Here is a 1153433-nt window from a genome sequence, read left to right on the forward strand (position 1 = left end):
TGGAGGCGGTCTGTTCCTCCCCTGAGAGGTCAAAGCATGGTTTTATTTTTGAGACAAAGGGTTATACATCAAAGTAACATACGGACAGTGTTACACTGTCCAGATCTGCACGTACAAGGTGAGTAGAGGGTCACTGTGACCCCCGACAGGAGTGGGAAAGGAATGTTATCTCCTAAGGAGTTACCTTGCTGGCACCAGGAGAGAGTTTCTCTTTTCAGCTGAGCAGGCATTCCTATGTCTTCCGAGGGGATCTGGCTAATGTATAATGTAGAGGCACAGGACACAGTAAAGAGAGCTGGTGACCTAAAGAGGCAGAAAATGTTATGCTTAAATTTTTTCTTGTCCTCCTTTAAAAGAAAGTTTATTTCATCAGAATAATGCTGCTGTGGACATTGGTGTGCAAGTTTTCTGTGAATGTACGTTTTCATCTCTCTTGGGTATAGACCGAAGAGTGGAATTGCCAGGTCACAGGATGGCTGTGTTTAACTTTTGGAGAAGCTGCCAGACTGTTCCCATTATTTAAAAAGAAAAAAAAAAGTGTGTGTGTGTGTGTGTGTGTGTTGTAAAGGTAAGGATACTGAGTAGGTCCAGTGAGGGGAGGGACCCTCCCCAGGTCACACACAAGGTAAAGAGATGGCTAGAACCTGACCTCACGTCTTGACTCCTGGCCAGTGCCCCTCCCATTACACCACACTGTCCCTTGGGTGGGTGGGCTCACCCACTCCTCACTGTCATCTTTGTCTTCATCATCATCTTCATCTTCATCTTCATCATCTCCATCATCATCTTCACCATCTCCATCTTTAACATCTTCATCTTTATCATCATCTTCATGTCTATCTTCATCATCTCCATCTTCATCATCATCATCATCATCTTCACCATCTCCATCTTTAACATCTTCATCTTTATCACCATCTCCATCTTCATCATCTCCATCATCATCATCATCTTCATCATCATCTTCATCTCCATCTTTAACATCTTCATCTTTATCATCATCTCTATCTTCATCATCTCCATCTTCATCGTCATCATCATCATCTTCACCATCTCCATCTTTAACATCTTCATCTTTATCATCTTCATCTTCATCATCTCCATCTTCAACGTCATCATCTTCATCATCTCCATCTTCATCGTCATCATCATCATCTTCACCATCTCCATCTTCAACATCTTCATCTTTATCGTCATCTTCATCTCTATCTTCACCATCTCCATCTTCAACATCATCATCTTCATCATCTCCATCTTCATCGTCATCATCATCATCTTCACCATCTCCATCTTTAACATCTTCATCTTCACCATCTCCATCATCTTCCTCAATCGTTAAGTACCTCCTGTGCTGCCAGCACTTGCCACATTCCTCCCTTCCTCTGCCCAATTCCCTCCACCTTCTGTGACTGGCTCCTCCGTCCCCTGTAGCACAACTTCCTTCCACACCAAGAAGGATGCTTAAACCTTTCTCAAGGGCTACTATCTGATGGCAGGAATCAAGCCTTGAGAGGGAAAAAAACGGTCACTTTAATGGCTGAAAGATGCAAAAACACCCCAGTCCCAGGCTCTGACCCTCATAAACAGATTTTTCAACTACCAAGATACCTGGTGGGAAGATATTGAGAGTCCTAATGAATGTGGGACATCCCTGCCCACCCTAATACCAGTAGCATTCCTTCTCATCACAAGAACCAAAAGCTGCCCCACGGCTTTCCTAAGTGTCCCATCAGGGCGACACCATCCTTTGAAACCCAGCTCCTAACACCCACTGCTCCCCCATTTCCCTCCTCACTCCGTGCCTACTCCCACCCCCACCAGCCCTGGGAGAAGCTTCCTTCCTAATCCATGCCGACACTATAGAATCTATTTTCTAGGTCCTGAGATGTTTCCTTGGCCCTACAAGCTGACTTCTGAAACTCCAGAGCCAGCAGAGGCCCCTTTTTCTCTGCTTTGTACCTGGCTCTCATCCCTCTTCTGGAGCCAGGGGTCCAGGAGAGCCCAGCAGAAGGGGGAAGGGCAAAAGCTAAAAGGCAGTGCTGGAAACAAAACCTCCAGCGGTTAGTATTGTCATACTTTTCTTTCACCACAGCACCTAAAAGGGACCGACACCAGCAGGAAAAAAAGCAGGCGGTATTGTGACAGGTGTTCTCAGGTATCTCCAAGCCCACTTCATGGAGAAGGAAACTCTGCAAGGAAGGCATGAGGCCCTAGTGCCTGGCACCGTACCCAAGGGGCTCCACAAGTGTGGGACAGAGGAAGGGAGAGGGGGAAGGTAGGAGAGGAAGGTCAAGGGGCCCAGAGGGGGAGTTCCCGTGTGGATCAGCGGGTTAAGGACCTGGTGTTGTCACTAGCTAGGGTCACTGCTGTGGCACAGGTTCACACGCCACTGGCCAAATAATTTTTTTTAAATAAATAATTTTTATCAAAGGGGGCCCAAATGGAAGAGGAAGGGCAGGCAGAAACAAATGTGGAGGCTGGCAGGCAGTGTCACTGCCTTCTCTGCCACTCTCCTGTCCTCCCCTCTGCAGCCCACTGTGGCCTCCAAACTTTGATGGTTCACCCATCAGTAAAAATGTAATTTTAAAAAGTTGACCACCAAGTCCCATTTGTGTGTTTATTTTTGTAAACAAATTGCCTACAGGTATTGATCTTATTCACCAACTGCTGAAGAGGGCTTCACTTGCCTCTCAGGGCTTAGGAATCCCCTTCTTCCTCAGCTGCTGTGTGTCCTCTGTTCTAGAGTTTGCTCTGCCTCTGTTTGGACCTTCTCTCATCTAGTGGAAGAAAGCCACCTCCTCACCCACCCAGATGGCACTAAGGTAATCCTTGGGCAGGGGGCTCACACGTATATGGTTGAAAAGATGAGTTTGAGAAAGTTCCTTTAATGATTGAAATCGAGGCCCCATCAATGTAGGGAGCTTCCTGTTTTATACGCAGAAGGTGAAGTTTATTTCGCGCTGGGAAGCAGTGGGTAGCTCATGATGGGCTGTTTGGAATTCACATCAGGGAAAGTGGCAACGTGAGGGTGATGACAAGTTTCATTTGAAGACCTGTCCTCTTTTTTTGTTTTTTGTTTTTTTTTTTTTTAGGGGGGCTGGACTCATGGCATATGGAGGTTCCCAGGCTAGGGGTCGAATTGGAGCTGTACCCGCCAGCCTACACCACAGCCACAGCCACACCAGATCCTTAACCCACTGAACAAAGCCAGGGATTGAACCCTAAACCTCATGGTTACAAGTCAGATTCGTTTCCACAGCTCCACAATAGGAACTCTGAAGACCTGTCCTCTTTCATAAAATGTGTCACTCTTGATGGAGCATCTCTGGAGAGCAAAGTAAAACAAGCCTTGGTAAGAGATATTGAAGCTGAAAATAGCTTCTTTTTTTTCCTCTCTTTTCTTTTTAGGGTCATACCCGCGTTATATGGAAGTTCCCAGGCTAGGGGGCAAATCAAAGCTACCGCTGCCGTCCTACCCCACAGCCACAAGGGATCCCAGCCACGTCTGCGACCTATACCCCAGCTCACGGCAATGCCAGATCCTTAACCCACTGAGCAGGGCCAGGGATCAAACCCACGTCCTCATGGATGCTAGTCAGACTCATTACTGCTGAGCCACAAAGGGAACTTCTTGAAAATAGCTCTTTAAAATGTGTCTAAACATAAGCAAATTTTAAAGCTTATTTTTAAACAATTGTTAAATCTCTGAGGATGAAACAAAAATTAGAATATCGTTTGTGGCACTCCTTTCAGTGTAATTAGAATATTTTCTTGGGCTACTCAGTATTTCAAGATGCTTTATATGAAACAAAAACTCACAGATCAAACTTTAACATAATTTATTTCAGATTCTGCATGTGTTATTCTAGGTTGTTGAAGCCTGATAATCTAGTCATATGAAATATTTATTTCAATTATAGTCAATTCTCATTTTAATCTCTGGAAATGCTTTATATTTTCTTTTCTTTCTTTCTTTCTTTCTTTCTTTCTTTCTTTTCTTTTTTTTTTTTTTTTTGTCTTTTTGTCCTTTTTAGGGCCACACCCATGGCATATGGAAGTTCCCAGGCTAGGGGTCTAATCTGAACTACAGCTGCCAGCCTACACCACAGCCATAGCAACTCAGGATCCGAGCTGTGTCTTCGACCTATACCACAGCTCACAGCAACACCAGATCCTTAACCCAATGAGCAAGGCCAGGAATCAAAACTGCAACGTCATGGTTCCTGGTCAGATTCGTTTCCGCTGTGCCGTGACGGGAACTCCCTATATTTTCTTTTATTTTTTTCTTTCTTTTTTTTTTTTTTTTGTCTTTTTAGAACTGCCCCCATGGCATATGGAGGTTCCCAGGCTAGGGGTCTAATCGGAGCTATAGCTGCTGGCCTACACCACAGCCACAGCAACACTGGATCCTTAACCCACTGAGCAAGGCCATGGATCAAACCCACAACCTTATGGTTCCTAGTTGGATTCGTTTCCACTATGCCATGACAGGAACTCCTGAAAATGTTTTATGTTTACTTCTTCCCATTTTTAAAATCATATGTGCCAGGAAAATTTAAAAATCCGCACATACACACATTTATCAAAGGAATGCCGTACACCTTATTATAATCTTTGCTTAACAAATAACTTATATTTTTTAGTCATGTAACATCACATTTTTGAAAATTAAAGAGAAACCAAGATGATTATTATTATTATTTTATTTTTTTATTTTTCAAAGGGCCGCACATGTAGCATATGGAATTTCCCAGGCTAGGGGTCGAATTGAAGCTGCAGCTGCCAGCCTACAGCACAGCCACAGCAACATGGGATCCAAGCCTCGTCTGTGACCTACACCACAGCTCACGGCAACACCGGATCCTTAACCCACTGAGCAAGCCAGGGATCAAACCCGCAACCTCATGGTTCCTAGTCGGATTCGTTAACCACTAAGCCACGACGGGAACTCCTGAACAATCTTTTGATGTGTTGTGGCAAAGCCTTTGGGGTTCATTTCCTAGCAACTGAGAAAGTAAGTGACTTTTGCCAACAGAAAGTTTTTTAACAAATCCTTTTGAACATTCTAATGTTTTCTAGTTCTTTGAAATCACATGGAAGAGAGACTTAATCCAAATTACCATTAATAACAAATTTTACTAGTGGATCACTATGTAATTTGGGGCATATGGCACAGTAGGATATAAAGAATTGAGGAGCATTTTAATTACTAAATTCTTTCCCATTTACATGAACAAGAGTTCTCAGCCCAAACATATATAAATAATAAGAATAGAATTAAAGGGAGTTCCCATTGTGGTGCAGCGGGAAACGAATCCAACTAGGAACCATAAGGTTGTGGGTTGTATCCGTGAGGATTCGGTCTTGATCCCTGGCCTTGCTCAGTGGGTTAAGGATTTGGAGTTTCCGTGAGTTGAGGTGTAGGTCACAGACGTGGCTCGAATCTGGCATTGCTGTGGCTGTGGTGTAGGCCAACAGCTGTATCTCCAATTCTATCCCTAGCCTGGGAACTTCCATATGCCTTCAAGTGCCTCCCTAAACACAAGCAAAAAAAAAAAAAAATAGAATTGAAAGTGAACCCTGCCTCATTCCAACCATGTCATCTTCATCCATGGACAAAGGAAATGTGGGGAAATATGTCTATCAGCTCATTACAAAATGCATTCACAATAAAAGTTTGCTTTGCTTTTTAATCCCTAAAAATTAATTTATCACACATTAATTTTTATTTATCATAATATAATATATCCTTTTGACCAAGTGTATACTCATAATACATTGGTAATAACTCAATCTAGAAAACATGTTTAACGCATAGCACCTTAAAGACAGAAAATAAAACACATTGTAAAACTGATTTATATAATTTTTATAAACTCTGATTTATAAAATTTTTGCAGAGATGTTTGGGAGGTTGATCAATAAAATATGTTCAAGAACAAAAATACATGACATTTAGGATAAAAGTGTGTGGGATGGGAATGCGAATTCAAGAAAAAAAGTTTTTAACCCTACAACATACTCACCACCAAAAATTTATTTTCCAACCATAGAGATGGTCCCCTTTATCCATTTTTCTCTCCCCAGCCCCCATCCCTTCCCCTCTCATAACCATTACTCTGTATTTACATGTTTGTTTTTGTTTGGTTTCATTTGCTTATTTATCTTGTTTTTGTTTGTTTATTAGCATTCTATATTCCACACATGAGTGAAATCATACAGTATTTGTCTTTCTCCCTCTGACTTGCTTCACTTAGCATAATACCCTCAGGGTTTACCCACGTTGTCACAAATGGCAAGATTTCATCTTTTTTTTATGGCCGAGTAGAATCCCCTTATATAAGTATATGTATACGAATCACACCTTCTTTCTCTATTCATCCGTGGATGAACCCTTAGGTTGCTTCCATATCTTGGCTATTGCAAATAATGCTGCAATGATCATGGGAGTGCAGATATTTTTGCAGATTAGTGTTTTTGTTTCCTGGATAAACACCCAGAAGTGTGACAGCTGGATCACATGGTAGTTTTAGCCTTAATTTGTTAAGGAATCTCCATACTATTCTCCACAGCGGCTGCACCCATTTACATTCCCACCAGCAATGCATGAGGGTTCCTTTTTCTCCACATCTTTGCCAACACCTGCTATCTCTTGTCTTTTTGATAATGACCATTCTGACAGGTGTGAGGTGATATCTCATTGAGGTTTAATTGGTTGTTTGGTTGTCGAGTTGTATGAGTTCTTTATATATTTTGGATATTAATCCCTTAAGGATGTATCACGGGGAGAAGAATTTTCAGTGATAAAGATGAACCTGTGTACCTAAGTTCCAAATGGATGATGTTAGATATCAAGCTATCAAGCTAGATTTCCCTAGTAGATAGTGAAATGTCAAGACTTTCAATGTGCAGACATATGGATCCTTTGCAGCTATTTAAACTTACAATGAAATTTAGATGCCAACTTAGAAACGTGTCACAGAATACATGGTTTTGCAAAATGTTTTTGAGGACACGGGGAGGAAAACATGTTTGAAGTTTCCTGCACCAATAGATTATAAATTTTCTGAGGGATACGTGACCATCTGATACATGCACAGAATGGGGAAGCCAGAAGCAATCTGTGTATTAAAAATAATGCTACTGATAATTGTATCCTATGCTTAGAATTCTAAGTACTTTAGTCCTCAAACAAGGACTCCGAGAGGGAGGAACTGTTAAGGTCTCTATTTCATAGATGGCAAATCTGAGGCACAAAGGGGGTTAAATAGCTTACTAAGACCACACAGCTCTGAGGCCAGAAAGGAGACCTGAAGCGGAGGCCAACACTCTTAACCAATGGGCTGATTCCCTATTTAATTGCTCTTCTTTTTTAAATCAAAAATTAGTATCTTGTGAAGAGGCATTCCAACAGGCTGATTTCTTCCATACACCGATGGCTGTCAGCTGGGTGGAGACTACTGAGAGGGTCAGTGCTGGGGAGAAAAGAGGGGGATGAGTTTGCTATGCCTTAAGAAGTCCTTGGCGAATATCTAGCCGAATAAGTTCTTAAGCCTTGACTGTTAGCCTATGTCCTTTGAATGTGATGCCATTTCAGGGACACTGCACCTCTTCACCTTTCACACAGATTGCCTAGACATTTTGTTCAACTCAGAAATCGCTTTCAACATCCAGAAAGGGAGAGTGGCCCCGCCCCCTAACCTAGTCTATCATTTCATGTATCATATAGATGCCAGATTTGTTAGTGGAGGCTGACAGTATCAAGACTTTCTATTACAATATCTTAATGAGGAGGAAACAGACTAATTTCCTGCTGTGCATTAGGGAAATATTTTTAGTGCTTCAAAATTAAAATGCCTGAATTAATCTGGGTGTGTGTGTGCGTGGTATCCATCTCTTCAGTTCAGCAAGATGCAGAATCTTGAGCACCTGTTATGGAAGTTTCCAAAGGTTGAAAGACTGCTTGCCATCTTTCTGATGTCTTGATGGCCGTAACAAACAATGAACTTTAGAAACTGGGCGCAAGATAAGGACTTTTGAGACAAGATTTGGCACCATCGCAAGTTAGAATTCATCAGAAAATAGACACACAGACTTAGATGATTCCTGAGACCAAGAAGTACTCTCAGACGAGCAGCTTAATTCCAGAGACCAAATTAGAACTTAAATGTTGGTGCAAAAGTGTATGTCAGCTTCGCGGTTTCAAATGCCATTCCAGTTCTTGAAGCAGTAAAGTTTTTCTCAGTTTGATTTTTGCCATATTTTAAAGATTTTCACAACTGTCTTAGTTTCTTGACAGTTGAGGTCATTGTCTTAGGTTGTTAACAACAACCTAATAACTGCGATTTTAAAGCTTTTTCAAGTTAAATATTTATAAGGCTCACATCTCACAAGTTAGTACATCACTGCCCCACCCGCCCGCACTAGCCCTTAGTGCGTGACTTCGTCCGTAAGGGATTTGGTTCCTATCGGGCTTCCGTAGCGTCCCTCTCAACTTCCGCTCCTGACGGCCCTCCCCGGCAGTGCACTTCCGGCAGCAGCGGCTCCAGTGGCCAAAGCAAGATGGTGAGTGACTAAGGGTTTCGACTGGTGGTGGCGGTGTGACAGGATCAGGGCGACTCGAGGCGAGAGAACTAGGCGGCTGGCGGAGGCACTCGGTTAGCCCGTTCCCCTGCCCGCCGGTCCGGCCTCCGCGGGGGCTGAGGCTCCTGGAGGCAGTGTTCAGGTGCACCACGGGCCGGGGCCAACGAGCGGGCCTTTCCCCGGGGTCCTGGGGCCGGGGTTCCGCCCGGAGTGTCCGCCAGACGGCCCACAGGGGCGGCGGAGAGGGTCGGGTCGGGTCCCGCGGCTTTGCCCCTCCGCGGGCTGGGGCTCTGCTGACTAGTACGGGTAGTGTCAGCGGGAGCCTCTTGAAGTGATTGGGGCCAGTGCTCTCGGAGCCGCCCAGGTGGAGGGATGTGCGACTAGAGCGAAGGAGGGATTCGCGTCAGCTGAAGAGTGGGAGCGCAGTCGTGGGAGAAACCCGGAGTGGGGGCGTTTGAGGGAGGCCTTAAGACGCTCTTCTAACAGGTGGAGCTCGGCCGGAAAGGCCCCTTAGTGCATTAGTAATAATAAAAACAGCTAGCATTTTTGTTAGTTCACGAATTGATGCTGGTGATACAGGGGATGAGCATAATTGACCCAGTCTCTGCCTCATGGAGCTTCCATTCTAGAGAAGGCAGACAAAAAATAGAGGACTAAATGTGTGATATGATGTGGGGGCGGGATAGAGCCGGATGGGCGGTCATTGCTTGTGGCTGTTATGTAGAAGGGATAGGATGGGGAGAGCTGGCTGTTTTCCATGGGGTATCAGCGAGTCCCAGTGAGGATGTGAGATTTGAGCGGAGATCTAAATAAAATGAGGGAGTAGCCTATGCAGATATCTGAGGGGGAACTGATCCAGGCAGAAGGAACAGCGAGTGCAAAGGGCCTGACTGAGATGGGAATATGTTTAGCCTGTATGGTCAACAGTAAGAAGTCCTGACCACATAGTCTTGTAGGTCTTAGAAGGATTTGGGGAGGTAGCAATATTCTAAGTATGATAATTACGTGGCAGGTACTTTTCCAGCATTTGCTCATTGTTCTTCTCAACAGTCCCTTAAGGTAATTGTTATTATTGTCCTCAGTTTACCAAGGAGGAAACTTTGAGTAGGAAGCCATCCTAGAACACAAACCCTGTAGGTCTTTGCTGTGATGTACTGAATATCCATGCAGTAGAAAAACACAGATATTGGAGTTCCCGTCGTGGCTCAGCAGTAGAGAACCCCACTGTATCCAGGAGGACTCGGGTTCTATCCCTGGCCTCACTTGGTGGGTTGAGGATGCGGTGTTGCTGTGAACTGTGGTATAGGTCACAGATGTGGCTTGGATCGAGTGTGGCTGTGGCCGGTAGCTACAGCTCCGATTCAACCCCTAGCCTGGGAACTTACGTAAGCTGCAAGTGTGGCCCTAAAAAGACTGGGGGGGGGGGGAAAAGAAGAAAGAAAAACACAGGTATTGGTGTCTGGTGGGCTTGGGTGTGATTCCTGGCTACCTCTCTGATCAGCTTTGTAACAGTAGGCAAGTCACTTAACCTCTCTGAGCCTTAGTTTCCTTATCTGTAAACAAGGGGTAATGATAGTATTGACTTCATAGCGTCTGTAAGGATAAAACAGTCTGTTTAGCGCACTGCATATAGTGTCTGCTTGTTATTATTTGAGGCTGAGAAACATGTACAATGCCCTAGACATAAAGAATTTTGGGACCCGCTCAGGAAAACATCCTCTGGTGGGGCCAGACTTGGGGGATCATAAGAAAGGTAGATGAACCTGGGAAAGGTTTGACCAGAGCCAGGCATACCAAGCTTAAGAGTTTGGACATTACACTGTAAATGCTAGGGAGCAATTGAAGGTTCTTGAGATTTATAGGATTGGCTCTTTGTTTTAGAAGGTGGTAGCTGGACTGGTGAGGGAATCTGTTGGGAGACCAGAGCCCAGATAAGATATAATGACCTAGACAAAACAGAGATGGGGAGAGACGAGAGTGAAGAACCGAAGCAGAACGGATTTGTTTCAGAGCCAGTCTTTCTAACCGAAGTCCTGACCCTAACATCTCTTATTCACCAACCATATTGTATCGGTTAGTAGGTACTGTGAATCACACAAATGTGAAGTGTTTTATGCGCGCTACCTAATTTGCAACAACAGATAGAAGGTAATATCATCCCCACTTCCCAGTTAAGGACACTAAGACCCAGGGAGGTGACCTGACTAACCTGAGGTCACAGAGCCTCTTAGTTAGTAATGGAGTCAGAATTGAAACCTGGATCTAACTCCATAGCGCGTGTTCTTCGGCTTGTTGAGGTTCCTCATCTAGAAAGTAGGAATAATGAACCCTACCTTGAAGAATTGTCTGGAATTAATGTGATAGTGAAGGAAAATGTCTAGTAGAGACTTAAGCACATAGTAAGTATACCACAAATACTAGTTGCTCCAGCCAACAGCACGTTTCCTAGGGGTATAAATAATTGTTAAAGACCTACTCTTAGGACAGCTTATTGCAGTAAAACTAATTTTATTTCCCAAAACTTCTCAGTGCTCTTAATTACCTTCTTCAAAATAAAGCACAACGTTTTAAGAATTCTGCATGCGGGGAAATATATTTGACTTTAATTCTTTAAGGTAGCCATGATAGGGTTGTTTTGTCTGCATAATGAGGCTGACGGTGTATTGATTTAGAGCTGCCTACAGGGAGTGATTTGAGGAGACTGAAAGGGCCTCTGTAATCAAGTAAGTTTACTATTACTCTTTAAGATGCCATCATTTCTGGACTTCCCACTGTGGTGCAGTGGGTTAAGAATCCAGTTGCAGTGGCTCAGGTCACTGTAGAGGTGCAGTTTCAATCCCAGCCCAGAACAGTGGGTTAAAGGATACAGAGTTGCCACAGCTGTGGCTTGGATTCAATCCCTGGCTCAGGAATTTCCATATGCCTCAAGTGTAGCTGTTAAAAAAAAAAAAATTTTTAAATGCCATCATTTCTGAGACATTGCTCTGTGTAAAACATTGTCTTGTAACTGAAGGGACTGTTTTAATATCAGAAATCACATCGAGCTTCTTAATACAGTAAACTCTTGATAGTTTAAGGTGATTCAGCTTTTCAGATTAGGAAGAAAAACCTGCCCAAGCACTCCAGGCTTCAGGGATGGGAGGTAGTTAAGCTGCCATTGAAAGGACTGGATCTTGAGGAGTAAATCAAATCTTTTAAGGAGTAAATAAAAAATGATTGTTGAACAGTAAAATGGTTTAGCTTTCTTGGCTGAATTTCATGAAATATATTCTTGGTGGCCTCAGGTAGCTTTATATTAGCGTCAAGTTCTGTATCTTCCCCTCAAGAAGATGTCATCTTAGAATCTTAGCCTCATTATGACACATTATTTATATCTCTTTCTTTTTTTTTTTTTGTCGTTTTAGGGCTCCACCTGCGGCACATGGAGTTTCCCAGGCTAGGAGTGGAATCAGAGCTATAGCTGCTAGCCTACGCCACAGCCACACAGGATCCTTAACCCACTGAGCAAGGCCAGGGATCGAACCTGTGTCCTCATGGATGATAGTCAGATTTGTTTCCACTGAGCCACGATGGAAACTCCAGTTATATCTATTTCTTAATAGAGTTGTCCTTGATTTAAGATGCACTCTATTGCAGGGTGCACCATTGATCTGCTAATAGCTTTTCAGGGAGAAGAAACTGCCACACTTAATATACACTTTGATTGCAAGGTATATATTGAGTTCAGAAATGTTTAGAAGAGGGAGAAATGTTGGTATCTTAGAATCACAGGAAAATAAGGGTGATCATATTCTGAATTTATACCTCCTTTAATTTTTTTTTTTTTTTTTTAGGGTCAAAGTCAAAGTGGTGGTCATGGCCCTGGAGGTGGCAAGAAGGATGACAAGGTAAATAAATAAGAAGCAGATATGTCTGTGGTGTAAGTTATGGAAAATGTCAGATCTCAGCTGAGAAGTTCTTTGGAGATTCATGAATTTCAAAATGCAAAATAAATGATCTGAATTTATTTAACAACCCTGGCCTACAGATACAATACCCTTTTCATGTTTTACAGAAGATTGTTGACCATCAAGTAGGCTTTTGTGAATTAATGATTTTTAAACATGTAAAATAACATTACAGAATATTAAAATAAATTACCTGTAATTTTATTTGTTTTGATTTTAGTGTTTAATATCCTTACGCAAAGAATTGTGTTAAATTATTTCAAGTCAGACTTTTGGCGTATAACTTTGAATTCTGACCTCTGTTCCCTATTGAATAATCTATCAATGTGTATTATAAAAAGATCAGTTACATTCACATATTAAAACTGCAGGAATGTAAAAACATATTTTTTGTTTTTTTAAGGACAGTTTTAAATAGCATCCTAAAAGATAAGGACTATCATCTGGAAATAGATTATGGTCCTACAAAAATAAGTTTGTATTTTAATATGATTTCTGTGTGATTTTTTTTCCCCCCCTGCTGTTCTATAAACTCAAGGATAAGAAAAAGAAATATGAACCCCCTGTACCAACTAGAGTGGGGAAGAAGAAGAAGAAAACAAAGGGACCAGATGCTGCCAGCAAACTGCCCCTGGGTAATGAATGCCATGGTTCCAATTCCTAGGTGACTTGTCCCTGTGTGTGTAGTTTAGGGGTCTGAATGTGGAGACAGGAAATGGATGGTTGAGGTGCTAGGTCTGTGACTTTGTGGCATTCCACTAGCTTGGATTAAAAGCTGTATTTTGGTTTTAACAGTATACACACAGTACACGACTGTGTCTCACTTTAAGACACTCTGTTAACTTCCTTTAAATAAACAGTTCCTCTAATACATTAGAGTACAGCTTTAGATTTAAAAACTTATGGTGAGTTTGATTAACTTAGAAACCCGCTTCTTTCATGAAGAAATGGAATGCCCCTGTATTGGAATGCACATCATACAATGCCTGCACATAATATTTTCCAGTGGCTTCGTACTACACATAGAATAAAACTCAAACTAGGTGATCTGACCCAGCCACCTGTCCATCCTCAGCCGCTGGCACTCCCCTTACTTATCATTCATACTGCTTTGCCTCGTGTTCTTTGAATCTTCTCTGCATCACAGCCTTTGCTTCCCTTTGCCTAAAAATGTTCTTCCCCTAGTCCTTCCCATGGCTGCCTGCTTCTCATCCCTTCAGGCTTCAGCTTAGATACCTCTACCACCTTCATCTACCATCTAAGCAAGTCTATTCTTGCTTAGATGGAGTTAACTATTTGTTTTAAATATTGTTTGATTAGTAATAACCAATAAAAATGTGCCATTAACCTACCATAGTGAATCAGGGTGGTACTGATAAAAGAATAGATCATCAGATCACCAGAAGAGCATACCGAGGTCAAAAACAGAGTCAAGGAGTTCCCGTCGTGGCGCAGTGGTTAACGAATCCGACTAGGAACCATGAGGTTGCGGGTTCGGTCCCTGCCCTTGCTCAGTGGGTTAAGGATCCGGCGTTGCCGTGAGCTGTGGTGTAGGTTGCAGACGCGGCTCGGATCCCGTGTTGCTGTGGCTCTGGCGTAGGCCGGTGGCTACAGCTCCGATTCGACCCCTAGCCTGGGAACCTCCATATGCCGCGGGAGCAGCCCAAGAAATAGCAACAACAACAACAACAACAACAAAAAAAAAACAGAGTCAAGTTACCGATAATTAACATAATGTAAAGGTGCCATTTCCATTTTTGTGGTAAGAGGATGAGTTATTTAATATAAATGGCTGGTATCTTTTATTATTGAGAGAAATGAAATTGTACCTCTTGCTTTTTGCTGGATAGATTTGATATATATACATATATATATGCAAATAAGTAAATAAAGGAAAATTCAGGAATATATTTAACCTTAAGGGAGGAGAGACCTCTTGAAGAAGCAAATAAACCCAGAAGCCACAAAAGTTTGACAAATTTGTCTATATAAATGTTGAAGTTCCTATGTAGCATGCAACTTCAAGACAAAAGAAATACAAGTGTGGGAAAAAAGCTTGCACATATGTGAATATCACTAACTTTTTACAATCTTCCTGTAAATGGATGCATGTGTTCCAGCAAGGTGCAACAACCTATACTCACTGAATAGCATGTGCAGCTATTTTATTAGCACTTGTGGGGAATCATAAACCCAAGCAAACTATCTTTTTGGTCAGTGAGTTTTTTTTCCCTTTATAGACAACATGTCATTTGTATTATCTGGTCACAGACCTCATCCCTATTTTTACATATCTGCCAAAATCCCTTTCCCCTTTGCATTTAGGTACCTGCTTACTTAGGGTCACCAAACTCTGAATTTTTCAGAGTCCAACTAAAATGAGCTTATTTGAAATCTTTTTTTTTTTTGTCTTAATGATGAACTGAATTAATTGCAAATGTCAAGCTCCAAGTATAATAAAACTTTATTTTTTAATTACAGTGACACCTCACACTCAGTGCCGATTAAAATTACTGAAGTTAGAGAGAATTAAAGACTATCTCCTCATGGAAGAAGAATTCATTAGAAATCAAGAACAAATGAAGCCTTTAGAAGAAAAGCAAGAGGTAAATTGAGAAATTACTATTACTTTGATTTTTACAAACTGAATTCTATTTAAAACTTAAAACTGTCAATGAATAAATGAAATTCAAGTAATTGAACCATGCTGGCTTTAATGAATCATTATTTAGCTGCCTTTTTTCTTTTGGCCAGTTGCAGCATATGAAGCTCCCAGGCCAAGCCACTGTCTAGACCTAAGCCATAGCTGAGGCAACACCAGATCCTTAACCCACTGTGCCGGACTGGGGATTGAACCCATGACCCAGCAGTCCGAAGACAACGCTGATCCCCTTGTGCCACAGCAGGAGCTCCTTAGCTGCCTTTTAAAAGCACCAACTATTTTTGTAAATCTAGTGAACTGTCGGCATCATGGGCTTTTCGGTCTGACCTTTTACTTCTCTGCATACTCTTACATAGGAGGAGAGATCAAAGGTGGATGATCTGAGGGGGACCCCAATGTCAGTGGGAACCTTGGAGGAGATCATTGATGACAATCATGCCATCGTGTCCACGTCTGTGGGCTCGGAACACTACGTCAGCATCCTTTCATTTGTAGACAAGGATCTGCTGGAACCGGGCTGCTCTGTCCTGCTCAACCATAAGGTAAGCTGACAATCTGAGAAAAAGAAAGCCCATCGGCATGCTTTCTCCCTTCCTCCTAGGTCTGTCCCCTGTCCTGTGGAAGGAGACGGGCGGAGCACCCCCAGGGGAGAAGCAAAATCCGTGATTGGCACTATGTGTTTGTAAAGGGGCTGCGTGGCCCGCACGTTCCTGTGTTAAAGCCGTCTTTCCTGCTAGGTGCATGCCGTGATAGGAGTGCTCATGGATGACACGGATCCCTTGGTCACAGTGATGAAGGTGGAGAAGGCCCCCCAGGAGACCTATGCTGATATTGGGGGGCTGGACAACCAGATCCAGGAGATTAAGGTGTGTCTGGGAACCTGCTCTGGGTTTTAGATCTTGGTTTCTCACTGCTGTCTCATTTAGGGTGCTTGGAGTTGTTTTGCATGTTTCTCTGTATTGATCACACTGGTAACTGGTTCCAAGCTTGTCAGTTGTAGTGTTTTGTGTTGTTTATACCAGTTTAAGCAGTAGAATAAGTAGATGCTAATTCTTGCAGCAGCTGTGGCTTAAAACATTTTGTATGCAGTGTTTAACAATCATCTGTGTGAGTATGTTGGCAACTGCGTTGACTTCAGCTGTGGCTATCCAGAAACCTCCAGCGATGTCTGGGGGTGGGGTGTGTGGCACTCAGTTCCACAGTGGTGGGGTCATGAACACAATCCCAGCCCTCTGCAAGTTCCTTCATCTGCAGGGACGTCATTCGGAGTGGTCACAGATCTGCACTGCTGACCTCTCAGCCAACTGGGAAATGGCCATCATGTCCCTCGGTCGTAACAACAGAAAATCTTGTCAGCTCTTGCCTGTAGTTTAATAGAACAGGGTGAATTTTGCTCAGGAAAGGCTTAAATGTTGCTCAAGGCTGACTTTTACTGGAAAATGGAAGGGAAATTGTGTTCTGCTAGGGAGAGGGGATGGGAGCTGGGAGCTCAGGTAGGCCAGGGTCTTCTTCAGTACGTTCTTGCTGGTGGTAAACGTCAGACATTGTCTCTAACAGGAATAACTGAAATCTTAGCTTATTTTCATCAAAAGTGAGAGATACTCATGATGCCAGATAATGAGTCAGAAAATTTCAATAAGAAAGCCTTTCATTTTTACCAAGTGTGTTTTCTGTAGGAGTCTGTGGAGCTTCCTCTCACTCATCCTGAGTATTATGAAGAGATGGGTATAAAGCCCCCGAAGGGGGTCATTCTCTACGGCCCACCCGGCACAGGTAGGTGTGCTCTGCGTTGGTCACTCTGCAGGCACTCGGCCCACCTCTTGAGCAGCAGCACTAGCTAGTTATCATTACTTACTGTCGAGGCAGGATGCCGAGGCTCTAAGCAACATATTAGACATTTTTGAATAAACAGCTCCTCTGGAAACATACCTATTACATAAAAGTGTATTTATATAGTAGATGCACTAAGAAATTGCTCTTGGAAGTTGTAAACTTCACAGTTACTGTGTTAAAAACGGTAGTAAGGATTACAACAGAAAATGAACACCAGTGGGCAGCCCCTCCTCCCCAAATGCCTGCTCAATATGAATGCATTTCCAGTTCCCCAGCACTTCTCTCATATTCACATGCTATTGATATGTTTTAAAACATACTTTCAAGTATTTTCAAGAGTAATGTGAGTCTATTGAAAATAGACTATAAGATAAAAATAAAGCAGAATGCTTAACTTGGCTCTACATTGGAATCACCTTGAGAACTTAAAAAAAAATATTGATGCTTACACCCATCCCTGAAGATTCTGACTATTTATTCACCTGGAATGTGGCCAAGCATTCAAGCTATGGTGGAGATTTAAAAGTTATCCCGTGCTGTTCAGGTTAGTTTCATTCTCCTGGTCCATTGCTAATGAATATAATATTGGATAAGTAAGTGGATAAAGATAAAATGCATATCCATATTTGGTTCATTACACAATAAGCTGACCTTAGTAAGTTGCATAGGCCAGGGCTTAGCGGTTCATTGCGCTGAAAACTGCAAAGGAAGAGGTCATTTGATTGAGTGCACTGAAGCCATGTTCCCAAGAGGACCTGTGCTGAGGGTTGCCTGTGCTGGAGGGACTGGGAGACCCTGTACGCTGAGGTACAGGGAACTATGTTTCAGAGAAGCTAGAGACCATCGCAAGGCTCCAGTAGCTCTGGCAGTTGAACTGGTACCAGGGCTGGAGAAGGAACACTGGCCTCCTGACCCGCAGCCATGCCTTCTTTGAGGCACATGTACTGCCAAGGCCTTGGGTGAAGGCCGGGCCCACAGTCTGGAGGGGGAAGAAGAGGCTGGTTCAGGGACCCTCTCACCTAAACTTGATTGTTTCTGGACTGTAAGATCCCGCCCACTCAGAACATCCCTTTTGCCTTCTGCCTGCCATCCTTAACTGGTGCGCTCAGGGAGTAAGTAGTCCAGCCTTCTGGTGAGCATTTCAACCCGTCACTCTGGCCGCCTGACTGAAAGGACATCATTGCCCCATCTTGTTGCAAAGCTTAGCTCCCGGTCCTCCTCCTCACTTCTGTGTCCCTCACCAGCCAGCCTCCTCCCCCTGCAGGCCTAAGCTTGGTCCTCTACCAGCTCTGCCTCCAGCTGCCTCTCTGGAGGTGACTTCCCAGCTCTTGGCCTCCATCATTGCCATCAGAGGGGCCAGACCTTCCAGCTCTAAGGTCCAGCTGGGTGCTGACTTGTTCTTGACTCTAAAGACTGTCAGGGAACAGAGCAGGGTTGGAAATGTCAGGTCTTCCCTGAGATCAGTGCAGGCCTTCCCGTTAGGGCACACCAGGTAGGAAGGGCTCTTGAGCCTCCTGCAGTAGCTGCTGTGGGCTTCATCAGGAGCTGGTCCTTGCTTGCTGGCTGAGCCCTGAGCAAACGCAGCAAATCTCCCAGTGGCCCCAGAGCACTGCAGGTCAAACCGAGGGTGCGCAGACCTTTTTTATCACTGAAGTTTGGTGGGAGTTGAGTTTGGTTCTCTAACCTTGGTTGCATGGGCAAGTTAATATGATATGCAACTTTGTATAACCCAGTAAAAAGTATTTTCTGAATTATGATAAATTTAGGAAGATAACTTACAAATAATCAGTGTGTTTTAGGTTTTTCTAAATATCCTTTTATCTGCTTGGAGAATATAATGCTTTTCCTACAGGGATCCACCCACTCGTGATGTCTTTTTAAGGTGGTAGTGAAGAGTTTTAGCATTTGAGTTTTTCTTTTTCAATCTAAAATAGGTAAAACCTTACTAGCCAAAGCAGTAGCAAACCAAACCTCGGCCACTTTCTTGAGAGTCGTCGGCTCTGAGCTTATTCAGAAGTACCTCGGTGACGGGCCCAAACTCGTTCGGGAACTGTTCCGAGTTGCTGAAGAACATGCACCGTCCATCGTGTTTATTGATGAAATCGATGCTATTGGGACGAAAAGGTAGACTTTCCCTTCCCGCCCTTCCATCGTTTAGAGGTCAAGACCAGGTAGTCCTTGTCTGAGGATGACGCTCGGTGGGACTTCCTGTGCAGCCTTCGTGTCGTCTGCCAGTCCCTACAGTACTGCTCGCGGACGCGAGGCACCCTCCATACTCTGGAGACACAGCCATGAGGATGAGTCCCTGCCCTTAAGGGGCTCAGATGTGGAGATTGAATAAATGATATTTCAGGCTTGAAACTGCTACAAAGACAGTGCAGCCTGGGCTTTGGGAGGCTGCGACGTACAGGGAGACAAAGCCGTGTGGCTTAATTCCTCTTTAACTGATCAGCTGCGTCTTCACTTCTGCTTCTGTTCTTTTCCAAAGGTACGACTCAAATTCCGGGGGTGAGAGAGAAATACAGCGAACAATGTTGGAACTGTTGAACCAGTTGGATGGATTTGATTCAAGGGGAGACGTGAAAGTCATCATGGCCACAAACCGAATAGAGACTTTGGACCCAGCACTTATCAGACCAGGTCACATTTGTTTTTGTTTCATTGGGGAGAATGAATGTGCTTCTATGTTATTTGTATTTTTTAAGAGCACTTTGAGGGAAGGGAATATAAATGGTGCATATAAAGGCAGATACCACCTTGAAACAGAATAACTTACCAAAACTATGTCCCCTGAGATAATAGTTAAGTAAGAATGTGATGTAGTCTGGGTAGCTTGATCCTGTTTAGCCTTGAGAATTTTTTTAAGAAACAGTTTATGATAGCTGAGGTCTGTTAGTTTAGTTGGTACCAGCAGAAGCAGTAGCTAATTTACTTACTCTTTCGTGATGTTTTTAATGTGGAAGACCTGTCCTTTTCCACTAACTATGCCATCTTAGGAATCGCTCCTTTCATGTCCTTCTGAAGGTACCAGAGCAGAGGGTTTTTTTTTGTTTTTTGTTTTTTTAATGGAATGAATTCAAATGTTGATGTTTACCATATTTACAAGACGAGTGTTGGCTTAAGATTTGGGCCTCCCACAGAACACTGTGTGACTGAAACCACACGTGTGTGGGGATGAGGCCTCCGCCTGCGCAGGGGCAGAGCCCAGGGCAACACTGAAACCCTTTTCTACCCACAGGCCGCATCGACAGGAAGATCGAGTTTCCCCTGCCCGACGAGAAGACGAAGAAGCGCATCTTTCAGATCCACACGAGCAGGATGACACTGGCCGACGATGTCACCCTGGACGACTTGATCATGGCCAAAGATGACCTCTCCGGTGCCGACATCAAGGTGAGCGCCTGGCCTGGACTGCACCTCTTAGGTTCCTCACATGTGGGTATGAGTTTGGACATCTTTTCCCAAATGACCAGAATTTCAAGGAAAGCCTGGCAGCACTGAATCTGGGCACGGCCTGCCTTCTAAGCCACAGTTGGTACCTGTGTGGGCATCATTGGCATCTACAGAACTAGACTAGTTGAATAAAATCTTTTTAACATTCTGCACTTTTTTTTTTTTTTGCTTTTTAGGGCTCCACCTGCAGCATATGGAAGTTCCCAGGCTGGGGGTCAAATTGGAGCTACAGCTGCTGGCCACAGCCACGCGGGATCCCCAACCCACTGAACAAAGCCAGGGATTGAACCCATGTCCTCATGGATACCAGTCGGGTTTGTTGCCATTGCACCACAATGGGCAACTTCTGCATCAACTTTTTATTTAGAAAAATTTCAAGCCTTCAGGAAAGTTACAGTGGTAAACACCCATACACTCAGCACCTTCGTTTACCAGATGTTACCATTTTACCTATTTGCTGTCTTTTCTGAACAATTTGAGATAAATATCCTAAATGTCACAACCAAATAGGAACCTCACCGCCAGGACTGTGGGTTTTGTTTTGGTTTTTAATGGCAGTTCACTGCACATGGAAGTTCTTGGGCCAGGGATTGAATCTGAGACACAGCTACAGCAGTGCTGGATCCTTTAATCGACTGTGCCGGGCCAGGGATGGAACCCCCATCTCCACAGCGACCTGAGCCACTGCAGTTAGATTTTCAGTCCACTTTGCCACGATGGGAACTCGCCAGACTTGTATTTTTAATCACTTCATGTTGCTTGGGTTCCTGTTTTACTTATGTCATCATTGAGAAAATAGTAAGAGTATATACTATACTGAAACTTGTAAATATTTAACCAGAGCACATGCTCTCTTAAGGACTGCAGGTAAGTGAAATGAATATACACTCTATGTGGCCTCTGTAAGTTTCTGGATATACTTTTGTCTTTCTTAGGAATATTATTACACCCTTTAGTGAAAGCAGAGCTGTGAGAACTTACGGACCTTGGAGGCCCTGCGGTGTACGTTTACATAGTGGCCAGTCCTCTCTTCCTTAGTGAATTACTCCCAGTTTAAGCCACCTCAGATCCTTTGAGAAAATAATCAGAATGCGTAAAACATTTAAAAAAAATCTAATCTTTCCCAAGCAGTTTGAGAAATTTTTGTCTATTCTGGGTATCTATACCTTATTTCAAGATAGCTCTCCAAGGAGTTCTGTTGTGTCCCAGTGGGTTAAGGATCCAGCGTTGCCGTGAGCCGTGGTATAGGTCGCAAACGTGACTCAGATCCTGCATTGCTGTGGCTGTGGTGTAGACTGGCAGCTACAGCTCCCTAGCTTGGGAATGCCGCAGTTGCGGCCCTTAAAAAAAAAAAAAAAAAAAAGATTTCCAAACTGTTAGAAAGATATTTCACTTTCTGAACATACTATTCTTTCTTGCAGGCAATCTGTACAGAAGCTGGTCTGATGGCCTTGAGAGAACGTAGGATGAAAGTAACAAATGAAGACTTCAAAAAATCTAAAGAAAATGTTCTTTATAAAAAACAAGAAGGCACCCCTGAGGGGCTCTATCTGTAGTGGACCACAGCTGCCTTCCAGGAAATGGTGGGAGCGTCCTGGGCCCCAGAGGGGGAGGGGGGGAAGCTGCTGGCCCGGAGCCCATTCCCAGTTGTCTTTACTAGCAAACGTCCTGTGTACCTTGTGCCTGGCAGGCTGCCTTCACGTTGGTCATGTGCTCTCTTCCCAATAAAATGTGCTCTTTCTCAGTCGCTGCATCCTGCTTCTGGTGACCGCCAAGGACTGCAGACTGCCGTGCCTGCTGCCCGCACATCCCACTCCCAGAGCTGGCGGTAGTTACTTGTTCAGCAGCAGCTAATGGGAAAGACAATCATAACCCGATCGCTGGCAGGTTTTGTTGTTTAAGGACTGACGGCTGAGTTCACATGGCCGTGGGCTTCAGAAGGAAATCCAGCCTTCCCTTTGGAAGGCCTGAGGGGCATGTGGGTTCTCACACGGGGGGTGGGGGGGGGGGGTGGAAGAGGTATGGGTGTTGCCAAGCAGCTGAGGGTTCCTCCAAGACACCAAAAGGGCAGCCCTCATGCCCCTTGTTCCTGGGCTCAGACGCTCATCCCTCCCAAGAGCGTCCAGCCAGGGCTTCCCTTCCTCTGCCTCCTCTTTCCTTCCTGAGTGGTTGTTTCAAAGCCCATACATGGGGCTGACCGAGGAAAACCTCCCCTGGGCTGGCCAACTTTCTTGGGTGCTGCTCTCCCCTTCTTTTTCCCAACCAGTGTCCATCTATTGCTAGTCAAAATGCCATTTCCCAACACCGGCTTGCCTGGGGAAGGTGCCAAAGCAATAAGCTTTCAGCAGTTGTAGAGAGCATGATTTAAGGGGGGGGGGAGCCAAAGAAAGTGTCCACTCACAGGGTCTAAGATAAAGGAATTCCTCTCAGTCAGGTGTTACTCAGCCCGCGGCGATCAGGAGCACGTGGCCGGTCCGGGCCTTCCTGTCTAGGCCGGGCTCTGCACATCTCACAGGCAGGGCGGAGTGCGGAGGGAGGGAGGAGCTGCCTCCAGTCTCCACTCTGCGACGCTGGTGGCCGGTGCTCACAGTGCTGTCCACGCTGCAGCACGCACACAGGGCCCCTAATGGGGTCCTGGCAGAGCACAGATGCTGACTCAGCAGGGCTGGGATGGGGCCTGAGAGCCTGCATTTCGAAAATGATGCAGGCTGCTGGGTCCACAGTCAGGGGTGTCACCGAGTAAGGCTTAGGGAAGAATGAGGCCTCTGGACACATCTGATACAGGTGAGAACACACAAGTTTTAAATGCTCCCCCCTGCTCTGATCTGAAGAAAAGGGCAGCCTGGAGGAGGAGGTCCCAGCACTGAGTGACCAGGACTCACTCACCTCCACTACCAGACCCAGAAGGCTTGGCAGGACCCCCAAGGATGCCAGCCGAGAGGTACACTCACCCCGGTGGGCTGATGCTAAAAGTGGACCAAAGGGAACTTGCACGCCAACCACAACACATTCAGTTGTCACTTGGCACGACTCTTGTCTGTGTACATAGGTACACATATTCACATATATAATATGTAAGACAGTAGCCTCTGTGTCATCTGCACATGCAAAAAATGTGCCAGAGATAAGAAGCTGACAGCCCAGACACAAAATACCAAGAAGCTTCACAGGTGGAGGTCTCAACACACTTCTGGTTCATCCGGAAGCCTCTGATTCCTTGGCATGCGGGCGCTGAGCCCTCGGCTCGCTCCCCACTCCCCAGGTTCTAGTCCTCAAGCAGAAGCTCCAGTTCCTCCAGGGGCAGGCGTACCCGGAGCTCCTTCTCCGTCATCAGGTCCAGGATCTCCTGCATCTCATCAGGGAAGTGCTCCACGGCGTCCATGTACAACACCTGGGATGGGAAGGAGAGGCCCGTCAGCTCACTGCCGCCCCTGCACTGCCCACACTCCCCTCCCCAGGGACGACTCTGCGCTCAAGAGCAGAGGGAAGCTGAGGAACTCAGAGGCCTTTACTGGTTCTCAGAATTTGGGGGCAGCCACTGCAGTCACCGTCAATCTGATTTCTGAACATCTCCTGACTTGGGCCCTGCAGGGCAAAGGGGGGACTCGGTCCAACACTTGGGGCATCTTGGCTGAGCTCTGGGCAAATGCTGGGAACCAGCTGGCCCCGGCAACATGCCATGCCAGCTCCAGTGCAGGGAAAGGAAACAAAGGACCCTTGGGCTCCAAGGGGCATACCTCAACTATGAAAAGGCCTGGGAGGTGCCCTGTCCCCATGACACTAGCTGGATGAGCTTGGCTGGAAGGTTCTTGGGAATCTGAACAGACCAGGGTCTCTGGAACTTACCTTTGCCCAAGGGCAATTCTGAAGGGCTTTGTAGAACACACCTTTGCTTCTTTCTTTATTTCCTAAGGAAACCTGAGGCAAAGGGGAAAAAAATACAAAAATGATGAATTTAAACAGAGTCCAAGGCCACCCCTTGCTGATCCACGAGAGGCTCCTCAGCTGTAGGCAGCCAGCCCGTGGTTGGCCAGGCACTGCCACAGTGCCTACCAGGTGACATGGGTCCATGCCCCACAGGTCACCCCCAGGGGCCACTCTGTTCCTGCAGGTCGAGTCGATCTTAACATTTCTGACTCGGCTTCATCTCCTCCTCTACAAGGCACCCTTGGTCATGCCTTATGTTACCAAGAGCGCCTAGAACAAGGCCTCGGGTGTGAGATGAGGGTGATGACTCTACACAGAAGATACCTGCTTTAACACCTGCCATCTTCCGAAAGCTATTTTAGAGAAATGAGATAACTAGGATTACTGCATCAGTAAACTTGTCAAAAGCACATCTCCAGTTGGGAATTTCAGTCTGAGAGCACACAGATATTCAGCATGTTTTTAATACTAAAGTATAAAAATCCTTAGTCTCAACTCACAGACAGGTGCTCTTTCCATGCCTGCTGTGGGAACGGGAGCAGCGTGTGCCCACCCCCACCCCCAGATCTTTCCCAGGTCCTAGGAAGGGACTGTCGCTTGGCAGCTCCTCTGTGGCGGCACAACCCCCTCAGGCAGCTCCCGGTGCAGGCTGAGCTTGTGGAGCTGAAGGCTGTTCCTGGGCTTTCCACCCACCTGCCTCCCCCAGACTCCTCATCCCCCAGGAGCGCTTTCCAGTGGACACTGGTTCTGCCCACCGGGCAGCCTGTGCCTGGCGTGGATGGACCGGTGAGGGCTTGTGGCCCAACCCCAAGAAATGGCATCTAGAGACGTCCATCCACAGCTCAGGACTGCCATCTACCAAGGACGGTCTCACTTCCTTTTCAGACCTTTCAGGTTAATCCCAGAGTCTCTGAGACTGTGACATGGGGCTGCACCCACATCTGGGAAAACCTCAGAGGCGGCGCAGGCCCTCCCCACCTCTCCGAGTGCCCGGGGGAACCCTGCCTCCCTGCCCAGCACGAGCCTCGGCCGTCCTGAGGTTCTGAGGCTGGACCTCAGTGTGAACTGTCCTTCCTTCACACGCCCAAACACTTCAGAGTCCTCGGCTATGACAGTAACGACACTTACGGCTGCTACGGAAAGAAGAGAACTCGCATGGCTGTACTTTCTCGACCACTCTGTTTATTTGTGAGACTCAGATGCCCTGGAAGCCGGCGAATCCAGGCGCACAAGCTGGCTGGCCTCAAGTGAGAATGCTGCGATTTCCTTCACCAACCGGCCACAGGAAACCGCCTCTGCTTAACGGGCTAAGAACAGTTAAGGGCCAGGCGAGAGCCTGGGGTGAAGGAGTCTGCATTCAGGAGTCCTCTCTAAGGCACGGGCTGCGAGCAGCTAGGGGCTGCATGTACCCCGTGTGCACCTGCAGGGATTTTCCCCGCAGCAGAGCGGAGGTGCAAAGGGGAAGAAAGGTCCAGGACGCGGCCCTCTGTGCCCTCTTTCCTCACCTCGACCAACCACGACTTCCCTAAGCTCCTGTCAGGCTGAATTGTAACGGGTGGAGACGCCAATGCTGCCCACCCACAGTAAGCCTGCCTCCCTGAGGCGTCGGCAGAGAACTGAGAGCAGCGTGGCCGCAGGCATGGGCCCCAGGAAGCCTCGCTCAGAGGCCGCCCTTCCTCAGGAACTAGGTCTCACAGGCCAAGGAGATCCTCACCGATGAGGCGCACCCTGCAAAGCCCTGCCGCCCGGACCCTCTGCCAGGGCCTCACTGGTCAGTCATCTCCCAGGGCCCGGATGGGGCAGGATGGGGGCAGAGGTGGAGTGGGGCATGGGGGAGGTAACAGCAGCAGGTGGGCACTGACTGCCCACCTTCTGTACCAGAACAAGGCTCCGAGCACTCCCTTCAGGGAGCTGTGTGGTGCTGAGTCATCGGCTGTCTCTGGCACTGCTGTCCCTTCATAAGGTGCCTCCATATGGGGGAAGTAACATCTCTAAGAAATGAGAAGGCTGAAGGTCCTTGGGCTTTTGCAAAATTTGATTCTTTTTTCTTCCCTGAGTACAAACAAATCTGAACAACTGTTAATTTATACAGGTTTTTTTAAGTAATATGGCAAAACTGCTACGCAACCCTATGACTGGAGGCTTATTTATTCACTACTAGAAAGGTAACTGAAGTGGGTTCTGCCCTCACCAGCTCTAGTAAATGGTGGCCTTTCAATATATTCTAGCTTCTGCCATCTCTCAACAAAGTGGAAGAAGAAATGGGAGTTCCCCTCGTGGCTCAGCGGTTAACAAACCTGACCAGGATCCATGAGGATGTGAGTCTGATCCCTGGCCTTGATCAGTGGGTTAAGGATCCAGTGTTACCGTGAGCTGTGGTGTAGGTCACAGACGTGGCTTGGATCCTAAGTCGCTGTGGCATAGATTGGCAGCTGTAGCTCTGATTTGACCCCTAGCCTGGGAACTTCCATATGCTGCAGGTGCAGCCATGAGCCAAAAAAAAAAAAAAAAAGAGAGAAATTAAAAAAAATAAGTAGAAGAAGAAATTATGCTAGAGGGTAAAATTAAATCTAAAGATGACCAATTCGGAAATGCCACTGTTCCCTTTCTCTTCGTGAAAACTTCTTTTATTAGGCCCACAAAATCAACTAACTAGTTTATATACTTACATTTATTTCCTTCTTTATTGTGTGGGTAGATGACTAAATTAAAGAACTCTAAGAATCTTGAAAATAACTGCAATTTTAGTCAAAACAACAACAAAAAAAGTATAGCTGAAAGTGTCCATGCATATGCAGAACAGTGTATTTGAAACTCAACTGCTGTTTGTCCAATTCCTTTTCTCTCCCATATTCTCCATGGCCAACAGTAAGTTTTAACTCCTTCCATCATTTTTTGCAGGGGGAAAGGCAAGCAAGCAAGCAAATGAGCTCGCATGTATGAACCATGCATGTGCCTGTGTACCTAGAAGGCACCCACATACAACCCAACAAACCAGTGCCCTCCTCCATGGAGCCCCACCCTTTGCCAGTGGCCCCACGGCCCCCGCTCTCTCCTGGCACTCTTGGCCTGCACCTCACACTCTGGCCCTAATTCGATTTTTTTCACTGTGTTTATCAAAGCGTTAGAAGCCCATCCAGATGCCTCTGAGAGAGCTGCTAGGGGAAGTCACTGCTCTAATTAATTCCTGGTCCAATGCTCATCTTTCCAAAAAGACAGAAAAAAAGCCTGGGGCCCTTAAGGAATTTCTGAGTGAATAAGAATCTTCTATCTACAGTCCAACCAAACTTGGCTCATGGCAGATCCTCGGTAAAAATACTGCAAGTCTGTACCTCACACCCTGTGTGTCTCTACCTACAAAAGACTGGAGAAGATCAACTGGCAAATCTGCAGGCTCTCCTTTGTAAATTAAAGCTCTTTCATTTCCTTAGATAGATGCACGGAGTGTCAGCACTGGAACTTTTAGGGAACATCTGATGCACCCCTCTGGCTGAGGGGCCTAAGGACAGGAGCAGAGCTCCACAGGAACCCAGCTCTCCTGCTGCCCCAGCTGCCTCCTCTGGTTAACAAGCAACAGGTGTCTGGTCCACGGACAGACACCACGCTGGCCTTTAAACTTCTCAAGGTTTCCATTTCATACAAGGGTGTCAAAACAAAATCTGAGCTTTTGAGTCTGAAGAATAAATGTTAAAAATACAGAAACTCTGGTGGTAATTCATCTTGATGCCAACTTCTGCCCATGAGATTGTGCCCTTTTGTCCTGAGTGTGCCTCTGAGCTGCTGTCCTTACAGAGGTCAGGAGAGGGAGGCCAGGTGAGTTCTGAAACCTCTCCCAACCCTAACTCACTCCCTCTGAATGTCTTTACACTTGATTCTGTCATACGACAACTGGAAATGTTCAAATGCTTTGATCAACTTCTAAGAATTTATCCTATGGAAATAATCAGAGATATATATACACTATTTAGGTAAAGAAAGGTCACTCCTGGCTTCTGAAAACTACAGTATTCAATGGCAGTCACTTGGATAGGATTTAATAGCCTGGAGTTAAACAACACTCAAGTGGCCTAAAAGAGATCATGTATCTAAAAAAGCAATTTGGCAGCAGATGTATTATAGCAAATGAGGCCGAGTCCAATATCAGGTCTTTAACCAAAGGCAAAGCCAATTCAGACTCTGTGAAGCCCACCTTTCAGCCTGCACAACACATTAACAAAACTAAATGGCACCTTACCACATTTAATCACTGTAGTACTTTTAAGTAAAATCAAAGCTGCTTTGGAAACATCTATTTTAAAAACCACATTCTAGATAGAGCTAGATCAATCCTATCTTTTAACAACAAAACCAAATCAAGACCTGCAAAAAAAAAAATTTTTTTTTGTCTTTTTGCCTTTTCTTGGGCCGCTCCCACGGCATATGGGAGGTTCCCAGGCTAGGGGTCTAATCGGAGCTGTAGCCACTGGCCTACACCAGAGCCACAGCAACTCGGGATCCGAGCCGCGTCTGTGACCTACACCACAGCTCACGGCAATGCTGGATCATCAACCCACTGAGCAAGGGCAGGGATCGAACCTGCAACCTCATGGCTCCTAGTCGGATTCGTCAACCACTGCGCCACGACGGGAACTCTCTTTTTTTTTGTCTAAGACCTTCAAGAAAGATTTAAAAATTTTTTTTTAAATTTTGCTTTTTAGGGCCACACCTATGGCATACAGAGCTTCCCAGGCTACGCATTGAAGTGGAGCTGTAGCTGCTGGCCTATGCCACAGACACAGCCACGCAGGATCTGAGCCACATTTGCGACCTACACCACAGCTCATGGCAACACTGGATTCTTAACCCACTGAGCAAGGCCAGGGATCAAACCTGCGTCCTCATGGATGCTAGTCAGATTTGCTAACTGCTGGGCCACAACAGGAATGCTGAAAAAAATTTTTTTTTAATTTTTTTCTTTTTAGGGCCACACCCACAACATACAGAAGTTCCCAGGCTAGGGGCTGAATCAGAGCTGCAGCTGTAGGCCTACACCACAGCCGCAGCAATTCGGGATCCAAGCCTCACCTGCGGCCGATACCACAGCTCATGGCAACACCAAATCCTAGCCTATTGAGCAGGGCCAGGGATCAAACCTGCATTCTCACAGACACTATGTCAGGTTCTTAACCTACTGAGCCACAACAATAACTCCAAGACCTGAAAATTCTTATGAGCAGAACAGCAACGAATTTAGGTCTTTTTCAGATGAAAGCTCTTAGACTATTTCCAAGCTGTTGACTCAACAAAGTTGACTCAGAGAAAGCCCCGTGACATCCTGCTGCACCACCTGGTCCCGGCACCCTCCTGTCACTCTACCAAAGCCTCCGGTGCAAGAGGCAACATGCGACCCCTTCCAAGTCCGGATGTCACTCCACCAGGACCCCCCAGGATGAGCCAAGGCCAAGGTGTAGTGGGAAGCCTCCCGGTCCCCAGTGCAGTGGCTATTGGCCACCTACACATCACACTTAGGAAGGAGGACGGAGAGACAAAAACTTACCAAAAACTTCAAATACATCCTCCACAGTAAGGGGCACTGGCTGCCGTGGTCACTCCGCAATGCTTGTTCAAACAGGGCACTGAGCCGGTGTGTCAGGCCGGTCTCGGGAATGGTGGCATGGACCTCTCTCCCGTCCACCCTACGAGACAAAGGCACCATCACTCCGAGACAGCTCTCATCCCTACACCGCAGTAGGAAGGGATCCGCAAGTACAGCAAACGCCAGTGACAACTGGATTGGTGCTGTCCCCCAATCTGAGGGTGCTGGGGGCAGGTACGGGTATGCTGTGGCTCTTCCAGGGCCGGAAGAAGCCTGCATCCATGGTTCTGTGGTGCCTCCACCACGCTGAGTCTGCCTAGAAGGCTCACAAACTCCTTGCTTCTCTGTTTTCTAAGGAAAACCGACCTTCTCATCAGCAGAATGCAAATTTTACTGTATGGGAAGGAAACACCTTTCAACTGAAAGCAGACTAAATAAAACCTCATGCAAGAAATTAAAAAAAAAAGGTAAACTGAAAGACTATCCAGAAGCAATTCTGAACAGTTGATTTATAACCACAAAGATTCTGGAAGGAATCACGATACCTTAGCTAATATGTTCCCAAGCCTATCATTTAGCCTTTAGATAGAAACTACTGTATCAAAGGATGACACTTAAAACATGCCACTGTTACCATCAGTCATGACAGCAGAGGCTAGTACTTTGTCTTTGCGCTCAGCACTCCCCCCCGCCAGCAACTCTCTGAGGTAGGTTCTCTAAATTATTCCCATTTTGCAGAAAAGGAACCTTCCACAGACATGAGAGACTTGGCCAGATCACACAGCTGGTATGTGGAGGAGCTGGATTTGACCCCAGATTCCAACTCCAGAGCCCATGTTCTTGGCCACTATGCTTTTCTACAGCTTCTCGGACACCTGAAGCCCTGGCAGTCCCCACTCAGGCACCATAAGCTACATTCAGGATCCCAAAAGGCACAGTCTAGGAAGAAAGCCACAAAAGCTTCTAACAAAAACTGCTGCTGCTGGCAAGTCTCTAATTACTTTTTCAGTGAGTTATTCTACGCCCTTGAGCCCACCCACAGCAGGTGTTCCAGGGCCTGGCCCACACTCGTTTCTGCATTCCTGAGGCCTGGCAGGCAGCGGGCAACCAGCAAGCATTGCTTAATGGTTTGTGGACACATGAACAAAACGCTCCGTCATTACCTCTGCACGGTTTCCACCAGGCTTTTCCTCATTCTCTCAGCTTCAATTGCAAACAACCATGGCTCCAAGGGTTTGGCAGACCTGGTCACTGTGTTGAAGAATCTTCTGGTCTTACCGGCACTGTGGGACTTATTCTGAATCTGTACATATGACCTCCAAAGAACCTGGTTGCCAGGATACAACTGTAGAGCCTCCGAGAGAGCCTCTCGCAGAGGAGCCAGAGGGTAGACGCTGACTTTCATGTGGAATCTGAGCAGGCTTGTGTGCATCAGGGCGGCAGCCTCAAGGACACCGCTCAGGCTCTGAGGGCTCGAGCTGCCCTCCAGGCCACAGCCCTCTGAGGACACAGAACCCTTGAGTTTCGCAAACACCTGCTCATATATCCGCACAGCAGCATCAATCCCAGTGGTCAAATACTGGAAAAGCATAAAGCATTTAACCAAGCTAACCAGGCGGTTGGAGGAATCAGGGGGAGCTGGATTGGAGAGAGAGCCCTCCCCCAAACAGTCCTGCAGCGCGTGCTCATAAGCCTTCCGAGCTTTCAAAATGTGAACAGCCAAGACCTGCCCCGTGTAAGGCCCGTAGGGCCCGTTCTCGGTCAGTCTGGTCAGTATGTGGACAGCTCGGGCTGTAGCGGCCCCTCTCATGTCAGGCAGCAGCTCCACCTCCAGCTCAGCATAGAGGAGACTCAGCTCACAGAGCTCGTGGTCCTTCAGTTCTCTGCTCCCTGCTATGCTGAGTGCTGTATCGAAAACTTTTCTGGCATCTTCTGTGTTGCCGAGCAGCCACTCCAGGTGCGCATATTGCTTCCAGAGGCAAAAATTGTTGCGGTTGTCTGGCTCCTTAAGGAGATTCTTGGCTAGTTTTTTGCAGTTCTTTCCTTGTGACTTTAATCTCTTCTTGTTTTTAGTGTGCAGACACCAAATGACCTAAGAAGACAAGAATGACTCCAAGTGCTCTGTGGGGTTAAAGCAATCCCTTTGTTCTACAGCGTCTAGGCTGCCTTCCTTCGTCATGTGTTTTGGTAAACACTTAGGCTCTCTGAACCGGGAAACAAATCAGGATTTTACCAAAGCCATAGGTGCCCCCAAATGAACATATCCAGCTTTCCAACCAAAACCTCTATAAACAAGGCTTACATACTTCAAATGCTCTTCTCCAAACGAAGGTGACCATAAGATTTTACCACTTTTTTCTTTTTTTTTGTCTTTTTTATCTTTTTAGGGCTGCACCCACAGCATATGGAGGTTCCCAGGCTAGGGGCTGAATCGGAGCAATAGCCGCAGGCCTACACCGCAGCCACAGCAATGCCAGATCTGAGCTGCATCTGCAACATACACCACAGCTCATGGCAATGCCAGATCCTTAACCCACTGAGCAAGGCCAGGAATCGAAGCTGCGTCCTCATGGATGCTAGTCGGGTTTGTTAACCACTGAGCCACGATGGGAACTCCTAGCAGACACTATTTAAGTAATACAGCCTGGTGTGTGCAACCTGCAGTTAAAGGATCAGAACTTTGGGTGTTAAAATTCAATACTACCTGGTGGCCAGGAGAGGGCAGAAGAGTCAACCCTAGAGGAATTTTGCAGATAATAGCTATAAAGAGCAGGGTAAGTAGCTTATTTTATCTATTTTAATAAGCCCCTAAATCCTCTAACCCTGCTTAAGCTTAAGCTCTGTTCTTGACACTAACTGCTCACATAATCACGGACATCTGGTGATAAAGAATCAATGCAACAAACAGCTCCCACCACTGACCACTGATGAGCTGGGCTTTGCTCTCCTCTTCCCAGGGCCCCTCAGAAGGGACAGCCACAACCCCAGGGCCTATTGGGACCCTGAAGAAGGATGGCTGTGGCCCAGTGCCCTGAAGAACACCAGCGCCTGGCCATCCCACCTACAAACAGCGGCAGGAAATGAGGCCCCCACATGGGGGGGAGGATGCCGGAGTTACCTTTGCGATCTCGTATCGTAACCAGGAGAAGCAGAGCTGAGACCTCTCCGTGCCTGAAAACAAAGGCATCACAAGGTGGAAGACGTTGCGGATGAACTCCTCGCCCTCTCGATGGTGACCCCTGGTCCAGCGCCGGCAACCTAACTGGTCCGTGCGGCCGACACAGCTGATGCCAGAAAATGAAAGGTTGAGGAAAGTCAAGGGCCTTTCATCATAAAGTCCATTATCAAAGATGCTGTTCTCATCCATGGCCAGATAGAGGCAAGAGGCTGGAGGGCTAAAGCCAGAAGGCACACCCAAGAACTGCAGAAAGGCCGAGATCAGCTGAAACTGAAGATCCGGGCTGGAAAGTCGGATCAGAGACTGTCCAATATCATCAAACAACACCTGCAATGAAGACAAAGTCAAGTGACATAATGCAACAAACAAACCTTCAGGTTTTCCCACAGTTCTTTTCATACGGATGTACTAACGAGTTAACATTATTCAAATTACATTTTAAACAGACAGAACGTAGGTTTCTTCCGCAAGATGCAAAAAAGCTAGAGGCCTCCAAAGGCGAGCTGAGGTGGGAGGGTAAGTGCTGGGAGCCCCGCAGTGCCGGCAGCACCCACACCCCTCCTGGGGGTCCTCTGGAGGAGGGAGGACCAAAGCAGAAACTTCCAGAGGAGCCTCACGGAGTCATAGAAAATCTAGAATCACACTCACTTCTGAGAACACACATAACCGCTTTTGTAGTTGCTGTGGTAGGTTATGGCTGTGAAGTTTTTTTTATTTTTAAGGTAGGAGATAAGAACCTTACTTTTTTGTGGTTTCTTTGTATAAAACTCCTTCAGGAAATGAAAAATATGCTTGAAAATACACAAACAGCAGCAAGGTAAGAGGGAAACTGCGGGAGCAATGGACCCTGTTGAGAGTAATTATAAGAGCCTGACACTAACTGTAACATTCGTAGCTGATTTCACGTAATAACTTTAAAGTCGAAGGCCACAGAAACTACACTATGTCCCAGGTCTTGCTTACCTGACTGGTCTCTGTGGCCCTCAGCAAAGAGGAAATCAAAACACAAGCATAATAAACTGGACCACCTGGGACTCAACTTATCAAAACCATCAATTAATCAGGACGCTCTTCTCCTCCAGGCTTTGACTAGAAAAAAAAAAATCTAAGAAATAGTTCACAGCAGTAGCTTGCTCTCAAAACAGGCTTCTAGAAAACCCCCCAAAATGCTGAGCCTTGAGGACTAACTTCTGAAGGGCAACCACGAACTCTGTAGAACCCTCGAACACCGAAGATAGATGCCACCCACTCTTCCCGAAACTTCAGTTCGGCTGGGCAGGAAGCTCAGGTGCTGACTGGCTTCCGTGAGCTCTCGAATCTCCCCCGAAGGCTGGTTCCTCCTTCCTGCCCCGAGGCCACCTTTTTCCTTCTTCCCAATCCTGTGTCCTACTTGTCGTCTAGCCACCGTATTCACCACCGTCGGACATGCCAGGCCCTCGGGAGCCTTCACTCATGCTGACCCCTCTGCCTCAAGCCAAAGCTCCGGCATCAAAGATTCACTCAACCTCCGGGGCTATTAATCGAGTGCTCAGCACAGGGCAGTGTCATCCAGGCACGGGTGACTCAGCAGTGAAGAGAAAGGGAACAATCCCCACCCTCCCGGCGCATGACTGGTGGGAAGCAAGCACATCAAAGCTCACGGCCTTGCTGCTGTACACCCTCAGTCTGCACCTGTGACCTGTCCCATGCCAAGCAGCACACAGTGGACCCTTAAACAGCACAGGTGTTAACTGGGCAGGCCCACTCACACCTGAGTGTTTTCAGTAAATAGGTACCACAGGACCATGAGACTCACGGGTGGCTGGATCCGCGGCTGCGGAACCGTGGATACGGAGGGCCGCCTGCAAAGTTAGAAAGGGGTTTTTGACGGCTTGGGGGTCATTGTTCCAGAGTCAAGTGTAGCTGGTATCTTGTCAGAGTGGTTCAATTACAAGTATCAATGTAGAATCCCTTTATTTTCATGTAAAGCCTCCAGAGCTGCTGACCACTAGGCACCAAGTAGCAGGTCCCCAGAAAACGCTAGTTCCTCCCCAGCATGACGAGCCATACACCACCTGTCCCAACCTGGCCTCCACCTCCTGTATCTCTTGATTTCCAGAGTCAAACCTACCCACACATCCTCAGGGATCCAAGAGTGGGTAGGAAAAGCGTCCAGGACAGTGATTTTGAATTTTCAAATCCTGAGCCCTCAGGCTTCGGTGGGAAAAATTAACTCAACAGCCTGGAAGACCATCTCCAGAGAAGCGACCACACAAGAGCCGACCCTCCTCCTTGGGGACAGAAAGGATCAGGTCCAGCACCTCTACGCTCCCCCCACCACCAGCAGCCAGGGAAACCTACTCTGGTTTTCGGTGAGAGGGCGATTTGTGTAGACAGAAGCAGGCCAGCATCTCCCAAGCCAGGCAGGTGCTCCGAGAGCCCAGCTGCCTCCTTTCAGGGACCCAAAGCCCAGCGGGAATGTGGGAAGAGCAAGCCCTGGCGGCTGGGGGGAGGGGCCGGTACTCACCTGTCTCTCTGGATCCTCACAGTCTTCCTCCGTCTGCTTCTTGGTCTTATCAGGGCGCCACGGCCGCCAGTGCCTCTGGTCCCGGGACCGCTCAGCAGCAAGCCAGATCTGCCACCTGGGCAGAGTCTTATCTTTAATTTCCTGGTCGTCATCTTCTGGTTCATCATCATCATCATCATCTAAAAGCAAGAATAAAACTTCTAGTGCAACTAACCAGCAAAGAGAACCATCATCAACCTTTAAATCTACCTGCTCTGCCAGCCACAGGGCTGGGTACCTGGAATGCCAAGATGAGCAAGAGCCAGGCCCGGCCTCACTGGCATTTAGGGACTTTCCTATAATCAAGTTCTCAGGGAAAAAACCAGCAGGTGAGCTGGTGAAATCAGATGGGTGAAACATTCTAAAGCTGTGCTAATGTGGTAGTTACTAGCTGCATGTGACTCACTGGGCACCTGGAGTGAGCTGGTAGAATAAATGAATGTCTAGTTTTACTTCAACTAATTTTATTTATTAGTCGTATTTTTAATCTTTTTAGGGCTGCACCCGCACCACATGGAGGTTCCCATGCTAGGGGTCAAATGGGAGCTATAGTTGCTGGCCTACACCACAGCCACAACAACGTGGGATCTGAGCTGCATCTGCGACCCACACCACAGCGCACGGCAGTGACGGATCCTTAACCTACTGAGCAAGGCCAGGGATCAAACCTCCGTCCTCATGAATGCTAGTCAGATTCATTTCAGCTGAGCCACAGTGGGAACTCCAATTTTAACTAATTTTAATTAAAATAGCCACATGTGGCTAGTGGTATTGCACAACACAGTTCTAGAATGCTAAATGACATTTAATGACATCACTGGTTTAAATTTTTTTTCCTTTTTTAGGGCTGCGCCCAGGGCATATGGAAGTTTCCAGGCTAGGGGTTAAACTGGAGCTGCAGCTGCTGACCTAAGGCAACAGCTCATGGCAACGCCAGATCCTTAACCTACTGAGCAAGGCCAGGGATCCAACCTGCGTCCTCATGCTTAGTGGTTGGGTTCATAATCCACTGAGTCACAACAGGAACTCCTGGTTTGGATTTTCTTAAGCTATCGGAATTTTTAGTCGTTTGTTTGTTCACTTGTGTGTCAGGATTTTAAACCCAAGAGTCTACCCAAATGCTCTTCTGAATTTCTCAAAGAAAACTAAAATTTATTAATCTATCACTTTCTTCTAAAGACCTACATTGGAAGTAATCCTTTAACCACACTGAGAATGTTACTATAAGAAAAATTATTCCTGTTGAGTCAAACATCAGACTTAAATACCTGAATTTATTAGATTAGGAATTTGAAAGATTATATGGTTTTGGACAGACATATATGCGTAACAATTACAGACTAACAGGAAGGGAAGGTAAGCAGGAAGAAATGGCCATGATGTATGATGAAGCACTTCAGAATCGATGACAAATACCAGCCACTCTCCAAATGCCAACCTTGTCGGGATGGACCAAAAAACTTAAAACCAAAAACAGTTATCCATTAGTTTTCTGAAAACTTTCAGTCTTTCTCCTGACAGTGGGTTTTTGAGGACTCCCATCACGTTCATCAGAAAGAAATTCATTAAATTCAGAAGATTCTTTACCACAGAAACTTTGCAGGGAACGCAAGTACCAACATACATCCCTCATCTGACATTAAAAATCAAGGTTTCAACACCTGGATCACCTTTCTGAGAAAATTAACTTTACTTCTGACTACGAGTGACTATTAGACATTTGGACATTTATCAGAGAAGTACGTTAACTCGGTATCTGTTCATTCCTATGAGAACTCTATCCCCAAAGGCAAGCAGAATAAACTTTAGAACATACCCTGCTCTGTAAGAGTCCTGCTCATTAACAAAACACAGAAACAAAAACAAGCTAAAAACAAGAAATATGCTGAGTCGGTCACTCAGAGAAGGAAGAGTTACTACCCGAAGCTTTCTATCTCAGTAATGCTTCGTGTGGTCTTACACGACGCATGGCTAGAAGGGCAACAGCTACTTCCATTTTGCCCTGTAGGTTATGTTTCTTCATACAGGAAACCAGTGGCGTCAGCATGAAGGGCAGTCCCAGCTCTTCTTGGAAAGGACACTCAGGGAAGTCAGCTGAGCCTCTGACAACCCAGATGTCAGAAGGCATGACCTTCACCAGGCAGTGCTACCCAGAGCTAAGCCACCCCAACACCTGAAGGCACCCCATCTCAAGTGGAGATGGGGATGCCAGCTGGTCTGGAGCTCTGCACTGCCGGGCCGACCTGAGCTATGCCCAAGTTCCCACTTCTCAGCTGAGGGAACCAAGGCCTAGAACAATCACATCTGGTAGAGGAGGCTGGCGGAGCCCAGCCTCTCCCCCGCTCACATTTTCAATAAAACCAGAAGAGAAGCAATTCCTGAATAGCTGAGAGCTGCCCTGTCCAATTCAACAGCCATCAGCATGAGGCCACCAAGCACTTGAAAGTGGCTGGTCTGAGTGAGATGTGCTCTAAGTGTAAAATACACACCAGAGGTCAAAGAGTTCATACAGGGGGAAAAAGACGGCAAAATAGCTCGTTACTTTTAAAATACTGACGACATGTTTAAATGTTAAACAAAATACATTATCAAAATTAACTTTACCTGTTTCTTTTTACTTTTTTAATGTGGCTACTAGAAAATGTGAAGTTACACATGTGGCTTGAGAATTATATTTCTGTTGGCCAGGGCTGCCTTGGAAGTGTAACCTGGAAAGTACTTTGCAGTCACTTAGAATGAGTTTTATAAACGCTAGTTAATAATTATATTATTCCTAAAAAGGCAAGAATTTTTCTAAGAATCTGTACAGTATCAAGAAAACAAAAAGACTGCCTTAAATACACATAAAAATGGAGTGGGGGGAGCAGCAGATTAGCAACGAAATTACTAATCAGAAGCAACCCACAAAAGGAAAAAGGAAAACTGCTTTCTTTGGAAAGAAATTCAAGCCCCCACAGTATATGCACTCTATGGAAACTCTAAGGGGAAGAAAGAGTCTATTCTCCTAGGTCATCTGCTTAATATATTTTTAAGATATTGATGTTTGTATAAGGTTCTTAAGCTAAACAGCTATTATATAAACAACCCATGAAGGCATGAAAACAAATCCTAGAAGATTCACATCTCAGCTGAGAGGCGCCTCACCTGGGCTGATGACCACCCAGCCGCCCCGCTCCTGCTGGTGCATCCAGGCTCTCCAGCCGCGGGCGCCCTTCTCCCCAGCTCGGGGCTCTCCACTGTCCCAAAAGGGCTCAAAGAATTCCACCTGTTCAGGTTTAAAATACAGAGGTTTAGCATAACTGCCAAGCCACTGGGCAAAATAAGGGAAGACTGGCATAAGAGGGGCTTATGATTCTTGAAATCTTGCTTGTCATCATTCTTGGGAGTACACATATGACACATGTGCCAAAACAAACAAATCAGGCAGCTGCCAAGACGGGCCCCTGTGACCCTATTCCCTACCCCGGCCTCATGCAGTACACAGTCACTCGCGGGAGTGGGGGCTGAACCTGGCAACTCCTCCCAACAAACAGAATGTGGCTCAAGGTGACAGGAAGACACTTCTGAGATCAGGTTACAAACAGACTGGCCCAGCCCATGGAGAGGGACCTGCAGCTGACAGGAGAGCGCTAGTTTCCCGGTTCTGACCCTGGTAGGCCGGTCTCACCAGGGACTGTAGCATGGCCGGCTCCTCGAAGGCACAGGCCCCCTCTAATACCTGAAGTCATGCTGCTTTCAAGATGGGAAGGAGTTTCAAAGTCCCCTCAACTTTTTTTTTTTTTTTTTAATTGACATCTAGTTGACTTACAATATTGTATTAGCAAAGTTTCAACGGGACAGTGTGCTCCTGAGGGCATGACCACATCTCACTTATAGCATGTCCCCAACAGCCGGCATAGTGCCCAACACACAGCAGGAACTCAGCAAACGTTTGCTGGCTGAACGCGGTGGGTACCCAGTGAATACAAAGGCCCGCGAGTTAAAGCCTGGGCCCTCGCTCATGTGTCTGGCCATTACGCAGGGTGTGGGAGCAGCTGGGGCGGTGGCAGTGGTGGGGGGGATGGTAACTCCCCATGGAACAGAATGTGTGCATGACAATGAACTGCAAAGTGACTGTGTTATCACCTGACAGACGCCGAAAGGGAGCCAATGGTGGAAGCTTCTGTGAGAAACCTCTTGAAGGGTTCCAAAGGGCAGGAGCCCGGGGGAGTGCACACAAGCCTGGAAGCCAGCACGTCCAGGACGGGAGAGCCACGGAGGGCAGGGCCCTGTGCCCCGAGAGCACGGCGGCCACTCAGCAAGGCGCCTGGCAGGGCTACGACCCCTCTTTACAAGTTCTGCTCTTATAAAGGGAGGGAAGAAGGCACACTCAGGAAGGGTTTTTTAACAGTGTGATAAATGGTTATAACCAATGTATTTATTCCACAGAAACACAGACCAGTAACACCAGACTGCCTGTTTTATGTCATTCTACTGTGTCTGGGGTAAGAATGTCTCCCAGTTATAAAGATACAGAAGGTCGTTAAATGAAAGTTTCAAGTTGTCATGTAAATGCTTTGAAACTACAGACCTCCTAGTCACTGGGTGCCTTGTGTTCAGCTCTGTGCCGACAAGCGCTGAGTCCCTCCTCTGGGTTGGGAACATGTATGAAGTTGAGATATGGGCACTTCTGTGAGAGCATTTAAAAACCTCGAGTGCACGGCTCAGTCCTGGATGATGTGTCAGTCCTGGCAGTGCCCTCCCCTCCGTCAGAAACTGCCCTCCTCACAGACGGAGAGCGTCAGCAGGGGGATGCGGGTGAGGGCGATTCTGAGCCTGCCCCCCCCCCACACCCCCGATGCTCCACAGAGGCTAAGAATCACTTCTGCAGCACAGCGTGTTCTTCAAACAGAAAAGCATGTCTTAAAATAACTATGTTATCTGGCTTGTCATACTAATAATCAGTTATACCAATACTATCCAATTTTCTTTTCTTTTTTTGGCTGCACCCATGACATGTGGAAGCTCCTGGGCCAGGGACTGAACCTGAGCCACAGCAATGACTCGAGCTGTTACAGTAACAATGCCAGATCTTTAACCCTCTTGGCCACAAGGGAATTCCTTATCCAATTTTCTTCAACCCAATTTTGTCTAGGAAAAAAAGAGGTTAAAAAACGATGATGATAAAAATAGTCTTTAAGGCAATTCATGAAAACTCCACAAGATGGAGACCTTAGCCTGCCACGACAGACCTTTGAAAGCTCTCCCTAGAGGCAGATATCCTGTCCATCTCCCTCCAGGCCCTCTCTGTCAAGGAGGAAACTGAGTTTTCTTGAGTGGAAAAAGGGAAAAGAGGAGCTCCTGTCGTGGCACAGGGGTGAACAAATCCGACTAGGAACCATGAGGTTGCGGGTTGGATCCCTGCCCTTGCTCAGTGGGTTAACGATCTGGTGTTGCCGTGCGTGAGCTGTGGTGTAGGTCGCAGACGCGGCTCGGATCCCATGTTGCTGTGGCTCTGGTGTAGGCTGGCAGCTACAGCTCCGATTAGACCCCTAGCCTTGGAACCTCCATATGCCACGGGAGCAGCCCAAAGAAATAGCAAAAAGACAAAAGAAAAAGGGAAAAGAAAGTTTTCTTATATGGATAGCTCTATGGTAAGGTTTTTTTGGTTGCTTCATGTCACAAATATTGGCAACGTTCACTCATCATCTAAATGATTAACCCCTTCCCAGTGAGGATCAGTGCTGACAAAGCAACAACATGGACTTTCATTTGCAACTCCAGCCAGGATTTGAGGTGGCGGGAAGGTTAACTGGGGGAGAGACCTGAGACCCAGGGTAGAAGGCAGAGGTAGGAGACAGGACCTGTGGTTTAAAGGCGTGATGACTGTTTCCCTAGTGGGCGGGCATAACGGGCATTCAAACAGGGGCCCTAAGTAAGAAAAAAAGGAACGTAAGTGGGTCTTGACATCTGAGGAGGTGGGGGACCTCCTTTCCTCTCTCCATGTTTCACTACTTTCCTTATGGAGTTTATGTGGAATTGCTGGAACATTTCTAAGGAACGAGCCTCAAGAGGACTGATGCAAAGGAGGAGGTAAACATTTTAAGACTACGATCACCACCTCCCATTATCCACACCCTCCCCAAAAGAGCAGGGAGGGAGACAGGGGACAGAGGAGGGGAGGGGAGAGAGGGAAAGGAGGCAGGAGAGGCCCCTGAGCAGAAGCGCACCTGTCCTTTGGTGGGAAGGTCCTTCACACTGTCGGGTTTGAAGAACGTGAAGTCAACCATGGCCTGGAACAGAGAGATGGCCTTCTCGGAATGCCCCGCCTGCCGCAGAAAGTGGCACTGCTGAAGAAAGAGGGCTGGGGGCAGGGAGAGCAAAGGGGAGGAACCGGGTTAACAGCCCTGGAGAGAGCACAACTTCTACAAATACGCAGTCCAACCCCCAGAACGCCTCTTCCCCGAAGTCAGTGACTGCTGTATTTTCAAAGCTGCGAGACATAAGTGCCCTGATTTAAAAGGACTCACAAGAATACTGTGATCAAAGCAGTTATTCTCATTTTTATAGGAAACTATCACAGAACACAAATCATAAAACAAGGCAAGAGGATGGTCTGAATATTGGTTATCAAATATTCAAGAAAAATATTACGACAAGGATGGCATAACATTTTTTTTTTCTCAGAAAGCAAAGATCGGTACTCAGTCGATCACTAGATGGCATTATTCACCCACAATGGTCACCGTGTATTCAGTTAGCTGTAAACAAATCAGGTTTCCATGTTTAAAAACGTCAGTTTATCTTAACTAAGATACAGTGCTATCTACTAAGTAACATTAAGCTAACTGAGCCTATCACAAATGATATCAAATATGAGATATGAGACTCTAAGTCAGCGAGGTAAAAGCTTATTATTTCTGGGACAGTACAGTCCTACTTTAGAAATGAGTAGCAGTATTCAACAGCGGGGATGTGATCAAATAAACACCTGCTATGTGCCAGACACTAGCTAGACTCACCATATATGACCTCGGCAGACATGCACGATACTCCTATAAAGCAGGTATTGTACTACTGTTGCTGAGAGAGAAACCAGAGCTCAAACAGGATGAGAGACCTATCCAAGGTCACAGCAGAAGCCAGTGAAGGACAAACCCAGGATTCAAGTCAAAAGTGATGCACTCCAGCTCCTGCACAACATGCGGTCTCCTGGGTCTCGTTACTGGACAAAATGTATATTCTGGTCTCCTTCGGGACACGCCGAAAATGTTAACAGTATAACAACACCAGTAGCCTGTATTTATACAGCGATCCCCAGCCAGTCAGGGCACCCCACAAACATTATTCCCTCATAACTGAGTGAGGTGAACAGTACAGGCATCTCAACAGATAAGGCCATCGAGAGCTAGAGTCGTTAAGAGACCTGACTACATCTACTTGGCTAATAAATAGGTAAGCTGAACTTCTGGTCTGGTGATATCTTCCCAACTCTACTGGCTCGAATGCCCCCCACCACTAAGAAGTCGGAGGGGAGAACCTGTTAATCAAAAGGAGTCATAACACTTTTTTAAACATCAGTTTTATCAACTTAAACTTTTCTAAAACGAGCCAAAAACAAATCCTCAATTTCAACTAAAGCCAAAAGAAAGCACAGTTCCTCCCACATAAACAGATCTGGTCACCATGTCCTTACCAAACATGGCCTCCTCGGTGCCAGGCAGCTCAGGGTGAGATAAGATGCTGCCGTCCTTCACAGCAGACAAAGTGCTCAAGCATTTTCCGTAAAGACTCTGAATTTTGGAGATGGAGAAGGTGCTGAACTGACTCTGGCAAAAGAGAAGGTATTTCTGCCAAAGGGCTGTGTTGTTGGGATGTAAAAATATCAGCTTCTGCCACTCTTTGACCAGAGTGGAGGGTTCCCAGAACTCAGTGCAGAGCCTCAGCTTGGCGAGTTTCAGCTCCACGCTGCTCTGGTTGCTCTCGATGGCCCGCTCCAGAATGGCCAGCTTCTTCTCCAGGACCAGCCGCAGGGACCGCTTCCGCTTCTCCTGCTCTCCTTCCTCGATGGCATAGAGGCCCGGACTTTTCATGACCTCATCCTCAACAACAAAAACACCAATTTGCAAATTTACAAACGTAGAACTGGGGGAGCCTGAGGATTTCAACCTGCTTGCAGAGTGACTGACAAGCCCCAGAGAGCTCCTCACTTCTGAAAAGGAATTGTTATTCAGACTAGTATGTCTGATCTTGGGTTTATTTCACCTAATTTTCCTGTTCATTCTCCATTTTTTTTTTTACTTTTTATTTTTTTGTCTTTTTAGGGCTGCACTTGTGGCATATGGAGGTTCCCAGGCTAGGGGTCCAATCGGAGCTGTAGCCACCGGCCTACACCACAGCCCCAGCAACACGGGATCCGAGCCGCGTCTGCAACCTACACCACAGCTCACAGCAACGCCGGATCGTTAACCCACTGAGCAAGGCCAGGGATTGAACCCGCAACCTCATGGTTCCTAGTCGGATTCGTTAACCACTGCGCCACGACGGGAACTCCGGAAGCCGTTTCTTACTCCTGAGTGGCAAGTCACGCCCTCATTCCACCCCCAAATTACACATGACAGCACTCTGGACCCAGACGGCACTTGCCCTTCACATGTCCATCTGCCTCGTGGGGCTGCGAGCAAACCAGGGTGAGGGCTGTATTCTGCTCATTTTTAGAGGTCCAGCGCCAGGGCTCCTCACAGGGACCCAAAGACAGCTGCAGAGGAAACTAGTCTGCCCAAAATTAGGAACGACTTTTTTTTTTTTTGTCTTTTTGCTATTTCTTGGGCCGCTCCCACGGCATATGGAGGTTCCAAGGCTAGGGGTCGAATCGGAGCTGTAGCCACCGGCCTACACCAGAGCCACAGCAACACAGGATCCGAGCTGCGTCTGCAACCTACACCACAGCTCACGGCAACGCCAGATCGTTAACCCACTGAGCAAGGGCGGGGACCGAACCTGCAACCTCATGGTTCCTAGTCGGATTCGTTAACCACTGTGCCAAGACGGGAACTCCAGGAGCGACTTTTTAAGGGAAGTGAACTGGGACAGCACAACTCACCTGAAAAGCAACAAATGCCATCCACAGCTGAATATCCCGAGGGTTCTCCCGAACCTTCCTGTTAAACTCCTCCACCTTGGCCTTCAGAAGCGCACTCTCTCTGTCGGGCTGTGCGTCTGGCTGCTGGGATTCTTGCTCGGAAGGACCCTGTCCTTGTAACCACTGCGTGGTGGCTTGATCATAAATCCCCAGAGGGTTCAACCAAGTTGTAACAGGAGAAACCACATCCTCTGAGCTCTCCACTGGGATAAACGAGATTGGCTCCGACGACAGAAGTTCAGTTTTACTGCTAATGGCAACTCCATCAATGTTCATTAATCCCACGTTCTTCTTTGTAAAATAGCGCTCCACGTGCTTGTGTGAACGCTTCTTTTCCATGGAAGTCCCCTCCCAAGAGATACACTGCTTCTTAGGGTTAATGCCAAGGCAGGAGTCTCCTTTCCTCTTGTATCTTATTATGTGAAAAAGGAAATAACTTGTTAGGCAAATTAACTACATATATTCAAATCCACCTTGCCTTCAAATTATTTCCATTTAGAGAAATACAAGGATTAGCAAGCAACTTTTTCTGCCCTTTTGACTTATTCCTCTAACACAACTCTTCGTTAATGTCTCATGAATTTAAGATCAGGCCTGTCTTCCAGATCTCAGTAACGTGTATCCTCCTGGAGCTTCATAAAGTCCTGTCTCATACATTATGTCATTTGATCATCACAATCACGTGTGCCAGGCAAGGCGGCAATCACCACCTCCTCTTTCACATTATCCCTAAATGAGGATGCTGAGACCTCAGGTGACACTAGGTCATCTGTCCCCTCAGCCAGTCCTTCTTCCTCAGTACTGTCTTATGTCTCTGCTTAAGAAGATAAGGGAGAGGTCCAAGATTCTTTTTTCAATCCTGAAACAAAGTATGTCAAATAAAATTACATTTGGCTATTTTCTACCCTACAGGAAAAGAGGCTGGGTTCTAAAATGCTTTTATGGCTCGTGTAGGCGTCCCCAGAGTTATAAACACATGACTACTGAACTGTGCATGTTTCTGTATGTGTGTTATACAAACAACCCAATTTAAAAATGGGCAAAAGATCTGAACAGAAATGTCACAGAAGACACGAATGGCCAATAAACACACGAAAAAGGGCTCAACATCATTAGTCATCAAGGAAATGTAAATTAAAGCCTCAATCAGATATAGCACATACCCACCAGGACCACTAGAATTAAAAAGCCTGACAAGGCCAAATGCTGGCAAGGGATGTGGGGAGTAGCGGGGACTCTACTCTGCTGCTGGTGGGAATGTAAACTGGAACAATCACTTTGGAAAAAGGTCTGGCAGTTTCCTAAAAAAAAAAACAAAAAACTAAACACAGACCTACCCTATGACCCAGCAATTCTATTCCTAGGTATTTACCCAAGAAAAAGGAAACCACATGTCTACACAAAGAACTGAGTACAAACGTCCTCAGCAGCTTTACCTGTAACAGCCAAATCCTGGGAAAAGTCCATGTGTCCATCCACAGAAGAATGGAGAAACAAACGGTGGCATGGCTGTGCAATGGACTACCACCAACAGGGACAAGGAACAAACCACTGATGAACGCCACAGCGTGGATGAAATGTGGCAAAACATTACACCACATGAAAGAAGCCAGACCCAAAAGAGTTCACACTATATGATTCCATTTATACGAAATTCTAGAATAGACAAAAATAATTGATGGTGGAAAAAATGAGAACGGTAATTTTCTCTGGGGAGGTGGGGTGTGGAGGAGTGGAAAGGAGCCTGAGGAAACTTCAGGGTCGTGGTGATGCTCTCTATTTCCACAGGTGTCTGGGTTATACAGATACATGCACTGGTCAAAGGTAGCAAATAAGGATGCATATTATTAGACTGTATATAAATTTTAAGTCAAAAGAAAAAAACAAATCAAACTCTGGTTAATGATTCATACACCAAAGTATTTAGAGGGCAGTGTGTTGATTTCTGCAATTTACTATGAAATGCATCAAAAGAATAAGATGGGCAGTTCCTGTGATGGCTCAGAGGAAATAAATCCGACCAGGATCCTTGAGGATGTGGGTTCAATCTCTGGCCTCAGTGGGTCGGGGATCCAGCGTTGCCATGAGCTGTGGTGCAGGTCGCAAATGTGGCTTGGATCCCACGTTACTGTGGCTGTGGTGTAGACCGGCAGCTGTAGCTCTGATTCGATCCCTAGCCTGGGAATGTCCATATGCCACAGGTGTGGCCCTTAAAAAAAAAAGAAAAAAAAGAATAGGATGGGTTGATAGATAGATGAATGGAGAGATATGTGATAAGGCAAGTACCGAAACACAATGCTAGAATGTAGGGTGTGGGTAAATGAGTGCTCACTGTAAAATGCTTTTGATGCCTGCTGCATTTTAAATTTTTGCCACAATAAAATGCTATGGAGAGAAAAAAGCAAGAGAGAAGCACTGCCATCCTTGTCAACTCCCAGAAGGCTCTGCCTCCACCTCCCCCTGGTCCGGCCCCATCATCTCCTTTCCTTCCTCGCTGGCAACAGGTCCCTGAGAAGCGCTCTGCCGGCCCCTGGCTCCTTCACCGCGCGGGTGTGGAGATTCCCACTTCGGAGCAATAGTTTCCCTCACACACACACACGTCTTCTCTCAAAACTTTTCTTTTATCCTCTCTCCCAGTTCCCCCTGGATTACTTCAAGATAATCTCTCTCCTTTCCACTTATGAATCAAACAATTGAAGCAAAGGGGTGATAAAATAGGTTAAAATAGGTTATATAAGCCTTTCATCCCCTAAGAAATTTTACATTAAAAACTAGACTTGTTCTCCTTAATTACTTTTTTATTTTCACTAAAAATGAACAGTATTTTGGATGCTCAAATAACCTCTTAAAAATGTTTACTGAGTTTTCTGACTTTAAAATTGTATTTTGTAGAACTGATTTTAATAACATCCTTTTTTAACAAATTAGATGAAAATGATAAAGGAGAAAAAAGAAAGTGACATTATTCAGTGTCAACTTTTAATGTGTGTATATACATACATATTTATTTACATATACACATCCTTTTTAAAAACAGCTGATATATAGCTTGAGGCTTTTAAGCCTCCCTACTTTTAAGCATTTCCTCACATTGTTAGTTTTAGAAAATACAATTTTTATTGGCTTCAAACTAGTTCACCGGAAGATACTCTATTTTCCTATTGCTGGATATTTAAGTTGTATCCAATTTATCATTATCATAGAATCTTAATAATTGGACAGGACCTAGGATGTAATTTAATTCAACAGTCCCCCCCCAAAGGCATTTTTCCTATAAAATCCTTATCAAATAATCAGCTAGTCTTCACTTGAATAATTCCAGAGGTAGGGCCTCCCACTTTGTTGGGAGGTTCAGTGAATGATATTGCATGTATCTAATTTAAATAAATTCTGGAGTTCCCATCATGGCTCAGTGGTTAACGAATCAGACTAGGAACCATGAGGTTGCGGGTTCGATCCTTGGCCTTGCTCAGTGGGTTAAGGATCCAACGTTGCTGTGAGCTGTGATGTAGGTTGCAGACAAGGCTCGGATCCCGAGTTGCTGTGGTTCTGGTATAGGCCGGCGGCTTCAGCTCCGACTGGACCCCTAGCCGGGGAACCTCCATATGCCCCGGGAGGGGCCCAAGAAATGGCAAAAGACAAATAAAATAAAATAAAATAAATTCAGAAAAGGAGGGAGGAAGGGAAGAGGAGAGAAGAGGGAAAGGAAAGATTGCAGAAGAGAGTATATTTAAGTCAAGTTCCCAATTCTGTCCTGAATCCACTTAGTAGCTCTGAGCCCCGGAGCGAGCTGGGCAACATAAATTTGCCTTTCCTTCCATGAACTCAAATTCACACCTGCCTTCTCAGTGTCTGGCCTACCTAGGTCCAAATTCCAATTTCACCATTTACTAACGGGGTGACTGTGATCAAGTTTTAAAAAACAAATACACTGTGCCTCGGCTTCCTCATCTGTAAAACAGGGACAACAACAGTCACTGTGTCACAGAACTGCTAGGATGATCCAAAAAGTTTATATATGTAAAGTCTTTAGCCATACAGTAAGGGCTAGATAAAGTTTAAATTGTTATTATTATTTCATACAACTTGGCTCCTAAACATAAGCCAACTATTTCATCTGGTGTGTAGCCAAAGAAACAAGAATCTCTTCCAAAAATGGAGGAAAAGACTAGCTGAACTTCACTGACAGATAGTATATTAGTCCTAAGGAATTTTCCAAAGGTACTGTTACACTCACTTTAGAACCCAACCCCTTTCGCCATGATGCTCCAACACACACCACGTCACTGCTGGGACGCTCACACTGTCCGAGCCGCTTTCATGTGGAGCCAAATCCTGGCTCTGCCTTCCCAAGTTACACAGAGCACTGCCAACCCACCTTCCAAAAGATAGTCCGACAGAGCTTGCGAGACAGCGACCACATCCCTGATAGAGGCCGAATGCCCACAAGCCCTCACCTAAGGCTCACATAACAGTGTTAGCCATGCGTCTGCTCACCTTGCTCTCAGTGCCCTGGGTTTGTCAGTATCTCTCCAAAAAGGCATGAAGATTCAGTGCCTGACACCGTCTTGCCACCGCCCTCTGACCAGCAGAGACTGCAGGGGACCAAGACCTTCCTAACCTTCCATACTACGAGCTGTTCAGCTGTTTCCCAGCAAGACCTACCTCACTTAAGCGTTAGTGAACTACCAGGAAATCGCCCACGCCCTAAGCCCTTCGGAGTCGTCTCTCTGCGGATGTATGAAGTTGTCTCTAACTAGTCTTCTGAGTAAGGTCTGAGCCACTCATTAGAGGAGGCTCAAGAGCTACTCTCCATTAATAGTTTTCCCTTTTTTATCTATTACTAAATAATAACCCTTTATATTGCATATCATATCTAATTCCGTAACAAATATTTCTGATATTTGAGTGCAGGGTGCAGGAGGAGTTCTAATCCCCAATTCAGAAATGATGAAATGGAGGCTCAGAAGGGTCGAAGGGTGTGCCTAGGATTACATTACGAGTCAATGGCAAAGGCAGGATGGCCAGACTTTTCTGTTTCCCGACCTAGAGAATGTCCTACCACACGACCTCTGCAGACAATGAAAGAACATTTGAAGTCACAGCAACGCAGGTTTAAATCTCGTCTCTCCTGCTTCCTGGGTGCACGACCCTGAGAAGGTACTTCATCTCTGAAGCCTGCTTTCCCTCGCTGGCTACATCAGAGTGCCCGCCTCCCACGCAAGCAGCTCTGAGGAGCAGACAGGCTAATGTCAGTGAGGGAATGAGCCCCAGATGGTGCTACATACTGTGTGCCCAGTCAGCCTTGGCTGGGTATCCCATATCTGGGCAAATACTGTGCTGGCATGGAAAGCCACATAAGACTTTAGGGGGCATTAAAATCATGCAAAAATGGGAGTTTCCGTCGTGGCTCAGTGGTTAACAAATCTGAGTAGGAACCATGAGGTTGTGCGTTCGATTCCTGGACTCGCTCAGTGGGTCAAGGATCCAGCGTTGCCATGAGCTGTGGTGTAGGTTGCAGACGCGGCTCGGATCTGGTGTTGCTATGGCTCTGGTGTAGGTCAGCAGCTACAGCTCCGACTGGACCCCTAGCCTGGGAGCCTCCATATGCTGTGGGTGCGGCCCTGGAAAAAGACAATTAAAAAAAAAAATGCAAAAATGTACAAATATGCTTAAATGTGACAATCATTTACTCACTGCCATGAGGATTTAGTGGATCGTATGGAGATATGAATATGCAACAAAAAATAACTGATATAAGCTCATTATAAAGGAAATTTTGGTTGGAATTGCTTATGTGATGAGTGATAAAGTCATGATGAGTGAAAACATGATTAATATGTTTCCCAAAGCAGTGGGAACTAAAATTTACTTTAAAAAGTAATTGGGAGTTCCCGTTGTGGCGCAGTGGTTAACGAATCCAACTAGGAACCATGAGGTTGCGGGTTTGGTCCCTGCCCTTGCTCAGTGGGTTAAGGATATGGCATTGCCATGAGCTGTGGTGTAGGTTGCAGACGTGACTCGGATCCCGCGTTGCTGTGGCTCTGGCATAGGCCGGTGGCTGCAGCTCCGATTCAACCCCTGGCCTAGGAACCTCCATATGCCAAGGGAGCGGCCCAAGAAATAGAAAAAAAAAAAAAAGTAATTGGCCCATAAAGAATGATAATGACCTTCAAAGGCCTTCTCTTGGCCATATAGTCCATGATTCTCTTCCTTCAGTTTTCGTCTATAAGCTATTTGGGAACAGAGACTATTGTATTACTGCTCATTATGTTCCCAACAATGTCTTACAATAAAATACTCAGTGTCTAAAGGGTTTACTGAGGATTCAAATTATTTTGATTGACAGAGGAGAAAACTTTAAACTCATTACTGAAGCAAATATCATCATCTATCTTTAATATTATCTGGTGATGTATTGCTAGAAACATTTTGAAAGAGTCATCACCATTTAATGTCATTTTCAAAAAATGGCATGTGGGGGATGGACAAATAAAAGGCTTTTGTAATTTTTAAGAATGGTGTATAGATTAGATCAAACGCTTTATAGAGTTTGTCACAATTATTTCAAGGTATTCTTATCTGTTTTTTTCTTTTTTTAGGGCCACACCTGCAGCATGTGGAAGTTCCCAGACTAGGGGTCTAATCGGAGCTGCAGCTGCCAGCCTACACCACAAACCACAGCAATACCGGATCCGAGTCACATCTGTGACCTATACCACAGCTCACAGCAACGCCGGATCCTTAACCCACTGAGTGGAGCCAGGGATTGAACCTGCATTCTCATGGATACTAATCAGGTTCGTTACTGCTGAGCCACAACGGGAACTCAAGGTATTTTTAGATTCATTCATTGAACAAATACCTACTGAACACCTACATCATGCCAAGCACTGGGGCTTAATAAGATTAATCTGACCTGGAACCTGATCTTCAGGTTTAAACTTTTATTTTAGAATGTGTGATTACTCACCTACTACTGTTTATGCCTCAACAACTTAAGAATGGATAAAACCCAAGAGCACCCATAGGGGGTGCAGCTGGCAAACAGACAGAGACAACACTGACAGCTCAGAGGAGAAGGAAGCCACCTCCCCCCAGTGAAAACCAGGAAAGTCACGAGGATGGGTACCTTGCTATATCTCCTCGGTAAAGAGACTTATACTCCCAGTTTGCAGGGTCTGGTTTCTTGTCTGTCCTGAAGGTTTCTCCTGTCAGAGGCTGAATGTCCTCAAGCCAAACAAAGCGACGTCCATTATCAGCAGCAGCATTATTTTCTTGACTGTGAGACAAAGGAAGGTGAGAAAGAAAAAGGGAGAAATATTTTAGATTTAAAAATCTCCCAGTCACATATTTCACATTTCAGAAACATGAAGGTTAAATATTTCAAACTCCATTCGGCATCAAGCACACCTAAGTACATAAGATGTGAACGTGACACAGAGATGGCAAGAGGACACCTACTCTGGAAGAATTAACATAGAGGATATAGGTGCCTTTTGTTTTGTTTTTTGTGGGTTTTTTGCCTTTTGTCTTTTTAGGGCCGCACCCATGGCATATGGAGATTCCCAGGCTAGGGGTCTAATCAGAGCTATAGCTGTCGGCCTTTGCCAGAGCCATAGCAATGCAGGATTCAAGCCTCATCTGTGACCTACACCACAGCTCACGGCAATGCTGGATCCTTAACCCACTGAGCGAGGCCAGGGATCGAAGCCGCAACCTCATGGTTCCCAGTTGGATTCGTTTCCACTGCGCCATGACAAGAACTCCTCTCTTTTTTAATAATTCATTTAAATGATTATAACTTGATCTTCAAATATATTGATAAACAAGTTCTCTTCTAAGAAAGAAAGGAAAGGGAGGGAAGGAGGAAGAAAGATAAGGCTGCCCTTACTTTATCTAACTCATTTGAAAGTGCTCAGATAATTTATTCCAATTCAACTTAACAAGGAAGCCACAGTTCTGTATGGTTCAGTCGTGGAGGCTACTTAGGCATGGGTCTAAGTCTCACGCTTACAGTCCAGGCTCTGTGTAGGGTGTTCTGTTGATATGGATGAACCTCTACATAAACGGCAGAGAGTCGCTGTAAGAGCAAGACCCTTATTTATCCCTTTGAACCAATTTATGAGTTGAAAGACTTTCAGCTCGGATACAAATGGAACCAGTTCCCTAGGAGTCAAATGAAAGGGAGGGATCTGGCATCTAATATCTTTCTTCCTCTAAATTAGTTTGTAATGCTGCTAACACAAGAAGCTGCTCAAGTAGTCAAAACAGTCATTAACTGTTGTTCCATCTTTGTTTTTGGCTCTACTACCCAGATAGAAATAGATTCAAAAGACTTCTAAATCACTCTTGGCTGGGGACACAAGGAATGGTATTTCAGGGACGCATAGTAGCTACTCAATAAATATCTGTTGAACGAAGAAGCATCTCGGGTTAAAATACATGGTGATTCTGGAGTTCCCGTCGTGGCGCAGTGGTTAACGAATCCGACTAGGAACCATGAGGTTGCAGGTTCGGTCCCTGCCCTTTGCTCAGTGGGTTAACGATCCGGCGTTGCCGTGAGCTGTGGTGTATGTAGGTTGCAGACGCGGCTCGGATCCCGAGTTGCTGTGGCTCTGGCGTAGGCCGGTGGCTACAGCTCCGATTCAACCCCTAGCCTGGGAACCTCCATATGCCGCGGGAGCGGCCCAAGAAATAGCAACAACAACAACAACAACAAAAAGACAAAAAAAAAAATACATGGTGATTTTAACATATTCCCTTCGAAACAACTGTGCAGGGTTTTCTGATGACAAAAATCAAAAGGGGCAGCAAAGGGAGAGAAAGGGATGGACACATTCCAGAAAGAAAAGGAAAGCCAGCTAGGGGAAGGGGGGAGGAAGGGCCTGCTGCAGACCACCGCTGGGGAGTAAGAGGCCCTCATCCCTCGCCTACTGGGTACTGCAGTCGGGAAGCGGGATGTGGTCCGGGCTGCACAGGGAAGGACCTGCACCCTGAAAGTGAAGAGCTCATCCTAGGAAATGAAGGTCACAAGAAGCTATGGTCTCTGGGGAAGCTGTCCCCCCGATGACCCTGAATAAGAGCCCCATATGGTACACAACCCCCTCCACCCTGCTGGCCACACACCCGACACCGCTTTCCTGATATCACAGAAGACACAACTCACTAATGTCTTAGTCCTTGTCTGTGCAGAAACAAACAACTCTTCCAGGTCACCTTCCCAGGAAAAGGCTACAGAAGAGAACAGTAAGAAAGTAAAAGACGAAGACAAGAACAACCCACCCTAATCTTAATGGGGATACTCTACAAAACATCAACAAACTTAAAAGTGCATTTGGATCAGAGTTCCCGTCATGGCTCAGTGGTAAGGAAATGGACTAGTATCCATGAGGACTTGGGTCTGATCTCTGGCCCCATTCAGTGGGTTAAGGATCCAGCGTTGCTGTGAGCTGTGGTGTAGGTTGAAGATGTGGCTCAGATCTGATGTTGCTGTGGCTGTGGTGTCGGCCGGCAGCTGTAGCTCCAATTTGACCCCTAGCCTGGGAACCTCCACATGCCTCGGGTGCAGCCCTTAAAAAAAAAAAAAAAAAAAAAAAAAGTGCTACCTAGATTATAAAACCATCGAGAGACTGTAAAGATCACTTCTGATGTGGTTAAGCACAGGCTGAAAATTACTATCTTTCAAGTTCTTATGGTAGTTCTAGTACAGTTTTAGGAAATCCTGTAAAACTCATTTTCCTCAGCAAAAAAAAAAAAAAAAAAGACAAATAGTTAAAGATGAGTCTTCACAACACACAACGATTATGTATTTGCTTTGAAGACATACTAATAAGAATCAATGATCTACTCATCCATTCATTCACAGAACAAAAATGTACTGAGAGTTTATTACACATCAGGTCCTACGCTAACCTCCGGTGGGGAAGAGCATACAAAGGTAAGAAGGGAGGAGTGGCTCTGCCACAGAAATTCAGTCAAATTCAGAATCTTTCTGCTAGACTCCTTTATTTTTCCTTCCTCTAGGGTTACAGGCACAGCACCTGAGACGTAGACAGAGCTAAATAAATCTGGATCCTCTGAGCCACAGAGGCCTGTGGTTCTCCAATGCTGATCTGATAACAAAGGGATCCCAGCAGACCACGTTGTCTGCCTCTGATGGAAACTCCAGCATCAGTGGGACTCATAAGCACCTAACTAAAGCAAATAAGCCCTGAAGGGTCATAAAAATCTTAACAGCACTAAATTTATTAAAGTATGCCTCGAACGGGTACTTAAATTTCCTCTCTTCTAGACCACACGAACGAAGAAAAGAAAAAAGTTAACTGAGGAATGATTCAAGCAGTTTCACCACATACCACGAGTCACACACATGGGACAGTGCCTCCTACGCAGGAGGAGGTCAGACTTAGCAGAGAGGAAAAGCTGTCACTCAGCACCTGCACTGACCAGATCTACAGAACGCTGTGAACGCTATGCCCAGGGCAGACAAGTGAAACACGGGGAGAAAGAAAACCCCCAAGGAAAGGAAGTCGGGGGTCATGAGCCATTCTGTACCTCCAACACAGTGATTCTAAACAGCTGTGAAATAAGGACAAAAGCAATGATTATTTTAAGTGCTACATCAACCTTAACCAGAGAGAGAGAGAGAGCACGCAGGCAAGCACATGCAGGAGCAAACACGGGGCGGGGGGGGGGGGTTGTCTTTTTAGGTCAGTGCCTGAGGTATACGGAAGTTCGCAGGCTAGGGGTCAAATAGGAGCTGTTGCTGCCGGCCTACACAACAGCCACATCTACTTGGGATACGAGCCACATCTGCAACCTACACTACAGCTCACAGCAACGCCAGATCCTCAACCACTTAGTGAGACCAGGAATCAAAGCTTCGTCCTCACAGACACTAGGCTGGGTTCATTACCGCTGAATCACAATAGGAACTCCCAATACAACAGGGGTTTTAATGTGAGTGACTGAAAGGAAGACATGTCAAGAAAGAGAAAGACATTTTTCTCATTCTTTATGAAGGCATGTAAGGAGCTGCCTTGTGGCACAGCGGGTTAAGGATCTAGCATTGTCTCTGCTGTTCGATACCTAGCCTGGGAACTTCCACATGCCACTGGCATGGCCAAAAGAAATAAATAAAAATTTTTTTTAATGTTTTAAAAATTTTAAAACATCGAAATAAATGTGTTAAAACCTTAAAAAATAAAATTTTTAAAATAAAAAATAAATAAATGCATGTAAAACTAAGTAGTGAACTAGCCCATATGCCCAGCAAATGGCACATTCTCTATCTTCCAAAAATCCTGTATACTTTTTGCCGGAACCAGATTTTGACACAATTGTTACTGTGCCTCAGCAATATTTCTCAAATAAAATCATGGCCTTACTCTTTTTTTAAAATGAAAGTTTTCTTTTCTTAGGTTGACCTAATGGTAGGGCTCTTTCTGCTTTTTCCCAGCTTTACTAAGGTATTTATTGACTCTATTTTGATTGAGCGGCTAAATATTCACTCAAATATCTAATTTATCACCAAAAATCAAGGGAGAAATAATTCAAGATATGAAAAATCACAGGTTTTTGAGAAGAGAAAACCTACTTTGGTTTCTCTGATTCCTTGTTTCCATCTCTGATGCTTCTGGAAGGTTTGTCCTTTTCAGAATCAGTATCTGACTCGGATCCACTGCTGCTTGACTGCCCACGTTTTCTCTTGGTTTTCTTGTGGTGCTGATGCTTCCTTTTCTTTTTTTTCTCTTTCTTCTTCTTTCTGCTTGTTTGTGTGGGCTTTCTGTTAGTGTCACTTTCATCTGAATGCTCTGATTTCAAAGGACTCCTGTTTAGGAAAATCAATGCTAGAATTATTTTCAAAAGAGAATTAGGGAATATGTGTAAATAAGTATGCAAATTAACAAATAAGTAAAAGGAAATCCTATAAATGTCCACACAGACATACTATTTGACCATATATTATACAGCACCTTTCTGGATTAGAGCTCACCTTCAAGACTTAGGAGTTGGACCTAAAATAACATCAGGTGAAGAAATTCTAATCGTAATAGCTTCTAAACCTACACTTTCATATCTACACACTTTTAAAGAAAAATAATCTACCAATTATTTTATCACAGTTTTTAAGACACAATAAAAGGTTTGTTTTCAGTCCTACATATTATGCCAGCATGACCTTATTGCAAAAAAAAAAAAAAAAGGTTTATCTCTGGTTTTTATTTATTATTTTTTTTAATTACTCAATGAATTTATCACACCTGTAGCTGTACAATGATCATCACAATCCAATTTCAGGGTCCTGGTTTTTAAAAGTTACAACCAGCTCTTCCTCATTAGCGAAATATCTACAAACACCACCCTCCAACACATCAACTATTCTCAATTTCTAAAGGCCTCTTATGCTTTTAGAGTACACGGCTTCCCTGGGCTCATCAAATTAGTAAGATCACTGGGTCTCCACTTGTGAGAGAGTTCATTTCTTAGTCCAGTGAGCTATAACAAAATCCCTTCAAAGCTGGGTACAGATGTGTGCCATTTTGCTTTCCCCAAAGTTTTCATGAGATTTTATTGTTATTCTGTTATTATACAAGCTCCTTCTATTTTTGTAGGCAATTTCTATCTTTATGCAACTAAAGACATATCTGAATTACAATATTCCAAAGGTCACTAATGAGGTTAATAAAGTTACTTAAGGATCACAGTGATGCCATTTCCCTTGTGGCCTAATTATAGGCAGTAACTGTGTCATGTACTTGCCACTGCAATGCAAAGGGGAAAAGGGGGATAATCCATAAGAGTGAAGTAAGGGAAAACAGTCAAAGATCACCTCATTAGATGAGGTAAAGGGAAGAGTTTTACTTAACTCTTATCACAGGGTTTTCTACAGAGCATCATTCAAGCTAAGCTATATATAGATGGTACACTGACAGAGACTAAAAACCCATCTATCAAAAAACTATCTTGTTAGAGTTCCCGTTGTGGCTCAGCGGTAATGAACCCAACTAGTATCCATGAGGATTTGGGTTCAATCCCTGGTCCTGCTCACTGGGTTAAGGATCCAGCATTGCCGTGTGCTTCTGTTAGGTAAAAGACACAGCTCAGCTCAGATCCTGTGTTGCTGTGGCTGTGGTGTAGCTGCAGCTCCAATTCGACCATTAGCCCATTAGCCTGGGGACCTCCATATGCCTCAGGTACAGCCCCTGGAAAAACAAAACAAAACAAAACAAAACAAAAAAAAAACAGCTACCTTGTTAGTGCTGTCCCTTGAGAAATAAGTGGTGTGGCCTCTTCAGTTTGTCGGCTCAGAGATGTTATGGTTCCAACACAAAAGCTTGGGTTGCTCAGCCAGTCTAGTTCTGTACATGCAAAAGGAAGAAAAGATCAATGAAATTAGCTCAATCTGATTTCTGAAGGAGGAAATCCATCTTACCAGCTGACATCCCAATGCACAACCAATGTCTGCCAGACCATCTTGAACAGTCCAGAGAAGCTGAAGGGAATCCATGAAATTGTTCATTTCACAGGGCATGGGGCTTTAACACAGTCTAAGATATTTAAGACTGAAATCCTCTTGTGATATGAGGCTGCAGCTTAAGCAAAAGCCATGTAACGAGTGTGGCCTAAAGTGCAACAAGGCCATATGAATGCCGTCCACATTCTAATGAGCATGGAAGCACCCAAAGCATTAGGTTTTAATGACCCCAATTCCAAAAAGTTAAAAAATCAAATCATGCATAAAAGCCCACTATACTTAATACTACTAAAGAAGATTAAGATATTTCTTCTTTAAAGAATATTCCAAAGTGCTGCCTTAGTGTAATAACTGAACCTAAGTCTTTCCTTATGATGGCCCTCCTCTGTGAAAACAAAAACACAAGGTGTCAACTTTTCTAAATAATACTGAAATTAAATAAAATTCTATAAGATATGAAAAATGATTATCTCTGGGCAGTGAGGCTAAATGTCCAAAATTTTTCTTATTTCTGCTTATCCATTAATATTTAATTCTTCTATTTCTGAATTACTCATATTCTAACTTTTAGGGGTTTTTAGCTATGAAGGAAAGAAAGAAAAAAAAAGCATGAATGGTGATAGCAAGGGGGCCCAGGGAGGGGCGTATTTTGTCCTGCTTTGTTTTAGGATGGGAGGCCAGAGTGTATTCACATACTCAGGAGAAAGAACCCAGGAAAAGGCTGAAATTAGAGAGAGAAGTTAACTACATTTTTTAAAGTTATACTGGGATATAAAATTATATACAAGGTTCACCCATTTATGGTGTACAATTCAATGGGTTTTAGCATATTTAGAATTGTGCAGCTATCACTATAATTTTAGAGCATTTTCATCATCTCAAAATGAAACCCACACTTATTAGCAGTCACTCTCCATCACCCACTCCCTGCCCACCCACCCCACGGCAATCACAATCACTAATCTACTTTCTATCTCTAGAGATTTGCATATTCTGGACATTTAACATAAACAAGATCTTACAATATACGGTGGTCTTTTGTAACTGTGTTCTTTCACTTTACATAATGTTTTCAAGGTTCATCCATGCTATAGCATGTATCAGTACTTTATTCCTCTTTAGTGCTGAATAATATTCCATTTTATAGGTATGCCACATTTTATCCATTATCCATTGCTTCCACTTTTTGACTGTTAAAAGTAATATCACTATGAACACATGCACAAGTTTTATTTGCACAATATATTTTTGGTTTTCTTGGGTAGGTATCTAGAAGAATTGCTGGGTCATATGGTAACTCACGTTAAGCATTTTGAGGAACTGCCCAACTATTTTCCAAACTGACTGCACTATTTCACACTCCCATTAACAAGGAATGCAGACTCTAATTTCTCCACATCCTTGACAGCTTCTTACTATCTCTTAGATTATAGTCATCCTACTGGGGTGTGATGTATTTCCTCATTGTGGTTGTTTTTTATTTCTGTTTTGGTCTGCCAGCAGCATGCAGAAGTTCCTGGACCAATGATCAAACACATGCCACAGCACCGACCCAAGCCACAGCAATGACAACACTGGCTCCTTAACCACTAGACCACCAAGGAACTCTTGCATTACGGTTTTGATTTCCACTTCCCTAGTGACTAATGATGCTGCGAATCTTTTCATGTGTTTATCATCCCTTCATATTTAAACACAAATAGTAATTCAAACTCTTTGCCCATTTTTTTAAATGGGTGGTCTTTTCATCATTGAACTGTAAGAGTTCTGTATATATTCTGTATTCTAGTCCCTGATGGTAACTGCATATCAGGAAGAGATACTGGAATGTATGTTCCATGATATGGTTCCTTCTTTTAGTCACTGCTGCATCACCAGCACTGAGAGCAATGCCTGGCATACACTCCAGTAGGAGTTTAATATGTGTGGAAAAAAAGGAGATGGGAGAAAGAAGGAAATTCCTAAAGAGAAAAGTACAATATAAAGCACGAAAAAGGGAAAGAAGAGAGGAGATCTAACTTATCGAGTGCCTACTGTAGGCCAAGCAAGAGGTTAAACATTTTACATCTTTTTCATTGTTGTCTTTTCAGGGCCACACCCAAGGCATATGGGGATTCCCAGGCTAGGGGTCTAATCAGAGCTGAAGCCGCCAGCCTATGCCACAGTCACAGCAACACAGGGATGCAAGCCACTGTCTGCAAACTACACCACAGCTCATGGCAACACTGGATCCTTAACCCAGTAGCAAGGCCAGGGATCGAACCCATGTCCTCATGGATGCTAGTTGGGTTCATTAACTGCTGAGTCACAACAGGAACTCCTATTTATTATATATAGTAGTGTGTATCTGTTAATCCCAAAATTATCCCTCCCCTTTCCTAGTTCTTTTTTTGCTGCGCCTGTGGCATGTGGCTGTTCCCAGGCCAAGGATCAAACCCATGCCACAGCAGTGACAACACTGGATCCTTAACTTGCTTCACCACCAGTGAACTCTGCCCCTTCCTTTTTCTTTCTTTTTGTCTTTTTAGGGCAGCACCTGCGGCACATGGAGAGTCCCAGGCTAAGGAAAAAGGTACTTTTGCCCGATGGGAAGTTGCTCCTGCCCCCTGCCCCCGCTTTGGCATATTACCAATGAACATGTGTGGAATATTAAAAGTAATAATCATTAGCTCTTAGGCCTAGAAAAATCTGGGAGATCATCTAGTCCAGAGATTTTCAAACTTTAACCAAGGAACTTACTGTTCAAATAAAATTTTTCAGGAAAGTCCAACATGAGAACAGAAAAGGCAGGGTGTTCTTGCTGGGGCTTCACAGGGAGGAAGTGGGTCTGAGAAGGCTCTCTGAGCACAACCTGGATATCTCCCTCAGTCACAGATCCAGTTAGAGGTCCAGAGAAGTTAGGTCACATGGCCTAGAAGTCATGGTACACCTCTGAACCCCCGGATCTGCGATCCCCCACCCTGTCCTCACTAACCAGGCCATGGTGCTGCTCTTCACCTCCACAGCTAAGGAGCTGCCGTTGCCATGAGCTGTGGTGTAGGTTGAAGACGCAACTCAGATCCCAAGTTGCTGTGGTGTAGACAGGCAGCTGTAGCTCTGATTGGATCTCTAGACTGGGAACCTCCATAGGCCATGGGTGTGGCCCTAAAAAGACCAAAAAAAAAAAAAACACCCCCCAAAAAAACCCTCAAAACAACTAAGGAGTTGCTCTTCCTAAGTCTCCTGGCAATTGATACAGGTTATAATGGCAATTTTTTTGTGTGTCTTTTTGTCTTTTCTAGGACCACACCCGCGGCATATGGAGGTTCCCAGGCTAGGGGTCCAATCAGAGCTACAGCTACTTGGCCTACACCACAGCCACAGCAATGCAGGATCCAAGCCCGTCTGCAACCTATACCACAGCTCATGGCAATGCCAGATCCTTAACCCACTGAGCAAGACCAGGGGTCAAACCCGCCACCTCATGGTCCCTAGTCGGATTCATTAACCACTGAGTCATGATGGAACTCCATATAATGGCAATTTTCATACTGTAACCTCATTATGTGCATGTCAAGTTTTCCCACTATATTTTAAGCCAAAAGTTAACAACTCAAGTTCTTACAGGGACCAGACAAGTAATGATTACTATGACACTACTGAGAGTGGCCACAGACAAGAAGGAAAAGACAAAACCCAAATATTCTGCCGCCAAATATACTAACTGGTTTACAACTCTTGCCTCCAAGTTTACAGCTTGCCTCCAGTCTTCCCCACTCCCTTCCTCTCAAACCAAAAGCAACATGCGGATAGGAGCCATGAGTAGTCACTCCTGTATTCCCAGCTCCCAACACCCAACACAGTGCCTTGATACAAAGTAACTGGAGTCAATAAATAGCTACTGAATAAATAAAATGAATGAGCATCCAAACCATATCTCTGCATCTAATTTACTGAACTGAAAGAATGTGAAATTGTTAAAAGCATCCCATTAGCTAGGGATAAAGTACAACCTTAGAATTCTTCCAGTCTTCATTGTGAATGCAGATTTAATCAGTAAAGAACAGAATACCTATGTGTTCAAGCTCAGTTCCAGGCTTTGGGGGCACAATGGTGAACAAGTCCCTGCTCACATGGTACTGATATTTAATCATAATATTAAGTGTTCACATAATGCATTTGTGTTAAGTTTTAATTACACAGAATCCTGGAACATTATCTGAGATCAAAAAAGATGCTTTATTAATCAGAATGTAAAGTCCTTTTCTGTCATTTACTAACACCCTCCGACAATCTCCAAATGCCAAATAGGTATTTAGATATAACTGTGTTAACGCCAAGCAGGATATAACATGCTACAGAGAAGACTAACAGGAGCCCGCCTGCCTGGGCTTTAAGACAGACGAGTTTGGTCCCTGCGGGTTAGTAAAGTCACAGAGTGAAACGCCCCTGGAAATTAGCATCTTGCTATACACATATCTAAGAAAGGAAGAAGGGTGGAAATAGCAGGCAGAAAAGCCACTTTAGAACCATTGCCTAATAAAACCAGGCAGATATCTGCAAGGACCATATCATCTGTGATTTTGCAGAAAGTAATACAATGAATCATCACTGAACACTTCAAGCTGAAATGCTTTTTATGATTATGTAAGGTTTTTATATATATTCTCTTTCTCCATAGCTAGTGAAAATGCTTTAATTCAATTCCACTACAGATAGAGGATAGAATATTTAAATTTTAAAAGCAATCTTTTAATCACAGTGAGAAAATATTCTTGCTCTACACCCATTCCCCATCGTATTACAGGTATACCCTCGTTTTCCAAAGTTCACTTTACACCAATTTGCTCTTATCAAAGACCTATATTAGTACCTATTTTCATTAACCAAAAGAAATCCAAAAAAGTGACAAGCAAGACTAGCCTTCGTCGTTTTGCAACGAGCCCTCAGAAAGGCCTTAAGCAGCGACAATGGCATCGCACAACTCCTCCCCGAGGAACTACACTAAGCATCTCAGTGTCGAGTCACCGTGGCTTTGAACTCTGAGTACCCATGCTTATTCCTGATAGACTCAGCGCATCCCTTAGCAAGCCATGTCCTAAATGTTTCTCTGCTTTATGCCATTTTAGCTTATGAAAGGTTTCACTGGAACACTACCTTCAGATAGTGGGGAAAACCTGTATAACAAAAGAGCACTGATCATTAGTTTACCTGAACTCAGGGATGAGCACCAGGGATAATTCAAAAGACATTTCTAAGGCTGACTATATAAACTTATATATGTGTACATACATTAGGGAAGAAGGTTATTCCTTTAAAAAGAATGAGCCACGCCCTTCATTTTGATGGAAACCCTTGATTCTGACAAAGACTCTGAGAGCACAAGCATTCCTACAAAAAAAGCACCAGCAAACACAACAAAGAAGTGTGTTCATGATGGTGATTACAGAGAACCTAAGCAAAGTCAGTCCTTCCACAGAGTTAACCTACAATTTGAGGACACCCAGGGGTCCCAAAGACAAACTTTAAACAACCAAATCCCAACATTCCAATATCACAGTGTGCTTTAAACACACCTTCTGGTGTCAGAAGGACCTGTGCTCAAACACAAGTCCAATTATTTACTGTTTATTAGCTGTGCAACTCTGAACGAAACACTTAATCTCTCCGAGTCTCCTCTTTCATTCACCACTTTTTCAGAGAGTCAGGCATTGTTCTAGGTGCTGGGAATACACAGCGAGCAGGAGAAATCCAACAGAGGCTTCAGGGAGCTGACACACAAGCAGTCACATATATGTGATGAGACGAATGCCCAGACAGAGAAAATATACAAGGTACAATGAGAGCACGTAAGGAGGTTCCCTAATTCAAACAATGTATGGCTCAGAGAAAGCTGCCTGGGAGAAGAGCTCAATAAGACCTAAAGGATGAGGAAAAGGCACGCAGATATGCTCCTAGGAAGCATCTGGGCAGGGGAAGTGTTTGTATGAAAGCCTGAAGTGAGAAAGCACGACTCTCAGTGAGTTCCCATTGAGGCTTAGCTGGTCATGAACCCAATTAGTATCCATGAGGAGGTGAGTTAAGGATCCTGTGTTGCCGTGATCTGTGGTGTAAGAGACAGATGTGGCTTGGATCCGGCATTGCTGTGGCTGTGGCCACAGGTTCGGCCCTAAAAAGCAAAAAAGAAAAAAAGCATGACTCTGGGAAACAGCAGGAAGCTGCTACAGCTGGACCACTGGGAAATAGGGGAGCAGGAGCCAAATGAAGCTGAAGAGGCTTAGGTTAAAAAAAAATATTGGTTTGTGTTTACCCTAAGAGCAATGGGAAAATACCTGCGACTTCTAAGCAGGGGTGACAAAATCAGGCCCAGTGTTTAAAGATCAGCAGCAAAGAATAGTGTTTAAGAGCATCCATTTTGGAGCTAGACTGCCTGAACCTAAATCCCAGCTCTGTGTCTGTTTCCTCCTCCTTAAAAATGCAAATCATAGTATAGACTTCACAGGGTTTTCATGAGGATTCAATGAGTTAATACATATTTTTAAAGCATTTAGAGGGAATTTCATGGTGGCTCAATGAGTTAAGGCTCCAGTGTTGGAGTTCCCGTTGTGGCACAGTGGAAAGGAATCCAACTAGAAACCATGAAGTTGCAGGTTCAATCCCTGGCCTCGCTCAAGGGGTTAGGGATCTGGTGTTGCAGTGAGCTGTGGTGTAGGTCACAGATGTAGCTCAGATCTGGCATTGCTGTGGCTGTGGCATAAGTCAGCAGCTATAACTCCGATTTGACCCCTAGCCTGGGAACCTCCATATGCTGTGGATGTGGCCTTAAAAAGCAAAAAAAAAAAAAAAAAAAAAAATCCAGTGTCATCACTTCTGTGCCTTGGGTTTGATCCCTAGCAAGAATTCTGAATGCCTCAGGCAGTACAACACAAGAGTATTTATATCAGTGAATGGCACATAGCACTTTTAAATAAGTAATTTTAAAATTCTGGCTACAGTGTGGAGAGTGGTTCAGGGAATGAAAGTAGGACTAACAATGGGGAGACTATTAGGAGGCCATTCTAATAATCCAGGGGATGACAGTGACAAAAATTTTGCAGTGGCAGTGAGAAGAGAGGAAAACTAATGAATTTAAGAGTAATTTGGAGGGGAGTTCCCGTTGTGGCTCAGCGGGTTAAGACCTGACGAGTATCCATGAGGACGTGGGTTCCGTCCCTGGCCTCGGCTCAGTGGGTTAAAGATCCGGTGTTGCCAAGAACTGTGGTGTAGGTCACAGACATTGCTCGGATCCGGTGTTGCTATGCTGTAGGCCAGCAGCTATAGCTGCGATTAGACCTTTACCCTGGGAACTTCCATATTCTGCAGGTACAGCCCTAAAAAGCAAAAAAAAAAAAAAAAGTTTGGAAGGACTGGTAAGAACTGAGGGAAACAGGAAGTTCAGGTATGCATACGTTTGGGCTTTGGAGAATGAAGGTGACATTTTCTGATATGTGGACAGAGGAAGAACAGGTTTGCGGGGGGGGGGGGGATGTGCTTAGTTTCTTCCTCAAACATGAACACTACACCTGCTTCTTATCTTCCATCCCAATTCTGCCAAATACTTGATTCCCAAGCAACAATGTTCTAGAGCAGACAATCCTAAATAAGTCTGATGGCATAGGGGATAAAAGCCCGAGAGTGGGAGGGATCATACACCAGAGACTCTGGGCTGCTCCTAACACAAGAGAAGCCTACCTTACCTGTTTGTTGAGAGAATCAATGTTGCTAAATTTAGCCTCCTCAAAACCCTTTGCTGAGTGTGAGGCCTACTTAAGTCCTAGCCTGTGAACAGTACCTACCAAGTGGAGAACAGAGCCACTTTCACTTGCCTTAGTATTGCTCACCTTTCCTACCCAGGAGTTTAAGAGCCACACCTGCGGCATATAGAAGTTTCCAGGCTAGGGGTTCAACCAGAGGTGCAGCCACTGGCCTACACCACAGCCACAGCAAATGTTCCACATAATAAAACAGGATCAAATCAAAATGAAGAAAAACACAATCCCTAAAATTTGAAAACAAATATGCCTAAGTATAGGTTAATCTATGCCTAAGTATAGGTTTCCAATTGGTAAGGAAACCACACAAAAAATTTATTTCAAGTGAAAAAATTTCACTTGAAAGCCTTGTCTACAACCTACACTGCAACTCTCAGCAATGCCGGATCCTTTAACCCACTGAGCCGAGGCCAGGTATGGAAGCCATATCCTCATGGATACTAGTCAGGTTCTCAACCCACTGAGCCACAATAGGAACTCCTTAACTTTTCATTTTAATTGAAACTCTGCACCCACCATTACTAACACCATCTTGTATTTTTACAATATTTTTAAAAAATATTTTTACAATATTTTTAAAAAATATTTTTTAAAATAAGATCAAAAGTATAGTGCTTCTATTTTTCACAATAAAAGACCAAAAACAGTCCAAATGTCCTTAATGGGAACTGGCAGAATAAGGTATGTGGCATCCACATGATGGAGCTCTGTGTACCAGTCACAACAAGTGAGGAAGACTTCTATGCTCCATTCTATATTGGCAGTGGGTTAAAGGATCCAGCATTGCCTCATAGGTTGCACCACTGCAGAGTGATCCCTGGGATTTGAATGCAAATACCACACATTTAAGAAACAGAAAGGAGCAGAGTTCCCATCCTGGCTCAGCAGAAATGAATCCATGAGGACGCAAGATGCCTGGCCTCAATCAGTGGGTTAAGGATCTGGTGTTGCTGTGAGCTGTGGTGAAGTCGCAGACATGGCTCGGACCTGAAGTTGATGTGGCTGTGGCGTAAGCCAGTAGCTACGGCTCCAATTTGACCCCTAGGCTGGGAACCTCCATGTGCAGTGGGTGCGGTACTAAAAAGACAAAAAAAAAAAAAAAAAAGCAGTTGTACTTGTTCATATTAAGGAGGAAAAAAATGGAAGGATATCACTGACTAATAAAAATTCTAACCCGTAGGGAAGGATTAGAGAACAGAGATGAAGTTTTTCCTCTGAATATACCTGGTTTACACATATTTTCAACTTCAACTTCAGAAGCATGTAAATGTTCCACATAATAAAACAGGATCAAATCAAAATGAAGAAAAACACAATCCCTAAAATTTGAAAACAAATATGCCTAATTATACATCCAACTGGTAAGGAAACCACACAAAAAATTTATTTCAAGTGAATTTATAACACAGTAATTTGATAGCACATGGGCTGCGGGATATATAGCCAGGGACAAAGTAGAAGTATAAAGAAATATTGAACTATTTAGTACTAGTCATATTACTATTGTCATTTTTAGCATATAAATAATTGGACAAGCGACACAAAGAATTAAGATTTTCAGCATATGAGGAAAGAAACACAAACAGTAAATCAAAGAAATCAATTTTAAAAATCTCACAGTCTTGGCGCTCCTGCTGTGGCACAGTAGGTCAAGAACCCAACTGCTATGGCTCGGGTTGCCAGGGGTGCAGGTTTGATCCCCAGCCCAGCACTGTGGGTTCAAGGGCCCAGCACCGCCTCACAGGTTGCAGCTGGGGCTAGGAGTCAACCCCTGGCCCAAGGAATTTCCATTTGCTGCAGGTGCTGCCAAATCAATCAATCAATCAACCTTAAATGTGGACTGGAAAGAGCAATACGAATTCATGATGTATTTTTCTCTTCCTGGTTCTGGTCACCGAAAATGTTTAGAGGTATTAACAATTCAGTGCAATGAGTACTCCTAACACCCAATCTGTGGTTTTAACATAACCTCACCAATTTGCCACTAAAAGAAACCAGGGTTCCTTTGAGAAATGGTCAATTCCAGGCCATAACAAAATACATAAGCACTATAAGCTCTGCGCAGCTTTTAAGGCAGAAAGCAAGGAATCAATTAAAGACAGCTGGGTTATGTCAAAAAGACAAAGGCCCAACTTGATCAGGCCCTCATTAGCCAAAGATGGGACAATTTGAGCACTAGAAAAATAATATTCGCAATGGATTGAAATATAAATATGCGGAGTTCCCGTCGTGGTGCAGTGGTTAACGAATCCGACTAGGAACCATGAGGTTGCAGGTTCGGTCCCTGCCCTTGCTCAGTGGGTTAACGATCCGGCGTTGCCGTGAGCTGTGGTGTAGGTTGCAGACGCGGCTCGGATCCCGCGTTGCTGTGGCTCTGGCGTAGGCCGGTGGCTACAGCTCCGATTCGACCCCTAGCCTGGGAACCTCCATATGCCGCAGGAGCGGCCCAAGAAATAGCAACAACAACAACAACAAAAGACAAAAAAAAAAAAAAGAAATATAAATATGCCAAAAATTCACAAGTTCATAATTTAAAGAGGGGGGAAAACACCTCATTGGTCACCTCTAAAAGTTGCCAGGACCCCAACTCATTCTGAAAACTGACAAAGGGAACAAATCAAGCATTCATCTGGCCTTTCCTGCCTCAACTGTATTTCAAGGTATCCCAACCTCCAAGATATAGCCACAAAATGCAGTGTTGAGAAGAAGTTCTTTATAGAATAATTGACACTAATGATCATCTACAGGAGGAATGCTAAAAATAGAAAATAACCATTTTATAACCTCAAAGAAATAGTGGATCTAAGCAATATTCATCAATGGCTGCAAAAATTATTAGGTGAAAGACTGATGTGCAGCTTCATAATGGACGAGTCAGGCCCTCCAGGAACCCACTGATCAATCTTACCACTAAAAGAGGAAAACAAAACAGCACATTCTCCTGATGTGGTTCAACAGTAAGTGCACGGTACCCGCAATGAGGTATTTTCAAGAAAAAATATATATGAATCTAATTAACTCTCTAGATCTAATTACCAATTTACAGGAAAATACTAGAATAGCGAAGCATGTGGAAAAACACCACAAGGATTTGGTGGGAAATGTCTACAAGACAAATGACCCAGTTTCCTCAACAAATAAATCACAAGGGAAAAAAGATGGGAGGAAGAAACTGTTTTATATTAAAAAGAGACCTCCGAGATATAGCCACAAAATGCAGTGTTGGATTCCTTTGGATACTGACTTAAACCAACTGTAAAAGGCCATTTTTGAAACAACTTGGGAAATTTGAATATTGACTAGCAATTAGGTGATATTAAAGAATTATAATTTTATCATGACCAATAATGTTTTTAATTTTTAAAAATAGTTGTTTTTGTTTTTTGTTTGGGGGTGGTTTTTTTTTTTTGTTTGTGTGTGTGTGTGTGTGTCTTTTTAGGGCCGTACCCACAGCATTATGGAAGTTCCCAGGCTAAGGGTCGAATTGGAGCTGTAGCTGCCAGATTGACATGCCACAGCCATGCCAGATCTAAGCCACACCTGCCACCTACACCAAAGCTCACAGCAACACCGGATTCTTAACCCACTGAGCGAGGCCTGGGATCGAACCCATGTCCTGATGCATATTAGTCAGGCTTTTACAACTGAGCCACAATAGGAACTCCAAAAAATACAGTACTTTACAAAAAGCTCTTTTACAAACATTACCCTGGCTGCTGAGTACCCAGAAAACATCCAATAAACACTAGTTAAGATAAATGACAAGAGCAACACTCCCCTGTACACCTGGCATTTCATGCTCCCAAAACAAAAGGATTAATCCTTGGCCTGTTATTCAAGTCAGTATCATTCCTTATCACCAGTTCCAACCATATTTCCCAAGGCTCCTCTTTACAAATCTCAATTTCCAAACTGAACAATCTGCCATTCTTTGCACAGGTCTCATGCTTTCTTTCCTGCCTGCCTTTGAAGGCCCTGGGATGCCCTTCCACTATCCCTATTTGTCCAAATCCTACTGTCCTGAAGACTCATCCCCAAAGTCAGCTCCTCTAAAGCCTTCTTTGAACTGCCCAACAAAAATCACTATCTCTGTAGTTCACCTGTGTCATCTACAACACTCCATCTTGTATGTACATCTTGCATATACTTTTTTTTAAAGTACCTACTATTGGTCTGTCTGTTCAGCAAATACTTAATGAACACCTACTCTATGTTGGGCCTGTGCTAGGGGCTAAGTATGCTGCACCGAACAGACAAACACTGAGTACATGAATGTTACAGTAAAGTGACCAAAATTACACTAATTACATAAGAAATTACTCACAATTATGAGAAATGTTTCCCCCAAAAAACAACTGTAGGAACCATGAGGATACAGTAGAGGTGCCAGGCACAGACTCTGCCCCAGAAGTGAATGATTTAGGATTAATTACTTTAAATTACTACTATGTGCCACAACCTCTAACAATGCAGACCTCCTGGGAACATTCAAGGCTTAAATGAAATAGATAATGTCATCACCTGGCAGTAAGTAAGTATTAGTTTATTCCTAGCAGCTATGCCCACCTGGAGAGAAAGGGATTAGGGTTGGAATGCAATTGTTCAGAACAGAAAGTTTTAGGAAGTTGGGATTCTGATTCCACTCAAGTTCATACACTTCCTGACTGGGTCAGGTTCCCCAACTCTCAGTCGGCCAAAAACTACGAACCCAACTAGCAATTCAGAACTAAGTAAAACAGAGAAGCAAGCAAGCTGTAATAAGGACATCCAGCGTTTGCATCAGGAGTCTCCTCGAGATGTGGAGTACCACTGTTTCCCTTTTACGTGAAATCACTGAGGCTCTGCGAGAGAAAGGGTTCAACAATATGACTACATGGAAGCCCCAGCTCCCGGAGCTCTCCTGGCCGGTCTTTCTCCCGAGCTCTACAACCTTGCCCAGAAGCCGGACCGGAGCAGCTGCTCTTCCCAGAAGGCCTTGCAAAGCCGCAGAGAACTGTGGGATACAAATGGATAAACAAATCCAAGGCAAGGGCCAAGACCCTGGCCCGAGAAACTCCGTCCTAAGCCCGCCGAGGGCCTTCTTTATCCCTTTTGTGTGCTTACCTTTCCTGGAGCTCCCGCTATCGGGAGCCTCACTAACGCCGGCGAAGGCGGGGAACAGCGCCATGATCGCAGGCCGCACGCAGGGCCTCTTCACGCCACAGAAATGGCGCCAGGCAAAGGATACCGGTAGTAAGGCCTTTGCCGTCGCAATGCACTCTGGGAAGTGTGGTTTTCTTGTGCTTCCTCCGGATTGAGCCAGACCGCGGGGGCGGGGCGGGGAGGGGCGGGGCGGAAAGGGAGGGGGAAAAGGGCGGGGCGTAGTGAGAGAGCGGCACCTCTTCCCTGTAATTAGTACCCGCAGGATTCTGTGAGAAAATGATGTGATTGGAGATGCAATTGTTCAGAGCAGAGAATGTTAGACTCTGAAGTTGAGACTCTGATTACCCCTGGAGTTCACAATGTCACTTCCTGACTGGGTCAAATTAATCAAATTCCCTAAGCTTTAGTTTTGATGGAATAAAAACTCATATTTTTAGGAAAAATAAGAAAAATGTAAACAAAATTTTTTGCGAATTTGCACCTCCTCCCTCCCTTCTAGTATGCCATTGTGCACCTGCATTACACATTCACCAGACCTCCCCAATGGCAGAAATACCTGCTCAAAAGATCCATTTTTCTTTTTCTGGCGCCAGCCTCCTAATTCCTTAGAAGATAACATTCCTTTCTCAATCCTGTAAGAGGTCACCAATGACCCACCACTCACCTGGTATGTGCAGCATCTTTGGTGAACTTTATGTACAATCCCAATCTATCATTTCCCTGAAAGACAGTGATGGGTGCAGAGCAGACTGGTCAAATGACCTGGGGAGAATACTGGGCCACACTTTATGGAAGTTCTTGGCTTAAATATCTGCTTATGACCTTATTAATATTACTAGCTATATTACATGCATTCCTTATTAATGTTAATAGCTATATTACATCTAGCTATATCACTTGCATTCCACCTGTTTTACAAGATTGTTTCTTGCATTACCAATGTGTGACGGAGCCTCAGATAAAATTAACAATGATTATGCAACTAAGCAGGACCCTATAGGGCCTTCCCAGAATAGAGCCCCACCTACATTCTCCACCTGCCTATTGTTTGTAGAAAGACTTTAATCAAAGAATAAAGTTAATCAGAGAAGTGAGAAAATGCAAAAAGAAAGGAAAAGAGTCAAGCAGGACAAAATAATTACACTTCAGCCATTAAAAAAAGTCGAGGACCTTTAGTTCTCCCTCAAGGACTATAGATGATATTCTGAGCCATGTTTTTTGAGCTGTTTTGCAGAAACTGAACCCCCATCCAGGTGGAAGAAGTTAACTATAAGCTGCCCACATGCACGTAGACCTCAGACCAGTTAGAACCAGAAGGTTGATGATGCTGACTCCCAAATACCTCATAAGCTGATCACATCCTTCTACTTGAACCATTACTATAAGACTCCTCATTACTCTCCTCCAGACTGGAGCATAGTTTTCAGGACACTAGCCTGCTGTGGCCTGGTTTGCCTGGCAAAGCAATAAAGCCATTCTTTTCTACTTCACCCCAAACTCTGTCTCCATGATTCAATTCAGTGCTGATATACAGAGGCTGGGTTTCAGCAACAATTAGATGACTTGAAGCAATTGATCAAACACACAGTTCTGTAAGATCGATGATGGTAATAGAATTACTCGGACATAGGAAGAAACAAGAGGGAAGCATTTCCTGGACTACAGCAGACTAGAAGACAGGTGGTCCAGAGGCTTTTTGTTAAAGTGGCCTAGTCTACTGATAGCACATCTAGTGGCCTATCAAAGAAATCCTTGCCTGACCTGGGAATGAGTATTCCTAGCACCTTGGGACAACTAGGTCATGAAATGCCTCCCAAGCTTCGGTCAAAATTAAGGCAAAAAGGGAAGGGGTTATAAAATAAAGAATATTGGAGTTCATGCCATGGTGCAACAGAAACGGATCCGACTGGGAACCCATGAGGTTGCGGGTTCAATCCCTGGCCTCACTCAGTGGGTTAAGGAACCGGCATTGCTGAGAGCTGTGGTTTGGGTCACAGATGCGGCTCAGATCTGGTGTTGCTGTGGCTGTGGTGGAGGCTGTCAGCTGTAACTCCAATTCGACCCCTAGCCTGGGAACTTCCATAGGCCACAGGTGCAGCCCTAAAAAGCACAAAAATAAGAAAAAAAGAAAAAGAAAGAAAGTAAAGAAAAAAGGAAAGCAAAAAAAAAAAAAAGAATATTGCCCACCATCCCCAGTTCTACAAGAATCGAGTCAGTCAGTAGCCACTACGGTCACTGAAAGGAATTCCTGAGAAGAACTCGGGGCAAATATCAGGATGAGGGAGGCATTCTGTGCTCTGGGAAAACTGACAGAACTCACCCACAGATAGTTGGATATTTTCAGGAAAAAAATTTGGGGGGGCGCTACACCTGCAGCATGTGGAATTTCCCGGGCCACAGATCAAACCCGTGCCACACTTGCGCTCCACAACTCCAGCAATGCCAGCTCCTTAACCCGCTTCACCACAAGGGAGCTTCCAGGAGAAATTTTTATGAACCCAGTTTCTTGTGTCTTCCTAGACTTAGAAAAGCACCAAAACCATTACCTAAGATATCTGTTTCTCGCAAATAGTAGGAACAGTCTACCAAGATGACCTGAATAAAGAGAATTTGTTTGTATGTAACCCTTCACCAAAATCACATAGACCCTGGTCTCCTCCTTTACCTCTTTGGAACAGTTCTCAGAGCTCTCTGAGATTACCTCCTGGATTATAATCCTCAAATTGGCTCAAATAAAAATTTTCCATTTCTTTCTTCAACTGACTATTGATTAATTTTTTTGTGGAGAGTTTCCTCTGCAAAATGTTTAGAAGATTAAATGAGCATAAAGGTAAAGTGCTTAGTCTACTTCCTTGGCTCTCGGAAAGCATGTCATGAATATTTGCTATTATGTGAGCTGTGACTGCAAGACTGACGCAAAGCCAGTGAGATGTACAAACTTCAATCAATTTATCATTTTAAATATTTTAGGAATATCAAAGAATTATAGTTCCTCTCAAGTTCAAAGGATCTTTTCTGGTTAGAAAATACATTTCACCACTTGTGAACTATCCTTGATTTAAAAAAAAAAAAATCGAATCTGAATCTCATGAAGCCTGCTAGCAGAAATACGAGGATAAAGGAACAATTTTTTTTTAGGTTATAATAGGCTATAACTTAGTTTATTATGAATAAAACTTGTAGCACATCATACATTTTTACATTACAGATACAGTGTTAGAAGAATTGCAACATGACAGAGCTTAGACTTGGCACGAACAATGCAATAGACAGAATGAGGCTACTTCAATGGAAATGGCTTGAGTAAGTAAAATTAGCACAAACATCTAGCTAGGCATATTTGTTCTATAACTGGGCAGAATTAAGACAAATGCCATTCACTGGCCCCGCCTCTTCCTCTCGGTCCCATATTGAACTCGAGTTGGAAGAGGCGAGTCCGGTCTCAGAATGGAGGTAAAACCGCCGCCCGGTCCCCGGCCCGACTACGGCCGTCGCCGCCGCCGCCGCCGCCGGGGGGAAGAGGGCCATGATCCAAAGGAACCAGAGCAATTGAGAAAACTGTTTATTGGTGGTCTGAGCTTTGAAACTACAGATGATAGTTTAAGAGAACATTTTGAGAAATGGGGCACACTTACAGATTGTGTGGTGATGAGAGACCCCCAAACAAAACGTTCCAGGGGATTTGGTTTTGTGACTTACTCTAGTGTTGAAGAGGTGGATGCAGCAATGTGTGCTCCACCACACAAGGCTGATGGACGTGTAGTGCAACCAAAGAGAGCTGTTTCTAGAGAGGATTCTGTAAAGCCTGGTGCCCATCTAACAGTGAAGAAAATTTTTTGTTGGTGGTATTCAAGAAGACACAGAGGAATACAATTTGAGAGACTAGTTTGAAAAGTATGGCAAAATTGAAACCATAGAAGTTATGGAAGACAGGCAGAGTGGGAAAAAGAGAGGATTTGCTTTTGTAACTTTCGATGATCATGATACAGTTGATAAAATTGTTGTTCAGAAATACCACACTATAAATGGGCATAATTGTGAAGTGAAAAGAGGCCCGTTCTAAACAAGAAATGCAATCTGCTGGATCACAGAGAGGTCGTGGAGGGGGATCTGGCAACTTTGTGGGTCGTGGAGGAAACTTTGGAGGTGATAAAGGCAACTTTGGCCGTGGTGGAAGCTTTGGTGGAAGAGGAGGTTATGGTGTTGGAGGTGGTGGCAGCAGGGGTAGTTATGGAGGAGGCGATGGTGGATATAATGGATTTGGAGGTGATGGTGGCAACTATGGTGGTGGTCCTGTTTATAGTAGTAGAGGAGGCGGTGGTGGTGGTGGACTAGGATATGGGAACCAAGGTGGTGGATATGGTGGCGGTGGTGGAGGATATGATGGTTACAATGAAGGAGGAAATTTTGGAGGTGACAACTATGGTGGCGGTGGGAACTATAATGATTTTGGAAATTATAGTGGACAACAGCAATCAAATTATGGACCCATGAAGGGGGGCAGTTTTGGTGGAAGAAGCTCGGGCAGTCCCTATGGTGGTGGTTATGGATCTGGTGGTGGAAGTGGTGGATATGGTAGCAGAAGGTTCTAAAAACTCAGCAGAAAAGGGCTACAGTTCTTAGCAGGAAAGAGAGCGAGGAGTTGTCAGGAAAGCTGCAGGTTACTTTGAGACAGTCGTCCCAAATGCATTAGAGGAACTGTAAAAATCTGCCACAGAAGGAACGATGATCCATAGTCAGAAAAGTTACTGCAGCTTAAACAGGAAACCCTTCTTGTTCAGGACTGTCATAGCCACAGTTTGCAAAAAGTGCAGCTATTGATTAATGCAATGTAGTGTCAATTAGATGTACATTCCTGAGGTCTTTTATCTGTTGTCGCTTTGTCTTTTTCTTTTTCTTTTCATTACATCAGGTATATTGCCCTGTAAATTGTGGTAGTGGTACCAGGAATAAAAAATTAAGGAATTTTTAACTTTAAAAACAAAAAAAAAAGACAAATGCCATTCAACTTAAGTTTCATGGTAGTTCAAATAAAGTCAAAGCACAAAATGTGTTAAAAAAAAAAAAGATAAAACCACCTTTACCTGACTTATATCCATATTTCAAGGAACAATTTAAAGTGTTCATACCACCTGGAAGCAATCAGCCAAATACAGAGAATGGGAAATTATAGAAAATAATCCAGCTTCTTCAATGAATCAATGAGTTTAAGGAGACAGGAAACTGCAATAAAGATTTCAGAAAGGTATCCACCAAATGCAATTACGATTCTGACTGAAAGAATTGTAAAAAGAACTTTTTGAGACAGATGGAGAAATTAGTAGTGGACAGAGTATTAGATAACATCAAGTCATTCTTAAACTCTTAGATGTACCGAGGTTACATCTAAGTTCTTATATATTAGAGATACATACTGAGCATTTCAGGTGAAAATAGATAAATGAAAATATATTAAGGGTCAGGAGAATGGGAGAGAGAATCCCAGGGAGTCCAAAGATGTTTAAAGTTAGATAGGAAATCCATTAGAAATACATGAATTTTTATTTGATGAATATATGAATACAGCTATGAATCTAATCAAAGGATGGATGGACCCTTGTGAAAGCTGCAGACCTGTGTGAGAATTAGATTGTGTGCATGCAGAATATCACCCTTCAAGTTTTGAAGCCCTCTACATACTACTTACAAAAAGGCGCTTAGTGTGACAGTAGAAGTGGCAAATGTCCGCAAATTTCAGGTCCTACCAAAATCTCTGGCTCTAAGTTAACTCAGTTAATTGGAGCAGCTTCTGCCTCCTTTAGCAGATCTCCTCGAGCAACAGTCTTCCCCACTGCTTCACATCCTTCCACTCCAGAAAAACAATGAAGGAAGGTATAGGAGAATCGGGACCACAAGAGTTATGTGACTGTCATAAAAACCTTCGGAGCATATTAGATAGTTTCTGTATCACAGACATGTAAGAGAATTTGGCTTAAGAAATCCCTTAAGAGAATAATTTAAAAGTGCGTAATCAAGTAACTGCTTTCGACTCCTGCTTCGAAGTTGAAATCTTAATGACACTTAAGCAGATTTTCAGAACATCTAATAATCTAAAGTTTACCATACTTTTAGATATAATTGACTAGTTTTGTAAAAATTAATACTTGAAGAACAGAAATAGACTCACACAGAAACAAACTTGAGGTTGCCAAAGGGGAGGGGTGGGGGAGGGGCAGAAGGGGAGGTTGGGGTTAGCAGGTGTAAGCTACTGTACACGGAGGAGATAAACAAAAACATCCTACTGTACAGCAAGCACAGAGAACTACATTCAATGCCCTATGATAATCCATGATGGAAAAGAATATTTTTTAAAAAGGATGTATATATGTGTAACTGAATTGCTTTGCTATATAGTAGAAATAAACACATTAGAAATCAACTACAATTAAAAAAAAAGAAAAAAGTACTTGAAGAAAATTGATGTATTGTCTGGTAACTGCAATACTCAAAGAGGAAATAAAATTAATAAATTTATATAAGATGTATAAATGCTGAGCAGAAGTCAGCAATTTTTTTTCCTTTTTAGGGCCAAACCTGTGGCACATGGAGGATCCCAGGCTAGGTGTCAAATCAGAGCTACAGCTGCTGGCCTACACTACAGACACAGCAACGTGGGACCCGAGCCAGGTCTGTGACCTACACCGCAGCTCAGGGCAACACTGGATCCTTAACCCACTGAGTGAGGCCAGAGATCAAACGCCCATCCTCATGGATACTAGTCAGGTTCCTAGCCCTCTGAGCCACAATGGGAACTCCCAACAAACTTTTTCTTAAAGGGCCAGAGAGTAAATATTTTAGGTTTTGTGGTCCAGAGGGTCTGTGCCACAAGAACTCAATTCTGCCACTGTACTGGGAAAGCAACCAGAGATGATAAATGTGTAAATGAATGGGAATGGCTGTGTTCTAATAAAACTTTATTTACAAAACAAGTGGTGAGCCCAGAGGCCATCATTTGCCAGTCCCAGTGTGTCCAATTACACTGGGAAGTGTTTCATTAGCTACCTTTACAAACTGAAACAGATATTATTCAAGATACCTAAAAATGACTGCTAAAATTGACCAGACTGAAGAATAAAATTTGTAATCTGAACTTGAACATTTAAGAACATCGTTCTTCAGTGAAGACATTTATTCCTTCATTACCACCAATCGGTATTCAGGAAATGAAAGGGACAAAGGAACATGTTAAACAGCATCAGGGGACAGTCAGCAAAACCCTGATTGTGGGAAACTGGTTTCTTCAAGGAAAAAAAAAAAATCAATAAAGCAAGAGACCAAAAGAAGATATGTATTAAAAGAGACTTGAGAGGCATGTTGACCAGTAGAAATGCAAGGTTCTTATTTGGATTCTGATTCAAACAAACTGTATGAGTGAAAGGATGACATTTATGAAACAGTTGAAAATTTGAACACTAGCTAGATATTTGTTAAAATTAAGGGGTTATTGTTTAAACTTTATAGGCTTGATAATGGTTATATATATTATGGATATATATGTATTTAAAAGTCTATGTCTTTTTTTTTTTTTGTCTTTTTGCCATTTCTTGGGCCGCTCCCGTGGCATATGGAGGTTCCCAGGCTAGGGGTCGAATCGGAGCTGTAGCTGCCAGCCTACCCCAGAGCCACAGCCACGCAGGATCCGAGCCACGTCTGTGACCTACACCACAGCTCACGGCAACGCTGGATCGTTAACCCACTGAGCAAGGGCAGGGACCGAACCTGCAACCTCATGGTTCCTAGTCGGATTCGTTAACCACTGCGCCACGACGGGAACTCCTAAGTCTATGTCTTTTAGAAGTACGTATTGAAATACTCACAGGTAAAATGGCAGGACACCTAGGATTTGCTTCAAATATGGGAAGGAGTTAATGGGCAAAGGTATGGTTGAAACAACACTGGCCCTGAGTTGATAACGGGCAAAGCTGGGCAGTGTGAACAAGGGGGTTCATACACTATTTTGGCTTTATTTCTTAAGTATATTGAAATGTTTCATAATGTAAAATTTTTAAATCAGTATTTTAAAAACTTCTTATTTTTATTTTCTTGGCCACACTTGCAGCATATGGAAGTTCAGGGATCAAATCCAAGATGAGGGAGTTCCTGTCGTGGCGCAGTGGTTAACGAATCCGACTAGGAACCATGAAGTTGCAGGTTTGATCCCTGGCCTTGCTCAGTGGGTTAAGGTCCGGCGTTGCCATGAGCTGTGGTGTAGGTTGCAGACGAGGCTCGGATCCTGAGTTGCTGTGGCTCTGGCATAGGCCAGTGGCTATAGCTGCGATTCGACCCCAAGCCTGGGAACCTCCATATGCCATGGAAGCGGCTCAAGAAAAGGCAAAAAGACCAAAAAAAAAAAAAAAAAAAATCCAAGACAAAGCTGCAACCTACACCACTGCTGCAGCAATGCCAGATCCTTAACCTACTGGGCCAGGTCAGGCCTTAAACCCGGGCCTCAGCAGCAACCAGAGCTGCTGCAGAGACCATGTTGGCTCCTTAACCCACTGTGCCACAGCAAGAACTCCTAAAAGCTTATTTCTTAAAAGATGTAGCAATAAAAAGGAACAAACTGCTGATATACACAGTAACATAAATGAATCTCAAAATCTATGCAGGGTTAAAAAAACCAGACACAGAAGAGTACTTACTGTATGGTTCTGTTTATATAAAATTCTAGAAAAAGTAAAGTAATATATAGCAACAGAAAGCAGATCAGTGGTTTCCTGGCTCTGGGAAAAGAGGGAAGGAAATTCTATGGGGGCCATGGAGAACCTCTTGGGATGATGAAAATATTCTGTATCTTGACTGTGGTGGTGGTGGTGGTTTCATGAATGTGTAACCACCTGTTTTGTTTTGTCTTGTCTTTTTAGGGCCGCACTTGAGGCACATGGAGGTTCCCAGGCTAGGGGTGGAATTGGAGCCACAGCTGGTGGCCTACACCACAGCCAAAGCAGTGCCAGATCCAAGCCGCCTCTGTGACCTACACCACAGCTCATGGCAACTCCAGGTCCTTAACCCACTGACCGAGGCCAGGGATCAAACCTGCATCCTCATGGCTACTAGTTAGATTCGTTTCCACCGAGCCATGATGGGAACTCCCCATCTGGTTTTTTTAAAGCTTAGGAATACACTAAGGTTTTGAAATTATTGTTTCAATAAATTGAACACTGATCATTTAAACTAGAGGTCAGCAACGTTTCTGAGAAGGGTCACATAGTAAATATTTTTGACATAGCAAAACATACAGTCTCTGTGGAAATTACACTGAAATTTGAATTTCAAACATTTTTTACATCACCAGATATTATTCTTCTATCTATATTTTCCAGCATTCATAAAGGTGAAAACCATCCTTGACTCATAGGCCATATAAATCAGAAGTGGGACAATTTGACCCATGGCCATAGTTCATTGAACTCTTGCAAACTTTTTACCGTTAGACAAAAATAAAAGTCAACGTTTGAATAGTCTTTTCTGCACAGGAAAAACCACCCCACAGGGCGTAAAAATAACTCACTTTAGCTATTATTATTATAACTATTATTTCACCCAATAGACTGGGTATTTCCAGTGACTTTGGCAAGGATTTCTTGGAATAAACCAAAAATGGTTTCAAATCATGGTTTGGTTTTGTATGGAGCTTGTCTAAAGGAAGAGAATGCACTGCTCCACCACCTGTGTTTCTCTTCTTTGTGGCAGAGGTTACTCGCTCTAAAGTGGAAAATTGCTGTTCCAGCATCTGTCACACTCTCTAGTATATTCTCATTCAGACTGCATCTGTCCCAGGAATCTTGATCACCCCTGGATACCAACAAGAGTGAACCTTTTCTCTGAGGCTGCAAGTGCAAGAAAAAGAAGGCGTGCTGGAGAGGGTTGCAGGGGGTTGGGCAGGATATGTGAAAAGGAGATTTGTGGAAATCTTGTTGTGGCACAGCAGAAATGAATCCGACTAGGAATCGTGAGGTTTCGGGTTCTATCCCTGGCCTTGCTCAGTGGGTTAAGGATCAACTGTCGCTATGAGGATGCAGACACGCTCAGATCCCAAGAACCTGTGTCTGTGGCAAAAGCTGACAGGTGTAGCTCCGATTTGACCCCTGGCCTGGGAACTTCCATGTGCTGTGGGTGTGGCCTTAAAAGAAATAAATTAAAACAAAAATAAAGAAAGTCTTAGTTTGTTTTTTTTTTTTAAGGAGCTTTGTTTTAGATGCAGAGGAGTTGGATGAGAGAGGTTATACAATCTTTTGTTTTGTTTGTTTGTTTTGCTTTTTAGGGCTGCACCTGCAGCATATAGAAGTTCCCAGGCTAGGGGTCGAACAGGAGCTACAGCTGCTGCCTACACCACAGCCACAGAAATGCCAGATTCGAGCTGTGTCTGCAACCTGCACCACAGCTCAGGGCAACACCGGGTCCTTAAGCCACTGATTGAGGCCAGGGATCGAACCCACATTCTCATAGATACTAGTGAGGTTTGTTATTGCTGAGCCACAATGGGAACTCCCACAATCTTGATCTCAGTAAAGTGGGCAGCCAGACTGGCCATGAAGAATGAAAAGGAGATGGCATGAGGTAGAGGCTGAAAACTATAGAAAATGCCCTTTAAACAATGTCATAGAAGACACAATATGAACTAAAAGATTGCCAACAGGCAGTTAGACACCAAAGAGATAGGTGCGTGAGTACTTGTTTGTTGGCAAAATAACACCTACATAATTGCCATTCTCTTTTGAAGAAGGATGCCAGGGGGAAAAAAAAAAGAAAAAGAAAGTAATGGACACCTCTGTTTTGCTTACTTAGCATGCTCTTTTCTGAATCCACATGTTGTTCACATTAGTACAATGTGGCCTTGCTCTCCTGGCCCCATGGGATTGGTCAGGTTAAGGATGTGACCCAACTCTGCCATGCCTTTAGTTGGTTGGTGCTCAAACCAGCTCTGCTCTAAGCCAGGCCAAACAAAGTTCTTTTCCAGGAATTTTGGAGTTAGAGCTGATAAAGAGAAGCTGGTCTCTCTTTGTGTGTCTGGATTGCAAGACCTAATATGCCAGAAGCTGGTGCAGAAGCAGAGGAAACTTGCTCATGGAGAGAGAAGGATGGAAGCAGATGTGAATTGGAGAGAAGGGGTACAGAGATTTTAGAACTCTAATCCTAGTTGTCCCTGGAGCCTTGGTTCTTTGCTTGGATTCTAGGAAAGAGCCCAGTAACCTTATCATATATCCCTCATTTCAGTTAAACAGATTCTTTCTGTCACTTACAACCTAGGGTCCTGAATGACACTGAAGGAATAAGTGAATGAAGGCATAAATGACAACTTTTCCATGCTCAAGGGCATAATCCCAGAGCCTGGAGGTGTTGCAATGAGTTTCAGTGATGATGAGACTTTTAAACTGGTATGAACATTAATAAATGGAAACCTCACTAAAACAAAGTTGGAAGGCCAGAACAGAGAGCGCTCTCATGCACCTACCACTCCATTACAGGAAGAACTGTCTATTACAGACCCCAACAGAAGAATCATCAACAAGAAAGAACCATCCATTACAAGCCCCAACAGGAAAAGATGTGCATTGAATCTCCTCTAAGAAATCCAATATCCCAGCAACTCAGCCAATGAGAAACCATCATCACCTCATAACTCTTACTTTTCTCTAATGGACTTTCATTTAAAACAATCCCTCTAGGAGTTCCCATTGTGGCTCAGCAGTAATGAACCTGACTTGTATCCAGGATACAGATTCAATCCTTGGCCTCATTCAGTGGGTTAAGGATCCAGCATTGCTGTGAGCTGTGGTGTAGGTCACAGATGCAGCTCAGATCCTGCCATGGCTGCGGCTGTGGCATAGGTCAGCGGCGGCAGCTCTGATTGGACCCCCTAGCCTGGGAACTTCCATATGCTGCATGTGTGGCCCTAAAAAGCCAAAATAAATAAATAAATAAATAAATAAATAAATAAATAAATAAAAATAAAAATAAAACAATCCCCCCCAATGTCCTCCTTTTCCTCTGTAATGTTCTTCTTTGTTTACTGGACTTGCCTATGGCTTTTACTATAGCTATCATGTACCAAACTGCAATTCCTCCACTATTACCTTTTTTTTTTAAATGAGTTGTAGCATTTACTTCAGTTTCTCTCTTGTTTTTGTTTTTGTTTTGTTTTGTTTAATTTTTTAAGTTTTTGCCACATAGGCAGCATGCGGAAGTCCCACACCAGGGATCAAACCTGTACCATACAGCATTAGCTAGAGCCATAGTGGTGAGAACACAGGAGCCTTAACCCCCTAGGCCATCAGAGAACTCCCTCCTCCACTATTCCTGAATAAACTCTTTTTTTTGCTGGTTAAATAACTGACTTTTATTTTTAAGGTCAACATTGGTCTATGCAGAACATGTAAAAGCAAACTCTTTTTATCCTAAGAAGGAAAGAATCCTCACCCACTAACACAGGCAAACTGGAGAAACAGGTCTATCAACTCATTCAATCTTAACGAATTTTCTGGTACTCCTTATGACATAAAAGAAAAAAAATGTGCCTTTAGAAGCCAGAAATATCAGCAAAAAACTGAAAGAACCTGAGCCACTTCATTAGTGTGATCTTTTTTTTTTCTTTCTTTCTTTCTTTTTTTTTTTTTTTTTTGAGAGAGTAAAGAGGTGGCATGTCCTGGGTTGGAAATACCTTAACATTAGAACATGATCCCAAGCAACAGTTCTTCTGTCATAGTAAACTAGCCTCTTTATGCCTGGTCATAGTTCACATACTCAAGAATCTGTATGAAATATGTAAAGTTTTGAGAAGTGGTGCAGAAATTTGAGAAGGATGTCAGCAACAAAGCTGGACAATGACATTAGTATTTAGAAGAGTCTTTAGGAGGAATCTTACTTAGGTTTACTCTCCTGTAAGGAGGGTTTTGTGGTCAGGCTGAGGATATTTCCCAGAGCCTTGGATCCAAGTGATTATAACCAGAGTTGTAAAAGGTTAAATGAATGTTCTTGGATAGCTTACTCTTAAACTAGCATTTCTTCCCCAAATGCGCTGGAAGAATTTTCAATCTGTTATAATTAGAGTTTTATTTCTTCTAGAAAGTGATATGTTTTACACTCTTAATAAAAAAGATCAGTGAAACAGCATAAGCCTTTTTTTTTTAAATAACAATTTTTAATAAGCAAATAGTCAAATCCCCACTGTTCAGGCCGCCTCTCTTTGACTAGGAAAGTGACATTTTTAAGAACTGGTTTGGTCCCAATCTCCATTTAAAAGCTCCTTTATCCTCTCAACTTTTTTCTCCCTGGTGATTCTCTTGGCTAGTGGTGACATATTTTTTTAAGTGTGGGGCAGGAGTAGCTGGCTCATTTCCTCTTCCTCTTTTTCCCATCTGCTCCACTCTTTTCATTGCCTCCTCTCATTGCCAAAAAGAGTAAAAATATGCATTTTTTTTCACCTGTAAATCTCCAATTGCAGGTGAAAGTATCTAAATTAAATTGGTTTCACCTTGTGAACTGAAGTTTGGCACTTGCCCTCAGCGTCTACATGGCTTAAATCACGAGCCACTGCAGCTGCCAATCCACAGCATCCCCCTGAACAGAGCTCAGGGTGAAAATCAGGAGTGAAGCACTCTGTCCTCTGGGAAAACGGGAAGAACAGGTCTTCAGATAGTCAGATATTTTTTAGGAGAATTTATGTGCCCAATTCTTGCATATCCTCATATCTAGAAAAACACTAAAATCCTTCATAGTGATGTCAGCTCTTTGTGGCTAGTAGTAACCTTCAGGAGACCAGCAACAAACTTTTCTAAAACATGTGTATGGCTGCATGTACTTCCCCCCCACACTTTATCATATCCTGATATCCCCACTTTCTTCTTTGGGAAGTATCAGAAATACAGCCACCTGGACTGCAGTTAAAGATAAAACAAAGAGTGTCAGGGTCGTCTGAGACTTTGGTCGCTTCCGAGGGTGAGAGCTCATGTGTCCGGCAGGCTGTAAAACTCAGGATACTGGTCCTGATAGCAGAGGTGCATATTAAAGGGATGATTTCAGTGAGCCCAGGTCCCTTTGGTTCCAGCTACCTGCTCTTTGTTGCAAAAACTCCAATATATCCTCGCTCCTCCCTTGCCTCCTCGGAGCGGTTTCTTTGGGGCTATCTGAGATGCTGTCTCCCAGGCTTAAGTCATAATTTTGCCCCAAATAAAACTTAACTTTCAGGTTGTGCATTTTCTAAGTCAACGACCTTGTGCCCACCCATTTAGGAATGCAGAGAGAGAACTATCCCTTCCCACTGTTTTAAGTACACAGTAGTTGCTTGATTCAAAAAAAGAAAAAAAAAAGTTTTACAGAAAATTATAAAGAAAATATGGGAAATGGCATCCCATACTTTTATTACCCAAACATAGTCTTCTTTATGTTTTTCTAATGTCCTAGTTTATGGGCATTTTTTTTTTAATCATAGTTGTGATTACATTTCCTCCTAATATTCTACATAAGCACTTCTCTGTTGTACTACAAACCTCACAAATATGCATTAGGTGCATAATATTTCATCCAATAAAATGTTCTATTAACTATCTCCTATTTCTAAATATTTAGCAAACCTCAATTCTTGTGTCATCTCATCAACGTTATCCATGTTCTTTCCAAAACACGAACGGCTGGGCAGGAATTGTCGGCCACGAGACCTTAAGGGCTAGCTCGTTCACTGGTAGCCAAGAAGGATGTTTGTAACGATGAACTACTGGAACATCCTGAATTTCCTGTGCTGGAGCATGAAGAGTGAGGAGGCAAAAATGGCAGGGCAAGAGGGCACCTTCTAAAAAGACAAATATAACTTCAAATGATATAGACAAATCATGAAACCTTCATTCAGCAGTCACTACGTTACATGCCAACAGTACATACAAACATCTCGACAAAGGGCAAAGATAATCTATAAATAGACAGGGAATACTAGCAGCACTGCGGAGGTGGGGATTAACCCTGCCTGGAAGGGCTCCACAGAGGTGGAGCAGCTTGCTTAGGTCTTGACCAATAAAGGAGGAGTTCACTGGCTAGACAAAGGAGAAAACGAATGTAGGTAGAGAAAATAGTATGTGCAGAATTCCAGGTCCTAAAACAGCAAGGTGTGTTCAAGGACCCCCAAGCAGGGCTCTGTGTCTGCAGTGCAGTAAGAGAGGCTGAGGTCAGCCTCGGAAGATGGGCTGGGGTCAGGTCCTGCCGAACCCTGATGCCATGTGTTGTACAATAATTTTCCCCATCCTTGTCCCTGGTTCTCAGATGAAACCCTAAATCCTCGGAGTTTCCTGAGTGATCCTTTGTTATTCATGGTGGTCCCTGACCTCACCTGAGTTTTTGCTGATGACTGATGTAGGCTGTAGACCAGCCATCCTGGAAAGATCAACCCTGAGATTTGGGGCTTTGAGCCAGATAATCTCGAGGGGGTAGAAGGAGGCTAGAAATTGAGTTCCATCCCATGACCAATAATTCAAGCATGTCCACCTAATGGAATGTCAATAAAACGCAAGACACGATTTTGCTGGTTGATGAATATATCGATGTGCAGGGAGGGTGGTGCATCCTGATTGCACCAGAAAAGGGCACAGAAGTTCTACATTCAGGATGGTCCCCAACCTGCCCAGGGTGTCTCTTCATTTGGCTGGCCCTGATTTGCATCCTTTATAACAAAACTATAGTTTTAAGTGTAGCACTTTCCAGAGAGTTTTGTGAGTTGTTTTAGGTAGTTGAGGGAATCCTTGAATTTGCAGCGAGTTGGTCAGAAGTGCAGGCAGCCTGGGTTCCCCCCCACCCCCGAACTTGTGGCTGGCATCTGAAGTGAAAACCGCTCATCAAGGACAGTGCCCTCAACCTGTACCTCTGTGCAAACTCCAAGTGATCTGCATAGAAATCACACTACGGGATTGTACCCTGCTAAGAAATTTGCACTTTATTTTGAATAATTTTAAGTAAAAAGATATCAAATATTTGTGTCTTAGAAAAATCACGCTGTGCAGTATGAAGAACGGATTAGACAGGGAAGAATATGAAGCAGGAAGCTTATGGATGGCTGGGAATCAGGCAGGAGCAATAAACTAGGCCAACATACCACAGCCAGGAGTGAGGATGAATTACCAAAAATCTCTGTGAAAGAGGTGTGGGAGGCAGCAAAGAGCACCATCCCCAGGGGTTGGCTCTGCAAGGATGTGCCCACCTGTTATGGGAAGACGACAGTGGTTTATTGGAAATATCACTTTTGATTATCGCAAGTTAAAGACTTGGATCTTTTTTAAAAAGAATAGAGAGTTCCTGTTGTGGTGCATTGGAAACAAATCCGACTAGTATCCTTGAGGATGCAGGTTCGATCCCTGGCCTCGCTCAGTGGGTCAGGGATCTGGCTTTGCCCTGAGCTGTGGTGTAGATCTCAGACTCTGGATCATATCCAGCATTGCTGTGGCTGTGGTATAGACTGGCAGCTGCAGGTCCGATTTGATACCTAGCCTGGAAACCTCCATATGCCTCAGGTGCGGCCCTAAAAAGCAAAAAAAAAAAGATACATTTTTCTTTTATGATACAGAATAATACAACAAATGATTATGTGCCCACTCTCGCCCCTAATTAGCATGTGTTAATATTTTTCTTCTTTTTTCTTAATTAGTTCTCTTAGGGTTTATTTATCTTTTATTATAAATCAATGGCTCTCTGTAGGGAGTTGGGGGGGGGCAACTTTCCTCCCCAGGAGACATTGGATAATGTCTGGAGGTATTTTTGGTTGTCACAACTGGGGGTGATATTGAAATCTAATGTGCAGAGCCAGGGCTGCTGCTAAGCATCCTAAAATGCACAGGACAACCCCCACTGCAAAGAATTTTCTGCCCCCAAATGTCAATGCCAAGGCTGAAAAGCCCTGATTTAAATAGAAGAAAGAAAATGCTACAGATAAAATTGAAGTTCCTGTGTACCCCTCCTCAAGCCCAAACCCACTTCCCAGTCATGCTCTCCCCAAAGGCAACCACCAACATGAATGAGGTATAAGGACAGAGGGTTTTTTGGTTATTTTGTTCCCAATTTTTTTAATATGTTTTTAGGGTACAACCCTTTGATATTTTTAGTTATTTCTCAGTGTCTCCTGTAGGAGTACTCAGGAACTTCTAAAGTATACAATATAGACAAAATTGTGCCATCAAAAATGTACAGTCGTGGGAGTTCCCTGGTGGCCTACTGGTTAAGGATCTGGCATTGTCACTGATGTGGCTCTAGTTTGATCCCTGGCCCCAGAACTTGTGTATGCCTTGGGGGCAGCCAAAAAAAAAAACAAAACAAAACCTCAAAGGTGCTGCTTTTACCCTCCCCCTACACACCCCCCCCATCCCCTTACCACCCTTAATCCGCACTGCTCTCTTTCTCAGGCAAGGCTGGGTTGCCTGTCTAAGGCCTGGAGAGGAGACTGTATTCTCCTTTATTTGCTGTAGTGAAAAACAAGATCATGGGGAGAGTTCTCATCATGGCTCAGAGGTAACGAAACCAATTAGTACCCATGAGGACACGGGTTTGATCCCTGGCCCGCTCATGGGTTAAGGATCTTTAAGGATCCGGCATCGCCTCCGAGCTGCAATGTAGGTCACAGACATGGCTCCCATCCCATGTTGCTGTGGCGTAGACTGGAAGCTGCAACTCCAACTCAACCCCTAGCCAGGGAACTTCCATATCTACCCGTGTGGCCCTAAAAAACAAACAAAAAGCAAGACCATGGAGTTCTTGTCCTGGCGCAGCAGAAACGAATCTGACTAGGAACCATGAGGTTGCAGGGTTGATCCTGGCCTCGCTCAGTGGGTTAAGGATCTGGCATTGCTATGAGGTAGTGTAGGTCGCAGATGCGGCTCAGATCCTGCATTGCTGTAGCTTTGGTATAGGCTGGCATCTATAGCTCGGATTGGAACCCTAGCCTGGGAACCTCCATATGCCAAGGGTTCGGCCCTAAAGAGGAAAAAAACAAAAAACAAAAAACCCTAAGACCAGGAAAAACCATTGCCAGAAATAAGATTAGGCACAGGGCTAGACACGCTTCAGCCCTGACCAGACAGTCCATCCTATAAAATCATATGGTTGACTCTTTAACAGACTATAGTATAAGTTTAATAACATCTGTTGGAATAGGGTCACCAAAGTAGGCTAATTAATCAAAAATGACTTAATTCAAACCATAGCTTTACAAAACACTTACAGATGCCTGTGTTACAGACAATAATGTAAAAATTGGGGGTTAGTTAACCCAAAAATTTTGGGTTATTGCTGAAATGATATTTCAATACAAAAAAATGTGGCTTTTTGTTTTTGTTTTTGTCTTTTTCTATGGCTGCACTTTCAGCATGTGGAGATTCCCAGGTTAGGGGTCTAATCTGAGCTGTAGCTGCCGGCCTTTGCCAGAGCCACAGCAACGTGGGATCCGAGCTGCGTCTGTGACCTACTCTACAGCTCACAGCAACGCCAGATCCTTAACCCACTGAGCAAGGCCAGGGATCGAACCCGCTATCTCATGGTTCCTAGTTGGATTCATTACCAACTGAGCCACGATGGGAACTCCCCCAAAAATGTTTTAATCAACTAAAAGAAATGAAAATTTTACCAAAAAGATGGAGAACAAAAAATAGCTCCTTGTTTTTTATTTTAAAAAATAAAAAGCAAGAATAACTTTCAACTGCACGCTAAGTACTATGCTTTATACTGGTGATAAACTATCATTCCAAGTTAGAGAACTGTCTCTTAAGATACCTTAAAAGATCTTATAATCCAGAAGAGGAAACAAAAACATTAGCATGTAATGCTCACAAGACGATGTTGTGGGACAATAAAAGAGATTTTTTTTTTAACTGTGGCATAAATGAAATTAAAGACTCACTTGGTAATAGCAACACCCTTCTTCATCCCAGCCATACTATTGTTTGTAACATAATAAGAGCTGAGAATGCCATTTAAATGAAAATAGTCAAGTAAACTTGCCCTACCAGATTTTAAATATATTGCTGTAACAGTCCATTGCAATTTGAATGGCATGGCACTGGGTTAAAACTAGGTCAACAGAATAGAATAGAGAGTACAGAAACAGAATTTGATCCATCACAATTATGGTATTTAATAAAGAGATTATGGATTATTCAGTAAATGATCTTGACATAGATTTTCGTTTGGAGGAAAATTGTATCATATCCCTAGTTCTCCTCAATACCCAATAAATTCTAGTTGGATCAAAGTTGAAATATTTTAGAGTTCTCCTGTGGCACAGGGGGTTAAGGATCCAGCATTGGTACTGCAGTGGCTTGGGTTGCTGCTATGGTAGAGTTTGGATCCCTGGGCCAGGAACTTCTACATGCCATGGACATGGCCAAAAACAAATAAATAATCAAAAACAAAGATTAAATATTTTAAAAACAATAAAAAGCAGAAATCAAATACTTTAAAAACACATGAAAAACTTAAAGAAAATATAGGTATTTTAACAATCTTGAGTCAAATACGATCTTTCTAAACATGACACCAAAGTTAGAAATGCTGATAGATTTTTGCTAGGTTAAATTTTTTTAAACTTCTGAACTACAGAAAACTGTAAAAAGCAAAGCAAGAATTAAAAAAAAAAGAAAAAACTAGGTCATCTGGACTAATATCCTTAAGACATATAAAGAGCTCTTATAAATGAATAAGAAAAATGTCTCTCCTTGATAAGATGGAAAAATGAAATGAAAATGCAATTCACAAAAGATTTGCAAATAATCATGTGAAAAGATATTCTTATTAGTAGCCAAAGAAATGCAAATTTCATCATAATGAATGATGATAGAGGATTTTAAAGACCGAAAATACCAGTTTGTGCAGAAAGCAGACATTATTATTCATTGATGGTGGCAAGATACCTTGGTAGAAATCTTCTAGATGGAAATTTGTTAACATGTGTACAAAAGCAAAAGGAGAAAATAAAATAGAGGCAGGTTGAGGGGAAGAGGAGACGCTGAAAGCATACTTTTGAACTAGCAGCCCTTTTCATGAAATTTATCTTCAAGGTCATCTTAGATATGCTTCTAGGTCAAGGTGTCAGCAGACTTGGTGTCTCCTGAGAACCCCTTGGCTTGCAGATGGCCACATTCTCCCTGTGTCCTCACGTGGCCTTGCTCTAGCACTTTTACCTCCCCATATAAGGATATCAGTCATCTTGGATTAAGGCTCCACCCTTATTTAACCTTAATTACGTTAAAAGCCCTATTTCCAAATATAGTCACACTGAGGGTTTGGGTTTCAACACATGGATTTGGAGGGAATGCAATTCAGTCTATAACAAATAGTGAAAAAGTGGAAACAAGCTAAAGATCCAGACAGTAAAATACTATGCAGCTTCACAAGCAATGAAGTTGATTTATATCTATTAACATGGAAAGCTGCCACGATACAACATGTTTCTTAAAGAGTTTAAAACAATAGGCTTAGTGAGGCCACGCTTTTGGAAGAATACACACGTATATTTGAAAAATAAAGTATATGCACGGCAAAGGTAAACAAAGTGACATCTAGATAGTGGAGCTGTGAGAAATATACAAATTCAGGTTTATATTTTTATGAATAATATAGAATTAATATTTTAAACTTTATAATGAAGGAGAAAAAAGTTATTTTCAAAAGGACAGATCAGTCCCAAATTTATTTCTTCCATGATTACTTAAATAAATTTCAAATTCTGATTGCTAATTTTTCTTCCACACCCACGGCATATGGAAGTTCTTCGGCCAGGGACTGAATCCAAGCCGCAGCTGCAACCTGCACTACAGTTGTAGCAACACCAGATCCTTGACCCACTGCACTGGGCCAGGGATCAAACCTGTGCCTCAGCAGCGACGCCAGCGGCCACAGAGACAATGCCGGATCCTTAACCTGCTACAAGACAGCAGAACTCCTGATTGCTAACTTTTTGCACAAATAATTGCAAACTATGAGCCAAAGTGACACTACAGGGTGCACCAGCAAAGAGGTCACTGATGTGAGGCAGATTACAATCTTGAAGGGAAGTGATTCATTTCCAGAAAAATTATGAACATAAAAAGTGTTGATTAGCCAAAAGAATTTTGGGTTTGTTTAGTGGACGCCAGCAATCATTTGCTTATTGATTACTGTGGACTGTCTAAATAATTTAAGACAAAAGGCCCTGTTAGAATAGACAAAAACATGAACAAATTTTCTTTTCTTTTTTGTCTTTTTAGGGCCGTACCCATGGCATATGGAGGTTCCCAGGCTAGGGGTCGAATTGGAGCTGTAGCTGCCAGCCTAGGCCACAGCCATAGCAACGTGGGATCTGAGCCTGAGTCATGTTTGCAACCTACACCACAGCTCATGGCAATGCCAGATCCTTAACCCACTGAGGGAGGCCAGGGATCGAACCTGCATCCTCATGTCAGGTTCGTTTCTGCTGAGCCAGTATACTTGAATTACCACCTGATTGGCTTATTCACTAATTCAGACCCTATAGAGTGACAAAGCTTTCCTTTTTGTGAAAAATCATCCTAATTTGCTACTTATTTTGTGTTAGTTTTTGTATTTAAAGAATCAGAATTCAAGGCAGGTCCCTCAAATTCGAAGACCTCAGCAGTGAAATGTCACCTGCTGATGGTCATTCAGACTAAGCAACATCGTTCCCAGTGTAGCTCTCCCACCTGCATCATTAGTGATGGTTATGTGGTAGACAGACCCTCCATAATGCTGCTTGATTTGCCCAAGTATAAGAAATGGATCTTTCTCTGTTAGACAGAAAGGTGGCATCGAGGATGGAAATTCATCCCCTGATTTTTTGCCATCCTTCGATGTTCAGCTAACTCATTCATCAGAACAAGTCAAAGCATAATGTCTCTCAGCCTCTCTTGGGATTATCAAGGAATGGATTGCAACCTTTCACAATCCTTCAGCATATGGGGTGTGTAATCTTTGGGGGATTCCACAGAATGTGCTGATAATGGTTTCCTTCTTGACATTCAAGTTATGAATCTTTAATACTTAAAAATACATATTGCTAAAGATTCACTACTGAATCTTTAATACTTAAAAAATACATATTGCTTAATTTGTTCATGAATCTGTGGTTTAATAAATGCCAGCATATATATTACATTATGTTAACGTTTAATATCTTGTTTGAGCAGTCAAACGTGCATTAAAAATTAAAGTAAAATGAATTCCCACTTTCCCATTCTTAGATTGTAGGTAATATTATTTTACACTGTGCTATAGTGTTCTACAAAATTGACGTTCAGTGTTTTGAGTTAATGTACTTTGTGATTTATTTACTGCCTGGGGTGTTACTCATTGCTTTTGCAATTACTGTAAAACTTTATACATCACAGCACGAGACCCTAAGCAATCAGATGAGTGGTACTGGGGGAGTTTTTCTTTTAAATGGGATCATGTAATAAAGGCAGAAGACTAAATTAGCATCTCTAATATGCCAGCCAGCGACACTGCGCTCCTTCTGAATGACCTTCCAGAAGTGAACCTTTCAGATTCAGAATGGAAAACCTGGTCTCCTGCCCTTGAGAGACTGAGGCTGGAAGGCTGGAAAGCTCACTGGGAGGTGAAGCCAAGGCGAGGAAAGTCTAGAGGGGGCCTCACCAAACAGCTCCCACAATCACAGAAGAGGGAAAAGAGCAGTGGGAAGCGAGCAGAAGCCGTTGGCAAGGTGGCAGAAGCAGCAAACGGGCTCAGAGGGAGTCCAGACTCAGCACCTGCAGCCACTGTCCATGGTAAACCCACAGCCACACGGGGCCCAGGCTCCTTCCAGCCAGCTGGACCCACTCTGCCCGGTGACCCTAAACCTACAGGTGTTTCAGATGTGCCCATAGAAAGGGAAGCCTTTCAGCTGGCACGAGGGATTTACCATTCAAAGGGAAGGACGAAGGCAGGAAGGAAAGACCTGTTATCACCACTGAAAAATGGGCCCGATGACAAAATGCTGCACCACGAATACCCGAGCCCATCCGCTGCTCAGGCAATTTGAGACCAGAGCCACACAAAACACCAGAAGGAAGCCTGAGCTTGAGACCAGGGGGAAGCAGTGTAACTAATAAGCTTTTAACAGTCTTTTGCATAGTTATGCAAAATACCCATCACACAAGAGTGCAAATTCTAATTTTAGGAATTTTATTCCTATCTTAAAAATATAACCTCAGTTCCCTGGTGGCTTAGCAGATTAATGATCTGGCATTGTCCCTGCTATGGCTTCAGTTGCTCCTATGGCACAGGTTCAGTCCTTGGCCTTGGATCTTCCACATGCTGTGACTGTGGCCAAAAAGAAAGAGAGAATGGATACTTGGTAGGTATGGCAGAGCTAAACAGATATGTTAAGAAAATTCAAATATATATATAAAACCTGTTTTCTAGAATTTTCCTTATTATTCTGTTCTGGCATCTCTTAGTTGGTCAACCTGCTTTTACTTCTTTGGTCACCACCTGTTAGAAAAGGTGCAACCCCCAAGGCCATTGCCTTCTCAGGCATAAGGCTAGTTCCAATTCACTGTCTGTCATACAAGCCTCTGTCTGGCCTGACTCCTTACTCCTTGTCCCCCCACCCCCAATTCCTGCTTACAGACCTTTCTAACCCTTGGACCTGATGCTCAGGATGGCTTCTCTGGCTCTTAACACTGCCTTCCTCCTTGATTTAAACCCAGCCCATTGATAAGGCCTGTGTAAGCCCCTCTAGGAGCCCTTCACTCAAGCCAGCCCTGGTTCCTCCAGCTGAGCAGATCAAGGCAGTTCTGAAACCTTTGCTTTTGGGAGCCAAGGGGAAAATCTTCAACTCTTATTATAAGTAACACTTGTAAAGACCTAGAGGATTTCACGGCTGATCCTTCCTCAGTGATGCAGGATGGAGTTTATCTTTGGGTCCCCATTCCAAACATCATGAAGGCTGTAGAGTTACAGTTCACCCAATAAGATGGTTCACCACTAATAGGACCAGTCACTGGAATCTTTGGCTTGAGTCACCTCTCTTGTCATTTGATGCTTTCTGATAAGCTACAAGTGCTGTGAAAATAAATAAACAACAGGATCCCAGCTGTTGCAAATTCCGGGAGCAGAGGGCTTTTGGCTTCTTACACCAGAATCATCCAAATGGGTCCCCAAAGCTATGTAGCCCCTGAAAAGTGTCAAAGACAATTATTTTTGTCTGTGAAAAATAATTCTGTCCAGAAGTGCCCAGAAATTCATTTTAATTAATTCATTCATTTATTCAAATTCTCTGCTTTAGGTTATCTGAAAAGCTTGGATGGAGAGACCTAAAGTAGGTTGTGGTGAACAGAGGGTGTAGGCTCTGAGAAAGTTATGACTCATGCTCAGTGGCTACAGTGAGTTCGGTGCCAGCCTGGACCCCCACAGGGCCCTGCATCGCCTGCTCAAGGACCCTCTGGGAAGGTGGCAACAACCTAGGAGGGTGACTGAGGAAAGATTCAGGGATATGTCCCACCCTTAGTCTCTGAAATACCTTTAGCCCCAGTTAGGAGAACTGGTAAATTCCCTTAATCCAAATGTCAGAGTGGTGATTTCTTGCAGAGTGTGGGAATCAATCCTATTATTTTCCCTTATCTCTTCTGAGAGAGCAGCCTGCTTCTATATACCTGCTCCCAGGAGACCAGTCTCCAAAGAGCCCCATCTTGAGAGCAGGTATAGAGTCAAAAGATACTGCTACTTCTGCTGCCAGCTGGGGGTGATATAAGCAGAGAAGCTGGGATGGCAGAGGCATAGGTTCTTCTGACCTATAAATGCTGCCCTTGCAGCATCTAGACACCATGAAAGCAATTTTTAAAAGTTGAAACAAATTGATGTGTCTGTTCATCTTGAGCTTACTTTAGTATCTCTAACTTTATATGGTCTGCTTCTATCCTGATCTTGATGTAAGATCTTACATCTTAAATTTAATTTTTAAGCTTCATAATGAATATTAACGAAATAATTTACTTAGAGATTCATCTAGTATATATTTCTTTTGTATGGCTTTTATCAGAGCAATCTCAAAATCTTCTAGGAAGGTTATCTGCATAAATATTGCCCCCAGCACTCATACTGGGAAATACTTGATTGCTTTCTGCTTATTGTTAATTCAGGGAGTCCATTCTTTCTCAAAATGTAACCTCTTGCAATTGAATCAAATGACTCAGATCTCCCCTTCCAGCTGCCCAGCCCTTCCTCACAGCTCCAGACAGGTATCCAGTTGCCCCAAGCACACCTTCACTCATCTGTCCTGCTGTATGAAATGAAATGTACTCCCTTCTTTCTCAAAGTCTCCCTATCAACTTCCACCAGTTACACTGTGCAAATGTTCCTGTATTCTTTGGGGATCCCAAATCACCCACTGAGACCCATGAACCCCCACCCCTCAAAATCACATACAGTAATTGGTGCATGTCTGCATAGTTTTCTGAGAAGACCCACAGTTTTCATTATTTCCTCAAAGGGTCCATGACTTTCTTATCTGAAAAGATGGAAATAATCTGTCATTTTTTGGGGGGAGGCTTTTTAGGGAAGTTCCAGGCTAGGGGTCCAATTGGAGCTGGAGCTGCAGCCTACACCACAGCCACAGCAACACAGGATCCAAGCTGCATCTGCAGCCTAAACCACAGCTCATGGCAATGCTGGATCCTGAACCCACTGAGCGAGGTCAGGGGTGGAACCTGCATCCTCATGGATACCAGGCGGGTTTGTTACTGCTGAGCCACAGTGGGAACTTCTGGCTTGTCATTTTAATCAATATTGTCCTTATGTAATTCTGGCAACATTAAAACAGCCTTCTGCATGATCACCCTGCTTCCAGTGTCCTTCCAGTCCATTCTGGGCACTGATGCTACCACACTGTTCATCAGTGGACACAAGGTTTACTTGCTTTGATTCCCTCCCACTCCCCCCATCCACAGAAGCCTGACATGGTGCCACCAGCCACTTTGATTCCTAATTAGTTGCTTTCCTGCCAAAACGCCTCCACTGCCTCTCTCCTCACACCCAGCCACACCCCACACTTTAAGGCCCAACCAAAGACACTTTCCAGACCAAGACCAGCCCAGAGGTAGAGTTCGGTTTCTGATGACAGGATACTTGAGTAGGGATGTGGGTCTGGAGGTCTACAGGCCTAGAAAGGTCTGCATGGAGTTGAAAATCTTGAAAAGGGACGAGCTCTCAAAGGTCTCAATCTTAAGAATGAAAGAGCTCTCCAAGGTAAATAAAAGCAAAAACAGTCAAGTGTTTATTCTCAATTTCTATAGTACTTAGGTGCCCAGCCCAGGGCTCAGCAAAGAGCCCACTTGAACACTTACAGAACAAATGTGGAATGTTATGGTCAAAACAAAACATATCTGATGGGGGGATGGGAGTTTCATAAGGTTAAACTTCGCCTGCAAAATATTTTGAACAAAGTACTTTGCCAAAAATAGATAAATTATTTCCCTAGTCCTTGCCTCAAAGACTGTAATTTATAAAAGCATTAGAGTTGAAAGTCATTTAAAGCAGTGCATGAAAAGTGAAATGACATTCTTAATTGGTGCATATTCAGTATACATCTTTCTATTAACATTTTTCATGGCTATGATAATAAAGTAAATCTACAATGGAGAGAAAGAAAATACACTTTGAATTAATAATTAGTAAATCATTATCCCAGGCACTTGCTTAATTACTGCTACCTATGCAACAAACCCTGGGCATAATTATTTAGGAAAGAATTCATGTCTTCTTAGCAACACATTCTAAACTAATATTATTGGTCTCTAAGGAGAAAACAGGTCCACAGTTAAGGAAGGTATTTAATATTATGAGCCAATATTAATATTAAACTAGAACTGAAAAGAGAACAAAAATTAGGGGCTGGTGCACAGCCACAGACCCACACTTTAGTCTGTTATGGATCCAGGCAACTGTGAGTGGCCAAATTAGGTGTTACTCAAATGCAAGACCAAGCAGGAAGCTGGGGGCTCAGCAGGTAGGGGCCTGGCCTTCATAACGTGCTTACCCTCATACTGTTGCCCCAGTGTTTCATCTTTATGTGCAGAGGCGAGTGGATAGGATCAGGGCTGGCGAGTTTGGTCACTTGCACAAAAGTCCCAGCCTCTAGGCACAGAGCTACCACAGAACCTGGCTTCTACCTGACCATCTATTCTTTCCCAATTCGGCAGCAGTTTATAGATTTCCCCCTGGGTTTAACCATGTCCTTTGGACCTACACGCACAGAAGCCCTTTAAAATATCATCGCTGGAGTTCCTGTCATAGCTCAGTGGAAACAAATCTGACTAGCATCCATGAGGACACAGGTTCGATCTCTGTCCTTGCTCAGTGGGTTAAGGATCTGGCGTTGCTGTGGCTGAGGTTTAGGCCAGTGACTCCAGCTCCAATTCGACCCCTAGCCTGGGAACTTTCATATGCCACGAGTGTGGCCCTAAAAACAAACAAAAAACAGCAACCTCTCATCCCCAAAGCTGGCTGCCCACAGCACCCAGCCAGCATTCAGACCACACAGCCCAACTGTGCCCCAAATTCTAGAGAATTTCAGGTAGGAGAGCCCTCAACAATACTGCCTGGAAGATCCAAGAGCTAGACCGGAATCTTGATCCTCCCTCTGGCCAGAGGAGGTTCCGCTGTACCCCAGCTCTTCTAGCTCTTAGTGACATGGGGGTGTCAACTGAAGCAGAGCTGACTTTTCAGAAAGTGATAGTCTTTCAGGAATACTGAACAAGCATTGTTCCAATTTACTGGAAGTTTTTCTTTTACAAAGTGACCTCCTCTGCCCTTGCCAAACCCTTCCATTCATTCCCTCTGGAAATGGTATATCTGGACACCCCTTCTCAGTGTTACCCAGCTGTGGGCACAGGGACTCCTGTCCACTAGGCTCCCTTGTAAATGCAGTGAGTCCTGGCAAAGAATGGGAGGAAAAGCCTGGAGCTTCAGAGGTGTTATGATGCAGCTGGTATAGAGCCAGGCCCACAGTGCAGAAAGCCAAACGCTGACAGAGGGTGTTTGCAGCAAAATAAGGGTTTATGCAGGGTGCCAAGCAAGGGAGTGGGAGGCCAAACTCAGATGCACTCCATCTTGGTCTCTGAGTTAGGGCTGTTTGAAAGGGAACAACAAAGAAACTTGGATTAATCATCTTCTTGGGACATTTAGGTGACATTTCTTTTTTTAATTTTTAAAATTAAAGTATATGGAGTTCCTATTGTGACTCAGGGGTTAACGAATCCAACTAGGAACCATGAAGTTGCAGGTTCAATCCCTGGCCTTGCTCAGTGGGTTGAGAATCCAGCGTTGCTGTGGGCTGTGGCATAGGTTGCAGATGTGGTTCCGATCCCGCATTGCTGTGTCTCTGACTTAGGCCCATAACTGCAGCTCCGATTAGATCCCTAGCCTGGGAACCGCCACGAGTGTGGCCCTAAAAAAGGACAAAAGACAAAAAAAATTAAAATTAAAAAAAAAAAAAAAATAAAAGTATAATTGATTTACAATGTTATGCCAATTTCTGCTGTACAGCAAACTGACTCAGTTTTATATATATGTGTGTGTGCGTACATATATCTTTTTTTTATATATCTTTTACATATTTTTTAAAATATTTTTTTCCATCATGGTCTAAGCCAGGAGATTGGATATAGTTCCCTGTGCTATACCGTAGAACCCTGTTGCTTATCCATTCTAAATGTAATAACGTGCATCTACGAACTCAAACCCCCAGTCCATCCCTCTCTGTGACATTCCTCAATTGTCGTTTTGGGAGTCAAGATATCTCTGGTTTATGACTCTCTGGCCAGGGATCAATGGCCTGGGGATATGTGAGCTCATCCTGCTCTGGAGAAACAACCTGAGTCTTTCTGTTAATGATCATCTCTATAATAGCAATTTTAGTAGGTTAACAATGTTATCAAAAAACAGCAATCTTAGTCATCTGATGCTGTTCGATTAGTGTTCAGTTAGCACAGGATTGAGGTCAGAGAGGACAAGAAAGGGATTGAGGCTTTGGATAGAGAAATTAATCATAAGCTCCGTAAGGGAAATGGGTTTTGGGGGGACTCGGTTTCATAGCCAGTGGCCAAGCCCTTGACCTGAAACCTGCCTAGGGTGACCATGTCTTCATAAAAGGCTTTGCCTGGCTCAGAAACGCCTTGCAGTTGATAAGCTTTGGGTATAGTCCCTGGCCTGCTGGTTTCCACCAATTAAAGTTCCCTCACCTCTTTCACCGTTTCCCATTGGTTCAGGCAGATGGCCCAGCATATCAGCTACCAAAGCAGAGAAAATGGGCTGAGCTGACTCATTGGGGAACAGTAATTCCTTCCAGAGAAGATTCACCATTCATTTAGACACTGGAGCAATTATTTGCTGGCTGACAGTTGTAATTACTTTTTACTGCAGGTAGGCAACTGTTCCAGAAGCCAAGCTAATAGGATTACTGGTTTCTGAAGGGCTTTTGGAACAAGTAATTGTCAAACAGTCAGTGCAGCATGTTCAATGAACTTTCCACCCAGGATAAATTCCTGCCTCTATAGCTCCTCATGGCAGGCAAGATGTGAGTTCTTAGATGGGGCACTCTGGAACTGTAGAGGCATTTTTCTTCCAGGATCCTTTGTTTGAAAATGAGACTTGAGCAAATCATGTTTGGTGATTTTTCATGAGCTTGCACCAATCATTCTTCTCTAATTTTTAATTACTCTGGGAGTTGGCATTAAATTGTATCAACCAACTAACCAATTTTTTTTTGCAATGGCTGGGTAAATCACTTTCCCAGTCATGGTATCCTGTGTGCACCTCTCCCTCCATGCTACCCATTTCTGAAAGGAGGTTAAGGGAAAATAAATCCAGGGGGCTTTCTGTCAAGGTTTCTAACCGGATTACCAACTCTGGTAGACTGCAGACAGTGATTTTGCAACTAGGTTCTCTATTTGACAAGAAAAAGCCCTTTTGAATGTTTGGCAACATTGGACCCTATCAGCTGTTTTGACATTTAAGAGAGTTTAAGCAGCACGTCCACCATCTGTTGGGACAACAGCTTCTCTTACTGAGAAGTCATGGAGGTATTTTTTGCTGTTGTTGTTGTTATGATACTTAAATATTCCCACCTCCTGCACTGCCATCCACTAATTAGCTCAACTATTTCTGAGTGGGCCATCACGGTTCTCTTTGTGTCCATGCATTGGCTTGTCCTGGTTCCTGCCTAGGGGAAGGAATAAAAGCAAAACTATGAGACTTGGGAGAAGACTGGGCCTACCTCAAGTGCAGTAGCACAAGAGACAGTTCTGCTTTTAAGTAGATGATACCACCGAGTTGTTGAGAATCAAGGATACTAGGTAGACTATTGATCTGGAGACTATTTATTTTCCAGCGTTATTGAAAGGTAACTGACATATATGTAAGTTTACATGTGCGATATGATCATCTGATACACATTTACATTGTGAAATACCAAAATAAGGTTAAGGAGTTCCCTTTGTGGCTCAGTGATAATGAACCCAACTAGTATCTGTGAGGACATGGGTTCGATCCCTGGCTTTGCTCAGTGGGTTAAGGATCCAGTGTTGCCCTGAGCTGTGGTATAGGTTGCAGATGCGACTTGGATGTCGAGTTGCCACGGCTGTGGTGTAGGCCGGCAGCTGTAGCTCCAAAGTGACCCCTAGCCTGGGAACTTCCATATGCCGAAGGTGCAGCCATAAAAATATATATATATATATATTAATCATCTCACATAATTATCATTTGTGTATGTGTGCTAAGAACATTTAAGACCTACACTTAGTAACGTCCAGATGCACAACACAATACCGTAAACTATAATCATTGTGCTGCATAATGACCCCTAGAACTAATTCACGTTATGACAGGAAGCTTGTACCCTTTGACCAACACCTCATCCCCACCCAACACCCCAGTTCCTGGCAACCACCAATCTACTCTCTGTTTCTATGGGTTTGGCTTTTTTCTTTTTTTCTTTTTTTTTTTCTTTTGTCTTTTTGGTATTTCTTTGGGCCGCTCCCGCGGCATATGGAGGTTCCCAGGCTAGGGGTTGAATCAGAGCTGTAGCCACTGGCCTACGCCAGAGCACAGCAACGCGGGATCCGAGCCGCGTCTGCAGCCTACACCACAGCTCACGGCAACGCCGGATCGTTAACCCACTAAGCAAGGGCAGGGACCGAACCCGCAACCTCATGGTTCCTAGTTGGATTCGTTAACCACTGCGCCACGATGGGAACTCCAAGGGTTTGGCTTTTTTAGATTCCATATATAAGTGAGATCACACAGTTCTTTTTCTTGTCTTTTAGGGCTGCACCCCTAAAAAGACAAGAAAAAGAAAAAGGCTGGGGTCCAATCAGAGCTATAGCTGCTGGCCTATACCACGACCACAGCAATGTAGGATCTGAGCTGCATCTGTGATCTACACCACAGCTCACAGCAACATCAGATCCTTAACCCACTGAGTGAAGCCAGGGATCGAACCCCCAGCCTCATGGATACTAGTTGTGTTTATTACCACTGAGTCACAACAATGGGAACTCCCAATGTTTGCCTTTGTAGAGACTTTTATTATTATTATTATTATTGTCACAGGAAGCAGTCGAAGGGGTTAGGACAGTGACCGAAATTTTTTGGGTTTTTTTGTTATTTTTTAGGGCTACACCCTTGGCATCTGGAGGTTCCCAGGTTAAAGGTCGACTCAGAGCTGTAGCCACCAGCTGAAGCCACAGCCACAGCAACACCAGATCCGAGCCACGTCTGCGAGTTACACCATAGCTCACAGCAACACCAGATCCTTAAACCACTGAGGGAGGCCAGAGATCGAAGCTGCATCCTAACGGATGCTAGTCAGATTTGGGATGGGAACTCCTGTAAAGTCTATTTTTTAGGCTTTTTGACATATGGTCAATACATAAAGACTTGTTAAGGAAATCTATTGCAAGCAACTAGTGTTACCAGTTGTTCCTAGCCTGAGAACTTCCATATGCATCAGGTGCAGCCCTAAAATAAATAAATAAATAAATTTCATTTATTGAAGTTCCCGTCATGACTCAGTGGAAACGACTAGTACCCATGACAATGCAGGTTCGAAGCCTGGCCTCGTTCAGTGGGTTAAGGATCCAGTATTGCTGTGAGCTGTGGTGTAGGTCGCAGATACAGCTCAGATCTTGCATTGCTGTGGCTCTGGTGCAGGCCAGCAGTTACAGCTCCAATTGGACCCCATATGCTGTGAATATGACCCTAAAAAAAAAAAAATTTCATTTATTGTCAGGAAAGTTGAAAATATGCTAGATAGCCATCCTCAAAGCCCCAAAAATGCTTAGCTGAAAATCATAAAGTAGGTTTAAGAAAATGTTTACTATTTTTTCTGGCCACACCAATAGCATGTGGTAGTACCAGGGCCAGGGATCGAATCTGTGCCACAGCAGCGACCTGAGCCACTGAGTGACAATGCCGGATCTTTACCCCGCTGTGGCACAAGGGAACTCCTTGAAAGGTTTATTTCTCACTCACGCCAAGTCCACTGTGGCTCTGAGTGTCCCCCAGGGCCTCTCATTTTCAGCAGGGTCACAGGCTGTTTCTCTCTGGTGGCTCCCCCATGGAGACAAAACCTCTTGCGGTTGATGTGGCAGGTGAAGTAGACTGTCAACGGGACTCCTGGCACATCTACTCACAGCCTGTTGGCCAGAACCTGCCACATGATCCCATCCATTGCCAGGATCTGAGGAAAAGGGTGAGGAGGATGGAGATCTGGTGAAGCTGAACCGTCTCTCTCTGCCTCACCCACCAGAACATTCTCGGGAGTAAGGATCTAGGGCTCCACATTTTCAAACTCCCCAGATGATACAGTTCCAAGCCAGACATTACAGGGGTGTGATTATCTACTGCTGGCAATGTTCCTTTATGGGATAAATAATTTGAAAGAATGGAAAGGAGAGAGTGGCTCTGCCGATATAATAATTAAAACGAGCGTCTAAGAGTCTAAAGCATCATGCTCTTTTCTAAATGTTATGCAAGTATGGCTCTTGGGTGCAGACGCCTCTCAAGTCTCTTTCTGGCCCAGACTCTCCCCTGCCTTCAGACAGACACATACTCAGCCAGGGTCTCACAGGTGCCTCAGATCGTTGGTTCCTCTCTGCCAAACCTGCCCCCCTGTCCTGGGACAGTACCAACACCCAGCGTTCTGAGCAACCTCCAAGGCTTTATGGCTTGGAGTCTTCCTTGGGTCTTTTCTATTTTTTACCCCCAAAGCCAGGCATTAAGACCATGTTTCTGTCTCTTTACCACATACTGTATCTGTTCTCATGTCTCTTCCTCCACTGCTGTTCCCTTAGTCCAGCATCCCATCATCAATCACCTAGTCTCCCTCCCCCGGTCCAGCTTCTCTCTCCTCACTCTCCCACACTGCTGCCAGAGTGATGAATTCCCCTTCCTGATAAGCATTTCCTCATTTTTTATGACTCAGCAAGACTCCTCTCCTCTATAAGACTTCTCTGAGCTTACTCTTTCTCCTCCACTGTCCCCAGTGTACGACTCTCATGCAGCTACAGTTTTCACTCACCTGTATAGATGCCTTTGTCTCTGCTGCACTGCAAGTCCCATAAGGGCAGAGGGTTTGCCTCGCTTAGGACTAGAGCCTCATAGTTGGATCCCACACTTAGCACATAGGAGGCATGAAGGAAGAGAGGAATGGGGGTGGGGAGCTGCATGGTGCCTGGCACCTGGTAGGCGCCACATAAAATTTGTTGAATAAAAGAGTAAGTGTGGAGTTCCTGTCGTGGAGCAGCGGAAATGAATCTGACTAGGAACCATGAGGTTGCAGGTTTGATCCCTGCCCTCACTCAGTGGGTTAAGGATCCGGCGTTGCTGTGCGCTGTGGTGTAGGTTGCAGACAGGGCTCAGATCTGGCATGGCTGTGGCTGTAACTGCAGCTGTAGCACCGATTAGACCCCTAACCTGGGAAACTGCATATGCTAAAAAGACAAAAAGACAGAAAAAAAAAAAAGAAGTGAATATCCAACCACCCTTCTTTCTCTGCTTAGTTATCTCAAATATCCATTGCAGAATTTCATCAAACCCAGAATAATAAACTAATTAAAACTGACTATTCATCTATATGGAAACGGCACTTTTTCTTTAGAAGACTCGATAAGCAAATCCATCTTTGCTGGAAACCATGTCCTGCAGCTGTGATCAAAGATGAGAATAAGAGGTGGAGCAAATCATCACGTTCAGGGTGTCTGAGTAATATCGTTTCACAAGAAGAGCTCCCTTTTAATTTGCAGAAAAACAATTTTGTGTTAAAGCAAGTGAATCAAAAATAAATTGCATGAGTGAACTAATTCCCAGGTCAAGAAGGGCTAACCACTGAAAGTCATCATTTTTCTTAATTCAAAATATAATCCATAAATATTTGGGGGAGGTAAAGTAGCAGTGTTAATATTTGCTATATTCCTGAATATCTACAACAGTATTTATCCACATGTAATAAAAATGAGCCAGAAATACACTCAGAATGCACTTCTAGGAGCATACATGTCAGCTTTTTACATATTATGCAATATATCTTGTGTCTTAATCATAATAAAATTTTATTACAAAAGTTTGGGGTATTTTAGCCTATTTTCTTACCTCTAAATCTGCCCTTTCATATTTTAAAGCAAGACTTAGCACTTCTACTCACTAGAGATTTTCCAAATAAATGCCCCCAAATAGGATACCCTACAAAAGAGAGTAATGCTTTATAATGCGGATATAAAGAGATGAAGAGAGATCAATAAATTAGAAGTAGTACATGGAAAACATGAAGTCCTTTAAAAAAAAATATATATATATATATATATATATATATATATATATTTGTCTTTTGTCTTTTTAGGGCCACACCCACAGCATATGGAGGTTCCCAGGCTAGGGGTCTAATTGGAGCTACAGTTGCCAGTCTAAGAGGGAATGAGGGTTATGAGAAGAACCCCATTGCTACTACCTTTTATAGATCTTTTCCTAGAAAATATCACCTTATTTCCCACTTCCCACCCATTCCTTGCCCAAGAACGAGAGGAGGTAAAAAATGATTTGCTTCAATAGTTGAAATGTATTAGGACAAGCAGACACTGAGACACTGCTCTGCTAGCAGCAGGGAGGGGCAGCAACAAACCTAAGGAGATCCTGACAGGTGAGAACACTCACAGGTGAAGGTTCTGTGCAGTTCCACACCCTCACTGTTACCCCCTAAAGGACAAAATCCCCATCCTGTTAAGTGAGACAGTATCTCTTTTGTCTAAGGCTCCTTTTCTTATTCTGTCTTCTCTTGCTGTATGACTTGAATTATCATTCTCTCAAATATTTAATCTTTACCTCTCAACTGCAAATTTTCAACATGAAGCCCCTCCCATTTAAAGAAAAATACACACCTTCTCTTGTTATGGACTAAATTTTGTTTCCCCGAAAGTCATACACTAAAGCCCTAACCCTCAATGGGATGGCTTTAGAGATGGAGCCTTTGTGAAGTGATTACTTTCTGTTTTTTTTTTTTCTCGTCGTTTTTAGGGCTGCACCTGCGACATATGGAGGTTCCCAGGTCTAATCAGAGCAGTAGCTGCCAGCCTACGCCACAGCCACAGCAATGCAGGATCCAAGCCGCATCTGCGACCTACACCGCAGCTCACAGCAACGCCAGATCCTTAACCTACTGAGCAAGGCCAGGGATCGAACCCTCAACCTCATGGTTCCTAGTCAGCTTCGTTTCTGCTGTGCCATGACCGACCGAACTCCAGGATGAAGTCACAGGAGTAGGGGGAGGCTCATGATGGGATTAGTGCCCTCATACTAAGAGAGATCAGAGAGCTGGCACTTTCCACCATGTGAGGACACAACAAGAGAGTAAGCACTACAAGCCAGGACGAAAGTTTGCACCAGGAACCAACCACATTGACACTCTGATCTTGGACTTTCAGCCTCCGTAACCATGAGAAAATAAATGTCTGTTGTTTAAGTCTCCATAACAAACAGAGACTTTGTTACAGCAGCCCAGGCTAAGACAGTCCTACCTTCTGCTTCCAATAAACACTTCTTCCGCCATTTCACGCAGTCACATTTCTGGAAAATGACAGTGTTTATGCAAACTGCCTTCATTACCTTCCTCCCATCCCTCCTCTTGCTCCAGTCTGTGTCCTCCCATGTCACTAGCCCAAAGCATCTCTCAGCAAGGCGACCAGTCACTTCACTACATCCAATGGCCATGTTCTGGCTCTCTCAGCTGTACCTGCCTACGCCCTCTTCCCCACACTCTCCTAGTTTTCCTCTTCTTTGCTCTGCCTCAGCTTCCTCTGAAGGCCTATTTTCCACTATTGCCCTAGGCTGTCTTCTCCCTGAAGACTCCCTCCAATCAGGGTGCACACCTTCAATTATCACCTCCATGCCAATGGTTCTAACTTTCATCTTCAGCTGGGACCTTTCCTCTAAGCTCCGGATCTACCAGTGCTTCTCTGACAATTCCATGAGGAGCTTATCCCAACTGAACGCACAATTTTACCCTTAACCTGGTTCATTCTCAGTCTACCTCTGCATGCATTTAGGCTAATGAGTCAGAACTCTAGGAATGAATCATTCCTGACCGATCCCTCCTCCATCCCCCAAATGGTCCATCATCAAAGCTCACCGGTTTTACTTTCTCTGACCAATTCCTCTTTATCTCTTCCTCTCACCTGCTCTAGTAGTCTCCTAACTGGTATACCTACATCCAACCGGTATACCATCACCAACCCATGCTGCACATTATAGCCAGGATGATTTTTTTCAAAGCGCAAATCTGATCCTGTCCTATTCGTGCTGACATTCTCCAGGAATGTTTCATTGCTTTTCCATTATAACCAAAATCCTTAATGTTGGCCTAACCACTCATCTTTACTTCCTTTCCAGCTTCCTCTCATACCACACAACCCCCCACTCTCTACTCCACATACGAAATGCTTCCTCCCATCAAAGGACCTTGGCATGTGCTGTCTCCATTGCCTAGAACACTCTTCTACTCCTTGTCCTATTATGGGTTGAATTGTGGCCCCAAAACAGATATGATGAAGTTGTAGCTTCCAGTACCTCAGAATGTGATTTTACTTAAAGATGGGGTCTTTACAGAGGTAAGCAAGTTAAAATGAAGATGTTAGGGTGGGACCTAATCCAATATGACTCATGTTCTTATTACAAAGGAAACATCTGGGCATAAAGACGACATGTGCAAGGTGATGTGAAGACACAAAGAGAGAATACAGCGAGGTGCCCGAGCGGCGCATCTACAAACCAAGAAATATCCAGGATTGCCGGCAAACACTCAAAGCTACAAGAGGCAAGGAAGGATTCTTCCCAGAGCCGTCAGAGAGACCATGGCCTTACTGACACCTTGGTTTTAGACTTCTAGCCTCCAGAACTGTGAAACAATACATTTCTGATGGTTCTCAGCAACCCAATTTTTGGTACTTTATGGCAACCCTAGGAAACCAATACATCCAATCAATGCTTTTGTCTCATTAACTTCCCCTCAGCTCCATCAAACTTTCTCAGGGAATATGTCCTGCACCTCCTGGCTGGGTCTCCTGTTATATACACACAGCACCCTGTCCTCCCCTTCATAGTGCTTGCCTCAGTTATAACGGCATTTATTTATATAATTATTTGACAGGCTCTCTCTTTTAGACCATAACATCCATTATAGTAGGGACTGTGCCTTTCTTTAGTTTACTGTTGTACACTCTGTGCCTAGCCTAGTACATCACACATGTTGGAGCTCTATAAATATTTGCTGAATAAGGGAATGAAAGCGATAAGAGGGGCATGCTGGAGATGGGACTAGAGATGAAGACCTTAGAAGATGACAAGCTGGGAGATGGTTTAATATAATTTCCAGAAGGGCCTCCAAATACCTCTGCTGCCAGCTGATGGATGCTATCATTCCTTAAGAGGAAAGGTTGGAAATTCACATGTCCCTTGAGAGAGAGAAGACATTAAGTTAAATTTGCATTAGCATATTAATAATAACCTTTTCAGAAAGTAAGCTTGTGGGGAGTGTCCTGGAGAACACTAAATCACGACCTGAATGTCTGAAGGTAGAAGCTGCAAATTGACGATGGGACTCAGGGTGAATGGTGTAAAAAATAACTTTTCTTTCTTTCTTTTTTTTTTTGTCTTTTTGCTATTTCTTGGGCCGCTCCCGCGGCATATGGAGGTTCCCGGGCTAGGGGTCTAATCGGAGCTGCAGCCACCGGCCTATGCCAGAGCCACAGCAACGCGGGACCCGAGCTGCGTCTGCAACCTACACCACAGCTCACGGCAATGCCGGATCGTTAACCCACTGAGCAAGGGCAGGGATAGAACCCGCGACCTCATGGTTCCTAGTCGGATTCGTTAACCACTGCGCCACAACGGGAACTCCAAAAATAACTTTTCTTATGTCAGTTTTGTTAAGGGTCTGCTTAGCATTGGTCCAAAACAAACTGCCAGATTACTACTTACCAAAGGTGAACAAGACCCCTTTCCAGGGAATTCTAATACGGTCCTTCACTGACACTTGGCAGGCACCGGCAGCCAGGGAACTATTTCCTCTTCAACCAGATGATGCTGGGAGAGGACGTGTGGCTGGCACCCACCCAAAAGGAAAGAATCATGCCCTTGAGTTCTGATCACAAGGTTCCTCTGCTGGAATTAAAATGGAAAAATCTTCGCCATTAATCAACATCCAAATCCCACAAGGTACAAGCCACCACACATGGCCAGTTAACAAAGGACAGTCATTTTTAGGGGAGCTCAAATATCAGAACCCAGTAAGGACAGGAAATGATCCTCACATTTCATTTTAAAGGACTTGCTGAAGATCAGCAGAAATAGAAGAGAAACTTGAAATGAATAATTGCCTTTATAAAGCACTATTAGAGCTACAAAAGTTTTTTTTCCTCTTTCTACTGTCAACATGCCTTTATTGGCAACAAAAAGGGAAACAGATTTTTCTTCACTGCCCCACCTTAGGATTTACTTCCAGAACAATGATTAAACACCCCTTCCCAAATCCCTCCCATTCATACTCTGTGAAACTGTTAAGGTTAATTACACAGTAGATTAAAGTTCACTAAAATCTTAGACTTTTAGAGTTAGAAGGGATCTCTGAGTATATCTGATTCAACCTCCCTCCAGTGAAAAAATGTATTCTAAAAAATTTTCAGCATTGATCTCAACTTATGCTTAAATTTTCATAGAGTCAATGATCTAGTTTCTCTCTTTTTTTTTAAGGGCCGCACCTGAGGCATATGGTAGTTCCCAGGCTAGGGGTCAATTCAGAGCTACTGCTGCCTGACTACACCACAGCCACAGCCACAGCAGGATCCGAGCCATGTCTGCAACCTACACCACAGGTCAGGGGAATGCCTGATCCTTAACCCACTGAGTAAGACCAGGGAACAAATTCGAATCCTCATGGATGCTAGTTGGGTTCATTTCCACTGAGCCACAATGGCAACTCCTACTTCACTTCTTTTCTAGCCAAATTATTCCATTATTAAGCAATTCTACTTAACAAGCTTTTATTGTTTGTTTCCTTTTTAGGGCCACACTTGCAGCATATGAAAGTGCCCAGCTCAGAGGTCCAATTGGAGCTTCAGCTGCCAGAGTCTACCCACATCTACAACCTATGTCGCAGCTTGTGGCAACGCTGAATCCTTAACCTACTGAGTGAGGCTAGGGATTGCACCCACATCCTCATGGATTGTATTTGGGTTCTTAACCTCCTAAGCCACAACGAGAACTCCCTACTTAACAAGCTTTTAAAAAATATGTCTTATTGCATGGGACTGTATGACACTAGCTGGCTCCATTTAAATCTTACAATGGTACCTTATTCTTTCAAAAGTAGTTGCCTAAAGAATAACTTAATTGCATACTTAAGTGAAAGGCACAAAATTGGCAATTATTTTATTTTTGGGCTTATGGCCACGGGAATATTCCTGTGGCAGGAGTGAAAGTAAAGTTTGAAATTTAATAGGTATCTATAATAGCTATTTAATAGTTTCAACATGGAAATTACACATTTGTATCCTTTGTCCAAAACCAGGTTTAAGCACTAGAATTATTTCAATTTTTACCTTTTTTAGTGAGAGCTGAACTTCACAAAACACTTATTTTGTGTTTTATTTTGCTTTCTTACAGGTGACTTATTTCTGTTAACAATTTCATTTCTATAAAATGTATTGTTGGCACATGGTACAGTCACTTCATTTTATAATGACAATATATTTTAAGAGTAAAAGCAGATGTAGATGATTTAGAAATTCTGAAACATGAAGTGAGTAACTGAAAGTAAAAACCAAAAGCTTTCTCAAATATGTTTTTAAGTGAACTATTAGAGTCATACTAAAAAGAAAATTTTTTTTATTTTAATTTTTGGCCACACCCACAGCATGCAGAAGTTTCCTGGGTCAGGGATCAAACCCACGCCAGAGCAGCAACCCAAGCTGCTACAGAGACAACACTGGATCCTTAACCTGCTGAGCCACGAGAGAACTCTAAGATAATTTTAATTTTGATCAGAATTTTAAAACACTTTAAATATTTGTTAAAAAAATGAAAATTTATAACTAAAATAAACAAAATTACAGAGGTCACAGTCTTTGATTGGACTCAATATGAAAATAACATTTTACACTATTTTCTGAAAGTCATTAATAGGACTTAGTCAAAGAAGATGTGGTACATATATACAATGGACTATTACTCAGCTATTAAAGGGAATGAAATACTGACATTTTTAGCAACATGGATGGACCTAGAGATTATCATGCTAAGTGAACTCAGTCAAACAATGAGACACCAACATCAATTGCTTTCACTGACATGCGGAATCTGAAAAAAGGACAGAATGAACTTCTTTGCAGAACAGATACTGACTCACAGACTTTGAAAAACTTATGGTTTCCAAAGGAGACAGTCTGGGGGGTGGGGGGATGCGCTGGGGTTGTGGGATGGAAATCCTATAAAATTGGGTTGTGATGATCATTGTACAACTATAAATTTAATAAATTCATTGGGTAATAAAAAATAGGAAAGAAAATTTTAAAGAAAGATCTGATAATTAAATCATGAGATGATTAGCAAAAGCATGTACCATTTAGGAGGCAGCAGAAAGAAGGTAATCTCAGCCAACATTTCTATTCAGCAAAAAAAGGGAGCCCCAAGAAGCTACAACTCTCTATGATTGATAGGGGCTGCTGCTGTTTGATTCAGTTGCAAGGATCCATACTGATGAAAATTAGATATGGAAAGTGCTTAACCGTCAGCCATGCCAAATGCTGCCTTCAACTATACTATAATAATCATGTTTCAACTCGAAAGAAATTAAAACCTCCACAAATACTGAAGCATATTGAAAATAAATTGAAAACCACTGGGAAACAGAGCTTCATGAAATCAGCAACCTAAAACAGAAGAATTACTATTTTTGCCCCAGATAAAACTTCAGAATGTCCACCAAAACAAATCCTTGGAATGTTTCAGCATCCCAAATTATATTAGTGGGAAGGGAGGCAAAGCAATTTTATTTAGATATATGTTTTGGACAAAACAAAGTTTAATTAGAGACAATTTCCATGATTCACTTGGAAAGCCGAGTCTTTTTCCTTTGGTCTTTTTATTTGCAATATTTTAAGTTATAGTTTTTAGGGGCGAATTGGAGCTTTAACCACCAGCCTACACCACAGCCACAGCAACGCCAGATCCGAGCCGTGCCTGAGACCTCTACCACAGCTTAAGGCAATGCTGGATCCTTGACCCACTGAGCGAGGCAAGGGATTGAACCTGCATCCTCATGGATCCACTGCACCATGACGAGAACTCCATAAGTTAAAGTTTCGAAAGAGTTGAAAAATGTTTCTAACTCTCCCATGTTCATTGTGGACAGAAGTTCTGTGTTTTGGATCCTTTATAGGACAGAAGATAAATGCTAAGGTCCATCAGCAGGGGATGGCAGGAGTGAATCCCACCAATACTCATCCTAGTTGCGATGGGAACCTATTCTCATCTATTCCCTTACTTTTCAGCCACATATAAAGAAAAAAGGAAGACTGTTATATTTCACAACCATGGACAAGTAGCTGATCATAACTTTCATAAAATATTCATGCCAGCACTTCCCCACAATCACTTCAAAGAACCATTCTCTTGTTTCAAACAGTTTCAAAAGCAAAGGAACTAGCTACAGCCATTTAGAAAATGAAATGCTGCCTAGAAAATAATTATTGCAATCAATAAGCAATCAAAATTAGAGGTAGGGGGCTCTTAGATTTACATGGATTCCTTCTCAGAGAGTTAAATTAAGAATTATCAAAGAAAATAAATTTCAAAATACTGTATAAGCTTCTTTGTAAGCTCCGTATACATAAGTATTCTCTTGATTTGTTCAAAAATCATCTTCTGACACTAACAGATATTCTACCCTGTATTTTGGTAGTACCATTTAGGATCCATAAGATGGCAGGCCTAGATTTCACAGTGATATTCTTGAAAGTGTAAGTATACTGGCCACTTTGATGTATATTGCATATTATCAGCAGTGTGTAGCTGGTAATAACATTAAGGGCATCTATCAGGTTAAATTTGTAAATTATGAAACATGGGAACTACTAACAAGCTAATGCATTCTATTTCATAATGAGTCACAAAATATTACAGCCAGAAGGAAACTTACAATCACCTATTTCAGTCTTGCCTTTCTCCATATAAGGAAACCAGAGTCCAGATTTCAGTGCTTTGCCCAACGTCACATGGCAAAGGGAACAGCAGAGAGACCCAGAATCTCGGTTTCCATCCTCTCAACCTGCATGAAGCCTACTGTTCACTGTATTTCTCCAGCTCCTCGTGGTGGCATCAAAGTCCACTGCTCTGAGCCTCCTCAGTGCTCTCAAGCCCTACTTCTGCACTTCTCCACAGACTGCCTTTAGTTTGTCCAAGTCTCTCATGTGTTACCACATTGTTCTGTCTGGACTCCAGGTGTGCAATCCCACAACTCTCTTCATTAATTTGTTCATGTGTTTCTCAAACTGGGAGAAACACAGAGTGATATTTGAAGCTACAGGAATAAATAAGTCCTACCTCTTAGTTTTTAGAGGGATGACATCTTTTTAATTAAAAGAAACAAAAAATGTGCATAAACTTTTAATACGAAATACAGAAGATTCAAAGAAGTGTGTAGCTTTGGGGAGACTCGCTCAGGCTACACCCTCAGGCCTGCAGCAATAAATCTCTTCCATCCCCTAGCCTGTCAGGGATACTATGAGCAGTACTGTCTGCCCCTGGGCTCCTTGGGTTCTGCATCAGAGGACACAGCCAACCTCGCATCAAAAATATTCACATACGCAAAAAATTTCCAGAAAATTCCCAAAAGCAAAACTTGAATTTTCTGTGCACTAGCAATTAGTTACACAGCATTTATGCTGCATTCGGTACTATGAGTAATCTAGAGTTAAAGTGTATGGGAGAATGTGCATAGGTTATACACAGGTACCACACCATTTTACACAAGGGACTTGAGCGTCTGCAGAATTCTAAATCACTTTTCTCATCCTTTGCTCTACTTTTTTTTTTTTTTGATAGGCAAGAAAGAGATTTATTAAGATAGTCACTTGTGAGAGATGCAAGCGGGCAGGCACGAAAGCTCTGCCCTGAGGATCCTGTGGGCTGCAGTTTTATCATCCAAGGGGAGTGGGGTTGGGAAAGCCTACCTCTTCCTTTCTGGGAGTGGTACTTCCTCCTTAGTATCTGGTCAAGTGTATATTCAAATCCGTAGAAGGCTGGTCCTCAAACTCTTGCCCTTGGTCTGAATAGAAATGCAGGCCTAATCCCATCCCCCACCCAACGACCTGAGGCAATTCTCAAGGCTCCACTGATGAAGTAAACCTGCCTTGCTCTGATGGCTTTTTTGAGCAATTTATTTACTTACAGCAATCTCCCAATGTCCCCTAAGTTTCCCTCATTACCTGTGGTTCTTTACTGGGACTTCTAAAAATACCTGTGTCTACTCCATCCCTATCATTCCCCCCTCCAAGTGTTTAACCCCTTTATGTTTAAAGGGGATGGTGGGCAAGGGCTGTTGAGTAACTACTTCCTGCTGAGATAGGGCAGAGGCCTGCCTAGGGAAGCAGCAAAGCACCGGCTAACTGTCCCTTTTCGGTTGGGACGGCTCTAAGCCAATGTCGCTCTGGTTAACATTATTTTCCCAACCACCTCAGAGATTAAACAGCATATATGGTGAAACCAGTAGCATCAGAAGGACGAGCACTTCTATCACCACCTTTGGGTCCAAGAGCACCATGGTACCAATGGGGCCAGGTTGGCCATTAGCACCAGGGGCTCCAGCAAAGCCAGCAGGGCCAGGGGGATCAGGCTCACCACGTTTGCTGGGGAAACCTCCCTCACCTCTTGCTCCAGAGGAGCCAGGAGCACTGAGGTCTCCAGGAACACCCTGTTCACTGGGTTTGCCTAGAGTGGGGCTAGTAAGCCCAGGGGGTCCCTGACCTCCAGCTTCTCTGTCTTTGCCAGCAGGACCAACAGTGCCAGGGGATCTGGGAACACTTCGCTCTCCAGCTTTGCCAGGCTCTCCAACAGCACCCAGTCCACAACAGTCACCAGGGGGTCCAGGCAGGCAGGTCTGGCCTTGGTCTCCTCACTTACCTTCTCCAGCAGGGCTGGGGGGCCTTGAATATCAGTGGGGCCAGGCTCTCCTTTGCTGCCAGGAGCACCGGGTTCACTCCTGTTGCCACTGGGACCAGGGGGGCCGCTGGTGCCCAAGGTCCAGAGGGGCTCCTCAGGGACCATCCTCCCCCTTAGCACCAACAGCACCAGGGAGGCCAGAGGACCCTCCGGGCCCATGGGACTAAGGGGTCTAGCAGACCAGTAGCATCATCATTTCCACAAGCACCAGCAGGGCCAGGGGTCCAGTGTGATCTCTCTCACCATGGGGGCTCATTTGACCAGGGGCTTCATTTTCACCAGGGCTACCAGGCTTTTGAACTTTACTATTCTTGCCAAGGGGGTCAGGGGAACCACGGGAACCCATGGGACCTGAGGCTCTCGGCTCATGGGCAGGAAGCGGGGGAGCAATGCTTGGAAACCTTGAGGACCAGGTGCACCACTATCTCCTTTGGGTCCCTTGACTCCCATGATTTCCTGGTCCAAGGGTGGCACCTTGCCTTTGGGGAACCCTCTCTCCATAAATGAGTTATGTTCTTAACAGTATTCTCCTCTGATTTTAAGGGGTACTGCTTTTTGCAGGGATATTCCTGCCTAGGTCTCAATTGGATATCTTTGGCCAAGCCTGAAACCTCCGTTTTCCATACTTCACTAAGGCTTCTAATTTTTTTTTTTTTTTTTTGTCCTTTTAGGGCCACACACATGACAAATGGAGGTTCCCAGGCTAGGGGTCTAATTGGAGCTGCAGCCACCGGCCTACACCACAGCCACAGCAATGCAGGATCCAAGCCGAATCTGGAACCTGCACCACAGCTCATGGCAACACCGGATCCTTAACCCATTGAGCAAGGCCAGGGATCGAACCCGCAACCTCATGGTTCCTAGTCAGATTTGTTTCTGCTGCACCACGATGGGAACTCCAGGGTCCACTAAGGCTTCTACCTCAGCTTCAGATTCAATTGGTTCCTCTCTGTTTTCTGTTAGAACCACTTGGTGATGAGGATGGGGCCCTTGCTCTGCCAGAAACAGTGACCCCAAGCTTAGTTAATAAATCTCTCCCTATTAAAGGGATGGGGCAATCAGGCACAAACAGAAAGGAATGTAAAATCTGCTGGCCATTGATGTTGCACAAGAGGGGCTCCAGGAACGCGTGCCCTTGCCTCTTCCCTGACAGCCCCATTACTACCCCTCACGATGACTAAGGTTTCAATCCTTTGGGTTAAGACCCAGAAGGCTGCACGAGTGCCTACAAGAAATGCTATTAAGGGGCCTGCCACATCAATGACCACCGAGGCTCGGCATTTGTTATGCAGATGCTATCTCTAAGCAGAGCTGCTTTTGACCTTGGGCCCCCTGGATCTTCTGATTGCAAAACCATCAATGGCTGAGGGTCTCTCTCTGGCATCTGGGGCATCTCCTCTTCCAATGCTCTGGCTGCTTGCAGAAGGCACACTGATTGCAGTCTTTTCTCCAGTGCCCCTTTTGTCCACACAGGGTACACTGGTCCTATCTGGGTACCTGTGGGCCTAGGGATCCAGCAGGGCCGGATTGGCCTGGAAAAGCCAGCCTCCCCATTGGTAGTCTCTGAGCAAACAAAGCCACTGCCATCATTTGAGCCTTTTGCATATTTCTCTGGGTCCATTCAGCCTTTTCAGCCACATCCTTATTATTGAAAACCGAATAAGCCAATTGAAGCAAATTGTTCTTTGGAGTCTGAGGACCAGCAATTGATTTCTGAAGTTTGCATCCGATGTCCGGGGCAGACTGGGCTATGAAATACATAGCCAAAAGGGCCTGTCCCTCAGGGGAGGAGGGATCCACATTTGTATACGTCCTAAAAGCCTCCACTAGTCTCCCCTGGAAGACTGCAGGATTTTCATCCTATCTCTGTTGGACCTCTCTGACCTTTTCATAACTTACAGGTTTTACTGTAAGCTTCTTCATAGCCTCTATTAAACAGTTAATCACATGATCCCGTCTATCTCTATCAGTAGAATTCACCTGGCAGTTCCACTGTGGATCTGCCTCAGAAACAGTATCATTCCCCACCTGGTGCACTGCATGGCCCTGTTATGCCTGGGCTGCCAGTTGGTCTGCATGGGCTCTGACTGCCAGTATTACACGCTGCTTTTCCTCAGGGGTGCAGCAGTGGAAAAGTAAGATCTGTAAATCCCCCCAGCTGAGATCAAAAGATCTCACTAGTCAGGTAGACCCCTTTGTAAAGCATTCAGGATCCTCAGAAAAACTCCCCAACTTGTCCTCTGTCGTACTTAGATCAGACATTGAGAAAGGCACATGGATTCTAATTATTCTCTGATATCCATCAGGAACTTCTCTCAGCGGCAAAACCGTAGGGGCAGTAGGTTGGTAATTTAAACCACTGTGAGTGCTAGCTGGACTAAGGATGGGCTCCTTTGGTAACTCAGGGTACAAAGAGGAGGTTCCTGAATATGAAGGGGGCCTCTTTTCATTCCTAGCTCTGTCCTCCCCTGGGGAAATAGCCTCAGATGGAGGTGGGGCTCCCACAGCTTCTGCTGACATGGTGGCTTCTGCCTGGGCAATAGCACCTCCTCGAGGAGGGGCTGACCTTTGGATGGCCTCATAAGCTGGGTCAGTTAAAATGTCTTCTTTGTTTATATCAGAATTATCCCTCTGAGCTACACACGCCTTAAAGGAGGCCTTTGGGGCCTCCACTGTCCAGAGGGGTTCTGGTTGAGATTATGCAGCCTGATCCATTTCAGACCCAACCCTGAAGTGATGCCTTTAACTCCTGTGTTATCCAAATTCAAAATATACCCACACAATTCGGTCAAGATTTGCACTTACTATTTTAGATGGTATCCCTTCCAAGGTAGTTTCCCAACCAGCTAGTAGCGCCCGAGAAATTGCGGACACAAGGTGTCCCCAGCAGTGTCCATGACGGGTAGGAGCTGGTCTGGCTGCAAGCTGGGAATAAAGCGTTAGCACCTGCAAGGGCTGGGGCAATAAAAAGTGGGTTAATAGGAGATAGAAAGGAATAGAGCAGGGAAAAACCTCAGGATCAAGGAGAAGAGTGTTGAGATTAGGAGCTCTGTCCTGGAGCTGCTGTTCTAGGACCAAGAACTAACTCTTAACATTTTCTTGCCTTATCACTGTCCCTTCATGGTCTGCCATCTGAAACAGACAGTATTAACGGCCTGAACCTAGCCAGAACACAGACTGAGACTCGAACCCAGCCTAAAACCAGATGGGGACTTGAACCCAGCCTAGACCCAGATTGGGACATAAACCCAAGGTTTTAAATTAGAATCACTCACCCTGTGTCTGGACTCACTGAGGTTCAGGTTCTTCATGTCTCTGCGCAGAAGGAATTCAGTGAGAGACAAAGTGATAGGCAAGAAGTAGATTTATTGATAGGACACTTGTGAGAGATGCAAGCGGGCAGGCACGGAAGCTCTGCTGCTCTACCATTTCTTTGGCATGATTTTTTAAATGAGTGTAACATAAAATAATTAGCATCTAAAGCTTTTTTTCCTATATTTCCTGACAGTGATTAATTCAGTTACTTGAAATATACATAAAAGTTCTCAGCATATTGATTGGTTTGAAATCAGTAAATTAGTCAATGCTGTGAAAAACACAGACTGAGGAAGAATTCCAGATTACACGAGCCTAGAGATATGACACCTGAATGCAATGCAGGATCCGGGATTTTACTTTGCTGTAAAGAATAGTATTGGGACAATCTGCAAATCTTGAATGAAGACTGTAGAAAAGACAATATTGGACAATGATAAGCTTGTACTATAGTTATGTAACAGAATGACCTTATTTCTGGAATTATACACCAAAATGTTCAGGGACAAAGGGGCATCGTGTCTGCCGCAGGAAACAGCACAGGAGAACATGTGTGAATGCACCAATGCAGTAAATGTTAACATTTGGGAAATGAAGGGTACATGGGATTCTTTGTACTATTCTTGGAAAATTTCTGTGAGTCTGAAATTCTGTCAAAATAAAAAGTTAAAAGAAAGAAATCAGAAAGACAACTTGGATGGCTGATACAGAATTGCAATGGAAACCAGATGGAGAAAGACTAAAGGGAAAGTCAGAATGTCCTGGAAAGAACCTTATTCATTTACAATATTACATTTCTCTGGAATTTGAGTTTACGACACCAGACATAATATACTATCCTATGTATCGTATAAAAGGATGCTCTTAGTAAACACTGATGTTAAGAGTTCTAATTTGATGGAGTTCCCATTATGGCGCAGCGGAAACGAAGCCCACTAGGAACCATGAGGTTGCAGGTTCGATCCCTGGCCTTGCTCAGTAGGTTAAGGATCTGGCACTGCCCATTGCCGTGAGCTGTGGTGTAGGGTGGAGACGCAGCTGGGATCCCAAGTTGCTGTGGCTGTGGACTAGGCCGGCGGCTACAGCTCTGATTAGACCCCTAGCCTGGGAACCTCCATATGCCACAGGTGAGGCCCCAGAAAAGACAAAAAACAAACAAACAAACAAACAAGGAGTTCTAATTTGACAATACAAATATTGTTATAATATCATTCTGTTCATTGTTTGCTTCTTTATGTTCTGCTTTAGCAAATCTTTACCTATAGCCAGGGTTATAATTTAAAATCTCTTCACAGACAACTCACAGGAAGAGTTTCACTAGGAATCTATGTAAAAACACCTCAAATGATTAAAGACAGTTTTAAGACTATGAAATAGAAAACACACATGACAAATAAAAAAACAATTTAAATTTCCCAAAAAAGACATTTCAAAAATCATTTTAGGAGTCCTCTTGTGGTACAGTGGGTTAAGGATCTAGCATTGTCACTTCAGTGGCTCAGGTCCCTGCTGTGGCATGGGTTCGATCCCTGGTCCAGCAACTTCCACATGATGTGGGTGTGGCCAAAAAAAATCATTTTACACCAAAAGAGGGAAAGCAAGGCAAAACAAAATAAAAGAGTGAACTCTAATAGATGACTTTCCTGAGTGCACAGGTACATTGTTCTGATGTCCCCAGGGTTTAGCACATAGAAGTAATCCTGCTTACAATTTTTCATTGGTATTCCAAGAGCCTGTAATAAATGATCTTCCAACTGACTATTAACAAATGTGTTTTTCAATAACTTACTAAATGTGCGATTCTTAACAAAGAATTACATCTACCTTAAATCCTTATTTCTTTTTTTTAAGGGCCTTTAAAAATTTTATTTTCTATATGAAGCTAAAATATAAGAAAAGAGAGGCCAAGAGTGGCAACATGACTTGCTAACTGCAAAAGAAGCCAAAGGCCTAGACCCTCATGTCTCCTAATTTCCAGAAACTTGCTCATTCCACCACACCATACAGCTTCTCACTGATGCTTTAAATCCTTATTTCTGATTTCTACATCTCCAAGTTAAAATACTCCTGAACTGAGAATGAAGTCTGTGGTGAGGGGGAGGCAGGAGGATGACACTGGGAAGCACACAAGTTATTGCCCACAGTTTTGGTAATTTTATTTCTTTTTTCTTTTTCTTTTCTTTTTTGCTATTTTAAGGCTGCACTCGCAACATATGGAGGTTCCCAGGCTAGGGGTCGAATCAGAGCTACAGTTGCTGGCCTACACCACAGCCACAGCCACAACATAGGACCTGAGCTGCATCTGTCACCTATGCCACAGCTCACAGCAACGTCGGATCCTTTAACCTACTCAGCAAGGCCAGGGATCAAACCAGAGTCCTCATGGATCCTGGTTGGGTTCATCAACCACTGAGCCATGAAGGGAACTCCAAGTACTGATAATTTTCTAATAGGTGGTGAGTTCATTAGGGCTTATTTTAATGTTATGCTTAATAATTTACATTTACTATGCATAGTATTTTATATGTATCAAAAATCACATAGTAAAGGTGTTTTAAAAGAACGTATTAATATTTTCCACTTTATTTATTTTTTTGCCATTTCTTGGGCCGCTCCCACGGCATATGGAGGTTCCCAGGCTGGGGGTCTAATTGGAGCTGTAGCTGCCAGCCTACACCACAGCCCCAGCAACGCAGGATCTGAGCCGCGTCTGCAACCTACACCACAGCTCACGGCAATGCCAGATAGTTAACCCACTGAGCAAGGGCAAGGACCGAACCTGCAACCTCATGGTTCCTAGTCGGATTCGTTAACCACTGCGCCACGACGGGAACTCCTATTTTCCACTTTAAAAGCTACATTAAAAAATAGCTTTCCTTCAACTTTTTTTCCTCTTCAACTATTTTAATAGTTGTTGATTCAGATATGTAACTTATATTTATTTAGCAACTATCACATGCCAGATTGGGTAGTTTAAGGGCATAAGCAAGCCTCAGTATAACAACAAAAAAAGCATACATGAAAACATGGTCCCTGCCTGCATGTGGGTTAAGGCTTAGCTATGAGAATGGAAAGGGGAGAGCTATGTATGAGCTATTGCAGAGTGCTCTGCCCTCAATGATGTTCACTGATACTGATGATACTTGCACCATCTACAGATCTTTTTTATAGGTAGAAGATTCTTTATGTTGTAATCAGATCACTTTACCATTGAAAATAGCTCATCCAGCAACAAAGAAATCTATCATACTGGATTCTGAAAGGCTATTTGAAATAGCATCCTTTTGGGAAATCTCAACTGCCTTATCTTACTGAAATGATAATCATTGCAACAGTTTCTAAGTAGAGGTAAGGAGTTGTAGACGACTCTAAATTTTGTTTGGTATAGTTATACCATCATTCATTATTCACATAGAGAAGAAATACTCAAATGACAGCTTTTGTTCCCTCTCTGTACCTTTTAAACATACAAATTTTACACACATGCATGGATCTCAGGTTCCAGATGACAGGGTTCCTCTTTATCAGTCTTTCTGCAATAAAATTTAGCAAATATTGATGTTAATTATTAGGAAGAGCAGCACAAAGAAAGTAATACCAAAAAAATCCACTGGTAAACTATTTTGGAAATAACTCATGCAACCCACTACTCATTCTCTCCAATGAAAATAAATATTTAAGCAAGATAATAAACAATGATCAAAAAAGCAATTGTATAAATCTCATCTTACTGTGGGAAAATGTCCTGCGAAAAGTCTGATTTGCAATTTTCAGGGTTTTTTTGTTTGCTTTTTGGCCATGCCCACAGCATGTGAAAGTGCCTGGGCAAGGGATCGAACCCAAGCCACAGCAGCGACCTGAGCCTCCGCAGTGACAACACTGGATCCTTAATTCACTGCACCACAAGAGAACTCCCATTCTCCAGTTCTTAGTTGACTTTAATTATATATATTTCAGGTGGCACAAAATCTAAAACAAAAGAGAGACCCCCAACTTAAAAATTTCAAAGACTAGGTTTACCAATATGGCATAATATAATCTGGAAAATGCTTGTAAGAGTGAAGCATTACAACACTTACCTTAATGAAAAAAAAAAGAAGATGCTGTATTTTGCCTTCCAAATTCCAGTAGCAAAAAGATAGACATTTTTTCCTTTAAAGTTATGATTAAAAACAACAAACAGGAGTTCCCATTGTGGCTCAGTGGTAACAAACCCAACTAGTTTCCATGAGGATGTGGGTTCAATCCCTGGCCTCGCTCACTGGGTTAAGGATTTGGTGTTGCCGTGAGCTGTGGTGCAGTTCTCAGATGTGGCTCAGATCCTCCACTGCTATGGCTGTGGTGCAGGCCGGCAGCAGCAGTTCCGATTTGAGCCCTAACCTGAGAACTTCCATGTGCCACAGATGCAGCCCTAAAAAGCAAAAACAACAGTTCAAGTATTAAAATAGTTCCCTTAGTGCTATACTACATTCAAATGCCTACATATACAGCTATCTATGTAGATAGATTACATGTGATCATACAGTAGTATAGCCTAAACACATCATACCAAATAGGATTTTAGTTTTTTACAATGCTCTTTGTATTGGTTTTGATTGAGTATGAAAGTCTAGACTCTATGAGAGAAGTTGCAGAATTATTTTATGTATGTTTTTCTGGAAGGTTTCTACGGCTTTTATTAGACTCTCAAAGGTGTTGATGACCCAAAAACCACTAATAACCATGACCCAGGAGAGAGTAATCAGCACGCACATTCAAAGGTATCTGACATATAGAATGACTTTAATGAACATTGTTGAATGAATCGTGAATGAATAACTTTTTTATACGGTATCACTGAACTTTTCAATGCTATCATCAGAGATTAACTGTTGACTTAGAAAAGACGTATCAGAAAAAAAAAGAGGGAAAAAATGGCAAATCAAGACTGAGTGACTACTATACGCAGGACAATGGTGCAGGTAGCAGGAGGTTTTCTTTTTTAAGATAATTTATTTTTTAAGATAATTAATCAGAATGATAAAACACACAAACTCATGTAAGAACATTAGCAAAAGGGAAAAGGTGGCCAGGGTGTTATAAAATGTATACTAGTACTGAAGATGAAACCTTTTCTAGGTTTGAAGGATTTCTGACATACACAGATACTTGCACCATCTACAGATCTTTAATTCTTCCATTTATAATCAGGAAAAGACCAGAGGTATAAAGGGTAGGGAGAGGTGGAATAGAAGGGATTGGAATAAATGAAACTTCCCCCTCCCTGCTCCCCAAGGGGAACACAAAGTAAACCAATGGTTCTTGAAGCTCTTCTTATTGCTACTTTTGGGGAGATGAGAAGAGGGAGCAGGTTGCTGACTTGACCAGAGTATAGGAAAATCACTCCTCCAATGCCCTGAAACCATTAAATATCTTTAAGCAGATACTTGCTCAATGTCTTTCACCTGAAGGCAAATGCCTCGAAAACTTTTAGTTCACTTTTGGGAAACATGCCCAATGGGAATACTCGGAAGCCTAACTTGTAAACCTCCCAGCCATTGCCGTTAGCACTTTTCCTCTGTAAGATTTCTAAGGAGTCTAACTAAAAAGGTCAAGCCCAACAAGTATATAGATAGATACCCTCTCCTCATTTTGGTATTACATGTTTCCATAAAGTTAGGCAAAACTGCAGCAACGTATTTTGCTTACTGCTATCTTATTTAATATGGAAAAATATTTAGGAGACACATGATGAGAACTAATATTGGAGAAGACAGTACAGGAATTCAGCCCAACCACAGTGATATGTGTTGCTTTTTTATTCTTCTCCTCAAATTTAGGTACATAAAATACTACAACTTAAGAAGAGTATCATTCCTGGATCTTCTCTATTCTACTAACACGTTCACATTAAGACTAATTCATGGAACAACTACTGCAGACAGCAAATGGGTTCAACGTCCAGCTCTGCCACCACAGGTGAAGCTGGACAAGTTATTTTTCCTAACCTTAAATTTTCTTTTTGAGAAGATGTGAATAGGGTTTTTGTGAGCTATAAGTGAGATTCAAGATATTGCACAGCGCTTTGTAAGCACTCAATACATATTTGCCGTTATTCGTGTTATTGCTTTAATCAGTCTCCCTGTCCACAGTCTAAAATTCACTTCCCACTTTGCTGCCACATAATTATTCTTAACTCACCTTTGCTTTTGTCAGTCTCTTGTCAAAACTCTTCAGTGGATTCCATGCATGCAGGATAGTCTTATCTTCTGGTCTCGAATATGTGGGTATTGCCTATCTAGCCTTAACCAATCTGCCAGCAGTCTGTCTCCCACGAGGCCTCTTAATAACAAACTAAACGTCTTCCCCTTCCCCAACATATCCTGCTCCTTTCAGCTTGGTTGCTTTGTTCCCGGTATTCCCTCTGTGTGGAATGCCTTCCCTATGCACATCCATATAAGTCACTGATCCTCTAAGCTAGCTCAATGCCACCTCCTCCACAAAGCTTTCTCTGATCACTCTAGCAGAATCAGTTTTCCCTCTGGGCTTTGGAAATACTTGTTTTCTTCTACCTTGAAAAAAATGTGCATATTATCTCCCAACCCAAAATATAACTCCTTTAAAAACCAAGGTCCAAATCAGTTTTATTTCATATCCCCATGGACCCTAAATACAGGGCCATAGCCACATACTTGACAAACACTTACGGAATGAATAATCAAATACTCATAATAAAAGTAGAATGTGGTAACAGAAGAGGGTGAAATAAAGCACTGAGGAGCCCAGTGGAGGAAGAGGTTATCATAGCTGACTTTGCACTTGAGGTAAGTTTTTAAGGATGTTAGAGCTTTATTTTGCAGAGATGATGGAAATCAGAAATCTAGGCCTAGAGAGCAATGTGAATAAAAGATGGAGGTGTTCCCTTTTGGCACACTGGGTTAGGGATCCAGCATTGTCACTGCAGTAGCCATAATCGCTGCTGTGTCCCTGGCTCAGGTACTTCCACATTAAACAGCTCATGCGGCTGAAATTTAGGAGATGCAAAGGATAGCAGGTTATTAGGACTGAAAGGCCATATTATGGAGGGCCCTGAAGGAATTCCTAAGGAATCTGGACTTAATCCTAGAGACCATAGGAAGCCATGGGAGGTCTGAAGAGGGAAATTATATAGTCACTTGTGTGCTTTAGAAAAACTACTCCATCAGCTGGGCATAAGACAGAACAACTTTTGCAATAGTTAGGATAACAGTCTCAGTGTCTTGAACTATCGTGGTGGCATATAATGGTGAAAGAACATAAAAAAGTTTAGAGTGGGGAATTCCAATCGTGGCGCAGTGGAAAGAAATCTGACTAGGAACCATGAGTTTGCAGGTTTGGTCCCTGGCCTCACTCAGTGGGTTGAAGATCTGGCGTTGCTATGATCTGTGGTGTAGGTTGCAGACTTGGCTCAGATCTGATGTTGCTGTGGCTGAGGCGTAGGCTGGTGGCTCCGATTGGACCCCTAGCCTTGGAACCCCTATGTGCCGAGAATGCGGCCCTAAAAGGCAAAAAAAAAAAAAAAAAGTTCAGGGTGGAAAGAGTACTACAACAGGGCAACGGAGGAGTGAGCTTCTGAATCTGGTCTATATGGAGGCAGTTTAGGTCCATGAACTTAGATGGAAAAGTAGAACAACTATTTTCACTAACTTCTACGTGAAATGTAGCATGCTTTCAATTATGAATATGGCAATGAACCACAGTAGAATCAGGCTTCATCAGACTGGCAAAGGGGTCTATGGTGTTAAAAAGAACTTCCACACTCAAAAGTGACTAATAGGTCAGGAGAGCCCTTACCAGAGATAAAGACTGGAATTGAATAAGAACCTTTAAAAACATAAAACATGAAAAGCAAAACCCTTCGAGGGGACTGAGAGAAGGAACAACAATAGCTAAAATTATGTTCGACTCTGGACATGCCAAGTTTCAGGTGTCAGCTCAGACTTATCTTACACAAGGACATCTGTTTTCTTGTGCTCAGTAACCCGTGTCCTCACAGATCCTAGAGAAACCTAACCACCTCTATATAGTTGGAATCTTCATTTCCCATTCTGTTCACTCTCCCATCTTGTGGCACTGAAAACAATCCAAGGGTGATCAAATGTCCTAGTTTGCCTGGGACAGAGGGGCTTTCTAGGACATGGGCCTTTGATGCTAAAACCAGGAAAGACCAAGGCAAACTGTGATGAGCTAGTCACCCTAAGGGCCCTCAAATCTGGCACTGCGTGCTAACAAGGCTATATTAATACTATGCCTTCACTAAGGGGAAAAAAAAAAACAAAAAAAACAAAAAAAACCCTAAGCCATTCAAAGTTTATTTTGGATCTGAGTTTGTCCATCTGTTCTCCTCACAAAGCAGAAAATCCTGAAGGAAAATCTTCCTCTCACAACGTCAGATAGTTATGGGCCCTCAATAAATGCTTTAGTAACTGATTATCACTATGTCAGTCATTCTACAATTTCCACAGACCTGGCACATTCTCATCTCCTGCAATCTTCACAAGGACTGTGAGACAGATTTAATTCTCTTCATGTTACAGAAGAAACCAAGGCTCCAGAAGATTTAGTCCTTTGCTCTACCTCACCGCAGCAAGCAAAGTGGCCAACTCCCAGCACTGCAGCTGCCAAAGAACACTGAATTACTGGGTGTTCCAGAGAGGCACGAGTGGTTGTTGCTATACGGAGATTATGCAAAGCTGCAATTGTCTTTCTTTTGCAACGTCCCTGAACTCAGTGCTCTGACATCATACTGAGACACAGTAAAAGGGAGCATTAGTTTTAGGCAGGAGGCACTCTAAGGTAAAGTGATGCTTTGCCTACGGGAAAACGCATGAGACAGTGATTAAATGTTCAAAATCAGTGCCATTAGCTAAGACTAGCAACAACTTACAAATAAAATTGTCTGGTAAATGGTACCAAACCACGCTCCTACATGCAGCACCTCATCAAAAAACCTATACAAAGCTGTGGCTGCACCTGCCTATATTCGTCAATAGAAGAGTCAGTACAGACCCACGTGTGCCTGTAAAGATCAATCCAGGAATCTTGGACGGGGAAGGGAAGCGAAAGCCAGGATACACGAACCCGGGTCGTCAATTACTACTAAGGCTTCACACAAGGGAGAGGCCTGGCTGCGCTGGGTTTATTGGCCCTATAATTCACTACCTCTCCCTGTGGCCATAGCAACACCCACACCAAGGCAGCTCCAGAATTCACCTTTGGATAGCCACGCTCCACCGAATTTGCACCTACGCAGCTCAAATAAAACCATCAGACATCATCTCCCGAAAACAAGACAACCATGGCTTATTTCCACTCCTCCAGCTCTAATTCACCCAGGAAACATATATATATATTTTTTTCTTTCACTCATATATACGGAAGGTAACCCTGAACAACCATCACTTTTGGAACAGTAAAACATAATATGAGGAACACCCCCCTTCTCAGAGGGGGGTGAACATCAGAGATGAAAGCTGGATCCACACCCAAACACAGGACGAGTCGCCTAAAATGGCAACTAAACGGACAGGATCAAAATAATTTCAGCCAACGTCTGCTATGTCTGTCTAGCAAGCTCCGCTTGGCCCCTGCAGGCCACTGTCTCCGGAGCCGAGAAAGTTCCCTAGGCGGTTGTGGGATTTACAGCTCTAAAAAACAAAAACCGCATTCCCTGCAGGCGGGACCGCGCACAGCGCGAGCAACAACCATGACGTATTCGGAGGAGCTTTCCAGAACTGCCTTCCAGCCCGAGCAAAAGCCCAGGAAGCCAACCTCCCCTTTGCTTCTAGAAATGGAGAGGAGTCAAATCACCCTCCCTGCGCCCGCCGACAGAACGCAGACCCAGCGGTTTTCGGGAAGCGCCGCCTAAACCTCCTGCCAGACCCCCTCCTTCCTGGGTGGCCACTCTGCCCTGAGCCGCGAGCCCTCGAATCCTACCCCCACCACCTTCCTGGGACCTGAGCAAAAACGAAACAACCCACCACCATAGAAAAAGGGAACAGAAACCCCCAGCAAAACTTCTGTCGCAGAGCCTATTTCCACTGTCCCCAAAAGCTCCACGAAAATCCCCCTGCGTCCCAGCCGTCCGCGGTGCCTCTAGTAAAGATGGCGGCCATAGGCGGAGCCGCTCCCTCCCGAAAGCAGCCTGCTGACCCTCCTCCAGCCACGGCCATTCACGCGGGGTCCTCCACGCCCACCGCGGCTTGACGCATTGCAGGTGCGGAGCGGCCAATCAGGCGTCTCGACTCTTTCCGGCCAACGACTGCAGGGTCGCGCTGGCCAATCAGAGCGCCCTTGTCAAACTGAAGGAGGAAAGCAGCCTCGGCAGCGCCAACTAAGCAACCGGCTTCCGAGCTGCGCGTTTGGGGCGTGTGAAAGAGGACTGCCTGTGTTCCTCCGCCGGGAGATGTAGTGCCCTCGCCCGCGCCCCGCCCCGCCCTGCCCGCCCGCGCGTACTTGAAAGGCTTAGGCGAGGGGCGCTCAGGTTCTCTCCCCGTTGGAGCGTTGCGAGGCACGGAGTTTTCCTCGAAACAAGCCTAATCCCTTTGCCAGGCTCGTGGCCCTCCGAGGGGCGATCGGAAACCACCCTCGCCCTGCCCCCTAGCTCACTGAGGCCGCGTTCGCGTTTACGCGGCACCTTGTGTGATAATAGCAGCCACCGGAGCGATAAGAAGAAAACCTCGCCTTATCTCGAAACCCCAACTCGATCTGCCTCCGAGGCGACCCTTCCTGTTTACTACGAGCCGAGGCCCGGCCGCCCGAAAGCACCGTCGTGGGCACTTTTGTTTCAGAAGGGCCCGTTTCCATTTCCCTCCTGTGATTTCCTTATCTCGTCCCCGCGGGCTCGGGTTTTCCGCTGTGTCTGCATAGAAGGGGCCGCGGGGATGGGCCAGGAGCCGGCCTGGGGGGCATGGGACGGACGAGGGTAGATTAACAGACTGTAGCCTGAGAACCGACGGTTAGCTCCTCAGTAAACCGTGGGCCATTCTTTGGTGCTGAGGAGAGGCTCTCCTAGATAGAGGAGAAGGCTTAATAAAATCACCTGTCAAACGAGCCAGATCTGGTACCACAGTCTGCATACCTCTGATCTCTCATTACACAGTGAACAGTCTGAGATCCAGGAAGATCAGTTGACACCCCTGCAGTCACATAGCAGTTGAGGAGCACAGCACAGAATAGAATCTAGGTTGTCTGTGTCTCAAGCCAGTGTTTGTATACTCTAGTAACACCCCATCTTCTGGAGCTGATGCTGTGAGATGGCTCAAGCATTTGGGGAACTTTGCTGTATAACTGAAGGAAGGTCTAGGAACTAAAGCAACTAAGTTTTCCCTGAACCTAATTTTCAGTGTCCTGCAGAAAAAGTAGCAGAGATGAAATGTTACTTGGTTAATTCTCACTGCTACAAGAATCTAGCTAAGAAAATGAAACCCTGTGGATTTCTAGAACTGCCATTTTATTTAAATGTGATTTTATCCTCTCTCTGTGATTTTGGCACCATGGGGCTTGGATGATCTAATGATTTTTGTGATTGAACTAGTGTATATTCACATCCTGATTCTCAGATTATGCTATTAATAGTTTTTCCTGAGGTTTTACAACCTGCGTAGTGGTGTCTGCACTGGACCTGTATAAAGGTTGTTCTTTGATATAAGGCTATGGTTGCCAGTTTATTACTGCTTCTTAAACTTTTACTCAAAGCATAGCTCAAAAAGGAGAAAAGCTGTGGTCGTCTTTCTGTAGGTGGCTGGTAATCATCCCCAAAGCTGTTTGCCAAGTGAGTGAATATCTGAACTTGCAAATGAGCAACTCACCATAAAAATACCTCCCCAAAGAAATAATACATCATATTTCTTTTGCAGTGTGTATGGTATAGGAAATATGTACCATGACTTCTTGGTATCAAGTCAGATTATAATGTGAGATAAGAGCTTTTACTGTGCCACTGACATTGGGAATTCTTGGCTAAGTTCCTCTGTTCTCCAGACCTCAATTTTCTATTCTGTGGAATGAGAGGATTGGATTAGAGGACTTCCAGATCTGTTCCAGCGCTAATACCTGATTCTTCTATGAAGAAGTTAGACCATAATTTCACTGTGACATTATATTTAGGCTGGTGTGCTTTAAGCCTTTTAAGACACTTTTATTTTCATGCTCAATCTTCAGAATATTTCTGGAGGGAGAGACCCCATTTACCAAGAAGTTAGGTTTACTGTAGATTTATCTATTTTTTATAATGATTTTTATTTTTTCCATCATAGCTGATTTACATTGTTCTTATAGATTTATCTAAATGTGAATCAGTGTGCCACAAAATATTCTTAGTACCTATCAAAGCTGCTACTTTTTGGTGGTCAGCAAATTAGCTCACTAAGGACAGGGCCTATTGAATTTATATTCTTAATTTTTTTATTTTTTATTTTTTTGTCTTTTCTAGGGCTACACCCACAGCATATGGAGGTTCCCAGGCTAGGGGTCTAATCGGAGCTATAGCCACCGGCCTGCGCCACAGCCACAGCAACATGGGATCTGAGCCGCGTCTGTGAACTACACCACAACTCATGGCAACGCTGGATCCCTAACCCACTGAGCGAGGCCAGGGATCAAACCTGAAACCTCATGGCTCCTAGTTGGATTCCTTAACCACTGAGCCACGAAGGGGAACTCCATGAATTTCATTTTATGTTCTGTGAGGTCAGTAAAACTGTTGAAGGAATGAATGAACAATGATATAGGACAGAAGTAGAAAAAAGAACCTGAATGTGAAAGGGTCTTGTGAGTTCCAAGAAAATCAACCAACCAATAGTTATTGAGGGTCTACAATGTAGAAGGTATGGTTTCTTTTTTCAACACCATGATTTTTTTCTCCATTCGAATCGTCTCCACTTTTTATTTTTAAGCTAAGGAAGTATCATCATTATGGGACATTAATAACATCTTTTGAAATAACAGGTCTTATATCTCCAAGCTTTCCTTTGTATGTATTCTATTACATTCTTTGGATAATACAAAGATTTAGAAGAAAATGATTTAAAAAAAAAAAACCTCAAAGCTGACTCACTCAAACAAAATTGCTCACTTTCTTTTGTTGCTTTTCTGATTTTTGTAAAGAGATAATGTCCTCTAACCAGCTTTCAATCATTTTTGGCAATTTTTGGAAATAAATGTCGGGAATGATCAGTTTGAGTAGGCATGGCTTCGTCTGTTCTAAGTATTTCAACTGAGTATCATTCAACAAAGTAGGAATTCTATAATTTATGTTAATTTTTACCATTTATAAAAAGATGTAAGTTTTGAATCAAGTTCCGTATGACCTTAGCTCTATTTATATCCGCATCTCCAGGGGTCTCCAAGGTACTAGAGAATTCTGCACAAGTTCCTCACAACATCCCAAGCAAATTATTTAGAATCATAAATCTGTAAATCTGGGGGGGGGACCAGGGGAAGTCCATCTGGGTCCCCCTTTCCATTTTTCAGGTAAGAAAACTAAGTTCCAAGAAGTACTTTAGGAGCTTACGAGACTTCGACCTTTGAAAACATTTTAATCAAAGATTAATCATTTTAAAGGGAGCAGAGGAATGTTATCATTCATAAGGCCTCCAAGTCACTGTGGAAAATCTTGAGATGCCTTTGCTTTGGACTTTGTGATTCCATTTAGGGATTGGCTGTCCTGAGTTGTTCTCTGCACTAGGCCATATCTATACAGCTTGTTTAAAATCTTTGACCTTCATTGAAATTGCTGACACTTTCTTGTCGTTAAGCCTTATCACGGTTTCTTTACTTAGGTCTTCTTCAGGCTAGCAGTGGTTCCCTTTCTTATTTCCAAAAGAGTTCAAAGCAGCTACGTTTTTGAGATGAGAAACAAATGAAAGGGAAGGGAGTTACATAATTACTATTCTTTTAGAACATTCCAAAGTATTTTTTAGGGTATTGCAAAATACTAATAAAGAGCAATCATGGTTATATCTTCATTTCTCATTACGCAACTTTTTTTTTTTTTTTTTTTTGGCTCTTTAGGGCCATACCCGTGGCATGTGGAGGTTCCCAGGCTAGGGGTCGAATCAGAGCTATAGCTGCTGCTCCACACCACAGCCACAGCAACGCAGGATCCAAGCCACGATTTCCACCTACACCACAGCTCATGGCAACACTGGATCCTTAACCCACTGAGCAAGGCCAAGGATTGAACCTGCAACCTCATGGTTCCTAGTCAGATTTGTTTCTGCTGTGCCATGACGGGAAGTCCTCCTCATCACGCAATTTTAAGCTGGTTCCTAAAAATTTGGTTCTTTTCTTCAGCTGATCAAAACATTATGACTGGACTTGTTCACATCATCATGCTCTTTCACAAAAAGAAACCTTGTTCCATGGTTTCAGCAACATCTGACTCCCTAACCTAGCTGGCTACCTAAATGTTTACCAGCAACAGACTTTAGAAAGTAAGAATGGCTCAGTGGTAGCCTGTGGTAGGTATCACCACACAAAAACACAGGTTGAAATGCATGCTCAAACCTCAGAGTATCCTGAAATACAAAGTTCCCACGGGTACAAAGTCCTGAATGGCTTGGATCAGTTCTCCACCTTTAGGATTGAAAAGTCAGAAACACCTCCGTTAGAATTACTATGTCAACAGGCCACTTAAAATATGGCTTCTATATTTTGTTTCTATTAAGTTCTGAGGTCTCCAACATTGTTGAAACAAGTGCAACTATGAAACTTTGTGTAGTGGAGAAGAGCTGGAGCAGGGAAATGTGAAACTCTAAATCAGTTCTCTGAGTCACAGGCCTAATCGCCTGCTCTAAAAGGTGGTGATGACTCAGGAGTATTCCATTGACCTGGTGGTGGGAATGAAGCTGCAGGGGCTTGCTGCCCTGGGCATCTGCCTGTTGGAAGCTTGGAAAGATGGGGGACCTTGTATCTTCCCAGTGCTACAGTGTTAGAATCTTTTGGGTTCCCTGACTGCTTCTGAATTGACTTCTGTCTGACCTTTGCCATAGTTAACTGATGTTTTAAATATTTAGACAACCACAACTTATATTTGTCTAGATCGTTATTGTTTACAAACTAATTTGACATTTTTTCCTCAGGTGTAACCCTCACAGGGCCCTTGAGGTGGTGGTGTTATACCCATTTTACAGATGAAATAGCTGAGTCTGTGTAGCCAAGTGGCCAAGGAAATAGTCATTTAACCTGGCAAATAATATCCTACGGTATTGTCTTCTTCTTGGGAAATAACTGGTTTCTTTGTCAGAACGACAATAACAAAGCCTTTCACTGCAGGAAGACAAAATTTCTGTCTATTGTTTTGGTTTATAGAGGAGAATGTGAGAAAGTAGGGGCACACTGGTACTCAGTACAGCTTGAAAACTCTCCCGAAGGCGAATCTTTTCATCGGCCAAATGATCCAGTCATCCTGTTGTGATGCCTAGAGTTGGTTTATTAGCCAGTGACTCAGAGTCTCTACTTAGAGTAAATAAAACTCAAGAAGCATCTTCACTGGACTTAGAAATAGGTGCCAGTTTTTCTGTTCAACTACAACTTGCCTTTGGCCATATTTTCTCCATTCAGGAAGCAGGGAATGGATCCAGTCATGTGAATGTGGGGTAGAGAACTGCCAAAGGAGAAAGGATCAGCCCAGGGATATACTTGCTTAGGGCCATAGAAAGGTACAGGTCAGGATCAAAGCAGAAATGGTCCAGGCTCTTCCTGAGGAAGCATGACCTGCCACCAAATCTAGGGAGACTGGCTTCCAGTGGTAGTTCAGTATTAAAGCAAAGGGCTTCCTTTTCCTTTTCTCTCTACTTTGGAAAATTCACTTCCAGTATCTTCTCTAGCCCAGTAGTGAACTGAGCTCACCACTAATCAAGTAAATAGTTGACTGCTATTTATTACCAGGTGCTGTGTTGAGATCAGAGTATAAGATGCAGAGTAGCTTCTGCTACTATCTGGTTGAGGAGATAAGAGACCTGAAGAAATACCATCAAGTAGAAAATGGGTAAAGATGTGTAGGAATTCAGGAGAGTAACATTTAGAGCTATGATAATCAGGAAAAATTGAAATATGCGTGATTGGGTTTGTTTGTTTTTTTCTTTTTAGCGCCTTACCCATGGCATATGGAGGTTGAATCAGAGCTGTAGCCACTGGCCTATACTACAGCCACAGAAATGCCAGAACCAAGCTGAGTCTGCCACCTACACCACAGCTCATGGCAACGCCGTATCCTTAACCAACTGAGTGAAGCCAGGGATCGAACCTACATCTTCGTGGATACTAGTCAGATTTGTTTCCACTGAGCCACAACGAGAACTCCCGAAAGATGCATGATTTTAAACAGGGCATGAGGCATTTCCTGGTGGCCTAGTGGTTAAGGATTCGGCCTTGTCACTGCTGTGGCTCAGGTTCAGTCCCTGGCCGGGGAAGTCTATGTGCTGCTGGCCGTATAAATAAATAAATAAGCAGAGCATGAAGGACTCAAGATTTAGAGATGTGGCAAGGATATGGACAGTCATCTGGACACTGGAAATGGTATAGAAAAGGCAGTGAGCTGGGAAGGCACAGTGTGTATTCAGGAGTCAGAGAGTAAACCAATTTGTCTGAAAAGCGGAGAATTTGTGTTTGTAGAATAACAAAAGCAATGCTGAAAAAGTAGATCAACAAACGTTTGAGGGACCTTGAATGCTAGGCAGAAGGACTTTGCATTTATCTCCTGCAGGGTTGGGGAGCCTCTGAAGGTTTTTGAGCAGAGAAGTGATGATGAAAATCATTTGGTGACTATGTGCTGAATGGATCAGAAGAGAACAAACTCATTGGGGTGAACAAGGAATAATGGATGTAGGACTAAAATTTGGGGGATCCTCAGGATTTTTGATCCAGACAAATATGGATATTCTTAACTTTTTAATTTTTTTATTTTTATTTTTATTTATTTTTTGTCTTTTGTTGTTGTTGTTATTGTTGTTGCTGTTGTTGCTATTTCTTGGGCCGCTCCCACAGCATATGGAGGTTCCCAGGCTAGGGGTCGAATCGGAGCTGTAGCCACCGGCCTACGCCAGAGCCATAGCAACACGGGATCCGAGCCGCGTCTGCAGCCTACACCACAGCTCATGGCAACGCCGGATCGTTAACCCACTGAGCAAGGGCAGGGACCGAACCCGCAACCTCATGGTTCCTAGTTGGATTCGTTAACCACTGCGCCACGACGGGAACTCCCTTTCCTTTTTTAAAAAACCTCTAGAATGGTGCTGTCCAATAAAACTTTTGTGATGTTGGAAATTCTCTGTGCTAACCAAGATGGCAACCACTAGTCATATGGCTCTACTGAGTACTTGAATGTGGCTAGTGAAACGAAAGAACTGAATTTTTAAATTTTAATTCATTTTGATTTTTTCATTGTTTAAAATTTTATGGAAGTATAGTTGATTGACAGTGCTGTGATAGTTTCTGCTGTATAAACAAAGTGACTCAGTTATATATGTACACATAGCCATTCTCTTTCAGATTCTTTTCCCACATAGAGTATCACAGAATATTGAGTAGACTTCTTTGTGGCATACAACATAATTCATTTTCATTTAAATAGCCACATGTGGCTAGTAGCTACTGTATTGGATGGCATGACCAGAAAACAGGACAAAGGCTATTCATTAGGATTCAAAACCAAACCACACAGTTACCCAAGTAAATCTGAATTCTGTTGGAACTGGTGAGGCCCATTCTTTGGTATAATCCACAATCAGCATCAGTTTCTCCGGTTTATCATTATGGTCCAGTTTTCTGTATAAAAAGACCTCAGTGGAAGTACCAATCTGTGCTGATCACTGGGCTCTGCCCTGCAGGCAAAGTGAGTCACCCCCAAACCTGCCATTCCAGCTTACCACTGTAGCCACATAGCATTCAACTGACTAGTTGTTAAATCATCTGTAAGCTGCTAAATGCTTACTGTTGCATGGATATCTTAGACCTGCTTTCTGGTGTGTCCCCAACTCTAGCACATATGGCAGAAATGAGAATTTGCTAGTTACTATTCGAATGCTGATTAAAGCTGCTTTTGCGCTTGACTTTTGGAGGAGTGGGGAAAATGGTAACTTAAGAATTTCCAAAATAATTTGGCTTAGAGACTACATTGCTCAGTAGGTTAGCAGCATTTAAAAAAACAAAAAACAGGAGTTCCCGTTGTGGCGCAGTGGTTAACGAATCCGACTAGGAACCATGAGGTTGCGGGTTCGATCCCTGCCCTTGCTCAGTGGGTCAAGGCTCTGGCGTTGCCGTGAGCTGTGGTGTAGGTCGCAGACGCGGCTCGGATCCTGCGTTGCTGTGGCTCCGGCGTAGGCTGGTGGCTACAGCTCCGATTAGACCTCTAGCCCGGGAACCTCCATATGCCGCAGGAGCGGTTCAAGAAATGGCAAAAAGACAAAAACAAAAACAAAAACAAAAACAAAATAAAAATAAAAAAACAAAAAACAAAAAAACCAGGCTTTGAATTTAGTGTAAACAACTAAAGCACAAAAACTATGATCTTATCCCACCAGGCATTTTAGAATCTGTCTTCACATGCTTGGTCCCTAAGTCTGTATAACTATTGGCCGATGGTGACTTAAGAGCTCAGTCCGTTAAGGCACCCATCTAATGAAGCCCAAGTCATGGGTCCAGTCTCATTAATGGTCAATTATTTTGCTCTGTTCTCTCTCCCTGACCCCAGCTTGCTATGTTGCATATTCATGACCTTGGTCACAAGGATGGACCAGCCAGAGAGGGAATAGTGCAAATCCATCACCACAGCTACTAGCAAAACAAGCACAAGCCCCGTGAATGGAGGGCAAGATGTGTCCTCTACTAACAAAGGAAAAATAAACAAACAAAGAAGAATAGGGCACACATGCAAGGTGAATGTGCTGTTTGGAAATACTGCACTTTAGACCACTAGCTAAATATACTGATGACCACTGCAAGCTGGAACACACAGTAGGACATGTAGTGGTATGGCTATGATTTACTTAAAATTATGGGACACTAAACAAATGTACACTGTAATTGATATTGTTTTCTCATGGTGATAAGTCATGGCCTAACCCTTGTTTATGACCTCATGATGATATCATATTTCTAATTTAAATGTAATGTTGGAATTTCCCCTACATTCTTTTCCTATTCAAGAGTCATTCATAAGAGATAGTAGAAAAATTTTATGTGGAAAAATAATGACATATTTTGCTGTTGATATAATAGTAAAGCTTGTGTAATGATCCTGTATATCATTTAACGAAATTTAAATCCACACACAAACAGTAGGAATTGGTTCCGGCTATTGGAGATGATTAATGCCGTAGAGAATCTCAAATGGAGGATCATCATCAAATTGTATCGGACTTTGGGGTGGAGAAGGAGGGAACTGGGGATGGCGGAGAGGTAGAAGACAAGAGTTCTTTCCTGAGATAGCTCAGGAGAGGGGACCAGTTTGGGATTACAAATTTCTTAAAGAAAATCCTCTAACTAGATAATCTTTCCAAGAAGACACAATAGACTACATATTCAGTGAATGAATTTAGACTGGTTGCTTTATAAAAGCCTCAAACCAACCAATTACCCACCTCTCCCTCTGCACACGCCACTCCCCCCACAGTCACTTTCTCAAAAGAATGTAAGCTCCAGGAAACCTAGGAGATCTATCCATCCATCCATCCATCCATCCATCCATCCATCCATCCATTTCTCTAATTTAAAATACCAACTTCAGGAGTTCTCGTCATGGCTCAGCAGAAATGAACATGACTAGCATCCATGAGGATGCAGGTTCAATCCCTGGCCTCACTCGATGGATTAAGGATCTGACATTTTGTAGGTCACAGACACGGCTCAGATCTGGCGTTACTGTGGCTGTGGCATAAGCCAGTGGCTACAGCTCTGGTTCCCTAGCTTGGGAATCTCCATATGCCGTGGGTGAGGCCCTAAATAAAAATAAAATAAAATACCAACTTCCAGAGAAACAGCATGGAGTAGGACTAGGATTAGGTAGTCCTTGGTCATACCTTTCAATGAAAGCATAAAGTCATCAACTAAATGTTTGACAATGAACAAATCTCCTCACCTCTTTAGGCCTCACCTGCTAAAATGAGCTATGTCTTCCAGCGAGGCAGGGTCACAAAGTCAACGCTTTGCTTTTTCTTATGCATTCTACTCCTTGTGTGGAAGAGACAGCTATCACTACATCTCCACGCTGTTATTTTAATTTTAAATGCTAGAGTAAGACGTTAAATTTTTTTTAATTAAAAAAATTTTAATCTTATTCTTTGTATTCCTTCCCCCCCAAAATGAATTATATTAAATTATAAGAGGTTTAGTGTAATGCTTATATGCTTGGTCCTCTGAAATAGATTTTTGGCTTCCACCACTTAAATTAGACAAATCACTGACTCTCTCAGTGCCTCAGATTCTCCATAAGGATAATAATGACATCAGCTTCACAGGATGGGCAAGAGGATAGAATAATACATTTAGCCAGGCCATAGCCAATGCTCAGAACTTTTTTTTTTTTTGTCTTTTGTCTTTTTAGGGCTGAACCTGCAGCATATGGAGGTTCCCAGGCTAGGGGTCGAACCAGAGTTACAGCTACCAGCTTATACCACAGCTACAGCAACACTAGATCCAAACCCTGTTTGCGACCTACGCTACAACTGAAGGCAACGCCGGATACTTTACCCACTGAGCGAGGCCAGGGATTGAACCCACAACCTCATGGTTCCTAGTCAGATTCGTTTCTGCTGAGCCACAACGGGAACTCTGAGGAAAATGTTAATTTTTAAACTATTACTCCATTTTCTCTTTGTCTTCAATATATTTGTGCATATACACTTATATGACATATGTATATTTTATAATCATATATATCTTAGGCACAAGTTTTTCAGCTGGAAAGACTTTTTTTTTTTTGTCTTTTTAGGGCCGCGCCTGCAGCTTACGGAAATTGCCAGGCTATAGGTCCAGTCAGAGCTGCAGCTGCCAGCTCACACCACAGCGACAGCAACCACAGATCTGAGCCGTGTCCACATCTCACAGAAATGCTGGATCCACAGCCCACCGAGCGAGGCCAGGGATTGAAACCAAGTCCTCATGGATACTAGTCGGGCTGGTTACTGCTAAACCACAATGCGAACTCCTGGAAAATCTTTTTAGATTAAAGCCAAACCCCCTCTGTGTAGGTATAATTGTTACGTCTGTATTCTTTCTGTTAGATGGGTGGAGTGATCAGGTCAGTGACAGAAATTCTATTCAAACTTGAGATTCTTGGCTTGGGGCTACATTCTTTCTACTTCTTCAATTTAACATTATTTAAATAACAATCACAATTTTCTCTCAATATCATGAAATATTCCATAGGCTTTTGGATCTCAGTAAATTTTGACTTCACAATAATGTGGCTTATTTTCCTGATTGCTGGTCTCTTCCTAAATTAGAAAGTTTATTTACTTAAAGAAATCTTTAAGAGAAGCCCAGTGATCATCTATGTAGAAGAATGTGCTTCGTGCAGTGGTCAAATCCTTCACATGGTACATTTAAAAATTTCAGATAGGAGTTCCCGTCGTGGCGCAGTGGTTAACGAATCCGACTAGGAACCATGAGGTTGCAGGTTCGATCCCTGGCCTTGCTCAGTGGGTCAAGGATCAGGCATTGCCATGAGCTGTGGTGTAGGTCGCAGACTCGACTCGGATCCCGCGTTGCTGTGGCTCTGGCATAGGCTGGCCGCTATAGCTCCAATTCGACCCCTAGCCTGGGAATCTCCATATGAAGCGGAAGCGGCCCAAGAAATGGCAAAAAGACAAAAAAAAAAAAAACCAAATAAATAAAATAAAATTTCAGATATTAATTTCACTAATAAATAATCTAATATTAGAGAGTCTCCTGAGCAAGGACTCACACTCTATGTTCCATCACTGACTCACAGCAAGATTTTGGGCAAGTCACTTAGCCTTATGTTTCAGTGTCAAAGTAGCCATAAAACTGAGTAAAGCATGACCTCATTACAAATCCAGTACACTTGAAAGCTGTGATGTGCTTTGATGCATTAAAGAATTACCAAAGGAGAACTCTAGCAGGTAAAATATGAAGAATCACAGTAATGGACTATACAATAAAAAGTAAAACAATTTTGAAATACAGTTTTTAGCAAGTCAAGTCATGAAAAAGTTTCAAAGTGTTTTATTTGGGTGAAATAGGTTAAAAGAAAGAGGAAGAAACTAGAGAATGCCTGGTTTTCAAAACCATAGATTGTAGCAACTTCATTATAAGGAATGGAAGATTATCAGAAGTTAACAAGTCCTTAATAATTAATCACTTTATTTTTAGGCCATTATTTCCACCTACTTACACAAAGTTTTAAAATATATTTAACTAACTATCTAAAAGCCTGGCAAAAGAATACAAACTCCCTTAGTGTTTGTCCATGTAGACTATAACTCACTGTATTATTGAATATTCTTTAAATTGATTGTATTAGTCCCTTTCCCCCTATTTTTCTATTTCCAATTCTCCCATTAATACACTTCATTCCCCCCTTAGCTTTCCCCCTTTGTACACAGGATGATAATGGTGGGAGTTCCCATCATGGCTCAGCAGTAACGAAACCAGCTACTATCCATGAGGTCTCCAGGTCAATCCCTGGCCTCGCTCAGTGGGTTAAGGATCCAGTGTTGCTGTAAGCTATGGTGTAGGTCACAGACTCGGCTTGGATCTGGCATTGCTGTGGCTGTGGTGTAGGCTTGTAACTGTAGCTCCTATTCAACCCCTAAATTAGGAAGTTTATTAAAGAAACCTTTAAGAGAAGCCCAGTAATCATCTATGTAAAAGAATGTGCTTCGTGCAATGGACAAATCCTTCACATGGTACATTTACCGTGTATATGGGAACTTCCATATACCGTGGGTGTTTTGTCTAAAAAGACAAGATAATAATAATAATAATAAAGATGATGGTGATGAGCAGATGTGTGAAGTGAAGGATGTCTTTCTAATCTGCAGAGGGACGGCCAGCACCATCCCCTGGCTTGCTGCTGCAGCTTCTCTTTAAATCATATAGCAAGATCACTCTTTCAGCATTCCAGAAGGAACATCGATCAGTAAGAACAGTTCCACAGATACTTGTCTGAGATTATCCCAAGAGTCCTGGGGCATCTGCAATGTGCCTGAACATTTTCCATTATTTTAAAACATCTTTCTGCAGGTTTTGTTAAAGCCAGGAACAAATATAACCAAGCCAAGCCCTTCCTAGTGGTGGAGCTTCTCAATCCCAAACTTTGCCACATCCTCTGAAAGATTAAGCAAATGATAACTTGCAACGGTTGCCCAGGCCCTGTAAACAAAAGATCAAATTCTGTGCTCTGCCTTGGCAAGAAAAGAAACTGCAGCATTTTGTCAAGATTTTTACAAAGTTCAGGGCCTCAGATTTATAACTGATATTGTCCTTTTTCTAGTTTACAGAAAATTTAAAGCATTAGTATACTTAAAGACTAAAATACTACTTGAAAAGGAATATAATTAAGATTGTACGTTAGAATATGGTCTAGCGCCATAGTGGAGTCAATTAGCTGTGTGTTCCAGCTGTGGTCTAGGGGATTCCAAATACCAATTTTTTTCCTTCTTTATTTCTATGGATTTAAGAACAAAGATCGGATCTCTCTCAGGACCAGGAAAATTAACCCCCCAAATTCAAAGCATGGGTTTTAAAGTCTATAGAAGATGCGCAAGAACATTCATTTCAGTAAGACGAGTCAGGATGAATAGTACTTTCCATAGGAAAAAGAACAGTAGGAGAGGAAGATTATTCAGGCACACGAAAACAAATAACACCCCCCCCCCCAAACTCAGTGGAAACGTAAAAACATTAAAATGACTGGCTAAGCATATGAGCACGACATAGATTTAGCAAATGACTATATATTAGTTTGACATTACTTCAAAGTATGAGGAAATCCGCCTTATCCCTTCCAGACCCCTCTCCTCAAGGTGTGCGGTCAATGCCTGTGTCCCTAGCTCCCCGCGGCCGCCCCCTACCCTAACTCTAGGACAGTCCGCAGCTCCCCAGCAGAGGCAGCCAGCGGAAGACCCCGGGGCAAGGGGCCAGGGAACCCCAATGCCCCAGCGGAGCCGTAGGAGATTAGAGGTTGGGGTCCCACAGGAGTGGTGGGGTTGGGGTGAGGGGCGGTTGGCTTCCGAAGTCCAGGGCCACCCCAAGTGGAGGCTATGCAGATGTTCTGGCCTCGCCCCGCCTTGGTAGGCATCTGCAGGGACTCTGCCCAGCACCGGTCCTGCGACCCCCACCCCTCTCTCGTAACCCTCCGCTTCCAGGTCGCGGGTCCCAGCCGCGAGCCCCAACCCCGCAGTAGCCGGCGCGCAGGGAGCGGCGGGAGGCCGCGGGAGGCTGGCGCGCCAGGGGGCGGGGCCAAGCGGGCAAGGTCCGGCCCTCACAGCGCAGCTCTGAGCCAGGCGTCCGAGGCCGCGGCGGAGGGATACCGAACGCCCTATATATACCGCGAGGCACAGACTCGCTCTTCGGCAGCGGTGGTGACAGCCTCGCGGACGCGGCGCCGTTACTCGTAGTTGGGCGGCGGCGCAGGCGGCGGCGGCGGCGCAGGCGGCATAGCGCTCAGCGCACACCTAGCAGCAGCAGTAGCGGCGGTAGCGGAGGCACCCCTGCGGTCACAGCCCCTGCGCTGGTGCAGCCACCTTCGCGCTCTGTGCTCTTCCTCCCTTCGTTCACACCATGGTAGGTCGGGAGTGGCAAACACCGGCGTAGCGGCTGCCAGCCCATCATTTCTTCCCCAATTTTTAGTTCAGTCTGTTTTTTCTTTTTTGGTGTTTTCTTTTTTTTTTCTTTTTCTTTTCCGGGTGTTACGCAGCAGCTGCGGTTTAGGATGCATTCAGATTTGCATCTTGGTTTCCTCGACCGGGGATCTTCATTTAAATTTTGATCTCTCTTTGGAGCTGGACTTGGCCGTGGGCTGTCCCTGGGCAGGGGCTCTAGCCCCGGCTGCTTCGGAGCCTTCTGCATCCACCCCCTCCCCCAGCTCCGCATCTCTGCATCCAGCGCGCCGCACCCGAGGCTGCCCGCAGCGTTCTGCCTGGGTCGGGGCCCCGGGGGGCGGGGGAGCCGGGCGGGGCCCTGCACTAGACCCAGGCACTGAGGCGGCCGGTCGGGCGGGCTGCGGAGAATGAATGGGTCGGAGCGAGCCGGTGGCGCACGCTGCTCCAGCCGGGGCGTGGGGAGCGCCGTCAGCCTTGCCCCCCCCACCCCCATCGCGGTCCCTTCCCGGCGCCCTCTCCCCGCGCGCTTTCCTCCTCCCTCCCGGGGGGCGCGGCGCGGGTGTGGGTTGGGAAGGAAGGAGTCGGGGAAGGGTGGGGTGGGGGCAGGAAGGCGCGGGGTGGGGGGCGGAGAGGGCGGAAGCGGCGGGCCTGCCGCCCTGCACCCGGGCGGGGCCCTGCCTTGTGGCCGGGTCTCGTGTCTCCCTGTTTCGCACTCCTGCAGCCCCCCACCCAGTGCGGCAGTAAAGATGTGCGTGGGCCTCGGTACACCAGGAGGTCCCTTCCCGCGGGAGGCGCTCGGCTCGCGCTAATTGGGGCGGGTGGGGGGGGGCGGCGGGGGAGGAAGAAGCTGGCGCGCGACTCGGTTTCCAGTAGAGACGCAAAGTTTCTGCTCCGGGAGGAGGTGGCGGCGCGGCGGCTTCGCCGCCTGGGGGAGCAGAAGTGGGTGGGAGGCGCGGGGCAGACTTGGCCCCCACCCGCCGCGCAGCCCGGGAGTTGGGGTGGAGGTAGGGGTCTCCCTGGCCTGGGAGGGGCGGCGCCCCTCCCACCCCCACCCCGCGGGCCGCCTGGACCCCTTGAACCCGCCGGTATCGGGGGCCGTGCTTCCCTGCCTGGCCCCTCGCCCGGCGTTCCCCCACCCCGCTGCGCTTCCCAGTCTGAGGGGAGATGCCGTCCACGTTTCCGCTTTTTCTGCGGCCTCTAGATTGCCAGATGCGCCTGTACGCCTTGCTGGGTGTGTTTTCCACAGCCCCCTTCCTCCCTGGGCGAGCAGGGCTGACATCACCCGCAGTGTTTTCTGGTTTGGCGGGGTGAGGAGAGGCTCCGGGCAGGTTCAGCGTACCTTTGCCCCCAAGTCAACGCCATTTGATGATGAGGGTGTATTTCTTTGTTGAGGAAGACGGATGTTCTCGGTAACCACGCTGATAGGAGAATTTTGCGGCGAGATGAGAATGTCTCCCCGGTGAAGTGACAGCTCCTCTTGCGAGGTGTGGCAGCGCTTCCTGTTGTACAAGACAGACATTGCCCTGGCATTACATAAATCATCATGTCTCCTTCATGAGTATAAAGAAAACCAACTTGCTGTGACTGGGGTAGAAAAGAAGGAAGATCCAGTTCTAATTTGAAAAAATGAATGCCCCCCCATCGATATATTGGAACATCATTCCTATTGTGAAAGTTTTTATTTAGGAATCAGGATAAAGTTAATGCTGTCAGCTTTCTCTTAGGACTTGTTTTGGGACTGGCTTCATTAGGCATCCTTCATTAAAATTAAAATACGTATTAGCTCTCTTTGAGATCTGGAATTCCCCTGGCTGGAGGCACGTGTTCAGTGTGTCAGAGACCAAATAATACAAGTGAGAATTACCTTCGTGGCCATTACCACCTCTAGTAAAGTGTGTTTACTGTAAGCAGCTTTTATGTCGTCGAAGTGGGTAGAGTAAATATCTTCTAGCAAAGTTAAAAGTTCTTTTCTAGAAAAGAGAGGATATGGACTCCTTAAATATAGTTTTCTTTGTACTTCATTTTTGCAGTTTTGTAACAGCTTGGTTGTAGGACCATTCTGTTTTTTCCTGGCTTCTGAATCTTGGGATAATTTGAGGCTTTTAAACAAATAACTGCCTAATTTAAACGATTGGAGAGCATTTGTTACATGGGAATGAAGCTGGTAGGGTAACCCATTGATACTGTATTTATTTTTTCCACCTAATTGTATCCCATAAGTAGGTATAAAAGCCTATTAATCCAAACCAGTGCCATTATGTAACGCCAATTTGGAGATTTGGAGCGCCCGCAGCAATGCGCAAGGTGCACTAAAAGCCTGCCCCTGGACCTGATCCTGGCTGCAGCGGCTGGGTCCCTTCTTGAATGGAAGAAGGGACTGCGGTGCCCCTGGCGCAGTAGGTGGCGCTCTTTCTCAGAGGTGCCCCTGCAGCTGATGCAATGGGCCTTTTGCCACTAGAGGTGCCATTTTTCAAATTATTTACTGACCCTTCCTAGTTAGACCTCAGAGCACACAGCCGTCCAGTCCATAGGTCCAGAAAAGAAAACCTGAAATGAGATGCTGTCACTTCCTGTCATCCTTTGTTTTTAAAATAGCATAAAGGGTTCTCTTGTTTTTATTGAATGACATTGCTAAAGTTTTCAGGGTTTTTTTGAACGATCACTATTAAAAGTGTAATTGGAAAAACTGTGTTGATCTCAAAGTCTCCTTTTCTTTTTCTGTGTAGGCTGATCAGCTGACCGAAGAACAGATTGCTGGTAAGTTGTTGACTTAAGGGGGTTTCAGTAGCCCAGAACTAGGTAGACTTAGTTTTGGTGACTCCTGTGTCCCCTCCCCCCTAGAGTCTGAGCAGTTTTCTAAGAATTTATTTAAATGAAAACAATAAGAGAATTTAGGTCAAGTGTTAGTCCTTGTCAGTATTTTGTAGATAACGTGAAAGGAGCTGGAACTAAGAATATTTCAGTATTTGACTGTGCTTCGTGGTGTGCCAGGCTTTGTGTATGTGATGAGATTGCATTGAGCATGCTACTCAAACATGTAGTTTAGAATCCTTATGCCCCAGTTTCTTTTCAGTAATTCACCGTGAGAGCTTCTACTTGCTATTCTAAGTGGGAATGGGTGAAAATGAGTGTTAGGACCACTATAATAATTGGGAAGGGAATGACGTTAGTTTAGATTTTGGCTTTTAATATTCCCACGAGGGCTTTTTGGAGATGGTTTCTCTTCAGGAAACCAGGAATGCCTTTGAAATGCTCTGAATGCCATGTAGGGAGAACACTCTGGTTATGTGGGGACGTACATTTCTGGTAACCACCTCTTCATGTTGCTGTGAAACGGAGTTCTTATGGCTGTAGAGAGAAATTTAACAGGAAGGGGCCTTAAGGGGACAGGTGGGCCAATCTTCACCTGTCAGATTGCACTTAGAATTAATGTAAGCATGTTGAAGCTTAGCCTTCTTTTAAAATGTGAGAGTATGGTGGGTTTATGGAACTAGTTACCAGGAATGACATTTGCTCTGTGGATTGCTGCGTGGAGGCCAGCCCAACAGGACTGCTGTGGTCTTTGTTTCAGTAGATAAAGACCAGGCAGTTTCTGTTAACTTGTACAACTTGGATGGCTTGCTTTGGCAAGTTCAAGGGAAGGGTATGCTGTGGCTGGGTTGGGTAAAGACATTCATTCTAAAAGGTGGTAAACTTTTGTTTTCAGAATTCAAGGAAGCTTTCTCCCTATTTGACAAAGACGGCGATGGCACCATCACAACAAAGGAACTTGGAACTGTCATGAGGTCATTGGGTCAGAACCCGACAGAAGCTGAGTTGCAGGATATGATCAATGAGGTGGACGCTGATGGTAAGGGCTGTAGAACTGCGTGTGAGTGCCTGTGTTGTGTAATTCAAGTTCAGACATGTTATAAGTTGTCTTTCAGGTCCCCAGAGCAAGGCACATGTGCAAAAGATCCTTTCTGTGGTTGCCTTACAGCCGTTGACAATTAAAATAGAAGATTATGGGCCTGCCTTTCGCCCTGCTCACTGTCTAGAACATTTCCTGGATTGGATCACTGTATTGTTCTTTCCAACTTGCCATGACCTATGGCTCAGTCTTTTATCACCTGGCCCATGAGTCTGCACTGAGTCCTGTGGGGGAAGGAAAAGTAAATAGCCACCGACTTTTAGAAGAGCTTATTGTCTCTTAAGAGGAGAAAAACCCCAAGTGAGGTGGGGGAAGAGCAGGCTTCGGTGTTACTTAGAAGTGCATACAGTAGGAGCTGTCAGTGTGTTTGACGGAAAGGATTTTGAGGATCACATGAGGCTTGGAAGTGAGGTGCGTGGTGACTGTAGGGAACAGATTTATAGAGGTTAACAGGAGGATGTGGAGCTAGAAGGAACAAGCAGTAACCCCTGTAGTTGTTGGTCCCCTTTGGTGGTTCATGCCTCTGGACTCCAGAGCAGCGGACAGTAGACCTTTTATTGCCCCCTTCCATCAGTAAACAGTTTTGATTACCCTTCCACCCCCCAAAAGGACCACTCAAGTTTTTTGAAAATCATACTAATTAAATCAGTAAATTTCATGTTTAAATAAATTAATCAAATCTACAAATGTAAAAATGTAGAACGTTAGTAAAGTTTTAAAAGATGAGGTAGGAATAAACAGTTTGGATCTAGGCTACTTTCTTTATGGTCGGCTTGCTAGTAGCCGTTGAAGGCATACGGTGTCATAAGGTGGTAAAGTAGAATTACATTTGTCTGGTCACATATTTAGAATCAGGGATTTGGAATCAGCTCTTTTACACTGGTTTTTGCCTGTTTAACTACTGCTAAAGACTGTTTTCATCCTTAACAGTTTGGAAAGAGGTTGTTCGTAGTTCTGTCTCGTGTGCCTGCTGAGGTGATCAGCCATCTGGGAACATGGGGTGGCTCTCTCCCGTTTTGTGTCAGCCCTGGGAAACTGGGAACTGGCACAGGGTATTAGGCTCTCAGGTTGTAGGGAATAAGAGGGGGAAAGTTGTCTCAAGCTATGGAATCCACTATTTGCAATGCATAAATATGATGCCTAAGGACACTGCTGTGTGGCTGTAAGAGAGCCTTTCAAACAATTGATTTTGTCTTTCATAAATATCAGTAATGCTTTAAAATTTTGGAGGCCAAATAGATTTGAAGGGATCTCCAAATTATTGTTTTGATTTAAAGGTACTGGTGAAAATGAGTCACTTTACATAATTTTTATTTCTGTTTAGTTCAAGTTACACTGTTGATCTGGTGGCTCGTCTTCATCCAACTGTTGGTTTTAAAGGAGGAGTTGTTTGGAATACTGGCCATAGAACAGATTCTTCTGACACGGTTTCCTAAATATTAATGGCCTGAGCTGAGAAAACACTTCGGAGCCTTTTCCTTAATGGGAAATAAAGATACTGGGTTGGGGAGAAAATGATTAGGTGACTTATCATAATGTGGCTGAGAAATGCCTCCCAGAGAAGACATTCTAACAGTTCATGGTCCCTGATGTAACAGAGTCAGCATTTCCCCTCTCATAAGCCTATTCTTTCCTAAAAACATTGCCTACTTCCTGTCGGCCCAATTATAGGCTTTATCAGCATCACTAGCCCAGGCAGAGTAGATCTCAGTGATCTCCCAAACTCAGGGGAAAGCACCCTCAAGTCCCTCTCTTGGGAGTGGAAAGATCCAGCCTGCACTGCTGTGTGCTTTTTTTTCTCAGAGCTGTACCAATCCTTAGGTGGCTAAGAATTCATATGTGTAGTTTTCTTTGCATCCTTAAATGCTGTCCTGGGCACTGATTCCTGGTTTGAATCATGCGAATCATGGGAAGTTGCCCTGTGAAGTATTTGAATAGTTTGGACCTGAGATGCTTAATCCTAATAAAATAATTTCCCAGTTTGTCCTAGCAAGTGCTTACTGTTCTATAAACTGGTTCTAAAATTATCACTGTGGGGTAGCATTACTGGCGTGTTTATTTCACATGAGCTTTTGTTTTTTTCCTTTGAGGTAATGGCACCATTGACTTCCCAGAATTTTTGACTATGATGGCTAGGAAAATGAAAGACACAGACAGCGAAGAAGAAATCCGCGAGGCATTCCGAGTCTTTGACAAGGTAAGCCTGCTGCCTCTGCATTGCAGACTCTCCTTAAATATGGCTTTTTGGCTATCGTTTCTAAAAGCTTTAACATTCTGTTCCAGTTAGAACACTTACCTAACTGCCTAAGCCTCTGTAATCTCACTTTCAAATGCAGTAACCTTATCAGATGAGAGTAAGCATAATAAATAGTAGAGAAGTTTTGAACCAAATTTCTTGATTGTTACTTTCAATTTCCGTTCCTTTTAAAAAGCCCCTGCATTTTCTGCGTTGGCTGCCTTGCATGTATGTAGCGGGTAGAGGTGGGAACTGGAGACTGGAGAATTGTCGACCTACACAGGGTGGTCAGTAACTTGAGGGCCGCAATGACGTCGTGGCTGACTTGCCCGCACCCAGCTGCTGCGAGTCCCTGTCGGTAACCTCTGCTGGGTGTTCACAGGATGGCAATGGCTACATCAGTGCTGCAGAACTACGTCACGTCATGACAAACTTAGGAGAAAAACTAACAGACGAAGAAGTAGACGAAATGATCAGAGAAGCAGATATTGATGGAGATGGACAAGTCAACTACGAAGGTAATAGACTACATTTCTTTAGCTTAGTGCTCACTGGTGTTCCCTTTAGGATCTGTACACAAGTTCACCGCTTCATAGACATTCACTGATCCCCCCCTTGGGCAGCGTAGAGCTCTGTTCATTAAAGCTGCTTTTAAAGATAACCGAAAGTTTATGATTATTTGTCTTTTCAGAATTCGTACAGATGATGACTGCAAAATGAAGACCTACTTTCAACTCCTTTTTCCCCCCTCTAGAAGAATCAAATTGAATCTTTTACTTACCTCTTGCAAAAAAAAAAAAAAAAAGAAAAGTTCATTTACTCATTCTGTTTCTATATAGCAAAACTGAATGTCAGAAGTACCTTCTGTCCACACACACAAAAAATCTGCATGTATTGGTTGGTGGTCCTGTCCCCTAAAGATCAAGCTACACATCAGTTTTCCGATATAAATACTTGTCCTACCTTAATGATAAGGAAACACTTAGTGGACTCCTTGCAGGTCCATTTGCTCATGATTAATACACTGTTTGGGCTGGCCAGTTTTTCATGCATGCAGCTTGACAATTGAGCACAGTCAGGCGTTTGTATTAAAAACGAAAAATGAAAAAACAAATTCAAAACCTACTCAAAGGGGTTCTAGTTCCGTTTGTTAGTATAAATTGTCCTAGCTGGTTTACTGAAAACAGACATGTAAAATTGGTGCACCTCAGGATGCTGTGCAGCGAAATGGGTGGAGGATAAACTCCAGGCGTGGCCCCATTGGCAGGATGGCCCTCTTGTAACTTCCCTGTGCCCCGACCCACGGTGGCCATGACACACCCTGGTGGCATGCCTGCGAGGGTTGGTTTAAGCATTGTCTGCGTTGTGCTAGAGCGGAATGGGTGTCAGGCTGTCACCATTCATATCAATTTTTAAAAAGAAACCTTTATCAAGGGAGCATCTTTGGACTCTCTGTTTTTAAAACCTTCTGAACCTTGACTTGGAGCCAGCAGAGTAGGCTGTGGCTGTGGACTTCAGCACAACCATCAACATTGCTGTTCAAGAAATTACAATTTACATCCATTCCAAGTTGTAAATGCTAGTCTTTTTTTTTTTTTTTTTCCAATAAAAAGACCATTAACTTACAGTGGTGTTAAATGCTTTGTAAAGCTGAGATCTAAACGGGGACAAGGCAGTTGGAGGGGAGGCCAGTGTACCTTTAAATGCCCACAGCCCAGCCTTGGGTTTCCTCCCAACATCCCAGCACCAACCGCTGAGCCTGAGACCTTGCCTAAAGCCAAGCAGATACTGATCGCTCCATCTTATTTATGGACATGTAGGTCTACTTGTATTTTCACGGGGGGGGGGGAGTGAATCTTGATAACTTAATGATTATTCAGGCAGTAGAGCTCTTAATGAAGGAAAAAAACCACTTTCTCTCAAGCATGTATTTAGGGGTTCTTATCAGTTGTGCTGCTGATGACCTGTTTTATGTAACTACTTGAGACCATCTGTGCAAGAGACATGATTTAGTGTGTCTGTAATTCAATCCTTGCTGTGTGTGGTAGAAGCAGTAGTCAATTTCTAAGCCAGTCTCTTCATGCCTAAGACACTACCAGTCACCTTTTGAATCACAATTTTTAATTTATGATTATACTTACCTTAGACTCCTTTTCATTTTTTTTTTTTTTTTAATTAAGTTGACTTGGCTCTTTTCCCCCAAGTAAAACTAGTGCTAGCCCCCAAGCTTGAAAGTAAAACTCCAGCCCACAGGGAATTTTGTGTTTCTTGATAAACCTGTAACCCAAACCAAGAGATGCTGGTACCTGGTCTTTGCAGTGGGATTGGTCTGCTTAAAAGTCCCTTTAAAGGTCTGTTGAGTTTAGTGCAGAGCTCTTTTTGAAATGAAGGCTGGATGTGCATTTTTCAGGGTATTAACTGGTTGTATCTTATTAGCCAGGAGATTTGGGTTTTGAATGTTTGTGTGGGAGGTTTTAATTTGCCAGGGAACAGTGGCAGGCTGCTAGTGAGGCAGTGAGAAGCTCTCGGCAGCCAAATGGGTGCATCCGGGGCCGATTTGCAGAGACCCTAGGCTTCTCCCTCTCCTACTCCTTGTCTCTCTGGCATTTTGCAGCTCATTAGTTTTCGCCAGAGGGGTGGGTCAGAGCAGTGGAGAGGAGCCCACCCACCTGCCTTTGCTGCTGGTCCTTAGACTGGTGGTTGGTGGAGGAGTTGACGTCATGAGCTAGGCTTGGCTTTTCATAACTCCCCGAATCTGGAAGGAACATCTCCGAGTACCTCGGGGGTTCTTCTGGTGAGATAGGACTGGCGTTTGTGGTTCTGGTTGGATGTTTCTTGCAGGGAGATGAAGTAGCCTGACTGTTGACCCAGTCCTAGGCCTGTGGCCCATGACCTTTTGGTAGTTTTAAATAGGGTTGAGGATGATTTTGCTTGTTTTTAAAAAACCCTTGCCTTTTGTCTTACCCTTTCATCATTTTTTTTTTTTTTCCTGGAAGCTTGGTGGACTCCATTTTAGTGGTCCTGCAGTCTTTCCTAAAAACCTACATTTGTTTTGGGGGATTTTTTTTTTCCCCACTTTTTAGGGCTGCACGGGCAGCATATGGAAGTTCCTAGGCTAGGGGTCGCATCAGAGCTGCAGCTGCCAGCCTATGCCACAGCAATGCTAGATCTTAGCCATGTCTGACTACGCTGCAGCTCATGGCAATGCCGGATCCTTAACCCGCTGAGCAAGGCCAGGGATCGAACCTGCAACCTCATGGATACTAGTTGGGTTCATTACTGCCAAGCTACAATGGGAACTCCCTAAGAGACTACCTTTGAAACCAGATTCTTGAATGGCCAGGATCCTGTATGGGAACCAGAAGCCTTTCCCCCAGGAGATGCTGCTAAGTTCCAGTTCTGCACAGAGGGGGACGTCCAGTCCATGGTAGCCTTTCTCTCTGGGCTTTGAGAGGACGACCAGCCCAGGGCTTGGGTGTTTGCAGCCCGTGGGGGTTTGTGAGAGGAGCTAGCTGGATGCTGTGACAGCATCTGAAAGTTGGTCAGCACCTTCCTGTAAACTCTCGCCCTACTTCTAACTGCTCTATCAATATATACATATATTTATATCTATAAAGTGACTAGTTTAACTGGCATCCCGCTTGAGCCTGAGACTTGCCATAAAAAACTGCTGAGTACTTGGCACACACTTTCATAGTTTTGTTCTCCATCTGTTTGGGGTAGGTGTTGAGCAAGGCAAATGTATCTTGATTTCAGATGGGCTTTCGATGCACTGTTGCCAAGGAAGGCTTTTTCTGATTTTTTGACAAACGAACTTTTGCACACTTTAATTGATGTCTTTCGGCAACTTAACGACACATTGAAAATTAGCTACTGTACATATTTTTATATTCTCTTTATAAATGCATGTCTGACTGTACTTGTAACCATATTGTAACGCGTGGCCGTCCAGCAGGCCTCGCGCTGCTGTGGCCCGTCGGAGTAGCAGCATATTAGCAGCCCCTCAGCATACTGGGAACTTCTTCCTAAACCAAGAATGTAAATTTGGTCAGGTCTGCTCTTCGTTCATTCAATTATTTTAAACATTTGAATTAATTACTGTATATCCTGAAATACATTTATCCTTTTGGCAGTGACTCGATTCCACGAATGTGTCTTAATATCCCTTCAGCTGGCGGTTACTCTTTTCCTTTTCGATCCCTTGAAGTTGCCCTATAGGAGACAGAAATACTTTGCTGTCCGTATCCCTCGGAGTCTGAAGGTAGTGGCATGGGTGGAGTGTGTGTTCTTTCTCCAACTCTATCATAATGATCATTAAACACGTCTGTAGCAAAGATGGTGGTAGTTGTTTTGTTCCCGAAGTCACCCTTCACCGTGGCGATTTGCAAAGGACATGTACCTGAACGTTGCTGTAAATCTTGAGATAAAACTGTTTGGAGATTTAACCACCTCTCTGATGGGGGACCAACTCTATGGAAATTGTAAATAAGTTTTATTTATAAACCTGGCACTGTATTCAATAAACATTTCTGCAGCCTTTCATCTCTAACTGCGAACTCTGTAGGTTTTTAGCTCACGATGCTTTCCATCTCTTTTGCTCAACGAACAAGCTCGACCTGCTCTCCGATGTCATGTCACCTGGGCTACCGTAGGTGAGGAGCCAGAAACACCAGCCATACGTCCCACGACAGCCTTACCCTGGCTGTAAAGTTCAGGCGTTAACAGCTGACATTTTCACACACTCTCTTGGCATAGGAACGTTTCCGTTTGCTTTATTTGGAAAATCCAAAACCGTGAAAAGATTCATCCCCCTTTAACCCCAAGGTTAATCCAGGTCTCCTTAGGAATTGTTTGAAGAAATACACTTTACAAAATTAAGTGGGAATTTAAAATTACAGGAGCAGAGCAGCTGGGGGGTGAGAACTGGGAGAGGGGGTGGGTTACAGCATCCATTCAGAACGTTGGAGTGGAAAGCTTCCCCTTAAGCAGGGCGGTCCCAGAGCCCTGTCCCCAAACAAGGTTTTCTAGCAGGAAGGGCCACCTCCTGCCCAGCTGCCACCTGTGTTTCCTTCCAGAAGGATCTTTCCCAGGCTGCCTTGAGCATTTCCTCTCTTGCTCTGTACAGAAGCATGGGAGGGCTGAGGAGAAGGGGAATGATGGTGGGGTAAGGCCCTGCTTTGGCCAGAAGGCTGGAGACACAGCTCCAGAGAGTATTGTGTATACAGCCAGCCAGTTGTCTACCCAACAAGGATGTGCACACCACTGTAGGGATAGAGCCCTCTGCTGAGACTTGAGCCCTGGCTCCCAGTTTTGCTTCTGTCCCTCTAGCCATGGGCAGGTTCTTTACCTCTCTGTGCCTCGGTTTATTGGTCTAGGTACCTTCTGCCTGTGGCTTTCTAGGATTCTGACCAACCCAGCTTGGCATCACTTGGTGTTTTAAATGGAAATTGCAGCCTAAAGGGTGGGAGGCAAAATAGTGTAGGCGTGGCATGTGCTTGGAGATGACAAATGGGATTTTTAAAGTCTAAGCAGCTCCACGCTGGGGGTGGAGTGGAGGGTAAGCTTGCTGCTAAGACTATGATGTAACATTGGAACATGGGTCAAAGAATCTGATCATCAAGTGACTTCCATCCTCCTGGCGGGACAGAAATAGGAAGCTACCACTCACTGCCTGCAGGAGATTCAGTCCAAGTGACAACGTCATCTGGTTTTTCAGCAGTTTCCGCTTTGAGCGGAACTTCCCCAGGCACTGGGGGCCCGAGGCATCCAGTGACTCAGCATGCCTTAGAAGGAAATAAAACTTAAAAGTTTTTTTTAAATAGCTTGCTGCTGCTTCTCTCCCACTGCCCTCAACCCTCTGCCAGGGAGTGGGAGGGGTTCACTCAGGCTGCAGAACTCACGGGAAGGCTGACTGGAGCCCGAGGAGCTGCCAGCCCTCACATCTTGCAGCCCCGTTGAAAATACATGAACCTGGGATTAAAATGCAGGATCCAAGCCTCATCTTCAACCTACATCGCAGCAATGCTGGATCCTTAACCCACTGAGTGAGGCCAGGGATCAAACCTGTACAGTTTCTTTTTTAGTTACTATGTTTTTTAGCACAAGATAATTTTTTTCCCCACACAGACAGATACCAGAGTCAATATTTGAGAGTGTTTTTTTTTTTTAAAGTGGAGAATAAGTGAAAAGGTAATTATAAAATGTTAATATCTTATTTAAAGGACTAGTTCATACATTCCTAGTCATTACAAAAAATAGAAAATGAAAAAAAGTGATTATAAAATGATAATAGCTTTGTTAAGAGGACTAACACATACATTGTAGGTCATTATAACAAATAGAAAATAAATGAAAAAGTAATTATAAAATAATGGTAATAGCTTAGTTAAAAGGACTAGTTCGGAACTTCCTGTTGTGGCTCAGCAGTAACGAGCATGACTAATACCCATGAGGATGAGGGTTGGATCCCTGGCCTTTCTCAGTGGGTTAAGGATCTGGCGTTGCTCTGAGCTGTGGTGTAGGTCACAGACATGGCTCAGATCTGGTGTTGCTGTGGCTGTGCCTTAGGCTGGCAGCTGCAGCTCCAATTCAACCCCTAGCCTGGGAACTTCATATGCTGCAAGTGCAACCCTGAAAAGCAATAATAATAATAATAATAATAATAATAATAATAATAATAATAATAATAATAATGACTAGCTCATACATGGTAGGTCATTGTAACAAATAGAAAATAAATGAAAAAGTAATTGTAAAATGATAATAGCTTAGTTAAAAGGACTAGCTTATGCATTGCACTCCCAGTACCAGTATCCACGTCTGGTGATTCTCAAACTTTTCCATGACGAGAAGCTTGGGAACCTCAACAGGCAGCCCTGTCCTGTTTTCACAAAGGTATCTTTCTAGATTCTAATAGAAATACTGTTTATAAACATTTGTGATACCAAATGACCCCTCCTGCCTTACAAAAGATAGTTAATACTCTGTTTTTCCCTCCAGATTTTTCCCCTTGTTTTTATGGATGCAGAGATATAGTTGACAAAATCGAGGTCTATCTGCATGGTTTTGAAAAATTAAGCACAATATTCGTTATTACATACGTTACCTATTGTTTATATCCATATAGTCTCTTGATTCCTTGTACTCTTTTTTTCCCCCTTGAGATACAATTCATGTACCATAAAATTCACCGCTTTAAAGCATACCATTTAGTGTTTTTTTTTTTATGTATTCACAAGTTGTGTAGCCATCAACACTATCTAATTTTAGAACATTTTCATCACCCCAAAAAGAAATCCTGCAAGTGAAGCAACTGACAAGGGATTAAGCTCCAAAATATAAAAACACCTCCTGCAGCTCAATACCAAAAAAACAACCCCATCAAAAAGTGGGCAGATGGAGTTCCCGTCTTGGTGCAGCAGAAACAAATCCGACTAGGAAGCATGAGGTTGAGGGTTCGATCCCTGGCCTTGCTCAGTGGGTTAAGGATCCGGCATTGCTGTGAGCTTTGGTGTAAGTCACAGATGTGGCTCAGATCTGGTGTTGCTGTAGCTGTGGTATAGGCCAGCAGCAACAGCTCCAATTAGACCCCTAGCCTGGGAACCTCCATATGCCATAGGTATGGCCCTAAAAAGACAAAAAAAAAAAAAAAAAAAGGCAGGAGATCTAAACAATCTAAACAGACAATTCTCCAAAGAAGACATACAGATGGCCAAAAAATACATGAAAAGATGTTCAACGTCACTAATTATTAGAGAAATGCAAATCAAAACTACTATGAGGTACCACCTTACACAAGCGAGAATGGCCATCATCAAAAAGTCTACAAACAATAAGTGCTGGAGATGGTGTACAGAAAAGGGAACACTTTTACACTGTTGGTGGGAATGTAAATTAGTAAAACTGCTGCAGAAATCTGTATGGCGATTCCTCAAAAAATTAAAAATAGAATTACCATTTGATCCAGCAACCCCACTCATGGGCATCTATACAGAGAAAACCATGACTCAAAAAGGCACATGTACCCCAGTGTTCATTGTAGCACTATATACAATAGCCATGACAGAGAAGCAAACCAAAATGTCCATCAACAGAGGCGTGGATAAAGAAGACATGGTACATATACACAATGGAATATTACTCAGCCATAAAAAGGAATGAAATAATGGCATTTGCAGCAACATGGATAGACCTAGAACTTTTCATGAAGTTAGACAGACACAAACGTCATATGTTATCCCTTATATGTGGAATCTAGAAAAAGGATACAATGAACTTTGCAGAACAGAAACTGACTGAGATTTTGAAAAACTTATGGTTACCAAAGGAGACAGGTTGGGTCGGGGGGAGGGATGGGCTGGGTGTTGGGGATGGAAATGTAAAATTGGGTTGTGATGATGGCTGTACAACTATAAATATAATAAAATTCATTGAGTTAAAGATATCTACCTGTGCTGGCTGACTGTCAAACTGTGCCCTGTTCCCAACAATGAGTGATGAGGTTTTTGTCTCATCCCTTTGACTCTAAGAGGGCACTGAGATTACTTTGATCAACGGAATGCAGTGGAAGGGATATGCTAGTTTCTGGGCCCATGCTTTTTCCAATTCTGTCCTTGGAACATTCTGGAAGCCCTGAGATATCCATGCTGGAGAGGCCACAAGTAGATGCTCCAGTGGGACAGTCAGTTGAGCCAAGCCTTCCTGCCTGTTGACCCCCTCAAGTCACCCAATAGGCAAGGCTGTCTTGCATCCTCCAGACCAGATCATTTGTCAGCTAAATACCACTGAGCAACCTCCGTTGACCTCAGATGCAGCAGAAGAATCGCCCGTCTGAACCTTGCCTGACTTCCTCACCCACAAAATTGGGAGATAAAATGGTAGCTGTTTCAAGCCACTGATATTTTGGTCCATTTGTTTTGAAGTAACAGATAACAAATCCCCACCCAAAACAGAACAAAATTCTTCCAGGGAATTTAAAAACAAACAAACAAAAAAATCCAAAAAGATTGCACTACAACTCTATCCATTTTGGGCAGATTCTTCCAGAAAATAAAAGAGAGATTATGTTAAAACTGATTTTATCCATACCAGATAAGAATTCAAGAAGGAGGGAAAATTAGAAGTTCCTGTCATGGTTCAGTGGTAACGAATCCCACTAGTATCCATAATGATACAGGTTCAATCCCTGGCCTTGCTCAGGGGCTTAAGGATCCAGCATTGCCATGAGCTGTGGTGTAGGTCCCAGTCACAGCTCAGATCCTGCATTGCTGTGGCTGTGGTGTAGGCCAGTGGCTACAGGTCCAATTCAACCCCTAGCTTGGCAACCTCCATCATGCTCCAGGTGCGGTCCTAAAAAAGGACGAAAATCACATGTTTGTCTATGTACATAGATGCAAAAATATATAAATATAAATACTAAAGTAGTGTATTAAGTAAAATGAATCTATGACCACGTTGGTTTAATCCCATAGTGCAATCATTGTTTCACCCGGGAGGAGAGGGAGTCATACAAGGGGAAGGAAAGGTCCAACAACCAAGCCAGTGGAAGGCAGATGCCCCAAGCCTCAGGCTCTTCGGGAACAGAGGGTTCCCTCTTCTCTGTCAAGCCTGTCCCTCTTGCCTTGTGTGTTGCCTTCCTTCCTTCTCTCTCCTTGTAGGCTGGCTTTCTCTACTGTAGGAAACATGGCTGCTGCCACACCTATAAAGTGCGCACCCTACACTTTTAGCCAGGTGGAGACAGTCTGTTACAGTTCCAGCTCCAATATTTTTGAGGAAGAGTTCTGCTAGAGTTTGCCTAAGTACCTACTCCTGGGCTATTCAGCTGTGCCAGGAAGGTCTGGGGACAGGACCGAGTATTAGCTTCTTATGGCTGCTGTAACAAGTATCACAGGCTTAGAGGCTTAAAAAAAACACACATTTATTATCTTACAGTCCTGGAGGTCAGAAGTTTGAAATGACTTGCACTGGTCTAAAATCAAGGTATCAGCAGGACTGGTTCCTCCTGGAATCCCTAGGAGAGAATCTGTTTCCATGCCTTGCCTAGCTTCTAGAGCTAGCCTGCATTCTTTGGCTCATGGCCCCCTCCTGCATTGACAAATCTCTCTCTCCCTCTGTGACCCTGCTCCTATGGTCACATCTCCTCTGCCGTGACCCTCCTGCCTGCCTCTTATAAAGACCTTTGTGATTATATTGGGCCCATCTGGACAATCCTGGATAGTCTTTCCACCTTAAGATTCTTAACTTATATTTGCATTTGCAAAGTCTCTTGTTCCAGGTAAGGGAGTGTTTTTTTTACAGGTTCAAAGAATTAGATGTGGACATCTTTGGAGGCTATTATGTTGTCTGCATAGACTGAGAGTAGCTTGGCTTGGATCAGGTGTTCACTTGTGGACCAATCAACCACCACTAGGAAGGTGGGCTACTCGAAAGTCAGGGCACCTTCCCCAGGGGCCACAGAGATGGGGGCATTCTCAGAAGGATGGGGACATGGCACAGAGAAAATAAGAGGTTTCCCCTTCAGTGGCATTGCCATCCACTCGCCCCCCAACCAGAAAAGTGAGAGTCACTCAGAATTCCTTCCTTGCCCTCACTCCATATCAATTATATTATTTTAATCAACACTTAAATAGCACGTAGTCTGTGCCAAGCATTGGTTTAAGCCCTGGACACACTGTTGTTCAGGTCACCTTCACAACAGCCCCATGAAATCGTCACTCTCACCAGCTCTATTTTCCAGGAGGAAACAGCACAGAAAAGCTCTTGCCCAGGGACCTGGGAAGCTGAGAGCCAAGATTTGAACCCAGAAAAACTGGCCCCTGAGGCCATGCTCTTAAACACTCTTCAAGGTGCCTTGATTCTTTTCCTGTTTTGCCGATTGAGCATTTACTAAATGCCAAGGTTCTTCCCTACACAAGTTTCTTTAATCCTTGAGACAACTGTGATTGAAGGTGGTCCAGGTAATTTCTACCTTTTAAAATCCTCCACCCTGCCCCTGGCCAGCTTCCCTGATCCTGTTGTCCCGCTCTTACCTCTTGGTTGATGGCTACTACCTTCTAACTGGAGCCTGTCTCTGGCTCTGTCTCCTCAAATTCATCCATCAACCCCCTGACATGCTAATCTGCATAAAATGCATATTTGGCTGCATAAATCCCTGAAGTTGAGGGTTCTTTTCCTACTGTGGACAGGAAAGTCCAGCCTCATGAACACACCCTCCGAGGCCTCCCATGAGGTGCCTTGGCCACCTCTCCAGCTGCCTTTCCTGCCACTTTATGCTCCAGCAAAACCAACATGCTCATGGGTCCCCTCACATACCACCTGTTCCATTAAATGGTGAGTTTCTTGAGGGCAAAGACTTTCTTCCTTATATCTGAATCCACTGGTCCAGGCATGCGGGAATGACCATAGTCCAAAAATGTGTTAGGGATCGACTCTCACGTGGCAGGAGATCTCCAGTGGATTGCCACTGGGCTCTGTCCGGGTCCTATTCTTGGCTCTGATGAAGCCATAACAACACCCTGTATGACAGAATCAGGAAAGTTTTGGTTGGCCCAGTGGTCCCGTAGGAATTTAATAGGCATTTGCATAACATTTTATGTTTAGGTTCCAGAATGTACTTGCCCATGTACGGCAAGAGGGAGACAGAATTTAGGGCAGCAAATGAGGTGGCACTGTGAGAATTTTAGAGATTCAATGTGTAGCTCAAAGTCAAGGAGGTGTCTGTGTTGAGTCCAGAAGCTGAAATTCCATTTCCAACACCCGCTCTGCACTCCGGCATGGTTTCCCCAGTGGCCCATCGTGCTTATTGTCTTCGATCACCATTGAAGATGAGGAGTGCGTTTCATATTTCGTGGCATCCCACTTGGCTCAGGCTGTTCCCTCTGGCCACCATGGTTATCACTCCACTCTGGGACGGCTGGCTCCTTCTCAGTCTTTGGGTCTCACCTTTGATGTTTTCTCTTCAAGGATCCTTCCCTGGAGTGGTGGCTCAGTGGGTTAAGGATCCAGTGTTGTCACTGCTGTGGCTCAGGTTGCTGCTGTGGTGTGAGTTCCATCCCTGGTCCCAGAACTTCCACATGCCATGGACGTGCCAAAAAAAAAAAAAAAAAGACTCCTTCCCTTATGATCCTCTACAAGATACCTGCCCATTAGTCTCCACCACAACACCCCTGCTTGTTTGCTTCCCATGGGAATAATTTGCATCCCTCTCTTGTTCATTGTCTGTCTCCAGTGCAAGACAAAGCCCATGGAACAGGGAACATGTTGGTCTTGTTCACCAATGTGTCCCCAGCCTCTAGCTCCAGGTCTGGATATTGGAGGTCCTCAATTAATAAATATTTGTTGAATGGGTGGAAAGATGTGCCACCGAAGCGGTAGAAGGTTACACAGGAAATAGCACAGTTGGGGATAGGAGAAGGTGGGGAGCTCAGCAAGCCCATGGCAGGGTCCAGCCCTGGGGGGACTGTGGTTCTGGCCAAGGAGCCAACGCAGGGACTCGGACCCCAGGATCCAGGTGGCTTTAATATAACACTGTTCTTGACTGTTTTCATATAGGGCCCAGCATGCAGTAGGGTTTAACACATTACAGCTGGGTTTTTAAAAAATATACATATCACACTATAACTATCTGACTTCTCTCTTGTTTTCTTCTTTTTTAATTGTGGTAAAATTTGCATAACATAAAATTAACCATTTTAAAGCATATAATCCAGTGGAATTTAGTACAGTCACTCTGTTGTGCAAAATGCCATCACTATCTAATTCCGAAATATTTTCGTCACCCAAAAGGAAGCGCTGTACTTATTACACAGCCCCTCCGCATTCCTCCTCCTCCCAGCCCTTGGCTACCACCAATCTGTGTTGTCTCTATAGGTTTATTGATTCTGAATATTTCCTATAAATGGAATCATACAACATGTGACCTATCATGTCTAGCTTCTTTCACTTAGCAGAATGTTTTCAAGACTGATCTACACCATAGCATGTATCAGTGTTTGGTTCCTTTTTATGGCTGAATAATATTCAATTGTATGGATAGACCCTGGTTTGCTCATTCACTCGTATGCTGATAGATATTTGGGTGGGTCCCACCTTTTGGCCTTCTCTTGTTCTGGTCAGTGATGCATGTATCTTAGCAGGTCTTTCAGTGACCTAAGAAAATGCTACCCCAGTGTATGTGATGCTGATTTCACAAGGGAGAAGAACACACAGGTATGCCCTGGGAACCCTGAGCCCATCTCACTGTCTTTGTGGGCAATGCTAAGAGCCCAGCCGTTGGCCTCAGGGATACCAAGATTTGAGTGCTGGCTCTGCCTGAACCTTACCTGCTGAACGGAGCCAGCCACACTTGTCCTGCCCCCTCACAGGTGTGTTGGGAAGCTCCTGTGATGTAGGAAGCCTTTGTGAGCAGAGAAGCTTAGCAGGTGGGGAGCTGATGCTGCTGGTTCCCAGACGCACATGGAGCAGTAAGTCTCTGGTCCTGGTGTGACCCAGACTGCTTGGGTCGGAATCCTGGCTCCCCTATTTTCTGGTCTAGTGGTAAAGGCAGGTGGTCAGCTTCCCTGAGCTACTTTCCCCACCTTGGGGGCCCTGAGTCTCGCTGGGCTGGGAACTTGGTTCTTGATCTTCCAGACTTCAGGGTCTTTCCTCTGAAAGAACGAGAGGGGGACACCTTTTATCCAACTGTTGTGGAAAGGCGAGGGACAGACTCTTTGTGAGACCAACCCCACGGGAGTGTGTAGACACATACCCTGACACAGATGCGTGCACATGTGCAGGGCGGCCATCAGGACACCGAACCGCAGAGTGGCCCCTGTTCCCTCCACCACCAAGAACACTCTTTCCTTCACTGGAGCAGGCTCGGGATTTAACCCTTCAGTGGGAGGCTCCTCTGTGCCATGGTTCCAGGGAACAGCTTCGGCAATAAGAGGGCCCTTGGGTGTTTGGGGCAGTGGCTTTTGATCAGCAGATAAGGATGTTTTAGAATAGTTTAAGACTATTAAGGCCATGATGGTGTTTATCAGGTTTCCATCAGCTGAATGGCAATATTGCCCACCTGTGAATACCTTCTCATCCATCAGTATAGACAAGGGCACACCACACACACACACACACACACACACACACACACACAGACTTCGTGACCTCTTGCAGTTAGTCTTCCTCGAATGAGGGCAGGGCCGGGCTGACTCAGGCGACACATGGCCAGCTTGCTATTTACTCGGCTCTGGCCTCAGAACTTCAGAGAAAGAACACCTCATATCCTGAAATATCACCTGCCCTGGTCCGGCCTGCAGGCATCTTGTCCCTGGTGTCAAGGCGGCTGGCCCTGGCTCCACCCTGCCCTCCCCTCCTGCCAGAAACGTTCACAGGGAGTAAAGCCCGCTCTACACCAGGGTTTCTCCAGAGTCTTCCTTGGAAAGAGGTCCCCCAGGTGGTTTGGGGCTGGGTGTCCTAGCTTTTGGAGCTGGGGAGGCACTCGGAGATAATTGGGCCAAGCTCTCCACTTAGCAGGTGAAGAATTCATCCAGGGTTGGAGGCGAACCAACCAAAGTCGCCCATGGAGAAGGTGGTGAAACCAGGGCAGTCCCCAGGCCTCTTGAGTCCCTGGCTGGCACATTCCATCCCAGCAAGGCATGATACCCCCACTCGGCTGGGACCCTGAGGGCTAAGTGTCCTCACTGGCCCAGTTTTCCCTTCCAGCTCCGCCCATGACTAGTCTGAAGGCCTGTCCTGGTCTCCCAGGTTCAGGTGATGAATGGGTCCACCGGATTGGTCAGCTGACAAACATACTGATGCACTTTAATGAGTTCCCTCTCCTGGGAGTGCGTGGCCTTAATTAAATTCACCCCTCCCCCTGCCTCGTGCACGCCCACCCCAGCTCACTAACCAAGAGTGCCTTGGAGACCAGGGCTGGCCCCGTGGTCTCTTCTTTGCATAGCCCAGAACAGGACCAGGCTCCGGCCAGTCACCTGGTGACTATTCGCTGAAGGATGCTGAGAGGGACACAGATCTGCTTAGAACGAAGAGGGGAGGGGAGGCAGGGAAAGGGATTCCCCTGGAAGGTTTGGAATCACGTGGGCTGTCTTCCTTATCCCTCCTAGGCAGCACCCACTCAGCACCCAGTCTTGCCTGTGACAGCTGGGGCTGAGGGGCTCCGGCGAGCACTTGCTCAAGATGGGCTGAATGGCTCGGTCATGGTCACAGTCATGGTCACAGATGCAGCAAGGCCTCAGGACCCCTTGGGAGGGTCTCGATGCGGAACAGAGGGCTCAGGGAAGGGTTCGAGGACTGACCGAGAGCCCAGGATGGGGGGCAGAGAGGAGGTTGCCTGACCCCCTGTTCACACCCTGGTGGGCAGTGGGGGCCAGGGACCCCACTGGGCTGGTTGTTCTCCGAATACCCCCAGACTCATCCTCACCTTTCTCTGACCTGCCCAGTGCCCGGCAGCAGGGCTGGCCTCTCTCCAGGGCATCAGCGGGCCCCTCCCTGCTGATTTCTGGGTGGGAGTGGCCAAAGGGAGCCACATGGGAAGGGCGGGGGAGCATGAATAGCTGCCAGGCCAGGAGTCAGCACTGGCTGTGACCCAGTGGCTGCATGTGTATGAGTGTGAGTGTGAGAGAGTCCCAGTCCCTGTGGGGCAGCCCTTCCCGGCAGCTCCATCTCTCTCTGAGGACCACTCCTGCCCCTTTTGCTCATGCCCTGGGGTGCTTCAATATCCCTCATTGGTTTCCTTCGCCCCGTGCACACCCTGTAAACAGCCCCAAGTCCCCTCTTTGAGATGCCTTCCATCTCCTGCCAGGACCCTAGGTGACTTTACAACCGTGTGGGTCAGGACCAAGAGTCAACAAGCCCAGTTCTAGAAGACGAGGGGGAAAGGCCTAAGGCAGACAGGAGAGTGACTGGGGCTCTGAGGCTCACCCCGGCATAGGTTCCATGGGGCAGCAAGAGTTCTGAGCACAGCGGCAGCCCAGACTCAGCTGGGGTCCTGGGGGCTGAGACTGGAGAACTGGCTGGGCCCACAGGCACAGTTAGGATGAGTCTGGCCTGGCTCCCAGGAAGAAGAGCCCCAAATGGTCCTCCTCAAGCCCAACCAGGCACCCTAGGAAGGCTCATCCCCCATTCCCACCCCACCCCTGCGCCTCCTGCAGCCCGCAGGGAATGGACCTGGGCTTCCAGCACTCAAGTGGACAACTTTGACCTTGATAGAACATCCCGAGCCTCGGGGAGATGTCAGAAGGGCAATGGATTCAACATGGGGGCTTGTTCTGTCCTGGTCTTCCTACAACTCAGGGATGGAGTCTCAGGGGCAGCTCCCTGGGGTGGGGGTGGCTGCAGCCTGCCCCACCCCCACACCAGGACTCTGGGATTTCAAGCCAAACCTGCTCCAGAAGCTGCTGAGAACTGCTTTCGCGTCTCTAAAAAATTGGAGAGAACAAAAAAGCGAACTTACCAGTTACCATGGAAACCACCCAAAATTTAAAAGACTAAAACAATAGTTTAATATCTCAAAACCCTCTTTATTTTCCCCCTGCTAAAAACACACACTCGCATACAAATTCCATTGTACCACATTAGTGTGATGAGACAGGGTGGGGTGAGGATGAGAAAAGGATTCAGGATCTCAGGGGGCCATGTGGCCATGGGGTTCCCAGAATTAGTTCTAGGGGTTTAAATTAAAACACAAATAAACATGGAAATGCAAAAGATCTAAATCCTCTGCCCCGCTGCAGATAAAAAAAAAAAAAAAAGGTCAAAGCTTTTTGCTGGATTAAAAGGGAAAGAAGAAAGGAGGGTGGGAGAGGGGTGGCTGATGAAACGAGCCGGGCCTAAGGTCTGGGGGGCAGGGGCCACCGCTCCCTCCAGAACCCCATCTCTTGGGCTTGGTCATCACTCCAGCCCCAGCCTGTCCCGTCCCTCGGCTCCCTGCAGGGCCTGAGAGGTGAGGATCCAGAACGAGGCATTCCCAGTATTGCGTGTGGCTGGTGGGGTGAGTGGGGACTCAGCTGGTTTTCTATCACGTGGAGGCCACTGAGCCACTGCTGAACTGCCAGGTGCCCCACTGTGAGGACAGGTCTTGCATCTCAGCTGCTGGCAGGATGAGGCTGTGGGGCATGCTCACTGCCCTCTCCTGGGAACTGTTCTCCGAGTGTCCATAGGACGCACCCACCCTGGAGTCTCAGGCCTGTGCTTTGTGTAGGACTAACCCCACCCCTTGTTCCAGGGGAGAGGCCTGCCTGGCCACAGGGATGTGTCAGCAGATAAGCAAGAGTCATTAGACACATGTCATTAGATGCTGGCTTGGAGTTCCGAGAGACAGATGATCATCTTCCCCTCTGGACTTGAACCTGGCAGTAGGAGTGTGCAGGGGGCCACCTGGAACCTGTGAAGGGGCACACCTGCCTGGAGAAAGATGCCAGCACTGAGAAAGCCATGCTGACACAAGATGATCCTGGATTAAGCTTTGCCTGAAGCCATTCTCCAGCTCCTAAACGTTTCAATTGTTTGAACTGATACATTCCCTATTGTGCTTAAGCTGGCTGAGTTGTTTCCCATCATCTGCTCCTGAAAAAATTTCAATTGTCTCCCTGGGCCTGGCGTTCAAGGCTTCTTGCCATTTTTTTTTTTCTTGCTTTTTTTCTGTACCACCACTAACTGCTCAGCATGATCCCTCTACTCAGTACACTGATCCAGTTGGCCTTTTCCAAATATGCTGTGGGCAGTCCACCCTCGAGGGTGTTGCTTATGACACTGTCCCTACCAGGAGTGCCTGTCCTATTTATCTAAGTACTAAGTATCCAGCACTAAGTACTATATAAGTAGTACTTAGTATGAAGTAGTACTTAGTTACATAGGGCATATTAGAATAGCACTAAGTGTTAAGTATTATTTTCCAAGGCCCTTTTCCCTCTTCCAGGAAGACTTCCTAGGAAGCCTCCACTTGTATGTGTTTCCCTGGCCCTGATGAAGCACGCCTGGTACCCCAGGTGGTCCCTGAACTCCAAGTATAACCCCTTGGCTTGGTTCAGTAGCTTCCTAGAACCTATTCCTGTTCTAGCAAGGGGCCTGTGTTTATGTACACCCTTCCACAGGCCCCAGCTCTGCCCTGTTTTGGCAGCAAATAAACGGGTCATATCGTACTCATTTCTGCATTTGGTCCCCACAATAGCCCTGGGAGGTAGGAGATTTTAATCCACTTTAGGAACAGAACCTTGAGGCTCAGAGCAGTTCAATGACTTGTCCAGGATCACATGATCGTGCATGAATAGACTTGGCACCTCAAACCTGGGTCTTCCGATGGCCTTGTTCATTCCTCAGATGAGAGACGGACCTGAATTTGACGGGCCTGGTGGGGTGTGCGTGCATCTCCCCTTGGCCCTGCAGAGCCCAGGGTCAAGTGAACCCTCAGGGCTGGGCCAGTGCTCTTCCATCGTGGACCCAGCAGAACAGTTACCAGGTGCTGTGGGTTCTGGGCAGCCAGAGGCTGGCCAGCCTCATCCTGACCACGTCAAATCCCAGAGGCCTCACCGAGGGGTTGTGTCCCTCCAGATGAACAAAATAAATTCATGGAAATGTTTTCACAAGGGCGTTTTTCCTCTGTTGGTCTCCATTTCCTTGAAAAACACAGACTTGGAGGTAAACAGTCTTTGCTGCTGCAAGGGAGCAAATAGAGACTTCCTTCCATATCACAGCCCTGGCCGTTCTGCTTCCTCTACCCTTCTGTCCAGTCCAGTGTCCCCCAGAGAGGCCCAAGGACCAGGCTCCAAGGATAGAGGGTGTCTCACAGAGACAAGCCGCGGGCCCTCCTGACACTTCAGATGCTCTTGTCTCCCTATCAGTCCATGAACTTGGGCTCCTCCTCTCTGGACTTGCCCCACTGCCATTAGGCTGGACCCAATGCCCTGGAGAAGCGGAATGGGGACACTTCTGAAAGGAGAGGGGGTGCTAGGTTAAAATGGAGGCTCAATCCTGATGGGAAAAAAATAATCCGTGGGTTTGAACCATGTTTTCTTCTTACTTCTAGACCCTGGAATTTGCTGGTAAACAACACATTGTCATCTTGATTTTCAGCTTCTCGAAATTCAACACCCTGTTAGGAAGGGTTTGTAAGAACATCCCTAACTGCAGAGGGCAAAATACGAGGAATTACTGTCTATTTATGCTTCACATTTTCTACTTGCAAAATGCTTCAAAATACATTTCATTTTCTGTCTGGGCTTTTTTTTTTTTTCTTCCCAAGATCCTGGTGGGGCCGCATCTTTTTAGTGATTCCTGGGAATAGGCTGGAGAATAACAGCAGTAGAGTGACCAGCCTTCAGTCACTTGCAAGTTCAAGATTCATGTAATGGGTCAGCACCATGGCAGATGGGGTTTTTGGTTACAATTCTCCCTGTGCTTGTATAATGCACCCACACCCTAGCCATAGCTTCCTAGATTTCCTGGTCCCGCTGACTTTGAGGTTGACTACATGACTTGCTTTGACTGATGGCAAGTGGACAGAAGTGACAGTGTGCCAGTTCTCAGCCTAGGCAATAAGAGGCTGCATATTTCTGCTTGTTCTTGTGCACGATCTTCATGAGGAAGTTTTCCCTGGTTGCAGCTGCCCTTTTTCACTGGGACCCAGTGCGAACATGTTGGGGTGGGGGGAAGCAGAGTTGTCCCTGCGGACTCACAGAACTTGAGAGAGAATAAATGATGGCCGTTGGAATTCTCCAAGTTTGGGGGTAATTTGTTACACAGCATTTCATGGCCGTTGGTGACTGATACAAACAAGGCCTTAGTAGAAATTTCATAGATAGTAGGTGATTAATGAATGACCCTCTTCCTGATATATTTTGGTCCTATAAGTTTACAGAACATCTATGTTTTTGCCAGGCACTGTGACATGTTAGGCGATGAGGATACAGATGATAACAAATTCAGTAAAATAATCATCATAATGAACATTTATTAAGTGTTTGCTAGGTTCCAGATATCATGCTCAGCTCTTTATATGTATTATCTTATTGATTTCTCCCACATTTCTATGAAAATAAATGAGGAAATGAAGCCTTTGAGAGTATAGCAACCTGCCCCAGATTGTATGGCTGGAAGGACTCGTTCCTGTGCTCTACAAGCTCACAGTCTGGCAAAGAAGGACGCTTGCCTGCAAACACTTGTGCACCCCGTCCATGTAACTGGGCTGGTAATTATTATTGTCCAAGTTTGGAGTCTGTGATGAGACAGCACAAGGCAGGCTGGCCATTTTGGCAGGAAAATCTGCCTTGCTCCTCTCTGCAGGCAGAGGTGAGCTGAAGGCTCTTAGGAAGCTGGGGGATGGTTGAGCTTACACCCTGGCACCAATGGCATGAAGGTGAACAGGAATCCTCTGGGTGTTTAGGAAAGCCCTACTTTGGAAGGTATAAAGGCTCAAAAGTTTCTGCGGTTCTGGGCCCAGCTCTTCCATGGGCATGGGGTAGGACTGTGGGGCCACCCTTTTCCCTCCTCAGGCCTCAGTCTCCTCACCTGTAAAATGGGCTAGAGGATGCAGTGGGGAGATCTCTATGATGGGTTCCACTGCAGAGATGTGGGGACTTGGATCCCCGCTTTGGAAGGAAAGGGTCTTCCTTTCTCTTTGGACCTGTCATCGCGAGGGGGCTGGGGAGTATCGAGGGGGAGGGGAGGCGTGGACAAGTCCTTTTATTTATTTATTTTTCACATCCTTTAAGAAATTTTGTTAAAAGCTGTACCAGCGTTTTCATACTTTGATGTTTGTTTTATTACAGCCTTTGTTTGTCGTTGTCTGTCTCCTGGAGACTGAGCTATAGAGTGGGATTTTAGTACCAGCATATGGGTGTGTGTGGGGTGTGTGTGTGTGTGTCCGCAGCAGGGGTGGGGGTGTTTTGTGGGTGGGGTTTAGCTTTTCAAATGGAAGAATCACAACCCCATAGCCACCATTTATTGAGCAAATATTATGAGCCAGGCACTTGCATTTTCTCCATCAACACCCCTGAGAGGTGAGTGCTAGGATTCCTCTGTTTCATAAAGGAGAAAACTGAGCCCTCTGGAGGCCTCCTATGCTGCTCTCTCTTGCTCAGGAGAATCTCCTCTTATCAGAGATGCTCCTCATGGCTCTGTCATCTTTCTTTCTTTTTTTTTTTTTGCCTTTTGTCTTTTGAGGGCCACACGCACAGCATATGGAGGTTCCCAGGCTAGGGGTCCCATTGGAGCTGCAACTGCCGGCCTATACCACAGCCACAGTAATGCAGGATCCGAGCCGTGTCTGTGACCTACACCACAGCTCACGGCAATGCCAGATCCTTAGCCCACTGAGTGAAGCCAGGGATTGAACCCACAACCTCATGGTTCCTAGTTGGATTCATTTCCGTTGTGCCACGAAGGGAACTCCCATGGCTCTGTCATCTTGGGCAAGTTCTGGTCTCTGAGTCTCAGTTTCCTTGTCTATAAAATGGGTATAAGAAGCCCCTCCTCACAAGTTTGATCACAATGAGTAATGGTTATGGTACCAGGATGTAGAAGGCACTTGATAAAAGTAATCATTTTACTTAATGCACAATAATCATCTGTTTACTTGAAACCAGTCAGGGCCTTCTCTCCATGTGCAATAATAATTCTAATTTTGTCTCTTCATGGAAATGTTTCTTTTGGCTTTCACTTTGCTCAATTCAATTCAAACCACAGAATCATAGAACATCAAAGCCTGAAATCACCAAATATCTGCCAGTCCAGTCAGTATTAATCTTTTCTTTCTTTCTTTGACTTTTTTTTTTTTTTGAGAGTCTAACCAGAGAACACTTTCCCCCAACTGAACCTTACAGAGAAGCCCACTGAATAAAACACAGAAGAGCTGGGTTGTTCTGATTGAGGCAGGAGGGCTGGGTGGTGCAAGGGACAAAGTCCTGGCTGATGGGGGTCCCTTTTCCCTGTCGGGGGCCTCTGTGGATCCTCGCCCAATGCTCTTCAAACTGCATGAAATCAATCTGCAAGGGCATCACACACAGTCAGGGTGAGTGTTGGTTTTTGCCAGTTTGTTTCAGTTACATAAGCATCCATGTGTTTGTTGGACTGCGATGTAAAAATCCTTTGCTCATGGTGACTTGCCATCAAAAAGTTGCAAAACCATTCACTTCAATCCTTTCCTTTCACATTTAGGGAAACAGCCCCAAAAAGGGAAGTGACCTGCTTGAGGATGAGGCAGAGCCAAGAGGAGATCACAGGTCCCGCATGCTTGGCCCCATGTCTTCTTAACGCCCCACCGTTAACTAAGCGCTCAGCAGGTGTGGGTATCGCACTCAGTGGGTAAGAAATGAGGTTGTACAGCCAGGAAGGAGGAGCCTGATTCAGTCCCAGGCATGTGGCCCCAAGTCTGCGAGTCACCCATGGTCCCAGCTGTCCCAGAAGTAAGGAAGGTGCATTTGGAGCCCAAGGCTGGATGGAGGGGTCAGACCAAGGAAGAAGGAGCACTGCAGGGGACCCAACTGATAAGGGCAGAGGACCGGGCAGTGCCCAGGCTGAGCTCAGAGGAAGGGGGATTCCAGAGCAGAAGCAGCCCCCAGCCAGCTGCTGCTGGACGCTGGCGACCCCAGGCTGGAGCTGGGGGTTACCCGCCCACTGCCCCCGAGCTCTAAGGGCTGCTCCAGAAACCTCAGGGATAGGACGTGGAAGGCATTAAGCTTGCAGTGAGACCAGTGTGCTTGTTTTTGTCGTGCCCACGGCACATGGAATTCCTGAGCCAGGGATGGAACGCGAGCCACAGCAGTGACCCGAGCTGCAGCAGCGAGTGAGGCAAGTTTTGCTTTTTTTCTTCTTATTAATATTCGGTTTTTTGGACACGGCCCCTACAACGCTCCTCTCCTCCCTTTGTCCCCACTGTCTTGGAGTTCCCGTGTCTCTGTGTCTCTGTGTGTCTGCCTGGATGCCTCAGTCTTTCCCTGTGGACCATTCTGTCTGTCTCTCTCTCTGGGTCCCTGTCTCCTCTTTCTCTCCATCTCTCTAATGGGCTTCCCTCTTTTTTTTTTTTTTTTTTTAATTAACAGGAACAGAGCTGGCTGCTCTGACTTCACGGTTGCTACCCCCTTACTAAATGCAAGGCCCAACAGAGCAGTGCCCAATGGGACGAGGCTTTCCTGTGCAGATTCCAGGGCCAGGACAGTACTGTGTGCCTTCTCCCCTCTCTCCCCGGGAACGGGAGGGAGATATTCATGGCTGGTTTCTCCATGGGCAGCCTTAACGAGGTGCTGGCAACCAATGGGTGCCTTTTGAGGCTCCACCACCTGCTCTGAGACAACATCCAATTCCAGAGAGAACTAAAATGCCCAACTGGGCCGGTATTGTTAGCCCTGAGACACCAAACAGTTTCCCCTCGGCATTTAAGGGGCCCTCCCCTGAAGCTCTGGGAGGGAAGCCATTGTTGTGCCCATTTACTGCCAGAGCAAGAGGCGAAGTGACTCTCCAGAGGTCACACAGGTGGTTCGTAGCAGAGCCAAGATTTGAATCCAGGTCTCTTGGCCCTAAACTTCAATGCTCTGAGCATAAGGCCTGATGAGATGGAAGCTTCCAGGAAATGCCGATGGGAGAAGAAGAGGGACCAGGACGAAGGCCGCTTAGAATTGTGGTGGCTCTTTTCCTCCTCTGGGCCTTGGGACTGAAGCGTGGCAATTCCCTCGTGAAGGAGAGTTGGGTGGCTTCCTGGAGGCGCCCCGCCTGTGTGGGGAAGGCTCCCAAGGCAGGAGAGGGGAGCAGGAGGTAGGTGGATTCCTGGCAATGGCTCAGAGTCCCTCGGGGCTGGGATGGGGCCTGAGGGCTCTGGAGAGAACGGAAGTCAGCAGGCCAGGCAGAGGCAACCGCTTATTTCCCCCGTGTCCTCCCAGAGCTTCTAATAAAGTCTTGATTCAGGGCCTCAGTCTGCTCTTGGATGGACATAAGTGTGTTACGGGGGAACTGAGGAGGGGTGGCAAAGTGGGGACAGCACCTGACCCCCAGAGCTGCCTGATGCTACTGAGAGCAACCTGAGGAGGGTTGGGAGGTGGTTTTTGTGCTCAGCTCAGCCTATCAATAAACAGTGTTGTGGCTGGACTGGCCCTGGTTGCAAGGCACTCTTCAGCAATATCCATCAGGAAACTTTGAGAAAAATAAAGGTTTCTTACTTATAGGACCTGGACATTACACAGCACACCTGGGGCCACACAGTAAAGTCTTGGGGAGACAGGGGGAGTTAGATGACAGACAGATAGATAGATAGATAGATAGATAGATAGATAGAATGAGCCTGGGTTTTTGTTTTTACTGGGTTTGGGGGGCAGGGCGTGGGAGTTCCAGGGCTATTGTTTTTTCTTTTTAGGGCCACACCCATGGCATATGGAAGTTTCCAGCTTAAATTGGAGCTGTAGCTGCTGGCCTATGCCACAGCCACAGCAATGCAGGATCCGAGCTGCCTCTGCAAACTACACCAAAGCTTGTGGCAATGCCGAATCCTTAAGCCACTGAGTGTGGCCAGGGATCGGACCCACATCCTCATGGATACTAGTTGGGTTCTCAACCCACTGAGTCACAGTGGGAACTCCTCCAGGGCTAATTTTTATTGGTTAATTTAAAACATAAGAGTGAGGGAGTTCCCGTCATGGTGCAGTGGTTAACGAATCCGACTAGGAACCATGAGGTTGCGGGTTCGATCCCTGCCCTTGCTCAGTGGGTTGACGATCCGGCATTGCCGTGAGCTGTGGTGTAGGGCACAGACTTGGCTCGGATCCCTCGTTGCTGTGGCTCTGGTGTAGGCCAGTGGCTATAGCTCCGATTAGACCCCTATCCTGGGAACCTCCCATATGCCATGAGAGCGGCCCAAGAAATGGCAAAAAGACCAAAAAAAAATAAATAAATAAAATTAAAAAATAAAATAAAATAAAATAAAATAAAACATAAGAGTGAGAATTTAAAGCCTGGGAAGAGAAAAAACAAGTGGCCCAAATGGTTGGTTATTGAAACCAACCAAGTTCTTCAAAACAAAGGAGCCTCAGTGGGAGGAGGTGGGCTGGCTCTTTATCTAATGTGTGGCTGGCAATGTGTGTGTCTGAGATGCCATCGTTGAAGCCAATGCCTCTTTGAAGTGGCTGCCTTGGCAATTAAAGCTTAAGTGAGCCACTTACATTACAAAAGAGAAAAACAACAACAAAAAAAGCGACAGGCAGGATTTACAGTACAGAGGCCCTCCACAATCAGAACTAGAGGGACTAGGCCCCCTCCCCACATGGAGACTCTTCTTTCACTGCCAGCTTTGAAGGGTCAAGGTGAGATTTTATTTAGAGAGCCGAAGCGGGTAGGCTGGGTGTGTTATGGGGTGAGGGCGGAGGCACTGGCTATCCATTCTGGGCATCTTCCAGTGGTTTAGGGAAGCAGGTTCACCTTACCAGGCCTCTAGGCAAGATATGCACTGCACAACTCTGGGGAGCACTGGTTCCATTGTGCAGTGTACAACCTACACTCCTATATGTGGCAGCCAGTTCTGAGAAGGAGAAGTGCCTGCTTTCAAGTCAAAAACAGCCAGACACCTAACAGATCCTGGCTCTGGGAACCAAAAGGCTGGTCTTGGTCCACTTTAGTGACCGACTCAATTTCAGATTGAACTAGCACAGACTGAGATCCTACTTACTGTGTGCCAAGCACATAGGAGGTGATTTTTCTCATTTAAACCTCTCCATCTCCCAATATATTCTCTACTACATTTAAAATTTTCTTTATTTTTTTTTTCGCTTTTTAGGGCAGCCACACCTGTGGCATATGGAAATTTCCAGGCTAGGGGTGACATCAGAGCTACAGATGCCAGCCTATGCCACAGCCACAGCTTGGGATCTGAGCCGCATCTGCGACCTACACCACAGCTCATGGCAATGTTGGATCCTTAACCCAATGAGTGAGGCCGGGAATTGAACCCACGTCCTTATGGATACTAGTCAAGTTTGTTACTGCTGAGCCATGGTGGTAACTCCTCTACTTCATTTTGAATTGGAGGAAATTTACTTGCTTTATTGATGGAATGACCACATTTATACTCTCAATGAAGCTGACTCATTTTCTTTGCTTTTTTTTTTTTTTTTGTCTTTTTGCCATTTATGGGCCGCTCCCACGGCATATGGAGGTTCCCAGGCTAGGGGTCTAGAGCTGTAGCTGCCAGCCTATGCCAGAGCCACAGCAACGCCAGATCCGAGCCACGTCTGCGACCTACACCACAGCTCACGGCAACGCCGGATTGTCAACCCACTGAGCAAGGGCAGGGATCGAACCCACAACCTCATTGTTCCTAGTCGGATTCGTTAACCACTGCGCCACGACGGGAACTCCTTTTTTTGTCTTTTTAAGGCCACATCCGAGGCATATGGAGGTTCCCAGGCTAGGGGTCAAATTGTAGCCACTGGCCTACACCACAGCCCCAGCAACACCAAATCCGAGCTGCATCTGCTCATGGCAATGCCAGATCCTTAACCCACTGAGCGAGGCCAGGGATCGAACCTGCATCCTCATGGATGCTAGTCAGATTCATTTCCACTGAGCCACAAAGGGAACTCCAGATGACTCATTTTCAAGATTCAAAAGCCAGTTTCGTAGTCAAAGTCTGGCTTCCAATGTAGCTTGCCTTCATGCCTTTGAGGATAATTGGGACATTCAAGTTGAGTTGAGTTGGTGCCCAAGCCCCTCTCTGGGGCCCTGTTGATGTCTCTTCTATATTGATGACTCACAGGCTTCCAAGCAGTCACTCAAAGGGTCCCTGGGCATTTGGCTCTTAGCTGGATTAGGAAGGTCCCATGATTCTGGGAGGTTCTCCTGCAGCAGGGGCTGGGCTGCCTGCTGGAGTGGCCCATGAAACTAGAAAGGACTTGGGCCTTGACACCAGACCTGGGTTCAACTCTCACCTCTCTTGCTTACCAGCTATGGACCTTGGATAGATTTCTTGCAGTCTCAGTTTTCTTATATGAGAAATGGAGATTATAGCACACACTCTATTATATCATGAGATTTATATGACGTAAAAGGCACTGTTTATTGAGTACCCACTGCGTACCAGCTCTGCTGAGCCCTTGACATTTGTCAGGCTGTATAATTTGTACCTGGCAAAAATCCCCACTATTTGCTGAATGAAGGAATAAACACCTCCTCATATGAGGCTGGCCACCTGGGCATTTATAGGATCCCATGCTTGGTTGAATGCTCTGCTGTTGCCATCTTGGAATATTTCATAATTTTTTGAACAAAGGACCTTGCGCAAATTATGTGCTTGGTACTGTCTCTTCATACAACCCTGTGGGACATACCTAGTCAGCAGTATTGTACCTATTCTGCAGATGCATAAACTGAGGCATAGGGAGGCAAAATGAATTGCACAAAGTTACCCAGTAAAGTGCAGAGCAGGGCCCCCGGTGTGGACCCCCATTTCACTGGGGTGGTGGCCCTGTTGCTGTGGCCGCAGGGCTGGACTGGGTTATAAATCCACAAATTTGAGTTACAAATCCACAGATTCGAGTGGCCTTTCCCTCCAGATCTTAAAGGGCAGGGATATGGAGGATCTCACCTGTCTTTGGAAAAACTTCCAGCTTTTTGACAAAGCAGCAAAAAAATGCCCTTCAGCTCACCCACTCTGCTTCTTTCTTGTTCTGGAAGATGAGTGAGAGGGGAAACAGGGGAGAAATAAAGTCCATGGCATCTCCCTCACCAGCCTGGGGCAGGGGAGGGGGACACAGAAGAGAAAAGCCCCCTTTCCCCGCCCCCTCTGCCTGCACCCCAGGCTTGGGGCCTCTCCATGGCTGTATCCACAGCTCTTCGACCAATGCTGAAAATGGAAACTGTGGGACAAGCTGGTCCCCACCGCCTAGAACAAAGGGAGGCTGGTGTGTCTTAGTCACTGCTAATTTCTGGCAAATTACTGGCCTCGGGAGCAGGACGGCTTGTAAAGTTCTCAGCTGCTCCAAGCTGAAGGCAATTTGTTCAAAGGGAAATAAGGACCACATCTGCTGAGGTGATGGGGAGACAGGGAGCCTCTTGCAAGCTCGTCATGCCTGAGCCGGAAACTTAGAGGCACCTGCAGCTGGCCTGGTGGTCTCCCCAGCCCTGTTTTTACTCTTTTGGATTGGTTTGCAGAAAGATGCTCAGAAAGGTTTATGTGAGCTCTGGATGGTGTGACTGGGTTCTTTAAAAAATAATAAAGTCCTTTACTACTCCTGAAGCTGAGTGCATGTGATGGGGACATCGTGGGCAGGAGGAAACTGCAAGCGGGTATTTTTTTTTTCAGCCTGAGAGGGGAGGGTGTTGGCACAAGTTCCGAAGAAGCGGAAATGCTCAGTTCTCTCTTAATTCTGCGGTGGCTGGATTCACACACAACGCTTTAGCAGCTCAAGGCAAAAAGGGAGTCTCAGGTCCTAGGCGAGCATAGGTCTCAGGGCTGGAAACCCTGCAAGGGTGAAAGGAGAGAAGGAAGGGGAGAGAATGCCTTTGTCTTCTTGGGCCTCAGTTTGCCCCTCTGTAAAATGGGACTTGGGAGGCTAGAGTAGAATGGAGCTTGAGTATGTCATGGGTAAAGCCATTAAAAACAAAAAGGAATTACGTGTATAGAGAACATTTAATAAACGTATGTTAAGATGATATTTTTGGCTGAGATACAAAATTGGGTAATGACTAATAGAGAAATAAATGATCAAATTTCAGGTTAAAAAAAAAAAAAAGAATGGAGCTTGAACAATCTAGATTGTGGACCTAGACAAAAGGGGCAGGAAGGGGAGGTTATTCATAAGCTTTAAGAGGTACACAGCTCTTTACAGTTTACAAGCCATTTCTTCTTCTTCTTCTCCTCCTCCTCCTCCTCCTCCTCCTCCTCCTCCTTCCTCCTCCTCCTCCTCCTCCTCTTCCTTCCTCCTCTTCCTCCTCTTCTTTCTCCTTCTCCTTCTCCTTCTTCTTCATCCTAGCAGACATAAAGGACACAAACAAGTGTAAAGAGTCATGAGTAATTATAATAATTCTAAACAAACATCAAGTGATGAACAACCCAGGTCAAGACAGAATGAATGACAGAATGATGCCAGCAACCTTGAGTGACTCTTCCCATTCACTCCCTCCCCCATTTCCTACAGGCGCTCATAGCTTTGCTTTTGTGAAGATTGTTCCTTTCTTTTGTTCGTTTTGATTTTGCCACCACGTATACAATCCAACAATAAAGTGTAGTCTTGCCTGCTTTGCATTACTTATAAAGAGATCCATACAGTACCTGTTATTTGGGTCAGCTTCTTGTACTCAAAATCATGATTGTAACATTTGCCCATTTTTTCCAGGTGAAAGAAATGGAGCCCCTAGTAACTAGTCCTGGCACAGCTGGGTATAAAGCCACACCTTTTGGTTCTTCTGTTACCCAAACCAATCAGCTGGGGTTGCTAACATCCATTTCCAGCAATATGGCAGAGTAGGTGACCTGAGAACAGAGGATATGGCCCTTATGGATGTGCCAAGGTCATGGCCCTAGAGAAGGCACGTCTGTCTCCTGTGCTCCTGTGGTAGGATCCCATGCCTGGAGTTATTGTCCCATTGAGACTATAAACAGTGAGGGAGAGAGAAATGGGGGTGCTATTAGGAGGGGGTGAGGCTGGAGAGCCAACAACATGAGTCTCCTCATTCTTTTATTCGGTTTTCCTTTTTTCCCCCCACATTTTTTCACATCGAAGTATAGTTGATTTACAGTGTTGGGTTAGTTTCAGGGGTACTGCATGTGTGCATACATATGCACGCGCACACACACATACACACACATATTCTCTTTCAGATTTTTTTCCATTATAAGTTATTACAGGATACTGACTACAGTTCCTCATGCTATACAGTGGGTCCTTGTTGTTTGTCTGTTTTATGTACAGTAGTGTGTATCTGCTAATCCCAACTCCTAATTTATCCTTCCCTGCCCCTTCCCCCTTGAGGAACCATAAATTTGTTTTCCATGTCTGTGATTCTGTTTCTGTTTTGTAAATAAGTTAACTTGTATCACTCTTTAAAGTTTCCACATATAAGTGATACCATATGATATTTGTCTTTCTCTGCTTTACTTCTTAATAAATGAGTTAGGGAAAGGTGTCAAAATAAACCCCTTAGTACCAGTGGGCAACAGCAAGCAAACTAATCTAATGGAAACATCGTGTTTTCTGAATTTCTTCTCCAAAGAAGAAATTTTCTCCTCCTAGGCTCTTGAAATCCAGGCATTTTATAGCAGCTGGATGCTCAGAGGACTACCTTTCCCAGGCCCTGCCTGGGCCATGGTTCTTTCATGTCACTCTTGCCTTTGCTTGGCCCCTCAACTTCATGCCAAAGACCTCTAAAGTCTTAAGGATTGCTCTCCTACAGCTTCCAGCAGTGGCATAAAATATTTCCTCCTATCATCTTAAGTGGGGCTCCTGGAGAGTCAGTTATGTCCTAGCATGTGGAAAGGCTCTGGGTTTTCAGAATATACCAGTAGCTGGGCTGAGAATCTGGGGAAGGGGCGATCCTTGGCAGGAGTGGGGAGATGGTGAGGCAGGAGATATGAATATCTGAAGAACGGGGGCTGTGAAGAGTGAGGCGTGGAAATAGGGTGCAGGACCCCACAGAGCAGCTGAGAAGTCACACTGCAGGGGTCACAGTGCTCGGGGAGGGGGCATCAGGCAAAGCCAGGGGCTTTACAACCCCTGGTCTGGGGGAGGTCCTCTGGGGTCCTTGTGACTGAGTCCCTTGACCCCTTCCGTGAAGGCACAGAGCTCTCTCCGGAAACCACCCAGCCTTGGGCAGAGAAGTGAACACTGGACTGGGGAACCCGCAAGCCGTGCCAGCTCTGTTCCAAGCACAGCCCTGTGTTAACTCATTTGAGACTTACAAGGACCCTACACATTTTATGGGCATCACGATTTTATCATAAAAGGGAACACATCCCCCTTTATCATGGGGAAACTGAGGCGCCATGTGGTTACATAATGTGCTTGAAGCCACCCAGTGGTGGAGCCAAGATTTGAACCTTGGTATGTGACTTGATTGTTCTTTTAAAGCTTAAAAAAAGGAGAGGGTGGGACGGGTGACATCCACGGTGCCTCTCCACCCACCATCAGATGGTCATCTTGTCTGCTAACTTTACTGGGAAGTCTGGGGTCACACAGGGTAACAGAACAAACCTTATGAGAAACAGGCAGCTTTGTAAAAGATGAGCCTGTCAAGCTAACCCGATTTCCTTCCTTGAGATCATGAGATTATGAGAGAACAGCCAAGCCGGGGGCACATCCTGCCCGTGGTTTGTGGAGAGCGGCTGCAAGCCAGCGGCCCCTTGAAGCGCCTCTGTGTGTTATGTCTCCTGAACCAACCCCGCTCGGCCTGGCTCATGCAGCTGATGCTGGATGGGGGTGGGGGGAGTCTCACCTCCTCCCACCACCCCACCGGCTCCCCCAGCACCATGCTGACTTGTACTCACAACCAGAAACACTAGAAGCCGGACCCCTCTCATCCTTTCCCTGTGGGGTGATACTGGGTTGCCATAAGTGGGGTCTCCCTAGGTAGAGGGGGGAATCCCAAGGCTTTCCTGGACCTGAGTTACTCCGTTGCCTGCTTAAGTGGAGAAGCAAAGAGAAGCCACAGTGGGTGGCATTTAAGAGTCGTCTGGTCAGGGTTCCTTTCTTGGCTCAGTAGAAACGAATCCCACTGGTATCCATGAAGATGCGGGTTCCATCCCTGGCCTCACTCAGTGAGTGGGTTGGGGATCCGGGATTTTGGGAGCTGTGGTGTGGGTTGCAGGCATGGTTCAGATCCTGGGTGGCTGTGGCTGTGGTGCAGGCCAGCAGCTGCAGCTCCAATTTGACCCCTGGCTTGGGAACCTCCACATGCTGCAGGTGCAGCCCCCAAAAGCAAAGAGAGTCACCAGGTCATCAGTGGAAACAAACTAGCTATGAGAATCAGATGGGGTGGAGTGGGGAGGCTGGGAGAGTCCCCAGAGGTCTGGGGAGAAGCTCTGAGTGGCAGCATCAGGGAGTCGCAATGGCTCCTGGAGCCCCTACTACCCGCTCCCTGGACAGATGAGGACACTGGAGTTGGAGCAACTCGCCCAGATTCACACGGAGAGTGATGGTGGATCTAAGATTCAAACAGTATCTCTCAAGGTCAAGTCTAGGGTCTGGGCCATGTACCCTTTTCTACCTTCCAATCAGGTACCAGCTCAGGAAGCCAGATGCTGTGGTCATTATGGGCTCGGGCACCCACTGCGGTGCCAAAAACACCAGACTCAGAAACATGAGCATGCGTTTGTCCCATCTTTAAGGGAACCTCTAGTGATGGTGACTTGGCACCTGCATTCTCTGAGTTCTTGGAGCTCCTTCGCCCAGAAACAGAGCTCGGGAGTAGGCTGCGGGCAGCTCTCTGAGTCTCTGCAGCCCAGCACGGGCCCCAGCTCTCAGGGCCACCTTGGCGGAGCTGTGCTGTCTCTCCAAAGAGTGGATTTATCCTGAGCTCCCCACTCTCTCTCTCGGTCCTCAGACACAGTGACACCCCTGGCCAGCATCATCACCCTTCAGAGCAACCCCATGATGCTGGCACTGCACAGCAGCATTTTGCAGTTGAGGAAGCTGAGGCAGGAGGAAGGTTAAGGACCCTGCCTGTATCAGTTAAGCACAACTAGGCAAGTGGGCTTACCTAGCCAGCCCGGCTCCCCAGGCCAGCACCCCACCTCTGCACCAGGTTACTTGTGCCATCTCCTTTCTGGGGCAATTTCCCCCAGCATTTTTGTTAAGATGCTTCCCTCCCCCAAGAAACAAGTGCCCTTGTTTCTTCAGCTTTTCTCTCTTTCACGACTGTGAGCTGTCCAATTTCCTTTCAGTTAATGGCTTTTTCCCTCGTTAGCCAGCATCAGCTTTCTACACTTCAGAAACCCTGTGAATATAACCATCTCAGAAATGATTTGCTTTTCATTTCGTGTCCATGAAGCAGGTGCCCAAACAGGTCTGGATTCAAACGTGAGCTCTGTCCTTATTGGCTGTGTGCTCCTGAGGGAGGGACTTCACTTCTCTGATCTGATCGTCATCTCTCTCAACTGAGAGATGAGGATGTTACCCTGCAGTGAGATTGTAAGGACAATGTTCCAGGGAGAGGAAAATCCAGGTGCAAAGGACTGGAAGAGAGCGAGCATTTGCCTTTGCCTGCTGTGGCAGGTGGCGTTAATGGCCCTGTTCTTCACTCCTCTCCATGCCCATGGTCTTTGTCATGTGGCTTTGTGGTGCCCTCCTTATTGTGGGTGGGAGGTACTTCCCTGTCTCTTTACTCTGAGCTCCATCTTGTGCTTTGGCCAATGGGATGAGAGCAGACACTTGAGAAGGGCTGGAGGAATTGATTTTGCTTGCTTTCTTTTTTGTCTTTTTGGGGCCACACCAGCAGCATTATGGAGGTTCCCAGACTAGAGGTCTAATCAGAGCTGTTGCCGCCAGCCTATGCCAGAGCCACAGCAACGCCAGATCCGAGCCGTGTCTGCGACCTACACCACAGCTCATGGCAACACTGGATCCTTAACCCACTGAGTGAGGTCAGGGATAGAACCCGAAACCTCATGGTTCCTAGTCGGATTCGTTTCCGCTGCGCCCCGACGGGAACTCCTGATTTTGCTTTCTTGTGCTACTACCGTGACTTTCAGAGGGACATACCCAGATGAGCCCAGTGGTCTCGGGAGGAGAACATGGAGCAGAGCCATACCCCAACTGATCAACCAGCCTGGATCAACCAGCTGCAGCCTCATAAGGTAGCCCAGCTGAGACCGGCAGAGCCAGTCAAGTTCAGCCTGGGTCAGCCAGCCCCCAGCTGACTCATAGACAGAACTCCCTTCTCTTTTATTTTTAAACCTTTTATTTTGAGAGAATTTTAGATTTAGAAAAGACTTGCAAAGAGAGTTCCGACCTACCCTTCCCAGCTGCCCCTGATGTTAGCATCTTACATTACTGAGGTACCTTCATCCCAAGGAAGAAAGTAACATTGTACATTACTATTAACTGAGTTTCAGACTTTATTCAACTCTCTCCAGTTTTTCCACCAACATCTTTTTTCGGACCCAGGCCCTAATCCAGGATGCCGTGTCACATTTCAACTTCTTCTCTCTTTGCTTCAGTTTCCTCATCTGTAAAGCAGGGGTGATGGCAATGATGGCACCTAGTCCCTTGTCCTCGTGGGAGGATCAAGTGATGGATCACTGAGGTACAGCACTTAGGTGGTGCCCAGCACAGGGAAGTGCCGTAGAAGCGGAGGTCTGATTAGAACACTTAAAACCAGTGACACATCTCATGCCTTCTGGGGGCAGATCTTGGAGTGCCAGCCAGAGCCCCAACACTCACTCAGAACTTGGGTTCGTTTGAACCCCTGGCAGTTAGGTGGGTGACAGCCAACCCTAGGCACCATTACTGAGACCCAAGGGGCACTCTTCCTACCCCTGTAAACTGTCCAGGGCTCCAGCGTGGTGGCTCGGGACCCACTTTGGAATCAGGCAGGCCCAGGTTCCCATCGTGACTTGTACAGGATGGGCAAGGGGCTTCTACCCCTCCTTCCATCATCCTACCAATAACCATGGAGAAGCATCTGGCCATGCCTGGCTCTGCGCTAGGTGCCTCCATGCATCATTTCATTGAATCCTCCCAACAAGTTACAGGATGGTTGTTTTTATCCCCATTTTTCAGATAAGGGAACTGAGGCTCAGAGCGTTGGACTGACTGACCGAAAGTCACTCAGCTAGGAAGGAAGGGAGAAGGGATATAGGCCCGGATCTCTGTGTGTACCAGACACCCAAACTATCAGTTCCTCTTCTCGTTGCCATCTCTGAGCATCAGTCCTGTTAATGACAGTTGCAACGCCAGGTCCCAGGCATGGTTCTAAGCACTTTATATTAACACAACCAATTAATAAAAGAGTTTTTTCCTTTTTACTGCAGCACCTGTGACATAGGGAAGTTTCTGGGCTAGGGTTTGAATCAGAGCTGCAGCTGAAGCCTACACTACAGCCACAGCAACCCCAGATCTGAGCTTCACCCGCAGCCTGCACTACAGCTTGCAGCAACGCCGGATCCTTAACCCGCAGAAGGAAGCCGGGGATCAGGGACACTATGTTGAGTTCTTAACCCACTGAGCCACAATGGGAACTCCAGCTTTTTTGTTTTAATTGTCAAGTTTCCCCAACTGGAAAGTGACAGAGGCAGGCTTTGAATCCAGACCAAATCCAGCATTTGCACTATTCAGCCTGAGCCCACTGCCCCACAACTATGAATTTTGTAGGGATTTCACTGGCTCAGGGATTGAGGCCCTCCCCCCACACACACATTCAGAAGAGAGGGATGAGGACACAGAGCTGCCCCAGAAATAGGAGGAATAGGAGCAAAAATAGGAACCCAGGGAGAGGGTGGGCAGCAGAGCATCATCTGGGCCAGCTGAGACCCTCCTTTCCAAGTCACGATGCCACATGGAGGCCTTGGCCCAGTGCCTGGAGCTGGCGAGGCTCTGGGGGAAGAACACTCTGGCGGGCGCATATGGAGGTTCACCCGAGACCACCCTCTGGGAGCCTCCCGGTACTTCTGGGTTCTGGAGGCATCCTCCAGGGAAGGCCCTGCTGGCCTGGTTGGGCATTTCTGCAGAAGCATCAGCTGGGAAGAAGTAAGGGAGCAGGAGGGGAGCAGAGAGGAGACAGAACATGTGGCCAAGGCAAGGGGCGGCCTGGCAGACTGGAGGGAGAAGTGGGCATATGTGATTCCCCAGGAGCTAGGCCGTGTGCTCAAATGAGGACAAATGCTTGCCAGCAGGCACCTAGCCTGTGGGGAGCCCAGCAGGAGAACAGCGTGGAGAGGGCTTGACCTGGCTGGGAAATCCTTGCGTGGGTCTGCTTCATGCTGGGACAAATAGGGAGTCCGGGTTTGTGACAACCAAGGGAGGAAGACCGGAAGCTGCCATGTATCATGCCTGCTGTGACCCTAAGGTTGACCTGCAGTGTCTGCCACCTGCTCTTCTAGCTCTGCTGGGGCAGGGATTATGGAGGCTCAGAGAAATTAGCCGATTTGCTCAAGGACACACAGGTACTGATTGGAAGGGGTGGGGTGTCTCATACAGTAGCCTGCTCTGAGGACATGGGCTGCTCAGGACTCATGGGAGGTGGGAGTGGGGGACTTCTTCCCAGCTCGCTGCCCCACCTGCTGTCATTCCTGGCTCTGAGGTGTAGAAGAGACTCTGATGCAGCTCAAGGGCACACCTAGCCATGGAAGCAGCTGGGAAAGTCAACCCACAGCCTAGGGGACAGATCTGGGGGCTTGAAGACAAGCACCAAAAAAATATTAGGAGGGCAAAGAGAAGCCAGCAGTTCATCGAGTCTTCAGTGGCTGTGCAGGGGATCAGCCAGGCAAAGTGTCAAAGACCTAGACTGAGAAGGGTCTCAAGGAACAGGAAACAGGCTAACAGATGGAGGGAAGAGGGGCAGGGATGGTGTTTGCCACCACCGATTGCACTGATGGATCCAGTGAATGGCCGATCCTGTGTCCTCGATCTTTGCCATAAGTCTTTATAGCTCCTGCCCCTCTCCGACCTGGAATGCCCTTGGTATTTGCTTTGGCTGATAGACTGTGGCAGAAATATGCCAGTCCTGAGCCATGGGAGGACTCTCATGCTGCCACCCACTCTCTTGGACTCCAGCCTCCTCTGTGTGAGTAGCCTGGGCTAGCCTCTTGGAGGATGAGATACCTTGTGGAGCAGAGGAGAGCACTCAGTTGTCCCAGGAGCACCCAGTTGTCCCAGCCAAGGCCAGAATGTGAAGGAGCCCAGTCCACAGCTCTTCTGCCAGATGACGCATGAGTGAGACAACAAAAGAACTGCTTCGAGGACCTCCAGATTCAGAGACTAAAGAAATGCCCGCTATTTAAAAAATTTTTTTGTTGTTGAAGTACAGTTGATTTACAATGTTAATTTCTGCTGTACAGCCAAGTGATTCGGCCATATATATTCTTTTTTAATAATTTTTCAAGGGCCACACCCTTGGCATATGGAAATTCCCAGGCCAGGGGTCGATTTGGTGCTGTGGCTGCCGGCCTACACCACAGCCACAGCAACTGGGGATCAGAGCTGCATTTGCAACCTACACCATTGTGTGTGGCAATACTGGATCCTTAACCCACTGAGCAAGGCCAGGGATCAAACCCATATCTTCACAGATACTAGTCGGATTCATTTCCGCTGTGCCACAATGGGAACTCCCTCTATATTCTTTTTCATATTCTTTTCCATTATTGTTTATTATAGGGTATTGAACATAGTTCCCTGGGCAATATAGGACCTTGTCGTTTATCCATCCTATATATAATTGTTTGCCTTTGCTAATCCCAAATTCCTAATTCTTCCCTCCCCAACCACCCTGGGTAACCACAAGTCTGTTCTCTATGTCTGCGAGTCTGTTTCTGTTTCATAAATAGGTACATTTATGTCATATTTTAGATGCCACATATAGGTGATATTATACGGTAGAAATGCATACTCTTAAGCAATGGGTTTTATGGTTTGTGATATAGCATTATTGTGCAATAGAGAACTTAACACTCTGCTCAATAAAGGGAATGGAAAGACAAGACTTGGAGGGGGGAACGTGTGGGGTGCGTGGGGATGGGGAGCAGCCCAGAATTTGTGGTTCAAAGGGAGGATTGAAGGCACCCCCACAGCACCCTCTCACTTGGGTCCCTGAAGCCTCCAGGGCCGCTGACCCGGCCAGCTACTGAATGATGGATCCAGAGGATATCTGGCTGGCCGCCCACCAGCCTGACCACTATCTGCTGAACTGACCGCTTGGGTGCCTGCTAGGTTCACCAACAAGCAGGCCAGTCTGATGGGATGCTTTCTCAGCCCATTTTTTTCCTAGTTTGCTAATGGCCAGGCCTTTGAAACATCTATCAAAAGGCTGCTTCCACATTCCTGGAAAGACACATGAGTGTCCTCCTCATGTTGAACATGAATGTGTGTGTGTGTGTGTGTGTGTGTGTGTGTGTGATCTCCAGGACCTTGAGGGAGGCCCAGAGAGGCTCCAAGACCTTGCCTGAATCCCACAGCTGATAAGAAGCCAAGGCCAAGACCCGATCTGGAACTGTGGCATCTCAGGCCCTGTGAGGCTGCTCTGTTCGACAGAGCCAGAGCCCCACTTCACTTGCAAACCCACCTCTGGCAGAAAATAGGTAGGAAGTAGGTGGGACGAAGGCTAGTTCAGACCTAGGCTGGAGAACCAGAGCCAGGGTTCTGGAAGGGAGGACCTACTGCCTCTGCCCCAGGAAGGGCAATCGGGTGGGGGGATGGTTAGTCCTAGGCCTCTGCCCTATTTCTGAGGAAGTGAGAGAATGTTCCCAGGGTCCTAACTGGACATGGGCTTTTGCAAGGCAGGCTTTCCCTTCCCCACCCTTCCCTATCTGGGCAGCCCCTCTATCCCAGGATCCCCATGCCCAAGTTGGTCACTCTCCCCCTGGCCACCTGTGCGAACCATTAGAGTACTAGCCTTGGCATCAGGTAGTCCTGAGTCAGGTCCTGGCTTCCTGCCTCTTTACCTCTCCTGCCTCAGTTTCTTCATCTGTAAAATGGGGATCACGACAGTGATTACCTCATAGGGTTGGGGCCGGGGGACAAGGTCCTTGCCTACTGATGTATGTGGTTGGGATTCCTGGCCTAGTGGATGGGAAGGAAGGGCCCTCAGGGGTGTCTCACTCCCTCCTGGGAGAAGTAAAAGCTGCCTCATCCCTCATCCCTAACTACCTGCCCCCCGTCCCCCCCTTCCTTCTCCCTCAGGCCATTTGAATGTTCTTTTTTAAAAGCACAGTGATTTCCAAGGCAAAGCGAGTCCTGTGCAGTCCCCCGTTTTGGACTCAGACCTGTAATTCGTCTAGACCAGGTCCTATGAATCCGAACCTCGTGCTTTATTTTTGCTGAACCCAGGCCCCGCGCTCTCAGCTCAGCCTCTTCCCTCCGGGGACTGGGCCGTCTCCAGGGCCTGCTGGGCTGGTGCCTAGTTCTCTCCTAACTCTCCTAGGATTTGCACGTCAGCAGACGAGAAGACGCTGGGCTGCCCCAGCGGGAGATGGAGCAGGGGAGTTTGGCACCCTCTCCCTGCGCTCCCCTAGGAGCTTTGAGCTTGGTAAGGGCAGCAGCCGGCAGCTGCCATTCCCCGAGGTCTGCTCAGGGAGGGATCCGGCTCCTGGCTCAGTCCTCAGCTCCCCCAGTTTTCGTCCGACACCCTCCGCAAACCAGTGATTCCTTCTGCGGAAAAACACCCTGCTGCGAAAAGCACAGCCCCTGGAGGGGGTCCCGGAGTAGCAGGAAGGACAGCCAATGACAGTGGAGGCTAAGCATTACATCATCGCTGTGGGTTCCTATTGGTTGGGGACTTGGCCTCGACTATGTGCCTCTCTGCGCCCCAGGCTCCCAAAGGTCTAGTGCGGGTTCGCAGAGGAAGCCCACGTGGGGCGGAGCGCTGGACCAGACGGAGCCGGAGGTCCACGATCTGCCACGATGATGGGTGAGGCGCGGTGTCGCCAGACGTCAGCTTCCTCACGTGCAAAAGGAGAGAGTTCCTGCTCAAACGTCCTCCCCTACTGCCGCTATTGTGCAGAACTCCCCAGGACCAGGTTCTGCCCCAGTTCCGCCACACCGCATCCACCCGCTTGGATGTCCTTCCCGTGGGGCCACAAGCCTTGGGGGGACCAGGGTCTTTCTTGTCTGGCCCTCTCTCCTTTTCATCCCAAGTCTGGCAGGAACGTGAACATGTATAATAATGGTTACCGTTAATTGAGTTTTCCTACAGAGCAGACATAAACCTTATATTTTATTCATATTATCAACGCTAACTCCCCACTGACATTGAGCCTGGGTGAGGACAACCGATTGCCCAAGGTCATGGGACAGGTGAGTGGGAAAGCCAGGCTTCGCACCCAACCTCAACGCTGTGTGGGATTTAAGTTCCCATGCCTGATGGGCAGTCTTTGGCAGAAGTCTTCCCTGGACCGGCTCGTCAGGGCAGGGCTATTCTGCTCAACTGTTGTCGGTGAGCCTGGGTGTTGACGAGGAAAAGCTGTTGCTAGGATTTGAGGAGTTCAGTCTGAGATGTCAGAAAGGATTTCAGCTCCTCTGCCACCCCAAGGATGGTAGCACATAAATCACAGCAAGCTGGCTCCTGGCAGGTCAGCTGTGGCATCTGAGGGTGGCACATCGCTGCCTCTTCTCTCTGCCTGCCTGCCTCCTCTCTCCCTCTCCCCATCTGTCTTGGCTGTTCCTTGAACTCTGCACAGATTCTCTGAGCCATCCTGAGAAAACGGTGCCTACTGCTTAGGCCTGGCATCTGTTAAACTGTACCGGGAAAGGGTGGGGTACTCTCACACCCAGGAAACCTGTGAGGCCTTACCTGTGCCCTCCACCTGAGCTCTCTGGCATCCAGGCCTGTGTTTATGGTTTGGAGCTGAGGTGCAGCTTGGGGGGTGCAGAACCAGGGAGAGGGTGCGGGTATCTCAGCATGAGAGCACCAAAACCTCAAACCTTAGGGAAGCTTCCATGGAGCCAAACTTGATGACTTAGACCATGACTGTCTGACCCATTTCCTCACTACTTCCTGGTAGGTGATGCAGAGGGTAATGGAGAGAGACTCAATTCTGAAAGGTGGTCTTGAGAAAGAGGCAGCTGGCTTGCTCAGGATGGCACTGGCAGGCCTACCAAGGGTCCCAGGTGGAAGTTGCTGCTAGACCGATTTCAGCTGTGCAAAAAGAAGAGCTTTGGGCGTTCCCATGGTGGCTCAGCAGGTTAAGGACCCAATGTGGTCTCCTTGAGGATGTAGGTTCAATCCTCTGGCCTCACTGAATGGGTTAAGGATCTGGTGTTGCTGTGGCTGTGGTGTGGGCTTTGAAGCTGCCCAGAATGAGCTGATTTAAGGTAGTGAGCTCCCTGTCACCAGAGGCATGCAACAGAGCACTTTTACTCATGCATCTAAACTGATCTGTGCAAGGCATTATGCTAAGTGCTGGGGGTACAGAGGACAATGCAACCTACTTGGGACACATGCACTCATGCACATTATGCACAACAGATAATTTTGATGCTGTGGGTAAATGTGAGCACAGGGAGGGGATGTGAGTGTCTGCCTGGGAGTCTGAAGGGAAGGGTACTCTGAGGATGAGGATGCAGCCCTTGGCCGAGCCTTAAAGTGGACTCGAAGTTTGCCAGGCAGACAGGAGCTGGCAAAGGGCAGGCTTGCTCATTCATGGAAGGGCATGTTGCAGAGGAAATGCAGGTATCAGGGGAAGGTAGGACTGGGGACTTAAAACTCAGAGTTGCTTTCACCATAGGTGGTCAGAGTTAATCCCAGATGCTGCTGAGGAGACATTTCCCAGCTTCATGGAGGGTCAGAAGGGGACACCAGCCTTCTCCTTCTGGGTGGACCTACCTGTTGGGGGCTTCCCCTCCTTTCCCCTCTCCACTGCACAGCCCAGTGTCTGTGAGCTGCTCCAGAAGGATGCGACTCCAAGGAGACTCTGGGTGCTGAGTATCCTAGCAACCTCCAAGGCTGGCATCCGCAGGGCTAGGTCCAGACTCAAAAGGCTTGTTCTAATTCCCCAGGCTTCCATCAAAGTGTGCCTCCCACAGGAATGCGGGGTGCGTTGGGGAAAGAGGAGAGAGGTTGGCAGGAAGTGTAGCATCCAGCCCCATCCTGGCCAGATCAGGTCTCAAACAACATAGCCGGGGGTGCGGGGAAGGAGAACAAGGGGAGCCCTTTAACTGATTATGCCACCTGCTTTTCACCAAGGCCAATTTACAACCATTTAGAATACAATAAATCCAGGTAGCGATCATCAGTGACAGCCAATGTCATAAAATGATGGACAGCTGGGAAAAACTGAGAGTCTGATGGAAGACCGCAACACCATCTATGAGGAATTCCTGCCAAAAAAATCAAACCTGAAGGAGGTCAGGCCTCTAGACGTACCTCCCAGATACAGGGGGGCAGCTGGATCTTGTTTACAGGTCTCATGAATAAGAGATCTCAAGGAAAAAGAACAAAAGGAAAAAACAACCCAAACAAAACAAAAGGCAAAGTTATAAATTAACAGAAGCGCAAGAGAAATATCAACTAATTGTAACATATGGACTTTATCTGGATCCTGATTCTTACCAATAAACTAAAAAAAAAAAAAACACAATAGAAACTAAGACATTTATGAGACAATTGGGAAAATCTGAACGATGACTGTATATCTACTGCTATCAGTGAATAATATTTAATTTTAGGCATATGAAATGATATTGGAGCATGCTTAAAAAGAGTCCTGATTGTTCAAGAGTACATACTGAAATATTCATGGATAAAATAATAAAAGGCCTGGAATGTGCTTTAAATTAATCCATGGTAGGAGGGAGGGTTGTAGAGGTTTAGATGAAACAACATTGGCCTTGATTGTTGTGGCTGAGTGGTGGTGGGTACACGGGATCAGTATCGTTATTGTTATTTTCCTTTTTTTTTTAGGGCCACACTCAAGGCATATGGAGCTTCCCAGGCTAGGAGTCTAATCAGAGCTGTTGCCACTGGCCTGTGCCAGAGCCATAGCAACGCCAGATCCGAGCTGCATCTGCAACCTACACCACAGCTCACGGCAATGCTGGATCCTTAACCCACTGAGCGAGGCCAGGGATTGAACCTGCAACCTCATGGTTCCTAGTCGGATTTGTTTCCACTGAGCCACGACGGGAACTCCGATGGGATCATTATACTACACCATTAATTTAAATCACATGACATTGCTGATATTTAGCCATTTTGCACCTTCCAAACAGCAATTTCATATGGTACAAACCAATCCTTTGGTATATGCTTGAAATTTTTCATAATAAATATTTTTTAAGAGCAATAAGAGAGATCCAATCTTGCTTTTCCAGGAGGCTCTGCCCTGGCTGGTACCACAGTCTGTAAGACTGTTATGAAAAACGCTGAATTCAACTCTCAGAATCATCTGTAACCTCCATGAATGATTTCTTTTGAACTAATAATAATAATAACAATAGCATAATTTAATGGCCACTGACAGCAAATGCTTAGTGCCTTGACTGGGCATGTTTGAGTTGCAGAAGATGCCCTCATTGCTGTTTTAATTGCTCAAGAAGAAAGAGTATAAAATTAAAGGCGTCCTGATACACAGTATACTGAGCATCAAATGGCAACTCTCATTGTTTGCGGATGAAGGCACACGGGTTGTTCTTGGAGCAGAAATTTTTCCTGTGGAACACTGGCCGGAAGACCCCAAAGAGGGGACAGAGTCAGCCCTGGACTTCAGCCCTGCTTCATTCTGTGGTCTCTGCAAATCTCCTAACTTTTGGAGCCGCAGCATTCAACTTTGGAGTATTTCTCGAACTTGCTTCCTATGCTTGGAGAAGATCCAGGTCATTCCATTAAGTCCCTTGTCTAGCTCCTGTTTTTATATTCATGCTGAGTTAATTACTCAAGCAGCCAACAAGGTTTTATTTGTTTGTTTTTAATAATATTCTCTCTTTGCTGACCACTGTGCTGGGTGCTTGAGGTGACACCATTTTTTATCATGACAAGCTAATGAATCAAATCCCAGCTCTATCTCCTAGGAGCTTTGTGGCCTTAGGCAAGTATTTAACCTTCATTTGGGCCTCAGTTTCTTTACCTGCAAATTGGAGGTAATGACAGTTAATACCTGCATTTAGGGGTTTTGTGAGGGTTAAAAAAGGCAGGTCAGTCATTTAATGTGTGGCATATTGCAAGGTTGAATGAATGGTTAACTATCACTACTATTATTAGATAATCATTAGATAAAACTCTTGAGTGTTTAACAGTGAATATAAACTGTGTGGTTCTAGTGATGTGTGATGTAAGATATCCTAGGGGACTGGTTTCACAGGGAAATCTTGCACTAAGAAACTACTAACTGCCCCTCACTATTCATTCTCCCCCTCTTCCTTAATAGCAAAGTTGAGACTACATCTCCCAGCCTTCCCTCCTGCAAGATATGGCCATGTGACTAAGTTCTGGCCAAAGAAGTGAAAGCACAAGTGTTAACTGGGACTTCTGGAAAGGCTGCTTAAAAGAATCTGATTCATCTGGGAAGGGACTCCCTTTGTCCCCATTTCTTGCTTCTGCTGGTATGAAATGCTGATGTGATGCCTGGAGCTTCAGCATCCACACATCCTGGAGTGTGACTTGATCTTACAGATAGAAAATGTGTATTGAGGGTGATGGAGCAGGATAGGAACCTGTGTTTCTGATGACTATGGAGCCACCATAATGTCCCTGGACTGCCTATCTCTTTGTTTTTTTTTTTGCATGTGTGTGAGAGAGGAGTAAACTTTTAAGTCCCCCCCCCCTTTTCTGTTATATGGTATATGTTATATCCAGAGATGATATTCAAATATATAACAACCAGAATGGCACGGGCACTGACCAGTCAGAAGAGACTCTGGCCATAGTGCTAGAGCAGCAGAGGAAGGGATGGGGATTGTGATGGGGAAGCAGATATTTACCAACCACTATGGAAATATTTTAGTATTTTAATCCCCAGTCCAGCTATATCAATGGATACCCAGCTGAAAATCAGATGAATACAAACCCCGCTTAATCAATGCATTACATGATGAATTATATGAAAATCAGATGAATACAAACCCTGCTAAGACATTGAATAATATGTGAGAAAAGCTAAAAAGACAAGGAGAAGGTCTTCAGCCCATGGGAACCTTGAGGTTTAGAGGGTGGGTAAAAAAAGTGAGTTATCAACATTGAAAACTGTAGATCAATGTAATTTGATGAGAATATTCTTTTTCTCTTTTTGTCTTTTCCATTTTTTTTTTGTCTTTTCTAGGTCTGCCCCTGTGGCAGATGGAGGTACCCAGGCTAGGGGTCTAATCAGAGCTGTAGCCGCCGGCCTGCACCAGAGCCACAGCAAAGCAGGATCCAAGCCTCATCTGCAGCCTGCACCACAGCTCACAGCAACACTGGATCCTTAACCCACTGAGCGAGGCCAGGGATCAAACCCACAACCTCATGGTTCCTTGTCGGATTCGTTCACCACTGAGCCAAGACAGGAACTCCTCCGTTTTTTTTAATTGAGGTAAAATACATGTGACATAATATTTACCGTCTTAACCACAATTAAATGTACAGTTCGGCTGTATTAAATACATTATAATGTTATGCAACAATTACCACCATCCTTCTCCATAACTTTTCGTCTTGTAAAACTGAAACTCCGTTCCCATTAAACAATAACTCCCTGTTCCCCTCCCCCAACCCCTGGCAACCCCCTTTCTTATTTTCTGTCTCGATGGTGTTAACTACTCTGAGTATCTCATAGTGGAATCATATAATATCTGCCTTTTCGAGACAAGCTTATTTCACTTAGCATAATGTCCTCAAGTTTCATCCACATTGTATCATAGTCGGAATTGCCTTCCTTTGTAAGGCTGAATACTATTCCTTTTGATGTATATGCAACATTTTATCTGTTCATCCTCCAATAGACACTTAGGGTTCTTCCACATTTTAGCTATTGTGAATAATGTTGCCACGAACATTGGTGTACAAATATCTCTTTGCACAGTGTCGCTAGATCCTTAACCCATTGAGTGAGGCCAGAGATGGAACCTGCATCCTTCTGGGCCCTATATTGGGTTCTTAACCCACTGAGCCACAGCAGGAACTCTGTGTCTATACATTTCAAAATGATCACTGTGGGAAGTCTAGTTACTGTCTGTCAACATACTACAGAATTAACTATATTCCCTACACTGTACATTTCCTACCTGTGACTCATTTATTTTGTAACTGGAAGTTTGTACCTCTCCATCTTCCTCACCTATTTCTCTTATCCCCCGCACACCGCCCTCCTTCTGGTGATCACCTGTTTGTTCTCTGTATCTATGACTGTGTTTCTATTTTTTGTTCATTTGTTTTGTTTTTTAGATCTCACATTTAAATGAAATCATACAGTATTTGTCTTTCTCTGTCTTACTTATTTCACTTAGTGTGACACCCTCTGGTCCATTCATGTTGTCACAAATGGCAAGATTTCATTCTTTTTTATGGCTGAGTAATATTCCATTGTGTATGAAGTGGTATCTCCTTGTAGTTTTGATTTGGATTTCCATAATGATTGGTGATGCCAAGCATCTTTTTATATGCTTATTGGCCATGTGTACATCTCCTTTGAAGAAAGAATGTTCTCTCTTGTGTGTGCGTGTAGATTATAAGAGGGGCTGGAAGATATCATTAGAAATAATATCAAAGAGGCCAAATGAATCCAATTACAGAAGCCTATGAGAGGCAGATTCAGAAGTACTCTTGAATTTGAGGCAGTAAGGAGCATTTGTGGGGTCTGGGGTGAGTGAGAGATGGACAATGACTGGAAGTAAGAAGTTTTAGCTCTGCAGTGCCCTTGCAATGTAACAAGCCAGCCCTATCAGTCAAAGAAACCACAAGTCCTTCCAGATCTGGGCAGGGGGGTGGGAGCAGACATCGGTGCCCCCTCTCTCACTGGGAGGAGTATCAAGGTCATATTGCAGAAACATACATGAGATGGGAGGTTCTACTGCAGCCGTCTTTGGAAACTACAAGCTGGCACAGGAGGTATCCTTCCTTTTCAGCACTTGTCTCTTCAAGAAGCCCCTCAGGGGGATGCTTCCTCTTTCTTAGCAGTTTCAGCCTGTTCCGAAGTATCTGGAGGCTCTCGCTGTCTTTTAAGTGGAATACACAGTGTGCACCTAAATTATTTATAGAAACCAATGATATACTTGGTGGAAAATATCCAAGGAAAACCTCAAGCATTGAACTAATTAGCTAATGTAATTGAAACGAAGGGAATAGTTCAGACTCTATGACTCAAAAATAAAGAGAAATGGTTTTTCAGTGGGAGGAAATATCGTTCCCATCACTCTCCAAAATTACTGCCCTGATGAGTCACTCATTTAGTAACATTTCTTGGGTAACAACTAGAGGCCAAGCACTGTGCTAAGTCCACACTGAGGATGCAGATGAGCTGGCTCCTACCTGCAATCAGTTGGAGAAGGCGAAGAAATGTGGACTACATGATGTGCTAAGCACGCCACTGGAGGGATTCAGAATGTGCTCTGGGAGCACGGGGGTGGTTGGGCTCACGGGTCATCCCTGAGCTGGGTTTAGGGAAACGAATGAAAGGGAGTTTCTGTTGTAGCTCAGTGGTAACAAACCCGACTAGTATCCATGAGGATGTGGGTTTGATCCCTGGCCTCGCTCAGTGGGGTAAGGATCTGGCGTTGCTGTGAGCTGTGGTGAAGATGGCAGACGGGGCTCGGATCCCAGGTGTGGGCCGGTGGCTACAGGTCCAATTTGACTCCTAGCCTGGGAACCTCCATACGCTGCAGGTGCAGCCCTAAAAAGGAAAAAAAAAAAAAGAAAGAAAGAAAGAAGGAAAGAAAGAAAAAGGAATGGAAGAACACAGGGAACCTAGGAGCAAAGCAGGGTAAGGACCTTTCAGGTGACCATAGAAGCTTCCTGTGGCTCAGTCTTCTCCCCCATGGCTGAATGTGGATCTGTCTCATAGAGTTTAAAAAGTCAAAAAAATTATATATATAATTATATAAATTATATATAAAATTATATAGAATAGCTACATTAATATATTAGTTATTAAAATATATAACATACTTGGTTTCTGTCTTTCTCTGTAGCCTTAAGATGAGCAATAGCAAGTCATACACAGCAATATGGGGCTATTCAATGAAGGGCAAGCAGCCCCCAACTCTCTACAAGCCTAGAAGACATCGCCCTCTCATATATCTAGGGCAATAATCGATGTCCAAAATTATGATTCTGGACCCTGTGATCTACGGCTCGCTCTTCCCCTGTTTAGACTTGACCCTGGTCAGCCTGTTTGTGAAGGGAGGTCATTTGTCTAGTCTGTGATTCTTAACCCTGGGAACCTTGTAAAAATTGCTGGTGGCCAAGTGCTGTCCTCAGCCATTCTGACTTCATGCTCCCCAGTGACTCTAACAGGAAGCAGGTTTGAGAACAGCTCCAGTGCTTCTCTGGCTTCATGTGGTCACAGATGCCCTGGGATCTTGTTGAAGTGCCAGTTCAAATGAGGTAGGTCTGGGGTGGGGTTGGAAGGTCTGCATGTCTCACACGCTCCCTGGTGAGGCCAGTGCTGCTGGTCCATGGACCAGAGTTTGAGTGGAAAGGACTTAGATGTTGTCTTCCATTGCTGGCCTGGCATTTGATGCCCCTGAGATGGGAGGAGGCCTGTGGTCAGAAAGGAGAGGGGGAAGGGGAAAGAGAAGATAGCGAGGTGGGGGAGGTCACACCTGAGAGCCGTAATGGAGGACACGTGGGTGGGACATGCTGACACCTGGCACGGGGTGGGTGGTGAAAGTGCTGGCCCTTGAACAATGGTGCCGTGTTCCCTGAATCATACAGCTACGTGCTAACCGGGTGCCCGGCAGGTCCAGGCTTCTGTTCTAGTAACTCATTTAACCCCCTCTTCCTTTTTATAGCTGAGGAAACAGAGGCATGGAGAGATTAAGTAACATACCCAGGGTCATGCGCTAGGAAATGACAGAGCCCAGGTCATTGAGCTCCAGGGTCTGTCTTTGACCCCTTCATCATATCACCCCTCTGGTTTCTGAGCCAATGCATATTCATTTCTCTGGATGTTTCACCAAATACCTGTGGGACCCTTCCTGTGAGCCAGAGTCGGGCGTGGGGACTGGGAATACGAGAGGGCACTGCCCCAACAGAGCCCCAAGGCAGACCCTGAAGATATACCTGGAAGGCTTTATTATTTACTCAGTGTTCCCAGGTGTGTGGCCACACTCCCTGCCCCCGCCCCCCCATGGAACCCCAGCCCCTCCTGCAAGATCCATGCTCAAGAGCAGCTCCTAATATCTGGCCCCAGCTGGAGCACATGCCTGGCTGAGGGGAGGGTCAACGTTTCACCACCCGTATGGCTCTGGACCGGAGGCTGGCAGAGCAACCTGGGACCTCCGTCCCTTTCGGCTTATAACCCTTCCCAGCCTCAGGATTTCAGCCCTCCTCAGGCCCTGTACCCACTCCAGCCTTTGAATCACATTGTCCCAGCCCACGAGCCACCTAACTGCTTGCCTTTTACAAAATCAATTCCATTCTATTATCTGCTAATTGCTTAGTTATTATTTTGATGGATGGAGCAAGGCACCCAGCCTCTGGGCTTCTGTAAAACAAATTGACTTCCAGCCCACACCTCTTGGATAAAGAATAGATTCTCACATTGGAAAGCCCAGGCGGGTGTGCTGAGATGGCATTGTTCTCTGTGTCCCTTGCTCCTGGGGACTGACAGCCTCCACCTGACTTCAGGTGGGCTCTCACAGGGTGGCCGCTCCATTTGGTGAGCTCATTGGCTGAGATCAGAACTCTCCGCAGGGAATCCGGTTGCTATGGGGGCTGAGTCCCTGAGCGCCACGTGGGGGAGGGGGACGGGGAGGGGGACAGAACCAGGAGGAGAGTTCTCTGAGTCAGGGGGAATCAGGCAAACCAAGGAAAAGCTTCTTGCTGCCAGGCCTTCCCCAGTCCCAGCCCCTGCCTCCCTGGGCTGTCATAGTTGGCGTCATTGTCTCTACCATCAGGCTGGGAGCTCCAGCAGCATGTGACTTTTTTTCATCTGTCACCCCCAGAGCCTGTGTAGATGATGTCACATGTATCCCAGGGGAGGGGAGAGCCCAAGTAGCTGCACCTCGCCTGGCATCTGCCATTCAGCTGCCACTCTTGTGTGACACTTGTTCCTCATAGCTCATGTTTGTGACGCATACTTCCTATGCTAGTATATAATCTGGTATATTGTTTATTCCACTTGATGAAATCCTATGGGGATTCTGTAATTTACACAGCAAACTCATAGGGAGCATTTACAGTGAGTCATGCATTGTTGTATTTGTTTACTTTTTATTTACTTATTTATTTTTGTCTTTTTAGGGCCACACCCGCGGCACATGGACGTTCCCAAGCTAGGGGTTGAATCAGAGCTGCAACTGCTGGCTTGCATCACAGCCACAGCAACTCGGCATCTGAGCCACGTCTGTGACCTACACCACAGCTCAGGGCAACGCCAGATCCTTCACCCAATGAGCGAGGCCAGGGATTGAACCTGCATCCTCATGGATACTAGCCAGGTTTGTTACCACTGAGTGATGATGGGAACTCCCATGAGTTGCTTTAGGTGTTATTAACACTGAATCTTCATACCAGCCCTATGAAGTAGGTGCAGTTATCATCCATTATTCACAGAAACCCAAAGCATGGACAGGCTAAGTAAACTCAGCTGGGATTTAGACGCAGACGGCCTCGCTACAGATCTTGTGCCCCAGCCCTCAACTCAGCTCCTCTCGCAGTCTTTTCATTTCCAGTCATTCTTCTCTTTCTCTAATGTTGTATGCCTGCCTTGCTCATGATAAAGAGCTTCCAAACTTTATTTTTTTTAATTAAATTTTCTTTTTTCCTTTTACAGCTCCACCTGTGGCATATGGAAGTTCCCCAGGCCAGGGGTCAAATTGGAGTTGCAGCTGCAGCCTACACCACAGCAGCACTGGGTCCAAGCTGCATCTGGGACCTATGCTGCAGCTTGCAGGTAGAAATGCAGGATCCTTAACCCACTGAGCCACAGCAGAAACTCGCCAAACTTTTTGATAATGTATACCACCAGCAAAAATTTCTGAGCATGCTTCCCTACAATATATGTATATTTAAGTGTCTATAAGTTGTGTTTAAACACTGCTATCAGGGATTAATATCTCAAGGCCCAATATAGACTTTGCTCAAGGACCATCACTTACAGTGACAGAAATAAACCCACTTCTCAAATAGTCTTCTTGAGAATTACAAAGTAAGAATGAGGCATATTTGCTTGTCAGATTTGTCATTGTCATTTTTTTTTTTTTGGCTGTGCCCACGGTGCATGGAAGCTCCTGGGACAGTGATGGAATCTGCACCATAGGCGCAACCCCAACCATAGCAGTGACAATGCCAGATCCTTAACCCTCTGCACCACCAGGGAACTCCTGTCACTGGTTTTATCTCAATGCAGCTGAAAGTAAGTGCTGTCCTTGGAAAAGAGAAAGGTCAGCTTCATCATTTCCTTGTTTTCCTCCTGTGCTTACGTGACTAGTACTATTGCCAACCCATAGATTCTCGGGAGTCTTTTAAATCCATCCGTCCACTTCGTGAGAACTGAATTAATGAAAAGTCGTTTGCAAGCTTAATTGTCTGGGCAAACTGAAACCCATGCATTGAAATACTAATGGGAGAGGGCCTGCCATTATCCCCTCCACAGTGTAGCCACCTGACCAGGATAACCTAGAGGTCAGTTTGTAAATTAAATGGTATAAAGTTTCCTTTCTTTTCTAATCTTTTTAATTTATGATTTTTTTCCATTACGGTTGATTTACAGTGTTCTGTCAATTTCTAGCATACAGCAAAGTGACCCAGTTATACAGATATATACATTTTTTTCTCACATTATCCTCCATCATGTTCCATCACAAGTGACTGGATATAGTTCCCTGTGCTATACAGCAGGATCTCATGGGTTATCCACTCCAAATGCAATAGTTTGCATCTACTAGCCCCAAACTCCCAGTCCCTCCCCCCTCCCTCCCCCTCCCCCCTAGTTTTTATATGAAATCTGAATAAAAATTCTAATATTGTCTTCCTGCACTCAGACGCATCTGCTGTAGCGTTCCCTGGTGCCCAGCCCCCCTCCATCACGGTCCTTGCTCCTTTCATGTTTATTCCCATTTCTTCTGTGGTTTCCCAGAGTTCTTGCATGTGATTCAGCCAATTTTACACAGATCAAACCTTGGGCTAACCAAATAAATATTTAAAAATAGCCACAAAAAATTATTTGATTAAATAAATACATGCTCAAAAGTACCAACAGTTCTCAAAAACACTTTTACATGTGGTATTGAGTTCAAAATAGGTGATTTGTGTTTAGTATAACCCATGGCAGAAATTCTAAGCTTGGTTTTAAGGGATCAAGTGAAAAAATGCTCTGACGGGCTTGCAATTCTTGTAAACAGTCCCTGCCTACCTGTCATTTATTCGGTCAACATTTACAAAGGAATAGGAAGGAGTTCCCATTATGGTGCAGCAGAAACAAACCTGACTACTATCCATGAGGATGTGGGTTTGATCCCTGGCCTTGCTCAGTAGTGGGTCAGGGATCTGGTGTTGCCCTGAGCTGTGGTGTAGGTCACAGATGTGGCTTGCATCCTGAGTTGCTGTGGCTGTGGTGTAGGCTGGCAGTTGCAGATCCAATTCGACTCCTAGCCTGGGAACTTCCATGTGCTGCAGGTGTGTCCCTAAAAGCAAACAAACAAACAAACAAAACAAAGGAATAGACATGGTGATTGATGGCTGGAGTGGCCATGGGTTTAGTGGGCCCAGCTGGACTTGTATTTCCCAAATAAGCATCTCAAGCAGAGCTTTAATCGAGAAGGCACCTGAATCTTGAAGAGGTTAAAAGTCACACAAAGAGTTAATGGTGGAATCTGGTTAAAAGCCAAGTCTTTTGCTAGTGCTACAGCAATCTTAAGGTTGGCCTGTGATTTTTAGAAAAAATTAGGCTTCTTTTTTCATTTTTATTTACTTGATTGCAAGCTGAAACTATGAAACAAGTTACATTCAGATGAATCTTCTTCTAGCTACATTCACCTCCCTGGTTTTTATCAGTTTTGGGGATTCCTCAATCATTCCTTTTTAAAAATATAAATAAAATATTACACGTGTGCATGCATGTGTGTGTGTGTATTTCTCCCTGTTCTACACACAAAAGGGCAACTATGCACTCTGTTGTGCACCCTCTCTTAACAATATGTCTTGGAGATTGTTCCATAACCTTATTTAGAGATTATTTTCATTCTTTTATACAGCTGCATAGTAATCCATTATGTGAACGTACATAGGCTATTCAACCAAATATTTATTGATCAATATTTGTTTCTTTTCCAGTTTTTTGCTATTATGAATAAAGCTTCCATGAATGACCTTTAAACCTACATCATTTTGCATTTCTTTCAGTGTACTTTTGGGATAGATTCCTAGAAATGATATTACTGGGTCAAAACGCAAATGCCTGTAATTTTGCTAGATGTTGCCAAATTTTTGATAGGCATTGCATATTTTTTGATTTCTTACCAGCATTGTCTGAGAGTGCCTGTTTCTCTAAGACTTCTCCAATACTGTATATTGTTAAATTTTTGGAATTTGCCAATATGATAGGTAAGAACTGGCACCTCGGTTTAGTTTTAATTTGCATGTAAGTTTAGAGACTATATGCTTTTTTCTCCTGGGAACTGTCTTTTCATTTCTTATCATATTTTTTAAAATTCTGTTAGGGGTACTAACTCTTTGCAATATAAGTTTAAAATAGTTTCTCAGTTTATAATTTTTTTCACTGTGCTTATTTTTTTATATTAAAAAATTTAACTGTTTAATAGAGTCATTTCACATTTTTTCCTCTTATTGCTTCTGGATTTTCAGTCATTGTTAAGAAAATGTTTTTCCAACCCCAAATTATTAAAGAATTTATAATTCCGCTATATACTTTATGTCTAATATTTTGTTTTATTTTTTATATACCACGACTATGTGAGGTTTATTCCATGGATGCAAAACTAGTGCAACATTTTAAAAATCGATCAAAGTAATCCACTATATTAACAAGCTAAAGAAAAAAAATTGTATGATTATATGAACTGTTACAGTAAAGGCATTCAACAAAATTAAACAATCATTCATGATAGAAACTCTCAGAAAAAATAGAAATAGGAGGGAGTTTTCTCAACCTAATATAGCTAACATTATCCTTAATGATGAAAGACTCAATGCTTTTCCACTAAGGTTAAGCTAAAGACAAGGATGCTTGCTCTAACCACTCTTATTTAACATAGTCCTGGAAGTTCTAGCCAGTGTAATAAGGTAACAAAAGGAAATAAACATATACAGATTGGAAAGGAAGAAATAAAACTTCTTTTTTTAGATGGTACTCTTGTCCACATAGAAAAGCCTAAAGTACCTAGCAAAAATACTCCTCCTGTACCTATTAAGTGGTTTTAGCAAAGTCTCAGGATACAAGATAAATGTACAAAAATAAGCTATATTTCTATGTACCAGCAATGAACCCAGGGACACCAAAATTAAAAATACTGTTTAGTTTTTACAGTTAGGTTTCTAGTTTATGTGGAATTTATCCTGGCATGCAAAGTAAAGCCTGGATCTGATTTTATTTTTTGCTGTGCGGCTATCCAGTTGTCTCAATATGACTTATTAAAATGTTCTTCTTTGCCCCCTTTGACTTGAAATGCTGTCTTTCTCGTGTATTAATTATCCATATGCATTTAGGTCTATTTCTGCATTTTCATCACTATATGCAGCAACACTATGCTGTTATAATTATAAGGGCTTTAAAATGCATTCAAGATTTTCAATCCCTTATTGGTCTTCTTTTTTGTTTGTTTGTTTGTTTTCTTTTTTTTTTGTCTTTTTGCCTTTTCTAGGGCTGCTCCCACAGCCTATGGAGATTCCCAGGCTACGGGTCGAATCAGAGCTGCAGCCACCGGCCTACGCCAGAGCCACAGCAACGTGGGATCCAAGCTGTGTCTGCAACCTACACCACAGCTCATGGCAACGCCGAATCCTTAACCCACTGAGCAAGGCCAGGGATCAAACCCACAATCTCATGGTTCCTAGTCGGATTCGCTAATTACTGCACCACAACAGGAACTCCAGGTTTGTTTTTTTTCTACTCTTACTAGCTTTTTTTCCTTATGAATTTTATAATCAACCTATGATGCTCCAGAGAAAAAAGATGGTATTTTGGGACTAGAAGATCTCATTAAATTTATAATGTTACATTTTTCTACCTGAGAACACATACGTCAATTTGCTCAAGTGTATTTGCATTTCAATAACTTAAATTTTTTCTTCCTAGAGAGTTTACACATTTATTGTTAAGTTTATGTCTAAATATTTTTTTAAGTTTTGCTATTTGATTTATTTATTTTTTGTCTTTTTTTGTCTTTTTAGGGCCACACCCATGGCATATGGAGGTTCCCAGGCTAGGGGTCGAATTGGAGCTACAGATGCCAGCCCACGCCACAGCCATAGCAATGCCAGATCCGAGCTGCGACCTACACCACAGCACACGGCAACGCCAGATCCTTAACCCACTGAGCAAGGCCAGGGATCGAACCCACAACCTCATTGTTCCTAGTCGGGTTCATTTTCACTGTGCCACGACAGGAGCTCCTAAGTTTTGTTATTTAAATGGAGTCTTCTCTGCTGTTTTTTTCTAACATCATGTTTTATATTTTTGAAGACTATTTTTCTGTATGTTAATTTTATCTTACTCTTTTACCAAATTCTCGATATTTTTTACCTGTATTTTTTTGTATTTTTAAAGTATAGTTGATTTACAATATTGTGCCAATTTCTGCTGTACAGCAAAGTGACCCTGTCATACATATACATTCTTTTTCTCATATCATTCTTTTTTTTTTTTTTTTTCCCTAGGGCCACTTCCTGCGGCATATGGAGGTTCCCAGGCTAGGGGTCTAATTGGAGCTATAGCCGCCAGCCTACGCCAGAGCCACAGCAACGCGGGATCCGAGCCGCGTCTGCGACCTAACACCACAGCTCACCGCAATGCTGGATCGTTAACCCACTGAGCAAGGGCAGGGATCGAACCCGCAACCTCATGGTTCCTAGTCGGGTTCATTAACCACTGCGCCATGATGGGAACTCCTGCCTATCCATTCTAAATGCAATAGTTTGCATCTATTAATCCCAAACATCCTGTCCACCACGCTCCCTCCCCACGACCCCTCAACAACTACAAGTCTGTTCTTCACGTCTGTAAATGTTTCTGTTTTGTGGATAGCTTCATTTGTGCCATACATGTACTTTTTGTCTATTTTTTGTCTCCATGTTCCTCACTGGCAGAACATGGAGATTCCCAGGCTAGCGGTCAATCCGAGCTGTAGCTGCCAGCCTACACCACAGCCACATCCACGAGGGATCCTTAATCCACTGAGCAAAGCCAGGGATCGGACCCATGTCCTCATGGATACTAGTCAGGTTCGTTAACCACTGAACCATGATGGGAACTCCTTATGCCATATTTTAGATTCCACATGTAAGTGTTATCAAATGGTATTTGTCTTTCTCATTCTGACTTTAAATTTTCAATATTGGTAGCATGTTTTTCATATCCTTTTGGCTTTTCAAAATATATCATCTGCAAATAGGGATAGTTTTTACCTCTTCCTTTGAGATTCTCATACCTCTACTTGCTTTCTCTTACCTAATTGCATTGGCGAATACCTCCAACAGATTAAATCTTCACAATGTGCTATATTTGTGTGCTGTTGTTTTTTGTTTGCTAGCATTTTTGTTTGCTTGTTTGCTAGTATTTTATTTAAGATGTTTCTATCTGTGTTCATAGGTGAGATTGGTGGGGCCTATTTTTAAACCCTTCCACGCTAACCATGGCCTAAGCATGGGTAACCACATGAACTGCAAAGATTCTCGTAAACTTCAATTTTCATCTTCTTCCCTTGCTTCTTCTTCCACACTGACTGGTGTTCTCACCTTTAAAGTATCCCTCCCTTTTACTTCCTTTGTCTCACCCTCCATTCGTTTTTCAGTCTTCTCTACTCATCCTCATCTTGACTTTCTATTCTTTCTCCTTTATAGGAATCTGTGAAGCTTGATGGTATTGAGTAAATGAACAGATCTCAGACTCACCCAGACCAACCAAGTATTGACTCACAGGTCAGCCATTTACCAGTTCTGTGACCTTGGGCCAAGTGCAGAATTTCTTTAAGGCTCTGCTTTCTCATCTGTGCAATAGAAATGATAATAGCGCCTTATTTCACAGGATCGCTAAGAGGAACACATTAAAGAGATGGCACTATTAACATTGTGTGTTTATAGCTGCTCACCAAACCCAGTTTTTATCCCTGAACATATTCTTGTAAAAATATTTCTATTCTCCTATGGGAGTTAGATGTGGCCATGAGCCTGTGTGCTGGGCAAGGAGATGTGATCAGAATGTGATACTTCCAGGTAAAACCCACCAAAAAACTCCCCACAGGTAATTGTCCATACCTTTTCCCTTTTGGTGGTTTGATGCAGACAAACATGGTAAAGATGGAGCTGCAAAGTGGAAAGAGGCTGGGCCCCTGAATCACCACATGGAGGAGAGTCACTTGCTAGTCAGGAACTTGGTTTTGGACTTTATTGAATATATAGTAAACTTCTATCCTGTTTGACCCATTGCTATTTTCAGGGTTTGCCTGTTACAGTAACTAGCATGACCCTAATGAAGTCCATACTCAATAAACATGATCTTCTTCCTCTCACTTTCCCCTCTTCCCATTGCTAATGATCCAGCTCTCAATGCCAGCTCGCTGGCGAGACTTTCTCCAACCTCCTCAGGCAAAGTTAATAAGCCATTCTGTCTCTGTGCTCCCAAATCACTTAGCCCAAGCCCTGCCTCAATCACAAACTGGATTTCCACATCTTCTTGAGTCACTTGGCCCACACGTGGCACTCAGCAAAGATTAGTGGATTGATTGTGGAATGAATGTGTAGCATGCAGATGCATCAAATCTGTGTTCTAATAAAACTTAAGGCTGGCTGACTTCTGCAAAAGAGTGTGGAAATAGCACATTAACTTTCTCGCCCAGCTTTAAGTCTCAAAGCAAACGGTCGGCCTAGTTAAACTCTGGGTCACTGCCAGGGACAGCTCTTGTCTTTGCACTGATACAAATGACATCAAGTGCATGGGCCCTTCCTTTCCTACCATCTTCAAGTCTTGGCTCTGTCTGGAACTGGCAGTGAAGCCTTGGACATGTTACCCCCCTGCCCCAACTCACCCCTCCAGCTCAGAGAACTGTATCCAGGAGCAGGGAGGTCCGCTTCTGATCTGGATGTGGGCCTGGGGAGGCAGAACAACAGGGACCTGAGGCTGGAGGCTATAGCCCGGTGGATGGCTTCCCTGGGTTCCTGAGTGGCATTCATGTCAGCAAATACCAGAACCATGGGCCCAGGCCTCAGCCCTCCCTGCCTTGGCCAGCTCAGCCCCAGCCAGTCTTACGGATCCAAGCTCCCCATAGGCACAGGCAGGGCCACTATACTCAGAAGTGATTCTGGGGTCGCTACCGCCCCAGAAGTCATACAAAATTTAAACAAGACTGGAAATACCATAGTCCAAGAGAGTTCTGATTTTTTCCTATGATTATTATTTTGACAGTGCTTTTACAACATTACATATCAACATCTTTCCAAAATGCTTCATTTTTCCTCATTTATTTTTGGTGCTCCATTTGCTGTCATCTTCGGCACATGCTGGGCCTCCTGCTTTAGGATCCAGGAGGCAAGTGATACCCATCTGAAAGCACCTTGAAAATTGCTCGTCCCTGGTACCCGTGGGAGCGGAGCCCAATTCCTGTCCGTGTGGGTAGGTGCTAATACTTCCCCTCACACGTGGCTGGAAAGGAGCCAGGTCTCAGAGCTGCAGTGCCTCTCCCCAGTTCCTGTGGCGCTTGGAGGAGGCAGGAAGTCTTGCAAGCTTCTGAGCATGGGGGTGAGGGTGTGCCAAAGGGCACTGGGGGACCTGGACTGGAGGGGAATGGAGAGGCTGAGCTGGGAGGAAAGTGAGCAGGGAGGGGCCTTTGGAAAATGCCACCTGCATCACTCCTTCGGCTCTGGGTGAAGCAGAAAATGTAGAACAAGCTCAAGTGCTTCCTTCCAGGCGCAGAGGCCTCAGAGCAATTGGCTGGGTCAATGCTTGATGGTTTAGGGGTTAGGGACCTGGGACTAGGGAACAAGGAGTCCCTGACTGGCCTTCCAGCCTCTTTTCTGATGTCCCAGTAGTGGCCATGAAGGAGGGCAGTTAAAAAGCACACACTCTTGGAGTTCTTTTGTGGCACAGCGGGTTAAGAATCCAGCTGTTGTCACTGCAGTAGGAATCTACACGTGCTGTGGGCATGGCCAGAAAAGAAAAAAAAAGAAAGAAAAGCATGCACATGAGAGCCAGATTGCTTAGATCCAAATTTGGGCCCCATCATGACCTTGGAAAAATCTCTTAAAGTTTCTGAGTCAGGAGTTGGTCCAGGCTGGAAGGGATCATAAAAGCCAATGAGTCCAGCGATCCTGTTTTACAGAGGATGCTGAGGTCTTGAGTGGGGAGGAAGCTCTCCAAGAGTCCCAGCTAGTAGGAGGCAAGCGGGTATCTGAACCACAGACTTCTGACTCTCATCCAAATACTTCACCCAGTGTTGGGTACAAACAACATCCACCCATGAATCCCCCCACTTAACCAGTCATCCCTCCAGCCATCCATCATCCATCCACAAATCCACTGATTGCTCCATTTACCCACCCACATACTTCATCCCATCCATGACCCATTTGTCATCCATCCATCCACCTATCCGTCCATCCAATGATTCCTTATCCACCCATTTATCATCCTATCCACCATCCAACTACCCACTCATCTATCTACCCATTTTTCCACCCAACAACCACCGCATCCATCAACCCTGGGGGAGAATGACTGTGGGGTACATAAACAACAGTGTTTGCCATAGGGCATGAGAAGCTGTATTATTACTGTTAAACTTTTTGTTCCTAATTTAATTCAAAGCTGCTACTGAATTGCTGTTAGGTTCACAGCATTGTGCTAAGCACTGCTGGGTAGGGGTCGGGATTCAGGGAAAAACCTCATAAAACGAACATATTTCCTCCTAAAGAAATATAACAACTAAAAGCAATTCTAGATCCTGGGTTGGATCTCAGGCTGGGAAAATAAAAGAACTGTAAAGGACATTATTGAGACAATTGGTGAAATTCTAATATGAACCGTGGAATAGATAGTCGTATATTGCTGGGGTATGTTTAATGACCTGATTTTTATAACTTTACTGTGATTATATAAGAGAATATCCTTTTTCTTAGGAAACTCATGCTTAAGCATTTAGGGATAAGGGACATGATATCTCTGACTTGCAAATGATTTCAGAAAAAATTTATTATTTTTATTATACATGCGTATATAAACTGTAATATATAAACATGAAATATATGCAATGTGTGCATAATATATAGGCATATATAATATATATATGTAGAGAGAGATGAGAGAGAGGACACAAATGGGGAAGGAAGCAAGCAGTTTGTGAAACTGGGTTAAGGATATAAGGGAGAGCCTTTACTATTCTTGCATAGTTGCTTGAAATGATATGAAATAAAAAGTCGATCTCCCCAATCAATAGTTCCTTTCTCTTGCAGCTTATAATCAGATGAGAGAGGTGAGATACCCGTTGGAAACAGAAGCACGGGTGGAGGACAAGACGTATGAATCTCGGAGTGGTCATGCTTCCCTTTCCCACGCTGCAATGTGCATAATGAAGAACCAGAGGGGAGAGAATGGAAGAAAAACTGCAGAGGGTGGGGCTGGTGTGGGTTTGTACGAGCTGCAGCTTCAGGGTGTTCGAGAACTTGAGAGCTGCAAAGGAACTTCTGAGAAGTCTGTATTGGATTACAAATTTGACTGTTTTGCAAGCATCAAGAATAAGGATTGAGGAGTTCCCGCTGTGGATCGGTGGCATCTCTGCCACACCAGGACGCAGGTTTGATCTCAGTTAACCAGTGTTGCCACAGTTGTCACATAGGTCACATAGGTCACGATGGTGGCTTGGATCTGATCTCTGACCTGGGAACTCCATATGCCATGGGGTGGCCAAAAAAGAAAAAGAAAAAAAAAATAAAAAGAATAAAGATTGAAAAGTCTTTTAATATTACTTGTGGTTGCTAGACTGTCTCGGAGTGCATCTGTAGGCAAAGACAGTCTCGCGTGGAGCCCTGCATTTTATTTCAGTTACAGATGCTCCATCAATCAGGACTACAGCAAAAGGAAACTGGGGAATGGGTTGGTCAGAGAAGGTCTACCTCCAATAGTCATTGGAAGGGTTGGCGGTAGAGCTTGAGGTATAAGTGGCAGGTGGCTAGGCAGAGAGAAGGAAGAAGCTGTGGGAATCCAGGTGAGAGAGGGGAAAGGCACAGAGAAGACGGATCCTTATGGAGCACTGCACTAGGCTCTTTCACACACCTTCGTTTCACTTAATTTCTACAATATTCCTGCTAGCCACTCATTCTTTGTTCTATTTTACAGAGATGGAAACTGAGTCACAGGGAGATTGCCTATACTGCTGGTAAGTGGCAGAAGCAGGAATTGCATGACTCTGAAGACCTCTGATGCGCTCCTGTGTCAGGAAAGAGCATGGCTCAAGGAGCCGGTGAGAGATGAGAAGGGGGCGGGCCTGAATGGAATCCTCTTGAATGCTAGGAGTAAGATCCCAGGCGTTATAAACTTGATTCCCAAAAAACTCCTAGAAGGGAAGGGCCTGGTGGACATGGCATGTTAAGAACTGGGGCTGGGGCTTCAGCATCTTATCCAGCCACAGCAGGAAGGCCGCTTCTTAGAGGGCCCGGCTGGCAGACCTCTTTGCCTGATTGAATCTCCTTGAAGTAGAAACTGCTTCTTTCACCATGGCACCAGGCACATTTAAATTCAGAGAGAAGGATTTGTGATTTTGTGTGGGCAGACTCCAATTGTGAACTTGCCAGCTGCCGCTTCCTGTTCTCTCCTGCCACAGGATTGGGGGGGGCGGGGACCCCTCTTCCTTGCATAGTGGGTGATTATTGAACATACACCAGCTGCTCAATTAATCCAGCCTCCCTCTGCTTGGCGACTTGGATGGCGGCCCTGCCCACGAGGCCAGCCCTGACTCTAGACCCAACCCTTCCTGGATGGGCAGAGGGACAGAGCATGTGACATCGGGGGTCAGGAGAAGGTTGCAGTTTGGAGGAGTGGCTTCAGGACAGGATGAGGGGAGCAGTGAAAGGCAGACAAAAGTCATTTGGGATTTCAGCCAAGTAGGATTCTCCTGACTGGGCCAGGGCTCTGTCTCCTTCTGTCACCTGGAGGCAGACTGTGACCAGGCCCTGCAGCAAGGCTGAGCCGCAAGATGGAAGGCGCCTGGGTCTCTGAAGGATACTGAGGAGGACAGCAGACTGGTCACTCTGAATACTTGCCCTGGACTAATGTGAGCAAAAGTAACTTCTGCTGTGGTGATCAGTTACATGTTTGGGCCTGCTTGTTACAGCAGTTAGCCTGCTCTAAAGAATACATGCTTTGAACCATCAGGGTGTCATGGAAAGAGCACCCTACTCCTGGTTCTACCACCAATTCACTCTATCATCGAGGACCGGTCACTTTCCTGGGCCTCAGTTTCACCATCTATGAGAAAAGAAGATCAGTTGAGTGATGTTCAAAGCCTCTTCCGTTCTGCAATCCTATTTTCTAAAAGGCAGGCAGTAGTACTTGAGAATAGAAACCCGGTCAAATATTTGACAAAATGTCCCAAACACCCTTACTGATAATGTGGTAGAATGGAACCTTGTGGATTGCAGGCGGAGATCGGTCACAGCAGGTTGAGTAACCATGTCTAAGGAGCATTGATAAGTAGAACACCACCAACTGGGTAAGGAGGCCTCTAGTGACACGCAACAGGGCTCTTCTATCAAGATGAATACAGAGAAAGGAAGCTGAAAAAAATATAGTTCTTCCTCAGCTTACAATGAGGTTATATCCTGATAAGCCCCTTGTAAGTTGAAAACATCATAAGCTGAAAATGCACTCAACGCACCTAATTTACCGAGCATCATGGCTTAGCCTGGTCCACCTTAAACGTGCTCAGAACACTTCGATTAGCCTCCTGCTGGGCAAAATCACCTAAAACAAAGATTTTATACTAAAAGGTTGAATATGGCATGTCATTTATTTTTTTTTATTTTTATTTTTTTTGTCTTTTGTCTTTTTTGTTGTTGTTGTTGTTGTTGTTGCTATTTCTCGGGCCGCTCCAGCGGCATATGGAGGTTCCCAGGCTAGGGGTTGAATCGGAGCTGTAGCCGCCAGCCTACACCACAGCCACAGCAATGTGGGATCCGAGCCGCGTCTGCAACCTACACCACAGCTCACAGCAAAGCCAGATCGTTAACCCACTGAGCAAGGGCAGGGACCGAACCCGCAACCTCATGGTTCCTAGTCGGATTCGTTAACCACTGCGCCACGACGGGAACTCCTGGCATGTCATTTATTGACTACTATCCTGAAAGTGAAAACCAGAATGGTTGTCTGAATACAGAATGGCTGTAAGCATATCAGTTTTTTACCCTTGTGATCACTGGCTGCCTGGGAGCTGCGCTCACGGCCGCTGTCCAGCATCGTGATTGAGGACCATACTGCAAATCACCCACCAGGGAAAGATCAAAATCTAAAATTTGAAGTATGGTTTCCCCTGAAGGTGTAGTGCTTTTGTACCATCGTAAAGTCGAACAATTGTAAGTCAAACCATTGTAAAAAGTCAGGGACGGTCTGTGTATGGAAAGCGCAGAGCTTGGAGGGCTAGTTCACAGATGGACGAGGGACTCAAGTTCAAGATAGGCTTTATCAGGTAAGAGGTTAGGACAACAAAGGCAACAAAGGGAAATAAACCAGGATGAATGCAGCTCCTGTGAATCTCCAAGCCTAGAGCATGTGTCATGGCAACAGGCTGTGCCCAAGTGCCCAAGGCATTTTTTGTTGACCACTGGTTCTCATGGGGCCAAAGTCAGGCCATGGCCACTGAAACCCGCAGCATCTGAGGCTGCACCAAGCAGTCACACACAGGGTCCAAGGAGGGGACACCCACAGAGGTGTCCACTCTGAAGATCAAGCCATACCTGGGATTTCCAGAGCTATTTAAGGGATCCCTGATACTTTGGAACAGAGGTCAGAAAACTCTTTCTATAAAGGGCCAGGTAGTAAATGTTTTCAGCTTCGTGGGTCATATAGTGTCTGTCTCAACTATCCAACTTGGCCTTTGTAGCACAAAAGCAGCCATAGACAATAGGAAATAAGTGTGGCTGGGTTCTGATAAAACTTTATTTACAAAAACCAGGTGGTGGGCCAGATTTGGCCCTGGGGCTATGGGTTGCAGCCCATACTTTAGAAAGAAGACAGACATATATGACTGGTATGGGGAGGGTCCTGGAGGTTGGGCCATAGGTGGGTCAGTCACAGAACAGGTGGAATGGCATGTGGAGACTTAGGTGTGTGCCCTCAGAGAGCCTGAAACAAAACCATACAGGAGGAAGTTACAAGGAGACTTATTTACAGTCATGTTAAACCTTATAAAACAGCAAAGGGCTGATTCTGTATCATCAAAGGTATGCAAGCAGAGGCTGGAGGGTCGGGGGATCGGCTGAGCATTCTTTAATGTTCAGTCTTGCTCTAGAGTGAAAAGATTTTTCTGCCTCCCATGATGGCCCTGTCTTCCCACTCTTCCCAGTATTCAGTGCTGAGCTGGTACATCCTGCCCACAGAGTGAGGCATGAATAATGTACTGGAGATGCAGCTACAGTCCCTTTGATCATGAAGCTCCAGGAGTCAGGGAGACATTTGTAGGGCTGGCTTGATGGGAGACTTGCAGTGAGCCCCAAGCAGGGGGTGCTGAGGATGCCTCTGGCTGCAGATAAGCTCCCCTTCCAGTATGGGTGATAGCAAGCTGGCTCCTTACATGGAAGGCCCGGCTCAGGACTGTACATTCAGAGCTTCCACCAGGACCAAAATGGTGGGAGGGGATTGGATGAGTTAATTCCTCTGGTCCTTCTCAGCACAGGCATCTTGAGGCAGCAGATGGAACCAGAAACCTTCCCCATCACTTTTTGCTGGCCAGTGGATGGACCTCCTGGTTTCTTGAGGCGTCATTCTGGATCCCCTCACCTCAGTTCTGAAAGTCGTGACTGAGGTTGACCAGTCTCATTCAATCTTGCCATAAATGTATGGAATGGGGTGAGAGACCCAAGGTTTTGGTTACCAGTAGCAGAAACCACAAGTCACCTGACCACAGAGAAGCAAGTGACTTATCACCAAGGTCATGAGACCCGAGTCCAAGTTAGTGAGGCGGCTGCTCAGGTAAAATAACCCCCAATTCCGAAGGGCTTAAACAATGAAGAAATCCACCCACAGTCTTAGCAACAATATTCAGTAACATGGGACCCCACCTCCTTGGCCACAGCTGATTGGACCAGGGAAAAGCACCAGACTCAGAGCAGCCAATCAGTGGCCTGGCCAGTAGCCAGTGGCACGGTCTGGAGGGGGAGTTCTGCCCAATGAGGATGCGAGCAATTAAGAGGTCTAGGCTGGATTGGGGTCTTGGAAATTTGATCTAGAGAGTCGGAGAGAATGAGACAATCCTTAGGAGGATCTTGTGACAAAAATCCCACCCAAATAAAGGAGTAGAGGAATGTGAGCCATAAGGATACAGAAGCCAGGACAAAGCCGGGAGCCAGCCTGGAGAGGAGCTGGCCATCTTGAAAGCCAGAGCTGAAGCAGATCCCTCCCAGTCCCATTTGTCCTTGTCTTTATATGGCTGGCTGAGTGGTTCCCCATGGAGGTCATGCTAAGTGACTGGTCTGGTTGAATAGCTATCTTTGCTTCAACCACAATATCTTTATTATTATTATTATTATTGCTTTTTAGGGACACACCAGCAGCATTTGGAAGACTAGGGGTCAAATTGGAGCTGTAGCCGCTCTAGCCTACACCACAGCCACAGCAATGCCAGATCCCAGCCGCGTCTGTAAGCTATAGCACAGGTCAAGGCAACACTGGATCCTTAACCCATTGAGTGAGGGCAGGGATCGAACCTGTATCCTCATGGATACTAGTTGGGTTCCTTTCTGCTGAGCCACAGTGGGAACTCCCCAGCCATATCTTTATACATGACCTCTCACTTACTATCCCCTGAGAGGTTTTGAGGAGAGCAGTGAACCCCCTAGAATTTTGAGTAAGTCTCTTATAAGATTATAATGGGCATAGGCAGATTTTCTGAGTCAAGTTCTTTCTCCCTAAGCGCCCTCCCCCACCCCAGGAGAAATGAATTGGGTGCTGGGAACAGCACCCAGGTGTCTGGCCTCCTGGACCTCCCAGTGTCACCCCTAGGCCAGGAGCTTTCCCTGAGCCTGAGAGAGTGAGCACCGCTCAGCCAAGGCCAGGGAGCTCAATCAACAGTGGTGCCTGGCAGGTGTGGGGACCTGGCATTGTCCCCCACCCTGGCCTCAACTGGAAGGTCAGTGTGGGGTGCAGATAGTGGGTTGGGGAAGTGCAGACAGGGTCTCCAGAGTGTGGACCAACGCTGCCTGCGTCCCCTGTGTCGCCCTGCCCTACCGTCATTTCATTTGCAGCCCCTGGGGTTTCTCAGACGATGTAAACCATCCAGATGCCGCAGGGGCTGAGAGTGCAGTCACTGGGATCCAGCCAAACTCCCGAGTCTGCCATTTATGGGGCAAGTCACCTAACCTCCCAGGCCTCCACTTGCCTGTCTGTAAAATAGGGGTGATGATAGTACCTACCACCCAGGAGTGGGGGGGGGGGAGTTTAAATGAACTCCATGTGCAAAACGCTTGGAACGGTGCCTGGTACAGAGGACATGCTCAATAAACATCAGCCACTGCTCCTAAGAGCAAGGGCTCAGGGAGAGGAGTGGGAAGGAGGACCTAGAAAAAAGAGAGAATGACAGGATGAAATAGCAGAAGAGGAGGAAGAGAATGAAGAGGGTGGACAAAACGTGGGTCTCACTTGGGGGCTGGGCTTGCCCTCCCCCCAGCCCAGGGCCTGCTCAAGGCTCGCTTTCTTGTCCTTCCCTCCCCCAAATGCTCTCCCTGGAATTCTGAGGGATTTTACTTCCACCCCCCCAGCAGTTGCCATGGTGATGGAAACCTGGACCCAGTGGAAAGTTCTCTGCTTGGCAACAAGGCTGCAGCACCCTGCCTCCTGCCTGCCTGTGCGTGGGAGGCCAGCTCTGACTGCTGCCTGATTCGGGGCCAGCAGGGCCTCTTCCTCTCTGTGTAGACTCAGCCCTCCCCCAGTAGAATCTAGGATGGGGGCCCTGGCACCAAGGGCCCTCAGGGAACATCCAGCCTGTCCCATTTTGCAGGTGGGATTTTGGGCCAGAGAGGTAATGTGGGTGACGCAGTCTTTCTGACTCGCCCGGAGTCTCTCTCCTGGGCTAGGCTGCGAGTCCTGCAGGCATGGTGTACCCGAGGACAGATGGGACTAGTCTCAGGGCAGGGCAGGCCAGCCCCAGAGAACTGGGCAGCTGCTGAGAGCTGGGGGGATGCAGGAAAACAATGGGGCCCTGGAGGGGCGTCACTGCCCCCATGTCCCCTATCACCATTGTTGGCAGTGTTTGCTGGGGTGCTGCGTGTGCTCTCCTCCCAACAGCCCCATCTTTCAGCGGAAGTGAGAAGGCCAAAAAGCCAGCCTTTAGCAGCCCTTCTCTCTGGCTTTCCCTGACAAGGTCCCACTGCCCCATCTCAGTTCTCCCTTGCCCCCAGACGGAGCCTCAGTTCTCTGTTGGTAGGTTCTGGCTTCTCCTATTCAGCCTCTTCTGTGTGATTTTTCTTCTATGGACTCCATGTTTTCAAAACCTTGGTCCTTTGGGCAGAAGGCCTTTATCAAGTGGCCGTGCTCACACAGCCCATTTTTTGACCATCAAAGCCTCATGCTTTATGGATTTGACTGCCCCCGAGACAGAGACACAGGACTTGTGGGGTTTTATGGAGGATACATGGGACAGTTCCAAGAAGTAAAAACTGACACTAGCTCCAGGTTCCTGGTCCCCACTCTGCAGAACTCTGCAGGTGAAAGTCCCCAGGTTGGCAACCACTGGATTTCTATCAGGTCCCACAACCAACCAGTGGGCAGGATAGGGGCTGTCTTTGGAGCTCTGGCTACTGACCAGACAGAGCTCAGGCTGGGCCATATCATGCTACCCCCAGGAGCACCCCCCATGGGCCTTGAGTGTCCAGGCTTTTGGGGTATATGAAAGGTTCTTGTGGTTGCTGCCGAGAATACAGCTCTTGGAAAGAAGGATTCTCCTACCCTGTTCTGATAATATGACTTGGACAACAAAACTACTTATTGGAAGCAAAGGGCTTTCTTTATGCAATCTCCATAGCTTGAGAAGAATAGAGACCAAGCCCATGGGTCCTAATTTTCCATGGAAACCGGGAATTGGAAATTTCCCTTAAAGACAGATTTACCCCAATGTCTTCATTACCCAGGGGTGTGAACTGCAATCTAGAGGGGGAGTGATGGTGTAGGCAGGGGATGGAGGCAAGGTCTAGAGCCAGAGGGTAGGGGCTCAATTTCTGTCACTCCTAAACTATGTGATTTGGGAAAAATTGCATCACTTCTCTGAGCTTCAGTCTTTCCATCTGTAAAATGGGGCCACTGTTAATTCCTTCACCAGACCATGTGTTCTATGGGGGAAGAACCACAACAACTTCTTGTTTCTCTTCCATGTTGCTTCCACAAAGAGCCTGGCATAGTAGTCCTGTCGTAATCAAAGGGTAGGAACAAACCAACCATGAGGGCATTCCTTCCAAGACCATTTACCACTCATTCATTTCATTAATTTATTCATCTGTTCAACTAAAATTTATTGTCAACACTATGTATCGGGAGCAGAGCAGTATGGTAGATGTGGAGCGTATCATTAACTGATGGGGTCAGATAGGTGGTCCACACACACTGGAATGTGGGAGGTACAGAATCCAGAGGTGGAGACTACTTCCAGTTTTGCAGAACCCAAGAAGCCTTCCCTGAGGAGGTGACAACTCAGCCAAGGCTTCAAAATAATAAGTTTATGATAAGCAAAAGAAGCAGGATTAGAGATCTAGGCAAGATAAGAGTAATCTGGAGGAGGAGGAATTCTCTGGGGCCACATCATTTCCCTCCCCCATCCACTATTTCCCAAAGAAACACCCTCACCCAGAGCCGAGACCAGTGAGGTAGTTCAGGACCACGGAGAGCACCACAGTGACCACACCACCATTTTGGTCTTGTGGATTTGAAGGGGTAGAGCTCAGACTAAGACCTGCGGAGACGGGCAGATGGGGGAGGGGGGAGAGAACCACCAGGTTAGAAACTGAGGAAGAAGAATCTGGGGGGTCTGCCTGAAGTTCAGGGTACCCACTGTCACTTCTCCAACTGGGTGAAGTCTACACACGCTAGACAGGTCCAAGAGGGACCTGGTGAGCAACTCCCAGACCTGGATGCCAAGGAGCCCTGCTAGCCACGAGGAGAGCAGCAGGATGATTGAGACAAATGGTTCTCAAGTTTAGACTCAGAAACATCTTTAGGGAGTTCCCGTCGTGGTGCAGTGGTTAACGAATCCGACTAGGAACCATGAGGTTGCGGGTTCGGTCCCTGCCCTTGCTCAGTGGGTTAACGATCCGGTGTTGCCGTGAGCTGTGGTGTAGGTTGCAGACGTGGCTCGGATCCCGCGTTGCTGTGGCTCTGGCGTAGGCTGGTGGCTACAGCTCCGATTCAACCCCTAGCCTGGGAATCTCCATATGCCGCGTGAGTGGCCCAAGAAATAGCAACAACAACAACAACAAAAAAAAAAAAAGAAAAGAAAGAAACATCTTTAGAATCTGCTAAATAATAAGGAATAAATTTAGAAACATAACAATAAATAAGTTCTATAATACGTCAGAACGTGATAAATGCTGTGGGAAAAATACCCCCTCCCAAAAAAAACAAACCCAAGTGAACTGAATGTTTTGATATAAATTAGGTTCCCCCCCGCCCCTTTCTGGAATCCTAAGATCACCTCTTTATTATTTATTTATTTATGTATTTATTATTATTATCATCATCTTTTTTTTTTCTTTTTTGGCTGCCTCTGAGGCATATGGAAGCTCCCAGGCCAGGATCAAATCTGAGCCAGAGCTACGACCTATGCCACAGCTGTAGCAACACCGGATTCTTAATCTACCGTGCTGGGCCAGGGATTGAACCAGCTGGATCATTAACCAACTGCTCCACAGTGGGAACTCCCTATGTATTATTTTTATTGAAGCGTAGAGTTGATTTTCCATATTGTATTAATTTTAAGTCCACAACATAATGATTCAATAGTTTTGTAGATTATACTCCATTTAAAGTTATAAAATATTGGCTATATTCCCTGTGCTGTGCAATTGGTGCTTGTATCTTATTTATTTTATACATAGTAGTTTGTAACTCTTAATCCCCTGCCACAGTCTTGTTCCTTCCCCCTTCCCTTGCCCCACTGGTAAGCACCAGCTTATTCTCTCTCTGTGAATTTTTTTTTTGTCTTTTTGCCTTTTCTAGGGTCGATTCCCAGGCTAGGGGTCTAATCGGAGCTGTAGCTGCTGGCCTACGCCAGAGGCACAGCAACGCGGGAAGGGAGCCACGTCTGCAACCTACACCACAGCTCATGGCAACATTGGATCCTTAACCCACTGAGCAAGGCCAGGGATCGAACCCACAACCTCACGGTTCCTAGTCGGATTTGTTAACCACTGAGCCACGATAGGAACTCCTCTCTGTGATTTTTAACATGCCTGAGCCCTCCATGGACACAGTTAAGAACCAGTGCCCCCCGGGAATTCATTCTGCATAAGAGTAAGGGTGGGGGAGTTCCCGTTCCTGGCACAGTGGAAACGATTCCATGAGGATGTGGGTTCGATCCCTGGCCTTGCTCAGTGGGTTAAGGATCTGGCATTGCTGTGAGCTGTGGTGTAGATCGTAGAGTCGGCTTGGATCCTGCATTGCTATGGCTGTGGTATAGGTCGGGCAGCTGTAGCTCCAATTCGACCCCTAGCTTGGGAACATCCATGTGCTGCAGGTGCACCCCTAAAAAGCAAAACAACAGCAACAACAAAAAGAGTAAGGGAGGGGGATGGAGAGTAAGTGGAAAGGGAAGCTGGCTGACAAGTTACTTAACCCCTCTGTGCTTTAGTTTCTTTCACAGACCCGGGGAGAGGAGCAGGACCTACTCTGTAGACTTTTGTGAAGATGGAGTGGGATGATGCCTGGAAAGAGTCTAGACATGGTGCACATTCAAGAAGCGTGGGCATCTCTTTTCACGGATGGAGCCTCAGCCTCTGCTCAGTCCAGCAAACCCTGGTCTGCCACAGTTCATAAGACCTGATGCAGTCCATGAGCCCAGGGGGCCCCATTTTACAGAGAAGGAAACGAAACGGTCAATGAATGGTCACTGTGAGTGGCCAAATGACATTCCTCAGACTCTACAGCTATTCAAGGGCAAACTCAGCTGAAGCCCAGGGTCTGGCTCAGGAGAGAGGCAGTTACTGGGGGACCCAAGTGAGGCCGTGGTGGGAACTTGGGAGCAGGAAGCAGAGGAGACAGGAAGGGTTGAGGGGAGGAGGACAGTTTCCAGCGGGGAGAGGGAGAGGAAACCTAGCCGTCTCCCGAGGGGAGGGTCTGGCCATGGATGCCTGGCAGTTCCCTTAGGTCTCCAGGGACCCCTCCTGCTTTGGCTCTGGGACCTGGGCTGCAGCAGAAAAGCCATCTGCTGAGTCACCCGACAGCTGGGATGGTCCTAGAGCTTCCTCAGGCTTCCTGTAGCACTGGGCTGCCTGAGTCAGCTGTGCCCACTCAGTCCCGTTCACCCGCCTAGCGTCTCCTTGGCTTCTGCTCCAGCCTGGCCAGCTGACTGTGTATCCTTGGACAGGTGGGTTTTTTTTTTTCTTTCTTTCTTTTAGGGCCGTACCTGGGGCATGGGGAAGTTCCCATGCTAGGGGTCAAATTGGAGCTGCAGCTGCCAGGCCTGTGCCGCAGCCACAGCAACACAGGATCCAAGCTGCGTCTTCGACCTGCACACCACAGCTCACGGCAATGCCAGATCCTTAACCCACTGATGGGGGCCAGGGATCGAACCTGCTTCTTCATGGATATTGGTTGGGTTCCTTACTTCTGAGCCACAATGGGGACTCCCACTTGGGCAGGTGGTTTTAATTCTTAGACCTACCACCTGTCCAATGGGAGTTCCCATCCCCAGAATGCAGCCCCCAGGAGCCATGGATTTTGATGGCTGGTTCCCTGTGCATCCTGGGGCTGACAATGCAGTCAGGTATACGATGCCCAGATAATATTTGTATGAATATTCATAAAATGAAGGTATGAATGAATATTCATAAAATGAATGTATGAATGAATGCCCGATTTGGTCTGCAGACAGTCGTGGAAACAGATTAAGTGAACAAACTGCAAACGTCAACTTGGTCCTGTCTCCAGATCTGAACATCCTGGCAGCTGGCCCCCTCCTTCAGGATGCTTCCAGGCCCCAGACTCCTTATAACTGAACCTATTCCTTGCTTGCCCTCCCGCCCCTGCTTCTGCTCAACCTCATCGCTCCTGACCACCAAGAGGAGTCCTTCAGCATCACCGCCCTCATCTCCTGTCCATCACCGGCTCCCTCTATGTTCTAAATGACTCTCAGCTCCACCCACTCTCCTCTGAACCTCATCACCTTAGGGGGAACGCATCCTCTCCCCTTCTTCCTTCCAGAGTGACCTCCCAGCGGGTCCCTCTCTGGCCACACCTCCCCACCACACACACCATTCCATCCTCCCCGCTGCAGCCAGTTGGGTCTTTCTCCTCCAGGGCTCATCATTGTCCTCAGAGCAGAGTCCAAATTCCTGCATGGCCCTTGGAAGCTAGACCTCTGCTTATCTCTCCAGCCTCCTCCCTCTTCTGACTCCTCTCCTTTTACTATACGACATTCCCTTATGTTTCAGGAATTGCCATAATTTTCTATTCTTTTGGCCTTGAAGGTGCAAAGGTCTTCCTTGTCTGCCTGGTAAACATTCATTCCCTTGCACCCCCCAATGGTGTCCAGGGAAACCCATCCTGACCCTGAGTTGCCCAATTCCCCCTCAGACCTGCACAACTTGTGAACTCATCTATTACATTACGTTTCTCATGTTATACCTTAAGTGTAGGATGTCTCTCTCGCCTATGAGTCGTTCTATAACAGGCTCATGGCTTATTTAGATTGAACATGAATATAAATGTGGATATTTAAATATAAGCTCTGTCTAGATCCAGGAGGTGTTTGTAAATACGTCAATAATGAATGTATTGATCGACACGGGAGGGCCGGACACCTGAAGGATTAAACAAGGAATGATTGGATAGACGAATGGATGGAAATATGGAAATAGGACATATGGGTAGGTTGATATGCTGAAGGAAAAAGGATGGGAGGAAGGAGGGACAGCGGAGTGGAAGGACAGAAGGGTAGGTATTGCACAGTAGGATGTAAGGATGAAGGATGGATGGATAAATGGATGGGTCGCTGGGTGGATGGATAGAGAGAAAGACCGAAGTTTGAATGGAAAGATGGCAAAGCTGGAAGAAAGGAAGAGAAAAGATGAATGAATAAAAGGATAGTTGGGTGGACTGCATGAGTGGATGGCTGGATGGCTGAATGGAAAGATGAAAAGATGGAAGGGAGAATGGAAGTGGAGAGAGGAGGGAGAATGGAAGGATGGTTGAATGATGGCCTGAAGGCTTGGATGTGACGCAGGTATAGATGTGGCCGTTTTTACATCACTGGAACCTGTCGGCTTCCTCGCAAGGCAGCCTGGGGCTCCCAGGTAGTCCCTGTGGTTGCGCGCAGCTGCCTGAGCTAGTCCATTTATACTGCACATTTTGACCGGCGACAACAAACTCATAATCTATGTGTGGTTATTAAGAAAAACTAAACTTTTAGAGATGAGTTAGTTCAGTGGGTTCAAGGGCGTCAGTGGGCACAGCAGCCTGCCTAGGTCCCAGCCAGGTCCTGCCACACCTCCCTTGAACTCAGCTCTTCTGCCTCCCTCACTCTGCACGCTCCTCTTTGACTCACTCAGATCTTCTCCCTGGAGACTTGTTCCGAGTGATGCCTGCCTATCCACTAAGCTGGGAGAGTATTTTTTTTTTTCATGGAACAGATGAGAAAAGGAAATGACCTCACCTACAGTTGAGGCTGGGGAGGCCTGCTCGGGGCAGCTGCCTTTCCACACCCAGCGTGACCCTGGGCACATTCCTGAGTGGGAGGAAGGGAATCCGGTCCAGTGCCAGCTTCCAGGCACCCTGCCAGGGCCATGACACGGAAAAGATTTGGACAGCATTGAGAGCGGACTGGGTGCCTGAGAACCCTTGGGGGAGGTGAGCTGGGAGGTCAGGGTGCCCCTCATGGATCCCAGACCACGGCCTGGCTGTGGAGGAACCTGGCCCTCTGCACTGTCCCACCTGCCCTCTGTGGTCAGGTCCAAAGGCTGACCCTCTACCTGTGTCCCCAGCCTTGTGCCCTCTGTAGCACCCACTCCTCCCTTTCTGAGCACCTCACCCATTATGAATGGATTTCTTACTGAAGCTTCCAGAAGATGCTTGGACATCTGTGGTACCCACAGACTGTCCTGCCTCCCCACATCCCAGGGAGGCTGGCAAGGACCCGGGAAAGCCACTCCTGGGCTGCCGTTGGCTCCTTTCTCTGGCCTCCCTCCTCACACAGCCCCACTCTGGGACACCTGGTGGGTACCCCCTTGGACCTTCCATCTTTGCCCACCATGGAGCCTTCTAGCAGCCCCCTTGAGGAGACGGGCTTGGGGTTTCTATTACACAGCTATAGACCCAGAACTGGGGACAAGGGGGTCAAGAGAGGTCACATGGTTTACTTACCGAGGTGCACGGATTCCGGAACGTACCCTTAAGAAAAAGAAAGGACAGATTCATTTATTTATCTATCTATTTATTTACTGACTGCCTGTAGAAGTTCCTGGGCCAGGGATCGAACCCACACCACAGCAGCTACCCAAGCCACTGCAGGGGAAATGCCAGATCCTTAACCTGCTGAACCACACAGGAACTCCAGGACTTCAGCTTTTTAGCCTCTGCATGGACCGCTGTCTGTCCTGCTGCCTGTTTGTTTTCTGTGAGGCAGCCTGAGAACAAAGCACATATTTTTGACATGGTAACATTTTATTTTCTTATTCCCCCTTTCTTCCTGGAAAACAATTCAGGACTTTCTTTTCATGCTTCATGGCCATAGTGACTGAAAAAAAGTCCGCTTTGGAAAGTCCAGGGAGAGTTCAGTTTCCTAGGGAGGCGGGCCTGGCCTCGGGGTCAGGGCTGACTCGCTTTCTTTGGTGAAGCAGGGGTTGGCCCATGCCTGCCGGCCAGGTTCACACATGACTCTATGTGGGCCTCGTGCCCGCTGTGGTTTTTAATGTTGTTATTTCTCAGCGTTAAGAATCTGTGGTTTTTAATTGCACCCCAGGATACCACCCTGCTCTTTTCCCAACCACGGGTCTCCTCAGACGAGGAGCAGGGCGACGCAAGGTAAGTTTTGAGGCTCTGTCACGCTGGTTGTTCATGAAAACCCACAGAAATCTGTACTTCCTCAACCAGAGACAAGTCCTAGAAACCTTTGCAGAGAACTAGATATATATAAAGAATTATGTATAATCTATGTATATGTAGTTTAATTTAAAAATATGTGTGCATCAATATTTGAATTGTAGAAATAAAGAGCAAAATTGTGATAGTATTTCAATTTGCATGTCTTTAAGAAGCCAGCCTCTGAATGGGCCTCTTTTCCTCTCTTCTTGCCCCTCATGGTCATTTTCAGCTTCACAGCCAGAGAAACTTAAGGCACATATACGTCTAGGATGGGGGGTAGTCAGAAAACTCTGTAAGGGGCCAGAGAGTAAATATTTTCCACTTTGTGGGTCACACAGTCTCCATGACAGCAATGAAACTTTACACATAGGTGATAGTAAACACATGGGCGTGACTGTGTTCCAATAAAACTTTATTTATAAAAAACAAGCTGAGGGCCTGATTTGGCCCTTGGGCTGTATTCTGCCAGGCCCTCTTTAGAAAAAGGATACGAGTTCCCATCGTGGCACGGCAGAAATGAATCCGACTAGGAACCATGAGGTCGTGGGTTCAATCCCTGGCCTCAATCAGTGGGTTAAGGATCCGCCATTGACATGAGCTGTGGTATAGGTTGCAGATGCGGCTCCAATCCTGCGTTGCTGTGGGTGTGGTGTAGGCCGGCAGCTGTAGCTCTGACTCGACCCCTGGCCTGGGAACTTCTACAAGCTGCAGGTGTGGCCCTAAAAAGTTAAAAAATAAATAAATTAAAAAAAACCCCGAAAAACTCAGAAAACCAAAAAACATTGAACCACCGCATGTTTGCCTGTTGTTTGTTACTCTCACAGCCCTCACCTCACTCTTCTGAGACCCCACTTGACACCCCTCAGAGTGGGGCCCTCCGTGTCTGTGCATTTCCCTGGCACCACCTCCTTGTGTGCTCTCTGGAAGCTTCTCCTGGGGCAGGGCTGGGGTTAGGTGGCTGCCTTCTTTGGAGTCTGCTGACTCTTCCTCTGGGGCATGGCTCCCTGCCTGGTGCTCTCCAGGCCTCGGGAAGCGTGGGGACTCGGCCCTCCCCTCCCCAGGGTGGCCAGGAGAGATGCCCCCATCAAGGCTGAGGGGCCGTGGGTCTTTGTCCTTAACGCTGATTGTCCCAGAAACCGTTCACCACTTCGGGCTCCTGCTGCTGCCTCTACCACCAGGGCTAAAACCCTGAGCCCAAGGAGAGGAGAAAAACTTACTTCCCCTGCCCCCCAGACATTCTTTCTGATGACTGGCAGTACCCATTCCGTTTGGATGTCACCCGAATCCCACCCGCGATGCCCATCCAGGACATAGGTGGGCATCCCCATCCCACACTGGGATCATCGTGGTCCCAGTATGACGATCCCCGGAAAGCCCAGTGCTGGCGTTTTCCTGAAAGTCCGGCTCTTTAGCACCAGCACGCCCCAGCACTTCCTCCTGCGGCGTCCTCTGGTCCAGGCTGGGCCGGGCTCCCTGCCCTTGGCTTTTTCTAGGAGAGAGCACAAAGGTATGAGAGCTGGGGCTAAAAACATGGGTTCCAGAGAAAACCAGACCCATCGCGGCTTGGCGACCTTGGCCAAGTCACTTAGCCTCTAATGTCTGGAAGGGGGGAGCTGTCGTGAGGATCAGTGGGCGAACAGGTGTGTAAGGTGTTTGCATTGTACTTGGCACCTAGTGGGCTCTTCATAAATAGTCAGTCACGACTGTTATGTGACCTGCTGAGGTCATGCAGCCAATCAAAGCACAGGCTCTGGTTGCCCCTGCCTCTTTCCCCTACCTCACATTCTGTGGCCCCAGGACCAGTCCTTCTCATGAAATGATGCTCTTCCCAGCTTATCGTTCACTGTCGCGTGGCACCCCTGCCCCCTTGCTGAGGCTTTGTCCTCTTCCTCATGGGCTAGGGAGCCACAAGCCAGCTCTCCCTGGGGCTTCCTTCTCAGGCTTGCTCAGAAGAAGCTCTTCATCTCTGGCTTAGAAGAAACCCTCCCTCCCCTTCTCTTCTTGTTTACCCCAAACAAACAGAAAGCAGGCCCAGGAAAGGAGGGGTGTTGAAAACTGGTCTTTGAGTCAGGGCCAAATGGCTCAAGCCTTGGCTGCTAGGAGCAATAGGAACCCGCCAGGGGGGTTGGGGGACACAGCCCTGCTCCTTGTTAGCTGTATGACCTTGGGCAAGTCCTTCTACTTTTTTGAGCCTCAGTTTTGTCATCTCTGAAATGGGCATCGTAGTACCAGTCCTGAGGCATCAGGCATGCCTGCCTGATTCTAGTGCTAAACCAAGGCACTTCTCTGATGTCACCTCAAATTTGGTCTCTGTGCCCCCCTTTCTCTGGGGCCATAGGCCACTTCACCCTCCTCCCCTTCAGAGCTCCATGGATGATGTGTGTACAGGTCTGCTTGCCCTTCACCTGCGAGCTCCTGGAGGGCTGGCACCCTCCACCAGGCCTCCCGTTAGGGGTCTTGTGCCCAGCACGGGGCCATAAGCCGAGAAGCCAGCCTGAGTCAGAGGAGCGAATTCGGGCTGCTTGGTGAGCTCACAGCTCCAGCTGGGACTGAGAACCTGGGAGAAAAAGGCCACAAGCAACACCTTGGGGTGAGTCACCAGGCAGAGGCGGGCAGGGGCAGGACTGTTCCCGACTCACCTGGCCTTCGGAGAATTCCTAGAGAGTAGCCCAGGGGACAGCCCAGGCCAGACCACGGAGGTCATGCTGACTCAGCATGACTGGCTCCTCCTTCCCCAGAACGCAGGGCCCTGGAGGCACCTCAGCCAAAGAAATCTCTAGAAGCCATAGGCCTGAGATGTTTTGCTTTCCCTGAATCATTTTCATCCTGTAATCTTTGTCCTTCTCATCATCATCGTCCCATTATAAGTATCTGCTTTATTTGATAAACGTAGTGTTCGATTAATATTGTATTGAAATAATGATTATGCTCTACCACGTGCTTTTCTCCATGCTTGGAAAGATATAAATGCGGAGTTCCCATGTGGCACAGTGGAAATGAATCCAACTAGTATCTAGGAGGAGGCGGTTCAATCCCTGGCCTCGCTCAGTGGTTTAAGAATCCGGCGTTGCCGTGAGCTGTGGTGTAGGTCGCAGACGCAGCTTGGATCTCACGTGGCTGTGGTTGTGGTGTAGGCCGGCAGCTGTAGCTCCGATACGACCCCTAGCCTGGGAACTTCCATATGCTGCAGGTGCGGCCCTAAAAAAGCAAAAAAATTAAAAAAAAAAGAAAAATCACTTGCTACGCCAGCTCTGGAAGATGGGTCCTGTTCATTAAGCGGAGGCCCGGAGAGGTTGCGTAAGTTGCTGGATGCCACATGACTAATGGGTGTCAGAGTCACTCGCTGCTTCCTTCTGAGACACAGCAGAAAGTTTCTAGGCCGGTTTCCAGACACAATATTATCTCGTAAGCCCCTCCCTGCGCCACGTGGGGCCTCTTGAGCTTCACTTTCTTCATCTGTAAATGGGGACAATAACGGCCAGCTCGGTAGGGGCACAGGGCTGGGTCCAGGGCTCCAGACCTTCTCCTTATCCGCCATCTGGCCGAGGCTGGCCGGGAAGTTCCTACTAACACGATTCTGCCAGAACAACCTGCTGGGGGCGGGAGGCGGGACGAGCAGGGCCAGGAAGGAACCCTCAGGCTCCAGGGCTGGCAGCAGCGGGTGGAGGCCCTGTGCCATCCCCAAGGGAGTCCTGCGACCCTGACCTTCCCCTGCCAGGGCGAGAGCCTGGGGCTGGCTCTGTACAGAACACTGGGCCAGGCTTGTGGCAAGCTCAGGGCCTGGCCCTGAGCAGTGGGGCTGTTTGCCAGGGTGGGGTGATCCTGAGGTCAAGAGGCCTCCACAGATGACCCGCCCCCAGCTTTGAGGAAATCTACTCTGTTCCCCAAAGGATTCCCTCCGTGAGCGTCCTGAAGGCCAAGGTACACAGGGCCTTTGTTTGTGAAGCCTGGGGTGTGGGCAGGAGGCGCCGGCTGGGCTCAGGCCAGGAGGCGCACTGGGCCTGTCGGAAGCCCATTAGGCACCTGCTCAGGAGTTGTACGTATGCCCCTAAATCAGCTTCTGGCCCCCAGAGTCCCCACCTCAGCCCTCCTGGGCTCCCTGGGTGAGGTGAGGCCGAACAGGGACCTCGGGGTGGGGGAGGCAGGGCCCAGAGCTCAGCCTGCCTTCCCCTGGAGGAAGGAGCTGGGCGGGCGGCCCCAGCTGAAGGTCACACAGAAGCTCTGGCTGCTGGCCACCTTGGGCTGGGCCCGTCACGGGAGGCCTCTCGTGCACCCAGGGCCTCAAAGGTAGCCCTTTGATATTCTCTCTGAAGGAGCTGATGGCCTTGGGCGTGACGGAGGAGTCTGCAGGGTGAAACCAAGTTCATTTCATAGCCACCAGGAGGTCCCATCACTGGATGCACCACCCCCCGTGGCCCCCAAGTGTGTGTATGTGGAAAATAAACCCTATAACCAGCTTGTAACCCTCACCATGGTATTGCCCTGGGGGTGAGGGGGCGTGGGGTGTTCAAAGAGGCATTTTATGAATTGTACACATTAAAAATAACACCATGCTTCTTATAACCCTATCTCGATGGATCTTGGTTTGGTAAGATATGGAGATCCTTAAAGATAACTGTGGTTTGGGTTGTAGTCCATCTCCGGGGGGCCTGGTCCTGGGGACCCTGGGGCGAGTGGGCAACCCTCCCCGCCCCACGCCCCAGGGATGACGGGAAGGTGGCGGGACTTGGGGACTGAGCCCACTGCGGATGACCCGCACGCAAGGGACAGGTGGACAAATCAAGCCCGTGCAGAGGACAGGACCTCAGGACCAGGCCCATCTGGCCAACCCCTCCCCTGTGACCTTGGGCCAGGCCCTCCCCACCCCCAGCCCTCGGGGCCTCAGCATCCCCATCAGAAGCTAAAGGTGCTGAGCTGAGTGACCTCTCAGAGGCCCTCCAGCCCAGCTCGTGTGTGACAAGGACACTGCAGCTCAGCCCCGGGGAAGCCCCTCCGCCGTGGGGAACCACCCCACAGCCGCTGGGGGTTGCGCGGCCTCAGGAAGGAAAGAACACGCTCTCTGAGTTGTCATAACAGAGCGGGCCTCCAGGCACCTCCTGTTTACCGAGGCTGAGTAAATACAGCCAGGCCCTAGCAACGGGCACAAAGGGGCCTTTGTGCAACCGCCCAGCCCTCTGCTCCCCTTCCAGCTCAGCCCCAGCTGGGAGCGCTCAGAGAGGCAGGGCCAGGCCAGCGGGCAGGTGACAGCGGTGGGTGCAGGACCTGCCATGTGCAGGCTGGGGCCGCCGGCAGCTGCGTCCTCACGTCCTTTACGGGCAGGAAACCCTACCCCCTTCATCCTGTCACGCCTGTCAGTCAGAGATGGAGCAGGGCGAGGCTTGGACCAAGGCAGCAGGGGGCGCGAGGTCAGTCTTGGACATGAACGCTTCGGTACTCCATGAAGCAGCCCTGGGCCTCAGTTTCCTCATCTGTAGCAAGGGGCTGCACCCTCCCTGCTTTGCTTGGCCATCTGGGAGTCCAAGAAGATGTTGGTCTGAGAACGTTCATTCTGTAAACCCACCCAACTCCCCAGACAGAGGGAGCTGTCATTTCAGGTTAAGAGTTAAGAATCAATGATAAGAGTTCCTGTCGTGGCGCAGCAGAAATGAATTCGACTAGGAACCAAGAGGCTGCGGGTTCGATCCCTGGCCTCGCTCAGTGGGTTAAGGATCTGGTGTTGCCGTGAGCTGTGGTGTGGTCGGCAGCTGAAGCTCCAATTAGACCCCTAGCCTGGGAACGTCCATAGGCTGTGAGTGTGGCCCTAAAAAGATGAAAAAAGAATCGATGATAAACAAGTTGTGCTGGGAGCCCCCAGCCTCCCTTTTGAACCATGAGGAGCTTGCTCTATACCAGGCTCTGCCTGGTTGGGCATCCAAGGAGGGCGGCAGCCCCTCTCCCCACAGCCTCACTGTTTACGCGGGGGCAGGCAGCTAATGACCAGTGGCTGATTCATGCAGTGTGTGAAGCCACTACAAATCAATACAAAGATGCATGCGGAAAAGACACGAGAAACTACTCCTAAAAGAATTTTTAGAAAGGCTTTGGGAGTTCCCTGGTGGCTCGGCAGGTTAAGGACCTGGTGTTGTCACTGCTGTGACACAGGTTTGATCTCTGGAACTTTTGTATGCGGCAGACATGGCCAAAAATAAAAAAACAGTCATAAAAAGGATGGCGGATAAATACTTGGAGGGTGGAAATCGACTTCATCCGTAACAAAAATGAAAATAAAGCAACGATGAGATTTTCTTGTTTTCTTCCTTTAGATTATGACAAGATTAGAAATGTTTCTCTTAATACTGGCAGGAGTATGGGGGTACACGGGAGCCTTCATGAACTAACGCTCTGCCCCTTGCTAACGCCTGGCCACCGACAGAAACCTCCTGTTCCTCACTTTCCTCCTCTGCAAAACGGATAATGAAAGTACCCACCTCGCAGGTTTGGGGAGTAGATTAAATGAGTTAGTAGATATAAAATTCTTAGAGCAGTGCCAGGCAAGGACAAAGTGCATAATACATCAGAGCTATTATTATTATTATTATTTTGTCTTTTTAGGGCCGCTCCCATGGCATATGGAGGTTCCCAGGCTAGGGGTCCAATGGGAGCTGTAGCCGCCGGCCTAGACCACAGCCACAGGGATGCCAAATCCAAGCCACATCTGTGACCTACTCCACAGCTCACGGCAATGCTGGCTCCTTAACCCACTGAGCAAGGCCAGGGATCAAACCCCCATCCTCATGGATACTAGACATGTTCCTTAACTGCTGAGCCACAATGGGAACTCCAAGAGCTAGAATAATAATAATTATTATTATTAATGGATACCATCTTTCTAAAGGCCAATTTGGAAACATGTTCCCCAGGTTTAAATTACCTACCCGTTCCAGAGCTAAGGAAATAGACAAGTGGGCAAAGAACTACGTAAAAGGACATGCATCGGAGCATTGTGTGTAAAAATAAAACATTGGAAAGAGTCTGAAGGTCCATTACTAGAGACCAGAATAATTAGACTACAATCGCTCTGTCCAGTGGAATATGGCCCAGCCATTAGATCAGATGGGGTGGAGATGTTTCTGTTGACACAGACGGTTCTACCTGGCACACTGAGGGGTGAAAAGGCAGGTCCCATGACAGCGAATACAAAGAGACCTATTTACGTGAAATCGTACACTGAGGTTTACAGCTTTTGTCTTGCGTGTGCAGATGGTTACCAGAATGCTAACAGTGGTTTCCCCTGAAGGTAGCTTTTATTTTCTTTACACTTTTCTAACATACAAACACGCGTAAAGTTTTTTTAAAAGGCGTACTAGGAGTTCCCGTTGTGGTTCAGTGTGTTAAGGATCGGACTAGTATCCATGAGGATGTGGGGGTCCATCCCTGGCCTCACTTAGTGAGGTAAGGATCTGGCATTGATGCCAGCCATGGCGTAGGGCCCAGATGCAGCTCGGACCCAGCGTTCCTGGGGCTGTGGCATAGGCCGGCAGCTGCAGCTCTGATTCAGCCCCTAGCCTGGGAACCTCCATGTGCTGCGGGTGCAGCCTTAAAAAAGGAAAAAAAAAAAAACTTAAAAAAGATAAAAAAAGCTTTTTAGGAGTTCCCGTCGTGGTGCAGTGGTTAATGAATCCGACTAGGAACCATGAGATTGCGGGTTGGATCCCTGCCCTTGCTCAGTGGGTTAAGGATCCGGCGTTGCCGTGAGCTGTGGTGTAGGTCGCAGACCCGGCTCGGATCCCATGTTGCTGTGGCTCTGGTGTAGGCCGGTGGCTACAGCTCCAATTAGACCCCTAGCCTGGGAACTTCCATATGCCGCGGGAGCAGCCCAAGAAATGGCAAAAAGACAAAAAAAAAAAGAAAGAAAAAGCTTATTAAAGCCATTTTCTGTTGTGAGAAGTTCAGACGCAGTAAGTGCTGAATGGAATCCTTGAGGCCTCCCTTTCAGGGTCTGGAAGTGGACCTGGGCATGGAGTGACATAGTCGGGGAAAGATATAGGCCATCCCCATGGTGGGCGTGCTGGGAAGGCTCCACAAGCACAAACCCCCGGGCAGGAAGGGGACAAGGCCGTGCAGGAGGGACCCCGAGGGGTCCAGGGGTGGGAAGCACGGGGCGGGGTGGGGGGTTCAGCTAGGAAAGCAGGTTGAGGTCAGGTCACCGGGGCTGGAGGGCCAGGTGCAGGGTGAGGATCGTGTTTGGAAGGTTGGGAGGAGGTTCTGGCCCTGAGCTGGTGCTTCTGCCCTTTTTGGTTGCTCACATCCAGGCCTCAGTGCTCCAGGCAGGAAAGACTCAGAAAGTGGGGGGACAGGACCAGGAAGGCTGGGCGCTTACACATATGCAAGCTGTCCCTGCTTGAGGCCTGCTGGGGCTGGCTGTCACCCAGGCTCTCCCAGTCCAGCCGGGCCCGGGCCACCCTGTGCCCCACAGTGAGAGCTGCACCCAGGCGCCTGCTGGGATGTGGTGAGCTGGGGACAGGACGGATCCCGGTGTGGTCAGCAGGCTGTCCTGCCCAGGGCCTAACGGAGGCCATGTGCTGCTCTCCGGAGCCACCTGACTAGTAACCACAGGGCTTTTGCCAGGCAGCATCGTACAATTACAGGAGAGTCCATGCTTCTGGCCACGCCCCCGCCTGTCCAGAGATGTGCTATTGACATGGCAGGTGGGGGACTCTGATAATCCCACATGGGGACCTATCCTGGGCACTGTAGCATGTTTAGTGGCATCCTCGTCCTCTACCCACTTGAGACAGTCGGGCTCCTGCTACTTATAACAGCCCCAAATATCTCCAGATGTTGCCAGGCAGGGCCCCACAGTGACCCACGTGGCCATCTGAATGTTCTCCGGGGCGGGGTTTCCAAGCCCCAGCTCTGGCCTTGCGCACAGGAGGGTCTTCAGCAGCAGGTAAAGGCTGAATAGGGAGCTCTGGGCCTGGCCTTGTCCCAACCCTCCCTTTCCTCCCTGCAGGGAGAGCCACAGCAGCCAGAGAAGCCGCCCCAGCCCCTGGCCTGCCGCCCACCTGCCCAGTAGGGACAGGGACACTGAAAGCCCCATTGTGTCCTCCGACCTCCCCCAGCTCTGGTCTCCAAGTCACCGCGATGAAAAGAACCAAAGCCTTTGAGTAAAACAAGCCTCAGTAACCTTTTCAGACGCTACCCCCCGCCACCCCTGCACACAGGGAAGCCAGCCCTGGGGACGCAACCACCCCCTCTTCTGCAGTCTCTGCGCATGCATCCCTCACATCCGGCCTTTGCTGGCGCCCGGAGGCAGGGACACATCCTTGACTCCCAAGAGCATTTACGGGGAGGTAAATTCTCAGAAGGTGGCCGGGAAGGGTGCTGTAGGTGATGCGCAGGGAGGGGAGGGCCAGGAGGGGTCTTGGGCAGGGCACCATGGGGCAGGGTGCCCCTGAGGCAAGCGCCCTGGGGCTCTGATCTGCATAGGTGGGAGCTTCCTTCCCAGACTCTGATCCAGAAGGGCTGAGGCTCTGCCAGGGCTGAGGACACAGACTGGTGCTGCTGGAAGGTGAGCCCAGGCCAAACAGAAGGCGAGAAGCCATTCTAGGAAGGCAGGTGGCTGGCAGGGCCCAGCATGCAGCAAAGCTCATGACAGCCACAGAGCTGGAGCCACCAGGGCTGGGGCTCAGAGCATTCCTAGGTTCAGGGACCCCAAAATCTTTTTTTGTTTGTTTTTATGTCTTTTTAGGGCTGAATCTGAGGCATGCGACGTTCCCAGGCTAGGGGTTGAATCAGAGTTGCAGCCACCAGCCTACACCACAGCCACAGCAATGCCAGATCTGAGCTGCATCTGTGACCTACACCGCAGCTACCAGCAATGATGAATCCTTAACCCACAGAGTGAGGCCAGGGATCAAACCCGCCTCCTCATGGATACTAGTTGAGTTCGTTTCGGCTGAGTCACAACAGGAACTCCAGAGATATGGAAATCTGGATTCTTAATGACCTCACAAGACTGCCAAAGCAACCTGAAGCCCCCTGTGCCCAGGGTCCTTATTAAACAAGCAAGGATTGCACTTGTGGTTTAGCTGGATTCTGATACGTGCAGCCAGACACATGTGGGAGGCAGTGAGGTGTGACTTGCTCAGTGTGAGCACATGTGAATCACCTAGCACAATGGCCATTGTCACCGCAGTGTGTATGTCCATGTGGTGTGTGTGTCCATATGGTGTGTGTGCACACCGTCACTTATTCACATGGGCACCTGCGAGTGGGCACCATCGTGACGTGTGACGTGTGTGTACACATGATCTCTAGAGTCAGAATGTCATTTAGGTCCAGGGCTTGTGACTCGGCCTGGCCCTGGGCGCTTCCCTAACCCCTAGAGACAGTTTCCGTAACTAGGAGAAAGATGTCAACAAACTGAACTGGCAATTAACACATCAGGTCTCAAGATGACCCAGAGGTCGAGCAAGGGTCATGGCTCCAGCTGGCAGATGGGGAAACCAAGGCTCAGAGAGGCTAAGGGACATGGCAAAGTCACGAGCCAGGAAGTGAGGAAGCTGGGATTTGAATCCAGACGTTCTACTCCACCATGTGGCCTCACACAGCACGCAGGGTGTTGCAGGGCTGCACGTGGGGTGTGTGTGCAGGGAGTGTGTGCTGGGGGTGGATACAGGGTGTGTGTGGGGGGTGTAGGTACAGGTGTGAGTGCAGATTGTATGTGCAGGGGTGTGTGTATAGGGATGTGTATGCAGGGTGTAGGTACAGGTGTGTGTATAGGGATATGCGTGCAAGGTGTGTGTGCAGGGGTGTGTATATAGGGGTGAGTGCGCAGAGGTGTGTATATAAGGGTGTGTGTTCAGGGGTGTGTACATACAGGGTGTGTGTATATAGGGCTGTATGTGCAGGGATGTGAATATACAGGGGTATGTGTGCTGGGTGAGTGTGCAGGGGTGTGTACATAGGGGTATGTGTGCCAGGTGAGTGTGCAGGGGTGTGTACATTAGGGACGTGTGTGCAGGGTGTGTGTGCAGGGGTGTGTCATACGGCCAGCCACATGGGCCCTCCCTGGGTCCAGGCTCCAGCGGGGCCTCCCCGTGTGCCAGCTCCCTCCCTCCCTCCGCTCTCCAGGGCCCTGGCCTCCGCTCTCTTCTCCAAAACAACATCAAGGGCCGCTTGGGAACAGCTCCCAGGGGATGCGCCTGCTCCCTCCTGTTTACCACCTGGCAACCTCACCCCGCTGGGCTGCTCCAGGCTGCCACCAGCAGGTGTGTTTCCAGGCCCCTGTCCTTTTTCCCTACTGGCACCTTTGGGGGCCAGCCTGGGGACAGCTTTTCTCTCCTTCGATGCCGAGACCCTCAAACAGAGGGTGCTTCCCGGGCGTCTCCTTCCTGCGGGGCGGGGTGGGGACCTTGTGTGGCAGAGGCAAGGCCAGGGGCTCAGAAGCTTATGGAGATGGCCCCAGGCGCCTCGCCCCACCCTCACCCTCTTACAGGTTGCCCTGAAGACGGGGTCCACTAGGACCTTATGCTCTGGCCCAGAGGTTGCCCAATCACGGCAAATGTGCCAGGAGACTCCTGTTCTCACCTCCCCTGGAAGGGCACTTTCCCCTCCCCTGGCCCTTGTCCTCACCTCCTTTGCTGCATCTCTGGTGGAAGGAGAGTCCGCCCTCTCCGCCCAGGACTCAGCCATCCCCCGGCCCACCCACCCCCTCCAGCCCCAGAGCCACAGGCCTCACTTCCACGATTTTCTCACAACAAACATGCTGTCCAGCCGTCCTCCCCCCAGGGAGTCTTTGATCCAGCCTCGGCCCCGAGCCAAACAGTCATTAAAAGAAAGTACAGCCAAGGAGAGGAAAAAATTGCTCTTCTGACAGGACAAAGCCAAACACCGTCACACGCCAGGGCCACTGGCCCTCTCCCAGGAACTCGGGGAGAACTTCTGGGGGTGGGGCCGGGGGCATGTGGGCAGCGTGGGGCAGAAGAGGCTGGTTACGGCCGGGGCCTTGCAGTCCAGCTGGGGAGCCGAGCCCAGCTTCACCCTGGAGGAGGCCTTGAGGGAAGGGGCTGGCCCCTGGGGGACGGCCACCCAGCACCTGGCACAGAGCAGGCCCCAGTGGGGAGGGCCGCCTGAGGGCTCTGCGGTGTCACACAGTCCCCAACGGTGTTCGAGAGGGGCCAGTACCAGCCTGAGCCTCTCACATGACAAGCAACCCACCGAGCTCTGCGAGCAGTGACCTGCCTGATGTCACAGAGCAGGTGGGACAGTCTTGACTGCTGCCACATTCCCTGTGGTCCCCATGTGCCACACGCCTGGCCTGTAGAGGACATCGCAGCAGGGAAAAAGGGGCCCTTGGGGGATTTCTCAGCCCTGAGTGGAGACACTGTAGCCCAGACAAGGTGCTCTGATAGCCAGGGGAGCGGGGGGGGGGGGGGGGGGGGGGGCCGGAACACACACCTCCTGCTTCTCGCTGCCTGCAGCCTAAACTGTGATCCTCATCAGCTGCTCACTGCGAGTGGGGACTCATGCGGAGTTTTCAATACATGACCGAAGTTAGTTTTTACAACAAACTGGCAAATGAAGTGCTTTTATTACTCGCCCGTTTACAGAGGAGTAAGTTGGGACAAGGGACAGACTCAAGGTCACACAGCTGCACATGGTGGGGTCAGATCTCAAACCCAAGGTCTCTGACTCCAGGGTCCAGGGCTGGGGCTGAGAAGCGGACACAGTCCTGCAGTCTCTGCTGCCTCCTGCGCCCCCAGGGCCAGCTGGGAAAGGTGTATAGGAGGAGCCTGGGGGATGCGGCCCTGCAATGAGATGCAGGCAGGCTGGGCCGTCCCAGCACCTGGACGCTCTGGTCGGGGACCTTGGATAGGAAGTGGAAAGGGCTCAGGTAATCCATGTAAAGCTCTTCAAAGAGTGGTAAGTGCAGTTTAAAGGCAAACGGTGAACTTGTGCTGTGGTCGTGATGGAAAGAGCACCTCCCACAATTTGGAGGCTCTCTGCTGGAGAGGAAGGACAGGCGGGGGTCCATGAGGATGCAGGGACCAGTGAGGACACTTTGAAAAGAAGAGAGGCGTTCTCATTGTGGCTCAGCAGGTGAAGAACCTGACATAGTGTCCATGACGACACGGGTTCGATTCCTAGCCTCGCTCCGTGGGTTAGGGATCTGGCGTTGTCCCAAGCTGCAGCCGCATAGGTCACAGATGCGGCACAGATCTGGAGTTGCCATGGCTGTGGTGTAGGCTGGCAGCTGCAGCTCCGATTCAACCCCGAGCCCTGGAACTTCCATATGCCGCAGGCGTGGCTGTAAAAAGAAAAAAGAGAAGGAAAAAAGGAAAAATGAAAAGAAGGGAAAAGCAGAGCTCAGGGGAAGCCCTCTTAGGGAAACCCACCTGGAGGAGTGGGAGGGCAGCCATTGGCTGGAGGACACAGGGACAGCAGTTGGGGCCACCTCTTGTAGGTGCTGGTCCCGGCTGGGCGTGGAGGTGGCCGGAGACATGGCCTGGGCTCTTGCTGTGGCTTCCTCTCTCTCCCAGCCACAGGCCTTTCCTGGTCTCTGAAGCTTCTGCTCCGAAGCCTGCCCCATCATCTGTGCCCCAGGGGAGCTGCACTTTCTTGGAGGGGGGGTTAGGGCAGGGCAGGGCTCCTCAATACCTTCTTGCAGCCACAGCCGGGTTCCACACCACCCTCTGCCCTCCCGAGCGCCCTGTGAAACTAATTGCACTTGGATAATGGGGGAGCTGGTCTTCTGGCTCCAGACCCTGAGCCTGCCTTGGTTGCCATGGCAACAGCAGCCCTTGGGGAGGCAGGCCTGAAGACTGAGAGGAGGTGGGAAGTGGGAGTCACAGCCCAGCCCCCTTCACCCCTCTGTGCTGTAAGGGTGCGTGTATGCCTGGTGCATGCCTGGGTGTGTGAGCAAGAGTGTGCAACACGGGTGTGCATGCCTTGGTGCGTGTCTCTGTGTGTACTGTGACCTACAAGCTTCTAGCCCTCGGTTCTGCAGGGGAAAGGGAGGGAAGGTGAAGGGGAGGGAAGGGGCGGGAGGGGAGGAGAGGAGAGGAGAGGAAAAGCGTGCTTTGGCCTGTCTTTCCAATGGCCTAGGGAGCATCTCCCCACTTTACAGATGAAGAAACCGGGGGACAGTATATGTTTTGAATGCGGCATAGTAAGGCGGTGGAGTTGCCCCTAGACCTGCTGGCTCCAAGCGCAGACTCTTCCTCTGCTCCCTCTGTCACTCCTTCTGGCTACAGGTGCAGGGCCCGAAATACCCACTTTTCTCCACCGTGATGGACCCTGTGCCTGGTACTCTTGAGCAGAGCTCCTGGCTCACCTGCCAGCCGTCCTCCTGGGGCGAGTTGGGAAGAGCTGTGCAGGAGGCCCCATCCTGACGAGGTCCCTGGGCAGGGGCAGGGGAAAGGGTGTTGGGTGCCAAGCTCCACTCGACCCTGCTCAGCTGAGCACCTGCTGGCAGGTTGAGGGTCCTGAGCCTCCTGTGTCCATCCCACTGTCCCTCCTGCTTCTCTTCACCTGGGGTGGGTGTGGCGACCTGGGCCACCTGTGGGAGAGGTAAATGGGCCCCCTCAATGGCAGGATCCCCTTCACCACCTGTGCTCATTCGGGGACAGGCAGAGAGCAACGCTCTTCCTTCCAGGGAAGGTGGAAAGAGCCTGGGGGACAGATGGTCCTGGCTTCACGTGCTGCCCAGGTGCTCACCAGCTATGTGACACTGGGTACCTTTCTTACCTCTCCAAACCCCGGCCTTTTCATCCATAATAGGGCGCCTACCAGGCTGCCCTGGCTGCCCAACGAAGTACACAGACTGGAGGCTTAAACAACAGACATTTATTTTCTCACAGTCTTGGAGGCTAGAAGTTCAAGGTCAAGGTGTCAGCAGGGTTGGTTTCCTCTGAGGTCTCTCTCTCTTTGATGAGACAACGCCTGCCTTGTCCGTGTCCTCCCACGGTCGTCCCTCTGCATGAGCCTGTGTCCTAGTCTCCTCTTCTTGCCTCCCAGTCTTCCCCTATCATATTGGTCCATGTCCACCCATGTGACCTCAGGTAACTCTTTCACGTTTTGTTTTGTTTTTTTAATTTTTTTTTTTTTTAAATCTCTGTGGCATACGGAGATTCCCAGGCTAGGGGTCTAATCAGAGCTATTGCTGCCAGCCTACGCCAGAGCCACAGCAATGCCAGATCCGAACTGCATCTGTGACCTACACCACAACTCACGACAACTCCGGATCCTTAACCCACTGAGTGAGGCCAGGGATCAAACCTGCAACCTCATCGTTCCTAGCCGGATTCGTTTCCGCTGCGCCATGATGGGAACTCCTCTTTCACATTTTTAAAGGCCTGTCTCTAAATAGAATCATATTCTGAGACAGTGGGGGTTAGCATGTCATCATATGAACTTGGGGGGCTACAGCTTCATCCCTAACAGGGCATCATATGAGCAGCAGCCTCAGGTTTGGTGGGAGGGTCATTCATCATGGAATGTGGTTAGCACACCTGGGCACTGTCACCCGTGCAAGGTCTTCACCCATCATATTCTTTCTGTCACAGCCCCAGGGGGAGTACAAGCCCACGGCCCCAGGAAAGAAAGTGTGCTAGGGTTCAGGGCCAGCTCAGGGGGGCCTTTGGCCAGGGCACAGCCTCCTCGAGCCTGCCCTGTGGGCTCCACCACAGGGAAGGGCAGGTGTGTACCATTTGCCAGGGCCATCCATACCCTTGGCCCAGTGGGCATGGTCCAGCCCTGGGGCAAGCAGGGCTAGGTAGCGGAGCACTCTGCTTCCAAGATGGGAAAACTGAGGCACAGCCATGCCACACAGGGCACTATAACAGGGGCTGAGAGGCACTGGGGCTGTGGGCCCAGCCCCGGGGGAGGTGGTGCCCAGCGAGCAGCGAGGAAGCAGGTGGCTGCTTGCTATGCCCTGTGATCTGGGCCACCCGGCTCTTGAGAGGTGGGAGACAGGAGGTGGGCCGGGCCTGAGCAAGGGAAGGGTCCCCATGGCTCTGGTCCCCGGCCCCTGCCCCAGGCCCTGCCCTGCTGAGCCTCTACTTCCTGAGCTGGCTGCCAGGACAGGCTGGGCTGCCGAAACCCTTCCTAAAAAGGAATCGAGCTGCGGTGGCCCAGGCTATTTTTAGACAATTGTGTTGAAAAATCCCCAAAGTATATGTAGGATCTTGTGGGTTTTTTTTCTTTAGAAGGAAAAAAGGGGGAGTAAGGGATCCCCCCTCCACTGGGAGGGGACCCACATTGCTAGGGCCCCCCAGCTGCCCAGCCCAGGGTTGCCAGGCCAGGCCTCACCTTGGCACCTCTTCACCCCTGGCTTTCGGGGGATATGGGACACACACCATCCCCTCAAATCACAGGTGGTGAGACTAAGGCCATATGGCCCTGTCCCCATCCTCAGGCTTCTCTTGGAAAAAAAAAATCTTTTGGGGTTATAATTGACACATAATAAACTGCACGCATTTAAATAGTACAATGTGATATGTTCTGACCTATGTTTAAACCCATGAAGCCATCACCACAATTCAGTGACTATATCTGTCGTCTCCCAGACTTGCCTCATCCTCTTTGTAACCCCACCTGCCTGCCCCTCTCTGCCCTTCTCAGTCCCCTCCTGTCCCCCACAATCACAAGTCTGCTTTCTGTCCTATTGAGTAGTCTTATTGCATTTTCTAGAGTTTTCTGTAAATGGAATCATGCAGTCGTTTTTCTTTTTTTGACTGGCTTCTCAAACTCATCATCATGACATTGAAATCCATCCATGTTCTCGTGTACCAACAGCCCATTCCTTTTTTCTTGCCAGGAGTATCCCATTTTGTGGCCGGACCACAATTTGTTTCTCCATTCATCTGTGGATGGGGATCTGAGCTGTTTCCAGTTTAGGGCTGTTAGGAGTAAAGCAGCTCTGAACGGACACGTACAGGTCTTTGCAGGGACAGATATTTCCTTTTCTTTTGGGTAAATACTCAAGAAAGGGATTTCTGGGTAACTCAATGCTAAACTTTTTAAGAAACTACTAAACTGTTTTCCAGAGCGGCTACATCATTTCACACTCCCACTAGCAACACCCAAGGGCGCCAGTTTCTCCACATTTGAGCCAACACTTGTTATTGTCTGTCTTTTTGATTATAGACACTCTAGTGGGGGTGAAGTGGTATCTCATTGTGGTTTGGATCGGCATTTCCCGCATGACGAATGATGCTGAGCCTCTTTTCATGTGCTTGGTCGCCCAGATCGCACTCCTCTCTTAAAGAAACTTTTAATTCCGAGATAGCTTTAGATTTACTGAAAAGTTGCAAAGATAACATAGATCCCCATATATGCCTCATGCAGTTTCCCCTAATATTAACCCCTTATGGTATCTGGTATATTTGTCACAACTGCGGAAGCAGCCCTGGTATATGGCTATTAAACTCTCAGCTTTATTCTGATGTCACCAATCCATTATATCCATGTCCCTTGGACGTCTTGGAACCTACACCACATTATATTGGGACTTACACCACATTATACTGTTAGGTATCCATAGGTTCCTCTAGCTTGGGTCTCTTTCTCGGACTTTCCTTGTTTTTCATGCTTTTGACAGTTTTGAGGAGTGTTGTCAGATATTTTGTAGAAAGCTCCTCACTTTGGGTTCTTCTAAGGTTTTCTCAGGACTAGTCTGGGGTTACGGGTTTAGGGGAAGAAAACCACAGGGGTGAAGCGCCATCTCATCCCGTCCTGTCTGGGGTACATGTCAGCCCTTGGGGAGGTTGACCTCGATCACTAGGCTAAGGTGGTGTCTGCCAGGTTCCTCGTGGTAGCATTATGATTTTTCTCTGTCCCAAACTCTACTTTTTGGAAAGGAGCTGCTAAGCTCCCCCTACTCCCGAGTGTTAAGCTCCCCAAGCCTCACTTTGACTTGAGCATCTTCTGTGTCAGGTGCTTCACACTAATCTGTTCCTTAACCCCCAGCTCTCCCACTGTTTCTCTGGGAGAGATGCCTATTATTCCTAAACTTGGCAACATCTGAGGTTACAAATGATCAGGCTTCAGTCATTCAAACCCTTTCTTACCCTTTAAGCAGGTAAGGAAACGGAGGCACAGAGAGGGAGATGGCTCATGATCCCACTACCATTGGGAGCGGTCTTGGGGCACTGGGCAGGGCAGGGGTCCAGAAAGCTGTGCTGGCCCAGAGTAGGCATCTTTTGGTAGATGGGTCATTTGGTGAATGAATAATAAGGACTTCCCTTTGTGATAAGGTTTCTCTGTGGACAATGGAGTCATCCCCGCAGGACACCTGTGTCTCCCAGGCACCTGCACAAACCAGAGCAGTCAGAATGGGTGATGCTGTGAGGCTGGAATGGCCTCAAGATGGCCAAACAACAGAAAGGCCAGATTTGGGGTTTCAGCTGGCTACAAACCACCCTCCAAGTGGTCAAGGCCCCAAGTACTGAGCAGACTCAGTCACAGCCTACAATGTGAGTATAAGCTGGTAGGACCATTTACTCATACGTATCGAGGGCATTAAAAATGATAGCAGTGGGAGTTCCCATCGTGGCTCAGTGTTAATGAACCTGACTGGTAATCATGAGGATGTGGGTTCGATCCCTGGCCCTGTTCAGTGGGTTAAGGATCTGCCTTTGACATGAGCTGTGGTATAGTTTATAGATGCAGCTCGGATCTGACGTTGCTGTGGCTGTGGTGTTGGCCGGCTGCTGTAGTTCCGATTCAACCCCTGCCTGGGAACTTCTATATGTCATGGGTGTGGCCCTAAAAAAGCAAAAAATAAAACGTAAAAAAATAATGCTGGTTCCTGCAGGGAGGCTATGCATGGAGCATGGTGTCAGATGGTTTAGGTGGAATACAGGTCATGTTCTTTCATGTGTCACTTTATCATCCTGGTCTCAGTTTTCTGATCTATGAGAGTGGATTCGAGAAATGCTTTTTTTCTTTTTTTTGGTCTTTCGTCTTTTGTCTTTTCTAGGGCCGCACCCGCGGCATTTGGAGGTTCCCAGGCTAGGGATCCAATCGGAGCTGTAGCCGCCGGTCTACGCCACAGCTACAGCAATTCAGAATCCGAGCCGCGTCTGCGACGTACACCACAGCTCACAGCAACGCCGGATCCTTAACCCACTGAGGGAGGCCAGGGGTCGAACCTGCAACCTCATGGTTCCTAGTCAGATAAGTTAACCACTGAGCTAGGACGGGAACTCTGAGAAATGCTTTTATTGTTGTTGAAATTAGTGGTATTAAGATGTGGATCAATCCACAATTAGGACGGATCGGCCAGCAATACTGTATCAGTACCTCTAATGTGCCCGGTAGCTTCCACCCGTCCAGGAGCACCCTGGGACCAAACCTACGTCTCATTCTGTATGCAGATGCCTTTGAGGATTTTGTTGCCTGATCGCACCAGAAGGACAGCTGAATCCTGAAGTCAGCATCCTGTCGCATCAGCCCTAGTGGACTTTTCATGGGAGAGCTTCTCAGTACCTGAGGTGCCAGAGAAAGGAGACCCCACCCAGCTCCGACTGGGTTCCTGCTTTGGCACCTCCTCGTGGATGGTACCCTCTGTCTGCACCTCAATGCACTGGGGGGCTAGCTGGCAAGGTAAGCTTTTGGGAGAGGAACCCCTGGCCCTCTCTGCTGTTCCTGATTGACCTCTGCACAGAACTGCCGGACAGAATCTAGCAACTCGAGCCAACCTAGCTGGGCTCCATTTCCTGTATAGATCACCTCATAGAATTGTGAGGATTAAATGAGATAATCTACAGAAAGTGTGTGGTTTGGTTCCTGCACAAACCAACATTCCTCCTAGAAGTCCATCCTAAGATAGTCAGAAATGCTGGAGAAAATGTGTGTGTAAGTGGCTCAGATTGTGGATTTTGGAGTCAAGTGACTTGAGTTCGAATCCTACCACAGCATCACCCAATCACAGGAAAGTTCCTTCGTCTTCTTTTTTTTTTTTTGGTCTTTTTGTTGTTGTTGTTGTTGTTATTGTTGTTGTTGTTGTTGTTGTTGCTATTTCTTGGGCCGCTCCTGCAGCACATGGAGGTTCCCAGGCTAGGGGTTGAATCGGAGCTGTAGCCACCGGCCTACGCCAGAGCCACAGCAACGCGGGATCCGAGCCGCGTCTGCAACCTACACCACAGCTCATGGCAAAGCCGGATCGTTAACCCACTGAGCAAGGGCAGGGATCGAACCCGCAACCTCATGGTTCCTAGTCGGATTCGTTAACCACTGCGCCACGACGGGAACTCCTTTTTTTTTCTTTTTTCCTTCGTCTTCTGAAGAAGCCTTCATCTCTCATCTGTACCAGTATCTGTGGGAGAAGCATCCCTTGCATAGGGCTGTCATGAAGGTTAGATGAGTTCTTACACGTCGATTGCTTAGAGCAGTACCTGGTGCATCGTAAATGCTCAATCGGTGTGAGCCAGCCTTAATTAGTCCACTGTTTGTGGTGTGACAGTGTGAGCAGCCTAACTGACTGACAATAAGGGCCAGGGTTAAATACTACTACTACTACTACTAAAAAAAGGTTAGGTTGTCTTTAATTGTCCACAGGATTGAATGACAAGGGGAAGCTTAAGTGAAAGTGTCTGTAAAGTGTTAAACTTAGTATGAGTTCACTTCATTAAAAATATACACTCACAGGAAACTCCTGGAAGGCCATAGGCCAAAATGCTGAGAAGGTGAACGCCAGATGGTGGAATTTAATGACTCTGATCTTCGTATTTCTTTTTTTTTTCTGTCTTTTTTTTTTTTTTGCCTTTTCTAGGGCTGCTTCCCGCGGCATATGGAGGTTCCCAGGCTAGGGGTCTAATCGGAGCTGTAGTCGCCAGCCTATGCCAGAGCCACAGCAACGCGGGATCCGAGCCACGTCTGCGACCTACACCATAGCTCACGGCAACACCGGATCCTTAACCCTCTGAGCGAGGCCAGGGATCGAACCCACCACCTCATGGTTCCTAGTCGGATTTGTTAACCACTGCACCACGACAGGAACTCCTGATCTTCCGTATTTCTGAATCCACGCGTGGTAGGAGGGGTCGGCAGAAAAACAGCCCCGAAAGATGTCCATGTCTTGATCTTTGGAACCTGTGAATTTGTCACCTTACATAGCAAAGGGACTTTGTGGGTGTGATTAAGCGAAGGATCTAGAGGTGAGGAGGTGATCCTGGATTACGCCCTTGGGCCCAAAGTAATCACAAGGTCCTTACATGGGCAAGAGGAAGGCAGGAGTCAGGGTTGGAGAAGCGGATGCGATGAGGAAGGTTAGAGGTCAGAGTGAGTCACGGGTGGCCTTGAGGATGGAGGATGGGCCATGAACCGAGGAATGTCGGCAGCCTCTAGAAGCTGGAAAAAGTAAGCCTCTGGAAGGAACACATCCCTGCCAACACTTCGATTGTTGTTGCCTGACACACGTTTCAGACGTGTATTGTGTCAAGCCACTAAGCTTGTGGCCATTGACTGGGGCAGCAATAGGAAATTAACACAATGACCTTGTTCAGTCCATTTGACAAGTGAGGAAATGGATCCTCGGACCTAGTGACCCCCCTAGGCTTCTCAGAGAGTGAGCATCCAGGCCCAGGTTCAAACCCCCCGAGCAGCGGACACACAGCCTGAGCCCTTGGGCACAGGCTTTGCCTCAGGCAGCTGTAGACGTAGAGCGTCACCGTGCATGTGGGCAAGGCTGGGTCTCGTCTCCCTCTGGGCCCCTGGGCCGAGAAGGCTGACGTGAGCCAGGCCACCAGCTGCATCCCTGCTGACCTGGTACTGTGGGCAGGAAGGACCCCCGCCCAGGCCCCACGTCCTCCTCCAGGCAGAGAGGGATGCAATTGAAATGCAGTGGGACTTGCTGTGTGGCTTCCAGCTCGGCTGCAAATAGTTCTGTGTGGGAGGAGGGAGGAGGGCGCCAGCATGGTACCCCACACGCTCCAGGGCCCCCACGCCTCCCCTCGCACTAGGCAGGGAAGAGATGGGGTCGCCCCTCCAGCACACCCTGGCCCCGGGCACTGCGCTTCATCAAGGTTATATTAACAGGCCTGCAGCCCTGTGAGGGGACGTGTCACCCCGATGTTGATACAGGAGCTGGAAACCCTTCTCCACTGGCGGTGACGTGACCTGGCAGAGCTGGGATTCCAGCCAGCTCTCTGTGACCCACAGCCCAGTGGTCACCAGGAAACCCTATTGTCCTCAGAGGGCCAGGGGTCAACCAGCAGAAGACAGAGAAGGCGGGGAGGGCCCTGGAAGCTGTGGGCGGCCCAGCTGGAGCGCCTGCTCTGGGCAGACGAGCAGAAGGCACCCCACAACCCACCTGCCACCTCCCCATCGCCAGTCCCACTCAGGGCGCCTGAGCCTCCAGGTGGAGTCCGGCTGCAGCCTGCCCCCCAGGCCCCACTTGGTGGCCCCGTGGGGTGGTAACCCCTTCCTGGCACCTCACAATCCCTACAGCTGACTCACGCTGGGCAGGGACGCCTGTCCCCGTTGGACCCTGAGGCTCAGAGAGGGTCAGTGACTCAGGGTCACCCCCAGGCAGGCACAGAGCTGGAATGGATATCTCCCAGGGTATGGCCTTGAGGAGGGGGGTGGGTCTCAGCCTGGCTCCCAAAGGCCTTCTGGAGGATTCCCTGGCTGCCTGAGGCGTTTGCAGGATGTCCTTTTCCTGGTCCCATCCGGCCATGGTGGGGGCGGGGGCAGCAGGAAATGAGCTGACCACGAGTGGGAGGAAGGCTGGTGGCTGGAGCAATGGCAGTTCTGAGAGTCTCCTGGGGACCAGGCATCTGTGTGTGTGTGTGTGTGTGTGTGTGTGTGTGTGTGTGTGTGTGTGTGTAGGGGGGAAACCTTGGGTCTTTACGGCTCAGCATGGCTTGCCCGCTGCCCGTCTCCCCTGGAACAGGACCTGAGCAGGGTCCCGGGTGCGGATGCTCTCAGAGCAGGCAGAAGGCGAGGAGCCAGAGAGAGGGCCAGGGAGGGCTCGGAGGAGGACTGAGTGGGCCTGTGACTTCTGCAAATGTGATTGGTGCCTCCAATTGGACAATGTCCACTCTGGGGGCCACGAGAGGTGGGGGTGGGGGGCATGGGAAGGGGTTGGGCAGAGATAAAGAAAAAGGGGCTGAGCAGTGAGAGGCTCCCTGTGGGCGAGGATGGGATGGAGTCGAGGAGGGGAGGGCAGGGCCCCATGTGGCTGGTCCTGCCTTGAAATTCCCTTGCTGTTCTCAAGCCTTCATCCTTCATCGGAGCCATGCTGCCCGTCTTACCCTGTGCTGGCTATGCCATGGGGGGGCACTGGGGCAGGGCTGCTGGGCGGGGAGGCGTGGCTGACGTGGGGAAGAGGCTGCCCCCTGTGCCCAAAATAAACAGGGTAGAGGGCGAAGATCTCCAGAGAACGTGGGGAGAGTGCCCAGCGAAGGGGGTACTTCTTGTGGGCACACGGGGTGGGGCATCCAAGGACTTGGTGTGGCCACAAAGGGGCTCTGAGTGACCATCCAGAGGAGTCTGGGGGCTACTCCATGTGGACATACACATCCCTCTCTTGGGCCTTGAGGACAGGCAAGTGGCAGAGGGGACAGGAGGCCTTGGTTCCCATCTGGGGAGACATTGAAAGCCCCCCGCCACCCTGGTCCTGAGAGTGATCCCAGGACCTGCCCCCAGATCCTTCCCCGCTGCTGGGGGTGGGGTGGGGGTGGGGCTGGCTGCCTTTAAAGAAGGGCCATCCCTCTCCCCTCACTGCTTCCTCCTCCCCTCCCTGGCCCAGCTTCCCTCCCTTTCCCTTCCGACTTGGGAGGAGAACCCTGAAGTTCACTGGCACTGAGGCCCAGGCACCCTGCATGTAAGAACCACCTGCATGGGCAAACCCGAGGCTCAATGCCGAGGCCTCCTGTCCTCCAGGGCACAGAACACAGCCCGCCACCCACCCCTTCCTCCTTGAAATGTGGGCTTCACCTGGCCTCTGAGGCTCCACTATCCTTGGGCACCAGGAGGTCCAGCCCTGATTTTAGCATGGAAATTCTCTTTCCCCAACTCTCCCCATGTTGTCTGGGATTGGAGCATGTGGCTCAGCCTGACACATCCTTGTTCTTTCAGCGGGGCCCTTCATCGGGATGCTTGGCAGCCTAGAGGACAGGAGGAAGCCAGAGCAGTGGGGGAGTAGGAGAAGTGTGGCGGGTGTGTGGGGGGGGGGCCGGCGCCAGGCTGCATGGCCCCTGGAGCATGGAGTGTGGTTCCAGGGGAGGGATGGGGACAGCCAAGGCGGGGGTCAAAGTAGAAGCAGGGGTAACACAGCTCTGGTCCAGCACGAGGTGGTGGGGCAGGGAGCATGGAGGTGAGAGAGGTGGAGAGATCTGAGATGTGTGTGGGTAGAAATGACAGGATCCACTGAAAAGAAGGCTGCAGGATGGGCGGGTGGGAGTAAGGAAGAGGACGGAGGTGTTTAGGAAGAGCTCCCAAATGGGAGTGAAGAGGATGAGGGGCCTTCCCTGAGTTGCTCAGGCCCCTTTCAGGCATAAGGGATAGAAACCCACTGCTTGCTCTAAGCAAAGCGGCGAACTGCATCAGCTCCTGGGATGGAAAAGCCAAGGGCTCCAGGGCCCTAGCAATGACCTGGGGACCTCATCCCTCTGCCCCCTCACTCTCTCTTCCTGAGTTGGCATCATTCTCAGACAGGCCACCCCACATAGTGCCAAATGGCCCCCAGTAGACCCAGGCTGGCACCCTATCAGGACGTCAAACCCAGTAGACAAAGGCTTTTAGCCAATATTTCTGTAACACAAGTCCTGGAGGGGGCCTCCCATTGGCCAAGCTTGGACCACACGTCCAAACCTGAACCAGGCACTGAAATTGGAGGCTGTAAAGTTCTGCAGGGAAAGGCTGGGCCCATGTGTTCATCCTTGAACCATATGGATGGAGATTGGGGTCTCCCGAGAGAGATGGGCCACTATGGATGGGATGGATGGTGGACAGGCAGGCAGGAGCCATCGCTGGTACCCCTGCATAGGCTGGTGTGCCCAGGATTTTCTGAGGCAAGGTCCTGGCACAGAGCCAGCATGGGAGATAGTGGCTGGTACCGTTCTGGACCATTATCCTTGGGTGGCCCTGGCCTCCTGCCTTCTCGGTCCTGATCTAGGTGGGTCTCTCCCCACACTCCTGCATGGGACAGCAGGCTGAGCCCTGACCCTCCAGCCAGGGCTATCCGCTGCCCCACTGAGTACCTGCCCTGTCCTGCCAGTGTCTCACATGGCAAATTCCATGACTTGTGGTCGCCCACATCTCCAGATGCTGCCTGGCAGGGCTGGTGCTAAGGTTGGGACGCTTACCTGCTCTGCCCACCGTGGGCTCTTGCTTGCAGTCTCTCCCCAGACATCAGGTGCCCCCTTGCCTGCCTGCCCAGTGAGTCAGGGAGGTTGTGCCCAGCTTGGTGGGTGGCACCTAGAGACTTTAGGGTGCCTAAGGTCAGAGTTCAGGCCCTCCACGTTTCCCTGGGTCCTGGCAAGATGTGGCCACCCCATAGCTGCTCAGCCAAGCAGCTCTAGGGAATTAGAGAGACCTGCTCAAGTTCTCTCTGGTTCTTGGTCTTTCCTGGGTTGAGTCCTCAGCTTCACAATTTGGCCCCAACACCTCTAGGTGCTCTCTCCTCGTGGTGGCAGAAGGGCTGCTGCAGTTCCAACATCACCTCTCAGGGTTAAGTCCAGTAGGACCTTAACTTGCCTTTGAGAAAAGTAAGAGCCTTTCCTTGCACTTTCATTGGACCATTTCAGGTCACATGCTCATCCCTGATCCTCTATGGCTTGTGAATGCTGGATGTTGATTGGCCAGGCTGAGTCACACGCTCCAATCCCAGACAACATGGGAAGAGTTGGAAAAGGCGAACTCCTAAAATCTAAAATCAGGGCTGGACGTCATAGTTCCAAGGGCTGACCCATCCACGGCAGCCCCCAGGTGCTGAAAGCTTCCCGCCCCGGGGAACAGAGTTTCAACCTCTCTTGGATCTGGAGGCTTTCACAAACAACACAGGCCATGCGTCCATTTAAAAATCATTTTATTATTAACATCATCTTTCCATTTAGCCAAGTGTCTGTCATGTATAAGGAATGTCGGTAAATATTCCATTTGAAGCTTCTTTGTACATATTTCCATCGATAAATAAACTCTGAATTCACATAAAAAAGTTAAACTTAAATAACTCATATTTCCTTCTCTCGTAACAGGCATATATTGGTAAAATATAAATATTCTTGGACTCGGGCTTTGTTCTAAGTGAGGACAGTAATTTATCACATGGTACAATTACTGACAACAGAACCAAGAAATTGTCAGCTGGTGTCCTGGCTTGGACTAGCACTGAGGTGGGAGACAGAAAATTCACATTTGGTTTCTGGGCCAAGGGTAGGGCAGGGGTGGTGATGGGGCGGAGAGAACAGTTTTCTTTACAGCTCTGATAAAAATAATCTGTTCTGCCACTGAATTTTAACTTTTGAATATATTCGTCTACATTTGCTGATTAATTCCATAATCATTTGTACTTAAAACTCAGATGTCAACTAACAAAATATGGCACATAATCCGTTTTGAACAATGTCAGTAGATTCAAAAACTATCATTGGGCAGGTGGAGACGACAACAGAAATGCACGTGGAGAGCAATGATTGGGGCTGGTTGGGTTAGTTCGCTCGCTGTGGTCAGACGCACATTCATCCAGGGCCTCCGTGGGCCAGGCTCGGCCTTTGGCGCCCAGGCGGGGGGCCCCCCTCAGAGCACGCGGGGGATGATGGTGAAGGGCACCGCGGGGCTGCTGGCCTCCAGCTCCAGGGCCGTCAGGAAGCACTCGGTGGCCGCCGCGTCGTTGCCCTGAGCTTGGAGGACCTCGCCCAGTCCATTCCAGACCTCGTGGGCCGTGGAGTTGACCTGCACCGCATCCCGGAGGATCTTCTCGGCCAGGCTGTAGCGGCCCAGCTGATGAAGGATCAGGGCCTGCAGAGACAGACAGACAGACGACAGACAGTCAGGCCCCTGCTCTGGACTCCCGTCTGTCCTTGAGTGTCAGCACGTCCTTGGAGGTAGCCATGGAGCTCCATCGGGCTGGGCACAGGTAAGTTCAAGGTCTCTCTGCACTCAGGGATAAGAGTCAACATAACCTCTTGAACCATGAACCATCTGGAGTTACCGATGTTCAGCCATTTTTGAGCCATAAAAATGGCAATTTCAAACAGTTCACCCAGGAGTGAACTATTGGAACTGCCACTGTCTGTACTGACCCACAGTGCCCTGCAGGTAACAGCTGACACCTGCCTGCACAGAAAGGCATCCGCCATCTTTTTTTTTGTCTTTTTAGGGCTGCATCCGTAGCATATGGAGGTTCCCAAGCTAGGGGTCAAATCAAAGCAATGCCAGATCTGAGCTGCGTCTGCAACCTACACCATGGCTCATGGCAACGCCAATCCTTAACCCATGGAGCGAGGCCAGGGATCGAACCTGCATCCTCATGGATACTAGTCAGATTTGTTTCCCCTGAGCCACGATGGGAACTCCCACATCTTTCATTTTTTTTAACCTAAAGAAATGCCATTTGTGACATTACTATGATAACAATTAGAACAGAAATTTCTAGATGCTCACAGCCCCCTATCCTAGCCACACCCCTCATTTCACCCCGGTTCATTCCAGGCTTGGCTCCAGCATAGCTGTCATTTTACAGTTTTGGGTTTTTGTTTTTTTTTTTTTAAATGGCTGTGCCTGTGGCATATGGAAGTTCCTGGGCCAGGGATTAAACCTGAGCCTCACCTGCACCTGGCAACATACTTGTGGCAACACTGGATCCTTTAACCCACTGCGAGGGGCTGGGGATCAAACCCTTGCCTCCTCAGTGACCTGAGCTGCTGTGGTTGGGTTCTTAACCCACTGCGCCACAGCGGGTTCTCCTCATTTTACAGTTTTAATCACAGCATACGTGTTGGTCCCCAAATATTTTATCATAATCACGGTTCAAGTTGTGCATCTCCACAGCTGATGTGCTTGTACTTTCTTTTTTTTTTTTTTGTCTTTTTGCCACTTTCTTGGGCTGCTCCTGCAGCATATGGAGGTTCCCAGGTTAGGGGTTGAATCAGAGCTATAGCCGCTGGATCCGAGCTGCGTCTGCAACCTACACCACAGCTCACGGCAATGCTGGATCCTTAACCCACTGAGCAAGGCCAGGGATCGAACCCACAACCTCATGGTTCCTAGTCGGATTCGTTAACCACTGCGCCACGACGGGAACTCCCGTGTTGTGTTGTACTTTCACCCAGCAGATGCACTCTCATTTATCAAGTCTCCCCTCACGGGGGAGACATTCAGGTTAGACCCAGTCTCTTTGCTGTTACAAAGCACGCCATGATGAACATTTTCCAGATAGCATCTCTTCATGCTTTTTTTTTTTTTTTTTCCCAGTTGCACCCACGGCATGCAGAAGTTCCCAGGCCAGGGATGGAATGGCACCCCAGCAGTGACAATGCTGGATCCTTAACCCACTGAGCCACCAGGGAACTCTCTTCATGCTTTTCGATGAATGGATCTCAAATCTTTTTTATTGCCCTGGAAACCTTTGGCTACATGGAATCTTAGTGAGAACACTCACATATTGTGGTCACAAATAGACAAAAAGGAACTACTGGGCTAGAACAATGGGGGAGGGGCCTGGGGTTCTTTCGGGATTCTCAGAGGCCCTGGACGGGCTCAGCAGAACCAGCCTGTCAGCCATCTGGAGTGATTCTTCCTTTAGGGCAAATTTCCCCCAAGTGGCATGCTTAGGTCAGAGGATAAGATGCTTTAAGTCTCTCCAAATAGCTTGCAAATTATATCCCCAAAAGGCCGTATCACGTTTTAGCCATTTACAAAGTTTCAGTGGTCAGTCCTCCCTTCCACAACCCCCCACCGTTACTCTTTATTTTTAGTAATTTTGTCATCACAAGTTGCCCCTCCTTGTTGAAACCTGCATTTCTTCAATAACAATTGAGGTTAAATATTTAGAATTAGAAGATATTCATCTGTTATAACTGTCTAGTCCATTTTTGGCTTTGAGATTTTTTTCCTCTTTTCTTCCTTCCTTTTCTCTCTTTCTCTCTTTCTTTTTAAGGGCTGAACCTGAGGCATATGGAAGTTCCCAGGCTAGGGGCTGAATCGGAGCTGCAGCTGTTGGCCTACACCACAGCCACGTCACCTTGGGATCTGTGTCACAGTTTGCAGCTATGCTGGATCCTTAACCCACTGAGTGAGGCCAGGGATCGAATCTGTATCCTCATGGATACTAGTCAGGTTCTTAACCTGCTGAACCACAGTGGGAACTCCCTGGAGATTTTTTTTTTTTTTCCTGTGAACAAACTTTTTAGCTTTTAAGTTGAATGTATTGAGTTTTGGTTATGTATGTATTTATTGGCCAGGCAGGAGGGTGGCTCCCTTCCTAAAGCTTCAGAACAAGAGAGGGAGCAGAAGCCAGTGCTCGCAATTAGGACTTTACCTTGGCTCCTGGAATTCGCTCTCCTCAGGCTGCAAGGCCTTTCCGTTCTCCAGTGAGAACTGCTGGGTCTCAGCTGCCTTCCCCGGCTGGTCAGGGGCAGGTGCGCAGGGACCCCCCCCCGAAAGCCCCTCCCTACCTGTTTGCACACAAAGCCGCCATCTGCACACGGTTTTCTGCTCACAGCTCTCTCCTGCTCCCTCCCCACCAGGAGGGGACAAGGGAGCTGTATGCTGAGCACAGGGGCTGACATTCAGCAGGGACCCGGGCTTCCTGGCACCGAGGAACATTAGTAACAGCAGTAAGTGCTAGCAGTGCTTGTGACTCTAAGTGACTCCAGAGCAATTGCACATGGGCATGGCCAGGACACGTAAGCATCCGTGTGCAAGGCCCGCTTTTATGGCTGCAGAGAAAAAGCCCTATTATGTGGTTGGAAATGGACTTGCTCTGGGTCTTCCTATCGCATTCTGCAGGCGAGGAAGCCAGGGCTCCTGCTGGCTTGGTTTCTGGCCCGGGCCTCAGCTGGCTACGGCAGAGCTGGGCCAGAACCCGCGTCTCCCAACACTTAGGGCCCTCTGGAAGTCGGTCTGTGCGTGGGGTGCAGGGTGGGGTGGTGCATAATCACGTCCATCTCCCCGTGGGGCGCTGCCCCCACTCCTGCCCTCCTTCACAGAAAACCCCACCGCTTGACACCCTGGCCTCCCAACCTCAGAGGTCAGGTGGGAAGAATGGAGGCCACTTTCCCAGGACCTGAGGGCTACTGAGCTCCCCTCTCCTCTCTTCCAGGGGAGGTTATCAGCTTGCGCTCATTCTAGAAATTCCAATTTAGCCAACAGAGATATGAAAGTAGGGAGGGGGGTCGGGGTAACAGCAGCAAATATTAGCATTTAAAGGTTACAGGAGCCCCGTCGTGTTCCTTCAAGACAAGCCTTTCTCAGTGCATGAAATTACTGAATACAGGAGCTCCTGCTGTGGCACAATGGGATCAGTGGCATCTAGAGAACCCTGGGACACAGGTTTGATCCCTGGCCTGGTACAGTGGGTTAGGGATCCGGTGTTGCAGCAGCTTCGGCTTAGGTCACAGCTACGGCTTGGAATTCCATATGCTGCAGGGCAGCCAAAAAAAGAGAAAAAAAGTCACTGAATACACACACCTTTTTTGAGTGGCTCTAGCAGGCAGGGAGACACAGACTGTGTGTTTGGCCAAGGGTGATGGGGACAAGCCACCAGGGAAGCCAGCAAGAGGCGTGGAGATGGGGGATATAACAGGTCTCACTGGCTCTGCCGCTCTGCTCCACACTGTTCCTTCCCCTAACACAGTCTGGTTTCCCCATCGGGCACCATGCGAGGCACTTGTCCTTGGCTCCTCTCACAACACCACTGCTTTAGATAGAAGGAGACAGGTTCTGAAAGGCCAAGTGCCCGGCCCAAGGTCACAGGGCGCATGAGTATGGAGCTGCAGGCCAGCCCAGCTCTGCCCGAGCCCAAAGCCCCTTCTCCCCACTGCGGCTTCTCACCTGCTCGCTGCTGCCTCTGTTGCTTTAAGACACAAGCCCGGTGCCCCTCAGGCACTAACCCAATTACATTTGAGCTAAAACAAACGGGCACCTGCCAGGCTGTCTCTCCCTTCCATTTCCCCCAACGCTGATGGCTGGCTCTGGTGCTCCTTCCCCCGGTTATGAATGGGGAGGTGGCTCCTCTACAGGGCACAGCTGGTTGGAAGCATCCTGTATCGTCCCTCAAGGACTGGGAGGCTCCTTACCTCCCTTGGGTGGCCCATGGACTGGCTGTGATCTTTTTTTTTTTTTAATGGCTGCACCTTTGGCACATGGAAGTTCCTGGGCCATGGATTGAATCCAAGCCACAGCTGTGGCGATGCTGGATTCTTTAATCCACTGCATAGAACCGGGGATTGAACCATGCGTCTGTAGCAACCTGAGCCACTGCAGCCGGATTCTTAGCCCAGTGAACTACAGTGGGAACTCCCTGGTTGTGATCTTGAGGCTTGGAATGATTATTGCAGACACCAAAGGACTGGGGAGGGAGTCTTATTAGCCAGAAAGTAGACCAACAAGATGTGGAGGCTGAGGAGGCCCAGGGCCTGGGCTCAGCAAGGCCTGGAGGTCACTGTTCTCAGAAGCAATGACCTGTTCCCACCCTGCTGGAGTGGGAACAAGGACACCAGTTCTTTTGCTGGGAGTTTTGTTTAGAAAACGGCAGGCTGCTGAGTCTACCCTATCGGGGGGTGGGGGTGGGGGCCCAAGCCAGGATACATGGCAGGGGCAAGCACACCCCATAAAACGCCTGCAGGAACCAGCCACTGGGCTAACCTGAGCCATCGCCCTCAGCACTGGGCAGCGGGGAGTCTCTGCGATTCTCTAGAGTTCTAGGGTTCTTGCAGGCTTGGAAATTTCCAGCCCATCCCTGGACTCAGATTCTGAACATAGGAACAGGCTACCATTTCCAGATGACCTTGAAGCTTCCTGAGCAATCTGTTTAGTGGAATTAATTCCTAAAGCTGGAGCAGCTCAGAGAGACATCTCAGACTTGCCAGGGGCTGCCAGCTCAGGCTTGGCAAGGGAATGAAAAATTGGCCTCTGCCCAGTGCCCCAGTGAGCCAAGAGCAGCTCAGAAATCAGCCGCACAGTGAGACCAACCAGAACCAGCTCCAGCTGGGGTCTGAGTCATTGCTTGGTGCCTGCATTGCTGGTGGGTTGGCCAGAGGTAGGCTGGGGCCTGGCCGGCAGCACCGACTACCTCCCAAGCCCCTCTACGTTGTGAGGCTGTCCCTGGCTTTGATGTGCTCTTATGAGCTAGAACTTTGATGCCCTTTTCATTCTTCAGGCCCTGCTTCCTCTCTTGTCCAGAGATCAAAGGTGTAACTCCTGTTCTCTCCACCAGCTGGATCCAGCATTCTCCTTGTACGGACCTCGTGGTTTGTCCAGGCTGACTGGTCACCCCAGGTATTTCTGCAGCATGCAGCCTCCCAGCCCCTTCCACCTCCCAACCTGAGTTAGGCATGGCCTGGTCCCACCTGCTGGAGCTCTAGCCCATCCCCCCAAAGCTCCGAGCATCCCCATTCCACCCCCAAAGCCCAGGCCATACCACCAACCCCTTGGCAACACTACCCAGAGGCACACAGCTCCCACCTCCAGCCCTCAAGCTGGCAGGAGATTTTGATGACTAACATATTTCATTACCACAATAACCTGTCCCCTCTCCTCTCCCCCGCCAGACCGCAGCCACGTGTGGGGACACAGATGTGGGCAAGAAGCAATCCTGTTCTCAAAGCTCGGGGTCCAGTGATGACCCTAGCAAGCTGGGTGCCAGGCACTGGGCTAGGCCTTGGCCGCCAAGATTCCACTTGACTCTCACTCGCCTCTGCGCGTCAGGGTGACAGCGGATAACGCTGGCACCTGCCTACAACACCCCCACAGGGTGTAAGTGGCAGAGCCGAGGCGTGATCGCTGCAGTCCATGCCCCTAGCCCCAGGCCCTCTCTCCTTCTCTTGGAGAGGCTGTGCAAACAGGCCTCGCCTCTGCCAGCCCTGCTGCTTCTGGAGCCGCCGGCAGAGAGGAACCAGCTGGGCTGGACTTCCGAGGAGATGGAACTGCTGAGGGGGTAACTCATTAGTCCCTTTCTTCAGACACAAATGAAGACAGCTTCCCAGGCTTGTAATTATTGTAATCAGGTGTTTTGTACAAATAAGATCTTGGTGATGCACCAAATTGGAAATAAGGGATTAAATTAAACCTGTTCTTTCAAACGAAACAAAATGGACTTGGCTAGTTTGAGGACAATTAGCAACTTCCTTATTCATGTTTGTGTGTGTGTGTGTGTGTGTAAATTGCTGCCCAAGGACTAAACACCTTGCCACATGCTGAGGGCGTCTGGGCAGAGGCCCGTACAGGCCCCAGGGCTCAGGGCAGACTTCCTGCTGCAGCTCTGGCTCTGGGGAGCACCTGTGTCTATGTTCCCAGGAGACCAATAGCAGGCCTGCTGGACCAAAGCCCCTTGGGGATTGTAGACACGCGTGGGGTGCTCGGCCCAGGTGCCAAGTCAGCCCTCTGCTGGGTTCAAGGGCATGTCATCAACCCCTGCTTGTCCCCCTAGAAGTTCAAGTATAGGCAGATAACATCTCAGCAAGAAAACATCCTTCCCAAAGCTGAGCTACCACTGAAAAAGAGGTCATGTGGCCCAGCCTGGTTGGGCTGCAAGCCAGCAGTCTTTCTCCATGAGGCTGTTGCTTTTTCCCAGGCTGAGTGCTTTGGAATCAAACAGCAGGATAGAGATGAACAATTCTCCCGCGCTTGCCCCAGCCCTGCTGCTGTGCAGACCCCGCCCCGCAGGCACTGCTCCCACAGGGCCATTGCTGTATCAGAGCTGGCCTGGGTTTTGCAGAGGTCTGCTGGGCCCCATCAGGGTTGCGGAGGAAGTCTGGTGTCAGGGGTGGGACTGGAGCACTTACAGAGCTTCCCATTCCATCCTGGCTTGGAAACTCCACCATCCCACCATGGCAGGGTGGGGGCGGGACGGGGGCCCTGGGGCAGCATTGTCAGGAGGCTTCTCCCCAAACACAGATGAACCTGGCAGGATGAATGCTTGGATCCATCAGGGCCTACGAATCTTTAGTGCCTAAAGGATTGTAACCAACGTTTGCAAAGTGCTTTCATAACTGTCCCATGTCCCAGGTACTAGTCAGGTGGCTGAGCTCCATTGCTGCTCCCCCACTAGGCTTTGCTGTGAGTGCCTGGCAGGTGGGGACTGGGTGAGCGGGGGTGCTATCTGCACCGCCAGGCCTGGTGCTGAGCAGGGGGGGGGGGAAGACAGTGATTAGGGCAGAACGAAGAAGCAAGCAGACCTCAGCTATCTAAGAAATGACTCCGTGTAGAGCCACCACTGACCAAATCCAGGTCTGCCCAGCCTGGGCCCGTGCTCGTGCCCCCACAGCATGCCTTGGAGAGGGTGAAAGATTTCCCCCACACCCGGGAGCCAGGGGCCCCATCCTGGAGGGGGGCTGATGACCAGATCTGCAGCCTTGCCCAAGGCTGGTCTGCCCCTGAGCTGCTGGGACCATTCAAGGAGGCTGGGGACAAAGACAGTTAAGCCACCTCCTCCTGGTGGAATTTCTGTTGTCAGGACCCTGGGATTGTGACGGCAGCTAAAGGAAAGCCCCTCTCCCCAGCTTGTCACTCTCTGGGACCACGATGGGGCTGCTGAGCTGGCTGTGGCCTGAGCTGTGGCGGTGCTGGCGGCGGGGGGTGCGTCAGGGGATAAGGACACAGGCTGTGTGAGCCGTGGTCCCTGCTAGAGGGACCCACTGGGGGCAGGGGGAGGGCAGAGGGGAGGTTAAGAGCATGGGCCCTAGGCGCCCCAGAACTGGGTTTGAATCCTAGCTCCACCAGGACTTAGAAAACTCCCTTGGGGCCTCAGGTGTTTTAGCTGTCTCATGGGGACAAGGGCCAGTTTACAGGGGAGCAGAGAGGCCAACATGAGTCTGTAAAGTGCTCAGTGTGCTAAACCTCCCGTATTATGATTATGAGATTATCATTACTACTAATGACTGAGGGGGGGAGGGCACCTGTGATGCCCGTGACTGCCGTCCCTGACGCCCTTGACAGCAACAGCGACCATCTGACTTGCCTTTGCATTGCAGCACCTGCCGTGGGTCTGGCTCATCTGAGGTTCTTGGTGAATGTTTGTTGAATGGACAGATGGATGGACGAGAGGATGGTGTAGACGCAGTGTGACGGATGGAAGGATGGAGGGAGGATGGTGTAGACGCGGTGTGACGGATGGAAGGATGGAGGGGGGATGGTGTAGACGCGGTGTGACGGATGGAAGGATGGAGGGGGGATGGTGTAGACGTGGTGTGACGGATGGAAGGATGGAGGGGGGATGGTGTAGACGTGGTGTGATGTGGGGAGGGGACAGTCAGGAGTGGTCTCTTCCAGAGTTTTTGACTCATGAGCCCTCAGGTCCCTCCCATGCCAGACCCGGCTCACTCAGCCTCCTCTGCCTTCCAGGGACTTCAGCACAGCGCTGAGTGGGAGACAAGGGCAGCCCTTGTGGGAGAAGGTGGCCCTGTTTCCACCAGAGCCCAGGAGCTGCCATGGCCTATCCTCAGGCTATTTGCTCACACACTGCAGATCTGATACTGCTCCCCAAGAAAACCCCAGAACCCGCTTGCAGACTTTCTGATCCTACACTCTTACAGATGAGGAAGCAGGGGGCCAGAGAGGAGGAGAGCCTTGCTCAAGGCCTCAGGCCCTGAAGGTGCTGGGATGAGAGGCCCTGGCATGTGCCTGGCATGTGGCGAACACCCTGAGTTTTAGCCTCGGGGCCCAGGGCTCTAACACTGCCCTCCAGCCAGCTGCTGGCTGCTTATCCTGCCAGCTATGTGTACAGGGGCTATGTGCACGGTAGAGTCAGAGCTTTCGGGAAGCCTATCAGGCCCCCAAGGGTGGCTTCCAACACCCGAAGGGAAACAGGACCCCACACGAGCTCCTGCCCTTTCCCAGAGGCTGCAGGTGGGCTGGTCTGGGAGTTGGCACCTGGCGGGTGCCATCCTGGGGGGTGGCCAGCTTTGTTACCTGGATTCCAGCAGCTCTGGGTGGGTCTGGTCTACACTGGGCTCTGTTTTGTGTTTCATTTATGTTTGTTTTGAGTGCTTAGATATCACATTGGCTTGCCCAGGAGTGTGTGTGTCCTGGCAACTATGGCAGCTGTGGGGGGCCCACTAACCTGGCCAGGAGCTGCCAAGGAGCCCCACTCTAGGCATCCAGGTTGAGGCTGAGGGTGTCTGCAGCCCTACCCCTGAGCCCCCTGCCTGCTGGAGCTCCAGAGTTGGGGGAAGGTGTCAGCCCCTTCACAAGGCCATCAAGAGTGGGTCCCAAATGCCCTGGAGAAGGGTCTTGGGGAGGTGGCACAACTCGGCTTTCCTATCGGCAGATCGCAAGCTTGGGGGAGGGGCTGGTCTTTTGTTCTGGCCACTTGACTCAATTTGACCCAGTTTCCTCAAAGGCCAAGGCTAGTCATTCCTGAGGACCCTGTACTCATGGAGCCAGGAGGGAGCAGGGCGCATGTGTGCCTGTTGCAGGAGTCACCTGCGGCTCTCAGAGGCCCACCTACCTGCCCCGGCCCGGCCCTCGGGTGGGGACAGAACATTCATGAGGCCACCTGACCTTCAGAGCAACAAAGGGCCGCTGACTGCAGCACATATGAAGACAAGGGACAGTGCCAGCTGAGCGGCTCCTGGGGAAGGGCCAGTACGGGACGGGGATCTCGAGGATGGCTCCTGACCCGGGTCGGTGGCATGGAGTAGAGCTGGGGACAGGGGAGGCGAGCCAGGTACCGGAGCGGGCCTTCCTCATCTATGATGGGGCCGGAGACGGACGTTACGGGAAAATCTCACATCCCCGTGGCCTCAGTCCTGCTCGTCCTCCCAGGTCCCCTGTTCTAACGTCAGCACCCAATCGCAGGGTGGCTCCTTCCCTCGCTCCTCTTCAAGCCTATGAGAGCCCGTGTCCCAGGCAGGAGGAGGGGTGCAGCGCCCCAGGAAGGGGCCTTGGCCCAAGGACCCAAGGGTCTGGGCACCGAACAAACACCCCTGGAGGCGTTCCCTCAGCAGTGTGTGCTGCGAACTGGTGCGGAGTATTCCAGAAGGGAGGAGAGAAAGACCGTCGCCCCTGCTCCCTTCTGCAGAGGACAACCAGGCTGAGAGGCTGCCACACCTTGTTCACCAGGACACCTGACGGCTGCAGGAGGCTGCGCTCTCAGGGGACCCCCTTTCCAGGTCAAATGTTTTATTTGAAGCAGTGCGCCTTCTGGGGACCAGGCCTTTCTAGCATTGAACTCAACTCAGAAGGAAACAAAAGTCAATTTTGCAAAAACCTCTTCTGTTTCAAAGCCAGCAGCCCATCTGCTATGGATGCAGAACTCCTCCGGGTTAGGAGAAGGGTTGGGGCTCCTGCTTGCACCCTCCAATGATGGGGAGCTCAGCACGTCTCCGGGCAGCCCAGCCCACCCCACTGGCGGGCAGTGTGAACTGTAGGTTAAAATGGTGGAGCCCCAATTAGGCTCTTATCCAATTCCTACTCTTTGATGTTTACTGAGTCCTCTGGAATCAGGCAGAAAAATTCCCTCCCCTCCCTTTCTACCCTGTGGCCCTCCAGGCTCTAAAGAAAGCTTCCAGAACTCTCTTTCTCTCATTCTCTTTCTCCTTCCCTCTTTCTCCCTCTCTCGTTCTCACACACACACACACACACTCCCTCCCTCCCTCCGGAGAAGGGTAAACTCGACCTCCCACCCTCCTGCCTCCACCTGAGATCGGCAGCTTTAACGCAGCACCTGAAGGAAACCTCACTGTGGTTGAGAAGAAGGAGCTGTTAAGCCCCAGGAAACCGTGAGTGTGGCTTTCCCTTTATTTTTAAGCATCTGACTGGCAGAATCTTTTAAAGCTTCTTTCTTCCAGGAGGGTTTGGGGTATTCTGAAGGAGCTCATTGTACAATTAGCAGAGCGATGGGCTGTCAGACGTGAATACCAGCAGGGAGGAGGGAGCAACCTGGCCCCCGCCAAAGGGTCCGTCCAGCCCCCGAGTAGAACCGGCAGACTCAGGCCCCTTAGCCCCAGATCTCCTCTGGCCTAATTTCTCTGAAACTGGGTACTTCAGCGATGGTGCTGAAATAGCCACAGACCGAGGTGGCTTTTAGAGAACAGTCGCTGGGGACTGGTGGCACCTTCAGGGGAGGGACCACAGCCGGCTGGCCAGCAGCTTCCAGGCAGACTCACAGCTGTCCTGTCTGCAGCAGGCATCCAGAGGGTGCACAGGTGTGGTGGAGAAGGGCACGGGAGCACCCCCCAAAGCATTGCCTTATGTGAGAAAGGGGGGCCCTGGCTGGGCCAGCCCTCTGCCAGGGTCACAGAGTGGGCTAAGGAACAGCACCCCAGTTTCCAGGGTCCCAGGGTGGAGCTCTCTGGGTTTGCTACAACCAAAGCGGCTTTGAGTCCTCTCCTCCCTTCTGGAAACTTCCACTGAGCGCCTGTGGATGTCCCGGTACCACTGTGCCAGGCACTCAGAGGCATGGGCTGCCTCTCTGGCCACATCCCCTGCCTGCTTTGCTGCGGGTTCTGCCCCAGCCTGAGAGCCCCCTGAGCTGGGCGGGGCTGTCACTCACCCGAGGAGACTTAGCATCTTGAACAGAGAGGGCCTGTGGCAAGGAGAACATGGGAGGATGTTCCGGAAGGGAGAACATGATGCCCCTCCCCCCAGTTAAAGAAAAAATGCGGTCATGGTTGGGATGACCGGCTCGAAGCCACATAGCTGTGGGGCACTGTCACTCCAAATTGGATCTGATGCCCCCACCTCTAAAAGCTTCCTGTAAACTGGTGTCTGGCCCTCCCTGGAGGAGACCAGCTCTTCCTAATTATACCTGAATGGAGACCAGCTCTTCCTAATTATATCTGAATGGTCCAGGCAGGCTCCTATCTCAGGGAACCACAGCAGAGAGGGGGCTTAGAGATGACAGAGAAATGGAGGAAGTGGCCCTGGGAGGGCAAGTACCTGGCTCAGCCACCAAGCCAGGTGGAGGCCAAGTTGGGACCAGCCCAGGGCTCTTTGCCCCACATCAGGTTCCCAGGATCTCCAGGGAGGGCGCTGGGCATTTAGAGGACTGAACTGCATCCTAGGGGGCCTTCTCTGGGTTAGGCTCATGGCTGGGCTTCCCAGGGACCAATCCTCCTGGGGGGAGAAGATCAGGGGATGTCACGCCCCCATCCAGCTCTGCCTGCCTGGGCACTGCAGGCCCTTTCTCCCTGCCAGACCTCGGGCACTCCAGACTCCACAGGGCGCAGCTTGAGAAGGGCTGACAGGGTTGCCCACATCTGAGCGAGGTGAAGAATGCCCATCCTGTGCGGCGCCCTGACCCACGCAGCAGCCCCTTCACTCTGGATTCTGCTCTGCAGAGCGGGACGGAACAAGATGGGACAGGACAGGACGAGATGGGACAATGGGGTGGGAACAGCCCAGCTCCCTTCCCTGTGACTTAACCCCAGCAGCATCTGCCTGCGGTGTGACTCTTACAACACCTCCCATCTGTAACCTTTGCTGGAAGATGAGATCAAACTCCAAATCAGAGATGGGACCCCGTGCCCTCGGCAGTTTCCCCCGGCCCCCACTACCCCTTGGCTGTTTAGAACTCAGAGCCCCTGTACTTGGCCTTCAGAATTCATGGAGTGGTGGTTTTGCCCCCCAGGGAAGAGGGAGCACTGATCTCAGCACAGAAGGATGATCGCACCTCAACATCAATAGGCCTGAGCATCTCTGACTTTAGCACCGGAAAGACTACGGAAGTATCAGCTTCCTCCCTGAAAAGCAGCTCGAAGGTAGGTTTATCCCACTTTATCCCAAGTGCCCTGCCCCCCAGCCCCAGGAGCTGAATTACTTTTACTGGGAGGTCCGTGCCTCAGCAGGCAGGACCCTTGGAGACCAGGCCGTCAGGGTGACAGCCCGGTGGGGTGAGCTGCCCACTGGGCACGGCCCAAGGCAAGTGTCATCTCATAAATTCAACGAGATGCACACAGAAACCCCAGCACGAGCATCTCCAAAGCTCTGCGTGACGCACTGACCTAATTGAAGAAATGTTAGATCAAGCCAGCCCCGTGCAATAGCAAAGGGCATCCGTGAGAAGGAATCTCAGGGCTGCCTCTGCAACCCAGGCTGGGGCGGGGGGGAGGCTGGCAGAGGGCAAAGGGGGATGGATGGGAGGAAGCTTCGGGGATCCCCGAAAGATGTGTGGAGGCTGGGCATCCTCCTTACACTGAAGCCTGAGACAGTTCTCGGTAATCTTCCAGATAAATCTCCAGCCTCGCCTCCCTCCATGTGCCATTTAAATCACATGCTTTGTTGCTGCCACCAAATATTAGCTCAGGGTCTCAGCGTGAACACGAATATTAGCTGCCAGCTCTTAGGAGACAGAAAGCCACAGCTTGGCCTCAGTGCCTTGGGACCTGCCGCACCCCAGGCAGCGTTTTCTGTGGGTGCTAACACGGTTCCCCTGCTCGAACTTTTCCATTGGTAATGGGCAAGAGACACCTGCTGACTTGTTTAAACATCTCCCAGGTTGACTTCTTTGTTTATTTTTATCCACCTTCCCCAACAACAAGTCAGGCAGGCACAACAGCATGGGGTGGCCAGGAAGTCAGCGCTTCCCCACGGCCTGAGTTACCCACGTAGTGGAAAGTTTGGTGCTTGTCACCCCTGAGAGGCCGAGGCCCATCCTCCCACCCTCGGGGAGGCTGCTGCTGCTCTGGGTGTGTTTGGGAAGATGGGGGACCGTCCCCGGGCCTGCGCAGCCCGGCCAGAGGGGGAACTGGGTCCTGATTCAGGCCCAGCCTCCCCCTGGGGCCCTGGGACCTCGGCTTCCACAGGTGAGCACAGTGGCCCAGGCAGGTGCTTGGCACCCCCAGAAGCCGGGGGGCTGGAGCTGGGGGGAGAGACATGACCTTTGAGCCCTGGTGGGGAAGTAGGGGTTCTCCACCGCCAGAGAAACAATTCACACGGGACCACCGCACTGCTGGGCTGGACTAAGGGGCTTCCTGGGAGAAGCCAGGAGTGGGAGGGCCCCAGAAACCCCTGCCCAGTCCTGAGGCCCAAGGCTGGGACCCCTCTCCAATGACCCTGATACACCCTTATCAGGCCTCTGTCTCGACAGGTCCTCAGATGGGGTGGGGGGTGCAGTCACACCTTTGGCTAGGGTGTCATTGTGCTTGAGTCTGACCATTTACCACCAACCAGTGAAAGCAAAAGCCTGTCCTGTTATTTCCAGCAAGAAGTCCTGGCGTTCCCTGGGCCAGCGGACAGGGCTAGGAGAGGTCACGCTGGTGGACGGCCTCTTCGGGCCTGCTCCGTGGTCTGCCACCAACTGTCCAATTAGGCAGGACCTTCTCTCCAGCTTCTTTCCCGACCCAGACAATAAAGGGGTCGAGTAAATGATCTCCAGGTGAAAATTCTAGGGTTTGGTAAAATTTTCCATCCAGTACCTACTACACATCATGTGTATGTGGGTCTGTTCAGGACTTAAACCTTAATTGGAGAAATAAGCAGAAAACACTACAGGGCAGCATCTTTCCTGCTGTCTGTGTGGTAGGATGCCCACAGCATGCCAGGAAGGGGTGAGGGGCAGTGACAGACATGGCTGGGAAGGCGCATGTGCTCCCTACTATGTGCAAGGCTCCCTACTGTGCACGGCAGCACAGGGGGGCCCATGTGGCAGAGTGACAAAAGATGGGCTGGGAGTTCTGAAAGACTCTTGGATTTACAAGAGTCTGAAGAGCTCACAAAAGTCAACAGAGCAGAGAAAGGCTACCAGCTGCTGGACCCAGGCTCCTGGGGGTGGGGGGGAGCGTGGGAACTCGTGTCTGAGTCCCCAGAGACCTGTGTGCCCAGGAATCCAGTAGGCACCCAGTAAACGCTGCTTGACTGAAAGGCAGTGCAGGTCCCTGGCCCATGCTTGTATACTATAGGCGCTCACTAGATGGTTGCGCGTGGGTGTCATCTCCCAGCTCTGTGCCCGTCACCCACCCCCATCCAGCCCAGTGCCCACCCTGAAGAAGGCAGAGGGATGCTGGCTGTGAGTCTCAGCCAGGACGGCCAGCGGGGCTCCCAGGCCCAGCCCTGCAGGCCCCAGGGGATGTCATGGAGACCGCCAGCTACACAACAGTGGCCAGGACAACACAAGGCGTCCGGGTTCCCAGGAGGTCCTGCTAGGGGCTGCCCTCCTGGCCGCTGCTGGGGAGGGACAGTGCTCCCTACCCACCCCCTCTCCCGCTGTGACACAAGTGCAGGTGAGTCGCTACCTGCCTCGGGGAATGTGGTCATTTTGGCCGTCCCCATCCCTGCTGGGGTTTGGCATGAACTACTGTTCCATTTTTACACAGGAACAAACAGAAATGATAAGACACTTTCTGATAAAGGGAGGACAGGAACTGATAAGCCTTGGAAATTTTTTTTTTCCACAAATAACGGGAGAATTCACAGCATGGTGTCCGGGCAGGAAGGTGCGCGGGGCTCCCTGGACAGCTGGGCTGGGGCCACACCGGCTCCCACTGCCAGGTCTGGGGACCAGAGCCCAGGAAGGCTCAGTCCAGGGAGGAAAAGAAAAGCAGGCAGTGTGCTGGGACGTGGGATCGCCCACGCCTAGGTTTCTGTTAAAAACTTTCTCCCCAGGGCCCCCAAATCCATCCCGGGGCCAGCGCGGTGACGATGTCAGCCCCGCAGGGGACACGTGGGGAGCAGCTGCCACCAGGAACCGTGCAGCTGCCAAGGAGATGGAACAGACATGCCGCACCCTCTTTTCCCTCACAGCTCGTAACATCGGCCACCAGGATTAGGCCCATTTCCTCAAAATCCCCCCTCAGCCCTGAAGGGAAGCGCGCAGCGAGGTGGCCGCTCCCCTGACGGAGGTCCTCGGCCGAGACAGGTGCGCAGCCGCCTGCGGTTCCAGGCGCCTCCGGCCCGGGGGGCATGAAGCCTTCTCCAGACTACCGGCCTGTGCAGGGGGCTCCCAAGTGGATCCCCAAGGGGTTGACCAGTCACCTGGAGGAGACGGGGACTCAGAAGAAGGGATCACGGCAACTGTACCTATTGCTCCATGATTAAGCTTGTGTGACTGTCGCACGTGTGGACTTAGGGAAGGTAGCGCTCACTGGGCCCCCAGAGGGGGCTGCTTGCAGCCAGAGGGGCCCTGCCCACTGGCTCCACCGCCCTGCACCAGGAGTTGCAGGGCCCAGTCTCGGCTTCCCTGTAACCCACCCGGGCACCCCCTTTAAGAATGGGGAAGGGCAGGTCCACGGCCGAGGCCTAACGTCCACCCTCCATGGCCCCTGGGGACCTTATCACTTCACACACGATTCTCCCAGCCACGCTGCCTCAGGAGAGGGGAAGGTGCAGACACCTAACAGCCGCCAGGCAGCTCTTAACATGCTGGGCAGGTGCCCTCATGATGCTCCGTAAGATGAAATTCTCATTTCCGGGTGATAGGGGCCCAACTACATGTCCAAGGTCACAGGAATTGCCAACAGATGGTGGAGCTAGGATTTAAACCTGGGTCTTTCTGGCTTCAAAATGTGAGGGGTCCACCATACCACCCTCCCTGCCACCTGCCCGGGCAGTTCTGAGGCTCCTTCTTTTTCCCCATGCCCTCCTCTCAGCTGTTGTCTCTATGGAGGGTGGCAAGGTGAGGTGCACTGCATCCGCCACCAGCACCCTCCGCCCAGAGGTCCTGGGGCAGGGACACCTGCACTCTTCCCCGCCAGTGTCCACAGCTCCCCTTCTCCTCTGCCTCCCTTTCCCCCATTAAACCATCTGGATCTGAGTCCAGTGGTGGGCTGGTAAAGCACTTTTCTGATGGAAAAAAAGCCCCGATGTGTAGCGTCTGCCAATTTCCACGGTATAAATGCTCCCTCCAAGGCTGTTCACATGACGTCATTGTAGGCGGAGCTGGGAAGAGGGAGCGGATTGGCTTGCTGGCCCTGCCCGCACCGCCTACACCCACCAATGGCAGGAGCCCCTAGAGGCCACCTGCAGAGAGCGGAGGGCCTGCAAGGAATGGTGGGCGATGCTGGTGCAGTGAAACAGCCTATCCTGTCAGCCAAAGCACACGTTATCTAGATGGCTGGGGCGGGGCGAGGGGGCACATAAAAATACTCTTTTCTTCAGGTTTGAGGACAGAAAGGGAGAAAAGAAGCCATTTTCTTCTATCATCAAGCAACTCAGAAGCTTAAGGCATCATTGCAATGCCCTCAAACGCCTCTGACACCTGGAAAAATGGCCTTTCTCTTCAGTCCCGTTCAGTCTCCAGAGGATCATGCGGCGACATGGCCCTCTGAGCATGATTTCCCTAAAGCCAATTTTCTTGTAAACCGGGCTGTGTCCTGTCGTACTCGCGGGTGGGGGCACGGTGGCAGGGGGTGGCTGGAGGGGGCTGCTGTCAGCAAGAAGGATGGGCTTGCAGCTTTAATCATTCCAGAGGCGGAAGCAGATTTGTCACCTTTGTGTAAGACACTCGGCAGCAGGTAAAGAATCTAACAGCTTGTCGGAGTTCTAATTAGAGAGCCAATTATAACTCCATTGACCTGCCTGGCTTTGAAAGGCCTGGAAAAAAAAATGCATGTTTGTCCTTAGGAAGAAGCAGATCTTGCTTCTAGTTTGTTCTGGGCGATGCCCGCAGGGACCGCTTGCTGGCACTTTGGTTCTAGCTTCACGCATCTGTCTGGATGCTTGCTGCCCGGATGTGGAGGATCAGAGAGAATCCGCGGGGACTCGGGTCCCTCCGGGGGAGGGGCCACTTTCGGCAACAGGCCTGCTCCTCTCCTTTGTTTATGAAGAAAGACACAGCATCGTATTCCAGAGGCTCCCCTGGGGGTGGCCCAGTAGTTTCTGCTTCATTTGGAAAGACATCAGCCAGCATTTCAATTATGGATCTAATCCACACTGACCTCCTGGCAAGGGCAGATCCCAGGCTGTGTGTGTGTGTCTCTAAGATTCCTTGCGGAAAGAGTTACTGTTGATATTGACTTGGGTCACCCACCCTCTCCTAGGAGGCTGACACCTGGCAAGAGAATCAGGTCCACAGCAGACACGGAGAGGGGACGGTTCAGGTTTCTTTAGACACCATCGAAGTCTAGGTAAACTTAGAACAAGCCCTGACACAGAGCAGGGGCTTGAATACTGAGTCCTTTCCTGCTCTACAAGCCTTCTCGGTAACTAGCTAGATGATGTTCTGAAAGACTTGAAAAGAAACAATACCTGCAAAGGTATTTTAAGAGACAGGTGTTATGTAACACCAAGCAGATGAGGAAGGGGAGGGGGGGAGAGACTGGAGGAGGAAAGAGAGGGACCACGCTTCAGGCAGTGGACCTGGTGGGCAGTGGGCGGGGCAAAGTAACCACGGGGAGAGGGAGCTGGGGCCAGGGCAGAGTGGTCGGCATCCCAGGAACCTTGGCAGAGGAGCGATCTGGTTAAGAGCTTGCAAAGGGCGTTCCTAAACTCCTGGAGCTTTCTGGACATCCAGCCCAGATCTGAGAGCTAGTAGGAGGCTCTCTGACCGTGGTTCTGTTCTCTCCCCAGGAGCTTGCTGAGCCTGGGGAGGCACTTTGGGACAAGGCTCCCTCCAGACCCTGGGCAGGCCTCTCATCAAATGCCCAAGCCTGGAGCCCCTGCACCTCTGCACTCCTCCTTGGTCTGCAGTACTCGCTGGCTTCTAAGAGAAGGGGGACCATGCTGACTTGTCCCAGAGCAGGTGTCTGAGCATCTGGCTCCAAGTCACGGCCTTCTCAGAGCCCAAGAGTTTGAAGCCTGGTGATTTTTGGTGTTTTGTGGTTGGTACAGTTGGCATTCCTTTCCTGATAAGCAATCTCTCACCCCACCCACCCCCTTGGCAACAGGACAGGTGCCAGAGGCTCATCTGGAAACTTCTGCACATGCCTTGGCCCCTAAATCAGTGCTGAGGCTGGCGATGCAGGCGTGCCCAGGGCTCAGCAGCTGTGAGCAGGGAGAGACCCCTTCCTGGCAAGGTAAAAGGTGAGAGGAGACATGGAGGCTTCACTCTAGCGGAAGCAAAAGAGAAAGCAGACAGGCTCAGAAGAGGCTGCCTGGCCAGCAAGACGGAGTTGAGTCCTCTAAATCCCACTCCTCTCACCAGAGCCAGGGCTGAGTTCTCTGGGGCCAGGGTATTATCCCACTTTACAGATAAGTAACGAGGGCATGAACCCTTCGCAAGTGATGGAGCCAAGATGCCTGGTAGGTCTGCATGCAGTGCCGTGACGGTGGCAAGTCCCTTTCTGTCTGCCTCAGCTTCCCCATCTGTAAAAGGGGGCTCAGATTAGGCAAGCCCATAGCTCTTCCAAATCCTGTAGTGCCTTCAACTCTCTGGGCAGTGTTCAGTCCAAAGGCTTTCATCTGCTATCTGACCTGTCCATCTTAGGCCCTCATCCTTGATGGTACCCAGGGGGGCATCCTCCCTGGAACTTTGGGCTGAAGAGTTTTAAGCTCAGACTGTCAGAAGGTCTGGACAGCATGTGGGAAGACAGGGCCCAGAGAGTCCACAAACACTAGTGGCGGGGGCGGGGGGTATCTCTGGGACCAGTATCAAATGATGGGGAAGCAATTTAGACCTGAGATGGGCCTAAGGCAGCCAGTCCAGGTGGCCACAAATGCTACCAGGAGAAAAGGGTGGCAGCCACATCCTCTGTCTGAGTTCAGAGGCAGTCAATGTGGGCGAGGGAGGTACCGAGGAATCGAAGATAGGAAGCAGCAGCACTAAAACCCTGGGAGGCCTGAAATAAGGAGAGGGGATTAGGAACACAGAACGACCCAGGTAGATGAAAAGCCTTGGATCAAACAGCCTGATCCAAGCTAGGGAGTGGGGAGTGGTGCCGGAGGCAGGGCAGGGAGGCTGTGGAAGAGAAATGTCAAATGATACTGGAATAACAGGGCAGCATTTCCAAGAATTGAAGGTTTGGATAGAGCACGTCAGATTTCAGATGATTTCAGATCATCCTTACTAATGAGGTGCTGAACCACGCTGCCTGTAATTAGTCATCTAAGATGCTGAGACAGAAAATAGAAACAAACGCAGGATTAATTCTTTCCTTCAGCCACAGCATAGGAACACCTAGTGACATGGCTTGCATTTCAGAGCCTGTCCTGGGTCTGCGTTGCTGCTGGGTCTGTGATTTCAGTCCTCAGTGAAAGCAGGGGTGGCCTGAGGCCGGGACTCCCTGGCCAGCACCCAGAGAATGCTGCAGTGGGAGGAGGGACCCGAAAATCAAGCAGAAGAATGTCTGCAGAGAATACCCCTGCACTGAATGTTGGGGTGTGAGGGTTTGGGGGACAGAAGACTGGGGGGGAGGGGGGGCATGACCAATAGGAGCTCCGCTGCAAGAGGACTCACCTGGCCTGAGGGAGGGGGATGGGGGTGTCTGTTGTTTTTGAACAGGAAATGAAATTTAAGGATAATTGCACTGGGCCACCCTGGGCCAGGGTGCAAGCCCAGCCCTGCCTTCCCTGGCACTGCTGAGGGCTGAGGCTGTCCCTTTCTTGGCTCGTCTGTAACCAGGGAGGCTCTGGTCTAAAGGGAAGGGGAGTTTTGGCCCTAGGAAGACATTCCCTTAGGCGCAGGAAGGGTGCCCCTCGGACCTGCACAGCCCCAATCCTTCGGCGTTGGCCGTGTCAACACATCTGCCTCAGTGCTCCAGGCTGCTCGGGGGTCGGCGGGAGGAGGGGGGGTGGCATTTCAGCTTCCTGGCAGCTGTCCCTGGTCAGGCCTTGGGGCCTGCCATCAAGCTCAGTGGATGAGCTCCTCTGGGGACGAGGGAAAGAGAGCACAGGGGCTCTGACCAAGGGAAGGTGGAGGCTTTCCAAATTACCATTTCGATTCCTGGTCTTGTGGGCATGATTAAGTGAGTCAGTTTTTCAGAGGTGACCCTCTCCGACTGAGCTGAGAAGGCCTGGCAGCCCCGACAGACAGCTTCTCTGGGCTCACTGCCCACCCTCAGCCGCTGGCCTCTCTTAACACGAGGCTGCCCCGAAGACAGAAGGCCGCTGTGGCTCCAGTTCCGTCCCATGGCTGTCTGTGGTCTAGGGACGGTGGCCACTGTGCTCCTCTGATGAGGTGCAGAGTCTGACACGGGAAAATGTGCTTGGGGACAATGGGACAGAATGTTTGAACTTGAAGGAGGCCGTCGCTGCCCCCTCCCAGGGAGCCCTCTGCCATGTTTGGGCCCTGGAGCAGGTGTCACAGGTAACTGCTACGCCCACACACCTGACGGAGCCCCGCCTGCAGCCCAACACATCCGTTCTGAGGTCCCGCTGCCCTGGAAGCTTCCACAAATTAGCCCTTCCCTGGCCTCCAAGGCCTCCAGTCCCACTTCAATGTCATTTCCTGTCCTTGTGGTCTCACAAAGAGCTCGTTAACCTGATTGATCGGAACCAGCATGTTCCCACGAGATCTGCTCTGACTCCTTCCAACCTTGACAACCAGGGCAACAGGCTCAGTAGAAAGAGTCAGAAAGTAATATTTCAAAGCCAGAGTACCATGCTTTTAGCCCACCATGTGCCACGATATATTCTTACTTCAGCTCCTCCAACCGCTGAAATTCGGTTCAGAGGGGAAGACATGCGCACGGTCAGCTCCTTCAGAAAAGAACAGACACAGAGGACCTTCCCCCAGGGGGAAGGTGGACCTAAATTACGGAGAGGGGCAGGAACGCATAGCCAGCGCTTAGAGATCACCAGGTGGCCTGTGAGAACTCACTTCACCCACAAAATCGCACCCCCAGAGGGGTCGCTATTATTACCCAGATTTTACAGCAAAGGAAATGGAAGCTCAGAAAGATACAGGGACTTCTCTCAGGCCATACAGGTGGTAAGTGACAAAGCTGAGTGAGACCCAGGCGGGCGGGCTTCAGGGCCACGCTCTCAAGCTCGGTGCTGGCCGATCCTTCAATCTGTAGACTCGCAAATGACTCTACCTTCCAGTCCTGGCTCTGCTCCTAACTTGAAATGTGACCTGGGGCAGGTCACCAGGGGCACTGTCTCCATCAGTAAAAATGAAATTCTCCAATGCACCTTGCACTGCAAGAATAAACATCGGACATGGCGAATGAGGTTTCAAGGTTCTTTTTCGAGCTTACAGTTATGTCCATGCCAAGAATTAATGATTCTTGAAAGGGCCTCAAGCTGTCCAAGAGCTTAGAGGCAGCATGGACCATTAAAGGACAGGAGGGGAGAATGGAGTGAAGAAAAGGGGCTAAGCCTGGCGGAAGGCACTGCTGTCCTTCTGCTCTGTTCCTTTTTTTTTTTTGGTGTGTGTGTGTGTGGGGGGGGTCTTTTTGTCTTTTAGGGCTGTAGCCCAGGCAGCTGCCAACCCACGCCTGAGCCACAGCAACTCGGGATCTGAGCCACATCTGCAACCTACACCACAGCTCACGGCAACACCAGATCCCCAGCCCACTGGGCGAGGCCAGGGATTGAACCCACATTCTCATGGATGCTAGTTGGGTTCGCTAACCGCTGAGCCATGATGGGAACTCCTGCTCTGTTACTTTGAGTCGCAGTTACAGCCAGTAGAGATGCTGGGGAAATTAAGGGTACATCAACAACACACGGATGCACAGGAAGGATGCATGTCTAAATATTGCACGAGACTTTCTTTGAAGAAAAACCTATTCTCCTTATGTTTAAAAGCATTTGTTTTAAACCCCGGAAGTAAACAAAATACAATGGATAGATGAGAGGGCCTTCTCACTAGACTATGGTAGTGTTTCGCTCCCTGCCAATCATTCTTTCTATGTACGAGAGAAACTGATACTTTGGATGAAAGGGATCTGATTCTAAAGATCAGCGTTAGAAAGAGGAAGGGTGTCTCCATTCTGCTTCATTACCTTAATTGGACCTGGGTCTTAGCCAGAAGAACAGAAGGGATTGGAGTTACTTTTTTTTAATTTTTTTTTTTGCTTTTTTTAGGGTGGCACCCTAAAAAATGGCATACGGAAGTTCCAAGGCTGTGGTCGAATCAGAGCTGTAGCCGCCGGGCTACGCCATAGCCACAGCAACACGGGATCCGAGCCGCGTCTGTGACCCACACCACAGCTCATGGCAACAGATCTTTAACCCACTGAGCGAGGCCAGGGATGGAACCTGCATCCTCATGGGCACCAATTGGGTTCGTTACGGCTGAGTCACAGTGGGAACACCCATGCTCTCTTCTTTAGGACTGGCTTCTCTAAGGGAAAGATGTGTAGCCCTGTGTCCTGGGCCCTGGGTTCCCCTTACTGGAGTGATGGATAAAGCAGACAGATGCACAGGCACAGCTGCCAGGCTCTGTGGTCACCCTGTTCACCCACCTCATGCTGCATCTCTCCTCCAACGGGGAGGGGTACCAACGGGAAAACACGCTTCTAGGTAATCAAATATGAGACGCAAGCAACTTCCCCCCAGTCTCATGAGACAGATGGACACTTGGAAAGAGAGAGAGAAAACCACCAAAGTTTCATGATGTAGCAGGGCAAGCTGCCTCAGGCAAGCCGGCGCTCACCTCTTTCTCTAGATTCAGACCCTCCCTGCCGTCCCTCCGGCTCGTCATGCATAATGGGATGAAGTATTTTCCCACAGTAAACAAGCGTGTCAGCTTGAAGACAGTTTAAAGAAAGCTCCGACTTCAGGCCCCGCTTTGAACTTCAGAAGAGCTGCCACCATCTCAGGGCGATGTCGTTAGCCTTGGTTTGATGACTGCTTCTGGCTCAACCTTTAGAGCTGTCACAACAACTTGAAAGGTAGTAACGATCCACCAGACAGAAGCGTCCCACTGCACCGCACATCTCAGGCCCTCCTTCCAGACCCACCTCCTACGTGGCTGCCTCGGGGTATTTCATAATAAAACGCGCTTTTTTGACAGCTCAGCCGTTCTGTCAGCCTTTGCTACTGATGTGCTCCCCTGGAACAGACCTCCAGCACCACTTCTAAAGTTCTCACACTTGATGTTACTCCAGATTTCTGATGGTTCAGAAAATGTAAGGTCACGATGGGGCAAGCCCTCCACGACAGCCTGTGTGGAAACCCGGGGCCATCTGGACTGAACTCAGGGCGGGCGCGGGGGCGGGGGCGGGGGCGGGGGAGGGCAGGTTTCCCAGGGTGGCTTGTTTTCACATCTCACAATCCTTCCAGAGAGGTCAACCAGCACGTTGGACCCTTCGTGCCCCAAAGGAAAAGCTTATTCTGTTACTCAACTGGACCCTTAATGGTAACCCCAAACTGTCCTTCCACTGGGCAGGACCCCATCCCAGACTCCCTGGTGGGTCCTCTGCCCTTCGGCCACCATCAGGCATCCAGGCCTCAGACCACCTGCCACACCTCAGGCAGGGTGGCCCTCAGGGGCCTGACCTTGGCCTCTGGCGGTCTCCTCCCCATGCTCCTCCCCTTTCTTGGGGAGCTCCACCACGGGTCCTTTCTCAGTCCTCCTGTGACGGAGCAGGTGGAATGGACCACCTCCCCCATCTCCCAGCTCGCCTCCTTTGAAGGACGAGGGGCCTCTGTCCCCGTCCCGGCGTCCAGCCTTGTCAGGACCTTCAGCATTCAAGGGCGTGGCCCCTGGAGCTCTCACTCAGTTTCCTCCCCTCAGGGCCTCAGCTCTGAGACAGCCTCCTCTGGCCTTAGCTCTTCCTCTGTGGCGGGGCCTCAGTCCTCTTCCTCTGTGGCAGGGCCACGTGGGGACAGTCTGACCCCGTCCCTCTCCAGCTCGAAGCCTCCTCAGAGCTGCCTGGGCACGTCTGCCTCCCTCTCTCCAAGGCGACCCCCTCACCCCGCACATCCTGGGCGCAACCCCCACTGGCTGCTTTTGTTTCACACCTTTTCTGACCTGTCAAGCGCATTGGTAATAACGCGCCCAGATAACCTGATTTCTCAGCCTTAGTTTTCGCTCTAGTCTTATCATCATCAGCTCCCCGCACACCATCTCCTGGGCTTCCTTCCACACTCATCTTTCTCGAAGGCTCTTGTTCCTTACTGACCCTCTGAGCTCACACGCTGCCCTTCAAAGCCCAGGCTGACGTTATCAGAGGGCGAGCAGATGTCCCTGTGTGCCGACCTGTCCCTGTCCTGGTCATCCTGTCCCTGGCTACCCTGAGTCCGTGTCCGTCCCCGGCCTGGGCGCTGTCACCCAGAGGCTGATCCTCTGCCCTCAGCCCCTCCCCGCCCCTGACTCCCGATCATGGGGTTGCTGGTATGGAAACAGTTGTTCTCTGTTTCATTAATTCCTTTGGGTCCTGGGAGTGAAAGGCTTTTTGACATAGCATGCAAATGTATGTAAATTTATACACTTATGCAAAAACGGTATGAAAATATGCCTTTAGATTTTCTGGAAAAAGTCTGATCGCTCTATGAATTCCTCCCCTTGTCAACACCATTACTTTGTAATTCCTTACCCGTCAGCTCACCGCTCCCTTAAAATCTGCCCACACTCTGCTCTCTGTCCCCCTCGTCTTGTGCTAGCTCATTATTAATATTAAACACATTATTTCTCTTCTTTCTTCTCCTTCTATGTGGATTTAAACACATCTATGGAGGCCAAAACTATTGGAAAACTGTCCTTTTTTACTGGGGTTTTAATTTACATTTCTGTTGTCAAGTCTGACCTTGTGTTGACTTTACTGCACATGATACTTGAATGAATATCACCTGCCTCCAAGTCATCACTGCTTTTTAGCAACATTAATGTGCTTGCACGTCTCAGAAATCGTGCTTCTCCTACGAGCTGGGCGGGGCAATCTGGCACACGCTGCCACTAACCTGCCCCAGAAGGTGACAAATACCCGTTCCTCAGGGAACAAGCTGCTGCCCCCGACTGCTGACAGTTCTCCGTGATCATCATCAACCCCTGGTCTGCACCTGTGACAGGCGACGTGGCTCCCTTCCTTCCAAACGGCTCCCTCCGTCTGTCCCTCTGCAACTCTCCTTCCTCCCCGAGTGTCACGGCCAATGCAGACACACTTTCCAGCCTCCAGGTTTCTTCCGTGACCTGCAATCTGCCTCAGTGGCTTCCTTTCCTGGGAACCTCCTTGGTTGGTTCTTTGGGGGTGGTGGGCTCTGTTGCTTTTGTGCTTCAAACTCCTTCTAGTCTTGACCTCTGACCCCTGCCCTGGTCGGGCCGGGCTGGGCTCCCTGGCCACCCCATCACTTGCACACCCTACTCCCTGAGAGCCAGGCAAGTGCCAACGCTGATGTCTGTTTCTGCCCCCTCTGCCCCATAAGTTGAGAGCCCCCGATTCTTCCCTGGGCCCTGACTTGGTACAGAGACAGCCTCTCCTCTCTCTGCTGACCTTTATCCTCAGGTAGGGGCTTGCAAACCAGTCTGATTTCCATGAGGGCAGAGGCAAGACCCTCTGTCACTCAGATTTCAGTTCCTGGTTTTAATTTGTGGCTGGGGTTAATATTATGCGGATGTATGCAGCTGAGGAAACTGAGGTACAGAGAGGATGAATGAGTAACTTGCCCAAGGCCCCAAGTGAATGACAGACTGGGGCTCTAGCCCAGGCCACTCTGCCCTGGACCCCCCTCTAATTCTCCCAGGGTACGGGGCCACCTTCCTCCCTTCCTGCACCAAAGCCGTAGAAATAGAGCTTTCTTGTGTAGCTGGGGCCTGGGGGAGGCAGAAAAGGGAGCCTTGAGATGTGTCAGGGCTGGAGGGCCTGGTTTCAGGAGCCACCCCTTCACAGGCACCGGGAGGTCCAGCAGCACCAGTGGGAGGGGAATCCGCCCTAGGCTGCCACGGGGCTCCCACCTGCTGTGGCTGGGCTGGGAGGACACAGGCCAGTGTGCATCATTTACAAGGTCACCAAGAAGGACCTGGCCAAGCCATCCTTTGGGAGCCTCGGCCATCACAGTCATGGGGCAGTTTTGAACCCCAAGAATCTAAACTCCTAAAATTTGCAGGCCTGTCGGTCTCTACCTGCCTCCAGTCTGGATAGTTTTTGAACCTATCAGGCTGCATCGAGAAGTCTTATGAAGTTATTATTATGACAACTTTCTACCGGTGAGAACTCCCGAGTCTCTGGGCCAGAGAAGGCTCAGCCTGTGGCCCTGGAGCCAGCAGGCAGGGCCCCTCCACCACCCGGCCCTGGCACACCAGCTCTCCTGGCCTGAGCCCGCTGCTGCTCCTTTCAGAAAGGAGGGCCTCTGGTGTTTGTCAGGGAGCTCAGGTGTCTTGACGAGCTCTAAAGGTGAAACAGAAAACGTCCCCCGTGCGATTTTCCTATTTGATCTTTTGTCTCATGTGTTCCCCTTGGGGATGAACAAGAAACACTTCTCTGAATAATTCATAGGCCCTGGGGTAGAAACATGCTACCTCTTTTTAATAAAAAGGCTGGGTGCATGGCGTTGATGATACCCTTCTGTGATACTTTAGCAAAAGCAGAGAGATCGCAAAAGCTCTTTACAAATTCCTCCTATAAGAGTGAGACAAAAATTAAAAGCCATGGAGTATTTTTCATCAAACGAACCCGTGTTTGGATAATATGTGAAATTATTTATAAGGCTGGCTGAGCTACAAAATGCTCATAAAAGGAAATTGAAAAAAAATAAGTAGCTGTAATTATTAGAAGGTCTGATTTATTTTTAAGCTGAAAATGATTGTCTTCAGTTCTCTGTTTAACGAGCACCTACTAGGCACCAGGCACTCTGCAGGGCTCGTTATGTAAATCATTTCATTTAGTTCTCACAAAGCGACTAGGGAAGTAGGAGCCCAATGCACAAAAAAGCCGAGGCTCCTAGAGGCTAAGCAATGAGCCCAAGGGGTCCCGGGAGCAGGGACCGGGCTGACTTTGAACTCAGATCTGACTCGGAGGCATAACACTTCCCATGGTGCCTAATGCTGGGCGCCTGCACCTTCTTCTGCTGAAAACCAGCAGTTGACTGCTCAGTTCCATTTACGTTTTGAGATGTCACCACGAGCAATGGCGAGAGAACCACGCCTGTGGGATCCTCTGGAGAACATCTTGCCTCTTAGTTATAAAACCATATCCTCTTACCACTGGATAGGAACTCACAGCCCACCTAGCTGAACGTTTGCATTTTCTAGAAAGGAAGCTGAGTGCGGAGAGATTACGGACTCTTCCCAAAGTTAGAACCATCGAGTGACACGGCAGGGCTAGAACTCTGTCCCCGGACTCCTTGTCTGGTGCCCGCTCCTACTGGTCACACCCCACTGATTAGGGACGCTGGGCTCCCAAGGGCTGCCCATATGAAGGGCACCTTGGAAACAACACAGGGCTTTCCCTTCCCGTGGTTCATGAAATCAGAGACGTCCTACTGCTAAGGATGAAACTCACATAAGCTGAGTCTGGAGGGCCCGCCCAGGAAATCAGCAGGGCTTTTCACCGCTCCCCGGACCCGGTTCACCTCCACACCTCCGTTCAGACTTTCGCAAGGCGAGGATGGCAGACAGGTGGCTGCGTGCGGCAGCTGTGCCCCGTGCGTATTCTGATCAGACAAGAACCCTCCAGAGTCTAACGGACCCCACCCAACAGAAACCAAGTCGTCGGGGGGCCGACTCCCAGGCAAGGGAGGCAGGGGAGACATGGGGCCACCCCGAGCTTCTGCCTGGTCACCCAGAGGACAGACAGGTGCACATCTGGAGCCACCACCCCCATACACAGTGTGAAGGCTGGGGTGACTTACCTGGGTCCTCTCAGTGCAGTAGGGCTGCCCCCGCCCAACAGAATGCCCCCATTGGCCAGTGGCCCTGGGGACAGGCCACAGTCTTGGTTCCCTCAAGGTAAGAGAGCCCCTCCCCCCGGGTGTAAAGTGCTCTGACTTTTGTCCTGAAGGCTCCCCAGGGTGTGGACACCCCCAAGACAGCTGCAGTGCAGAGACCAGAATGACAATGACAGTGCCCAGGGCCACAAGTCTGTCTTGATTAAACCCAGAGCCACAAGGCAGCTTGGAGTGCTGGCCGGGAGACCATTGACTCAAATTCTCCCCTCCCACCCATCAGGAGCCCCCAGGTCAGGTGTCTGAGGCTGCTGATTCCTAGGGCCTCGACGTGCATAAACTACAGCAGGAACGGCGCCTGCTGGCTTCACGCACCGTGACAGCCTGGCAGGCCAGCTGCACCTGGCCTTTGAATGGGGTTTGAGGGTCACAGGCTACCTGCTGCTTCCAAGGGCAGCCCCGTCTGGGCGCGGAGGCCCCGCCAGCCTCAGACTCACCAGTCGCTGCATGCTCTTCACGTGGGTGGGGCTGATGGATAAGGCTTCTTCGTACCACCGCCGGGCCTCATCGATGTTTCCGCGGAGCTCGGCCACCTGGCCGCGCATGTACAGCACGTTGTGGGACATGGGGAAGAGGTTGGCAGCTTCTTGGGTACAGGCTGTGGCTTCTGCAGGCTTCCCGATGCCGATGTAGACCTCGGCTGTGAGGAGGAGAGCACAGGCAGACACGTCCTGGGTCGCTGCCCTTCGGAGGCCCCGCCAGTGGCTCTGACTCTAGTTGAAACATCTACATGCTCCCATGACAGGCTGGCAGGGACCCATCTGGAATAGGCAGGGCCCAAAGCCAGCCAGTCCCCCGGCCTGAGAGGATACAGACACGGGCTGACCGTCCTTTCTGCCCCCTGGGACAAAGGGACTCGAGTCGAGGTGGCAGGACCTGGGAGGGGACACTGGTCACTGCTTAGGAGAGGGGAGGGAGGTCTGCCTGGGCCCAGCCCCTCTCCCCCCGCAGAGGACATTCACCTTCGGGGCCCACCTGAGACACCTGCCCTCAGCTCTGACAACCACCAAAAAGGGCTGGATGAGCCCAAGGACAAGCAAATCAGAGGTGCACAGCCCCTCACAGGGCAGCGGCTCTGCCCTCGGGCCAGGGAATGTGACCAGGGCAGCAGATGGTGGCTCCCACGTCTACGGGCAGGAAGGAAAACAGCAGCTGCACCAGACGCTGCCCTGGACCCACCAAGGAGAAGCAACCGCACCTGCACCCTGTGAACGTGAACCCCTTGCAACACCATTGCCACTGTCCCCAAAGCAGGAAGATGCACTCTCCTCCAGCCTCAGGTCCCTCATGTCCACAGGGAGGGTCCCTCACTGCTAAGCGGTCCTGGCCTCCCGGAAGTAGCCCGTCCCACACATCCAGTGTCCCCTCTATCTCCCAGGCCCCTCAAGCTCTCTTCTCTTGTGGGCCCTGTGCTCAGGCCACCGCCTTCTCTCCAATCGCGGGGCCTGCGTCTCCAAGGATGTCCCACTCCTCTCTCTCCTCCTCAGCCCCACTGGCCACAGCCCTGCTCTGGTGGCCACCGTGCCCTGGGCCCATGGACCCCTTCTCCCATCTCCAGGGCAGCGCCTCCTTTGCCCGTTCTTGCCGGGATCATCAGCCTCCGTCCTGGGCAGTCTGAGCTGTTTTGTTACATGCACCGATATTTCTAAGTTACACGTATGTTATCATGTTGTGTGTAACAGAATGCACGCACACAAAACAGAAATGGTAGAAGAACACAATAAAAAAGCAATAGAAAATGTTTACTTTCCTCTCGTGCACTCTCGAGTTGTCACCTTCTTCCAGCCCTCTCCTGTCTCCCCTCCATGTCTGTCTGTCCTGCTGCTGCTGGACTAACCTCCCCACACCAAGCGCTCCATGAAAAGTGTTCCTTCCCCAGGGCCTTCGGCTCCTGGGAGCCCCTCACCTGCTTTGGTCTTGGCTTGAACCATCTCCGGGAGGCCTTCCCTGACCCTCCTACTTTAGAACTGCTGCTCCCCAGAGTTCCCGTCGTGGCTCAGTGGTTAACGAGTCTGACTAGGAACCATGAGGTTGCAGGTTCGATCCCTGGCCTCACTCAGTGGGTTAAGGATCCGGCGTGGCTGTGAGCTGTGGTGTAGGTCGCAGACACGGCTTGGATCTGGCATTGCTGTGGCTGTGGCGTAGGCCGGTGGCTACATCTCTGATTAGACCCCTAGCCTGGGAACCTCCATGTGTCGTGGGTGCGGCCCTAGAAAAGGAAAAAACAAACAAACAAAAAAAACCTGCTGCTCCCCCCCCCCCGACCCCGTCCTGACCCCGCATGACCAGTCCTGCCCCAGCTTTCATTTCCTCCCAATATCAGTTTACCTTGTTTGTCTCACTCACTGGGTGCCCCCCCTCCCGAATGTTAGCTGTAAGCTTCACCAGGCAGGGGCTGTGCTTGCACCGTTCACAGTGGCCCTGGTGCCTGGAAGAGTTTACAGTGGCCCTGGTGCCTGGAAGAGCGCCTGGTGCAGAAGGAGCTCAGGAAATTGTTGCCGAGTGAATGAATGAATGGTTACAGTAACAATAATAGTAGCTGAGAACCATTGATCGTTGTGCTTTGTGCCAGGAAGTGCTCTCGCTGCTGCTTTTATCTGCACAGAGATCCAGAGATCCACTGTGGTATCTCCATTGTACAGATAGGGAAACTGAGGCACAGACAAGCTCAGTAATTCCTCCAAGGTCCCGGGTGAGTCAGAGGCAGGCCTGGCTTGGAGCCTGTGCTCTCAGCCTCCACAGGGAACAGGGTCTCTCCTGCCCCCAGATAACACCCGGATGCTGTTCCCTGGCACTTACAGCCCTTGGCTACCTTGTCCACTGTCCACCACCCGTGTTCCCACAGCTGTCTGCACGGCTGGGCTCTGCCATGGAAGCTGCTGCTGTTTCCTTGTTTACTCTCTTGCCTCTGCCCGTGCTGGTCTTGCTTCTGGCCCCCCTCAAAGCCCAGTTCAATCCCACCATCCCTGGAAGCCACCTCTGACCGCCCCCACCCCCCAGCTGAAAGGGGAGCCCAGCCTCAGGACCCCTCTGATGGCTGGGTCCCCCGATGTGTTTCGTGAGGGGTCCTGGCTCTGCCCCTGGACAGCGAGTTCTGCTGACACCCATCCTTCCATCTCCCCACCTCCAGCTTCATGCCTGGAGACTGGAAATTGTGGACACGTCATGGTCATTGTGGGCACGTCGTGGTCATTGTGGCTGCTGCTGGACGGCGGTCACCTCAGCATTCCCCTTCCCTGGTGACTGCCTGGCCTCTCAGACAGGGACACTCGGACATCCACACACAACTGAGCCCCAAGAGTGGCAGGGCCGGCCCCACCAGCCTCAGGTGCCCCGAGATCAGCTCATGAGGTACTTACTGAGCACCTGCTACATACGGGGGCTCCACGGGCACAAAGCCTGCACGCATCTGTCCTGCCCGTGCCCAGGCAAAACCTGCCCCCCGGGGGATCAGCACCGCCTGCCTGAGGCCTTCCAGTAACTCGACTCTCTCCACTCCCGCCAGGAAGCATCCATGTGCCCGGGGGTTTCAGGTTCCCTGAGCGGCGGCGGCAGTGGCGGTGACGGTGGGGGCAGCGGTACAGAACGTTCCTCCCACTGCACGCTGGCTCTTGACCTGCTTCCCTTCTGGGGGTGAGTTTGTGTTCATTTCCAAGGTCCCCAGGGCTGCCCGTGGGTCAGGGAGACACCCCAGGCCTCTCTCACCTAGATCGCTGCGACCAAAGGCCAGCTTGGGAGAGCGGGGACTGAATGCTTCAGAGTCGTTATAACAGTATTGGGCTACACGCCGGCGGGGGTGGGGGGGCCTTACACACCTGCACGGCCACGTCCATGATGCCGTGTCCTGTGCAGGGTCCTGTGGAAACAAACTGGAGGCCAAGTGTCCCCTTGGTCCCCACAGGTCTGGCGCCTCCGCTCCCTCCTCTAGATGAGGAGAAGGGAGGGGGGCTGAGCCGAGTCCTGCTGGTGAAGGTGGGAGAGAGGCTTCTTGGAGGTGCTGTCCAGGTTGGAGGAGGAAGCCTGTGTCTCTGAGCGGCCTGGGCTCTCAGGGTAGAGGGGCAGACAGAGGCTGCTCCCCAATCTCTCCATTTTAAGCTCAAATGAACGGATGTAGGTGCAGTGGACTGCGGCAGTTTTCAAACTCTTTTTCCCAGTGGGGCCACTTTCCTCCCAAGAGATCTTAAGAGTGGGCAGCTTGCCTCCCTCTTGGCTTGGCTCCTCTCCTGGCCTCTGCAGCACCGTGGGGACCCCTGGGCTCTAGGGTACCCCATTTGTAAGGGAACAGGGAAGGTTCGGTCCCTGCACCTGACCCTGGTATGTGGCCTCGGGCAAGGCCGTCAACTTCCCTGGGCCTGGTCGCCTGCCAGGTGGGGGCCTGAAGGGCCAGCCTCTCTCCCAGGGCAGTGAGAAGATCAACGAAGAGGGTGGAAGCCTGGACCCAGAGGGAGCTGAAAATGGTGAGGATCGTGTTTGGGCTCAGCCTCACCCACTGCGAGAGGGCGGCGTGAGGGAACCAGGGTGCAAAGAGATAGAAGGACTATGGGAGCCCAGCGGCTGAGTCGGTGTACCTAGGGGTGCAGGTCCAGCCTTCCCGTTTCACACGGCTCCTCTGAGACAACGGCTTCGGCTGGTCATTCCCCCTGTATAATGTCACATCTTAACAGGGCACCGTCTTGGGCTCCAGGAATGAAACTTTGGTGGTAGGATTTCTGACATTGATCAAGTGGTTTGGGATGGGGTTGGGGAAGAGGAGAAAAGGATGACAGAGGCTTCCAGCATTCCTGACATCCCAGAGGCGCTCTCGCCTGGGCACAGCCGGTCACCTTGCAAACAACGGGGCCATGTAGGGTCTCCTGCGAGCCTTCGCTGCTTGGGAAGCCTTCCTTCCCCACAGTCTACAGTTCAAATAAGGACCAACGTCTCCCCCGAAGAGGGTTCATAAATGTTACCCCTGATCCCACAGGGTCAACAGCTCCTTCCTCTGTGTCCCTGTAGCACCCTGTACAACCTCTGTCACCCCCTAGATGCATCAGCTTTGCTAGGGGACCCTCCAAGCTGCTTCTTGTTTCTATTGTCCATCTGCTATAGCCACACACAGGGCCCCTCTCCCAGGTCCTATCTGGCTGATGCGTCTGGGACAAGTTGAGGGCTTGCTTGCCGCGTCCCGAGGGCTCTCTCTGCCCAGTGCCTGTCCCATGGATGCCTGCATTCCGGGCTTGCTCCCGCGGGCATGGTTCTGGGCTCTGCCCCTGGGACTGGGAGGCCAGCTATTTGAAGTGGGTGAACTCAACTCAGCTGTGATGCAACAGGGAGCTCAACTGAGGCCAGAAGACAAGCTACGTTCTCTCTTTCAGCCTCCGTAGTCACAGAGCTGGGAGCAATCCCTGTCTTGCTCCCCTGTTCATTTCTGAATTGGTTCAGAACTCAGGAGGTAGAGAGAGTATTATTTATACTTCCCTAAAGCCTTCAAAATATGATCAGTATTGCCTTTGCCCATGAAAACTATGAGCCACTGCCAGCCAGGGTGTCCCCGAGCACAGGATCTCGCACTTAGTAGGTGCTCAAGGAAAGCATGTAGACTGATGCATGCTGCACACAGGTCAGAGGAGGGCAACCAACTCTGCGGCCCAGGTCGATGAAGAGTCAAAGGCCACAGAAGCCACAGCAAATGACACTTCCCTGCCCCTTCCATCAAGGGTTAAATTCAAGTGTTAAGAAATGAACAAAGGGTTTTTGAGCTTATTGAGAGAGCTCGTAAGGGAGAAACAGCAACGCAGAGGGAAACCGGCTCTGGGAACTTCGAGCCGACTAGCCCCCAAGGAGAACACAGTTCACGGCAACCTCAGAGCCCCCGCTGCAGGCAGGCTCCGAAAGGCCACTCTGAAGAGGCCTCAGGGACAGAGATTCTGTCCTGGTCGCTGGCAGCTGAGAGTTTCTAATCCAAGGTAAGGGGCTACGCAGGGTCACGGATGCTTCCTACCCCACTTGGAAGCTGGCTGTCCATCTGGCATCCCTAGGTTTGTCCTTGTTCCCAGGTTACTATAAAAATGTTGGAAATAAATCCCCCCTCCCCAGCCCCCATTTTTGAACCCTCAGTGGTTCCCAGTTGAAGGTGAATGGAGCCCAAGAGTTCTCCCTTAGGGTTTAAATCTAGGGCCCTGGTACCTCACCAGCTCCTTCCACACTCAGTTCATGGTCTCACCCCCACGCCCCTGCTGTGCTGTTCTTTCTGCCCAAAGTGCCTTCTCTGAGCCACCCCCTGGTGAAGACCCATCATTCCTCACTCTAGGCTCCACCAAGCCCCACTCCACACACCACCTCCCCGGACATGCCTGCGTGCGCCACCCCCCTGCCGCCCTGGGTGCTCTGGGAAGTCCCTCACCCCAGTTCGTCTCATGCTACTGTTAGCTCCATGCATGCGTGTGCGTGTGCACGTGCGTGTGCATGTGGCTTTCCTGCTGTTCTCCTGGAGGACCAGGGTCAAGTCCACTCCACTTCCGCACCGCACCTGGCACAGAAGGCTTTCTGACACCACTGGGCAAATCAAATTAAAGATGCGATCTGAAAGGGCTAGGCTAAGCTGCCAAGGCCTGGGACTCTTTCTTTTCTTTTTTCTTTTTTGTCTTTTTAGGGCCTACTCACGGCATAGGACGTTCCCAGGCTAGGGGTTGAATCGGAGCTGTAGCTGCTGGCCTACACCACAGCCACAGCAACATGGGATCCGAGCCACATCTGCAACCTACAACACAGCTCACGGCAACACCGGATCCTTAACCCATGGAGCGAGGCCAGGGATGGAACCTGCATCCTCATGGATCCTACTCAGATTCATTTCCACTGAGCCACAATGGGAACTCCAGACTCTTTGTTCCTCAGTGGTGAAGGGGGCTCCTGACTGGGGGACCTGACGCTGGACGCACCCCCACAGGTCCGGTTTCCTCATTCATTCGCCTCTGACACTTGTCAGCACCTGCTTCACGTAGGCAGCACGGCTGAGAACTGGTTCCCATCGTGCCTGCCCTGGGCCCTGGGCTGTGCAGGTCACGCCTGTGCAAAGGCGCTGGGGGTGCTGACAAGTCTGGACCCCAGGGACCAGCTGCATGCCAGGCGCAGGGCTGCGTCTGCCCCTGGAAAGCCGGGAGGCCCTTCGCACAGATGGCTTCAGCAGCCATGCCTTCCCCCTGGGGCTCAGCCTATTGGTGGTGGTGGGGGGGCACCTTCCGTGAAACAAACACACAAAGGCGCTGGGGAGAGGCAGCCGGAGGGCTGTTCCCAGTGGGGGTGCCTCGGGGGTGCCCGGGCGGAGAAGAGTGAAGGCAAAGACTTTCGTCATCAGTTCTCCTCGGTCTTGCAGGCAGGCGGGCAGGGAGCCAGGTCTGCAGACTCGCTGGCCCCCCAGAACCATCTCCTTTACCCCAAACCCTGTCTCCCTAGAGAAGAGACTTGAGTTCAGGATCTTAGTCAGCTGGGTCGGGGCTCGCCCTGGCCCTGGAGCTGGCCTTCAGCCTTCAAGAACTGGCTCTTTCATATGGAAATCAGCACGAGGACCAAAGAGGACAGGGGTCCTGAGAACCGATGAGTTTCCTGTCACCTGGCCAGGTCACCAAGACCTGGGGAGGCTTCAATCCTTACCAGCTCTCACTAGAACTGTCCTTTATTCTGCTGGGGGGACTCAGGAAGAGAAGGGAGGCAGTAATTTTGCTTACATGCAGGGTTCCCACCCTGAGCACCTCCAGGCCAAACCCCAGGCTGGAGCCCATGCCCCCAGATGACACAGCCTAGGTCCTGTCCTCACGGAGTGCCCAGCCAAATGCCTCCATCAGGGTCTGGGATGCATGATCAGCATTACTCTCTGAGTTTGCGATGGCTGTCAGCTGTCCAGAGTGATCCCTTCTCCAGGGGCTCAGTGGGATGGCGAGACTACCTCCTCAGACTTTATTCCTGGGCCAGCTGCTTTCCTGCCTCTTGGCCCTTCCCCCAAGACCCTGCCTCCCTGGCTGACCTTGACTCATCATTCAAAGAGGAAACAGAAGCCAGCAGAGCAGACCTGGAGCCCCTGGAGGCACCAACCTGCAAGCCCATCACTGTCTCCTGGCCGGTCTTCTCTACCCCTCCTGCTGCACCTGAGAGCTGACACCTCAGGTCTATGCCCTGGACCCCACCACTCTCTCACCCTCTGGAGGGATTCCTGCCTTCACGGACCCCCCTCTTCTTCTGGATGATGAGGGTCCCTGTGTGCTGTCAACATGCTTCTGTGCCAGCCATCTGAACCCCCTCTTGACCCCACATCCCTCTCTGGCTGCCCCACCCCCTGGGCACCCCCATTCTGCTCCCCAGGGGCCCTTATTGGGAGGACTGTGTACCCCCCTGCCTCCAAGGCCTCACCTGTACCTGCTCTGCAGCCCACACCAGTGTGGCTCTGTCCCCACCCAAACCTGTCTTCTCAGGTCACCAACAACTCCCAGACGCCAAGTGCAAGCAGTGCTTTTGTCTCCACCTTATTCAACCTCCCAGCAGCACTTGCTACCTGCCAGAGCCACCTTAAAGATCTCTATCTTACCTATCATCTATCCATCCATCTACGTATCACCTATCTACCCATCCATTCATCTATGTATGTATCACCTATCTATCTATCCATCTACGTATCATCTATCTACCCATACATCTATCCATCCATGTATCATCTATCTATCTATCCATCTATGTATCATTTATCTATGTATCTATCTATGTATCTATCTATCCATCCATCTATCTTTTTAGGGCCGCACTGCAGCATGTGGAGGTTCCCAGGCTAGGGGTCAGATTGGAGCTGCAGCTGCGGGCTTACGCCACAGCCACAGCCACGCCAGATCCAAGCCACATCTGTGACCTACACCACAGCTCACGGCAACACTGGATCCTTAACCCATGGAGTGAGGCCAAGGATCGAACCCGCATCCTCATGGATCCTAGTCGAGATCATCACCGCTGAGCCAGGACTGGAACTCCGAAGACCTTTCTTTTAATAGACAGTAGATGCTACCTGCTTAACCCTCTCTGAGCATTGTCCTGAGGGACTGTCACAGCTGTCACTGTTTTGCAGAGAAGAAGACTAGGGCTCGAGGGAGTAGGTACCACTGCTAGACCATGCAGGACCAGGACCTCCACGGGTCCGAGTCCTCGACCATCGCACCGGGCAGGCTCCTTTGTAAACCCCCTTGGTCCTGGTTTCCTCCTGCCTTGCTGCCCACTTCCTTTCTGATCCTTTGGCTTTTCCTCTCCTCCCTAAATTTTAAATGTTGGGGGCTCAGGTTTGGGTTCTGGCCCTTTCTCTCCTCCGTCAATAGTCTCTTCCTAGGCCTTCTCATCATAGCCCTGGGCTTTAACTCCTACTCCCAACTTATGTTTCGAGCTGAAGTCTCAAGTGTAGACTTGAATATCCAGCCACCGACCTGACACCTTCACTTGCATGTCCCCAGGTACCCGACACACTCAAATTAAAAAAAAAAGGGCTCAAATAGGGTTTGAACAGGACTCTGGTTTCTCTTGCTCCCTGAGCCCTGCCCATCCATTTCCCCCGCCCCATGGCAGAACGTGGAATCATCAGTCACCCGCCGACTCCAGCCCCAACACAGGGCTCCTTTGCCTTCACCCCCACGTCTCATCTATCAGCAGGTCCCATCAGTTCTACCTGGAAAATGCATCTCAGGTTTCCCTTCTCTCCAGCCTCTTGATGCCACTTCAGACCAGCTGTTCCCCTGGGTCACGCAGACCCGTGGTCCTGACCCACCCTTTCCACTGTGCTGCCTCCCGCTCCGCGCCCCACACTCAGCGGTGGGATCTTAGAAACCTCCCTCTGGGCCTTTCACCCCCTGCTGGACATCCTTCCACAGTTTTTCAGTGTGTTTAGGAAGAGATCTTGAGCTGGTCACCAGGGCTGGCTCTTCCCGCCTCACCTTGGCCATGCAAGTCTTCCTATTTTGGCTTCAGGCCCTGTGGCCTCTAACGCTCAGAGCTCACGCAGCCTGCAGGCCTCCCCGCAGGCGTCCTGCACCTGCCAGTGCTCAGGTCTCAGCTGGCCTCGGCTGGGGAAGATCTCTGTTCCCAGTGCTGGCAGAGCCCGCACTGCCCGCCCCCCCACGCCAGGGCACTCGGCTCTTGGCGCGGGGGGAATCAAGTGCTTCTGCAATTGTTCCGTTTCTCATCTCAAACTCCATGAAGGCTGAGCCCGTGCCTGTCTTCTGACCAGGGCACTCCAGAGCCTCGCCCCGAAGGCAGCACAAATGCTGACGCGCACAGATTCTGTGCGCACGGGGCTCAGGGCCTGCCCTGGGCAGGGGCTGGGGTTCTGGGGCCACACTGGCTGGGTTTGAATTCTCACTTCTCCACTGATTAACCATGTAACCCCAGGTGACTTGAGAGCTATTGTCTTAGTCTCTTTGATGGTAAAGTGGGGGTGATGAAGAGTATTTCGGCCTTGGGTGCCTATTACAAGGATGAACCAAGTTAAAACAAAGAAAGTCCTTGGAATAACGTCTGACACATGCACGGTGCCTGGTAAATGTTAGCTTCCTGCACACTGTAGATGGGAATCCAAACCCCTGGGGCCGTAGAAGGGGCAGATCTGGCGGGGCTGACCCATGGAGATTGGCACTGCGTCAGGGCGGGCCTGCCCCCTGGGTACTGCGTGTTCCCTCCCGCAGGCACTCCCTGTGCAGTGACCCTCACGCCACCTGTCTAGGAGCTGTCTTCATCTCGTCATGGCGGCCATGCTACAGGATTACGCTTCAACCCAGCTTCCCAGGGGCTGGGAGAAGCCTGGTGGCGGGGGGAGGTGAACTGGTCGGGTCGAGCCAGGGCCAAGGAATGCATGTGTGGATCACAGCTTTACATTCCCAGCAGAAATCAGAAAATCTGATCTTGCACATCTAAGAATAGCCGCTGGTTTCGACTGTGAGAGGTGCCAAAGTGAAAGCTATAATTATTAGTAAGTAACAAGCAGAAATTATCCACCTACTGCAAAGTCATTTTTAGCTGCCATCCCAAAGTGGAGATTGAAGGATGGGCACTAAGAAGCCACTTGGCCTGGAGAAGACTCTGGTTCCAGTCTGCCTGACTGGGAAGTGTGACTCTGCAGTGGCCAATGATAAGGTGCGCATGCTCAAGAAGGGGGTAGATGTTTCCTAGGGAGCTTGGTGTCAAGTGCAACAAACATAAGATGCTCGGCTTCAACTCTCCCGACCCCTGCCCCAATGAGATAGGAGAGGTGCTGGCTTCGGTCTAGTCCGATTTCCCTTCTGCCAAATGGAGTAAAACAACTCTTCCGACTTTTTTTATAAGACGGTGCTTATACAAATGGCACTGGGAGATACGTGGAACTTTTAGGAAAAGAGACCACAAAAGTGTGTAGTTGCTGTCTAAATATCGGGGGATGCCCAGCTGCTATGAAGAGAGGACTGATAAATGTAAAAATAAAAATTGCTTGGCAAAAAAAAAAAATAAAAAAAAAATAAATAACCACAACAACCCCCCACAACACAAACAAAATTAAAATGGAGGCAAATAGTTCTAGCACATATGACACAAGGCAAATTTCTTGACACGTGATAAATGCTTACAAATCAAAGAAAAGCCCAATATCTAAGCAGATACATGGGCAGAGGCCATGAGCAGAGACCTGAAATACCGTTTCTACCTATCAGATTGGTGAAGATCTAGAAGTTGATGATTCACTGTGTTATAAAGGATGTGAGAAATCGGGAATTCACATCTCGTTGACCGGAATGCAAAGTGGCGCGATTCAGTGGAAGGCAATGTGACATTTCTTAAAATGAAAGTATCTCCACTCTTTGGTCCATCACTTCCAGTTTTAGGAGTCTACTTACAGATACAGAACCATCTGTAGAGGTTACTTATTGACCCATTGTTTGTAACAGCAAAACACTAGAAATAACCTAATGTTACTCAATGGGCTACTGGTTGAATTATGGTAAATTCACACAATGGCTTTACCCTCAGATGTGCCGACACGTCCGGGGGGAAACAGTGGTCACTCGTGGAGGAGTGCGACTGATGCCCGGGGAGAGGAGGAAGCCTCTCCACATCTTTTGTGCCTTTTCAGTTGTGTGCCACCTGCACATATTATTTACTCAAAAATACTTTAAGTAGGAGTTCCCTTCGTGGCTCAGCAGAAAACGAACCCGACTAGGATCCATGAGGATGCAGGTTCGATCCCTGGCCTGGCTCAGTGGGTTAAGGATCCGGCGTTGCCATGAGCTGTGATGTAGGTCACAGATGTGGCTCAGGTCTGGCGTGACTGTGGCTGTGGGGTAGGCCAGCAGCTGTAGCTCTGATTCAACCCCTAGCCTGGGAGCCTCCATATGCTGAAGGTGCGCCCTAAAATAGCAAAAAAAAAAAAAAAAAATTAATAAAATTGTCACAGAGATCTAAACAAACCAAGCAACAAAACACACACAACCTGCTCGGCCACCAGGTGTCCTGAGAGGACCCTGAGGACTGGGGTCAGAAGTGTCCGGGAAGGAGAAGGAGGACAGAGGGTAGGGGCCTCAGGGGGCAGATCCCAGTGCACAGGCACTGAGTGGTTGGCATTGCTGGCCTTGCTGGGTCTGTCTCCTGCGGGGCCTGTGGCTGTTCCCTCATGGAGCACCTGGAGACTCATGTGTCCTAGTCACGATCTCTTTGCCATTCGGATGGACACACAAGTGGCCCAGGGACCTACTCCTATATCAGGCTGGAAATCTGAGGTCGTCTCAGAGTGACCTTACCTGCCAGCCTCAGATCTGGAGCCACCATCGGCCCCTGTCTCAAGCTCCCACTACACTCAGCTCACCAGCAAAAACAACCAAGAGGGAAGAGACCCATGCGTGCCAGAGAAGCACCTTGGCCTTGGATATTAGGCCTTGACCTCAATAGTTTCTTCTAAAGCTTGCAACATTTACAGACTCTGGCAGCACTGCTAGAGCTGATCATGGGCGCAGATGTTATCTGGTTTCCATAAAGTGTCAAAAATGGAGGTCACTTTTATTTTGCCTCCCAGAGCAACAGAGTTCAAACCACATATGGTAAAATCTTACAGTTCAGTGGAAGCTCGTTTTATGAATTCCTTCTGAAATTACCTCTTCAAAGACCATATTGAAAAATGATACAATTCCAATCTCGACTCAAAGTCGGCGCTTTGAAAGAGTCCCTATGGTACCCATGCTATAAAGATGCTAATTTACTCCACTCGCTCATGCTACGTAACCATGATGCATACGCTGCCCGGAATTTATAAGGCAGGTATGGCATTTGCCTTCCAGAATTCAATTCCTCCACCTTGTGGAATGTTAAAAGCCACACCCATGAACAGCAAAGAGCTTTGTTGTGTCCTACAGGCTATGGCAATGAGAAGTGGATGCGGACTGGTGAGTAAAACTTCAAGGGTAACTCCAAATGTGATCTCAGGTGCCAAGCTGTTCAGAGCTCCAAGGACACAGCTACAATATTTCATCCCGAGAGTCATGGCGGGCCACGCCACGAGGACCAAAGTCTGGAGACGTGAGGAAGGGGCAGCAAGCTGCTGGGCAGAGCTGCCGTGGGACTCAGCATCCCTCACGCACGACCCTGACTTTTCCAAGAAACAAGCACGAGAAGCAATGCTGGTGAGGTCAGGGGAGCTGGTTCCAGCCTGGAAGGATCACCGTCAGCCCTTCTGGCTTTTTATTTTTAATTTTAATTTTTGTTGGCCCCATCTGAGGCATGCAAATGTTCCTGGGCCAGGGCTGGAACCTGTGCACAGCAGTGACAATGCTGGAACCTTTACCCGCTAGGCCACCCTTCGGGTTCTTTAGACATTGGGCTTTCAAAAATTTGGCTCTGTGTCCAGTTGGAAGGACAGCTCTGGCCCCTGGACTAGCACTGCAGGTTCAGACAGTCTGACTTCCTCCGACACTAAAGTGTCACTGCTCATGCGGCAACGAAACAGGACAGCGGCCGGGTCATAGACAGGAGACCAGGCTTTTCTGCAGGGCAGCCGCAGAGGAAGGCACTCCCGCTGCTCCCGCGCCCTTAGAGCCAGCCTGTCTAGGAGCCAGTGAAGGCCCAGGGCTGCACAGAAGAGCAACCTGCACCTTCATGAATCACCCCTCTTTTGTCCTTCGGCTTAGAAGAATATAATTTGTTAATTTACGGTGGTTGTTATGGCTCAATTAAAGATGCCAACACAGAAGAGGCTGGCTGCGCTTGGCTCGGTGACAGGCCAAAGCCAGGTAAATCCAATCATGTCTTCTCACACAAAAGTCCCGCCCACCACTGACCGAAGGTTCCAAACGAGGTTCAGCATCATACAATTAGCCTAGGTAAAGAAGGAGTAAACAGATGGATGGTGGTGGATCATAAGCATGTTCCCCAGCCAAATTTAGGCTTTTATGGTGCACTCTGAGCATCAAACCTGGGATGGTCTTGCAGAGCAAGTGATAAAACAGAAGCAGAAGTTATCTTTCATAGGGAACGATAGATACATAAGCAAACCAGGCATCACTCGCTCTGTACAGTGGATCCCCATGGCTAAAAAAGCCCACGTGCTGCATTTATTTTGGAGATTTCCAGCTATGCAGAAGCGGCCAGGGGAAACTGGAGGAGGGCAGTCGTACCTTCTTCTGGGCTAGCTTCCAGTTCCACAGCTGCCGCTCCCTCTCCATCGAGGACCAGGAGTGCCCTCTGAGAGGGGAGCCGGGACATCAAAAGTGCTGCCCCTTCCCTGGCTTGGAGAAGGACATCTGTGTCATCAGTACACTGGTCCCTCTCCCAGGGTTCCTAAGACTTCACTGCCAGGATGTGCCAGGGACTGTGCTCCTTAACCCTAGGAGATGGGTGCTATGAGCCCCACCCCTGTCCAGATGAGGAGACCGAGGCTGAGCGTGAAGCTGTCACTTCTCGTCTACACAGCTGAGGCTCTGCGCCACAGCTGCAGGACTGTCGGAAAGGACAGGACCTCCAGACTTCCAGGTCTGGGACACCACGCGCTGCTGTCCCCCATAAAGAAGTCTGGGTGCAGACTCCGGGCCCCTGCTGCTAAACCCTGCACCCCGAACCACAAGCTCCCCTCTGGCACAGCAGTAAGTGTGGGTGGGGCAGGGGGGCAGAGCTGTACCTGCGTGGAGCCAGATCTGCGCCAGCGTCATCCAGGGGTGGAGCGGGCCCTGCTTGGGGGCGCTGCTCTGCAGGGACGAGGCCACTTCCGACAGCGCCTGCTCCACTCTGGAGGCTGCTACCGACGTGGCGTGGATGGAGCCTGTGAGAGGGGTCCAAGAAGATGGCATCAGAGGTGAAAGGACAGACCCAACCAGCCAACCACCCGCACACCCGGCTGCCCCCTTCCACACACAGACACGAGTTCAAGACGGACACACACCACTTCCCCACGCTGTTCCTGAGTTTTATTGTCCATGTCGTCCATACAATCGCAATGGCCTGGAACCTTAGTTTCTGTCCTTCGCTTTAGCTAATCTTTTCGTCACCACAGAGCACATGCTATGCCAAGTACCCCCTCCAGGAGCTGGGTCTAGTACAGGCTGAGTGTCAGAAGGGGGGACAGCTTAGACACGCAGCTGGGACAGTGCCGAAACACGGCCTAAGGGAAGAACTGCAAAGGGAAGCTACAAAGCACCCCTGTCTGGGCCTGCAGGACCTAGAAACGATGGAGGCGTTTGGAGGAGGAACCGTAGCCCCCCCCCACCCCGCCCTGGGGGCGTATCTGGAGTAGATGGAGGCCGTTTTCAAGACACACCCGGCAACTGCCCGTCTCAGTCCCTGGCCCCTGAAAGATGTGGATCCGTATCCTAGGACCTGACTTAAAAACGGCAGATAAAGAACACCTTGGTTCTCTGGAGAAGCAGATTCCATCTAATGAGACTAGACTAATGGAGAACAGGTGGCAGCGGAGGCCTGGGGGTCGGAGCTGCTTCTGCCTCCCTCTTTTGGAAAACCCGCGGCCCTGAGAGGCGAGAGAGGCCGTGGACTGAGCCTACTGACTAGTCAAAGGGGTCTGGCCCAGGAGCTCCTGTCCCTCTCCAGGCTGACCTTTGAGAGGTCCTGATGGCCCACCTCCTCCTGAGACACGGGCTCCTTCTAACATCCTCTTTGGGAGGAATGGTCTCGAAACAGCAGGAGCCTCGGTTTTTTTCAAATTTAAATCTGTTGATATTTATAATTGCTGGCAACTTCCTTAATTTATAACTCATACAGTGTGATACGTAGATAAACATTCTAACACTGTCAGTGGTAACTAGCAACTTATCGAGAGGTTAAAAACCGCCATAGTAAATAAAGAGAAATGCTGACCAGGCAAATACATTGAGTTGCTTCTACTCTGGGTGAGGCAGGATTGTGAGTGCAAAAATAACTTCTGTTGGGGCTTTGAAATACACCATAATATATTCATTTTTAAGAGTATTTGCAGCCATAGACTGGCCATCCATATTGTGTTTTGACTGTTCCAATGTGAAGGGAACATGTATTCCTCTAAATACACTTAAATCCCTCAGTGGGAGGGTGGGTAGAGGTGAAATGCTGGAGGTGGATGGGGACAGCCTGGGAATCCAGCTTCTGTGGATAATCCACACGCAGACAGCGCCCAGCAGCATGGGTAAGAGGGAGACCCGTCTGGGAAGGGCCGGGGGTCCTCCAGGGTGAGAGTTGCCGTGCAAAGAGAAACTCGAGGCCCAAATTCACAGGCACTAATGGATGCCATTATGATGCAGGAGAACGGAAAAAGTTCAGCTAAGACTCCACCTTGCTTAGACAAAGTGTGTTGACTACTTAAAAAAAATTGGGGAGTTCCCATTGTGGCCCAGCAGTTAATGAACCTAACTAGCATCCATGAGGACTTGGGTTCGATCCCTGGCCTCACTCAGTCAGTAGGTTAAGGATCCGGCGTTGCTGTGAGCTGTGGTGTAGGTCACAGATGCAGCTCAGATCTGGTGTTGCTGTGGCTGTGTAGGCTGGCGGCTACAGCTCTGACTGGACCCCTAGCCTGGGAACCTCCATATGCTGTGGGTGCAGCCCCAGAAGAGAAAAAAAAAAAAAAAATCTGAGTAGCAAATGATTAAACTGTTGTTGATTTTTTGGGTCTTGTTTTTAACCTTTCTAGAAATTAATGTTTTAACTTTGATAACAAGGATTTGATGTAGTTTCCCTGAAGTTTTTTTTGTTTGTTTGTTTGTTTTTCTAAGCTGTACCTACAGCATGTGGAAGTTCCCGGGCCAGGGATCGAACTCATGCCACAGCAGTGACTCGGGCCACTGCAGTGACAATGCAGGATCCTTAACCCGCTGAGCTACATGGGAAATCCTCCTGAGATTTTTAATAGCAACTTTTAGTTAAATGAAGGTGGTGTTGCTCCCTCCGGATGTTACCAAGCCAGCTGACACCTCCCTGACGACCCTGAACAGTGGTTCTCGACCTTGGCTTCACATCAGAATCACTAAGGGATTTAAACAAATCATTCTGCCACAGCTACACACCAGACTGACTGAATCACTGACCCTCGGGTGAAGCAGGCAACTATTTCATAATCACCCGGGTGATTCTGATGCGCGGCTAAGACCGAGGCCCCAGGCCTGGAAAGACAGTAAGCAGGTACTGGTAACTGACACTTGGTCCAGAAAGGTATCCTCTACACGGCCAGCCAGCCTGAGCTCCCCTGCTCCCCTGCAGCCCAACAGTCCGAGGAAAGAGTCCAGGAAGATCTTGCTCTTGAGAACAGAAGTGATCAGAACCCTCTTGGTCTCCGAATCCCTCAGACTCGGCAAAGGTATTGAGACGCCTCAAGGGATCTGGTTTACATGGGTTATATCTATGGGTATTTACATATTAAAAATCAAAAGTGAGACATGTTTAAAACAGCTATTAATTGATTTTAAAATGACAACAATAAATTACTCCTCTGGAAAAAGTCTACAAGTTTTCTACCAGGTTCTTAGGCTCCTTTGCTACCAGGACTTGTGACTTTTTTTTTTTTTTTTTGGTGGTTCAGTTTTACATACATATTCTTTTCCAGAGTTTTTTCCCTTACAGGATTTTACAGAATATTGAGTATAACTCCCTTTGTTATACTCTAGGTCCTTGCTGGTTATCTATAACTTTTGGAGGGGCTAATCTTGCTTTTTGGATTAACTATTTTGTTTGTTTGGGTCGTTCCCAAATGAACTAATCACAACTAACGTCAAAGTTCCTTCTCTTTGTGATATCTATATACAACTAAATTAAGCAATTCTTCACATAATAATCGGCTCCATGGTGAATACGGTCTGGCAAACGATGATGGTGCCGGCAGTGGTGAGTATCAGTTTTAGTGAACACGGCCTGTTTCAGGCACTTGGATGTGCATTTTATGCACATTATTTCATTTAATCTTAAATAACTCTTTGAAGGCAAGTAACATTGTTTAGATGACAAAACTGAGATTCAGTGAGGTTACCTGTCTTACCCAAAGTCACAGAGCCAGCAGGTGGCAAAATCAGGACTCAGACACACTAGTCTACTCCAAATCTAGCCTCTAAATCCAGCTCAGCCCCGACCCCACCCCCTGAAAGGCTGCTGTGAGCCCCCGTTTCTTCTCCCCACCACTCTCACGTAAAAAGTCAGGCCTGGGGGCCTCAGGGCCCCGTATCACCCTGTGGGTATGGTTATCACGGTACAGCCCACCCTGTTTTATATTAAAGTCGGTGTACCTGTCTCTCCTATGAGACAGGTGGTTCTGGAGGACAGGAACCAAACCTTCCATTTTGGTATTTTCAGGGGCTAACAATGCCAGGCCTCTGAAATGTACTTGGTAGATGCTTGTGGAATGAATGAATGGCGAGGGAATGAATGAGGACTGTCGAGGATACGTCACTCTGAAACCCAGAAGAGAGTGGCCCCTTTTAGGGAAGCAAGTCTGGGTGCCCTACTCTCCTTCCCCAGTGGCCCAGAGGCCAGAACCTTCCCTGTCTTAGGGCTTCTCAGCCTGGTGGTCCTCACTGCCACCAGCCTGGGCCAAGGAAGATGGTGGCACACGGCTGGATCAACATTGCACTCATCTTTTCCCGTCTCCAACCCAACTAACCCACTTAATTATGGATGGTCACTGAGGTTTATCAGAAATTACCATTCCCTTCCTCACCGATTCCTTCTCTGCACAGAGGCAGAGACCCCTCATGTTCTGAACTAGGGCTGGATATTAGAGCTTTCAAAATGTATTCGTAATAGTGGATGACTTACAACCATGGTAAAAATCATCTAATAGTTAATGCCTACTATTCTTGGCAATAGCATAACATAATCAAGCTCTTCTACTAGATTTGAATTTGGAGAAGAAAGGAATAAACATCATTTTGAATCAGGATGGATAGATCTGATGACAAAAAATAAGCAAAACCACCTATCGCCTACTGTTTCATAGGATTGAAATGGTAAGTGCCAAAAGGGATTTTGATTTACGTAGGTAAACAATTGGGAACACTAGTTCTAACTGACATCTTTTTAAAGCAACCCTTTTCTTCCTCACCAAAGCAAATATATTCCTGCAGCGTGCATGGGTAAGAGGATTATTCCCTTGAGGGGAAAAAACTGAGGAGGGCTGAGAAAGGAATTAGAGGAATATAAGACATATCTCTAAGTTGAAATCCAAGACTCTGGAGAAATAAGCTTCCAAGTATGGCTTCAACAGGTAAGCCGGGGAATGCGTCTGGCCGCTGTGCATCTCTTATTTATCACATTGATTTGAGAAGCGCTCATTCCTGTGGTAACCTTGAGCTGCTGTGCTCCAAGCCCCTCAGGCACAAGGCACAGTGGCTCTGAAAAGCCACTGCAAAACCAACAGGACCAAGGGCCAAGAGAGGCAGGTGAGAGCATGCCCTAACATCTGGCCTAGGTTCTGTGACCTGACTGCTGAATGGTCCATGAGATGCCCTGGAGCTGAGGAGATCTGAATTTCCTCCCACTCAGGTACCCGGGAGCCAATGTTACAGACTTCTAATGTGGCCCTCGTGCGCGGACCCTATTTCAATACTCAAAGTGCATCGTTCAAAGGTTTCTCAGAGCCGACTATTCTGTTAAAGAAAAGGCATAATACATTACATGGCCTACTTAGAGTCGGCAACCCTGTTTTCACCAGCAGGATCAGTGAATGCCTGGCGTGTATTTATATCCTAGCTCCTCTTTCGACTCTTCTGGTGGCATCAAGTAAGCTCCTGCAGTCTGAAGGATGTCCGCCTCTCTCCCCTCCGATCTTCACTGCACGCAAAGGTGAATAGGGCTCAGATGAAATGCTACCTGCCTGGTGACTTGGTGAGCATCAAAGTCCCGGAACAATGGGACAACTGTGTTATAGGACGTGTGAAAAAAAATCTTCCACCAAGGAGACATCAGTGGACATATTTCACACGCGTTTGGTCAGGATTTGGGCTGCTCTTTGCTTCTTCCCTGGAGAATTAACCCGGATGCCTCGTGTGCATGAATATGGGACAATGCAGAACACGTGGCCCCAAGTCCCGTCTCTCTGTTTGCCCCCAACTTTCTCTCTGCCTAATGCAGCGCAGATACCTGCCTTCCCCTTGTTTTTCTAAAAAACTGAGCGTGCAGAAATTACCCACTGCTAATAAATCTCCGTACTTATTTTCCCTCGGTCCTGAAATGATTCAATATTATCTGTCAAGAGCGTTTATTCAGCTTCTGGTTCTTAGAAGCCAGGCCCCCCCTAAACACCTAAAGTCAGAATGAAAAAAAAAAAAAAAAAAGGCAGCAGTTCCACTTGTTACAGACCCTGCAGACTAAACAGCGATCTGAATGACTAAGCATTCTGCCTGAGCGCTTTGCTTCAAGTGTTTCATTTTTAACAGGGAAAGGATGCCTGTTTCTCAAGCGAGGGCTTGAAAGTCAGTCAGTCCAATACTGCACACTGCCGGCGGCCCTGACCGCCTCCTCCATGCCTGCCGGCTGTGTTCTAAGAACCAGAAGGGCCTTGGGGCAGAGCACCTGGGGGTGACTTCTCTCCTGCGGCCAAGGGAGGGGGGGGAGATATGAGGTCCATTCTCATGTCCCTGCTCAAATTAGGAATATTTTCTCTGTACCTTTTTAAAAACCTTAATCATTCCCCCTTTGCTCTCCACGCCCCCATCTTTGCTGGCGGTGGTCCTGCTTCTCCCAGGAGGCTGATTTAGGGGTGCTGGGCCCCTCCCACTACGCTGTCAGGGGTCTCCCATCCACATTCGAACTTCCTGAGAGCTGCCCCCTTCTGTTGTTGTAGAATGTCCCTCCATGGGACGGGGCGGGGGGGGCGGGGGGAGCAGCTCTAAGGGCCACGCCTGCCTGGTTCAACCTAATTCCCACCGACCATGATGCCTCTTGCTTATGGGCTCCGCTGGCCAATAATTTGGGGCAAATAAAGTATCTAGTAGATACTTTCCTTTTTCACTGTGTGAAAAGGGTACTAAGACGGCCAAGGAAATCGGGACAGCCAGATCCCCGTCCCAGGACGAGATCACAATTCCCAGGCGACTTTAACAGAATAGCAAGCACACTTTAAACCTGATAGGACGTGTCTTCTCCTGAAAGGGGAAGGTCCTTTCCAGGGAAAGTTTTAAGGAAGGGCTGGCTCCACCAAGGCCGGGTACGTGGTCACCAGTGGGCATGCGCGGGCGGCCCGTGCGGCTGGCGGGGGGGTGGCAGGACCAAGGGTCGCAGCGAAAGCGTGGAGGGGAGGGGGGGCGAGCATGCGGGGAGGTGCCAGCTGTCAGCGGCGGAGACGGGGCTCCGGGCTGGAGACAGTACCTTCTGGAGGACTACAGCAGGCAGGTGCTTCCCCCTGCTCAGACCCTCCCCGCTGCATATTGGCAAGGCCGCGTCTTGGGAGTGAAGCGCCCTCCTGCCTGCGGAGGGCTGTTGGTCTCAGCCTGTGGGAGAAGCCCCCCCGCCCCCAGGCTTGGGCGATCGTCTAGTTGCGGGACACGTCCGCATCTCCTCTCCAAGTGCCTTTTATTATTGACTTGTCAAGCTCCTGAAATTCCATTCAGCCTTGCTTAAAGAAAGGCACCCCAGAACTAATTAAGGAGGCTTAAATTAATTTTAATTTAATTAAAACAGCAAGGAAAGGTTTATATCTGAATTCTTAGGGCTGATTTTTTTTTTTTTTTTTGTCTTTTGTCTTTTCTAGGGCCGCACTGGCGGCATATGGAGGTACCCAGGCTAGGGGTCTAATCAGAGCTGTAGCCACCGGCCTACATCACAGCCACAGCAAGGCGGGATCCGAGGAGCATCTGCAACCTACACCACAGCTCACAGCTACGCTGGACCCTTAACCCACTGAGGGAGGCCAGGGATGGAACCGGAAACCTCATGGTTCCTAGTTGGATTCATTAACCACTGTGCCACGACGGGACCTCCAGGGCTGAATTTTTTAAACTGCCACCCCTCAAAAGCAGTGGGGTCATCACTAGGGTGATTTTTTTTTTTTTTGATACATAGATAAAAAAATGCCTTTGTTGTATTAAGCAGGAGCAGAGGGTGAAATTCACCCACCAGACTGACTAGTCACTTCCTCATCAGGGCAGATGTTTTTGAATGTGAGAGAATGCAAAGGCAATGAGAAAATGCCAGCCACAATGGAAAGAGGAAACACGACGGCCTTGGCCTTAGTTTTCAGCCTTATTTCATTTGAGAGGTGTGTTCTTTTGTTAATGTTTATGTCTTCACCTAGTTCCTAGGGAGAGCAGCAGTTTCACCAGAATCAGCCACAGGAAAAATGAAGCTGAAAATCCAACTGGCTCGTTCTTGGGGAGGAAGATGACTGCTGGGGGCACTCATGAATGGGTCTCAGCAGTGAGGGCACACTGGGAGGCTCTGGCCCTGCGTCCCAGGCCAGCTCTCCCCACTGGACGGTCACTGCCCTCTGGGAGCCTCAGCTGCTGAGCTCCATCTCGGGGAGAAGGGCACCTGGCTGAGAGGCCTGAAAGCAGGATCAGTTAGGGCAGACCACAAGGTGTGTGTGGACAGAAAAACTAGTCCTCTCACGCCCTAACAGATGAGCAACCTGAGGCCGGGAAGGTTAAAATGAGTTGCCTGGGTTTCTCTGCAGAACTAGCCCCTGAACCCAGGTTTCCTGACCTTTAAGAGAGCTGGAGCTGTTTCTATGTATCAGGCCTCACTTTAACCAGTAAGGGCTGCTTGAAGATTTTAATGCAAGCTGACCTTCTGAAAATCGTTTCAATGTGTTTGAGGAGTCTGATATTGGAAGGACCCTTTTTTCTGAACAACTCTAACGGAATGATAATACCAACCGTACCCCTTTCTGATTATGGACTTCTTAAAGCCAGAAATAAAGTCACAGCTAGGCTGAGCTGGATTTCAGAAGGGAAAACAAGGCTCTGAGGGGAATGTCTGCCATGAGCAGTAAAGGCTCAGATCATTCAGATGCACCGGCTCACTGTATACCTCGACATTTCTCAAAATGCAGTCCCTGGAACATGGACACCGCGTCAGGGAGAAAACACGATGTAGCTTGGGAACACTGGGTCAAAGTTCGGAGAGTCTTGCACTTTTTAAATTGCAGGACTTCTCAGAGCCTTTAATGTACTAATGTGAACTGTGAGTCTCTAGTAGGGAGATGCACTATTTCCCAAACATATTTGACCAGAGAGGATCAGTGATCAAATAAACATCCTTTGGAAAATTTGATAATCCACTAACGCCTTCACAGAACACCACTGTAACGCACGAGTCCTCTACTCAGAGAACTGCTGGGTTTTCTTTACATTTTGGTAGAAGGAGTTGAAATTTTATGATGTCTATTTAGCTTATTTTAGGTAAATTAATTATTAGAACTTTTGTGCTGGGTACCTATAATGGTTGAACTGGAAAGGAATTTTAAGAGCACCCAACTGCTCTGGGGAGGCTGGCGGTCTCATGCTTTTGATGGGCCCCAGTGGGGCTGTGGACCACGCCAACATACGCCCTTACTTGGGCGTTTGTCCTGCAATGCCTTCCGTAGTTCTTTCCAGACAAGCACTGCCTCCTCAGTATTTAAACCCGAGCTGCAGCAGAAGCATTAGAATCTCAGGAGAGACGGGCCCCGGGGGGGAGGAGTGAGCAAGCAGGTGGCAGCTTCATATCCAGCCATCTTGCCATCTCAACGACATTTCCCATCATCCACAGCCACAACACACACACGGCAAGGTGGAAGGAAGCGTGATTCTGGAGACCCTCAGACAGGTTAATAGATTGGTAAGCTACTTACTAACTGAAAAAAGGGAGGGAAAACCATGAAAGTATACTTCTGGAGAGTTGCCTTGGAACAACAAATCAAACCAAAAATTAAAACCAAGAAACAAAACATTTGAGAAAAATCCAAAATTAAGGCTGAAAAAGCAAATGGAGTTCTGATAACCTTCCAACTGTAAGCCTGGCTGTCTGGAAGCAGACTTCAAGCGTGACACATATTTTCCCACTAACAATGATTTTTTTTTTTTTTTTTTTTAAGCCAGCAAGGCCAACTGGGCATTCCCCTTCGTATTTACATGTTCACTCAGCACATGAAAGCTGACCAATTCATGTAACCTGCTTTGTTTCCAGGGCAGGAAATTCCAAAGGGAGGGGAAAAATAATCAAACAAGCAGTTTTCAGATCTTTCCACACATTAACCCTAATCACGAGCCCAACAGTTTGTAGGGTTGGGCTAGTTTTCAATCCTGTGAAGTCAAAGGGTTGGAGGGAGAAATTCATAAAACTTTAGGTCTTGGCTTTCAGTCCTAAGGGAAAGAGTTGGAGTTTAAATTCATTAGAATTTTAATTTAAAAAATTGCTACATTGACTAGTCACATATATTATGTTTTCTCTTCCCTAACTAAATATTGCATTTACGCGGGATGGGGGCTGGAGATCCTTGGGTACTTCCGTCTCAGGGAAAAAACGTGGTTACTGGTTAGGGGCTCCCTGGGGACGGAAGATGATTCATAGCTTCACAAAGAGTAAACAATTGAGCGCTGCTGGTACACAATATATTCAGCAGAAAGCCCGGTGGGTGCTTATCACACACCCCCCCAAATTTGCTAATTAATCTGACGTAAGGAGCCCCACCAGATGAGTCAGGCCTCCAGTCTCCAAAGGTTTCAAGGGACACAGGACTCCTTGGGGTGACACAGGATAACTACTGGCAGGGAGTGGAGGTAGGTGGGTTGGCCGTGCAAACGAGTGGATGGCGCAGTGGGAACGTCTAACGATATTCTAGAACAACGCAATCCCATTTTAAAATTGAAAAAAACTGGGCAAAAGTCAATGTCAAAAACAATTTTTCTGGAAAAACCAAAGTTGGCAATTGCCCCTGGGCATTGTATTAAGGGAAAATGTCTATTTTAAGATGGGGATTAAAAACAGTATAAGCAGTTTATAACCATCAGCTTCATCTTCTGTTCCATAAAACTGGGATGGCCATGAAGGCTGAGTTCAGAACACCTAATATGCAGATATGTAAGGTCAGCGTGTTTCCTGGTTTGAATGATTTATTTTAATGGTAGACTCGTTTCTGTCCAGTTCTCTCTCTCTTTCTGTAGTGTGTGTGTGTGTGTAACACTGCAGGTGTCACCTGAAAGATGAGCACATTAGGGAAAGCAGTGCTTTCTGGTAGCAGCTCCCTTATGAGCGTTTGTTCAGCATGTAACTGAGACTTTGGATCAAAGACGAACCCTTGTAAATCACAGATACAGAGATTAAACTTTCTGGCTGTGCAGTGGGAAAAGTGAGCATTCAATAAACGAGTGGAAGAAGAAGGGTGGATCTATTTAGGTGCCATTTAAGGGCTTTATCAACCAATGTCTCATTTTAATTCAGGGATGTAATATTTTTTTTCATTGACAGGTCCCTGAAAACAGACTTTCCAATTTCCACACTATGTGAAAGCAAGATTACATTAAAATGCTATTCAAGGTCTCTGCACAGTTTCATCACACAAAACATAACAATTTCTTTCCTTGCAAATGGAAAACAATTTATAGCATCGTTTCTCAAAATGTAGCATACAACTTTTATATACTTACGTATTTATAAAATACTCCCTTAAGTGTAAAATTTAAATATAAAACTATTTAGAATACCTTAAGGGGGTCTTCTATAAATAAGGGGGTATTTTATAAACCCAGATTCCTCCGCCCCACCTCAGGCCTCCTGAACCAAAAACTGGGGGTGGGGCCCGGGGATCTGCAGTTTTCAAAGGTCTCTGGGGGATTTTAACGCACAGTAAGGTTTGAGACCTGCATATTTATAAGGCATATGGCCGATATCTTTAGAATACTAGCTTACTATATATTGTCGAATGAATTTCTAAATTTGAAAATGAGAAATATTTAGGAACACATTATTATTTGCACACTGTTCTAATTTGTCTTTTTTAAAAAAGGGATCTTTACACATTTGTGTTAACTCCAGAAGGCATGGCAGTATCCAAGAACTGGAAGCAATATTCTATAAAGCTTCTGTTTATTCTGCTCAAAACAGATTTCTTTTGGAGTTCCCTCGTGGCTCAGCGGGTTAAGGACCTGGTGTTGTTAATGTTGTGGCTCCAGTCACAGCTGTGGCATGGGTTCCATCACTGGCCCAGGAACTTCTGCATGCCTCAGACTAGGCCAAAACAATTTTTTTTTCCTTTTAATTTTCAAAGAGGAGGTGGGAAGTTGGGCACCAACGTGTTTTTCTGCCCCGAACAGCTTTTGGATTTTCAAACTAGCAAGATTTTTCTCTCAAAAAAATTTGATGGAGCTCTCTATCCAGCTTATCAGTTTGGAAGATTATCAGAAAATGAAACATAAGGCACATGAAGCAGGTCTTACAAGAAAGGAAAAACCATAAACCATGTTTACACAGAGAGGGTTCCTGGCGGGGGCCTGGGTCACTGACTGCATGAGGTGCAGGGGGCCACACAAAGGTATCGGGTTTGGGAGGAGAATGAAGATGAGAAGATACAAACAGGTGGAGAGGAGATTCGGTTCTTGAAAGAGAAGAGGAGGAGGAGGAATCTGACACTAAAAAAGTGAAAGAGAAAAAAAAGAAGGGTAAAAGCAAAAAAAACTTTAGAAACACAAAGAAAAAAAATAAAGTAGCTTTTAACATACTCACATAAGCTGCAAAGAAAATGAGGTCATGTAATACACAATCATTCCTCTACTTGATAACAGAATACAAGTGCTTTCCGAAGAAAACAAATTTGCTGTTTTCCCACCAGTTATCTAATTGTTCTGCAACAACACCACGGAATAAAAATAACTCAGATTTACCTGGGTACAGATTCAGCAGTATGATCCAGTGAAAATAATACGTCTTTAACCTATAACATCCAGGACATTCTAGAGGAAAAGAAACTCTTTGCTTTTCAATTGGAAAGGGTTAGACCTCGAATTTCCCTAGATTTGTTTATTTACTTATCATTATTTTTTTTTAATGAGAAGCACTTCTGTGAAATTTACTGAAATACTAAAGTTTTCCTGGTGCAGATACGGAGGGGCAAACCATAGGTCAGGTCCCAGCCTTGTGACAGTGGAGTCTTTAAGTTTTCTAGGCAGGTCTGCGGTTGGGGGCACCCGTCGGGCACTTGGAAAAGGAAGCTATTACTGTCACCCCCATGGCTTTAGCTGGAGGGATACACAGCAAGAGGGAAACCAGTACAGTGATCAGATTGTCCCCAGACTCAACGGACCAAACTTTCAAGGTAAAAAAATCATTTTGCTTTGGATAGGGTCTGGTCATGTCTATCAGTGATTAAAGATAAATCCCCTTCCTCCATATCCTGTTTTGAAGGCAAAAGGAAGAAAACAAATTTTGTTTCATCCTCTATTTAAGGAACTAGTTTATTCCAAAGAAAAGGTAATGATTCATAGCTTCAGAGTTAAAAGACCGTCACTCCATTTGACTCTTTGGATGGCTGGGCGCTGTAGGATGACAGAGGCGGGGAGAGGGGAGCCAGAGGTGATATTAGAAGGGAAATCATATTCCTAACGAGTTTTTTTTTTTTCCAGCTTTCTACGTCCATTTAATAAAACCAACATCTACTCTTTAGCCACAGGGGACGCAACCAGTGCAAAGCTTCTAGATATGGTTCCCCGTCTGTTACTGCTCGGATCTGCACATGGACAATTTCTGAGGTGGAAAACCACATTCCAGTTAATTAGCCACCTCCGAGATCAAGAACACGGAGCGTGCACTTTATAATGACCCAGATGTATAATAATGGTATTTTGGTTTTATTTTTAAAAAGCGCTCATCTGTTTGACATAGATACCGACATTTTTTTTTAACAGCAAAATATGATGTTCGGGATTTGCCTCAACGTGCGCTACAAAAACGAAGTGTGGGACGGCTGAGATGCAGGGAAAAACAGATGCTGATTGTTGAAGGCTGGGGGCAGGTGCATGGGGATTAGCATCTCTAGTCTGGTATATTTGAAATGTGTTCACCAAAGAAACTTAAAAAATAAAAAGGAAATAAATTCCAGTCCTAGAAAACAAAAACAACCATCCAAGAGGGGGCTGTGGCTTCACGAGGGAAGCTACTGCACCGTGGGTGACCCGGAATTGGCAGGATCCTAGGGGTGGCAGTCGCCTCGGCTCTGCCCTCGAGTCTCGCTGGCCATCCTCACATCGGATGCCTGTGCCCTTTAGGAGACGCGCCAGGTGGGGCCGAGACCCATGCTATGGACTAGCTGTCACCACAGGGCTGGGTTCTCTCAGACCACAGCTGACCTCAGGGTCACTTCTGTTTCGATTTGGGACCACGTTCACTTCCAACGAGTCCCTTTTCTCTTGGCTTCTACAGCCCCTAAGTGAGCAGGGCTGCGGTGGGGAGTCAAGACTCGCAGCCTCCTTTGGCACCACGTGAACTGAAAACTGAGGCAAAGGGAAGGAGAACGGCTGGGTGGATGCGCCCCGGCCGTGGGCTCTGAGCGCCTCGGGTACCACGTGGCTGTAAAGAAGCTGGAGGACGTACCTGTGGACAGGTGTGGAGGGATGCCCAGGGCATGTGGGAAGGGACACCTCACAGGGCTGAGCTATTTTCAAGCCGAGGGATGTAGGCAATTATATCCAAGCTGATGTGCATGGAAGGGTAGACAGAAAGCTAATAAAAATGGTTACCATCAGGGACAGGCAGGATGGAGGGGCAGGCATGGAAGCCAAAGCTGTCAATGGAAGCTTCGGAAGCAGGATTTAACCCAAATCTGTGGGTCAGTCCACACAGATGCATGACCAGGAACAGCTGGCCTCCTGCGAATGCCCACAGGCTGCACTATGTGGAATTGGGTTTTATTCCTCCATCCTTACCATTTAGAGGCCGACCTTGCTCACGTTTAAGACTCTTTGATTTAAATAAGCACTTCGGAATGTTTTACCATCCTTTATAACCCGTCTGGAACGGATAAGGTCTGCTAAGGTGGCCTTCAGTTTTGCAGATTTCCCGGCCTCCTGAGTAAGGAACTGGTGGTTTGTACACCAGAAGCTGGGTTCTGGGGGCCGGGCTAGGGAGAGGGGTCTTGGAGGGATTTGCGTTGGGCGAGCACACCACCACCACCAATAAAATGATCACAGCACCTGGAGGCTGTGGTTCTGTCCTACGGAAATCCAGACTCCAACCACCTGGCCTCCAGGGAGTGAGAGAATGGGTGTGTAGACTCCACGAATGAGAAGGGGCAGTGACCCCCGGCTGTGAACCAGAGACAGGTCGCCTGGGGTCCCTGGGCGGGGGGCAGAGCGGAGACTGAATCCCAACAGCCACACTCATCTCCTCCCACTGTCTCTTTTCAGGGTAATGTGGATTGAAGTCTTGGGACCTCGGGAATTTAAGATCTGAGCCAGCGGGAAGGAAAAGGGGTCTGACTTTAGGAGGGCTGTTCCCGCAAGGCCCTGGGGAGGGGGAGAAGGGGAGACAGCCTGGGGCAGCAGCAGCAGCTGATCTGAATCAGCCCAAAGGGCTGCTGGTGCTGGAGTGTCACTTCCCTCTCTTCTCTCCCCAGGGTCTGAGCCTCAAAGAAGCTAAATCCTGACAACCTACCTTCCCTGCCCTGCGACTGTGGGGCACATCCTCTAGCAGGACTATTTCAGCTCCGGAGTTGGCCCAGGTCGCAGCCTAAGGCCACAATGCCTGCTTCTCAATCCAGGGCTCAGGCCACATGGGTGGCAAGTGTCTCTGGGGCCAGTCCGTCAGTATTTTGAGCCGCGGCCACAAGCCCTGTTAAACTGCACTAATTTATTTTTATTTATTTTTTTGTCCTTGGTTCTTTTTTTCCTAATCTTTTATATATATATATATATATTTTTTTTTTTTCTACTGTACAGCATGGTGACCCAGTTAAACTGCACTAATTTATAATGTGTGCTGCTTCTAATGCCCGATGCTCCCGACCTAGGTGCCTAGGGCCCTGGGACCAGCCGACTTTTAACTTTGGGAAAAGGAAGCCAGGCACCGGATGGCAGGCAGCTGTGAGGACAAGCTCAGGGGAGTACCACACCTGGCTTCCAGCCCTCCCGGGGACTGATTTTCCAAGGATGGCGGTGTAGGCCTCAAGGCTACTCTCTGGCTCTTTGGAAGGGCTCGGTCAGGAGCCGGAACCTGGCCCAGTGCAGGAGAAGAGCTCGGAAGCTCCCTTCAAGAAGCCAGCCCGTAGAAGACCAGGCATCCCAGAAAGAGATGAAGCCTGACTCAGGGCCCTGCAGGGTGGCCAGAGAAGCCACAGAACCAGGTTCCAAATGATGCTCCAGAACTACCTCTGAGGCTCAGAGCGCAGTGAATTTCTTCATATTCTGTGCGTCTGTCCTCCAAACCGCCACCGAAGAGTCAGTATTTCTGTTACAATTACTCGTTTGGAGTTCTGGAAATATCAGGGATCTCTTTTCCCCTCTTACTCAGTTAGGCAACTGTGGAAACGCAAATGACAATTGCGGTGTAAATACTGGCTCCGGGGCAGTGAGGGCCACGGGCCTCCTGGTGGGGTCAGCAGCAGGAGAAGCTCAGAGCCCACCCGCCTCCCTACAGAGTCTTTTGATGGCTGTATGTGTGTCCGTTCGTGCGCCTGGTTAGAAACCACAACCTTGATTTCAGCCAGGTCTGAAATCTAAGGAGAGAGGGAGAAGCAGAAAAGCAGGGGAGAAGCTTGACGAGCAGGGGAACGATCTAATTTTACTTTTGATTTTCGGCTCCAAGAGCTGGGGAAAAAGTAGAAAGATTTCAGTGAGCTGTGTTGGGCAAGAAATATTACTTCCCCTGCCGTGAACACACACTTGAAAAAGCCAGTGGAGAAAATGCACCTCCTTCGAGAGGTTAGCCTATGTGCATGAGGTCTTCTTCCAACCCCAGGCTCTGGAGGCCCTCACCCCACACGCTCGGCTCGGGGACCAGGCCCCATGCTCTTGTTGACACCGTTTCGGCCCCTCTGGCTTTTCATTCTCACCTGTCTCGGGATCGCTGAAGTCTGGCAAAGTAATTGTATTAAGCTGTCGTCTGTCCGCAATGGTCCTATCTAAGAGGCTGCTCCCACGTCCAGAATCACTGCAAAACACAGCGACAAATGTCAGTCATTGGAAGGGCCGGGCGGCGGAAGGAAACAGCACCCACCAGTCCCCATTCCGGAAACGCAGTCAATCCTCCTGCGCTTTTTTTTAAGGGCTGCACCTGCGGCACATGGAGGTTCCCAGGCTAGGGGTCTGATCGGAGCTTCAGCTGCCGGCCTACGCCACAGCCACAGCAATGCGGGATCCGAGCTGCTTCTTTGGCCTACACCACAGCTCACAGCAGCGCTGGATCCTGAACCCACTGAGCGAGGCCAGGGATCGACCCGGCAACCTCATGGTTACCAGTCGGGTTCGTTAACCACCGAGTCCTCCTGTGCTTTTTTGATGGTCTTCAGCACCTTTCCACTTGTTACCAGGCATCCTGCTTGCTCCCTCGGCCGCCTGGCTGGGGATTCCTTTCAGTATCCACATCACAAATGAAGTTTAAGCCGCACCCACACACTCATTTTCCTCTCTTTCGGTTCCAGGTTCTCCATCCACGTGCCGGGGAAACCGACCCACACACTCTGTGTGGGGAAGTCTTAGGCTCATCAAGCCCATAAACACCTTGGCCTCCAGCTGTCTTTAGGGACCAACGCTCTACACCAGGGAGTCTAAGAAAAATCACCTGGGGCAGCTCTAAAAAATACTGATGCCGAGGTCCTGCTCCAGACTGAATGAATCAGAATTTCTGGTTTTCAGAGCTCCCCACATGGTTCTAAATGTGTAGTGGTCAAAGTCAAGGATCCCGGCCCCTACTTTGGGAAGGGTCATCACAGGCATGGCCTCGTTTCTGTCCTAAGAACAAGCCTTTAAGATAAATGGTGTGGCTGGTATCTCAATATAATAGGACGGAGAGGGGTGTGCGCACACACAGAGCTGGGTGTCAGTGGGGCGGGAGCAGCAGCCCCCAGCCAGTGTTCCTGAGCTGGGGAAGCGGGGAGGGGGCTTAGAGAGAACACAGCAGGATTTTGGCACAGGCCTCTGGGCCAGCGCTCCCACCAGCTCCCTGCACTCAGTCCCCACTTCCAGTCTGTTCTTGCAAAAGAGGATCAGCCCCACTCATTTGGCAAGTCCCCAGGCAGACCACTCGGGGCCCAAGTGGAATGAAGCACTGTTAAGGGACCTTAGCTCCTAGACACTTTAAAAGAAAAATTCTAAGGAGCTTATAAGCAAACACGATTGCATTCTTCTTTCCCTCCCTCTATTATGATATTCTATCAAAAAAGCATATCTATCTCTTGAGTTTTGAGCCTTTAATGCTTTTCTTTGAATCCTTCCCCTCACCCAGATTGGGAGGGGCCTACAAGAGACATTTTTTGGTTAAGAAGTTCAAATTCTACAATAAAGGGACACAATTTCCTTCCTCCATGCAGCTGTTGCTAAAAGTGGTACAAACAAGATTTGCTATGAAACTTAATATGGTTTGCAGGCTGCAATTTCCATGTCCAGGGATGTCGTTAGAAAAATCCACAGGAAACAGAAGGAAACTTGCTCCAGTTCAGACTGTTTGTCAGCCTATACTTATGACATCACTCGCTGCAAGTTTTTTGGAAACTGTTCTATTAATTATTTCCACAACTGAGAAACAATAAATGTCTCTGAGCAGAAGACAACATAAAAGTACATGCAGATTTTCATTAATTCCGTTACCGACTAAATATTTCTAGCACTGCTCTGTTCATAATTTTTTTTTTTGCTTTTTAGGGCTGCAGGTGTGGCATATGGCAGTTCCCAGGCTAGGGGTCGAATTGGAGCTATAGCTGCCAGCCTACACCACAGCCACAGCAACGCCAGATCCTTAACCCACTGAGCAAGGCCAGGGATCGAACCCATACTGGATACTAGTTGGGTTCGTTTTCCCCTGAGCCACAATGGGAACTCCATACATAGATGTATTTTTCATATTAAATATTATACAAAATATTGCAGAAATATTACAAAGAGTTAATTATCTGAATATTGCAATGGTTCCCCACTTTAGAGTTTTTCAGATGTTATCCCACAGTATAGCGATATTTTTCATCACCATCACCTGGGATTCCAAGACACAAAATGAGCTGTTGTAATTGCAAAGGAAGGAACTGCTTGGGTTTTCGGTGGACCAAATCTCAGCAAGATGGGAAATGTTTATTTCAGCCACAATCCTCCAGGCTTCCCATGTCGCCCGGCGCAGGGTTGGCTGCTGCTTTGTCATGCTGGGTTCTGGAACCCACCAAGGGTCTGGCTTCTTACCCTATATCTGTCCTTCATGGCCAGCCACTCTGAGCAAGGCCACTTTCTGTGTGCCTCGGTGACTTCCCATGAGATGAGGATAAGGGTGGTCTTCCTGACAGACATGAATCAGGCTGAACTGAGGTCATGGAGACAGAGCAGTCGGAAGAGTTATAACTTTTGGGCATATACTAGGCATCCTATAAATACCGCGCCTACAAACTTGGCTGGCTCACCTCCAAAGACAACTTATTCCTAGCTGTCTTGGTGCAATGGTAGGTGTGGGGAAGCTGAGTCAAGGACCTCCTGCTCCAAATGTTAGAGACCCCAACCAAAACCTAAATCTGAGTTTATTTTTATTTTTAATTTTTTCTTGCTTTTTAGGGATGCACCCGTGGCATATGGAAGTTCCCAGGCTAGTGGTCAAACCAGAGTTGTAGCCTCCAGTCTATGCCACAGCCACAGCAACATGGGATCCAAGCTGTGTCTGCGACCTACACCACAGCTCAAGGCAATGCTGGATCCTTAACCCACTGAGCAAGGCCAGGGATCGAACCTGCATTCTCATGGTTGGGTTCGTTAACCACTGAGTCACGAAGGGAACTTCCTAAATCTGAATTTATAAACCTTACCCACGGAGACCTAGTTCCCTTCCACCAGCTGAGACCTAGTTCCTTTCCACTAACTGAGAATTTTGCTGGATGCTTGCAGTAATTTTTAGTTCTTCATTTATCTGGTGCAGAATTTGCCTTTGCTATGATCCATAGAATGTGAAAGAAGGGGCAGAGGGAGGCCTGGCCAACCCTGGAGTCTCCTTAACGCTCTCATTCTGGCCAGTCCCTCTCCCGCAAGCCCTCTTCTCTCTCTATGGGACACGTCTGCTTGGGCACCTCTGGGGACCACCTCCCCCTCCAGCCCCGTCACCTCACCTTTTTCTCTGCCTGGCCCTTTGGTGCCAGGACCATCTGCCAAGGAGGATGGAGGGAAGGAAAAGAAAACCAGTCTTGGTCAGTGGTGTTAGAAGCGGGTTTAGGGAAAGGAAATTAGAAGGCACCTCAAGTCCACAGCACATTATAAGCTGCAGGATCCACACATGTAGATGTGCAATTCCAGGTATTTGCAATTCCCCTCAATTAGGACCGAAAACTCAGAGTCAATTGTACCGATGGTCAAAGTTTAGCGGAACTTGGAAGCTTCTCTGGGAAATCCTCTAAAATAGCTACAGAGATTGAACACAAGAGGCAAGCTGGTGGTGAACTGGGTCTGAACCCTGGAGTTCTTGCCACAGTTTTGTCCCTTCCCAGCTCTGCGATAGATAGTTCCTGGTACACAAGAAATACTGAATGTAATAGAGGGGCCTTGGATCAGAAACCAGAGCATCTTTCAGGCATCTTAAGGCTGGACTGCAAGAGTCAAGGCAAGTTCCCAACATTCGTAAACTCAGTTTTCTCATCAGTAAAATGGGTCTAATATAACATGACATTTGCCCATTTTATGGGGCTGCTTTGAAGATGAATGAGAGTATACCTTGTAAAGAGGAAAGCACCACCCAAATACTGGTGACTATTAGCATGAAATGGGGGTTCCAATTTCCAGCTGAGGTTAGAGCAAAAAAAGAGTCTTTTTAAAAAACTTTCCATGCTCTTCGTTAAGGTGATCAAAATGGACTGAGGAAGAAAACGTTTTCTCCCAATCATATGGCTACAGGATGCAGATGGTGCAAGTGGCAGTGACAAGAAGGGAGAGAACGGGTCAATAACAAAAAAATTAAAATAAAGAAGAAGACATGGGTTGTCAACTTAAGAGGCAGCCTGGGTGGTGGAGAGGGCTCGATGGTAGCCAGACCTGGGTCTGAACCACAGCTCTACTAGTCATTTAACTGAGAACACCCAGAGCAAGTTCTTTCACCTCGTGGAGCTTCGGTTTTATTTTCCAGGAAGGGGAAAGAACTGGCGCTATCTTGGAAGGCTGAGGCGGGGGCACTGTCCGTTGCTGAGATGCTTCCGTGCAGGGAGGCTGCTGGCCTTCCCGCGAGGCTCTGGCCGGAAGTCACACTGTCTTGAGCAGCCAAGTCAACGTATACAAGGATGGAGGGAAGCTGTATGCTTCACCAAGAGGGGAGACTGAGCAAGAGGCGGACTTCCACCCTCAATGCAGGCCAAACTGCAGACCTGGGGAAATCTCTCCAGGCTTCTGCCGTGACCAACACCTGCCAAATGCACTCTCAGGAGGGTGCCACCCACCCTTTGCTAAGAGCAGCAGGAGATGCTTTCTCGGCTCAGCCCGCAGGCAGACTGCTCTGGGCTGAGGCTCAGTTTGGCCACTGGCTCAGAGGGTGGTTCTCCTTCCAGCAAAAGTAAAGACGAGGGACAGGATCAGAGAACACGAAGCGAGGCCGAGTCTCAGTCTGGACCCATTCCTGCCCATGCCTTCTGTGTCCCCTCTCGAGGCCGGTGCCAGCCCCCGAGGGGGCCATTGGGGGTGGGGAGTAGTGGGAAGCCCTGGCAGGGTGAGCAGAGGCCCCCTCCCCCAACTGAGCCCACTTGGAAACCAGGGCGCCTGAGCCCGGAAGTTGGTGCAGACCTGCTCCAGCTGGAAACCAACCACCTCCTGCCGAGATGCTTTCTGCTCGGGTTTTATGTTTTTTCAGTGGGGATGCTTCTCACCCACTTGTTCCTGTGATCCTGTCCTTTTCTCAAACCCTGTGTGACCCAAGTCAAGTTGTGGGGACCCAGAGCCACTCTCTCCAGGGAACTGAGGAGTGCACTGTCCCTGTGGGGACACAGCCCGCCCCCTCTCCGCCGTCTTCCATTGCCAGGGTCACGTCCTCCCGGCCACACTGGAGAGGATGTCTAAATTTGCACAATGGTGAGGGCTACAGGAGAAACATTTATTTTTATCCCGGAGAAAATCAAGTTAAAAAAACAAACAGGAAGCTCTTTAATAAGGGGCTGCTGGATGGCCACCCCCTCACTCAAGGCTCCTGGAGGAGCTGCAGGGAGCAGCTCTGGGGGTGGCTGGGTCCCCCTCCCCCACTGCATCCAGACTCCACGCCTGGAGCCAGGGTTCCTCCCTGCTCTGGCCCTGAAGGATCCTTCAGGAAACGGAGGAAGTATGGACACAGCCCAGGCATTTGGTTAAGTATTTTTAAAAAGCTTTCCAATTCTGCTATTTTTTTTTCTCCTCACATTCAATATTCTTGGTTGCTAAGTGGGAGGAAATGTGGGGAGGTGGGAGAGGTGTGGAGAGCCGAGGGAAACTTGGCAACGTGCAAGCTGATGGATCTATTTTCTCGTTTCTAGAGGGGGTACAGGCAAAGGAACGTGCTCCTGGAAGAAGCCAGCAGCTCGGAGAGCAAAGACCTGGAGCTGGGCTTGTGGCAGTGACTCTTCTCCAAATCCTGCTGCTTCTGGTTGGCAGGAGTGGGGGATTTGGGGGACATAAATAGGGCTTTTTTTTAGGACCCTACCTGCTGCATATGAAAGTTCCCAGGCTAGGGGTCGAATGCCACAGCCACAGCAATGTGGGATTCGAACCGTGTCTGTGACCTTCATCACAGCTTACGGCAACACTGGATCCTTAACCCACTGAGAGAGGCCAGGGATCGAACCCGCATCCTCATGGATACTAGTCGGGTTCTTAACCTGCTGAGCCACCACGGGAACTCCAATATGGATGTCTTCTATTTCTGCCTACAGACTTAGAAAAGCAGAATTTTTTAGAAAAGTAAAATGGTCTTTATCTCTAGGACATGCCCACAAAAGGGAAGAGGCCCATCTCATGACTATCTTTTCACCAAGGGGAGGATGGGCATGGCGGGCCTGGTGTGTGCCACAGGCTCAGGTTAGGAAGGGGACTCTTGCCTGAGTCTTGTGACTCAGGCTCTGCAAGAGCAGACCCTGGCTGGGCTCCCCCTCTTCTAGCTGCACGGCCCCCCGGGGCCCGTGTCCCGGCTCTGGCGAACGGCAGCTCGCAAGGACCCGTGTCGTTAACAGATCTTGTAAAACAAGATCTCAGGTGGAACCCCACCTACCCCCTGCTGCTTTCTTAACCCCGGCCACTTTCCTCGCCCACCGGCAGACCCGCCCCCAGCCCGCCTGCCTGCCTCCTGCTGGGCTGGACTGGGCGGGCCACACCTTGTGCACATCTATGATTTGAGTTGTGCATTTTTATGCCTCTGACTCTGAGAGGCAGAATGGGGGCTGTCCGTCCATCCTGCGGTGAGCTTGAAAATTATTCTGTGTGTACGAGCAGTTGTTTGAATTCACCTGAATCATTAGGTCCCTTTTCATTAAATCACTGCCTTCCGGGGTCAGGGCACACTCAGTAATCTAGACATTTGCAGGGGTGAAACTGCCTGCGACTTGAAAGCAGTGTCTTTCAGGGGATGCTGGGAGCTGACTAGTGGACGGTCCCCAGATTATCTGCCTCTGCAGGGTGGGTGCCTGTGACTGACTCCCACTGGCCAAGCCATTTCACAGCTCAGGGGGTGCAGAGTGAGCTGGTAGAAAACCTATGAATTTTCTCTGGTCGAGATACAATTAATTTCCACCGAAACAATGTATTTCATTGTTCTGTAGGGTATATTTGTTAAGCAGTTATTTGCAAATTCATTTCAGCATTTCTGTCTTTCAAATTCTTCTTTGAATGGGTCTTAGCATTTTATTGCTTCCCTCATTAGTTAATGAGGCAGAGAAAACCTGTGATATGGGCTTCTATAATTTGTTTGAGTCATGACTTAGGCTTTTTGACAATTATACTTTATCATGCCAATAGCAATTTCTACTTTCCTTAGGAGGATGCGGCCTGTTTATGCTGGTCTTTAAAATATTCCCGTGAGGACCCCATCTGGACTATATAATTGACTAGTCTGTCCATAAATCATGAGAAAGATGATAAGACTTGTCAAAGGAATTACGTAAAAGGCCAGCTGAGAGAAACCAGATCAAGACCAAGTAGAATTGAGCCTAGTGGGCGACCGTGGCAGCAGAAGTATAAGAAACCCACGAGGTTTAAGTATAAGAAACCCTGAGGTTTCATCAGACACCAGGAGAAAATCCCCTTAGAAATGGAGTGTACGAGGCTCCGCTGTTCTTCTCTGTGGCTCCTGGGGGTGCGGAGGGATGGAGAGTTCAACCTGCTGAGAGCCAATCAGGGATGGACTGAGAGGCAGAGGTCCTGCAAAAACCCACGCACAACAGGCACCGCTGGCCTCTTACCTGGGATTGGTTAGGTTGTAGCAGGATTTCCAAATCTGTAACATGTGCTTACAAGTGAGGAGCGCCTCATCCGGGCCCCGGCAGAGCGACTCCAGCTTGACTTTGGAAAACAGTAGTCTGTGGTGGGAGACAAAGGGAGAGAAGAACTCAGGCCAGAGTCCCCACCAGAACAAAACCAAGTGCCCAGAAGCCACTGTACTCATTCTAGGAGGGGGTGACCAAAGGCTGGGCTCCGAAGGAAGCAGTAGCGAGAGGGCCAAGGATGCCAGAACTCCCGGCTCCACGTATGGCTTTGCAAGTCTCAGTGCCAAGGCAGGGGCCGGCGTGGCACTGCCATGTGAGGTCAGGTTAAAAGCGTCAGAGCGGCTGATTTCAATCAGAACCAGGGATTGTATTAACAGTGTGCTTTTAAGAACAAAACCAATTTATTGGCAAAAGGTCAAAAATTCATCAAAAGTGAACCTGATTTGTTTACAAAATCACACAGGAGATGCGACTCGCTTGATGCGAGCATCTACCCATGGCCTTCCACAAGGATCCTCACCCCTCGAAGGTGAATCTATTCCATCAGCCTCGCAGAGCCTGAACCGAAGGTGCATAGAAAGGGCACCTTTGGCCAAGGCCCTCTTGTCTTTGACCTTATCCACCCTGCTCTTTAGGGTTGAGGATTTCACCAACTCACCACTGTCCCCAACTACCTTTTCCCTGCTTTTGTCACCACCGAGGATCAGACCGTCTCTCCCTTTCTTGGCCCCAAAGAGCTGCCCAGCCCCCAACGTCTACTTATGTCTCTCTAGCTATCAGGGTCTCCCCTGGTCCCTGGGCTCATCACTACTGCCCTTGCGAAGGCCCCAGCATGAGCCCAGATACCGTCCTGATGGCCTGCTGTCCACTCAGCTCCAGCTCTAGGAAATCACATTATAAAGAGCTCCAATAACAATTTGTGTTCCCTGCTCAAGAAACGACCGTGATTCCTCATTGACTGTAATAAACCATCAAATTCCTTTATCAGGTCCTTTAAGACACCTTGCCCACTGGTCACTCCTACGTCACCATCTCTTTGGTGCCATGAATCCCACTGGACCCTTTACTCCTATCAGTGTATTTCATTGACCAAAGGCTATGTTTTTTTTTTTTTTTTCCGTAATTCTAAGACTAGTATGACGTGTCCTCCATCTTAACCTCCGCCAACCCACATCTGGCGTAATTCCTCCTGAATTAAGCTAAAACCGCACCTCATCAAATAAGGATACTGCTGTCATAGCTTTATCCTGTCTACTCTGTGAGCATCAAATTAGCTGGTGGTTAGTAAAAAGCAGACAAAGATAAGGAGGAGCTGCTGTTTTCAAAGGAGCTTTATGAGCCTGTGCTTCGTACTTTACAAAACAACATCAGCGTTACCTTTGTCAGGACCTTGCTCAATAGGTGAGGTCAACTCCCCTTCCATAGGAGAACCCCAGCCTCCCTCTGACCTCACTTCCACTGCAACTAGAATTGTGCTCTGAGGCCCATGGGCTTTAAATTGCATTAGCTCACTGACTATTTCCTCCATAAACCACAGAAGACAAAGAAATATGTTTCTAGGGTTTTTTTTGGGGGGGGGGTTGTTTATTTGTTTTTAGGGCTGCACCTGAGGCATATGGAGGTTTCCAGGCTAGGGGTCCAATCGGAACTGCAGCTGCCTGCCTAAACCACAGCCACAGCAACACCAGATCCGAGCTGCATCTGCAACCTACACCACAGCTCACAGCAACACCGATTCTCATCTCACCGAGCAAGGTCAGGGATTGAACCTGCATCCTTATGGATGCTAGTCAGATTTGTTTCTAGGGGTTTAAGTTAGACATCTAGGAGAATTCCTCACCATGCATTATGCACTTGGAGGCAAGAGGGAAGCCTTTCCTTCCCCTGTGGGAGGTGGGATGAAGGTGGTTCTAACAGTCACCGCCTAGGAGGATGGGTTCGCACCAACCACTCCCTCCAGATGGGACTCGAGATGCCCAAGGGGGCACTGGTGGCTCCCGGAGGCCCTGGGGCTGCAGAAGCCTGAGATGCTGGGATGCCAGGCCAGGTGATGACGGGGATGCAGGCCCTGATCTAGCAGCAGGTGGGCACAAAGAGTGAGACTGGATGTGAGAAGAGGGCACAGCTTCTGCTCAAAAACATCTCCAGAAGTGGAAATTCCCCGAGGCCTTTCCAGGACGATCTACAAGAAAAGACAGCCCTCGGGGTGTCTTGAGGGGTTTTTAAGGGGTCAGAAGCCGACTCCTGCTGATGTCTTCCTGAGTCTGGCAGGTGGCGGGAGTACTTCTCCACCAGAATCTCCCATCATACACGGGTCCACTGGGAGATGTGCTGCACAGGAAGGAGGAGCTGCTGAAGGGTCACCTGTCAGCATTTGGTGGAGACCTACTTGGAAGCCAGAAACCCTGGCAGATGATGGTTGGTTGCCGAACAATTTTGGCCAGGGGAGACCCTCACACACACACCTGGGACCAAGGCGATATTCTCTGGAGGCGTGCTGAGTCCTCTGGCTGAGCCAAGCTCAGAGCTTGCCTGCCCCGCAGAGGCCCACACAGTGGTGGAGAAAGTTTCCCCACGCTGCAGGCAGCGGTGCGGCTCTAAGAGCAATTATCCGGAGAGCCTGCACCAAAGTACAAAACGCCAGAGCTCGCCTCTAAGCTGGGCTTGGGGGAATGGTTCTGTGCAAGGCTTCTTGGCTGGAAAAAGAACTTCTAATTAACATGAAATAACAGCTTTCAAACACTTGACTCAGGATATGGAGTTGAAAAGGTGTGGGCTGGATTGCAGAGAACCAGACAGGAAGAACAATAGTAGAATCACTGAGCACAAATGCTGGAAAAGGCACCTGGAAGTGAAGAAAGAGGAGCAGCACGAAGGTGAGGCTGGCACAGAAGAGGAGCTGGAAACACAGGCAGAGGAGGAAAAGCAAAGCCTCTCGGCCACGGTCAGGTGCGTCCAGCACGGTGGGCAGAAAGTGTCCGAAGCCTTAGCTTGGACCTGCCCTTCGGTGCAAAGGAGAAGCAGGAGACGGAGGCACGGCCCCGAGTCTGCTTTCTCACCATGCCCCAGACCTTGGGGGGTTTGTAAGGGGGAGAACAACACCAAAAACAGAACAAGGGACTTGTCACTGTCTTTGCTGAGCCCTGCTCCCACATTTCAAGACTACTGGAAAACATCTGGCTGGGTGCATGTTAGTTACATTAGCAAGACGTGAAGAGGACACAAACAATGATTAGCAAATTGATGGGCTGTGGTTCATGTGCAAAGATATTATAGATTCCATCCCCTGCGGAAACCCAGAGGCAAAAAACCTGGGACAAACCAGCACTGACTGCATTTCAATATGTGGAACTGTCACCCTGGTGGAGAGGGCAAAGGGACCTCTAGGCTGAGACCGCTGGTCAGCCACACCACCCAGGTCCAGCCTCAAATTAAGTGATATGTTCCTCTAAGTACAGTAAGAAACCACATGCTGGGAAAATGGCCTATTCCTATCCCCTGTACCTGGATCAAAGTCCATTAACCTGAATTAAAAAATAGTTCAGGGACTCATAGAATGCTTACAGGAAATTAATGAAGAATAGAACCTCACTAAAATCCCAATTCGACGATGTTCCTGATAGGCCAAATGCCTTTCATGAATTGGCTCCTGTCCACATGCTTCGCCTTGGTCTGCCCACTGCCTACCAGGTACATCCCCCATTCAGCCATGATCGGCTTCCTCTGTACGTCACGCCTCTTCATGCCCCTGGGCCTTTGCACGTGCTCTTCCTTCTGTCTGGAACTCCTTTGCCATCCGTTTCTGTTTTTTAAGCCTCTATTCATCTTTCAAGATTCAGGTCAAAAAGCACCCTACCACCACCACAGAAGCCAGCCTTGAGTAATAGGAGCTAAAACTCCCAAATGGAAATGCAATTCCAGAAAAGACAGGAGCTCTCAACTGTAGAATAATAAGCCATCAACCAGGAAGCTTCTGCTTTCAAGGCAAGTGAAATAATAACAATAAAAGCAGCAGCTGCCAGCCACTTTAAATCTGTAATCAGTGCTTTCCAACAACCCTGCACATTAGGTTGAGAGCTAAGTAATCTGCCCAAGTTCACACTGCCAGTTACTGGTAGGAGAGAAATGTAAAACCAAACCCATCCGATCCCCAGGCACTGAACAAAAAACAGAGGAGAACGACTTAAAATATTCTAACCACATTACCGACACTAGTAAGATGTGCAGCCTTTTCTAATCCATTGTCAATTATTTAAAGCCCTAAAATATGCAAAGATCTGTGTTATATACTGTGTGGAATAAAAAGTGGCATAAAATAGTCCCCCCGCCCTCAAGAACTTACAGTCCAATCAGCAGAAAAGACTTGCCAGGAATGTTTAGCTTAGGGTCAGGTGAAGGCCCTGACATTTGGGGAGGGCTGTAGGAAAAGAGGAGTTTGGGCAGCTGGGGTATTTACTGTTCCTAGGGATACATTACACATGGTTCTTTAAAAACTGATCATATTTATTGTGCTTTTTGTGACTTGCTTTTTTCATTTAAAATTATTAAGCACATTTGCATGGAAATAACCTAAATGGTCCATTGACAGATGAATGGATTAAGAAGATGTGGTATATACATATAGTGGAATACTACTCAGCCTTAAAAAGAACAAAATGATGACGTTTGTAGCAACATGGATGCAACTAGAGATTCTCATACTAAGTGAAGTACGTCAGAAAGAGAAAGACAGATGCCATGTGATGTCACCTATATGTGGAATCTGAAATATGCCACAGGTGAACCTATCTACAGAACAGAAACAGACTCACAGACATGGAGAACAGACCTGGGGTTGCCGAAGGGGAGGGAGAGGGAGTGGGATGGACTGGGAGTTTGGGGTTAGTAGATGCAGACTATTACATTCAGAACGAATAAGCAATGAGGTCCTGCTGTACAGCACAGGGAACTATACATCCAGCCTCTAGGGACAGACCATGATGGAAGATAATATAAGAAAATGTATATGTGTGTATGACTGGGTCACTTTGCTGTACAGCAGAAATTGGCACAACATTGTAAATCAACTATACTTTTAAAAAAAGGTAAAAAAAAACTAGTCATTTGAAGGATGCAGTGAAGCAAGGTTTGACATTTCGTTAAAACTCACAGAATAATATTTTACCCTTTTTTGGAATTTTTTTTTCCCTGTCTTTTTGCCATTTCTTGGGCTGCTCCTGCAGCATATGGAGGTTCCCAGGCTAGGGGTCGAATCGGAGCTGTAGCTGCCAGCCTATGCAGCAACTTGGGATCTGAGCCGCGTCTGCAACCTACACCACAGCTCACGGCAACGCTGGATCCTTCACCCACTGAGCAAGGTCAGGGATCGAACCCGCAACCTCATGGTTCCTAGTCGGATTCGTTAACCACTGAGCCACGACGCGAACTCCTATTTTTGGAATTTTTTGAGGATACCAAGATAACTCTTGAAGTAATAACTGTTGGAGTAGTTTAGAAAGAAGAGGGCCCCAGTGAACGTCTCACCGGGTACCTCGGGCATGTATCAGGTGGGCATTTTATTGGAGCCAGGCTTAATGTCCAACCCTCATCCCCAGCAAGACCTTCCTCACTCCCTGGAAACTGCCCCCGACCACTGGACCCTCACCTCTCCAGGTCCTTTATCCTGGACCCCAACCCCATGAGTCCCAGACTCAACACCATTCCTCGAGCTCATCATAGACCCTCTCATCCCCCAGCCTGTGTTCGTGGGGTTCCCTCCACCTGCCTGGAAGGCCTCTCCCCAGGGACCCCCCCACTCCACCTGTGAGAGTCCCATGGTCTGACACCTCCTACGACCCCTCCCTCAGGCAGCATCTACCTCCTACCCATCTCATGTGTGTACTTTTTTTTTTTTTTTCCTTTTTAGCTCCACACCCACCACATATAGAGGTTCCCAGGCTAGGGGTCGAATCAGAGCCACAGCTGCCACAGCCACAGCAATGCCAGATGTGAGCTGTGTCTGCTACCTACGCCACAGCTCACGGCAACGCCAGATCCTTAACCCACTGAGTGAGGCCAGGGATCTTGAATACCAGTCAGATTCGTTACCACTGAGCCACGACAGGAACGTCTCGTTTGTGAATTTTTTGTAACCTGTTTACTCACCCCATATTGGTACCATTGTTTGATTACCTATATGTCAGTATGCCTGACAACCAACTTGAATTTGTTCATCCTTTTGTCAATTATCTTAAAAAAAAAATGCCTATTATGCCCCTGAGGCCACAAAGGGGAATAAGACATGGTATCTCTCCCCCTCCCCAAGGCTCACAGTCTAGGGTTATATACACATGGTATGTGATGAACCCAGACACGTGGACAAGGTTCTCCGGCCGCACAAAAGGAGAGAGACAGGGTATGCCTGGGGGTCACGGAAGACAGCGGAGAAGCAGGACTTTCACAGTTGGGGCAGGAGGAGCTATGGGAGGGGGTGGGCTTCCAGGCAGGCAGATGGAACGACTCAAACAAAGGAAGGAGAGCCCCCCGTGTGCTCAAGGAATGGTGTCTGGAGTCTGGGATCTAAGGCTGGGGTCTGAGGTAAGCTAAAAGGGTAGATATCGCTAAATTCTAAAATCTAAAATGCCTCACAAAGCTTTCTGATGAAGAACTCAATAAAAACAAGGACAGTTTAGAGAAATACTAAAGTAATGATGCCCTCCAATCTTATCTGGCACCATAAAAAAGGCACTCATTGAATGCATCAAGGAGGAAACATGCATATTAATAAACAAAACTCTTGCTAATTAGCAGATCCCTAAATGCTGTGTTCAAGGCAGCTGATTCAGAAAGAAAAATCACGGGAACCTTGAACATTTGGTATTTTGTGCTGATCTCTGTGTGTGTGTGTGTGTGTGTGTGCTCTTGGGCTCAGCATGCCAGGGACCTGTCTTTGTTTATCTGCTGAGTGTAGGCAGGGATGCGAAACAGCTGTGCAGAAAATGCACGTGGTATCTGCCCAAACGGGCAATGGCCTTGGCCAGCAGCCGGGGGTGGGTGGGGGGAGGGCCTGGATACCTCCCCCTACTCTAGATCCCGGGAGCCCGATCTGAGAGCTGGTGAGGGGCTGGCAGCCAAACACCTGAAGGAAAGGGAGCATCTGCCACCAGGTGAAAAAACAGTGCATCAGGCCGAGTTGGGGGAGGCAGGTATGCTGAAATGAAATTATAAATTGAGACGATGGCTCGGCAGCCACAGATCAGAACGGTAAGAGAAATCAAAAGAGACAACATGCCAAAAGCACGTGGCGACTGAGAGGAGAGGTGGAAAGCTGAAGCCAGATGAGTCAGCTGGGAACAAAGCCTGACAGGGCTGAGCGGCAGCCCATCACTGGTCACGGAGAGGAGTCATCAAACACCTCTAACCCCCACTCAGAGCGGGGGTGCTTTCTGGGTCCATGTGGCTTACGTGAAGGAAGTCCATCTCAATTCCTTGTTACTGGCATTTCTCTCTCCTTCCTTCCTTCCCTTTTTGTCTTTTTTAGGGACGAATCGGAGCTGCAGCTGAGGCCTACGCCACAGCCACAGCAATGCTGGATCTAAGCTGCACCTGCAACCTATGCCACAGCTTGGCAGCAATGCCGGATCCTTAACCCACTGAGCCAGGACGAGAACTCCATCACCATCGTTTCTGATGACCTACTGGTCTTGGATCCCTTGCTCTCCGGGCTGGGTTTCCAAAGCACTCCAATCCCAGGAGGTGAGGGTCTCTGCAAAAGGCAGCCTCTGATCTGGGGCTGAGTCACAGTCACAGGAGATCAAAGCAAGACTGGCCTGTGAGCTGCCCGGCCTGCCCCAGTTCCACAGGCCCAGTCACCACCAGATGAGCTGATGACAGTGGGCTTACAGCTGCGCAGGTCCCCTGAGGCCCCTCTGACAACAGCTGGAAGGGATCGGGGGAATACCAGTTCATGTGGCTGCTCCCAAGCAAATACTGCGTGGGGTCTCACTAATGGTGACTGTTCAATAAAGGAATGAATGTCTATCTACTCAACTATTACACAGGAAATATACAATTTCTTTGATCATCTGGCTCACCTAATTGCTGTATTGACATGCTAGTCATCAACTCATTAGGAAAAATACAGATTTTTCCCAATTAATCCAAAGCTGGAAAAGGCCTTGAAAGGCCCTATAATGCTTTGCTACTCAGACTATGGTTGGAGCAGACTGCCTGTGCATTACCTGAGAGCATGTGAGAAAGAAAGAAAATGCACCCACTCAAGCCCCCACGATCAGAATCTTCATGTAACAAGATTTCCAGGTGATTTGCGTGCAAATTTAAGTTCCAAAAGGCACTTCGTAACTCTCCAACCTAACCCTCAATGTTCTCATTTTTTTTAATTTTTTAATTTTAATTTTAATTTTTTGTCTTTTTAGGGCCACACCCACGGTATCTGGAAGTTCCCAGGCTAGGGGTTGAATTGCAGCTGTAGCTGCCAGCCTATACCACAGCCACAGCAATGCCAGATCTGAACTGGGTCTGCGACCTACACCACAGCTCATGGCAACGCCAGATCCTTAACCCACAGAGCGAGGCCAGGGACCGAACCTGTATCCTCATGGATACTAGTCAGATTTGTTTGCGCTGAGCCACGATGGGAACTCCCTGATTATTTTTTTAAAGACCTCCAAGGAAAAGAGTTCCCATAGCCCCTACACTTAGGAAATTCTACCTATGTTTATTTCATTCCAGTAAGAGTTGTGAAGGTATTCTGTTTTCTTTTTGTTTTTGCTTTTTAGGGCTATACCTGGGACATATGGAGGTTCCCAGGCTAGGGATCTAATAGGAGTTGCAGCTGCTGGCCTACGCCACACCCAGCAACACAGGATCTGAGCCGTGTCTGAAACCTACACCACAGCTCATGGCAATGCCAGATCCTTAACCCATTGAGCGAGGCCAGGGATCAAACCCACATCCTCATGGATACTAGTCAGGTTCATAACCCACTAAACCACAACAGGAACTCTGAGGGTATTCTAGTCCTAAATCCCATGGGAATTCTGATCAGCCGCTTACACTGAACTCTCAAATGAAGGGCACCCCCCCACCCCGCACCACCTGTAGCCCTGAACCTTCCTCTCCTTCTGGAGAGAGTCCCTGGATGGCATTCTGGGGGCTATGCTAGAACCCTCGCATCTCCAGTGAGGGCCAGTGTCCTAAGCTGGGGGCCCATTCACACCTAAAGCACCTCCCGTGTGGATGATCCTCTGCCCTCGGAGGGGGTAGGGTCCTTTTCCGGACTGGAACACTCAAACGTCTTCCAGAACCAGGCAAGGAAACGGGAGCTGGGCTCCAGATCTCAAGAACTGTTTGCAGTCATGCCCGCCTACCCTAAAGAGAATCAAATCCAGACGTTTTTGAAATGCGTGTTGACCCACTGGAACTCTGCTAGCAGATGTCTGCTCAGGCTGCCAGCCGGAAATCCCTTGCCTGCAAGCTTTTCAGGGATTGAATCTTTTTCGTCTTTTTTTTTTTTTGGTCTTTTGAAGCCCACACCCACAGCATACGGAAGTTCCCAGGCCAGGGGTTGAATCGGAGCTGCGGCTACCCGCCTACAGCACAGCCACAGCAATACAGGATCCAAGCCGCGTCTACAGTCTACACCACAGCTCACAGCAATGCCAGACAGGGATGAAATCTGAGCATCTGGTTTCCTTTACAAGACCCCAAAGCCCAGGCTGGCTCCTGCTCCGTTTGCTAATAGAACCACAAAGAAGGGCCCGAAGAGGATGGTTCTTGTCACGAGGGCATCTTCTCTAGGAGCGGAGCCGTGCCGAGGACCTGGCCACTCAGCCTGGCTCCCAAGGGGCTCCCTGTCACCGTGAGCCTGACCCCAGCCCAGGTTCCCAGACCTGCTGGCTCCCGGGAATGCGGACACCCCGTTGTTAAGCACGGAAAGGCCTGAGGGGCAGACACTGTGCTCAGCTTGAGCCTCGCCTGGAGGCTGCTCGGAGTCGGGCTGGGGACGGTCCCCTCCGTCGCCTCCCAGTAGCCTAATCCTGCCTGTTCTTCGTGACAGGCAGGGACTCCTGTTGGATCCCATATCAGTTACATTTTGCCTCACATTTCAGTCAAAGTGTCAACAATCTGGAATACTCCCCCATCCTCCGAGCGATATTTTTAGAACAAACAAACAACTGACATATTTAGCTGAAATAAATCACCTCAAGAAACCCCAGTTTGGCTCCTTTTTTTTTTTTTGCTCCCACTTCAGCTATTAATCTCAACGCCGATTAGCATCCTGCAATCAGCGCCCAAGCTGGAAATGACCTGGACAGGCTGAATTGAAAACACATGTGGAATTATACCGCCCAGGTTTGAGAGACTTTTTCTGATGCTTGGCTTGACCATGTTACAAGGGGAGCCATTTCATTCAGTGCGACTCACAAAGCAACAATCGGGATGATTTCCTAGGCGCTGTCTGACCAGGTGGTGCCAGGGGCTGGGGGGGAGGTGGGTGCCGAGGAGGCATCTGGTATGTACACGTGTGGACAGGAAGTACTTGAAAGCAAGTTTTCCCACTAAACTACTCTGGCTCTAGAAGAAATCACCTCTTCTCTCTGAACCACAAAGCCACTGGTCCTCTCTAACATGGGGAGTGGGTGGACTAGGAGCAGATCTCTCGACTGGCCGCTCCCCAGAGGCCGTCTCTGCAGGATTACCTGTCCTCATATCTGACTCGGCCCTGACCTCCCCATGTTCCAACGTGTGAGGACCGGAGCTCAAGAAGAAACGACACATCTGGGCCCCTTTCAGAGATAACGGCAGATGTCAAGAGATGGGAATCCTACCTAGAAGGTCTATCTAGACCTAGAAAGAAGAGGGCCCAGCAAGATGAGGCAAGGACTCAGAGGAACCCAGGAAGTTCCATAATGAAGAACTGGCAAGAGTTCCCATTGTGGCTCAGTGGGTTAAGAACCTGACTAGGATCCATGAAGATGCAGGTTGGATCCCTGGCCTCGCTCTGTGGGTTAAGGATCTGGCATGGCCATGAGCTGCTGTGTAGGTCGCAGACACAGCTCAGATCTGGCATTGCTGTGGCTGTGGTGTGGGGTGGCAGCTGCAGTGCCAATTCGACCCCTAACCTGGGAACTTCCATAGGCTGCAGGGGCAGCCCTAAAAAAAAAACTGGCAGCCTCCACCCAGAGTCAAGAAGGCACCAGAAAGGAAGAACGCGGCAGGATGCTGGGAAGCTGGCTGGCTCCATGGGACCAGAGGTGGACAAGGCATCTCGCCAGGATCAGAGGCCGAACGGTGCCATGGGTCCTAGAACGGAACCCGCTCCTGCGAACCCTGGCTGCTTGACCCACGTCCTCCCTTCACCTCCTGTGTGTCCTCACTTCGAACATCCTGAGGTTCTGGTTTGTTTCGCTCTGCTTGTTTCCGAGGTGCCAAGGGAGACCACGGGGACTGTGTGTCCATCCACGTTGTAACACGTGTTAGACGTTCCTTCCTTTTTAAGGCGACATAATAGTCTGTTGTCCGTATATACACCTTTTGCTTATCCGTTCATCCATCCGTGGACACTTAGGTCACGTCACCTTTTGGATACTATGAATATTGCTACTATAAACTCGCATGTACAACATCTGTTCGAGTTCCTTCTATCAATTCTTTTGAGTATTTATCCAGCGGTGGAATTGCTGGGTCACATGGTACTCTACTTTTATTTTTGTTAGGAACTGCCATATTATTTCCCACGGCAGCTGGACCATTTTACATTCCCACCAACAGAACACGGAGGCTCCAGCTTCTCCATATCCTCTCCAACATCTGTTACTATTTCTTTCTTTTTTCCTTTTTTAATAGCTAGTCATCCTAATGGTATCTCATTGTGCGTTTGATTTGCAGTTCCCTAACGATTAGTGATGCTAAGAATATTTTCATGTGCTCATTGGCCATTTGAACATCTGCTTTGGAGAAATGTCAATTCAAGTCCTTTGCCCATTTTTTTTTTAAATTCAAGTTGTTTTCTCGTCGTGAAGGTTGATTTTAAATAAGCTACTGCATCCCTGAATCCACTCCACTTTGATCTGCAGTGTCTCATAGGCTGTCACCCACTCTCCGTTGGCCAAAGATCTCCTCTCCCCAACTTGCATCTGAGGGATGGGCATCTCTCAGTGAATTGGTTACTTTGCACTCATCCCCACCAGACACCCTCCAGTATCCATGGATCATTTTTCTAGCTTAATAAGATGAACAGCCTCTTTCCTTGTGGTCCAACTTTCTATCAAATGCAAATGAGATGGGCATGTTCATTACTTCACCACTCAGCTCAGATAAAAATAGCCCATGACACCTGGCCTCTCAGTAATCACTATATCAAAACATTACTCAATATGATATTTCAACTTAAACTGAGTTTCTCTGCGAGAGTGTGTGTTAAGTGAGACCGAGTGAGAAAAAGGCACAGTCTTACTTGCCAAGTAATGATTTAAAAAAAAAAAAAAACAGATATATCCTCCACTCAAGAAAAGCATCATCTTCATCATGCTTTCTGGCTTATTGAAGAGATCAACAGAGGAGACGGAATAAAAATCCTGCTCATCTGGATCATTAGCTCGAAGAGAGCATCAACTGTCATTCTCTTGTACGTGGCAGCACCCCAACACCTCACATGGCAACTGCAATGGGGTCAGAACTCAATGCTTCAAAGGCACAGAGGACAGAGGCCGAGGCCAGGCTGCCTGGGTTCAAAGCATGACTTGGTGCATAATCGTGGACAAACCACTAAACTGCTCTGTGCCTTAGTTTCCTTATCTGTAAAATGGGGATGATAATTCTACCAACCTTTGATGTTTTCATGATGATTAATCGGTTTAAAATATGTAAAGTGATGATAAGAGTTGCCTGTCACAAAACCGTGCATACAGATGAACCTATTTACAGAACAGAAACAGACTCACAGACATGGAGAACAGACTTATGGCTGCCGGGGGTGGGGGTGGGGAGGGGTCGGATAGAGGGGGCTTTGGGGTTAGTAGGTGCAAAGTATTCCATTTAGAACAGATAAACAATGAGGTCCTGCTGTATAGCACAGGGAACTGTATCTAATCACTTGTGATAGAACATGATAGATGATAATATGAGAAAAAGAATGGATATATATGTGTGTATGACTGGGTTACTTTGCTGTACAGTAGAGATTGACAGAACACTGTAAATCAACTGCAATAAAAAAATAAAAAAAACTAAAGCGGTGCATAAATGCTAGTGGTTATTATTGCTAAATGAATGAACAAATGGGTGAATGAATGAATGTTATATATGTTAATTTCTTTCCGTATAGTTAGTGTCTGTTGGTGTAAAGAGAAGTGTGATGTCTGACAAAATCTGCTTCCACGTGCAGAAGACCACCTGCGGGGGGAGAGGGTTTGGATCAAAGCCATGGGTCAGAAAACACACTTAGAAGAATTGTCCAAGCACCACAATGATCCCGCTTGTATTTGTATCTTTGAGAGGTTTCAAATGCTACTTTTTTGTATTTTATGGTAACATATGATGATTTCTTAGGTGTGCTGTTGATTTGATGACCTCTCTGAGAGCGCCTGACTTCAGGCCTGCATGTGTTTGGTTTATCTAGGGAAGAGTAAAATTCAAATCCGCCGAAAATCTGTAATTAGGAAAGATAGACAACCACGATTTGTCTCAGGGCAAGAAAATACCCCCTGGCGTGGCTGTCCTTAGCAACCACTGGAAGGCTGGCTGACTTAGAATTAAACATCTCTGTTACGTTATACTAAACTTCTCAAACGCCACCATGGGTATAATACTATCTGATATATTTTCCAAAGACAAAAGTAACAAGCTGTCAGTTCTCACTGCGATATTTTATCTAAAAATGAATGAAACACAAAGTCTGACTAAGCCCCGGCCACACAGTCTTCAGGGGAGAAAGTCGTTCCCAGTATCACCTGGCACCAGCTTCTACATTCTTGGGCTAGTGAGGAAAATTACTAAGTAACGTGTATCAGGAGATTTTTGCAAAGCTGTATCTTAAAAGAAGAAAGATCGAGGCTCTTATTTCAAATACAAGAGCTAGTGAATCTATTGGAATTTATGAACACTGTTCAATATAAAAATGTGTACTTTGTTAAATTTTATTTTGGGAAAAATTTACAATGTGTTAAAGACATTTAATATATCATCAGCAAACACTAATTTTTCATTCTTTTGTTTATGTAATCATTAAAGGGTTTTAACAAGCAAATTTTCAATGGAAGAAAAAGGCAGCTTTGTAAGAGAAGCAAAAATGGACAAGGCACATACAGAAATGGCAGACATACAGTCAACCATCATGAATTATATTAAATGTGAATGGATCAAACACTTGAGACAAAAGGCAGAATTTATCAAGCCAAATAAAAAAGCAAGATCCAACTGTATGCCAACTCTGAGAGAAGAAATAATGGCTGGGAATTTTCTAGAAATGATAAACAATGTAAACAATACCAATCCACAGTTTTAAAAAGTCTGGTGAACCCTGAGCAGGATCCATTCTCAGCCATATCACAGTGAAAATGTCAAGTATCAATGGCAATTAAAGCAGCCAAAGAGAAAAGACAGATGACATTAAAACGAATTAAAATTAAACAAACAGTTGACTTCTTAACAACCACAAAAGGAGCAAGATCACTGTGCTGACAGTAACTGTGAGACTATAATCATAGATCCAGTTTGAAAATCTCTTTTGAGAGTAAAGCCAGATACAATTTTAGAAACAAAGTGAAAAAGTTTGTCAGCAATAGACCCTCACTAAAATTTCTAGGGTAATCACTAAACAACAACAACCAAAATAGAATGCTTCTTTTCCAAATTAGTAAAGGAAAAATGTGTTCCAGATAAGACTGTCAGCCGGGGTTAAAAAACAACAAACAGCTATATACATAATGAGTACAAGAGTACAACCAACACGTTAGAATATAAAAAGTTCAAAGTAAGAGAGTGGAATAAAATATTCCAAACACACACACACACACACACACATTGTGTGTGTATATATATGTATATGTACACATACATGTGGATATTTGTATGTGGATGTATGTTTACATTATGCAAGATAGACTTTCAGGTAAAATAAATTATGCAACTTCTTACATATTGATAAAAGGTTGCGTTTACCAGGAAGACATAGCAATTCTGAATTTAAATATACCGAATAGCACAATTTTAAAATACATAAAGCAAAAATTGCTATAACTATGTGGTAAAACAGAATGATCAACCATCCTGGCGGTAGATTTCAACATACCTCTGCTCAATAACAAAAATTATTAATGAGTAAAGAAGATCTGAAAAGCATAGTTGATAGCCTAACCTAATGAAATATATAAAAATTTACCCCCCAAATGCAGAAAAGATTCTTTTTAAGCACAGGAAATATTTATAAGAAGTGACCACATGCAGGGCCACAAAGCAAGCCACAACAAATGTCAAATTTCAGTGAAGTTAAAAAGCCCACTGACAAAAGATAAGTAAAAAAACTCCACATATTTGACAATTATAATTATAAAACACAATTCTAAAATAATGAATGCATAAAAAGAATAAGAAAAATTTCACATATTAAAACTTGTGGTTTATAGCTAAAGCAATATTTAGCAGAATAGTTTACCTTAAATGCTTAGGTCAGAAAATAAGAAAGGCAAAACACTAATGAATTAAACAGCCAATTTAAAATATTAAAAAGGAAAACCAACTAAAACAAAAGAGAATAAACTCCAAGAAAACAGAAGAAAAGAAATCATAGGAATAGGGACAGAAATTTATAAAAGAGAAAGAAACTATATATTTGAGATGATAAAAGAAGATACTGGTTCATTGAAAAGATCCATGTTTCAGACAGGATCACAGTCTGGCAAGACTGTTCAAGGAAGAAAAAAGAAGTCACTTAAACAGTATTAGGAATAAAAAAGACTTGACCACAGATGCTGTAAGACAATAAATAATTTAAAAACATTATAAACAAGGAAGAAAAAAGAAGTCACTTAAACAGTATTAGGAATAAAAAAGACTTGACCACAGATGCTGTAAGACAATAAATAATTTAAAAACATTATAAACAACTGTATACCAATAAAATTTAGAATTTAGATTAAATGGACAAATTCTTAAAATATATATATGGTATATTAAACTAGCTTAATAAAATAAGAAGTAGGAAACCTGAATATCCTATAATCATTTTCAAAAAGCATCAGAACTGGCACAACATTGTAAATCAACTATACTTTAATAAAAAATAAAAATAAAAAAATAAAAAGCATCAGAAGCCCTTCCGTGGAAAAAAGACCAGCCCCAAATGGCTCTACAGGCAAATTCTACCAAAATTTATTATGCTAGGAAAAAATAAGTCCAATCTTACACAAAGATTCCAAAACACAGAAAAAAGAACTACTCCAACTCATTTTATGAGGCTGGGCTAATCTCGATGCCAAAACCTGACAAGGATATAATGAGAAAGGAAAATTACAAGCTATTTCACACATGAACATAAACGTAAATGTTCTTTAAAAAATTAGTAAACTGAATCCATTAAAAAGTTAACAGATCATGATCAAGTTGGGGTTATTCCAAGAAGGCAAGTTTAATTTAACATTTAAAAATATCAAATAGCATTCACAGATTAAATGAGTAAAGTCATACAATTACCTCAATAAATATGGAAAAAGCATTTGATAAAATTCAATATCAATTCTTGATTTTTAAAAAAACCTTCTCAGCAAGCCTTCTTGGGAAGAAGGAAATTCTTTTAAGTAGAGGTTTAAATAGAAAAGCATAGGAAGTTCCCGTCCTGGCACAGCGGAAACAAATCCAACTAGGAACCATGAGGTTGTGGGTTCGATCCCTGGCCTTACTCAGTGGGTTAAGGATCTGGTGTTGCCGTGAGCTGTGGTGTAGGTCACAGACATGGCTCAGATCCTGTGTTGCTATGGCTGTGGCGTAGGCCGGCAGCTGTAGCTCCAATTCAACCCCTAGCCTGGGAACCTCCATATGCCATGGGTGTGGCCCTAAAAAAAAAGCAAAGCAAAAAAAACCAAAAACCGAAAAACAAAAACAAAACAAACCAACAAACAAAAACAAGAAAAGCATAGAAGTTTTTTCAGGTAACTAGTGATAAATATAGTAAATATCAGCAAAATCTTTAAGAAGGAAACTATGAAACTTCATTTAAAAAGTATTTTTTAAAATTGACACATTGTAAATCAACTATACTTTAATAAAAAATGTTTAAGTATTTTTTAAAAGGCCTCAATAATTAGAGATATGGCCGTAGATGAGATTAGAGATATAATGGCTTAAATAATTGAGATACAATGGCCATAGATATCATAAATATCTAATTGTCCCCAAAATAAGCTATTAGATTCAATGTAATTCCAATCAAACTCTCAACAGATTTTTTTTTTTTTTGCATGTGTGTGTGTGTGTAACTTGAAAAGCTAATTTGAAAATTTATTTGAAAGCCAAAGGTCTCAGAACAGCCAGGACATCCGTGAGGAGCAAGTTAATAAAGTTGTAAGAAAGATGACAGAGTGGCAATCACACAGAGACGGGCCCCCTGACCAAAGCAACCCAGGGGAAAGCTCAGAAACAGCCCCTCAAACAGATGGGTCTTCACTTTCAGATCGAAGGGGCCCTCAGGAGAAACAGGGAAAGGAACCTTTTCAATACATGATGCGGGAACAACTGGGTGTCCACATGAGAAAAACATCACACTGGGTCCCTTACACCACACATACATAAAACAATCAATTTCGGATGGACTTCAGAGATGAACGAGAACACGAGAGGACTTTAGAAGGAAGATAACCTAGGAAAAGTTTCTTAAACTAGACACAGAGGTACTAGCCATGGATACGATTGATGAATTCCTCTATACTTTAAAATTAAGAACATCTCTTCGTGAAAAGACATCATTAGGAGAAAGTGAAGATAAGACACAGATTGGAAGAAGATTTTTACAATATATAGAATCAACAAAAGCATTTTTCACCATAATATGTAAAGAAATCTTACAAATTAGTACGAGAAAGAAAAACCCAATTAGAAAAGAAAAGGATCTCCAGATGTGCTTCATAAAAGGGAACACCTAAGGGACCAAGAAACAACCTCATGAATCATGAAGGCCATGCAACTGAAACTCCAATGTGATACGTGAACCAGCAACCAACAAGAGCTGGTGTTGGGAGCCACGTGGGTCCCCGGCGCTGCTGCTGGGGATATAAACTGGCACAACCGCTTTGGAAAATGGCTTGGAATTATCTGGTAAAACTGAAGATACATGCATCCTACGAGCCAACAATTTCACTCCTAGGTGTCTACCTGACGAAACGCTTGCACGTGGGCACCGGCAGAATTGTGCAAGAACATTTACAGCAGCGTCGGTCACAAGAGCAGAAAACAACCCACATATCCGCTTACGGCAGCCCAGAAAGTTAAGTTTATATTTATATAAATACCATTCATCAGTATAAATGCAGAAATTGCTGCTGTATGCAAGAAGGATGACCCTCAGCGGAGTTCCCGTCGTGGCGCAGTGGTTAACGAATCCGACTAGGAACCATGAGGTTGCGGGTTCGGTCCCTGCCCTTGCTCAGTGGGTTAAGGGTCCGGCGTTGCCGTGAGCTGTGGTGTAGGTTGCAGACGCGGCTCGGATCCCGCGTTGCTGTGGCTCTGGCGTAGGCCGGTGGCTACAGCTCCGATTCAACCCCTAGCCTGGGAACCTCCATATGCTGCGGGAGCGGCCCAAGAAATAGCAACAACAACAACAACAACAAAAAAGACAAAAGACAAAAGACAAAAAAAAAAAAAGAAGAAGGATGACCCTCAGGAAAATACTGCTAAGGGTTGAAAGCGAGTAGTGCAAGGATATATCTGGTACGATTCCATGAAAAATTATTTGAAAATAATCAAAACTAGAAATGTTTACTATTTAGGAGTATCAACACATACGGTACAGAAACACAAGAGAAAGCAGGATGGTGGCTAGCCTGTGAAGCTAGAGGTAGGGGGACAGGATAGCGGAGTGCACAGGAAATTCACAGGCAACAGTAGTCATTTCCTAAAAGGAAGAAGTAGGCTTGCTTATGTTATGTTAGTTATGTTATTATCATTATTATTATTTCCCCTTTTTTTTCTATTTTATTTTATTTGCTTTTTAGGGCCGCACTTGCAGCCCTAAAAATGGAGGAGGTTCCCAGGCTAGGGGTCTAATCAGAGCTGTTGCTGCCGACCTACACCGCAGCCACAGCAATGCCAGAACCTTAACCCACTGAGTGGGGCCAGGGATCTAACCCATGACCTCATGGTTCCCAGTTGGATTCGTTTCTGCTGAGCCACAACGGGAACTCCTATTATTTCCCTTTTTTGACTGTACCCAAGGCATTTGGAAGTTCCTGGACCAGGGTACAGAATCCAGGCTACATCTGTTAGCTACGCCACAGCTGCAGCAACACCAGATCCTTAACCCTCTGTGCTGGGCCAGGGATCGAACAGGCAACACCACAGAGAGGAGCTGGATCATTAACCCACTGCACCACAGCAGGAACTCCTGTTAGTTGTACTATTATCTTTTTTTTTTTTTTTCTTTAGGACCCCATCTGCAACATGTGGAAGTTCCCAGGCTAAGGGTGGAGTCAGAGCTACAGCCACAGTAACACGGGATCCGAGCTGCATCTGCAACCTACACCACAGCTCAGGGCAATGGCTGGATCCTTAACTCACTGAGTGGGGCCAGGGATCATGGATACCAGTCAGGTTCATTACTGCTGAGCTACAACAGGAACTCCTATATTATTATCTTATATAGATTTAATAAATAGTATTTTGCTTCTACTCAACATTTAAAAATTTTAAAGCATTCTAAAATATCACATTTGAAGACACTGTATTAGCAGTAGTGATAAAATATGAATTTCTCTCTACCATGGAGAACCACGCACAAATGCCTTCAATGTGCTTGCGAGGACAGCTGAACGCCCTTGGAGGAGCAGCTGGTCTAGCCAGGGTTTACCCACCCTTACTGTTGCCATGAGATAAGTTGGTGGTTAAGTATCTTGAATAAACTTAACAGGGACCAAAAAATTCTGTACTTCTCTGCATCAGGCTCAGAGGCCGGTTAAGTGAGTTCTCCGTTCAACAGTTGGGCAGGCCTGACCCTCACAGTGGGACGGGCTCTCACCTCCATCCAGCAGAGGCTGACGAGCCACCTACCACAGACGCAGCCCGTGGGAGGTTAATGGCCACTGGGACTCGAGAAACACGAGGCCATCCCAGGCTTCCTCTGCTGGAGACAGGCTTGTCACAAACAAACAGATAATGCTACATGGCAGTTGGGACAAGTGCCCACGTCATCTTGTTTAGGTTGGTGTTGAAATGTTTGACCTAGGTTGGGGGGAAAGAAAAAAAAAAAAACAACACCATGGGATTCACTGAATACATCTGGCCCCAACTTTTAATAAAGGGTTCTTGGGAAGAAGTTTCCCATCACAAAGGAAAAAATACAAATATTTAAAAAGCAAACAAGTCATCCACTGCTCTCAGCCCTACTGCCATATGCTTGGCTTTTTTGAGCTTACAGCTTAACATTAAAATAACAGGCTTGCATTCCTCAAATATCTCTACTGCTGTTCCTTAGTTCTACTACTTGAAAAGGCTGTCAGCTGCTGTCACTTGGAGGCATTACCATATTAGCCACCACTGTTTACTGCTTACTGTGCGGTGTGGCTATTAGTTTAATAAGCCTCCTCTCGGATGACACCCCAGGCTGTCTATGCAGGAGCCACACACTGGAGTCTAATGTCTCACAGCTAAGGAAGGTGCTGGGGAGGGACGGCTAATTTATAAATGTTGGTGAGAGACACCGAATGCAATTGCATCAGGCTGTGCTTTACGACGGATGGGTAAAGGCCTGGGTATTTTTTTAAGTGCTTGCACCCTCTAAGGTTCCACGGACTAGACAGCTTTGGATAAAATCCAGAAATGTACTCGGTGTGCAAAAGAGCAGGTTTGAGATCAGCAAGAAGTGAAACACTGCAGCAAAGCTCTTTAATTCACTCTGCATAAATAGCTGAACCTACAAAAGAACTCTCTAGTCAGAGGTTTCCTGGATTATAATGAGAATTTTCTCGATGGGGACAGGAGAAGTGCCCTTTTCACTTGAAGACAAAGCAATGTTTGTAATGGAAATGTGTGAACCAATTTTCCAAGGGGAGCTGCTGAAACACACTGATTAAAACCACAGTGAGGTGATGAGGCAGAGAAATAAAGCCAAGGCCGATCCACTTCAAATTTGCGACTGCATTATTTCTGAAAGTGAAGAGAGCCAGCCTTCCCTTCTCCCCCGGCCCCCGCCCACTGCTGACCCTGCCACTTAGACAATTAGAACCTGCCAGCCTGCGCGACTGTTTACTGTTTCTGGCCACTGGTTACTAAGCTACTCCACTGAGGATAAAATGGGAACCGTGTCACCCAAAAGACAATGTCCTTCTCAACAGAGCCTAACCAGCGGGCCTGGATTCAGGGATTCAGAGGGAAGAGGTGGAGATAAGCAGACAATTCCATCACATGGCAGTTTGTAAGGACAACTCTTAGATTACTTGCAGACACTGTTGACGGACTGAAGGAATTCCACTTCTTAGAGAATAAAACGAAGATACAGAGAGGTCAGGTATCCTCATCAAAGTTGCCTAAAATATACTAATCACCTGGAACTAATGAGCGTCCTTGGCAACAGAGGGCAAAGAAGCTGTAAAGCAACGTTCCCCAAATTTCAGTCTTTGGAGTTTGCTCTATACAGCTTCTGCCACCTCCACGTATATTAACATGTTCCTTTAAATTGAATTTAAAACAACTCATTTAAAAATTCTTAAGAGTCTCCCTCTGGGCAACAATTCTATGAAATCACACTTTGCTGTGCAGCTGTATTTTTTTCTCATGAACCTTTTAAAATGCCTATCAATATAAAAATGTTCACCATAATCCATTTAAAATCATCGGGTGTGCCCCAAAGGTATACATGGGGGAAGAATGGAGAGAATTTCAATTTAGGAAGGTTGACCTGACAGATGACATTCGTGTCTAAACATCACGAGAAAGCAAGAGGGAGGGGAATTCTGGACTGTTTGCCACTGGGGTGTCCCGTGAAGGGCTTAGACAGGCTGAAGAGAAGGCACAGGAAAGAAGTAAATGTAACACCTTCCATCTACGGGGCAAGACTTACATAAAGTTTTCGGGGTATTCACTCAGGGCCATGTCAATGATGTTCAGAGCATCATGGTAATGCTTCTGTGCTGAGAGCAGGAGGGCAAGGAGGTGCAGGGAGTTGGCATCGTCGCCTTGAAGTTGAAGGGCTTGGCGGACGTATCCCAGAGCCTCGGGTATCTGGTTTAAAACAAAACCGAAAAGACTTGTTACACACACACACACACACACACACACACGAAGCCACCACTTGAGCACCTGACGCTCTGTCACTATTGGGAGCTGCTTCCCTTTCTGCCACATGTGAAGCTGTCTTTCTGACAGTCCCAAGATGTGAACCACAGATGTGGCAACAGAGGCCTCCTTCAAGTGACAGTGTGACGAATGAAGTGACACAAGAGACGCTTGTTTCCCAGGAGAACAGCCCATACCAAATCCCTTATTTCTCCCTAAACAAACGGTTTCTCTCTTTCCACAGAACTGATTTACTTTTCATTATGCCCGAGATAACTTCATTCTAAATGGAGACACATAACAAATTGCCGGAAGTTTTTAGCGGAGTTAGCCTTAGCTGAACTGTTTTCTCTCTCTCTCTCTTTTTTTTAAGTATTGCTGACGATACTTATTAATAAGTGTCAAAACCTTAGACAGAGCTTTCCAAGTGAGTCTTTTCAAGCGTCTTTGTCCTGGATCTCCATTAGACATCAAGGAAATATGCAAACAGGCAAACAAAAACCCCACACCTTTCCAAACTACAATCCAAAATAACTCCATCCAAGAAACAAATTGCAATGCCACATACAAAGCAGATGTATCCAAATTTGAGGAGGAAAAGGTACAACCTTAACGTCTAAAATCCAACAGCGGATTTCTTCAAAATCACCCAAGTGCAAGGGTTGATCAAACGCGTACATCATGGATATTTGAACACCTGAGATTCTGGGCAGGTTTAACAGTACCTAGGGAGAATTAGGACCCGAAGCTGGGTTTCGAAACCCTTTCAAGGCTGAGGCGTTCTTACAAAATCGCCCTCCTATCTCCCCTCCAACTCTGGGCCCTGTGCCGGATCCCCTCTCGACGCTGGGCTTCTTCCCAAACCCTCGGTAACCTCACTCCTTCGTAGGAAGCCATGACTTCTGTGTCCCAAATCCATTTGTATTCCTCTCAGAAATTCCATTTTTTGATGACTGTCTGTTAAAAATGCTGGTAGAGAGGCCTTCTGCTTTTGAGCTGTAGAATCTCAGCTCTCACAGAGGGCCCCACCAGTCATTTCATGCGGTGGGGGTGGGGACCCGAAGTCCAGAGAGGTGAAGTGACTTGAGCAAGGTCACCCCCTGAGTGACTGAGCCAGTGGCCCTCCCTCCAATTCCTCTCCCATCCTCTCCTCCTGGTGAAATGGCACTGGCTCTAAGGATAAGGCGGCCGCCCGGCCACCCGGCCACCCTGCCTCGTGTCATGCTGCATGCCCATGAAGGCTGCTGCTGTACCCACAAGGCTCCATCTACTTCTCCTCTCCCCAGGGGGACAGGCTGCTGTGTGACCAGCACGCAGCCTGGTATTCTGGGAGGGTCAAAAGGCAGGGACACTCATAATATCCACTTTTGGGAACGACCCGTGTAATCAGGGAAAAACTGATACGAGGTTCAAGATGATGCCCTTCGGGGCTGGGCCGCCTTGAAGCCCCGACGTGAATTCAACACGGGTTCCTTCATTCAACAAGTATCAGCGCCTATCACACATCAGGCAGTGGTCCAGCTGCCAGAGCAGAGCCATGAGGAGGACAGATGTGGCTTCCTGCCCTCATGCAACCTGAAGTCTAGTGAGAAAGACACGGAACAAGAGAGCTGGGCAGGAGGAAGGACAGGAACAGGCTGCTGCAGAAAGGGGGCTTCCTGGAGGTGATGATGAGAGACCGGATTTTGGGGGGGGGGTTGTCCCCTGCCTGCAGCTATTGCCGCAGCAGCTTGTGATTAGCCTAGCTGTGTGCCCCACGATTCCAGGTGAGAGGACTTCTCCAGAAGAGCTCTCTTGGTTTCTCCAGTCCCCAGGTCACCAATAGGAGCCACTTCTCAGCACCATTCCCAGGCCTCTGGGAAGTGAGAGGCACACGCCCAGCCCAGGCCTGCCAGGGGACTGACATGTCTGGGGAACTGGCCTTTGATTCACCCTGCAGTCAGCACTCAGGAATGTGCTGGGGTTACCACCCGTGTCGTGCACCTGGTGAGCAGGCAGGCATGCAGCCAGCATCTCCAGAACAGCTGGGAGGGGGCGGGAGGGCATGAGAATGGCGAAGGCAGCTTCTGGAAGCTGCCTTCGGGACCATGAAGGCCAGCAAAGCTTGCCCCTCCAGCGAGAACTCTGTGGCGTCTCCTATTTCGAGGAGCCACCGTGTGTAATGGTTCATAGCGTCTACATATTTGAAAGAAACTGGTATCTTTTGTCTATACCCGCTGCCATCTTCCTGTCAATCACTGATACCTTCATGACCACCAGGCCCCACCAGTGACTAAGTCCCCACCATGCAGCTGAGCCCTAGGCTCTGGGACTGAGGCTCTCTGATGACTCCCAGGTTCAAGGTGTACGCCGCGTGCTGCATCCCCAGGTTGGGCCCGCCAGATAGCGGATTTAACCACCCAAAGCAGAGCCTGGCATGCCTATGTCTTCACAGCTAATGCTCCAACTGACCAAAACACCAGGGTCTTTGCTGTGAGGAGTTGGCGTCCTCTGAGAAGAGTCTCTGGCTCAGGCCAGCCTCAGGGGAATGAAAGAAGACCAGCTACGCCCTGCATGTCCCTTATGATGGAGCATGAGAATGTGAGAAAAAAGAATCTATACAGGTATGTGTAACTGGGTCACCGTGCTGTACAGTAGAAAATTGACAGCACACTGTAAACCAGCTATAATGGAAAAAATAAAAAAAACAAACAGAACGGGCACCAAGTGTAGGGAATGCTGGAGAACTGACCTGTCGGGAGATGGCAAGCTGCAGAGCCAGGTAGAAAGCTGCTTGGTGATCTGTAGGTGACAGGCTGTGGGCCCTGAAAAAGTATTTACAACTATTAGTATGTGAGAGAGGCTTTTTTTTACCCTGTCAAACGACTCTTCACATTTACATTTTTATTTTTTAAAAAAAGTTTTGGCCACGCCCTGCGGCATGCAAGAGTTGCCAGGCCAGGGCTTGAACCCGTGCCACAGCAGTGACAATGCTGGATCCTTAACCTGTTGTGCTACCAGGGAACTCCCGCATTTGCATTTCTATACCAAAGCCACATATTTAATTTAACTATTTATTTTTCCATCGAAATGCTTCTCCTTTATCCACTAAGAAATGAAACGCAGGTCCCTTACCAGTGTACCTGGGACAACACGGGGGCATGTTTCTGTGTTTTATCTAGCATCTGAAATGCAGCCAGTGATCCTTGGCTTTGAGAAGGAGCCGGGGGCTGAAGAATCCACAGGCCCTGAGGTCTGACCTCCCCAACTGGTGCCTCCCTCGGGCTGAGAAGGAGAGGCCCACGTGTCATGCTGGGACACGGGGAGGCCCTAAGTGTAATTGGCAAGGTGATGGCTGCTTTGGTTAAGTTTTGGCTTGGCCTTAATGCTACTTCATCCAAATGTTTAGATTTCAGAGCAACCATATGAAAATCAAAGGCCCGGCTTTGCTTGTAAAATGAGGTTCGGGTTTTTGATGAACTAGAGGGAAAAATGAAGGCCCCTCATTCAGTCGTTTGAAGCTTCTCCTAAGTTCCATGCAGTTGGTGCATGTTGTTTAGACACTTGTGAGATGTAAGACTCTGTGGCCAGACGCTAGACTCAGTCTATTAACTGGCTTTTGACACTGATGGGAAGAGGCTCTACTGGCCTCCTACTCGACTGCAAACATGTCATTCTTGCTTTTATGTGGAAATCAATTGTATTTTACCACAAGCAACACAAAATGTGACTGTGTACGAGACAGAATTCTGTGTTTAACAGTCTGGTGGGAGGAGAAAAGCCAACTTTTACTTTCTTTCAAATGCACCATGGAGCAGACTAGTTATAAACAGAGGGGCCCAGATAGTGAACAAACCTTCAGGCTGTTTGGCCCACATTCTGTGATTAAGGGAGGATCAGAGAGCAAATTCCAGAGGAGAAAGAAAGCCAAGTTGTTCCGGAGTCCACTGTGGCAACCTTATTATTTCTGCAATAATAAGGCCTTTTTGGTGGGACTGCCTGTCTGCTGTAGGGAAAAGGGCTAAAAAGTCTTCTGGGTGTTTGCAATCCAGAAAGTAGGTCAAGTCCAATGAATCTGAGGACGCTGTTTGGGCAAATGTGGCAGCTCATGTGTGGGACTGGGGGAAAGGGGGGGCGTGGGGCGGCCCTCTGTCCTTTCATTAATCTTTTTTCTTTTTTCTTTTTTTTTTGGTCTTTTTAGGGCCCCACCCACAGCATATGGAGGTTCCCAGACTAGGGGTCCAATCAGAGCTATAGCTGCCGGCCTATACCACAGCCACAGCAACATCAGATCCAAGCCACATCTGCGACTGACACCATGGCTCACAGCAACGCCAGATCCTTAACCCACTGAGCTAGGCCAGGGATCGAACCTGTAACCTCATGGCTCCTAGTCGGATTCGTTTCAGCTGTGCCACGACGGGAACTCCTCCCTTTATTAATCTTCAGGGCAAAGCACCTCAACTCCCATCCCTGGGGAATCTTCACTAGTATCTTGCCTCAAGACAGCCTTGGGACTCTTCTTACTTTTGTCCAAGAGGCCCGGGCTGGGGATTTGCTGTGCTGCCCTTTGACATGCCTTGTTTCTACCGGAGGCCAACTCACACTCCAGTTTTTATTACTTGACAGGCATTGGTTTTTCCATGAATTCGTACATCAAAGAACTTTCTTCTTTGGTGTTCATAAAAAGTGAGATTGGGATGTCATGGTTTCTGTCTCTCCCAATTATTCAGGGGAAATGAATACAAAATGAATTATGAAGAAACTTTGAATTATTTAGCATTATTTACTTTATCTCATCTTCTTTAAGACCAGCTTTCTACAGCCCTCAAAAAGAATTTCACAGAGCTATAATTTTCTCGGCACAATTTAGATTTCTTTCTTTCTTTCTTTCTTTTTTTTAATAAATGACGTTCAATCAAATCGTAGCTATCTCTGCCGAACCCCAACCAAGTGAAAAGCTGGCATGGTCTGCTGAACTCAGGGTGTGGATAAGAATAGCTCTGACCAAAGGCCCTACCTTAACTTCTTCAAATGATTTTAACTGCGAGCCACAGCACTGAGAAACAAATAGAAGGGCTAGAAATCCTGGCATTACGGGCGTGCCTTAGGACAACATCTGGAGAAGTGTCAACTTGGCCAATAATGAATATTATTACCACGGAGGCACAAGTGAACACACACGTTTAAAAAAAATCTTATTTCAATAATTTGTCTAATAAGTTGAACGGGCCACTTTAGCCTCTGAAGGAAAAAAGGAAACACAGAGCTGCTCGAGAAAACCGGAAAAAGTGCACGGTGGTCACCTCCGGTAGGCAGAAGAACTTGCTGCAGCTGTGCAGGACAACTCCAGGCACGAGCCCTCCTGCGACCAAACCATGTCTGCACGCCCACAGCAAACTTGCTCGACAGAAATCACCAAGCAATGCAGGTGAGAGGAAGGACATTAGCGATCTGGGAACGTGCAAGCCTGCTGGACTCTGCACCTGGATTTAGAGCAGCCCCATAAATCCCATTCCCAGGCTGTGAGCACCTGGTGAGGCTGGAAAGAGAAACCCAGAGACCTAAACAGGTCACCACAGGGATGCTTGCAAAGGGCTCCCCTTGTCAAAGCACCTTCATATCCATTCATTCCACTTGTCTTCCATAGGGAAAGAAAGAACTGTTAGGCTACTGGACCACTGAGGCCATCCATCCATCCATCCATCCACCCATCCACCCATCCACTCATCTGTCCACCCACCTAACCACTCATCCATCCATTCATCCACATCATGCAGCACCTACTGTGATGCCAGGCCCTGTGCCAGCCTTTAGGGAGCCTGGAGATGAATCATACAGGTACCTTTCTTTGAGCAGCTTCCCCCAATGCTATGGAGAGGGGAGACTCAAAGTGATCATTACAGCGCAGTGGGAGCAGTACCCTGAGAGAGGCATGCCAGGCTGCTGTTGGAAAGCAGGGACAGGCCTCCCAGACCACTTGGCTAAAACTTAGAATGCCTTAAGGTCCACTTCATCCTTTTCCTAGACTCCAACATCCTCTAGAGATGAACAGAGTACGGAGAAAGCTGATCAGTTTTGAACCTGGCCCATGAGACACGAATACTGTAACACTAACAACCACAATTCATGAAGCAGCTTCTAGTAAGCATCTTGTTCGAGAACATCCAGCAAAAGAGGTGAAGCCAGAAGTGAAAATCTGAGGCCTGGTCTCTCCACCATATCCCTCTGCTGCCTTATTTAATTAATTTTCCTTGACGTCATCCTCAGTCCTGTTTACAGTGGACGTGGGATTCGAGCAAACCTACTGAAGGCTATTACTCAGGAACTTCCCACTAGTTACACATAGGATGACCCACTGTCCTGGTTTGCCCAGTGTTTTTCTGGGTTTTGCCTTGAAAGTCCCATATTCTGGGAAATTGCTCAGTTCCCAACACACTGGGATGGCCGGTCACTGCAGACCCAAAAAACGCAACCACATTCAAACTTGAACTTGAGCTGGGAGTGGGAGAGGAAAATAATTAAGAGTGTAAGATTGTGTCCCCTCTACCACACTGAGCAACAAACCCCAGTGACACCATGCCACCTCTCCTTCATGGAGCAGCCAGATTCCTGCATTTTGGGGGCAAGTCACCGAGACTTGCTCGCCTGTTTCCAGCCTTGCTTTTCTCTGTAGGGTGTCAGAGACCCCAGGAGCCACCACTCAGATCAAGTCAGAATCTTAGAAAGCTTTGCACACAATACTATGTTTTTCTTCTCTATACTTCTGTACAGGACAAACCAATGGGCTCAGCCTCTTGGGCTGAGCTTATGAGTGTAGAACAGCCAAGAGTCTCATTATTAAGATGCAATCATACAACTGGAATGTCTTCAAAAATCACCTTTCTGAATCCAGGAGAGAGAGCAAACCTTTCCGAATTCTGACTTAAGAGTTAAGTTTCACACGCTACATCTGCAGTTCCACCCCTATGTGAGTTACACTGTTTTCTTTTTAAACAAAAATTGCCAAACAAGAGTATTAACAGAATTGTGAGAAGATTTAAAATACGTAGGAAAAAAAAAAGTATGTCTGGTCCAAGTGAGTTTTACATATCCATTTACATTTAAGAAGCAATAGAAATCATTCCTGTTCACTTAAAATCTTTCCCTGACAGATTTTTTGTGAGGTCTACAGGGCACAGGGTAGTTCTAGTTAAAGTGTACTTGAAACAAATGTTTTTATTCCTTTGAAAAATATACTTCATTTTGTATAAATAATAATTTAGTGAGCCTTCCCCAATATAATCACATAGGTCAGTAGGATTTCATTACCCTTTATTCCACACGAACTAATATTTTTTAAAAATCCCTTTGAATGAAAAACAAAGCAAAAGAGAAACGAAAAGAAATTCAGGCCAATGGAACAGCTGTTATGTAAGGGGAAGTTATGCATTCTGCGGCTCAAGGCAGACCACCACTCTGGCTGTTTTTAGAGAGCCAGTAAGATGTGCTGATTTAAGAAAAGTGAAACAGATGTAATGACCACTTTCTTAGGCATCCGTGTGTGGGTTTTACAAACTAGGACTGGAAAATTTAAAACTCCAAATCATTTGAAATGGAAATGCTTTCCACACTCCGTGATGGAGAGCATCAACAAAAACTGAGCACAGAGAAAGGAGATCTGTTTGCAGATGTCAGTGGGTACTTTCTGTCACTAACCAGTCTGGGACTGGCAACGTGACGGAGCCATCGGCAAGCCTGCTGGGAAATGAAAGAAAAAGAGACGAAAGTGGCTCAGGCTAACCGAAACCAAACGATCGTGGTTTCGTGAGAAAAGGCCCACAGACGCTGCGACAAATCTGCAGGCAGCCCTCATTCTGAGATAGAAATCTAACAGTGGCTACTAGGTCCTGAGGGGTCCTCGTGACATTTTTGGATCAGTAACTAAGTTTCTAGTATGATTCCAAGAATTCAGTGTAACTCAGATGTATTTAGGGTGACAGGATCAATACCAATCCGAGACTGGACATTGCAGGGCTGTGCTTTCAGGCAATGATTCGTGTTGGTGATCGCTTATGCCTGCGATGAGCATAAAGGGAGGGCAGGGTGGGGGGGGGGGAGGTACCAGAAAGGCTGGGCAGAGTCAGGAGACCTTGACTCCATCCTGACCTCAATCGCCACATGACTGACTCTTTGTCCCTGCGTCTCAGCCCCACACCTGCAGCGAACACACGACTCGTTCCGTCCACCTTATGGTGTGGGGTGCGGAGAGCACTGTGACACTCAGGCATCCTCTAATTATAAGGCCATTTCCTAATTTCATGAAAGGTGCAGTGACAGAGAGGAGTCTAAGGTATTAATGAGGCAGGGTGGGGACAGAGAGCAGGCTTGGACTTGCTGGCCAGACTATCTGTCTTACATACTATTTCGGAGACTGTCCTAAAATCTGGCCTTTTCATTTCTTAATATAAACATCTGCAGTTTGACATGTTAAAAAAAAAAAGCTAGCAAAGAATGATCCTTTTTCCAGATGATGAAAAATGTTTGTGATAAAAGGGAACCGTCTCCCTAGACATAAAAGACTATGTCTTAGAGCTGCAATCGCTGTATTAGGGATGAATAAAATGTGCCTGAATGAATAAACAGGTTCAGAAAGCAGATTTACATGGCAACAAGTGATGCAGCAAGTTTTACATGGTATGCTCAGTGCTCAAGAGGAAAGGCTCCCAGGGGTAAAACACTGTTTACATAATCTTTATAAATATCTCTTCTTTTTATACTTCTCATACTTTGGTGTCATTATGTACAGCCGAGTGAAAAGATGAACTCCCACTCACCTCTGAAATGCAAGAAGCGCCTTTCTCTGTAGGACCTCCTGCATCCCTCGCAAAGAAGCTAAGAAAAGGGTTCAATTAGTCAGTGGCATGGGAGATCAGGGAGTTTTTGACAAATACACAACTCACCCCCAAAACTGTACATCCAACTGGATTACAAGCAACAAATTCTGGGTGCCTGTGTGCCCAGTCCTGTCCCAGGAGCTGTAAAGGATGGGAAACGAAGGCCAGGGTGGCCAGAGGCCCTTGCACCTGTTGGGCATAACTGTGGAACCAGGCCAAGGGAAGCGTGTGAGTTGGCTGGTACCCCCAGGAATAGGGGCCCATCTTCCAAAGACCAGCTGAGAACCTCAGAGGGGAAAACATTCTCAAGTGTAGGCATGTAATTCATGGGTAAAGAATGGCTCTGCCAGAATGGAATAGAACAGATTCCAGCACCAATGGTGTGGATTAGACGGCCTTCAGAGTTCCTTCTGGCACTGAGAACCAACGACACCAGCCTGATGCCATGAAAGGCCACTTTGATTGGCAGTGGAAATGGCCAAGACCTCTAAAACCTTGATGTGAACACAAGGGACAGACCAGGCAAACCCGGCACTGACACTGGAAAATCAGCTCAACACGCCCCCTGTCTGCAGCACATGAGAAATGGCAGCTGAGAGTCTTGGAGGGACTAAAAAGGTCCTTTTTACTGGGACCACAGAAAACGTCCTAGAGGGACCTGTTGATGGCTGCAATGGAGATGACCCTCACCGACCCAGTCCAATAGAGCAGAGCCCATCCTGACGTCACGCTGAGGATGTGGCAGGCTGCCCAGAGAGCTGATGGAGCTGTGAGCCACGGCTGACTTAGAGCCATGGTGCGTGAGCCAGAGGGACCCGGGGAGGTGACCCAAGTGAACCATGAATACAGGCGAGACCCAACAGGGTCATGCGACTCGCTCAAAGTGACAGGGCTCATTAGGGGAAGGTCCAAACGAAGAATTCATGTGGGTTAATATATAGCATTAAATTTACCCTTCACTGAAAGTCTACTGTAGAGTTAAAAACATGTTCTGGGTATGGCCAGGGTGTCATGTATACGTGAAAAAGTAGCAAAAAATCTACTATGGAAAATCAACTGATAGGCTCAACTACGCCAGGGTCTTTGATGTTTTAGGGCAGAGGAAAGAATGATTTAGGGTAAGGTGGAAAATAGGCTATAGCAAAATGATAAAGAAAGAAAAAGAAAAGGAGTGCTATAACAGTCAGGGTAGTGTTTTCTCCTAAGAAAGTTTCTCTTAATTTCCATGTGCCTGGATTGGGAGGGGCGCATGAAGAATCCCAGGTGGCCGGCAGGGTTCTGTCTCCGGAGCAGGGTGGTGATCACAAGAATAACTAATTCCCTTTATATTAATTCATTGAGTTAGACACTCATTTTTGAGATTTTTTGGGGGGGAGGTATTCGTGTTACATTTAACAACGAAATGTTCAAGGAATAATAGAAAGAGTTGAGAAAAACAATGTATCAATTTACCCTTTCTGCAAACATATAATTGAAAACTTCATTAAGTAGAGAAAACACAATTAAGATTTGTTTTGAGCCAGAAGCCCATCCACCAAAACAGTAAGCATATCCAAAATGTATCATGTCACTGCGTGTGCTGTGAGCTGTTATATGGCATGGGCACATATCTGTGAATTAAAATGTGCACACAGAGAAGGGACAGGCACTGATAAAGCAGGGGACACTTTCTGGAGGAGGCTGGCCCTGAATGCTTCAAGAATCCCTATGCCTGAGCCCCAACGTCCCTTCGCACAGGGCAGCTCCAGCCAAGCGCTGGGGCGGAGTCAGGTGCAGGCTGGGTGGGGTGAATTGTCTCTCGGGCCTGCTCACCTCTCACCTCCTGGCAGATTCTGCACCTGCCAGCTGGGCACCTGTGAGAGGGCCTGGGAGCCCGGACACAGGGCCTCCGACCCTTCCCTCCCCCACTCTGACCTGTCCCAGCAAAGAGGACAGTGGCTGTGGGGCACCCCAGGACGGCATAGAGAATGACCCAGCCGTGCGCCCTCCTGGGACAGAGGGGGTGGTGCCAGTCCTGCTGCTCCCCTGGGCAGGGACTTTGCTCACCATCAGTGGCCTGCAGACTGTACGTAAGCCCCAGGGCCAAGTAGCCTTTGGCCTTGAATTCTGACGTTTTCTCTCCCGCATCAACGACAGTTTTGGCAAACTTCTCAGCCTCCTCCAACTGAAAAAACCAGATACGTTAAAAACAACAACCTGCAGAATTTCTACCCAGCTCCCATAAGCTTCTGCTGCCAACAGCGATTTCTGATGAGTCACTGTGAAACCAACTCCCAAATCCTCCAGTTCCACTCCGGTGATTCTCTTTTCTTTATCTGAGCCTCTCAAGCAGTCCCCAGGATTCCCACCTGGCCTTTTGTCCTAAATGCTTCTTTTGCCCTTTTCCAAGGTCATTTTCATGCATGGTGGGACACTTTTTCATCTCTATTTTTCACTGATTGGCTCTGAAATTAGGTTGTGCTAGGTATTCAGAAGTTTTATTCACATACATATATACATATTTTGAAAATTTATAATGATTTTTATTTTTTCCATTATAGCTGGTTTAGAGCATTCTGTCAATTTTCTTTTCTTTTTTGTCTTTTGTCTTTTGAGGGCTGCACTGTGGCATATGGAGGTTCCCAGGCTAGGGGTCCCATTGGAGCTGTAGCCACCAGCCTACACCACAGCCACAGGTTCCGAGCCACATCTGCGACCTACACCACAGCTCATGGCAACACTGGATCCTTAACCCACTGAGGGATCGAACCCGCCACCTCATGGTTCCTAGTTGGATTCATTTCTGCTGCGCCACCACGGGAACTCCATGCTCTGTCAATTTTCTACTGTACAGCAAGGTGACCCAGCCACACATACATGTGTACACTTCTTTTTTCTCCCATTATCATGCTCCTTCATAAGTGATTAGCTATAGTTCCCAGTGCTACACAGCAGGATCTCATTGCTCTTATATATATATATTATATTAAGATATATATATATACACACACGTTTGTAAAGAATAAAGTTCTTGATATATTTCGTGCCTGGGCCTTTCCATTTTTGCATGACATAAAGAATCTATTTAGGTTTGGAGTCTCTGTCCCTTAAGCTGTTAAAAATTTCAAAACTCCATCTATTTGTCTTACAATACAGAGCACATGGACCGTGCATCAACAGACTCCAGTGGAAAATGTGCACCTGTGAACTACGCCCACAGTAAGACCTTTTGCAACAACTCATTAGAGGCAAAAATAATAAGATTTGTTCCTTTGGCGGATGGTAAGTGCTGATGTTACTGAAGCTGGGTGACGGTACCTGGGTGATAGTTGATGATACTCTTTACTTTTGTGATATTTAGAAATTTTAATAATAAAAATGTAAAAAAAAATACAGAAAATATTTGTTATTCTCATCCTGAAAAAGAGTCAGGTTTATTTCATTTTAGGTGTCAGCGATATATATCTTATTGTCGCTGGAAGGAGTATGGCAGTGTCACAGCTGGTATTTTCAAAACTGAAAGGACTGGTCCCCTGATCCGGTCATTCTCAGAGCCTGCCTTCATGTGCCCACACCTGCCACCCCAAACTGTCAAAACCTCCAGGGACCGCACAACGTCGTCACAGCTGTGCTTCAGGTGAGAGCCTGCTCTGTCAAAATGTCTCCTTTCTTCCACGTTTTCCCGAGAAAATTTTAGGAAAGTAGAACACTTTCTTTACAATGCTTACTTTTGTTCTGCTGGGTGAGAATAAATGGGGAAAAAAAAAAGAAACAAAAACAAACAAAAACAGGAGTTCCCCTTCTGGCTCAGCAGTAACGAAACCGACTCCTATCCATGAGATGTGGGTTTGATTCCCTGCCCTCGCTCACTGGGTTAAGGATCTGGCGTTGCTGTGAGTGTTGGTGTAGGCCGCAGATGCAGCTCAGATCCCAAATTGCTGTGGCTGTGGCTGTGGCGTAGGCAGAGCAGTGCAGCTCCAATTTGACCCCTAGCCTGGGAACCTCCATAGGCCGTGGGTGTGGCCCTAAAAAGACACACACACACACACACACACACACACACAATTAAAAACAACAACAACAACAACAAAACACAAAAAAAGCAAGCAGCAAAGGACCATAAAGGTAAAAAAACCTTAGCAGGTCCCTCAGTCTTTTGGGCAACTTCTTATCACTCACCGGACATGAAGGTAACGAAAGGCATTAACACTCCGCTGTGTGCACAGTGATTATCTGTATGGTCATCTGAGCAATGGTCTGAGTTTTCTGCCTTGTGCTCAAATGGTGTCGTTTTAAGGGACTACAACTGGTACAAATCAGACTCTTCCCAGCTTCAAATCTGAATAAGAATGTTTGAAGAGGGAAGCCTCTGCAGGAAGGGGAATGAGGGAAGCTGGGTGTACACGTGAGCTGAAGTACAGAGTGACCCTTGGTTTTACAGAAAAACTCAGGCTCTGCTAAGAGGGAGCCACGGAGGACAGGCACCGTTTCAGTCCCACGTGACATGCACACAGGATGTATCGGAGGATGAATTCCAAGTCTGTCTTACCGTTTCTGCTGCTGAAGCCCTTTCCCATGAAAAAGAAAAACCTGGGGTGTCCCAGGAACATACTGACTCCCCTAAGTCCTTGGGTTTGGGGGTGAGGCCCGAGGAGGCCAGTGGCCTAGGCCAGAGGGCTGGGCTCTGAACAGCCTTGCTTTTGTGTCTCGGGTGAATCACTATGATTTTCTCTCTGCCCAGACATGACAGAGGGTGGCAGTCCCGTGCATGCGCAGAGGGCCCAGCCCCACTCACCCAGTGCAGGGAGCCCATGCACAGCTTGGCGGCCAGGAGGGGGATGGTGGCGTCGTCCGGCTTCAGACGGATGCACTCTTTCAGCACCTTCACGGCACGAGCAGACTTGGCAAAAGGAGATCATTTCTGTGAAACTCAAGATTGTTGACAGAAGCAAACACTCAAGCCTTCCCAGGGGGGTTTCCGGTTAGGATACCCTCTTAATGAGGTTTTCCAACATCGAGCCCAACCCAGAAGGGGCCTGGGGATGGCGGCAACCAGAGCTTGGAACTCTTGGTGGGACCGTGGAGTAAACTGTGGTTAAAACAAGTAAAAATGCTGCCCTGGACTTGCCCTAGATCTCTTCCTTACTCGCGTAGCCATTGCAAAAAATAAGAAAAAATTAATAAATAAAGATAGTGAAAATTTACATTATTATTAGAAAACAAACTTAGGGAGTTCCTGTTGTGGCGTCTCGGAAATGAATCCAACTAGGAACCGTGAGGCTGCGGGTTCGATACCTGGCCTTGCTCAGTGGGTTAAGGATCAGGCGTAGCCGTGAGCTGTGGTGTAGGTCACAGACGCAGCTCGGATCCCGCATTGCTCTGGCTCTGGCGTAGGCCCGCAGCTACAGCTCCAATTAGACCCCTAGTCTGGGAACCTCCATATGCCATGACTGCGGCCCTGAAAAGACCAAAAAATAAAAATAAAAAATAAAAAAAAAATAGAATTAAAAAAATTTTTAAAGCATCCCACACAAAATTTCTGACTCTACTCAGCCAAGATCATCTTGTGTCTCAGACCAAACGATCCACGAAAGGGCCCAAGGTAACAACAATAACAATGGTTGCTCTCTGTGTTGAGTGTGTTCATGTTGGGGGGGGGGCTGTTTTAGGCACTTGTGGGAATTATCACACTACACAATGACAATTCTATGAAGTCGGTACTATATGGAAGAGGAAGCTGAGATCCCAAGCGACCTGTCGAGGGTCACGTGGCCACAAGGGCGGCACCAGGCCTTTCTCTCCACCGCCTAACAGCGTATATTGCTAAAGATAACTAAGAGATTTCCCCCTCCAGGTTTTTTTTTTTTTTTTTCAGTTTTCTATAGTGTATTTAGAAGGCTGTGATCATTTCTGCTGTACAACACAGTGACTCAGTCATACGTATACACATAGCATGATGTATGCTCTCCAATGAGTGGAAGGGGTCGGTGTGAAGAACTGGCCTTCGTTTAAGCGGCATCTTCAGATAATAAACTTAGAATGACTAGGAAATGGCAAGAATTTCAGAATTTGCCTTCTCAGTGACATGTCCATGGTGGCCCCCAAATAATCGGGTTGCTCCTTCATAAATGGCCACAGGACAGTTGCACAGAGTTGGTGCAGACTCTGCTGGGCATCACGTCATCCCGTGAAATTCAAGTGAACCATCGACACCGAGGATTGCAGATCACTGAGGGAGACTCACTTTTCCAGCAGCCATGAGGGACAGGGCAAACTGGTACCAGAGGTGGAACTCTTCAAAGGCGAACTTCATGGCTCTTTCTAAGCACTGGTTTGGAAAGAAGAATAGACGCGGACATCTGAGAATTGCCGGTGTCACAGCTGGACAGGCGTGAGTTTGTGTCTGAATGTTTACAGCACATTCCTCCTCCAAGCCCCCCCTGGGGACCCTCCACCCCCCCCACCTCCCCCACCCGCACCCTAGGGCACCAGGCACTGTGCCAGAAGCAGGACAATGCACAGTGGACTGAAATACAGCCTGCGATCTCAAGCAGCTTTTCATCTGGCACAGGGAAGGTGGCAGGTACACACACTATCAGATACCAGCCCCCAGCGCAGGACACAGACAGGACTGCGGGAAAGTGGCCTTGGGGATGAAGGAAGGCATCCTGGAAGAATGGCACTGGGCTGGGTGTTCACTGATGAGAAGGGGAAAAACACAGTGGTGATTCGGAAACGGTACTCCAGGAGGAGGGGGACAAGCAATGAGACGGAGCCACAGAGAGGAGGCTTTGACCATGGTGTGGACATGCAGTGGTACCCACAGCAAGTGGTCCGGTGTAAACCCGGCCAAGGGTGCGGGGGCAGGAAGGGGACTCGGGCTGGAAGGCAGGCGTGGCTGGGGCACGTCCCTGAGAGCCTGACATGGCAGCTCCTTTTCAAAGCTGTTCCATCCGTTCCTCAAGTTCATAACTGTGTCTCAATGTGATGTCGTCACTCTCTGTGCCCCCCACCCCTAGCCCAGCCTGGTCCCGCATGAGAAAGTACCCAGGCAGAAATCCTGGCTCCTCTGTCTCCTCAGTGCCCGCTGAGGTCGGAAATCTGCAAATGGAGGTCAAGTGACATGATTCTGTCAGAATTTAAGGAAGATCCCGGGGTCGGGGGTAGGGGTGGAAGACCAAGGCCAGGAAGAGGGTGGACAGAATGGTCCGGGGACTTCAGAACCAAGAAGAGTGTGTGAGTTAGAATCAGCTCGGGAAGGCCACCTAGGGCTGGTGAGATGTAGGGCTGGAAGGGGGCCCCAACATCTCTGGCCTGCAGGTTACCTTGGAGCAAACCTGTGGCATAGAAGGTCCCGTGTATGCAGGTGTGTGTGCACATGCACACGCGTTTATGAGAGAGAAAGAGAAAGAGACAGAGATTTTTTAGGATTAAGGGGAATGAGGAGGCAAGCTGAGAGGAATAAGCAAGCACGAAAGAAACCAAGGAGGTAAATTAGAGAGCCGGGCCTCTAGAACAATGGGGCCCGGATGTAAGGCCCCCTCCCAAGGAGGCGGGTTTTCTAAGTACAGCGGAGAGACCCTTAGGGGCCTGTCCCGCTCAGCCAATGTTTTCTCTCTAACATTGGAATAAAGTGGTTTCTAGGAGGAACAATAAAGAACTTGGCAAGGAGTTTTAAAGATGAACAGAGAAGCAGAGTTCCTGTCCTGGCTCAGTGGAAACAAATCTGACTAGCATCCATCAGGAGGCAGGTTTGATCCCTGGCCTTGCTCAGCGGGTTGAGGATCTGGCATTGGGCGAGCTCTGGTGTAGGTCACAGACATGGCTCAGATCCCGTGTTGCTGTGGCTGTGGTGTAGACCAGCAGCTACAGCTCCAATTTGACCCCTAGCCTGGGAACCTCCATATGCCAAGGGTGTGGACCTAAAAAAAAAACAAAAAAAAAAGAACAGAGAAGCTTTAAACAACATAAAACCTTCACTCTGAGGGGACAGAGAGCTCCCATCAGGGCGCCTGGAAGACTGTGGTGTGGACGCACAGTGGTACCCACGACACCACGTAGCCACGTTCCTCTAGTGATGCTCCATGCAGCTGGGGAGGATCGGAGAAGGATGGGCGGGATTCCAAGATTTGTGGCTGGATGAGGAGGGAGGGGAGAGAGCTGGGGCGGGGGGACAAAGGAGCCACAAAGAACATGACACACTGGAGGTCATGGTACAGGTAGAGAGAAGGGGTGAGAGGAGAGAAAAGGATTCCAGAATTCCAAGTGGTATTTACAGAGAAAGCCACAGTAAATATTATGCTGGCTGGTTTACTGTGAAAACCTGCCCTAAAAATATCTTAAAAAGCCAAGTATAAGCAGTTGATAAGCCCCTACTAGGGGTGGTACAGGATGTAGGCTGGACACTCATTTCCTCTTTCTGATCACATGGGCAACAACGCATTTAGCCTGGCATGGCTGCCTCTCCCCAGACTTCTCGTCGTGGGGAACAAATACACTCAGATTTGGGTAAGGCCCAAGACGCTGGTTTTGTTCATTGCTCCTGGATATACTTCTCACTAATACAGACACTGAATGGCAGAGCTGGTATCTGCACCTGCCCGCAGAACCTTCTTACCTGTTCTGCTACACAGATGAGCAACAAGAAGGCAGTACTGTGCCTTTAAGTAGGGGCGAAAGATGAAGCAGCTCACTAAGAAGATCAAGTGGGCAAGATGGGGCGTGGGGTGGGGGGGGAGACTTCATCCAGGTGTGGGGCGGTATGGCTGGGAACGGGTTGGGGAGGACAGGAGAGGAATGCTATGGAGAGACTGCCAAAGCAGTGAAATCCAGCAGTGCCTGGAAACTGATTTGGGGAAGGGGGACGAGGGGAGATGAAGAAGGAAACAAGAATGATGCTCCCACTGGGTGGAATTAGGCAAAGGAGTCAGTGCGTGTAGAGAAGGGGGTATGATGAGCAAAAACGAGGTTTGTGCTACCAGCTCTACTCAACCAATTCGTTGCAATATAACCACTAAGTACTTAAATATATACACAGAAACATTTAAATGTTTAAATGCTTTTCTTCCTCCTTTTGCTAAGAGGAATGATAAATATCAACTGTTTTCCCGATAAACAAAAGGAGCTCACAGCTGAAACAGTCTGTTCCGAATCAAAAAGCTCGATGCTATAAATAAGTGTGCACCCTTATTTTCTTTTGTGCCAAAGGCTAACATACTCATTATCTTCAGGGAGAAACATTCACTGGAAGCCTAATTGGTACAGAGCTCATTCCAGGTGCTGCAGGGAAATACCGGCTCTCACAGAGAAGACTCAGAACCTTGGGGCTACCAGGGAACTTGGGAAGCATCGTCGTTGACGTCCCCAAAGAAGGGGACATTTGTCATTTTGGCTGCCGATCACCTCAAAACTCTTCTGACTTTCTGGTTTGGAGCAGGGGAGATGGGGGAGAGCACCCCATAGAGAAGGGAAACAGACTCTGGCTGACACTCTAAGGGTGAATGAAGGAGGGAAGCAAAAGGAGTGTGTCACGTGACCTGAGCCCAGCCAATCAGATGCTCCTGCACAGGAGCTGCATCCAGACGTCAGGGTAGGGGGACTGGCCCTTGGAAGTTGTTTCCTGGGCCCAGGCCTGGGGTCACAATAGCAGCTGGGCTGGTGGAGGCCTTTCAGAGTTGACTGTGTCCTCCTAGACTGGGTCAGGGGCCTTGCCTCCTTAATTTCTGCTCACCCCTATTCTTCAGGCTTCTGCAGCTCCTGTGTGCTAAATGGTAGGCATCAGTAGATGCCTTTTCTGCCTGAATCAAGTCAGGTTCTGTTACCTACAACCAAGGGCCAGAAGGTGCACCCTATCAAATGCTTCCGGCCCCTCTTACACCACCCCCGACCTCTAGCTCCCAACGAGGAGTGGTTCTACTTCTTCCTGAGCACCTTTGCCTTCCAGAATAGGGAACTCGCAACCTGAACAGTGGCTAGAAATAAAGAATCTAGGCATCACCACAGATTAAGTGTGCGAATTTGGGCAACCCAATGAACCTCTCTATACCCACATTCCTTACAGTCAATGCGAAATGTAACAGTAATGAATGTAGAGAGTTAGCGGGAAGATTAAATTAGTTAATACGTAATAAGCAATAAGAGCGAGACTCCAGATACAGGCTAGCAGGTGCTAAATAAAGGTCAGCTACTCCTTCTTTTGTAAAAGAATTAACATTCTTATATTGAGAAAGAAAATGCAACATAATACCTATCACTTTACCTAAATTTAATATATGCAAATTCAAACTTATAATACATTATACCAGAAATAATTATTTGCTTCACAAAATGTTTCCTCATTTTAGAAAAGGATTCAATCGGAGTCTTTTGAAAATACTGTGCTACTTTATGGAACCAAACTAGAATATACGTTTATTTCCTTAATAAGTGGGTATGTCTCCCTGCCGCCCCAAATCCATATACTGAAATCCCCAATGTGATGATGGTAGGAGGTGAGGGCCTTTGGGAGGTGATGAGGTTGTGAGGGTGGAGCCTGAGAAATCCTTGGCCCCACCCATGAGGTGAGGGGGTCAGGAGTCTGCAACCACGACGTGGTCCTTCAGCAGACATCAGACCTATCAGAGTCACGATCCTGGACTTCCCAGCCTCCAGAATTGCTGGGAAGAAATAAACACGTGCTGTGTTACAGCAGCCGGGACTGGCTGAGACAAGAAGCTCTTTGAGGACACTGGGCAGCCAGGCGCTATTCTACTTGCTTTACAAGAACTGTCTCATCTGCTGGTCCTAACGACCTGACTCGGCACAAGCAGGTACTGCTATGTTTACGGGGGAGAGAAATGGAGCACAGCTCTGCCACGTGACTGCAAGGTCTCTGGGAATTGCACTCGACCCAGGACCTGCACCAGGCAGTCTGGTTCCAGTGCTGGAGCGCGTACCCACCACACTCCACTGCCTCTGAGGCGTTAATTACAGACAAGCCACTCAACGGATCAGGCCCACTCGTGCTGCAGAAAGCCAAGGAGAACTAAATAAAAAGGCCTCTAAAAATGCCGCATGTTCCCTGAACTATTTCTGAGATTCAGCAATATTTTTTTACTGCTGATGGGGCCCTTGTTCCCGTGTCCCCTTTGGGATCTCTGAGACTCTGAGGAACGAGGCCTTTCTGGCTTGCAGAATTTTCAAGAAACTTCACGGATTCCATGACATCCACCAGTACCGCTGTGGCCCATCTCAAAGGTGCACAATTTGACAAAGACTTCCAGGGGCCGCGATGCCCTCTATGCTGCAGATCTTCTGCATGCTGCTCCCAGCCTGGACCGCTTTCTCAACCGGAGCAGCCACATGCTTTATAAGCCACAGGGATGCCATAAAGAGAGGTAGCAAATGCAAGCCAACGATTACAAATTAACCCTCCACCCAATTCGGAGGTACTTGAGCTCTGGCCTCAGAGTCGATGGCTCTGTCTTCCTAGGCGCTCTTGGCACCCTGTGTATGGTGACGGCAGCTGGCTCTGAAAAAGTGCCCAGACAGCTCCAGATGCTCCTGAAATCTTGATGCCAAGCAGACCACTTGGCTCTACAACATGTCCCCTCCTGTGTTCCTATAAACATTGAGATTATGTAAATCCCTGAGCAGCTCAGGTCCATATACCCCAATCACAAAAGGAAAAGCTCTTCCTGAGAATGTCTCTAAGAGCAAAGGGAACTTGGGGGTTGCTAGGGGCACCTGCTCTTCCCTCAGACCAGGTCTGTGCTCACCCCAACACTGTGTGACTATCCCTGTCAAGCATCCTAATCGTACCTGCTTGTGACAGCATAAAAATGTCCAGTTTTCTTTTTCTTTCTGCTCTTTAGGGCTGCACCTGTGGCATATGGAAGTTTCCAAGCTAGGGGTCTAATTGGAGCTGTAGTGGCCGGCCTAAGCCACAGCCACAGCAGATCGAAGCTGCAGCTGCAACCTACACCGCAGCTCATAGCAATGATGGATCCTTAACCGACTGGTTGAGGCCAAGGATCAAACCCGAATCCTCATGGATACTAGTTGAGTTTGTTACCACTGCACCACAACAGGAACGCCCAGGTTTTTTTTTTTCTTTAAAAATTTATTATTGGAGTTCCCACTGTGGTGTAGTGGGTTAAGACTCTGACTGCAGTGGCTCAGGTCACTGCAGAGGCTCAGGTTTGATCTCTGGCCTGGTGCAAATTTTCATGCAAATCACAGATAGCATACCATATTATTCTGATAGCAAATCACAGATGCAAATGACAGATAGCGTCCGGTCCATAAACTTAAATTTTCCAATTTTAATGAAATAAGGACACTGGAAACGGAATGCATGCTATAAAACAAAACAAAATAATTCACATTTCATAATGGTTCCAATCTACGATTCCTGCTGAAAATGGACTTTTAGGAAGATGTGGGTGTTGGGGGGTGGAGATGGATGGGGGTAGGCAGCATCCAAGAGGCGGCCTTGGTCACCCAGGCCCAGCATGGCTGGTGGCTACAGAGGAAGAGCAGAGGCAGCAGGAGGCTGAGAGGAGAGCCATCCCTGCCAAAGGCACCAGCTCTGAGATCAGGCTGCCTGAGCTTAATCCAAACACGTCGCTCACCAGCCAGAGGGCTGTTACGGGGTTAGAGGAAATAATACATGTAAAATGCTTAGAAGAGTGTCTGGCACAGAGTAATTGCTATAAACGTGCTACCGCTTGTTTTTTTTGTTTTTTTTTTTGTTGTTGTTTTTTATGGCCATGCCTGATGCATGCAGAAATTCCCAAGCCAGGGACTGAACCTGTGCCACAGCAGGGACGGCACTGGATCTTTTACCTACTGTGCCACCAGGGAACTCCCACAAACCTCTGTTGATGTTGTTTTTGTGAAACAAAGTGTCAGATGCTGCTGTGGGGATCAGCATAGAGGAGCCCTGGGAACGGGGTGCGGGTGCCCGTGGATGGCGGGGGGGCGTGGAAAGGTGGAGAAGAGAGCTGGATGCTGGCCTTTTCCACTTCCGGTGTCCCGTGGAGAGACGACAGTGTGGGCCTGGGGAGAGGGACGTGGGGTCCAATTCAGATCAGCAGATCCCTGAGTCACCCACACAGAACAGCAGGTGACATCTCCAAATCATCTCCCTTACAAGAAAGAAGATGGATTTGGCAAGAGCACTCTTTCTACCAGGAAAGACAGTCCTGTTCACGGTAATCATACTACTGCCACCTCGCTAAATCCCAGATAACATTCATTTAATACCAGGAATATGTGGCAGAACAACAATTAGGCTCTAACTGGCATCCTCTTCATTTGAGTGTCGTCAAAACGCCACGTCCAAAAACGTGATTTCCTTTCGGTAGTAAGAGCGCTTCCTTTCCAATCTCCTGTTCTGGCTTTTCATACATCAGCCATCTCTGAGGGGGGCTCCAGGAATGCGAAGTTCTTCTGGCATAAGAAAGGGATTTAGCAATTACCTTCTTAGTAGGCGAAGCCCAATGACATGAACTGGGTGCATGGCAGTGACAGCTGTATAATACCACAAGCAAGGAAAAGCCGGGGTCTATTTTTGGAATTCAAGAGTGAGATTCAGCATCCAAAAAACTGTGGGGGAGGGGGGACAGGAATAAAATAATCAGATACCCCTCAAATTGAGCCTGGAGCTGAAGTCTAAATTTCCTCACTATTAAAAAAGAATAGTAGAGTTCCCGTCGTGGCACAGTGGTTAACGAATCCGACTAGGAACCATGAGGTTGTAGGTTTGGTCCCTGCCCTTGCTCAGTGGGTTAACGATCCGGCGTTGCCGTGAGCTGTGGTATAGGTTGCAGACGTGGTTCGGATCCCTTGTTGCTGTGGGTCTGGCGTAGGCCGGTGGCTACAGCTCCGATTCAACCCCTAGCCTGGGAACCTCCATATGCCTCGGGAGCGGCCCAAGAAATAGCAACAATAACAACAACAACAATAACAACAACAACAAAAGCCCCCCAAAAAAATAAAATAAAAAAATAAAAAAGAATAGTGGGCAGGCCGGCCATATCCTAAAAGGTCTTGTAAACACAGATCCTTCAACTGATTAGAAAGGTTCTCTTCTCTACATCCTAGATACTTAATGAGTCAATTAATAAAATGTAATTCCTGGCAGTGGTGTGACAATTAAAAAAAAATGCAACATGGCGTATGAATATTTCATTTCTTTAGCAATGAAAAACTAAGCAATTTTGACACGTTGGACGATTGTCTTAGACCCACGGATTGACATAATTTGAGAACATGCTGACCTTGAGATTACCTCGTCCCATCTTGACTTTAAAGGCGAGGAAATGAAGACCCAGAGAGGAGACGGGACCTGCCCGGGGTCACACAGTGGCAGACCCGAAACTAGAAGGCTGGTCTTCGGAGGCTCAGGCCAGAGCCCTTACTTTTAAATTCGCTAAATATCAAAGTACAAATTAGAGTGGAGTTGGAGAGAGCTCATCTACAAGGAGTCTGGGGCGAGGAACGGCTTCTACAGGGCATGCGGACGGGACTCTGAGTGACAAATAAAAGCCCTCCTGCCCAGTTTTGAAAAAACAGACACCATCCGTCAAGGCTGGCTTGAAGTTTCTCCTCTGGAAATAAAACAGGGCAAACCCCCACATCCATGGCCCCGTCTCCCACTTCTCTTTTTGCCCTAAAACAGCAATATGGCTCCAAGCAGAGGAGGGCCTAAGTTTTACTGCTTTGGCAACATGCTTAAATTAGAGGCCACCACTGCCTCTGGCCGTGGTGGGAGGAGTAGAGGGGGTTGATTTTCAAAGGTCACCGACTCGATTCTGGAGTGTGAACGCTGGATGCTGCCCTCTAGCATGCTCTCCGTTCAACTCCGTGAAGCAACTGGTCCAGGTTGCATGGTAAGGGGCGCCGGGCTTCTACTCAAATCCCGCTTCGACGTGGTTCTGTTACTCTTGCAAAATGAAACACTAAGTTCAAGAAATGGGCATTTCATTCCTCTCCCTCGTCCCTCCTCAACTGCCCTCACCGTTTGGTCTTTGTTTTCAGCCCATCTCCCCTGGCTCTGGGGACTTCAAATACAACCGCACTCGAAACACAAGACCTAGGGAAGGACGTGAGGAGTCCAGGTTGCTCGCCAGGGGCGTGTCTTTTACAAGAGAGGCGCTGGATGAATGCTTGACTATAGACCGAATGTTAGGATCCACTCGTACAGAAGTCCTTTGGTGGGTGGGGGGTGGGGAGGACACAGACAAACAAGAAAGCTCTACGTGAGAGGTGACATGCAAAGAATCGGGTGGTGACACCCTATCAGAGGCTTGGAAAGTATGGCCTCGGGGCCAAAGCCAACCTGCTGCCTGTTTCCATAAAGTCTAAAAGCTAAGAATAGGTTTTATGGATGCACAATTACCATAAATTTGATGAATGGAAATCTTGAATTTGAACCCAAATTAGGAAAACTATTATTCCCCCAAACAATCCCATTCTTCTCATTCATGCAACTGTATTATAGAAAGTTGTACTCACTAGTTATATTTTGAATTTTAACAATAAAAATCTTGTGAGAACCTACACAATCTTGTTATACCTACACAATAGCCTTGATAATGGCCCTTGGACCTCAAAGCCTAAACTATTTAGTGTCTGGCCCTTTATAGAAATATCTGCCAACTCCAAGACTAAAGGGATGGGACACTGTATGTTAGAGGAAAGAAGATGTATAATAGCTGTCTTCAAAAATGTGATGGCTGTCACTGAGGCAGGACTGGACTTGCCCTATTGCTCCAGAGATAGGATAGGTGAAAGGAGACAAGTTTAAGACCAATCCTTTCTAATAACCAGAGAGGGATGGAATTACATACCAAGAGCTGTGCCAGCTATTTTATACCTATTGTCTCTCTAAGCTTCATAATAATCTCTGAGATGGAAGTTCAGAGTGGCTACGTATTTTTTCCAAAGTCACACCGCTAGGAAAGACCAAGATTTGAACCCAGATCTGTCTGACTCCAAGGCTGAGTTTTTTCACTACACAATGAAAGACTCTACTAAGGGTCAAGGATCGTTGGTCAGGGTTATCACAGAGGGGAATTTTTATATTAGAAAGCAGATTATCGACACCACTAGTAGCAGTGGTAACAGTAGCATGTATTTTACATACACTATCTCTTAAACCTCATAGTCTTCTTTAATCCTCAGAAGTAGGTCCTACTATTACCTGTATTTTCCTTCCTAAGGCGCCAGGTTTAGAGAAGTGACCAAGGTTCATACTTGGTATGGAGAGTAGCAGAATTGAGATTCAAGCTCAGATCTGATATTAAAACATGAGCTACTGTTCAGATGGAAATACTATCCAAAGTGATCTGTAGAGTGAATGCACTCTCTATTAAAGTTCTAACAGTCTTTTTTACAGAAATGGAAAAGCCAGTCCTCAAATTCATGGAATCACAAGGGGTCTTGAATAGGTAAAACAATCCTAAAAAAAAGAGCAAAGCTGGAGAACTGGTAAATTCCTAACTTTAAAGCTTACAACAAAGCTACAGCAATCAAAATCATGTGGTATTGGCAGAAGAATAAACATAGAAGACAAGAGAACAGAAGTGAGATCTCTGAAATAAACCCACATATCTATGGCCAATTGATTTTTTGACAAGGGTGTCAAGTCCACTCAATGGGGGAAAAAATAACCTCTACACAAATGTTGCCAGGAAAACTGGATCATCACACGCAAAAGAATGAAGCTGGACCCCTACCTGATTCCATATACAAAAATTAGCTCAAAATGGGTCAACAACCTAAATATATGAGTGAAAACCATAAAAATTCTTACAAGGAAACATAGGAGTAAATCTTCATGACCTTGGATTTGGCAATGGAGTCTTAGCCATGACAACAAAAACATGAACCACAAAAGAAAAAAAGTGCTAGACTTCATCAGAATTAAAAACGTGTGTGCACCAAAAGACATTATCAAGAAAGCGAGGAGTTCCTGTCTTGGTGCTGCAGAAACGAATCCAGCTAGGAACCATGAGGTTGTGGGTTCAATCCCTGGCCTCGCTCAGTGGGTTGAGGATCTGGCATTGCCGTGAGCTGCGGGGTAGGTCGCAGACGTGGCTCAGATCCTGTGTTGCTATGGCTGTGGTGTAGGCTACAGCTCTGATTCCACCCCTAGCCTGGGAATCGCCATATGCTGCAGGTGCAGCCCTAAAAAGCACAAAACAAAACAAAATAAAACAAAAAAAAAAAAGGAAAAGACAATTTATGGAATGGAAAAAAAAGTCTGTAAACCGTATATCTGTTAAGAGGGTTTTTGGGCTGTGCCCAAGGCATGTGCAATTCCTGGGCCAGGGAGCAAACCCATGCACAGCAGTGACCTGAGCCATAGTAGTGACAATGCCAACTCATTAACCCACTGCACCACCAGGGAACTCCTGTTAAGGGTTTTTGTCCACACTAAATAAAGGGCTCCTACAACTTCACAACGAAAAGGCAAACAGCCCAATTTAAAAATGGGCAAAGGTCTTGAGTAGACATTTGTTCAAACAAGATACACACAAGATGAATATGCACATAAAAATATGTTCAACATCATCAGTCAATAGACAAACCCACAGTGAGACACCATTCATACCTACGAGAATGGCTATAATAAAACAAAAAAAAAAAAACAGAGCCCAAACACAAAATAACAAGTGCTGGTGAGGATGTGGAGAAACTAGAACCCTTGTGCTTGCTGCTTGTAATGTAAAATGGTGCAGCTGCTGTGAAAAACTGTTCAGTAGTTTTTATACTTAAATATAGAATTATCAATATGACCCAGCAATTTCACTCTTGGATATATACCCAGAAGAACAGAAAACAGGAACTCAGATATGAGTATACCTAATGTCCATCACAGCATTATTCACAATAGCCAAAAAATGAAAACAATCCACATGTCCATCCATTACTGGATGAATAAACAAAATGTGGCATATACACACAATGGAATATTATTCAGCTATAAAAAGGAACACACACTTTAGTGTGTTCTGATACACACTAAAGATATATTATTACAACACAGCCGACCCCTGAAAACATTAGGCTAAGTGAAATCAGCCAGAAACAAAAAATTAGCATCACATGATTCCATTTATATTATACACTTAGACTAGACAAAATCATAGACACAGAAAGTAGATTAGAGGTTACCAGGTTATGGGGGTTTCGGGAATGAGGAGTTACTGCTTAATAGGTACAGAGTTTCTGTTTGGGGTGATGGAAATTTTGGAAACATAATGGTTACACACTGTGAATCCCATTAATGCCACTGAATTGTGTACTTCTAAAATGGTTAATGCTGCACTTTAGGTTAAATTTTTTTTTCCCGTTGAGAGCCTTAAGAAGAGAGCAATGATGCTTGATGCAAAAATCACTTCCGTGATGGTGAGAATGTAGGTACCAGTGGCCATGTCAGTGGCTGAGATTCTTTGGAGGCAGGCCTGACATTCAAATGTGATATGTCTGATCCCTACTGGGCTGATCCCCAAAGCTGGACCTATATTGCTGCTCTGGGCAAGCAGGGCCCACCGCTTCCTCTGCTGCTTATTTCCCAGGTAAATGACCTTTAACCTTTGGGCCAACCTGGGGAAGACACACTCACTGCACGTCCAGGAACAGTTTACCCTCAAATCAAAGAAGAAGGAAGAGAACGTACATTGGTTTTGAAGCACTGGTTTATCCAGCAAGTGTTTATTGAGCACTTATCAGGAATCAAATGCTCTGCCTTGATTTCTCAGAAGTCTGTGGCTCCATTTGCACCAGGCCACCCTGAAGCCTTCTAGGGACCTTGTCCTGTAGGTCAAGCCTGGGTTTCTGCACAGCGAGTGGGGCTGCATGAAATAGCAAACGCTAATGTAAACTAACAAGTGGTGGGCGGTTAAGCAGATTGAAGTTAGATGTTCAAGCGTTTTTCACAATGCTGCCTGATTAGATGAGTGTTTGGGGTAGGGATGTGTAAATGTCCCTCTGGTACCAGCAGTAGCCAGACAGTTCTACCCACAGAACTGAAAAGTTGTTGCGATTTACCATAAACAAATGAATGCGAGTTCAATAGGAAAGCTAAAAATACCGTTGTCTTTAAAGCGGCCATGTCTAAGTAGAGGGGACACACACCCTGCAACAAGGACCTCATGACCTTCTGTCAAAATGGAGCCACTGACAGTCGAATTCAAGAAACAAACCTCTTTACAGCTTGGGTTCATTCTAAAAAACAGAGAAAGCAGTGCTTATTGCTTTCCTTTTAATAGCAGGTTGTCATGCCAACGAGTGCTTCTCTTTAAGCTGAAGGGGGAGAAAAAAAAAAGAAGGGCTCCTTCCTACACAAACCTTTCCGCAGGACTCACATTCATCTTTTTTAAAAAAAACACAGTAACTCGTAGCCCTGGAGATACGGTAAACATGGCATTTGCATTTAAGGGATGTGATGCACCTTTGGTTTGCAGCCTCTTTGTGCAGGGCTCTGTGTCCAGCATCCGGCTGAACGGGCTGCGACAGAAAGAAAGGCACTGTGTGGGCACAACAAGGCACCTGTCTTGAGATGGAAGAGGAGCCTCCGTCTTGAACAAAGGAGACCGAGAGGGCAGGGTTTGGGAACGTGGCACTGCTCCCTGAGCAAGCACAGTTCTTTAAGGGCTGGGTCTGCAGAGCACTTAGACACACACAAAGGTGTCAGTGACAGGAAGGGCGACAAGGAGATGGGCTGAGAGCCACGGCAGAGCCACCCCACACTGTCCTTGCTGGTGCAGGAGCAGGCCCGGGGCAGCCACGCTCTGAGGCCGAAGGGCTGATGTTGCTGGGGGGGGCGAGAGAAGGGAGGAGAGATGAGGACGGGCCGAGGAAGCGAGACCTCTTCTCCCACAGTCGCCTGGTGGAGGTGAACCCTTCTGTTCGGAAAAGGTTCCAGGTGGTACAGAGGAAGATCCCTGCAGCAGCTCACAGAGCAGCCCAAGTGGGATGCGCCTGGCACCGCGGCCCTTCCAACATCCTCTCCTCCTCTTCCCCTCATGAGAGCAAGGCCCACAGCCCCGCAGCTCCATGACCTGGACGATGAGGGTTCCACCTGCTCTTAGACTTTTTAATTCCTGTTGGGCCTTGAAGAGCCAATTCATACATCAGCTGGTTGCCATCCTCCCTGGCACCCCAACCTGCCAACGCAGCTACACCCAGCCTGGTCCCTTTACCTGCACTTAATGCCCCTGGCACCATCCAGTCGGCTCTCACTGCTTCTCTTTTCTTGTATTTCTTTTTGATCTCCCTAACTCGACTGGAAGTTTCTGGAAGCCAAAAGACTGTTTTTGTCTTCCTGGTTGCTTCCCTGCGCCTGGCAACTCCTGTGCCCACAGCGGTAGTAACAGCACAGCAGCACGTGGCTGGTGGTCAATGAGCTCTATGCGCTGGCCTCTGTCCTGAGCACTGGGATGGGTGCGATGATTATCCCTACTTGACAGAAGGAAAGACGGACGTGTAAGAGGCTAATGGCAGATCCAGAACTCACGCCCAAGCTCTCTGACTCTACGGCCTGTGCCCAGGACGCAGCAGGTGGCTGACCTGGGCTCGGGGTTTGAGGAGGCAGGGATCGGGTGGGGGTGTCCGTGGAGGTGAGAAGAAGCATCAGGAACTTCCACAATAAAACACCCATGATGCCATCCCGTTCCTTGAGACTTACATAGATGTACATGCATTTATTCATCAAGAGACGCCTGGCACGGTGACCTCTAAAGCATCTGTGGGTAGCTAACTATCTCAGGACAGCGGGACTGTCAGTGACTTTTTTCTTTTCCTTACTTGTAGGAATCGTTTGGTTCTTCAAGGAGCTTGCAGAGCTGTGGCATATGGCAGAAAGACAAACTATGAAGTCGATTTCAGTATAGGAGGAAGAGGAAAGCAAACCGAAACTGGAAAAGGAAGAAAAAGAAGAAGGCCGAGGAAGAGCCATGAAATGTTTCTCAACACAAGGGTGTTTGAGAAAGATCACTTTGGCGATGATGCTGGAGATGCTGATGGGACATAAAGAACCACCTGGATGATGATGATGACAATCAGCAATATCCTTGGGGCCCAAAGAAGTGATACGGGAAGTTTCACATCCAGTTACCCTGCCGTGGCCAAATGCCCCCAGCTGAGAAATGGAGAAACAAGTGGTGGTCTGTCTGTACAGTGGGATGTTACTCGGCCATTAAAGGAAAAGGACGGAAACATGCTACCTTGAGAGCATCATGGTAAGAGAAAGAAGCCAGACAGGAGAGGTCCTATACTGTATGATTCCGTTTATATGAAATACTCAAGACAGGTAAATCCACAGAGTCAGAAAACAGGTTGGTGGCTGAGAGGGACTGGCAGGAGGGAGGCATGGGGATGGGGCTTCCTTCGAGCGTCATGAAAATGTTTTGGAATTAGACAGAGGTGATGGTTGCACAACAGCGTGAATGTACTAAATGCCACTGAACTGTACACTTTAAAATGGTTAAGTTTATGTTATATAAACTTACCTTAATTTAAAAAAAAATCCAGTTAGACTTTAAACTCGTATCCTCAGAAAAATGGAAGGACAGATGAGAAGAGAAAAAGAAAGTCCCAGCAAATGAGGAAGCAGGACACTTATAAGTAAGATGCGGCCTGAGACCAAGGCGGGATGGGGGTGGAGGACCCAGCTCAGCCAAGGGTGGACCATGCCCCCACCTCCAAAGGCGGACTGGCCCCTGAAACACCACTGTGCACTTTTTCCTTCCTCCCACACAGCCCTAGATCTGAGACAATTTGGCCACCAAACGTTTGCTCCATCGGCAAAACTAAGGAGAAGTAGCAAGAAAGGCTAAGGCCAAGGATTCAGATCCTTCATTAGCAGATACAGACCCTGCAGAGATAGTGGAGCCCCCTAGCGTCAGCCACCCCAGACGGTGACTGCCTGCTGCCTGGCTGCCTCCCCCTGAACTGGGAGCCTCCCATGGGCAGGGACCGAGCCTGGCTCATGGCTGCATCCCTGCCTTCTCACAGCCCCTGCTACAGAACCTGGGACTGCAGACCTACGTATTAAAAAAATGAATGTCGCCCATTTCATATATTTTTGACCCATTGATTAATTTTTGGGGGGGAGGGCCGCGCCTGTGTCATTTGGAAGTTCCCAGGCTAGGGGCTGAATCAGAGCTGCAGCTGCTGGCCTACACCACAGCCACAGCCATGCAGGATCTGAGTTGGGTCTGCGAGCTACACCACAGCTCATGGCAACACCAGATCCTTAACCCAGTGAGCAAGGCAAGGGATTGAACCTGCATCCTCATGGATATAGCTAGGTTCCTTTCTGCTGAGGCACAGTGGGAACTCCATTGATTCATATATTTAATAAATAAAACACAGATATGGCACAAAACTCAGAAGGCTCCCAGGTTTATACAGTGATAAACTGCCCTTTCTCCCACATTCTACCCCAGCACCTCCAAGGCAACCCCCGACACTGTTCCCACCACTGACAAAGTGATAAGTGCAGTGAAATTCTGAAATGCAAAGCCTGCAGCAACCAACCCGATTGCCCAGTGACTCCGGTTGTCAGGTCGTCAGCACGAGATGAAGCTACATGTGATGTCAAGGTGAAAGTCATCTGGCCGAAAACAAGGTTCTAGGATTCCATGATGGGCGGAGGCATCTGCCAGGGAGCCGCCAGCTCACAGGGGAATGCCGCTAGGATGACAGCCGTCCCCCTAGAGTCTCCCCCGGCATGACCGGAAGCCTGTGGGCAGCCTGTCCACCACGCCAGCCACCCCAGGCTCCTCACACCTGTTTTGGACACAGGCAAGTTTCAGGCCGGGGGCAGGTTCTATCCATACACGATGGGAAGAAAGTACACATGCAAACTGCACTTAGCCTTGGACTCTCAGAGCTGTTAAGTGGTTTGTCTGGGAGGGAAAGTTTACTTAAAAGAACCCAACTGTGCGCTGGGTGGTACTTTCCCTACAGATGGGCTCCTGGACAGGAACTAAGCCTGCAGGGAGCAGAGGATCTCAGGACATCAAAGCCGCTGGGGCGGGGAAGCATCGGGGGCCAATCCCCAGCCTGGGAGAGTCCCAGGGGGGCACGGCATGTGTGACCCGAACATCTGGACTTGTTGTTCTATCCAGCCAGATTGTGAGGGGATTTTTTGGAAGACTGAGTAACCACTGCCCTGTAGAGTCACCAAACCAAAGACTAAAAAAAGATACATGCCACTCAGGCTCATCTGTTCTCCCAGGCTCCTGCCTAATGTGGCGACACACCGGCAGGCAACAGGGTGAGCCGGGCGCTTATCTGATTTCAGCCAATCTGTTACTGTATTTCATTCCCTGTCCTCATGCCCAGAGGCTGTTGCAATGTGTGTAAATTTAGAAAAAGAAAGACAAATAACACAGAAAAGTTCATTTTGACAAAAAGGACTTGTTTTTCTTTCCTTCTCTCTTTTTACTCCACTAAGGAAAAGATAAAATGATCTTGTTACTGGTTCAGCCTCCACCAGGGTGGCTTTGGTATTCTGGGCAGCAACTCAATACTGCACGACCACAGCCTTCTGAAACTGTAAAACAGTCAGGCTTTCTTAGTAGCTGAGGGAAGGAGATGGCAGGGCCTGGCTGGGGTCTCTTCTGAGCAAGCAAGACTACGGGAAGATGGTACTAGCTCATCCAATATTCACGGCACCTGACGTCGCCACTGCACCAGGAGTTACGCATTGCTCCTTTCAATAAAATGAGGTCTGTCTGACAAGGAAATAAGAGTCACAGACGGAAGATTTGCATTATGGTGGAGATCACACTGCTTGAGAAATGCTTGCCTTCTCTCACACAGACTCACCCCCAGAGGGTTCATGGACCATTGGTAGGACGTGACCATTGGTGAATTCCACCACCTCATCATTTAGCCCAATTCCCATTCTGCAGAGAAGGAAACTAAAGTTGAATGAGGGCTCAAGGCTGCGGGTGACAGGGGTTGAGGGCAAGGCCAGGTCCCCCATCTCTTTCCAGCGTTTACACCACCACCACCACCACCCACTGCCTGGAAGTCGATCCGACTCAAGGGCTGTACCTCTGACAGCATCTCATACTGGCCTCTTCTTCCAAGAGCAATGGTCAGTAAATCATAGACCACAGATGCACTCTGTAAACTGATGAGGCGATCGTTCTTGTGCTCAGGTATCCGGCTCAGCACAGCGTCCCGGTTGGCCTGAAAACAACACGGAAGAGAGAAGCAGATGGTGAGCCGGCCTGTGCACACAGCTACCACTTTGTGTGGGGAAGCCACCTGGGCCCTCTTGCCCCTGAGGGCTCGCCCGAGGGTCTGGAGCCAAGGGCATGAATGAGTAAGGGGTTGTTTGCTCCAAGTCCCCAGAGCACCACAGCACATGGTACTGGCGTTATCCAGACACTGCCAGCCTGGAGGGTACTTGTCCCTGGTGGCAGGCTAAGAGCTGATGCAAAGCAGAGCGGTTTCTCTTGGGCTCAGGTTTACAGTCAGTCATGCCGCAGACACAGCCGCGCTCTGGGGCAGCAAAATCGTCCATCAAGGAGGCCCTGCTGCCCCTCGTGTGTACATCCCGCCTCTGCTCTATATTAAAGAGCAGGACAGCGTCCCCAGGCCCACGCTTCCCGTCAATGAATGGTCCCATCAAGCTCCATCAGTGCTACCTCCATATACCTTACTTCTGTCTCGCCAGAGCCACATTCAAATCCCTGTGTGATGGCTTCGCTGGAACAGACTACAAAGTCTGACTCAGTCTCGTTTACGGAAGCACAACACAGAGGTGTAAGAGAAAGCAAGAAGCAGATTTTTATTTTAAAAGATGTTCCCACAAGGGACTCTAGAGAACACCAAGGCAGGCCTATTTCACCCCCCCCCCGCCCCCCACTGCTTAGCACAGAGATAACACAGGACTACTATTTTGTCTACCCAGAGACCACCTGCTCTTCATAGCAATGTTTTCATTACTTTTTTTTTTTTTTTTGCTTTTTAAGGCCATACCTGCAGCATGTGGAAGTTCCCCTCCCCCCCCAGGAGTTGCACCTGCTGGCCTACACCACAGCTACAGCAACAAGAGATCCGAGCCATGTCTGTGACATACACCCCAGCTCATGGCAACACTGGATCCTTAACCCACTGAGCGAGGCCAGGGATTGAATCCGAGTCCTCATGGATACTAGTTGGGTTCATTACCACTGAACCACGATGGGAACTCCTTCTTTTCATGACTTTTGAAATTTCTCTACCGACTTCTCCAGACATAGCATATGTACTAGACTCTAGCCGTAGCTCATTCTCCTTTTCTCCCCAGTAGGGAGCTCAATATTCAAAAAGATGGATTTTGCTTGTCTTCTTTCCCCTGCTAATTAACAGAAGTCTCCAGATCTCTGGGCCTTAGGGGCCCAGAAAGGGCCCCTCGGGTTTCTCCATGAAAGTGGCCCATGAGGTACCCGGGTCACTGATCCAGACAGCTGATGTTCACTTTCCCACGTGACAGTCAGAAAGGCCACACACACACCTTCTCCCTCGTTAATGAGGCGCAAGCTTTCTTTGGTGTGTGAGTCCAAGGCATTGACTTGCAGCCTCCCATCAGTACTTACTCATTTTAAAACTCCTTCCTCTTAAATGTCAAAGACAAATAAGAATATATGACAGGCGACTTCCTGCAAAGTGAGTCATCTCTTAGGGAAGCGAGCTTGCTTTTGAAGATTTCATTCTTGGTTTTCTTGTTAGGAGGGCCTTTTGAGCCAACAAAAGAAGCTCTGAGGGAAATAACGCCTGCTACAAGTGGTCTCATTTATTTAGCTGCGCTAAATGTTCCACATTGAGACCAATGCCCGGGAGAGGAGGGAACAAAACAAAACCCTACTTAAGAGAGATTTTCAAATTATGCCAAATGCATTCTTTTCTTCTTTTTCTTTTTTCATTTCCTTCTCTTAGGAGAACATCTATCCATGTCTTTTGATGAAAAAGGTACAATATAGAACCTCAAACAGGTCCACAAATAATAAGTACCCCAGAAGACTGTCTCAGTGGTAGCCGTGCAAACACAGTTCCGAGAACCCCTTTCTCCTGGGGGATCTCATTTGATCCGAGGTGAGCACACCATTCAAATCCAAATGAGTGCTTGTCGGCGGAGAGACTACCCACCAATGTGTGCTTCTGAGTTAAAATCGGAACCAATGAAGAATACAGTTTTCTCAGATACCCCCCAAAAAACCCACGGCAATTCTCATTTTGGTTCGAAATGGAGCACATCTATTTTCTGTCCAAAAACTGAAAAAAAAAAAAAAATCAAGGAGTCAAGGGAGATGAAAAAAGGCTTCCAAGAGCAACTTAACTTAGACTTCGGCCTACGTCACTGAGCAATGATTTACCGGGAGAACTTAACCACTTTGGTTGGCACAGGGCCACACACATTTACTGTGCCTGGATCTCCCCATCCTCTGAAGAGGTTTTCTGGAAATGAAATACGACACAGTCAAATCCGACTGTCTCAAAGGGACCTGAACTTTGGGTGTGGTTAGTTTCTACCACTTCGCTGAGGGAGCGGGCAAGCTGGAAGCGGTTTCCCAAAACTATAATCTACACTGAAAGCGAGCATTCTAGAGAGGCGGCCATGCTTCCCAAACTCCAAACTGCAACACAAGATCTGACAAGGGAACACAACATCTGCCATCAGAGTTCTCCAAGAAACCAAAAGTGTACCATCACCACGCTTCCAGAATTTTGACGCTGCTACAAGCCAAGTTTGCCCAAAGGAGGCGAACTGCGGGGGCCGGGAAGAGGCGGGTGAGGCCGTGGAGGGCATGTCAGAGACGAGGCAGCACGAGCGGCCCCATCACACGCTCGACGGCCAAGCCTGGTGAGACCTGCGTGTCTGAAAACTGGCTACTGGATGCCCCGGGGGCCAGCCTACGCACATAAGCTCTTCCACGATGGTGCCAGGGCACAGGAGGAAAGTAAATGACACCATCCTAAGTTACCGGCTGACAGTCAAGGAAAGATGAACCACGGGGTGGGGAGCCTGTGTCCTTCAGAGGAAGTGGGGCCAATGACGTCAAAGGGCCTCCACCTAAAAAGAAGCGGTAACTCAAGCAGTCTTGCTCTTGTAAACATCTCAGGGCCATTTCACAGAACAAGAAAACCCGAGGCTGTCAATGAAGGCAAGGAAGCCCCCTCCTGCTTAATCCTGGCCTCCCATGACCTGCCTGCATTCAGCACGGGGGCATTCTTCTTGTGCCCCAAGTCTGCTCCCCTGAGTAGATCACACACCTCCGTTTAGACTGTAAGCAGGGGAAGAAGGGAAACACCTCCTGCTTTAGTCAGGGCTCCTTTTTCTCCTCCTCTCTCCTCCTGCCTGTCGGGGTGGGGGTTATGGCCAGAGGCAGCATCATCGACTAGAAAGAGCGGCAGGCCCCTCGGTCTGCCTGCTCTGGGCCTCCGGCTCCTCATCTCGATGAGTAGGTGGACGTGAAGACCTCCGGGCCCTTCCAAGTGCCAGGGGCTTGCCATTCTGCTCAGGGGCTCAGCACCCACTGTTTATTTGCCAAGGCATTAACCACAACACCTTACTCTGGAATGTTTCAAGCCGGGCCGTCATGCCCAGTGATACGCAGAGCAGAAACCCAATAAATGACGAGTGATGAAATTCCAGACCTAAATTTGATATCCAGGCCAAATACTAAGAAAACATTTCAAAGGAATCTGATGGTCCAGCAAAAAGTCCCTGACAACAGCAGAGCCAGGTAACAGGAGTGCAGAAGCAGGCTCCTCGTCTGGGACCGTGCAATGCCTGGGGGACAGGCGGGGGCTCGGGGAGAGGACCTGGGCAGGAGGATGAGGCAGTTTCATCAGGCTGCTGCTATGGAAACCACAGGTCCAAGCATCCAGTGAGGGGTTTACCTCCCACCAAGGCAGACAGAGAAGGCTCACAAAGATTACCTTCTTGGGAGCTTCCTTCCCCTTTTCGGGTTCCTTTGGTGGTCATTTTAGCTGTAGTTTAACCAACTACAACTGTGTTGGTGTTCAATCAATGCTCGGTGGATAGAGGAAGGAGCTCGGATACCTGCGAACTGCTAAGTGAAGAGAAGCTCTGTGCTCTAGGCCGACTCGGGGACATTTCTAGCCAATCCGAGAATTAGAAACATCTTTTTTTTTTTTTTTTTGCCTTTTTAGGGCCACACACACAGCATATGGAGGATCTCAGGCTAGGGGTCACATTGGAGCTGCAGCTGCCGACCTACGCCACAGTCACAGCAACGCCAGATCCAAGCCTCATCTGCGACCTACACCGCAACTCATGGCAATGCTGGATTCTTAACCCATTGAGCGAGGCCAGGGGTCGAACACGAATCCTCAGGGTTACTAGTCAGGTTCATTACCACTGAGCCAAATGGAAACTCCGAAAAACATCCTTTTTTAAAACCACTCTAGTTTTTATCCCACCAGGTATCCCCTTTCTAAAGCATTCTTGTCCAAAGAAGAAGAGTCACTCTCCTTAGAAAGTCGCCATATCAAAACAGGGACTACAGGGGAAAAAAATGTAAAAACACATTCTACTTACCATTGATTCACTAATCAGCAAGAGCAACAGGGCTTCTTCAGTATTTTCTTGAGGACAAAAAATGCTGTATAAAGAAAACTGACTTTGATATATGGCAATTTCAGAGGAACACAAAATACATGACTAAGAGTAGAACTGAATGCTCACAGTTTCTAGATTTCTGTGTCGTATAGGACCCAGGAAAAACACAGTATAATCTTGACACCTGAATTAATCTGTTTATTTCCATGGTAATCTACGGAATTTATACATTTTAACTACACATTTTAAAGGCAGGCAGACAGCAGGGCAAAGCTGTAGAAGCCAAGCTGAAAACCCAAATAACATTTGTGCCTATTATAGAGGCAGTCATTTTGATCCCTCCAAACTGACATTATCTAAATTACACAAACTTTCTCCAAAACTCATTAGAAGGTATAAACGGCAGACATTTCCCTACACAGTCCCATTCTTTCCACTGACTTGCTGGCATATTTTATATTGTCACAGAGATGAAAGAGGAGACTAGAGGGAATTTTAGAGTTTGAATAACTTCTAGAATACTGTAAGAATTTAGTGAGCTATCTTACTTAAACACACATGGTTTATTATCGGGCGACATGGAAGAGCTGTCTTATTAATCAATTTTATGGAATTTGGCTGAACTCTAATATCTTGGATTAAAAGAAAAAGCTTTTAAGCTCAACATTGCTCAGGATTAGAGAACAATAAAAACCGAACATAACCCAATCTCCATTCTCTATATCCTATTTTTATTGTGCTTTGAGTATTTTAAAAGACCCTCCAGCACTTCCTCCCATTCTAAAGCTCTAGCATCCTTTGAGTAGAACTGTAAGTCTTATCAGCAATTGGGCCAAACTCAACTCTTTTTTTTTTTTTTTTTTGTGGAAGAAGAGTGCAGTAAAAATGAAATTGGTTTTAAAAAAAAACACAAAAAACAAACTCCTGGATGTTTTGGAAATGACTAAATAAAAACTAGATGTATATCTCTCCAGGGGAAACACTGTAATCATTTAACTTAAGACAAGGGATGATTTCTAGAAAAAAAAATGACCAAAACATGTTTTCCAGATCATTATAAATGCTTGTTCTCTTTGAAGTGCTGCCAACTTTTGTACCGCATCAAAGAACCACGAGGAGGAAGACAGAAAAGTACAGTGACTAATGCTCTTTTTACAACTCTGACGTCCCTCAAGGTAAGGAAACCACCTGTGGAATGGTTCCTATTGCTCTTGCAGGGCCAAAATTTTATAAAGGGCTGTCCTGGGGGTGAGGAGTGAGATTCTGGAATCTGCAGTGACCTCCATAAAGAGGTAGCTTGAGGTGATTTGGGTTTTTAGAAGACGGAACACTGAGTTCCCCTTAAATTCAGAAATAGAGCCTAGAGGCTTTGAATTAAGAATGCTCGTGTGTGTGTGTGTGTGTGTGTGTGTGTGTGTGTGTGTGTGTGTGTGTGTTCCCATCCAGCAATCATTTCCTGATATCCTGGCTCATGCTTACATGCACCTGGGACCTTACGAATAAAGCAGTTAATACTAACCATTTTTTCATGGCTAGCCAGGTCTGCATTGTTCAGACTAATTGAAAAGAGAGAGAGCCCATGTTAATTGTGACTTAACACCAGCAAATTCAGTCCCTGGATAATCCCCAAATTCCGCTGGAGCTATCCAGCCTACTTAAATGCGAGGCTGTGTTATTTTTACCAGAGCTGCTAACAAGTAGCACGTTAACTGATCCTAATTTGACTTCCTCTACCTTTCTTTTCAAGGCCAGTGAGATGGGCACTCGGGGCTCTGCAAAGCTCTCAGGACTGGCAGGAAGAAAGGGGGTGGGCAGAGGAGGGGGCGGGGACAGTTTTAAGAGACATACTTGAAAGACTACACACTCCATAAGTATGACTTCTCTAGACCCATTTCTGGCCATTCTTTCCCTCCTCCCTGTTACGGGTGGTGTGGAGCTCAGGGCAGAGAGTCAAAATTGTGGGGGACCTCCTTTGGCGATACTGTCCTCTGGGGCCAAGAGCCTCCAGGGGAGATGCCGGGTGCCCAGGCCTCAGCCTTGTGGATCTGGAAAATGGGGCCTGGGACCTGGAGGAAGCAGATCGAAGGGTTTGTGGTTCACAGCTTTGGTTCTGCCATCAAGGAGTTGTCAGGATGCTCCAATGTCCCTCGTCTTTACACTTTGAACAGCATCCACATCCTTACTGAAAACCTCTGCATGGGCTACCAGGAGGTTCAGGCTTGTATTTAGGAGGCCACAATAATTACTTTCTCCTCCTAGGCCTACAGAGGAGTTGAGGACAATGCATGGCACTCCTGGTGTTCAATAAACCATCATCCACATCCTGGCACAGGAGTGGTTTCTCGCCCTCTTCTTTACTTTGTGCTAATTACTAACCTAATATGCACTTAGTTATCCAAGGCAGCTCAAGGGCTTTTTATGAGGAGGAAAACAAAGGAAGGAAAAGCATACTTCAGTGAAATGCACACATATGTGCACTAAGAGATATGCTGTATAAGAATATAACCCATGTGGGAAGAAAGAATGGATATATGTGTGTGTATAACTGATTTACCTCGTTGTACACCTGAAACTAATACAAACTAATACAGCTATACCCCAATATTTTTTTAATAAAAGAATATTCATAGCAGTGCTCTTCCTTTTATTTCCAAATGAGAAAGCTAAAAATGGATGATGATAAGAGAAGGAAGAAGGATTTGCATAGAAATTAATTAACTGGAGAATAGAAACACAAGCAGAGAAAATCAACAAAACGAAAAGTTTGTTCTTCAAAAAGATCAATAAGCTTTGACAAACTTTTTAGCTAGATTGACCCAGAAAAGAGGGAGAAGATTCAAATTACTGAAATGATAAATGGGAAATGGAAGCAGGTATATGACTACCAATCTTATAGAAATTAGGTGTGTATATAAGGGTGTGTGTGTGTGTGTGTGTGTGTGTGTATGTGTAAATACTATGAACAACTGTATGTCAGCGAATTAGATAACTTAGATGAAATGGACACATTTCTAGAAAGCCATAAACTCCCAAAACTGAAGAAATAAGGAAAATCTTCATAGATACGTAACAAGTAAAGAGAGTGGATTAGGAACCGAAAACATTCCCACAAAAAAAAAAAAATCCCAGGACCAGATGGCTTCACTGGTAAATTTACCAAATACTAAAAAAAAAAAAAAAAAAAAAAATTAATAACAATTCTCCACAAACTCTTTTAAAAAATAGAAGAGGAAGGAATACGTCCCAGTTTATCCTATGAGGCCATTATTATCCTAATACCAAAATTAGACAAAGACATCATGAGAAAAGAAACTATAGATCAATATTTTATGGCTATTGATGCAAAAATCCTCAACAAAATACTAGCACATCAAACTCAGCAATAAATAATGATACCTAGGGATGCAAGGTTGGCTTAACATCTGAAAATCAATTAATGTAACACATCACATCAATAGAATAAAGGACAAAACCCAGATGATCATCTCAGTAGAAGCAGAAAAAGCCTTTGATGAAATTCAACATCTTTTCACAATAAAATATACTTAACAAACTAGTAATAGCAGGGACTTTCCTCAACCTGATAACCTATGAAAACCCACAGCTAACATGATACTGAATGGTGAAAGATTGGACGCTTTGCCCTTCCTAAGATCAGGAATAAGACAGAGACATCTGCTCTTGCCACGTCTATTCAACATTGTACTGGAGATCCTCGCCAGGGCAATTAGGAAAGAAAATAAAATAAAAGGCGTACAGTTTAAAAAGGAAGAAGTAAAACTATCTCTATTTGCAGATGACATGATCTTGTATACAGTAAATCCTAAGGGATCTAAAAAAACTATTAGAACTAATGAACAAGTTCAACAAGATTATAGTATACAAGATCAATATAGAAAACCAAGTCTGTATCCATATACTTTCAATGAACAAACCCAAAGAAAAATTAATAATAACAATTCCATTTATGATAGTATAAAAAAATAGCACACGCACAGCAAAAAAACAAAACAAAACAAAAAAGCAAAACTTACACCCTGAAAACCACAAATCACTGTTGAAAAAAATTAAAGAAAACCTAAACAAATGGACAGGTATCCCATATTCATGGATCAGAAGACAATATTGTTGAGGTGGCAATACTCCTTAAATTGATCTATAGATTAAATGCAATTCCTATCAAAATCCCAGTTGCCTTTTTTTTTTTTGGCAGAAATAGATAAAATAATCCTAAAATTCATGTGAAAATACAAAGGACTGGGGAATGCCAGGCGACAGCTAAGGGGTGCTGAGCTTATTTGAAGGGTAATAAAAATATTTTAAATTTGATTTTGGTGATGCGCTATGCGACTATACTAAATGCTATATTAAAGTGAATTATATACACTGAAAATGAGTGAATTATATAGTATGTGAATTATATTTCAATAAAAGAGTTTTAAAAATGATTGTACGTATCTGTGTGAAATGAAACTTGTATCTCAATAACCAGTCATGGAATGAAAATCTTCCCTTTAGCAACTCCATTTTCTAGATCTGCATTTTTGCCTCCATAATTCTCCTTGTACAGATGTGGAAGCTGATGTCAGAAGAGTGACAAAGACTGAGTGGTTCAGGACATCAGGGAGAAGTGGCCAGCACCGTGAGACATCCTGCCTTTGAGGGGCAAGGCCAGGTCGGAAAAGCACCCAGAGGGACACAGAGTTTCATCTGTGTGTCAAACCTGACTGGGAGAGGGAACAGGAACTGGATTCTTCAATATACTGGTACCTTGGCTATTAAAAAGCTTCTGAAGAAGAATAAAAATCTAGGGTCTATTTTTAAGGGGTTTTGTTTTGTTTTGTTTTTGTCTTTTGTCTTTATAGGGCCGGACCCATGGCACATGGAGGTTCCCAAGCCAGGCGCCCAATCAGAGCTGCTGCCGCCAGCCACAGCCAAGCCAACCAGATCCGAGCCATGTCTGCAACCTACATCACAGCTCATGGCAATGCCAGATCCTCAACCCACTGAGCGAGGCCAGGGATTGAACCCACAACCCCATGGTTCCTAGTCGGATTCGTTTCCGCTGCGCCACGACGGAAACTCCATGTTTTTAAGACTTAAATATCACCTAAAAAAAGAACCCCAATCTTGCTGCTAAACAGTTCATTACAAGGGGTCGGGATTTTAAAAGTGAGCGTTTGAGAAGGGCTAGGACAGATGTTCTATGAATCCAGGTAAGTACCGAGGAGTAAACGCAGGCTGTGAATTAAGCAAACCCATGGTTCAATAAGGCCATGAAAAAAAGGGGATAAGAGCTAAGTTACAGTCAGCCTCGGGGGAAAGGTGAGAACACGCTCCCTAGTTGGATCACTCGCTGAATCCACATAAGACATGCAAACGGAACAAGGAGACGAGGGGGACAGGAATTGTCGGGTCAACTTAAGAGGACTTAGGTGGGTACCTGGAGAAATGCTGCCCCTTTGAAAATGCAACCATCGTTTTCAGAAGGCACCCAATGTAAGAATAACTACCTAGTTGCTCTCATCTCTGTCAGTGCTTTCTGAGGCCTCAGAAGCAGCAGCCTGCGGTCTGTCAGCCAGTTCTCCAGTCTGGAATGACCGAAGAGGGCTTCGGTGTTTATCTGTACCTTTCCTGCATGGGGAGGTTCTGAAACACCATCATGCCTTGCCCTTGCAAAGACAGGAAGCAAAGCTCTGAGAGGAGGAAGCAGCAAGGAGTCAACCGCTGTCCCCAGCCTCCTCGTGGCCTCCCGCCCTCCCACCCCCTCAGGACCAGGCCCAGGCCCAGGCGGGAGTCGTTCAGAGACTCATTTTCCACAAAAGTGATCAACTTAAAACAATGAACACGTTCTAAAGAGACATGACCTTCCAATCACTTGAAAATTATTTCATTCTCCTTATCACTGATTCCGTTTAAAACAAGTTTTTAAACAGAGGGATCAAGGAACTGCTGAAGAAAAGAAAATGTTTAACCCAGGCTTCCTAATAACTTTGTCACTGACTGCTGCATAAGGCTGAGGTTTGTGTAATGAACGGAATGAAAATCCCAAGACCAACAGTGATGGCTGAGAATGGCAGCCAAGCAGCAGATGAGAGCATTTTCCTACTTAAAATGTCCCCACCAGTGCACAGATATTTGCTGAAGTTATGAAAAGTAATGAGGTATCTCTATTAAGCTGGTAAATGAGACTTGTTCATCCAGTTCTTCCTTAGGGGGGAAAAAAAAAAAATCTCCTCTTGAGCTTCTGTTCCTCCTTACATGTTTCCCAAGTTTCCCTCCCATCCCCTAACCTACAAATGAGGACGTCAACTCCCATACTTCTCTCCTGAGTAGACGCGGGCTTTCCGGGTGAGAGCGTAGGGTTTTGCGTTGGCTCCTTTCCGGAGAGGATCGTCCAGAGGCGACTGGCACGGCGGGTCCTCCAGAGGGTTCCAGTAGCTCTGCTCACACATCCCCCTCAACAGGATCTCCGCCAGCTGCCTGGCTATTGTCTGGGAACACAAGGGAGCCAAAACACAGCCATGAATCTATTTCGTATCATTCCTTTCTTCATTCACTCATTTAATAAATATTTTTTCAGTCATCGCTTGTGCCAGGCACTATTCCAAGACTTCATAATTAAATTTTTTTTTTTTGCTCCTATGATGAAAACTATATCAGTAGATGAGAAGAAAGAAAAGAAGATACACTAAGATATTCAAAACACTTAAAAAAAATAAGTTTATGCCCTTCAAATGCCACCCTATCCCTGTTACACTCTGAAGGCTAAACATGCTTTATGCCTGAAATAACTGAAACTTTGAGTTAAGCTCTTTTCCAAAAGCTCTTTTAAATAATAGGTGAACTGCAAAGATTTTCATCCCTTCCCAACGGATGCCTGCTGAAGCCTGGGCTTGGCAGAAAGCCAGTACTCAACCTAGGTGATGTAATCCCTGCAAGAAATCTCTTCGTTGATGATAAGATGACGTCCTGTGCAGAATTTTAGAATGTCTTCCTTCTTAGGCGTGCCAAGGGCAAGTCCTTCGTGGCTCCACCCTGACTCAGTACCTGAGGCCCTGTTCTTACTGTATCGGGGGGCTTCCAGCCCCAAGTCCCACTGGCCTTGTGCAAAGTGGAGAGATGGCAAAGTAGGAACTTTGGTTACTGATCAGGACGGCCTGTTTTTCAAAGCTGAGTAGGTATCTCCCTTCTTACTGTGAAGACCCAGTAATGTCTGGAACTTATCCCCCTCAGTTAGGTGCAGATTCCATACTCCGCTCTCTGCTCCATGGTCTAGGACAGGACCATGGACAATGGAGCGGGGGAGGGAGGTGGCAGCCACTTTGTTAACTGAAGCAGATCAGTTAGCTGTCCTCATAATCTTCAGGTGACAAAAAAGAGAAGTTAAAAAAAAAAAGAGGCCCTCTGAAAACAGAAACCACGGCCCAGACTACCTCACAATCAGCTGGAGGTGGCAAAATAGAACTTCAAGCAGCAAGTTTTTCCAAAGGTTTTAGCATTTTTGGGAAGACGCGGACAAAGAATGTTGATCTTCCCTGAGAATGAGCCTTTTTAAATAAATATGCTTCAGAAGAGAACCGTGTGAAATCTCTTAAAACACCACCAGGAAACCTAAATGCAACCAAATCACTAGCTTAGTGGTTTCTGATAACCACTGGGTAAAGGCAAATTTTCTTGATTATTCCCAAGGAAGACCCATTGGCTTTAAATGTCCATCAAAATGTGAAATTAAATGCACTTCTATCATCCCCCACTGAGCCATCTGTAAAGATCTCATAAGAACATGATTTTCAGGACCTAAACAGTTCCTGAACTGTTTTCTTAAACCTTCCATTATAGTCTCATTTTGATCTCACTGCAGTCATATATACGCTAATGACTTCTGCTGGAGCGTCAACTGGCAAAAATAACCTCCACTCCCTATAGCAGAGAAAAAAAATGTTAAGGGAGAAAAATGAACAAGGAACTTCATTTTCTGGATCTATTTGCCATGGAGGGACTCAGGTTGTAAAGCCTTTGAGTCTCTGCCCTAAAAACAGTGTGCTTGTCCCGCTGTTGGACAGCTCATGCTAAATCTCATTTTCCCTCAAGGTATTAACCTTCCAGAGATTTTTTTTAAATGAGGTTTTGATGTGATTGCATATTTTAAAGGCATCACCTCATCAGTGCCCTACCGATTAGGAGGGACGTTGCTTGTGTTCATTGAAAGCTCAAATGAAGTTCAGAAAAGGAGATTACATGTGAGAATTTATCAGGAAGATCACCATTATCTATCATACCTTTTATGTTTTATACTCAGGTTATATCTGGCTTGCAGCTTAAATGCCTAAAAATTGCTGGTCACTTACCAAATACATCTAAAATTAAAGGAAGTAAAGGAAGGAAGCTGGCCTGAAAGAAGACTTGAACATCTTTGTACAAATTTGGTCATTAGTGTATTTTTTGTGTTTTTAAATTGTTGATGAAATTTCTAAAACAAAAAATTCACCATTTTGACCATTTTAAAGTGTATAATTCAATAGCACTTACAGTTGACATTTAGCACACTGTTGTACCACCATGACCACTATCTAATTCCAGAACATTCTTTACCCTAAAAGGAAACCTAATACCCTTTAAGATGTCACTCTCCATTCCCTCTCCTTCCAGACCAGTTTAGGAACAACTAATCTGCTTTCTGTCTCCATAAATTGGCCTATTCTGGACATTCTATATAGTTGGAACCATATAATACTGTTCTTTTTGTGTCTGGGGTCTTTTGCTTAACATAATGTTTTCAAGGTTTTATCCATGGTGTAGCATGAAAGAGTACTTAATTCCCTTTTATAGCAGAATGATATTTCCTTATATGGATAAACCACATTTCATTTATCCAGTCATCAGTCAAGCGATGTGTGGACTGTTTCCACCCTTTGGCTATTATGAATAGCGCTGCTATGAATATCTATATACAAGTTTTTGTTTGAACTTCCGCTTTCAATTATTTGGAGTATTCGCCTAGGAATGGGGTTGCTGTAAATGTACCTTTAAATCCTCACAAAGCAACGTTTCCGTCTTGCATCATAAATTTCCATTTATCAGCTAATCTCAAAAGACTCAGATAGTTATTAAGCTGGTAAGAAACACCGTCTTATGAATGGCAATAACTGGAGAAGCTTCCCGCTGTCCAGTGGAAACCAAGACGTAGTCTAGACAACCCAGGAAGTGCTTTCAACCAGGGTGAGCAAGGGATCACTGGTGGGAACTAGAAAATACAGATTCTCAGGCCCCTCCACTGACCTACCCAGCTGGCGTTTCTGAAGTCAGGCACAGGGAGGTGTATTTGTTGAAGTTCTTAGATGGGCCTCATGCACATCTTCAGCCAAGCACTCAAGGAATTAGAAAGTTTAACTTGGGTCATTTGAAGACCATCAACCAAGACCAAAGGTGCACATGCAACTCAAGTTCAACACTGATGCAAAGTGACACCCCTCACGGAAACACGAACCACTTAGATAACACTGCAAATGTCCAGGGGAAGCTTTAGTCCACACAGACCTCTTCATTGGACTTCTCAGGGAAAAGACCAAAAAAAAAAAAAAAAAGAGAGAGAGAGAGAGAGAGAGAAAGACTTCTCTACCTTCCTAACATATCCCTATTCAGAATCCTGCCACCCTGGATTTTTTTCTTTTTTCTTTTTTTCTTTTTTGGCCATCCTGAGGCATATAGAGTTCCGGGGTCAGGGATCAGATCCAAGCCACAGTTGCAACCTACACCACAGCTGCGGCAACACCAGATCCTTTAAGCCACTGTGCTGAGCTGAGGATCAAACCTGCATCCTAGCACTGCAGAGACACTGCCTATACTGTTGCACCACAGTGGGAACTTCTCATAGGATTTTTTTTAAGTTAAAATACATTGATTTGAAAATCATAAACCTTATACAATATTGGGAGATATTCTCTTACTCTGAAAAATAATGTTGTATAAGCAGCAGGCAGATTGCACCATAATTCAGTGCACTCACACCTTTTAATGAGGAAAGACCCCTCATTTCTTTAATGAAATATATATTTTTTGAGAGCCTGTGTTTAAGAAATTTTGAAAGATTGGCTTTTTAAATGTGCTTTTAAAACATTTTTAAGAACACTTGCCCATATAACTAGTTACTTTCATTGTGCTTTCAAATCTTAGAAGAAGAAAACCTTCATACCTACCAGTTGAAAAGTTTTATGGGTGTTGGGAGTAGGTCAACTTGGGAGAAGACATATTTGGCAACAATTTTAATCCCTATTTTTGCAGTGTTTTATTAAAGAACTGTGCCGATCAAAATGTTTTGTTTTTTTACTTCTTAGGGTCCCATAAATCACATCAATAAATATCAAAACCCGAGTGAAATCTTGGTGGGGTGTGTGCGGGAGGTCACCCGTCATGGCTTACCCCCATGATTCTAGGATAGCCTATGACTTAGCCATCGGGCCCCATGAGCGGAACATCCTCATCCTAAACTCTGGAGACACCAAAATGAAGATACAGCCCCATTCCCACGGCGGGAATCTCTTAGCCTTGCCCCACTGAACATTCCCTCAGAGCACTTAAAGGATTCGGGGTAATGGAGGGCAACAGCACAGATGACAAAAGACAAAGGAAACTGTGATCTCAGGCGGGGCCGCCCCATCGACTGCGACCTGGGACGCTTAACGTCCAGGAGCACCAGGCCTTCACCCAAACCCTCAATGACTCTGGCTCTGAAGGGTAAACTACTGAGGAATAATTAATGAGCCTCCAAGACAAGAAAGTGAAACGATTAGGAGTTCCTGTTGTGGCTCAGCAGTTAACAAATCCGACTAGTATCCGTGAAGATGCGGGTTCCATCCCTGGCCTCGCTCAGTGCGTTAGGGATCTGGCGTTGCTGTGAGCTGTGGTGTAGGTCACAGATGCGACTCAGATCCTGTGTTGCTGTGGTTGTGGTGCAGGCCAGCAGCTATAGCTCCAATTCAACTCCTAGCCTGAGAACTTCTATATGCCATGGGCACAGTCCTAAAAGCAGAAAAAAAAAAAAAATAAAGAAAGAAAGAAAGTGAAATTATTAAAAGGAAAGAGAAGAGAGAGAACTCTGAGTCAACAGGAGTGCCAAGCTGCTGATTAACCAGTTTATTTAACTAACTTTCCTATTCTGAGTTTTGTAGTCAATAGCAAACAACCAGGAACCTCTCAAGATCTGACCTACTTTGCTCTGTCTGGGTTTTGAAATGTAAGCCCTTCCTTTACCTCACTGGCATCAGGAGGGCTTACATTTTAACTGCCATACAGGATGCATTTCTCATGTTTCAGGAGACAGTATTACCAAGAAGCAATTGAACAGATGTTGACCAAATGTAAATCCAAACCACAATGAGACAGCACTTCACACCCACGAGGATGGCTGTAACTAAAAAGACAGATAATAACAAGCGTTGTTGAGGGTGTGGGAAAAGTGGAACTTTCATAACTTCTGGTGGGAATGTAAAATGACTTGGAACTGCAACTAATTTGGAAACTAGTCTGGCAGCTCCTCCAAATGTTAAACATGGAGTTACCAAATGAGCTAGCAATTCCGCGCCTAGGTGTATACCCAAGGATGAGCACACGTATATACATTAAAACTTGCATAAGAATGTTCATAGCAGCCTTATTCATAATAGCCAAAGAGTGGAGACCATCCAAAGGTCTGCTGACGGATGACCGAATGAGGCAAATGTCTGGCCACATAATGGAATATCATGCTGCTGTGAAAAGGAATGAAGGACAGATACAGGGTCCAACATGGACGAACCTTGAAAACACGGTGCCAAGTGAAGGAAGCCAGTCACGAAAAGGTCGCATAATGTACAAATCCATTTTATGAAATATCCAAAATAGGCAAATCTATAGAAGCAGGAAGTAAGTTTACAGTTGCCAGAGGCTTGGGAAAGGAGAAAATGGGAATTGACTACTAATGGGCATGGAGATTTGGGGAGGGGGGTGAGGAGACAGCGCTGAAATGAAATATTAGTGATGGCCGAACAATTCTGTGACAACTAAAATCCAATGACTTTAAATGGGTGACTGTATGGTATGTATGTAGGAGATGGAGAGAGAGGTGGATAGATAGATTGATTGATTGATCTACACATATTTATGCTTCATGGAGACATAATTTATAGGGTGTAACATATATACTATAGAACACAGCATGATAAATGACATATACATTATAATGCACATATGGGAGGGAGAGGAGACACCTGAAGAGCCTTTGGGTCTCAACCAAGTCCCTAGTCCCACTTACCATTCTCAGGTTTTGGGTTGTTCTTGTTTCGACTGCTCTGAGGATCTCTCTAAATCTCCCGACTCCTCTTGTCAAGTTCCTGTGTGCACACAGAATTTGACAGGGTTTCCATCTGGTGTGTGTTAATATTCAATATTTCATGCACATATTTCAATGCATTTTGTCTACATAAAAGCTGTTGGCTGGATTTTAAGCAAACAATTGTGCAGTGCATGTCTGTGCATCTTTGTTCAACTCAGAAAAATCTGACCTAGGATTGATGGTCTTTGGTGATTCCACCATCAAATTTTTTTCAAGAAAATAAATATTGGAAAATCATACTGGAGGCAAAAAAAAAAAAAAGCAAGATATCTTTCAAGAGTCCCTCTTCCACTTTACAGTTGCTCAGTAGTTTCTCTGCTCTGCTGAGGGGTAATGAATTCTATCTTTTCAGTGGCAAAAGAATACAGAACTATCAACGAGGCACTGAGTGTAATGTGGTAAAGGCATCTTATAACCTGCAATCTTAGTGGGCAAGACAATGGTAAAAACTATGAAGAATGAGGGGCTCCACCAAGCACCTGTTCTGCATCTTTGAAAAGAGACATCACATCCCAGTGAATCCATCAGCACCTCCTACCCCAGCCAAGCCCTCAGGGGAAGCAGCAGAGGGTCCCAGCCCCTCCCTCGGGGAGTGTACAGCGGGGGTGGGGAGCCCTGACCGAGTGGGGTCAGCACATCCCATCTCGTCGCCCACACACGTCACAGAGGCATGGCTGCTGACACGTTTCCTTAAGGGACAAATAATTCTTGAGTAAATCCCGGTCCATGCGCCCAGATCCTGCTTGTTGTCTGCCCCCTCTGAAGGCTGTGCCCGGCCCAGCAGGTCCCTTTACATCGAGCGCTGCCACCTCCTATGACATAACCCAGTGATATTTATAACCCGCTCATTAGAACATATCTCATCTTTCCCAAAAGCCACAGAGCGGGTCAGCCGGTGCAGAGCTGGCCGCCAGCCTCTGCAGGCTGTGGCAGATGCTCTAGATATTCGGCTCTCTTCTTGGATGACATTTTAAATGGCACGAAAGTATTAAATCAAACTGAATGTGGGTTCTGTATGTTACGAGCACTCACAAGGGCTATTACTTTGTATCTTATACCTACATGACATCCCAGGACTCTCATTCACAAGAACAGCCCCAGAACTTGAAGGGAACGCTTTGCTGGCAGAGCTACAGAAATACGCCCATATTCCTCTCACCCACACATAGCAGATGATATCAGATCAGAAGCTTTATGGTGGCATAAAAAGAGAAGCTTGGGCTCAGGACTCCGGGCAGCACCAAAGGGGACATGAATCAAAATTAGGTAACAGGCTCTGGGACGCGCGATCTCTGCTGCTCTCCCCTGCATTTGTTTTTACGGCATCCGTGTTCACTGGCTTTGGACTGAAGCTCAGTTCTCTTAGGGAACATGAGGCGAAGGAAAGAGCTACGGCTGGAAAAGGGAGGGGGAGGATGGACTGGGCTAATGTCACTCCAGGATCGCAGCTTAAGCTCCTACTAAGTACTAAAAGCATGGCATTTTCAACCGTATGCAGTAAGGGCAGGACTGGGACCATGTCGTTGGAGACCGGTTTAAAGGGTTGTTTGAACAGGGTGGAAATTAGGCCTGGAGGGGGTAGTTTCAAATCCCAATGTTATAACTCAGGGAAGGCTACCAGAGAGCAAGGGGCCATGCGGAAGGTCTCCCGTGCCTTCCTTGTGGAATGAGAAACACATCCAGTTACAGATGCACCGAATTTTCTAGCTATAATGATCCAACACAACCTAGTCCACTGCAACCCCGGAGAGAAACGGCCTGCCCAGGTTCACACGGCCAGTGAGAGGGCAAGCTGGGCGCTTCCAACCATACCCACCACCTTCCTGACAAAAGAGATGTGAGCTCTCAAACGGACACGCAACTCAAGGAAACAAAACATGGGCGCTCAGGTCTAGGGTTTACGTCATTAATATGCAAATGAAAATGTATATCCAATCCAAATCTGATGCATACAGGTGGTCCCAGCTACTGAGACACTCCTAGGAACCGGTTCAAAATTGGAAAGGAAAATCAGCTGGCCCAAGTGAAGCAGCCTGGGGTCTGCAGATGAGGCCTCAGAGGCCCTAACTGAGAACTGATGGGGAGGGTCCACTCCCCTCTAAGGCCAAGGCGGTTTCTCCCGCGCAGGACTGAGGCCCTCTGGTGGCGGCTGGAGGAAGTCCCTGTGCCTGAGGGGATGCCACCCAGGAGAGGCCAAACCAGGAGGGACCCAGGGCGCACTCCCAAGGCACCGCACGCTGCCTTTGAGGCAAAGGCAAGTTTTTCTCAAACGGTTTCCAGTTTGTTTCTGGGAAGAGCTTAGGATTCAGAATCAAATTCTTCTGGAAGCTGGGAAGAATCCTGCTTGTAAACAAAGGTGGCTCGGAAGGCCTCGGGCTGCACTAGTCAAATAAGTGTGCCACTGTCAGGACCAAGCCGAGGTGGCCTGTCCAGCCCCAGAGCAATGTGACAACCGGAGGGAGAAGGCACTGGAGGGGAGAGACAGCACATTTTAAATATCAGAAGAGGGAAAAAGTGTCCTAAATGCAAAAGCATACAATTCTCAGCAACTCCTATACCACCCATGCTTTTTTTTTTTCAGTCACATAATTTTATTCAAGTCGTCACTTCCACTGTTGCCATGACAGCAGAAAAAATTTTTTTTCCTTAAGCTAGATGGAGAATCACGATAGAATGGAACAAAAAAAGAAAAGAACTTGCAAGCATTACATTCTAAATGCTACGAAACACCCCGATTTGAGGGAAATAAACAAAAGCCACATGATTGCTTTCATGTCTCTCAACTATGAGTTTATTCTTGCCATGCTGAGACCCAGGCCCAAAATGATCTGTTGCTTTAAAACGCCACTCCAAACTGAAGAGGAGAGAGCCAAGGAATTTCCCCCGTTTGGAGGGTTTCCGCAGCCCCTTGACATGAGGTCATTGACTCCATTTCAGAATTCACTATGGCAAACTATTCTCAAAAGGAAGGTTCTTGCCGGCACTGGCAAGCTGTCGGAACTCCTGCACCTCCTGCACCTCGCTCCAGCAAGCTTCCCAAGTTGGGTGCAGGTTCCTCCACGTAGACCGGTTCCCAACAGCTCAGCTGTTACCCAGGGGAGACAGGGCCTGCAAGTCCCCTGAGCACCAGCCGGCTGTTCAGCCTGATGGGCAGGCAAGACCTGCCACTATCTGTCCCCGCTCCAGCAGGGAGAGCGGAGGCCCGCATCCCTCAGCCTTGCTCTGCTGCAAACCTGAGCAACCTCCTGCTCCGTCCTGGGCAGGAAAGCCCACCCGCGGTCCTGCTTCTCTTGACCCACTTCCATGTTGTTTTCTCTCCTCCCTTTTCAATCTGATTTCTTCATCCTCCTCCTGAGCCTCCTCCTTCAGTGCCTTGTCTGCTGGCCCTTAGGTCAGTGCAGAAGCATGACTTCCTAAGGACACCCAAGGGGCACTGGCTGGCCAGCATTTGACTCTTGGGCCCTGAAAGCCGCATTTTCGAGGGCTGGTTTCTGAAACGTACATTTTTACGTACAAACCTACAGTAGTGCCTGCTTATTCTGTTCTGTGCCTTTGAACCACATTCTCAGCTTTTTAATGCTGTCACTGGTGTCTCCACACTAGCAAACCAAGGGGGAAATGGATACGGGAAGGAAGCCAGAGCTCCGAAATTAAAATTGAGATGGAAAACCAAGGCTGGGAGAGACTCGGAGCCTGGAGAACCAATTTGCCTTGCGATGGGCAGCTGCCTCCACAGCAAACTCAATATATTTATATTTTTACATTCCTTTGTGGGGGGGACAGAGTGGGAAATACAGTTCTCCCCCCTTAACTTGTCCTTCCAAATTATCTTCTAACCTCAAAGTCTGGCCCAGGCCATCAATGCACTTAAATCAGTATCAACTGTCACCGTCATGCAAATTCCAAGTTCTGATGTGAATAAAATACTTTTCATACTGGATACCCGATTCCTAAGAAACAAAGAAAAGATACCCCTGCTGGCGTATATTCAGTATTTTTTCACTATTTCCCTTATCTGTGGTTGAGGACGTTATAACTAAAGATGAATTACAGAACAAGCCAACACAGTAGATCTCCTGGAGTTAAGAAATCTTTTGGCTTTTTCAACATTTCTTTTTCTTACCAACTGGCACCTCTGTAACTTTTTTTTTTTTTTGTCTTTTTAGGGCCAAACCCTCGGCATATGGAGGTTCCCAGGCTAGGAGTCCGATCGGAGCTACAGCTGCCAGCCTACACCACAGCCACAGCAATGCCAGATCCGAGCCTACACCACAGCTCACAGCAATGCCGGATCCCTAACCCACTGAGCGAGGTCGGGGATTGAACCCTCGTCCTCATGGTTACTAGTTGGGTTCGTTAACCACTGAGCCATGATGGGAATCCTTGAAACTCTTAAGCAGTAGGTTATTTCAGTAATCTCTGATCAAGCACTGCTGCGCACCGAGATCCAGGCTTGTCCTTGAGGACACACTGGCGAATAAGGGACAAGAGCAGGAAGGGTGGATGGCTTCACACCCCCCATAAGAATGGAAGCGCCTTGAGGACCAAGATCTCTGTTTTGCTCACTGACATATCCCAAGCCCCTCAAACAGAGCTGCATCCAGAAGGTGCTCAATACATATGGCTGAATGAATGAAATTCAGAACTACCATGAGCTGAAGGAGCCAAGACCCCCCCAGGGGACACTTTTGCTGCCTGTTTCTTGCCCCCTTCTTTCTTGCTGCACACGGTGGGCAGGCTTCGTGCTCTTAACTAATACATCCCACACGTCCTCAGTTGTGTTTGTAGCAGGGGTGCCAAGGGGAGCAATGACACACTTGTAGGAGGCTATGTACTCGGTGTGCCCAGCCTGACACGTTCTAGAAAGTTGTGTGAATAATGAAGATTTCAAGACTTAAAAAAAAACAAAAACAAAGAAAACCAAAACCTTTCAGACATTTCAGGGAAGATTTGCTGCCCAGGTGCCTTTCCACCTGCCTCTCTATCTGAACAGTCCTAAGTCCTCCTTCAAGACTCAGGTCAAAGCCGCCCCTGAGAACATTCTCTGAGCTTCCCCAGGAAGACACGGCACCGCCTCCTGATGCTGCCAAGTGCGCGCGTATTTTGAGTAGAGACAGCATTCAGCGAGCAGACTTTCATTGGCATTTATGTCTGTGGGCACCTGGAGAGCACAGGCCCTCTCAATCCATCCCTTCTTGTCCCGATGACCTCACAGAGCCAGCCAGGTACCCAGAGACCCTTAGTAAGCTGTGTACCCTCGACAGATAGAAAAAGGTGAGGGCAATCTTACATTCTGAAAGCCCTTTCCCATCTCCGGGCTGAAAAGAGGTTTCTTGATGACAAAAGGGACGAGTGAAGCCGATATTTCTTACGCCAGGAGACCCACCTGGACAATCAGTAGTTGGACACTGTCAGCACTTAGAGCCCTAGAAAAGCAGAAATGTATGTACCATGTGTCTACAGGCCAATTTCTTTTTCTTTTTCTTTTCTTTTTTTTTTTTTCTGTTTTTGCCTTTTTTTAGGGCCCATGCACTGCATATTGAGGTTCCCAGGCTAGGGGTCAAATTGGAGCTGTAGCTGCCAGCCTGCACCACAGCCACAGCAATGGGGATCTGAGCCACATCTGCAACCTACACCATAGCTCACGGCAATGCCAGATCCTTAACCCACTGAGTGAGGCCAGGGATCGAACCCGAAACCTCATGGTTCCTTGTCAGATTCGTTTCCACTGCACCATGACAGGACCTCCAACAGGCCAATTTCTCTTCGTCCTCAGGCTGGGGGATTGCTTCTCTTTCATTTATACAACCCTTAGTATCATCTACGTGGAAAAAGTCTGGAATCAAAGCCAGATCCCAGACCTGGAAAGTGGGAGAGGAAGAAGACATATTTCACAGTCCAGGAGACCACGTCGGGCGAGCTGTCAGGGAGCTGTTTTTCCCAAAACGGACTCCAGCTTCGCCCTCTCTGCTCTCTTTGCTGGGATCCAGTGACACGCATTTGTGAAGACAGATGGCCTGCTGCAGTCAGGGGCCAGGGATCAAACCCACAACCTTGGCCTCATTAGCAAAGGACTCTCTCTGATCACTGGAGCGAGCCAGCTGCAGCCTAGATACAGTGACAACCAGGCAGGCCGGGATGTGAAGAAGCAGGCCAAGCTTCCGGAAGTCTCATTTCAAACCTAATGCGTGGTGAGCTAGGCTTAACCACATTTTTTGACTATCTCAGCAACGATGGCTTCCTGGTGACAAAGGCAAAGTAAACCAGGCGTTCAGGTCCCCTGGCCCGGCAGCGTGGCATGGTGTGCAGGCGCTGTGTCCTGGGCATCAGGGACACAAGGTGACAAGACACAGGGTGCCTCAGGGAGCCAGGCTGGTCCCTCCCGCACAGCATGCTCGTGGCTGGGCTGCATGCAGACGGACAAACTGCCACAGGGGCTCACAGAAAAACAGCACACGCTCCCCTCACCCCGACCCTGAGGCATCTGGGGAAACGTGGGATGTGGAAAGGCATGCCCATCCCCTGTCCCTCCTCCTTTCAGCATTTGGAAATAAATCAAAGGACATCAATCTTCTTTGAGAAATATATACTGAGTGTCCACTGCGCGCAAGGAGAGGATCTCGGGGATGCGACGGCGGGCTGGCCCGTGAACGCACTTGCTGCTGGACCCGTATCACAGGATGCTCAACTTGACCCGAGAAGCCTCACGGTACCTAACACAGAACCGGACTCCTCATTCTCCCAACCCTTTTAGCAAACAAGTCAGAGCTCATCTAACATCTAAGGTTTGCTCTTCAAAGCATCCACCTGGAAATCCAGGCACGCGTCTCTGCTCTCAAACTTAAACAAAATGGAACATGGACTCTGGAGCCAGACTGGGTGCAGACCCAAGCTTCACCGTTAACTAGTTGTTGACCTTGGGCCAGCGCTGTGCCTCAGTTTCCTCATGCATAAAACAGTGATAGCAGGAGTTCTCATCATGGCACAGCAGAAACGAAACCGTCTAGGAACCAGGAGGTTGCAGGTTTGCTCCCTGGCCTCACTCAGTGGGTTAAAGATCCAGCGTTGCCGTGAGCTATGGCGTAGGTCAAAGATGTAGCTCAGATCTGGTGTTGCGGTGACTATGTTGCTGGCAGCAACAGCTCCGATTCGATCCCCTAGCCTGGGAACCTCCATATGCCGCAGGTGCGGCCCTAAAAAGACAAATAAATAAAATAAAATAAAATTAAATTAAATTAAAATAATAAAATAAAATGGTGATAGCAAACGTCCTGACCTCCCGACTGGTTGTGGGAATGAAATGAGTTAATACACAGAATACGTGCTTTTTAAATGTTTGCCATTATTATTACTATGATCCTCAAAACTCTGCCATTGCAGAAACCCTCCTGGAATCTAACTTCTTTGGAGTCATTTAATTTTGAAGAAGAAGAAAAAAAGATACTCCTTTCATGTCCAAGCAGGCAGCAGAGGCAGGTGAGGAGAGGCTGAGTGGGGGCGGCCCCCAGGCCAGGCCTGTCCGAGGGACCCAGTCAGAAGCAGGCCAGACAGCCTGGGCAGAGAAGGGGCAGCTCAAGGCCTCTGCCATTCTTCCTGGGGCACTAAAGCTGTAGGGTCTGGTTTGAGGCAGCATGGAGCCGTCTGGGAGTCTCCCACGTTCCTGTGAGTCGGGCCAGATACCTCGCTGGGGCCCGGGAAAGCCTAGCAAGTTGGGGACAGAAAAGAAGAAGCGGGCAGAGGTTGAGCGTGATCCCGAGAAGAAGGACAGGCAGGGAGCCTGGAACGCGAGCCGTCGGGAAACAAGGCGAAGGAGCCGGTAGGGCGCAAGGCCGCAGCGGGAACGGGGAGGGCCTGGGCCTCAGGCTTCACCTCTGCAAAGTGGGGCTGATGCCTCCTCCGAGGCCTGATGAAGGGGACACCCGCAAGGCTCCTGGCTCAGTGCTGGAAACCACACCATCCTCCCGATCCGCCCGCATCTGGTCCCACCACCCACCCGCTGCTCTTCCAATCCACACAAAGAAGTTACCAGGGAGAAGCCACAAGCAGCTTTTGTGTGTGTGCGTGTGTGTGTGTGTGTGTGTGTGTGTGTGTGTACCGCTGGTTTACCAGAAAGGAGTGCGGCATCAGAACTGGCTTCTATTATATACTGTGGTCCAATTTTTTTCTCAGCTGACAAGTGATTAGTTAGCACCTTTGGTAGTTTTTTTCCCACGAAGAAACAAAGGCTCAGAGAAATTATATAACGTGCCCGTGATCATCACACAGCCCACGAACAGAAGCGCTGGTGTTTGAACCCAGGCCCAGTCTGCCTCCAGCACCCAGACACGCTGGTGAGCCTGTCGGGCAGAAGCCTGCAGACGTGTGGAAAGTGTGACTAACTCCCCTGACAGGAACACAAAAGCGCGCCAGGGGCAGGACAGAAGCAGGGAAGGCGGGGGACACCGAGGGCCTGACGGAGCCTCCTGGGACACACGTGGCTCTGAAGAAGAGCTGTGACTCACGGCCCCTGCCCGTGGGGGCTGATGACAAAGGGACGGGGGGGCATTTCTGCAAACCTTCACAGCAGATACGGACTCTGAACCAGATCGTGTCAAAGAGACTGACATTGACAAAATGATGAGAATGTGGCAACGGGCCTGTCCACCAGCTTCTTGTACAAGCTTCTAAATTAGATGCTTTCGTCACAGAATGCCTCATTTATGTGGCCCTTCCCAGTCAGAATTCACAACCAGTGGCTCAGATGGAGAGCTCAAGTGTGCCTTTGCACCATCTATAGGGGAAAAAAAAGCTTTGCTAAGCGCATGAGCAGGGAAAATGTTATCTGAGGGCAGAATGCTTAATTTGCTGAGCAGAATAAGCTATTTTCAAGCCCCTCTAAGCCATCTAGAAGAGCAAACATTTACCAATAGGCCACTGACAAGATAATTACAAATGAGTCCCCTCTCTCATCAAGAAAGCCCCCTAAGACTTTCGGCTGCGTCAGGACAGAGCTGGGGTCCTCCAGAGCAAGGGCGGCTGCACACCTGCTACTCACAGGGATGCTGTGAGGATCCCATGGGGTGAGTGACTGACTGCTCAGCCCCTGTTGTCATCATCACCTTCTTCTGAGGTGACAGGAGCTGGTCATGTGCCACCCCCAGCCCATTGTTCTGGAGGGTTCTCCCACCAACCTCGTGAGCAGGCAGGACTTCACTGCCTTCAACTGACAGAGAGGGAACGTGAGAGGCCTGCCCACCAGCGCTGAGTGAGAGGCGGAGCAGGGCTGGGATCCTGGCCTCTAGATTCCCAGGGCGGGGACCCCTCCCCTGTCCCTGCTCCATATCCTTCTATCCCATCTTTCATTGACCCCCACCCCCCTACTTTAAAAAAAAAAATTTTTTTTTTTGGTCTTTTTAGAGCAACACTGGTGGCATATGGAGGTTCCCAGGCTAGCGGGTCAAATCAGAGCTACAGGTGCCAGTCTACACCACAGCCACAGCAACACCAGATCCTTAACCCACCCAGGGGGGCCAGGAACTAAACCTGTGTCTTCATGGATACTACTTGGGTTCATTACCATGGAGCCACAATAGGAACTCCTCCTAACTTTCTATCATATAAAAAATTGATATGGAAAGCCATAGAAAACAAATATATCATTTAGGGAATTATTAAAAGGCAAAAAATCCTGGTAACTATCACCCAGGTTTTTTTTTTTGAAGACTGTTGCAACCCACCCCAGCCCAATTAACAGGCCCTTCCCTCCATTCAAAGTAACAGTTACCTTAACTTTCATAGCCATTGCTTTATCCAATTTCATGGCTTAATCAGCTAAGCATACATCTCTGCACTACAGTTTAGTATTGCCCAATTTTTTTCTTCTCTTTCTTTCTTTTTTCTTTTTTTTTGGCCACACCCTTAGCTTATGGAATTTCCCGGCCCAGGGATCAAACCTGCGCCACAGCAGTGCAGCAACCTCCCACTGCTGTGACAATGCCAGATCCTTAATCCGCTGTACCACAAGAGAACCCCCTCGATTTTTTTTCTTTCACTTGATGATTTTTAAAAATCTCTTTTCATCTACAGGTTCTCTTTTTATCTCTTTCTTTTCCTTCCAATTTATCTGAATGGTTAAAGACTCTGAACTGTTTGACCCATAGAGTTTCCCACTGGCTGGAAAACAGTCATGCAGTTTGAGATATCCCTCCTTTTCTTGTATTTCTTGCATTTGGCAGCTAGATGTCAAAGCTTGACTGATTCAGATTCAATCCCTTCGTAAGACTTTGCTGGTGGTGTGTTCTTCCATCAGGAGGAACAGGGGGTCTGGCTGTCGCTCTTTTATGATGTTAGCAGCCCTTGTTATTAGTTCACTGGGAATTACAAAATGTGATGTTCTAATTCTCTCACTGCATTTTCATTTACTAGCTGGAATACTTTTATAATAAGGGAGGTGTTTCCTCTCATCTAATATTTGGTTTTCCAGTTCATATAGTGAAGGTAAGAAAAACGTTTGATTCTTTCTTTCTGTCTGCTTTGTTAGATACTGAATTAGAACTCATGAATTTAAACATATTTGATGAGACTATTGCAATTTTTATCCTTCTTGAAATTCAAATTGTCCCATATATGGCTAAATTATACACTGAGAAGCATGGCCCCAGAAATCTTTGATAATGCTCTTGCTATCTGATGTACAGATTTTACAGGCTCATCTTATGTATTTCCCACCCTAGACCTGAACAAGGTTTCTTTTACTGGAAAATGATCACAATCTAGGCATTAGGGATGTTCACCGCTACCGGGTCAGTCATGGAGCCAGGACTTCCTCCAAGGCCTTCTCTCTCTCACTTTCTCCCCCTTGATCTCTCCCACACACATGCACCTACAAAGACACATATAGACACATACAGATACCTAATGATATCATACTGATAGTTCCAACTCAGTCATTCAAATTCAGGGCTATTGAGTTCTCCCCTAATTTCTTCTATCATAAATCTATTTTGCCTTTTTCCCTTACTAAGAATCCTAGTTCTCAAGGGCATGGGGGATAAGACAATTAGAACATGCTATAACTTTTCATCTGTTTTATTTTATGTTACATATGTCTGTTATAAGACATGCAAAGAAATAGGACAGCAAGACCCATGCTCAAAAGAAATAGTCAATATAAAATCATTCCGAATGAGCCCATGCATTGGATTTAGAAGACAAAGACTTCAAAGAAACTATTATAAGTATGATCAAATAATTAACAGAAACAATGTTTACACATTAAAAGAAAATAATATGAGAATGAGTCAACAAATTGGGAATATCGATAGAGAAACAGGAACTATAAAAATTAACCAAATGGGGTTTTTTTAGAGTTAAAATTATAACTAAAATGAAAAATTCCCTAAGTGGGCTCAACAGCAGCTTTGAGATGGCAGAAAAATCATTGAACTTAAAGATAAATGAATAAAAAACATATTCCAAATCCAAAGAATGGGGGGGGGGAGTAAGGGCTGAAGAAAAACAGAGACACGTAATGATAAAACTGCTAGAAAACAAAGAAAAAAATCCTGAAAGTAACAACCAAAAAACAATCACATAGAGGGGAACAGCAATGAGATTAACAGTGAATTCTCATCAGGCGTAGTGGAAGATACACTCAAAGTGATGAAGGAAAAAAAAATTATCACCAAGAATTCTACATAAAGTAAACCTGTCACTCAAAAATGATGGCAAAATAAAGACATTCCCAGATAAACAAAAAGTGGGAGAATTCATAGTAAGCAGACATGCCCAATACAATATTTTGAAGTTCTTCAGACTACAAGGATATGACAACAGAGGGTAATTTGAAACCATAGGAATTAATTACTAAGAGGACTAGAAATGCAAATATGTGGGTAAATATAAAATATTGTCTAAACATATTTTAAAGCTTTCTCATGTTAATTTCTATAAAAATAGGGTTGTATGAGGGAATAATTATTATACTGCCTGTTGTGTTTATAACACATAGAGACATTAATAGCAAAAGAAGAGAGGAAATGAAGCTATATTAAAGCCAAGTTGCGTATTTTACTGAAATAGATTTATAATTTAAGATGTATTTTGTAATTCATAGAGAAACACCATAAACATTTTCAAAAAATATAGGCAAAAAGTCAACAGAGGAATTAAAATGTAATACTAAAAGGTATTTGTTTAACACAAAAGAAGGTAATAGGGAGGAAGAAAGAATCAAGAAAGACATGAAAGACAGAAAACAAAGAGCAAAATGGCAGACTAAATCTAATCATATCAGTAGTTACACGGGAATGAATTAAACATGCCATCAACAGGCAAATTTTTTGTATTAGATAAAAAAGCAAGATCCAACTATCCGCTATCTATGAGCGCTATACAAGAGAGGTACTTTAATTCAAAGACACAAATAGGTTGAGAGTAAAAGGTTGAAAAAGATATATTATGTAAACAGTAACCAAAAGACGGCTGGAATGGCTATATTAATATCAGATAAGACAGACTTTAAGTGAAGAAATATTACAAGAGACAAAGAGGCATCTGAGAAAACTTCAGCTAACATCTTACTTAATGGTAAAAGACTGAGGCTTTCTCCCTAAGACCAGGCAGGAGTTTGATAAAGTTCTGCTCTCACCACTTCTATTCAACATTGTATTGAAGGTTCTGGGCAATGCAAGAAGGCAGTAAGTAGAAATAAAAGACATACAGTTTGGAAAGGAGGAAATAAACCTGTTTTTATTCACAGATGACATGACCCCATATGTAAAAATCCTAAACAATTTATTAAAAATTATAAGAACTAGTTAATAAAAGTTTAGCAAGGTTGCAAGATACAACATCCATATACAAAAATCAGTAGCATATATATGAAAGCAAAGAATAATCTGAAAATGAAATTAAGAATTTATTCATTAATTCCATTCACAATAGCATAAAAATAAACAAAATACTTAGGAACAAATTTAACAAAAAATGCAAAGCCTGTGCAATAAACACTACAAAAGAGTTCTGAGAGAAATTAAAGAAGATCCGGATAAAAGATGAGACAATGGATTGGCAGATTCATTATTGTTAATATGTTAATTCTCCCTAAATTGGAGATTCACTGCCATCTTTATCAAAAACCTGGCAGGGGAGTTCTCATCGTGGCTCAGTGGAAACGAATCTGAGTAGTATTCATGAGGAGGCAGGTTCCATCCCTGGCCTCGCTCAGTGGGTTAAGGATCCGCATTGTCGTGAGCTGTGGTGTAGGTTGCAGATGCAGCTCAGATCTGGCATTGCTGTGGCTGTGGTGTAAGCCAGCAGCTAGAGATCCAATTTGACCCCTAACCTGGGAACTTCCATATGCCATGGGTGTGTCCCTAAAAAGACCAAAAGAACAAAAAACCCTACAAAAACCCAACAAGCTTTTTTTTGGTAAAAATTACAAGCTGATTCTAAAATGTATATGGAGATATCAAAGACTGAGAATAGCCAAAATAATTTTGAAAAAGAACAAAGTTAGAGAACTTGCACTAGCTAATTTCAAAATATGCAGTAAAGCTACATATTCAAGACAGTGTACTATTGGTCTAAGGATAGACATATAAATATGAAATAGGGACTCCAGAAACAAAGCTTTATATTATGCTCAATTAATTAATTTTTTAATGAAGTGTCAGGGCAATTTAATGAGAAAAGTGTCTAAGTGTTGCTTAGACAACTGGATATCTAGATGCAAAAAAAAAAAAAAAATTTAACCTAGACCCTTACCTCACACCATACATAAATATTAACTCAAAACAGATTAGAGACCTACATGTAAAAGCTAAAACTACAAAACTTCTGGAATAAAACAAAGGAGAAAAATCTTTGTGGTCTTAGATTGGGCCAAAATTTCTTAGATATGACACCCAGAGGATGATCTGTGAAAAGAAAAATTGGTTAATTTGGACTTCATCAAAATTAACTTTTCCTCTTTAAGTGACATAATTTAAACAATGAATACCAGTCATAGACTGGCAGAAAATATTTGCAAATTATATATCTGATAAAGGATCTATATCCAGAATATAAGGAACTCTTTACAACTTGATAATAAGAAGACAATCCCATTGAAAAGAGGGTAAAATAGTTGAATAGATGCTTCACCAAAGAAGATAGAAGAATAGCTAATAGGCATATGCAAAACTGCTGAGCAAACATCATTAATCGTTAGGGACATGCAAATTAAGATCACGATGAGATACGACGGCAAACCCACTGGACTAGCTTTCATTTTAAAACTGACAATACAAAGTCTTGACGAGAATGGAAAGAAGCTGGAACCCTCACACACTGCTGGTAGGAATGTAAAATGCTACAGACACTCAGGAAGAGTGTGACAGTTTCTTAAAAGCTAAACATATACTTACAACCCATCAATTCCATGCCTCTGAATCTAAGGGGAATGAAAACATATATCTACAGAAAAATGTGTACATGAATGTTCACAGTAGCATTTCTCATAATAGCCCCAAAGTAGAAATGATCCAAATGACCATTAACTGGTGAACAGATAAGCAGTGGAATAACTCTTTAGCAGTAAAAAGGAGTGACTTCCTGACTTAGTCTACAAGGTGGGCGAACCGCAAAAACGTTATTCTAGAGAAAGAAAAAAGACACAAAGGACTACATATTCCATGATCCCATTTATGTGAAATTTCTAGAAAAGACAAATCTATAGAGATAGACAAGCGGTTGCCTGGGGCTCAGGGTAGGAATGGGGACTGACTGCATATAGCTATGAAGAACTTTTTAGGGTGATGGAATTGCCCTAAAGCTGAATTGTGCCAATGACTGCAATGCCTGCATAAATTTACTCAAAACAACTGAACTGTATATTTACAAGAGGTGAATTTTTGATATATAAATTATACCTGAATAAAGCAGCTAAAAAAAAAAAATAGCATCTTGCTTTAGGATCATTCCTGGCTACTTATGGTATAGTCCTTTGATCTCACACCACTTGGTCAATTTTCACTCCACTCTCAGCATTCTCCTCACTGGGGGGGGGGGGGGGGGGGGGGGGCAGTCCCAGCCAAGAGCCCTGGTGGGTTGGTTTCATGTCTTCAGAGGGGCCAGTCTGCTCCAGCCCCTCCGACCTTACTCGGAAAAGCTCTCTCATTTTCAGCTGCTAATTCCAAATTGGCCGAACAAGCTTTCCTGCAAAGTCTTGTTGGCTCTTTGCAGGTCTCCTGTTCTCAGGTCCTCAGATACCTCACTGCTTCTTCCTGTGCTCTCCCACACAAATGTAAATAAGATGCTTGTCTCTAGCTGTTGGTTGTCTGTCCCTGTGAGCTTGTACTTGGAGCTCGTGAGTACGCCTTGCCATCTAGTTTTGCTGTAAATATTGTTCATGGGTTTTAGTTTTGCTATCTGGCTACTGCGCGTTTTTTAATGTCGAGATATGAGAAGACTCCCAAACCACGCTGTCCCTGTTGTTATCATCGTCCCAGATTTCCCAGCTGCTAATTCTTACCTATTCTTCTAGGGAACAGACAAACCCTTCACTCTGCAGGGTTTTATTAATTTATTTATCAAACTTACTATGGGCCAGACACTGTCCAAACACACTATAATTACTGACCCACTTAATCTGCCTAAGAAGCAGGTACTATTATTATCCCCAGTTTACAGACAAGGAAAAGCGAAACGCAGAGAGGCTGAGTAACTTGCCAAGGTCATAGCGCTTGACAATGTAAAAGGGAGGATTCCAACCCAGGCAGCTGAATCCCGAGTCAGTGCTCTTTAACCACCAGACCATGCTGCCTCCCAAGAGCCACACAAAGTACAACCGGCCTGGTGGCTCTAGCATTCAACCTTGACCACCAGCCCTGTCCCCAGCCTTCCCTATGATGGGGAAGCCTTACCTCTCCCTCAAAGACCAAGTTCTAATGTTAGTTGTAAAAAACTTGATGAACTTAGGCAAGCAGGTGTTTCTTCCTCCATCCTCCCCTCCCTCTCCTTCTCCCCCAGCCCATCTCTTCATTATTCACCAGGTGTTATAATTATTTGTTGACATCCTTGTCTTCCTCGTGAGCTCAGAGAACATTTTTTTATTCATCTTATATCCCAGAGCTTATCTTGGTGGCTAGCGCCCAGCAGACTCTCAATACACACACATGGAATTGAGTAGGCAATAGATTAAAAAAAAAAAAAAAAAACCTAGCTCAAAACGTACTTGAAAGTGATATAATTGCATCTTTTTAAAAAAATCTGTAATTCAGTTTTACCAAGTCTGGCTAATGAGTTTTTCTAAGTATTCTTCAGAAGAAACACAGCATCAGAGTCTTCCTGGTATTTTAACTGCTTGTTTCCAACATGGAGAGATTGCTGCTTGTGATGCTAATTTGCCAGGGAGAGTCAAAGAAGAACCAACTCCCATACCCATCAACCAGGCACCTGCCAGCAAAGAGAAGGTACAGAAGGAGGAGCCAGCAGAAGAAAGGTAGTGCATCTGTGCTACCACCAAAGTCGTGTGTGAATAAAAAGCAAAAATCCAAACTAAAATAGAGAGCAAGGTGGAAAAACCAGAGGTCAACTGAAGGAAAAAAAATTGTGTATTTAAAAAAAAAAATCTCATAATCAAATACAAGATTTGGCTATGAGAACACACACTTTTATTCTAGAGTTCCTTATCAGTGTCCAAATCTATGGCAGACGCTGCTAGGTCCAAATCTATGGCAGACGCTGCTAGACAAATATAAAGGCAGTTAAGACAATTTATGGCCTTTCTCATCTTCAATAGAAGATTCTAGTTTTCCCTAAGAAAAGTTATAAATTCTCCAAAGATATCTCAGTCATTTTCTGGGCTTTAGCTCAATCTCTCTGCAGCTCTCTCTCGCAGCTGACTAAAAATACCTCTGCAAAAAAAACCAAAAAAAACAAAAAAAAAACAAAAAAAAACGAGGATTTAAAAAGAAATAGATAGGAAATATCCCTTGAAAAGAGCTGTGGCCTCCACCGCCCACCCTGCCCTCACATGAAATACTAATGCATTTGACACCAAAGCCAGGGAAGGGGAAACGCAAGTAGAAGAAGAGCTTGGCTCTGGCCAAGAGCCAGAACAGGAATGCTGCCTGTCCCCACCCCACCCCGCTTCCCGGGCAGACACATCTGGACCCACTCTGTGGCACAGACGCCAATAAATGACTGAGAAAGCTCCCCACAGTCTGACAGGCTCAGAGAGGGTGAACCCAGGCTTCCTCCTTGACCAGACAGGATGTGCATTCCTCTTTCCAACATGCATGTGTCGTTTCAATGGGCCGCCCTCGAGGAGCTGCCTGCAAGGCTGCACTGCCACAGGCTTGCTGGCTTCTGCGTCCAACTTCACCCCTGGAGGTTTCGACTCAAAAAGCCACTACATACTTTTTAAAAAATGTGGTTCTGGGAGCAAAGTGTCTCAACACTAAACCATGGAAGAGGATAATCCTCTTTGCTGCTGTGGGAATTCTGGAATCCCATCCAGATGTGGACACGCCAGGCTTAAGTCAGGAGGCTACAAGCACCAAATTTCCACTGAGGAGCATCTCAGAAGTGAAAGGATCTGTCCGGCCTGCTCGAGGTGCGTCTCCTAATAAAGCCATCATTGCTGGAAATAGCCCCTAATCTCAGAGATAAGGGAGTCGGCAGCAGCAGTCCCTATGACCCTTCCAGAAAACATATTCTTTCTTATGAGGCCAAGGCAACTATTTGATCCCTGGCCCCCTCCACCCACTTTCCACAGGACATTAGCAGCAGCAAGACCTGGATGGTCCGAGCTCAGCTCCCTTTTTCCCACCAAGAAGCAGTAACAGGAGTGAAGCCCATCCAGGCTGTCTCGTTCAATTTTTTTTTTTTCCTTTTTACAATCTTTCTGCTTTTCAGGGCTGCCCCCACGGCATATGGAAGTTCCCAGGCTAGGGGTTGATTAGAAGCTACAGCTGCCGTCCAACACCACAGGCACAGCAACACAGGATCTGAGCCTCGTCTGCAACATGCACCACAGCTCATGGCAATGCCGGATCCTTAACCCACTGCGCAAGGCCAGGGATCGAACCTTCATCCTCATGGATCCTAGTTGGGTTCGTTAACTGCTGAGCCATGAAGGGAACTCCCTGTCTTGTTTATTCTTATTTCTGGGAACCTAGCACTGTGCTCAGCATGCTTGGCTCTCGATAAACATATGCGGCATTAACTCATTTTAAAGAAAACACACAACTGTTGGGCCTCTGTGAGCCACAGCCATCTCGGATGAACATGAGACGTTCATTCACTCACCCATTCATCCATGTACATCTGTGGACCAGATATACTCAAGGGATAGACCCCTCCCCAAACAAAGCAGATAAAAATTCCTGGAACTTAGATTCTAGGGATGGGAAACAGACAACAAACAAATAAGATAAGGAGAAGAAATACAGTGTGGGCAAAGGGTTAACACATTCTGTTCTTCTTCCGCTTGAGAGTTTGGCCTTAGGTTAACTTTTCAGTTCTGTTTCCCTGGAAACCTAATAAAGATAAAATGTCAATTATGTTCCGAGGCAACATTGCTTATGTAGAAAATGACCCCTGATTGATAACTTGCATCTGGACTGAAAGGACCCATAAATATCTAATGGGGACACCATGGCTTTGGGCTTCCTTGAACGTGATGACACACAACTGAGCAAATCCCTTGGGGGCATGTCAAGCCAGGACAGATTCCCACCCCTACGGGATGGGAAGCGCATTCTCCGGCTTGGTCACTCCATGGGGGAGGGTGGCCGGCTGGACCGCCAAGAGAGAAACCCCGGACACGGCCCTGCTGGCAACTTCTGGTTCTGATCTAGGTCTCTCTCGATAGATGGGAGCCAAGTGCGGCCAGTGACGTCTTGTGGTTCGGAATGCCTCTCTGAACCTGAGAAGATCCCTGGTCGGCACTGTTCATGGGGTATGTGATTAAGCCAGTTAAATGCTGAAAAAAATAAAGCAGAGAAGAAGGATGGGTTTATTGGACAAGATGTGACTGATGCCCGTTTAGGATCCCTTCAGGTCTGAACAAAACCCCATGGTGCCTGTGGGGGGTCAGCTGCTAGGCACTGACTCATCTTCAGGCTCTGCTCAGGCCCATGCTCAGGAAACCGCTTCTACCCACTGAGTCCTTCATTTTCAAATGGACTCACAGAAACGGGTACCCTACCTCCTGAGCGCTATCTCCAGCACGTATACATCCAGGAACTTGAGAACCTGGATTCTCTCTGAGAGCAAGAAGCATGTCTCGCGACTCCCCGTTCTACCCCCAGCACCTGGAGAACGTCTGGCAGGAGCAGGAGCTGGATAAAGGCCGGCAGAACAAGCGACTGTCATATTACATCACCTGGAACCGAACGGGGGTTCATACTGGGGAACCACACGACCCTGCTGTGTTGATGCTACTCCCGCCCCAAGCACAGCCCAGGGGTCAGCCTGCAAATACTGCCATCGGCAGCCGTAAATTCCAGGGGCTTGGCCTCCAGTCATATCAAGAGTGACTGGGAAATATCCAAAAAATGAAAATTAATTTTGATTTTTAGACACTTTATTATATAACCATCTCTTTGGAAGAAAACTTGCAAAGTGAAAGGCCAAGTTTAAAAAAAAAAAGTATCTTCTCTTTTCCTAAGGCTTAAGCCTACTTGTAATTATTTATTTTCTTGCTGGATTAGAAAACCCACAAGGATCATTTGCTGTCTCGACCTTGGCTCCCAGCACATCATCGTTTGATGGATGAATAAATAAGCGGAAAAATAAACAAACTCCCTCTGCTTCATGAAGACAGAAACTCACTACCCTACACAAAACTAAAACAAAGAACTGGAAGCGTCTCCTGTACCAATTCATCTCTCAGGGAATTCCAATTCTGGATGGTGGCTGAAGGAGGCAGCCTATAGGTGGGAGAAACCACATGGGGAGGGGTCTTTGTGCAATGCCAATGAGCTCACTAGCCCCCTCCCCACTCCCTTTGCACTTTAGAAGCTTAAAATGATCTACCGGTTCTCTTTGTTCTCCTGCTGAAGCCAAGGACAGACCAACTCTGTCCTGACCAACTGTCAGCAGCCAAGGATGCAGCTGCCTTGCTAAATGCTGCTACGCTTTCAGATGGGCCCCTAACACTCATTAAGGCCTGGCACTTACCGAGTTCACTGAAAGCAAACGCCTGTCCCATAATTCATCACTGAAAGTGGTCCTGGAGTTTCATAAGTAAAATTGACAAAGATGCCTTTGTGGTCATACTGAAATTTTGATGGCATTCAAGGATGAGCCAGACCTAGTCTACATTCAAACGAAACAAAGAAGATCTGGCTCACGCTTTTTATTACATAAATAATTACATCAAGACTGGCTTTAAAAGTCTTTTTTCTTTTTTGGCATATGGAGGTTCCCAGGGTAGGTGTTGAATCGGAGCTACAGGTGCCAGCCTACACCACAGCCACAGCAGCACCAGATCTGAGCCGTATCTGCGACCTACACCATAGCTCATGGCAACGCCAGATCCTCAACCCACCGAGGGAGGCTAGGGATGGAACCCGCATCCTCATGAATCCTAGTTGGATTCGTTTCCACTGCACTACAACGGGAACTCCCCGAAAAGCCCTTATTTCCCAAGTGTAATGTCTTCTTTGGAGCTCTGCTGCTCTGTGCTCCATTTTCAAGAAGAGAGCCCTAACTGGGCGTGGTCAGTCGGTCCCAGGGGTGAGAAAACTGGGCTGGGTGTTAGAAGAAGGTACAGGGCCAGCTCTGCCACCAACTAGCTACATGGCCTTGTTTAAATCTTTTTTTAAAAGACTTTTTTATTCCTGTTGCAGTTTTAGGTTTACAGTAAAACGGACAAGAAGGTCCAGAAATGTCCCACCACCATCTCTCCACGCCTGCAGAGCCATTACCAACATCACTCACCAGAGGGTACTTTTTGTTAAATGAAGGATGAACTATGTTGACACAGCCTAATCACCAAAGTCCACCGTTCACCTCAGGGTTCACCCTGATGCAGCCAATAGTGCTGCACGTTCTACAGGTTTGGACCAAAGTATAACGACATGTATCCATCACTATAATGTCATACAAAGGATTTTCACTGCTCTAAAAACTTGCTGTACTGTATCCATTTCCCTTCTCCCCACCAGACTCCTGGCAACCATTGATCTTTTTATTGTCTCCATAAGTTTTGCCTTTTCCAGAATGGCATATGGTTGGAATCTTTTCTTTTTTTTTTCTTTGAAAAGAGAGGTTGAAAGCCTTTATATCTATAGGACCTCTCATGGCCACCCATGCATAGAACAGATGGGCTCAAGTGGCCTAAAAACTCTCCCGCTAAATACTGCAGCTTTGGAGTCCCCATCGTGGGTCAGCAGATACAAACCTGACTAGCATCCAAAAGGACGCAGGTTCAATCCCTGGCTTTGCTCAGTCGGTTAAGGATCCTGTGTTGTCATGATCTGTGGCACAGGTGTGGCTTAGATCTGGCATTGCTGTGGCTGTGGTATAGGCTGAATGGCTAGAGCTCCGATTCCACCCCTAGCCTGGGAACCTCCATATCCCGGGGGTGCGGCCCCCAAAAGACATACATACATACACACATACATAAATACTGCAGCTTTTCTTCCAATTTTGAGCCCTGTGCCCCTGGTCCTGCCCAGCAGCCACGCGGAGGTGCAGGGGACGTGTGTTGGGTATTTGTTTGTAGGAAGACCACAAGTTTTGTGACCCTGTCACAATGCACCCAGATTCCTGCTGTCGATTCCTCTGTTGTAAACAGAGGAGCCATTTCTTCGGCCCACCCCCCACCCCCCAGCTCTGAGCTTACAGACCTAGCTGACTGTGTCACTAACCAAAATGGAAACCCCATCTAGACAGTGATTGGGTCTGACTTGTTCGGTCAGAACAGTGTTTGGCACCAGCAAGTAACCTAGTGAGGTTTTTTTTTTTTGCTATTTCTTGGGCCGCTCCTGCGGCATATGGAGGTTCCCAGGCTAGGGGTCGAATCGGAGCTGTAGCCACCGGCCTACGCCAGAGCCACAGCAAGGCGGGATCCGAGACGAGTCTGCAACCTACACCACAGCTCACGGCAACGCCGGATCGTTAACCCACTGAGCAAGGGCAGGGACCGAACCCGCCACCTCATGGTTCCTAGTCGGATTCGTTAACCACTGCGCCACAACGGGAACTCCAACCTAGTGAGGTTCTTGATTAATATTTATTGAGTGACCGCTGAACGCGATTTCTCTGGATCACAGAGTCCTCATGTACGAAGGGCAGTGAGTTTTAAATGTGCTCTAACACACCCAGACTCCAGGCCTTTCAGACTCTATACCCCACCATCAGCTCAATTATTACGGAAATTTTCCTTAGCAGCGAAATCACATGTGAAGTGCTTAGCACGGTAAGCTAGGGTGATCCAAAGTCTTCCAGACTCGGGACGGCCTGAATGACACGAGGTGGTCCTGGCTGGCCAGGCTGCAGGACTCACACAGGCCCATAAACTTCCCTCCTGAAGCTGTTGCAATAAAGGAAGTGGCCCCCTTACCCAGACTCCCGCCCCCTGCCTCACTCCCTCCGTCACCCCATCCTCCTCTCAGTCAAACACATACTTGGTTCTTGCTGAGATCAGAGTGGAGCCTGTGGCCAAAAGCCAAATAAAACAAACCAAGTCCAGCTGAAACGGTGGCCATGACTCTGCTGGTACCAGCCTCCTGCCTAAATGGCCTACCTGGTCTTGGCCCTTCCTCATACCCCACCTTCGTGTTTCAGCGCCTTCTCCACACCTGGAGAATGCAGTCCCTGCTCCTTAGCCTGGTTCTTAGGCTTCCACCATCTTTCCACCATCCATCCTTCCAGCAAGATCTCTACTTGGAAAAGGAAATGACATTTATTGAAAATAGCTCCCATCCAGCACCACCACTTCGCTTGCTCCTCCCTTTCCCCAGTCTAGCTTCTGGCCTGAGCATCCACCGAAAGCCCCTTCAAGGTCACAGACACCTCCCATGCGTCTAATCCAGTGTTTAGGTCTTTACCTTTCTTCACATCGCAGCACCTTCACCACAGGTGAGCACTTCCTCCTCCTCACCTTCTCTCGGCTTCCATGAGAACACACTCTCGTGGCCCCTCCTCCCTCGGGCAGCTCCTCCATGGCTCCTCCTCCTTGACCCAACTCCAGCTCTTGCAAGTTTCCTGCTGGGTCCTGGGCTGTCTTTGCTTTTCTCTTTATGCACTGTCCCTCCCTGATCTCATCCAGTCCAAGGCTTTAAATATAATCAATTTATAACTCAAGCTCCAATACTCCCTGTGCTCTTCTATCCTTCTGGTCGATGCTTCCGAATAGAAATCTCACAAGCATCTCACACGATACCCACCCGAAGGCAAATCCTTGATTTCTCCTTTTCTGAACCTGATCCTTTCCTGGTCCCCACTCCATCCAACCAGTTGCTCAGACTGAAACTGGGGAGTCATCCCTGATTCCTCTGTTCTCCTTCCAGTCCCCACCCCCACCCTCAAAACCAATTCATCGTCCAGTCACACCACTAGTTGGGACCCTACACCAAGCAACACCAGTTCTACCATACATCGATCCACCCACTTCTCTTGGTCCCTAATACCACTTCCACATGCCGCAGGTGCAGCCCTAAATAAATAAGTAAATAAATAAAACCAACTCTGTTACTATGGTGACTGACTGTAGTAACGGAACTCCAGAAGCCTTCCATCCCACTTTATTCCTGGCTGCAAGCTCCTCGAGGGAGCCCAGAGTCTGATCATACTGCCTGACTGCCTACCTTCTCCAGGTCAGGGTCTCCCGTGCACCCTAGGAAAGATGGCAACCCAACAGGTGCCTCTCCCAGGCAATGAAGCTCTTCTTGCTTTAATCGATCTCCACCTTCCCCGAATTAAAGCCAGTTCTGAACCTGGTGAAACACACACTCTAATCCATTTTGCTCACCCAGTACACCTGACATGGTGAACAAAAAGCAACGCTATTTGAAATGTCCTTTGCTACTCTGGGTTTGTAAGACATATTTAAACATTCCTAAAACAACAGGCGGTACCTGAGTGGCAGCCCAAACTCAAGCTTCGCTGGCAATTCTGGATGCAAGGACACAAGGGGGGTAACATTTCTTAGAAGCTCAGGGGAGCCCCAGGCTGAGGCCATTTCTCTGCCCCTGGCTGTGGTGCCCAGAACACCCAGTGCTACTGTGTTGGACCAGCCCGCCCCACCTCCTTTCTCTGAAACAGTGACATGGCCATCAGTGATCAGGGCTTATGCAAGCTCATTGTTACGCATCTCAAGCAGAGTCCACTTAAACCAGCAGCTGAAAATAAACACCCTTCCTTGAAAACTTGGGTGCATGAGGCTCTGCAGTCAGATGAATGATGTTACTTTGAGAACTTCCACTTCAGCTGGAATCTGACCTTCCTGTGGTCCCGCTTCCAGCTGGAAAGCCAGCCAGGCATCATTATCACTGGAAATTACAATCTCTCCCTTGCTGTTTGCCCCACATGCATTCTCCGAGGTGGGTGGTCCTGGCCCTGTTTTACACATAAACAGACACCCTGAGAGGAGAAGCGTTGGTTCCCCATCAGGCCCTCCTGCTTCAATGCCCTTGCTGCCCCTCATCCGAGTGCCTGCCATAGGTGAGCCAATTTGAGAAGCCAGGAGGCGGCAGCCCTGACCTCTGAGGCTAATGCCCTCCGACTTTGCCCTCTGCAGGGCCTCAGCAAGACTTTTTTTTTTTTTCATCCTTAACAGGCCTGCTGCTGCCACCCAGAGGGACAAGGGAAACCGACGTGAAATCGACACAGGTGTGTGCCAAGCAGACCAGGACCAGGACAAGTGGGGCTGGGAGGACAACAGGTGTTCTTTCCCTCCAAGGAGGAAAGAGGTGGATGGGGGGCCAGGGAAAAGGGGGTACAAGGGGGAAGCGAGGCGAGGAAGGGGAGGCGTGAGAGAGAGGGTGAGAGGAAGGAAAGAGGGAGAGGAAAGGAGGGGAGGAGGGGGCGGGGAAGAGGAGAGAAGACACAGACAATTTGTGACGAGCTGTAGATAAGACATGAGGAAGAGGGTGATGAGAAAACACCAATTCGTGGAGGCTGGGAACCATGCCTTGGGAACGCTTGATCCTGGGGTCAAGTGACCCCTCACAAGAGAGGCTGGACAAGGGACAAAGCCACAGTACGAGGGTCCGCCCAAGCCCCCCCACAGCATTTCCCCTGCAGTAGGGCAGTGCTAGAGGGACTGAAGCCAGCAGCCCGGCTGCCAGGTCACCGTGTGTAAAAGGCAATACTATTTATACCACCGACGTCAAGGGTGGTGGTGGATGTGGACGAGATAACGCCATGAGGAGCAATGATGAAGTAAAATCCTTGGTAAATAGAAAAGCATCACTGGGACCTAAGCTGGCAGGAGGAGCCCAGGAACGGGTCCTGGGGTCAGGTTCTTCCTAAGAGACCCAAGTTCACTAGCTTGGCAACTGAAAAACTGAATCTATTTAAGTATATTTCTAGAGAAAAAGATGGGCTTTATCAATTTAGATTTTGTATTGCTAAACTCTTCTTTTGTTGGCCCACTCCAGGGATCGAACCCGTGCCACAGCAGCAACCCCAGCTGGAGAAGTGACAATGCTGGATCCTTAACCCACTGAGCTACCAGGGAACTCCTTGCCAAATTCTTCTATAATGCATTTTTTTTTTCGGTCTTTTTGTCTTTTCTAGGGCTGCACCCATGGCATATGGAGGGTCCCAGGCTAGGGGTCAATTCGGAGCTGTAGCCGACAGCCTATACCACAGCCACAGCAATGCCAGATCTGAGCCGTGTCTGCAACCTACACCACAGCTCACAGCAATGCCGGATCCTTAACCCACTGAGTGAAGCCAGGGATCGAACCCACAACCTCATGGTTCCTAGTCAGATTCATTAACCACTGAGCCACGACGGGAACTGTAATATAATGCATTTTCTTATCCCTGGAAATCAGTCAAATCCTGTTGATTAATCCTTCCAGATTTTTTTTAAGTGTAGAAACACAACAACAGAGTGAGACAACAATGGGGCAAATGCACCAGAAGATGGGAAGCCGCTGGTGCTTAGGGATGGCACTTGTTCTGCAGAGATACTGGCGGGAGGCGTCCACCGAGGAGCCGAGGTGCGGCCCACGGGCCCTGTGTGACACACTGTATAGATCAGCAGCCCTGAGAGTGCTCAGCCTGTCCCACAGCTCCCACTGGTCTCTCTCCTTTTATCCATATTTCGTGGTGTCAAAACTGGCCTTCGCCTCCACCTACCCAAAAGCAATCTCTATTACTCTTCACAACCCCAGCCTTCAGAACACGGCAGCACCAGGAAGGGCCCTCTAGAGCGGCCTGCTCAAGGCACTGCTGGTCTTTGGAGCCCAGGGAGAAGAGCCAGAGGACAAGAAAGGAGGAGAAGTGCCCAAACTTTGGCTACATCAACAGGAATCTCCTTGAACTCAGGTAAGATAAAATGAGACAGGTGTCAGTAAGCAATTCCCAGCATGTAAGCCATCACCTGGTGCAAACGTCTCATCATTTTTTTTTTTCCTTTTTTTGGCTGCCCCGCAGCACATGGAGCCTCCCAGGCCAGGGATTAGATCCAAGCCACAGTCACAACCCACACCACAACTGTGACAATGCTGGATCCTCCATCCACTGTCCCAGCACTGTCGAGACACCACAGGTTCCGCTGCACCACAGAGGGAACTCCTCCTCATTAGCTTTTAATGGGGTTCTGGTGGGCATCCAAAAGTTCAGGGCAGGAGGTCAGAGTCCAATAGGCCTGCTTCTTGCTGATGAATAGGCTCGAAGAGGATCATAAGTTATCCAGCCCACCGTTATCAATCTCACGCAAAGCATCTTCAGTAGAAGGTATTGATTTGGGACCCCAGAAAGCCCCAAGGAAATTCATTCCAGCCTCTGGCCTTGCCCATCAATCCCACACACTCAGGGGTTAGAGGAGGGAAGAGGCAGGGTTGGAGACTCCCTGGGGTGACCACCATTTCTTGTGACAAGGGAGAAGAGACAGCTCCCTAGAAAAGTGTTTCACGTTCCCTCCCTTCTCCCTCTATTTATAACAGCAAATAAAATAGAACTCAAAATCCAGCTGAGCGGAGGTGCACCCTCGCTCAGACGATCTCAGTCAGACAGATGAGATCTAACTCAGAGGCACCTTTATGCCAAGGCCACCAAGCCATCCCAAACCTTGGGGTGTTTACCGCAGCCTTCTCCGGGCCATGCCAATCTGAACTTTTGGAGCAGAGCAGGCCTTCTCCAGGGACAGTTTAAGACGACTTGGAAAATAAGCATTGACTCTCAACAAATGGAAAATGGAAACGGGTGGCTCTGGTCGATGAGGTAGATGAAATTCCACTTCCACGAGCTACGCTCCAAGGTTTGAAGCTCTTAAAGATGAAGAGGGAGCAACTCTACTGTCCAGTTATCCAAAGGCTGGACTCGAGTCCCCTTTGCAGTCAAAGCGCTACCGGACTATTCCTAAAGAAAGGGGAACAGGACTCCAGGGGCCTCCTAAGCACAGCCTGGGAGGAGCTGCGAGGGAACCAGGTACCTACTGTGGGTCACCATGCACGTCTACCCTGCAGCACAATGTCAAAACAAGGGACAGCTGAAGACACGTGGAACAGAGTCATTGCATTTCTCATACGGGCATCACCAAAAGGAAAACAAACATCAAATGCATTAGAGAGCGGTCCCTTACCTTCAGGCTCTTAAACCTTTTCAAAACTCATTTCAAAGGCAGCTCAGGGTGAAAAGGTACTTGTGTGGCATTATAGCCACACTCAACTTTCATAAACACTGTCTGAGACTCAGTGCACCCAGTTCTCTGAACTGATCCAGCCATTCAAAGGGAGATGAGCCTGTGGGCTGGGGTTTTCAAATCAGTAACTTTCCCCCCAGCAGAGCGGGGGGCCTGTGCCGGCCCCTCCATGCGGAGGAAGGGGGCGACAAGCACGGCTCCCATCACATCTGCCACTGGTCCTGGTCCTGGTGCTCCCCACTGGGACTCAAACTCACGTGGGCGCCTCCGCCTCCCTTCCCCCACCTTCAAATCGCATGGGCAAGTGAGAAAAGAGCCTATGTTCATTCTTTGTTATTTTATTTAATTAATTAATTTATCTTTGGCCATGTAGAGGCTTGATGTGGGATCTCGGTTCCCAGAACAGGGACTGGATGTGCATTCTTTTTTTTTTTTTTTTAATTCCAATTGTGGGCTTATATTTAAAATTGCTCCATTATAATAACTAAACTGAAGACAGCATTATAAGGCTATTTTCCTTCTTTAGGAACTTGATTTAAAAGAAGAAGAAGGCTTACCCATTTTTGAAATAGAGGACATGGGCTCTCTGCAGTCCTGTTTCTAGGAAAAAACCTAGTTCTTGATCGTGGGGAGCAGGGCCAGGCTTAGGACTTCTGTTTTGAATATTAGAAAGTATTACCTAGAAGGGGAGAAAATTGGAAAACTAATCAGATCCACATCCAAGCTGCGTCCTCCAAAGCCTACCTCTCAATGCACGGCAGGACGTGAGAAATTAACTTCCTCACACGACATCAGTGCAAGGCACTGGTGTCCAAGGTAGGGGTGAGAAAAGCAGAAAGAATGACTTCTATGAGACAGGGAGCAACTGCTAACCCAGGGGCATGCGGGGCCCTCCTGGCACCAAGGGTTGAGGAGTGAAGGGTGCTGACGCGCACGGTGCCAGGAGAAGCATTAGAGCTGGAGTGGCCCTGCCAATGCCAGGATGTTGACAGAGAAGCTGAGCGACACCAAGGCAGGTCCCAGCAACGAGCAGAAATGGCCATCATCCACCAATGGCTGAGGTCACTGATGGGCAGCTGGCAGCTTCAGCCCCCATGAACTTGATGAGCTCCAAAAAGAGCCGGGAAGTGCCATGATTGGCACCGGCCTTGGACTTGACCAGAGAGGGCCAACTGATCAGACTACGAGGCGGAGGCCTGTGGACTGAGCAGCAGCCACCTATTCCCAAGGGGCGAGCTGAGAACAAGCACCTCGGCTCCCTCTCTCCCCAAACTTGACCTCTTATCAACAGCTAACAAGGTTTTAAATGTTTACATGTTTAGCTCTGCCAGAAAGACTGCCAACTCATCAGGGGCGAGACTTGCAAGTTGAGTGGGTTATAGTGAAGTGGAAACACATATCTAGTATTACAGAGGCTGCTCTCTTTAAACTCACAAGTCAAATAAAGCACTTATCAGAAGCTACTTATGGCCCATTTAAAAACCACACAAGTGTTTTCCAGCACGCCTTGCACATCTGCTGAAAGCGAGGCTCTCCAAAGACCCGGCTGTTAGCCAAACCCCAAATACTCTAGAAGTCTTGAAATGATTCTCCAAATGAAGTGATCACTGGTCCTCTACCCTGTGGGCTTTGGAGAAAAGTAGAAGACACACAATCAACAACATGCTGTGGATGGAAATCCAGGTGGGCAACCCTGGCATGTGAACTACACCCGAGCCTCTGATCAAAACCGCCCGGCTCCTGCATGACTTAGCACTGGGATCTGCAAGTGCTAAGAGTCCTCCTACCCCTGGGAATTGTCGTTTTGGGCTCCACTGCAGGCTCCTCCCTGCCCATCCTCTCTGTGTAGGAGATGCACAGAGTGAGGCCCTGGGCACTTGTCCTCACTCCCTGAAGTCTCTCTCAAGATGATCTCATCCATTCCTCTGCGCTTCAGAAATCATCTACGTGCTGCCAAGTCCCCAATTTATCCTCCAGATTTTCCCAGACTCGTGCATCCAGCTACCTCCTCGACATTTCCGCTTGGAGGTCCAATGCTGAAACTTTAAAAAATGATCCTTCTTTGCTTTTGAGAACGGTTTTTAACTTTTAAAAATGCCACGAGGGTTTAAAAGCAAAAACAATTCAGTACAGTACAAAAAGAAAGTTAAAAATCATCTCGAAACTCCACCACGTAGAGTTAACAAGGTAACAAGGATTGAAGGATAACCCAGCTACTCTCCCTGTGTATATATGGGTCAAGAGGAAAGAAAAAAATCATTTTTACAAAAACTGAGATTGTGTTATATATGCTGTGTTTTTGTTGTTGTTGTTTGTTTGTTTGTTTTTAGGGCTGCACCTGCGGCATATGCAGGCTAGGGGTCGAATTGGAGCTACAGCTGCCAGCCTACACCACAGCCACAGCAACATCAGATCTGAGCCGCGTCTGTGACCTGCACCACAGTTCATGGCAACACTGGATCCTTAACCCACTGAGCAAGGCCAGGGACTGAACCTGCATTCTCATGGTTACTAGTCAGATTTGTTTCCGCTGAGCCACAGAGGGAACTCCTACATGCTGGTTTTAAATGTAAACCATTACATTTAATTTTAATTAAATTTAACAAGAGAAACTTACATGACCAAAGTAATCACTTAACCTCAGAAAATGGTTGTTTTTTGTTTGTTTGTTTTTTATCTTTGTCTTTTCCCCTTTATTAGGGCCACACCCACGGCATAATCGAGGTTCCCAGGCTAGGGGTCTAATTGGAGCTGTAGCCGTTGGCCTACATCAGAGCCACAGCAACGCCGGCTCCTTAATCCACTGAGCCAGGCCAGGGATTGAACCCACAACCTCATGGTTCCTAGTTGGATTCGTTAACCACTGAGCCACGACGGGAACTCGAGAAAATGGGGTTTTTTTAAGCATAGTTCCTAAATGGTCTAAGGTTAAAAACATGTATTTAGTTATACATATGTCTATGTACATGATGTGTATGTGTGTCCACAAAGAGACAGGGCGACAGAGAGAGAGAGACAGAGAAAAGAGAAGAGAAAGTAGGGCATTCTTTTACCCACACAGTTCAACTTTCTACAGCACCTGGTGCCCCAAGCTAAAAATGAGGACATCGACATAGTCAAGTTAGCACATTCACCTTCTACTTGGCTTTCGCCTCAGCCCCCCATTTTTGTTATATTACTATTTTATATCGCCAAGGTTCCTAATAATTATGTTCTATCCCCTGTTTTGCATCAGTTTTATATTAAAATGCATTCGAGAGGCAAAACAGGGGTAGGGGATTGAGAGGTACAAACTAGTTACGTATAAAATATATAAGCTACAAGGATCCATCCTACAACACAGGGAATACAGCCAACACTTTATAATAACCAGAAATGGGATCTAACCTTCAACACTTGTGAATCACTAAGTTGTACACCTGAAACATACCGAATATCGTGCCTCAACTACACCTCGATCAGTCAGTGGATAAAATGCACTCCTTGTTTCTTTAATTTTTTAGTTGAAATCAATTCTTGCTTGGGGGAATAGTGCCCCAAAGGCCTCATGGATGCCATAGGCCCTGAATTCTTACACGTTTAAGAATGTCTGTTGCCTCTATTCCTCTAAACCCGACGACATTCTTGAATTTCTCGCTTTCTCTCCCTCCGAACATGGCAGACGGTACTCCAGGCTTCCCATGCTGGAAGCTTCTGCGAACAACTCGGAAGCCAGCCTTACCGTTCTCCCTGCAGGCGATCTGCAAAGAGCAATCCTTTTCTCCCTAATGTCTAGAAAATCTGCCCGGAGGTGTCTTGGCACTCATTATTCAGGGTCCGTTGTTCTTAGAACACAGTGTGAACTCTCAATCTACAGGACTGGGTCGGTAGTATTAAGTTAGGACTGGAGTCGGACTGTCATTCCAGGTTCAAAGCCCAGCTCCACTACCATGGACAAGTCACAGTCTCTCTAAACCTCGGTTTGTTCATTGGTAAAATGGAGATGGCAATAGAATCGTAATCCTATGGACCAGACAGAATAATAAATGGATAGAACAATTAGCACAGTATATAGCAAGTGCTCAATAAAGTCTTACTTTGTTGAAGAAGTTCTCTTTAATTATATAGTAGTATTTCTAAAAATCTATTTTCTTTTTCACTTTCTTTTTCAGAAATACTAATTGTGGGCACCGCTTAATTACTGTAACTTTGTAGAAAGTTCAGAGATTGAAAAGTGTGAGTCCTTCAACTTTGTTCTTTTTCAAGATTGTTTTGGCTCTTCTGGTCCCTTGCATTTCCGTATTAATTTGTGAATCAGCTTGTCAATTTTTGCAAAAACGGCAACTGAGATTTTGATATGAATTGGGTTAAATCTGTAGATCAATTTGGGAAGTACTGTTATTGAACAAATTAAGTCTTGTTCCATGAAGGTAGGATGTCTTTCCATTTATTTATGTTTTCTTTCATTTCTTTCAACAGCAATTTGTAGTTTTCAGAGTATAAGGTTTGGACTTCTTTTTTATTATCCCCAAGCATTTTATTATTTTTTGATGCTATTATAAGGGGAACTCTAATTTTAATCTCATTTTCAGATTGCTTATTGCTCATGTATACAAATAAAGGTGATTTTTGTATATTGACCTTGTATTCTAAAACCTTGCTGAAATCCTTCATTAGTTATAGTTTTTTGTGTGTGAATTCCTTAGGATTTTCTATATAGAAGATCATATCATCTGCAAATAAAGACAGTTTTACTTCTGTTTCCTGCCTAATTGCACCAGCTAGAACCTCTAGTCAACAGAAGTAGTGAGAGCAGATATCCTTGTCTTCTTCCTGATCTTGGGAAGAAGACATCCCCTCTTTCACCATATGTTTTTAGATGCCGGTTTTTCATGGATGTCTTCTAGCAGGTTAAGGGTGTTAACTTCTATTCCTAGTTTGTCAAATGTTTTTATCATGAAGAGCGCTGGATTTTGTCAAATGCTTTTTCTGCATCAACTAAGATTATCATTATCAGATTGGGGTTTTTCATTTGTTTTGCTTTTTTTTTTTTAAGGGCTGCACCCGTAGCATATGGAGGTTCTCAGGGTAGGAGTCCAATTGGTAACATATTGTTTTTGTCCTTTATTCTATTGATATGTTGTATTACATTAATTGATTTCCATATGTTAAATCATCCTTGCATTCTGAGATGAATCTCACTTGGTCATGGTATATAATTCTTTCTCTATGCTGCTAGGTTCAGTGTTCTGGTATTTGTTGATGATATTTGCATTTTATTCATAAGAGATACTGGTCTTGTAAGATAGCTAGGGAGTGTTTTAGTCCTCTTCTATTTTCTAAAGCTTTTATGGTACTGGCATCATTTCTCCCTGAAACTGAATCTCTCTTCATTGAATTCACCAAGGAAACCGCCTTGACCTGTTTTTTTTTTTTTTCTTTATGGGAAGGTTTTTAATGATAAATTCAATTTCTTTAATTTGTATAGGTATATATTCCTTCTTGAGCAAGCTTTGGTACTTTCTGTCTTTCAGGGAATTTGCCTATTTTCTATAAATGTTTATTAGCATAAAGTTGGTCATAATTGTCCCTTACATATTTTAATGTTTATAGCAGTGCCTCCTTTGTTCTGAGTATTGATATTTTTATATCTTCTCTCTTTTATTCTCATTGAATCTTATTAATGGTTTACACGAATTTTATTGATCTTTTCTAAGAATGCATTTTTTGTTTCACTAGTTTTTTGTCTTGTTTATCTGTTTTCTGTTCTAATCTTTGGCTTCAATTTGTTCTTCTTTCTCTAGTTTCTTGAGTTGGAAATGTAGATAATTGATTTGAAAGTTCTTTTCCCTTTTAATATAAGCATTTAATGTTATAAATTCTTCTATACATTTTGTTTTACATATCTTCAAGGTCTATTACATCACAAAGTAGAATTAGGAACAAAGATATTACAGGAGATAAAGGGAGATATATAATAAAAGGAGTCAATTCATCAAGTCAACATAAAGTTTTAGAATTATATCATCTTGAGGAGTTGACTCCTTTTATTATATATCTCCCTTTATCTCCTGTAATATCTTTGTTCCTAATTCTACTTCATGATATAGTACAGCCCCTCTAGTTTTTTGGTTTGCATAGTGTAGAATTTTACTTTTTGTCTACATATGTATTAATATTTAAATGATTTTCGGAGTTCCCATGGTGGCACAGCAGAAATGAATCTGACTAGGAACCATGAGGCTGCCCACTCAACCCCTGGCCTTGCTCAGTGGCTTAAGGATTCAGCATTGCCATGAGTTGTGGCGTAGGTCACAGACGCGGCTTGGATCTGATGTTGCTGTGGCTGTGGTGTAGGCTGGCAGCTATAGCTCTGATTGGACCCCAAGCCTGGGACCCTCCAAATGCCATGCATGTGGCCCTAAAGAGGGAAAAAAAAAAAATATATATATATATATATATATATAATTTTCTTGTAGACAGCATATAATTCAGTCTTACTTTTTTGTCCAGTCTGAAAATCTCTGCCTTTTAATTGGGGTGCTTAGACAACCTACACTTAATACAATTATTGACATGATTGGAACTATCTTGCTAGTTTTTGGGGGTTTTTTTGTTTGTTTGTTTTTTGTCTTTTTGCTTTTTCTAGGGCCACGCCCATGGCATGTGGAGGTTCCCAGGCTAGGGGTCCAATCGGAGCTGTAGCCACTGGCCTACACCAGAGCCACAGCAACGTGAGATCCAAGCCAAGTCTGCAACCTACACCACAGCTCACGGCAACACCGGATCCTCAACCACTGAGCAAGGCCAGGGATCGAACCCGCAACCTTATGGTTCCTAGTCAAATTTGTTAACCACTCCGCTAGTTGTTGCGGGTTTGATCCCTGGCCTTGCTCAGTGGGTTGAGGATCCGGTGTTGCCATGAGCTGTGGTGTAGGTCGCAGACGTGGCTTGGATCCCGCGTTGCTGTGGCTCTGGTGTAGGCCGGCGGCTATAGCTCTGATTAGACCCCTAGCCTGGGAATCTCCATATGCCGTGGGAGCAGCCCAAGAAAAACCAAAAAGACAAAAAAAAAAAAAAGACTTTTGTCTTTGGGTTACAACAATTTGACTATGATGTACCTAAGTGTAGGTTTGTATTTATCCTGCTTGGGGCCTCTGAGATTCTCAGATCTGAGATTTTTTTTCTTTTTTTTTTGCTGTGTTTCAACAATTTTGAAAACTCCTTAGCCATTTTCTCTTCAAATATTTTTTCTGTCTCAGTTTCTCTCTCTTCTCCTTTTGGGGAACCAAATACATATATGATATTTTCTCACAGCTCTTGGATGCTCTGTTTTGTTTTTCTCCCCACTCTTATTTTTTTTATTTTTGTATTTCTAGTTGAATAATCTTTATGAACCTCCCTTAAACTGAATCTCTCTTCATTGAAAGGTTTTTTTTAAGTCTTTTTAAAAATTTTTTTCTATTATAGTTGATTTCCATTGTTCTGTCAATTTCTGCTGTATAGCAATGCGACCCAGTCATGTGTGTGTATATATATATTTTTGGTGTGTGTGTGTGTGTGTATGTGTGTGTGTGTGTGTATGGTGTGTGTATATATATATATATATATATGTATATATGTGTATATATATATATATATAGTATGTATATATATATTTTTTTGGTGTGTATACATATATTTTGGTGTGAATATATATATATTCTCTTTACATTCTTTTTCTCACATTATCCTCCATCACGTTCCATCACAAGTGACTAGATATAGTTCCCTGGAAAGTTTTTTTCTTCATTGTGTCCAGTCTTCTACTAAGCTATTGAAAAAGTTCTTCATCTCTTATATCATGTTTTGTTATTTCTAGCATTTCAATTATACTTTTTTTCTTCTGGCCACACTTGCAGCATGTAGAAGTTCCTGGGCCAGGGATTGAACCTGTGCTACAGCAGTGACCTGAGTCACAGCAGGGACAACACCAGATCCTCAACCCACCAGGCTACCAAGGGACTCCCAATTATACTATTTTATAGTTTCCTTCTCCTTGTTGAAATTTCCATCTGTTCCTGCATGTGGCATATCTTTTCCATAATATCCTTAAATATATATGGATATTTTAAAGTTCCTCTCTGATAGTTCCAATATCTGGGTCATTTCTGGGTTTGGTTTTGTTTATTGCTCTTCACAGTGGTTTGTTTATTCCTGTTTGTGTGTGTATTAATACTATCGTATATCTTACAAAATATAATATTTAATGTTGACAAGTGTTTATAGAAAAATAAACTGAGGTAAAGTATATTTACACTTGAAAATGGGCATCCCTCTTCTTTTATCAGGCTGTAAGTGTGGGGGATTGAGTCAACCTAGTCAGCAGGTGGGCTGGGGCTGGATTTTGTTTCTATAGTTACCTCCAACGCACTACAGGTTTCAAATTGGTCCAGCACTGGGCTCTTAACTTGTGTTTACTATGGGGCTTGGGATACTAGACGGTTTTTCTCAGTGTTTCTACTCCGCCCTCAGTTTTAGCAGTACCTGTATGCTTGTGCTACAGAGAGGGTCTCTCTCCATACTCACGCCCCTCTGCCAGCAGGATTCTGGAATACATATTACTTGGTGCTGTGTTTATTAATGGCTGGTGGTGGGAGGGGGAATTCTTGGCTCTTCTGGTCCAGCCTCAGTCTTAGGAAGGGTCTGTACACCAGAATCTCAGGGGTGGGGTTCATCTTTAAGGTCCCCTTTCTGGGCATCTCCCTCCTAGCTCTTCAAATGCCATCCTGGGATGAGAGTCGCCTAACTTTCACCCCAGAGAACCTTGGAGCATGATTACACTCCTAGGAGTCCAGGTTCAGCCACAAACTGAAGCCTCTACTATCCTTCCATCTTAAAAAATACAGGTAGCTCTCTGTATTTGTGGGTTCCACATCAGCCAGATACAGAAGGCTGAATGAACTATGCCATCTTATATAAGGGACTTGAGCCTCTGCAGATGTTTGGTATCCACAGGGGGTCCTGGAACTAGTTTCCAACAGATACTGTAATGTCATCCAGCCAGCTGCCCAAATCAGACACTGGGGAGTGGGCCGTGACACCCTGACCCTCTCTCACATCTAATCTGTCACCATCTCCCTCCTGATTATTTCTCAAATACGTCCATTTCCACAACCACAACCTTCATCAACGCTACCAGCATTTCCCATTAGATTTCTACAAGAGCCTCCTAGGGTCTCCATGTCTTCTCCGACTCCTCAGCTTCCCTTCTGCCCTCTGCAAGCAGCATGAGTAATTTTTTATAACACCGTCTGAATCGTGTCACTCCTCCTACGCTCTTTCTCATCTCTCAGGTGTCGGCTTGACTGTCACGCCTCAGAAGGGCCTTCTCTGACCAGTAACATAGAGTCAGCCTGCCAGTCCTTCTCACAACATTCTATTCTACTCCTTCGCTGCATGTAACGATTTTTTTTCTTTTCTTTTCTTTTCTTTTTTTTTTTTTTTTTTTGCCCTTTTTAGGGCTGCTCCCATGGCATATGGAGGTTCCCAGGCTAGGGGTCGAATCGGAGCTGTAGCCACCGGCCTACACCAGAGCCACAGCAATGTGGGATCTGAGCCGCGTCTGCAACCTACACCACAGCTCACGGCAACACCAGATCCTTAGCCCACTGAGCAAGGCCAGGGATCAAACCCGCAACCTCATGGTTCCTGGTTGGATTCGTTAACCACTGAGCCACGATGGGAACTCCTAACGAGGTATTTTTTTACTTGGTTTTTGGCCACCACCCTCCATGGTGCTGCAACTTCCACAATGTCAGGGACCACGTCTACTTCACTCACTAATATATCCAGTGTCTACTGCAGTGTCTGGTGCGGCGTAAGCATTCAAAATACATAGCAATGTAGTTGCCAAGGGAGAGCGGGAGGGGGTGGGAATCTGGGGTTAATAGTTGCAAACCATTGCATTTGGAGTGATAAGCAATGAGATCCTGCAGTATAGCACAGGGACCTATATCCAGTCACTTGTGATGGAACGCGATGGAGGATAATGCGAGAAAAAGAATGTATGTATGTTATGTGTGACTGGGTCACTTTGCTGTGCAGTAGAAATTGACAGAACCTTGTAAATCAACTACAATGGAAAAAATAAAAATAATTTAAAAATACACACCAAATGTAGTAAGTGAATAAAATGGGTAATAAATGAATGAATGATTAAATCTGCAGGACTAAAAAAGCAGTAAGAAAGTGATCTAGGAATTCCCTGGTGGCACAGTGGGTTAAGGATCCAGCATTGTCACTGCTATGACAAAGGTTTGATTCCTGGCCTGGGAACTTCCTCATGCTGCGGGCAGGCCCAAAATAAATAATACAAAATAAATTTTTTTCGAATTAAAAAAAAAGAGCAAATAATCCATAATGTATTAGGCACCATGTAAGTACATAGCTATCTCATTTATTCCCCCACAAAACCCCACCAAGATGCACACCATTACCCCCTCTTTACTGAAGGGGAAACTGAGACTCTGCTCCACTGACTTGCCCGAATCACACGGCTGGCAAGGGTTGGAGCTGGTGTTCAAACTCAGGTCTACCTGACTCTGCAGGCTGGCTCCTCCTGCTTTGTCCTCTTAGTCTGCATTTGCTTGCAGAACAAAAAGAACCACCAGAAGACAAGAGGTCAGGGCTGCCAGGACGAGGCTTCAGGTTATCGACGAGAGAAATGGGGAAAATGCAAGGGGGAGACAGAGGAAATAGCTTAGCTCAGGGTTTGCCCTGAAGTCCAAGCATCTTGGATATAATCCCTTCCTCACAAAGAGCCTCTAACACATGGGCCTGGGCACGAGCACTGTTTGGGAGTGTCTACGCCACCACCTGTCCTGTGGATAAACACTTCCCTGAGCAAGGACTGCCAACAAGTATCCTTAAGTACGGCCTGCTTTGCCAAAACACACACCGGGTGCCCGAAAAGCATGATAGCAAGGGGGCAGGGGTCAAAAGACTCAGGTTCAAGGTCTGGTTCTGACAGTCACCAATTGTGGACTCAGAGCAACTACCTTAATTTCACAGATCGTCATTGTTTTCACGCGATGAATGGGGATAATAACATATACCTACATAATTGTTATGAACCACAAATGAGAAACTTAATGAGCACGTAAACATTATAATCCCTCGATACATTAAAGTGTCACCTTCAAGCAGGAACAAAATAAGGATATTTTCCTCCACCTTTATTTGAACATTGTTTTAGAAAAGTCTGGAGAGAGCAGTAAGATGGAACATATTCGACAAGAAGAAACGACAACGACAACAATAGAAATCATTCCTCTGCCATGTATTCATAGTCTTAGAAAAGGGAAAAGAATCAACTCTGTTTTTATAAAGGAGTTCGGTATTGTGGCTAGTCACCCTGCACTGCTGTTCCTCTCGGCCTTCAAGGGTCAGCTCAGGTGTCAGACCTCCCATTCCGGTCCAAGACCCTTCTCTGGGCTTGCAGAGTTCTGAGTGTTCCCCATCAAAGCAGCCCATACACTGCTTACAGACCTGTGTCCTCAGAAACGGGTAAGTTTCCTAAGGACATGCTCTGCAGCTTATCCCTTCTAGTGTATCTGGTGCCAAGAAGAGTGTGCAGAACAGAAAGGGCACTTACTACATGATTTCGTAACTGAATTTCAAAAATTAAAACATTGCTATATGCGAAAATACAATGAAAGCAATAATGATCCTGCACAAAGCAATACAAATGGAAAAGATCTAGGAATACAATAAATCTCCTGAAATTTGTAACATGAAAAGTCCTGCAAAATGGAAAGAGGTATCAGGTCATAGGTGAGTGAAGACTAAATATAATTCTCCAAACCAATGGATAGAGCTAATACAAATTCAACCAAATCCCAAGAGGATTTTCCTAGAACTCAACAAAATTCTTCTAAAATGCATCTAGAAGTATCAACAGGAAAGAGAAGAGATATTCTAAAAATTAAGAGTAGTAAGTAGTTTCTAATACTTTCAGATGTTAAAACATGTCATAAAGAAGTACTTAGCAAACAGTGTCACATTGGAGCAACATAAGATTAGCAGAACAAAATAGGAAAGCCAGAAATCACTATTGCGTCTAAAATTTTATTGAATGACTTAAAATATATAACAGAAAACATGAAAAAGGAAAGATAAGATCATGTTAAAGTGGCACTGAAATTTGGAAAAACCATTAGAGTCAGACCTAATATCATACATCAAAATAAACCTCTCCAAGAAGATCTAGAAGTTAAAAGTTGTTTTTAAAAATGTGGAAAATGGTTGGAAACGTTTTAAATCCTAGATAAGGTTTATCCTAATATTTCAGCTTTAAAACAATGAACATGATGGAAGATAATAGGAGAAAAGGATATATATATATATATATATATATATATGCCTGGGTCGCTTTGCTATAGGGCAGAAATTGGCACAACATTGTAAATCAACGATACTATAATAATAAAAAAGATATGCAATATATAAAGCAAAAATCCCCCAAGGAAATAAATGTCATAAAAAAGATAATCAGATTCAACTACTATATACAGGTTTAAATTTATGAGCAAGTTAAAAATGGAAAATTACTGATTGGGAAATCATTCAGAGCAAACATGATAAAAGGTTAATGTATTTATGGCATAAAGACTTTATTGAAATTATAAGAATACTACTACACCCCAAAACCAGAGAGAAAGTATACAAAGAGTCAAAAAAGAAATATAACACGGTTAAACATAAAATGACCATACGACCTAGCGATTTCACTCCTAGGAAAAATGAAAAACTTTGTCCACACAAAATCTTGTTTACAACTAGTTACAGCAGCATTATTATAATAGCCCAAAGTGGAAACAACCCAAATGATAAATGACAAAATGATGAACGGATAAACACAATGTGGTATATCCATACGATGGCATATTATTTGGCAATAAAAAGAAATGGAGGGAGTTCCCTTGCAGCGCAGCAGGTTAAGGATCTGGTGTTGTCGCTGCAGTGGCCCAGGTCACTTCTGTGGCTTGGGTTCGATACCTGGCCCAGGAACTTCCACACGCCACAGACACGGCCAAAAAAACCAAACAATTTTAAAAAAAAGAAATGAAGTACCAATGAGTGCTGCAACATGGATGAATCTTGAGAACATTGTTAAGCCAAAGAAAGCAGTCATAAAAGACCACATATTGTATAGTTCTATATGAAATGTCCAGAATATTCAGATCTATAGAGACTAGGGAAATAGGAGGTAAATGGGGAGTGACTGCTAATGGGTTTCTTTTGGGGTTGGTGAAAATGTTTTGGAATTAAATATTGGCGACAGTTGTACAACTGTGATTCCATTAAAAACCATTAAATTGAACACTTTAATGGGTAAATTCTATGGTATGTGAATTATATTTTGATAATGCTGTGATTTAAAAAAAGAAAAGACCAGAAAAAAGATATAGTTAGTAAGGAAATAGATGGAAAAAATTTCAATCTGACTGAGAGTCAAAGAAACACAGACCAAACTGCAAAGTACCATTTTCACCAAGCAAATCAGCAAAGTGACTTTAAAACAATTTCGACCCTCCTGTACTGCCAGGGGTAGAAGATGACTTGTAAGAAGCAACTGGACACACACATTTCTGGGAACCTGCCTTTCGGAAACAATGCAAAACAAAGGGAAGCTCCCAAAGGAACCTGCATCATAGCATCAGAAAAACAGATTATACCCAGCTATAAGTGAATTATATCACAGAGGCCATCCACTTGACAAAATATTCTAGAGCCATAAAAACACTTTAAAGTTCTGACAAAATGTTGAGCCAAAAAAGACAGATAGAAAAACCCTTTAATGCTACAACACCATGAGGACAAAGACCAACCAAGAACGTACAAAAATTAAAATTAGCTATTATTCTTTCCTGGTTGCCAGACTTTTCTAACTCAGTTTTAAGTGTGTGGTAGCCTCCTTTCTGGCCAGTCAGAGGGCAGGCTCAAAGTCAGAGCAACTTCCTGGCCAGTGGGTTTCTTGACATTTCTTTAAGGAAGTAACTCATTCAGATGTACTACCTTAAGCCATGAACCGCAACCTGCGGCTCTGGCTTGAGTGAAAAGGCGGGGACCGGCAAGGGGAGGGGAAGGGAGAATCTGTCTTTACTGTCTCACGTTTTAAAGCCAAAAGCATGGCCACAGGCACCGCCAGAGTCACACCCCTCCTTCTGCATCCGCAGCACTGAGTACTTTTCCAAGGACACAGGGTTTGAGTTCAAGACACACAGCAACCTTAAGCTAATCCAGCCGTGTCACTGCAAGTTCTTCCTGGAGGGAGGCACAGGCCACAGGAGGGCCTGCTGACCAGCGAACGACTCCTGATGCACGGAGAACTCTGGGCTGGGGGCTGGCCCCGCAATACCAGGACACCAGTTGTTTCTTCCTAAGACTTTAGCGCTGAAGCCACCCGTGAAAAAAACTCTATGCCTGTCCCGCCATTTAGCATTAACTTCTTTTCTAAAATAAGGTGTGAAAGGAATGAACTGTCAGCAGAAGGTCGAGTTCCACTGTGGCGCTGCTTCAGCTCGAGAAAGCCAGAGCCAGCCGGTTGGCTGATGCGTGCAAAGGACAGAGATAGGATGATTTCATTTGCCAAACGCAGAGCTCAGATTCTGTTATTCAAGGATGAAGTCACCTTTATTCCTATCACATCTCCCCGCCCCCGCCAGAAGCTCCTTGTAGGGCAGATAACTTTATTTACTGCTGGCGTCATGCCAAAGTCCCCAGATAAGCGAATCAAGGCCACCTCATGTCATTTCTAATCCTATCTATGTTAATTTGATTTACTTGATTCAAGTATTCTATATGCACAGTTTGGGAGGTATCTTTTATTCCCCTTCGGAGAACATGTGTATATGGAGTTTAAGAAATTTATGTTCCAGGTGCAACCCCTATCTAACTAAATTTTGTCTTTACCTTGTACACTTGACAGTTGAAAATACCATAACATGGGAGTAATAAGGGGTCAAAATTTACAAAATAAAGTACAGTTTTGGTGCGGGAGTTGTAAAAAAAAAAAAACTATCAGAGAAAACTATCAGTGGCGGTCTCTGTAACCCTAATATAACAAGGACAACACTGCACAAGTATTCGGTGTACACAGATTTCACATATTCTATGTGTCCGTGGCCCTCCCTCCACGTTTGGAACAAGGAAGGAAAATAACACGAGGAAAGCTCCTATCATCCTGGGTGGAAAACATTGGCGGCTCACTGGGTTTCTAGCCTTAGACAAGTCAGGCGGTATGAACCTCACCATGAACTTGGAAGTGTGAAGCACACAGAAACAACTGGACCAAGATCAAACAGCCAGGTAAGAGAAATTCAGAACCCAGACAGGATGTGATATGGAGACTCCAGACCCTTATGTCCATGCAAGAAACAGAAAACCAAATTCTCCTGAAATAAATTTACTCCATAAATTATCTTTCAAATTATTTAACATTTTTAATAAAGCAGCATGTTTATTTTAATTTTTTTTTTTTTTTTTTTAGGGCAGCACCAGCAGCATATGGAAGTTCCCAGGCTAGGGGTCAAATCCGAACTACAGCTGCCGGTTTACACCTCAGCCACAGCAACGCCGGATCTGAGCTGCATCTGCGATCTACACCACAGCTCACAGGAACTTAACCCGCTGAATGAGGCCAGGGATCAAACCCCTGTCCTTACGGATACTAGTCAGGTTCATTACCGCTGAGCCACAACGGGAACTTGGCAGCATGTTTAAATACTCCATATTTTTATCTAAATATCTGAAATCTTCAAAGGTTGGGAAGGATTCCACTGCCAGGTAACATAGGAACAGATTAATGACAGCAAAACTAACATTTCCTGGGTGCTAAACGTGTTCTGAGAAGCCCATGAATGAGCCCATTTTATGCTCACAAAAGCCTCAGAACAATTATTATTGCTACTTGACAGTTGAGGATTCGGAGGCAACACAGAGAGGTTGAGTGACTTGCCCGATGTCCCACAGCTAAGGGGTAGCAAGGCTGGGATCCCAGCACCAGTGTCTCCTAAACCCTGTGCCCTGCTGCCTCTCACAGGCTGAGTGAGCCGCCTCCAGGGGAAGCCAAGGGCAGCCTCTTTCTGAGGAGCCACTACCCTCCAGGAACAAACAACTCTAATGATGCTAAACATACCCACTTCCAGCGAAACTCAGGAAATGAGGCTGCCCCAGAAACACAAATCAGTGGCTCCGGATTATGAAAAAACATTTTCCAGGAGGCGCCAAACTGTCCTCAAAAGTTCTTCTCAAATTTTATCCTTGCTAGTGAATGATGTTAAGAGCCAACACTCATAAATAAAATGCCAAAATGTCCTGGCCAGCAGAAGTCTCCTTGCTATCGAATGGCTAGGAAACCACTGAAAGACTGCTTTGCCCAGCAACACATGCACAGGGACGGAGCATGTGGGGTTTCCCACTTGAAAGCAAAGCACTACCCAGAAAAGCAAAGCACTTTTTACCTAGACCTGCCCTGGTCTTTCATTTCCTTTAGATTATATTTCCCTAACATTTGTTTTCAATTTAGCATAATTCCTCAAAGTCATTCAAGTTAAAACAAACAAACAAACAGGTATCTTCTTCTGTGTAGCACCCATTGTCTTGCCTCATAAAAACCTCTGAACTTCCACCAAGCCCAGCGGTCACTGAAAGAAGGTCACTTGCCTCCTAGACTTCTCATCAATCACAGATAATATCCCGAGCATCTACTATGGTCAAAACAGATGTTTGGTTCATTCAAACTCTCTCATTGCTAAAATCCCAGGTTCCAGGATCTACAGAAGCTCCAAGTGGTTTCCCATGAAGGATAATTCATTCTGGAAAATCAGAGCCGGAAATGTGAAAGTCATTTACCTACCTTGAAAGTGAACCCTAGGCCGAGGCCGCTTCCCCACACTACCCAGGGCTATGGCTTGCTTCGTCAAATCCTTTTTGAGCAATTTCTTTACATAAGGGTATAAGAAACTACTGGGTCCCATATTTATGGGCAGTGGCCTGGAATAATGAAGTGATGATGCTGAACTAGGTGTTGGAAGAGCTGGGGGTTTTTTGTTTTGTTTTTTTAGGTTTTTCTTTTTTTCTTTTTTTGCCTTTTTAGGGACACACCCGAGGCATTATGGAAGTTCCCAGGCTAGGGATTGAATCAGAGCTGCAGATGCTAGCCTATACCACAGCCACAGCAAATGGGATCCAAGCCGAGTCTTCGACTACACCACAGCTCACGGCAACGGCAGATCTTTAAACCCCTGAGCAAGGCCAGGGATGGAACCCGCATCCTCAGGGGTACTAGTTGGGATTGTTCCCACTGAGCCAGGAAGAGAACTCCTGGAAGGGCGGGGTTCTACTCTTAGCTTTGGTCCTCACTTCCTGTGGGCCCTTAAGGGGATGCTCCCTCTCTGGGCCTCTATTTTCTTCTCAACATCTAACATCCTATGATCACTGTTTCCTAAAACCCATTAAATTTTTTTTTTCATTTTAAATCTTATGATTATGAGTCTGTTAGATGGTTTGGCTAAAGATAAAGAACCCAGTGGTGAATAGATGGTTATAAAACAACACAACGAGAAGCAAACCCAGATCTGCCAATTCCCACATCATTAAAGACCTAACAGATGACTCTCCTTTCTCCAGAAGAAGGCCCCAACATGACGAGGCCAGACCACAGCTGAAGGGTAAAGTGCAAAAGAAGGTCCCCTAAGTGTCAGGGACTGTGGGGTCCACAAGGACCGCTTAGCTTGGATAAGCAGACCTCTGTGCTGCCGAACACGGGCTACCGAGGAGGCAGAGAGTCGAAATCATGTGGATTTTAAAAGCAACTGCATGACCACTTCTCTAAGATCGAATCATAAATTCTACATAACTAATAATTCCTTTCTCATGGCAGACTTCTTCATTTATTCACTTATTTATTTTTGTCTTTCTAGGGCTGCACCCGGGGCATATGGAGGTTCCCAGGCTAGGGGTCCCATCAGAACTGTATCCACCAGCCTCCACCACAGCCACAGCAATGCAGGATCCGAGCCGCATCTGCGACCTACACCACAGCTCATGGTAACACTGGATCCTTAACCCACGGATCGAGGCCAGGGACCAAACCCGCGTCCTGATGGATGCTAGTCAGGTTCGTTAACTGCTGAGCCGCGTCGGGAGCTCCGTAGCAGACTTCTGATAGAACAACATGTTGGCAAGATGGCCAGAGAGCTTCCTGAACTCCTGGACATCACGAACCACGGATTATAGCCCACCCTGGGGCGGGCCAGGGCAGACACCACTGGCGTCCGCCCTCTCCACCTCTTCTCTGAGGCTCTCACCTGCTCTCCCTGCTCTTAGAAGCTAATTCTGATCGCTGTCACACCCATCAACACGCTATAGAAAGATACATGAGAAACATCATTTCCAGTCTGTACACTTAGAAAACAATGAAAATGAACAAGACTTCGGCAGTCCCTCCAAATTCAAATCCCTGCGGAAACAGAGGACCCGTACATTTAATGGGAAACAAGATTTTGACCATTTTCAAGTCTCACGGAAATTCAAATCCTTTCAAATAATTTCACAGGCTACGCCTCTGGGTCTGAAGGGGGAAATGGCAGTGTCGAGCCTTGGTTGGGACACCAGGGAACTCCGCGGGGGCAGACGTGGCCAGGAGCTATTGTTGTTAGTAAAAATAAGTGTCATTTACCAGAATCCAATATATTCCTGAATCTGGGCTAAGTGCCTTTATTTACACGACCTTCTATAATAACCATTAGTATGCCCCTTTTACAGATGGGAACATGGAGGCTGAGGAGTGAAGAAAGAAACTTAGTGAAGAGCAGAGGCAGAAGACAGCAATCCTTCTAAGCAGACAAGTTGCCCACACCTCCCCAGCCTCCCCCAGCCTTCACCTTCTTCTGCCTGAGGGTGTGAGCTCAGGGCCCCTTGCTCATGCATCCTCCGCTCCAATGGTTCCCCCCCACCCCCACTCAGCTGCTAGTTTCATTCCCTGCACCAGAGGCAAACCACTGACTGCCGGGAGAACCATCCCTGATGGTCCTGAGGGTACAAAACCTGCTCCAAGCAGGCTGGTTGAGCATCCCCAGCAGACCTCTGGAGTGGCCACTGAGGTAAAGCCTCCCAAACCCCAGACGTAGCCTATGTTAGTACCACGGTCCACGCAAGGACAGATAAAACTCAGCCCGTGTTGCACATGAGAGCGGGAATGATCAGCCAGCTTCAGGGCACTGAGGGTGTTGATGATGCATACTGTCATTTCTGCTCAGAGGATGTTAAAATGCTTCCCAAACACTGACCCATCTATTTCACAAGGTGCCACATTCACCACCATAATCTCCATAGCATTAAAGAATACACGTAAAATTTGCACCCAGAGACAGACGAGTTGACGGCTTTTTAGGGGTGGACCACAGTTCTGTGCGATCTAATCTGATTTGAAAAATTATCAGAGTTCCCACTGTGGCTCAGCGGAAATGAACCCGACTAGGATCCATGAGGATGCGGCTTCAATTCCTGGCCTCGCACGGTAGCTTAAGGATATGGAGGCGCCGTGAGCTGCAATGCAGGATGCTGACTCAGATCCTGCGTTGCTGTGGCTGTGGTGTAGGCCGGCAGCAGCAGCTCCATTTCAACCCCTAGCCTGGGAACCTCCATGTGCCACAGGTGCAGCCCTAGGAGGGAAAAAGGAAAGAAAAGAAAAATTATCAACTGAGGGAACACACAGTCCTCACCGCCAGTCCCCACTCACCCTTTCTATCTCTTGGAGGTACAGGAGGGCAATGTCCCCCGCCTTCTCATAACAGGTGATGACATCCTGTTCACGGTCCACGTGAAGATTACTGGTAGAAGAAGAAATAGGCAACTTCTCTAAACAAAGTCCTAAAAAAAAAAAAATCAAACACACAAAAACTGGGTGAGATGTTTTCCACGGGGCTTAAATTTTTCATATTGCTCTAGAGACCAGATGATGTTGGAGAGGCAGGTTCTCCACCCCCTCTCTTTAAGGACAAAATGGAACGTCAAAATGGAGCACAAAAAAGAATATCCACACGTTCCAGATGAAAGAGGTCCCTAAATACACAGAAAGCACCATTCGACTTGATATCCAGGTTGAGAACTTGGCCAGGAGCTTCACCAGGATCCCATTCAGACCTAACAGAACTTCTTCTTCGATTATGTCCCAAGGTCCTTAAAAAAAAATTTATTTTTTCTATTATAATTGATTTACAATGTTCTGTCAATTTCCGTTGTACAGCAAAGTGACCCGGTTATAAATACACACACACACACACACACACACACACACACACACACACACATTCTTGTTCTCACATTATCCTCCATCATGTTCCAGCACAAGTGACTGGATACAGTGCCCTGCGAGGAATTTTTTAAAGTAAGTACAGCCAGGCTCACAGCACAATACTAGGGAGAGAAAATCTTTTATCCCAAAGTAAGTACAGCCAGGCTCACAGCACAATACTAGGGAGAGAAAATCTTTTAACCGAGTAAACGTAAAATATTTCTAAAGGCTCTCGCTCTCAGGGGTCTTGGTTACTAGGAAAATCTTTCAACTCTCAGCCCTAGAGTTTTGGAGTAACGACCACACCCCAGGCCACCTCGCAGCTCCAGGCCAAGAGAACACTCAGAACTCTGCTGTGCGGCCACCTATCTCCCAAGGCAGAGTTCAGGGTGAGGGTGGGAAATCATTTGGGGCTGGGATGGGGTATTAGAGCACAAAGGGCTGAAACACAGCCATGCTGAGAGGAGAAGCTGTTGCCTGCACCCAGCACCAACCTCAGCCCCTTTCCTGGGGCACGTCAGGCTCCAGATCTCTGCCTCCAGCTGGAAGCAGAGAGGAACCCGTGGGGAGGGCTTCCACTGTGTCAAGTGCCCTGGGCTCCAGGTGCACACACACTGCACATTCCACTCCATATGAGGGCGTGAGAGAAGCTTTAACACTGACAGAGTCAGAGTCTGCAACTGGAAGGGGCCAGAACCCACTCATTTTATAGACCAAGATGCTGGGAACCATCATAGCAACATAAGCAACTTTGCCCAGAACCTAACGGGCAGTTAACAGTACAACAGGAATCAGAGCCCATGTCTCAGCCTCCCTTTGTAACTATCATGTTAGCTGCTGACTTTCTGAGTTGGACGTCCCTTTAGAGAGGGGACCAGACACACCAAACGTCACACCTCTGGTCTCCCGAGCACCACTGAGAATGGTCTCATCCCAGCTGCTCTTACCAAACCGTGACGGTCCCTCCAAGCTGGAGAGGGTCACAGAGATGGTTGTACCGCACCAGGAGAAACCACCTCTATCCACGGGGAGCCAACAGCTGAGGACCTGTGCCTGGGAGCTCAGAGGTGACCACGGTGTCACAAAGATTCTACTGTTTAACAGCTTTACTGAGGGAAAACCAGTATATAACAAACTGCACGTTTTTTAAATGTTTCACCATTTCTTTTGTTCTTATTTTTTATTAACAGAAGCCTATGGTTTACGCTAGGGTTCATTTTTTGGCTTGTGCAGCTCTGAGTTTTCACAAATGCCTAATGTCCTGTATCCACCATCATAAGAATTGATTCATTGCCCTAAAGCGCTCCACCTGTTCAGCCCCCCAGCCTCCTCCTGGACCCATGGCAACCACTAACCCTTCTGCTTTGTCTAGAATGTCATATAATCGCAATCCTACAGTAGGGGGCCTTTGCAGACTGACTTCTTTCACTTCAAAAAATGTTTTTAAAGCTCCTCCATGTCTATTTGTAGACAGATCACGGGTTTGTCACTAAATAGTACGCTATTTATCCATTAGTCTATGTAAAGGCATCATGGCTGCTTACAAGTTTTGGCAATTATGAAGAAAGCCGCTATAAACATTCACATGCAGGTTTTTGTGCAGACAGGGTTTTCCTGCAATTGGGCAGATACCGAGAAGAGCAAGGTGGATTGTATGGCAAGAACATGTTTGTCAGAATTAATAGCTAAATAAAGGCATCTTATTTACAAATAGCTTTATAAGAGTGAATATTATATCTAGCTTTGTAAGAAACTACTCTACTGTCTTCCAAAGTGGCTGTGCCATTTTGCTTTCCCACAGCAGTGAATGAGAGTTCCTGTTGCTCAGCATCCTGGTCAGCATTCGGTGTTATCCGTTTTTTTGGATTTTAGTCATTCTGATAGGTGCATAGTGGTGCCTCATTATTGTTTTAACTTGCAATTCCCTAGTGACAGATGATGTTGAATATCTTTTCTTACCTGCCATCTGTACCCCTTCGGTGAAGTGTCTGGTCAGATCTGTTGCCCTTTTTTCAACTGAGAGGTTCTCTTATTGTTAAGTTTTAAGAGTTCTGTATATATTTTGGCTATAAGTCCTTTATCAGACACGTATTTTGCAAATACTTTTTCACAGTCTGTGACTTTCATTCTCTAAACATGAAAATGAACAAACATTTTAATAAAGTCCAGCTTATTGGAGTTCCCATCCTGGCTCAGTGGTAATGAAACCAACTAGAACCCATGAGGATTCGGGTTCAATCTGTGGCCTCACTCAGTGGGTTAAGGACCTGGTGTTGCTGTGAGCTGTGGTGTAGGTCGAAGATACAGCTTGGATCCTGTGTTGCTGTGGCCATGGTGTCGGCTGGCAGCTATAGCTCCAATTCAACCCCTAGACTGGGAACTTCCATATGCCAAGGGTTTGGCCCTAAAAAGACCAAAAAAAAAAAAAAAAAATTCAACCTACCAATTTTTTCATTCATGGTTTGTGCTTTTGGTGTGGTATCTAAACCGCCACAGCCAAATCCAAGATCACCTAAATTTTCTCTTATATCATCTTCTACAAGTTTTAGGTTTTGGCACTTTACATTTAGGTCTACAATCCATCTTGAGTTAATATTTGTGAAAGGGGAGTTCCCGTCGTGGCGCAGTGGTTAATGAATCCGACTAGGAACCATGAGGTTGCAGGTTCCATCCCTGGACTTACTCAGTGGGTTAAGGATCCAGCGTTGCCATGAGTTGTGGTGTACATTGCAGACGCTGCTTGGATCCCTCATTGCTGTGGCTCTGGTGTAGGCCGGTGGCTACAGCTCCGATTAGACCCCTGGCCTGGGAACCTCCACATGCCGTGAGAGTGGTCCAAGAAATGGCAAAAGTTGTGAAAGGTATAAGGTTATGTCTATATAGAGTTGGGCATGCGGATGTCCATTTTTTTCCAGCACTATCTGCTGAAGGGACTACATTTCCCCATTGAATTGTCTTTGCTCCTTTGTCAAAAATCAGTTAATTATAGTTGAGTGGGTATATTTCTGGGCTGTCTATTCCATTCCCATTTGATTTTTTTTTTTTTTTGGTCTATTCTTTCACCAATATCATGCTGTCTAGATTACCAGAATACAGTATATCATCTTTTAAAACAGCTCTACTGAGAAATAATTTACATGCCATAAAATTCTCTCATTTTACAAAATTTAACAATTTTCCATACGCACAGAGTTACGCAACATTTACCACAATCCAGCTTTAGAGCATTTCCATCATCCTCCAATGATCCTTTCTGCACATTCCAAGAAGGACTGGCCGTTGCCCAGCCGGGAGAAAAAGATCTAAATCTCTCGCGTAATATCCTACCTGATAAGAGAGTCTTTGTACATCTGGGGCCTCGGGCTACACCAGACAGTTATACTTGGAATGTGATTTACAGCGTAGGTCTTACCTACATCCTTTTAACCTCTAGAGCAACTAGAGACTGGACAGGGAAGGTCCATGGGCACTCTATGCCGTCATGACCGACCCCCACTACAAACCCTGGGCACAAAAGCCTGAGCGAGCTTCTCTGAAGGGCAGGACACCATAAGAGTTGTCCCACATTGTTGCTGGGAGAACTAAGTGCCGTCCATGTCACCCCCTGGGGCAAGATGACTTAAATCTTGAGCCCGGTCTCTTCTGGACTCTGTTCTATGCACCTTTTGCCTTTATTTTAATCCGTGGCTTTTTGTTAGAATCCACTGATAATGACTATGAGGATGATAGCTTTTCTGAGTTCTGTGAATCTTTCCAGTGAACCACTGACCTGAGGGTGCTCTTGGGGATCCCCGACAGAGATCAGAGAACCTATTCGAGCCCTTCTAATTTGGTTAAAACCTGTTTCTTGCCCAGAATATGGTCAATCTTGTAAGAATCTTGAAAAGAAGGTGTATTCTGTTGTTGGGTGGAGTGACGTGTAAATGTCAATTAGGTAAAATTAGTAGATTGTGCTGTTCCAAGGTTCCTGTATCCTTACTGATCATCTGTTTATTTGTTCTATCACTTATTAAAACAGGGTATTGAAGTCTCTGGACAGAACTGTCAGTGGCTGCTTTAAACTTTGATTTATCACAGTCTACTTCAAACGATATTATACCACTGCATACGTAGCATAACACCTTTGCTATTGCATATTTCCATTTCTCTCTTTCCAGTCCTTATTTTCCCATTATATACACTATACTTTTACAGAGATTATAAATCCCCTCCTTCATGATTATTATTTTTATTGAAATGGTCACTTATCTTTTAAAGACATGTAAATAATGCAGAAAAGCTGATACGGTCAACAATGTAGTGATGATTCCCAGTGCTCTTCATTCCTTTATGTAGATTTGTATTTCCTTCTGATATAATTTTCCTTCTACCTAAAAGGATTCCTTTAATACCTCTTTTTTTTTTTCTTTTTACAGCCACACCTGTGACATATGGAAGTTTCCAGGCCAGGGGTTGAATTGGCAATACTGGATCTGAGCTATATCTGCGACCTATGCCAGATCCTTAACTCACTGACCAAGGCCAGGGATAGAACCTGCATCCTCATGAGGACAGCATTGGGTCTTCACCCCACTGAGCCACAAGGGGAGCTCCTCCTTTAATATTTCTTATAGTCCAGTTCAGCTGATGACGAGGTCTTTCAGTCACTGCATGTCTGAAAAAGGCTTTATTTGGCCTTTATGTTTGAGAATATTTCCATTTTCATTTACTTGACAGTTTGCTACACCCCTTCCGCCCTGCCCCTCAGCACTAAAGATGTCACTCTGTGTATTCTCACTTGCATGGTTTTTGACAATGAATCTGTGGTAACCCTTATGTCTATTCATCTGCATGTAATGTGTCTTTTTTTTCTGGCTACTTTTAAGATTTTCTCTTTATCACTGGCTGGGAGCCATTTGGATGATGAAGTACTTTGGTTTAGTTTTCTTCATGTTTCTTGTTCTTGGACTACACTGAACTTCTGGATATATTTTTCATAAAATTTGAAAAACATTCAGCCATTATTTTTTCTAAAAAAATTTTGTTGCCCCCCCCCCAACTTTCCTTAGGGGACTCCAATCACATGCTTATTAGGCCACCTAAAGTTATTCCACAACTCACCAATGCTCTTTCCACTTTTAAAAAAACTTCACTCAGTTTCATTCTGGATAGTGTCTATTGCTCTGTCTTCAAGTTCACTAATTTTTTCTTCAATATCCAATTGGCCATTAACCACAGCTAGCATATTTTTCATCTTAGACATTGTAGTTTTCATCTCTAGAAATGAGATTTGGGTCTGTTTATAATACCCAAGTCTCTACTAAACTTTCTGAACAAGAAGATTAGATATAATAACGGTTTTAATGTCCTTCCAGTCCCAGGTGCTCAATATTCATTCCCTTTTCATTTAGAGACAAAGTTGCTTATGCGGTTGGCTTCTCTCTAGTGTAAACTCTATTCCTCTTCTTGAAATCTTCTCTGAAGGGGAATATAAGATGAACAACAAATCCACCATTTGGTAGAGCAGCTCCAGAACTACTCAAAAGCAAGTACTTGCTTGGAACTTCCTAAATGTGTTTTAAGTGCTCATTTGTGCAAAATTAAAACCACCAGAAAACAACAAAAAGAGATAAACTGTTTCAAAAAGAGATAAACTGTTTCATAATATGCCTTCTGCTTTATGAGAAGCAACCAAATAGTGTGCCAGTTGATATCAGGGACTTAATATAAAAGGACAAATTCTCCAGAGTGTGTCCAAAGGCAAGAAAAAAAAAATGGGTCTAGTCTTTGGCACTTTATACTACTGCAAGCTGGATTCTGACCACTATAACGCTCATGAAGATGACCAAACCTCTCAGGACCTGCTGAGCCTACTGAATTAAATAAAAGGCAAATCTAGTTCAATAGTTTGGCTATCATCTGTAACATGCACTCTGCAATATCTGAAATCCAGTCATCTAGGGCTGCAGTCCATGGCCATGCATGGTTAGCAAGAACATTCAAATCAGCTACACAACTTGATCCTCCACTGTAAGGAGAGAGTGCTGTTTTCTGCGGATTCCTAGGCAGATACGTGGACACCCAAGGTCTTGACTGTCGAATGGCTCTTTGGCAAGGAGTTCATTGTTGGGTAGGCAGCCCTTAATGATAAATACTATTCCTTTTCTTCTCCCAAATGCTGAGACATTCATTCCATGTGCCATTGCGTACATCTTAGAGCAACAGTGGAGTCTTAAACCACAGCGAATGTGTGGCTATGTAGCTCAGTTCCAGAATAGGTAGTTCTCTGTCAAAAGGTGCTTACAGGACCTCTGGGCTGGACTATAAATTTTTAAGTGCCTTGGATCAGATCAACACTGAGAAGCAGAGTTATGAGGTCACAGCCCAAACTGGCTTCCATTAAAACGTCTGATGACGCCTTGTCAGTTTGGAAAGCTATCATCAATAATGTCTTCAGTTGCTTTCTTTTTTCCAGAGACATGCATGACAGATAAGTGAAAAAGAGACTTGATAAACAGCTGGTGTGATAGCAATGCCTAATGAATATCTTGAAAAGATTTGCATTTCCAAAATCAAAGCTGTGCACAAAAGCGTAGAAGTTAAGTGCTCCATGGTCAGTCATCAAGGCCACCTTTAAAGCATGGGTAGAAAAAGCCACTGACCACATGCTTGACTTAAAGAATGTTGAGTAGCCATTGAGCCCCAAATTCATCTCCCTTCCCCCATGGGAAATTCCCTTAAATAGACTCACTTCTGATTCTGAAAGGTCCTTTCTATGAAGGGTAACACACTTTAACTAAATGCATGAAAATAAAATCCTTTAGGTCACATTTGACTGTTTCGCAGCTCTTCCGCATGCATTGGCCTATTCGGTCCTGTTTAACAGGCACTATCCTTCTTCCAATCTTGTGGGAAAAGAAACAGGGGTTCAGTGGCTGCCTAAGGTCTGTGCAGGGGCCCGAACTGAGACTACAAGGGAGTTCGTGAGCTGGGAAAAGAGGACCCTCCTCCAGGTGACAGGCTAAGAGCCTGAGGTAGAGTGACTGTGGGAGGTGAAGGTGCCATGCAGATGCTGGGGGCCAGCGGGACGTCACAGTTGGGAAGGGGCACTGGGCAGAGAGGAACAGCTGAGGACCCGGACGCTTAAAACTCAAATGTGCTCAGCCAAGTGGCTCTACTTAGGTGTGTCTTACAGAACATGATGTAACAAACTGGACTCTCCCTGTCCTTCATTTCCTTCCGTACCAAGGCTTCATCATCTCTGAAAGGGAAGCTCTACTTTATACCTCCAAGGGCTATACCATCCCTGGAGGTCTGGCTGAGAAAGTGGAGTGCTATACAACCCACTGCAAAAAAAAAAAAAAAAAAAAAATCCAGTGATCACTGAGCGGTTATCACTCCCAAATACTTTCAAGATTGTCTAAATTTGACCTGAGCAGGTAAGACTGAACAGTTTCCATAATTACAAAGGTTCATCTATCAAGGCCCTACTCAGCACACAGCACTGTGCCCAGGATCAACATGTACCACTGAAAATCCCCACAGCCACCCTGGCAAGGAAGGTATTAGCACCTTAGAGATAAGACTGAACGTGGGGCCCCACAGCCAGCAAATGATAAAGCCAAGTTTCAACCCCTGGTCCTTTGACTACCAAACTCTGTTCACAATATCCTGTCTCGCTGAGCTGCAGACAGCTTATTCAGTGTCTGATAACAGCATGGCAAAAAAAAAAGAGTTTCAAGTTGTAAAGGCTTGGAAATCGAAGTCTGGAGCCTGGGGGCGGTGGCGTTCTCTCCCACCTGCATCACCCTAGGCAGGTCCCTGGATCACCAGCCTTCCACCCCCTTTTGTGTCAGGAGGACTGAACTATGGGATACGTCTTGACTGGATGACTTTGGAGGACTAAGAGCCAAAACAAATATTTAGATTTTTTTTAATCGCATTAAAATGAACATGGGATTAATTTCTGGAAGTTGAACAACACAATAAAAGCCTATAAAATATAATTATAGGAACCATGTACTACAACATTAGGCACTGTTTCCTCATTTATCTTAACCGCATCTCTGAAGCCAGGCCTGAGCCAGGTACACTCTGATGCTTTGCTGTAACATGACCCACAGCGGGGTTTAAAACTGGAAATACCAGAAAAACTTCATTACAATACCATGTCCCAGGGGCCAGGACTTCAAAGGCAGTAGACAATTTCCACGGATCTCAATGTCCAAGGCTGAAAAGTAGCTCAGAAAAAGAGATTTAAGATTCTCAAAGCAAAGTCCTAGCACAGGCAGCCCCAGGTTGCTGGTCCCGAGTTCTACTTCTAGAACAGCCAGGCTCCCACAGGTGTCAGATGTATTCAACTCGACACAGGGTGCAGAGCGAGTGGGGTGCTAACGGACAACACCCAATGCTGGGGAGAGATCTCCTGTGAAGCCCCATCAGTCCAGAGCCTCTATGAGTTGTAATGGTCTCTAGGCTGGGAGCCACGGTTGGTCTCTTCTGGGTGCTTTTAGAAATTGCTGTTTCCTGGAGTTCCCATTGTGGCGCAGTGGTTAACGAATCCGACTAGGAACCATGAGGTTGCGGGTTCGATCCCTGGCCTTGCTCAGTGGGTTAAGGACCTGGCATTGCCGTGAGCTGTGGTGTAGGTTGCAGACGCAGCTCGGATCCCGCGTTGCTGTGGCTCTGGCGCTGACTGGTGGCTACAGCTGCGATTCGACTCCTAGCCTGGGAACCTCCATATGTCGTGAGAGCGGCCCTAGAAAAGGCAAAAAGACAAAAAAAAAAAAGAAATTGCTGTTTTCCTTCCCAAGTCAGCATACTCTTATTAGGAGATGCACATGTGTGCGCCCCCACCCCCACCCCACTTATAAAAGGAGATGCCAGGCCCTGAATCAGATATTCACCTGTTACAGCAGCTGATCTTCAATGACCCTTCCAGCTCTATAATTCTGTGAGCAAGTGAAATGTTAATTCAACCCAAAATGCTCACTAAATAAGTTTATAACTTGAATTAATGCTCTTAAACTCTCTACTTAATAACCACATGACAGTAATAACAACATGCAGTGAGTGTTAGTTACATGCCAGACACTAATCTGAGAGGTGACATAATTTTTCTAACTTTCACAGGAACGAGGGAGAAGTTACTATCATCTTCATTTCAGAGATGAGCGATCTGGGGCTCTGAGCCATTAAGCGACTCACCCAAGATGACACAAGCATAAGCGGCAGACCCTTTGCCACCAGAGTTCTTGCTCTCAGCCTTTATATCCTTTCTCATATCTCAGATTCATCTATCTTTACATACAAAGTACAAAGCAGTACTGTGTCGTGGGTAAGAGTGTGGGCTTTGGAGCCAGACTTCCTGGTTCCGAGTCCACAGCTGACTTTGCAGGTAAACTGCTATGTGCTCAGGGCAGTACCTGCACAGAGCGAACACCCCAAACTCAGGAACCATCATGATTATTCTCTATACCACTACCCTCTCTCGGTAACAGTAGGCTGGACAGTCTCCAAGTGGAAGCATTGATTCATTTGTTATATTATTTATACATACATTTAATAACAGCTCTACTGACACATGATTCATATACCACAAACTTCATCTCTGTTTCAAGTGTACAACGCAGTGGTTTTAGCACAGTCACATAGTTGTGGAGCCCTTACCACTAGTTAATTCCAAAATATTTTCATCCACCCAAAAAGAAATCCCTACCCATTAGCAGGTGTTCCCCTTCCAGACTCTGGCGATTACTAATCCACGTTCTGTCTCTGTGGACTTGCCTACTCCACATATTTCATGCAAATGGAATCCTATGATAGAAATGGAATCCTACAAACCCTTTGTGTCCGACTTCTTCCACTTAGCACAATGTTTCAGGGGTTCATACCTACTGTAGCATGTGTCAGTACTTCACTCCCTTTTTTTAACGGAGGGGAAATTTACGATATATAAGATGAACCATTTTAAGGTAAACAATTCTGCAGCATTTACTACATTCACAATATTGGACACCCTCCACCTCTATCCAGTTACAAACACTCCATTCTTTTTTATTGCCAAATAATATTCCGTTGTGTGGATGTAACACAACTTACTGATCCATTTGTCATTTATCCATCATGAATATTTGGATAGTTCACACTTTTTGGATATTATGAATTATGCTGTTACGAATATTCACGTACTTGTTTTTACATGGACATGTTTTTCTCTTGGATATACACCTAGAATAGAACTGGCAGGTCAGGTGGTAATCCTATGCTTTGTTATGTTATTTTTAATCTTTGTGCTACAAATCACATCTATGATCTACTACTCCCAATCTGCTTGGTGAAATATTAAGAAGTGAAAATACACGCACATGGAAAATACATGAATACACATGCGCAGACAGACTTGGATTCAAATCCTTGCTTCTCCAGTTTCTAGTTTTATGACCTTGAGCAACTTCCTCAATATCTCGGGGCCTCTGTTTCCCCATCAAGCAAATGAAAATAACAGCTCCTGCTCCAACTGATTATTACAAGGCTGAGCCCGCTGCCTGGCTACAGTAAGGAGGTCCTGAGGGAATGGCAATGCTCCTCAACGTTTCTGGGTATCTATAAAATATAGAAAAGCATGGAGAAGACGGTAACAATCACGAGTACCCCCGCCACTCGAAATTAAGCAAGTTAACATCTTAGCGCAGAGCCTCAACCTTGATGACACATGATGCCATGTAAACTCTGGTCCTGGTTCTAGTTTCTTTCCTAAGAAGAGTGGACTCATCACCCTCCGGGGGACCCCAACCATGCAACATGTACCCCTGGGGTGCCCTAACATCAGCAAGGAATGAGAGCGGCCAGGGAACAGATGGGCCTTCCTTTCTCCATTCCACAAATTCTCACTGAGCACCACGGCTGGGCCTCCCAGGGCAGGACTGGTCTTCTCCCTGGAGATGGGCCGCCTCAAGAGGGATGGAGGAGAAAGACATGTCCAAAACAATATGAGAAGTTGAGTGACTGCGCCAGACAAAGTATCACAGAAAGAACTAAGAAGAAGCACCTCAGTGGACCTTCACTGAGGGCCCCAAACTTTCCTTGGGCTCTTTGAGTCTCTGCTTGCTTCCCCCAAAAGAACCGACACAACCGACTTTAAATATGAATTTGGGTCAGAGGTAATAAGAGGGCTCTTACTCTTCTTACACCAACTAAATATAAACAGGAAGCTTTGACTAGCAACCTGAGATGAGTGGCTACATGCAACACAGCATCTCGCTTGCCACCGTTTTTGGAATCGTTAAATCTAGATGGGAGGAGGCCTGCATCCACGATGAACAGTTCCTGGAGTCTTACACAGCAGATGCCCAGCAGGCCTCACAACTGCACTCCCACATTTTCTGGGTTTACACACGGGCAAAAGCATTCAGCAAGGACTCTCCCAGCCCCACTTCGGCCACCCCGTTCACTCCATTCAGAGTTTTCTCTCAAACTACTTTTTTTTTTGTTTTCACTGTCCCTAAAGAGATCTCAAGGCTGCAAAATATAAACAGCAGCTTCGGGAGTTCGCTCTTTTGGCTCAGGGGTAACGAACCCAACTAGTATCCATGAGAATGCAGGTTTGATCCCTGGCCTTGCTCAGTGGGTTAAGGATCCGGCATTGCCATGAGCTGTGGTGTAGGTCACAAACGCGGCTCAGATTCTGTGTTGCTGTGGCCGTGGTGTAAGCCGGCAGCTGCAGCTCCAATTCAACCCCTAGCCCAGGAACTTCCATATGCCACATGTGCGCCCCTAAAAAGAAAAAATAAAGAATAATAAAAATTAAAAACAGCCTCTAAAGGGGAAAAAAAAAAGGATCTCCAATCTTCTCTTCTTACTCTGCAGATGAGGTCATTTAGGCTTAGAGAGAGAGGGTTCATAATTAGCCCAAGGTCACACAGAGACAGAGACAACCTGAACCCTGCTCCAGCGAGCTCACTCCCAGGTCAAGTCCACAGTAGCTGGGACCCAGCCTGGGGAGTTTTTCCACCAGGGAGGAAGAATCTTTCTGTTACTACATTGTACTTGGGCTCCAGGATACCCAGAAGGTCATGGTCATTAGCAAATACAAAATTCATAAAGATCAGGGTTGGGTTCTGTGCCTTAAAGACTCGATATTCACCTACTAAGAAATACCCTAGGAAAACTCTCTTTGGGCTTCTACAGTCCTTAAGACCAGGGATTTTTCAGTTCATGAAAAAAAAATGGAGATACATCCACTCCTGCTAATTCACACCTAGAATTCCTTTCCCTTTTCAAGTGATGCATGCCCTGACTGCTTAATGTGCTGAACGCACTGGGCTCCTGTGGGAGTCTGAAAACGCCGTGACCACACAGCGCGGTAACTGCGCCCATCAGGAGAGGTTCACCTCCGGGCCTAGTGAGAACCGGCGAGGCATGTGTGTAATTGCCTACACCAGGCACAGCTTTTGAGAAATGGCCCAGGAATCCCTTAGGAGACTCAGTGATCCAAGGTTAATAAAGACGGTTGGCAAGTTCACACTTCTTCTCCGATCCCTGACCTCCAACGTAACCCCACAAAGACCCAAATTTCAGGGCCCAGGCCGCTCGGACGGCTCTGCGCATGCGTGAGCTTCCCAGCGAAGACGCGGCTCCCACGCCCCCTGGCGGCAAAGGCTGGCACTGCAAGAAAACGTCGGTTGGTCTCCGCTGCCTGCGAATCCCCTCCATCCCACGTTGGTGGGGCCCCAGACGCAGTGTGACCCGCTCAGGGCCTAATGTGAAATTCCCGGTTTTGAACGTGCCAAAGAACCCTACTGTTTAAATAAGAAGCCCGAGTGTTGTCTACTCTGTTAAGGGAGAAGGATGTTTTCAAGACCTCCTGCAACGTCCAACCAACTCTGGGAGCCACTCAACGCAACCCAAGACACCTCACAGCGCCCCAGGGTAGACTTAGCCTCTGTGGTGCAGCGGGCGCCAGTCTCTGCACCTTGGAGTGCCAATGCAAATGATACAGCAGCCCTAATCTACAAAGCAAGCACTTGAGAGCAAAGGAGAAAAAGAACTGGGGGCTGAAAACAGAGGGTCCACCCTTTACTCCTCCTCTTCACTGGGGGTGGTACCCATGTGGGGATGAAGGGCATTAAGAAGCAAGTGCTCAGTGGGTGTTCAGAAAGTTTTTTTAATGCTGCAATTATTAACAATTTACTATTATTATTCCAGAACCTGGCACATAGTAGGAGTTTAGGAAACCTGAGTTCCTCTCCCTCTCTTGTGAGGCTGTGCCTCATGGATCAAGAGACTGGGCAGGGAGGTCCAGCCAGGGCCCAGCACGGCTTCCTGCTCTTCTGCACCAGCCCCAGTGTGACTGGGGGAAAGCCGACAGAGCCAGCTCCCACACCCTCCCTCTCCCCAGAACAGTCTGTGCTCTGCTCCCGCCCCCAGAGAGCTCTGAGCTTTCCAAATATGGATGCTTTTTTCATTCCTGAAGCCTCAGGAACAGTTGGGGGAAGAAAATGAACACCAGACATGGTTTGGAGATGATGGAAGCCAAGGGATGGGTGATGGCAGCACGAGCACTGTGCTAGGAGTCAGGAGGTCTGGCTTTAAAATATTAGGTGATCGTTTATAACCTGGCCAGCTTGGTATGAGTCTAGGCCCCAAGGAGATCCTAGACCCAAACCCGATGAGTGAAAAATACAGCGGCTAGCATGAAATGCAGGGGAGAAAAATGCATTAAGGAAGCCCAAGGAGGCCCTCACCTCCAAAGAAAATGAGCCATGGGAGACAGTTCTGAGCAAAACCACCTGAAAGACAGTCCACACATTAGGATGATCCAGCCTGAAGGTGAGTGTGGGTAAAAGAGTTGGAGACAAGATTATTTATTATAAAAAGCAGGCCCAAACCAGCATCTAGTTTCATCTAAAAATGAAGAGCATTTCAGAATATACGAAAAACACTGCACTTTTGCTTAAGCAACCTGTGTTACTCAGGTTGAGTTTATCTTTGATAGTGTGGCCCTGGATGCCAGGGGCAAAGGTTTAAAGAACCATCCCAACACAAGTTCCCCTGTGTGGCCCGCACGGTCCCCAGTGCAAATGCCCAGGTCCACAGCCAGCAGCTTAGAGGTGGCACAGCCTCGGAGCCCACCCCAGAGCAGGTACATGTTTGTTGCTTTAATGAATTAATTAATCCTACAACCTAAGAGAGGCAAGTGGCAGATGGGAAGTAATTAAACAAAAACAGAATGCCAAGCTGGATGGTACTAACTATAAATAGAGGTGGTGGGATCAGAGGAAGGAAAGGCTAAAGTGGGCAGTGGAGCCGGCAGGGTTGTCACTGAGGTGTCACCGAGGGTGGATTCCTCCCAGGGGGGAGGAGAGGCTCCATGCTGGAGGGAAACGACAAGCGACATGCGGAGGTGGGAACAGGCCTGGCAGGGGTGAGGCGGGTGGGCGGACAGCCGGCAGGCCGCCTGGAGCCGAATGTGGGTGGGAGAGAGCAGGACTCGGGCCCAGCCTGGCCAGGTCAGGACAGAGCCTCGGGAAAGGGGAAAGAATGAACGGCCGTGTCTAGGCTTGTTACTGTCAGCAGAACTCTCAGGAGGCCGGGCTTCAGCAATCGGGGCAAAGGTAGCAGTGACCATCCGCTCCTGACTTACCTTCGTGAGCATTTTTCCCTGGGACATTAAACCTCAGGCTGCCTTCTGCCTTCATCACATTCTAACTTTGACCTACTTAAGAGGAGAAATCTGCCACAAATGTACCAAAGCTCATGGGTTTTAGGCCCTGTAAACCCCAGGGGAAAGCACCTGCATCCCTCTTCCCTTCCTGAGCCCAGAGCCCCCCTCTTACCTGCAGCCCCTGGTCCTATAGGTAGAGCTCCCCTCTTACCTAAAGGCACTAGGCCTACAGGTAGAGCTCCCCCTCTTACCTGCTGCCACTGGGCCTACAGGTAGACCTCCCCCTCTTACCTGCTGCCACTGGGCCTACAGGTAGACCTCCCCCTCTTACCTGCTGCCACTGGGCCTACAGGTAGACCTCCCCTTCTCACCTGCAGGCACTGGGCCTACAGGTAGAGTCCCCCTCTCACCTGCTGGGCCTCTTGCCTTCCTCACTCTCTGTGGTCCTCAGAGTGCGATTCAGTCCCTCCTGCCTTGCAACCAAATCTAACACACAGTCAGTTCTTGAATCCTGACCAACAAACCAATAGCCTAGAGACCCACGGCATGGGGAGCAGTAGCCCAGAATTAGAATGGTTCCCTGGACAGCACCCCCTTGTGGTCCAGAGGTATCACCAAGTTCGACTCCAACCCAGTGTTTCACCCCGACCCTCCAGAGAAGCTTGGCCCCCACTCCTGTAATCCTGACCTGGTTTAACCACAGCATCACTGCCCAGTCAGCTAAGCTAAAAACCTCACAGCAACCTTGACTCCTTCGCAACCACCTTCCCACACCAACTCCGCAACACACACACTGTCTCCCTGCAACCCTGGCTTTTGCAATATCAGGCTCCAGCTAGGACAAAGGAATCATTCTAGTTCTTTCAAATAAAGATTTAATGCATGGAGACTGTCTACAGGTGAGAATGGTATGGCATCCCAGAATTCTGCAACAGCCGAAGGCCAGTGACATCCCCAGGGCTGGAAAGGACAGAGGGAGGAGGTGGAGCTACAAGAGAAGCCGGGGTTATCGGGTGGGAGACAGAACCCAGCAGAAGCTCCCCAATGGGAGCTGAAACCGCAGAGGGAGGGTTTGTCTGACTGCAGTTGGAACAAGAGAAGAAATACAGTTGCTGTCAAAGGTGCTGCCTGAGGCAGAAAGGGAGAAAATTCTCCTGGCTTCTCCCTCCTCTTGCCAGTGTTTTCTGCTGGCTGAGTCCAAGCAGAAGCCAAATGACTTGGACACTTTGAAACAGCCTGCAAAAGTCAGGTCCCCTGAAATCAGGACCAAAGCCAGCTCACCTCCCCAACCAGTCTCCTTCCCCATCATCTTTAGTTCCTTCTAATCTATTCTCCGCTCTGTGCCAGAACGATCCTTCTTGCTTATGAAATCAATTGTCATTCCTCCTGCTTAAAACCTAGCAGTGGCTGGAAGTTTTCTAGCAGGAGAAAATGGGACGCATCCACCAGGCTGATTCTGTCAATCAGCTGCAAACAGAAGGAGTGCTGCTTCCTTTGACTACAACATGTGCTGAGTTTATAACATGGGGTGAGCTGCGACTCAAGGTATTATCGTAGAAGAAAATAGAGACTATTCCTAAGCATCATCCACCCTGAAAATGATACACTAAAGACCATTCCTTTCTGACCAGGACTGCTTGCCACGATCAGAGGCTCAGGGCTCCAATGAAAAGATGCCATGTAGAAGAAAGGCTATTAAAATCTATTAAAACAATAAAGGCTCTTAAAATCTAGTAAAGCCATAGAATATCAAGAGATTGAATTCGTGACCAAAAAACTTCCTACAGAGAAAAGCCCAGGCTCAGATGACTTCCTGGTGAATTCTACCAAATGTTTAAAGAAGAATTTACACCAATCCTCCACAAACTCTTCCAAAAGGTAGAAGAGGGGTAACACTTCCCAGCTCCCTCTGCGGCACCAGGAGGGTCTTGATACGAAAACCAGGCAGAGACATCCCAAGAAAGCCACACCAGCATGACTAGAGATGTAAAAAGCCTCAAGAAAATACCAGTGCACCGAACCCAGAGACATATAAGAAGGATTCTGTACCATGCCCAAGTGGGATATATTCAGGAATGTTCACCTATCGAAAGCAATCCATATCATAAACCTTGTCAGAAGAATAAGGCATAAAGATTATGCAATCATTTCAGGAGAAAAAGCATTTGACAACATCTAACACCCTTTGATGACAAAAACACTCAACAGACTAGAACTAGAGGTGAACGTCTAATAAAGGCCATTTATGAAAAACTCATAGCCAACATAGTACTGAGTGGGGAAAGAACGAAGCTTTTCCTCTTAAGATAAAGATCTGGTCACTTCCATTCAACACCGGCTTGGAGGTTCTAGCCAATGCGATTTGATAACAAAAAGAAATAAAAGGCATTCGGATTGGAAAGGAAGAGATAACATTATCCTATTTACAGATGACATGATCTTATATATAGAAAATCCTAAAGAACCCGTAAAAAATTATGAGAGCTAAAGAATGAGTTCAGCAAGGAGAGAGGATAAAAGATGAATATGGAAAAGCCAACTGTGTTTTCCATCCAGTAGCAAAGGCAATTCCACTTATGATAATATACAAAGAATAAAACGTAGGAATAAATTTAACAAAAGGAATATAAGACACACTGCAGGCAGGAAAGCACACAGGTACAGCTATTTTGCAAGACAGTCTGGAAATACTTCTCCTCTGACCCAGAAACTCCACTTCTGGAAACCTCTCCTAGGGAGATCATTAAGAATAAGCACAAAGACCAGGCAGAACAGGCATTCATCACTGCCTTACACGTAACCAAGAGAAGCTGAAAACAACCTACATTTCCCCAAATCGAGGCTTTTTAGTTAAATATACCTTGGCTTATCCATACAACAAAATGCTGGACAGCTGCTAAAATGTTACAGAAGTGTATGTGCTGTCACTTCCCTTTTTTTGGTTTTTTGTTTGTTTTGTTTTGGTTTTGGTTTTTTGTTTGTTTGTTTTGTTGTCGTTGTTGTTTTTCTTCTTAGGGCCGTGTCTGCAGCATATGGAAGTTCCCAGGCCAGGGGTCCAATTGGAGCTACGGTCACTGGCCACAGCCACAGCCACGTGGGATCCAAGCAGAGTCTGCAACCTACACCACAGCTCAGAGCAATGCTGGATCCTTAACCCACTGAGTGAGGCCAGAGATCGAACCCACATCCTCAGGGATCCTAGTCAGGTGTGTTAACCACTGAGCCAAGAAGGAATTCCCTGCTGTCACTTTCCATGACAAAGCATTATATATGATATCATCTCATTTTATTTAAAAAAAAAAAAAAGTCATACACCAGGTAAGTACAGAGAAGATCTGGAAAGAAACACACTAAAATGTTCATGGAGGTTGGCTCTGGGTGGATGGGCTGATGGATAACTTTATGTTCTTTTGATTGGTCTGTATTTCTTATTTTTATATGAGGTACATGCATTTTGCCTTTATTATATTAAGAATAATACAGTAAAATTATGAAGTAAGAGGCAGGAGGTGAACCCCAGGACAGCCAGAAGCACCAGCCAAGCAAAGCAGCGTGATAGGTGGGGCCGTGGGGACAGCTGATACCGTCACAGCCTCTGCTGCTCCCAACCTCAGGAGCCTCTGAGCTCAGACTACACCAGCTCCCTTCTGTTGACCTCAGATGTATGTACTTAAAAGCATTTTCCCCTTTTGTCTTATTCATTCCTCTCAGTACTCCTGTCAGAGTATTATTATCTTCATTTTGCAGAAAAGTGAGACTTAGATTAAATTACTTAAGAATCACAGAATAGAATCAAGGCTAAGCAGGTTATCTGACACCAGAATCTCATTAATGACATCCCCACTCCAAATGAAAGGTTACGCTGCAAAGGAAGGACAGCTCAATAAGGCAGAAATAGTCTGGAGTCCACAGGCCTTGATTTGAATGCCACCTCACCTCTGCAATTCGGGCTTTCCACCCCTCTGCAGGGAGCAATAATCCGCACAGCACAGGGTTGTCTCGGGACAAAATGCAGTCATGCAGGTGAATCTGCAAGCATCACATCTGACTCTTGGGAGGGCTCCATAAATGCCAATCCAGCTGGAACCCCCACCTCTCGGGGCAGCTGAACCCTGAGGCTGTGACTCAGAAAGATTTCCAGATATGGGAACAAGGGCGGACTTCGTGCAGCTTCCACAGCCCGGCTCTGGCCTTGAGGCCAGAACAGCCATGCCTTTCTTCCCACGTGTGTTAAGTCTCGCTCTTCTCCACAAAGCCCCATCCCCTCAGTGCTACCCCCTCATGTGTTCTGGTCCCACGGCAGTCTCTAGTCCACTGGGACTGTCACAGAGGCGTCACGTGGCCCCTCCCCAGCTGTCCCTTCTCCTCCGCTCCCCCACCCCCCGCAGGGCTCCCCTCCCAGAAGAAAAGACATAAAGAGCCCTGGCCTCTTTGACGAGAGGGCCCCCACTCAGAGGAGCCAGGATCCTGCTGAGTCATGGACATTGGCCCTCCATCTGATTCCCCCAAGGGCCCACCCTCTTCGTCATGGCCTTCAAGCGGGTCCGAGCCAGGTCCAGGGCACACGTTATGGCCACTGTAAATAACTACATAGAGGATGGGACTGTCACCCAGGTGGGGGTGGGGCTAGGGGGACAAGACCCAATGAGACCCCGGCTGGGACTTATGAGACTTACACCTAAGAGAATCAGAATCGGGAGCCCGAGATGGCAAACAACACGGGGGAAGGTGTGCTGGGAAATGGAGAGAGAGAGGCTGTGTCTTTGAGCCCTGAATCCAGCTGCTGCTGAAGTCAGACTGGCTTGGGTTTTCTTTCACCTACAACTGCAAGGCTCTAACCCACAGATCTCGGGAGAACTTGAAATGGGTCTTCAGCGTGGGTGCCCCCTCTCTCGTGCCCAAGGCAGGGGCTTTGCCCTTGTGGGATGAATTGTAGCGGCTGACTTGAATCGGCCCTTCTGCCTCCATCCTCTCCGGGAGCAAAACATGTGCATTCACTGCGCCTGCGAGAAGCTGGCTGGGGCTGGGCAGAGCAGAAGACAAGGACACCTGTCACCGGTCCAGCCCCTCCCCACCCCCACATCCCAGCAGCCGATGCCACCCACCCACTGAGCACACAAGCGACCTCAGAGCCTCTCTGCCACCCAGGGTCTAGGCTCAAGAAACAAGCCCTGGTCACCAGACCTGGGCCTGAAGCTGTCGGCTGAGCATAAGCGCTAAGTGGCCCGGAAGACATCAACCCACAGCCTGGAGAGGGCAGGGGCCCTAGTGTGAGAGGGAACCAGCACTGCCCCCCTGCCCCTATCCCCGAGATGCCTCCGGCGCAGGTGGAGATGGCCAGCCTGGACCCAACCCACCACACCCAGGCCCTGGGACCAGCACACGAAGATCCCTGAGGAGGGCACCCCCAGTGGAGAGGCCCCCATTTCCACTCTCCTGGGGGAAACTGGGATGCTCCTGGGAGACAGTATTCCAGGATGGAAAAACAAACTTTGAGGTGGAAAAGTAAACTACCTTCGGGGGTGTGGGCTCACCCTGACACCCAGAGCTGGGAGAATTGGCCCCTGGGGAGAAAGCGCAGGTGCACCCTCCTGCTCCTTTCTTTCATGTTTCTTGGGTTGCGGGGAACCCCTGCGGAGAACCCCTGATTAAAGATATATGCTTCCTCTGTGGTCTCAACATGTGACAGCCTCTGGGGCAGGTGGGTGCTTGTGACAATAAGCACCCACCCTCTGAAGAGTCTCCAATTCAGTTGGTTTCACGCCTTTTTCACCACCACCCAGCTGCCCAGGACCGAGCAGAGTGCTAGGGAGAGGCCCATGAGCAACACCTGCTCAAAGCCCCTCCACAGTGAATCAGGGCTCTTGTGCTGATTTAACCGATTTTGCTCTAGCAGGAGGCCCCGGGCTGACAGCGGGCAATTCCAGGGGCCTCTTCCCAAAGGGACCCGTTGGTGACTGTTTTACATCGTTGTCTTCTGGCCGAACGACTGACGATGCCAAGCTGAGGTCTGTGAGTGTGAGACGACACCGGTTTTCAAGCCGGGGAGAGCAAGGCTGAGACCCAGGCCTTCTCGGAGGTGCGCTCTGTGGGTAAAGACGAGTGCTTACAAGCTTTGGGAGGAGACGCCCACTTCTAAAAGCCTCCCGAGAGCTCCCTTGCCCCTTGGCACTGCCCACTGTAGAGGCAGGCGTCTTCGCTCCTTCTTGACGCTGTGCCCTGAGACGGATGCTCATTGCCCACGGTGGGCAAAGCAAAGAGAGCTCTGGGGCCAGTCTCACAGGGCAAAGGAGCAACATTCCCAAGGGGAGGTCGTTATCCAGCCGAGTCACTCCCTCCCCACAGCTGTTCTCATTGCACCTGCACTTCTGCGCAGCAAGAGGCCCACGAGGTCTGCAGACTCCAGAGAAGGGGAGGCCTTCAGGGGTCACCCCTGGCCAGGAAGGGAAGTCCAGTGGGAGGAGACAAGCCCTCCTTCTCGATGCCTCCTTGATGGCTTCTCCTCCCTGCCATCTCTTCATCAGCCGGTGTGTTTAGCACGTTCCTTGTAAAGACAGTTCTGAGAATGGTGTGAATCGTTCTTGCCCTTATAGGACTTTACTTGAATCAATGGCTCCATCCCAAGGTGAGCAGCCTTTTGGGATAAAACCATGAATGTGGGTCCAACTTTAAAGACCTCTGGCTTCCAGGTCAGCCCTGGGCAGACCTGGTGAGGTGCAGGTTGAACTGTCTGTGGGCCCATCCTCAAGCAAAGCCCTTAGGGTACCTGCTCCCCCTGCCCCGACCCCTGGGCTCCCCACCATCCAACACCATCAACAACTTTCCTCCCTAAGTAGCATCCAGGCCGCCAATCTTTGCTTGATCCTGCACATCCTGAGCCAAACCCTCTGCCAGACAAAGTGCCCACCAGGGCAACGCTCCCTCTCCCACAGCTGGATGTTACTGGGGCTTCTGAAGGGGTCTATGTATTCGGGGTCAATCCCAGGGGATACATAAGGACAAAATTAGCTGACCTTGTTCTGCCAGGCCCTGTGTTAAGTGCTTTACATCTGCTCAGTCGTTCCCTACCACCACCCTACAGTATGGGTACTATTATTACCTCTATTTTATAGATGAAAGAAAGAGAACCCTGGCGAGGTGAAAGTAATTTGCACACAATCCTTTAGCTAGTAAGTGACAAAGCTAGAGATCAAATCAGGGCAGTCTGGCTCCAAAACCCCAAACTCTGCACCAGCATGTCAGAGGGACAATTTCAAACCCAGGAACAAAAGAAGAATAAAGAAGGAGGCTCCATATAGCTTGCAGCCCTGTGCCACCTTCTCCTCCTGGGCACAGGCGTCATGCAGCTGGACAGGAAGGCTTCCCACCAAGAAACGGCTCCACATCCTGGCCCCGCCTCCAGTTTACTGTGTGTTGTTGGGCAAGTCCCTTCCCCTCTCTGAGACAGACTCCCCCACTGGGAAATAAGACATTTGTAGGAGATGGCTATGACAGCCCCATTTGTATTTGGGGTACAGTCCTTCTCTGCTTTGATACCATGAAATCTGGATAGCACGTTTGATACCATGCTGCTGTTTCCAGATTTGTAATTGCCCTTCTCTTGGGCACCAATCCCAAGCCTCGTCCTATGCGTCCCCTTTCATTCACTGAAGCGCAGCCTGCTTCTTTCTCCCTGCTCCTTCCAGCAGGTCCCACCCGGGTCAGAGACCATGGCTCCGACGGGCATGTCCAATGAGAGGCTCACATGTGCCCCCAAGCTCTTCTCTTTCCCAAGTGCCTGGTGGCTGTGGTCCCAGAGTAATGTCTGACCCACAGACCGTCAGCAGCGCTGATGCGTGTTACTTCTGCTCGCCCTGGGCCTCTCACTCTTTTCCCCATTCTGTGAGCTGGAACACACCAGCCACCCAGCTCCAGCCATCAATCACACAGGCGGGGACTGTGCGCTGGCGGATGGTGGAGGAACAGCAACCGTGGAGAACACAGCTGCCCCCCAGCCTTGACTGGCTGGACTGTGACAGGACTTCCCTCCTACTGGAGGGAACCTTTGTTATAGCAGGCTAATGCCAAGGCTATTTATAAAAGCCATCGTGAGGAAGGCAAGCCACTTAGAGAGAGCCCCACCGTCCCATGGCTGCAGAACGCTACCTGATGTCCGGTAGATCTAAGTCCCAAAATAGACAGTGGCCGTGTGTTCACTGTTCTCGAGCCTCCTCATTTGGGAAAAGAACATCTGTGGCCACTCGGCGTCCTGGCGATTTCACTTCACATCTCAATCTGAACCCAGAGTGAAGATCTCTACTCACTTCATTAACCCAATTCTACCAGAAGCTAAATGGCTTCTCCATTTCTTCTGCTCTCATTCTCTGTTTTTCTACTTGGGTTTAAGAGATAGCAGGAAGGAGTGGGGGGCGGGAGGGTGGATGGAGGGGAGTTGAGATCCACCTAGAGGTTCCCTGATAACGGAAGTGAGTTGAAATGTATAAGCTTTGGGAAAGAGAGCCGGGTCAGGCTGTTACGGGGTGAGGGCAGCAGGCTCTTACAGGTGTTTACCGTAACTGGGAGTGAGACTGAATTATCAAAATACACTCAGGCTAGAAGAAAATGCATCTGACAGGCGAGGAGCAAAGGCACCCAGAATCACCCGAATGACATGATAGGCATCTTGGAGGAAATCTGAGTAAGGGAACTTCTATAAATTTCAATCAATAACTGAGTATCACTTATGTACCAGACTCTGTGCTAGCTTCTAAGGACGGCAAACAAAATAGAGTTCTTGGAGTTCCTGCTATGGCTCAGTGGGTTAAGAACCCGACTAGTATCCATGAGGACGCAGGTTCGATCTCTGGCCTTGCTCAGTGGGTTAAAGATCCAGTGTTGCTGTGAGCTGTGGTGTAGGCTGCAGATGCAGCTTGGATCCTGCATTGCTGTGGCTGTGATGCAGGCCAGCAGCTGCAGCTCCAATTCACTTCCTAGCCTGGGAACTTGCATATGCTGTAGGTGTGGCCCTAAAACAAACAAACAAATAAAAAAACCCACACACAGAAACAGCGGAGTTCTTTCTTAAGGGGAACTCACAGACCAGCAGGGTGTCCGGTAACAGTATAACTAGTTCTAATACAATGTTCACGTAACTCTAACCTACTGTGCTCTGACGGTGTCAAACGTGACAGCCTCTGAATGAGTGAACCCCTGAGGGCTTCAGAGAGGATGGGACCTGAGAACTTGAGGGCCAGGCTTACAGGAAGGAGCCTGGGCAAGGGCAAGGAGTTAACGGGGAGGCACAGGAGAGGTGAGACTGAGGGGAGGGGTGTGGGCACACATCTCGAGTGTTCTCTAGGGACCCGAATGTCTTCTACCTTCAGAAACCTTCCTGGCCCGAGCACATTCCGATCCACATGCCAACAGAGCAGAGCGATTAAGAGCATGAGCTTCGGAGTTGACACTTTTCAGACCTGAGTCTCCTCCTGCCACTCAGTAGGACAGCATGGGCTCTGGGACCACCCAGAGGTCAAGCCCTGGCTCTACCACTTCCCAGCTCTAGGACCCCAGACAGCGAATCTAACATCCCTGTGCCTCAGTTTGCTCATCTGTAAAATGGAAAGAATGGAGTGTCTGCCCCATGGGGTGATTATGCAGCTCAGATGAGATACCCGAATAAAGGCCACAGCGCCAGGCACACAGTAGGTGCTGCTATCATTCCTGGTAACTTTGCCTGGTCTCGCTTCCTTTGTAAATCAGAGATTGGGAGGATTACAGAGACGATAAAACGAACGTGGTGCTGGCCCATAGGAGGGTCTCATAACGAGTGAGGTCAGCTTCTGACTCCTGACAAGCCGAGCCTAAAATCATCGGCCAGAGGGAAATGCTCCAGGGCACACTGCAAGAGCAGAGGGGGTGGTGTGGACAGTCCCAGCCCTGACCCAGTCAGCCCTCAGGAGACCATGGAAAAGCTGAGGGGACCCAGAAGAGTGTGCAGGTCAATTCCAAGGCTGACATTAGCATGCAGGTGGCACAGGGGAGGGGCGAGGGCTGGCACGCGCCCATCTCAGGGGTACCTGTGCTCGGCTCCAGCCTGGCCTTGCTCTGCGGACAATGATGAGACAGCTCTTCCCTTCTTCCCACAGAAGCCAGAAAGCCATATCTGTAACCAGATGGTCCCTATTTGGACATGCGAGCCACTCGTTCAAAACCGCCGGAAACACCGGGCCGGTGACACAAACCTGTCCCAGGGCCTGCAAGCTGGTGGTTCACAGCTTCTGATTTTGGAGTGCTCTGTGCACTAACATCCAGCAAATCCTTGTCGGCAGTCTTCCCTTAAAAATTCTCAAGGACCACGATGACGAAAGAAACACAAAGAATATTCCTACCCAGCATCTGGACCAGGAGCCTAAGGAACTTCCCAGAGGACTGGCCTGTCTTTGGGTGTCTCCGTGACTTAGCGGGGCAATTTCTCTGTGATTATGAGTCACTGCTGGTGGTCCCCTTGCCCAGCATGTACGTCAGGCTTGCTCTGCGCCAGGCGCTGCTGTGAGCTTCTTACCTTTGCCATCTCATGGAATCCTCGTGACCAGCCGATGATGAGAGCTTGATAGATGGGGACCCTGAGGTACAGAGATGTTAAAACCCTGCACAAGGTCACAGAGCCAGGATGTGACAGAGGTGAGGGTTGGACCCAGGCAGCTGGTTCAGGGTTAGGGTTAGGGTCACTCCACACGCCCCTCGCCAGGGCGACGCAGGCTCTCAGGGCGCAGGAACTCCTGGGCTGAAGGCCACTTCCTCTGAGCAGAAGTGACCCTTCTCTATCCTTGGACACATGTGACCACATGGGCACACAAAAGTCAGAAACCATCTAGGACTAGGTCTCTTGTGAGACCTGCCAGCATGTCCCAAGGGCCAAGTTCTCAGCCCCATGGCTGCGGCCCAATGCTAACCACATGGCACCCAGGGCCAGGCTTGGGGACCACGTCTCCCAGCCTCCTTGCTCACTCTACATGGCAGCCGTGAGACGAAGCTGGCGGTGCCACCTGCAGACAGTCTGCCCACCCTCCCACACTGTCTCAGAGCCCAAATCAAGATTTGAGCTCTTGGTGTGAAGCAGGCCTTAGAGCCACCCCGTGTCCCCAACAGGCAAACCAACTCCTGGCTACAAGTCGCCAGGCCCCAGGTCAGTCAGGTGACTGGCAATTGCCAGAGGAAGCCTTGATCTTTTTATAAAATATCATTCCTGGCCCAAACGAACACACACACACACACACCTCGCATAAGCCTAAGGCATATGAGGTACCGAGTAAACACCAGAGAGAGAAGAGGGCAACCAGCCGTTTGGTGCAGACCCCAGCACACCCCATGGTTCAGACAGATGCCAACCCAGGCCCAGGCTCTCAGAACCCCTGAGACAGCTTCAAAGGACTGTGGCCACTGAACCGCCAGAGTGCCCTGTCAAGAGTGACAGCATCCCCCTAGCCCACAGGGACAGGAGAAGATTAATTAGGGGAACCCAAAAGCACTCGAGCGGGGTTCCTTCAGGGAACTGGTGACTATATCACCCCTGTGACAAAGTTCTTAAGGCTGCCTTGGCTGGCTTTGTTCAGCATCACACAGGACAACCAAAGCAGAGAGCTTGGCTGCACACAAGCAGCCAGCTCACTGTTGTTCTACAGGGTCGGCCCGCCCAGGATCCTGGCCTCCGTGTGGTCACAGTCAGCCACATTGCGTGGTTCGGATGGTCGGTGGCAGGAAGGAAAGGAGCTGCTTCAAATGGTCGCCTGATGAGGCCTTTCAAAAGCCAACTCAAAGTGCCGCTGCCCCCAGGAAGCCTTCCTGGACCTGCTGTGACCTCTCCCACATCTGAAAGCTATGACCCAGGCCTGCCTTTTCCATTTGCTGTTTTGTTTGGAACCGACGTTTTAAAATATCATTTAGTGAGCGCTTCACGTGCCCTGTGTGACTTATCCCCATAGTGCTCTGCAGTCAATGTGATTACACCCATTTCACAGGGGAGGACGTGGCAACCTGGAAAGGTCCACTGTGTGACCTGCCTTTCTGTCTTTTTAGGGCCGCACCCGCGGCATAAGGAGGTTCCCAGGCTGGGGTGGAATTGGAGCTGCAGCTGCCTGCCTACACCACAGCCACAGCAATGTGGGATCCAAGCTGCATCTGCAACCTACACCACAGCTCATGGCAATGACAGATCCTTAACCCACTGAGCGTGGCCAGGGATCAAATCTGCATCGTCACGGACACTAGTGGGTTCCTTACCGAGGAGCACAATGGGAACACTTTTCTCCTCTTTCCCCAGGGGGCTGCATTCCCTCACAGTGGATCACACCTGAGGCAAATTTCTCCCTGTCTATGTCCTGAGCCCCTAGGACTCCGGGTTAACATGGCATGATTGGCTGTTCCAGGGACTCCTGAGCCTTAATTAACCCGGAGGTGGCATTAAGGCATAAAAATGTAACCAGTCGGAATTCCCATCATGGCACAGTGGTTAACGAATCTGACTGGGAACCATGAGGTTGCAGGTTCGATCCCTGGCCTTGCTCACTGGGTTAAGGATCTAGCGTTGCTGTGAGCTGTGGTGTAGGTTGCAGACGCGGCTCAGCTCCTGCGTTGCTGTGGCTCTGGTGTAGGCCGGCGGCTACAGCTCCAATTAGACCCCTAGCCTGGGAACCTCCATATGCTGTGGGAAGCGGCCCTAGAAAAGGCAAAAAAGACAAAAAAAAGTAACCAGCCAATTGGTCGTATGACAAGGATCCCTGTATACGCTGTGTGGCATCTTCATTACCAAGGAAGGCCCCTGCTTCAGCGGCACATTAATTACCAGGAAACTTAGACGTGCTTTTCCTTTGGGGAGAACTGAGGAGCCACAGCTCCCAGGAAACACCTGTGTTGTGGGGCCTAAATGACCCAGTGCTCGTGGTGGGGCCAACCCGGCAGCCTTGCCGGAGCTGCAAACCGTGGGCTCCGGGGAGGCTCTGCGGCTCCAGAGAGCGTGACCCGGGGCAAGTCCCCAGAGAGAGCAGGCGCGGGCCTCACCTTTGGTGGCGTAGGCGTCCGCGGCCATCCGCAGCCTGTAAGGGGGGACGCCTGTCAGCGGCCAGTCCTCGAGGCCCACGCGGGCGTAAATGCGGAGAGCTGCTTCATAGTCCCCTTCCACGTAATCCAACTTGGCCATGATCAGGTTGGACTCCTGTAGGAATTCTGACTAGAAGGAAAAGGAGAGAAGAAAACGTTTTCCTACGAGATGCTGTGCGATGCTCCCTCGGGGCGCGTGCCTGAGCTTCCCCTGCGGTAGTGGTCGCAAGGGCCCCAGCGTGGAAACGGCCCGCACAGCGGGCAGCGGAGGAGTGGGTGAGCAAAACGTGGTCCTGCTCCAGATACTTCAAGGATGAAGTACTGACTCCTGCGATAACCGTGGGGGAACCTCAAAAACACTAGGCCAAGTGAAAAAGCCAGTCACGCTGGCTGCCTATGGGCCAGAATGGTCCAGTCCACTGAGGCGGAAGGCAGGTTCGTGTTGGGAGGTGACTGCTAATGGTGAGGGGTTTTTTTGAGGGGTGGGGGATGTTCAAAAATTGACGTAATGATGGCACAGCTCTGTGAATATTCTAGAAACCTCTGACTTGCACACTTTAAATGGATGAAGCATATGGCACGTGCACTATATTTCAATGAAACTGCTGTAAAGAGGCTCCCCTGAGGTCTTCAGCTGGGCCGAGAATGGAAGGAACATGTTATGAACAAAACACATGAGCACCTGTCTCAGCAAAGGAGGCTCCATGGAAATCCTGGTGGGTCCCACCCACAGCCCTGGGGTGCGCCACAGACTCTGAGCCAAACACCAAGGAGAGAGGCTTCCTAAATGGGTGCAAAAATCAGGACTTGCTTTCTTTTCAGGAACAGACTTTTCTCACTGAGCCATTCCAGCTCGTTGCGGTTACTGACCTGGGTGCCCTGCCAGAAGCTGCAAGTTCTAACACTCCTCGCCTGCGCCCGCCCTCCTCTCCATCAGGAGGGCCAGCCTCATCCTCTTCCCTTCCCCCACCCCTGCTCATCAGCACGGAAAGAAGAGGCCACCCAGCCACCCACATAAGGAATCAGAGTTATCCCCCTCTCCCAGGCGTTCTCCTTGGTACCCTAGCTGTATAAGGCTGGATTTTTCCGATGCTCTGTCATCCACAGCTGAGACAGGGTGGGCGACACCCAGGTAACGACAGCCACCGTGGTCGGCTTCCAGGCCTTCCTTGAAAGGGGGCACTGGAGAGGCTGAGAGAATGGGCACGGGGACAGAAGGGAGCAAAAAGGTGTCAGGAGAGGCCCAGAGGAGCGGCCCCAAGGTAAGACATCAGAATTATATTTGGAAACTGAGAAAGCCATCGGAGCCGACTTAAGAAAAGGCAAAAAGAGTTGCGGAAAAAAAAGCATCCCCCGCAGGGCTACTCTACCAGGATGGAGGACGAGGCAGGCTTGGGTGTAGTGAAAAGGCTTCCTAGGAGATTCTGCTGTTCCTCTCTTTCCCCAGAACTGAGAACCACTGGCTTAAAAGCAAACTGAAGGGGGAAGGGGCGGGGGGGGGGGGGGGGTGTCTGCCAGGCATACAGCTTCTGTTTGGGATGAGGAACCGCTCTGGCGATGAAGCATGGGGATGTGAATGCGAATGCACTTAAAGCCACTGCACTGTAGACTAAATAGCGGTTATAATGGTAAAATTTATGTTACTCATATTTTACCGCCAGGAAAAAAAAAAAAAAGTTTTCAAAATTAGACCTGAAAAAAAAATGTAATTAAAAAAAAAGTAAACTTGAAGGGCCAGATGGAAAACACGCAGGAGCTTAAAGACAATTCCAAGGGTCGAGGCAGAGTACTGGCTGCATGGGGAGAACTTGCCGGGCGAGTCCACTCTGCAGCCCGTAGGACGTAGCCTAGGTCACTGGGCTACGGGGGACGGGGAGGCAGGGACAGCTCCAGCCTGGTGCCATGCTACCCTGCCAGGGATAAGCATAACTTTGCTGACTTGAATCAGAAGCAGCCTCCCGACTCCTGGTCCAGGCTCTCTTGGCCCCCACACTGCTACCCTGCTCTGGTCTCTCCAGCCTCAGTGCACTTGTGTTTTGAGGGTATCAGAGTCTAGAGCACAGGGCTTTCACTAGCTCCCAGCCAGGAGACGCTGAAGGTCAAGAGGAGAGGAAGTTTCACATTGACCAGTGTGAATGGGACAATCCGTACGAGCAAGAGCAGTGCACTTTGGAACATTTTTATAAGGCAGAGGAAGCTAAAAAATGGCAATGGGAGAAAAATTCTCGAGGTAGAACCAATAAAGTAGCAAAAAAAAAAAGACATGTATCTAAGCGCTACTCAGTTGTGAAAGCACTTCTACACCTAAGACTCAAAATGACCTTGAGCTAATAAGCATGCATGCTTGCAGGTAAGGCATATGAAGTTCAGAGAGGTTAAGTAACTTCCCAAGATCACACAGCCTATGAATTCACAACTGGAAAGCAAACTCAGAATTCTCAGCTGAAATTTAATGTTCATACTACCACACTGGGTTGTAGAGGAGGAAAAAAAAAAAAACTATGAGCATCTGGTAAAATAAAACACGAATTTTTCCAAATGAGGTTGGGAGGGTTCAAAGTGGGATAGAAACTAGACAGGAATCAGGCCTGGACCAGGGATCCTCAACCCCTACACTCAACACACAGTCACACCTTAGACCTCCTGCAAGGACACTGGAGTCTGACTGGCTGTCACTGTGAGGTCCCTCCCCCCCCCTTTCCCACTGATGAGGACCCATCAATGTCACCAGAACCATCTGACATGGACAGCTGACATGGAGACAACTGTCCCTAAGCCTAAAGAAAAGTATGGCATGGCCCTTTGAAAGACTGAACAGGGACAGAGAAAGCACTTGGTTTTTGGCCATGTGGCCAGCATGCAGAAGTTCCCGGGCCAGGGATCGAACCCAAGCCACAGCAGTGACAATGCCGAATCCTCAACTACTAAAGCCATTTATACTCGGTTTTTGAAGGCCCAAATGGAACACCACATCCGTGAGAACTTGGGCTTCCCGGGTTAAAGCGATGCACTCAAGCCAGCCTCTAAGGGGCCTGTGCTATGGAGACAGACATACACAGAGGCTGTTTGTTTTTGTTTTTGTTTTTGTCTTTTTGCCTTTTCTAGGGCTGCTCCCACAGCATATGGAGGTTCCCAGGCTAGGGGTCTAATCGGAGCTACAGCTGCCAGCCTATGCACAGGCACAGCAACACGGGATCCGAGCCACGTCTGTGACCTACACCACAGCTCATGGCAACACCAGATCCTTAATCCACTGAACAAGGCCAGGGATCGAACCCGCAACCTCATGGTTCCTAGTCGGATTCGTTAACCACTGAGCCAGGATGGGAACTCCCACAGAGGCTGTTTTGAAAGGAGGCTCTCTATTAGGGTTTCCAGAAGCCTCTGGCTATATAACTGAAAAACACTAAGACCAAGTCCTCAACAGCAGCAGGGCCAAGGAAGTGACCAGATGACCAAGAGGAAGGACATCTCGGAATGAAAGCTCACAGACGTGGAGCAGGTAGTAGCTGGGAGGGTCCAAGCTCACCCCACCCCCAACATCCCACCCCATTGCAACCTGTAGAAACAAAGCCCCGGAGAGGAAGGTGACCTCCTGGGGTCACAGAGCAACTTGGAAATAGGCACACGTTTCCAGCACGGATAAGAAAGGGAAAGCCAAGGAAAACACGGCTTCTTGGGGGAAATGTACACAAACACGTGAGTAAAGACCAAAGAAACCCCGGAGGATTCTGAGATGGGAAGAGGGAAAAAAAGGAAAGAGAAACTTTCAATTCAACAACAACAAAAGCCAACTTGATTTAAAAATGGGCAAACAGCTACAAAAGACATGTCTCCAAAGAGGATACGTAAACAGCCAAGAAGCACATGAAATGATGCTCAACATCACTAACCAGTAGGGAAATGTGTGCAATCACAAGCACAATGAGGAGTTCCCGTCATGGCTCAGTGGTTAACGAATCCGACTAGGAACCATGAGGTTGTGGGTTCGATCCCTGGCCTTGCTCAGTGGATTAAGGATCCGGCGTTGCCGTGAGCTGTGGTGTAGGTCGCAGACGTGGCTTGGATCCCACGTGGCTGTGTCTGTGGCTGTGATGTAGGCCGGCGGCTACAGCTCCAATTAGACCCCTAGCCTGGGAACCTCCATATGCCATGGGAAGTGGCCCTAGAAAAAAGGCAAAAAGAAAAGGAAAAAAAAAAATAAAAAGCACAATGAGATACCACTTCTAAACTATGAGGACAGCTAGTATCCAAAAAAAAGAAAACAAACAGAAAACAAAACAAGTGCTGGCTGGCTAGGATGTGGAGAAATCTGGAACCCTCACGCACTGCTGGTGGGAATGTAAAATGGTGCAGCTGCTACAGACAGCAGCGTGGTGGTTCCTCAAAATGTTCAACACAGAGTTACTGTACAATCCAGCCATCCGTCTCTGAGTATCCTCCCAAAAGAACTGGGAGCAGGATCTTGAAGACATATTCCTAAACCTGCATTCACGGCAGCATTATTTACAATAGCCAAAAAATAAAAGCAACCCAAGGGTCCACCAACAGATGAATGAACAAATAAACTGGTACATACAGGGTGGAACACAGCCTTAAAAAGGATGGAGACATCTGACATGTGCTACAACAAGGATGAATCCTGAAAAACATTACGCTAGTGAAATAAGCCAGTCACAAAAGGACAAGTACTGCAGGATCCCACTTTGATGAGTTTTCTAGAAAGTCAAATTCATATAGACAGAAAGCAGGATGCTGGCTTCCAGGAGTTGGGAGGAAAGGAGAAGGAGGCGTGAGTGTTTTATGGGTACAGAGTCTCAGGTTTGCAAGAAAAAAACAGTCCTGGAGATGAATGGTGGCTACGTGAATGTACTTCACACCACTGAACTGTACACTTAAAAACAGTCAAATGGTAAATGCTATGTTACGTATATCTCCCCACAATTGGAAGGAAGGAAGGGAAGGAGGAAGGGAGGAAAGAATGAAGACGGCAGAGCTTTAAAAGTTCACTTAAGGAGGAGTTCCCGTTGTGGTTCAGCAGGTGAAGAACCAGACTGGTATCCATGAGGATAAGGGTTCAATCTCTGGCCTTGCCCAGTGGGTTAAGGATCCAGTGTTGCCATGAGCTGTAGCATAGGTTGCAGATGCGGCTCAGATCCTGTGTTGCTGTAGCTGTGGCCTAGGATTTGACCCCTAGCCTGGGAACTTCCATATGCAACCCTAAAAAAAGTTTACTGACAGAGTTCTCTGGTGGCACAGTGGGTTAAGGATCCAGCATTGTCACTGCTGTGGTGAGGGTCGATGGTGTGGCAAGGTTACGATCCCTGACCTGGGAACTTCTGCATGCTGCAAGCGTGGCCAAAAAAAAAATGTTCCCTCAAGCCTGCCCTGCCCCAATAGCAAATACACCCTAGAATTTTAAAAGGACCCTAAAGAAGCTGGTGGGAATGGCGGAATGCAGTCCTCTGAGTGAGAATGACTTCAGGAAACGTGAGAAGAGCCAGACTGGAGGCCAGGGAAGTGTCCAGAACCCAGTGAGTGAGCTGATGGGGTGGGGATGGGGGCAGGGGAGCGAAGGCACAATGAAAGGGGATTCAAGAAAGCTGAATATAAATAGAGACCAGAAAACGGGGTAGATGAATAGAAGGGCAGGGCTTAGGACTTCCTGTCCCCGGAGGACTGGGGTCATTGCTCAGGCAGAGGGAAGTCCCCGCCCTGGTTTCCTCCCACACCAAGGTACCGGGCCTGCCTTGGCCAATATGAACCCCCACATAGCTGTGGGCTGGAGCGGCCTGGCCTATGCATGAGCCGCATATTTTAGGTAGGAAATCGGGGCGGTATAAGTGGCGCTGCTGTCTCTCTTTTCCATGGGACAAAATCACATATACGATAGCATCATTCAAGCACCTGGGGAAGATGAGTGCCATTTCTCAAGATAGTGGGTCATCAGTGACTCTCCTCGGAGAGACCTCATCTGGAAGCCCCTACAGAGTGGTCAGCCAGCCGAGGGCTGACACACCAGTTGCACAGGTGGCAGCCCACCACCCAGCTGTCCCACTGCCTCCTTCCCGGCCATGCTGCCTGGAGGAGGTGGAACCAGCATCTCCCCCCCTCTCCCGACCCATCATCCCAGAGGCCCACGGTACCTTGAGGTTCCCTCGGTCCAGGGCCGCGGTCAGATGCTTGCGGACCTCGGTCAGCTGGGGCCTGGGGCCTCGGGGACTGGTCCCCTGCCGCAGGGGGTGTTCCTTCAGGTACTGTTCCAGCTTCGACTCCCCGAGGAGGAGTTCTGCCATGTCATCTGCAAAGGACACAGTGAGAAGCCAAATTGGAACAAGGAACGGTCAGTACGGGGGGGGGGCCTCCCCCAAGGACCTCAGGACCATCTTCCAGGGAATGCTGTTCATTAGCAAAGAATGTTCCAGAGTATGTACACGAAAGGGTGGTAGTTCAAGCGCTCAGTCCTCCCTCCGTCCCATATTTACTGAACTAAAAAAGATGGTTACACATTAACATAGAGGGAGCTCAAGCTCAGTGGAAAATGATTTATTGTCTTATGATTTATTCAGTATGGTCTTTACAAAACACACAAACCCCAATATTCTGTATTTTCCAAAGATGATGCAGTGAAATCTTCCAGTTTGTACAGGGCCTTAGACACAGACATGAGCCGGTAGATTGTCTTGTGTGGTCAGATTCTTAAAACGAGTTTGTGTCAAAATGACCTGAATGCGTGCAGTCTGTTCCTGCCTAAAAGTCAAAGCTACACAGACACGGGAATAGCTGGGAATGTTTGCATGAAGGTTTTACTCCTAAGACCTCATTACTTATAACTTTGTTCATGTCTGTGTTGGGCTTGTTCATTGGAATAAAAACCTCACCCCAAGAGTAGCTCGTTGGAATCCACATATCCAGACTGTTTGGAATAAACCCAGAACAATTTGTACCCCAGCCTGAAATGGTCTTTTTTTTTTTTTTTTTTTTTTCAATTTTTTGGCCACGCCTGAGTCATATGGAAGCTCCCGGGCCAGGGATCGAACACGCGCCATAGCAGTGAGCCAAGCCACTGCAGTGAAACACCACATCCTTAACTCACAAGAGAAATGTTTTTTTTCTGTGATGGGACAGAACATAATTGTATTAAAACATAAATGCAGTTTTTAAAGGTTTGGAAGGATATGCCTCAAACCCACAGCAGTAGTTACCCCCTGCGGTACAGGGAGGGGAACGCCATGGGGGTTAGAAGCCAAATGGACTTCAGCTTTGTCTGTAACGGCCTGGCCCTACAAAGGGGAATAGATTTGTACAATCTAAAATTAACTAAAAAAAAAAAAAATCACAGAAGACCTACTGAGATTTGGGAAAGTAGGTCCACCGAAGGCCAAAAGCTGTAACAAGAGCCTTTCTAAGCTCTGGTCAGGGACCCAAAGCTCCCGAACCTGTAGTTCTCAGCAGTGCCTCTGAGCACTGGGGAGCTGAAAATGATCTCTTAGAGATGAGACCGAGGGTCCTGGGAGGAGCCCAGCAACACCAAGACAGGGTCAACGTGAGCTGCCGAACACAAGAATTCTTTAGCTGTCTACAAAGAGAAAGGACATCAGGCAGGCCCCATGGCCATGTCCACATTGAGGACAGTGAGGCCATGTCTGCACAGAGCCTGAGACACAGAGGGAAGCCCAGGTAGACAGGTGGCCCAGACAGCAGCTGGGGACAAAACCAACAGGCAACTTTCTCGCAGACCACGAGCCCTTCCTGAGAACGAAATCCAGCTAATAAAGAAATCCAGGGGAGTTCCCGCCCTGGAGAAGTGGGGTAAGAATCCGACTGCAGTGGCTTGGGTCGCTGCAGAGGTACGGGTTTGATCCCTAGCCCAGAACCATTGGTTAAAGGATCTGGTGTTGCTGTAGCTGCAGCATAGGTTGAAACTGAGGCAGAGATTCAGTCCTTGGCCTGGAAACTTCCATATGCCGAAGGTGAGGAAGGAAGGGAGGGAAGAAGGGAGGGAGGGAGGAAGGAAGGACATGCCGATATGGAGGCAGAGGCCTGACGGTGAGAATCAGAGCATCTACATATAGAAATACTAAAGGCCTGTGAGAATAACAGGATAGAATATGGCTGTTATAAACCAATATGCTGCGAAGACAATACTATGTCCAAAACTGGGAGGAGCTTCCGAGGGCCACGTCCTCATCTTTCAAAACACTGTAACATCTATTTAAGAAGAGAAAACAAACATGACTCCAATCTTTTAAAAACGTTATTGGACTCTAGGAAACGATGTCACATGCTAAAGCATTTATTTGGGCTCAATAATTCCTTCAGATTCAGTTTCTTCTTTGCCTGAACACTTACTAATACCTTCTAAATAGAGCACTACTGTCCAATAGAAATGTATGCAAGGCACATGTAAGTTTCAAAATTTTAATAGCTGGCCTTCCTATTGTGGCTCAGTGGAAACAAACCCAAGTAGTATCCATGAGGACGCAGGTTCAATCCCGGGCCTCAGTGAGTGGGTTAAGGATCCAGCATTGCTGTGAGCTGTGGAGCAGATCACAGACGCGGCTCAGCTCTGGCATTGCTGAAGGCTATGGGGTAGGCCGGCAGCTGCAGTGCCAATTCAACCCCTAACCCAGAAACGTCCATAGGCCACACCTCCAGCCCTTAGAAAAAAAAAAAGAAAGGAAAAAATTTTAATTTAGTAGCCATATTAAAAAGAGACCATTTTAATATATTTTCTTTAACTCAGTACATCCAAAATATATCAGCTTAGCAAGTAATCAGGAATTTATTGAGTATTTTACATTCTTTTTTCATAGTAAGTTTTCTAAACCCAGGGATGACTTTACACTTTCAGCACATCTCAACTTGAACCTGCCACATTTCAACTGGTGCAGCGACACAGGGCTTGCGGCTACGGTATTAGGAGTATGAGCGCTGTTTATGTAAGTGTATCTACTTGTCTTTAAATCTGTCTGTTTCTAGAAAGATGTCTAGAATGATTATCACTGGAAGTAAACGATAGGAATTTCCGAATGATAGGATTTGGATAATTTTAAATTTCTCATCTTCGTAGTTTGAATTATTCATATTGAGTAGAAACTTTTTTTGTTTCTTTGTCTGTCTTTTGTCTTTTCGGGGCCACACCCGCAGCATATGGAGGTTCCCAGACTAGGGATCCAATTGGAGCTACAGCGGCTGGCCTAGGCCACAGCCACAGCCACAGCAACGCCAGATCCAAGCCACGTCTGTGGCCTACACCACAGCTCACGGCAACACCGGATCCTGAACCCACTGAACAAGGCCAGGGATCGAACCTGCAACCTCGTGGTTCCCAGGCGGATTCGTTTCTGCTGCGCCACGACGGGAACTCCATGAGTAGAAACATTTTACACCACTTTTAGGAAAAATTTAACTCTTCGCTAAAAACTGGAAATACATATATGTATGGATGTTGACCGCGGTTATTTCTAAGACTATCGGTATCCATTTAATTTCTTTTCTGTATATTTTAAGTTTCAAAAAAATTAAGTAAAATGGGATTCAGAGTCCTAGATTTAAATCCCAGTATGTCACCCTAACTTGGGTCCTAGGATGTAACCTCAGCATTTTGGGGGATAATTCTAAGGCCCTCTGAACATGTGAGCTGAGGACACCCCTCCCCCCATCATTTCCCATTATTCTGCATTATTCCGCATTGTTCCCCGCCCCCTCCAGCTCACCTCCCTGCTGCTGACCCTCGACCCCCCAATCCCCTCCCATGCCGCCCCCCCCCCATCTGAAACGGGATGCCTGGAGCAGAATCCCCAGGCCAGTGAGCAGAAAGGACAATGGATCAGGACCTCTGCCACCTGCTATTTCTATCTAGCCGTGGCACCAAGGGCACGTTACTTAACTTTTTGAAGCATCAATTCCCCCACTTACGGGAACAATATCGCAACCATAGCAAGACTGCAGAGCAGAGCTAATGCGTTCTCAGCACGGGAAATGCAGAGACCTGGAATGACCACGCTGTTCAAGTTGGGTCTCAAAGGATGGGCAGGATCTAGACCAGCAAACGAGAGAGAGGCGGGCAAGCCAGGCTGAGGGCACAGCGTAGCATAAAAAAGGATGGAAGGCAAGCTTCCTTTGCGCCGAACCAAGGGCAGGAGAACAGGGTGTGGCCAGTGAGAAGACCAGCTGGTATGAGAATGGGGAGACACCCCCACCTTCCTACCAGTCCCCCCCACCCCACGGGATGAGGTCCAAATCCCTCAGCACAGGTCCTGGCCAAGTTCTCCACATGTGCCGGCCCAGTGCACTCCTCCAAGCCTCTAGAACATGCTGGGAGGCTGAGAACACACTGACCCTTCCTAATCTTTCAAGCACTGTTGATTTTCTCCCCCACAGGGCCCATCCCAAGCTACCCCCAACTGCCCCAGGCACCCCGTGCACACCAACCCCTTCTAGATTCTAAGGAGAGGCTTGAAGGAAGAACCTGGTTGTTATTTATTTTTGAGTCCCAGGGCCAAGTTCAATGTCTGGCACAGAGTCACAATAAATGGTGAATTCACTCAAAGACACTGGGGAATGCATCCTCCCAAGAAGGCCGGTACCTGCCTGAATCTGCCAGTTGCCAGCATCCATTGTCCCCGCCTTCCCTTAGTATTAGAATGCCCAGGCTTGGAGTTCCCATCGTGGCGCAGCGGAAACAAATCCGACTAGAAGCCATGAGGTTGAGGGTTCGATCCCTGGCCTCGCTCAGTGGGTTAAGGATCCTGCGTTGCCATGAGCTGTGGTGTATGTCACAGATGCGGCTCGGATCTGCCGTTGCTGTGGCTGTGGTGTAGGCTGGCAGCTGTAGTTCCAATTAGACCCCCAGCCTGGGAACTTCCATATGCCACTGGAGCGGCCCTAAAAGGACAAGTGACAAAAAAAAAAAAAAAGAATGCCCAGGCTTCATCATAGCACCGAGCTCCCAGGGCCCCTGGGAGCAAGAGGCTGCGTGTGACTCAATTCCAGCTGATGGGAAGGAAGCGGAAGCGGTACACACGGCGTCTGGGCCAGGCCCGTAGAGGGGATGAGCTTGCCATCCAGCTCCTCCTCGTCCTATCCCAGTAGCCAGGATGTCGCTGTGCTGATGGAAGATGGCACCCTGACCCAGACCACGAGACAGAAGCCATCCTCTGAGGAAGGTGAGCAGCAAGACCTAAAGGGCCTCGGTCTCCAGCACCGAGAGCAGCCACCAGGCCCCGAAGGCTGCTTGTGATCCACTAGGACGTGAGAGAGGAACATTAACTTTTACCTTGTTCTGCTTAACTCACTGGTTTTTGTTGTTGTTGTTGTTTGTTTTGCTTTTGTCTTTTTAGGGCCGCACCTGTAGCATATAGAGGTTCCCAGGCTAGTGGTCAAATTGGAGCTGTAACCGCTGGCCTACGCCACAGCCAAAGCAACTCCAGATCCGAGCCATGTCTGTACCTACACCACAGCTCACAGCAACCTATACCACAGCTCATGGTGATGCCAGATCCTTAACCCACTGAGCAAGGCCAAGGATCGAACCTGCATTCTCATGGATGCTAGTCAGATTCGTTTCCACTGAGCCAAGATAGGAACTCCTTAACTCACTGTTATTCTGACCTCTGTTACAGCGACCAAACTGGTATTCTAACTAGGTCTCCCAAACATGATACAGGCTTCACTATCTGAGAATTACCAAAACCTAGCGCCAAGTTCACTGCTTTCTAACTAGGACTCTGCAGAACCCAACTGAAGGCTTTGGTAGAACCCTTAAACTCTTCACCTCTCCTATTTCATTGGTTTTTACTTCCTAGGCTTTTGCAAAAATATTTCTATAAGCAAAGGACTGCATAGTGGAAGAAAAGTGTGAAAACCACTCCGCTAGTGCAGTGTGGGATTTACAACCTTTGTGTTCAATGATCTCCAGACACCAGAGCAACACACCAGAGTCTTGATGCAACACGTGAAGAGAGCCCAGAGCAGCTGGGGGAGTCCTGGAAAAGCTTCAGGTGAGAAGACGAGGCTCTCCTCTGATTTAGGAGACACCGCCCCTCGTCTCATGGAGGTTCTGGTCCTTCAGGACCATTCAACACCGTGCAGACTCCAACAAAGATGCGGGTAGCCCTGGCTAGGTGGAGGAAGAGGAGGCAAAGCCTTCACCAAGAGGGTTACAGCTATATGTTTACAAGGAGGAAAATGTGGGCAAGGGCATTCGGGGCAGAAGGAACAGAATATGCAAAGGCATGACACAGACCAGTCGTTTGGGGAACTCCGAGTTGTCTTGGCTGAACCATGAAGGGCGGGGAGAGAGAGAAAGGGTAGACAGGACAGTTTCCTGCCAAGTAGGCAAGGATCAGCTCCTCGGTTCTGGAAGGAACGTCACACTTTGAGGAAAGAGCTTATAATCTAATTTGAAATGTAACATGGTGGCTACAAAATCATTTTTGAAAAAATTTAAATTTCCAGGCTCCAATTAACCTCCCAAGCAAAGTATGTCTTCTTGGCTTCCCTTCAAAAAAAAAAAAAGGGACTTCCCTGCCATTCACTCTCTCAACAAGAAGGGCAGAGATCTTAAAATTATCAACCAGCTCATGCCAGAGAAATTATACAGGGGCTGCAAGGCTTAGTTCATGCCTAGTGATGGAGGGGACCCCACAGGCATTGGTGGCACTGCTCAAGGACCTTGCAGCTTCCCAATCAGAATCCACTATCTGAGTTCCCTAGTGGCTCACTGGGTTAAGGAGTTTGCACTGTCACTGCTGCAGCTCGGGTCACTGCTGTGGCTCAGGTTCAGTCCCCGGCTTGGGAACTTCCTTGTGCATCGGGTGTGCCCCCCAAAAAAAATCCACTGTCAACAAAAAAACAAATGTCCCCTACCCAGCTGTCATTGCCCAACCATGTATCCAGACGTATGCTGGGATGATGAGGCACAAGGGAAAAAGGCACCTCAGGGCATACCAGAAAATTAATTCCTATGGGATTAAAGAATTAAATAAGAAATAAAGAGGATCAAAATGTTAAAAATAGACTTTCGCTTCCAGCCAAGATAGATCAAATTCACCCTCCCATCTGAAATAATGACAAAAACAAGACAGAATATACGAAAGAGAAAAGAAAAGAAACAGCTTTCAAAACACTGGCCACCAGGCAACAGAAGAAAGTGGCCCCTGCGAACCGAGCAGCAAAGAAGGTGCGCCTTACGATGGCTTTGAGAGCTTTCTAGCCACAGCACAGGCCCAGGCAGAGCGGATATCAGAATCCTGCCTCCTGAAAGACAAATCTGAGCCTCTCTGCCCACTCAGGCCCTGAGGCACAGGGCAGAGCACAGCGGGCCCCCCAAAGCTGAGGTGGAGCAGCCGGGCTGCAAAGCGGGGCTGCGTGCGTACTTTCTGGGATCGGGAAACCCAATCCCACCGTGTGAGGACGGTTGGAGCTTGGGCCTCAGGCAGCCCTGGGCTTGAATCCCTGCTCCTCTGCTTCCTAGCTGCGTGGCACTGAGCCTTCGTTTCCACACCTGGCTGCAGTGTGGGCTAGAGCTAATATACACAATGCATATCAGAGCGAGCAGGTGCTGAATCAATGTCAGTTCCTATTGCTGTTATTTGCACACGTTTAGACTTAGTATTTCCCAGAACGGTTCTGCTGGATCTAGTAGGACCAGAAAGCTCTCTGCGACAATCCCTGTGCTCAAGGGGCCTGCAATCGAGTCGGAGGATATGGGTGTTGAGCAACGCCCATTACCAGACAAGCCATCCTGAGCTCTTACCAACCCGATGTGGTCGCTGGGCAGTTTACATCCTCCTGTGAGTCCTCCAAACACCAGGACCCCGAGAGCATAAGCACCTCCATCTCAGACAGGGGAGCAGGCATGAGGAAAGAAAGAGGCCAGGCGTCAGAGATCCTGCCTGCCCTGGAGCCGGATAGAACCCAGGCAGCCCCATCTCCCCAGCACACCAGGCACAAACCATGGGGACTCTGGCTTTGAGAGAAGGGAGCCCAGCTTCCTTCCCAACCCTGGCCAAGCCGCTTAAGCCCTCCGTTGCAAGGGCGGCGGGACAGGCAGTTCCTAGGTCCCTCTCCTGCTCCACCTGCTAGGATTCTCAGGGGACTGAAGTGAGGGGGGACTCGGGTGCCCAGAGAGGTGCCCGGAGCTGGCTCCACCTTTGCCACAAGTATTTTTTGTGGTTTCAGTGAGGCGGCTGAAACTAGCTCCCTGGTGATTTAGAGAAAGCCTGAAACCCAGCAGAGACCCCTCCTGAGGCCCCTCATGGGGAAGAGCGTGAGGAATTAGGCTCCAGCAGGGGACCCTAGGCCCTGGTCCCTCCCGCTAAGTCCCACATGGCTGGCACAGCTCAGCACCCAGGCCTCCTTGGCCTCCCTAGCCCCCCGGAGAAGGGGGGGGGCCTGCGCCTTGGTGACTTGAAGTGACTGCCCCTTCTGCACAGGCTTCTCCCAGCTCACACAGAGGTCTGATCGGACAGGGAAGAAAACACCTCGGGTGTCCGCTCGGTTCCAGGGGGTACTTGAGATCAATACAAAAAATCTCAACCCCTTGGTTTCTATGTCAATAGGGAAGCATCAGGTCTATTCAAACCATTCCTGCTGTGGCTCCGATCCAAGAGGAAAAAAACAAGCCCCTCTTGAAGGAGGAACTGGTTCTTCCGCGTCCCCTTTGTTACCCAGCAGACAGCCAGGTTCTCCAATTCCTCGTCTCCGTGCGACCGCAGTGAATTTTATCCTCCTCTCTGTGTGGCTGCTTCTGAGTCACAGGTACCTTAATGGTGGCAGCACTTGTGATCCTCCCATCTCCCAAAGCGTGTTGACAGGAAAACACAGCCATCAGGTAGCATCGGGAGGAGCACAAACACAAAAGTGTCTACAGGAGTTCCCATCGTGGCGCAGCGGAAACGGATCCGACTCATACCCATGAGGTTGCAGGCTCCATCCCTGGCCTCACTCCGTGGCTTAAGGATCCAGCATTGCCATGAGCTGTGGTGTAAGTCGCAGATGCGGCTTGGATCCTGTGTTGCTGTGACTGTGGTGTACGCCGGCAGCTGCAGCTCTGATTCAACCCCAAGCCTGGGAATCTCCATATGCCTCGGGTGCAGCTCTAAAAAGACAAAAATAAATAAATATAAATAAATAAATAAAAGTGTCTACAGAGGGTCACTCAGCAATACTGACAAACCCAGGGATGTATCTGTGCCATCTGACGCAGAAATTCCAGTCTTAGAAGCGTCTCCCAGAGAGCCAGGTACTCTTGAGCACAGACATGGACCTCCAGGGATGTTTACGGCACCCAAATGGCAAAGAATAGACACGATGACATGGGACCTGGGAACAAATGATGATGTGCCCCCGGCAATGGGACAGAGTGTGTCCACTAAACAAAGGGAACAGATCTAAATACAGCTCCGTGGTAGGCTGACTGCACAAATGGCCCCAGGTCCTCAGGCCTCCCAGAATCCACACGCTTTGTGGCCTGCACTGACCTTGGGCTTGGCCACGTAACTTGCTTCAGCTGATACGACAGTAGCAAAGTGGATGCACACAGCAGCTTGGAAAAGGGCTTACTTGCTTATTCCCTATTGCAGCTCTGTGACCCCCATGGAAACGTGCTTGGCTAGCTTAGACCTTGGAGGCTGAAAGGCCACATGCCAGCAGAGCTGACTTGTCTCAAGCAAGACCCAGCCACGTAAAGGGAGCCCAGGCAAGGGCAGCAGCATCCCTGAGCTGACCCACAGCTGGCCGCTGCAGCAGGAATAAGCTCTGGCAAGCCCAGAACCCTAAAAAATGATACAAGGTGGTTGTTTTTGTTTAGTTTTGGGTTTGGGTTTTGGGGGTTTTTTTACAGCCGCACCTGCAGCAAATGGAAGTTCCTGGGCTATGGGTTGAATTGGAGCTGCAGCTGCCCGCCACAGCCACAGCCACAGCCACAGCAACGAGCTGCATCTGCGACCTATGCCGCAGCTTGCAGCAACACATGATCCTTAATGCACTGAGTGAGGCCAGGATCAAATCCATATCCTCATGGATACTAGTCAGGTTCTTAACCCCCTGAACCACAACGGGAACTCCCAAAGTGGTCCTTTTAAGGTACTAAGTTCTCAGATGATTTGTGACACAGTAATAGATCATATTCTCAAAGGTACAGAGACACAAAGTAGGGAGCACAAGAGTTACTACTATGTGTAAAGAACAAAAACCAACAATACTTTCTCGTAAATGTACAGGCGTACAGAGTGTTTCTGAAAGGACCCCAGTAGAGCCCAAAGAGTGGCTGTTTACAGGAGCAGCTACTTTCATCATGTACTCCTTGGCATTATTAGATTTTAATAACCATTCCTTATTTAATAAACAGTATTTAGTAAACACCTGTTACCCACAAGAAACGTTAACTGGTTAATTTAAATGAAAAAATGATGGCATGATACAGTGTGCTCGAATCTGCCACCCACCGAGGGGTCCCCATGACCTACTCCATCATCTCAGCACCAGCTGAAGGTGTTTTAAGTCTTTGGTCACTACTGAGAGCCCCTCACCCACCCCCACCCATACCCCCGGGCCACCAGCCCTCTCACGTACACACACTCCAGGCGCTCAGCATCCTTCCAAGGCCGCGGCAATCTGTCTCAGCTGAGGGTGCCTGGACATGCTGTACCTGCCTTCCTTCTCCTGCTGAAATCCAAGGCATTGTCTGAGATGCATTTTGGGGGCCCCTGGGAGACGTTTCCTCCAGCTCCCCCAGCCCAAGCTGAGCACGCTCCACCAGGCTTTTCTTGTATAAGCACTCACTGGCTAGCACTAAGGACCAAGACAGGAAAGGCCTCTACCCTCGAGGAGCTTCTGTTTCTGGACAGTGGAGACAGAGACAAACCAGAAAAAGGCCAGACAGCGGTAAGAGATGTGCAGAGAAGCAAAGCGGGCGGCGTGACAGTGGGCAATCGCACGGCTCCTTGAAACGGGGTGGTCGGATGAGAGCAAGTCTCCAGGGAGCGGGTCTGGAAACTTGAATGACGTGATAGGCAGCCATGCAAATGGCTGAGGGACCAGCATCCTCTCAACTCGCCTGTGGGGACTCAGCAGGTATGTTCTAGAAACAGCATGAAGGCCAGCGTGGCTGGAGCAGAAGGAAGGGATCGGGGGGCAGATAGAGAGGCAGGCCCTGAATGTTCTCAGAGCCTGAGGCCAGGAGTTTGCCATTCCAAGTACGACTGCAAGTTTTTTGTTGGGGGGGGGTGCAGAGAGGAGATAACAGGGGTGTGAAATTATCTGATTTAGGTCTTTTTTTTTTAATTTATTTATTTTTGTCTTTTTGTCTTTTTCTAGGGCCGCACCCACGGCATATGGAGGTTCCCAGGCTAGAGGTCCAATCAGAGCTACAGCTGCCGGCCTACGTCACAGCCACAGCAACACAGGATCCGAGCCACATCTGCGACCTACACCGCAGCTCACGGCAACACCAGATCCTTAACCCACTGAGCAAGGCCAGGGATCGAACCAGCAACCTCATGGTTCCTAGTCAGATTTGTTAACCACTGAGCCACGACAGGAACTCCTGATTATATCTTGAAAGATCCCTCTGTCTGTTGTGTAGAGAGCGAACTTGGGATTGGAGCACGGCAAAGGCAAAGGCAGAGCCAGTTAGAAGGTTACTGCAGTAGTCAGGCGAGAGGTGCTCGCCACCTGGACAAGGAGGCGTGCGGTGAGAAACAGAGCAGCAAAGGAGAAACAGTTGAGTGAGACACAGTTTGGAGGTCAAATTACTAACGAATGGAGTGGATTGGAGGTACGGAAGACAGAACAGTGCCCCCCCCATCATGATGTCTACGCCTTAACTTCTGGAACCTGTGGATATGTCACCTTGCGTGGCAAAGGGGGCTTTTCGGGTATAAGTAAGTTAAAGATCCTGAAAGGGGAGGATTATCCTGGATTATCTGGGCGGGCACAGTGGGTCCCTAGAAGAGGGAAGAAGGCGGGTCAGAGTCAGAGGAGGTGCTGTGGGGAGACTGGAGGACGCTTCAAAGCCAGACAAGCCAAGGCAAGGACCCGGCCCCTCCCCAGAGCCTCCAGAAGGAATGTAACCCCGTCCACACTTGGTTTTAGCCCAACGAGACTCGTTTCTGACGGCAGACCTCCGGAACGGAAGGGAACACATTTGTCCTGATTTCAGCCCGTAGATTTGAGGTCATTTGTTAACAGTAGCACCAGGAAGCCAATGCACGAGGGTTGAGGAAAGGAGAGGATTGAAGGTAAATTCTAGATCTTACATTGCACGGTGACTGGACAGTGGTGTCGCTTGCCATTCACCGGGTGGGGAAGAATGTAACCAGGACTTCTGTGTTAACCAGGTGAGATGATACTTGAGATCCAAGACGAGAAATGAGGTCAGTGGCTGAAGGTCCGGGTCAAAGCTGAGAGACTGAGGAGGAGGGACCAGGGAAGAGAAGCTGAGGTTAGAAGTTTCCAGAATGAGGCTCAGGTGGATTCAAAGAAGTGGGAACATCCAGGAAGACAAGAGCCTAAACGTAACCATTATGTCTGGCAACACGGAGGTGACATCGGAGGGGGACCCTGACCTGAGGGAGACCCCAGGGGATACCAGCCGGCCAGGTGGGCAGAGGGGATGGCGGTTCTCAGAAGAGGCTTTGCCGAAAGGGCGCAGAGAAACGTGGCAGGAATTAGCCAGCAACGCAGGGTTAAGGAAGGTTCCGGCAGGAAGTCCAGGGCCGTGTGCATCCCAAAGGGCCTAGGGCAGGACAGATAGACAGACAGAGAACTGATCCAGGGGAGCAGAGAGGGGGTGAATCTGGGAAGGCGAGAATGGAAGGAATTCGGAGCAAAGGTGATGGGCTGCAGGCCCTTGAAAGGAACTGAGGCGTCTATGCAGTGAAGGAGGAAAGCAGGTCGACTCGGGCGGGGGGTGGGGAGGAAACGAGCGGGTCTCCAGATTGTTTCTACTTCCTCAGTAAGGGGGGAGGCAAGGTCGCCAGCAAGGAGGGCGAGCCTGGCATTCAGAGAATGTACAGGGTCCAAGAAGAGAAAAGAACCTGAGCCACAGACGTTTGGGGAAGTGGGACTGCAAACCCACCAGAGGAGGGGCAGTGCCCTTGAGGTCACTGGTCACCAAGGGCACAGGGTCAGCAAGGCGAGGGTGTCCCTCAGCCAGATGCACAGGCGGGCTGGCAGAGCTGCGCTGATCCAGGGTGAGGACACTGTCCGGCAGAGGATGGGGAAGAGAGGGGCACACACGTGCATTAGATGCCCTGCACCTGTTTTCAAATCTCAGTCAGATCCCATCAGCCCCACCCTCAAACCCTGCGACAGCTCCCCCCCCCACCCCACCCAAAGTGAAGGCCAAGATCCTTGTCACGCACCGCCTTAGCCCTGACCTCCAGCCTGTGGCTCTCACACGCATCCTCACGGCAGGTGTTCTGGAATGAATCCATCAATGAGCAGAGCTCCCCTCCAGAGGCAGGGCCCAACCAAGCACCTGCTCTCTGGAGACTCAGCCCCCAGCGGTGCCCGGCACAGAGTCGGGCCTGACTGCCGACTGAGACCCAGACCTCCCCCTTCTGCCTCGGGCCCTCACGGGCCCACCTCCACTATCTTTCAGCTGTGACCCAGTCCAGAGGCCCTGGCCACTTGGAACTCTTGATTGACAGGCAAGGATGGCATAAGGCAAAGATGAAGGAGCCCAAAAGAAGTTGGCAGGAACGACATTCTGGGGAAGTCCTGATATCGAGTCCAGGCTTCATGCCAAAGCCGCCTCGTATCCACACACAAAGCAGAGGCTGAAGGACAGAAGAGGAAAATGTGGGAACAGAAGACAATACTTCCGCTGCGCTGGCAGAGCAGACGAGTGAGTGTACGGTGCCTCTCTCTCTCTCTCACACACACACACACACACACACACACACACACACACACTTCCCCTAGAGAAACCCCGTCTAAGAAAAGACAAGGTAACTCGAAAGTCATGAGCTTGGGGTTGGCTTGGCCTGTCCCCAGAGCTCCGCGGGGCAGGAAGTGACTCTAACAGGCAGGGGGACGTTATCAGGCCGGCCCAGAAGGCTTAGAAATGGCTCTCTCAGGAAGCCAGCCCCAAACAGAGTGAACAAGCTCATCCCGAAGCTTCAAAGCCCCGATCCAGTGCCTGCCTTCAAGGAGCAGGGTCCGTAGGGAGGCGGCCACCACGTCCTACAAGGTGCTGCGCAAAGATGAGCAGGGACGCTCAGAAGGGCGTCGGAAGCAAGTGGGGTCTGAGGGGCCTGAGGAATCTCTCCAGGCAGAAGGCTGACTGGACCCAGTGGCGTCAGCCCTGGGCAGAGGCACGGAGGACGCTGCCGCAGGGCCTGGGGCAGATGCAAGGGGCCTGGGAGACCCCCTTTCCAGGCCCCCAGGCCTCGGACTCAGCGGAGAGCTGACTGTAGCCTCACCCAGCCCGGACTTGTCCAGCCCCAGCCAGGTCCTGGCCAGACACACTAGGATGACACCAAGAGGCTCAGATGTGGGACCATGGGCAGGTGGACACTCCCTCCCGGGGCATCCTAGCCCTGTTCCTCCAGCTCCCGGCCCTGACCGCCTGTCCGCCAAGTCTCTATGAACCAGACTTGGGCATCACTGCGTTCCAGGTCCCCAGGACAGGGGCTGCCAGCCAAGAGGTGCTCAGTAGGTGTCTGATGAGTCAATGAATCCAAGTGAAGTCCCCCAGAGCAGAGGCCAAGTCGTTCATTTAATAATTAGTTGAGTACCTACTGTGTGCCAGCCATGCAGCCTGTGCTTGGGATTGAGCAATGAACAAAAGACCAAAAAGGCCTTGCCCTCCAAGGGTGGGCACCCAGTGGTCTCATTCACCTTCCTGGCCCCATTAGCCATTCAGCATCCCTACATCTTTATCCTGGGCTCACTGGGGGCTGAAGGGGTGGCTGGAAGGAGGCCCGAGGTGTCTGTCAAACTTGGACTGAAGTTTTGGGACCCAGCAAATGCGGACCATTGTCAGCTTCGGGCTTCAGCCGCAATTCAGTACGACAGGAACCCGGCCCCGCCCCTGTGGACCGTCTTGGCTGTCATTGCTATTGTTATCCTGTTCACTTCCTCCACACCCTGTAAAGGACCGAGTATCTGGAACTTTCTACCCTCCCTGCACACACAATACTCCTGATTCAGTCAGGCTGCTTCAGATAATGCTGGTGCTGCAAAGTGCATTATCTTATTTACTCCTCAAAGCAACTTGGAGATAAAGAGAGAGGCTCAGAGAAGCTAAGTAACCCACTTGAGGCCTGATGAGCAGTAAGTGTCAGACCCAGCCAGGGTCCGAATGCAGGTCTAACAGGGCAAAATCCACGGCTTTCCCTGTACTGACTGCCTGCCCTCTTTGCCCACGTGTCCCCACGCTCCTAACACGGTGAACTGTCGTCCCAGGACTGAGAGGATCCTGGGACACAGGGCTCTCAATGCTAAAAGCAGAGGAGACCCAGGCCCACTGGATGAGTGGGTTGTCCCAAGGTTCTACCAGGCCTGACCCGCAGCTCTCAGCCTCCAGTAACCCAGCTGCACCCTGAAGCATTCAGTGATGCTGTCGCTGCGCTCAGGTTGCAGGTGACACTCAGCCCCACCACTTGGACAACCATGTCTCACGTCTGGTCCTGGCCCTCCCTGTGCCACAGTTCCCCCAGTTAACCATCTGCTCCCTGAACCCAAGCCCACTAAGACGTCCAAAAGCAGAAGCTGGGGCCCAGCCTGGAACTCGGAGCTGCTAATCAGCCCCACGTGACTCAGCTGCCCAGACGCTGAGTGACTGCCCTGAGTTGGAAACTCCTGTGGCTGGTGGCCAGGCTCACTCGACTTCTTCCAGTGCAGCCCTCCCCACCCCCATAGATGATGCTCACTAAAGGCTAAGGATGGTGGCTAAGGGCAGGGACTGCCAGAGCTGCCTGATGACACATATCACCAGAGGCTCCATTTTACTCCACTGCACTTCACGTCACTTCACTTCTATTCTATTTCTTATTAGGGCCGCCTATTCTATTCTATTCTTTTCCAATCTAATTATTAGGGCCACACCTGAAGCACATGGAAGTTCCCAGGCTAGGAGTCAAATTAGAGCTGCAGCTGGAGGCCTACACCACAGCCACAGCAACTCTGGATCCAAGCCATGTCTGCGACCTACAGCTTGGGGCAACACTGGATCCTTAACCCACTGAGCAAGGCCAGGGATTGAACCCTCATCCTCATGAATACTTAGGTTCATTACCACTGAGACCAGAGGCTCAATTTTAAAATGCAGATTTCTGGCCTGCATCACGGACCAAGAGAATCACCACCTAGAGGAAAGGTCTGAGAATCCATAATGTCCCAGCTCCCTTAAGCCAGTGCTGCTCAGAGAGTGTCCGCGAACCAGCAACACCTGGGAGCTCGTAAATTGTGCAGAAGCCCGGGCCCCACAGCCAGGCTGCATCAGCATCACTAGCTGTGGGGCCTGCAATCTGGGTTCTAACCAGCCAGCTTGGGGCTTCTCTGATGGGAAAAGTTTAGATAAACATCAGTGTAGAACAAAAGAACTAGAGTCAGAGGTGGGCTAGAACTCGGCTCCATGAACACCTCCAAGGCTCAGTCATTATGCCCTGAAGGGGAGTCACCACCCGGAACCCCTTCCCCCAAACTCTGCTACTGTGACGATTCCCTGGGACCCATGTCAAGGGCATGCTGGGGATCCAGCACACAGGGGAAGCTCAAGGAACACTTGTTCATTGTGCCTCCTCACGGGCACTGTTGTAACACCTGTGACGCCAGGAAAACTAAGGTTTGAGTGGATCAAGTGATGTGCACAAGGTCACTTGGAGGGCAAATGCCTGGGGATTCTGACACTGGGTCTGGAAGGCTTGTGAAAGGAGCAAAACCCATCTGTTCTGCCTGGTTCTGGCACCTCTGTCGTGCGCTGTGCCTGAAGAACAGGGACAGACAAAGCTGGGGGACCAGGCGGCAGGCCCTTCGCATTTTCTGTGCAGTTTACATGGCGCTCATCTCACCCGCCTGCCAAATGTTGCTCCTTCTTGTCTTGGTGGCTGATGGGGATGGTTTTGAGAGGTCTCAGAAGACCTCTCCCCTCTTCCTGGCTTCTCAGATGGGAAACGCAGGCTTTCACAGAGGTCAAAGCTCTGGAACCCTCTTCCACCTGCCAAGCACGAGGTCACGCAGAGGGGCAGGAATCCACCCACGTGAGGACGACATGCATCAGGAGCAAAGGCCCTTCCTGGCACAGCGCCCAGGGCAAGGCTGGCCGGCGGTGGAGTGCTCTGGGCAAGCATAGAGCTGCACCAGTTTGAAGGCTTTCAGCAGAAGTGATGAGCCAACGCCCGACTCAAGGTGGCTTCAGCAAGACAGCGTTTTATTATCTCACATAACAGGAAGTCCAGGAAGGGCCGCTCCTGGCATGGAGCCATCAGCAGCTCAAGTGTGACCAAGGCCATGCTCTCCCTGTCTCTCTGCGCTCCCACCCTCCTTGGTTCAGCCTCACTCCTGGCACAAGATGCTGCAGCCCCAGGCTTCAGAAGCATGAACAACTTCCAGGGGAAGAGAGAACATTCTTCTTCCTTCTTAAGCATGGGTGTCACTCTTAAGCATGACAACATCCTTCGCACAACAACACCCCCCAACACACACACACAAATGCCTCTGATGTCTCAGGAGCTGGAACGAAGTCGTATGGTCGTGGCTCCACCAATGACAGGCAAGGGAGTGGGCCCTCTGGGGCCATGGCCCACCTACAATAAAAGCACATGGCGCTTGCAGGGGGCTGATGGTTGGACAAAATCAGGGCTTCACCAGGAAGGAGGAGGGTGAGTGGAGGTGGAAAATGCTGGATCGCCAAGCAGGGGACCTCTGGCTGGCCCCGACTCACTGGATCTGGCCCGCCCCTGAGATGGCGAACCCAGTCCCTGCAGGACAATGTGCCCCAGGGACAGGGTCACCACCTGCACCTTGGCCCTCATGTCCATTTTGGAAGGTTCTCAGCCTTACTTCTTTTTTTTTTTTTTTGTCTTTTTGCTATTTCTTTGGGCCACTCCCGCCGCATATGGAGGTTCCCAGGCTAGGGGTCGAATCGGAGCTGTAGCCATTGGCCTACGCCAGAGCCAATGCGGGATCCGAGCCGCGTCTGCAACCTACACCACAGCTCACGGCAACGCCGGATCGTTAACCCACTGAGCAAGGGCAGGGACCGAACCCGCAACCTCATGGTTCCTAGTCGGATTCATTAACCACTGCGCCACGACGGGAACTCCAGCCTTACTTCTTGAAAGACCTATTCCAATGGACCAGAGCCTCCCTGTGAAAGACTGTGGGCCAGTTCGACACGGTACACCCAATACAGGCTCTGAGACTGACAGCTCACTGAAGCAGGACCACTCTCGTTGTCTTCTAGAAGGACCACCTTAGTGAGGAGAGGAGGCACACGCCCAGACAGACCATATTGGGGAGGGGAGGTGGCCCTGAGCTGGGGAGTGGGAGATGCCAGCAATCCCCCCCACCACCACCACTAACCAGGCGGCAGCTGCTGTCCGCTGAGGGCGCACTCTGTGCAGGCCCCACGCTGAGCGCTTCCAGGTGTCTCGCTTGTTTGTTTTGCTTTGTTCTCACTTGGTCTTTTCCAACCTGCCTCCCAGTTCAGCACTGTTATTACAAGTCCGTAATTTCTGAGATCCAGACCTCTCTACAAACCAAAAGCAGGGTTTTGTTGTTAGTACCTTCTTGGGCAGTAAAACTGAACTCACGCGAGGTTATTTAGAGTCAATTTATCTCTTTCGCAACGACTGTTGGCATCGCGTGATGCAGAAATATTGATTATTTGCTCATGGGCCTGACCCCACGAGGAATGTCACCTTATGTCCAGTAGAGGTACCCCAACCTGAAAAATTCTGCATCCTGAAACACATCTGGCCCCAAGAGTTTCAGAAAAGGACTTCTGGGTGTGTGTCCCCACTGTGCACAGGGGTGGAATAACACACTTAGCTGGGAAAAAGCAGAGGGGCACTTTGAGCCGAAGCAAGGACAGCCGGGCCGGGCCCTTGACCCCTCCGCTGGCCTCTGCCATCCCTGCTGGGCTCTAAGGAGGACACCTCTCTCTGGGCCCGTTTCCTCATCTGTAAATTGGAGAGGCTGGACTCCATCAGTGGGTTTCCAATTTTGAGCACATTAGCCCCTCCTTCAAAGGAAACTTTAGGGGAAAGTGCAACTGCTCCAGGGCGAGGGCTGCCTGCCCACCCAGCCCCCGGGGAGGTTTCTGCTTAGGACCGTGTGAAAACGGCTGCAGTGTGATTTCTCGGGGCCCATCTGGTTCCAGCTCTGTGGCTGTTTGTCTTCTGAGCAGCAAACAGCCTGTTCCGGGAAGGAAGGAGAGCTGGAAGGAACCTGAACCAGACCTTGACAGACACAGGGGTGGGCTTCTGATCTGCAGAGAGGACTCGGGAGCCAAAGAGCAAGCGCACAAGGGAAAGAAGAAAAGCAAGGGGACCGAGGGGGTCCGGGAGGCCCAGGCAGCCAAGAGGGAGAGGCGCCGAGGGCACGGGGGGCCGGGCTGGAAAGGCTGGCAGACCGAGGCCTGGATGTGGAACTCCTCATCCCTCTCTGTCTGGAGCCTGACATCCCTGGACTGGAGGCCAGGGGGTCAAGCGAAGCAGTCCTGGCCCCACTACGTGTAGCTACAAGGTCACGGTCCTTCTACCCTGACCAGAGATCATGAGCCGCAGTGGTAGCTCAGAGCCACTGATGTGTTACTGTCAGATAAGTGAATCTCCTGGATCCAAAAAGCAGGATGTGTGGTCTGCCACAAAGGCGTGTCCTTCAGAGGACAGCAGGACAGGACATTTGAAAGCAGGAGGCTGGCCTGGGAAGGCCAGGAGGAAAGTCCCTGTCACCGAGGCCTTCTTGCCCTCTGCCCTGGGGGCAGCTTGACTCTGGAAGTCAGCTGTACCCGGGGCATGTCCAGAGGCCACTCCTAAACACCAGGGCCACCTTCTTTTTTTTTTTTTTTTTGTCTTTTTGCCTTTTCTTGGGCCACTCCTGCAGCATATGAAGGTTCCCAGGCTAGGGGTCTAATTGGAGCCATAGCCACCAGCCTACACCAGAGCCACAGCAACGTGGGATCCAGGCCGCATGTGCAACCTACACCACAGCTCATGGCAATGCCGGATCCTTGACCCAATGAGCGAGGCCAGGGATCAAACCCGAAACCTTATGGTTCCTAGTTATTTGCTAACCACTGCACCACAACGGGAACTCCCCAGGGCCACCTTCTTGCCCTGCAGCAGGCTCTCCGTTATACCTCAATGTCCCAAAGAAGCCCTTCGGGCCAGGAGGGGCACCACAGCCCCGCACTACCTCTCCTGCTCTCTGGGAAAGCTCCAGGGGCCTGAGCGAGACCAGTGGGCCGTCCGGGAGCGCAGCCTTCCTCCAGAAGGGGAAGCCACAAGGTCATCCGTGCCTCTTCCTTCAAACCACAGGAATATCAGCTATTGGCAAATGCAAGAACCTCATTCCTATTCAACGGACTAAGTACATTTTGTAGCCAAACTTTTACCCCCCAAATATTCCTTGCTTCAGGTGCCCGTTCCCTACCTACCCATCAGCAACAGGTAATTAAAAGCTCAAAAATCACGCTTTACTGGAAGGGCGATGGTCCCTTGAAGGAAACACTACCATTAGGAGCCTGACTGGTCCCAGTGAGCTCAGCCTGGGGACGCCGAGAGAGGCCGGCACTGCCTCAGAGGGAGCAGCTGTCTTCGGGGCGGGTGCAGGCTCTAAAATGCCTGCTCCATAATTGAAATGTCTAGACCAGGCATAGCTCAGGTGTGTCATCTAGGTCTCCCAGGCTTTTTCCCAACCAGGTGATACCCGGGACCCAGCCTCCCTGCCCAGAGCCGAGCTGAGTCAGCAAGAGGGAGTGAACGCCAGTGTTTGGCAGGTGCCAAGTTTAACATATGTCACCTCGTTTCATCCTCCCAGCCACTCAGATGGGGTAGGGGGTTTTGTTTGTGTTTTCTTAGGGCTGCACCCACGGCAAATGGAAGTTCCCAGCCTAGGGGTCAAATCGGAGCTGCAGCTGCTGGCCTATGTCACAGCTATAGCAACACAGGATCCAAGCCGTGTCTGCGACCTACACAGCTCACGGCAATGCCGGATCCTTAACCCACTGAGCGAGGCCAGAAATTGAACCCACGTCCTCACAGATACTAGTGGGGTTCATTAACCGCTGAGCCACAACAGGAACTCCTGGAGTCGGTATTATTAACGCGAGCTTACGGATGAGGCAACGCAGGTTCAGAGAAGTTAAGTAACCGGCTCAAGGTCACCCAGCCAGCTACAGGCAGAGTCTGAATTGAGCCCAGGGGCTGGATCACTGCACTTTCCCACACAGCAGCGAAGCTGGCCAAGGGAGCCTGCCAAGGGAGACCTGAGAGGGAAGGCAGCTGGGACTGCCCTGCTAGGGGCCAAGGCTGACCACGAGCCAACGAGAAGCTGATGCACAGTTCTCTGTGTTCACCCTCGCCCCCCTCGGGTGGCCAGGGCCCCTCACAATTCCCTGTGCCCACCAGTCCCTTGGACCCCTTGTTCAAGTGCAGACTGCAACCCGGCAGATCTGGACTGGGACCCGAGAGTCGGCATGTGTTCCCAGACGATGCCCACGCCGCTGGTCCCCTGACTTCAGGCAGCAGGGGTCGGGGCTTGAGTGGCATTTTCTCCCACCCCCTTTAGCTGGTGTGATCACTCTCTCGGTAGAACTCATCAGGGCCTGGCATTGTCTGCCGCGCATTTGGGTTCCTTGAGATGGAGCGATGAAAATGGTGACTTCGGGGGGATACGAGGCAGAGAAGGAATTTGTGGGTTCCGTTTTCAGCTTGGCAGTGGCCCTTTTCTTCCTTATCCACCTCTTGGCAAAACTGTCTAAACCCCATTTATCTCAAAGGAGTCAGGCCAGAGCAGCCTGCCCTGAGAGCGTCCACTATTTACTGCCCTTAATGAGCAGGGGCTGCCATGCTCCCATCGCCTAAGCTTCTGTGCTGAGCAGAGAGGCCCGCTGCTCCGTGGGAGCATCAAGAATGAGTGATTCCTCTGCTCAGCACCCTCCCATGGCTCCCATATCCCTCCAAGAAAAGCCAAAGCCTTGACCGTGACCCATGAGGCCCCATGCCATCTGGCCCTGCCACCCCTCTGCCCTCACGAGGCCTCTGCCCTTGAAGTCCCCTTCCTGCCACACACTCCACCAACTTAGCTCTGATCTCAGATGCAGGCCACCCTTCCCAGGCCACCCTGTTTAAACCAGTAGTCCCCGGGCCCCACCCCCTCTCTACTCCCAAAGCCCTTTCCCTCTTCTCTTCTGTACTCCTGATACCTCTTATCACCTCCTGCCATCCTGCACATTGTACCTAATGATGCTATTTTTCTGTCTCCCTGCCCCATCCCTACTAGCATGTGGGCATCACAGGGCAGGGATGTTTGCCATTTTTGTCTGTTTCGGTCCCTGGCATATCCTCAGTGCCTGAAACAGCCCCTAGCACATGGCAAGGACTCCGTATCTGTGGCATGAACGAATAAGTGAATGAATGAAAGGCCTGCCTATGAAGGTGTCAGGCTCTGGGGTGCACCCTGAGGGTCTTTAGCTCCTCTGAATCTCATAACAATCCTTCAAGCTAAGTCTTTTAATCCCCATTCGAAAATTAAAACAAACAAATAAGGAGTTCCCGTCTCATGGCTCAGTGGAAACGGATCTGAGTAGCATCCATGAGGATGCAGGTTAGATTCCCGGCCTCACTCAGTGGGCTAAGGACCTGACATTGCCATGAGCTGTGGTGCAGGTTGCAGACGTGGCTCGGATCTGGCGTTGCTGTGGCTGTGGTGCAGGCCAGTGGATACCGCTCTGATTCAGCCCCTAGCCTGGGAACCTCCATATGCCTCAGGTGCGGCCCTAAAAAGACAAAAAACAAACAAACAAATCCTGAGGCTCGGAGAGGTTAAGTAATTTGGCTAAGGTCACAGAGTTAGGAAGTGGCTGGCCCAGGACTCGGCACTGGTCTGGCTGGTTCTGAAGCTGTGCCCTTTTCTGCCTGTGGCTGCCTTGTATGACAAACGTGGCGTTAACTCACTCTCCTTACTCTAAACAGCAAATGCTTTAGCTTAAAGATTTTGCCAGATCTGCCCCAAATTTGAGGTCTAGGGCACCCAAGTGGGTCTGGTGCCCCTAAAGCCAGGAGGAAGTCCCACTGCCAGCCAAGAGAGCCCCCAGGAGCCAAAAGAAGGGAAAGACCCTCCTTCAAACACTTCTCTGAACCCCAAAGGAGAGCCACAAGAATTCTGTTTTGTTTCATCCTTTTTCCTTGCCTTTTTGTTTTTTTTAAATCTTCCTAAACAACCTCTTTGATCTTTTCTGGTCTGGGAGACCCCTGGTAGGCGATGGCTACTGCTTCCCATGTGGGCTCTGGGACCGAAATCGATCCTTCATGAGTTTCCCCAAACCAAACTTGCACACAGATCCATGGACCCCCGGGCTCTCCACAAACTGCTCCATCCCAAACCCCATCAGTGAATGGGGCCTAGGTCACCGAGACCAGGCCTTGGGAAGAGCTGAGCCAAGAGAGGCTGTGATGGTAGGAGGGGCTCAAAACCCAGAAAGCCCATCTACCCTCTCATTCCAGAGACCACCACAGTTTGAGTGGCCCCTCTTCCCCTCCCCATCATCCTCAGTCATATACTACCTTGCCTGATTTCTGCAACCCACTTCTCACCATCTGAAGCTACCTCGTTTACTGTGGTCCAGATGTGCTTACCACCTGTCTCCTCAGCACAGGTAAGTGCATGAAAGTAGGAGAGCTTGGTCAGTGCTGTGCACCACTGTGGATGCCTGGCACAGGTGGACATGCAAATATGGGCTGAATGAGTAAATAAAGCAGGAAACAAGTGGAAAAACCAGGAGGTTCACAAATGCGCCCATGTAATCCTAAGATCAACCTGCCCTGAAGGTATGAGAGGCCCACACCACTGGGAAGTAACAGAGCAGACCAGGATTGTTGAATTCCAAGAAGAAAGGAGAAAACGCTACAGCTAAGAAGAGAAGCAAGCAGGCAAGCTGGTGACCCTTACGGGGATGGTCGGGTCAGGCTGCCACTGGGGCCCAGGGGACTGAACACCCTTGCCTCAAAAATTCAGCATTCCTGGAATGCTGACTGAACTGCAAAGAGTCAACATTTGCATGCGGAGCCCAGGTAGGTCTGTCCTTCTTCCACGCCCCTGGCACAATCATGACACCTGCCTCTGCCCAGGAAACACTTGCACAAAGCGAGGTACCATAGTTGAGAATGCACAAAACCAAGTTCTTATGTTAAGGCACTAGTACCATAAAAGGCACAAATACCAACCATTCTGGAAGAGGACACACAACAGCCCTTTCCATTTCTGGGCAGTCTGAGGTGAGAAGGTTGGAAATCATGCAGTTGTCCTTTCTTAGAACAGTGTCATTCATTCATTCTTTCTTTCATTCATTTGCTCGGCCAACATGTGCTCACCCAGCCTCAGGAAGCCAGAAATGAAAGAGGACAAAACCTCTGCCCTCTCACCAGTCCATTGCTGCCTGTGGTTTTGGCGGGCATGAAAAAACAAGCAAATATTAAGGATACTTGCTTCCAAAACAAATAAGACCACGTGGAGCTGCGCTCTGAAATGGCATTTGGGATGCAATTTTTCAACAGAGTCAACAAGGTCATAAACTGACTCCAGGCACCAGTTTCTCTTACTCAGGGGCGGGCTCAGACCCCCTCTTCCTCTGGGCCCCAAGCCCCTCACACACCCAATCCCATTTCCCCACATTCTTCAACCACACTCCTACCTCTCTCCACAGTATTCTCCCTCCCGACTCCCCGAACTCTATCGCCCCCATACGCTCAAACCTGACCTCCCTAGATCCACAGCTCTGATATCCTACTCTCTGAACCCCAGGACACACAGCTCAACTGCCTTCCACCCCCCACCCCCCCCCCACCCCCACACACACACTCCAGGTCTGGGCGGCCACCTGGAGCCCCGGGAATGCCATATGTTTACGAAGCATGTTTCCCAGGTGTCTCTACTCAACACCTCTCAACGCAGGACCCCCATAAATACATCGTGACTCCCGAATACACCATACACACACCCTGGATCCCCATACATCCACACCCATGTCCTGAGGGCGCACCTCGCCTCCAACTTCTTAGAGCCCCGAGGCCGGCCCCTGACCCCTTGGGATCCTGGTGCAGCAGCCGACTCCTTGAGACCCCCGACCCCCTCACTCCGGAGAAGCCCGCCCTGCGCGCCGGAACTCTGGGACGCCAGGCACCCGCCGTCGGCCGCAGGACGCCGCCACCGCGTGACTCCCGGGGTCCCGGGGTCCGGAGGCCCTGGCCCCGCGCACACCCCCGGGCGCAGCGCCATCGCACCCCGGCCGCGCCCCTGCCCGCTCCCCGCGGCGCCTCAGGGGCACCCGGCCCGGCGATCGGCGGAGGCCGCGGCGCCCACCAAAGCCCAGGCCCGCGCGCCCGGCGCGTACCGTTGGCGATGAGCTTGGCCGACAGCTGCTTGACGAGCTCGGGGATCCGCTCCCACTGGCACTCGGAGCGGCAGCGCTCGATCTCCGTCTCCAGCCGCGAGCCCGCCTTCCTGGTCGCCATCGCGGCCTGGCCGGGCCCGGCCCGCCCGCCCGCAGGCCCCGCAGGCCCCGCCGCCGCCGCCGCCCGGGCGCCCCCGTCGCCGCCTCCCGCTGCCGCCGCGGGCTCGGGCTCCGGCTCCCGGCTCCGCGGCGTAACGGGAGCGCCGGCTGGGGAAGGGGCGGGGAGGCGGGCGGCGGCGGCGGGCGCGGCGGGGCCCCGGGCGCCGCGAGGAGCGGCCCCTGCCGGCCAGGGCTGGAGCCACAGCGCGGGCCGGGGTCGCGACCCAGGCGGGGGCCGGGGCTGGGGCCAGGGGCGGGAGGCGGGGGGAGGCGCGAGGAAGGGCGCAGTGCAGCAGAGGCTGGGACCAGACGGAGACCCAGGAGCCCGACCTGGAGGCGGGCTAGGGCTGGGGTCCAGATCGAGGTGGAGGGGGTGAGGGCAGGAGGTGAGGAGGGGGAGGCGGTAGGGGTCGGGCAGGATGAAGGTGGGGGACCTCGGAGGAAGGGAGAGAGGGAGGGACTGGGCACCCCACAGACCCTGAGGAATAGGACCTAGAAAGGACAGTGACCCCGGGGAAGGTCACGGGCCAGGCAGGGCTAGTGGGCCTGAGGTATGAGGCGGGTGTGACCAGGACGTCTGCCTGAGCTTGTCCTGCCATCTCAGGTTTCAAGGTGCTCCCTCTGGGCCTGGCTTGGCCTGTGCCCCTTAGCAGGTGCCTGTGCCCCAGGCAGGCTTCCCACCACCCAGCCCGAGGTGCGTGGAGACTCATCCTCAGCAGGCACCTGCCCAGGGTTCCACAAAAGTCTGCTGAGTTGAGGTGGATGGAGCCAGGCAAAAACTGCCAGCTCAGGGGCCAGCCCCCTTGCCCTCTGAGGAGGATGCAGAGTCACCAGAGGGGTTTCCTCGTCTTGGCCCTGCAGACTGAGAGCCGAGGGCAGGTGTCCAAACTGTGCCTTCTTTCAGTTATCCCTGAACTACATAGGGACCACCTACTCTGTGCTAGGCCCTGTTTGAGGTGCTGGGGATATAGCAGAAAACTAACAAAACACCTGCCTTGGTTCCATTCCAAGCAGAGAAATAAATGAGCAAAATGAGGTCATAAATTAGAAGGTTAGAATGGCTGTTTGAAGAAACACAGGAGGGTCGGCCCAATGAGGCAAATAAAGAATTGAAGGAGTGGGAGTTCCCGTCATGGCGCAGTGGTTAACGAATCCGACTAGGAACCATGAGGTTGCGGGTTCGGTCCCTGCCCTTGCTCAGTGGGTTAACGATCCGGCGTTGCCGTGAGCTGTGGTGTAGGTTGCAGATGCGGCTCGGATCCCGCGTTGCTGTGGCTCTGGCGTAGGCCAGTGGCTACAGCTCCGATTCAACCCCTAGCCTGGGAACCTCCATATGCCCCAGGAGCGGCCCAAGAAATGGCAACAACAACAACAACAACAAAGAAAAAGACAAAAAGACAAAAAAAAAAAAGAATTGAAGGAGTGTAGGGTTTGCAGTTTTGAATGGGGTGGCAGCGGATGGCCTCAATGAGGTGGCATTAGACTTGAAGAAGAGGAGAGAGCCCCGGAGAAAGAGCATTCTGGGCACAGGTAACAGCAGGTGCAAAGGCCCTGGGAGCATATTTAATGAGCTGGGGAAATGATGGATGCCTGAGAGGCTGGAGTGGAGGGAGGCAGGAGGGCGGAGAGGGAGAGCACCGGGATGGGATGGGCGTGGGAGTTGCAGTCCGTGTTGGGCCTGTGGGCCAATAGGAAGACTCTGACTTTTCCTCTGGCGAAATGGGACATCATCCATGCGGGACTGTTAACAGAAGAACGTCATGAGATGACCTACATTTTAGGGATATCCCCGCGGCTGCCATGTTGAGAACACTGCCAGTAGTTCAGGAGAGAGATGGCAGTGGCGGGACCAGGGTGACAGCTGTGGCGGTGGTGAGAGTGTTGGATTCTGGATACTGCATTTGCAGATGGAGCTGACAGGCTATGAGGAAGCATTAAGTCATAATCGACATCATCCCTTCCAGCGGTGTCTTACCTGAGCTTTCCAAGGGTTCTCACCACCAGGTTTGTCTCAGCAGCCCTGAGGTTGTTCTTGGGAAGAAAAGACATGGACCCCAATTAACGGGTGATAAAGCAGAAACTCAGACATTAAGAGATGCCAGGAGGGATGATCAGGAGAGCGGGAGATGCCTTTCGACGTGGCGGGCATAACCTCAGCTGATGAAGTCTGGCCTGATGGGCCTCAGATGCTATGGACAGTCCAAGGAAGGGGAAACAGTGTCAACGTTTCAACAGAGGTCGCTCTGGAGCCCTGGCCCCTTCAGTTCCACCACGAGGAAAAAGGAAGGGAGGGAGAAGAGTCCAGACAAGAGGTGTTTCCCTCCCCTGGCACCCTCGTATTCTCCTCTAAGCTCTAGCATGGAGATCTGTTTCTCCAGATGCTTGCATGGAATGTTCTCTCCCCTCTGGTCCAAGAGGGAAATTCCTGTGCATTCTTTGAGTCCCAGGCCAAGGGTCACTGAGAAGCCTTGCTCAATACCAGACAGATCCTGCGTGATCCCAGAGTAGGTGCTCTTTCCCTCTGTGACAGGGCTTCTGATTATGAACCCTGCCATGGAATGACTGGTGTTTATGCTGCCTCGGTTGCCACACTGTAAGGTACATGATTGGTGTCCATCTCTTAGCAACTGTCCCAGCTGCTAAGTTCCACGGCAAGGCTTGTGTCTTCCTGAGGGCAGAGTGGAGCTTGACCCCTGACTCCGCATGTGCTGGCTGGGCAGTGGCATTTAACTGCTCCCTCTCTTACATACTGACAGTAGCTATAGTATGTACCCCATAGAGCTGGTTGAGAATTAAATCAGGAAATACAGGTAAAGCACTTGGAACAGTGCTGGTAGCGTGCAATAAATACGGCCTGCCATTCTCTGTCTCTGTATCCCATGCACCCAGCAAAGGGAGGAAGGAGGTTGGAAATCTCCAAATGCATTCCTTCAGGACTTAACCAAACAATAATGTGACTCCCGGAATTTCCCACTGTGGCTCAGCAGTAAGGAGCCCAAATGAGGACGCAGGTTCGATTCCTGGCCTCGCTCCATAGGTTAAGGATCCGGTGTTGCCATGAGCTGTGGTGTAGGTTGAAGACGCAGCTTGGATCCCATGTTGCTGTGGCTGTGGTGTAGGCAGCAGCTGTAGCTACAACTCACCCCCTAGCCTGGGAACTTCCATATGCCGCAGGTGTAGCCCTATAAAGCAAATAATAATAATGTGACCACCTTTGAAGCTTCCACCTTCAGCGGGCCATCTTGGAAGTGGCCAGCTCCCACCAGAGTACCCTTCAGGCCATCTGTTTGAACGCTGAGGCTGCTGGGATATGGGGGTTGGGAGCAGAAGCTGATAGATATTATCGGCCTGACCTAGCCTTCGCTTTGTGGAACCCGAGAGCTGGAGTCCTTGGTCTCTGGACTCATCCCCACATCTGCGATATTTGGATCCTCACCCACTGCCCAGATTGCTCAGGCAGCTGCCACAGCAACCCTGGAGACATACATCTCCAAATGGTTTTCCAGGTGAGTTTACCTGTAGGCAGCACTCAGAAACTCAGGAGTAGGAAGTTGTTTGTGCTAATAATAGTGATTAAGCCAAGGATTTCCCCCCTTGGCATTGATATTACATCAATCGAGGATGTGAAAAATCACAGCCTATAGGCTGCTGAATCCAGCCTTGAGGCCTGGTGATACTGGCAGGAAAAGAGCAAAGTGGAAGATGGCTTAGGAAATCAGACTCCAGGATAAATCCCAGAGAGAGAGCTGGCTTGTCAGGAGCCACGGTGACAGGCTGAGAACAAAAGTCATTACAGGAGTTTCCTTTGTGGCTCAGAGGTTAACGAACCAACAAGGATCCATGAGGTTTCGGGGTCAATCCCTGGCCTCATTCACGGAACCAGTGGTGCCGTGAGCTGTGGTGTAGGTCACAGATGCGGCTCAGATCTGGGGTTGCTGTGGCTGCGGCTACAGCTCCAATTGGACCCCTAGCCTGGGAACCTCCACATGCCATGGATGTGGCCTTAAAAAAGACAGAAAGACAAAACAACAACAACAACAACAACAACAACAACAAAAACTGATACAAAGTGGGGGGTTTCTTTGTGTTCTAGAACCTTCCCAGCCCTCTTCCCTCAAAGTCTGGGCCCTGGACAATTAGAATAGGGCAATAGGTGAGCAGAGGGGAGAGGGCTTGAGATGGCTGGCAAGCCAGCCCGGGCTGGCGATGCTCCAGGGAAAGAAAGAGACGTAAGTGAGAGCAGGGGCCGGGCCTTTACCCTTGGGCTTCCTCAGTCTGGAAGACCCTTCCCCACATATCCCCCTGGTCCCCTCCCTTCCTTTAGGTCCCTGGCCAAAGGCCACCTCCTCAGAGGGACTTTCTCAACCACCCTGTCCAAATCCGCTCCCTGCTCTTCCCTCCACTCTACCCCCTCGCTCAGCTCCAGGCTTCTGCGAGTCACCACCTGACTTACATTCATTTATTCAGGGTTTGTACCCCTGCCCTAGAATGTAAGTTCCATGAGGACAGGGCCTTTCATAGGGTCACTGCTGTATCCCCAGCCCCGAGAGTGGGGCCTGGCACATAGCAGGTGCTCAGTAAATATTTGTTGAATGTGGAGTGAGGAGAGCTGGGGCTATAACTCCAGGCAGCCAGGCTCACAGCCCACTGGGAATCAGCTTGCTGAAGCATGTGGGTCAGATTGAAGGGAGAGAGGGGAATCCAGAAAGAGGAAGTGACAGGGGCCTCCGTGTGCTAAGAGAACAATCCGTGCTAACCTTTGACGTCCCTGTGCTGGGCAGCAGCCCTGTCAGCTGACTGCCTGAGCAGGGAGGCTCCCCAGAGCCCTGGGGGTGGGGAGAGGGGTGGTGAGCCCTGTCTGGGTGGCCCTGTGGGAGGCACTGCAGCAATGCTTGTGACAAACTGGAAAACCACACCGCAGTGCTCCCGCTTGAGTAATGATGGCTGCAATGCCTTTGAAAGTCTTTAATTATGAAATATTAGACATGTACAAAAATGTACAATCAAGAGGCGCAAAAATATAATAAAAAAATAAATGAACACTAGGAAACCAACTGACCATCTCAGAGTTAACCCCCCGTTTGGTTTGGGGGTTTATTACACTCTTTTTTTTGTTTGTCTTTTTTGCTATTTCTTTGGGCCACTCCCACGGCATATGGAGGTTCCCAGGCTAGGGGTCTCATTGGAGCTGTAGCCACCGGCCTACGCCAGAGCCACAGCAACGCGGGATCCGAGCCGCGTCTGCAACCTACACCACAGCTCACGGCAACACCGGATCGTTGACCCACTGAGCAAGGGCAGGGACCGAACCCGCAACCTCATGGTTCCTAGTCGGATTCGTTAACCACTGTGCCATGATAGGAACTCCTGATTTGTAAGTAGTTTTAGCACCATATTCACTTCCACCCCTTGTAACAGGAGTGTAATATGTAACCCTAGGTGCCGTTCAGTTCTGTGCTTTCCAAATGGTAGCATGTTCTGTAACTTGCTTTGTTGCTCATTATGCTCCTGGATTTGTCCTTGTTGGGACAAATGATGTGGTTCCTTCCTTTTCTATAGTATGTAATACTCCATGGCATGGAGTATTAGCCACCCTCCAGGTTTATCATACCTCTGGTGCCCAGGTTTGCCTTCCTGAATGAGGCTGCTGTTTATAAAAGCTGAATCACTGCCGTTGTTTTGAACAGGGCTTCCAAGGATGACTCAAGATGGCTCTGTGCCCCTCCCCCATCCCTTAAAATACTCTGGGGTCCCCTGACTTTCTTCCCAAGGGCCTCCGGCTGCTGCCTAGAGCCATGGTTCCCACTGTAGGAACAAAGTGGTGGGAACCTTGCTGAGCAACCCCGCTGCAGGCACTGCAATTAACCATCTGTTGTCATTTGAGAGGGACAGCCAGATGTAGAAGGCTGGCTGCTGCTCAAGGAGGGACCCAGCAAGGCATGATCTGAATGCAGAAACCATGTTCCTGGGTGGCCTTCACCTTTGCAGGTCCAGAAACACGGGGGTCCCCCAGGGTGCCCCAGCTACTCCCGCTAATGAAACCCACCAGAGACCACTGCCTATGCTCCATGCCAACTGTCATTTATGATGGAAGCCATTCCCCAGTGTCCCATACCCAGAGACCCAGGTCCTGGTGTCAGGACACTGGCAAAGCTGAAATGGTTGCTTGGCAGTGGCTTGAGGCAGGTGGGCTTGGAACCAAGGAGAGGAAAGTCTCAAGAAGGTCATTATCCAAACCCTGGGAAAGCTCTGTGAGCCGTCTTGGTCCCCTTCCTGAGGCACCACCCCCTGCTCTAGGACTGAGATTGTCCAAATATCTCAGGTCTGTGTCCCCCGGCCCAGGATGAGTTTGGACCAACTCTGTGACTTTTCACCTTTCATTTCCATACATGACTGTGCATAGGCTTTGAGCACCTAACAAAAATCAAGCTGGTTTTGGGTTTAGTCTGTATGATAGAAATCACCTATCTTCATGAGTGTCCTTTTTCACACTAAGAGATCTAGGCACACTTTCTTGTTACCCAATATACCAGCTTTCCTACCTTCTTCCAGAAAGGCTTATGTTAAAATACCCTCCTATATGTGTAAATGAACAGCGAAGTAAAGATCAGACACTACACAGAGAGAGGGAAGAACATTGTACCTGTTACCAGGGAGGAGCCTGCTCCTAAAAATGTGACTAGAATGATTTTTGAGCTTCCTAGTCACACAGGCACAGAAGAAAACACATGGAATTTTTTAAATTATTATTATTCAATGAATTTATTACATTTGTAGTTGTACAATGACCATCACAATCCAATTTTATAGGATTTCTATCCCACAACCCCAGCGCATCTCCGCACCCCCCAAACTGACTCCTTTGGAGACCATAAGTTTTTCAAAGTCTGTGAGTCAGTATCTGTTCTGCAAAGAAGTTCAGTCTGTCCTTTTTTCAGATTCCACATGTCAATGAAAGCATTTGATGTTGGTGTCTCATTGCATGGCTGACTTCACTTAGCATGATAATTTTCAGGTCCATCCATGTTGCTAAAAATGCTTTTAATGGCTGAGTAATATTCCATAGTGTGTATGTACCACATCTTCTTGATCCTCTGACGACGGACATTTAGGTTGTTTCCATGTCTTGGTTATTGAAAAGAGTGCTGCAATGAACATCGGAGTACAAGGGATGGTTTGATTTGAATAATGCAGCTGATTCGTACTTCTGGAGTTTTACTGGGCCATCAGGAATTAGGTAAGCACAAGGGATCTGGTTGTACTCACCAGAACAGTTGTGAAGTTTTCATTTTAAACACTTTACTAGTAAGAAGAATGAGAACTCTCATTCTATGTGAAGGAGCCTCATAGACACAGAATCTCCTTCTGTTAGGAACTCTTCTCCTGCACAAGGCCACTAGCATGCAAGGTTTCCACCGTTCAAGTCAACATTTATTGAGCGTCTGCTGTGTGTCAACAGTGTTAGGCCCCAAGGATACAAAATCATATAAAATGTGATGCCATCCTTCAGGAACTCATGGTCTAGTTGGGAAAGGGGACAAAGAAGCTCCACAGTTGGATTCAGAAAAAAATTAGGGGCTGGGAAAGCCCTTGACCCACATGGCAGAAGTTCCAAGAAGTCTCCTTAGAGGAGGTGAACCCTGAGCCAAGCCTTGAGAAAGGATTCCAGGTCTACTCTGCTTGTCAAGTCTCCCCATCTAATAGAGTGGCCCTGAGTTTTCAAACACCAGACACAAAAGACGGTCACAGCATTCAGACACAGGAAGCCCCAAATCACCCCCAGCGTCCGAGGAGAAAAAAACCCACAGCTTGGTCCCCTTTCCTGTAGCAAAGCACCTGTTGGTCAGAGAGGTTGGGGATGAAGCCTCCTCTGAACTGTTGGCCAGAGAAGCATACAAACGCTGTGGACAGTTTTCTTATTCCAAATCAGGTGCTTGCAGTATTGAAGCCATGCTCATAGGAGGAAACTTTCCCTGGAGACTCATGGGCTTTCTGTTCATTCCAGCATTTGGGGTTCATCACCAAGGAGGAGAGCAGGCGGCCTGGGGCAAGTCCTGCCTCCACCCACCACCAGCTGGTTTGTGTTCAGGTACCCAGCAATTTTCTCATTTGCAAAATGGGGGCACTGCTCTGGGAGATCGCCATACTCGAGTCTATCCTGTCAACATGAGAGTCTGGCAATTGCTACAACATGATTATCTCTTGTTGGAATGTGGGTTCTCCTACAGGTTATGGTTCTTGGACTACAATGCTGTTTGGAGCTCTCTGGCCACAGATTGTGGCGTGAGGTTGATGCGGGGGTGGGAGTGCGGATGCGGGAGTGAGGGTCCAGGGAGGACAACACTGAAGGTGGAGTTAAGCCCTGGATGTGATTTTGCATCTCTGTAACCAGATGTGTGACCTTGTGAAAGTCACATCCCCTCTCTGGGCCCCAGCTAATTAATTCCCAGGTTAAACGTGGGAGAGATGACTACTAGCATTCCACAGTAAGAGCGAGCTTGAGACATTCATCCACTGAAAAGCAAGACAAAATTCGTTAAAACACGTGATTAAAATAAGTGGGGAATGAGGGTGACCTGCCAGGTTGAAGACACCACCTAAATTTAGCATCAGAGCAGGCAAAGGTCAGTGCAGTACTTTGCCTGGTTGAAAGGAACACTTAAGTCTTTGTCAGAAAGCAGAATTTTCCTTCTGAAGGATCTGTTGTTTGAAGCAAAGCCCGCAAGGCTCGCACGGAGTTAAGAACTCAATCGGCCGTGAGCCTAGAGGAGGGGCCGGCTCAGCTTTTCCAAGCTCTAATAGAGGGGGCGGGTGCAGCGCAGCAGCAGCGGTAGCCAATGAAAGAGTCTCCCGATGAGGTCATGGGGTTTCTCGGCGTTTCATTGGAGGACCCCCTACGAAGCTTCGGCGCAGTCCGCTGGGCGGGTTGGCGGGTTGGAGGCGCGGGCTCGGGATCCAGCGCTGTCAGGGCGCATCTCCAAACTTTGACCAGCTTTAATTTACGCTGAGCAGCGAACCACGCCGCAAGTCGGCCTCTTCTTGCAGAGAGAAATGGAAATGCCCAGAACAAAAGAGCTCTTATCGCCCCAAAGGCTGGATTTACTTATCTTGAGGTAACCTGAATTTTCTTTGGTGAAAGTGGAAGGCTTGTTTGTTTTGTTTTGTTTTAATCCATACACACTGATTCATTAACCACTTTAACGGTGTAAGGACACTGAGCAAACGTTTGGCTGGTCACCGTTTATTTCCCGATGGTGAAACTCAAGGTTGGGATCAAAGACATTTCGGATGTTTTGAAACATTTTTAAACTGCTTTTTCAAACCGTGGTAAAGAGAGGGATCCGGAATGCTAGTTGCAGACATCGGGCCTCGGCACCCGCCCCCTCATCCCGCCCCAGTCCTTCTGACTGTGGAAACTGCGGATTGAAGAAACTGGCAGGGACTGGGATGTGGACCCCACTTTGGGAACCAAAGCATTTCAAGCATCATCAGTGCTTGTAGTAAATGGAAATTCTCAGACTGCCCCTCCAGACCTACTGAATCAGAACCATAAAGGTGGGGTCTGGCCATCTGTGTTTTAAGAAGTCCTCCAGGTGGTTTTGAGGCACACTCAGGGTTGAGAACTAATTTAAATCAATCCCTGGTAACCCTTGAGGCTGCTCCAGAACAAACTGGAGAGCTACACTGCAGTCCGTTAACTCCTGCACTGTCAGACTCTTAGGGCTACGTGGGGACCCGTGGTCTGGTCCTTCTAAGTAGAGAATTTTGAAATGCTTGCCCTCTTCTCACCACGGAACTCCTGGGCTCCTCGCCAGGGTTCCCGGCAGCCACTGTGGTTTTGGCTACAAGTAGTTGGACCAAAGGTGCACAGGTGACAGTCCTTCCGTAGAATTGATTGCGAATTGATTGAGTTGGTTTTTGTGAGTGACTAGACGTTAGGGCTGAACTTGGTACCCAAGGGCATCCTTCTTCTGACATACGGCTGAGGGAGAAGAGGACACCGGTCTGCAGAAGGAAGCAGAGGAGTGCAGCAGGCATATAGGGCCAGAGATGGGAGGTGGAGAGAGAATCCACTCCCAGATACCCTCCGGGCCCTGCACTACCAGCCCCTGCCTCCTTCTCTAACTTAACTCAGGCCACTGGCTCTGGTTCACAGACTCCAGGCACATTGTCTGTCTTCAAGCAAGGGTAACACAGGCCTGCCTGAAGCTTTTCGTGGGCCATTTCCTCTGCCTGAAACTCTTGCCCCTTTTCTTTCCCTGGGCCTCATTCCTGACAATAAGGAATGTTCTTAAAGTCACTTGCTCAGAGAGTGACTCTAAAGAGGGCTCTCGTTCTGCCACACGCTCTCACACCAGCCTGCCTTAGCATCTTCTTTGTGCGCATCATCCCCAGTGCTAACACATGCGTTCATTTGCTTCCTGGTTCACCCCAAGCTCCTTGAGAGCAGGGATCCTGTGGGTTTGTTCATCACCGATCTCTAGGGCCTTCAACGTGGTCTGGCACATACAGTGAGCGCTCAACAAACATTAGCTAAAGGAGTCCCCATCGTGGCTCAGTGGCTAATGAATCCAACTAGGAACCATGAGGTTGCAGGTTCGATCCCTGGCCTTGCTCAGTGGGTTAAGGATCCGGCGTTGCCATGAGCTGTGGTGTAGGTTGCAGACACGGCTCGGATCTGGCATTGCTGTGGCTGTGGCTGTGGCCGGTGGCTACAGCTCCAATGAGACCCCTAGCCTGGGAACCTCCATATGCCGCAGGAGCGTCCCAAGAAACGGCCAAAAAAAAAAAAAAAAATTAGCCAAAGAAAAGATCCCTTTCACAACCTGCCTGAGGCCCTGCTGCCTTCCAGCCCTCAGGTAGCAAGACCCCACCCCATCCCAGCCTCTGCTCCCTGATAGCAAATACCCCTCCTGGATTTCCCTTCATGGCTCAGCAGTTAACAAACCTGACTAGGATCCATGAAGATGTGGGGTCAATCCCTGGCCTTGCTCAGTGGGTTAAGGATCCAGCGTTGCTGTGGCTGTGGCGTAGGCTAACCTGGGAACCTCTCTTTACCGCTAGTGCAGCCCTAAAAAGCAAACAACAACAACAAAAGCCCCAAAACAAATACCCCTCCCGGCTGACCCCTGTGGATTCCTGAGATTTGCCACCCAAGGACTCTTGAGGGGTTCAGCCTTGTTTTACTGCCCAGGAACCTGAGACCCAGGGTGATGTGAGCACTAAGCTCTCAGGCCTCCACGGCATCCCCAAGGGACTCACCCTCATGACTCTGGATCACAGTCCAGGGCTCTCCCCACTGCAAGGCAGACAAGTCAACCTCAGGCCTTTTCACCTCCTCTTGCAAGCTTTTAATAAATCAGTTTCGTTTTCAAAATACTGCCCAGAATATAGTCTGTGGTCAGCAGAAAGATGCTGACGGCACTGTCTATTCTAAGTAGCTGTCTTATTTTCTGATGAACTGTAGCGGGAATGGATGGTTTGAATGTCTCTGTTGCTGAAGGAGCATGGCAGATGTTACAATGGTCCTCACTCCACCCAGATTTCTTTTTTAAGATGTAACATGATATGATCCAGTAATTCCACAGCTGGGTAGTTAACTGAAGAAAATGAAAACACTAATTCAAAAAGATATATGCACTCCATGTCCATTGCAGCATTATTTACAACAATAAGCAAGACATGGAAACAGCTTAAATGTCCACAGATGGATGAATGGATAAAGAAAATAAGAAAATGCAAAATAGATGTGTGTGTATTGTATATTATAATATGTGTATTGGCCATAAGAAAAAATGAAATCCTGTCATTTGCAACGACACGGATGCACCTTGAGGGCATAGTGCTAAATGATATAATTCAGACAGAGAAAGACAACTACCATATGATCTCACTAATATAGCAAATTTATTTATTTATTTATTTTGACCGCACCTGCAGCATATGGAAGTTCTCAGGCTAGGGGTAGAATTGGAGCTGCAGCTGCCAGCCTACACCAGCGCCACAGCAATGCAGGATCTGAGCCGCATCTGAGGCCTACAGCACAGCTTGCGGTAACACCGGATCCTTAACCCACTGAGTAAGGCCAGGGATCAAACCTGCATCCTCATGGATACTAGTCGGGTTCTTAACCCACTGAGCTACAGCGGGAACTCCTAAGTATGGAATTTAAAGCAAAACAAAACAAAGCTTGTAGATACAGAGAAAAGACTGGTGGTTGCCCGGGGCTGGATGTGGGATGGGGCCAAAGAGGAAAGGGGGTTAAAAGGTACAAATTTCCAGCTATAAAATAAGACACGTGTTGTAATGTATGGCATGGTGACTGTAGTTAATATTATATATCTGAAAGTGGGTAAGAGAGTAAATCTTAAAAGTTCTCATCACAAGAAAAAAGTTCTCAACAGTACTTTGCCTGAGAGATTTTTACCCAACTCAGAGATCTTCCTGATTAGGGAAGGCAAGGAGCAAAAAGCATAGAATTACTAGCTGCTCTTACCACTGGCAGGCAGAACAGCCATTTTTCATACCTGTGGCCACCTGGGATCTTTAACTCCCTGTGTCAACCTCCCTTGTGGCTGCAATGAAGATGTGTAACGTCAGTTCCGCCGGAGAGACACCACTCAGAGTCCGGGGCAGCCTCACCCCCGTTCAGTGGAGGTTGTTCTGGCAGCCGTGGATGCAGGTGGTCCAGGTTCTCCTGGCTGCCCACACCCAGCCAGGGCAGCAGTGCTTTCTGCCCTTGCCAGGCCAGTCCTGAGGCCATTTCCAGCCTCTGTTGCTGGCTGCCCAGCTTCCCAGCCTGGTCCTCATACTTTTGGAGAATGTGACCCCCACCTGAGATTAATTCCATTTCTGCCTAAATCAGCCTGGGTTGGTGTCTGTGACTTGTAATGGTGAACAGGACTGGTGGATGAGGCTTCCCCAAGGAGGCCTGGGCACTGGCAGGGCTGGAAGACCAGGCAGGTGCCCAGTAAAAGAAATGGCATTTGAGGAGTTCCCATGTGGCTCAGCAGAAACGAATCTGACCAGCATCCACGAGGACTCAGGTTCGATCCCTGGCCTCGCTCAGTGGCGCGAAGGATCCAGTGTTGCTGTGAGCTGTGGCAGTAGCCGGCAGCTGTAGCTCCGATTTGACCCCTAGCCCGGGAACCTTCAAATGCTGCAGGTGCAGCCCTAGAAAGACAACCCCTCCCCCCAAAAAAACAAAAAATAAACGGCGTCTGAGCAGGGAGAGGTACTGCCGCACCATTGTCCTTCAGTCTGAGGCACAAGCTGTGTGGAGGCAAGTGAGTCACGTCCCAGGTCAGACAGTCCTCTGGCTCCTCACGGGGGTCACAGGAGTAATGAACCAGCTGGAGGGTTTTCCTGCAAGTCTGACTTCTTTCCCTTTGCTGCTGCCTGAGCTTTTCTTTCCATATTATTGAGCTTTTCCTTTGTGGAAGGGGAAGTCGGGTTAGGAGGAAAAAGGGAGGCTTCCTGAGCCTCTGCATAGGGAGCTTCTCAGGTCTGTTGGCGAAGCCCCAGGGAGCTCCCCACTTCGAGCCCCAGAGTTAGGTCCTCCATCTAAAGTGCTTTTATGGAGTTCCCGTCATGGCACAGTGGTTAACGAATCCGACTAGGAACCATGAGGTTGCGGGTTCGGTCCCTGCCCTTGCTCAGTGGGTTAAGGTCCGGCGTTGCCGTGAGCTGTGGTGTAGGTTGCAGACTCGGCTCGGATCCCGCATTGCTGTGGCTCTGGCGTAGGCCGGTGGCTACAGCTCCAATTCAACCCCTAGCCTGGGAACCTCCATATGCCTCGGGAGCGGCCCAAAGAAATAGCAAAAAGACAAAAAAAAATAATAATAATAAAGTGCTTTTAACTAGAGGTGGATCTTCCTGCCTTCCCGCCTCTTTCTTTCTCTCTCTCTTTCTTCCTTTCTTATTGAAGTGTAGTTGATTTACAATATTGCCTTAGTTTCAGGTATATAGCATAGTGATTCTGGTGGGTTTTTTCTCAGATTATATTGCATTATAGATTATTATAAGATATTGAATATGATTCCCTGGGCTTGACAATAAATCCTTGTTGCTTATCTATTTTATCTATAGTAGTTTGTATCTGTTAATCCCAGACTCCTCATTCATCCCTCCCCCCACCTTTCCCCTTTCGTTTTCCATGTCTGTGCATCTGTTTCTGTTTTGCATATAGATTTATTGGTATTGTTTTTTCAATTCCACGTATAGTATTTCTCTTTATCTGACTTATTTCACTCAGCATAATATTCTCTAGATCCATCCATGTTGCTGCAAATGAGAATATTTCATTCTTTGTTTATGGCTGAGTAGTATTCTGTATATATACCAGCTCTTCTTTATCCAGTCATCTGTTGTTGGACACTTAGGTTGCTACCATGTCTTGGCTATTGTACGTAGCGCTGCTATGAATATTGGGGGAGCATGGACCTTTTCTAACCAGAATTTTCATTTTTTCCAGATATATACCCAGCAGTGGGATTGCTGGATCATATGGTAGCTCTCTTTTTCGTTTATTAAGGAACCTCCAGACTGCAGCTAGTGGCTGCACCAACTTCCATTCCCACCATCAGTGTATGAGGGTTCCCTTTTCTCCACACCCTCTCTAGCATTTATTATTTGTAGACTTTATTTTTTTATTGGCTGAACCTATGGCCTATGGAAGCTCCAAGATCAGGGATTGAGTCTGAGCCACAGCTTCGGCAACCCCGTATCCTTTAATCCACTGCGCTGGGCTAGATTTCGAACCCACACCTCTGCAGCAACCTGAGATGCTACAGTCAGATTCTTAACCCACTGCGCCATAGCAGGAACTCCTATTTATAGACTTTTTGGTGATAGCCATAGCAGGAACTCCTATTTATAGACTTTTTGGTCATAGCCATAGCAGGAACTCCTATTTATAGACTTTTTGGGGATAGCCATCCTGGCCAGTGTGAGGTAATACCTCACTGTGGTTTTGATTTGCATTTCTCTAGTACTTAGTGATGTTTTACATCATGTGGCTATGGGCCATCTGTACGTCTTCTTTGAAGAACTGTCTGTTTAGGGCATCTGCCCATTGGGTTGTTTGTTTTTTTAACATTGAACTGTATGAGCTGTTTGTGTATTTTGGAAATTAAGCCCTTGTCAGTTGCGTCGTTTGCAAATATTTTCTCCCATTCCATAGGGTGTCTTTTTCTTTTGTGGATGGTTTCCTCTGCTGTGCAAAAGATTTTAAGTTTGATTAGTTCCCTTTGTTTGTTTTTGCTTGTATTTCTCTTGCTTTGGGAGAACTGATCTAAGAAAATACTGTTAAAATTTACAACGCAGAATGTTTTACCTATGTTCTCTTCTAGGAGTTTTATGGTATCATGTCTTACATTTAAATCCTAAACTATTTTGTGTTCGTTTTTGTATATGGTATGAGGGAATGTTCTAATTTCATTGATTTACATGTAGCTATACAGCTTTCCCAACACCACTAGAGAGAGACTCTCTTTTCTTCATTGTTAATTCTTGCCCCATTTGTCGTAGATTAATTGATCATAGGTGCATCTGTTTATTTCTGGACTTTTTATTCTGTTCCATTGATCTATATGTCTATTTTTTGTGCCAGTTCCATCTGTTTTGGTTACTGTAGCTTTGTAGTATAGTCTGAAGTCTAGAGGGTTATACCTCCAGCTTTGCTCATTTTTCTCAGAATTGCTTTGACCATTCTGGGTCTTTTGAGCTTCCATATAAATTTTAGGATTATTTTTTCTAGTTCTGTGAAAAATGTGATGAGTATTTCAGTAGCAATTGCATTAAATCTTTAGATTGCTTTAGGTAGTATGGCCATTTTAACAATATTGACTCTTCTAATCCAAAAGCATGGGATATCTTTCTACTTCTTTGAATCATCCTCAGTTTCCTTTATCAGTGTTTTATAGTTATCAGTGTATAGGTCTTTCTCCTCCTTGGTTAAGTTTATTCCTAGTTTTTGTAATTTTTTGATGTGATTTTTAAATGGGATTTTTAAAAACTTTCTGATATTTCATTACTAGTGTAAAGACATACAAGAAGTTTCTGTATATTAATCTTATGTCTTGCTACCTTGCTGAATTCATTTATTAGTTCTAATAGTCTTTGTGTGGAGAGAACTTTAGGCTTCTCTATATAGAGTTTCATGTCATTTGCAAATAGTGACAGTTTTACATCTTACTTTCCAATTTGGATACCTTTTCTTTCTTTTTCTTCTCATATTGCTGTGGCTAGGACTTTCCAATACTATTTTGAATAGAATCAGTAAGAGTGGGCATCCTTGTCTTATTCCTGAATTTAACAGAAAGGCTTTGAGCTTTTCACTGTTGAACATTATGTTGCCTCTGAGTTTGTTATAAATGGCCTTTATTGTATTGAGATTGTGTTTATTGTGTTGAGATGTGTTCCCTCTACCCATTTTAGTGAGAATTTTTTTTTATCATGAATGGATGTTGAATTTTCTCAAATGCCTTTTCTGCATCTGTTGCAATGATCAGTTTTTCTCTTTCCTTTTGTTATTTTGGTATATCACATTGATTGATTTGCATATGTTGAACCATTCTTGTGACCCTGGAATGAATCCATATGGATCATGGTGTATCATTCTGTGTATGTACTGTTGGATTCAGTTTGGTAATATTTTGCTTCTATATTTATCAAAGATATTAACCTATAATTTTCTTTCTTTGTAGTGCCTTTGATTTTGGTATCAGGGTGATGATGGCCTCATAGAATGAATTTGGGAGTGTTCCCTACTTTTCAGGGGTTTTTTGGAATATTTTGACAAGGGTAGGTATAAGTTCTTCTTAGTTATGTTTGGTAGAATTCCCTCGTGAAGCTGCCTGGTCCAGGACTTTTGTTTGCAGGCAGTTTTTTGGGGGGGGTTTGTTTGTTTGTTTGTTTGTTAAAATGATAGATTCTATTTCATGTCTAGTGAACAGTCTGATCAAATTATCTATTTTTTCTAGGCTCAGTCTTGGCATACTGTATGTTTCTAGAAACTTGTGCATTCTTCTAGTTTGTCCAACTTGTTATCATATAACTGTTCATAGTATTCTCTTATAAGTTTTTGTACTTCTCTGGGATTGGTTGCTATTTCTCCTCTCTCACTTCTTATTTTGTTTATTTGGGTTCTCTCTCTTGTCTTCCTGGTGAGCCTGACTAGAGGTTTGTCAATTTTGTTTATCTTTTCAAAAAACCAACTCTTGGTTTTATTGACTTTTTTTTGTGGGTTATCTTAATCTCTGTTTTATTAATTTCCTTCCTTCTGCTGACTTTAGGTTTTGTTTGTTCTTTTTCTAATTCTTTTAGGCGATAGGTTAGGTTGTTAATTTGAAATTTTTCTTGTTTTTGAGGAAGGCCTATGTTACTATGAATTTCCCTCTTAGCACTGCTTTTGCTGCAGGAGTAGGTTTTCTTTTTACAAGGAAAGATATAGCTTGAAATTCACACCCCAAACCTCCAACACAGCTGTTAACATTTATGCATTTGATGGGAGCAATAAATTCCAGTGTGTCTTCAAAGCTCTGTGTGCATTAGAATTGGTTCATGGACCTGAGCCTCTGGGGGACACCACCCCTGAGTAGCTGAGGGAGCGGGGGTGGGGGGGGGCTCGGCTCTAGTGGGACTTCCCACACATGAGCAGGCACTGATGCATATTGAGGGGGCTAGTGATCGGATCCTTTCTTGGGAGTAGAGTTTGAGCAAGCGAGGCAAACACAGAGGAAGAAGAGGGTATAAAGGCCTCCAAAAGTCAGGGACAGTCAGGTGCTCTACAGACAGACAGGCCTCCTCTTCCCTGCTCTCAGGGACTGGGCTGTGGGTCTATCATCTCATTCCTAAGCCCAGTTTAAACCATCAACTTCCACACAGCCCTGTGTGCAGGTCCAGCTGGGAGTTTGATAGGAATTATGTTGAATCTGAACATCAGTTTGGTGAGTTGACATCTTAGGAATATTAAGTCTTATCCTATCTACCTCTCATTATCCCTTGTCTCTGCAGAGTTGCTATTGTTTGAAAGAGGGCAGGGAGCTGTGTTTTCTGGGTTCCCAAAATCATAGAAGAACTTTTCTTTTTCTCTAGAAGTCCTTGGGAATTGAGGCTCAGCAGCTGGCACCACCATCTTCTGCATGATTGCTGGCATTCCTGGGCCCCGATCTGAATGGAATTTCCTAGGGTTTCTTCCCATCCCAGGCCTGATCAGCAAATGCTCCCAGCCAAGGCCTCAGGAAACTTTTCTCCATTAATAAACCAGTTATGTGCTGGCTTTTACATGTGGGGCCACAAATATTTTTATTGCACAAATGAGCTAGTCAGGCAAACAATAACCCCAGTGGCTGTTGAAGGGCACCAAAAAAGTTTTCTACCCAAAGGTCTCACCCTTCCTTCCCCACCATCCTTAGAGGTTCTTGGGAAGATGCCTTTGAACATGCCTATGTGTCTGAAGATTATATATGAAGCTATGATCTCCTAGCTCAAATTAATTCATTCTTTCTCTTTCTCTTTCTTTTCTTTTCCTTCCTTCCTTCCTTCCTTCCTTCTTTCTCTCTCTTTTTCTTTGTGGAGGGCGGGAGGGAGGGAGGGAGGGCGGGAGGGAGGGAGGGAGGGAGGGAGGGCGGCAGGCCGTCTGCCGTACTTCATTCCTCCCTCCCTACCTCCTCCCTCCCCTCCCTTCCCTCCCTCCCTCCCTCCTTCCATCCTTCCATCCTTCCATCCTTCCTCCCTTTCGCTGCACCTGCAGCATATGGAAGTTCCCAGGCTAGGGGTCTAATTGGAGCTGCATCTGCCAGCCTACACCACAGTTGTCGCAATGCCAGATCCAAACCATGCCTGCGACCTATGCTGCACTTTGTGGCAGCACCAGATCCTTAACCCACTGATTGAGGCCAGGGATTGAACCTGCATCCTCCTGGATACTAGTCAGGTTCTTCACCCACTGAGTCACAATAGGAACTCCTCAAATTAATTTTTTTCTCCTTCCTCTTGCAGTTGGCAGAGAACTGTCCCTAGAAGAGTGTGGTGTCTTAGGTGGGCTATGAGAGAAGCAGGGGATGCAGAGCAGAGGGGTGGGAGGGCACCCAGGAGAACCCTCCCTGACCTCATGATTTCCCGAGACCAGGCCTGAACAATTCACAGCCAATGAGAACATTAGGGCCAGCGGGAAGGCCTCAGAGGACACAGGGTCAAACAACACAGAGGAAGAAACCAGGTCAGGACATCAAAGGGACACGTTTGCAGTCTGGAAGGAAGTGTTGTGTGTAAGACTTGAGCCCAGGGCTCCATCTCAGTCCCTCTCTATGCTGTGCCTGCCTTCCTGCCACAGACAGGCCGTTCCTTCCTGCCTGGGACAAAGCTGGATGCTGGGAACATGCCCTGGGGAGCTGACAGCTTAATGCGGAAGAGAGACCTTCTTTAGGGGGTTATTTACTTACAGTTTCTAGTTATGTTAGGAAGATGCATGGGGTGCTGAACTAGGCTCTTCAACCCAGCCTGTGGTCCAGGAAGGCTCCAGAGGGAGATCAGTGGTCCGAGGGCCCTGGGATGGGGCTGGGGACAAGGGAAGCGTGGGACAGGTGAAGGGCAGGGGAGGTCTGTCAGGAAGGGGTTGGGAAGTGCTGGGGGGAGGGCGGGAAGGGCAAGGCTCGCAGGGGGCCAGGGCCTTGTGTGCTGTGAGGTGGAGAGGGCAGTAGCACCCCCTGGGTGCTTGGGCTTCTTTCAGGCACCAGATGGGAGCCACAAAGGGTCTCAGGGAGCAGATGGGAGCTTCAGTGGGAATGAGGCATGATCAGATTTGAATTTGCAGATGGTCATTAAAGGGGAGGTCCACCGCTAAAATCCCTGACCATGGCAAGTCCCCTCTGTGGTGCAAAGGGATCAGTGGCATCTTGGGAGCACTGGGGCTCAGGTTCAGTTCCCGGCCTGGTACAGAGGGTTGGGGATCTGGCATGGCTGCAGCCGCAACTTAGGTTGGGACTGTGGCTCCGACCTGATCCCTGACCCGGGAACTCCACTTGCTGGCAGGGTGACCAAAAAGTAATAATTAAAAAAAACAAAAAACAAAAAACCCTGACCATGGAGCCTATTGGAGCCCAGCCCCCCTGCCCCAGGAGCTGCCACTCAGGAGAACCTCTGGGGAGGCTGGCTGCACCCTCTGCAAGCAGATCTGTGGCCCTTGCATAGAAACCACAGCCCAGGCGTCTCTCATTCACTTAAGAACAGGGGACATTGAAGCCTACTCTTCACCCTGTGTTTTAGGGCATTTCCTTGGTTCCCAGAGGCACCCTGGTTTGGCCTTCTCTGAGCCAGAGGTCCAGGACACCAGAGCACACAGGCATTTCTGGGCTGGCTGGTCCCTACCTTGTACCTCTGAGGCGGACGTGCTGTTTTCTCTCAGGCCTTTTCTCCATCTCTCCAGAATTTCAGGAAGGATACAGAGCTCCCTTCTGACAAGGGGAGAATGCTCTGGTCAAAGTGGTCCAGCTGCAAGGACAGAAGATGCTGCGAGGGATGCTATGAACAGACAGAAGCAGCTCTGGGACCCATCCCTTTGTCCCAAAGCTGGGTTCCAATCCCCCATGCTCCTCCTCTGTGGCCTCTTCATTTGAGGTGTCTGTGTACAAGGTTGGGAATGATGTTTGACTGTCTTTTTCTCTCTCTTAGGAAAATTCCTAAACCACAACAAACAAAACCAACCAGCAAACCAACGCGATGTCCAGGGAGGGGCTATCTCTGAGGGTCTTTCTACCAGACTATGGGTAGTCAGTTAAACTTTCTGAGCCTCCGTTTTCTTGCTTGTAAATATTTCTTGACCCCAGAGTATCTCAGAGTAGGAGTGTCTGGATACCCCATGCTGGTCAGTGGAAACTCAAGTGCATTGAGACCACGGCCCTTCCCGGTTATCCAGTGATTTCACTGGGAGGGTTTCCTGTGGATGCAGAAGAGTTGGCCCTGAGCTTCCAAGGGGCTGTGTCCACAATGTCACAGGGCAGCTCAGGGCCCAGCCTGAAATCCTAGGAAACATCCATTTATCCAACAGCAGTCATCGGGAAACAGGATTTTATTCATTTATTCCATTTTTTTTCAAGAACCTCTGGAAAGAAAACTATAAAACGGCGTGATGACACAGGAGTTTGTCCGTTTTTCCTTCATGCTCCTGTCAATAGTCTGTGTGTGATCTTTAGCAGTTTAACACATAAGAGACAGTGTTTCTAAGTTTACACAGGGAAACTTGATTTCCCAGGGAAACTAGGAAAGCCCATTATTTCACACGTGGTCCATGATGAGCAGGTCTGCTTGTGGCTGTGAAGGCTGGGCCGCCCCATGAAGCCTCCTCAGAGAATGTATGGCCCCTAGTTACAGCGGTGACATAATTACTTCTCAAAAAGTATGATGTGCTCATAATGATGGGGAGACCGGATGTGACCTTTGGCCGAGGCACTGAGTCATGCTCTTTCAAGCTATGAAAAGAAAGACATGGACTCTAGCTTCAATAGACTGACGCGCCAGCGCAACCCTGCTGTGATTTGCTTTCCTGTCTTTCTCAAGGATGGACATTTCTTTCCAAAGGCATCTACGAAGCCTTTTTTCAAGCTTTTTCTCAGAATAAAACCCTCATTGTTGGATGCAAATTTTTTTTTTTATTACTCAAATGAATTTATCACATCTGTAGTTGTGTAATGATCATCACAATCCAATTTCACAGGATTTCCATCCCACAAGCCAAGCACTGGGTGCAGCGTCTTGACAGTAAATGGCAAAAGTCATTCCATTATTCTGCATTACCACCGGCAATTGCCCAAACCAGAGTGGGGGTGCGGGGGCCGTGTGTGAAGGTGGGGGGCGCCAGAAGGTGGTTCCACGGAGAAGTGGCCTCAGGAGTACAAAGCCAGTTTGCCACACTCAATCCTCACCACTTTGCCTTAGACTACGAACATGTTTTTGAACTGCCCGAAAGCACTTTGCAAAGATCTGTTTCGGTTTCTCTCCACTTTAATTTTCTTGACTTCAATTCCCTGAGTAGTTATTATGCAGCTCCTGAGTATTCCTCACGGTGCTGGACCGCCTCCCTCCCTCTGGCTGCTCCTCACCCCCCATCCCTTGTTAGTACAGGACACCCCCACAGTGGGAGTCCCTGCTCGGCCGAGTCTGCGGATGGGTTCGGTGCCGCAGGTCACTCATTCGCCATCTCGTGTCCCCAGAGGCCTGCTGGCTCGCGTGAGTGAGCACACACAGCCCTTGAACTGAACTTTGTACCATCTGCTCACTCCTCCTCAGGATTGCCTGGGTTAAAATCTTCATCCTCGGGCAGCCGCCTCTCACCATCCATCATGTCTCCCTTACCAGTTGTTTAGGGATTTTTGGGGTTTTTTTTTTTTGCTTTTTGCCTTTTCTTTTTTTTTTTTTTTTTGCTATTTCTTGGGCCGATCCCGCGGCATATGGAGGTTCCCAGGCTAGGGGTCTAATTGGAGCTGTGGCCACTGGCCTGTGCCAGAGCCACAGCAACGCAGGATCCGAGCCGCGTCTGCAACCTACACCACAGCTCACGGCAACGCCGGATCCTTAACCTACTGAGCAAGGGCAGGGACCGAACCCGCAACCTCATGGTTCCTAGTCGGACTCGTTAACCACTGCGCCACGACGGGAACTCCTGCTTTTTGCCTTTTCTAGGGCCGCACCCTTGGCATATGGAGGTTCCCAGGCTAGGGGTCAAATCAGAGCTGCAGCCGCCGGCCTACACCAGAGTCACAGCAACGCAGGATCCGAGCCCCATCTGCGACCTACACCTCAACTCACAGCAACACCCAATCCTTAACCCACTGAGCAAGGCCAGGGATCGAACCTGCAACATCATGGTTCCTAGTCAGATTCGTTAACCACTGAGTCACGATGGAAACCTCTTTTTTTTGGCTGCGGGGGGGGGGGGGAGTGTTTTAAAACTAGTTTGAACAAACCACTGGCGTGCCGGTCTGCCGCTCGTGGAGCTCCCACTTACTGCCTCTCTGTTCCTCTCTGCCAGATTTTGTAATCAAGAACAGACTGCTCTTTGCTGGTGGGATCAGGCCCACGCTGCCCTTTAAAAAGCCATTAGAGGAGTTCCCATTGTGGCTCAGTGGAAACAAATCTGACTAGTATCCATGAGGACGCAGTTTCAATCCCTGGCCACGCTCCGTGGATTAAGGATCTGGCGTTGCTGTCAACTGTGGTGTAGGTCATGTACTCAGCTTGGATCTGGCGTTGCTGTGGCTGTAGTGTAGGCTGGCAGGTGCGGCTCTGATTCCACCCCAGCCTAGGAACTTCCATGTGCTGCAGGTGTGCCCCTCCCCAAAAAGTCATTAGGAAATATTTCTGATATGCAAAAGGACATAAGAAATGCTACTTTGAACACCTGTGTGCTACCACTAGGCCCAAGAAATAAAACACCAGAAATACAACTTCAGCCTCCTGCTTAAAGAGTCCCAAACTCTAAAGCAGAGCTTTACAACTTGCTCACATGCTTGGAATCCAGAGCAATTCTTTGGCCCCGATTAAACATGGCTTCTGAGTCTGATCTGGTTATGTCCCTGCAGAATCACTACGGGTCTAGGACATTGTTGACAATTACTGTCTCTATCATTGCATTTTTCTGCATCCAAAACAGGCCACCAGCTGCAAGAGCAACATGGGCAGGCCTAAGTGGGGTTGGAATTTTGACTTCGGCCCACTGAGCCCCCTTCTCATCCTACTGAAAATCACACTGTTGAGGTGGGGGTATTGTTCGGCCTGGATTGTGAAGTATCACCTGGCCCATCACCTTCCCCTCTGCCCAGACCTCCTGCTGGCCATGTGACCAGCTTCTTCAGGTCATGCTGACTCTTCCCACACTAGGCTTCCCTTCAAGCTGCATGGTGTAACATCATCCTTTGACCCGCCCTCAGTATTTGTAATCCATCAATAACTACTCTAATTTTGGAGCACTCCACATGTATCAGATTTTTTTTGGTCTTTTTTTTTGTTAGGGTTACACCCAAGGCATGTGGAAATTCCCAGACTAGGGGTCAAATCAGAGATGCAGCTGCTGGCCTACACCATAGCCACGGCAATGCCAGATCCCAGCCGCATATGTGACCTACACCACAGCTCACGGCAACACCGGATTCCTAACCACACTGAGCAAGGCCAAGGATGGAACGTGAATCCTCATGGATACTGGTCAGGTTCTTAACCCAAAGAGCCACAACGGGAACTCCTCAGACATTTAATATAGACTTTACAGCAGAAAGAAGTATCACAGAGAATATCCCAGTTTTCTGTGATGAAAGGATAACATGACGCCTATTTTGCAGGCGGGGAAACTGAGGCCCAGACCAGTTGGACCCTCCAGCGGTCGAAACACAGGAAGGACCGAAGAGTCAAATCAACCTTGCTGAAAAGGTAGGATTTTGAGGCATAGTTTTCCTTGACCTCCCACCAGAGGCTGACTCTGTTTTCTTGCTAGGCTGGTCCATCCACTTATTTGCTTGTCTTTTAGCCACGTGTGGTCACACCACATTGTGCAATGCAGGGATCTGGGCTGGCCTTCACCTGGGTTTCCTATGCGTTCCACGGCAGCGCCGGCTACAACCTCACACTGCCCCAAGGTCCAGTCTGGACGAACTGACTGCTGGTTTTGCTCAGCTGTACCATCTGTGACCATGAAAGTCTGAGAGAATAAACAGAATCATATTTATGAGAAACACCCATGGGTGCTTTCCATATATTTTGTTTATTATCTCGTTGCAAAAATGAGATTCTTGACCTCAGTTCAGGCATGTGGCTTGGCACTGTTTACAGCTAAATCTTCTGCAAAATAAACATGCAGATGGGGGCAGCAGCAAGCCAGAGCCACGAGCTATGGGTCATCAGGTGGCCCAAGGTCATCCCCTTCACTTCGCTCCTCTGCCTGGCAGCTTAGCGCCCAGCCTTTGGCATCACCTGGGGATTACTTCTTCTTTGTTTTATAAATAGCCAAACATGGGCCTGGGGTAGCTGTTAATCCCAGGGCTGGCCCTGAGATTTCAGGATCATATCTTCTTCAGATTAAGCGGACAGGGCACAAAGCGTCGCTGACCAAAGTTTAAAAAATGCAGACTCCAGAGTTCCTGTTGTGTCTCAGCAGAAACAAATCCAACTAGGATCCATGAGGATGTGGGTTCCATCTCTAGCCTTGCTCAGTGGGTTAAGGATCCGGCATTGTCTTGAGCTGTGGTGTAGGTCACAGGTGTGGCTGTGGCTGTGGCTGTGGCGGAGGCCAGCAGCTGCAGCTCTGATTCACCCCCAGCCTGGGAATTTCCATATGTCGCACGTGCAGCCCTAAAAAAAGAAAAAAAGAAAAAAAAAATGCAGAATGCAAAGCACAAGTCTGGTTTTGTGAGTGTAGCTGGATTTGAGAATTGATCAAAGAGGGAAGCATGCTAAAAACAGCCCTCACCCCCTAATGTTGTTTATATTATCTCGGATCCCTGGCCCTCCTCCCCTGCTCTCCAGGAATTCTTCTTGGTAAAAGGACACTTCTTCCATTTGGTAGGTTTCAGGGCCCAGAGAAAGGGAGGTGAAGGGGATGGGAATGGAGAGCACGGGCTCCAGGGGCAGGAGGATGGGCTGTAATTTCCAAGACATCAAAAAGGACCCAGAATACAAAACAGCTGTGCCACAAGGTGGTAAACACTGACCAGCCTTCCTTCTCAGCGAATTAAAATGCCGTTGCTCTTTGTTATTTTCTTAGTGCATCAAGTTTAAAACCAGATCTTCAAGAGGATGTCCTGCAGTTTTAAACATGATGCAAAATATAAACAAATTACTGCACTGGACACCGCCCAGCTGCGGGGAATCCAAAAGTCAACGGTAAACAAATGAAGCTTTACTTTGGGACCCAAGCATCTAAGTTGAGGACACATTTATTTCCCTGGCAAATTTTGGTTTTAGCTGGGGGAGCTCAAGATCAGAATGTCCATCAGAAAAGCCCCCAGGGCAATGGTTCCAAGCAGGGCCACTCCCAGAGGTCGGTGCGAAGGGGCAGAGCTTTGCTCATTTCTGGGGGCACTGGGACATAGGCACTGTTTGTCGCTGGCTTTGAAGGGGCGTCTCCTGTGTGTTGTGTTCATTTGGCGACAGTAAAGCTTGTCTCGCCCAAGGCAGGGAACAAGACATCGCCTCCGGATACTGTGCTTCACCAAGTCAGAGAAGCAAGGGACAGCTCGCTCCGTAGGGAGACCGAGCGGTGGGGTCACGGCCAAACCCAGGGCTGGAGATGGGCCTGGGGCAGGGGGTGTTTCCTGTTGCTGCTGTAATGGTCTTCATGAACGAAGTGGCTTAAAACAACACAAGTTTAATTTTTGTTGTTTTATTTGAAAACAGATTTATTGAGATATGATTAGCCCAGCATACGGTTCACCCATTGAAGGTATACAATTCAGAGGTTTTTCGTGTATTCACAGATATGGATAATCATCACCATAGCCAAAGATACAACCTTTTTCCTTGCTTTGGAAAGAAAACCCTGTACCCTTTAGCTCTCACCCCCTTATATCCCGACCCCCTGGTCCTGGGCATCCCCAAGTCTACTTTCTATCTGGGGCTGGGAACAAGGGTGTGCCTCCCTCTAAGCGACACCCTCTGTTTTGGAGCTGAGTGCTCGGTAGGGCCGGGGGTAGGCAGTAGCCTCAGGTCCCCTAGGCTGGCCTCTCCCGGCATGGAACTCTGCCTTAGGAGCCTGGCAAGGCATTTGGGCCCCGATGTGCTCAGTGCACCAATCCCCTGGTGGAGCCCCCGTACCGGGCAGGGAACGAGGCCCCAGCTGCCATCTGCACGTCCCCAGAACTTGGCCTCGGCAACGGGAACCTGGGGCAGGGTGAGAAATGCCAACATCCTACCCTTCCTGAGAAGAGAGGCCTCCATCCGGGAGCTGGGGGAGAGGGCGCCCCGTGTTCTTGGCTGCATCATTCTGGAGTGGAGTTTCCATCCTGCTGACTGGAGGTCCAAAGTCAATCTCACTGATCTAAGTCAAGGTGTCAGTTGGACTGGCTCTTCTTGGAGCCTCTTGCGAGAATCTATTTCCTTGCCTTTCCAGAGACCACCTCTATCCTTAGGCTTCTGGGCCCTTTCTCTGACTTCTAAGCCAGCAGGGTAGTGTCTTCTCTGACCTCTTGCTTCTCTTATAAAGACCCTTATGATGACATCAGGTCCACCTGGATAATCCTGGATAATCCCCCTTCTCAAGACCAGGAAATTTCCTTTTGCCACACAAGGTACCATATTCCCAGGTTCTGAGGTTAGGACATGGCCATTGGGGTGGGGGTGGGGGTGGGGGGCACTGTTCTGTCTATTGCGGGATGAGGAGCAGAAGAGAGACAATGGTGGCCTCCAGCTCCAAGACTGGCACTTTCACCCCCAGCCCAGCTTGGCTCCTTCACTGACCCAGCCGGGAGATGCCTGCCGCCTCCGATACGGTGGGACCAGTGCCTTTCCCAAACACTGCTCACCACCGTGCTGGGTTCCATCCTTACCTGGACTGTTGGCAGAGACCAGCCTTGGTCTTCTCGAGTCTAGATGACAGTGACTACTGTGCACTGACCACCTACTGTGCACCAGGCTTGGTTTGAATCCGTATGACTACCCTTTGAGGAGAGAGTGTTATACTCATTTTAGAGATGAAGAGACTAAGGCTGGCGAGTGCAACTCACCCAACACCACTCAGTCAAATGGGGGAATATGGAGTTACATGTGTGGAGATTTAAAAATCAATTTTATTTCATTTCTGCCTTTATTATGCCCGCTTCCATTGTTTTTATTAGTATTTGTCCACAAAGTCTTTGATATTCCTCCTTCAAAAGGGGAACCTCATTCTCCCCTTAGCGTGGCTGTACTTGTTTGCTGGCTTCTTGAGAATATTACGTCTATGACATCTGAGACTAGGACAGCAAAGGAACTGTGGCCTCTTCCTTGCTTTCTCGAAGGCACTTAGCTCAGGGGAAGCCAGGTGCATGGTGTAAGGACATTTAGGCAGCCCTACTGAGAGCTGAGTGAAGCATCCTGGAAGAGCCAGCCCCAGTCAAGCACTCAAATGATGGCAGCCCAGCCACCCTCTTAACCTATGAGAGACGCCGGTCGGAGCCAGGACCATCCAGTTAAGCCGCTCTGGAATTCTTTTTTCTTTTTAAATCTTTTTTCCTCTTTTTTCTTTTTATGCCACACCTGCAGCATATGGAAGTTCTCAGGCTAGGGGTCAAATAGGAGCTGCAGCTGCCGGCCTGCACCACCAGCCACAGCCACAGCCACGCCAGATCTGAGCAGCATCTGTGACCTACACTGCAGCTTGCAGCAATGCCAGATTCTTAACCCACTGAGCGAGGCCGGGGATGGAACCCGCGTCCTCAGGGACACTATGTCGGGTTCTTAACCTGCTGAGCCACACCAGTAACTCCTACTCCCTCCCTTATGATCTCTTCAGGGCTGGTTTCTTCTAGAGCCTTCAGGCCATGACAGGGGTTCTTTCAAGAAGGGTAATGAGTGGGCAGCTAGAGGACCAGACCTTTAGAGAACTTTGTGGAGGAAAAGCTTCCTCCACTTTGAAGGCACTGCAGAGCTGCACAGGCAAAGCGCAGGCAAGAGAATAACAGATACCCACATTCAGTTACCTATACACAATTTCAGGACACTCGAGTTAATTTGAGCCATTCTCCTAAGACATAAAATTATTGAGATCTGCTGTTGTGTTTCTCGCATGATCTTAGTTCCCAAACCCAACATATTCTAAACCCCTCTCCTTCCCAATCTCCCCTACCCCCCAAATCCAAATCAGATATCAGGTATTTATATACTGACAGGTTTATTTTTTTCTTAAAGCTTGAACAAATACATCTTTCCACACAGTTGGTAGAATGGGTAGAGAAGTAAGCCCTTACTGCTTTACATAAAACTTTCTGGCCAAATTCCCAAGGCAAGAAAACATCATGTTTCTAAAGTCCATCCACTTTTTTGATACATGTGTGTTTTCCATGTTTTCCAGTCCTCACAACCCATCGAGACCTGCCTGAGCGGAGGGAGAGCTAACTTTGAGAGCAGGAAGGGACAAAAACACGTGCCTTTTGCAAGTATTAAAGACAAGCAGCTGTAGGATTCTGAGAATTCTCAATAAATAGTTCATAGTATACAAATTCTTAACTCCATAGCGTTTACCTTTAATCAATGGCAGTACCAGTTATCACTATAATAAAGGATTCAAGGGACATTCAAGGGGCTACACATATTTATAGCAGCAAGAGACATGTATCATTTAGCCCTTCTAATAATCCCCAAAGAGGGAAAAAGCTCATTATAAATTGATACTTGACGATTCTAGCCCAGCTAGTGTTAATCAGGTTTTAAAAATCTACCATAAAGTGTTATAAATATGGGATTCAGGAAAGCAGCCTAAGAAAAGCTTCTACTTACCTAATTCAGGAGGTAACAAGCTACTCCCTTTGAGGAGAATTCATGCTAGATTAATATTACTAAAAGCAATGGGAGATGGCATCAAGGCAGGCATAAAATAAAATTTGTCCTTGATAGGAGAATCATTTTGCATTGTAAGAGTGTCTTATGTTCTTTTAGATAGACAGAAAAAAAAGGTCATGCAAATTGTGATTTTTAACTGTAATCACATGCTAATTGAGGGACTGTCAAAGGTTTGCCCCAGAAGGACTTTTTCAAAGAGGTTAAAAACTTATTCTAATTAACATACAAATTGAGGTTTACAATGCAAAGAAGGCAAAACCCTCTACTCTTAAAGCAAACCCTCTCTATAGATGTCACAGAAAAGAAATGTTTGCTTCTTTCTTGAATGAAAAGGAAGTTTCCATATTGGAAAACCGGGGGTACAGTGAGAGGTGGGGGACACAGAGACAGAGATCCAGGTAAAGAACCTCATTAAGGCAGGCAGAACATGGCAAAGATCAACCGAGGAGGAATACAAGTAAGCGTGCCAAATACAACGGTTCCCTCCTTTGATGAGTGAGCTGGTGGGGGATGGAGGTAGTTTCAGGGACCTTCCCCCGGCCGCCTGGGAGTCTGAATATCACAGCTGCTGCTCCTCTATTCAGGGAATGATGAATTAGCCACTGCTTATCAGGCAACTAACAGAGCCAGCAATAAAAAGATTGCAAAGACACTGTCAGAAACAGCCCTTTTGAAACCGGAAACAAAGTTTTGGCCAGAGGTGAACATGCACTCATATGTCTGAAAAAAGAAGTTTTTAAGGGGCCAGGGGTGGCGGGGGGGGGGGGGTGGGGGGGGGGGGGGGGCAGCGGGGGGCGGCACTGACTACAGGTCTTTTATTTTAGAAACATATCCACTTCAGTTGGTGATTTTTCTGTCTTAAAGACCACCTTGGGCTGCTACATAGCTAATGTGACCGAACAGCAAAGAGCTGTTTAAAACTGTCTAAAAAGTTAAGTGGGTGGGTATCTACAGATAATCCCTGGCCCAGGGTTTCAAGTCTAAGGCTGCTTCATTTTCATATGGTGACAGGGTAACCTGGATTGCAGCAAGGCAGCAAGAATAAGAAGGAATACTTCGGGGAGAGAGAAAGGATAAATGAGAGAGGAGAAAGAGAGAAAACAGAAATGAAAGCCAAACAAAAAAATACAATTAAAGTGACTTACTTTGTTGATGCCAATTTGGGCCAGTTAGCAAAACCACACTATTAGCATTTCTCAAAGACGCAACAAAGGGTGGATTTAAACATCAAAGTTAGATATGTCCCCAAACCTGACCTGCTAAAGCCAAATCAGCATATTATTTCAAAGCCCTCTTACCTGGCAGCTGGTGCTATGCTAGAATGCCTTCCTTGTCTCTTGCTGTGTGTCTCCTGTCTCTTGGAAACATGCTCCTTGGAAGTATAGGGAATTCCTATCCTGGCGCAGCGGTAATGAACCTGACTAGGATCTATGAGGACATGGGTTCGACCCCTGGCCTCGCTTGGAGGGTCAAGGATCCAGCATTGCTGTGAGCTGTGGTGCAGGTTGCAGACTCGGCTCAGTTCCTACGTTGCTGTGGGTGTGGTGTAGGCTGGCAGCAGTAGCTCCAATCGATCCCTAGCCTGAGAATTTCCATATGTCGCAGGTGCGGCCCTAAAAGAAAAAAAAAAAAGGAAATACAGTTTCAGGACATCGGGACCCTCTTCTCTACTCTGGGGTCCCTTCAGCTTCCCCTCCCCCAGAGTTCCTAACAGCACTACCAGGCATTGCCCTGGAAGGAATGGCTTACAATTGGCCAATAGGGCCCTGCTGGGTAGCACAGAGAACTCCTACCCAATATTCTGTGATAATCTATGTGGGAAAAGAATCCAAGAGAATGGATATGTGTATATGTATGACTGGGTCACTTTGTTGTACAGCAGAGGTTATCACAGCCTTGTAAATTAACGATACTTCAATAAAACTTAAAAATAAGTAAGAAATGGGAATCAATCCAGTTGTCTTACGGAAGTCACGATTTCAGCCCATTTAAAAAATTGACATCCTTCCCCTCCTTGCTATCATAAAGGCTAAATGGAAGAAGATAGAAATAAAAAGGAAGAAAATATTGTCCCATTACATTAAGAAAATGGAGAAAACCAATCAATGGGGGAAACCATGCCGAAAACAAACATAAACCCAGAAAACGATACAAGTCTAAGCCCTTTCAATAAGGATGGTGTTCAATACAAAATTTGAAATGCTTGCATCTGCTCAGGTGAACACATGACTAGTTCCAAGTTTGAGGAAATTCTTGAACAAAAAGTGCACATCAAAGCAGTGAGCTGGCAGTACACCCTTCCTTCCCCAAAAAGTTTTCAGGAAGAGGCTGCACAGCCATCAGTTAGTGATGTCACCAGGAAGGTATCTGGCTTCCGGTAGGAAATTGCTCTGGATGAGCTTTAGGATTCTTAAAACTCTAAGATTCTGGGATATGCTAAAAATAATCACCATGGTTTGACCTGATCAACTACGAGGCCCTCTGAAAGAATGAAATCAACTCAAATAGCAAGACATTCTACAAATTAGCTGAGTGTAATGATATATTTTCAACCCACACTCAGACCTATAACCTACACTATACATTTTTACCAGTACTATTTGATGACCTTAAGCATTAAAAAATCTATATAACTAAAAAACCCCTATTATCAGTTTCTACTTCAAGATGCTAGTTAATAGCCACTCTACAGAACCAGGCAAAGACACAACTGAACTGCGACGTAACAGATTGTCAGTATTAAATAATAGCTTCATCTCTATTCTGCCCATTTCTGGGATCAATGCACCTTCTAAATTTTTTCCCCTTCTACTTTAATGGATCCTTCTGCATGCTGCTGAGGTAGGGGAGGAGAGGTATAATTATTCTCATTTTACAGAGGCATAGAGAGACTGAGTGTCTGGTTGGTCTGGAATATTGGTACTAAACTGTCTTCCCACCTCCTTTTGGCAAAATCGTCAGCATGAAGAGTCATACATAATACATTTTACTCTTCAATTAAAGCCAAGGGTTCAGGGAAGAAAGGAGGGAGAAAGTGAGCTTTTTTGGGTAACCCTGTTTTCTTTTAGAGGACAAATGTGCTTTTCTTAAGACACTGCTAAGTGTAAGTATTAAAAACTGAACACTGAGAAACAAAGCTGGGGCACCGACAAAGCCACGTGTGAAGGCGGGCTTTCTGCCGTATTATTCAGAGCTTCCTGAGACTTCGGCTCTCCGAAGAGGCTCACTGTACAAGAGTCAGCTTTGCATCCAACTTCAACACACAGTGTTTCCAATCATCCCAGAGCTCTTTTGGACAAAACGAGCTAATTGAAGAATACCTTGGTCAATATAAAGAAATAGTATTAATAACCATCCTAGAATATAGAAACATAGCATTAAGCCCAAGCAATTCATCTACAAAAAGGTTAAGAGTGGAAATCTCTATAATGACTCCTCAATTCTGTGGCTCATAAGCAAAACATTAATTTCCAATATCTAAATACCTTCAGAGGAGGAAATATTTTTGGATTGGTCCGGTCACATGAAATCTGTCCACATAAGATCTGATTTGAAAACTTTCAATAGAAAGTGCTCCGTTTAACAACAGACTGGCACATCTGCATGGTTGGCATCTGATGCTGTGATAAAGGAATGCTAATTTTGAGTCTGCCATTGGAGAGGCATATGTACAATTTTTATTTTCTCCATATTAAAAATATTTCTTTAAACAAAAATAAATTCCAGTCAGCCTCTTCTAAGGAAGGAGGAAAATTATTAAGTTGTCAAAACAGTCACAATGAAAAGACTAGAATATTAGCAAAAACTGTTAGATATGCTTGTCATTCTTACATGTAAGATGAAGTCACTACGATGCTTTGCTTAATTTGTTTATCTCCCAATATAGGCTCTGACAAACTCCTCTAAAGGCTACAACTTTGTAAGGGACATATATGGTTTCATGATATTTCTGCTGTAGAAACTTCTTAGGTTATCACTCCCCCCCACACACAAAAACCCCAAAACCAACCAAACAAAAAAATTCAAAGACCCAAAACCAACCGAGCAGAAATTGACTAATCACACTCAAGTTTCCCATGAAGGTACCAACAATGAAGTAGCTAATTAAAAAAATAAAGTGTCACATTTATAAAGCCTAGAGAAAATCAACCAAGTTAACAAAATGCATCCCTTACTTAATCTTCAAAAACAAATAACTACTACTGCTGCATGTTTTAAATCCCCAAGTTTAGGATTCTGAAGTCTTTGTAATAAATCAAAACCCTACCCATCTTTAAAGCTCTGTTAAAATAATCCTGGAACTCTGGAATGTTATCACCTCTTAGGGATATACTGGTTCTTTAAGACACCAACCTGGTGTTGATAATTTGAACTATTTGTATCCGTATCTTTCATTTAAAAAGAAACGGAATACAGGCATTCCTGTTGTGTCTCAGTGGTAACTAGTATCCGACTAGTACCCGACTAGTATCCATGAGGTTGCGGGTTTGATCCCTGGCCTTGCTCAGTGGGCTAAGGATCTGGTGTTTCCATGAGCTGTGGTGTAGGTTGCAGATGCGGCTTGGATCTGGTGTTGCTGTTGCTGTGGCTGTGGTGTAGGCTGGCAGCTGCCGTTCCAATTTGACCCCTACCCTGGGAACTTCCATATGCTGCAGATGCTGCCCTAAAAAGCAAACCAAACCAAAACAACAGCAACCAAGAAAATGAACACAGATTCCTTACGCCCTGTGGTTGATTGATCATTCATACCAGAGAGTGAGGACTTCAGTATTGGTAGGGGTCACAGCAGGGCAGAGAGTTGATTCAAGGGGTGGATCTTATGACTTAGGTGCTGTGAGCCCCCAATATATGTGTGTATACACAGAGGTTCACATGCACACAGAGGTACCTTTTGCTGAATTATTTGACACTTTTAAAGTCTAATTAGCTGTTTTCAGAGTAGCTAGACAAAAGAAGAGTTTCATATGGTATCTCAACCAGTGAATAAAAAGGTTTATAACTCTCATGTTGCTAGAACCTTTGCATTCACGGAGTATACATAAATTATTGAGGATAAAAATATTTTAAATGTGTGCAGTGGCGTCAAGGGAGACAGCATCGCTTCTGCCTACAGCAGAACCTTGAACAATGTGGGGGTGAGGGGTGCCCACCCTCCATGCAGTCAGAAAACTGAAGTATAACTTATAGTTGGTCCTCCTTATATGAGGTTGCTCCTGATTCAAGCAACTGGGGATTGTGTAGTACTGTGGCATTTACTATTGGAAAAAAAAAAAAATCCATGTATAAGGGGAACTGTGCAGTTCCAACTAGTGTTGTTCAAGGTCGACTGAACTTTTCGTAAAATGGCAAAGTCATGAGTAGCATAATTTTCTGGTATTTCAATGGTATTGTGTTTGAGAAAAAGATCACTGCTCCGAACGTCTTCACGATTAAATAAAATACTGCACAAGAGAATCTGCTTCTGAGAGAACGTTAGCACAGGCAGGACTAGAGACAATTGAGAAAAGCCTTCACCAAAGAAAAACATATGTAAAACAAGGGATATTGGTTCCATTATGACAATGAGGCCAAAAAAAAAAAAGAGGAATTAACTCTCAGAGCAGAGATAAAAGTAATGAGAAGCTGGATGTAATCACCGTTAAAACACAGAGCACGCGGATGTCTATCTGAACAGTGCCCAACGCTGGGGAAAATACGGCCCGAAGGAGGTATCTTCCCTTCGTTAGGCTGGGTCTTTGCCGTTATCCGCCAGAAACGCATTCACTGGGTCCCCACCAACTTAATTTCTGTTTGTAAGAGACCGTTTTCCAAACAACAGTATCAAGCATGCTTCAAACAGAGTGGCTGCTGAAGTAAGGACAGCTGGGGATGGTTCTCTCACCAGCAAGGTGTTAGAATTGATTTCCTCAAGAGGAACCTTCTTTGGCCTCACCCATGGTATGCAGAAGTTCCTGGGCCAGGGATTGAACCTGCGCCACCTAAGCAGTGACTCAAGATCCTTAACTGTGAAGCCATGAGAGAACTGCAGAGCTGACTTCCACAAGACAACTATTTCCTCTCTAGTTGGTAGTTGCTTTATGTGTGTGCGTGTGATTTTTAAAACACGAAGAAAACATTCCCATGAAATTCGTCACAGTAAGTGTACAGTCCAGTGGCTTTTAGTATATTCGCAATGTTGTGCAACCATTACCACGGTCTAATTCTAGAACATTTTCATCATCCCCAAACCTTATCACTCCTACACATTAAGCAGCCATTCTTCAGTTCTCCCTCCTACCAACCCCCAGAAACCACTAATCTATTTTCTGTCCCTATGGATATGCCTATTTTGAACATTTCATATAAATGGAATGATAATATGTGGCCTTTTGTGTCTGGCTTCTTCCACTTTCAACTGGTAGCAATTAAGCCATTTCCAAAGGGCTGTAACTCTAAAGACACTAAACCACAGGTGCCAAAGATTCTTGACCTGTCCTTTGAGTGCACTTGAGTTTCTACGGAGCTCCTACATATGACGGTTTTCTGGGTCTTTGTTGGATCACATGAAAATGGACTGTCATCAGAAGTACCAATGATTATCTCTGCAATACATTTTTGGAATAAAAAATAATCTGTTGGAGGACGTTTCTGAAATGGGGAAGAACAGAGGAATAAAATTTAAATTTACTGTAATGTCTTAACAGTGCCATGTGCCCAGGTTATATTTTTCTCTTGGTAACAGTGACATTTAAGCTATTTTGGAAGACTGAGAATACCAAGCCATTTTTTGGTGTCTCAAAGCATCTAATACGTGCCTGTAGCATGTGAAAACTGAAGTTAAAGTGAGAAACCACCAGCAGCCTGATTCTTTATCAGATTCATGTTGACATTCATGGAAAGATTGAATCTCAGAGTTAAATTTGTTCTCCATAGTCAGTTCCTGGAGCTTTAACTCAAACTGTCATATAATTGTGCTCCGAAGTGAGTTTTTCATACATGTACCCTGTCTGATGTAGAAACTCATCAGTAAGGAGTTAAGCATACATAATGTCTTCGCTTTCCAAGGGTGGAACAAATATTGGTGTATTGTGTGTGAACTGTGAGTTGGGTTAATCTCTGCAGAATTTTTTAAAAGCCTAAAAATATGTGTAGAAAATAGGAAGGTGTTTCCATCCAAAAGGTCTTAGTCTGTCTCTTTCACCCACACATAAGAAAAGTCTTTAATTAGTACAGGTTCAACACAGAAACCACTTAGTAGCCTTTCTCTAAAACAAGAGGCAGTGATCTTATCTAATTTACTGTTACATTATCTGTGTCTAGCTAGGATCTGGCCGGAAGCAGGAGCTCAAAAAATATTTAGTGCATGAAGGAACAAAGTGGTAAATGGGGACTGTGACAACCAGGTTCTCGGTGCCAGAAGCCACCGGGGGAAAATAACAATGGTGATCAGAATGGTTACAACCACCAGATTTCTGCTTTGGCCACCGTAGAGGAACGTGTGACTGGAACTAACTCTGCCACGGTAAACAACGATGAAAGTTAAATAAAATACATTATCATCCGTTTATAGGCATCAAGGAGGCCATAAACCAAAGCGGGCAGAACCTAAGGAGCTATAATCCCTGAAAGACAGGAAGCACGCTGGGGTAAGCTCCACATTCATGCTGACTTCTCTGTGCAAATTCACAGCACAGGGATGTGAACGCCTGGGAGAAAGCAGCAATCCCACTTGGTTGAAGAAACAGGGCTGGGGTTTGGGCTACCAGAATAGCTAGGACATGGGGGGCAAGTCCCACAGAGTAGAAAACTTCAGGAAAGTGAGCTGGAAATGCTGCTCCTTAAAGTGTTTGCCAATCCTAAACCACGTGCACAAAGGGACACCTCCAGAAACAAAGCAAACAGCAGCAGCTGAGAGACTAAGGAGCCGAGCAGAGCTCTTAGTGCCGAAGAGACAGAGGCTGGTGTTCAAGGTCGCCAAGGTGCAGTGGCCCCAACAAGCACCCCAGATTTTCCATGGAGAACCCAGAGAGGCCATGTGCCAGGAATAAGGGCAAAAACTGAAGCTAGCCCTAACAAAACCTAAATCCAGCCTCAGTGGGGTTACAGTGACCTTCCTGTGTTCCACCTGCCTGCTAGAGGAAAACTGGACCATTTTAGGAGGAAGATGTCACTCAGAGCCTCTACAGTCTCTACTGTGCAACCTATGGTGTCCACCTACACGTGTATGGCATCCTAAAAACTAGGCCCAAAGGAATGAAAACCATGAGGATATATATACATGAATAATAGAGACAACCAATGGACTAATTCGGACATATTTATCAGATAAGAACTTTTAAGTTCAAGAACATAGAGGAAAAGACTGAGAATTTCAGCAGAGACCTAGAATCTATAAAAGAGAGTCATTGCATATTTTAAGCCCCAAAATACAACATACGAAATTAAAATTAAAATTTATTAGATCCAGCAGAACAAGTATCTGAAAGAAGATCAAAGTTAGAAGCCCTACATTATCATATATGAAGCCTTCATAAAAATTCCAACTACAATGCACTGAGCTTGTCAATACATGGTGCTGGATTAAGTGAATACTCATACAGAGATAAATGAACTTTGGCTACTACTTCATACCATATACAAATATCAGTGCTAGATGGAGTGTATACCTAATGGGAATGGTAAAACAAGCTTTTAGAAGAATGTAAGAATATCTTCATAATATTGGGATAAAAATTAATTAATGAATGTCTTTTTTTTTTTGCCTTTTCTAGGCCGCTCCCGCGGCACATGGAGGTTCCCAGGCTAGGCGTCTAATCGGAGCTGTTGCCGCTGGCCTACGCTACAGCCACAGCCACAGCCACAGCAGATCCGAGCCGCATCTTCTTGACCTACACCACAGCTCACGGCAACACCAGATCTTTAACCCACTGAGCGAGGCCGGGATCGAACCCACAACCTCATGGTTCCTAGTTGGATTCGTTAACCACTGCATCACAACGGGTCTTTTTTAGGGACACACCCACCACATATGGAAGTTACCAGCTAGGGGTCCAAATGGAGCTGTAGCTGCCAGCCTATGCCACAGCCACAGCGATGTAGGAAAAATTTATTAAACAAGACACAGAAATCATTAACCGTGAAATGAAAGATTGGTATATTTGATTTCCTAAAAATTAGTGCCTTCTGGTCATCAAAGGTCACCCTCTGGAAAGTGGAAAAGGAAACCGAAGAGAAGATATTTATAATAATACAACAGACCAAAAAAAAATCAATAAAATATAAAGAACCCCAGCAAATCAATAGGGAAAAGACAGAAAACCCAATAAGTATGAACAAGTGACCTTAACAGACACTTACCAAGAAAATATTTCCAAATGGTTAATAAAGATATATAAAGGTATTTCACACATCATTACTTCTCAGAGAAATGCATAATAAAATCCACAATAAAATCCATGCTTACCATGATGGATAAAACCACCATGAAGTACACACTTTCCAGACTGGCTAAAACTAGTAAGCTGATGGCACCAAATACGGCTGAGGGTGTTGAGCAACTGGAATTGCCATACATCGCTGGTGGGAGGGTAAATTGGTACAGCCACTACTGCAAACTATTTGGCAATATCTTCTACAGCTAAATAGACATTCACTCTGTGACTCAGTAGTTTCGTTCTTATGCATAAACCCCAAAGAAATGACCACACATGTGCACTAAAAGATATGTAAAGGAATGTTGACGGCCGCTTGAAGACATAAAAGCCAAAAATTGTATACAACCCAAACATCCATCAACATTAAAATGGATCAATTATAATATGCATATCTGATGGAATACCACAGAGCAATAAAAAAGATCAGACTGTTGTTATTACTACATGCAAAAACATAGATGAAATTTCACAGACTGTAATTCTGTTGACAGGGAGGTCAAGAACAGGCGAAACTATGCTACGGTGACAGAAGGTAGAACACAGGTGAGGTCTGCATGTGGACTGGAAGGAAGCCTCGTCTTGATCTAGGCGATGGTTATATGGGTACATATATATGTACAACTTCACTGAGCTTTCACTTAAGGTCTGTGTACTTCATATGTTACACTGCGTTTAAAAAGGTTACAAATATGATCACTACCTCTCTGTGGTCTCAGCACCTGGTCTGGACGGGTCTCTTTGGCCAGGGGTCTGGGTGGAAGACAGTAGGAAAAACTTGGGGGAAAGTAAGGAAACAGAGGAAGACGTTATCCCAGGGATCTCACAGAAGAAAATAACCACCTTACAAAGTCTAGGCACAGCGTGTTAAACAAATCCATTTATCCACACAGTACATAAACTTATTACAAGGTATTTATCTATATGGCCATTGAAATAGCATTTTAGGGGAGTTCCCGTCGTGCCGCAGAGGAAACGAATCCAACTAGGAACCATGAGGTTGCGGGTTCGATCCCTGGCCTCACTCAGTAGCTTAAAGATCTGATGTTGCCGTGAGCTGTGGTGTAGGCTGGTGGCTGTAGCTCTGATTGGACTCCTAGCCTGGGAACCTCCATATGCTGTGGGTGCAGTTCTAAAAAGCAAAAAAAAAAAAAAAAAAGAGTATTTTTTTTAAAAAGGAGCCCTCTCAATGTTCAGACCAAATGTTTGCCAGGCTGCTCACTTTCTCACAGCCTCATTTCCTTATTGCTATATAATTTTTTATTTTATTTTATTTTATTTTATTTTTTTTGGCTATTTCTTGGGCCACTCCCGCGGCATATGGAGGTTCCCAGGCTAGGGGTCGCATCAGAGCTATAGTCACCGGCCTATGCCAGAGCCACAGCAACGCGGGATCCGAGCCGCGTCTGCAACCTACACCACAGCTCACGGCAACGCCGGATCGTTAACCCACTGAGCAAGGGCAGGGACCGAACCCGCAACCTCATGGTTCCTAGTCGGATTCGTTAACCACTGCGCCACGACGGGAACTCCTATTGCTATATAATTTTCATCTTCCCTTCTCTGCTCCAAGCAAGTCCTTTATTTCTCTGAGCTTAATTACAACCTGTAAATGTTGGTCAATGCATATTGAGAAGTAGTTAGCGAAATACCAGTGTAGGGATACACTAATGTGTGTGGTCGCACTGGGAAAACAGAAAAACAGTGTTTGGGTTTTTTTTTTGATAATTTAAAAAATTTATTATTATTATTATTTTAAAAATTATTTTTAGTTGTCTACATACAACAGGATAAAAACAATGTTTTTCTTTATCTTCCATTTACTTTCTAGGAAGACAAGTTTGTTCTTTTTTTTCTTTCTTTCTTTGTCTTTTTAGGACCACCCCCATGGTATACGGAGGTTCCCAGGCTGATTCAGAACTGCAGCCGCTGGCCTACACCACAGCCACAGCCACAGCCACGTCAGATCACGGTTGCAGCCGTGTCTGCACCCTACGTCACAGCTCACGGCAACACCGGATCCTTAACCCGCAGAGCGTCCTCATGGATGCTAGTCAGATTCGTTTCTGCTGAGCCATGACGGGAACGCCACAGGTTCTTCTCTTAAGCAAAACCATGAGAGATTTTAGGTAGTTACATAGATCACTGCAGCTTAGATTATTTTCAACAAGTCTTCGGGTGCACATCCGAGGAGACATACCATTTTAGAAAAAGTATAGGAGCTATGCATTAAATGCCAGTCTTAGAGATTCTTCTAAAGTGCGTGTATATGCGGTTTCCTCTGCTTTTTTATTATTTATTTATTTTTTTGTCTTTTGTCTTTTTGTTGTTGTTGTTGTTGCTATTTCTTGGGCCGCTCCCGCGGCATATGGAGGTTCCCAGGCTAGGAGTTGAATCGGAGCTGTAGCCACCGGCCTACGCCAGAGCCACAGCAACGCGGGATCCGAGCCAAGTCTGCAACCTACACCACAGCTCACGGCAACGCCGGATCGTTAACCCACTGAGCAAGGGCAGGGACCGAACCCGCAACCTCATGGTTCCTAGTCGGATTCGTTAACCACTGCGCCATGACGGGAACTCCCTAACACAGTGTTCTTAAGATGAGAAATGTTGCTCCCTTGAAAATATACTTTCCCCCCATATAAACAAATTTAATTAACTATTCTTAAGGAAAACATTCTAAGGAATGTCACGATTTGGAGTTAAGACAGCAAATAAAACCTTTATGCACCTCTAGCAGCCATTTTCTTTGGGTAGATTATATTTAAACTGCTTATTTCATGCGTCTGTTATTTTTTTTTTTATTATTTTTCATCCTTTGAGTTTTATAGTAACTTGAATGTAGAGTCTGAATTTCATTAGAGCCTGCTACATTCATTTCAGTGCCAGATAAAGGTATTAAATGAAGAGGGACTCTTGTGTGGGGGATATAAATTAATTAAAGGCCAGAAATTGGGGTGTTATAATGTAAGACATTCGAGGGTGCTAAAGTCATACAATTTTAAGGTATGTCATTATATTACAATAATTTATCTATATCGAAATAGAATAAGTAGTATATCGGACTTTAACTTACCTACTTAGATTTTTCCCCCCCCCTTTTTTGGCCACCCTGCAGCCCATGGCGTTTCCCAGGTTAGGGATCAAATCCGAGCCGTAGCTGCGGCCATGGTGGATCCTTAAGCCACTGTGCCGGGCTGGGCACTGAATCTGCATCCCAGCGCTCCCAAGACTCCACCAATCCTGCTGTGCCACAGCGGGAACTCCAGATCTTAAAGAATATTAGGAATGTGATCACACAAACACCCAAATCATGTTCTTAGTATTGATCATTGGGAGAACACCCAAAGCGATCAGGTGGCCTAACGTACATACGGGACCAATAAATTAGAAATTTTCACCATTTTGAGTAATCCTTAATGAATATGACAGGTAGTCAGTGCTTGAAATGGTGGCAAGGTGAACAAGTACAGAGTAAGTTGTATATTTTTATAAAGTATTTGAGAACATATTGAAAAAATGGAGATACAAAAGGAATTCTCTTATTAAAAAATAGTCACAGCTATCCTAGTAGGTTTCTATAAAATAGCTTGCCTTATATGAAGCTATTTACATAGTTATTTATCAGCATATCAATAGTTATTTCAGAAATCAGCAGTGATATTAAAAAAAATAAGGGCAGCTTTTCATGGGTAAATGAATCTGCAATTCCAAAACAGACCGGCACGTTGAAATTAACTTGGGAGACTTGATTTTCTGTTCCAGTGGTTCAGTGGTTTATCATTATATAGAGATTTGCAGAATTAATGAGTTCCAAAACAGCTGATTTAATTCATTCAGCTACAGGATCTGGCATAGTAATTAAAAGAAACTGGTCTTTTAAAAATATCTTTCCTCCGTTACCTTCCTTTTTTCTTATTCTTGCCTCTCCATTTATCTAGTTATGAAAAATATGAGTCAGGATTTATGAAAATAGGAAAACTGCATACAATATAATCCATACAGGAAGAAGGGAACGGGTGATCTGGCTCCATCTCCCAAAACCATTTTAAAGAGAATTTAATGTATGTAGTTATTTTTTCTAAATTTACTTCTACTTTCTCCTAGTACCAAAAAAGAATCCTTTCATGTAACATTTTCATATAAAGTATTTTTTAGTTTATTTTTGATGTGACTAATGAAAGCCCTGTGAATTTTTTTTTTTTTTTAAAGTGCAGTTCACTGACACGAACCGCCTGCATGTGACATAACTGCTGCAAACCTAGCATCTTTCTGGTATTTCTAAGTTAGGGTGAGGATGAAGATACTCTATAAGTGGGCACTGCTCCGAGTGTTTTCTGAGTTCTTCCCAGAAGCCCATTCTAGATCACTCAAGGAGGCTCAGCAGTTGATAAATGAGCCTTCTCTTTCCTTCCTCTTACTCTTCCTGTCATTTTACCTATTTCATTTTCCTGCCAAGTCCTCCAGAAGAAGAGGCAAGGAAAATAAATGAAAATGAAACCCATCAATTTCCAGTATTCATAATGTATCAAAGGACACCATCAATCATTAGGGTATACTGACTTTTTTTTTTTTTTTTTAGGGCTTCACCTGAGGCATATGGAGGTTCCCAGGCTGGGGGTCAAACCGGAGCTGCAGCTGTCGGCCTACACCACAGCCACAGCCACGCGAGATCTGAGTTGCATCTGTGACCTACCCCACAGCTCACGGCAATGCCAGATCTTTAACCCACTGAGCGAGGCCAGGGATCGAACCCACAACCTCATGGATACTAGTCGGGTTTGCTGCTGTGCCACCACGGGAACTCCTATACCACTGACAGTTTTTTCTGATCATTTTCCCTTAGCGGCAAAATCCCTTTACTTTATACTTTACAAGTGGTATTTTCTACTAGAATGCACCATTTTAAAAATGACTTGAAGAGCTAACTTAGACATTTTTTGATAAAGTTAACCTTATTACAGACATAAATGGACATTTTCTTGATTATTATAATTGTGCCTGATGGAACCACATTCTGTCAATTAGCTACAGAGTTTGGTAATAATGCATCTAAGATGTCCCATCATTAACTAAGAATGACCAAAAGCTAGGAGTACAAAGTTTTCACTGACTCAACGAGAATGATATAGTCATATAGGCCACGAAAAAGTATAAAAAGTTATTCCCGATTAACTACTATGGACAAAAATGTGAACAGGATAATACGTTTTGAAAATAGTTTAATATTTGACATTTTTGTTGCCTGTGCTATTAATATATACATGGATTCAGTAATAAATATACTACTATTACATAGAGTGCAATATTTTTAGTATTCATAACTGGTTGAAATTAATGCTGCTATTATCTCAGGAAAGGAATAAATAAGTATCATGCCCAATTCCAAACTAATGCTCAAGAGGTTATCATTAACAAATTGAAAAATAAACAGGTTGGGCATTACCTTTTTAAGCATGATTCCTGTAAACAGAGCAAAAATGACTTTTCTCAGTCCTGACATTTCATGTGATGGCTTGAAAAGAAAATACAACATACAAATCCTATCACTTCATCTTTTTTTTTTTTTTGCATAGGGACTGAATTAATCACACTTGAAAATGCAGCAATCTTTCAGTGAAATGTCTTCAGCGCACAGCACTTGTTTTCTGTATGAATTCAGAACTTTGGAGCCGTAAAAGTGCTCGGCAGAAGTTTATAAAATATGCTTTCTGGATTTAAAATTGAACACAAAAATTTCAAAACAGGTCATAGTTATGATTCTAAAATATTATATACATAATATCCGACCACAGGAGGAAAAGCCTCACTGTAGCAAAACACAGTGTACAAATAAGCACAGTGTTTAATCGAATTTCCCTTTTCCTCACATCAGTGCCTCAGTGGCTAAGGATTACGTTGTACAGCAAGGCCCGTTCCACTTGTTGCATCTAAAGTAGAAGGGGGCTGTGAGGAGAAATTTAGAGTAGATAATGGGGGGGAAAAGGCAAAAGTACAGTACATTGGCTTTAAACAGTGCACTTTATAAAATAGCTTGCTTTATTCATATTCTTTTATAAAGTGCAATATTACTCAAAACAGAGACATGTACCTTAATATTTTGCAATAACCATTAAAACCAACTGCCAGGAAAGAGCAGTGCAAAATTAAAAACATAACGTAGCTTAGCATGCATCTCAGATGGGTCCCCAGTATAGAGCATGGGACCTGAAGTTCTTAACTCTTTTTTTTTTTTTTCCACCTTTTAGAAAAAGATTAACAATAGCAGGTTATATAGGTAACCATAAAATAAAAACAATAAGTTAAAATCCTCTCTCAAGAAATACGTATACGCCACACATATAATTCATGACAGAATCTGTTGGGAAAGAGTTAGATCTTTTTTGCTGATAAATCACTGTTCAAAGGGTGCAAATCTCTTAAAAAACCCACGATGCCCACAAGGCGAAGCAATAGGTATCATCACAGCATGAACAGCTCTTGTTGGTAGACACAGGAAAAACCTGTGACTTTTTGTGTAAGCAGCTCCAATTCGCCAGTCCCGAATCACACTGACAGACGTCTCTGCTCGTTGGAGAACAGTCCATTTGGCATCACGCTAGGTCACTAAAGGGTATGACATGTGCTGACTCACAGTAACAGTCTCTGTCCAGTGCTCTTGGACAAGGATAACCAACTGGGTTTTCCTGCAAAAACGCCCCACGAGGCCGATGCCAATGAGACCACGTTTTTAAAAGCACAGACCCGGCCTCAGGCCCACCCCGAGGGAGCGGAGGCCACAGAGGGTTGTCGGCTACGTTCCTACCGTTCCTGAGGCTGCTCAGTCCGAGAACTGGAAGAGGGTCTCTGGGTTATTGCTGTCGGCCGGGTTGCTGGGCTGCAGGGTCTTGGTGGGTGTCGTTTTGCCGTGGGAGTGGGAGGAAGACGAGTGCGAGCTCTCGCTGGAGCTGCTGCGCGTCTCGGTGCTGGTGCTGGTCTTCTTCATTTTCCGTCGCTTCGCCAGCGGGGCCTTGTCAACATTCTGAAGGCAGAACCCCTCTCGCTTGTATTTGTTAAAGGCCTGGGGAGAAAAGAAGGGAAGCCCGTGAAGGGACCAGGATTGACGTCTCCTCGGCAGTCAGGCCTTAGAAGAGAAGACAACTTGCCCCTGGCCCCCAGCGCTCAAGTTGTTCTGGAAACGCAGTCCTTAAAACCACTGTATGCAAAACCCTGGCAGGTAGGAGTTCCCATCATGGCGCAGTGGTTAAGAATCCGATTAGGGGAGTTCCTGTCGTGGCGCAGTGGTTAACGAATCCGACTAGGAACCATGAGGTTTCGGGTTCGGTCCCTGCCCTTGCTCAGTGGGTTAACGATCTGGCGTTGCCGTGAGCTGTGGTGTAGGTTGCAGACACGGCTCGGATCCCGCGTTGCTATGGCTCTGGCGTAGGCCGGTGGCTACAGCTTCGATTCGACCCCTAGCCTGGGAACCTCCATATGCCGCGGGAGCGGCCCAAAGAAATGGCAAAAAGACAAAAAAAAAAAAAAGAATCCGATTAGGAACCGTGAGGGTGCAGGTTCGATCCCTGGCCTCGCTCAGTGGGTTAAGGATCCACTGTGGCTGTGGTGTAGGCCGGCAGTTGCAGCTCCGATTCGACCCCTAGCCTGGGAACCTCCATGTGCCGTGGGTGTGGCCCTAGAAAAGGCACAAAGACAACCTCCACCCCCCCAAAAAAAAACTCTGGCAGGTGTAGTGGTTCCTGGGAAGGAGGTTCTGAGGGCTCTGTTTCAATGAACCAGCTAGGCTGTCCAGGAGTCACAATTCTAACAGGTCTTTTGAAGAGGGCAGTGCGACTGACTGGAAATTCCTGAAAAATGTTAGCCAGTTAACCCCCCACCCCCATTATGCTCACTGGTTCTGTGTCTGAGATTTAAAGTTCTGGCCACAAATTCCCAACACAGAGCCCTTGCTCGCCACTCCCACCTCTATGCAGTTTGAGTGTATCGTGGACACAGTATGTACAGAGAAAATGCCCTCTACCAACCTCGGCCTGGCTTGCTCCTCACAGCAGCCTGGCTGCTTGTCTTAGATTCAGGCTTAGGCAAGGCTGAGGTTACTCCCCACAACCTTGCATCATGTGTCACTGGGAAGACTGGGATCATGTGCCTCAAATGCTCGCAGTTCATGTCTTTACACCTCGCCACCAGATCCCAGTTCGTTAGTATTTTAAATCCATTTCTGCAGCTGAAGAGGAACGGCCATCCCTTCTCCTGTCTCAAGATAATCCTTTCAGAAGTCATTTTATTTCTAATTCATCTGCTCCTTATCTTCATGTATTTGCATCTGCTGGGCACGAATGTGCAGAATCTACAGCTACTGCTACAGAGTCTCGGTCTTTTCAAGTGTACAATCTTCACTTAATACCAATTAATTTCCTTCTTATCCCTCACAGTCTCTAGAACCTCTGCACAAAATGCTTGCTGAATGAACAGACTTTCAAGCATGCCTTTGTTCCTAATGCTTATTTCTAGTCTTGACAGACAATGATTTGGCTTATAGGAGAAAAAAAGTAAGTTCTAAGAGTATGCACCCTGCTTTCATTAATGGACTGAAAGTTTTCTACTATTCCAATGTCAGCCTACTGCCTCAGCTCACAAACTCATTCTCAATGTCAAATAAATATTTTGTGGGTTAGCAGAGACTCTCTTTCCCATGTCTTTTCTGTTTATAAATGTATTTATATCAGGAAGGGACTTACAAAGCATACCTAAAATGAAAAGAACCCATTATCTTATTTTTTTTATTTTTATTTTTTTAGGGCCGCACCTGTGGCCTATGGAAGTTCCCAGGCTAGGGGTCGAATTGGAGCTGCAGCTGCTAAATCTACACCACAGCCACAGCAATGCCAGATCTCAGGCACACCTGCTACCTACACCACTGCTTGTGGCAACACCAGATCCTTTAGCCTGCTGAGTGAGGCCAGGGATCAAACCTGCATCCTCATGGATATTAGTCAGGTTCTTAACCCGCTGAGCCAAGACAGGAACTCCAAGAAGGCACTCTTTTAACTGCATTACTAAGAGTGTGTCTCTGAGGCTCTAAGTTAAGAACGTGGGATTTCTCGACAAACTGCCCTCCAAGTGTGGAGCCTGGAGCCTTACGTGGAAGGTTGCTTTCACACAGGTATGCACGGCAGCTCCTGAGGACCCTAGGATGTCGGGGGTCATCAGAGGGTTTGAGGACAGCTGACTGCCATCCTGAAGCCATTCATTGTATCTCAAGCCAGACATTTTAAGCCTTTTATTTGGATCGACTGTGAGAAGTCCTGTGGGAATAAATAAGATATTTTTATTTTATGATTTGTCCTTTCAAACATAGTCTAAAATCAACCCCAGACATAGATCTCAATTATGCTCACATGACACAATGGCTTCTGCAAGGCTTCGACCTCCTACAAAGATAATCAGTACATTTTCATATACATTTAAATCCCCTAGCGCGCACCGGACGCTACTAATAAAAGCCCACTAGAGTCTATTTCTAGGAGGCCGTAGGCTAGCTGGTTTTCAATCAGGAGAAAATAACCATCCCAAACAAGGACTCCCACTGGTGACTCGGGTAAACTCCCAAAGAATAAAGAGAAGCGAGATCTGCTGCATTCATGTGCAAACAGCCCCTGGTCAGGGAGCCGGGAGGGGAGATGGAGACTTAGGGAGGAGCTACGGGGAAACCCTGGGACAAAACCCAGCTCTCGTCACATGGGGGACAGGTGCAGCTGCACGAGCCACCGGCTCCAGGGGACGGCTCAGCCTGGGGAGCTCGGCACCCTGGAAGGCTGCCAGAGGAGTAACGGGGGTGGGGGTGAGCAGAAGTGGCAGATGGAGAGGGGTGCCCCAGGGACTCGGCTAGCATGGGGAGAAGACAGCGGAATCTCAAAGTTCGGCACATTTGAGGAATTCGAGTGTCTGACGATGGCAGAGCGAGGGTGATGGGATTTTAAAGGCTCCACTGTGGAGTTTGACCTAAAGCTCTCAGGGATTCTCCGAAGGATTTTGTAACAGAAAAATCGGCATGATTTCATCTGGATATTAGGAAGGTCACTCCGCTGATCAATGACAAACAAAGTTAGAGGAAATGAGACAAGTTGGACGCATGTTAGGATTTTAGCGGAGAGATGACGATAAGAACTAAGGGGACGGCCATGTGAGTGGGGAGGAGAGGTGGCCGGGAGGGACGCTGAGCCTGCAGGACTGAGTGGCCAGCTGTGGGTGGAAGGTCACAGGGCGTGATGCCCAGGTCTGCTTTGGTAGCCTGGCTGCTTGGCAAGAGGGGGGAGGAAGGAGGCGCGTGCTTGGGGGAAAGGAAGGTGAAAAGAAGAGGTTCGCTTTGCAGATGTTTGATTGAGATGCTGGTGGATCCAAGTGCGGGTTCACACCGTGAAGGTGCATAAGATGACGGAGGGGAACAGTCTGACAAGAAAATAAGGCTGAAGAGAGTAGCTGGAAGTTGTTTAGAACACACAGGGATTCCCTGAGCAATTCACAAACAAGTATATGTGCCAGGGGTATGGCTCTACTTCAGTCACCACACATCATATAGAAAGTAAACGTGGGGGGCGTTTCCCTTGTGGCTCCGAGGGTTACAAACCCAACTGGTATCCATGAGGAGACGGGGTCGATCCCTGAGTTCGAGCCCTTACTCAGTGGGTTAAGGATCTGGCATTGCCGAGAGCTGTGGTGTAGGTCACAGATGCAGCTCCCATTCAGCCCCTAGCCTGGGAACTTCCATATGTTGCCAGTGCGGGCCTAAAAAAAAAAACAAAAGCAAAAAAAAAAGATAAAACATTTCCATTTAGATTCTTACCTTGGATCAAATCTTTAGCCTCTTGGGACACATTCTTCCAGGCTTCTCCTTCAAAGGAGAAATCTCCCCTTTTAATTTTCTTCATGATTTCCACTGCACTGGTGCACGTCAAACTTTTGTCATTGGATTGGAATGGAACTTGCCCTGACAGCATTGTATACTGCAAAGGGGAAAAAAGGAACATGACAGAATGGCTGCTAAAATCCTTGTCAAAGCCACTCAAGTAATTTCACTACTAACTTCATCAGCATAATTTCCTAAGTGTTACAGTTAACATTATTGGATTGAAAAGATTGCATGACTTCTGTCTCTGAAAGAACCAACACATTTCAGACCTGTGTATAACGAGGGGCGGCTTGTCATGATACCAAGATTTAAAACCATTTTAATCACTGTATTCAGAACAAGAAGAATAAAAACGGGATAATCCAATTGCTTCAAAAGATGGTACTGGAGTTCCTGTTGTGGCTCAGTGGTAATGAACCCAACTAGGATCCATGAGGACGTGTGTTGGATCCCTGGCCTCACTCAATGGGTTAAGGATCCAGTGTGGCCATGAGCTGTGGTGTAGGTAACAGACGAGGCTGTGGTGTGGTGTAGGCGGCAGCTGCAAGCTCTGATTTGACCCCTAGCCTGGAAACTTCCACATGCCACATGCATGTGCATCCCTAAAAAGCAAAAAAAAAAAAAAAAAAAGGACAGTATTAATGTTAACAGAAAATTCAGAAATAGTAGAACACCTTCATAATTATTTTTTCTATCCAATTCTACCCACCATTCCCCAGGGACATTAACTATGGCTGGTTAAAGATTAAAAAAATTTTTTTTTTACATAGGCCTTCTTGTTTGTAATGACTTCCATTTTCATTTTATTTTTCTTACGCTTGTGTTAAATATAATGAATTCTCTACAACCACCTGTTTCCATTGTAGCCATGTGTTTGAAAATTTGTTTAAGGTTTTTGCCCTTTCAAAAATCAACAGAAAACCCCCCAAAAGCTAAGGCTTGTCTTTGTAGCAGAGGCTGGATTTTATAAAAGAGTTCCTTTAAAATTCTAGGATGGTTTTCTCCCTGTGCACAGATTTACAGGCTTGCAGGGGTGGCAGGCGAGCTGCAGGTGGGGGTGGGCGGGCTGGTATCATGGAAGCGACTGTGTGTCTTTACGCAGTGTGGAGCCAGCAGAAACCTGCCCACCGGGACAGGCAGTTAGGCGGGGACACGGAGAGGGGGTCTCTGTTCAACCCCAGCCCTACACAGGAGGCGGGGCAGGCATGGAGGCGTCCCAGTGATCTAGAAGGAATATGCCATTTTTCTTTTTCCAGCCATTTGTCTGATAAGCAGGCTCGCCTTCACAATGGCAGGATGGCTCTTACACACGGGCTCTCAGAAAAGATGGAACTTCCCAGGCAGGATAGTAAAAATAACCCTGAACGGATAACCAGGAGACACAATCAGGCAGGCAGTCCCCAGAAGCCGAGCGAGAAGGATGGAGGATGGATGGATGCGACCCAGGCGGAGAGGAGAGGAAACTCGGCTGCTCTGGGCGCACCAGACTGAGGCTTTGGGCAAATCTGGACTTTCTGACAAAGAAAACTGCACCTGAGCGAGTGAAAACGATACGAGGACAGCGGACTTGCAAACAGAAGACGACAAGCGGAAGAAACCTCAGTATCTGTATAACTCGGAGCAACCAAACAAGGAGGTATTTATTTAAGGAGGGAAAGGTTAGGACATGGGAAAGGCAAAGCTGAAACAACTTAAACCACAACCGAAACCCCGGGTGTGGAAGGAAGGCTCCAACCAGCTCTGGCTGAACTGAGCCCGCAGGTGGGAGCAGCTGCCCAGGATGTCCCTGCGTCTGTCCCCGACGGACCGGACCCCACGGCCGCTGCTCGTGCCTCCTGAACGCCTTCTGTCCACCCTTCCTGCAGATCCAGGGCGGCACTTACGCAGTCTCCATCCTTCCCCAGCTCCTCACTGGCCCCCGGTGCCCCATGGGCACCTCACCGGCTCAGGTTCTCGCCTCCCCTTTTGGCCTCTGCGCTGCCCTCGCTCTGTCCCACCGTCCACACCAGCAGTCCTCGTGCTTCCGGGACTTTGGCCAAGCTACTTAGTCTCCTTAGACGGCCCTTCTTAGAAGCTTCTTCATCTGGCCCAGGCGGCCCACCCATCCCAGGGTGTAAGCTCTCAGGACGTGTCACTAGCGGTTCCACCCTCTGTCATCATCAGCCCGGACAGAAGACGGGCTGCAGAAGGGAGCTTTAGAGTCGGGCAGTCCTGGCTTCAAAGAGCTGCTTTTTTTACTTACGAGCTTTGTGCCCTTGGGCAAATTAGTTTAAGCTCTCTTAGACCATTTCTTCATCTATAAAATAAAAGTAACAAGGTGTATCACCAGGTTTACGTGACATTGCGTTCTTCACACACCTAGCATCGTGTCTGGCACCCAGGAGATACTCAGCAAGTGGTTAATCTCTGTCTCCCGAGGCTAAGCTTCTATGAAAGAAGCCCTGTCTTCCTGAACTTCTCCACTGCTGCTGCCCCCAGGGCTGGGGGCTGCTCCCTACACCTCCTCTGCGCCCCGTGCAGACCCTGGCAGGTGCCTTTTCACTCTGTGGGGTGCTTATCCAACACATGACTGTCCGCCCCGCTAAACCCCTGCTCCTCGTGGGTAGAACTAGGTCTGCGTCTCACTCTATCCCCACACCTTGCAACGTGCCAGGGTCTGCCATCCAATGCTTATTAGTGGAATGAGTAAAAACTCCTTAAAAATACTGTAAGGCAGTGATAGGGCAGAGACTGTCTTGATGAAATGGTCTCGATGAAACAGAGGGACCCCAGCAGGCAATCGTCCTGGGGAGTCTCTGGGGACGGAGGCCACATCTGTCCAGCACTCCTCTTCCTTGATGCCAGGAATTCAGCCTGTTTTCCTGCGTTTCCACCATCCTCTCTTCCCAACACTTGCTATTAAATGGGAAAGCTTGCCTTTCTAGCTGCAAGCTCCACCTCCCCAAACAGGGGACAGAGGCTCTTATACTACCTAGAGAGAAACAAAGAAAGCCCAGCAGGTGGTATGCTAATGGGATCAGGCGTTGCTATGGGGTACTTTTCTCATCACTCAGAGAGCTAGATGGGTGAGAGTCTGGATTCTGCAGATCAGAAAACTGAGTATAAAGACTGGGTTGATAACCTGCTCAGATCTGGCCAGAGGAGGGGGGATGCAGCAGTGGTGGTGGTGGTGACACCTGTCATTGTAATGAAAAGCACGCAAGTCTACTGGCTGCTTACTTTGTGCCAGGCTCTATTCTAAGTATTCTATGTGTACCGACTGATTTCATCCTTTATTACCTACACCTTCCCCAAAAGAAAGGATGCAGAAAGGCGGGCCACCCTGTTTGAGCTCTGCTACCCAGAACTGGCAGCGTGCGGACAGGGACCCAGGTGTCTGCCCTCAGAGTCCAAACTCAGTTTCTTGAGCAATAGTCCTGTGCTTGTCTGCCTAAGCCTTCCACACAGAGTTCCAGAAGCTCCAGAAATGCAATGTGACCTTGGTATTTCCTGCCTGGTCCATATGTCCGCAGGCCTCTCTTGTTTTTTTTGGGGGGGAGTCTCTCCTAGACGGTGACAAAGGCTAAGCTCTCCTGCCATAACTCGATATCATACAGCTCTTTGTGTTTTTTCTTTTTGGCTTTTTAGCACCGCACTTGCGGCACATGGAGGTTCCCAGGCTAGGGGTCAAATCGGAGCTACAGCTGTCGACCTATGCCACAGCCACAGCAAGGCAGGATCTGAGCCACGTCTGTGACCTACACCGCAGCTCATGGCAATGCCAGATCCTCAACCCACTGAGCAAGGCCAGGGATCGCACCCGCAACCTCATGGTTCCTAGTCAGATTCATTTCCGCTGTGCCACGACAGGAACTCCCATACAGCTCTTTGACTTCCTTCTTCCTGCTCCTCTTTTCTCAGGCTGACTTTTTCAAAACTGAACTTTAATTTAGGTACAACATGCGTGAGGATAAGCGCCAGACACTAGGTGCACAGCTTCATGACTTCACCACAAAGTAAACATACCCATTTTAAGAAACAACATTTCCCACATGTTGGAAGCTGAGAAGCTTCCCTCGTGCCTCGGATATAATCCTTCTCCTACGTTCATCCGGCTCTAGAGATCTGCCTGCTTTTGAACTTCATACAAATGGAAGCTTGCAGTATATGTTCCTTTACAACTGGCTTCTTTTAAGGTTGTCTGGGAGGTTCTTCCGTGCTCTTGTGAAGCAGCCACTCCCTCCTGGTTACTGCCATCTAGTGTGATGTCTACACCACAGACCCCTTGCAGCACCACTTCATATCCCCCCCGCCCTCCCCTCCCTCTATGCTGTGGATACTCAACACGCCACATCCTCCTTCTCTGGGGCTTCCTGGCTGCCACGGAGGAGCGAGGTGCCCTGGGACCCAGTCAGCACCCACACATCCAACCCCAGGGGAACCTACTCTGGGGGAAACCTCTCACCAGGGAGATGGAAGTCAGGGGAAAGATCCCTCTCGTCCCTGATCCACCGACAGGCCGCCCTGAGACACGGTAGGTCGCAAAGCTCCTGGAAGATGATACTTTTGTAGTGAGTAGCGACCAACACAGTAACACCCCCACCTTCCACTCTGGCCTCACTCTGTTTTCCCTTCTGTCTCTTTCTCCAGTTGGACGGCAGTGGGAACCCCATTCCCCAGTGTAACTGGGGTGTCAGACAGGAAGTCATGCAACTTCAAAGTCCCTTCCTAAGGTTCTGCTTTTGGGGTCACTGTTGGCACCAACTCTCATAGCCTGGGTTCCCCAGAAAGCACACAATCTAAAGCAAAAGCTTATATACAATCATGTTAGGAAGGAGTACAGTCCCTGAGGAGGAGGATTTGAGGAGACAGGGACCAAGGCCCCGGCTAAAATGGCCCAGCAGGGATCAGGGGACACAATGCGAATGGGTTCTGAAGATGCTGAACTAGGGTGGGCGGGTGGAACATAAGGCCTGATGGAGAAGAAATTATTGCCATGGAAACATTTTCTGAGACTCAGGATTCAACATCCTGGCAGGGCCACCTGGAGCCAGTGCTGGGAGTTGGCTGCAAAGGCTCCCTTGAAGCTGGGACAAAGCAGCGCAGAGGGTCAGCAGATACACAGATTCATAAAGCTGCAGCAACAGTAAGATGCTGTGGACATGGCACGCTCAGAATCAACCCTAGGAGGTCCAGAAGTCACAGCAAATGACATGCACAGGAGCCTGTCACCTCCCTCTGTTGCACCAAGGCTTCTTCCTTAACTCACATCTCTGGCCTCATCGAGAGGGGCTCCCCATGATCAAGAGCCACTGGCCTACACCACAGCCACAGCAACTCGGGATCCGAGCCGCGTCTTCGACCTATGCCGCAGCTCACAGCAATGCCAGATCCTTAACCCACTGAGCAAGGGCAGGGATCAAACCCGCAACCTCATGGTTCCTAGTTGGATTTGTTAACCATTGCACCACGACGGGAACTCCTCAGCCTAAGAATTTTAAAGGCACACGGCCATTCAGTTCCAGTTTCGAGGGGAAACTGGGCCTACCTGCTAGATGAGCTGGCTTGCTTTCAGGTGGGTGCAGTTGGCCTGTTAGAACATGAAAAGCTCAGTGAAGACGCCCACTCAGGACAGTAGCCGGTGGGGCTGGGGGGCTATCCTTGAGGACTGTGCTGAACCACTGATCAATGGCTGATCCACTGGTGTTGGGTCCCCCACTCTAGAGTCTAAGGGGGAAGGACCCATTATTCTATAATTACAGAAATCACGTTGCCTGCTGCTGTGGCCTCAGGGTCTGTGAGATGTCTTGTGTCCGTGAACTCAAGCGATCGGCTCCTCCGGTCACAGGAGGGGGTCACTCAGTGCGCCTTCTGCCCTCCCTCCCTCTTTCCCTGCCTCCCTCCTGCCTCCCCGGGATGATGCTACTCAGGAACAAGACAAAACATAAGCTTTAACTCTAGGTTCTGCTTCTAGGAAACCCAGACAGAACAGCTTTCTATTGTTGATAAACGTTGCACTCGTTTCCAATTTGGGGCATTTTGAAACCTGCTGCCACATATCTTCTTGTCCATGTCTTTCGGACATAAAACCACCCATTTTTGCTGACTACATCCCTGAGACTGGAACTGCTGGTCTTTTGGTCTGTGTCTGTTCAGTAGGCACTGCCGAGTAGTTTTCCAAAATCTGCTCCACTTCCTCATCTCACCCTACTTCCTAACAGATATATATGTGGCTACATCCAATAAAGTACCCTTTGCCTTACAGTTTTCTTGCTTTCTGATGTGTAAGAAGTCAGCAGGCTGTTGGGGTGGAATTCTCCAAATTGGAAATACTTAAAGGAGACTGGTGATAGGGACTTTGTAGACAAGTCCCTTCTCTGGAAGAGGTAGAATTAAACAAACTTGAGGCTCCTCTCAACTCTAAGATCTTACAATTTAGTTGATGATCCCGGAAGCAACTTCTGTTAAGAATAATTCTGTGTCTGCAAACTGTCTGCAAGTGGTGCGGCAAGAAAGTATCTATATACCTACAGATACACATCTCTATATATCTGGGTGTGTGTGTGTATACACACATAAGAGGGAATTAGAAAGAAAGAGGAAGCAGATGTGGCGAAATGTCAAATGGTCACAGTGTTATTCTCCCACACTTTCTCCAGGTCTGAAATTTTAAACATACAATTTTTGAAAGAGAGTGAAAAAATAAGAAATCCTGAATAAAACACTTGGCAGAAATATGTTTTAAACGTTATTATATTCCACCCCATGGATATGCTATCCACACCTTTGGGCTGGCATATAATCCTATCCTATGTTTATTAAATACTGTGTCTTAGGAACTGAATGTCTGTGTGCCTTTAAAATTCTTAGGCTGAGGAGTTCCCGTCGTGGTGCAATGGTTAACAAATCCAACTAGGAACCATGAGGTTGCGGGTTTGATCCCTGCCCTTGCTCAGTGGGTTAAGGATCTGGCGTTGCCGTGAGCTGTGGTGTAGGTTGAAGACGCGGCCCGGATCCCGAGTTGCTGTGGCTGTGGTGTAGGCCAGTGGCTCAGCTCCAATTAGACCCCTAGCCTGGGAACCTCCACATGCCGCCAGAGCAGCCCTAGAAAAGGCAAAAAGACAATTAAGTAAATAAATAAATAAATAAATAAATAAATAAATAAAATTAAATTCTTAGACTGAAGACCTAACCCTCAATGTGACTCGCATTTGTGGACAGGACCTTTATGGAGATAAAGGTAATGAGGTCATGAGTGTGGGGTCCTCCTCCAAGAGGATTAGTGTCCTAGTAGAAAGAGACCCCAGAGAGCTGGCTCTTGCTCTCTCTCTAAGCCCATGCACTGAGGTGAGGTCATGTAAGGACACAGTGAACAGATGGCTGTTTGCAACCCAAGGGAGAAGCCCTCGCCAGATACCAACGGGCACCTTGGCCCTGAACTTCTCAGTGCCCAGAACTGTGAAATAAATTTCTGTTGTTTAAGTCACCAGCCTGCAATATTTTGTTATGGTGGCCTGAGGCAGACTAAGATACTGCGTAAGTTCTATTTTAATTCACATCCTGTTCGTTTCCAATGAACTGCACATCCATGAGGTGGACTAAGTTGTAATCAAAGCCAAATGATAAGACATGACCCATCTTCCTGAAGGAATTGTTTTACCCAATTGGGATAACAGATTATTTACATATGAAAGGATCCACATTCATGTTTAGATGTGACAAGTAAAAATGCCAGAGATAGAAGGCCAACCAGACGAAATAAATTTTGTGCTCACTATGGGATGACTCTGCCTGTGTATCTAGGTCCTCTGGAGATGGGTCCTCGTTTATATTGAAAAGTTTGCAAAACATTCTTTTTTGACAGTTTAAGGCAGGTGCTAACTTTGCTTTTCATCTGCAAGTAGTTGATTTTGTATCTAGGGGTTTTTAAAAACCACAACTACAACTTATTATACCCAAGAACAATTAGCAGTAATTCCTTTATGGCACCCAGTATCCAGGCAATATTCAAATTTCGCCAGCAGTGTTTTATACGTTGTATGAATATAATTACATTTGTATGATTTAGCATTTGAATTTAACATATAGAACTGAAATTAGAATTTGTCTGAATCAGAATTTAAGTAAGATGCAAACACTGTTTAAGTGTCTTTTAATCTACAGGTTCCCAGGCTTTTTTCTTATAATTTATTTGCTACAAACTGGGTTGTTTGTCTGTAGAACTTCCCACAGTCTGGATATTGTGATTGTATTCCTGTGGCATCGTTTAATCTGTTCCTTGTCCCCTGCTTCTGTTTAAAACTTGACAGCTAGATCTAGAGAGAGGCCTGGCTTCTCTCCATGCCATTATACAAAGTTATTTCCATAGATACGGCATTTGGAGGCCCCAAAATACCTGCCTGCATGTCTAAGACTGCCTTTTAAAACCTTAAAAAGCATGATAATTATAATTGGCCTGTATATAAGTAAGGACTCCTTTACAAAGGAGTCTTTGTAATCTTATTGCTAAAAATGAAAGGCTCTTTTTTCCTTTTGTTTTTATTAAAGTATAGTTGATTTACAATGTTGTGCCAATTTCTGCTGTACGGCAAAGTGACCCAGTCATACATACATATACATTCTTTTCTCATACTGTCTTCCATCATGGTCTGTCCCAGGAGACTGGATATAGTTCCCTATGCTGTGCAGTAGGACCTCACTGTTTATCCACTCTAAATGTAACAGTTTGGGATGGTCAGGGGGTTTGAGGTTGGTAGAAAGGCTCTTTTTTATTTAGACGAATTTTTTAGGAGAGTGCTACTAATGAAAATGTAATCAGTTTAAGTCAAACAAAACTCAAATCTATAGGAGTAAGCTGTTTATTTTTATTTAAAAATAATATTCATAAATATGCAATTTTAGTTTGAAAATTATAAATGATGATTTAAATTGCTGAAGTAAAAAACGCACAAAGCTTACAAATAAAAGAATCATCCTGCAAGGACAACTGGCCATTGGGGGAAAACAAACTGACACCAAGATAAATCCCAGATGGAGTGCATAAGCATAAAAATAAAACATAATTCTAAAGGAAGATTTAAGAGAATATTTTTATAATCTTGGGTTGGGGTGGAGTGACAATTCGATATCAAAGCCAGATATCATAAGCCTGACATATCTTGCAACATAGAAATAAAAAACCTTCTCTATCTAAACCCCTCTAAAAACAAACTTAAAATCCCATATTACTACAAAGTTTTCAAAGAAATGACAAAGTGGAAAAAACATTTCCGATATTAATGGCAGATAAAGGATTCAAATTCTTAATAGAGCTTTCACCTTCCATAAGAAAAACTTCCCCATAGGAAAGTGGGCAAAGCTCATAAACAGCAATTTATAAAAAAAGAAAATACAAATGTCTAGATACATGAAAAGATGCTCAAACTGAATGCTCATCAGAGAACGCATGCAAATGATAACAACAGTAGGAAATAATTTAAGACTGAAATTGATAGTATCCAATGTATTCATATACAATTCATGAGAATATGATCTGGTAAACCCTTTAGAGGGAAATCCAGGCATCTGTGCCAAAATAAAGATGTGTTTATCTTTCTCCTAGGAATCTATTCTAAGGAAATCATGAGACAAACGCAAGCACATATATAAAAAATATTTGTGTTGCTTATAATTAGTGAAGGACTAGAAGATGCTAACGAAATGTTAAACTTCGGAGACTCAAACTACATATCTCCTTTGTCAAAAACCCTGAATATATATACAAATATAGAGAGAAAATTGTAGAAATACATAAAACATAAAATAGGGGAGGGATGGAAGGAGAGTAAGAGCTTACACAGTATTATCTCCATATGATGAGGTTATGAGTGATTTCACTTTGTTCCTTGTATCTTTCTGCACTGTCTGAAAATTTCTCCCTGCATTACAAATTACATGCAGAAAAAGTAAAGCCATTTTGAGAAAAAAACATGCTGAGATTTTTCTAGCTTCCTGTTCTGTTTCTGATCCCACCTGCCAAGGACATTTTGTGAAAAGCAATGCTCACCATGATTACTATAAATTACTAAAAAGATTTTACATTTTATCTATTAATTAGTTATTTTACCCTAAGTGATATTCTTTAATTACATCTTCAGTCTGAAAATCTCAGATGCATCTTTAGTCTGAAAATCTCAGATGATGATGATATATTTTTAAAATATTTTTTATTAATGAGTCACTTTGCTATTTTCTTTTTTCTTAATTTTTAAAATTATTATTATAGTTGATTTACAATGTTATGTCAATTTCCACTATATAGCAAAGACCCAGTTTATATATATATATATATATACACATACACATATATATAATTTTGCTATCTTAATTTTATATCTAATATGCCTATCTTGTAAAAATATACTATTGCTTCTTTAAAAATATACAGATATATAAAACTGTAATTCACGTAAGACACAGTTGCCTTAAATATTCCAAAATAAACCAAAAGAAAAATGCCTACATTTTCCTCCAATGTTGAATTTTAAGAAAGGAAAATAGTCTTCAGTGAGGCCTTTTATTGGTTGTACAGTAAAGAAACCAATTTGCCAGTTTTTTTTCCCACACATTTAAGAAGAACGGCAAAGAGAGAGCTGTACAGAGGACATCAGAGAAGTGACTGGGTTTAATGGCTCTACTGCTAGGAACTCACCAAAATGACGCCCAAGCTCCAGAGGTCGCAGGACTCATCGTAGCCATTGTGGTTCAAGAGCTCTGGGGCAGCATAATGAAGAGTGAAGCATGGCGTCTTCAGAGGCTGATTATCAGGTGGCTTTAAGCGTGCAAACCCGAAATCAATTACTTTAATTTCCAAATTGTCATTTTCATCAGTGAACAGCAAGTTCTGCAAGATACAAGCACTTGTATTAGTTCCTTCAACTGCCATTGAAATGTCAGGGGACTTGGTGATGCATTTATGCAACATTATCTGTCTATGTATGTACCTTGGATTCAGACACAGAGAAGTCTGACAGGGTGGGTCTGGGAGCTGGATGTCAGTATACTGCGGCTCTCTGCTTTATACTCTTCTGTATCATGTCAATTTTATAAGGGCACGTGCAAGCAGTCTCAATAGTTCCATGCCTCTCCTCTGTCTATACTTTTCCCTCGGCCTGTGTTTGTCTTCTGCTTCCTCCATACACCTCCCTTCCAACCTGGCTCTCAGGCACCTGCGCCTCATTCCACCGAACTGAAATTGGAAATTATTCTATTTTCTTCTAGCACTTATTTTTCTTTCCTGGCTCTTAGCAGCTCTGCATTATTAGTTCAATGCCTTCACCCATGTTAGACAATAATTCCATAAGGGCAGTGACTGTATACTCACCTTCTTCATGACTCTCTCATGTAGCAGGTGCTTTGGTAAATATTTGTCCACTGAATGAAGTCATACATAAACCAATTAAATAGTATCTATTAAAGCCTCTTAAAGAATACATGTCAGAGACCTACATTTTAGAAATACTTTCTCTAAACTTGAACTTTTTTGAGACTGATGGATATTATCCCTCCATTACTCAAAAAACATTGTTATTTTGAACTGTTCCCTACGCCTTCTCAATCACTGCTTTACTGACTACTTTTATATTTACCACTTGTTTCAAAAAATCTCACTGTACTGGTGTACCCATCACCACCTTTATTATTAGCCCATCCAGGTAGTACCCACAGTTAGTGAAGCTTAGAAATCTTCATGATCATTGCAATTGCTCCCCAGCTCTGGAACACCCCTTGCTTTTCAATATCATTTGAACTGAAATAAAATACATCGTAGATGGCTTCACTGATACAAAGAAGAAAAATCCTCTAAGTCTCCATTTCAAAGTTAAAAATGAAGTGGGAAGAAAGCAGCAAAAAAAAGGAACTGAAAAGTTGTATTAAATTTTCTGTGATACCGAAGGCTTCCTCCTGAATTTGTGATGGAATTTAAATGTGGGTACTATTCAATGTAAGGCTTCACCACAACTGAAGTCACAGCTGGGGCTCAAGGACAGTACTTGGGAGAAGTCTTAGAAAATGACTCCTGGGCTCTGTCGTGGCACCAAGCACTGGGCTGTGTACAGGACAGTGACTGACACACACCTGGCCCATCCTCACTGTGCCACAAGTCTTTGGAAATGACTCTGGTATCTTCTACATTAAGAATGGCCAAGGACTGCCTTGATTTTAGATCTTAAAATGGCCAAGATGCGGCAGACTCCTCCCCCCTCCCCACTCATCTCCCAGTTCTCAACGTGGAGATGGACGTCCATGGTCAGAAATGGCAGAGAGCAATCATTCAGGCCCCCTTAGCCTTGTCTCAAGTTCCGCTGGAAACTAACCTGATACAATACGGGGACCAGTTTGAAAAGTGCAAAGCAGACTACTAAGAATGTCAGCTAGCTTCTAAATTGATTTAATTATCACCTAGAAATTATCCTGCCTGTGCAGAATATGAATACCACATATAATCTACCAAATAATCAGATCTTAAAATTCTACATCAATGAGAAAGGGATTAAACTTTAAGTCTGAAAATAATATACTCTGCCACTGAAAAGTCAAAGTGAAAGCTATTGGATTACGAAATTACATATTACGAAAATGTTAGTTCAAAGGCACGTTTCCATGACTCCAAAATATATGTTGATTTGGGACTATACTAGTAGCAGAATGTCTTTTTAAACAGTGAGACATTTCAAATAATGACTACTTGAAAGGAAAACTTAATAAGAAATAAGAAAAATTAGGCTATGTATCTTTTTAATCAGTAAAACAGGAAGGCAAATTTAAATTCTGCTGGAGGACAGTTGCATCATTTGAGACTTCATGAGATGACAGATGGCCAGTTATCAAAGAATAAAACATGTGAAAATGAATTCTAGACAGTCATGAAACAGATCTTTTCAATTAAAAAAATTACATGCTTGTTCTTTGTCTATCAAAAAAAAAAAAACCCCATTTAAATGGTATGCTTTCACATTTAAAAATAGCTAATCTCCAATGTACAGAGCACCATATTTTGGGTGGGTGTAGCGTAGGAGGGTGAGAACTAGGAAGAAGGAAGCAGAGGGGCAGCTATTGTAGTTGCAGGTTCATAGAATACAAGTCACTTTTGATTAATTACAGGTAATGTGAATAACAGTATTAGAAAGTACACAGAAGTTTAAATACTTTAGGAATCATTCCATTATATCCAAATGCACACTTTCATTTTAGAAACATCCTCTTCCGACAAAAAAAAAAAAAAAAAAAGGAGTTCCCGTCGTGTCTCAGTGGTTAACAAATCCAACTAGGATCCATGATGTTGTGGGTTCGATCCCTGGCTTCACTCAGTGGGTTAAGGATCCGGCATTGCCGTGAGCTGTGGTGTAGGTCACAGATGTGGCTTGGATCCTTTGTTGCTGTGGCTCCAGCGTAGGCCGGCAGCTACAGCTCCAATTGGACCCCTAGCCTGGGAACCTCCATGTGCCACAGGCACGGCCCTAAAAAGACAAAAATAAAATAAAATAAAAACATCCTCTTCCTATAAATAGTCCAAGCTACTGAAATAAAAGGCAAAAATGGTGCTTTTTGAGAAATATTTTTTTGGGGTCTCACACAAAGAATAAGTACCAAATTATTTTAAATATACTTGAAAATGCATTATAGTCACATGGTAATTAAAATGGAGGTTCTATTTTGGAGAGTAAATATATATATAATTTTGCATTTGGTAGAGGATGATTCATTGTTATCCTTTCATAAATTATTGGGTTTTGTTTTTCATTTTCATTATTTTGATGATTTTCTAAAAGAGAGGAATTTTCATACTTTGGATACTAAAAAGGGATCATTCCTCAGTTAGAACCTTCTTAACCTTTGAAAGAAGAAATATGCAAAAAGCTGCTACTCTGCATTGCAACACAGTTCTATAAATATTATGTACATGAGCAAAGAAAAGCACATGCAAAGATGGCATAACTAATTAAACAAGGCAATGCTTTATTATTTAAATATCTAGAACAGCATTATATACATTCCTATTCATGAGCTAATCAATCTGATTACAAAAGTGAAAGCTAAGCTTTCAAAATATATCATTAAAAAAAAAAAGAACCCTCTAAAATGGTAAACATATAGGAGGGATGTTATTTTCTGCTATAAAAATTTCCACTGCTATTTTTAGTCCACAACTGTTGCACAAAGTATTTCTTCCATAAAAGGCTCTCACACTTACAAATATAACCTTGAGATGATCAGCTGGCAAAAAAAAAAAAAAAAAAAAGACAAATTTATTTTAGACTGAAATAGAAGAGAAAAAAAAATCCAAGAATCATGATATTTGCAAGTATCTATTTAGCAGAAAGCCCTTAAAATACAACAAAACAAACCCCAAAAAGCCCACACGTATCTGGGGATATTTAATAATGATGCTAGACTGCATGGCATGAGAGAGCATGTCATTTTCTTTTTTTTTTTTTTTTCTACCTCGGGTTTCAAATCTCTGTGCACCACACCGACATCATGCATGTGGCTGACAGCCGAAACGAGCTTCCGCATGATGTAGCTGGCTTCCGTCTCACTGAAGTGTTTCTTTCTCTTAATGCGTTCAAACAGCTCGCCCCCATTCAGAAGTTCCATCACTAGAAACGTGTGAAGCTAGAAAAGAAAGAACAAGACTGGAGGGCCTTGATGAAGAGGAGTAGAGGCTTAGCGCCGTGTAAAACATTTATTGACTGTGAACAATTACCGATAAATTTCACTAGTCCCTTGTTAAAATAATCAACAGCCATCCTTGTATGTTAGAGGAAAGAGCTGAAGGATAATGTGGTGTTTTTAGAATTCTATTTCAGTGATGGAAAATTTCAAGTACTGCAGGGAAATCTTTATATATCTTTTCCTTGACTAATTCTTTCATTTGAATTCCATTCCAACCCTCTCTATCAAGTTCACATAGCTTTCTTTTTAAAGCGTGACCTAGTACTGATAATAATGTGAAATTGGCTGCTTTAAATAATATAGACGATTACTGATGGAACATGGACAACTGCCCACAGGAGGCCTGACACACACATTTAATGGCAAATTTACCTTTTAAAAAGGGCATGGTTGGATGATGGTACTTTAAATCTTCTCTTAGGGCTCAACAGATTAGTTTCAGGGTTCCTGTTAATTCCCATGGCAAATACCCATAACTCACTATGGGCTTAAAAAAAAAAATAACTGCTTTTGATCCCAAAGGCATTATGTTAATTAAACAGTATTAAAAGTTATGTATTTATTACATTTCACATACATTTCTAGAAAGAAAATAACACAGGTCTATTGAAAAGCCAGGGAATTATATAACACAAATGGTTTAAAAATGATACCGAATCAGTCTTCAGCCTCAGGTGCTTTGCATTATAGCACTGACGTCACTCAACGAACAAAATGGGGTTCCCTTTGAATCGGCAATGCCCAGAAAAACTGCTTCATTCAAAAGACAATTATAAATAAAGACATTATTCCGCACATCATGGGCAAAATGTAGAAGGTGAATAACGCTTTTAATAAGAGAATTGCTCCCAGGCGACCAGAGCCCATGCTAATTTGAGGTTCGACATTGGACAAAAAAGGTCAAAGCTGAAGATCTGCTACAAGGATATTCTGGCAAGTTTTTTAAAAAATAGGAAGCAACTCCTATAGTGGATTAATGGATAGGTTTTATTAGTAAAAACAAAAATTTTTTTGGCCGAGCCTGTGGCATGCAGAAGGTCCTAGGCTAGGGATCGAAGCCACGCCAGAGCAGTGATAATGCTGGATCCTTTCACCACTAGGCCACCAGGGAACTCGCAGAGGTAGGTAGGAGAGTCAAATCTGGATCTGAAATGCCAGTTCTGCTACTTACTTATGACCTTGGAAATGTTACTTTTCCTCTATGGTCTTGAGTATCCTTACCAATAAAATACAGGTACTAGTGAAAAAACATATATAAGGTAGCTTGAAAAATGGCCTCCAAAGATGTCATATCCTAATCCCCAGACCTATGGATGTTACCTTATATGGCAAAGGACTTTTCAGATGTTAAGGATTTTGAGATGGAAGGACTATCTTAAATTATCCATCAGAATCAACAGTATGAGATGAGACTATGGAAACAAAAGAATGGAATGAAACATGGAAGGGTCACAAGCCAAGAATATGGGCAGCTCCAGAAGCTAAAAAAAGACAAGTAAATAAACTGTCCCTGAGAAACCTCCAGAAGGAACTATCCCTGCCCACACCTTGACTTTACATCAATGTGGCTGATTTTGAACTTCTGATCTCCAGACTGTAAGGAGTAACTTCGCCTTGTTTTACATTTGTGGTCCCAAGTCTTGGCTGGGAAGGGGCTGGAGCACAGCTGCAAAACGGCAGAGGATTGTGTCGCAGGCCATCCTCTGAGCCCTGGATTGGTGTGTGAATCATTTCCAACAGGAGACTGTCCAGGCTCCTCCTAAGCACCCCAGCGGACGGGGGGCTCACTCCCTCCACTGAAGTTGAGTAGCCCATGAGGTAGAGGCAGTCCTTGTTTCAAAGATGTTTCTTTTCTGACTATAAGCACCAAAGAGCAAGTAGATGATGTCATTTTGGGGTGCGTGGTCACTGATGTGAAAACCAGGTTGTGTGTCTGCCTCCCTAAGGCAGCAGAACAAAAGTAATCAAAAGCTTGTTTTGAGGTTGGACTGTGTGGGTTCAGATCCCAGAAGGACCGCTTACTAACTGAGAGCCCCTGCTATTTAATTTCTGTGAGTGTTGGTTTTCTCACCTCCGGGAGTTACTCTAAGGACTGAATAAGATAACGGCTATAGAGTGAGTGCTCCACTACCTGGACCACACAAGGCACATGATGATAAATGGCGGCAGTTATGATTACGTCCTGCTGCTGCCTGGTTTCTCCGAGATGGATCATTCTTGGCCACAGTGCCCTGGGAAAGGTCGGTGTGGCAGAGACCGGGGCTCTCCTAGGACATAGATGTCACAGCAGCACGCTGGAGAGAGAGCCCAGAACCAGAGACCAACTTTTCCTTCTAGATTTTCATTGACTTCCTATGGGACCTTGGTTGGACAAGTCTTATGACCCTTTCTCTCTGGTAAGAAAACACTCACGACCCTTCTGAACATGTGTCTTCTTTGGTCAAGTTAGGGCCAACCACATCCAGGATGGGTCTTAGCTCTTGTGCCCAGTACGCTGGCTTGTGTAAGATTGTGCCACCCCACCCAGTCCCTGGAGGAAAGATGACTGCAGCAGAGTAACTTCTGTGAGGAAAGGAGACGTGGACCTGACACAGCATTCCTCCTGCATCCAGAGTTCCATGCTTCCGTGGGGGGGGGTGTCCTGTTGGAAAGCGGGACGAGGACTAGAAGGGGGGTGGCATGACCTGGACTGTGGTCCAAGCAGAGTCTGCCAGCTGGAATAAGAAGGTGGAAAGGGAGTATCTTTGCCCTTCTGCTTCCTCTTAGCTCTTGAACTTGCACTAACGAGGCTGCAGGCTCTCTAGGTTCTCCCAAAGTGAAAGGACTAAGTAGAAGGCTGACAATGACGAGTGCTGAGAGGTGCGCAGTGATGAAGCTACGTGGGGGGGTGGCAGCTGAACCGGCAATAAGCAAGCACAGTGAGCTGTGGCAGTGCCACTGGGCGTCCGCCCTCCTGCCCTCCTTCTGGGTCCCACACGACCACCACGGGTGCGAAAAGCAGAAGTGAAAGCATGCACTGATTTGGGGGTGGACGCCAGTGTGTGGAGAGTGGTTTTTCACCCTCTTGAGTGGTCGGGTCATGCCCCACGTCCCTGACTCTGATCCAGCGGCACCCACAAAATTGGTGAAAAGTAGAACCTTGTATATGAATTAGTATGCACAGAAAAAAAGCACGTGAAATACCTGGTCATGAAAAACTTCATGTAATTTCACGATATTGGGGTGTCCTTCACAGAGTTTCAGAGCTGTTATTTCTTTCTGAGTATTGGCTTCCATCCTGCAAAAGGCAACAGTCAGTCTCCACATCCTTCTTCACTAAGTTTTGGCAAGTGTTGCCCCCGTCCCAAATATTTGTTAAATATTTATTTGTTTTTACTTACAACACATTCAATGTAAGTGTTGATGTATCAGAATGAGGTTTCTATGAAAAGAGTGAGTCATAGACCCACCAGAACAAGTCATGTATGATTCTTGAGAAAATGATCATTTCGGAGTCAGAAAAGAGCTCATCATATGAAGAGGTGGCTGTCCTATCTGCCTGACAATTTGGTAATAAGCATACAGAATCATGCAGGTAATAATCAGTTACCAAAACAACTAGCTGGCTCTCAAAGCTACCCAGAGATGGCTGAATAATGTCAGAAAAAATACAAACATTTGTTTCCATTCAACTAACTGGAATGGCCAGTGGCTGAACTCATTGAGCAAGTCTGATTCAATATCACCGCCACCAGAAAGTCTTCTCATCATAATCTCAGAAGCATATCATACTGTGCCTTACGCCTAAGATGGACTGCTTTCTCGGAGTTAGAAGTATAACGGATCGACTGTTGAGCCGAATGGCTAAAACTGTGCTTAAAAACCTCACAAGAGACCATTACTTTCCTTTTAAGGACAAATCTTAATTTATAGAAACCACGGACTAGGAGACGGCCCGAAATGGTCCTACCTTCTGCTGATTATTTTGACTGCATAGGCTTGGTTGCTTTTTTTGTGTGTGCACTTTCGACAAATTGAAAAACTTCCTTCTCCCAACGGTTTGTCCTTCAGATCTAGGTCATAGTGCTGGTAGAACGGAGAGTCCTGATGAGGAACCAACATCTTTAATGTAAGAAAATATCAGTGATACCCAGGGGTAGGTAAAACGGTGGAGGACATTATTAATGTTCGGAAGTCTGAGCGGAATATATTTATGATCTTTCAAGATTCATCACTAGCTCATTTCCATCATCTATATCACTTATTTAAAATATATAACTTTCTACTGTTATAAAAAAAGGAGCTCATTCAAATGGATGTCGATAATTCTCCAGGGCAAATATTGCTATTTCCATGTATTCATTTTTTTAAATTACGTTTTAGTCGAATGGAAAGTCTATTAAATTTACTGGACTCGAGAAAGTCAATTAGTGTTGGTATTTAAGCCGTAAATGTCATTTAATTAACCACATCGCTATACCTTCATCATCGCACTCCTAGCAACATTTGTCCCTCCAGGACGTTCGCCTCCCACATGAAACTGAAGTGGGTCTATGACGGCTGCATTACGTTTGAACAGAATAGAAGGAGCCACAAAAGAATAGCCCTAAAAAAAAAAAAAGGTAAAAAATAAAGATTTGCAATTCTCTAGTTTAGCACAGACAAGACTGTAATGATTTTCTTCTTAGATGAAGAAAGAATGAAAAACGCTCAAATATTTGTTAAGATGAATCTAGTTTTATTCAATTTGTAATCCAAAATGCAAGGTTATCTCCAATCAATAGAATAATGCTTTTCAGAAGGAGATAATGCCATCTTCTGGTAGAAGGAAACCAATTCAAAATTAAAGGCTGAAAAATATTTCCTCCCTATCCCACCCCCAAGATCTGACTCACAGCTATAATTCCTTCGCATTGCTGATAAAAGTTTGCTAACAAACACAACTAATCTCCCAAAAAAGGTATAGTTAAAGAACTAAAAATTGGTCCAAAATGCTACTATTTTTCAAACTAGAAAAATAGCAAATTTCACTCTAGTTAGTTTCTAATTCAGCAATTATTTGACTCATTATATTGCCTTAGGTCAATTAAATTTAAAACTGAGTTGTAAAAAGGAGTAAAATCAAATAGCAGGATGATGTGCTGAGCCAAAAGTGGTACAGATCCTCCTTGACTTACGATGGGGTTATGTCCTGATAAGTCCACAATAAATTGAAAACACAGTAAGGAGAAAATGCAGTTAATACACTAACTCTACAGAACATCATAGCCTCGCCCACCCTAAACATCCTCAGCCCACTCACACTGGCCCACAGTAGGGCAAAATCATCAAACACGAAGCCTATTTTAAAATAAAATGTTGAATATCTCATGTTGTTTATTTATTTTTTTGTTATTTATTTATATTTTTGCTTTTCAGAGCTGCACGCACAGCATATGGAAGTTCCCAGGCTAGAGGTTGAATCGGAGCTACAGCTGTCAGCCGAAACGACAGCCACAGCAATGCAGGGTCCAAACTGCATCTGTGACCTACATCACAGCTCACAGCAACACTGGATCCTTAACCCACTGAGTGAGGCCAGGGCTCGAACCCGTGTCCTCAAGGATACGAGTCGGGTTCATTACTGCTGAGCCACAATGGGAACTCCTCATATCCTCTGTTAACTACTGCACTGAAAGCGAAAAACAATGGTTGCATGAGACCAGAATGGTCATAAGTGTATCAGTTGTTTACCCTCATGATGGTGTGGCTGACTGGGAACCAGGGCTCAGTGCCGCCGCCCAGCATCGCCAGAGAAAGCTATCACCATCCCGGCAAAGAGCAAAATTCAAAGTACGGTTGCATATCATTTTCGCACCACTGTAAAGTCAAAATATCCTAAGTCGAACCGTGGTAAGTTGGTTATCATCAATATAATGACAGCTGACTAATGTTCAAGCTGGAACAGTCACCAACTCAAGGAACATTTCTTTCAGCATCTGCTATGTGCCCAGCCAAGTACCAGCCGCCAGTATCATCAATGTCCAGAGACAGTGTGTGGACGGGCAGATTAAACCATACTGCGGGGATGCTGATAGGGGTCAAAGAAATGAAGCAGCAATACCATTGAAAGAGTCAAAATATTTATCTTATGTCTGAGAAATGATCCTTTCCTAAACAGAAAATCCTTTCCAAATCTTTTTTAGGCCTGGGAAATAGTTTAGATTATTTACTGAAGATAAAGAATCAGATAACACTGTTTATCAATTAAGGAATATTTTATGTAAACAGAAGAAGAGTAAAGTAGTATTGTGTTTTCTATAAAAGCCCTTGAACGGAAATAAAATTTCAGAGATAAATTCAACACATATTTACATCAAAAATAAACACATACATAATGTCTGCTACCTAACAAACCATAAGCTTCAGTTAACAATTTGCAATATCTCTGTACTTAATTTTGAAAAGATTAGAGGATCCTGCTTTTTAAGATGCCAAAAAGCTTTCACATGGGAAAATTATTCTTTTCTTTCAAAGAACGTGTGTGCACCCTTGGAGATTTACCTGAAACAGCCTCTCAGAGTTCTGGGGCAGCGCCGCTGGAGAGTAGGTGGGGTCCATTTCTGTGAACTCTTCTGCAAAATTACTCACATCTAATTCATCTCGGATGACTGGCTTAAAGGGTGCAGGGACTTTTTTGGCAGCTAAATCATCCCAATTTATTTTCTAAAACAGAGAAAGAAAATTGGTACAAGGTAGAAATCAACACAGTGGAAATACACTTTTGAAAAGTAAAAAAGATAGGTAATGATTTTAATTGATCAGTAGGGAGAGAGGCACCTATTTCAAACTGAAGATTAAAAAATATATTTTTTTACAGGCAGGATCACATCTTTTTTAAAAAAGATTTTTATTAAAGTATAGTTCCTTTACAATTTTCTTTCAATTTCTGCTGTATAGCAAAGTGATGCAGTCATACTATCTTCCATCATGTTCTAACCCAAGATACTGGACATAGTTCCCTGTGCTGTGCAGTAGAACCCACTGAATAGATAAGCAGTGGGTTCTACTGCACAGCACAGGGAACTATGTCCAGAAGAGCACATCTTTTGACTGAAGCTTATAGCTCCAGCCAGCTTTGCATCTGAAAGCAGAGACTGCTCTCCATCATTGCAGAGCCGCATCCTGGCCTCTAGGGGGCACCAGAACACCCTAGTTTACCCTTAGGGATAACAAAAATTATTTTGTCAGGAGTCCCCTGAGAAAGGTGTTTAGCCAAATGAAAACCGAACTAAACCAAACCTAAACTAAACTATAATAAAGGGTTTTAAAATGAATATGACTATTAACTCTAAAGGAATATTCCTATTTTCTAGAGGCAGTGTTAGCTAGTTTTCCTCCTGGTCATCTGGACAAATGAGAAAATAAACAAACTCACTCAAATTCATGCACTAGCTTATGTCTATAAGTCTAAATGCTACTGTGATAGCATGAACTGATGTAATAATAACCATTCAACTATACAGACACACACACACACACACACACATTATTCAAATTCGACCTTCGCTGTCTTCTTTGTGCTCCTTTTGCCATTGAACCTCAGATAATACTTACTGATTGAATCCCATAGATATCTTATCAATATATTTCTCTTATAACCTAAGATGTTCTCCTTGATAGTAAGAGACATCCTTACTTTATGCACCGTTAAGAAAGAAAAAGCACCACCAATTAGAACAGTAAGATGCTGTTCACTGCAAGCTGCAGACTGATTTCAGAGGCGGTAGAATGTGAAACTTGCACTTCTTGGTTGATGACATTTTACGACTAACATAAAAATGTTTTTATCATGCCCTCTTGTGGAGGCAATGGAGATAAAAATCATTAAATTATAGATCTTCCAAGTTTTCAGCTGGAATGACCTTTGGAGATCATTCAGTTCATCTTCTTTATTCGATCCAGATGGAAATGGAAGCCCAGAAATCAGACCTAACCTTTTCACTTAAATAGTAGCTAGTGGAAGGGCCAGTCTCTTGACTTTCTAGTTACTGTTCTTTCCTCTATGTGGCTGTAATATTCCCTTACAAGCATATGATTTGTGCTTGGCTATTGTATATACACTAAGAGGAACTTCTAGAGTAAAGGGGTAATTTAAAGAAATATGCTGTTAGTGGGAGAACATTTAGTATGTAGAAAACTGAATGCTATTACAATCCTCTCTACCTTCACTCCATTTTGGTCTTTACAAGTAGAATTCGGATCTTTCCTGAAGTGTCCCCGTCATTTACAAAGTCGAGGCAATTAAATAACCTAAAATGACTATTCCCAGCTATAGAAAAGAGACATTTCTCTAGTATGAAAGCTATATTGCAATATTCACAAATGCAGGGAACCATGAGAAAAAGATCCTAGGAAAATACCACTGGGGATATTTTGCTTGAATACTTTCTTGAATTTTATCTTATTGCTAATTTTTGAGCCAAACTTCTGAACACGGTATCTGAAATCATTTGTTCAAATGTTAATCTTTCCAAGTCACCTTAATCTATGAAATGCACATACTGAGAAATTCCTTTTCTTTTTTTAAAAAAACTTTTATGCACAAACCTGCAGCATATGGAAGTTCCCAATTCAGGATTGAATCTGAGCTGCAGCAACGCCAGAGCCTTTAAACCACTGCCCCTGGGCTGGGGATCACATCCGTGCCCCGCAGAGACCTGAGCCATTGTGGTCAGATTCTTAACCCACTGCCCCATGGTGGGAGCGCCAAGTTAATTTTATTCTGAACGTATTTCTCAGTATGTTACTGAACTTCTGTAGGATGTACAGCAGTACTTTTAAAAATGGTTATACAAAGAGATTGAAGTGTATGTGTCCTTTTTTGAGCATATAAGTACCGAGGGATAATTCTTACTCTCAATCACTGTTAGTTTTTCTATTTTAAAACAACAACAAATAACAACAACTCTGCAGCAGAGTTTTTCTTTGTTTTGGTATGATATTTCCATCCATGTTGGTGATAATAATATAAAAGCTCAGTTTGCAGAATGAAAATAAAACTTGGATGGTCCTTTTAGACCATAAGTATTTAGACTGTGCTTGTCGATATGATGAAATTATTTAAAAGTCATAAGCTTGTAGTTTTGGAAATCACGTGTAAAGTATCCCAGGTTGACCATTTAGACTGAAATAACTATCCAACTCAGTCTACTTAACTTTTTTCCTTGTGATCTAAAATTTGATGGTTTCTTTTTACTAAACTGAGCAAACTAGGTTGAGCAGATGTGTTGGTTAGTGCCCTGCAGAATGGCCTCATTAGGCTTCTACAGAGTAAGAAAAGCACTATCTCAAGTACAGAGAAAATAAATGAATAATTCTCTCTATATTATAGATATGTAACTGAGAAATAGGCTAGTTTCGAATTTTCTAAGATTTATCCTGGGAAAAGAAGAGGAGAAATCATGATTTAAAAGGTCTATCAGTGGCAGTAGTAACTCATGAACTGAGAAGTAAAAATATAAAAAAGTAAAAGTCTCCTCCATTTATAATGGTTCAATCTCAAGATCACAGATGGAAAACAACACTTAGAAGCTCTAACCAACTAATATGCAGAAAATCAAATGTTATTATGATCCTCCCCACTCACTTCATTTAGGGAGAAAAAGACCACTTAGGTTCCTACAAGCAGGATTCTGATCTGTCTTCAAGGGTACCTGTCATTTAAAAAAGGGACAACGTGCGTGAAAATAGCAAGAAAATGACTCTAAAAGGCTCGTGTTCATTCATTTCACCAAGGATGCCAGGTACCCTGAAAACAGCAGGACATAGAAAACCACCTGTTCAACATGTTTCACCTGGAAAAAGAGATGTTCTTTGATTTCATCCGCATCACGTGGACCACATCCCAGTCTTTTCTTGGGATCTTTCATCAAGAGATGCTGAATTAGGTCTTTGGCGACAGCACTCATCTCTTGAGGATACGGAGGCTCGCTTTTTAATATTCTCCTGTAGGCAGATAAAAGCTTGCTGTTAAAACAATCCAAAGATGAAGTTACAGCGATGGCGTTCTTTGCAGAAATGATTACAGCGCAACACCCTTGGAAATCGAAATATATGTGAAACACAGATATATTTCTCAAAATACTTAAATTGAGATACCATGAAATGAAATTTCTGCAACTTAAGCAGCAACAAAAAGTGTTGGATTATTTTCCAGTATGAGTCAATCCTAAAGGGAAACTACCATCCCAAATACTTCATTAGGGGATAAAGAAAGCTTCGGGTTGGATTAGACCCATCTAGGGACCAGGCTCTATGATCCAAGAGTTCACAGTGGAGACAACTTTAATAAATTCAGAGAAGAGAATTCAGCACTCAGATTTGCAAGGGCAAAAGACACTCCAACTGGAGAGAGAACCACTTCACTTCTCTTGCCCTGTGTGCCAGTGAACATAAGGCACCAGCGGGAATGCAGAGGAAAAGGAAGATCCAGACAGGGAGTCAGAACCTCTTGGACACGGCTCAGCTCTTGACATCTGAAAATGAGCACCGGAGCTGGGGGCTCTTCATGGGATGAAAGCACCTGCTTCATTATCTGCTACCATAAAACAGACCCTTGAAGGCAAGTGGTACTCAAAGATGCAGCAGCCTCTACTATTTATGGCGGAAAGTAAAACGTTAAGATAATCAGATCTCTTGATGAAACATTTTAGATTATTCTAAGGTCACAGAAGAAAGTGATCCAATCCAAATGGTACCTTTGCCCCTCTTAAAAGCCAGAGCAATGGTTTAATGAGAAAGAAAGAATGGAAGACGCTGATGGAACTTAAGAAGCTTACCACAATATACATGGATACAGTTCTTAATGATTTGGGTTTGCAAAAAGATCTCTGTTGTGTATTAAAATATTAACACCTGTTATGGAACAAACATGGATGGTACATTTATAAGAGACAGTACAGTGTGATAATTAAGAACAGCGAGTTCGGAGCCTATTTGGGTCAGGTTCCAACATTGGCTCTGCCACTGACTGGCTGTGTGACCTTGAAATAGTTGATTAATGTCTTTGTAGCACAGTTTCCTCAACTTTTTTCTCAACAGGAGTACCTTCCTGAAATCAGTATTATGCCGCTAAAATGAGCAAAGCCCATGTATGGTGCTTGGCACGGCACCTAGAACATGGCAAATGCTTGCTAAATGTGAGCTCCTCCCTGCCGTAATTCCTCATCTAAGGCAACCACACAGAAAACAGACTGAGGCAAGGAGCACTGAGCATCAGGGAAGTGATGGGAGACGGGGAACTTTAATTAAACATTACAGCAGTGTTGTTCATTTCAAAGCTAACTGTACTTCTGGCATTCCATCCTGGGAACCTAAGCAAATGCTGAAAGAAAAAGAAAAAAAAATCAAGCAAGAAAAAAAAAATCAGAGTCCTCTTTCCCTTCTGATTCCTTTTGTTCTCCCACAGCTCCCTGCCCTTCAGGGATGCAGCATTAGAATTCTCTCCCAATACAAGATACAGGCGCCCCCTTTCTAAAGGAGAAGCCAGCATACCCCATTCCTTTTTTCCATCTTTATGGTCATTTTTGCAGGCCAGACTTTCTTGTGTAAAAGGACCTAGATTCACTGTGGATGAACCAGATGTAGGAAGAAACACCTTGGCTGACTTCTTCTAAGGGTACTGACTCTGTACTGTTCCTTCTCTCTCTTTTTTTTTTAAGATTTTTATTTTTTCTATTATAGTTGATTTACAGTGTTCTGTCCATTTCTGCTGCACTGCAAAGTGACCCAGTCATGCATATACATTCTTTTTCTTACATTATCCTCCATCATGTTCCATTACAAGTGACGAGATATATAGTTTTCTGTGCTATACAGCAGGATCTCATTGCTTATCCACTCCATGCAATAGTTTGTATCTATTAACCCCAGACTCCCAGTCCATTCCACTCCTTCCCCTTGGCAACCACAAGTCTGCTCTCCATGTGCATGAGTTTGTTTCTTTTCTGTGGAAAGGTTCATTTGTGCCATATATTAGATTCCAGATGTAAGTGATATCATATGGCATTTGTCTTTCTCTTTCCGACTTACTTTAGGTATTATGAAAGTCTTCAGTTCCATTCATGTTGCTGCAAATGGCACTATTTTGTTCTTTTTTATGGCTGAGTAGTACTCCACTGCATATATGTACCACATCTTCTTAATCCATTCATTTGCCAACGGACATTTAGATTGTTTCCATGTCTTGGCTATTGTGAATAGTGCTACAGTGAACATAGGGGTGCATGTATCTTTTTTAATGCAACTTTTGTCTGGATATATGCACAGAGTGGTATTGCTGGGTCATATGGTAGTTCTATATTTGGTTTTCTGTGGTACCTTCATACTGTTTTCCATAGTGGTTGTACCAATTTACATTCCCACCAACAGTGAAGGAGGGTATCCTTTCTCCACATTTGTTATTTGTTGACTTGTTAACAATGGCAATTCTGACTGGCGTGAGGCGGTACCTTATTGCAATTTTGATTGTACTGTTACTTCTTAAACCTGAGTCACCCGAGTTCACTTGAAGCCTGCTCTGTACCAGGCGCTGGGGAAAGAAATGGTCAGTCTTGTTGGCCCTGCTGAGTTCATGGAGAAGGAGGACCACCAAAGACAAGGATGGCCCCCCTGAGATGCTGAGGCTGGAGGAGACCCCATGCACATCTCGGGGTTTCAGGGTTGCAACACAAACAACAGCATCAGTCTGCAACCGAGGTGTGTGAGGGTCCATAGGCAGGGAACAGGAGGTTTAGATTCGGGCGAGGCAGGGATCAGATCAGGAAGGAACTTGAGTAGAAAACTGCAGGATTCCTGCTGAAAACAGTGCTGATGAGGGAACACGGAGAACAGAGGGCAGTGGCCCTGCCCTTTCCTGAGGGAGGAGAATATGTCCAGGACCCGTGGAAGGAGATCCACACAGAGGATGCTGAGCAGTCATCCCAAGTGCAGCAGCAAAAGCAGGAGCCTCACCAGAGACACCTGGAGGGACCACTGCTGGGCGCCCTGTGATCTCATAGGCAGAGTGGCACAGGGCTTCCTTAGGGATGTGGAGATGCTCTGAAGCCCAGAAAAAGGACCAGAAATGGGGAGTGGGGTTATAAGGAAAAAGGGCCTTATAACCAGCTCAACCCTTTGCTCCATGGGAAGACAATCTCAGATTTACCTTCTTCTTACACTGCTTCCTTGAGACGTGCCGGGTCAAGATGGATGTGCAGCATCAGTTACTGGCTATTGTGAAGTTACCCCTGAGACCTGAACGGCACCTGGCCTGAGAGGTGTGAGCAGGAATGCAGACCCTGGGAGCTATCTCATCCAGGACTATTTAAAACACGTTCCCCAGCTGCTGTGTGTTCCTTCGTATCCCTAAGGGTGTCCTCGTGGGGGCTTGGAAGCTGGGCTCACGGGAATTACGAGGCAGAGTTCCTGCACTGAGCCCCGTGCTGGGTGGTCCATGCAAACCTCTCAGTGTCAGTGGCGGAGCAGGTCCTTTCTGGGCTGGGAAGCCAGGCCTAGGTAGTTGGAAGGACCCCTGATGAAGATGTGTTTGATGCTGTCAGGCCAATGGACTGTTTCCTGACCTGTGTCCTTCTAGAAAGCAAAGTAAAACTGGTTTCAGATTTCAGCCTATTATGCCCTGTAGGTATGAACATCAGCCAGAGTGCCAGTCCCCTGTGGCTGTGCAGAGTGGGCACTGAGACACGCGGATGCAAGTGGAGGGCTCCTGCGTGGTGCCCACTTGAAACAACACAGGGGCATCTTGCAACAAGGGCTGGGAGACATTTCTCGGGTGTCGCTGTCACTCTACCTCTCCCAACATGCTTGATTTCTGAATTGGTAATAACCCAGAGCTATTTTTTCTTGCTTCCAAATGAGTCTTAGAGCCCTCTGTAAAATCAGGACAGGCTCTGAATTAGCACATCATGTTAAACACTCCCTGAGTGTTCTATCATTTAATCCATACAAAAATCCTATCAAAAGGTTATTATTATCCCTGTTTTACAGATGAAGGTTCCTTTCAAAAAAGCAAGAAATATACATATGAATTAACAGTTCAACCCGATGAACGTGGATAATATGAATATTATTTGCAAGAATAAGTGATAACACAGCTAAGAAAATTTTGAAAAAGAAAATAACTGGGGAGAATCTGCCTAACTACATATTAAAATGTATCATAAAACAAAATTGTAAAAGTGGTAGTAAAATAAATTAACAGCGATATCAAATGAATAGAAGAGACAACTTGAAAAACACCCAGGCATATATAAAAACATACTGTTTTTAAAAAGTGAGCAGCCAGGAGTTCCCATTGTGGCGCAGGGGAAATGAACCTGACCAGCATCCATGAGGATGTGGTTCGATCCCTGGCCTTGCTCAGTGGGTTAAGGATCTGGCATTACCATGAGCTGTGGTGTAGGTCACAGACGCAACTCGGATCCAGAGTTTGCTGTGGCTGTGGTGTAGGCCGGCAGCTGCAGCTCCGATGTGACCCCTAGCCTCGGAACCTCCATATGCTGCAGGTGTGGCCCCCCCAAAAAAGTGAGCAGCCAACATAGGAAAGGTCGCAAAATTTGACAAATGTGTTGGGGAAACCAGCTATTTGGGAAACAAAGAACTAAGTTAAGACCTCGCCTTCATATGTTAACTCTGAATCAACTTCCAGTGGATTGAAGAATTACAGGTAGAAAGTAAAGTGAAATAAAAATTAAAATCTGTAATCATATATACATGAATATAATTTTTTCTTAGTCATGAATGTAAGCTTCTGAAAACCCTTATGGTAAAAGAAATTCACTACTGATTAAGAATTCATGGAGTACAGGGTGAGGACATCAAGATTAAAATGAACCCTGTGAAGGGAGAGGGATGCTGGCTGGATACTGAAGCCAGGATGACAGAGTGTTCATGGTAGCATCATGGCAGTGAGTGTGCGGTTGTCCACTGTGACAAATATTTGAAAATTTTTGTAATAAAATGTGGTGGAAACAGTGAACCAGTGAAACTAGGCAGATGTGTTTGATACGTCCACTGAAACATAACAAGGAACTGTCCCAATAAAGTTACCCATGACCTTTAGTGCAGTGGTATTATGCTCACCCCACCCCACCACTAAGGTCTTTGCTCGCATCACCTACATCCTATAAAAATAGCTCTTTCCCCCACACTTTTTTTTTTTTTTGGCTGTGCTCACGGCATGTGGAAGTTCCCAGGCCAGGGATCGAATCTGAGCCACAGCAGTGACCATGCTGGATCCTTAACCAGCTGAGCCACCAGGGAACTCCCCCCAAATTCTTTAACTCTCTGTTTTACTTTTCTTCACGGAATGTACAGACTAGTATATATTTATTTGCCTATTATTTATCTCTCCCAACTAAAACGTTATTAGCTCAATGGGAGTCTGGATTCTCTTTTTTTTAAAAAGCGGTTTTGTTCACAGCTTTCTTCCCCAGGGCCTAGAACGCTGCTTAATATATACCAAGTCCTCAACAAACATTTACTGAAGAAATACACATCTAATTGTTTTCCATTTACTACACCAGGATCTTTCTTCCTCATTCGCAATAGAAGCCTGCAGATAACGTTCTGCACTTTTTTTTTTCTTTTTTTTGCAGAGGGCAAAAGAAAGGTTGATTATTTCTGTTTATTCTCCATTTAAAAGTTCACAGTCTTTCTCATTTTGTTGTTGATTCTCACTTCCTGGTTCCCAAGTGGTCCCCAAATTAGAGAATTATTTACGTGCCTTAATGAGTGAGAGTTTTTCTTTCACTAGACTTCACTTAACCTACATTTTTGTTCAACACGAGGGAAGAGTAAAGCATATTATGCTGTATCTACTCAATGATACATATAGAGCCATGACAAAATTATGCTTATGAAGAGTCTGTAATTAAAGAATGCTTATAAATTTACATAAAGAACTGCCAAATAGGAAATTCATTTCTGAGATAAGCACAACGTTATGCAGATGAAAAAGCCTGAAAGGAAGTATCAGCAGTGTGTGTCTCTAGGTGTTCTTATTGCTGTTTTCCCCTTATGCATGATTTAAACTATAGCAAACATTACTTTCAGAATAGGAATAAAGAGTTCCCACTGTGGCTCAGTGGGTTAAGAACCTGACATAGCGTTTGTGAAGATGCAGGTTCCATCTCTGGCCTCGCTCAGTTAAGGATCCTTCATTGCCACAAGCTATGGTGTAGGTCGCAGATGTGGCTCAGATCCAGTGTTGCCACGGCTGTGGCGGAGGCCTCAGCTGCAGCTGACTCAACCCCTAGCCTGGGAACTTCCACATGCCATAGGGGTGGCCGTAAAAAGAAAAGGAAAAAAAAGAAAAAGAACAGGAGTAATACAGTGAACTTCATTTACAGGATCATGGGCCAGCTGAGAGCAGTACACAGACTGGCGAGGACCGAACCCCACCCCATCCACGGCCCCTGAGTGTGTTTCCTCACCGTGTGTTTGAGAGGCTTTTCCTTCTACCCTCAGCCTACGCAAACCTGTCTGTGCTCCCAGCCCAGCCCAGCCCAGCCCATGCTGTCTCTCCATCAGGAGGGCGTCCCTGAGGCTCCCAAACGAACTGGGCCACCTGGTATTTCCACAGCGTTCATCTTACCTCTCAGACACCTGTCAACACTCCCCGAGGTTATGAGTCACCATCGACTTATTCCATACTTCCTAAACAGGATGAAATTCTCTCAGGGCAAGAACTACGCCCTTCTGTTTCTCTTCCTCCTAGGAGTTACAAATCGCTCAACGAATACTCTTGTGATTAATGACATCCATCCCCCTGTTGTCTGGGAGCCAGCCCTTCCCAATCCTTTACCTGAAACAAGCATCTGGCTCACTAGAAGCAAGTGTCACCCAGGAGAGGGTACAAAGCAACTTTCAGTCACTCTGCACTCGACCCCAGTCCCATCTCCCTGTAGCTTGGAGTCTACACATAACTCAAGCTTAGCTTCCTCGTCGCTAGGACAGCACAGGCTGTCTCCTAAGTTTCAGGGCTCTAAAGATTCAAGGACATGATGTGGGGAACTTCAGGCACAGTGGCTGGCACACAGGGGCGTCCTGGTGAACAGGGCCCTCATCCTGGCTCCTCTGCAGGAGTGCCTCCTCGTCTGAGCCTGAGACTGGCTGCCCAGAGGGGACAGGCCCCTGTCATCACTCCCTCTCTGTGTTACCAAGTCCTTTCTTGACCCACCTACCCCATGTTTCCTGAGGCCACATCAGCTGGGTGATGAAGAATAACGAAATGAGATTCTTTGGCTGGTACCCTTACCTGCTTTAGTCGAATCTGTGACTCCACTCAAAGTCTCCCTTTTTTTTCTTTTTACAGCCACACCTGCAGCATATGGAAGTTTCCCGACTAGGGGTCAAATTGGAGCTGCAGCTTCCAGCCTACACCACAGTCTGCAGCAATACCAGGTCCTTAACCCACTAAGCAAGGCCAGGGATCAGTCCTGCATCTTCAAGGACACTATGTCGGGTTCTTAACCCACCGAGCCACAATGGGAACTCCCACTCAGTAATTTCTGGGAGTCCCCAGGGCATGTCTTATGTGCCCTATATATACTCTTCTGCACTCTCTCCTAAGGCTTCTCTTTTGCTTGTCACTAGCTCCCCAACAAGGCCTCTGGTCCCCACCTGAGGGGCTCTCACTCCTGCCTCTGCTTCTGATGCCGAAGGGAGAAAATACCTGCTTCTTACGAGGTTAGAGGAACTGAAGCTGTGTGTGTGATCCTGCAAAGGTTTCGGCTACATTTCTTTTTGTCTCAGTTTTTAGTGTCTTTTCTCTGAAAGTGGTAGGTGTGCCCTAGAATCCTCTTCCTTTCTCAATGGCTGAAGCTGGGCTGCCTGGGCTCCTCTCTCTTAGACTCTCGCTAGATCACTGATGGGGCACTAGATGAGTTTATCAGATGTGTCTGAATGCGTCTTCACCAACGAGGTGGGCACAGCTTAGGCTGAAGCTGGGACCGCATTATGCTCACACAAGGCTTTTCCTGGAAGATCCCTTCCCAGTCCCTGCTCGCACTGCACTCTTTTCTGTGGCCCAGACAAAGCTCTCGAAGTTGTACTTCTCCACCTGCTCCGTTGTCTCGGTTAGAGTGCCTTTCCCTAACAGGGCAAGATGATGGGGATGCGAGAGGGCCCTGCGGGTTCCTCGGGACCACGTGGCTACATGGGACAGTCAAGAAGGCAGTGTTTGGGCTCAGAGCAGAGTGGAACGCAAAGAATTTCAGAGACTGCTGAACAGAAAAGAGCCCAGCAGTGAGCACGAGCCAGAGAGCAGCGCTCAGATGCTCCTCCGAAGGGATAAGCCCTGCCAGGAGGCCTCGGAGAAGCCCGACACACACGTAGGAACAGCAGGTTGCGCCACAGACCGAAGGAGAGGGCGATTTGTGGCTGCAGAGGCTACCTCTTCCCTCCGCCCTCTTCCAGCAGGTGTGAGGCTGACCTTCAGGATTCCAGACGGACAGGATCCATGAACTGGCTGGGGCGGAAATCAGAGGTGGCAGGAAAGCGCCTGCGTGGGGGCCTGGCCGGCAGTCCACAAAGGGCAGGGTCTGGGCAGGGGCAGCGAGATGGAAGCGCAGGAACGGCAACCACTCTGATGGAGGGACCCTCTCCTCGGCTGGAAGGGTCACCCATACGTTTTATTCAGGGCTCCAAATCTTCTACCCCCGGGGAGCACTTCAGAGGGCAAATTAGTACTTCAGTCTGGTTCGGCCCCACCCCCAGGTCTTATGCAAATGAAGCGGGAGTAAAGCCATCCGAAGGTGCTAAGAGCAAAGAAGATGGAAAGCTGAGGAACAGGGTGGTGCCAAGGGAAGGGTCACCCTGCCCCTCTCCCAGCGCTGCGCTCTCATCTGCAGCTGCCGTCCCTGCATCCTGTAAAATAATGTGCAGATGAATAACTTGTGACAAACATGAATAAATTTGGGGCGACTAGTCAAAAAACTCCTGGGAAATTCAAATACTGCTATTGGATACAAGAATACTTAGAGGAAGAAAGAAAAAAAAAAAACACACAACCAAATAGCACCCTGGGAATTAAGAAGGTTTTTTAAAACATGCTGACAAAAGAATTTCATCATAAGGATAAGAAAGCCAAGGAAAAAAATAAATTTGATCTCCTCTTAAACTAGGGTGAGAAATAATGAGATCTGTTATTCTATATAGAACTCTGAAAGCAAGACATCGATAAACAGAAAACTGAAAACAACACAAATGGGCTAATTGAATATGTTACTAACATGGCTACAACACAAAAATACAACAGAATTACTGTTTTGACTTTGTATTTAGATGACTAAATTAGCACATCACATAAAATCAATGTATTAAGACAAATACCATACAATATCACTTATATCCAGAATCTAATATATGACACAAATGAACCTATCTATAGAAAAGGAACAAACTCATGGACATGGATAAAAGACCTGTGGTTGCCAAGGGGGAGGGGGAGGGTTAGGGAGTGGGCTGGATGGGGAGTTTGGGGTTAGGAGGTGCAGACTATTGCATTTGGAGTGGATAAGCAATGAGATCCTGCTGTGTAGCACAGGGAACTATTATATCTAGTCACTTGCGATGGAACGTGATGGAGGATAATGTAAGAAAAATAATGTATATATATGTATGGCTGGGTCACTTTGCTGTACAGCAGAAATTGACAGAACATGGTAAATCAACTATAACACATTTTTTAAAAAATCAATGTATTAAAATAATGACCTAAAGAGAAATACTCATTGGGAGGACAAATACATTTTTACCTAAACATTTGCTGGCAAACTTTTTTGCAAAGGACGCATGGTAGGCAGACTTCTAAGATCCCCAATGATCACTGTCTCCTTGTGTTACAGCCTTGTGTGGGCTGGGACCTAGTGACTTTCTTATAACCAACATTATACAGTAAAGAGGAGAGGGTGCCACTTTCACAATTAGGCTATAAAACATTCCATCCTCCTAGCAGACTCCCTCTATTGCCCTCCCAGCTTGCTTGCACGCTTTGACGAAGCAGTCTGCCATGCTGGAGAGGCGCGCGTGGCAAGCAACTAAAGATGGTCTTCCGCCAACAGCCAGCAAGGAACTGAGGCTCTCAGTCCAACAGCCCAGAGGAACTGAATCCTGCCAACAACCACATGCACTTGGAAGCAGATCCTTTTCCAGCTGAGCCTTGAGATCCCGACAGCCCAGCTAACACTTTGATTGCAGCCTGCGAATGACCTTGAAGTAGAGAACTCAGCTGAGCTGTGCCCGGATTCCTGATCCACAGAAACTCTGAGATAATAAATGCACATTGTCTTAACCCACTAAGATTTGAGGTAATTTGTTACTAAGCAATGGATAATGGATAACGAATACAAGGCCATAATTCAAGCTTTGGAAGCTACTTGATCTCTGGGGCAACTGTTGAGTGCTGCTGCAGCAGGAGAGCAGTGGGACACATGTAAATGGACCAGCACACCGTGTTCTAAGACAACCACTGATGGACCCCCAAACTCAAATTTCATATAATTTTCACGTCACCAAATTTTGTCTGTCTTTTGACTTTTTTCAACCACTTGAGAATGTAAAGGAGTTCCTGGTGTGGCTCAGTGGGTTAAGAATCCGACTAGCACCCATGAGGATGAGGGTTTGATCCCTCGCCTCGCTCAGTGGGTTAAGGATCCGGTGCTGCCACGAGCTGTGATGTAGGTCACTGACATGGCTTGGATCCCGCATTGCTGTGGCTGAGGCCATAGCTGGAAGCTGCAGCTCCAATTTGACCCCTAGCCTGGGCTGTGCCCTGGTGCAGTCCTTAAAAAGACCAAAAAAAAAAAAAGAAAAAGAAAGAAAGAATGTAAAAACCATTCTTAGCTCCTAGGCAGCAGAATGGATCTGGCCTGTGGGCCCTAGTTTGCAGACCCCAACCTAAAGTGCACAACGAGAGCTCTATTTAACCCATTATTTTGATAACACTTAAACCTGAATTTACAACATTATACTTATAACAGTACAATGAGTTGCATTACTAAAGAATATATATATGTCTGTATATATTTATATATATATATATTTTCTCTTTTTTGGCTGCCCCAGGCCAGGGATCACATCTAACCCACAGTTGCAATCTATGCCACTAGCTGTGGCAACACCCAGATCCTTTAATACCCACTGTGCTGGGCTGGTGATTGAACCTGTGTCCTGGTTCCACAGAGATGCTCTGGACCCCATTGCACCACAGTGGGAACTCCAATATTTTATTTATTTCTTTTTTTCTTTTTTTGGGGGGGCCCACACCTGCAGCATTTGGAAGTTCCCAGGATAGGGGTTGAATCTGAGCTGCAGTGGCCAGGCTGCACCATAGCCACAGCAACATAGAATCTGCAGCTTGCAGCAATGCCATATCCCTAACCTGCTGAGCAAGGCCAGGGATGGAACCCACATCCTCATGGATACTAGTCTCATTCTTAACCCGCTGAGCCATAACAGGAACTCCAAAGCATATTTTATTGACAGATAATGAAGAACCAAATAAATATCTTTTGGCAGATACTTTGCAAATCTCTAAGGCAGAGAAGGTGAGACAGAAACAACCCTGGCGGAGATGATGAAAGAGCTGCAAACAAAACCTCTGCGTCCTGATGGGAGGGAACACCCAGCTACCCTGGTTTACGCAGCCCCGGGCATGGACAAGGCTCCTTCTGGAGGGGAGGCAGAAGACCTGAGGGGACACCTTCCTGCGTGGCAGAAACATATTCCCTGAAAGAGGAAGCTCGACGCAGAGGGAGTAGGAGCTAGTAGGAGGGGCCCAAGTAGGAAGTGACACAGGCTACATCCATGAAATAAAAATAATAAACAGACTTGCAGGAAAGCCAAAGAGCAGTCATTCAAGCCCATAATGCTGACAATGTAATGCCTGCTCGCAATGGCACCAAGGCACGAGGAATCTGGAAGTGATTTCAAATGAACAGTTAAGAGAACCCAAAAGATTCACTCTAGATCAAACTACCTTCAAACACCTAAAGCGACGTCTGGGAGAAATAAAAGAATTCCTCTGGTCTTTAGAGGATGGGACCAGGATTGATGTGCAGAGGGGGCTGATTTCAGGTTTGTTTTTTGGGGGGGAGGGACATTCTGTCTAGCTAAAGTTAAAAAATGGGAGTACTTCCTTGAAAATACCTCACACACAATGCTCTCTGTTCACTGATGGTACTTGGACGGAAAGGAGGTGACCGTCAGAGACAAGGATGATGGTCACCAGGAGAAAGCCGTCATCCCATTCTACATGCTTATTACATTTTAATTTTTTTTTTCAGGGCCACACCTGCAGCATAGGGAGGTTCCCAGGCTAGGGATCAAACTGGAGCTGCAACTGCCAGCCTACACCACAGCCACAGCAACATCAGATCCGAGCCATATCTGTGACCTACACCACAGCTCACGGCAATGCCAGATTCTTAACCCAGTGAGTGAGGCCAGGGATCGAACCTGCATCCTCAGGGATACTAGCTGGGTTCATAACCTGCTGAGCCACAATGAGAACTCTATATTTTGAATTTTGATAACCAGAAAAACACATATGTCCCAGTTTTAGGCTACCTGTGGGCAACAATAGGCAATCAGATGACGTGGGTAATCTATTATTTTGAAGCATCTCAAAGAAAAACTATAGGAAGTATACAGAGTTCAGGGAAGATCACAATAATTAAGGAATGCAAGAATTCAATGATCAGAAAGGATGCTGGCTAATTAAGACATTTGGGGACAAGATAATGATACACTTATCTGAATGGTGCATATTTTATAAAGAAGAGACTATGGAAGATCTTACATCAGAAAAGACAATCAGAATGATTATTTGAAAGGAAAAAGTAAAGTAGGACAACTCAGCTATGACACTGTTTGTAATTTTCAGTAACAAAGCAAAACAAAACAAAAACCATGGAATCAGAGGTTAACACCAAGCTTTCAACAAAATCATTAACAACATGACAAAGCGAATAATTAATTGATTAAGGAGAAAGAACCCTAATTAAATTCTTAGGAAATTTGCTCTAGGTTTAAGATTTTAGACAATCTGCTCCAGGCTTTCTTTCTCTTGCTAAAACCAGAATGCCAACTAACTGATCTAAAGGCAATAAAAGCAATTTAAATTTGAACATCCTTTGGTTAAGAATACGCCTGCCACTGTGACCAGCAAAATAGACTCTCTCTACAGGCAGAGCCCACAGTGGAAAGGAAAACTGGGAAAAGATGATTGCTTGTGGATGTGGGATCAGAAAGAGAGAATAGAGAAAACACTATTTAATGCTGTCAGGTTAATTCTGCATTTTTACTTGTCATCAGGACATGTACGACCTTGAAAGGGGACCCAACTTTTCAAGACTACGGTCAAGGTTTCCTGTTATTCTGAGGCATTTTTTAACTGTCAAAAAGCCCATTTCAAATAAGAAAGTCATGTTTAGAATTTTGAATAGTAAGCACGATTTAAATTTGGTTTTAACAAGAAATATTTCTGATCACTTAGCTTCAACATTAAATAAGCTGGAATAGTGAGACATCGTTTACTTTCTAACCTGTCCTGTAAAAAGTACATTCTAATTCTAAAAAAAAAAATTTAGCAGTTTTATTGAAGTAAAACTGATGCACAATAAACTCACCACATAAAGTGTACAAGTGGATAGATTTTGACCCATGTTTACACCTGTGAAACCATCCCCACAATCAAATAATGACAGCCCCACACCCTCCAAAGCTTCCCTGTGTTCCTCTGTCATCCTTCCCCCCACAATTCCCCCCGTGAGCCAGTGTATATACTCACAGGGGAGGGTGGCTCACCTTGAGGAAGGACCCTGAAAACTTATCCTGTTAAGCTTTCTCCTAGTTGTCCCCAGAAGGACCTATGGCCTTTTACTAGAGTAACTGCACACTGGGGAAAAGGAAACCCTCAGACCACTTGAGGACGACTAGGCACTGGTTCTGAAGTGACACTAATTCCAGGAGACTTGAAACATTCCTGTGGTCCAGCAGTCAGAGCAGGGGCTGATGGAGGTCAGGTGGTCAGTGGAGTTTTACCTCCAGTCCATCTCACAATGGATTCAGTGGAGACCTGATCCCAACCTGTGGTATTTTCCTAGGTCCAGAATGCATAATTGGAAAAGAGACTTAGTAGCTGGCAGAATCCCTACATGGGTTCACTGTGGAGATGAACACAGGTCTGGTGGGAAAGGCCAAGTGAAAGCCATTAGAACTGCCTCTACCTGGAAAATAGGGAATCGAAAAGCGGTATGGCATTCCTGGGGGCACTGCCGAGATTCGGGCCACCAGCGAGGACTTGAAAGATGCAGGAGTGGGGATTCCCACCACAGCCCCACGGAAGTGGCCTCTCTGGCCTGTTGCAGAAGATGGATGGGTCTCGGAGAATGACAGTGGATTATTGTGAATTTAATCAGGCGGTGACTCTGATTGCAGCAGCTGTACCAGATGTGGTTTCATTGCTTGAACCAATGAATACATCCCCTGGTACCTGGAATGCAACTACTGTTCTGGAAAATCTATTTTTCTCCAGCCCCATCCACAGGGCCCACCCAAAGGAGTTCCTTTCAGCTGGCAAGGCCCACAGTGGAGGCTCACTGTCCTACCTTAGGGGTCATCCATTCTCTAGCCCTGTGTTATTATAATTTAGTTCACAAAACTCTTGATCACTTTTCTTTTCCATAGATAAGAACACTGGTCCATTACATGGATTGCTTTATGCCGACTGGACCTGGTGAGCAAGAAGAAATAAATCTGACTAAAATTCAGGGGCTTCTACTGTAGCAGATTTCGAGGAGTCCGGTGACATAGGGCACATCGATCTCTCTTCCAAGGTGAAGGATGAGTTGTTGCAGCTGGCCCCTCCCAGCATCAAAACAGAGGCACAATGCCTCGGGGGCCTCTGGATTTCAGAGGCAACATATTCTTCATTTGGGGCTGTTACTCCGGCTCATTTACCAAGTGACCCAAAAAGCTGCTGCTGAGTGGGGTCCAGAATAAGAGAAGGTTCCACACCAGGTCCAGACCACAGTGCAACCTTCTCTCCACTTGGTTCATCTGGTCCAGCAGATCCACTGGTGCTTGAAGTGGCAGACTGGGATGCACTGGGAGCCTCTGGCAGCCCCGAGAGGGGACAGAAGCACAGGCCCTTAGTATTCTGGAACAAAACCACTCCTTTTGAGAAACAGCTCCTGGTCGGCTACGGGTAGAGAATGAACACTTAACTATATGTCCCCAAGTCACATGAAACCTGAGATGCCCATCATAAATTGTTATCTGATCTACCAAGCCATGGAGTTGGGAGTGCACAGCAACCCTCTATCATCAAATGGAATTGGCATACATGAGATTGGGCCAATAGGTGCTGAAGGCACACATGTGTTACATGAAGAAGTGGCCCCAAATGCCCACGGTCCCCACTCCTGGCACACTGCCTTCTCTCTCCCAGCCTGCGTCTATGGCCTCCTGGGGAGTCCCCTACCACAGCTGATGGAAGAAGAGAAGACTCAGGCTTGGTTTATAGATGGTTCTGCACGATATGCAAGGGTGAAAGTGAATCTTGCCAGTGGACAACAGGAGCAATGCATCTCATTTTATTTTTACTCAGGAGAAATAGCCAGACATGCAGTTCTATACTAAGTCATGGGCTGTGGCCAATGTTTTGACTGGATGGTAAGAGACTTGGAAGGAATATGATTGGAAAATTGGTGACAAGGAAGTCTAATTGACAAAGCTATCTGGGGAAGATAAGTGGATAGACAGCTCTGGGCAAAAATGCAAAGATATTTGTGTCCTATGTGAATGCTCACCAAAGGGCGACCTGAACAGAGGAGGATTTAATAGTCAAGTGGACAGGATGGTCTGTTTTGGGGATACCAGGCAGCCTCGTCACTTACCCCTGTCATCAGCCAGTGGGTTCATGAACAAAGTGACCATGGTGGCAGAGATGGAGCTTATGCATGAGCTCAGCAACATGGACTTCCACTCGCCGAAGCTGCCCCGGCTTCAGCCACCACACGGGCTCAATCTGCCAGCAGTGGAGACCAACACGAGTACCCAATATGGCACCAGTTCCCAGGGTAGACAGCCAGCTACTGGTGGCAGGTTGATGACACTGGACTGTTTCCATCACGGAAGGGACAGCGTTTTGTTCTAACTAGGATAGGCATTATGGATATGGGTTTGCTTTTCCTGCATGCAACACTTCTACCAAAACTGCCATCCATGGACTTACAGAATGTCTTATGTACTTCAAGGGATTCCACACAGCACTGCTTCTGATGGAGGAACTCACTTCACAGCAGCAATGGGCCCACACTCGTGGAACTCACTGGTCTTACCATGTTTACCATCTCGAAGCAGCTGGCCTGACAGGACGGTGGAATGGCCTTTTGAAGACTCAGTTACAGTGTGAGCTAGGCGAAAAGGTTCTCCAGAAGGCTGTGTGTGCTCTGAATCAACATCCACCATGTGTGCCATAACCAGGATTCATGGGTACAGAAATCAAGGGGTAGATATGGGAGTGACCCACTGGCAAAATTTTCGCTTTCTGTTCCCATGACTTTATGCCCAGCCAGCCTAGAGATCTTAGTTCTAGAAGGAGTAAAACTTCCTCCAAGAGATATAACGTGATTCCACTGAACTGGAAATGGAAATTGCCATCAGCCACTTTGGACTCCTCTTGCCTCTAGATCAATAGGCAAAAGGAGCGTGACATTGGTTGGGGTGAACGATCCACACTCCCAGGGGAACCTGGACTGCTCGTGCACAATGAAGGAAGGAAGTATGTCTGGAATAGAGGAGATGCCTTAGAGAGTCTAGTAGTTCTAAGCCCTGTGATTAAGGTCAACTGACAACTGCAACTCCACCTAGGCAGGGAAGGACCACTAATGGCCCAGACTCTTTGGGAGTAAAGGTTTGGTTCACACCACAAGGTAATGAACCATGACCAGCTGAGGTACCTGTTGAAGGCAAAAAGGAATGCAAAGTGGGTAGTGGAAGAAGGTGGTTACAAATACCAGTTATGATCCCCAAACCAGTTAGAGAAATGAGGACTATAACTACCACGAGTATTTTCTCCTTATTTTGCTATGGATATAAGTGCGTATAAATATACATATTTGTTTTCTTTCCTCCCTTATTCCTTCATCATGTAAGATAAGATGTGTTGACTTTATATCATGCTATTTAAGTATTTCATTTTTTTTTTCAAAAATTTCCTTCTTTTTGCTTTAATTTGGTCATGCCCATGGCACGTGGAAGTTCCTGGGCCAGGAACTGAACCCGTGCCGCAGTAGTGACAATACAGAATCCTTATCTACTAGGCCATCAGGGAACTCTGGTATTTAGGTATTTTAAATTCATACCATGGTATTTAAGTTGGGGTTTCAAGGAGCAGAGCAAACGTCACTATACCACTCGAGGACATTACATCCTCTTCTGGGGAAGGGGTTAGTGGGTTTTCAGGACAGCTGCATCATGTTAGGTGGAATTATGACCTTGTAAATGTCTTTGGAGATTAAGTATGGTTTAAGGTGACGCAAATGGCTGCCAAGTTGACAGGGGCTGGACCTAGGATGGTTAACTTTAAGTGTCACTTGACTGGGCCACAGGCTGAGATGAAACATTATTTCTAGACACATCTGTGAGGGTGTTTCTGGATGAGGTTAGCATTTGAATCCTCTCCTCAATGCGGGTGGGCACCATCCAATCCCCTAGGGGCCTGAACAGAAAGAGAAGCAGAGGGAGGGTTGGGTCCCTGCCTGCCTGCCTCCTGCCCAACCTGGGACACTGGTCTTCTGTCCTTGGACTGGGATTTACGCTACTGAGAGGCTCTTCTCATTCCGAGGCCTTCGGACTTGGACTGGAATTGCACCATGGCTTTCTTGGGTCTCTAGCTTGCAGGTGGCAGATCGTGGGACTTCTTAGCCATCATAATCCCGCGAGCTGATTCCTTACAGTCAATCTCCTTTTATAGATACATGTGTACATCCTATTGTTTCTACTTCCCTGTGGAGATCCCTGGGTATAGACAGTCACTTTATTTTCAGCCATTCCAGGGAGTACACGGTGGTATCTCATTGCGGTTTGTTTGCATCTCCCTAAAGACTAATGATGCTGGTCATCTTTTTATATGCTCATTTGCCACCCATTGATCTTTGTTGAACTGTCTGTTCGAATCTTTGGCCCCTTTAAAAAAATGGAGGGTTTTTTTCTCCTTGAGTTTTAAGAGTTCTTTATATATTCTGGATACCAGTCCTTTATCAGACATGATTTGTAATTTTATCCCAGTTTTAGCTTGTCTTTCCATTCTCTTAACAGTTTTTTCTTTCAAAGAGCAGACGTATTTGATTTTGATGAAGTCCAACTTATCAATGTTTGCTTTTATAGACTGGATTTTTGTGTCTTACCTAAGAAAATTTTGCTTAACCCAAGGTCACAAATATTTTTCTTTATGTTTTCTTCCAAAAATTTTATATTTTAAGTTTTACATTTAGGTCTGTGATCCATTTAAAAATTTTCTATGATGCAATTTATCAAAGTTAGTTCTTTTCTCATATGATAGCCAACGGTTTCAGCATCATTTGTTGAAAAACTATCTTTTCTCCATCAAACTGAATTCGAAACTTTGTTAAAAAAATCAGGTCCCTATATCTGGATTCTATTGTATTTCATCCATGATTGGTCTATTCGGATACAAACACCACAGTGTCTAACTGTTGTAGCTTATAAGTCTTCAAATCAACATTGGTCTACTTTTTCAAAGGTGATTTGGCTATTCCAGGTTCTAGGCACTTAGACCTAGGTTGCCAATTTTTACATAAAAAAAGAGGGGTAGAGAAGCCTGTTGGGATTGTAATTGTGTTGAATCTATAGATCAGTTTGGAGAGAAATAACATCTTAATTGAGTCGTTCCCTCACACACGTGTGCTTATCAATACTTAGTTGAATAGTACTTGAGGGGTACCTTGTGTAAGTCTCTGGATTTCTCTCTCTTGGCAGCTTTCTTTCTGAGTTTTCTTTCTTTCTTTTTTGCCACATAGACAGCATATGGAAGTCCCAGGCCAGGAATTGAACCTGCGCCACCAAGCAGCAACCAGAGCCACAGTGGTGAGAATGCAGGAGCCTTGACCTGCTAGGCCATCGGAGAACTCCCTTGGCAGCTTTCTCCTCTCCACTGCTGCCCTGCGAACTCCAGCTCCCTGGTCTTCCAGGACCATCATTTCCATTTCAGCTCCACTAGTGTTTCGCCTCCTGCACTCCCACCTGGATATTCTCAAGTCAGTAAGCTGGACAACCACAGGGCTCGCCTCGTTGATTTCCTGTCTCTGTGTCCACTGTGCTTCATGCGAGACAGTCAGTGCCTTCAATACTGTTGTGTCATATATTTTTCCCATTTAAAAAATTGTTTCAGGCAGGAAAGTTAATTGGTCCCTCACCAAGGTGTTTTCCCAACTTGGTAAGAAAGTGGGAGTTTCAATTTTATGTCAAATCTGTGCTCAAAGTTATTAACATTCAAGTAAAAACAGGACAAAAACATAACTAGTAATTAGTATGATGTTTTAATCACTCTTCATTTATTTGTTCATTCGCTCATTTCATTTCAAAAACATTTATTGAACTCTGCATGGTAAGCACTGTCCTGGCACTAAGCATACAATGCAGAGGACTGAAGCCAGACCCGCCCCTGGCTCTCACAGAGCTTACAATCTAGTGGGGGACACAGACATTAATCAAATAATTACAAACAAAAATGTAACACTGCAATTGTGGTAACTGCTACGTAGGAAAGAAAGAGCAGAATGCTATGATTACCTCTAAGAGGGTGGTTTTATGCTATTTGTTTCTATTGTGCCTTCATCCATGATTTGAAAAATATCACTGTTATGTTCAAGTCAAAAGAAATAACATTATGTATTCCATGGGGAAAAAGTAACCAGCAAATAAAGGCTAGGTTAAGATAATATGCTAAGTGCTTTGGAGAGCACAAAAATTATGACACCATCTATAAAAATTAAGATCTAATTGGGCACATAAAATGCAAAGAAACAGAAAGGCTACGTATCTACATCCTATAGGAATACACATGGAAATTTACCACTTACACACCATTCTGGTTTACCTTCACTGAAAAATTACTTTCTCTATAAGCCTAAATGCGGAAATTTGATAAGTTTCTTTGAGAAAACAATACATTCATTTTATTTTGTTAGATCTTACCTAGATATCTCAGCTTGGGAATTCTTCTCGCCATCCACAGTGAAAGGAGATGCTCCGGTTAGTAATTCATACATCAGAACACCTAAACTCCACCAGTCAACCGCCTACAAAACAACAGTAATTTCATTTTCTAGAATGTTAACTAATTATATTTTGTAAGAAAGTAAGACAAACAAAATAAAGCTGTATATTTAAACGATATCTTGACAAAAAGATTTTGTACATAGGTTTCTGTGCAAGGAGCATTAAATTAGCACATGCAAGAAAGACACTGAGAGGAGAAACATCTAGGTATCATCAGAATAGAATTTAAGCATGGCGAAGTCAATCGAGGGGCTGAAAGTGTTTCAATTATTTCCTAAACTAGTAATGTTTTACTTCAGTTAACTTTTAAAATTTAAAATAAATTTTCAAAATTTTAAGTAAAATCTTGGGATTTATGATAGGGGGAAAAAGTACCAATTAGCTTTTTTTTTTTTTTGGTCTTTTTGCCTTTTCTAGGGCTGCTTCCCGCGGCATATGGAGGTTCCCAGGCTAGGGGTCTAAATGGAGCTGCAGCCACCAGCCTATGCCAGAGCCACAGCAACGTGGGATCCGAGCTGCATCTGTAACCTACACCACAGCTCACGGCAATGCCAGATCCTTAACCCACTGAGCAAGGCCAGGGATTGAACCCGCAACCTCATGGTTCCTAGTCGGGTTCGTTAACCACTGCGCCACCATTTTTATTAGTTATTCAGTTCCAATAAATGTGAAGTTTCTTAAAGAAAGAAAATCCCATGAAAACAGGTTCCTTTTTCATAACCACCTAAATCAATTCCTCTTATGGAAACTAATACATAAATCTAACAGTCTTCATAGAGAGATTGAAAATAATATAAAATAAAATGTGATCTACATTGGAAAACAATTTATAAAAGCAGTTACCTGCACTGAGAGCACAGCAAATTATATATAATTTAAAGAATCTTGATATTTTGAACATTAGTTATTTTACAATTAAGTAAATCAAGACTTCAACAATTGTTGAATATATGGGCTTATACGAATGAGAGATTAACTGATACTAAAATTGTAAACTCTGCTTCCAAATTGCAAAGCCAAGGTTTCAGAGAGATGATGCAAATTTGTGAGCCTATAGCTATTTTCAAGAAAATAAATAACAATAACAAATGCGGAGTTCCCGTCGTGGCTCAGCGGTTGATGAACCCCACTAGCATCCATGCAGAAGCCGGTTTGGTCCCTGGCCTTGGTCAGTGGGTTAAGGATCCAGTGTTGCGGTGAGCTGTGGTGTAGGTTGCAGACTCTGCTCGGATCCTTTGTTGCTGTGGCTGTGAGGCAGGCGGGTGGCTTCAGCTCCGATTCAACCCCTAGCCTGGGAATCTCCATATGGCGTGGGTGCGGCCCTAAAAATAAAAATAAAATAAACAATAACAAATAAACTAAACCAATTCAATTCTCTTATTTTTACAAGCAGCTGAACAGTCATCTGAGTCAGAACACTTAAAACGCTGGATGTGAAACTATGCTCCTAAAACGATACAGATCTATAATCAAATTCCTAGTCATGGACTGAAACCAGTTCCACACAAGCTCGACCTTTCCCTGGGGCTCTTCAATATATGATTAGTCATTAGCAACGAGACCACCGAGTCTCCACACTTAGGATATTCGTATTGTATATGTGAGATCTGGAAAGGGAATGAGGAAGAGGGGGAGACGAGGAGCAAAAAAATAGCCAGAATTCCTTATTTGGAGACAATTATTGTGAGCCACACGGGAACTCTGTTATTTGGAGAAAATTATTATCAAAGCAGAAGTGTTAAGAAAGAACTAAACCAATGTGTACCCTTTAATACAGGAAGAAAAAATATGTGATCTGGACTTTATAACTACTTAGCTTCATCTACAATCTTCATTTTGCATATACGAAGGGAAGGGAGGAGGAAAAAACTTAGCTTTTTCAAGGGCTTAGGAAAACAAACTTAGACTATCTTGAATGGAGAATTTTTTTCTTTCTCCAGGGATTGTTACAGTGGGTTTTTTTTTTTTTTCTGTTGATGAGATAATTAACAAAGCCTCCAGTATCATTACAAAATTAAAAGCAGACATTGGGAATAAGGGAGTTCCCATCGTGGCACAGCAGAAACGAATCCAACCACGAACCGTGAGGTTGTGGGTTAGATCCCTGGCCTCATTCAGTGGGTCAAAGATCTGGCATTGCCGTGAGCTGCGTTGTTGGTCAGCAGCTGTAGCCTCCATTCAACCCCTAGCCTGGGAACCTCCATACGCTGCAGGTGCGGCCCTAAAAAGCAAAAAAAAAAAAAAAAAGAAAGAAAGAAAGAAAGAAATTGGGAATAAGAAAATACGAGATTCTTATTTTAATAATCTCTTAGAAAGCAAATATCGACAAAGGTGAAATAGTCAACTGTGTGTCTCTGTATGTCTTTTTCTAGCAGAAATCAATAATGTCAATAAGCATTGTTCAAAATCACTCAGCATGACGTGACTCCTACAGGAACAATGAGCAGTGTTTATGCATTCAGTGACACCTCTGCATTGCACTGGGCTCAGTTGTGTGCCAAAAGACCAGGTCCCATGCAACAGACAGAAAGTGATTTTTGCTTTAAGTACCATTATAACTGCTGCTTTGCTCAAGACATGACACTTTTGTTTGAAGAATTAGTTGATTTTGAGGTTTCCTTTTAACAAGAGTGTTATTATAAAACAAAAATTATTCTCATCAATAATACCTGAAAAAAAAAGAAATCTAGAATGTTCTAACTTTTCTATTACCTTTCTTCCAAGACACTAGATATTTGTGGAAGGAAAGGAAAAGAAAAAAAAAATAAAACAACACCAGAAAGAGGACTGTTGAAGAGACTGCATCTAAGTTATTAAGTAGGAGTCCTATTATACATTTTATAAAGATAGATCAAAAAGTATCAAAAATAGAACATACCTTGTCATGTCCTGAATCTCCTCCTCTGACAATATCTGGGGCCATGTATTCAATAGTTCCACAAAAGGAATAGGCTCTTTCAGCCTTAAACAAACAAACAAAAAGGAATCTGATTTTAAGCTGGTATGGTAAGTGACAAAAACAGTTAATATTACACATCAGTACCGAGATGCACCACAGTAGCAAAGCAGAGGCAGAATCTACTTGGCAGACCATCTTTCCACCAGGGCAGATGAATATACACACACATCCAATACGAGGTCAATGGGTGAATGTCCCGGCAGAAAGACTCCCCAGGCCTGATAGCCTACTATCATCCCTCCATCCGTGCCTCCCTCCATCCATTCATCTATTCACAAATCCACTCATTCACCCTTCTTCTTTTTTGTATGTGTATATATTTCAATCACTGATTTCTTTAACTGTTCTCGTAGGAATGTAACTAGTCCTAGTAGGGAACATGGGATACTTAACAGTTTTAGTGTAAATCACTGTATTTCCAGATAGGCAAGACTGGGAAACCAATGGGAAACCTGAAGGGGAAAGGAAGAGCAAATGCTTCAGAGGAAATGGGGAGCCCAACAATGAAAAAGGATGAAAAGAATCCCTCTGATTTAACCACCATGTTTAAGTTGGGACTGCCAATGATAGGCTTAGTGATAAACTGCCTTTAAAAAAATATTGTCGCTTAAGACAGTTGCTTCTCTTTTGTAGGACTTTAAAAAAAAGTCTAATTTAATATATCAGCCTGAAAGTTAATCTAAAAAATTAATTTAAAAAATGACCAACTGTGTCATGTCTCGATGGAATAAAGGAGAATATCTGAATTGTTATAAAGATATATTAGGGGAAAATAATTACTCTTTAATAATATACATTTGTATGGCTATATCTGAAATTTTAAAGGCATTTTGGTGTCATTAAAATATTTTACAAAATTGTTTTAGAGGAAGCTTTTCAATTTACACTTTACTCTTCTTTCACTAACAAGGTTTCAAGAGAAAGATGCATGCTTCTTATTTACCAATTTAAACATAAAGAACACTATCTCAGTGAAGTTATAGAAGTGGTAAAGTCCCCAACTTTACTGGCTGAAAGTTAAGCCTGGAGATAATGAATGCAATGAATTTATTCAAACCCTGTGATAACGAATGTATTAAAACTACTTAATTATGACATATAGCTCAATAATTTTATATAAATAATTTTATGTACATACAATTAATATGGTTTATAACTTACTTTTTCTTTTTTTATACTATATATGCAGAAAGATTACTATTCCCCTAGAAACTGAAAGAAATAATTCAATCATGCTTAGATCTGCAGAAATTTCCTTTCTTATTAGCTGGCAGAATAATCCTATGGAATAGCTAATGTAAATCACACATCAAATGTCATTGTCTCTCTGTTTCATCACTTCAGGACCAAATGCTGATTTTTGTATCCAACTGCTAGAAAGATTAAAGCTAAGTAAAACTGATTCCATATAAATTCACATATAAAAAGTAAATGAAAACTTCATATATTTTGTCTGACAGGCTTAGATAGAAAAATCAGGTATATATTAGGAAGCATTTACCTTGTCACTGAATTATTGAAAAAGAAACACTACAAAATTACTTTTAAAAACATTCCAAACTTCACAAAACTACATATGCAGTGTTTTTAGTTGATATACTACTCATTATGCAATAGCTCTTTTAAGAATATATAGCAAAAATCACTGTATAGCTGACATAAACAGATAAAAATTACTAAGTCATAGTAATTATCATTTGATCTCGTCTTGTTTTGGTGAGTTACAGTTAACTCGTTTTTGAAATTAATTACTTTTTTTTTTTGGCCGTGCCCATGACATTTGGAGGTTGCTGGGCCACAGATAGAACCCATGCCACAGTTGTAACAAGAGCCACAGCAGTGAAAACACTGGATCCTTAACCAGTTGAGCCACCAGGGAACCCCTACATTAATTAATTTTTTAGTTTAAGTATAGTTGATTCACATTTCAGGTGACAGCAAAGTGATTCAGAACATACATATTCTTTTTCAGATTCTTTTCCATTACAGGTTATTACAAAATACTGAATATAGTTCCCTGTGCTAGGTAGTAAGTCCTTGCTGTTTATCTTATATATAGTAGTGTGTATTTGTTACTCCCAAATTCCAAATTTATCCATCCCCCATTTTCCCTTCAGTAACCATGAGTTGGTTTACTATGTCTGTGTCATTTGATCTCATCTTAAAAGATATCTTTAAAACATATCCTAGATCAAATGTAGATATACTAAAAAAAAATAATTCTCCAGACTGGTTTATGAATTAAAAGGTCACAAGGGTGTTTGTTTGTTTGTTTTTTGCTTTTTTCTAGGGCCACACCTGCAGCATATGAAAGTTCCTAGGCTAGGGGTCGAATCTGAGCTGCATCTGACAGCCTACACCAGAGCCACAGCAATGCGGGATCCAAGCTGCATTTGCAATCTAGGCCACAGCTCACAGCCAAGGTTCTTAACCCAATGGAGCAAGGCCAGGGATCGAACCCACATCCTCATGGATACTAGTCAGGTTCGTTACCACCGAGCCACAATGGGAATTCACAAGTTTTGATTTATTGCTTCTTCTGATTTTTTTTTTTTTTTTTTTTCCGTTTTCAGCCACATTTGCAGCATATGGAAGATCCTGGGCCAGGGATCGAATCTGAGCCGCAGCTGTGACCTACACCACAGCTGCAGCAACACTGGATCCTTAACCCACTGTGCTGGGATGGGGATCAAACCAATGCCTCAGCGGCAACCCGGGCCACCGCAGAGACAATGCTGGATCCTTTACCCACTGCTCCACAGCCAGAACTCCAACTTGTCTAATTTTTGCTTTGTTTTGTTTTTTTTCAGAAAACTAGACTTTTTAGGACATACACATTTTCATATCCACTTACAGGCAGATCTATATTACAAAGCATTTTGGAATTACACATATCTCCCTCTACATATTAGACAATGGTTACATTTGACCACTTGAAAGTCATGAAAATCTGCACCCTCTTCTTCAAAACACTAGATTTTCACAAATTCAACGTAAAACAGGTATGAAACATAGGGATCTTATTGATTACTGTGAGAAAGATCTGACAGTCGTCACTACTTCCCATGTCTTTTTTTTCTTTACGGTACAATGAGAGCTATGCAACTGTGCTGCTTAGTTCTCTATTGTCCTGATAGACAGGAAGCTCAGACCCACATTCAGTCCTCAAAGATATTTCCTCTACCTTCCTTGGGATTTTTGAGCTCTTTTAAAATTCATCGTGGCTTCTCTGTTTTGTTTTGTTTTTGTTTTTGTTTTTGTTTTTGCTGGGGGAGGGTAGGGGGAAGGGAAGTGGTTATTTACATGAACAAATAATAAAGAGTTATTTATTTGATAAAAATTCCAGGAGACAGAAAAAAATGAAGCTCAAGTGTTGGGAAGTTCCAGTCACTAAGGAATAATGGTAAACAAAGAAAACATTTCTTAAGCCTGTCTCTTATTTTAAAACATTGCCATTTTAGCCCCTTGCAACTCTGTTTCTGCTTCCTCTTCCTCTGCCCCAAATGAAAGTGGTACTAACTTTCAGTCTGGGTTCTCACTTTTAGTGTGTCAGCCTCAATTTCCCAAGAGTTTATCTTCCATGTGGAAAAAGAGCCCCAATTTTAACTTATGAATTTGTGTTATCTGCCCATGAAGGCAGATAAACACAATTTTAGAGTGTATACTGCATGCCTTTCAAATAATTCTACCCATAAGACAAACTGAAGAGGTATAACAAGGGGAAGTCTCTGGTGGGGACACACACACACAAAAAATGAACTATGACATAAGAAGGCTAAGTGTGCATAGCTAAACTCTACTATGACTACTGTTTATTTGTTCAAAAATCTTTAGTATTTTTCTCAAGGAGATAGGCATCAGCCTATTTACCATTTAAGTACACACTATTTTGTAAGCAATATTTTTGATCAAAGCTACTACAATGGGAAAAGACTGGGAAGGAGAATTTAAGTGAATGTCAAAATAGTAAAAGCAGTTTGTGCACCATCTTGGCACATAACGCAGAATATTCTCGAGTTCAAGTATCAGCTGATCAAGGAGGCTTCATTGTGCCTTAGAGAGAAGGATCTGAGAACACTGGACAAAAAAAAAAAAAAAAAGTTTCCTTCCAAGGAAGCATCTAAATAGGAGCTCAACTGCCAAACTCTCAGGCATTTCTCGATAAACACTAGGTTAAATCATGCCTAGTCATTTTTTTTTTCATTTTACGGCTGTGGCATATGAAGTTCCCAGGCTAGGAGTCGAACTGGAGTGGCAGCTGAGGTCTATGCCACAACCATAGCAACACCAGATCCGAGCCACATCTGTGACTACGCCACAGCTCACGGCAACGCCAGATCCTTAATCTACTAAGTGAGGCCAGTGTCCAACCTGCATCCTCAGGGAGATGATGTCAGGTCCTTCACCTGCTGAGCCGCAGTGGGGATGCCAAATCATGCCTAGTTTTTATTTGCCAGTGTTTTATTTTTATCTTATCTGCCTATGAGAGATAAATTTGTGAGTTAAATATAAAATTTCCAGTGAAAAGATTTCTTCCCTCATCCTGGATTTTGTTCCTCATCCAAATTTTGACAAATCTCTTCCCGACACATATCTAGAAATGTTGGATTTTTAAAAAGAAGTAGTGCAATGCCAATCATCCAAGTCTGTGCTCACAAGAGAGAAAGGGGAATGGCTAGGTGCCAGCCACAGAGAGGGTACAGGAATCAGACGTGGGCATAGGACTTGGGCCACAGCAGCACAAAGGGAGGGAAGGGAGTTGTCCCAGGTCTCAGCCATCCTGGAGCTTGAATTGCAACACTCTTCCAAGGACAAAAGATGAGGCCCTCAGCTCCAATAAGGTGGACTGGAATTACCATTCTTATGTAAAGTCTGGAGTGTAAGAAAGCTGACCCCTCAGCGGAAAGCCAAGTCCAGGGACAAAATAAACTCACCCAGCAGCACAGGTTTGTTTCTGTCTGAGCCCTTGATTTAAAAACAAATAAATGTTCCTCTTGTGAAATCAAATCCCTAGGCTTATGGCTCGGGTAGACTTGGGACCTAAATTTACAGTGAGAAAATCCCATCCAACATAGTGATACTCCAGAACACGTGACAGAAGCAGAGACATGCCCACAATTTAGCTAGCTCAGAATCCACACAGAGCCCTGGCATCTCAAAATTACAAATCAGTGAACTAGACTGTGCGAACAAAACAGAAGGATTACTTGAAACGCTAGAATAACAATCTAGACAAGACAAGTATGTTGTAAAAGGCGAAAGACACAAAGGAAGACATCCATCAAACAATACAGCAGCAGAGAAAAGACTAGGCTATGAAAGAGAATAAAATAGAACGTATACATGAAAAAATATAAAAACAGGCAGATTAAACAGAGTGGATACAACTAAAGAGAAAAATCTGTAAAGTATATGATATATTTGAGAAAATTATCCTAAACGTTTAAAGAGTCCTAAGCAGACTAAATAAAAACATATCCAGGAAAATCTCTATTTCTTAAATTAAGTGGTGGTCTTAAGAGTTATCTGCCTTATAATAATTCACAAAACTTCTGGGGTTTTTTTGTATGTTTTATTTTACAATAAAAAATATCAAAAACCTACTCCATTCCTAGATATGTTTATTTATTTATTTAAGTTTCTGTCTTTTTAGGGCTGCATCCTCAGCACATGGAGGTTCCCAGGCTAGGGGTCAAATCAGAGCTTTAGCTGCCACCTATGACACAGCCACAGCAACGCCAGATCCAAGCCATGTCTGCGATCTCCACCACAGCTCATGGCAATGCAGGATCCTTAACCCACTGAGCGAGGCCAAGGATTGAACCTGTGTCCTCACGCATGTCAGATTTGTTTCAGCTGAGCCATGACGGAAACTCCCTAGATATACTCAGTTAAATTATCACTGCATATGCAGGGCATATAAGATAATTAACAAAGGGGAATACACTAAACAATAGATTTTCAAGGTAGACAAAAAAGCCTTTTATTGGAAGATGCCACCTAGAACTTTCATAGCTAGAAAAGAGAAGCCAATGCCTGACTTCAAAGATTCCAAGGATAGGCTGACTCTCTTGTTAGGGGTTAATGCTGCTGGTGACTTTTCAGTTACCATTATGAAAATCCTACAGTCCTTGGAGTTCCCGTCGTGGCGCAGTGGTTAATGAATCCGACTAGGAACCATGAGGTTGCGGGTTCAGTCCCTGGCCTTGCTCAGTGGGTTAACGATCCGGCGTTGCCGTGAGCTGTGGTGTAGGTTGCAGACTCGGCTCGGATCCTGCGTTGCTGTGGCTCTGGCGTAGGCCAGGGGCTACACCTCCAATTCGACCCCTAGCCTGGTAACCTCCATATGCCGCGGGAGCGGCCCAAAGAAATAGTAAAAAGACAAAGAAAATCCTACAGTCCTTAAGTATTATGCTAAATCTACTCTGCCTATGCTCTTTGCATGAAACAACGAAGCCTGGACGACAGCACATCTGTTTATTAACATGGTTTACAGAATATTTTAAGCCCACTGCTAAGACCTACTGCCCAGAAAATGAGATTCCTTTCAAAATATTACTGTTAATTGACAATGCATCTTATCACTCAATAGCTCTGACAAGATAAATGTTATTTTCGTGTCTCCTAACACAACATACATTCTGTAGCCCGTTGATCAAGAAGTAATTTCAACTTTCAAGTCTTACTACTTAGGAAACACATTTAAGGCTACAGTTGATGGATTTGGGCAAAGTAAACTGAAAACCTTTCTGGAAAGGATTCACCATTCTAGATGCCATTAAGAATATCTGTGATTCATGGGAAAAGATAAAAATACCAATATTAACATTAACAGGAGTTTGAAAAAAGTTGATTCCAACCCTCATGTGTGACTTTCAGGGGTTCAAGACTTCAGTGGAGGAAGTATGGTGGAAGGATGTGGAGGGAAAAGCAAAAGAATTGGAATTAGAGGTCAAGCCTGAAGATGTGACTGAATTGCTGCAATTTTACAACAGAATTTTAGCAGATGGCAAGTTGTTTCTTGCAGGGGAGCAAAGAGTGGTTTCTTGAGATGAAATATATTTCTGATGAAGATTCTGTTAAGACTGGTGAAATGACAACAAAGGATTTAGAATACTATATAAACTTAGTTTATAAAGCAGTGGCAGGGTTTGAGAGGTTTCCTGTTTTGAAAGAAGTCCTACTTTGGATAAAACGTTATCAAACATCACTGCATGCTACAGAGAAATTGTTTGTGAAGAGGAAGACTCAACTGATGTGACAAACTTCATCACTGTCTTATTTTAAGGAATTGCCACAGTGACCCCCTCCTTCAGCAACCACCACCCTGATCAGTCAGCAGCCGTCAACATCAAGGCAAGATCCTCCACCAGCTAAAAGATTATGATTCACTGAAGACTCCGGCAATGGTTGGCATTTTTAGCAATAGCGCATTTTTAAATTAAGGTATGCACCTTTTTAAGACATGCTATTTATAGCAAACTTAACAGACTACATTTTAGTGTAGATATAACCTTTATATGCATTGGGAAACCAAAAAGCTCATGTGATTTGCTTTATTGTGGTGGTCTGGAAACTAGAACTACAGTATCTCCAAGGTATGCCTATGTAAGTTAAAAATTTCAGGGTAATAACCACTCAAAGAATAGATATAGAATATATATATATATAACTTCTAGACCACTAGGAAAGTGAAATAAAGGAATCTTAATCATTTAAATAGAAGATAGGAAAGAAGGGGAAAAAAGCAAAGAGATGTTACACAAAGAGAAACATATAGCAAGATAAGAGAAATAAAAATATATCAGCAATCATTATATACAGATTAAACTCACCAGTTAAAAGATTGAAACCCTCTGGATCAAAAACAAAATCCAGTTATATGTTATTTACAAAAGGCACACCTAAAACATAATGACAAAGACATATTGAAAGTAAAGAGATGGAAAAAGACATATCAGAAACAAAATCCAGTTATATGTTATTTACAAAAGGCACACCTAAAACATAATGACAAAGACATATTGAAAGTAAAGAGATGGAAAAAGACATATCAGACCAACACTAACCAATAGAAAGCTGGAGTAGCTTTATTAATAGCAAGAAAATGAACTTTAAGGTAAAAAAAAAAAATTATTAAAATTAGGCAGGGTCACCACATAGTAACAAAAGGAACATTTCACTAGGGAAATAACACTCTTCCAAGCCTAAATAGCCTCAAAAATTTCTGAAGAGCCTTAAACCATATAAAGCAAAAATGGTGAGATCACCAAGAAGAAATGGACAAATTTGCAATCATAGTGGGCACTTTCAACATATCTCTTTTATAACTGACTGATCAAGCAGGAAAATAATTGGTGAAGCTATAGGAGATGTGCATGATGTTCATGAAAATATACAAATCTTAATATCTGACAATTAGAGAATGAATACACAGTCTTTTCAGGTACACATGGCACATCTACAGAAATTAACCAAATAATAGGTCACAAAGCAAATCTCAAAACGCACAGAAATAAAACCATATATATTTTCTGAAAATAATAAAATTAAAACTCATTTACAAAAAGGTAAGTCAAAGATCCTATATACATGAAAACTTAAGAACCCATTTCTAAATAATTTATGGCCCACGGGAAAAATCACAATGAATAATAATAAATATGGTATATGTCTACAGCTGTTCTTAGAAACTCAGTTTCACTAAAAAATAATGATTAAATATTAGTGAGCTGGATACCCAACTCAAAATTTAAAAAAAAGAATACAAAATAAACTCACAGAAAGTAAAAGGAATAAAGTAATAAAGGAACATCATCAAAGAAATAGGAAAAATGAGAAGCTTAATAAAAGTTGTTTCTTGGAAGAGACTAATAAAGTAGATAAATATCTAACAAATTGATCAAGAAGAAAGTTATGAATCAATACTAGTAATTTAGAAGGAAATATTACTAAAGTCACAATACAGATTAAAAACTAAGGAACTTCTACGAATACGATGTCAAAGAATTTAAAAAAAATATTTTCTATAAAAACATAACTTACCAACATTGATTCAAGAAGAAATTGAAACCTGAATATAACTATACATATTTTTTTAAAAAATTAAATCGGTATTTGAAAAGCCACTCACACTAACCTAGAAGAGAAAAAAAGAAAAAGGAAACAAATATATCCTGATAGCTAAAGAAGTGCATTAGAGGAAACCTTCAAAGGAACTGGATCTCTGTCTTATATAAACCATTCCAAATTCCTTTCATGATGTTAGTATAACTTTGATGCCAAAATCAGACAAATGCAATATTAGAAAGGAAAATGATAGATCAACTTAGACAATAAAATACTAAATAAAATATGAGCTAACAAAATCCACAATATATTAAAAATACATGCCACAGAAAGTAAAGTTTGTTCCCCAAACTGAAAGACAGTTTAACACTGAAAAAGAAAAACCTATGAACGTAACTTGCACTGCTAGGTGATTAAAGAGAAAAGCTGTAAGAATTTCCTTATATCTATACTAACAATGTAACTTACTTATCAAAAACCTAGGGCAGATACTGTAACTAAATGGCTAAAACCTAAAACACATGGCCTTAAAGTAAAAAGCAAGACTATACACATATAAAACTTAATAGAGCAATAAAACCAAACCAAACCACCCAAGCCCAAATACACACAAAATAAAAAGTATCAGAATTGAAAAGATATAAAGCTATCATTACTTACAAATACTAATCCTGATTATTCTTTTAATAGTCATCTACACAAAAAATACAAGTGAATCTGTAAATTAGTGGAACTAATATGAATTTACCAATAAATTCATACAAGATCCACAACATTCCTACGCTGTGCCAAGAAAAACATAGATATTCTAACTTTTGTCAATAGGAACACAATTATAATGTTATTAGTAATAAATCTATATATAAATCATTACAAAATTAGAAAATATTACTGAAAGTCATAAAAAGACAACATGAGATGATATGAATATTCATTTATGCAAATGCATTACTGGAAGAGTCCATATCCAAAGATAAGCATTTTCTACACATTAATTTATAAATTCAATTCCATAATTCATGTGAAAGAACAAAAGACCAAGGATAGAGAAGATAGTGAAGAGGGAGGAGAAAGGTCAGGGGAAAGTAGAAAACAACAGGATGAGTGAAGAGGAGAAAGATCTCATCTTTCCAGATGTAAGATACTCAGGCTGTGGACTTTCAGATTTTTGGTCTTGACTCAGGGAAGGCAAGCAGGCAAATGGAACTGAATGAGGAGCTTAGGAACAGACTCACAAACATGCATAGGAGTTTGGCATATGACAAAGGTGCATTTCAAATCACTAGGGAGAGGATAAAGTACTCAACGAATACTTCAGTCAACTGGGTTATCCACATAAAAAGAGATAAAAAAGATCCCCACTTCACACACACACACACACACACACACACACACGCAATTAATTTACTCATATAAATGAATTCCTAATAAATTACATATTTCAATGTGCTAATTTTAAAAAGAAAAATAGAAGAGAACATAATATCTTAGTGCACTGAGACAGGATGGGTTTCATTTTAAAAGATTCAAAGAAATCACAACCTAATTTTACACCCAAAGGAACTAGGAAAAGAACAAACTAAATCAAAAATTAGCAGAAGGAAAGAAATAATATAGATCGGAGTAGAAATAAAGGAAAAGAGAATAGAAAAACAGAAAAAAATGAGCAAAACTAAGAGTTGGTTATTTGAAAAGATCAACAAAACTGACAAACTGTTAGTTAGATTAAGAAAAAAAGAAAGATGCTACTAAAATAAAAAAATTAAGTGAAGACCTTACCAGAGGCTAAATTATACACCAACAAACTGAATGATCTAGAATAGATAAGTTTCTAGAAACATACAGTCTATCAAGACTGGATCATGAAGAGAGAGAAAATCTGAACATACCCATAATCACTAAGGACACTGAATTGGTAATCAAAAATTTCCCAAAAGAAAAGCCCAGGACCAGATGGCTTCCTGGGAAATTCTTAAAAGAAAAAGAAAAATTGAGAAGTAGTAGGACCACTAATCCTCAAACTTGTCCTAAAAAAACTGAAGAGAACACTTTCAAACTAATTTTATGAGGCCAGCATTACACTGATATCAAAGCCAGGGAAGGATACCACAAAAAAAGACAATTAGTCCAATATTGCTAATAAAAACTGACATAAAATTCCTTAACAAAATACTAGCAAACTGACTTCAACAGCACATAAAAAGGATAATACATCATGACCACACAAGATCCTGGAATGCAAGAATGGCTCAAGATTCAAAAATCAATTCAAAAATACACCACATTAACAGACTGAAGGACAAAAACCACATGATCATTGGAGCTGATGCAGAAAAAGTATCAGGTAAAATTCAACACTCTTTCATGATAAAACACTTAACAACAAGCTAGGACTAGAAGGAAACTACCTCGACGTAAAAAGGCCATGTATGAAAAGCCCATAGCAAACATCTTAATGGTAAAAAATTGAAAGCTTTCCTCTCAGACCAGTAACAAGGTAGGGACGCCTCCTCTCACCATTTCTATTTAACACAGCACTGAAAGTCTTACCCAGAGCAGTCAGGCAAGAAAAAGAAATAAAAGGCCTCCAAATTGGAAAGGAAGAAGTAAAATTATATCTGCTTGCAGATAATATGATCGTACATGCAAAATACCCAGAAGATTTTTACCAAAAAAGCCTCTTAGATCTAATAAGTGAACACCACACAGCAATGTTTCAGGATACAAAATCAACACCCCAAAATTAGTTACGTTTCCATATACTAACAATAAATAATCCCAAAAGGAAATTAAGGGGGAATAAAATCCCATTTAAACAAGCATAAAAATTAATAAAATACTTAGAAATTACCTTGACCAAGGGGTGAAAAGACTTGGACAATTGAAAGTACAAAATATTGGGAGTTCCCATTGTGGCTCAGTGGTAAGAAATCTGACGACTAGTACCCATGAGAATGTGGGTTTGATCCCTGGTGTCGCTCAGTGGGTTAAGGATCTGGTGTTGCCATGAGCTGTGGTCTAGGTTGCAGATGTAGCTTGGATCTGGCGTTGCTGTGGCTGTGGTTAGGCCAGCAGCTGTAGCTTGGATTTGACCTCTAACCTGGGAACTTCCATGTGGCTATAAAAAGAAAAAAAAAAGTTATGAAATAAACTTAAAAAGACACAAATAAATGGAAAGACACTTTATGCTCATAGGTTGGAAGACTTAATATTGTTAAAATGTCGACACTACCCAAAATGATCTAGAGATTCAACATAATCTCTACCAAAATCCCAGTAACATTTTTGCAGAAATAGAAAAAAAGTCTTAAAATTCATATGGAATGTCAAAGGACCTTAAGACAATAAAAAAAGAACAAAGTTGGAGGTCTTATATTTCCTGATTTCAAAACATATTACAAAGCTACATCAATCAAAACATTTTTACTGAAATAAAGACAAACATATCGACCAAAGGAACAGAACAGAGAGCCCAGAAATAAATCTTTATGCACATGATCAACTGATCTTTGACAAGGGTGCCAATGGGAAAAAGATAATCTCTTCAACAAATGATGCTGGGAAAACTGAGTATCCACAAGCAAACAAAAAATGAAGCTGGATCCTCACCTTACCCCAAATACAAAGATTAACTCAAAATGAACTAAAGACCTAAATGTGAAACCCTAAAACTATAAAACTCCTAGAATAAAACATATGGGGAAAGCTTCATGACCCTTGATTTGGCAATGATTTCTTGGATATGGCACCAAAAGCACAAGCAATGAAAGCAAAAATAAACAAATGGGTCAACATCAAAATTTAAAACTTCCTTGTATCAAAGGAAACAAGCAAAGTGAAAAGACAACCTACAGAATGGGAGGAAAAAACCTGCAAATCATATATAAGACAGGAGGTTAATATCTGGAATATATAAAGAACTCCTGCAACCCAACAACAAAAAAGCAAATAAACTTGATTTTTAAAACAGGGGAAGGCCTTCGAAAGACCTTAGTTCAAAAATTATATACAAATAGCTAGTAAACATTTGAAGAGATGCTCAATATCCCTAATCATTACAGAAATGCCAACTAAAACTACAAGATATCACTTCACACTTATTAGGAGGGCCACTATCAAAAAAGCAGAAATAACAAGCATAGATGAGGATGTGGAGAAACTGGAACTTTTGTGTTCTGTTGGTGGGAATGTAAAATGGTGCGGCTGCTATGGAAAACAGCATGAAGGCGTCTCAAAAAATTAAAAACAGGACTGCCACATGATTCAGCAATTCCACTTCTGGGGATATATGCAAAAAAATTGAATGCATGACCTCAAAGAGGTATTTCTACACTCATGTTCATCACAGGATTATTCACAGGAGCCAATATGTGAAAGCAACTCAAGTGTCCATCAATGGATTAATGAATAAACAAAATGTTGTACTTCCATAGAATGAAATATTATTCAGTTTTAAAGAAGGAAATCCTATCACATGATACAACAGAGATGAGACCTGAGGACATTATCACATTCGAAGTAAGCTGGTCACAAAAAAGATAAATAATATATGGTTCCATTTATATTAGGTATCTAAAGTAGGCAAACTCATAGAAACAGAAAGAGGAATGGTGGTTGCTGGGGGCTAGGAGGAGGGGAAAACAGGGAGCTGCTGTTCAATGTGCAGAGTTAAGTTTTGCAAGATGAAAAAGTCCTAGAGATCTGTTGCATAAAAATGTGAATAGGGTTAACATTACTCAACTGTACACTTAAAATTGGTTAAGATGGTAATTTTTATGCCATGTATTTTGCCACGATTTAAATTTTTTAAAGATTCAAAGAATGTAAATCTTAAAAGATTTGCAAATTTCATTATTTAATTTAATTTATTTATTTATTTATTTATTTTTGTCTTTTTGTCTTTGTTGTTGTTGTTGTTGTTACTATTTCTTGGGCCGCTCCCGCGGCATATGGAGGTTCCCAGGCTAGGGGTCGAATCGGAGCTGTAGCCACCGGCCTACGCCAGAGCCACAGCAACGCGGGATCTGAGCCGCGTCTGCAACCTACACCACAGCTCACAGCAACGCCGGATCGTTAACCCACTGAGCAAGGGCAGGGACCGAACCCGCAACCTCATGGTTCCTAGTCGGATCCGTTAACCACTGCGCCACGACGGGAACTCCAAATTTCATTATTTTAAAATGTTAAATCTGATAATGGCAAAAACACCATTCATCAAAGTTAAAGACATGTAAAAGATCCAGAAAAGAAGTTTATAAAATACATAATTATCAAGGATGGGTACCTAGAATATGTAAAGAACTCCAACAAACCAATAATACCAGAAAAAAAAGCTATAAAACTGATGGAGAAAACACAAAAACATAAGTGTATCTCAAAAGGAGAGTGGATAATTCATATAAAAGAATATTATACAGCAGATACAATGAATGAAACAGGTTTCTATTTATCAACTTAGATTTCAAAAGTGAGTCAAATAAAAAACAATTCGCAATATGACATGCCATTCACATATATTTTAGAAACACAAGCTAATAGTATCTATTGTTTATGGATGTACCTATATAAAGGAAGGGGTACTAAAACAAGATTAAATTCAATTCACCATCCACTCATTACCTGTGCTGCTAAATGTGGCTTTTTAAAAAACCCCTTTTTTCCCTTTATTTGTAGTTGACAACTATGTCTATTCCCAGGCTCTCTCTTAGGTTGAAATTGAGCCAGTGCTCAATCTTCAGTCCCATCTTACTTGACCTGACAAAAGTATTTGACATAGTTGATCATTTTCATCCCTGAGACATTTCTTCACTTAGTTTCCAAGACAACACACTTGCCTCTTTTCTTCCCAACTTCCTAGTCCCTCTTCCTCAGTCTCCTTTGCTGGTACCTCTTCCTCTCTTGACTCTCTTAATGCTGGAATAGTTCAGAGTTCAGACCTTTGCTGTTTTCTTTTTTGGGGGAGAGGGGTGGGGGGCTCACCTGCGGCATATGGAGGTTCCCAGGCTAGGGGTCCAATCGGGGCTACAGCTGCCGGCCTACACCGCAGCCACAGCAATGCAGGATCTGAGCCGTGTCTGTGACCTACCCCACAGCTCACGGCAGCATTGGATCCCTAACCCACTGAATGAGGCCAGGGATTGAACCTGTATCCTCATGGATTCTACTTGGGTTCCTTAACCGTTGAGCCATGAATGGAACTCCTTTTTTTCTTTTCTATCGATACTTGTTCAGCTAGTATTTTCATGACTTTAAATATTGCTTATATACTGACAAATTCCAAATTTGTATCTCTAGATGAGACTTCTCTCCCAAGTACCAGATTCGCATATCCTACTGCATATGAAATGTCTCTGTCTGTCTAAAAGGCATCTCAAAAGCAACCTGGTCAACCACACTCCTCCACTCACCCAAACCTTCTCATCAGCGTATTAGCTGATGGCAACTTCATCCTTCCAGCTGCTCTGGCCAAAAACCTTGGAGAAACCCTAAGGAGCTTGTTCCTCTTGTTTTCACACCTCACACCCAAGCCATCAAGAAATCTTATTAGGTCCAATGTAAAAGTATATCTAAAATCTGACTACTTCTCATAACCTACTCTGCTTACTCTGTGGTCTAAATCAGTGCCCCCTCTTTGCTAGGGTTAATGCAACAGCTTCCGAATTGGTCTCATTTCTAGATTTGCCCCACTACAGGACTATTACGTTTGGCAAGCCGAGTTACTCTTCTTAGATAACTCAGACTATGTCACTCTTCTACTCAAAACTCTCCAATGGGTCCCCATTTCACTCAGAGAACCACAGTCCTGATAAGGGCCTTTCACGCCCTTTCTCCATATGACCCCTCCACATCCTTATTTCCTACTAATCCACCCTCACGCCTCCTCACACCCACACTCACCTCCTTTTTGCTCACAAACAGCCCAGGCATATTCCCACCCGAGGGCCTTAACACTGGCCGATCCCTCTACCTAAAGTCTCTTTCCTAAGATGCTGAGATGCTGATATGGCTGCTGTTCTCACTTCCTTCATGTCTTGACTCAATTGCCACCTTCTCAGCGAGTCCTCTCCTGATCACCTGATTTAAAAGTAGGAGGGTTCTAGTCAGATTTGTTTCTGCCGAGCCATGATGGGAACTCCTATTATATTGGAAACGTTTTAAAATATTAAAAAATTTAAAAAGAAATTTGGAAAATACAAACATTTATCAATCATATTCCTGCTGTGTTAGTATTCCAGGGTAGAGTTCGCTAAACAAGGGGATTATGGGTTTGAAAGTCCCTGACATTTAGCTTGGTTTTAAATCAAAAATGATTCTTAGAAAATACATTAAAATAATCTACTCATACATTAATATAGTCTGTTTATAGATTAAAATAGCCTGTATTGATATAGAATAATAATGTGACTGCTAAATAAGAGTTTCCAAGTAAATAAAAATATATTTAACATAATTTGAACACATGGGATATACAATAGAAGTTTCTGGGCAAAGAATCTCAATCTAAAAGTTGTCCCTGGTAGTTTAGTGACGTAATTTACATAAATACCCATTGAACTTGTGCATTATACCTACCTTAAAATAAGAAATAGTAATATGAAAAATAAGTCTTACTTGAGCCAATAATTTCTTTCATGAGAAAAGTTATAAAGGAATCTGAGGCAGACACCTGAGGGCAAAGCCATCTCTGCCTCCCTCCCCCTAAGTGTTCAAGGTAGGGGATCTGCTCTGATACCTGGTAGAAAAACCTTTACAAACAAACAGCTGAAGCTTATATGTTAGTATCTGAACACTGTGTAATACTGTTTGAGTCGAGGAAAAATTGGGGCAAGAGAAAACCACTTTGGTTTCTAGGTCTCCTACTTTCTCAGCACTTCTATCTCAGTATTTCCCTTCAAACAACTAAAATATCCCAGGGTCACTGATTTTGACAAATGACTGACAGGACTGACGTACAGAGACTTAATAGGTTGTTTAGGAGCACATGCAAACAAAAAGAATCATGAATAGATGTCACTATAAATTCATCAGGAAGGAGACACAGGAAACCAAAAACTGCTTTAAAGAGCTGCCAGATCAGATTCCTCCTGCAAACACACTCTTTATGGATCCTGAACCTCACCCAGGCATCCTGAGATACACACACTGTAAGAGTGCAATCCTGCAAATGATCTTATTAACTACGCATTTCTTAGAGAAAGATGTAAATTAAAACTTGCTTACAAATAAGAAAATTAAGGGAGAATAACTTAAGATTCTCATTGTATATTTGAGGCTTGCTCACAGTCATCTGAAATCTAAATAGCCTCTCTTCAAGTGGAAACTGACACAGTGTGTTTTACACTTTAAGAAGTACTTTTGTGGGCATTAACTCATTGTGTCTATATGAAAATCATATAAATTAGATATGACAAAAACTATTTCACAGATGAAGAAATCAAGACTGACAAGGATTACCGACTAAGGGACTTGCCCAATGTCACACAGCCAAGGAGTGGGGAACCGAAAAAGATCCTCTAACTTGAGTGTGTCTTCTTTCCACTCCACTAATATGCCTCTTCTATGTTCAAAGAATTAATGAATGAATAGCAGTATCTAAACTCAACAAAGACTGTATTTCTCTATTTTCTAGAAAAAGAAAGAGTCGTCACAAATCCATAGGCCTTTTCCTTGTAAGTACAGCTGCCATGGCAGTGAGTTATAATTAACTCAGCTACCTCTGTTTTAAATGTCGGGACGTTATTTTTCTTCTGGTTTTATTTATCTACCTGAGGATTCATGTTAATCATCTGCTATGAAGTTTTTTTCCAACCTTCAATGTTAAATTTTGAAAACAAAGAATACTGATCCCATACTTAAGCATAGGATAATTAATAACACATGAATGGATCGTTTTGATATTATTTTCTTATTAACAGGTAAGAGCAGATACCTTTTTAAAAAATGCCTTTAAAGTCTTCAATGTTTGAATCATATACCCAACACTGAGCAGACGGTCTGACTCACAGCAAGAGCTCAACAAAAGTTTGCTGAACTGTACTTTCAAAAAACCCTATGAAGGACATAGTTTAGCCTATGGATATTTAGAAATGTTTTCTTTCAGTCTGGGAATCACAAAGGATTTATCAAAGTCCATGGGTGAGAAAAGGCCATATGAGCAAAAGAATCAACTCTGTAAGGTGCTCATTATCATATAAAAGACTGTAAGGATTTCTAAAATAACTCAATTTTATGCAGTATACAACTTACTTTACTTTAGAATCCATGATCTAGAAATAATTATGAGGTGATGATGACTACCGCTAAAATATAGGCTCATGAGGGCACGGAACTTGTTACATTTACCACTATGTTTCTAGAGTATAGCACAATAGCTGGCACACACTAGGTCTCAATAAACATTTGCTAAATTATTAAATTAACAAATATACAGCGAGGTGAGTAGTACACCACGAGCAGACACTTCAAAGATGTATAAAAAGTAAATTCCTAAAAATAAAATAGAAATACATTCCCCAGATCAACTGAGGGTTGAATTTATAATACACAAAATTGTGATAAACTGAAAGAGAAGCAGCTTTGGGTGGGGGAGGATTAATTCCGTTTTGGAAATGCTGAGCTTGTGTGACCCACGAGACAGTCAAGCGGAGATACACCCGAGGCGTGTTTGAGTCTGAGCCCAGAATCGAGGTCAGGGTTGGTCTATATACATAAACCTGGGAATCACCAGCACATAGCGAGAGAGAGGGCAGCACAGAGCGAGAGGCGTACCTAGCACCCAACTGGGAGGAGCCCCCAGGCAGGAGAGAGAGATCCTGCGAAAGAAAGATGGTGAGAGAAAGGAGGAAAGGCCGCGGCACAGAAGCCAGGGCGGGGGGGGACTTTCAGTTCAACACTACTAGGCAGCCAAGGATGATGAGGACCCAAAATACCAACAAACAGTGGCCTTGGCAAGAGCAGGCTAGTCGACTGGTAGGAGGTGCAAGCCAATGTGGAGTAGATTAAGGAGCGAGGGGCATGTGGGCAGTAGAGTGTAGGACAAATACTGACAAAGGAGAACACAGGACAGGAGCTGGAAGGGAATGTGGGCTTCTGAGATTGCTTTCTGTCCATCGGTCAGTCCATCTATCCACTCGTTCTCCATTTTTAAAATTTAAGACAGGAGACACCAGGTATGCTTAAATGATGACAGAAAGGGTTCAAGGGGAAGAAGAGGTAGAGGAGGAGGGAGCTCAGTTAGAGATGTATAATCTCTCTCTGTAAACTGGAAACCAGGGAGGAAACTCCTCAAATTGAAGTTTAAATTGAAAGCTGAAGAGGGAGAACAGGAATAGACAAAAACAAAAAACAAAAACAAAACACCTCATTCCAAGAAAGATGATACTTTTATACAAGTAAGTCAGGCTAACATAAGAAACCAAACCATGCTAGCTAACCAAAACAGAAATCATTGATGGGAATATTTTATTTTTATTTTTTAAATGTGATTTTATGGGAGTATAGTTGATTCATAATGTTGTATTCATTTCGGGTGTACAGCAAAGTGAATCAGTCATACATACAACCATTCTTTCTTCCCATATAGGTTATTACAAACTATTGAGTAGATTTTCCTGCGCTATCCAGCAGGTTCTCATTAATCATCTATTTCATACAGTGACGTATTTGTTTTTTTCACCCTCTCAATTCTTCCCTGCCTGCAACGGTTTCACCTATGGCGACCATAAGATTGGTTTGGAAATCTGTGAGTTTATTTCTGTTTTTACTTTTGCTTCCCCCCCCAGGGCTGCATCTGCAGTATATGGAAGTTCCCAAGCTAGGGGTGGAAGTGGAGTTGCAGCCACAGCCAAAGCCACAGCCACAGCCACGTGGGATCCAAGCCGCGTGGGCAAGCTACAGATAGCTCATGGTAACAGTGGATCCTTAACCCACTGAGCGAGGCCAGGGATCGAACCTGAGTCTTTATGGATACTAGTTGGGTTCGTAATCCACTCAGCCACAATGGAAACTCCTTTTTCTACTTTTAAAATAAGTCCTTCAGTGTCAATTTTATTAGATTCTACACATAAGTGATATCATGTGATATTTTCCTTTCTCTGTCTGACTGACTTCACTCAGTGCAATAATCTCTAGGTCCATCTATGTGGCTGCAAATGGCATTATTTCATTCTTTATTTTTGAAGTGCCAAAGGTCTAGGCAGGGAAACTTGCCAAGCAGATGCCAGGTGTAATCAGGGGAGCAAAGGGCCATTACATCAAGTTCTGGGGGACTCAGAAAAGGAGGGCTCCTACTTGAGCCCAGAGAGGTAAACCTGAAGCCTAGCAGGACAGTATGAGCTGGCTGTCTGAGGGGAAAAGAGAGATAAAACTGTAAGGCTTAGAAACGTATGACAGTCATACACAACTACATTAAGTGCGGCGAGGTTGCATTTGATGAATAATTAGGGGAAACTATAAATTACTTCTGCACTTCAGATTAAATTTCACTATTTCATTTTTGCACCGAAACAACAAAATGCTCAAAAACTGGCCCCCAACAAGGACTGCCTTCATTCACTTGAGGAGCAGCTGCTGACATGACTAGCAGAAAACACAAGCCTCTCCTGGGAGAAGTGACCTGGCTGACTGAGTTACCCAGCAGCTCTGACTAATCTGCATTGCTGTATTAAAACCCAACAATTCTTACCCATGTTTGATTTTTGTTCACTTTTGCTTTGGTTTCTAACATTTTGCTATTCCTCAGGGCCAAAGTGTGTGTGGGCTACTGGCCAATGCTCAGCCACACGTGCCTAGAAACACAGGAGGCACTTAGTGATTCTTTCATTGCTGTCTGACCAGAACCCAGCCTAATATCCCACAGACAGAAGGCTCTCGACAAACACAGAGTGAATGAGCAAATGTCTGAATGGGTCCATGGAGAGGGGAAAAGGTGAGCACCACATCTCTCTCTGCAGGGCATCCCCCACATGTACACGCCAAGGACCCCTTGACAGTCCACCAGAGCTGACACAGCCCTTCCCAGAAATTTTTTATTATTTATTTTATTTATTTACTTTTTTTTTTGCCTTTTCTACGGCTGCTTCCTGTGGCATATAGAGGTTCCCAGGCTAGGGGTCAAATTGGAGCTGTAACTGCTGGCCTACGCCAGAGCCACAGCAAAGCGGGATCCGAGCCACATCTGCGACCTACACCACAGCTCACGGCAATGCCGGGTCCTTAACCCACTGAGCAAGGCTAGGGATCGAACCTGCAACCTCCTGGTTCCTAATCAGATTCATTAAACACTGCGCCATGATGGGAACTCATTTATTATTTATTTTTTGTCTTTTTAGGGCTGCACTCACAGCATATGGAAGGTCCCAGGCTAAGGGCTGAATTGGAGCTACAGCTGCCGGCCTGCACCACTGCCACAGCCACGCAGGATTTGAAACGAGTCTGCAACCTACACCACAGCTCACAGCAATGCCAGATCCTTAACCCACTGAGAGAGGGCAGCGATCAAACCCACGTCCTCATGGATACTAGTAGGGTTCATTACTGCTGAGTCATGACAGGAACTCCAGAATTTTTTTTTTTGATACATAGTATGACAGAGCAAACTAATTATAATGAAATACACTGAAATCAAAACCTAAAAAGAAATTGTGACATCATGACAAATGTGCTTTTTTTTTTAAAGATTATTTTATTGATTGATTGATTGATTGATTGATTGTCTTTTTGCTATTTCTTGGGCCGCTCCTGCGGCATATGGAGGTTCCCAGGCTAGGGGTCCGATCGGAGCTGTAGCCACCAGCCTACGCCAGAGCCACAGCAACGTGGGATCCGAGCCGCATCTGCAACCTACACCACAGCTCATGGCAATGCCAGATCCTTAACCCACTGAGCAAGGCCAGGGACCGAACCCGCAACCTCATGGTTCCTAGTCGGATTCGTTAACCACTGAGCCACAACGGGAACTCCCCAAATGTGCTTTTGTGGCATAGGCTGGGCTTGCCAGTCACAGGCATCTGTGACTGGCAGGGGCACCCAGCTGGGCCAGTTTATTGGCAAAACCCCCAACTGAGAGTCTTACCCTCAGTTCTCAGAGAGGAATCCTTCCAGCTCGTGTCCAGGAAGCCACCATTCTCCGAGTGAAGCGGCAGCAAGAGGCCTTGGCGGTTCCGCAGCACAGTGTGTCAATCGTCATGCCACCCCCAGCTTTGACAGTGTCCTCACCCTCAGTCATGCTCCTTGTCCCTGAATCCACAGTCTGTCTGCTTAACCTGGTTAGTCTTCCGCGAGGCTCAGGAAGGCAAGGCTTCCTATGGGAACAGTCTAGCCCTGGGGTCTGGGGGACCTGTTTCTTGCATGGACTCCCCAACAATCCTCTCCTGTCCCGCACGCCTACTTTGAGGGAGACGGGGTGCCCCAATTCTTGAGCCTTGCTGGAGGTCAGAGGTGCAGATTAGTCTCCTTCGGGGTTTCTCACGTTAGTGGCTTAGGATTCAGCTGTTTCAGGGATGCTAAACTGGTTACAACTGGTGTTTCTGCTGTCCCCCTTCCAGAAGCCGGCTGCTGTTTTCCGCTCTCCCTTCTGAGGGCCCGCCTATTTCACTCCCACACCTTCACGTGTACAGTGGGGTTTAGTGAGGAAACAGCCATGGTCGTTACTTCACCTGTCATATTTTATTCAAGCTGCCATTAAAATTTTTACAAAGGAGAAGGGTTTGCAAAATCAAACCTTGAAGTCAGTTCCTCAAAAATTCATCTCATCTGCTTGGTAAATCTGCTATTTCTATCAAAGATAATCAATATATTGTTAGAGCCACAGGTTCATGAAGGCAGAGACCATTGCTGTTTTTTATCTGTCACTGTACTAACCACTACCCAGCACAGGAGAGGTGGTCAGCAGGTACACACTAATAAGTGATTGAATGAACATAGATATGATGCAACAGAATCAGGAGCCTTCATTTTCGTAATTTCAGTACTTCTCTAACTCACTTAGGACCGGTTTGGCAAGGTTCCAAAAAGCAAAAATCAGAAACAGAGACACCTCATTAGGAACCCAAGAATGTGTTTTATAACAACAAAGTTCTTTACCACAAAAATTTGACTAGGATTCTATATGCTATAACAGTAATTTCTTGGACAGAAAGGAACTGGCATTCAAATTTACTTAAGAAAACTAGTAGGGGGACAATATACTTTTTATTACAACTGCTACATAAAAAGTATTTAATTACAACTAATGGATGTATAATTCTTATCGTCATGAAATAAATGTGTCATAATAAACAAGTTTCAATCCATACTGAAAATGCAGAGTCCTCAATATTTAAAATCTATATTATCTACTGCATTGTAGTTTGTATGAGCAAAAAACAAGCAAGATTACTGAAGAATTAGGTCTAGTAGATCCTTGTTATTCTTGTCAGATGAGCGGAAAGGACCATCACAACATGCCCTACGTTGTGATTATAATATAAACCACATATGCTTTGTCATTCTTTATTGGCTGTTATCTAAGCTATGATTTTCCTAAAAAGCCTAAAGGATTAGTTAGAAATTTCAGTTATATTTTAGGGAGAAACCTATATGTATAATTTTGTTTTGTTTTAAACTGGGGGATTCTGATATATCCATGAAAAGCTTACTGTAATTCTAACAGGATGGCTCCACAGTAATTTTAAACTAAAAATCTTTACAATCATTCATGCCAAAATGTTTCTCTGGCAAATGTACAAAAATCCATACTCTGTTTGTTACCATCCTGTTAAATGCTCATTCCACAGCGAATTTTTCATCGTTTCTATTTTACTAACTTCAAGTTAAAAGATAATACTCACTTCATCAGCCACAAACTCCTTACTCAGACCAAAATCAGTCAGCACCACATGGCCATTAGAATCAAGGAGAATATTCTCAAGCTTAATGTCACGGTATATAATCCCCAACTGTAAAAACAAACAAACACACATTTTTAAAATAATTTCCAAAAAGCAAATTAGGCAAGTCTTTCTTATCTACCTTAAAAACAAACCAAAAAAAAAAGGCATTCTCTCACTCATGGTGTCATGATGGCTCTGAGTCACAGGCCAGGGCGCATCCAAATTCCTTCGCCTCCGGGCTTATTAGCTAGGTTCCCTGGACCTCTCCACCCACGCCTTCAAATTCCACATGATGAGGGTCCATCCCTGCTGGGCCAGCGCCCGTAGGTCTTCCTGCGGACTGCTGCTTCTTCCCGGGTTCTCCTTGATGGGCTTTATTCTCACTCCAGCTGCTCTGCTGGGGACTTCTTAGCCAATTCATGTCCATCACTTCTTCACGGTGTCAGAAGCTTTCCTGACTCATCGATTCCCACACTGGTCATCTTTTTGTTTTTTTCTTCCTACAACACCTAAATTTAGGTTGTGCTTACCTAAAAAATACTGATATCGCGTAAGTATTTCCTGTTTGTCTTGATAGAACCATATCCTAACGCTGGTTTTTTTTCACTTTTTATCCTTTTCCCCTAGTATTTAGTGCAGTGTCGTGTGTCAAAGAAGTCATTAATAAGGACATATCGAATTGTATGCTCCTTAACATGAAGGTTGAAGGTCACAGGTTAATTTTAATTGCTCTTTAGTTCTAAATAAGCAAAGCATATCAATTAGATATTTAAATATCCTTCCATTTTGTTTTGCATATAAGTTTTGTGGTGAAACATGTCAGCTATGTAACGTAAATAAATCTACCCAAGTGACATAAGAAGTGCTTGACATATGTGAATTCCACATTTCATGCTATATCAGCCTGAACTAAATGTTTTTAAACTTCCTCAACACTAAGTATATGAAAAATAGGATTCTTGATATGTTCTTAACATTGAAATATAAAATTACACAAGAAAAAACACTAGGCAATCTTCCTCTAAGAACTTCAATGTCCTACCAGGAAGGATAATGTTTACAGTCTGTTGAACAGACACTTGAAGCCTTACGAGCACCTGCCAACCAGAATGACTTTTTTTTTTTTTTTTAAACAATCTCTTTGGAAAAGATTTTAGGAATAAGTCATTGACCACCTGCTTCCCCTCATCACTTTCAGGTAAACGCCCCATTTTTGTCTCTTCCTGGGAACTCCATGTTAGCAGCTCTGTCAAGATTAGCATTACTGGCTTCATGTTCTATTTCTCCGTATTATCTTTTTAAGGAAGGTTAAGAAGAGTTTAGCAAAGATCTGATCTTCATATTACTTTCACATCGCTGCAATTCCACGTATACCTTGTACTCATCATGGTCTCCACCTCTGTTTCTCATTAGCCTCTTTTAATAACAACGAATGTTCATGGGTTTTCCTTTAATAAACAGAATGAACAGTTCCCATACAAATTAAAAGCTGAATTTACCAGCTGATCTCTCAGCGCTTTGTTATTTTGTTTGCGTTTCCGCTGGCATTTACGGTGACTGTCACCATGATTTTCATATTACAAAAATTACATCTAATTTCCCGAAGCATAAAACACAAGCTTTCAGCCTATGCATAGGTCCAATGTGTCTCATGTATAAAGATGTCCCACTTTACATCCCACAAAAACAACCAAAGGCAGAAAGCTCATCACCATACCAACAACTCGATCAAAAGGAATCCAAACGTCTGTTCTCATCACTTCAGTTCGGCTCCCACCCTACGCTCCTCTTCTTTTCGGCAGCCCTGCACCCAGAGCCTTTTCTACCTCCCTCCTGCTCTTACGCATTTGTCCTTCACTCTTCTTAGGATTCCTCTTCTGTACCTCGTCTCCCTCCTCCTGCCCAGCTGAGTTTCTGTCCTGGGCTATAGATCCACCCATTTCGTGATCCCTTCCTCCTTGTTTCTTCTTCTTCACAATCTCTCCCATCCGTTGCCTCCATCCTGCAATTCTCATCTCCCTGACCCTTTAAAAACGCCATCCTTCTTCCTCGTCTTTGTCTTCCTTCTTCATTTCTCGCCATTCTTTTTTACGCTCCTTAATCAGCACTTTAATGTCTTCTACCTGTAATCTAGGGTAGAATATGAATACCTAACAAAGAAAAACAGCGGCTTTATGATGTACCTGTGTCCTCTGAATTTAGCGACTCAAGTCATGCTCCTTATGGCCTCACACACCTTTGATACAAATTATTCTCGTACTGTTGATTTCTCAGGAAATACACACACGTCTAGGCTACATAATGACTGTTTGCTTCTACCATAATCCTTCTTCATTAAAAAAATTTTCGTCAAAGTTTCCTGGATCAAGAATAGCAGTATCTGAAATAATACTTTTAGAAAGTTTAAACCTATTTTATTGAGTTCAAACGGCATCACATACATGGATTCGGTTTAAAGTTTTGAGTAACTGAGCTCATGCTACATGAAAAAAAAAAAATGGAGCAGAAGGGAGGGAGAGGGCGTAAGAGAGGAGGCCAGGGACGAACAAATGGAAAAGAAAGTCAGATGAGAGGGTGGGGTAGCTGGGTACCATAGGTAAGTGCTTCTCTCAAATATTCCAAGCTACTCGGGAAATATACCCTGAAGATGTACAGGCAGAGTCTGCAATGGAGTAAGTCACAGTGGAGGAAGTACAGCTTATGACTTGTCGTTTCATCTCACAGGTTATTTTAAGAATGGAAATCTTTTATTCCAGTGATACTTTGTAATAAGGAGTAGGAGTTTTCATAAACCAAAACCAAAAAAAAACCCCAAACAAAACTCCCCCCCCAAAAAAAACCCCCCAAAAGCTCAGGTTCTACCTTTTTAATCTGTATCACAGAACTATAAATAGAAAGCAGACTTTTAAAAAAGGACCCATGAAACTGAAACACTTGGTCAAGATCTCCAAGGGTGCCCTCACAAGCTCCACTGAGACAACGACAGGTAAACACATGAGCTCTTCTAGCGCCACCATCAAGTCAGTTAACAGATTTTTCAGAGACAGGAATCCCAAAGGTTGAGCATCTTACCTTGTGGAGATGTTCCAAGGCAAGGACAATCTCTCCAACATAGATCTGCACCTCGTGCTCTGTGAAACGCTCTCTTTGAGAAAGATGAGTAAAAAGTTCTCCACCATTTATATAATCTAAAAACGAAATACATTTTTTTCTGTCTTTGACTTATATTCATAAACTAAAGTTAGTAGTTCCGTTTTAATCACTTTGGATTAACCATATGCCACTGATTTTTAATGTATTATATTTGTTCAATTCTTAGTATACAGCTTCATGTAGAATACATGACTAAATTCATATAATACAGTTTCATAAGGTAATGATTACCCTACACTGCAATGGAACGAATTGGCATTGAGTTTTGCAATTAAAACTATGACATGAAATCAGCATATATTGAAATAAATTTCCCAAATGCAGCATATCAGAAACCTCTGCCATCGCCATACAATACTTAATTTGCTGTGGAGTACGAAAACATCAACCATGATAATAATTAAAATAAAGAAGGAACAGAATAAAACAAAACAAAAATCCCAGCCTTTCCTTTGTAGTAGTAGTTGCCAGTCACTATTTTTTTCACATTTTAAAAGTTCATTTTTATTTCCAGTCTACTATTCTTCAGCAGATTCCTGATTTTCCAGAATTGTCAATGCACAGCCCTTCCAAAAATGTATATTCCATATCAGGTAGCCTTCTTATTGCTCCAAAGTGTAAGTAGCACAACATGGCTAGATCAAAACACCTAAAACTAAAAGATTCCTATTTCCCTTGAAATGTGCCCTTTTTTATTCCAAAGGGAACAATGAAATACGAGACAAAAAGGCTACAGTGAGAAATAAATAAGGAACTGAATACTAATAATGATAAATCATAATTATGTTCATAATTAGCTCTAAGAAGACATTTACTGATAAACATAATAGTTTCACCAGAAACTAACCATTACTACCTTACACAACATTTGTGTATGAGAAATAATGTACACCTAGAAAATAATCACAGATATAGATGAAAGCTTTTCTCCTGCAAAATTTGAAAAGCACGGATCTCAAGTGAATTTATTTGTTAAGTTAACCACAATTTGATAAAAAAAAAAAAAAGAAAAGCAAAATCATCATGAGTTCACTAATTTTTAACTTGCTTATTTAACTTTAAATTCCAAAAAGCAGATGCAATGGAATGAAACAACTCCAAAAGCTGGTTGTTTTGCAAGGTATTTTACAAAGCACATGCCAGCAAAAAGCACTGCCCTTTTAAGCCTTCTGTGTTTTGCCAGGGGGTTTTAATTATATCTTAACACAAAGCTAGTTATTAAAAAGGTGTAAAGGAACACAGCATTCCCGCAAACTAACAATGAATTTTTTCAACTTTTACGGAGTTATTTATTTAAATCCGATAGTGATGTTTATGCATAAATGGTTTCCATGGTTAGTCAGGGCACAGAAATAGGAATCCTAGGTCTGCTGACTAACTGGCAAACTCCTATATATCCTTGAATGTCCTATTCAATTATCTCAGCTCCAATAACCACTCCAGCAGAGTTGATCATTTCCTTTTATGTTAACCACTCTACTTATTCAAGACTTATACCAGTACAATTATCTATCTGCATTGAAAATGTTTATTTGTACTTGCTTTCTCTGCTAAACTCTGAGCTTTTTTTTTTTTTGTCTTTCTTTTTAGGGCACACCTGTGGCATACGAAGGTTCCCAGGCCAGGGGTCCAATGGGAGCTATAGCTGCCAGCCTATGCCAGAGCCACAGCAACGTGGGATCTGAGCCGCGTCTGCGACCTACACCACAGGTCATGGCAGTGCCAGCTCCTTAACCCACTGAGTGAGGCCAGGGATTGAACCTGTGTCCTCATGGATAGCGTCCTCATGGATAGCGGTCAGGTTCATTAACTGCTGAGCCACAATGGGAACTACTAAACTCTGAGCTTTTCAAAGTCAGGATCAGTGGTATGCATCTTTAAAAATCCAGAACAGGGAGTTCCTGTAGTGGCTCAACAGTTAATGAGCCTGACTAGTATCCATGAGGATGCGGGTATGATTCCTGGCCTTGCTCAGTGGGTTAAGGATCCAGAGTTGCCATGAGCAGCGGTATAGGTCGCAGACGCAGCTTGGATCCTGGGAATCTCCATATGTTGCAGGTGCGGCCCTAAAAAGACAAAAAAAATAAGATAAAATAAATAAAAATAAAATTAAAATAAAAATTCAGAACAGTGCCTGCATGCAGAAAGCACTATTAAGATAGTGCTACTGCATTATTAACTGAACCAAATTCTTTATACTGGAATAAATATTAGAGTCTGAAAAAATTCACTCTGAAACTCAAAGGCAAGTGAATCCTTAAAAAAGAAGAAAAAAAGTCCTGGAGTTCCCTTTGTGGCTCTGCGGGTTAAGACTGTAACATAGCATCCATGAAGATGCACATTCAATCCCTGGCATCGCTCAGTGGTTTAGGGATCCGGTGTTGTCGTGAGCTATGGTGTAGGTCACAGATGCAGCTCGGATCCCATGTTGCTATGGCTGTGGCATAGGCCAGCAGCTGCAACTCCAATTTGACCCCTAACCTGGGAATTTCCATATGCGGCAGGTGCAACTCTAAAAAGACAAAAAAAAAAAAAAAAAAGGCCAATAGCCCAGGGGTAAGACGTAACATTCATAGAATAAATATATTTCATTTGTGGGTACATGGTTGCATGCTTTAAAGGTGAAAAGCCAACTCTATCCACTGGTCCAGGCTGTTAACAATGGTAAAATAGATACAGAGGCTGCTCAAGGACTATCACAGCAGGAGCTACGATACCTGGGTAAGTGCTGTAATCAGTGTAAGCCCTTGGTACTCTGAGTTGCAATTCTAGTTCTGTTTGGTATGCAGTGGTATCTCATTATGGTTTTAATTTGCATTTTCCTAAATAATGATATTTAATATCTTTTGATGGCTTATTGGATATTTCTATATCTTATGTGTAATGTCTCATCAAGGGTTTTTTTTTTGCCTCTTTTGGTTTTTTTCTTTTTTACTTGAAATACAATTCACATGCAGTGCCATCTGTCCATCTGAAGTGTAAAATTCAATGGTTTGTAGTACAGAGTTGTGCAACCATCACATTTGATTTTAAAATATTTTCACACTCTCCCCTCCCAGAAATCCTATTTTTACCTGTTTTCCCTTTAGTTGCTTGTGCTTTTGATGTCATGAAATCACTGCCAAAACCAAGGTCTCAAAATTTTATCCCTATGATTTCTTCTAAGAGATTTATACGTTTAGCTCTTAGTTTTAATCTTTGACCCTTGTGAGTCGATTTTTATATATGTTGGGAGGTATGGGGCCAATTTCATACTTGTGCTTATGGCTATCCAGCTGTTTCAGCCCCATGACTGTTCTTTCCTCATCAGCACCCCTGTTAAAAAACCAACTGACCATAAATGTGAGAATTTATTTTTGGACTCTCAATTCTGTTCTATTATCTCTAAGTCTATCTTTATTATAGTGCCACACTTTCTTTCCTTTAACGGCCACAACCTGTGGCATATGAACATTTCCAGGCCTGGGACTGAATCTGCAGCTGCGGCAATGCCACATCCTTTAACTCATTGCACAGGGTCAGAGATTGAACTGGCACCTCCATAGCAACTGATGCAGTGAGATTCTTTTTTTTTTTTCCTTCTTCTTCTTTTAGGGCTGCGCCTGCGGCATATGGAAGTTGCTAGTGGTCGAAGTGTAGCTGCAGCTGCCAGCCAGCCTACACCACAGCCACAGCAATGCAGGATCCAAGCCACATCTTGGACCTACACCACAGCCTGCAGCAATGCCGGTCCTTAACCCTCTGAGGGAGGCCAGGGATGGAACTCCCATCCTCATGGACACTAGAAATGTTCATAACCCACTGAGTCACAATAGGAACTCCCAGTTCTAATAGTTTTTTAATGGATTCCTGAGAAATTTCTATTTATAAGTCATGTCAGCTATAGAGAGAGGGTTTCTCCTTCCTTTCCGATGTGAAGGTCTTTTATGTTATTTTCTTGCCTAAAACATTGAATAAAGTGGTAAAAGTGGATACCCTGCTTCTGATTTTAGGGAGAAAGCATTTAGTCTTTCCTCACTAAATATTACGTTGGCTGTGGGTTTTTCATAAATGTCTTTAACAGGTGGAGGATGTTTACTTCTATTCCTATTTTGTTGAGTGTTTTTTTATCATGAAGGAGTGCTGAATTTGGTCAAATGCTTTTTCTACACCTACTGAGATACAACTATGTGGTTTTTGTTCTTTATTCTATTAATATGGTATATTAATTGATTTTTCACTTGTAAAATCAACCTCGCATTCCTGGATAAATCCCACTCGGCCATAGTATGTAATCATTTTTATTTGCTGCTGGATTCAGTTTGATAGTATTCTCTGGGGAATTTTTGTGTTTCTATTCATGAGAGATAATTGGTCTGTATCCTTCTTTTCTGGTGATCTCTTACCTGGTTTGGTATTGGGGTAACCCTGGCCTCATAGAATGTGTTGGGAAGTGCTTCTTCCTCTTCTATTTTGGGATGTTTTAAAGAATGGTATTAATCCCTCCTTAAATGTTTGGTAACATTCAGAGTTCCCGTTGTGGTGCAGCGGTAACCAACCCGACTGGAATCCATGAGGACGAGGGTTCAGTCCCTGGCCTCGCTCAGTGGGTCACGGATCGGGCATTGCTGTGAGCTGTGGTGTGGGTTACAGACTCAGCTCAGAGCTCATGTTGCTGTGGCTGTGGCACAGGCTGGCCTATGTAGCTCTGATCTGACCCCTTAGCCTGGGAATTTCCATATGCTGTGAGTGTGGCCCTAAAAAGCCAAAAAAAACCCAAAAAACAAACAAACAAAAAAAAAACAAACCCCCAAAAAACCAGTTTGGTAACATTCTCTAGTGAAGTCAAATGGACTTGGGGTTTTTGTTATGGTTAGTTTTTATTACCATTACTGTTACTACAACTAGTTCAATCTCTTACTTGTTACATGTTGTATCCTTAACCCACTGAGCAAGGTCAGGGATCAAACCTGAGTCCTCATAGACGCTCGTCGGGTTCACTAACCACTGTGCCACAACAGGAACTCCTCCTTCTAAATTCAGCAAAGTCCCCTACCATTCTGATTTTACTAATTTGAGTGTTCTCCCTTTTTTTCTTGGTTAAGTCTAGCTGAAGGTCTGTCAACTTTACCTCTTCAATGAACCATCTTTTCATTTTATTCATTTTCTCTATTGTTTCGCTAAATTTCTGCTCTGATCTTTATTGTTTCCCTCACTTTTGCCTACTTTGGGTTTAGTTCTTCTTTTTCCGGTGTCTTAAGATGGAAAATTAAGTTAGTGATTGGAGAGCTTTCTTCTTCTTTATTGAATTCAGGCAATTACAGCTATAAATTTCCCACTAAGTACTGTTTTAGCTGCACTGTATAAGACTTGGTATGTAGTATCATCATTTTCTCTCATCTCAAAGTATCTTCTCATTTCTTTTTTGATTTCTTCTTTGGTACATTGGTTATTTAGAAGAGTGTTGTTTAATTTCACATAGTTGTGAATATCCCCAAAGTGTTTTTGTTACTAATTTCTAATTTTAGTCCATTGTGGGCAGAGAACATACTCTCTATGATTTTAATCTTTTTAGATTTATTGAGGTTTTTTTTTCAATGGCTTAGCATATAGTCTATCCTGGAGAATGTTCCATGTGAACTTAAGAAAAATATGCATTCGGCTGTTGTAGTTTAGGGTGTTCCATGGATGTCTTTATATCTTAATGGTTTATTTTCCATTTCCTTGTCATTCATTTGACTAATTACACTTATATACTACTGAAAATGGAATATAATTGCCTATCTCTCCCTCCATTTCTGTCAGTTTTTATTTCATGTATTGTGGGTCTATGTTGTTAGGTACAGTTATGTTTTTATATCTTCCTGGTGAATTGTTCCTTTTACCATTGTGAGGGGTCCCTTTAAATCTCTAGTAACACTTTTTTGTTAAGTATATTTTGCTTTCTTGTGGTTGCTGTTTGCAGGATTTATCATTTTGCATCTTTTTAAATCTATTTATATCTTTGAAACTACAGTGTACCTTCAATAAACAGTATGTAGTTGGACTTTTTTCATCATCTGACAAGCTCTGTCTTTTGATTATACTGCTTAGTCCACTCATTTTTAATGTTAATATTGATATAGTTGGACTTATGCCTGCTATTTTACTTTTTTGTTTCCTACATAGTTTCTATCTTTGTTTGTTCCTCTATTCCTTACTTCTTTTTCATCAAGGGAATATTTTATAGTGTAACATTTTAATTCCTTTAATGAATTTCACACTTTTGAGTTTTTTCTTAGTGGTTGCTCTACGGCTTACCATGCACGCACCATCAGAAACAGCTTTAGATTTATACCGCCTTAATTTCAGTGACATAGAGAAACATCGCTCCCACTTAGCTCTGTTCTCTCTTCCTCCCTTTTGTATTATTGTTACACATAGTTTAACTATATATGTTACAGACCCAACAATAATTATAATTATTACCTTATATAGTTTTACGTCTTTCAAAGAGAATAAAAGAAAAAATCAAGTATATTTTTATAGTTTGTTACATTAGCCTTCCTTTTCACCATTTTTGGTTCTCTTTACTTTTTCCTATGGCCCCTGGAGCCGGGCAGCACTGAGGGTCTGGCCATTGTAAGGATTTCATCTTTTGCTATAAATGAAGTAAGAAGTCTCTGAAGATTCTGAGTACAACCGCAGTATGATAAGACTTGCACCAACCGCGGTATGATAAGACTTGCACTGTAATAGAACTGATGACTCTGGCTGCTGTGTTCAGAATAGTAAGAGCGGAAGTACGGAGATTACTCACAACAGCAAGAAGAGATGGTGGAGCCTAGGAGAAAGGGGACGGCAGCAGTGGTGGTGGTTGTGGTGGTAAAGACCCAGCCCTACCTGAGCACATGAGGAGATGGAGCTGGTGTTAGGTGAGATGGGGAGGCCACAGGAAGGACAGATTTGGAGGAGATGATCCAGAGTTCACCTTTGGAAACGAGGAATGCATAGTGTCTAACAAAGAGTAAAAGCTCAATAATTGGTAGATACCGTCATCTCGAATTACGCATTCTAAGCCTGTAAGAAGGTGCAAGAGAGCCCTTGAGGAATCCTTTCAAGAAGAGGAAGATAAATTTCTCATGGCCAGTTTCAGATCATTAAAAGGAGGCTCCATGTAAATTCCGTGAAACTATTTCAATGTTTCGCAATGTTTTCAAATGTATGTATGCATACATGCATTCTGATGAGAACAGAGGATCCACAGCTTTTATCAGACTCTCCAAGCAGTTATAACCGCCCCCCCCCCCAAAAAAAAGCTTTAGGAACATCACCCTAAAGATGGCATTATAAATCTGAATGGAAACATTTATTTACAAACCAACCAATGAATGCATCCTACAGCTCGCCAGTAGCATAAACGTCAGCATCAAGGAGCACACATGCAGCACCATTTCTCCAGAGCATTTAGGTCATTTCTCCCTGACTTTTAGCCTTGCTTGGCATAGCTGCCCTGGAGCTTATTTGTATTTAGAATTGGACTGGTGAGGTTCAGAGCTTGAAAAAGAGAAATGGAGCATGAGGCTGTCATTGTCAACAAGATCTCTGACTACTGAGGATGTGCTGGAACTGCATTTTCTGATGTCTTTGCACCTCTGTGTTTATCCACCGAGCTAGCAACTCTGTTAGAGGAAGGCTGGGGCTTGCCCTTGAAACTAAAAACAACTTCGCCAGGCAGTGAGATGACAAAACAAAATTTAGAAAAGGCTATGGACATATTATTAGATTTGAGTTGAATTAAACATTTTTATTTGTATTCTCTTGAAAGAGAATACCGGAATCGGGAATGCGGGCAGATTTCTGGGACAGAGTTAGCAGAAGCATGGACACGCTCGGGGACATCGTGAACACCCAGATCCTTAGTGACATCTGAGAGGAAGACTCGTCTCAGTTTATAACTCAAGGAATCTCCTGCTTTCTCCTCTCCCAACCCCCACCCCTTTCCAGTCGGGCATACATTACATTTCTCCATATAAAGCACTTATTTTAAAGCTTAGACTGAATAAAGCACTTAAGTGGAAACTGTCTCCTGCTACAATTATTTCAAGTCCACTCTGCCTGGTGGGTCCTTGGTCCATGCCAATCATCTACTCCATTAACTTTCCAGTTAAAATTATGGATTCATCAGATTCCTAAAAATTGTTATTTCTTAAGTCACTTCCAATTTCTTCTACAACAAACTGCAAGCATGAGTTGTGTGTGTGTGTGTTTTTTAAGCCAATGCTGTTTTTCATTCTCTTTATGAGAGATAGCATGAGAATGTTCAGTTTTTATTGATACTTCTGAGGCTTTTTACCTCTGCGGACATACACCGAAAATGGACTAAATGGTGTTGGATCAATCTACACTCCTGGCTACGGCTGTTTGTGTAGACGCAGCATTTTAGTCAACAGAGTTAGTGACGGGAAATGGGAACGGGCTCCTGACCGATAAGAACGAAGTGATGGAAAGCAGAGTTTTGACTGCCCTCCTTCAAAATCTGTGTCTTAACCCAGCTCACTGCTTTGAAGACTAGACAAAGAAATAAGAACTAGAGCTGCTGGACACTTTCTCTGGGCCTGTTCTATTTAGATATGATAATTTGATCCTCATAAGAGATGCTACCAAGTAGGTGCTACTATAGGAGCAGTACAATCCCCAGAGAAAATAGGTGATCTCCAGAAAACACTGAAACTCAGAGAGCTTAAATAAGTTATCCAGAGTTTCAGATCCTTTAGGTGGGAGAATAAAGATTACAGACATGAGCAGTCTGACTCTAAAAACAGTGATTTATTTTAATGCTCTATGGCGCTGTCCTTGGCTTCCTCCTGATACCACTTTTATTGTTGTTTATTAGAAGTAACCCCACTGTGCAAATGGTATTGCTAACTACCGTCAGAAAAACTGTTTTAAAGCCAACTATTCTGTCCTTCAAATATATGAAAAGCTTGGAACCAGTAATTCTTTATATTCGGTCATGTAATTTCTCTGTGTAACATTCTTTTCATAATTAAGTTTTGAAGGTTTCATCAGTTCACAGTACTCAAAAGGAGACATCCTTGGAGGCTGGTCTAATATTTCTTTTTTTTTTCCTTTTTTTTTTTTGTCTTTTTGCCATTTCTCGGGCCGCTCTCGCGGCATATGGAGGTTCCCAGGCTAGGGGTCGAATCGGAGCTGTAGCCACTGGCCTACACCAGAGCCCACACAGCAACGCAGGATCCAAGCCGCATCTGCAACCTACACCACAGCTCACGGCAACGCCAGATCTTAACCCACTGAGCAAGGGTAGGGACCGAACCCGCAACCTCATGGTTCCTAGTCGGATTCGTTAACCACTGCGCCACAACAGGAACTCCCCTAAGATTTCTTTTTAATGGCCACTGAAAACAAAGAGATTCAATCTATTTTGAGAATGTGCCAAGCTGAAATGATCACTGACATATTTGTGACACAGAACTTACGAAAGCCAATTTATATCGTGTAGGAGTGGACCCAGGGCTGTTTTCTCACAAAAAGTACTTGGCCTTGCCTGCAGTTATCCTCTTAACCTACTTGCCTGTTAAAGCAGATGGATCTGAATTTGGCAACAAAGAAGAGCTACATTCTAGGTTCTTGCCAGAGATTAGAACCTCAAATTGTCTGCAGTCCAAATCTCATCAGATGTTCAACTGTGAGAAATTATACATACAGGACAATAAATGTAGTTTATATGGAAGACAATATATATAGTTTATATACCCTTCTCATTATACTATAATGACTTCGGACAAAGGGCAGGAGAAAGCTATAAATTTGGATGACATTCTTGGAAAAACGATACTCTCCCTAACCTTGTTCCACAGGCTTACATTAGAGGGAATAGGCATGAAACGTGGAACTATATTTTATCTTATATATCTTACATCTATATAAGGGGAGTTCCCATTGTGGCTCAGTGGTAACAACAAACCCAACTAGCACTCATGAAGATGCAGGTATGATCCCTTGCCTCACTCAGTGGGTTAAGGATCCAGTGCTGCTGTGAATTGTGGTGTAGGTTGCAAACCCAGCTCAAACCCAATTCAGATCTGGCATTGCTGTGGCTGTGGTATAGGCTGGCAGCTTCAGCTCCAATTTGACCCCGAGCCTGGGAACTTCCATGTGCTGGAAGTACGGCCCTAAAAAGACAAAAATAAATAAATAAACAAAGAAATCAGAATAAAAAATATATCAAGGAAGGCTAGGGAAAATTGTCCATTACATCTGGGCCCTATTTAAAAGTTTTTCCCAGATCACCATGCCTTGTAGGTGGGTTTATTTCTTAAAAAATATCTTGATACAATTTCAGACTTACAAAAAATATTTGTAAGAACAGCACAAAGAATCCCAATATACCCATTATGCAATTCACCAATTGTTTACATTCTGCATCATTTGCTTTAGTACTCTGTGTTTTTATGTATGTGCATAGTTTTTCTGAACCAATTGAGAATAAGCTGGAGACATCCTTCTCCTACCTTTGAACCCTTTAGTGTGCAAACACTGAAAAACCCTTTCCTATAACCACAGTACAATTAGCAATACCAGAAACCTTTGTCTAATCTATACTTGATTCCGTGTTTGTTACTGGCTCCACTAATGCTCTTTGCAGCTTAGTGGCTTATGGATCACATTTGCATTGGATATCACAGCTCTTTCGTCTGGACCCTGTCTTCTTTCTTTCTGAGCTTCACATCTTCAAAGAGGAAAGGCCAGTTACTTTGTGGGCCAACCTTCCTAGGTTTTATCTGATGCTTTCTCACGATTAGATTCAAGTTATACAGTCTTAGAAGGGATATCAGTGAAGTGATGGTACCTGTTTTCAAAAATATCAGGAAGCATGTGGTACTAGTTCTCCCAATATTGGTGTTAATTTTGATCACAGTATTAAGGTGGAGTCACTAAGGCGGTGCTGGGCAGGTTTCTCGACTGTAAAGTTACTATGTTTCCCTTTGTAATTAACTGCCAGATTGTGGGGAAGATGAATTAAGACTATGTAAAAATATACCATTCTTCATCAAACTATCACCTACCCACTTAGAATCCAATAACGATTTTCTAACCGCATCTTTCATTCTCTATGTTGGTTGGACATACACCCTGCCCACTTGGGCAGGTATAGATTGCAGGACAGAGTCCTAAAAGTATGTTCCTAAATTGCAATATACTTACATATTAACTTTAGTAATTGCTGCCAATTTTTAATGGGTAGTTTCCTCAAAAAGGTCATTTATATTCCCCACTAACAGTGAATGGATACCTTAGAATACAAAGTTCTCGCCAACTCTTGATATTATCATTATCTGTAATTTACACCAATTTTTTTTTTCTTTTTCTTTTTCGGGCCACACCTGTGGCATATGGAAGTTCCAAGGCTAGGGGTCCAATCAGAGCTGCAGCTGCAGGCCTACGGCACAGCCACGGCAACACCGAACCTGAGCCACATCCATGCCCACACAGCAGTTTGCAGCAAGGCCGGGTCCTTAACCTGAGGCCAGGGATTGAACCCGCATCCTCATGGACATTATGTCGGGTTCTTAACCAGCGGAACCACAACAGGAACTCCATTTCTACCAATTTGATAGGCATTTCCAAGACACATACATTCTGAAGATACAGAAGAAAGAAGAAGGGAAGAAAACCTGAACGCCTGCAGCAGCTGAACTTGATGTATCTTCAGTGGCAACAGGCCAAGTGGTCACCTCGGACAGGGAAGATGACTGTGATGGGCTGCAGGGTTGAGAAGTAATAAGAGGTTGGAAAAGCTCACATGCAGCTCACAAGAGAGGAGGAAAATGTTTGCCAACCTCTGGGAAGCTCTGTTGAGACTATGAGCGTGAATTTTATGCCAGACCCAGCTGACACATTTTGGAGACATATGAAGACAGCTTAGAAAAGCTGGCGTTGGGGGAAAAGTTTAGAGAGTCATCAAAGCAACTGCCATGGCAGGCAAGAAAGAGGGTTAACAGGGCAAGTGACTCTAGGGTGCCAAACCAGGCAGAGTCCAGGCCAGGAAGGGTGCACATGAAACCCAAAGCTGATGCGTGGAAAGGTGCAAGGAGACACGAGAGAAGGCAGGGTCAATGAGGATTAAAGAGCAGACTCAGGAGAGTGGAAAGGAGAAAATAGAAGATTGTAGGCAAAGAAGAAATCCGGTTCTGTGGCCTGGTTTGAGTGATAAGGCTCCTTGTGTGGCTAGGCTTATGAATGGCTAAAATGAAGGCCAAAATGTCACAAGCCAAGGAGCTTTGGCATGGTGTTGAACTGGTTATCCATATGGCTACTAAAACTGTGGAAGGGGATGGAAGGAAACTAGAGGAGAGGGAAGCCAAACCTAAAGAACTGGAGTCATTGGAAAAGGCCAGCAGGTGTCCTATGAGTCAGTTGACTACGGGATGGAGGGTAGGGAGTTAGAAAAAAGCTCCTTCAAAACACAAGCTCTGTTGAGAAACGACTGTAATGACAGCAGCTTACCTTCACTTTGTTGGCTGTAAGGAGCAGAAAGGGGAGACTGACGGTCTTTCATGAAAGGGGCTGCTGGAGAAGTAACATCGTCCAAGGATGGGAGGCCTTACTTCAGACAAATGGATATGAAAAGGCGCTGTGGATTAAGATGAAGGAGCTGTGCACACAGGGTTCTCCACAGGCACAATGGAAGGGGTTAATAGAGGAAAATAAGGGGGGAAAATGAGGTATAAGTAGGGAAAGAATAATTTTAAAATTCCTCAAGATATTTTTTAAAAAACCTCCAAAGCTTCTGAAATAATAGACACAGAGTTAAACTTTATAGAGTATAGTCCATAAATAGATTCCTACCTCTGTAATGACGTTTCACCTTTTATTCTAGAAGCTAATTTAAATGTATCCTGTCAGAAAGAAAAGTTGAAATCTGGCACCACTGAGGCAGATCAAAGTCCCAGAGCAATTTTTTTTCTCTGCTAGGCACACGGTCTGGTACAAGCAAATATAATGTACTCACTAATATTGTTTGCATGAAATGAAAAAACATGCAATACTCTGTTTACTGGCTGCTGTAGTCACAGAGGAGAATTAGGGTAGATTTTTCATCTTGAGTTTATTAACAATAAAAGTAGAAAGAAAGAGTTAAAATATTGTCATAGCTAAAAACTGCAATTCAGATGCACCCGTGAGCAGCAGAAAAGAATGGGTAAAGGAAAAAGGGAACCAGTAATAACACAGTAAAGACACTTTTCCTGATGGACATCTCTCTTATATTCTGATCTCTTCCCCTCCTAAGAAGTTTCAGAGTAAGAGTTAAGATTCAGGAGTCCCCTGGTGGCTCAGCAGTTTAAGAATCCAGTGTTGCCACTGCTGTGGCTTGGGTCACTGCTGGGGCATGGGTTCAATCTCTGGCCTGAGAACTTTCATAGGAGGTGGGCACAGGCCAAAAAAAAAAAAACAACAAACCACTCTGTTTGTTCATAACTGAAGAAGAGAAGGGGACTATCAACAGTACATCTTCTTGACAGTAATTATAAATAAAGAAGTGAATGAACTGATATGTTCTCAGGAGCTGTGACGCACATTTCATCAATGTGACCTTCCCCCCAAAAACCCATTTATCAACCTTAAATTATACTGAGATTTATCTACAGTCCATACAACAGAATACCTTATATGATGCTTGTATAGACTACTGGTTTGTTGATTAAAGTAAAAAGAACTTCTTATACGAAAATGATTACATCTTAATTTGCTAAATGATTTGCTTTACATGCAGAATGGCTCGTACCCTGTATCTGTAAAATATGAATATAAATAATTCCAACTCACACATAAGATTATGATGAGCTGTTAAGAGTTAAATTTGGGGAGTGTCCGTTGTGGTTCAGTGGTTAACGAACCCAACTAGCATCCATGTGGACGTGGGTTCGATCTCTGGTCTCACTCAATGGCTTAAGGATCTGGCGTTGCTGTGACCTGTAGTGTAGGTCACAGACGTAGCTCAGATCCTGTGTTGCTGTGGCTGTGGCGTAGGCCAGCAGCTACAGCTCTGATTCAACCTCTAGCCTGGGAACCTCCATACACCAAGGGTGCAGCCCTAAAAAGACAAAAGACAAAAAAAAAAAAAAAGACCAAAAAAAAAATATTTAAATTTGGGCCAAACATGTAATAAGCACTTATGAAAAAATGACTATTAATGACTATTAATATCTATAGACATCAGCTATAATTTATAAAACTGAAAAATAATTCCATGTTTAATTATAATGATTTTAAAATAAAATTCAAATTTATGGTGTCTTGGTTTATTTGTTCTTTTCAATGTGAGCATAATTTCAAGGCTTATAAATCTTTAACATATATTCCTACAAAGTACTACAGGGTCTAATTAGTTTTAGTCAGCATTAAGCAAAAGAGAAATTTCCTTACCTGATATTTTAGGGCAATCCTCATGTTTTGAAATGGCAAAGATATCTGGTTTTTATTCAAGTACAAATAAACTGCTTTTAAAGATTTTTATGTGACAGTAGTTGGAGCACCAGATGAAGCACTCCGATGTTGTATTTCTAAGAAGCATAAAAATAACACAGCAATCACACAAATAATGGGAAAACTCAAAATCACAAAATATCTCCCACTGCTTTAACACACACTGCCATCCTCTCTAAATCCTGCATGTCCCATCTTCTCTTTCTTCTTCCTTTCACGGCAAAAGTTCTTTGAAGAGTGGTCTACACATCTGATCAGACTGTGCTTACCCTCTGTGAGCTTCCCATTGTCTCTATAACAAAGTACTACAGACGTGGTGGCTTAAAACAAGACAAATACATCATTTTATGTTGTGGTTAGTAGAAGTGTGAGGTGGATGTCACTTGCTAAAACCGAGGTGTCAGCAGAGCTGCATGTATTCTGGAGGTTCTAGAGGAAATCTGTTTCCCTGCCTCTTTCCAGCTTCAAGAGGCTGCCCACGTTCCTTGGCTCATGGCCTCTCCCTCCACCTTCTAAGCCAGGAGTGGCGGTTGAGTCACTTCACGCACTGCATCACTCTAACCTCTTCTGTAGCCTCATCTCCACCTGACCCTCCTCTTCTTCTGCCTCCTTCTTCCACTTTTAGAGACCCCTGTGCTCATACTGGGCCCACCCAGCTAATCCAGGACCATCTCCCTGTTTCCAAGTCAGATGACTAACAACTTTAATTCCATCTGCAACTTTCTCTTAATTTGTTTGTCATGTAACCTAAGATGCTCACAAGTTCTGCAGATCAGAATGTCAGCATCTTTGGGTGGCTGCTACTATGCCCACCACAGCCTCTACTCAGTCCTGAACACACTGCAGTACAACTTCCATCTCTGTAATACAGACACAGTCTGAGGTTTAAAACAACCTCATGATGCTACAGTAAACAGATACTTTCTCTTCTTGAAATATTCTCTCTTGGTTTGCAAAGCACAGCTGAAAGGTCAAGAAACGTGAGGACTGCAAAGTAGCCACTCTATCCACTCACAGTGAGACGAGCAAAAGAACCATCCCTGTGGGTCCAGCCCGAAGTGAGTTCCCCCAAATGGCTGGGTTAAAGCCACTTAATTTAGGGTGGTTTGTTATGCAGAAAAGGCGAGTGGATACACCAGTAACCTGTAGATCATGCTTGTAACCAACAGACTTGCTCAAGATCACACAGCTGCTAAGTCAAGATCACAATCCAGGTCCATTTGACTCTGGAATCTAAAGGCCGTGCTGGAGCTGACTTTACTACCCTGTATTCACATTCACACGCACTGTCTTCAGGCTCCACAGACACTGGGGGAAGCCCTGTGCCTGCAGGGTTCATCCCCAGGCCCTCCTGTGGCTCCTCCGACTTTCATTTTTCCTCTTGTTATATTTTAAATGCCAATTCTCAGGAAGGTCTTTTCTAATAACCTAAGACTTGACTTAGGTCTTTTTACGAGTAACCTCTACTTATATCAAAGGAAATAACCTTATGTACAAATTTGTTTAATGTCTGTCCCCCTTTTAGATTACAAGGCCCTGAGGACAAGAATCTTGTCTGGGTTCTTGCAACTATTATCCAAGCATCTGGCACATGGTAAATAGGCGAGAATTTGTAGCATGAATGAAGAATTCTGGAATTGACAGTATCTTGATGCAGTTCAACCACTGTATCAAAGGGGTCAATAGCCATGATTCCTCTAGGAAACCTACACAAGCAGCCTGGAGAATATGTAGCCACATACCAACTCTCAAATGAGCCATCATTTATTCTACTTTCAAGTCCTGCAAGCCTCCTGTGCTTCTAAATTGGTTCAGTATTAGGCCCCTGGACGGTGGGGAAAAGACTTCACTCAAAAGTCTGAGTCATGTTTATGTCTAGAGAAACAAGTAAAAATGTGCAAGACTTCCACCAAGGGGCAGTGATTCTAGTGCCGTGACATATTAACGTGTCCTTTAGAAGATAATTTAAAATTGCACTGTTACAATGCCAGATTCCTTATTATTCCCTTTTTTTAAAAAAAGGTCTTTTTCTCTATTTTACTAGAATGCTATTTCTTTAATTTAGTTCAGCCTTTTTTTCCTACTAGGGGTGCAACTTATGTCTCATTTCAAGGACACTTAACTGATACAGATATTTAACAGGCAAGCAGATTTTGTTTTATGGTAAGGTGACCCCACCCTCAATCACATTTCCTTCTTGGATTTAGGGTAGCACATGTGTGTTTGTATGTCTGCTTGTCTCTGTGTGTGAGTAAGAAGACAGGCAGAAACTGGAGGAGGGAGAAATAGCCTTTGGACAAGCAAATTTATTTTTTAAAACAATGAATTAATCTTAAGAATTTGAACTGAAGCTCTCTACAAAATTTCCAGGATCCTAGAAACTCCGAAGATAAAATTATGAATATAGTTTTGACAATATCTCATGGGGCTATCATTCACAATACTGTCCTGTGAAAGCTGCTAAGAGAGTACATCTTAAAAGTTATCTTCACAAGGAAAAAAAAAACTGTGGGGTGATGGACCTTAACTGATTGTGGTAATCATTTCACAGTATATACATTTATCAAAGCATTATGTTGGGTACTTTTAACATAATGCTACATGTCAATGACAACTCAGTAAGATTACAAAAAATATGTAATAACCTATATGGAAAAAAAATCTAAAAAGGAACATAGATACGTGTAACTGGTTTACTTTGCTGTGCACCTGAAATGAACACAACTAAACGCCAATAAAAGTCAACTAAACTCCAATAAAATTTATTTGAAAATATATATATATAGATATATCTTATGAGATTAATATTAACAAACAGCATTTGCTTTCAATCAAAATGACTACTTTTGAAGAACAATTATTTACATTTCAAAACCAAAAAAAAATTAGATCTTCAAAGTCACCTAGAAGCATCTGCAACAACTTTTTCCACTCATACTATTAACATCACCGTGGAGACGCCACACTGCGAGAGCATTAAGAACACAGAACAAATTCACTTTGTTGAGAAGGAGCATGGTTTTGGTTGGTAGAGGACAGTTCCAACTGCTCAAGACCTCTGCACATCTGACTTGACTTCATGTTGAGCCACAGACCTCTCCGCTGGTTGAAGCTGACGCGCATCTATTAACAGAGAAACTAAAACCCACCAGAGGTACTGAGCCCCAGAAGCCTTAGAGTTATCACTGAAAATTAAAGAAACTACCTCATAGCACAATTTTCCATTGAGGTCACGAAAGGAGAACCATGGAAGGGGTCTGACCAGCTTTTTAAGGCTGTGCCTTGTTTATACAACTTCATGCAGATCAGCTGCTAAGGCAGAGAGTAGTAGCAGGTGACTGGTGGAAAAATAAAAGATAAAGCTAAATCCTACATCTCCTGCTTTCAAAGAACGATTCCCTGTTCTGCTTTCACTCTCCAAACACTTACTTATGTCTAGTGACGCTCTCCTTGACCTCTGGTCCTCTAGCCTTTTTATCTCAAAGTCTCTTATGCAGAACTTCTCGGTTTCATGCTTCTTACGACGGCAGCTTCGAAAGAGCTGGCTGTCGTTATTCCATATCACCCCATAATTCAGGATCTACACCCCATCAAGCCCTGTTCCTTGGTCTTATTTTTTTTCCTACAAATTTTTCTCGTCCTTCAGATACACCTCATGTACATCAATCCCACACATTCTGGTTCTCATCTCCGCCTACTCCTCCTCCTCCAGACCACCTAAATCTCCCTCGATTGCTCCTTTTTCTTGTCTCGTATCTCAAGGACGTTCTTAACATGATGAACCACACACTCTTGAAATGAATTTCTTTTTAATGTCATGCCAGAGTCATCTCACATTTGTTTTTTCTTCTGGTTTTTGCTCCACATTCTGAGAGCACTCTTTGTGAACGCATTCTGGCACATCAAAATCATGATAAAGTTCCGACTAAGACACACCTATTTATCAGGGCTGTGAATTAGTCATATTTACTTTGAAGCATGGGTGGTCCTTCAGTTTCTGGTTTGCTGTACACTGTAGACTGCAAGGATCATGAACCATTCTAATCGTTAGATACTCAGCAGGTATCCTCCCCTCTGCAATTTCTGAGATGAAATTAATGCTGGAAAGTGAAACTTCAATGTTTTAAATACCTTTTAGCTCATGGTGAAAGGATGACTCATGACAGAACTGTCTGCAAGGCAGGGGTGGCATTCATTATTGAGGATGCTCCTTGGCACCACCTTTATAAATACCTCTCCGATTTGCTTCTTCAGTGTCTTATGAATTCTACTGATTAATCTGACACTTGATATAGTCATAGATCAGCTGGTGTTTTGACAAAATTACTACTAACAGAGATCAGAGAGCACCAAAAGGAAAATTGTTTTTTAGAGATTATTTTCCACATCGAATTCCTTTCCACTGACAGCTGAAATGAATACAAGTTTTAAAAGCAAGCGAGAGGCAGACAGAGCACACAGATGAAAACATTTTTATATTTCTTGTAAACACGCAGTGGTACAGGAAAATTATTAAAAAGAGGTACGCTCTCTGTATTACAAGATTTAGAAAGGCTGAAAAATACATAGAGAAGAAAACTCATCAGGCCTATATGATGCCATTAGAAATAAATTACAACAAAACCTAAAAAGATGTTAATGATATAGAATTAAAAGGAAAAAAAAACCAGAGCTGTGACTTAAACACATGGGTTTATTCTAGAGTCAACAAATCACAGCCCAGAAACCCAATCTAGTCCCTGCCACCAGCGTCCGATTTAGAGGAGAGCAGAAACAATACGAAGGGAGAGGAGGCAATTACAAGGAAACAAAGCACGCCGTAGGAAACAATCACACATCCTCAGTTCTGACAGAAAGCTATATTCCACATCTGGCAAATGTCAAAGGTAGGCATCTGTCAAGATAATACCAACATTATAATAATCTTATCATTTGGAGAAGCCTGTGCCAAGCCGGCAAATTTTATCCCAGAGGAACAAGCCCAGTCAAGAAATCTCCAGTGAGCCATGAATCCTAGTAGGAGCATGATGAGACCCAGACCTGAATCTCCACATCTGCTCCTCAAACATCTTAAAGGACAGCAAGAAGGGCTATAAACCACCATGACTACTCCTTCAGCCCAACTTAGAGCCTAAGAAAACCCATATACACCAAACAGTACGCTGTGAGCAGGTTAAGAAAGAAAAGAGCAGGGCACAAGCACCCATGGGAAGGTAAGAAAACACAGTGAGAAAGCAAGAGATAAATCAATGTACAAAAATTAAGAGTGCTCGGCTAGATAATGTGGCGGAAGAGAAGGCTTCATTTACAACCGCAGCAGAGGATGGGATACCTGAGACTAACAGAAGAAATGAGGGTAGGAGGAAATTGATAAAACACTCTTGAAAGTGTTAGGATTTGATTTCCAACACAGGAGAAGACATACCATGTTCTTGAACAGGGACAACCAATATCAAAAAAAAGTCAATTCTCCCTAAATTATTTTTTATATTTAAAACAATCACCACAAAAAACCAACCCTAACAAGTTTTCCCCTCCAGATCGTATGAAAAAAAAGAATGTAAATATATGTATGACTGGGTCACTATGCTGTACAGCAGAAACGGCACAACACTCTAAATCAACTAACAAAAATAAAATTCAAAAAACAGACAATTTGATTCTCAAGTTCATGTTGAAAATAAGCAAACATGATGGGCTTCTCTGAAAAATAAGAGAAATGAAAGGTAAAGGGGGAAGGGGTCTAGACTTGCCAGGTATTAAAACATACTGTAAAACTCTGGTAAACGAAAATGGTGGTAATGAGTCAACCTAACAAACAAGTTGGCCAGTCAGTCCTGCAACCAACCTGAACATATAGGAGAATTTAAAAAATGAAAAAAGGCAGCACCTCAAGTCAGTGTAAACTTGGACTTTTTACCATATGGTGTTTAGAAAACTCCATGTGGATGTTCTTCATGCAAAAAATAAAACTGTGCAAGTACTGAAAAAACAACCACTGGTGAATTCCTTTATAACCTCAGCAGTTGAGGAGATCTTTCTAAACATGACTTAAAATTCATAAGCCATAAAGACTATTTTTAAATAAATACTACTACATATAAACTTAAAATTTTTACATGGTTCTATCACAAATGATGAATCTCTCAGAGCACCTAGAAAATTGGGAAGAGAAAAATAGGCAAAGGGGACAAATAGACAATTCTCTATTTGCGAGATACATGAGCTTTTAAACATACTGAAAGATGTTTAACTGCAGTAAAATTTGCATATTAACTCTACACCGACACACGATTCCCCATCTATGAGATGGCAGATATCCAGAAATTTGAGAATTTATGCTCTGCACTCTAATACCATGCTGCTGGGAGTGTAAAATGGTACAACCCCTATGGAAAGGTATACACAGGAAATTACAAAAATTATGGATCAAGCAATCTCCCTACCGGAATCAAGCCTACAGTTTTTCCTAAGCAAATGGAAATGACATGTGCAAGTTCTACCCTGACTCAGCAAAATGAAAGGCTGGAAATGACCCAAGGATCCAGTCATAGATATGCTATGGTTAGGTATGCTATGGAATGAAGTGGAATACTATGTAGGGATGAAAAAGAATGGGGAGGATCTTTATGAACTGATACAGAGTAAACCCTAGGATACACTGTGAAGTGAAAAGAAGAAAAGTCAGAATGGGACACAGAGCAGGCTACCTCTGGTTATGACTGATGACAGGTGACTTCAAAACACAGCACAACTGGAGTTAGCTTTTTCACTTCTTACTTTGAATATTGACAATTAAAGGGAATGTATCTTGCCTTTCCATTAGAAGCTATACCTAGGGTAACCAAAAATTAAAGTGGATGAGAGAAAGCCATACTTTACAAAAGAACACCGACTAATAAATATAGAAGAAATGGCAAATTCAGAAAAATCACTATTTTGCAACTCATAATGAACTAGCTGATTTAAGCAAAGAATTATGAAGTGTTAAATGTTAAAACCATACAGTGTCAAAACGTCACACAGATTTTATTTTCACTTCTAAGGGAAAAAACGTAACTCTATTATAAAGGAATCAGATTGTCATCTCTGTAATTTAGTCTTAGTGTTACTAACAACCAGATAATAGATTTCTCCTGATGCGATATAATATGAAATATGCCACATCACCTATGGTGTGTCCCAGCTAAAACACTTAATGTCACTCTATACAGACTTTAGCTCTAAGTTCTCAGATGCCAGAATTCAGCAGAGAAATAAGCTAAAGACACTACAAAATACTTTTTCAGACCAATAGGCCAAGGATATAAAAAGGGAATGTTCCAGATTAAGAAACTTCAGGGATGGAATAACCATGCAAGTGTTCCTGGTTTGGGCAAATCAGCTGTAAAGGATATTATGTGATAATGAGTGAGACATGAATGAACTTGTGTGGTAGATGGCCACGAATTCTTTGTAGTAACGTTATTAAGAAGTGAAATCTAGGAGTTCCCATCGTGGCGCAGCAGAAACAAATCTAACTGGGAACCATGAGGTTGCAGGTTCGATCCCTGGCCTTGCTCAGTGGGTTAAGGATCCGGCGTGGCCGTGAGCTGTGGTGAAGAAGTGAAATCTATTGAGGATGTGGAGCAAAGGGAACCTTGTGTGCTTTTTGTGGGAATGTAAATTGGCGCAGCCATGATGGAAAACAGTATGGAGGTTCCTTAAAAAAACGAATACAGAACTTTCACAACCTTGCAACTCCACTTCTGGGTATTTACCTGAAGAAAACAAAAACACTGACTTGAAAAGATACGGGCATCCCCATGTTCACTGTAGCATTTATTACAACAGGCAACATACGTTAACAACCTAAGTGTCCATCAGCGTGAATGAATGAATGAAGAAAGAAAATGTGGGGTGTGTGTACGTGTGCATGTATGTATATAAGCTGGAACATCATTCAGCCATTTGCGACAAAACGTGCACCTTGAGGGCATGATGCCAAGTGAAATAAGTCAGACAGAGAAAGACAAATATCCATGATGTCACTTATAAGTGGATTCTAAAACAAACCAACGCACCAAGCTCAGAGACAGAGAACAGACCGGTGGCTGCCACAGGCAGGGGCTGGGGGGCTGGGTGAAACGGGTAGAGTCAAAAGACACAAATTTCAGCTGTAAAATTAAGAAGTTACAGGCATGTAACGTAGAGCATGGTGACTATTATGAGTAATACTGGACTCTGCAAATCTGAAAGTTGCTAAGAGGGGAAATCTTCAACGATCTCATCACAACAAAAAAAATTTTGGTAACTACATAAGGGGGTGTGTGTTAGCTAGACTTACCGTGGTGATCACTCTGCAATATACACGGATATCAAATCGTTAGGGTGCATGCCTGCGACTAATACACTGCTTTAAGTCAATTATACCTCAATTAAGAAAATCTTAAAAAAAAAAAAAAAGACACAAAAAGAAGTGATGCCTAGTTCCCTACTCATTCAATCTGGGTTTATGTTACAAGTGAGGCTGTGTGAATTGCAGAGCTGGCCTCAGAAGGCCTTGCAACCTCTGCCTTTGCCTCTTGGCTGTCTTCGGGAGTTACCCTGAGACGTCCATGAAATGAAGAAGCCTGTCTACGACACCACAGGATGAAAGGAAAAGAGTGGTGTCCCAGCCAACAGCAGCACCAACTTTCAGATAAGTGAAAGCATCTTAGCCCTTCAAGCCTGGCCAACTCTCCAGCTGACCATCAGATGACCAAGCCCAAGCTAAATCAGCAGGGATCTGCCCAGCCAACCCATAGAATCATGAGAAATTAAACCACTGTTTAAGCAATGAAATTTTAGAGTGGTTTGTTATACAGCAATAAAAAACATGTATCACTCGATATTAAATGAAATGAAAATTTATTAACCAGGAAAGGTAGACATCATTAACTGGGGGGGGGGGGGGAAAGCTAGTTACAAATCCTACACACAGGACAACATTACTTTGATAAAACACACATGCATCCAGACACACAGACAGACCTAAAAGGATAGAGAGATATGTGTATAAGAAACTCCGGGAGTTCCCGTCGTGGCGCAGTGGTTAACGAATCCGACTAGGAACCATGAGGTTGTGGGTTCAGTCCCTGCCCTTGCTCAGTGGGTTAAGGATCCGGCGTTGCCGTGAGCTGTGGTGTAGGTTGCAGACGCGGCTCGGATCCCGAGTTGCTGTGGCTCTGGCGTAGGCCGGTGGCTACAGCTCCGATTCAACCCCTAGCCTGGGAACCTCCATATGCCGCGGGAGCGGCCCAAGAAATAGCAAAAAGACGAAAAAAAAAAAAAAAGAAACTCTGGGAAATGAAAATATTTTTTTTTATTTTTGTTTTCCTGTTTTCTATGTGCATTATATGCTTTTGTAGTAACAAAGCAGTTGTTATTCATCAGACTAAAAGATCAGCTGGTATGGTATTAACTTATTCATCAGACTAAAAGATCAGCTGGATCCTGAGAAGTTTGACATGTAGATTCTTTTTTCTAACCTTATGACAGTACACAAAAACCAAAGTTAGTTAATAAGCCTTTAAAGACAGTTTATGGGTGAAATCATCTCCCCCGGATTCATATACTGAAGTCTTAACCCCCAATACCTCAGAATGTGACTGTTTTGGGGTTTAGGGCCAATTAATTTATTACGTTATTAAACATGAGGCCATTAGGGTGGGCTCTAATCCCATCTGACCGGTGTCATTACAAAAGAAGAGGAAATTTGAACCGAAAAAGCAACACCCGGGATGTGACTGCACAGAATGACCACGTGAAAAGGCAGCAAGAGGGCAGCCACCTGCAAGCCAAGGAGAAAGGCTTAGAACAGACCCTTTCCTTACGGCCCTCAGGGGAAACCCAGCCTGCTGGCACCCCAGTTTGGGACTTCCAGGAGCCAGAACTGTAAAAAAAAAAAGGAGAGAAGAAAGTTCTGCTATTTAAACCACTCAGTCTGTGATATTTTGTTAGGGCAGCCCTAGCAGACGAGAACGGCATCTGGAGAACTGACCTGGTGTGTGTTCTAAGCACTGCAAACAAAATAACTGAACGTAATTATTTATGTCTTAATAAAATAAAAAACAGTTCATAACAAAATCATGTGCTGGATTTCTGAAAAGTTTTGCCTTTTAAAAGTCTCACAACAGCTATACAACATGCACAGAGAATGAGGTGAACATATCTGCGTGGAGAGGAGGTGGAGGGCCTTTCCAAATGCACGGCCTCTCCCAAGACGGAACGAATACGCTTTCGAGTCTACTTTCTCCTCTTAAGCTGGCGCAAGAGATAGGTGTTCTTGCCTTGGTTTGTATTTATTTGTTTGTGGGACACCAACAAAGAGCAAAAATAATGGAGCATCAACAACAAAAAGGCAACATTATCAAGGGCTACTGTTGTTTAATCAAATACACGCTATTTCACTCATCTACTTTTAAGTTAAACTATTATTTACAAAAACTACACCATTTACAATAAAGAATTTTTAAAAGGCTGAGTACAGTTATGGTCAGAGAATAGAAAGCAGGAAAGAGGGAGACAAGCTGTCGTGTGGTGGTACAAGGGCCAGGAGTCTGGGTTCTTACTGCTTCTGGCTCTACTAGCTGTACGACCTCAGGCATGTGATTTACTTTTATGAGCTGGTTTATTGTAAAGAGAGATGCCTGGACAAAAAAAGAATCATTTCTCAACTAGTCTTCATGGACTCCCTGAAGCTTCCTTGGCAATTCTGGGAGGGAGAGGACCAGAAATACACTGTAGGGTCTGGTGCCCTGAAGCTCAGATTCAAGCAGTGCTACTCTATTCCATTTGTTTTCCATTTGAATGTTTGCGTTTTCACTTGATGGAAGGGTTCCACTGCTAAAGATGTTGAAACCATTATGTTGAAATGCTTTGTCCCTACAACCTTCTGGGTAAAAATACGGAAGGAATATGCACTTAAAAATCAGTAAATATGCCCTTAAAAATCAGCTGAGCAGACATCCACAGGAGGCAGAAAGAAGGGCTGGAACAACGGGCAGATGTTGACATTAGTGGGCAGCAGGGACTCTGACGGGACAGGAGAGACTGTGGTCTGTGTATTGCAAAGACACGGGCTGGCTGGTTGATGGCAAGCACTGCAAAATGAGCCTAACATGTAACTTCATTACTCGAAAGTGAATGCAATTTTAAGCATCATTAATAATAGTATAATTTCCAAAATGAGAGCATTCAATAACACTGCCACATAATATATATACACACTATTTCACACTATTCCATATATATATATATATACACTAAAACACCTGTTTGTAATACCAATAGTCAGACCTGAGTTCCAACTTCATTCTCAAGCTTATCCCACGTGTGGGACTGCAGGAAATGCAGCTTCCAGAACCTTCACCATCTCTAAATGAGGGGACCCTGGTGGAGGTGTGGTGGTTATGATACTATGGGTAATGCCCAGCATGGCGCTGGCATACTGAAGGCACTCAAGAAATAGCTTACCGAGCCCTATGTGAAATTCTATCTCACCTAAGCCTCAGAATAGATCAATCAATAGGGGACTGCACTATATAAATGCAAATTCCAACAAGAATGGGATGAAAATTGCAACAGAACAAATACGATGGCAGAGTTTAACACCAGAAGCACTGCCATTTACTTCTAGTAGGAACAGAAAACGGCACAAGTTTTCTGCAAAGTAATCTGAGAATATCCAGAGGATGTTTCAAAGTCCATACACAAGGATCCAAGACTATCTGGCAAAGGAAGGGATTCAGAAAGTATCTGTGGGTAGAATGAGAGTGATCGAGGGGTTGACTGGTTAGTGGGTTATCTCCATTAAACGCAGGTTTTTCACCAGAAAAGCAAAGCATCGCTAAGCACAGAAATCCTTTCTTTCTTCTTTATTTTCCCCATCCATATCCACTTGTTGTCCCAAACCTGCATATTCCTAAGAACTCCTAAAGCAGAAAGCGGGGCCCACTTCACCTTTCAGCTCCTCACACTGGAATGGAAGATAGCACCTTAGTGACTCAAGTGTTTAAGATGAATAAAGGAGCGTGGACGAGAAGAACGTAAATTCCTTCAGGGTGGGACATCCCAAATCCAGGGCGATTCATGATGTTCGAGGGAACGCCACCACGATGAGAAGAATGCAAGTCAAAGGATTCCGCTTCTTCTCGGGCTGAAGCATGCCGCCCTCCGAGTGCATTACAACTCAAGACCCGTGTTTCTGTAAGAAGTCCAAGGTCTGACGACAACGGACACTTACCTAAAATGAGATGAAGTTTGGTTTCTGTCTGGAAAGCATAGTGCAGCGTCACCAAAAACGGCGACTGTCGGATGTGCTCCAGGACCTGTCGTTCCGTCCTCGTGTGCTCAGTGGTTTTGGCCTTTTGAACTATTGTCGCCTTTTTCAAAACTTTCATGGCGTACAGCTTTCCGGCATCGTGACCGCTTATTTTACGAACCAGAAATACTTTTCCATAAGCTGAAGAAGAAAGAAATAAAAAGAGTTAAAAGGCTATACAGGCAGAGCGGTAACTGCGCGCAAGCTGAGAAGTTAACAACGCACAAAAGAAGATTCTTTGAATGGAAAAAAGGATCCTTACAGCTGTTTCCAACAGTTCTTTGATAGATTTCTCCAATTTTATGCCCGATATGTTTCCGGGTCTAACCTTCAGTTTTTACAGATCTAACCGCTGCTGACAAAGTTAAGCTTTCACTCTTGTACTGTTATTCTCCCCTCAGTATTTTTAGCTGTAGGAAACTAGCTGTTATTATGGTCAATTAACCACAATCCAATTCTGGAACAACCAGGACATTTTAGACATCAGATGAAAACCTCTAGGTTTTGCTACCATTGTAAACAAATGAAAACAGTTCTTAGCAAGAATCTCATACGCACATTTAAGTCAAGTACCTCTCTACTTGTCTAAAAAGCCTAAAGCAACATAAGCTGACAATTACATAAATAAGAGAGACCTTCAGATGTAAGAGACACTAAATTGCAAGCAACAGCAACAGAAGCCCCTCTACATCTCTGGGCAGTACTTCATGTTGCCACATTTTCCCTAAGAAAGGGCTTGAATCCAAGCAGGACCCATGGACTTTCTGCGTTCCCCATGTCTCCTCCTTTAGGGAATAAATTCAGCCTCCATGACCTTCCCTGAGTTTCAAAGGACAGGTTCAAACAGGTGCTAATCAGGGAAGGGAGGGGATGCAAAGACCAGGGAGAAGCCCTCAAGAGACAATAGCGCAGCTTTGGGGCAGGATTCTGGTTCCTCCTCCTTGAGGAATATAGATAACAGTATCTTTGAGTTCTGCTCAACTAGCCCCTGCCCAGACAAATGGAAGACGTTAATGAAGCATCCTTTATCCTGGAAAGAAGACCACCAGACCCCTGAACACCAGCTTTGAGAACAACGCAAGCTTGCCTCTACCCTGATTCTTATCTGCGACCTTATCTCCCACTCCCCAAACTATAAAACCACCTCCTAATCCCTTCCAAAGAGGGCACGGTCTTTAAGGCAGTGGTGTGTTGGGGCCTCCTTTGCCTGGCAAAGCAAGAAAGCTATCTTTTTCTCCTTCACCCAAAACTCTTGTCTCTGCATTTCTATTAGGCAACAGCGGACAGAGGCCGAGTTTCAGCAACAAGCTAAATTGGGCAAATCCTGTGTACAGTGCCGCTCCCCAAGGTGAAGGCATCAGGGTCATATGCCACATGGATACTGTGCCCAGAGCAGGAATCTGTGCTTACTTTCCTAGAAAACGGGGGCGAGAACAGCAAGAGGTGGGAGGAAGGCGGAGGAGGTAAGGCAGGTCAAAACACTGAGAGGAGGGGTAGGTCCCAATTCATCCCCACGAGGTATAAAGCCTCTTCCCTTTTCAAAAGGCAAACACCTCCTGGGATGGCTGAGCCCAGGCCCACTTCTGAAGAGCTTGCATCAGACGGTTCCGGAGTGTGGCTGGGTCCTGACCCAGACCCCAGCTTCCACAGACTCGGCCCACAGCCCAGTATTGAGCACATAATTCTGTACCAATCCACCCCCCTGGAAGAAGACGGCTTTAAGAGAAGGGTTCTTGGACTCTGATGTTATTCAGTTCAGTACTTCAGGAAGGAAATTAGTGCTGCCGCTTGATATGCAATGGTACTGATACTCGTGAGGAAGGAGAGAAGTAACACTTACGTAACCACTGGCTACGCAGGCTCCGTGCTCCACAAGTTGCACGTGTTGATTCACGGAACCCTCAGAACAGCCAATCAAGTTTGTACTTTTAGTAATGCCATTTTGCAGATGAGGAAACAGGTTCAGAATACTTTGGGAACTGGCCAGAAGATTTGGGTAAAAAGTGGTAGGACTGATTCAAATGTAAGCAGCATGATTCCAGGGACCACACACTTAACCATAAACGATTTTTTTTTTTTTTTAAAAAGAGAGACAGATTCTTCATGAATACTAGAAATTGGATGTCCTGGATCTTAATAAAATCAACCCCAAAAGCACACTGAACACATTCTGGAATACAGAAAAGGCTTCACAAAAAGTTTGTGTCTTATCTCATGGTAAATAACACAACTACAGATTGAGATTTTAGCAAGGTGGAAGTGAACCAAAAAAGACAATGACAACTCTAAGAAACTAACAAATTAGCCTAAAGCATAAAAATGAAAAAAAGTGAATCTATTCAGAAGTAGAGGAATGAAGCTGGACAACATGCTAATGAAGTGTTCCTTCCCCAGAGTGAGGCGCTATATAAACTCAGGAGAAAGTCTAGTCCTCTACACGTATGGGATTTTTGCGTCTCCTGCAGTCATGCGGCACCTGCTCTGAGTTCCTGTTCTCTGAGAATCCCATCTCCTTAGAAACTATGCCATCCATCAATCTCCGACCAGTAAAATCTTTCTACAGCATCACCGAAGGACGGCCATGAGCTTCTTCCAAGCGCTCATGTGTGTCTTTCAGCCCCAGTGCTGACCCTGTGGCAGACAGACCACAGGGTGTGAGCAGCTAAGAGCTGAGTAATGTCAGGCACTTTAGACATAGATTAACTCATTTGATTCTTATAACATCCCACTGTGGAGGAGGGGAGAATGACCTCCACTTTCCAGAAGAGGAAACTGGAGCGTAGAAGAGGTGGGTCGCTTGTCCAAGGTCACACCTGCCCCAGGGGTCTGACTCCTGCACCCACCCTCGCATTGGAGAATAATCCCATAGGCAAGTAAACAAGGAATCAGACATCAAACATGAGTCACCACACAGGGGAGGCGCTACTACTTTCAAAGAGGACAAGGTTAAGTAAAGCGGCCCATTTTATTGATGGGGATCTAAATATTAATGTTCCCTACCTTGAGTAGGAACAAGCCTTTCCATTAACATTCACCTGTCAGTCCTTCTATACCTTCTGGACTTACAAAAAAGAATAACTTAAAAATATTTTAAAATATCATCATGTCTTCTCATGGAAGCAAAAGGTCCTTATTCCTCAAATCAATCTAAAAGTAAATGACTTTAGGGAGTTTCCACTGTGGCTCAGTGGGTTAAGAATACAACACATTGTCCATGAGGATGCAGGTTTGATCCCTGGCCTCGATCAGTGGGCCAAGAATTCGGCGTTGCTACAAACTTCAGGGTAGGCCATGGATGTGGCTCAGATCCTACATTGCTGTGGCTGTGCTGTAAGCGTGCAGTGGCAGCTCTGATTCAAGCCCTAGCCCAGGAACTTCCATATGCCACAGGTGTAGCCGTACAAAGAAAATAAATAAATAAGTAACAGTAAATGACTTTAAAACCTTGTATCACTAGAAGACTCCCTTGATGTGCTCTGATTTTGTAAATACTTTTTTCGTTGACTCTTTTCCCTGTTACTTCAAAAAATGTCATATTTTACCCCAAATAAATGTGAGGGAGGATAAGATGTTAATGTGTGGGGTCAAATAATACAAAATTTTCCTTTCTTGCCATGTTATACACTGTTTGGTCAAATAATACAACCATCCTCCTTGCCATATGATGATATCTAGAAGTTTTCCGATAACATAAGCTAAAGACTACATACCCTGCCCTTACCACTATTTTTATCTAGCAGGTAAATGTCGGGAAAAAGTGTGATGAAGCTCACAAATCTTTTGTTTTTACTTTTATAAGTGCAATGATTAACCCAAGCTACAGTACTTCTATTATAAGGCAAGCACCAAGAGATGCTTATGTCAATAAAATTCACGGAGTGCCTTACCACGTTCCAAACAAGTCTTTCAGATAAACAAGATCTTGCTCATGAGTGGGCTGCTTAACGAAAACAGAGTTGCCTCTAAATAGTCTCATTTTTTGAAGCACCCATAAGGCTGCTTATCACACTGCAAAGGGGGAAGAAAACACATTTACTGTGGCCAAGACCTGGAAGGAGCCACCTTCCCTGACTGAGCTGCTTTGCAGATTAGAGGGAGAAAGTGAAGTCGTCCTTCTGTTAAACAGCACCATCCAGTCCAGAACCGCCTACGTGTTTCCAGTATTTCAAGAGGGGCCACTGAAATTGGACTTGGTGGCAATTTTCTTTCCTTTTAGTTTGCAACAAGGCGAATGATTGACGGCCTTGTAGCGAAGCCAATTCCTGGCTTTCATCCACTACGTAAGCTGATGTTAAAGAATTTCTATTTTCAAAGCATCTTTTGGACACTGCGAAGGCTACCAATGGTGAAAACTCTTTTGGCCCAAAGAGGCAAATCATATTCCTTCTTGCTCAGATGGAGCCCCTAAAATGGATATTTAGCAACACATCTGGGTTTCCTGCTTGGGTAAAAAAGACTAATAAGTTTCATGCTTCATGCTTCAAGCATGACCCTCATTTCTGCATTCACATGCAATGGCTTCCAATGCACTCCTGGTGAACTTCACAGAAGCCTTGTGCACTGCTCTGAAGCTTATCAATTTCTTCAGAGTCACGGCCTTTCCAAGACACTCTCTTAAGAAATGAAGCAAAAGAGGACATGGAGTTTACTGGTTTTCTGGAGGACATGTCTAGCAGCCCTTGAAGTCCTACTTATTTTGAGATTGAGGGAAAGTGAACTCTAACAATAAGTAACAAGAAGGAGTCATTCCTGGTTTAGCCTGACAAACATCTGTGACCATATGAACGAGGTAAATCTTTCCATTTAAGGCCTTACAGACACTGCTTTGGATGCTGCCACAGACCTGTGTGCTCTTATGGCCAGGCTTCCATTTCTGAAGAGAGAACTGGATTAAGACAAACCCATAAGCTCCTCCAAGGCTGAAGGAAGAATTCCATAGCGTAGGGCAAAAACTACAGATGTCTTATAAAAGTCACTTCCATCCAAACTGAAATGTGGTCTTGATAATCCTATTCTACCTGAAGCAGACAGCACAATGTTGACAAATTTTGTTGACGATGATCTCAATGACTCGATGATGAAGGAAATAATGTAAAATGAGCCAAATGCAATGTCAAGGGGAAAGATGGATCTTCAGGAAAAGAACTGCCTTGGACGAGGTCTCAGTGTGCTTTTCCACAGGTGTGGCTCTTATTCCATTGGCCACAATTATCATTATGAATTGGGTTTTTAGCACTTGCTGTCACAATAAAGAAAAATTAAAATGGACCGAGAGTTTTAAAGCAAGACGACAGTCATACTGTCACGTCAAGAGCCCATGAACAGTTTTGACTACTTTTTCAAGCTAAACAAAAGCAGCCTTCTGGCTGAAAGTTATTTTGAGCATAATTAAACTGATCTTTTTATTTCATTTGTAAAATCAGAATTCCTTAAAAATTTTTAGGAAGTAGCCTTTAATCTTTGCATGAAAATGATAAGAGTAATTTGTTTAAAAATATGTCTTACAGTCTGTAAAAACAATCGATTTTCAATGCCATATAACCAAAAGCAAGGAAAATCTGTGTATATTTACATGTGTTATCCTGGAGAAAAAGATTAAGAACTAGAAAGTCTCTGGTTTAATTCCTTCAGTAGAGCACTTACTCAGGACACGTAGCTCCCTCTAGGGTCCGAATGCTCAACCACTGTGGGATCACTGTTTTCTGCCACTCAAACCATTATTAATGCTGCTTAAGACTGTATACGCTGTACACGCTGCTTACCAGCCATGCCACACTTTAGGTTCATACCGAACTTGGGGCGTAAACTACTGTACTTAAAGGACTGCTTAGGGAGTTCCCGTTGTGGCACAGTGGAAACACATCCAACTGGAACCATGAGGTTGTAGGTTCAATCCCTGGCCTCGCTCAGTGGGTTAAGGATCCGGCATTGCTGTGAGCTGTAGTGTAGATTGCAGACATGGCTCAAATCTGGTGTGGCTGTGGCTGTGACATAGGCTGGCAGCTGTACCTCCCATTAGACTCCTAGCCTGGGAACCTCCATATGCTGCAGGTGTGGCCCTAAAACAAACAAACAAATGAACACACAACTGCTTTAAAAAATATGGCAGAAACTCTCTTAATGACTTCCACTAACTGGTACGCCCCTCCTGTAAAATATAGCACCCCACACTGATGCCCATAACCAGTTCCCCTGTGCGCCGCTGTCCCCATACAGTTCAGCTTTCTGCTTCACACCAGCCTCTTATACTGCCTTACTTGTGTGTGCCTGGGGTATACGTTATTCTTATATAATTTAACTATACATTACATAAACCACTGAAATGTAAATGTGAAAGGAGAAAAATGAGGTTGAAAGCTTTGGAAGAATTTGATAAAGGCAAGAAACTTACCGTCAAAAAGAACTGCTGAAGAATTAGGTGTAGGTGAAACAACTATAAAAGGCTAGGGGGAAAATTGTGAAACTCTAAAAGGATTTTATACTCAGATCACTTCAAACGTGTCTGGTTCTCACTCCACTGTAAAGGATCGGAAACTTAATTCTAGATGATGCATTACAAGTGTGGTTTTATGCAAAACAAACCCCTGTTTAAGAACCCACTCTCAAAAGAGTCTTGTGCCGACAAGCAAAGGCTGGAAAGTGAAGATATGTTTATCTGTTTTAAGTGACAGGTAATATGTTCAAAGTACATATTTATATATCCTTTAAAAATGATTTTCCACTTTAACCAACTTTTTTTGATTAACCACAGGTACCAATCCTGACATATGAGAGAGAGTCCACTAACTAAAGGATCACATTCAGTGCTGCTGGAGTTCAATCCTCACTCACCCTTCCAGAATACTGGAATCTTGTTAAAGGGTGACCTGCCATCAACCATACCAGCCATGCCTCCCAGCTTGCTTTCATTCTCAGTCTGGTAAACATACCTTTGGGGTTGTCATCTAAACTGTTGATAAAAATATAAACCTTGTGGCTCAAAATGCCATAAGTACTCTTAAGAAAAGGCGAATACTTACTATAACCTAAATCATCTGGCTTCTACCCACCTCCTTCCATCTTCCCACCTTCCTGTTCACTCACTCTTTCAGACACACAGCCTCTCCTGACTTCCCCGACTAGTACAGTTCCTCTAACTTGATACTCTCATAACACCACACATGCCCTGCCATAGAAATTGTCAGAAACACGAGTTTTCATTTATTTGTGTGACTGCTTTATTGCGTAGCTTTTGCTGGACTATAATTTCCACAAAACCATGGACCATGTCTGGTTTTACTCACTTTGTATCCTTAGCAAATCATTCTGGGGCTGGCACACGATGGAAACTCAAAGAACACTGAGTGCATGAAAAGAAGTGAACATGTTAGCAAGCACAGAAAGAGCTCTACAGCATACAGCCAAGGACCCTCTTCTCAGCTGAAGTTCTGATCTACGGTTGAAGGTGGGTCTTTTGGAAAAGAAACGCACAGAGTTCTCATTGTGGCTCAGTGGTAATGAACTCAACTAGTATCCATGAGGATGCAGGTTCGATCCTTGGCCCCGCTCAATGGGTTAAGGATCCAGCATTGCTACAAGCTATGGTGTAGGTTGCAGATGTGGCTCGGATCTGGCATTGCTGTGGCTGTGGTGCAGGCTGGCAGCTGCAGCTCTGATTTGACTCCTAGCCTGGGAACTTCCATATGGTGTGGGTGTGGCCCTAAAGAAAAGAAAACAAAACAAAACTAAAAAAGAAGGCACAATAAGAACATGGAAGGAACTTCCATATGCAGCAGATGGGGAAGAAGAAGAACAAGAGGAGGAAGAAGAAGGGGAAGAAAGAAGGAGAAGCAGTGGAAGAAGAGAAGGAGGAAGGAGAAAAAGAAACTCACAATGCAGATCCAGAGAACAGAGCTGGAGCTCACTGACTCTTTCCCTCTGCAGAAGGAACAATGGGCTTTCACTTTTAAGTTGGGTATTAAATGATTCCTGACAACACACGAAGTGAAAAGTGAGCTCAGGAAACTCAGCTGCCACCACTGCAGAAAAGGAAGATATTGCTTTTTAGAGCCGCACCCGTGGCATGTGGGCGTTCCCAGGCTAGGGGTCAAATTGGAGCTACAGTTGCCGGCTTACGCCACAGCCGCAGCAATGAGCGGATCCGAGCTGCATCTGCCATCTACACTGGAACTTTAACCCACTGAGCAAGGCCAGGGACTAAACCCACTAGCCAGGGACTGAACCTGCTAGGCAGATTCGTTTCTGCTGCACAACAGGAACTCCCGAAAAGGAAGATATCTTAACATCTATAAATGGCCACTGCTTTGTAATCTGCCATAACAACATAAGAACTGATTACAATGCCTGCCCACCTCCCTTTCTCATATGTAATCTCACTGGAGGAAAGAGTTCGATTTTGCCACATGGGACATGTCCAGGCGCTGACAGTCCATCCACTGGCCTTCCGCTCCATCTTCCCCTGGAAACTTCATTTGCCCACGTCGGCAGCGTGAGGAATGGAACCAAGCAAGAAATACTCTCTTAGAACGCGAAAGCTCACTGGTCCTGCTCTTGGAACTGGCATCCTTGTTAACAGGCCAGCCACATGGACGTGGCAAGTACCGCGAGGGTGGTATGTATCAAGCCCCGGTAAGACCACCTTCGCTGAACGGATTCTCAGCAAGAGCAGCTTCATTTCACTGTGACTGCAGCACAATCAATGCCCAAAAGGCAAACACTCAGGGGGTTCAATGGTGAAGCGGACTAACTGTAATTTGGCACCCTTAAAGATTCATCTGAAATATCTGATTAATTAGACCTCAGAATTGAAAGGAATATTACTGTTCATCCCTGCAGTTCTCTAAAATCTACCCTGTGTTTCAAGAGAAAGCACCCCACTTGGGCCACAGCAGTAACAAGTTCCATCCAGAAACACACTGCGATAAATTGAGGTTTGGTCCTCTGTGCACCACTTATTACAGAGATTACATCAATAAAGTTATGTTTTTTCAAGAGTAGCTCCTCCATATCTTTTGTCAAAGACGCTAGTCTCCTGACATTATTTACTGACCATGATAAAAGAGCCATTTGCTAACTTCAGCACTTGTTAAAAGTCTCTCTAGACCAATTTTTTCCAACTGTGGGCGGAGACTCATTAGTGAGCGATGACATCAATTAAGTGGGTCCAAACAGCCTCTTAAAACTTAAAAACTAAAAAGGAACTGAATATACTAAAAGCGTTTCACAAAACTCCTGTTTCCTCTTTATACACATGCACATGTGTGGGTATGATGTGAATGTAAACAAATCTAAGCGCGGGAGAGAAAAAGAGCAGCACAGAACGATGGTTAAGAACAGACTGCTGCTTGACCTCATGGCTCTGAAGCCTAGATGTGCTGTTTATTAGCTGTGTTACCTTGGGCAAAACAGTTAACACAACTGTGTCTCAGCTTCCTCAGTAGGGACAGTAATACTTCTTACATCATACGGTCTGGGGATTAAATTAATTAATGTAAGGATCTAAAACAGGGCATGGCAGACAACAAACATTACGTAAGTGTTAGTGCAAAAAAGCGTGTGTGTGTGTATCTCTAAATGTCTATACACACATATAAATACACATACTGAACTGCAATACAAAAATGTACCTCTTTTATCCTATAGGTAATAGTCAAAAACGCTTGAAAGCCACTGCTCTAGATGAATTTATATGCCTTTCCTTTAAAAAAAATTACAAATTATGTAGGCCAAAGAATTTTCTCTTTACACATCTCTCTTGGTAACCTCAGAGTTAAACTTAGGACCCGATTACAATGGCTATCTCAGACCAGATGTCTATAATTCTATTTCACTTCCCTGCTATCTGGCTTTTGCTCTGTTTTCATTTATTTGGGGTTTTTTGTTTGTTTGTTTGTTTTTTTAGGTTCCCTATTTTTTTTCTATCTTTGAAATTGCCCTTAAATCTCTTTTAGAAAATAGAAAATTTTCAAATTTGAAGATTTAAAATAAAATGCACTTGATTTTACATGTTTTTCAAACAGACGCACTGATTCCTAAATTCCTTTACATGATAACTGAACACTAAATTCCAAATATTAAAAAAATGCATATTTATAAAACAAATTATTGCAACATAACTTTAAAATAAAAGGGGAGAAATTGAGCCATTTAAGTGACCATTTTTAAAAGTCAGCCACTGTTGCTAGGATTTGTAAAATCAAAAAGAAAATGTCTAAGATTAATGAGGTAAACTGACTAAAATAGATTATTTTACAAGGAAAAGCTATGAACTTGAAACACGCTTGATTAAATAAACAGATGCTAAAGGCAAACAAGAGACATAGTAAAAGCACATGAAATCATAGGCAGTAATTTTTATTAAAGAGACAGGGCATTTGTTTTAGGCATAAACATTTACATCCTCTCTAGAAGATATATAACAAAGAGGATCTGCAAGAGACTTAATAAAAGTGCCAGCATTCTAGATTTAATCCAGTTTTAGTCTGTAAACTAACCAGGGCCATTTAATTCATTTGCTTAACTACTTTAAATGGTCAAAAACAAGTATACAACTGAATTAGGACCACAAGCCAGTATATCTTATCATGGATGGTGATAGCTTCTAAAAAAAAAAAATTAATATATAAAAAGATTGAAAACAAAAAAATAGTTACAGGAATGACGCTACTGATTCCATTTATGCATACTATATTAGCTTGAATAATTAAAGACTAATTGTATATCTTCTCGATCAACACAAAAAATTTTTATTATAGTTGATTTATAATGTGTTCATTTCTGCTGTACAGCAAAGTGGTTCAGTTATACATATATATTCATTTCATATTCTTTTCCATCATGGTTTATCATGGGATGTTAAATATAGTTCCTTATGCTACACAGTAGGACTTTATTGTTTACCCATCCTATATACAATCTTTGCATCTGCTAATCTCAAACTCCCAATCCTTCCCTCCCCACTGGCAGCCACAATTCTGTTTCTATATTTTTGAGTCTGTTTCTTTTTCAAAGATGTGTTTATTTGTGTCATATTTTAGATTCCACATATAAGTGATATCATATGGTATTTGTCTTTCTCTAATATGCAATCTCTAGAAAGCTATGAGAAATCTCATATCTTTCTGATATGAAATCTCTAGAGATTACCTAGTATGATAATCTCTAGGTCCATCCATGTTGCTACAAATGGCATTATTTCATTCTTTTTATGGCTGAGTAATATTCCAATGAGTGTGTGTGTGTGTGTGTGTGTGCGTGCGTGTGTTGCATCTTCTTTATCCATTCGTCTGTCAATGGACATTTAGGTTGTCTCCATGTTGAGGCTAATGTAAACAGTGCTGCTCTGAACATAATAGGGATACATATGGATTAGTAACTTTTCATTTCAGAGAAAGCACTAAAACACCACACGCATTAAGCCAGTTAATAACTGCTTGTGTGTATGTGGCTGTGGCCAATTCCTGACTAACTCCATATGCATGACTCTTATAACCCACAAGCCATTTCTTACCCCTGGTCCCAAATGACTTGAAAACCAAAGATTGTGGTCCAGCAGGAACGAAGAAAAAGCCACCAAGGAAACCATGTCCTCCTGTGAGGTCTAGACTTGAATTGACTACCCATGGAATGTGACTACCAGAGGATCTTACTAAAAGGAAAATTCAGGAAAACAAGGAAATTCATGAATAATTCTTTGTTTATGTCAACAAACAAGCTTTTGGGGACAAAGGCTTGCCTCCTCACCCCTGCTCCAAAACTTCGCAAGGTTTAGGCTGAATCTAGACCCCAGCTTAGACCACAGGTTGCTCAGGCTCTTCCTCTGCCTTGCTACTCTCTCCCCTCCCTCTCTCCTTGACTTATTTCTGCAATAAATCAAGTACACCCAAATTCCTGTCCCAGGATGTTTTACTCCCAGCAAACATGACCTACAACATTATTAGTAATAAGTCAAATTGTATTTACACTAGAGAGACAATGTCAACCAACATCTTCAAATGGAATTATCCTTGGATTGTGGTCATAAAACATCACAAACATTTAACCGCTAAGATTTCCTTAAACACTGTAGGCTTACACTGAAGCATACGGTATAGTGGGTACACACAGATGCAAAACTATAAACTTTTTTGAATGACGATTTTGACAATTTAATGAATACATGCTTTTAACAGGACTATTTTAATAGGGATACTTTCCAAACGCCTAAGAGAACTACATGACAAATGATGACTAAGTCATCATACTTTTTAAAAACCGTCTTTACATAACTCAACCAATTTTTATTCCCCTTCATTCCTATTGCCAAAAAGCACCTGTGTCTTTTTAAGTTGCCTAGTGCAATTCTTAGCCCCACCTAGCTGCAAATAAACCAGGAGAAAAAAGAAATGCATCTTATTTTATAAATGAGATGTTTCTGAAAAGTCTGCAGGAAAAAAAAATAAAAATATATACATCTATATTTAAAAGGCTGGCAGTTTGGGGTTAGTAGATGCAAACTATTGCATTTGGAGTGGGTAAGTGATGAGATCCTGCTGTAGAGCACAGGGAACTATATCCAGTCACTTGTGATGGAACACGATGGAGGATAATGTGAGAAAATGAATGTATATATAGTGTATGTAAGATTGTGTCACTTTGCTGTACAGCAGAAACTGACAGAACACTGTAAATCAACTATAATAGAAAAAAAGTCTTTTAAAATTTTTTAAAAATAAATAAAAGGCTGTCCTGTTGGGGATGATTTTCATAGAATCTGGGTCCAATGAACAAAGAACTACCAGAGTTAACATTTCAAGGATGGCACTCAAGACCAGGGTAAACAACCCAAGAATAGTCTTTCTACTTGATAGTATTTCCACAGAACAGCTTACAAGATCTGCTGTTAATTACATGACCCTACCCAGCAAAAAAAAAAAAAAAAAAAAAGTCACATGATAAGGAAAAAGTAACCTTCTTATGAGGGTCTGAGGAAGGCACAAATGGTGCTGCTCACAGACATTATTGGAGGCAAGGCGCTTTGCATTTCTGTACTCTGCCAGCACTCATTTGAAGATTTCATAAACCCAGAAATAAACATTAAATGAAGATCATATTGTTCAACTTACGAGTCTATAAAATGCTCACTACTCTTTCCCCAGCACCCAAAACATTACTTGCTTCTTAATAAATACATGTGAATGAATGAATCTCAAAAGCAATGGGAATGAACTGAAAGGTTTTATTTATTTTTAATTTTAAATATGTTTATTGGAAACCTGTAGCACACTGTTTTTTTTTTGTTTTTGTTTTGTTTTTTTTTGCGGGGGGGCAGCAACAGGGAGAGAGAGAGAAATGGAAGCAAAATAATGCTCACTAGACCAAGGGAAGGCAAAAAAAGGAATAGTACAAATCAAAAATAGCTATAAACAGGGTACTCATTTTATTGGAATACAGTTGCTTTACAATGTGTTAATTTAGGTATACACCAAAGTGACTCAGTTATATACACACACACACACACACACACACATATATATATATATATATATACACACACACAGTCACTCTTTTTCAGATCCTTTTCCCATATAGGTTGTTACAGAGTATTAGCAGAATTCCCTGTGCTAAGTTTTCAATAGAGAAGTGACATAGTCAAATTTGCACTTAAGAAAGACCTCTCTGGCTGCAGAGTGGAGAACACATTAAGAAGGAACAGCCTGAAACTTGGAAGATACCTTGGTGGTTTTATGCCTTTATTTACTGCTGGACATATTTTAGGCTCTACAATAAAACATTTGTTAAGACGTGACTCTTACTTACTTATGTATCAAGCTAATCTGAGACATTGGTAATACATTATACGAGCCTTTTAGAAGCTAGACTTCCTTCCCTTTCAGATAGATAAATAGCTAAGGTTTATACAGCATTTACTATGTGTCAGGCAATCTAAATGTTATTACTCATGCATATTTTAGCATAAGACTATTAATCTAACATACATAAGGTTGTTCAGAACCTAAAATGTTTTAATAGTTGAGAAGAAAACAGAGAATAAGGAAGAAAAACAATCTTTTCATTTGACATTTTGATGTTTTTCACATTTTGACATGTGTTTCGAGGTTCCATTGCTATTATAACAACACCGTGAGATAGGTATTATTAACTTAGGCCAATAGGGACTTACAGAGTTCATGTGATTTACCCAAGAAACACAAGTGCACAATGACAATGTCAAGATTCAAACTTGAGTCTTCTAAGCCATGTTTGATATCCAAGTACTTTACAACTATCAATGCACCAAAATTAGAAAAGGAAATCCATTCAGCCGCACCTTTTACAGTTACATGGCAAAATTTATCTTATGACAAAAAGATTTCTGAAGTACAGATCAAGTGTGATGAATTAATAAAACTCCAAGAGAATGCATGCTCCACCTCATTAAGCATCAGAATTACTAATAATGCACATAGTGGGTACATCTGAAGACTTTCTTCTAATCTTGGAGATGTCTCAAAGGAAGCAAAACAGTCAAAAGGAAGGCAGCAGAGAAGGTAAAGAGTGACATAAAAAAGAATCCTTACTCCCAGAAACATTCATATTTTCATCATGAAACAAAATAATTCTAAAAGATGAACAAAAAATATTTCCTGAACTTGAAAATATCAAGCTCAAGAATAATGCTAGGGACAAAATCATGAACTCTACACTTGCCAGACTGTTATTATACTTCATACTGCTGTGGGTTATGAGAGGATGTAGGCTGGAAACAAGGATGATCTTAAGAGCGCGTGGTCGAGAAGAGAAACAGCAGATATGAGGAAAAACTCAGAGAACCACTGACTGCCACGTTCTCCACCGAAGACTTTTGGGGCCATGATTCAGAGAATGAAGCAACTGGGCAGGACTTCGACAGGCAGCAAAGAGGAGGAGCACTAAGATGGGGAGACAAGATAAGGCAGGGCCTCACAGAATGGGAAGTACACATAATTGTAGGGGAGCGAAAGAAAATCAACCAGACCAGAAAGCAGGTGACATATTGGGTCAACTGGAGAAGAAAGACAGGAGAAAACAGAGCTAAGCCTGAAAGCAAGATAAGAACTTGGACTTGAATAATTAACTAGGAAAAAAGGCACTATACGTTCTCAAACCAGAGAACAGCACAATAATGTTGAATTTTAATGAGGCTGCATATTACTTACAACTGAATGTGTACAAAAAGCATAAAATGGAAGACAGAATTTTCAAAAAGACAGACCAGTTGAAAAAAAGATTCCTAACAACAATCCACACATAAGGTAATATGAGCTATGGCACTAGGAAGAGAAGAGGCAAGTCCGATGGTCATTTTGAAAGAAAAATCATAGGATTTTCTGAAAAACAAGAAATAAAAAAGTCAAAATATAGAAGAATCAAAAATTATTTCCAAGTTTCTAGCTTAGGAAATTGATCAAGAGATCAGCAATAGATCAAAAGAAACAAGACAGCTGAAAAGAGAAATTGATACTCTTTAAGTGAAAGAATTTTTTCATGAATATTACATGTATTAAGTATAAGATCAAAAAGTACATCTTTTCAAGAACATTTATGCATAAATGAATCACTGTACTCTACAGGAGAAATTAGCTCAACTCTGTAAATCAACTATACTTGAATAAAATAATTTTTTTTAAAAAAGTAAACCTTTCAGAGGCCAGTATTCCACAAGGCCCTCAAGGTTTTGGATGAAGAGCATTTTTCCAAGTTCAAAATATATAAAAATTAATTTCAGAAGAGTTCTCAGTTTCACTTTCAAAGAAAACCTGACATGACACATAAAGACATTTGATGAGGCTTTTCTATTATACCAAGTAGTTTCAGGGAAGAAAATTATCTTAAAAAGGTAATGAAACTGAAAGATTAGTGGTGAAATTTTTGAATAAAAATTGAGATTGTATTATATTCATAATAAAAGTTTCCACCTACTCCATTTAGTCATCAAAACTACTTAAATGCAGAAAAACCTACAATGATATTTCTTAGTTATTCCACTGTCTCATAGAGCAGGATACTGACAAAAAGGAAAATCAGTGTCCGTGGCTAATAACATACCAGTTACGAGAAGAAGCATGACATAGAAATGCAAGTAAAGCATTACTGATAAACTCTTTTCTCACCTTTGAAGAATTCTCTTTAAGATCCGCCTATGATTAAGCCACTCAAAGAGGTGAGGTAAATGAGACAAAGTGTTAAATACACTAAAGGAAAATACACACAAGGTTTGTTTTATAAATTTGAGATTAAATTTAAAAAATACTTAATTACAATTTTTTTTCAGCTGGCCTATAATTTTTCTTCCTTATACTCTTCGTGCGTTTTTGGAATCAAGATCATACTAGCCTTATACAATGAGTTGGAGGAAATCCACTTTTTCCATTCTCTGAAAATTTGTGAAAGATTAGAATTATCTATGCCTTGAATGTTTGGCAGAACTCATTTTTAAAACTGTACCAAGTGTTATCCTAACAGGAAGATTTTTATTTACTGACCAATTCCTTTGAGGATTATCGGACTATTCAGATTTTCTATTCTTTTTTCAATCAATTTGGTTTTTTATCTATTTCAAGATTTGTGTGCATATCTACTCACAACGCTAAATTTGAGGTATATTACCTCACAACACTAAATTCCTGTCACTTCCCAAATTACATGCTATTTTTCTTCAATTATTCACTTTTCTTGTTTTAACCCTACAAATTAGACATGTTGACTATAGTTTTACAGTCAATATTGTTTAGAGTTTCTTTATTCACCAGTATTGTTTGCATTTCAGAAACTCTCATGAGATCACTTACCTTCTCCCTAAAATTATATCCTGTAAAAATGTGAGGATGGGAGTTCCCGTTGTGGCGCAGTGGTTAGCGAATCCGACTAGGAACCATGAGGTTGCGGGTTTGGTCCCTGCCCTTGCTCAGTGGGTTAACGATCTGGCGTTGCCGTGAGCTGTGGTGTAGGTTGCAGACACGGCTCGGATCCTGCATTGCTGTGGCTCTGGCGTAGGCTGGTGGCCACACCTCCGATTAGACCCCTAGCCTGGGAACCTCCATATGCCGCAGGAGCAGCCCAAGAAATAGCAAAAAAAAAAAAAAAAAGTGAGGATATACTGATGGAAAACACACTTAGCTTTTGTATGTCTGAAAATATCTTTCTTGCTCTCACTTCTGGAAAACAGTTTTGCTGGGTATATAAGTCTAAATTGACAGTTGTTTCTCTGGGCATTTTGCAGATATTCTTCCATTCTCCTATGGCATTCACAGTTGCCATTGAAAAGACATTTGTTAATCTACAAATGTTCCTCTACAAATAAGTCTTTTCTCTCTGGCTAGTCTCAGTTTCTGGTGTTTATCAGTTTCTCTGATGTATCTATGTAAGAATTTCTTTGTTTGGGATTTGCTGTTTGCTAAATCTGCAAATACATATGTTTAACCTAGAAAATTCTCAGCTATGATCTCTTTGGATAGTACCTCTCCCAGCTCTATTAGCTTCTTCTGGAATTCTGGTTAGACTAATTTATATCCTGATAAGACCAGCTATGTAGTTGGCAGGTTCAGTGCAAAATGAAAATGTGGGGTGCCTTACTCAGAACTATTTGGAATTTCAGAACAGTGAAAGCAGAGCACTAAACCAAACATGGGGCTCTTCTGAGTGCAAGGATCTCTGCACCTGCACAGGTGGTACACCCAAGAGGCCCTGACTTTAGAACAGCAAGAAGAGCAATAGCAAAAATTCAGAAGACAAGGGACATATAAAGCTGAGAATCAAGATCATAAAATCACCTAAAATCTCACCACCCAGGAACAGCCACTATTATCATTTTGGCACATAGGTCAGAGATTTTTTTTAGTGTATTTACATGTAGTACTTATTCACATAATTTTTATATTATGGAAATGCCATGTTTTAATTCCCTTCTACAATATTTTTAAAAATTATATTATGGAGAACTTTAAAAAATGTTAGCAAATTCAAATCATTTCAATCCTACTGTAAAGATAACAGAACATAGAGACCCATGTTCTTTTAACCAAATTCATATTGTTAAGTTTCTGAAGAGTCTTGAGGTTTTCATTATTTAAAATGATAAGCATGAACCATCAATAAAGTTGAATGAGGACCGAATGAATCAATCAGTATAAAGCTCTTCACAAAGTACTTGGCAAGTAATGAGCTCTCCATAAGTGCTAGTGGTTTTTAAAAATACTATGTCCTGTGTAAAAACAACTAATTTACATTCCCAACAGCAGGGTAACAGAGAATGGTTTTTCTAAATCCTTGCCAATTCTTTTAATTTTGTCTTCAGTATTTCCTCTATGAATAGTTTGTTCATTTTCTTTGATAGTTCTCCTATTGTATTCCTTATGCTGTTTAAATTTTAACTGATTTCTGTATGGGGGATATCAATCCTTTGTCATAGAGGCATTAAGTACTTTTCTCCCTAAAAAAAAAAAAAAAAAAATTAACTTAAGACTTACCTCCAGTTCCTAGGACCTTCAGGAGCTCAAAATTTTCAATCCCCACTTTCTCTGCATGTCCTGTTAAATTAGCTACAAAAGAAAGAGAAAAAATAAATAATTAAGGCAATTAGCAACAAGAGGGAGCCCACAGGGGCTTCTGGGTTACCAGCAATATTTTGTTCTTGACTTGGGCAGTTAAACCAGGGTTCACTTTACAAGTAGTTGTTAAACCATACAGATACATTTTATGCAATTTTCTGTATGTTATATATTCAAATAAAACATTTTTTAGAATTTAGTGACACACAATTTGTATCAAAGTTTAATATAAAAATAAAGTGCTAATAGACCATCTACTGACCAAATAATCTGAAAATGAACACAAATTCTAATATGTAGATAGATAAACAGGGGAGAGAAAACTGGATAGATTTAGAAGATGTATTCATTTATTCAGCAAACATTTACTGAGTGTCTATAAATGCCAGGCCCAGGTTCTGGGCTGGGTTCCAGTCCATTTCTGCCACTAAGCACTTCAACATGATGCAACCTGCATTAGTCACCTGACCACCCTGCCTCTCAGTCCTCTTTATTTCTGAAGTGAAAATGCTGACTTCAATGAATTCTAAGATCTCTGCCAGCTCTAAAATTCTAGGACTATGTTTAAAAATATAAACTCTTCAAAAACATATTCTGTAATAAATAAACAAAATTAGGATATCCATTGTATTGCTCCTATTCTATGAGATGTTAACAGGTGTTCTGTTGGGGGGGAGCAGGGTGCTCTGGCTGAATAAACTTGGAAATAGTTAACTCTAACATAGTTACACAAGTTTCTGTACTGCTGAACCTCATAGATCCTGTACTCTGAATATATGCATGTGGATCTTTGAGATGAATACAGTGATATTGGAGTCCCTGTCGTGGCTCAGTGGTTAATGAATCTGACTAGGAAACATGAGGTTGCGGGTTCGATCCCTGCCCTTGCTCAGTGGGTTAAGGATCCGGCGTTGCTGTGAGCTGTGGTGTAGGTTGTAGACACAGCTCAGATCCTGCGTTGCTGTGGCTCTGGCGTAGGCCGGTGGCTACAGCTCTGATTCAACCCCTAGCCTGGGAACCTCCATATGCTGCGGGAGTGGCCCCAAAAATGGCAAACACACACACACACACACACACACACACAAAATAAATAAATAATTTTTAAAAATACAGTGATATCTGTCAAATTTATTTTACCACAAGTTACTTTTTATGGTAATTTCTATTCAAACCACATGAACCAGCATGCTGAGATTGAAAGATGTGATTAAGAAAGGCTTGGTCCAAATCCCAGTCATACTGCTTAAAATCTATGTAATCTTGAAGAAATTATTTAACTTCTCTGTGTTTCAAGTCCCTCTGGTATTAAATAGTAATAATAAACATGTCTGCCCTCAAAGTGTATTAGTATCTGAATTTACTCTGAAATGCATTTTTTAAAAAGATGGATGGATGGATGAATACAAGTATGGATAGATGTATGATAAAGCAAATACAAAAAAAAAATGCCAATTGCAGAGTCTAGATAATGAGTATGAGGATGTCTAAATACAATTCTTTCTAATTCTCTGTATATTTGAAAATGTCTACAATAAAATAATTGATAATAAAATAATACCTACCTTGTGAGGAGGATTAAATGAGTGTAATTTTTACAGTTGCTGTGTATCATTAAGCACTATTATAAATGTTTATAAATAAATTAATGCTTGTGGGAGCAAAACTTAAAAAAAAAAAGTCAGACCCAATGAAGAACTTCTAGGATTTAAAAGTTTCAGGGAGATAGGTAATTTCAATGTCTTTCTAAGGTTTAACCAAATGCACGACTTAAAAAAAAAAATTTTTAACTGTGGTCAAAAACACATCACACACAGAAGTTATCACCTTAACCACTTTTAAGCATATGACATAATGGTGTTAACTATAGGTGTCTCGTTTGCAACAGACCTCTAGAATTTTTTCACCTTGCATGACAAACTCCAGTGAACACCTCTTTTCCCTCTCTTCCAAGCTCCGGAGAACCACCATGCTACTTTCTCTTCCTAAGAGCTTGATTACTAACGCATAAGTTCACAGTGGGAACAAATCAGTGTACACGGCCCATGCCTCAGGTTCACACTGGTTTCTAGATAAACCTAAAACAAATACCAAAAACATAGGTAGTATCTTAAACACACAGTGGCATACCCTCTTGTGGTGTATCAAGCAGATCATGGCAAGAGCCAAACTCACAGGAAACCACTGCTTTTGAAATAATGATTTGGCGGTTTTCTAACTAAAGGTTAAATTCTGTTAATTTTCTGTGCAAACGTTTTTGAAGTTTAAGACATTATTAAGGGTCATACATTAAAAATTATGACTCCTGAGTATGGCCATTAGGAGTCACCTTTTATTTACTGTAAGATGCATAAAGGCCCAGTTCTCCAAAAGCATTGTCTGTATATGATCTTTCTCCCATATCAGTATTTGCAGCTGGACTAGGAAGATAAAGAACTATCTTTTGATATACAGCCCTTCAGCCTTTCTTCACTCACCACAGAATTACCTTCATAGGAAATTAAAAGAGGCCACAGATTAATCATACTTAGTTCTACAAAGTGTACCGTATCCAGGAAGCCGTGGTAATTCACCAAGATCGTTTAGATAATCTGTGAAAGCCGGTTCTGCTCATAATCTACTACCTCTATTGTTGGTTTTCTGCCAGAAATTAATACTTTGCCTGAAAAGGGAGCTCAAGGCTTCCCCAACCTCCAGTCCTGGGAGGGAAAGGATTGATGCCTTCTGTCCTTGGGGGAGGAGTGTCGTGGTGGTAAAAGTTTTCCAGTGAAGAGATCAGCTCTGTTTTCTTCCAGGTGTGTTCTCTCCGGATTCTCCTCTCTTGCTTAGCTGCTGGGAGTTTATTTACTCTTTGTGTTGCTTTTCTATCAAGACTGTTCCGAGGTGGCTGGTGAGGCAAGGTGGGGCTGGGGAGAGGGTCTTCCCTCCCTCATTCCTCAAGCCCCGAGGTCCTAGGCAAGCCCAAGAAGGCTGGCCTTGAAAAGAGCTTAGCCCTGGGCTTACAAAACACGTTTTCCATCTCGTTTCTCTGAGAATTGACAATTCCTGGTTTTTCTTTCACAAAGAATGAAGAGAGACCAGTGAACAAACTTATTAGAGGGTACAATCTGCTAAGGTCAAAGGGATCAGTACATTTTAAGCAGCTCCATGTACCCTGTGCAGCGCACCCAGGTCAAGGATTCACTTTGGGGTAAAGGACCAAAGAGCAAGCTTGTCAAAATATACTCCTCTATTTATTCTGTCCTGTCTTCACCTCAGTCGGGGGCCCAAGCAAATGTAAATGCAATAGGATTGAATACAAAGATCTTAATCCTGACAACAGCTCTCTAACCTTTTATCTGGGATTGTCAGACAACATTCCTTTGATCCATGTGTTTCTACTCTGAAGATATGAGAAATAATACTTTTTTTTTTTTCTTTTTAACGGCCATGCCCTCATGGTAAATGGAAGTTCCCAGGCTAGGGGCTGAATCAGAGCTGCAGCTACTGGCCTACATCACAGTCAGGGCAACACCAGATCTGAGTCACATCTGTAATCTATGCAGCAGCTTACAGCCATGTGAGATCCTTAACCCACTGAGCGAGGCCAGGGATCGAACCTGCATCCTGTGGAGACAATGTCGGGTCCTTAACCTGCTGAGCCACAACCAGAATTCCAGTAACATTTGGGAGGGGAGCACACCTGTGTCTTATGGAAGTTCCCAGGCTAGGGGTCAAATTAGAGCCACAACTGCCAGCCTACACCACCGCCACAGCAACGCCAGGCAGATCTGCGCAGTATCTGTGACCTACACCACAGCTCACAGCAACGCTGGATTCTTAACCCACTGAGCAAGGCCATGGATCGAACCTGCATCCTCATGGATCCTAGTTGGGTTTGTTTCTGCTGAGCCACAGTGGGAACTCCCCAGTAACCTTTTATTTAGTAAAATTCATTACAATTTCACTGGTGATGAAACAAAAATAATATTATTCACCATTTAACCTTTATTTTTATTTTATTTTTTTATCCTTTTGCTTTTTAAGTGCTTAGAAGCAAACAGTTTATGGGTCAATTTTTTGCTCAAAGGGAAAATTAACTTAGGACATTTGAGCTCCAAAATTCTACAGTTAACATGCTAAGTTTTATTAGAGGTATAATTTACATACAATAAGATTCATTCAAATAAATAGTTTGATAATTTTGGTAATTGTGTCCAGTCATTAAATTTCTACTACAATCAAAATATAAAACAGTGCTGGGAGTCCCCATCGTGGCTCAGTGGTAATGAACCTGACTAGTATCCATGAGGTTGCGGGTTTGATCCCTGGCCTCACTCAGTGGGTTAAGGATCCAGCATTGCTGTGAGCTGTGGTGTAGGTTGCAGACGTGGCTCAGACCCGGCATTGCTGTGGCTGTGGTGTAGGCTGGCAGCTGCAGCTCTGACTCAACCCCTAGCCAGGGAACTTCCACATGCTGCCCGTGCGGGCCTAAAAAGAAAAAGAAAAAAAAATAAAATAAAATAGTGCCATCGTTCTGAAAAGTTTCAGGAAGTTTTTTTGAAGCCAATCACTTCCCTGGCTCAAGCAACCAATAATGTAATTCCAATCATTATAGTTTTAAGTCTTCTAGAATTTCATACATAGTTTCTTTGCATACAACTTCTTCCACTTAGCCCAGTTTTTGAGTTTCATCCAAGTTCTTGTGGGTGTAGTTTGGGGATATGACATAGTATTTTTGTGGACGTATGTTTTCATTTCTCTGATGTAAATAAATACCTAGAGGTGAGACTTCTACATATACGGTATGTGCATGTTGACCTTTGTCAGATACTACCACACTCTCGTATTAACGTAGAGGTGCTATTCTGCATTCCCACCAATAACATATGGTGCCCAGTTGCTCCACAAGCTCTTGAGAACATGGCCTAACCTCTGACTCTGACATCAAGTCCAACGTGTAGGAGCCAAGCGGTACTCCACCCATTGGCTTCCTACAATTCCACTCAATTCTAACACTACCTACCTGGAGAGAATATCAGATCCCCCAGATGGACTTTGTCCTACAGGACGGCCCCACCACAACCACCCAGTTAATCATAGATCCCGACTGTCACCTGTATATCTGACCGCCAGCTATAAATGGGTGATTCTAACAACCCCCTCCTTGGGTTGATTAATTTGCTAGAGTGGGTCACAGAACTCAGAGAAACATTTTACTTACTAGATTACTGGTTTATGATAAAAGGACATAACGTAGGAACAGGAGAATGGAAGAGATCTATACATAGGCCAAGGTATGGGCAAAGGGCGCAGAGCCCTCTCCGGGTGCACTACGCTCTCTGAATCTCCACCTGTTCTCAACCGGGAAGCTCTCTAAACCGTGCCCTTTAAGATTTTTATGGAGGCTTCATTACATAGGCATGACTGATTAAACTGTTGGCTATTGGCGACTGAACGCAATTTCTTGCCACTCTCCCCTCCTTGGAGGGCTGTGGGGGTGGGACTGAAAGTTCCTACCCTCTAATCTTATGCATGACTCCACTGGCAACTGCACTGATACAGCAAAAGACAACTTTAAGGCTCTTATCTCTTAGGCAATTCCTATGGTTTTAGGAGCTTGGTGTCAGAAACTATGACAAAGACCGAATATATAAATTTCTTACTACAAATCACAATAATCACACATGATAATATTAGCCTTTAAATTTTGGCCATTTCTGTGGATGTGAATTGGTATCTAATTGTATTTGCTTGTAGATTTTATTTTCAGAGCAGATTTTAGGTTCATAACAAAACTGAGCACAAGATAAAGATTTCCCATGTACCCTCTATCTCCACTCACACGCAGTAGCTTCCCAAATTATCAACATCCCCTGAGGTGGTATATTTGTTACAATGGATGAACCCACAATGACACATCATTATAACTCAAAGTACAGTTTACATTAGGGTTCACTCTTAAACATTCTATGGATTTGGACAAATTTATCCATGATCATAGTATTTAGTATCATCCAGAGTAGTTTCACTGTCCTATAAATCCTTAATGCAAATTTTTGTGTGGACATAAATCTTCAGCTCCTTTGGGTAAATATCAAGGAACACAACTGCTGGGCCATATTTTAAGAGTATGTTTAGTTTTATTAGAAATAACCGGGAGTTCCCGTCGTGGCGCAGTGGTTAACGAATCCGACTAGGAACCATGAGGTTGCAGGTTCGGTTCCTGCACTTGCGCAGTGGGTTAATGATCCGGCGTTGCAGTGAGCTGTGGTGTAAGTTGCAGACGCGGCTCGGATCCCACGTTGCTGAGGCTCTGGCATAGGCCAGAGGCTACAGCTCCGATCTGACCCCCAGCCTGGGAACCTCCATATGCCGCGGGAGCGGCCCAAGAAATAGCAAAAAGACAAAAAAAAATTTAAAAAAAAAAAGAAATTACCAAACCATCTTCCAAAGTGGCTGTATCAACTGCTTTTACACCAATAATACATGAAAGTTCTAAACCCTCACTAACATTTGGTTTTACCAGTGTTCTGGATTTTGGCCATTCTAATAGTTGTGTACTAGTATCTCGTTGTTTTAAGTGTCATTTCCCAGATGATGTATGATATGGAGTATTTTTTCATATACTTATTTGCCATCTGTGTATTTATTTTCATTGGCAAAGTGTCTTTCAAAGATACTAGTTCATTTATTTTTTATTTTTTATTTTTTTTTATAATTTTTTTCTTTTTTTTTTTTAATCAAGTTGTTTAGTTTCTTATTGATGAGTTTTAAGAGTTCTTTGCATATTTTGGATAAGTCATTTGTCAGATCTGTCTTCTGTAATTATTTCCTCCCAGTACGTGACTTGTCTTCTCATACTCTTGACACTGTCGTTTGCAGAGCGGAAGTTTTGAATGTTAATAATTTTGCTAAGTCCAGCTTACTAATTCTTTCTTTCATGGATCTTGCCTTTGGTGTTATATCAAAAAAGTCATCACCATGTCCAAGGTCATCTAAGCTTTCTCTGTTTTCTTCTAGGATTTTTATGGTCTTATATTTTTCATTTAGGTCTGTAATACACTTTGAGTTAATTTTTATAAAGAATATAAGGTCTGTGTCTAGATTCATTTTTTTACATGTGGATGTCCCGTTGTTCCAGCATCATTTGTTGAAAAGAGTATCTTTGTTCCACTATGTTGTCTTTGTTCATTTGCCAAAGATCACTTGACTACATTTATGTAGGTCTGGGCTCCCTAGCCTGTTCCATTGATCTGTCTATTCTGTCCTCATTGACACACTGTCTTGATTACCATAGTTTCATAATAAGTTTTAAATTTGGAGTGTCAGTCTCCTGCCTGTTCTCCTTTAATATTGTGTTGTCTATTTGGGGTCTTTTGCCTACTCATGCAAACTTTAGAATCAGTTGGATTTTGACTGAGATTGCACTGAATTTGCAGACCAAGTCTGTAGACCAAGTTGGGAAGAACTGATATCTCAACAATATTGAGTCTGTCCATGAAGATGGAATATCTCTCTCCATTTATTTAGTTCTTTTATCTTTAAACATAGTTTCATAATTTTCTTCATATAGATCTTGCACATATTTTATTAGATTTATACCTAAATATTTCATTTTGGGGTTGTGTACGCAAATGTAAATGGTATTGTATTTTTAATTTCAAATTTCACTTGTTTATTGCTGGTATTTAGGGGAGTGACTGACTTTTGTATATTAATCTTGTATCCTAAAGCTGTAATAAAGCTGTAATCGTTTATTAGCTTCAGAAGGGTTTTTTGGTTGTTGCTATTGTTGACTTTTTTCAAATTTTCAACATTCTCAACATGACTTAATTTGCATTTTTTGATGACATGTTGAACATCTTTTCATGGGTTGATCATTCATGTATCTTTTTTATGAATTGTCTGCTCAAATCTTTCGTCCATTTTTTACAACATTGTTTGTGTCTGAACTGTTGAGTTGTAAGAGTTGGCTCTGGTTATAGCTGTGGCTCAGGTTTGATCCCTGGCCCAGGAACTTCTGCATGCTATAGGCATGAAAAAAAAATTCTCATACAGATATCTAGTTGTTTCAGTACCATTTAACACAACCAAAAAACCTCTATCTTTTCACTGCTGATTTATGTGGGCTTGTTTGTCAAAAATCAACTAACCACATATAAGTGTGGGTTTACTTCCAGACTGTCTATGCTTTTCTTTTTTTTCTAATAGCCACACTTGCGGCATATGGAAGTTCCTGGGCCAGGGATTCAATCCAAGCCACAGCTGCAGCTGACTCCACTGGATCCTTTAACCCACTGCACTGGGCTGGGGCTCGAACCCATGCTTCCACTGTAAAGCTAAGCTGCAGTCGGATTCTTAACCCAGTGAGCCACAGCAGGAAATCCCAGACTGTCTATTCTGTTCCAATGACCTATGTCTAGCATTATGTCAGTAGCTCATAAGCTTGGTTACGCCTTGGTTATCATAAGCCTTGAAATCAGTTAGTATAAATCCTCTAAATTTGATCTTCTTTTTCAAGATTGTTTTGTGTTTTCTTATGAATTTGAGAATTAGGTTTTCAATTTCCATCTCCAAAAGTCTGCTAGGATTTTGACTAGAGTATTTAATCCATAAACATTTATTTTAATCTAAATTTCTAGATTAATAATTTAATCTGTTAATAATTTAATATAATTATTAATATGGTTGGGTTTGGATCTACCATTTCATTATTCATTTTTACTCATCATTTCTGTTGTTTGGCCCCATGTCATACTTTTCTGACTTAAAAAAATTATTTGAATGCTTTTAAAATTTTCATTTCAGGAGTTCCCGTTGTGGCGCAGTGGTTAACGAATCCGACTAGGAACCATGAGGTTGCGGGTTCGGTCCCTGCCCTTGCTCAGTGGGTTGAGGATCTGGCATTGCCGTGAGCTGTGGTATAGGTCCCAGATGCGGCTCGGATCTGGCATTGCTGTGGCTCTGGCATAGGCTGGTGTCTACAGCTCCGATTCGACCCCTAGCCTGGGAACCTCCATATGCCACAGGAGCGGCCCAAGAAATAGCAACAACAACAACAACAACAAAAAGACAAAAGACAAAAAAAAAATTTTTTTTTTCATTTCAATTTTTACACTCACTTTTTAGCTCTACTTCTATACATTATTTGTATAGTTGTTGCTCTAAGAAGTACAATATATATCTCCAACTATTCATAGTTCTCTTACAGTTAAAAATGTGCCATTTCACATAAAATATAGAAATCTTGCAATTATTCTTACTGGGGTAGTACTACACATTACATGGGATTAATAACATCTTCTATATGTTTTACAAACCTCACAATGTTATGAGTTTTGCTTATTGATACAATTTACAAAGACATAAAGAAGAAAGGGAAGGAGAAACTTTTTCATTTATCCAGATACTTGTCATTTCTGATGATCTTTCTCTTCCAAGAATCCACAATACCATCTGGTATCACCTTTTCCTCAGCCCTTGACATTTCTCATAGTGCAGGTGAGGAATTCTGCATTTCCTTTTATCTGAAAAAGTCATTATTTCACCCTTATTTAAATTTTTATTGAGATATAATTAACATACCATACATTCCTCTTTTTAAAGTGTGTAACTCAGTAGTTTTTAGGATGTTCGCAAGGTTGTGCCAACATCACCACTGACTAATTCTAGAATCATCTTCATTCTTGAAGGATATTTTCCTTTAATATAGAACTCTGGGTTGCAGGCTTTTTTCCCCCTTTTCTTCCAGAATTTTAAAGATGTTCTCTCATTCTCTTCGTTTGTGAGGCAAAGTCAGTCATCATATGAATGACTGCTCCTCTGTCTGAAATGTGTTATCTTTCTCTTACTAATTTCAACATTGCTCTTTAACCTTGGCTTTCACCGGTTTTGCCACAATGTGCCTTGACATGGGCTTTGAGTTCATTCAGCCTGGCATTCACTGAGTAGATCATGTCTGTAAATTTCTGTTTTTCATTAAATTGGGAGAATTTCTGCCTTTATTTTGCAAGTATCTATTCTATCCCATTCTCTCTTTTGTCATCTTCTTAGACTCCAATTGCACACGTGGGACTGTTTCATACTACCTAAGAGGTCCCTCAGACTCTATTCGTTTTTTTTCCAATATGTTTTCTCTCTGTTCTTCACATTAGTTAATTTCCATAGTTCCATCTTCAAGTTCACTTACTTTTTCCTTCTGACACCTTATTCAACTGTTAAATCCATCCAGTGAATTTTTTATTTCAAATATTGTATTTTTCATTTCTAGAACTTTCATGTGTTTTTTTTTTTTTCATTGCTTCTATTTATCTGGTAAGAGTTCTTGCTTTTTCATTCACTGGGAGCATGTTGTTTTATTTCATCAAGGAGACTGTAAGAGCTACTTTAACCCTCTTGTCTGCTATTGCCAATATCTCACTCATTTCAGGCTAGGATTCAGTTGTTTTTATTTCCTCCTGGAATATGTTCCATTTTCTTGATTCTTCATATGTAGGGTAATTTTGGATTGTATCCTAACATTTAACCCTTAAATTTGAATTTGTGAAAACTCTAGATTGTTATTTTTTCTTCAACAAGAGATGTTTCTTTTGTTTTAGCACGTAAATATCTTGGCTTGGCCTGGGTTGACTTGAACTACAAACTCTGTTAGAAGACAGCTCTAGGCCAGTTCAGATTTTTTTGTTTTTAGCTGAGTTGTTTTAAGTTTGTTGCATTCCCGCATTGTAAAGAGATCAGTCAGAGAGGTATGTACAAATCTGTAACAAAATTTGAGGACTCTCCCTTCTCTGAGGCTCTTCTCCTTCTGGGATTCCCCCACTATCTTCAGTGGCCAGGGTTCTCTGACCTTAATTTTCTGGTTTCCTTGGTAAGAGAGGCCATTGCTTTTTCACCAGAGTCCAAAGAGCCTGGTACTACACTTAGCCCAAACTTAAAATCAGTGAAAAGGCAAAATTTTCCTCCTCCCCTCCTCCAACTGTGGACTCCCCATAAGCATCTATCTGCTTCTGTTCACTCTCAAGTGCCTTAAATATTACATTTTGGATTAAATCGTTTTTATAGTTATTTTCTACAAAGTAATTCTCCGGGGGCGGGGCGGGGGGGGGTCTTATTCTGCCATTACAAGAAGCTGAAGTCTTCCTAGCGTCAATGTTATAATAATGATTTCAACTTTTCCTTTCAACTACTGCCCTAGGAAGTTGACTCCAAAGAGTACAATAAAAATTTAAAGGTGATATGATATAGGCCCATCTCAGGGATCCTGAATTTACTATCCACATGATTCTTTCTTTCACATTACATCCGTTAGACAAAGTAAGTGGTCTCGCATATAGAAGCACATCTATAGGAAGCTCTATCATATTTAAGCACAGGGGAGTATTTGCTAACTAGAAAACTTTCTTCCTTTGTGTTAATGACAAAACACATAAAGCAAATGGTAAATATGATGTTATGTGGAATCCAAACAATGACAAACATATTTTCAATCATGTGAGTCTAGGAGTCTAAATGGTTCCCATTTTTCTGTTATTATCTATTGTAATCAGATATCTTTGAGCAAGAAAGTCTAAAAATAAGCTACATTTCTCTTAATTAAATTGTTAACCTAGGAGCAAGAGCTCAGACTTCCGAGCAACAATCCTAACATTTTTACTAGAAAAAGCTTTAAAATATTTACACATTTTATTTCATTCTAGAGGTGCAATAAACATCAGCCGCTTACAGAAATCTGTATTTGCATGCCTTAGTAAAGTCTGAAATAATACGTTCATCAGATAATTTGGAGCTACCTGCATGCCTGAAACCAGGCTTTATCAGAAATAGTTGGATAACTATTCAACTGGAGAATTACCTCGTAGAAAACAATTACTTGTGAGAGAGAGAACCATCCACTGTTTTTCCTCAAATATGAAAGCAGATTGTCCTATATTGTGGTTATAGGAGCTCCTTTTCCTACATGCTTCTGCACAACCCTGTATAGCCTCCCCTGAAGATAAAAAGAAGTTCCTAACCTAATAATTCAAGAGTCCAAAATTCTGACTGGGGACAGTCAGTAGGAAGTGGAGTCACTGTCTTATTAAGCACAACCTCCACAGAAGGTCTGCTTTTTTGCCTCAAACTTCTGGCCTGCCCCGATCCCCTCAAAGCAAAGGGCCATTCTCTCTTGCACCCTTCCCTTCACTATATGTAGTAGTTAGCTAAGTGGTTGTGGAGGTTCTCTTGGGACCTGGTGGTCACTCACTAGTTTGTTCTCCCCTCTAAACCTTCTGACTCACACACCTCAACATGCTGATCCCAAGAGTATGATCAGATGGGGTTGGAAGTGAAGCAGGAGTTCTCACCCAGGCCTCGAGCCTAAACGGCACACGTCACCGTGGCTTTGAAGAAGAGTTCTACACTTGCAGAGCTTTTATCCATGTGCTACTAAGTCCCACCGGTTCCCATTCCTTGCAGCTGGTTCCCTCATGACTGAGGGGTTAGAGTAAGTTCACTGGTTGGGGTTTGGGCACTTCTGGATTTCTGGCTATAGCAGCTTAATGGCACCAAAACCTAATCCTCAGTCCCTAAATCCTAACTAAAAGAACGAATTCCTCCCCACCCACAGAAACAATGCTCGTGAAAACTCTTCATAAATATATAAAAATAACAAGGGATATCAACAAAATTTAAAACCGCAGACTAGAGCCAGCTGGTTCAGAGTAATGGCCACGTGAGGTATTTATATTTGGCATCTATTTTTATGCCCACCTCATATGCGTTATTAAATATCAGTAAACTTAGACTAAACAATAAACATTTTTTAACTTTTCAAGGACTACATTAGGCCCAACTTTATTATTAATCAACTTAGACAGTCTCCTCTCATCAAAAGCATTTAAAGATCCCTTACGTTACTATGATACTAAGTTTAATCATTTAGAAAGGATATGTGTGGACAGCTTTAATGCTTTCACAAAGCAATTTTAACCAATTTTTTTCTTATTGAAATAGTAACAATATTTTCATTGAAAATCCTGTCCTTCTTGATTAGTGTTATTACCCTTCAACATACACTCCCTGGTTAGGAAAACTCTTCTGGGTGTTTTGTTTTGTTTTGTTTGTTTGTCTTTTTAGAGCCACACCCATGGCATATGGAGGTTCACAGGCTAGGGGTCCAATCGGAGCTGTAGACACCAGCCTATGCCAGAGCCACAGCAATGCCAGATCCGAGCCGCATCTGGGACCTATACCACAGCTCACGGCAATGCCAGATCCTCAACCCACTGAGCAAGGCCAGGGACCGAACCCGCAACCTCATGGTTCCTAGTCGGATTCGTTAACCACTGAGCCACGATGGGAACTCCGGAAAACACTTTTAAGACTGAATTTAACTAAGTTCTGCTTTACAAGAAGTCAATGAATTTTTTTAAATGTTTGCCAAAACTCAAATTTCAATGTTTAAATGACACCCTTCAGAGAACAGTTTAACAATAACTCTTAAAGGAAAAATCTTATACTATACAATGACTATAAAATGCTTGGTTCTTTACATTACAGCTGGACTCCTTCCACTCCTCTTGTAATATTAAAGTGGGAAAATATGACTGATGTAACTTAAAATAATAAACTGAGATTAAAAAGATAATTGTCTTTATTTTCCAAAACTTAAATAGCTTTTTTGCTTGTTTTTTGAATTACAAATTAATCCAGGAATTCCCATTGTGGCTCAGCAGATTACAAACCCAACTAGCATCCATGAAGATGCAGGTTCAATCCCTAGCCTCACTGAGTGGGTTAAGGATCTGGCTTTGCCTTGAGCTGCAGTGTAGGTTGCAGATGCAGCTTGGATAGCTTGGATCCTGCATTGCTGTGGCTGCGGTGTAGGCCAGCAGCTACAGCTCTGATTCAAACCCTAGCCTAGAAACTTCCATATGATGCAGGTGTGGCCCTAAAAAAGCAGAAAGAAAGAAAGAAAGAAAGAAGGAAGGAAGGAAGGAAGGAGGAAGGAAGGAAAGAAGAATATAGGGTCACAGTTTAAAAGCTAAGCAATAGAAACAGGCCTAAAGACGACCACACAAATCTCCCACACTCCCAATGCTCAAAGATAACTACCGTTAATCCTTGGCATATTTTTCCAGGACTTTAGCCAAAAACATATGATTGAAAAAACGGCTTCTTAACCCAACTTTCTAGGCAATCTATTACCACACACAATTTGTAATGCACATTATCTATAATCTTTTTGTTTAGGTTGTGAGATATTTAACTTGGAACTTCCCACTCTTACGAAGGAAAACAATCGGTACCAACACGTTTTTTATTCTGTTGCCATAGTTTCTGCTAAGCTGCACAAATGTAATTGCACAGAGCATGTGCTGAAATCATTTGATTAGATCCAATGATTCACTTATGCTAACGTGAAGAAAAGGCTTAATTTAAAAGCACTTTTACAATTAAAGTAAAAGAAACAGAATAATGCTGCCGAAGCCATTTCAAGTAGGTTTCTTGGTACATGACTAAAGCACTCATATACCAGATTTTATTCAACGAATGAATTACTTATTAAATTTGCACTAAGCTTGAAAATGGAATTTAACTGAAAAGATCATGGGGTCTGTGGACATTACGGGGAAAATCACTATCACGTGAAGCTAGTTAGACATCCGCGTTGAGGATGGCGGTCCTCATTCACTCCTTCACAAAACACTTACCAAGGGCCTCCTAACACCTGAACTAAGTGTTAGGTCTTTAGCTAACAAGCACAGGATTTGAATGGGCAAAGATAATAGAATGGCTGGGAAATTCTGGACTAGAAAAAGAGCTGGAGCAAAAGCATAAGTAAGAATAAATATTTTCTTAGCAGAGAATGAGAGGACTATTCTACTGAAGCTGTAACAAACATGTGGGGAAAACACACACACAAAAAATACATACATATATACATATACATATACATATGACATGAAATAGGTACACGAGCTGATTCCAAACCCGGAATGCCAGACTCATTAGTTTTAATTGAATCCATAAGCAATAATGGCTCTTGACCAGGTGAGAGTAAGGTTTTAGGAAAATTACTCTGGCAGTAATTTGCTGTGTAGATAGAAGCAAAGAAAAACAAATACAAAAAAGGGAGTGAGGTTATTGCAATAAACTCGATGTACACTAATGAGGATCTGGCTGAGCAGAAACTAGGAGGAAGAGGAAATCATGAACCTAAGAATGACTGAAATACTCGGTTCAAGAAACATTTCGCTAAACATTCGACTTGGATGCTGAGGCTACAAAAGCGAAAAGAACAGGGGTCCCCACTTCCAAAGATAAACTAACTGAACTTCTGTTCCATTTTCCCCCATTGGCCCCACATCTAAAGTACAAGAAATGAAAGTCTGGTGAATGGTGGTATTACTGACAGAATTTTGTTGAAAGGGGAAGTTGAAAGGGAAAGTTGAAAGGGGAAGTTTTGGGGTTTCAACATTGATTTTGAAGCCATGGCATGACAGCCCTAAAGGGCTAAAGGGCTGTCATGTGGGCCGTTCTAGACAAGGAACTAGGGTTCTGCAGAGACAGCATGCTGATAAGGCTCAGGGCATGCTACCCAAACCACAGCATCCTTGTGGATTGACTATTTTAAGCTGAAGGAATTGGAGAAATGGCACATGTAAGAAGGACTTTTTGGAGTTCCTGTTGTGGCTCTGTGGTAATGAACCCGACTAGTATCCATGAGAATGCAGGTTCGGTCCCTGGTCCTGTTCAGTGGGTTAAAAACTGGGCATTGCCGTGAGCTGCAGTACGGGATCTAGCGTTGCTGTGGCTGTGGTGTCGGCTGGCAGTTGAAGCTGCGATTTGACCGCTAGCCGGGGAATTTCCACACGCCACAGGTGCAGCCCTAAAAAAAATAAATAAATAAAGGACTTTCTGATCTTCCCCTGAAGCATGTCACAAAACCCTCATGTGCATGGGGTCCTCCCTACATCCAGAGGAAAGAAGCATCCTTATCTTCGAGCAGAGGAATCTGAACAAATAGGACTTGCTAAGTTTCCCCCAGTTTACTACCCATACCCTTTTCCTATGATGCTCTATTCTCCACAAACCTAATATTAAAAAAGCTCAGGTTTAACTGTGTCTTCAGGTCTTTATTTCCTTATGAAGGCTCCCATTTAACATAAAACTTACAAGAAATGAATGGATATACTTTTCTCTTGTCAATCTATCTTTTGTTACAGGGATCCACATTGAGAACTTAGAAGGGTAGAGAAAAAAAAAATAACTTCTCCTCCCCTACGATGCATATAGTTATTAGAAGAGGGACAATGGCTAACGCTTTAAGAAGAAAGCCTTCAGGAGACCACAAAAAGAAGAGCAAGTCTTAATGATGAGCAAGAGTTCGGAAGCAAAAAGAAAGAGTCGGAGAAATGGCTGGAAAAAACTAACAGTGTATAGAATCCAGGGAAAGACAGAACGTCAATAAAAAGTTGATCATCCCTGAAGTCTCACTGTGGTACGACAGGAAATATACACATGTGGTCTTAGTCCTAAAAGCTTCTTAATCTCCAGATCAGAATCTTTTGTAAGCTAATGAGACGACTGGGGGCTGGAGGCCCCGAGAGAGGAGCTTCAGGACGGGGGATGGTTGCTGGAAATCAAGGAAGGATTTGCAGCCCCTTCCTCTCTCTCTCTTTCCTCCTACCTCTGGGGAGGGAAGAAAAGGGGCTGGAGGTTGAGCTATCACCCCCGGGGCATTGTTTAATGTACCATGCCTATTAGAGAAACCTCCCCCGCAAACGCCTAAACAGCAGGGTTTGGACATGGGGTCCCGGGCTGGCGCACACCCAGGGATGGGGCTACTCCCTGAGAGGTGAAGACAGCGCCACATTGCCCACCGCCTCCCCCTCCCCCAAACACCCTGCCCTCTGAATCTCTTCCATTTGGCTGTTCCTGAATTGTTGTTGTATGAATAAACAAAACTCGAGCCTCAAACCTACACAGGGAGGTCAGGGTGCAAAGGTGGGGATGGAAAAAAGAAAATAATACCCTTAAAAGGCAATGGGTATGGATAACGTTGCTCAAGAGATGGGGGTGAAAGGGAAAGGAATTGAAGAAATGGCAAAGACTCAGAGGAAACTTTTTTCCAACTTAGAAGGCAGATGAGTGAGGAGGCCCACGGACCAAGGGACTATTGGAAAGGCTGGGAAGGATGGTTTCTTAGGGAGCAGATCCTTCAGAAAGTGGAATCTTGGACAGAAAGGGTTGGAGAGAACTAAAGGACAGAGGATAAGGATATGTTACGTCATGAAGGATGGGAAAAAAGATTATAGCCTTTCTAATGCCTGCAAATGGTCTCAGAAGAGAGCGCCAGAGAGAGGCGGTGCACTGCAAGAGTAAAATGCCTCAGAAACCGGCTTGGCGAAAACATGCAACGGAGGATAAAGTACAACAGAGGATGAAATGAGGTCGAGGAAAAATCACTGCAAGCACGATAGAAGGATCTGAATTATCCTAATCAAAAGAACTAAAACATTTAAAGAATGGACAGCAAAAAGACAGACTGGAAAAAAATGAAAACTGAAAAACAGAATGCCAGGGAGTTCCCGTTGTGGCTCTGTGGGTTACGAACCTGACTAGTATCCACGAGGATGCAGGTTCAATCCCTGGCCTCGATCAGTGGGCTAAAGATCCGGCGTTGCCGTGAGCTATGGTGTAGGTCACAGATGCAGCTTGGATCCTGACTCTGGCATAGGCTGGCAGCCGCAGCTCCGATTTGACCCCTAGCCTGGGAACTTCCATATGCTGCCAGTATGGCCCTAAAAAGTTAAAAAAAAAACAATGCCAAACTAGGCAGTGTGTTTCTAGCACTTTCCTGGGGAGAACTAATCAATAGCTTCAAACACCAGGTTTCCCGGGAAGGAACACCCCTATCCTGGAAATGGCTGCATGGTGCCCCAGAGCCTTTCTGTCCTTAGCTATTAGAATATATCTCTAGCCCTCCCCTTTCTTTTCTAATTCCACGTTCACCAAGTAACTCACTTTTCACTTGATACCTTTACCCAAAAAGAAAAATGCACTGATTAGGCAAACACAAATGTTACATGTACTTGTTCACTGGTACTGGATTGCCGGCTTTTAGTTAGTAAAGTGCCACTAGGGTTTATATATTAGCTTTTGTGATTATAACTAGTTATATGCATGAAATCAGAGAAAACAGATAGCATAGTAATCCAACACTGAATCCTATTTGCCACCAACAAGGAACACTTAATTAAGACAAATGGGAGTTCCTGTCGTGACACAACGGAAACGAATCTGACTAGGAAGCACAAGGTTGCAGGTTTGATCCCTGGCCTTGCTCAGTGGGTTAAGGATCCAGTGTTGCCGTGAGCTGTGGTGTAGGTGACAGACACAGCTCGGATCCCAAGTTGCTGTGGCTGGGGTGTAGGCTCCGAGTGGACTCCTAGCCTGGAAACTTCCACATGCCACAGGTGTGGCCCTAAAAAGGAAAAAAAAGAGAGAGAGAGAGAGAAATGTATACCAGACACTGCAGTAGTACACTGTGACCCTGTCAATGGTTTTCTGACTTTTTTCCTTTTCAGAAGAAAAGGGGAACAATCATAAAAAGCAACATTGTGAGATTTGGTTGTGAATGCAGTAGGAAGCAGAGAAACTTACAGCTTGTTGCAGCTGAAACTAAGGAAATTAAACCATAATTTATCATAAACCTATGGTCTAGAGGACATCATCAACTCCTAAAACTTAAAAACTGTCCACACAAAACCTTGCCAATTTTCAGCTACTTAACCAGTTTTTTTTTCTCTTTGAGACATTAACCCATCAATTAAAAAAAAAAAAAAAAAAAAAGAGGGAAACCAAGCCTAACAGGTTAATTAAAAAGTTCCTGTTTTGGGTAAAGAAAGGAGTTTCAGTCCTGGCTCAAATTCCCTATTCCTCAATGATCAGTTTCACCTTCCCCTTTCCAGCAACTTCAATGGTAACGAATGAACATTAACCTCTAATTTCCTAGAACCAGGGTGAATAAATAAGGTCACATCGAGACAGTGTAGACATCTTCCTCTTTTAAAAACTTTTACTATGATCCCTAACAGAGAAAGTCTCAGGGCTGGGAGCAATCGCAACCCCACCCTCCTAACACCAGCCCCTCTCATTCAGCATTCATTCCCAGTCTTTTCCTGCTGGGGATGTCTCCCAGCCATTAGCTGGGGAATCTACATCTAGACGCTGGACTCACATCCTCAGAGCCAAGGCCCCCCAAGTCCAAAGCCTCCCCTCCCCCAAGATTTCCATCAGGTCCCCGGATACAGACAACCTCAGTGCCCTCTGAGGCATTCAGGATCACCTCAGCTCTCTGCTGCCCCAATCCAAACCAGACCTGGGTCCTTCTCTGAGTTCTATGAAAGACAAAGACAAAACCCAAACACAGGCAAAAACCATTCCTGCATTCCTTAGCATTAGGGACTTCAGTGAAGACTTGCGGAGAATGGTGGAGGAGCAGCAAGCAAGGCCACAATGAAAAGGAAGCATCAGAGCAGGAACACCTCCCCATCTTCCATCTCAGGGGACGTCTTTATCTCAGCCCCTCCCGGGCCTCACATCTCTCTCCGTCCTCATTAGGAACAAAACCAACAAATTGGTCCCCTTGTTTCCTGGCAAGCAGCTTCCTCCACTTGGGGCGTCTCAGTCCCAGTGAACATTCCTACCCACGTCCCTAAGAGAGCCTGATAACAAGGCGATGCCTCCAGGCAGTCCCTTCCATACAAGGAATTCTGGTGCCCACTGCTGTGATAATACATTTTTTCTTCTCCGTACTTATTTCAGGGTTTTACGGAGTCATCATACTCTACATAGACACATGTCTACTAATTGAAGGAACATTCTGAATACTTACTTGTATCCAGTTGTGCAAAGCCCTGGTATGAGCGGACACAGTCTCATGGCAAGCAGCACAGGATCCAGAGGAGGCGCTCAGGCAGGTGAGGCAGCCCAGGGTGCGAGCACCAGTAGAGCTGTACCATGGGGTAGGAAGGCAGCAGAAGAGCACGCGAGGGGATCTCCCTCATTTGAAGATTTGGGGAAGTCAGGTACTCATGGGCAGAATATAAAGGCTGACCAAGAAGACAGAGAGCACAGTGTATCTGGGCCCCTGCAACAGCGCAGACAGGCACATGGAGGCCAAGGAAGGTAAAAGAAGGCCCCAAAAGACACAAGGCAGGAACCAATTCACGGAAGACTCTGATTTTAAAAAGCATGTACTGGAGTTCCCTGGTGGCTCAGTGAGTTAAGGGTCTGGTGTTGTCACGGCTGTGGCTCTAGTTACTGCTGTGGTGTGGGTTTGAACCCTGGCCTGGGAACATTCCTATGCCACTGGCACAACCAAAAATATAATAATAAAAAATAAAAAAGCATGTATTTTGTTCTAAAGGCAGTGGGGGAGCCCATGAAAGAAGAAGATTCAGTTCCGTCCCTTAGAAAGACCACCAGCAGCAGTGTGCAAGATAAATCAGAGGGGAATTCGCACAGAAGGCAGCAAACCTAAAGCACAGGTTGATGCAACAGTCAAGGCCAGAAACAATCAAGGCTACACCAAGGCACTGAAACTAGGGAAAGAGAGGAAAAAGTAGATGTCTTGGTATGTTATTTACAAATACTACTAAGCACAAAATGAAAACACTGAAATTACTAATACAGCTATCATGCAATCTTTAAAATTCAAATTGAGGGATCCCCACTGTGGCTCAGTAGAAACAAACCTGACTAGTATCCACGGGGATGCAGGTTCAATCCCTGGCCTCACTCAGTGGGTTAAGGATCCGGTGGTGTAGGTTGCAGATGCAGCTCGGATCTAGTGTTGCTGTGGCTGTGGTGTAGGCCTGAGACTGCAGCTCAAATTCAACCCCTAGCCTGGGAACTTCCACATGCTGCAGGTACAGCCATTAAAAAAAAAATTCAAATTGATAATCCTTAGGTGACTGTAAGATCATAAAGCACTCGGTGTATAAAACGAGTTAAGAACAATTTTCAAAATGTTGCACATGAACTGCATTCATTTGTCAAATCTCAGAACTATATGCCAAGAAAAGTGAATTTTATGATATATAAATTATGCCTTAATGGAAAAAAACTACAGCCACAAAGGCCCCAATCATGAAAATATTTTTAAAACTTGAATATTATAAAAAGGAAAGTTTTAGATTCAAAAGAATTTTCTTAATGTTTATTTGGTTATTGTTTTGCACATGTATCTATTTACTTATCAAAGTTAATACTTATTTTTTAGGAAAGTCATATATTTCTAAATAGCAATATAAACTTCTAAGATATTTTTCAAAATGCACATATTTTTGATACATCTCACACTACATCACCTAAGCAACTTGTTCTTAAATTTAATAAAAATAGATTATTTGTCTATGAATGTATTATTTTTAAATGTTACAGGTTTTTTGGTCCTTGCTGGAAGAACACATAATTTAAGAGCACATTGCTACTTAATATGCAGCTATGTGAGTGTGTGTATGTACAGGTTTGTGGAACATAAATTTCATGAATAAAAAATAAGTATGTGAAATGTCTGTGGAATTTCCAAATGAAGATGGCCAATGGATAATAAAGAATTTTTTACTGTAGTCAAATTATTTTAAAATTCACAATCATTTAAAAAGATATAGCTTTTTTTTTTTTTTTTTTTACTTTGGATGCATCTGCGGCAGGCATTAAGTTCCCAGGCCAGGGATCAAACCCACACCACAGCTGCAACCTCAGCCACAGCTGTGACACGACTGTATCCTTAACCTGCTGTACCACAGGGAGCTCCTAAAAGATACAGTTTTAGAAGAATAGTGAGTGAGTTCCCGTTGCAGCTCAGCAGTAATGAACCCAACTAGTATCCATGAGGATGCGGGTTTGATCACAGGCCTCACTCGTGGGTTAGGGATCCAGCGTTGCCATGAGCTGTGGTGTAGGTCACAGATGTGGCTTGGATCCCAAGTTGCTGTGGCTGAGGTGCAGGCTGGCACCTACAGCTCGGATTCAACCCCTAGACTAGGAACTTCCATACTTCCACATGCCTCAGGTGTGGCCCTAAAAAGCCAAAAAAAAAAAAAAAAAGGATCAATACAAAAACTTCTTTTCTTGGCCATGTCATATGACTGAACTTAATATATACAAAAATGTGAAGTAAAAGATAATTTAGAGAACAATATAGCACATCAAAAGGATCTCATGGAAGTTTTTTTAAGACTTGTTTTCAAAACCAAGTTCCTTAGTGTCAGCTTATTCATCATTAACTATCTAACAAAGACAATCATGCTTTAACCTAAATCTATATTAGACAAACAAAACCTTGTTATTTACACTCAGTGGGGCTTTCCTTATTCTTTCTCTCTTTCTCTCTTTTTAATGGCCACACCCATAGCATGTGGAAGTTCCCTGGCCTGGAACTGAATCTAAGGCACAGCTGGGATCAATGCCAGAGCCTTTAACCCCACTGCATAGGGCTGGGAATCGAACCTGCACCTCCCCAGCAACCTGAGCCACTGGAGTCGGATTTGTAACCCACTGTGCCACAGTAGGAACTCCTGGCTTTCCTTACTCTTAAGTTACAGACTACCTAATTTACAATACAGAGACATGATTTCATATTTTGGCAAGCAAAAATTAGATATTTTATAAATAATAAGAGTTCCCTTCGTGGCTCAGTGGTTCACAAATCTGACTAGGAACCATGAGGCTGCAGGTTTGATCCCTGGCCTCGTTCAATGGGTGAAGGATCTGGTGTTGCCATGAGCTGTGGTGTAGGTCACAGATGTGGCCCCGGTCCCGCGTTGCTGTGGCTCTGGCGTAGGCCGGCAGCTGCAGCTCTGATTAGACCCCTAGCCTGGGAACCTCCCTATGCCACAGAAGCGGCCCTAGAAAAGGCAGAAATAAATAAATAAATAAATAAAACCATTATAGCAAGGTATATATTCCAGCTTCCAAAGTGCTACCAAAATTATTTTGATATTTGTTGATATATTTTAAATTATATCCTCCATGCAAGATATCATATAGTTTTTAATAGTCACAGTAATATTCCCAAGGATCAGATTCAGAATATACAGCAGAATATATACAGCAGATGTCAGAATATACAGCAGCGCTTTGTTGCTAAGTCATAACCTCATTTTTCCACTGCAATTCTATTGCCACCTCTACATTTAATTCCATTGTGAGAAAGTGCTTCAGCAACACCCTTTCCTTTTTCTATTTTCCAGACTACATGCTGCTAAGTGCCAATTTGGTTTCTATTAGCACTTAAATGTAGCAGCCTTGAATCAAATATCCGTTTGCAGCAATTTGTGCTTAGAGCACAAATTTTCAAAGGGCAATTGCCAACTCATTTTTCAAGAATAATCCAAATTTTTTTAAATGTTAATTTTAACTCAGCGAGCTATCTAATTGATTGCCATAAACGCGGCAGACCAAAGCAGCTACCTACATTCATCTTGTCTTGCCCATCCTTCCTCTCTTAGTTCAGTTTTAGCTGTGTTTTCTCCAACAGCCATGCTCTGACCCCAGGTCTGTGCTTTAGGAGAAAGAGGGACTTAGAGGCACTAGAGCCCTATAGCAGTGTGCCTGCCCGGGTTCTCTCCTCGTCTTATTGCAAAGGTGAAGTGTGTAACCCATTCCACTGAAGCCACACTGAGCAATGAAACCTTCCCACTTTATGACAAGGGTGTGAACACAACCACGTTGCCATCCAAAAAGTTACGGGTTGTTTGTGCCTCTTAACATCCTGCCACGTTTGTTTTCTTATTCATACACGCACGCGCGCGCACACACACACACATGTATTACGTATTTTCTCTGATCTACTGCAGAGCAGTCTGCAAACATCAAGCATATTTACACCTGAGTATTTCACTGTGCTGTTCCTTAACATTCTCTTAGGTAACCTCAGTAGCGTAATCAAATTCAGAATAATTCAATATTGGTAAAATAATCTGTGGCCCCTATTCTGATTAGTCATTTGACAAATGGTTAATTTTACAGGTCAACTTGGCTGGACCACAGGGTATCCAGATATTTGGTCAAAGACTATTCCGGGTATTTCTATGAGGATGTTGTGGGATAAGATGAATCGCTGTACTTTTTTTTCTTTTTGGCCACATCCACAGCATGTGAAGTTCCTGGGCCAGGGATTGAACCTGAGCCACAGCAGTGACAATGCCAGATCCTTAACCTGCTGAGCCATCAGGGAACTTCTGAATCAGTGTACTCTGAGTAAAGTGGTTTGCCCTCTGTCAAGTCAGGTGTGCCAGCAACACGCCATCATCAAATGGAAATGACATACGTGAGATGGGGCTGAGTAGGACCTGAAGGCACAAGTAGGTTACATGAAGAAGTGGACCCGATGCCCACGGTCCCCACTCCTGCCACACTCTCCCAGCCTGCGTATACCACCTCATAAGGAGTCCCTGGAAATCAAAAGAAAAAAACCAGGCCTGTTTACAGAAAGTTCTCTGCACCATAGGCAGGCACCACCTGAAGGTGGACAGTTACGGCACTACAGCTCCTTCCTGGGACATCCCTGGAGGACAGTGGTGGAGAGACCACATGACCAGCTTCAGCCATGAAGCCTGTGTCATGAGCATTTCTTCCTTATTTTGTCATTTTATAGTAATGAGTTAATATGTGTGTGTATAAGTGAGTACAAAACAAGTATCTTTATTTTCTTCCCTCTTATCCCCTTATTATGTAACAAATGATGTATTAAATTTATTTCATAGTATTTAAGTCATAGGATATCAAGGAGAAGTGTAAACATCACTCAAGGATTTGAATCCTCTTCTGACGAAACGTGTTGTCTTTTCTGTTGTGCACAGGATAGTCGTAAAATGTTAGCTAGAACTATGACCTTGGGATTATCTTTATTTGGAGATTAAGCATAGTTTAGGGAGATGCATATGGGTGCCCAGATTATTTGGTCAAACAAACATTATTCTGCTATTGCTATGATGAGGTTTTGATTAACATTTACATCTAAAAGCAGACTGTTCTCTATACTGCGAAGGGGCCTTATCCAATCGGTTGAAAGCCTAAGTAAAATGAAAAGACCAGCCTCCCACAAGGAAGACAGAATTCTCAGCACACGGCCTTGAGACTGGAATTGGAACAATGGCTCTCCTGGATTTCAAGTCTGTCAACCCACCCTACAGATTTTAGATTTGCTAGCCTCCACAGGAGGCAATTCCATATGATAAATCTCTTTCTATATTTATATACATCCTGTTGGTATTTTTGGAGAACCCTGGCCAATACATCCTTTAATAACACTTTTTCTTGCATACAAAATCCAATATATAATCACACATTGCATTTATATTATCAAGTCTCATTTACTCTCAAAGACATCCTGTCTTTTATAACTGGCTTGTTTGAATAATAGAGGTCATTATTTTTTGTTTGTTTAAATAGAATTTTCTGTTTGAGTGTTTCTTCATGATTCAAGTTATGCATGCCCAGCTAGAATACTATTTAAATGACATGTGCTTCTCAGGGTATCACAACCAGAAGCACACAACTTCTGTCTGGCTCTCATTGGTGACCTTATTTTTGATCACCTAGTCAAGGTGCTGTCCAGTTTCTCCATAAGTACTGGTTTTCCACTTGCAATAAGCAATCTCTGGGACAAGGGCCATCAAAGTACCCTGTTCCTCATAAAACTCCTGCACCTAAATTTAGCATCCACTGATGAGTCTTTCCTGGACCAATTTTTACTATAATGGTTACAAAATTATTCTGCACATGAAAAAAAGTTTTTCCAACTCTTCCACTCCTTCCGCTTTGAGCAGTCAGTGTTGTATTGTGAGAAGAATCCTCCCTTCCTCCTATCTATGATCAGATAATTCATGGACTACTACTTTTCCAATGACTTAAAATTCGTTCTTGTCCTTAATTATTTTGATGCACAAATTGACCCATATTTGGTCAGTGGATGCAGCTTCAAGCTGGTTTCTCTGTCCTTCTGACATGACTTTTTCATTTCCTTTCCTTCTTTTTCTTCTCTTTATTTTGTAAGCACTATCTTGCTTCTCTTAAAGAGCCTTGATTCCTTTTAAGGAGAAAGGGCATTAGAAACCAAGTTCTGGGTATCAGGTGTGCTCATTGCTACTGGAATATCTTGCTTTCTAGGCTCTTTCTTGAAAAGAGCTAGGAAATGCATGTTTATACCGTTTTACTGTATTTAAACCTGCCATACAAATACTTATGCTGTGTATGGACTTATGTTGTACATGGACTTATGTTGTACATATATGTGATATTTATGTTTCAAAATATTCTAAGGGATTCTTCATTCAGTTGGTGTATAACCATTTGTCTATAATTTCCTAACGCTAGAATTATTTGTACATGAAATATCTGAACTTATTTCTTATTTACTAGTTTAAGTCATCACAAACAACCAAAAAGTATAAGGTCAACTCACCCAGAAAAATAAGAATATAAAAGTATGAGAGTCATGATCTAACTCTGAATGATGAAACTCAAATATTACCACGCTGTACCACTGGAATATGAAGTATACCAATGGACAATAAAGTCTATGTCTCTTGATGGTATAAATATTATACTGAATCAACAGAGTTTGAAGTACATCAATAACGCCCATGTGTCTAGATGTTCTGCCATGCCACTATGAAGCCACTTCTCATCACACAACCTGTGCGTTCACCTCTCTGGGTCGGCCCAAGAAACATCTGAATGTCAGCAACTAGAAGATATGAGGTGGCAGCTGAAGCAGAAAAAGAAGCTGAGCAATTTGAGGAGTCAGGTCCTACACCCCTTTCCTACCACCTTTCATGTATGGAAATAAATGCTTCGGTTTGAGGGTGTTTACATGGTATGTGTGGTTTCTCAGTTCTGCTTCTGTGTGCTACATCTCAAAGAACTAAATTTTGGCTATGACCTCAAGTAAAGTTGAAAATGAATCTAAAATTGGGAACAAACATGTATATATACTTATGGTCTAAGCCTACTTATGCAATAGAAATCACAAATAGTTATATAAATAATATGATTTAAGGCTTACAAACTGTTCTATCTGTGGCCCCCATCTTTGTTTCAGTCTCAGTTCTGCAACTAAATATTAAGTGCTGATCATCGGAACTTTCCCCCCGTCTGTTCGAATGAAACTCATTGTCCAGATATTCCTCAAGAAGACCACTTGTGTAAGGTATTCTCTGAAATCTTGAATCCTCAAAACATTTCTAAATCTTTAACCCTGAGGTTGAATATTATTCTTGATTTGCTTCTTTCCTTAAGTTTCTCTGTTGAAAAAAAGTTGCCCCAGTGTTGCTCTGATATCACTTTTGAGAAGCTTGATGTCCGCTAATTATCCTACCATTGTATAATTTATTTCATCTTTTGCCCTGAAGCTCTGAGAATGTATCTTTAAAGTCTAATAGTATTACTAGCATATGTCAGAGCTTATCATTACCAATTTTTCCCAGTACCCAGTGGCCACTTCAATGTGTAGACTCAAGTCTTCTTTTATTTTTGAATTACATTTCTTAGAGAGTTTATTTTTCTTTTTTAAGAATTCAGTTCAGTCATACATGTTATATCTGTCTTCCATTTCAACTATTATCTCTCTGGCTTTTTTCCCTTCCTGTCTGTATCTAAACTTTAAAAAATTTGTTTCCCTGCTTTTCTTCGATGCCTCTTATGAAATTTTCATTTGAATCTATACTCCCTTAAGGATTTTGCTTTTTAGTCTTCATTTCAGATGTGATTCTGTCTTTTCCTTCATTCTTTTCCCCTGAATTCAATCAACTCTCACTGTATTTACTTCTGAGTTGTTTTTTTGGTGGTGGTGTTATTGTTCGTTTCTTTCTTAGTTTCCAAATATCTGATTCAGGGTGCTTTTTCAACATCACCTAGTGCTTTTCTAAAGGTGTTTATTCAGGTGGGAGTATTGCATTCCTGTTTTTCTTCTGCATAATTTGGCTTTAGGGGAGGCTTTGCACCAGCTGGAATGTTCGTTTTGCATTTTGTTTTCTTTTTACAGTAGTTCTGTATTAAAATTGTTTCTATTTCTAGGTATTTCGCGTACCAGTTTCCTCATAGAAGAGGGCCCAGTCTAGTGAGGTTCACTTTGGTTAATGGATGATGGGGAGGGACTGTATGTAATTTTTATTTATGCCAGATCTGTAATCTTCTCCTTTTCTTTTTTTCTCTTCACTGATCACATTCCCAAGGTGCCCACCCCTTCCATACTGATTCTCCTCTAGAAGCAATGCTTCTTTAACACTGCCACTTGTGAGCCTGCTCACTTGCAAGCCTTCTTCCTTAGCCAAAGCTGGGTCCGGGGTGAGAATCAGTATTTTGGGACATGCTGTAGACACTTTCTCTTTCTCAGGGTGACTTGTGCCTGTGTTTTATCTAAGTTTTCTGTGTCTCTCTCTTCTTTTTCAGAGTCTCTTAAGACTCCACTCTCCCACTCCATACCCCACAGAATTGCTGCAGCAAGAGCTCTGTTGGAACTCGCTTCTGTTTCCCTTCCTATTTAGATGCACTCGCAAGACTACAGTATTCCCCATCTCCCAGCAAAGCTGAGCATATGGGTCACAGGTGGTTTTACCCAAGCTTCTTACTGATATGGAGTTTTCTGGTGGGGGGGGGGGTAGTATACATGGAGATTTGGAATCAGACCAATGTCATTACCCTCCAGACCTAGAATATCTATCTATCCTTGTTCACTGCTAATGCAGCGTTTCTGGAGTTCCCCCAAAACAACAAAAAAATCCTCAAGGCCAACTGAAAGTTTCAAGCTTGGTCTGCGAGTCTCTTCGAAGATGTCGCAAAAGTTTAAAACTCTGCAGCCCCATATCCAATCTGATGCCCAAGAGAAAGCTAAACGCCATTACCCTTTGTCTCTTAAAAAAAAAAAAAAAAAAGGTGGATTATTTTTGCAGTTTCATAGTCTTAAATTTTTCTGAGACAGTTCACATAAGACTTTCCCTACAGAAAGTTGTATGGCTCAGCATCATCTAAATTCCACTGCAGTAACGTACTACCCCAGTGGCTTAAAGGAACAGTTTCTTACTTATTCTACCTGTCCGTCGTGGGTCGCCTAGGGATTCTGTTCCATAGCAGCTTTACTATGATACCCAGGATCACAGAGAAGCCACCATCTAGAGTACTGACAGTTGATGAGGCAGTGGGAATAAAATCTTGGAAGTGCGTCACACTGATAATTAAAGGCACCAGTGCTGAAGTCTTACATGTAACCTCTGATCAATTTCGTTGGCCAGAACTAGTCAAATGACTCAACCCAACCATACATGGACCTACCCTGTACCAGAGGATAACCGAAAATCTGTATAAGCTTCATCTTAAAGCTGAGATATTCCTAAATATTTCTGATAACTGTAATGGGTAAATGTACTTCTTAGCATTTGAAAACTAGGTTGACTCAGTATTAAAAGCAAAGAAATCATGTTCTAATGAAATTCAAATGACATGTAGTAAATCCAAATAAGACCTGTCAGAGATATGCAATATTTCAGTTGGCCAAATGATGGAAACTAAAATGCTTTAATTAGAGTGCCCAGAAAACAAATTTAGCTATGGCCAAAGCAAGTTACTGCCAACTTTAAATTATGGAAGACAACCATATACATAATACCCTTAAGAGTAGAATTTGCACAGATTTTAATAAAGGGAATAACAAATATATGCACACATTGGCTTATTTTCAGATACTCAGATGTTTATGTGAATATAATTGAGGTGTTATTAATTATCTGTTTACTTAGCACAAACACATCAGCCTAGCCGAAAGGGTAGTAAACACAAACTAAGGTATTTATTTAATTTTGTATTTATATTACTTCTCTAATTTGGTCTATGCACCTAGAAGGTAAAAAAGGCAAGTTTTAAAGTAGCTATAATATCTGAATAATGGATGTTGATAAGCATCCATAGTGAAAGTAGATTAACCAAAGAAAAGGCTTATTCATTCTTTATTGTGTGCCTGTAAAAGGGGATTTTAAAGGAATATTATAAGGGTTAAAAAAAATTGAACACCCACAGACTCTTCATGGGAAATGACATAAAAAAATTCCATTTTGCTTTCCCATTATTTCCTTTATTATTGCCTTCCATTTTCTATAACTATTAAAATGTGGATGAAAACATACTAGCTTTTAAAAAGTAGGCTTCCGGGAGTTCTTGTCATGGCTCAGTGGTCAACGAATCCAACTAGGAACCACGAGGCTGCACGTTAGATCCCTGGCCTCGCTCAGTGGGTTGAGGATCCAGCATTGCTGTGAGCTGTGGTGCAGCTCGCAGATGCAGCTCGGATCTGGCGTTGCTATGGCTGTGGTGTAGGCCAGTGGCTACAGCTCTGATTAGACCCCTAGCCTGGGAACCTCCACATGCCGTGGGTACGGCCCTAGAAAAAGACAAAAAAAATTAAAAAAAAAAAAAAGTAGGTTTCCACTCTACTAAGATGTCCTCGTTTGTGAGAGTGAAATTGACTCTGAAAATAATGGGATAATTAAAAATATTAGTATTTCACATAGAAAAGGATAGACGTAATCAACTGCTAAAGCAAAAACTGTATCTATAAAAATATCATCTTAATTAAAAAAATTCAAACTCGGCATATACTTTAAAATGTTCATTCTACGAATATCTAACCAGTTTTAATTACACGTAGGCACTGCATAGAGCTATCTAGAAGAGCAGTGGCCTAGAGTCTCCCTGCAGAGGCTAGATTCCAGGCACCACTCACTAGTTGCACACTTTCAGACAAGCTGCCTAACTTCTCTTTCTAAATCTCTGTGTCTTCATCTGTAAAATGAGGATATTAATAGCAATGGCCTTATAGGATTTGCTATTGCTATAAAAAGAGTTGAAATACTCAAAATTCTTAGGAAAGTCAGTGTTTGGCCCAAACCAGATAGCATACAGATTAAACAAGATAGTGAAAGTACCCTGCCATACAGAAAGGTGCCACATAGATGAGGACATGCACAATATTCGCTATTGCTATAATTCACTGAAAAGAAATTATTTATTGACTTCCAATGCAAGATGGTAAAGACCTTCCTATAGCCTAGTCTTCCAAAAAAAAAAAAAATGCTCCCAAACAATAAGGTAAACGAGAAACTGAAACACATTTCACATTTAATAATGCTCTAACACATACATAACCCTAAGCTACAACGCATGAGGATAGTCAATATTTGAAAGAGTAGTAAATGACTCAGCAGAAGGGAGAAAAGTCAAGTCAAAATGCTGCGGAGGGAGCTGTTCACGTGAGCAAACTGAATTACACCCACCCACCCCCCGAAAAGACTCAAGATCTGGACACACCAGTAACCTTGGACAGCTAGGAACTGGGAGGACGGAGGGGAAGAATGAAAACAGGGAAAATGTGTGAAAGCCTTTTAAGGAGTCTTATTCTCCAGGTCCCTACACTCACATGACACAAGATTAATCATTTCAGGAGGGAAAAAAACCAGACTGGCGGTTATCAGACATAGCGGGGGCAAGGATGAGGTAGAGGACTAAAAACAGAATTAAGAAGTCCATACATCCCCTGCTGGCTCCAGAAAGCAGACGGCCAGGACCCCTTCTCTGGAGAAATGGACAACCTGGAGTAAGACATATTGACTCCGAAATGTGAGGTTCCTAATATTTCTCTCTTTTTTTTTTTTCATTTTAAAAATTTTTATTAAAGTACTATTGATTTATATTGTTGTGAAAATTTCCCTCGTTTTTTTTTTGGCCATGCCCATGGCATGCAGAAGTTCCAGGCCAGGGAATCAAATCTGAGCCACAGCAATGACACTGCTAAATCCTTAACCACTAGGCCACCAGGGAACTTCCCCTAATATCTTTAAAGAAATATATTTTAACCATAAAACAGAAACAACATGCAATTAAAAAGGAATAAATTAAGAGAAGCTCTTAGAAATGTTTAAAGCCTGGGGAAAAATATGTCTATTAAAGGTCTGGATGATAAAGTTAAAGAAACAGTGAAAGTAGAGTAAGAGATGCAAGGAGATGAACAATAGGAGAGAAAAATAAGAGAAAAAAAATCAGAATAATCTTAGAAAGCCAGTACCTAACAGAAGTGTAGAAAGAGTGAACAGAAGAACCAAAAAGAGGAAATTCTCAAATATATAATTCAAAAAATGCCCCCTGAGCTGACAAAGTTTTAAGGGGCATGCTCAGTGCTTAGCGTAATGAATTTAAAAACTACCTATGTCAAATCGTGTAAAGGTGAAATTTCAAACCAGAGATAAAGATTCTAAAACTTCCTGAAACTGGCAAAAATAGGTCACATAACAAAGCACTTAGAATCAGAATGTCAACAAACTTCTCATCCACAGCATTAGAAGCTAGAAGAGAATGGGCTGTACCTCAAAACCCCAAGTGACAATTCAGTCTAGAATTATACCAAGCCAACTCGCCACACATGAGAACACAATCAAGACATTTTTAGATACGAAAAATCTTCAAGAAAAAGAAAGCTACAGGCTCCAGAAATTAGGACTAAGCATGTCATTCTCAAGATGATAGTACAGGAAAGTGCCAGGACAACAACAATGCAGGAGCTGAGTAACTAACCCAGATGGAAGAGGGCAGAGGCTTCCGGAAAGAATGTCTTCAGAAAAAAAGTAGAGCTCATGGGTTATCCCATCCTGAGAAAATCATACAGAATTTCACAGAGCTGCTAAAACAAGAGACTTAGAGACGCAAAGAAAAATAAATGAATGAAAAGACTGGGGGCATTTAACTCCAGGAAAAAGAAAAAATGTATACAAGGAAGGAACGAAAACTTAACATACATGGCTCAGCTATGAATATTTACACAGCCATTAAAGATTGAATATAGATTCAGCCAGGATTGTCATATAACTTCATTAAAATAAATGAGCAAAGAAATAAAGGCGGTCCAAACTTGATGACTCAAGAGCTCTAAATGTCACTTCAAATTGGTGGGCAATATTAGAAGAAAGTGGAAAGTGGGAATGGAGCGGCAGGTGCAGGTCAGTGGCTTCTGATTTTGTTTTATAGTACTATTTGACTATGTATCAAGATGGATTATTTTTGGTTAAAAATTTTAACATTAAATAAAAAGGATTCACTGAGTATTCTTTCTTTTTTTTTTTTTTGTCTTTTTGCCTTTTCTAGGGCCGCTTCCGTGGCATATGGAGGTTCCCAGGCAAGGGGTCGAATTGGAGCTGTAGCCACCGGCCTAGGCCAGAGCCACAGCAACTCAGGATCCGAGCCGTGTCTGCAACCTACACCACAGCTCACAGCAACGCCGGATCCTTAACCCACTGAACGGGGCCAGGGATTGAACCCACAACCTCATGGTTTCTAGTCGGATCCGTTAACCACTGTGCCATGGTGGGAACTCCTCACTGAGTATTCTTTATGGCAGATACTATATGCTGGTCCACTTACCACCATTCTCAACCACTGTTTTCCTTGTCTAGAGAGGCTGGGATAAATATTCAATTTCTCGGCCTCCTTCGCACAATAATGGCCATATGGTGTCATAACATGCGAAAAAGTCTGTTGAAGAGGATTTCAAATCTTGCATGGGAAGCACATGCCTCATAAACAGAAAGTGATTTCCTCTCGCCCCATATTCCTATCTGAATTTTCTATGGATAGTCAACACCAACAGTCAACAATGAGGACAGATGTGACACACTGAGGTCAGCAGAGCAGAAGACAGAAAGAGCCTGGATTTTTAGGGGCATGGGCCACCTGACTCCAGACTCCTTGTTATATAGGGTTGTGAAAAATCCTATTTATTTAAACCACTGGAGTTGAGTTTTTCTCTTACCAGTTACTATAACAGGCCCTGGGAACCAGTTTTCTCAAGCCAATTACTATGATAGGCACCAGGAAACAAAGATAAGGACAGCAGTTCCTCGTCCAGAAAGCTTATTACCTAATAAACATTAGCAATAAATAACTATAATACTAAATAAAATGCACCACCACCAAAAGATGGAGAAGCCAGAGGAAAGAGAGGTCACATCCAGTTGAAACATAAGGGAAGGCTTCTCTTGACTGCTTTGGTCCCTGCAGAACTGAAGGAATTTTAACAAAAATGTATGTTCCATATTAAAGAAATACCACCAAAAAACAAAACAAAACAAAACCAAAAAACAGAAACAGGCTCACAGATATAGAAAACAAACTTGTGGTTAGCAAAGAGGAGAGGGATGGGAGGAGGGACAAATTAAGGGTATGAAATTAACAGATACAAACTACTACATATAAAATAGATAAGCAACAGGGAATTGGTACAAGTGTTTTGCAGTAATCTATAATGGACTATAATCTGCAAAAATTACTGAATCACTACACTGCACATCTGAAACTAATACAATATCATAAATCAATTATACTTCAAGTTTTTTAAAAAAAGGAAATACCACAAGCAAATATACAGGGAAAGTGCAGAGAATTTTGAATAAAAGCAAGTACTTCTGAGCTAAGAAGACCTAGTTTCAAATCTCAACCACAAAATTTACCAGGTTTGTGACCTTGGACAATATACTGTATTCGTTATAAATCTGTGTGTGTACATATGTACACACACACACATATATCAAAGGATTACTATCCAGAATTCATAAAGAACTTGTACATAAAAGTAAAGAAAGATGAACTTCCCAGTAGAAAAAGAGGAAAAAATACAAACAAGAACTTCACAGAAGAAATCTAAAAAGTCAATAAACATATGAAAAATGTTCAACCTCATTGGCAACCACAAATGTAAATTTAAAATCACAATAAGATTACTCTAAGATTCATACCTACTATGCTGGCAAAGATTTTTTTAAAATCTGACAATAAAAACTGCTGGGCAGAATGAAGAACAATCAGGTTATCTATACATTGCTGATAAGGGTATAAATTAATACAACTGTTTTTTAAAAGATCAGTACTATAGTATTTGACTTCTAGGTATTTATCTTAGAGAAACTCTCATACATATTCACCAGGAAAATGTAACAGAAATTGTTCACAGCAAGAATGCTTCTAACAGGAAAAGGAAAACAACTCAAGGATTCAGTGACAGTAGAATAAATAATTGTAATTGTCATACAGTCAATGGTTTAAAACCATAAACATGAAAGAAATACACCTACATGCAATAACGTAGATCAATTCAAGAACAAAAAGCCAGGTGAAAACACTCAAGCTACAAAGGAATGCATACAGCAGGATTTAATGTTTACATTGTTTAGAGTTCTACACATTTCATAAAACTGTAGAAAGCAAGAGAATGATTAACACAAAAATCAAGACGATTCCCCCTCTTGAAAGGAAGGCTGGAATTGGGAAGTGGTCTCTAAGGTACCTCAAAAGGAGTATTCTTTTCATAAATGAGGTGATAGATTCGTGGATGATTGTTGTAGCATTATTCTTGGCATTTACATGTATTTTATAATTTTTTTAGTCTAATAGTTTAAGCAATTTTTTTAACTACACAGGATACATACACTCTGGACCAGATTCATCCTCAACCATGGTACCAAAAACAGAAAAGACAGAAAAATATGCAGATAATTTGAAATAGAAAGAAATCGACTGAAGCAAATAGAAAATAACCCTAATCTTTTAAGTTAACTAAGTCCAAGTGTGTTACTAAAAATAAGGAGGGTGGAATTCACTCCATTGCACGTTCCCTCAAATATCTGAGCATCTATCATGTTTCAGACACTATTCTAGGTGATTATGTACAACTGCGAAAGAGAGACAGAATCCCTGTCCCCACAGACTTTAATGCCAGTGGAGAGTCCAAAGCAACAGAGGAATAAAAAAAAAAATTCAGATCAGCCAATGGAAACAGAAAAACTCAATAAGCAGTGTTAAGCAGGGTGGAGGCCCAGGCAAACAAACAAACAAACAAAAACAACCCATCAGAAAGATTTCAATACTGCTCTAGTAACACTCAGAAACCCCAAACAGGAAAAGAAAAAAAAAAAAAAAGAAAAAATTCACTTTGAAGAGTTCGAATTTGGAGTTTTGGAAGAAAATTTTCATGTCGATTTACCAGAATACATGCTGGTCTCCAAAGCTTACCATCACTTCTGAGCGGATACAGTAACTCACACTCACACTGATCGAGAGGGCACAGTTCAGCAGATGCGGCCACTCAGAGTTCAAGTACAAGCCCCCCAGTGGGAACAGAACTCAAGAGAGGCCTCCAGATTTGAGGAAAGTAGCTCATCACAGCACTTTCACTTCCTGAAAGACAATGTAATTCTCAGAGCCTCACCCAGGTAACTTTATCTAAAATCAGACAGTAGAGAAGCAATGAAATGCACTGAAAGCATCAAGAAGGGAAAGAGAAGAAGAAAAGAAACAAGGGAAGAAAAAGAAAGTACTATAAAAGTAAATAAAAACTACAAAAGACACAGCAGTCTAGGGCCACTGGGTATGAGAAACAGCCTCATATACCTTCAGCGTCACTGTCGAAACACAGCACAATAAATTAATAAATTCACAGTCATTTCAAAAAGGTTAAATTATATCCAAAATACTCTGGTTACATCCCCTGTGTCTCTAACTAAGAAGAAATGCAACATAAAGGAGTCTAAAGAAAAACAATCCAATTAAAACACACCCCCACACAATTTTTAAGAAAAATGATAGGATAGACAATTTCACAAAAGAAAAAAACTAAATGGTCAAGAAATCTGTTAAGCTCATTAGTATTCAGGGAAATGCTAATATGAAAAGAGAGGCTACTTTACCCAACCTCCATCAAGTCAGTTTAAAAAATTTAAAACCTGATAAAACCAAAAGTTGGCAAATAAAGTAAAATGAAATCATGTCCTGTTGGCGGGAATATGAACTGGTACAATCAAGGCGGAAAGCAATTTGGCAACGCTGAATCAAATGAAAGCTGTGCAGACCACAACTCAGTGATTCTATTCCTCGGTATACACTCTAGAGAAGCTCCCGCCCAATGCCACAGTCAACATCTCTGCATGGCAGCAAAAAATTAAAACCCTAAATGTCCCTTAACCAGACAAGGAACAAAGAAATTATGATATAATCACATAAGGGAATGCCACAGAGCAATAAAAATAAATTAGCAAAAGTTACAGATGCCCATGCAAAACAACTCTCACTTATAATGGCTGCAAGGGAGGATTTGGATAACAGGGACAATGAGGATATGCATATGTTTACTAGAGATGTGTGTATGCTAGGATTTCATTTATGTAAAGAGAAAGACATGCAAAACACGGTAATGTGTGCACATGTACCTACATTGTGCAAGTATAAGAACACAACTGGGATGACAAAAACTGAATTCAGGATAATGGTCCCTTTGGTAAGGAAGACAAAGGGAGAGGAAATCATAACAAGCTTCAACTGAATTAGTAACAATTACTTGAAAAACAGATAGGAACCGAACAGCACAAAAATCTTTAGATAGCACTACTGGCTGTTGGCGCTCTACACACACCGGAAGAGATCCGTGCTTTTAAACATGGCCTCTTTAAAACACAAAACAACCAACAAACCAAAGCAACAGACAATTCCTGAAAAAACAAAAACATGAGTTTCTCTTCCTTGGCTCGCCACCCTCACTCCTCCCAGCCCTGTCCTTACACCATCCCCGATATGAAATAGACAAATGAATAAACCAAGGTATGTTCTTCTCCGGCAGGGTGCAAAATGAGTCATGACAAAAGCGTTAGGCACAGCACCGTTTCCTGAGTGCAAATATCTAGGTTCACCCCTAGTTTTGGCCCTTGCAAGATGTGTGAACTGGAGCAAAGCCTTTAACCTTAGTCTCCTCTCAGTATGTGACACAAAGACAGTAACAGCACTATGGGACAGGGCAGCTGCTGAACTGATGAGAACACACAGGTAAAGCACCTGCCTGAACTATACTGCTATCAATAATTATCATAAGGAAGCAGAGTAGAGGGAATCTCAGGTCCTGCCTCAAATGGTCAGAATGGTTTGTTCACAATCTTTTCAATGGCTTATAGGGGACATTGCTAAAAATAGGAGGGTCACAGGTCCTCTGTAACGTCCGTCTGAAATTAAAAATGTTTCCAAAGAAAGCACTCCACAGTTCTACTTTCATGAGAAGGCATTTCTTCACACAGAAGAAATGCAGAGAGCAAATCTATGTCGAAGTATAGACTGGTACAGCCACAACATGATCACACACTGAGTACAACTACAGAACGTGATCTTTTCATTTAAAATGTTATTGGAAAAAGCGCCTACACTGGGAGTTTCCATGTAGTACAGGGGAAACAAATCCGACTAGTAACCATGAGGATGTGAGTTCGATCCCTGGCTTGCTCAGTGGGTTGAGGATCCAGCGTTGCCATGAGCTGTGGTGTAGGTTGCTATGGCTGTGGTGTAGGCCAGCAGCTGTAGCTCCAATTTGACCCCTAGCCTGGGAACCTCCATATGCCACGGGTGTGGCCCTAAAAAGCAAAAAAAAAAAAAAAAAAAGGCTATACCTTATGGCACTCAAATATCAGCTGACTCTCCCATTCTCTTCCCTTTTGTCTCTTTATTAGTTTCAAAATATAGAAAACTAACAAATCTATTTTTTCCAAACAAACTTATTTATAGGACAAAATTCCCCCTCCTGACCTGTATACTAGTGAACTAAGATGGTACTTTGTTGACTCACACCTGCTTTGTTTATAATGCATATCTTTGTTTATAATGCATATCTTTCTATATGCATTATAATGATATCTTTCTATAGTGAATTCTGCATGAAATTAGGGTTGTTTTTAAAAAAAACCTACAATAAAGCCCTACAGATTTCTTATTTAATCTTCAAAATCTCATTTGATTTTTGTACATAATAATCATGCCCCCAATATCAAATGTAGTGTATAAATAACAAAAGGGGTAAATGGATCTGTTGGTCTGAGAAGAAATAGCCCTCACTTTAAAAATGTTTATGTTATGAAAAGTTGGGCAGGAAAAAAACCCGCCAAATTTCTATCAATCAAATATTTCATAATTACCATATAAAGGGTCTACATTTTCACATATCCCGTTTCCTTAAGGATGCATACCCATATTGTCAAATTCTTTATTTTAAAACCAGTTACTAAAAAACCACAGGCCAGATCTTTGCAGGGTGCTAAAAAGTAGCAAACAACTCAACAGAAGATGGATTTTGACACTCCTGTTCCTGAAATCAATCAGGTAAATTCAGCACTGCACATTTAAGAACCCAAATTTGCCTTTTCCATAGGTATGTGGAATTTTAGCCACATGGCACATAAAATACATCTTATAGAGCAAAAAGGCAGAAAATCACATATATTAAAATGATCCATTATAAACAGTAATTTTGCAGAATCTTTTCAAATACTCTTTTTTAAAAAAGAACAAACCATGAATCATTTCAGATTGTAGACTTTTAACGGAATATATCAGAGGTAAGAAAAAGTATCTATGAAAGACATTTTCAATTTTCAAAAATCAATCAACATTGTAAACTCTGTGGGAGAGAGTGGTAATCTTATTACCTGAAACTTTAGTATTATTATAATGTAAATCCAATCATTATTCCAATTTTCTACACATCTTCTTTTTTAAAACTGAAGATCAATATAGTTCAAAAGAGTCACAGTATTCACAGCGGACAGAGGTGACATACATCCACTGACTACATCTTCATTCTGCTTTAAGTAAATTACTCCAATTAGTGGGCACCACTATGTCTCACAAAAAAAGAAATACGTGGTTCGCCAGTTAAGAGACATTTACAGTTTGATGGGGGGAGGGGAGACAAGCAAGTATATCATTACAATGCAATATAACACATGTAATTACAAAGGTAAAAGGAGTTAGGACCACAAGTTAAGTAGGAAGTATCTGAGCATGGAAACTGGAAAACTATCAGGGAAGACTTGAAAGAAGAGAAGATGGTTAAATTTGAGCTAAGTCTTTAAAAGCACAGAGAAACTTCTGGGTTAGGGGGACAATGAAGAGTGTCAGATTTCAAATCTTTCCACTCGTCCTCCAAAAAAACCCCACAAACAAACAACAACAAAAATACAACACCATAAAACTAACAAAGAGGGACTTCCCATTGTGGCTGGGCAGAAACGAACCCAACTAGTATCCTTGAAGATGAGGGTTCAATGCTTAACCTCGCTCAGCGGGTTAAGCATGGGGTGTTGCCCTGAGCTGCAGTGTAGGTCCCAGACATAGATTGGGTCTGGCACTGCTGTGGCTCCACAGCAATGTGCAGCTCTGATTTGACCCCTAGCCTGGCAACTTCCATATGCCACAGATGTGGCCTTAAATAGCAAAAAGAAATAAATAAATCCAACAAAGAGAAAGCAAAAGCACATATGACCCATGCCTTTCAGCAGTACCAGGAGACAAAGAATACTGTAACCTTCAAATGACCTTGTAATAGAAAAACAGACCAAATTCCAACAGAGCTTCCACCCATCCCACAGCAAATCTGCAGGTTTTGAGACAAGGAGGGACAGTTAAGAGCCACAAGAAAAAAAAGAGTAGAGGAGCACTGAGGGTTTAGACAAAGCAAGGCAAGATCATTCCCAGAGAGGTACCAACAATAAAAGCCAAAGCACTACACATGGGTCAGGACTTGGTACTAGAAAGCCCTGGTAAGGAAAGAGGCTTGGGAGTCAGTGGAATCCACAGAAACCAGGGAAGCACAGCTTCTGAAGACAAACCAAAGAGAAAGAGAAGGGGAGACACGCTTGGAAACGTGGCAGTGAAGGGAAAGGGAACAAGGGGGGGGGGGAATCAAGGATCCCACAGAAACAAAAGACAAACAAGACATACCTTACCCCCTCTCCCAACACCATCCAAAAACAGAGAAGCCTGCTAGGGAATTCTCTAAGAAGGGAATGAACAGATACGCCAAAAAAAAAAAAAAAAAAAAAAAAAAAGCAAAAAGTAGGCCACAGACACAGAAAACTACTGTTATTAAAAAAAAAAAAATCAGAAAATGCTAATAAAAGCATTTCAGCTGACGAACCCCTCCCCCTCAGAAAGAAAAGCCACAAAGCTAAAGAAAACAGTAACACAACACTGCAAAATGAATTTAAAATCTTCAAACAAGCATTTCAGATATGAAAAAAAAAAGTCCTGAAGCAGAAATATGAAAACCAAGAGCAGAAATACGAAAACTAAGAACAGAAATGAGCAAACAAACAACAATCAGAAAAAGGAAGAAACGAGTAAGAGTTGATTGAACTCAAATAAGAAACAGAAAAGATACACAGGCATTTTTCAAACACACCGTGAGGGATGCCCCCCTGCCCCAACAACAAAGCCCAGAGGAAAAGGAGGAACTTCCTAGCAAAGGGGTGAACATGCTTGTGGCACAACTTGTGGACGGGTGAACTCTCAACAACCCCTGCCCGCTGGCAGATAGGGCCAGCTCACCGAGGACTTCGATGGACAACCGAACTAAAGCCTATTGATTTCATCTTCAAAGATGGGGTGGCAGTAATAATCCAGGGAGGACGTGTTTTGGCTACAGATGAACTCGGTTTAGAACTCAAGCTCTACCATTTACTAAAGCAGTGCTGAGCAATTATTTTTAGCATTCTAAGCCCTTTATTTGTAATGTGACTGGATAGATGGATGGATACACACACATACACACACACACACACCCCACAAACACACACCACAAAAACAACAATTGTACTTGTCTGAGTTCCTCTCAAAAGCAGAGCATCAGAAAAGGGCGTATGAACAGGTAATTTCATGGAAGGAAAAGTAAAAGACAGGAGGTTGAAACCGGAAAGGAGCATGAGCCCATGCAAGCATACTGTACTGAGATACTCGCTGCTGTGCACAATCGGAGCTCAATCTTGCCACGACTCTGAGAACCACTGAAAAGCTCTTAGAATTGTCTGTGCAAAGACAGGGAGAAGCATTTCTCCACAGGCTCCTGCCCCTCTGCTTAAGGGCTGCCCCGGAGGAGCATTAACTACTAGGCACTGCCAGGCTGAGCAAGCCTCTGTGCCCTCCTACCTGGATCTCCTCCTACCTGGATCCCCTGCTGGGGAGATTGTGGAAAAGCCCTGGAGCAGAAAGGAAAGGATGTATTCTTGAGGAAGTGTCCCTGTGTCAGGGCAAAGTGAGTCAAAGCTGGCATGGAATTGTCTGGAGATAACATGAGGTGGTCCTTCAGTGGCAACTGCTAGAATACAGCTCAGATGCCCTCCTGCCTCCATTAAATGTAAAATCAGCCACTGAATATACAAGAATCAAATCATCATGCTATACACCTTACATTTACACAAGGTTATACATCAATTGCATCTTAATAAAGCTGGACAACAAATAAATCGTCATTGAGTCTTTGAGGGGGAGTTAACGTGGCTACTACACAACAGTGACAGGGAGGAGCGTATCCTGAACTCAAGGGCTTTACTGGGATGTTTCTTGCTGCTTCCATGCCTAGTGAACAGGGTTAAAGGGGCCCCTGCAGCCACCATACTCCAACAAGGGCAAGGCAACTGAAGACTGAATCATACAAGCAAGTAAACTCAGAGGTGAAGGCTTAATCATACAAGCAAGTAAATATCCTGATTGGTGGTCCATCCTTCTTGCCCCATGAACTATTAGCCATCACCTCAGAGCTCAGTGGGTCAGGGCACCCCGAATGCCACTCTGGCTCATGCAGTAATTACACCCACCTTGCCCCTGTTGGTAAATAGCACCATGTGGCCTCTGTTATTCCAGAGCCCCATCATTTCCTTGGATACTAGGAAACCCAGCTCCATGGGAGCATCTCCTATCAACCCCAGCCAGATTCCCTCCACCTGTGCAGTCTACACTACGTTAGAGAATGACATGCATTCTTCGGGCTCTCCTAAGGAACATGGCCGGAGAGTGTGCTCTCCAGACTCCTAATAAATCCCCTCTAATATTCTCTTCTCTGAGACTTCTGACCTCGATAGTCTGCCAAAGCAATTCTTGCATATTTATCTACTTTATTGCAGGTCATATTCACGTCCAAGCTTCAAGAAGCCCTCCCAGCAGTTTATTAGGAGGAGATTACTAGGCTGTTAAATCCTCCCATGTTAATAAACTCCCCCCCACTCCAGCCTTATTATTCTGCCACTTCTGATCCAATACCTTCAAGATCCAATCCCCCCACCCCTCTGCATGCTACTCCTATTCCTACTGGTACATATTAGCCAGGTCCCGGAATGACGTGCCTATTTTCTCCCAACGAGAACAACACCCTGATTAGATTATGCTGAGATCGTATCCAGAAATGTGACTGATTTCTGAATGTTAATCTTATATCCTGCTACTTTGCTGAACTTGCTGATCAGTTCAATCAGTTTTGGGGTTGAGTCCTTAGGGTTTTCTATATACAGTATCACGTCATCTGCATACAGCGACAGTTTTACCTCTTCCCTTCCTATTTGGATGCCTTTTATTTCTTTGGTTTGTCTGATGGCTGTGGCTAGGACTTCCAGTACTAAGTTGAATAACAGTGCTGAGAGTGGACATCCTTGTCTTGTTCCAGATTTTAGTGGAAAGGCTTTCAGCTTTTCTCCGCTGAGTATTATATTTGCTGTGGGTTTGTCATAAATGGCTTTGATTATGTTAAGGTATATTCCCTCTATACCCACTTTGGTAAGAGGTTTTTTGTTTTTTTTTTTTTTTTTGAGTGTAGAGTTTTATTGTTTTTTTAATAGTTATTTCCCCAATACAATTTTTTTTCTACTGTACAGCATGGTGACCCAGTTACACATACATGTACACATTCTATTTTCACACATCATCATGCTCCCTCATAAGTGACTAGACATAGTTCCCAGTGCTACACAGCAGGATGAGATCGTATCCAGTGATTGTTCTGGAAGCAATAGGGATAAGGGATGGGGCAGATTCTAGGGAGAACATGTATCAACTTGAGAGGCATCCATCTCAATGGGATCTTTGCATGGTCTCCAAACAAGGGAAGGCTTGTCTCTTCTAACGAGGCATTAATTCTGCCTGTCCTGAGGATTCAGGGAAATTTAGGGGTTCGAGATTCTCAGGCTCATCCACCCATATGTTCCCATCTGAGCTCTTACGGCCCTGACTTTGGCCCTGAACACCTATCAAAGGTCTGTAAGAGAGGCAGAATCACTATAAACAATATAGAATAAGTAACTTGTAAAAGGGTTTGACTTCACAAAGGTACGGGAGTTACACAGTCTGTGTGAGGCTCTTACTTTTGCACCTGCTGCTGAGCTTGAAGACAGCAGGGCAGGCAGCGGGAAAGGAAAAATCGATACATAGTGGGAAGGAGGAAGGATAAACTGGAACCCCAAATGCAAGCTGGAACCCATAAAACCAAATAAGAACCCAAGTCTGTCTCTTACTACTGACGTGCCTCCAACTTTGATGATTCAGGTAACTGCAGAAAAGCTCCACACAATGGCCCAGGATTCTAGGAAGCTGACAGGGGATACAACAGGACCTAGGGGAGCTGCAGGCCCGGCTAAAGCTCCACGTCAACAATAGGACTCAACAGAGTGGCAACAATGTGTGGGAGTCTAGTACCAACCTTCCTATAATGTAAAAGAAATGTGGCTGCTGCTTCACTTCTGCCTTTAAGTCTCCCTCCAAATGTCTTCTGTGGCCAGTTGCTAACCCAGAGCCCAGAAAGGAGTTGAGGGAAATGGAATTCCAGTTTAGCGCAGCTGATACAGCATAAACCCACAGAAGGAATACAGCTCTAGCGCCAACCCTTAGGACTAAATCCTGGGTCTGCTTTTTTACCATCATCTGTCCTAGGGCTGCAGGCAATGAGGATCTTTTCAAATGCTGCCATGGAGGCCCTCTATTCCCAGTGTGCCGTGTACTGCTAACTAGCTGACCTAAGTCTGTCATTCTCTCGTCTGCAAGGTTTCCAAAGATAAAATAGGTCAGTCAACTTCAATCTTTGCAATTACCAGTCCCCATACCACTCAAGTCCCAGAGCGATGATATAACCCAACACTTAGCTTCCTTGCAGTGCTAGTCCCAATACCAGTGCCCTGCATGGGGGTCTTAGGATCTGTTCTGTCTCACATGCCAAGGGTTCTCACCCCCGCTACCCAGAAATGGTGTCTCTGTTGCATCTCACCAGCAGGTGATCCACCCTTATCCCATTCAAAGTATGCTTTCTAGAGTCACTTTAGTCGGGACTCATGTACAAGTGTTTTATTTGGGAGAGAATCCCAGTGAGAAGGAGGAAGAACCCAGGAGACTGAAATAGGGAAAAAGAAAAAGCCAATTGAAGGCTCATTAATGACTCAATGTAATGTGGACCTTTTGAGGAACATAAGGGATGCCTCTCAGAATTTTCCACTTTAGGATCAACACAGGGAAGTATTTACAGTCGTCCTTTGGTGTCTGCAGGGGGCACTGGTTCACCAAAATCATCTGCGGTTGCTCAAGCCCCTTACATAAAATGGTGCAGTATTTCGTATAACCTACAAAATCCTCCTGTATACTTTAAATCATCTCTACATTACTTATAATACCTAATACAATGTAAATCTATGTAAATATTGTAATTATAATGTAAATAATTGTCTGGGTAAGGCAAATTCAAGTCTTGCTTGTTGGAGCCTTCTTCAATTGTTTTTCTGAATGCTTTGATCCTGGTTGGTTGAATCCACAGACACAGAACCCATGGATATGGGATCTGCCTGTATTATCCGCTCCCATCCCCCATTACTTGAGGACTGCTGCAGTGGGACATTAACCCTTCACATCTCTGGGAATGTAGAGTAGTTCTTGCTGAGCCAGGCCCCATCAGGGTCCAAAATCTCGGAGGAGGAGTCAAAATCCTGGGGCACAAAGTGAAAAATGTGCAGCAGGGATGCTCGAAATTGGATGCCATCAACCTGAAGTGAGTTGATGTCCACAAGAACTGTCTGTCACTGCCACAGCTGGACTTCAGAGTGAGACAGATAGGATGTGAGCTTTTGCACCAGAGATGTCAGGTACAACACCAATCACATGTGTTGTGAGAATTAAAAGAGACATGCAAAATGCTTGGCAGAGTACCTAAGACATAAAACTCAGGAAATGAGAGCTGTTGTTACTAGGCTAGACAATGAACCAAGATCCTGGCAGTGGCACTGGTGAGGAAGAAACAAATAAAGGAGATATTTCAGTGATGTAATTGATGCAACTGGGAGAAGGAATTGGTGGGCAGGGAGGATGTCAGGTGGAAGAAGTCCAGGATATTTCCAGCTAGGGTCCTGGTAGGATGGAGAATGGCAAGGTCACTCAATAAAACATGGAAAGGTGGAGGAAGAAGAATCGTTCGACTTGAGAGTGTGAGGTCCCTGGGGGCTCCCCAGATGTTTTATATCCAGCAGGCAGCTGGATGTAACTGGTAAGGAGCTCCAGAGGAGATCTAAGCTGAAAATAGAGGCTTGGAGGGTAGTTCAAGCCATGGTATTTGACTTCCCAGGAAGAATATGATGAGTTACAAGAAAAGAGGCAGACAAGATAATGGATGACCAATATGCAAGAGAAAAGCAGAGGGATGGTGGCCAGTGAAAGGGGGAGATGGGGCAGCCAGTGACAGAGAAGGAACATGAGTGAGAGCACAGCATCTCTGGGCAGTGAAAGTGCCCACACTCAAGCGCCAACCACTCTAAAGGTGTTGTTCAGTGAGATTACACAGAGGCACTTCCACCTGGATTAGGAAAACAGGGAGATATTTGTAATTTGAGAGAGGACATTTTGGGGGAGAAACTGAGATGGAAGCCTGATGTTACAGCACATCAAAGAGTAAATGGGAGATAAAGAAGTAGAAACAGCTGGTATAAACTGCTCTTTCAAAATCGGCTGGAAAAGGGAATGATTGGCAAAAACCAGAGGGCCAGAGAGGATTTAAAAAAAAAAAAAAAAAACAAGATAATACAAATGTGTTTGTGGGAAGAGGAATTTGAGGATCAGGGAAAGAGAGAAAAAAACGGAGTAAGTTCCTTGAGGAAGTGGAAGATTTTAAAAAGAGGCATCACAGCGTAACATGACTCAATCATCTGTATTTAATATGCCTGAATTTGTTCTTGATATATCAACCAGGAAATACATATTTAGCATCTAATTTACTGGGACCAAACCAAAAACTTTTCTTGTAAAACTTCGCCGTTCCTTACTCAACCATGCAAAAACATAAGCTTCTGAGACTAATTTAGTTTCAGTCAAAAGGTGACAATTGTATGCAGTGAGAAAAAAATCTTTCTCTTCTATTTCAGTTCTTTTTTTTTTCCTTTTGTCAGGGGGACATAAATTATTTATAAAACAATCTATCAGATAAACTCTAATTTAGGGGGTGTCCAGGACTGCATCGAAAGCACCTACAAAACTCTGAAACCTAAAATCTTCAACCCGTCTGCAGGGTCCAATGAGCCCAATTCTAGGGAATCCATGAGAGCTTGAAAACCAGCTAAATACCAGGCACATTAGGTTCCTTTTAACTGCCAGGTGGTAAGCTCTTCTGAAGCTGTTTAGATTTGTGGCTGGGCCTCAAACCATGTCTCTGGACAACATTCTGCTGGAGGCAGAACAAAGTTATATTTAATATCTGTGGATTTTAAAACAATGTTGCCCACTTTTCTCTTATTGCTGGGGTCACTGACCCTTAAGACTCACTGTACTCTTGGTGCATAAAACAGCAGTGTTTACTTATCCAACCGATTCTGGAATTACATGATTGAGCCAATATGAAAACTGAGTCAGTAAGAAAACAAATGCTTATAAAGCAGTAACAAACAGCCTTTTTTTTTTTTTTCCAATACGTGTACCAAATATATTTAACTTAGAAGAACGGAACTAAATATAAAACACTTCAGAAAGAAGAAAAAGAACATTATGCTTACTAAGAATTTGGGCATGATCCAGAGAACACGTTCAGGGAACGACCTCCGTGGAAAGCACAGAGGCCGTTCGATGGTGGTACCGGAAAACCTCTTTCTGTGCATTGTTCTACCACATTCTACTCTATAAACTTTCGTCTTAGAGTATGTGAATTCTGTCAACTTTTTGTGTGTTTTTCTGTATTTAAGAACTGTTCAAAGACCAGAATAACAATTTTTAAAACAATAAAGCTATTTTTCTTTCTTTGAAAAAGAACTGCCTTTTCACAATTCATAGGGAAGGAGGGAAAAAAAAAAAAAAGAGCTCGAAACTCCCATATCTTCCTGCCAGCAAATCTACAAATGCACCTGTATCCTCCCCCTCTTCCCTACTGTGAGAGAAGCAACGGGCCTTCCCGTATCAGAGGCCAACCTCCCCTCTCCCCTCCTCACGGCCCCCTTCTCAGGGACCTTGACGCCCTCAGCTATCCCCTCTTATTTGTGTATTTTCAGTATTTTCCTTTCTCCCTCGCTCTCTGTAATGGATTCACACTAATGGTATTTAAATGTGTTCTAGCATCACTCATCTTAAAAAATAACCCTCCTCTTGAACCCCATGTTCCTCTCTAAGTCTCTCGTTCTAATCCCCTCTAGAACCAAGCCTCTCAAATGCTTCCACTTGCATCCACTCCTCCTCCCATTCCAATCTGGCTTCTCCCACCAAATCTCCCTCAAAATTGCTCCCGGTAAGGTTATTAGCTGATGTGTGGGATCTGACACACACCCCTTAACACACTTTTCCTCCCTGCCTTCCACCACACCTCGACTTCCTAGGTTTCCTTCTGGCTTTTCTTCTGGCTGTTCCTCCTCTGTATTCTTCCTGAGCAATTCCTTTCCTATGCATCTTCTGTATTTTGGAGTTTTTAAGGCTCCGTTCTGAGTCCTCTCCCCTCTCCATTTTACAGTCTTTCCTAAGGTGATCTCATCTGTACCTGAGCTTTAAAAGTCATCTAAATGCCAGTGATGCTAGAATTTTTACCTGCAGCCCAGACTTCTTTTCCAAGCCCCTGACCCACATCCCAAGGCTGAATAAAAGTGCAATAGTTTAGGAGTTCCCGTCGTGGTGCAGTGGTTAACGAATCCGACTAGGAACCAGGAGGTTGCGGGTTCGATCCCTGGCCTTGCTCAGTGGGTTAAGGATCTGGCATTGCCGTGAGCTGTGGTGTAGGTCGCAGACGTGGCTCGGATCCTGCGTTGCTGTGGCTCTGGCGTAGGCTGGCAGCTACAGCTCCGATTAGACCCCTAGCCTAGGAACCTCCATATGCCGCAGAAGCGGCCCTAGAAAAGGCAAAAAGACAAAAACAAACAAACAAAAAAAAAGTGTGATAGTTTAGATGCACCTTGGGGCCAGCCCACTTGGGTTTCAAAACTAGTTCTTCTACTTATTTCCTGTGTTACCCTGAGCAAGCTGGTGACCTTGCCGAAACTCAGTTTGCCCATCTATAAAACTGAAATAATAATAATAGTACTTACTTCATAAGGTTATTGTGTGGGTTAAATGAGTTAATGAAAGCATCTACTATGCAGCACATTGGAAGCTTTCACTATTCATGATAACTATTACTCTATGTGCCCCTTAGAATACATCGAAGGCATCTCAAACTTCAATCTGTATAAAACGGGGTCCTATCTTTTCTGCCCACCCCAAGTGCATCACCCCTGGTTCACCATCTGTGAATTCCAAGGCATGACCCCAATGACCCTTTGCACGATCTCCTTCCCCTGAGTGACTGAATATGCTATCGCTCCTAGGATAAAGGGATTTTTGCTGCAGATGTAACTAAAATTCCAAATCAGTTGACCTTATGATGGGAAGAGTGTCTAGGTAGGTCGGACCTAATCACATGAAGCCTAGAGATCAGAGAAGATCTGGAAGTCACGGAGTCTAAGCACAGGAAGCACACCTTTGCTGGCCTGAAGATGGAGGGACCAAATGAAAAGGGATGCAGATGGCCTCTACAAGCGACAGAGCGCCCCAGCAGACAGCCACTGAGGAAACGGAGACCTCGGGCCATCGACTGCAGGAATGAAAATCTGCCAGTGGCAGCAATGAGCCTGGAAGTAAATTTTCACCCAGACCCTCCAGACAAGAGCTCAGGCTACCTACCTTGATTTTTGCCATGCCTCGAGGAATTTCAATACTGAATGGTGAGCTAACTAATGGATGCTATTACAAGCCACTTAAGTTTGTGGTAATTTGTTATGCAGCAATCAAAAATTAATATACCATTTGGAGTGCCTACTGTGCCTCAGCATTGATGAACCTGACTAGCATCCATGAGGACGTGGGTTTGATCCCTGGCCTTGCTCAGTTAAGGATCCAACTTTGCGGTGAGCTGTGGTGTAGGGTGCAGACATGGCTCAGATCTGGCGTTGCTGTGGCTGTGGGGAAGGCCAGCAGCTATGGCTCCAATTCGACCCCTATCCTGGGAACTTCATACACTGCAGGTGCAGCCTTAAAAAGACAAAAATAAAAATTTTTTTAAATACACCATTTGAACAAATGGTCCCTTCAAACATATGTTTGTTCCAGCCCAAAAATCCCATATCACTACAATATCAAGTTCTGTTGATTCTACCTCCTAAAGACATCTCAAATATATTCACAATTCTTAATCCCTAATTGTTACCCAATCAGTCCAAACTGGTATATTCCATCTGAATTATGGCCACAGCCTCCTAACTGGACTCCCTTCAGATACTTCTTCCCTCCATTCTGCTCACAGCAAGGGAGTCATTTTTTACAGTGAAAAAGTCATCTCTGAAAAATCCTTCAACAGCTTCACACCGTGCTCAGGATAATGCCTGCACTTCTTACAACCTATACAACACTGCGCCACTGGCCCCGGCTACCTGCTCAGCCCCATTCCCCATGACCTTCCTGTGTGGATACGATGTTCAAGCCACCGAGGCCTTTCTTCCAGTAAACCCGGTATGCCAAGCCATCTCCCACCTTAGGACCATCTGTGTCACTCCCTTCGGCAGAAAGGCTTAACCAACCCCCCTGCCACTCATCACCCCCTAAGAGCCAGGGCCTCCACAGAACATTCCTACTTCATAGAAGCCTTCCTTCCCTCACCCCTCCAACGAGGCCAGGCCACCCTGTTAGACTCGCTCATACAAGCCGTACTTCTTCATGGTTTATCACTACTGCAATACTATAGTTGGATAATTACGTCCTTGAGGTCTTTCTCTTAGGTATAGTTCAGGGAGGCTAGGAGCCATGTCTACCTCATTCCCTGCTAAAACTCAGCATCTGCTTCGGTGCCAGGTAATACTATCAACAAATCCTTAATGGATGAATAAAACTGTGGCTCTTCGGCTCAGCTTATACTTGACGAAATGACATCTAAATTAGGAGTTTGATTTGAGTGTGCCCCTTAGATTAGTTTTAATCTAGCCCCAATTATGATGTTTCCTTACAAAACAAAGGACATGGGTATAAAGGAAAAACAGGGGCAAGTTCATGGGAAAGAGTTAACACAAATCTGCTAAGATTTGATGGTCATGCCCTTTTAATGCAGCATCATTCACTTAGATTTGTGGTGCAACATTATCCTTATTATGTATTTGAATTAGTTTTTCCTTGGGGGAAAAGCATAACATTCCACTCCAGTATGGATGTGATTAGAGGACAGAGGGCTTTGGTTGACGGAATTTTCCAATGACTGATGGGATATGCCTGAGTTCCCTCCTGGCTGAGCAGGTTAAGGATGCAGTGTTGTCACTGCTGTGGCTCTGGTTACACCTGTGGTGTGGTTGGATCCCTGGTCTGGGAACTTCTGCATGCCACAGACGCAGCCAAAAAAAAAAAAAAAAAAAAGAAAGAAAAGAAAAAAGAAACTCTAAATATATTAAGATATATGTGCTGCTCAGTACAGGCAATAAATCTCATTTTTTAAAAAGATGACAGGATATCCCACTAATGTAGAAAACTGCCTGGTACAAAGATAGCCCTGGTATGACCTCCACCTTCTTGCCAATAAAATTTGCTTTTAAAAATATGCCTTCATTTCACTGATTTCTCACTATGGATTTTTTAAAAAGCCTAAAATGCTATTACCTAATCAGAGACCTTACTTTTTTTTATTTTTAGGAGAAATATAAAAATAGCATGAACACTACATGATAAAGATTTTAGTTAAGAAGCAAAACACTTCTTAAATAGAAAGTTCAGTATCTTTCCATATTGTCCATATTACTCACAGTTTGTAAATATGTGTTTGGATATAAATGCATTTATTTAATTATATATTTACCTATTTCTGCCTTGGTCCAGAAAAGATTTAAGGTAAATTAACTAAAGCATATAAAAGAAGAAAGAAAATTAAGAAGAAAGGTTAAGGACATAAAGTGACACCAGGAAGAGGCTCAAGATGGGATGTCAGAACACAATTTTTTTTGTGACACAGGCTTGAGATGCGAAGCTTTCTAGCCACCAACTTGATAAAAGAGGTCTGCTCCAGGGATCCACCTCACAGCATCCACGTGAAAAACCCAAGAGCTGGTCAAAAGCATCTCAGCCAGGTTTGAGACTAAAATCAGAAAGGAATGTCTTCTTGGGGATTCCCGAGAGAGGCCCTCATTCTACCTCTACAAAGAATGACATGTGCTACCATTTTCTACTAAATCATTCTGATTGGCTGCTTCACACTGGGATCATATTCAGTTACCCAAGCCTGGGGCAAAACTCTCTTGGTTCATCCAATCTTAAGCAAGACGTGTTCGTTTCCTCTTGCTGCTGTAAAAAGTTATGTAATCTGCATGGTTTATTAAAACATCAATTTGTCTTATTACGGTTCTGGAGATCAGAAGTCTCAAAGAGGGTCTTACACAGCTAAAATCAAATGACAGTAGAGCTGCATTCCTTTTGGACCCTCCAGGGAGAATATCTGTTCTTTGGCATCTAGAGCCTACTTGCTTTCCTTGGTTCATGGCCCCCTTCCAGCAATGGCATCACAGCCATCCCTGTTGCCATTGTCACATCTCCTTCTCCCCATCCACATCCATTCTTACCACGCCTTTTCTGACTCTTGACCTGTCTAACCTACCTCTTCTCAGGACCCTGTGATTTCACTGAGCCCACCTGCAAAATCTCCCCCCCCCCCCCTTCATCACATCTGCAAGGTCTCTCCGTCATGTAGGAAACATATTTGCGGGTTTCCAGGTTAGGACATCCGGGGGCTAGGGAGGGGGATTCCACACAAGATTCCATCATTTACCTGTTTGGAGCTACCCGCAGTTTACAAATTGTAAGGACTGTGTCCGAAAAGTAGCAATGTAAGGCCAAATTTGCATAATTAACAGGAAAATCACCAACGGAAAAACTTAATCAAAAGATTTTTTTAATTCAAGAGTTAATCATAGAACTATTTTAAGTACCAAGTTCACTCTCTCTATGGCAAATAATTTGATAAATGAAAAACATTATTTACACAAGTTTTGGTCAGGGACACACTAATTATATAAAAAGAAGCACACCTACACAAAAACAAGTGTGAAATCAAAAAAAAAAAGACTGCAATACCCAGGACTCTGCTAAAAATTGGGAACTTTCCCCGCCTATTCTCTCTGCAGTTGCAGGGCAGGATGCCTAAAGAGTATTTTTTTTTTTTTTTTTAAGGTAACCAGCTCACTCACAACTTAAAGAAGGTATGAAGTCCAGAGAAACTATTTGATTTGGGAAGGAACAGCTAGAGCTAAACCGAGAGGGACACTGTTAGGGACAAATGTAATGAGGGCAAGATCTTCATCTTCCCTGAAAAACAAGAGGACTGTAGGAGCACTCATACCTTTGAGGTGCACAGAGATCTACCAATCATTCTGGGAGCTCCAAGGAGAAAACCGCAACAAACCCTCCTTCCCACTGCATTTTGAGACTGATATCTCTCCACAGTGTATTTAATTGTAAAGCTTCAGTCAACACATGATGTTATTATGCTAGATTTTTCCCTGGAGGAATTTTCACCAAGCACCAGCTTCTTTTTCAGGGGAAGAAGTCAATCCTGCCCATCAAAGCACTTTAGGTCTTCAGAAAGCTGAGATTTCAAGATTCTTTCTTGCTTTGCAGTACAGGTTAATGTTGGGTCTGAGACAACAGCAGACTTGCTGCCTGAGAAGGTTCCCTACCATTGACTACAAATACAAAATCTACTTGAAGCCCCTCTGACTTAATGGGCTGAGATGCAACCTCCTTTGCCCAAAAAGATCATTTTCTTAATCTCTAAAACTCATGGTAGACAATTAAGAAGGGATTTTCTTTTAAGGTCTAGTATCTAAGGAATTAAGTGAGGGTACTAGCAATAACCTAGTGATATTTTTTACTTTCCTAGTGTATCTTCTAAAGCTAAAGAAAGAGCATGAATTCTGCCTACTCTTCTCAAGGTGAAGGAAATGTGAAAAAAGGAAATGAACCATAAAAATACACACACACACAAATATTTATTTTTGCATGTATACTATAAAAAGGAGAGCTGCACTGCTCTCACAGACAACTAAGACTGTCATTGAAATCTTTCAAAGTGTTTTATTATAATCATTTTCCTAAAGAGCTAATTAGAAATTAAATCACTATAAGTGGAATCATAGTCAAAGAGCATCAGGGAATCATTTTTCAATGGGATTCAATCATGAATCCTCTGTCAAAACAGAATTATTTTTTAAAGTACACTACTACTGTGGACTTTTACCTGTATCAAGATTTCCAGAGAAATTCCATAGAACGCCAATTTAATGCCAGTATATGCTCTAGAGATAACTAAGTCTAACACATTTACTTTATGGATGAGAAAATTTCGGCTCAGAAAATGAAATGACTTATCCCAGGGCATAGAAAGTTGGGGGGCAGAGCTAGAAATGTAATCCACCCCTGACGTCTGCTAGCCTTTACTTAGAAGACCCTAAGTATGGCTGACAGCAAACAGGTAAGGTCTTTACCTGGCGGCAGAAATCAATCAAACAAAATTTTGGAGAAACCAGACAAAGACATTACAAAAAAACAAAACTAGAGACAAATATTGACACAAAAATCCTCTACTATTAGCAAAGTGAATTCAGAAAGGTGAATTAAAAAAAAAATTACATACCATTAGCAAGTGGGATTTATCCCAGGAATATAAGGCTGGCTTAACATTTCAAAATTAATTAATGCACTATACCTTATTGATAAAACAAAAAACAAAAGCACATGATCATCTCCATAAATGCAAAAAAAAAAAAATCCAATGTCTTTCCATGATTAAAAACACCCAAGCTATGAAAAGAAGAGAGGAGTTCCCATTGTGGCTCAGTGGGTTACAAACCCGATTAGTATCCATAATTATACAGGCTCAATCCCTGGCCTGGCTCAGTGGGTTGGGGATATGGTGTTGCCACAAGCTGTGGTGTAGGTGCAGATGCAGCTCGCATCCTGTGTTGTGGTGGCTGTGGTGTAGGCCAGCAGCTGCACCTCCAGTTAGACCCCTAGCCTGGGAACTTGGTATGCCACAGGTGCAGCCCAGAAAAAGCGAAAAAAAAAAAAAAGTTGAAGAGAATTTTCTCAGTCTAATAAAGCATTTATGAAAAACCCACAGCTAACTTCACACTTAATGGTGAAAGACTAAAGCTTTCTTCCTAGGATCAGTAATATGTACTTGCACCAATTCTATTGAAAACTGTGCTGAAGATTCTAGCCAAGGCAATTAAGCAAGAAAATTAAAGAAAAGGCATGCATATTGGAAAGGAAGAAGTAAAACTATCTCTATTTGCAGATGACACAATTTTGTAAGACATCTAAAAACTAATATACTAGCTGATATATACACTAGCTAATATATACATATTATAGTATATTTAGAACTAACACACTAGCTCAGCAAGGTTGCAGGATATAAGACCAATACACAAAAATAATTGTATTTCTATATAATTTCAATGAACAATCCAAAAATTAAATTAATACCTATTCTACAATACCATCAAAAAACAATAAAATATTTAGGAATAAATTTAACAAAAGAAGTACAAACACATATGCTGAAAACTACAAAATGTTGAAAGATATTAAAGAAGTTCTAAATGAAAGGGAAACTACTCCATGTTCATGGATCACAAGACTTAATATGCTAAGATGGCAACACTACCAAAATGGACCTACAGAGTCAATGCAATCCCCTACCAGAATCACAGCTTCTTTGCAGAAATTGACAAGCTAATTCTAAAATTGATGTGGAAATTCAAGGGACCCAAAATAGCCAAAACAATCCTGAAAAAGAACAAGGTTGGAAGGCTCATAATTCCCAATTTCAAAACTTAAAAAAAAAAAAAAAAAAAGAACAGTTACAGTAGTCAAGAGAGTGTGGTGCTGACATAAGGACAGACATAAAAATCAGTGGAACTGAACTGAGAGTCCATAAATAAACCCATACATCTACAGTCAACTAATTTTTGACAAACGAGTGGAGACAATAAAATGGGAAAGAACAGTCTTTCAACAAATATATCAAAAACCTAACTGTAACAGCTAAAACCACAAACCTCTGAGAAGGAAATAGAGACATCAATCTTCAGGACTTTGAATTAGTCAATGATTTCCTAGATACAAAGCCAAAAGTACAAGAAACAAAAGAAAAAAAAATTAACTGGACTTCATCAAAATTAAAGACATCAGTGCTTCTAAGGATATCACCAAATAAACAAACAAAAAAGAGAGAATCCACTTTATGGGAGAAAATATTTGCAACCTATATATCTGATAAGGGATTTGTATCTAGAATACATAAATAACTCATAACTCAAAAATAAAAAGAGAAATTAGGAGTTCCCATGGTTGCTCAGCAGGTTAAGAACCTGACACGGTGTCTGTGAGGATGCAGGTTTGATCCCTGGACTCAGTGGGTTAAGGACTGGGCGTTGTCGCAAGCTGCAGCGTAGATCCCAGGTTCAATTTGGATCTGGTGTTGCTGTGGCTGTGGCAGCGGTCTGCAATGGCAGCTCTGATTCTACCCTTAGCCCGGGAACTTCCACATGCCACAGGTGCAGCCGTAAAAAGAAAACACAAATTAACCATTTAAAAAATGGGCAAAGGATCTGGATAGACATTTCTCTAAACACATACAAATGGCTCATGAGCACATGTAACGATGCCCAGCATCACTGGTCAAGAGGAAACACAAATCAAAACCACAGTGAAATGCCACTTCATACTCAGTAGGAATGGCTATAAGCAAAAGACAGACCACAACAAGAGATGGCAAGGATGTGGAGAAACTGGAGCCCTTGTACACTGCTAGTGGAGCTGCGAAGTGGTACATCCACTTTGGAAATTTTACAAGGTTAAGTGCAGACTTACCATGTGGATCCAGGATTTGACTCTTAACATCTACCCAAGAAAAAATGAAAACACAGGTCCACACAGAAACATGTATCCAAATACAAGCACACAGCAGCATGATTCACAACAGTCATGACAACTGATGACCCAAATGTCAATCAACTGATGGGTGGACAAACAAAATACAGCATATCCACACAATGGAATACTATCCATCCATTTGAAAAACGAAGTGCTGATACTTGTTACAAATGGATCAATCTTGAAAACACTATGTTCAGCGAAAGAAGTCAAACATAAAAGGCCACGTATTATAAAGTTCCACAATATGAAATGTCCCTAGGCAAATATATAGACAGAAAGCAGAATTAGAGGTTGGTTGCCTAGGGCTGGGGTGGGTGGTGGGAATGTGGAATGGCTGATATAAATGGGTGAGATGTTTCTTTTTAGGGTGATGGAAAGGTTCTAAAATTAGATTGTGGTGATGGTTGTATAACTATAAATATACTAAAATTCACTGAACTGTACAGCTTAAAACAAGTGGATTTTACGGCATGTAAATTACATCTGAAAAGAGCTGTTTAACAAAACAAAACAAGACATTGGGGCTTCCACCTTGCTCTTTCTCATTGATCACTTGTTCTAGGGGAACCAGCTGTCTTGTCACCAGGACATTCAAGCAGCTGTATGGAAAGGTCCACATGGCAAGGGACGAAGCATCCTGCCAACAACACATGAGGGAGATGTCTTAGAAGGGAACTTCCCGCCCCAGACAAGTCTTCCGGTGAACGTGGTTCTGACCAATATCTCAACTACCACTCATGAGAGACCCTGAGTCAGAACCAGCAAGCTAAGCAACCCTTGAATTCCTGACCCACAGAACCTATGTTGCTTCAAGCCACGAAATTTGGGGATAATATGCTACACAGCAATAGACCCGCGCCTCAGGGTTAGGCTCTCTCTCCTAATGATGGAGGTCTAAGGAAATTTCTTCCAAGAGTTCAGTTTCACCCCCATCTTCATGTTCACTATAGTAGCTGCCATGTTAGTAGCACCTGATCCCACTCCCTGGCCTGAGGTGAACGATCCAAAAGCAGGCACCTTACCAAAGTCAGGCTAATAAAATCCTTCCATATGATTTTTGTACCTAAAGTTGATAAAAAAAAAAAAAAAGCAGTTGTCTCTGCGATAACCAGAGCTGTAAAATGTCAAACTTGGGGTCTATCAGCAGCCATGCTCTTTGCCATGTGGAAAAAGGTGAACAGCAGTGGAGAAGAAAGAACCCCGTGCATAGAGACAAGCAAAGATTCATTATGGAGCAAGTACAGACAACAGGCTTGATTCCTGAGGCAATCTTGTTCTTCTGGTGGGAAGACCATATGTGTCTGGTAACACCAGCATATAAAACAGAACTCAGTACAGAAGAGGTAATGAAATATTTTTTGAAAAATAAGATATAACCCAATATACTTTCAATAACATCTCCATCTTTTTTGCTGCTGTTGTTGAACAGTGATTATTCAAATCCTAAAAATCCTTCTTCTCTGCTACCTTTATACCGTGTATATCCTTCTATTATCATCTTACAATATATCTTAATAAATGGTTTCATGGCCTCCTCCCCTACCATCAGGGGGCAAGAGATTTTCTTACTCCTTTTTTGTATCATCAGTACCATTTAGCCTAGAAATCAGAAAGTGTCAAGAAATATATGTTTAACGGACCGAATCAGTCCTTTCCTCTTCATTTTTAGCTTTTATAGTCATCAATTTATCAGCCACCTAACATCTACAAGATACTGGGAATACAATCAGTTGTTACACTTTGTTCTGGATTTCCATATCTTCAACGCATTCATTCAACAGATATGTGAGTACCTACCAATGAGAGGGGCCGAAAATGGGCAAAGGACATGGTGTCTTCTCTGAAGGACCTTAGAGTCCAGCACAGACAAGTAAATCAATTACTACACTTCTGTGTGTTAAATGTTGTTGAAGAGGCTGCTAAACAGTGGGGATCACAGGGAGCTTACACTCTACTTCAGAAGGCAAGACACATTCAGAAAAAGATGACAGCCTGGCAATGCCGCGTAGGCTAAGCACCAAATGAGTGATTTGCTTTCCAAGGGACCCTGGAAAAGATACTGTGATGGAGTGATCTTCAGAGTTACATGCAACCGACATCTCCTGAGCGCCTACTTTACGCCAAGCAAACCGCTGAGCATTTTTCCAAGAGTCTCATTCAAGCTTCACTTCTGTAGATGAAAGAGGTGAGTCTGAAAGAGTGAAGTGACTTGCTCAAGTCTACATACCTAGTAAGTGGCAGAGCCGGCGTTTGGAATGAAGCCTCTTCCAATGTCATGTCCAAGTACACCCTGCTACTCAGTCTACACTCGGGGAACAATTTCCCTATCCTTATAGGTAACTTGCATTGCCTTCTCACTCATCCTACAGCACACAATACAGTGTTTGGCACAAACGGACAATCACCAACTGCTGACTTGACGTGATTATATGCTTGTCCACATGTTGAGAAGCAAGGGACCACATCAGATCAAATTACTTTGGTGCCTATTATAGCATCATGTGCTGACAGGGGCCCAGTTGGCTAAGATGAGCAAATCTTTCAGGTTATATTTTAACAGTGTTTTTGACCACTATATCCGGTCAGTTGTTCCAGTATTCAGCAATAAATCAAAATGACTGTTCCTTTCCTCTGACAGTTAACAGTACTAATGAATTCAGTATAATCTCATCACCCATCAGAAAAATTTCTAAAATGCAAACTTGAGGCTGATGATTCACTTGGTTAGTAGAGAAGGGGAAATAAAGCAGTACTCATTGTTTTCTACAAAACTAGCATTGTTTGCAAAACCCAGAAACTGAGCAGTTGATTCACTGCTGATAAAATAGGTTGCCTTGGTCATTAGGCAAAAAGCTGCTTGTTGCTCCCTGGTCAATGGCTGAGAAGCATATGACTTCAAGTAGCTTTTGCTGTACAGCATGACTCCACATACATAAATCAGTGACTTGTTATGTAAGAAAAGAAAAAGAAATTCAAAATCTCCACACCAGAAAGCACCCGACACTGAGCATGGCACAAAGCAGATACGGATTAAATGTTTACTTTATAAATTATTTAATGGCCCTTTGAAAACATCGGTTGTCTATTAAATTGAGAGAAAAATCAACCAGACCTACACAGGCTGTGCTAGGAACTCAAAACATTATTCAGTAACTGGTTCAAGATATGTAACAAATACACAATGGCCAAAAAAAAATTTTTTAAACCAATTGTTTTAAAAGGTTGAAATAAGTAAGCATGCATCTGACATCCCTCTTAAATTAAGTCACCACACTGGCGCTCAGTGGAAGGCTAACTGGAAATAACAAAAACTAAAAGAATGGATGACAGATCTAACTTTACAATCTGTTCAGAACAGTAGCAAGGTGTAGCAGGCAAAACACCTGAAACCTGCTATATAAGCTTTGTCTAAACGATAAAAGAATATCCCAATATGCCAAAGAAGCTGAATCAAAAGCCTTAATAAACACTAACAAGAACATTTAATAGTAATAATAAACAACTCATTAAAATGTCCTATCTGTTCAAAAATGAAAAAGGGTGACTAATACGAGACTGGCTCCACAAATCCAAATCCAAACTGTACTGCTGAGTCCAAATAAGCATTTTCCAAAATGAATGACCTAGACCCACAACGAATAAAGTAATCTACCAAGTATAAAGCTTGGAACGACCCAAACCTCAGAACACGGGCGCTTAAGCGGGGCTTGTCAGTCGCTTTTACCTAGAGCTTTAAATTTACTGAGCCTTCTTCTCAAGAGACCTATGAAAGAAATTCAAGGCCAAGTATACTATTTCATGAAGACTGCAAATAAAAGCATTCAGTCCCTGGAGCTCGCGATCCCTCTTTAGGTCACTGGAGACTGGGCTCCTGAAAAGGCCGGCGGACAGCCACCCTTTTATCTTGCACAAGACCCAGCACCTTAGGGACCCCTACAGGGAACCAAAAGAGCGGAGAAGTGAGTCATGCTCCAAAAACTAAGCGTCGTTCACCCTACACTGAGGAAGGCGCACCTTTCACCCTAGACAGGATGCAGTGACAGATTTGTCACCTGTGCGGGAAGGGGGCGCGAAGACATCCTCAGAGTCAGTGCCAACAGGCAGCAGTCGGCTGCTCCGCGGGCCCCAACGCCCGCCGCCCGCCGCTCATTCCCGGGCTCCGGAAAACTTTCGGCCAGCTCCCCTTGGACGCGCCCCCAATTCCCGGGACCCCTGGACTCCCGCCCCGCCCGCAGGGCCCCGCCCCCGGCCCGCCCCCCGCGCCCCCGGCCCGCCCCCCGCGCCCCCGGCCCGCGCGGACACCCGCGTGCCCTCGGGGCGCGCCCCCGCGCCAAGCCCGGCCGGCAGAGGGCGGGGTCGCTCACCGGTTCGCAGCTCGTGCTTGACAGTGAGGAGCTGCTCTTCCCCGGCTCCGCCGTCCCTGCTGGTCCCTGCGGCGCCGCCGCCGCCGCTGCTGCCACCCTCCTCCTCCATCTTCTTCTTTCCCGATCCCGCGGGGTCCTCCGAGGGGACCCAGGAGACAGCGGACGCCCAGCCCTTCACAGCTCCCGCTGCAGCCCCAGAAGCCGGTATGTGGCGGCTCCAGAACTCGGACGCTGAGACGAGTAGCTTTCCCGCTCTGGCCGCACGGCTCGCTCCTTCGCCTCCTCCCCCTACGACGGGCACCGCTAGTACCGCGCAACCAAACCGCCCCCTGCTCGGCCGCCTCCTCCTTCGAGCCGCTCCGCCCACAGCCAGCAAAATAGAGGAGCCATTCGAGCCGCCATCGTTTATTGGGCAAAGGGCGCGCGCATCTGTCAACGCCGGCTCCCATTGGACAACCCGCTCTGATGCTTCAGGAGCCGCCCCGCCCCGCTCCTCGAATTGTTGTTGCTTGGCGGGGTGGCAGGAGAGGGCGGAGCGCGGCTGCTCCGATTGGTGAGACCGGGACTCTGCCCCGCCCATCTCCGCTGCAGCGCACGCGCAGTCGGGACCTTCCCTTCCCTGACATTCCCAGAACGGTCACACCCCTTATTCCCCAGCTTCATCTGTTAGTAAACAGTGTCTAGTAGTCAGGAGGCGCTCGGGGTCTGTGATTGGCTATTTCTGAAAGAGGCGGGGAGGGCTGATTGGAACTTTTGGTCCGCCAATCACCATGGACAGAGGAGGAGCTTGAGGAAAGCGCTTCTTATGCACGTGTTTGCAGACTTACCTGAGGGTCCCAGGCGTGAGTCCGCAGGTATGTGACCGATTGGAAGACAGCATGTGTTAAAGAGGTGTTACTCGCCCTCGTGAGCCCTAAACAAGTTAAGTGGGGTTCGTGCTTAAGTACGGGTAGTTCATAGATATAGCAAAAAAAAAAAAAAAAAAAAAACACATTCCCAGCTCTCCATGAGGACTTTTGCAAAGAATAAACATTTCTATTTGTACAAGACGCATCATGGACACCAAAAGGCTACAAAGATTAATAAAATAGAAGACAATTCTTGCCCCTAAACAGCTTTCAATAGAACATGAGAAGCAGACATCTGTGCATATACACAGGAACCGTAAAGCAGAATTTGAAATAAAACCAGTCGTACAAACTGTTAGAGAACTGCACAAATGGCAATAATTATTCTCAGTAGAGGAGCTGGGCAGGCTCTGAGGGCAAGAAGAGATTTGAGATAACCAACTTAAAGGATAGGTGAGATAGAAATACCAGCATCAAATATTTCACACAGAGATGGTAACTGTGAGCATAGACCTGGACGTAGAGAAGGCAAGGGTGGGTTAAGTGATTAAGGTTGGGTGGAAGTAAGAGACAGGGCTAAAAAAGGTAAAGTTCATTAAGATAACAGAAAACCTTGATTACAGTGCTAAGCAGTGCAGATTTTATTTATTTATTTCAAAGAGTGGCTACAATATCAAGCTATTCTCTTGGAAGTTGTTACAGTGGTTAGATGGACTAAAGGGACGAGGATAAAGATGGCAGAACAAGAACACTGTTCCAAAGATAGAACTTATGGGAATTTCTGGCAGTGGATAGATAATGTGGAAAGGAGAGGGTTAAAGAAACAAAATAAGATATAATTCACACAGAAGTGAATTTTTAAACTAAGCCTGGATTAGATCAGGAGGAAAGAAAACTTTTTCTGTAAAGTGCCACATAGTAACTAGTTATTTTAGGCTTTACAGGCCATGTGGTCTCTTTCAAAACTATTCACCTCCCCTATTGCAGCATGAAGGCAGTCATAAACAATAAGTAAACTAGTGGATATGGCTGTGTTCCAATAAAACTTTATTAATGGACATTGAAATTTAATTTTCACGTGATGATATTTTAATTTTTTTCAAACATTTAAAAATATAATAAAAATGTTTCTCAGCTCTTGTGCCATTAAAAAAAAAAACAGGCAGGGGAAATCAGATTTGGCCTGCAGACTCTAGCTTGCAGGCCCCTGAATTAGGTTGCCATTAAAGAGGAAGTAAAGAAGCCTCAGCAGCAACTTCAAGTTGCCTCAGCTTCCTGGACTCACCTGCCTGGAACATTCATCCCACTAAACCATGACTGCCTGCCTACTTGACCTTCTCCTCCACCAGTAGCACACTGTTTGGAGCTAGAGAAGGACTGTGTGCAACTGTTCATTTGTTCACTCAACATCTTCTACACCAGTTATGAACCAAGTACTGTGATGGATGCTAGAGGCACAGTGGGAGCAAATCAGATATAATCCTCACTCTTATACAGCATATGGTCTAGAAATGAAAATAAGTATCAAATAATCATATAAGGAATGTAAACTTCCCACTGTTGCTGTAAAAGTACAAGGCGCCACAATAGACTATATCGGGGGGACCTAACTTAGGTTGGAGGAAGTCGAAGGCCCTTATAAGGAAGTATTGTATAAGCTGATTCTTTAAAGATGAATAAGTTTTAACCAGGATGTGGCAGAGACTGGCCTGATGCTCACCAGTCTCGTTTCCTCTTCCTGGACACACAGGAAAAGTATATTTTTTCCCTTTGCAGTTAGGCTAGGGTCATGTGACTGTGATCTGGCCAATGGGGTGTGGGCAGAGATGAAGTGTACCGTTTCCAGGGCTGGCCCCATGCTTCATCGATCACACTCTCTTCTTTCCCCACAGCGGCTACAAAGGTTACAGGTTGAATAGGAGCATGCCACAGTTTAGACGAACCCTGCACCCCTGAGTGGTGAAGAGCCACCCTGACCTACAGCCGACTGAGATGTGAGCAATAAATAAATCTTTTTAGGCATAAGCTACTTAGATATTGACGTTGTTTGCTACCAAAGTATTTGTTACCAATTGTCCTACTGACAATTTTGTAAGTTGCAGGAAGACGCAGATGCAAAATTCTGAGACTGGCAAAGAGCCTACTGTATTTTAGGGATTGAGCAGAAGCAAATTCGGGCATAACACAGGAAGCAAGGGATGAGGTGAGACAGAGACCCAGTCATGAAGTTTGTGGTAGGCCTGTTAATCATTTGGGAGTTTTTCTTGTGTGGCATCAGAAGCAATGGAAAGAATTTAAATGGGCGAATGATATAATTGGGGTAGTATTTTCAAAAGGTCACTGTTTAGTGTTTGGCGACTGGGCTGGAGAATGCAATCAGGGATATAGGGAGACCAGTTAGGAAGTGATTACAATAGTCTGGGCAAAAGATGATAGGAGGTGCTGTCAATACAAAAAAGAAGAGGAAGTTGTCTAGATATATATTTTGGACTCCATGAAGGATTGATTTCATGGGTGGGGATTAAACGGGTGCATGAAACGACACCAAAGTTTCTAGCAGGTGCAACTGGGTGGATGGAAGTGGGCGATGGTACTGTAATGAGATGGGTAAATTAATGGAAGAGCACATTACAGAGAGAATATCCAGACTTTAATTTTGAGACTTTCAGTGCCAACATTAAGTATCTATGTGGACATATGAGCCTGGAGTTCTGCAGAGAGAGGTCCAGGATAGAGATACAAATTTAGGAATCACTGGCCTATATTGATGGTATTGGAGGCCGAGGTATGAATAAGATTCCCTGGGGAGAGAATATGCAAAAGGAAGAGAAGAGGGGCCCAGGACTGAAGTCTAGGAATGTCAACAATGAGACATTGCAATAAGAAGTGGGGAGCCAGAACAGTAGAAGAAAAACCCAGAGGTTTGTATCTTGGAAACCAAAGTGTTTCAAGAGGGAAGGAGCAGCCAGCTGGGTTACAGGCCCTGAGAGGTCACGGATGATGAAATCTTGGAAAGATCCCATAAATTCACCAGCTTGGATGTCACTGATGACAAAATCCAAAGTGATTTAGAGCAAATGGGAGGTGTAAGAGTACAGCAGTATACAGGGACATCTTTTCAAGGAGTTTGCCTCTGAAGGAAAATAAAGAAGGAAGGCCCTAGCTGGAGGGCTCCAGGGAGATTTTTTTTTTTTTAAGTTTTCATTTTCAGATAATTTTTAAATTGCAGATCAGTTGCAAAACCAATACAGAGTTGCCACATACCCTCCATCCAGCTTTCCCTAATGTTAATGTGAAACATACCATAGTTCACTCATCAAGTGAGAAATGACCATTGGTACAAGATTACCAAAAAAACTACAGACTCTCTACAGATTTCACCACTTTTCTCATAAAAATTTTAAAATGTTTTTTAAATGGTTGAAGAATAAGTAAAATAAGAGTATAACCAGGACATGATTATGCGAGATTTACATTTCAATGTACCAGCATCGAATCCGTTTTCCCACATTATATTTAGTGGTCATGGTTTTTAAGTCTCCTACTTGTAGCAGTTCCTCGGTCTTTCCTCGCCTTTCATGACCTTAACTCTTGAAATGTCATGGTCAAGTAGTTTTGAAGAATGCCCTTTGATTTGGATTTGTCCAATGTTCTGTTTCTGATTAAATTGAAGTTACACTTTTGGGCAAGAGGACCAGAGAGGTGACATGCTTTGTCAATTCATCATATCAAGGGTACAAGCAGTTTATATTCTTAGTGTTTGTAATGTCAGCCTCAAACACTTGGTTAAAGTGCTGTTTGCCAGATTTCTCTTAAGTTATTATTTTCCCATTGTAAGTAATAGATATTGTAAGTTGAGATACTCTTAGACTATGCAAATATCCAGTTTCTCTTTAAATTTCCACCCACTGATTTTAGCAGCCACTTGGATGGATCTTGCCTATAGCAGTTATGGATCTTGCCTATAGCAGTTATGACTGTGATATTCGAATGGTAATTTTCTAGTCGATTGTTTTTTAAGATGAGAAGTACTGGAACTTGTTTGGATGGTGATGGGGGAGAGGTTGGAGAATCGAAGAGAATCTCTGAAAAAGTGGATGAGGCTGGCTGAGAGGCTTGCCTTTGATGGGAGGAAGCCCCAAGTCCTTTATTGTGGCAAGAGAGAGGGAAGAGGGGCTGGCGGCAGACATGGACCGGCTGATGGACATGGGGGTGTCTTGGTCATCTCATCTCAGTATCTCTGGCCTCTAGCATTGGCCCTTACCCAAAGTGGGCTTTCAATAAATGTTTGTTGAATGAATGAGAAAAAGTATGAAATCTACATTTAAGGAGTAGGTATAAAAAGAATAGGCAATTGTGAGTGTAATCTCACCAAAGCAGGAATAGGCCCTATGAGCGGATCCTACTTGTAAAAACTACTCAGATGTACACACATGTAGCAGAGATTCAAGAGCTGTGCTAAGGGGTAGGGGAGATGGGATGAGATGGATTTGGGATCTGAGGAGAGTGGACATAGTTTAGATCAGTCGCCGTGGAAAACAAATATTGGGAACCAGCTTGGATGATCACTGACTGGCACTGGGGACTCAGGTGGCCTAAGAAAGCCTAAATCGGGACAGTTAAATGTCCCTATCTAGCAACTTACAGTCCTCCTCGGGTTTGGAGACTAGCAGTTGAACAACAACCTGGTTGAAACAAGTGACCCTGGAGCTCCAGCTAGATGTGAAGGCGGTGAAGCCAGGAGTAAACTAGTGATCGGGGAGAAGAGGATGGCATCCAGGAGCTGGAGCTGACCTTGATGCGTCAATCAGCCGTTCTCAACCTTGGCTACACATTGGAATCCCCTGGGATACTTAAAAAAAAAAAACTACTCCCATCCCTGAAAAAGTGTGAGTGAGTTGGTCTGAGGCAGGGCCTACACTTTGGTATCTTTTTTTTTTGAAAGCTCCCCAAGCGATTATGATGTAAACCAATTTTACAATGTACACCTCTAATGATGACCATTAGAACAGCGGATGCTAAGTTAGAGCAAGTTGAAGTTTTAAAATAATGGCAGGTAATGATGATGCTGGATAGGATAGGAGGAAAAATTATAAGTCAGTGGCTGAAAAATGTCAAATAAAATAGTGGGTGGGGCTTAACCAATTAGATAGTGCTATGAGAGGGTGGCTTGGAATCAAAGGCAGAAACAAAGGGGCTGAGATAATGGACAGGGGTCTGGATGTACCTGCTGGAATTGAGGAAAACATCCCTGCTCCCTCCTGCTCTGAGCTATGGACAAGAAGGGAGGGTGAGCCTGTCCATGAAAAGGCCGGGAAAGGGAAGGTATCTAGAGGAAAATCAGGTTTCTGCTAAGGCTGGGAAAAGTCCGAGGAAGAAGCTTGAAAATAGGTTTGTTCCCCTTAGAAACAGTCTTTCACCAGGCTTGTCGGTACCTGGTGCCGGAAGGAGGTTCCCTGCTCATCCCATTATCTCGTGGGCCTGTGTCTATGGCACCAGGCACGTGGTCATCTTATCCTTAGCATGGGGGTGTGGAGTGGGGCGGAAGCAAAGGATCAGAGGACCTCACCAGGTGTGAACCCTTAGGGCTTAAGGATCCCATTGGTCATGTAACAGGAGCCAGACACTCCCCATCTTTGGATTTAAGAGAATTAGGAGGGCCGTTCCCATCATGGCTCAGCAGTAACCAACCTGACTTGTATCCATGAGGATGCAGATTTGATCCTGGCCTCGCTCCGTGGGTTAAGGTGTTGCCGTGAGCTATGGAGTAGGTCGCAGACACAGCTCGGATCTGGTGTGGCTGTGGCTATGATGTAGGCCGGCAGCGGCAGCTCCGATTCGACCCCTAGCCTGGGAACCTCCATATGCCGCAGGAGCGGCCCAAGAAATAGCAAAAAGACAAAAAAAAAAAAAAAAGAAAAACACTCAGATGTATACGCAGATAAGAAAACCTTTCCAGAAGACAAAACTGACATTATCAGCATCTTGATTCTGTTCTTGACCCTGTAGTAACCTTCATACCCGACAGAGATCCAGTAAAGGGACTCACTGAGGGACGGAGACCAGCAGAATTAGGGAGTGTGAAATTCATGCTCTCAGAGGGCAGCCACCCCCACCAGATGGCCACTCTTCTCGAAAAGGATGCTGGGAAGCTGCACACACACCAGAGTTCACAACCAGGAAGAAAAGTGGGGGGGGGGGGGGCAGTAGCATTTAGACAGTTTTCTCCCTCTGCATTCTGGTGTCCCAACCAGAACCCCCAAAGCTGAGAAATGTAGCAGAGAAGGAACATTAGACTGAATCAGAGGACCTGGTCTTAGGTCTGGCCATGCAGACCTGTGCCAACCAGCACATTGCTGGGAGAGACTGCAGAGGCCTGCACATCACAAATATATACAGTTAAAGATCGTAAAGACATTTTTACTCCCTTTCTTCTCACACACGCTCCCCCAAATCTTCCGGAAGCCACGAAAAACAAAACAAAGCAAAAAACACAGAAAAGGCCCCACTTTTAATGAAACAAGGAAACTCTCGAAACCTCAAACCACAAACCGTGAAATATTTCTGCCAAATACTGTAAAATCTGTACTGAAATTGGTGAAGTGCTGAGAGCCAACGTACACTGCCTCCAGCCTTGAGCCAGAAACTTATTTTCTTAGATGTTGCTGTCATTGTCCTGAAGGACCAAGTCATTCGATCCTTGGGTTGGCGTGGGGTTTCCCAAAGGCAATGGGGACCTTGTGTTACTGGGGCAAGAGGAGATACGTTTAGGTGGAATGTGAACAGTCATTTAATTATATTAAATAGAGTAAGGAAGAAGTGATTCATTTAGAGCTTGCACTCATTTGTGATTACATCAAGAAGAAAGTCTTGGTTTGGTGCCAATGGTCTTTAACTTCTTTCTAATTTGTACTAATCTCTCTTTCTAACCAGGAAAATATAGACCTCAGATCACTGTATCTACCTGGAACTTACTATCTGTTGTGTTGTCATGGCATTTATTTTAATATTTACCTCCTATTTACGGCAAGTGATATTGGCTTTTCATTTATGGGGGTGATATGCCCTCATTTTAAATAAGTAAACATTAGGAACTGATTCAAAGAAGAATATTGGTTATAATAGAGGTGATATGCAGATGAGGCAAAAATTGCTGAAGTGGTACCCAAATGACTGAAAGTTGCATTTGACTAACAAGATCCAAGGATCCCAGAGGAGAAACAGGGAATGCTCTTACCGGAAACAAACAAACAAACAAACAGGATAATAGCAGAGAAGGTTGACATTAAGGAGAAGTCAGGCTGATGTTTATTTGATGTTTGTTTGTTTATTTGTTTGTTTATTTCTGTTATATGTGAACTGACCTCCAAGCCAAAGGAATCTCCTGGAGATGAGAGGATGGAGGGGATGGAGAAGGAAATTGCTGGATTATTGCTCAGAGAGCCTAGACTGAGAGGCCCCTGCTGAGGGTCTCAGGAACCTCTTGAGCACCTGAACCTGAGACTCTAAGAGACGTTCTTTCATGGAGAGGAAATTAACAGATTTGAAAATACACCGAAGTAAAGCTATCAAGTGCCTCCGTGCTCTTCTTCCTCTCTTCATATGCTATTCCTTACTACAAAATTCCCCATCTTATTGGAGTTATTGCCAAATTATAAATTTGTTTTAGAAATCTCAAAGAGGAGGTTCAGGGGTATAAATAAGGAATGACACAGCAACAAAAGAGGCAGAGCTCCAGAAAGGGAAAGAATGGAAAGCCACTTTAGAATCAATCCAAAATAGAATGAACATAAATAAAAACACAATGACACACTATGAAAAAAAACAAAGAAATGTTTAAAATTATTCATTAATTTGTGAGCTACAGAAAATAAACAGTGAGATCCAATATATGAATAACTGGCATTCCTGAAGAAGCACCCAGGGTAAATGGAGCAATGGAAGAAACTTTACTGAAAAGAAAGCTTGAGTCAGCAGATAGAAAGCACACACTGTGTGTCAGGGTAAAATCAGTACCAAGTGATCTGTGATAAAACACACCAGAGAAAAAATCGAAATCAACAATTAATATTAAATGACAATGAAGCAAGTCTGCAAAAGTCAAGAGCATAAAAATGTGACTCATGAATTTTATATTCTGCCAAGTTGTGCTTTAAGTATAAAGGCTATTGGCAAGTCTCATTCTTGAGCATGAAAAACTCAGGGTTTGAACATTCTTGAAAAAAAGTTCTTTATATTTGAATCCACTCAACCAAAAGATGAATCCAAACAAAACAAGAGGAGAATTGAGAGTTGAAAAAGAACTGTTGAAGATGAATTTTGAATACAGAGTTAAGACTAAACAGCTCTGGGATTTATGGTTGAAAAACAAAATGTAAACACTGCAAACTCTTACACTGTAAAAAAATTATTGGAAAAAAATTGGAAAGTTGGGGGAAAAGGCAGTAGGAGAACTTGTTAGTATGTAAATTTTGTCATTCGTAATGGCAGGGAAATAATTACTCTGAAAAACAGAATGCATGAACTGCAGCATTTTTGGCAAGCCTGATTCCAATGTCTAGGTGATTTTTATATTCATTTTTCTTATCCTTAAAGGAGATATTCCAAGAATGTTTATGGTACAGAAACACTTAGCCAAAGTTCAGCAATACCCTCAATTTTATTTCAGTTTCTTTTTCTATAAAATTAATTTTAATCATTTTACTTAAATGTAATTTGCAGAGTAAAATTCCACTGTTGGAATTGATCTTTCTGCTCTGCGTCTGTGCGCAAGGACTCATTGAGATAATATTCAGGGCTTTTTTTTTGCTTTTCTTAGGGTCATACCTGAGGCATATGGAAGTTCCCAGGCTAGGGGTCAAATTGGGGCTACGGCCACTGGCCTACGCCATAGCCACAGCAACGCAGGATCTAAGCTTCGTCTGCGACCTACACCACAGCTCACCCCAATGCCAGATCCTTAACCCACTGAGCCAGGGCAGGGATTGAACCAGGGTCCTCATGGATACCAGTAGGGTTTGTTAACCACTGAGCTATGAAGGGAACTCCCTGGGGCTTTTTTTTTTTTTTTTCTTAACTTCTTCTTCGTACTTTTGTGTTATTTTTATCATAAAATACACCATGGATAAAGTAATAGTCATTTTCCCAGTAGTGTGGCCCAGCAGTAAAATGGCCCTCATGACCTTTGTCCTCAGGTGTGGTTCCGTGATTGTGTTCTGTTACATGGCAAAAAAGAATTGCACAGGTGTAATTAAGTTTACTGATTAGTTAACTTAAAGATTTGGAGATGGAAATTCCCGTTGTGGCTCAGCAACAACCCAACTAGTATCCGTGAGGATGTGGGTTTGATCCCTGGCCTCGCTCAGTGGATTAAGGATCCAGCATTGCTGTGAGCTGTGGTGTAGGTCCCAGACGAGGCTTGGATCTCGCTTTGCTGTGGCTGTGGTGTAGGCTGGCAGCTGCAGCTCCAATTTGACCCCTAGCCTGGGAACTTCCATATCCCACAAGTACAGCCCTGCAAAGCAAAAAAAAAAAAAAAATGGGGATGATCAATGTCGGCCTACCCTAGTCACATGAGCACTTTAACTGCTGACCGTGTTCTTTCTCTAGCTGGTGGCAGAAGTCACAGAGAGTCAAGGCATGAAAAGCCTTCAATGTGGCTTTAAGAAGGATCAACACAAAAATGCCTAAGTATAGCCTCTAGGAGCCCATAGCAACCACTTGCCAACAACCAACAAGAAAACAAGACCCTCAGGCCCAGAACTGCAAGGACCCGAATTCGGCCAATGGCCTGAATGAGCTTGGAAGTGGATGCTCTGCCAGAGCCCCAGGAGAAGCCCAGCCTGGCCTGGACCCTGGTTTCAGCCTTGGGAGGCCCAAAGCAAGGAACACCCATTTGATCTAGCAAGTTCTGACCACGGAACTGTGAGATCATAACTGGGTGTTTGTTGTTTTGTTTTATGTTATGTTATGGCTGCACCTGCGGCATATGGACGTTCCCCAACCAGGGGTTGACCTGCACCGCAGCTGCAGCAGCGTTGGATCCTTTAACCCACGGCACCAGGCTGGGGATCTAGTCGTGCCTCCACAGCAACCCAGGCCACTGCAGTGGGATTCTTAACCCACTGCACCACGGCGGGAACTCCTGAGTATTGTTTTAAGCTGCTGAAGTTTGTGTCGTCATCTGTTACACAGTAATAAAAAATATAAGTAGTCAATATTGTTTCCTCCATGTCAGACATACAGAATCATCATCTTCATCTCCATGCCATCCTCTCCCTGTTGCCATGCCTTCTTCTGTATCTGCAGAGCTCAGAGTATCTCCAGAAGTCCCAAAGGATCTATAGAAAATGAGCCATTTTTTTAAAAAGACTGGAAGACTCCAGTTTGGGATTAGATATTTGTGGAGCCATGGAATCAGATGATAAGTTTTGCACCAGTTGACTTTTTAAACAATAACAACAACAAAAATTGGTTTTAAATAGACACGTTGGGGCCAGAAAGCTGGAGGTAAAAGGGAGGAGGTCGGGATGGGCAGAGTAGTGGGTAGGAACGTGGCGGGAGGCCACACGGATGGGAGCAGTAAAAATACCCCTGCCCCACTGCATCATCTTCTCCCAGTTCCACGCCTCAGAAACAATCATTTTAGCTTTTTTCAGATATTCTGGGGTTATCTCTATCTTTAAATGATATGCTTCTATCACTGCTGATTGATTTGTTTTATATACTGTTTTATATATATTTCCCCTACCTGATAAGATTTAGGTAATTTCCACCAGCACCCCCTCCCTTCTCTTTAAAGTATTCCCCAACTTCTTTGTTTTTCAGTAAGTTACCTGTGTTGCACTGATACACCTTTGTGTCTTGCTCCGTCAATTAAGGGCAGTGTCTCTTGACTTTTCACTTCCTGAGATGAAGGTAGCAGCAGCCCTACTCTTCTCTTCCAGGTCTGCCTCCCAACTTCTGCCATTTACAGTGATAAGGATAAAAGCATTTACATTCTATTCTTAGTCGTAATTCCCTCTCCCATGGACTGATCCTAAAAAATGAAAATCGCTTAAACAGCATTTACGGTGTTGTTGCGACTATGGAAACACTGTTCCCTGAAGAAGCAAACTGTTTCTGAAGATGGCTCTTCCTTTTATGGAACAGTGTTTTCCCTTGTATTTTCTATTTGTCTCTTACCTTGTTGCAGTTTCCTTTAATGTAGTTCATTTCCTTCTCCCCCCGCCCACTTCTTCATCCAATCAGGTATTCTGTGGCGGTTTGTAAGCCCTCCCCTCTGAGGCCCACCATCCTCCTGCTGCATAGCCAATGTGATGGGATTTTCTTTCATGGGTTTCCTGGGTCAAATCCAAATTCTTCAAGACCCACATCTCCCCACTTCTTAAACGATATTTTTCCTTCCCTGCAGTAACTTTTTTTTTTTTTTTTGTGCCACACCCATGGCATGTGGAAGTTCCTGGGCCAGGGATCAAACCCACACCACAGCAGCGATCTAAGCTGCTGTCTGCAGCACATTTTCAAGTACCTTCCTAAGAAATGGTGTGTGAGTGGTCAATTTCCTGGGCCCTGTGTGTCCCCAAAGATCTTTAGTCTACACTCCACTTGGATGAAAGTTTGGCTGAAAACAACAGTATAGGTTGAAAACCATCTTCTTACAAATCACTGAAGGTATCACATGATTGCCTTCTAGCATCCAGTGCTGCTGCCCATGAAAAGTCTGTTTGATTTTCATTCCTTTAACAATGACTTTTTTTTTTTTTTTTTTGGTTACACCTATGACATGTGGAAGTTCTAGGGCCTGGTGTCAAATCTGTGTCACAGTGGTGACCTGAGCCACCGCAGTAACAACACCAGATCCTTTACCCAGTGAGCCATGGAAATCCAACTTTTTTTTTGGTAATTGGAAGTTTTAAAAATCGTTCTCTTTTTTCTTTGAGATTTAAAGTTGGATTATGGAGTTCCCATCATGGCTTAGTGGTTAACGAATCCGACCAGGAACCATGAGGTTGCGGTTCAATCCCTGGCCTTTCTCAGTGGGTTAAGGATCCGGTGTTGGCGTTGGCATTGCCGTGAGCTGTGGTATAGAGGTCACAGATGCACCTCGGACCCCGAGTTGCTGTGGCTGTGGTGTAGGCCAGCAGCTACAGCTTAGATTCAACCCCTAGCCTGAGAACCTCCATATGCTGTGGGTGTGGCCCTAGAAAGACAAAAGACAAAAGACAAAAAAAAAATTTGGATTAAGTTTCTAGGTGGGTCTTTTTTCTAAACTTCACATCTACTCCTCAAGAACTCTGTCCAGAGATGGTGAGGCCTTCAGTGCCGGAAAACGCTCATATTTCTTGGACACTGTACTCTCTCTTGCTCTTCTTTGTTCTCTCTCTCCATTTTTTGCTGTTACTTGGATGTTGGAACTTCTGTATTTATTTTCTACATCTTTTTTCTTACCTTTTTAAAATCTCTTTATCATTTGGTTCTACTTTCAGAGGGAGTACTGTAATTTCATCTTCCAAACTTTCCAGTGATTCTTTTACAACTCTCGCGGTCCTATTTTTAATTTATAAAGGCTCATCTTGTGTGTCGTTTGCCAGAGCATCCTTTTTTCCTTTGTGGATAGGACAGCTCCATGCGTCTTTCTGAATATATTAATTGGAGCGTTCTCATTTAGTTTGCTTTTGCTTTGGGTTCCCTTCTTCAAAATAACTATTTTCTCCAGGGTTGAGTTTGTTTTTTTTTTTAATCCCCTGTTTATTTTAGTCTCTCTCTTTTATTACAAAGTCTTCTTTTGAAGTGCCCAGAGATTCTTCATTGTCCATTTTTAATTAAAAGTGAAGTCCAAAAAACTGATTAGGAGTTCTTTGTGCTTGGGCTTATTGACCGGAAGGAAGGTTTCAAGTGCCTGGGAGGCCCGAATACGAGACTGTGCTGATTTTCCCCGCTCTGTAGATAGTCCTTTTCTTAAAAAGAGTGAATTCTGACAGTACCTTTCTTGGGTGATGGAGACCTTGCCTCAGGGATAGAGTGAAATGGGAAAGACTAAGCATTCCATATGCAGACTCTTCCTTTCTTTCTTTCTTTCTTTCCTTCCTTCCTTCCTTCCTTCCTTCCTTCCTTCCTTCTTTCCTTTCCTTCTCTCTCTCTCTCTCTCTCTCTTTCTTTCTTTCTTTCTTTCTTTCTTTCTTTCTTTCTTTCTTTCTTTCCTTCCTTCCTTCCTTCCTTCCTTCCTTCCTTCCTTCCTTCCTTCCTTCCTTCTTTCCTTTCCTTCCATCTCTCTCTCTCTCTTTCTTTCTTTCTTTCTTTCTTTCTTTTGCCTTGCCTTGCCTTGCCTTGCCAATGGCATACAGAAGTTCCCAGGCCAGGGATTGAACCCGAAACCCAGCAGCGACCTGAGCCTTGGCAGTGACAGCAACAGATGCTTGACCACTAGGCCACCAGGGACCTCCCAGACTTTCAGTTAATTCTCGTCTCAGCCCTGCATCTTACATTCTCCACCACATGTGGTGGTGTCCCATCCTGAGCTTCTCTGAGACACTGCTGGAAAGATCAGCCTCCTCCCACCTGCCCTACATCCAGCTGTGTATACTCCAGAGAGTGGGTCCCTAACCTCCTGCCATTCCATGGTTTGGTACACCTCGCTTGGGAAACCATCCATCCAGACCATGGCTTTTTCTTCCCCGGTATCACACAACCAGTGAATGTTAGAGCCTCGACTCAAACCCACTCTCTAATTCCCAAACCGAGGTCCCTGCACCAACCACAGCATTCTGGCAACTGCCTGGATATGGTCTGATCAAGAAGGATGAGAAATTTGGGCCTGTGTTTACCAGGCAGGATAGATTTGTTTGCTTTTAAGTGCTTATAGTGCCCTAGGGTCGTATTCTTTCCTTCGAAGGTTTCCAACTCAAATACTTAACATAGGCTAGAGAGGTAAAGTGACACAGCCAAGGGGAGCAAGAGGCGGGTACACACCTCATTCAAAGTGGTGGTCACTCCTCCACTGCGGCGAGTGGCTGCCGCACAGGAATGCTGGCCAACTTTAGCCTCATCTTCCAATTTTTCAAGAAACTTCAAAATCCAGAGCATTAAGTAATAGCTATTATTGGGTAATGATGTAAAACATTGGCAAATAATTCACGTTCAGTGTGGCTGTGCTCCAGCTGCAGTGACCCGTTTGCTGCCTCTAGACATTGTACTTGGGAGAGAAAAGCTGAAACAAAATTGTGGGGGAACAGAAAATGAAAGCTGGGTGGGACACACGCACCCCACCCCACCAGCCAATCACAGAAGCCTGATGAAGACAAAGCCAGGAGTTCCTGTTGTGGCTCAGTGGTAACGAACCCAGCTAGTATCCATGAGGATACAGGTTTGATCCCTGGCCTCACTCAGTGAGTTAGGATCCGGTGTTGCCGTGAGCAGTGGTAGAGGTTACAGATGCAGCTTGGATTCTGCATTGCTGTGGCTCCAATTTGACCCCTGGCCTTGGAACTTCCATTTGCCAGGGGTACAACCCTAAAAAGACCAAAAAAAAAAAGGACAAACCTAGACAGTGTGTCTGCTCTGGGAGGTGGGTCTGATGATAATTTCATATTCCTCTTCACCTTCACAACCTCACTGCCTCTCTTAATCCTAAACCATCTAGTTTCTCTCCTTTTCTTCTCTCAAGTCATTTTGCTCAAAGAAATCTTCCTCCTTTTAGAGGACAGAGCCCACAGCATTGATGAGATTAGTATATTCAGGTTTGTTTGGTTTTGGTGGTTTTTTTTTTTTTTTTTTTTTTTGCTTTTTAGGGCCGCACCCGTGGCCCATGGAGGTTCCCAGGCTAGGGGTCCAATTAGAGCTATAGGCACTGGCCTACACCACAGCCACAGCAACGCCGGATCCTTAACCCACTGAGCAAGGAATCGAACCCGCGACCTCATGGTTCCTAGTCGGATTCGTTTCCGATGTGCCACGACGGGAACTCCAGTGTATTCAGGTATTGATGAGGGCCAGGAAAGAGGCTGAGATCAGAACCCCTGAGGACTGGTGACAAGGGGCAGTTTTTAGCCAGAGGCCTTCCCCAGGGACTGGGAAATGGACCAGGAACCATTTAACATCATTGAACCTGAGCTTCTGGCTCTGTAAAACGGAGATCATAAAAATAGCTGTTTGTACTTCAGAGTATAGTTCCGAGAATCAAGTGAGATAATGTGCAAGGGGCCAGTATTGTGATGGCAAATAAACCATTGCCCGTGTTGGAGCAACTGAGGATGCATTTGAATGGTCCAAGGTGGGGGCTGGAGACAAACCTTAGAAACATCCCTCGGGGACTCTGTGATGAAATTGCCAGTCATCTCAGGATTGATGTCCGTCCTTCCGCCTGATGCAATGGACTGCAGTTTTATTTAATTAAACCTATTTAAATGACAAGACACCTAAAATAACAAGGAACAGTGGGAAAGGAGGCGAGCCTGTCGTGAGCCATCCTTGGAATGTGCTGACTCCTGGATCCCAGTGACGGCTTGGGAAGAACAATTCCAGAAGACATGAATCCCCCTTAGTTTTCAGGAACTCCACTCATATGCTGGTCTGAAAATCCCCTTCGGGCCTTACAGTCTTTGGGGAAACGGATAGAGAATGCTGGTATCGAGGTCTCACCAAGTTCTAATTCGATGCAGCTGTCCCGAGAGCAGGCACTTCTAAATGTCCTTTGGTTGAGAGATTGACCTACCACCCAGGCAACGTCTGCTTCGTCATTCAGTTTCATCATCGTGTACATTGCATATTGAATGGCACGAAGATTTATGTACAGACATGTTCACGGGAGCAATTTTTATAAGAGCAAACAGTTTGGAAATGACATATTTGCTTAACAATAGGAGAGTGGTTAAATCATATTTTTATGATGCAGGATTGTGCAACCATTAAAAGTGTCTTTGCACGGTGGTTCACACTGGGGAACGGTAACAACACAGATGTGGTCCTGCTGGCCTGGACCGAGGCAGAACGGGAGCATCTGCTTCTGCCCAGGACAAGCCAGCTGAGACCCCACCGAAGTAGGACTTCAAATAAGTCAGCACAGCTGGGCAGGGCTAGGGACCATCTGCAACCTGCGGACAGGTGAGGTTCATAGCAGGCAGACACATCTGGCAGCCTTTAAGGGGAAATGGATGCCACAGACACTGCATAATCCTCATGTGCTTGTTCTTGGGAAAACCCCAGAAACCATCAGTGCGTATTTTCTGAGAAAGCTGCAAATGGGGACACAGCCCCCATCCGTGATATCATCTTGAGTGAGAGGAACCAGGTCACCCGGACACAGAATGAAAGATCCAGAAGAAGCTCAGCTCCATGGGTCAGTGGAAGCAGAACTCTGTATGTTTGTTCTAAGCTGTTTAGTGCAAAAGTTACAACTGAGTCATTGCTTTTATTTTGACTCTGAGGCATGTCAAAAAAAGAAAAGATATTTGGGGAGTTCCCGTCGTGGCGCAGTGGTTAACGAACCCGACTAGGAACCATGAGATTGCAGGTTCCATCTCTGGCCTTGCTCAGTGGGTTAACGATCCGGCGTTGCCATGAGCTGTGGTGTAGGTTGCAGATGCGGCTCGGATCCAGTGTTGCTGTGGCTCTGGCGTAGGCTGGTGGCTCCAGCTCCGATTCGACCCCTAGCCTGGGAACCTCCATATGCCGCTGGAGCGGCCCAAGAAAATGGCAAAAAGACAAAAAAAAAAAAAAAAAAAGAAAAGAAAAGATATTTGGGACCATATTGTGGCGTTTGCTCATGTGGGGAGAGGGGGGTGCTTGCCTCAAATCCAAGTTCATCTCAACTGAGGACTATTTTCAGGAGGGGCTAAAGAGCCTTCTGGAGTGAACATCCCAGGAGAAGCAGCAGCCCAGCCAGGCACAAGAGATTTCCCTGATAAGAATGCCATAGTCATCCAAGAAGCAAGGCAGTTCTGACGTTAATCTCCTGGCTGGGCCTTTGAGGCTTTTCCTGGCTCAGACCCCAGTGGTCTCTTCTCTGAATTCTGTGGGGTGGAGCCTGACATGGGAAGGATTCATTTTCCCAGAAACTCTCTTAAATATTGGGCCATAAGTAGTATGGCTTTGGTGCCCCTCCAGCACTGAGCTGTAGCCAGAAAAGGGGATCTCCCTCCGATCATCTCAGACAACCGGCCAGACTGCTCGGGTGTCATGGGCGGGGTCTGGACCCAGGTCATCACTGAGACTCCGTGGTGCCCAGCATGCGTGGACTTGTCCTGGGGGACCCCTGAAGTCACCAAGAGAGACTTTGACAGGGACCAAGGGCCCTGTTTGAGAAGAGGGGACCACTATCAGAGGAACTGATGACTCCATCTTTGCCCATAGCATGTTGAGGCTTGAAAACCAGGTTTCATCCAGTTGGGGAAACTGAGGCACAGAGATGTTAAAATCACTTGCCCCAAGGCAGAGAGCTGTAAAGTGACAGAATGCAGATTCGAACCCAGGTCTTCTTAACTTCTGCTTATTCTGTTCATGAGGCCTTTCAGGAGAAACCAAGAAATGTCCAAAACACCAGTAGTCCAGTTGAATGGAAAATAGAATTCATTGTGGGAACGGCAATGATCAAAGTTAAAAAGATATTTGGGACCATATTGTAAAGTTTGCCATAATCTGGGCGGTAATGGCACAGTCCAGGGGTCAGCAAACTGGGACTGCAGGTCAGATCTGCTCACAGTCTGTTTTGGGGCCATGAGTTAAGAATGGTTTTTATAGGTAAATATTCACAGTTGTCCAATGATAGGGAACACTAACTTTGAACCCACTTCAGCGAAATGTAACCCCATAGAAAAGGATTCCATTCTTCTCATTTGTAGCCTGATGTGACAAAACAGCATATTCAATTATTATTATTATTATATTTTGATTCCATCGGTACATATTAGCGAAACTTGGTTTTCTTTTGGGGGTTATGAATATTTATTTAATATCTTTGATCTTGCCTCTTGGCCTACAAAGGCTAAAATATGTATTATCTGGTCCTTTACAGAAAAATTTTGCCAACCGTTGGCATGGTCAGTCATGGAGTACATGTAATTTTTTTATTGCACAGGCTCACCAGTAAAAGTTTGGGCACAAATGTCTTATCTGGTATGATTTATGTGCTGCACTGCCAATGTATCTAAGCAACACCAGTAGGGCTATGACATAGTTAGAGCCATGACATAAGACCACCTGAGTTCAAATCCCAGACTTGCCGTTTACCAGCTTTATGACATTGGACAAACTCCCTAAGCCCCGTGCCCAGTTTTCTCACCTGAAAAATGGGGATAATAATAGTACCTATTTTATTGGATTGTTGCGAGAATTAAATGGACAAACCGTAATGTAAAGTACTCAGAACAGTCTCTGAAATATAGTAAGTGCTACATGAGAGTTCTTTTTTTTTGGCGGCGGGGGGAGCTGCACCCAAGGCATATGGAAGTTCCCAGACTAGGGGTTCAAATTGGAGCTGCAGCCACCGACCTACACCACAGCCTCAGCAACTTGGGATCCGAGCCACGTCTGCAACCTACACCACGGCCACAGCAATGCCAGATCCTTAACCCACTGAGGGGGGCCGGGGATCAAACCTGCATCCTCATGGATACTGGTCGAGTTTGTTACCGCTGAGCCACAAGGGGAACTCCTAAGTGAGAGTTCTTGATACTGGCATAAACATCATAATTCATGCCCAACAAATAATAATTTAAAACAGGGACGATAGCAAAAGTCCTGCATTTTTCTTTCGCCATGCTCGTGCTCACGTGTTATCACTCATCGCCTGGGATATGCTCGGGACAGACCACGTGTGACTGCCGGGAGTTGTCAGGGCTCATCAGCAGGTGGCTGAGGGACGAATTAGGAGACAAATCACTTTTTTTCGGAATGGGATGCCCTGACTTTGGAGCTGGCTGGCTGTGGGAGTGCTGAAGGGGAAATGGAGTGAGGGCTTGTCTCTTCCTTCCGTCCAAATGCATCGTATAATATCCCCTCTTAAGTGAATTCTTGCGCCCTCCAAAGAATCGGTTGCCGCGCTTAGTTTGTTCATTCGATCAGCAGTCTTTCCTGAGCGTTTTCTCTGTGCCAGCATGGCCGGGGTTATAAAGATGAGTCTCAAGCAGGCCTGTGCTTAAGAAATTCCTGGCCAGGCAAGAGGAGATAGACAAGTGTGTGTCCATGTCTTGGGGTTGTGATGGGTGACTGTTTAGAAGCTGGTGGTGAAAAGGGGCAAGGGTTCAAACCCACGGGGAGGGAAGGGAAACTCCACGGGGATGGTGATACTGGCTAAGGCGTGAAAGCCGGGTGGACAAGAGATGGAGGAAGCCTTCCCGGGAAAGAAACAGCAAGGGCAAAACCAGAGCACTCAAACCCAGCAGCCTGGGAGGTTTGCAAATACCCAGAGCCGCCAGGCAGCACGGTGGCGGGGAGGAAAGTCACGTACCAGGCCACAGGACCTGGGCGACCCTGGAGGAACTGGGAAATCACTGATGGCAGAATAAAATTAATTTCTTTTTAATCACATCCTGCCACAGAGACCCTGCTTATAGTGTCTTTCTGTACAGTGAACATTGGTGAGCCTTAAAAAACTAAGCTGTTTTGTTTGAATTATTTTTTCAAGGTAGTATCAATGTCAATAAAAGCTACTTTGAGGGGTATGCTCATGAGCAATTAAATGCTGTTTCCCTCAAAAACTGAATTTAATAACCACGACCTACATTTCCTTTCAAGGGACTTGGTCGTCTGCTTTTATCCTGAACATGAAAACAAGTGTTTTATAACCCAGTTTTTTATAGTGAGGCGACAGTGGGGAGAATGAAACAGTGCTCCCCACCCGTGTCCCCCACCCTCTCAGAACCCCCCATGGGTCTCTTCTTTTGAGTTCTTTTCTCCCTCTGTCCTTTCGCCCGTTCATTCACTGAACTGGTTAGTCTGCTTTTTTGCCAACAAGTAGATGCCTCTTTTTGAAAACCCAGGCTGACCTCAACAGCTAGGATTAAAGTAGCAGTTGTTAGAAAACAACTGGAGGATGTGGCAGCCCCAGATAAATGAGCACTATGCCACCCTGAAGTTTTGGGGTTTTAGACATTTCGGGGTTTGGGTTTTGGGTCTGCAAAGTAATATATGTTCTCTGAAGAAAACTGAAGCATGCAGGAATGCGGTAAACAAATGGAGAAAAACAACCTTTTATCCAGCCACCTAAGGGCAACCTCTGCTACTATTTTGGAATATTTTCTTCTAGTATTTTTATTCTATGGTTTTTAAAAAAATTTTAGTATATCTGGAAGAGCCCAAGGACGTGCATGTTCAGTATAGGCTTCATGTTCCCAGCAGAGGCCTTGGGTTAACTTGGTCAGAGATAAAGGCTGTGCTCATTGAGAAAGACCTGCAGGCATCGTAGGCCCCATCCTTCCCCCTTCACCCTGAAATCTCCATGTTGGGAACAGTACAGGGGAGAGAGCCACCTTCGCGAGCCTGCTCTGAGCAAATTTACACCCCCACCACATGGAGGGTTATGATCTGCCTCACACTTATAGAACAAAGAGAGAAAGACCCAGAAAAGAGTGAGACTCCAGGCCCTTCCCCAGCTGTCATACTGTGGGCAAGCAAGAGTAGGAGCAAGACAGTGTGTTCCTTGATGTTCCCTCCTGGGGAATGGAGATGTCTCCTCTCAAGGTCACCTTGAGACTAGGGATGCCAGCAATTTTTTTTTCTTAAAATTTTTTTCATATGTAAGAAATATGTACTCCTGCCTTGATGCCTTGGGTGATCTGCCTCCAGATGGTCCCACAGTTCACTGCTGAGGCAGCATTCAGAGTTCAGCTCTGCTGTCCCTTCTTAGAGTCGTTTCCATGAGCCCTAGTCCTCCTTCCACCCCACCTCACCCACGTCAACCTGCCTCGCTTCACCTCCCTTTATTATCTTCCTAAAAAGAACCACTATCTAGAGTGATCGTGTTCATGGAGTTCCCGTTGTGGCTCAGCGGTTAGTGAACCCGACTAGCATCCCTGAGGATGTGAGTTTGATCCCTGGCCTTGCTCAGTGGGTTAAGAGTCCGGCGCTGCCGTGAGCTGTGGTGTAGGTTGCAGACATGGCTCGGATCCCGCGTTGCTGTGGCTCTGGCGTAGGCTGGCGACTGCAGCTCTGATTGGATCCCTAGCCTGGGAACCTCCATATGCCACAGGTGTGGCCCTAAGAAGACAAAAAGACCAAAATAAATACATAAAGTGATCGTATTCATATATTTGTTTGCTTGTTTGCTGCCTATCTTCCCCCTTCTGGAAAGCAAGTTTCACGGAAATGGAGGAGCTTCCCTGTGCTGTTCAGTGCTATGTCCCCAATGCTTAGCATGGTCTCTGGCGCTGAGTGGAACTAGTGATCCATGTCGTCGAACGAATGAGCACCCCGAGCTCCTGCGTGCCCCATATCTGCTCAATGCCAAGAGCCTGAACAGTCCTCCTTTTCATCATAGTCTGTAACCCATCTCTTCCCCTCCATCCTTCCTAACCCCCAGCACTAATGTTCAGCTCCTAAGACAGTTGCAAGGGTCACAACTGCTCTCTCTCTGCCCTCGTCTGTATCCCACCCTTTCACCAAGAGTGCCTCCTGCATCTCACCCTGCTTGTTCCCCATTTACAAAGCCTACCTTCATGCCTCTCCATGCAAACCAATGGGCTGATTTCCAATATGGCAGCAGAGAAGGGGCACCCCGGGGAGATACATTGGAATTGGGGGTGAGAGTAACGATGCGCAGATCGAAAGCGAAGCAATGCTTTGCTCCGTGCCGTACTCACAATATTTAAGTTTTTTGTATCAAATGTTGCAAAGGGAAAGCCTGAGATTCTGTGTGTATCAAGGAGGATAGGGTGTGGTTTTTAAGTTAAGAGAGCTGTCAATTGCTCTTTCTCCTAAATAGGTCAGGAAGTCCTGTCCCCTTTGTGCCTTCCCTCATGCTGATCCTCCTTCCTGATTCCGGTGTGGGAAATCCTACTTCTCCTCATGGGCCACTTCCAAGGCCACTGCTGGGATGCCTGCCGCCTCTTTTTCCTCTTCCCTGTTAGAGGAAACACCCCCTCAGCCCCATAGTGGTGTGTCCATGGCTCACACGGGTCATGACTTTGTACTTGTTCAGATTCCCCATCAGATTAGGTGGCCCATGAGGGCAAGATGCTCAGTATCCTCGTCAACTTGGGTTGCCATACAAATAACCATAGACTAGGTGTCTTACGTAACAGACTTTTCTCGCAGTTCTGAAGGCTGGAAGTCTGAGATCAGGGTGCCAGCATGTTTGGGTTTGGGTGAGGGCTCTCTTCCTGGCTTCTGCTATGGCCCTACATGGTGGAAAGCGAACAAGCGAGTTCTCTGGCATTTTAAGGGGCATCTAATTCCTGCAGACCAGGGCCCCGTCTACATGAACTCATCTAAACCTAATTTCTTCCCCAAAGCCCCATCTCCAACACATAATTTGAGGGATGGGGGGTGGGGCACAAACATTCAGTCCATTAAACTCAGTAAACATTTTTTAAATAAGTTAAAAAAACCTAGACTTCCTTAAATTCCCTTTGACCAAGGGCAGGGTTGATCCTAGGGTCCAGAGCAGGTCTGTACCTACTACAGACAGCTGCAGTCCATGGGACCCGCCTTTGAAAGTCAGAAGCACAGAGACGCTCCAGCAATTTGCTGCACTGTTGATGTAAGCCGATCTTGTCACCTGGTCTCCCAGTCACTGATCAAGAAAGTCAAGCCCCGGGAGTTCCCGTTGTGGCACAGTGGAAACAAATACGACTAGTATCCATGAGGATGTGGGTTCAATCCCTGGCCTCACTCAGTGGACTGGAAATCTGGCATTGCCGTGAGCTGTGGTATAGGTCGAAGTCACGGCTCAGATCCCACATTGCTGTGGCTGTGGTGTAGGCCGGCAGCCATAGCTTCAATTTGACCTCTAGCCTGAGAACTTCCATATGCTGCAGGTGCGGCCCTATAAAAGCCAAAAAAAAAAAAAAAAAGTCCCCAAACAAATTCAAGGGACTTGACCAGTGTCATATTCATCTGATTTGTGCCTAGAATAAAACATTGCTTACAAAATCCACTCGAAAAAAGCATTTATTGATCACCTACTGTGTGCCAGGAATTGTGTTGGCCTCCAGAAGCTCCCCCCACCCCCCGCCCAGTGGGGGAGACAGACCTAGAATCAGCCACCACAGCACAGTGTCATCAGTGTCTACAGACAGACTGGGAGAGGAGCCTCTGACCCAGCCCTGTGGTCAGAACGGGCGTCTGGAGAGGGGACAGCTGAGTGGTCTCCAAGGACAAGGAGGAGTTAGGCAGGCAAAGGGCCAGAGGAAGATATTCCAGGCAGAGAAAGCGAAGCAGGAAGCTGGGGAGAACAGAGCCCTGATGGGAATGGTGGGTAATTACTGAGAACTAGTGTGTGTGCCAAGGGCTGTTCCCAGCTCTGGGGTTACAACAAAGGAGAAAACAAGGGCCCTGCCCTCAAGGAATTTACAGTAAAAGATATAAGAAAAGTGAAAAGACAACAATTGGAGCATTATGTTCCAGTTTGGGGGGGGGGGCGGGGAAGGGGGACACTTAATGAGATGATGGTTTGAATCTGTTTCTGAGCCCCATCCCACTGTTTTTAGGGCATTTCCTTCCACAATCAGTCCACGACCCCAAAGGCCCTTCTCAGTCCCTGAGAGTCTTTGTGCCTCTGCTGCTCACAGAGAAATCCAGAAAAGCTGGAGCCCCCTGGAGGGTTGTGTTCCTGGCTGTTCCTGTTGCCGCTGCAGCAGCAGTGCCTCTGCTGACACATGGGTGCCTGGGGCAGAACTTGACCAAGGAAGAAAGAGCTCCCAGCAAGGAGGTGTGGGCTATGCCAAGAAGAGAGGGAGGCAAGAGGCCTCTTTTCCACAGGGTCACCCATGGTGGAGGATGTGGGGGTCACAGTGGACCTCAGCACTCAGTTCCCAGAGCCTGGTCGATACAGACACATGCACACCCCCAGATGAGGGGCTCCCAATCTAAAGCCACATGCGTTCTGGGAACCAGCATCTTTCCTTAGGAACCCTGCCCACCAAAGCAAGAAAACCCTCCCTCTCCTGCTCCAAAGCCAACTCAGCTCCACCTCCCCCCCCACCCCCGGGGATGAATGACATCACATTGTGGAAATTGATGGGGACTCTGCCGCCCCTCTGGATGTAACCTGGGGACTCTGCTCACCCTCCTTGTAACCCACTAATACAATGATGGTGGAAATCAATCTGCCCAACCTCGAGGTGCAGCAGGCGGGGCCGTGAAGATGGAGGGAATGGCTGATGGTGTGGGTGTGTCCCTGGCAGCCACAGAACTGGATGCCCAGGGGGCTTTCCTCCCTCCCCTCTGCCTGACCAGCTTGTTCCAAAATGGCTCGTGACGGGGACCTCATAGATCAGGAATTAGACTGGTTCTGTCCTAGCTCCGGATGTCAGAAAGGACCACTTACTCTCTCTGGACCTCAATATCCTCCACCAGCAAAGCTGAGGGGGAGGGAGCCTGTTGAATGGCAGCGCTGTCATCCCCACCTGCTCTGCCTTCCTGTTTCAGATGCCACTGCCTCCTGACCTGCCACCTGCCCGTGACTGTTTTGAAGCCTTCCCTCCAGGTTCCTCTGAGCATGAGCATCACTTCTCACCTGAGCTGAGAGCGACAGGAGTTTCTGAAGGCTGGGCAGTGTCTCCTGCCGAGGCTCTGGGGGAAACCTGTCCTAATAGGAGCCCCTGGCAGAGAATCCACAGGTGGCTGTGGGGTGCATGACTCAGCCCCGAGACTGCATCTGGTCCGTTGGTGGGACCACCCAGGTCAGCTCTCCAGGACGGCTGCGGAGAGGGAGATCTTGGGAGAGCTGTCCATCCCCTTCTAGAGGAGCCAGAAGTATACCCGCTGCGGGCAGTGATGGCCCCTCCTCCACGGTCACATAGGGACTATGCAAGTTTAGTCCCCAACGCTGCGTCCTCAGGTGTAACTGTGCTCATTACTCTGGCTTCGCAGCCTTTTGGTGTTCTGCCTTCTGCCCTCTACGAGTGTGGGAGGAAAGTGGGGCCCGTGTGGACACTACCGTGTGAAGGGCTATTGATTTAAGGAGCGTTGAGTGTGGGAAGACATCTATAAAACCAGCTTGGTAAGTTTCCAGTCCATTTGTCCATTCCCAGAGGGCATAGGCCTTTTCCTGAACCTGGAAATCATACAAAAAGTTCCGGCAGCTCGGCAAAGGTCCAGAAGCCTGTCTGAGCAATTCAGATTTGCACGTCTGGGGCAGAAGATAAGGGCACACGAGCTCTGTCATGAGAGACCACTCTCAATTCAGGCCCTGGTTCTGTCCCTGGTGGGATCCCTGTAATGACTGCAGGCTGGAATAAATGCCCTCTGGTCCCCAGAACCCATCCCTGGCCCCAGGCTCTTCTGCCTCAGCCAGGCTGAGTTTCCTGGCACACGACTTTTGTTCAGCCCTCTTCTGCTCTAAAACTCGAGTGGCTTTTGGCTATCCATCAAGCACCCTTGCAACTCCTGTGCTCTGTCCTCTGACCATCTACTCATGGGAATTGACCACATCTCCCAAGTCAAACCCTGAACTCCAGGCAGACTGATATCCATCCTCCTATGCTCCTTGCTCCTTCCTTTCTCCACCTGCCTGGAGCCCCCTGCCCCTTTCAAATCGTGCTATCCTCTAAGCCAGACTCTTCCTTGAAGCCTTTCAGGAGGACTTCCACCCACACTGATTTCATATGTTATCCATATGACTAGTTTAATGGTTGATCTTACGCAGACGCTTTCTTTACTATTACGCTGGCCTGGGGATCTGGTCTTCTCGCTGACAGCTTGTGCAGGACAGAGAATTTCTTGTGTGTATTCGTATCCCCGCCCCACTCCCCATTGTGGCGCTTGGGGTACTCATAGTACATGTTCAATTAACTCTTACAAATGATTTGATTCCCACACTGAGTTGAAGTGTTTTGGTTTCTGTTAGTTTTGCTGTGTGCTAGTGGTTTCTAATCTCAAACATGAGGATCTCCACACGAAGTGACTGGTATTCTGAGTATTGCTAGATTAAGAAGACACATGATGAGAAAAGGCTTTTGCATGACTTATCTTTTATTCTATCCAACTGTGACCACACACATATGAGAAACAGCTGTGCCTGTATGCTCAGGAAAGTAAGATTAGCCACTGAGTGCTGGAGAAGTCTTGCTGCAGATAGGGTTCAGGAACTCCTTGCTGTAATTGTATAGCAGAGACCCCGTGGCTTCATGGTGCCCAGACTGGGAACCACTGGGGTATGCATTCAACACCATCCTTGCAATTACCTAATCCAGGCATCTTCTCTGGGCTGCTATGAAACCCCGATTGCATTTAAGGTATCTTACAAAACAAATGGATAGATACAATGGAAAAGCGGTTAGAGGAATTCATATACTCACAATGATAATAATTATTATCAAGCACTCGTTGCTAAGTACTTTTTGATCACTTTATCTATCGTGTATGGTTTAACCCTCACAGAATGCTGTGCAGTATCATTATTCCCATGAGGAGACTGTGAACGAGCATCATGTGGAAATGGGGCCAAGCTTTGCATTTGGGTAGATGAGACATAAAACGGCAACTACCAGTAAACAAAATATGGTCTATCCATGCAATGGAATATTACTCGGCCGTAAAAAGGAATGAAGTACTAACATATGCTACAACATGGATGGACCTTGAAGTATTATACTAAGTGAAAGAAGCCAGACACAAAAGACCACACGCTGTATGATTCCACTGATGTGAAATATCCAGAGGAGGCAAATCCATAGAGACAGAAAGCAGATTAGTGATTGCTGGGTACAGGGAGGGGAACGTGGGAGTGCTTCTTTTTTTTTTTTTCAATTGAAGTATAGTTCATTTACAATGTTGTGTTGATTTCAATTAGACAGCAGAGCGATTTGGTTATATTCAGTTATATATAGACATTGTAGATTATTACAAAATATTGAATATAGTTCCCTGCGCCATACAATAGGTCCCTGTTGTTTACCTGTTTTATATATAGCAGTACATCTATAGAGTGCTTTTTTTGCCGGGGGGGAGGGGGTGGTCTACACCTGTGGCATAAGGAAGTTCCCAGGCCAGGGGTCAAATCAGAGCTGCAGCAGCCAGCCTATACCACAGCCACAGCAACTTGGGATCCGAGCCACATCTGTGACCTACACCACAGCTCAGGGCAATGCCAGATCCTTAACCCACTGAGTGAGGCCAGGGATCAAACCCACATCCTCATGGATACTAGTTGGGTTCACTACCACTGAGCCACAATGGCAACTCCCTAGAGTGCTTCTTAGTAAGTATTAAGTTTTCATTTGAAGTGATGAAAAATTCTGGAACTGGAGAGTGCTAATGGTTGTATGACATTGTGCATGTGCTTAATGCCACTGAAATTGTAAACTTTAAGTGATAAATTTTATGTTGTGTATTTTACCACAATTTAAAAAAAATAATGACAACAGCCCACGTGGAAACAGGATCTCAGAGTTGGTGGTGACCATGCGGAAAGAACCCCTTGGAAGCATATAGACACAGGCAGAAGTGCTTGGGAATTTTTTCAGGCCCGGAATGAACATTCAAGCTGTGATCTCATGAGACTGGGCTGTCCATATAAAGGACATGTAATTTTGTAAAAGGATCTGCCGCAAATTGCAGGGAATGAAATCTGCTCACTTGGCATTCGTGTCCTGGCACAGCGGAAACAAATCTGACTAGTATCCAAGAGGACGCAGGTTTGACCCCTGGCTTCGCTCCGTGGGTTAAGGATCCAACGTTGCCGTGAGCTGTGGTGTAGGTCGCAGACGCAGCTCGGATCACTGCGTTGCTGTGGCTGTGGCGTAGACCGGTGGCTATAGCTCCGATTAGACCCCTAGCCTGGGAACCTCCATATGCTGCAGGTGTGGCCATAAAAAGACAAGAAAGAAGAGAGAGAGAGAGAGAGAGGAAGGAAGGAAGGAGGGAAGGAATCCGCTCCGTTGAGCCCTGGGTGCAGGGCTCTTCTGTCGCTGGTCACCTGTCTTCATCTTACAAAGCTCAGCCCATCTTCTCCCTTCCTCTCCAAGATGCAGCAGGAGAAACCCCGCTCCGGGTCTTCCATGGTCACCTTGGCCCCGAAAGCACACAGTGCCCACTTTTCCTCTCAGCAGCCACAAAGCGGATGTCTTTCCTCATCGGTTCTGCCTTTGAGTGTTTATTGCTAAGTCATTAGTCCACCCCAGCCCGAAGAGCCTCCAAGAGACATGGCTGGGAAATGCTATTTCCTGGGGGGCAGGAGAAGGGAGGAGAGCGGAGGCTGCTTCTCAGGAGCCTGAGAGGCGAAACTCTCCTCCTGGCTGCACTTAAATCTCATCTCCGGCCACAGCAAGGCAAGTGGGCCTAAGAATGGGCTCCGGCTCCCTCTCTGCACACAAAGGAAAGTGACTATAGACGCACTTTGCATTCTTCTGCGTTCTTTCCTTTGAAAGGGGCCATTCTTTTCCTAATGGAATCAAGCCTCTCTTTAAAAAAAAAATACACACAGGAGTTCCCATTGTGGCACAGTGGTTAACGAATCCGACTAGGAACCATGAGGTTGCTGGTTCAATCCCTGGCCTCACTCAGTGGGTTAAGGATCCAGCGTTGCTGTGAGCTGTGGTGTAGGTCGCAGTTGCTATGGTTGGATCCTGCATTGCTACGGTTGTGGCGTAGGCTGGTGGCTACAGCTCCGATTAGACCCCTAGCCCCGGAACCTCCATATGCCGCGGGAGCGGCCCTAAGGGGGAAAAAATACACACAGTTCAGTCACTTTCTTTTGTGAGATTTCAGAAGAGATGCTTTATTCGGTTCAGAAATATGGCAACAGCTGGAGAACAAAGGCAAAGAACAGAGACTTGCAATTATTTGTCGTGTGGGTGGGAGGAGAGAGGGAGGGCTGTATAAATGGGAGGAGAAGAGTGGTGGCCGAAGGGACCAGGTGGGAGCAAATACCCCTGATTTTTCCTCACATGTCAGGGCCCTTTCCTCTCTGCATCCCCTCAGTGGTACTCTCGCCCTTCCCAGCATCTCATCACCTTTCCCCCAAACACTCCCTCTTATCTTAAGAATCTGGAGCTGTTACTAATGCCTCAATTCAGGCCTCACATTTCAATGTCCCACAGATGCGGGATCCAGTTCCTACCTCCCCAGGTACAATTGTGCTGGCCTGACAGTCTGACCTCAGCCAGTATCACCACAGAAACTAGTGCCCTTGCTCCCTATCCAAACCCTCCCACAAGAATCTCACCCATGGTGTCTGGAGGTTACGTCGTAACTCAGAGAAATGATGGGGGTTTCAGGTGCTTTATGGGCTGATGGGGCTTATATTTTGAGACAGGTTGGGTCACTGTCATGTCTTCAAGTTCAATTGCCTAAGTGGCCTGCTGAACCAATGGAACCATGCACTGTTGAAATCTGGGGAGTAAGACCCTTCTTCTACTCCTCCTGGGGCCACCAAGTCAATGGAGCAGTTTGTACAGTTGAAAGGTCTCTGGGCTTTCTCAGAAATGCCTGGGAATGACCACAGGCTTGCCCGCCCTTGGAATACTCTGGGTGCACACCCACACTCAGGGTTCTGCCGAAGTGGGAACCCCCCTGGCCTGTTCCTCTGAATTCCTCAACCACCAGACGCTTAGCGTACACCTTCCGGCCCAGGGCCAGCTCCAGTGACAGCTCACCACCATTTCCCCAGGACTTTCTCTTGTTGCTTCTTGCCGGGGAAACCAGTTGGCCCCCTGGGAAGGACTGGGTAAGCCATGGTCAAGACACTATTTTAGTGTGCTCAGCACTGGGAAAACAGGATAAATTGCTGGACTGGCACAGAGCATGCTACCCAGGAAACACTCTCCGAGGTTAACTCGTACAATTTCCGGTTTCTGGGTCAACTTGAAAAACAACCTTAAATCTGTAGATGTTTTCATCACAAAATGACTAGGAAGTGACGAGGTTTGTGTGTGTGTATCACCTTTGTCTTTAATGTTATTTAATTGTAAGTCACCTAAGTGTAATGTTTAATGATGGCTGTGTTTAACCATTAGCTCACAAAAATCCCTGAAAATTGAGGTCAGCGCCTCCAAGCTTGAATGAGCCAGCTTCAGCCTGTCACATCCTGACAGCGCCCATCTTTTTGCCAAAGAGTCATAATTTCTTAGAAGGCAGACTAGACCTTCTACCAGGGCAAGGAGAGTGCCCATCTGGTTGGTCACTGAATCACCCCTGTGGCCCAGTGGCCATGGGTACTAGGTATGCTCAGTACCTGCTTGTTGACTGATAGCAAAGATCTGTCTTTGTAGCCACATCAGCCATTAAAGACTGCTTGGCAAATAATAGGCTGCTGAAAATCCTGGCCGCTTGAACAGTGGAAAATAATGGAATAAGAAAAAATGCAATGCAAACTGGTCTCTAGCTTATTCATCTTTATAAGTTTTATAAAAGTAAAAGAGGTCTGTTCTCTTCTGGGCCCATAACGAACACTCTCTGCACGTGGGGTGTAAGGTTAGAGGAGAATGAGAGATGACGGAGCCCAGAAGGGGCCTGCTTGAAGCAGGAAGTCGTTTTAGAAGAATTAAGGCAAAGAAACTGATCTACCTCGTGACCGACAAAGGAGAAAAACGAACGAAGAAGGGAGGGGACAGGGTGTGGGGTCAGGGTTTCCAAATTCATTTTAACACTTATCCTTCGCTGACAAGCATAAGCATCTCCCTTCTTTTTTAGAGATTCTGATTTTTCAGATTTTTTTCTGATCCCCCCCACACACACCCCCACCCCCGCTCAGGGGGGTGTAACCCTTTGCCCTAGGATGAGAATCATTCATAAGCACCAGCCCAACAGATCTACACTTTGACTGATGAAAGCATAACATTTAAGGTTAGTTGAGCTCTTTCTGCAGGGACTTCCTCCTGCCCTCATCTCCCAACCTGAGATCCAGGATTGTAAGAGGCTGAGCCCAGGGCTAGCAGGTGGCACCCCAGGCTTCCAGGTCCGCACCTTCCATTTGACTTGCTCCATCAGCGAGTCGCCACCACCACCTCTCACGGGTCTCAGTTTCCTCCCCTTTAACTTCCTCATCTTTAGCAAGAAAATGAGATGGTTTTGATTCCTCTCAGCTCTAACATGCTATCAGCCCAAGTTCATTTCTCATTGTGACCTAGATTTTAAAGATAATGTTCTTAAAATATTACACAATTTGAAAGTGATCAGTTATCTCCTCCGCTTGGAAATGTCATCCCTGGCAGTGCTTTGGTGGGTGTTGGGGGCTATTTTGGTGCCTGGATGTTCAGAAGAGGAGGAAGAGAGGGTGGGGAGATTACCAATGCAGTAACCTCCTCACGACTTCTGAGGCCAAGTCGATGCTTGTCTTGGAAGCCTGATCCACATAGCTAGGAGCTGTGGAGGTGGGTTAGAAGGGTGATTAAAAAAAAAAAAAAAAAAGTTGCCATTTTTTTTTTTTTTTCCTGAGTGCCTACTTGGAGCCTTGGACTTGACATAATTTCTCTCTGATTTTCAAAACAAGCTCTCCAGGGGTGCAAGATAGTCCCATTTTATAAGGGAGCCTTGAGGTAACATGCACGGTCTGCCATACCTTGATGGAGCCAGGATTCAAACTCATATCTGTTACCAGTGCCAGTCTTCTTCCACTATGCCAGCGGGTAAAAGGGGTCGTCCCGGGGCCAGTAGCATCAGCATCCCCCAGGGAGCTTAGATATGCAAATTCCCTAGGCCTACTGAGTCAAGAACTCTGGGGAAGAGGCCCAGCTGTCTCCCTCCAGGAGATCCTGATTCTCGCCTGGGAGAATCCCTTTAGAAGTTAGGCTGTCTCTTGGCAAGAGCTTGGCCAGCTGTCACAATGGGATTCCCAGAAAGCCAATATTTCTGATGGTCTCACAAGAATATGACACTTCTAGTAGGATGCCGAAAACCACTCACCCCCTGGCAAAGGGGTGACATCCTAACACCTTAGGGACATTCCAAGCGCCGTGCAAATTGTAACATTGGCTTATTGAAGCATTCTTGAGTCGAGTCAAAATAAACCACCAAAGCCTGTCTTTCTAATTTGACTTTCTGGTTCCAGTAAAGTGTTCAGTCCTCCTGCCTTCTGGGTGTCTCTCTTCTACTTATTAAGGTTTTCTGGGTGATGATAGATGGATTCTGGAAGGAGGTGTTGGGGCAAATTGAAATTCCTCTCATTGAAATGTCCTCTTCTCTCTGATCTCTCTGCCTCATTGTAACATGAGCAGATCCTAATGTCTGGAACTTTGCCTGTGGAATCCTACCTGGAGTTGCCCTCTCTCTGGGACTAGGGACAGGAGCCAAAAAAGGTGTCCCTGGGAAGGGGAGGCGGGCATGACTGGCAGAGGAGCAGGGCATCCACTGGCAGAATGTGGAGGGAGGGCCGGGGGACTTTGGTTACAGCTTGGTGGGATAAAGCAGGGGCTCACAGGCACGTGCACAGAGTGTATGGACTTGGGGGGCAGAGGGTGTGGTCTGGGAGATTCGTGTGTCTGCTGGGGGGCCTGAGAAGCTGCTGTGCCGCCATCCTAGTTCTTGATCTTGAAGGTGCATAGCAACCTCCACGTTTCCCTCTGGCTGAAAGAAGAACAACCAAATGGGGCTCCGTTCCTGCAGACCGTCTAGGGCGGGAGGGGTGGGGTGGGGGAATTGAGCCAGTCGCCCATGCTCCGCCTGCTCTATGCTGTCCCCAGCACAGAGGAAGTGGCTGCAGAAAACCCTCACCTCACGTAGGCTGGCATCATTTCAGTTCCTGGCCTCTGACTGCAAATGGGCTATCGACACTGCCTAGCAAGCCTGCCCTCTTCTCCTTTTAGCCTCCTCTGCTCCAACACAAGTATCGTGCCTTTTCCTCCCTCCTCCTCCCCGCTCTCCATCCCAGCTCTGCTGCTGACCGAGCTGCATGCTTGGTTGGGAAAATAGAAGCCAACAGATGGGGACTCCCTCCTCTTGCCACCACCAAATGCGCACACCTTCCTACGTCGACTTCTGCAACAGGCCTCTCTTTCCACTCTTCCGCTGGAGCATCTCTCCTCCTTTCAGAGCAGATCCCTCGGCTTGTGACCTGGAGCCTCTTCCTTTTTCACGCATCACGGAAAATCACCCCCGCTGTTTCTTTCTCTATCTCATCAACAAATTTTCACTCTCCTGGATCAGTGCCATCAACATATAGGCCTTCTCTGCTGTTTTACATAGGTGTGTGTGTGTGTAAATATATGTATGTATGTGTAAGTATACATATGTGTGTGTGTATACAAACACACACACATATGTATACATATGATGACAGTTTTTAAACTTTCATATATATGTGTATATGATTCACCAGATTAGGGGTCGAATCAGAGCTGCAGCTGCCGGCCTACACCACAGCCACAGCCACACGGGATCTGAGCTGCATCTGTGACCTACACCACCACTCACAGCAGTGCCGGATCCCTAACCCACTGAGGGAGGCCAGGGATCGAACCCGCATCCTCAAGTTTCCTAGTCGGATTCGTTAACCACTGAGCCATGACGGGAACTCCATGAATGTATGTTCACATGTATATACATAAATATTACATATATATATATATACACACACACACACACATACATATATATATGAATTTCAAAACCAACAACAACAGCAAACTTCTCCCCCGCCCTGCCTCCTCCCTCCAGCCTCCAGTCATTTCTGGCTTTCTCCTCTCCCTCACCTCCCATTCTCTTCTCTACTTACTCCAATCTGGCTTTTGCCCCCACCACTCTCAAAGCAATGGTTCTCAGCCTGGAGCACTTCGGCCCCCAGGAAAACTTTTTGGCTGTCACTAGCCAGAGGAAGGGTGCTACTGGCACCCAGCAGGTGGGGGCCAGGGCTGCTGCAGAACATGCTGCAATGCACAGGATGGCCCCCTGCAACGCAGAATTCTGTGGCCGCAGATGTCAACAGTGTAGCAGTTGAGAAACCCTGAAAAAGAGGCGACTCTTGTCCAAGTTACCAAGGGCTTCCATGATGCCAAGTCTGAGAAATTATGTTGTGTGCTTTTTTTTTTTGTCTTTTTGCCTTTCTGGGGCTGCACCTGCGGCATATGGAGGTTCCCAGGCTAGGGATCTAATCAGAGCTACGGCTGCTGACCTACACCACAGCCACAACAGTGCAGGATCCGAGTCATGTCTGCGACCTACACCACAGCTCATGGCAACACCGGATCTTAACCCACTGAGCAAGGGCAGGGATCGAACCCACAACCTCATGGTTCCTAGTCGGATTCGCTAACCACTGAGCCATGATGGTAACTCCTATGTTATGTGCTGATCACACACAGCCCTTCCCTCTTGGGCCCCACAACTCCAACTCTGCCCTCTTGGTTCTCCATCTGTACTTTGGGCCACTCATTTGCACAGTCCTTCCCTATCTGTTGGCATCTTCGGCTTTCTTCTCATATTACTCTGTCTTCTCTCTTCCGCATTGGTCCATCCAGGGGCTTCCTATCATGTCCAAGCTGACTCTGGAGCCTGACTGTATAATCTGAGTCCCAGCTCTCCTCGCCCAGCTATGTGTCCACAGTAACAATTTCTTCTCTGTTACTGGGCAGCCTCAGTTTCTTCTTCAGGAAAACGGGGATGATAGCAATAGCACTTGACGCCTTAGCGATGTCATAGCGGAACGAGGGACTCCAAATAAGTACAGGGCAGAGCTTAATTCAAGTTAGCTGTTATTTTATTTATGACTCTACGCTATAAAACTTGAATTTTTTTTACTTTTCACCAGAGAGCTCAAGAACAGATACAGAAGATTCACCAGATGAAATTAAGACAGGTGCTAAATTCAGTCTAATTTAAAACAAACCAACCAACCACTGCCTGAGCATGAGCCGTGTACTAAATTTGAGGATTATGATGCAAAATGAGATTGCTTCCTGAAGAGCTTATCTGCACCAAGTTCACAGGGAGACACCTGCAAGGCTATGGATGTTTGTCAGCACGTGATGGGCGCCCAATTATTGAGAGACAATAGCTTTCAAATAGGATTTCAGGGAGTTCCCGTCATGGCTCAGTGGTTAACGAATCCGACCAGGAACCATGAGGTTGCGGGTTCAATCCCTGCCCTTGCTCAGTGGGTTAAGGATCTGGTGTTGCCGTGAGCTGTGGTGTAGGTCGCAGACGCGGGTCGGATCCCACGTTGCTGTGGCTCTGGCGTAGGCTAGCAGCTACAGCTCTGATTAGACCCCTAGCCCTGGAACCTCCCATATGCTGTGGAAGCGGCCCAAGAAATGGCAAAAAAAAAAGACAAATAGGATTTCATGAAACCCACTCTTCAGAAATGCTTCAAGGGGATCCTCAAACTTTTGAATTCAAATTTCCTTTTTAAAAAACTCGAGGTATAATGAACATAGAACATGATATTAGTTTCAAGTATACATTGTAATGATTTGATATTCAAATTTCTATCTTAAAAATGTATTTAAAATTGTTTTAAAAGTATAATAAAAAATGTTCAAAATGGTAATATCAATAGATTAAGCTTTGGTTCAGGTTGATAAATTCTGTCCAGGCTGTAATGAAGGATCTCCTTTCATTTCTTTTTTAGAAAAGAAAATCTCCATTTATCTAAATAAGAGTTGCAAGAAATATTTTGTTTTGGTTTAATCACTTTTTTGGAGATATAATTCACCCATTTAAGGCTTTGGTGGGGTTGTTTTGTTTGTTTGTTTTCAGTGGTCACAGATTGCAACTGTTTCTCTTAGTAAATCAAGATTCTCTTGAGTTTGGGCAGTCACAGAAAATGCAAATGTAAAGTGAAGAGAGGATACTGCAAGGTGGTACCTGATGCCCACAATTGCCCATAATATATGTCAATTTTCAAATTTTTATGCTCGAGCAAACCAAAATATTTCTTTGGGCTACCTTTCTAAGTAATTATATAAATTTCAATGTATAAAATGGAGTTTCCACTGTGGCGCAGTGGGTTAAAGATCTGGCATTGCCACAGCTGTGGCATAGGTCACAACTGTGGCTCAAATTTGATCTCTGGCCCAGGAACTTTCATATGCTGCAGGTGGGGCAAAAAAGAAAAAAAAGTATTTTATACTAACTATAAAACTTCATTGATCTTCTTTATATATTAAGGGTGTACCTAAGAGTTAGATGGAAGACATTCAACTTGACAAATGCGGTTGAGTGCATGCCACATACGAGGCCCTGTTCCAGGCTCTGGAACGTGGCCACAAGCAGACATCAGGCCCTGCTCTCCTGAAGCTTAGATTCTAGTGCAATAACTTAGAAATAGATCAGATGGAATATCAGCTGGTGATACCTGCTGGGAGAAACCAAGGCAGGCTGAGAGAGGTCAGGAGCTGGGCTGGGGGAGACAAGGACCAGGCCAAGGGGGCGAGCATGCAACCGTGGGTGAAATTTTGAAAATTTTCATCCTTATATGAATGTTGGCATTTTGCTCATCGTGGATTTTTTGCAGTATTTTTTTTTTTTTTCTTTTTAGGGCTGCACCTATGGCATGTGGAAGTTCCTGGGCTAGGGGTTAAATCGGAGCTGCAGCACAGGCCTGCGCCATAGCCACAACAACGCCAGATCTGAGCCATGTCTGCGATCTACACTGCAGTTTGCAGGAAGGCCAGTGGGATCTTTAACCCACTGAGTGAGGCCAGGGATTGATCCTGCATCCTCATGGATCCTAGTCGGGTTCTTAACCTCCTGAGCCACAGTGGGAACTCCTTTTTTGCATGAATTTTGATTTTTAACATCAGTACGCACCTCGATTACTTAATTATTTGGTATCCTCTTACATTTTGCCCTAGTTCCACCCTGGTTTCAGCTCCGGAAGCAGTCCGTGTAAATGAGGTCACTGTCGCTAGAGGAGGGTGTCTGGCTGAGTTGTCAGACTTTACTCTGTGGTCTGTGGAATGGAAAGGCCATAGAAGGATCTGGAGAAGATAGATAATGTGATCCAAATACCCTTTGGGGGCTGTGGGTCTGGAAGCATCTGGAGAACAAGAAAAAGATCAGAGCACCAGGTCCAGTCGGGAAATTTACTGTGATGGTCCAGGCCTGGGTGTTGGAACAGAAGGCAGTGCAAAGAATGCTGGTGGCCCCAGGTCTTTCATGTGCCTTCGCCTGCCTTAAACCCTGAAGTCAACATTTCCCAAACAGCTGCAGGCGCAAGGAGTGCCAGCTCTCTTGCCGCTTTCTGTTTTTAATATGGTTGATTTGTGCAAAACAGGAAGTGCTCCCGTGACAATGGCATTATTTGTAGCTGAGAAATGTTCTTTGGAAAACTCTGAAAACTGTGGGTCCCTTGTGCTGACTTCAAGCCCAGCTGTGCTAGTGGAGTCTCCCAATACATGGGCCCCCTGCCAACAGGCGCCATGATTTCCTTCTGCTCTGCCAGCAGCGTGGACTCAAGAGCCGCTCTGTTCTCAAGACAGGGCACAAGGTTGCTTAGCCTTTCAGGAACCTCCAGCTGTGTGGGGCCCTGGCACTGCCGCGAACCAGACTGGCTGAGTGCCTGTGAAGGCGGGGAGATTTATGGGGCAGTCACAGGAAACCCTCCCCTTCCCCCCGGCTTTGGTCCTAGACAAACAGTTCAATTCCAGGTAGTGGCTGCAGGATGGGGGATCTCAGAGGAGAGGTAGTTTCCTAAGACACGGGCAGGCGGGAATGTGCCGTGGGCAACGAGCTGGAGTCGGGAAGAGAAAGTCTAGTCTTCTGTTCCTTTGAACCTGAACTTCACATTCTGATTCACTCGGCTGGCCTCACTCACCTGAACTTCTCTAATCATTTTCCAGAATGACATTTTCACTAAGCCATGTTCTTTTGGAGACTGGTCTTTGGAATCTGAGGCTGGTTTGAAGCCCGACTCTCTGGCTTCCTAGCTGTGTAACCTTATATAGGTTGTTTAACCTCTCTGAGCCTCAGTTCCCTCACGGAGGTCACATGAGGCTGAAATGCAGTGATATACATACAACTACCACAGAAATGTCTGGTGTGGGCTGACGGACTCTAGGGCCCACATTTATGTGCATAGAAAGACCCAGAAATGGGCAGATCCCTTCTCTGCCCCTTGATGTCTGCATGGCTGTGAGCAAGACACGTAGCCAACCTCTCAGAGCTTTAGTTTTCTCATCTTTGGTATGGGGACATAGTAGTGTCTACTCCAGAACATAGCCGTCAGGATCAAATGAATCAAACCCCTAAATTAGATAAGCCATGAACGTGGCACACAGTAGAAACTCAGTAAATGGTTGCTACAAGTACTAGTGTGGTTGGAGATGGCAGCTATTATTAATATAACTTTGGGATAATGTGGAATAAACGCAAGGGCAAGTTTAATTTTCGGGACCTCAATGAAATATTTCCTTTTATTTATTTATTTATTTACTTACTTACTTATTTATTTATTTTTGGTCTTTTTAGAGCCACGCTCGCGGCACATGGAGGTTCCCAAGCGAGGGGGTGAATCAGAGCTTTAGCTTCTAGCCTGCACCACAGCCACAGCAACACAGGATCCGAGCCACGTCTGTGACCTACACCACAGCTCACAGCCACATAGGATCCTTAACCCACTGAGCGAGGCAAGGAATCAAACCCATATCCTCATGGATATTAGTCAGGTTGATTAACCACTGAGCCACGATGCAACTCCTCAGTGAAATATTTCTAAACTCCTTTTCCGTCTCCACTGGTTCCCTTTATTCATTCACTCCCCAAGTATTTACTGAGCACCTACCATATGCCAGTCACTTTGTTGGGCACAGGGGACACAGCAGCCAGCAAAACAGGCATGTTTCCTGCTCTCATGCAGCCTAAGGTCTAGTGGCAGAGTCAGACAATCGAATAATTGTATGGATTTAGAATTTCCTGCAGTCAGGAGTGTGAAACTTCAAGGCCTCTCTCTCCAGGGAGAATGAAACTCAAAAAGCCTCCGGCCAAGATGAGAATTATCGGGCCTTTATCATCCCACCTGCGTCACTGTAGTCTTTACGATGCTCCTAAGGACCCCCACCCCCACCCCAGCAACCTGGCCTACGCCTTCCTGCCCCCTACTAGGAAGGATATGTGCACCCCTCCTCATCCCAACCCTATAGGGGCCTTATACACCCCCAACCAACCAGCAGGTATATCGGAAGACCCCATTTTCCCCCAACCAATCAGCAGGCCAGGGTCAACAGGTGTATGGCAAGACCCCTCATCTCTCTCTTTTGTTGTGGGGCTATAAAAACAGACACACCATGCACCTGGGGTTGGCTCTCCTGGATTAAGAGGAAGTCAGCCCACTGTGTTAACAGGGTCTGTCACCTCCCTAAACTTGTCTTTTCTTCACCTTGCTTTGAATCTGGAAAATTCTTTTTCTGCCCCACGTGACAATGAACACTTTGAAGGAAAGGTTCGGCAGCTTTGAGAATTTATAACAGGAGCTACTGGCTTGGCCTCTGGGGTGCCAGGGTGATTTCTGGGGGAAATAAAGCTTGACTCAAGATCTGAAGATGAGGGAAGTGACTAAGCTTGTCCCTCGCTCCACCCACTGGAACTGCAGGGGCTCTGAGGCCTGGCTGACTTATTGCCTTGGCTCCCCTAGACTGTGGGGGCCTGGTCCCCAGGTGGAAGGTTCAGATTATCATACTCAATAACCTGCCTCCCTCCTTGCTCTTGGAGAGATTGAGTGGATTGGAGGAGATCAGAGGTGCAAGTGCACTTTGCAGAAAGAGAAAGCTGTGTGATACCTGAGAAGGCAGAGGCCCAGATGGAGACCCAGCCTGAACAGGAAACCAGAATTCAAGTGCTTTCCAGTTACCACTGTGTACCCAGCACACACGGGAACGTGTGTTTTTCCTGCCCTACCTTAAACTTCCTTGGACTGAGAGAAAAATGAGCAAAAAGATGCTGAGGGTGTTGGCTGCTGGTTTCTTCTTGGAGTTTCAGGGCAGAGCCTGGCTGCTCCAGCACAATGGAGCCAAAAGAGGAAATGGACTTTGCTGTCTCTTCAACAGTGTGGAGAAGCCTTGATTCCAACCAGAGACCAAATCAACGAATCCCTCAGCCTCCCCATGGTCCGAGGCGACCAGTTTTGGAAGCCTCACGTCTAACTCCGGTTGGTTGAGGTGTCTCTTTAGGAAAAGTATGTTGAATTCCAATTTCTGTCACCCACTGAATCCTTTCCATTGCCTTCCCTTTTCTTAACTTTTAAATAGCTACAATTACCTGGCATACAGTAGTTACCTGGGTTTAATTTTTTTTTTTCTTGAGGGGGCCTCATTTTAGCTAAGCAGTTGCAAACAATGGCTTGATTATACCTCTGAATTCTTTTGACATAAGCAATTGCTTCTTTTTCAAAGCCTGCTCTGATGCTATCTGAACACTGTAATATTTCTCTCCCTTAGCAGTTTTGCCTGAATCTCACCCACTGAAAACCCAGCTGTAAATATTTGGCATTCCTTGCACCTCTGGTCATCCACACAGTTTAACCTTCTGGACTCTGCATTTCAGCTTTCAGCCTCCAGGAAAATGGAAAGGCTGGGGCATGTTCTGACCCTGAAGCTCTCCTTCTTTATAAACAGTCAGCCCCCGAGGCATGCAGGTTAGGATGTTGCCACAGTTAAAGTTTCTAATAGATGTTGTGTGTCTGATGAAGTAGACATAAAATTTACCATTTTAGCCTTTTTTTTTTCTTGCTTTTTATGGCTATACCTGTGGCATATGGAAGGTCCCAAGCTAGGGGTTGAATCAGAGCTGCAGCTGCTGGTCTACACCACAGCCACAGCAAAACAGAATCTGAACCTCGTCTGCTACCTGCACCACAGCTCATGGCAATGCCAGATCGTTAACCCACTGAGAGAGGCCGGGGATCAAACCTGCATCCTCATGGACACTAGTTGGGTTTATAACCCACTGAGCCAGATTGGGAACTCCCTATTTTAGCTTTTTTTTTTTTTTTTTTTTTTCTTTTTAGGGCTATACCCGAAACATATGGAAGTTCCCAGGCTAGGGGTCGAATCACAGCTGTAGTCACCAGCCTATACCACAGCCACAGCCAGATCTGAGCCACATCTGCGACCTATGCCACAGCTCATAGCAATGCAAGATCGTTAACCCACTGAGCGAGGCCAGGGATCGAACCCATATCCTCATGAATACCAGTCAGATTCATTTCCGCTGAGCCACGACAGGAATTCTGCCCACCTTAACCATTTTTAAGTGTACAGTTCAGTGGCATTAAGTACATTCACAATGTTGTTCACCCTTCACTGCTACCCATTTCCAAAACGTTTTCATCATCCCAAACAGAAGCTCCATTTTCATTAAACGGTGGTCCCCTTTCTTTTCTCTCCCAGCCCCTGGTCCCACCATTCTACTTTCCGTCTATGAATTTGCCAGTTCTAGACATCTCATATAAGAGGAATCAGACAATATCTGTCCTTTTGTGACTGGCTTATTTCACTCAGCATAAAGCCGTCCAGGTTCATCCATCTCATAGCCTGTATCAGAATTTCATTCCTTTCTGTGGCTGAGTAAACTTCTACTATATGTTTCTGCCACATGTTGTGTATCTATGCGTCTGTTGATAGACATGAGTTGTTTCCATTGGCCATTGTCTAATAGAACATAATAGTTGGGATCTTGCGCCTCTGTAACCTAGGACCAATTTAACAACTACTTTGGATTGACTTTATTTCATTCTCTGGAAATAGGACATCAAACAGAGCAATTTGGACACAGGGCTTGGTAGGCAAGCTAGGGCTGGAGAAGGGGGAAGCAGTAGCCTGGTTCTGTACAGACCTTTGCAGAACTATGCCTGAGGGTCTGGCTGGTCAGAGAAAGGCCCCTGGGTGGGTGGGGCTGCAAGACGCAGGGTTTCTGATTCTATAATAAAAAGGACCTTTCATTTAAACCCACTCATTTATTCATTCATTCACTCACTCACTCCTTCTAGTATTATCGAATGCCGTCACGAGCTCAGTCCACCCTGAGCATCTAACCACTAGAGGCAGAGAGACCAGTAAATCGCTGCTGACAACACCTAAGGCCAGGGTTTGGGGAGGAGGAGAATGGCAGACAGGAATGTGCAGTGGGCACCGAGCTAGGGGCCCCTCTACCTGTTCTTGAGAGCCAGGCAAGGCTGTGGAGGAAGTCACAGGAATGCCAACTCATTAGCAAAGGAAGAAGTTAGCCAGCTAGAGGGGGAGGGCAGGAAGAGTCAGCCAGGCCTAGGAGGGGTGGGCAAGAACCCAGATCTGAAGGGACACCTGCAGTGGGCTTAGGTGGGTGACTTGGGTTTTGAGGTGGGAGTGCGGAGATTCATGAAGGGTGGAAAAGGGGAAGCCGCAGATGCGAGACCATTTGGTCAAGGACCTGGTATGGCATTTGGGCTTAATCCTGGGGCAAAAGGGACAGATGAGAAGAAAGAGATCCTATTCTTCCCTTAAAGAGGGCATCTAACCTAAAATCACAACCCAAATCACACGAGCCAACCTCGACTGAGCACCTGCTGAGTGCAAGGTGCTGCTCAGTTCTTCAGACTTATCATCTCAGTGAATCCTCACACTAGCCGACGGGGTGAGTGGCAGGGAAACTGAGGCCTAGAGAGAAACTTACCAAGGCCTCCAAGTGGGGTGGTAGGCTGCAGATCCAACTATCACCTTGGCTATTCAGTGTGGTCCGTGGACCAGAAGCAGCTGCATCTCCCGGAACTTGTTAGAAATGCAGAACCCTGGAGTTCCCGTTGTGGCTCAGTGGTAACAAACCCAACTAGGATCCATGAGGATGTGGGTTTGATCCCTGGCCTTGCTCAGTGGGTTAAGGATATGGCGTTGCCCTGAGCTGTGGTGTAGGTCACAGATGCAGCTTGGATCTGGTATTGTTGTGGCTGTGACGTAGGCCAGCAGCTGCTGCTCCGATTGGACTCCTAGCCTGGGAACTTCCATGTGGCCCTAAAAAAAAAGAGATGCAGAACCCCCCCCCCGCCCCGACCTTCTGGATCAGAACCCGCATTTTAACAGGATCCCTAAGTGATTTTTGAGCACATTGATGTTTGAGGAGCCCTGATGGTGATCAAACTGGCGGCACATTGGAGTCTCCTGGGCAGTTTTGAAAAATTTGGGTGCCCAGGTGGCACTCCCAGATCAATTCCAACAGAATTCCTGGGGTCATCAATAGACCATTAGTTTAAGAAGATGTGGTATAGGTATGCAATGGAATATTACTTGGCCATAAATAAGAATGAAATCTTGCCATTTGCAGCAACATGGGTGGACCTAGAGATTGTCATACTAAGTGAGGTCAGTCAAACAAGACAAATATTATGATATCACTTGCATGTGGAAACTTTAAAAGAATGCAAACGAATCTATATACAAAACAGAAACAGACTCACAGAAAGAAAACAAACTTATAGTTACCAAAGGGGGAAGGGATAAATAAGGAGTATGGGATTAACAGATACAACTATATACATAAAATAGATAAGCAAGGAAGGTTTACTTATAGCACAGAGAATCATATTCAATTCCTTATAATAAGTATAACAAAATATCTAAAAAAATTAATTTATATATGTGTAAAACTGCATCACTTTGCTGTACACTTGAAACTAATGCAATATTGTATACTGATTATATTTCGGTTTTTAAAAAAGGACTTATGGGGCAGTGACCCAGACATCAGAATTTTTCCAAGTTCCCTGGGTGATATCAGCCAAGCTCTTGCATTTGGTGTCCCTGTTTCCAGAGAGGGCAGGCTAACACCTGCAGGGAAGCTGGATGCAAGCTTGTGGCCTCCACCCAGCCACGGGGGCTCTGCAGCTTTAAGAACTGGGGCTGGCTGCCTGCCTAGCAGGCCACCCGCCAGTGCCCAGGCCTCGTGAGCACAGGCTGCTGAGCGAGGCTGCGACAGTCCGCGCTGGGGCTGGCCTGGGCTTGCAGACCCGAGCCCTGCAGAGCCACTGGGGCGGCGCGGGGGAGCCAGAGAATAGGGGATCTTTGTGCCTTTTTGAAGGAAGCATACATTCTGCAAGGCGGTGGAAACAAAGAGAGGAACTGTTTGTAGCCCTAGTCCAGACGTCCCAAGCAAACAGTAAGTCAGGAGGGCACAGAACACAGCACAGCCCCTTCTGCCGTGGGCAGCGTCCACACACCCTGCCCACCCCGGGAGCTGAAGGGTCTGCGGAGCCCGCCCAGGGCAAAGCCAATTAGCAGGACACAAAATGCCCTGAAATTCTCCCTGGGGGCCCCATCTGTTCCTCTTTGGAAAAGCTGGGCTCTCTCATGACAGGTAGGGCCCGGCCACTGACAACATCCCAGGCGTGGGCAGCCAGCCTCCCCTCTGTCCTCTTTCAGTCCCGGTCACTGCCCTAAGGACCCCAAGGTCACATGAAAAGCAGAGAAAGTGAAACTGAAATCTGTCAGAAGTAACAATGGACCTTTGGGCCCCAAGCTTGCTGGAGGAGGCCAGGAAGCTAATGCCAAAATAGGGGGTGGCAGTGGACGGGGCACTCCAGGTTGCAGCAGACCTGGGCAGTCAGCAGGTCAGTTTCCTGGGCACCTGCAGGACACAGGCAGGGACCTTCGGGGAAGGAAAGGTGGAGGGGAGGCAGCAGCCAGGCTGTCACCCTGTCACCTCCACCTTGGCTGGAGATAGGGCTTTTTCCTGGCCACGAGTCCCCCGTCTCAGTCTCCATGGGGCGGGGGCACAGGTGACTGCAGTGGCGGGCTTCTGACCTGTGGGCCGCCGAAACACCAAAGACAAAGCCTTGTGACTTTGGAGTATCTCCTCTCCAGTGTTACCTGTGCCTCCCTGCCCCCCGGTTCATTAGGACAACGGAGAACACACTGTAATCCACCTGCCTTCACATGCAAAAATCATGTTGGGGGTGGGTAGCAGGGGGAGATGATGTTGGCAGAAAAAAGAACGGTGGCATTGATTGGCATGCAGAGGAGGGAAGCTACTTTGTCTTCAAGATAACGGGGTACAAGCTAAAAGGAAGGAAAAGAGAGGACTGCGAGCAGAACGCAAAGAGAAAGCTGGCTTCCCCAGACGGGTGGAGTTAAGATGAGGAAGAAGGAAGAGGAAGGGGGCATGGGATGAGGCAGGGCAGGGTGGGTGGGGCATGGGGTGAGGCAGGGCAGGGCAGGGTGGGGTTTGCTGGGAGAAACCGAATTGTGGCTTGTCCCTAATGATGATGAAATACCTTAAAGAGTCAGATGTGACTTCCAGCAGCAGGGCTAGATTCCAGGATACGTTTTTTTATAAACGCTTGAGCATCTTTAGAATATGGGAGAATTTCACATGTGCCTCTGAAAGTTCTGGAACACCAGGCTCATGGTGCAGCAGGGCAGCACAAGCTGGAGCTCCCTATTCACTAGTCCCACTTACTCTGCAAGCGTTTTGCACTCTCCTCTTCTCGCCTTGTCTTCTTTCTGTATCCACTTCCTTTAGGCATCACAGGTGCTGCTACTTCTGCTCTTGATAACAATGGTTCCTGCTATTAAGAATCAATGTGCCTGCACACACTCATGTGCACGCACGCGCGTGCACGCACACACACACGCCAGGCACACAGGTATGCTCTCTTTCAATTAATTTCAATTAATCTCTCTGGTTTTCAGCTGAAGATGACAGATGCGCAAAACCAAACGTACCTTTCTTAACAGATTTCTCAGCGTTTCTAGGCCATCTGCCAAATTGCTAGATGGTATTTGCATTTAAAAAAAATTGAGTGCATTTTGTTATTTTAGTTTTAAGGATTTCCCAGCCTGCCTTAAGGCAGTATTTCATTTACACTCCATTTTATAGCTTTCAAAGCATTTCTTGAGCACATGTGAATTCATTTTATCCTTCTAGCAGTTCCGTTTGGGTCTCTTTCCTGCACTCTCTTGGAGAAACTAACTTGCAGAGAAGCTAAAACACTTCCCTTGTACCTGCAGTAATTTTGAAGAAAAGTTAACATTTGGGCACAGCTCTCTGGAAAACTAAGCTGTGTCCTTTGACACATGGAATTGTGAAAAATTATGCCTTGAAAAGCATAACAACTAAGGGTATGGCTTCCATTCAGAGTATTTGTTTGACTGCTGGTTTGGCTACTCAGTAACCATGAGTCTTTAGATAAAGTGCTGAACCTGAGCCTCCTTTTCTATAAAATAATAGCCCTTATCTACGGAGTGTTGTGTGGATTAAATGTGATAATACATGTAAAGTGTTTAGAACAATGTCTGGCACAGGGAAAGCTTTCAGTAAAGTCTAGCTTTCTGTACTAAAATAATCATCTGTTCCTTTGGGGAAAACTCATTTTTGCTTAGGTACAGGCTAAGTGGTAACAAAAAGACCCAAAAATACATTTGCTTAAAAAAGGATAGAAAGGAGTTCCCTTTGAGGCTCAGTGGTTAACAAACCTGACTATGATCCTTGAGGATACGGGTTCAATCCCTGGCCTTGCTCAGTGGGTTAAGGATCCAGTGTTGCCCTGAGCTGTGGTGTAGGTTGCAGGTGTGGCTTGGATCCTGAGCTGCTGTGGCTGTGACTGTGGCTGTGGCTGGCAGCTGTAGGTCCAATTCAGCCCCTAGCCTGGGAACTTCCATATGCTGCAGGTGTAGCCCTAAAAAGCAAAAAACCAAAAAAAAAAAAAAGATAGAAATGTATTTCTCTTTTTCCTAATAGCTAAGAGGATGCTGGTCAGTCTGGGACAGGTAAACAACTCTGCTCCACAGGGTCATTTAGGAACCCAGGTTCCTTCCATTGTGTTGTTCCCTGTCCCCTACAGTGTTCTCTTCTGCACAGTCAAACCTGGCTCTGGAGGAAGAGGAGGAAGGGAGGTGGAAGGCTAATAGCCCCCTTCTGAATGATGGGCTTCAGAGGTTGTCAGTGTCCTTCCATTGGCTAGAACTTGGGGCATACAGCTACAGGTGAGTCTGGGCAGTGTTCCCTAGCTGGGCCAGCTAAATACACCCAACTAAAACGTAGGCGTTCTCTTATTAAAAGGAAAGAAGGGGGAGTAGAAATTGGGAACCGTTCATGGTCTCTGTGCCATGTGGCCAGAGACACATGCTTGACAAATGAATTTGAAGTCGTTAACATCATTTCCATCTGCCAGTTTCTCAGCCGATCGGTGCTCTATATCTTGTCTACTGGATGCCTGTTTTACCCTTGGATTTCTTCTTTAGCAAAATCCAGGGGTGGCTCTTGGCTCCATGTTTCAGATAAACACCTCTGGTGGCAGTGTGATTTTATCTCCAACAGGCTGGTCAGCCTTACTGTCCACTGGATTGGGCAGCCTGTTGCTTCAAGCCCAAATCTCCCAGCAAGAGTGGCACTGGGCTCTGTTTTACATTTTTTTTTCCTTCTGGATTTTTTTGATAACTTTCTCAACATGTAATGTACATTCCGTACTGGCTTGTCTCTAGAGTCACTATCCTTTGTGATCTTGGGCCTCTGGTGGCTGATTAAGGAAGGTACCTGTGTTCTTTCCATGCCCCTGGAGTCCATCTTTGCATGTTTTGAGGAGGGTCCCTTATCCCCACCTCATCAGGAATTATTATGAGCCGACAAGGCTGTGACAAAGAAGCCAAGCCACAGAAGCCAAGCCATTTGTTTGGTAGATGGATGGGCAGCTATGTAGTCCTGAATCTCTGTGGTCTTAGAGTTAAACCCCCATGATGCATGCATCCCTGAAATCATAGTTAAGTAACAAAGTTTGAAATCAAAGCCAAAATGTCCTGACTCAAGGAAAGGAAATATGGACCCATGTTCCATTTTCATCATTGCAAGTAACTGAGGTTGGATGGGTTGAGGAGGAGAATGCCAGTTGTCTCTGGGGAGCTTACTCCAGGGCCAGAGAATATTACCTAACCAATGAAGAAGGAAATTGTATTTGTAGAGGGCCTGCTATGTGCCAAGCACCACTGAGAAGCAGAGGTTAGAGCAGTAAATAACCAGACAAGCATCTAATGGCGTTTACAACTTAACAGGATTACTCTACATTAATCATCTTGCTTAATCCTTGAAAACTCTGCAAAGCATTAATATAAAGGATTTCATATTTTATAGACAAAAATGTTGAGCTCGGAGAGGGAAATAGCAAGGATCTACATCTGTCTGATTCCAAAAAGTCCTGCTCTTTCTTTCATCACTCCATCTGCCTCCAGTCACTTTCTTTGTTGAAGAGTATCTAGTCTCTACACAGATGTGACCTTGACTCTTCCGCTAAGCACCTGAACCTGAGACTCTTGTTAATTCAGGGGTTGGCTTCCTTTGACTATGGTGGTTGGTTTCTGTCTCTGACTACTCTTCTCTACTTATCCTTCTGTGTGAACCCACCTAGCTGGACCCCACTTCTAGGACATTTCTGCCCCGCTACTTCTTGAGGAACAGGAGAATTGATCGCTGCTAGGAAAACCATAGATCCACCATGACCTTCTGAGCTTTACATTCCTGGGGCCAGGATGCCCAGAAATCCTTCCAGAAGGCCCTAGATGCTTCCCTGTCCATTGCTGTCGGCATCTCCTCCTGACAGTTTCTCTTTCATCAACCCTTCTTTTTAACCTCCATTTCATTGTCAATCCATTGGCAGAAAATCCATCTTGTCCATGGATCAAACTGAACAACATCAAGACCCTAAGAATCTCTCTCAGGATCCTCCCGCTCAAGCACCCAGCAGATCTCCTACTCTTCTTCTCCACCCCTCCCATCCCAGGGCATGGTTGTGCTCCTACCCATAGCGGACCTTCCCCTTGGGCCCCTGGACCCCCCGCAACCATTACTGTCTCCCTAACATCTTCAGCCTCGTCTCTGCCAACGTTTCTCATCAGGACCTGAATGTATTTAGTCTCTCCAGTCTGAAAAATACCCAGTTCTTGATCCCGTATTTCGAACCTCTCTCCGTTTCCTTTCTCTCTCCCTTCACAGCCAACCTCTTGAAAGAATCCACTACACTGGCTGTCTACACTTCCTACCTTCCCAGCCTACCGCATCCAGCACTGCAGGGCAATGGGGAATCCTGGAAGAGGGATGGCACAGTATAACAAAACACACGAGACTCTTTTGCCTTTGGCGGGGGTGGGCAGGAGGCACTCTGTTCCGCAGAAAAAGGCACTGGGCTTTAGCCCACAGGACTTTTATTAACAAAGGTAACAAAGGTGCTGTATGTGGATTGGTGAGCAGGAACAGGCACAGGCAATGACGAAACTACCTCTTAGTGAGTAACAAAGGAAACTATTAGCATGGGTGCATCCCTCTAGGGCATAGTGCAGCTGCTTATAGAATAGCATGCTTCGTGCATAACTCGCTTATCTTGTCTTTGAAGGAGACCCTGTACTTTAGAACTCTGCGTCAGCAGATGTTTGCCTTCTGCAGAGTTCAGCTGTTCCGTGGTCTCCGACACCAGCCAGGCCTCCATCGCCCATTGCAATCTGGTCTCTGTTCTCAGACTCCAGTCATTGAAGGGAGCCATACTCCAGGTCCAGATGGAGCTTTTCTTCCCTGATCTGACTCCATCTCTCTGGAGCCTTGGTACCATTCATTGCATTTCCTGCACCACCCTGGCTCTACTCTCTAGATTGTCCCTCTAGTTTGCTGGATGGTTTCTTTCTATCTCCTTCACGGAGACCTCCCTGGGTCTCCCCTGGGTCTCTGTGTCCCTCCTGCTGATCTTGCCCTCTGCCCTCTCCCTTGGTGTCCTCAACCACATGTAAGCTGACGGCTGCCAGCTCTCCCTCCCCACCACAGATCTCTCTTCTCATCTCTGAATGTCCAGCTTCTCACGGACCTCTGCTTGTCTTCCTTCTTCTTAGCATTCTGAAGTTGAACTCCTCCCCAGTCTCTTCCAGGACTTACCCTTCCACTGGGATCATGTACTTTCAGGACTGCCACCCTTACCCCAGTTGCTCTAGTAATTGCCTTGGGCTCTAGTAATTATCTCGGGTTCCTCCTTCTCATGGCACCTTTTACATTCAGTCAGGTATCCCGTCCTCATGAGTCTCCTTCTTCCAGTTCCTTGAATTCCCCTTCCTCTCCTTCCTCCACCATTGGGGAAAATCTTTATTGCTTCTCACACAGCTATGACAAAGGGCCCTTTGGGGACCTTCTTCTCCACTTCCATCCTCTGTGAAGAACAGCCAGGCTCATCCCTCCAGTGCTATCTGCTCAGAGCATCCTCTTGCTCTTCAAAGCCCTGGAGATAAAGAGGGGGTAAAGTTCGCACTCCTTCAGTGAATCACATGGTCCCTCCTGAGGCAGTTCCTGTCAGCATTTCCAGCCCCTCTATGATGCCGGAAAGATGTTGCCAGATTCCGGGTTCTTGTTCACACGGTCCAAGAATGAACTCCATGAACACACAGGCAGCAAGCAAACAAAGTCTTTATTAAAAGGAAAGAAAATAGTTCCCAGGGCTGCTGGGAGGGGGAAGAAGAGCCCCCACTTTCTGTTGTCCTATAGGGGTTTTTATCCCTTAAAGATGGGGCGGTACCCATGTGGGGTCTAGAAAGATGTGGTTTTCTCCCATTGGCCTTGCCCAGTTACCTGTATCAATCCTTGTCCAATAGGGGTCTTAGGGGTGGGAATGGCCCATAAGTGTTATGATGTCTTTGTCCTTCTCTTTCCTTAGAGACTAAAAGTCACCCTCCCTCTCATCCCTTTTCTATCAGTTGAGGAGAGGGTTAGAGATTAAGGTCCATGGGGGGGAAGGCACATTTCCCACAGTAAACAAGGCCTGTGGGGGAAGGCACACTTCCTATAATAAAACAAGGCCTGTGGGGAATGACTCTCGAAAGCCTTTAAGCCGCAAATGTTAATCAACAGCCAAATCAAAGAATGCATCGAAGCCCTTGTTCCTACCCTGACGGCCTGAGTTAATAGTCTGCCTCGTCTCCACCTTCACTCCAGGCGTGCCAGCCACTCGGGGTGCTGCAGGGTCATGCCCTGGGACGTGCCTTCACTGCCGTGCCTTCGGCTCGCTTCCTCCTAGGGCTAATTTCCAGTTGTCTGTCAAAACTCAGCTCATGCAACACCTCCCAGAACATAACTGCCTGGTACTGTCATGGCAATGTCACGTGCCTCTTTCCCCCCTGGCAGCTGCAGTGCTTAAGTGTCCAACACGGAGAAGGTGCTTTATAAATGATAAAGGAAATGGACCTTTTTTAAAATTAAAAAAAAAAATTTTTATAGAAACGTTTAACTCTTACTCACAAAGCTCAATGCTTCAGGTTAAGCTGCACTGTAACAAATCTTCAGGGTCGGCCTTATTTATTCATTTATTCATTTAGGCCAAGCCCATGGCTTGCAGAAGTTCCTGGTCCAAGGATCAAACCGGCACCACAGCAGCAACCCCAGCGCTGCGGTGACGACACCAGATCCTTAACCCGCTGTGCCGCAAGAGAACTCCTGATTTTCAAAGAGAAGCATCATTTGGGGTTGGTAGATGCGAACTATTAACATTTAGAATGGATAAGCAGTGGGGTCTACTGCACAGCACAGGGAACTCTGTCCTATCTCTTGGGGTAGAACATGATGGAAGATCCTATGAAAATATATGTTGTGTATGACTGGGTCACTATGCTGTACAGCAGAAATTGACACAACACTGTAAATCAACTGCACTCTAGTAAAAAAGGATCATTTGACTTTAATCATCAGAGATTTGGAGGCTGCACACCTAGCGGACCGAGGATGAGACAACCATTCCTCACTAATGTGTCCCTTCCTCCCTGCTGCTCCGCCCCCCCCCCCCCCCCCGCCCCCGGGGTTCCTGCACTCACTCTGTGATTGCATTCAGCTCTGGGGTTCACCATGCAGCAGGACTCAAGGCTTGCGGTAGGAACTGCCCCCCCCCCTCCCCCCTCCCCCTCGTGGGGGTAGTGGCTCGTTGGTTGGAGGTGGATTAGAGCTTCTTCAACAGCATGGCTTTCCTCAACCAGAAGCACACTGAGGCTTGGAGAAAGTGCTGCTGGAAGGTGACACTGTCACGTCCCAGAAGGGTTGGTTGTAACTCACTCTGGTTCTGTGCTTGAACAGAAGCAAGTCTTCATGTTTTACAGAAGCCTTCCTTGTTTGTTATGATGCGATGTTACCTGCTGTGCTTGAAATGTACTTGCTCCCCAATCCGCCCTCTGCAGTGGCTGAGGTTCTCTCTCGTCGCTGGTAATCAACTGAGCATGTCGCATAAGGTAACCGGCTGGCTGTCCAGCTGTGTAGACCGAGGCAGGTCCAGTGGCCCAGACCCTGAGAGCCAGACCTAGCAGGAGCCTCTTCCCTGTCGCCAAGAGAGTCCTCTATTTCTGCTGTTCTTCTGAGCCTGAGCTCTCACATGAATGAGCAGATCTGCTGGGATCGGGTACCTGACAGAATGTGCAGATCAGGACCTGGGAGGTTTGCAAGTGGCAATGCCAACTCACAATGATCTTTGCAGGGAGTTCCCATTGTGGCTCAGTGGAAACGAATCCTGCTAGTATCCATGAGGATGCGGGTTTGATCCCTGGTCTCACTCAGTAGGTTAAGGATCTGGGATTGTGGTGAGCTGTGGCGTAGGTCGAAGATGCAGCTAGGATCTGGTGTTGCTGTGGCTGTGCTGTAGGCCAGCAGCTGCAGCTCTGATGCGACCCCTAGCCTGGGAACCTCCATATGCTACAGGCATGGCCCTAAAAAAGCAAAAAAAAAAAAAAAAGATGAATTTACTAACTCAGAAGTGGAAAAGGAGACCTGTAGTTAGGATGGCCCTTTGTAGGTCCAGGGATGGTGTATCATCAAGACCTGTCTCTCCCCTTCTCCCCTCTCTGCTTATTTCTCTATGGGATCCTTCTCGGGCCAGCTCTCTCCTGTGACTGACTTAGTCTCTCTGGGCTGCTAAAACAAAAATAGCACAGACTGGGTAGCTTAAACAACAGACATTTCTTTCTCACAGTTCAGGAGGCTGGGAGTCCAAGGTCAAGGCCCATGGCAGCTTTGGTGTCTGGTGAAAGCCCACTTCCGGTTCCTAGATGCTGTCTTCTTGATCTGTCCTCACATAATGGAAGCAGAAAAAGAGTTCTGTAGGGTCTTATAACGGTGCTAATCCCACTTGTGAAGTCCTCACTCTTCTGGCCTAATCATCCCCAGAGGCCCCACCACCTGATACCATCACATTGGGGGTTAGCATTTCAATATGTGGCTTTGGGGGACACAGAAGCATTCAGTCCATTGCAGCGACCACCCTCAAGCCAAACGCTGTGATCGTGGGGAGGGCGTGTTTTGAGCAGTCACCGAGGTCTGAGATAGTGATTAACTGCCTTGCCAAGGGAGGGACAGTCTTAACAATGTCTGGGCAGGTATTAATCTCTTAAGGCTGCCGCAACAAATCACACAGCTGGTGGCTAAAAACAGCAGAAATTTATCTCACCGTTCTGAGGAGCAGACATTCTAAATCAAGGTGTCAGCAGGGCCTCACGCCCTCGGAAGACACTAGGGCATGATTCCTCCTGCCTCCTCCAGCTCCTTTGGCCCCAGGCAGTCCCCAGTGTCCCTTACTTTCTAGCTGCATTGCACCAACCCCTGCCTCCATCTTCACATGACCGCCCCTAGTGCAAGTCTCCGGTCTCTGTCTTCTCCTCGTACAAGGGCACCTGTCACTGGAGTCAAGGCCCACTCGATTAATCCACAATGATCTCATCTCCAGATCCTTTGCTTAATTACATCTGTAAAGACCCCGTTTCCAAATCAGATCCCATTCACAGAGGCTGGAAGTTAGGACTTGGGCATATCTTTGGGGAGGTGTGGGGGGGGTGTGTGTGTATCATTCAACCCATGACAGGGCAGAAAGAAAGGGATAGATAACCATGACATTCTGCCCCTAGACTTCCTACCATCCGCCATGCCCTCTTCCCGTATAAACAATTTCCAAAATGCAACCCTCCCACCCCCACCCCCGCCCCTGCAACATGGCACAGGCTGCCTGTGTAAAACCAAAGCTGGCAGGTGTGCTTTCTTCTTGATCAGGTCTGGATGTTGCTCTTAATAATCTGTCAACTGACAGCTTAATGATCAATTTAAACGCCCCCAGCATTTAATAATGGAGAGAAAGTAAGATACTTGGAATAAAAACCACCGGCGTTTAGTAAAGGGGAGAAGGGGAAACATCACTCATCCGACATCCCACGGAGGGGGGTGGGCAAGGAGCCACTTCGTTATCTCCGGAAAGATGTGAGCTCCTCAATCAGCCAGGGGTGCCTGGGGTTCTGTTTCTAGAAGACGCTCCCTTGTCCATGGCCCTCCATGGGCGGCCTCAGAGAGACCGTGCCTTCCGGAAACTGTAAACTCTAGCAGGCCCCTATTTGAGGACATGAGGGCTGATGTCTGGGTCTGGCCCCGGCGCTTAAGCAATCTCAGGCTGTGGTTTGCTGGACTGGGATGTGTCTGGCCTCCGACCCTCTTAAACCCTCAGACAATTGCTGGGAAGATAGCTTTCTGATAACTCCATGAGCTGCTTACCAGACCCAGAACCCAGACAAGTCATGCTCTGGAATCTGGACCCTGTCCTCCCCATGTCTATCTCCTAACCACCGTCTCGGGGCTCTGGCCTCGCCTAGCCTTCATTTAGACTTTGTCCCTTTGGCCTCTGGCCTGGACACACTGGGTTGGAGTTCAGGGGAGGCAGGACTAATCTGGCTGCTTGCCTTCAGGTGCTTTCCCAGTGGACAGCCACCTACAGTGGGGGTAACAGCCACTTCAGTCAGATAAGGGGTATCGGCAGGAGCTGCTGGAGAGGGCGCCGCCCTCTGCAAGGTCCCTCTCATGTTTCCCTCTGTGTTTTTCCCTCTCCCAGCCTGTGCTTGCACCAGCTTTAGCCTGGAGCAGGGATTTGTCTGTTGCAATCCTTAAAGATGATTTTCTGGCTCTCAGCTCAGTTGAATTAAGTTGAATTACTGGCCACAGGCAGAAAGAGACTTTGTTTTCCCCTTTCCCTGCTTTTAGAAAGGCCAGCTGAAACTCGAGGTTGTCTTTTATTATGGAATATCACTAAAGGCTGAAGAAATGGTCAACACATCCCAGTAATCAGGTTTTTTTTTTTTTTTTTTTTTAAAGCCTCTAAAGTTACCTCACTGGGCATGTGGTTTGATTCACCAAATTCAACGGGAGAGTTTTTAGCGACTTTGCTCTTCTGAACAGATATTGCTTACTTCCTGGTCAGGGATGGGGGGACTCCACACTGTCCTGCTCCCCACCACCACACAACCAACTTTATATATTGGAGGCTCACAAAACCCCACTCCTCATACAAAATTCGATGCTACTTAGGACTCTTTTTTTTTTTTATAATTTTTTTATTTTCCCACTGTACAGCAAGGGGGTCAGGTTATCCTTACACGTATACATTACAATTACATTTTTCCCCCCACCATTTGTTCTGTTGCAACATGAGTATCTAGACAAAGTTCTCAATGCTACTCAGCAGGATCTCCTTGTAGATCTATTCTAAATTGTGTCTGATAAGCCCAAGCTCCCGATCCCTCCCACTCCCTCCCCCTCCCATCAGGCAGCCACAAGTCTCTTCTCCAAGTCCATGATTTTCTTTTCTGAGGAGATGTTCATTTGTGCTGGATATTAGATTGCAGTTATAAGTGATATCATATGGTATTTGTCTTTGTCTTTCTGGCTCATTTCACTCAGTATGAGATTCTCTAGTTCCATCCATGTTGCTGCGAATGGCATTATGTCATTCTTTTTTATGGCTGAGTAGTATTCCATTGTGTATATATATCACATCTTCCGAATCCAATCATCTGTCGATGGACATTTGGGTTGTTTCCATGTCCTGGCTATTGTGAATAGTGCTGCAATGAACATGCAGGTGCACGTGTCTCTTTTAAGTAGAGTTTTGTCCGGATAGATGCCCAAGAGTGGGATTGAGGGGTTAGGACACTTTTGATTACAACTGGATCTGCAACTGGCTACTTAGGAATGGGAATCGGGAATGGCTGGATCCAGACATTCAGTGATGACTTTGTCTCTCTCTATTCCACTGTGATTCTTCAGTCCTCTTTTCTGCTTTTCTCTATGCTGGCCTCATTTGCAGGCTGATTTTCAAGAAGCTGTAGGTTTGCTCTGCAAATAGTAATCCAACCTCTTTCTTGATTTTTCCAACAGAAAGGCAGTGATGGCTCTGAGTGGGCCAACTCGGAACCTCTGTTCTTCCCTGTATTAACCACTGAGGCCAGATAAGTAGAAATATCCCCAAGAGCTGGTCTGAGTAACATGCCCACCAAGGATGGGACAGGTAATGCCATGGTCCCTCTGGATTGGAGGAAAAGTAGCTTCTGAAAGGAAAAAAAAAATCCTGGGGAGGCAAAAGTTAAGTGTTCAGGTGCTGGGCCTCTGAGCTGGCTCTTGATTTGCATTTTCCTGATAGTCAAGAGCATGCTGCCTGCCTAGCCTTTGCCTGTACCCTCAAGGGATTTGATCCTCTTTCTGCATTCTTAGCCATCACCAATAGCTTTTTCATCCTTTTACTTTTTTTGAAAAATTGTGAAATATATCATACATAGATATAAACCATATGTTCGGCTTAAAGAATAATAAATCAAACACCTGCATCCCCACCACCCAAGTTAAGAAGTAGGACAGTGTCATTCTCTTAGGAACCTCTGACTACTCCTTCCCAGTTACATACCCTTCCATCAGAGGGAAACTATACAGAACTTGGTGCTCATCATCCCATGTTTTTATTTATAGTTTTACTACACAACACACATACTCACATATACACACTCACACACACACACACTTCCACACTTAAATCTCTAAGCAATATATTGTGTGGTTTTGCAGAGTATAGATGCCTATTTTTAATACTATTTTTAACAACACAATACATATTCTTCTGTGACTTCTTTTATTCAACATTATGTTTTTGAGATTCGTTGGTGTTTACAAGTAGCTACTGTTCACTTTTCAGTGCTGTATAATAGTCCAGAATGTGATTATCCCACATTGCATGTATCTAGTCTTCTCTTCCAGGTACATACCCATGAGTGACATTTATAGGTTTAAGTGAGTGCATGTCTTCAGCTCTCCTGGATATTGCTAATTATTTTCCCAAAGTGATTATAACAATCTATACATCCACCAGCAGTAAGTGGATGATAGTGTTTTGGTTGATTTCATTCTGGCTAAATTTAATTTTTATCAATCCAGTGGGTGTGGCCTCTGTCTCACTATGGTTATAGTTTGCACTTACTTGATTACTATTGAAGCAGAGAAACTTTTCATGTTTATGGATCATCTGTTTTTTTCCTCTGCTGTGAAATGCCTGTTTGTGTCTTTCCCTCTATTTTCTAATGAGCTCTTGGTATTTTTTTAATTGATTCATAAGAACTCTTTATATTTTGTAGATTATAATCCTATGTCGATTTTAGGGTTTTGTTTTTGTTTTGCCTTTTTTTGTCTTTTTAAGGCTGCTCCCACAGCATATGGAGGTTCCCAGGCTATGGGTCAAATCGGAGCTGTAGCTGCCAGCCTATGCCATAGCCACAGCAATGTGGGATCTGAGCCGTGTCACAACCTACAGCACAGTTCACAGCAACACCAGATCCTTAACCCACTGAATTAGGCCAAAGGTCGAACCCGCATCTTCATGGATGCTAGTCGGGTTCTTAACTGCTGACCCATGACAGGAATTTCTTATGTTGGCTTTATATGTTCAGATATCTACTTGCAATTTGGGATTGATTGCCTTTGCATTTTATTGATGGTGAGTTTTGAACGGAAGCTCTTAATTTTCATGTCAAATTTGTTTTGTTGAAGAAAACTTTCCCAACTTGAAGCCATAAAAATATTCTTTTTTATTCTTTTCTAAAAATTTCCTATTTTGCCCTCCCTATTTAGTATTTAATCTTTTAGGTTTAACTGTTTAATCTACCTGGACTTGATTTTTGTGACTGCCATAAGATAATAGACCTCCATTTTTACTTTTCCCCTCACTCAGCTGCATGTTCTGTTAGAAATCAAGTTCCATATATGAGCAGTTTTTTCCCCCTCTGAACGCTCAGATTTTTCTGTGTTGAATCCAGTTTTTCCCATAATCCACTGCAGATCAGTATTTCTGTAACTATAATAAAAGTTAATTACTAAATTGTAAGTCAACTCTATTTCAATTAAAAAAAAAAAACGAATTACTAGGACTTGTCTTGTGGCATAGCAGGTTAAGGATCCCAGTGTTTTCACTGCTGTGGCTCAGGTTGCTACTGTGGCTTGGGTTCAATCCCTGGCCCAGGAACTTCCACATGCCCAGCCAAAAAAAAAAAAAAAATTCATTCCTCGTCAGGTTCGTTTCTGCTGAGCCACAATGGGAACTCCTCAACCAACATTTGTGTAAAGGATGACAGTAAATATTTTAGGTTTTGTGCAATGCATATATCTCTGTTTCTATTAGTCATGCTTCTCCAAAGAAACAAAACCAACAGGAGATATAGATAAGTAGATAGATAGATAGATAGATAGATAGATAGATAGATAGATGAATAGGTAGATAGGTAGATAGATGGAATTGGCTCATGGAATTATGGAAACCGAGAATCATCATGATCGGCTTGCTATCTGCAAGCTGGAGCCCCAGGAAGCTGGTGGTGTAGTTCCAGCTCAAGTCCAAACGCCTGAGGACCAGGAACAATGGTGGTGTAAGTTCCCATCAGAGGGCAGGAGAAGACCACTGTCCCAGCGCTCATAGGCAGAGAGAGCAAAGTCTTCCTTCCTCAGCCTTCTTGCTCTGTTGAGGCCCTTGATGGATTGGATGAAACCCCTGCACCCTGGGGAGGGCCATCTCCTTTACTCAGTCTATCGGTTCAAATACTAATCTCATCTGGAAGTGCCCCCCCCCCCCCCGAAATAATGTTTAATCCAGTATCTGGGTTCCCTGTGACCCAGTCAAGCTGACGCATGAAATTAACTACCACACTGTTATTATTTCTCCTCCCCCTGCTCCTCCTTCTTTTTAACAACCCTTTAAAAATAGGAAAACCATTCTTAGCTCACAGACGCTACCAAAAAATTTGCCCACCCTGGCTTTAAATGATCTCTCAATATCTACGTTGCAATTGAGCTGTGTTGTTTCCTACAATATAGTGATGCTTGTGTGACTTCCTAAAGTAAATAATCTATGAAAATCAGAAGTCAGATGGACAGCCACCACCCACAGTACTAATGTACACCCACCCAGCAAGTAATCCATGCTACCAGACCTGCATCCACCAGATTTAGTGTCTCTTGAAATTAGGACCAACCTGGACACACCAAGTGAGTGCCCCTAACTCATAAACATTGTGATTCTGATAGCAACAACGTTAGTCTCTGGCTCTCTCCTGCTGCCCTCTCCTGGTTGGTCCATTGTTGAGGCTCAGGGAGAGTCCTGGTGGAGTTCAAACTGATCACAATACCGTCAGGTCTGGTTGCTGGTCTGTAGACTTGTCAAAACCTGTACCAGTAGGAAGTACGAGCAGGGATCTTAACACTGGTTGTCATGGCCAAGTTTATTATTTCTCATAGGATCCTAAGACTTTCTGAAGAGTTATCTCATGGTGAATGTTTACTGCTTGCCAAGCATTGCAGAATATGTGTTATTCCATTTCATTCTTTAAACAACCACGTGAGTTCCAAATCTCTTGACTGTTCTGCATTCCCTTTGCACAGGTGATGAAATGGAGACCCAGAGAGGTTAAATACTCTGCCCACAGTCCACAGGTGTTGGTAGAGAAGCTGGAGCTTGGAGTTAGTCCATATATATAAGAACCCGTGTTCTTAATTGCTACCCTCGGCTCCCCGTCTTTCATGCTGAGTCTAATTCAGCAGGAATTCCTGGGAGTCAGACATTTGCATTTTTACAAGCCCTCCAGGATTCTAATGCAGGTGTCCTGGAGATCTACACTTTGAGAACACTGCCTCCCATAAATAGAAACTGAACTGCTTCCAACAGAAGGATATCACTATTCAATACCAGAAGCCTGGTTCTGGGGTGGAACAAAATGCTGGGCCGATCCACATTCTTTGGGCACTAGAGGAGATTAAAAGAGGTGATAAAATGTAAAGGAATCTTATCTCTCCTTGTCCCTTGAGCTTCTTCACCCCACCCTCACCTAAGCCTCGGAGAAGTGCTGCTCCATCAAGTTTACCTAAAGAGGCGGAACAGTCCCCTTTGCTGACCAGCAGCCCTGAGCAAGAATACACTGGTTATGTGGTAACAGTCACGCCTAAGGGAACCTGGCTGTTCCACGGAACCACTGCACGTCTTAATTGAAAATGCATACTGAGCTGCCCAGCAAATCCCCTTTTCTTTCTTTAATAAGTCAGACCTGGTACTCAGCCTGTCAGATCTGGAACTGTTCACGGCCTGCTCGGCAGAGACAAAAGGAAAAAGGCTTAGGTACAACCTAAACGCAATGAATTTGCAATGAAACAAAGCAGCCTGGGCTACAGCCATTGCTGGGCATGCTCTGGCTTTCTAGCAGCAAATCTGTGTTTGGCAAGGAATGGGATAGAAACTTCTTCCCACCTGGTGGCCAAGGTTTTCTTGAACCTTTCCATCACTTTGGCTCCTGGGTGGGGTCAGCCACTGTCCACAGAGCAGGGCAGGGGGACACATGCCTGTGGGGGCCAGCCACTGGTTTGGGCCCAGCAAAGGAGAAATATAGTGGGAGAAGAGCAAAACTATGCCAGGCATTGTCCTGGGTGTTTGACTGATGTGACCGAATCTTCTGACAACCCAGTAGAGGTGTTGGAATTATACCTTCTTTTGACAAAGGAGAAAACAGAAGCACGAAACTCAAAGCAACTTGCCCATCACCTCCAGATAATAAGCAGAACCAGGAATCAAACCCCGGGTCCCCGTCCTTTCCACCTAGCTATGTGCCACTGGAAGGGACCACTGCTCTCTCTATTTGTTCCCTGGAATAGATCGTCTATTTCCAGCCCAAATAGGTTATGCTCATGACCTTGGCGAAAGGCCACTTGCCCTTGGGTCCAAGAATAACGTAAGTACAATGAACCATTTTTTAAAAAATGCGATTACATATGTCAAGCACTTACCCCAGTGCTTGGTACTTTTTCAAGTACTCAGCAGACCTCCGGGCATTGTCAGGCCCCTGAATCAGGGTGTTCCGGGCTGCAGGAGGGTCCACTGACTGTTCGGTAACAAACAGTTCTCAAGTAACTACAATGGACGGTCAAAATAGGAAGAAAAAAAAATAGCCTTGGACTGAAGATTTTTATAATCCAACTGGGGAATTGAAAGAATATTTAGAAAAAGAAATCAAAACTTATTAATAGTTTACATATCACACAGGATTCTCATTTCTAGTCCTGATTTTACCCACGACTAGGTGTAATGCCTTGGAGAAAATGTTTTCACATATTTTCCTTCTTTCTTTTTTTCTTTCTTTCTTTCTTTCTTTCTTTCTTTTTTTTTTTTTTTGTCTTTTGTCCTTTTAGGGCTGCACCTGCAGCATATAGAGGTTCCCAGGCTAGGGATCGAATCGGAGCTACAGCTGCTGGCCTACACCACAGCCACAGCAGCGCCAGATCTGAAATGCGTCTGTGACCTACACCACAGCTCACGGCAACGCAGGATCCTTAACCCACTGAGTGAGGCCAGGGATCGAACCCGCAATCTCATGGTTCCTAGTTGGATTCGTTTCCGCTGCGCCATGGTGGGAACTCCATGTTTTCACATATTTTCAGGCCTCGGTGTCTTCTTTGGAAAACCAAAGACAGTGCCAATGTCAAAGGATTTTACTAAGGGCACATATGTGGTCATTACTTAACAAACAGTATATAGGGGGCCAGAGATAATGGAGAATTAGGTGAACTTCCTTCAAGATCTAACTTTGGAATTGAGCTCCGAATGAGGTGAGGGCTCTGACTATGGAGAAGTCACGTTCCAGGTGCTTGTGTCCTCATGTTACAGAAAATCCAATGCAAATTGGTTTCAACGTAAATGGAGTTGATTGACTCGTAGAACTAAGACATTCAGAGGTAGGGCAGAGTTTGAGATGCTCTGGGTGTTGATAATGCCATCAGGGCTGCAGTTTTAGTACTTGGTAGTGCTTCTAGTTGGTACTCTTCACGTGTCAGTTTTACCTACAGGTTGGCTTTCCTTATGATCACCCCGGTGACAGGGTCAGTCTGGGCCTCCCATCTACCTCCCATCACCACCATGGCCTTCTGTCCCCTCTCCTCAGGGAGAGTCTGAAGAGCCATTCTGATTGGATCAATCTAGGTCATATGAGCCAATCCCTGCACCCAGGGGCATGGAATTGTGTGATTGGCTTAGCTTAGGTCACATATTCCATCCCCAGAGCTACGGAAGCACATGGCTCCCCAAGTGGAAACGGGGGTGGGATCTGGCAAGGTTGCAGCCACAGTGCCCTCAAGAGGGAAATTGCTTTCATTAAGTAAAAAGGATGGACGAAGCTGTGGGTGGGAGCGAACCCACAGACTTGTTGGGGAGAGCAGAGCCTTCTCCAGAGGGAGTTGTGAGAAATGGAGCATTTGAGGGGCTGGTGCGGGGGGAACCAGAGGGGACCGTGCCAGCCTCTGGGACGTGGGGCCTTGTGTGAGCATGGGGGTTTCACAGTAGCACACACCCACACCACCAGCAAATTCAGGAAATGAGCCCGTTTCCTTGTATTATAAAAGCTAAGTCTACTCATTAAACAGAATATTCACTCTGCCTTAGAACGTTCAGTGTGGGGATTAGAAGAGAACGGAGCCCACAGCGGGCTGGCTCGGGGGAGAGGTGTTTCCTGTGTTTTCTTGTTTAACGCTCCCCACCGCCCTCAGGGACAGGAGGCTTTGCCCCATTCACGGGTTGGGGAGGGAAGGGCAGGGAAGGGACTTGTCCTGAGTCACTCGGCTAATAGATGGCAGAGGGGAGACTGGAGTCCCAGCGCCTGCTTGACTCCCAAGCCCACAAGCAGGGCACCAGGCTGGGGTTTTCTGTGGTTCCTGAGACTTTCAGTGTCCACCTGTCACAGCAGCGCAGTGGCTGATGACCCTTCTGCATGGTGACACCTGCTTCAGAGCACGTGTGTCCTCAGGTACGTTCATGGTGCCCAAGGACACGGAGGAATGTGGGAGTCTGGAGGCAGGGGGAGAAGGAGAGCTCTCTTTCCCCATTGGATGGGGTGGAGGGGTAAGGAGAGGGCGGTAAGCATCCTTGTCCTAGTAGCCGTCGCTGTCCTTCTCCTCCCCCTCCCCTCCTCTCTAGCATCTGTGAGAGCTCCGCCCAGCACTTGCGTATGACGTCTCCTTGAATACTGCAACTTTTACTAGAGGAACAAACCATGGCAGCTGAGGTCACAGCGGGTGGCTTGTCCCCGTGGATGTTTCTTCTCATCCCCACTTTACAGATGAGTACATCAACCTCTGGGAGGCGGCCCGCCCATCTCACAAGCTGGCAGGTGACGGAGTCAGGATTCGAACTCAAGTTCTGTCTGACTCCAGAGACTGGATTAAGTGCTGTGCTGTGAAGGGTGACCTTGAATTTAGAGAAAACCTTCAGTGTAGCTATCTGGCCTTGTGGACGCCTCCCCTGAGCCCCTTTGTTGGAATAAACACAGATCCTTGGAGTTCCCATCATGGCGCAGTGGTTAACGAATCCAACTAGGAACCATGAGGTTGCGGGTTCGATCCCTGGCCTTGCTCAGTGGGTTAAGGATCCTGTGTTGCCATGAGCTGTGGTGTAGGTTGCAGACACGGCTCGGATCTCGCATTGCTGTGGCTCTGGCAGAGGCCAGCAGCTATGGCTCTGATTCGACCCCTAGCCTGGGAACCTCCCATATGCCGCGAGAGTGGCCCAAGAAATGGCAAAAAGACAAAAACAAAAAACATCAAAAAACCAAAACACAGATCTTTTCCTGGGTCACCTGTGTACACCGATGTCACCATCATTCTCCCCTATTCCCCACCTCTTCTCCCCTCCCCCAGTACCTGAACAAGCCCCAGAGGAGTCCCTTCCTGTGTGGGCTTCCTCCACCCCAGGAATTTTCTATCCATGGCAAGTAGAGTGCAAACTTCCTGAAGCCTCAGGCCACATTACCCCCGGGATGATGCTGACACTGATAGTAAGCTTTTTATTTTTTTAAGGCCACCTACAACAAAAACACGGAGACTGGGAAAGAAAAAGGCCCATGTGAGCAATCAGAAGGTGTAAGGACAGTTGCGGGAGAAGGACCTGCAGGGAAGTGGATAATCCCCCTTTCTTAGGTTCTGTTTTTAGCCTGTGTTTTTCTGAGCAAGTAGGTGCCATGGTGATAGGTGCCATAGAAATAGATGGAGTACACCGCCCAGCGCGGGGCTGCAAGCCAGCCAGCCGTTCCCATGGAAATGCTCCCAGCGCCGAGGAGAGCCTGGGATTCTGCTGTGTTCTGGCTGCAGCAAGGCAGGACCCTGAAGGGCCCGGCTCCCAGACCTGTCAATCACGTGGCTGGGGAGAGGGCACTACTTTAGGATGGTCCCTTGAGGCTTCCAGCTTTCTCACCACGATCCACGGAGGTCGCTGACAGCACACTCTCCCTTGGAGGGCACCCAGGGGGCTTCCCTCTGAGTTGTCCCAGAGATGCGTTTATGTAGCTTTGGCTTTGCCCATCTGGGCCAATAGTGGCTTCTGAACCAGCGCTGCCAGCATTCCCGCACCCACTGCTGGGAGTGCCCTGTCCCCGTCCTGCTTAGATGTGGAACTATCACTGCTTTTATGGAACAGCAATAAAGAGTTTTTACCACTGGGATTGATTCCCAGACATTTGGTGGCCAGGACTACTCATAAAATGAAATCTCAGAGGATCTCATCCAGCGAGCAGAGCAGGGAAGGGCGTAATCAAGTCTGCGGCTGTGGTTTCAGTTTGTGAACCCTCGGGCAGTACGGCCTCAGGCCCAGACTCATCCATTTCTGGCCGCGGCTTTAATGAACTAAAAGACCCTTGGAAGCAACTGCTTGAGCCATGGCTAACCTTTGCATAAACATCTCTGCATCGCTGTCAGTAGATGTGCGGCAGTGATAAGTGTTGCAGCTTAGCTTGTTTTTATTTGGATTTAGACCAGTTATATACCTTCTGAAAAACAACCCATATACACACACATGCCCTTTAAACCCAACTGCCTTATGTTAGACCTGGCATAAGAGGATTACATGTAAAGGACATATGTTGCTGTATCTGTCCCATTGCATTTACTTCCACAATGGGGCTTTATCCTGTATACTCGTTTATGCTATCAGGTAACGTACAACTTCAGGGCAGCACAGGTATAATTCTGGACTAAGGTAGAGTTTGAGTCCAGTAATTCTAAGCACTGACCAAGAGAAGTTAATTTTACTCTCAAACACACGCACACACACACACACACACACACCCCAACAAGAGAATTTTTTTTTAATTTAATCATCAATGCTACTAACTCATGAATTACTGCCTAAGTAGGTACAGGTTATGAAAATCCTAATGTTGGAAGGTGCTAAAGTAACACCTACCCTGGCATCCCTGGCATTTGACATGAAGAGATTGAGCCCCACAGCACCCAAGGTGCTTTGCTGTTTAGTTCAGCATGTCTTCTGTGTACGCAGGTGGCGGGTCAAGTCATTACTTACACAGCAAGCCCTTCCCCAGCAGTGAAAGTGCACGGTGCCTCCAGCTCCTCCAGCTAACGAGTGGTGCTTGCAGTGACCTTGAAATCGGCTTGTAGGTTGTGCCATTGGTCAAGCTGTGCATTGGTGGAGGGTGGCCATAAAGCAACTTCCTGGCTGATCCTTAGGACTTATCCGTGAAACCCTATGATTCAACTTTTACTGTTAGTAGCATCATCCGCGTAACCTACATCTGGATCGCAAGTGTCAGGTTTCGTGGTTACAGGAATTTGGTCCGAGCATTGCAGAGCCCCCGAATTAAACAAGCAAACACACGTGCTCTAGTTTTACAGGCCAAGCAAACTGTGAAAAAGAAGGGTTTGCCTTTCTTGCCCATAGCAGTGTCATACCTTGGAGTTTTGCCACTTGGTTGGGTTGCTTTATTTGGCTTAGTAACTAAAAGCAGATTTGCTTTGCAGAGCCAGGCTCTCAAATCTTCTACAACTCTCTAAGAATGGACATTCACAGTCATGTTTGGCAGAAAGAGTTTTCCCAAATTTTCGCAGAGTCGTAAAGATAATGTTTGGTCATGTGAAGCATACACTCAAGAAAAAAAGCTTATCTTCCTTTCCCAAGATAAACTCCCTTCCATGGGCCTGGCACAGGAAGACTGAGTTAGAGAGTATTAGCTGTGTAGTCCAAGATGCACTCCAACCCTGGTGTCACTTTTCCCACCAACAATTTGAAACTAAACATTTGCTGTGATTGTACCTTAGCAATCATGGTTTCCTTTTGCAATTTTCAATTTGTTATTGTGGGAAAATATATATAATACAGAATCTACCTTCTTACCCGGTTTTAAGGGTGCAGTTGAGTGGCACTGAGTACAAGTACCCACATGTTATGCAGCCACCCCCACCAGCCCCCTCCAGAACTTTTTTCATCATCCCTAATTGACTCCCTTAATCAGTAACGTCCCCCACTGCAGCCCTGGGCAAAGCACTATTCTACTTTCTACTTTCTGTCTCTATGAATTTGACTATTCCAAGTGTCTCATCGAAGTGGAATCATGTTGTTTGTCTTTTTGTGTCTGGCTTCTTTCACTCAGCATGATGACTTCAAGGCTCATCAGTGTGACAGGATTTTCTTCCTTTTTTTTTTTTTTTTGGTCTTTTTATGGCCACTCCCACGGCATATAGAAGTTCCCAGCTAGAGGTCGAATCAGAGCTGTAGCCACTGGTCTACGCCACAGGAACGCCGGATCTGAGCCACATCTGTGACCCACACCATAGCTCACGGCAATGCCAGATCCTTAAGCCACTGAGCAAGGCCAGGGATCAAATCCGTGTCCTCATGGATACTAGATAGGTTCGTTAACCACTGAGCCACCACAGGATTCCAGGATTTCCTCCCTTTTGAAGGCTAAATAATATTCCATTGTATGTATGTATGTATGACATTTTATTTATCTACAGTTTATTTCTTATCATTTTAAAGTTTCAAAGCAGTCACACAGCAATAAGAAAATTGCAAGAGTAGTACCAAAAAAAAACAAAAACCTCTTTTCTTCTTGAAAAAATTATTTTTTTTTTTGTCTTTTTGCCATTTCTTGGGCCGCTCCCGCAGCATATGGAGATTCCCAGACTAGGGGTCAAATCGGAGCTGTAGCTGCTGGCCTATACCGCAGCCACAGCAACACGGGATCCGAGCTGCATCCGCAACCTACACCACAGCTCAAGAAAACGCTGGATCCTTAACCCATTGAGCAAGGCCAGGGATCGAACCCGCAACCTCATGGTTCCTAGTCGGATTCGTTAACCACTGAGCCACGATGAGAACTCCTTTTCTTGAACTTTTTGAGAATAAATTGCCCTGATCCTCTTCCTATACTTTCCCGTGTTCTTCTATAAACAAAGGTTCCCACCTAACCGCAACGCAACCACCACACCAGGAAGCTAACACAGATTCCTAACCGCCATAGAATCCTCAGACTCTGTCCAAGGTTTGCCAGACATCACAATAGCGCCTTTCAGCACAAAAGAATCCAGCTCAGAGTCACCCGTGCATGTAGGGATGTCTTTTAGTCTCCCGCGGGCTAGAAGATCAGCTCCTCTGTCTCTCCTCGACTTTCATGACCTTGACACTTTTGGAGATCAAAGACATTGTAGAATGTCTGATGAACGTTTCCCCAAGGTCAGATTCAGGTGATGCCTCTCCGGCAGGAATATCACATCAGCGACTGCTTTCTGCCTCTTGCACCCTGCCAAGGGCTTCACCATTTTGACTTGTCCTGTACTAACGATGTGTACTCTGATCCCGCAGTAGCGGTGGTGTCTCCTAGGTCTCCCCACTGTAGAGTTAGTCTTTTCCGCTTTGTAATTAATGAGTATTGTATGGGGAGGTACTTTGGAATAGATAAATATCCCACGCCTCATCAAATGTAATTATTTTTTATATCTGGTATGGTGAATTATACTCCATTCCCATCCTTATTTATTTTAAAGCTCACATCAGAGTTCCCATGGTGGCTCAGCAGTAACGAACCTGACTAGTATCCATGAGGATGTGGGTTTAATACCTGGCCTTGCTCAGTGAGTTAAGGATCTGGCATTGCCACAAGCTGTGGTGTAGGTCAAAGATATGGCTTGGATCTGGCGTGGCTGTGGCTGTGGCGTAGCCGGCAGCTATAGCTCCAATTCGACCCCTAGCCTGGGAACTTACGTATGCCACAGGTGCAGCCCTAAAAAAAATGAAATAAAATAAAATAAAGCTCACATTATCCTTAATTGGACCCGTGAGAGCCCTCCAGTCTCTGTCCTTTCTGGGGGGGCCCATCATCCTCTGAGCACATCCTCACTGTCAGCTGTGACAAGATGTCCTTGTCCCAGTTCTGGAATCAGCCTTTTCTCCAAGGAGTCTTAACTCACTGTAATGGAAAATGGTATTTAGAATCCAAGATCTGGGCAGTAGATGTGCTCATTCCTATTGAGATGTTGCTGCTCCCAGGCAAGGCTAAGGAATACATGTTTCGCTGCGTGCCCACCCACACACGTACACAAATACACTCATAACCCTCTGATACCATGTGCCAGGCTGCCATGCCCCAACCTTCTGAAGAATCCCCTCCTACCCTGATTGGGCTGTGAGATCACAGACCAGGGCACTGTCCCTGGGGATGTCCTCCTCATCACTTGGGTTCTGACTCCCACTTTGGACCTTCGTGGCTTCGTGCCCTCCAGCCCCACCTTGGACTCCAACCTCTCCACTCCACTGAATCACTTTAGGACTGAATTGTTTAGGAAGAGACGTAGAAGGGACCACATCAGCTTTGGTTGAAAATACTTGTACTGCTAACAATCCTTTGCATATTGGGAGCAGTTGTACGCGATCTAACAGATAAATAATACTCATCATGACTGCCGGCCTCTCCCCAGTCTTGTCTGTTGTTATTGTAACGAAAAAAAATGTTGTGAAATATTTTTATAAAGCTAGGATGCCTTCTTCCTTACGGCAACATCTATTTTGCAAATCTGCAGTTGTATTTATGCCGCCACCAGCAACTCTCTTGGCAAACATCGAGCGACTCCCACCATGAAAAGTAATGAGCGAGGACAAGGTCTGACACCTCCTTATTCCATGCTTCCGTTATCACCTTGTAGGACTCTGGCGAAAGGATCAGAAACCGGAAATGGAATTTCATGACACTGTGAACTGCCTGTTTGTGAATATGGAGACCTCCCTGGCTAGCCTTGGACATCAAGGAAATGGGCTGTCTTCTACTATTTTTTGTAGCCCCTCAAGGTCAGCTCCTACCTGGGATCTGTGTACATACGTATGCAGTGCTCCCTGTGCTTGTTGGCTGACAGAGCTGTGACAGTTTCATCATAGCAATAAAGGAAAAAGAGCACAGGTTACACAATCCGATGGATGCCTGTCGGGCTTTATCCTCCTTGACCTCTGTGACCAAAGACGGCTCCTTGAAACACGTGCTTCTTTGGCTGCTGAGCCACGTGGTTTTGCTCCTACCTCCCTGGCTGCCTCGTCTTGGTTGCCCCCACTTGCTCTGCTGTCACTACCCCTGACAGTGGACGTTTGTTGGGTACCTTTCATGTGCCTGGCACTGTTGCAGGGGCTGGAGGACGGCAGGGAATGAAACAGATGAAGACGCCTGTCCTGGCAGAACGGAAGGGAAACAGAAAACCTTCTGCCTTGTGTGTATATGGTCCCCGTCCCCCGTTACGGGCCCAACCTCCTCTGCTTGCTGAAACGCGCTGAGCACTGGCTGGGCCGGCCGGGCACAGGGAGGGTTAAGGCAGCCTGCCTCCTGCAAGCTTCCTTTCTGGGAGGGAGGCCTTCCAGATGCTCATCCCTCTGGCCTGGCCGCCCCTCTCTTCTGCCAGCCTCCCACTTCGCCCACCTGCAGCCAGAGCCATCTTCGCAAGAGGCAAGTCTTGCCAAGTCACTCTGTTGCTGAAAACCTTCGTGATTCCCCATTGCTCTGGGGATAAATCCAAATTCCTTCACGAGCTGGTCTCTGCTCCCCCTCCCAGCCCCTCCTCCTTGCATCGGATCCTCCAACAGCTGCTCGGGAAGCTGGTCCCTTCCTGGTGCCTCCCTGCCTTTGCTCAGGCTGGGCCCCGGCCTAGAGCACCCTCCCTCCCCACCCTTCTGCTAGTCTGACCCCTGCTCTTCCTTTCGGTCCCCTTGCCGCCTCCACCTGCAGTCCATGTGGCCCTCAAGCCCTCAGCACGTGCAGTTAGAGTTCCCTATTTAGGTTCCTGCCTCTCCCTGGGAGACAGACACAATGGTAATTGCGTGTTTAATGTCTGTCTCCAGGGATGGTAAACCCTCTGTGAGCGTGGGCTGTGGATGTCTGCTGCCCACTGTATCTGTAGCACACAGGGCTGGGCTGGCATCATAAGAGTAATAAACATACGCAATGTTTCCGCAGGGCTACCTGCGAGCGTGGGGCTAGGAACTGTTCTCAGAACCTTACCCATGCCCACTAATTTAATCTTTACCACAGCTCAACGAGGTACGGCTATTATTGCTCCCTGTTTGCAGGTGAGAAAACAGGCACAGAGCGGTTAATGATCCCCTCTTAGGTGTACAGGCAGGCTTAGACTCCACACGGTCTATCCCGAAACTGCACCCTGGACCAGAGCGCCTGTTGCAAGGACGGAAGATGGACTGGGCACCAAGCAAGCCCTCGGTGAATGACAGGCACCTAGGTTGTTATTATCATTGAGTTGTCCATGCTCCCAGGCACACAAGCCTTTTTTTTTTTTGGGGTCTTTTTGCCATTTCTTGGGCCGCTTCTGTGGCACATGGAGGTTCCCAGGCTAGGGGTCCAATCGGAGCTGTAGCCACCAGCCTACGCCAGAGCCACAGCAACGCGGGATCCGAGCCGCGTCTGCAACCTACACCACAGTTCACAGCAACGCTGGATCCTTAACCCACTGAGCAAGGCCAGGGATTGAACCTGCAATCTCATGGTTCCTAGTCAGATTCATTAACCACTGAGCCACAACGGGAGCTCCAGGCACACATGTCTTTTAAATGGGGATAGGTTCCCTTTTACTCACTTCTGTGTACTCAGCTTACCCCACACGGTCGCGACTAAATAAATATTTCTTGAATGAGTGAAAATACTGAGTGACCCAAATCCTTAGAAGTATAAGGAATAATTTATTTTAGCATAACTTTTTTTTCTTTCAAAAGGACCTGATTCTACCTTCCTAGCAGATATTTAAATTAAATTTTATTCTTTAATTAGGTAATACTTTCGGGTTGTGCTTCTCAAAGTTGCAGGAAGGATTAACAGGAGAAATATCCTCTTCCTGCAGGGCCACTGCAGGGCACAGCTACATAAAATAGCATGGCAGCCACTGCTCCTGCTCAGCCCCCTGCACCCAGTTTCCTGCTCTGCCGGTGCCACTGATACCAAGTTCTTCTCCATGCTTTCAAGAGCTGGTCTAGTGTTTCCACAGATGGATTGGGGGCTTGTAATTCAACATAAATGTCTTCACTTCACCTTTTCTGTTTTACATATTTGGGAGAGTGTTTCACTTGAGATGCACAGAGTAGACTCATTCTTTGGGAAAGTTACATATTATCTATCTGGGGTCTGGGCGAATGGTATGGATGTGCCACAGGTTTAGCTTTCTGTCTGTTTAACCAGTCCTCCATGTATTTCATCAGCCTCTATTAGGTTGTTTCTAAATTGTTTCTATTACAAACAATGCTACCCCATGCTCCCATTATCGCACCCACTTTTTGAACACATCAAGAGATTACAGTCCCAGAATTGGATTGCTTGGATAAAGCAGAGGAATGACTTCGTAATGGTAGAATTTCAATCATCTGTGACAGGCATAGGTGAGATGTTTTACACTGGCGTTCTGGTGTGTCAGATCCTGCTAAGGAATTAATTGCCACGGACCCTTCTCTTTGGTATATTCGATGCCGGGGAATGCTATTTGTGGGTTTGATAGGTGGTTATTCTCCAAAGTGAAAAGAAAGACCTTACAGCAGAAAGGTGGCATCTGTGGAGTATGACCAAGGCTCACTGATGAGTCCCATCTTCCCTCCGTTCTAGAGTGAGACCTCTCTGGGCAGCACAGCACCTGGGCCACTCAGCAGTGAGTTCATGGAGGCCCTGAGAAGGGTCCGTCCACAAAGAAATATGTTTGAACTTTGGCTCCAGAATCACCTTGTGGGGAAAAGGAAGAAGGTCACTGCTGTTCCTGAGACCCTGGGGATGCGGCTCCTGTTAACACCACAGGGTAGATGATGGATGGATGGATGGATGGGTGGATGGATGGAAGGAAACACAGATATTGATAAGTAGATACTAATGGAGCAAGCACGAATATAGACTTGCTTTTGAATTTGGGTCCTACCACCCTCTATTTAGGGGACTTTAGGTGACTTCTTTGACCTCCTCGAGCCACATTTTCCTTGTCTACAGAGGGATTAACAATGTCTTCTTTGTGGGCTGGTGATGAGGAGCCAGTGATTATAAACCAGTGAGGGTTATAAACCAGGAAGGGCCTTGTGCAGTGTTGGGCCCACCATGGTCTCCCCTATGTGGTTGTAGCTGCTGTCATCTATATTATGACATTCTTGGCAGTTCCCTTCGTGGCTCAGCAGTTAAGGAACCTGACTAGGATCCATGAGGATGTGGGTTCCATCTCTGGCCTCACTCAATGGGTTAAGGATCCGGTGTTGCCATGAGCTGTGGTGTAGGTCACAGACGAGGCTTGGATCTCGTGTTGCTGAGACTATGGCATAGGCCAGCAGCGGTAGCTCCAATTTGACCCCTAGCCTGGGAACCTCCATAAAGCAGGTGCAGCCTTAAAAGCAAACAACAACAACAACAACAACAAAAAACCCAAAAAAACCCCATGATGACATTCTCCAGCATTTCTTCGGCAGGAGCCAGTGACCATGTACTTCATGCTCTCTTTGGTCTCTGCCTTCAAGGGAATGACCCTGTACGGTGGAGGTTCTTGGCCTTCTTTTCCTCCCAGCATGCATGGCAGGTGACATTCAAGTGCCTGGCACACTCCCAGCATGCATTGCACAGGGCAGGATTTCAGCTACACTCATCTGTCTCCAGGCTAGGAAAGTGATATTGTTATGGGAATTACCTAGATACACTTAGGAGTTCCCGTCATGGCTCAGTGGTTAATGAATCCCACTAGGAACCATGAAGTTGAGGGTTCAATCCCTGGCCTTGCTCAGTGGGTTGAGGATTCGGCATTGCTGTGAGCTGTGGTGTAGGTGCAGACGTGGCTCGGATCCCGTGTTGCCGTGGCTGTGGTGTAGGCCAGAGGCTACAGCTCCCATTAGACCCCTAGCCTGGGAACCTCCATATGCCCTGGGAGTGGTGCTAGCAAAGAAAGAAAGAAAAAAAAAAAAAAGACCTAGACACACTTAAATTTATATTTACAACATAAATAAAGAAACAACAATAAATAAAGGAAAGAAAAAGCAGTTACCCTCAGATTGTGGCCTTCTGGTTATGGTTTATTTGCAAAACACCATCCTACTTGCATCTGCTGCCTTATAGAGGAATAATGGGGGAGGGGGAGGGCTAACAGGTACCTGAGGGTAAGGGTTAGGGTTAGGGTTTGATCCCAAAGCCTCACTGCATTGGGTTTGGGATCAATGCCATTCTCTCCTCCAGATATGAGGTGAGGACCATTATCAGAAGGGTCTGACCACTGTCCCCAAATGGTTATAGAATGGTTCTCTCTTTGGTCCTTGCTGAGTGCCTGGCCGAGGTGCTAAGCCTTCCACCATGACCCCAGAGAAGCGCAGACATCCAGGACCTTGGCTGGTGCCTCGGCTGCTTGGCCTCGAGGTGTCAGGCCTGCCAGGCCCAGGCATGCTCTCTCAGTCGGCCCAGCAGGCAGGCACAGGCTTGACCTGACAAAGCAGCTGCTTTAAGCCTCCGTATCATCAACGGGGGTATGGAATCCAGCCTCACCTGACCCTCCCAGCACCCCGCCCCCAGCCCGTGGGGGCGGGCTATTCCCTCGTCCGTGCCCCCACAGCACTTGTTCCCGCAGCTCTTAAAGCACCTGCCGCCAGCTTAAAATACCTCTCTACGCCTTCCAGGGCAGTATCTTTTATATTTTGTTTGTTAGAGATTTTATGCAATCTCAAATTCTTCATCGAAATGGCCGTGGGGGTTGCATGCTTTTCTCTCTGTGAGATTAGAGTTACAAACACGCATTGGTGGTTTGGAATCCCATTGGGTTCTTCTGTAGACAGAAAGAGTTGTGGAAAATCAGGCTTGTCCAGAACCTTCACGATGGACACTGCCCTTAAATCCTGCTTTCATCCCTTCTGCGGTCAGTATGTCATTCAACAAACACTTATAAATGCCCAATTTTATGCCAGGCACGATGCTAGGCATGGGGTACATTTAGATGAGGAGGACATGGGCTGTGCCTTGGAGGCCAGCGCAACACGGTGGTCTAGCCCTAGATTTTGTTGGGACAAAATTCTTCTAGAATATAAGAAGTCAATTTATAGCATAATTTCCTGGAGCTCTGAGACAATCTCTATATTTTAAAAAGTGCTGTAATTACTCATTCACCAGAAAGCTGTGGACTTCCAGAGTGGCTTACGACATTCACCAGAATCTGTGTAAGACACTCTGCCTCTGGTGGTGGGAGGAGGGATATAAAGAAGCAAAAATAAGATCTCTGCCTTGTAGAACCTAAATGCAAATAACAGACGTCACATGAAGTCAGAAAATCCAGCCTGTTCGCTCCTTTGTGGTTGCACGTGACATTCATTCACTTCTCTGCTCACTCATACGTCGGTTTGGTGTGTGCTGTGTGCTTAGGCTGTGATAAGCGCTCTGGGGCCTGTGAAAGAGCCCTAAGCCATGGCCCTGCCCTCTAGGCACTTGGGGTCTCCCCAGGATAGAGAAAGGGGGTTCAGAGTCAAGCAGAATATCAGGCCAACGTTAACTCCAAGACCAAAAGCAGTGGCTCGGAGAATACCTCAGGGGCAAGCCAGCGTGGTGGAAGATTCAGAACCAGTTCTGCAGAATGGAATGGGCTACAGGGAGGGAGGGAGCACGGGAGGAGGGACATTCCAGGCCAGGGGAAGGGCATGAGCAAAGCTCTTGAAGTGTCAGGAATTTCTCGTTAGAAGTTGAGATATGATGAGGGTGAGGTGAGAACTTGCTCCAAACAACAGTCACCCCAGGGCAAGGCCAGGAGCAGCCCTGGATCGGTCAGGAGGTGGTCCTGATGCAGAATCTGCCACCTTCCGGGGAGCTGTGCTTTCTCATCTGTCCTCTCTGTCCCCTCACCCAGATCCTCTGTGACTCATTCGAGGCTGACATGACAACCTTCGCACTCCCCCTGAAGTCCTGCCTTCCCTCTGCCGTGAGGAATTTGATTCTACAGAAGAAGACAAACATCAGAAACGTATCCAGCACAGCTGGGGATGAGTGGCGCTAGATGTAAAAAAAATTCCCTGGAAATACGAGCCATGTAGCCCCAGGGACTCCTGAGGCTTCTAGCTTCCCCTCTGGAGACGGAGGCAAGAGCAGAATGAGCCGGTGCTGGTCATGCTTCGCTTCCCAGAGGAGCCTCGTGGGCCAGACTCAGCACCACCCAGCCCTGCCTGGTCCCCATGGCCCCACAGGGAGAGTCGCCAGTGACCTCAGATCATGGAAAGGTTTTCCTTCCTGGGAAGAATGCCCCAGATTATGCCACATGTTATCCTGCTTTTGGTTCGGACCGAGTGTCCCTGTTTGGACTGCCGCGAATGTCTACGTGGCACCCATCTCCCCGCTGTCGCCCAGGAGAGACCCCAAGGCTCTCAAAGCTCCTGCAGGAGCAAACAGGTATCAAAGTTGCCCCTGACTCGGGTCTCAGCAGCATTTCACAGCAAGGACAGATTGTTCTGGTTATGGTGGAAACACCGCAGTTCAGGACAGCTTTCATTGTTGAGGGACCTGTCTGGCCTCCGTTGCTATTTACGGGCCAACGGTAACCTATTATCTAGTAACAAAGCACCCTCACACCTAGTGGCTTAAACCATAATTCTGCACCGAGGCTGGGCTTAGCGGGTGGTTCTCCCGCTCCACGTGGCGTCTGCTGGGCTAGCCCACCAAGGTGGCTTCTTCCTCCCGCGTCTGGAGTGTCCCCTGGCACTGGCTCACATTTCTCTCTCTAGGAAGCCTCTCCAGCCGTGGAAGCCAGACTTCTCTACGGAGTAGCTCAGCCCTTGGTGGGAGAACGTTCTAAGAAGACAAGCCTTAATTCACAAGCACAAGGCTTTGCTTGCAGTATGCCTCCGAATGGCCTGTTAGCAAAGCAAGTCACGTGGCCCAGGCCAGATCGTAGGGGGAGGGGCATCCAGGGATGTGAACACTGGGAAGTGTGCTTTGCAAAGAGTCAGCAAGTAACAGCGGCCCACAGCCCTTCCTACCCGTGATGAACCAGCAGGTGCCAGCTTAACCAGGTCTATCTCTGCTCGCTAGACCCTCAGGGATGGCCAGGGAGCAGCGTGCCTCCTTCCTGGCCATAGCAGTGGGCAGCTCTCTAAGCCCTATCTGTTGACTGAAAGTAATCATAGAATCTTCTCCCTCGGAGCTGAGGTGGGGAAGGTCCTGGCTTCTCCACCAGGAAGGCAGCTCATTCTACGGAGCAGCTGTCATGGTCCTGCTTGGGGTGGTGTCTTCCGGGGCTTTAAATCAGATGAGGAACATGAAAGCCTTTTGCTTCTTGTTGTGTTTTCTCTTGTTATTAAGTTTTGTTTTAGAGGAAAACATTGCTTTTTTGGGTAAAAGGACTCAGAGGACTCACTTCATTTCTCTCCACAAAGAAAAAGCTCTCTCGACCTTAGACGGAGCCTGAGAGACTCAGAGGACACAGGAATCGCTTCAGACCATAAAGTACCCTCCCCTCGTGTGTCTACCGCCCCCCTCCGAAAGGACACTTTGGAGCCCTCTGTTCTGTCCTCTTACTAATGGGAACAACATGGGACTCTCTATGACTTGCAGTGGAGATGAACAAAACCAAAGCCAAGTGCCTGCTGCCGTCCATTTAATTAAGAAGGGAACAGAGGTGCCTTGTGCGTGTAATACCATGATTTATGTTATTAATCCAGTTTGCTCTCTCGAAACAGGCTTCGGTGGTACGAAAGGGGCGGCCAGGGAATGGGAGGCCTCTGGACTGGCTGAAGTCCCTTCCACCTCATTCCAGATTATTTTTGGAACATTCTGGGCTGGCTTGAGACATAAGCCGACTTCCTTGGGCGTTCAGCAGCGAGGGGCATCCAGTTTGGAAAGTCTGTAGCGTTGGCAGGCACTGCAGGTTTGAGGTGATGCCTTCCGGGCAGGAACCGGCCCCAGATTTCCCTGCAGAGGCTCGCATCTGCTTCATCACACCACGTCCAGGAGGAAGGAGCCGGGGAGACAGTGGTGAACCCGTCGTAGGCAGGCCCTTGCCCGCAGCCCAGTGACCTGAGCAGGGTTCAGGGGTTGCCTGTCTGGGGCTTGAATCCTGGCTGTGCCACATAGCAGCTCTGCAACCCTGGGAAAAGCACCATCTCTCTGAGCCTTTTTCTCCTCTTGTATAAAATATAGATCATGATACATATACACCACTTAGCACAGAGAGCCTGGCACCTAATAAGCACTCAGAAAATATTAGCTGACAAATATGATGGCAGGAAGGACATGTCCACATGTTGCTAGAGCAAGGCTGGCATTTAGATTTGTCACCAAGGTTATTTCTTCAAAAGAGTGTAATTGTATTTTTCCTTGGGATGATCTTTTTGAAAAGAAATTTCTTTTTTTGAAAGAGAACTTGTTTGTTTTGATACCTATTTATTGCATAAACTTTAGAATATTGAGGAAAATACAAATGAGAAAATTAAGGTCATCCACACTCATGTCAGTGGAGATAACCATGATTAGCATGTAGAGGCGTTTCCTTCTCGTTCTTTTTTTTTTTTTTTTGGCTTTTTTGCCATTTCTTGGGCCATTCCCGCAGCATATGGAGGTTCCCAGGCTAGGGGTCGAATCGGAGCTGTAGCCGCCAGCCTACGCCAGAGCCACAGCAACACGGGATCCGAGCCACGTCTGCGACCTGCACCACAGCTCACAGCAACGCCGGATCCTTAACCCACTGAGCAAGGGCAGGGAGCGAACCCGCAACCTTATGGTTCCTAGTCAGATTCATTAACCACTGAGCCACAATGGGAACTCCTCCTTCTCGTTCTTTTTCTTATCTCTTATCTCCTTTAAAAAGGAAACGGTGCTGAGCATACTGTTTTGTTACCTAGCAGGTTTCTTCAATGGTCCAGCCCAAACATCTTTTAATATCATTGAATGTTTCTTCTGTGCCATAATTTGAAATGTCTATGCAAGATTCATTGACTGAAGGTAACGCTGACCCCTACTTTGAGAACAGCTGTGCCTTAGGTAATTTACGTACAGGAAAGGACTCAGGGCATCCTCTTTGAGGTAGGTAGGTGTACTGCCAACTTATCCCTAAGAACACCAAGCCCAGGGTCTCAGCACTGGTCAGAGGCCAAATTGGGATTCAAACTCAGGTTTGTTTGCCTCCAAAGCCAAAGGACGTCCCATTCTAGAGGTGGGCGGGTCGCCCACAGAGGTGCCTGTGGCAGGCACATGGGGTCTTCCTCTATAGCTCCAATGCGACCGTCTCTTTGAAGGGAAGTCAAGGATTCTGTGAGCCTGCGCAGTTCAGAACCTGCCCAGGCAAAAAACGTGAACAGTCTCGTTCCCCAAAGGGACACACAAGTGGCCAATAAAACGTAAGTTAAAGGCACTCCTCTGTGTCACTCCTCAGGGCCGTGCAAATTAAAGCCAGAACTCAGTGCCACTGCACACCTGCTGGAAAGGCTGGGATGAAAAAGGCAAACAATAGCAGGTGTTGGAGGGGACACGGAACAACCAAGAACTCACACACCGCGGGTGGGAGTGCCCATCGGCACAACCACTTTGGAGATGGCTCAGCAGCATCTACTGGAGCTGAACGAGTGTATTTCCTACAACCGCAGGTGTGTGCCAAGCAGAACTGTACACCCCATCCCCCCAACGCCTGTACGAAAATGTCCACGGCGGTGACATCTGTAATAACCCTACACCAGAAGTCATTCAAATATCCATCCACAGTGGTCGGGGGTAAATACGTGGCGGTAACGAGCCTACCACAGGGCAGTGAGGATGAGTCAGCTGGTGTTGAGTGCAGCCGTGTGGTTGGTCCCCAAACAGACCAGGGGGAGAAGGAAGGGGAGACACAGACACCGACGGTATGATTCCATCATCGGAGGAACGTGTGTGGAGAGCAAGCGGAGGTGATCTGTGGTGCAGCAAGTCAGGGTCGTGGCTCTCCTCCCAGGGGGTCTGGAGGGTGATGCCTGGGAGCAGAATAGGGGGCTCTGGGGGGCTGATAACGCTCTGTGTCGTGATCGGGGTGCTGGTTCCATGGGTGTTCATTGCGTGAAAGTTCATCAAACTACCTCTACGTGCATTTTTCTGTGTCTGTGTTCTGCTTCGAAGACAAGTTAAATTAAAGGGGCTCCATGGGAACAGACTGACTGTACGTTTGTTCCTTCTCCCACCAAACCCAGGGCTCCAGCCAGCCAGCCAGCCAGCGTGGTGGTCCCCCACAGGTCCCTTGCTCTGGCCTTTGGAAAGATCTGCCAGGCCAGCAATGGCCCTCTGCCCCTTCAGGGCCGAAGCGAGCCAGGTAAGTGGACTTTGCCCGCGCTGGGCGCCATCCTAGGCCCCAGGTAAAATGCCTAGGCTTCAGGGAGGGTCAAAGCTTGGGGGTGGCCAGATGCCGCAGCCAGGTGTATCTGTCACCAGGGTCCACTTTGTGCAGCCTCAAAGGGACCTCATGGTGCCGGGTGTGATGCGTCCCTGGTGAATATTGTTCAGGAATAATATTCCCCAACCCCGTTTCCCCTCCTCCCCCACCCCCACCCCCCCCCCGTCCCCCCCCCCCCCACCCCCGTGCTGGGAAAAGTCTCTGGGGCCACTGAGAAAGTCCAGCCCTGGAAAATCCCACGAGCAGTGCTGTCCACCCACTTCATCACCCAAGCGAGAGACCTGACTGCACAGGATTGAGCTGTATTTAACATCCAGCTTACGGAGCACGTGGCCCTTCTGCCCCCAGCCTCCTAGCTCAGGCTCACATCCCTCACCTAAACTCCTGTGACCACGACGTCTTAACTGTTCTCCTAGCTCCACTCTGACCCTCTCTTTCTCTGCCCCCCATCTTCTAGTCGCCCACCGGCGTGACTTTTTCTAACACCGCATCTGCATGTGTGACCCCCATTTAAAGTTTTCAGGGCCTTCCCGCAGCTTCTTCCTTACCTGATATCAGGCCTGTAGTGAGGGGGCCCCTGGACACTCCAGGTACCTCCCACCCCAACCCTGGACACTCCAGGTACCTCCCCAACCCTGGACACTCCAGGTACCTCCCACCCTCTCCCCTGAGAGAAAGCTCCCCAGAACATTCTTCTGTGGTCACTTGTGGACTTGAGGTGCGCGAGGGTCCTTCAGAGCGTGTACCGGGGGCTCCAGGTCAGCTCCTTTATATTTTTCATCAGCCCCTCCCACACTGCCGTCTTGGGGGCACCTAGACAGATGGCCCAGTGAGCCTTGGGGCTCCAGGCCTCCATGCTATTCACATGCTGCTCTGCCTTTCTTCCTGGTCCAGCTGGTGAACTCCTATTCATCCTTCAAGACCCGGCTCCAGCACCTGCCCATTTGTGGGAGAGAATAGATGTCTTCCTTCCCTGAGTCACTCTTTTTTTTTTTTAAATGATTTTTATGTTTTCCATTATAGTTGGTTTACAGTGTTCTTTTAATTTTCTACTAATTTCTTTTTTTTTTTTTTAGTATTCTTGTTGTTTTTTTTTTTTTTTTGAGTCACTCTTTTACTTGGTCAGTTAGCCCTCACTGATCTGTACTGCAAGCATCTGATTTCAATGGATGTAGGATTTCAAGCTACTTAGAGGCTGGCCTGTGTCCTCTCCATCATGGCACCCTGTCCCCTGGTCTGTGCCTGGCATGGAGGAACAGGTCAGCAAGATGGTTTTGGAGTGAATGAAGAACAGGCTTGTAACAAGAGTCTTTTTTTTTTTTTTTTTAATGACTGCACCCGCAGCATATGAAAATTCCCGGGCTGGGTCCGGGGACTGAATCCAAGCCCCAGCTCCGACCTATGCACAGCTGTGGCAACACAGGATCCTTTAACCCACCGCGAGGGGCAGGGGATCGAACCCACACCTCTGCAATGACCTGAACCACTGCAGTTGGATTCTTAAGCCACTGCGCCACAGCGGGAACTCCAGAACCAAAGTCTTTCCACCCTGCAGAAGAGTCTAAGGAGAAGGAAGGCCTTTCTATTCCTGGCTCTGGGAGCTTCCCTGAGACACGTGCCCTCTGTCCCTTTGGTCTGTGGGCGTTGATGGCTGAGAAGGCGCCATTGTTTCTTCTTGCTGGTTTTGGGTTGAGGTTACAGGCAATATATTAGCATGGAATCAGCATTATATTCATGCTGACTGAATGGTCCCCAGTCTGGCAAGATTTGAAGGATGCTAGCAAGGCCCCCTGCTCAAAACTATATCTCCCTGCCCTGATGCCAGCGCCTGAAATTTCAGCCCCAGCCGTCCTCGTCTCTCTCCCAAGTCCTTTTTAAAAATACACAGAGTCCATGCTGAGTCTGGGGTCTATGAGCTTTCCCTTATGTTCCCAGGACAGGCTGTCCCCAGTTCTGGAAGTATATGTTCGGTGCCTGCACTGGCAGTCTGACCTCATTGAAGGACGTGGTGGCCTTCCTGCTGGGTGGCAGCTTCTCTCTGAAAGGGGCCTTGGAGAAGGCGGGGCTCTCCAGAGGAGATGCAGCAGCTACAACCACATGGGCGCCTGCAAGGTAGGGACGCAATCCACGGGGACAGAAGGACTGGAAAATGTGGGTCCACTTGTATTTTCCTGCGGTGGAGAGAACACTGTCACCAGAGACGGGAGACCTAAGCTCAACCACCTTCTGGCTGTGCAACCCGGGACAAGTGGTTGACCTCTCTGAACTTATTTCCTCATCCGGAAAATGGAACCGCCAGCCTCTCCCCTGCCTGCCTCTGGGGCTGCCGTGAGCACCCAGCGTGCCCTTGAGAGGCTCAGTCAAGCCCTTTTGGACCCGTCACTGGGCTGTGCAAACCAGACCTGTGCCGAATCGGTCTGGCTCCTTTAACTTAGGGCATCTCAGTGAGATTTTTGAAAAGGTTCCCGGGGAGCGTGTGCCTGGCGGGGTACATGCCCCAGGGATTTGCGGCAGAGTCTCAGCCAGGCCATTAGCTGCTGGGTTATGTCTCTTGTCAGGAAAGCTGGGTCATGTCTTGGCCGGAGGCGGTGGCTGTGGTCACAAGTGCAGCGTGGCGGCCTCTCCTGGGACAGGCGCGCTGAGGGGCCGCCTCCCTGCTGTGGCTCCGAGGTTTTAATCCAGCCACGGCCTGTCTGTCGCGGGGAGAGAACCAGATCCCTCCTTCTCTGACCCCTGCCGGGACACTCCTGTGAAGTCTGAGAATTTACTCGGCCGGGTAGAGGGTCAGCCAGTGTCAACAGCCCGGCCCGGGGTTCTTTGGGGACTCAGATTGGCGATTTTGTCTAGGGCTCCGGGACAGTTCTGCAGTCCTGCTTGCTTTGGGCTCCTGCCAGTGGGGCCTGATCTGCCTCCGCTCTGACACAGGCTGCCCACAGTGTGTGCTGCTTTTCATGTGTGAAGTAGTGTCTGAGGAACCTTCTGGAAGGTGGGGCAGGGCGGGGCAGAACCGCAGGGCAGGGCTGGCCTGGAACACGCCACTGTTTGGGGCAGGTAGGAGCTGGGAGGGCTGGCGGCCCATCGTGTGCAGATGCAGAAATGAGGCTTGAAAGAGAGAGGGACTTGCCCCAGTGCCAGAAGCAGCCTGGAAACCAGGGCTCCTGGCTCCCACCTATAAAATGCCTATCAAATTCCCATTGTGGCGCAGTGGCAACAAACCCAACTAGTATCCAAGGGTATGCAGGTTCAATCCCTGCACCCCCCCCCCAGTGGGTTAAGGATCTGGTGTTGCCATGAGCTGTGGTGTAGGCCGAAGATGCAGCTCAGATCTGGCGTTGCTGTGGCTCTGGCATAGGCTGGGGGCTACAGCTCCAGTTTGACCCCAGCCTGGGAGCCTCCATATGCTGCAGGTGTGGCTTTAAAAAGCAAAATCAATAAATAAATAAAATAAAATAAATGCTGAGAGTGGAGGAGGGGTGATAATTACAGGATATACGATACATGGCACAGAGGTGCCTGGCACTGCCCACAGTAAGTGCTCTGCAGAGCCCTGTGCCCACACCTCACTGCCCCCCAGGGTTCCCAGATAGCTTCTTCTCAGACACTGGTGCCTCTGCCCACCGGTCCTGGGAGAAATGGCCAGGCAGTGTCTTGGACTCAGCTGGGGGCCCTGGGGAGGTGAGGTGGGCCCTCGGGAGGAGGCCCTCAGCCTCGGGGAGCCCTGCCAGTCTCCTGGGAGCCTCCAGGGCATGTGCCCCTTCCCAAGAGCTGTTATTTGGGCACAAACTGGCAGGCACACCAAGCTTTCATCCTGTGGCTGACAGGGTGCTAACAGCAAGCCCTTCAGGCAGCTGCCAAGACTGTCCCAGCCGATTATCCTCCTGGCAGGTCCTCAGTGTCTCATAAGCCCTGCTACGGGGTCCAGAAACCGTCCAGGGGAGAAAAAACACCACCACCAGTGACAGTCACACAGGTCGTCCTGGGTGGCTTCTCCGGAGGCAGGAGGCATGAGCAGGGCCCAGTGGGGTCTGGGACCCTCTGCCTCTGATTCTCCTAGAGATTCTCACTTGTGGTTCACAGGCGCCTTGAGGTTTGTGGAGAAAATTCAGAGGGTCTGTGGAATCCACTGGGGAAAAATTTACATTTGAATTTTCATAGCCTCACAGTGAAATTGAGTATTTCCTTCTGGCATGAAGGCAGGGAAGAAGCTGTGACGTGTCAGCAGACCCGGGGACTTCGTGGCTGCCCAAAGAAAGCACAGATGTTTTCATGTCACACTGAGGTCCTTCCTGAAATCTCAAAATTACCCCATATGTCTATCACTGCTTCAAAATTCCAGCGGTGGGCCTGCCATCTTGTTCCTTGAGCTGTTAATGAAGAAACATCACCTAACACGTTCCCCCCATAATTTGATAACTGCATTTCCAGCATAATTGGTTTCTTTTGTAATCCTCTGCATTTCCTTTTGTGTAGTTAAAAATACTCCTTCTAGGGAGTTCCCTTGTGGTGCAGCACATTAGGGCTCTGGCATTGTCACTGCAGCAGCTTGGGTCACTGCTGTGGCATGGGTTCGATCCCTGGCCCAGGAACTTCCATATGCTGCAGGTGAGACCTGAAAAAAAAAAAAAAAAAAAAAAGCAAAAAACTACTACTTCTGCACAGGTTTACGGCTGCCCCAGACGACCAGAGGCACCTGCAAAGTTAAGATTCTCAGTTTTATCATGGACTTGGAGAAGAGACTTGTGGCTGCCTGATGGGAGGGGGAGGGAGTGTGAGGGATCGGGAGCTTGGGCTTATCAGACACAACTTAGAATAGATTTACAAGGAGATCCTGCTGAATAGCATTGAGAACTTTGTCTAGATACTCATGTTGCAACAGAAGAAAGGCTGGGGGAAAAATGTAATTGTAATGTATACATGTAAGGATAACCTGACCCCCTTGCTGTACAGTGGGAAAAAAAAAATAATAATAATAAATAATTAAAAAAATTAAAGCATTAAGGTTTTTTTTTTTTTTTTTAAAAAAAGATACCAAAGCTGCTGGCAAAAGTCCTCAAATATTAGGAATCAGTTCTCAGAAACCTATATAGGCATGTACCTGCACATTACTGAAAGCTGACCTATTAATATGTGCCTGGTTTCTCAGCTACAACACTTGGAAAAATATATATTAAAATCTTAATTCTGTAGATACTTCTTACTATCATAACTGTCTAATTCTGGAAGAAAGAAAGAGGTAAAATAAACATTTTTGCATTTAAAAAAAAAAAAAAAAAGATTCTCAGTTTTAGACCAATAATCCCCAGCAAACATCCTGATCTCTGTCACCTAAAAGTAGAAGCTGCATTTTTATCATAGATACTTGGACCTCTGTCTTCATTCAGCTGCCTTGAACTCTTGGCGCTCAGGGCTTCGACCTGGGCCGATTCTGTTTTTTAAAAACAAAAACAAAAACACGAAAAGAGTTTTCACTTGATTTCTTGGCAGAGAGCTGGGCCTTGTGCCACATCACTGGCCTTTGCTGCCCCCTGGTGGTCATAGTGAGGCATGTTCCCAAGGACAAGCTGGAAAGGCTGGTGCAGGCCAGTTGCTCAATGCGGGTGGTGCAAGGACAACCAATTCACATCCATGACCCAGGTCAGGGTCCACTCTCATTCATGATTCTGACAGCTGCATTGGACTTCTTCCCAAGAAGACAGGAACTTGCTATGTTCCTGAGTTCCTCTGACTTGTCTCATCTTTCCCAGGAGCCCTGGGGTGAAGGCCCTGGACAAGACAGATTCCTGCAGCAGTACCAGGGCTGGGTTTGCAGATGCCCTTCAATTTTGAAGGTGATGTCCTTGACGGAACTGCCAGCCTCGCCCATTAGCCCCTGTGACACTTGGGGTGAACCCTGGGGTGGGGGAAGCAGGTGGTGGAGGATGTCAGCAGAGCTATTTGCCTTGAGATCTGAAATCATAGCAACCACTAATCTAGGCTATTGTTCAGCAGCATATTTGGGCAGGGGACGTCTTCCTTCCAAGTGTTAACTGGAACTGAAATCCTTTGATCCCCAGTGTATTCACTCAGCCTGACAGTGAGTGAGCAGATCCAAGCGTGGAAGCTGCCCAGGCCTCTTAGAGGCCCTCAGAGGCCCGATGGGAGCTTGGGATTGGGCCTTGGGGGAGAGTCAGGGTTGAGCATAACGGAACATGCTCAGCTGCATAACAAACTTTGACAAAGCCCAGCATTCTGCAAAAATGCAATCAGCACTTGCCACATTTCATAGAAAGATGGTCCCAGGACCACCCAAAGCCGAATGTCTGCTGAGTTGTTATATCTTTAGTGGGATCGATTGGACCCGATCAATACATTTCTCTCTGCCATCTTCGCGGGTGCGCTGACAGCTGGCCAGGTGCAGGGATGCTGCTGGTGGTCAAACAGAGTGTTTGCCTGGGTTGTGTGACCCAGTCTGTACCAAGATAAACTCAAAATCACTGGCTTTGTCAGCAATCTGTACAATGACGACACTGGGCTAAATGTCCCCAAGTCCCCTCCAGCAATCACACCAGGCGTTTGAGGTTCCGTGCTTGGAAACGATGCCACTCAGAATGGAAGTCAGCAAGCATCCTGAGGGGGTTAAAATCCAGATTCTGGGTCTCCTCCCCATCCTTCTCCAATACAGTTTGCAGCAGGCCTGTGGCTAGAGGTCCTGTTGGAGAAGGAACCACAAACTACTCAGTGTGTTCAAATCAGATGCTACCAGCCAGTGCAGGACCCGGTGGGACTATCTTTTTCCACCTGCAGAACCATTGTGCATCAGAGATCTTTCCAGATCTGACTTCAGGGAGCCTGTGGTGTGTCAGCACTGGGATGTTCCAGTGTTCTGGCCTTCTCGGCTGATCAGACTCCAAGCTGTCAGCGGCTGCAGTACGTCTGGGTTTAAGGGGCCAGTTACTCTGACCTGGGATGGAATCAGGTGCACCTCTAGTTCCCGAATGCATAGGTTTGTGGCGCAGTGACTTGGGGAAGAAAGTCATGAAACAGCCCCCAGGGAAGGTCTCTGTGACATCTTCCTTATCATCCCAGTGCTGGGTCTTCCCAGAGCAGCTACCTTTCAGGTCAAATATGTTTTGCTTGTTTTGTTTTTTCTTTTTAGGGCTGCACCCACAGCATATTCAGAGTTGTAGCTGCTGGCCTACCCACAGCCACAGCAACGCAGGATCCGAGCCAAGTCTACAACCTACACCACAGTTCACGGCAAGCCAGATCCTTAGCCCACTGAACAAGGCCAGGGATTGAACCTGCATCCCCATGGATGCTAGTCAGATACCTTAACCGCTAAGCCACAATGGGAACTCCCAGGTCAAATATGTTTTGATTAAATCTATTTCTGTCTGCGGAAGGCTCACCACCCATTCTAAGAGAAGGGTCAATGTTTTGCTTGACTTTTGGAGACATTCTGGAAGTTGGTGGGGCTTTGAAAGCAAAGGTAAAGGCAAGCAACTCAACTAAACAAAGCGGTTTTTTTGCAAGGTATTTGAAAGCAATACTGTCGGTTCATTTTTTCCAAGGCCGAGGGCGATATTACAATAAGGCGACACACGAGGGCGCCCTAACTGGTTCACAGTAAAGTAGGGATGGGACAGAAACAACAACAAAAAATAGCAATTGCAGACCATTGTCCTAGACAGAGGAAAATTCTAGCCAGGTCAGCCTGGCTTGCACTACAAATAATAAGATGTGCTACTTTCCATTTATTTTTAAAGCATTCTTGGGAGTTGAGCTATCATAAGAGCCTCATGATAGTGGAAGATTATCTCTAATATGGTTCTGAGACAAAAACGCCAAGATCCGTGGGATTCTGTTCATTCATTTATTGCAGATAAATGTTGGGGGAACCTACTTTGTGCCCAGATCTTAGGAATCAAATGCTGCAGGAGACACGACGCAGATGTCAGGGAGCTTGCGGTCATTTCCAAATGTGTGTGCTCAGCTGTATACACGCTCCCGCACATCCGCGCGCGAAATATCCTCCCGCACGGGTGGGTGGTCTCAGCCCTCTCCCGCCGCCGCCGCCGGCCAGGGGGTCGCCTTAGCGCTTCAGTCCTGACCTGCAGTAGCATATTTGATTGTAAATGAGAACGAATGCCCTCCCTGCCCAGGGACAACCTTGAACCTTTCTCCTTTACAAAACTCATGCTCAGATTTCAACATCTAAACTTCTACTAGCAATAGATGAATTGCTGCTGCTGTCACAGCTGCTGGGGCAAAACCCCAGGGCACGCTGGGAGTTGACTGTGCTAATCCGTGTGGCTTGAGAGTGACCCGTTTTAGGTTCTGTCCAAAACACAGAAAAACAAAGATTGCCATCATCAAAAATCCCTAGTTCTTCCCCTTTATATCACGTGGAAAATTTAAGTTAGAATGCTTGACACTTCTGTCAAGGAGGTTTTCCTTCTGAAGAGTTGGCTGACTTTGGCTTTCTATTAGATCTGAGGAATGGTCCTGTTTTCTGTGAAATCCAAGATGCTATTTGCTCAATTCGCATCTACATTTATGGAGCACCTATTGTGTGCATCTGTGAGATGAATTAACAGTGGCCCCGCGTCTCTGAGAACGTACAGCTGAGTGGGGTTAGAGTCCTCAGGATAATGACACTGATAAGCAGAAGGTCTAGTTAAGTTACGGTGAAGAGGAAGCACCTGGAAGGCCAGGCAAAAGAATGAATAAGATGCAGCACCCGGCTCAGTGATACCAACCATCACTTACCCAGGGCTTACACTGGACCAGGCACTTTGCTTGAACACTTTCCCCCCCTTTTTATGACTGCACCTGTGGCATGTGGACGTTCCCAGGCTAGGAGTTGAATCAGGGCCACAGCTGAGGGCTACACCACAGCCTCAGCAATGCCGGATTCAAGCCGCATCTGTGACTGATGCTGCAGCTTGAGGCAATGCTGGATATTTAACCAGGAGAGTGAGGGCAGGAATTGAACCTGCATCTCACACAGACAACATCAGGTCCTTCACTCACTGAGCCACAACAGGAACTCCTGCTCAAACTCTTTTATGTGCATTTTCCAGGTCAGCTCTGATAACAATCGTATGAGCCATTATCATTACTTTAGAGTTGAGGAAACAGGTTTAGCGAGGATAACGTCACATCTCAAGCTCAAGTGTGTTTGCCGTGCTGAAGCCGTGTTCTTGATAACGATGCTACAGTGCCTCACATTGCCTGGAATCTAGCAAGGGAGGGTTTTTAAAAGAACAAAATTAGCATAAACTGAAGCAAAATACACAGGCTGTGAGAAAAATAGAAGCTATGCTCAGAGAGAGCTATTTGTTAGCAAATCTAACATCTGCTGCAAAGAAAAAGCAAGATGACTTGATCTTGCTGTAAGAGTTTAGTAAGTCCTTTCTGGTATCCATGGGATTGCATGGATGGAAACTGCTAGAGCCCCAACTATAGCTGTGGGTACCTTACTTCTTTCCCCACACTCATCTTCACTTTCCTGAAAACAGGGTGCCTGGTTTAAATGGAACTTGATTTAACCGTAAGCCAGCTTGTTCTGACCTGGTGCCAGCAAGTGGCATAGGGAGTGCTGTTGGCCAAGTGGAGGCACGGGCGCCACCTTTCCCATCAACGGTGGACTAGATGGGAGTGGACAGGGTTTGACGAAGTGGCTGGGCTCAGTCCCTCCTGTTGTGTGCCTTGGAGACCCTGCTGGCTTTCACCAGCTCAGGGGATGGCGCAGTTGTGAATGAAGGGTACAGTGGCCCTGGCCAATGCCTCACCCCTGAGGGAACACCAGAGGCCCATCACGTTTCCCAGGATCCTCTGCACTACAGCCTGGCATCAGCTTCAGCTGCTCAGAAGGTCAGCGATCAAGAGACGATAATTGCCATCGACCCAGGTAAGAAACCAAGCAGTCACACCTCAGTGACATGGAGAAATTCATCACTGGTGTAATGTTTCAGTGAAAAAGGCAGCATGCAAACTGTACCTAGAGTATGATTTAAAAAAAAATACTAATATTGTGTATGAATCTTGCAAAGAAGTAAAGGCACCAAAATGCTGATGTGATGATCTCTGGGTGGTCCGAAAACAGGTGATTTTTGTTTTTTTCTTTATGTTTTCCCCAAACTTTTCAACACTGAGCATCTGAGGGAGTTTGGGAGGTGGGCACGTGCTCACTCAGAACTAGATTGGGGTTGAGTGGGGGAGAAAAAGGGAGCACGATCCCTAGATAGTCAACTGCCACCATTTAAGCAAAGATTGTCCAGTATTTAATATTGTCCCTCATCTTTCTCTTTTGCGACGTTGCCCTGGAGTTGGGCATAGACTAGGTTTTGCACACTGGGCAGCAGGGATAGGGGTTGAGGCCTGGATTGCTCTTCCTTGGAGGCTCCTGCTGGTACAGGACCCTGCCGAGACGGCCTCAAAACAGTTTGCAGCCGACCCGTGTGTTGTATACAGCATCTCAGAGGACAGCCCTTCTGTGGTTTGCAAGCCACTGGTCTTACACACAAGACAGGGCTGGCACAGTCCACTAGGGGTCTGTGGATTCCAGTTAGGAGGAGGTTTGCTGAAAGCTGGTTGAGGGGCTTTGAACTTCAGCTGCATCTTCGTTAAAGAGCTGAATTGCTAATCCCATGCCGCCAGCAGAGGGCGCCATTGTGCACGGGAAAATTCAATCCATTTGCTGGCAGAGGCTCAGGAGAGAATTAAGGTGTAGACCTCACAGCCCCTCCTCATCTCAGTTTCCTCTTTTACTATGACAGGGGTCATAAAAATCATTCCTCCCTCTGGGGGTTGTTATAGGCAGTAAGAATAATAGTTTTGCTACTGAGTTTTACTCTAGGCCAGACAAGTGCTTAAAGCATTTACATGTTTCATTTTATTAAATTCTCCCAATGCCCCTATGAGGCTGCCATTGTTAACCTCCTTTAACAGAGAAGGAAACTGAGGCATATAAGCATGAGAAACTTTCCTGAGTCCACATCCCTAGTAGATGGTCAAGGCTGAACCTGAACCCAGGCCCACCGACTCCAAGGCCCATGATCAATAAGTATTGGATAAATTGGAATCTTTTTTCTTTTTTCTTTTTGGCCGAGCCTGTGGCACGCAGAAGTTCCCAGGCCAGGAACTGAACCTGCGCCACAGCTCTGACAATGCTAGATCCTTAACCTGCTAGGCTACCAGGGAACTCCTGATATATTGGAATTGGAGTCTAAATGGTGTGTTGGTCTCACCTGGGCAGTTAAAAGAGTCCTCCCGGCTCACCTCTCTTGCCTCCTCTGCACCTTCTTGTGGGCTGTGACTCCAGCCCTGTGTGTTCTTTGCTCTTCGAGTGGCTCGAGAAGGCATGTGTGGCCTCCCTGCTGACCGGCCCTACATCTTCTCCTGAGAGCCTGATCAGTGGTAGGGAGAGCAGAGGGGTGAGGCCAGCTGGGGAGTTTGACCTTCCAGGCCAGGCTCTCAGGACCCAGGCAGAGCTGGCCCTGGTGACACAGGTGTGGCAGCCCCTTTGAGAGACCAGCACCTGGACCGGGTTATAGAGCAGACAGTGGGGGTGCCCTTTGGTGTTGGCCAGCACGGTGCCCAGCATCTGACATCAGCAGACCAGCCGTAAAGATGTCAGCTCTCTTCCCAGGGCCTGGGAGCAAAGGTTGCCCCCGCCACCCCGTTACAGGGGGTCTACAGTCACGAAACTTCTGGTGAAGCCAGCTCTTGGCTTTTCTGCCTGGTAGGTTGTTCATTCATTCACTCGCTCACTCATTCGTTCACTCATTCATTCATTCTGCAGAGAACACGGTCTCCTTTACGTGCAAATACACCATAAGCGGGGACATCTGCCCGGCACAGATACCTACACCTTTTAGGACACGTGCATACATACGGAGAGGTGACTGCTCGCGGCTGTGCATACACAAAGTCCCTTACACAGGGGATCTCCTTGGTGCATATTTTTTATTTTTTTTGTCTTTTCTTGGGCCGCTCCCGCAGCATATGGAGGTTCCCAGGCTAGGGGTCGAATCAGAGCTGTAGCCGCCGGCCTATGCCAGAGCCACAGCAACGCGGGATCCGAGCCATGTCTGCAACCTACACCACAGCTCACGGCAACGCCGGATCGTTAACCCACTGAGCAGGGGCAGGGACCGAACCCACAACCTCATGGTTCCTAGTTGGATTCGTTAACCACCGCGCCACGACAGGAACTCCGGTGCATGTTTTTAAAACCTCTGCAGTACTTTCTCACAAACATCCTAACCCAAGTGAATGGCTCTCCTGCTTAGGACAAGGGTCAGGAGGAAAGATGAATTCTTAACTCCACCATTAGCTCAGATGAAAACACTGAGAAGTAAATGTACTGCAGACACAGGGCTCCCGTTCCGTAATACAAATGACGTGGGAAGTGGCCCACAGCAACCCCCTTCAGCGCTTGTGCAGACTGTGTCAAGGCTTGAAGCCTGAGGCTCGGGAAAAGGGCGGATTTATGACTGTCCAGATGTGCCAATGTTGTCTATTAAGGAGCATCTTTAATCTTCGAGAACAGCAGATGCTCTTGATTACCAGTGTATTAAACAAGCAGATAAAAGATTGATGGCAGGTATTGAGCACTACTCACTGGGCATAAAGACAGGCCCACGCAGTCACTTGTGAGAGGACATTGGCTGGCATTTGAGGGCCCTGGAGAAGATGAAGAAATGCAAGGTTTATAGTCCTGATGTTTGCACTAATAACAAAATTATCATAGATGGCTGGACGGCGTTAAAGCTGACCAAGTCTTCTCTCTCCTCTTCTCTCTATTAGTGCGCCCCACTTCCGACAAAATAGGTTATATTCCGTTTTTTTCCTTTAAAAATGTTGTTGTTGTTCTCTCCATCTATCAACAGCAATTCATGTTCATTGTAGAAGCATCAGAAAACATGAAAGAAAAGAGGCAATAAAAATTACCAGGGGAGTTCCCACTGTGGCCCAGCAGGTTAAGGATCCAGCATTGCTGCAGCTGTGGCATAGGGCACAGTTGCAGCTTGGATTCGATCCCTGGCTGGGGAATTTCCATATGCCGCAGGCATGGCCAAATAAAAAAAAAATTACTGGGATCCCATATAAGTAACCATTAATAACAGTTTTATGTTTGTCCTTAAACTCAAGACTTTTTCTTTGGCCTTGAACCTACAAGACCACTCTCTAGATAGATAGATAGATAGATAGATAGATAGATAGATAGATAGATAGATAGATAGATAGATATAAATATACCAATATGTATATTGGAGTCATACTATGATACTATTTTAGGACTTGCTACTTTCCCTCTCAAATATGTTGTAAACATCCTTCTATGTCATTAGTCTTCTGCAACATCCTTTTTAACGTTTGTGTAGAATTTTATTTTATAAATGATCTACCATTTGATTAACAGCCTGTTGTTTGACCCATAAACTATGAACATCATTAAGACTACGATTGCGTGCATACCCACCGTCGCTGTGTTAGGATAAATTCCTGGAAGGGAATTGCTGGCTCCCGGGGAGTGCAGATCTAAGGGGTGACTCACCCTCCAGACAGATGCTCCCATTCCACCCCCACAGGCCGTGCACGAGGGGCCCTTTCCCCCCAGCCTCCCTCCACCTGGACCACTTCCTAGCTCCACATAGGACCTCTGAGGTTCAGAGCTCTCAAGGGACAAGGCCAAGGTCACACAGCTGCTGGGATGTACCAGTGCCTGGACTGGAATGTTCAGTCTGCAGATTCTGGTTCTGGTTCTGTTCCTCCAGAACCAGAATCCAAGCCCTGGGTGCCTCCTTACTGTCCAGGCACCTCAAGGGCAAACTGACATCCCCCACACCCCTCAGGCCCCGCTCTCCTCCTGGCCACAACTGGGGTGGGAGGTCTAAGGTCCATCCTGCCCTCACATGCGCAGATTCGCCCTGGGGTCTTAGCCCCTTCGCCTTAGGAGCTGACTGTTGCTCATATTCTTTGGTGGCTTTTCTCCTTTCCTTGTCCCACTTGCCCCACCTTCTGACTGTCCTCTGGGCTCCCTCTCCACTGACCTACCTGCACGAAGCCCTTGTCTTAGGGTTTTGCTTCCAGGGAACTCCCAACTAAGACGTGGGGTGGCCTGAGCATGGAGTGGTGTGTGAGTTGGGAGGTTGTGCTGCCCTCTGGGACTGGCTTGGGGGCCACAGGCAGCATCTGTAGTAGATGCGGCTGATGATCCTGAAGCCCCAGGTTCACCAGGTTCACCTCGGCTGCCATGGGCGGGTCCCGCCCGAGCCTGGGCCTCTGCCCCTCCAGCAGGGTGGGAGTGCCAGGGGTCAGTGCCCCGAAAGCCTGGGACCCAGGGCATACTGCCCAGTCTCCCTGTCCTCTGGAAGGACAGTCCCTAGGTGGGTACCACACAGCTTCATAGAGGCAGGCAGGATGGAGCCCCCTTCGCCTTAGGAGCTGACTGTTGCTCATATCCTTTGGTGGCTTTTCTCCTTTCCTTGTCCCACTTGCCCCACCTTCTGACTGTCCTCTGGGCTCCCTCTCCACTGACCTACCTGCATGAAGCCCTTGTCTTAGGGTTTTGCTTCCAGGGAACTCCCAACTAGGACCATCCTGCTGCCCTTCCTCCTCCTCCTCAGGGATTCCCTGTATTGGTGAGAGTTTGTGGAACTGCTGTAGCAAAGGACCCCCCCAAGAGGCTTTGCTCACATACAACAGGTGTGCCTCCCTCACACACCAGCCCAGGGCGCCTCCTCCAGGGTGAGCGTCTAGCTCAGCAGGAAGGGGATCCACTCCACTGGGTCACTCAGGGACCCAGCAGCTCTGCATCCCACCGTGAGACCCCCAGGGGGCGCTAGCTGTCAACATCCCAGCTCCCCACCCCAGGAAGGGAGAACTGGGAGGGGTACCCGGGGTGTGTGGCCAGGCCAAGGCAGAGGCTCCAGCAACTTCCATTCACACTTCCTTTCTACTGCTCTCTGATGGTCACACAAAGAGGACCACACTTAACTGAGAGAGAGGCTGGCCCACCCCTTACCTACGTACCCTTCTCCACTGGGTGCGAAGTGCTGCCCCTGCTCCAATCCACTTCTGAAACAAACCACCAAGCTGCCTAACTTTCTACTGAAACACAACTATACAAGTTTGTGATTTTATTTTGTTCTTGCCATTTTAGGCAGCCAGGGCATCTGGCACCTGCTCTGTCAAGGTGAGCTGCTGTCACTGTCCCATGTCTGCTCAGTGAACAGGACTGACAGCCGTCCTGCCCTCACTGACTGTGATTCTAATGGAGTGTGACAGTCGGTGAACCACCTGGGAGAAAAGCCCTGCACGTATATAGTTTGTTGGAAGGTGAGACGCTGTGGGGGAAATTGGACCTGGAGAGGGGACAGCCAACTGTGCCCACTGCTTCCTGCGCTGGGGGCTCTGCCATCCGCCCACTGCCCTGTGGTCCACTTTCCAAGCGGTCGGTTGTGCTGCCCTCCTGCTCACCTGACCACCTGCTCTCAGGCTCTGTTGGACCTCAGCTCAGACCTGGGTCTCACCCACACCAGGGCTTAGAATTTGGAATTTGTTGTATTTGATTTTGCAGGACTGTTCATTACATGTGGACGAAGAAAGCAGAAGCAATTTGGCCTTTTAATGACAATGATTTCAATTCATTTTATAACTGAAGCCTAGGACATGTTTAAAGAAGAAAGCTGTCATTTATTCCCTGTCTTGAGCAGAAGTTGATAAATTGGTTCTTTGTAGCTTAGGTGGGGGGTCTCCTCCTGCCCCGACCTTTGTTGCCTGGGGCTCTTTCTCTCTGTGCCCCCACTGGGGATACACTGTGTGCCCTGCCCTGGGTGGCTCCCTGATGCCCCATCTTACTAGTATCCTATGTCCTCAGTCCAATGTCAAAGAAACAAGAAAGAGTCAGGCTTTGCTCAGCACCTGCTTTGTGCCAGGCCCCCAGCTCTGTGCTGGCGCTCATCGCACCATTGTGTCCATATCAGTCCTAGGTGAGGTCATGATTAATCTTTTTTTTTTTTTTTTTTTTTTTAGGGCCACACCTGTGGCATATGGAAGTTTCCAGGCTAGGGGTTGAATTGGAGCTGCAGCTGCCAGCCTATACCACAGCCACAGCAACACCAGATCTGAGCTGAGTCTCAGCTTAGACCACAGCTCGAAGCAACGCTTAACCCACTGAGCAAGGCCAGAGATTGAACCTGGCCTCATAGATACTAGTCAGGTTCATTTCCGCTGAGCTATCCTATTCTGCAGAGGAGGAAATCACTGAAGCTCAGAGAGGTCCTGAGCTTGCTCAAGGTCACACAGCCAGGAGCTGTTGCTTCCCACCAGGGTTGTTTGGCTCTACTCAGCCTCCTTGCCAAGCCACCGGGCCACCCCTCACAGCACACAGAGTGGCTGGGTCTTTCCGCTTGTCCTGAGTGCCCCCATCCCCTGCAGATGCCTGGTGACTACCCTCTGGTGCACCCATTGCCCCCTGCTGGTCTTTCCCCCAGATGGGAGGTGGGGCCAGAGGGGGCAGTGGGAGGAGCCACAGAGGGGCATTTGGGGATCTCTGACAATTTTCTGGCTCCTCACCTTGAGTTCGCTCCGTGGACACACTAGGGTGGCAGTGACAGCTCCCAAAGGGCTTGGGGAGACAAGACGGGGGGTTGGGGTGGGAAGCAGCTGTCTCGAGGTGGTTTTAATGTAGACAAGATGCTTACTCACATTGAATTTATGGGAGGGATGAGGGGCTGATGGAGATTATGGGGGTGACCAAAGCTGCCCCTTGGCACTGATCATAGCCCGCAGAGCAGCCCAGGAGCTCCTGTAGAACCAGCGGGACCGTAGCATTGGGTCCACCATCCCTGTCCGGGGCCTCTGTTAGCCTCCTCAAGCTCAGCCCGGATGCGACTTGGTCCTGGACCAGCAAATACACAAAGCTTCTACCCTAATTGCTATGAGGTGGTTTAGTTCATGAAAACCAAGTCCATGTTATTTTATTTCGGGATTTGTGTGTTCCACACATCCTACCATAATATATATTTTTATTGTAATTTGAAAATGTGCTATTTTTAAAAGAGATGATTCCAATTCACTTTGGAAACCAGTAGCTAGGTCCAAGGTCAAACTCTAGGCCAAACTCTAGGACCTTTCCTCTTTTTTTCTTGACCGTCCCTGAAGGTAGTCAGGGAGGTAGGGGTGGGAAGAAGATGAGAACTTAAGTTGGGAACTGGAGTCATGACACCGCCCTGCATGCTTGGGGCTTCGCCCAAGTCAGTTCACATCTCTGAGCCTCAGTTTTCCTTCTCTGTAAAATGGGGGAAATAATGGTTCATATCACACAAGACTGTTGTGAAAAGTAATTGAGAATGTGCGTGTCACTTGCTTATCAGGGGGCTGGCCTACCGTCACCATGGGCAGCAAAATATGTCGCCAGCACCCACAATGGCAGCAGGCTAGAATAGGCTTCCGGTCACGTGGTATTGGGGGCACCTGTGTGCAACCCACAAGACTGGTGACACTACTGCGACTTCATCCCCATCAACCCTAGGGTTTGTTCAGGTCTAAAAGGAAACTGAAGTGTCTTCTGTGTTGAGGTCTTACCTAGCAAAGTATTATTCTACAGGCTTACCCAGCAAAGTATTATTCTGCAGGCTTACCTAACAAAGTATTCTACAGGGAGATACTCAGTAACAGTAATGGTTACTTTCCAAAGGAGCTTTCAAGAAGCCAACGTGAACGCCCCCAGCGCTGGGGCTGATGGCTCCACCCTTGGCCCTTCCTCTCAAGGTGTTCTGAAGACACGGATCCCAATATTAATTTACAAGGTGGATCAGTGGGAGCTGGCCAGACATTTCTATGCAGAGATGGGGACCCCAAGTCACCCAGGTAACGTGTGTCCTGTCTCAGTTTAAGTGGGTGACAGCGGAGAAGCCCATATGATGCTGACTTTGGCAACAACATCCCTGCACGTCTCAGCCTCCCGAGAAGACAGAGCCAGGAGCCCAGGGTTTTGATGGGCCAGACTCACCAGCGAGGCTGGGGGGTTTCAAGGTGTCTGGGGGCTTTACAGTGGGTCTCTGGAAGTAGCGAGTCCCTGAGAGATGGCCTGTCTTCCTAATATAGGAGAAGATAGGCAAATTATTAAAACAAAACAAAACTAGCAGTTTCTCAAATTGGGTCATGACCATTAGTGAGAAATGAAATCATTTCAGGGGTGGGAAGGGGACGTGTGTGACCAGTGCCTTTGGAAAAGGAAATAGAGAAGTGTCATTGTAGGAGTTCCCACTGTGGTTCAGCGGTAATGAGCCTGCCTAGTATCCATGAGGATAAAACCCATGAGGTGGGTTAAAGAATCTGGCTTTGCCGTGAGCTGTGGTGTAGGTCAAAGATGTGGCTTGGATTCAGCATTGCTGTGGCTGTGGTGTAGGCTGGCGGCTACAGCTCGGATTTGACCCCTGGACTGGGAACTTCCATGTGCCACCAGTGCAGCCCTTAAAAGCAAAAAGCAAAAAAAAAAAATTGTATTTCTTGTATAGTAATGGTAAGTACCTGTGTGTGTGTGTGTGTGTGTGTGTGTATTTTTTCCTGCGTGTCGTGGTCAGACATTCTGAAAAATATATCTTTATTGTATATAGGGATGTTTTCCAGATCTTTTTTTTTTTTTTTTTTTTTTGCTTTTTAGGGCTGCATGGGAAATTTAATCGGAGCTACAGCCACCGGCCTACACCACAGCCACAGCAGCTGTGGCTGCATCTATGACCAGCATCACAGCTCACAGCGATGCCAGATCCTTAACCCACTGAGCAAGGCCAAGGGATTGAACCTGCAACCTCATAGTTCCTAGTCAGATCCATTTCTGCTGCGCCACAACAGGAACTCCAGATCTTATGACTCTTAATACAGTGTTTTGCAAACTTTTTTGACAACAATTCTCAGTAATACATTGTGCATTGTGAACTAGAACACGCATACATGTAACTGAAACAGAAATTTCAAAAAACAATATTTACTCTTGCTATGTGCCATGTACTTGGATCATTCTATTCTATTCTATTTTTCAGAAAATGCTGAACTGGCCTAATAAGTTTGTTTCACAACCCACTAAGTGTCCACTTCAATTTTTTTTTTTCTTTTTAGGGCCGCATGCACAGCATATGGAGATTCCCAGGCTAGGGGTCGAATCAGAGCTACAGCTGCTGGCCTACACCAGAGCCACAGCAACACAGGATCTGAGCTGGGTCTTCGACCTACACCACAGCTCACGGCAACGCCGGATCCTTAACCCACTGAGCAAGGCCAGGGATTGAACCCGCAACCTTATGGTAACTAGTCAGATTCGTTTCCACTGAGCCACAACGGGAACTCCCACTTCAAATTTTAAAACCCTGCTTTAATAGGCCCAGAGGGGACAACTCTATTGCAGCTCCCAGCAGAACCCAGTGTTTAAAATGACTCTGAGTCACTGAGGAAAGTTCGATTGTGGATCCAATATGCTATTTAAAGCTACAAGAACATGTGTGGTGCATAATAGAAGTGTTTATATTCTCCAAACAGTTGGCATTCAAACAAAGCTCTGGCAACTCAGGGGGAAACTAGAAAATTCTCTTGGGTGGGACCTCAGGTGCCACATAACACAGGTGTGGCTCTGTTGGCTGAGTGGAGGGAGGTGCGACAGACCTGACCGCAGGGAGAGAGGGTTCCGCTGTCTTTGGGAAGCTGCAGTAACTCTCCAGGGCGCACCTCCCAGGCCGGGATTCCTTCCCACTGCAGCCAGACGGACCCGCATGGCCTCAAAGTCAACCTATCTCCCCAAGGTATGTAACCAGCACCCCCCACCCCTGCGGGAAAGGTCCAGAAACGGGGTTCTCTTTCCAGAAGAGAGGATGTATCCATCTCAGCTGGAGCTCTTGCTCTAAACTGCCTTTCCATCGCCCCTGAGGTCGGTCTAGAGGGAATTCAGGGTCAAAGTTCCTTCCGCTTCCTGATTCTGCTTCTCAGAAAAAGCAGCTGCTTTTCCCTTGACTGGGATTGGCCTCGGGAACCCATTCTAACACCTACTCAGGGGCCTGCCATCCAAGCATCCGTGGTGGTGCCACCTTCTCGCCCAACCAAAGGACAGGGACAGACATGGAGATCTTGCTTTCTAAAATATGTGCGGAGTTCCCGTCGTGGCGCAGTGGTTAACGAATCCAACTAGGAACCATGAGGTTGCGGGTTCGGTCCCTGCCCTTGCTCAGTGGGTTAAGGATCCGGCGTTGCCGTGAGCTGTGGTGTAGGTTGCAGATGCGGCTCGGATCCCGCGTTGCTGTGGCTCTGGCGTAGGCCAGTGGCTATAGCTCCGATTCGACCCCTAGCCTGGGAATCTCCATATGCCGTGGGAGCGGCCCAAAGAAATAGCAAAAAGACAATAAATAAATAAATAAAATATGCGTAGGCAGAGCATTCAGAGTTAAGTTTTTTTTATTACTGTGATAAAATATGCATAACATAGATCTTACTATTTTAACCATTGTTTTCTTTTCATGGCCACACCTGCGTCATATGGACGTTCCTGGTCTAGGGGTTGAATCAGAGCCTCAGCCAGGGCAACACCAGATCTGACTCTTATCTGCAACCTGCACCGCAGCTTGTGGTAATGCCGGCTCCTTAACTGACTGACTGAGGCCGGGGATCAAACCTGTATCCTCACAGACGCTATGCTGTGTTCTTAACCTGCCTAGCCGCAGTGGAAATTCCTATTTTAACCATTTTTTAGTGTGCAGTTCAGTGGTTTAAAAAAAAAAAAAAAAAGTATGTTTACCTGGTTGTGCAGCTGTCTCCACCATCCGTCTCCTAAACTTTTCATCTTCCCAAACAGAAACTCTCTACCCATTGATCAAAACCTCTCATCGCCCCCTCCCCTACCCCCTGGAAACCACCGTTCTACTTTTTGTCTCTGCAGATTTGGCTACTCAAGTAACTTATAAAGTCAAATCATACAGTATTCGTCCTTCTGTGGATTTGACTACTCAACTTATAAAGCGGAATCATACTTTATACTGATTCGTCTTTCTGTGGGTGGCTTATTTCTCTTAGCAAAATGTCCTCAAGGTTCATCCATGTTATAACAGGCCAGAATTTCCTGCCCCCCCCCCTTTTTTGTCTTTTTTTAGGGCCACACCTGCAGCACATGGAAGTTCCCAGGCTAGGGGTTAAATCAGAGCTGCAGCTGCCAGCGTAAGCTACAGCCACAGAAACTCCAGATCCAAGCCACATCTGCAACCTCCACCACAGCCACAGCAACACCAGGTGATCCTTAACCCACAGAGTGAAGCCAGGAGGGACCCATGTCCTCATGGATACTAGTCAGGTTTGTTACTACTGAGCCACAACGGGAACGCCCAGAATTTCCTTCCTTTTTAAGGCTGTGTAATCTTGCCTTGTATGAACACACTGCGTTTTGCTCACTTGTTCATCCCGCAGGGGACACGTGGGTTGCTCCCACCTTCGGCCTGATATAAATAGTGCTGCTCTGAACGTGATGGATGAATAGCTCTTTGAGATCCAGGTTTCAATTCTTTTGCATCTGTACCCAGAAGTAGAATTGGTGGATTAAACTTTTTTGAGTTAAACTTTTTTGAGGAACCACTATACGGTTTTCCATAGCAGAGTTAAGCTTTTAAAGAACTCCATCCTGGGGGGCTTTAGAGAAATGGAAACGTGTAATGTAATTTTCACCTTAAATTAGATGATTGAAACAGTATTCCTCCTAATCCTGTTAGCAACCACAACCACTAACACTGAGCCCTGAGTGGGTGTGCAGGTGTGTGCTAAGCATCTCTTTTGCATTTTTTTTCTTGTCTTTTGTCTTTTTAGGGCCACACCCACAGCATATGGAGGTTCCCAGGCTAGGGGTCTAATCAGAGTTATTGCTGCCAGCCTACGCCACAGCCACAGCGAAGCCAGACCCAAGCCACGTCTGCGACCTACACCACAGCTCACAGCAACACAGGATCCTTAACCCACTGAGCGAGGCCAGGGATCGAACCCGCAACCTCACGGTTCCTAGTCGGATTCATTTCCCCTGCGCCATGATGGGAACTCCCTCTCTTTTGCATTTTCTCCGTTAACACTTTCAACACCCTAAGAGGCAGGGACAGTTGTTAGGCAGCCTGACAAATGCAGAAAACGAGGGTTACAGCATTCAAGTGACTTGCTGAAGGCCTGTAGCCTCGGGACCTGGACCCAGCACCATCTGATTTCACAACCCATGATCTTACCAGCATGCCACCTGCACAGCCTTCTCTCTCTAACGCTTTCTGTTGGAAGATGTCTATCTTGTGTTAGAGTCATTTGTCTTCTGTTTCCATTCCTTTTTAACCTGTTTTGTTTCTGTACACTGAACAAGATCCTGGAAGAGGGCTGCTGTGGGCCCCTAGCAGCTGACACTCAATCCACTGGGTACTGGCTGCCCGCCGGGGTAACGGAGACCTGGGTGGGGCACCAGCAGCGTCCACTGTGGTAACCCTGCCCGTCAGCTTCCCGCTCTCAACCTCTGCCTCTAGTAAACTGTCGAAGATTCTGACACTGTTCCTTAGAATGATCTGATAGACTAGCCCCCAGCCAGGCTCAGGCACACAGTAGATGTTCAACCAAGTTCTGTAGGAATGAAAGAAGCGCAGAGCGAAGGGTCCTTGGCCCAAACACAGGATGGCATGACCCAGCCGGGCACTTGGCTTTCTGGAAGGACCCTGTGCCCTTGCCCCCTGGCAGGTTCGACCATCTGGTGGCCATCGAGCTCCCGGGAAGGGTTGTGCGTGGCAATTACTACAATGCTGGGAGATGAAGATCCAGCCCTTGGTGGACCCTGTGGATAATCCTTTCAGATCACAGAGGATTCCTGGAATCTCGTCGAGGTAAGCCAGGCACTGGGAATCTGAAAGGGACATGTCAGCCCTCTGAGCCTTGTTACTGATTGTTGAACACGTGACAGGAAGGGGTCATGTGGGACCATTGTATCTCACTTTGGTGATGCTGTTTGTTCATTGTGGCCAGTATAGTCGGTAATGACTCTGTCATTTAGAAATCCACTGTTCCCATGAGCAGGAAAGGGAAATGACGCTTAACCGAGCATATTCTAATTGTCCAACTCTAAAACATTCAAACAAATAGTCAAATAACGACAGGAATGAAGTCAAGGCATGATATTATTATTTTGGTAGGAACAGGCTGAATGTGCCATGTGTATTTGGTGTCATCCTATGAAGGTGTTCATTTTTTAATCTTTCTTAAATTTGTGATGCGTGTCGTATTTTGATGGCAAATAACGTCATGATATGACATTTGTGTTTTCCAGAATTTGATAGTTTTCAAAGAGGTTTCACAACCATTGCATTGTTTAAAACCCGTAGTAAGGCAGGGGTAGTTTCCAAAAATGAGACCTGGGGAGGTATCTGGAGGCTGCCTGGTTAATTAGCGTTGGTAGAACTAGGGCCCTACTGGAAATGCCTGACATGGAATCCCATTGCCTTTATGAATTTCTCAAAGGCTGATAGAATACCAGCGTTCCTCCCCTGGGGTGGGAACCAGACCCTGGAGGAATTAAGGCATGTTTGTCATTCCATATTTATTCGCTTTCTCCATTCAGAAACTTCAGAGTGTTTCCCAGACTCATTAGTTGCCTTTGGCTTTTGAGGTTTTGAGGAGACAATGAAAGCCTTCCCGGCTAAGTAGATTTCTGCCAATCGCCCTGGTCTTTCCCAGAAGCTGCCTTGGGTGTGTGTCCCGAAGGGTGGCTGGCTTCTGCTTCCTGCCTCTCTGGGCTGGGCGGGCAGGCCAGGACCCAAGATCTGGGGGGTGGGGGTGGGGGGCTCCCACAGTGGAGAGGAAGGGGTTTCTGCCTCCAGAGGGGCCAGCGGGGACCAAAAGTGCTGCAGGGCACACACTCTTCCCCCGCTGAGTGGACCCCCCATCTGCGCTGATCCCCCTAATGAAGCCCCCAGGATCCGGGGGGAAGCAGGTGGGGCTGGCTGTTTGTACTTTCGAACTGTCCCCCATGGGCCCCTGGACCCCTGAGGAGCCTGAGACCCTCCGTGGCTGCCCACAGCCCCTGCTCAGCAGAGCTACCCTCCCTCAATGCTCCTTTCTCTCCTCTGATCCATCGACATGGCTATTCCTTGGGTCCCCAGGCAGCAGGGAATCGCACTCAACTGAGAATTGAGACCCCCCACCTCCTACTGCTTACTCCCCAGGTCCTACGCCTCTCAAGGATTCTGTAAAGTGAGGACAACAGGGCCCTGGACAGGACACCCTGGGAGCAAACACGATGAACTGTATGGATGCCGAACAGCAGAGACAGATGTAGACAAGACATGGAGGCCAGGGGCAGGTGGTATTCCTTCATTCAGTGGGCTGTCATGGATCTAGAAAACTGTTCGGAGAAAAATCCTCAGGGTGCAAACCAAAGGCATCCGGTCACTCACGCTCCTTCTGAGATAGGGGAGCTCCGGCTGTGGCTCAGCAGAAACGAACCTGACTAGTATCCATGAGGATGTGGGTTTGATCCCTGGCCTCATTCAGTGGTTTAAGGATGCAGTGTTGCTGAGATCTGCAGTGTACGTTGCTGATGAGGTTTGGATCCCGTGTTGCTGTGGCTATAGTGTAGACCAGCAGGTCTCTGATGCCCAAGGAGAGTCAGCTCTAGGCCATTTTCTACCATCACATGACGAATGCTCGCCGCTGGTGTAATTCTTCCATATGTTTGTAGAAACAGATACCAAAACAGTCATATGCCCACGCGGTAGGCTCAGAAGGCCTGGCCTTCTGTTCTTGAGGCACTTGGGCAAGCCCTTGGTGAATGGTTTTCTTGAGGCAGCTGCAGCCACCTTCCAGAGGCAGGTTCAGCTGACTTCTAGTCTACAGAATCCTCCAGAAATACCTGGACACAGGACCAAATGGTGTTCCGAGAGCATCACTGCCAAGGGTACACGATGCTAGGCTTGTTAGATTTTTTTCATCTTGTTTCTGCAAGGGTGGAGTTGCCTGGTAATTATTTTTAGCCAATTCACCTTTTTTTTTTTTGATAGGCAAGAAATAGATTTATTAAGATAGGACACCTGTGAGAGATGCAAGCCAGCAGGCACGGAAGCTCTGCCCCGAGAATTAGGTGGGCTACAGTCTTGTAGGGTTTTTTGGTCCTTTTTGTCCTTTTAAAGCCACACCCTTGGCATGTGGAGGTTCCCAGGCTAGGGGTCTAATCGGAGCTATAGCTGCTGGCCTACACCACAGCCACAGCAACACCAGATCTGAGCCACATCCGTGACCTACACCACAGCTCATGGCAAGGTTGGATCCTCAACCCACTGAGCAAGGCCAGAAATCGAACCCGCAACCTCATGGTTCCTAGTCAGATTCATTTCCTCTGCTCCACGACGGGAACTCCGAGGTGGACTACAGTTGTGTCATCCAGGGGAGTGGTGAGGGGGTCAGCTCACCTATCTTGAACACCGTTTATTTCACCAGTGAATTAAATAATTTCTAGCATTTACTTAGTCTAACATTTATTATGCTAATTGACAAAGGTGGTGCTGGTCAGATTGGCTTTTAGCCTTGTGGTCTCTTTCAAATGCTAATTGGCCACTCCTCGGGGGGGGGGGGGGGGGGGGGTGTATTCATGATTAGGCTATTTCAGGTGTTAACCAGATGCCCATCTGGTTAAAATTAACTGACACACAAACACTTCACATCCTTTAAACCGAAGGCTGTGCGTAGATTACAGAATTGACATTAATAAACTATAGTATGCGGTTTCCAAAAGAGACAGGTTGGGGGGTGGGGGGGTGCGCTGAGGACTTGGGATGGAAATGCTGTAACATTTGGTTGTGATGACTGTTGTCCACCTATAAATGCAATAAAATTCATTAAGTAATAATAATAATAATAAAAACTATACCAGTTCCCTTCTGCCAACAGACTGTCACATTAATCTGTCACACTAATGGCATTCAGGGCCATGTGGCCTCTGCCTGAGCAGGAGCCACTGGAAAGGAGAGGAGGTTCTGAGTGTGGCCATCTGCCGTGGACCTGGCACCTTCAGCATAGGGGGTGCTCCGTCTGTGACTGGAGAACATGACCCAGTAGGTTTAGCGAGTTTCAAACGTCCTCTCATTTTTAACTAGAGACATTTCTAGAATACCTGAAGAAACACAACAGCTCCTGGCCGTCCTATCCAGAGCCGAGGCCTCTCCCCACCCTGAGCCACAGATGAACCCCCCCCGCCCCCTTTTTAGCTGATTCTGTACCTTGGCTGAGTTCCCCTTCCCTCGAGGGGTCAGTGACAAAGGCAATGAGCTTGGAATGGGCAAAGTTAAGGAGGCTGCCAAGAGGCACTTAGGAAATGAGGACATCACCGCCTATGACGTGCAGCTGACTTTTGGTCACTGCCGGTGAGTGCTCAGACGGCCAACCAGTCAGGAAAGGCTGCTCAGGTGGAGGGACCTGACTTGAAGTCTGCCCAGCCAGAAACTCGTCTCCTCTGTGAGTGGAGTCTAGAGGCCACCAGGGCAAAAAAAAAAGGATCTGATTCTTAGTCTCTGGCCTCTCATTCAGTCATTCAACAAACATTTACTGTGTGCCAGGCATTGCTCTGTGTACTGAGGTTGGAACAACAAGGGCCCTGCTCCACAGAGCTCCTGCTCTGGCTCTGGAAGCTGGACAATGAGCCCTAACAAATAAATACACCAGATCATGCTAAACAGTAGTGAGAGCTACAAGCAGATGAGAGAGAGTGACAGGCAGGCCACTTTAGATCAGAGGGGTCACCTCTGCTTTTACCTGTGTCTCCTGTAGGGTGGAAAGGAAGAGAACAATCTGGCAAATTTGTGGAGCATGCAAGAGGCTTCCCACTCTTCTTTCACTTACCTCTGCCCAGGACACCCGGTCCCTCTGTGCAGCCACCCTTCCCATCAGCACCAACCTTTCCTGTGTCTAGGTCCTTCTAGCCCCACCCTTCTTCCCTTGACTATACCACAAGTTTCAGGAATTTTTTTTTTTAAACTTTTTAGAGCCGCACCCGAGGCACATGGAGGTTCCCAGGCTAAGAGTCCGATCGGAACTGCAGCTGCTGGCCTACACCACAGCCAGAGCAATGCAGGATCCAAGCTACATCTGTGACCTATACCACAATTCACGGCCATGCTGGATCCTTAACCCACTGAGTGGGACCAGGGATGGAACCTGCATCCTCATGGATCCTAGTCAGATTCATTACCGCTCTGCCACGACGGGAACTCCAAGTTTCAGGAATTTTGACAGATACCTGAAAAAGGCCCTCTCCCATTTCATCAACTAGGCAAAAATGTAACTTGTCAAAATTTGTGGGATTCAGTGAAAGCTGGGAAATGTAGTACATTGAATGTATTAGAAAAGAAGAAAGACCTAAAATCAGTCAATAATCTAAGCCTCCACCCTCAGAAAACTAGGAAAAGACGAGAAAATGAAATCTAAAGAAGGAAAATAATATCAATTAGAGAAGAAATCAATGAAATTGAAAATAGGAAATTGATAGAGAAAATTAACAAAATCAAAAGCTTGTTCTTGAAAAGATCAATAAAATTGATAAGCCTCCAGTCAGCCTAACTAAGAAAAAAAAGAGAGAAGATACAACTAAAGTGAGAAGAGGAAAAAAAAACAAAAAAACACAACAGGGAGCTACAGCTGATGGTGCCCTGGCCCTAAAGGTGTATTGTTCTGTCTTGTTTGGTGCCTGGATCCTAGTGGAGGGATCAAAGTTTGTGGTGGGATGTCACAGGGGTACTCCCAGGTCAGGGTCCTTACATGAGGGCTCAGGTCCGATCCCTTTTCCTGGTCTTGAGGACCCTCTCAGCCTCACGTCCCTGATCCCCACCATGTCCCTATGATCCAGCCATGCATGGCCACTGCCCTTGCTCAAATACAGCATGGCTTGCATTGTTTAAACTGAAAATATGAGGTGATAACAATACTTCACCAACATTCTCAAAAGGGGTAGTGAAGGGTAACAGAAGTCAAACATATTATCCTTTCGGAGTTCCCTGGTGACCTAGTGGTTAAGGACTTGATGGTGTCCTTGCTGTGGCTCAGGTTCAATCCCTGACCCAGGAACTTCTTCATGCTGTGGGTGCAGCAAAAAATATATATACATGAAATATTAAATATATATATGAAATTTTATATATATATATAGTCTTAGCATAACACAATCAGCATTTTTTGTTTTGCGTGTTGGCTTCTAATTCTCTCCTATGTGTATATGCTATTAAACTTCTGTTTTGTTTTATCCTGCTAATCTGTCTCATGTCAATTCGATTCTTAGACCAGCCAGAAGAATCTAGAAGGACAGAGGAAAATTGCTTCCTTTGTGACAGTTGTTGGCACAGTCTGAGGACTCAGTTTTACTGGCTGGATACTACTCACCCTGAAGCTGCTGCAGCTGAGAAATCCGTGGACAACTGATGAAAGCGGGCAGCTAGTTCGAGTTCTTACCTGTTGGTCAGCCTCCCAGATCTCTGCTTGCGGGTCTGGTGGAAGTGAGAGTGACCAGAGCCCTTTGTCTCTTTTCTACAATTAAATTAACAGGAGAAAATATCTGTGGAGCTAGTTCCTTGGACCCAGCAACTCTTGGTTTGAAAATCGGCAGAGTGCTCTGGATTTGTTGATCCTTTTCCTCCCAAAGATGGTTATTGTTTTTCTGTATCTCTGTCTATTGTGTTGTTTGTCATAAGAAGGAAATTCCATCCGGCAGGATGCAGGCATAGGCCCTTTAAGCCTGTTGTGCAGCCTAGCCCTGCAGACTGGTGAGTTCGAAGGTCTTACCAGAAAACCAGCATCTATATTTAGACAAACTTTGCCATGAGTTCATATGTACAAGATAAGAGCTATTGGCAAGGAATATCTTACAGGCACAGCTGGGCCGCTGGTGGATATTGGTTGAGCATTTAAGGCCATCAGGGCACTTGCCATCTCAAGAAGGCACCTGTGAAAGGACAAGTTGGTTATGGGGTGGGTTAGAGCCACACTATGTCACCTGCCGATCTCAAAGATATGTCCATGCCACAAGGGACACTGTAAAATACCACAGTCCTCAGCCTCCCTCTGTGTCCCTCTTGAATATAGTTTGCCTCCAAAGAAACCTAAAACTTTGCTTAAAGCTGTTAACGTGCATAGAAGAAAAAAAACTGGATGATGTTTCTCCAGTTTGGAGTTTTTTAAACTGGAAGGCAAACGTTATCATGAGAAACCTGACCAATGATGACTTGGGGCAATGAGTAAGTCAATTAATCGAGTTAAAGATTGACAACAGGAGTTCCCGTTGTGGCCCAGTGGTTAACGAATCTGACTAGGAACCATGAGGTTGCGGGTTCAATCCCTGGCCTTGCTCAGTGGGTTAAGGATCCGGCATTGCCGTGAGCTGTGGTGTAGGTCGCAGACATGGCTTGGATCTTGTGTTGCTGCGTAGGCTGGCAGCTACAGCTCTGATTCGACCCCTAGCCTGGGAACCTCCATATGCCGCAGGAGCGGCCCAAGAAATGGCAAAAAGACAAAAACAAAAACAAAACAAAAAAAAGATTGACAACAGGGGAGGCCCCTCTGTGATCAGTGAGTTAAGAACCCAACTGCAGCAGCTCAGGTTGCTGCAGAGGTGTGGGTTTGATCCCCAGCCCAGTGAAGTGGTTAAAAGATCCAGCGTTGCCGCAGCTGCAGTATTGGTTCCAGCTGTGGCTCGCATTCAATCCCTGGCCCAGGAACTTCTATGTGTCGTGGGTGTGTTTATTAAAAAAAAAAAAAAAATTGGCAAATGGCCTGGGTCCCTTGGCTTGCCCCCTTCCTGTGGACCCAAAACCTTTTATGCAAGAGTGGGTAAATAGCTAGGGGATGAAGAGACGTTTCTGGGACTCCTTGATGCTGGAAACTCACAAGCTGAGATACCAAAACCCATTAATGGAACCCTGACTCAGACGACAATGAGACGAAGAAAAGCAAAAAGTACAAGGGTTGATAAGATTATGAAGGTTGAAATGTTTGAGGTGTTACATGAAGAGGTTAAACGATGTTGCCTGAATGTCTTATGGACAAGGATGTTGTGTCTGGCTGGGAACACGTCTCCCACCCAGTACTGTGGGACTGAGACCTCTGGATGGGGTCCTAATGGGGACTATGGTCAAAGGTAGAAGAGTTGATGAATTAAGGTGAAAGCTTTTAAGAAAATTGGCATTTTGAATGGGCTTTATGTAAGGTGGTGCTGTCTCTTCTGCCTGAATATTTTGTGGGGGTGGACGTGGGGTCTCACTGGAGAATTCCATTCTCAGTGGAATGGTTTCCACTGCTTGATAGTCTAAGACCAGGTGGGCATATAAATTCCATCCTTTGGGCAATGTTAATTAAACATGCTGATGAGAACCTGAGCCCATGCAATGTGAGATGAAAACTGGGGGCTAATACTTGGACCTGATAGGTGCAATAGTGGAAGCTTTTTGCCCCTTGGGTGAATTGGTCTGGGGGGGACTTGAGCTCTTATAAAGAGGGCCTTTGTTGAACGCCTTGTGTGGACTTTTGAAGGTATGACACATTGAACTGTGACATTCTAGAACATAGAAATCTGTTGATTTCCATTTTAGTTGGAAATCTTCTCTCTAATATAAATAAGCAAATTAAATAAAGTAAGTTGGAAGGGCAGGTCAGCCTTTTGATATAAATTAGGGGGTTGGCCTGTTCTTTGGGGAATTGAAAGCAATTGTCTCTGTCTTGCAAATCTGTACAAAATCAGAAATGTGGAGTTCCCGTCGTGGCGCAGCGGAAACAAATCCGACGAGGAACCATGAGGTTGCAGGTTCAATCCCTGGCTTCACTCAGTGGGTTAAGGATCCAGCTTTTCCATGAGCTATGGTGTAGGTTGCAGATGCGGTTCGGATCTCATGTTGCTGTGGCTGTGGTGTAGGCCAGCAGCTGTAGCTCCGATTAGACCCTTAGCCTAGGAACCTCCATATGCCAAGAGTGTGGCCCTAAAAGGACAGAAAAGACAAAAAAAAAAAAGAAAACCAGAAATGTAAGCACAGCCTTCAGTCACCTTAAACTGAGCCCCATTAACTCAATTGGTTGAACTTGAAAGAAAAAAAGAGAGAGAGTCCTTTTCAAAAGTACAAACTGCTGGAAAGTTCCCTCACCCGAAATCTAATCCTAGCCTCCTTAATTATTTATCAAGGACAAATACAAATATTAAGTCCTTTCCACAAATAGTAAAAGACCTTTGCCATTGGAGTGAATAAACTTATCTTATTCTGTTATTTATAAATAGTGAATTTTACATTGTTGTACCTGATTGGTAACTAAAATTTCAAATGAAAGCTGTGAGGTCTCTGGCTATCTCTGTCTATATGTCATGTGTGTATGTTATAGAGGATTTTCTACCTTCTGATGGTGTTGCCAAAATTAACTTGTAAAATAGCTCTATTTAATTGACTTAAAAGTAAGCACTTATGAATTAAATATTTCTAACTATAACAGATGAACCCAAATATTTTTCAAGTTTGCATGACCTAAGATTAACCTTTAGTATATATTTTAGTATATAAAAGCAAATTTAAAGTTATTGTTTTGGTTAAAATAAGCATGTCTTTAGAGTTATTCAGCATTAAATATAAAACTTTTATTCCATCTGCGTTTACTAGTCAAATAAGTTCATGTTATTTCTGTTACAAAGTTTTTCAGCAAGAAAAATAACTTGGGATGACGGCTGACTTTGCCTAATGTCTTATGAGATTTTTATGGGTAGCTAAACATAATTGTTGGGGACAAATGATTTAGATAAATATAAATGGGATGAGACTTAACATAGTTTCCAAAATCTTTTAGTAACTTAAAACTTTAGAATTGTTCTAAGTTGAATGATGGGAATTCATTGAATGCTTACATCATTTCCAAATAAAATAAAATACTGAAACATTAATTGCTGAACAAGTCTAAGTTTACTTTTGTCATCTTATTACAAAAACCTAAAGATATTTGGGTCTGTTAGAAACATGGATTATATTGCATTGAAAAAAAGAAAAAAATTATGCTATGAGGAAATAGATGTTTCTAGAAATGAATTGTTTCTAATAAATATAATACATGTAAAAATACATTATACAATATGAATGTATTTTAAATTACTGGTATAAAAAACAGTTCACTATTGCTTACTTTTTAGTTTTTCACTAGAAATTAAGATTTCCAAGGGTTAAGAATTCTAATTACTCTGTAACAAAACTACTAAAATTAATAAGGAAAACATCTTCATATGTAAGGACATTTTTAAAAGGTGTAGGCAATGGGAATGCATTTTGTTAAGGGAAAATAAAGTAATTTTGTCTTAAAAAGAGGTGAAAAAGAGAGGGAAAGCATAGGACAAAGTCTGAATGTAAAAAAAGAGTTATAGAAGGCCTGTGGAAGAAAGAACCTTGAGAAAAGAGTTTTATATGTGCTCAGGACTGGCTAAGATTAGAATAAATTTAATTGAGTGAATGAATTTTAATATATAAAGTAAGCTGGTACGAAATTAGAATCTTGTTTTCTGTTAAAAAGACAAAACTCTGCTCTTGATAAAAATTTGTAAAATATTTTTTTTACCTTTGAGTCGTCTGCCTAAAAATAAGAGATTTTATGTTTTAGCAAAGTAATTTCCTACGTTGTTTTTATCAGGCCTTTAATTGCTTAAGCTGAATCTTTTCAATATTATAAGAGCTAATGTTTTTTTTAAACAGTTATTTTACTTTCTTTTTTTTTTTTTGTCTTTTTGCTATTTCTTGGGCCGCTTCCACGGCATATGGAGGTTCCCAGGCTAGAGGTCGAATCGGAGCTGTAGCCACTGGCCTACGCCAGAGCCACAGCAACACGGGATCCGAGCCGCGTCTGCAACCTACACCACAGCTCATGGCAACACCGGATCGTTAACCCGCTGAGCAAGGGCAGGGACCGAACCCGCAACCTCATGGTTCCTAGTCGGATTCGTTAACCACTGCGCCATGACGGGAACTCCTATTTTACTTTCTGTACTTGCCTGTGACGTCTTTGTCACTTTGATTAAATGGATAGCTAACTATTTTTCACAGTGACCCATCATCCCATTTGACCAAGTGTTTTAAAACCTTTTTTTTTTTTTTGTCTTTTTGCCTTTTCCAGGTCCACACCCACGGCATGTGGAAGTTCCCAGGCTAGGGGTCTAATTGGAGCTGTAGCCACTGGCCTACACCACAGCCACAGCAACGCGGGATCCGAGCCACATCTGCAACCTACACCACAGCTCAGGGCAGCGCCAGATCCTTAACCCACTGAGCGAGGCCAGGGATCAAACCCATAACCTCGTGGTTCCTAGTTGGATTCATTAACCACTGAGCCACGATGGGAACTCCTAAAACCTTTTGATATTTTTGACAAACTTCCTCAAATCAAATTCTAAATGAAGTCCTTTGACCTCTATTTAGCTTTGGGATTTTTTTTTAGAGGACTCTTGAAAAATCTCAAACAGAGATATTAGATTAAATAGGCTTATTTCATATGTTAAATAAATTACATGGGCAGCATTGTCAACTAAATGATGATAAACCTTCTTAGGTTATTTTGGATGAGTAAATGTTATTAATATCAATGTTCTAGAAATTATATAAAATTCTTAAAATTCAGATGTGTCCTTATGTAATGTTACTAGTCTTAATTCCAGTTATTATCTTAAAAATCACAGAAATAACCAAATTTCCTTGTCAGTTGCATTGTACTCAGATCTTTAACTATGACATTTTAAGTTTTTTGTCATTTATGCAGTTATTATTTTAGGTTGGTGCCTTTCAAAAGTGCTCTATCTTCAAGAAGCTTCATAAGGACTTTTTGACAAATGTAGATTTCTGAAAACTTTCAGATCATACCACTGAAGTGGGTAAGAAATTACAGAACTCTAATGGGAAGGCTTCTGAAGGTGTCCTGAATGTGCTAACAAAAGATCAAGGTCAACAAGAACTAATTACATGGGACTGAAACTGTTAAATACAGTTATAATTTTTATGACTTTTTGTCTGAAAAGCAAAAAAAAAAAAAAGACCTTTCCTCTTAAGCTATGGTTTACAGCAATTTTGTAACTTGTACTTTTTGTAAGCAGAATTGAAAACATTCGTTTTTTTTCCCCCTACCTGATCCCTCTAGAATTTACAAAATCTTAGTGAGTATTCTTATTTTCATGGCAATATAGTTATTTACATAAGTGCACTAAGAGTCTGTTCTCCTTGGAGTTCTCTTGTAGTGCAGAGGGTTAAGGATCTGGCCTTGTCACTGCAGTGACTTGGGTTGTTGCCATGGCGCAGGCTCAATTCCTGGCTCGGGGGAAGACAAAATAATAATAATCACCTGTTCTCTTTGTAACAGGACACACTTGGAAACAATAGTTTTATTTGTTTTGATTGGGATGTCATATTTGAGAATATGCATAGACTCAGATATGACCAGATAGCTTTAAGGAACTGAGGTTGTCTTTATGCAGCTATAAAGCCCCTCGGAAAATTAGCCTGGCACCTTATTTACAGCCTCCCAGTGCCTCACCAAGTGAATAAGGAAGGTCAGTTTCTGGCAGGCATGGCAACCTCAGGGTATTCAGGGGACCTCAAGAGGGAAGGAATTCACCCAAATCTATAAGTATTACAGGTGAGTCTGATGGCAAGTTCTTGGCATGGCTTCCTGGCCTCAGAAGGCTATTAAAAGTTCAATCTGGAGATTCTTTAGGAATAGTTCCAACAAAGCAGATTTAAAAGAACCTATATCATCAATTGCTATTCTTGCTGGACTTATATAAATAATCAGGCCAAGTTTAATGAACTAAACTTATTTTGCAAACAAATTAGTCCCGGGTTTGGCTATCTTGAGTAGAAATGCGGTGATTTTCGAGAGGAAAAAAAAGTGTGTTTCAATGAAACGATAATACATATTTGTGAATATTAGAGTCTAGCTCCGTTAATTATCTTTGAAGTCTGGTTTTTCTACCTGTAAATTGGACTAGATTCTGAATTCTTCTAGGTTTCTCAACTATTTGGCTACAACTTTGCAAACTAATGCTACCAGTTTTTCTCCCACTTTTGACTTGGAATCATTGAGAATCGGAGTTGCCCTTTTCCTGAAGCCCTGCAAATGGACGCTGAACAATTCGATATAAACTTGAGAGGTCACCACAATAGCCTGTGTTTGGACAAACTTCATGCTTGTTGCTATGTGAGCCACTCCGAAAGTTAACCTGAACGTCTGATGACATCATCAGAGACATTTCAAACTGCCAAAATGCTTCAACCCTGACATCTAGAAATCTTTTCAACTGGCAGCTCTCAGGACTCAGACACTGGATTTATACCTTGCTCCAACCTTTGTTTTCCTTTTGTCCCCATAGAACTGCCTCTTATTAAATCCTTTTAAATACCTGATTGCACCTTATAGGCCTAACTTTAAGAGCCCACCTGCATCACCACCTCTTGAAGTAAATTTGACGGGACTGACCTGTTGCCAGGACTAAGAGAAGGATTTGAAGAGATAGAACAGTCTACCAACTCAGCTTCTGAACTGGGAAATTTCTTGAAGACATTTCAAAGGCTGTAGGGAGCAAATTTAGTCACGCCGGGAGTCTCCCTTGTGGCTCAGTGGGTTAGGAACCCAATGTTGTCTCTGTGAGGATACAGGTTTGATCCCTGGCCTTGCTCAGTGGGTTAAGGATCCAGCTTTGCCACAAGCTGGTTGGTTGCAGATGTTGCTTGGATCCAGTGTTGCTGTGGCTGTGGTGTAGGCCAGCAGCTGCATCTCTGATTCGACTCCTAGCCTGGGAACTTCCATAGGCCACAGGTGCGGCCCTAAAAAGAACAAAGAAAAAAAAGTAGTCACCCCAAAATATGTCTCTTTGGTGTGAGGATTCATTTAGGATGATCCTTTTTAAGAAACTGAAGACTCAAGAAGTGTTTCTTCTTGGATCCCCCTTAGCTGCCTAAAGAATTTAGATAAAGGGCTTATTCCTGAAGTAGAGCTACCAGCAGAGAGATCCGCTAAGACCATGGGCAGGTGGGGTGGGAGACGCTGGGCAAGGCCTACAGATCAGGGTCCGCTCTGTGGCCCATTGTCTCTGCGGGGCCCAGCAAACATTCATTTACCATTTCCTTTCCACCTCCAGGTGAACTGCCTTCTGCCCCTTTGAAGTCCCAGGCCCGTGCCCCCAACAGCCTCTTTGCTTTAGCGGAAGATGGCATTGAAGGTGAGAGCAGCAGCTGTTTGGACGAGTTTCTCAGTTCTCTGGGGTTTCTCCCCCGCATACATGTTGTTAAACTTTAAAAAAATATTTTTCCTATTAATCTGTCTCATGTCTCACATCAGCCAGAAGAGCCTAGAAGAGCCTAGAATTGCAGAGGATTTTGTCCTCCCAACACAAACTGCATGACCTTTCCAATTCTATGACAGAATCTATTTTTTTTCTTTTTTCTTTTCCTTTTTTTTTTTTGTCTTTTTGCCTTTTCTAGGGCCTCACCCGCAGCATATGGAGGTTCCCAGGCTAGGGGTCCAATTGGAGCTGTAGCCACTGGCCTACGTCAGAGCCACAGCAACGCAGGATCTGAGCCACATCTGCGACCTACACCACAGCTCACGGCAACGCCGGATCGTTAACCCACTGAGGGCAGGGACCGAACCCACAACCTCATGGTTCCTAGTTGGATTCATTAACCACTGCACCACAACAGGAACTCCAGAATCTTATTTTATTTTATTTTATTTTTTGCTTTTTAGGGCCACATACCATGGCTTATGGAAATTCCCAGGCTAGACGTTGAATCAGAGCTGCAGCTGCTGGCCTACACCCATCCACAGCAACTCAGGATCCCTAACCCACTGAGCAAGGCCAGGGATCAAACCTTCAACCTCATGGATACTAGTCAGCTTACTTACCACTACTATCCAGCTACTTACAGCTACTGTCCAGTTCATGGATACTCAGCTCATTACTGCTGAGCCACAACAAGAATTCCTTATGATGGAAACTTGTCTTTGTTCCAGGCGTTTCTAACAGGGGAGGTTGTGCCGTGGCCTGTGTGCTATACATCCCGAACTCATGTGAGGTCCACAGACGTTACCTGAGGGAGGCAAGTGGGCCCTTCAGAGCACCTGGGGAGCAGAACCAGGCTCAGGCCCTCCCGTCCATCTTTAAGGCAACCCAGCCCAGCAGACCACTCTCCTGGGTGCAACTTTTCCCCAGAGGAGGAGCAGACACGGTATTTCAAGCCACATAAGCCAGCACCACTGCTGTCCATCATAGGCCAGAGGCAGAACCTGCCTTGAAGCAAAGGTCTCCCAGCAGGCAACTCCTGGCACAGCCCTTTGACCTACCAGTGACTCCAAATCATTATGAAAGACCTGCTATACATGCCCATTTTCTTTCTAGTTGGACTTTGGACACGCTGCTTAACCTCTCTGAGCCTCCTTTTCTCTGTCTATAAAACTGGGGGGAGTCAGCACAGATGGAAGAGTGGAACACCTGACCGTGGCTAGCACATCCTATCCTCAGGTCTATGTGCCCCAGCATTCACTCCAAGGAGTTTCCCACCCAGCAAGGGCACCGAAGCCTTGGCTGGGACAGTCAGCCAACCTGCACAGGCTAAGATGTCGGGACCAGAGTGTGAAGAGGATCCTGTGGGCTGGAAGCTACAAGGGATAAACCCAGGGCAGTGGGAGGCATTTGGGCAGGAGGAACGGGGAGCAGAAGCAGGGAGGTGGGGACCAGCTTAGTGCCAATCTGGGGAGACTGCTCTCCAGGTGGATGGCAGCTAGCAAGGCGGTGTGATAGGAACAGGGGTGGGCTTCTGACTCCAGGATCCACAACGCGGAGGATCCATGAGTCCTCTGAAACAGTTTGCAAAATTGTTTCAGACTTAGATTTTCCTGGGCAAGGGTGCGTGGTTTCATTAGCATCTCTAAGTGGTCCGGGGCCATTAAAAAGCCCTGGGCAGGAAGTTCCCATTGTGGCTCAGCAGTAACAAACCCAACTAGCATCCATGAGGAGGCAGGTTCAATCTCTGGCCTCCCTTAGTGGGTTAAGGATTCATATGGCATTGCCGTGAGCTGTGGTGTAGGTCACAGATGTGGCTCAGATCCAGCATTGGTGTGGTTGTGGCGTAGGCTGGCAGCTACAGCTCCAATTCGACCCCTACCCTGGGAACGTCCATATGCCGGGGGTGCAGCCCTAAGAAGAACCCCTGGACAGAGGGAGGTCATAATAGTCAACCCAAGAAGACCGTGACACCTCACCAAAGCTGCTACCTGAGAAAATAGGGAGCCACGTGAAGGCTTTAAGCAAGGAACTAGACCCCAGCGGGTGGCTTTGTGTGAGCCCCTCAGGCTGCAGAGCCAACTGGGAAGGGCTGTGTGCAGCCCCAGGCATTCCCCAGAGACCAGTACAAAGGCAGGACATCACACACACACACACACACACACACACACACACACACACACAGAACTAACTTAGGCAAACTCACACATACGTGCAGGGAAAACAAAAAGAGAGAAGGCTGCCTGGCCAGCTCTCTAAACACTGCCAGCAATTCTGCTCCCAGTCCCGGACCCTGAGCAGCGAGATGGGCTTTGGGACTGAGCGGTTCTTACCTGGGGTCTCAGTTCCCATGGCTCTCGTGAAACTGATGCCAGACTCAAACCCACCTCCTCAGCGGGTGCTCCTCCCAGAGCCAGGCCCCGCCCAACCCCAGGGGAAGCTGGTGGCGCATCAGTCTCTAACAGGCACCTCCTGGGGAATTTTCCAGAGTAATTGGCTCATGGGAAATTGGGACCAAAGCCCTGACTTTACATCTAAATCCCTGGTCGGAAGTGACTTCACCTGTGAGCTGAACGCTTTGCCTGATGGCAGGCAAACGAAGGCTGGGGGGATGGAAACATCTGGAAACAGCAGAGGGAGCTGGGGTGTTTGGCCTGCTGGAGAGACGACTTTGGGCTCAGCCTCTACACACCTGAGCAGTTTCCGGGGGAGGGGGACAGACACCCCCCTGGGCTGCCTGAGAGACCAAAGAAGGCCAGGAGATGGAGGCTCTGGTTCAATGTGAAGGAGACTTCGCCCTCCTCCAAGCTGGCTGCCCCACCTGTGAGGAGGGAGCTCCCAGGGCTGGGAGTGTGGTGGGGGGTCTCTCGTGCAAGGTCAGGCTGGACCGCTGACCTCCAAGCCACTCCTAGGCAGTCCAAACAAGTCTCATGCAACTTAAGGCTTCACTTTCCTAGTCTTATCCCCCCAAAGCATAGATTGCTAAATGAGAAACCAACCAACCAACCAACCAACAAAAAACAAACAAAACTGGAAATCAGGAACCAGGTTTTTCTTTCTGTCTTTTTTTTTTCTTAGGGCCACACTTGCGGCGTATGGAGGTTCCCAGGCTAGGAGTCTAATTGGAGTTGTAGCCACCAGCCTACAACCACAGCCACAGCAATGCCAGATCCGAGCCACGTCTGGCAACCTACACCACAGCTCACAGCAACGCCAGATCCTTAACCCACTGAGTGAGGCAGGGATCGAACCCACAACCTCATGGAGGAACCAGGTTTTTCATATCTGCTTTCCCAGTAACCAGCAGAGGGAAACCCAGGGCTTGGTATATGCTCATTGAATGAATGAATGAATGCAGTATTTTATTAGAGCAGTAATTCTTACAACTTTAGAGGCATCAGAATTATCCCAGGGGCATCTTAAACCACACAGTGCAGGGCCCACCACAGGGCTCCTGATTCGGTAGGTCTGAGTTGAGCTGGAGAATCTGCATCTCTGACGGGTTCCCAGGTAACATTGCTGCTGCTGCTGCCACTGCCACTGCTGCTGGGACCACACTTTGAGACCCAGGAACAGGGGGTTTGTTCCCAGCCTAGAGGAAAAGGGCTGGTCTGGATTGCGATGGGAAGGCAATCCAGGAGACAGGAAGGTTCCTGAGCATTGAGATGGAGACAGCGGCTGAGATGGGGCTGGCGTGGTTGCAGGTCCCCAGCCAGCCAGTGGCCAAGGCCCGGAGCCCCTGACTTCTGGCAAGCATCTGCATCCAGACCCGCTCCCTGCTTCCTTCCTCTGTTTCTTGACAGCGTCTTGCACCCTTTCTGCTCCCTTTTCCTTCTGCCTCTGTCTCTCTCTCCCTCTGGTACCCACCCCACCCCCCTCCGCCGCCGCCCCAGTTCTCTCCCTGGACGGGTTCTCTCCCTCCCCCATTTCACAGAGGAGGGCACTGAGGCTCTGAGAGGGGAGATGGGTTCCCCAAGGCTGCTCAGCTATGGGGCAGAGCTGAGATCTGAATTCAGGGCTCGCTGACTCCACACTCTGGGTTCTTCCCAGCGTGGCTGAGATGTTTCCCAGTTCCTGGCAATGCCAGGGTGCCCTGCGGGAGGCGGGGGGCGGGGGCCAGGGGGTAGGGGAGACTCGGGCAGTCGAAGTGACATTTTCAGGGAAAATGATCTGCCCTAAAGGGACCCAGGGGGCCTTGTATGCTTTCTTTGCACTTCCTGGATCTGAACTGGAAAAAACCCTCAGAGAGCTGCCTCACACATGATTCCTGACTCACGTGACACATAAGTCTGAGCCCGGCTGAGCAAGATCATGCAGCCCCACACGCACCCTCCGGGGATGGAAAATTTCCTTCCACACTTCCACCCAGGCTTTCATAAATATATTACTAATGTACCACCCTTATAGAGGAAATAAAAGGGAATTTCTTTAAAGCAAAAGTACAAACACACGTCTGTTGAGTCCCTCCTGGGGGCCAGGCCCAGGCTTGCCCTGGGAGGCAGTGAGGGCTGGGGACCCAGCGCCGCAGGGGAGACCACACCTGAGAGGTTATTTCAGCAGCAGGGATGGGAGTGTTCACACTGCCGTGGAGATACAGGGAATAAACACTTAGCTTGTTCAGAGAGTTCAGGGAAGGCTGCCTGGAAGAGGTGCCACTGAACTGGGGCTTGGAGGGTGAGTAGGATATAAGGAGCCAAGTGAGGAAAGGGGAAGACCTTCCAGACAGCAGGATGCACACAGGCAAAGATGCAGGGATGCAAAGCAGAGTGGTGGGCGGGGGGTAACTAGAGTTGTCATACTGGAGGTCACTCAGTGGGGACCCCTGGGTCATCCAGAGATGCTGGGCAGAGCTGTAGCCTGGGCTTTGGTGGAGCTTGACTGGTGGGGGCAGAGGAATGTCCCTCATCTCTGCTCCCTGTGTTGCTTATAAGTAGGCCCTCCCATGTTCAGGGACAGTTCTCAGCCTCCTTCTCCACGTACAATGAACTAGGCACCAAGCCATGACCCCTCTGTCCACTTCAATCCTCTGTCCCTCCCCTCCTGCCCCACTGTCTCGGCCTGGACCAGTGTGACAGGCACCAGGCACGCTGCCTCCAGCCACTCCCTGGCCAGTTTTCCTCTCCTGCCACCTCCGCCTCCGCTCAGTGGGGCCTCCTTGAAGGTGGTGTGGCCATCCAGGGCTTCCTGGCAGTTTGCCAGTAGTCAATGTGGGCCCAGCCAGTCCCTGGGGCTCTTAGACGCTGAATGCCAGCCAATTGCTAAGCTGTTGGCGGATCTTGTGCACCCTGAGGACCCAGAAGGATGTGAATGTGGGTTAAATGATCCTGTGTTGCCATGAGTTGTGGTATAGGTTGTGGATGCGGCTCGCATGCTGCGTTGCTGTGGCTGCAATGTAGGCTGGTGGCCACAGCTCTGATTCGACCCCTAGAAAGTTCCATATGCTGCAAGTGTGGCCCTAAAAATACAGAACAAAACAAACAAACAAACAAGAACCAATCTGACTGCAGTGGCTCAGGTCACTGTGGAGGCCCAGGTTTGATCCCCAGCCTGGCACGGGGGGTTAAAGAATCTGGCTTGGATTCAATCCCTGGCCCAGGAACTTCTCTCTGCCATGGGTGTGGCCATACAAAAAAAAAAATAGAAGGCAGCTTGGTCTGCCCCCATGGGGGGCTAATGGTGGGGTCTCAGGTGGACTGGGGGGATCTTGCTGCCCCAAAGCCATTTGATGCAGAGCCGGGTGGGGCTAGGTGGGCAGGAAGGAGCCACACTGCCCTTGCAGAAGTGAATCTTTAGCGTTTGTTAAGAAAGTGCAGATTTCCTTTAAAAGCATACAGTTTAGTTACACGAAGAAATAGCCCACACTGTTCAAAGTGGTGGCTTCTGGGGAGTGAATGTGGGTGCCGTGAGGCGAGCTGAAAGACACTGTTACTTTTCCTTAGGAGTCTTCCAGTGGTATCAGTATTTTTAACCAAAATTGTATTTTTTAAAAAGAGACCATGTAAAGTCAAATGCTCTATTTTCCACTTATCAATGGATATATTTTGTTCTTTTTCCTTCCCCTCCCTACTCCTATCCCTGCCCCATTTTTTTCCAGGAAGAAAAAATATCGCGTGTGCGGCATATGCCGATGGCAGGGGCGTCTCGGGCGTGCAGGTGGGCGGGCTGCCCTTACTGGTGCTCGCGCCCAGGTGATCCAGACGCTGGTGGATGTCACCATGGCACTAGGATGACCGTGCGTGTTACAGGCATGGAGGGTGTGCACCAGACTGTCCCCGTCTGGATGTGGGGAGGCATTCCCCTGAGGGCCTCAGCTTCTTTCCAGAACAGCCTTGGAAACAAACAAACAACCACTGGCTCTGAGGGAGCAGGATGTTCCACTCTGGATGGGCCCCTGCACGCCCACCTCCCCAAGGGGGTCATGCAGGCGACATGAACCCATGAAAGCGGTTCTCCGGGATTTCCAGTTTTTGCTTTGATTCCTAAGTGCCAAGACGCACGGATTTCAAGCTCCTCACGCTGCTTCTTCAGGCCACCTACATGCTCGCCTCCAGAGTCTTCTGACCAATCACTAGTGGAGACACCAGCGGGCGATGAACTCCGGGAAGATCCAAGAGGGTCCTGAATACCCCCCATCCCGGGCTAATTAAGAAACAGCAAAATGTGCAAATATGTAGCATATATTACAAAGCTCTGGGGCTGCCCTAAGGTTTACTCATCACCATCCCGGACAAATCATTTATACCTTCGAAAAGCCCTTTTTCAAACAGGATTTTGTTTATTTAAGTAAAAGATCCTCGAACCTTACATGTATCACCTTCACCACCCCCCTGCCCTTCCTCTCCCCCACACCTCCTGACTCCCCGCTGCAGAGCCGGACCCCTCGCCCGCCCCTCCCTCTCTGCTCGCCCCCACTCCTGCTTTGAGGGTGGCCACTTCCTGGAGCCTGGGGGTGGATCAGGGCCTTCCAGGGCTCAGATCACTCAGCAGCCTCCTGGACACCTCATCAGCTTGCCCTCATCTCCTTCACAGCCCCCCCGCTGCGAGTTCCCCGACAAAACCCTCTGCCGAGTCACCGACTTCATCCCATTACACTCGCCTATTGAAGCAATACAGCATCTTGTGCTGAATGTCGATGGGCTGGCATGCCTGGGGGGCGGGGGCGGGGGCGGAGAGGGGGGGCGTCCAGCCTCCCAGCTCCGGCTCCAAGTGTTTATGGTGCATGTTTATTTTGACATCCTTGAATGTACCAAGTTTGATCCTTTTAGGGGCATTAGCTGTAAAGCATGGAATACATCCTGTAGAAATTAAACTCTATGCTCAACATGAAAACCCAAGTGTAAGTTAAGGGACCTGGGGTCCACTTCCTATGCTCCCTACCCTGGGTGCAACGAGGCCCCCACCCAGAAGTGGCCGGGGCAGGGCCTGTCCCAGCATCCTTTGTTATTCCAGTGGGGAGTCCCCACCACAGGTCCGAGCTCCTGCTAGTGTGCCATTGGGGCTGATGGGGACTCGTCATATGCTTATGGTACCTCTCTGTTTGTGACTTCTCACAGTTCTGTGAACCCACCTAGGCTCTAAGCTCACCGGCCAGGTCTCCTCCAGTTATAATTTGCATCCCTGGTTTGGGGCTGCAAAGCTCTGTGCTGTGGGGGCCTCAGGATGAGAACACATCCTGACCTTGTTGAAATCTTGATGGCTAGAGAGAAGACACGTCATCTGCTAAGGCTGCCAGCACTCTTCTGACTCATATTTGGGGGAATACACTAATGGGCCTTTGGTTTTGCAATAGCAATAGCAGAATTCTATTCGGGCCTGGAGTACTTTGAGGCATGACTGTGTAATAGGTTATCTTCCCTGTCGGGTGATGATTAATTTGTTTGGGAAAGAGGCTAAGACCTGGGTGGAGCCCAGAGAAGGCTGAGAGTAGGGGTCCTGACTCTGGAGTGAGGTGTCCAAAGGCAGCCCTGCTGGGAGAGACAGGCCTGTGGCCTTTAGCAGGGTCCAGCCCAGGGACCACTGGAACGCTGAGTGCCAGGGTCCAGTTTTTTGTTTGTTTGTCTTTTTTAGGGCCGCACCAGCAGCATATGGAAGTTCCCGGGCTAAGGGTTGAATCAGAGCTGCAGCTGCTGGCCTACACCACAGCCGAGGCAACACCAGATCCAAGGCATGTCTGCAACCTACACCACAGCTCATGGCAATGCCAGACCCTTAACCCACTGAGGGAGGCCAGGGATCAAACCTGCGTCCTCATGGATACATGTCAGGCTTGTTACCACTGAGCCTCAACAGGAACTCCGTCAGGGTCCAGTTTTAATGCTTTTCTGTTCCGCAGTGTGATTCCTGCTCAGGCCTTTAGTAAGGCTTTGGGCACGTTTGCCCTAGTGTTGGCTGTGCTTTGGGTAAGGGCCTGTGTCCATGCCTGAGTGGTATGTTGAATATGGAGAAGCTGGTGACAGGGAAGTGAGAGGTGACCCATAGGAATGGTAGGGTGGCCCAGGCTGAGAGATAGGCTGAGGTATGTGCCAGGATGGAGTCCTGGGTGTGTGAGCCTCCTTGGGCATGTCCAGGAATATTAGGGTGGTGGGTGACCTCTGTGAGCGGTACCTGGGATGCTCTGTGATGTTCAAGGGCAAGCTGGAGACCCTGGGCCCAGGGAGGCCCCGTGGACTCTGCAGGTGCGACTAGAAGGTAAGGGAGCCGGGGGTGGAGGGTCGTCAAAGCTCCTTACCTGGCTGTCCTCTGACCAAGTGCCGGCCCCTCGCTCCGCTGGGGAAGCCGCTCTTCTGAGGTCATTTCCTGCCTCGCATTGCACAGGCCCTGCTGCCCGCCAACCCTGCCTTACTGCAGCCCGCTGCATTCTACTACCCTCTGCCTGCTCCACGTGGGTTCTGCCGGCTCCACGAGGACGTTGGACTCTCAGATTCAAAAGACCACTGCTCTAGGCAGGATGGAGAAGATGTGGCTTAACAGCCATTCACATAAACTCAGTGTGTGTCAGTGATGTGATGTGCTTGCCCCAGAGGCCCTTGCACCTCCATTACAGGGAGGTAACGGCCACGTTCTCCACGGCGCAGGGCAGATAGACTTAGTCTCGCTTCAGATCCAAGCATCACATTTGAAGCAGTGGGCATCGTTCAGACGAGGTACAGGAAGATGAGTGCTTAAAGCCTGTTCAGTGGTGGTGGCTTGAAGAGCTGTCTGTCCAAGACTGGCCAGATGCTCACTAATTCTGCCTGCTCTCCCTTGCATACATAGGAAGACTTCATTTCCCAGCCTCCCTTGCAGTTAGATTAGGACCTCGTGACTGGGATCTTGCCAATAGAGTGTGAGTAGCAAGGATACCAACCACTTCCAGACTCATCCATAACCTCTCTGTGATATTCATTGTGTGCAGCTTCCCCTACCTATGTGGATGAAAGGGGAAGACCCCAAAATGATGGGAGAGCTTGATGGCAAAATCTTGACTCACTGCCATCACTTAAGAAAAAGGCTTTCCAGAAAGCAGTCATTCATTGGACTTTGCATGAACAAGAGCTAAATTTTACTGTTTTAAGGCCATGTGACTTGGGGGTATATTTGTTATTGCAGAATAATCCAGTCTCATCTAATACAAGCCTTGTAGAATTACCACTGAGAAGTAAGATGGGAGAATTGTCTTCAAATAAGAGTACCTAAAGGTTCATGTGGCTCCAGAGGCCAGAACTGTGGGGAAAGTGGTTCTACTTTGGCTCATTAGGAGTTAAGTTTTTCCGCCCAACCTTGGAATGACTTGTCTTGGGTAGTAATGAATTGGTGTCATTGGTGGTATTTGCAGAGGAACCGGGCCATCATTTTGGGGGTGGGGGGAGGACATACAGGGGATAATTGATAAAGAGGGAACTGGAGATTATGTCCTCTGCAGTACACTCCAACCCTGATATCAAATGTCTAATCTACCAATGTCTTCCTGAGAGTCGCTGAATTGAAATCCCCCATTTCCCCAGAGCCCTGGGCACCATTGTGACCCCAGGATTATTGTCATCAAAGACCATCACTTTGCCTATGATGAATTCCTAGAGGCTGCAGGATCATCAGCTGCAAGAAGCACATTTTTCAGAAAAGCATTGAACCAAGGAGGGCCAGATTCTGGCTCTCTCCCGGCTGTACCAGCCAGAGGAAAGAAGCAGATGGGAATGTGTTCTGTGCTGAAAATCTCTCCCACACTTGTCTGGCCAACCCACAAACCAGTGTGTGTAAACAGGAAGATGAGCCCTCATCTTGCTAAGCAACACTGCTGAATAAGAAAGCAATCTAATGGCTTTTGCCACCTTCAGTCCAAACCAGATGGACCGTTTCTCCTGTTCGTTCTCTCAGGAGGAGAAAGGAGTCTTAATCCTCAAGAACATCCTTACTTAGTCTGTTTGGAAGATGGATCGGTCCTTCCGGAACACTCCAGGAATCTGACCCAGGGAGGGATTAAGCAACTAAAACCAAATCTACGTTTTAACATGATGCAGTTAATCCTTAATCCTTGGTGATAAACATGGAGCCTGCCACTGTTGAGAAGATGCTCCAGCCTAAAAAAGCTGATCCCTAAATGTGGGGCTCCCTCAACACACCCGAGCAGCAGTGGGGGTGCCCAAGAGGTGGGTGCAGCAGGTCTTCCTGCTTTGGCAATCTTCTCCGGTGAGGAGAGGTCCGTCTGAGCAAGCCCTCCCCCACTGTGGGGAGCAGCTGTTCAGGGGGTGAAGGGGCCCTGTGTCCAAAGACAGGGAATGATATTCTCCAAAGCACAGGGCTGAGCTCTGTCCTCAGAGGGAAGGTGGCCAAGTTCAGTCCCAGAGTGGATTTGCAACCATGTACTGCAGAGTTTAAGGCACTTCATGAATGTCAAGAGGAAGGAGAAGACCCTGCTTTGCTTGACGTCTCCATCCTCCTTGGCTACTGCTGGGTAATCGAGGGCAAATTGTCTCATTGCTGTGTTCGAGTTTTCCCTGAGAAAGTCAAACTTGGACCTTCCTGACCCCATTGGGTATTTCATGGTTCCTCTAGATTCCTCTGGTGTTAGAAGACTCCCCCCTTCCCCCTAAGAACTGTAGCACACTCCAATGGCAATGGTTACTTTGCTTTATTTGCAGACTCAAGTTTGCTACACAGATCTGTTGCATGGTCCAACACATGTATACTTGGCATCAGAGAGATGACAATACAAAAATACAACTCTTGATAGTAAATGGAACTGCCCTCAGCTCATCCCAGTTTATCCCAGTGGGAACGCTCATGGTTAAGATCAAAATAGGAGGAAGTTTGGAATGAGGAGGCATGGAGGGCTCAACCAGTGCCATTTCCCCCCATAAGATCCTGGGCTGGGGGTGGGTGGGCTTTTCTTGGCTGTGTGGCCATTCCTGCCATTTTCAGGCTTGGTCACTTCCGCCTCCAGGAATGGGAAGCGAACTTCCCCAGGTTGTGAGAGGCCCCCCAGAAGGAGCTGAGAGGGAGCTGCCCAGTCAAAACCAAGGGTAGCCCTGGAACCCCACTTTCTTAGGGCTCATCCACCCTGCTCTCAGATTCTGGGGACCCCACACAGGAAGGTTAAGAAACTCAGGGTGAATCTACATCTGGAAGAGGGGAGGGGTGAGAAGGCCTTGAAGGAGATGTTCGCCTTGGTCCTCTCTTTGCAGATTCCAGAAACGTTCTACTGATGCCAGCTTCTATCTTCTACCCCTGGTCCCTTCCCAGGCTTGAGCCCACCTAGCCCCTTGGCTGTGCGAGCTCAAATCCCAGGTCTTCGAGGGAAGTCAGAGCTGGCCCCAGCCACTCGATCAGGAAACCTGAAGCGCTAGCATTTCAGTAGAGGAGGGCAGGTCCTTGGAGCAGCAAGACGTTCTTCTGGTCCTTGGTAGGTTCCCCAGGCAGAGGCTTAACATGAATGGGCAGGAAGTTACAGGAGAGATGAGCCTCGTGCCCAGCCTTCCAGGACAGAATGGGACACTGTGGTCAGTATCCTGGGTGGCATGCATGTGTCCTGCAGGCCCGCTGTCACGCCCCTGGTGAGTGAGGTGGGACACGTGTCAGAAGGAAAGTGCTGGAGCACAAAGGAGGCAGGGTGAGCCTAGGGCCTCCTCCTCTCTGGGTCACAGGGGCTATTAAAACCACAGTGGTGCTTTAAGCCAGGTCTTGGGCTGAGAATGCCATCTCTCTGTTGTTTGCTTTGTTGTGTCTAAGAACTTGGGGAGGAGTTCCCGTTGTGGCGCAGTGGTTAACGAATCCGACTAGGAACCATGAGGTTGCAGGTTCGGTCCCTGCCCTTGCTCAGTGGGTTAACGATCCGGTGTTGCCGTGGGCTGTGGTGTAGGTTGCAGATGCGGCTCGAATCCCGCGTTGCTGTGGCTCTGGCCTAGGCCAGCGGCTGCAGCTCTGATTAGACCCCTAGCCTGGAAACCTCCATATGCCGCGGAAGCGGCCCAAAGAAATAGCAAAAAGACAAAAAAAAAAAAAAAAAAAAGAACTTAGGGAGAACAATCATCTCCGAGACGGCCTGGCATCCACGCTGTGTATGGCGGGGACACTGCCCACAGTCCCGCGACTCTAGCTTCAGTGTCTTGATGCATAGCTGTCTCAGAGGCGCCGGCATTTTAACCATGGACACACACACACACAGAGTCCCAGGCTTCCAGGTCTGGTCCTTCTAGGCAGGTAGAAATAGAAAATAAATGAGGAGGAATGTGTGTAGGGAACTCAGTTGGACACCCTGCTTTAGGCCTCTGTCCTGACACTTAAAAGATCAGAGACATCACCCCCACGGAGCCCCCGGGAGCCCTAAGATTTATTTCCCATCAGCCCTGGAAAATTTATTTTCCACCTTCCCCAGATGGAGGAATCCGCTCAACTCTCCCTGTGAAACTGTGACTTGGCTGGATCTGGGGTCTCTCCTCTGCCAATCGCTTCCCCACTGTCCCCCCGCCAACACACTCCCAGGGCCCCAAACGCCTCCCCACTGTCCTGCTCCCCATCCAACCTCCTGGCTCCATCCGCCTTCTTTCCCGCCCCTTTGTGGTGTGGGGCTCAAATGCTAAAGATGACAAGTCACCTTCGTGTGTCACCTCCTCAGACAGCACGAGTGCACTGGGACAGGTGTCATCTGTGACCACAGCACTGGAAGGTCCTGGCAGGCGGTCCCCACCCTCCCCTCCCAGGCCCCTTTCTCCATGTCCTCACACTCTGTGCTCCCCACCCCAGCTTCTCTTTGGACACCTCCTGGAGGTGACCAGGAGGTGACCTGGTCGTCCTCCCACCAGCAGCCCAGCCAACAGCAGACGACACACTCGGCAGCCCCGTCGGACCAGGCAGCCACAGCAGGCTCCCTGGAACCAGAAGGGTCATCTGCGGCCCAGGCCCATCGTCCCCTCCCCGCTCCAGGGGCAGCAAGAAGCGCCCTCCCGTGGCCAGGCGGGGGCAGCCGTCGAGCAAGCCCCGGTCTCCACTCGCCCCGCACGTGGGGGACCCGGCTAGTTCAGTGCCCCCGCCGGGGACCCTCCCGCTCCCAGCGGGTGAGGGGCCTGGAAGGCCGGGTGGAGCTTCGCCAGCAGCTCGGGGTCCTCGCTCTTTCTGGAGGCCTCGGGGGTACCCAGCGGGTAGGCCTCCCTGGCCCGGCCGGTCCTGGAGCAGGCGAGGAAGGCCCGGCAGGCCCCCCGGAGGCGGGCCAGGTCCCTGTGCGTGGTCTCGCTGACGAAGCAATAGAGCACGGGGTCGGCCACGCAGTTGAAACTGGTGAGGAGGAGGGAGAAGTGGTAGGCGTTGAAGATGCCCTTGGCGAAGTCGCAGCTGGACTCCCAGAGGCTGCGCACGAGCAGCAGCGCGTGGTAGGGCAGGAAGCAGGCCAGGAAGATGACCACGGTGCTGAGCACCAGCCGCTGGATCTGGTCCTTGCGGCTCTTCTGGGTGCCGTGGCTGCGGCGCACGGCCCGCAGGATGCCGCGGTAGGAGGCCAGCAGCAGGCAGATGGGGAAGAGGAAGCCCACCAGGAAGCGGTAGTAGTTGATGCCGCGCTGCCGCGGCTCGAGCGGGTAGTGCTCGAAGCAGACGCGGTGCTGGTCGCTGTCCTCCACCACCTCCTTGTGCATGAGGAAGTAGATGCTGGTCAGCAGCTCCTTGGCCCAGATGACCACGCTGACGCCCACGGCGGCCTTCAGGGTGCGGAACTGGTGGAAGCGGAAGGGGTGGGCCACGGCCAGGTAGCGGTCGATGGAGATGCAGCAGAGGAAGCCCACGCTGATGTAGATGTTCTCGTAGAGGAGGATGCCGCACACCTGGCAGGACAGGTCGCCGTGGGACCAGTGGTCGTGCTGCAGCACGTACTGCAGCCAGAAGGGGAGCGAGCAGATGTAGAAGAGGTCGGCCACCGTCAGGTTGCACAGGTACACGCCCAGCTCGTTCCGGGCCTTGACCTGCAGGTAGCCGAAGTAGAGGGACAGGCAGTTGGCCGGGAAGCCCACCACCAGCACGGTGACGTAGACCACCGGGGCCAGGGTCTGGTGGATGGTGTGGTCGATGGCGCAGTGCAGCGAGGCGTTGTCCGCTGTGATGTTCCCCATCTTTGGGCCTGAAGGGGCCTCCTCACCCCTCATGGGCTCAGGAACGGGCCAGTCTCTCTACTGCCATCTCGTTTCCAGGATGTGGTTCAAGCTGTGTCAAAGGCTAGGCCTCGGTGGTGAGAAAGCCCCTGAAAGTCAAAGGCAGGAGGCTTAGGATGATAGGAACTAACGTGTGCCTAGCACCAGCTGGGTGTCGGGCACTGTTCTAAGTGCCTCGTTTAGTTTAGAAGATGATCCAGGCAACTCCCTCCGACTCAACTAGACTCTCTGCGTGGGTCACACACCAAGCCACCGAAAGGCGATTTCCGTCTCCACATCCCCCTGCCCTGGCTTCCCGTCCCTTAGTGATGGTCCTGGTCCCTCAGGGCAGCACGCAAGGCCTGGAGGTCTTGTGAGCTCGAGCCCATCTCGAGCCAGCTCTCCGAGGGAAGGCCAAGGTAAAGATCAAATCCAACCCACACAGCGGTGTGGGTCCCAGCCCCCCCCCCCGCCCGCCTTCTGCAGCATTGAGCACCATTCACGTTTTTCCAGCTTGCTCAAAGGAATCACCCGGTCGGTCAACACTGAGGCCACAGCCCCTCAGTGTGTGGGGGCCTCTCCACACAGCACAGAGGAGGCCCAACCTCATCCACATCCTGGTGCTCAGGCAAGAAAAAAGGCCAAGCTTCCAGAAGGGCCCTGCTACCTCTCCTTGGTAGAACTGGGGATCTAGCACAGGACCAGGCCCTGACAGACATGAACGCAGGCTAGGGTTAGCTGCTGACAGGCTGGGCAAGTCATCTATCCTACCTTAGCCTCAGTTTCCTCATTTATAAAACAGGGATGAAAACACCTGCCCTATATCCAGAAAAAAACATAATTCAAAAAGATACATGCATGGATTTCCGTTGTGGCTCAGTGGGTTAAGGATCTGGCATTGTCACTGCTGCAGCTGGGGTCACTGCTGTGGCGCAGGTTCAGTCCCTGGGCCTGGGAACTTCCACCTGCCACAGGCATGGCCAAAAGAAAAAAAAGAAAAAAGAAAAAAGAAAAAGAAAAGAAAACACACATGCACCCCAATGGTCACTGCGAGACTATTTACAATATATTACATATAATGTATATAATGGAGTATTACTCAGCCATAAAAAAGAATGAAATAATGTCATTTGTAGCAACCTGGATGGACCCTGAGATTATCATACTAAGTGAAGTAAGTCAGAAAGAAAGACAAATATCATATAACATCATTCATATATAGAATATTTAAAAAATGATACAAATGAAACAGAAACAGACTCATAAAGTTGGAAAACTAACTTGTGGTTACCAAAGGGGAAAGGTGGGGGAGAGGGATGAATTGGTGGTTTGGGATGGGCAGAAGCACACTATTGTTTATGGTCAATGGGGACTCTCCCTGTGAGTCTAGCACAGGGAACTCTGCTCCATATTCTGTGATAACCTACATGGGAAAAGAATCGGAAAAAGAATGGATATGTCTATCTATGTATAACTGGACCACTTTGTGGTACAGCAGCAATTATCACAACATCAAAAATCAGCTAGACTGCAATAAAACTTTTAACAAAGAAAACAAAAACACGTGCCTTCAGGGTCATTGCCAGGGCCACGTAAAACATGTCAAAATACACAGCACTGTTTTTCCAGAGGCGAAGAGGCAGAATGAAAGATGGTAGCCTTACTTAAATCAGTAAAAAGTTCCTATTGTTGAGAATTTAACAAAGAAAATGCTATTGCTATGCATACAAATACATTTGAACAAGATAGAATAAAAACTTTTGTTGTAGCCTGCTTTATAAATTAATATATCAAAATGAAAGGGCTGAGCTGCTCTATTGATTTAACATTTCTGGCGCAGATGAAAAAAATCTCACTGTGTCTACATCCACCTTTTTTGTTGTTGTTCATTATCCTCCTCCTCCCAAGGAGCACTTTTTTTTCTTTTTTGCTTTTTAGGGCCTCACCCTCAGCATATGGAAGTTTCCAGGCTAAGATTGAAATGGGGCTGCAGCCGCCAGCCATAACCACAGCCACAGTAATGCGGGATCCGAGCTGCGTCCGCGACCTACACCACAGCTCACAGCCACGCCGGATCCTTAACCCACTGAGCGAGGCCAGGGTTTGAACCCGAATCCTCATGGTTTCTAGTCGGGTTCTTAACCCACTGAGTCACGACAGGAACTCCCCAAGGAGGATTTTTAGACAGTTTTTTTCCTAATCGTTCCCGCCCGCCCCCTACTCCCTTGGTTGTACTGCATATCCGTTTCTGGCCTTTTGGAGGATGACAAAGCACTATAGTATCTTTTTTTTTTTTTCCACTCTATTCAGGTACCAATTTGCACCTGCCCCTACCCCTTTAGGAACGCCTGGTCCATAGGGTTGCAGATTCTGAATGAATGGGGTCTGAATTAAGTTGTTCTGTGATACTGGCAGATCAACCCTGCCCTTTGCTGTGTCTTTACCACAGTCAAGCCAGGATTCAGGGACCAAGAAGGAAGCCCCTTCCACCACAGGCAATGGCTCATCACCCACCGACCACAGCCCCTCCCTCCACAGCCTCCCTCCTGCTGGCTCCCAACTGGCCCTGTGGCCATCAGAGCCAGGGCTCAGCCTGGAAGCTGGAGCAAGGTACTGGGAAGGAGCTCCGAGACGTTCCAGCCCAGCAGTTCCAGTCCTGGGGTTCGTGGAGGATAATCGTGAGGGGTTCCCCTGAAATCACCTGCTCAACCTAGGAAATATTTGTGTGCATTTTTCCTGGAGAAGGATCCTGTGGCTTTCATAAGAGTCTCTAAAATGTCCCACAGCTGTCCCCTCTCACCTGGACTCCCTGTGGTGCTCTCTGCAGCCAAGCGCCCCCCCCCCCCACCCCCGCCCCAGCACGCCCACTCCCCTGACTCTTACCCCCAGGGCAGCCACAGCAATCTTCCCAAGATGCAAAGCGGGTCCTCCTCTTCCTTTCTCAAAACCCACTGAGACAGTTTCACGGTGGGTTATCACAGCCACAGTAAAACTCCCCAACTCCCACAAGGCCCAACGTGATCCGGCCCCAACTTCCCCTACCCTGCCCGCCGCCGACACGCCACTCAGCCTCCCAGGCCAGCTTTCTGTGCCTCAGTCACCCAGCCTGGCTCCGCCCCTCCCAGAGTGGGGGCCCCTGCCCTTCCCCCACCTCCGCCTCCACCCCAGGGCTGGCTCCTTCGCCTCCAGGTCTCAGCTTAAATGTCCCCGCTCCTGAGGCCCTCCCGCTGGAGCAGGCCCCTCTCTCATCACCATCCCCCCTTCCTATTTCATTGCTCTGCAGGGTTCCCATGGGCATCTGAGATTTTCCTGGTTTATTTACTTGTCTGCTTGTGGATGATCCGTCTCCTCCACAAGGATGTAAATTCCAGGAGGGCCTTGCACCTTGAACAGTGCCTGGCGCATCAGGAGGACTTCTGGAATGAGTAAGTAGATGGCACCTCCCCATTTTATAGGTGAGGAAACTGAGCTTCAAAAGGGGAAGCGACTGGCCTCAAGCCAGCAGGAGGAAGCAAGCATGCGCATTAGAATCCAGGTCACCTTGCTCCAAAGCCCAGCTCCCTGTCACATCCAGTTCCCACCTGGGACTTGCCCCCCCAGTGTCTCAGCCCCCAGAAGACTGAGTGCTCCCAGTAGCACTCACCTCCCCATCTTCCCCGGAACACAGGCTTCGATTTCAGAGATGGTGATGGAAGAAGGTGCTTTTTCTTCTTGTTGTTTTTAATTGCGGTTTAATACATATAACATGAAATGTACCACGTTAACGATTTTTTAAGTGTACAGTTCAGTGGTATTAAGTATATTCACGCTGTTGCACAACCATCAGCAGCATCCACCTCCAGATGGTTTTCGGCATCCCCAACTGAAAATCGGAACCCACTAAACGCTAGCTCCCCATCCTCCCTCCCACCAGCCCCCGGCAACTGCTGGTCTACTTCCTGTCCCTCTGAATTTGACCACTCTAGATGCCTCACATACGGGGAGGCACACAGCATTCGCCTTTTTGTGGCTGGCTTAGCACAACATCCTCAAGGTTCATCCACGCTGTAGTATGTACTGGAATTTCCTTCCTCTTTAAAGCTAAATAATATTCCATTATCTGTGTATTCTGCATTTTGTTTTTCCATTCACTCGTCAACGGACATCTGGGCTGTTCCTACCTTTTTGGCTATTGTGAATAATACTGCTATGAACGTGGGGTGCACTTAAACCTCTGTCTGAGTCCCTGCTTTCAGTTCTTTGGGGTATATACTCAGAAGTGGAGTGGCTGGATCATACGGCAGTTCTATGTCTAGTTTTTTGAGGAAGCATCCTTCTGTTTTCCACAGTGGCTGCACCATTTTGCATTCCCATCAACAGCACACAAGCGTATTTTTTTGGTTTTGGCTTTTCGTGTTTTTGTTTTTACTTAAATGTTTTGATGGTAGAAGGAAGGGGCGAACAGGCAGCTGAGGCCTGAGAACCCCTGCACAGCCCAGTGAGTCAAAACTCGGCCCCATTCGCCCTCCTCTTGCCAGCTCCCCTGTCCCCGAATCACAGACTCACACCTGTGGGTCCAAATGGTGCATCTGGCTCACCTGTGCGGAAGTCCCTGAGCAGCCCCCCGGGACAACCTCCCAGGACGTCCGTATCTCTGAATTTACTTCGGCTTCTCCACAGTCCTCGTAAAATCTTCCCACAGGAAGACAGAAATGCATTCATAAACACTGGCTCCAGGGCACCAAGCAAAACAGGCAAAGGAAACCAAAGCGAAAACCCATCCTGCCGGGTCTTAGGGATTCCAGTCACCTGGCTGAAGCCTGCTGTTTGCTAGCGGTGCGTGTACACCTGTGTGGGGCAGGCTGGGGTGACGGTTTGCAGGCTCCCTTTTCCTGGGCCAACAGTAAGCAAATTCTGGCAGCCCAAATCAGAAATACTCAAGTCTCCAGGGCAAAGAGGAAACACGCAGGATGTTTGGCTTGAAGTGCCTCCTGTGATCTCTGTGAAGCAAAAAGAGGTTTGGGGGTTCTAGAGCCAAGTTGCTCAAACTTAGGGGCATCTGAGTCACCTGGAGGATTTGTTACACATACGCCAGAGCTCTGCCTCCAGAGTTCTGACTCTGGGTCTGCGGTGGGGCTCAGAAACTTGCAACCATCCGCCAGGTATGGCTGGGGCTGCTGCGCCCACAGACCGCACTTTGAGTGGCAAAGCATTCCCAGGCCTAGATGGTCTGGGGTTTCACTCTTGATCAGGTGTCCTGCGTGAGTTCCCAGGTGGCTGGAAGGAGAACTTAAGACCTGGTGGGCAGAACCTGGATGCGGCCCTTGGGAAATCAACAGCCTGACTCAGGCGCTCAGGACAGGTGCCTGCATCTGTCAGGGTGCTTACGCTTTGTATTTGCAACATCTTCCACAGTTTCCACAGCATTTCACATCCGCCCTCTTGGCCCCTCTTCCCAGCAGCCCTACTATCTCCCCCATTTTAAGGGTGAGGGAACTGAGGCCCAGAGGGTTGAGGTGGCTTGTCTAACTGTCCAGTACCTCCTGGTTTTATTCCACGAGTATCTGTGGAGCCTCTGCTCCGGGCACCAGGGGACATGAGGACTGAGAGATAGGGAAGAAATAGCTCCCATCCTCGGGAGCCTCCTTGCTTGGAAGTCAGGAACGCCACACACCCAAACCAAGGCTGTGTGTGTGTTGAGGGCTGGGGGCATCCACCCCACTCCTATTCAAAGTTGGCTTGTTCTTCTCACCCCACACACAGGGCATCTCCTCCCTGGTTTCAACCCCATCAACGCTCTGATGACTCCCAGACGTCCTCCCCACACACAGGGCATCTCCTCCCTGGTTTCAACCCCATCAACGCTCTGATGACTCCCAGACGTCCTCCCCACCCCCAGGTGGAAGGCTGACAGAGGCAGCTTCCTCCTCTTCCAGGGGGCATGCTGGCTGAGGCCCCCCCTGCCTCCATCCACTAGTCTGTGGTTGGAACTGGCATCTCCGCCTGCCCAGTCACTCGTGGAATGGCTGGCCTTCACCTTTATCCCTCGTCTTCATGCACAGCATCCACTCCGTTACTCAGTTCTACCATTTTCACCCCCTAAATATCTCCCACATCCATCTCCTCTTCAGCTCCCTCACCAGAGCTCCAGGTTGGCTTGGCCAAGACTTCCTCCCCAGCATCAGTGCGCAGACTTGATGGGATTCCCTGTCTCCATCTTAGCAGCCTTGAAGCCATCCTCTAAAATACAGATCTAACCTAATCACTCCTGCTTCAAACCCTGCAATGGCTCTCCAATCATCCATCCATCCATCCATCCATCCATCCATCCATCCATCCATCCACCCATCCACCGACTTATCCATTTGCACAGCACACACTGAGTGTCTGTTAGATGGAAGGCACTGTACTAGATACTGGCCCCTAGAGGAACTCAAGTTGCTTTTAGTTTCATGGGAGGAAGAAGAAAAGAGAAGATTCGCTCCTAGTGGGAGGACAGGACTTTAAGAGAATAGTACACAGGAGACCACCCGACCCAGCCAGAAAAGCCAGAGTAGCGGGGAGGGCGGCCAGGGCAGAGGGGAGTTTCTGTCCATGGAAACAACACAGGGAACAGGCTAAACGCCAGAGAGGAACCTGTGGGGAACTGAAGGTAGCTTGGCACAACGGGCTAGCTGTGAGGAGGGCATGGCCAGAGAGTTAACCACAAGAAGCTAGAGAAACTGCCAACTCATTCAAAGGGAGGTGGGGACAAACAGGGACAAATCTGAGATGTTCCTCAATGCTTGGTCGTCATGAGCTCCCCCAAATTCTTTGTTAGATGAATGGATGTGTGGAGAGGTATGTGGGTGGCTGGCTGGCTGGCTGGGGAGGTGGATGAGTAAGATGAGTAAATAAAAGCCTGAGGGGGTAGATGAATAGATGGTGAGTGAACAGATGGGGAGATGGATGGCTGAGTGGGTGGACGGGTGGCTGGGTGGGTGGATGGCTGGTTGAGTGGGTGGACGGGTGGCTGGGTGGGTGGATGGCTGGTTGAGTGGGTGGATGGATGGCTGGGTGGGTGGATGGCTGGTTGAGTGGGTGGATGGATGGCTGGGTGGGTGGATGGATGGTTGAGTGGGTGGATGGATGGCTGGGTGAGTGGATGGGGTTTTGAGGTTGGGTGCTAGGACCATGGAAATGTCATTAGTAGAAATAGAAGAGGGAGAGGGAGGAATCGCTGTGACCTCCTCTCCAGCAGCCTGGCATCTGCTTAGGCTACCTAAGCTGGCCGCAGAGGGTCCTGCGTTTTCACCCAGGCCTTATCCCAGCCAGGCCTCTTTCCTGCCATTCCCCAAGGACAGGCACCTCTGCATGGATTCTACATCTTGCCAAGAGCGTCCCTTCTCTGCTTGTTCTCCACAGAAAGCTTGCTCCTCAAAAAGCAAAGGCACAGTGAATGCAAAGCATCCTTTAAATGGGAAAACAGAGTCGGGACAGAAGGACCAAGGGTGAGAGCCCTCCGCGTGCCAAGGACATTTCAGCACATCCGTACTCTCCCTCAATACCGCTCTCACTGGCACCCATTTTACAGATGGAAAAACAAGCTGCTCAAGATTCCACAGCTACAATGTGGTAAGGCGGGTTTTGAACTCAGACTGGCCCACGTCCCCCTTTACACCACGCCATCTTTCTCTTCATCACACCTGCTTGGGAGCAACCACCCCCCCACCTCCAGACTTCATCAGGCTCCAGTCCCCCTAGATGCCAGCACAAGGCCCCCAGGCTTGGTCTTGGGGCAGCTCCTTGGCCCTGACGGATGCTCTTCCAGGTCAACCACTTCCTCAATACCCACGGAGGAAAACCTCCTGTGTGCCCAGGGCTTGGTGCTCCAAGGGGGTGGAGGCGGGCTTTGGGGCAAAGACTCCCAACACAGAACCGCTGCAGCCGCCTCGCTTTATCATCCAGCACAGAAATGGAGAGCCTACCCCGAAGCAACGCAGCACCTGTGAGCAAACCTTCGACAAATGCCCATCAGCACAGAGGACTTGAACTTCCAAGAGCAGTTAAGCCCCTGAAGAAGGGAAGGGCCTCTGACTCAAGCTACGGGCTGCCTGCACATTCCCAGCCAGAAGGCGGAGGTGCCTGCGCCTTCAGCCGGCACATAAACAGTGATCTAATCTGTCGCCTGGCTTTTCGGAGTGGTGGCACACTGACACGCACAGTTACTCTCTGCTCAGGGGAGCCCCCAGCACACAGAGCCGGGAGCTTCCTGCCCGCCCCACTTCCTTTCCCTTTCGCTGGTCAAACTTGCACACTCTTTAAAAGGGCTGTTTCAGTCTCTGGGGCTCTTTTCAGAAGCTGTTGATGTCTTTCTCTGAGACAGAAGTAGAGAGCAGGCTGCATTTTTTTTCCCCCTTAGTCCCCAGTTGTCCCCTAAACAGCCTCGCTCCAGCCACAGAGAGGAGACGATCTCAAGTCTAAGCCCCGGAAACGGTTTCAAAGTTCAGTCCCCTCTGGGGTCCCAAAGTCGCAGTGAGTCCATGGCGCTGTCCCTGGGAGCCCATTTCACAGACTCGGAAGCCCGGGGAGGCTAACCTCGCTGCTCACGGCGGCACAAGAAGGCGGTGGATCTGCATCCAGAACCCAGGCTTCTAGGCACCACCTCACTGCCTTTGAGCTCTCTGGACCCCAGACCACAGCAAGGAATGCACTTGACCTTGCAACCAGCGCACAAAGACATCAAATGCAGAGGACACACACACGGAGACACACACCTCCCGGAGCAATACTCACCCTACCACTTGCGAGCTGCTCAGATCATTTCTACTCTCTTTTGATTTTTTAAATGCAGGTGGTGAGCTACCAAACTGCTTTCCTAATCCACTAATGGGTCATGATCCCGGTGTGGAAACAGCTGGACTGCCTCCCTTGTGCTCAGCCTCTGGAGCCCAGGAAGGGGGAGGAGCAGGCAGGAGCGGCAGCCCGAGGGGATCCGGGTCCCCGCTGACTCTGGCCGCCGCCGCTGCAGCTCTGCCCGCAAACCTTAGACAGCCGGCTTCCTCCTGCGCCGCCGGCTCGCGGAGGCCTTCGGGTGGGGAGGAGACTGCACGCCCCTGGCGGACCCCCGGGGCGACCCTGCAGCCGGGACCCAAGCTCCCCGCTCTGGCGATTTCGCGCAGACCACGCCTCCCAGCTCGGTCCAGAAAATCCCAGCCGGAGGCTGCCCATTCCTGAGCTGAGGCAGAATCATGGGAACTCAGATCTGCTGTCAGGCTGGGTGGCCGCAAGGAACCCTCGGCAGCCAGAGGATGAGGGCGGTGATGAAGGCAGCAGGACTGCTCCCCCACCCCCAGGCCCTGGGGCTCCTTTCCACAAACCCAAGATATAACGACCGACTTGGCAGGAGGGCTAGCGTCTGAATTCGGGGCAGGGACCCCAGGGACTTGGAAGGATGCAGGAGGAGCTGGAGTGCTGATTCTACCCTCCCAGCCACCTTTGAGCACCTGCAGGACCCCAGGAGGTACAGGATGCTGAGCCCTGAGCCAGAGGTCCTCACTAGAGCCAGACAGGGTGTCGCTCAGGTAACTAGAATATTCCACGGATACAAGAGCCACGGGACAGCAGGCAAGGGCGGGGGAAGCTGATTCTTTCCACTCTCACCCCCAGGGCTTCACCCTCCAGCTGCTGGCAACCAACATCTGGGCCAGTGGGTCACAACTGCATTAGTAAACACCCGGGGTGCTTATAAAAAATAACACCATTGCCCAGGCCCCACACCCCAGATGAATTAAATCATACTTTCAGGAGGTGAGGTGCCAGGATCAGTGTTTTTAAAAGCTCTCTGGACAATTCCAGAGGGCAGCCAGGAGGAGACTCACTGAGGTGGAGGCGGGTTGGAGCCTGTTGGATAAACCAGCAGAGCGAGGGCATCAGAGGAAGGCTCTGGGTTGTAAGGCGAGCATCCGTGTTTTTAAACAGAGTGGCTCAGAGCGGGCAGCGAAGCACCGGCCTCTGGCCTCATGGGGTCTTCTGGCTCTCAGGACCATTTCCTAAGCCCCTCCAGGGACCTCACTGACTTGTGCCAGGCCTTACACTTCAGCACCTTCATCAGAGGAGCGGAGGCAGAGCGCTGCTTGGTTGCAAGTTCCAAGTGGCCAGGTATGAATTCAGATGGCTTCAAGGACGGAGAGGGGGACCAGCAGAGAGCCTCCCAAAATGTCTGGCACTGCAGCCCTCCCTCATGGGGTCAGAGAAGAGCTGGGGCAATAGAGGATCGGGGAGCACAGTCACTGGCGTTTTAGGAGCAGGTGCTGAGTGCCTTCTAGATGTTTCCTGTTTTAACCCCAGCATCAACCCTGTTTTACACACAAGACATCTGAGACTCCGAGCGTGCCAGCAACTTCCCTGCTCAGGATCATAGAGCAGGGAAACGGCAGGGCTGTTTGACTCAAAGGACAGGGCTCTTGACTGGTTTCCTGTCGCTGCTGGAACAAATGACCACACACTTAGCCGCTGGAACACAATAATCATTTCTTACCTTTCCGTTTGGTGGATCTTGCTGAGCTAAAAATCAAAGTTAGCAGCAGCCTGCATTCCTTCTGGAGAGTCTAGGGGGAACCCCATTCCTTGCCTTTTGCAGCTTCTGGAGGCTTCTAGCACTTCTTGGCTGGTGGCCCCCTTCCATCTTTAAAGCCAGCAATGGCAGATGGAGCCCGCCTTGCGTTGTACCACTCTGACCTCTGGCCGCATCTTCACTTCTCTTTCTCTGACTCGGACCCCCACCCCTACCCTCTTTTTCACTTTTAAGGACCCTGTGATCACACTGGACCCACTCAGATAATCCAGGGAAAGGTCCCTATTTGAGGGTCAGCTGATTTACCCCCTTAATTCCACCTGCTACCTTAATGTCCCTTTGCTACGTAAGGTAACATATCAACAGGCTCCAGGGACTAGAGACTGGCCATCCTTTGGGGCCATTATCCTGCCTCCCCCAACCAGCATGTTGTACTTATTGAGAATCCTGCAGAGCAGCATTTCTCAAATGTCAGCGTGCACATCAATCTCCCAGGACTCTTTTTTTTTTTCCTTCTTTTTTAGGGCCACACCTGCAGCATATGGAGGTTCCCAGGCTAGGGGTCGACTCCGAGTTGCAGCTGCCGGCCTAGGCCACAGCCTCGGCAACACAGGATCTGAGCTGCATCTTTGACCTACGCCGCAGGTTGTGGCAACACCAGATCCTTAACCTACGGATCGAGGCCAAGGATCAAATCCACATCCTCCTGGAGACTAGTCAGGTTCTTAACCTGCTGAGCCACAATGGGAACTCCTCCTAGGACTCTTGTTTAAGATGGAGGTTCTGGTTCTGTAGGTCTGGGGTGGGGCCTGAGCTTCTGCCCCTCTAACCAGCTCCGAGGCCCCTGAGCCCAGGCCCACGCTCTCTCTTTTGCAGCCTCACAGTGACCAGGACAATGCTGCCAGAGGGTCTGGCTCTTATGAAATGCTTGATAACTGAAAGACAGAGAGAGGGACAGCCGGGGTTGGGGTGCCGGCCACTTGAAGGGGTGGAGAAGGAAGGAAAGAAGGAAATAAATAAATAAATAGGAGTTCCCATCGTGGCTCAGTGGTAATGAACCTGACTAGCGTCCGTGAGGACACGGGTTCAATCCCTGGCCCTGCTCAGTGGGTTCAGGATCTGGCATTGCCTTGAGTTGTGATGTAGGTCACAGATGTGGCTTGGATCCTGCGTTGCTGTGGCTGTGGTGTAGGTCCAAGCCTGGGAACTTCCATAGGCACAGGTGTGGCCCTAAAAAGAAAAAAGAAAAAGGAAAACACACCTTTTCAAGCTCAGTCCAAACCCACTGAATCGAAATAAGTGAGTAAAAACCTGGACTCCCATCCTGGACAAAGTCTAATAAGGAAAGAGGAGGGAGCACATTGAAACCAAAGCCTTCAGGGCCAATCAGAAGCACCAAGAGCGATGTGCCGTGAGGGCGAGGCGTGCTACCCTCTGGCTGGGGGCGGCCTTTGAGGGGGGCCGCCCTGAGAGTGGGGGATGGGCAGTGTGGGCCCCTCAGTCCTTTGCTCTGAGGGCCCACATGTGGCTTTACCCACTTCCCCGCCTCTGTTTCTTCGTCTAAAACATCCCTCGTCCTCTCCACACCCTTCTCCCCAGTCTTCAAGGCAGTGTTTCTCAGGTGAGCCGCAGGACACCTGCACCAGGACCCACTGCTCCGTGCAGGTTCCCAGCCCTGCCCTGGACTCACTGAATCAGAGTCACTGAGGGACGGGGCCAAGAGGCTGTACTTGGAGCAGTTCCCTTGGGTTTTTCTGGCTCACACCAGTCTGAGAACCACTGCTTTAGGGCGGCTCAATTGCCACTTCCTCCACACAGGAGACCCGACACCCGACACCCGTGATAAGCACATTTCCCTGCCCATCCCCCCGCAGCGTTGACCCAAGCCCTGGGCTCTTCTCATCCTTCCCTGGCCGACCTGAGACCTCTGAGGGGTGAGGCCTGCGTGTTTGATCACTGTGGCTGCCAGGGAGCTGGGACCAGGGCTGCTCAGGCAGACAGAAGGTGGCCCTTGGCTTCCAAATGACACATGGGTACCAGCTAAGGGCACATGGGTAGACACTTGCACGCTTTGAGCAGCTGCTATGTGCCAGCCCCGGTGCCTCCCAGGATGTGCCTTGATGATGCCTCAGAGCCCCCCTGCAAGGAGATCATCATCACCCCAGCTTCACCACCTAAGAGACCGAGGGTCACACGGCTGGCAAGTGGCAGAGCTGGGATTCAAGTCAAGGTCTTAATTAATTGTATTTTAGTAATTGCCAATGCCGCCACGGGAATTCGTATGATGACTTTTGCTAATGGCATCTCCCTCTTCCGCCCGTAAGCTCCTTGAGGAAGGAGAAGGTGCGGTTTCGTTCGCAAAATGCACAACAAAAATGTGTTGCCTGTTTGAATGAATAAAGGAGCCTAAGCTCCATTTCTTTCTGCAGCCCACCTGGAAGGCCATCGTGGCTGAAATTGAAGCTAGGTGCTAACAAGCTGAGCGGGGCAGTCAGGATGTGGGAGGGGGCAACAGGAAGAGGGCTGGTTTGACTCAGACTAGGTGGCCATGTGCGAAAATGCATTACAATAGAAGCCTGCAAAACAGACTTTGGTTTCTTCTTGGAGAACCTGTGGTCTGTCTGAGAAGGTCTGAGCCATCTGGGGCATCCTTCCTGCTCTGAGGCCGGGGCCGAAACCACAGGCTCCACGGTTGCCATGGCAACACTCCAGGCCTGCCACCCCCACCGGCTGCCTGCCTCCAGCCCGGCGCGCTCCAACCCATCAATTAATAACCTAATAAAGTCTGACAACAATCACTGCAAACACCCAGGCAGCAACCCTCTTGAGAAACAGAATTCTCCTGGGGTTAAGAGCTGCAGAGATCCTCCTTACACTCAGCCTGGGCCACCTGCTAAAACCCAGTATTCGGAATTCAAATTACTCCCTCTCTTTTCTCTCTCTCTCTCTCTCTCTGTGGCTTCTCCCTCTTGGTTTAAAGCCACAGCATTAGCAGAGCTGATAACTGAAGCCTCAGAGGTTGCAGGGAAACAGACACTAGAGAAGCCACCATGCAACATGCCTGCCCTCCCCTCCCCCCCCCCGGCCCCCAGCCCTGAATCAGGCCCAGAGAAACTGATCCTGATCAAACAGGCTCTGGGGTAAGGCCCTAGTCATGGATATTTGCATCTTTGCTGGTCTTCGCCAAGAGAAACCCTATGTCCTCTGCAAAGATTAATTCATCTGCCATCATGGCACCCAGAAAAGGAAAAAAAAAAGGCAGAAGGAAAGTTGTGGTAGATTCAAGACGGTTGGAAATTGCTGGATACTCTTCTCATGGAGCGGTGGGGTGTAAGCCCCTCCCCTTGAGTCTAGGCAGGCCCTGTGACTACTTGACCCATAGAATAAAGTGGAAGCCACACTGTACCACCTTCTGAATCCAGGTCTAAAGAGCCTGGCAGCCCCACTTCCTATCTCTTGGGATAGTTGCTCTTGAAACCTGGGTGCCATGTTATGAGGAAGCCCAAGTAGCCTCTTAGAGAGGCCCACATTGTGAGGTACCAAGAGCCTAAGTGACAGCAATCCCAGCTGACAGCCAGGACCCACGGTCTCACCACACAAGTGTGTGATCTTGGAAGAAGACCCTCCAGGCCCAGCTGGGCCATCTCAGCTGATGCTTCAAGGAGTAGCGACAAGCTAGCCCATCAAGCAAGACCAAATAGCAGATTCTTGAGCAAAACAGGTGAGTGCTGTTATTCTAAGCTGCCATCTTTTGAAGTGATTTGTGATGTAACAAAGGATACCTGGAATGTAAGTTTCGTTGTTTTTTTTCCTCCAAAATCATCTAAGGGCTTATCACACTATGCAAGGTGGATAGGACACATCTCCATTTTCCCCATGAGCTACTAAGGCTCAGAGAAGCAAGGTGTCTTGTTTGAGACTAGGCAGCTAGGAAGGATGAAACCCTGTGTTCCACTCTGTCTGCTGTTAGATGAGTCTTCTCTCCCAACAGTGTGTGCTGTACCCAGAAGGATGCAACATAATAGTAATAACAAGAATAGTCAGAGCTAACATTTAGGGACACTGCGAGGCTTTCCAGGCAAGATCCTTACTTGCACCATCTCAGGCTCTAGGAAGTAAGCCCTATTATCATGCCCATTTCACAGACGGCGATACTGAGGGTAAGTCAGGACTTCCCCGGTGGCTTAGCAGGTTAAGGACCAGGTATTCCCACCGCTGTGGTTGGGGTCGCTGCTCTCGCGTGGGTCTGGGCTCTCGAGCACAGGTTTTCTAGTGTGTACAGTCTAAAGCATCCATCTTGCTCCAGCTCTGCGTCCTCTGTCAGGCTCAGGAATGCTTTCTCTTCCTTCCATCTTTTGGAAGCTTACATGAGTCGTGGGGGCGGGGGGATGAAGCCAAACTTAACCATATCATCTCTGCTTTGTAAGAGCTGCAAACCACTACCACGTCGCCTTTATTCTCACAACCCTCTGTGCAGTGGCGCGGCTAGTATTACTCTCCATATTACAGAGGCCTAGCCACAGCCAGTGACCTGCCCAAAGCCACCCAGCGTCTGGCTCCAAACCAGGCTTTCTCCTCCGCCCACCGCTAAATCCCAAAGAGACTTTTCGGCGCCTTGGGCCGCCGCCTCGCGGTTCTCCAGCTCCAGGACTACCTGGGTCCCGCTCGATTGTGGGGAGGGGGCCCTGCCAACCGGCCACCCACCTGCCGCTCCTTCGGCCAATCACGGGCAAGGTTTCCCCTCCCCGGGCGGCGGGGCTTGTTCTGGCCTCAGTAATCCCGCCCTGTGCAGAAGAGGCACCGCGCGGACTGAAGGAGCGGAGAACCTGGCCCACTCCGCATCTTTGGCTCACCTGTGCCCTTGAGCTCTAGGAGGCGAAGGGTTAGCCGACTTTTGGCGGGGACAGGGGCAGGGGGTGGGGAGGAAGAAATGACCGGGTGGCCTCCGAGCCAGCCGGACGGGTGGCTGCTAAACCCGGCGGCAACCGCAGGCGGAGCCCTCCCTCCCGGCGGGCTCGCCGCCGCCGCCGCGCCTGCCTGCCGCCGTCACGCACCCGCGGGGCCGCTCCAGGCGCCAGCCCTTGGCCTCCCCGCCCCGCATGGCGCCGCGCGCACGTGGGGCCCGGTGCCCGCACCCCGGCCGCTAGCAGGCACCGAGCTGGATGCCGGAGACCAGGACCAGCCGCCGCCGCCCGCACGCGGTTTCCTGGGCTCGGCGCGCCGGGGACGCCGCCGCGGTGGCGAGAGGAGGACGACTGGCTCCGCGGATGGGGACACGTACCTGCGTGGCGAGAGGCCAGAGCCCCGGCCGCAGTCACTCCGCGCGTCGCCTGCGTTCTCTCCTATGGCCGGCGCGCGGCGAGCGGGGTGGACACTGCGTCCGCTGGCTGCCGGTGGGGGTGGCCTGGGGATGCTGGCGGGTCCATTTCCCGGCCAGACCCTCCTCCTCCTCTTAACACGGAACCACAGTGTGCCCCCGAGTCTCCCGTCCCTCCTCCCGCCCCCGTCGGGCACACCCAGCCCTGCTGGGCAGCACCCTGACTTTCACTGTGACCACAGGCCACAGGCCAGGCGCCTGCGGGGAAGAGCCGCGGTGGGTTGGGGTTGGCGGTCGCGCAGCCCCGTCCTGGAGGCACAGCATTCCCCTCCCCCCACCGTCCTCCCCAGGACAGGCTCTGGAGCTGTCACTGTGGGCTCAGCCTGGGCCTGGCTGCAGAAGGACAAGGGTCCTTCTCCAGGCACATCCCTCCTTAGGCAAGGAGAGTTCATGAAGCAAAGCCACCTTTCTGCCCTGTTCACCTCTGTGTCCCCAGAGCCAGCACATCAGTAGCCACTCAGTAGATGAAGTGTCCCCTGGCTGTTAGGGCCTCTCTCCACTTCGCAGCACAGGAGGGAGGGGCGGGTGGGTGGGCAGCTGGGGTGGGTCTGCTCTTGGATTTGCTGGCTCCTGGCCCCCTGCTCTGGTGCCTCCCAGAGCCTGAGTGTGCCTGCAGCAGGGGTGACCAGGACAGCACAGAGGACCTCCTCCTGGTTTGGTGGCGAATGCAAGGCTTTAGGGCCCTCTGCCCCACAAGGTCCCAGACGAAAACATTAACAATAGTCACAGCTCTAGGTTTTGGGGTACTCTCTGTGTGCCAAGCACTGCTCTAAGCATGTAAATGCATGAACTCATTTGATCCTCACTGTTTTGCGAGATAGATACTATTATTATTCACATTTTACACATTGGGGCACGAAGCACAGAGAGGTCAAGTAACTTGCCCAAGGTCACACAGGTAGTAAGCAGAAGCAATGAGATTCAAACCTGGGCGGGTGAGTCCAGAGCCCTCATCACCACCTGCATCCTATCCCAAGCCACTCTCTGCTGTACTTTCAGCACCTTCTCTTTCACATCGGCACACTTTAGCTCCTGTGCCCCTCTCCATTCAAGACTTCCTGCCCCATCTCCTGAACCCTTGCCCCAGTTGTAAGCCCTGAAAGTCACCTCCCCTCTCAAGCCTTCTTGGCTGTCCCAGACAATTTGTGCGCAGCCTCCCCCCTGCTCCCTTCCCTGCATTCTTTGCATTGCCCACTGGGGTCACTGGCCCACAGCTATCTCTCTGCAGGACTCTCATTCCTGGGCCAGTGCCTGGCTCACCCCTGTTTGTGAAGAGAGTGTCTGCGACTGGTGGCTGCAGGAGTCTGCAGAAGCTCCTTGGTTGTTTGGCAGAACAGATTTTGGAAGGTTAAGGCTAGAGGACGGCTGGAGGGCAGGCAGGGGAGGCAAAGAGACACATTGATGGCTCACCTTCTGCTAACTCCTCTGGACAGCTCAAAGCTTCACACTTCGTGACCTGGCTGCTAGGTGAGTCTCTCAAAGGAAATGGACAGTGGGCAGGAGGGCAGAAGACACCTGGGGAGGGGGGGCAGAGGGAACAGAGGAGGCAGCGACTTTTGCTTTACCGTTGGGCAAATGCCCAGCAACCTCCCCACTCTTCTCAGAGGTTGGTGATCCAGCCTCTACTGCTGGTCCTCATTTTGAAATTCCTCCTTCTTGCAAAATCTTCACAAATAATGGACTTTTCTGGATTAATTACTCATGCCATAAAAATGCACTGATACTTTTTTTTTCTTTAATTGCCATACTGAAAGTAGTAGTTAAGAGTTTGGCTTGGAAAGCCAGATGCCTGAGTTTGAATCCCAGCTCTGCTACCTGCTAGTAGGGACTAATCCCTCAACCTCTCTGTGCCAGGTTCCTTTGGTGTGATGGGGGACACAGCTTCCGAAAGGGGTTGAGACAATTGCCTGTGTTAAATCGAGTAAAGCCCTTAGCTCAACATGTTAGGATTCGGTAGATGTTAGCTGTTATTATTGTCTGCTCCAAATACCCTCTTATATACAGCTTTTATCTCTTGAGCGTTTACTGTTCTCTCCCCTTCACAGATCAGGAAACTGAGGTTCAGTGAATTGCTGAAGGCTACTCAGCTCTGAGTGTCTGAGCCAGTACTTGAATGGCATTCCGGGAAAGGAATGGGCTGTTTTTCAAAGCACATCATCAGTTGCTGGACCCAGGATTCTGACTCTCAGGGGGGTACAGCGCATGCTGTGTAGAAAGCTGGTTACAAAGTGAGTCCTGCCACATGGGACAGTGTGGGGCGGGGTGGGGGGGCATGCATACTGTAACCCAGCAGGCGGTGGCCTCTGGAGTGGGGGCAGTGGGGCAGTACTTGGTGGGCCTGTCTCCATGTCTTATGTTTTCTAGTCCACAGTCTCTGCATACAGATATCCAAACATATCTAGAACTTTTCATGGTCTAAACAGTCTTCAATGAAAACAGACTCCATTTTGATTCACACTTCAATTTTCAGAAACAGAACAGCATGGCATCTATACCAGTCACTAGACGATGGAGCATTGGCCTGGAATACAAGGTTGGCATCTCTGGCCATGCTCCCCCCAAGAAAATGATCGATTCCGAGAAGCAAAGACACTCATTGCGCTGCCTACAATTTGCCTTTTGACTAGACTTTGCTGTGTTTCTTGGTGTCAAGATGTCCAGTCCTTGGCAGGGGCAGCAGAATGGGTTGTTCTGTAAACAAAAAACCTGGCATGGGCCAGATAAATGGCAAACAGCTCATTTAGTTAAAATGAGCCATGCATTGTTTTCCAGAACCTTCCGGGACCTAGAGAATGGTAAATTATGGCCCATGCTCAAGGAATGCTGGTTGGAGATGCTGCACTAATAACTGTCTTTCTTGCCCACAGAAATCCTCTCCCGCGTTGGGCTGGGCTCCAGAGACGTGGTCAGAATTTCTCCATACCCGGTGCAAGGCATGATCGTGCCGATTTCTCTTTTCCGGTCTCTCCATGCATTTTTGGTCTTGGCATTTGCATTTTCCTGATGTCAAGCCCAAGGAGGCACACAGCAGGGGCTCAGAAATGGCAGCTGATGGAGGGATGGACGCGCTGGAGGCAGAGGTCAGAAATATGCTGAGGACTTTTTATTGGGCCATCCGAATCCACTCTTCACCCTTCTCCATCCTAGTCTACTGATCGTTATCGCGGGGTTCCCTTGACCTCTCGCTCCTGTTGGGATCAGAGGATGGCCAGGGTCTGGGGTCAGGGGCGTCCTGATCCCCCTGTCAAGATCGCTGCAGGCTGGGCACTCCCTTTATTGCAGTCGTAAGCTCTCCCCACTTCCTCTTCCAAGGCCAGGTCGGTCACGGCGCCCTGGAGAGGCTAGTCCCGGGGCGCTGCATCTCCTGCGTTGGTTCCCTTGATGCTACTACCCACGCCCTTAAAAACCATCCCTGTGTTGGCCTATCTTCACCCACCCTGCTTGGTGGCCTCCTTTTCCCGCCAGGACCCTGACTGATGCGGATAAGGGGATGTTGCCAAATGTGACATCACTGCAAACTCACACTAATGGAAGGATGTATGCAAACTTTAGAATATGAACAGATTACCCACCTTTAAAATACTCTTTTTTTCAGCTCATTCTTCCAGTTAGTACAGCTGGCCAGCTTGAGAGGAAATCTCTCCTTATCCCCCAAATGATGAAATCAGCCCCTACTTCATCCCTTGGCTCCAGTGCCAACTGTCTCGGCCCCGGGCCTCCTCTTGCGGGTCCCCCCCTGCCCTGCACTTCCTATCGCTGTGAGCTTCTTAGCCACTCATTTGGGTGGAGACCTTCCCTCTAGAGACGTACTGGCCACGGCTGAGTCAAGCAGCTCCCAGGACAGTTTCAAGCAACAAGGAGCTGGTTTTTCCGAGAATTAGCTTTTTTGGCATCAACCACACTCTAGCAGGCTCGGGCCTGAGTTGATTAATCAGACGGCCAATCTGATTAATGCCACACATTGTTTCCACTCCCACTCAGGTAATCTGTGGGCTGTGGGACAGAGCGTGACTAACGTGGATACTCAAAGGCAGGAAGCTCTGAGCTCCAGTCTAGGTGAGCACACACATCTGGAGAGCGGGAACCCGTGTCCCATCCCTGGCTGGGCTGAGGACTCCTGGAGGAGGCCTTCAGGCTGGGCTTGCTCAGGCATCTGAATGTCTGGGTTTAAATCCCAAATCTGTTGCACTCTGGTTGTTAGAGCCCTGGCAAGTTATGCAGCCTTCCAGAGGCCCAGTTTCTTCTTTAAAATGAAGATCAGTGTAAGAATGACATACAAAGGTGCTCTCAAGAAATCTATTGACATAGAAAGCAGGAGTCCAGGCTAGCAGATGCAAAGAGAGCAGATTATGCTGGGAAGACACAAACAAGGGCATAGCTGACGGACGTGGGCTGGGCCACAGACTGGTGTTGACCAGCCTCCTCCTTGGTTCTCTTGCTTATGGAGAATGGATCGAATCCCGGCTCTTCACATTGGCTGTGTGACCTCAGAAAGTCACATGAAGTCTCTGTGCTACTGTTTCCTGATCTGTGAAATGGGTATGGTAACAGTATCCCCACTGGGTTGTTGGATTAAATGAGTTAATAAGAATAAATCTCTTACAACTACAGCTGCCTTTAGCGGGTGCTCAGTAAATGTTAGGATACCTTCTTCATCCAGGGCCTATGGATGGCTCATGTGCATGCCTCTGGCTCAGGTTCCCCAAACTCTTCCAGATTTACCTTCCCAGAGCCCCTAAAGGGAACCCTGGAAGCACCCTTCAGCCTCCCTGGGGAAGCTTAGGTGCCTCTGATGGGGTGTGGGTGGTAGGATGGTGAGAAAGGGCTGAAACGGGAAGGACTGACAAGGAATTTATAGCCTCTGGGGGTTTCCTCACCCAGAGAATCTGGGTGAAAATTCTCCCCCTGAGTTGGAGAATCAGACCTTGCCTGGCCTGATCCAAGGCTGGCAGCAGGCATCTTGGGGGTGATCATGGTGCCAGAGAAGCAGTGTGGCCTCAGAATTAGGAGATGCTCCATGGAGCCAGGTGGCCTGGGTTCAAATCCCAGCTCTGCCCCTTGCCAATTTATTTAAACTGCCAAGGTTTCACCAATAAAATGAGGCTGATAACAATGGCACAACCTTACGGAAGGTTGTGTAATGTGCCCTGAACAGTTCCTGGGTGAGAATAAGTGCTTTCGGTAACGTCAGCTAATGTGAATATACCACCAGCCACAGTGCCCTCTGATGACCAGGGGAGGCTATTGTGGTAGCCAGAATAATGGCCCCTTTCAAGGATGTCCATGGCCTCATCCTTGGAATCTTAAATATGTTGCCTTTCTTGGGGGAAGGGACTTTGCCCTGTGATCAAGTTCAGGATCTGGAGATGGGGAGATTACCCTCTGTTGTCCAGATGGGTCCAATGTCGTCACAAGGGTGAAAGATGGAGGCAGAAGAGGGAGAGTGTCCGAGTGACACAGGGCGGGAGAGAATCAACCAGCCATTGTTGGCTTTGAAGATGAGAGCTGGCCATGAGCCAAGAAATGCAGGCGGCTTCTAGAAGCTGAAAAAGGCCATGAAGTGGATTTTTCTCCTGGAGTCTCCATAAAGGAACTCAGCCGCAAGACCCATTTCTGACCTCCAGACTTGTAAAATAAACTTGTGTTGTTTGAAGCCACTAAGTTTGCTGTAATTTGTTACAGCAGCAACAGGGAACTCATACAGCTGCCAGGACCCAACACAGCTGCGTCCTTGAAGGAGGCACCACATCGAATCACTCCATGGAAGTTACTGAGAAGCTGTGGTGTCACCCCAGTGGCTTGCCTTTGAGATATGTAGGGCAACACACTGGACCCTGGAACTGAGCGTCCCCTGGGCATAGGCACTGCCAGGAATGGACTAGTCAGAGGCAAGAGAGATCAGGGCAGGTGCAATTGAAAAAGGCCTCTGGAGAAGCTGACCCTTCAGGAGGGTCTTGAAGGGTGGACAGTGTGGGGTTTGGACAGGGAGGAGGAGGAGGGAGGCAAGGCATTGCTGGGAGCATTGCAGTGGGATCAAAGTCATTTCATTCACTATTCATTCATCTGTTCAGTCAACACCCGTGCTACAGGCCCCATGCGAGGTACCTGGGTCGTGCAGAGAAAGGGATAGGCCTGGTGGAAGCCAACAGGGCATTCCAATAAAGCATGACAAGCTTTACAGCAGGAAAAGTGCAGCTTGGAAAGGGGGCACATCAGGATGGGCCTCTTGGAGGAAGTGATCCCTCATCACTGGATGAACTGAAGGTTGTGGTGCTCCGCTCTCAGCAGGTGCTGACTGATAGGAGTTTAGCCGTATAGTTTGTTATTCCCTGTCCAATTCTGTCACCATCCACCTTACGGCATTAAGACAGTCCCAGGTGGGTGGTATTAAGTCGTGAGCATCACTTTAATTCTTGCTCATCTCCCTTGGGAACCTAGAGAGCAGCCTGGGGTGTATTCTGAGAACAGGTGCTAGTTAAGGTTTAAAGCCACTGCTAGCTAAGGTTTAAGGCCAGGTACCTTGTTTTTATTTGTTTAATTACCTTACTTGTGTGGCAGGGGACACTGATTTTCCACTTCTGGGAGGAGAACACAATTTCCTTTTTAAAATAAGTGTATCTAAGTGTAACAGAACCGTGAGTGAGTCGGGGGTTCTTCCTCTCGCCCTGGAATCAACCCCTGGGATCCAGGCGAGGACAAACCAGGCACGAAGCGCCTCTCAGCAGTGATAAATCCCCTCAGGACCTCCGCATCCTAATCCCGGCTCACAACACACACTCCGTACTGGGCGGGGCGGGGTGGGAACTGGGGTCAGAGGACGAGCAGTGATTGGCTGTGAGATTCTTCAGAGGAATTCTCATAGGGCCGGGGGCGGGGCTGCTGCAGGGAGAGGAGCCCAGGGTCCCTTACTGAGTGGAGGCCTGTTTTAAGCGGGGCCGCGCTAATCTGCTCAGTTTGCCTTTCTGGACCGGAAGAAAAGAAACCCGGAGAGAGGCTGGAGGCAGCCAGTGGAGAGGGAGTGGCCTGTACGCCCTCCACCTGTCAGGCAGGGTTGTGCGGCTGAGTGGATGAGGAGGAAAGGAGCTGACAGCCCCCAGGAAGGCTGTCTGGCGTGGGAGGATGGTCTTGGGGCCCCCGAGGAACCGCACAGAGGGCAGCAGGGCCAGCACAGGCTGGGCAGAGAAAAGAGATGGTTTACAGCAAGAGGACCTCCGTGGTGGCGGGCTGCTTCACGGAACATGGACCCCTGCCTCTCCCTTCTGCCCCCAACACAGGTAGCCAGGCCCTGGAGGAGCAGAGAAGAATGAGGGCGCTCCTGGCCCTCTCCTCTCTTTAGAATGTGGGTTCTTAGACCTTCTTTGTCCTCAGTTGAGGGCCCCAGGGTCATTCGGGGGTGTCAGGGTTTGTACCCAAGTACCAAAAAAAAGATGGACTCTGCCCAAGAAGCTGTGGAGGAGCACAGAGGAGATCTGAAAATAGTGATGGCAAATTTCAAGTTTCTATTCCCTGATAGAGGTTCTGCAGTCACCCAGTCTCCAAAGTAAAATACTCAAAGAAAAACATCACACATATGGGACTTGAATGGCTGACTTTTTGAAACTCTGACTTAGAAGGGAAAATTGCATTTGACACAGCAATTACTATACTCTGATAACAGCTGTGGCTGGAGGAAGCTAAGAAGGAGCCACACTGTGCGAGCTGGACAAACAAAAGCTCCTGATCAAGAGGGGGGCAATCAGGACAGCCTTCCTGGAAGAGGTGACTTCTAGACCAAAACCTATGATGAGACTAGGAGGTATCTTGGGAATCCTCCCAGTGACTAGCATATATGGTGCTGTGGATATAGAAGGGGCCCTCTGAGGATTGATGGTAGAGGTGTGGGGGTTTCTAATTAGTCTAGGGGTGTACTGCTGGCAGCAGGTGCCCCCTTAGATTAGTCATTTGGGACAAGAAGGAAAAGTAAGGCTGACCCCCTACCGGCTACTTTGAGAACGGTAGTCTTTTCCTCCCCAGCTAGACTGAGTTAGGTGGGCAGGGACCAGCTCCTGGTCTGGGGCTACGCGCACCCCCCAGCAAAAGGCCCATTGGAGAATGAATAACTCAGGATGGATGGGTTCTACGAAACAGCTAAAGGAGATGATGCCTGAGACGCTCTAGGCACAAGCAGGGTTCAGTAGATCTTAGTCCCGTGCCCCGCCCTGTCCCCCCACACCCAGGAAAGCTGGGATCCTGGTCCTGGGTCCTTGGACTCCTTCCCCAGTGCTCTCCCCTGGGCTTAGCTGCAGTTTACCCAGAGGCAGGGCTTGTCTCCAGAGGCCCTGGAGAGTGTCGGACTTCGGAGATCTGCTCGCAGAACCCAGGGCAGGGCAGCCCCCTCTAGTCCGCGGTGCCGCCAACGCCACTCTCGTGGCACGCCCTCTGGGAGGTAGGACCCTGGGCCCTAGAAGCACTGTCAATTTGAACCCTGGAATGTCAGGGACCTCCCTCCAGGCCCTTCTGCCCCTCCTCTCCCCCCTGTGGCCTTTATCTGAGACTGGATTTTGAATATTCCGCCCCGGGAGGAGTCGGGGCCGGCCTTGCTGAATGTCGGTGGTCCCCTGGGCCGGGTGGCGGCCGCTGTGGTCCCTGCGCCACCCGCCCCGCTGTCCCGGCCCCACCCGAGCCACCAGGGCGCACTCACCGCTCTCGGGTCCCGGTGCCGGCGGCCGGGCCGCGGCGCGGTCCCCGGCTGAGCCCGACCCCAGCGCGGGGTGGGGAGGATAGTCGCGCGGCGGCGGCGGCGGGGACCGGGCGGGGGCGGGGGGCGGGTGCCCCGGGTCCCGGTCGCCGCCTCGCCGGCTCGCCGCGCCGCCACCTGGAGGCGGGGGAGGGGGCGGAGGCTCCCGGCGGACTGGAGCGAAGCAGCCCCAGGGGCCTGGGCAGGGTGCGGCTTCCAGAAGGGCTCATTAAGGCCATGGCTCTCCCGTGGGGACACGGAGGGGCCTGGAGGCTTCTTCTCCACCTGCTTATTTGGGGTGTCTGGCTGAGAGGGGAAGTGGGAAAGCAGGAAGCAGGTGGCCGGTTTGCCTCTGCCAACTCTCCAACGGTGTGCCATGTGACTCCATGAACTTGACCTCAGGGGGCTGGGCCCAACATCCAGAGCTTGGTAAAGGGAAGATATTTCAGAACCCTGCCTGCCATGACCCCCATCCCTTCCCAGGGGTGTCCCAGGCCGGCCAGGACCCACCCCCAGGCTCCTGCCTGACTTCATGGTGTCCGCTCTGCCCACATTACAGATGGAGAGATGATGGGCTTTCCCCAGGCCCACTTCTTTCTGCTCTACCCCCTGAAGAAGGGCAAGGAGGGAGAATGAAGCAGAGAGAAGCCTGGGGCAGAAATTCCAGCCTCCAGCCTCCGCCCAAGTGGCCTCCCTGCGCTCTTTGTGGAAGAACACGGTTTGCACACCGACATCCGCTAAGGTGGCCAGCTACCCAGACCCGTCTTTGACGTTCCTCCTTCTTGGCCCCTTCTCAGTTGCTCTGTCTCTTCCTTTTCAAGCCATCCCTAAAAGGTGGGGTGCTCCCAGTGGCACTCTGGCACCAAACTGTACTGGCTTGTGAGATTGGTAAGTATCTAGCATTTTGCAAGCCAGTTGTTAAACACAGCCATCACTGGAGTTCCCGTCATGGCACAGTGGAAACGAATCTGACTAGGAACCATGAGGTTGCCAGGTTTGATCCCTGGCCTCGCTCAGTGGGTTAAGGGTCCGGCGTTGCCGTGAGCTGTGGTGCAGGTCGAAGATGCGGCTCGGATCTGGCGTTGCTGTAGCTGTGTTGTAGGCCAGCGGCGGCGGCGACAGCTCTGATTAGACCCCATAGCCTGGGAACCTCCATATGCCACGGGTGCGGCCCTAAAAAGACAAAAGACAAACCAAACCAAACAAACAAACAAAAACAGCCATCATTAAAAATGAACTTACATACTTATGATTAAATGACTTTTACTAAAAACAATGGTAATATAGACTCAAAATGTGTCACTTCCTATTTACCGTTACCTGTGCTCTCGAGGTACTTTCCACCTGCTCCATCTATATGGAGGTGACATTGTATGACAGGATACACTGCACATCTCTTCCCGTCTGTGGTTAGTGATAGCCTGGCAGCAGCTTGAAATCAGCCATGGTGAGAGCATTTACGCCACAGAAATTGGCAAATGGTGCTGATAGAGGTTGATTTAGGTTTTCTGTAGTATCTAGAGTCTCTAAACTTTAGAAAGTGATGCGGAAAATATGAATAGTGCAGATTAAACTTAAAAGTGTGCCTTGGTGGAGGACCCATTGCGGCACATCGGAAACGAACTCAACTGCTAAGTATCCAGGAGGATGCAGTTTCCACCCCTGGTTTCACTCAGTGGTTTTAGGATCCGGTGTTGCCGTGAGCTGTGGTGTAGGTGGCAGATGTGGCTTGGGTCCTGAGTTGCTGCAGCTGTGGCCAGCAGCTGCAGCTCCGCTTGGACCCCTAGCCTGGGAACTTCCATAAGCCACAGGTACAGTCCTAAAAAAGCAAAAAACAAAACAAAACAAAAAACCCAACTGTGTCTTTGTGAATATTACAGTATGTGAATTTTCTATTTTTTAAAAAGTGTGCTATCTGTAAACCATTACAATGTGAACACCGTAAACAAATTGGGGAGGAGTTCCCGTGGTGGCCCAGCAGAAATGAGTCTGACTAGCATCCGTGAGGATGCAGGTTTGATCCCTGGCCTCACTCAGTGGGTTAAGGATCCAGCATTGCTGTGAACTGTGTGTAGGGTGCAGCGCAGCTGGGATTCTACATTGCTGTGGCGGTGGTGTAGGCTGGCAGCTGTAGCTCTGATTCAGCTACTAGCCTGGGAACTTCCATATGCCTCAGGTGCAGTCCTAAAAAGCAAAAAAAAAAAAAAAAAAAAAGGAAATTTGCCCAGCATTCGGAAACTACTACCTACCTGACTGAGAAGTCACTCATGTCGTCAGCAGATGAACAGATGAGCGAAGTTCTGACATACACCTTTGGCATGTCTCAAGTTCGTCTAACTTGCTACCATAGAAGAAAACATCAACCACCATTCATATTGGAACTACACTCATTCATCAACGGCAAGCATAGGTTGGCTATAAATACACAAGTTTGGCAAAAATCAACGGGAACATTCTAAGAGAATCAATAGGTTGTATAGATTTTATAATAAAAAGTATATATATTTTTATTTTTAGTTTATGCCACACACCCTTTATATCTACCCTTCATGCCTATCCACTCCCCCTGGTTGGTTGATAAACATTTTGGCTGGATGCTTATTGGCTGGTGCATCTCGAGCTTTTCTTATGCTAATTTTCTCTCTCCTGTTCTCAGCCAGGCGAGTCCCTCTTGTTCCACAGAGGGTCCCATTTCTCTCCAGGCGCACCTCCCTTGGGCCTTGCGCATGAATATCCAGTGGCCACTTGGGTATTTCCCAGACCACCAGGTCACGTGTCTCCCAGACCAGGGCAGGGATGGGGCGGGGAGCTGGGGAGGGACGGGATCTGAGATGCCCCCCTCAGCAACAGGAGCCTGGGGCCCTGCCCAGGAGGACCATAGCCTGGGGTTGGCTGTGGATGTGAGCGAGGTGCCCGGACTGAGCCCGGTGGTGATGGAGAGGACCTGGGAGGAGGGCGCGGGACGTCAAACGGGACGTCAAACACTGGATGTACGGGGCCAGACGAGATGAGAGGGGCCGGGGCGGGGAACCGCGTGTTGAGCATCTTGAGGTGGCGACGTCTCTGGGACAGCCCACGCTGGAAGTGCAGACCTGGAGGTTCCAGGGGGAGGCGGGGACTGGGGATACGGGAGCTTCTGGGAACTGATTATAATGACAGTTGTGTGGATGTGTGTGAGCTTGTCTGGGGCCAGAGGAGGGAGTGATAAGATGGCTGGGTATGCCTTGAGGTGAGCCACAGGACCAAGCCCGCAACAGAATGGGCGTGGCAGGCGTGTCACCTGGGGTGAGTACCCTGAGGTGCCAAGAGGGCTGAGCTGTCTGAGGCAGGCAGACCAGTTGATGGGCTACTGTCAAAACCCAGAGCTGGGGGTGTGTGCGTATGTGACACAGGATGAGAACTGCTGGCTAAGATGAGGGGGCCCAGATTCCAGACAGTCCAGGATGTGTAGAGAGGTGGCGTCAGGCCCACATCAGACTTCTGGCCTCTATGTGAGCCTGCAGTCCTGGGGGTGGGGGTGACGGTGGGGGAGAAGGGAGGGGCAGTCAGCACTGGGGAAGCCGGGAGTGGCCAGCCCTGAAGGGGTGCAAGGAGAGTTAAAGGCGGAACCCAGGGTTTGTCACCCGGGAAGCTTTCAATGAATGTCCCTGGAGGGAAGGAGTGAATGGGGGCAGGGGGCACTGGCCAGCCTGAGCACTGAAGAGCTGTCCCAAGGAGGGGATGGTGAGGGCCAAGGGGTGACTGGCTAGGCGTCAAATCTGCGAAGAGCACACGGGACGAAGGCTGCAAGGTGGCCGAGGTTCAGAGGCTGAGTGGTCAGGCACGATGGATCCCAGAGACGTGGAAAAGAACGGGCGAGGAGACTCTTCAAAGTTTGGGGCAGCTGGAAAGGAGACATTGAGGCAGCGACTGGACAGAAAACCATCTGAGGAAAGAGTTTGTGAGGCGCAGCTATTTCTCTGCCTCGGACCCCTTGCCCACCCCATTCATCCAACTCAAGCCTCTGATCCGAGGCCCCTGGGGTTTCTATTCCAGCTCCGGCACTTCCCAGCTGAGGGACCTTGGGAAAATCCAAGGACCCCGGTAGGCGGAGGTCCAACCGTGACATGAATCCCAGATCAAAATGGGATTCAAGTCACACGAAGTCAAAATAAATCCAGGTCTAGAAAAAAGCTGTTGTAAAGAGGAAAGCTCGCCCCGCACATCTTCTGACCTCACGGCCAAAAGAGCTGTGGACCCCCGAGCCCCACAGCCTCGTCAGTGCTGCCTTAACGTGTGTGTGGAACACTAGGACCCAGTACTCTTCCTGTCCTTTTATTACAATCCTATAATCCCATCCTTGAGTTCCAGGAGTGGCTAAATCCTAAAAGGGATCCTAACATTTCCACTTCTTCCCCAGTGTATTAAATCAAAAGGAAACCTCCCCCACCCCAGAAAAAAGCCCCTAAAAAAAGCCACAAACAAAGTCACCAGGTTTAGTACATCCCAGGAGAAGCACCTTTACTAAACCACAGGAAACGAAACGTGCCAGGAATCTGACCAAATACACAAAGCAGCAGGTGAGATTCTGGAGAAGAAAGAATAACTCCCAATGGAACATAAATAGACCCCCTCGAAGTACATATATTTCACATGAGTGTGTACATACATATGTAATATATTAAAAGAAATTTGGTTTCTACCATGAGCAGTTACTCAGAAATAATAAATCAACATCTCGCCTGAGACAGGGAGGTGGGGGCGCTGCAGCCACGTCACAAACGGAGCGTGCACCTCGCCCCGCACACGCCTCCCCTCTGTACACTATGTATACTCGCTGGGCCGGGGGCTCCTCTCTGCCCCTCCCCCCGGCCCAGCAGATCCAGTGTTTCCAAACAAGGGAGCCACTGAAGGCAGGGGTCCGACTGGCGTCGGGAGCCCTCCGTGCAGAGCCCAGGGGCAGCTGCGGGGTTGGGGAGGCAAACGCCCTAGGCAGAGGCCCCAGCCTGGAGGCCACCTTGGCTCTGGGGTGTAGGGAAGTGCTCGGGACCCCAGCAGTGGCGCGGCAGCGCTCCCGGCTCTCAACAGTGAGCCTGCCTCTGGGGTCCGCCCAAGGCCCTCAAGACCTTTGTCGTTTGGCCAGGCTGGGCTGCTAGGATCAAATGGCTTTTGGGAAGGGAGTAGTTTTCAGACCCACTGGGACTCAGCCCTGTGTGAGTGTGTGAGTGTGAGTGTGTGTGTGTGTGTGGTTGCCCACGCCCACATTCATGCATGTTTCAGTGGAGGTCAGCAAGTTGCAAATGAGTGTTCTACAGGGGTGCACTCATATAGTGTCTGCTTTGGGGTCAGTTCTGAGTGTCCCCATGCCAAAGTGGATTTGTTCAGAAGATGCCAGCTGCCGGAGGCTAGAGATGCAGAGACAGGTGCCCAGTGGGGGGTGCAGTCCTCCCAGGGCTTGGCACAGTGAAGTAATAACAACACAGAAGAAATGCACGGGAACCCTTTCCTCCTAAAACCCTTTCCTGGCACCGCAGGCGCAGGGGGGAAGGTGCGTCAGTAGTTTTTCGGTTCAGGAGCCTCGGGTCCGGGACCAAGTCACACACAGCCGTACTCGTACCACACCGTCTTCTGGTCCCCAGGCTCAGGGGACGCTGGCGTGCTCTTGGTGCTGCTCCCACGACTGTAGTCCTCGGGGGCCCGGCTGCCGTGGGGGGCCAGGTCGGGAGGCCTGCTTGAGCCCTTGGCGGGGAGGCCCTCGCTGGGGCCCTGCCCTGGGGCCCCGTCCCCCTCCGAGGGGCTGAGCCCCGTCCGGACAGGGACGATGGTGGCTGCCTCCCCCAGGTGGGAAGGTGCTGGGGGCTTAGTCCTGGCGGCCAGGGCTGCAGCAGGTGGGAAGTGCTGGAGCTGGGAGCTGCTGCTGCCGCTTCCAGCCGCAAGGGCTGGGGCCGTGGCTGACTGCTGCAGGGGAGCCAGCCTCTCCTCCTTCGGGGGGGCCAGGGAGAAGCGCCTCACGTCCAGTGGCCGGCTCCGGGGGCCGGGGCCCTGGCAGGAGCCACCAGCCTTTCCCACAAGTGGGGTCCGCTCCCGGGCCAGGCTGTGGGAGCCGGGGCTCTGCAAGCCGTGGCCACCTGTCTCTCTGCCCCCCGAGGAGTCGGAGCCCCCTGGCTCCTGTTTGCAGGCCTCCGGCCCGCTGGCCCGGAGGAGGTCGGCGGAGGCCAGGCTGAAGGCCCGGCTCAGGGATGCGCTCCGGCCGGCAGGGGCGTGGGCAGCGGGGGGCATGGTGGCCTGCCGGGGCCTGCCCAGGGACAGGCTCTGGGGGGGCTGCGCTGGCCTCTGGGGGGCACTGGGCGGGGCCTCGGCCTCAGCAGGTCTGAGGTTTGGCTTCACGTATTGCCCGGGCTTCAGCAGCTTCCCCTCAGAGGCGGTGATGGCCACCTTAACGGTGGGGGCCACAAGGCTGGTGGGCATTCTGGCCCCTTCTTTCCTGGCAGGTGGGCCTGGCTGGCCGCCGACGCCCGGGAGCTCACCAGCCTTTCTGAAGTAGTCGCTCAGCAGGTCATCCCGGCAACTGGGAGCATCCTAGAGAGGAGAGAGGAAGGCCTGAGTGAGAGCCGGGGGTCTGGAGAGCCCCCTCCCACCCAGGGTGACCCTGTGCAGCCTTGCAGGGCCAGGACCGAAGCTCCCTGCCTGGCCACTTGAAGGCCTAACATCCCTGCTGCACACAATGCCCCGGTCAGGATGGGGAGGAGGGGAGCGGGGCCTTTCACAGATTATCAGGGAGAGGCCCCAGCCGCCACTCAGTAGTCCCCCCCACCCCCGATTTGACAAGCAAGAAAGCGGATCTAGAGAGAAAATGACTCTGCACAAGCCCCTTCCACGTTATAAAGCAGTCAGGCCAACTGCTGCCCTCTGTTTCCCATCTTTCCACCAAGCAGAGCAGGTGGCAACGTGCGGACTGGCAGGACTGGACCTTGGGGACGGCCCTCCTCGCTCAGACACACTGCAAAGGCTTTACTGCGGGCCAGAGAGAGCAAGAGGAACCAACCACACTCAGGACCTCACTGGCCCTCAGACCTTTCTCCTGATGGAAGAAAGCAGAGAGGCAGGCACAGGGGCAGGCGGGGGCGGTGGGAACCAGAGAGGCCGACCGTCCAGGAGAACAGGAAGGCGGCCCAGCCCTCTAGACTGTACCCGCTCCAGCGGCTGCCTCCCACCACCCGGCTGCCACCCCCGACCCCGGGAAACTGGTGTCCACCGCTGACCCCCTGGGGACCAAGCTCTAGGAACCTGCTCTGGTAACTCCAGCCTCCTGCCAGCACCTCCCAGCCTGGAGTCAATCGGAGGTTTCTCCAGAGGCTGATGATGCAACAAGGGGAAGCGAAGCAAGTTCACGCTGGAGATGAAAGTCAGGGGCTGAGAGCTGCTGTAATCAGACCCCAGCCTGCCTCGACCTGTCAGGGGGTGTCAGGCTGCAGGATGAGTCAGCAGCTCAGGAACCACCTGCCAACAACTCCTAGTCCCAGAAAACATCTGGATGCTCAACTTGACAGAGGTGCAACCTGCTGTTTCACACTAGCTTGAAGCCACACTCTCGGGTGTGTGGACAGTAAGGTCCTGTGCCATCAATATCGAGATGGACAGGAACCATTTACTGAGAGCTCCCCTCATGCCACTGTGCTAGGAACAAGGAGCATGGTGGCAGAAAACTCATTTAATTCTGAAAGCAACCTCGAGGAGTTATTTAAGGGTGTATTAAAATAACCTTTAATCGGTAAGAAAATTGAAGTCATGGAGGTCAGACACCTAGAACCTAGGGCTGACACGGGGGGGAGCTGTTTTCTGCACCCTGGCTCTTTTCTGCACACTTCGAACTTCTTTGACACCTACCTGCAGGAGGGCACTCAGGGAGCCCACCTCACTGTCCCCCTCCCCACCGCCCCTTAGCACCACAGCACTCAGGGAGGGGAGGCCTGCTCGGGAGAGGGTGGGGGTGTCGGGGATGTGGGGATAGTGAGGCTGGGCGCCTTGAGCAAATAGGAGGGGCTGGGGGGTGGCTCTCAGCGGTTCTCAGTCTGTGGCTGCTTTCCCGCTGAAGTGGCAGAGCTGAGGAGTTGCAAGAGAAACCGCCTGGCCTGGGAAGCCTAAAATATTTATTAGCTGGCCCTTTATAGGAAAAACTCGCTGCCTTCTGCTGGTGACAGCTCAAGGGCAGTGGGTACTCAGAACTCTGATACAAAATCCAGTGTGAGATCCTAACCCTGCAAGTGGTGTCCTGGCCAGCAGCGGGTGCACCCCATCCCCGCCCTCCGCACTGGCACCAAGTTCTGCCCGCTGGCTTCACAGGTGGAGAAAATGCCTGGGAGGCCTGGGGATGTGCCAGCCACCGGGTATCCCTCCCCGTCCAAGCAGCCCAGCCCCGAGGCCGCGCCACCCCTGCCCCATCCCTTCCTGTGACTTTGCTGCTACGGGCCACTCACGGGAGACGGGGAGCCCCGGTTGCTCTCCTCCAGGAACTCCTCCAGGGTGACCATCTCACTACTTGGGGAGGCGGAGCAGGGCCGCGCCCCGCCATGGGGCAGGGCAGCACCCCTCTTCTGGACACCTTCCTGGGGGAGAGGCCCGTTCCGGGGTGGGGGGTACTCATGGCGGCCAAGGGCGGGGCGCCCTGGGGTGCTGGCAGGGACCGTGTCCCTGCTGGGGATCAGGTCTTCACTGCTGAAGCTCTCGGACCTGCGGTGGAGCTGGTCGGAGGAACCTGGGGTCGGGACGGGCGACACAGAGAAACACGTGTTAGCCTCCTCTCCCCGCCTCCTACCTCTGGTGGGCTCACTTAACACACAAAGGACCCCACCCGAGCACCCAGGACGCTCTTCTCCCAGGCTGGGATTTTGGAGGTTCAGGACCCACCCCCCAGTGCTTAGCACTCAGAGCAAAATAACTTGAGATAAGGGCGGAAAGCTTCGCTCAAGTTTAAATCAGTAACAGCTGTAAGGCACCGCGCTCATGAGCCTATTCATTCACACGCGCGGGGGTTGCTGGTTCAGCACCTGCTACAAGCCAGGTGGCCTTTAGAGGCTGGTCATGTGGACACTAAGAAGTACACAAGTTTTATGGCCTCGGGACGGCAAAGTTCTTTCCAGATTTATTCATTAAGACAGACTGTATTCTGTACCATAAAATGAATTTAAGAGAACATAAAAAAAGCAAAGCCATCCATCCGCTCTGTTCCTGACCACAGGGGAACGAAACTACTTTATGGTCCCCATTCTAAGGATGAAGTAACTTGGATTCAGAGGATGGGTGACTCGCCTGGGTGCCCAGAGCCTGCCGTGGGGGTGAAAGGATTTGAATCCCAATCCATGTGAATTCTTGGCCTGCACTCATTGAAACTGTGATGTGGCCTAGGAACACCAATGAAGAATGCGTGCACGATCCTGATAACTGTATTTTGGGTTTTTTTTTTTTTTTTTTTTGGCCACGGCTGCAGTATGGGGAAACTGCCAGGCCAGGGATGGAACCCACGCCACAGCTGTAACCAGAGACACAGCAGTGAAAACACTTAGCCCTTGACCCTCTGAGCCACCAGGGAACTCCAGTAATTGTATTTCTAAAATTACAAATATAAGCTCAGAGCCAAAGATCCACTTACACTGAAAAGTGCCCGGAAGGAAAGGTCAGCTTACCTTTCAGGTTAAGAGGTGAGCTGTCGCTGGATGCATTTCTACTGCTCTCCAAGCTCCCTGGCCTGGACGCTGAAAAGAAACATCAACATTTAACCTAAAGGGCGATGACTGAGAAAAATCATGGAACAAAATAACTGTGCTGAAGTTAAGCCAGGTGCCCCCAGGAAGGGCGGCCTGCAGTATTTTTTTAAAATTAGATTTAAGGCTGTAGCTTAAAACAAGTTTGTTCATGATGGAAATCTCATGCAGAACTCAAAATGTCGACCAAAAAAGAAAGGGGCTGCTCTGGGTAAGCCAAGGGTAGAGGTGTCCAACCCGTCACTGTGCAGAGCTTCTGGAACATTCGTGAAAACCCCCTGCCTAGACCACAACAGTGTGGCCTGGTCAGGGCGGAGCCAGGAAGCGGCAGTATGTGCACGTGTGCGCAGGGAGCAAGTGCCTGGGTGCAGGGAGGCTTGGGTTCCCCTGGTCCTGGGAGTGGGAGCTGGACCCTCAGGAGGAGAGGGCGCGCTGGCTTTCCCTGGCTGTTTGCTGTCCTCCCGCTCATGCGTCTTAAACTCACATCTGCCTCAAAAGGAAAAACTGACCTTTAGGCGAAGAAGCGCTGGCGGGAACTAGCCCTCCTGGCTGCCGTGTGCACCCAGGGAGCGTGTCTGCAGCAGCTCTTGGCTCAGAGGGTGAGCATCAGGCACAGGAAGGGTGACCCCCGCCCCATGCGAAGGGCAGGTGGTGCCTTCCAGGCCCACCTCTCCCTGTCTCCTCCGCCAGCCCAGCAGCATGGGCCTCACCAGCCCCAGATCAGTGTTTGTCCTGCTGGACCAGCAGCCCCTGGGGGACAGGGACTGTGTCCCTGTCATCTCTGCATCCTCCTAGCACACAGCTGGTGTTGGGCTGACTGCACTGGGAACAGGGGACACACTGCCGACCACCCCCCGCCCCCAAAGCAAGCTTGCTCTTGTTTGACTGGGTCTTTAGGGCACTCGGTTCCCAAGTGCTGGGCGTGTTCTCTGCAAATAGCAGGCATCTGGAAAACGCTTGTTAGCTAACGGGGTTGGGGACGAGCCAAAAAGCACATGGTTTTCGTGTATGGTAAAAAAGCAGAATAAGTCTTCTGAGAAGGGAATAGTTGAAATTTTTAAAAAATGCACATCTCTCTTTAAAAAGGAAATAAATTTCACTAAAAGAAAATCATGATACATACAAATCAACGGGCCCCCAAGGCACTTTTATCTAAGTAATGCATCAAAAACTCCTTTCCTGGAGTTCCCACTGTGGCTCAGTGGGTTATGAACCTGACTAGTGTCCTTGAGGATGCGGGTTCGATCCTTAGCCTCGCTCAATGGGTTAAGGATCCCGTGTCCCTGTGAGCTGTGGTGTGTAGGCTGCAGATGCGGCTTGGATCCCACGTTGCTGTGGCTGTTGTAGGCCACCAGCTGCAGGTCTGACCGGACCTCTAGCCTGAGAACCTCCAGATGCCATGGATGTGGCCCTAAAAAGATGAAAAGAAAAACATCTTTCCCTTCTTTTTCCTAGCTAAGAGAAGCTCAAGGCATCAAAATACTTAAGAAGAAAACCCCTTTGGTCAGCTGACAAGCAGAAAGCCGGCTGCTCAGGTTTAGCAAAGGCTGCAGGCAGGAGATCCCTCCTGCTGGGTTGTCTATCACTCAACAGCAAGCCAAAAGGGCTCCCTTGTGTCAAACCGTTTCGTTGCAGAGCGGGTCTTTACGCGTCTAAGTTGGAAATCTCTGTGTTTGCATCCTAAATCTTTTTAGACAACAGATAGGGGAGGAGGTGACGCCAGCTCCTACACGGAGCACTTCGGAAGGAAACCGAAGCCAATGTAAACTTTCTGAGTTTTTCTTTTTTTAATTATCTTCCTACCCCTTTGGGGTTTTTGTCTTGCAAAAACTTAAAACAACACAAAGCCACTTTTAATTTTTGAGAAGGTTGGTATAATTCCCAGTTTCCCGTTGGCAGAAATGCATAATATGCCTAAATCAAACGGCAAGTGCTTCTAACAATTTCTAAGACGAAATACAGCTCGGAGCTCCCCTGGGCAACTAAAATCCAAGTGAAGACAGTCGGAGATCTTTCCATAATCAATGCTCCCTGTGGGGTCACCAGAACTTCCTGGCATATACAGGAGGGTGCTTTAAAACAAGGGGCGATAAAGCCTCTAGTAGTGGGATGTTTGATAAGAAGTGACTTCCCCGTCACTGGAGGTATGTAAGCAGAAGCCACATGCACAGGCCGCTGGGGAGGGCAAGGAAGGAGCGTGGAGGAACTGTGGGCCCCATTCCCACTCGGCACAACAACTCCACTTTCACTTGTTTTGTGTGCTGGACTATCCACCCAGAGCCTGGCAGGAAGGAAACTGGGAGCAAGTCGAGAGCCCAGGTCCGTCGCACTGACCACTCACCGTACTGCCTATGGTGAGCGAACTCGAGCTCCAGGGACGGCTCGCAGAGGCTGTCGTCGGAATTATAGCCTGTGGCGAAGAGAAGGCTGATGAATCGGGTTCTGGAACAGCCACAGGGAAACTGGGGCCCGCTGCCAGGCGGCCACCTCTGAACCTGGCCTGGCCCGAGTCACGGCAGTGTCCAGCTCCGGGGAGCGAGGGAGTGGAGTGTGGACCGAGCCTCTTCCACCCCCGCCCGTTTCTCCTGCTCCTCGCACTCCCGGCTCCTAGTTTGCTTTGACTTTAAACCCCATTTCGGCCGGTGCGGTGACCGGGATGGGAAGACCAAAGCAGCGATCGGACCTCAGGACAACACAGCAAGAGGAGCTGAGTGTTCAGGGCCCTGGGGAGCCCCTGCCAACCTCCCAGGTCAGGCCGTGCCAGTGATTCTGGTGTGAGGGCCACACCATCTCCAGGTGGCAGGAGGAAAGAACCGGCACCTGAGCATGAGGCTGACTCCCTGGGCACCAGCAGCTCCTAAACAGAAACAGCCCTGGAATCTTCAGGCCACTGTCAACTGCCCTTTCCCTGAGAAGGACTCAAATGCCTGTGCCCCACACCTGCCAGCTTCTCTCTGACAGCGGACCCCGGGTCCCCTCCAAAATGATGACAGGGTCTCCGCTCCCTGCCCCCAATTCCTATTGGAAAAATGCTGGTGGTGAGATATGCCCAAACTTAGGCAGATCCAACTGCTTCCTCTGCAGGTTAACTGTCTCCATGAGGAGATGAGGGCAAGGCTCCTTAGCTCAGTGCAGGCAGGAGAGTACGAGCTGTGTGTCCCCCCGAGCGCCTCACCCCAAGCAGAGGGTTAATTAAAACCTGCTGCTTTGACCTCAACAATGCAAGTGTGGCTACTGATAGGTAGATGGTTGGTGGTTAAACCTGGCTAATTATCCGACTTTTCTGGAAAACTTTAAAAAAAAGATGAAATCTTATTTAGGAAAAGTATATCTGTATGGGTCCTTTGACCTGGTAAACCGACATCTAGGAATCAAGTCTGAGGACTGGTTGGTTGACTCTAATACCATTTTAATTACTATGGGCCCACAGATATAAATGAGAAAGGTCTCCATGATACATGGCTAAATAAAAAAAAAAAAATCAAGGTGCGTATAATTTTTTTTTACAAAAAGAAGAACTGAAGGTATATGTAAGAAACTAAGAAAAAGGAGTTCCCATCGTGGCTCAGCAAAAACGAATCTGACTAGCATCCACGAGGACACAGGTTCCATCCCTGGCCTTGCTCAAAAACAAAACAAAACAAACAAACAAACAAAAACTAAAAAAAAAAAGGGAGGGGGGTTATCCACAGGGTGATTTTGGAGTGGGGGGAAAGGGAGAGATGTGAGACTTAGAAAATCTAAGTATGCCCTTTTACATAATTTAGCTTTTTTTTTTTTTTTTTTTTTTTTTAATTTCTTTTTGCGGCTATACCTGCGGCACATGGGTTCCCAGGCTATGGGTTGAATCAGAGATGTAGCTGCCGGGCTACACCACAGCCACAGCAATGCGGGATCTGAGCCATGTCTGTGACCTACACCACAGCTCACAGCAATGCTGGATCCTTAACCACTGAGTAGGGCCAGGGATCAAACCGACATCCTCATGGATACTAGTTGGGCTCTTAACCTGCTGAGCCACAATGGGAACTCCAACTTAGCTTTTACATCATGTAAATATTTTATGTATTAAAAAGCACAGGATTAATTTAAAAAGAAAAACTCTAAAACTGAAAAACAAAACCAAATAAACCTTACTGTCTATCAAATTGCTAACTAACATAATCACACAAGAGAAAAAAAATTTCCAGTAAACTGAATGTAAACTTCTGTGCATCCTTAGTGAGATATAATCTCATAACTACAAAGAAAGCAAACATCATACAGTGATTGTATTGTTAGTGGCAATATTGGTATTATAATTTTTTAACCGTTATGGCGTATCTTTGGAAAAATAAGTAAATGTTTCAGAAGACAAGGCCTCTGTGTAAGAAAAGTAGAATGAGTGTGAAATCAAAGAAAAAAAATCCCTGAAATGTTAAGTCTGAATTGGAAATACTGACATGAGCTCATCGTATCTCTGTGTCCTTTCTTTACTGACAGGGTCTAGAAGTACTGACATCTCGGGTAGTGCCCGGATCTTATAAATTCTGCTCTAAAAGGATTTAGATTTACTTCAAGAAATGCCAACTCTAAGGGAGACTTCCTTTTCTTTTTTTTTTTTTTCTTTTTCTTTTTCAGGCCACATCTGTGGCATATGGAAGTTCCCAGGCTAGGGAATTATGGGATCCGAGCCGCGTCTGCGATCTATAGCTCAAGGCAGTGCTGGATCCTTAACCCAGTGAACGAGGCCAGGGATCGAACCCGAGTCCTCATGGATACAAGACGGGTTCATTACCTACCGCTGAGCATAACAGGAACGCCAGGGTTTCCATTTTGAAGGTGGTTTTACACCTGCGGGCGGGCAGTAAATGCCCAGACCATGAGGACTGGGCTGCCGGGGAACTGTCGAGGGCAGTGCTGGGCTTACAGTGGGATGAACCCTCATGCAACCATTTGAATGGCCAGGGAGGCTTGGGCTCTGGTTCAGGATGGGATCCGGGCTCAGACAGCCTGTGGGTGAGCCTGGAGGGCTGGACCTTGACCCACAGAGACCTCGGGGACTGCAGAAGAGGAGAAGGTGTTCCTGGCTGCACCCCAGAGCCCAGAACCCAGGGGCGACTGAGGACTGTGGACAACAGACACCCTTGCCACGCCCGGCTCAGAGCATGCCTGTCCCGGCCAGCACACGGCGCAGCGGCGCCAACAGCCGGCACAAGTGATGGCACCGGCAGCATCCAGCCAGCAGTGGGGAGAACTGCCCGGCTGCCCTGTGCCCACTCCACTCACCTTCTCCCCAGGGAAGTGTTTCCCATGTGTAAGCAGTGGGACAAAGGAGGGACCCTGCCCATCTTCACTTTGCTTGTCAGCCCAAGGTTGCACCTACCCTGGTTTCAAGAGCCAAGACGGTGGTGTTACGACAAATAACAACCACTTCTTGGTCTTCAATTTCTAACCTCCTAGAGGCAATCACTTTTAGGTTTTGGATAGTTTCGTATCTCTGAATTATCAAGGGAATGTCCGTTCTGTTGGCATATTTTAAATTATGCAAAAATTAATTATAAAAAATTAAAGCTTTGGGCTTTATCTTGTCCTGTTTGCATATTTTACATTTCCAAGTGCTCCCCCCACCCCCATCGGCTCTTTTTGTAGCACCTGTTCTTGTCTCACGGGTACAACAGCTCTGTTTATCTCCTGACCACGTGAATGACAGGCATCGTCTAGCTTTTATCGCCATGCTCTTGTCTGCCTCTCACACTGGTTTTGGCTTCTGCTTCTGGACACTTTCCTCGGGATCCACGGGCTTCACCTGCCATGATCTGACGGAGCTGGGAATTTCTTAAGCTAATCAGGTGACTCCAAGAATGTCTTAATCTCACATCTAAAGAGATGTGCACGGCTACCGGCAACCCGGGAGACCTTGGGTTTGTAAATCCTTCCCCCCAACCCCCTTGTTTTCCACTTGAGACACTTGTCCTCCACTTGAGAAACCACCCTCCAGTTCAGAGGCCCTCCCGCTCCTGTGTCCTCCCCAGGGACTAAACCTCCAGACCTCTCTCCCAAGCTGGGCTGAGGAAGGCTGTCTGCTTTAGTGCAAACTCTGGCGCACCTCCCTTCTGGAGCTGCCTGATGCTGCCAAGTCCCCAACGGCGGTGTGGGAGTGGGGCCTGGGGCGTTCCCACTAGCGGCTTGGAGTCAGGCCTCTAGGTGGTGAAGTTGTCTGCCCAGGGTCACCCACCCGGCTGCTGGCAGGGCCGAGGTCTGAACCCGTGTCTGTGACACCAGAGCTTGTCTGCCCACAGCTCAACCACTTCTCAGCCTGAGACCCCGCCTAACCCCCAAGAGCCTGCGGTCTTTAGGAAGGACCCTGAGCCCCAGATGCTCAGCCTTCTTGGTTCTGGAAGGACCCACGACTCACCTTTGGTGCGGCCTGGGTGCCGGGAGATGGGGGTGGAGCTGGAAGGGGTTGTGTTGATGGCTGAGGTCGAACAGGGCCGGGGGCCCAGCTCCACGGGCCAGAGCTTCACGGCTGGGTCGGCAGAGGCGTCCTTGCGGTCAAGGCTGCCTCTGTGCGGGGACGCTCGCTTTGGCTTTAGGTCCCCAGGGCCTGGGGCAGAGAAGGACATTGAGAAACGGGGCTGCAGAATCCTATGCTCAGGCTGGGCTACCACGCAGAAGCCTAGAAGCAGGGGCAGCAGGGCACACAGACCACAGGGACAAAAGCTGAGCTGCCCGCTTCCCGGGCTGTGGTTTAAAAAGGAGGGCCCTGGCGACAGGCCTGTGTCAGAGGCCGCGAGAGGCTGGCCCTGGCTCCAGTGATGGGCCATCCTGCGAGCCCTGAAAGGCCGGGAGAAGATAAAGGAAGCCCTCCAGAGGAGCCACAAAATGTTGGCAAAAGTCCATACTAACGACAGGGCACACCTGCCATGTATTATCCCCGTATATAACTCAAATCCTCGCTTTTAAAAGATCCTGGCGGATGTCTGCTCAGGATCCCTCGGACTTGAGGCCCAGGTCCTGAAGGCCCAGGACATGTCTGGCCAACTGGCCTCACTGACAACCTGAGAAAACTTACTGTTACCTTAACAATCAGAAGCCCTTAATCTCTACATGGCGAGACGACCGCAAGGATTTTCACCTCGCATCCTGTGCTCTTCTGCAATCTCTACATTTTCTACCACGAAGACAAACCCTTGTCAAAGTTAAACAAAAGCCCGTATAAAAACATTTTTTTAAAAAGTCTCTACTTAATAGGAGGAAAGGGGCTGGGCTCTCTAAATAGGAGACAAAAATTACTGCAGGTGGAGCTCCTCTCAGCATCGAGACAAGGATGTTTGGCACCATGTCTCACTCCCAGCATCTCGAGGCTGCAGACCCAGCGCCACGCCCACTGTCAGGACCTCGGCACCTCGCCACCCTCTTCCAAGGACCGAGAACACCTGACCCGCCTGCCCCCTCAAGGTGTGGACTCCCTGGGACGCTTTGAGCGCTCAAACCTTAGGACTTGAAATCCAGGTAAAATTTGGATTTCTGAAAGGTAACCTTGATGAGAAGCAAGATTCAAGTCTGGTGGGATGAACGGGACAGACATCCAGCAGGTGAGGTTAACATGAGGAGCAGAGGGGAGGCGGAGATGACCAAGCCGTTAGCACGTACAGCAGAGAAACAGCGCGGTTCCCACAGCATGCTTGGAGGACAGGCCTCAGGGGGCCAGGACCACGGCAGCCCAGGGCTCTCCAGGCGAAGCCAGCGCCGCATCCGCTGACTTCAACCCCTTAACGCTTAGGTATTCTTTTCTGGAGTTCCCTTGTTTTTTATGGTACTGGTTTTCCATTTACAGTACAGGCAATAATGATCCTGCCTTTTCAAATAAGTGAAAGTGGAAATGGTGAGTCAATTCAAGGAGAAACATGTCAGCAATCAGACAGGCGCTATCAGGATGTGGCCAAAATCATGAAGATGGTACAAGAATGACTGGTGACAGAAAAAAACCGCAGTAGCTAAAGGCCTCTATCGACCAGCCTTTCCCCTGCTCTGGGCATGACTGGCGTGCTGATGTCCTTTTTTGTCCACTGCTGCTTTCACGTCAGCATCCGAGATGTCAGAGGACCACAGCCCAGACCTAAAAGTTCATTCTGGGCTGGACTCTGCCTGGGCAATATTGATGCAATAAGTCAAAGGGCTTGAATGGAGCAATAAATCCTTCAAAACACAGAACGGCCCTGAAAAGGGCCTCATGGGCAAAAGCCAACAATGTGGAGCTCTGACAGAGAGAAGGAGAAAGGGCAGTGGTTTTAAATTTAGCTGCTGAAAAATAAGTCTTCAAAAACAACAACAACAACGAACCTCCCTCGACAGAGGCTGTAGGTTTTAGGAAGCATAGCGACAACTGACCAGTTCTGCTTTACACGCGGGCGTGACATAAGCCTGCAGGTGCGAGAGGGGGGCAGCACACGGCCACTGGACTTACTCAGCACCGACATCCTGGCCCAAGGACCTGTGCACGGATGTCCCGAGGCTCCCTTACAACTGTGCTGTGCTGGAGAAAACGGTCCAGAGGGTGTGACAACTCATCTTCTCTTTGGAAATCAGAATCCACGCTGGCTACTTTAAGTCTGGCTTGGAATGGGGTCAAGAGGAGGGGTCCGCTAGGGTCGTCTGGCCTTTAGGTACTGTTTGTTTTTTTTTTTTTTTTTTGGTTTTTTTCTTTCTCGTTTGAGTTTCAGAGATGGAGGAGGGTACACGATGAAGACACATGCTAAAGGGAAAGGATTAGAAATCTCCCATTTCTGGAAAAGGGAGAGGCTCGAGAGGAGAGGATGGGATGTCAGGGGAAGACCAGAACCGCAGGCGTTTAGAGAGAGCTGGGTGGGCCGATGGAGACTTGTCTTTGTCTTTGCTTTTGCTTCTCAAAAAGGGACTCTTTTTGCGCTGAGCTGCTAAATCGTTACCCCCGGGATAACCCAAGAGAGAAAGGAGAAAAAAAAAAAAAACACAAATAAATGAAATGAATAAAAATCACACACGACCCTAGATTAGTGCCATGTACTTAGGAAATCGGAATCCCGTGCAGCCCAGGAAAGATGGAAACTAGAGCCACAGCAAGACCGGAACCAGGACTCAGTGAATCATTTATGCTCTGCCTCAATTTAATTAATTCAGAGGCATCTGGCTGCCCAAGCTTTACTTACTCAGCACGTGAAGAGAATTACATACAGCTCAAGGAGCCAATGACTGAGACTATTTTTCAATTTCAGTGTGTTAAATTATGAAGTAAGAATGTTTACTAATTTAGGGACCTGGCTTATCTGACTCCTCCATTTGAATGACCGACTCCCTGACGATGCGGCACACATGCTGCTCTTGTTCCTGTTCAAAGACCTTGGGAACAATACTTTCCTGGCCGGCTGCACTGACAGTCTCTCTTGTACATCTGAAAATAACCTCTTTTGGTAGGAGGAGCTTAACACCAACGAAAATACCTCTTTTTCATACCCCCAACCCCTCCACACCAAGAACTATTATGTCCTTTTACATAGCTTACGTATCCTCTACTTTAAATTATAGTCTTATCAGAGTGGGCGACTGGTCTTTTAGACTGTGTCATACAGAAACGGAACCGATTCACCGAATTTCTGATTTAGAATTAAATTTGATCCCGGAATCTCCGCTATTTCTTCCTCCACAGCCCCACTTGGTGGCCGATGCTCACGCCGCAGGATAAGGGACTGGCTTTATGGGAGGCTGGGGTGCACGGCTCTGCCGGGGCCCTGCTCAGGCAGCATGTTTGTGCAGCTTTAACTGCAGGCGGTGCACGTGTGGTGAACAGCTCAGGTTCCAGAGTCGAAAGACCCGTGTTTGAATCCCAGTTCTACCACATATTATACTGGCATGTGTTTCACTGTGTCGAGCCTCACTTTCTCAGCTCTAAAATGGGGATGATTCATTCTGCCTACCTCACAGGGGCACGAGGATTAAATGAGGCAGATGAAGTAAATTGGCTAAAAAGGTGCCGAGCCCCAAGAAATGCCTGGCTGTTGTTATTAATATTTATCATTGACTTGTTCATTCACGGACTGATGCAACTATTTTTTCCCCTCTGATTGTTTTCCTGACTCAATTAGGCTGATTATAGTTAACTAAGCCACATTTTTGGGAGGCTGCACCTGTGGCACATGGAAGTCCCAGGGCCAGAGATCGAACCTGCGTCCCTGCAGTGACCTGAGCCACAGCAGTGACATGCTGGATCCTTAATCCTCTGAGTGGCCAGAGAACTCCTAAGCCAAGTTACGAAGTGGCAAATGTAAAAATATTTAAATAGGATATATGAAAACCTGAGGCCACAGAATCCCTCTAGATGAAAACAAATGTTAAGCTTCATTATCGTTTACCTGCACAAAAGCCCTTTACCTAATCTGTCCTCCTGTAAAGAATGGGAGCGGAAGCATTGGTCCCCAAGCAATGTGTGCAAATGCACGCTTTCTTCTGTGCATTTAAAAGTGACACAGCAGCACTCGAAGTGGTGAACGTCGCCTCCCAAAACCCTTGTGCTCATGTCACACTCAGAGGGTGGCTGGTCACAGGCTCTTAGTGCTGCAATGTCAACTCCTACTGCCGAGAGTGCACGGGTCTCAGACATAGGTCTGATCTTCAGAAAGTTCTGGTGTCCTTCATAAAAATTTAAATTATTCAGGGTGCAGGTTTGGCATAAATAATCCATGAAATGGTGTTTAAAATAAAATTTTAAAGTATTTAAATAAAGATTATTTATTTAAATAAAGATTATTTAAATTAAAAAAAAATAAAATCCAATGATGTTGAACGTAGCTGCTATATTTAATCAATTCTAAGATGCACATTTCTCCTGCTATCTTAACATCGCTGAAACCAGGGTACAGCATCACCACCGGGGCCAGATGGAACCGTGACAGAACTGTCACCGCCCCAACCAATGTTGTGCTCTCATTTTCCTTTTATGTGTGCACACTAGAATCTGTCTAATTAAGTCTTTTAGAAGAGCTATGCACCAAGAGTATAATACAAACCCTAAGTGACACAGCGCTGCATCATCTGACTGCCTGTGGTATACAAAGGAACGGGGCAGCTTGTATTTGACGAAATAAAGCACATTCAACTAGAAATCCATTTCAGAACCTCTGGCAACCTCCGAATGACAGCCCTCATGGAAGGGTACACCAGATGCCCTGGCTGGTGGGACTTAGGGCCAGGTCAGGCTGGAAGAGAAAACCTGACCACCCTTCCCAGTGATTAAAAGATCGGAGCCCCACACAGACTTGCTGAAGACACAAACACGGCACATTGCCTCTGCAATGCACGTGGGCTCTCCCATGTGCCTAACTCTAAAACGGGCTCGTCTCTAGCGACTGTGTGGTTATCAGCTTTGGCTCGAGCCCCTCTCACTGTCTATAGGATTCGTGATGCTTTTCACCTGATGTGGGTTTATTTTTTTCTGGGTTATTAACACACCTAAGGAGACAGACGTGCGTGCACACAGCACACCCCCTTCACGCTCCTACACTCCCGTGCGCACATCCTCACGCCGCCTCCCTCTAACCACCCAATGAGCGGGTGCCCAGGAGCACCCCCTGCAGCCAGGCTGGCGCGCCTACCTTTTCCCAGGGGCCCATTGTGGGCATCATGCTCGTCTGCACAGCTGGAGCCCGACGGGGTGGACTCGGGATTCTCCGGCTGAGATCTGAGAGGCTGAGAAGCGGGTGTCGAGGTGGGGTCTGGGGACTCCAGCTGCGGGGGCGGGCTGTCTGTGGTTGACTTCACTCGGTCTCTGGAACCCTCCTTCTTTGGTTTGATGAGTTTGACTAAGGCTTTGGCTCCAATCCAGTGGTTTTTCCTAGGGAGAAGTGGATTTTTGTAGGACACAACCCACCCGCAGGTCACGGGGTGCCCCAACGTGGGCTGGGGTTTCCATCGCCAGCCTGGGAAGTGGGCCATTAACGTGGGGTTTGGAATGACAGGTTCTTCACCACCGCCACAACCAGGGCACCTGGGGCTCGGGAGGCAGCACGCGACGCTCAGGCTCAGGCCTGGCAGGCGTGTGCACCTCGGCAGCCCTCCACAGCAGCCTCTTGGAAAAACAGGCCTGCAAGACACCACTACCCCCGCTTATCTCTGGGAAGTAAAGGAACCAGCGCTCTGCTCACGTGATCAGCTGGCGGGCAATTTTTCTGCCCAAATGCCCTTTTCGGGAACAGGGTCCCATTTCTCCAGGTTCTCTGCTAAAGGTCACACTAAGTGAAATGAGCTGGCATTCCTTGACCACTCCTGGCACCGAGGAGTCTGGCGAGGCAGCAGAGGGCGGGACAGTGTGGGCCGTGGGAATTAAAAACAGTGCGTTTCACGAGTAAGCGGAGGCTTCTGCTCTAATGAAAAAGACAGCCACACCCGGGTTCTAATCCTGCGTTGAACAGCACTGGGTTTACACAAATCACACTCTATTTCCTCTTCTGGGTCCCCACTTCTCCATCTGCCAAAGAGAAGCCCGAGATGGAGGTTCTGAAATCACGGTTCTGTGATTTCAACAGAGGCCCTGAAGGATGCACACTGATTCGGACTTCGAGGCTGGGCTGGGACGGGCCTGGTGCCCAGGCCCAGGGGAAGTGTTGGCGGGCAGAGGCTGGCAATCTCGGGGGATCCAGCCAGCCCTGCATCCACTGCCCTCGGGAGAAGGGAACGTGTCTCTGAAGCCGCCCTGGGGTTCGGTGAGTCCATAGGAGTTTGTCTAAGGCCAAGAGGTTCCCCTGAAGACACGGGTGCCGGGCCTGGTGTCCTATCGAAGCTTCCTTCCCTGCATCATCCGCACAGCGCGGAGCCCTGGCTTCCTTCCTAGAAAGTGAGGCCTCTAAGGCCAGAGGCCCAGGCTTCTTGCTGTCAAGAAGCCGCCAAGGTTCCACCCAAACTGGGGACCTTCCCGAGTTTCCTGTGAAGGGATCGCTGGAAAAGGGGCAGCTTCCAGAACGGCTAGGGCCAACCCCCGGCACCCTCTCTGCTCCCAGCCCCCTTGGCTAGACACCTGTGATCTGTTCTTCTGTCCTCACCGCCGTCCTGCTCGGCCCTAAGCCTTGGGCATTTTCCTGGCCGAGTCTGTGCAAACTCAGAGAGCAGGCACCAAGCTGCCAAGAGGAGCGTGGTTTTCCACCCCCTGGTAAATCCTGAGACAGAAGCTGATGAGGCAACCCTTCCGTCCCGCTTTAATGGCTCCCAAAGCACTGCCTCCTTCCCCTCCTAAAGGGCTTGTGGCTCAGTTAAGCCTGGGTCTCCTCAGGGTCAGTGGCACTGGCCACCCCTCACAGGACAAGCTGGAGCACCGAGGACCGGGCTGAAAGGAACTCCGCAGCCTTCCTGTGAGGGAGGGTTGTGCACACCAAAGACCTGCCACGGGGAAGACGGGCCTGCACGCTGGGCGCCGTTCCAGGAGGCTGCAGTGTTCACCCTGAGTGTGGAGAAGGGAGGTTCTTCTGTTCTGTGTTCTGTTCTGTCCTCCTGACACTTAAATCAACTCACTTCTTTGGAGCAGGATCATAGAACTTGTACTGATCCATGATTTTTTCTTCCAGTTTTTCCTTATGTCTCCGTAAGGCATTTAACTTGTCTCTGGAAACAGGGAAAAGACAGTCAAGGCAGTCTGAAATCAAATACAGGAATTCACTCATCAGCATGGCCTGGGACCCGGCCCGGCAGGGGCTGGCGTTCTGGGGGGACATGGACACCCTGGTGCGGGTGACACTGTGATCACCCAGTCGGGGATATGTGAACGGCAGCGTCTGCCTCGGGACCAGGAAGTGCTAAGGAGACCTGCTTAAAGCACCTAGGCTCTAGCGGAGAATGAACTCAAGGAAGCAGCTCCCTATTCATCTGGAACCTCAAGCGCGGATGCCAGGACTTTCCGGCCAGGCCATTCAGGATGCTGGACACCCCATCAGACTCAGGGCAGCTTCCAGGGGCACATATCAACAACACCCTGGTGACGGGGAGAGGTCTGCCCTCAGGGAGGGAGATGATGAGCACCAAGGCGGAAAAAGGCATCGCAGCAAAATCTGACCTCTGACCTGGGCCCATCGCAATGCTGAGTTTCTGATAAAAACCTCTGTGGGAACCAACTCAAAGGTTTGCAGGGGCTAGAAAAGATAAGGAGTAAAGCGGACCTGGAGAGACCAGAGGGGGGGGTGGGCACCGCGGCACCACTGAGCCACCCCAGTGGACTGCTGCCCCGTGGGGGGTGGGGGAGAATCGACTCATTTTTCCAGAGAAGCCAGAGGCTCAGATTGCAAAGCAAAAGTCTCCGGATTTCTAAAGGTTGGAAACCAGTTTCTGGTTTCTTGAAGGACCAAAGAGACACCTCTTGAATCCTGGGCTGCCAGACGGCACCTCTGCTTGTGGAGAGGGAGATTCTGGCCTTCCTGAGACGAAGGGGAGGCTCTGTCTCATCTCAGGGAGTCACACAGGCGGTGGACTGCATGCAACACTGTCCATAGGGCCCCCAACTCCTGCCCCCTCCAGCCTCTCACCACCTGCGTCATCCATACAGCGCGGAGCCCTGGCTTCCTTCGTGGAAAGTGAGGCCTCGAGGCCAGAGGCCTGGGTTTCTTGCTGTCAAGAGACTGCCAAGCAAGGTTCCACCAAAACTGGGGACCTTCCCGAGTTTTCCGTGAAGGAAGCACATGAAAAGGGGCAGCTTTGAGAACCGCTGGGCCCCTGACCCCCAAGCCGTCTGCTCTCAGCCCCCTTGGCTAGACACCTGCGATCTGTTCTTCTGTCCTCACAGCCATCCTGCTCCGCCTTAAGATTCGGGTGCTTTCGTGGCTGAGTTTGGCCCCAGAGATGCTTGCAAACACAGAGAGCACCTCCGGGCACCCAGAACTGGGCTCTGCTCAGAGCCGCCCCCGGGAAACATGCCAAGGCTGGCCCTCTGCAGACGCTCTCTAACGCACAACTAACATCGACTCACCCCCCGTGGTTCTGGGCTCCCGCTCTTCTGGTTAGCACCTGCCTGGCGCCTGCTGCCAATTACTACCAGTGGGATTACAGGGGCCAACTTCAGGCCAGAGACATTTCTACCCCAAATTACAGTGCGGATTTCAAGGTAACCCATCTTTTGTAGGTGGCGAGCCACCTCTAGGTGAGCAGATAAAGGTGGAGAATAATGAAGGAGCATGGTTACAGCAGAGCTGGGGCAGCGCCGCCTCTGCCGTGACCACGTCCCGCCGCCAGCCTGTCTCCTCTGGCCTTCCCCGCCCCGGCCATGCCCAACTGAGAGGAAGGATGGTCCAACCACCACAGCAGAGTGGTGACCACCTCCCCACCCACCCCCGTCATGGATCCACACATGCTTTCTGGATTAATCCACTTCCAAACCACAAGGTTCCCAGGACCAGGCTCTTCCTCTTGAGCGCATCTCCGGCATCTGCCTGGGGCATGCTAGACCCGCATCCCTTCACGCTTCCCGATGAGTCCCAACTGGTGAGCCAGGCACAGGGGGTACCCCTCCAGCCTCCGCCTTACGTGAGCCCTGCACCCAGAAGCCCTGCCCGCTCCATCTTCGCATCGCCCCATCCACCCTGCCTTCCTCCCACCCTGCACCAGCAGCAGAACCCCGACTCCTCCTTTCCCCACTCCGTGTAGCTCCTCAACCTCTGCCTGGTAGGGACACAGCTCTGCTCACATCCCCCTGCTGGTTCCTGGTGACCAGGCCACGGTGCACCTTGCGGGGCCCACGGCAGAGCCGGCATGAAGGAACGCAGACGGCAGCGTGCCAGTCAGCCGTCCTCCCGGCCATCAGGGAAAACAGATATGAGTGGTGGAAGGACACCGGTTACGGCACCTGTGCTCAGCCTTCGGTTTCGAGTCTTTCCCCGAGATACGCTTTGTCAGCACCGTTGCATTTTTAGAAGAAGGGCACTTAATTCTAACAGCCGACTAGGAAGCTTCTGGCGGTGGGCAGTGCCTTTGAAAAGCAAACGAAAGCCAACCGCCCTCACTCGCAGAAACCCAGAACCCCTCCAGCAAAACGGAGCGGAGGCAGCGCTGGTAAGCTGGTTGCCGCCCCCACCCCCACAGGATGCCCACCGGCCTCAGGGCTGCTCTTGCCAGAGGGGACCAGGATCCCAGTGTAGACGGGCGTCCCCCACCCAGACCCCTTACATGTATTGCTTCTGCTCCTCGTGGTACTGCTCCTTGTTCTCCAAGTTCTGCTCTAGGAGCATCTGGTTCTGCTGGCTCAGCAGCTGGATCTGACTCAGGAGGTGGTGGTTTTCTTCCTCCAAGTTCCCCTTGAGGCGAGAGAGCAGCTAAAACACAGATCAACAACGCCTTAAATACTGTGTGACCCCGGAAGCCCGGTGCTGGGGATCTAGCACCTGAAAAAAGGAAAAAGGCACGTGTGCCAAGCCGCCCATCTTGGTATTATTGACACCCGTGAACACTCCAAAGGACCCAAACAGCAGTTCCCTCAGCAGCTACACCGTCTAATCCAACAGCTGAAGGCAGTGCCTGGCTGCTGAGCACTTTATTTTTTTATTTTTGTTCTTTTCTAGGGCTGCTCCCGCAGCCTATGGAGGTTCCCAGGCTAGGAGTCTAACTGGAGCTGTAGCCACTGGCCTACACCACAGCTCATGGTAACGCTGGATCCTTAACCCACTAAGCGTGGCCAGGGATCAAACCCACAACCTCATGGTTCCTAGTTGGATTTGTTAACCACTGAGCCACGATGGGAACGCCCACTGAACACTTTAAATGCAGCTGTCCCTGCTGGACTGTGCCACAGGGCAAAACACAGGAGATTCTCAAGACCGGACTAAAAAAAAAAACCAATGTGAACCATCTCATTCATGAGCTTTTTGTGGTTACCTGTGGGAATGAAAATATTTTCGACATATTGGCTAAATAAAATACATGGTTAAAAATAATCCTGTTTCTTTTTACCTTTTTAATGTGGCTACTGGAGCATTTTAAATTATAGCTGGTGTAATTATTTCTATTATAGTTACATCTGATACTATTATTTCTAGCAGACAGCTCCATTCTAGACAAGGGTCGGCCCACTTCTTTTGTACAGAGCCACAGAGCAAACCCTTTGGGCTCTCCAAGCCAGACGGTGGTCTGGTGCAACGACTCGACTCTGCTGTTACAGCGGGAAAGCAGCCAGAGACAACCTGCAAACGCATAGGTGTGACTTCGCGCCAATAAAACTTTACTTATGGACACTGACATTTAAATGTCCCGTCATTTCAACTTGCCACAATGTTATTCTTTTCACTCAACCATCGTGAAATGCACAAGCCATTCTTAGTTCACGGCTGTAGAGAAGCAGGTCGTGGGCTGGATTTGGGTTTGGGGATAAGGACGGCCGCTCTTGCTCTAGAAATACAGATCGCAGGTGGTATCGTAGGAAAATGACACACTTTGGCTTCAGGCAGACTGGTGCCAATCTCCTACTGCACGCCTGGGCCTGAAGTCCCCTTGGAAATCCTAAAGCACCTCCCTGCATTGCAGTGGTGCTGTCCCACCCCCAGCAGTGTTTGCCTTTGTCCTGGCCCCACCTCTTCCACTGGCCCTACCCCTGCCCCAGGTACCTTCAGGCATCTCGGCACTCTGGGCCTCTGTTTCCTCATCTGTGATGCCCCGAAGGGCTACCGTGAGCTCAAGAGGCAAACAAAAGGCAGGAGGAGCTGTGTCTGGGATCCTGGCTGTTCCAGGGTGCTCTGGAGCTGGAGCAGGGCCCAGCTGCTCTTCCCTGCCCAGCCACTTGGCAGTCATACTTGTCCTGGGCTCTGTTTCCCATTTAGAGAGAGGTCTGCTGCATAAGAAGGTACTTTCCATCCTAGCACCCCAGAAGGGAGGGGTCTGCCCCTCTGGAAACCAGGGGATGAGGGCCTAAGCCCCACCCTGAACAGCCCAGGCTCAGGAGCTGTCAGCCAAAGCCAAGCATGGAGGAAAATTCATGTCACTTCTCTACAGAGTGGCTCCTGACATGAAAAGAACTGGAAAGATGGTGTGAAATTAAACAGTAGTCGATGTTTCCATGCACCTGCTCTGAGCCTTTGCAAAAAGCCAAGGTCAGATGCAAAGGTGTTTCCTAAAGCAGCCCCACCTCGTGGTATGTGCCCCCCCCCCCAACCAGGGTCCAATGCCTCTGGTCTCCTCTCAGTCTCTGCACCTCTTTCCCACAGTCTCCGAGCACAGAGGCCAAGGAGGACCTGTCACCACCCCACCGAGCCCAAGGCTGCCACCCCAGGGAATGGGCCCCAGTACCCCAGGGCCTCACCTCACAGTGGTTGTCCAGCTTGGTCAGCGAGATGTCCATGCTCTGGTTCTGCTCCTTCAGCTCGTCGAACCGGGCCTGCCAGCGGTTCAGCTCAAGCTGAGAGTTGTTGAGTGAGGTTTTCAGCTCCTTGGTGTGGCTGTGCAGCTCCTCGTACTCCCCCTTCAGTTGATGGTGCAGGAAATTCACCCTGGGGGCAGGGGTAGAGAGCCGCAGGGCTGAAGGGCGCTCCCAGCCCTGTCTCAGCTGTGCAACCTTCGACCAAACCATGACCTCTCTGGGCCTCAGAATGAGGGACTGAACAAAATTAGCAGTTTTCAAACTACATGCTTTGGGATTCTATGACGGTACCTCCCCCTGGCGCCCCCACCTTGCACCTGGGAAGACAGCACAGGCAGGCTCAGATGCCCGTTTCAACAAGGCATCACTGTTATAATCTATTTTTGTCTTTTTAGGGACACACCCTGTTGGCATAGGGAGGTTCCCAGGCTAGGGGTCAAATTGGAGCTGGAGCTGGTGGCCTACACCACAGCCACAGCAAGGCCAGATCCGACCCACATATGCGACCTATACCATAGCTTGTAGCAATGCCTGATCCTTTAACCCAATGAGCAAGGCCAGGGATCAAACTTGCATCCTCAAGGATACTAGTCAGGTTCTTAACCCGCTGTGCCCCAATGGGAACTCCTATAATCTCCTTTATAGTTAAGGTTTTAGCATATTGCCTACTTGGGAAAAAAAGGGTCCTGCTATTAAAAAGTTTTTAAAACACTGAACCAGAACACCTTTGCTCTAAAACTCTTTGTCTATGCCCAGCTCTTCTTTCCAATTCCAAGCCCCTAATTCCAACTCCCAAGATAAATAAAATATGAGATGCTGGGGTATTATGTAAATGCACTAAACTTATCATCATCATAACAACTATTATCCACCTGGGCTTTCCTGGGGGAAAATTAATAACCGAAAGTTCAAGTTACCAGGGGCTCATGGACTCAATTTAGACACAGAGTGTCTTGTTTGGCCCACATGTTTTTTGTTTCTGTTTTTGTTTTATGAGTCAGTTTGTCAACATTTAAATTTGTGAAAGTTCTACATCGACGTTCAGATGTCCAGCTTAAGAAAAAAGTATAAACAGGGAGTGCCCCAGTGGTTCAGTGGGTTAAGGACCCGGTACTGTCACTGCTGTGGCACGGGTTCAATTCCTAGCCCGGGAACTTCCACATGCTGAGGGTGTGGCTAAAAAAAAAAACAAAAACACAGGGATGATCTGGTGGCCCGGGGCCTGCCTCCCAGCTGACAACCTTTGGATGGCGTGTATCTTCTATGTCGCTGTCTGGTCTACGCTGGCACTTTTTCACCCACCTGATCCGTCTGGCACCTGAGCTCGTAGCCCCAGGTACATGTTAACAAGGACACAGGGAGGAAGCAGGATCACAGGGTCCTGTCACAGACAAGACCAGATTCAAATCCTGATTCTGCCACTGACTAGAAGCATCGGCCCTGAACAAGGTATTTCATCTGCTCCTGTCTGTTAAACGGGGAAAAAAAAAAAGTGATAATAGTTCAGTAGAGTCTCGTGACTCTTTGTAATAACATTCTACAAGGTCCCCAGGACACTAGATCACTAAATCAGCTCTCGGGTAAACATGGGGTGGCTTCCTATGAGTTCAGTCACACATTTTTGTGAGCTTATCGAGACATACCCTATCTTATGTGTTTCTGTTTAAAGACACCTTATGAGACAGACTCAGAGCTAACAGCACTGTAACCCATGCCTCAAGGAAGCTTATCCCTACATGCATTTTCTCATCCTAGCCTTGCACTTAGGAACACAAGCCAGCACTTGAGCACTCTGCTCAGGGGCCGCTTTAAATGGGGAAATCCTCACCCCAAAAGCACACAGATATGAAAACCACGGGACTCCATAGGCCACAAAAAGCACGCTCATTTGGGAGTTCCCATTGTGGCTCAGTGGGTTAAGAACCTGATGCTCTCTCCATGAGGATGTGGGTTTGATCCCTGGCCTTGCTCAGTGGGTTAAGGATCTGGGGTCGCCACAGGCTGTGGCACAGATTACAGATGCAGCAGCTCGGATCTGGTGTGGCTGTGGCTGTGATGTAGGCTAGGAGCTGCAGCTCTGATTCAACCCCTAGCCCAGAACTTCCATATGCTGCAGGTGCAACTATAAAAAGAAAAAAAGAGGAGTTCCCATCATGGCTCAGTGGTTAAAGAATCCGACTAAGAACGATAAGGCTGCAGGTTCGGTCCCTGGCCTTGCTCAGTGGGTTAAGAATCCGGTGTTGCCATGAGCTGTGGTGTAGCTTACAGACGAGGCGTGGATCCCGCGTTGCTGTGGCTCTGGTGTAGGCCGGCGGCTACAGCTCCGATTCGACCCCTATCCTGGGAACCTCCATATGCTGCGGAAGCAGCCCAAGAAATGGCAAAAAGACAAAAATAAATAAATAAATAAATAAATAAGAAAGAAAAAAAGGAGGCTCCTTTGCAGTATGAACTGACACAACAATGAACAAGAAGGTGGAGGTCGAACACCTGGTTCGTCCTCACCTGGAAATGGGCGCATCAGGTGACTCGAGCATCTCATCACGCTGCGCATGTCCATTAAAGGTCCCTGTATGCTGATTTGGGGCTTACGAACAGATGCCAGCAAGCAGGGGGGATTCCCTGACAGCGACTCAGCTGGATGATGAACACACCCCTGGCTGATACACTCATCGTCATTTCACGGTGGGAGGTAAGGACCACCAGCTCAGACAACGTGCTGTCCCCAGGATCCGCTTTGGTCCTTCCATCCCAGCAACCAGCTGGAGTTCCCTGTGAGCTTCTTAGCATCCAGCTGTCTGCATGACAGGGGTTGGAAAGATACACGATACCAGGGACTCCCTTGACATCTGCTCAGCGGGCGCCGAGTGGGTGAAGAGGGGCGGGCGGCCCCGGGCGGGCGCTTACCTGTCCAGCTCCTCCTGCAGCCTCTGGTTCTCGCTCGTGGCCACGGCGCTCGCCCTCTGCTCCTGCTGCAGAGCCTCTCGCTCAGCCTTCAAAACCTTCTCCAGCTCGTCCAGCTCCGCCTTGTGTTTCAGCAGGTCACTGTGCCTGTGGGAGGGGACACACCGCTGGCAGCTGGTCCCTGGCCTTCTTTTCCTACAGGTAATGCACACCCCCAAAGACTGAGAAGCCTCCCCAGAGAAAGGGGGGTTCGTCTGGTGGCTTCTCTCTGCAGAGCTGAGGGCACGGGCAAGGAGTGAGGATGCTGGCAGAGAAACTGGAGGGTGGTGGCTGGGACAGGTGTCGGGGGGACGGGGGTGAGGCGCTCTTCCTCCCACAGGCCGCGCCTCCCCAGTCCCCTTGATTCCATCACAGCAGCCTTCCGCCCTCAGCCTCCTGGACACGCCAGGACGACACCTCTGAACCCCTCGCCTTTCTCTTTGGGAGTCTTAATAAGTTACCAGGCAGTTCTCTAGACTCAAATGGATCTAAAACCACACACGCAAAACCCCAGCTGAGTCCCACTGCACGTAACAGCTGACCTAACAGGGAAGCCCTGTTTACTGGGCAGGGGGTGAGCCCTCCCCTGCTTTAGGAACTGAGGCTCCCTGCTCTGGTCTGGCTTGGTGGGGAGAGGCTTGCCTGGTGGGACCAGCAGCTGCCAGGGCCTAGCTGTTCCGACACTCACGCTCACGCATGCATACACACACACACACACACACACACACACACGTACTGCTCCCCTGACCCAGACCTTCCCCCCGCCCCTTCCTTTTCCTCTGAATCTTCTCTGGCCCCTCTGTACAGGTTACTGCACAGCTGTCTCTGGAGGGCAGCAGAGCACAAGGATGGAGCCCCTGATAAGAAAAGCCCAGGCTCTTTCTCCTTCCTGTGGAACCTTCCCAGCTCATGAGGACTCAAGAGCCCCCAAGGCCAAGAGCCTCCAGCCTTCGTCTCTGGACCTCCACCCGACACACCACCAGCCCCCACATTGCCTGTAGTTATCATCTGAGTGGAGCCCAGACTTGTGCTGGAATCGAGCCAGACACCTGCTCAGGCAGCTGTTTCAAAACAAACATTTGTGTGGCCTTTAGCTTCGGGGCAGAGCTAAACCTGGTGTTGGGTGTGAGGCTCTGCCTGGCTTTCGGGGGTGATCTTACTCATCCAGGCAAATGATTCTGGGAAAAGTCATCCAAGGTCTGACAAACCAGGGCCATGGGCTGACCATTAGTGTCCCTGACTCCCGCTTTCCTGTGGTAACGTCTTGTAAAAGAGCACCCATCAAGCATCTTACCATTAGTAATACCCTGCTGTAGAACGGCCTGGCTCACCACAGAGTCCCTGGTATTCGGAGCCATCACCCCCGTGTTCCAGGTTCCCAGACTCCTGGACCCGTAGCCTTGCGGCAAACAGACTCAAAGGGCCTCCAGCCTGTCCAACCAGTAAAAAGTACCAAGTAACGCAGCGGTTGTGCTGTACTGAGCAAGGAGCTACAGGGAAAGCAACACCAAACTCCTTCAGAGCTTGCTTTCTGCTCATATTCCACCTGCAGAAACCTTCCCCCAACGAACAGACGTGAACATCGTAAGATGCCATTATAAGGTGTAACAGGACACGTGAGTGCCTGGGCAGTGCTGGGCGCCGGGCTGGCTTCCAAGTGAACATGTCTTACTCCAGGAGCCAACTGGGTGCCTCCTCCACCACATTAGACACCGTGCCACATACACAGCAGGTGTTCACTAAGTGTCCCAGGAATATAAGATAGGGGCAGATGATGCTCATTTTGGCAAGAAGGAACGGCATCCTCTAGGAGCCAAGGTCTCAGCAGGCCCTGAAGGACGGCCATCTGGGTGGACAAGGGGGTGGGGGACTCCGGACCAAGACAGAAAGGAAGCGCCGGCTGAGTGGACGGAAGAACGTCATCAGCCCTGTGCCCACAGCATCAGCTGACGCCCTCAGGAGGCTTTGCTGGCTCAACGACCTCCCTGGGTCCGAGACGAACACTCTGGACTTGAGCTTGACTGAGCATCTTGCTGAGACGGAGCCAAGGCGAGGGCCATCTCACAAGCACAGGGCGGGGATTATCGCTCCCCCTCAGCCATCCGCCAAGTGTCTGAGAGCCTTCCTTTCCCGCATTAGAACCACATGCACAGCACACCTGCCCCCAGACTCGCGGTCCTGCCACCCCTGGCCAGGGGGGCCTAGAACAATCAAGATGATCCGCAGGGGCCAGCGCTCAGATGATGCCGGTGGACTGAGGGCACACAAGACCCAGGACCCTGACTGGTCAAGAGGGCAAAGTTCAGACTCGTGCATTTGCATGTGTGTCAAGTCCAACTTAAAAAAAAAAAAAAAAGGAGACAGGGCTCGAGAGTGGGGTAAAGATGAAACGAGGATGGCGGGAGAGCGATCACTGCAGGAGCCGGCCGTGGGTGCACACAGCTTTCATTACCCCATTCTGTCTCCTTCCTATATATTTAAAAGTTCCCCACATTAAAGATTTTTTTAAAAAAAAGGGCCCTGATTTTGACAGGCAAAAAAGGGTAAGATAAGATGCATCACTGTAAACCGGCAGCTGGGGGGCACTTCGTTCTTATTCTTGGTTTGGAGAAAAGAGGGGACACCTGAGGGGAGTAGGGACTGGCCATGACACCCTTTTCTCCACCTGGGGACCTGCCTGCAGCTGGGTCTCCAGCTGCACTAACTCCGATCACTAAGGGTGACTTTGATTTACTTCCTTTTGGGGACGGTCTGGTGTCCCAGGCAGCGGGAAGCAGCAGGCCAAGAGGAGACTCAAGGGGCACAGAGCAGAGGCAAGGACTCAAACTCTGGGGTTCCAGGTTCACACACCTCTCCCCCAGATCCTTGTGCTCCAGCTCCAGGTTGCGATGCAGCGTCTTCAGGCAGCTGTGCTGACGGATGAGGGCCTCGTACTCTGAGGACTGCCTCTCGTGGAGGGCGCCCAGGTGCTCGTGGTCCTGCAGCAGCGCCTGGTAAGCGGCTGTCAGCTGCTCCTGCTGCTTCTGCAGGTTTTCGTTCTCACTCTCCTTGGCCGTCTGCTGGTTCTGGAGCAGCGCGTACTGTGCGGTGAGCGAGGCGCTCTGGGAGCTCAGAGTGGAATTCTCCACCTGCCGAGAGGAACAAGGGGCTGGAGGCTGTTGCCAAGACAACAGAGAGCCCAGGCAGGCAAGACCCAGCTGGGGCGAGGACAGTTCCACCAGGACTTAAGGAACCTCTGGAGGAGGCCAGGCAGCCTAACAGACTGTCACATGGTGCTTCAGTCCTGAGCCCTCTCCAAGGATGTGGTCTTTGCGGGCAAATGAGGTCCTCTCTTTGAATAAGCTCCTTGGAAACCCTCTTCGGATACTTTAAAAAACCTATTTTGGAGTTTCCGCTGTAGTGCGATGGGTTAAGAACCGGACTGTAGTGGTTTAGGTAGCTGCTGAGGTGCAGGCTCAATGCCCAGCCCCAGCACAGTGGGTTAAAGGATTTCACATTGCTGCAACTACAGCGTAGGTCGCAGCTGTGGCGCTGATTCAATCCCTGGCCTGGGAACTTTCATATGCTATAGATGCAGCCTTAAAAAAAATAAATAAAAGCTTATTCCCATTTTGAAAATTTTTATTTGGTCATACCTGTGGCATGCAGAAATTCCCCGGTCAGGGTTAGAATCTGTGTCACAGCAGTGACCTGTGGGAGTGACGACATCAGATCCTTAACCCAGCAGGCCGCCAGGGAAGTCCCAAAAGGCTATTTTTATTTATTTATTTATTTATTTTTTGGTCTTTTTGCCTTTTCTAGGGCTGCTCCCGCGGCATATGGCGGTTTCCAGGCTAAGGGTCTAATCGGAGCTGTAGCCACTGGCCTACGCCAGAGCCACAGCAAGGTGGGATCTGAGCCATGTTCGTGACCTACACCACAGTTCACGGCAACGCCGGATCCCCAACCCACTGAGCAAAGCCAGGGATCGAACCCGCAACCTCATGGGTCCCAGTTGGATTTGTTAACCACTGCGCCACGACGGGAACTCCCTAAATGCCTATTTTTACAAGATAGAGCAGCCCTGAGGATACAGAATACCTAAACAACCTATCAACCGCCTGGACCTAACTAACAGATAGACAATACCATCCAACGTCCAAAATCATCAGCTATTTCCTAACTCATCCTAAGGTCAGAATTACCATGACATCAAAACCAAAGATGCGACAACCACGACCAAAACCCCCAACAAACACAAAACTAGGGCAGCAGCATGGATGCAACTAGAGATTCTTACATAAGCAAAATAAGAAAGAAAAAGACAAATACTATATGATATCACTTATATATGGAATCTAAAATAAGGCACAAGTGAACCTACCTACAGAACAGAAACAGACTCGGAGACATGGAGAACAGGCTTGGGTTGCCGAGGGGGAGGGGGAGGGAAGGGGATGGACTGGGAGTTTGGGGTTAATAGATACAAACTATTACATTTAGAATCATAAGCACGGAGGTCCTACGGTACAGCACAGGGAACTATATCCAATCTCTTGGGACAGAACATGATGAAAGGTAACACGAGAAAAAGAATGTGTGTGTGTGTGTGTGTATGAGTGACTGCATCACTATGCTGTAGAGCAGAAATTGACACAACGCTGTAAATCAGCCACGCTAATAAAAATGAACACTCTACACGCACACACAAAAACCCTATGAACTAACATCCTATTTCTTTAACAGAACAAATCCCAGCCTCTCTGCCAAATAGCTTCCCGTTTATTGTTCCTGACTCATAAGTGACATTATTTTCAAACACCTTTCTCAGAAACTGCAATAAACGACAATTTACTTTCCCACCATCTATTCGCATAAATACCAACATCCTAAAATATGCAGCCCAAGAACATGAGTTTTGCTAGGGGCTCTCAACAGCCCGGGAGCCAATTCATACTCGACTTCTCTCTTAAAGATTGAAAATTCACATTTGCTTCCAAAAGGCTCTGCCAGGGAAGAAACGTGCTTAGCTCTGTTGAACCAAACTGATTTGAGCCCAGTACCTCCTTCCCAAGTCACTCCTAATAACAGCTCAAGAAAGAGACTTCGGGAAACAGACAAGAGGGCAGGTGAGAGGGAAATAAACTTTCAGCCTGGGCAGCCGTGTGCTGGATCATGGAAAAGACCTTCAGGGAGCTCCCTTCGTGGCTCAGTGCTTCACAGACCTGACGAGGATCCATGAGGATGGGGGTTCGATCCCTGGCCCCGCTCAGTGGGTTAAGGATCCAGCGTTGCCACGAACTGTGGTGTAGGTGGCAGATGCGGCTCCGATCCCACGTTGCTGTGGCTGTGGTGTAGGCCGGCGGCTGTAGCCCCCACTGGATTCCCTAGTCTGGGAACTTCCACATGCCATGGGTACGGCCCTAAAAAGAAAAAAAGAAAAAAGAAAAAAGCACCTTCAAAGATCCTGAGGAGCCTCGGTTTACAAGGAGCCTACTACAAAGAAACCCAAATCCCGAACTCTCCCACGCACTGTGGTCTTGCTGGTCTGGAGAAGTCAGAGACCCGGGCGGCCCGGGAGACACAAAGCAACCTCCCCGGGAGGTGGGGGGTCCGCCCTGCCCTCACCTGCAGCTGGGCCGTCTGCGTCTGCAGTGAGGTGTTGTGCTCCTGCAGGAAAGCGCTCTGCTTCTGCAGCGTCAGGATCTGGCTGCTGAAGGCCGTGTTCTGGGTCTCCAGGTGCTGCAGCTGTTCCTTGAGCAGCTGCTTCTCCGCCTGCAGAGCCGCGTTCTAAGGGAGGCAGAAGCAGGGGGCCGATCAGACACAGCTCCACACACGCCGACCGGCTGCAGGTACCTGAGTGGAAGGGACCCTCGAGAGTTGATGCTTCTGGAGCCAAAGCCAGAGGCCACCGGGTGGGAGGAGGAAGACGTTCCCTCTTAGAAAAGACAATCAGCAGGACTGGAAATGAAAATACCCTACTTCTGGAGCATGTGTTTTCACATAAGACACGAATATACGTGATGGGAACACGGCAAAGAGCCTGAGCGTGTGAGAGGCATGGGTGAGAGCTGCAGTTCTACCTGCTTCGCCCTTTCTCTCTCTCAAGCTTTCCTCTGTTCTCTGCTGATCACACTGAGACGGCAGGTCTGTGAGCTTCTCGCACAGGACAGGGAGCCAGAGCCTGCGGCCTCAGCCCCCGCAGGGGCGACAGCAGGGAGAATAAGGTGGTTCAGGGGCCACGAGACTGATCAGGACCCAGCGCAATATGCCACCTCCGGGGCCAGGACACAGAGGGTGCGGTCCTGCGCTGTCCCTTTCTGGCGCGGGGCTTGGGGTCAAGTCTCAAGGTCCTTCTCGCCTTTCTCACCTGTCAGACGACAATCATTACTATCTACGTCACAAGCTTGTTGGGAGACAGAGATGAGGGATTTAGACGCATGTTGGCAAACTTTCTATAAAGGGCCAGACAGTCAGGGTTTGGGGTTTGCCGGTCACGGGGCCGCTACCCCAACCACCGACCCCGGCCACAGTGGGGGAAGGCAGCTCCGCACAGGGTGTAAGCACAGGGTATGTCTGGGGCCTAATACAACCTTGTTCACGAAAACAGGGGGCGGGCTGTGGTTCGGCAGAGCACCGAAGGCCGGAACAGCACGGAAACAGGGCTGCGGCAGAAGCTCCAGGCTCAGTGTGATCTGCCGGGAGGCAGAGAGTGGGCCTCCATGGGACCACGTGGCGGCGCCCTTTCAGTTAAAAGGGCGAGGGGACCTCGAGTGAAAAGGGGCTCAGAGGATGTGCCAGGAAGCTCAAAGTGGCCAGCCTGACCACTTTGAGTAAATCCCAACAGCTTCCAACGCCCAGGTGCCGCACGGCAACGGTGAATTTCCGTTCCAGCCACGGGATGGTCAGCAGGCCAGCCTCTCCCTACTCACGGTGCGCTCCAGCTCGATGGCCCGGTCCTTCACGCGGAGCAGCTCCATGGTGGCCTCCTTGTGGCCGGGCCCCCATGGCTCCTTCTCCGGGTGACCCTCGGGGTGTTTGAAAGAGTTGGGTGCAGGCTTCCCCTCTTCCTGGCTCTGCCGGAGGACCTCACACTCCTTCTTTAGCTGCAGGTGTGGGAACAGAAAGCAGACTTGGGGCAGGAAGAGGCCCCACACCAAACCCAGCCCCTTGGCACACCTGGGCCTCCCTGGCACTGGTGTGGGGCACACCAGACCCCTGCCTTTGCACATAACCGTCGCCCTGCCTCATCAGCCCCTCCCTACAGGTAAGACTGAGGGGCAGCAGCCGGGACCCAGGCCCGACTTCAGCCACGTGACTGTGCCAAGTCTTGTCCCCACGCCACAAACACCTGCTCCAGAAAACTGGCATCCATCCAGGCTGCCCCTCCGCTACCCAGGTGAGGGGCTGGAGAAGGGGAAGCAGGGACTTCCCAGCAGGACCCAGAGTTTGTCCCTAAAGGGGCCGCTCTTACCACCTGGAGCTCATTCTGGAGCTGATGATTCAGGCTGGCTTTCTCTTCCACCTGCGCTTCTAAAAGCACAATCTTTTCTTCTTTCATGGCTAGTGTTGTTTTTACTGCTGATTCATTTATGCTCTCCAAAATCTTGTATCTCCTGAAACATACAAATATACAGGAATATATATCTGCCTCTTCCACCCACAAGCTCCCAGTCTCACAGCTGCCAAGACATCCCTCCTCCGCTAAGCTGGTTTCCTCATCACCGTTGCAGCATGTGGCCCAGAAAACTGCAGGAGCCAAAACCCAATCACCGAGGTCCCTTCCCTGTGCTCCTGGCAGAGCTACATCTGCAACGTCTTCACATGAAACATCACTGCTGTAGCTTCACAGGCACCGCCTTAGGGAAGCATTATTATGGCCATTTTAGAGATGGGGAACATGAGTCTCAGAAAAGTTAAGCCATTCATCCAAGATCACAGCGCCAGGTAAAGGGTGAGTCCATGTGGCCTTCCCACACCAAGAGGGCATCATGTCAGTTACAGGTCCAGCAAAAGTCCAAGACACTGGATTTCCCTGAAAACTTAGGGTAGCATTGGAAGCAAAGGCTGCAAGAGTTAAATTAAAGGGCTGGTGAAGGGAGTGAGGGATGAATGAGTGCAACACAGGATTCTCGGGGCCGTGAGAACACTGTAAGATGCTGGATACACGTCATTACATGTTTGTCAAAATCCACAGAATGTGCAGCATCTCGAGTGACCCTAATGTCAACTGCGCACTCTGGGCGATGACAATGTGTCAGTGCAGGTTCACCAAGTGTGTCTGCCCAGGGGGGTGGTGCTGATGACATGGGAAGGATGCGGGGGGCGGGGGGGGAGCAAGGGGTGTATGGGAAATCTCTGCACCTTTCCCTCAATTTTGTTTTGAACTTAAAACTGTTCAAAATAAGCCTAAAAGAGCCTAGGGAGTTCTCACTGTGGCTCAGCCGGTTAAGGACCTGACATAGTTTCCATGAGGATGCAGATTTGATCCTGGCTTCACTCAGTGGGTTAAGGATCTGGCATTGCCACAAGCTGCAGTATAAGTCACAGATGTGGCTCAGATCGGGCAGTGCTGTGGCTGTGGCTGGCAGCTGGAGCTCCAATTCGACCCCCAGCCCAGGAACTTTCATATGCCGCAGGTACAGCTGTAAAAAGAAAGAATAAAGAAATAGAAAAAGAAAAGAGCCTATCTGGAAAAAAACAAAGAAGCATTTTTTTTGGGGGGGGGGGGCACACCCTCGGCATATAAAAGTTCCCGGGCCAAGGACTGAACCCCTTTCCCAGTAGTGACCTGAGCTGCCACAGAGACAATGCTGCATCCTTAAGCTGTTGTGCCACAGCGGGAACTCACAAGAAGCCTTTTTACTGGACAAAAGAATCTCCTTCCCCTCCTCCCCGGGAACCTCCAGGAAGGAGGCCCAGAATATAAAGCACATGGGTCCGTGGACCGTGTGAAGAGTTAATGGAGCTCCAGGGGTGTGTGGGGTGCAGGTACATGCGATGGGGGCCGAGCTAAAGCGTGTGGTCACCCAGGGAGGGGTCCTCACGTGTCGCCACTGCCGTCATTGTCCTGCAGCAGCAGCTCCTTGTGGAGGCCGACCTTCTCCAGTTCCTGGCTCAGTTTGTCCAGCTCACTGCTCAGCTGCTGGCTCTTCAGCTTCTCCTGCACCAGGTCCTGCAAGAACAGCAAAGATGGCGTGGGACAGGAGCCCAGCAGAAGCGGCAGGGAGGCCTGGGCAGGCGGTTCTACAGGATGTGAACGTGCGCCCAGGACGGACACCCACATGTACCTGAAACACCATTTATGGGAGTTCCCGTCGTGGCTCAGTGGTTAATGAACACGACTAGTATCTATGAGGGCTTGGATTCAATCCCTAGCCTCGCTCAGTTGGTTAAGGATCCGGCATTGCCGTGAGCTGTGGTGTAGGTTGCAGAGGCGGCTAGGATCCTGCGTGGCTGTGGTGTAGGCCGGCAGCTGCAGCTCTGACACCACCCCTAGCCTGAGAACCTTCATATGCCACAGGAGCAGCCCTAAAAAAGACAAAAGAAAAAAAGGAAAGAAACATCATTTATGTTGACCTCTGCAGAGTGGGTTTGAATTTTTGCCTTTTCTGCGGAGTCATGTAATTAAATGCTCATAGCAAAGAATTTAGAATACAGAGGAAGATTTTACTTCGAACCCTGGTTCCAGTTTACTTTTCCAATATGGGTGTTGACCTGATTTAGGGGATCACGTATGCTAGTCCACACCCCCATAGCTCTCCAGGCAGGTGTCACAGCGACATGCATGCACCCCAAGGTGGGGAACGGCAGTGTGACAGACAGCAGGGCTTGCCAAACATCCCGCCCGCTCCCCGAAAATTTCCTGGCCACCAGGTGATGGGTCCTGGCGGAGGGGCTGTGGGTCACACACCGCCCCCCCCGGCTGCAGCAGAGAAGGGCCAGTGTGTGACCTTCTGGCTGTCTTTCCTCTGCCGTGGCAACTGCCCAAACCCCGTGTTGAGATGTGGAGCCGTAACCTCAAAGCAGCCTGGACTCCTGAGCCTCGGCACAGGGGAGAGCCTCCCGAGAGTCACCTGGACTCTCACGGGACAGAAACCAGCCCTCGGTGTGGGCAGCCCCTGCGAGTCGGGGGTGGTCTGTGACTGCAGCGCGACCTAAGCTGTGCTGACAGAGGCCGGGGATGCCGGTCGTGTTGGGGTTCTGCGGCTCTTCTGCACAGCATCTTGATCTGCCAGCACTGGCAGTCATCTCTTTTTTACATGAAGACCTGTCTGTGTTCACACGTCTATTTCCTTCTCCTCCCTGGCACACAGCTGGAACATGCTTCCCAGCCTCGCTGGCAGTCAGGTGCAGCTATGTGACTGAATTCCGCCCTTCTCACCCACTCGGCCTCGTCCACCTGCCCCAGGCAGAGGAGCCAGAAGCAGACTCCAGTCTGGGACGGCCCAGCCACAGGACGGAAGAAACCCAGGGTCCACAGCGTCCACACTGAACCACACGTGTGGAGACTCAACGTCTGTCACGGGCCATGCAGATGCTCGAGTCGTTTATTTGCGCACAGACTCAGCCTCACACATTGCAGGAAAGCCCACAAGATTCTTGGGTTCAATCCCTGGCCTGGGAACTTTCACATGCCACGGGTGTAGCCAAAAAAAAAAAAAAACAAAAACAAAAAAACAGGGAAAAGTAGGACACATTTACCAAAAAAAAAACTGTAAAAGAATCACACCTTTGATCCTATAATTGCACTTCTAGGCATCTATCATAAGAAAATAGATACATTCGTGAAGGTGCATGAGCACAGGGATGTCCAGTGTCCAGGAAAAGAGAGGAAGCAATCTAAATGTCCAGGGAATCGTCAAAGGCATTACAGAATTAATACCCTGCAGATATTAGGAGTTCTCATCATGGTGCAGTGGAAACAACTCCGACTAGGAACCATGAGGTTGCAGGTTTGATCCCTGGCCTCGCTCAGTGGGTTAAGGATCCAGCATTGCCGGGAGCTATGGTTTAGGTCACAGATGTGGCTTGGATCCCGCGTTGCTGTGGCTGTGGCCGTGGCTGTGGCCAGCAGCTGTAGCTCCAATTTGACCCCTAGCCTGGGATCCTCCATATACTGTGGGAGCGGCCCCACAAAGCAGAAAAATAATAATAACAATAATACCCTGCAGACATTAGAAGTCATGGCTTGAAACCTATTTAATGTAATGAGAAAAGGTCTAATAAGGGAAAGAGAGCGTGTGGAGGTGGAAGGGGGGGTATCAAGCGAGTGTCCACACACATGTGCTCAGGAAGGGACAGAATAAAACATGCCAGGCCATCAGCAGGGGTCATCTCCGGGCAGAAAGATCGCAACAGGTGGTTTCTACTTCTTTTTCACACTTGGGGAATTACTCTGTTTTGAAGTAGGAGACACGACCCAGGGGCCTCACCCCGTCCCACCCTCTGTCCTGGAAGCCCCCGCCTTGCAGCGCACAGACCCGGCCGCCCACGACAGAGACCTTATCTGCCCTCACTCACCTCCCTCAGCGTGGTCAGCGTCCTCGTGTGCATGGTGACCTGCTTGGTGAGGTCCCTGTTGTCCTTCTCCAGCTCCTTCAGCCTGCCGGCCGCGTCCCGGCAGCGGGCCAACTCCTTGTCCAGCGCGCGGCTCTCCTTCTCGGCGGCCGACAGCTTGGCCGAGCTGTCGTCCAGGACGGCGTCCTTGAGCTCCACCTGCTGCCAGAGCCGCCTGGCCTCCTTCTCCAGCAGCTTCTTGTCCTTCTCCAGCTGGGCCACCTCCTGCTCCAGCGCCTTCCGCTCCTTGTCCGAGCGCTCGAGCTGCCGGTTGGCCAGCCGGAGGGCCTCCAGGTCCCGCTGCAGCGCCTGGTTCTCGGCCTCCAGCTGGCCCAGCTCCCGCTCCAGGGCCTGTGCCTTCTGGCCACCGCTGTCCAGGCTCTGCTGCAGCCGCAGGTTCTCGGCGCTCAGGCTCTGGTAGCTGAGCTCCAGGCGCTCCGACTTCTTGCCCAGCGCCTTCAGCAGCTCCACGCTCTTCCGCAGCTCCTGCTTTTCGCGCTCCAGCTCCTGGTTCTCGCGCTCCATCTGGGCCATCTTGGCGCTGGTGAAGCGCATGGCCTCCACCATCCGGCGCAGCTCCAGGTTCTCCTCATCCAGCTGCCTGTTGTCCTGCTCCAGGCCCGCCAGCTGCACCGACACGTTCTGCAGGGCGTCCAGCGACTTGCGCAGCTGCCGGTTCTCCAGCGCCAGGCCGTGGCTCTCTCGCTCCAGGCCATCTGCCCGCTCACCCGCCGCCTGCAGGGAGCTCACCCTCTGCGCCAGCTGCCCCTTCTCCTCCTCCAGCCGCCGCAGCTCCTGCTCCAGCTCCTCTGCCCGCCCGGCCTTCTCCTGCGCCTGCCCCAAGGCCCGCTGCAGCTGCTGCTGCTCCAGCTCCAGGCGGTTCAGCCGGCCGCCGGCCTCTGCCACCTTCTGCTGCAGGGCCCTGTTCTCCTGCTCCACATCCTTCACGCGGGCCTCCCCGCTGACCTGTGACCTCTCCCGCAGTGTCCACACCGCCTGGTTGAGATGGTCCTTCTCTTGCTCAAGGTCTCTGATCTGCAGAAGACATGACGGGAGAGACCCAGGCCACTGCATGGGTGTATTTTAGTGACGTGGGGCCAAACCAGGGGACTAAATTGTAAGCCCCATAAGACCATCCCATTGTGTACCCCGCAACGTCCTAATGGTCCTACAGCATAGCACAGGGAGCTATACTCAATACCTTGTAATAATAACCTAAAAAGGAGAAGAATTTTAAAAACAGTGTGTGTGTATCTAAATCACTGTGCTGTACCCCAGAACTGAACTATGCTCCAACTTAAAAAAAAGGTCTCATGCTCCCCCAGGGGTTGATTAAGGACCCAAGGCAGAAGACACATGGAGATTCCCATGGAGACAGCTCAGTTCAAACACTCATGGCAGCCAGGATGACTTAGAAACATCAAGTCCATCTCTCCGTCTTACTTAAGACAATGGAAGTGACTTCCTTGGTAGGTTATCCCGTCTGCCGCCGCCTGTGGGCTCCCCCCCGCCACCTCCCAGTCCACTCCGCACACTGTCTTCCCTCTGGAAGGACACCCTCTCCTCCTCCCTGGGCTTCAGCCCCAGCCGCGCCTCCTCATCTCCCAGGGCTCGCCCCTTGGGCAGCCCTGCGCCCAGCAGCGCTGTCTCTGTTTATACGCACCCCCCCGCCCCGCGGCGCACGTCTGGAATCGTGCCACTTGCCGCCTGTCACTCTGCCCTCTACATAACCCGCGCCTGGGCAGGGGCCCTGCCTGTTTTTTCACCATACGCAGCACCAGCTTCACCCCCTTTTTTCTCTACTTCGGAGGCTGAAAAAACTCAAAGACTTGATACCCCAGCCTCCCTCTGCCGCCACCTTCTCCCTCCCATTCCCTGAGCGGTGCACAGTAGCCACGGCCAAGACCAGCTGCGTGGGAGGAGAGGCCTGACCCTGGGTGGCATCACAGAGCCCTCGCACCAGCGCTGGGGTGCCTGCTAGCGGGACATCTTGCGGTGTGAGGCTAATAAACCTCAGGGGCTCAGCGTGATGCGCAGGGTGTTTGGGGTCGGATCACTCTCTGCTGGGCGGGGCTGTCCTGCATCTTGTGGGACGTCTGGCTGCACCCCTGGCCTTGCCTCCACCCACCACATGCCAAGGGCATCTCCTCTCTCCTCCCCAAGTCATGACAATCAAAATTGTCTTCAGGCATCGCCCATGTCCCCTGGGAGGCAACCTGCCCCCACCACTGATTGAGAGTTGCTGGTTCCAGCTGCAGCTAGACTGGGTACCTGGTGATCCACGATTCCCCGATAAATGACCAAGAAATGGCTAAGGCCTCTCCTTCCTGCAGACAGGGGTTCCAGGAGAGGCATCGGTTCTGCAGGCACCTACCTGCCGGGCTCTGTCAGCCTTCAGGGCCTCCATGTCGCTCTGCAGCTGTTCTTTCTCTTTGATCAGCTCCTCACTCAGGGTCTCCAAATCCTGGTTACTCTGCTTCTCTCTCTCCAGCTGGGTCTGTAACTTTTCGATCTGCGGAGACAAAAGGCCCGGCCGTGCAACAGTTAGCTTCACAAAATAAACCAGGTTTTAAAACAAAACACCCCTCTGTCCCACAAAACACACTGAGTCTCTCGCATGTGCCGCACCCACAGCACATGGAAGTTCCCAGCCTAGAGGTCACATTGGAGCTACAGCCACAGCAACACTGGATCCGAGCCACACGTGCAACCTACGCCACAGCTCACAGCAACGCTGGATCCTTAACCCACAGAGCAAGGCCAGGAATCGAACCCGCATCCTCACAGACATCATGCCAGGTTCTTAACCCACTGAGCCAAAATGGGAAGTCCCTAATAGACCCTTTCTCAAGGGAAAATGTCCAGGCCTTACTCTGAAGGGATATCCCCACACCTTCAACCCTCAGCTCCTAACCTACAACTTGCATTTCCAGCTCGTGGAAAAGCAAGGTCAAGGGCACCGAGGGTCAGCTTCTCTTAGCCCACCTCCCCTCACTGCCATGTGCCCAAGTGCCCTGGGTCCCTTGCTCCCATCTCAGGCCTCGCCTGCTTTCCTGAGGGTCGGACCACATGCCCAGGGCCACCACCACTGGACACACCGAGGACTTCACTTGGTGGCACTCCTATTCACCCGGCTGCTCAGAGGGGCCTTCTGATGTCCCTCCTTCCTCTTTCACCTTCCAGTAAAACTGTCCCCAAATCCTGTCCTCTCAACCCGGGCTGCTCTACTGCTGCTGCCTGCCCAGGCCTGCACAACCACCGGAGCGCCTCCCTGACCCCGTGCTCTTCTGCTGGGATCCAGCAGCCTGACCTTCCCAACACATGAGCCCCTAGTTTATCCTGCCTAACAGCTGGATAGCGCGGCAGACGCAGATTCTGACTGGGCTCCTGGGCAACGCCTATGCTGCTGTCCACGTGGGGAGGGCTTCCAGGCTGCTGTTCCTTCCTGTCGACAGCAAACCCCTCAGCCCAGGGGACTGGAAGTGGGGAAAGAGCAGGACTCTGGTGTCACCGTGACAAGGGTTTGGAGCCCAGTCCCTTCCTCCCAATGACATGAGCATAAACAGCTGCAGGACCAGCAGCGAGCATCCTCGCACGCTTCCTTCGCTGTATGGTGCTCAGCACGTGCCTGGTGGGCGGTGGGGGCGGCCATGCTCACTGACCCTCTCGGGGGGCAGTGCTCGCTGGGCCCCACCACCCACAGAGCTTCCCACCAGCTGGTCTGCATTCTGACACGGTCCTAGGTGACCAGATGGGCTGGTTCAGGATGGCTGTTCTAAAAAGATGGATCGCAAAGACCAGATGGTTCTCGACACTTTGAAAGATCTGGGACCACCAATCAGAACCTGGAAAATCAGACCCCCAGAGGCCCAAGGACCCCTGTGAGCAGCAGGGCTGAGCCTGCTCCACTTCGGCCCATTGGGGCCGGGGCCTCACAGGGGAGGCTTCCAGAGCTCCTGGAAGGATCCTGGCTCAGGCGCCCTGCCTTCCCGTCTCCCAGGCCTGGGAGCGCCCAGCTTCCACAGGAGGAAGTGGCGGGCAAGCTCCCTCCTCCGCCAGCGGGGAGAGGTGGGCCAGACCCACACCTCTCCCTTCAGGCTGTCAGCTCCTCAGCCCCTTCCCCAGGCTGGGAAGCCCCACCCTGGAGGCGGGAGCCCCACCCGGCTGGGGCCGACAGGAAAACGTGCTATAACCCAGCCCGCGTCTGTCTCAGAAGCAACAATATCCTTCTCGTCCCTCCTTGTCCGCCCCACTTGCCAGTACGAGGCCTGGGACTCAGGAGGGCACTGCGAGCGCCTTCGACGGGGCTGCCCACACCCGAGAGCGGCCGTGAGGAGCAAAGGCATTAAGCAGCTGTTATAACCACAACCCTCAGGCTCAGGGGGGCGCCGGGCCCAGAGGGGCTCAGCCACTTGTCCGAGGCCACACGGTGATGTTGGAGCGGAGCTGGGACGTGCCCACGGGCTGACCCCCAATCCTCCTCACTCGCGGTCGGAGGGGGCCTGCTGCTCACCCGAACCCTTACCGTTGCCACTTTATCCCTGTGGCTCCTGCCCCGAGAAAGCAGTGATTCCAACCTCTGTACTGCTGACTGGGGCTGCTTCTAGTCTCAAGAAATGATTTCCTCATGTCCACCCCTCGCCCCCCACTTTCTGGTTCTTCTTGCGATGGAACCAGAGCCCATCCCTAAAGGATCTCAGTGTCCCTGTGGTGAACTTGCTGGGCTGAGACGCAGGCTGGCTGCAGCCCTTCCGGCCCTGAGAGGTTTTTCTGTCCTTCCTGAAGCACCTGGCTGGGGGGCAGATGCAATTCTGGGCTCCCAGGGCACGTGGACGCCAGGGACCCGCCTCTCAGGCCTGGCTGCTGTTGCCTTCTATTAATAGGCACCCAAAAGGCAGTCCCTCTTCCTCTGCAAATAAGGATTCTTTATTTCTTGGCTCAAAGAATCAGCTCTATGACATCGCCGCAGATTTACGGTCACAGGAAGGAGGCAGCTTCTCTTAGGTCCACAGAAGCTTGGCAGGTTAGAGGGAAAGATATTCACTTCGGGAGCTACAGCTTCCGTAGACATTTCAGACCGAAGCCAGCCTGCAGCCTGGGCCATGCTTGGGGTGGTGGGAGAGCCAGGCTGGCACCAGGAAGTCTGGGAGCCCAGGTGACTGAGGAGTGTCAGCTGGTGCCCAGACATACCACGGGGGGAGGGGACAAGGAGGTGAGATGGCTGAGGCTGGAAAACAGAAATTCAGGATGAGCTGAGCTGAATTAGGGTCCAAGGGGCTGGAGGTGAGAGAGCTCTCCTGCTGGGGCTGAGTGTCCACCCACGCAACACTAGGGAGCATCTCGGGGGAGAAAGCCGAACCGCCAGCAGGCTGAGCAGGACGGGGAGAGGTGCTCTGGAAGGCCACCTCCCGGGCTCCTAGCACTGGACACAGGATGGGACTGGGGACTGTGGCACCTCCCTCCGGGGAACCGATCCTGAGAGGAAGCTGGAGGGTGGGACCTGAGGAGTAACGCTGGGCGGGCAGCACCTGCTGCTGTCCTGTCCGGGCAGGCGAAAAGCTCACCCGTCCCCTCGGAGGCCACCCGGGAGCCGGGCCGGCGCCACTACACTGAGGGCTTCCTGCAGCAGCCTTGTGAGGACCCGCGGAGTGGACGGCTCTCATCCTTCGAAAGGCTGATTCTTTTTTCTCCTGGCTGAGGCTGGATTGCCATTTATAAAGACATCTCCTATGCTAGGCCCACGTGAGTCTAAAGACCTTCGACCCGTCTCGCTGCCTTCCCCACGCTGCTCTGCATCAAAAGACATGGCATGAGACGGGGTGGGGGTGGGGGTTAGCTATTGTCCTACGAGGACAGTTCCAAGTATTTGTCAGCGAAAGTGCTGTCAGGCACACAATGCTTCAAAAGACAAGAAGAGTGAGTAATGGAGCCTGGGAGGTCCCAGGAGGGGACGTGAGAGGCAGTCTGCAGGAGGGGCTGTCCAAGCCTCAACCAGAGATAAATGACCACGGAGCCAGGTCCCTGCCTGCAGCCGTGTTCCCCCCCTCCCACTGCCAGTGCGGCCAAGGTCAATGACGCGGGCAGGACTCCCAGGCAGGTGGGACCCCAAAAGCAGTGGGCCTGCACGGTGGTCAGCACGCTGGGGTGCTCAGAGCCCCCAGTGCAACTGTGCCATCGGAGCATCACCCAGAGTGACCAAGACACGGAGGCAGTCCCGATGGCCCGTTCCTGCACCCGAGGCACAACCCTCCATGTGAATGGGGGGTCCTCATAGCTGTAGAACGAAGACTGTCTTTCAGCCTCTGCCTGTTCACCCAGATGTCTGGGTTCCACTGTCCCGAAAGGCAAACACACTTCGGCCATCTCTTCTGCCCCATCCCACAGACCGAGGAAGGTGTGCGTGCTGATCCTGTCCCGCCACCAGCAGTGCCCTCAGGTGGCCCAGGGATGCCCCCACGACGTGTGTGGGCATGTCTCACAGCACCGCCTCCTCCCTCACGCCCGGCCCATGCGTTCTAAGAGCCTGCTGGTTTCTTTTCGCTGAGGCTTACTCCTCACCAGACCCCTGCACACACTCACGCACGCCGTCCTCCCAACAGCCACTGCGGGGGAGCCCACGAATCCCGTCTCACAGATGAAGATGAGACACAGAGAGGTCAGCTCATGTCGGGGACACGCCCTCAGGGCGGTGCAGGCACACGCGAGGCACCTGAGGACTCCTCTCAATGACCTGCTCCTGTTGCTCCACTGTAACTGGCTCAGGCTCTGCTTTTCTCCCAGCTGTGCGTCCTCACGGACACCTGACGGCCTCACCTGGCCACCCACGAGCCGCCATATGGCCAACGGGGCTGGGAGAGGGGTGTCCACCCGCCCCGGCCGTGGTCACCTTCTTGCTGAGCTGCTGGTTCTCCTTCTCCAGCTCCCCGCACTTGAGGCTGCTCTCCTCCAGCGCCAGGGAGGCGTCCCGCAGCCCCTGGATGGTGCTCTGCAGGCTCTGGTTCTCCTTCTCCAGCTTCAGGATGCGGCTGGAGGCGCACTCGTTCAGCTCAAACACAAAGGACTTCCTGGAGGCTGAAGCACAGAGCCGAGTCAGGCCGGGGCTCCCGGCGCCTCCACTTCCACCGTCTGCCTCCAACTCTGAGATGGGGCCGTCAGGTCCCCATGGCCTGGGTCTGAGGGGCCTGGGAGGGGCTCCCATGGGTCACCTGGGGGCCCCTCCGCTTCACGTGGTGCTGTCAGTGCCCCAGGGTTCCTCAGGCACTTAGGGTCCCTCCACTGGCTCAGCTGGGGCTGTTTGAGCTTAAGAGGAAAGCAAATTACAGTAAAGAAGCCAAAGCAGACGTTAAAGACTGTTCACTGCTGGAACCCAGCCTTGGCCAGGCAGCTAACCCGACCCTGCAACTCAAGGATCTCAGAGGCTGAGAGGGATGGTCAACAGGGCGACAGTTTCTGTGCCAGCTCTGAGAGTAGTGGGAGTCTGGGCAGCTCAGCAGGAGGAATACGATAATCGGCTAATTATGGCTGCCACAGGCGGCAGATGCCTCCATGGATACGTATGCCCAGTACTCGCCATCCCTGGAAAAGGTCCTGTAGATAGAGATTTCATTTTGTAATTTCACAATTGTGTTGGGAAAAAGAGAGACAATATATGTAAATTGCTTTAAAAATTCTAAGTGAGAAGAAAATATAAGCTAAACATAGAAATAAAGGCAGATGATCCACTCGGCTTTCCAACAGCTCAAATGCAAATGGAGGAGGCGGCATAGACCTGAGAGTCAGGAATGGGGAGTGTTAGCCCCTTCATGCCACCAGCAGGTGTGCGACCTCAGGTAAGTCATGGGGCCTTTGGGGGAGGGAAAAGGAACACATGTAAAAGCCTCAAAAGAAGGGGTCGGGGTTGTCGTGCCCTCTCCTGTCTCATCAGTGCCACAGACTCAGCTCTGGGAGCCCTGTCGCGCGGCTCATAGGGCTATGCCCCCACCTGCTGCTTATTCATCCCCCGGGGGCAGGGCTTTCACAGTGAGCACATCAAGCGGGAGAGAGATGTGTGCATTCAGACCCTCTGGGCGATCATAAGGACTGGACGGCATCTGCCACCCCTGAGGTCCCACCTATGCACCAAGGACAGCAGTTCAGACCCAACAAGCCTGAATGTCCCCAAGACCCCAAGCAGCAATAGGCAGCAGAGCCATGGAGGTGGACGGAGTGTCCGTGGCCCTGACCCAGTCCCAGTGCTGACGCACAGAAACACACACGCTCTCAACACATGAAATGCTCTCAACAAATGACACAAACCTCAACTCAAACGCCCCTATTCAGAGCCTGTGATCATTCGGATGGTACCTTGGCAGCATTCATGGAAAAAAGAACATGTTTTTAATTGGGGTGAAATACACGTAACGTAAAATTCACCAAGTGTACAGTTCTGTGGCATGAGCTACATTCCCACTTGTTGTGCAGCCATCAGCACTATCCACCTCCAGACTTCATCACCCCGAACTGAAACTCTGCACTCATGGGGAATCCTGCCTAAGGCTCTACAGGTTAAACAACAGAACTGACCACAGGCTTCCCTTCCTCGTCCATAAAAGCCAGTGCCTCAAAGACTCTCACGATGACGTAACAACTCACTTCGGAGCGCTACGCTGTTAGTACCTCAAGCAACCAGAGTAATGGGACAGATTTTAATACGACAGTGGCAGTAAGAACAGCTGCCCTTTATCGGTGCCCTCGGGCCAGGCACGGAATCATGCTTCATTGTCTCCCCTGTGGGCAGCTTCATCATCCCCATCTTGCAGGTAAGGAGACTGAGGTCTAAGAGGGGTCACCCAGCTAACACGTGGAGGAGCCAGGACTTAAGCCGGGTCTTCCTGACTCAAGAAGCCACCACACCACACACGCAAAAGTGCATTCAAGCTCTGCCTGCATCATGCCTTCATTCAAACCAGTGTTCCTTAGCTCCCAGATAAGCACCAGGAGTTGGAACCCAAGAATAAATGTTGCTTTTTGACCCGAAAGGGCCCACACTACTATTCTGGGTAGTCTGAAGGGGCGAGGCTTTCAGAGCCCATAGGCCCATCCGGGTCTCTAACAGAAACTCTCATTTGGCCCAAGACTGTCCCAGGCAGGCTGCGCTACCTCTCTGTTCCGCCAGGGGGCAGCAGTCCTTCCCAGTGGATGTGCACTCCTCCCAGGACAGGGAACCAGGGTGATCCAGGCCCCAGCACAGTGCACAGGCACCAAAGCCCAGATACAGCCAACTTCCCTCACAGGTTAGTAGTTTAATGAACTGATTTTAGGTTTGGAACCGATGGGACCCCTCGAAGAGAAGACATCCCCAGCTGCTTTCAACAACCTTTCCATTATTGAGGACAGTTATCGGAATTAAAAAAGCAACCCCCAAACCACCCAAAGGCCCTACCCCGTTCCATACACCGCTAAGTAAACAACTCGCACTACCAGCGGCACGTGTGCTATTTTTGAACACAGGAACTGGCCATTGTTTGCCGAGAGCGCTGACGCTTCCTGCCGCTGTGCTTTCTGCTGCCCCACCCACGTCTCCCTGGCCGGCTGGCACCTCGCCTGCCTGTGCGGGGCCAGCGGTGCAAGTGCAGGAGGGCGAGGGAGAGGCGTGGGGCCTGTGGGAAGCAGCCACGAAGCAGCCCCACCCAGGGAGACAGGGAACAGACTGCCTCCCTCTTGCACAATTATGCAAATGAATGGAGGCAAGCAGGCCCCCGGCACATTTAGAGCAGAGATCAGTGACCCCTGGGGACGTTTCCTGCCATCCAGAGCTTTTAACTATCCCTAGATCGGCCTATGATGTCCTCAGGGTGTCAGCGTGCTGTAACCTGGAAGCTCCTGGGACTGTCCATCTGGGAACTGGGAAACCGGGCAACATTTAATTTGTGCTTCACGTCCTGACACCAAGGCTGCCAGACCCCTCATATTCTCCTTGGGGAGAACGGCAATGAAACGGTTCCAAATGGCACTTGAAGGAAATCCTATTTCCTGGGGGTGAATGGATGGCCTGACACGGAAGATTTAGCGCCAAGGGCTCCATTCCCTGGGTGAGGAGGCGGCCACAGCCAGACCGGCTCCCAGGCCCCAGGCGCCACCCACCGTCGGACAGGTCTGCGTTCTTGGACAGCTGCTCCAGCTCCCAGCCAAGGTGGGCCGATTCGTTCATGCTCTGCTTCTGTGCAATCTCGAGAACCATGTTTTCCTCCAGCAGCTCCTCAATCCGCTTCTTGTCCGCGTCCCGGTCCTAGCGCAAGAGGGAAGGCATGAGGACGTGGCCAGGTGACTCCCCAGGACTGGCCCTGGCCCCCCGAGCATCCACCCCCATCCTCTGAGGCACCTGCCCGTTTCCTGCACGGAAAGGGCCCAGCTGTGAGGTTACGGCCCCTGAAAGGTACCCTGACTGGCAACCTGGGTGACAAGGAGAGACCTAAGGTCTAACTGATGGCAGTCAGAACACAGCGACTTACAGCCCAGGGCGTTAAAGCCAAGTACCACGGTGACGGGTGGCTTCGTGGCTCTAGGTCAGGCCTGATGGGCTGTGAGAAGCCTATAAAGTAACTCATGAATCGCAGCTCAACCCACGCCATAAGCACAGCGGGGACCCTTCTTGTAAATGACACACATGTACGCTCGTCCTTACAGAAAAGCAACAGCACAGTGGTCACCTCCTGTCTGGGGGCGCTAAGTGGTGCCCAGCTCAGCCCGCTGAGCCTCGAGAGCTACTCTCTACAGTCAGTGAGTTATTGTGTCAGCAGTGGCTCCAAACCCAGGGACTGAAACATCGGAGGAGGGCCCAGCATAAACCTGAAACTGCCCCAATCTCTGCAGACAGGTCTGTGGGACAACAGCTTGCAATACCAGTTCCAGGTCGTGAAGCTTCGATTTCAGCTGCAGGTTCTCCTTCTCCAGTTCGTGAACTTTATCGCCCCGGGCCCGAGCGGCAGTCAGCTGTTCCTCCAACATGGCCTTGGTTTCAATTAATATGATGTTATCTTCTCTCAGCTCCTGGGCAGCAAAATCATATATGGGAACCATCAGATAAAGGCACCTGGCTCATGACGACAGCGTTCTGAGACCAAAACTCTTCTGGCCTCGGAACCAAAAACAAAAATCCAGGGATAAGGCTGCAGCCACGAGAGTTCTGTCTGCACTTTGAGCACCTCCTCCTTTTCGCCTGGGTCAGGCCGCACGGACTCTCTCTACCAGAAGGGAAAAAAACCCCCTGAGTGAAGAAAACACTGAACTCCGGGAAGCTGACGCCTCCTCGGGGAGCACGGCCTGCGGCCACCGTGCAACGGCCTCTGACACCCATCACCTCGTCTGGTTAGACAAGCGACTCCACTGACATATCGCCGAGCCCCCGTTTCTTTAACGAGGAAGGGGTGGGGCTGAGTCTGGCCGGGGCTCCGGGCTGAGCCTCATGCTCTCAATGCGACATTCATTCCAGTGATCAGGGTCCCAGGAAAAAAGAGCTATTTAGACAAGGTTTCGCTCAACGCACAGCTCGCATCTGGACATTTTACCCATGTACTCTCGGAAAAACAACAGTTCTCCGTGGTTTCCTGGAAACGGGGAGCTTTTTGAGACAGTTTCCTCATCAACATGGGAACCCCGCAAATAAGCACCTCGGCCTTCCGCGTGTCGGGCACGTGCTGGGTGTGGCATGAGACGGCGGTTCCCCTGCAGAGGCCGTCCCGTGCACACAGCCCAGCCCAGGCGAGGGATTCAGATCCTTTGCCTCATCGCTGCTCCGCACCCAGTTAGGGGGCTTTTGGGTTCTCTGTTCCCCGGAGCCCCTCAGCCCTGGCCGGCAGCCGGGTGGCGGAGCCTCCCCGAATGCCTTCAGCTCGTGAACACACACCTGGGAACATGTGCGTTTCTCCTGGGGCGGGGGACAGGGGGTGTGCCAGGCCCGTCCCGCCCGCTGGAGGATTCTAACAACCGGGAGCAGGGCCGGGCTCCTGATTCTCCACCAAGTTCACTCGCCCTGCACGGGCCAGGACCCAAGGTTCCTGGTGGAGGGCAAACCGCACACCTTCTGGTCAGTGGACGGGGCTCTGGTCAAAAGCCCAGCAGCCGTGAAGGGTTTGGTCATTAAAACTCAAAATGTACCCGGGCGCCCCCTCTCTGCTGGGGACGACTGTGTGGGCACTCGCTGTCCCTGCCCCACTCACTCTTCACAAGAGCCCTGAGGGGGAGGCAGAAACAGCGACTCCTAACAGATGAAGAGGCTGATTTGGGTGAGTTAAGGAATGAGCCCAAAGTCACAAAGCCAGCAAGGGGTGAAGCTGGGACTCGAACCTGAGCCAGAGAGCTCCAGACCTGTGTTCTCTCCACTGCCCTCAGGCTGCCTGCAACCCATCCTCAAGGGGCCCATGCAGACAAGAGGTCCCAGCTACAAATAACAACATGAGCCACAGAGAACAGAGGGGTTTTCAAGCAGGAAGAAGACCGGGTCTTCCCTCTCTGGCCACCATCCCCACTGTTCTTACTTGGCCAGCGGTGTTGCCCAGTATCACCATACACTCAGGCCCCAGAGTTCCCACAGCACAGACCACCCTTTCATCCTCACAACCAACTCCTACTCAACCTCCAAAACCCAGCCTGAATTGCACCCTCTGAGAAGTGCTTGCACTTTCCCTCTGTCCCACTTGCTAAGTCAGGTACTTGGGTTCCCAGAGTGCCCTGGGAGCACTCTTTGATGCAACCTCGAGCTGGCCTGGCCTCCTACCCCAGATTGTGAGCTCCTTGAGGCTGACTATTCTACTTCTGCTCTTGTGGGCCTCACTAAAGTGTTCATTGAACACCTATCAGCTGAATCACAGGTAGCATGTAAGGCAGGCTCTGAGGCCTCAGAGATTTCCAACAGGCAGGGATGGACAGTGGCGACCAGAGGCAGAATACAACGCAAAATAAGATAACTTCCAACTGCTACTCAAAAATGTCTTAGGTTTCTGGGGTGTTCAACCTCCACCATATCTTAGGCAACAGAAACAGTCAGCTCTGCACACCCTACACCTCAGAAGTGAGAAGCTGCATCCGCAAGAAATTAAGCCCCAGCTCACAGCAGGCCCAGGGCTCCGCCTAGAAGGACAGCCCGAAGCCAGCCTGCCCCTGCGGGCCTGACCCCAGCTGAACCAGGCGGCTATTTAAAGGTCTGACCCAGCCCAGCAAACAGCTGAGGCCACATTTCTAAAGTCACAGGCCAGGCCCAATGGCCAGGCCCCAAACAGCTCGAGATCTGCCCCTGTTCTCTGCAAGGTAATTGGGAACATGGGTTGACAGCTCCAGTCCCGGGCCTGCCACATGCACTACCAGCCGTGGGACCTGAAGCAAGCATGTGCCCCCCAACCGTGGCTCCCTCCTTCCTATGCTGGGCATGATAATCAGGCTGGGGTAGGATCAGATGCGGTAACACATGTGAACTAGCCGGTGCATGGAGGCCGAGGCCCATTGTCACCAGCTCATCTCATCCCCATGAGATGCTGTTCACTGCACCACCACACAACGGGCAAACACTAGTTTCCGGGGGTGCCTCCTGCCCCCACAAAAGCACCAAACACCAGGAGGTGGGGTGGAATCAAAGAAACCAGCTCCTGTCCACTGCACTTGGACCACCGCACCCAATGGGTCCCTGAGATGTCCGAGGAACAGAAAGGGAGCCCTGCAGTGTCCTCAGGTGCAGGGAGACCCCGGCCACTCCACTCAGGGCCGGCAGACCTCCCACTCCCGCAGGCAGGATCGCCACTCGCTAACGTCTGCCTGCCCATCAGGTTCTGCTGCAGCCTCTTAGGCTTCACAGAGGCCCTGCCTGTTTTTAAACTTCCCCTGATGCGAGCAACGTGGTGGACTGAACCACACATCAAGCATCGAGTCTGTCCTTGCTCTGACTTCTTAGTGCGCTGAATTTTATCCAAACTCCTTGGAAGTCACGAGGAAACACAGAGCCCCAAGTGGAAACGGGAGGTTGGAGGTGGGGGGTCCTCCCTGCTCAAGGTGATCTTAGGGCCCTGCTTGTTTTTTTTTTTTTTTTTTTTAGGGCTACGCCCACAGCACATGGAAGTTCCTGGGCTAGGGATCAAGTCAGAGCTGCATCTGCGACCTACGCTGCAGCTCTGCCAGCTCAGAGCACTCACTCAGAGTGGGGAGAGCACTCTGGAATACCGATAATATCATTCCTGCAGGCACTAGCATAACACCAAGCAAGCAACGATGGAGAAGGCCAGCCCCGCAGTGGCCTGCCTGGGCCAGGGACAGGCGGGCTCTGGAGGATGGAGAGACCTGGGGCTGGGGAAGGGGGTAGGGCACAGGTGGAGGAAGAATGGAGCCTCAAGGCTGACCCAGCTCTGGCTGGAGGACCTCAGTGGCTGGGAGGATGGCGAGTCCAGCCTAGAGACCGCACAGGCAGGCGGGAGGGGACTGACCGTGGATTTGGACATGCTGACCCTGAGCTGGGCTGAGGTCTGCGGCATGGGGGAGACCCGGCCCGAGACGGAGACCTGAGCTGAAGGTGGCAGGAGGCAGAGAAGATAAGGTGGAGAAAGGCCAGGTGGGAGGGCAGAGCAAGGTGGGCCCGGAGGATGAAGTCAGGGGCTCAGGAGAGCCAGCGAGAGAGGAGAGGAGGGCAGCGGTGTTGCGGCCACAGGGAAGGTGGGCAAGTGCCCGCTGGGCCTGGCACCGGCATCGTGGGCTGTGATTCTCAAGCCTGGTTTCAGGTGAGTGGAGGTGGAGCCGATCTGGGGCGGGGATGGGTTAGAAGGTGAGGAAACCAAGGACACGGCTGCTGTTCTCCTTTCACAGGGGCCTGGAGAGGGACGAGGGGGTGGGGAGGGGTGCTGGGGGCGGGGGAGCGGCGAGGGTTTTGTTTTAATTAAAGGTGGGAGCATCTTGACGAACCCGAGGATCTGCCTCACATCCATGTATCCTGGGTCCCCGCCCCTGCTGAAAAGGACAAAGCTGTAGTTTCTGACTCAGGAACTGCACTCTGGTGGGGAGCGGGGCTTGGTCAGAGGCCCCGTCTCCCAGGCCTGGGCGGGCAGGGCAGACCAAACCCACAGCCCATGTCCCCGCTTGAACTTGGGCACCTCGGGGCGGGGGGCGGGGGGTGGGGTGGGAGGGTGGTCACGAGAACGAGAGGTGGGCGTGCGTGTGCACCACCCCAGGACTCCCCATTAGGCCAGCTCCTGATGCCTTGCCAACGACCCAGCAGTCACTGCAGGGACTGGCTCCAGGGGTCCCCACCTCTGTGGAGGGGGGCCTGGCTCGTATCAGCTCCTTGGGAACATGTGCCATGCGATGCCAGGTCACAAGGGTCTCAGAGATGCACAGACCACTCATCTTTATCCAGATGGGAACGAGACTTGTCCAGCAGGCAGCAGCTAGGGGTGGCAGTCAGCGCTGTGCCCTGCTACGTCTCCGCCTCTCAGAGTCAGCACGGACCAGGAAGCCCTGACATCTCAGAGAGGAGTGGAAACAGGCCCACCGCGTCCTCACCCTGCTCAGGACGCAAACGGCACTTACACATCTGTCCTCGCTGTTGGGAATTTCAGCCAATAACAAAACACACGGCGACAGGTATGGCCGAGGTAATTGTTCTGCCACTGTCCTCCCACTTGGCCCTCGTGGGAGCAAGCCCCGTGCCTTGACAGCAGTAGGGTGTGACAGCTCTGTGCAAAGGCACGTCAAGGACCACCCCGGGCATCCACCCCACACGGCCCACTCTACCTAGGGTGCCCACGCCACTCTCCTTTCCCTGCTTTTTTTGTTTGTTTGTTTTTAGAGCTGCACCTGCAGCATATGGAAGTTCCCAGGTGAGCAGCTGGAGCTGCAGCTGCCGGCCTACGCCACAGCCACAGCAATGCTGGATCCGAGCTGCATCTGCAACCTAGCTAGAGCTTGCAGCAATGCCAGATCCTTAACCCACTGAGCAAGGCCAGGGATCAAACCTGCATCCTCACAGATGACATGCTGGGTTCTTAACCTGCTGAGCCAACATTGGGAACTCTCTCCTCTGCCTGTTTTAATCCTTATGTAAACCAGGCTAGAACCCACACAAAAGCTGCCAGAAGTTTAAAAACATGAAAATTTGTGTTCCATATTATTCTTACCAAAATTAACCTTGCCTTCACCCTGAACCCCTTTATCTCTTTCTCCCGCGTGGCCCTAACACACTCTCCCTTTGTGACGTGCAGCTGTTTCTCAGCGGCGAGACTGGACAGGCTCTGGGGCAGGGCACCGGGGCCGCCTGTCACTCCCCTGAGCCAGGAGGCGCGCCCTCTGCAAGGTGCTGTCCACAAATGTGAGCCGGCTTGAGAATATGGTCACGCTCCTGGCCACGCTTGAGAATGTGGTCTGCTCTGCTGCCTGTCCCCATTCCAGAGGAGATGCAAGTTCATGCTTCCTCCCCATCCCCCCTGAGACCACAAGTGTTCTCATCCCTGAGCAACGGCTTTTTACTCAACTTGTGCGGTGATTACCAGGTGCCACATGTGTGCCAGGCCCTGGGCACGCCGTCAGATGAGACCCAGGCCCTGTCCTCAGAGCTCCGGGTCCACACAAAGCCTCTGGCCACGCAGGACAGATGGCGGGTCTGCAGACGGCTTGCAAGGCCGCTGTACCAGCTCCGATCCAAGAAGGAAGGCACAAGCGCTCCTTTTCTCTGCTGCTCTCGGAGCCCGGACGCTACGGGCATCCGAGAAGGGCACAGTGCTTCCTCTCTGCGGTGACCTGGACTCTCTGACCAGGCCCACCTCACCAGCCAGCCTCCAGTGCAAAATATCCACAGCCCCGTGTGTGTCACTGGCTGCCCCCAAGGACACGTTCCACACAGACAGAAAGGGTGGGACTACTTCTTGCAATTAACGAAAAGAATGCAGAATTTAAGGTGTTACTAACCTCATGGCAATGTCACTCTGAAAATCAGCAATCAACAGGAAAATACTGCTGTTCCCCTAAGAAGCAGGAAATTTAAGCCCAAGGAAAAAGAGTTCCCATGCAAAACTACCCTAGAAGTCAGGAAGCGCCCTGAATGCAGGGAGCGAGGCCCATTTGTGTCCGGACCCCCTGCTCCTGATGCAGGGTGTGGCCCCATGCAGGTGCTCGGTCCCTGTGTCTGCGTGACTGAGTGAGGCGGCTAGGACAAAGCCAGGAGTGAGCAGAGACGGGGACTGGACCCTGAAACCCATGCCCTCTGCAGACGGTGCAGGGGTGAGATGTGGGGCCCCCTCCATCCGTGAGCCCACTCTGGGGTGGCATGAGGTCCCCGAGTGCAGGAGGGGCTGCTGAGCGGGGCTCTGGGGAAATTCCTGCATGATTGTCCCTGACTCTCCCAATGGTGGCATTTCCAGACAAGGTCTGAAAGCCCCACAGCACACCCGCGTCCTGGAACCTGTCTGTGCCGGGATGGATGCCTCTGGAATTCAGCAGGGCCAGTGAACCATCTCTAGGACAAAACCGAGAGCTGGCTCCCACCCCACCCTCGCTCGGCACCCAGGCAGGGGAGTGGGGGGAGTGGCACGTCACTAACATTCCTCAGAAAACAGACGCTCCCTGAGCAGGTCTGAGGAAGCAGCAGGGCCCGGACTGCAGCCTTTCCCAAGCTGCCTCCACCTGGCTTGGGGCCCCAGGGCCCACCTACAGCCAGAGAGCACATTGGGGCCCAACAGCCTGCCCGTGGCACACCTGCTGGCGGGGAGAGGGTGACCCTGTGCTCCCCAGAGCTGCGTTCGGTCCCCTCAAAAGTCTCCTAGGTGGCGAGGAGAGACCTGGGGACTGTTTCCTACCATCAACGGGGCCTCTCAGTTAAGCGCTGACATCCTGACCTCACCCAGCTCATTAAAACACCCCCGAACCCCGAGATTGGTAACAGCGGCAAAATTCCTCACTTCTCAGCAAAGAGGATTCAGGGATAGTCGGGGTGGGCTGTCAGCACAACAGAGACCCCACCTGGATCCTGGTCTCTGTCCCCCCTCCAGCCTCAACACCCCTCCCCCCCCATGGCCGCAACTACCCACAACCTCAGTACCAGCAGAGGGTCCGCCGCCACTGAGGGCTCACGGTGGCACGGGCCCAGCCCCCAGATCTTTTACCTCCTTCATCTTAAAAAGCTCCTAAGGTAGTACAATTCTATTTTATGGACGAGGAAGCGGGTCTTGGCAAGATTTAGCCATAGGAACTACAAGAAGTCCAAAAAAATGAAGACAGGTGAATAGAAAAGGTCATCGCTGTGGCATCAAGCGGAAGAAGGAAAAATCCGGAAAGAAATGAGTACTCTTCATCGCCAACCGCACTCCTCCCCTCGCCTGTCTGACACCAGGAGGTGGAGGGGCGGCAGAGGAGCAGACAGGCTGTGGGGAAATCTCACAGCTCCTCGGCCCCAACCCACCAAGGACGGAGCGGTTGAGGGGGCAGGTGCTGCTGAGGAAGGGTCTGGAGAGGCATCTGGGAGCCCCACCAGCCTCGCCCCACCGGAGGCTGGGCGCTCACCTCCATGCGGGCCTTGTAGAAGTCCACGTCGTGCAGCTTCTCCCGGCAGCGCACCAGCTCCATCTCCAGCCTCTCCACGCGGTTCGCCTTCTCCCTCAGGGAATCCAGCTCATCGCGATAGGCGCGAGCAGACCGCGCGTCAGCTGCCAGCTGGATGTTCTGGGAGATGGGCATAGACAGGGCAGCCTAGCCTGGGGTTCCTCCCCCGGGAGGGAAGAGAGGGCCACGCCTCTGACGTGTGGCCTTTCCAGGACATCTTGGTGGTGGAGGGGTGGCAGGTGCAGGCCGCTGCCTGGGGTCCCCACGTGCTGTCACTAAGAAACACTCCCCCCTGCACACTTGCTGCCCCAGTCATCCTCGGACAACTGCTCTCAGGCCCTGTTACTTTGAGCAGGAAGAAAACAGCCTTTGCTGGAAGCTCCCGTGTTGCATACCTGAACCCCTGGGCCAGGTTACTGGGGCGTCCCAGCCCCCCCCGCCCCCTGGACACAGATGCAACACACACATGTGCACAGACACACACGCACACTCCGTCCTGCTCACCTCCTGTTTGACTTTCTGCAGCTCCAGCACCAGCTGATCCACCTCATGCCTGGTGTCCCCAAGCTGCTCTGTCTTCTCCTCCCTGCGGGCGGTGGGAGGAAGTCTGGTGAGAGGGCCCACTGGGCCAGGGCTGGAACAACCCCGCCGCTCCCCACCCCACCCCACCCCCCTCGAGGCCCCAGTAGGGAAAGGAAAGAGAACTGGGCATCTGGAGGTGAGGAGGGCAATTGGCACGTGGGGCTCAAAAACATGCTTTTCCATTTTTAAGTTTTCGGTGCCTTCCCTCAAACTACCTCCCCCGGGCCCCAGGTGGGCTTCCCTTGGAGGGTCAGGTAAGGAGACCACCAGGCAGGGAGCACGGCCCACAGGTGAGAGGTTGAAGGCAGCAGCTCCCGAGGTGACAGGCAAAGGGGCATCACCAGCTTCAGGAAACGGAGAGCGAGCCACCAGATAGGGTGAGCCGCAGCCTCCGTCCAGCCAAAGCTCATACCAGGGCGTGGTCACTCAAGCCCCAGACAGGGCCTGAGCGTGGACACAGGAGCCCTAAAGGCCGGGTCGAACCCCTCCTTGTGCGCAGGCTCAGGGAGGGAGGCGATCAGTCCCTGTTCAAACGGCCACGGCACTTGGAGCAGAGCAGGGCCCCGAGTCAGAGCTCGCCTGCTCATCACGCCACACGGGCGAGACATGTGCGTTTACAACAAGCTGCACAAGAGAACAAACCCCCGGGGCCGACCCGGGGACTCACAGCTCCTGCCTGACGCGGCGCAGCCTGGCCTTGGTGTCCGCCAGCTCCACGGCCAGGTGCTGCTTGTCCTCGCTGGAGAGGCTGCTGGTGGGGCTGGGGGTGGACTCGGCGCTGGAGGACTTGAGGGGGCTGGGCGGCTGCTGCGCCTGGAGGTAGTCCCGCTCCTGGGTGAGGTCCACGATCAGCTGCAGCGGGGCGGGGGGTGGGGGGGAGGGAGCGATGGCACCGAGGGCTCCTGCACCCGGACTTGGTGCCCAAAAGGTCAAAGGACAAGAAGAAAATGGGAGAGGTCGGCCGAGACGGAGAAACCAGGAGGAAGCAGGAGGCACAGGACGTAAGGTTGTCAACAGAGATGGAAAGATTTCGTGGGACAAAAAGGAGCTTGTGAGTGAAGAGAGCCCCCGGGCTCCGCATTCTGATGAATTTCTTCTACCTTCGCGGGCTGGGGGGCGGGGGGCGGAGGCAACTCTTCTTCACAGCAGGGAAAGCGCCCACGTCCACCTCCACCTCCACCAGAAACCAGGGGGGAAGGGCGGGGGCATCAGGCTTGTGCTGGACGGTGAGGACCAGGCGGGCGGCTGTGTGACCAGGGCCCCGCCCGCAGACGCACCTCCGTGCACTCGTCTCGCTCGTCGATGAGCCTCCTCAGGTGAAAGACCATGTTCCGGGATAGGGCCTCCAGCTCCTCCGGGGCCACGTCCGGGAGCTCCAACCACTGCAGGTCGAACACGTTCTCCTGGTTGTGGGTCACCTGCGGGCAGAGGAGGGCGCTGCAGAGGCGGCGGGAAGCAGCCGTGGGGGACACAGCTGATGCTGAGCCTTGTCGTCATGCACCCTCATGGCCAGCTTCTCCCTGGCGAGCAGGGGGCTCCTGAAGCGCAAGCCCCCCTCAGCCAAGCTCCACCAACACGGGCCACTCCCGCTCTCAACACCAGTTCCAAGAGGACACTGAGGTTTATTTTTTTTAAATACCAGAGAACGCTCGGTACCATCCAGTATTTCCCTAAACGGGTCATCTTCTTGAAGCATCAATTTACAACACAAAGCAGTGAAGTCCTAAAGATGCAAGAGCGGTGAGGAGAGGGGCCGTTATTTCTTAAAATATAGTGCACACGTGGCAAGTGTTTAAAAATCCTATGCTGGAATGCTGGGTACCTAACAACAGCTGTTACTTGAGGGGGGGACTATTTCATCATCTCAAACAATTTCCAGGTGAGCCTGTATCTCACCTCCACAGGCTTCAGCTCACCTGGTCCCCCCCCCCCGCCCCCCCTGCCGTCGGGTGGGAGGAGGCCCACAGCTATGTCTACACCCGGCAGCTCTTCAATGACGCTGCCAACCTGACAGTCTCAACCAGACCCGCCACAGGAGGTAGCTTTATTTTGAGTCCCCTCTCTCTCAGTTTGGGAAGATAAGTACTCAAGCCTCAACAGGAAAAAAAATTAAAAAATAAAAAGAAACCAGGAATATCCACGCAGAGAAAAATATCCAAAAAACTTCTTAAATCTTTCAGAGCAGTAAGTGGAGAAAGAAGAATTTAAAAACAAACCAAAAAACCAAAGACAGGGCCCTTCAGTGTCTCAAAAGACACCCACTTTCTACTGTCTGTGTCTTTTTTGCATTTTTTAGAGCCGCACCTGCAACATGTGGAGGTTCCCAGGCTAGGGGTCAAATCAGAGCTACAGCCACCGGCCTCACCACAGCTACAGCAATGCTGGATCCGAGCCACGTCTGTGATCTACACCACAGGTCACGACAATGCCTGAACCTTAACCCACTGAGCGAGGCCAGGGATCGAGCCTGCAACCTCATGGTTCCTAGTTGGATTTGTTTCTGCTGCGCGATGACAGGAACTCCAAGACACCCACTCTCTTACCTGTCTCACCTTACAGGGAAAAACTGGGGTTCAGTAAATCTCAGAATGAGGAAAACTCTCACTTTAGGGTACAGGGCACCCCAAAGGCAGGGAACTGGGATTGAGAGGCCGGGTTCCATTGTTTGGAAGAGGCTTCTATAAAGGAGGTTCACAGGTGCAGCCACACACCGGCTTATGACCCTCCTCCCAATTCTGCCTCAATGGGTCTCCCGTGCGGCCTGGGCCCCTGGATGTTTAAGAAGCACCCAACTCATTCTGAACCCCAGTCCCCACGCCCAGCCACTGCATCCGACCATCACGCAGGACGTTCTTTCTAGGTGTACACTTAAAAAGAATACATCCTGCTAGCAGAACAGGGAAGGGGAGAGAGCGAGTGGCTAAGACCTGGGGAGTCTCAACATCGTCCCCAGATACATTTTCAAAGCACACAGACACAGCAAAAAGTAATAGGCAGAATGGTCCTTAGGTTGACAGGTCACTGACATGAACGGTTGAGACTATTTCTACAACATTGACTTTCCCCCTGACACCAGCTTTGCTGGACCCCCTACCTGCAACAAGCCGCATCCTCCTGCTTCGAGTCCTGATTCAGATCTAGCACCCCCGGGGCCCTGGCCGGCTGTGGAAGCCCAGCAGCCCGTCCCCCGCACTGGCATGGGGAGCTCCAGTTTCAGCTGCCTCTGCCAGTTACACCCCTGCTCCTCGTGCTCCTCGCTCACGTCTCTCTCATGCATTTGTCTCTTCTGTCCAATTAGATGGAAGGCTGGACTATAAAACTCCTAAGATAGTTAAAACATACGCTTCTTCTGGAGGAGGGTGGGGTGGGGGCATCAGGGAAGTAGAATTCAGGTGCGCGCTTGGTTTCCAGGGAAACCACTTTCTCCGTGGATACCACCTCTGCCAAGGGCAACGGCAGAGTGCACAGGCGGCCCTCAGTGCGAAACCCTCCTGACCCCACCCAGGGGGTCACGTCTCCGGGGACAGCCCTTCTGGGACCCGCTGGTTTTGAACTTCCCCAGAGGTGGCACGGCTGTGTCTCTGCCGTGTCACTGACAGAAGCAGAACTTCTCTCTCTATAAAGATCAACCATTCGAAGCAGGATGACATTTGCCAGAATACATTTTCAGGGACTGTAAATCACATTCTGAGCCTAAACCACTTGACAGCTCTTAAAAATAGTCTGAGTCCATATTAGGCAAGAAGAAGAGGCAAGAGAAGATTTGATTGAGATGTGTTTTTTTTTTTTTTTAATAGTTTTTCTTTTAACCCCTATTTTCGCTTGCTGACGGCTACCTTACCAAAGAGAATCAAATTCGTCGGTGGTGTCTGAAACCTAAAATTAGCAGAATTGGTAGTGGGTGATGTAGTCTTTAGGCTTTTCACTGGTGGAGAGAGCCCGTCCCCTGGGTTTGCGGAAGCACCTGTTCATGGCAAAGCCCACAACACCCCACCTACCTCCTGGATGTGTGCCACGATCCCCGCCTGGGTCTCAATGTCCAGCTGTTTGATTCTTTCGATAAATTCCTCTTTCCTCTCACACTGTGGATGGTTACAAGTGTTAATGAAAGCGTTTTACCACGAGGGCAGCCTGGAGCCACCAGAGTCATAGAAAATACAGTTTCAAAAGGAGCCCCCACCCAACCCCTGCCTTTTTTTTTTTTTTTTTAAACAGCAGCACCTGTGGCACATGGAAGTTCTCCAGGTCAAATGGGAGCTGCAGCTGCAACCTATGCCACAGCCACAGCAATACCAGATCCGAGCCACATCTGTGATCTATGCTATAGCTTGTGGCAATGTCGGCTCCTTAATGCACTGAGTGAGGCTGGGGATTGAATCTGCATCTTTATAGATACTGGCTGGGTTCTTAACTCACTGAGCCACAGCAGGAACTCCGGCTTTTTCTTTCATAACCAAGAATGCTCTGGCCCCTTACCATCGCTTTATATTGAGGGTCTTCTCTAGAAGAGGCTCAGACCACCTATATCACAACCATCTGGGGGGCTTGTTTTTAAAAACACTGTGTGGGGGTGGGAGCTATAGACATACTCTCTCCAGGAGATTCCTAAACAAGTAAAAAACACCTGAGTTAAGCTGACGAGGTGGCTAACTTCATCTGTAAAGGGCCAGATGGTAACAAAAAAGTCTTGGCCTGGGCAGGCCAGTGGTCTGAACTCTGCTGCCGCAGCGTGAAAGCAACCACAGGTAATCGGGCCGTGTTTCCATAAAACGTGATTTATGAAAATAAGTGGCAGGCAGGTCAAATTTGGTCCACAGGTTGTTTGCTGATCCTTGCTCTAGGGGTTCCTCTACGGGGGACAATTTGCTAATGGCCGACTCCCCAACCCCCACAGGGATCCCCACATGGCCTCTCACCCAGGGTGCCCTGGTGCTAGAAATGGCTGCCCCCTGAGACAGTGTCACGTCTCTCACAGGCACCCTGCGACCTTCCATCACGTTGGGCTGAAAGCAGCTTCACTCCAACCTCACCTAAGGGGGTGTGTTATCCCCATAAACCCAAGCACAAGAGCAGCCCTCTCTGCCCACACGCCCAATCCCTACCTGGACAGCACAGCCCAGCACCAGCAGCAGCACCTTCTTAATCTCCTCCATACTCTTCCCTAAATCAAAAGAGCAACATCATTAATCGAACTCAACCACTGATAAAATTTCACCAGCATAGACAGACATCTGCTGTAGGGAAAAAAAAATCCAACCTCTCTACCCAGCAGTGTCCACTTAAGGTGTCCGCACTCTGCCTTTTTCTAAGTGTGGGTTTACTTCTTTCTTTTTCGTTTGTTTTTGTCTTTTCAGGGCCGCATCCACAGCATACGGAAGTTCCCAGGCTAGGGGTCGAGTGGGAGCTATAGCTGCTGGCCTACACCACAGCCACAGCCACCCAGGATCTGAGCCGCGTCTGCAACCTTCACCAAAGCTCATGGCAACACCGGATCCTTAACCCACGGAGCGAGGCCAGGGATCGAAGCTGCGTCCTCCTCTGGATACTAATCAGTTTCCTCTGAGCCACGATGGGGACTTCTGGGTTTATTTCTTAGACCAAAGGAGAATTCTGTCCATAATGATTCGTGGCCCTTTTCTATTCGAATACATCAAACAACCCTTGCATGCGTGATAATTAATGACAATGAACATCTCTGCTGCGTGTGGGTGGTAAGCAAAGTACAGAGACGAGAACAGGCCCCACGGGAAACACTCGGTCGACTCTAAGATGAGACTGGACGTGACTTTGCCTTTCCATCATGCAAACTCTCAAGCAGACAAGGGAGAAAAGTGAAGCTCCTACTCATCCATCGCCCACTCTACATTATCAATATTTTGCACATCTATTCCATTTCCCAACTCCCTGTGCCCCTTGGTTTCTCAGTTTCAGTGTCTGGCTAGAGCACCCAAGAGCAAGTTCCAGACAATGGTCTTTTTAGGGCTGCACCTGCGCCACATGGAGCTTCCCAGGCAAGGGGTTGAATTGGAGCTATAGCCACCAGCCTATGCCACAGCCACGCCAGATCCTAGCCACGTCTGCAACCTACACCACAGCTCGTGGCCACACTGGATCCTTAACCCACTGAGCGAGGCCAGGGATCGAACCTGTGTCCTCATGGATACTAGCCACGGGTTCGTTAACCACTGAGCCACGATGGGAAGTCCCAACACACATCATTTTGGATGGTCTCATACTTACTTTGCACAAAGGCCACAAACTTATTCAACCAACCCCCCTTCCAGAGATTTGATTTATTTGATATTTTAATCTAAATGATGCTAGAAAGAACATCCTGTGGCTCATTCTTTATGCACATCCATACTTTCTTCTTTAGGGTGAAGTCGTCTTTTTAGCTTTTCCCGATGCCAAGTTGCCCTGCAGAAAGGCTCTGCCATTTTACTCCCTCACAACCAATATATAATCAGCCCCGCTTCCCCACACCCCGACCAAGACTGTTTTAATGCTCTTTCTCAGCTTGACAATCTGGCAAAGAAAAAAAAAAATCTTATTTCATGATTGCATCTCTTTCTTGACGCCAGAGGCCAAATGCGTCTTTATCTGTGTACCAGTATCAGTCACTTAAATAACAGAGTCAGGATGCAGGAGTTCCACACCTGATTTGGTCACCAGGAGGCCTGTGACCTGGACAAACTGTGCTGTTCCCCGGCCTCAGTTTCCACATCTGTGAAAGGGTGGCAGCTGGGTGACGTGGGTGACAAGCAGGGTTGCTTTTCAGGTGAGAAGGTCTATGGTTTTCTGCCTGTTCCATGTGGGGGAGAAGGGACATGCCAGAAAAAGCATCGTTCCCCTCAAAGACCAACACCCACTCCCACGGTGCTAAAATGGTCCGAAGCACCGTCTGTGACCCCTGGGATGAAGAAAACACAGCTTGTGTCCCAAGAAGTCGCTGTGGTTCATTCCAGGTCCTCGGGTGTAAGGCGTGTATGTGGAGTAGCGTGCAGCCTGGTCCTAACCCATCCCAACTGAGAAAGAGCTCAGAACAGCCTTTCCCAAGATGACATTCTGAAGGCCGAGTCTCAACAACTGGCGGCTGGGCACCCCCTTCCCACTGCCCAGTCTGAAGGCGGCTGAGATGGCTTGGTGGGAGGGGGGGAACCTCAGGATCAGATTCCACACTCTCAAGGATCAGGTCTGGTATATTGCAGATCAATCCGCGATGACGGAACCTTCTCTTTACGAAGAAGTGCAGAACTTCATCAATGTTTGAAACGGACAAATCCCCAAAGACTCTGACGACTCTTTTGTTTTCTCTTGAGGCCTTCGGATTGGCCTGGGCAGGTGCGGGGTGTGGGGTGGTGCTCAGGGTGCTCTGGCCCACAGACGTGAACACAGGTGACGCCACGACGACTCCCTTCTCTATTCAGGCTGACGTGACAACCAGTCATGCTTTAAGTTCTGATAAGAACAGGAAACGCTCATCTGAGTATTAAAACCCTCCCATCCCCAAACTCTTCCCCTGGCCACAGGGGAAGCGCCCAGCGCATGTGGCTGTCCTCGCCTCTGCCCCTTCACGGCCAGTCCCCAGGGGACCGGCCAGGGCCCCTCACAAGCCCTTGGAGGATCTAACACACACAGAGCCCTCCTTGCCATCACCCGCTCCTCTTCGGGACGTGACTCATTCTGCGCAGGCCTCGCAGCCGGTGCGGTGGCGACCAGCAGAGATGACACAGGAAGGAAGCGTTTCAAGGGCCCTGGATCAGGCCACACCGAAGTCAGAGTTCACGGGGAATCCTGATGCGCCGTTCACAGCAAAGGCCCCAGGGGACCTAATTATATCACACTTCAGCTAACTCACACGACTCGGACCAGCCGCACTCTTGGCGGCCCAGACAGACGGCACGTTAAAAGTGGAAGGAGCAGAGGCAGGCCCACTCGGGGAGGCAAGAGCACGAGCCGGTAATCTGACGGCAAGAGAGAGAGCAGAAAGCCTGCACACACACCTGAGGGCTCAAAACGACCGTCTGGGCTGTTTGCAGAAAGAGCAAAGCACCCCCCCCCCCACATCCTGTGGGTTTGCGCAGTGACGGCCGCGAGGCATTCGTTCATTCACTCACTGACACACACCCATCGAGAAAAAGTATGGAATTACAGTTTGCCAAGTTCTGTAACGGCTAGGGAGGGGGGAGGATTTTAAAAATAGAGAATTAGTTTTAGAAGTGTTCAGCGAGTAATTATTTAAAATAAGCTCCTTGGGGGTTTTCTTGTGGCCCAGTGGGTTACAGATCTGGTGTTGTCATTGTCACTGCAGCAGCTTGGGTTGCTGCTGGGGCTCGGATTTGAGCCCTGCCTGGCCCAGGACTGGCCACATGCCGTGGGCGTGGCCAAAAAGAAATAAGCTTTTTGGCGAAGAACAGGGCACTGAGAAAGCCACCTCTGCCCTCATTCACACGAAGCAGTGCTGTGCTCATTCTCACCATGCTAAGCGAATAAAAACATTCTCTGTAACAAATGCATCCTGTGCTTTTTACCCCTACACAGATTCCTAGGAAACTTCAAAAAAAGAGAGAGAGGAAAGCAGAAGTTCCCTCATTTCTCACGGGAAGCTGATGCCCAATTTCTCTCAGGATGTCTGCTATTTTCAAAAATCTACCAGTCTGTGGGTTGTGCATAATTTCACCAGAAGACTCTCTCTTGGGTCTCTGAGTCTTGTTTTCTCCTGAGCAAGAATGGCTCAGTGACACAGATAAGCAGGCAAAGAAGAAACAAACCTACAGATAACTCCTCTGAGGCACCTACTGTGTGCTGGGTGCTTGCTGAGAACATAATTAACACAGTCCTCTGACCTCAAAAAACCCAGCAACTTGAAAAAGCTGGGAGGGAGTTCCCTGGCGGCTCAGTGGATTAAAGATCCAGATTTGCCACTGCTGTGGCTTGGGTTCGATCCCTGGTCTGGGAACTTCCACATGCCATAGGCGCAGCCAGAACAAAAACAAAAACAAAAACCCTGATAAATGTACAGGAACCCAGAGAAAGGACATCTTGTCTACAGTAAGGATCAGGCAAAGCTTCACAAAGGAAATGTCTTCTGAGCTGAGACCCAGGGATGAGGCGAGACTTGGGGGCTTTTCAGGCACAGGGAACAGCATGTGCAAATGCCCAGATGTAAGAGAACGCGGTTCTTGTCAAATCATAAATGCTTGTGCTTAAGTGTATCAGAGTGAGTTTTCATGGGAAATGGAAGGCGGGGTAACAGCACCGAGGATTTCTGTACTGAGTGAGTCACAAGCGACCGATGGGTGGGGGAGGGCAGAGCACACCAGACGCCCTCTGCATCTGCCCGCAACCCCAGGGGGAATCCCACGACAGCCGGAGCTCACGGCTGAGCCTGAGAAAAATCTTTCTTACATACTTGACTACCTGCTTCCTGGAGTCTTGGCACAGAGAAGTTCCCTCCAGCCTTTCTTAGCAGAAATGAAATGCATATATGCTGATCTAAGCTATATATAAAGCTGCAGAAGTTTGAAGCAATCAGCTTCTAAAACAGAAGAGAAACTGATACTTTACATGTGATAAGGGCAGCCCTGGGGATAGAAACGGGGGGGGGGGGGCAATTAAAGTACACCCACCTCTAAAACACGGAGGCCGAATCAGATTAGGGTTGGAAAATTCCCTGACTTTCTAATCCTGTGTCGGTGGCAGACATGGCTAATCGATCACTGCACTTTCTTACCAAGCCTGGAACAAACAAGGCCTCAGAATCTCTCTGAACACAGAGGGCCTTCAGGCAGCCACTGCCAATCCATGAAAGTGGGGACATGAAATAAAACCTATCCTCTGTGCCTGGACCACAACTTCCACGGTCCTTTGGGCTCTACTTTTTGATTCTCTAAGGTGCAGTCATTTAAATGGTCATATGTTCTCTGGGTACGGAAGAGAGACTGTAAGTGATGCCTGTAAGTGATGACTTAGGCATGAAGGTGGGGATTTAGACAAAGGAAGCCAAACAGCTCTTTCTAAAAGAGAGAGGCCTTCCCGCCCCTCACTGCACACGCTCCGCCTTGCTGGGCTGGAGGCACAGTGCATCACCACCTGCAGAGATGAGGTCAAAAGCAAAGCAGTGACCCTGATGCTCTATCCAGCTCCCTCGGCCACAGAGGCCAGGGGTCTGGGAGTCACCAGCCAGGCTGAGGGTTTATTGACCCTCACAACCTGGAAGGACGGACCCACTGGAGTTAATCCTGCCCTCCCCGCGTGCCCTCTATGCCCACAAACCGTGACTGCCCCTCTCCTAGAACACGCCATCATCTGCCTTAATCCCCAAAGCAATCCCCAGAGGACAGTATTATCTCCGTTTTACAAACAAGAAGAGGCTCAGACAGGCTGAGCCACAGAACTGAGATTTGGCTACCACCTGCTCTCTCCTAACTGCCGCCCCCTCTCCCGAAACTGCCACTGCTTATTCACACGTCCTTGTGGGGTGGGGCAGGGCTCTCTCCGGATTAGCTTCTGATCCCGGTGCCAGAGTGCAGGTATTCAGCCAGTGTTTGCCAACTGCGAGACTGAGGGTCTGTCAGCATCACATCCCGTAGAACAAAGAGAACAGTTTCGGTGTCTTTTCTCGTTGAGATGGGGAGTGTATCTATATACACACACATATGTTTTTCTTTTTCTGACTTATGTGCTGGAATCAACCACTTACTGTGCTTTCCCTGGTTTCTTAGTTAAAACACAGTCATTTCATAAGCACAATTATGGGGCTGTCACATCGATTTGAAAATAGCAGTGCACTGAACATGACCCTGTCTCATCTCACGACTCACCCACACAGGCACAGCTCTGTGGGCCCTCCTGGGGGCTCTGCCCACACGAAGAAAAGCTGTTCTTATTTTAACAAGGTTACCTTGAGTTCCACGAGGAACAACTCCTTGTGGGTGGGTCCACAGGAACCCCACATAAGACCCACCCCGCGCCATGGGGTACGGGGCAGCCACCTCTATACACCACCTCATGGCTTGGAGAGCAACTCCTGTGAAACCCGCACCTCCATTTCTTACACCTAGAGAATTACACATGTGGCTGCTATCAGGCAGTCCTCCATTTGCTTAATTAGTCATTCAACAAACGTTTATCGCATGTGGACTTTGCAGGCACCACGTTACCTGTGCGAAATGGTGCAGGAGGCTCCAGAGGGCACCCTGACCCGTGGTCCCCTCATCTCCATTGCCCACACCGTGTCTGTCCCCACCCCGGGAGTCCCCTGCATCACTGTGTGGGTAACAAAACCTCTGCCCAAATGACGCACAGCTCTCAGGTCACGTAGAGCAACGTGAAACAGCCCCATCAAGCCCCTGAGACAGACGGTGTCACCACCAAAAATGACTCCCTACCCCAGCCTGGCCAGGCTGCAGCAGCGGAGCGCAGATTCATCTCCCAGCACCAAACACCTGAAGAGCAGAAAGGGAGCATCCACCACGAGGACTCAGCCTGCAACCCAGAGTCTGCCCTGGCTGGCGGTGAGGCGGGAGATGATCCCAGAGCGGGTCCCTCCCCAGCACCAGGGGGAAAGCGCAAAGCCCAAGTAGCAGTGAACACAAAGACCTTGGACAAGTAACAGCTCGTCCCCCCGCCTCGGACGGCCTCGGCCACAGGGAGCGGTCGCGCTGGTCGCCATGCGCGGTCACGCAGCCGGAGTCCGCTCTGTGTACAGCCCATCGCTAGGAGGGGACCAAACAAAGCCTGGTTTCCAGGCAGGACCTGCAGGCGGCAAGAGAAGGCTGGCGCTTGGCTGTGCCTGGTGTAAAACCAAGCTTTTCACGTGCCTAGAAAAGCCAAGTCCTGGCTCTCAGCTCCAGTGCCCAGCAACCCCTGGCGCTCTCGATGGGCTGGAGAACGCGCTTCTGAATCCACAGGCAGCACAGAAGCAAAGGAGCCGGCCACACGCGCAGGCCACACCATCCCAAGTCGCGAGTGGGTGCCTTTCTGAACCTGCTCCCTCAGGGAGGGAGTGGGATCAAAGGCCGGCAAAGATTAGCATTTCTTTACTTGCTTACTTCCCCCCTCCCTCCTCATTTAGAGAACCGCAGCTTTTCATAGATACAAAAAACGATATAAATATAAACAAGATCAGAACTCAGGAGAAATGAAAAAAATAGCCTAAGGCTGGGAGAAAGAACACAAGACTCATTCATTAACCCCAATGGCCATCCCTCGACCCACCACCTCGTCACTTGGCAGGCAGGGCCCTGGGGAGGGAAGACAGCCCGTCCGCTTTCTAAAAGAGCGATCTCAGCGGCAAGCACGCTGTTCCTAAGAAGCCCGATTCTGAGCCCTCTCCCCGGTGGCCGGGGCTGGAGGGAAGCCAGGCCCAGGGCGCCCCTGCCCGCCCAGCTTCCAGCACCCCGTCCTCCAAAGGCAGCGCCGTGGGCTGAGCACCGTGAGCGAAGGTCTCCATGGGATCAGAGAAACACTTCAAGGATGCCCTTGACAGGAGAGCAAGCAAACACCGAGAGGGTTAAACATTAAATCCCAAGGAGCTTCAGCAGTTCCGTTTCCCTCCAGCCTTTGAAACCTAGGCTTCAGTTGTGACGCAAGACTTCCTCCAGGCGCCCCAAGCTCACTGCTCCTTGTGGAGCCGCCAGCACGCTGCCCCTCCTCTGAGCTTGTCCCATCTGGGACACCCTCCCTCTGCTGCTCCGTGGAGAGATCTTCTAGGCCCTGCCACATACCGCCTCCTCCAGGAAGTCTTCCTGACCTTCCCGGGCAGAACTCACTGCCCGCCTTGCACTCTGTGGCACAGGCCAGTGGACACTGTCTTCCTCCCCTCCCACCCCAAGGCAGACTGGGGGCTCCTTGAGCAGAGATGGCCTATTTGTCTCCGCGGCCCCCAGACCCACAGTGGACATTTGACAGCAAAAGCCGGAAAATGGCTCGGGCTGAGCTCCTCTGCACCTCTGGAAGGAAGGACACCAGGGCATTCCTGTCTTTTATCTGGAGGGTCAGAAACTGGCCTTCTGGTTTCTTGGGCCAGAGCAGCAGGAGAACAGAGGCCTGCATAGGCTGTGAGGGAACGATGCCCCCAGCACCTGTGGGCCCCAGAAACTGCCAACGTGAGAGAGAAAACTGAAGACGTGGTCCAGATAGCTGAAGAGCAGTGAACAGAATCCCCGAGGCTGTCCTCAAGGGTCCCAGTGGTATCCACAGACGGGACCCTATAGGTTGCAAATACGTGGTCAGCCCTTGCATGGACCCAGCAATCTTGCCTGGCATTTAGAACTCAAGAAACACCAGGCAGAATAACGCAGAGGCTGGTCCACCTGCTTGGAGCCAGCGGCTGGCTGTCCACATACGATGGTGATAAATACATCTCTAACCTATGGAGCCACCATGCTGTGTGCCTCTGAGTAAGTTCCCTCCCCTCTCTGGGCTGGGTTTCTCCACCTACAGGGCTCCTCACTTTCCATTCTGAACAGCTTAGCAATGATCAGCAATTCACACGTCTGAAAACTACTACGGTACTTGGATACAAACCTGGAAAGAAAAAACCATGCTCTCTTCCAGCATGACTGCTCTGTGACTCACTGTAGAAATTAATGTGCGAACACCCTGGCTTCCTGTCAGACAAACCTAGTCTTTTTTGAGTGTGTGGCACAGTGACAGGCCTGGCTGCTGAGAAACCAGAGTCTGGAGTTTTGGCCAACACCTCTCCTCATTTTACAGCTACGGCAGACACGTGACCCCTGGCTGCTCGCGTGGAAGACACCCTTGGATAAACCACGTAACAATGTTTAATGGAAGAAGAGCTGGCAAGATGGGGGTGCGGGCAGTTTTCAGTGTCTCATCACTGGCCCAGGGCAGCCACATATACGGTGTTGGGCAAAGACTGGCTCTTGCTGGACCCTGACCCCTGATCCAAGAACATGTGGTTAACATCTATAAGGAGCACTAGCGTGAGAGGAGAGGAGAGAGAAGCAGATCAAGTGGGTCTCCAGCACTTATGCAGTATTTATCAAGCACCTACTATGTGCCAGGCACTGCTCTAGACACTTAGAGGACAGTGTTAACAACAGTTAAAAAAAAAAAAAAAAAGAATTCCTGTCGTGGCGCAGTGGTTAACAAACCCGACTAGGAACCATGAGGTTGCGGGTTCGATCCCTGCCCTTGCTCAGTGGGTTAAGGATCCGGCGTTGCCGTGAGCTGTGGTATAGGTTGCAGACACGGCTCGGATCCAGCGTTGCTGTGGCTCTGGCGTAGGCCGGTGGCTACAGCTCCGATTAGACCCCTAGCCTGGGAACCTCCATATGTCGTGAGAGCGGCCCAAGAAAATGGCAAAAAGACCAAAAAAAAAAAAAAAAAAGCTCCAAGATTCCTGCCCTCATGATAGGTTAGGTTACATCCTTGGAGGGGAAAAATAAGCAGTGCAACAGACATGAAAAGACAAGTAAATGACAGCATATCCTGGAGGGTGATAAATGTTATGAAAAAAGGGAAGGCAGCGGAGGATAAAGAGGCCTGAGGGGGAGGGAGGGCTGCAGCTATAAACAGGGAGGTCCTTTGGACGGGCTGCTCTGAGAGGCGGTATATGAGAAAAATGCGAAGCCTCTGTTCCTCTGAGCCTCAGGGAAAAGCACTCCAGGCAGAAGGAACAGCCAGTGCACAGGCCTCAGCGCAGGGAGGAAAGGGACCATCATCTAACGTTCTAAGATGATCGGCTGCTGGACTGCGAGCAGATGGCAGGGAGCAAAGGCAGAGCAGCAGAAGTCCGAAGGCCACTCCAGGACGAACCAGGAGGAGGGTGGCGTGGCTGGAAACAGGGGCAGCAGGGCAGGAGGAAAGAAGTGCGCCCATGTTTTGAAATTGCAAGACAGAGCCAAGGCACCTGCCTGAGGAACAGGTGCGGGGTGGGAGAGAGGCTAGGATTTGGCAACTGGAGAGAAGGCAGAGGACACCCTACGACACCCAGTCCCGGGAGTGTGCACGTGGCCCAGCCATTGGCAGACTTTCCTGCCGCGTGCCACCATGTGACTATGAGGAAGCGTCAGAGCAGGGTCCTGCAGGACCCCAGGGCAGGCTCCAGGGTGGGATCTACCTCTTACTGTAACGAGGCTCTGGACAGACGCTTCCTAGGCACAGGGATCCAAGGAGACAGGGGCAAAACCATGCACGACTAGAGAGATCATTCAAGGTGCAAACCGGAAGTGAGAGGATGGGATGAGGGGCCAGGAGGGCAGACAGTGGGGAGCGATTCCAACGTACATGGAGCGCTTTCTCACACTCACCGGCTGTCCTGAACCCCACCCCGGGTGGGAAGAGAGGACATCCTTTTGTCTGATGGGGCTGGGATGTTGGTTAGACAAACAGAAAAACCTAATAGTGTGAATCGTGACATCTCCCTTTGTTTAGCTCAGAGAAAGGGGGACAAACGCTTGCTCCGTGTCTTAGGATCGTTTGGTGTCACTGGGTGTGTTCTGAACTAGATGTTCCGCTGGGCTCTGTCCTGCCCTTGCCCTGGTTCCACTGTGATGCATTCGCCAGAAACAGAAAATAACCGAAAACTGAAATGTTATAAATAACAGCCCAGTGTCAACATCAGCCAAAAGAGCACCGCATGCTCCTGGAACGTGGGGCAGGATTCTTTAAAAAGCTGCCCTCCTCCGCCCCTTCTAGGCAACTGCATGAGAAAGAAACCAACTTTGCTCTTTATGTAAAAAGATCCCCCAAATTCTTCACCCACCTATTTTTAAAACTGCAAACAGAAAACACTTTTCCATAGACATGGCTCTGGCAGTCATGTTGGCATGTTCTCACTGGTGCGCCTCCCCCTGCCAACCTGATGGGGGCAGGGTGGAGGAGGAGGAGTTTAGTGTTAGATTGAATCATATGCCAGTGTCATTTCCACAGGTCAAAATGGTTGAATAGCGGCAATTGCCTATGGCTCAACCTAACACCTGTTTGCATGTGACACAGATGGCAGCTCAAGTTCAAGGGTTGGAAGAGGCCAGTTTCCAATCGACCCCTCTGCTTATGGGCTAAGAGATGGAGGGCTTGTCACTTCAACCCTGTGAACTGCCGTTTCTTGTCTATAAATGGGGTGACACAGCCACACCCCAGAAGCACATCTTCGTTTAGATTTTCAAACACATGCCCAGGAGTTCCTGTCGTGCCTCAGCAGGAACAAATCTGACTAGCATCCATGAGGACGCAGGATCAATCCCTGGTCTTGCTCAGTGGGTTAAGGATCTGGTATTGCTGTGGCTGTGGTGTAGGCCAGCAGCTGCAGCTCTGATTAGACCCCTAGCCTGGGAACCTCTATATGCCGCAGGTGTGGCCCTAAAAAAGACAAAAAAAAAAAACAAAAAAAAAAGATTCCTTCTTGCCAACAGGGCCATGCCCACCCTACAACTCAGCAGTAGCCTCGCCTGCCTCTGCACCCCAACTGAGGGGTCGAGGAGATGCACTATTAAGGGAGAAATGTGTGCTTAGTTTAATGCCTCTGGGTAATAAACCCACCCCTTCACAATCACACCCAAGTGATCACATGTTTTCACTGTGCTGGCTCCGATCCAGCAGCCAGGGCTCTGCCTCCAACAGCTGCCCAGAGCCCATGGCACTGCCAGGGCTCCCCGGGGGTGGGGGGCGGGGCAGGTTTCCACTCACCAGACAGCGGGTCTTTGCCAATCATCAAGACATTGGGCAAATTCATTACGATCAGCTGCTGGAGAACTTCCTACAGAAACAAAAGGGAAAAGATACCATTAAGAAGGGAAAACAAAATCAAGACTGATTAGGAAAATTACAGTTTATCAAGTTACTGGATGAGTGTGCAGCCACAGAGTAACTAAGAAAATACCGTAAAACAGGGTGGAATATTTAAGCTAGAAATGAGTGGGAAATCAAAAAAACCAACTGTGCTTCTGTCTCAATCATTACCAAACATAAACTATGTCTGCAGGGGTACAGAGACCTTGGGAAAAAGAAGATTAGACACTAGATTAGCAAGGTTAGGGGTGAGTTTCTTTTCTGTCTTTTGAGGGCTGCACTTGCGGCATATGAAGTTCCCAGGCTAGGAGGTAGAACCGGAGCTACATCTGCCAGCCTACACCACAGCCACAGCAATGCCAGATCCGAGCCACGTCTGTGACCTACACTGCAGCTTGAGGCAATGCTGGATCCTTTAACTCCACTGAGCAAGGCCAGGGACTGAACCCACATCCTCGTGGATACTAGTCGGGTTCCTTTCCACTGAGCCACAATGGGACTGGAAGTTCCCGGGCTAGGGGTCGAATCAGAGCTACCGCTGCGGGCCTACACCACAGCCACAGAAATGCCAGATCTGAGCCATGTCTGCAACCTACACCACAGCTCATGGCAATGCCGGATCCTTAACTCACTGAGCAAGGCCAGGGATCGAACCCGCATCCTCATGGATACTAGTCAGGTTCTTAACCTGCTGAGGCATAAGGGAACTCTGGGGTGCGTTTCTTTTTAAAAGACGTCTATTTTTATTGCACAGTTTGTGCAATTAAAAAAAATACAGAATAAAAAATTAAAGAAGTGCTCCTGAGGCTTTACAAGCTGAGATTAGGATCTGAGTATCCAGCAGGCCTTTGCTACGAGCTGTAAATGGAGAGACTTCTCTCTTTACAGCAGGGACTGCCCTAGGGCAGGGATAAATCACAGCTACTTTGTGCCCGTCTGAGAGCTGGCGCAGGGGAAGTGAGCTGGCTTCTGCCCTCACAGCAGGGGTCTCTGAAAGAAGGCCCAGGCTCCAGCCCCGGGTCACGCCCCCTGGGCTGGCTGTTTTTAACAAGCAAGCGAGTGCTGCTCGGAAGGTGTCCACCTGCCACCTTGCACATTTCCCCAGAGTGTTTCTCGGCCAGGGGCGTCCTTCCCACCCAGACGCGCCTGCCTCGTTTTTCTCACATCAGGAGATGAACACCTAATTTTATGGAAGCCCAGTGAGGCGGTGGGATTCATAAGTATTCCTGATCTCACCAAAGTGGTCACTATAGAAACTCTTGACCAACAAAGCTCCTCTTTGGCCTTTAAAGAAATGTTTCCACTGGGATACGACTTTCTCCCGCAGTCCCTCGACCGTGTAACGTGAGGAATCTCTGTATTCCTTACACTGCCAACCGGCGCAGATGAAGGAACGGGGACAATGGGAGTTCCCGTCGTGGCTCAGCAGTTAACAAATCTGACTAGCACCCATGAGGATGCAGGCTCGATCCCGGGCCTTGCTCAGTGGGTTAAGGATCCAGCGTTGCCGTAAGCTGTGACAGAGGTCACAGATGTGGGTCAGATCCCACTTTGCTGTGTGGCTGTGGCGTAGGCTGGCAGCTGTAGCTCCAATTCGACCCCTTGCCTGGGAGCCTCCATATGCCATGAGTGTGGCCCTAAAAAGCAAAAAACAAAAACAAAAAAGGGTAGGGGAGGGGAACAATGACCACAATGGGTGAATCCCACAGGGCCCCGCTGAGCACCTCAGCGCTCTTGTCTGCATCCTCGGATGAGAATGGTGGCCCAGGCAAGCAGCTAGGAGAGGCCGACACCTTCAAAGAATGTACAGAATGACCTGATCCGTCCCCCTTATTATCTTTCCATGGCTCCCACCCACACAGAAGCTGAGGGGAGGGGTGCTAAACCAGGAGGTTTAGTCCCCAGTACACCGGGCCCCTCTCCGCTCAGTGCTGGAGGACACTTTACTCTCTGGGGTCTTTTTTTTCTTTGCTATCTGGGGTCTCATGTCACCACATCAGAGACGGCTAGTGTTTTCTCAAACAAGTCTCGATGCTGGACAGAGTCTGAGTTGTGTAAGAGCCTCGGCCCTCCTTCAGGGCTTGGAAAAGTCAACATGGAAAAACTGTCTCTTAGTTGAAAGCACTCACCAAAAGACGCCCCAGTCCCGCCCTGGGGCAAAAGACATACCACGAGTAAAATCAGAGAAATCCACTTGCTGCAAATGGAAGGACTCTCAACCAGAACGGCCCATGGAGTCCCTCTCATCCAGCCGAGATACTGAGCTCGAGCGCTCAGCCCACTTCCAGAAGAGCCCCTTGTTATCACTGTCCGACCAGCTACAGTCCCTTTTTGAAGGCTCGGCTGGTGTCCCCTCCACTGTGGTCCCAGGGTCAGGAACACCAGCTCTATTATCAGGGCTTTAAGAAGGGTGCACACATTTACAAAGGCGATACAGACTGTGAAACCATCTAGAGGGTCTCTTCGAGAATGCAAAGTGGCATTTTTATGCTAATGACGACCTAAGCAAAAGACTGCTGGAAACGCTGTGAGAAAATATTGCTGGAAAATCCATGTATTCTCCCTCCAAAACAGGATGTTTTGTTTGTCTAATCGGGACTTCCTAATTTTCCCACAAGAAAGAGGTGTCACTCGTGCAATTAAGAAGCAATGTTGTGGTGATCGTTGTACAACCATAAATGTAATAACACTCATTGAGGAATTAAAAAAGAAAAAAAAGAACGATCCCGCAAAGAAGTAATGTCTTATGAACAATGTCTTATGATGTGTTCCTTCCAAAATACCCCGGGTCACCTAAGATTTAATCTCCTGGCCCCAAACACCCCCAAGACCTTAACTGTTCCCCCCAGAAGACCCCCAACTGCATTTCCAACAAAAACAGGCTCAGAGGTGTGACTACCACAGAGCTGCCCAGTAGAAACACGAGGCTCAATTGATTTCCAATGCTCCAGCAGGCACCTTAAGAAAGTAAAAACAAGTGACAGCATCTGAATAACATACTTCAATTAAGCCAGTGTATCCCAAATATTATTGGTTCACCACCTAATCAACATAAAACCATGAATGAGATATTTCACATTCTTTTTTCTGGACCATGTCTGAAACCCACAGCACATCAATTCAGATGCTAAGTTTTCACTGGAAACATGATCTGAATAAGCAGGTTTGCATACCCAAGTTGTTCCAAACACAAACACACTTACAATTCTTCCAATAACTGAACCCGGCATTGGTTTTTAACATTTGAATTAATTAGAAATTCATTTCCTTCCTTACACTAGCCACACCTGGAGACCCCGCCAGCCACACGTGGCTTGTGGTGTTGAGCTCCCCAATCCTGCGGACAAGGGGACTCGGTGGCCGTCAGTCCCTGAGAAAAGCTGAGCAAATGCATCCCCTCGGGGTGGCAGGGCCTCCAGGGCGACAGGCCAGGCCCTGCGTCTAGCGGGGACGTGAGGAGGCTGTTGACGAGTGGACCCGCCCTGCCTGGTACTTGGAACAGAAAGCCACTGTGGGGGCCGCAGCTGACACTGGCCTGCTTGGCAGGCATCTGGTCACACCCCGGCTGGCTGTGCAGGGTGGGAGAGCACAAAGACGAGAGCGCAAGCCCCAAGGTGTGCTCTGAGCAACCCCCAAATGTGACAACAAGCCCTCCTGGTGCCACCCAGGCCTCTGCAAAGGTGGAAACAAAGGCCACCGTCACATCCCGAGGCAGGACAAAGGACGAGGGCACACATAAGTCTCACGGGCTCTCTCGTCACCCCAACCTTGTGGCCTGACGGCAAGAGGGAAGAGTCAGGCTTGGGGTGCAGCCCTGACGGAGGCCCCCTGCCCTCTGCAGAGAACTCAGCAACAGGAAGGGAGGGGTGCGGGAAGGAAATTTAAACGCGGAGATCCAGAGGAGACTTCGTACCCCGTCCCCTCTCCTGCCTACACCCCCTTTTAGGTTTCTTCTCAGATCCTAGTATAAGAGGCCAGAGAAACCCCAGATTTTCCTTTTCATAAATGAAACTGCGCTAATTGCATCCTGGAAGAACCTCATTCTAACCACTTTAAACAAACTAAAAGAAAAGTTGCAACAACAGGTCAGAATAGGGTGGCTACCTCTAGATGCTGAGCAGCAAGGGGGGCCGGGGCTTGAAAGCGCTTTGTGACGGAAAAGGTGAAAGAACCCACCTGACCTCATCCAGGCTGTACACCTAAAATTTAGGATCTCAGCAACTCTGAAGGTCCCCCAGGGGCTGTCCTGACACAAACAAGGCCCTCCACCTGGCGGAGGGATGGGACGGACCAGGATGCTCTCCAGGCAGCGTCTGTCACCCCAGCAGGGGGTCCCAGGGGCTGCATCTGTGTTCACGCGGCGGTCACGAGCCTGAGACTCAGATGTCCTCAGACTGCCAGCCTCCGGATCTGGACCCTCTGGACACCACCCGGGGCAGGGCTGGCGCTAGGAAGAGCCGAGGGGCTGTCATGAGGTTGTGTCACTGGCTCCCAGGGGTCACGGATAGAGAGACATTCTAAGAACAGAACCAGGAAGCTGAGCTGAGGGAGAAGGCTCCCTTCCTATTAGGAGGCTCCCACGGCAAACGCAAAGGTACTCCGTGCAGGGGAGAGAAAATACGCAGGGGTGCTGCGTGCTGGGCCTCGCAGGTCAGTGAGGAGCTCTGCCAGTGGTGGGAGGAGGATGGGGGCACCTGGTCACGTCAGAACTCACACGTGCTCATAACCAAGTGGCCAGGGTGGCCGGCGAGACCTCCTAGGCGCCCCACAGCAAATCAGACCAGCACCAGGCATGTGGCTTCGCTGAGCCCAGGGCACCAAACGTTTGTCCCCACTGGCGGGCACTGGTCCCCCTGTGTCAGAACCCAACACAGGGCCCAGGCTGCGACTCCAGGCCAGCTCCAGGAGGTCACCTGGTCATCTCTTGCGTCACCAGCCTTCACGAGGGCCAGAGCTCCAGGCTAAATGCCCCTTCCCTGCCCAACTCCCCCAAGCCTCACGCCACGCAGGGAAGTGTCAAGGTCTCCTGAGCATGCACACCTTCTGGGTGTCAGTGGTGCTGAGCTTGGGATAAAAAGATCTGGGGGCTCCATCACTGCCCTCCGGAAGGGGAGCTCTGGGAGGGAGAAGGGGAGACAGAGGCCTGGGGCAGCACCGCAGGGCTGGGAAGGACCTCGAGATGGACCCCAGGACAGGCCAGATGCCTCAGTCCACCTGGGTTGACCCTGCGGCTCCCAGAGCTGAGAGATGAAGCTCACGCTCTGTGTGTGGCTAAGTCGCCTCCAAATTGTAGGGGTCAGGTCTCCTAATTCCTTTCTAGCCAGTCTCTATCCAGGACTTATAAATAACACACCCACTCAGCCACGGCAGCCGAACATCCCAGAAGCCCTAAAATGCACCCCTGCTTTCTCCCAGGACCTCCTCCCTCGGTTTGGCAACAGGAGGACTCAGTTCAGGAACCCCCAAAATGACTCCCTCAACTCACTTCTGAGAATAAGTGCGTGTACCCAAACTTGGTAAGCTGTCTACTTCAGCATAAAACTGTTAATAGTGAAACATCAATTGGAGGCTCTAACCACCCCACCCCTGCCCCCACCCCAAAGCCTCAAAATACAAATCCAAGTGTGACAGGGTGTGTGTTAAGAGAACAGCACTTTAGTGTTTGTGCCACAAGCTGACACTGGGGGATGGTTAGATAATGGAAGCTACAGCTGCTAACCTGGTGAGGAAGATGACAAAAAAAAAAAAAAAAGGCTTTAAAGGAAAAAAGGATGCCTAACTGATACTAAAGCTAGGCTAAAAAAAACAGGAAACCCTCAAAGCAAGTATACCAAAATGACAGAACCCCATCAGAGTGCTTGGGACAAAGCAAGCTCTCGCAACATTTAAGAAAGATTCTGTAGTGTGGTTCTATCACCTTACATTAAATTATTTTCACCTTATGGCATGGTTTCCCACACAAAGCACGTATAGTCAGCAGCATCTATTTACTAGATATGCAACTGTGAACACGACATGTCCACTTAAAAAAAAAAAATTAGGAATTCCCCTGGTGACACAGTGGGCTAAGGAGGCAGCGTAGTCACTGCAGCAGCTTGGATCACTGCTGTGGCATGGGTTCAATCCCTGGCCCAGGAACTTCTGTATGCTGCAGGTGTGGCAAAAAAAAAAAAAAAAAAAAATTATATCTATCTATCTATCTTTCTCCTGAGACAATTCACAATGTATCCTGCATGAAAATTGATGTGGATTACTAATTTTTTGTCATCACTCACCCCACCCCAAATCAAACTGTATTCCAGCATCTCCCATCAGGAATTGCAAAGGCTCCATCAGCCAGGCAGAGAGGCCAAGAGAACCCCCCATGGCTGACAGGGATGAGGGCAGAGGCCGGCTTACAGCCGGCTCTGTGCTGGGGGCTGAGGCAGGAGGCCCCGCGGGAAGGCGTGCGCTGCCAGGGCACCAGCCCCTGGAAAACAGAAGCTCAAGGATCTTGGACAAGTTCACCCACTGCCTGAGGCAACAGAGACGCCTCACTGAAAAGGCTTAAAATCCTATCAGAGCCCTTGTTGATCTCTGCTCCTGCTCAAACAGGAAGGTCACTTTCTCCGCTGGTGGAAGAAACTCAAGGTCCTGGAAAAGCTGCGGGGTAGAAATGCTTTGTGTGGCTGCAGCAAAGGTTATCTTCAGTTTCCATTGGAAACCCTCAGACTGTGGGATTAAGAACAATGATTTAAAACAAAAAACAAAAAACACTGATTTCATGAAGAAATCTTTTACCCTTACCAGACCAAGCAATTTTATGGCTCGACACTTCGCCAGGAAGGAAAAATAACTGCTGCTAAATGCCATGTGTTTAAGCTCCATGGAGTGACCCTCTGCGTGGGTTTGAAAAGGAGCTGGCAATGCAGAAGCCACGAGAGGGAGATCCCAGAGACGTTAAAACAAACACCTCGAGAGGCATCCAGGAGGAAGACGATGCTCACCGTCGCCAAGGAGCTCAGGACGGTCCAGACGGCAAACGGCGCCTTCCACACAGCGGAAGAAACACCAGGATTGATCCCTGTTCTGAGTCAATACTGAGCATCAGAAACACGAGTGATAACCGCTTTGAGTGTGCACCCGGCCCACACACAACACACCCTTAAAGTCTGGGGTTCAGATCTTCAGAAACACACACTGCCCACCTTGCGTGCGCTGAGACCTCTCCGCTGGTGGAAAAGGCAGAGGGAGACACGGCACAAAAGGACGGGCGTCCGTGCAGCACAGTCAGCCAGCACTGCCCACCTCTGCCCAGGCAAGTCTCGGAAGGCTTCCCAGAGGCGGTGGCTTCTGAGCTGGGCTTTAGAGAAGGCTTAGGAGTCCTGCAGGTGAAGGAGGGAGCCAGGGTAGTATCAGCTGCCAACGCCGGGCCGCAGTCAAGCCTGGGGTTACAATGTGCACACGCTCTGCATTTCCCACTGGGATGCTCTTTCGTCCTCACACATTCTCGGGCCTGATAACTTCTGGTCAGAACCCTATCCATTCTCCAAATCTCAGTGAAAATGCCACGTCCTCCACAAAGCCATCCTTGGTGTCCTTCATCACACGTGATTTCCTTCCCTCTCACCTCCTCACGCTTCCCTGCCCACTTCTGTGGTGTGTTCACATTCTGCCTCATCAGTCGACTCCCCAGAGGAAGCAAAAAGCAGCTAAGTGACAGCCAACAAAATTACACAGATCAGCAAATAGTCCTCAAAATGTACATTGATGGAGTTCCCGTGGTGGCGCAGCGGAAACGAATCCAACTAGGAACCATGAGGTTGTGGGTTTGATCCCTGGCCTCGCTCAGTGGGTTAAACGATCCAGCGTGGCCGTGACCTGTGGTGGAGGTCGCAGACGCGGCTTGGATCTGGCATTGCTGTGGCTCTGGCGTAGGCCAGTGGCTACAGCTGATTAGACCCCTAGCCTGGGAACTTCCATATGCCTCAAGTGAGGCCCTAAAAAGGACAAAAGACCAAAAAAAAAAAAAAAAAGTACATTGAGTAAGGTTTTATTATTGTTTAAATCTCTTTTCCGAAAGAGGTGTCTTCTCTCACACACTTGTTAGAGGACCAAGTCCTGAAAACCAACTACTTTGCTTCACTACCCTGAGGGCTGGTTCCTCTGTTAAGCTCCTTCCTATGCCTGGAAACCAGGTGACATTGGCCACCAGATGCCCGAAGACCCCGCAGCTTGGAGATGATAACCAACGCTGAAAACACCTCCAAGTGAATCTGCAACGCCGGTTTGGACATGCCAGGCTCCCCAACTCTAAATTCCCTAATGTGATTGTTTTATGAGCAAATGAAGCAAAGCAAGGGGAATTTGAAACTCCTAAACCACACAAGTGTCTCGGACGGGAAAGCCGCCACTTGTATTCCCATGTCTCCGCGGGGCCGCAAGAGAGGAGGAGGGACTCCAAACCCCACGGTGATGACTCCTTCAGACACCGCACAGCCAAGGTTCATGCAGGTGAGGGGGCTGTGGGGTCCTGAAAGGCTGAGAAGGTCACCTGGCACCCCAGCACCCTGGAACATTGGGAGCGGTGTTGCGGGCACCCTCTGTACACGTGACGGGGTTGATGCCCACGTCAAATTCACACCCCTCCAAACCTCCCACCTGGACTTGGCCAAGAGGGGCTCCTGAGGGCCCTTCAACAGCATCTTGGCTTCAACAAAAACTGCCACTCAGTGGATGGCAAAGACAAACACAGGGAGGGCTTCCTCCTCCCAACATCGTGAGGATAAGAATGACAGGAATTTCAGAGTTCCCGTTGTGGCTCGACGGTAACAAATCCGACTGGTATCCCTGAGGACTCAGGTTCAATCCCTCGCTCAGTGGGTTAAGGATCCGGTGCTGCCGTGAGCTGTGGTGTAGGTCACAGATGCAGCTCAGATCCCACGCTGCTGTGGCCGTGGCCAGCAGCTGCAGCTCCTATTCAATTCCTAGCCTGGGAAGTTCCACATGCCAGGGGTGTGGCCCTAAAAAAGACAATAATAAGAAAAAAAAAAGAATCACACAAATATCCTAGGGCTGGGCACGGGGGGCTTAATGACAGGACACGGAGTGAGGGCAGACGCTCTGGGCTGGCGAGCTTTCCCCCAGACCTGGCACTTTCTAGAGCTCTGCTTGTCTCAGACGTTCCATGCTGACCAGTGATATGCACAGCATGCTGCCTCCCCAGCCGAGCTGCCTCCCCAGCCGAGCTGCCTCCCTGCCCCCGTGTCACCCCCACTCCCGAGAGCAGCAAGGACTTGACCGCTAAACCCAGTGACACAGCCCACTTTGTGATGTGACAGCCAGAAGGATGACTGTCTAATTTAGCTGCTGAGGCGCGCCTAGGCCTGATGATTCACCCTCAGCCACCTGAACAGAGCCGGGCCCAGGGCCCATGTGCTGGTAATTCCACCTGGACCAGGGGCTGTCGCTTCCGCCGCGTGCCCTCCGAGTGGGGCAGGGAGCCCCGGCGAAGCGTGCGTAATGAAGCGCTTTTATGTTAAGAGGCTGTCACGTAAAGCTGTTGATAGACCCAATCCATCTGTTCCACCTCGTTTCAATTAATCCAGGGATCCCCAGGGCCTGAAACCAGCTCGAGTCCGCACAAGCTCAGGAGCACTGGCTCCCCCTAACGAGGCCACGCCGTGTCAGGACCCAGCAATGTAAAGCCACCAGCCTGGCTGTCCGAGGGTCCCAGATCATCCGGAAAGCCCCTGCCCCCAAGATAGTTCGTAACTGCCTGTCCTTGTGGCTGTGTTCACAGAAACAAACCAAGCCCAGCCTTTGTTCCCAGAAAGGAAAACAAACATTTCCTTTGAGCTGACCCAGGAGGAGGAGCACCTGGAAACTCAACTAGCACCAAGTGAGGGCAAAGCACCCTGCTGTGTGACCTCAGGCAAGTCACAGTCCCTCTCTGAACCACACTCTCATCTGTAACAGGAGAACAATCTCTGCGGGATGTCTGGTTCCTACAGAAGGTGGGGGCGGGGATGCTGGCACAGAGAAGCACAGGACATCTTAGTGTTACTAACTCAGGGCTGCCAACTCTGAAAGCAGGCAAGTGCCCACATGTCGCTGGAGAACCCAGGTGAAACCCAATAGAGGCAGGGCTGGAGGACACTTCGAATGTCCCCAAGAACGCCTGCCGCCTTCCCTCCAGGTTGTTCTGTGGGTGGAGTCATCTTACCTGATGCTAGAAAGTGTCAGTTCAGAGCCCCTGGACCAAGGAAGGTGGGGGGGCAGCCCCGGAGGCACAGGCAGTGCGCCGCATTCATCTCCTCCAAGAACTTGTGCCCGGAGATGGTGTCTCAGGAAGCGTTTTACATGCTAATACAAGCCAGGTCACCAGCAGCTAAGGCTGGGATCTAGGGGAGAACTCCTGCAGTGAGGCGGCCGGCGACCAAAGGTGCAGAGGGGAGGGGCCCGCGCTGGACCGCTGGACCCGCACCGTCCCAGCCAAGAGCAGAAGGCGAAGAATTAGCATTCTAAAGCCAGAAGAGCCTCGGAGATGATCTCTGGGGCATGGACACTGAGGCCCGGAGAGGAAGATCACAGGTGTAGCTTCCCACTGGGGTGAAGAAAGCCAGGATTCCTCAGTTCCGCCCAGGGCTCCTTCCACTGCACCAAGGAGCGCTCTCATGCAGCAGTGTCTACCGAGGGCTGACTACATGCCAGGACCAGACTGCAGGGGGGTATGGGGGGGGGGAGAGGGAGGAGTCAGAGGATTAAGCCGGATGGGGAGGGAGGGGTGGACACTTCAGTGCCTGGAGTGGCTCAGGGATGCCCTGTCCTCTCTTCCCAGCAAAACAGCAGCATCCGTGCTTGTGGTTGATGCAAGGAGCCCTACTTTACGGTGCTGAGGGATCAGCAGCAGTTGAGTTCCTTTCTTTGGGTTTCTTGCAAAAGTCCACATTTTTGTTGACGGGCAGGCAAGCAAGGGTGCGGGGGGCTCACAGCTGGCACCACTGTCAGCCGAGGCACAGTGTGCGGGGTCACAGCACGGTGGGGACACCTGTCAGGCGGGGCTGGTGGAGTCCCAGGTCCCTAGGACTCAAATTGCTCATCAGGTGGGGAATCTAGGCTGATTTCGCGCCCCTTCTGCGCTGGGCACACCACGGAGCTCGGTGGGAGGCACAGCCTTTCCCTGTCCCAGCAAGCAGCAGAGCCAGGGAGCAGGTGTCTCTGGAGCCTCTGTGCCTCACTCTGCCCCACACACCGGTCACCCAGTCAGGGCTGGAGTGGGCACCACCCTGGCAGCCCTCGCCCACTACCTGCCGGTACTGTGCCAGTTCCCTCACTCCCAGGGGACAGGTGGGCACAGGAAGGGCAGTTTGTGCCTGGGAGCTACCAGGGGCAGGTGGCAGCCTGCTGGGACCTGTGAGGGCAGGGAGAGGAAGGCAGGGGAGGCAGGCCATCCCACCACCGCAGAGCCCAAGCACCTCAGGCCACAGGGCATCAATGTTCCCGAGTCAGCCCAGCCTAATGCCCCCCTCCCCAGGGCAGGGGGCTGGCAGACAGGGAGAGGGGAAGGGCAGCTGTTCACGCTCTTACTTACACCATGGTATTTCCTGGGCACCTACTGGGCATCAGGTGGTGTGCTGGTGGCTGGGGGCGGGGGCGCGGGGGGGAAGTACATGGACAAGACTTCTGTCCTCTAATCCAAGAAATGCAGACAGACAGACAAGCTCAACAAAATGAAGAGGAAGCAGTGAGGGCATCCAAACTGTGCACACATAGTAGGGCCCTCTGCCCTCTGGGAATTATGTCCTGGCAGGGACAGGTCTTCTGGGAGGTCTGGTGCCCTAACAGAGGGGATGTAAAGCATCTGAGCTGGGGCACAATGGGAGCACAGAGGAGGACTAATCCAGAAAGGCTTCTAGGAGGAGGTGACACTGAGCTAAAATGGAAACCAAGAGGAGCAGGGGCTGTCCGGGTGTGTGTCTGCGTGTGCAGGAGTGCGCACATGCATGCTGCTGGCAAGGAGACAAAGGTGGCAACAAAAAGGCAAATGAAGCAGCAGAAGGCATTCCCTCACCCCGTGTCTTCCACCACAGGCCCTGGACTCACTCCCCCATCCTTGCAGTCCCAGGACAGAGAACCAGAACCTCTGCGCAGGGAGGAGGGACCTGGCACCTGCTTTGTGCTAATCTCCACAGTCCCAGTAATGGCTCTGGAGTCCCCTAGCCGGCCCACCACCTGCCTGTCACTGTTTCACCCCCCGCCAGGTGGCTGGGTAGGCGAGCATCCCACCTAACCCACAGGAGATCGGGCACAGCGCCTGGCACTGGGTGCTGTCCCAGACACGCTCTGGAAGAACACACACACCTGCCTCCTGCTTCAAGAGTCCCAACTTAGAACAGCCCTGGGGTGCACATGTGCCGTGATTAGCAAGTGAAACCCACAAAGGAGACGGTCACGGCTATTGGGGTGCAGGGGCTTACCTGGGAGGTGAAACTCTTCCCACCCCCGCGCTTGCCCACACCCCTTCCCTTCTCTATCACTGGATGCTCTGGGCCAGGCAGGAGGAGGGCTGAGCAGGAACACCTGAACGTCCGCCCCGAGTGCCTGCCTTTGCTCCTCTCCCTCTGCTCTCAAAAGCACACACACAACCACCTGCACTGTGAGGAGTGGCAGAGGTTCCAGGTCAGAAGGGCTGCTGGATGCTGGGCTGGTTCTCAGGGCAGGTCCGGGCTCCAGAGAAAGTGTGCATGGCAGACTAGCAAGGCCTGCCTTGGCGCAGAGACAGAACTTGAACCTCAGAGAAGGGTAAAGGCTGGAGAAGTGGGTCAGTTTCCGCGGGAGCATTTAGTGGGGGTGTTGGGAGGGGGGTGGCCAGTAAGGTCTCCACGGCAGTTAAGTGAGCGAGGTAAGACTACCGTCCCGCCTCCCTCGTCCCCGCTTGTCCCTCAGAAAAGCTGCAGGTGAAACAGACGTCCCAGCTCACAAATCCTGCAAATGGGTCAAAGGCATGGGAGTTTGCAACAAGTGATCAGACTTCATCCACAGAGCAAGGAACTCTGGAAGGTTCTGTTATTCTACCACTAAGAATTTACTCTATAGCAGGAAAGTGGGGGAGGGCAGCTCAGGACACAGTTGAAAAACTGGGGAGGAAGAAGGCTGAGAAACGGGCTGGTGATGACTAGCATTTCAGCAGGAAGTGAAAATCTCAACAGATGCTACTGATTTCAAGGCAGCCGTCCACGCTGGGGGGTGAGCGCCTGACGCAACCCCCTCTGCCCTGTAACACCCACCTCCAGGGACTCCATCCCCCACCCACACCCCTTGGTGGAAAGAATCATCTCCCTGTCTCTGGCCCCCGAGCCCCAGCACAGTGTACCCCACATTCGAGGTGACTGGGAACCTCAGGATCTGGGGATGAGCGCCGTAGCGTGCTCACTTCTGAATCCTCCCCAACCCTGAGCCTTTGCACATGCTGCTGCAGCGGAGCTCACTAACTGCAGGCTCAACTGAACCGACTGACCACAGGGACGAAGGATCTGGTGAGAACAGAGGCCTCAGGACCCCGGCCAGGGCAGGGAAAAGAACACTTTCTTACTTTTCTTTCTTTCTGTCTGTCTGTCTTTCTGCCTGTCTTTCTTTCTTTCTGTCTTTCTTTCTCTTTCTGTCTCTCTTTCTTTTTCTCTCTCCCTCTTTTTTTTTTTTTTTTTTGCTTCTTAGGGCTGCACCCATGGCATATGGAAGTTCTCAGGAGAGGGGTCATCGGAGCTGCAGCTGCCGGCCTATGCCACAGCCACAGCCACGTGGGACCTGAGCTGCGAGCTGTGTCTGCGACCTACCCCACAGCTCGTGGCAATGCTGGATCCTTAACCCACTGAGCGAGGCCAGGGATCAAACCCACGTCCTCATGGATCCTAGTCGGGGTTGCTAACCGCTGAGCCACAAAGGGAACCCCCCAAAGAACACTTATGAACAACGACAAAGCAGAGCCTGGGAGAGACACTTTGTAGTATCTCATTTAATCCTAACTGGCAGTGGGCACCCCTGGCCCACTAGGATTTGCCAACAAAGATCCATTTGATCAACAGAGGTGTTTGGTTGTGGGGGTACCGCAGAAACGAGGGAGCCATGTCCTGTGGTGTGCCAGGAAGTATGAAGGGCTAAAAATACAGGTAAGAGGATCCAAGAGCGAAGGAAAATGAAGCTCTTACGGACAGGCGGTCAGAGGGCCCCCCTGATTAAGCCACAGCTGGGCACACAAGCGCGGAGGGGGGAGTGTACCAAGCACAGACGTGGAGTAAGAAACTTGCAGGCAGAGGGAGCAGCAGGTACTGTCCCACAGAGCCCCACACTGGCAGCAGCCCAGCCCAACCATCTCCAACAGCACCTGGGCCCCCAAGGGCCCAATGGTGCCGTGGGCCCCCAAGGAGAGATGTCCCACTCTGAAGCCCCGGGAAGCACGAGGAGCTCACACACAAGTGACTCACCACGAGGCCAGGGCTTATAAAGAGGGTTTAAGCCTGGGTGCCAGGCACAGGTGACAGGTGGTGGCAATGTGGAGTGTTGTGCCGAGAAACATCCGGGGGCCCGGTCTGGGCGCAGAGGGAGAGGGAGCCCTGATCGGCTAGTGATGCCTGCCCACCCCAGAAATTAGGCTGTGGTGGCACTCCCACGTGAGCCAGGGTGGCCAGTGCTGTGACACGTCTGTGTACATGAAGCCCAGGGGAGGTGACGAAGGGACCAGTAATCCTCCGCCACTGGTTATAAAGCTTCAGCCTCAACTGCCTCTGCTAAACCAGCTTCATTTTTTTTTTTTTTCTTTCTACAGCTGTATCCGAGGCACGTGGAGGTTCCCAGGCTAAGGCCTGAATCAGCGCTGTAGCCGCTGGCCTGCACCACAGCCACAGCAACGCAGGATCCGAGCCACATCTGCAACCTACACTGCAGCCTGCGGCAACGCCAGATCCTTAACCCACTGACAAAGGCCAGGGATTGAACTCGCATCTTCACGGAGACTACGTCAGGTTCTTAACCCTCTGAGCCACAATGGGAACTCCAGCTTCACTTTTCAAGTCTCCTTCCCAGGCTGTGGGCTCCCGAGGGTGGGGACCTGGGCTGTCTCTGTGCCCCCACCCCCCACCAGCCCTCCACTGCTCCCCAGAGCCTGTCACACGGAAGGACTCACTCAGCATTTGTCAAGTGAGCTAAGGAAGGGCCACGAGTGCCAGGCCCATGGGTGAGTTCACTGTGCGAACGGCCTGAATGCTGAAGGACAGGAGCAGAAACAATGCCTCGCCGTCAGACCAGTGGCCCTACTGCGTGAGGCTCTGATCTGAAGACAAACACAGAAGGTGCCCCTTTCTTTCATTCTTTTAAAAAAGGAAAGAGAAGCTTTTCTTCAGATGTGGGCAGGGCGGGTGAGAGGGCCCCCAGAATCAGAGAACGGTGGGGAGGAGGCCAGAAAACGAAGGCCGCCAGACCCACCCCAGCGCCCGGTGACACAGCAGGCCAGCCGCTCGGGCCTCCCGCAGGGCCACCGAGGGCCCCACAGCAAGCAAGTGCAGGCACCCGCACCAGCTGTCCCCGAGCCCAACGGAGCAGGATGGCAGTCTGTGCCCACCTCACCACCATGGCAAATGGACTCTTGCAGACCAAGCCAAAAAATGATCAAGCACTCAACTCCACATATTAACGGACCACCTACTATGTGTGAGGCTCTGTTAGCCACGGGGCGGGGGGCGTGTGCGCCTGAATAACATCGCACTCTGGTCCAACACTTTCCAGCGTGTTCCCGTTACGCGGTGGTCAGGGGGGCAAGTGCCTGAAATGCGCCCATCTGACAGAGGAATAAACTGAGATGCATGCGGTAAGGACACGCCTAGGGTCACAGGGCAAGTGATGACCGAGCTGGGGCTGGGATCCAGATCTTCCAGCCCTGCGAAGCGTGGCTGGTGAGAAGACATGTGAACACAGTGAGCCTGCAGCCCAGGGGCACCCGCAGAAGGGCCCCCAAGGGGCTGGCACTCACTGGCTGACTTCACTGGTCACTCAGGCCCCAGGACAGGCTGTCAGGCTTCTTGTGCTGAGCAACCTGTCCCGCCCTCTCAGAACCTCCACATACCTCAGAGCTTTCTCTTAGGACATTTGTACAGCTGGTTTTGGGGGTGTCTTTGCATCTGTACCCCCCAATTCAGCCATGGCCCTCTGTTCTCACAAACTGCCTTGCTCTTATATCTACTCACTCACTCATTCATTCAACAAGTATTTATTTACTGAGCCCGGGTCTATTCTAGGCAGTATGCTAGGAGTGAGGGTGTGACAGCAAGTGAAAGCAGATGGGATCCCCGCCTGCCTGGAACTCAGATTCACGGTGGAGACGGGCATTTATCAACCACCCTTGCCATTGAGCTCAGAGTCAGGAACGGGGCTCAGGTTTGGCTATGAACAGGCTCTAAATAAGTGTTTCCTGAACACATGCAAAGGAGAGGAGGAATGCTGGAAGCCAGCAGCCGGTCATCATAAATCCCTTCTCCCATCCAGGGGCAGAGAGCAAAGATGCAGGAGAGTGGGATGGGCCATGCCCTCCCAACCAGGGCCCCAGGTCTGAGGTCAGGCGGTGGCAGCAGGATAAGCTGTGGCGGTGGCATGGCCCATGTCACATGGCCACAGCCACAGACAACCTAGGCCAGTGAGGTAGGAAAGTCCTCTTCCTCTTCTTTTTCCTTTTTAGGGCTAAACCTGCAGCATATGGAAGTTCCCAGGCTAGGGGTCGAATTGGACTCACAGCCACCAGCCTTCACCACAGCCACAGCAACACCAGCTCTGAGCCTAGTCTGCAACCTAGCACCACGGCTCACGGCAATGCCGGATCCTTAACCCACTGAGCAAGGCCAGGGATTGAACCCACATCCTCATGGATACTAGCTGGGTTCTTAACCTGCTGAGCCACAACGGGAACTCCAGGAAAGGCCTCTCCTGCTCATGGTCACTCTGCCACTACCCTGGCCACTCAGCCCCAGGAAAGCCAGGGGCAAAACTGCTCCGGGCAGGCAGGCCTGGCTCTGGCTGCAGCTCTGCACATATAAGCTGCCCCTCTGTGACTTGCCTGGCACCGGCATGGCCGCCACCCACCCTGCACAGGGTGGCTCTCACTCCGTGTCCACCGAGACACTGGTCTTTGCTAAAAGAGAAAAAAATAAAGAGAAACAGAAGCTGCAATAAAGCACTCCCATCTAAAAGAGCAAGCTTGTCTCATCTCAGACTACCTCTCCCGGGCTCTGTCTCAAGAGTGGAGGGGTCACAGTGACCACGACGGATGGCTGCATCCGGCCAGGAAAGCGGCACCTTCTCCAGGCACAGATGTGTCATGGGGCCACAAGTCCCTTCCTGGAAAGTGATGCTGCTGCAGGGGCAGGCCTCAAGGTGAGTTCACAACTCCCGGGTAGGGACGGCTGTGAAAATTAGGGTTTGAGCAAATGAGTGCCTGGGGCCTACGGCACAGAGCGGCTGACAACTTACGCTGCTCCAGCTCCGCGGGCATGGGTTCTGGCTCTGCTCTAGTAGAGTTCAGAGGAGTTGAGTGACTTGCCCAAGTCACCTGCAGGGGAGTGGAACAGGGGACCCAAGGCCAGCTCCTTTGAGTCCAGGTGCCAATTTAAGCTAGCCGCTGACCTTTGCAATCCACAGAACTTGTGGTGCGATCATGACGCACCCAGTGCTAAGAAGCTCGGGGGCGGGGCGGTTACACGCGACATCCCTGACAGTTACAGTGGCTTGTAACGAAGACCTGAAAAGAGAGGCTTCCCCAGGAGTCAAGATATCAGAAGACAGGCAGACGGGGAGCGGCCCCCGCTCCAGGGTGTCAGGGACCCGGGCCCTGCGCTGCACTCTGGGCATCGGGAAGGAGGAAGAGGAAAAAAAAAAAAACACGCTGCCCCCTCCTCTTAGCAAGGCTGACGTCTCAGAAGCAGCACGACACGGCCACTTACATCTCACGGGAGGGGAGGCTGGGGTTCTTTCATTAGGGAAGAAAGGGCGGGTGACCAGGAGCTGCGGAGCAATCTGCCACATAATCTGCCGATAAAACGTGACCTCTGGCCTCGTGGAAATTACCGTCTCGTTAGAAAGATACACACATGTGGAACCGATCAGGGGGTGAGGCCATACATCGCAGGGCACTGATGGTGTGACCCAGATAGGAACCAAGCGGTTAAGGAAGAGCAAAGCCACAAGCCGCCCGGCTGAGGTCACTCCAGCCAGGAGGAGGGCGGCCCGAGCCGGGAGGACAGGTCACCGTGGAGAGATGCAGCGGGAGGGCAGCGAGGGGAAAGGAGGCCCCACCCCAGCCCGGGGACACTGGGCCTGCACAGCCTCTGCTAGAAGGGACTTGGGGCGCGAGTGGGGGAATGTTGGACCCGACAGGCACAGAACCGGGTTCATCATCCATCGTAATCCTTGGCTCTTGCCGTTCATCGGTGCTCTCACACGGCTCACGTTCATTTAGTTACTCTCCCCCAATGTAAGAACCACCTGCAAACCCGCCGCTCCACACAAACGCTGGGACCTTGGCCATAACCCACATCCAACCAGACGAGCCCCACCGGGTACCCCGCCTCCTCCCAACCAAGACAGCGCCGACCTCAATCAGAAGGGCACATCCCCTCGCTCTTTGTTTTGTTGTTAACAGTTTGACTGCATCTGCTAAATGCTCCTTAAAAGGCACACTGATTTCAGTTACTTTTGACTTCATGAGAAAAGGCTTAGTGCTCTATGTAATCTCCGGTCACACATGCTCTTTTTACTGACTCTTTACGGCATGGCTAACCTTCATCTACCTCACCGCGGCTGCTGCAGTTAATTGGTTTGGACAGCTGTATAATATTCCATTGTGTGGTCACGTCTCAGCGTATTCATCCATCCCCCCACTGATGGGCATCTGGGCTGCTTCCAGCCTTTTGCCGTTGTGCACAGAAACGCTGTGAACATTCTGGAACGCGTCTCCCGGAGTCCTCGCACAGGAGTCTCTCTCGGGTATACACCTAGGCGTGAAATTAACTGGGCCAGAGGGCATGTGGATACTGAACTTGAGGCTTTAATGCCACACTGTTTTCCAAAGTGCCTGCCCCAGTCTGCACCCCGTCCTGTAGTGGAAGGGACACGGAACAGTGAATGCTGGCGACACACTAGCTGCCTAGAGCTTTGACTCCTCCCAACTCCCTGGCTGAGCGCCCCCTTCACCGGGAGCAGGCGTTGATCTGGCATCACAAACTGCTGTGTGCAAAAGCCGGGTCTTGACCCTCCAGCCGATGTGACTCTAAAACCTGCTGCTTCTCCCACTGGGGCTTCCCACTCACAGGCCAACTCTTGCCGGAAGGACAGGGCTGGAGGAGCAAAGACGACATCGCAGTCAGAGGATTACATCAAGGACACCTCAACAGGATCAAGCCTGAGACATACAGCCCAGGCCAGCTGGAGTACAAGATCTGGCCTTTGAGCCCCGGGGCCCACAGGATGAGCTGTGGTCCCACATGGCCAGCCTTTCTCACTCTGTCATTCCCTGCCCTGACCCACCACCACCTCCTCACATGAATGGGACGTGGACGGAGCCCCACAAGAGTGGATTCCGTGAGCTCATCTCCTTCCACTCCATTCCAGCACCCTCGCTCCTCCTTGGCTTCGGGTGCCAGCCAATGGCCAGGTCCGTACACACACCTGTGCCTGCCTCCCACTGGAGTGCCTTATCCTTTCCCCATTTCCCGTGGGCCTGCTTGAAACCAACACGAAAAAAACCCAACTTTCCCTGCCCATACAAAGTGTAATTCCCAGAGAAAGGGCCTACCCTGAAAACAGGATGAAAAATTTCAGTAAAGGCAAAAGGGGTTTGGGGCTGAATATAGGTGTTCGTCTATCAAAATGGGGTGACATGCCCGTGACTGGACAAACCCAGTGTGAGAAAGCACCTCCACGCTATGGAGTGGGAACCTACAAGGACCCACACCTCCCAACTTCTGGCTGATCATGAGACGGGCAGGGCCCCTCCCCCATGGCATTTGTTTCCTCATATGTGCCTTGTCTTCATACACAGAATGCTCAATAAATGTTCACCCAATAAAAACAAAACTCACATTGCTGTTTATACAAGAGTACCCTCCCAAACCTCCGTAAAATGTTACTGACAGAATTCTGGCCATCTTGGGCTGGCTGAGTGTACTACAGCTTTTCAGAAAACAGGACATACTGGCGTTCCCACTGTGGTGCAGAGAAAACGAATCGGACTAGTATCCATGAGGACAGGGGTTTGATCCCAGGCCCTGCTCAATGGGTTTAAGCTGTGGCTGTGGTGTAGACCGGCAGCTGTAGTTCCGATTCGACCCCTAGCCTGGGAACTTCCATATGCCATGCGTGCAGCCCTAAAGAAAAAGGAAAAGAAAAAAGAAAATAAAGGATTACAGAAAGCAGCACATCAGTTTCAACAGGCAGGAGGAGGAAGCAAGTACACAGAGCCAGGCATCCACATGTCAGTCAGTGCTGCATCTCTAAGGAGTTAAAGCAGTTTTGCGTAAGAGCACCAAAAACCACACAATGAAGTTTACAGTCGAGTCCTACACACTTTTTTCTTTTTTCTTTTTGCAAGCAAAGTCTTTATCACAGGAAAGCAAATAGCTCCCAGGGCTGCTGGGAGTGGGGAGAAGAGCCCCCGCTCTCTATTGTCCTATAGGGTTTATATCCCTTAAAGATTGGGGGGGTACCCACGTGGGGTCCAGAAAGATGTGTTTTTCTCCCAATGACCTTGCTCAATTGAGTCCTACACACTTTTAAACACTGTAAATGTGACATTTTTTCTGATGTATTTAAAAGGAGAAACAACAGTACAGTAAGCCTCTATGTACCCATCACGGCAATTCGACAGTGAGCAAGATTTGCCTCACCCGTCTTTTCTTCCTCACTGTAAAACAAAAAACGAATTTTATGTATTGGAAAAAAAATGTTTTTTTTAACGGCTGCACCCAAGGCATATGGAAGTTCCCGGGCCAGGGGTTGAATCCGAGCCGCAGCTGCCAACTTAGGCCACAGCTGTGACAACGCTGGATCCTTTACACTGTGCTGGGTGGGAGAGCCAACCTGCACCTCCTCGTGACCCGAGCTGCTGCAGCTGGATTCTTAACCCACCATGCCGCAGTGGGAACTCCCAACACAAACAGTTTCAAGGCAAACTCTTGTACCTTGTCATCTCACCCCTGCATTGGAACACATCTCTAAAGAACACTGGTGTGTGCTTACATAACCACAATTGCAGGCTTTAAAGCTTTCTTCCGACGTGCTTCTGCAAATGAAGCACTGTACGTTTCTGGAGGCCAGCCCAGAAGTGGGAGAGGAGGGATGCGGGAAAGAGGGTGCAGAGCGGGCAGAACGTGAATGCACGAAGCCTGTGGGTGAACCTGCAGAGGCTCCAGACAGGGGGTCTGATGTGCTTGCCCAGAGCAGGCCTCTGTGCCTCCAGCCTCGGGTGAAGGAGAACGTGAACCTGGGGGAAATGATGACACACGAGGGCGGAATAATGTGGTTGGTGGAAAAATCAAGCAACTCCTGCAAGAGCCAAACCGGCTCCTCGTCCTGCAAGAAAAATGAGCTAAAAACTAGGACAGGAAGCAGTGGGTGCCTTGATCCATCCTTTGTTTCACTGGCTGAAAGCAGCTGCTCCCCTCACGGAAAGCGCCACACCTGCATCACACAATGGCTCCCAGAGCAGCATCGGCTGGGCTGAAGTTAAAGGTGCAGGGAGTACTCCGTGGGGGGCCTGCCCTACGAAGGGAGCTGTGACCTGCCAGACCCATCACATGCTACCAAACGAACCCCAAGTCTCAACACCACCAGTGCAGAGGTGCCGGGCCCGTGGCGGGCGTGACAAACCAGCAGCACATGTGGAAAGAATCTCTGAGGTTGAGGGTTCTGTCTTCTCTGCATTCACAATGCCCAGGAAGTTACCTAGTCTTCCTGCTTCTAAAAGAAAGTACTTTAGAACCTGACACATGGAGAGAGGTGAGGGGTCTGCCCACAGCCTCAGTGAGGGTCCTCACGGAGGGACAGGCGAACCATCTTCTATCCAAATCCGGCCTTTTCTGCATGACCAGCTCCCTCCTCCCTCTGGCCAAAGCCCATCTCCCTGCCGCCGTCCTTGTTTCTTCTAGGGTGTGTGTTCTGAACAGCCCGGTCTGGTCCTTTCTTCTCACTGCGTCGGGCTTGTACGCCTGAGCTCTCTGGAGGATGGGCCCTTCAATGTCAGGGCCGTGGAAGGAGCCCTGGGCTGAAACAGGCTGAGGTTCTGGTTCCAGACCCACCATCCAACAGAGAATCAAGTCACAACCTCTCTGGGCCTCAGTGTCTCCATCTGTAAAGTCAGATACACACAATGCAGAGAACACTACTTTCCTCCTCCTCCCGCCTCCAGGGCAGACATCACGAATTGATTAAAGCACTCTTTCCCACAGATCCAGGTCAAGGCCTCCTAGCCCTCAACACAGCACTCCGAGCGGCCACAACTAAATCATCAGTGCCCAAGAGGAAACCCATCTGCCATTTCCTGGATTCCACAGTTTCTAAGGACACTGTGACGATGGTGGCCCCACAACACAGCCCCTAGAGGACCATGCAAAAACCAGGGACAGTCTATCCTTCTTCCCGAGAGCATCTGGACTCGGAACTGGCTTTTAGAAAGCTGTGTGATCTCCAGCTCAGCCTCTGCCTCCTCTATGTCCTGCAGTGTCTTAACCCTGAGCTGCTCCAGCGGAGGAGGGCATCTGCTCGTCTCTCCAGCCCTCCTCAGGGCCCAGGGCCGAGCCGACCCATATGGGGCCCCAAGGAAGCCATCTGGCAGGTGAGAGAGAAGAGGAGACAAGACACAGCCTCTGAGGTTGGAGGATGAAACCAAGTCTAACTTCAGCCTGAGAAGTGGGTGCAAGCAGCAGCCGGCGGTCCCTGGGTCCCACTGACTGTGTGGTCTCCTATGGAAAACTCAAAGGGACACCTTTCTGGACACGAGGCACAGACTCAACCACACCCGCCAACCCTGGCCCTGTCACCAGGTTTAAATCCTGACGTCTCCCACTCGGGACACAAGCATCATCCTCTGGTTGTGCCTCTCTTACACCCGGGGGCACAGGCCTGCAGTTGCCCTTCCCTGCATCCCCCCGCAAGCCTGGGGCTGTCCTCCTCCCCACAGCCCCTCCAGGTACTGACACAGCCTCCAAGGTGAGGCTGGGATTCCTGCGGAAGGACCCCAGAGGCTCCGGCTCCCACGCTCCACTGCACCCCCCCCACCCCCCACCCCCCACCCCCGGTCAGGCTCCCGAGCCTCAGGGCCTTCCTACCAAACCACGCAAAGAGCCCAGAGGCCCACAGCCGCCTGCAGGAGCCCCCTTCTCCTCCCCATCAGCTGCAGGGCTGGAGACGGGGTCAAAGAGTCACCCCTGCGCCCCTGCTCTGCCAGGCCCCTGCGCCCGCAGCAGTCAGCTGGACAGAGAGGCCCATCTCCCAAGGTGTCTGCTTAAGGCCCAGCTCTGCCTTGCTCCAGTGGGGGGTCTGCCAGGAACCTCAGAGGCCACAGGGGTGGGGGAGGGGTGGGCCAGGCAAGACGGGCCTTGTTTGATCGAGGGAGTCCTCTTCCCCACTCGGAGGAAAGGGGAGCCCCCCTTCACTCTGCTTTTGCCCACTCAAGTGTTACGGAGCAGGAGACGCGGGGAGCCAGGGCCATTCTGCTGCCTCAAAGATCCGCAGTAACTTATTAAGCTGCCCGTCCTCATTCGCTGAGATGCCCCGGAGGTATCAGTTTACTTGGTAAAACCAGTTCTAGCTGCTGAAGGACCGCGTGGGGCACCGTGAATGGCAGTGAGAAACAGGACACCCCTGGGAAATGAAGCTGGGAAAAGGCACAAACAGTCCCGCAGGTTGTAAAACCGTTTTACTGTCGGCTGTGTGCTGCGACAGGGAGCTGCATGGAGAGCACATACCGCCGAAATGCGATCGCCTCACACTGCAAGGGGCCCGGTTTCCTCACAGCGAGGCAAACGCATTCATCTGTGTGTGTAACAGGGGATGCTGTGAAACCTGCACAAAGGCAGCCTCCCTCTGTCTCCACTCTGAGGGCCACTTCTGTATCCCGTGTGGGGCAAGGCCATCTGGAGAGCCACACCTGGGGACCACATGCACTGGTGCATTCTGGAAAGGCATCTGAGGGCGCCATGGCACCTGTGCATCTAGCAAGACTGAGGTAAGAGAATCAACGCATCAAAATCCACACCATGAATCATCCGATCATTCTCAGGAGGAAAGACCCATGTTTCACCGCATGCCGTGAACTGCGCACTAGCAGGGGGAAGAGGGTGGCTCACTACTGCCCCACCACACACCTTGGACCCCTAACAGCCACTCTTTCCTGCACTTTCGGCAGCTCTGAGAGCCAGCTGGTGAGTCAGGCTGCTCAGTGTGGTGCTAAGAGCCCCATGCTGGAGGCGGGCCCTGAGGTCCTCTCTTCCCTGGTCACAGACAGCCTGCAGGCCCACTTGGTCATCAGAGGAGGACACGTGGCTGCATGTGATGCCCTGAACCCCGCCCTTCAAATCTACAGCATGAGGGTGGCTCTTAGGTCACCATCTGCCAGCACCAAAGGACAACACAGTCCCTACTCTCTAAAGACAAACCTTCTGTTTTCTCTCAAAGTAACATCCCTCCATGAAACAACACGGGTGATCACTCAGACCCCAAGAGACTTTTCTCATGAGCCACCGAGTGAGACCAGCACCCACGAGTCCTCCCTGACACAGAAGGGGGGCCACCAGGAGCACAATGTCCAGGCTGGTTTAGCTAGGGCACAGCTGTGCAGGGCCCCAGGGCCTCTGAACCCCAGGCGGAAAGTGCAGTCTGTCAGCCAGGGATTTTATCTACAGGACTCTGGATGCTTCTAACAATCTAGGGAAAAAAAAGAAGAAAGTCTATCAACAAACATCATCCAACCAGTCAGGGTCCAACAGGCCTTTCCGCCTCTCCCCTACCCAGAGTTCTCTGTCCCACCTGAACAAGGAATGGAACACCAGAAACGCCCCGCACCCAGGCATGCATTGCCAAGGTGGGAGCCTCCCGCAGCCTCCGTGAGAGAGTGAGCCAACAGGCAGGAACAAAACCTGAGCTTGGAGACGGGCTTCAGGTCACCAGGTGGTGGGGGGCTTTGAGGGCAGGAGCTGGTGGCCCTCCTGGGCAGTCCAGGTTGAGCCAAACAGGGATCTGGATAGTCTGGGGTTTTTAAAGTCCACTTTTGTTCTAGATGGAGTACAGGGCTCTCTGCTTATGGCACAACTCCGCCCACACTTCTGCATCTCAGACAAGACCAGCCCCGTGTGTTAGTGCCGAGGCTGCAGGGTGCAGAAGAAAACTCTGCTCCAGGCGCAGAGACACCTGAGTGTCCGTTTCGGGTCTGACACTCACCCACCGTGCATGACCCTGAGCAAGCCAGCTAATAACCCAGGCCTCACCTCCTGCTCTAACAGATGGGGGTAATAACACCTGAAGCATCTACCTCGGACTTTTTATAGGTCCTGTGATGACTGAGTGTTCTCCCTCCTGTGATGAACCTACAATTAAAAAAGACCATGCAGCAAAGACTCGTGTCAGAACCAACAGGGCTTGGCTATGTTTGCACATGTGGGCACACACATCCTCCTCATGGTCCCGTCTGGACTGCCTCCCGACCAGCCACACCCCAGTAGCTGGCAGTTTCCATTCGAGAGGCTGATCTTGAGTTTTCTGCCCCCGCAGCCAGGATGGCACGCTGTAGGCTTCCGCTGACACCGTCATCGTGGTGTGTGACATGGCTGTTCAAAGGGGAGGGAAACCTCGTGGCTTCCCTAGGCTGGTACCCTCCTCCTCATGCCCAGCACCGGCGGTGACCGGACGGATCCAGGGCTCTGACATCACCAGCTATGAACGAGTCCAGTCCCCCAGACCACCTCGGGGGCGTTAGAACCTACTAGGGCACCAGAAAGGGCAACCAGGGTCCAGTGCAATGAGCCAGTTCTGGGCCTTCCCTACTATGAGATGCAATCACGGCAGTGGTAGCAAATGCTTACACACTAAGGGCCAGGCACTCCTCCTGCATTTTAAATATACTGACTTATTTATCCTTAGTGCCACCTTGTGTGACTCCCATTTTATAAGTGAGAAAACCAAAGCACGGGGAAGTGGAGCGACCAGGCCTGAGGTGGTATCAGCTTTTGGCGCAAACCTCCGCATCAAAACTGCACGGCCTCTAAATGCCAAGGACTTGTACTGGAAAGACAAATGAAGCTCAGGGTTGGAAACACATTGGACAGTTTGGGCTCTGCACCGGGTGAAGGTGCTTCCCTGGGCGAGTGATGTGGCTGAACCTCCGGGCCCCTCAGTTCCGTACCTGCGGCACGTCTCAGGGTGGCCGTGGAGAGTGGCGGGCACACAACAGGTGCTCGGAGGAGGGCGGGCCTTGTGAGAGGCGGCCAGCCTGCAGGTGGGTGGGGATGGGGGCAAGGAGCACCCCGGAGCTTTCTGCAAAGGCCTTTCGATAGAGAAGGAGCTCAACGGGGCCAGAAGCATCTGACATTCTGATGGTCGCAATTTAAAGAGTGAGAACTACACCACGTGACGACTAAACCAGGAGCAATGAACCTGCCAAAGAACAACTGCCCCCATCTCTAACAACGCTTTGCGCTTTCCAGGCTTGTGGTTGGGGGGGGGGGCTTGAGGACTATTTAAAGGCCCGTGATGAGAAGGCAAGCCCCTGGTGGCCGGGGAGCTCCGCGCTCTCCTGGCCACTGTGCTGAGACCACCAGGCAGGAGAGGCCCGACCGGAGGGCTCCCTGCGTCTCCTCCCAGAGCCCGGCTCAGGCCACGCCTCTGGGGCAGCGCTGCGGGAGTCACACTCCTGACAGCTGCCGTGCCAGTGAGTTGTCTCCCCCCCCTCCCCCGAAGTTCACAGCCAGATGCAGACAGAAAAATCTAAGCCCTCTTGCCCCGTCCAGCCAGGCAGGAAAAGGCATCAGGAAGTAGACACAGATGTTCGGCTGTCCACCTGCCCGCAGCAGGCACAGGGCCCTGAGCCCCTGTCCACGAGGCTCTCCGCAGCCTCACACGCCTGCCCGCCGGGGAAGGCAGGCGAGGAGGGGGCTAAAGCGACCACAGGACCTGCACTCAGCTGCCTGCCACTCTGAACTGCTAAAGGGATGAAAGAAAACCGCTGATGGTCAATGTTCCTCCTTTCCCTCTGCTAAACCAGGAGCACGCGGAACAGGACGAGTGATTCTCGGCCTGGCTGTGCACCAGGATCATCCCATCAGAAGCACCCAGGAGAGCTTTTAGACAATACTGAGAGCCAAGACCGCCTGACCGGTAAATCAGAGCCTCTCGCCCTGCTGTGGGGAGGAGACAGTGGGACACACACGCTGCGTGGAAGGCGCTTCCGGGGCCCTGGCTGTGTGGCCAGGAGGCCAGAACCACCACGTGGCCATCCCTCACGTCCCCTTAACACTTCACCGACCATACACGCCAGGCGGACTTGTTCTGAACCCACGAATAGAGTCACCTGAGCCTTAGAAGCACAGAGGCACATGTACCGCGCCTCTGTGATGTCCTGGCTGTGCCCCTGGCCAGCCGGCAGGGCGGGGCGGGTAAGCGAGCTCCTTCCTCTAGGACCAGACTTCTGTCATGTCACATGGGAGCTGGCTTCCAGCTCTGCTGTTAACTCACCATGTGGCCACAGCCAAGTCCCCCCCCCCGCCCCGTCCCCTCCCCCACCCAATCCCCCTTCAAGTAAAGTGAGGGAACTGCCCCCTTGCAGCTCCAGGCCAATCCCTGCCCAGCTTTCCACTGCTCTTGACGGGGCCTCTAACCCCAGGGGCCTCCTCCCCTCTGAGGTCCGGGCAGGTACCAGGTGGCACCTCCTCTGGAAATGCCCCAGGCTGGGGTGTCTGCCATCTCTGCCACAGGGGACCCCTAAAGCTGCAGCGACCACGGAGACAACACCGAGGCTGCGTCTGTGCTCAGGCTCAGCTCAGACGCCCACAGTGAGCTCTCAAACTGATCTGTAAACAAGAGATACACACGGCAAAGCTGCCGGCCACTTGTGGAACACAGAAGATGACTAAAAAAGGAGCGAAACACTCCAACACATGACGTTTCAGCCGAATAAAGACAGAGACGTGTGCTCACGGTGGGGGCCGGGCTGGGGAGCACACGTGGGCAGGAAGATGTTAACTCCCCCGCCCTCCCCCCCTGGGGCTGGCACAGAGGACTTCCTTGGGGATATTAATAGCCCTCAGCTGTCCCCTGCAGCCACAGACTCCCTCCCCAGGGAAGGGCCACGGACTCTGAGGGACAGTGAACTATGAGCCACTTTAATGTACTGAGGTGGCAGGATGGGGGGGAGGGCGCATCTGCCTTCCCTCTTCCCAGGTCAAATTTTGTTCTAATCACTATCACTGATGGGAGTAAAACACAAGGCTTTGGAAAAGAAAGTATCCAGGTTCCTGACTCCATACAGGGGCCGAGGTCTCCCCTCCCCCCGGGGGGGGGGAAGCTCATTTCCAGATGGAACATGACCCCTCCCCCAGCCACTGTTCACCAGCCCACCCACGGCAGGATGCGAGTCTGGATGCCACACCAGCACCTGATCCAAGGAAACCCAGGGGTGCGGGAACACTCCTATCCTCCGCCTGGACGAGGGTCAGATGAGTTCGCTTTAAAGCCGCCTCAGCTAATGGCCAGGTGGGGTGCGGCCTCCGCAGGCCGGGTGGGGGCAGGTAGTGAGCAAGGAGAAGCGGCTGCCTCGCCCTCCCTCCACGTCCAGACTAAACTGGAAACCAGGGACGCCGTGCACCCCGACCTCTGCCACCACCTTCCTCCCCATCCTCCCAGGCTCCGTCAGGGCACATCACCAACTGCCCTTCCTGACGGATGTGATGCCAAGTCCAAAGCTGAAGTCGCTGACCCAGACCCAAAAGACCTCAAGAAGAAAGGGACGCCTCCGTGCCTGACAGTTTAATCCCGCTTTGATTTAAGCACGAACCACCAAGAAGTCCTCATACCCCAGGACTATCCATCACCAGCAGGAATCCCTTGGCTGTCCGGACTTCAGACGAATTGCTACAATGTGGAAAAACCCCCATGCTGACTCCAAGTGAAAAGATTTTTCCTTTAAAACAAACAAAAGAAGAACAAGTTAAAAACAAAAGGGGGGGGTGCAGCAAGTAAAGGAAAGAAGGGCTCCGATTCTCAATTAGCCGCGTGTGGTCCCTGAGCTGCTATGCGGGACAGGCCTGCCCCTTTTAAAGCTGGGGCGCAGGGCCCGTGCCCTTGATGAGCAGCCTCACATACGTTCTTCGTGCCCTCCTCATTCCTTCCAAAACCACCACAGACCCGTGTCCAGCACGCGGCCAGGGGATCCACAGAAACCTTCCAGCCCCCTCCTCATTTATGCTCACAGCGTCTCCACCTTAATACCATATTAGAGAGGTTGGGCCCCCATCTAATTCAGTGCGACGCCCCAAGCACCCCTCGTGCTCTGGGGTGAACGCAGGGATGACACAGCTGGCATCTCAGCTGAATCAGGGTTAACTGAAGCCCTGACTGCAGAACCGGCTGGTGATACAGAGGCTGAGAGGCTGCCCTGGAACAGCCCCCGGTCCAACCTCTTGGCTGTCTAAGCAATGGCTGTTGCAAATCCACACTCCCCGACCCCAGGGGGTAAAGGCCCACAGTCACACTTGCTGCATCCTCCTGAAGGTGTCACTGAGGCCACCTTCCAGGTTCCATATGCAAAAAGCCAACAGCTGGTCTCATTCTACTCCCAGAGGCTAAACAAGTTAAAAACAAACAAAAAAATCCAAACAACACAGAGAACCCCTGGGTCCAGAGAATGGAGTGGAAACGTGCTACTTCACTTGCCTGTGTCACAGGGCACCCATCTGAGCAAAGGGCAGGCACAGGGGTGAAAGAGCGTGGGTGGGTTCAGTCCATTTCGGGGCAAAATTGTGGTAGAAGACACACATAATATAAAACCACATAAAATACACATTAGCATTTCCCATTTGAACCACTTTCAGGTGTGCCGTTCAGTAGTGCACTCACATGGCTGGACCCATCTCCAGAACGCTTTTCATCTTGGAAAACTAAACTCTGCCCCATTCAACAGTAACTTTCTGGAGTTCCTGTTGTGGCTCACTGGGTTAAGAACCTGACTAGTATCTATGAGGAGGCGGGTTCGATCCCTGGCCTTGCCCAGTGAGCTAAAGATCTGGCACTGCCGTGAGCTGCGGTGTAGGTCGCAGATGTGGCTCGGATCTGGCTTTGCTGTGGCTATGGTGCAGGCTGGCAGCTGCAGCTCTGATTCGACCCCTATGCTATGCGTTGAGAAAGACAAACAAACAAAAAAGGCCCCAATAACTTCCCATTCTCTCTGGTAGTTGCCAGGGGCTGGGGGAAAGGACATTCTATTTTCTGCGGCCTCTGAATCTGACTACTCTAAGCACCTCTCATCAGAGACTCCTACAGTATTTGTCTTTTTGTGACCGGCTTACTCAGCATAATGGTCTCAAGTTTCATCTATGTTGGCGCATGTGTCAGACTCTCCTTCCTTAATAAGGCGGAATAATATTCCACTGAATGCACGTATCACATTTTGTTCATCCATTCATCCACAGATGCACACTTGAGCTGCTTCCACCTTTGGCTTCTGTGAATAATGCTGCCAACAAACGTGGGTGTAATTCCTTACTTTTTTTTTTTTTTTCTTAGGGTTGCACCTGTGACACAGGCAAGTTCCCAGGCTAGGTGTCAAATTGGAGCTACAGCTGTCGGCCACGCCACAGCCACAGCAACTCCGGATCCAAGCTGCATCTGAGACCTACACCACAGCTCATGGCAACGCCAGATCCACGACCCACTAAGAGGGGCCTGGGACTGAACCCACATCCTCATGGATGCTAGTCAGATTCGTTTTCACTGTGCCACAATGGAGATTCCTAATTCCTTGCTTCTTTTTTTTAAGTCAAGATTATTTCCAAATCAGGCAGCTTCCTAAAAGACCAGAAGTAAGCTTTCCCAAGCATTCTATATTCCCCTTTTCTTACTTTTTTTCTTTGACTGCACCCACAGCATGCAGAAATTCCTGGGCCAGGGACTGAACCTCCTCACAGCAGTAACCTATGCCACAGCAGTGACAATGCCAGATCCTTAACCACTAGGCCACCAGGGAACTTCTCTTACTTACTTCGGGTCTACTGTGGAATCAAGTCCAGTTACCCCTCCTCACAATTTCTAAACTGTTTCCAACCAGATCTGAACATACACTGGGATTTCAAAGCCACAGGATGACTTCACCTCCTAACTCCACCTGTCTTCTCAGCCTCAGGACCTCCAAAGACAGCAGCCACTGGGGCCACCACAACAGCTGACCCTGTTCCTACCAACCTGGCCACCTCCCGGGGTTCAAGCTCTCTCTTTCGGAGACTGTATCTAGGAGGCGTTCAAACACACCCAGGAATTTAAATGACCTTTGAACTCTGGCACTGGATCACCCCTTCCCAAATGCCTCCTCACCCCACCCCAAAATCCCAACCCAGGAACTGTGGAGTTGGGGGTGGTTGTGCACACACAACTCCAAGGTGCTGACTTCAACCTCCCAGAGCAGGGGAGGAAAAAATCAGTGGAAAATACTTAGAATGGGAAAAAAAGAACAGAAGGCGGCTTCACTGCTCCCACTTCCAACTACTATCTGTTTAAAAAGGACAAGATTGAAAGACTAATCAAAGTGGCTGTGCCTTGAGAAATCAATTTATCCCACCTTTTGAACCTCAAGGTCAATAAAGAACCAGAGTTTCAATACAGAAGCTGCATTAAAATAGGCACAGGGCAGAGTCCAGCCCCTCAAATAAACCTGCCCCAGGGAGGACCCTCAGGCCAGGCAGGCACGCCTGCTTTCTTCGGACACAAGTTTACAGGCTGGAAGCAGGTATTAGGGTGGCCCATCAGCCAGCATTTATTGTGCTCCTAGACCCTGGAGGGCAGAAGCCTGGTGGGAGCCTGCAAACAGGTGCAGAACCCAGAGAAAGCAGAGGAGAGCTGCGGGGCGTGCGGATGGATGGCGACAATGAGAACCCTCAAATTCAGATTCAGAGCATCTGTGGGGGCAGAGAGGGAAGGTGCTCCGGGCAGGAGAAAGCACCCAGGTGGGACGCAGAGGACCGGGGGGCACCAGCAGGCTGCACCATGCCCGGTCACCAGCCCTGCATGTCACACACACTTGATGCTCTGAATCATCACAACGCAGGGTGTTGAGTTCCGTTGTTCTCCCTGCTGGACAAAGAAGGAAACCGACTTGGAGGGGCCAGGCCGCTTGCCCCAGGGGGCAGCAGAGGGTGTGTGTGTTGGGAGGGGAGGGGATTCCAACTTGTGCCGGGGAATGAGCCGCCCCTGGAGAGGCCTGCAGGCCAGGCGGACAGACCCAGCTGCGTGCAGTTTGCAGAATGATGGGGAGGATGCTGTCCTGAGGCTCCCTGGGGATACCGCTGAGGGGCAGACAAGGTCAAGGCAGCCTGAGGAGTTTCCCTCCCAGAGGGGTAACAGGAGGTGATGAGAAGACAAGCAGGGCAGACCCCAGCACGGCCATCCCCCAGGTGACCCCTACCTCCATCCTCCTCTGCTCTCCTCTCTGAAACCTGGACAAGCTTCAGCCTCAGGCAGCTCAAGAGGGGCTCGGGGCTATCAGAAACCGCCACGTCTATCTTTCAGCATCTCAAGCTTGGGACAGCCACGGCTGCGGCTCAGTCCACGTCCATCATAAAGTCCAGTGTCGTGAGCTCCCCTCTAGAAAACTCGAATGTCAAGAGTCTCACCCCCATGACGGGGGGAGAGGGGCGTTTAGAAGACCCATGTAGCACAAAATGCCAAAACTGCCTTAGAGTTTCTGATCCCTTAAGCAGCCAATTCCATAATGTAAAGGAAATCCAGCTATTCTCATTTGCTTTGAGAACAAGAGGACAGCTTACTGGGGTTTGGAAGAGAGGCATCTATTTTTTTTTTTCTTTTTTAGGGCTGCACCCACGGCATATGGAAGTTCTTTCTCAGGCTAGGGGTTGAATCTGAGCTGCAGTTGCTGGCCTACGCCACTGCCACACAAACACCAGATCCGAGCCACACTGTGACCTACACCACAGCTTGCAACAACACCAGATCCTTAACCCACTGAGCAAGGCTTGGGATCGAACCCACAGCCTCATGGATACTAGTCAGGTTCTTAACCCACTGAGCCACAACGAGAACTACAGAAGGCATCTATTTTTAAAGTTTTAAAGCCATTAAGCCTAGACGTTGGCAAGCTCAAGGGAGCTGAGCTGCCTAGACAAAGTTGAAAACAATCAATTTAACTTCCACCTGCCGCCCAGGGACTGAGCCTCTCGGGTACCTGACATATGGCCTCTCCATCAACAAAGTAAACTCCACAAGAAAAGCTCGTAGGTTGGTGTGAAAGCAGCGGGGGCGGGGCCGACCCTGGAAGCCTGGGATTCAAAGGTTCCAGCCGCCCCTGCACTGCGTCTCCATCCTGGTGTGTCCCTGCTGATCCCTTAAACAGCCAGGTCCTGAGTCCCCGTCGTGTGTCAGGCACTCAAGGGACAGAGAATGAGTAGAGCAGAGCCCTGTCCTCCAATTATTCTGGAGGGAAAAGGTGTCTGGAAAGGCGGAAAGGTGGGGGCCTTTGTAGGGTTATTTTAGCCTAGAGACAGGATCCTGGGCCCAGGCCAGTAATGTGTTGCCTGAATGCAATCACTTACAGTCCCTGCGTTACCTACAACACTGAGTCATGGCTTCTACTGCCTGTATCTTGTCCCTAACATGCGCTGACTGATGGCCGGCACGTCTCCCCGCCGGAGCAGTGCCAGGCAACACCGCAGAGACGCAGTACCTGCTCTTAAGGCGTTTCGTTGCTGGTGGGAGAGAAAATCATGAGGCTGCCAAGAGACAATGTACCTGAGACACTCAGTTCAAGAGAAGCACACTGTACGCTTTAAATTTAAAAAATCATAGAGGAGAAAAACGTGGAGGGCAAGAGTCAAGCACACATGTGCACACGCAGTGGGTGAATCCAAGAATATCAGGGCGTGGCCCTTGGAAGGGCCCTCCATAATCCGCTCACTAATAAACAAGGAAGCTCGGCCCAGAGGCACGTCTGTGTGATGACCCCTCCTCTGCTAGGCTGGTGGGATTTTTTTTTTTTTTTTGGTCTTTTTTTTAGGGCCGCACCTGCAGCATATGGAGGTTCCCAGCCTAGGGGTCGAATTAGAGCTGTAGATGCCGGCCTACACCACAGCCACAGCAGCGCAGGATCTGACCTGCGTCTGGGACCTACAACACAGCTCACAGCAATGCCGGATCCTTAACCCACTAAGCAAGGCCAGGGATCGAACCCATGTCCTCATGGATGCTAGTCGGGTTCATTAACCACTGAGCCAGGATGGGAACTCCTGGCCAGTGGGGATTTATCCCCATCACCATGAACCTGCCCAAGGCCCTTTCTCAACCCTTGCTGCAATCCTTGAGGCTGGCACTATTAATATCCCCACTTTTCAGATAAGAAAGACTCTCCAGACGTGAAGCTACCCAAGGCCACGAATCTGAGCTCAAAGCAGCCCACGACTCTGCCTCTGCTTCCCTGCAGGGCAACAGGCTTGCGGCTGCTCTTCTTACCCCCTCCTGGGTACTTGGATGTGTCCCCCGTCTCCCAAGTCCTCCCGGAAGAGTGACTTGGCAGAGCGTGGATGCGTGGGAGCAGCCGTGCGAAGTCAGCCTGGCAGGACGAGCCCGTGCCACTACTGCCCCTTGCTGATGCAAAAACTTGGCGCTCTTTCATCTGAGCCCCACAACAACCTGAAACATGGTATTGCCCATTATTTCACAGGCGAAACCATAGGATGCACCCTAAGTCAGCTGGCTGGAAACAGTGACACACAGGTTTCTAGATCCTTGAAAGAATTAAATGACTTGCCCTGATTTCTGCCCTCCCAACCTCCCACCATGGTCCCTCCCTTCTGGTTTCGACTTCCTGACCTTCCAAGGGAACCAGAGAAGCCACCCCACGGAGCTGGCGCATCCTCTTCCACGTGACTGGGGCCAAGCTCCTACCCTCAGCCGAGAAAGCGCACCTGACTTCTTCCCGTGGAGCTGACGCCAGGGCAGCACAGGCAGGTGGACAGCTGGCCCCTGAAGCTGCACTGCACCCCGTCTCTTCCCATGGAGAGAGACCCCATATTTAGAGCACCGTCTCCCCCTGACCTGCCGACACCCAACCCCAAACCAATGGAGCCCTTGCAGCGTTCAGCTGGCAGCCTCTTTGACCTTCTGAAGCCTCCTCTTAAAACATCACCCACAAACTCAGAACTGGGGGGTACAAGGTGAGGCCTCTTCAGCAATTCCGGCTAAACCCACCAGCTGAAGACAAATACTCCCTCCTCCTCATTCCTTCGTCACCGCCGTTCTCATCACGAGAAAGCTAGGACTGCAATCACCTCCTACAAGGACCACGGCCCTGAACGCCACAGCAAAGGCAGGAAAACTCTGCCTTTCCACAAGGAGCAGTGAATAACACAAACTGTTATTAGCCCTGGACACGAGCCACACGGCCGGCTGCAGGGAGGGCAAAGCCTGCCCGGGCAAGTCCTCCCGTGAGTCCGTCTCACAAACCAGTTATAACATCAAACACGCTGATCCTGGCATTTCACACCAAAACACCAGGCAAGGGAGAGACTCCTCTTTCTTCCTTTGTAAAAACTTGGGAACTCTACTTCCCGCCTTCCGGTCACAAAAGGAATGTTTTCGTGACCAAAGATGACCACTGCCCACCACTCGGGTGCAGAAGCTCCACCACAATGAAGCTGCGTCTCTCACGGCGGCCGACGGGACCCGTCAGCGCCACCACAAAGCAGCGCTCACTGCCGTCGCTGGGGGCGTCCCAGCGACTCTTGCACGGCTCTGCGGCCGGAGGACAGACCTGGACCGCTGGCCGGGTGGCCGCCCGACTTCCTGCCCTGCCACAGGCACGGTGCTCTCCGTGCACGGACCCTCTGTGCGGGGCTGGAAAACTTAACGGATGGCCACCGACTGAGAGAAAACGTGAGCAAGAGAGAGGAAAGAACGCACGGTGAGAGGGCATCTCTCAGAGACACGAGGACGTCCAGGTTTGCAACTCTAAGGTCATCTGAGGGCCGGCTGTGTCCCGGCCTCTGGGCTCAGCTCTGGGACCAGTGGAGGGGGCAGCCAATGGGGCCGGGGCGGGGGCATCCTGGGCACGAAGGTAAGAGCCCGAGCGAAAGCTGCTTCCTTTCTGCCGAGGAGGAGGAGAGCCAGCGGCTCAGCGACAGCAGGGAAACCCTGGCAGCTCAAGGCCAGGGGGAGCGATCAGAAAGATTGTGTACACACACACACACACACCTCTCTCTCTCTCCATCTCAGATCCGAAAGATTGTACACGTACACACACCCACCCACACACACTTCTCTCTTTCCGTCCCTGGCCCAATTCTAGCTTCGCTAATTACATCATTCCCACCTTTGGCCCCTCCCACCCCTGCCATCAGCCCTGACTCTCTGCCTCCTGCTGCTTGGGGTGCGGGGTGAGGACTGAGGCCAGCTGCTCCCTCTGTCCCACCCACCGCCCAGCCCCGGAAGGGCTGGTTTCAGAAGGTGCCTGAAGCAATCCAGCCTCTTCCTCTGGGGCCCTGCCTGGAGCGGAAATCTGGTTAACACAGAGGACCACCCCAAGCAGGAGACCCTGGGGAAGCAGCACTCCCAGCCCAGCCCCCAGACAAGCCCTGCTGCCCCTGCAGGTCCTGAAGGGAACACTGGGTCTGCCCACGGCAAGCCATCTCCCTAGAGGACTGCAGAAGGCTTTATTTTCTCAAGTTCCCCCAAGCAGCTGATGACCAAGAGAGCTTGCAGCTCTCTGGCGCTGCCACATCTTACTCCATGAGCCTTGCTTTCCTAATCTGTAAAATGGGGGTGGCAGTTTCTTCCTCGCAGTGACAGGGCTGAAAGGTCTCAGCGCAGTGCCTGGCTTACAGCGGGCACCCAGCTACCCTCTCCCAGCCTCCTGACTGGGGCACAGAGCAGAGTCTCAAGGTTCTTGCCTGCTCGTCAATACGCCTCCATAGCACTGCTTCTAAAAACAAAAAAGAGACAAAAAAGAAATCAAGTCCAGCTGGCACCTGGTCCCAGGTCTCTAAAAACAAAACCTGCCTCTGGAAAGGTGGGGGACTGTGTGGCCCCTGACCGGGGTTCTCAGCCTTGTCGGCTCCATCCCAGATTTCAAGAGCACAGGGAGGGTCACAGGTCAGGAGGAAATGCCTTCTGCTTAGTGGGGAGAAAGGGAATTCTGGTAGCTGTGAAAGCTGCCACCCACCCCCTGCCCCTGCAGCCTCGCCTCTGGTCCTTGTCAGGCTGACCCACCTCATGGGGCCCTACCCTGAAGCCTGGCGGGGGGCAGTACCCAGCTGCAAAGCTCAGCCTTAGCCGGGCCCGGGAAAGACCTTATCCTCCCCGAGATGTCTGCTCCAGGTGGGGCACCAAGCAAGCTGCTGTCCACAGCCCCACACGGCCAGCACCCCACAAAACACTCAGAACTCATTCCCTCTTCCCTCTGCTCTTGCTTCGGGCCAGGCCCCCACAACCTGTCCCCGACCCCCTACTCTCTCCTGACACCAATCCTTTCCCAAGTGAGTGTCAGAGTTTTTTCAAAATTTTCTTTTTAAAAATGCTGCAAAGACTCCCACATCCTTCAGCATGAAGTTCAAATTCATTAGCATGGCATCCACACTCTAGAACTTCCCCAATCTTTCCAGGCTCACCCATCACCACTGCCCACAGACACCCCAACCTCCAGCCACTCAGAGGTGACTTAGCCTTCAGGCTGCTTTATGCCTCTGTGGTTTGGCAGGTGCTATTCCTCTCCCAGGACACCCCCCCACACACACAACACACCCCATCTTCTGCCATTCTAGCTCCCTGTCCATCCTTCAGGACTCAGGTCAAGGGTCACCCCCTTCAGAAAACTCCCCATGAGCTCTGCCCCTTCCCCGGCTGGGGAACTCCCTTCCATGTCCTGGACCTCCACGTCCTGGGCACATATACAGGTATTCTAGTGGCTGGTTCACCTGGGCCCTCTTCCACCTTACAAGACACGAGTATCTCAGGCAGGGAGAATGGCCTTAAGAATAAGGAGGAGGAACAGAGAAAAAAACTGGGTGACCCCCACCTCTCTGGGCCACCAGAGCTTTCTCATCCCACATTCATCATGCTACACTAGAGAAAAAGGGGGACAGGAAAGCGAGAGGAAGGAAAGAAGAAAGGAGGGGTCCACACAGACCACTGCCCTCCTCAGCCTCTCTTCCCAACAGTCTGGAAGGCTCTCTCTTGAACTTCAGACTGAAAGCAAATATTCCCAGGGAAGTCAGTTATCTTCTGGGTCAAGTCCACGGCAGACAAAGGCTCCCACTGCTGGTATGGGGGAAAGGTACGGGGCTTTTCTGTAAGCCTCCTGGACCTGGGGCTGGACTGCCTGGCCGCACCTCTGCATCCCGTCACCACACCACAATCCTCCTGGGGAGGGCAAACCAATCCAGTGATCCTCCAACTCAAGGAAGTTCACCCAGATGTACAGTAAAAATAACCTGAGACCTTCATCCACGTGGCAGAGACAGAGACACAGAAGTCAGGAGCGACAGAGGACACGGCACTGGTAACAGGAACCATCACAGTGGGTGAAGGGCACGAACGGGCACTTCAGCACAGAAAAACAAAAGGCCTGCAAAGGAGGCGATTTTGGCCCCGAGTAGCCAAAGCCCTCAAAACATTCACGCCCCGGACCCAGGAATTCCATGCTAGGAATTGACCCTAAGGACATAAAAACAGTTGAAAGATTTATGGGCCAAGCATGTTCATGGCGGTATCGTTTATAATTCGAAGACAGAAGTAACTCAGTATCGATGACTGTGGCATAGCCACATAATGAAGTGTCATGCAGACACTAAAATTCCTATTATGACAGAATGTGTAATGATGAGAAAATGCTCACTACATGGGAAAAGAAAGATTGCATATAATCCACACCCTGAATCACACACAGACACAAGACACAAAGTCAGAAAGCATAAATACCAAAATGTGAGCAAGGGTGCAGGCCCAGGTGGTGAGACAGCGGGCAGATGTCACTTTCTGTTTCCCCATCCGCAATCAGAAAATACCTTCATAATCACAATATGACTTTTAATTTCCTCCAAACACAGACGCTACATCACGCGTACCCATCTCACACACTTCCTCTTTAACCCTTAAAGTCTAGAGTGGAGAAAGTAATTTCTCCCCTACAAATTCGATGTATTATTCATAAAGCAAATTCCACCGGTGCCCGTAGACAGGGCCTGAGCAGACTTTAAACTCCCTTGCACACTGTCGCTATCCATCAAAGCACATCACCCCCTCCCCCGCCCCAACAAGGAGACATCACTTTACCTAAAAACCCTCCAGACCACACGAACGAGGCAGAGTTTACTCGGTTCCCAACAACCATGTCAGATATACGTTTCCTTCTACTCTTACTTCTGACAAAAGGTTTCCATTTTTTCAAGCCTAAGTGTGCACATTTCCAAAGACAGCTAATTTTCAGCAGTCAGCCCGTGCTTATCTAATACAACTGCCACGGCAAGCGGACGGGTCCCCAGTGCAAGGCTGAGCAGGCAGGAGGTACAGGCAGTATTTGGAGGTTTGATCTGAGGGTTATCAGGCAAAACAATACACACACACACAGCAAGAGTCTAACAATGTGAACTGGATACACACACAAGTTAACGACAGGGTTCTCTCCAGGGAGGGAGCGGGGATAACCAGATGCACTCAAGGCACACAGGGGGCTTTAATCAGAAAAAAAAAAAAAAAAAATTCTTGAAAAAAAGGTCTGAAGCAAATATGAAAAATATTCACATATGTCCATATTTATTTATTTATTTATTTGTCTTTTTTGCTATTTCTTTGGGCCGCTCCCACGGCATATGGAGGTTCCCAGACTAGGGGTCGAATCGAAGCTGTAGCCACCGGCCTACGCCAGAGCCACAGCAACGGGGGATCCGAGCCGCATCTGCAACCTACACCACAGCTCACGGCAACGCCGGATCGTTAACCCACTGAGCAAGGGCAGGGACCAAACCCGCAACCTCATGGTTCCTAGTCGGATTCGTTAACCACTGCGCCTCGACAGGAACTCCCACATTTATTTTGAACAGACACACAGGTGTTCACTATAACCATTTGCCGTTTTATTTTTAATTTTTCAAAGCAATGAAGGAAACACGCAAGAACCCCAGCCTATTTCTTCTGCTGTTTCTTCTGAGATAATGACCAATACTGCAGGTCGGTTCTGGCCTTGAGACCACGTGAGGGCCCAGAAGTCAGAAGAGTTCCAGGAACTGTCGTGCACAGCTTCCTCGAGGTGATCTGAAACCCCCGATCGTGGTGGTCTCTGGCCATCATGCAACTGTGGAATTTCAGAACCCAAGGGCCCACTCTCCTCCTGACAGATGGGAACCCAGGAGGCCCGTGGAAGGAAAGCCGTCTGTTCCAGCGCCTGGCCAGTGAGGCGAGGCGCCTGCAGACAGTCAGCCAAGTTCCCCTTTCAGAGTCAGTCCCGCAGGTGGATCCCTACATTTCAGGATCGATATTCACACGTGACTCAACAACAAAGACAGACGTCTCCATCAACCTGCCCCAAACTCGCCCAGGCGACCGTGTGAAGTGCTTCCCGGCAGCGGAAAGCCAACAAAAACCCCTCTGAACCTTCACATGACAGTGAGGCTCTGACAACGGGCCAGATCACAGATGTCCAACACAGGGGACAGCAGCAGACACAACGCACAACCCCAAAGGATCACACACCAGCCACCTGCTGTGCCGGGGATGAGAGTCTACTCGTCTTATTTTCCTCCTGGGTCCATGATCAAATGAACATGCATTCAAGGTACATCCTCAAGGCTCCAAATGTAAAAGTGAACCAGTCTATAAACACAGATCTCGACTTAAAAGGACTCAGATGAAAAAGAGACTGGCTGTTGAGTGAGGACAATAAGCCTCACGTGATGCTGGGCTCAACACTGACGTGCTGGGCAACTTGAGGCAGTGCGCGGTTCGGGTCCAGGCCCGCCCTTCCTCCCATTTGCAGATGCTCATCCTCCAGCCTTTCCTTCTTGAAGATCCAGAGACGGAACCAGGTGGTCTCCCCAGGGCCCTGTCCAACTCTGGCTTCCTTTGCCTCTTCCCAGCTACTCCCACAATGACATCTGTGCCCCCTGGTCACCTTCTCATCACTGCAGCCTCTCCTCAAAGAGCTGCCAGGATCCCGCCTTCCCGTCCCGGGGCAGAGGGATGTGTGTCCATTGTACAAGATGGAGTGGAGTCCCCTGGTGAGAACTGTGTTCATTCCTCCCCAGGAGACCTGGTGGAAGGTGCCTCTCCCAGACTTCACCAGAAAGGCTCGAACCCACTGGCTCCCACGAGCCTGTATCAGAATCATCTGGAGGGCTGCTTAGATGCAGGAGCAGGTCTGGGGGAGGGGCCTGATGACCTGCAGCTCTAACAAGTTCGCAGGTGATGCTGATGCTGCTGGTCTAAGGACCACACTTTAAGGACCACCTCTCTAGCCACTGATTCCCCTTCCTATCGGAAGGATGGTAAGATTCAAACAGCTGGGAAATTTGTGAAAATGCAGATTCCGGGCACGATCCCTACAGAAGTCCAAGCAGCACTCCAGAGGGAGGCCTGAGACACCAGTGGTCAGAATGAACTTGGCCATGCTGGTTCTCCCCACTGTCTGTCCTCTGCCCCAGAATAAAAATCAAGGACCTTTTTTTGTCTGCATAGGTTTTCAGGGGCAAGACTTGAGCTTCTTTGCGATAAATGCCCAAACTATTCACAAGAGGCCCCTGCCCCATGTGCCTCATGAAAGAAGGGGACAGCCTGAGAGGCTGAACTGTGGCTTGGCGAAGAGACCAGGGGCTGGAGTTCCCATGGCGGCTCAGCAATAACAAACCTGACTAATAGCCATGAGGATGCAGGTTCAATCCCTGGCCCTGCTCAGTGGGTTAAGGATCTGGTGTTGCCATGAGCTGTGGTGTAAGTCACAGAGGTGGCTCGGATCTGGCATTGTTATGGCTGTGGTGTAGGCCAGCAGGTGCAGCTCCAATTCGACCCCTAGTCTGGGACCCTCCATATGCGGCAGGTGCGGTCTGAAAAACAAAAAGAAGAAAAAAAAGGGGGGAGCCTTGTGCCCTCAAATGTGTCTACCAAATACCCAAGGCAAGTGAGTGTTCCACTCCCCCCGGGGTGACCTCCTACCTTCCTCGGCCAGAGCAAGAACAACATTTGTCTGGCTTCACCCCAAGCCCTCAGGACCTGCAGGGCCTCTCTCACAAGGGCATGCTGAGCAGCACTTCTTCTGGGAAACCTTCCTGAAGGTCCCTTTACAATAATAACCAACTATGCATCTGCTACAATTACCAGGTGGGAGGAGAAAAAAGGCAGGATATGCGATTGTATATATGGCAGAGCCGCAATAGTAGAAAACAAAAACTATTCATGCAAAAACTGGAAGGAAGCACTAAAAATGTTAAGAGTGATTGTCTGGGGATGGTGGGGTTATGAGCGGTCTTTTCTTCTGGCTACTTGTTTGTTTTTTTAAGCTGTTTATAAAGAGCACATATTACTTGTATGACCAGAACGAAGCTTGATTTTACAATAAATTGGAGAAAAAAATAAACACTGCCCCCCACCCCTAACCTGTGGCAACCCAAAGGGCGACGTCCTGCCAGCTTCCTCCCCGTGAGCAGGGCTGACTGAGGGGCAGGGCCGGCCCTCGGCAAGCGCCTTGAGCAAACATTTGCTCTGGGCTGGAGCACAGCCCTGCCCTCAAAGACCTAACTGCAGAAGCAGAACAAGGATGAAAGGTCTTCTACCCATAAGTCTTTCTGGGCCCCAAGGATGATCTGGCCATCGTTTCCTTCCTGTGACTGTGTCCCATCTTCCGGAACTTGACACAGTGCCCCCAGGAGCGGCAAACTGCCTCCAGGTTGAGTATCTCAAGCCCTCTGGCAGGTGCAGGCCTGGACCGCCAGAGCTGCTGAGTGCCCCGAGGGCATCCCACTGGGGCAGCAAGCCCGGGGGGCGGAGGAGGGAAGCACCTGCCTGCTCCAGGCTGCACATAAGCAGAAACCTCACCTCCATCCCCAAGCCCTTCACCCCTGCCATCAGGGAGGGTCACCACCACCTCCCAGCCACACCTGGGGAGGGAGACACACCTGTCCAGAGTTACCACCGCTTGCTGGCTCTGGCCAGCCTTGCAAACCTGCTTTTTTTCTTTTTTTCTCTTTCTTCAATTGGAATACAGTTGCTTTACAATGCTGTGTTAGTTTCAGGTGTGCAGCAAGGTGATTCTGTCACACATTACCTATATTCATTCTTTTTCAGAATCTTTTTCCACATAGGATAAGCTTGTTTTGAATCCTGAATTTCTGCATCTCACGTTCACAGCCTCCTCAGTTTTGATTCCTCTGACTCCTGCTCCAACAGACATTCATGCAAGCAGCTGCGGAAAATGCTGACCCGGACAGACTGGGGACAGGACCACCTCGTGCCTTGGTCCTTCTTCCACCTCAACGCCCTCTCTCCTTGCCATGACCTTCCACACCTGGAAACCTAGTCACCTACCAAAACTCTACTCGGGTGTCCCCTCCTCCAAGAAGCCTTCCCCAGTGCACCCCCTCTCCCCACACAGCCTGGGTTATGGGTCTTGCCTCGAACTGTCAGCATCACCCACTTACTCGGCACTTGGCACAGAGCACTGCTTCACCATGAATGGTGCCTGCAGCCAGAGCTCAAGCCCCAGGAGCTGCTAAACAGTCTGCGTGGTCACCAGACAGGCCACGCCCAGGCCCAAGTTCACTGTCAGCATTGGCTTCCCCTACTGTGGTTGCCACGAGGGAGGCACTAGCTGAGAGCCACCTGCTGATGGCATGCCAGGCCCAAGGACACGAACCCACTTCAGCCCCACGGACCCAGCTGTCCCTGAAGCCTGGCCCCCTCCTCTGCACAGCTGGCACCTATACTAAAAGCCAAGGCTGGTCCAAGCCTCCCGAAGGCTGCTCAGAGTGCCCGCGGTGCTGGGCTACCAACAGGCCATGGAAGGACCACAGGTGGCTTGCTGAACCGGCCACACAAGCAAAGTATCCTGGCACCCCAAGCCGCCCCCCCGCCCCCCGTGGGAGGAAAATGGCAACAAGCATCTCAGAAAACTCAAGGCGCTGTTCCCTCCCTCCCTTTCCCAGCCTTTTTCAAATTCAAGCAATAACAGCCCTCGGCAAGCACTGGACCCAGCATCCAGCCCAACGCCACAGCACAAACCCAACTGCATCTCAGAATGAGCACCCGCACGTGAGGACAGAAAGGGGAGTCACAGCTGGCCAGAGGGCTTCCTCCAGGCGACAGGGACCTCATGACTCTGAAGATGCTCCCAAGCCCCAGACCCAAGACTAAGTTACGAGAGGTCTCAGACGCTGAGGGCTCGGTGCAAAGCCAGCGTGAGCGCAGAACGGGCTGGCTCTCAAGCAGTGGTTCTCAAACTGTTCCCTGAGGTCCTGGGAACTCAGAGATGCCTTGGAGGGAGAGGATGGGGCTGACAGAGGGCACTAGGGTCCCTCAACCCCCAAGTCAATCAGAGTTGCTAGGGCTTCACGTGGAGGCTCAAGAAAACTCAGATGGAGGGAGAGTTTCATTACTAAGTCCGACAGCCAGGGCGCTGAGGGTGCACAGGTGGAATGGATTTCCCATCATCCATGCAGCCAAATAAAGGTCATAGACATCATTGAAGATTCCCGCCCAACCTTCCCAAGGCTGGGATGGGGGCTGTCACAGCTCTTCCCCTCTCGCCTGACCCTCCGGCTAGCTGCCAACGAGATATGTGAGCCTCTGGCACGTGGACAGCCCGCACCGTGAGCCGCGCTGCTCCACTCTGCCAGCTGGGGGCCGGCTGATTACACACTTGGCCTGAGTCTAACCCTCCTGTGGTCCCTCCTCTCCACCAACCCTTTGAATCGCTCCTGTACAGACGCGCTGAGCCGTGGGTGATAACCCTGCCAGGGTGCCCCTCCCAGAGCCCAGTCCCGCCGGTCCCCACACCACCGGGGCTTGGGCTCGTCCCTGGGGCCCGCACAGCACCAGGCACGACGCTTTACGCACAACCCCGAGAACGCTCGCTGGACAAAGGAAAGCGATGCCCCCTCTGACCCTTCGCACCATGCCCATAAAAAGGACACACGTGCAAACACACCAAGCAGCAGCAGGTAGTCGATGCCTGACCACCGTTTCCTCCCCGCTTCCCGTGGGGAAACGGCACTGCGGACGCACAGCAGAGCCCCGCCGGAGAGGGAACCGCCTTACCTGGTAGTAGGTCTTGATGTTGCGAACCAGGATGGTCAAGTTCTGAATGCGAAGGTTCACGTCGTTGTTGACGTGCTTGTTGATGCGTTGATTGGTCGGCCTGGGGTCTCTAGGGGAAGAACAACGAGAATGGACATTGCACCACCCAGCCTCTGCCGCCCCCCGCCCGTCCCAGCCGCCGCCGAGCAGTTAGTCTTCTCCCAGCTGAGGCTGCGGTGCGGCTGCGACCAATCTTCATCACTGGACCTCGGGGGAGTCACACCACCTTCTCCTCCCCCCACCCAAGCCCCGAGCCCGCCCCAGGCCCTTGATCAATGCTATTCCTCTCTCCGTTGCTCCCATACACAGCCGAGGGGCACCACAGACCCAAAAAGTCATACTGCATAAAAAGCAATACCCTACCCCAAACTATAATTCCAAGATTAAAAGGATTAAAAGTGGAACCAAGCAAACTGTGCAAAATATCAAGAAAGCAAAGGGGGAAAGTGGTACACTTTCTGACTTAACAAAATCCTTAAAATCATTAATGGTTCAGTTCACGTGGGCCTCCTACCTATGTCACCAAATTGGTCTTGTCTGTGATTTACATTCCAGGGACACAATTCTATCTTGAAAAACCGCCACTGTGAGTGCGTGACACGGCGGGGTACAACACACCCTATGAGAAAGGCTAAGAGACACAAAGAATTCATGTGGAAAACCCCCCCCAGTGTCATTTACTGTCCCATCTCAGGCAAAAGTCAGGTCTGGCTGTGAGGAAACTAGAAATCTGTGAACCAACTGATTTGCAATGTCACCCATCTACACACACGCAAGACATTTCTCAAAAATTCTCAGAAGTGTCAAAAATGTTTCCCACTTGAAAAGGACATGTTCAAAGGAACGGATGGACCGGATTTCGCTTCCACCTCCCCATGCACTTCGTGCTGCTAACAAAGCCCTCCCCCCCCTCCTGTCCCAAGACATGGCAAAGGGCGTCGCATTCAAATGAGGCCCGTCTTCAAGGTTTCATCTGCCATCGGAGCCCTGCGTGAGGGTGCTGAGCCTCCTGGGGGCTGGTGTGCCGGGAGAGACACGGTGCCCGGCCCCTCAATGACGAGGATAATGACGATGGCTGAGAGCACAGGAAGGGGAACTGGGGGAGGTGAGGAGATTGATCTCAACGCCATCCGTCTCATTCAAAGCCAGCAACTTATGCAAAATTGACAAACAGGGGAAAAAAAAAATCAACAAGTAGAAAGTATTCCAAATGTCGCTGTAAGCATAATCTTTGAATAATCCAAGCTGTTTGAAATTCAGCCATGAAGTAAATATTTGATCCATACACCATGAGCCCCTATACTGTACTGTGTACAATGCAAAGCCCCTTTAGGAAGTTCACGCAGCCATCACCACGGATCTTATTCCATCATCCTGAATGCCCTAAAATAGTCACATGGGCACCTTTGGGCAACCAGAGAACCGCTGTTATTTATTTATTTATTTATCTTTTTAGGGCTGCACCCACAGCACATGAAGGTTCCCAGGCTAGGGGTCGAATCGGAGCTGTAGCCGCCGGCCTACACCAGATCTGAGCCGCATCCACAACCTACACCACAGCTCACCGCAATGCCGGATCCTTAACCCACGGAGCAAGGCCAGGGATCGAACCTGCGTCCTCATGGATAGCAGTCAGATTCGTTTCCGCTGAGCCACGACAGGAACTCCAAGGGGACCTCCTTTAACTGTCCTGGGACAAGATTCCTCATTGTCCCCACCCAGTCATGGAGTCTGGCCAAGCCATTTGCATGTTACCTGTTTCTCCTGCAGCCATTCATTGAGAAAATAAAGGTTAACACTTGAGCGGAAATTAATTTAGCAGTAGAGGAGACACTCAGAATTTAAACCACAAAGGTATCTTAGCTACAGAAGTGTAGCTAGCACGACAAAATAACTCATCTTAAGAGTGTAATTCTCCTTCTTTTACTACTGACACCTTAAGAGATAAGAAGCAATTTCAGAAAGTGACAAATGTGCTGCTTAAAATAACAGAACTTAAGAGAACATGCGGGGCCTTTTCTGCTTTGTTGTTACTGTGCACCCCGCTTTTATCACGTCAAACAGGACCACCTGAGCAGTGCCAGGAGCTGGAGGGTCTTGGCAGACACTGTACAAGCAAAGGCACTACACACACCCAGGGTTGGGGCCTGGGCGGCTGTCATGTGACCGGAAAGCCCCTGACCATCCCTGCTTTTGTTAATCCCTAGTTCTGGGAAGCACAAGCCAACTGGGACAACACTCCAAACAAAAGAGCCCACGTCTACTGTATGAGCAGCCAGACTGATCACCACCATCAGGGACACTCCTTCCCTCAACTAAGGCTCTCAGGGTAAAGAGCGATTCGCAGACAAACCTCAACCAAAGTCAAGGACAGTTAAGGAAGGCCTAGCCCCACTCTACCCAGCACTGCATAACCCTCACCTCTCCATGGTATGGGAAATGGGTCAGTAGCCACTAATTCCAGTCTGCGTTCCAGGACTGGCCCGAGTTCTCTGGGCCCTAGGGTGCTTATCTGTAGAATCCTTCCAGCCCTAAAAGGTTACCATTCTACGAAGGTCAGGTCTGCAGTGACGAACTTGCTATGTAGTCCTAGATCCCAGGAAGAAGACATCATAGAACCACGGCAAGACGGTTTCTCCAAAAGCCAGCGGTAATAATAAGGATCGTGGAGTTCCCGTTGTGGCACAGCGGAAACGAATCCAACTAGGAACCATGAGGTTGCAGGTTCAATCCCTGGCCTCGCTCAGTGGGTTAAGGATCTGGCATCGCTGTGAGCTGTGATGCTGGTCATAGATGCAGCCACAGCTGCTGTGGCTGTGGTGTAGGCCGGTGGCTGTAGCTCCTATTGGACACCTACTAGACCCCTGGGAACGTCCCTATGGCATGGGTGCAGCCCTAAAAACAGCAAAATAATAATAATAATAAAGATCTTCTTTACATGGTAGACCTGGAAGGCAAAAGCCTGACAGCCTCACATCAGCACAGCAGAGAGACAAGGGTGCAAGAAAGAAAGCATCTGGTAGCTTGTCCGAACTTGGAGAGTTCCAAGTCCAAAGTGTGGGGCCCCCAGGGCTTTCTTCTCATAAAAAACTTCTAACTAGAAAAAAAGAAATTAACGCTCCCCAGAACTTGAAAGAGTTATAATTTACATGTACAGCAAACCTGCCTCCCTCCTTTGTGAAAAGGCCAGCCCCCAACGTTTGGTCATATTCCAAAGATTTCCTAATTTTAAAACTGAATCGAGAACCTATGTCTTGATACAGATGACGATGCTGATGGTCTATCATAGGTTGAAAAAAAAAAAAAGACGTTAAACAGCAGCATGAGCCCCTATTTGCCTAAAAATACACTAGTAACACATCTGGGTGACACCAGAACATTAAGGATGCTACCTTGATATGGTAAAAATTACAGTCAATTTTTATTCGGCTCATCTGTATGTTCCTACCCCCAACACAAAGAACGTGAATTTTCTGTGTAACTGTTAGACTCAAAGACCCCATGAAAAGTACATGCTGTCACCACAAAAGAATATCACCTAAGTTCACAGGTAAAAATCTTTTTTGCTCCAACACTCTAGCACCCACACAAACTCATTCAGCTAACAAGTATCTGCTCCTTTATCCCCAGCTTTTTCATCTGCAGAATGGGAACATAGCTCCTCTTCTAGAGTACTGGAGAAATCTTCCTTCGAATGCTTTGTAGAAGCTTAAGAAACTCTCTCATTGGCCTGAGGATATTTGTAACCTTTGAATAATTAATATATCATCTGTAATTTTGCATCTAACACCAGGGGTTAGAAAGGAGTTTGAAGAAAGCGCACGGTGTTGGATTTAATGCAGGCCTAGCCCAGGCACAAGCTCTCAGCCCCAATCCTAACTTCCCAACTCCACTCAGCAGGCACTGCATCAATTGAGGTGTCTGCACTCACGTGTACAGATGCACATCAGCACATGCGTGCGGGCACACAAACACGCAAACCCAGCTCTGGGCCTCACTCTACGCACAGTGATGACTGGAGTTCCCACTGTGACTCAGCAGGTCTCTGTGAGGATGCAGGTCTCATCCCTGGGTTAAGGATCTGGCACTGCCACAAAATGCAGAGGTCGCAGATGCAGCTCGGATCTGGTGTTGCTGTGATGTAGACTACAGCTGCAGCTCTGATTCGACCCTTAGCACGGAACTTCCATGTGCCACAGGTATGGCCGTAAAAAGAAAAAATAAATAATGATGATTGACATTTGTTGGGCATTTCCTATATATGCATAATCTTATTTAATCCCCCCCCATCTGTAAAATACCATCCCCCTTATTACAGATCAGGAAATTGAGGCTTAGACAGTTTGAGAAACTTGCCCACAGAAACAGAATAGTACCTGGCAGACATGAACTTGGCTGCCTGATGCTAGAGTCAAAGCTGCTTCATTTTTCTAAGAGATTGTGAAATTGTGTCCTAAGTGAACCAGACACCTTGTTCTTCACATGGGTACCGGTAGGGACCCTGAGAAACTGCATTTACAGAGGTGCTCTTCAGCAGGCTTTCCCATGCATCTCCACCCACGCCACCCAGTGCCTCCCTTTCATTCAGGGATTCTCCTAGACCTGGGCCTCCCTTGAAAGTTGAGCCCACAGGGCTTTCCTGCTTCCAAGCACTGATGGCACGGGGAGGCCAGGGCCGAGAGACTACTACTGTGGCCTCCTTCCGTTGCCAGAGACAAGGCCCAGGTGCAGTCACGTGACCAAATGGCTCTGAGGTGTTAGGAAACACGCCTCTTATCCCAGCCCCAGCAACACGTGAGCACACACTGCTCTCTGCAAGTTTCTCAGGTCCTACCAGCCTGGAGGGAATTTATCAAAACAGGCGAACTGCACACAGTAGGGGCTACTGGCAGACGAGATAAGGCAGAACAGCCGTATCCCTGCCCTGCCTATTCCTCCACTTGGCAGAAATGAAAACAAGAGACTTGGCTTAAATATGATGCTGAGTATGGGGCTGGGGTGTGGGTCCCAGAGTCCAGTTTTGCCCTAGATCTCACTGAAGAGGCTAAGAATTACTCAGTCATCTAGCAGACAAAACAAAAAAACCCAAAAAGGAACTCTTAGAAGGTGCCTCATATCCTTTCTGGATGAAGAAGGTGATACAGGGGATCCCCCGTGGGCTCAATAAGCTCGGGAGCTTCTCGAGTTGCCACAGCTGTGGCCTTGGTTGCAACTGTAGCTGGGCCTGGGAACTCCATACATAGAGGGGCGCCCCCCGCCCAAATAAAGGCAAATACATAACTGGCATCAACACCTATGAAGTGGCAGGCACTGCGCTACCTGCTAACACATCAACTTGTTTAATCCTCACAACCACCTCTTCAGGGAAGTACTTCCCTCCCCACTTTACAGAGGAGGAGACGGAGATGTTGAGTGACGTGCCCAGACGGACAGAGCCCGCATAAACTCATAGGAGGGCTGAAATGCTTTCAATATTGTTTAAACTGGGGTCATTTTTTAAGTAGGATGAAATGCACATATCTTAAGTTACAACCTGATGAGTTTTCAAAAATGAAATACGTTCCAGTCAACAGACGGAACGTTTCTACCACCCTTAGAAGTTTCCAGGTGACCCCCACCCGCTTCCAAGAGCAAAGGATGCTCTGACAGCTATCACCTGGGGCAGGGTTAGTCCCATCACCCAGCCAGTAATCCGCACGCTGCTGGTGCCTCCCTCTCCTTGACCTCCTCCTTCTGGAAAGCCACCCAGCTTTCCCGCTGTCCCTTCCTAGGTGCCTAACCCTGGCCAGAGGACCCAGAAGTACTGCCTGAGGCCCGAAGAGCTGCAAACTTGCAGAATGATTACCTTGGCTCATCAAAGAGGAGAAAATAACATTGAAAATGGTCAGGGGGAAGGGAGAAGTCCTTCAAACTGAAATCAGCCACGGGCCAAGTGTGAACAAGTGATGAGCTGGCATTTCTCAAAGGAATAGTCCAACAGGCTTTCCTGATTTACAAGCAAGTGGTAAACGCTTCAGGAATTCCAAAGGTCAGGGAAGAAAGAGAAACAGTCCCAGAGCTTTTGTTCTCCCTTCGCCTGGGTGTAAAAGCTGAATGAAAAGGCCGGGGATACTGCTGGTTTTTTTAATTAAACAGGACAGGCTGAAGTTTCACTGGTTGCTGCACCCAGGAAATCCAGCAATTTTCGGGGTCTAACAGAATGAGGGGGGAAGAGTTGCCCAAACGTGAATATGCCACGAGACAACCCCAGGAAAACCCATTCTCATCAACATTCTCAGAGAAGTGCTGCCAAAGCTGACCACAGATTCGTCTTTTTAGAATCTACTCGAACACAAGATTGCTGACAACAAGGCTAGTGCCTTTTTCAAAAAGAAAAAATTAAGACTGAGCGGTCTCTCCAATAGCATGACATCAAATAAGTTACTAAACCAAAAGAACGATGTTCTCAGGAAATTTTTTAAAACAGGTCTTTGCAGGGAGATCTACTTAAAAACCACTTTCTGGATACACCAAAGCTGACCACTTCTCCTACCACGTGGGCCACAAACAAAGCTGATTCTCATCAGCTAATGGGTTCATGGCTGGAGCATGACAATTGGCTTAGCTGCAGGTGAGTAGGTGAGCACTGGCAGCCTGATCCAGAAGATAACATTAGGATGTTTTATTTCGCCTCAAGTGCCTGTGAATCATACAGACACGAAGTTCCAATATGTTCCCTGCAGTTTCTGAGTTAAAAACAGAATGCAGCGGTGGAAGCCAACACCTACATGTGGCAGGCTGTCAATCAGACAGGCTCTGCAGAAGCCGGCAACAGGAAAGGATGTGGTCAAACACACCAGCAAGTGTAACTTCCACGGAGACTGTGTTTAAGCCCCAAGCTTCAAGACAAACGGTACCAGAGCATTCTGGCTCCCTGTGCCTCTCCCAACAAAGTGACTTTCAATCCAGGGCAGGAGAAGGGACTTAACCAATTGCACTTGCTCCAGGAGCAACTTGAAATGCAAGATGAAAGGGAGCTCAGGAACAGGTGCCCTGACCTCAAATGAAACTTTATAGTCACTGGCAGATGCTCTGGTCCCACCCAACACTTCCTGTAACCAGACACTCTTCGTTCGTTACAGTTCCTTGCCCCCAAAAAGAAAGAGGGTTTTTGTCGTGTCATTGCTCAAACAACAATTAAGTCCCTGAGTGGAAAGTCAATTGCACTCTCTACACCATGTGGATGACAGTCGTTCAATTCCAAATTTCTGTCATCAAACAAGCCGCCAAAGCACTGTCCAGTTGTTCCTTCTTCATAAATGAAGAGGCACCTTAACACTGAGAGACCCGAGGCTCCACGTGCAAAGAACCCTCCACCGCAACTTCCCACGCCATTTCTACAACATTCAATTACATTCCTTCCTTCTTCCCCGAAGATAACTTACATTTGCAACATGATCTGATTCAAAAAGATGCCGTCCGCTAAATCCATGTACATTGTCAGGTTGTCCTGGTTGCCGCTTCCGAATGGGCCAAAAGTTTTCACCTGCGGTGACAGGGCGCAAAAGCAGGAAGTCACCCCCACCTGCACAGTCTCAAGCCCGCCAGGCTAGCAGAGCTCCTGTAGGAAAAAGGGGATCACCCACGGCCACCCACCCTTCAATAGCACCCTTCTCCAGGGCCTCGCTCCCCTCCCCCGCGCCAGGCAACAGAGTAGAAAGAAAACTTCCTGGCCACTTTTCTCCGGCGTCTCAGAGAGGAAAAAAAAGAAAAAAAGAAAGAAATGAAAGGGACCTTTCAATAAATTTCTCACGTCTCGAATCCATTGGAAATCACTGCGCCCACCCCAGCCTGTATGCGTTCTCACTCGGAATCCCCTAATTCTCACCGCCATGCACCCGCTGGTCTCAGGAGTTCAAGAGCTACACGAGGATATTTTGGGGGAGTGGGCCCCTTCCTCGAGAGGTCAAGCCATAGGGGCCAGGGTGATCACTGGGACCCTGTCGCTCCGGGGCGGCCAGCCCAACGTCCGGGAGAGGGGAGGGGGAGAACAGGTGTACCCTCTCGGCCCCTGGCTGGGCCAGGAACGCGGCAGGGTCCTGCACCAGGCGCGCCGGCTCTAGAGTTGGAAACACCTCCAGACCCCGGACACTGACCCCACAGCCGGCCGGGGCGCTTCATGAGTCCTCTGCGTCCCAGGGGCTACCCGGGGACCCGCTTGGGACCGGTCTGCTGCGACCGCAGGCGGGCGGGAGAGGAGCCGGTGCCCCAACAATGGGGCAGGGAGCCGGGCACACTCACCCAGGTCACCAGCGGGCTCTGCAGGAAGAGCTCCATGAGCTCGGAGACCGTCACGTCCATGCTGAGGCTGTGCCCGCCGGCTCCTCGCCCCGCGTCCTCGTCCCCCGCGGCCCGCGGCACAAAGCGGCTCTGGCGGCCGGCGCGGGGCTGCGGCGGCTCGCGCCCGGGAGACAAAGGCGGGGCGCGAGCCCACGTTCCGCGGCTTCGGCGGCCCCGCGCCCCGCCCGGGACTGGGGGAAGGGGAGGGCCCGCCGCTCGGGGAGGAACAATGCGGGCGACGGCCCCGCCCCTCGGCGGCCCTGGGCGGTCGGCGCGCCGCCTCGCGGTGCCGGGGACCGGAGCTGGGGCGCGGGCGCGGCTGCGCTGGGCGCCAGGAGGGGGCGGTGGCCCGCACGTGCGTAGGGGGAGGGGGCGTCCGGGCTGCCCGCACGTGGGGCTGCAGCCGCACGCCTACGCGGAGCGCGGCGGCCGAGCGCTTAGGGCCCCAGCACGTGGCTCTTCCCTGCGCGCGTGCGTCGGCCGCGGGGCCACCGCGCCAAGTGCGGGCCGGAGCGCTCCAGCGTTGGCCCCGGCTTGTGCCTCCCCGGGTGCTCGCCCGGGCACGGGGTCCCGCGGAGCCCTGCCCGCAGAGGTGGACCCCTGTGCGCCGCACGCTGGGGGTCCAGCGGAGCTCGCTAGCCGGAAATTGGAGGCCCTGGGCAGGTGCAGCCCATCCGCCGCGCAGAGCACCCCGCCCCCTGCCGCCAGGTGCCGCCGAAGCCCCGCCCAGGTTCGTGGCGTGGGAGTCAAGCCCGCGCGCCTCATGTTTTGGGCTCAGTCTCGCCCGCCTGCGGGCGCAGGTCCCGAAGTCTAAGGAGGAAAGTTTGTGTTGAGGTTAGACCTCTTGCGCTCCACAATTCCACCTCCCAGACTGTCAGCTTTCTAGAAGTTCCCGTAGGAAAGCAGTACTGTGGCTACCCTGAGCTGGGCCCTGCCCCAGCCATGGCACCCCTCGGTTGACTCCTAACACCACCTACACTTTGCCGGAGAGGAGTTAAATACCAGATTCCAGCTTGGAGAACGAAACAGCAGCTTAGTGGCAAGCCACAGGAAAGGACAAGGAAAGCAGGCCTGGGCCCCGGCCCAGACCTCTCTGCTGAGACGGCTGCGGTGGACTCCGGGTGGTCTCTGCCACCCCATCTTGGGCGGGTAATAATTTCACACTTCGATTCAGTTCAAAACACTTTATACGACTTAATTATCTGAGCACACCGGTGTGGTATTGATCCGAAGCGCGAGTGTAATTGCCTGCAAGTATACAGTAGGCAGTAAATGGCTGCTGGTGTGATTGTCAGGAACTTGAAAGTTGACTCTGTTAAGTGTTGAGGCTGCGGCATCTGCCGGCGAAGTGTGGTATTGCGGCCGCATTCTGTGGTACCTTACTGGGCTTGGAGTCCCTACAGTATAGAAGTCTGGGTGACTCGGGGGAAAAAAGCGGAAGACGGCGGAAGAACTTACGTTTTGAGCTTATGTGGTTTTCTTGTGCACCAGAAATTCACTTATTCTCTTATTACTTAATTGTCTATATTGTAAAATCAGTTGGAAAATAGATAAAATGTTTATCTCTGTTTAGAAGGCTCCTGTGTTGTGCGGCCAATTTTTTTTTTTTCCTCATTAACCTCAACTCTTTTGCAAAGACAAAGAGGGGGGGTCTTTAATTTGATGAACATAATCTCTCATGCCAAGAAATATGTAGGACAAGTGCTTTTTTTGTGGTAAAACATCGCTCTTCCTGGTAAGAGACTTTGTCCCTGGGGATATTGACAGTCCTTGGGCCACAACCATGTCAGGAATTTCTGTTTAGGGGTCCGTTAACTGCTCTGTTGGTTCACCATTAGCAGTTCATCAGCTCAGCCCCACCTCACCTCATTCAGAAGGAGCTGAGTCGGTGTCCTTGTTCCCTTGCGAGGCAGATGGTCAGGTAAACTGGATGGTGCCCAGGATGCAGGGTTGAAAGTCTTCAAGGGGCTGGATGACCTGAACAAGGCTCTTCTAGAAGTCCACTTAACTCCATAAAATCAGACGTTTTCCCTGCATGACTCTCCAAGGTGATTTTTAGGTTCAAGGTGATGCATTGTAAAAAGGGTCTATAAAAGTTGTCTTCCTCACTGTCTCTCCTTCATCTTTTGCCCACTTCTACTGCTACTATGAGAGTTGTTTCCCTGCAGTCTGCATTGGGTTGGGGCATAAACTTCAGGGAGCAAACACACAGACCATCTACTATCCACCAAGTGGTGGCCCTTCATACCCCCTGCATCCCTCCCAACCAATCCTGGGCCTTCGCTCCATCTGTTTGAGACTTAACCCTTTATTTAAAATTTTTTTCTTGTTCACTTCTGCATAAAAATAATTTCTTTTATACATTGCTTCTTAGAAGCAGTATTTTAATTATTTTCTTCATTCTGTTAGAGGAATTTTCTCCCCCTCTCTACAAATGCTGGCTCAGCATTGTAAGCTAATAGCATCTCTGATATTTGATAGGAGCTTAAATTATACAACTTTGAGGAGGCGGGAGAGTGGCTGTTTATTAATGTCTTCATATTTAATTTTCGTTATAATGAGCGTATATCTCAACAAAATTTTTGTGTTAAAAACACATAACATAAAATGTACCATCTTAAACCCACTGAAGTATACAGTTCAGTAGTATTAAGTTTGCTGTGTAGACCGTGCCACCATCCATTCCCCATAACTCTTTTCTTCATCTTGAAAATCTGACTCAACCTGTAACTGTCCCGTCTCTCCTCCCTCTAGCCCCTGGCAACTCTAATTCTACTTTCTGTCTTTATTATTTTGACTACTCTAAGTCCTACAGATAAGTGGACTCATACGGTATTTGTCTTTCTGTAACTGACTTATTTCACTTACCATAATGTCCTCAAGATCTATCCATGTTGTAGCATATTGCAGAATGTCCTTCCTTTTTGAGGCGGAATAAAATTCCATTGTATGTATATGTCAGATTTTGCTTATCTGTTCCTTGGTGGATGGACACTTGTGTTGCTTCCATGTTTTAGCTTTTGTGAATAATGCTACTGGGAACGCGGATATACACGAATCTCCTCAAGACCTTGCTTTCAGTTCTTCTGATATGTAACCAGAGGTGGGATTGCTGGATCATATGGTAATTGTATTTTTAAAAATTTTTAGGTACTGTTTTCAGTAGTGGTGCTCAAGGCTTCCACTCTCGCCACGTCCCCCTCAAAACTTCTTGGTTTTTTTTTTGATAGTAGCCATCCTGCTGTACTACGTAATAGAGTATGAGGTAGTATCTCATTGTATTTTTGATTTGCATTTCCCTTAATGAGTAGTGATGGTGAGCATCTTTTCATGTGATTATTTGCTGTTTATGTATCTTTGGGGGAATGTCTATTTCAGTATTTTTTTATTTAAGACCATTTTTTAGTGGGATTGCTGCTTTTTAATTGTTGAGTGTGGCATTTCTCCATATATTCTGGGTATTAATCCCTTATCAGTCATGTCATTGGTAAACATTTTCTCTCATTCTGTGTTGCCTTTTTACTTTGTGATAGGGTTTCTTGATGTACAAAGTTTTAAAATTTTCTTGAAATCCAGTTTGTCTGTTTTCTTTTGTTGCTTGTACCTTTAGTGTTATATCCAAGAAATCATCACCAAATCCAATGTCGTGAAGCTTTTGTCCTGTGTTTTCTTCTAAGAGTTTTATCATTTTAGCTCTTTGTTTTTTGATCATTGATATATGTTGCATTAATTTTTGTGTATGATATTAAGTAGGGTTTAATTCCTTCTTTTGCATGTGGATGTCCAGTTTTCCCAGCACCATTTGTTGAAAAGACTGTCTTTTCCCAATGGAGTAGTCTTGACACTCTTGTCAAAAATCATTTAACTGTATATGAATGTGCTTATTTCTGGACTCTTTATTTATTCCATTGGTGTTTATGTCTGTCTTTATGCCAGTACCATGCTGTTTTGATTATCGTACCGTGGTAGTAGGTTTTTAAAGAAATTTTTGGGGAGTTCCCGTCATGGCACAGTGGTTAACGAATCCGACTAGGAACCATGAGGTTGCGGGTTCGGTCCCTGCCCTTGCTCAGTGGGTTAAGGATCCGGCGTTGCTGTGAGCTGTGGTGTAGGTTGCAGACGCGGCTCGGATCCCGCGTTGCTGTGGCTCTGGCGTAGGCTGGTGGCTACAGCTCCGATTCGACCCCTAGCCTGGGAACCTGCATATGCCGCGGGAGCGGCCCAAAGAAATAGCAAAAAGACAAAAAAAAAAAGAAAAGAAATTTTTGTAGTTTTATTGGGATATAATTGACATATAGCAGTGTATAAATTTAAGGTGTACCATATAATAATTTGACTTATGTATATTGTGAAATGGTTATCACAGTAAGTTTAGTTAACATTTATCATGTCATAAAGATACAAAAAAATTTTTCTACTTGTGATGGTAACTCTTAGGATTTACTGTCTTAATAGCTTTCGTATATACCATACAACGATGTTAACTGTAGTGATCAAGTTGTACATTACATCCCAAGTATTTATTTCCTTTATAATTGGAAGTTTGTGCTGGCTAACTACCTTCCCCCAATGTCTCCTCCCCCCAACCTCTGCCTCTGACAACCACAAATGTGATCTTTTTTTTTCGTGTGAGTTTTGTTGGGAGTATTGTTCGTTGTGTTTTAGATTCCTCATACAGGTTAGATCATACAGTACTGGTCTTTCACTCTGCCTTATTTCCCTTAGTGCAATGCCAGTTTATCCCAAGTGGCAGAATCTCCTCCTTTTATATGGCTGAATAATATTTCATGTGTTTATATTCCATGACTTCTTTATCCATTCATCCATGGATGGATACTTAGGTTGTTTCCATGTCTTGCTTATTGTAAACAATTCTTGTGTGAGCATAGGGGCGGCGCAGATATCTCTTTGAAGGAGTGTTTTTGTTTCCTTTATATATAGATCTGTAAATAGAATTACTGAATCACATGGTAGTTATAGTTTTAATTTTTTGATGAATCTCTATACTGGCTTCCATAGTGGCTGTACCAGTTTACAGTCCCACCAACTGGACACAAGGGACCTTTTCTTCATATATTTGCCAGCATTTGTTATCTCTTGTCTTTCTGAGTCTAGCCATGCTGACAGGTATGAGGTGATATCTCATATTTTTGATTTGCATTTCCCTGTTGATTATGTTGACCATATTTTCATGTACCTGTTGTCCATTCATATATCTTTTTTTTGAAAAATGTCTGTTCAGGGCTCTTGCTCATTTTTTTTTTTTTTTGGTCTTTTGTTCTTTTAGGGCCACTCCTGTGGCACATGGAGGTTCCCAGGCTAGGGGTCTAATCGGAGCTGTAGCTGCTGGTCCACACCAAAGCCATAGCAATGCCAAATCCAAGCCATGTCTGTGACCTACACCACAGCTCACAGCACCACCGGATCTTTAACCCACTGAGCGAGGCCAGGGATCAAACCCGCAACCTCATGGTTCCTAACTGAATTCATTTCCACTGCACCACAACGGGAACTCCCCTTGCTCATTTTTTAAATTGGATTATTTGGTTTTTGAGTTGTATGAGATTCTTTATATTTTGGATATTAACCCCTCATCAGATATATGATTGGCAAATATAGTCTCCCATTCTATATGTTGCCTTTTCATTTTGTTGATGATTTTCTTTGCTGTGCAGAAGCTTATCAGTTTGAGATTATTTTTGCTTTTGTTGCCTCTGCTTTTGGTGTCAGATCTAGAAAATCACTGCCAGGATTGATGTTAAGAAGGGTACTGCCAGGAGTTCCCGTCGTGGCTCAGTGGTTAATGAATCTGACTAGGAACCATGAGGTTGCGGGTTCGATCCCTGGCCTTGCTCAGTGGGTTAAGGATCCAGCGTTGCCATGAGCTGTGGCTCAGGTCCCACGTTGCCGTGACTCTGGGGTAGGCTGGCAGCTACAGCTCCAATTGGACCCCTAGCCTGGGAACCTCCATATGCCGAGAGTGCAGCCCTATAAAGCAAAAAAAAAAAAAAAAAAAAAGAAGGGTACTGCCTACATTTTCTTCTGACAGGTTTATAGTTTTCAGATGTTACATTCAACTCAATCTATTTTGAGTTAATTTTTGTATATGGTATAAGGTAGGATTCCAGTTTCATTCTTTCGCATGTAGCTAGCCGTTCAGTTTTCCCAACACCATTTATTGAAGAGACACTGTTTATTGAAAGGACACATTCCACATTACATATTTTTGGCTCCTTTATTATAAAATAATTGACCATATGAGGGTGGGTTTATTTCTGGGCTCTATTCTGTTCCATTGATGTATGTGGTATTTTTATTCAATACTATTCTATTTTGATTACTATAGCTTTATGATATAGTTTGAAATCAGGACGCATGACGCCTCCAGCTTTGTTCTTCTTTCTCGAGATAGCTTTGGCTATTCATGGTCTTCGTAATTTCATACAAATTCTAGGATTGTTTTCCTGTTTCTGTGAAAAGTGCCATTGGAATTTTGATAGGGATAGCGCTGAATTTGTGTATATTGCTTTGGATAGTTCAAATATTTTAACACTATTGATTCTTCCAATCCATAAGCATGGAATATCTTTCCATTTTATTTGTGTCTTGAGTAAGTTTTTTCAGTCCATGTCATAATAGTTTTTGGTGCATGGGTCTTTCACCTTGCTGGTTAAATTTATTCCTAGGTATTTTATTCTTTTTAATGCAATTTTAAATGGGATTGTTTCCTTAATTTCTCTCTCTCTCTTTTTTTTTTTTTTTTTTTTTTTTTGCTTTTTAGGGCCACAACCTTGGCACATGGAGGTTCCCAGGATAGAGGTCGATTTGGAGCTGTAGCCGCCAGCCTACACCACAGCCACAGCAACACCAGATCCAAGCTGTGTCTGTGACCTACACCACAGCTCACGGCAACGCTGGATTCCCCAACCCACTGAGCGAGGCCAGGGATCAAACCTGTGTCCTCATGGATGCTAGTCAGATTCATTTCCACTGAGCTGCAACAGGGACTCCTAATTTCTCTTTCTAATAGTTATTGGTGCATAGAAACACAATGGATTCTGTGTACTGATATTGTATCTTGCAACTTCACTGGATTCATTTATTTGTTTAATAGTGTTTTTGGTGGGGTCTTTTGGGTTTTCTGTATATGACATTATTGCCTGCCAACAGTAGCAGTTTTATTTCTTCCTTTCAGATTTGGATGTCTTTTACATCTTTTTCTTGGCTAACTGTTTTGGCAAGAATTTCCAGTACTGTGTTGAAAAAGTGATGAAAGTAGGCATCTCTATCTTGTTTCTCACCTTAGAGGAAAAGCTTTCAGGGTTTCACCGCTGAGTATGTCAGTCATGGCCTTGCCATAGATGGCTTTTATCATTATGTTATTTTCTCTCTACCCACTTGGTTGTGAGTGTCTATCATAAACAGATGTTGAGGTCTGTCAAATGTTTTTCCGCATCCATTGAGATGATAATAGGATTTTTATCCTTTGCTTCGTTAATGTCGTATGTCACATTGATTGATTTGCAGATGCTGAACCCTGATGGCATCCCTAGAATAATCCCACTTGATCATGGATATGATCCTTTTAATGTATTGTTGAGTTTGGCTTGCTCATATTTTATCAAGGATTTTTGCATCTATATTCATCAGTGATACTGGTCTATCATCTTGTGGCACCCTTGTCTAGTTTTGGTTTCAGAGTAATGCTGGTCTCATAAAATGAGTTTGGAATATTTATTCCTATTGTTTTTGGAAAAGTTTGAGTAGGATTGATATTTATTCTTCTTTGAATGTTTTGGTAGAAGTTCCAGTTAAGTTGTCTAGTCCTACCTAGGTTTTTGTTCATTGGGAAGTGTTTATTACAGTTCAGTCTCCTTACTAATAATAGGTCTACTCAGATTCGAGATTCAGTTTGGAAGTTGGTATGTTTCTAGGAATTTACTCATTTTTTTCCCTAGGTTATTCAGTGTGTTGTCCTATGGATGTTCATGGAGGTCTTTTACCATCCTCTGCATCAGTCGTAAAATCTCCTTTTTCATTTCTGGTTTTATTTTTTGATTTTTAGTCTCAGCGAACCTGAAAGTTTGTCAATTTTTTTTTATCTTTTCACAGAGCTAACTTTCAGCTCTGAGTTTTATTGATCATTTCTGTTGTCTTTTTAGTTTGTATTCCATTTATTTCCACTCTGATCTTTGTTATTTCCTTCCTTCTTCTAACTTTGGGCTTTGTTTTTCCTTCTTTTTCCAGTTCTTTGAGGTATAAAATTATTTGCGTTTTTCCTGTTTCCTGAGGCAAGCATTTATTGCTGTGAATTTCTCCCTTAGAATTGCTCTTACTGCATCCTATTCATTTTCTAATGCTGTATTTCCATTTTCATTTGTCTCAGGTAATTTTAATTTCTTCATGGACTCATTGGTTCATCAGAATGTTGTTAATTTCACATATTTGTGAATTTTCCAGTTTTCTTCTTATAGTTGATTTCTAGTTTCATACCATTGTGGTTAGAAACGATGCTTGACATGATTTCAGTCTTCCTAAATTTATTAAGATGTGTTTTGTGGCCTAGCATGTGATTTATCCTGGAAAATGTTGCATGTGCACTTGAAAGAATGTGTGCTCTACTGCTTTTGGCTGGAATGCTTTGTATATATCACATAAGGCTATGTGGTCTAACGTGTCCTTTAAAGCTTTTTTTTTTAAACTGACTGTCTCTCTAGATGATCTATCCTTTGATGTACATGGGGTGTTAAAATCCCCTATTATTATTGTATTGCTGGCCGTTTTCCCCTCTAGAGCTGTTAATATTTGCTTTATAAATTTAAGTATTCCTATGTTGGGTGCATAAATATTTACAAATATTATATTCTTGTCAGATTGACTCCTTTATCATTTTGCAAAACCCTTCTTGGTCTCTTGTCACAGTCTTTGTTTTAAAGGTTATTTTGGAGTTCCTGTTGTGGCTCAGTTGTTAATGAATTTGACTAGGAACCATGAAGTTGTGGGTTCGATCCCTGGCGTTGCTCAGTGGGCTGAGGATCCAATGTTGCCATGAGCTGTGGTGTAGGTTGCAGACGCGGGTCGGATCCCACATTGCTGTGGCTCTGGTGTAGCCTGGCAGCTACAGTTCTGATTAGACCCCTAGCCTAGGAACCTCCATATGCCAGGGAAGCGGCCTTAGAAAAGGCAAAAAAATAATAATAATAGAGGTTATTTTCTCTAATATAGGAATAGGTACCCCAGCTTTCTTTTAATTTCCTCATTTGTATGGAATGGCTTTTTTCCATCCCTTTTTTTCAGTTTATGTGTGCCCTTGCATTCTACAAGGCAGGATACAGATGAGTTTTTTGTTTTTTTTTTTTTACTCCATCCAGTCACTTTATGTCTCTTGATTGGAAAATTTAGTCCATTTACATTTAAAGTAATTATTGATAGGTATATGCTATTGCCATTTTGTTCATTGTTTTAGATGTTTTATAGTTCCCCTATGTTCCTTTCTTCTTTGCTGGCTCTCTTTTGTGGTTTGATGGCTTTTTTTAGTAGTATGCTTAGATTCCTTTCTCATTGTATTTTGTGTATCTATTATAGGTGTTTGCTTTATGGTTACCGTAAGACTTAACATATAGTATTTATATGTGTAGTAATCTATTATAAGTTGATAACTTAAGTTTGAACACACGCTAAAGCTAATTTTTTACTCCTTCCCAAAGTTTTTTGGTTTCGATATCATATTTTACATCCTTTTTTTTTTTTTTTTTTAAATAGCTGCACCTGTGGCACATGGAAATTTTCAGGCCAGGGACTCAGCTGCAATCTGTACTGCAGTTGTGGCAATGCTGGATCCTTTAACCCACCTGCTGGGCTGGGGACAGAACCCATGCCTCTGCAGCAACCTGAGCCACTGCTGTTGGATTCTTGACTCACTGCACCACACCTGGTATTCCTACATCTTTTATCTTCTGTACCCCTCGACTAATTATTATAGTTGTTTTTTTACTGTATTTGGGGTTTTTTGGGGGGGTTGGTTTTTTTTGCTTTTTAGGGCTGCACCTGTGGCATATGAAGTTCCCTGGCTAAGGGTGGAATCAGTGCTGCAGCTGCCAGCCTATACTAGAGCCACAACAACTAGGGCTCCGAGGCAGGTCTGTGACCTACACCACAGCTCACGGGAACACGGAATCTTTAACCCACTTAACAAGGCCAGGGCTCGAACCCACACCCTCATGGGTATTAGCTGGGTTCGTAACCCACTGAGCCACAATGGCAACTCCCCACACTTGTTTTTTAACCTTCCTATTAGCTTTTTAAGTAACTGGTCTGCTCTCTCTACTATATATTTACCTTTACCAGTGAGATTTATACTTTCTTATTACTAATTAGCACTCTTTATTTTCAGTGTTAAGCAGTCCCTTATTTCTTGTAAGGCTGGTTTAGTGGTGGTGAACTCCTTTAGTTTTTTAACCTGTCTGCAAAATTCTCTCTTTCAATGCTGAATGATAATTTTTCCAGGAACTTTTCTTCTCTTAGCACCTTGAATATATTGCACCACTCCTTTCTGACATAGAAAGATTCTGCTGAAAAGTCTGAGTCTTCTGGGGGTTTCTTTATATGTAATAAGTTGGGGTTTCATTTTTTTGTTTGTTTGTTTGCTACTTTTAAAACAATAGGCCTCCTTCAGAGAAAGACTGAGCTCCTAGGTCTGTTGCCCCTCGCTGTGTCCCGAGGGTCCTAACTGTTTAAGAACCCTTTCTTCATTGGTTTTGGTCCTGGGGGACCTGTGAGTATAAGCCCTACCAGCCATCGGAGCCAGATTATGTAGAGTTGTCCCCTTACACAACCGCGGCAAAAATTGTGGCACCAGACAAGAATATGAGCTCCTTTTGGGGAGACACTGGTGAGCCGGAGTGAGGCAGAGGGAAAGTGCCAAGACTGCGTCTCCAGGACTCTGTTCCCAGATGGCACCTCCATATACCCCTAGAAGTGGGCGAGACCCAGGCCAAAGCTCCTGGACAAGCAAATAGGCATTTTTCTCAGAAAGGCTGGGGGTGTGTTTCAGTCTGCTGTCTGTGCAGTGCTTTGGGGTCAGTGGTCTGCCAAGAGCTGTCTCTCCAATTGTTATTGTCCCATGAGACCACAGGCCCCTCGCCCCCAGAGCCAGATGATCAAGTGATGTCCCCTGGACGGCAGGTGCAAAAACTTGAGTACCAGACATTAAAGCTGGGGCTCCTGACGTGTAAAAGGATCTCCAGGAGATACTGGTGCTCTGGCTTTCAGCCGCAGATTAATGCGGAGATATTGCCCATCCGGAGTGGAAATGGGGACTAAAGATGGTGCCCTTCGCCATTAGCGAGGCAGAGGGAAAGCGTAAAAATGGGAGCTGGCAGCCTCCATTCCCAGAGAGTATCCCAGTGCTCCTGCCTTCCAGCTGCTGCTTTAAAATTAGCAAGTGAGTCTCTTCCCGAAGAAGTCTGGGTACTTTTCAAATGGCTGCCTCTGCCCTGGGCCCTGGGGCAAGTGATTTCACTTGTGAGCCCTTCAAAAAGAGTCATTTCTGAGTTAGCCCCAGCCCTTGGAGTCTCAGTAATGTCTAGCCCCATGGGTTTTCAGAGTGATGTGTTTTGAGGGCTTGTCTCTCAGGTGTAGATATTAAAGCTGAGGTGTCCAACGTGAGGTGGGAACCCTTTGCTCCTGGAGAAGCCCCGGATTTGTGAGTTCCTCCCCGTTATGGGTCCCACACCAGAGGCAGCGTCATGGCAAGATTGTGTCTCCGCCTTTCCTGCCTGCTTCTATGTTGCCTTTTGCTCATTCGCCTGATGTGAAGAGTTGCTCAGCTAGTTTTTAGGTCTTTTTCAGTGGAAACGGTTTCAAATGTAGTTGTGGATTCAGGGTGTCCCAGGGAGGAGGTGAGTGTCGCCTTCCTCTGTCACCATCTTGGCCCACCTCCAAGTGAAGATCAACCACCTTACATTGACCAAGAGACCTAGTCTCACTTTTTTGGCTCTGCCCAAGGCATGTGGAAGTTCCCGGGCTGGGGATCAAACCCATGCCATAGCAGTGACACGAGCTGCTGCAGTGATATTACTGGATCCTTAACCCACTGTGCCACAAGAGAACTCCCTAGTTTCATTTTTTTCACACGTGAGTATCCAGTTTTTCCAACATCACTTACTGAAGAGACTGTCTTTTCTCCAGCGAGTACTCGTGGTAATCTTGTCAAATATCAGTTGACTGCACGTGCGTGGGTGTCTTTCTGGAGGCTCAGTTCTGTTCCATTGGCCTGTTCTCATTGTGTCTTCTCGTTACGCCAATACCAGACAGTTGTGATTACCAAAGCTGTAAAATATCGCTGGAACAGGATGTGCGATGCCTCCTGCTTTGTTCTGTTTTCTCCCAATTGCTTTGGCTGATCAGGCTCTTTTGTGGTTCCACATAAATGTTAGGATTGTTTTTTCTTCTATAAAAAAAAAATTCCATTGGAATCTTGATAGAGATTGCATTGATTCTATAGATGGCTTTTATGGTATGGATATTTTAAAAATATTTTTCCAATCCGCAAACACAAAATACCCTTCCATTCATTTGTGTCTTCAGTTCCGTTCATCACTGTCTTAACAGTTTGCGGTATAGTCCCTTGGTTAAATTTATCCCCAAGTATTTTGTTGTTTTTGATGCTATTATAAATGAGATTTTATTTCTTTTTTTCTTCTTCTTTTTTTTTTAAGGGCTGCACCCATGGCATTTGAAAGTTCCCAGGCTAGGGGTCAAATCAGAGCGGCAGCTGCTGGCCTACGCCACATCCACAGCAACGTGGAATCCAAGCTGCATCTGCGACCTGCACCACAGCTCACAGCAATACCAGATCCTTAACCCACTGAGCGAGGCCAGGGATCGAACCTGCATCCTCAGGGATGTTAGATTCATTTCTGCTGAGCCATGACGTGAACTCTGTCTTTTAAAAATAAAAGCAATTTTATTTATTTTCCAGATAATTCATTGTTAATCTATAGACATCTACTATTTGTGTATGTTAATTTTGTATCCTACAACTTCACTGAATTCATTTATTCTAGCAGTTTGTGGGGAGAATATTTAGGATTTTCTTTACATCAAACTGTATCTTCTACAAATAGAAACTGGTTTTTCTTCCTTCCAATTCTGATGGCTTTAATTTATTTTTCTTGCATAATTGTTCTACCTAGAAATTCCAGTGCTGTGTTGAATAGGAATGGTGAGAGTGGGCAGCCTTGTCTTATTCCTGTTTTAGAAGAAGGACTTGCAGCCTTTCACCATTGATATGATGTTAGCTGTGAGCTTGTTAAATATGACCTTTATTATGTTGAGGTGCATTCCTTCGATACCTAACTTTTAAAGAGTTTTTTTTAAAAATCATAAATGAATGTTCAGTTTTGTCAGTGCTTTTTCTACATCTACGTAAATGATCGTATGATTTTTTTCTCATTCATCCTATTAATATGATGTATTACATTGATTTGGGGTTTTTTTTTAGAGCCTGAGATCACATCAGTTGTTTTGTGTTTTTTCTCTACTTTTTTTATGAAGGTGTAGTTGATTTACAGTGTTTGGCCAATTTCTGCTGTACAGCAAAGTGACCCAGTCATACAGATATACAGTCTTTTTCTCGTATTATCTTCCATCATGTTCTATCCCAAGAGGTTATATAGTTCCCTGTGCTGTGCATCACAGTACAACCTCATTGCTTATCCATTCTGAATGTAATAGTTTGCATCTACTAAGCCCAAACTTCCAGTCCATCCTACCGCTTTCTCTTCTCCCCTTGGCAACCACAAGTCTGTTTTCCATGTCCATGCTTGTTTTGTAGAAAGGTTCATTTGTGCCATATTTTAGATTCCACATATAAATGATATCGTATGGTATTTTTCTTTCTCTCTCTGACTTCACTTGGTATAATTTCTAGTTGCATCCAAAATGGCATATTTTGTTCTTTTTTATGGCTGAGTAGTATTCTATTGTGTATCTATACCACATCTTCTTAATCCATTCATCTCTTGATGGGCATTTAGGTTCTTTCCATGTCTTGGCTATTCAGAATAGTGCTTCTGTGAGCATACAGGTACATGTATCTTTTTGAATTGTGGATTTGTCCGGATATGTGCCCAGGAGTGGGATTGCTGGATCATGTGGTAGTTCTGTATTTAGTTTTCTGAGGAACCTCCATACTGTTTTCCATAGTAGTTGTACCAATTTACATTCCCACAGTGTAGGAGGGTTCAGTTTTCTCCACACCCTCTCCAGCATTTGTTTCTAATGGACTTATTAATGATCGCCATTCTGAGTGGTGTGAGGTGGTACCTCTTTGTAGTTTTGATTTGCACTTCTGTAATAATTAGTAATGTTGAGCATTTTTTTCATGTGCCTCCTGGCCATCCATATGCCTTCTTCAGAGAAATGTCTGTTTAGATCTGCTGCCTATTTTTCAGTTGAGTTACTTTTTTATCCTTGAGTTATGTAACTTGTTTGTATATTTTGGAGATTAAGCCTTTGTCGGCTGCATCATTTGCAACTATTTCTCCCACTCCATAGGTTGCCCTTTTTTTGTTTTCCTTTGCTGTTCAAAAGCTTGTACATTTGATTACGTCCCATTTGTTTATTTTTGTTTTTATTTCTATTGCCTTGGGACACTGACCTAAGAAAACATTTGTACTGTTTATGTCACAGAATGTTTTGCCTATGTTCTCTTCTAGGAGTTTTATGGTGTCATATCTTATGCTTAAGTCTTTAAGCCATTTTAAGTTTATTTTTGCGCATGGTATGAGGGTGTGTTCTAGTTTCATTGATTTACATGCAGCTGTTGGGTTTTCCCAGCACCACTTACTGAAGAGACTGTCTTTTTCCCATTTTATATTTTTGCCTTCTTTGTTGAAGTTTAATTGACCAGAGGTGTCTGGGTTTATTTTTGGCTCTCTGTTCTGTTCCATTGATCCATATGTTTTTGTACTAGTACCACACTGTCGTGATTACTGTAGCTCTGTAATATTATTTGAAGTTCGGGAGAGTATGTCTATAAGTCCTTCTTTTAAAATCAGAAATAAGACAAGACTGCCCACTCTCACCATTCCTATTCAACATAGCACAGGATTTCCTAGGAGTTTTCCATGTCCAATCTTCAGGAAAAGTTTAAAAAAGATCAGTGAAAGTTCTGTGTATGTTTGGTAGAATTTGTCTGTGAAGCCATCTGATCCTGAACTTTTGTTTGTAGGGAGTGTTTTTATTACATAGTCAATTTCAATTTCATTTCTGTGCTCAGTCTATTCAATTTATCTATTTCTTCTTGATTCAGTTTTAGTGCATTGTATGTCTCTAGAAAGTTGTCCATTTCTTCTAGGTTGTCAAATTTGTTAGCATATAATTGTTCATAGTATTATTTTTTTTTTGTATTTCTGCAGTATCTGTTGAGATTTCTTCTTTTTCATTTATTTTGAGTTCTTTCTCTCCTCTTGGTTTTATTGATTTTTTTCTATTGTTTTTCAAATCTCTATTTTATTGATTTCCTCTCTGATCTTTATGATTTCCTTTCTTCTGCTGACTTTAGGTTTTGTTGTTCTTTTTCTTATTATTTTAGGTGGTAGCTGAGGTTGTTGATTTGAGATTTTTCCTTTTTTTTTTTTTTTTTTTTGAGGAAAGCCTGTATCACTATCAACTTCCCTCTAAGAGCTGGCATCCCATAAATTTTGTATGGCTGTGTTTTCATTGTCATTGTCTCAAAGTATTTTTAAATTTCCTTTTTGATTTTCTCATTGACCCAATGGTTTTTTCAGTAGCATGTTCTTTAGTCTCCATGTACTCCATTTCTTTTCCTGTAGTAGATTTCTAGTGTCATGCCATTGTGGTCAGAGAAGATACTTGAAATAATTTCTATGCCCTTAAATTTGTTGAGGTTAGTTTTCTGCCCCTGTACGTGGTCAATCTTAGAGAATGTTACAGGTGCATTTGAAAAGAATGCATATTCTGGGTTTTTTTGATGTAATGTCCTGAAAATATCAGTTTGGTCTAATTTTTGTGTTGTGTCATTTAGGATCTCTGTTGCCTTGCTGATTTTCTGACTGGAGGATCTGTCTATTGATGTGAGTATTGAAATCTCCTGCTGTTATTGTATTCCCATCCATTTCTCCTTTTATACACATTAGTGTTGGTTGTATGTATTTGGGTGCTCCTATATTAAGGGCATATATGTTGACAAGTGTAATCTCCTATTCTTGAGTGGATCCTTTTGTCATTAAATAGTGTCCTTCTTTATCATCTTTGTCTTCTTTTCTTGCTTTATGGTCTTTGTTTTAAAGTATATTTTGTTTCATATGAGTATTGTGACTCCCACTTTCCTGTTATTTCCATTCACATGAAATATCTTTTTCTATGACCTCACTTTCAATTTATATGTGTCTCTTGCCCTATGGTGGATCTCTTGTAGGCAGCACATTGTAGGCTCTTGTTTTTTTATCCAGTCTGCCACTCTTTGTCTTTTGATTGGCACATTCAGTCCATTGACATTTAAGGTAATTATTGAAAAATATGTATTTATTGCCATTTTAAACCTTATTTTCTAGTTGATTCTGTTTCTCCTTTGTTTCTTTCTCTTTCTTTTTTTAGTTGGATTATTTCCTTTTATTTTATGCTTATGTCCTCTCCTTTTTGGTTTTTGTGAGTGTATTGCTTGTTTTTGATTTGTAGTTGCCCTGTTTTTCAAATATGTTAACCCCTTCCCATACCTGCTTACTTTAGACTGATAGTCATATAGGCTTAAACACATTCTAAAAAAAAAAGTCTAGATTTTCTTACTCTTCTTCCCCACAATTTATGATTTTGATGTGGGGTTTTTTTGCATCTTCATGTTTTCCTTTTGCTGTTACTTGTGTTTATCATTGCTTTCACAGATAGGTTTTTTGTTTCTTTCTGATATGTGTACTGGCTTATTTAAGTGATTCCTTTCCAGTTGTGGTCTCCTGCATCCTGTATCTTCGTACTTCTTTCCTATTTAGAGGAGACCTTTCAGTACCTCTTTTGGAATGGATTTAGTATTGCTGTATTCTTTTAGGATTTTTTTTTTTTTTTTGGTCTGAGAAATTCTTTATTTCTCCTTCTACTTTAAATGGCAGTATTGCTGGGTAGAGTATTCTAGGCTGCAACATTTTCCCTTTTAAAACTTTAAATATATCTTGTGACTCTCTTCTGGCTGATAGCATTTCTATAGAGAAATCAGCCTTATGGGGCTTCCCTTATAATTAACTCTTTGTTTTTCTCTTGCTTTTACTTTTGCCATTTTTATTATATCTTTATGTGGGACTGTTTGGGGCCCTCTGTACTTCCTATATCTGAATATCTCTTTCCTATTTTAGATTTGGAAAGTTTTCAGCCATAATTTCTTCAAATATATTTTCAGTCCCCTTTTTCTTCCTGGTGTTGTAGAATCCCTATTATGCAAAGGTTGGCATGCTTTATATTATCCCATAGATCTCTTATATTGCTTCCTTTTTTTTTTCATTTGGTTTTCTGCCTACTGTCCTGACTGGGTGATTTCCATTATTTTCTCTTGCAAGTCACTTATTTACTCCTCTGCATCACTCCTGCTCTTCAATGCCTTTAACTCAGCTCTTGTCTCTGCAAATGAATTTTCTAATTTTCTTTGGCTCCTCTTTATAGTTTCTAGTTCCTTTCTAAAGTAATCTTTGTTACTGTTGATATCTGTTCTTAATTCTTTCAGTATTTTTCCTCCTTTTTGAACTTGGGGTCTGTTAAGACTGCACAGGACTGTTCTATTGTTTGCTCTGTCAGGGGAATTCTTGTGTTCTTTTAACTAAGGATGGGTCCTATGCTTCTTCATTTTGCTTATATTTTTCTTATTCTGTGAGGGTAGGGCAAACAATTATCTGCTGTAGTCTTAGAGGGCTCTTTGTATGCGGGAGCATCCCTGGGTAGCTTGTGAGGGCTTTCTCTTTTTTGGTGTGAGTGCTGCTTTTGCTTTGGATGCTTGCTGTCTCTTTCCCCATTGTGTGTACCAGTGTATGGCCTGTGCATGCTTTCAAGGAAGTGGAAGCAATGGGGGCGGTACCTGGTCATCAGGCCCTTGGCAGTTGTGATGACCCACAGGGAGGTGGTGGGGACAGCAGGCTGCTCCTGTTTGCAGGGTCCTGGATAGCCGTCACCCTCCAGGAGGTGGGGGTGGTGCCCAGAGCCTTTGGCAGCAGCAACGGCCCAGTGTGTGTGTGTTCCCAGGGAGGTGAGGGCAACGGGTGATGCTGGGTTGCAGGACGCCCCTCAGCGGCAACCCCTGAGGTGACTAGGGCTTCTGGCAGTACCTTTTCATGGGACCCTTAGTGGTGGCAGGCCATGCCCACCTCAGCGATCTAAAATGGCTGTGGCAGTTTACACCAGCCCCTGTAACCTAGACAAGAGGCACCCCACCATCCAAGAGCCTGGGCATGCTCAGGGAAGGAAGTTCCTATGGCAGTTCACTCCTTCTCTTGCCCTCCCCAACAATGGTGCCTTGCTGCTTCTGTGGGCCCAGACTTCCCCCTTTGCTCCCTCGGCTATGGTGCATTGCTCCCTAGCCCCCCTCAGGCTGTTTCCACACAGCCAACCAAGTCCTCTTCCTGGGACTGACCTCCGAAGGCCAAGTTTCAGATCCCAGCACCTGTCCCAGTGTCTCTGGCTGTGGTGCTCCAGGCAGTGGTGCCCCAGGCGGTGGTTCCCGTGGTCTGTGTGGCTCTCTCTCTCCTTTGCCATCCTCAGTTTGGCTGCTGCGCTTTTCTCTGAGGCTTTGAGGCTCCCGCTCCATCCTGGCTGAGCTCCCTCTCCATTAGGTGGCCTCCCAAGGTGCGGATTTCTTTCCTCTTTCACAATTCCTTCTCTAGATTGCTGTTCCCATCCTGCTTCCTTTATTTCTGTCTTCTCCCTCTCTCCCTTTTTTTCCTTGTGTTCTGCCCAATTATGAGGAAGGTTTCTTACCCTTTTTGGAAGTCTGAGGTCTTCTCCAGTGTTCAATAGGTGTTCTGTGCAAATCGTCCTACATATGGATCATTTTTATGTGTTTGTGGGAGAAGGTGAGGGCCACATCCTAGTCCTCTGCCATCTTGATTCCCAGACTCATTGATTGATTTATATACATTGAACCATCCTTGCATCCAAGGGATAAATCCCACTCGATTAATGTGAATGATAGTTTTAATGTGCTGCTGAATTAGGTTTGTTAGTATTTTGTTGAGGATTTTTACTTCTATATTCTTCAGGGATATTGTCCTGTAGTTTTCTTTGCTGGCCATGTTCTTTGTGGCTTTGGTATCAGGGTATTGTTGGTTTCAAGAGTTTCAGTGTGAAAATAGAATGTGTACATGTATGTGTAACTGGGTCACCATGCTGTACAGTAGAAAAAAAATTGTATGGGGGAAATAACTGTTAAAAAATAATAATAATAAAAATAAAAGTACTAATCAATAAACAGTTTAAAAATGAGTTTTAGAGTATTCTCTCTTATATTTTTTGGGAAAAATTTGAGAAGGAATGGTGTTAATTCTTCTTTAAATGTTTGCAGAAAGTTCACCTGTGAAGCAATCTGGTCTTGGGCTTTTCCCTTGGGAGACTTTTGATTACTGATTCAACATTCTCTTGGTGTTTGGTCTATTCAAATTTTCTATTTCTTCCTGATTCAGTCTTAGTTGGTTGCATGTTTCTAAGAATTTTCCCATTTTTTTCAGTTCATTTGTTTGCATATAGTTGATAATAAAAGCCTCTTATGATCCTTCTTGTTTCAGTGGTGTTAGCTGTAATGTCTCCATTTTCATTTATAACTTTGTTGGTTTGATTCTTCTTTCTTTTTTCCACAATTAGTTTAGCTAAAGTTTTGTCAATTGTGTTTATTTTTCAAAGAACCAACTCTTTTTTTATGTAATAGGTTCAAAATCAGAAAGTGTGAGTTCTTCAATTTTACTGTTTTTCAGGATTGTTTTGACTATTTGGGGTTCCTTGAGCTTCCATATGAATTTTAGTATGGGTTTCGTATTTAGAAAAAAAAAAAATCATTGGGATTTTGATATGAATTTCCCTGAATCTGTAGATTGCTTTTGGTAATACAATTGACCTTTGAACACTGTGGGAGTTAGGGGTGCCAACCCCCCCCCCACTTCTATGCTCAAAGATTCATGTATAACTTTATAGTTGGCCCTCTGTAACCAAGGTTCCACGTTCACAGTTTCAGCCAACTTTGGATCATGAAGTACTGTAATACATATTTATTGGAGAAAAAATTTACATGGAAGCAGACCTGTGCAGTTCAAATTTGTGTTGCCCAAGGGTTCAACTCTACTGAAATTTTACTAACATTAAATCTTATAATGCATGAACATGGAATGTGTTTGCATTTCATTTATGTTGTCTTTAACTTTGTTTCAGCAGTGTTTTGTAGTTTTCATTGTACAGATCTTTCACTGCTTTGGTTAAGTTGATTCCTAAGTATTCTTTTGATGCTATTGAAAAGGAAATTGTTGGAATTCCCACTGTGGTGCAGTGGAAACAAATCTGACTAGGAACCATGAGGTTGTGAATTCAATCCCTGGCCTCGCTCAGTGGGTTAAGGATCTGGCATTGCCATGAGCTGTGGTGTAGGTCACAGATACGGCTCGGATCCTGTGTTGCTCTGGCTGTGGTGTAGGCCAGCAGCTGTAACTCTGGTTGGACCCCTAACCTAGGAACCTCCATATGCCATGGGTGCAGCCCCAAAAAGCAAAAAACAAACAAACAAAGAAATTGTTGACCTAATTTTTTTTCTGATTATTCATTATTAATACATAGAAACACAACAGATGTTTTTTAGTTTGAATTTTATATTCTGCTACTGCTACTTTATTGAATTAGTTTATTTTTTGCAGAAGCTTTATGGTTCTGTACATTTAAGATCATATTGTCTTCAAACGAAGAATATTATTTATTCCTTCTCAATTTGAATGAACTTTTTCTTGCCTAATTGCATTTCCTAGAACTTCTAATACTGTGGTTCACTAGAAGTGGTGAAAGCAGACATCTTTGCCTAGTTACTAATCTTAAAGTAAAAGTTTTAAAACATTTTAGAAAAATCAAACCTGTTAAGAGAAGTTGATCTTAAAAAAATTAGTTGAATGGATATTTACGCTTGCAGGCTTCTTTGTTACATCTGTACTCTAATTGGTCAGTTCTAAGTTGAATTCATTTAACTTCATTTCATTTTTAATTTTAAAGGTTTGTTTTAAATATAACTTCTTTTGGAATACAGTTTTGCATAAATCATTGTAAAGTAGATGAAATATAAGCATATGCAATAAAAAGTTATTTTCTATAATAGTTTTCTAACTGTCACATCTGACAAGTGTCAGATATGACATTTTGGAAATTCTTAAAATATTGAAATAAATGGAATCATAGAGGAGAGCAGCAAAGATGGCAGAATAGAAATACCCTGTGCTCACTTCCTCTCATGGGCACAACAAAATCACAATTTTCTGTAGAACAACCATCAGTGAAAAAAACAAACTGGAACCTACCAGAAAAGATCTCCTACAACTAAAGACATAAAGAAGGACCTATATAACAAGATTGACAGGTGGAATGGACTCATGGTATGATGAAATCCCATAATCCCTGGTAGGCAACCCACAAACTGGAGAATAATTATATTACAGACTCTCCCACAAGAGTAAGATAATCCGAGCCCATTGTTAGGTTCCCCACCACAGGAGTCTAGCAAAAGAAAAGCCCCTAGAGCAGTTGGCTTTGAAGGCCAGTGTGGCTTAATTTCAGGAGCCCCGCAGGACTTGGGGAAATAGAGAGTTCATTCTTGAAGGGCATGTATAGAATCTTACTTGTGCTGAGACCCAGGGTGAAAGTGGTGATTTGATAGGCCCCCCAGGTGAGACCAAACTACTAATCTTGGAGAGTCTTCTTGAGTGGGGGAAGGGGGAGCATAGACACTGGTAGAAGACATATAAGGGATCAGTCAACTGTGCGAACACTCCTGGCAACTGCCATATTGGTTCATTAGCACCAAGACCTGGCCCCACCTAACAGCCTATAGGCTCCAGTGCTAGGATGCCTTATGCCAAACAAATAATGCCAAACAAATAAATAGATTGCAAAGCAGTCTCACCCATCAGCAGCAGGCTGCCTAAAACCTGAAGAGCCCACACCTGCCTAGACCAGCTATCTAGAGGGCCAAGAGGTAGCTTCACCCACCAGTGGACAGACACTGGCCTGCCCTTCCAGGAAGCCTGCACAAGTATCTTGAACAGCCTCACCCACCAGACACAAGAAGCAAGAAAACTACCATCCAGCATTGAAGTCCAGACTCTACCTTGGGACCAGCTGGGCCCTGACCCTGCCTACTAGTAGGCCAACATGACCTTCATGTTACTCCAGGCCCCACACACAACTGTGGCCCCCCTTCACCAGTGATCGAAATGAGCTCTGGAATCCCTGGGTCCTGCAGCCAGACTCCAGGAACCAGCTCTTTCAGTAGTCAGGCACTAATCCCATCATCTGGCTTTACCTGCCAGTGAGTGAGCAACAGCTCCAGCGTCTTTGGGACCCTAATTCTACCCACCAGTGAGCCAGCACTAACCCGAGGGCCCCCTAGGATTCTGGTCACTTTTGTGACCAGACCCTGCTAAACAGCAGCCAGCAGCATCTACACAAGGTAGGGCATGGCAGCCAACCAGACCAGAGGCCAACCAAGCCTGCCATACAGCTCACATAGTCATCCTGCTATAAGAGAAGCACCCTCGCAGCCCTCTTAGGGGGAATCCCTAGAGCATGTAGCTTGGGTGATGAGAGGGGACTGAACTGCTGGGACCCATGGGATGCCTCCTATAGGAGGCCACTTCCCCAAAGTTGAGAAATGGAACTAACCTACCACATACGTGAAAATAAAAATAGCATCTTAGACAAAATGAAGGGCTGAGGAATATATTCCAGATGAAGAAACAAGGAAAAAAACTCAGAAGAACTAAGTAGAGCTAGGCAATCTACCCAAGAGAGAGTTCAGAGTAATGATCATGAAAACTCAGAATGAGAACGGAGGCACAGAATGAGAGCTAGAAGTTTCTAACAAAGAGGAAATAGAACAACCAATCAGAGATGAAAAATAAAATAATTGAAAGGAAAAATACACTAGAAAGAATAAATAGTAGACAAAATAATTCAGAAAAACAGATCAGTGAGCTGGAAGACAGAGTAGAGAAAATCTCTGCTGCTGAACAGAAAAGAATGAAAAGCAGTAAGGACAATTTGAGACCTTTGGGGCAACACCAAGTAAACTAATATTTGCATCATAGGAGACCTAGAAGGAGAAGAGAGAGGAAAAGGGACCAAGAAAATATCTGAAGAGATAATAGCTGAAAACCTTCCTAACTTGGGAAGGGAAACAGTCACCCAAGTCCAGTAAGTGCAGAGAATCCCATACAGGATTAACCCAAAGAGGAACACACCAAGGTGTATTGTAATTAAATGACAACAAATAAAGATAATGAGAAAATACTAAAAGCATCAAGGGAGAAACAACAAATAATATATAAAGAAACTCTCACGGGACTATCACCTGATTTTTCAGCAGAAATTGCAGGCCAGAAACAATGGCACAATATATTTAGTGATGAAAGGGAAAAGCCTACAACCAAGGATACTCAAGAAGACTCTCATTCATATTTGGAGAAATCAAAAGCTTTATAGACAAACAAAAGAAAAAAGAATTCAGCACCACTAAACCAGCTTTACAACAAATGTGAAAGAGCACAACTAGAAACAAGAAAATTATGGAATGAAAAAGCTCACTGGTAAAGGCAAACATATAGAAAAGGTAGGAAATTATTAACACACAAAATTAGTAGGGAGGTTAAAAGGCAGAAGTAACATCATCTGTGTCCCCAGTAAGGAGCTGAGGGATACCCAAAACAATTAGATGTAATATATGATATGAAAAATAGTAATTGTGAGGGGAGGAGAGTACAAATGCAAGGTGTTTAAAATGTATTTGTGTTAATTGCAAGCCAAAAATCTATAATAGATATTCACACACAAAAAAAGAAAAAAGAATCCTAATGTAACACTAAAATAGTCATCACGTGACAAGAAAACAAAACAAAGGGGAAAAAAAGACCTACAAAAACAAATCCAAAACACTTAAAGAAATGGCAATAAGAAAATACATATCAATAATTAGCTTAAATGTAAACAGACTAAATGCTTCAAACAAAAGACAAAGACTGGCTGAATGAATACAAAAGTAAGACTTATATGTACTATGCCCACAAGAGACTTAGTTCAGATCTAGGCAGAGATAAAAACTGAAAGTGAGAGCATGGATAAAGGTATTCCGTGAAAATGGAAATCAAAAGAAAGCTGTAACAATACTTATATCAGACGAAATAGAGTTTAAAGTAAAGACTATTACAAGAGATAAAGGACACTACATAATGATTAAGGGATCAACCCAAGAAGAATATGTAACAATTGTAAATATGTGTGCACCATGAAGTGAAGAACACTTCCGTATATAAGGCAAATGTTAACAGACATAAAAGGAGAAATTGACAGTAACACAGTAACAGTAAGGGACTTTAAAACCCCACTTATATCAATAGACAGATCATCCAGACAAAAAATCAGTGAGGAAACAAAGGCTTTAAATAACACATTAGACCAAATGGACTTAATTGATATTTATAGAACATTCCATCCAAAAGCAGAATACACATTTCTTTCGAGTACAGAAGGAACATTCTCCAGGAGAGATCACATGCTAGGCCACAAAATATTCCTTGGTAAATATAAGGAAATTGAAATATCAGGCATCATTTCTGACCACAATGCTGTGAGACCAGAAGTCAATGAGAAAAAAACCTGCAAAAAATACAAACACTTAAGAGTTTAAAAATGTGCTACTAAATAATGGATCACTAAATAAATCAAAGAAGAAGTTTAAAAATACCTGAAGACAAATGAAAAGAAAAACACATAATGATCCACAACCTATGGGATGCAGCAGAAGCAGTTCTAAGAGGAAAGTTCATAGCAATACAAGATTACTTCAAGAAATAAGAAAAATCTCAAAGAAACAACCTAATGTTTGCACCTAAAGCAACTAGAGAAGGAAAAACAAACAAAACCCATAGATTGTAGAAGGAAAGGTGTCAGAGAGCAGAGCAGAAATAAATGAAATTGAGACCAAAAAAAAAAAAATACAAAAGATCGATGAAAGTAAAAGATGGTTCTTTTAAAAGATAAAATTGGTAAATTTTTAGATAGACTTAAGAAAAAAAAAAAAAAAGGGACAGGGCCCATGTCAATAAAAATCAGAAATGAAAAAGAAGGTTAACAACCAACACCTCAGAAATACAAAGGATCATAAGAGACTACTGTGAGCAGCTAAACGCCATAAAAAAAGCAACAGTGTCATTTGCAGCAACATAGATGTACCTAGACACTGTCATACTAAGTGAAATAAGACAGAGGAAGACAAATATCATATGGTATCATTTATATGTGGAATCTAAAAAGGTGATACAGATGAACTTACTTACAAAACGAAAGTCGACTCACAGACAAAGGAGACAAGCTTAGGGTTACCAAAGGAGAAAGCAGGAGAGGGGTAAATTAGGTTTGGGATTAAAATATACACACTACTGTATGTAAAATAGATACCCCAAAAGCACAGAGAACTATGGTCAATATCTTCAATAACACGTAACGGAAAATAATCTGAAAAAGTGTGTGTGTGTGTAGATATATAAAGCTGAATCACTTTGCTGTAAAGCCAACTATATTTCCATAAAAATTATAAGTAAATGAATTATTAAAAATTATAAGTAAATGAATTATTTAAAAATTGAAGTAGGTTAATATTATAGTCAAATGCAGGAAGAAAAGAAAGGATTTGGGGTCCTTTGGAATGTAATGCATAAACGAATATCCGCTCTGACTTACTCTTTGTTAATGTCAGACTGCAGCTCTGAGGAAATTACAACAAATTATTTCACAGAATTTATTCCAGAAAATGGGAAGTAATACACGCAATCATGGTGATGCTGAAGTGTAAATGTTGCACTGAAAACCAGGAAACCAAAGTAAATGTATTTCAAGCACTTCTTTTTTCTACAACTTTTTCTTAGAGGTATATATAGGTTGATTCATTCGAAACTGTTGATATTTCTTGAATTTTGACTAGAAAAATGGCAATTCCATGTGGTTAAATCTAAAGAATAACAATAATTCATAGTGATACTCACTGAGTTTTTACTCTGCTAGGCTATATTCTAAGCACTTTACTCATTTAATCCTGCATGAGGTAGGTGCTGTCATTCCTGTTTTACAGTTGGCAGACTGTTTCTAATAGATGCATTTAATAGACATTATCAAGCCTGGGCTGAGTGCTAAACATTATGATAAGTGCTTTAAATAAGACATGAACCTTTTCTCCAGAGAGAGAAATAAACACGGGTCAAGTTAAATCTTTAGCGTTTTTTTCTTTTCTTTTCTGGCCACACCCGAAGTACATGGAAGTTCCCAGGCCAGGGATTAAATCTGAGCTGCAGCTGCAGCTGCAGCAAAGCTGGATCCTTGTCCCACTGCACCACAGCTGGGACACCCTAGTGTTTTTAAGAGCTGCTTATAGGAGCTCCCACTGTGGCTCAGCAGGTTAATGACCCAACATAGTCTCTGTAAGGATGCAGATTTGATCACTGTGGAACCCTGGCCTTGCTCAGTGGATTAAAGATCCAGCATTGCCACAAGGTATGGCATAGGTCACAGGTGCAGCTTGGATCCGGTGTTGCTGTGGTGTGGGACTCAGCTGCAGCTCCAATTTGACCCCTAGCCTGGGAACTTACATATGCTGCAGGTGTGGCTGTAAAAAGAGAAAAAAAGGCTTTTTAGACCAATAAAAATAAAAGTTGTTTGTTTTGAAGCTGGGTTATTAAGTGAGGCAATATATGTTTATGTAATGAGAAAACCTTACATGAAACCTGACTAGAAAATGCATACATTGGGGCCAACCAAGACTTAGGTTTGAGTCCTGGCTCTTCCACATCCTGGAGGTGTCAGGTTAAGTAAGGTTCTTAACTTTTCTTGGCTGTGGTTTACCTGTCTGCACGATGGGCTGATACTGCCTTCCTCGCAGGGATGTGAGAATTGGGAACATCTGTGAAGTGCTTGGCGTACGCAGGGTGTTGAGTGAAAAATGGCTGTTTTCTTTGGTAAAGTTATTACAACACTTGATATTTTTCAAAGCATCCTCCCTTAAGTTGCCATTTACCATGGTACCTCCATGGAGGAGTTAAGTCAAGTGATCTGTGTAAATCCACTAGGCGTTGGCAGATTCAGGGCTAAGAGCCAGGCATCCTGAATGAGTCCCTTGCTCTGCCACCCTGATTATATGGAAGACAGGCCCCATATCGCAGAGCTGGGTGTCTGCTCAGAAGACTGTGTTCAGGGAGAACGGAGTAAAGACTGAGGAGTGGTCCTTGACCTTGGGAACCTTATGGTGCATAGGCGGAGGGGCACCATGTGAATAAATTACTTTAAACGAATGTCTTGGAAATCCTGTATATGGTGTAGAAATAGCACGAAGGAGAATGTGGTTAACCCTTGGCTTTGCTGAGGTTGTGATCTTTCACTAGAGTTTTTAAGGATGAACAAGAGTTCGTCTTGCAGAGGAGTGGGCGCTGCACGTGCAGAGGCATGTGGAGTGAACTGCAGGCAAGCCACAGAGTGGAGACGCAGGCAGGCAGGGGCCAGCTTGCGGGAAACCTAAGGGGACTCAGTCAAGGAGCTTTAGACATTATCTTCAGTAAAAAGAGGGAGGCATCAAAAGGGTTGAGGCTGGGTGGGACTTGATTAGGTTGGCTTGTTTGTTTGTTTTGCTTTTTAGGGCTACATGCCTGGCACATGAAAGTTCCCAAGCTAGGGGTTGAATTGGAGCTGTGGCTGCCAGCCCATGCCACAGCCATTAGGCTGGCATTTTAGAAAGATCATCTCTGCGCAGTCTTGAAGAATGGACCAAAGAGGGGGAAAGGCAGGGAGATAAATAGGGAGATTTTTGCAGTAATTCACCTGAGGGATGATTAGGGTGAAGACTGGAACAGAAGAGGTAGAGAGAAGGGTTGGTGTTTCACTGAATGTGGGGCAAGGAAGAAAACCAAGTGCATCCACCAACCCTGGGAGCCTACCCAAACATCTTTCAATTGACCGTTGCTTCGCAAGCCCTGATCTGTGAATCAGTGTCACCAGGGAGCTTAGTAGGAGTGCAGAACCTTAGAACCTTCTGAAGGGTTCTAAGAGATTTATTCGAACAGGATAGCTAGTTGGTTCTTACGCACTTTAGGTTTGAAAAGCAGGGCTCTGGAAAGCATAGCTTCCATTCACTCTTTCACTGCCAGGCAGCCTCTAGCATGAGCCTCCATTTTGGCAAAGGTGGATTTACTGTAAAGATGCAGGAATAAAGGATACATTACAGTATAACCATATTCCGTGGTGTCTGGCATCAGAAGTATGAGGGTAGTGGAGGAGAAATAAGGTTTGAAATGTACAGGCCTACCCAGGTATCAGTGAGAGAGTAGATGGATGGTAGGAAGAAGCAAAGAAGGCAGTTCTCTGAGTCCCAGATCCTGCCAGTTCACTTTAAAATTTGCAGTATGTTTTCATTTGTAAGAGTCTATAGTGAGACTAGTGTTTGTTGTTCAACACCCAAGAGTGAGGATATCTTCAACAAAGGCTGACTTGCTTAAGGAGGTTTTTAGAAATCAACAAGAAAATGACTGCTCCATCTGGCTGTTGAAAAAGTTATCTCAAAATCTCTGCTCAGGAGTTCACTGGTGGCCTAGCAGTTAAGGATCTGGCATCGTCACTCCTGTGGCTTGGGTCACTGCTTTGGCATGGGTTTGATTCCTGGCCCAGGAACTTCCTCGTGCCACAGGTGTGCTGTCCCTCCCTCTCCCCCACCAAAAAAAAAAAAAAAAAATCTCTGCTCATACAGCCAAGGCAGAACAAGAAAAAGAGTTTTTAGAGCCTCTTTCAGGCTCTGACTGATATCTTAACTCTGAGGTTCTGAAAAAAACCATTGAAGATCGAATATTCAGAGCTAAGTGCCTGTTAATACACCACCGCACCAAAAAGCGGTGTTGTCACACTGTTGAATCTTTGCTGTCGCGTCAGTGAGCCATGGGATCTCAGTAAAGTTTGCTTTTCTCTAATCGAGAGTGAAATTCAGCATCATTATTTATAAGCTACCTTTTATTTTGTTTTTGTCTTTTTAGGGCCATACCCATGGCATATAGACGTTCCCAGGCTAGGAGTTAAATTGGAGCTACAGCTCTGGCCTGCACCACAGCCAGCCACAGCAACACCAGATCCAAGCTGCGTCTGTGACCTGCACCACAGTTCACGGCAATGCCAGATCCTTAACCGACTGAATGAGGCCAGGGATCGAACCTGATCCTCATGCATACTGTTTGGGTTCATTACCGCTGAGCCACAACAGGAACTCCTGATATAGGCTACTGGTTTTTTGTTTGTTTGTTCGGTTTTTTGTTGTTTTGTTTTGTTTTGTTTTGTTTTGTTTTTGGTCTTTTTGCTTTTTCTAGGGCTTTTTCCTGCAGCGTATGGAGGTTTCCAGGCTAAGGGTCTAATCGGAGCTGTAGCCGCTGGGCTACACCACAGCCACAGCAATGCGGGATCCAAGCCACATCTGCGACCTACACCACAGCTCCCAGCAACGCTGGATCCTTAACCCACTGAGCAAGGCCAGGGATCAAACCTGCATCCTCATGGTTCCTAGTTGGTTTCGTTAACCACTGCATCAGGACAGGAACTCCCTAGGCTACCTTTTAATATCTCTATTTGTGCATTACCTATTTGAATATCTTCAAATTTGAATACCATTTTTTTCTATAAGATTTTTGGATGTCTAAAATTTTTTTAAAGACTCTTAATATGAGATACTTTTTTTGCCCCTTTATCTTCATATATGTTGCACACATTTTCTGCCAGTTTATATTTATCATTTACCTTGCTTATGGTGTTTGATTTTTGCCTGAAAAAATTATATGTTCCTGCATAGTCACATTATCAATATAGTGGATTGCATTGATTTTCTTTTTTAAAAAAAAATTTAATAGAAGTATAATTTACTTAAAATGTTCTTTTAGTTTCTGGTGTACAGCAAAGTGATTCAGTCATAGTATATACATATTCTTTTATATATATTATATACCTTTTTCATAATCTCTTCCATTATGGTCTATTACAAGATGCTGAATATAGTTCCCTATGCTATGTAGTAGGCCCTTATTAGTTTATTTTATATATAGTAGTTTGTTTCTTCTATCCCAAGCTCCCAATTTAACCCTCCCCCACTTCCCTCTTTGATAGCCCCCCTTTGGTAACTGTAATTTTGTTTTCTGTGTCTATGAATCTAATTCTTTTTTGTAAATAAGTTTATTTATATCATCTTTGTACGCTCCACGTGTAAGTACTGTAAGTGCTATGATATTTGTCTTTGTCTAATTTCACTTAGTATGATCATCTCTAGGTCCATCCATATTGCTGCAAATGGCAATATTCTTTTTTTGGCTGAGTAGTATCCCATTGTGTATATATACCACGTCTCCTTAATCCATTCATCTGTCAGTGGACACCTAGGTTGCTTCCATGTCTTGGCTGTTGTAAATAGTGCTGCTGTAAACATTGAGATGCATGTGTCTTTTTGAGTTAGAATTTTCTCTGGACATATGCCCAGGAGTGGGATTGCTGGATCATATGGCAGCTCTCTTTTTAGTTTTTTAGAGGACATCCATACTCTTGTCTGTAGTGGCTGCACCAATTTTACAGTCCCACTGACAGTGTAGGAGGGTTCCCTTTTCTCCACACCCTCTCCAGCATTTATTGTTTTTGACTTTTTACTGATGGCCATCCTGACCTGTGTGAGGTAATACTTCATTGTAGTTTTGATTTGCATTTCTCTAATAACTAGCAATGTTGAGCATCTTTTTATGTACCTATTAATCTTCTTTGGAGAAATGTCTGTTTAGATCTTCCGCTCATTTTTTATTGGGTTGGGGTTTTTTTTTGTTTTTGTTTTTGTTTTTGTTTTGGTTTTGGTTATTAAATTATGTGATCTGTTTGTATAGTTTGGAAATTAAACTTTTGTCAGTCAAATATTTTCTCCCAGTATGTAGGTTGTTTTTTTGTTTTGTTGGTTTCTTTTGTTGGTACAAAAGCTTGTGAGTTTGATTAGATCACATTTGTTTATTTTTGCTATTATTTCTATTGCCTGGGGAAGCTGACATAAGAAAACATTCCTATGATTTATGTCAGATAATGTTTGTCTACATTCTCTTCTTGGGTATCATGTCTTATATTTAAGTCTTTAAGCCATTTTGAGTTTATTTTCATATGTAGTGTGAGGAAGTATTCTAACCTCATTGAGTTACATGTGGCCATCCAGCTTTCCTGGCGTTACTTACTGAAGAGACTGTCTTTTCTGCATTGTATATTTTTGCCTCCTTTTCTGAGATTAGTTGATCATAGGTGTGTGAGTTTATTTCTGAGCTCTGTTCTGTTGATCCGTGTCTGTTTTGTGCCAGTACCACACTGTTTCCAATATGGTAGCTTTGTAGTAGTTTCTGAAGTCCGAGAAGGTTATGCCTCCAGATTTGTTATTTTTCCTTAGGGCTGCTTTGGCAGTTCTGGGGCTTTTATGGTTTCAAATAAATTTTAGGATCATTCTAGGTCTTTGAAAAATATCATGGGTAATCTGAAAGGAATTGCTTTAAATCTGTAGGTTGTTTTGGGTAGTATGACCATTTTAACCATTTTAATTCTTCCAATTCAAGAGCATGGGATATCTTTCCATTTCTTTAAATCATCTTTACTTTTCTTTATTGATGTTTTGTAGTCCTCAGTGTCTAAGTCTTTCATCTCCTTAGGTTTATTCCTAACTGTTTTTTGATGTGATTTTAAAAGTGATTTTGTTTTTTACTTTACCTTTCTGGTATTTCATTGTTAATATAAAGAAATGCTACTGATTTCTGTATATTAATATTCTATCCTGATACCTTGCTGAATTGGTTAATCAATTCTTGTAGCTTTTATGTGGAGTCTTTAGGGTTTTTATATACAGTACGTGTCATCTGCATATGATAGTTTTAATTCTTCTCTTCCAATTTGGTTACCTTTTATTTCTTTTTCTTTTCTGATTACTGTGCCTAGGTCCTCAAATACTGTGTTGAATAGAATGGTAAGGGTGAGCATCCTTATCTTGTTCCAGAATTTAGCAAGAACGCTTTTCACCATTGAGTATTATGTTGGATGTGGGTTTGTAATAAATAGTTCTATTATGTTGAGCTATGTTCCCTCTGTACACACTTTGGTAAGAGTTTTTTGGGTTTTGGGTTGTGGGGTTTTTTTGTTTTTTTTGTTTGTTTGTTTTTTGGCCACACCCATGGCATGTGGAGGTTTCCAGGCCAGGGACTGAACCTTAGCCACTGCAGCGACAAAGCCCGATCCTTAACCCGCTGTACCTGATAAATCTTTTTTAAAATCATAAGTGGATGTTGAATTTTATCAAATACTTTTTCTGCTTTTATTGAGATGATCATGTGGTTTTTATCTTTTGTCAATAATGGTGTACCACATTGATTGATTTGTGTATGTTGAACCATCCTTGTGACCCTGAGATGACTCCAACTTGATCATAGTGTATGGTCTTTTTTATGTGGTTTTGGATTCAGGTCCCTTTCACTAGTATTTTGTTGAGAATTTTTGCATCTATATTTATCAAAGATATCAGCCTGTAATTTTCTTTTTTGGTAGCGTCTTTGTTGGGTTTGGGTATTGGGGTGATGGTGGCTTCATAGAATGACTTTGGGAATGTTCCCTTCCCCTCAGTTTTTTGGAAGAGTTTGAAAAAGGTCAGTATAAGTTCTTATTGGTATGATTGGTAGAATTCCTCAGTGAAGCCATCTGCTTCTGGACTTTTGTTTGCAGGGATTTTTTTTTTTTTTAAACTACAGATTCTGTTTCACTTCTAGTGATTGGTCTGTTCAAATTATCTATTTCTTCTTGACTTAGATTTGGTGGGCTGTATGTTTCTAGAAACATGTCCATTTCTCCTAGGTTGTCCAGTTTGTCGGCATATGATTGTTCATAACATTCTCTTACGATTTTTTTGTGTGTGTATTTCTGCAATATCAGTTGTTATTTCTACTGATTTTGTTTGCTTATTTTATTGTCTCTCTCTTCTTCTTGGTGTGCCTGGCCACAGGTTTGTCAATTTTGTTTATCCATTCTTTTCTGATTATTTTAGGTGGTAAACTAGGTTGTTTTTTTGTTTGTTTGTTGTTTTGTTTTTAGGAAGTCATATACCTCTGTGAACTTCCCTGTTAAGAATGCTTTTGGTAGATCCTATAGATTTTGTATGGTTGTGTTTGCGTTGTCATTTTTCTCAAGGTATTTTTAATTTCCTCTTTAATTTCATTGTTAATCCATTTTTTAAAAATAGCGTACTGTTTAGTCCACATGTAATCATTTTTTTCTCATTTCTCTTTCTTTGGTTGATTTCTGATTTCATGCTGCTGTCATCAGAAAAGATGCTTGAGATAATTTCTATGCTCTTAAATTTGTTGAGGCTTATTTTGAGTCCTAATATGTGGTCTGTCCCAGAGAATGTTCCCTGGGCACATGAAAAGGATGTATTCTGTAATATCCTGAAAATATCAATTGAGTCTCACTGTTCTGTTGTATCATTTAGGATTTCTGTTGCCTTATAGAAGATCTGTCTGGAAGATCTGTCCATTGATCTCAGTGGGGTGTTAAATCCTCCTACTATTATTGTATTTCTGTTAATGTCTCCCTTTATGTCTGTTAGCATTTGTTTTATGTATTTAGGTACTTTTCTCTTGGGTACACATGTATTAACAAGATCAGCATCCTCTTCTTGTATTGATCCTTTTATCATTATATAGCGTCCTTTATCTTTCCTAATGGTCTTTGTTTTATATTTTTTTGGCTTTGTTTCATTTTTAAGGTTTTATTGAAGTATAGTTGATTTACAATGTTGTGATAATTTCTGCTCTACAACAGAGTGATTCAGTTATACATGTAGACACATCCGTTCTCTTTCAGGTTCTTTTCTCACATAGATTATCACAGAAAATTGGATAGAGTTGTGTGTGCTATACAGGAGGTCCCCATTGGCCAATCATTCCATATACTTCAGTGTGCATATGCTAATCCCAAACACCCTGTCCATCCCTGCCCTCACCACCTATAGTGTTTGGCAACCATAAGTTTATTTTCAAAGTCTGTGAGTCTGTCTCTGGTCTGTAAATAAGTTCATTTCTATCTTTTTTTTGGATTCCATATATAAGTGATATCATATGATGTTTGTCTTTGACTGCCTAACTTCACTTGGTATGATAAATTCTAAGTCCATCCATGTTGCTGCAAATGGCACTGTTTTATTTATTTATTTTTTGGCTGAGTAATATTCCACTGTGTGTGTGTGTGTGTGTGTGTGTGTGTGTGTGTGTGTATCATATCCTCTTTATCCATTCCTCTGTCAGTGGACCTTTAGGTTGTTTCCGTCTTGACTATTGTAAGTAGTGCTGCAGTGAGCATTTGGGTGCACGAATCTTTTTGAATTATGGCTTTGGTGGGATTTCTGGATCATATGGTAGATCTATATTTAGTTTTTGAGGAACCTCCATACTGTTTTCCGTAGTGGTTGTACCAATTTACATTCCCACCAACAGTGAAGGAGGGTTCCCTTTTCTCTATTGTTTGTAGACTTTTTGATGATGGCCGTTCTGGCTGGTGTAAGATGGTACCTCATAGTAGTTTTGATTTGCATTTCTCTAATAATTAGCAGTGTTGAGAATCTTTTCGTGAGTTTTTTGGTTATCTGCGTATCTTCTTTGGGAAAATGTCTACCCAGATCTTCTGCCCATTTTTTGATTGTTCATTTGTTTGATATTGAGCTGTATGAGTTGTTGGTATATTTTGTAGATTAATCCCTAATAAGTTGCCTCATTCTCCCATTCTGTGGGTTGTCTTTTTGTTTTGTTGATGGTTTCCTTTGCTATGTCAGATACCATGGGAACAGCCATGAAGAATGACTGGATAATTCTCTTAAGGGGCATCTGGCTTTCAAAGATGTAAATTGACGCACACCTGATGGAAAGTCTCCACTGGAGTCTCTAACGAGAAGAGAAGGCTCCAGACATTTTCACCTGAAACATTCTCTAGGTGAAGAGAAGGCCTGGCTTTTGTTTTAAAGTCTATTTTAAAGTTCCTTGGTGGCCTAGCAGGGAGGATCACTGTTGTCACTGCTATGGCTTGGGTTTGATCCTGGCCCAAGATATTCCACATACCATAGGTGTGGCCAAAAAATAGTACAATAAATGGTGTTTGTCATAAAAAAAAAACTTTGTCTGATATGAGTATTGCCACCCCAGCTTTCTTGTCATTTGCATTTACATGAAATAGCTTTTACCATCCGTATACTTTCAGTCTGTGTGTATCTTTGCCCTAAAATGGGTCTCTTGCAGACAGCATATTGGAGGCTCCGGTTTTATTATCTTTAGATTGGAGCATTAATTTATTGACCTTCAAGATAATTAATGATAGATTGTGCTTATTGTCATTTTAAACTGTGTTTTCCAGTTGGTTTTGTATTTCTTCTTTATTCTTCTTGTTTTTCCTTTTGTAGTTTGATGGTTATTTTTTGTATTATGCTTGTCTTCTTTTTGGTTTTTGTGCCTTTCTTAATTTCTTTTTGATTTGTGGGTACCCTGACTTTCAAATGTTAACCCATTACTATATCTGCAGGCTTTAGACTGCAGGTAGTCCTACAGGCTCAAATACATTCTTTTAAAAAACTGCCCTTGGTTCTGTGGTTTAGTTGGTTAAAGTGCCTGTCTAGTAAAAAAAAAAATCAACATTTTCTTACTCCCCTCCCCCACATTTTATGATTTTGATGTCTTCTTTTATATCTTTACATTCATCCTTTTGCAGTTCATTGTAGTTATTGCTTTCACAATTAATAATTTTTTTTTAATCTTGAGAGTTCTTGTCAGGGCTCAGTGGAAACGAATCCAACTAGGAACCATGAGGTTGCGGGTTTGATCCCTGGCCTCACTCAGTGGGTTAAAGATCCAGCGTTGCCATGAGCTGTGGTGTAGGTCACAAACGCAAAAAAAAAAAAAATTTAATCTGTGCTTAAGTGATTTACTTTCCATTTGTAATTTTTCTCTTTAACATAGGTTTTTGCTTCTTTTCTCTTTAGAGAAGACTGTTCAATATTTCTTTTAGAATAGATTTAGTATTGCTGTGTTCTTTTAGTTTTGGCTCACTGAGAAATTTTTTTCTCTACTTTTATTCTAAATGAAAATCTTGCTGGGTAGAGTATCCTAGATTGCAGGGTGTTTTACCTTTCAGGCCTTTGGTATGTCTTACAACTTCCTTCTGGCCTGCAGTGTTTCTATAGGGAAATCAGCTGATAGTCTTATGTGGCCTCCATTAAAATTAACTCTTTTTTCTCTTACTGCCTTTAGAATTCTCTCTTGTTAACTTTTTTTGTTTTCTTTTTTAGGGCCACACATGCAGCATATGGACGTTCCCAGGCTAGGGGTTGCATAAGAGCTGTAGCTGCCAGCCTTACACCATAGTCACAGCAATGCCAGATCTGAGCCACATCTGCAACCTACACTGCAGCTCATGGCAATGCCGAATCACCAACCCACTGAGCGAGGTCAGGGATCGAACCTGCATCCTCATGGATACTAGTCAGATTCATTTCCACTGCACCGCAATGGGAACTCTGTTTTACTATTTTAATTTTAATATATTTTGCTATAGGTCTGTTTAGATTCATCTTGTTTGGGACCCTCTGTGCCTCCCATACATGGATATCTCTTTCCTTCTTTAGGTTTGGGAACTTTTCATCCATAATTTCTGCAAATACATTTTTTATCTCATTTTTCTCTTTTAGGATCCCATTATGTGTAGATTGACATACTTAATATTATCCCATAAGTTTAAGTTTAATATATTGCTTTCATTAAAAAACAAAACTTGTCTTAGAGTTTCTGTTGTGGCTCAGTGGGTTAAGAACCAGACTTGGATCCATGAGGATGTGGGTTCAATCTTTGGCCTTGCTCAGGGGGTTAAGGATCTGGCATTGCCACAGCATTGCACACGTGGCTCAGATCTGGTGTCACTGTGGCTGTGGCATAGGCTGGCAGCTTAGATTTGACCCCTAGTCTGGAACTTCCATATGCTACAGGTACGGCCCTAAAAAGAAAAAAAAATTGTCTGTCTGCTCTTCTGATTGGATGATTTCCATTATTCTGTCTTTCAAAGTACTTATTTGTTCTTCTGCATTATTTAGTTTTTCTGTTTATTGCCTTTAGCTTGGCTTCCGTCTCAGCAAATGATTTTTCTAATTTTAATTATTACCTCCTTTTTATAGTGATGTGCATTTCCATAGATAGCCTTTCTTAATTTCTTTAGTATTTTTATTAATTCCTTTTTGAACTCAGTGTCTGATAGACTGTACAGATCTGTTTCATTGATTTTTCGGGGGAATTCTCTTGTTCTTTTCATTGGGAGTGGTTCCCGTGCTGCTTCATTTTATTTATGTTTCTCTGTGAATTTAGGATAAATGGTTTTCTCCTGTGGTCTTAAACGGCAGGTTTTTATGTGGGAGCATCCTTATGTGGCCCACATGAGTCTCATCTTTTTGGGGCGAGGGCTGTTTTTAGTATGAATGCCTGCCACATCTTTCCTCAGTGTGTGCTGATAAGGGGTCTGATTGGTATTGTGACCAGAGCCTGCACTAGGTGTTGAGTGGGGTCTCCTCTGCCCTGCGGTTGTCATAGCCCTGTCACGGGCAAGGTCTGCTTTCCAGTTGTTGGAGTAGACGTCCCCAGATTCATTTTTGAACTGAATTGTGAGGTAGGCAGGGCTGGAGATGAGCCACTGAGTATTCCTCCTCAGGAGCTGTCCACCAGTAAGTGTGCTCCGTGGTGTCACTTGTCACTCATTGTTTACGCTCACAAAGTACACTGTTGTTGGAGCTGCTCTCGGTCCCACCTCAACCGTGGGAATTCAGGCAGTCGTCTGTGCTCGCAAAGTCGCCAGCACAGATCCATCGGCACAGATCCAAGGAAGCTGGGCACCAGGCCTGCCGTAGTTTCACACCTGGACCCACCAGGGAGCCATGAAATCAGCCTAGACCCTGGCCCTGCCTCTGCAAAGCCCATGGCTGCTGACACCAGACATGGGAGTACTAGTAATCTGCTTGCATGTCCTGCAGGCGCTTAACTTATAAAGCCACAGGCCGCAGGATAAATCTATGGACAGTGAACTTAGGACATTCTCAGATTTCAGCCCTGCCTCTGTTGTGTGGGCAAACTGCCAGTGTTTGTGTGCTCCCAAAGCTCCTTCAGTCCATGCCACACCCACTGTGAGCATGCGGAGAATGAAGCTGCTGTGGCAGGGCCCCACCTTTCCCTTTGCAGGCACATTAACAGTGGCACTTCAGTGGCAGACATAGGATCTGCAAACACACAGAGACTCCAGTCTCTTCTGTGTGTTTCTGTGCAACCAATCCTAGTCTTCTCCAGGTCTGACTGCCGATGCCCGAGTTTCAGGACCCACCCCCCGACGTGCACCAGCACACACTTGTTGCAGGCATGGGACTGCAATGAGATGGCCAGGACCTTCTGTGCTGGTCTTGCTCTGTTCTGCCTGCAGCACGCCAGCTCCTGCTCTCTCCTCTGAGCCTGTGAAGCCCCCTGTCCCAGCTGATCTCTCAGTGGGTTAAGAGGGTTCCCAGGGTGAGGGAACCTTTCCTCTTTCACAGCTCCTTCCCAGTGGTGCAGGTCCCATCCCGATTCCTCTTTTTCCCTCCTTTTGTCCAGTTATGTGGTAATCTTTCTTAGAGCTTTGGTTGTATGAGACCTTTTGCCAGTGTTCATTGAATATTCCATAAGTATTGTTCCACATGTAGATGTATTTTTGATGTATTTGTGGGAGAAGGTGAGCTCCATGTCCTTCTGTTCCATCATCTGTATCTCCACTTACATTGATTGATTTTCAGATGCTGAACTAGCCTTGCATTTGGGGTCTAAACCTTAGTTGGCTGTGATGCTTTTTTTTTTTTAAGTGTTCTTAGATTCAATTTGCTAATAATTTCTTAAAAGTTTCCTAGCAATATTTATGAGGCCTGGAGTTTTTTGTTTTTGTTTTTGTTTTCTGTAATGTCTGATTTGGGTGTCCATGCCAACCTCATAAAAGGAATTGGAATATGTTCTCTCCTCTGAATATCCTCCAAGAGGTATACAGTTGGCATTATTTTTGTTAAATGGTAGAATTTGCCAGTGAAGACATATGGGCCTGGAGTCTTTAATGCTGGGAGGTTTTATACTATAAATTTTCTTTCTGTGATAGGTATAAACTATTCAGGTTATCTATTCCTTTTTGATTTGGTAGTTTGTGTCTTTTTAGATTCTTCTTAAGGAATTTCTCTATTTCATCTAAATTGTCAAATTTAGGAGAGATAGTTGTTCTTACTAGTCTCTTATTAGCCTTATAATATTTGTAGTGTCTATTTTGGTATTTTTTTCTGTTAATTTTGCTATGTGTTTTTTTGTGTCTTCTCTCTTTTCCCCCTTTATGGTTCTAGGCAGACGTTTATCAACTTTGATTTTTCTCCCAGAGGAAAAAACACTTGTCTATTGTTCTATTTTTAATTTCATTAATTTCTATTCTTCATTTTCTTCTCGACTTGGGTCTAATTTCTCCTTTTTTCCCTAACTCCTTAAAGTAGAAGCTAGATAGTTATTCTCATTTCTATTTACTCAATGAATTTTATTACATTTATAGTTGTACAACGAACATCACAACCCAATTTTATAGCATTTCCATCCCAAACCCCCAGCGTATCCCCCCACCCCCCACCCTGTCTCACTTGGAAACCATAAGTTTTTCAAAGTCTGTGAGTCAGTATCTATTCAGCAAAGAAGATCATTGAGTCCTTTTTTTAGATTCCACATGTGATAGCATTTGATGTTGGTATCTCATTGTCTGAATGACTTCACTTAGCATGATAATTTCTAGGTCTGTCCTTGTTGCCACAAATGCCATTATTTCTTTCCTTTTAATGGCTAAGTAATATTCCACTGTCTATATGTACCACTTCTTCCTTATCCACTCCTATGTCAGTGGGCATTTAGGTTGCATCCATGTGTTGGCTATTGTATGTAATGCTGCAATGAACATTGGAGTACATGTATTTTTTCCAGTCATGGTTTTCTCTGGATAGATGCCCAGGAGTGGAATTGCTGGATCAAATGGTAATTCTATTTTTAGTTTTCTGAGGAATCTCCATAATGTTTCCCACAGTGGTTGCACCAATTTACATTCCCACCAACAGTGTAATATGGTTCCCTTTTCTCCACACCCTCCCCAGCACTAATTGCATTTCTCTGATAATTAGTGATGTTGAACATCTTTTCATGTGTTTTTTTGGCCAATTGTAGGTCTTTGGAGAATTGTTTAGATCTTCTGCCCATTTTTTGACGGAGTTGTTCATTTTTTTATTGAGCTGCAGAAGGTGTTTATAAATTTTGGAGATTAATCCTTTGTCAGTTGATGCATTTGTAAATATTTTCTCCCATTCTGTGGGTTGTCTTTTTGTTTTATTTAGGGTTTCCTTTGCTGTGCAGAATCGTCTAAGTTTAATTAAGTCCCTTTTGTTTATTTTTGTTTTTATTGTAATTACTCTGAAAAGATGTTGCTATGGTTTATATCAGAGAATGTTTGGCCTATGTTTTCCTCTAAGAGTTTTATAGTATTTGGTCTTATATTTAGGTCTTTAATCCATTTTGAGTTTGTTTTTGTGTATAGTGTTAGGAAGTGTTCTAACTTCATTCTTTTGCATGTGGCTGACCAGTTTTCCCAGCACCGCTTATTGAAGGGGCTGTCTTTTCTCCATTGTCTATTCTTGCCTCCTTTGTCATAGATCAGTTGGCTGTAGGTGCGTGGGTTTAATTCTGGGCTTTCTATCCTGTTCCACTGATCTATATTTCTGTCTTTGTGCCAGTAACATACGGTTTTGATAACTGTAGCTTTGTAATATAGTCTGAAGCCTGTGAGCCTGATTCTTCCAGCTTCATTTTTCTTTTTCAGGATGTCTTTGGCTATTCTTGGTCTTCTGTGCTTCCAAACAAACTTTAAAATAGTTTGTTCTAGTTCTGGAGTTCCCATCATGGCACAGTGGTTAACAAATCCAACTAAGAACCATGAGGTTGTGGGTTCGATCCCTGGCCTTGCTCAGTGGGTTAACGATCTGGCGTTGCCGTGAGCTTTGGTGTAGGTTGCAGACATGGCTCAGATCCCTCGTTGCTGTGGCTGTGGTGTAGGCCAGCGGCTACAACTCTGATTATACCCCTATCCTGGAAACCTCCATATGCCATAGGAGTGGCCCTAGACTAGGCAAAAAGACAAGAAGATAAATAAAATAAAAATATTTTGTTCTAGTTCTGTGAAAAATGTTCTTGGTAATTTGATAGGGATTGCATTGAATCTGTAGATTGCCTTGGGTAGTATGGTCATTTTGATCATATTAACTCTTCCAATCCAAGAGCATGCTATGTCTTTCCATCTGTTTGTATCGTCTTTGATTTCTTTCATCAGCATCTTATAGTTTTTAGAGTACAGGTCTTTTGTCTCTTTAGGTAGGTTTATTACTAAGTATTTTGTAATTTTTTATGCGATGGTAAATGGGATTGTTTCCCTAATTTCTCTTTCTGATCTTTCATTGTTAGTATATAGAACTACAATCTATTTCTGTGTTAATTTTGTATCCTGTTAACTTTGCCAAATTCATTAATGAGCTCTAACAGTTTTTTGGTAGTTTTTAGGCTTCTCTAGTTATGGTGTAATGTCATCTGCAAATAGTGATAGTTTTACTTCTTCCTTTCCAATTTGGATTCCTTTTATTTCGTTTTCTTCTTTGATTGCTGTGGCTAGGACGTCCAAAACTACGTTGAATACTAGAGGCAAGAGAGGATACCCTTGTCTTATTCATGATCTCAGCAGGAATTCTTTCAGTTTTTCACCATTGAGAATGGTATTAGCTTTGGGTTTGTCATATATGGCCTTTATTATGTTGAGGTAGGTTCCCTCTATGCCCACTTTCTGAAGGGTTTTTATCAGAAATGGGTGTTGGATTTTGTCAGAGGCTTTTTCTGCATCTATTGAGATGATCGTATGGTTTTTATTCTTCACTTTGTTAAAGTGGTGTATCACACTGATGGATTTGCGGATATTAAAGAATCCTTGCATCCCTGGGATAAATCCCACTTGATCATGATGTACAATCCTTTAAATGTATTGTTGGATTCTGTTTGCTAGTATTTTGTTGAGGATTTTTGCATCTATGTTCATCAGTGAAATTGGCCTGTAATTTTCTCATTTCGTGGTATCTTTGTCTGGTTTTTGGTATCAGGGTGATGGTGGTCTCATAGAATGAGTTTGGGAGTATCCCTTCCTCTGCAATTTTTGGAAATTGTTTCATAAGGAGAGGTGTTAGCTCTTCTCTAAATGTCTTCTGTGAAGCCAATCTGGTACTGGACTTTTGTTTGTTGGAAGTTTTTAAATCACAGTTTCAATTTCAGTACTTGTGATTGGTTTGTTTGTCTTTTCTACTTTGTCTTGGTTTAGTCTTGGAAGATTGTACCTTTCTAAGAGTTGGTCCATTTCTTCTAGGTTGTCCATTTTATTGGCATATGGTTGCATTAGTAGTCTCATGATCCTTTGTATTTCTGTGATGTCTGTTGTTACTTCTCCATTTTCATTTATAATTTTATAGATTTGAGTCTTCTCTTTTTCTTGATAAATCTGGCTAAGGGTTTATCAGTTTTGTTGATAAAAGAACCAGCTTTTGTTTTCATTGTTTTTTTCCTATGGTTTTCTTCCTATTTCATTGATTTCTGCTCTGATCTTTGGGATTTCTTTCCTTCTGCTAACTTTAGGTCTTCTCTGTTCTTCTCTCTCAAGCTGCTTGAGATGTAAAGTTAGCTTGTTTATTTGATTTTTTTCTTGTTTCCTGAGGTGGGCTTGTGTTGCTATAAACTTTCTTCTTCCAACGGCTTTTGCTGCATCCCATAGGTTTTGGAGTGTCATATCTTTGTTGTCATTTCCTTCTAGGTACTTTTAAATTTCCTCTTTGATTTCTTCAGTGACCTGTTGGTTGTTTAGTAGCATGTTGTTTAGTTTCCATGTGTTTGTGTTTTTTGCAGTTTTTTTCTTGTTGATTTCCAGTTGTGTAGTGTTATGGTCAGAAAAGATGCTTGATATGATTTCAGTTTTCTTAAAGTTACTGAGGTTTGATTGTGGCCCAGAATGTGATCAATCTTAGAGAATGTTCCATGTGCACGTGAGAAGAATGTGTATTCTGTTGCTTTTGGATGGAATGTTTTATAAATATCTATTAAATCCATTTGGTCTAATGCTTCATTCAGGGCCTCTGTATCCTTATTGATTTTCTGTCTGGATGATCTGTCCAGTGCTGAAAGTGGGGTGTTAAAATCCCCCACTATTATTGTGTTATTGTCAATTTGTCCTTTTAAGGTTGTTAGCAGTTGCCTTATAAATGTGTTGCTCCTGTGTTGGGTGCATAGATATTTGAAAATGTTATATCTTCTTCTTGAATTGATCCTTTGAACATTATGCAGTGTCCTTCCTTATCTCTTAAAATAATCTTTATTTTAAGGTCTATTTTGTCTGACCTTAAAGAAAGCTACTTCACCTTTCTTTTAATTCCCATTTGCACAGAATACATTCTTCCATCCTCTCACTTTCAATTTGAATGTGTCCCTAGAAGTGAAGTGGGTCTCTCGAAGACAGCATATAAATGGATCTTGGTTTTGTATCCACTCAGCCAGTCTATGTCTTTGGTTGGGGCATTGAGTCCGTTTACATTTAAGGTGATTATTGATATGTATGTTCTTATTGCCATTTTACTGTTTTGGATTTGTTTTTGTCGCTCTTTTTTCTTCCCTTCTTTTGTTCTCTCCTCTTCTGGTTTGATGACTATCTTTAGTGTTGTATTTGAGTTGATTTTTCTTATTTGTATGTGTATCTATTTTTAGATTTTTGGTTTGCAGTTACCCTGAAGTTTTGTTATAGGAGTCTGTATATATACGAGATTTTTTTAAGTTGTTGGTCTCTTAATAGCAAGTGCATCTCCAGTGTCCTGCATTTGTACCCTCCTCACGATTTCTGATTTTGGTGGCATAATTGTGTGTGGATGATTTCCTATCTTTACTGTATATATGCCTTTACTGGTGAGCCTTGTCATTTGTGGTATTTTTGTTTCTAGTTGTGGCCTTTTCTTTTCTGCCTAGAGAAGTTCCTTTAGTATTTGTTGGAAAGCTGGTTTAGTGTTGCTGAATTCTCTTAGCTTTTGCTTATCTGTAAAGCTTTGGATTTCTCCTTCAAATCTGAATGAGAGCCTTGCTGGGTAAAGTAATCTTGGATGGAGGTTTTTTCCTTTCATCACATTCAGTATATTGTGCCACTACCTTCTGGCCTGCAGAATTTCTGCTGAAAAATCTGCCGGTAACCTTATCTGGGTTCCCTTGTGTTATGTGTTTCTTTTCCCTAGCTGCTGTCAATATTTTCTCTTTGTCTTTAATTTTGGTCAGTTTGATTAACGTGTGTCTCAGGGTGTTCCTCCTTGGGTTTATTTTATATGGCACTCATTGTGCTTCCTGGATTTGAGTGAGTGGTTCCTTCCCCATGTTAGGGAATTTTTCAACTATTATATCTTCAAATATTTTTTTCTGTCCTTTTCTCTCTCTATTCTCCTTCTGGCACCCCTATAATGCAGATGTTGATGTATTTAACGTTGTCCCAGAGTTCTCTGAGACTCACTTCATTTTTTTTTTTGTCTTTTTGCTATTTCTTGGGCCGCTCCCGCGGCATATGGAGGTTCCCAGGCTAGGGGTTGAATTGGAGCCGTAGCCACCGGCCTACGCCAGAGCCACAGCAACGCAGGATCCGAGCCACGTCTGCAGCCCACACCACAGCTCATGGCAATGCCAGATTCTTAACCCACTGAGCAAGGGCAGGGATCGAACCCGCAACCTCATGGTTCCTAGTCGGATCCGTTAACCACTGTGCCATGACGGGAACTCCTTCATTTCTTTTTAATTTTTTTTCTCTTCTCTGATCCACATCAGTGATTTCCACTAGTCTGTCCTCCACCTCATTTATTCATTCTTCTGCCTCCTGTATTCTGCTGTTGGCTGCTTCTAATGAATTGTTTATTTCAGTTATTGTATTTTGCATCTCTGCTTGCTTAAGTTTTAAATCCTGTATTTCTTTGCTCAGTGTTTCCTGTAAATTATCAGTCTTTGCCTCCAGTTAATGTCCAGTGTCTTGCATCATCTTCAGCATCATCAGTCTTAAGTCTTTCCTGATTATCTCCAGATCACTTAGCTGTTTTTCTGGAGTTTTTTCTTTCTCCCTTATCTGAGTTATAGTTCTCTGCCTTTTAATTTTTATAGGTTTTTGGTATGGTGTCCTTTTTGCATACAATTGAGTTGTAGCCTCTCTTACTTCTAATGTCTGCCCCCCTTAAATAGTGTCCTTCTTTGTCTTTCTTTATGGCCTTTGTTTTAAAGTCTATTTTGTCTGATAGGAGTCTTGCAGCTCCTGCTTTCTTATCTTTTCCATTCACATGAAATACCTTTTTCCATCACTTCATTTTCAATTTATTTGTGTCCTTTTCTCTAAGGTGAGTCTCTTGTAGGCAACATACTGTAGGCTCTTGTTTTTTTATCTGGTCTGCAACTCTGTGTCTTTTGATTGGAGCATTCAGTCCATTGACATTTAGGTAGTTATTAATAAATATGTATTTATTGCCATTTTAAACCTTATTTCCCAGTTGATTCTATGTTTCTCCTTTGTTTGTTTGTTTGTTTTTGGTTGGATGATTTATTTTATGCTTGTGCCCTTTTCTTTTTATTTTTTGTGAATGTATTTTTTGGTTTTGATTTGTGGTTGTCCTGGTTTTGAAGTATGTTAGCCCCTTCCTTTATCTGATAGTTGTATAGCCTTAAATGCATTCTTTAAAAAAAAAAGCGTCTAGATTTTCTTATTTTCCTTCTCCACATTTTATGATTTCAATGTCCTTTTTTTTAGAATCTTCATGATTATCATTATGTTGTTCCTTGTGTTTATCATCGCTTTTACAATAGTTTTTCCCTTTTAGATCTGTTTACTGGCTTATTTGAGAGATTACTTTGCAATTGTGATTTCTTTCATCCTATTTCTTCTTATTTTTTATTTAGAGGAACCCCTTACAGTATTTCTTTTAGAATGGGCTTCTTAGTTTTTGTTTGTTTTGGAAATTCTTTATTTCTCCTATTTTAAAATGATATTCTTGGTGGGTAGAATATTCTAGGCTGCAGTTTCTCCCTTTTGGAACTTTGAATGTATCTTGCTACTCTCTCTGGCTGGTAGTGTTTCTGTAGAGAAATCAGCCGATAGACTTATTGGGGTTCCCTTATAATTAAGTTTTTGTTTTTCTCTTGCTGCCTTTAGAATCCTCTCTTTATTTTTAAATTTTGCCATTTTTATTATAAAATGTCTTGGGCCTGTTTGGGTTCATCTTGTCTGGGGCCCTCTGTGATTCCTGTATTTTGATATCTGTTTCCTTTAGATTTGGAAAGTTTTCAGCCATAATTTCTTGAAATATATTTTCAATCCGCTTTTCGTCTGTTCCTGAAATCCCTATTATGTATGGATTGGTCCACTTTATATTATCCCATAGATTTCTTATATTGCTTTCATGTTTTTTCATTTGGTTTTCTGTCTGCTGTCCTGATTGGGTGATTTCCATTATCTTCAATGTTACTGATTTGTTCATTTGCATTGTTCATTTTGGTCCTCAGTGCCTTGCACTCAGGTTGCATCTCTGCAAATTAATTTTCTAATTTTTCTTGGCTCCTCATATTTTCTAGTTCCTTCTAAAGTAATCTGCATTACTATTTATATCCACTCTTTAATTTCTTAATATTTCCCCATAATTCCTTCAGTACTTCGGTCTTCTTTTTGAACTCACTGTCTGCCAGACTGCAGAGGTCTGTTTCATTGTTTGCTCCTTCAGGTGAATTTTCCTGTTCTTTTAACTGGGAATTGTTGCTGAGCTTCTAAATTTTGTTTATATTTTTCCTATTCTCTGAATTTAGGGAAAACAACTACTGTACTCTCTGGAGAGCTATTTATATGCACGAATCCCCTGGGTATTTTGGGAGGGCTTACTATTTATTTTTGACATGAGAGTTTGGATACTTGCTGTCTCTTTCCTCAGTGCATACAGAGTTATCCCCTTGATAGGGTGCTGCTCATGCTTCCAGGGAGATGGAGGCAGTGGGCAGGGCTAGTAGCCAGTGCCTTGTTTCTGGGCCCTTGACAGTAGCAAGGACCTGTGCGAAGGTGGCACAGGCTGCTCCTAGTTGCAGGGCCCTAGAAGTGGTAGTGACCCTCAGGAAGGTTTGGGCGGTGCCCAGAACACTTGGCAGTGGCAGTGGCAGGGCATGTGCATTCACAGGAGAGTGAGAGCAACAGCAGGTAGTGCTTGGTTGCAGTGGCCTCTTCTGTGTTGACTGGGGCCACATGTGGTGGCTGTTTATATCTTGCTGGCTTGACCCTACCGCCTGTATAGACCACCCAAGAGGCCCCCTGTTGTGCTTAGCCAATGCAGGAGGTGCCACCACCTGTAGCCCACACAAGAGGCACCTTGCCACCCTCTGAGAGTACACCCCTGCACAGAGAAAGATACTCCTATGGCTGTCTGCCCCTCCTCATCTTGACCTCCCCAACAAGGGCACCTTGCTTCTCTTGAGGGCCCAGACCTCTCCTGATTTCCCTCGCCTGTGGTACTCCACTCCCCAGCCCTTGGCACCCTGTTCCCTAGCCCTTCAGGCTGTTTCCACACAGCCTACCCTAGTCTTCTCCCTGAAACTGACCTCCAGATCTTGAGTCTCAGTGCCCAGCCCCTTTCCAAGCATCTCAGGCTATGGTGTGCCAATAGGTGGTACCCATGGTTTGTGCACCTCTCTCTGCTTTGCCCTCCTCAGTCTGGCTGCTGTGCTTTTCTCTGAGTCTTTGAGGTCCCTCCGTCTTGGCTGATGTCCCCATCAATTAGGTGGCTTCCCAGGGTGTGGGTTCCTTTCCTCTTTCTAAGCTCTCTCTCAGGAGTGGTAGTCCCATCCTCATTCTCCCTCACCCTTCTTTTTTTCCTTTTGTTTACCCAGTTATGTGGAAAGTTTCTTGCCCTTTTTGGAGGTTTAAGGTCTTCTGCCAGTGTTCAGTAGATGTTCTGTGTGAATCGTTCTACATGTAGATGGGTTTTTTTTTTTTTTTTGATGTGTTTAGGGAGAAGGTGAGTTATCTGTCTTACTCCTCTGCCATCTTGATCCCACTCCCTGTATTTTGTTCTTTTGATATGAGACATTACATTGATTTTTCAGATGTTAAACAACCGTGCATTCCTGGGATAAATCCCATTTCATCATGGTGTCTAGTTTTTTATGTGTTGCTAGATTCATTTTTTAGTATTTTGTTGAGAAATTTTATGACCATATGCATAAGGTATTGCTTTGTAGTTTTCTTGTGATGTCTGTATCTGAATTTGGTATGAAGGAATACTGACCTCACAGAATGAGTTAGGAAGTGATCCTTCTTCTGGTTTTTAGAAGAATTTGTGAAAATTTGGAGAATTCAGTTTTGAAACCATTTTTCTTGTGGATAATTTTTTGATCACTAATCCAATCTCTTCAAGTATTACATACATCTATTCAGATTGTCTTGTTCTTTTTTGTTATTGATATAATTTACATTATATTACATTATTATGTTACATCTATTACATTACATTGTATTAGTTTCAGGTGTACAACATAATTACTTAACATTTGTATGTATTCCAAAATGATCACCACAGTAAGTCTAATGGACATTCATCATCTCACAGAGTTAGATTTTTTTCTTGTGATGAGAACTTTGAAAGATCTTAATATATAATACTGTATTATTAACTAAAGCCACCATGTACATCCTTATGACTTGCTTATTTTATAAGTGGAAGTTATACCCTTCACTTTAAGCCCTTTGAGCCCCTTCAACCATTTGCCCACTGTCTGTCCCCCACCTCTGACAATCACTAATCTAATCTATTCTCTGTATCTATGAGTTTGGTTTGTTCTTATAAAATTCCACATATAATTGATAACATACAGATTTGTCTTTCTTTGACTTATTTCACTTAGCATAATGCCTTCAAAGTCCATCCATGTTTCAGATGGCAAGATTTCTTTTTTTATGGTTTAATAATATTATTCCATTGTATATATATACCATATTGTCTTTATCCATTCATCCATTGATGGACACTTAGGTTGCTTCCATGTCTTGGCTATTGTAAATAATGCTTCAGTTAATATGGGGAGAAGGTACATATATCTTTTCAAGTGAGTGCTTGTTCCTTTTGGATGAATACCCAAAAGTGAAATTGTAGTTACATTGTAGTTCTAATTTTAATTTTTAATTAAATTTTTTGGCCATGTCCATGGTATACCTAAATTCCCAGGCCAGAGATTTAACATGCACTGCAGCTATAACCAGCGCCACAGAGGTAACAGCGCTGAATCCTTAACTCGCTGAGCCACAAGGAGAACTCCAATTTTTTAAAAAATAAATAAATTTTATTGAAATATAGGTTGACTTACAATCTGGTGTTAATTATAGGTGTATAGCAAAGTAAATCAATTATATGTATACATACATATGTCCATTTTTATTGCCATATAGGTTATTACAGAATATTGAGTACATTTCCCTGTGAATATATACTAGGTCCTTGTAGTCATCTATTTTATTATAGAGTAGTGTGTATGTGTTAATCCCACCCTCCTAATTTACCACTCCTTCCTCCCCATAGTTTCATTTTGGTAACTGTAAGTTTGACTTCAAAGTCTATGAGTTTGTTTTTGTTCTGTAAATAAGTTCTTTTCATATCATTTTTACTAGATTCCACATATAAGGATATCATATGATATTTGTCTTTGTCTGACTTATTCCACTTCATATGGTAATCTTTAGGTCCATCCATGTTGCTGCAAGTGGCATTATTTCATTCTTTTTTATGGCTGAATAAATTGTATCCCTTCTTCTTTAGCCATTCTTCTGTTGATGGACTTTTGGGTTGCTTGGTAGTTCTGTTTTAACTTTTGAGGAACCTTCATACTGTTTTCCACAGTTGCCTTCACAAGTTTACATTCCCACCAACAATGCACATGGGTTCCACTTTCTCTATATCCTCGCCAACATTTATTATCTCTTGTCTTAATGGTAATAACTATTCTAACAGATGTGAAGTGATAGCAAGTTGTGGTTGTGATTTGCATTTCTCTGATGATTAGTGATGTTGAAAACTTTTTCACCTGCCTGTTGTAATCTGTATGTCTTCTTTGGAAAGATGGTTTACTCAGGTGTTCTGCCCGCTTTTTAATTGGATTGTTTGTTTTTTGCTATTGAGTTGTATGAATTCTTACTATATTTTGGATATTAACCCTTTATCAGACAAATAATTTGGAAATATTTTCTCCCATCTGGTAGGTTGCCTTTTCATTTTATTGATGGTTTCCTTTGCTATGCAGAAGCTTTTTAGTTTGATGTTGTCCAACTTGTTTATTTTTGCTTTTGTTGCCTAATCCAAAAAAATTTTTGTCAAGAATGATGTCAGTGAAATGAATACCTGTGTTTTCTTATAGGAGTTCTATGGTGTCAGGTCTTACATTTAAATCTTTAATCCATTTTGATTTAATTTTGGCATATGGTGTAAGATAGTGGTCTAGAAGTTCCCATTGTGGCGCAGTGGAAACAAATCCGACTAGTATCCATGTGGATGTGGGTTCATCCCTGGCCTCACTCAATGGGTTGGGGGTCTGGTGTTGCCGTGAGCTGTGGTGTAGGTTGCAGACACAAATTGGATCTGGTGTTGAGGTGGCTATGGTATAGGCCGGCAGCTGTTGCTCCAGTTTGACCCCTAGCCTGGGAACTTCCATATGCCATGGGTGCAGCCCTAAAAAGCAAGAGGAAAAAAAATAGTGGTCTAGTTTCATTCTTATGCTTGTGTCTGTCTGGTTTTCCCAACACCATTTATTGAAGAGACTTTCCCCATTCATTATATATTGACTCCTCTGTCATGAATTAATTGCCTGTGTATGTGTAGGTTTATTTGGGGGCACTCTGTTCTGTGCCAGTGATCTGTGTGTCTGTTTTTATGCCCATTCCATACTGTTTTGATCACTACATCTTTGTAATATAGTTTAAAATCAAGAAGTGTTATTCCTTTAGCTTTATTCTTCTTTCTTAAGATTGTGTTTGCTATTCAGGGTCTTTGTGGTTCCTTACAAATTTTAGTATTTTTTTTCTATTTATGTCAGAAGTGCCATTGGAATTTTGGTAGGGATTACAGTGAATCTGTAGTTTGCTTTGGGTGGTATAGACATTTTAACCATATTATTTATTCTAATCCATGAGCACAGAGTATCTTTCCATTCATTTGTGTCTTCCGTTTCTTTAATCAGTATCTTAACGTTTTCAGTGTGTATATCTTTCAGCTCCTTGGTTAAAATTATGCCTAGATATGTTATTCCTTTTCATGCAGTTTTAAATGAGATCTTTTAAAGTTCACAGATAATTTCTTATCTGTATTTGGAAATACCACCCATTTCTTTGTTGTTGTTGTTGTTGTTGTTGTTGTTGTTGCTATTTCTTGGGCCGCTCCCGCGGCATATGGAGGTTCCCAGGCTAGGGGTTGAATCGGAGCTGTAGCCACCGGCCTACGCCAGAGCCACAGCAACGCGGGATCCAAGCCGCGTCTGCAACCTACACCACAGCTCACGGCAACGCCGGATCGTTAACCCACTGAGCAAGGGCAGGGACTGAACCCGCAACCTCATGGTTCCTAGTTGGATTCGTCAACCACTGCACCACGACGGGAACTCCCCCCATTTCTTTTTTATTTTTTGGATTTTTTTTTTCTGTTAGAGGTAAAATTGACACATAGCAGCATATAAGTTTAAGGTGTACAGTATAATGATATGACTTAAATATATTGTAAAATGATTACCATAATAGTTAACATTTATCACCTCAGGTAGATACCAAACAAGAGAAAAAAACCTTTTTTCCCTGTAGTGAGAATTTTTAGGATTTACTCTCTTAGCAGTTTTCCAGTATACCATAGAACAGTGTTAATTATAGTCATCATGTCATTATACTTTTTGAAAGAATTATTTTTATTTTTTGGCTTTTTGCCTTTTCTAGGGCCACTTCCCATAACATAAGGAGGTTCCCAGGCTAGGGGTTGAATCGGAGCTGTAGCCACCAGCCTATGCCAGAGCCATAGCAACCTACACCACAGCTCACGGCAATGCCAGATCCTTAACCCACTGAGCAAGCAAACCCGCAACCTCATGGCTCCTAGTCGGATTCATTAACCACTGCATCATAACGGGAACTCAAAGAATTATTTTTAGTGACTGCATAATATTCTTTTCTTTGGATAGATAATTTACTTACCTATTCCCTTTCAGTTGGTCATTTAGATTTTTACTGATTTTTCACAGTTCCCAATAACAATAGGAATAGTAGGTGGAGTTGTGATTTACAGGTGATACTGATAATATTCCCAGATATTAGTTCTAATCTGGATCAGGGCCAAGTTTGCTAGTTGTAGTAGTAGGAGGTTGGAAGTTAATAGTTAAGTTGCTGTTAACTTTTATCTGATGGTAAACTTGTAGCTTGGTTTGGAGCATGTTTCTAAGCTTTTTCAATGTACATACAGTTTTATTCTTAATTTAATTTCTCTTTCCTTGTTTATTGAGCTATTTCCTTGTCTAGGGCTTGATGATACTACAAAAAATAGTGTAAAACCCTTTAACTGAATTCCCCCACATTCTTGGTTACTTTCTGGGATAAGTGCTGAGAATTATCCACTTCATTCCACAGAGTAGTTCCTGTGTTTTAAAAGGATCAAAGAATAAAAGAAGAAAATATAAATATATATGAAAATGGAATCATGAAAACTAAATCCTAAAATACAAGTTTAAGCCTAAGGGGAAGCTTTAGAATACAGAAATATGGCCCAGAGGGCCCCAACAGTTATTAGCATTGAGATTAAATTAGGCCCTTAATTGCTATATTAATGCAGAAACTCTATTCAGTCACATAATTCACAATAATCTCAAAATGAAAACTTCATGCATTAGAAAGTGAAGTGGAAAGCAGAAATAGTCTGTTCAGTCTACTTTATAAATTATATTTCATGATTGTTCTCAAGAAATAGCTTTTCATTGAGGCATATACTGCATAAGTAAAACACCCTAATGGTGGTTCCTATATACATTCAAGATATATGCAGCTTGTTCAGCTGCATTTGATGTGGAACTCCTAACATCTCTTTAAATTTATTCATTTTGACTAAATAATGTGTTCATATCACATAGTTTAAAATATACCAAGTATAAAAGTACATACAGTCTTTTTTTAGAGTTCTGAGGGTTATTTGAACCGTCAAATGAGATCAAGAAAAAAAAAACAGTTTATCAGACAATTTCATACTGAGCTTGGAGAAAGAGGAATGAATGGCAGTAAGTGTATTCTCAAAATATTGATTCATTGTGACTTCTGTGCTACCTGTGGCTGGGGCTAACTTCATGGACATGCAACTTGTATGGTCTCAGAGTTTCCTGCACTTGGTTTAATGCTCTGCTCTTGCTGTCTTGAATTGCTTTTGCCTACATCCCATAGATTTTGAATTGTTGTGTCTTCACTGTCATGCGTCTCTAGGTATTTGTTTTAGTTATTATTTTAGGGCCACACTCACAGCATATGGAAGTTCCCAGGCTAGGGGTCCAATCAGAGCTATAGATGCTGACCTATGCCACAGCCACAGCAACACCAGATCTGAGCTGTGTCTGCGACCTACACAATGCCAGATCCTTACCCCACTGAACGAGTCCAGGGATCAAACCTGCATCCTCAAGGATGCTCATCAGATTTGTTTCCCACTGAGCCATGGCAGGAACCCCTCTAGGTGTTTTTTTTATTTCTTCTGTGATTTCTTCAGTGATCTATTGGTTGTTTAGTAGCATATTGCTTAGTTTCCATGTGTTTGTGATTTTTGCAGTTTTTATCCTTGTTGTTCCTTGTTATTTTCTAGTCTTGTAGCATTGTGGTCAGAAAAGATGTTTGATATGATTCCAGTTTTCTTAAATTTACTGAGGCTTGATTTATGGCCCAGAATTTGATCTATCCTAGAGAATGTTCTGTGTGCTTGAGAAGAATGTGTATTCTGCTGCTTTTGGATGAAGTATTCTATAAATACCTATTAAGTCTGTTTGGTCTAATGCATCCTTTAAGGCCTGTGTTTCCTTGTTGATTTTCTGTCTGGATGATCTGTCCATTGCTATAAGTGGGGTATTAAAGTTCCCATTATTATTGTGTTATTGTTGACTCCTTTTAAGGCTGTTACCAGTTGCCTTATATATTGAGGTGCTCCTATGTTGGGTACCTGTATATTTACAATTGTTATATCTTCTTCTTGGATTGATCCTTTGACCATTATGTAATGTCCTTCTTTGTTTCTTGTAATATTCTTTATTTTAAGGTCTATTTTGTCTGATACGAGTATTGCTACTCCAGCTTTCTTTTGATTCCCGTTTGCATGGAATATTTTCTTCCATTCTCTTACTTTCAGTTTGTGTCCGTAGAACTGAAGTGGATCTTTTGTAGACAGCATATAGAGGAATTTCTTTTTGTATCCATTCAGCCAGTCTCTGTCTTTTGGTTGGAGCATTTAGTACATTGACATTTAAGGTAATTATTGATATGTATGTTCTTATTTCCATTTTGTTAACTGTTTTGGATTTGGTTTTGTTCGTCTTTTTTCTTCCCTTCTCTTGTTCCTTTCTCTTGTGGTTTGATAACTATCATTAGTGTTGTGTTTGGATTGCTTTTTTTTTAGAACTTGTCTACCTATGCTGAATTTTTGGTTTTTGGTTAACCATGAGGTTTTGATATAGGAGTCTATATATTTACAAGATAGTTCTAAAAGTTGCTTGTCTGCTGGTCTCTTAATTGTTTTTTTGTTTGTTTGTTTGTTTGTCTTTTTGCTATTTCTTGGGCCGCTCCAGCGGCATATGGAGGTTCCCAGGCTAGGGGTCAAATCAGAGCTGTAGCCACTGGCCTACGCCAGAGCCACAGCAACGTGGGATCTGAGCCACGTCTGCAGCTGACACCACAGCTCACGGCAGCACAGGGTCGTTAACCCACTGAGCAAGGACAGAGACTGAACCCGCAACCTCATGGTTCCTAGTCAGATTCGTTAACCACTGTGCCACGACGGGAACTCCTGGTCTCTTAATTGTAAACACATCTCCTAAATCCTGCATTTGTACCCTCCTCTTCTCACGACTCTGGTTTTGGTATCATATTTGTGTGGGGGTGATTTCCTACCTTTACGTTTGCCTCTACTGTTGAGCCCTCTCATTTGTAATTTTCCTGTTTCTAATTGTGACCTTTTATTTTCCGCCTAGAGAAGGTCCTTTATTATTTGTTGTAAAGCAGGATTAGTGGTGCTAAATTCTCTTAGTTTTGCTTGTCTGTAAACTTTTGATTTCTCCTTCAAATCTGAAAGAGTCTTGATGTGTAGAGTATTCTTGTTTGGAGTTTTTTTTTCACTTTATCACTTTTAAGTATATCATGCTACTCTAGTCTGGCTTGCAGACTTTCTACTGAAAAACCAGCCAGTAACCTTGTTGGGTTCCCTTGTTTGTTATTTGTTGCTTTTTCCTAAGCTGCTTTCAGTCTTTTCTTTTTGTCTTTAATTTTGGTCAGTTTCATTAAGATGTGTCTCAGGGTTTTCCTCCTTAAGTTTATTCTATATGGTATTCATTGTGCTATCTGGATTTGAGTGAGTGATTCCTTTCCTGTGTTAGCAAAGTTTTCATCTCTTATCTCCTCAGATATTTTCTCTGGCTCTTTTTCTCCCTCTTCTCCTTCTGGCACCCCTATAATGTCAATGTTGGTGCTTTTGAAATTGTCCAGAATTCTCTTAGACTGTCTCATTTCTTTTCATTCTTTTTTCTTCTGTTCCACGTCAGTGATTTCCACCATTCTGTCCTACACCTCACTTATTCATTCTTCTGCCTCCTGTATTTTGCTTGGTTTCTTCTAGTGAATTTTTTATTTTGGCTATTGTATTTTGCATCTGTACTTGTTTAATCTTTAAGTGTTCTATTTCTTTGTTCAACATTTCTTGTAATTTATAGATCTTCACCTTATAATTTTTTTCCAAGATCTCAGATCATTTTTATAATCATCATTTCTAAAGTCTTTTTCATGGAGGTTGTTTATCACCAGTTCACTTAGTTGTTTTTCTGGGATTTTGTCTTATTCTTTCATCAGTCTCATATTTCCCTGTCTTTTCATTTTGTATAGCATTTTGTGTGGTCACCTTTTTTCACATTACAGGTTTGTAGGTTCTCTTGCTTATGGTGTCTGCTCCCTTGTGGGTAAAGTTGATACAGGGACTTGTAGCAGGCTTCCTGATGGGAGGGACTGGTGCTGGCCCATGGGTATGTAGAACTGAGTCTTGTCCCTCTGGTGGGTGGGACTTTGTCTCTGGGTGTGATTAGAGGTAGCTGTAGCCTAGGAGGACTTGTTGGGCAGCCAGTTTGCTGATGGGTGGGGCTGTGTTCCCACCCTCTTTGTGGTTTGGCCTGGGGTTTCTCAGCCCTGATGGGCAGGGCCAGATTTTTCCAAAAGGCAGCTTCCAGGGAGGTCATGCTGGTGATTATTCCCTGGACCTCTGCCTCCACTGTCTTGCCCCCATGGCAAGCCACAGCTACTCTTTGCTTTCCCAAGAGACCCTCTAAGACCTAGAGGTAGGTCTGGCCCAGATTCTTATGGAGTCCCTCCACTGACCTGGAACCCAGTGCACATGAAACCTTTGTGCTCCCTCCAAGGGTGGAGTCTCTGTTCCCCACAGTCTTGTGGAGCTCCTGCACACAAACGCCACTGGCCTTCAATCCCAAATACTCCTGGGACTTCTCAAAGCCAGACTCCCTGGCTGGGAAACCCTACATGGTGTTCAGAACTCTCACTCCTGTGGAAAAGCCTCCACAATATAATTATTTTCGAGTTTGTGGGTCACCCACCCAGTGGTATGGGCTTGCTGGTAATGCCCTCTTCTACCATCTTGATGTAGCTTCTTTGTCTTTGGGTGTGAGATCTTTTCTTTTCTGGTAGTTTCCAGTCCATTTTGTTGATGGTTCTGCAGCAATTAGTTGTTTATTTGTGTTTTTATGAAAGAAGTAAGCTGAAGTCTTTCTACTCTGCCATCTTGTCTCTGAATCCAAAACACCACATCACCAAGTTCTGTGTATTAATTTTGTACCCTGTGACTTTACTGAATTTATTAGTTCTAATTATTTTTTGATAGAATCTTTAGTTTTCTCTATATAATATCATCTGCATAGTGACAGTTTTACTTTTCTGATTTGGATGCCATTTATTTCTTTTTAATGCCTAATTGTTCTGTCTAGGACTTGCAGGCCAATGCCGAAGAAAAATTATTACAGTGGGCATCCTTGACTTGTTTCTGATCTTAGAAGAAAAGCTTTCAGCATTTTACCATTTGTAAAATCTGTGGGCTTGGAGTTCCTCTTGTGACTCAGTGAAAACGAATCTGACTAGTATCCATGAGTTTGCAGGTTCGATCCCTGGTCTTGCTCAGTGGGTTAAGGATCAGGCGTTGCCCTGAGCTGTGATGTAGGTTGCTGTGGCTGTGGTGTAGGTTGCTGTGGCTGTGGCATAGGTGATTTGACTCCTAGCCTGGGAATCTTCATATGCCTCGGGTGTGGCCCTAAAAAGACAAAAAACAAAAAAAAAAAAACAAAAACAAAACAACCCTCCATAGCCTTGTCATATATGGCTCTTATTTTGAGTTATGTTCCCGGTATACCCACTTTGTTGAGAATTATCGTAAATGGATGCTGAATTTTGTCAAATGCTTTTTCTTCATCTCTTGAGATGATCATCATTATTTTATCCTTTATTTTGTTAATGTGATTCCCACCCTTTCTTTGGTCATGCCTGCAGCAGTTTCTGGGCCAGGGATTGAACGTGAGCCACAGCAGTGGCAGCATAACCCACTATGCCACCAGAGACCTCCTGTGATCCTTTTAATGTATTGTTGGATTTGTTTTGCTAATGTTTAGGATTTGTTGTTGTTGTTTCGGGTTTTTTTGTTTTTTAGGGTCACACCCATAGCATATGGAAGTTCCAGGCTAAGGGTCAAATCGGAGCTACAGCTGCTGGGCTACGCCACAGCCACAGCAATGTGGGATCCAAGCCGTGTCTGTGACCTACACCACAGCTCATGGCAATGCTGGATCCTTAACCCACTGAACGAGGCCAGGGATCAAACCTGCGTCCTCATGGATACTAGTCAGATTTCGTTTCCACTGAGCCATGTCAGGAACTCCTTGTTGAAGATTTCTGCTTCTATGTTTATCAGGAATATTAGCCTATAATCTTCTTTTCTTGTTGTCTGGTTTTGGTATCAGGGTAATGCTGGCCTCATAAAATGAATTTTGGAAGTGTTTTCTCCTAAACTTTGGAAGATTTTGACAAGGAATGTTACTAATTTTTAAATATTTGATAGAATTCACTAGTGAATCCATGGATTTGTTTGTTGGGATGTTTTTGATTACTGGTTCAAAGTCCCTGCTAATAATTGGTCTGTTCAGATTTTTGTCTATTTCTTTAGAAATAGTATTTTATGTCTTGCTAGGAATTTGTCCGTTTCATCTAATTTATTGGCATAGTTATTCACAGTATTCCGTTATACTCTTTTTGTTTCTGTAACAGTATCCCAACCAATTATCTTACATTTCTGATTTTAGTATTTCGAGTCTTTTTTTTTTTATTATGTTACTGTTTTTGTGAACACCCAAGGCTGTGTGTTCTTCCACGCCAATCAAGTCAGCCACTTCCAGAAATGAAACTGCTTTTCACTGCTGTCCTGCATTAGTAGAATCACCTAGCTGGTTGAGCTAAGGGAGTAGTGGGAGGTGAGAATGGGAGTAACCCAGGCCAAAATGCCATAGACTTTTTTTTTTTTTTTTTTAAATATCAGAGCCATAGCCATCTCCCTTCAGGTTTGAACTACATTAATATATCACCATCTATTGAATATATACCATTAGAATAGTTGCTTTACATGTGTATCTATTCTGTGGTCCTCACACGAGTTTCCCATTACAGATGGGGAAACCAGGCTCAAGGATTTTGTCTAAGGTCTCAGTAGCAGGGTTAAGAATTCAAACCCAGGCCATTCTGACTATGCTGTTGCCCTCATACCTTGTCTCTGTCTGCAACTTTTCGTTACTTTCTCCCAGGAAATTTGTTCTTGGTATCAGTGTGATTTAACAACACGTGTGGCTTATGTACTGAGACTTCTTCAGTGCTCATTCAAACTCCTGTTCATTTTATCCCCTCCCTGGCATTCTAGGCTCCAAAGCAGGTCCTTAAAGGGTTGTCTGGCCCTTTGTATGGGACAGCTTCAGGTGAAAGTTTTTCACTAATAACAATTCAAGTAACATTCAGACCCTTTTTGAAAGCCACCAGAAAATTCATAAGGCCAGATTTTTCTGGGCTTTTGGTGTGACGGGACACCTACTTCTCACGAGCCAAATGGAACCATCTAGGTTAAAAAAAACGTGTCCCTGTTTCCTGTCTTCTTCCAGAGTAGTATTGTAGAAGGATGAGAAAACTTGAAGGAGCAATTTCTTTGTGAACTACAGTAGCATCAGAGTAAAATTAATTTGATCTTCTTCCTGGCAAGACATCAGAAACACATTCTTTTATAAATGTACTTAATGCTAAAATGCAGTACTACAATTTGAATGGCTCTTTATCCAAAATGTTATTCTTTCCGAAATGAAGAAAAGCCACTCTTTTCATCATTTCTGTGACATGTCCACTGATTCTACCTAAGAAATCTACCCGAGCAATCTACCTATATATCTAATCACCTACACCTGGGCCTGCCTTCCAGGAAAGAGACCATTATATAAGAGTTTAAGGGCAGATTTTAGTAAACATCAGACCAACAGATGAGTAGTTTGTAAATCTAGAGCTTATCGCTAGGCCCAGCGATAAAAGGCAGGGGTCTTCAGAACTGTGACCAACAGACCAGTAAGAGAATTAAGAGTTAGAGATGCTAGAGGCCAGGATGATTCATCTAAGTAGAATTTTAGTTGTTAAAATGACTCAATTTTACAATAGTTGTAAAAATTATATGAACCTCGAGTAGCCCTGTGTTAGTGTTACTAACCTAAGGCTCAACGGTACAAAGGCGAGGACAGAGGTTTTGAGTCCTCCTCCCCTTTACAGACAGAGGGACTTCTGTGATCAAGAACGAGTCAAACGTGACTGTGTAAGGATATCGGGTAACTCTCCCAGTCTGTATACTGTATGCACGTTACTCAGTCTTTGCTCAGTCATCCAGTAAACACTTGGAGATCCATCTGTGGGCTATCACGCTAGATATGAGGGCTGCAAACCGAGAAAGATATAACCCCTTTCTTCCAGCTGAGTGTCAGGGGAGCACTTTGGAATGATGACTGAGTTCATCAAGCAGACAAGGCTAGAAGAGCACGCAGAGGGGTACATGACAGATTGCGGCATTCTTAGGGCATTGCATGAATGGATCAGGGACATGTTAGCGAGGTGGGGGCTGGAACTTGGGAAGATGGTACCCAAAATGGAACCCTAGCAAATTCCAGCATTTAGGAGGTAACAAAGGGAGCTGTCGGAAAGTAGGAAAGGTCAGAAATGTTAAAACCCATTATGTTAGAGAAGCCAAGGGAGTAAGACAGCAAGACAGTGGATAACAGCAAACGCTGCCTAAATGCCAAGATAAGGATGGAGAGGGATCCCCTCAATTTGTAGGTAGGGTGTGATTTGCACCATGTTGGAAATACAGAGAAGTTAAAAACCCATTTAACATCACGTTGAATAAATCACTATGCCCCGAGTCCACGGTTAAGAACTTACCTAGCAAGGCGGAAAGGTCAAGGGAAGTTGTGTCTCCAACCAGGGTTATTTTAAGGACCAAGACATCTGACTCCTGCAGTTAGCACATTTATCTATTTGAAGACAGCCTCCCTACAGTCTCCTTTTAAAATATCATTCTCAAGAGCCAAGATATAGTATTAAAGCCAAAGAGAAAACCAAACCGATTAAGCATTGAGAACCACAGTGTACTGATGATTGCTGCCCTTTCTCACGTGTCCGTGTCCTGCTACCATGGTGTGATAATCCATCCCATAAAAATTTGGTTTGGTAATCCTCTTGCTTGAAATGGAGGTTTTGGCAGAAAAGGTTAATATAACCTATGTAAAAGAATTTTGAGGGTCCTAAATTTCCCTCTAAAGCGATTCTGACAGTGCTGTTTAAACAGTTATTAATGGTGAATACTAGAAATATGTTGATAATTTAGGTTAGCCATTTAAAGAAATCTTCCAGTTTAAACTTGGAAGCTTTGCAAAGACCACTGCTTAAATTAAGAACAAAACCAGGAATGTTCCGGCCTACTCCACACATCCTCATTTCCAAGTTCACAAACTTGCATAAATGACATGCGGGGTCTGAGTACAATCACGTAGGGGAAACCCACTAGGTTTCATTCTATTTAAAAAAAAAAAAAAAAAAAGCCAGTGTAGCTTTTTTGGACAAGACAGAAATGTCAGTGTTTTCTGAAGTAATTATCTGTCTTTTCTAGAAATTGTTAGGTAATCTCTGAAAAGTGAAATTTTTTCATTCTAAAATGAGCACAAGAACCAATAGGTGACATTCAAATGGAAAAAAATCACATCATTATATTCACATCCGTTATTAAGGTCAAGTATTTATACTGAAAAGCATGGACTTTCGAGTCACATGCAGCTGTGTCAGTTCAGGTGTTGTGTTTCTAGCAATTTATTGCTATTAGTTTTCCTCCATGAAACAAGCGGCTTTTAGACTTTTTCTCCTACTAAAGCAGGCTGTCATGTTTCTGCTTCGGTAAAGAAATGCAACAGTCCATCAAGGGAAAAGCTTCTCTTAAATGTTAAAGGCCAGAGGTTAATATCTTTTTTGTTTTAATTCATCAGATCTCAATTCATGAAAACAAGGGACACTTCTTCCCACTGCCCAATAACCCCCAGGATACCAAGACAATGAAGTGTCAGTCAGAAATGTCAGTTTAAACTATAAGGCACAAAAATTTTGCATGGGTCTTTCTAGGTAATAAAGGAAGACATAATTAACTTAGATCCTATTAAGTTTTTATTTGTAAGATAAGTTGATTAAACTTATTGCCAGTAACTTATTCTGTTACTCAGAAGTAGCTCTATAGTGTAGTGAAATAAACTCCCGTAGTTGATAACGCACCCGAAGTTTTGTTCAAAAAAATTTAGCCAACAGTAAAACTCTTAATGACTCTAGCAAGTTGTTTGCTTTCTGGTTTTCTATTCAGCTACTCCATATAACCTTGTTTTTGGTACCACAATGTACTGAGGGCAAAGCAAAAGATGAGCTAAGGTAGAAGCACACAGTGCTTGCTAGATTATCCAGTGAAAGTATATGATACTTAAAATAGTATCCTTTTCCTAGATATGAATTTTATTCACATTTGTAAATACATTCTTAAGTTCTAAACTCCTCGCTTTAAAAAAGTGAGGGTATGTGGAATTGAGATACTTTATTTTCATTTCCTTGAAAGAATTTTAGTACACTTAAGACAATAAAAGAACCTATTTAAAAATACTCTTTTGATGGTCCTTTGGCCAGGTATTTATTTAGGAACCACCACTTATAGGCATTCCAAAAGAAATAGTTTAAAAAAAAAGAAGAAAAGAAAAATACAATTAATACAATTTCTCTTACTCTTCGCTTTTTTATTATTCAAAAGTCAAATGTTATTTTTAATCATTCATCCTCAATTCTGATTTAATGTACCATCATTTTCCCAAGATATGAAATTTCAGAATCTCTTTGGAATACTAATTTCACGTTTCTAAGGTTTAACAAAACGGTTGAAATTTTAATTCCACTCTATTTCCCTGAATTCTCAAGACAGTTGCTGATGTAAATTTTAATATAAAATATTTAGTCACAAAATAGTATTGCTTTTTGTATGCACACAGTTGTAAGATTACTTTGCTTTTTGTCAATAAAAACTATACCATCTTTCATAAAACTCTAAACAAAAATTAAGAACTGTGATGTAGAACAAAAATTACACATGGCAAAACAGGTACCAGCACAACGTTAGGTTATATTACATCAAAAAAATTTTTAATGGTCCCAAATATATATACTCAACAACTAAGCATACACTCAGGGGAGAAAAAAAAAAATCAAAAACAAAATGAAACAAAAAAAAATTATGACACAAATGACCACATCTAGAATTCCACTCAATCTTTAATCAAGTAGGGACAAATCCCCACTTTAAAAAAAAAAAAAAAAAAAAATCTGCAGTTTGAAGGGCAAAGGGAACAGATTAAAAAAAGAAGAAACTTTATATTCACCCCTCCCCCACAGAGGTTTTCCAAACCTGTTGTAGCTTGACTAAAATGTTCAGAATGTATGATTTTAAAGGCAGGTCTCTTTATACAAAGAAACTGCTGGCATTCTTAACTAGTGAAGAATTAGGGCCGAAAAGCCTATATTCCTCTCAGTCTCAAACATGGTCCGAGAAAGCATATTCTGATTGTAGCAACTGACCAGTCAATTCAGAGTTCCACTTACAAAACCCCCTGCCCTGTTGGCTTTTTGTTTCCATTTCCTTCCCTGAGAAAAGGGCAATGTGTGGTCCAAGCTGGAGAGCTCAAAGTTAAGTCTTTCCCCTAAATACATCATATCCCCTCCTCCTGCTCCATTGAATTGGCACTTGATGAGCAGAAGTCAAGTGTGCGAGGCTGATCTTTGTCAGTCATTCACAAGAGACCACTGCTTTGTTGTTGATTTTGTAGGGAGAGGGGTGGAGAACCAGTTTTCTCAACAGGTACTGATCACAGGCCGTTGCCATTATTAGGACTCAAACTTTGCTTTCTTTGACAGTGGTAGCGCGTCTTCCTTGTCTTCATCCTCATCATCATCTTCGTCATCATCAGGATAATCTACCAGACCCACGAGGCCTCCCTATTCGGAAATAAGGATTATTTCAAGAAAAAACACGTAGAGACACTTTTAAATGTAGCATTTCTTAAATCTGGATAAAGGTTACCCCCCCCCCACTCTTCAACACACTAACTGGTTATTTGTGGGAAGTGAGACTATATGCAGCTGAAATTCATTATATATTTCCTAAGCTTTCCATAACAAAATGTTTAGGTAGTTTATGATCCTTGCAAACTAGCCAGGAGACAAACACTAATAATTGAATTTAAAATGTTTTAAGGCAGTGCCCTAAAATAAATTTTTTAACAGAGTCCAAACAGTATCAAAGTCAAAACCACAGAACGTAAGCAGACCACTAGAAATGAAGGTGCACAGACTATTAGGGGTTAGGAACGTGATTCTGCCCTGTCCCTTCAGCCGTGCTCGAAATCAATGAATCCCAAATGCCAGTCTGCTAAATCCAAGTAAACAAAAGGCAACCAGAAAAATTGGTTTTTATTCTATCACATCTTGCCTCCATTTCTAGTGTTAAAGTTTTGATACTTTTACTTGTTTTGGTAAAATGAATTTAAGAGAGTCTAGATATTTAGATTATCTTCTCCCCGTGAAGTCTTCTCTAGGTATTAATTGAGAAAGTGGATAAAATAATTAAACTTTAACATTTCTGTAAATGTTTTGACAAATACAAATGTGAACCTAAGGTTTTAAAATGCAGATAACCAGGATAAGAATATATTCAAACATCTGTCTTGGTCCTAAAAACTTTGAGGAACTTCTCAACTGCTGGTGGGAGAATTATTCTATAGTTCACAGATGTTACATCAGTTCCCAAAGGACTGCTGGTCACAAACACCACTGAGAAAGCTTAAATTAGGTAGGTTTTGGAAGTGAAAAGTGTACCTTGGTAGTAATAGCTGCCGTCTGAGATGTATTTTTAGGGATGGATCCAGGAGAGCCTGGAGATCCTGGGGATCCAGGTGATCCTGGAGAACCAGGCAGATTTGTTGCAGGTGACTGGCTGGTGAGGTTAGTCTTTGTTCCACTAGAGAGAGAAAGCTTGAAACTTGGGCTCTGCCGACCAGAAAGATTCGTTTTCAGAAGCACCTCCTTTTCCTCACTTTCTTTTACTAAAAATGAGAATATTGTCAATAGGTGCAACTGTATTCATCTTTTAAAAATACCCCCAAGTGAGGTGGCACTAAAACACAATTAACCAGCTGACTCCTTTGCTAGAGAACAACACTGAAATTGAGTTTATGAACAAAGCTTATTAGCAAAATACTAAGCACCGTTATCCACTGGACTTTGCAAATGAGAAGGAACTTTCAGTGTCACATTCAGCATTCCTACCATTCCTGAAATATCTCACTCAAGTCAAATTAATGTAGTTTATACCTTCACAACACAGCTATTAATTCACACTCTATAATCACTATGTCAAGAAAAGAGGAGAAAACCTTCATTTTTCCTTCCCCATCTTTTCAACATACATTTCTTCCTCTCCATGAATTTACTTATTGGATCCATAATGTCATCATCATTCTTAGTTTTGTCAGATGGAGACACCACTGCTTCTCCATCTTCCATGTCGTCTTCATCTGTGTTGAACCACATCTCCTCCTCATCTTCTAGTGTTCTGGCGTCTCTTCGGTATCTATGATTCCTCAAAATGGAACGCATACTGTGAGTAAAAAGAAGGAAGCAGAATAAATTAGACCCATAAAGCCTTTCGTCTTCAAATACTGCTCCAAATTATAGTCTCGACAGATTAATAAGACAATGGATTAATACACATAGAGACTGACCAAAAGAAAAGATTCTACCCAGCATATAATGAAAACCCACACTCCACTTCAAGTGTTATTAGTAGAATCAAACTTCCTATTATCAAAATTGTACTGTTACAGCTAAGTTATTTATTAGACTTGTCAACATTAGGAAATAATAAGTCTTAATTTATGGATTTTAAGATTCCTTAAAATTACTTGCAATCTTAGAGCAAATAATATTTTGTTTTACTTTGGGCACAAGAAAGCTTATTGCCACACCACTGTTTTTCTTTTCTTTTGCGTTATCTAGCTTGACACATGCCTAAGAAAAGTCCACCAGATCATACAGATATCTACCTAACACTGCCGGGAAGCCTGACCCTGACCATTAGGGGAAACCACAGCTTCTGCTTATTTCCCCCTCCCCTACCAAGCTGAAAAAAGAGCCATCACCATAAACCTGTCACTGGATAAATAGGTTCAAAAATAGATTGTAATCTACCTGTCGAGTTTAGGATTATCTTGCCTTTCTCTTTGCTGTTCAAATCTCAGTTTCAATCCTTTAAATGTCTGTACATAATCTACATCTTCCAGTGCTTTCCAGTAATTTTCAATTACATGAGCAGTTAATGATTTTATATCTTCCTGTAAAAAAAGGCGGGAAAAATGTTATTTTTGCGGGATATTGCTTCTTAATGGAATTCATAAACCCTTCCGAAACAGTTTGACTTCATAAAATTATTATCCAATCTTAGTGATAAACAAATGAAAACGGGCATAACATAAATTGACTATTTTAGTTGTCCCCAATTTTTGTTGTACCTCAGAGTCACCAATAGCTCTTTCTAAGGTAAATGCCCAGGTCTCACCCTAGATGATTCTTTTTCAGTAAGTTTGGGTGGGGCCTGAGCATATGTATTTTAAAATCACACTACAGAAAAGTGCTGAGAGTGGATGCTGGTGACAGTTGCACAAGAATGTGAATGCACTTAACACCACTGAACTGCACACTTATTAAAACAGTTTAAAGGGAACATTTTATGTTATGTATATTTTACCATAACGTTTTTTAAAAAAAGCATGCCACAGATAGTTCTGACACACACCAATGGTTGAGAATTACCAGCCCATTCTATCAGTTAAAAATCAAGTTTGCTCCTTAGAGATACATGGGGAAAGTTAAAAACAAAATGAACAAAAACCACATCCAAATACTTATGTCAACTATAATTTTACTTTTCTTAAAATGATTACAACTATCCTATAAAGGATTCATAGTTGCTGAGAAAAATTATTTTGTTTTTTGTTAGTCTGCTCTCTCATAAACTTTTGATAACACTGGTTTTCTTTCAAAATCTGCTGCAAATACAATAATCTCAAATAAATAAGTGGAAATACCAACAGTGCATATTTGATTTTCTCAAAAAATTAAAACCAAAATTCTAACTACTAGGTATAGAACCTACCACTCTAATAAATTCAAACATTTCTATTATGGCAGAGTTCATCAGGTTGTAGCGGGATCCATTGTTGAGAAATGCTTTGACTACAGGTTCAAACAAAAAACTTTTCATTATGTAGCGGTTGTAAAACTCATCTTTTAATCCAATAATCTTTCTCTTAAAACGAAGAGCACCTGAAACACAGAGGCACTGTTATTCAAATTATCTACCATTTTCAACTATTCTAGAATTACAAAACAACCTGTTTAATAAACATAGTTCTTCGAGCAGTGATATGTTACTGCTTCCAGATGTGTGAACCTAAAGAAAAGGGGTTATCAGAAAGATGTATTCTAAAAGCAGCGTATGTTATCATAGAACACAAGTCTTAGAAAGCCAGAAATGTTCCAGAAATCATGACCAAAGTGTACTTTATATCTGAAATAAGAACTAAGACAAGGCTAATAAATGAGTTAACCTATCATACTCCTTAAGATGAGAAAATTTCCAAAAGTAGCCCTTTGTAGGAAAAACACTTTTATTAGGGCAATCCACTCTATAATTTGATTATTTTTGGACACTCTTATTTTGGTATCAGTTTATGGGTTTACATTTGTTTGTTTTGGATGTATTTGCAGAAATGCCATAAACCCACAGAATCTGCATGACCCCAAATTTGCCTTCTCTTAGTTTAGGACTCAATTTAGAGGATGTTTTAAAAATGTGGTCCTCTATGCTTATTGCAGCGAGTATGCTTTTTAATTTTTCCCCTAGTTTTTCCTTTTTTATATAATTAATTAGGCTTTAACTTACAGATTAAAAAGTATATTTACATCTTGAGGTATGGGGAGTTACCTAAGTCACCATTCGTCAAGATCCAAATATACTCAAGACAGCTAGACTTCAACAAAGCCCTCTTTACCTAAATGGAATTATCAGTAAGTTAATGCCCCAGTTATTGTAAACAGTTCAAAAAAGCATACTCACTTCATGCAGTCACATCGTCTTCGGTTGGCAAGATTAAATATTGTGTTTGTATTTTGATTTCTTTGGAGATCATGGAAGTGGCTCGTTAAACTGCCAATTTGTTATTAATCAAGTCCTTCATGAGCAGGTAGCCAGGCAACCATGCTGACACGGTTTCTGGGTAGGAAGGCAGAGGAGTAAAGCAGCTCAATTTTTCTTTAGATGGCAGAAAAGAGGTCCACAAGTGAATGCCCAATTAGGTACAGTTGATTATAAACTGCCTTAACAATCCAACTTATTTAAGAATGTCTCTTACTAAAGAGACACTCTGGGCAGGGAGTTTCAAAATAGTTTATAGGATAGTATATTGCATTTTGTTTTTTCAAATACATAGCGTGGTGAAAGACATTTTAAACAAAAAGCATCATTTTTCTTTGTGATAAGTCATAGCCTAGCAAGGGTTTGTTTTCCCAAAACAATGATTTGAGAACTTGTTTCTCTTTTTAACATGTTACTTGACAAAGGAACTTAGGCGGTTCCATTTGTTAGAATAAAAATCAATACTTTAGAGCTCATGCTAATAGGCCAGATTTTAAGCTTTTAGTAATTAAGGCAAGTTCCATAATTTAAAAAAATTGTTTCTCCAACTTTGCAGGCTTTGTGGAGACTTGTGTCCTACCATAACACATACTAGCTGAAGCCTTTGGTCTGCATGCAGTTCCTGGGTAAGTGAAAACCCCCTTCCTAGAATTCACTAAGACCAGAGTAGGCAGACAGTACCACTATCTCCTCACAAGCAGGTTTGTTCAGGTAGGTGCTTCTAATGGGCTTTTTGTTTTGCTCATTTGTCCTTATTTATTTATATCAAGAATTGCATCATTTCCACCCAAATCCTTCCCCTAAAAGAAACTTGCATATCCAACCCCTATTCTTGCTTGTTGAATGAGAAGTTAACGTTCAAAAATTTACCAGCGAGTTGTGTGAAGTCAAGCTGCTCTAAGGAGATTAGAGAAAGCTTTGGGGATAGGTCAATTTAGCACAGCCGTGGGATTTTCAATGTAAAGGTACACTCTGCTTCCACTTCCGTCTCTAACCTCATTAGCATGCCAGGAATCTTTTATGCTTAGTTTCAATCATCTCTAAAACAAATAATCTTTACTTTACACAACATGCAGTTTTCTAAGTTTTAAACTTTTTTTGCCTCATAAGTAACTAATGATAGGTGAATAAAAGCATCTACCACAAATTTTTTTTCTTCAGTCCTCACACAGATTTCAATGATAGCTGAATTAAAGCATCTACCCAAAATTTACTTCATTCCTCCGTATTTTAAACCAAAACAACCAGACAACATAAAGTAATAACTCAGGGTTCCCGTCGTGGCTCAGTGGTTAACAGACCTGACTAGTAACCACAAGGTTTCGGGTTTGATCCCTGCCCTCGCTCAGTGGGTTAAGGATCAGGCGTTGCTGTGACCCGTGGTGTAGGTCACAGACACGGCTTGGATCCTGCGTTGCTGAGGCATAAGCCAGCAACTACGGCTCCAATTCGGCCCCTAGCCTGGGAATGTCCATATGCCGCAGGTGCGGCCCTAAAAAATAATAATAATAATAATAATAATAAACTTAAAAAGCTACAATATAAGATCCAAGAATTTGGAAAAGGCCAAAAGACTGATAAAACAGGTCTGTGTATATAGATACACAGGTATCTAACCTATAAGGTGTGTGTTATATAGATACACATGTATCTAACCTATAAAGACCAAATAGGATTGCTGTCCTCACCCACAGACTTGATAGTCTTTAAACATGATAGACGTATAATCATTAACCACCAGCAGATACAAAAAGTGGAAGCCCCCAAACAGTACATTTAACCACATTATCTTTTGTCCTTATAAGCAGACATCTAAATTTACTTATAAGGCCCTCCCTTAAAAAAATACTACACATAGGGAGTTCCCATCGTGGTGCAGTGGAAACAAATCTAACTAGCATCCGTGAGGACGAAGGTTTGATCACTGGCCTCACTCAGTGGGTTAAGGATCTCACGTTGCCGTGAACTGTGGTGTAGGCTGGCAGCTACAGCTCCAATTTGACCCCTAGCCTGGGAACCTCCATATGCCGTGGGTGTGACCCTGAAAAAAAAAAGAAAACCCAAAAACTGTTTATTTCAGTGTACTCTTTCCTAAGACTGAAAATATCTTAAATCTCAAATTTATACTTAATTCTTTTAGAAATCCTTGATAAAAACTCCTCCTGTACAGTTGGTCCTAAAGAGCATGTTCCCGATAATTGGCATCTTCTTTCAGAAGCTACTCATTTGCAATCCTGGGAAGAGAGCCACACTGAGAATCATTTGAGACAGAGTAAGGTCTCAATGATAATATTTGCCAAATTGAGTTAAAAATAATAAAACATATCTAAAATTTTTGCTAGCATGCTCAATTTCCTACTCATCAATTTGCAATGATTCTCTTCATAGTTCTTACTAAACTGTGAGGAATTTTCTTTGCAATACTGTAAGCAAAATGAGATGAAGAACCGAAGCAATGCCTTTCCTTTTCTGCCACTCTCCCATTAGACTCTCCCATTAGACCTGTACCAGACCTCAAACACACCACTTTCACACTTGTTCATCTTCATTGTATTCAACCAAGAATGCCACACTCTTCCACAATCAAGACACAACTTAATTTACTTCTTTGTAAGAATTTCCTGATCTGCCTCATTCATGGAGAATAAATCATTTTTACCATGCTTCCAAACACACCTCAATTATAGTGCTTTTGATATTGTCTTGATTTTTACAGACTATCTCCTCCTAATGAACTTTTAGCCCCTTGTCAGGTGAGTCCAGTCTTAATCTTATCTTTTTCCTAGTGCCAACTATGTATCATACTTTATCAAAAATCTAAGATGCCACTGATTGCAAAAAACCTTTTCTACCAAGACAAAACAAATTTAAAGTTACCAAATCATGACATGCCATTAATTGCAAGACTCACCTTGATTTGAGATGATAAATGCATATTTTAGAATCAATAAAACATGGTAGTGTTAAATTTATTGAAATAAACCTCATTAATTTATTCAATTTTCCCATTTGCTCAAATTACCTTTCCCACACTTGAACATGGATAAACAGCTGAAATGTTATTTTTTTCATCTTTTTTTTTTTGGTTTTTTTAGGGCCACACCTATGGCATATGGAAATTCCCAGGCTAGGGGTCTAATTGGAGCTGTAGCTGCCAGCCTACACCACAGCACCTTGAGATCCGAGCCACGTCTGCGACCTACACTGCACCTCACAACAATGCTGGATCTTTAACCCACTGAGCAAAGCCAGGGATCGAACCCACGTCCTCGTGGATACTAGCTGGGTTCACTGCCACTGAGCCACAACAGGAACTCCTGAAATGTTCATTATTAACTCCCTCTAGACTTGCTTTTGGGTGACAGATTTATAAGAAAAATGAACATGAATTTAAATGTCTTTCTTGATATGCACTAGTAAAGCAGAACTGAGATAACATTTTTTTCTGTCCTTAGCAGTCCAGGCTTAATGCCACAGATGCTACCTATTGCTTTTGGCTGAAAAAGATCCGGCCACAAGTATTTTTAGTGCATACTGAAGTGTGTGCACTAGTCTGAAAAGCTCAACTATAGCAATTGTTAACCTGTTAGGTTCCTTCTACAAAAATACATTAAACTTTCTATTTTGAATACTATTTTAAAGATAAAATGCTGATAGAATAAATCAACATCAGAAATATTCTTATAAATGATGTTTTATAATTTAAGGATATTTTAAAAATCACATAAACAAAATGATTTAAAAAGAAGTAAAGACAGCAAAAATGTTCAGACCTCTAATTAGTGGGTGATTATAATGCCTCTCTAAACAACAAAACAACCAAACTTACCTATAAAAACCAAAAGGCAAGAGTTAGCTACCAACAGAAATCTTACTGAGCCTCTAGGGTACCCTAAAATTGGTATGCCAACTTACCAAAGAAGGCTGACTGCTACATGATCAAGAATAGTCTGGATTAACCTATTTCCAACTCAGAAACATGTTTTATTTCAGCAGACTAGGGTCTGGGTCTTAAGAACACAGTAAAAGGAACTTTTTGAGAAATATGTATAGCTAAGAACAACCAAATTAAAAGACAAATCTGTTGCTCAAAAAGATTTTACAAACCTTTTCCATGAGTCTACACAATACATATTCTAGGCTTTGTGGGCCACACATATGGTCTCTGAAGTAGCTCCCCCTCCCCCTGCCCCTTTTAGGGCTGCACCCACAGCATATGGAAGTTCCCAGGCTAGGGGTCGAATCGGAAATAGAGCTACCGTCTACACCACAGTTACAGCAACATTAGATGCTAGCCGTGCCTGCAGCCTACTCCACAGCTTGTGGCAGTGTCGGATCCTTTCACCGACTAAGCAAGGACAGGGATCACACGCCATGTCCTCATGGATGCTAGTTGAGTTCGCTAACACTGAGGCACAATGGGAACTCCTCTATACCTTTTTTTTTAAACAATGCTTTAAAAAACACAAAAACTATTTTTCAGCTTGCAGGCAGTACAAAAACAGACCATGGACTGGATTTGGCCACAGCTGTGGTTTGTCACCCCACTTTAAGATATCTGAGGAAACACAATGTAATGTCAAATATATCTCAATAAAGCTGGGAGAAAAATATTTGAGGAATTAATGAATGGACTAGATATTTGCGCTAGGCATTCTGTAATATAACAGGAAGAATGTCTTCTGGAAACTCAATGCTATTAGTTACATGTTTTCCAAATTCTTCATGATTTAGTGTGAGATTGTCTCACAAGAATGCCTAATTTGTAACTGTCATACTTTAAATAAATACTAAGTCAAAAATAACTGTGGTAAAATGATTTAAGGTGCCATTTTAATAGTACAATACTTTAAAATATTTTGTAGGTGTATATTAACCCCTTTACTGTATATTAACCCCTTTATATTGAAAAAGAAGAGTCAGGAAAATCACATCCTCAAAATGTGGCAACAGTACATTATCAGTGTGGTTTAGCATTAGAACCTAGGTTTTCTGAAATCAATGATTTTTTTTTCTTCTCAGGCAGTAAGACCTAAAGATAAAATGATGATATACAGACAGTAAGTCTACCAGAAGCAACACTTACATAATGCCAAGAAAGCATGCTTCGAGGCCATGAGAACTAGCACTCTCCGGAGGATGTCCTTATTAATAATGTAGTTCTTTATGTGGTAGGTATGGTGCTCCACACAAAATGTTAACAATTCCAATACCAGTGCCAACAACTGGGCAGTCTGAAAGTCGTCTAAACAGAACAAAACACAGTTACACTTGATGTCTTAAATTCTTTTCCTCCCCAAATATAAGAATCCAAATTCTAATCAAGTAAAATTCTATTCTATTAACCCAAATATGTTAAAGTTAAGGAAAAGAAAACTAACATTTGTTGAATGCCTACCATGTGCCAAGAACTGCTCTTTCCAGTCTTTCACATTTAAACAACTCTGAAGAATAGTTTCACAAGACCCAAATGTGGAATGTTAGTAGTAGGGCAAACACAGGATACAAAACTATTAAATTTGACTTATTCCAAAGGGCAAGAATGCTCTACCATGTTTTATCATGTCCCTCAAAAGATGTACAGATGTCATAGGAGGTCCTGCCATACACCATGTGCTTTAAAGGAATGATTCTGCTACTTTGATTCCAGTGTGCTTCCTTTTACTACACATAATAAATCCACAATGAAATATAATCACTAGCTTATGTTCCTCACCAGGCAGCAAGCCTCTGAATGTATGTGTGACTCATTTTTTTTTTATTTCCCCCATTTAACCCCTAAAGATTATATACATATATATATATGTATACACACACATATATAAAATATACAGCACATTGCCTTCCACACAATAGGTTCTCAATGTTTCATGAACACATGAGTCTGGAGAGGCCTCAAGCATTACTCATAGTAGGTAAAATAGGAAAAATGAGTATCATGTTTCTAAGACCTGATTTCTAGAGTCACAAAAAAGGTAAACTAAACATTTTCTAGTGGCATTATAAGTTAAATATACTATATTGATAATTCATATGACAAAGTAACTTATTTGCAAAGCTTTAATAAGGAACTTCCCAACGAAGACCCTAAACTGTTTTCTAAATCACACACACTAAGGGAATAAAATGCAGAAATAAATAATCCTAACTTTGTAATAATCTTCAATGCAAATAAAAACAGCTTAATACTGAGTACAAGCTTTGCTCAGTCTACACACCTCAAGTACAAATAACTTAAAATGAATTGTGTCAGAGCTACTTCACTTTGTTTCCGTATGTAAATGGAAACTAAATACAAATAGTGCTTCAACAAAAAAATGGCTTCAAAATTCTGAAGGCAGCAAATAAGTATCTTAAGTATTTTCTTTTACAGTTCTATTATCTCTGATTATAGCACATTCTTTTCTTTTTAGGGCCGCACCTGTCATATACAGAAGTTCCCAGGCTAGGGTTGAATTGGAACTGTAGCTGCCACCTTATGCCATAGCCACAGCAACACCATATCCAAGCTGCATCAGGGATCAAAGACACAGCCTCATGGATACTAGTTGGGTTCTTAACCGCTGAGCCACAATGGGAACTCCGATTATAGCACTTTTGAAAGAAATTTTACCTTGAAATTACCTCTTTTGAAAATATGTTACTAAACCTCTATATTAACACCAACCTTCTGAGTTTCAAAGTTCAAGAACAAAGAATTTAACTACCAACCTGTATCATCTTACCTTTGCTAGGTTTGTCTTCTGTTGTATTTGCCAGTAATGGAGCAGTAAGGACATGCATACAGTGCTTGTAGAAGAAACCCAGAAATTCAGTCTTTTCTGTTTTCTAAGGAATCAAAAACACTTCATGAACTTTAACTGCATTGGTTCCTACCAGCAATCAAAATTATACGAGTATGAAAAAGAGAAAAATGCCCACAGCTTACATTGGCAGTAGCTAGCATGTTTTCTGGGTCAACCAAGGTGCGAAGCAGGCCCATAAGTTGGACTGCTCCTCCAAGTTCAGGGTCTGTATCACAAATCATATGTTCTATAATGAGGTTGATGAGCAAAATATCCTGGTGGGAAAAATATACATAATAAGGATCACTTACTAAGAGTAAGGATGGAAAAAGCATATACTATGACACATGCTATAGCATTATACCTGGCTCTAGCTATCTTGTTAACTGCAAACAAAATGAAATGACTGACTGGAATCTTTAATAGGATATATGGTAGTTTCCCAAAAGTATGGTACAGACACATTACACAAATAGTACCAAAAAGTTCTTTTTTTATTATCTTTAAATCCCCTTGATTAAAATAAAAACAAAGTTTCAGTTTGGTGCTAATAGATCTTTTAGAACTCTCAGTAATAAAATCTCTCTTCTGAAGAAAGTTAATGGGCCTTTGCTTCATAGTTTTAACAGTACGATTATCTAGCTAGAATTTATAACACTGTTCTTTTACTGCATTTTTTTATAGATTCCTTCTATGGCAAATAATAACTTTATCTGTTCTCCTTTTACAGAAATGATATAAAGTTTCCATTTAAAATAAATGGTTTTCCCTATGGTTGGTCAGGCAGTAAAGAAAGCATCCTAAATACTTTCCAAAGGACTATTATGCTTCATCATTCTTGATAATTTTGAGACCTCTATCCCTAGCAAAGCCAATGCTTTCTTAGGGAAGTTATTCATATTCCACATACAGAAGAACAATTTATTGATGAAATGGTTTTAAACATTATAACATAGCAAGTTAACTTCAGAGTTAAAAAACTTAATTTCAAAAATTTTAAAAGAAATTGAAATTGAGCATTAACAAATAACTGCTGTAAAACAGTTTTACAAACTTTTATAAACTCAGGAGCCAATTTAGGGGAAGAATAAGTCATGATATCATGGGTATACTTTTCTCAAACACTGACTAAATCTTTAAGAAATGAATAATAAATATAGTTATAGCTCCCCACGTATAAATACTTACTGTTAGTGAAGATAATATTTACCTTGTTGGTTATTTTTTGCTCTGTTAACTTCTTACTTACATCATCATTCTGTTGTGCCTCCTGCATGACAAACTCTCGTACCATGGATGGATTATATTCAACCAAGTATGAGAATATATCAGTAGCAGCACTTCGCACCTGTGTATCATCCATGCCCTGCAGGTAAAAAGCACTTATTTCTTCTATAATAATAAAAATATGGAACTTGCAGCTATATAAATCTAAATCCTAACAAATTATAAGAATATATTTCAATAAAAAGGAGAGGTCAAGGAAATTATGTTGTATGTAAAATTACTGTTCTATGGGATAAAGTTATACTTTCATTTTTTCCTGTTTATTTTTCTCCTCTAGCATTTTATATATTTATTTTGTCTTTTTGTATTTCCTAGGGCCGCACCTGCGGCACACGGAGGTTCCCAGGCTAGGGGTCTAATCGGAGCTGTAGCCGCTGGTCTACACCACAGCCACAGCAACATGGGATCCGAGCCACATCTGTGACCTACACCACAGCTCACGGCAATGCCGGATCCTTAGCCCACTGAGCAAGGCCAGGGACTGAACCCACAACCTCATGGTTCCTAGTCAGATTTGTTAACCACTGAACCATGACGGGAACTCCAGCATTTTAATATGATGCAAAGTTAAATTGTTAAAATATGGAAAATTCCGTAACTGTCCTTTCAGCACTGTGTAAGGACTCTCTTAATACTAGAATTTTATAGCTATTTAACTTTATGTAATACACAGCTGATGTTAAATATTACCTATGATCAAACAGTTGCATGTTACATAAAAATATACTATTTTGTGGGTTAAAAATATAATGGTAATTAAATATAAGGAGAAACAAACTTACAAGGATGACTTCTAAAGCTGGTAATATACCCATGTTTGACAAAGTCTTGAAAAAAGCATCTCTGTTTTGAGGTTGTAGCGTTTGGGAAAACGCACAAAATTCTTTTAAAAAGTTAACCTGAAATTAGGAAAAAGGTTAAGTGAACATAATAGGTTGTATTGTTTTAGCTTCATGGCCTTTATAATATCAAATTTCTTACCAATTCCTGTCTTTTTTCCTCATCTGTTGCTTCATCTGTTAATTGTGCAAACAAATCTGTCAGAAATTTTTCATCTTCCTGTGAAATCGAAGGATAGATTTTAATTATGCTAATAATATGAAGAGTATATAATAAAATACATTTTCAAGATGTTACTGTAGAAAATATAAATTGCAATAACTGGAAAAGGGAAAGATGGTATTGGCAATGCTGTTTTTTAAAAGAGAAGGAAAAAATTATTAAAGGATAAACTGGGGATTTATACAGAAAGATTATCCTTTACATTTCAGCAAGGCTCTACTTTCCTAAGGTAGTTAAGGGCCACATTTAAAAAATTTTGGGCTTTGTGGGCCATATGGTCTCTACCACAACTACTCTGTTATGTTGTTACAGTAGGAAGCAGACACAGGCAATATGGCAATGAATGAGTATGGCTGTGTTCAGATAATATTACTTTATGAAAGAAAACAAACATGGTTGGTAGACCCCTCATTTCACAGGGCTTCTGCAACCTCTCAGAGGAAGATAAAACTTCCTTCACATTTTAAAAACAGCAATAGTTAAAAAGCTAAATTCAGAACTTTGGAATTAAGAAACATCTATTATTTAAAGATACACACACAAAACAAATACAAAATAACTTAACACATATTATTCTACATTAAATTAGACCATTTCTGACTTCCTGTTCAATTTTGTCTATCACTATTTTTAATTAAGATTTTATTATATTTTAATTCCATACTACTTCAGCCTTACAGACATGCCGAAGTCTAAATATGTGTATGTGTGTGTGTGAGACCTTCCGCGGGTTTATAAACCCCACATTCGCTGCCATAGGTGTTTAAGAAACATTTTCTGTGATGCTAGTGATTCCCACTTTTACTTTTCTATGGCCTAATGTACAAATAGGCCATACCTTAAATGTCATCTCCAATGTCAAGATCCAGCTAAAACATATCCTACCAAATGGAAATCAAATGACTAAAAATGATTCTCCAGACTGCCACAAAGTTTAGAGAATCAAGACTGTTGTAACAGTGTTACACAGAAATCAGTCAAGGGTAAGGGTTATGACTGTGTATAAGGTGGGTTAAGAACTGCTTCTCATCAAAGAAATTTGTAAACTCTCCTTCTTTCACAGTATTTTGAATATAAACACTCAGCATCAACAGAAACAGAAAGACCCACACAACTGGCAGCCAGCATTTTACAGAGCATACTGTAGGGAAACAAAGACGTAACTTGAAATTATTCGTAGTTAATGAGTAAAACTGGCATTTTGCAGGTATGAAGACCAAGAAAACACAAAAGTGACAAATCCCTATACAACAAAATGAGAACCATGTGGAGCTAAGGAAAAGTACCAGCAGCACTCAGAATTATCCAAGGAAACCAGGAATCAAACAAACACAGAACAGGTAGCTAGCCAAAAACTAATTCCCTTATCAAAGAACAAATGAAAACTGATACCAGAACCCTTCTCCTCATTATCAATCAAAATGTACCATTTAGAGGATTACTGTTGTACTTACCAGACTGCATTGCCTATATTATTTGTCTGTCTTAAATGAATGGAAAACATGTCAAATTAGTCAACATGAATTGGACTTATCACTAGCTTCAGGAAATTGGTTTTGGTAAAACTAACTTTTCTATTTGAATTCATAGACTTTTTTTTTTTAAAGTGATAAGGCCAGGGTCACTAAAAATACAGCAATTTTCTAAAAAGAAACAGATGAAAATTAAACTTACTGCTTTATTCATAACATGTGCTATCAAGCAGTTCTTTTTTTTTTTTTTTTTTTGGTCTTTTGTCTTTTCTAAGGCCGCACTCACGGCATATGGAGGTTCCCAGGCTAGGGGTCGAATCGGAGCTGTAGCCACTGGCCTGTGCCAGAGCCACAGCAACTCGGGATCCGAGCTGCGTCTGCGACCTACACCACAGCTCACGGCAACGCCAGATCCTTAACCCACTGAGCAAGGCCAGGGACCGAACCCGCAACCTTACGGTTCCTAGTCGGATTTGTTAACCACTGCACCATGATGGGAATGCCCTATCAAGCAGTTCTTACTGGCATTTATTTGCCTCCTTTTTAAATTTAAATCCAGGTTTCTAATAATTGCTTTTATTTATAAATCTGAGGTAAGGTCTAACATCTCTTAAATCATATCACATCTATTATTGTTACATGGGTATAAAGAAATAAAACACGGAAGTATGAAACTCACAAATGTTTAGTTTGCAAACTTATATTTCAGTTGCAATAGCCTAATTCACGCACCACAGGATAATTTACCGAGACTCTCTGACTCTGCAGGTTAGAAATGCAGATTACCTGCCAGCTCACAGATTTGGATTCTGTGTTTTGGCAGCATCCAGGAAACTGCACCCTAGGCCCAGGCAATTCTGATGCAAGCACCCTAACACACCACACTTGAGAGACTGAGTATACTCTAACAAAAAAAAATTTGGAGTTTAATAGGCAATAATTAATAGATTTGTAAAAATAATACTTGAGTCTTTATCATGTATCTTATTTAATCTTCAGATGACCTTATAGGGTAGGTTCCTATATCACTATCCTTAAGATTAGGAAACTGAAGCTTTAAAAGATTAAGAAAGTTGCCCAAGTCACAGAGCTACTAAGTGACAGGTGGAACTGAATCTTACACCGAAGTCTAACTTCCCCATACTTTCATCCATTACAAAAGCATGCCTTTTGGTAGGGAGACATGCAGCTATAACTTGCCAACATCTGCTATATTCCCTTGACCCTAAAACTGGACCTCTAATAAATAATTACCTGTGAGTTCTATATATTCTATAGACTTTATATTCTATACTTAGACATGTTTCTTGAATTCTACTTTTTCTTTCCCTCTTCTATTCTGCTTTGTGCATTACTGATTAATATCTCATATTGTTTCATGATCCTTTCCCTGTAATTTCTTCAAGCTAGACCTTTTGTTAAAAATTACATTTACTTTCCCTAACCAAAAAATAACCTTCTAGTACCACAGTATTATACATTACAATCTCTTGTAATATCAACAAAATATATACCTTTAGACAAAAATTAAAATTCAATTTAGGTACTTAAAAGGAACAGAAAATTACTTCTGCTAAAGGCAATAGGTCTATCTGTTGTTCTTTTTTTTTTTTTTTTGGCCACTCCTGCGGCATGTGGAAGTTCTCAGGCCAGGGATCAAACCTGAGCCCCTGCATTGACAATGCCAGATCCTTAACCGCTGCACCACAGGAGAACTCCTAGCTATCTTTTTAAGTAGGAGAAAAAAGAATGGTAACTTACCTGTAACATACCAACAATTTCTACTTTATTGAAAAAGATAAAAGAGTGAAGAGTTGATAACATATTTTCTTCAAAGACTGAAGGGGTAGGTAGAACCATATCCTGTATATACTGAACTCTGTATGTCTGATGAATTTTTTGTTTCAGCTCAGGATCTGATATGGGAATCACTTCTTTAAACTTGGCTGTTTTTGTTAGAAATTCCCTATGTTTTCGTGGTTGTGATAAAGCAGGATCGTATTCTAAGCATCCAATGACGTCCATTATACATTCCTCGGAGAACATAACTTCAAAAAGAGCAGTTCGATTCAAGAGGAAGATGCCTTTGATAATTTCATACAAGTGGTGCAGTCCTTCAATATTCTCCAAATCCTCACACACATGAAAAAGCTCTAAGAGCTTTTTAATATAACCCTCATTTTCCAGTGCTAGTGCAAGTTTTTCACGACGCAGGGGAGAAGGTAAAGATGATGCCACAAGTTCTGCAATTTCCTCAAGGCGACTTAATTCACAAGATGGCAATTCTAAACCTGGCGATGACATATCATCAAAACGTTCCTCTTCAGACTCATCTACAAGGTCCTGAGTGATGTCCACTGACGGGTCCTTTCCTTGAACCTATTAAACAAGATTTATAATAGCTGACAAAGTATAATCAAAGCAAATCTAAATAATATTCTTAGATATGAGATGTTCTCAGAAAACTATAATGATAATTTTCTTTCAAGTTTATGATGAACTTTCTTTAAACTTGACAATTTCCTACTTTTCTACATTACACTTCTATAAATAACATACTTTTAATTTTAAGGAAGGAAGTTCAAAGTGCAGAAATAGAATGAGCTTCCTTATAAGTACGAGGTTTACCAGCAAAAGAAACATTCTAAGATCTGTTAAATTAACTGCGGCTGTGACTTAAGAGTGCCCTGCAGACCCATAATATACAAAGGCACGATGATAAAACATCCACTCACATTTTATATCCGTGGCCCTCTTTTCCAACAGACTAGGACAAATTTCAGAAACATCCCTAGCACTGTGCTCCAGTATAGCCACCACCAAATTCTTCAAAGTTTAAAATTCAAACAAACGCTGTGACTATAGAAAATATTAAATATTTTTCTTATTGCTTACATAATATCAGTTAATTTAGAAACCAAGGGCCAAGAGCATGTACAAGCTGAGTTTGACCACAGTGGGTCAATGATTTGGTATAAATGCCCAAAACTATGATTAAGAAAATCTGAATGAGAAACAAGTACACCGACAAAAAACTAAAACTAGGTAACTGTGATCTCTCTCTAGTAGCACTATCCCCTAAGAATACCTGCTTAAAGACCATGGTAGTTCTCCTTTCTACACACTTCAGCGATCCCCCAGAAGCCCTAAGGTTTGTCATAAACCCCAACTTTATGTCAGTGTAGGGGTTCTAATTATAAAAAGATAACTTAGAAGCCTTCACAATTAGAAATACATTGTAAGGTAAAAGATTTTTTACAAAAGGTGAAGGACATGCTTTGTAATGAGATGAGTTTTGCTATCCTGGCCCTATAATTTGACACACTAAAACAGCCCCAAAAGATGAATGGCAAAGAGATGGAAAAACTAGGCTTTATGTGAAAAGACCAAGAAACCTGAATTGCTTAGCATGGTTAGGTGATGTTAATGGACACTAGAAGGAAAGAAGGCCTGGACTATGTCTTGAAATGTGCTGCAAGGTGATACCATCTTGATCTTAACCCAGTGGGTATCACCACTAAAAGGAGGGTAGGCACATTCACAGCTTGTACCTGGCATGGTCTCAAACTGGCTCTGGATTCTTTTAATTATGTAAGTTCTCATCACAGCTTTAGACTCCTAATATTCAAGCTACGGCTTTGCCTACAGAAAAATGGCAGGTGTTTGATTTAAAAACCAAATGAAAAGGGATGAGAGCCCTTACTATAAGGAAAATGCTACTTTCTTGAGTTAACTTGCAAATATGAAGGTTGAACAGGTAATCAAAAAGGCCTGTGTTTAAGATACTCTTAAAAACTGATCTGGCTAAGGGAAACAAGGTGAAACTATAATAATTTGACAATTTGTTTCAGTCTTAGTTGAGAACAGAAGCAAAAGAAGAATGAAAATTTTTAGAGGAAAGTAGACTAAGCTAGAAGACAGAGCTTTCCTTATGAAAAAGGATAAATCTCAGAAGTCAATCTAGATAGATACGAAGAAAATGAGAATGTGAAGACCATAAAATATAAAAAAGGAGTTCCTGTCATGGCTCAGCAGTTAACGAATCTGACTAGCATCCATGAGGATGCAGGTTTGATCCCTGGCCTCGCTCAGTGGGTTAAGGATCCGGTGTTGCCATAAGCTGTGGTGCAGGTCACAGGCATGCCTCAGATCCGATGTTGCTGTGGCTGTGGCTACAGCTCCTATTCAACCCCTAGCCTCAGAACCTCCATGTGCCACAGGTGCGGCCCTAAAAAGAAAAGGGAAAAAAAAAGGTTATAAAAAGGAAAAAGAGATGCACCCAGACCTAACTGCTAATGAGGAGGGTACTAGAAAATGGGGAGATTTGTTTCAAGATGAAAAAAAAAAAAATTAGTAGTAGAGTTCAAGAACTAGAGAAACATCTAAGACCTCAGAGAACAAAATGTAGTAAATTTCCTAGACTAAGCCAAGATCCAGAAATTGAGACGGACAGGAGGATCATGAAAGAATCATTGAGAAAGGACATCTTGAACATAAACTACGTAAAAGTTGGAGGGAAAGATAAGTAGCCAGTGATTCTCAGGAAAGTTATTGTAGAGGAAAGTATACAAGTACTTGTTCCCCAAGAGAAAATGACTGAAAAATTCACTATTACAGACTAAGGAAAAGCACAGTAAAGGTCCAATAATTCTAAAGGAGAGCCAGGCATGACAGTAACAGATTGAGTCCAGGTCTGAGTTAAATACTAGCCTAAAAGAAGATTCTGTCCAGAATAGGACTGTTCATCTCAGAAAGGTGAAGCAGAACAAGATCTGTCTGAATAAGGGTGCTTTAGGCACACTCTGAGCTCATTAATCTCATCTCTTTTTATGGGAGAACTCCCCCCCACATGACAAAATCTAGAGGAACATGCTGTGTAAAAACAATTATATGGGACAGAAAGCAAATAAAACGTATGAAAAAGGCATAAATATAAGCCTTAGTTTTTCACATGTTAAGAGAAGCAAAGGGACAGTTTAACAGGTAGGTAATTTTTGGAGGAAAAAAAACACAGCTTATTAGAATATATAGAAATCTGCAAGGAAAAACTGTGTCTTAAGAACACTGTAGCGTCTAACTAAGGCAGTGGCTCTCAAACATCAAGGTGCATCAGAATGGCCCAAACCAGGTGTTGACAGATGACAGCCAAACCTGGCCCACCACTTGTTTTTATAAACAAAATAGTACTGGAAGAGAACCACATCCATTAACTTATGTGTACTCTATGGCTACTTTCACAGTACAACGGCAGAACTGAATAGTTGTTATTCAGTTCTACGGACTGTATGGTCCATAAAGCCTGCAACATTTACTGTCTTGCCCTTTACAGGGAAAATCTGACCTAGAAAGCTTGTTAAACTTGCAGACAGAAGAAGTGTTCTTAGGATATAATGGTCTGAGTCCACAATAACAGCCAATGGCTTGACCAAAAGAGCACATAAAAAAATGACCATTCACAAAATATTGTGGAGATTTTATCACTAGAATGGGGTACTAGAACCACTAGGGAATTCCAGAATAAATTGAGAACATGCAAAATTGAGGTTGTAGAGATAGTTAACAGTCAGGAGAAGTTACTGAACAAAGAATAATACGATAAGACTTGCATTTAAAAAAATTTTTTTTTGTCTTTTTGCTATTTCTTGGGCTGCTTCTGCGGCATATGGAGGTTCCCAGGCTAGGGGTCTAATCAGAGCTGTAGCCACCGGCCTACACCAGAGCCACAGCAACGCGGGATCTGAGCTGCGTCTGCAACCCACACCACAGCTCACGCCAACACTGGATCCTTAACCCACTGAGCAAGGCCAGGGATCGAACCTGCAACCTCATGGTTCTTACATTTGTTAACCACTGCGCCACGATGGGAACTCTAGGACTTGCATTTTTAAAAAGATCACTCTTAGCTGTGGTATAGATTTGGGGTGAAAGCAATAAGCCAGGCAAGAAATGATGGTGGCTTAGTAAACTAATAGCCTTGAAAATGAAGGTAAGTGATTAGATTTAAGATTTATAATTGAGGGACTGAACAGATCTAGGGAAATGAAGGAAGAATAAAAATAACCCATAAGTTTCTGATTTCAGCAACTGAATGGCATTTGCTACAAGAGAGATGGGAGAATGAACATCTCAGTGAGATTCAGTTCAGTTTTAGACTATTAAATTTGAGATCCTACTAAACACTCATGGAGGAGCTCTCAAAAGCACTAGATATAAAACTCCAGAGTTCAGCAAACGTCTGGGCTGGGTAAACTGGTGTCTGTAAATTGCACTTTCCTGTAAATCAAGCTTTTCACAGACAGCAGTGAATTTAAGGATTTATATGAAATGTGTCTCCATTTAAACCTGGGTATTAAAAGCACAGCAAAAAACAAAGTATTTTTTAAAAAACATGTCGATTTTCTAATTTTTAAAATTACCTGACATATTTTCTCCCAAATTTCATCACATCCAGCTTTTTCTTGAAAGCTAAGGGCCAAGTCATAATTTTCTGCTTCAGACCACACAATCAAAGTGTCCTTGAGAGAAAAAAAGAAGTCTGAATAAAACATATCATCACAAACCACTTCAAAACACAAAGCATATGAATAAAGCAATAAGGAACTGAGAACAGTACTAATTTTTACTTTTTGCAACATTGATATTACTAATTACCAATACCTTTTTTATACTTCATTTTATCCAATCTATACATGAAAACAATGTTCTCCTTAAGGAGTAAAACCAGTATGTGAAAAGCACTACAAATTGAGCACACAATCTAAATGTACCAAAAGATACAAACTGAACATTATGTCAGGCCTTTGCTTGCACATTAAGTTACAATGAGGAAGTCTGAGTATTCAATAATTAGGACACATTAGGAGGATGGAATTAATAAAATAAGCATACCTCTACCTCCTCTCTTGTAACTGTCAGTTACTCTTTACCTGGGGCACTTGAGGCTCATGAAGCCTTTGAAATTATTAGCTAACTCTGTAATATGTAAGCAAGTATCTGGACAGGGGTTTTGGGGTTTTTGTTTTGTTTTGTTTTTGGCCATTCCTGTGGCATACAAAAGTTTCCAGGCCATGGATCAAACCCATGCCACAGCAGTGACCAGTGACCATGCCGGATCCTCAACCTGCTGAGCCACCAGGTATCTCTTGGACAGAGGTTTTTTTAAACTTAAAAGTTCATGAAGATGCTCCTATCAGCCCTTTATCCCTTTCAGACAAATTTGTATTTTTTCAATGATAGTAAGTTTAATAAAACAGTTCAACGGTTTTTATTATGATGTAATCTCATCAAGACACTGCACTTAGAATACTGAGACCACTTTATTTTTCAAGCAGTCCAAAGAGAAGAATCAGGAGTAGAAATTAGAGTTGGATGGATTTGAATAAAATATAAAGAAAAAATAATTTAATCCGACTATTAAGTAACTGAAAGGAGCCAAGCCAAAGCTGGCTGAGCATGCACTGGGATGATCCTGGATTGAGGAAACATGACTGTATCTTTAAAGTATCTTAAGGGACCTTTGTAATTTATAATACTTTTCACTGCCTTGGCAAGGACACCTCTGATTGTACACAAATGGATCCCATGTTTAAAAATGTGTGTGCTAAACTGCATATTAACTATTCAGTAGATTATATAACTGTCAATCATGAGGCCAACAGTCTCTTACTGAACTAAAGTGATGCCACTTTAAGTAAATAAATGATCTTTTGATTAAGCTGTGCAGCATTACTAAAAGGCTAAATCCACAAGTCTTACTCAGAATTTTTAAAAAGAGCTCAAAGACCTCTTTTTACTATCTTCCAGGACTTCTAGCGATCACAGATCCCAAGCAAGCAATCTGCCCCACAAGACTGAGTAGTTGTTCAGGCTCAAAATAATTTACATTAACATTTTAAGATCAACATGTCAGAAGTTAATTGGATAGCCTCCCTGAGCCTCAGTTTCCTCATCTTTAAGCTACTGGGATAATACATATTGTTATGAAAACTGATGATAACATAAGACCCACTGGAAAGTTTGAAACCACCACCACACTAGTAATAAGACAGCTTTAATACAATTGCAAGCAACTGCTCTGCTACAATATATATTAAGAATCTTTTGAAGACTTAAATCAGGGCATTGAAAGAAATATGCTCTTAACTACCCCCTTGACAAATTCTAAGTTGGAAAATTTTTAGGAACTGCTCTTCTATTTTTCTTGAAGAGCCTAATTTTCACCAAATCATCTTGCCTGCTTATCTTCCAACAACTTATAGGTTAAGACATATAGATTTTTCATTCATCCGCAAAACAGACTCAATAATTTCTTCCTAGGATGTGTTTTACTCTTCAGCTGATTGAAACCTCAAAATATGAATTTAAGTATAGAACATCAAAATCAAATACTCTAGTCTCCAATCAAACCTGAAAATGTTAAGAACACCAAAAGCAATGAAGTGTTTATTAAAACTTTGTTTATAAGCCACTGAACAATCAAGAAAATGTTTCATATTGTACTAGTGTTTCTTGGACAAATAAGTCACCATTAAATAAATTTAAATATCAGCTTTCCTATATACTATCTGTGTGACCTCAAGCAAGTTACAATCTTTAGGCATCATCTACTGCAGAAAATATAACTTAACTTCCCTCTAGTAATATTTTAATGGTCGATGATGAAGCAAAGCACTTTATAATCTGTTTATAATGTATTTATTTATAAATATATATAAAATATGCCTGTAATATTTTTATTTTCATTTATTTTATATTTGCATCTTCAGGGCAATGAGGGTACTGATACTGATGTCACTGGTTTTGTAGAGCACTCATTATTATCTATGTGAGTGTGTTCTGAATACATACCATTTGATGATAGTGCCGGTAAGTACTAAGTGAGAGACATGCAGATAGCTCTTGCAACAGAAGGAGTACAAGAATGTATTCAAGCTGAAAGTTGGCTTAAAAACCTACTACATCATTATAAAGTCCTATTCAGGCTATATAAGAAATCAGATTCACTGAATTGTTAAATAAAGATACAAATGTTCCTTTTCCACTACCATCTACAAGAGTAAAAAAAGGAGTTTCTACTATTTAGTCAGTTAGTATCTGCCTAGTCCATCAGTGGTCACTTTTATTCCCTTTAGATGTAAACAAGAAAACTGCGTTGTTTTAGTTTTAACTTTTGAGAAATAAGGCTTAGCTGGTCGAATATCTGGAACTTAAACTTAGTAACCTGAAACAGGTTTTTTTAATTTAAAAAGATTGCTTTATACACTATAGAGACTGTCAGAACTGTATTTATTTATTTTAGGGCCACACCCTGACGTATGGAAGTTTCCAGACTAGGAGTCAAATCGGAGCTATGGCTGCCGGCCCACACCACAGCCACAGCAATGCCAGATTCAAGCCTCTTCTATGACCTATACCACAGCTCACAGCAACGTTGGATCCTTAACCCACTGAGCAAGGCCAGGGATTGAACCTGAGTCCTTATGGATACTAGTCAGGTTCGTAACCCACTGAGCCACAATGGGAACTCCAGAACTGTATTTGGAATTAAGACTGGTAAAGGGTGCTGCAGTCGGTTCTGATTTTCACTGTAAGGAACCATTTAATTACCAAACTGAGAGGATAATATCCAAGATAAAGCGGATCTTCAAAATTTTACCTGTTGTTTCTGGTATGCAGTATTAGGATTTATTTTGGACTCTAAAAGTAGAGAACCTAGGAAACAGAAAAAGAAAATATTCCATTATGTAACTGCATGGCAACAGAATTATATTCCTTTACATACACACACATTTGATGCACAGACAACTTCAGTTGATATATGTTAAAATACAAATTTAAATATAATAATTTGTAACCTATGAAATGCTTGCTTTATACATGCTTACCTTTAACAAGACAGACAATTATTTGAAGAAAACTGGATAGTAACAGAAATCTAACAACTCCTGGGCAGCAGATGGTAATGAAATGGTACAGGGTGAAGCCAGATGATTTGGAATTAAATCTTTGATACACAGCACTACTTAGAGAAATAACTTAAAACGTGCAAATAAACATTTTTAATAAATACAATCTGATCTATCAAGACTGAAAAGATTTCATTTGCAAAAATTTGAAAATAAGGATAAATATGATCCATTGTTTGAGTACATCCCCAAATCATGCTTCACCTTAAGTTTGATTATTTCTGCTTAATACAGGAATTACCACAATTTTCCATCTTTAAATAATTATTTCACTTCACAGAATATGGTAATTTGCACATTTCTGGAAAATACTGCTTTGTCACAAAGAGCAAATTTCAGGACTAAACTTGGAGTTCCCGTTGTGGCACAGCAGAAACAAATCCAACTACTATCCATGAGGATGCAGGTTTGGTCCCTGGCCTTGCTCAATGGGTCAGGGATCCGGCATTGCCGTGAACTGTGGTGTAGGTGGCAGACGAGGCTTGGACCCCACATTGCTGTGGCTGTGGTATAGCATGGCAGCTGTAGCACTGATTCGACCCCTAGCCTGGGAACTTCCATATGCCGTGGGTGTGACCCTTAAAAAAAAAAAATTTAAAAAAAATTAAAAAAAAGCAAAGGTTAAACTTATCTCTCCCTTCATCAACTAGTTTCAGTTTAAAGCCAAGTTCTGCATTTTCTCTCATCCAAACCTTTCATTTTTTTTCTCAAATTACGTTTAACAGTTGCCTGATCCATTCCAAACAGTGGCTATTCATTTGAGAAAAGGGTGTTCTTAACATTTCCAAATTCAGCTAGTTTTTGCTTTTATGTTAAAATTTGTTTTCTAATGTTGTGACATCATCCCATGTTAGTGATTTACTCACCATTCACTATTTTGTGTTTGTTATGGTGATCTACGATAATGAATATAGTAAAACCCACTTTGCCAAGTTTGGGGTGACCTACTTAGCAATCACCGTGAACACATGAACAGCTTCTCACTTCACTGGAATCTGCCCAGTGTCTAGCACAGGTGAACTGCTTAACTCAAAATTTGTCAATCTTACCCTTTCTGTACTTAAGGTAACTACACAGTCTCCATATTTTCCAACACCCCATTCTTTAGGCTCTTTTTACTACTTTTGACTCACTTAGGTTCAAATTCTGGAGGAAGCCTGTTTAATCTTCCTCTTTTCCCAACTTTTCCAAAAAAAATCAAAATAAATTACCCAGGGCCCCTTAATTTCCTTAATCAATGAAATTTTATTTTGGTAATTACTAATAGATGTCTTATGTTTATAAAAAGGAAAAACAGCAAGCAGATGAACTTGACATCAGGAGTCCCTTAAAAGTACTAAAAACCTCCAATTATCTCTGTAAATATTCTTTCATTATTTTGTTGTTTAATTACTAGAACAAAAATTATACTCTATTACTTCCCAATGAAATCACAAAGTATGTGAGATACATCATGGATCAAAGTTTTAAAAGATGAGTCATGACATTTATATCATACTCAAAAGTTTCTAGGGAAAATACATTCCAAAAACCCTACTTTGAAATTTAGCATGTACTCGAAAGCAATCTAAATAATAGAGTAAAACAACTGCATTACTTTATAACATATTTCAGAAAATGCAATAGGTCTAATGTCATAGAACCAAACTGGTGTCACAGTACATAACGTTACCTTAAAAGCTGAACTGCACAAAAGCACAACTTACCAAAGGGAAAAAAATCAGACATCATTGATAAATGATGTTAACTAGATATAGTCAAAGGCAGAAATTTCTATGCTACAAACATTACCATCAAGAATGTGAAAAGACAACTCACAAAATGGGCTAAATTACTTGGAAATCCTATCTGATAAGGGACTTGTATCCATAACTTTTACAACTCAATAGAAAGTCAACCTAATTTAAAAATAGGCAATGGATTTGAATAGATTATTTCTCCAAAGAAGATACATTAATGGTAATAAACATGAAAAGATGCTAAATATCATTAGTCACTGGAGAAATGCAACTCAAAACCACAAAAAAATACCATTTCATATAAGCTAGGAAGACAATGACAAGTGCTGGCAACCATGTGGAGAAACTGGGACCATCATACGTTTTTCTTGTGGGTATAAAAAGGCATCCACTTTGGCAAAGTTTGGCAGTTCTTCAAAAAGTTAGTTACTGGCAATTCCACTCCTGGGTATACATCCAAGAGAAATGAAAACATATGCCCACACAAATATGTGTACACATACATTCATAGCAGCATTATTCATAACAGCAAAAAGGTGGAAATAATCCAAATGTCCAAACCCTGATGAATGGGCAAATGAAATACTATTCGGCTATACAAGGATATGAAGTTCTGACAACACTGTAACAGATGAATCTTGAAAACATAAGTGAAATAAGCCAGTCACAAGAGTTGCATATTTTAGGATTGCCCTTATATGAACTGTCCAGAATACGCAAATTTAGAGGATTTGTAGATTAGTAGTTGTTTAGGACTGTGAGGAAGGGGTCACAAGTGGGTAATGATTGCTAATGGGTACATGATTTCTTTCGGAGAGGAAAAAATGTTCTCATTGTGGTGATGGTTCCATAACCCTATCAATATACTAAAAAAATACTGAACTATACACTTTGAAGTACTGATTTAGACAGCATCTGAATTGTTTAAAAAAAAAAAAAAAGCTTAAGTGTAAATATTCATACCATGGAATACCATATAGCAGTGTTAGTGAATGAACCAAATTTATGTGAATGCAACAATGTATGAGTCTTAAAAACAAATGAAAGAAGCCTCAAAGGTATACACCGTAAATCCATTTATAGAGTTCAAGTTATGGTGTCAGAAATTAGGGTGGGGGGAAGGGGATAGTGACTAAGAGACAGGAAATAGGCTTCCAGAGTGATGGTTATTGCTGTTTCTTCATTTGTGTGCTGGTTATTTTGTGAAGAATTAATAAAGCTGAATATTTAGGAAATGTGTACCCTTTTGATGTATTCTACTTTAAAAGATTTCTCTTTTAAGTTTAAGAGAAGGGGTAAAACAACACATGACACAGGGGCTAGAGTTATCACTTCGAGTCGTGATTTCAAGAACACACACCTGACATGGCAGCTGCTAAAGCAAAAAGAAAAAACCCAGCAGTGGTACAATTATTACTTTTCAAGTACCCAATTTTTTGTATTTGCTTCAAAACTCTTGTTAGTGTTTACAGTGTTATGATGACCAGAAAGGAAAAATCAATCACAAATTGAAAGTTTGAAGTGTTTCCTCCCAAAGTTCTAGTTAAAATAAGAATATGCACATACTAGGAGCTTCTGGTGTAATAACTTTTTCTTTCTCCTGGGCCATTTACAATGTCAGAGGCAAATATCTCTCCTGACACCCATTTCAGCCATATCCTGTGGCTTTAGTCACAAATTCAGGAAGTCAAGCTTTGGTCCCCAAATACCATGTTCCCTAGGATGTTAGTAAGCTCTAGTGGCTGGAACATGGATAACAGCCTTTTGCCTAGGGGAGTAAGATACAACGAAAAGACACATTTCTAGGTTTTATTCCTAAGCCATCTATTAGGTTCCCCACTCCCCATTTCTTAGTTTCTAATGGATAAAGTTATGAACACTTTTCCAATTGAAAAGAGCTGAAATCAGAGAACTCAAAACTAGTGCCTGTAGTATGGATCCAGGCAGCAGACAGCTTTTTTGATTCCTGGTCTAACAAACATACTCATACACCGAATTCATGCAAATCTTTCAAAATGGTTAGCAAGTCCGTGAGCTATGGTGGAGGGTGCAGACACGGCTCAGATCCTGTGTTGCTGTGGCTCTGGTGTAGGCCGGCGGCTACAGCTCCAATTAGACCCCTAGCCTGGGAACAACCACGTGCTGTGGGAGTGGCCCTGGAAAAGGCAAAAAGACCAAGAAAAAAAAAAAAAAAGTCTAGGGAGTTCTCTGGTGGTCTAGTGGTTGGGACTCTATGCTTTTACTGCTGCAGCTGGGGTTTGATCCCTGATCTGGGAACAGAGATCCCACATCAAGCCACCTCATAACAAGGCCAAAAACAAAACCCAACAGATCTAGATTCCTGGCTGGGTTCGGGAAAATGACCCCAGAACTATGAATCAAAGAATCAAGACACCAAGATCCATGGTTAGAAAAAAATAATACCTCTTAAGGTTGCTTTTGAGTATTGAGTATTTTAACTCAGTACTAGTGTAACTGAGTATTAACTGAGTATTTCTGAGTATTATATTAAAGCGCCTATCCCAGTACCTAATACATAACCAATACTCAATAGTTTAAAGACATAATCAGAATATCATTTATTTCCCTGGCATCACTGTACTGCTGAATATTGTTAACAATGATCCAGAAACACATTACAAATCAAACACTAACCAACACAAGTTCATAATACTGCTTAAGAGAAACATTCTAGCATACAGTATTTAGGAAACAGTCCATGAAAATTGTTGAGACTTTAAATCTTCTGTTACAATTAAATTTAGCTGGAAAATTAACTTGCGCAGAAGATATCAATTCTTTTCACTGGAAAAATGATAGTTTCCATAATTTTATGGTTCTATTTTCAATATCAACCAACCAGTCAGATTCAAGGAGTATGGGAATATCTGGTTTGGGGTTGAGAAACTTGGATCCTTATCTTAGTTCAGATTTGGATAAAAACCTAAGGATTTCAGCTCTGCTGCTGTAAGTAAGCAGCTCAACTTTTTGGCATCTCCAGTATATTGACATTATCAATGGTCAAAGCTAAGGGCAGGAGTTTAGGTACTGTGTTTCACTAGTAGGAAAAAGCACCACCAAAATGAAGGGAAGTCCAAAATTTTATCTGAATAGGAGACCAGTGTATGCTTTAAACCTATAGCAGGTCAGTGTTCCAGGTTACTCCCTCCCAATTTTGTGGACGACAGATTACACATGCATTTAAAAGCTAAAATGAAGGAAATGAAGTTTCAAGAAAAAAGCTGGTAGCATTACACTAAAAAGTTCCACACCTGTCAAGCCTTCACTACATTCCAACCCCATTCGTTATACCCAAATACAGCCAGTGGCCCTCAAACTTTGAGAAGTTATCATATGTAACAGATAATAAATAAAAGTTTGGTTATTCTAAGCCTATTAATTTTCCACACTGTAGGTCTGTGCACAGGCACGCACACACACACATTGCACTTACATCAACTTTTCAAAGTAAACTATTTTTCCAGTACTGACACTGGGCTTCTTGGTAGCTAAATTTAGAATGCTTACTGTATGCAAGGGTCTATACTACTTAATGATTTATCAGAATAGCAGTAAAAAAAATGCTGATGCTACTTCGGTTCATTTCTCACCACAGCAGCCAAAACAAAACAAAACAAAACAAAACAGGCTTTCCTACCCAAAGTGTTGACCTCCTTTTCTAACTATAGGAGGAGTAGAGGCAGATCTGCCCACAGCCAAGTCCTATCAAGACATAGAAGCACTGGACTCCAGTTTTTACCATTAGCTAACAGTGCTACCTCAAACAAAACATTTCTCCATGTATCATTTTCTTCATGCCTCAAGTAACAGTGAAGACTGAATTATTTTTAACTCCAAATAAACAAGTCAAATAATAAAAATACTATGAAATGTAAAATATACTTTATAAAACTTAAGGTAAAAACCAAATATAAGAACAATATTCAGAGTTCCTGTTGTGGCACAGTGGAAACAATCTGACTAGGAACCATGAAGTTGCGGGTGTAATCCCTGGCCTTACTCAGTGGGTTAAGGATCTGGCCTTGGCATGAGCTGTGGTGTAGGTCACAGACACAGCTCAGATCTGGCATTGCCGTGGCTGTGAAAGAACAATATTCTTGGGAGTTCTCTTGTGGCACAGTGGGTTAAGGACTTGGCAATACTGCATCGGCTCAGGTTTGATCCCTGGCCTGGGAAATTCCACACACCAAAACAAAACAAAAAACCCACCAATCTTGGTTGGCAGGTAATCCAGAATAGAGTATGGAGATGATTTTATGTTCAAAGACATCCTTCAGTGTGAGGAGAAATTACAATTTATCAATTCTAAAATTGGCAGGTGCAGGTGATAAAAAAAATAGTGGAAGAAAATGAATGATTTGAACATGAAGTGAGAGGGTGGAAGGAATGACAGTATTATCTTCGCTTCAGCAAGCCAACAGGTATAGCATAAACTGGAAGAAAAAACAATACTAAGTAATCTTTATTGGAAGATGGAACTCTGCAGGTACACTACATAAAATAAATACAACAAAACCTGAGAAATGAGGCAACCTTTTTTTTTTAAAAGAAGGGATATGTTTCTGCAACATATTTTGCCAGTAGGAATGTACCGAATAAGGACGCAATCTAGAACATGGGCTCAGAAGCTTGGTGAGACATCCCACCTCCCAGGCAAGGTGAGCTACAGATTTGCAAAGCCACTCAGCTCCAGAGGGGAAAGGCAAACTTAACCAGACAAATGTGCCCTGTAACAGAGAGGCCACAAGAACTTGCCTTCCTGATTTTCACTTAAATGTATAAGTTCCTTTAACAAGATAAATGACTCATTTTATGGAAAACCAGAAATAACTTTCCATTTCGCTCATCCTAATAAAATTCTCAATTATCCTGTAATGGAGAATGAGGAAGGCACACAATAAAGGATAATTCAAACTTGCAGCCAATACAAAAAGTCCCACTTGTGGCTTAGAGAGAAACTATAATTTTAAGTATCTTCAGGCTAAAAGTTGTTTTCTTTCTTTCTTGGACACCCTGTGGCATGTGGAGTTCCCCAGCCAGGAAGTTTCGACCTAAACCGTAGCTGAGGCAACACCAGATCCTTAACCCACTGTGACAGGCATAGAACCTGCACTCCCAAGATGCCGCCATTCCCGTGGCGCCACAGCAGGAGCTCCTAAAAATTGTTTTCATATTCTGTGAAATAAACCTTGAGTCTACATAGTAAACCCAAGTAGATAACAATGTGTGGGTTTAAAACATACCATAAACAGTTGATGGTAATTAAATAATTGATAACACAAGTTTCAAACCAGAGGCTAGTCTCAATCCCAGACACCTCTCCCTCACCTCAGTTTGAACGCTGATCTTCCCTGCTTTTTAACCTACCTGTGCGATTGATCTTAAATTATTTAGCTTCTCTGAGCCTCTGTGTCTCCATATGTGAGTGTAACTAATAATAGTACCTACACCAGAAGATACAAGTAAATCTCTGGCACAAGGTAGACCCTCAATAAATTTTGACTATTCTTCCTATTTGGAATTTTCTTTTTAGAAAAGAATAGTAATAATTAAAGATTATTTACAGAGTATTTCGCAAGTATCCAGAATTTTCTAAGCCTATTCTTTTTGGATTTAGTCTGCTAACAACTTATAAATTAACAAGGGCGCATTAGTCAATTTATTTCAGGGAGTTCCCTATCAGATAAAAATGAAAAAAAAAAAAAACCAAACAAAAAAAACACAGCAGATTCCGAGATTCCGACACTGTGTTAGAGCAGTTTGATTCCCTATAATACGACGTTAAGACAATGCTTAAAAAGACTTTAACCAAAGGACTTTGTTTAATGAGTCCAATTAAATACACATTGCGAAGTTATGCTTTATTTTAAATTATTATGAGATTTCAAAGAGTTGACCTCAAATCTACATGCTTTCATCTCAAAAGAAGTTAACTAGGAGTTCTCCTGCGGCACAGTATGTTAAGGATCCGGCGTTGTCACAGGTGCAGCAAAAAAAAAGTTAACTGAATCCTACAAACCCTGTACCTTCCAACTCACTATATAAAGTTCCCCAAACATGCAAAAACAGAGAAGTTAGTCATTTACTATGTGAAAGTCATATACAAAAGCACAGTAACACTTCACATTCAAACTTGTATTTTTCTCCAGTTTTATGTTACTTTGGTTAGCCTTACAAAGTAATCTATGCGCTATATACTGCAAATTACAATTTTTCTCATTCAGATTGAAAAGCAATGTCTCTAGTCTTCAATTACAGAATTGTGAGTCTTACTCGTGTTTCAGAGAATTGGAGTACTGCTAGTAGTGAGTCCAACTAAAGTTGCTTGAAATGAGTTTGTAATAATTCCCATACAGAACAACTACGATCTAAACCTGAAATAATTAGCTCCCATAAATTTATAGGCTATTATCATAAGACAGGTTTTCAAATTCAGAAGAAAAAATTTTGAAAAGTTTTACCTGATGTGAATATTTTCTCTAAGGGAAACTGACCATATGCCACCAGGGAAGTGGCAATCCCTTAAACAGTGTGCCTTTAAACATGTGAAACACTTATCTTCAAACAATTTGGTCTTTGAACCTTAAGAGCTGTTTCAAAATATGCGAAGCATAGGCACTAGGGCCAGTTCCAAAGGTTTTAAAGGTTTCTACCAACTTCTCCCCACCTGTTAACTGAACCAAATTATAAATATACATTTTAAGCAATCAAAAAGCTCGTATAAAATGTTTCAAAACTTGCAGGATTTACCGTGAAACCACACACCAAATTCTGCATTTCTTATGAAAAAGGCAACTAACCCTGGGGGAACACAAATCTAGCTTCTCATGGAAAAGAAGAAATATTTTCTTTGCCGAGTGCAGAGTTACCTGCCTGATTCATAAACTAGGGATGCCAACTTGCAAGAGGATCAGAAAAATGCAGCAGAAATATATTTAAAAAAAAAGACAAACAGCAAAATATTTATGCTCCAAAGAGTAAACAGCTAAAACTTTCTTAGCTCTGGGAAAGTTTCATGCCTGCTTTACAGATAAGTGAACTAAGGCAGGAGATCGGATTAATCGGGGCCTTTCTCAAGGTCACTCTGGTGTAAGAACAGCACGGTCCGGACTCCCGCCCCCAGGTCCCCGACCTCTCCACACTCCCAGGCGGCAGAGCTCAAGGGTGCCTGGCTCTGCTCACGACCCGGCGCCCGGAGAAAGAAAACACTTCGAGGGCTCTCGGAGCAGTTCCGGGGGGACAGGGGTGCCGGGGGCCCTCCCCCGAGGCGGCGGCCGCCCCAGCCACCCCCTCGGAGAGAGGGCCACGGGCCCCGTGGCACCCGGGAGGTGGCCCAGGGCCGCGAGGAGGGGAGGGTCCCGCCGCCGAGGGGTTCACTCACCGTCGCTCTCGGCCCTGACAAGCAGGGACATGCCTTTCAGCCGCTCCACGTAGCCCGACGACACATGCCCAGTGCCCCGGTCGTCCCACTGCCGGTCCTCGTTGAGCGTGTAAACCTTCACCCGCCGCCGAGTGTCGGTCATCGTGCCGCGCGGGGGCCGGAGCAAAGGCCCCGCCGGAGTAGCCCGGAAAGGGGGTCCGGGGAGGCGGGAGCCGAGTGAGGAGGACGCCCGCAAGCCGAGGGCTCCCCGGCCTCACTGCCGCCTCTGGCCGCCCCGGGGCCGCGCTGCCGCCCGCATGGCCCGCCGCGGGGCCCGAGCTCTGGGGCCCGAGCTCTGGGCCCCCGCCTTGCCTCGCCTCCCGCTCCTCGGCGCTATTGTCCGGGCCCGGCGAGCCCAGCCACCCCGAGGGGGGCGCGCAGCGCTTCGCAGCCTCCTGTGCCGCCGCGGTAGGAACTCGGGGCGCCGGTCACTGCCCTGCTCCCGCCTCCGCCATGATCTCCGCGAAGCCGCTTCCCGCGCCGCCGCCGCCTCCTCAGGCCGCCGCCGCCATGTTTTCCTTCCTGATACCTGGTCCTGCCACCGCAGCTGGGGCTGCGCTCCGCTCCCGTTTCAAATGTCCGAAGCCGACGAGCGCCTGCTCCTGCTGCAACTGCTACCACTGCGCGGAAGACTCCGAGAGCGCCCAGGAGCAGGAGCGCTCCCGGCTCCTGGGGGTCCCTGTTCCTCCACCGCTGCCGCCGCCTCTTCCGTCTTCCTCACAGAGCCAAAGCCGCCGCCATCTTGGTTCGCTCCTCAATAGCGGCGCGCGGGGCCACCCAGGCAGCAGCTGCAGGGGCGGCCCGTTGGCCCCACCATTTAAAGAGACAGGAGCGAAGCCGGGAGCCTCGCAGCAGCGGAGGCCTCGGACGGAGGCGGGAGGCTGGCGCCGAGCTGCCGAGGTGGCGAGAGCGCAGGGAGCGGAGGAGGCGGAACGCTGGTCGCGCCGGTGACGGCCCGGGACTTCCTCGCGCTCCCTGCACGCACCGTCGTGCGAGCGCGGGGCGGTGTGTGCGTCCGTCGCGCCCTGTGTTCGTCATCAGCCCGGCTCCGGATTGGAAAGGGGCGTGGAGCCCGCCTCCGGCTGTGGAGCGCAGGGCGGCTCCCTGCCCGCCCGGAGCTTCGCGGCTCGGGGGCTGGCTCGCTGTCCAGCCGCGTCTGCCCCTGTGCTGCAGTCGCCGGGCGGCTTCGTCCTGGGGCTCTGCCACGCCGCGCCGGCCTCCGCAAGTGTTCTGAACCAGCCGCCGTTAGAGCTGGACTGGGCATCCGGAGCGCGGAGATCGGTGGCGCAGGAGCCCCGCCGGACTCAGGCCATTCTTCTTTGGGAAGAGGTTGACAAGCTTCCGGGAAAGGCCACAAGTTCGGGCAGCAAGGTCGGCGGCAGGCCTTGGGAGCTGTCATGGGGCACGCATTGGGGTGCGAGTGTAGAAACTTGGGACAGTTTTCATTTTCTGGGCGTGCGACCAACCCGAAGTGACAAATCTAAAACCTCTCCTTACAATCCAGCTTGCTACGTCCGTTCTTTTATCCTTTATCAGAATTGTTATTTTCTAGCTTTCCATGTTGCAGAAAGAACTTGCGGGGGCGGGGGGCGGTGTACGAAAACAAATGTAGTACTGTACACTCAGGGTGAATGTTTCTCAACGTTCAGTGTTAAGCACTGTTAGTCTTCACAAAGAAATGACATTCTCACTCCTATCATGCAACAGTAGCCACCATTTGGGGGGCTTTTACTATTTGCCCGACGGGTTAGGTCATTGCTGGCCATTGGAAGTATGAGCCGCCTGTGTAATTTTGCATTTCATAGTAGCACTTCTTTTTAAAAGTAAGAAGAAACTGCTGAAATTTATTTTAATAATATATTTGATTGTCTTTGGGAAAAAAAATGTTGTCTGCCATTCTGGTTCTATAAGAATCCAGCCATTAGCCACTGCAGTCCTCACAGGCAGTGCACCCTGCAGGCAATTCAGGATGGAGAAAAACGGGAAGCATTCTGTACTTTGGATTCACTGGCCCCAAGGTAATGAAGCTACATACCGAAAGAAAATTTTCAATGACTCCCCGACACTCTAACATCTCCCCATACACAGAAAAAACACTGAAATCGTTAACTTGAGATGTAACTCTTTTTAGGCTTGACTACAAATATTTTCCCTAGCAAAGAAGTTGATATCTGTTCCTGGCTCCTCCCTTACTTCTTAGGAGCAGGTCCTCAGAGCTGAGAAGCTGTCTCCTGGGCTATAGCCCTCAGTAAGTTCCCAGAATAGAACTTAACTCACAACTTTTACCTTGTGCAAAGTTGACAATTTTGTTGTTGTTTTGACACGCCCAAAGTTTCTGGGCCAGGGATCAAACCCACACCACAGCCTTGACAACTCAGGGTCCTTAACCATTAGGCCACCAGGGAACTCCTTCAGTTGACAGTTTAATACAATATCTTTTTTTTTTTTTGTCTTTTTGTCTCTTTAGGACCATACCCGTGGCATATGGAGGTTCCCAGGCTAGGGGTCCAATCTGAGCAGTAGCCGCCAGTCTATGCTAGAGCCACAGCAACACACGATCCTAGCTGTGCCTGCTACCTACACCACCACTCATGGCAACACTGGATCCTCAACCCACTAAGCAAGGCCAGGGATCAAACCGGAGTCCTCATGGATGCTAGTCGGGTTCGTTAACCACTGAGCCATGACAGGAACGCCAATGCAGTATCTTCAGTATAAAATTAATGAGGTATTTTGAATTACTTTTTTCATACTAAGTTCAAAATGCGATGTGTATTCTACCTTTAGTGTAATTTTCCACTTGAAAAAGTAGATTCACAAACTAAAGTTATTCCAAATATGCTTAATTTTTTTCCCTAAATAAATCAAGTATCAATTTTTAAATTTAAAATTTAATTAAATTTTAAAATTCAGTCCCACTAGCCAAACTTCCAGTATTTAGGACCCACGTAGGGCTAGTGGCTACCATTTTGGCAGGATCAGATGTTTAATGTCAGGAATCTCACTAAACCTGCAACCTACAGCATTTTGAGTTATACCCATCTACTCAGAAAGAGGCCCTGACCGAATGACCAGGGCTAAGAGGTTTCCCAGGATGTGGGATTATCAGTCTTAAAGTCAGAAGCTGGAACTTTCCTCCTGCACCATGTCAAATACAAAGAAGTCCCCCCAAAGAACATTCTGAGACTTTCATTTACAAACAAAACTGGAAAATTATAAAAACAGAGCAGTCGTTTTTTCTAATAAGTGAAATGCAATCATTTCAAGCATCAGAGCTTCACAGCAATTTTGTCTACTTTTGATACACACATCATTAAATTTATTCATATATTATTACTTATTTGATCCCCAAACCAAACATGAAATAGTTTGTGGGGGGAAAAAATACTTTCTAGGAGTTACTGTTGTGGCACAGCGGAAACAAATCCAACTAGGAATCATGAGGTTTCGGGTTCCATCCCTGGCCTTGCTCAGTGGGTTAAGGATCCAGTGTTGCCGTGAGCTGTGGTGTGGGTCACAGGTAAATTAAACAGCAGGATTTATCAAGTGAAAAAAAAGGTTAAAAGTGATATATACAAGTAATAGTAATGGTTATGTTTAAATGAACTTCTTAATAGAATCTTAAGTAACAGTTGAACTATTACCAGAGGAACAACCAGTAGGATACATCTACAGATAGATTTCCAGGAATTTGTTTATATGATAACAAGACCTGGCCAGGGAACTCTGAAGTACGTAGGGCAGGTCAGCAGCAGGCTAGAAACTCTTGGGCAGGAGCTGACACTGCAGTCCACAGAATTTCTTCCCCAGGAAAACCTCACTTTTGTTCTTACAGCCTTTCCACTGATCAGATGAGACAGACCCAGATTACTGAGGAAAATCTCTTACTTAAAGTCAATCGATTTTAGGAGTTAATCACTCCCAAAGACCCTCACAGCAACACCTAGATTAGTATTTGATTGAATAACTGGGTACTATAGCCTAGCCAAACTGACACAAAACTAACCATCACAATAATAAATAAATAATTTATAATTACATAATCATATGCCACGCACGAAAGGTGAAACAGTGTAAGAAAATTCCTAACAAGAAGTAGCAAATCACAAGGAGGTCTAGGAGGTGGGCGTTGGATTGTGAGCCCAGGTCCTGCCCCTTAGAAGCTGTGTGGTATTTGCAAGTTTAACCTTTCTACCTCAGGTTCCTCCTTATTTTTTATAGCGTTTCCTGCTTTACACTAAAAACCCTGGAAGGAACAGGGACAAGGCGGCTGGATTGTGCTCTGCCCAACTCCAGAATGCTCCATCCTCATAGATGACCTCCCTGTAAGACCATGTGGATGAGGGTGTCAGTATGAGGAGGAGGACATGGCACCAAATATTAGAATTGTTGGGCCCTAAGTGTGGTTCAGCCACTAAACTGGTGATCTAGGATAAGACACTTAACCTCTTTGGGCTTCAGTTTTCTAATTTTGATGAGATGATCTTTAAGGATACTTCCAGCTTTCAAATTGCATAAGTGTGGAGCAATGACAGTAGGAAAAACAGAAATCATTAAATTCTTCCCATAAAGGCAGATGCCCATATGACCATACATAAATGTTTTTATGATATTCATGAGCCTTTTATTACATAGCATCATGTAGTATAAATAGGTGAAAATAATCAGAAAAAAAACCAGCAGAAAAATATTCTAGCAATCATCCAGTTTTATTCTAAACTGTTTCCGCAAGTTACATAAATATTTAATTTGGCATGTAATACTTGTGAGAAAGTGTTAGTTTCTCGCATCCTACCCTTAACATAATGTTATCATGAATAAATCAGAAAATGAAGATAATTTTAGATAAAAGTTGTAGCAACAGCAGACTTTGACCAGCTTAGAACTCACTTCCACCCACAGTTCATTTCTTTAATTATAAAAACTACCCCATGAAATGCTGACTAGCAACTCTTCATGGGTTAACAATAAGCAAAAGAAGTAAATTTACTTAGGAAAACAAATTAAATTGAAAACAAATTCCATAAGTCTGTCATTCACCCAACAGGCTTAGGAATCATTTAAGCTACTTCTACGAATGGAAAGTAGCTTTTTTCATGATGCAGATTTCTATCACCCCCCCCCAAAAAAAAAAAATCTTAAGGAGGAAGGTTGTTTGTCCTTTCTGTTGAAAAGCTTTTTACATGGATTCTGTGTGTGTTTATTGTTCCTTTTCACCTAAAATTTGATAAATAAAAGGCCTCTTAAAATTACAGCCTTTGTAGTAAGATAAGCTTTCCTGCTGAAAACCCAGTTGGTACCTCATTGACATAGATCCATAATCAAAGGGGAAAAAGTCTGTGTTTTTATTTAATTTTATTAGTCAGCCAAGAGCTTTATTCATGTTCAACTGTCAATAAATATATCACTCTAGTCTTAGACATAGTCATTTATGTGTGTGCCCTAGTGAATAATAATATAAGCAGGATAAATGGAAGTTATTGTTTTACTCATGAAAATGAACATTTGGGTAGCTTAAATATTGCATACTTTTAAAATTTCAATGCTTCCCCATTTACTCCAATCCAGGGAATGCTCTGTGATCAGAATTATGTATGTTTGAAATATGTATTCCTGTACACAGGGATATGCAGGATATGCTGGAAACTCTTCAGCAGATTCCCATTTTACTTAAAAGGTCAAAGGCTGAAACCATCAGCATCTCCCTTCGTGATCTGTTATTTGCCCCTTGAATTTTACGTTACATGTGTGTTGACTGCTTATAGTTCCCTAAATATCAGTTCTTGTTTTGTGTCTTTAAGCTCTGTACCTCTGTCTAGAATGTCCTTTCCGTCTTGTTTCCTTTAAAATCCTGGATAGACATCACATATTCTTTTAGACCTTCCCTAACAGCTCCCATCCCAGAAAGCCTGAGTGATAAAAAGCCTCTTTTATAACACTGTGTTTTTTTTTTTTAATACTTATACTATCACCTGTACACTGTTGGTTTATTGACAAGCCTGATTCTTCTACCAGCTTGTGAAGCTCCTTGAGTGTAGGACTTTTCCCTTCTTCTTGTGTATACTCAGTGTCAACTACATTGCCTGGAATTTGGCTGGTGTTCAGTAGATATTTGTTGAACTGAATGCTAAACTAATTAGGAAGGTGACCTACTAATGGACCATAGATTAGCTAAAGAAAGTAAGTGTTAAACGAGGTAAAATCATGCAGAGTGAGCCCAGAAATTGTGGTAAAATGATAATGGCAGGGGTCAGAGAAGAGTTTGGTGGAAGAGGTAGCATTGGAATGAAACTTGAAGAGTTTGACGTCAAATGGATAGGGAAAAGCATCTGAGGCTGCAGGATCAAGAGGAAAAAAAGCAGGGAGATAAGAACATGTATGGAAATGTAGGGAACTGTAAGCAGATCAGCATAGCCAGGGAGCACAGATAGAGGGAAAGTAGGAAATTAGGCAGGAAGGGAGTTTGGGGCAAGATTATGAAAGCCTGAAATGTCATATGATATTTGTTTGGGTATTAGTTTGAAGATGAATAGAGAGATATGTGAAACTTCTGGGGCAGAAAACTGACATGGTAAAAACTTGCACTTTGAGAAAACAACTACATTCACAGTGGCATCAAAAAGAAAATAGGAATAAACTTAGCCAAGGAGGAGAAAGACTTTTACACTAGAAGCTACAAAATATTGCTGGAAGAATTGTAAAAGACATCAATAAATAGAAAAACATGTCGTGTTCATGGATTGGAGGGCCCAGTATTGTTAAGATGCAATATTGCCCAAAGTAACCTACAGATCCAACGCGATCCCTCTTAAAATGCCAATGCCTTTTTTGGTTGTTGTTGCAGAAATTGAAATATCCATCCTAAAATTCATATGGAAGCTGAAGGAACCCTGAATAGCCAAAAAAATTCTTAAGGAAAAATAAAATTGGAGGACACACCCTTCCTTATTTCAAAACTTATTACAAATCTACAGTAATCAAAACTGTCATGCTGGCATAAAGATAAACATCTAGACCAATGGAATAGAACAGAGCCTGGAAATAAACTCTTGCATATATGATCAAGTGATTTTCAACAAGGATGCCAACATCATTCTATGGGGCAAGAAGGTGGGGAAGCCATCTTTCAACAAATGGTGTTAGGAAAACTCGATATTCCTATGTAAAAAGAATGAAGTTGGACTCTTACCTTACACAATATGCAAAAATTAAATGCATTAAAATAAAAATTCATTTTGATCTCCAAACAGATCAAAAACTAAACATAAGTGCCAAAACTATGACACTCTTAGGAAGGAACTTAGGGACATGACATGGGATTTGATAATGATTTCTTGGACATCAAAGGCACAGGCAACAAAAGAAAAAATAGATACATCGGACTTAATAAAAAAAAAATTGTGTGAGGGATACCATCCAGAGTGTGAAAAGGCAACCCACAGAATAAAACAAAATACTTGCAAATCATAAATGATATGGCATTAATATCCAAAATATGTAAAGAACCTCTACATCTCAACAACAGAAAACCAAATGAACTATTAAAAAAATGGGCACAAGGTTTGAATAGACATTTCTCTAAGGAAGATATATAAATGGAAAACAAGCACATGAAGACCTGCTTAACATCACTAATCAATAGGGAATGAGAAATCAAAACCACAATGAGATACCACTTCACACTCATTAGGAGGACTACAGTTTTGGCCAGGATATGAAGAAATTGGAACTCCTGTTGTGCATCACTGATGGAAATATAAAATGGTGCGCTGCATGGAAACCAGAATGGCATTTCCTTCAAACAATTAAACACAGAATTAGCATATGATCAGCAATTCTACTTTAGGTGTATACTCAAAAGAATTGAAAGCAGGGACTTGAGTAGATATTTATACGCCCATATTCATTTCAACATTATTCATAATAGCCAAAAGGTTGAAGCAGTCCAAAGGTCCACTGACAGATAAATGGATAAACAAAATGTGGTATATGCATACAATGGAATATCATCCAGCCTTTCAAAAGAAGGAAATCTTGTCGCATGCTATGACACTGATGAACGTTGATGACATCCTACTAGGTGAAAGAAGCCAGATGCAAAAGACAAATATTGTATGATTCCTCTTGTATGAGGTACACAGAATAGTCAAATTCATAGAGACAAAAGGTAGAATGGTGGTTACTAGAGGCTGGAGGAAGGTGGGAATGGGAGGTTATTGTTTAGTGGGTGCAGTTTCGGTTTGTGATGATGAGAAAGTTCTGGAGATGGATGGTACTTCATGCCACTAAACTGGACTCTTAAAAATGATTAAAATGGGAGTTCCCATCGTGGCTCAGTGGTTAACGAATCTGACTAGGAACCATGAGGTTTCGGGTTCGATCCCTGGCCTTGCTCAGTGGGTTAAGGATCCAGCATTGGCGTGAGCTGTGGTGTAGGCTGCAGACGTGGCTCGGATCCCGCGTTGCTGTGGCTCTGGCGTAGGCCGGTGGCTACAGCTCCAATTGGACCCCTAGCCTGGGAACCTCCATATGTCGCAGGAGTGGCCCAAGAAATGGCAAAAAGACAAAAAAAAAAAAAAAAGATTAAAACGGTAAAATTTTATGTTACATATATCTTACCACAATAAAAAAAAAGGCAATACTTTATAGAAGTTGAATTCTGGTGGCAATGTTGAAGATAGAGTGAAAAGGCTAAAACAAGTCTGGGAGGCCTGCTTGCAGATTATATCCTGACCAATTATAGACTTTTCAGGAAGGTCTACATCAGCATCGGGACAGAGCAGGGAAATTGAAGAGTAGTGACAAGGGCTATTTTAGATATACAGTCAGTAGGAATTCAACACTAATGGAATACTGAGGTGGAGATGAGCTATGCTTGACTAAAGTTTCTGGGTCATATGACAATAAAAAGATGGGAAAAAGATCGTAGGAGAAAATCTGGTAGGTATTTGTATAATTTCTCAAATAAGAAATTATATATTTTTTGGAGTTCTGGTCATGGCTCAGTGGTTAGTGAATCTGAATAGGAACCATGAGGTTGCAGGTTCAATCCCTGGCCTTGCTCAGTGGGTTAAGGATGCCGTGTTGCCATGAGCTGTAGTGTAGGTTGTAGACACAGCTTGGATCCCGAGTTGCTGTGGCTGTTATGTAGGCCGGTGGCTTCAGCTCCGATTAGACCCCTAGCCTGGGAACTTCCATATGCCATGGGTGTGGCCCTAGAAAAGACCAAAAAAAAAAAATTCAGTATTTTTTTTCCAAGGATGGAAAAGATGGGATTTAAATGGTTTTGTATTGGAGTTCCCGGGTGGCCCAGTGGGTTAAGGACATGGCATTGTCACTGCTGTCGCATGGGTTCAATCCTTGGCCCAGGAACTTCCACATGCCATGGGAAGTAGCCAAAAAAAAAAAAAAAGAAAGTTTTGTAGTTTTAAAAAACTTTCTTCTGCTATGCTCCTGTCTTATAGTTTGAAATGGATTTTTGAGCACAGTCTGTATCGCAAATATCCAACTCTGGTTCCAAGATTTGATCTGGGAAATATGGATCATACCTCATTAAACCAACCTTACAGGGATGTATAGATATTTTATTCCATACTAAAATTCTGTGGTATCTTTCCCACCCCCACTCATAGATGGCCTTAACATTTTTGTTTTGTTAAAGTTAAAACTTATACAGGTAATATATTTTCTATTTGAGGTTGGATCAAAGAAAAAAATGAAGGGAATTACTATGGTAAATAATGAGAATAGACCTTCTTTTCATCAATGATTAAATGTGAACGCTATGTTTTCTGTGAGTAGCAGTTAAAAGTCAGTGGGCAGGACTGATTGAAACTGAGCCTGGGCTTGCAAGATCAGTGTGGGAAAGGAGGGCCCTGAAGCCTGGCTGAAGCGGAGCTGTCTTAGCTAAGGGGTCCCTGAAAGAAGAGCCTGAGACAAAGGCTTGAGAAGAAGGATTTTGCTGAGTGTGATCTCATGGGGACAGCAGTGAAGACAGGTTTAAGGTGGAAAAGGAGGAGAAGCCATCATGGGGAGGTGTTAGCACATGTGGCCCCTGCCACGGGCGGGTGATTGCTTGATCTCTCAGGACCACTGATGACTCTGAGGGAAGAGAGGGCACACGTTCATCCATTAGCCACCACGTCCCTTTGTCAAAAGTTTACCTCATCGAGTGTTAATTCCCCATCAAGGAGATGGTGCTGGAGAAGTCAGGAGGGCCCAAATCCTAAGAGCCTTTTTTTTTTTTTTTTTCTTTTTATGGCCCCACCTGTGGCATATGGAAGTTTCTGGGCTAGGATTCGAATTGGAGCTGTAGCTGAGGTCAACATCACAGCCACAGCAAAGCGGGATCCAAGTTGCATCTGCAACCTATGCTGCAACATGTGGTAACACTGGGTCCTTAACCCACTGAGCAAGGCCAGGGATTGAACCTGCATCCTCATGGACTCTATGTTGGGTTCTTAACCTGTGGAGCCACAATGGGAACTTCTGAAGGCCTCTTTGTTGTGTTGGATTTATTCTGGAAAGTAGAGGGATTTACGAAAGGATTCCAAGTAGGGGAATGTGATGACAGGATTTGTGTTTTTTGTTTTTGGCTTTTTTTTTTTTTTTTTTCTTTTTAGGGCCACACCTGCAGCATATGGAAGTTCCCACACTGGGGGTTGAATCAGAGCCACCACAGCTACAGCAACCTGGGATCCGAGCCATGTCTGCAACCTACACCACAGCTCATGGCAACGCCAGATCCTTAACCCACTGAGCAAGGCCAGGGATCAAACCTGCAACCTCGTGGTTCCTAGTTGGATTCGTTAACCACTGAGCCATGACGGGAACTCCAAGGATTTGTGTTTTTTAAAGATCACCCTGGAAATACTGTGGAGGAAGGATTAGAGACAGGGGATATGAAAGTGGGGGGTCCCATTTATAGAATAATTGTTCCAGAGCAGACAGGAAATGACAAATTACCAAGTGCAAGCACTTCTGGTGAGTACAGTGAGGACTCCTCTCACTCCCAGGCAGGAGGGGGTCAGTGGAGGCCTCCAGGGAGACTGACCCCCCCATCTACACCCAGCAGTACACAGGAGCAACCCTGCTTGGTTGTCAGAGAAGAACAAGTGGGAACCTGGACTCTCACCTCCACCCAGCAGTAACAAGCACAACCCCTCCCTCCCCCAGAGTGGTGACAGAAAAGACAGCCAAAAGGAAGGTGTATAGAATATGCAGAGTCTCATAACATGGTACCCAAAATGTCCCAAATTCAATTGAAAAGTCATTGTCATACCAAGGACCAGGTAAAGCTGAAACTGAATGAAAAAGTACAATCAATAGATGCTAACACCAAGATGACAAAGATGTTAGAATTATCTGACAAAGAGTATAAAGTAACCATCATAAAAATGCTTCGACTAGCAATAATAAACACACTTGTAAGAGTGAAAAAGTAGAAGGTCTCAAAGAAAGGGAAGATGTAAAAAACCAAATGGAATTGCTTGTACAAAACACATAACTTTGTTTTTAAAAATTGATCTTTGTGTCAAGTTGCAAATGATAGAGGTCTTCCAACAATTTTATTAATTTCCTGCTTGCTTTTTTAAATTTTAAATTTAAGGGTTTTTTTAAAAAGTTTGACTGAAGTATAGTTTATTTACACCAAATAGAAATTTTTAAAAATGGAAACCAAAATAAAATGAAAAACTCAATGGATGAGCTCATTAGCACACTTGAGACAGAGGAAAGAATCAGTGAACTTGAGAGAATATTAAAAATTATTCGGAGTTCCCACTGTGGCACAGTGGTTAACCAATCTGACTAGGAACCATGAGGTTGCGGGTTCAATCCCTGGCCTTGCTCAGTGGGTTAAGGATCTGGTGTTGCCATGAGTTATGGTGTAGGTCGCAGACGAGGCTTGGATCCCGTGTCGCTGTGGCTCTGGTGTAGGCTGGTGACTACAGCTCCGATTAGACCCCTAGCCTGGGAATCTCCATATGCTGCAGGAGCGGCCCTAGAAAAGGAAAAAAAAAAAAAAAAGACAAAAAAATAAAAATAAAAATAAAAATTATTCAATCTGAACAACAGAGAAAATAAAACAAAACAAATAAACAGATTCTCAGAGACATGTGGGTCTAGAATGAAAGATTTTACCATTCATTTCTCTGGAGACCCAAGAGGAGGGTAGGAAAAAAGCAAGACTGAAAAAGTACTCAATGAAATCATGATTGAAACTCCCCCAATACGGCAAAATATATAAACCTACGTATTCAAAAAGCTGGGTGTACTCCCAACAGTATAACCCTAAAGAAATCCACACTGCTTACATGACAGTCAAACTTCTGAAAACTCTTAAGACAGAAGAAGTCTTGAAATTGAGGAGCGAGAAACAGCACATTAACTTGAGGGGAAATACAACTTGAACGACAACAAATTTCTCATCAGAAACCATGGAGATCAGCAGGAAGTGGCAAAACACTTTCAAGTGCTGGAAAAGCTGAGCCCAGAATCCTATACTCTAAGAAAATATCCCTCAGGAATGGAGGAGAAATCACAGCATTTTCAGATAAAGAAAAAGCGAGACAATTTGTTGGCAGAGGACTACCATAAAAGAATGACTAAATGAAGTTTTCTGAGTAGAAAGGAAATAATAAAAGAAGGAATCTTGGAACATCAGAAAGGAAAAATGTGGCAAGGAAAAATATGGGTAAATAAAATAGACTCTCCTCACACTGAGCTTTCTAAATCATATTTGGAGGTTGAAGCAAAAATTAAAACAGCCTGATAGAGCAATGAGATCCTGCTGTGTAGCCCTGGGAGCTATGTTTAGTCACTTATGACGGAGCATGATAATGTGAGAAAAAAGAATGTATACATGTATGTGTAACTGGGTCACCATGCTGTACAGTAGAAAAAAAATAATGTATTGGGGGGAAAAAAATAAAACAACAAAAACAACAACAAAAAACCCCACAGCTGATGTGTTTCTAAATGAATAAAAAGGAAATAGTTACCAGAAATAAATCCAGGATAGTAAAAGGATATAAAGAAAGGAAAAGTTTCTACACCTTATTTCAACTGGTAAAATGATGACTTTGGTATACTATTATAAATGACTTGAAATAATAAAAAAAAAGAGAGTCAATTCATCAAGAAGACATACTGATCCTAAATGTGTATGAGCCAAAGAACTGAACTTCCAAATTTGTGACTAGAACTGAGGGGAAAAATAGCTCCACAATTATAGCTGAGAACACCAACACCCCTCTTTCTTTCTTTTTTTTTTTTTGGTTGTTGTTGTTGCTATTTCTTGGGCCGCTCCCGCGGCATATGGAGGTTCCCAGGCCAGGGGTTGAATCGGAGCTGTAGCCACCGGCCTACGCCAGAGCCACAGCAACGCGGGATCCGAGCCGCATCTGCAGCCTACACCACAGCTCAAGGCAACGCCGGATCGTTAACCCACTGAGCAAGGGCAGGGACCGAACCCACAACCTCATGGTTCCTAGTCGGATTCGTTAACCACTGTGCCACGACGGGAACTCCAGTACTTACACATTTTAACTGGGTATATCTTCCTGGTTAATCGACCTTTTGTTATTATACAGTAACTATCATTAACGTAGTATATTAATTCTTGCCTTAAAGTCAGCTTCATCTGGTGTAAACACAGCATACCAGCTTTCTTATTGTTAATATTTGCAACACTGTTAACATTCACAACCCTACAAGACATTCTTTTTATTATTTAATATGTTTGTAACAAATACTTCTATCTGTTAACTTTTTATCCTTTATTTTTTTCTCCTAACACAGACCTTCCATCTGGGACCATTTTCTCTCTGCCTGAAATTCATCTTTCTTTAATTTACTACAGTGAGAATGTGCTCTTGGCAAACTCTTAGTTTTTGCCTGAAGATATTTTAATTTTTTCCTTATCCCTGATAGATATTTTGGTTGCTATAGAATTCTCGGTTGATGGTTATTTTAAGTATATTAAAGATATCTTTCCACTGTCTTCTGCCTTTCATTGTTCTGCTGAAGAAATCAGGTAGTTTCTGATTGCTCCTAAGGGTTGCCTTTTGGAGGATAATGCATTTCATTTTCTCTGACTGCTTTTTAATTCTTTATTTTTCTGTTTTCTTTAGTTCCACTGTTTATTTCACTTTTTATTTGTATTGCTTGCGATGTGTTGAGCTTCTTGAGTCAGAACTGCTGATTTTCATCATTTGCTTGACATTATCAACCATCATTTCTTCAAGTATCGCCCTCTGCCTTCTTATCTTCCCCTTGGGGGACTCCATCTGTTTCTATTTTAGATCTTTGTCCTGCTTCTTCTAAGTCTACCATATCTTCCATCTTTTGTCTCTCTCATCTAGTCTTTTTTTTTTTTTTTAAAAAAAACCCTATGATCCAGTTAACTAAACTTCTCTTTTCCCAGCCATATCATCTCACTTGTTTCTCATTTATTTAAACTTTGCACCGTGGTTTGATAGCATGTACCTGCTAAATCCCATTCCTAAAGATTTCATGGGTCTCTTTTGGTTTGCTGTTTCTGTTTCCTTTTGCTTATAGAGTCTAATTTTTTTTTTTGGGGGGGGGGAGTGTTCCTGTTGGTGTTTGTCTGCAGTTTGGACATTATATTTGAAAACTTATTTGTAGAAATTACTTGAGGCCAATAATTAAGGCGCTGTACTTCAGAGAAAAGTTGTCTTTGCCTCTGCCAGTTTCCTGGGCTGCTACCAATTCAGAGTCACTTTAAAGCAAGTTTAAGCTTTGTCAACCCAGGTGATTTGAAAACTGGTGGTTATTCTGTGAGGGCTGTTCCACTTCTGGCTCATCCTGTCCTATTAGACTCCCTCCTAATATCCTGGGCTTTGATTCTGCTCTCTGCTGGATAAGTGGTAGCTCTTCAATTTTGGCCTTATAATTTCTTACTGTGCTATTATTTTTTAAATTATTTACTAAGATTTAAAAAGTTTTACCTGCTACTTTTAGTTTTTTTCACCATATAAATTAGCCTTCAATGACAGAATGACCTGTGGTATTTTATCAGTAGATACAAAGTTCTTAATAGCTACAAAGTTCTACATAGTTAAACAAGGGATCTGAAGAGAAAAGCCACTGTTACAATCTCTCTCATTTGTTAAATCTGGACAATTATAATTTCTCATCACAGATTAAAACCTCTTTGAGTCCAAAATATAATCCCCTCTTGGGTACTCTTTGAAGTTTCTATTATTAGAACAAATAAAATATAAGCAACAGTGTAAGAACAGAAAATTTAAAAGCAGTTGAAGTTCTAGAAACACATCAGAAAACAGTGTAAGGCAACACATTAGTTTCCTAGAGCTGCCGTAAGAAAGTACCATAAACTGTGTGGCCGAGGGCAATAGAAATCCATCTCTCACAGTTCAGGAGGCCAGGAGTCTGGAATCGAGGAGGCAGCAGGGTCATGCTCTCTTCAGAGGCTCTGGTGGAAAGAATCTGCCCCCTCCCCTTTTTCTACCCATTAGGTGGCTGCAGGTGTCCCTGGCTTGTGGCCACCTCACTCCAATCTCCTGCATGGTCACATGGCTTCTGCCTCTGCTGAGTCTTCTCTTCTGTGTGTCTATCAAATCTCTAGTAACTAGAGCCACAGCAGGGACAATTCTGGATCCTTAACATGCTCAACTACCAGGGAACTCCTCTCTCTTTTATAAGGACATTTGTGATAGCATTTAGGGCTTATTGAGATAATTTAGGTTAATCGCTCCATCCTTAAATGCTTAACTTAATTACATCAGCAAGGCCTCCCTCCCCCATTAAGGTCACATTCACAGGTTCCTGGGATTAGAACATGAACATATCTTTTTAAGGGCTGTTCCTGAGACCCACAGGTGATATGATGCAAAATAAAATTAAACATAGCTATCCTTGTCATACAATCTTGTGATAAGATGAATAACAGTCATTAGGAAATAATTTTGAATATTGTTTTATCATTATTTCTCTCTAATTAAGCTAAAAGTCTTATAAACTCTCTCTCTCTCTCTCTCTATATATATATATATAGAGAGAGAGAGAGAGATAATGATATATATATATATATATATCAAAGGAAAGGAACTAAATTAAAGTGGCCTTGTATTTACATCATGAATACTCATTATTTATTGACTCTAATTTACTTAAATTTCTTACCATCATTGTTTTGAAAATCTTAAGAGTCTTAAGAGTTCTCTGCTACCCTAATCACCTAAAAGAATAGAATATCTGGGAAATAAATGCAAGGTTTTAATGTAACTACAGATGCTTTTCAAGTTGAAGACAATTGTTGATTCAAAGCATTCAGATGATGACATCATTAGTGGAGATAAATGATGCTGAACCCTGGGAAAAAGTCATACTTGAACTACATTTAATGCCAACTAGTTAGGAGAAAGTTCAGTATAAAAAATGTTTGACTCTAAGGATAACTTTAGGATTATTTATGATGAAAAAGATAAGGTCATTCTTTTTTTCAGGGAAAAGACATTGAGTACTAAACATTCACAAATTTTGATCACATACAATATTAACTAGAAGCTGAATACTAAATATCGATTAACTGCTAAGGTTAAATAGAATCCTGTTTTTATAAACAAACTTAAATGATAAATACAGTAAATACTTAGTGAACAAATGTGTTTAGAAGTTGTCATCCTTTTTAACAGGCTGTCCAAAATGGTAGGAATTTATGTTCAGCAATTGTCTGCATGAATAATTTTTCACATTTAATTTTAAAATTTTGCTGTTAATTTGAGGATATTTTGGTTAAGAAAAAAATACTCCTTGAAAAGATTGTCTGGAAATATTGTGACTTCTGAAGAGGAATTTAATTTACATACCAAGTTCAAAGGATTTTTGTCCTTAGATGATCATACTTCAAATTCTGGGGATAGTCACAAAATAATTTTGTGTTAAATGGATTTTTCATAATTTCATATCCTATAGGTCTTATGCTAAAAAATATCTTATTATTTTATGGTTTTCATAAATTAGCCTAACAATGTCTAGAAAATACTCTTAAGAATAAAAATAAATACAATCAGAGATGGTTAGAGTGAGGTTGATCCTCAGAAATCATGAAATCCAAGCCTCTCATTTTACTGATGAGGAAATTGAGGCTGAAGGAGGATTAGGAATTGCCCAGGGTTCCCAGAGCTGGCAAGAGAGAAGAGGAAGCTTTGGAGCTCTGGACCCAGACGTCAATGTTCTTTCTATCACAACCAGCAGCCTCAACAAACACATCTATAGCTTTTCCTCTTCAAATAATGAATACGATAATTCTAAATAAGTCATTTTATTAAGAACACATTATAATACAGAAAGGAGAATTACATATATTCTCTGTTTATTTTTTAAAAGGCCATAGTCTGTTACTGCTTTTTAACATGATGTACAAATAGAATGTCGTCGTTATTTTAAATGTAAAAAAAAAAAAAGTTTGTATCATTCTATCACACAGTTTAGCAACAGTTTTACATTTTAACAGAGTGTGAATCCAAAGCAACAGTTTTGCTGTTTACCATGTGTTTAACATTGGGATTGTACTCATGTTAGATCATTTAAAAGCTAAAAACCTCACAAATATTCCTAAATACAGCAATGTGGGATTGAAAAAAAAATCATAAGATTACAAGCATGGAACAGTACTTGGGTATCCTTTACTCTCTTCTGTCTTTATAATAGAGATGGAAAACAAATGAAACACGTGCCTAAAACATTTATAATTTGTATGACACAATCAGGGCTGCTCCAGGTCAAACTGGAGTGTCCGAGGTCTTCTTTATACTTTTTTCATTCTTCCAAACTCCTTCAGTGCCTCTCACTTACATCAAGAAAGTTATATCCTCCTCTGACCTCCAGTTGACTGAAAAAGAGACTGATTACGAGTGTACTATGTCTTCCGTATAAACACAAATAAGGCTGCATGGAAACTGGCTGTGTTGTTTCTGAAACGTTAGCAATGATCGCTTTAGGGAGAACCCGATATGCATTCAGAACACATTGAGGACCCTTCCGTATAATAGATTGCCAGCCCTCATCTTCAGAAAGTTTTATGTACATAGTCAATTTTTTTTTTTTTTTTTGCTTTTTAGGGCCACACTTGGGGCATAGGGAGGTTCCCAGGCTAGGGGTCCAGCTGCCAGCCTACACCACAGCCACAGCAACACCAGATCCAAGCTGCGTCTGTGACCTACACCCCAGCTCCCAGCAACGCAGGAGCCTTAACCCACTGAGTGAGGCCAGGGATCAAACCCGCAACGTCATGGTTCTCAGTCGGATTGGTTGCGGCAATTCCTTAACTCCTCAAAAGGTGTACACAATAAAATTGCCATGTTATAGTCATTTCAAAAACTTTCCATCCCTGAACGTTTCAGCATGGAAGAGGCTTCCTGTACTAGTTTCTGCTGCATTTCCCTTTTGAACCAGAAGGTGGAGATGTTCTCATGAGAGTAGTCATCCCTCTACCGGTTCCTGACCCTGGAAGTTGAGGGTTCTTTCTTGGAATTACAGAGCCAGCTTTTTGAAAATTCATAATGGCCTTCACGCCTTGAGTTTTAAAATATTAAATAATAGAACAAACACTAGATGAGTAGCGGATTGTTTGATATACTACATGTGAGAATGCTTGGCAGAGAGCTGCCTTTTTAAAGACATTTCAAATTGAGAATATGTTTCTAAATGAACAGAGATTTCATAGCGTTGGGCCACTGGTATCAGTCAACATTCTAGTAATCAACTTGCTTCTGAGTTCTGTATGCTTAACCTCTTAGGTCCCTGACCAAGAGAAAATTTTTGTCGTCTGAGTAGAGGTTGCACCCTGCTAATCTGAGGGTCAAATCCAGTTCACTGACCTATCAAGTTTGCCTGCAGGTTTTAAACATTGGGAAATTTGACATAAAAATCTTGATATCTGACTTCTCTTGAGAGATTGTGAAATCTGGCCACATCGCTGACATTCCCACAGGACAATGATGGATTGGTGATGCAGAGTAGAAACCAGCTTTGGAAAGGGCATGCCAGCTCTAGTCAGTATCTACCACACCCACCAGGTTTCGCTTTTCCTGCTTCATTTTTGATGCCTTGGCTTTTTGCTGCCTGGCTCCTGCAGGCCCTTAAGTTTCTGACTATGCTTAGGAGATCAGCGAGTGCCTTGCTGCCCAGGAGACAGACGGCTACCTTTAAGATGAGCCAGCAGAACAGTTTTGAAAGGTGGCCCCTCTCTTCCTCCCTTTCTTCCTTTCCTTCCCTCCCCCCCCCCCCCCCCGTATAACTGCAAGAAAATTAAGTTCCAAAAATTCAACAAACTTAAAAAGAAGAAAAATTCCCCAACATTATGTGGTTTATATCACTTTTGAAGATCTTTGTTCTTTCATTAGTTAATGTATCTATTTATTTTTCTTTTGCTAAGGACATTAAAAAACTTAACTGAAACTAATTATTAAACCAAACAATAAAAAAATCCTTACCAAGGCTACTTTTTTTTTCCTAAAGTGATTAATAATAACTTTTTTTTCTTTTTAGTATTGAACTGAGAACTAAGCAGGCATGTTGCCTGATGGTAGAGTTTGCCAGAAGCTGTTATTTCCATGGTGTAGCTGTAAGTATCATCCCCATAATTTTTTATTTTTATTTCAAGCTCATTTAGATTTCTAACATGAATAAATGGTACCTATAACACACAGCAGTTGTTAACATTCAGGAACAACTATTAACATTCACCTGGTATGATAATGAAAAACTACGTTTTAAAAAAGTCAACATTACACTCAGTGGCAAAATTCTAGAGCTCGGTGGGTTAAGGATCGATCCATTGCTGCCATGAACTGTGGTGTAGGTTGCCGGCGTGGCTGGGATTTAGCCTTGCTGTGGCTGTGGTGTAGGCCGGCAGCTGTAGCTTCGATTTAACCCCTGGCCTGGGAACTTCCATATGCCACGTGGGTGGCCTTAAAAAAAAATTCTAGAGCAGAGGCTATAAACTGGCAGCCCTGCTACTACTACGTTTGTCCCACACACTGTATTGAAAAACTTGAATCACCGTAGTTGCAAACACTGAAAAGGGCAACGTTGTAGTGCAGCTTCCACAAGGGGGCGCTTCCAGCACATTTGACTGTGTTAAGTGACATGCCTGGCCCTGCAGGCATTAGTTTGTGACCCGTGTTCCAGTTACCCTTTTTCAATTCTTTCCATTCAATTTTTTGTGTGTTTCTCTTTAGAGACACTTTACTTCATATATAGGGTTGACTCCCTAGCATTGCTCTCTCAGCCAACGGCACTGTCACTGATGCCTTAGGAAGCTCACCTAACACATTTTCCCTGTGTCCTAGCCTTGTACCTAGGACACCACATAGCACGCTGCTTAGGGTCATTTGAAACAGCAGAATCATCCGCAAAAAGCACAAGAATGTGAAGAACATGGCACTAAATAGATTTCAAAATATACTCTTGATGACAGTTTGAGAGCTGACACAGGAGGGTGAGTCACCTTGCTGTGCCTCCCCTGGGCAGGGCCACTTCCGGGGACTGAAACATTTTCCCCAGTCTCAGCAGCTGCCTGTCTGCGAATGACCTTGAACCTGCTCTAAGTACTGATTTGTGGTTACAAATAAATATTTACTAAGTAGGAAAATTAAAAAGTACAGAGCCTGCAATCAATGAGGATCGGCTGCATGCAAAATTACAAACACACACGCAGTTTTACAAAATACAGATAGACTTTTTTAAATGCACTTTTTTTCCTTCAGCTTTTTGGTTGCTTCCCTCCTCATTCTCCTTCCTCTCCTCTGCTCCATCCTCCTCTTTCACCCCCTCCCCACAGTAATTTACGAAGATAATGCAATTGATGTCATTCCATCTTTTCTTTATGCTTATTTAATCACCTTAAAAACCCCACATGCACATAAACATATATTGTTTTACAAAACTAGAATCATATTAAACATTCATTTCCTTTTGCTTTTCTAACTCAACAATATCCCATGGAAATTAATCCAGTATATCTCTAACTCAATCTTTGTAATAGCTGTATAATAGTCCATAGTTTGGGGTCAGGGGTGTAGCTACTATTGATAAACAGTCTCTTTGCTAGGACAAACCATCCTGCAATACATTGCAGAGGACATGTATTCCTTTATTTCTACCAGCTAGATCATCACAAAAGGGATTTCTGGGTGTTGCCAGATTATTTTCCAAAAAGTCTCTAATAGGTGACATTTCTACCAGCAGCATATGAGAGTTGTCTTATCACATGTCCCTATAAAGAATAGATGTTATGCATCTTTATTAAAATTTTTGCCAGGATGCTAGTAAAAGTATCATCTATCTCATTATCATTTTAGTTTGCATTTCCTTGAAATCACTGAATTTGAGAAGTTTTTTGTGTTTTCATTTGGATTTGTGTATCTGAGAACAGCTTGATGTTCCATTGGACTGTCTAACCTCTCTCTTTTTTGGGGGGTGGGGTGGGGAGGTGGGGGCTACACCTGTGGCATGCCAAAGTTCCTGGGCCAGGGATCTAACCTGAGCCACAGCAGTGACCTGACGCACAGCATTGACAATGCCACATCTTTAACTACTAGGCTACTAGGGAACTCTCTCTTTTTTGTTGAAATGTAAGAGTTTCTTGTATATCAGAGACCCTAAATAATTTGCTCTCTGATGTAAAAATATTTTTCCAAATTTGTTATTATGTACACACTTTGATTATGGCATGTTGCTTAAACATGATTTTAACTTCAGTGTAGTCAAAATGTTCACCTTACCTTTATTTTAGGGTTTCTAGTTTTGTTTATTGACCGCCCTGTCCCAAGATTATACCTGATACCTTATATTTTCTTGAAAGATGTTTATGTCTTTAGTCTCTAAAGAATTAATTTTTGTAGATGTTGTTAAGATGAGAATTCAATTTTATTCTTCCAGAGGGCTAGCCAGTTGCATCAGCACCCATTAATAAATAATCCACTATTTTCCAGCAATTTGAAATAGTATCTTTGTTGGTATGAATCCAATTATATTTATATTAGGAAAAAATACATCCCACTGATCCATTTGTCTATCCATATAGCTATGCTCACACGATTACAGTGCCTCTGGCGTATGTTCTAATACCGAGTAGGGAAGAACCCTCGTTTTCCCCCCCAAATTTCATATTATGTTTTCCAGTCAAGAACATGATGCTTTTTTCTATTTGTTCAAATCCTATTTTATGGCTCTCAAAACTATTTTATAGTTTCCTTCATATACACCCCGATTTTGTTAAATTTACTTCTCAGTACTTGATAGATGTTGCTGCTATTGTGAATGGAAAAATTCCATTTCTTTTTTTTTTTTTTTCCTGCCCTTGCTTATGTCATGTGAAAATTCCCAGGCCAGGGATGGAACCCACACCAACAGCAGTGACAACACCAGACCCTTAACTTGCTGAGCCACTACGGAACTCCTCCCATTTCTTTTCCTAGGAAATTATTATGAAAATAGATAAAGGTTATTGACTTTGATCCTTATGGGCTATCTTAAGAAATTTATTAATTCTAATGCATTTTCTTATTAGACTATTTTAGGCTTCCTGGGTATAAAATACTACCAGCAGCAAATAGATGGTTTTTACCTTTGCTTTTCAAGCGATAAACCAGATACTTCATTTCTTCATCCTCCTTTTCTTGCTATGACTTCCTAGATAATGTTGACAATTTTAACACTAGCAGGTAGTCCTGTTTTTTTCCTGATGGTGTTGAAATATTTGCTGAGCAGATGTTGACTGAGTATTTGCTGAGAATCAGGCAGTGTTCTAGGGTGTTCTAGAGAACACACTGAGGAATAAAACAAAGTCCCCAGATGCATGGTGTTTATATTCTAGAAGGGGTTCCATGGAGGGACTTTGAGTACCTTTGTTCCACAAATGTTTGTTCACCTTCCTGATTTTCGTCAATGTGGCTTTAGTGTTTTGCCATTTTAAAATGCTATTTGCTATTGATTTTTGCTAAATATGCCTAGTTTTTAAAAGGAAGACAAAAAAAAATAAAAGGAAGAGCTGCTGAATTTTATCAAATGCTTTTTAAGGATGAAATGATACGATTGTTTAATTTTTCTTTTTTAACTTATGCATCTGTAATGAAATATGTGGATTAGCTTCCTGATACTGAAACATCCTTGCATTCCTGGAATGTACTACTTGACCTGGTTGCATTATTCATTTGTGATACTGCTGGATTCTATTTACTAATATTTTATTTGGAATTTTTGTGCCTACTTTCAAAAGTGAACTTATTTTTATTCTTAAAAGTTATATAAGCTTTATAAAAAGATCTGAGATTTCCCACTTTTTTTCCTGTGGTATCTAAATGATCAAGTAACATTGGAATTATGTTATCTATTCCTTACAGTTTAAATAAACCTCAGCTGTTAAGCTCTCTGATTCTAGTCTTATTTCAGTGATAGTTGTTTAATACACTTTGCATTCTCTTATGATAACTGGTTCATGTTAAGATTCTATTTCGTTTCTTAAGGCATAGAACTTTCTATGTATAGGGCCTATTCTGGTAATTCAGAATTTGTTAGAAAAGTATCCATTTTCTCCAGCTCTATTTATTTATTTATTTGGCTGTGCCCACGGCATGTGGAAGCTCTTGGGCTAGGGACTGAATCCACGCCAGAGTAGTAACTAGAGCCACAGCAGTGGCAACACCAGATCCTTAAGCCGCTGAGCCATCAGGGAACCTCCTCCAGCTTTAAAAAAAATTTTTTTTTTCCATCCAGTTGCATATGGAAGTCTCATATTTCTTTTAATCTTGCTACCATTATGGTTTATCTTCTTTCACATTCTTATACTTCATTGGCTTTATTGAAGCCCAATGGCTCAAGTATTTTCCTCTTACCTGTGGTCCAGAGCCTTCATAAGTTACCCATCATGATAGAGGAAATCTGAAAGGTCTCCTGCAAATATTGGCAGGAGAAGACTTGGTGGTCAGAAAAAAAAAAAAATACTACCAAAAGGAGTTCCCTGGTAGCCTAGCAGTTTGGGATCTGGTGTTGTCACTGCTGTGGCAGGGGTTTGATCCCTGGGCTGGGAATTTCTGCATGCTGTGGGTGTGGTCCCAAACCAAAACAAACACTAAAAGACCACTGTTGAACCCAGGTAGAGGGAATCTTATACTGTCTTCTTAACCACTCATGTTGCTGCAAAATGATAAGGAATATGACTTTTCATGTTTCAATCTTTTAAAAATACAAGTCTTGGTGTTCCCGTCGTGGCGCAGTGGTTAACGAATCCAACTAGGAACCATGAGGTTGCGGGTTCGGTCCCTGCCCTTGCTCAGTGGGTTAAGGATCCGGCGTTGCCGTGAGCTGTGGAGTAGGTTGCAGACGTGGCTCGGATCCCGCGTTGCTGTGGCTCTGGCGTAGGTTGGTGGCTCCAGCATAGGCTTGTGGCTCCAGCTCCGATTCAACCCCTAGCCTGGGAACCTCTATATGCCGCGGGAGTGGCCCAAGAAAGTGGCAAAAGACAAAATAAATAAATAAATAAATAAATAAATAAATAAATAAAAATAAAAATACAAGTCTTATTTTGAAGTTAGGAAAATTCATCCCCATATCAGGCCTTAAACTGAGGCTCCTTGAGAGCTCCCAGAAGCAGATGATGACATGAGATAAACTGCTTCCTCATGAATTGTGGAACAAGCAGATGGCATCACAATGGGGTCAGCTTCCTGATGATCCTGGAACACAATTGCCTGGGACTACCTTGCCCAATCTCCTTCACGTTCCTCCTCTGTATCCTTCTCATCATTCTTTCGTTTTTCTATTGTCCTTTAGTTTCAGAACTTCCTGAGCCATGTCTCCCCTATTCCTTTCCATTTCTGTCCTCTTTCCCGTTCCCTTCTCTATTCTTCATTTATTTACAAACATGCAGGGTCCCCAGTTGTTTCATACTTGTCCCCGCCTCCCCGCTGCCAACCTCTCTGACCTCTACATCATAAGTAGAAACATGTGAGATGCTCCAAGGAATTCACTGCATTGCCTCCATGGTCCTGACTCCACCATGGAAGGATCTCCACACCAGTGTCCAGGCATCCACGAGACTGGTTCTCGTTAGCCTTGGTTTTATTTCTTAACACATCCTCTAAGAATCAATTTCCTGCTTTCTTTTGTAAGTACCCTCCTAACTAAGTGCCTTTCCTCCAGAACCCTTTCTCAGCTTCAGACCACCATCAGAGCTCAAGACATGATTCATCTAGTGCTCCACTCCATGGACAGTCTCACTGAGCCTTGACCAAAACCCCAATCTCAGAAATTACTGAGATTGTTCTAAGACAGATGATGTTTGTACTGGAGGAGAGGGGTCACTGACAAGGCCAAACACTGACCTTTCCTCTTTTGCCTGAACTTGCTGACAAGGCCAGAGCCTGACCCTTCAACTTCCCATTCTCCGTTTCATGATTGATTTGCTATGATTAAAACTGTTTGTTCCCTGAAACTAACTGACCACAGAGAAAAACATTTCCTGTTCACACAACTGACTGAGACCTCTTCTGGAAAAACAAAGCCAACTATAAACCACCCCTCCTGCAACTTGTTTCCCTATCAAAGTCTGAGGCAGATCCCCCTGCACCAAGAGTCTGATCTTTGGATCCTGGAGGCCTCCCTCTTGCCTGAAAACAATCTATCCCCTTGACTGATTTCTGTCTTTGATAGAAATCCCATTAAAAGTGATTAGACGATAGAGTACTAGTATAAAAACAAATGGACCAAGAGACAAATCACCTGACATTATGTGGCAATTTGACATATGATAAATAAGGTACCACCAAGGAATGGCAAAAAAAAAAAAAATTCTTAAGTTGATGGTACTGGCTAAATTAGCTCATTTTATGGACAAAGGTAAAGAAAATAAAGTTGAATCCTTAACCTTATATTAAATTTGAAAAGTTGGGAGTTCTCATCATGGCGCAGTGGAAACCAATCCAACTAGGAACCATGACGTTGCAGATTTGATCCCTGGCCTCGCTCAGTGGGTTAAGGATCTGGCATTGTCATGAGCTGTGGTGTAGGTCAAAGATGTGGCTCTGAGGTAGACCAGCGGCTGTAGCTCTGATTGAATCCCTAGCCTGGGAACCTCAATGTGCCATGGGTGTGACCCTAAAAAGCAAAAAAAAAAAAAAAAAAAATTAAAAAGTTGGGTCTCAGACTGAAGTCCTAAATTCAAAAGGTAAATGTATAAATCTAACAGAAGAACATGTAGGAGAATATGTATGTGAACTAGATTGGAGGGAAGTTTCCTAGAACTCAAATAATGAATAAATTTGAATCCACCAAAATGAAAGATTTCTGATAAACAAAGTACCCATTTGGCAAAATTAACAGAGATATAACAGATCAGGAGATGTTTGCAAATCTATAACTGACCAGGAATTACATCAAGGACAATTGATTTTAGATAATGATTTGTAGACCATTATTGAGTGATAAATTCGATTTAGAGAATTTCAAACAATTTAAAAAATAAAGTCGAATAGAATTGAAAAATCAGAGCTCATAACAAGTATTAGGGGAATATACTCATCAACTTTTTGTTTACATCATATAAATAAAACTAAAATTAAAAAATATTCATATATACACATAGTGTATATTGGTTGGAAATACATATATTTGCATGTATAATACATTAATACATATTAAAATCATATTTAATTATATAGACTTAATATAAACTTTACACATATAATTACATATTACTGATATAGTTATTGTATACTATAATTAATAATATATTGATAGATGTATACTCATATATGTATACTCATATATGCATCTAAGTGTATACGCATATAAGTAAGATTATAATTATACATCCTATATATTAATATATTGATGTATTATATATAATGTGTGTTGGTTGTGATGTACTTCTTATTGTTGATTATAGTCAAAATGGTAAAAATCACTCACTATTTAAGGGGCTCAAGAAAATCACAGAGAAAAAAATTAGTGATACTCAACAGAAAATTGGGCAGAGTCCACCAACAGGCAATAAGCAGAAAGGGAGGCTTGACTAGCTAACAAGTATATGAACAAGTTCTCAAATTTACTAGCAATCAGGAAGATACCCTATAAAACTATAAGACACCATGTTATGCCCATCAGAATGGCAAAAATAAAAAAGATGTACCAAATTTTGGAGACGATGGGGTATGTGGGAACTCTTGCAGTCTTGATGAAAATATAAACTGGTAAGGACAGTCTAAAAATAATCATTTAGAGGTCCTTAGTGAAATTAAGAATGTGAATTCTCTTTAACCCAGCAAATCCACTTCAGGGTATATATATATGATGGAAATTTCCACTCATATCTTTAGGGTGGCACGTACTGGGATGTTCATTGTGGTGGTCTTTATGGTTGGGGAAGTTGGAGGAAATCTAGGTTTTCTTATTAGGGAAAAGCATACCAAAAATGTGGTAAATGTACATTTACAATATGAATTACTACCCGTTAGTTGGGAGCAACAAACTAGATGTACACAAAACAAAATTCTGAGTGGTAAAGGAAGAAACAGAATGAGATTGATTGCATAAGGCCATTTGAGTTACATATATATGTACATATATGCATGTAAATACTGCATATTCCAACAGTGGAAATATTGCTATCTTCAGGTAGAAGCAACATGGATCGCCTCTCTTCCTTATTCTCTTCTGCATTTTAAAAAATTTCCGCAAGTTTATACTGTTTTTTTTTTATAATGGAAACATATATACTAAATTTTACTATTAAAAACTCACCTATGTGAAAGAATAGTCTTTTCAACAAATATTGTTCTAAAGAGGACATTTAAATGGCCAATAAGCACATGAAAAGATTCTCAACTTCATAGTCATTAGGCAAATGCAAATCAAAACAACACTGAGATATGGCTGCATACCCACTAGGACATCTATAAGTAAAAAAAGTCAGATTACATCAAATGTTGGCAAAGATGTAGAGGAAATGGAATCCTTAGCATAGCTGGTGAGAATCGAAAATAGTGCAGCCACTTTGAAAAACAATGTCACAAATCCTCAAAACGTTAAACCTAGGGTTACTCGGCAATTCCACTTCCAGATGTCTACCCAAGAAATGAAAACATAAAGACTTGTATGTAAATGTTTATAGCAGTGTTACCAAAATAGCCAAAAGGTTGAATCAACCCAATGTCCACTAACTGATGAATGAATAATAGAATTTATTTGACAACAGAAAAGAATGAAGTATTGATTCATGCTACAAGAATGAACTTAAAAATCTTGCCGAGTGAAAGAAGCATGTCTCAAAAGACGACATGCTGTATGATTCAATTTACATGAATTGTCCAGAAAAAGAAAGTCCATAGACAAAGGAGGTAGATGAGTAGTTGCCTAGGGCTGGGAGTATGGAATGAAGAGTGACTGCTAATGGGTATGAGGTTTCTTTTTGAGGTGACGATAGAGTCTAAAATTTGATCATGGTGATGGTTGCCTGACTCTCTAAGTATGCTGAAAATAATTGAATTACACGCTTTATTTTATTTTTTAGGGCCACACCCACAGCATATGGGGGTTCCCAGGCTAGGGGTCGAATTAGAGCTGTGGGTGCCGCCCTACACCACAGCCACAGCAACGTGGGAAACGAGCCACATCTGTGACCTACACCACAGCTCACAGCAACGCTGGATCCTTAACCCACTGAGCGAGGCCAGGGATTGAACCCACGTCCTCATGGATGCGAGTCAGGCTTGTTTCCTCAGAGCCATGATGGGAATTCCTTGAATTACACACTTTAAACAGGTCAATTTTATAGTTTATAAATTATATTTCAATAAAGCTCTTTTTTAAAAAAGTCACCTATATATAAAAAACTAGCATTTTATATAAAAATAGTTTTGAAAATTCAAGAGAAGAAGAAAAAAATGCCTCTTTGAAAGGAATTACAACTGGTAGAACTAATAAAGTTTAACCAATTTCATTTTACATTTATCAAAATAGTAGATAACAATTTTTGGATAATGTTGGTGTAGGTGTGAAAGCTATGGGACAGGTATTCAGCTCACCTTTACCAGCAGGGATGGTTTTAAAGATAAAATCTTGAAATCGCCCCAGAACATTTCATTCTCTGGAAGAGTCTTGTTGAGTCCAATGCGGACATTGGGCTGGAATGAATGATCATTTAAGGGCATTTTTACATCTATGATGAAGTTCTCAAGCTTACTAGTAATCAGGGAGATAAACTTTAAAACTATGGATACCATGTTACACTTAATAGAATGATAAAAATAAAAAAAGATAGATGTTGCTAAGTGTTGGAGAAGATGGAATACGCATCTAAGAATAAGTCTTCTGGTGGGAAGAGCTTTGCAACTGGTGCTTTTTAAAGCATTTTGTGGTGAGCACCAGAAGATTCTTGTTACCAGTAATTTCAGTAACAAGGAAACGCTGTAACCAGGAATCACAACTTTCTCACCATTGAAGTCTCCAAATAAAATCTGATTACCTGGAGAAAAACACAAAACATGGAAAACATCTCTTTTTATAATATTCTTAAATACATGTCTTTTATAAAATTAATATGAGCTCGCTGTAAAATTTAGAAAACATAAAAAGGAAAAACTAGTATCCTCTCACCTAGAGTATAAGCACCATTAATTTTGTAATCTGTTTTCAAAATGTTTACATCTTTATTATTATTTTGTCTTTTGTCTTTTGGCGCGGCCCCATATGCCATGGACATAACAGAATTTACCATCTAAACAATTTTTATTTATTTATTTATTTAGTCTTTTTGCCTTTTCTAGGGCCACTCCCGAGGCATATGGATGTTCCCAGGCCAGGGGTCTAATCAGAGCTGTAGCCGCCAGCCTACGCCACAGCCACAGCAAAGCGGGATCCGAGCCACGTCTGCAACCTATACCACAGCTCACAGCAATGCCAGATCCCCAACGCACTGAGCAAGGCCAGGATCGAACCCGAAACCTCATGGTTCCTAGTCAGATTCATTTCCACTGCGCCACGACGGGAACTCCCTAAATGTTTATAGCTTAAATAAAAATTGGATTGTATTGCACATACATAATTTTTAATTTCCTTAACTCTGCATTAAGATGAGTTTTATATCATTTTTTCTTAAAAACCTGACTTTGTTGCATTCTACCATATGGACATATCAAAACGAATTTAGCCAATTTCCTACTGCATATTTAAGTGGTTTCCAGTTGATTACTATTATAAACAATCCTTCAAGTAGAGGCTGATGTTTGTCTCCTAGGTATTGGAATAATGAAAGTGGTTGTTTACAAGCAGTGGCTCTCCTGATTAAACAGGTGCTCATGCTGATTGGCAATCCTAAACCAGAGAGGCTGCTTAATTTTTTTTTTTTCTTTTTGGCTGCACTAGCATGGAGAAGTTCCATGGGCCAGGGATAGAACCTGCAGCACAGCAGTCCCCTAAGCCACAGCGGTGACAAGGCTGATCCTTAATCTGCTGAGCCACCAGGGAACTCCTTAAATTTGATTGCCAGCCCTGCTTCTAGTGTTTAGTTAATGTTGTTTCATTTGGATAAATTCATTGAAGAGCAACTGCTGAGACAAACAGTATGAATATGTGCAAAGCTTTTGAAATGGATTACCAGCTTAGCTCCTTGTAAGGGTCTACTGAGGTAGACTCAGACAGGTATTCAGGTAGACTCAGTTATTCTCATTAACACTAGGTATGGTTATGTCTTTGATATATGGCAATTTCTTTTCTTTTTGTCTTTTTGCCTTTTCTAGAGCCGCTCCCATGGCATATGGAGGTTCCCAGGATAGGGGTCGAATTGGAGCTGTAGCTGCCGGCCTACATCAGAGCCACAGCAATGTGGGATCTGAGCCACGTCTGCGACCTACACCACAGCTCACGTCAATGCCGGATCCTTAACCCACTGGGCAAGGCCAGGGATCGAACCCACTACCTCGTGGTTCCTCGTTGGATTCGTTAACCACTGCACCACGATGGGAACTCCAGCAATTTCTTATTACATTTTAATGTTAAGATCCTGTGCATCTCAGCACTTCAGTAACTTCAGATGATTATTTCCTCAAGCGGAAAATTCCATAGCACTCTTCTCTGCCACATTGGCTTTTGTTCTGAACAAAATTCTGACAAGTTAAACACATTTCTATCCCCTGTTGCTCCTTTAGCACTAAATAAACTTTTAAAATTCTCATTTCCTTCAGCATTTGGAAGATTATTTCATTACACTCCTCTTAAAACTTTTTATTTTATTTTATATTACTTTTAGGGCTGCACCAGCGGCATATGGAGGTTTCCAGGCTAGGGGTCCAATCGGATCTATAGCAGCAGGCTTACACCACAGCCACAGCAACATGGGATCCGAGCCACATCTGTGACCTACACCACAGCTCATGGCAATGAGGGATGCTTAACCCACTGAGCGGGGCCAGGGATTGAGCCTGCATCCTCATGGATGCTAGGCAGATTTGTTTCCACTGAGCCACGACAGGAACTCCTGACTTATTTAACTTAACATAATACCCTCAAGGTCTATCCATGTTGTTGCAAATGACATTATTTCATTCTTTTTGTGGCTGAGTAGTATTCCATGGCGTGTGTTTATGTGTGTATATACACACCACATCTTTATCCATTCATCCATCAATGGAAACTTAGGTTGTTTCCATATTTTGACTGTTGTAAATAATGCTGCAATGAACATGGGAATGCATATATCTTCTCAAATTAGTATTTTCATATTCTTTGGATACATACCCAGAAGTAGAACAGCTGGATCATGTAGTAGCTCTATTCTTAATTTTTGAGGACTCTCCATTCTGTTTTCTGCAGTGGATTCACTGACTTACATTCCAATCAACAAGACACGAAGCTTCCCTTTTTTCCATTTCCTCTCCAATGCTTGTTATTTCTCATCTTTTTGATAATAGCTACTCTGACAGGTGTGAAGTGATATTTCATTATGGTTTTAATTTCCATTTCCCTAAGAACTAATAATGTTGAAGACGTTTTCATGTCCCTGTTGTCCATCTGTATTTCTTTGGAAAAATGTCTATTCAGATACTCTTCCCACTTAAAAATCAGATTGTTGTTGTTGTTGAGTTGTGTGAGTTCTTTATATATTTTGGATATTAACCCCTTATTGGATATATGATTTGCAATACCTTTTCCCATTTAGTAGGTTGTCTTCTCATTTCCTTTGCTGTGCAGAAGCTTTTTAGTGTAACATAGTCCCATTTATTTATTTTTGCTTTTGTTCCCCTTGCCTTTGGTGTAAGATCCACAAAAACATCACTAAGGCTGATGTCAGTGAGGTTACCACTGGGTTTTCTTCTAGGACTTTCATGGTTTCAGGTATCATATTCAAATATTTAATCCATTTTGAATTAATTTTATGTGGTGTTAACATAGTAGGCTGATATCATTCTTTCGCATGTGGCTGTCCAGTTGTCCCAACATCATTTATTGAGGATACTGCCCTTTCTCCATTGTATGTTCTTGGCTCCTTTGTCAAAAATTGTCTACACATGGGTGGGTTTATTTCTCTCAATTCTGTACAGTTGATCTCTATGTCTGTTTGTTTGTTTGTTTTGCTTTTTTGCTTTTTAGGGCTGCACTTGAGGCACATGGAGGTTCCCAGGCTAGGGGCTGAATTGGAGCAACAGCCGCCGGCCTCCGCCAGAGCCACAGCAACACGGGATCCAAGCTGCATCTGCGACCTACACCACAGCTCATGGCAACGCCGGAACCTTAACCCACTGAGAGAGGCCAGGGATCAAACCTGTAACCTCATGGTTCCTAGTTGGATTCATTTCCGCTGCGCCACAAAGGGAACTCCTATGTCTGCTTTTTAATTGACATTAAAACAACAGTAACATTTATAATAGCACCAACACCATGAAATACGAAGTTATAAATATTTCAAATTGTGTGCAAGACCTGCATGCTGAAAACTGCAAAAGGCTGATGAAATGTATTAAGGAGGACCTAAAAAGATGAAGAGGTATAGTGTGTCCATGAGTCAGAAGACTCAGGACAGTTATAACTTCAGTTGTTCTCTAACTGAGGTATTGATTCAACACAATTCCAATCCAACCCCAGCAGATTTTATGTATAAAGCCTGTACACCAATGTTCATAGATTTATTCATAATTGCCCCAAACTAGAAAAAAAATATACTTCTATTGGTAAGTGGATAAACAAATGGTACTTCATTCATACAATAGAATATTAGCAATAAAAGGGAACAAAGTACTGATACATGCGATGACAGGTGAATCCAAAATGCACTCTGCTAAGAGCAAGAAGCTAGACATATATGATTATATATATTATGATTCCACTTATACTACAGTCTGGCAAAGAAAAAGCTGTAGGGACAAAAAAAAGATCAATGGTTACCCCAGAAGGTAAGAGTACAAGAAGTGTTGACTCCAAAAGGTCAGAAGAAAAAGTATTAGAGGGATGGAAATGTCTTATCTCTTGATGGTAATAGTACTTATATGGCTGTTTACATATATTTGCCAAAAGCTCATAAAACTGTACAGTAAAAATGGTGCAATTCATTTGCATGCAAATGATGCCTTTTTAAGCTTAAACAAAGAGCAGAAATCACAGGAACAATGTTAGACAAGTTTGAGTTCCAGGCAAAATATATTAAATGTGGCAAAGTGATGTAATAATAATAACAAAGAGTCGGAAGTCCTAGCCACAGCAATCAGACAAACAAAAGAAATAAAAGGTATCCACATTGGAAGAGAAGAGGTAAAATTTTCACTGTATGCAGATGACATGATACTATATATAGAAAACCCTAAGGACTCAACCCAAAAACTACTCAAGCTGATCAACAAATTCAGCAAAGTAGCAGGATATAAGATTAACATTCAGAAATCAGTCACATTTCTGGATACTAACAATGAAATATTAGAAAAGGAATACAAAAATACAATACCTTTTAAAATTGCATCCTAAAAAATCAAATACCTGGGAATACCCCTGACCAAGGAGGTAAAAAGACTTAACATGCTGAGAACTATAAAACATTAATCAAGGAAATTAAATATGATGCAAAGAAATGGAAAGATATTCCATGCTCCTGGCCTGGAAAAATTAATATTG

General features: G+C 46.3%; 10 protein-coding genes, 2 long non-coding RNA genes, 1 other non-coding gene and 1 pseudogene across 30 annotated transcripts; 7 read left to right on the plus strand and 7 right to left on the minus strand.

Moving 5' to 3' along the window:
• Window positions 1-8489: 8489 nt before the first annotated feature.
• On the plus strand, window positions 8490-22222 carry PSMC1 (proteasome 26S subunit, ATPase 1). Its single transcript, XM_047795577.1, has 11 exons — window positions 8490-8565; window positions 12417-12470; window positions 13069-13165; window positions 15012-15136; window positions 15549-15734; window positions 15930-16058; window positions 16869-16965; window positions 18960-19149; window positions 19514-19665; window positions 20264-20418; window positions 21900-22222. Exons 1-11 carry the CDS (start codon window positions 8563-8565, stop codon window positions 22032-22034), a joined length of 1323 nt encoding a protein of 440 aa, XP_047651533.1. The 5' UTR covers window positions 8490-8562; the 3' UTR covers window positions 22035-22222.
• Window positions 22223-23487: 1265 nt separating this feature from the next.
• On the minus strand, window positions 23488-71333 carry NRDE2 (NRDE-2, necessary for RNA interference, domain containing). The gene is made up of 14 exons (XM_047795576.1): window positions 71198-71333; window positions 58080-58188; window positions 56424-56657; window positions 51957-52106; window positions 44786-45236; window positions 43379-43784; window positions 41913-42046; window positions 38848-38968; window positions 35665-35843; window positions 33099-33485; window positions 31144-32072; window positions 29942-30080; window positions 24325-24396; window positions 23488-23869 (listed from the first exon to the last, which is right to left on the minus strand). The coding sequence occupies exons 1-14, from the start codon at window positions 71259-71261 to the stop codon at window positions 23744-23746; spliced, it is 3501 nt and encodes a 1166-aa protein (XP_047651532.1). The 5' UTR covers window positions 71262-71333; the 3' UTR covers window positions 23488-23743.
• Window positions 71334-74621: 3288 nt separating this feature from the next.
• Window positions 74622-76208, plus strand: LOC125135427 (heterogeneous nuclear ribonucleoprotein A3-like; annotated as a pseudogene). Its single transcript, XR_007136960.1, has one exon. The product of XR_007136960.1 is annotated as a heterogeneous nuclear ribonucleoprotein A3-like (transcript).
• Window positions 76209-143850: 67642 nt separating this feature from the next.
• On the plus strand, window positions 143851-154781 carry CALM1 (calmodulin 1). Its single transcript, XM_047794868.1, has 6 exons — window positions 143851-144073; window positions 146838-146868; window positions 147818-147961; window positions 150112-150218; window positions 150640-150775; window positions 150949-154781. Exons 1-6 carry the CDS (start codon window positions 144071-144073, stop codon window positions 150975-150977), a joined length of 450 nt encoding a protein of 149 aa, XP_047650824.1. The 5' UTR covers window positions 143851-144070; the 3' UTR covers window positions 150978-154781.
• A 96879-nt stretch (window positions 154782-251660) lies between these two features.
• Window positions 251661-500285, minus strand: TTC7B (tetratricopeptide repeat domain 7B). Of its 8 annotated transcripts, none has more exons than XM_047796151.1 (23): window positions 500119-500167; window positions 493086-493254; window positions 474692-474846; window positions 468507-468675; window positions 440273-440403; window positions 421065-421186; window positions 392634-392712; window positions 386663-386835; window positions 380321-380384; window positions 375823-375960; window positions 358010-358093; window positions 356561-356665; window positions 353833-353950; window positions 351727-351784; window positions 345663-345735; window positions 342717-342877; window positions 320429-320545; window positions 312896-312993; window positions 308292-308483; window positions 305708-305758; window positions 296588-296728; window positions 281889-282091; window positions 251661-252609 (listed from the first exon to the last, which is right to left on the minus strand). In XM_047796151.1, exons 3-23 carry the CDS (start codon window positions 474839-474841, stop codon window positions 252388-252390), a joined length of 2649 nt encoding a protein of 882 aa, XP_047652107.1. In that variant the 5' UTR covers window positions 474842-474846; window positions 493086-493254; window positions 500119-500167; the 3' UTR covers window positions 251661-252387. The 8 variants fall into 8 exon arrangements, with proteins under 8 accessions (XP_047652107.1, XP_047652108.1, XP_047652105.1 ...); XM_047796152.1 differs by lacking the exon at window positions 493086-493254 and adding an exon at window positions 486812-486963 and having other exon boundaries at window positions 500119-500152; XM_047796149.1 differs by lacking the exon at window positions 493086-493254 and having other exon boundaries at window positions 308322-308483; window positions 500119-500285.
• Window positions 263217-276582, plus strand: LOC125135758 (uncharacterized). Its single transcript, XR_007137045.1, has 3 exons — window positions 263217-263531; window positions 265382-265511; window positions 275901-276582. It is a non-coding gene; the product is annotated as an uncharacterized LOC125135758 (long non-coding RNA).
• On the minus strand, window positions 414389-414513 carry LOC125137056 (small nucleolar RNA SNORA11). Its single transcript, XR_007137362.1, has one exon. It is a non-coding gene; the product is annotated as a small nucleolar RNA SNORA11 (small nucleolar RNA).
• Window positions 500286-509222: 8937 nt separating the features above from the next.
• Window positions 509223-591932, plus strand: LOC125135442 (uncharacterized). Its single transcript, XR_007136961.1, has 3 exons — window positions 509223-509390; window positions 524613-524700; window positions 589519-591932. It is a non-coding gene; the product is annotated as an uncharacterized LOC125135442 (long non-coding RNA).
• On the minus strand, window positions 544416-732367 carry RPS6KA5 (ribosomal protein S6 kinase A5). 2 transcript variants are annotated; one of them, XM_047795605.1, is made up of 17 exons: window positions 732240-732367; window positions 670486-670557; window positions 651923-652141; window positions 625108-625223; window positions 621994-622101; window positions 598016-598099; window positions 595054-595157; window positions 574626-574776; window positions 571333-571494; window positions 569270-569395; window positions 568760-568893; window positions 567994-568087; window positions 564580-564750; window positions 560786-560977; window positions 550051-550210; window positions 548349-548512; window positions 544416-546270 (listed from the first exon to the last, which is right to left on the minus strand). In XM_047795605.1, exons 1-17 carry the CDS (start codon window positions 732346-732348, stop codon window positions 546031-546033), a joined length of 2406 nt encoding a protein of 801 aa, XP_047651561.1. In that variant the 5' UTR covers window positions 732349-732367; the 3' UTR covers window positions 544416-546030. The 2 variants fall into 2 exon arrangements, with proteins under 2 accessions (XP_047651561.1, XP_047651559.1); XM_047795603.1 differs by having other exon boundaries at window positions 568760-568911.
• A 188-nt stretch (window positions 732368-732555) lies between these two features.
• DGLUCY (D-glutamate cyclase) lies at window positions 732556-855595 on the plus strand. Its single transcript, XM_047797550.1, is given in 24 exon segments — window positions 732556-733093; window positions 734980-735081; window positions 756730-758243; window positions 808565-808701; window positions 812874-813023; window positions 814997-815173; window positions 817255-817329; window positions 818550-818695; window positions 819845-819954; window positions 822734-822953; window positions 828213-828330; window positions 829490-829552; window positions 830751-830857; window positions 830860-830923; window positions 835790-835851; window positions 835854-835932; window positions 837596-837597; window positions 839343-839460; window positions 849035-849117; window positions 849222-849302; window positions 850097-850248; window positions 851650-851854; window positions 855460-855534; window positions 855537-855595. Coding segments are annotated over 21 exon segments (2256 nt in total). The 5' UTR covers window positions 732556-733093; window positions 734980-735081; window positions 756730-758243; window positions 808565-808591.
• Window positions 808691-812936, plus strand: LOC125135441 (uncharacterized). Of its 2 annotated transcripts, XM_047795607.1 has the most exons (3): window positions 808691-809100; window positions 812078-812288; window positions 812404-812936. In XM_047795607.1, exons 1-3 carry the CDS (start codon window positions 808805-808807, stop codon window positions 812428-812430), a joined length of 534 nt encoding a protein of 177 aa, XP_047651563.1. In that variant the 5' UTR covers window positions 808691-808804; the 3' UTR covers window positions 812431-812936. The 2 variants fall into 2 exon arrangements, with proteins under 2 accessions (XP_047651563.1, XP_047651562.1); XM_047795606.1 differs by having other exon boundaries at window positions 812078-812936.
• Window positions 855596-861849: 6254 nt separating the features above from the next.
• On the minus strand, window positions 861850-888651 carry GPR68 (G protein-coupled receptor 68). 2 transcript variants are annotated; one of them, XM_047797043.1, is made up of 2 exons: window positions 872711-873171; window positions 861850-864066 (listed from the first exon to the last, which is right to left on the minus strand). In XM_047797043.1, exon 2 carries the CDS (start codon window positions 863969-863971, stop codon window positions 862853-862855), a length of 1119 nt encoding a protein of 372 aa, XP_047652999.1. In that variant the 5' UTR covers window positions 863972-864066; window positions 872711-873171; the 3' UTR covers window positions 861850-862852. The 2 variants fall into 2 exon arrangements, with proteins under 2 accessions (XP_047652999.1, XP_047652998.1); XM_047797042.1 differs by lacking the exon at window positions 872711-873171 and adding an exon at window positions 888548-888651 and having other exon boundaries at window positions 862840-864066.
• A 4406-nt stretch (window positions 888652-893057) lies between these two features.
• On the minus strand, window positions 893058-1021088 carry CCDC88C (coiled-coil domain containing 88C). 6 transcript variants are annotated; one of them, XM_047796208.1, is made up of 30 exons: window positions 1020860-1021088; window positions 1020004-1020104; window positions 1012541-1012649; window positions 966923-966992; window positions 955369-955427; window positions 954265-954348; window positions 951544-951684; window positions 950934-951118; window positions 950189-950270; window positions 949646-949804; window positions 942020-942166; window positions 941261-941405; window positions 938025-938209; window positions 933513-933650; window positions 931103-932173; window positions 928627-928754; window positions 927054-927195; window positions 926512-926685; window positions 925208-925369; window positions 922451-922728; window positions 919565-919708; window positions 916601-916787; window positions 914479-914624; window positions 911842-911931; window positions 909933-910171; window positions 904721-904909; window positions 900665-900733; window positions 898246-898314; window positions 897040-897317; window positions 893058-895141 (listed from the first exon to the last, which is right to left on the minus strand). In XM_047796208.1, exons 1-30 carry the CDS (start codon window positions 1020917-1020919, stop codon window positions 894158-894160), a joined length of 6015 nt encoding a protein of 2004 aa, XP_047652164.1. In that variant the 5' UTR covers window positions 1020920-1021088; the 3' UTR covers window positions 893058-894157. The 6 variants fall into 6 exon arrangements, with proteins under 6 accessions (XP_047652164.1, XP_047652163.1, XP_047652165.1 ...); XM_047796207.1 differs by having other exon boundaries at window positions 941966-942166; window positions 1020860-1021072; XM_047796209.1 differs by lacking the exon at window positions 900665-900733 and having other exon boundaries at window positions 941966-942166; window positions 1020860-1021073.
• Window positions 1021089-1084543: 63455 nt separating this feature from the next.
• Window positions 1084544-1120234, minus strand: PPP4R3A (protein phosphatase 4 regulatory subunit 3A). 2 transcript variants are annotated; one of them, XM_047794651.1, is made up of 15 exons: window positions 1119249-1120234; window positions 1109798-1109853; window positions 1106559-1106657; window positions 1101904-1102521; window positions 1098590-1098667; window positions 1098391-1098507; window positions 1097532-1097687; window positions 1096465-1096596; window positions 1096262-1096364; window positions 1094623-1094781; window positions 1088496-1088665; window positions 1087532-1087674; window positions 1086751-1086941; window positions 1086161-1086387; window positions 1084544-1085281 (listed from the first exon to the last, which is right to left on the minus strand). In XM_047794651.1, exons 1-15 carry the CDS (start codon window positions 1119388-1119390, stop codon window positions 1085171-1085173), a joined length of 2502 nt encoding a protein of 833 aa, XP_047650607.1. In that variant the 5' UTR covers window positions 1119391-1120234; the 3' UTR covers window positions 1084544-1085170. The 2 variants fall into 2 exon arrangements, with proteins under 2 accessions (XP_047650607.1, XP_047650608.1); XM_047794652.1 differs by having other exon boundaries at window positions 1097571-1097687; window positions 1119249-1120218.
• Between the last annotated feature and the right edge of the window lie 33199 nt (window positions 1120235-1153433).

The sequence above is a fragment of the Phacochoerus africanus genome, chromosome 9 (genome assembly GCF_016906955.1).
Source record: "Phacochoerus africanus isolate WHEZ1 chromosome 9, ROS_Pafr_v1, whole genome shotgun sequence".
NCBI classification, from domain to species: domain Eukaryota; kingdom Metazoa; phylum Chordata; class Mammalia; order Artiodactyla; family Suidae; genus Phacochoerus; species Phacochoerus africanus.

What these genes read in the sequence shown, in the direction of transcription:
- PSMC1 (XM_047795577.1), top strand. An exon ending in CTTTAGAAGAAAAGCAAGAG is followed by an intron (nt 15,137 to 15,548) that starts GTAAATTGAGAA and finishes ACTCTTACATAG; the next exon opens with GAGGAGAGATCAAAGGTGGA. An exon ending in CTGTCCTGCTCAACCATAAG is followed by an intron (nt 15,735 to 15,929) that starts GTAAGCTGACAA and finishes CTTTCCTGCTAG; the next exon opens with GTGCATGCCGTGATAGGAGT.
- CCDC88C (XM_047796207.1), bottom strand. Translation starts at nt 1,020,919, where the DNA reads ATGGACGTGACGGTCTCCGAGCTCATGGAGCTCTTCCTGCAGAGCCCG. An exon ending in CGCAGACGGCCCAGCTGCAG is followed by an intron (nt 922,729 to 925,207) that starts GTGAGGGCAGGG and finishes TCCTCTCGGCAG; the next exon opens with GTGGAGAATTCCACTCTGAG. An exon ending in GAGGAGCAGAAGCAATACAT is followed by an intron (nt 911,932 to 914,478) that starts GTAAGGGGTCTG and finishes CCCTGTTTCCAG; the next exon opens with AGACAAGTTAAATGCCTTAC.
- CALM1 (XM_047794868.1), top strand. An exon ending in CAATGAGGTGGACGCTGATG is followed by an intron (nt 147,962 to 150,111) that starts GTAAGGGCTGTA and finishes TTTTCCTTTGAG; the next exon opens with GTAATGGCACCATTGACTTC. An exon ending in CATTCCGAGTCTTTGACAAG is followed by an intron (nt 150,219 to 150,639) that starts GTAAGCCTGCTG and finishes GGGTGTTCACAG; the next exon opens with GATGGCAATGGCTACATCAG.
- GPR68 (XM_047797043.1), bottom strand. Translation starts at nt 863,971, where the DNA reads ATGAGGGGTGAGGAGGCCCCTTCAGGCCCAAAGATGGGGAACATCACA.
- TTC7B (XM_047796148.1), bottom strand. Translation starts at nt 500,239, where the DNA reads ATGGCGACCAGGAAGGCGGGCTCGCGGCTGGAGACGGAGATCGAGCGC. An exon ending in GTCCTCTATTTCAAAAATGG is followed by an intron (nt 392,713 to 421,064) that starts GTAAGCCTTCTT and finishes GTGTGCACACAG; the next exon opens with GAACTTGACAAGAGGAGTCG. An exon ending in CAGTCTGCAGGCCACTGATG is followed by an intron (nt 351,785 to 353,832) that starts GTGAGCAAAGTC and finishes CCCTTTTCTTAG; the next exon opens with CTTCTTTGCGAGGGATGCAG.
- RPS6KA5 (XM_047795603.1), bottom strand. Translation starts at nt 732,348, where the DNA reads ATGGAGGAGGAGGGTGGCAGCAGCGGCGGCGGCGGCGCCGCAGGGACC. An exon ending in GAAGGTCCTAGGAACTGGAG is followed by an intron (nt 652,142 to 670,485) that starts GTAAGTCTTAAG and finishes TTTCTTCTTCAG; the next exon opens with CTTATGGAAAAGTATTTCTG. An exon ending in ACAGAGATTTGAAACCCGAG is followed by an intron (nt 560,978 to 564,579) that starts GTAGAAAAAAAA and finishes TGTATCTTGCAG; the next exon opens with AACTTGCTGTTCACTGATGA.
- LOC125135441 (XM_047795606.1), top strand. Translation starts at nt 808,805, where the DNA reads ATGAGCCGGTGCTGGTCATGCTTCGCTTCCCAGAGGAGCCTCGTGGGC. An exon ending in GCTCCTGCAGGAGCAAACAG is followed by an intron (nt 809,101 to 812,077) that starts GTATCAAAGTTG and finishes GTCACTCCTCAG; the next exon opens with GGCCGTGCAAATTAAAGCCA.
- PPP4R3A (XM_047794651.1), bottom strand. Translation starts at nt 1,119,390, where the DNA reads ATGACCGACACTCGGCGGCGGGTGAAGGTTTACACGCTCAACGAGGAC. An exon ending in CTGCATACCAGAAACAACAG is followed by an intron (nt 1,106,658 to 1,109,797) that starts GTAAAATTTTGA and finishes TTTTCTCTCAAG; the next exon opens with GACACTTTGATTGTGTGGTC. An exon ending in AGGAAAAAAGACAGGAATTG is followed by an intron (nt 1,098,508 to 1,098,589) that starts GTAAGAAATTTG and finishes TCCTAATTTCAG; the next exon opens with GTTAACTTTTTAAAAGAATT.
- NRDE2 (XM_047795576.1), bottom strand. Translation starts at nt 71,261, where the DNA reads ATGGCGCTGTTCCCCGCCTTCGCCGGCGTTAGTGAGGCTCCCGATAGC. An exon ending in TACCGAGGAGATATAGCAAG is followed by an intron (nt 45,237 to 51,956) that starts GTACCCATCCTC and finishes TCACATAATAAG; the next exon opens with ATACAAGAGGAAAGGAGACT. An exon ending in AGAATTGCCCTTGGGCAAAG is followed by an intron (nt 23,870 to 24,324) that starts GTAAGTTCCAGA and finishes TTCCCATCCCAG; the next exon opens with GTGTTGTACATGGACGCCGT.